The 947,876-nt window shown below is 40.3% G+C and overlaps 6 protein-coding genes and 2 long non-coding RNA genes across 24 annotated transcripts in view; 2 read left to right on the top strand and 6 right to left on the bottom strand.

Moving 5' to 3' along the window:
• LOC132394173 (caspase activity and apoptosis inhibitor 1) overlaps positions 1-3,993 on the bottom strand; it is a 72,208-nt gene extending 68,215 nt beyond the window's left edge. The window contains exon 1 of one of the 2 annotated variants that reach the window (XM_059969990.1): positions 3,830-3,993. In XM_059969990.1, the coding sequence (XP_059825973.1) occupies positions 3,830-3,934 (105 nt within the window). In that variant the 5' untranslated portion in view covers positions 3,935-3,993. The remainder of the gene's footprint in view (positions 1-3,829) is intronic. The other variant, XM_059969991.1, reaches the window with a different exon arrangement.
• Positions 3,994-7,293: 3,300 nt separating this feature from the next.
• On the bottom strand, positions 7,294-62,616 carry plaa (phospholipase A2-activating protein). Of its 2 annotated transcripts, none has more exons than XM_059969985.1 (15): positions 62,483-62,616; positions 62,110-62,338; positions 47,888-48,081; positions 37,948-38,048; positions 37,739-37,859; positions 33,499-33,666; positions 32,647-32,782; positions 31,784-31,953; positions 28,241-28,398; positions 27,292-27,511; positions 25,430-25,498; positions 23,309-23,380; positions 22,732-22,848; positions 21,778-21,945; positions 7,294-8,053 (listed from the first exon to the last, which is right to left on the bottom strand). In XM_059969985.1, the coding sequence occupies exons 2-15, from the start codon at positions 62,289-62,291 to the stop codon at positions 7,485-7,487; spliced, it is 2,445 nt and encodes an 814-aa protein (XP_059825968.1). In that variant the 5' UTR covers positions 62,292-62,338; positions 62,483-62,616; the 3' UTR covers positions 7,294-7,484. The 2 variants fall into 2 exon arrangements, with proteins under 2 accessions (XP_059825968.1, XP_059825967.1); XM_059969984.1 differs by having other exon boundaries at positions 62,425-62,549.
• Positions 62,604-163,358, top strand: spata6l (spermatogenesis associated 6-like). 4 transcript variants are annotated; one of them, XM_059969988.1, is made up of 14 exons: positions 62,604-62,743; positions 63,392-63,456; positions 70,816-70,953; positions 87,613-87,664; positions 89,565-89,606; positions 99,892-100,016; positions 107,229-107,321; positions 113,461-113,709; positions 117,551-117,659; positions 118,504-118,535; positions 121,264-121,409; positions 131,329-131,428; positions 135,875-135,954; positions 156,089-163,358. In XM_059969988.1, the coding sequence occupies exons 2-13, from the start codon at positions 63,409-63,411 to the stop codon at positions 135,908-135,910; spliced, it is 1,170 nt and encodes a 389-aa protein (XP_059825971.1). In that variant the 5' UTR covers positions 62,604-62,743; positions 63,392-63,408; the 3' UTR covers positions 135,911-135,954; positions 156,089-163,358. The 4 variants fall into 4 exon arrangements, with proteins under 4 accessions (XP_059825971.1, XP_059825969.1, XP_059825970.1 ...); XM_059969986.1 differs by having other exon boundaries at positions 131,326-131,428; XM_059969987.1 differs by lacking the exon at positions 156,089-163,358 and adding an exon at positions 143,616-143,794 and having other exon boundaries at positions 131,326-131,428.
• Positions 163,359-188,185: 24,827 nt separating this feature from the next.
• slc1a1 (solute carrier family 1 member 1) lies at positions 188,186-313,433 on the bottom strand. 5 transcript variants are annotated; one of them, XM_059969981.1, is made up of 12 exons: positions 313,319-313,433; positions 249,153-249,293; positions 246,977-247,029; positions 245,266-245,380; positions 243,440-243,482; positions 240,656-240,751; positions 239,791-239,975; positions 238,772-238,879; positions 205,317-205,439; positions 199,067-199,261; positions 198,021-198,155; positions 188,186-189,462 (listed from the first exon to the last, which is right to left on the bottom strand). In XM_059969981.1, the coding sequence occupies exons 4-12, from the start codon at positions 245,364-245,366 to the stop codon at positions 189,216-189,218; spliced, it is 1,233 nt and encodes a 410-aa protein (XP_059825964.1). In that variant the 5' UTR covers positions 245,367-245,380; positions 246,977-247,029; positions 249,153-249,293; positions 313,319-313,433; the 3' UTR covers positions 188,186-189,215. The 5 variants fall into 5 exon arrangements, with proteins under 5 accessions (XP_059825964.1, XP_059825961.1, XP_059825963.1 ...); XM_059969978.1 differs by lacking the exon at positions 313,319-313,433 and adding an exon at positions 312,760-313,134 and having other exon boundaries at positions 246,937-247,029; XM_059969980.1 differs by lacking the exon at positions 313,319-313,433 and adding an exon at positions 312,760-313,133.
• Positions 313,434-350,008: 36,575 nt separating this feature from the next.
• On the bottom strand, positions 350,009-350,671 carry LOC132393694 (ERI1 exoribonuclease 3-like; the record flags this gene model as incomplete). The annotated part of the gene is made up of 1 exon (XM_059969097.1): positions 350,009-350,671. A coding segment is annotated over one exon (663 nt), but the record flags the coding sequence as incomplete, so codon positions are not given.
• A 20,644-nt stretch (positions 350,672-371,315) lies between these two features.
• LOC132394168 (uncharacterized) lies at positions 371,316-385,308 on the bottom strand. Of its 8 annotated transcripts, XR_009512204.1 has the most exons (8): positions 383,036-384,566; positions 382,749-382,892; positions 381,165-381,493; positions 380,669-380,775; positions 377,093-377,172; positions 376,290-376,417; positions 373,002-373,433; positions 371,316-372,663 (listed from the first exon to the last, which is right to left on the bottom strand). It is a non-coding gene; the product is annotated as an uncharacterized LOC132394168 (long non-coding RNA). The 8 variants fall into 8 exon arrangements; XR_009512203.1 differs by lacking the exons at positions 381,165-381,493; positions 383,036-384,566 and adding an exon at positions 385,137-385,308; XR_009512202.1 differs by lacking the exons at positions 381,165-381,493; positions 383,036-384,566 and adding an exon at positions 384,948-385,084.
• On the top strand, positions 381,184-866,315 carry glis3 (GLIS family zinc finger 3). Its single transcript, XM_059969975.1, has 11 exons — positions 381,184-381,323; positions 384,580-385,085; positions 513,436-513,631; positions 529,161-530,196; positions 691,485-691,646; positions 695,019-695,129; positions 756,359-756,500; positions 784,502-784,667; positions 803,736-803,917; positions 838,561-838,743; positions 861,493-866,315. Exons 2-11 carry the CDS (start codon positions 384,692-384,694, stop codon positions 861,627-861,629), a joined length of 2,709 nt encoding a protein of 902 aa, XP_059825958.1. The 5' UTR covers positions 381,184-381,323; positions 384,580-384,691; the 3' UTR covers positions 861,630-866,315.
• LOC132394169 (uncharacterized) lies at positions 796,340-805,470 on the bottom strand. Its single transcript, XR_009512208.1, has 2 exons — positions 805,285-805,470; positions 796,340-797,507 (listed from the first exon to the last, which is right to left on the bottom strand). It is a non-coding gene; the product is annotated as an uncharacterized LOC132394169 (long non-coding RNA).
• Positions 866,316-947,876: the final 81,561 nt, after the last annotated feature.

Here is a 947,876-nt window from a genome sequence, read left to right as displayed (position 1 = left end):
TATGACCCTCTCCATTCCAAGGCCAGACCGTTCTTCAGTGGTGGGCTCGTCACCCAGGCGTGGGTGGACACACAACACACACACACACAGAGCCCCCCACTGGCCTGGTTTCACATACTGTAAGCCTCTGACTGATTCCCCTGAATCAATCCTCCAAGCCCCCACCTTCCTGTAGGTGCAACAACACTCTTTCAGTGTCCAGTGGCATGTCTGCCTGTGTCTCAGCAGACTCGTTTTTTTATCGCCCCTGCTGGAGTACCAGCTATTCTTCAACTGACCATGTGTAATGAACAGGATTTGATAAGCGATCTTGAAGTAAAGGAGCCATTAGGAGGTAGTGACCCATAATATGTTGTTTTTATCTGCAATTTGAGAAGGATAAGGGCAGATCAGAGGTATCAGTGTTGCATTTGAACAAAGGAGACTATGGAGCCATGAGGGAGGAGCTGGCCAAAGTTAAATGGATGGATATCCTAGCAGAAAAGACAGTGGAACAGCAATGACGGGTATCCTTGGGAATAATGCACAAGGTGCAAAATCAGTTCATCCCCTGGTGAAGGAAGGATTCAAAGGGGGGAAAGGGGCCACAGTGCTTGACAAAGGAAGTCAGAGATTGCTTAGCATTAAAAAAAAGTAGTATGACAGAGCTAAGCTGAGTGGGAAGACAGATGATTGGGAAATTTTTAAGGAACAACAGAACTTAACTAAAAAGGCAATATGGGGAGAAAAAATGAGGTACGAACACAAGCTAGCCAGGAATATAAAGGAGGATAGCAAAAGCTTTTTTAGGTATGTGAAGAGAAAGAAGATAGTTAAGAACAATGTTGGGCCCTTGAAGAATGAATTGGGTGAAATTGTTATGGGAAACAGAGAAATGGTAGAAGAATTTAATAAGTACTTTAGATCTGTCTTCACTAGGGAAGACACAAGCAATCTCCCAGATGTATGGATGGGCCGAGGATATAGGGTAACAGAGGAAATGAAACAGATTGATATTAGGAAGGAAATGGTGATGAATAGACTGATGGGACTGAAGGCTAACAAATCCCCAGGTCCAGATGGTCTGCATCCTAGGATACTAAAGGAGGTGGCTCTGGAAATTGCTGATGCATTGGTAATCATTTTCCAATGTTCCTTAGATTCAGGATCAGTTCCTGAGTATTGGAGAATGGCTAATGTTATCCCACTTTTTAAGAAAGGAGGGAGGGAGAAAACAGAGAACTATCGTCCTGTCAGACTAACATCAGTAGTGGGTTAGATGCTAGAGTCCATTATTAAAGATGAAATAGCGGCATATTTAGATAGAAGTGATAGGATTGGGCTGAGCCAGCATGGATTTACCAAGGGCAAATCATGCTTGACTAATCTATTGGAGTTTTTCGAGGATGTAACCAGGAAGTTAGACAAGGGAGATCCAGTGGATGTAGTGTACCTCGATTTTCAGAAAGCATTTGATAAGGTCCCGCATAGGAGATTGGTGGGTAAAATCAGAGCTCATGGCATTGGGGGGAAGATATTGACATGGATAGAAAACTAATTGGCAGATAGAAAGCAAAGAGTAGCGGTGAATAGGTGTTTCTCAGAATGGCAGATGGTGACTAGTGGGGTGCCACAGGGCTCGGTATTGGGACCACAGCTGTTTACGATTTACATAAACAATTTAGATGAAGGCATTGAGAATAACATCAGCAAGTTTGCTGATGATACTAAGCTGGGTGGCAGTGTGACATGTGATGAGGATGTAAGGAGATTTCAGGGTGACTTGGATAGGCTGGGTGAGTGGGCAGATACTTGGCAGATGACGTTTAATGTGAGTAAGTGTGAGGTTATTCACTTTGGGAGTAAGGACAGGAAGGCAGATAATTATCTGAATGGTGTAGAGTTAGGTAAGGGAGAAATACAAAGAGATCCAGGAGTCCTTGTTCATCAGTCACTGAAGGTGAATGAGCAAGTGCAGCAGGCAGTGAAGAAGGCTAATGAAATGTTGGCCTTTATTACAAAGGGAATTGAGTACAAGAGCAAGGAAATCCTTTTGCATTTGTACAGGGCCCTGGTGAGACCACACCTGGAGTTTTGGTCTCCAGGATTAAGGAAGGACATCCAGGCTGTAAAGGAAGTGCAGCGTAGATTCACAAGGTTAATTCCTGGGATGTCCGGACTGTCTTACGCAGAGAGGTTAGAGAGACTGGGCTTGTACACGCTGGAATTAAGGAGATTGAGAGGGGATCTGATTGCAACATAAAAGATTATTAAGGGATTGGACAAGATAGAGGCAGGAAATATGTTCCAGATGCTGGGAGAGTCCAGTACCAGAGGGCATGGTTTAAGAATAAGGGGTAGGTCATTTAGGACAGAGTTAAGGAAAAACTTCTTCTCCCAGAGAGTTGTGTGGGTGTGGAATGCACTGCCTCAGAAGGCAGTGGAGGCCAATTCTCTGGATGTTTTCAAGAAGGAGCTTGATAGGTATCTTACGGGTAGGGGAATCAAGGGATATGGGAACAAGGCAGGAACCAGGTATTGATAGTAGATGATCAGCCATGATCTCAGAATGGCGGTGCAGGCTCAAAGGGCCAAATGGTCTACTTCTGCACCTATTGTCTATTGACCATGTCCATGAAACTGGGCCACTCCCTGCTTAGCAAGCACCTGGCATCACTCTGCTGTGTCAGCTAGGATTCACACAAGCAGGCAAAGTCGCAAAAGTCCTTGGAAGTAAAGTCAACAATCAGCGAAGAAGCCATAATATTAAATCTTTGTGTCTCTCTCATTTTCAGCATGTGCAGCATGGAGCCTCTCCCCCTCTTTATCTCTGTCTCTCTCTCTCGTTAGCAGCATACATCAGGGGGGGTCAACTCTGGAATCCATCTCCCATGGCTTTCTCATCACACATAACACCAGATACAAGTGATGAGCTACAGGGCAAGAAGAGAACATGGCCGATATTGAGTTGCAAGAGTTGGTTTTCTGGACTAAAGATCACAGGGACAGCAAACAGGTGCTTAGGGTAGATGTATGAAACAAAAATCAGCACTAATACTCAGATGTAGCAGACTGTGAGAGGGAACATGGACAAGGAATCAATAGCTAGCTGCAAGGGGTTGGCTCAAGGTTAACCACAGAGGCAGTATGTGTGTGCAAACTGGGGTATGTGAATGGATGCTTGATAAATTAGCAAAAGGGACCCATACTGAGATCCAGGTGTAATCAGAATCCTTTATTAACGCCAAATATGAGGACACATACAGGGAATTTAATGCCAGTTTCCCTGAGCTCTCTCTCTACAGAATTAAAAGCAAACAAAAACAATAGTGCAGATAATCATAAACTATATACAATGAGGTCCAGTGTCTGTACTGGAATTTAAGAAGAAATAGTCCGTTACAGCAGAGTGTTAGTGTGTATCAGGGCACTTGGGAGCATTGGTCAATACCTAGCCTTAGAGAACCTGTACTGGAATACATGAGGCAGAGGATAACTACCAGTTTACACCAGATTGGGGTCTAAATGATCACTACTGATACCAGGATTGGAATATTTTGTGCATACCCCAAGACGCTTGACCCCAGAATCCTTTTACCGCTTCAAGTCTCGGTACCAGGTGTCAAGCCGAAGAGGCTTTAAGACTGGGTTAAAGACGACAGATACGGAATGTAGTAGGTCGGTACCGAATACTCGCTTGCAAGGGTGCAGCAATGAGGTAGAGGAGACAAAGCATAAGGGCCCAGGTACGTGTGAGGGGAAAGGGCATGGGGAGAGAACAGGGGTCGCCCAAGACAATCAACACCTTTATCCCGAATTAGCCACGGATGTCCGTCGGCGCTGCCCTCACCTCGACGGCACTGGAGTCCGAGTTGAGGCGTTTCCTCTCGCTATGACTCTCTTCGCCATGGCTCCGCTTCCGCTTCTTGTCTCTACCCGACCTCTTCCCCGCCATAATCCGACTCTGGCCTGGACCGGCGGCCGGAAGAGGCTAGGTCATTACTTCCTGTGTGATTAGAGTTCGTGGGTCGGCTGCGGGGCAGCCAATAGAAGAGAAGGCAGCGGAGTCGGAGAACGCTCGATGTCCAATGAGCATCAGCGCTAGTTCAGCCCGCCCCACTGATCGCCTCCCTACTACTTACCCTTGGAAGCCGAACAAGTGCTAGCTAGTTTGCCCCGACACCTCCTCCTCTCATTACCATTCAGGGACCCAAACAGCCCTCCCAGGTGAGGTGACACTTCACCCGAGCCTGCTGCGGTCGTGTGCTGTGTCCGAAGCTCCCGGTCTGACCTCCTGAATATGGGGGAGACCACTTCGCCCGCCAGAACAAACGGTATCTCGCAGTGGCCACCCATTTTAATTTCCACTTCCCAGTCAGACATGCCTGTCCATTGCCTCCCGTACTGCCCCAAAGAGGCCACGCTGAAGTTGGAGGAGCAACATCTTATATTCCGTCTATTTTTTCCCTCTCACCTTATCTCCTTATTTGCCCATCGACTCCCCCCGGTGCTCCTCCCCCTTCTATTGCCTTCTGCCCTCTCCTCTCTCGTTCACCAATCGACTTACCAGCTCTTTACTTCACTCCCTCACCCAGTATTACTTCTTTCTCCCCTTCCCCCACCTTCGTACTCTGACTCATCCTTTTTACTATTCCTGACTTTTGTCTCGAACCGAAACGTCAACTGCTTATTCGTTTCCATAGATGTTACTTGGCCTGCTGAGTTCTTGCAACATTTTGTATGAATTGTTTGGATTGAAATTATCTTTGTTTTAAACCAGTTTGGCACTAGCAAATCTGACTCAAAAATTCTACTTTTGATTTCCTGGTCAGGTACTTTATTTGTAGAACAGATGTACAAACTAGGAAATCATGAAAGCAGGATGACCTCTTTCAAATTTGCCTTTTACACAAGTCAAACAGGACTGTTGGCAATGCTGCATGTGCCTCTCAACCAATGTTAAATTATACAAGAAGAATCCAGTTAATACTACTTCCGCTTGCCGTGCGATTTTGCTCTCTTCCGGAACTTATTATTCCATAATTAATATTAAACATTATTTTTATTGCTGTTTTAAATGCTGCTGTAACAAAATAATTTTCCATTCATAATCAATAATTATTATTTTTCTAATTCTTATACTCAAATTAATGACTGGAGATTGCAGTTTCAAAAATGCAGCCCTCTGGTTGAGATGTTGAACTGAGGACCTCACCTGTTACTTGACAAGAGGTGCCAGATGGAAAGCAGTGAAGTTATATTGGCAAGCTAGCCAAGGTACTCCTCTTAATCCTATTCACTAAAATTAACGTTAGTCCACTAAAATATCTCAAATTTAAAGAGCTCCAGAGTGAATCTTCCAGTTTGCAGTCATTTACCTATACCCCTCCTGCAATGCCCCAATCTCAGCATTGCCAATATCCTTTGCTCCTGACAGATTCACAACTTGCTCTCCACTCCACATCAACAAATATAGTACTGTGCGAAAGTTTTTCTACACCCTAGCTATATATGTGCCCAAAACTTTTGCACAGTAATGTAAAAGGAAGTCCTGAATTTATTCTAGTTCTTGTCGCTGAGCATACTATGGATACATGCATGGATCTCTCTTTCTCCATTGCTTTACTATTCTCCCCTTAAGATTGTACACACTCTGTCCGAACAGCAAGCATTATAAAACAATTTTACCACATTAATCACAATTACAACACCCCTCCCCCTGCACTGAATCCTGTTTTGCCTATAGTTAGCAAGCATCAACTAAAACTCTGTTGCACAGAATTAGATCATTTGCAAGTTTGGTTTCACAAGAGGAACATCTGGTCCACTTTGCATTTTGTAATATGAAGCCACTGAAAGAAGTCCAAGATGAGTAGTAACATCAACCTAAAGCTTAACAGAAGTTCGATGATGCAACAAGACAATGATCCAAAGCACAAGAGTATTTGTCTGTGTTGCTAATGACTTGTTGATCTGTTTTAGTTATGATGATGATAATGGAAAAAGTTTTGGCCAGTTTACCTCTTTTCATTCTTACCCCATGACATCTGCTATGCCAATTTAGACAGCAAAAAGCAGATCACACCTTTGATAATGCAGCACTCTGTAAAATTTTCTGTCGAAATGAATTGAACCCACAATTTCTAACTTAGCAGAAAATGCAACAACAACTGAACCATACTTACAGGGCAATTTAGTGGTGCATCTACAAAGTAGCAGATTAAACATGCTGTAATATGCTTAAACATAAGCATATAAATTCCTTGAGGAACATAAACTTAATGATATTCTGTCAATTTCAGCTGGCCAGACTGAGGTTTTGTTCATTTGGTTTTAGAATAACTACAATTACAGCCCAAAGTTAAATACAAAAAATGTACAGAGATTATAAGCATCAATCTTGTTGATCTCATAATAAATACGCTGGAACATCATCCCTGATAAGATCAAGTCACTTGAAGGTGGAGCCACTTGAGAAATTAATTTCTGCTAATGGATCTATCAGCATGCTAAGAATATTCCAACTGTACATTCAGACACTGTCATGTGATGATCGCAATTTAGCAAAAAGCTTTTGGCTACAAGAATGAATTCTACTGTGTCTAGTTAACTAGGTTAATTTTAATAGTCACAAGTTAAGAACTGGGACAGAAGTTCAGTTTTTTTTAAAGCACTAAATTTGTATTTGGGTATAAAATGAGCATTCAGAAACTTCTTTATTTTCCTTGGGAAAATCTACGAAATTTTATTGATAACATCTTAACAAGGTGAGTCTGGATCAGTTCTAATGGAAACAATGAAATGTCATGCTGGATAAGCTCAAGAACTAATTTGGTGGAAGAACCCAATTCTTGAAGAACACATGAAGCAAACATATATTTAAAAAAAATCACATTTTCTATTATTAAACCTGCCTTTCAATGCAGAAAAAAAATAGTAAATATAGCATTAGTTATTCATATCATACAGTTAAAACCAGCTACTCTGTTATCTGAAGAGTTCCATTATCTATAAAATACATCATGGGAGGAACAGAGGGTAAATGTTCAATCCATTTTAGGAGTCTTAATGTCAGTTAATGGGATTTTCATGTCCAACAAACCCATACCAATTGTTTACACCAACGGTACAAATTCCTGCAACATGAAACAAGCTTAGAAATATTAATAGCACTCTCAAAGTACCAATGAATAAAAGGTGTAATTTCAATGAGAAATTAGTAATGATGAAGAGAATTTAGATGTTTACAGGAGCAATTTTACACATAAAAGGTCACTATCCTAGATGAGAAACATCTCAAAGCAAAAGATGATATTCAAATATAAAACACATTTTAATAATTCCTTTATTGTTACTATTGTATGTTGTATTTCTGCAACAACTTTATCACAAGAATGAAATATTTAATTTTCTTTACCTCATATATTATTTGACAGAGTTTAAGGAATAACGCAAACAAAATGAATACCACTTGACTACAACCCTTGAAAATCTATTATTAGACATTATAGCACTTTCAGAACAAATCTACAACAGTCCCCAACTTTAGCTGGATCAGAAACAGAAGAATATTTTCGGATCTGTGAATCAACTCCCAACGATTGAGCTAGTTGCAAGGCATTTGGATCATCACTTATAATTGTCCCAAGAGCCACCAAAAGTCTGAAAATTGCTTCATAATCTTGGAGGACTTCCATGGCTGCACTTATAATGGATAAACAATTTGCTTTACCTTCAATATCATTTCCTGCATGCAGATTTACTGCATAGTTTAATATCAAAGTGGACAGTGCTATGTGAACATTCTTGTTGCTGGCTGATCTCATTTCAATTGCTTGAGAGAGTATAGCCTCCCTCAAGGACATCATGAGCTTTGAGCCATGTGTTTGGTTAGCAAAACAGTTACAAACTGTTCGGAGAATAAGCATTTGATTAGCTGGTTTTCCCTGTAGATTGATCTTGTTTAAGAGGTAGTTGCTGAACTGCTTGCTGTAGAGTTCACTGCAGAAGTGTTCATTTACTGTAGGATGTCTTACAGCCAGACGAAGAATATCCAACACAGGAAACACGATGTCTAAATTGAGGAGAGATTTAAAAACAAGTAAAATTACAATCACTAATTTTTCACTAATAATAAAACAGTTAAAGATCAAAGTTAAGTGTATTTGAATAGTTGCATAAATATTTAAAATATGGTAACAATAATTGTTATAATTGTTATAATTATAACAACAGAGTGGTCGTGATGGGAGATTTTGATTTCTCAAGTATCGATTGGCATCTCACTAGAGCGAGGAGTTTAGATGGGGTGGAGTTTGTTAGGTGTGTTCGGGAAGGTGTCTTGACACATTATGTAGATAAGCCTACAGGAGGAAAGACTGTACTTGATTTGGTATTGGGAAATCAACCTGGTCAGGTGTCAGATCTCTCAATGGGAGAGCATTTTGGAGATAGTGATCATAATTCTACCTCCTTTACAATAGCATTGGCAAAAGATAGGAACAGACAAGTTAAAAAAGCGTTTAATTGGATTAAGGGAAATTATGAGGCTATCAGGCAGGAAATTGGACGCTTAAATTGGAAACATGTTCTCAGGGAAAAGTATGGAAGAAATGTGGCAAATATTCAGGGGATATTTGTGTAGAGCTCTGTATAGGTATGTTCCAATGAGACAGGGAAGTTATGGTAGGGTACAGGAACCGTGGTGTACAAAGGCTGTAATAAATCTAGTCAATAAGAAAAGAAAAGCTTACAAAAGGTTCAGAGAGCTAGGTAATGTTAGAGATATAGAAGATTATAAGGCTAAGAGGAAGGAGCTTCAGAAGGAAATCAGGAGAGCCAGAAGGGGCCACGAGAAGGCTTAGTGGGCAGAATTAAGGAAAACCCCAAGGCATTCTACAAGTATGTGAAGATCAAGAGGATAAGATGTGAAAGAATAGGACCTATCAAATGTGACAGTGGGAAAGTGTGTATGGAACCGGAGGAAATAGAGGTACGTAATGAATTCTTCACTTCAGTATTCACTATGGAAAAGGATCTTAGTGATTGCAGCAATGACTTGCAGCAGACTAAATAGCTCAAGCATGTAGATATTAAGAAAGAGGATGTGCTGGAGCATTTGGAAAGCAAGTTGGATAAGTCGTCAGGACTGGATGAAATGTACCCCAGGCAACTGTGGGAGGCGAGGGAGGAGACTGTTGAGCCTCTGGCAATGATCTTTGCATCATCAATGAGGACGAGAGAGGTTCCTGAGGATTGGTAAGTTACGGATGTTGTTCCTTTATTCAAGAAAGGGAGTAGACATAGCCCAGGAAATTATAGACCAGTGAGTATTACCTCGGTGGTTGGTAAGTTGATGGAGAATATCTTGAGAGGCAAGATTTATGAACATTTGCAGAGGTATAATATGATTAGGAGTAGTCAGCAGGGCTTTGTCAAGGGCAGGTTGTGCCCTATGAGCCTGATTGAATTTTTTGAGGATGTGACTAAACGCATTGATGAAGGAAGAGCAGTAGATGTAGTGTATATGGATTTCAGCAAGGCATTTGATAAGGTAGCCCATGCAAGGCTTATTGAGAAAGTAAGGAGGCATGGAATCCAAAGGGACATTGCTTTGTGGATCCAGAGCTGGATTGCCCACAGAAGGCAAAGAGTGGGTGTAGCCAGGTCATATTCTGCATGGAGATCAGTCACCAGTGAAGTGCCTCAGGGATCTGTTCTGGGACCCTTACTCTTACAGACTTTTATAAATGACCTGAATGAGGAAGCGGAGGGATGGTCTGCTGATGACACAAAGGTTGGAGGTGTAGTGGATAGTGTGGAGGGCAGTCAGAGGTTACAGCAGGACATTGATAGAATGCAAAACTGGGCTAAGAAGTGGCAGATGGAGTTCAACCTAGATAAGTGTGAAGTGGTACATTTTGGTAGGTCAAATATGATGGCAGAATATAGTATTAATGGTAAGACTCTTGGCAGTGTGGAGGATCAAAGGGATCTTGGGGTCCGAGTCCATAGGACGCCCAAAGCAGCTGCGCAGGTCAACTCTGTGGCCAAGAAGACATATGGTGTATTGGCCTTCATTTAGGAGCCGAGAGGTAAAGATGCAGCTATATCGGACCCTGGCCAGACCCCACTTGGACTACTGTGCTCAGTTTTGGTTGCCTCACTACGGGAAGGATGTGGAAGCCATAGAAAGGATGCAGAGGAGATTTACAAGGATGTTGCCTGGATTGGGGAGTATGCCTCATCAGAATAGGTTGAGTGAACTCGGCCTTTTTTCCTTGGAGCGACAGAGAATGACAGGTGACTTGATAGAGGTGTACAAGATAATGAGACATTGATCGTGTGGATAGTCAGAGGCTTTGTCCCAGGGTTGAAATGGTTGCCACAAGAGGACACCGGTGTAAGATGCTGGGAGTAGGTACAGAGGAGATGTCAGGGGTAATTTTTTTTTATTCAGAGAGTGGTGAGAGCGTGGAATGGGCTGCTGCAGGGACACGATAGGGTCTTTTAAGAGGCTTTTAGATAGTTACATGGAGTTTAGTAAAATAGAGGGCTATAGGTTAGCCTAGCAATTTCTAAGGTAGGGATGCATTTGGCACAACTTTGTGGGGTGAAGGGCCTGTATTGTGCTGTAGGTTTTCTATGTTTCTATGTAACACTTCATAAAATTTTGAAAAACTTTTGTTTTTTTAAAAGTTGTCTCTCCTGGTGTATTTACAACAGGTCAAAGACTTTCAGAAGTACATCAATGCTACACCTCTGCAAATTTATGGTTCTGTTAAATCCATTATCATATCAATACACAAAAAGTGGAAGACCACTTATGAAACCTCATTGACCCAAAATGTTAAATTTTTCTCCAGAAATGTTGCATAACCTATTTGTTTTCTTTCAGATTTCCTGAATGTGCAAATTTTTGCTTTTATATATAAAATCTTGACAGAACAATTTTTTTCCTGCATCTAAAAATAACAAGTGTTACACAGCCACCTCAAAGTTTAAAGTAAAATTATTATCAAAGCACATATACGTCACCATATACTACTATGAAATTCATTTTCGTGCAGATATTCACGGTAAATACAAACACACACAACACAATCAATGAAAAACCACACACAACAAAGGACAAACAACCAATGTGAAAAAGACAATAAGCTATGCAAATACAGAGAAAACAAAATAAATAAATAAAACAATAAATGTCAAGAACGTGAGTTGTGGAGCTCATAAAAGTGAATCCACAGATTGTACAACCAGTTCTGTGTTGGGGTGAATGAAGTTGAGTGATGTTAGCCCTCTCATTCAAAAGCCCAATGATTGAGGGGTAATAACTGTTCCTGAGCATGGTGGTATGGGACTTGAGACTCCTGCACCTCATTCCTGATGGCAGCAGCAAGAGCATGGCTTGAATGGTGAAGTTCCTTGATGATGGATGCTGCATTCCAGTGACAGCACTCCTTGTAGATATTCTCAGTGGTGGGGAGGTCCTTAACCATTATGGATTGGACTACCTATTACTTTTTGAAGTTTGTCCAAGTTAGTGATGACATGCTGAATCTATGCAAACTTCTAAGAAAGCAGAGGCACTACTGTGCCTACTTTGTAGTGGCAGTTATGTGCTAGACCCAGGACAGATACTTTGATATGATAACACCAAGGAATTTAAAGGTGCTGAACCTCTCCACCTCAGATTTCCTGACGAGGACTGGCTTATGAAACATCGGTTTCCTCCTCCTGTAGTCAATAATCAGCTCTTTAGTTTTGCTGAAATTGAGTGAGAAGTTGTTGGGGAACCATTCAGCCAGATTTGCAATCTCCCTTCTATACGGTGATTCGTCACCACCTTTGATTCGGTTAACAATAAGTGGTGTCATCAGCAAACTTAAATTTGGCATTGGAGTTGTACTTGACCTCACAGTCATAAATCTGAAGCAAATAGAGAATCAAGATCCATTTGCACAAGGAGTAACTGAGGCCAATGTCTTGGAGCAAGTTGATCAGTTTTGAGGGGTCGATAGTGTTGAATGCAGAACTAAAGTCAACAAAGAGCTTCCTGATGTATGGATCTTCAGTGTCCAGTTGTTCCAGGGTTCAGTGACAAGTCTATGAAATGGCATCTGCTGTTGATCTATAGTGACAATAAGCAAGTTGGAGCAGATCCAAGTCGCTTCTCATGCAAGAGTTGATATGTTTCATCATTCTGAAAGCACGTCGAAGTTCAAAAGTTCAAAGTAAATATTATTATCAAAGTACATATATGTCAGCATATACAACCCTGGGATTCATTTTCCTGTGGACATACTCAGCAAATTTATAGAAAAGCAACTATAACAGGATCAATGAAAGATCAATTAAAGTGCAGAAGACAAACTGTGCAAATACAAATATAAATAAACAGCAATAAATAACGAGAACATGAAATAACAAGATAAGGAATCCTTAAAGTGAGATCATTGGTTGTGGGAACATCTCAATGGAATAACAAGAGAGTACCACGGGCACCATGGATGCAAGTCTTCTGGACAATATTCATTGAGGCAGGTTAGCAAGTTCTTCTTGGGTACTGATATAAATGAAGGCTGCCTGAATTAGGTGGGTACCTCAGATTGCGAGAGGTTAACACACTTGCCAGTTGGTTAGCACATGTGTGCAGTACTCAGCCAGATAGGCTGTCTGGGCCAGATGCTTTCCATAGGTTCACCCTCCTAAAGGATGCTCTCACGTCAGCTTCAGAAACTGAAATCACAGGGTCATTGGGGTCTATGGGAATTCATGATGGGAGCAAAACCCTGTTGCCACTTTTTAGGAGGTGATACGAGTTAAGCCCTGACGCAGCTGTCAAACATTCTTATGTAATTCAAGTTCAGTCCAACATTGCCACTTTGCATGTAATATGCCTTTCCAGAGGTTGAACCTGGACTTCTTTGTATCTTACTCGGACACCAAACTGAGCGCCACTGATCTGGCCCTTAGCTGACTGCAGATCTCTTGGTTCATTCAAACAAACTGACATGAAAAACCTGTCCAAAACATTCAGCCCAGTTCAATCGACTGGAGAATGCAGTTTGTGAAATGAGATTTACATAAATGCAAACTTGTTTAGATAATAATAAAAAGGTCTACTACCTCACTATGACACAACAGTAACTCATTTATTATGAAGAAGCAAGCATTCTCGTGGTCATAGGAAGAATGCGTAAACTCCACACAGAAAGCATAAGCTGTTGTGTTCTTACTATACATGGGGATCATTGGTCCCTTTAATATTGAAAATTTGATGTAACTGACAATTCTTTCGGGGACTAAGTGCCAAGCTCTAATAAAAACACAGACTATACAGAGAACTGTCACTGTCACAATCAGATTCTTTGTATGTGCCTGCAAATAAGTCATAGAACACTACATCACAGAAACAAGCCTTTTTGCTGACATCTATTAACATAAGGAGCAAACTAATGGTGAGCTTGCTCCTTGCTTTTGTACAATTTCTTGTCCAGCCTTGATAACAATATTGATAAAAAAAAGGGAAATAATATGCCAATGGAAGCTAGTTTTGGAAATGTTTGCTGGCAGAAAGATGTGAATAAGGAAACCAGGGAGGGTGGGGAGAAAATGCAATGACAAGGGAAAAACTATAGCAGATATAATTATTGTGTGCAATCCTTTGCCAAGAATGTCCTCTTTATCTACTAAAAATGAAGACATGTAGATTTCCCAGGATTTTCTCTATTCCTTTAGACCTCAATATTGGCACTGATTTCCAATGGAGATAATTAAAATCTCCAAAACCATCTTGTAATTTATTCATACTATATGTTTGTTGATTATGTAGAGTTCATTTTTCCTTTGCCCAAATCTTGACTGCAGCAAGTTTTGAAATCATGCCACTAAAGACAAGTTTGGGTACTTTGGCTGTTTAAGTTCATTCCACAATTTTAGGGTGGAAGAACTTAGGAGCCCAATAAATTAAAGGTTTATAAGCACAGTAAATGTGAAGACATTATTGTGAGTAGAGGCTTAGATACAAATCATGAATGTTGATATCACCACTTTTCTAGGTATAGCAACATATTTAAATGAACTCATTTACTGGTATTATTTTTTTTTTAACCCAGATCTTCAGTCAGAAGATTAGATGTTCTTTTAAGTTAATTGCAAAAGATGGTCACTTCCAGATCTGCCCAGAAAGATCTCACAAAATCAGAATAAGAATTTTCTTAAAGTAGTAGCAAAATTCAAGATATTATACATCTATAAGTTGCCAAAAGAAATAAAATGTGATTGTAGACAAAGAAAATCCATATCTTCTGTGCATTGCCTTTTATTCCTTTATTATTTTTTTTTCACCCATGCTCTTTACTAGTTTAATGCTTATCCAATACTTAGCTAAGTCAGAAGTAATAATAAATTTGGTTACAAATGTCAAAATTATTCTTTCACATGAAAACTGATATTAATCTTTTCCTCTTCATTGTATACAGGCAATTACAACACAAAACCACTAGTGGAAACCCAACTAATTTCACAGAAAGGAATACTGTTAGATACAAGAACTGAACAATTAGGACAATGAAATGGTCATACTTCAACTTCACAAACATACTTAAGAAAAAAACATGCAAGATTTTCATTTAAATCCAGTCCTTGTTAAATAATCCCCATTCTCTATTGATGAAATGCTGTAACATGGAATAAAAGTAGCGAAGGTGGTGACGAATCTTCATACAGGAGGGAGACAGAAAATCTGGCTGAGTGGTGCCACAACAACAACCTCTTACTCGATGTCAGCAAGACCAAGGAGTGATTAATGACTTCATAAGGAGGAAACTAGAAGTCCATGAGCCAGTTCTCATTGGAGGATCAGAGGTGGAGAGGGTCAACAACTTTAAATTCCTTGGTGTTATTATTTCGGAGGACCAATTCTGAGCCCAGCACACAAGTACAATTACAAAGAAAGCATGGCAGCACCTCTACCTTAGCAGTTTGCAAAGATTCGGCATGACAACTTAAACTATGACAAACTTCTACGGATGTATTGGGGAGAGTAGACTGAACGGTTGCATCACGGCCTTGTATGGAAACAACAACGCCCTTGAACAGAAAAGTAGTGGACACAGCCCAGTTCAACATGGGTAAAGCACTCCCCGCCATTCAGCACATCTAAGTGGAGCCTCATCACGGGAACACAGCATCCATCATCAGGCACTCCCACCACCCAAGACATGCTCTCTTCTCACTGCTGCTATCAGGAAGAAGGTACAGGAGCCCCAGAACCAGGTTCAGGAACAGTTATTACCCTTAAACCATCGGGTCCTTGAACCAAAGGGGATAACTTCCACTTGTTCCATTGTTGAAATGTTTCCACAACCTATGGAGTCACTTTCAAGGACTCGGTATCTCATGTCCTTGATATTTATTGCCTATTTATTATTATTTCTTTCCTTCTTGTATTTGTAGTCTGTTGCCTTTTGCACACTAGTTGAGCGCCCAAGTTGGTGCGGTCTTTAATTGATACTATTATATTTATTATTCTGTTATGGATTATTATGTCCACAAGAAAATGAATCTGTACATGGTGACATATGTACCTTGATAATAAGTTTACTTTGAACTTCTAAACTTTGAAACTAACAAAACCAACCCAGCCATCACATTGAAGAAAGTAGAACTTGCTTATCAATCACAGAACAAATTACTACTGGACTTCCGGTAAGATGGCGATTGTTTAGTCACTCCGAACTTTTGCTCCGTTACACTTCCTATCTTTGCACTATGTGTCTCCCTTCTTAAACCTTAGTTAGTTATTTTATTAGTTCTCTTTTACCTGCCTGAGAACACATCTATCTTATAATGGCTACCAAAAGTACTAAAATCAGGAAAAAGGAAACTTCCACGGCTCTGTCGGCTGAGATTATCGCTATTTTGGAACAACAGCGACAAGACACTTTAACGGATTTTAAAACTGAATTTAGAACTTCTTTCAACCAGCTGGATTCTAAATTGGATCAGATTAATGCTAGAGTGGATGAACATGCTGAACATTTATCTCGCATCAACCTAACCTCTGAAGATTTAGAACGCCGTGTTCAACATCTTGGAACTTTCTGCTCCAACCTAGTGGAGAAGAACAGTAAACTTTCTTCCAAAATGGTGGATCTTGAAAATCGGAGCAGACGTCGCAATATACGAATTCTTGGTTTGCAAGAGGCCACCAAAAAGGGCTCTTCTGTTGAATTTTTTTTCATCTTTTCTCTGTGAGATTTTCGGGAAAGAATTTCTTTCGACTCTACCTGAGCTTGAAAGGGCTCACAGGATTTATGTTCATCGTGCAACTTTGGGTTCCCGTCCACGGCCAGTTATTTTATGCTTTCATCGATACCAGGTGAAAAACCGTTTGATTATGGAGGCACGCTGCAGAGGTACTTTTGCTTTTCAAAATACGGTCACTCGTTTTGTGGAGGATTATGCCCCCCAGGTTCTGAAGATGCGTGCTGAGTTTAAAGGTGTAATGAAAGTGCTTTTTGATCGCGGATTCAGACCCTCTCTCCGAAATCCAGCCGATCTTCAAATTACGCTTACTACTGGAGATTATAAGCGGTTTAAATCAGTGAAGGAGGCGGAGGCGTTTGTTGGAAGTCTTCCAGCCATCTCGTCTTCTTCGGAACCGGTCTGACCTTCTAAAATGTTGATAAGTACTTCTCGAAGTAAAGATATTCTTTCTGAACTTTACTTGAATAATTCAGACATTAACTATTGAAACTCTAAGGGCTGTAGTCAATCTCTCCCTGGACTTGGTGCATTTTTTCTAAATAGATGATTTAAGTTTAATGTTTCCCTGCGGACTTTTAGATTTTACTTGTGTAACCTATTTTATTTCTGTATAACTTTATCTATAGAGAACTACAATTGATTTTAACTTGTTTTGGAGGTTTGGAGTTTTTATTGAAGGCCTCCCTGTTGGTTGATTTATAGTTTAAGTTTTGCTTTTTTCTCTGTAAACGGTTGATAAGTACTCTCTTTAAATTTATAATTTCCCCCTTTTACCCCTCCCTTTTTTTTCTTTTAATCTTTTATAATTTTTCGCGGGTAGGTTAGTTTTAGTTTTCTTTTCTGATTTTTTTGTATTAAGTTTTATACTTTTTCTGTTGAAGTTGTTCCTATTTGTAATTCTGTTTCCTAGTGCATAAATTAGTTATTATTTGCTATATTATTTATACGGAACTTTTGTTAACGATACGGAACTGGAAGTCATTTTTGGGTTAATTTTTTTTGTAGAGCTAGCTGCTTTTTTGGATAGCCGTCTAGTTTTGGGTTGCAAGGGTGGGGTGGATTCTCCAGTTCCAACACTACTCACTGCTTCTTTTGTTTTCCTTTGTTATTCAGGACATGTCTCTGTTTTGATTCTACTGATCTATGTTTTGCTCCCAGACTGTTACTGTACTGCTTGATTTTTTATATGCCTGCTACCTTCTATGCACTAACAATTGATAATGGTTAATACACTTAAATTTGTGAGCTGGAATGTAAAGTAATTGAATCATCCTGTTAAAAGAAGGAATGTCTTCTCACATATTAAACAACTCAAAGCTGATATTGCTTTCCTTCAAGAAACTCATATTCATAGTTTTGATAATACTCGGCTTTTGTCAAAGTGGTAGGGTCAGCACTTTCATTCATCCTTTGCCGTCAAAGCTAGGGGGTGGTCTCCATCCTTATTAATTCAAATACTCCTTTTGAACTCCATAATAAGATATATGATACAAATGGCCGTTTTATTATTGTTTCTGGTAAGTAATATAATACTAAAGTTGTACTAGCAAACCTGTATGCTCCCAATTTTGATGATGTTAATTTTTTTGAACAATTTTTCTCCTCACTACCAGATTTAAACTCATACTCTTATACTGGGTGGCGATTTTAATTGTTGGTTAGATCCTAATTTGGATCGATTGTCCTCTGTTACTAGATTACCTACTAAATCTGCCTTAGCTATTCACTCTTTTCTTTCTAATTATGGTATCTCAGATATATGGCGTTTCCTTCATCCTACTGAGAGAGATTATTCTTTTTTTTCCACATGTTCACCATACCTTTACTAGAATTGACTATCTTTTACTTGATAATCAACTTATCCCATTTGTCTATTCTTGTGATTATCAGAGTATACTGATTTCTGACCATGCCCCAATTACTTTGTCTTTAAATTTTCCTGGTCTCCCTCAGAGGAATAAACACTGGTATCTTGACTCACCTTTATTATCAGATGATGATTTTCTAAAATTTATTAAGGATCAGATAAGCTTTTATTTTAACACCAATACGTCATCTGAAATGTCATCCCAGATTGTCTGGGATGCCATGAAAGCATATTTGAGGGGTCAAATAATCTCCTATACAGCAAATCTTTATAAAAAGTCCTGTACAGATCGATTAGACCACATTAATCAGATTAAAGAATTAGATCAACTGTATGCTCAAACTAAGAATCCTGAATTATACAAGAAGCGTGTAGAACTTCAAACTAAATTTAATCTTCTGTCTACTCAACCTGTCGAACGACAACTTCTTGAAAGTAAGAGTCGCTTTTATATTCATGGTGACAAATCTGGTAAATTTCTAGTCAATCAGCTGAGGCGTTCCAAAGCCAAACAACATATTACAAAGATCCGGCAGGAGAATGGAGACTTTACATCAGATCACTTAAAAATCAATGACATATTTAAAAATTTTACTCTCGACTTTATTCCTCTGAACCTCTGAATGAGAATATTTCTGTTGATCATTTTCTAAATAATCTGAATATTCCTTCGCCTTCATCTGATTTTAAAGCCAAACTTAATGCGCCTATATCATCAGAAGAAATATCTTTTGTAATTTCTGCATTGTATTCAGGGAAATCTCCTAGACCTGATGGGTTCCCCGTAGAATTTTATAAATCATTCTCTTCACTTCTTTCTCCTCAGTTATTCTCAGTACTATCTGACTCGTTTAATTACGGTAAATTGCCACCCTCTTTTAATGAGGCATCTATTATTCTTTTATTAAAAAAGGGTAAAGACCCAACAGAGTGTTCCTCGTATAGGCCGATTTCTTTGCTTAATGTTGATGTTAAAATCTTGGCCAAAGTTTTGGCTTACAGATTAGAAACTGTTATTCCCTCTATTATTTCGGATGATCAAACTGGTTCTATTAAAAACCGTCTTCCTTTTTTTAACATTTGGCGTTTATTTAACATTTTATACTCACCTCCAACTGGGATTCCTGAATGTGTTATTTCCCTCGATGCGGAGAAAGCATTAGATCATATAGAGTGGAACTACCTTTTTGCAGTTTTAGAAAAATTTGACTTCGGTCAAAGTTTTATCTCTTGGATCAAATTGCTGTATCTGTGTCCTACTGCCTCTGTTTTGACTAATTTTCAGAAATCCCAGTTATTTAACCTCAAACGTGGCACCCGTCAGGGATGCCCTTTAAGTCCCTTTCTCTTTGATTTGGCTATAGAACCTTTGGCGATAGCATTTCGAAGCTGTCCTGAATTGACCGGGATTTGGAGGGGGGATGTTGAGCATAAAGTTTCTCTTTATGCTGATGACTTATTACTTTTTCTTTCAAATCCGTCTACATCCTTACCTCCAATGTTCTCACTTCTTGATCAGTTTAGGCAGTTTTCTGGCTATAAACTTAATTTACATAAGAGTGAACTTTTCCCAATTAATAAAGAAGCACAAGAATTAACATTTTGTGACCTCCCTTTTAAAGTAGTTCATAATCAATTTACTTATCTTGGGATTAGTCACAAGGAAGTTTAAAGATCTTTTTCGTGAAGATTTTGCCAATCTTTTATATACTACAAAACAGAGTCTGTCACAATGGTCACCTCTATGTCTTTGGTAGGTCGTATTAATGTTGTTAAAATGTATGTTCTCCCTAAATTTTTATATTTATTTCAATCAATCCCAATTTTTATTCCTAAATCTTTTTTTGATTCCTAAGACTATTATTTTGTCATATCTGTGGAAGAATAAGCGTTCTGGAATTAATAAAGTTTATCCCCGAAAATCTAAAAAAGAGGGTGGCAAGGCCTTACCTAACTTTCGTTTATATTATTGGGCAGCCAATATACGTTGTGCTACCTTTTGGTCTTTTTTCCATGGCCAACCCGAGTGCCCTAATTGGGTGGCAATGGAGTTGAGTTCCACTAAAGATTTATTTATTTCTGCACTTCTTGGCTCTGTACTCTCTAGTAGTTTGTCCAGATTAATTGTTAATCCTCTTGTTAGACACACTTTGCGAATATGGGCTCAGTGTAGGAAATTTTATGGTTTCCATGGTTTTTCCTTTTCCGCTCCTATCTTACATAATCACCTTTTTTTACCTATGTATGATTCAACATTCCATGATTGGTATAGGAAGGGCATTAGACATTTTGAAGATCTTTTTATTGATAATCGCTTCGCTTCTTTTCAACAGTTCTCTGCTAAGTTCAATCTGCCCAATGCTCATTTTTTTAGATATCTCCAAATTAGACACTTTATTACTCCTTTAATTCCTAACTTCCCTGAAATGCCTGCGAAAAATGTTATGGACTTATTTCTTTCTATTATTCCACTAGGTAAAGGTTTAATATCATTTATTCGTGATAAATCAGCATTCTTACGGCGTGCCCCTGTGGATAAAATTAGAATGGCTTAGGAGCATGATTTAAATATCTCTTTATCTGATGAGACTTGGGACTCGATTCTCAAATTGGTTAATTCAACCTCCCTTTGTGCTCGCCATTGCCTTTTACAGTTTAAGATTGTTCATAGAGCCCATATGTCTAAATCTAAATTATCTCGATTTTACCCTAATATTAGTCCTCTTTGTGATAAATGCAAAAGAGGCGAGGCCTCTCTTATTCATATGTACTGGTTCTGTCCTAGCTTGGAGAAATTTTGGAAAGATGTCTTCATAACTTTATCTTATATTCTGAATCACCACTTAGAACCTAACCCTTTAATTCATTTGTTTGGTTTTTTGGGTGAAACAGATTTACGTTTGAGTTCGACTAAGTGTCGAATATTATCTTTTGCTTCTCTCCTGGCTAGACGTTTAATCCTCCTTAGATGGAGAGATGTTGCCCCGCCCACACATGCTCAATGGCTTAATGATATCATGTCCTGCTTAGACCTTGAAAAAATTCATTATTCAGTTCTTAATTCGGATATAAAGTTCCATAAGGTCTGGGGACCTTTTATTGAGTACTTTCATAACCTTCCTCTTAACTAAGGTTTTTTTTCGGTCCCTTGCTTTCAGCTCTTTTTTTTAGTAGTAGGCATTATTATCTTCTGTTTTTAAATGTATTTACAGTTTTGAGGGTTTGATTGTCCTGATTTATATTCTCTATATTTTGTTGTGGTTGGTCTGGTTTTTTTTTTGTTGCGGGGCTTGGGGAGGATACTAATTTTACATGTCTTCAATTTGGGTGCTTTCTCAATGATCATTTTTGTATTATATTATTATTGTATGTTTATTTTTGCACTGTATTAATTTTCTTCATTTTGATTTGGGGTTTTTTTTCTATCTGTAGCAATGTAGAAAATGCATAAAAAACTAATAAAAAATTACTACTGATAAATATTAAACTACCTTCTCTGTAAAGCAATAAAATAAAATTATATTTTCTATACAGAGGATGAGTTACATTAAATATCCTCAATTGCAGTAGTGTATTGATTTTTCCTTTCTTTCAGTTGCTCACAAGGGTCAAAATACATTTGACTGTATTAAAAATTTATATCATTATTTGCTTACCTTCTGGCCACTGAGCAGCTTTCCATAAAGTCTCTAATTGTTGTGCTGTAGGAGTCTCTTGTGAAGAAGGACTAGATACAACTGAAAGAAAGTTCTCAAGCATTTGCAGATCATCTTCAGACAGTTTTGGTTCAGCAGAAGTGCTCTCATTCAATTCTTTTAGTTTTCCTGTAATAATTATTGTTTTGGAAATAAGTAACTATTATTTGATAACACAAACATGAGGAAATCTGCAGATGCTGGAAATTCCCATTCTGATATGTCTATCCATGACCTCTTCTACCGTCAAGATGAAGCCACACTTAGATTGGAGGAACAACACCTTGTATTCCGTTTGGGTAGCCTCCAACTTGATGGCATAAACTGTGATTTCTCTAACTTCTGTTAATGCCCCTTCTCACCACATCCCTTATTTATTTATCCCGTCCACCTTTTTTCCTCTTTTTTCTCTCTCTGCCCCTCTCACTCCTTGCCTGTTCTCCATCTCCCTCTGGTGTTCCGCTCCCCCCCTTTCTCCTGAGGCCTCCCACTCAATGATCCTTTCCCTTCTCCAGCTCTGTATCCCTTTTGCCAATCACCTTTCCAGCTCTTAGCTTCACCCCACCCCCTCCTGTCTTCTCCTATCATTTCAGATTTCACCCTCCCCCTCCCACTTTCAAATCTCTTACTATCTTTCCTTTCAGTTAGTCCTGACGAAGGGTCTCAGCCCGAAACATCGACTGCACTTTTTCCTATAGATGCTGCCTGGCCTGCTGTGTTACACCAGCGTTTTGTGTGAGGTGCTATTATTTGATAAAGTAACCTTAAAAGAATCAATCTTTGGCATAGCAATGTGTAGCAACATTAAAGTCACTTTATTACTAATAAAGTACACCAATACTTTTGGGGGGGGGATAATATGAAGAGTGAAATAACAAAAGCTTTGTTTCAATATAAACAGAATAAAGGACTTACCTATTATCTGAATTGTATTAGCCTGATCAAACGTGACAGGATCTTTTTTGGGAAAGTAAGGGTTTCTGATGGGTGTTGTGAGTGCACGACCATCAGCAGAAGCATACGCATTTCCTCCTATGAACAATAATGTTTTATAATGTAAAGGCAGCTTCCACCAGAATATTGCTGTTTCAGTCCTGAGTACAACATTTATTGTGGTCTGAGAATAATCCACAGAAAAGGAAAGTCCAAGCATTCTAGATTACATGTTGAACATTTAATTAATTTTAAAATTTATCTCAAGCTAATAATCGTAAAATTCTAAGGTTAAATCATTTAAAGGCTAAAGGAACCCTATCCAAGTTTACAAAATTCTAAGAGTCACTAGAGAATGTTTTTGCCCTCAATTCAACATTGTATCACTTTGATCCATTCCCTACAGATTGAATTCATCTGCCATAAATGAATTAATGTGGTAATTAAAAGAGTTCTTGGAAATTAAAATTATCAGATGCAACATGTATTAAAAAACTAAGTTAAGTGATAAGTCATGTAAACCTTATTTTTTTCCCTAAATGCATTCTTAAAACCTTACCTGTAAACGGGTCACCTCCCGCAGAAGGAGTAACACTAGATGTTACAGAACCAGGTACATAACGACCAGATCCTGTGATAGAAATAAACAATGAATATTATTTTAATATCGGTACGTATACAAGTTTACACAACTTTAAATGTATTGAAATAGATATCAGCATCCGTCAAGTTTGTTTCATGTTTTCTAAGGAGTACTATGTCAGTACAAGAAGTTTTGCTGTTAATCTCAAATCAAGCATGAAGGAGCTAACTTAAGAGGCGCACAAAGATAGATGAAGTGTAGATTCACAAAAAATAACTGAATGCTATATGGATCAAATCAAATATTGAGAGTGACAATACCCAAGCTTTCTCCATGTGTGGATAGAGTTAAAGGTCCTCATGAAAATGGAAATTAAGTAAGAAACAGCAGCTGAACATTCATTCGTACAACCAATTACATCATGGCTCATCTTTCCCTCCACCTCATTTTACTACTTTAAGCTCCATACTTCTTAAAATATATAGCTAATCTCTTGCCACACAAAACCAAAGAAATAAAGCTAAACATTCTGAAATAAAAACAATCAAGTTTTGGGATATGGGAAAAAGGTATACAATTTTATCAGCATGAATTAATCATCCTGATGGCCTGGTGGAAGGGTGATCATTTCATGATCACAGGAGGGAATGAGAATGTGAAGAGGGCAAGGGGTACGTGTAGAGGGGGTGAGCGAGGGGTAAGTGTAGCAAAATATGTAGACAGGACAAGAGAGAATTACGTCATTGGGGAAGTAAGGAGAGGTAGCTAAAATAAGGTGCCAGGCCAGACGTGGAGACCACAAGGAAAAGGGAACCTGCGACCACAAGACAATGTGCTTGGCAAAGTATTTTGAAAATACCTAATTCAAGTGTTTTGAAGTGCGTCAGAATTAATTCTAGGTATTACACTTTAACCTTTGCTAATTCTGAATATATCGCATGCTTAGCTATGCAATAGCCAATCAATTGATGAATTTGAATTGGTAACCATATTTGCAAATGTAGTACCCTACTTTTGGGTATAAGTATGACCTTTGTAAACTGACAAATTGGGAGTTGGCTACCTTACGCCCGAAGTGCGTGGGGCTGTGAACTCCTCTCTGAATAAAAACCGTTTCAGAGGTAATTTTGTGTCTCTGGTGTTTTTCCTCAACTGAGCAGGTAACAGTTACAGGTTGACAGAAGAAGCTGTCCCAGAGCCCACTGGTCCTGGCTTTTATGCTGCAGTACCGCTTCCTAGATGGTAGCAGCTGGAACCCTTTATGGTTGCGGTAACTTGGGTCCCCAATGATCCCTCAGACCCTTTTTACACACCTGTCTCTGTAAATGTCCTGAATAGTGGGAAGTTCACGTCTACAGATGCCCTGTGCTGTCCGCACAACTCTCTTCAGAGTCCTGTGATTGAGGGAAGTACAGTTCCCATACCAGAAAGTGATGCAGCCAGTCAGGATACTCCCAATTGTGCCACTGTAGAACGTTCTTAAGATTTGGTCACCCATATCAAACTTCTTCAACTGTCTGAGGTGAAAGAGGTGCTGCTGTGCTTTTTCACCACAAAGCTGTTCACCCTCTCAGCCCCAGATCCATTGATGTCAATTAGTGTTAGCCGGTCTCCATTCCTCCTGAAACAGCTCCTTTGAGGGGGAGGTTGTTTTCTTGACACCACTGTATTAGAGTGATGACTTCTTCTCTGTAGGCTGCCTCATCATTATTTGAGATTAGGCCAATCAATGTAGTGTTGTCAACAAATTTAATTAGCAGATTGGAGCTGTGGGTGGTGACACATAGGTATACACAGTGTAAAGGAGGGGGCTAAGCACACAGCCCTGAGGGGCACCTGTGTTGAGGGTCAGAGGGGCAGAAGTGAGGGAGCCCACTCTACCACTTGCTGGCGATGTTGCAGGAAGCTAATATTCGAAACAGAATTACCTATTGAAATCACTGTAATATGATTAACCAAATTCAGGTTAAGGCATCATAAGTATTGGGGGAATTTTGGGGGACATCTGTCAATGCTAAAAATTGTCAAAAAGTTTTAATTAAAACTCAAGTTTACTATTTGATTAATTCAAAGGCACTTCCCAAAGTTAAACAATACCTGTAAAAGGATCCAATTCATTTGTGCCACCTGTTCCCATTCCAGTTCCTGGTATGTAACGTCCTGAACCTGAAAAGTATCAAAATGTTATTGAAATGTCAAGCTTTCACTAATCAATTACAAATCATCGACTATTGATCAAGTGGAAAAAAGGAGAAAGAGAAAAGGAACTGAACTTTCACTATGTCAAAATTAACAACATAACTCATACAAATACTTTATATATAACGATATTTTTAAGATAGAAACATAGAAAACCTACAACACAATACAGGCCCTTCGGCCCACAAAGTTGTGCCAAACATGTCCCTACCTCAGAAATTATTAGGCTTACCTGTAGCCCTCTATTTTACCAAGCTCCATGCACCTATGTAAAAGTCTCTTAAAAGACCCTATCGTATCCGCCTCCACCACTGCTGCCGGCCGCCCATTCCACGCACTCACCACTGAGTAGAAAACGTACCCCGAACATCTTCTCTGTACCTACTCCCCAGCACCTTAAACGTATGTCCTCTTTTGGCAACCATTTCAGCCCTGGGAAAAAGCCCCCGACTATCCACACAATCAATACCTCTCATCATCTTGTACACCTCTATCAGGTCACCTCTCATCCTTCGTCGCTCCGAGGAGAAAAGGCCCAGTTCACTTAACCTATTCTCATAAGGCATGCTCCTCAATCCAGGCAACATCCTTGTAAATCTCCTCTGCACCCTTTCTATGGCTTCCATATCCTCCCTGTATGAGGCAACCAGAACTGAGCACAGTACTCCAAGTGGGGTCTGACCAGGGTCCTATATAGGTTCCCATAGATTGGAAAACAGCAACTGTAACACTACAATGTGAGAAAGGGCAGAGGGAAAAATGCAGGAAACTACAGAACAGACCTCGATGAAGAAAATGCTAAACTAGTGATACCATACATGACCTAATATAGTTATATAATATGCATTGGGACTTTCATTAATTTTGCCTGTCAGTGATACTTCATGAACCCTCTTTCAACCATGACTCCGTAACTGGAAAAATATATTCTCATGATCCAATTGTCACTGATCTCTCTCTCGCTCACACACACACACACACACACACACACACACACACACACACAAACAAAAAGGGTACTACTACATCATTCACCCATTTCCTGGAAAGGCCCTAGTGTAGGAATATCTGTTCCACACCTTCTATTTATAGCACCAAGAAATTTTGGACTGGCACATTCAGCTTGTACGTCCAAGTCCCAAAATCATGAATATCTGATTCCATCATTGCATTCGTAACTGCATTCTCAATGAAGCTTGGACTCATTGAGATCGCCAAGCAGTTTTATGTCGGGAAGCCTCAAAGATCCTGTGTTAGATTGGACCCAGGGCAATTAAAATTAAAACAACTGTTCATAAAGTATCGAGTACATTCCATTAACCTTTTATAGCACGATTTATTGTTTCAAATCTGTAAAATATTTCTGAAAGCATTCTCAAAGACTTCCCAGAAGTTTATTGCACCATTAAAAATATATGGAACTTTACAGCCATTCTGGTATGCTTTTAAACCACAACAGTACAGCAGATTAGGCTGGCTTTGGACAAGTACCCTGGAATAATCACTCACTTGCATTACCCTTGTACGCATGGTTGAGGATATTGTTAGATGTTTCCATTGCCAACTCTGTAATTAAGTCAGACCTTCAGCACTTGCACCAAATGGGTTTGTGGTAGTATAGAATGGAAAATGGTAGTGGATCAAAACATAGGGTACAGGTATGACCTATTACATCTTTCACAATGAAACCAGAGTATTGTGTATTCATTTACTGTATATGAAATACAAATTAATACTTTTAGGACATCAACCTCACTAACCTGTGAAAGGGTCAGAGAATCCGGTGCCTGTTGATCCTAATGTATGACCTTTTGTATTCTCAATAATGAAATTCGCAACCTGATCTAGGAACATTGGGTTCAGGTCATTCTTTTGCAAGAAGTTGTGTGCAACAAGCCATGGATCTTCAGAAATATTGTATGGCAGTTTCATTGAAGGTCCACCCTCATTAATATCAATGGTAAATACATAATCAAATTCCTAATGTGGGGAGAAAAATACAAAACATTCTTATGTTTAATGTCATTTAGGACTCAAGACTAGTTACTTTCAATATAATAATAAATTCATTGATAGTTTTATGTAAAGATAGACCCAAAGAATATCAATTTTGATAGAGAACACTAAAGGCAATGTACTGCACAGTGTATTATTAAAGCTTCTTGTCTAGTAAATAAGAGCGGACACAGTCACCAGATTTGAGTATGTAGGTTTATCACCATTTTACTCAACAATGGGTGACATGATGCTTGTAAGATTAAAGAACACTCTTGGAGATGTACACATGTGTATGTGCATATGGCAAAAACAGTTGTAAACTAGATACACCAAAGAAAAATGTGACTAAATCAGTTGCAGAGAATTGAAAGGCTATACAGTAATTGTCTGTTCAATATTTTGTTTATCCAAAGAGGGTGAATTTAGCCAAGAACGGATACTTGGCTGCTACTGTCACCATAAATATAATATCAGCAGAGAGAGTTCTTGAATGCTCTAGAAGCCAACAAAATAGTGAGTTCAGATAGCTGTATGACAGACATTTTGACTTTAATTACTTTATTATTTTAATATCCTAACACAAATGAAACCATAACATACTTGCAAATATAAGTGAATTTACATTGTTTTCTATATGTACACTGGAGTAGACTATCATTTTAGATACAAGTACAAATGTATCAGATGACATTAATTAATCCTTAAACATACTTTGCCTTCATAAAGAACTTTGCCTGAGGACTTCTGTGTTCCTCCTGATGAACCCACTACATCACCTATCTTTATCCATCGCTCATCAACGACACTCCACTGATAAGCCTGAACAGCATCTCCAACTCTGATTAGTCGTGTTTGACCTTCCTTTGTGCCTGAAAAAGGGTTAAACAAAAATACCAAGTTCAACAACCAAAGAATATGGACAAAAGATGACCTAATGCTCATTTTAAGTTTGGCTTAAAACACAAGGTAGTTTTCCAACTATCTTGTTCTGGATTTGTGCCTTTAGAACCATACTTTAAGAATGAGTAAAATTAGCTGGTCAAATGCAAGAGAGATTATCATCTCCCTCTTAGTTCTTATAGATTATTTTCTTTTAAAGCAAAGTAGTAACCATCCAGTTTGCATAATGAAACTGGCAGGCTTGGAAAAGAAATTAAGAAAATAGCCAGGATTCCTTTATTTGGGACACTATGCCGCTTAACTGGGACAGGAGATTGTTGCCGAACAGTTTATTACCAGCATCGGCCATGTGCACTTGTGTGGCCATTAGACATGAAACTAGTTGTTTTTAAAAGGCATCAGTTGCATTTGATGGTGTTCAAAAAAGCAGTGATTTTTGCCACTGTAGTTGGCGAGAAATAAGCAGTAAGACAATTCAGAATGATTTTGCTCACTGCAGTTTCAAGCATTCAGACTTGGAGATGCCAGAAACAGCTGGCAGTAAAAATGAAATGCCTTCACTAGTTCAACAAGTACACAACTACAAAAAATTTGAAGATACTGACAATTATCTTGAATTTTACAATGAAAATGAAGGTTTGGAGCATATGCAATCGTCAAAAGCATTGTAGGAAGGCAGTCCATTATCTTTACTAGGTGTCTGCACTGATTTTACTCATTTATAGTCAATCAAAAGAAGCCAGCATACTCTAGATAAATTCCTCCATCAACAACTATTAGGAACTCATAGTTACACAGTATTGTAGTAATATTGGTTCTGTTTTTCATTTAAATACATAACTTGTTACTAAGTAAAATAGCAGTTTCTTTTTTATACTTTAAACTATTTTCATGAAACTTCAGCTAACGGGGGAGCTGCTTAATTGGGCCAAAATGTACTGGTCCTCGTGTGTCCCAATTAACTGGAATCCAAGTACTTCCTTATGTTGTATTGCACCTGCCACTTCATTGCCCAGCCTCATAACCTATCTAAGTCCTTCTGTAGACTCCTTGCTTCCTCAATATGAACTGCCATCCACCTACCTCTGTATCATTTGCAAAACTGTCCTCAATTACATCAATTCTGCCATCTAGATCATTAAGATACAATGTGAAAAGTAGCACACCCAACACCAACCCCTGGGGAGAACATCCAGCTAGTCACCAGCAGCCAATCAGAGAAGGCCCCCTTTATTTCCACTCTTCTCTTCCACAGTCAGCCAACCTCTTATCTATGACAAGTACATCCAGCATCACATATCCACATGACAGTATTCTGCAGTCTTAACCAAGATAAACATATCAAGGTGTTTTACAAAAAAAAGGACTAACTTGATTGATTCCTTATATGTGAGTGCTATCTAACAAAGAGGAATTAGATTGAAAGAACTTACTGTTTTTTCAAACTTCAGAAATATTATAAAATTGAATAAAATACTTAAAATTCATTGAGCCATTCGGTTAAGAGTTATTTTACCTTTTCAAAGTTTAAATTATCAGCATAACATTTTAGTAATTTAGGACTTATGTAAAACATTTTCAAAACACTGAATTTTGCATTGCTAGAATAGATTGATTTTGGTCACAAACAGAATGAAATATGAGCACAGATCATATAATGGAATTGAGGCAGACAAGCTGAAAAGTACTAAATTTACAGCAGGTTCAAGACTTTTTTTTTCAGTTCTTATATTATTTATTTATTTTATTTTCAGTTCCACAATAATACTATGCTTTGAACAAAATATACTTTAGTGAATTCATAAAGCTTACAGAGTAAGTGATAATAATTTTGAATGTATGCATAAAGTTTTGTATTTAAAAGGATGATAAAACACAAGTAAAACTTGTTACAGAGTATTAATTCAACTAAAAATCAGACTTCAGTTTTTGTTAGAATTTGCAAGCAGTAAACTGAAGTTAAAAGTTCACAAACTAAGAGCTATATAGTGAGCCAAGCATTAAGACAATGAGGCTGTGTTAGTTGGTCTTCATCAAACCAGGCAACATGGGCTAAATTATTTGCAGCATTGTGACCAGAGTTCATGTTGGCAGACCAAGCTGATGTTTTCACTTGGTATATCAAATACAGTCACAGGTATAGGCAATCAATAGTTTTTTTTTGTGTTCTCAGGATATTTGTGTGCTCAGGGACTGCCCTAACAACATTAATTTGGGTGGCTCTCCATTGTCGGAAGTTTCTACGAATATCTGTGCTAATTATTTCTTTTTTTTACAAACAAAGGCGCTTGAACCATCAGAGGTGTCTCATTAGATACAATGTGCTTCCACTGTATACATGTATCTCAAAGGAACCAATTGTTAACCCAAAGTACTGAAGTAAACAATGCCATTGCAGCTATTGAAATTGTATTGAATTACCTAGGGTTAACATTGATATATTAAAAAAAAATGTGATGTACTTTGAGGTTATGAGCCTCTACAAAGAGCGTCTCCAGAATGATGACTGCCTGTTGTGATGAATAAAAACTTCTACATCACCAGCTTCAGTGCCTCTCCAATGACTTTAATCAGTCACACACATGAATATATCATTATATAATTTATACCATGAACAATAATACTGTGAAATATCAAAACCAAAAAACCAGTTCAAAGAGCTGACAATAATATTCTTTTATCACGATTTTTTTGATGTATCACGTGAATAATGCAGATAACACCACCGGATATGAAGTGTATTTTAGCTTAGTCAGCAACATATGGAATACCATTGGGACTCACTGTTGAATCAAGAGGCGGTGAGGAAGATCAAATGTGTGCTCATCTCATATCCAAATACATCTCATTTTTGCGCTGCAATACTCAGACACAACAATGCTCACAGGGAAGTCTAGAACACTGTATTCAGTACAGCTAGCCTGCAGGTGTCTATGGAATTTTCTTCTGTCTGCCAGTGTATTTCAGTTTCCTATATCCATAGAGTGTTTAGGCTTTGATTATGGTACTTGTATATTTAAGGGTATTTCAATCACAATTTGTATATTTGTACATTAGTAATTAACAAGTATAAATTCTATAAAAAGAAATTGTAAATACTGCACATCAGTGTTAAGAAAATACACAAAAAAATCACAACAGCTGTAAAATATCCATCCTGCAATTTTTACTAGGAAAGATTAAATGCTCATCTTCATCTAAAAGTATTTGAAACAGAAATAAGCCCTTGAATATTACTTTTTCTATTCTGTAAACAAGAATATGTTACTAGATTTAAATGTAGATTTCAGCACACTATAAAACAACCTTCCAATTTTAATCAAGTTTTAAAAAGGAGAAATATATTTCACATACCTGGTTCATTAAGATGTTCTTTCCCTGGGAGATCATTGATATTTATATCCCCTAGATCTCCAGTCTTAGGGTCTATAGTTGCGCTGGACAACTCATTCTCAAAAGTTTGGATCTCTTCTGCAGAGGCCATTCGTTCATCGGCTTCAGTAAATACTCTTATTACACCATCACTACAACAGAAGTTCATCAGCAAACATAGATCAGTCAAAGTATCTTACATCTTAAATCATCTTACACAGCTGTATTCAGGAAAAATAAACCTTATAATATGAAGAGGCATTGACCAAAAAGGCACAGTTTAGGGCAGCTTAAAGGAAGAAGAAATGGGTTTAAAGACAAAATTGGAGAATTGGGTATTAAAACTACAGGCAGGAGCTTTGCTGCCAGTGGGACAAAATACGAATCAAGAGGAGTCCACATATAATAATTATGCATAGTTGTATAAGAGGAATCCGAGTCAGGATGTTGTCTCAATTTGAACAAAAGAACAATAAATCAGAAAAAGGGTATTTTATATTATTGACTCAATTTTTTTTGTAAGCATCTGTCCATCAGCAAAACAATAACTACTTGAGATCCTGAAAAAAAACTGATTTATATTACACTTTGCAAATGGCAGGAATTAATAAGGAGTTTGCATGTCCTCCCTGTGAATGCGTGGGTTTCCTCCAGGTACTCCTCTTTCCTCCTACAGTCCAAAGACATACTAGTTAGTAGGTTAATTAGTCATTATAAATTGTACTAGGATTAGGCTAGAGTTAAATCAGTGGGTTGCTAGGCAGTGAGGCTCATTGGGTGGGAAGGGCCTGTTTGGTGCTATATCTCAAAATAAATAGTAAAATAAAATAATACTGCAAATTTACCTTGAACCTGCAACAATATCACTGTTATCCAGAACACAGCAGGACCAAACAGACTGAGCTGGAAGTCTGATAGTTTGAGTACATTCTCCATCCTTCCAAATTCTTAAGGATCGATCCTCCCCTGTGGTAATAAAATCTGAAAACAAGGAGACCAATGCAATCAGAGAAAAGTACAACTTAAATAGCATACATGAAAAAATTAACAACAAAAAGGTTGTAATTTGATGAAGAGACACACATGTAATTTACAAGACATGAATAAATGCAGTCAGTAAAAGACAAATCCAGACATTTTGAGACAGATTAACTATACAATTTAGTATAAATATTTAACATAATTAATAATAGATTTGAACTAAAATAGGTATTTTTAATCACTTGCTCAATTCTCATACTAAGCTCATATATGACTAACTAGTCTTTGAATGAATTACCAATCACAGAACTTGTCCAAACTCTGCAATACATCTACCAAATCTCATTTGACTCTCAAATATTACCACTTCTACAAAACTCGAGGAATGATAAAGACATGTGGTATTTCATTTTTCCATCTGTAATATAATTATGTACTATTACTTAAAAATGTTTCTATGCCAAAAACCATCTTCCATTTTATGGCACAAGAATGATTTTCATTCATGAGATTCCCTCTCCAAAATAAAACAAGAATATGTCCAAAGCACCAAAAGAGTCTGTAAGACAATCATTTACACTAGTCAGGCTTAACACAACTGTAGGTGTCAGCAATTTAAAATGTTTCATGCTCTTGAAAATTGTTGCAAACTAAACATTAAATTTAAATGCATCAAATATATCATAAATAAAGAGAAGAATGTTAGAAATGCTTACCTTTTCCATTTGGGAAGACTGATAAGCTGTAGATATAATTTGTATGTCCATAATAAATCTGCAAACACTGCCCAGTAATTTGCCATCGTCGAACAGTGGCATCGTTACTGCAAGACAGGAACTCTAGTTCATTCAAAATGGCCAGTCCTCTAACACAGTCGTTATGACCTAAAAAAGGCCAAAGTTAATAATAAAAAAAACAAAATTGAAATACACCTATTAGCAATATAATAATCTTACGAAATATTTCATCTTGCTAATCAGGTGACATGCAAAGTTACAATGAAAAACAAATTACCCATAAAAAATTGGATACAAACATAGGAAACATAGGATGTATTTGGACACCAAATACAGCTTACTTGATAGAACATGCCCTCTCTTACCCCTATCTTTCATCCTAATTTAACCATCAGCAGCATTGCCTTCTATTTTCTTTATCCTTACCCATTTCCCTGTTTAGCAACAATGTCTCAACACAAATTAAGCTTAATATTACTCTAATATTAAGGTAGATGACAGACCTCTTGGTCAAAGAGGTTTTAAGCAAAAGCAAGGAAGACAAGCACAAAGATTTAAGATTAAAATTCCAGAGTATGGCGATCAAAAACTCTTATGTTAGAATAACTGAATTCAGCTATGGAAAACTGCTCCTTATTTGGTTCATCTTTTAGTTGCTTGACTTCTGGCAAGATGGCCTCAGCGACCAATGGCAACATCTTGTAAGCAATTCACATCTACTGAATATTCTTCTTCTATATGAACTTTTATTTCTTCTGAACTGCGATTGATTGCACCTTTGGGCCAAATGAATGAACTGGCTATTCTGTGAACTCCTTGGAGATTTGGCGTGGAGTACAGCTGCGTACACTGAGTGTGTACACCACATTGATTGCTAATGACGGAACACGAACCTGTCGTCGGCTCCATTACTCCGTGGCAATTAAAGCATCAATCAAGATTAAAATCGACAAGGATGAGAATAGAAAACGAACGGGTGTTCAGTACCATCTGAATGCATTTGACAGATCTCTCTCTTGCTTCTGCCACCAGAAGGTACAAGAGTCTTAGGTCCCACGCTGCAAGGTTCAATCAACTCAGCAGTTCGTGGCTGGGGACTCTGCAGTTTGATGCTTAAAGTTTTGTGTGTTATTTGTTTTTTTGTTGTTATTTGTGCAATTTGTTTTTTTTTTAATAATTGTTTGATGGTCTTGTTTTTTTTCTTTAAATGGGTTCTATGGCATTTCTTTGGTTTTTACCTGCCTGCAAGGAGAAATTTCAAGATTGAATACTATATACATATTTTGATAATAAATGTACTTTGAACTTCAAATCTCCTCCAATGGGGTTAGAGGAGATTAAAGTAAATGATATGAACCACATCATAATGGATTTTGAAAAAGAGGAAAGAAACTTTAAATGCAAACTGCTGCTTCTCCTGGATAGGAAGCACAGGGTTTTTGACAGATGTTTTTCACAAAGTGTGGATACTTGTTGGTGATCTCACATTTATGGAGGGCAGAACAAGGAATGCTGACAAGAAATTTATTGTAATACTCAAGTCTATAGGAGTAGATGATCCAAGTATTATCGCAGAAGCACAAGTACATGAACGTAGTGAGCATATAAATGCCTGCACAAAGCTGTTTGGTATTAAATATATAAACAAGGATTCAAACTTTCCAGGACAGAGATAGGGAGGCTATTGGGAAAACAGTCTGTGGAAAAAAAGGTACTTAATTGTAAGAAATGTCTATGTTATATTGAGTATTGGATATCAAAGACATAAACAATATTGATTGAAAATTTTAAAACTGAAGTATTGCTTGAACAGGAACCACTGCATATTAAAGCTATGGGAATCAAGTAAAAAGTATCAAGTACAGGAAAATATTTTGAGGTAACAGATCAGCCATGATGAGACTGATTCATTAGTAGGTATAAGGGGTTAAATAACCAACTCGCTACTGCTATTTTTAATGTAGAATCATAAAGAGTACAACACAAAAAGGCAACCTTCAGCCAACACAGTCACTATGAACCATTCACCACCTATTTATTAATCCCTTGTCTATCCTGTTTTTAAAAAGAAATCTTGCTTTTATATATTTTCTCAACTCACTATGGTAGCATTTTCACACCATATATACAAAAGCTTTATAATTAACTATTTGATTTACTTGATTGCCATGACAATTATTAAATATTTCTGTACATTCCCAAAATTGTAAACACTCTCCATATCAATGTTATTCAATTTTTCTCTTTTCAGGAGAAAAGGAAGACAATATAGTCATCATTTCCAGACATGTTCATATTGAGGACTCCATAGTCCCCACCCCCACTTCCCCAACCCTTACAAAACTATCTGCAAATAACCTAGTATTGCTCTACCTCTTTCCATAATACAATTCCATAATTAAAACTGTCAACAAACTAAAATGAAAGTCCTCAATGCATTTAATACTGTACTGTCCCTTCAAGTTTATTTTGTTTACCTTTAAGCCCATTCTTGATTGTTCTGTCCTATGATACTTATAATGTATAGTACAGTGTATTTTATAATATGAATAATAGTTTGTTCTGCCCAATCAGAATATCCATTGTCCACTAGATACGTGTCTGATTCAGTGAAAGAAATAACAAACAACAGAATTTTACCATCTAAGAAATAATTTTGCTCACTCAGAAATAGAGAATACTGAAAATTGGAACTCACTTTAAGATAAGGTTTTACTAAGTGATGAAATTGCTGAGGGCATTAACAATATCTTTGTGCCTCTCTAACCACAAGTGAAATCCCAGAGGACTGGTGCATAGCTCATGTTGTTCAATTATTCAAGAAAGGAAACAAAGATAATACTGGGAACTATAGACCAGTGAGTCTCACATCAGTGGTGGGGAAGGTACTGTAGAGGATTCTTAGGGATATGATTTACGAGCAAGTGGAAAACCATGGTCCAATTAGGGAATGCCGGCATGGCTTTGAGGGAACATATTGTGTCTTACTAACTTGACTGAGCGTTTTTTTGGAGGAAGTAACAAATGTGATTAATGGAAGTAGTTATGGATGTTGTCTCTATATGCATTAGACAATGTCCCTCATGGGACGTTCACCCAGATTAAGATTAAGACCCACAGTGAATTGGCTACCTGGATTCAGAATTGGCTTGTCCATAGAAGACAGAGTAGTGGTCCATCGATTTACTCTGGCTGGAGGTGTTTTGCAGGATTCAGAACTGGTTCCTTGCCATTTGTGATATATATAAATGACCTGAACGAAGATGTACATGGGTGGGTTAACAAGTTTGCAGATGATATGAAGATTGGTGGTGTTGTGAGTAGCGTAGAAAAGGATATGGTAGGATATGTATCAGTTGTGGATATAGGTGGAGAAATGGCAGATGCAGTTTAAACTGGCTAAATGTGAAGTGCTGCACTTTGAGAGTGTAAAGGTATACAACACTGTTAATTGCAGGATCCTGAGGTTCAGGTTCACATCTCACAGAAAGGGGCCAAATCAGTTGTTAAAGAAGGCATATGCCAAAAGAGATTAGTTTAGTTAAGCATTTGATTACTAATCTCATCGCAGCACTGTGGGCTGAAGGGGCTGTTCCGGTGCTGTACTGTTTTATGGTCTACAAGCTATAATACACCTTTAAATGAATTCACATACACCATTCTGTCAAGTTATGCAAGAGGCTCTAGTACCATCCATCAGATAGAGTCTATCAATAGCCTATGAATCTCAAATCTCTGACGGTGGTGTCTGAAAAGAGGATGCTGTTCAAGTTGCGTGCCATCTTGGACAATGTCTCCCTTCCACTCCATAAAGTACTGGTTAGGCACAGGAGTACATTCAGCCAGAGACTCATTCCACTGAGATGCAACACTGAGTGTCACAGGAAGTCATTCCTGCCTGTGGCCATCAAACTTTACAACTCCTCCCTCGGAGTGCCAGACACCCTGAGCCAATAGGCTGGTCCTGGACTAATTTCCACTTGGCATTACTTACTTATTATTATTTAATTATTTATGGTTTTATATTGCTATATTTCTACACTATTCTTGGTTGGGGCGACTGTAACAAAACCCAATTTCCCTCAGGATCAATAAAGTATGTATGTCTGTCTGAAACGACCCACCTTCCATTTTTAAAGGTAGAAATCTGAATACAGAATTATACAATGCTGTTAGCATGTTGGAGATGTGAAAAAATCCAGATTATACACAGACTTACCCGTAAATGTTCGCTCACATCGACCAGCTTTCCACATCTTGATAGTTTTATCAGCAGATCCTGTCAACATGAAACCTTGTTCAGGCAGTATCTTTACTGCCCATACAGCTGCAGTATGGCCCTAAAACAAAATGTACTTCAAGTAATATTAAAGCATGAGAGTTCAGAATCAAATTCATTATAAATAATAAAAAGAAAATAAAACATACCTGTAAAGTCATCAAACATTTCTCATTCAACCAGACTTTGCAGGTTGTATCCCAAGATCCACTGAGTAAAGTACCAAATTTTCCAGCTGACAGACTGCAGACTGAAGAAACATAAATGTACATAGGTGAGGGATGTGGATCTTTGAACTAAATTTTGAATAAACCATCCACATCCATGAAAAATGTAATTTGTTCTTGCACACACAAAATACAAGTTGTTACTCCAGCACTGCCTGAGAAGCTCTAACAATAATAGTTGTGGCCCATAGTTATAGATTAGCAAATTTCAGATTTAAAAAAAAATACCAAAATACTGGCATTCCTTTCCAAAAAATCATCTTTTTAAATAGGATCACATCTCACCAACACTAACATATTACTTTAAATAATCAGCATTTATAAAGCAAATTAATAAATTTGCAAAATAAACAGTTGTAAATCTGAAATAGAAAAAGTACTCAGCACGCTATACAGCATCTGTAGAGAGAGAAACTTTTTAACTTTGATCACCACTGAGAAAATGTTTGTCACCAACTTACGTGAAACTAGAAACAACCATAAGCTATAAGAACAGAATTAGGTCATTTGACCCATCGAGTTTTCTCCACCATTTCATCATAGCTGATCCATTTTCCCTCTCATCCCTAATCTCCTGCCTTCACCCCATATCCCTTCATACCCTGACTAATCAAGAATCTATCAACTTCTGCCTTAAATGTATACCCAGTGGCTTGCCCTCCACAGCCTGTGGCAATGAATTCCACAGATTCACCACTCCCTGGCCAAAAAAATTCCTTCTCATTTCTGTTCTAAGAGGATGCCCCTCTATTTTGAGGCTGTCTTCTGGCCTAAGACTGCCCCACCAAAGGGTACATCCTCTCCATATCCACTCTATTGAGGCCTTTCAACATTTGATAGGTTTCAATGAGATCACCCCTCATTCTTCTGAATTCCACTGAGCAGAAGCCCAGAATCATCAAATCCTCTTCATATGACAAACTTTTCAATCCCAGAATCATTTTCGTGAATGTCCTTTGAACCCTCTCCAACGTCAGTGTATCCTTTCTTAGATAAGGGACCCGAAAATGCTCACAATACTCGAAGTGAGGCCTCACCGGTGTTTTAAAAAGCCTAAACATTACGTCTTTACTTTTACATTCTGGTCCTCTCAAAATTAATGCTAACATCTCATTTGCTTTCCTCAGTCCTGACTCAACCTGCAAGTTAACAGTTAGGGAATCCTGCACGAGAACTCCCAAGTTGTTCTGTACCTCAAATTTTTGAATTTTCTTTCCAATTAGAAAATAATTAACTCCTTTAATTCCTCTACCAAAGTTCATGACCATACACTTCCTGACACTGTATTCCATCTGCCACTTCTTTACGCATTCTGCTAATCTGTCCAAATCATTGACATAAAACATAAAAAGTAGTCCCTACACAAACCCCCATGGAACACCATTAATCACCAGCAGCCAACCACAAAAAGCATTCCTTTATTCCCACTCTTTGCCTCTCAAGAGCAATTAATGTTCTTTATGTTAGCGAAAATTTGATAGAGGGGTGAGGATTGTGTAATTTAACCAACTACCATGGCTTATGTAAACTATTTCATTGGTGGGGCTTGTTCTGGACAGGCACACGATGATTTCAAGAAAACTTTCTCACATGTAATCAACCACACAATTTTCCATAATGTAACTATCATATCTTATCTTGGCGGTAACATGGCACACAGCATGAAAATAGGTTCTTTGACCCGCCATGTCCACACCAACCATTAAGCATATATTTACAGTACCTTAAAAGTATTCAGACCACACAACTATTTTCATATTTTTTATTGTCTCGTTTTCTAATTTTAAAATACATTGAAGTGGGATTTTTGAGCTAATCTACAAAAGATTGTGCATCATGTCAAATCAAAAAAAATTCCAAAAAATTGTCAACAATTTATTAAAATTTAAAAACTAAAATAGTGAGGCTAAAGAAATATTCATCCCCTATGCTCACTTTCCTCAGCTGCAATATATTACTTTACTAACTCAGCCAACTTGTTGATGTAAAAAATTGAAGGATTACCTGTTTTCAATGAATTCATAATAATAAGTACTCCCACTCTTTAAAAGGTCCAACAGTATGGTAGATTTTCAACAGACCAAACCAAAATGAAGACAAAAGAACGTTCAAGGCAAGTCAGGGAAATGATAGTTGAGAAGCACAAATCTGGGGAATGTAGCATCATGCAATGGGGATGCTTTTCAACAGCAGGGACTGGAAATCTGGTCAGCAGTGATGGGAATATTAATGCTGCTAAAAGGAGCGAACTCCAAGATAGAAACTTGATAGCCTCTGCCAGAAAGCTTGAACTGGGGAGGAAGTTCATCTTTCAGCAGGACATCAACCAAAAGCACAATGCCAGTACAACTATGGAGTGGCTTCAAATGAAGAAAACTGACATCCTTGAGTGGCCCAGAGTCCTGACGTTAACCTGATCGAAAACTCTGGCAAGACCACAAGACTACTTTCCACCGCCACTCCGCTACTACCCTGGCAAAGCATGAGCAGTTTTGCAGGGAATGGACAAATCTTGCTCCATCACATTGGGTAAAGCTAATAGAGACTTAACCAAAAAGATTACCAGCTGTAATAGCTGTGAGAGGTGGTTCAACTAAGTACTGAACAAAGGAGGATTAATACTTTTGACCTGCTCCCATTTCAGTTTTTCATGCTTTTCAATTTTCCCTATTGTTTGGGCTCTACTGTGAGAAAGGAAGCATGTGATTCACAAATAAAAATTCTCAGTTAAATTGATCAAAATCCCTAATTGTAATACTTATTTATGCGAACAAAGGGCTGGGTGCTGAATACTCTTACAAGGCACTGTATACCAATCTTACAATAACCCTATTTTATTCTCTCCACAATTCCATTGATTCTCAACAGATCATATTTCATTACGAGCAATTAACAATGACCAATTAACCTGCCAGATAACACACTTGTGGAATGCACAAGAAAACCAGAGTAGCCGGGAGAAACTCATGTGGTCACAAGGGGAATTAGCAAATTCCACATAAGTCGACTGAATTCAGGTCAATCTACGAGGTAGTGGTTCTATCACTCACAATACTGTGTTGCCCATAATCTATCACTTTAGAACTCACTCAAATGTTATCTTCATAAAAATTTCCAAGGTCACTCCTCTCTTTCTCACCTCTGAAAACTCAGGATTTAGTTTAATAATTGCAACCTAATCTCAGCTAATGCTTAAAATACTATATTAAAACACTGGATGCTTAAAAACTACACATCCATCTGTCCCTTTGCTTTTCAAAAGTCGAAATAAATTTATTAGCTAAGTATATATATGTCACTACATACAACCCTGTGATTCATTTTCTTACAAACATTCACAGATTTTAAAAAAGCACAATAAGTAAAAATCTACCCATGAAGACAGACAAACAACTAATGTGCAAAAAGCGACAAAATGCGCAAATACAAATGGAAAATAAAACAAAATTAAATAAATAGATAGAAAGATCTACTGAGAACATGAGTTGTAGAGTCCATAGCTTGTGGAATCAGTTCTGTTGGGGTGAATGATGTTATCCACTCTAGTTCAGGAACCTAATGGCTGAGGGGTAATAACTGTTCCCAAACCTGGTGGTATTGGACGCAAGGCTCCTGTACCTCTTTTCCAAAGGCAGCAACGAGAGAGAACATGGTGGGGGTCCTTAATGATGGATTTTGCTTTCGTGCAGCAATGTTCCTTGTAGATGTGCTCAATGGTGGGCAGAACTTTTAACTGTGATGGACTGGGCTGCATTAACTGCTTTTTATAGGTGCTTCCGTTTAAGTTCATTGATATTTCCAAATCAAATTCTGATTCAACCAGTCACTATATTCCCTTCTGTGCATCTATAGAAGATTCTTCAAAGGTTTAGATGACATTGCAAACTTCATAGAAAATAGAGACACGCAATGCATTCCTTGTAATGGCACTTATGTGCTGGACCCAAGACAGAACTTCTGAAATGTTCACGCCAAGAAATTTAGTGACCCTCTCCAAATCTGATCCCCCTAATGAGGACTAGCTCATGGATCTCCAGTTTCCTCCTGTAGTCAATAATCAGCTCTTTTGTTTTTTTTCTGACATTGAGTGAGAGGTTGCTGTTGTGGCATTATTCAGCCAGATTGTTAATTGCCTTCTGATTTGTCACTGCCTTTGATTTGATGGTGTCATCAGCAAACTTGCCTGTATCCTAAGACAAATCTGATGTTGAACAAGGCTTTTTTGAAATGAACACTAGGTGTGTAAAATGCACCTTACAATTTGTTAGAACTCCTCCCTCATGGTTATTACTATCCTTATACTTAAGTAAAAATGCTAATCATTTTACGCAACAAATTCTTGTTGGCAGAATCTCAGATGTGATGCAGAGGCTTACCAGAATGAGAAAATTCAGCTGGATGAGTGGTCTTGCAACAACAACCTCACATTCAACATCACAAGACCAAGGAACTAATTGTGGACTTCATGAAGGAGAAATCTGAAGAAAACACACCAGTCCTCATTCAAAGGTCAACAATGAAAAGGGTCAGCAGATTCAAGTTCCCGGGCTCAACACAATGATGTGATCATGAAGAAGGCATGCACCAGCTCTACTTAAATAGGAGCATGAGGAAATTTGGTAATGTCACTTACAAATTTCTATAGATGTGTGGTAGACAGCATTCTGACTGGTTGAATTTCAGCCTGATACTGCAGACTCCAGTGAACAGGATCACAAGAGTGTTCAGAAGATTACAGGCTGAGCCTGTTCGATCACAGGCACAACCCTTCCCCACCATCAAGGACATCTTCACAGAATAGTGCACCAAAAAAGGCAGCATCCATCATTAAGGATCCTCACAATCTGGGGTATGCACTCTTCCATACCACCATCAAATTTCTGAAAATTCCATGAACATTACCCCTTAATTCCATTTGAAAAGAATAAGTCTTGTTGGGAGGAAGCAACAAATGAGACAGACATTGTTCGAAGGCGGGACCCATTTGAAAGGAACAAGTCCTCATTGGGAGTGAATATAATTTGAGCCAATACAAAAAGGGAGGTGTAAGCTGAGTAGCCACCATTAGAGTGGGCAGCTTTGGCTCAACAAGCTTAGGCAAGGATGGGTGGAGGTTCTAAGTTTTTGTCTTCTCTTTCTTTGTCTAGTAGAACATATAATGTGCTGAGAATAGGTCCAGAGTGACGAATTCTTTGTCTGAGATGTGGGAACTCTGGGAGACATACAGTCCCCTTGATAACTAACTACATTTTCATGAGGTGTATCAAGCTGCAGCTCCTTAAAGACCATGCTAAAGAACTGGAGCTGCAACTCCATGACCTTCTGCTCACACAAGAGAATTAGGAGGTGATAGATAGGAGCTACAGGGAGGCAGTCAACCCCACCAGTACAATGTACTCCTTTGGCTGATCTCCTCGATAGTAAGTATACCGCTTTGGATACTGTTGGAGTGGGGCAGAATGACCTATCAGGGAGAAGCCGCAAGTCTCTGGCACTAAGGCTGATACAGTGGATCAGAAGGGCACAGGGGAGAAGAAGTGTGCAGTAATGATAGGGGACCTCATAGTTAGAGGAGCAGACAGGAGACTGTGAGCATGAAAAAGAAACCTGGATGGTATGTTGCCTCCCAGATAACAGAGTCAGGATGTCTCAGACCACAGCAGTCTAAAGGGGTAGGGGGAGCAAACAGAAGTTGTGGAACATATTGGTACCAACAGCATAGGTAGGAAAAGGGAGAAGGTCCAGCAGAGAAAAATTAGAGTTAGGTAGAAAGTTGAAAAACAGGACCTGGGCAGGAATATCTAGACTACTGCTTGTGTAACATGCCAATGAGAGTAAGAATAGGATGAGTTGGCAGATGAATGTGTGGCTGAGGAATTGGTGCAGGGGGTAGAGTTTCAGATTTCTGGGGAAGGTATAACCTGTACAAAAAGGGAGTTACACCTGAACCCAAAAAGGGACAAATACACTTGCAGCCAGCATTTACTCAAGTAGTTAGTAAGGGTTTAAACAAATTTGGCAGGGGGGTGGGAATTGAAATGATAAGGCTGAGGATGGATAGTTGGTATATATGTAGATGCAGTGTGTAGCGGGATGAGAGGAAGGACAACCAGATGACAGGGCAAAATTACAGCCAGTGGGATGAGATGAAGTGTAACATCAGGGCAAAATCAAAAAGGATGGTGCATACAGAACTGAAGGTGCTATATTTGAATGCATGCCAGAATACAGAATAAAGCAGATGATCTTGTTAGATATTGGCAGATACGACACTATGGCATCACTGAGTTGTGGCTGAAAGATTATAGTTGGGAGCTTAACATGCAATGATAAACCTTGTATCAAAAGTACTGGCAGGTAGGTGGAGGGGCAATTGGTAAAAAATGTAATCAATTCCTTAGAAAGAGATGACATAGGATTGGGCGATATAGAATCCTTGTACATAGAGTTAATAAACTTCAAGGGTTAAAAATACCCTGATGGGGGTTATATACAGGCCTCTGAACAGTAGCCAGGATGTAGTATACAAATTACAAAGGGAGAGAGAAAAGACATTGTTATAATAGTCATGGAGGATTTCAATATGCAGCTAAATTAGGATCCAACACCAAACTGTTTTACCTAAGAGAGGGAATCTGTAGAATGCCTACAAGAGCAGGCTTTCAGAGCAGCTTATGGTTGAGTCCATCAAAGGAAAGGCAATTCTGGACTGGGAGTGTGTACTGAACCAAACTTGATTAAGGAGTTTGAAGTAAAGGAGCCCTTAGGAGGCAGTAATCATATGATAGAATTCACTCTGCAGTTTGAGGGGGAGAAAAAGTTAGATGTATCAGAATTACAGTGGATAGAAAGAATTACAGGAGCATGAAAAAGGAGTCGGATAAAGTTGACAAGAAGAGGACACATGCAGGGATGTCGGCAGAACAGCAATGGCTGGAATTTCAGGAGACAATTTGAAAGGCACAGGATAGCTACATACACCCCAAAGATAAAGTAGTATTCCAAAGGGAGGATGAGTGGAAAGGAACTCTGCATGGGGCAGAGTTGAGTGTAATTGCAATTACTAAGGAGAAGGTGCTTAGGAAGCTGAAAGGTCTGAAGTCTTAAGTCACCTGGACCGGATGGACTGGTAGCTAGAGATTGTGGAGGCATTAGTAATGATCTTTGCTAATATTACCATTTCTGCCACAGTAGCATAGCAGTTAGCGCAACACTATTACAGCTTGGGGCGTTCCGGAGGTCGGAGTTCAATTCCGGTGCCATTCTGCAAGGATTCTGTGTATCCTCCTCATGGAATGTGTGGGTTTTCTCTGGGTGCACTGGTTTCCACCCAGTCAAAAGACATACTAGGCAGGCTAACTGGTCATTGTAAATTGTCCTGTGATTAGGTTAGGGTTTATCGGGGTTGCTGAGCAGCGTGGCTCCAAGGGCCAGAAGGGTCTACTCCATGCCACATTGCTAAATAAATAGTTAAGAATTACTAGATTCTGAAATGGTTCCAAAGGACTGAAAAATTACAAACGTCACTGCACTCAAAAGAAGGAGTGAGGCAGAAGAAAGAAAATTATGAGCCAGTTGGCTTGATTTCAATGGTAGGTTAGAAACTGGAGGCAATTATTAAGGATGACATTTCAATGTACTGGAGAGAACATGATAAAATAGGCTAAAGTCAGCATAGTTTCCTCAAGGGCAAATCTTGCCCAACAGATCTACAGGAATTCTTTGAGGAAAAAGCAGGCAGGATAGACAGGAGAGTCAGTGGATGTTGTTTACCTGGATTTTCAGAAGCCTTCTGACAATGTGCTGCACATAAGGCTGCTTAACAAGGGAAGTTCCTGTGGTATTACAGGAAAGACACTAGCTTGGTTAGAAGATTGGCTGACTGGCAGAAGGTAAAGAGTGGGATAAAGGGATCCTTTGCAGGCTGGCCGCCAGTGACTAGTGGTGTTCCACAGGGGTCAGTGTTGGGACCGCTCCTTTTTGCATTATATGTCAATAATTTGGATGAAAGAATTAATGGCTGTGTGGCTAAGTTTGTGGATGATACAAAGATACGTGGAAGGCCAGGTAGTGTTGAGGAAGCAGGCAGTCTAGAGAAGGACTCAAGACAGATTGTGAGAATGGGCAGGGAAGTGGCAAATGGAACATAATATAGAGGAGTATATGGCCATGCACTTTGGTAGAAGGAATAAAGGCAGTGACTATTTTCTAAACTGAGAAAAAATTCAAAAATCAGAGGCACTTAGGAGTCCTTTTGCAGGATTTCTCTGAAGGTTAACGTACAGGTTGACTCAGTAGTAAGGAAGGCAAATGCAATGTTAGCAAGCATTTCAAGAGGACTATAGAATAGAAAAGCAATAAGTAATGCCTAGGCTTTACAAAACACTGATCAAGCTGCACTTGGAATATTGTGAGCAGTTTTGGGTCCCTCATCCAAGAAAAAATGTGCCAGCATTGGAGAAGGTCCACAGAAGGTTTACAAGAGTGATTACAGGAATTAAAGGATTAACAGGAGAGCAGCATTTGGTGGCACTAGACCTATACTGCTGGAGTTCATAAGGATGAATGGGCAATCTCATTAAAACCAATTGGATATTAAAAGGCCTAAAAAGAGTAGACGTAGGGAGGATGTTTCCTATAGTGGGTAGATCTGGGACTGGAGTTCCCTTCTTTTTTCATGCCATAGACCAAAGCCATTAAGCAAGGGGTCTGTGGACTCCAGGTTGGGAAACCCCTGGTCTACAGCCAGAGGGCACAGCCTCAGAATAGACCCAAACCCTAATGCATTTAGAACAAAGAGAAGGTAGAGTTTCTTTAGCCAGAGGGTAGTGTATCTGTGGAATTCATTGCAATTGACGGCTGTGGAGACCAAGTCATTGAGTATATTTAAAGCAGAGGTTGAATAACTTCTTGATTAGTCAGGGTGTCAAACGTTACAGAAAGAAGGCAAGAGAATGGGATTGAAAGGGATAATAAATCAACCATGATAGAATGGCAGAGCAGACTCGATGGGTCGAATGGTCTCCGATGACTCACGATTTTATGGTCTTGAATTTTGCATTATAATTATTTCTTCTTCCATGAAATTTCACATCGTTTTAGTGATAATAAATATGATTCTTAAATATAAGATAACAATTTCAGGATAACTTTTGTATTCTAAAATATTGTGCTTAAAATTCCTGAAACAGTGAAATGCTGGCAAAGAACTATATTGAAAATCATTCTAAATTAGTTCTCCAATCAATAATTGCTCAAATTTAATGCAACCAGTAAATGTTTCAACAGCAGAAATTTGCAACAGATGACCTCCAAATTACTGCCAAAGAGCACTGCTCACTAAGACAATAAAACACGAAGGTAGCTTTTCCACTGAGAACACCACAAGTCTGGATCTGATTTCGTCTGGTCCTGATTTCCAGTAACCCCAAACAGAAATCGTGCATGTGAACTGGAAAGCATATGGCAGAAATCTGAGCAATGTGTCGACTTTTACTACACTACTGGGACAAGATACTAAAGTAACTTGATGGTGATGGGTTAAGAACCTTTCAAGAAAAATTGAATAAAACAGTTGAAAACCAAGTTAATATCACGTTTCCATTAGCCTTCCTAAGTTTCCTCTACTGAATTTCAGCAGCAGCCCACAATGTAACTTCAAACAGTTTAAAATCAGGCTGCATTTAACTGCATAGTTAATACATTCATCTAAAGCATCATCAATTTGAATCATGAAACAGTAACAACATGAAACAATAACAAGTCAACTCAGCAAATAAGCAATTTTAATTGTGCATTCCAAAAGTTCACAATAAGCATTATTTAAAATATTAAACCAAATACTAAAAATAATGATTTTTACCTGTATTTTTATGACCTTTTAAAATGTACAGTGGTGTTGGGCTATCCAATGTGAAAACACAAATGTTATGGTCATTCCCTCCTGTTGCAATGAGTCCTCGAGGATATGTGTCATTGGGTGCAATGATACACACACAGGACACAAAATTTGAATGTCCATTCATACAGTGCATTTCTGTAAATCCCCTGTTGGGACTAAAATAGAGTAATCCAATTACAAACAAGGGAATGCTTCAAACAACAAAACACGTAGGTAGTTTTTCTAAAGTTAAATATTCAAAATGTTAAGATACTAAATTGTCATCATGTTTGCCTGAGCAATCTTTCACAAAGAAAGGTAAATAGTAAAACTTTAAAGTTCAAAGTAAATTTATCACCAAAGTACATACATGTCCAATATATTGTACTACATACAACCCTGAGATCCATTTTAATACTTGCATACTAAAACCAAACATCTCTAATATGATTTGTACTACAAGTTTCAAGTCACAATTACACTTCCTATGACCTAAAGCCAATTCATTTTCTGGTCATTAATGTAGGAAGTATCAATTGAAAACAGGAAGAAAAAACAGATCTCCTAATTCCCAGGAGACAGAGTCTAAAATGCTCATATTTGGCCATCTATGCTCTATCTTTCAGACTGAAATGTTGACAGCCAATTTCCTTTCACAGATGCTGCCTGACTTGTTGAGTCCCAAGAATTTGTCTGTTGCTAAATATAATTCTATATTAAATAGATGCTGGGCTCTATTCCTCTTAAAATAAGGAATCAAGTACTGCTGACAAGAAAATTGTAAGGACCAACATAGTCTACACAAAGTTGTAGCATTAGATAATCATCTCTTTTAAGCCAGAGTCTTGGTTTCCTCTGTAACAGCTAGCTAAAATTAGAAAATTCAAAGTAGCCCAGACAATGAATCAGGAATGTTCTGGTCAACGTGGCTAATTTGATGCCACTAAAATTAAATACATTGGTTTCCGGTTAATTGGGACACAGCAGGACCAGTACATTTGACCCAATTAAGCAGCTGCCTCAGTTATACCTCCATCCCCCACCAGGAAGATCTCAAAGCTCTCCAGTTCTTTTTGGATCTCAGACCTAACAAATTCCCCTCTACTACCTCCGTCTAGCCGAATTAGTTCTTACTCTCAATAATTTCTCCTTTGGCTCCTCCCACTTCCTCCAAACCAAGGGTGTAGCCATGGGCACCCGCATGGGTCCCAGTTATACCTGCCTTTTTGTTGGCTTTGTGGAACAGACCATGTTTCAAGCCTATGCGGGTATCCGTCCCCCTCTTTTCCTTCACTACATCAACAACTGCATTGGCACTGCCTCCTGAACGTATGCTGAGCTTGTTAAGTTCATTAACTTTGCCTTCAACTTTCACCCTGCCCTCAAATTTACCTGGTCTATTTCTGACACCTCCCTCCCCTTTCTCAATCTTTCTGTCTCCATCTCTACTGATATCTACTATAAGCCTACAGACTCACACAGCTACCTGGACTATTCCTCTTCCCACCCTGTCTCCTGCAAAAATGCTATCCCCTTCTCACAATTCCCCTGCCTCCACCGCATCTGCTCTCAGGATGAGGCTTTTCATTCCAGGACGAAGGAGATTTCTTCCTTTTTTTTAAACAAAGGGGCTTCCCTTCTTCCACCATCAACTTAGCTCACAAACGCATCTCTCCCATTTCTCACACATCTGCCCTCACCCCATCCACCGATCACCCCACTCGGGATAGGGTTCCTTTTGTCCTCACCTACCATCCCACCAGCGGATCCAACGTATAATTCTCCGTAACTTCTGCCACCTCCATGGGATCCCACTACCAAGGACATCTTTCCCTCTCCACCCCCCTTTCTGCTTTCCGCAGGGATCGCTCCCTACAAGATTCCCTTGTCCATTCATTCCCCCCCATCCCTTCCCACCGATCTCCCTCCTGGCACTTATCCTTGCAAGCGGAACAAGAGCTACACCTGCCCTTACACTTCCTTCCTCACCACCATTCAGGGCCCCAGACAGTCCTTTCAGGTGAGGTGACACTTCACCTGTGAGTCGGCTGGTGTGGTATACTGCGTCCGGTGCTCCCGGTGTGGTCTTTTATATATTGGTGAGACCCGACGCAGACTGGGAGACCATTTCGCTGAACACCTACGCTCTGTCCACCAGAGAAAGCAGGATCTCCCAGTGACCACACATTTTAATTCCACATCCCATTCCTATTCTGATATGTCTATCCATGGCCTCCTCTACTGTCAAGATGAAGCCACACTCAGGTTGGAGGAATAACACCTTACATACCAGCTGGGTAGCCTCCAACCTGATGGCATGAACATTGACTTCTCTAACTTCCATTAATGCCCCTCCCCTTCTTACCCCATCCCTGATATATTTAGTTTTTTTTCCCCTCTCTGCCCATCACTCTGCCTGTTCTCCATCTCCCTCTGGTGCTCCCCTCCCCCCTTCTTTCTCTGTAGGCCTCCCATCGCATGATCCTTTCCCTTCTCTAGCTCTGTATCCCTTTCGCCAATCACTTGTCTGGCTCTCAGCTTCACCCCACCCCCTCCAGTCTTCTCCTATCATTTCACATTTTCCCCTCCCCCCACTACTTTCAAATCTCTTACTATCTTTCCTTTCAGTTAGTCCTAATGAAGGGCCCAAAACATCGACAGCGCTTCTCCCTATAGATGCTGCCTGGCCTGCTGCGTTCCACCAGCATTTTGTGTGTGTTGCTTTAATTTCCAGCATCTGCAGATTTCCTCCTGTTTGCCTCAGTTAGCTGAAGTTTCATGGAAATGGTTAAATACATATAAAAAGATAAACTACTGTTTAACTAAGAAAGGTATTATGTATTTAAATTACAGAACTAAATAGAATACTACCAATGCTACTACGATACTATAAAGCTATGTATTAGTTCCTAATAGTTAGTGATGGAGTAATCCACCCAGTGTATAATGCTGTGTATCAAGTCTCCAGGGAGGAGAACTTTCAGTTAGTCCTAATGAAGGATCTCGACCCGAAACGTCGACAGCGCTTCTCCCTATAGATGCTGCCTGGCCTGCTGCGTTCCACCAGCATTTTGCATGTGTTGCTTGAATTTCTAGCATCTGCAGATTTCCTTGTGTTTGACACTTAATTCAACTGGTATTCCCACCAAGTCTGTTGGGGCAAAACTTACTTAGATATGAGAGTCCACTAAATCAAGGTAATTATAGATGGATGTACTGCCCAGTCCTTATCAGTTATTCCCTTTGCTAAGCCCTGACTTAATTACAGATGTTCATTCCTGTCCCTATCAGTGAATCCTCCCTTTCTCTAAACAAACGAAGGTACTTAGTTCAACTCTTGTGAAACCATAAGGCAAGATGTGTGTAACCAATAAACAGAATGCAACCCCCAGAACATAACAATCTCAGGAGACATCTGTTGAGTCGTTAATCTAAAACCAGCCTGCAGGTGGATTACTAGTGAAGGACAAGCAAAAGTTCGCACACTACCCAGAACAGAGCACACATAAGTTTGCACCCAACTTTAACCCGTTATTTACAAGAGTCCAAACATCATTTCTTACTTCCCCAATACCCTTAAAACTTCAACACGGCCACACAAGTTTATGTGTCTGACACTAGTTAGAAACTGTTCCAATTAAGCATCAGTGTCCCAAATAAACAGAGGGAATCCTGGCTATTTTCTTGATTAATTTTTATTCTTTAGAGTTGTCCCAAATATGTAGCTGCCCCAATTAACCAGAATGCACGTACATCCAAAAAATGCCTAAAACCCTTTTCAAGCTCTCAATCATTCGGTGTATATTGCTAATACAAAATATTAAATTTGGTTGATGCCATTATCTGGCTAGATAATAATTATGTCATAGATTGGTCTGCATGCTTGCAAACTCATGTTTTATTTAAACAAATTTCTCCATAATTTTCTCATTAAAAAATTGTTTACATAATTTCCCTCAATTTTAAATAAATGTCATCCAATGTAGTTTGTCCTAACTTGATTGTGAATATAAATTAAAACTTTGTTATCCACTGATCTACTATTTACAAATCTGATTCAGAAAAGGCATAAGTGTATATTTCATGATAAATTCTTTGTGATGCTTTAATGTAGCGGTTTTATCAAACTCGTGTTCACTTGACCCTGAACACCTAACAGTCAAATGCCATCCGTTCTATTTACCTAGAGTTCTCCTCTATAATCCTGACCACAGTTTAAGTACCTCCTGTAGCCGACTATAATCAACCGCTTGAGATACTGATGCCATCTCCAAACAAGAAACAGCCTATCATCACGCAATTCAAATCATAGACAGGAAACTCCAACCAGGCTAGTTTGTAGAAAACCCTACCCAATTACCATCAGCATCTCAGCTGCAGCAGCAGATGTCCTACCATTCTAAGCCCAGACCACATTTCAGTAAATCGGATTACTTAGCTGGCATTCTTCTTCCATACAGACAGAAGCTAAAGAGCAAAACTCCAGCGATTAGGACAACAAAGAGGTGGTTGCGGAAGTCAGAGGAGCAGCTAAGGGATTGCTTCAAGTTGGTGGACTGGGTCGTGTTCAAGGACTTATTTGTGAACCTGAATGAATACACCATGGTTGTCATGGGCTTTATTAAAACAGCTGTAGATGAGTACGTACTCCCAAAATCACTCAGAATCTTCCACAATCAGAAGCCTGGATAAACCATGAGATCCACAATCTGCTTGAAGCCAGTTCAGAGACATTCAAGTCTGGTGACCAAGAAAGCTGCAAGAGGCCCAGATACATTCTCCAGAAAACCATCTCATAGGTGAAGTGGCAATTCCAGACTAAACTTCAATCAATGAAGGATGCTCAACAGTTGTGACAGTTGTAGAAGACTATCACCTCTTATAAAGTAAAATCAAGTGATATAGGTGACAGTGGGGCTTCACTTCCAGGTGAGCTCAATACTTTCTAAGCTTGGTTTGACTGTCAATTATGAACTTGCTGGCCCCGATAAACTGAAAAGTTAGGGTCTCAGGACTGAATTCAAGGGTCAATCTGATTCCACTCACCTCTTCTGTGATGTTTACTCCTCTCTCTGAGGCGCTGAGACTGTTTCCGCTGCTATGCACTTCATGTCTGCGGACTTCGCAGCAAATTGCCCCACTGAGATCAAGATTATGGGCTCACTCCAGCTGTTCCAGGTTCCAGGTCTATGCACTCAATGTGGTTCAGAATGTTATTGCTTGCTTGTATTGAGCCATGTGCAAATTGGCACAGGGTTAAGAAGATTAATGAGTTAAATGCGTGATTAAAGGACTGGTATTGGAGAAGTGGGTTTGAATTCATGGGAAACTGGCACCAGTATTGAGGAAGGGGGATATTGTTCCATTGGGATGGGCTCCACCTGAACCATGATGGGACCTGGATCCTGGCGAATTGTGTAATTAGGGTTGTGGATAGGGCTTTAAATAAGGGGTTGGATTCAATAGATTGGAGTAGTATGGATAAAGTAAAAGAGAAAGATGTACATAAAAGCAAAAATTTAAAAAAAGAAAACTAAGGGTGGAGTGCAGAAAAGTCAAGAGCACAAGAGACAAAGATTACTAAATTTTAAAGGCGCAATAAGTGTAAGGGTACTTTACCTGAATACCTCTGGTATTCATAACAAGGTCAATGAACTTGTGGCACAGATCAATATAAAGGGGTATGATTTAGTGGCCACTACAAAAACGTGGTTGCAGGGTGGAGAGGATTGGGAATTAAATAAGCAAGGATATCAGGTAATACAGAAGGATAGGCAGGAAGGTAAGTGACGTGGGGTGCGCTTTTAATTAAGGATGAGATCGGAGCAATAATGAGGGATGACACAAGATCTAAGCAGCAGAATATTGAATCCATCTGGATAGAGTTTAGGAATAGTAAAGGGAAAAAAAATCACTGGTGGGATGGTGGGAGCCTATATAATTTATATAGGCCACTGAATAACAACACAACACAGGCAATAAACCAAGAAATATCTGATGCATGTAAAAATGGAACAGCAGTTACTGTGGGGAACTTGCACATAGATTGGGTGAATCAAGTTGGTCAAGGCAGCCATGAGGAGGACTTCATAAAATGCATACGATAGCTTTTTTAAACAGCAGGTTACTGAACTTATAATGGAACATGGTATCTTGGATCTGGTCTTGTGTAATGAGACAGGTAAAATTAGCAATCATCTTGAAGTGATCACAGTATGATTGAGTTTCTCATACAAATGGAGGGTGCAATATTCAATCTAAAACCGGTGTATTAAACCTAAACAAGGGAGGCTACAACAGGACAAGGGAGAAGTTGGATAGGGTAGATTGGGAACACAGGCTATATGACGGGAACGGTTGAAAAACAGAAGACTTTCAGAGATTTTTCACAGTGCTCAACAAAAGTATATTCCAGTTAAAAGCAAGGACAAAAAGGGTGTGACGAACTAGCCATGCATAACTAAAGGAGGGCATCAAACTAAAAGCTCATGTGTACAAAGTCGCCAAGAGTAGTGGGAAACTGGAAAAATGGGAAAACTTTAAAAAGCAACCAAGAATCACTAAGAACTAGCACAAAATATAAAAACGGATAGCAGAAGTTTTTACAATTATATAAAGCGAAAGAGAGTGGCCAAAGAGAACACAAGTCCTATGGAGGACAAGATGGGGGAATTAATATTGGATAATGAGGAAATGGCCGAGGCTTTGAATGACAATTTGCGTCGACTTTCACAGTGGAGGACACGTCTAACATGCCAAAGAGAGATGACATGGATGCGATGGGAGGCGAGGACCTTGATAAAAAAGCTATCACTAAAGAGGTAGTGCAGAGCAAACTTGTGGGCCTAAAGACAGACAAGTCCCCTGGTCCTGCTGGAATACATTCCAAGGGATTGAAAGAAATGGCAGGGGTTATTGTTGAGACTTTGGTAATAATGTACCAAAATTCGCTGAACTCTGGGCAGGTCCCAGCAGACTGGAAGGCAAATGTCATGCCACTGTTCAAAAAAGGATGTAGGCAAAAGGCACATAACTATAAGCCAGTTGCTTAATATCTGCAGTTGGGAAAATCCTCAAAACTATCATTAAAGAAGAAATAGTGAGGCATCTGGAAATAAATGGATCCATCATGCAGCACAGATTCAGCAAAGGCAGGTCCTGTTTGATAAACTTACCACAGTTCTTTGAGGATACAGCATAACAAGTGCAGTAGTTGGAGGGGAACAGATGGACATTATTTACTTGGATTTCCAGAAAGTGTTCGATTAAGGTGCCACATAAAAGACTTATCAGTAAGGATGCAGAGAGTTGGGGGTGATATAGTAGCATGGTTAGAGGATTGGTTAACCTATAAAAAGCACAGAGATGGGATACATGGGCTTTTCAATGGTTGGCAATCAGTGTTGAGTGGTGTGCCACAGGGGTCAGTGTTGGCCCCACAGATGTTCGGGATACACATTAATGATCTGGAAGAGGGGACCAAGTGTAGTGTATCTAAGTTTGCTGATGACACTAAATTGAGTGGTATAGCAAATTGTGCAGAGATATAGTTAGGTTAAATGAGTGGGCAAGGGCCTGGCAGATGGAGTACAATGTTGGTAAATGCAAAGTCATCCACTTTTGAAGGAAAAATGGAAGATCAGATTATTACTTAAATGATAAAAGATTGCAGCATGCTACTGTACAGAGGGACTTGGGAGTGCTGGTGCATGAATTACAAAAGTTTGCTTCGCAGGTGCAGCAGGCTATTAAGAAGGCAAATGGAATGTTGGCCTTCAATGGTAGAGGATTAAATTTAAGAGCAGGGTGGTTATGCTGCAACTGTATATGATACTAGTGAGGCCACATCTGGACTACTGTGTGCAGTTCTGGTCTCCTTACTTGAGGAAGGATACACTAGCTTTGGAGGTGGTGTAGAGCAGGTTCACCAAAATGGTTCCAGAGATGAGGGGGTTAGACTATGAGGAACAATTAAGTCACCTGGAATTGTACTCGCTGGAATTCAGAAGAATGAGAGGGGATCTTATAGAAATGTATAAAATTATGAAAGGGATAGATAAGATAGAGGCAGGAAAGTTGTTTCTACAGATAGGTGAGAAACAAACTAGGGGACATAGCCTCAAGATTCAGTGGAGTAAATTTTGGACAGAGATGAGGAGGAACTGTTTTTCCCCAAAGAGTGGCGAATCTATGAAATTCTCTGCCCAATGAAGCAGTGGCGGCTATCTCAGTAAATATATTCAAGGCAATGTTAGACAGATTTTTGCACAGTAGGGGATTTAAGGGTTATGGGGAATAGGCAGGTAGGTGGAGATGAGTCCATGGTCAGATCAGCCATGATCTTATTGAATGGCAGAGCAGGCTCGACCGGCCAGGTCTATTCCTACTCCTATTTCTTATGATCTTATGATTTTTTTTTCCCTCTTTCTCTGCACATTAAGTGTCTTTTTTTCAAATTGGGTTATTTTGGGTATCTTGCTTTGTGGCAGCCTATAAGCAGACAAATCTCAAGGTTGTATAATTTATACATTCTTTGAAAATAAATGCACTTTGAATGAACTCCCACAGCCCTAATGATCCTGTGATTTCAGTCTCTGAGGCTAACGTATAAGCAAATTTCAGGAGAGTGAACCAACAAAAAGCATCTGCCCCAGGTGGGGTAACTGGCTACGTACAAAATACAGGTGCTGATCAACTGGCTGGCGTGTTCACTCAGATCTTTAACCTCTTGCTTCTGCAGTCTGGGTTACCCAACTGCTTTACGCATGCTTCAATTACACCAGTGCCTAAGAACGTGGTAACCTACCTCAATGACTATCATCCAGTAGTGATGAAGTAGTTTTTTTACATCCACAGTGATGAAGTGTTTTGAGAGGTTGGTGATGAAACATATCAACTCCTGCCTGAGAAGCAACTTGGATCTGCTCTAATTTGCCTACCAAAGCAACAAGTTCACAGAAGATGCCATCTCATTGCCTCTTCACTCAACCCTGGAAAATTTGCACAGCAAAGATGCATACATCAGGATGTTCCTTATCGACTACAGCTCAGCATCCATCACCATCATCATCTCAAAACTAATCAATAAGCTTCAAGATCTTGGCCTTAATACCTCTTCATGCAATTGAAATCCTCGATTTCCTCACTTACAGACCCCATTCAGTTCTGATGGGTATAATTGCCTCCATTATCTCCACCAGCACAGGTGTACCGCAGGACTGTGTGCTTAGCTCCCTGCTCTACTCGTTTTACACTTATTACTGTGTAAATGATGCTTCAGTGCCATATTTAAGTTTGCTGACAGCACCACCATCGTAGACAGAATCAAAGGTGGCAATGAATCAGAATTTAGGAAGGAACGAAAATCTGACTGAGTGGTACTCAATATCAACAAAACCAAGGAGCTGATTATTGAATTAACAAAAAGGAAACCAGAAGTCCATGAACGTGTCCTCATCAGAGGATCAGAAGGAGAAAGAGGCTCAACAATTTTAAATTCCTTAGTGTTATTATTTCAGAAGACTTGTCCTGGGCCCAGCACACAAGTACAACTGCAAGGTACACTGCTACAGTTGCAAAAAAGTGTATGAACCCTTTGCAATTACCTGTTTATTTGCATTAATTACTCATAAAATGTGGGCTGAAAAGTCCAATTGTTTGTGTGTTACTAGTTTAGGCAGATTGTGTTTGTCTACTATGGTGACTTAGATGAAGATCAGACCACATTTTATGAGTAATTAATGCAGAAAACCATGTAATTGCAAAGGGTCCACAAACGTTTTGTTGCAACTGTATTTTCTTAAGAGTTTGCAAAGATTCAGCCTAACATCTAAAACTGACAAACTTCTAAATGTGTAGTGGAGAGTATCTTAACTGGCTGCATCACAGCCTGGTATGGAAACACCAATGTCCTCAAACAGAAAATCCTGTAAAAAGTAGTGGATATGGCCCAGTCCATCATGGGTAAAGCCCACTCCACAAAACACTGTCCCCAGAAAACAGCTTCCATCATCAGGGACCCTCACCTCCCAGAACATGCCCTCTTTTTGTTGCTGCCATCAGGAAGGTGGTATAGGCTCAGGAACAGTTATTACCCCTCAATCATGAGGCTCTTGAACCAAAAGGGTTAACTTCACTCAACTTTACTTGCTCCATCATTGAAATGTTCCCACAATCCATTGACCCACTTTCAAGGACTCTTTATCCCATGTTCTTAATATTTATTGTTTATTTATTATTATCATCTCTTTCTTTTTGCATTTACACAGTTTGCTGTCTTTTGCACACTTAAGTCAGTGTGGTCTATAATGGACTTGAGAATGCCCACAAGAATATGAATCTCAGGGTTGTATATGGTGACATATGTACTTTGATCATAAATTTACTCTGAACTTCACAGTTTTCCCCACCAGTGGCTTTTCTTTTAGTTCCTTGCAGGTTTCAATAAAATGTGATAGGTTAATAATCTAATGTATTTCTAAGAATTCTTTTTGCAGTCAACTCCCAATGTAACAGAACTCTAAAATAATCCTGAACTCATGATGGACAACTGGAAATGATCATTTTCAACAATTAAAAGTTTTAATTTATGCATTTAAATTGTTATTCTTCAAAGTCCATCGAGATTGTATTACAAAACTTTAAACACGTTATTGTGTTCAGTTCTGTTCATTGTATTATGGAAAGGATATGGAAGCTTTCGAGAGGGTACAGAGGAGATTTACCAGAATGTTGCCTGCATTAAAGAACACGTCTTCTGAGGGAAGGCCGAGTGAGCTCGGAATTTTCTCTTTGGAGCAAAGGAGAATGAGGATGAAGTGCACATAATGGTAGGACTCTTGGATAGTGTGGATTGCCAGCATCGTTTTCCCTAGGGCAGCAACAATGAATACTACAGGGCATCATTTTAAAGTGAATGTTGGGGAGATATCAGAAGTAGTTTGTTTTTTTTAAGATGCACAGAGAATGGTAGGTATCTAGAACACTGCTAAGTGTACTAGTTTTGGCTGATAACTTAGGCACATTTAATAGACACTTGAATTGGAACATGGATGAAAGAAAAATGAAGTGTTATGGGCTGTGTAGGAAGGAATTGATCTTAGATTGATCTTGGAATGGGCTACAAGGTCCTTAGGCCACAGTACAGTACTGTGCTATACTGTTCGATGTACAATGCAACTCAGAGACAGAGGAAATCAGACATGAATAATTGGTTCTTCTAATGCTTTATGGACAGAAATCACTGATATTTGAAAGGCAAGAGAATCCATCAAGATTATAAATAGGTGTAACAAAAAGAAATAACATGAGCTCAAACATCAGGCAAGGGAATAAAATACTCAAATGAAGTATCAACAACCATTTACTGTGCTTGGTCATCTTAATTCCTAGGCAGTATCAAAAGTCAAAATCTTTTTATAGCCAAATTACAGTTGGCCCTCCTTATCCAGGACACCCCCCCCCCCACCCCCGTGGATGCTAAAGTCCCTTATTTTCCCTGTCTCAATGCTGTCTCTGCTGTGAGCAATACCGTATCTCCCGCCTAGGTAGCCTCCTTCCTGCCGGCATGAACATCCAACTCACTGACCTTGGTTGATACCCCTGCCCCCCACCCTTACCCCCATCCCTATCTATTATAGTCTGGTTCTCTTTCTCTCTCTTCCCCCCCCCCCCTATAATCTCTCCCCCAACCCTACCTTTCTTTTTCTTTTATTTCCCATAATTCTCCACCTTCCCCCAGCCCATTTCCTTCCAGCCTATCACTTCCCAGCTCTCTACTTTATCCCTCCTCCCACTTCTTATCCCCCCTCGACCATACCATGTAACTTCACTCCTGATGAAGGGTTTCGGCCCAAAACGTCGTTCTTACCTCCTCCCATAGATGCTGTCTGGCCTGCTGAGTTCTGCCAGCATTTTGTGTTTTTTTTTTATTTCCAGCATCTGCAGATTCACTCGTGCAAGATTTAAGCTGTTGAGTTTTCACTGTATTATTACTAGCAAATCTTTCCTTGGGAGGGAAATCAGAAATGTTCCTGATGCTGTCACTAGAGCTTTTATTAATGGAGAATGAAGAACCTATTCTTGTGTTAAATATTAACATATCATTTGACCTCCATAACAGTTACAGATCCTGCAGATAACTTTTCAGAAATTCATGTACAAGCAGTCCTGATCACCAAAACCATTCAATTTTTGAGAAATACCCCATTTCTATTCTATCACATTTTTCCATATTATGTACTAAGTGTCTAGACTTTACGTAACCACTTGAGACTATCTGCATCCCCTAGGCCTTTCTGTATCTTTCTGCTGTCTCTTTACAGTCTGGAAATACTTCTCCTTTGAATTTGCAATCCATCTCTTTTATAAAGACTTCATTCCAAACGGTTTCTACTACTAACCTGTGAACGCATTCCACGTGAAAATATAAATTTCCTAATTTGATCTTTGATTATTTTAATCTGCAAATTATATTCTGTACATCCAAGTTATAAATACTTATTTGGGAAAGTTGTGATCCCAGGTTAGATGCAATGATGATCATTCCCAAATGAAATCAGAAGTCACCATCTTAAAATAAGAAATTTGTCATTCAAGACAGTAGGGAGAAGAGATTTTTCTCCACCCAGAGGATAGTGAATCTTGATATTCTCTACTCAGGAGGGCTGTGGACACTTAATTAGATTTTGAATATTTAGGTTATTAAAATTTTGTATTGGAAAGAGACTTGAAGCAAAACATCAGCCACAATCTCATTGAAAGACAAAACTGGCCCAGCTGCTGCTTCTTTCTTACATCATATGAAAATGTCCAATGTAAAAATCATAAAAAAATTCCACTTCTGACAACATATCCCCTTTCTCAATCTCTCTCTTTCCATCTCTGGCAACTAATTATCAACTGACATTTTTATAAACCTACCTGTTCCCACGGTTATCTTGATGGTACCTCTTCCCATACTGTCCTCTGCAAAAATACTATCCCTTTTCTCAGTTCCTTCATCTCCACATCTATTCCGAGGATATGGCTTCCTTTCCAGAATATCAGCGATGTCCTCTTTCTTCAAAAAACGGTGTTTCCCTTCCCCCCACCACTGATGCTACCCTCACCCACATCTCCTCCATTTCCTGAACATCCATGCTCACTCCATGTTCCTGCCACCTAGCAGTCATAGTTCCTCCTGTCCTCACCTACTACCTCATGAGCCTCTGCACCCAATACATCATCCTTCACAACTTCCACCATGTCCAAAGAGATCCTACAAACAAATACATCTTTACCTCTCCTCCTCTTCTCTGTTTCCATCAGGGATCGCTCTCTCTATGATCCTTCGTCCATTCACCCCTCCCCACTAACCTCCCTCCCGTCACTTATCCTGCAAATGGCCAAAGTGCTACACCTGCCCATTAACCTCTTCCCTCACCTCCACTCAGGGCCATAAACAGCCCTTCCAGCTATGACAACACTTCACCTGCGAATCTGCTGGGGTCATCTATTGCATCCAATGCTCCTGATGCGGTCTCCTCTACCCTGGTGAGACCCCTAAATTGGAGGGCCGCTTCATTGAGCACCTCCGCTCCATACGCCAAAATAGAACGTCCCAGAATTAATTCCAATTCCCATTCCAAGATGACAACACCTTATATTCCGTCTGGGTAGACTCCAACCGCATGATTTCTCCTTCCGCTAATTTCTCCCTCTCCCTCTTCTATTCCACACTCCGGCCTCTTACCTCTTCCCACTTATCATTTCCCCCGGTGCCCTTCCTCCTTTCCCTTTCTCCTGTGGTCCACTCTCCACTCCTAACAAATTCCTTCCTCTCCAGCCCTTTGCTTTTCCTACCCACCTGGCTTCATCTATCACTTTCTAGCTATCATCCTTCCCTTGCCCCACTTTTTTATTTCAACATCTTCACCCCTCCTTTCCAATCCCGAAGAAGGGTCTCGGCCCGAAACATCGACTTTCATTTCCATAGATGCCGCCTGACAATTTGTGTGTGCTACTTTGAATTTCCAGCATTGCAAACTTTCTTGATTTTTCCGAATAAAGTCACCTTACTTGCTCACTTGAAGACAAAGGTTGCAATTAAACAGCCAACTATGACTGAGATTAAAACCGCTCCCTCCTTTGCTCATCTTGTCAAGTCATTAAAGTCGCGCCTCAGCAATGGCGGAACCTCGGCGATTTGCTGGTTTATTTCTTACCCGTTAGGCAGCCACACCCGCGCGGTGCGGTCTCTTGATACCGACACGAAAGCTCCTACGGGGAACAAGGTGGCCACCAGCCCCCGCACGTCCATTTCGTGCCCGACTAGCGAACAGCTCAATCTATAACCTGACGACGCCATGTCGGCCGCACTGCCTCCTCGGCCCGGCAGTAGCGCCATTGCATTGTGGGGCGAAGGTGGGTGAAGGAAGGCGATCAAAACTTTTCCTTTAAGAAAACGAAATATCTAACTAGAGTGGGAATTATAAGTTACTGCTATACATATACATTTAAAAGTAATAAACAAAACCTACGCTGTCCATTATCAACGTGTAAAGGGCAGGTCAGAGGTACGTCGCCATGGTAACCAACCTCAAAGCGCGGTGATCCTCACTGCCCGGGCCAGAGCAAGATGGTCATTTAATTCTGGTTTGGAAATAAAGTAATCGAGAACTGGAGCCGGCAGTTTGTTGTCTGATCGAACAATTTCGTGCTCAGGGCAAAGCATAGGAAGAGAGGAAGAAGCGGGTGTCTTTGCCCTGCACCGCGACATCTACAGGAGTGGATGACCAAGAGCAGCGATCGGCGTCCCGGTCCCGGCCCCGGCCCCGGCCCCCTGACCGAATGTGAGAGGTAAGAGGTGGAGCCCGGTTCGCAGAAGGATCCGAGTTTCCCAGCACCCTTGTGAATGCTGATTAGGCGATGCTATGTGCCCGTGGTGCTGCTGCAAGTTTTATTGCACCTGTGCGTACATATTTTTGAACATATGGCAATAAACTTGACTTTGACAAATGAATCCAAAACGACCAGGGAATGCTCAAGAGGTCGGTTAACATTTGTGCCGAGAGAGGAAGAGTCGATCCTCTAGCAAACTTGTAGTGAAATGACATGATCATTTATTTTAATTGTGTAGGCTGAGAACTCTTTCTGTTGGAATTTTCCTGATGTTGTGCCCGGGTCCACGGTCTCAGTTGTCAAAGGTTGTCAAGTCTCAGAAATAATTTTAACTGTTAATCTGGTTACTCTCGTTTCTCTATATAAAATTAGATGATAGTAAGGTCACAATAAATAAGAAACATCTGCCGCAGGATCCTTGCGTTATTTTTCACTTGTTGGAGTTGTTTCACTTTCTTGATGTTCAGATTATACCAGGCGTGTCTAAATCACCAAGGAAACGTGACGCTCTCCGAAGCGGCGGTGAATGCATCAAGCAGTTAGTTGTAATTCAGCAAATAGTTACTGCAGTTTGTAGCTCAACTTATTTTTTTGTTATTGATCCAGACTGGTGAATCTGGAAAATGCCTCAAAAAGTTCTCAAGTGCATAATTCAACTTGAAATCCACGCGGTAAGATATCTCTTGTCAACTCTTTAGTCCGAACAAATTTAAAATATTACAGTCGCAACGTAATCGTATACTTAGTCGATGAATTATCTCATATTTAAGTATCAACGTGTACGCAAAAGTCGTCAATGTTGTGATTCCCTTTGTGAGAACGCTATGCCAGCACAGGAGATGACCCGGAATATTGAAAACGTTGATAACCCAGAAATTCCCTTTAACACAATCATACCAGTTTTTCTCCACAAACTTACAAATTGTTTCCCCGTTAGCACAGCCTTTCCTATAGTTTATATTTTAAACTGTAGGTTATGATATAAACTTTCTCATGGGTTTATTTTTGCCACTGGCTCATATTTCACAATGAAGTGCCTTTACGCTTTTGTTTTAAGTTTTTCAGTGCAAGAAACCCAGGGTGTTGTCCGTGATGTGCTAAACGTGGCAACCTCTTTCACTGCAAGCCTGTGAAATTTGCACTTTTTCAGGTTCATGGGGAATACTGAGGTTATACCAAGAACAAGCAATTTAACCTTATTGTTTAAAACGGCCGAACCTGCCGTAAACCAATCACACCTGTAGAAGTAAACTCATTGTGCTTTATATTTATGCTCATACTAAGCAGAATTCACCGATCGGCAGTTCTCCGGTTTAAGATCGAATGCAAAGATGAGTCCTTGGTTACTCACGCACCATGTAAACAGTATAATCATTGGAAGCCAAGATGATCCGAAGCATGGTGTGCTAGTGAATTTAAATAGCTGTAATAACGAACTCCAAATTTCAGCAATAGATACCACTACATATGTAGAAAGTTGGCTCATCAGTCGCTTACTAGTGTCTCGAGTGGATTGGCTACACCCCAGAGAGTACATAATACACCACAGGAGCAATTTTGTTTTCATATCCTTGGCTAAGAACACTTGATTCCTCCTATAAGGGAATTATAATCTTCCAAAACCAAGTCCCACTCTGATCATAACTAGTCTGACTGGGTATATTCCTGATTTATTCAGAGGATAAGAATAACAACTTGTTTATATTATTAAAAATGCAAAACTGGAATTCATAATCATCCAATCACACTTGATAATGCAGTAGCACATACTCTGTTAAACTCATTGGTATTATTCCATAAAGGTATTGTTAACTCTAGGTAACAGTATCTCATTATCAGGTTTATATCTTGTGTCTACTTCACAAAAACTGTGACAGCGGTTTTAAATTGCTAGAACTAGATTGACAACTGCATCAGTGAAAAGTCAGACGTGCTAGAACATGGAATTTCAATTTTATAAATGGAGAACAATGGAGTCAAAGATATCCAGTTGTGTATTTTTAAAATACACACATTTGTTTTATTAGTCGATACTCGATTGTGGTGGACAGTAGAATACGAAAAGTGGCCAACTTTGCTTCTACTGATCATATAAAATGAATTTTCTCTTTCTTGCATTTGGGGACCATAAATGGATGTTTTATTAATATTGTTGTCCTCACAAATGACCAGAGAGATGGTAGGTATAGGAACATAGAAAGTCTACAGCACATTACAGGCCCTTCAGCCCACAATGTTATGCCAACCATTCTCTAGAAGCTCTAGAATCTCCAAATACTCTAGAAGCTGCTTAGAATTTCCCTACTGCATAGTCTATTTTTCTAAGCTCCATGTATCTATCTAAGAGACTCTTAAAAGATCCTGTTGTATCCGTCTCTACCTCCTTCACTGGCAGTGCAGTCCATGTACCCACCACTCTCTGTGTGGAAAAACTTACCCCTGACATCCCCTTGATACCTATTTCCAAGCACCTTAAAACTATGCCCCCTCATGTTAGCCATTTCAGCCCCGGAAAAAAGCCTCTAACTATCTACATGATCAATGCTCCTCATCATCTTACACATGCCTATCAGGTCACCTCTCATCCTCTGTTGTTCCAAGGAGAAAAGGCCAAGTTCACTCAACCTATTCTCATAAGGCATGCTCTCCAATCCAGGCAACATCCTTGTAAATCTCCTCTCTACTCTTTCTGTAAGTATCCACAAACTTGCTGGAATGAGGTGACGAGAATTGAACACTGTACTACAAGCAGGGTCTAACTAAGGTCTAGTATAGCTGTAATATTACCTCATGGCTCTTGAACTCAATGCCACGGTTGATGAATGCCAGCACATCATACGCCTTTTTAACAATACTGTCAACCTATGCAACAGCTTTGGACATGGACCCCAAGATCTCGCTAATCCTCCACACTATCAAAAGTATTACCATTTATATTATCACACACACAAAATGCTGGTAGAACACAGCAGGCCAGGCAGCATCTATAGGGAGAAGCGCTGTCGACGTTTCAGGCCACGACCCTTCATCAGGAGCACCAGAGGGAGATGGAGAACAGGCAAACAACCAAATATGTCAGGAATGGGGTAAGAAGGGCAGGAGGGGCATACAAGGGTAAGTGCCAGGAGGGAGATCGGTGGGAAGGGATGGGGGAGACGAGTGGACAAGGGAGTCGCGTAGGGAGCGACTGGCACTTATCCTTGTAAACGGAACAAGTGATACCCCTGCCCTTACACTTCCTCCCTCACCACCATTCAGGGCCCCAGACAGCCCTTCCAGGTGAGGCGACACTTCACCTGTGAGTCGGCTGGTGTGGTATACTGCATCCGGTGCTCCTGATGTGGCCTTTTATATATTGGCAAGACCCCGACGCAGACTGGGAGACCGTTTCGTGGAACATCTACGCTTGGTCCACCAGAAAAAGCAGGATCTCCCAGTGGCCCCACATTTTAATTCCACGTCCCATTCCCATTCTGATATGTCTATCCATGGCCTCCTCTATTGTCAAAATGAATCCAAACTCAGGTTGGAGGAACAACACCTTATATACCGGCTGGGTAGCCTCCAACCTGATGGCATGAACATTGACTTTTCTAACTTCCGTTAATGCCCCTCCTCCCCTTCTTACCCCATCCCTGACATATTCAGTTGTTTGCCTGTTCTCCATCTCTCTCTGGTGCTCCCCCCACTCCTTTCTTTCTCCTGTGGCCTCCCGTCCCATGATCCTTTCCCTTCTCCAGCTCTGTATCACTTTTGCCAATCACCTTTCCAGCTCCTAGCTTCATCCCACCCCCTCCGGTCTACTCCTATCATTTCACATTTCCCCCTCCCCCCTCTACTTTCAAATCTCTTACTATCTTTCCTTTTGGTTAGTCCTGACGAAGGGTCTTGGCCCGAAACATCGACAGCGCTTCTCCCTATAGATGCTGCCTGGCCTGCTGTGTTCTACCAGCATTTTGTGTGTGTTGTTGTTTGAATTTCCAGCATCTGCAGATTTCCTCGTGTTTACCATTTATATTATATTCTGTCTTTAAATTTGACCTGCCAAAATGAACCACTTCACATTTATCTGGCTGGAACTCCATCTGCCTCTTCTCAGCCCTGCTCTGCATCCTATCAATAGTGCGCTGCAAACTTTGATAACTCTCCAGACTATCCACAACACCCCCAACTTTTGTGTCATCAGCAAACTTACCAACCCACTCTTCTACTTCCTCATCCAGATCATTTATAAAATCACAAAAGTGGGGGTCCCAGAGTAGATCCCTGAAGAACACCAGTGGTCACTGTCCTCCATGCAGAATACGAACCATCCACAACCACCCTTTGCCTTCTGTCAGCAAACCAATTTAGGATCTACAAAGCAAGGTCTCCTTGGATCCCATGCCTCATTACTTTCTGAATGAGCCTCGCATGGGGGACCTTATCAGATGCCTTACTGAAATCCATATACACTACATCCACTGCTCTACATTCATCAATGTGTTTTGTTACATCCTCAAGGAATTCAATCATGCTCGTAAGGCACGACCTCCCCCTAACAAAGCCATGCTGACTATCCCTAACCATATTATGCCTCTCCAAATACTTATAACTCCTGCCTGTCAGGATCTTCTGCAACAACTTGACCACTACTGAAGTAAGACTCTATAGTCTATAATTTCCTGGATTATCTCTCATCCTTTTCTTGAACAAGGGTACAACGTTTGCAACCTTCCAATCCTCTGGTACTTCTCTTGTCCCTACTGATGATGCAAAGATAAAACCAGAGGCTCAGCAATCTCCTCCTTCACTTTCCACAGTAGCCTGGGGTATATCTCGTCTGGTCCTGGAGCCTTATCTGATTTAATACAGCTCCAGCATTTCCTTTGTCTTAATATGTATACACTCAAGCATTTCAGTCCACTGAAAGTCATCCCCACAATTGCAAAGGTCCTTTTCACTGGTGAATACTGAAGCCAAGTATTCATTAAGTACCTCCACTACCTCCTTGGACTCCATGCACATTTTTCCACTATCGCACCTGAATGGTCTTATTCTCACACAGCTCATCCTCTTGCTCTTCACATACTTGTCGTATGCCTTGGGGCTTTCCTTAATCCTGCTCACCAAGGCCTTCTTATGGCCCCTTCTAGCGCTCCTAATTTCATTCTTGAGCTCCTTCCTGGCACCCTTGTAATTTTCTAGAGCTCTAACAGTACCTAGTTTCTTGAATCTTTTTTAAGCTTTTTCATTCTTCTTGACTAGATTTTCTACATCCTTTGAACAGCATGGGTTTTTTACCTTACCATCCTTTCCCTGCCTCAATGGAACATACCTATGCAGAACGCCATGCAAATGTTCCCTGAACGTTTGCCACATTTCTGCCATGCATTTCCCTGAAAACACCTGCTCCCAATTTATCTTCTCATAATAGCATCATATTTCCCCCTACCCAGTTAAATGTTATCCCAGATTTTCTGCGCATATCCCTCTCTAGCCCTATGGTAAAGGAGATAGAGTTGTGGTCACTACCTTCAAAGTTCTGTCCCACCGAGAGATCTAACACCTGACCAGGTTCATTTCCCAATACCAGTTCAAGCACAGCCACTCTTGTAGGCTTATTGTGTCAAGAAACCTTCCTGAACACACCTAATAAACTCTACCCCATCGAAACTCCTTGCTCGAAGGAGATGCCAGTCAATATCAGGAAAGTTAAAATCAGCCATCACAAAAAACCTATTATCGTTGCACCATTCCAGAATCTGCCTCCCTATCTGCTCCTTGATGTCTCTGTACTATTGGGAGAGGGTGTCTATAAAAAAATACCCACTAGAGTTATTGGCCTCTTCCTATTTCTGACTTCCACCCACAATGACTTAGTAGACAAACCCTCCATGATCTCCTTTTCTGCAGCCGTGATACTATCCCTGATCAGCAGTGCCACTCCCCCACCTCCCTCCCTGTCCTTTTTGAAACATTGAAACCCTGGCACACTCAGCAGCTATTCCTGCCCCTGAGATATCCAAATCTCTGTAATGGCCCCAATATCATAGTTCTAGTTTTGATCCATGGATTTAAATGGGTAGCCAGTGTACTGATAATGACTTAAGGGTTAGGGCAGACAGCTATTCACAAAGGGAGGTCTTTGGGAAAAGAGAGATGGGTAAAAAGACTCAGGGCAAAAACAAGAAAAAAGGTTGCCAAGTGAAGACAGCTCGAGCCAGACTTTTGAGCTAAGGATTTATGGCAGGGCAGAGTGGGAAGAGTTGAAATGGAACAGATCAAACATCAAAGCCTTATTCCAAAAAGGTGGACCAAAACAGGGGAGGTTTTGGGGAAAGCAGCACAATTACCTGCCATTTTTCTTGCAGTTCAGGGTAAGGCTTTGGGATAACAACCAGCCCAATTTTATGCATTGGGAGGAAGTAAGGAATAGATAACCCTGGGAATTATAGACCAGTGAGTCTGACTTCAGTGCTGGGCAAATTATTGTAGAATACTCTTTGAGAAAGGATTTACAATAATTTGGAGAAGCATAGTCTGATTAAGTCAAAATGGCTTTGTGAAGGGCCTCACGAACCTGATTGAGTTCTTTGCGGATGTGACAAAGCACTGCTGAACATAGAGCAGAGGATGTGGTGTATATGGATTTTAGTAAGGTGCTTCATAAAGTTCCTCATAGTAGATACATTCAGAAAGTCAGGAGGCATGGAATCCATATAAATTTGGCTGTGTATATTGTTTACCACAGAAGACAGAGGATGATTGTAGATGGGAGTATTCTGCCTGGAGGTTGGTGACCAGTCATGTTCAGCAGAGATCTGTTTTAGGACCCCTGCTCTTTGTGATTTTTATAAATGATTTAGATTCTTACTTAGAAGGGAAGGGTGGGTTAGTAAGTTTGCAGATGACATGAAGATTGGTGTAGTTGTGGATAACTTGCAACAGAATATCAACAGAATGCAGAACTGGGCTGAAAAGTGACAGATGGGGACATCCTGGAAAACTGTGAAATGATTCATTTTGGAAGGTCAAATTTGAGGCAAAATACAGGGTTAATGGCAGGATTCTTGGCAGTGTGGAGGTGCAAAGGGATTTTGGGTCCACATCTACAGATCAGTCAAAGTTGCCATGCAAGTTAATAGGATTGTTAAGACTATTATGTTTCGGTCTTCATTACTCAGGGGATTGAGTTCAGGATCTGCAAAGGAATGTTGTAGCTCTATAAAAACTAGGTTACACCACACTTGAATGTTGCATTCAGATCTAGTTGTGTCATTATAGGAAGGATATAAAAGCTTTAGACAGGGTGCAGTGAAGATTTACCAATAGATTGCCGCTGGACCAGAAGTCATAGGTTAAGGAAGTTTGGGGCAAAGGAGGATGAGAAGTGACGTGATAGAGGTGTACAAGCTGATAAGAGGCACAGATTGAGTGTATAGTCACAGAAGTTTTCCCAGGGCAGAAATATTTAATACAAGGGCACATAATTTTAAGTTGATTGGAGGAAAGTTTAGGGAGATGTCAGAAATGAGGTCTTTACACAGAGAGTGGAGAGTGCATGGAATGCTCTGCCAAGAGTGACAGTAGAGGCAAATATGTTGGAGGTATTTCAGAAACTCTCTGATATGCACATGGATGATATAAAAGTAGAAGGCTATCTGGAAGGGAAGGTTTAGATTGATCTTAGAGTGTGTTAAAATTTCAGCACAATATCGTAAGCTGAAAGGGCCAGTACTCTGTTGTCATCTTCTATGTTTTATTGCATATTTATTTAATAATATTTAAAAATAATGAATCTTGTGAAGTCTGATTATGTAATATCTGACAATATGAGGAATACAAAGGTCTGAAAGGGCTAAATATCCTTAGCAAGCTCCCGAAACTAAAAGTATCATGGCATATGCTAATAAGGTTTTTGCTATTATATGTGGATTACTTTTAAAAATTCTTCTTGTATGAGTCAGCATGAATAATTTTGAATAATAATTTAATGGATATTATGTACTAAATGGGTTATTATTATACTTTTCCCCTGTTTACTTCAGGTAACTTGTCCAGGTGTGATATTACCAAGAAAAGATGATGTATACCTCAGTATTTGTGTCCTTGGTCAGTATTGGAAAACAAGGTGTTTTCTCCCAGTTTTCCCCCTGCTTATTCATGAAAAATTTCAAATTGAAAAGGTGAGTTTATCCAACATTTGATTTCATTGAAGTGCTTTGTTATACCACATGGAAATAGGCCCTCTGGTCCAACTGGCCAATGCTGATCAAGATCTCCCATCCAAGCTCATCCCATTTGCCAGAGTTTGACCCCACAATAGTTTAAACAACTTTAAATTTCAGAGCCCATTTTTAAAGATCAAACATAGGATTCAGGTAAAGACTTGTGTTGTAGGAACTGGGTTTAGTTGGACAAAGATCAGGTGTTGTTAAAATGCCATTGGGGTGTAGGGTCTGAAAATGGGATACAGGGAGGAATTATGAAAGGCTTAAAGGAGGGAATGAAGGTTCGGGGAAAGGAAAAAAGAAGGTAGTGATCGCAATTGGAAAAATGAGGAGAGACAAGAAAGGAGAGGAAAAAGAAACGATAGAACATGCAGAAAAAGTATGAAGAGGCAGAGGAGAAGACAAATAAGGTAAAGAACATAAATACATAAGGATTAGTGGAAAGGGAGCACCTGATGCAAAAGTGTATTAGGATTATATAAGAAAGACACAGTGGTCTAAGGGACAGGAGAAGGTGAGATGATGAGACTAGCAGCAGCAAATAGAACGTGGCATAGCTGATAATACTTTTGCCTAGGAACACGGATTTGATTCTGACCTCTGGAGCTATCTGTGTAGCATCTGTATGAGACCACATGGGTTTCTTCACATATCTTGAAGATCTGCTATTTTATTGGATACTGTAAATTGCCCTTAGAATCACCATGTAGTTGGAGAATTGGGGGAGGGGTTGAGGTTAATGGCTATGCTGGGAAGCAAAAGGAATGAAGGGGAAAGGGAATGATGGGATAGTTCTATTGCAGGGGTTCCCAGCCTGGAGGCCCTGGGACCCTTGATTAATTGTATTCATCTATAGCATAAAAAAGGTTGGGAAACCCGGCTCTAAGCCATCACTGTTCCTTCTGAGTTGCACAGGTGCATGGCCGCACAGTAACTGAAATACTGCCCTGCACATAGCCTTTGTTGTCCTGCAGTTGGAATTTTCTTTTATATAATGTTAATATAATTTAGAAATGATATAATATAATTTTGAAATCTATATTAGTACAATTGTGAAATACCCTGTAATTAATTCTGTGTTCATGAATAAACATGCTAGGGAGAAAGTGAAATAAGCAGGAAAGGGAGTGATGTGATTCTCTTACCTATCATAAACTCAATGGTCTAAGCAATTTATGACGTATTTAGGAAATGCAGGAAAATATAAGTGATAAAGGTACCAAGTTGCTGTGCATTATCTTGGTATATGATACAAACTTACATTGATTGCAATGTTCAGTCTGGGAGGAGATGGATACAGCAGTACAAAAAGCAGTAAGATTTCATCCGCTGTGGTGTATGGTAGGGTCTCAATTCTGGGTTAAACAACCTTGGAAGTACTTCTGTTTGAATTTATTAGAATAAGATGCGCATATTTTGTTGTTTTCCAATGATTTTCTCACTGACCTAATGGATGTTTATTTGGCTGTGTTAGTAATTGAATTTCAGCTTGTCTTCTCATGATTTTTATGCCTTGAGGCTTCTTTGGCATTGGTACGGCACTGTTAAGTTTGATGATTTTGTGAATGAAGTTATAAATATCTTGATTATCACATTTTTCTTGCTGCCAGTGGTTATTTTTATAGCAGCTACTTCTATTTATTAACCTGTCTGGAGAATAATTGTTAAATTTGAGTTTCTAGTTCAGTATGAGTTACTGTCAATTGTTTTCCGTTCTCTTTCATTGGTATTTTATATGTAAATAGACTTTGGAGGACAGGCAGGATTGTCTTAAATTTTTAAGAGATGTTTTTCTAAACCTTTTATAATGGTACATATCTGGAATTGCTTCCAGGTTGTTTTGCTATTTTAACTCCTCCATACGTTGAACTTCTGGAGCCTGGATATTTTGTTAAATGCTTTATACCAAATTGGTTATGTTACATTGAACCATCTCATTGACAAATGTTGCAATATGCTATTAACATCAGGAGCACACATCATAAAGTTGGAACCTAAAAAAAACTGTTTTGATATACTGTATAACGTATTATTACATTGATTTAGTATCAATGTATTGATCAGAAGATAGGTCTACAGCCTTGATGACAGTTCTGTTGAGCCATATAATCATATTTTGGCATGCCATTCTTAGAGATTGAGACAAATGTGTGCTGGGAGAGGGAGAGGATACAAAAATTAGATGTGTGATTAATATGGGTGAAATTGTTGGTAGACTACAACAAAGAAAAGTAGGAAATTGAATACCCTCTAGTATGAGGTAATGCATTTTTTGTATGAATGGGAAAGGACTGCACCGTAAATGTTAGGGTACTGAGAAATAGTGACTTCAGAACACAGGATTACTCCAAGACAGGACAGGTATGAAAGACAATATCTTATATGGGTATTTTCTATTTTCGCTGAGGCATAGAATATAAGGACAGAATTGTTCTGCTAATATAGAAGTAAGCACCTTCTCCCTAACTGCTTTTTTGGAGGCTTCATATCTTTGGAGCGCTCCTGGGCTGCTTTGGGCATTAGTCCAGTTACATACCTAACAAGGCAAGGATGATGCTTATAGGGTGTAGGTACTATTGTGGGTGAAATAGTGTAATAACCTCTCTGAATGCTATTAGGTCTCCTCATCCTCTGACAGGAAGTGGCAACTCCATTACCTGGAGAGTTGTGGAATGATGCTGCTGGGTTTGGTAGCCTCATCAAGGCAATGCATTAGCCACCCTGGGCAGCAGCACATGATTCTCTCCTTTAAAGCAACTTGTACATCAAGCACTTCACAGTGTAGTCTCAGAAGCAGAATCCGATTCAGATTTATATTCACTGATTTAAATGATATGAAATGTGCTTTGCAACAGTGCAGACATAAAGTTATTGTAAATTATGAAGCTAAATAAATAGTGCAAAACTAAAGGAATAATGAAAAGGTATCAAGGGACTCTTCAGAAGGCTAATGGTGGAGGAGAAGAATCTGTTTCTGAATTACTGAATATGGGCCTTCAGGCTCCTCTAACACCTCCCTGATGGTAGTAACAAGAAGGGGGCATGTCCCAGATGGTGAGGGTCCTTAGGGATGATGCCACCTTCTTCAGGCACTGTCTCTTGAAGATATCCTCAATGTGGGGATGAGTTTTGTACCAGGAATGCAGCTAGTTGAGTCTACAATCCTCTGCATCCTCTTGTGATCCTGTGTATTGGAGACTCTATACTAGGCTATGATACAACTAGTCAAAGAGTCCTCTCCATCATACATCTTGTCTTTGGTGACATACAGAATCTCCTAATGAAAGAGAGATGCTGATGTGCCTTCTTCATGGTTGTCTCAGCTTGTTGGGCACAGTATAGATCCTTCAAGATATTGAAGGACCATGGTCCTGAAAAATGTTGTCTCATTTTTACTGTGTACTGTACCAGCAGTTATGGTCGAAATGACAATAAAAAGTGACTTGACTTGATGCCCAGGAACTTGAAACTGCTCACCTTTTCCACCACTGACTCTGCAAAGAAGATTGCTGTATGTTTGTCTAACTTCCCTCTCCTGTAATTTACAATCAATTCCTTGGACTTGCTATCACTGAGTGTGAGGTTGTTGCGATACCACTCAACCAACCGATCTATCTCACTCCTGTAAGCCTTCTTTAGGAGGATCGGAGGATCTAGATCAGCTGAGTAGGTGGCAAATGAATAGCAAATGGAGTATAATTCAGATAAGTACAAGGTGTTGCATTTTGAAAAGTCAAATCTAGATTGGATTTCCACAGTGAATGACAAGGCCTAGGGAAATGTTAATAACACAGAGGGATGGTGGAGTACAAGTACATGGTTCAGAGAAAGTAGGGTCACAGTTAGGCAAGTGGTGAAGAAGGCTTTCGGCAGACGAGTCTTCTAAAGTCATGGGACTGAGTATAAAGATTAGGTGGTCATGATACAGGACTCATAGTGTTCAGATTTGGTCGCTCTGCTACAGGAACTAAACTGGAATGAGTGCAGTAAAAATTTTCCAGGCTGTTCCTCAACTGAGCTATAGGGAGAGGATGGACAGGCTAGGACTTTATCCTTCTAAGCAGAAGAGACAGGGGTGATCTTATAGAGGTGTATGAGTTCATGAAGAGTCAGATGCAGTGGATGCACTCAGCACTTTTTCCCAGAGTTGGGGAATCAAAAGCTTGAGAGTATAGGTTTAAGGGCAACTTTTATACCAAGTGTGATATCTGTGCAGAATGAGAGGCTGAAGGAAGTAATTGAGGCAGGTACAATAACTATTTTTAATAGACAGTTAGACTAGCACATGGATTGGAAAAGTTTTGAAAGTTATGAGCCAAATGGTGGCACATGGGACTAGCTTGGATGGAATATGTTTATATGCTATATACTATATAATGTTGTGACTCCTTTTCCATCTGAGATTCCACTGATAACTGTGGTCAGTGGCGAATTTATACAGTACAGTTTAGTTGTGTTTATCCTGGAAGGATAGATTAAGCATGCTGGCTTCAAGTATGCCTGTGTTGATTGACAGCGAGGAGGAGGTATTACTATTGATTATCATTGACAGTACTCTCCCAATTAAGGAAGTTGAGGATCCAGTTTCAGAGCGAGGTACGGATCCCCAAGATTTGAGTGCCGAGGGATTGATGGTGTTGAATTCCAAGTTGTAATCAATAAATAATAGCCTGACATAAGTTTTACAGTTGTCTAGATGCATCAAAGCAGAGGTGAGTGCCAGTGAGATTGTGTCTGCTGTTGTCCTGTCGTGGCAGTAGATCCAGGTCTTTGCTCAGGCAGTGATTAATTCTAGCCTCAGCCAACTTTTCACAAAACGTCATTATGGTAAACGTGAGTGCTATTAAGTGAAAGACATTGAGGCAGGTCACACTATTCTTCTTGAGCACCAGTATGATTGAAACACCGTTGAAAGCAGGTGGGAACCTCAAACCACAGCAGTAAGAGGTTGAGGATGTCCTTGAACATTCTAGCCAATTAGTTTGCACAGGTTTTCAGTATCCGGATAAGTATGCTGTCAAAGTCAAGTCACATTTTATTGTCATTTCGACCATAACTGCTGGTACAGTACACAGTAAATATGAGACAATGTTTTTCAGGACCATGGTGCTACATGAACAATACAAAAACTACACTGAACTACATAAACCAACACAAAAACTACACTAGACTACAGACATACCCAGGGCTGCATAAATTAACACAGAACAGTGTTAGTAATAAACAGGTATAAATAATAAACAAAACAATAGGCACAGCAGATGTCAGTAGGTTGGTAGTCCGATGGCTTAGGGGAAAATCTGTTACATAAATAATCAGCTGAATGGCGGCATCCGGGATTCCATCCATTTCTGTGCTCCCGCCGAGTATTTCATTGCCACAGATGTAGTCCAATTTAATGTCCATTGGAGAGCAGAATGGACGGGAGAGTCGGCCGGCTGGGGCTTGCTTTTTTCCTGGCACGAATTCCTTCCTGCCCACTTACCTTGCTTCCGCTTCCTTGCACACCGCTTATGATGTCCTCACCTCCAGCCACCAGCATCAGGTGACTTCGAGGACTGCAGGCCCGATTCCCTCAGCAAGCAGACATTGGAGAGCAGAATGGACGGGAGGGCCAGCCGGCTAGGTCTTACTTTTTTCCTGGCACGGACTCCTGCCCGCTCGCCTCGCTTCCGCTTCCTCGCACACCGCTTACGACGTCTCCAACTCCGGCCACAAGCATCAGATGACTCTGAGGACTGCAGGCCCGATTCCCTCAGCAAGCCAAGGTCACACAATCTACTCAGCAGAAGTAACTGGCACGTGCAATCCAAAGCTCCTCCACTTTCACTCCTTCCAGCCTATAGCTCTTTACTTCAGGGACAATGATGCATTTTGCTGTATATTTCATTGCACATGGGACAAATAAACTTAAATCATAAATCATGTGCCAAGCAATCTTTAACTGGTATCCTTGTTCTCTTTTCTTTCTTGTCAAAGTGTCATACATTGATTATGTTGCTAAATGAGGTGTAATTTTCAACTTTAAATTGCTTATTCCTTTGAAGAAAAAAAAAGTTTTGGTGCTCAGCTATTCAATCCTCTCTTTGGTGCTGGCATCTTGTCAAACCAGGGTATAGCCTATTTCTCTTTCCCTCTATCCTTAAACTTATTGTTCAGAAATTATTAGCTTCTTCACTCCTTTCCTATGTAACCATAACTACAAAACTCAATGCAGATGAAGATTATGTTGATAGGGCAGAGTAGAATGACTAGCAAAACACCTTCCTTATCTGTCTATTTCATTCTTTTCCATCTCCCTCTCTAATGATCTTGTAGCTCTTCCCACTCCCCTTGTCCCCTACAGTTCCATGTTATTGCTCATGTATTTTAATAGGTTAGAGAAGAAGTAAAAGTAGATAACAGTGAACTTGAAGTAAATGAGGATGAGCCATGTAAGTGGTTGAGGCATTGTATTTTCTAATGTCTTTGAAACTAAAACATGCAGAAATCTTGTATTTTCTGAGGTGAATATCTGAGGATGAAGAGCAACTGACAAGCACAGCTGACTTTTCAAGCAGCATGATAAAGTTTAACCGCTTTTATTTGTTTATTTATTTATTTATACAACATGCCAACAGACCCTTCTGACCCAACAAGCCCATGCTGCCTAATTACACCCAAGTGACCAACTAATCTACTAACCTGCACGTCTCTGGAATGTGGCAGGAAACTGGTGCTCCCAGAGGAAACCCACACAGTTGTGGGGAACAATGTATAAACTCTTTACAGACAGCTTTGGAATTGAACCTGGATCACTGGTGCTATAAAATGCATTGGCAACATTAATAATATAATTCATTGAAAAAGGCTCCATCTAAGAAGGATCCAGAAACCAATCACTATTTCTTGTTCCACAGCATGACTTCAGACATCAGCAAAACCATCTATGTCTCGAGCCGCAGGAGATGGGTGGAATTTTTAATGACTTTTTTTCCTTGATGTTTACTCGAGAAATCATGGTTGTTCAAGAGAAAAGGGAAACAAATGTAGATATTCTGGAAAACATTCATATTACCAGGGAGGAGGTATTTGCAACCCTTCAGTACATTAGGTTAGATAAAGCCCCAAGGCCTGACAGAGCACTATCGCAGACTTCTAGGAGGTTGGAGAAGAAACTCTGGAGGCCCCTGCAGAGATATTTTCTTCATTGTCGGCCACTGGTGAAACTTTCAAAGACTGGAACGTGGCTTACATTGTTCCATTGTGTAAGACAGGTAGCAAAAACAAGCAAGGGAACTGTAGGCCAGTCAGCCTGACATCTCTGGTGGGGAAGGTACTGGAGCAAGTTCTTAAGGCCAGGATCTACCAGATTTTGAACAGACAAAGTATGATTAGGAGGAGTCAGCATGGCTATGTGTTTTGAAAGTTATGTTTGATGTACCTTTTAAAATTCATTGAAGAGGTAACCTGAAAGTAATAATGAGGGTGGATGGTGACTATATGAACTTTAGCAAAGCTTTCAACAAGGTCCCCATGGCAGCTTAGATGGAAGGTAATGTTCCATGAAATCCAGGAAGAGCTAAGCTAGTTAGCTGGATTCAAAATTAGCTTGGAGGTAAGAAGCAGGGGGTGGTAATTAAATTTTGTTTTGCAGAAAGGTGACACTGGCTAGTAGTGTGCCTCAAGAGCAAGTGTTGAGATCCTTGTTATTCATTAGTTATAAGGCTTGATCAGCTAGTCTGCAGATGACCCAAAATTAGGAGGTAATGAGGAGGGGTGGCTTTATAGAAATGTTTAAAATTATGAGGGCCATAGATAAGGTAGATGGTTATAATCTTTTCACCAGTATAGATTTTGGGTGAGGTGAGCAGGGAAAAATTTAAAAGGGACCTGAGGGGGCCTTTCACAGGGAGTATATGGAATAAGTTACCCAAGGAAGTGGTTGAGGCTGGTACAATAGTAACATTTAAAAAGAGGGAAGAGTGCTGGAGGGATTTGGGCCAAATGCTGGAAGTTAGGATTTAGTAGGTGAAAATGTGATCAGCATAGATTTATTGGGCTGAAAGGTCAGTATCTGTGCTGATTGCTCTTTGACTCAATGACTGGAAAATCTTTAACAAAATCTCAGAAATTCCAGAGATATAATTTGAAAATGAGCATTCTTGTCATCATGACAACAGTTGACGGTGATGTGGCATCAAAAATACCCAATAAAGTTAAAGTCAAGCATGTTGCACTTAAACGAGAAAATGCTGGAGGTAGTCTGTGATGAAGAAACTTCAGTAGTCCTCTAGTTCTCTCCACTCCACCCATGCCTCTGCAACTTGAAACATGCTTATTTTTTTTGCTTTTCCAGTTCTGAAGAAAGGCGGTCAACTTGAAATATTACTATAGTGTTCTCGCACAGGTGTAAAAGAACTCTGAACTAAACACCAAGCATGAACCAGTCAATGAGGTGGTCCCAGTAAGATTAACCGTTTACTGTTCACTCTTCCACATTAACGTATGGTGAAAACTGTTGATAAAACAATACAAAATATATACAGTATTTGTTTCCTTCTTGACATCACATTTACATCATAAATACTTGCAAAAGTAAAACTGCAACACTATATTACATTAAAGTGCAACATACAGTCAGAACCTACCTACGCCATTGACTGGCTTTAAATACACTTCAACACAAACTATCCACAACTCTTTAAATAACCAAAAACATAAACTTTATCAATCATCATTACTTTTAATAGAATCAGCATTAACATTTTTAATTCAACATATCGATTATCTCATGAACTTACGGCGTTGATTCTCTGATGTTTCTAGTGCGTAGAAAGAAAACTTTTCTCGCGCTGATCCTGCACACATATAAGCCCCCTCCTTCCCGTTTCTCCAAACCGGTATTTTCCCACAAGATGCGGCGAAACAGGGGTGACGTCATCGCATGCCACAATATATCACAGACAATGAATTTACTTTAAACAACCTTAACTTTAACTAGAAAATGATAACAAATGAATTACTAAAGCGAAAATATAATAAACTAAACAAAAACGCCTTGAAGGCAACACAATTACTTATGTTTCTCTTTCCACAGATGCTGTCAGACCTGTCATCTATATCTAATATTTCATGTATTCATTTCAGATTTCTAGCAACAGCAGTTTTCTTTTGTTTTTACAGAACTTTGTACCAACTGAAGTTGTATCTTGCACACAGGAAGATTGTTAAGCTAATGGAAGTCAGTCAACTTAATTTTGGGTTATCTCCATAAAAATTCATAATGGCAACACTCTAGACTCAACCAATTATGCGTTCAAACATCTTCCCTGCATCATAAAGTCAGAATTAGAGATATTTTCTGATGTCCATAGAGCTTTACATACTTCTCACAACTTTTCAGACAGTGAAGTAATTTGGCATCACATGCAACAAGATTTTTTCATCTTTTAGATTTTGGGAAGATAAGTGCATTAAAATTTGTACTACTGAAGTGCCAGAAAATGACTTTGTCTCATTACCCAACATTCTATCATTGAATCCATATCATCAACTTTCTGAAGTTCACCATTTAAGAGGTCTGGACATTCGACATAAAAACTGTCTGCAAAGCAAAGGTTGCATAATTTTAAGCAAAAGACTCAATTTCTGACTCTAAACCTTTCTCATAATCAAAGCTATCCTCTGAGTATGTCAAGAGTGGATAGTAATTTTGCTATTGGCTGTTGGTTTGAAGCCCCAAAAGCATTCAGAAGGCTTAAAGGTATCCAGGACATACCTTCCTGCTTGATTGTGAGGCAATCCATTAGTCCTGCAAGTAATCTAAGTGATACCCCTGCCCATACGCCTCCTACCTTATCTCCAGTCGAGGCTCCAAAGTCCTTCCATGAGAGGCAACACTTCACCTGGGAATCTTCTGGGGTTATCTATTGTGTCTGGTGCTCCCAATGCGGCATCCTCAATATTGTTGTGACCCATCATAAATTGGGGGACCACTTCATCGAGCACCTCTGATCTATTCACCAAAAGCAGAACTTCCCAGAGGCCAAACATTTTAATTTCAATTCCACTATGTTAAGCAGGTGAAACTCAGTCATTTCACATCTGTAAATTGCACTGTTTTACATCAACAAATTTAAAGTTTATAGAAGTCCACTTCAAACTTAATGTATGATTCCTATGAGAAACTTAGCTAATGAAGCACAGGGTTACTACAACCAGAAGTATGTGACCACAAGGTTTAATACCACAAGGCCTTTGAATTGTACCTGGACAAGTTTCTGCACACAACCTGCAGAAGTCAACTGTGAGTACATCCAAAATTGTAGATATTACAGAGCAGAGGGGAATATGGTCAGACAGTTCATCATATCCTTGTTTAAGGAGGATAAACAGAAAGATAAAGACAGGAGATCTATTGCCACTCTAGCTGCTTACAAGCTACCTGGAATATTACAGAGGTTCACCTGAGGTTCACCTAATTAGTAAAATCTTGTGATCATCTCCAATACCAGAATTACAGCAAACACACCACCCAGCTATTTATATGAAAGTGTCCTTTATTTGCAAATCACTCATTGTACATCCATTTACTATGTTCTCTAATGAATTGCTGATCACTGTGAAACAAAAAAAAAAAATGGCAGGTTGGTCCATAGGATAAGAACATAAGAAATAAGAGCAGAAGTAAGTCTTCTGGCCCAGCGAGCCTCTTCAGCCATTCAATAAGATCATGGCTGATCTGGCCATGAACTCACCTCCACCTACCTATCTTTCCCCCATAACCCTTAATTCCCCTACTATGCAAAAATCTATCCAACCTTGTCTTAAATAGATTTACTGAGGTAGCCTCCACTGCTTCATTGGGTAGAGAATTCCACAGATTCACCACTCTCTGGGAAAAGCAGTTCCTCCTCATTTCTGTCTTAAATCTACTCCCCCAAATCTTGAGTCTACGTCCCCTAGTTCTAGTCTCACCCACCAGTGGAAACAATGCCTCTTATAACCCTTTCATAATTTTATATGTTTCTATAAGATCTTTCATTCTTCTGAATTCCAGTGAGTACAACTCAATCTCTCCTCATAATCTAGGACACTCATCTCCGGAAACAACCTGGTAACCTCCTCAGCACCACCTCCAAAGCCAATATATATCCTTCCTCAAGTAAGGAGACCAGAACTGCACGCATTACTCAATGTGTGGCCTCACCAGTATTGTACCCTATATAGCTGCAGCATTACCTCCCTTCTCTTAAATTCAATCCCTCTAGCAATGAAGGCCAACGTTCCATTTGCCTTCTTGATAGCCTGCTGCACCTACAAACCAACCTTTTATGAGTCATACACAAACACTCCCAACTCCCTCTGCACAGCAGCATGCTGCAATTTTTTGCCATTTAAATAATAACCTGCCCTTCCATATTTCATTCCAAAGTGGATGACCTCACATTTACCAACATTGTATTCCATCTGCCAGACCCTTGTCCATTCAATTAACTTATCTGTATCTCTCTGTATGCTCTCCATATCTTCTGCACAGTTTACTTTTAGATACACTACACTCGGTCCCCTCTTCCAGATTGTTAATGTACAGTATATCGTGAACAATTGCAAATTCCAGCACTGACCCCTATGGCACACTGCACACCACTGATTGCCAACCAGAGTTACACCCATGTATCCCAACTCTCTGTTCTCTATTAGTTAACCAATCCTCTATTGATGCTAATACATCACCCCCAACTCTATGCATCCTTATCTTATGGATAAGTCTTTTATGTGGCACCTTATTGAATGCCTTCTGGAAATCAAAATAAATAACATCCATATCTTCCCCTCCATCCATTGTGCTCATTATATCCTCAAAGAACTCCAGTAAGTTGGTCAACAAGGACCTACCTTTGTTGAATCCATGCTGTATTTGCCTGATGGATCCATTTATTTCCAGATATCTCACTATTTCTTCTTTAATGATAGCTTCAAGCATTTTCCCAACTACAGATGTAAAACTAATTGGCCTTTAGTTACCTGCCTTTTGCCTACATCCATTTTTGAACAGTGGTGTGACATTCACTGTCTTCAAATTCGCCAGGATCTTCCCTGAGTCCAGGGAATTTTGGTAAATTATCACCAAGCCTCTACTATAATGTCTGCCATTTCTTTCAGTACTCTGGGATGCATTCCACCAGAGCCACAGGGCTTATCTATCTTCAAGCCCACAAGTTTGCGCGACACTTACTTTTTAGTGATAGCTATTGTATTGAGGTCCTCACCTCCAATCACATCCATAACATCTCTCTTTGGCATGTTAGATGTGTCCTCCACCATGAAGACTGACACAACATAGTCATTCAAAGCTTCTGCCATTTCCTCATTACCCTAATTTTAATTCCAAGGGTCTATGTTAGCCACCCAGAAAAGGCTTTATATAATTACAAAAACCTAAGTCTTAAAGGATGTTGTTATGGGTGAAGAAGTAAACAGTATCATATTACTTTGGTCAAACATGTTCATAACTTCAGGCAGTTACAATTTAATGATCTTGTGAATCATACTGCTTCAATGTCATGTATTATTTATGCTGATTTGGAGGCAGTGCTGTTGAGAACTCTCTTCTCAGAACTTTTGGTTATAATATCACCAGGGGAAGACAACTGCACTTACAACAATGTTATACAAATTCAGCCATAAGGAGATCAAGCAAGATATAACAAACATAATGAGCAGAATAGGTGAACTAGTTGATGTGATATATTTGGACTTTCAAAAGCCCTGTAACATACCACACAAGAGACAATTAAGTAAAGTTAAACCACACAGTACAGTATATTATAGCATGGAATTGATGATTATTTGTCAGAAAATAGATTAGGAATAAATTTTTGTATTGAGGCTGTGACTATTGTGGTGCCACGTGGATTGGTGTTTGGGCCCCAACTGTTCATAATCTTTTTCAGCTATTTGGATGAGGACATCATGTGTAATATACCCAAAGCTGTTGTTGCTAGACATCTAAGTGGACTGTAAGAAGCAGGCAGAGGTGTTCTGCAGGAGGTATTCAGGCTAAATGAATAGGCAAGGACATGACATGTACATTGGAATGAGCAAAAATTTGAAGTTTTCTACTTGGATAGAAAAAGTAGAAAAGTAGGATACCATGCGAGTTTAAAACTGATTGATGTTTAGAAGGACATTGTTTTTTTTCATTAATTTTTCAAGATCTAGGTATTATTAGCAAAGAAAGCATTTATTCCCTATTTTAGATTGTTCTTGAGAAGAAACCCTTGTCAATTGCTGAAGCTCTTCGGTTCAAGGTGCTTTTCTAGTCTTATTGGGTAAGGAGGTTCAGTGTGTACGCCAACTGATGATGGAAGACCAGTAATATGTTTGCAAGTCAGAATGGTGTGAAGCCTATGTGCAGGTGCTGGTGTTTCCATGTACCTATTACCCTTGTCCTTTTTTAGTAGAGGTTATGGGATTCAGTGTGCTGTTGGATCAATTTAGGTGAGTGGCTACCGTGGACTTCATGCTGTACATGATGAACAGTGTAACCACAATGCATGTGATGGATGGGTTCAACTTAAGTGGGCTGCTTTGTCTTGAATCACGTTGAGCTTTTTGGAAGTTGTTAGAGCTGCTCTTCCAGACAAATGGAGAATACCCCATCGCTCTCTTGATTTTAACTTTGTAGATAGTGGAATTAGGATCTGAGTCACTCAGTGCAGAATACCCAATCTCTAGCCTGTTCTTATAAGCAGTTATTTATATAGGTGATCCAGTTAAATTTCTAGTCAGTGGTGACTTACAGGAAAGATACTAGCATGGATAGAAGATTAGCTGAATGGAAGGAGACAATGAGTGGAAATAAAAGGGGCCTTTCCTAGTTGGCTGCTGGTGAGAAATGGTATGTGTCAATGTTGGGATCACTTTTTGTCATGTTGTAGGTCAATGATTTGGATGATTGATGTCTTTGTGGCCAAGTTAGCAGATAATACAAAAATAGGTGGAGGGGTTTGTAGTATTCAGGAAGCAGGGAGTCTGCAGAAGAATTTAGACATATTAGGAGTTTGGGCAAAGGGGGGTAAATGGAATATAGTGTACAAAATTGTATGGACATGTGCTTTGGAAGAAGGAGTAGAGGTTTACACTGTTTTTGAAATGGGGAGAAACTTCAAAAATCAGATGTGCAAAGGGACTTAAGAGTTCTCATGCAGGAATCCCTGAAGGTTAGCTTGCGGGTTGAGTTGGTGGTAGTTAAGGCAAATGTAACGTTAGCATTCATTTTGAGAGGACTAGAACATAAAAGCAAGGATGTAACCCTGAGGCTTTATAAGGCATTGGTCAGACTGCACTGGAAGTATTTTAGGCTTCTATTTTAGCTCTGCTGTGTTGACATTGCAGAGGGTCCAGAGGAGGTTGACCAAAATGATCACGGGAATGAAAGGGTTAACATGGGAGAAACGTTTGATGGTTCTGACTCTTTACTCACTGGATTTTGAAAGAATGGGGGGGGGGGAATCTCATTGAAAGGCCTATAATAGAGTGAATGTGGAGAGCATATTTCCTAAGTGTGGGAGCCTAGGACCCGAGGCACAGCCTCAGAATAGGAGGACATCCCTTCTGAACAGAGAGAGGAGGAATTTCTTCCACCAAAGGGTGTTAAATCTGTGGACTCATTGCCACAAAATTTCTGGAGGCTAAGTCATTGGTTATATTTAAAGTGGAGGTTGATATATTTTAGTAAGGGCTTCAAAGGGGAGAAGACAGGAGGTGAGGCTGAGAGGGATAGTAAATCAACTACAATAGAATAGGGGAGCAGATTTGATAGGCTGAATGGTCAAATTCTGCTCCTAAGTCTTTTGGTCTTATGCTGATACTAAGCGATTCACCAAAGATAATGACATTGAATGCAAAACGGAGATGGTCTTTATTTAGCACATTTGTAGTGTAAGCGGTTTTTGCCATTTATTAGTCAATACTTGAAGGTTATCCTTGGAAACAAACTGCAGAAAGCTAGTTTGGATGCTCACAAGCAGTTAGTCTTTATTACAAGAACAACTGAGTACAAGAGTAAGAGATTTATGCTCAAATTATACACAGCTCTGAGGAGAACATGTCTGGGATATTGTGTTCAAAGCCAATCTCACCAACTAAGCAGCAGTGTCCTGTTGGTAAAAAGAGTTCAGCACATTTAGCATATGACGCAATATTAAGGAAAAGGGGCCTACACTCTCTTGATTTTTAGAAGAATGCGGAAAGATCTCATTGAAATGTAAATTCTAAAGCAGCTTAATTGCAGATAGTTGTTTCAGGTTGGAGTGTCTATAACAAGACATAATATTCTCAAAATAATGTGCAGTCATTCATGACAGAGATGAAAAAGGAATTCTTTGTGCAATGGATAGATTACCGGTAGAACTCCACCAGAAGGGAGTGAACGCTGGATTGCTGAATGTGTTCAAGATTGATAGAATTTTAGGCACAATTGGAATTGAAGGATAAGACATTACCACCAGAAGGTGGTACAACCGTGATCTTATTGAATGGTAGAGCTCCCATCCTCCAGATGCTATTTATTATGTTCTTACATCTACTGCCTAAGGAAAGATTCATTTTGTTTTGAATTACCAGGTTAAAAACCAACTGACTTTTCAAGTGGAGCTATTAAATTGTCAGTACTTAGGCTGATGGATAAGCTACAGATCCTATGTTGATGGACATTCAGAAAAAAATGTGGTCCTCTGGGGCGTTAACCTTCTGGATATTCTGTGATATTTGTTGTGTAAGTAAATGCCCTAGAAGGTAGAAGAAAGGGATAAGATCTAATCTTAGCCGGGTCATAATCTTGATAATTGCATTAATTCTTCTCATTGTTCAGACTTTGACAAAGTTGTATCAGTATATGTGTGTGAGAAATACCTATTATTTTTTCAGGAGGGCTGTCGGTATGTTTCATTTCTCTATTTTTAATTAGAAGGACACAAATTTGTCAGATCATCTGACCTCGACAGTACATCATTTTAGCATTTTGTGCTCTCTTCTACAAGTGATTATGTGGATTGATGAGAGAGCAGAAGTGAGGTATTTGCTTGTGTTTGTAATACATTAGATGAGTCTGATGCATGAAATTAAATACAGAATTGTATGTATAACAATGGTTGATGAAAAGGGTAAATTAGTATAATGATTATGTCTCTGGGCTAATATTCAGAGACCAAATGCCTTTAAATGTGAAGGCGAGATGGTCCTTGCATAGCACTTTTGCAGTGTAAACAGTATTTGCCATTTATCAGCTCATGCCTGAATGTTATCCTTGAAATCAAACCACAGAAAGTTAAAATTTCTCGACTGGGCCAGATGTTGTCACTTTCACTAATCTAGGTAAATTCTGACATAATTGCCTACATTGCATCCAAGATCCTTTTTGGATTCATTCTTCAGAACTCTGATTATCTCTGAATATTCTTGACAACCTTCATGGCATGTATAAATTAAATAAAATCTTGTGTGATTTTGGCAATGTTTACCACTGATAGAATAACTGCTTCCTATGTTTTGCTTTTATACTATTTAATAACATATTCATTTATAATCTGTATCCTACAATTTAATTTACCCCATTCCCTTCAACAGGTGTTTGGGAAAGATATTGTTGATCCTGCTGATGTTGCTGCATTCTTAGAACGTATGTACAAAAAAAAATCAATCATTATCTAATAACAAACAAATAACTTTATATCAAAATCATTATTGTTGGTAGTAAGTAATATTTGCAAAAAATAACATTGTATTTGAAATTTATCTCAGTGTTATACAGTAAAAACTGATATATTTAACTCAATAAGCTCTATAAGAAGTTTTACCTTGTTCTCTCTACAAAAATGAAAGCAGTTATTAAGTTAGGTAAGACTAAACCAAGAACTCAGTTTGAATTAATTGTAGCATTCCTGTCTTCAAATCATGGGGTTCATACCTTGGGTGATTCCAGAAACAAAGAATTAGGATCATAATATCTGATCAACCAAAACTTTCTATGGGGAATGTCAGCTTCCTCCTGCATTCTCATTTGAATGATTTCTATGTTTGGCCAGTACTAATTGTACTGTTCATGGGCTGAGTACTCAGCATGATCCAGGCACATAACCAGCTCCAATTGAAACTACTATACATTAAGTAAATGGGAGGTGATGATTCACTAAGTCTGACAATCATGGAGGAAATGAATTTGACCTGGAAAAGAGTAAAGAATGACTGAACTTGGAAGAGAACAGGTTTTATGTCTTTGTATGCTATAGTGATAGTCCTAGTCGAAGAAGTAGAAAAATTAAGCCAGTCCTCATAACACAACCACAAAAGAAATTGAATAGTTATGGATGTTAATTCCTCTGGGTTGATGTAAAGATCAGGCTACATGCAGCAAAAAAAAACCACAATGAGCTTTAATGGGAGGTCGAAGTTAGCAAATGCATCTTCAAAACCCATTTCTAGTCAAATCTGCAAAATATGTTTGACAGTACTTAGCTTAACCTGCGCTGTCACTCGCAATTAGGGAAGAAAAGGGTGGTGTGCAAAGGAGAGATAGTATCTTGAGTGGAACCTATTTAAGTGGGCTTCTAGTCCTATGTTTGATAATGCACACTGGCAGTCCAGTTACAGGTGCATCTCTAAATAATTTCATAAATAATACACTGAAGAAAAGTTGCATGGGTTGCAATGTGCATGTGCATTTTGGTGTAAATCACACCTTCAGTTTCAAATGCTCCAAAGGTACATTTAATGTCAGAGAAATGTACACAATATACATCCTGAAATGCTTTTTCTTCACAGCCATCCACAAAAACAGAGGAGTGCCCCAAAGAATGAACGACAGTTAAATGTTAGAACCACAAAGTACCCCTCCCAGCTCCCCTCCCTCTGACGCATAAGTGGAATCAAGCAACAATCCCTCCTCCCCCCACCAGCAAAAAAAAAAAAGCATCGGCATCCACCACCAAGCTCTCAAGCATGAGCAAAGACACAGACTTGCAATTACCCCAAAGACTTCGCCCAAAGATCTGGGCACACAGCTGCAGATATTCTGACTCCCCCAATGACACACAGGTCTCCTGCCGTGACACCAACTTTCAATCCACCTGTCTCCAGAGCCCCAAGCTCCTACGCCTCCAAAGCCGAGCCAAACTCTTAGGCTAAGCCCTGGGTATGCTGAACAACAACGGCGGGTTATGAAACCCTAAGAGCAGGTCCCGCTCCCGCAAAGAACCGTAGTCAGCGTGTAACTCCAGGTAAGGAGTTCAAGAATGTTTTGTGAGTGAAAATGCCTAACAGTTTCCAATTTAACCCAGAGTTCAGTACAATTCACTACAATAGCATTCTTACCTGGAAGTTACCCCTTTTAATGAGCTTACACTAAACAAATAGAACTTCTACAGAAGAATTCTTAGGTAAAATTACAACATAAATAGGGAAATTGACTTTGTTAGTTTTGCACTATTGAAGGCAAATAGATGCTGCTCATGCATTTTTATATTTAATATACATTTCTACAAATTCTAAAACTTTGCTAATGATGATTTATTTTCTTTCAGGTGATAGTACAAAGTTTGAGTTAATACAGTTCACTCCTTCAGGTATTATTCATTGAAGTACAATAGTGTTCCTAGTTTTTTTTACAAAAGCAGATGTAATTAGTCCACATCGAATTCTTTTTAATAACTGTACACATGACAGCAGCAGGAATAAATATTGTGTTCATTTATGGTATTTGTTATTTATCCTACAATTAATTACTAATGTAACCAGGTGAACTACCTTCTGATATTTTTTAGTATTATTTGCAATACCTTCTTTGCAATATATGATATTGTCCACTTTTGCCACGTGTTCAGAGAAATCACAAAAGTAAGCCATCTGGTTACTCATGCTTTATGTATCAATCCTGAGATTAACGTTTACTAGGTTGTGTATAGGTTGTCTTGAGTTATAGTTTTGGTATTCTTATTGATATTCGTTTACTATTGTCATGTGTACCAAGATAAAGTGAAAAGCTTGTCTTGCATACTGTTATACAGATCACATTATTACACAATGCAATGAGCTGGGATAAGGCAAAAAAAACAGCAAAAAGTAAAACAGCTACCAAAAAATACAGTGCAAGTAAACAATAATGTTCAAGATAATAACAAGATAGTTTGTGAGGGCAGGAGCCCATCTCATCATACAAGAGCTCTGTTCAAGAGTGTGATAACAGTGGGATAGAAGTGAGCCTGCTGGTACATGTTTCCTGGCATTCTGCCTGATGGGAGGGGGTAAGAAAGAATATCTGGGGTGGGTGAGTCTTTGATTATACCAGCTGCTTTACTGAGGCAGCAAGAAGTTTTAGATAGAGTCCTTAAAGGGGAGGCTGGATTCTGTGGTATGCTGAGCTATGTCCACAACTTGCTGCAGTTTCTTGCAGTCATGAGCAAAGCAGTTGCCATACAAAGCCATTATGCATCCAGAGAAATCCTTTCTATAGAGCATCAATAAAATTGGTAATAGTAAATGGGGGCTTGCCAATTTCATTAGCCTCCTGAGGAAGTAGAGGTGTTGGTGAGTTTTCTTAGCTGTGACATCAATATGGCTGGACCAGGACACCAACCCTCTCAAGCTTAACACTGTTGATATAGACAGGGGCATGTGCACCACCTCACTTTCCAAAGTCAATGTCCAGATCTTTTATTTATTGACATTGAGGGTAATGTTGCTGTGATGACACCATTTCACAAAGCTCTCTATCTCTTTCCTGGACTCCAATTCATCATTATTTGAGATGTAGTCCACTACAGTGGTATCTTCTGCAAACGTAGATCAAGTTAGAGCAGAATCGGGCCATGCAGTCATGAGTGTTCAGGCAGTTGAATAGAGGGCTGAGGGTTGAACCTTGTGGAGCACCAGTATTTAGAATAATTGCAGTGGATGTGTTGCTGCCTGTTCTTAGTTTCAGAGGGAGTTATCAATACCCAGGGTTTGGAGTTTGGTAATGAGTTTGCTTGAAATAATAGTATTGAAGGCAGAACTGTAGTCAATATTGATGTAATTGCCTTTATTGTCTTGGTGCTCTTGAGATGAGCGTAAGGCATCTACTGTAGACCTGTTCTGGTATTGACAAATTGCAGTGGATTGGGGTTTTCTAAAAAGCTGAAGTTGATGTATCCCAAGACCAGGCTCTCAAAACGCTTCATGATGTGTTACAGCCATTAGGCGGCAGTCATTAAGGCACATTATCTTATCTTTCTTGGGTACTGGGATGACAATATTCTTCTTAAAGCTGGAATGTACCACAACCTGAAGCAGGGAGAGGTTACAAGTCCCTCTGCCAGCTGATCCACACAGGACCTAAGGGCACAGCCAGAGAAACCATGCAGGCCCCTGCTTCCCACAGGTTCACCCTCTGGAAGACTAATCTTACATCCTGAATGGTGACTATAGATTCAGGTGGACTGGAGGCTGTCAGGGTGGATGGTGATGCATCCTGCTGCTTAACATATGCAAATAGTGTGTTAAGCTCATCAGGAAAGGATGTACAATTGATGGCAATGCGCCTGACTTCATTTTGCAATCTGTTATTGTATGTAAGCCTGACCATAGCTGAATGCTGGAAAAAGACTTAGCCTGAGAGGAATAATAGTAATTCAAATTGATGCTACCATTCATTGTATTCTAATTTAAGTTTTATGCTCATTCATCTTTTTCCAAACTGAAGATCATAACAACATGTGTGTTAGAAATTTGCTTTTAATAATAAGAGCATAATGGGGTTGAGATGTTGAATTATATTTAAGAGGGACCAGGAGATCACTGTCATTCTTAGCTAACAGGTGTTCTGCAAAGCAGTCACCCATTTTGTAATTTGTCTCTACAGCGTGGATAGGATTATAAACATCTTCTTACAGTTTACTTCTTGATTTTAAATGTTCGATATTATATTTTGCTTAAAAATCATGTTTCTTCCACATGACAAATTTGTTCATTTAGTAAGCTATTAAGAATTCTCATCATTCACCGTACAAGTGTAAATAGTAGTAGTGGTGGGGCTTCAATGATGGATCATTCTCATGCTACAAATGTTTGTCTTGATTTCCTGAAATAAATTGGAGGAATTTAAGGTGGAGAGTTATATGGGAGGCAGGGTTTAAGGGTTGGCACAACATTGTGGGCCGAAGGGCCTGTACTGTGCTGTATTGTTCTATGTTCTACATGTTGGCTGCCAATTAGAAACAGAGATTTGTGAGGCAGAGGCGAAGGTAGTTTCCGGTAAGTTTTGTTTTGTTCGTTTAGAGTAGAGAGCATGCTAGGTAGGATATTGGAATGCTCCTCTTGCAGGATGTGGGAAATCAGGGAGACCTCCGGTCTCTCTGACAACAACACCTGCAAGAAGTGCATCCAGCTGCAGCTCCTAACAAACCGTGTTAGGAAACTGGAGCAAGAGCTGGATGATCTCCGGATCATTCAGCAGAATGAGGAGTTTATAGATAGTAGTTTCAGGGAGGTAGTTATGCCAAAGGAGCAGCACACAGGTAATTGGGTTACCGTTAGGCGAGGGAAGGGGAAAAGGCAGGCAGAGCAGGGCTCCCCTGTGGCTATTCCCCTCGACAACAAGTATACTGATTTGGATACTGTTGGGGGATGACTTATCTGGGACAAGCTGCAGCAGCCGGATCTCTGGCACTGCGTCTGGTTCTGCAGTGCAGAAGGGAGGGGTGAAGAAGAGGAGAGCGGTAGTAATAGGGGAGCTTTTGGTACATTGGCCTTTATAAATCAAAGTATTGAGTATAAGAGTTGGAATATTATGGTGAGGTTGTATAAGACATTGGTGAGGCCAAATTTAGAGTATTGTGTGCAGTTTTGGTCACCCAATTACAGGAAGGATATTAATAAGGTTGAAAGAGTGCAGAGAAGGTTTAAAAGGATGTTGCCAGGACTTGAGAAACTGAGTTATAGAGAAAGGTTGAATAGGTTAGGTCTTTATTCCCTGGAGCGTAGAAGAATGAGGGGAGATTTGATAGAGGTATATAAAATCATGATGGGTATAGATAGAGTGAATGCAAGTAGGCTTTTTCCACTGAGGTTAGGGGAGAAAAATACCAGAGATCATGGGTTAAGGGTGAAGGGGGGGAACGTTTAAAGGGAACATTAGTGGGTTTCTTCACACAGAGAGTGGTGGGAGTGTGGAATGAGCTGCCACATGAAGTGGTAAATGCAGGTTCTCTTTTAACATTAAAGAAAAACTTGGACAGGTACATGGATGAGAGGTGTATGGAGGGATATGGTCCAGGTGCAGGTCAGTGGGACTAGGCAGAAAAATGGTTTGGCACAGCCAAGAAGGGCCAAAGGGCCTGTTTGTTCTGTGCTGTAATGTTCCATGGTTCTATGGTTCTATATAGATCTGCAGTCTGAAATGTATACAGTATTTATCAATAACAACTTATAGCATTAAACATTTTACCATGTCCATTTTTTATCATTAACCCTCAATATGCATTGGACAATGAACTAAAGTTTGGAGAATTTTGTTCTTGATTGGAGCTATCCTATATTGTATTGTCCTGCTACTGAACTGTAAAATGAATAGCACTTTGCATCTGAGAGTGCAGCCATGTAATGAAGCATTGCCAACCAAAATTATAAGTGTTTTACACCAGAATACAAAGAATCAACCCCCTGATGTAAATAAAATACTTACTTCCATCAGAATTACAATTGTGAATAGTAGTGAGTAGGGAGTTTGAGTAATGCTGAATAAAGAGACTTGATTGTTTTTATTATCTTAGACGTAAGTTTTATAAACACAACACATTGCTATTGGAGTGTGTACATAACTATTATTCATTAACTCTAGCTCTACCTTCATAATATAATTCCAAGTACACTCATCTCCAAACTGCAGACCTGGGACACCCTTTGAAGCTGGATCATAGGACCATAAGACATAGGAACAGAATTAGGCCATTCTGCCGATCGAGTCTGCTCCGCCATTTCATCACGGCTGGTCCACTTTAGCTCTCAGCCTTAACCTCTTGCCTCCCCCCCACCCCTGTCACCCTTAATACCCTGACCGATCAAGAATCTATCAACTGCTGCCTTAAATATACATAAAGACTTGGCCTCCATAGCTGTCTGTAACAGATTCACCACTCTCTAACTAAAGAAATTCCTCCTTATCTCTATTCTAAAAGGACGCCCCATTATGCTGAGGCTGTGTCCACTGGTCTTAGACTCTCTCACCATAGAAAACATCTTCACAACATCCACTCTATTAAGGCCTTTCACTATTCAATTAGTTTCAAGTAGGTCACCTCTCACTCTGCTGAATTCCAGTAAATTAATGGTCAAAGCCATGAAATGCTCTTCGTATGACAAACCATTCAATCCTGGAATCATTTTCACGAACTTCCTTTGAACGTTCTCCAATGTCAGCATGTCCTTGCTAAGATAAGGTGTCCAAAATTGCTCACATTACTCCAAGTGAGGGCTCACTAGTGCTTTATAAAGTCTCAACGTTATATCTTTGCTTTTATATTCTAGTCTTCTTGAAATGAATGCTAATATTGCAATTGCCTTCCTCACTACAGACTCAATCTTCAAATTAACCTTAAGGGGATCCTGCACAAGGACTCCCATGTCCCTTTGCATCTTAGTTTTTTATATATTTTTTCCTTTTAGAAAATAGTCAACCCTTTTATTTCTTCTACAAAAGTGCATGATCATACACATTCCTACACTGTATTTCATTATTTACTGTATTTACCTGGGTTTCAGCAATTAAGTTACAGAGAAAGATTGAACAAGTTAGGTCTCTATTCATTGGAGCGTAGAAGGTTGAGGGGGGATTTGATCGAGGTATTTAAAATTTTGAGAGGGATAGATAGAGTTGACGTGAACAGGCTGTTTCCATTGAGAGTAGGGGAGATTCAAACTAGAGGACATGATTTGAGAGTTAGGGGGCAGAAGTTTAAGGGAAACACGAGGGGGTATTTCTTTACTCAAAGAGTGATAGCTGTGTGGAATGAGCTTCCTGTAGAAGTAGTAGAGGCCAGTTCAGTTGTGTCATTTAAGGTAAAATTGGATAGGTATATGGACAGGAAAGGAGTGGAGGGTTATGGGCTGAGTGCGGGTAGGTGGGACTAGGTGAGATTAAGGGTTCGGCACGGACTAGGAGGGCCAAGATGGCCTGTTTCCGTGCTGTGATTGTTATATGGTTATATGGTTATATTTGCCACTTCTTCCCATTCTCCTAATCTGCCTCAGTCCCTCTGTAGCAACTCTACTTCCTCAAAACTATCTGTTGCTCCACCTATCTTCGTATCATCTGCAAACTTTGCAAAAAACCTTCAATTCTGTCATCTAAATCATTGACATATAACATAAAAAGAAGAAGCAGTTCCAACACAGACCCCTGTGGAACACCACTAGTGACCAGCAGGCAGCCAGAAAAGGCTCCCTTTATTCCCACACTTTGCCTCCTGCCAATCAGCTACTGCCTTATCCGTGCTAGAATCTTTCCTGTAATACCATGGGCTCACAAGTTGTCAGACAGCCTCATGTGTGGGACCTTGTCAAAGGCCTTTTGAAACCCCAAATACACAACATCAATTCCACTTTGTCTAGACCATAAGACATTGGAGCAGAATTAGGCCATCTGACCCAAAGAGTCTGTTCTGCCATTCAATCATGGCTGATCCTTTGTTTCATCTCCTCCTCATCCCCAGTTCCCAGCCTTCTTGCGTAACCTTTAATGCCATTTCCAGTCAAAAACCTATCAATCCCTACCTTAGATACACTCAATGATCTGGCCTCTGCAGCTGTATGTGGCAACAAATTCCTCAAATTCACCACCCTTTGGCTAAAGAAATTTCTCCGCAAGGGCACCCCTCTATCCTGAGGCTCTTCTCCCTTGTCCTAGATTCTCCCACCATGACAAACATCCTTTCTACATTTACTCTGTCTAGGTCTTTCAAAATTCAAAAGGTTTCAATGAGATCCCCCCTCATTCTTCTGAATTCGAGCGAGTACGGACCCAGAGCCATCAAATGTTCCTCATATGATAACCCTTTCATTCCTGGAATCATCCTTGTGAACCTTCTCTGGACCCTCTTCAATGCCAGCACATCTTTTCTAAGATGAGGAGCCCAAAACTGTTCACAATTCTCAAGGTGAGGCCTCACCAGTGCCTTATAAAGCCTCACCATCGCATTCTTGCTCTTGTATTCTAGACCCCTTGAAATGAATGCTAACACGGCATTTGCCTTCCTCACCACTGATTCAACCTGCAAGTTAACCTTCAGGGTGTTCTGCACAAGGTCTCCCAAGTCCCTCTGCATCCCAGATTCCTGGATTTTCTCTCCGTTTAGAAAATAGTCCACACATTTATTTCTACTACCAAAGCGCATGATCATGCATTTTCCAACACTGTATTTCATTTGCCAATTTCTTGCCCATTCTCCTAATCTGTCTAAGTCCTTCTGCATCCTACCTGTTTCCTCAACACTTCCTGCCCCTCCACCAGCCTTTGTATCATCTGCAAACTTTGCAACAAATGCTCTTTCTTTCCACTAACTTTTGCTTTGCTGTATGCCCTTTCTTTTGCTTTTACAATTGCTTTGACTTCCCTTGTCAGCCACAGTTGTGCTATTTTACCATTTGAGTATTCCTTCATTTTTGGAATACACTTGTCCTGCACCTTCCTCATTTTCCCCAGAAACACACGCCATTACTGCTCTGCTGAGATCTCTGCCAGCAGCTCCTGCCAATTTATTTTGGCCAACTCCTCTCTCAAAGCACTGTAATTTCCCTTACTCCACTGAAGTATCGCTACCTCATACTTTATTTTCTCCCTATCAGATTTCAACCTGCTTGTCATTTCTTCAAAGAATTCCAACAGATTTGTTAGGCAAGATTTTCCCTTGAGGAAATCATCCTGACCATGACCTATTTCATCATGTACCTCCAAGTACCTTGAAACCACATCCTTAACAATTGACTCCAGCACCATTCCAACCACTGAGGTCAAACTAACTGGCCTCCAACCTCCTTTATTCTGCCTCTCTCCCTTCTTGAAGAGTGGAGTGACATTTGCAATTTTCCAGTCTTCTGGACCCATTCCAGAATCTAGTAATTCTTGAAAGATCATTATTAATGCCTCCAAGATCTCTTCAGCCACCTCTTTCAGAATCCTGGGGCATACACCACTTGGTCCAGGTGACTTATCTACCTTCTGACCTTTTAGCTTCCACAGAACATTCCTCCTAGTAATGGCAACTTCACACTATTCTGCCCGCTGACACTCTTGAACATCTGGCATTCTGCTACTGTCTTCCACAGCGTATACTGATGCAAAATAATTATTCAGTTCATCCACCATTTACTTCTCCCCCAATACTATCTCTCCAGCATCATTTTTCAGTGATGACTACTGTTGTCTCTCTTTTATACCTTACATATCTGAAAAAAAACTTTGAGTATCTTCTTTAGTATTTTAACTAACTTACTTTTGTATTCCATCTTTATTTCCCAATTCTCTATCTTACCACTAGCTTTTGCTCTATTATATGCCCTCTCTTGGGGTTTTATGTTGGCTTTGACTTATTTTGTTAGCCATGGTTGTATCACCTTACCTTTAGAATACTTCTTGCTCTTTGGGATGTATGGATCCTGTGCCTTCCAAATTGCTTCCAGAAATTCCAGCCATTGCTGCCTTGTGGCCATCCCTGCCCGTATACTTTTCCAGTCAATTCTGGCCAACTCCTCTCTCAATCCTTTGTAATTCCCTTAACTCCACTGTAATGCTGATACATCTGCCTTCAGCTTCTCCTTCTCCAATTTTGGTGTGAATTTGATCATATTATGATCATTTGCCCCACGGGTTCTTTTACCTTAAGGTTTCTGATCAATTCTAGTTCATTGCACAACACCCAATCCAGAATAGCTGACCCCTTAGTGGACTCAACCACAAATTGCTATAAAAAACCATCTCATTGGCACGCTAGATATTGCCTTCCTTGCGATCCAGCACCAACCTGATTTTTCCACATACTTGAATTTTTGACTTCCTGACCAACAGACTTCAGTCAGTAAGGATAGACCGCAGCAGCTCCTCATGATAATCCTTAAAACTGAAGTCACTTAAGGTTGTGTCCTCAGCCCCCATTCTACTCCCTATGCACTCATAGCCAGATTCTGTTCTAACACCATCTTCAAGTTTGCCATTATTTTGGGCAGTCAGAGGACAGGAAGGAAATAGTAAGCTTAATGGCAAGGTGTCATGACAACAATCTTTCCTTCAATGTTATTAAAACAAAAATGTTGGTCATTGGCTTCAGGAAGGGGGGAAATGCACATGCATTTCATCCACATTGCTGAGATTGAGAGGAGTGGAAGCTTTATTTTCCTAAGTGACTATCACCAAAAGCCTATCCTGGTCCAACCACAGTGACAACATGACCAAGAATGTGCATCAGCGCTTCTTCTTCCTCAGGAGCTAAAGAAATTTGACAGCCCCTTCAACCCTCACCCATTTGTATCAATGCACCATAGAGAGCATCCTATCTGGATGAATCACAGCTTGGGTAACTGCTCTGCCCATGACCGCAAGAAACTGCAGAGAGTATGGACACAGTAGAACATATGGAAACCAACCTCCCCTCTATGGACTTTGCCCATACTTCTTACTGCCTTGATAAAGCAGCCAACATAATCAAAGAACCCATCCAACCTTGGATATTCCCTCTTCTTCCTCCTCCAATTGGGAAGAAGGTACAACAGCCTGAAATCACATACTACAGAATCAAGGACAGCTTCTATCTCACTAGTCCCTCGTGAGATAATGATCTTGCACCTCATTGTCTACCTGCACTGCACTTCTCTGTATCTGAAAGACTTTATTCTGCACTGCCCGAGATGTCTACTGTTTGTTCCACTCCATAGATGCTGCCTGACTATTGCGTTCTTCTAGCATTGTGTATTTGTTATTCTGCATTCTCTTATTGCTTTATCTTGTATGCTTTAACTTCAATGCACTGTTATAATGAACTGATCCAGATGAACAGTATGCAAAACAGGTTGTTTACCTCAGTACATGTGACAATAATAAACCTATTTACTAGTATATGTAAAAGAGTACTGGATTCAATATGCATAATATTCTATTCATTGATGTCAGAAACTGGAATACTATTCTAATTTTTTCACATATTATCACTAGTCTAAAACTAAGATCTGCTGAGGTACAAGTTCCTGAAATTACCTGTATTCGCATTACCTGAAATCAATCTTTGGTTCAAATTGTATTTTAATGCTATTTTTGCTCTTTGTGGCCATGTTCAATTACTGTTCAGCAGACTTCTCAGATCTTTAAAAATTTTTTATCCTTGTGAATATTTTGTTTCATTTTAATGATATCCAGTCTTTGTGGTCAATTATCCACAGTTAGTGTGTCAAATTAGAACATTAATTGTAGGTGACCTCTTATCATAGATTAAATTTGTGTTAGCTGGTTTAAATTGTTTTCAGCCTTGTTAATTTAACATTAAAATTTGTGAGCCAGGAATAATTCCAAAAATATTCCCTAATGTCTAGTCTTGTAATAGAGTTAGCATTAAGCTGTCGTGAGGATAAGAATGAGTTTAATGTACAATCAGTTGGAAAATAAGTATCCATGTTTTAGAATTTTAGGAAGAAAGCAGATAGTACACCCAAACACTATTTGTGGTTTCTGAATATGCAGTTACATCAATCTTTATATGTCAGTGCGGCAGATATATTTTTAAGACAGCACTTGCATAATTAATGATGAATCATTTGAAAGATTACTGGCAAGTGACCACAAAAGGAAATTTGTCAATTGTAACGAATGGTATTTTCATTTCCTGGTTGTAGGAAATGAAAGACTGGCAAACTATGAAGATGATACTAGAAATTTCTTATTTCCTGAGCCCAAGTTAACTCCTTCATACCCTGGAGTGGATAGAGAAGTACTGATGAGACGACGTTCAACAGTTTTCGTAAGACATTTTTTGTTGAATCAGTATTTATAGTTCAGTTTATGATTGTTTCCAATGTAATCTGCATTATAAAGTTAATTAATTTCAATACATAAAAGATTACATTTGAATAGTTCTGGCTTAAACTTTGACTTTTAATCATGATCTATTTAACAACAACTAAAGTGCATACAATTTGGGATACTTCTACTGTCTTTCATCTGGTTCCTTGGAACCAACACTCCTGTACTCAATGTCCTGTTTCCCTGTTCCTCACTACGTAAATGCACAGTAATCTGCCCTCTACTAATCATTGACATAATCTTCATGTGGTTCTTATAATTCCACCATGCTATACATTTCACTGCTTGTTGTATCATAAAGTTCATAGTAAAGAATAAGGCTATTCAACTAACCATACCTGCACTTAATTGGGTACAGGGCTCAGTGTCAGTAAAACTAATGTAATTAGTTGGTAAGGGAGAAATTCATCTTTGGCTGTTGATGTTAAACAATGTGGGAGCACAAGCTGCAGGATCACCTCAGTAAAGCTGAATATGAAGGAGGGAGTATATAATCAATACACTAGCACACATTTAATATCAGCAATTAAAAATTGATTCCAATGATCTGCCCTCCAACAAGAAGTTCTTCTGCACTACAAGAAATAACTGGCATTTTAATAATAAAGTTAATAATAATTGATCCATACAAGATATGATCAACCTAACAGAAGCATTGTAGAATTTATGGATACACTAAAGAAAAAGCTCGGTGCATACACAGCCAGACTAAATTGATACATGAAATGCGTCAGACAAAGAAAATGATCAACTTCAGGAACAATGAGAAAGGTTTATACAGGACATTAAAACTAAATTTGAAGCACCACTATTTCACCATCCACAGCACAGAATTACCAACAAATACAGAGATAATGAACTTTCCGTCTAATATCTGGTCGAACAGGGTGACACACAATCAAGAAGCAAGTTGGGTTAGGGAAAGAAAAGAATGCACTCACGCAACTGAAGACATGCAAACACCGTTAGTTACGATGCTTATGCTGAAAGCAGTTATGAAGAATACCTAGAACTGGAAAAGTATTGGCAGTGATAATATTCATAGTTATTGGTATAAAAATTTACTTGCCTTCATCTGTGTCTATTAATACATATCAACAATTTTGTTAAAAATCCTGCAAGATTGCCCAAATTTTTGACAAAAGTAATACAAATCTCTTACCCAAAGGAGGAATCACCAATGACCCATCAAAATAGCATCTTATCACTTGTTTGCAAACTATATATAAAATTATAACATCACGCATCTCACAACAAATCACCATTCACTTAGATAACCACAATATACTTTCAGAAGAGCAGAAATGATGTTGTAAGGGTATGAAAGGATGAAATGAACAACTGATGATAGATTCTGAAATTCTAAATCAAGTTCAGTAGAAATGCAGTAATCTTTCTTGTTATATTGTCTCCAAAAAGCATTTGATTCTGACCCACACTCAAGGTTAATAGAAGTTCTTCATATATATAAACTATACCAATACCTGTGAAATTTGAGAGGGCACACTCTAATTGCTTTATCTATTAGCAACCAAAAAAGAACGACTGTTATGAAAATAAACCAAGGCCTTTTTCAGGTGACTCGAGCCCACAAAGCTTTAAACTCACTCTTCAAGTTAGTGAATCAGACAAAAAGAGGGTATGAAATCAGAGACAACCAAACAAGTTATACCTTGACACCGCTTCTATACATAGACAATTTGAAATTATCCACTCCTTCATCAGTAAAGCTAAAGCAATTAATTAAAATAGTAGAACTATTTTCTAAAGGTATAAACATGAACTTTGGACTAGTTAACTGCAATACATTAAACATAAAGAAAGGTACAATAGAGTTAGTAGAATATAAAACAGAGCAGCAGCATACAATACAACCCATGGATGATATGAAACATACTTGTAAGTATCTGGGATATCAACAATTGAAGAAAATAGATCATAGTGCAATAAAGGGAAAACTTTCAACAGAATTTACTTCAAGGCTTAAGAAAATCTTACAAAAAGAGCTCAACAGTAAAAAAAAATAGCAAAGACAATAAACTCTTTCACTATACCCATATTAGCATATTCTTTTGGCATAATATCTTGGTCCAAAACAAATCTGGAAAATTTACAAAAAAAAATAAGAATAAGATCAACAAATTCAAGACAATAAATGCAGAAAATGCCAAGAGAAACCAGAAACAATCCAACACATTGCAGAATCCTGTAGCAGTTTAACTCAATCTGATTACTTACACAGGCATAAATGGCAAACATCATTCACCAAAATCTTGTTTTAAAATACAAACTCATAAAATACACCATACCTTATTACAAATACAAGCCTGATCTAGTTTTATAGTGAGAATCCTACAAATTATATTACAACTGATCTATTATTACTGATAGGGTAATCCATAATAACCGTACGGATATAATATTACAGGATAAGCAAACAAGAACAACTTATTTATTGGATATAGTGTTACGAATCCCATAACTGGATAACTTACCAGCAAAGATAGAGAGGTCTGTTGAAGTCTGGTGTCACTATTTTCAAACGTTTTTATTTATAAAGGGACACAAAAGTAGGGTTAATACATACATTCAGATAGTGCACATCGTCAACATTCAATCTAAAGCACGGGTATAATAATAATCATCATTAAGAAGTGAGCTCTGCTGGTGTCTAGGGGTTAATAGATTGTCCGTTGGAAATATAAAAGTCACTCTGAAAGTCTGCAGGCCTCAGCCCTTTGAAAATCGCTGGGTTTTGCGTGGGGCGACCGAGAGAGAGAGATTGGGGGGAGAAGAGAAAGAACTTGCCGAGTCTCGATGAATCTTCCGTGAAATCGGGGGAGCGTTGGTTTCCTCTCCCCGATGTTAGTTAAAGCGGTTTTCTGTGATTCCAGCCACAGATTCCAATCCAGGAATCTAACGCACGTGGCTTCCTTCAGAATGGCTTCCCGCTGCTGCGGGATCACTCTCGTGTCTTCTTGGTGCGTCTGAGGGGCTGTCCCCCTGAGACTCCCCTTTATACCTCCTCACGGGGTCGCAGGTGTCAATCAGGTTGGGATGATGCAATCTCTCTCTCAACCAGCCCACCTTGCCCGAGGGCTTTTCACGTGGTCTCCATGAGACAATAGTTGCTGGCATCTTATTCTGTATCCCTCGTGGGACGTGCAATTTTTCACGTTTCTCTCTCTCTCACTTCCTGGGTCTACTGACCCCACCCCCCCAATGGGTGCTCTTGCGATTCTCACAAAGGAGGGGGCTGGGATCATAACACCTCCCCTCTTAAAAAGACGTTTTACCAGCGGTTAAAACGGAGTGGTCCACAGTCTTACAGGAGTTTTGGATCTAACACAATACACAAGTTTTTCTTTTCACAAAATACTACCGTTATACATTCAAGTCAGTATCTAAGTAGTTAACGATTACAGTGTCCCTTTCTTTCATATCTTAACATTGCAAACCGTACATCAGACTTCAATTCAATAACCACCTATTTATTTTTTTTCCTAAGCAACAAAACTAAGGAGGTGTGACCTTAGCTTAGGTGCATTTACAAAAGTTTACGCGAATACTAATCGTTTCAGTCGTTTAACTTAACCGGCAGGTCTCCAAAGGGCTGCCTTTTGTTATTCACAGGCTTTGGTGCAAACCTGTTCAACCTGCCTGGCTGTCTAACAATGGCATCTCCATTAACCGTCGCCTCTTTTCCGGCGAGCCCCCCCGTGGGGAACTTGAGTAGTTTTGCATGGTGAACTCCCGCCCGCCCCGCTCATCAGGGTTATTTTAGCAACACCATGCCCCAGACTTAGACCATTTCCACCCCAACTCTTTGATTTTACCCAGGTGGCTGGCCCTTTTATCAGTCCCCTTCAGGCTATTGGTGTTTGATTCAAACTCTTCGCTCAAGTAGCCTGTCGAAGGCGGCCTCTTCACACCCCATCCTGGCATAACAATAGAGTGAGCTCTGTGAGCGATTTGCCAGGTTTAAGATTTCTTCCTTCGATTTGGAAACTACAGGCTTTTTGTTTCCTTCGCCAACAATCCTCACCCCCCCCCCATTCTTAAATTCTGCATTAACTTTGAACACTCCTTCGAGTACAGACGCCGGGGAACTCACACTTTCCCCGGTTACCAAGGTTAACCCTTTTCCCACTGAACCGAGTCCATCTGACCCACAAGGATGGCCGCCCCGTTCCACTGGGTCAGATACCTCAGACTTCTTCTGAGCTCCGTTAATAGGTTCAGCCCCTTGGGCATCCCTATCTCGGACACACTCAAACGGGACATTGGCTTCTTCCAGGCTTTCAACACCCGTACCTTTTTCAAATTCTAACCTCCCCCGATCCTCCCAGTTACTCTCTGGGCAGCTCCCACCCGGGGAAGGCGCAACCCTGCGAGCTGAAACAACCTCCTTGGCCTTTGCAGCAGACTCCTTTGAGGCAAGGGTGTCCTTTCCATCTAGGACTGCCCTCCTCTCATTATTGGGAACACCTTTAGAACTCTCAAGTTCTTCAAACAATTCTGCCAAACCAGACAGATCATCCATGTCCAACTCTGGACCTTTTAACAGCTTTATTTGTTTCTCATCTTTATTTCCTACCTTTAGGACCTTTCTCTTCGCTAAAGGCAGATCTATCTCCTCTCCCTTACCCCCCTTCACTTTACTACTCTTCGTCTTACCACCCTCGGAACCCTCGTGGCACAAGGACGGCAAAGACGTCTCGGCCAAATCAAAACTGGCCAGATTTAAACTGCTCTCGTTCACAGCTCTCTCTCTCTCTCTCCGCCACTTCCAGCTCTTTTAACTTAAGTTCACGTTCCAACTTTAATTTCTCCACCTCTAACTGAACTGTCCCACTTGATGGTACTTTGTCAGGGATATCTTCCAATACCTCATCTTCAAACACATTCTTCCCAACGTAATACTGAGTTATGGCCCTTCGTACCTCCCGCTTTTTCATGGACGACCTCACTTCTGCGAGGTTCAACCCTTTCGCCAAATTTAACAAGTCTGATTTGGTGGCCGCCTCTACCGTCCCCACCGTCGGGTTTTCCATAAATTCACCCATGTCCATCTTTGCTGGTTTCCCGTCTGGCTACCCGCGTAACCAGATTCAAGTTTTTTTTTTGACTTACAAGCCCATTCACTGGCCTCCCAATTTGGTGTCAAATCCCGGACGAGAAACCCAATTGTTACGAATCCCGTAACTGGATAACTTACCAGCAAAGATAGAGAGGTCTGTTGAAGTCTGGTGTCACTATTTTCAAAAGTTTTTATTTATAAAGGGACACAAAAGTAGGGCTAATACATACATTCAGATAGTGCACATCGTCAACATTCAATCTAAAGCACGGGTATAATAATAATCATCATTAAGAAGTGAGCTCTGCTGGTGTCTAGGGGTTAATAGATTGTCCGTTGGAAATATAAAAGTCACTCTGAAAGTCTGCAGGCCTCAGCCCTTTGAAAATCGCTGGGTTTTGCGTGGGGCGACCGAGAGAGAGAGATTGGGGGGAGAAGAGAAAGAACTTGCCGAGTCTCGATGAATCTTCCGTGAAATCGGGGGAGCGTTGGTTTTCTCTCCCCGATGTTAGTTAAAGCGGTTTTCTGTGATTCCAGCCACAGATTCCAATCCAGGAATCTAACGCACGTGGCTTCCTTCAGAATGGCTTCCCGCTGCTGCGGGATCACTCTCGTGTCTTCTTGGTGCGTCTGAGGGGCTGTCCCCCCTGAGACTCTCCTTTATACTTCCTCACGGGGTCGCAGGTGTCAATCAGGTTGGGATGATGCAATCTCTCTCTCAATCAGCCCACCTTGCCCGAGGGCTTTTCACGTGGTCTCCATGAGACAATAGTTGCTGACATCTTATTCTGTATCCCTCGTGGGAGGTGCAATTTTTCACGTTTCTCTCTCTCTCACTTCCTGGGTCTACTGATCCCCCCCCCCCCCCTCAACGGGTGCTCTTGCGATTCTCACAAAGGAGGGGGCTGGAATCATAACAATAGTCACTCCAAACACATGTAACATACAGAAATTAATAAGTGAAAAACACAAGAAATATGGCAAATTAAAAGAGGAAATTGAAAGACTATGGTATACAAACAGGGTATATATTGTCCCAATAGTAATATCTACAACAGGTATCAACCCAAAGTCACTACACAACAGCATTAAACAATTAGGCCATTAACCAGTTAGCAAATATTTATGTAAATCTCTGGAAAGCCACAATATTAAACACCTCTAGAATAGTCAGGAAGTTGCTAACAAATGAGAAGTGAGTGTGCTTGGCTATGCTTGTACTTCAGGTTTGCCAGCTTGAGCTGAAAATAAAATAACATAAATGAAGTAAAATAAAAATATAGGACTAAAGGTCATTTGGCATTGACATGGCCGGTAAAGCTGTAGCCAATCAATTTGATGATTCATTTCATTTTGCTTCTTACCTATTAAACCTGTGTTGTAAAAAATGCACTATTGCTATTTTCTGCATCTATTTAAAGGATTGCTCATTGTTATCCAGGAAAATTTGATGCATTTTTGACATTTCTGTTACTTCGGAGACTTTGTTTCCATGCCCATTATCCTTGCAAGCATAGGAGAGACTCAACAACCCTCACTAATTGTCAATACATATTGAAGCAAAACACTCCATTGATATGATATATTTCTTACATTTTGCTTTGCTGCTTTTACATCTTTCATTAACTTCAACATGTTCAGCATATAGCAATGCTAGTGTATTATTAAACAATTAGAGTATACATTTATATGAGAGCCTTACTCAAATGCATCATGTCATCAAGGAAATAAAAGCCGAAAGTGCTGGAAAACATAATAGATAAATCAGCATCTAAGGAGTAAGAAAGGTCATTGACATGAAAAGCTAACCTGTTTCTCTACCCTTCATAGCATTTTCTGTTTATTGTGTTTTGTTTTTAGCATCTGAGGTTTCTTCTGCATTTCATTCCTATGCAGTGATTTCTGCCCATGCCTTTCCAAACAATTTGATCAGGAAATTGTGAGAATTGTTCATTGTACTTATAATATGCACATATTGCAGTTAACTTTTAATATCTAGATATAAATACATATTTCCAAATCAGTTCAGTATATTAGACTAGTAATTCAACATCTGTATTGATATTTCAGTTACTGACACCAAAACTAGAATTTTCTACAACAACAACAATTACAGAGTTTTCTCCAAGATCTGCAAAGAGAATTACCTCCAGTTTATGTCTGGTAAGTGGTTCATGGAAATGCTTCAATTTTGAAAGACTCTCTGTTATGCAAACTGTGCTCCTGATTAAAGCTTCAAATCCATTTATGATGTAATGAAGAGATTAAAGTGAAGATTTAGTTTATTTACTGTGATTACCTGTGATCCTCATGATTTGTACTGTCCAAAGTGCCTTAACTTTATAATGTCCTGAATTGACAACCAAATTATCTGTGCAATTCAGTAAATTCATTGGTCTTGAAACTTCATCAGAAATATGATGATAAGCAGGTAATCCCCACATATTGGAATGATTGTATTACTAGAAAGCCATATGTACTGCAATTTTCTGCAAAGTGGAACCCCATTTGCCATTAAATGCCATTTGATAATTGGAGCTGTGTTTCTCTGGGATGTTTTATCCCATATTAAGTCATTTTATCAGCAAGGACAAGGTGAGCGAAGACCATTACTTAACAGCTGAGGCTGGCATTACTACGTAAGTTTTTTAATATTGTATATCAATGATTTGGATGATGGAATTGATGACTTTGTGGGCAAGTTTGCAGTTAAAACAAAGGTAGATGAAGGGGCAGGTAGTATTGAGGAAGCAGGGATAGACTAGGAGAATGGGTAAAGAAGTGACAAATGGAACTCAGAGTTGGGAGGTGTATGGCCATGCACTTCGGTAGTAAGAATAAAAGCAGAGACTATTTTTAAATGGGTAGAAAATTTGAAAATCCAATGTGCAAAAGGACTTGGGTGTCCTCATGCAGGATTCCCAAAAGGATCATTTGCAGGTTGAGTCGGTGTTGAAGGCAAATGCAATGTTGGCATTCATTTCGGGAAAACTAGAGTATAAAAGCAAAGATGTAATGCTAATAAGGCATTAGTGAAGCCTCACAGAGTATCGTGGATAGTTTTGGTCTCCTTATTGAAGAAAGGATACACTGACATTGAAGAGTGTTCATAGGAGGTGATTCCAGGTATGAGGAGCATTTGATAGTTTGGGCCTTTACTCGCTGGAATTTAGAGAATGAGGGGGATCTCATTGAAACCTATCAAATATTGAAAGGCCGAGAAAGAGTGGATGTAAAGAGGATGTTTCCTAGGGCGGGGGAGTCTAGGACCAAAAGGCACAGCCTTGGAATAGAGGGACATGGTTTGATAAGGAGTAGGTCATTTAGGACAGAATTGAGGAAAAACTTCTTCTCCCAGAGAGTTGTGGGGGTCTGGAATGCACTGCCTCAGAAGGCAGTGGAGGCCAATTCTCTGGATGCTTTCAAGAAGGAGCTAGATAGGTATCTTATGGATAGGGGAATCAAGGGATATGGGAACAAGGCAGGAACCGGATATTGGTAGTAGATGATCAGCCTTGATCTCAGAATAGCGTTGCAGGCTCGAAGGGCCAAATGGTCTACTTCTGCATCTATTGTCTATTGTCTATTGACATCCATTTAGAACGGAGTTGAAGAGGAATTTATTTAGGCAGAAGTTGGTGAATCTGTAGTGTTCATTGCTCCAGGCGGCTCTGGAGGCCAAGTCACTGGGTGTATTTATTGTGGAGGTTGATAGGTTCTTGGTTAGTTAGAGCTTGAAACGTTAGTGGAGAAGGCAGGAGAATAGATTTGAGAGAGAAATGGATCAGCCATAATGAAATAGTGGAGCAGACTCAATGGGTCAAATGGCCTACTTCTGCTCCTATGTCTTATGGTCTTATGGACAAGGCTTATGCAATTGAAACAATGTTTTGTCCATTTTAATTTTTATTCACTAAGTTCTGTTGGGGAAATAAGATATGATATCACTATATTGATTACATAGGCAGTCAGAGCAGAATTCCTCATTTCTCAGACTGTCTCCAGTCTGGAGACATGTGAACAGGCATCACAGAATGCAGCACTGTTATGTTCTTCATCTGTAAAGCAATTTGCTGCAGGTGTTGGAATCTGGTTCTAAAACCATCCGGCTGGAGGAATACAGCAGATGGAGTAGCATCTGTGGAGGGAAATGGTCAATGTTTGGGATCGAGGCTCTTCAACTGAAATAAGTTTAGGAAGTGGGAATACTAGGAAAAGGGATGTCATTTAAGGACCAGGGTTTATGGGAAAAGGGATGTAGAAGGATTTCAGTGTAGTAATGACTTAAAGCACTGGAAGTGAAGTAAAAGCAGAGGAATTACTTCAAAGAGCTGGCCATGGTGACTGCAGCTCCCACAATACAGTGTGTCAAGGAAATGCCTTAGAGGTAAAGAATAGTGAAGTGCTGTACCTTTGAGATGTCCGTACATATGTCCTCAGACTGGAGAGAGCATGGCAAAAGGAACTTGATTGTGACTGCCAATTCAATCAATGTGGTGACATATATCCAGATCTTATAAGTTGATTGGAAGATGACATTAGGAACACAGATACAAATTTCCCTAAAAGTGGCATCACAGGTAGATAGGGTAGTAAAGTGAGCTTTAGGTACATTGGCCTTTATAAATCAAAGTATTGAGTATAAGAGTTGGAATGTACTTTTTAAAGGATTATATGGGTCAGCACAACATGGAGGGCTGAAGGGCCTGTACTGTGCTGTAGTGCTCTATGGTTCTATGGTGCTATTACAGGGGATGTGGCATGCAAATATTGGATAGATCTCCAATTGTAGTTGTCTCAACCAGTCACACCCCCACAAAGCTGGCTCTCCTGTTTGTACCACATACAAGCTCAATGTGGCTTGTTAGATGTTGTATTTCATTGTTTCGAATATCATTCCCACAGGAGTTACCTTCTCTCCAGTGTAAGTTCTTTAGTTGGATACCTGCAGGCTTCAGTTCAGTATCATTGAAGTACCATTCAAACTCATTTTATTGAATGGCTGAAACAGCCAAGCCAATGTCCAATTCCATTTTAATATTTGCTATTTACTTCCAGTGCAAGCCATATTGCTTGTGTGTCATCAATCTTCTCATTTTAAATCTCAAGTTTACCCAGTCCTGTGTTACTCTCATCATTATCAGATTTTTCATTAACAGTGTGCAGATTAGTACTCTTTTTGAAACTGCAACTTTTTATCTTTTTCTTTTCCCTGTGTGGTTTGTTTTTTTTTGTCTGCTCAACGTACTCTTTGTATATATCCCACTTTATTGCATTTTCTGCAAGTTCCCCCTTTAAACCTACATTGGTTTGGTGTATGTGAGCCTCTGCCACAACAGTAACACAATTTGTTTGGCCAGGCAGGTTTCTGTTTAGGCATTGCAATTTTATTCACACTCACTTTCATTCGTGACTGCAACTCAAATGTGTCTCTGTCTGCTGTTTCCATTGATAAAGCTATTTCAATTGCTCTTTTAAATGTAGGGTGTGTTGAAATTAATAAACATTTTTGAATGTTTTCTTGTAAGATTCCACAAACTAAATGATTTCTAAGTGCATTATTAAACTCATTACCAAAATGACAATTTCTGCAATGCAGCCACATCCACTGAAATGGAGTCCCTTTCCTTTTGATTCCACTTATGGAAACGTAAATCATTCTGAAAACATCAATGGTTTCAGTTCTAAATTTCCCTGCACTAGTTTCACAATATCAGTAAAGCTTATTTTGGCTGCATTCAACTTCTCAGCAAACTGTTTGCCTTTAAACCCTTTAAATGAGATGCACTCAGCAAAATTGACACTTGTTTCTCATTGGTTACTCCATTTGATTTAAAATACTGCTCAATTAGCTCAGTATACATGAGCCAGTTATATGTTCTGTAATCAAGTGCATCAATCTTTCCAATGTAACCAGCCATTTTTGCTCTTTTTGTGATTATTATCACCTGATACATACAGTTTATGAAACTATGAATTTGTCTGTATTCTGCGCTTTAAAAAAAATTGACAGTCTATGTTCCCAAAGACCCTGTGCTGTACTGTGTTTTCCTTTCACTTCACCGTTTCTTGCTGAGCTGTTATTTTCCTCAATTGTCTTGCTGCACTTCAACAGGTATGTAGTCATCTTGGATTCATTTATAACTTCCTCGTCTCTACTGTTATATTTTATCACCCAAAAACATTAACAAAAAGAAAGACACCTGACCAGGAATGCGAGTCTAACCTCATTTTTACCTTAAGTGAGGCACACACGTATGATATGGATGAGCCCCCATTGACTGACCTTATCAAATGCTCTACTAAAATCACGTAATCAACATCCACAGCTTTACCTTTCTCAATTGTCCTTGTCATTTTGCAAAAAAACTCAATTAAGTTCATAAGATATGACTTACCCCACACAAAGCTATACTGGCTCTCCCTTATTAGGCTATGGTTTTCTAAATGCTTATAAATCCTATCCCTATGAATTCTCTCCAGTAACTTTCCTACCACTGACATGAAACTCAGCAGTCTAAAGTTTGCAACATTATCTTTTGTTCCATTCTTGAATAATGGAACAACATTAGCTACTTGCCAGCCCTTTGGACTCTTGTCAGTGGCTAGCAAGGACAAGAAAACATTGGTCAAGGCTGCAACAATCTCTTGCCTCTCTCAATAAGCTGGGGTATACCTGTTCAGGTCCTGGGTACTTATCCATCTTATTGCTCTTTAAGACACCTAACTCTACCTCTTCCTTTACTTTGATATGCCCTAGCATATCAATACACTCAGCACTGATTTTTCTATCCTCCACATTCTTCTCCTTGGAAAATATTGATGTAATCTACACATTAAGGAGTTCACCAACATCTTTCACATCCAAGGAATGCCCTCCCCCCCCCCCCCCCCACTTATCCTTGAATGGTCCTACCCTCTCCTAGTAATCCATTTGCTCTTGATAAATATATAGAATGTCTTGGGATTCCCTCTAATCTTTCTTGCAAAGGACTTTTTAATGGCCTCTTCTGGCTTTCCTAATTTGCTTCATGAGTTCTTTTCTGGCTTTTTTTTACAATCCAAAAGGGCCCTGTTTGATTCTAGTTTCATAAGCTTGACATTTTTTTCCTTTTTCTTCTTGACTGAATTCATCACCTCTCTTGATATCCAAGGTTTCTTACCTTGCTGTCCTTGTCCTTCTTTCTGACTGGAACAAACCTGTACTGTACTGGATGCCATTGTACTGCTCACCCACTGAAAAGTCAGTCATTTGGCCAGGCTCATTACACAACACCAGATCCAATACAGCCCCTTCTTTTGTTTGACTATCTACATATTGAATTAAGAAATCCTCCTGGATGCAACTAACAAATTCTGTCCATTCACTTCAAAGATAAAAATGGGACAGATAGTTTGAAATCTGATCTTAGAATGGATGTGCTGGCATTGGAGAGGGTCCAGTGGAGGTTCACAAAAATATCCCGAGAATGAAAGGGATAATGTATGAGAGCTTGTAATTGTTTTGGGTCTGTAATCACTGGAGTTTAAGAATAAGGAGGGATCTCATTGAAAACTATTAAATATTGAAAAGCCTAGAATGGACATGGAGAGGATGTCTCCTATAATGGTGGTGGGGGGGGGGGGGGTGTTCTAGGACCAGATTGCACAGCTTAAGGATAGAATAATATCCGTTTAGAACTGAAATGAGTAGTAATTTCTTTAGAGAGAGGGTGGTGAATCTGTTGAATGCATTGTCACCAATGGCTGCGGAGGTCAAGTCACTGGGTATATTTAAAGCAGCTGTTGATAGGTTCTTGGTTAATAAGGGCATCAAAGGTTACAGGTAGAAGACAGGAGAATGGGGTTGATAGAGATAATAAATCAGCCATGATGGATTGGTGGCCAGTCTCAATGGGCTAAATTGCCTAATTCTACTCCTATGTTTTATGATTTTATTGCCCTATAATTCTAAGTATCTAAAATTAACTAAAAAGTGTATAAATTTGGTTTCCTTTGTAACTTTTGTTTATTTTGCACATAACTTCTGCAATGGCAAATTGTATTCCATGTTTTAAAATTTTGGGCAGAGATTTCAGGATTCCTTAAGGGCAATTTGCATTATCTAAAAGGCTGTAATGCAGGGTCACCCACACCTGTTTTTGCATATGAGAAGTATTTCAATTTATGTGTGTTGAAATTATGGCATTGATGTATCAAAAACTCAGAAGATGTTTGATTCCTCAAATTGCAAAACATATAATAAGGTTCATATTATAAGATTACAATATCCATTTTGTCAAACTTCATTTGTCTAATGCAGTCAGAAAATGGAAGGAAAGAGAATCCAGTTAGAAAACCAAGATGTGCAAAATCATTTAATCTGATAGGAAGATCACGCACTGAAAGGAGGTCTGAAAAGGAAACCATGAAGCCACTAATAATGAGCAGGTCAAGATCCCTTTCTCCTTACTGTAGGAAATGTTTTCTCGAGCTTTGCCAAGATGATATGCAGCATTCATCCTCATTCAATTCAGAGACACATTCCAGACCGAGTTTGACAAACCAAACTGTAAGTATTACTGAAGTGACCTACCAAAATATTGTATGTTAAATGGAATTCAAACAGGAAATGAGTTGCTTTTAGCTGTAATGACAATGTCATCTATCTCGTACTTCTGTAGCTTTCTAAATAGAAGACCAACATTCCTCAAAATTTCAGTAAAGAATAATCTTTTGTGAAACATTGGTCCTCATTTTTAAAGAATTGATTAGTAGTTTGGATTGTGCTCCATCTAGTCCTTTTCAACAACCACACAGATTTTTAGTAGCACTTTGGGCCTGAGCAGAGTGCAGGAGAGTATTGGGCTCCAAGGTTTTAAGAGCACCTGAATTAGTTAATTGTTGTTTAATGAGGATTGTTGCGTTCCTTGTGTTTTCACAAGCAACTCGCTTGTTGTAATGTGGTCCCCTAGTGCTTTCTGTTTAAGCTTGTTAAGTTAATTTTGATAGGCTCTGGGATTCCCTGTTACTTGTAATATTTAAATAGACACCCAATTAGCGCTAATTGCAAAGTCTTGGTTTTGAGAATGTTACTTAGCACAGTGTCACTCGGCTGAGCCATCGATGTTCTTTTGCAATTATTATGAATAAACTCTTGTCTCGTCTCTATGTTAGAGTCTGTTTTTCCTCCACTCTTGGGTTCCAATACTGCCAGGGCACATACAGAGGGACCCTACCCAAGTAATGGACGCAGCAAAGATTGAACAGTGGGATTTTGACACTGGTCAGTTTGGGTGAAAATCCCATCTATTCTCAAGTCCATGTCTGAAGTTTCTTAAGTTTTCATTCCAAGTGTCTCTAGACAACATTCTGGTTTTCTCCAGTCTCCATTCTAAGCTTTTCAAGTTATAAGTACCCAGGGTCCTGGCTTTGGTGTTCCATGACTCAGATCTGCATAAAAATTTAGTACTTCAAGCAAGCTTATCAATACTGTTCATTGGATTCAACAAATCAGCATTAAAGTCAATAGTGCCAATTTTGGAAGAACTTTCACTTTCCTGATGTTGTTCCTTGCAAGTAATGGTATGCCTTTGTCAATATCAAATCAATGTTTGGAAGGACAGTATTGGGAATAATTGAAATATGCTTTCATGCTAGTAACTGCAGTGGAATGGACTAACCTTTCACAATACATAATTCCCATCTGTCTGTTCAGATAAGTGAGATAATGGTAGCAACTTTCCAGTGTACAAATATCCCCTGAAACAGTAATTTGAGTTTGCAGCCTTGAAGAGCCCTGCTACAAAAGCTGATCTCTGGCTGGAGTGTGCAAACACACAAGGAAAGTAACCCTGACAAAAGAAAAATTGTCATGGTGTGTACTGACAGATGACCAAACCCAGATGGGGAGGAACAACAGATTTCCATGTAGAGATAGAAACAAGAGATTCCAACAAAACAAATTTAATTCCAACAAAACATCGATGGCTGGACTGAGTGAAACCATGAGACAGATCATTCTCGAAATACAAGGACCCCACAACAAGCGCTAATCAGGAGTCCACTTTAAATAATCACAGTATGTGGAAAACCCATGCCAATCAAAATAAACTTGACAAGATTAAACAAAAAGCACAAGGGCTTAACGACTCTAGATAAGACACCAATTAACAAATACACGTCATAAAGGGGCTCATGACAAAGCTTCCTTATATTTAGCCAATGTCATGATACATTCTGTAAAAATTGAAATTTCATGTAGCAAATGAAACAGATCTTCAGAGATCCAGCTCGCTCAGTGATAAGAAGAGTCTGTCTATGCTGTCTCAGTCTGTAACATTGAGAGTACAGCCTTTTGTATCCAAATTGGCTCCAGAAAAATAGTGAAGAGTGAAACACTGTAAGCAAGATCCTTTCAGGATCCATCTTTAGGTTTTGAGCTTTATATTTTCAATGGCTCAAGTTTCCAGGTCTCAGAGCTTCTTCTGGCTCTAAAATGCCCAACCTAAGCTACCTGGCCTAAGCTTCCTGACTGAAGCTACCCAGCCTAAGTGTCCAAGGTTCTCAAGGCCATCAAGATTCTCAAGACCATGAAGGTCCTCCATTACATTCTTGCTTTTGTATTCTAGTCCTCTTGAAATAAGTACTAACATCACATTTGCCTTTCTCACCACAGACTCAACCTGCAAATTAACTTTCAGGAATCCTGCACAGGACTCCCAAGTCCCTTTGCACCTCAGCTTTTTGTATTCTCTCTCCATTAGAGAATAGTCTACCCTTTAATTTCTTCTACCTAAGTGCATGACAAATTACTTTCTAACAATGTATTTCATCTGCCATTTCTTTGCCCATTCTCCTAATAAGTCAAAGTCCTTCTGTAGCCTCTCTACTTCCTCAAAACTACCAGACCTCCAAGCTTCGTATAGTCCACAAACTTTGCAACAAAACCATCAATTTCGTTATCTAAGTCATTGACATATAATGTAAAAAGAAGCGGTACCAACACAGACCATAGTGGAACACCACTAGTCACTGGCAGCCAACCAGAAAAGACTCCCTTTATTCGCATTCTTTGCCTCCTGCTTGTCAGCCATTGTTTTATCCATGCTAGTATCTTTCCTGTAATACCATGGGGTCTTAACTTGTTAAGCAATCTCATAAAGATTATATGGGTCATATAATCTTCTCAACCCATATCTTATCTGTAAAAGGCCTTCTAAAAATCCAAGTAGGCAGCATCAACTGATTCTCCTTTGTCTGTCCTGCTTGTTATTTCTTCAAAGAATTCCAACAGATTTGTCAAGCAAGATTTTCTCTTGAGGAAATCATTCTATGTCCTATTTTTCATGTGCCTCCAAGTACCCCAAAACTACATACTTAACAATCAACTCCAACATCTTCCCAACCACTGAAGTCAGACTAACTAGCCTATAATACCTTAGAATTTGGGGAAACTCGAGATGTCTAAAGTACCCTGAGACCTCATCCTTAGTAATCGATTCCAACATCTTCACAACCATTGAAGTCAGACTAACTGGACAATAATTTCCTTTCTTCTGCTTCTCTCCCTTCTTGAAGAGTGGAGTGATATTACCAATTTTCCTGTCTTCTGAAACCATTCCAGAATCTAGTGATGCTTGAAAGATCATTACTAATGCCCCCACAATCTCTTCAGCCATCTCTTTTAGAACCCTGGGGTGTACACCAGCTGGTCCAGATGACGTATCTGCCTTCAGACCTTTCACTTTCTCAAGAACCTTCTCCCAAATAATGGTAACTTAACACACTTCATGACCCATGACACCTGGAACTTCCACCATATTGCTAGTGTCTTCCACAGTGAATACTGATGCAAAATACATTCAATTCATCTGCTATTTCCTTGTCCCCCATTACTACCTCACCAGCGTAGTTTGCCGGCAGTCCAAAATCCACTCTTGCCTCTCTTTTACACTTTATGTATCTGAAGAAATCTTTGGTACCCTCTTTGATATTATTGGCTAGTTTATTTTCATATTCCTTCTTTACTCTCTTTATGACTTTTTTAGTTGCCTTCTATCATTCTGTTTATTTGAAAGCCTACAAATCCTTGAATTTCCCGCTAATTTTTGCTCTATTATATGCCTTCTTTATTAATTAAGTTTTAATGTAAGAGTATTGATAAAATAGAGTTTCCAAAACATGGAGTAAAGAAACATGAAGTAAAGAGACTTAAAGCATTGGAACAAAGAAACAAAATGAGTCAATGACTTTGAGGAGTCCAAGTACTATTTCTAAGGAAAAGTATATATAGATGGTTTTGAGGTAAGATTTGAAGCTTAGCTCATGGCTGGTGATAGGTCAGATGGGAATAGAATTACATAACGTTATAAACAGCATCATAATTGCAAAACACCTTTTGTTTATATTAGTGTGACAGAAGGAAGTCAGAGAAGTATACTCCATCACTATCATGCTCAATGTTTGATAAAAGCACAAGAGCCAGACCAAGAACTGCAAGTTCAGCTTGGTGCAGTTGTGGTAGGATTTTACTTATGTAAAGCTCTTATTTTACCAATGGAATGTTTGCTTATTTTGCCCTATTTATCACCCCTTATGCTGCTGAATTCTTTGTAACTTCAAAGCTATGCATTTCTATGTTCAGTGTAATTGCTTCTAAATTTCTACATAGTATCAAATCTGGTAAGTCAAATTCAAAAGTTCAAAGTTGTAGTTTCATATCCTTTTAAGTGTTTACATTTTTATCCCACTATGTAGTATGAACTATTTTGGATCCTGAGTTAGAACCAGTCTTCCTAAACTTCCTTATCTTGCAAACTTTTTCACCTTCAATGCATTCTTCCTCAGAACCTAAGTTTTTCATGAAGTATTTAATTGCATTCATAAAGCTTAGCATTAATTTTTTTGTTTGGAAAATTAGTGGGGGAATGGAAATGCTCTACAGCTGACATAAAGTCAATGGACTGAACACTTGTAAGCAGGATGTAAGAAATAAAATCAAATCAGTTCAATTCAATACATAATTGACTCCAATTTGCTTGTGGACCAAGTGAATGACCATAATTTGACACTTGTGAAAGTAGTGTGGAATTTTAAGATCGAGATATAGTATTAAAATTCTAACAACATGATAGTATATTGTTAGATAATAATTGATTCATTTAATATTAAAAGGAGTTAGATAGCTAAACTCCAATTTAAAATTGTAGAATGTTTCCAATTATATTACTATCATAAATAGTACTCTTGCTAGTATCCACGTGGAAGTAACTATTATGTATTTCATTGGGAAATTAAAAAATAAAATATTTAATGTATATTGTCTTTTATGTGTTTCTCATTATTATTTAATTCCTTTATCCAGATGTTTGCTCACCAACATATGGTGCAGACAAGGTAGGAAGTTTATGTTATAATTTCTAGTAAGGCTGTACAACTCAATTCATTTTCTATCTATCAGGCATTTCCGCAACATGCTAGAGTGTGGCAAGGCACAATGCCGACATTTGTGTGGCTGAAACATATGACAAATCATATTTTGGAGTGTGTGATTACCTTAGTAGGATAGGATCATATTTCACAATTTTGTAGAAATGGTAACTTCAGCCCGATTATGGATGTACTGAATCAAAATGACATGGACAGTCATAGAATTGCAATGCAATGTGTTTCCCTCTCAGAATGGCCACATGGTTGCACCTATGCTGTCCTTCAACAAATATGCATTCCAGTGCCAGAACTCAGTAAATGTTAATTTTTGTATAGTTTGCACCTAAGTCTCAGGGACCAGGTTGTTGCAGGTCATCACTAATAAATGTCCCCGTGACAGTAATGACAGCCTACAAACTCAAAATGGCCTTGGAACCACAAAGGGAGATCAAGTCAATAAAAGGATACTTCAAATGACCAATTTGGGTTTACAGTGATAATGGAAAACTTTTATGAAAAACCATTAAATTATATATATCTTCTTAACATCATTGTATACAGATCATTTTTCTTGGTTGACATGAATATCATGTCAAGAGGTTCTGCAGATGTTGGAAGTCCAGAGTAACACCTACAAAATGCTGGAGGAACTCAGCAGGTCAGGCAGGATCTATGGAGAGGTATTAACAGTTGATATTTTGGGCCAAGATCATCAGGACATTGTTGGGGCCTTGGCAAATATCATCTTATCCTTATTAGCCACAATCAAAGTTCCAGAGGGTTGGAGAATAGCCGTCATTGTTCTTTCATTTACTCTGGGTAATAGGAAAAATCCAGCAAATGATAAATTGCCAAGCCATACATTGGTAGTAGGAAAATATTGGAGAACGTTCTTAGGGATAAAATTTACTCTCATCTGGAAAAGCATGGGCATATTATGGAAAGGTAGGGATTGTGCAGGGAAGATCATATTATACAACTTGATTGATTGAGTTTTTTTGAGGAAGTGACAAAAATGATTAATGTAGGTGAGACTGAAATGTTGTGCATGTCAGCTTTAATAAAGCACACATGATAAGCAGAACCAAAATATTAAGTACCTGGGATTCATGGTAACTGGGTCGCATTGGAGGAATGTTATTCTGACAAAAGGTTTGAGTTCAGTGGTGTTCCACAGATGACACACTTAAATGATTCGGATGAAAATGTAGGTGGGCTAATTAGTAAGTTTGTAGACAACATAAACATAAGTGTAAGTTGTCAAAGAGTACAATGAATATACAATGGGCAAATAATTGGCGGACAGAATTTCATCTGGACAAGTTTGAGGTGTTGCACTTTGGAAGGTCAAACAAAAAAGGAAATTGTATAATAAATGGCAGGACCCAATAGAGCATTAATGTACAGAGGGATTTTGTGGTGTATGTCTACATCTCCCTGAAAGTGGCACACAAGGAGATAAGATGGGATAGAAGCTATACTTCCCTTAATTGATTGTGGATTTGAGTATAAAAAGTTAGAAATTATATTGTACCATAAAATTTTGGTTAGACCACGTTTGGAGTATTTTGAGCAATCCAATTGCTTCATTATTGGATGGATATGGAGGGTTTATCGAGGGTGCAGAAGATTTTAATGATGATGTTGCCTGGTCTGGAGGGTTTTAGTCATAAAGGAATGTTGGACAAACTTGGATTGTTTTCTCTTTGTTTTCTCAAAGTATCAGAGGCTGAGGGATGACTTGATAGAAATATATAAATTTTGAGAGCCATAGTTAGGGTTGATAGTCAGAATCTTTCTCCAAGGATAGAAATATCAAGTTTCGGTAGCAAAGCTTTGAAGTGAAAGGGGGAAAGTTTTAAAGATGATGTGTAAAGCAAGTTCTTTTTTATTCAGGGAGTGGGAGGTGTCAGTAACAGGTACATGAATAGGTAGGGCATAGGTGGATATAGTCACCTACAGTCCCATGGGGTTAATTTAAATTGGCTTTATGCTCAGCACAGATGAGGGTTGTTCCAGCACTGTACCATTCCGTCTTCTATATGAACCTGAACACTCTTAAAAGTTAGGATATTTTCAAAGTGACTGTTATGGATTCACATGTGTATTGCCAAAGAACACAATATAAGGCAAGTATAATGTCCCCCAAAACATTTCATTTTTTTATCTGAGATCATTACTGTTTCTCTAGAAATACCTATGCATAGGTATTCATTAAATTTTCCACTACAGCATCTTTCTGACATGCATCTTCAATAAATTAGTCTATCAATATATTATATGGGTTACAGGAATACAGGGTACCAAAATATCTACAATATCTTTTCCCTATCCTTTTTGCTAAATTAAGCATTTTCTGTGAATACATCCCTTTCATAAATTTAGGAATACTTATTATAATTTACCTCCTGGCTTGCACTATCGATAATGTCTGGGAGATTAGGAAATAGCCAATGTTAGTGGAGTCAAAATTTGTATTAGAATATACTCGGCCACTTATTCCCAGACCTAGGGATGAAACTCTGAAGACATGAGACAGAATTAGTAAAATAAATCTGTGTTTAAATTTGTCTTTCTATTTTCCACTGAATACTGTAGGGATATATAAAATGGTCAAGATAACATGTGCCTGGCAAAGTTCAATGTAATGTTTCATTTGTAAGTGAAATAATGCTTGTATCTTTCTGAATGCCAGAGTCCAAGTTTCAGAGAGCCAATTAGCTGGGAAGAACTGTCTAATGATACAGACGAGCTTATTAGTTATCCACTGAATTCAACCGTTAGAGACAATCCAAGTGATCAGTCCTTGCCATCTATCTGTACAAAGAGAAAATCATCTAGGTAAGGATTATAATACTAACTGCATGATTATCTTTGTAGCTAAGTGTAGTTTCATGGAGTAAAAACACAAAATACAATTCCTTGCACAAATAAAAACAGAAAATGTTAGCAATACTCAGTAGGTCAGATACACTCTGTGGAAAGAATAACCTCCATGGACCAACATCAGCTACACTCTGATCTAGTTATGCTGAACTAATTAGATTAGTAATCAAATACTCAACTAAACTAAACTTATCAGCCTATACAATGCCCATACCCTTCCATTTTATACACTTCATGTGACTGTCTAATATTTTCTTGAATCCCTCTATCATACTTGCCTTCACCACCACCCCAGGCAACATATTCCAGACATCCACCACTGACTGTGTAAAAACTTGCCCCACACATCTCCTTTCAATTGTCTACTCTATCTCAGCCTCTCATAATCTTATAAACCTCTATCAAATCTCCCATCAGTCTCTGCTGCTCCAGATAAAACAGCCCATCAGCCCATGTTTATTCAGCCTCTCCTTAGAGCACATTCATGTGTAGGTCTAATCCAAACAGTGTCCTTTTTTTTCTGCATCCTCTACAAAGCATTCATATCCTTCCCTTAATGGGGCAACCAGGACTCAATGTATTACTCCAGATGTGGCCTAACTAGAGTTTTATAAAGATGTAACATAACTTCCCAACTTTTGAACTCAATTCCTTGACTATTAAAGGCAAGCATGCCATGTTGCCTTCTTCTGTACCCTCTTTTTACCCTCTTTGTTAACCTGTGAAGCCTTTTTCAGGGATTTATAGATTTTATGAACCCCACAATCACTCTGTGCGTCAACACTGTTAACAGTCTTGCCATTGTATCCTTTACATTTGATCTCCCAATGAGCAGCACTTCAAATTTGGCCAGGTTAAACTACATCTGCCATTTTTATGCCCATATCTACAAATGATTTATATCCTGCAGAATCATTTGGCAATCTTCTATGCTATCCACAACTTCACCAATCTTTGTATTATCTGTAAACATTATCCTACCTGTTGTAGGAGTGTTGGCAAAAATCAACACAAGTGTAATTACTTCTAACATACACTTTATTCCCACAACAAACAAATGGCAACATTGAATATATAATATATAAGAAAAAACCTTGCCCCCAAAAAGTAATAATGTACAATGTAACATGTAACATATGCGGCAAGTTTAACTCTTAACAGTCTGGGTGAATCCTGCCTATTGAAATTAAGGAGTCCCTACACCATATATATTTCCATCCAGTTCATTTATATACTGTATACTTAAGGTTTACTTTATAAAGTACCTCCTGCACCTAATAAAGTGACTGCTGAGGTGTATATTTGCGGTCTTTTTCTTCTGTAGCCCTTTCACTTGAAGGGTCGACATGTTGCGCATTCAAAAATGCTCTTCTGCACACCATAGTTGTAAAGTGTGGTTATTTCAGTTGCTGTCATCTTTCTGTAAGCTTGAACCAATCTGGCCATTCTCCTTTGATCTCTCTTTCAATAACAAGACATTTTCACCCACAGAACTGCCACCCTTTGGATTTTTTTTTTTGTTTTTTGCACCTTTCACTGTAAATTCCAGAGAAGGTTTTATGAGCATTTGGAAAACTTGAACTAATGAGCTCAGATCCTATGTAATACATGTCTCAAACCTTGCACTGGACATCCCAGCATTTAGGTCCAATTCATCCTCATCAAGGATTCTCGTCACAGTACGATTGAGCCTTTTATTAACTGTGGCCAGCCACAGCGAGAAAATCTCCAGATAGAGCCTGGTGATACACGATCTCCAGGTTGCTGTGTGCCAGCTGTTGCAGGGAGGAAGTCAAAGTTGCTCGGGTGAAGCTGTTGGTCACTCTGCGGAGCCAGTCCATCTTCCAACCCCAGAGAGATTCAACTAAGACCCAGGTTGTTGCTACAGCTTCCTTATGGGGGAAAAGTGGCCCTCATTTTCTCGTTTCTTACTGGAAGAGCCCTGGCTTGGGCCTCTGCACATTGGGAACGCAGGTCAGAAATTTACTCAGTTTCAGAGGAATTCAGGGCGGCCATGAAGAAGGTGTTTCATCACCTCATTGGAGCAAGCCAATCCTCGGATCGCCTGGCGAAGATTCGACAGAGGGGACAGTCAGTGGCCAACTATGCAATCGAATTTCAGACCTTGGTCCAGGAGCGTGGTTGGAACAGGGAGGCCTTGCCCACATTATACTGTCACAGACTCCAAGACAAAATGAAGGATGCCCTCACCTTAGGAGAGCCAGCAGAGAACAGGGTTCTCATCAACCAGTCCATCCGTCTTGATAATCATCTGGCAGAGCAAGATTGGAACCACATCAGAAGGTCGAAGAGAGCCAGTCCAAGCTCTACACATTGCAGTTCCATTCCCCAATCTTGGACCATGACCAGCCCATCAGCTGCTCAAGATTCAGTCGAACTATGTATCATGGTGCTGGACTACACTGGTGAGAGGTCCTGGCATTGGAGTCAAGGTTACTGCTTTTACTGTGGGGGAAGCAGTTCACATGCAGGCCATTTATCCCACGCTACTGCTGCATGGAGAACTGCTAAGACTGCCCAGTGTAGGGAGGACTGTGATGGCAGCAGCCACTAAGCCCCAATCCCATGGATTCTGGTTTCGTGCTGAATGTGGAGTCCATCTGGGGTAAGAACTTGAGGCGGGTGAAGGCTTTTGTAGATAATTTCCTGCATTTGGGAACCACCCATCGGTTCGACATAACATCGCGAGAATTGAGCTGGTCCTTTCCCACAACTGTCTTGGATGGCCGACTGCTAGGTTCCAGTCAGATCCAGCACCAGACTGTGGACTTGCAGATGGGGATTGGGGTTTAGTGGAAGACATTCGTTCTTACATCATTGACTCTCCACTCGTACCCTGATCCTCGGATACTCTTGGCTGTCCCAGCATTGCCCATCTGTGTACCGGAGAGTGGGGAGAGTCATTGCTTGGCGTAGTCATTGTAAGGGGCATTGTTTGCGACATGATGTTCCGACACTCAGACTTCCTCATGTCCAACGGCATATAAAGGGCTAAGCTTCAGTGCAAGGGAGCCTGAGACCTTCTGGAGACCAAGTCAAGTCCTCAAGAGCAGACAAGCCAGTTCAGGCCAACGGGCTTGTGCAAGTCCCGACACAGTCTAGTTGGAATCCCACAAAATCTAGAGAGAGTGAATCTGTAGTTCAGGAGAGGTCCAAAGAAATGTCCGAGCAGTCTGAGAAACTTGCATCCAAGCTTAAGGAATCTGGCTGCCAGGTCTCAATGAAAGGAGGGCTGATCCCTGAAGCCTGTTCCTGTGGGCAAGAACCCTCTGTTAATCCTCACTGCTGTTACCTGAGGAGACAGACAGGGGTTCAGACTCTGATTTGGGCACTGTTTCCATGAATGAACTTTGTGAGTGTAGGGAGAGGACTCAAATCAGCCTGTCACCTAAGAAACTTCAGGAGTTGTCCTTGAAGGAAGGTCTGGAGGAAATAGCAACTCCCAGACCAGTCAAAATTCCTTCCATCTACAAGGACTTGGAAAAGGTATTAAGCAAGGAAAAGGCCTCAACTCTTCCACTGCACCGATGCTGTAAGATAGATAGTTAGATAGATAGATAGATACTTTATTCATCCCCAAGGGGAAATTCAACATTTTTCCAGTGTCCCATACACTTATTGTAGCAAAACTAATTACATGCAGTATTTAACTCAGTATAAATATGATATGCATCTAAAATCACCCTCCCAAAAAGCATTAATAAATAGCTTTTAAAAAGTTCTTAAATAGTTTACTAAAGTGCATTGAATGGTAACTTAAGCTCAGTCCTAACCCCGGCACTTAACATGTCTTGCCCCTGGTGGTTGAGTTGTAGAGCCGAATGGCGTTGGGGAGTAATGATCTCTTCATCCTGCCTGAGGAGCATTGCATTGACAATAGTCAATAGTCCTGCTGCCCAGTACTTGAACCCTGCAGAGTGGAATGTATGGGCTCTGGGGCCCAGGAGAAGCACAATGGAGGAGAGTATAAAGGGGAAGTGTATAAAAAAAGCTCTTCTCATGGGCTTCATTTCACCCTCCACCTCATCTGCTGAGGCAGGGTTCTTCTTCATACAAAAGAAAGATGGGAGCCTAAGGCCATGCATTGATTATAGGGGAATAAACTGCATAATGGCCAAAATTGCCAACTCCTTCCACTCATGAATACAGCTTTCAAGATACTCCGAGGAGTGACGGTACTCACAAAACTGGTGCATACTGTATACTGTCAAGATGAAGCCACATTCAGCTGGAGGAACAACACCTTATATACCAGCTGAGTAGCCTCCAACCTGATGACATGAACATTGACTTCTCTAACTTCCGTTAATGCCCCTCCCCTTCTTTCCCCATCACTGATATATTTAGTTTTTGTTTCTCTCTCTGCCCATCACTCTGCCTGTTCTCCATCTCCCTCTGGTGCTCCCCTCCCCCTTTCTTTCTTCGTAGGCCTCCCGTCCCATGATCCTTTCCCTTCTCTAGCTCTGTATCCCTTTTGCCAATCACCTGTCTGGCTCTCAGCTTCACCCCACCCCCTCCGGTCTTCTCCTATCATTTCGCATTTTCCCCTCCCCTTCCAACTTTCAAATCTCTTACTGTCTTTCCTTTCAGTTAGTCCTGATGAAGGATCTCAGCCCGAAACGTCAACAGCGCTCCTCCCTATAGATGCTGCCTGGCCTGCTGCATTCCACCAGCATTTTGTGTGTGTTGTTTGAATTTCCAGCATCTGCAGATTTCTTCGTGTTTGCATATGATCTAGTCTGTATTTGGGAAGGCAATGAGTGGAAGAATGCAATCAATACACTGACAAGGTACTATGAGTACCTGGTTATGCCTTTCAGCTTTGCGAATGCTCAGGCTGTTTTACAAGCCTTTATAAACGACATGCTCCAGGATACTCTCCATAAATATGCATCTGTCTGCCTGGATGGTATCCTAATCTACTGGAAGTTCATGGAGGAGCACATTGCTCATGTCAGGGAATTTTAAAGAGGCTCCTAGACCAAGGACTTCATGTCAAGTTGGAGAAGTTGGAGTTTCACGTGACAACTGTTTCATTTTTGGGTCTCATCATCTCCCATAGCAATCTCAAGATGGACCCTACCAAGACCCAGGCAATCAGAGAGTGGCCATCACCATCCAGTATCAGACAAGTCCAGTGATTCCTGTGATTCTACTGGAAGTTCATCAGGAACTTCATCTCAGTGCCAGCTCCATTGACAGCATTAACTAAGAAATCCATGGGCCCTTTTGTTTGGACGATTAAAGCAGAGGCTGCCTTTGCAGAGTTTAAGCTGTGGTTCACATCAGCTCCCATCTTGGTTTCTCCAAACCCAGACCTTCCCTTCATCGTGGTAGTGGACATCTCTTACATGTGAGTGGGTGCTATCTTGTCCCCTCAGACAGTAAATACTGCACCCATGTGCATTCTTCTCCATGCGGCTATCCCCTCAGAAAGGAAATATGACATCGGGAATTGGGAGCTTCTTGTGGTTACGTTAGCACTACAGGAATGGTGTCACTGGAGAGAGGGCCAAGACCCCTTTTATCGTTTGGACTGACCACAGGAAACTGGCTGGTAATCAGGAGGCCAAGAGGATGAATTCCAGGCAGGCCAGGTGGCCTTTGTTCAGTACCGCTTTGAATTCATCCTGACCTATGGAACTGGGTTGAAGAGCTCAACACCATGTCCTGTCAGTTTGACAAACTGGAACGAAAGAGGCAGCCTACCACAAATTTGTCCCAGGCCAGGGTGGTAGAGCCAATTCGTTGGGGTATTGACGCTCTTGTTCATAAGGCCCAAGCGCAAGGGTAGATTCAACAGTCCTCCGGGTAGGCTGTTTGTCCCAAGTTCGGTCCAGTCCCAGATACTCTCAATGGGGACATTTGTCGAGAATGACCGCTTACCCAGGGATTTCCAGGACCCTCAAATTTATCAAGAGGAGGTATTGGTGGCCCAGGATGACGAAAGAGATTCAGTATTACGCCCAGGCATGCAAGTTATGTGCCTGGAACAAGGAACCCAACCTCAAGGGCTCCTCCACTCACTACCTGTTCCTGAAATACCTTGAACTCTCACAGGATTTTGTCACAGGTCTCTCTCCATCCAAGGGGAAGTTGGTCATCATGACAGTTGTTGATTAGTTTTTGAAAGCCTACAAGTTCATTGCCTTGGAGAAGCCACCATCTACAGCGGAGGTTACTGAGAGGTGGCATTTGCAATATTTAGGAGGGAGAAAGGTTCTCTCTTCATGTCCTCCACCAAGAATGAGATTTATAAAATGAAACTGCAAAATCTGAGGCGCTGACCCTAGTCATTTTAGATCAAATGTTTTGTGAAGGTACTCTTCTTCAAAATGTTGCTGACTGCCTTTTCGAAACATCAAGAACAGTGCAGTCTCTGGCTTCACCTAAACAGACATGAAGATGGTGAATAGCTTATCTGATCCACTGTTACAATACTCTAGTAGCAATATTATAGTCTCATGATCAGTACTTGCAGTTGCATTACTTCTTCATGCCTGCTTTTCAAATCACATTACATTACTAACTCAGAAGCTTTTCTTTTCCATGCACCTGAAAGTGCAATGATGTATAAATTTAATTTTTCATTAGAAAAGTAGTTTCTCTCCCAGTCCAGCACCAGTAATAAGGACCAGCAAGGGTGGGGATGACTTAAGCAGACTGAAATACTTGCGTGTATAGACATTAAGAAAGAGGATGTGCTGGAGCTTTTGAAAGGTATTAAGTTAGATAAGTTACTGGGACCGGGTTAGATACACCCCAGGCTACTGTGGGAAGTGAGGGAAGAGATTGCTGGGCTTTTAGTGATGATCTTTGCATCATCAATAGGGATGGGAGAAGTACCAGGGGATTAGAAGGTTGCAAACGTCATTCCCTTGTTTAAGAAAGGGAGCAGAGATAACCCAGGAAATTATAGACCAGTGAGTCTTACTTCAGTGGTGGGCAGATTGTTGGAGAAGATCCTGGGAGGCAGGATTTATGAACATTTGGAGAGACATAACTTGATTAGGTATAGTCAGTATGGCTTTGTCAAGGGAAGATCATGCCTTACGAACCTGATGCAGTTCATTGAGAACGTAACAAAACACATTGATGAATGTAGGGCAGTGGATGCAGTGCATCACTAAGGCATTTGACAAGGTTCCCCATATGAGGCTATTTCAGAAAATAATGAGGCATGGGATCCAAGGAGACTTTGCTTTATGGACCCATAATTGGCTTGCCCAGAGAAGGCAAAGGGTGGTTGTGGATGGTTTGTGTTCTGCTTGGAGGACGGTGACCAGAGGTGTTTTGCAGGGATATGTCCTGGGACCCCTCCTCTTTGTGACCTGGATGAGGAAGTAGAAGGTGAGTTAGTAAGTTTGCTGATGATACAAAAGTTGGGGGTGTTGTGGATAGTCTGGAAGGTTGTCAGAGGTTACAGCGCAACATTGATAGGATGCAGAACTGGACTGAGGAGTGGCAGATGGAATTCAACCGAGAAAAGTGTAAAGTGGTTCATTTCAGAGGGTCAAATTTGAAGACAGAATATAATATTAATAGTAATACACTTGGCAGTGTGGAGGATCAGAGAGATCTCATAGACCAGTGAGTGTCCATAGGACACTCAAAGCTGCTGTGCAAGTTGACAGTGTTGTCAAGAAGTTATATGGTGTGCTGGCCTTCATCAACCGTGGGATTGAGTTCAAGAGCCATGAGGTAATGTTACAGCTATATAGGACTCTGATCAGACCCCTCTTGGAGTACTGTGTTCAGTTCTAGTCATTTCATTATAGAAAGGATGTGGATACTATAGAGCGAGTGCAGTGGAGATTTACAAGGATGTTGCCTGGATTAGGGAGCATGCCTAATGAGAATAGGATGAGTGAACTTGGCCTTTTCTCCTTGGAATGACAGAGGACGAGAGGTGACCTGATAGAATCAGAATAAGAATCAGAATCAGGTTTATTATCACTGGCATGTGATGTAAAATTTGTTAACTTAGCAGCAGTAGTTCAATGCAATACATAATCTAGCAGAAAGAGAGAAAAAATAATAATAATAAATAAAATAAAATGTAATAACAAATAAACAAGTAAATCAATTACGTATATTGAATAGATGATTAAAAAATGTGCAAAAATAGAAATACTGTAGATTTAAAAAGTAAGGTAGTGTCCAAAGCTTCTAAGTCCATTCAGGAATCGGATGGCAGAGGGGAAGAAGCTGTTCCTGAATCACTGAGTGTGTGCCTTTAGGATTCTGTATCTCCTACCTGAAGGTAACAGTGAGAAAAGGGCATGCCCTGGGTGCTGGAGGCCTTTAATAATGGACGCTGCCTTTCTGAGACACCGCTCCCTAAAGGTGTCCTGGTACTTTGTAGGCTAGTGCTCAAGATGGAGCTGACTAGATTTACAAACTTCTGCAGCTTCTTTCAGTCCTGTGCAGTAGACCCTCCATACCAGACAGTGATGCAACCTGTCAGAATGCTCTCCATGGTACAACTTTAGAAGTTTTTGAGTGTATTTATTGACATGCCAAATCGCTTCAAACTCCTAATAAAGTATACCCGCTATCTTGCCTTCTTCGTGACTACGTCAATGTGTTGGGACCAGGTTAGATCCTCAGAGAACTTGACACCCAGGAACTTGAAGCTGCTCTCTCTCTCCACTCATGTGGATAGCCAGAGGCTTTTTCCCAGGGCTGAAATGGCTAACACAAGGGGGCAAAGTTTTAAGGTGCTTGGAAGTAGGGTCAAGGGGGATGTCAGAGGTAAGTTTTTCATGCAGAGAGTGGTGGGTGTGTGGAATGCATGCCAACGAAGGTGGTAGAGGAAGATACATTAAGGTCTTTTAAGAGACTCTTAGATAGGTAAATTGAACTTAGAAAAATAGAAGGCTATCCAGTAGGGAGGTTCTAGGCAGCTTCTAGAGTATGTTACATGGTCAGCACAATATTGTGGGCCGTGGGACCTGTAATATGCTGTAAATTTTCTGTTTTCTATGTTTCTATATTTTCTATCAATTAACTTTTACTGCTTACTGGATATCATGCAAAAGAATGTCAGACACCTTTGTGTTTCCTAGTTAGAATCACACTAGCGTTTTCAAGCATTACAGTAGTATTAATTTGAATTCGAGATATAGACTAATTTAAATTGTATGAGATAATGTTAAGTGTATACTATTTACACAAAGTACTGTAATCCTCTGATGAATTCCCTAATAGTCCTATCTCAGAACTAAATTAAGAGTATATAAAAGCAAGAAAATAAAGTTTAGAACAAAAATGGGGTAGGAACTACTTGTTTCATTTTTGTTTGAAATACTTTTTGCTTGATGAAATAATGGGAGTGGCAAGATGAAGCACATCAAAATTCACACCATTACTTTCAATTAATTACTTTGAAATTGATAATGGGGTAAAGGGGACTTAAGCTAATTATTCTTAATTTGTTATCACCAGATCCTTCAATATTGTTCAAAAGAGATTTGGTAGGGATCTGGTGTGATATATTTAAACAGACAATACGAGGGATTCCCTGTACTTGTAAAGTATTCTGAGTCCCACAGCAAAAATAGTTACAATCCATTTTTCCTGTATATTAGATATACATGAGGTGCCACTCTATATTTATATATCTGTAGTTTTATTTATGACTCATCTTCCCATTGGGCATGGTTCTCTTCTGCAAACAGTGGTAGGGAAGGGTGAATTTACTGGGAAATTACTACTGAATAAATTCAAACATTGCCAAGAAAAAATGTATGTTGTATTCTTAGATAAGATGCTTTCTTTATCTTTATGACCAGTGATGATATGATTCTCTTGAAAAGTAATTGTTTTGAATTTATCTTTCTTTGTCAAGTAGGTTTTATTTTGATCCAGTTGGCCATCCTGCATGGGACAGAATCCATGAACGAGTACAAAATCTTTTGGCTAGTATTGATGCACAGGAAAAGGCCACAGCTGTAAGTATCATTGGTTGGCTGTGAGAGTTAGGAAACCTAAATTTAATGGTTTATTCACATCTTGAAACAGCATGTTCATTAATGTTAGAGAAACATATATAAAATATACCAAATATAATATAATATAATAAAATATACAAATATCGTCCAGCTGCAGCTCCTATCAGCCTGAGTTAGGGAGTTGGAGCGGGAGCTGGATGAACTACGGATCATTCGGGAGGCAGAGGCAGAGATAGATAGGAGTTATCAGGAGGTAGTCACACCAAAAATCCAAGAAGTAGACAGATGGGTGACGGTCCAGAGAGGCAGGGGGAGCAGGGAGAGAGAGCAGAGCATCCCTGCGGCCATTCCCATTAACAATAAGTATACCGTACTGGATACTGTTGATGGGGATGACCTATCAGGAATGAGTTGTAGTGGTCCTGCCTCTGGCACAGAGGTTGAACCCTCAACTAGAAAGGGGAGGAGGGAAGAGAAGAGAGCGATAGTTTTAGGGGATTCTGTAGTCAGGGGGGCAGATAGGAGATTTTGTGGGGCAGATCGGGAGTCTCGGATGGTATGTTGCCTCCCTGGTGCCAGGGTCCGGGACATCTCAGATCGGGTGCAGACTATTCTTGAGAACGAGGGCATGAACCCAGATGTAGTGGTCCATGTAGGGACCAACGATGTAGGTAAGGTGAGCGAGGGGGTCCTGCTTAGAGAGTTCAGGGAGTTAGGAGGGAAGCTGAAAGGCAGGACCTCCAGGGTGACAATCTCGGGATTGCTACCTGTGCCACGTGCGAGTGAGGCGAAGAATAGAATGATTATGCACATTAATACAAGGCTGACAGCATGGTGCAGGAAGGAAGGGTTCAGGTTTTTGGATAATTGGTCTTTGTTCCAGGGACATTGGGATCTGTTTCGAAGGGACGGTCTACATCTGAACTGGAGGGGTACTAACATTCTTGCAGGAATGTTTGCCAGTGCTGCTCGGGGGGGTTTAAACTAGATGTGCAGGGGGCAGGGATCCAGATTACGAGAGAAGATGATATGATGAAGGATAAGGGACAGATGGGGAATACACGTTTCCCAAATATTAATTGTGTAAAGGAGAAAGGTGAGACAGAACATGTGTTGGAAAAGTTACATGTACAGAGGGTTGGTCAGAAGGGGCATGGGGTTAAATGTGTAGAAGGTTTGGGTGATCTTGAGAAGGTCATCAAAATTCAAGGTGCAATTAGCCCGATGGAAGTTCAAGGAGCTGGGTTAGGTACAATAGACAGTGTTTTAAGCAAAGAGAGGAGGAATGGGCTAAGAATTCTATACTTGAATGCGCGTAGTGTCAGAAATAAGACAGATGAGCTTGAAGCTCAGATGAAAATGGGGAACTACGATATTGTTGGGATAACGGAGACATGGCTGCAAGGGGATCAGACCTGGGAATTGAGTGTACCAGGGTATACGTGCTATCATAGAGACAGAAATATGGGAAGAGGGGGTGGGGTGGCCCTGTTGGTGAGGAATGAGATTCAGTCTTTAGCAAGAGGTGACTTGGGAACAGGGGAAGTAGAGTCTGTGTGGATTGAGCTGAGGAACAGTAAGGGTAAAAAGACCCTAATGGGTGTTGTGTACAGACCCCCAAACAGTAGCGTGGATATTGGGTACAAGTTGATTAGGGAGTTAACATTGGCATGTGCTAAAGGTAATGCAGTCGTTATGGGAGATTTCAACATGCAGGTGAACTGGGAGAATCAGGTAGGTGCTGGACCCCAGGATAGGGAGTTTGTGGAGTGTCGTAAGGGATGTATTTTTGGAACAGCTTGTGCTTGAGCCAACCAGGAACGAGGCTATTTTGGACTTGGTGATGTGTAATGAACAGGAATTGATAAGTGATCTTGAAGTAAAGGAGCCATTAGGAAGTAGTGATCATAACATGATAAGTTTTTATCTACAATTTGAGAGGGATAAGGGCAGATCAGAGGTGTCAGTGTTGCAATTAAATAAAGGAGACTACGGAGCCATGAGGGAAGAGCTGGCCAAAGTTAAATGGGCGGATGCCCTGGCAGGAAAGACAGTAGATCAGCAGTGGCAGTTATTCTTGGGGATAATACAAAAGATGCAAAAGCAGTTCATTCCAATGAGAAGGAAGGATTCAAAGAGGGGGAAGGGGCCACAGCGGTTGACAAAGGAAGTCAGAGATTATATAGCATTAAAGAAAAAGAAGTATGACAGGGCTAAGATGAGTGGGAATACAGATGATTGGGAAAGTTTTAAGGAACAGCAGATCTTAACTAAAAAGCAATACGGAGAGAAAAAATCAGGTATGAGCTCAGTCTAGCCAGGAATATAAAAGGGGATAGCAAAAGCTTTTTAGCTATGTGAAGAGAAAGAAGATAGTTAAGAACAATGTTGGCCCCTTGAAGAATGAATTGGGAGAAATTGTTATGGGAAACAGGGAAATGGTAACAGAATTTAATGCGTACTTTAGATCTGTCTTCACCAGGGAGGACACAAGCAATCTCCCAGATGTATGGATGGGCCAGGGTCATAAGATATCAGAGGAATTGAGACAGATTGACATCAGGAAAGAAACTGTGATGAGTAGACTGGTAGGACTAAAGGCTAATAAATCCCCAGGTCCAGATGGTCTGCATCCGAGGGTTCTAAAAGAGGTGGCTCAGGAAATTGCGGATGCATTGGTAATCATTTTCCAATGTTCCTTAGATTCAGGATCAGTTCCTGAAGATTGGAGAGTGGCTAATGTTATCCCACTTTTCAAGAAGGGAGGGAAGGAGAAAACAGAGAACTATCGCCCTGTTAGCCTAACGTCAGTCGTGGGGAAGATGCTTGAGTCCATTATTAAGGACGAAATAGTGGCACATCTTGATGGCAGTAATAGGATTAGGCCGAGCCAGTATGGATTTACCAAGGGCAAATCATGCTTGACTAATCTGTTGGAGTTTTTTGAGGGTGTAACAGGGATGTTAGACGAGGGTAAGCCAGTGGATGTTGTGTACCTAGATTTTCAGAAGGCATTCGATAAAGTGCCACATAGGAGATTGGTGAGTAAAATCAGAGCTCATGGCATTGGGGGCAGGGTCTCAACATGGATAGAAAACTGGTTGGCAGATAGAAAGCAAAGGGTAGCAGTGAATGGGTGTTTCTCGGACTGGCTGGAGGTGACTAGTGAGGTACCACAGGACTCTGTATTGGGACCACAGCTCTTTACGATTTATGTCAACAATTTAGATGAGGGCATTGAAAACTATATCAGCAAGTTTGCTGACGATACTAAACTGGGTGGCAGTGTGACATGCGAAGAGGACGTTAGGAGAATACAGGGAGACTTGGATAGGCTAGGTGAGTGGGCAGATACTTGGCAGATGTGATTCAATGTGAATAAATGTGAAGTTATCCACTTTGGAAGCAGGAACAAGAGGGCAGAGTATTGTCTGAATGGTGTAGAGTTAGGTAAGGGAGAAATGCAAAGAGACCTAGGAGTCCTAGTTCATCAGTCAATGAAGGTGAATGAGCAAGTGCAACAGGCAGTGAAGAGGGCAAGTGGAATGTTGGCCTTTGTTACAAGGGGAATTGAGTACAAGAGCAAGGATGTCCTTTTGCATTTGTACAGGGCCCTGGTGAGACCACACCTGGAAAATTGTGTACAGTTTTGGTCTCCAGGTTTAAGGAAGGACATTCTGGCAATTGAGGAAGTGCAGCATAGATTCACTAGGTTGATTCCTGGGATGGCAGGGCTGTCTTACGCAGAGAGATTGGAGAGATTGGGCTTGTACACACTGGAATTGAGGAGATTGAAAGGGGATCTGATTGAAACATTTAAGATAATTAAAGGATTTGATAGGATTGAGGCAGGAAATATGTTCCAGATGTTGGGAGAGTCCAGTACCAGAGGGCATGGATTGAGAATAAGAGGTCAGTTATTTAAAACAGAGTTGAGGAAGAGCTTCTTCTCCCAGAGAGTTGTGGAGGTGTGGAATGCACTGCCTCGGAAGACGGTGGAGGCCAGTTCTCTGGATGCTTTCAAGAAGGAGCTAGATAGATATCTGATGGATAGGGGAATCAAGGGATATGGGGACAAGGCAGGGACCGGGTATTGATAGTGAATGATCAGCCATGATCTCAGAATGGCGGTGCAGACTCGAGGGGCCGAATGGTCTACTTCTGCACCTATTGTCTATTGTCTATTGTCTAAATATAGATTTATGATAAATTGTAAAAGAAAATAATTTAAGAATAATCAATTAAGCATTACGTTTATCTAAGCCATGATATTTCTTATTTAATTATTAAATTCGATGAATTTTAAAAGTAGAATTGAGAAGAGATTTTGCCACAGTAGCAATAAAAAGTAAATGATTCTCACCTAATAATTATAAAAAATCTGCAGGAATTGAGATCTTTTTTAGTGCAGGGTCCTAATGATTTTGAAATTGATCTGACCCTTAGAAGAAAGTTAGTTTCACCTGCTCACCATGTACATAACAAGACAAGTGAGAAAAAGAAGCAGCAAATGCTATTAAAGACTGGTAAGTTTCCAATAATATTTTTGATCTAATCTGTGATATAAAATGCAGAGGATAAAACAGTGAGTAAAATGGCAGATGTAATATTCTCACTCACATTTTCCAAGCTTAATGTATTTTTGGCTATAACCATCTTCATATAGTGCTCACTGAGAATTCCTAAACTGTGATAACTTGATGATGGAAGTAAAACAGCTGAAGTATTTATTGCATAGTGCTTAAGCGGGCAAATAAAATGAAATGCAATAGCAGGAATGAGGCAATCAGAAAAACGCAACTATTGGTCAGAGAAAACCAGCAACAGGTTATGCTGAGGGACTATTTGAGAGTCTTAGTTGTGGATAAGACCATTGCCAGAAGGTGGCAATGTTTGTCATAAAATCAAAAGATGTGATAAGAAACCCTACAAACAGATTTAGTGAAATGAAGAAAGCTAATCTTTGTGTTCAAATTCAAGGCAAAGTCTACCACAGGAAAAAATAATTTAGCATAATCGATAAAATTTTGAGTTTGTTAGGAAAAGATTGGATTCCTAATCTTTGCCAGATTGGATTCCTGCCGGAGACATTTCTACATTCTCCCCATGATCACTTGGGTTCCCTCCAGGTGCTCAGGTTTCTTCCCACATTCCAAAGATTTACATTTGGTGTTAGTGAATTATGGGAATGTTATGTTGACACTGACCGCATAGCAACACTTTAAAGCTGCCCCAGCACGATCCTCGGACTGTGTTGGTCATTGACACAAAACAGCTCCTTTTACTGTATATTTAAAAGTTTCAAAGTACATGGGACAAATATAGCTAATAAAGCTAATCATTCAAAAATAGAGACAAAAATATATCAAAGTACTTCACACCTATTCATTCTTGACCTGTTTAAGTTGACTGTTGCCACAATTGTGGTCTCAACTGCAGTGTTAAGAGTAACACACAAATTACTGGGGAAACTCAACATGTCATGTAGCATCTATGGAGTGGAATAAACAGTTCATGTTTCGGGCCAAGACCCTGATTTCCAGTAATAGCAGAATCTCTTGTCTCCAGTGTTAAGATCGTCATTATTGACACAACATTGTTGGTGTTTATTAATACTGAAGATTGCGTAGGGACTGGATAGCAATGCTGATCGAAGCTTTTGACACTTTAAGAGAGTCAAACCACCTATCCTTGGGAATCAATAACATTTCCACGATTAATTTCTTCACTATTAATACCTTGGAGTCCGCCACTCACTTGGAAGCTAACTAGGCCAGTAGCAAAAGAACAAATCAGATGTTCACTATCATTTGGTGTATCATTCACCGTCTATTACCCAAAGCCGTTCCATGGCAGTAACATTGAGTGTGACTGTGGGAGAGCACATTTTATTTGATTAAATGACCACAGCTCCAGCAGTGTGGTTGTGCCTGTAATTTGTAGAATGCCTACAAGATGTCTTTTTAGAGAAGCTTGTGGTTGAGCCCACTAGGGGGAAAGGTAATTCTGAATTGGGTGTTGTGCAATAAACCAGATTAGGGAGCTTAAGCTAAAGGAACCTTTGGGAGTCAGTGACATAATATAATAATTCTCCCTGTAGTTTGAGAGGGAAAAGATAAGGTCAGATGTATCCGTATTACTATGGAGTAAATGGAATTACAGTGGCATGAAAGAAGAGCTTGCCAAAGTTGATTGGAAGAGGTGGGAAGGGGTCACTAGTAGGAATGTCAGCAGAACAGCAATGACTGAGTTTCTGGGAGCAATTCGGAAGGCACAGAATTGATGCATCCTAAAGATAAGTAAGTATTCTGAAGGGAGGATGAGGCAACCATGGCTAACAAGTAAAGTTAAAGGCAGCATGAAAGGAAAAGGGAGGGCATATAATATAGCAGAAATTAGTGGGAAGTTAGAGGATTGGGAATCTTTTATAAACCACCAGAAGGCAACTAAAAAAGCCATAAGGAGAGAAAAATTGAAATATAAAGGTAAGCTGGCCAATTACATCAATAAGGATACCAGAAGTTTTCTCAGATATATCAAGAGTAAAAGAGAGGCGAGAGTTGATATTGGACCGCAAGAAAGTGATGATGAAGAAACAAAGAAATGGCAGATGAACTTTATAAGTTTTTGCATCAGTCTTCACCCTAGAAGACACTAGCAGTATGCTAGAAGTTCGAAAATATTAGACAGAGGTAGGTGTAATTGCTATTACTAAGGAGAAATTGCATGGGAAGCTGAAAGGTCTGAAGGTAGATAAGTCATCTGGACCAGATGGACTAAACAACAGGGATCTGAAGGAGCTAGCAGAAATGATCATTTGTAAAGATCTTTCAAGAAACACTAGGTTCTGGAATGGTTCCTAAGGACTGGAAAATTGAAAATGTAACTCCACTCTTTATAAAAGGAGCAAGGCAAAAGAAAGGAAATTTTAGACCAGTTAGCCTGACTTCAGTGGTTGGCGGGATACAAAAAGTGGGAATAAAGGGGGCCTTTTTCAGGTTGGCTGCCAGTGACTAGCGATATTCCACAAGTGTTGGTATTGGGACTGCTTCTTCTCATGTTATATGTCAATGATTTGTTTGACGGAACTGATGGCTTTGTGGCCAAGTCTGCAGATGTGAAGAAAGGTGGATGGGCAAGCAGAGTTGAGGAAGCATGGAATCTCCAGAAGGACTTAAACAGACTGGGAAAATGGGCAAAGAAGTGGCTGATGGAATATTGTGTATGGATATGTATGATCATGTGCTTTGGTAGAAGGAATAAAAGCATAGATTACTTTCTAAATGGGGAGAAAATTATAAAATCAGAAGTGCAAAGGGACTTGGGAGTCTTTGTGCAGGATTCTGTATGGGTTAACTTACAGGTTGAGTCAGTGGCAAGGAAGGTAAATGCAATGCTGGCATCCATTTGGAGAGGGCTAGAATATGAGCAAGGATGTACTGCTGAGGTTATAAGGCATTGCCAGACCGCACCTGGAGTATTGTGAGCAGTCTCAAGTCCCTTATCTATGAAAAGGTGTGTTGGCCTTGGAGAGGTTCCAGAGGAGATTCACAAGGACTACTCCAAGAATGGAAGGGTTAAGAGCCTCGCTGGAGTTTAGAAGAACAGGGAGGATCTTATTGAAACCTACTGAATATTGAAAGGCCTAGACAGAGTGAATGCAGAAAGGATGTTTCCAATAATGGGGTAGTCTAGTGTAACACGCTATAATGTTTCACTGCTAAGGCTAATGTAAAGGCTTCTATGTAATGTTCCACTGTAATGTTCTATGTAATGGTTTCCCTGTAGCAGCAATGTTTGGGTTATGACTAGAGATAAACTGGACTTTGGAATTAAGTGGCGATCCAATGGGAGAAATGTTGTTCTTTCTTGTGTGTCTGGAAGCCGGGTTTTTCACGGTCTTGTCGAGGAGAGATGAAGAGGGAGGATGCGTGTGGAGAGAGCTGGTAGACCACCAGATGGAGTGGACTGAGATCTGAGGGTCCGAAGGTCAGCGACATTCGGAGGAGATCTATGGTGGAAGAATAACTACTGAGTGAGCTCTGATGGGAACTTGGACTTTGACTTGGGCCCTCTTTTTGTTTATTTTCATTACTAACCCTATATTCAGATTAAGATTCATGGTGTACTGTCTGATATTTTGCGTTGTGGGTTTGTAACTGAGGGTAGATTACACAGTATCCACACAAACATGATTTCCCAGTATGGTGGGGCTGAAGGCTGATTGCCCTAGACGAACATGAGCTGGGTGAGCCTGAGGGTTACAATTGTGGGGGCTATGTCCTGGATTGATTCCATTGGATGCTGTGTTATTGCCCTGTTTAAATCTGTGCTGGTATGGATGCTGCTGGGGTGGAATGCTGGGGTGCTTCTGTGGGATTGCCGGTGATTAATGTGTGCATGTTGAGTCGGATAGATTTGGTACCTCGGATGAATTGTTAATTTGATTTTTGAGTATGCTTAAAGCTGTTGGCAAAGTTGAAATCATAGCGCAGAAGTTTGATAAAATGGTGGGGTCAGATCTTGTTTTAGTTCAGACTAGCGCTGACATAACGGCGGTGAGACTACCAGCATCTGTCAGTGCCCCTGGTGAGGCGGGGCCATGGCCTGTCCATACTATCAGGGAGAAGGAGAAAGGAGCCCAGCAGGCGGGGTCACAAGCTGAGTTGCCCGCAGTTGGGGGGGGGGGGGAACGGAGATTTTATCTCTGAGGAGTGGGGGGAAAGAGTGGTCGGATGTGGAAAGTTTAATTAGTCCCCGTCCTCCAGTGAAAAGTGAGGGGTTGGAGTTGCCATCAGCCCTTACCTCCCTAGCAAACAAGTGGCCCAGTGCACAGGCGGCAGGTCTCTGCCAGAAGCTAAGAATGTCCTCTGGATAACGCCCATCCCCGAGGGGGAAGAGGAGTATGAGACATGGGTGGAGCAGACCTCTCAGTTGTTAGGTGAGTGGCAGTGGTCTGATGACGAAAAATGACAGAGACTGGTTGAAAGTTTGAGGGGGTCAGCGGCTGATGTAGTAAGAGGCTTGACAGTTACCCAACCCTCTGCTCCCCTTGCTGAGTATCTCGACACATTAGAGCATGCTTTTGGTACAACAGGGAGCCCACTGGAGCTCATGGGGTGGGGGGGGGGGTGTTTCAAAACATGCGTTAGGAGAAGGGAAGGGGGGAGAAGCTTTCTGCGTATCTTTTTTGGTTAGAGAGGCAGCTAAATTGTTTGCGGTGCTGGGGGGTCATTCAAGCGGCTGAGAGGGATAAGTTAAGGATGGACCAGATAGCCAAGGGCACCCAGTCCCATGACATGATAGCTTGGGGTCTCTGGCAGTCCCGGAAAACACACTCCCCTCCCTCACTTGTTCAGCTGATCAGAGAGGTGCAGGAGGACTCCGTCAGCAGGGTACAGTCCTCAGTAGTCCCTTGAGGTGAAGTGACCGCGGCCAGCCCAACCCGGGAAATGGTAAAGGAGATGGTGGCAGAGCTGAGAACTGAGATGTCCTGGGTGTTAACAGCAGGTGTGGACTGGTAGAGAGAGGGCCCCCGTAAGGGGACGGACTACATAGAGGGCTGCGGGTGGCCAGGGTTCTGTGAGAAGAGGGGCGGCCGGTAGCATGTGCTATAACTGTGGGGAAGAGGGACACTTCTAGCGGGAATGTGAGCAGCAGGAAGCCCATCGGAGAGTGGGTCCACGGGTGTCTAAGCAGGGAGAGATGTCGGGAAACTGAGAGGAGACCCAGTGAGAGAATGGCCTGGTATCTCTGGGGGAATACGTTTCTGGCAACGTACCAAGGAAATCCCAAAAGCAAAAGACCCTATTCCTGAAGGCTCAGTGGGACCACAGTCCAGTGTGTCGCTACGGATAGAAGGAATATACACTAAAGCCATACTTGACACCGGGTTGCAGGTCATGTTACTGTACCATTCATTTTACAACCGGTATCTAAAGCATTTACCCTTGACACCATTCACTGCACTGAAGATTTGGGATATCAGTGCTGGTGATTATCCATACGACGGTTATTTGTCAGTGAAACTGGAGTTCTCAGAGGCCGATGTGGGAGTGTCTGAGGTTCTTGATACATTGGCACTGGTTTGTCTGGACCCTGTTGAGAAGGATGGCTTTTCAATTCTGGTGGGGACCAACACGCTTCTTGTGGGGAGGCTCATGGGGGCCTGCAAGGAGAAGGTGGGTGAGAGCTTTTTTGGAACATTGTGCACCTGGTGTTTCGAGCTGCTTTTGAGGAAGCGCGTGGCAGCATTGGGCCGGATACTGAATTTAAACGAGGGACTGCGTGGTTCACACATTCAAAGCCAATGGTGGTACAGCCCTGGGAAGTAGCGAGAGTGATGGGGACCCCTGAATTTCCCTGAGTGCCTGAGGGCGAAAACCCTGTTAGTGGGCACATCAGAAGACCATGAGGGGGAGTCAGGATTTCCGACTGGGGTACTGGTGAGGCCCGAATTGTAGAAGCCCTCGGTTGTACAGGTGAGCGAGATGGCAGTGATCATCAGGAACACTACAAAAAGGGAGGTCACCTTCAAGCGGGGGATGCCTCTGGCGCATTTGTTCCCGGTGACAGTAATGTCTAGTGTCCCTGTAAAGCAGGCCGGGGAGAAACTATTGGTTAAGGGGGAAAAGTTGACTGCTGAGTCATTCAACTTTGGGGACTCCCCAGTGCCGCCGGGTTGGAAAAGGAGGCTGGTAGAGAGGATGTTGTAATTGATAGGTGTCTTTTCCATTGGCGATTTTGATGTGGGTTGTTCCAAGAGCACTCGTCACACTATCCAGCTGACCGAGGACACCCCGTTTAGAGAGAGGTCACGACGACTGGCCCGGAATGAAGTCGGAGATTGAAAAATACGGCAAGTCATGCATTCGCTGCATACGGCAGAAGACACTGCCTACGTGGGCAGCTCCTTTGTCCCACTTGCAGAGTGTAGGGCCCCTGGACCTTGTGTGTATGGATTTCCTGTCCATAGAACCCGATGCCCGCATCACGGCAAATGTCTTTATCATCACAGACCACTACACCAGATATGCTCAGGCTTTTCCTACCAAGGTCCAGAGGGTAACTACAGTGGCAAACTACAATGGGAGAACTATTTTGTTTATTATGGCCTCCCCAAGCGGATACATAGTGACCAGGGATGGAACTTCGAGAGCAGACTCATCTATGAGTTACTGGGCATGCTTGGAGTTGAGAAGTTGAGGACCACGCCCTATCATCCACAGGGCGATCCCCATCTTCAGAGGTTTAATCAGACCTTGCTCGACACATACTTCAGATAAGGTTTCGGTGGTAAGTCACCCTCGTCAGTCCCAAAAGAAAGGTCAATGGACAACCTCACCTTGCATCCAAACATACTATCTGTATACCACCTGCTGCCCCGGGACAAGTGTTGCAGGTAGACCCAGAGCCCCATTTGGACCCTACACCTAGTAAGAGGACTCTGCGAAAATGCAGGGCGACTGCAGGGTAAACAGTGGGAGAGGCTGGGCTGGGCCCCGCCCATGAGGAAGATACTGATTCAGAGGATGATGATCTGGATGTGTGGTACATGCTGCCTTTCGCTAACTCCCCATTGACTGAGGAAGAGACTCCTGGCTCTTCTCCCACTGAGTCAGTTGAAGGTGGGGGGGGGGGGGGTGCTAACTAAGGACAGCCTGGGTTACAGCAGGACCCTGAAGGAGAGGAAGCAGGGCCTGGACACGGGACAGGGGGCTCCGAGTTGCAGGGGGGCATGGGTGATAGATCGAGGGAGGATTCGCCAGATAGACCAGAAGTATCCCCAGAAGCGTCTGAGCCTGAAGAGTTAAGTGAGGATGTACAGAGGTCTCAGAGAATTAGGAAACCACTGGATAGGTTGGTCTATGTAGCGCATGGGGAGCAGGGCGTGATCACTACCGTTTTGGGGAGCTATGTCACTGCCTATTGCACCTGGATTGGACTTCGTGTTTTCCAGGACGTGTTGGCAAATTATCTCAACGACATGAGGACATGACTAAATTCGGTGGGGGGAGAGTGTAACATGCTGTAAGGTTTCACTGCTAAGGCTAATGTAATGTTGCACTGTTAAGGTAATGGTTTCTCTGAAGCAGCAATGTTTGGGTTATGACTGGAGATAACGGGACTTTGGAATTCAGTGGCTATCCAATTGGAGAAATGTTCTTCTTTCTTGTGTGTTTGGGAGCTGGGTTCTTCGCGGTCTTTTGTCAAGGAGAGATGAAGACGGAGGATATGTGTGGAGAGAGCTGGTAGACCACCGGACAGAGTGGACTGGGATCTGAGGCTCCGAAGTCGGTGACGTTCGGAGGAGACCAATGGTGGAAGAATGACTACTGAGTGAGCTCCAATGGGGACTTTGACTTTGACTTGGGCCTTTTTTTTGTTTTGTTTATTTTCATTACTAGCCCTGTATTCAGATTAAGATTCATAAAGTATTATTTAATTGCATATGGTGTACTGTCTGATATTTTGTGTTGTGGGTTTGTAACTGGGGGTACATTACACAGCAAACGCGATTACCCAGTTTGGCAGGGCTCTAGATGAACGTGAACTGGACAAGCCTGAGAGTTACACTAGGATCAGAGGGCAAAGCCTCAGAATAAAAGGATGCCCATTTAGAATGGTGATGAGGCAGAATTTCTTTAATCAGATGGTGGCGAATCAGTGGAATCCATTGCTATGGATGGCTGCAGAGACCAAGTCATTGACAAACAAGAGAAAATCTTCAGTTTCTGGAAATCCAAGCAACACACACAAAATACTGGAGGAACTCAGCAGGCCAGGCAACATCAATGGAAAAGAGCACTGTCACATTTTGGGCCGAGACCCTCAACAAGTCCTGCCGAAGGGTATCGACCCGAAATGTTGACTGTACTCTTTTCCGTTGATGCTGTCTGGCCTGCTGAGTTCATCCAGCATTTTATATATGCGACCAAGTTATTCAATATATTTAAAGCAGAGGTTGATAGCTTCTTGATTAGTCTGGGCGTCAAAGGTTACGGAGAGAAGGCAGGAGAATGGGGTTGAGAGGGATTAGTCAACCATGATGGAATGGTAGAATGGACTGAATGAGCCAAATGGCCTAATTCTCATCCTATACCTTATGGTCTTATGGTTTTAAAACCACTGTATCAGGTGTTCACTTCTGGTTGCCTCATTATAGAAAGAATATTGAAGTTTTAAAGAGGGTGTGGAGGATATTTTCTAGGATAAGAGAGTATGTCTTATGTGGAAAGGTTGAGTGAAATAGGGCTTTCCCCTTTGGAGCAAAGGAGAATGAGAGGTGATTTGATAGAGGTGTAACAGATTATAAGAGGCATAGATAGATAGACAGCCAGTGCCTTTTTCCTAGGGTAGTAATGTCTAATACCAGAGAACATCTGTTTTAGGTGAATGGAAGAAAGGGTAAGAGTGAAGTTAGAGGTAGGTTTTGTACACAGAGAGTGATAAGTTTTTGAAATGCACTACCTGGGGTGGTGATGGAGGTTGATACGTTAGGGACATTTCAGAAACTTCAGCACATGGGTAAAAGAAAAATATATGCTGTAAGTCAGCACAATATTATGAACCAAAAGGCCCGGACAGTGCTGTAGTGTGTTGATCTCTGATTTTCCTAAACATGAAGTTACCTATCTGTGCAAACATCATGATACGCAACCTGAAAAAATGTATTTGTTTATCAGTTTTTTACATAAATTCTATGAGAGCATAGAATTTATATTCTATAACTCTTATTTTTTGGTAGTGATTTGTGTATTCCATAAGGGCAAATTCCTATTACCTGAACTACTATAATGCAGGAGCTGCCTGTATTGTTAGCATTTTCTGTTTTCCTTTCAGATTTCCAACATTTGCTGCATTTTTATTTAGAGTAATTAATGCAGGCCATATCAGTCATGCCAAATAAACATTCCAAAATGACCTTTTGATCTCTTATCCACTATTTTATATTACTTATTATTTTAATACTAATAGTTTATATTTTATAAAATATTTATAAAATATATTAAATATTTTTTATATTATCCTGAACTTGGATATTGAACAACTTGCTTGGGCCTCATTACAGTTAGATCCTTGTTCCTCATAACTTTGCAGTTAAGATTCTCATCCATGAGTTTAGCTCATGCAATGCTTTTTCTCTCCCATTTCTCTGTAACTTCCTTAGCACTGCAATGACAATGTTTGAGGATGCTTTCAATGACTTTACCCAAAATTCCCTTTTTAACTTCCTTCTTTCTCAATCGATCTTCCTTTAATATTTCTACCTCTGACTAAAATTTTGCATATTCTTCAATTTATCTTCATTGCTTCAGTGTCCATTCTTTTAATTAAGGCCCTTTAGCTTAGAGGTCACCAACCTTTTGAAGCCCAAGATCCCCTACCTCGGCCTTAGTGAAAGGCAAGGTCGACCTACTAAATCGTTTAGACACACGCATGCACAACAGGCTGAAGAGACCGGAAGTGGAACCCTGCAGCTCCAGAAGCAGTCTCTCTTTGCAGGCGGCTTTCCGTAGTGGGAGTGTTGCTATGTTACCATTGTCTTAATTGGTATTACTTATTTTTATAATGCTCACATTACAACACTTTTAATTCTATGTTTCATTATTTAATTTTATTTCAACATGAAAAATAAATGAGTAAATATTGACTGTTGCACTCAGTGTGATGACTGGGGCTGAATACTTTCTGCTAGTTCCCTGAAATTTGGCTCATAACTACAGACAGCCAGTTTGAGACAGTCTGTGAGATGTCTGTCAGTAAGACAGCTCCTGTACTTAGATTTAATAATTTTCATCTGTTGCAGCACAGCGCCCTCGCAAATCTCCTGACAGATTGAATGGGCAGTTCCCTTTGTTGGACTGAATGTTGAATCTGCACATTTTTCAGGTGTTTTGCATTGCACTGTTACTGAGACACTAATGTAAGTTTCAATGGTACGCAAGCTAATGACACCACTGTTTTTTGTTTCCTAGTTCTTTTACATTTGGGGAATGTTGGAATTTAAAGCGGGAGAAGTGTTGTAATGTGAACATTATAAAGATAGGTTGATGCCGATTAGGATAATGGTATCGTGGTGCTCCCGCTGTGAAGAGCTGTTTGTGGGGAGAGGTTGTTTCCGGGTTGCAGGCTTTGCTTCCGGTCTTTTCTGCCTGGTGTGCACTTTTCATTTTTTTCGACATCTACTGGCAAAGTCTCAAAGATCGACTGGTCTATCGCAATCGACTGGTTGGCGACCACTACTTTAGCTTAATTTTCTTTGTCAAATGTGTAAATTAACGTGCGCTGATTGAGTGTATTTCTATGTTACATTGACTGTTCTATTTATTATAAATTACTATGATTGCACATTGCACATTTAGAGACGTAATGTGAAGATTTTTACTCATATATGTGAAGGATGTAAGAAATAAAGTCAATTCCATTCAAATTCACTAGTTTATATGCATTAGATCAAAGTGTCATGCTACAAGTATAGTCAATGAAAGGCTTTGTTCCTACAAAACTGATACACAGACAGTTCCTTAGATCAAGGATGACTCTATGGGTTCTCAGGTAGTGGAAAGTTCCTTGTTGGGTTCTGCACACTATGAGGAGGTAAGTTGGTGGATGAGCTGTTTGAAGTGTTTCTCCTTTTTCTGCTGATGAAGATGGTCATTTTCATACATCTGTCTTGGGGATTTGATATGCCCAGTGTCTTCCTGAATCCTGCATCTCCAGGATCACTAGGGATTTCTATGAAATATTTTGGTGGCAGAAGTGCTACATCTGCCCATTCACTTCCTCCCTCACGTCCATTCAGAACCTCAAACAGCCTTTTCAGGTGAGGCAACACTACATCTCAACATCTATTGGGGTTGTCTACCATATCTGGTACTCCCAATGCAGCCTCCTGTATATTGGTGAGACCCAAGGTAAATTGGGAGAACACTTTGTCAAACACATCCGCTCCATCAACAAAAAGCAGGATTTCCCAATGGCCAACCATTTGAACCATCATCTGCTTCTCAGCTTTTTGGCTAATATCAAGTGCAGTATCATTGGTGGACTCGTTGTGATCAAGAGGTTGATATGATCTTAACCTAGTGACCTAAGGGTGGATCTTTATGCTGATTGGGAAACCAATCTAACACCTTTTTCCAGCAATCAGCACCCAACTAAAATGTCTGCATCTACTGGTGCATCGACTGGAGGACCTGGGATCAGAACCACTGTCACTGTGACAGTGAGGGATCTCAGTGAGGGAACACCTTCAACAGGAACTGCTTCATTTGGAGGGTTCTGCTTGACTGCTGCAAGTTTGAGGTAAAGGACTTCTATTGTGTGAAGACTTCAGTGGCTTTTTGACATATCCTTCCAAGTACGTGTTGGGATGGCAGAAGTTCCTGAAGGATTTTTGAGAGAAGTGGAACAATGCGCTGCTGTCACTCCTGATGTCACAGCCACTTTTCACCATCCCTCACCCAATACAATCAAGGTGCACATGCTTAACCCTCGTGTGCCTGTTCTGGATGTTCTCACCTTCTTTACCTGTTATGTCGAGGGTGCAGAGGAAACTGTGAGGACATTAAGGATATGTTTGGGATCTGGACATCAAGCACCAGGTGAAGGTCAAGCTGAGGGTAAGTTTGAATGGCTCCATCATCCACCCTCCCCTAGTCTTTGGAGGGAACTGCGGTGTACACTGGTAAACCCAGGGTATGCCATAATGGCAAAGACTAAGGGACCCTCAACACAAGAGCCCATCAGGGCTGTGTACTAAGCTCTCTCCTTTACTCACTGTATACCCATGACTGTGTCACCACTCACAGCTTCAAACTGTGAATTAAATTTTCTGATGACACTACACTGGTTGACCTAATCTCAAATAATGATGAGGCAGCCTACAGAGAAGAAGTAATCACCCTGACACAGTGGTGTCAAGAAAACAATCTCTCCCTCAATGTAGCAAAAACAAAGGAGCTCATTGTGGACTACAGGAGGAATGGAGACAGGGCGGGCCCTGTAGACATCAATGAATCTGGGGTTGAGAGGGTGAACAGCTTTAAATTCCTGGGTATAAACATCACCAAGGATCTCACATGATGTGTACATACTGGCTGTATGGTGAAAAAGGCACAACAGCACCTCTTTCACCTTAGATTGCAGAAGAAGTTTGATATGGGCCCCTAAAATCCTAAAAACTTTCTACAGGGACACAATTGAGAGCATCCTGACTGGCTGCATCACTGCCTGGTATGGGAACTGTACCTCCCTTAATCACAGGACTCTGCAGAGAGTGGTGCGGACAGCCGAGTACATCTGTAGATGTGAACTTCTCACTATTCAGGACATTTACAAAGACAGGTGTGTAAAAAGAGCCCGAAGGATCATTGGGGACCCGAGACACCCCAACCACAAACTGTTCCAACTACTACCATCCGGGAAACAGTACCGCAGCATAAAAGCCAGGACCAACAGGCTCTGGGACAGCTTCTTCCACCAGGCCATCAGACTACTTAACACATGCTTTCACAACTGTATTTCTGTGTTATATTGACTATCCTGCTGTACATACTGTTTATTATAAATTGCACATTGCACATTTAGACAGAGACCGTAACATAAAGATTTTTACTCCTCATGTATATGAAGGATGTAAGTCATAAAGTTAATTAAATTCAATTTAAGTCAGGCCATGTTGCTGCCCAAAGCAGTGCAGTGATCTGCAAGAACTGCAAACAGGAAGGCCACCAGATAAAGGACTGCCAGGAGAGCAAATGCTGCAGCTTCTGTGGAGAGGGAGGTCACCTCCACAAAAGTTGCCCTGAAAGTACCAGCTCCTACACGCAGGCAACAAGAGGGGGAGATAGCACTGGAGATAATGCTCTGGCAAATGCCTACAAGTACACCACCAGCACAGAGGTCACAGCCAGCACTAAACTAGAGACTGTGACTGAGGAGAGGCTCCCACCCCCAACCCCACTCAGCCTAAAAACCACAGGCCCCTACACAAGACAAGGAGGAGTCCATTGAGCAGGGGAGGGCTGAGGGACAACAAGAAGAATGGCAGGTAGTGAAGAGGAAGAAGTCTCAAAACACACATTCCAAGGACAATGGCTGATGAAAATAAAAGAACAGGAAGAAAAGGGAAGGGCAGCGAACAGATGCCAGCAACTTCTTGTCAGAGGATGATGCAAGTGCAGGAAACCGGCGATCGAGCACAGGAAGCACAAAACAGGAGAGAAAAGATGAAAAGGAAAAGGAATAGATGGGGAAGGAGTTGTGCTAACGAACCTCCAGCTCTAGGAGATTGGGAGCTGCGTGGCACCCAGTCAACAACAGCTCCAGGAAGCCAGGACCAGTACAGAAGACTCTAGCCCTCAGCTCTGGGACTCCGGGAGTAGACCCGTGTCCATAGCACCCCCAGCTCAGAGAGGTGGAGGGTGCTGGTCAACCATTGCAGGATGTCAGAGGAGATCTAGTGACCAAACTCTCCCCAGGCACACCACAGAGCATCACCACACCCAGAGGAGGATTATCATCAGAACCTGACTGAGTGACCAACCTCCTTTGATCACACCATCCAGTATCACCACGCCCAGGGGAGGATTATTATCAGTACTTGGGCCAGTGACCAACCTCCTTCGATCACACCATCCAGTATCACCACGCCCAGGGGAGGATTATTATCAGTACTTGGGCCAGTGACCAACCTCCTTCGATCACACCATCCAGTATCACCACGCCCAGGGGAGGATTATTATCAGTACTTGGGCCAGTGACCAACCTCCTTCGATCACACCATCCAGTATCACCACGCCCAGGGGAGGATTATTATCAGTACTTGGGCCAGTGACCAACCTCCTTCGATCACACCATCCAGTATCACCACGCCCAGGGGAGGATTATCATCAGTACTTGGGCCTACAAATAGTACAGCAGTTCACCAAGGCCATGGATATTGTTACGAACCCTGTAACTGGGTGTCTTCCCAGCAAAGATAGAAGTGAACGTTGGAGCCTGGTGATACTATTTTCAACAGTATTTATTAGTAAAAATACACAAAAATAATATCAATGTAGATATACAGATAATATACGTCGTCAATACTAAACCTAAAAGTGCGGGTATAATAATAATCAATAAGAAATAAGCTCTATCGTTGTTTAGGGGATAATGAATTGTCAGATGGAAATATAAAGTTCGGTTCAGTTCATGCAGGCTGCGGTAGTTGTTGGTCGCAGTGTTTTAATTGTGGAGAGAGAGAGAGAGAGAGAACAGTAACAGCTATTGACTTGCCAACTTCCCTTTACGATCTTGATCCGTCAATGCGCTGTTGTTGTTGTGGCCATTCACGTATGACCCCTCTGTCCTTTAGCTAGACCGTTCTTCCGTGGCGGACTCGTCACCCAGGCAAGGGTGGACACACACACAAGCCCCCACCGGTCTCGCTATAAAAACACTGTGAGTTAAAATTTACTGACCCTTCATTCGGTTTCCGGTCTCCCACCCTGTCTTGTGGGGGTTCTGATGCTCACTAGCGTTTCTCCTGGTGCGTCTGAGGGGTGTTCCCCAGACCTCACTTTTATCCCCACTCATGGGGTCTCAGGTGTCAATCAGATTGAGATGATGCAACCCATCAAACCAGCCCACTCTGGTTGCCCCCTGAGGGGTTTCAATGAATAGAACAGTACCAAGTACACAAACCTTCTCCAAAAGACAATAGCAGTAATCAATGGTTCCGTTCTCTTTTGTTAGCTGGAGACATTCCACCTTAGCTGTGCCTCTCTCTCATTAATTTGTCTGAGCTGTTATCAATAACAACTGTCTTGGCAGCTTTCCTGTGTCTCTCTCATCTCCCTTGATAACAGCATCGGTATAGTAGCGATTTGCGATTCTCCAAAGGGGGGGGGGGCATTGGCGATTCTGTACCCTTCTGCCCATCAGAGTTGTTCATCATTTGTAACAGTATGTCGGTTCAGGCTGAGTGACCAGGATAAGAACTGTGCCTCAAGAATTAATCATAGGCTTAAAACTGACATCTTTGAATGCATTCAGTGTAAAGAAAACAGTGCGATGCTTCATTGCATTACGGTACCTGGCCAAGGTCCATGCTGGCATGACTTTCCTACAGGAATACATGCTACCACACCTCTGCAACTACTGAAGGTGCTTGTGGCCATTGGATTCCACTGTAGATCTCACCTGCCCAGCCAGCTGGAGCTGACTTCACATGCCAGGACATCACCTGGTTTAGCGTGCCTGGTAAAACAGTGTTCCATGGTGTGACAATGTCGCATGCAAGCAGCTATTTGAAAGCTGAGTGGTGGGGGCCAAAGGTGAGTGAGCTTTGGCATGGACACGACAAGCCCCTTCACCCGAGGTGCTATCCCTTCTTGTACACTCCATACACCTCCATGGCCTGGTGTGGAAACACCAATGCCCAAGCACAGAAAAGCCCAGTGCACCATAGTCAAAGCAGTGTAGAGAGCCCAGTCCATCACAGGGAAGGCCCTCCCCTCCCCATATTTCAGCACGTCTGCAAGAAGCATTATCCCAAGAAAGCAGCATCCATCACTAAAATCCCCCACCATCCAGGTCATGCTCCCTGATGATGCCGCCATTGGGGAGGAGATACAGGCGCCTTAGGTCCCACACCTGCAGGTTCAGGAATAGTTATTACCTTTCAACAATAAGGCTCCTGAATCAGTGTTTTTTACCTTCACTCACCTCAACTCTGAAATGATTTCCCCAACATATGGACTCACTTTCAAGGGCTCTCAAACTCATGTTCTCAGTATTATTTATTTTATTTTTTGTATTTATTATTATCACAGTTTGTCTTCTTTTGCACATTGGTTGTTTGTCAATCTTTGTCCGTATTTGTTTATTTGATTCTATTGTATTTCTCTGTTCTACTGTAAAGCCTGCAAGAAAATGTCTCAAGGTGGTTTATGCTGACATATGCATATTTTGATAATAGCATAGTGATTAGCACAATGCTTTACAATACCAGCAAGCCAGGTTCAATTCCCGCTGCTGCCTGTAAGGAGTTGTAAGTTCTTACCTTTGCCGTATGGGTTTCCTCCCGGTTCTCTGGTTTCCTCCCACAGTCAAAAGATGTACCGGTTGTTAAGTTAATTGGTCATTGTAAGTTGTCCCTTGATTAGACTAGGGTGGCACGGCTTGAAGGGCTAGAGGACCTACTCTGCACAATATCTCAATAAAAATAAAATTTAAAGAATATTTACTTTGACCTCTGTACTTTGTAGATATGAGTATATTTGTTGCCTCAAAGTCATCTAACTTGATTTTGTCAGAAGCTTTTCTCCCATTGAAGAAAGAATTAAATAACAATGGATGCACCTAGTCCAACCAGTTTGACAAAACCAAAGGCTGATTGGGACAGCACAGCCACTTGGGCTTTTCAGTTCATCTTAAGCAGAGAATTTAAGGATCCCTTTTTGATCTACTAAATCACAAGACAATGTGAAGGAAACAGAGCCTGTGTTTCTGAATCAATGTAGTTACTGTTAAATTCACAGGTTGTTATTCATGATCCAGTGAAGTTGTTGCTGCTGTCAATAATACACTGGCTTAGGGTTACAGTCCTAATGAAGGGTCTCAGCCCAAAACATTGACTGTACTCTTCCATAGATGCTGCCTGGCCTGCTGAGCTCCTCCAGCATCTTGTATGTTGCTTGAATTTCCAGCGTCTTCAGTTTTTCTCATCTTTGTGTTGGTGTTACTTGGTCACCTTTTACACAGGATGGATAGTAACTGATTGAAAAGAAACCATGATGTAAATCCTAATCAAAATATTGTTATACACAACTATTTCGGAAGATTTAAACTAATATCTGTATGCCTGAAAATAGTGATTTTCCTGGATAGCAAATTTCCCGGCATCTTCTTGATGATTCTATAGGAATGCCATAGGTGGATTCAGTGCACATATGAGCATCCACAATTTTGGCATTTGACTGCATTCTAGAAAATGGTGTCAAAATGGAGATCACTGAGCAAACGTCCAGTTGGTACATCTTGACATGAGGTTGAGTTGTCCAGACACAACTCTACAACCCACCACCATGATAAGCTGTGATCATTTCCTCTCATGGATTCATAGATGCTTTCAGTATAGATGAGAAGTTAAAGTGAAGATGGAACATTTTTACCTCAGAAGAGCCAGAAGTACAAGCTAAGCAGCAAGGTGGATATGGTTTTTTGAGGGTCCAGGATTGTTGTTCCATCACAAAAAGAGCACTCCAACGTAAAGTATGTGTGAACATGATCATGTGGGTATACGTTCAGATTAATAGGTGTGATTCCAATTAACACTTCTACAGTGTGTAATCATTTCAGTTTGAATGATCTTTGCTATAATTCCTCAGAGAGGATGCAAACTTGGGTACATAGCTCCACACTACATGGTCTAAAATGGATTGGCACAAGGGAAAATTCAACATAAAATGTGAAAATCAAAAAATACTATAGATGCTGGAAATAAAAACAGAAAATGCTGGAACCACCCAGCAGATGTCCTGCCAAAGGGTTTCAGCCTGATATGTCGACTACTTTTTTCCACAGATGCTACCTGACCTGCTGAGTTCCTCCAGCATTTTGTCTGTGTTGCTCAGATTTCCAGCATCTCCAGATTTTCTCTTGTTTGTAGTTCAGGAGTTGGGCCATAATGGGGCATCTATCTCTCTTTTTATCCTTGCCTTATTGAAAACCATATGCCCAAGTTTTCACTAGGAGTGGATCCTGCCTCAAAACTAAGTATCTTCTAAATAATACATATTTGCATACAATCAGTGGCTACTTATTTAGATACAGGAGTATAGCCAATAAAGTGTCCACAGGGGTGGAACCCTCTATGGCCTTCTGCAGCTGTAGCCCATCCACTTTAAGGTTCAAAGTATTGTGCATTCACAGATGCCCTTCTGCACATCACTGTTGTAATGCATGGTTATTTGAGTTACTGTTGACTGCTTATCAACATGAATCAGTCTGGCCATTCTCTTCCGATCTCTCTCATTAACAAGGTGATTTCACCCACAGAACTGCCGCTCACTGGATTTTTTTTCCATCATTTTCTGTAAACTCTAGAGACTGTTTTGTATGAAAGTACCAGGAGATCAGCAGTTTCTGAGATTTTCAATCCATCTTATTTGGCACCAACAATCATTCCATGGTCAAAGTCACTTAGATCACATTTCTTCCTCATTCTGATGTTTGGTCTCAACAACAACTGAACCCCTTGACCATGACTGCATGCTTCAATGCAATGAATTATTGCTACATGATTGGCTGATTAGATATTTGTATTAACATACAGGTGTACCTAATAAAGTGGCTACTGAGTGGTTGTGAGCCAATGATAACTATTGTTAAATTGTGTGAAGAAATGACTGCTCTCTTACAATTCCTGTATTCATCTACATGGATTCTGTACTTGGAAATGAAAGTGATATGAGGTTATGTTTGTGGAATAGAGGGAAATAAAGGTGCTCGCCTTCATTCTTAGTAGCTGATATATCAGAAGATGTAGGAGTTGTGAAATTTGAAAGGAAGAGTTAGATACACAATGCTAGTGGCTATGTCCTAATAGTCATGGTCATTCTAATAGTAATGAACACTGTCTTCTCCATGAGGGTTAGGAAATACAAGCCAGTCTTTCTCTCTGCAGTTCATTCTTGCCACATCTAGTTGTGCACCATATTGTTCAACAAGGGAGAATTAAGTGTCTCAGTCAATGTTGTCCAAACCTTTTGAATAATATAACTGTCGTAGTTGAAGAGTTTGCTGTCTGTACAAAAATTGAGATGTGGATGTGAGGTGTACAGCAATGTGAAGTGTGTAAGGGTAGATGAAGCATATGAATGCTAGTAGGGGTGCTGATTGATGGAAATCATGAGTAAGTTGAACACTTTGCTGGTAATGACCACTCATAAGACATTATTGAACTCTTGTTCCAATGCATTTATAGCTACATTCCTGGCAATGACTGCCATTTTCTGGGGCAATTATTCTCTTATGACTAAGTTATATTCCAAATTTGCTGAGGTTTAATTCTAACCATCACGATGTGACTATTTCTGAATCTGTCAACATGACCATGTGTTAAAAGCTTTTGCTTTTAACTGAAGCTTTTAGCTTCCCCTTAACCTTTTGAAACAGGATAATGATGTTCCCAAAGTTACTAAATCTTTACAGAGGATTAAAAAAGCCACTTCATACCTAAATACTTTCAAAGCAGAAGGGATGGTCTCAGTTCAGTTTTGACAAACAAATATTGTTTTTGTCCAAAATTAAAATGATACAAATGTTTTTGCTTCAAAAATATTAATGCCTGAAGTTTTTGAACCATGCCTTTGCAGGCTTTGCTTTACTGATGAAAATAATCATGTGTAACTGCTACAATTTTATGTCTAACCTGCATAAGCAATGCAATAAAAGTATAGAAATCAGCTGATATATGTAATTAAATAGCTATTTTTATTTTACATTTATATCATTTTTAACTTTTTTCTGCTTGTATATAATTTTACCTGTTTTTATTTATCAAACATTAGGGGAAAGTAAGCTGATTTTTAATGCATGTGTGTAAATGTGTTTATTAAAATTACAAGTATTCCATGTAAAAACTTACTTTTTGTTTATTTTTAATAGCATGTCATTCACAAATTACTGCAAGGAAGACCTTCCTCGAAACAACTGGTGCAACAAAACTTTGGACAAATAAAACAAGCATAAATCTTTTATCAGCTGTTATGTAACATTCAGATTGAACCGTTATTGATCATTTAAAAGGCCATAGTCGTATTGTAGTATTGATGCACCAGATCTGAGTAACTGCTTTAGCTTTACTTCAAGTGTATTTTCAACCAATTGTTGGTTTGTTTAATTAGTGAAGTTGGATTAAGATGTTACAGTATCCATGTAGAATTTTAAGAATTGTATTTTAAAGCTGCTCCAATAGGGGAGAAAATTCCTGATGGTTTCTTATCCCCAAGAGACCTAATTACTGATTAATGTTAGTTGGCAAAAGACAGTAGGATAAACCAATAGTAGATTGTCAGTTCAGCACTCTTCAAGGGCCATTCAATTCATAATCCTTTCCAACTAAATGATTTGCTGATCTAATGTACCAACTTTAATGCATAGCTTTTTTAGGTTGCTCTCCTTAAAACAAGGGCATGCATTCCAGGCTTATTTATGGACTGTCAGACAAAGAATGGAATGGATAGCTCATTTAATTCGCATCAGTACCGAAAGCCAAGAATATCTCTTTCCCAGTACTTAGTAATTTACAGCATCTGCAGTTAGCTGAAAAGCTGACTGCCCAGTTTTCTCTTATCTCAATCTTATTTTTGTCCACATACTTTAAGCCGGAATATTAAAACTATAATGACGTTTGCAGTACTGATTCGATTACTTTATTTTGCTCTCCTTTTTCAATAACTTTAAGGAAATTGCAGGATTTTATTTTCTGATGACTTATTGACTTGTTTTGTATCTTGAAAATGAAGCATCTTTCAGGGCCTAGTATATTTCAGAACAGGCACATTCAGAGTCTGGTGCAAGATTTAATTTATTCTGGTTGGTATGAAGATATTATGGTTTGAAATGCAAGTGCTATTTCAAGTGGGATGTGGTAATGCCAAATTCAGAACCAGTAGTGTTGCATTGTGGTTCATCCTATTTTCTGATTCTTTACTTTCTGGATTTCTCTTCTTTACTTGTTGGCATAAAGAGGTTCTGCAGATTCTGGAAATTTTGAGCAACACAAACAAAATGCTGGAGGAACTCAACAGGTCAGGCAACATCTATGTAGAAAACTGCCCCTTCCTTTCCAGTCCTGATGAAGGGTCTCAGCCTAAAAAACGAACTGTTTATTTCCCTCCTTAGCTGCTGCCTGACTTGCTGAGTTCCTCCACCATTTCATGTGTTCTCTATTTGTGCAGTGCAGGACTCATGAAACTAAGGTCTTCTCCATAAATTGTGCACTATTCTTGTGAAGTACTCAAATGTTGGGCAAAATTAATTTATATTAATTCTATTCACCTGTTTGGTGTGCATTGGAAGGAGGGATAACTAAAGGGAACCATTATTTGTAAACGGTTATTAAACTAGTAATCAACTACTTAAGCTAATTTGTTACTGTTGTCTCCAACATCTGTTTGAAATATGATCAAGCGAGTACAGGAGATCTCAGTGACTAAATCTTCGCATTTTTTTCTTGCCATCTGTATGAAGTATTTCACTCCCAGGGGATTAGTAGCCTTATGTGTGGTTAACCATCTCAGTTAGAAGGCTCCAATCAACTTGTCAACTGATTTTTATTAGAAGCTTACATACCAAATCAGGACATCAGCAAAAAGGCTTGGACATCAGACACAGATTCATTTTATTTGAATCTGATATACAAGGGATCAAGACGAAATAAATCCCTCTTATCACCAGGTGATTTGAAAGTCGTTTCTTGAGACCAAGTGATCAGTGCAGAAGGAAGGACAATTAGTATAGGAGCAAGGCAGTATCCATGAAAAAGGAAGTAATGGATTTCTGCTTGTCTCTATTTGCCTGGTCTTAGAATGGAATTGCAGATTTAAAAACAGGCTAGGCAGGCCAGAGTGATGCTGAATTTTCTTATTGAAAGAAAATACCTATCGTCTTTGTGTACAAGATAATGGGAGGCATTGATCATGTGGATATTCGGAGTCTTTTCCCCAGGGCTGAAATGATTTAAGATGCTTGGAAGTAGGTACAGAGGAGATGTCAGGGATAAGTTTTTTACGCAGAGAGTGATGAGTGCATGGAATGGACTGCCAGCAGTGGTGGTGGAGGCGGAAATGATAGGGTCTTTTAAGAGGATCCTGGATAGATACATGGAGCTTAGAAAAATAGAGGGCTACGGGTAAGCCTAGGTAGTTCTAAGATAAGGACATGTTCGGCACAGCTCTGTGGGCTGAAGGGCCTGTATTATGCTGTGGGTTTTCTATGTTTCTATCTTAGAATTTAAAAAAAACAGGACTGGGAATGGGCTAGAGCTGATCTCCCAATCTGCTCATATCTGATACATCCTTAACATAATTACCCAAATCTGTGTCTCCCTTGTGGTACATGTGTTTGTCAATCACCACCTTGAATTCACCCAATGAGTCCTCCTCCACAAAGGCAGAGATTTCCAAAGATTCAAGACTATCTGAAAAAAAATTTCATCCTCATTTTTATTTTCACTATTCTTGTGAATAGACACTCAGACACTCAGACACAACAGACACTCAGGGTCGAATCAAAGGTGTATTTATTTATCTTGTACTATGTCTTTATTACAAACATCAAGTACTGCAGGGCCATCCCATTAGTGAGTTGCTCGATAGCAATGGAGCTGGATTTATTGCAGACCATTGGACCATGCAATGTGCGACTAATAATAGAGAAATACAATAATTTTCTAAATGGTGAGGGATTGAAAAATGTTGGTGTTCAGAGAGCGCAGATACAAACAAAATCATTTTAAGTTGCCATGCAAGCAATGTGGTAGGCAACAGCATTCTGGCCTTTAGGAGTATTTGAGTACAAGAGTAAAGACATCTGACTGTAGTTATATAGGGTCTTAATAATGTGTGCTACCCAGCAAGTTCTCCCTGATAAAAGGTAAACTTACAGTATATTAGAGGGAGTAAAATGAAGGTTCAACAATATGATTCCTTGGATGGTAGGGCATGCATGGCAGAATTATCCTATGGGGAGAATTTGAGTGGTTTAGGCATATACCTTCAAGAGTTTGGGAGAATAGGAGATGTGCTTGTTGAAGCATGCATTAGTTTCATGTTTCCCCTCACTCTGATGTCTAAGCCAGATGTCACAGTCTTAAAATGACAGAGATGAGAGAATTATCACAAAGAGGCAAATTAATTTTTCGGGTTTTATTCCCAAGGGTGCTTTAGAGGTTCAGCTACTGAGTAGATCCAAGATAGGACTGAGTAGGATTTTAGCCAAGGAGAGATATGTGACTTCTTCAGGAAAGTGGTACTGTGATCCTAAGTCAGCCAAGAATATTGGAGCAGACACAAATTATTCAAAGATCTATAACTGTTACCATTCCTTACCTTCTTGGTCATATCGTGCATGCAAAACAAATGATCCCAGTAATGGATTAAATCATTGGATAATCTATCATTGCATGATTCCTATGGTGAGCCATTTATTTTACAAATCTTTTCTGTTAGCAGCCTGTCTGACTACTGCTAACCTCTGTCAGCATGATTTTCTGCCCTCCCACATAAAGAATGGTTCACAAGCATTATTTTCATGACTATCTTTCACAGCAGCTTGTTGACTAGAGTTGAAAACCTTCATTATTCCATTCCTTACTAATGGAACCTCTGGTATTAACATTTGGTTGCTATAACCCTTGGTTTTTCAAACCTGAAAACCTTCTACATCTGACATTGAATCCCTATTTTTATACTAACCCACTTCCTGAGTCACATTTTTAAAGTCACATATTTGATTTGTGCCTCATGTGATTTTCCGTTTCATTAAAGTCAATGAAGCATGAAGTCAGTGTGTAAGTCAGACACCTGTCCAAGTGTGCCACATTCTCACCAGGTGGAATAGGTTAAAAAGCTAAAGGATGTGGAAAATTGCCATCATTTTCCCCAAAAGCTAGAATGAATATTGGACTTTATCATTTGGTCTATTCTACAATGCATTTGAAGAACAAGAAGGACATAAAATCTTATTAAATGAACAAACCTTGCATTATGTTGTGAAGTCAGCTGTTTGCCTTACAAGCACACCAGTTTTCATGATACTGCAGAGCTGTTGCTTACTTTGCCAGTTCCAGAAAGTCATGCTGTAACTCTCCTGCCCAGCTATTGATTGTTTTCTGAAGATGGTGTTGCTTTTGATGTGCAGTCAGTGGCCACTTTATTAGGTACAGGAGTACACCTAAGAAAGTAGTCACATAAGTGAAATCCAATGTGTTCTTCCGCAGTTGTAACCCATCCTCTCCAAGGTTCAACGCGTTATGCATTCAGACATGCACTTCTGCACGCCACTGTTGGAAAGTGTGATAATTTGAGTTACTGCCACCTTCCTGCCAGTTTGAAGCAGCTTGGTCATTCTCCTCTGACTGCTCTCATTAACAAGGCCTTTTTTTTTTCACAGAGCTGCTGCTCACTCGATGTTTTGTTTTGATTCTTGCACTATTCTCTGTAAACCGTAGACAGTGTTGTGCATGAAAATCCCAGGATATCAACAGTTTAGAGATACTCAAACCACTATCAACAATCATTCCATGATCAACGTCACTTAGATCACATTTCTTACCCTATTCTGATGTTTGGTCTGAACAACATCTGAACCCCTAGACCATGTTTGCATGTTTTTATGCATTGAGTTGCTGTCAGATGATTGATTGATTAGATAATTGCATTAATAAGCAGGTGTATCTACAAAAAGTGGCCACTGAGTGTGTGTAAATGCCCAATATTATCCAAACAAGGACACTCATATTAAAGAACCAAAAGACACCTGTTCAAAATCTGTAAAAATAAACATTATTGGCTTCATAAATAAACTTTGAAATTTTATTTTACTATATTTTAAGACTAACAGCCCAAGTCTCTCCATTAAATTTAGTGCTTAAGAAACTGAATTGTGCAGTGTGTTTTTGAATGGTGCATGATTCAATTTCAATGAAATATTAATCACGAAGGAAGAGCAAAGACATTGCAACTTCCTGAAAGTCATTTCCACAAAGCTGTGAGTCCTCTGTTCGTCTAATGCATAGGGGAGCCTTAATGTATGTAATGTAATCTAACAAGACATGCACTACATTGGGATACTACCTACAGGATTTCAATTCACATATCCTTTGCCATTGGACCACCTATACAAAGGCAGGCTTATGAGGCTTGCATCAATGTTAAGTTCAGAGGTTCCTGCTTGAGGAGTTCCCTGGTTCTGAGATCCAGATCTCAGATAGGTCTTTAAATATTCAGCCTTTGCAAAGGGCACCCACCCCACCTCGAGCCATCACCATTTTCGTTATCCCACCAGACATCCTATTCTCTAGTCAACAGCATCACCAAACACTGGGCTTTATGCCTGATTTCTTCTCTATCATTGTCCTCAGATCTTCTGTCCTGACTACTGATTCCTCACCTCTTATCCATCTACTGAACCTGACAGAGACCCACCATCAGCAACACAACCAGATCCCAATTGATCAGTACCTGACTCCCTGAACTCCCTTCCCTCTTCTACTCAGATTATAAAAGTAAACTCAGATGTGAAATCCCATTATTTTACAGTACAAATGTTCTGGTTTGTGTAATAATTTGACTTTACCATATTTTCAAAGTGATGCTGATTTGTCAACAAAAATCTCAATAATCAGCGAGTTGTTTAATGAATCAGTTGCTTTGTGAGCCAGTTGCATGCTTATCTCTGAACTGTGAGTTTAAAACTTACTTCATGGAATTAAACAAAAAATTCAAGCTTGACACTTTAGTGCAATCCAATTTGAGATACCATACTTCAGAAGTAGATTCTTGAACCCAGGTGCTATCTGTTCTAAGTACGAAGATAATAATCTCTTAATGCTCTGTAAAAGAGGGAAATGGATGCCCTCCCCAATACCCTAGTCACTATTTATCCTGAAACCTTCACAAATGACTTAGCCACATCACATTACTGTTTGTGGGTACTGACTGTACATTATTTGGACCCTGCACTTTTATGTATGTGCTTAGAATTTGTGGGTTAAACTTCACAGAGTCACTGGCCAATGTAAGTCCACAACTATTAATTTATCTATTGTAGTCTACACCTGAATAAGGCCATCTGGGATGTTATAAGAGAGAAAAAGCCTTTGGAGGGAGAGTCATTAACAAGATCAGAAAGTAGAGAGGTTTGGCGATAAGTCATGAAGATTGATTGTGTGCGAGCAGGAATCAGATAGTCAGGCTTGGGATCATTGTTTGAAGGCAAGAAAGTAATTAAGTATTTCTTATGGTGTTGGAGCACATAAATGGGTCGGTTGAAGATCAGTGCTGGTATGGCGTGGTGGTGGGGTAATACAAGGGCCAGGGATAGGATAAGGAATGGTTTTGGAAGTTCTTGCCATGGGTGGTGGGATTCCTAAGGAAAGTCAGGTAATTAGATCACACAGGAGTCTAGAATTGGGTTATGATTGCTGTGCTGGAAGTTAGCACTTTGAAAGCTTATTTCAGCATGCGTAGCCCTTGTTTAGAATTGAAAATCCCAGATTGCATCTAGATATGAATTGTTTTGAACTAGATATTGCTTCAGGTATCCAGAATCTTAATGTATCAAATTTCATTTCTCCTAGGAGCCTGAAATAAAAATCATGAATTCACAATCCCAATAATAATCCCAAATTTTACACTAATGCCTTATTTTTCCTAAAAATCAGATCAACATGAATTTGTGGCATTACCTAATCCAATTTAGTGAGATACAGCAGCATTTTATTTTAAATATTTACCATGAGGTATTCTGATGCTGTGAATCTACATATACATAATTAAAGAATTCTGTTAAAGAAATTATTTGAGTAGTTATACAATTTTATAATGAATTATGCAGGAATTGCTGATTGAACCACAAATTGGTATTTTCTACTGTTTGCTTCACTTTCTCAAATAATAGTGTTTTGTAATGTTTTCATGGATCCTGTGTATTATAAAAATTATGTAAGAATTAAATAAGCTAAACCTAACCCTTCAGATCTTCAAATGTTGCTGTTTTAAAGTTGCAACAGAATTTTGAAAGTACAAGAGAGTTCAACAGATTTTTAACAAACATGCACTGTGTTGTAGTGCCAACTGGAATAATTAAATTTGTTCCCCTGAAAACAAATGAAATGTAATGCAACAATAAATAAAATTATTTGTTAATTTCATGCAATTTTATTCTTTATTTAATCTGAATTGTTTGGATACTACATTTAAACAAATCTATGTAAAGATACAATTACTTAAAAATAGACATTCACATTTGAAGTTTTTTTAAAAGATTTTTTTTAAGGAGGTTTCAACCTTCTCCATTTTAGTCTTCAAAATAAATTCCTTTATTGATTTAAATGGATTTGGTAATCCAGACTGAGTCTTTTTGAATTAAGCTGAGATATAACAATTGTTTGCTGGAAGTAAATTATGGACTACTAGAAAGAGATTTGTAGACAAATTGAAGATATATATATATTAATAATGATCTTATAATGAAACTTATAATCCACAAATAGACCTGGAAAGAGAAACCAAATAGGAGAGGTGGATTTATTGGCATTGTGTGGAAATGATGCATTATTTAGAGATGGCCCAGTATATGCAATTCAGTCAGATAAATAGGGACTGTGCCATACAATGTTCAACAAGAATGATTAAGGGAATTAGATCATGTTTGAAAAAAATTGTAATATTTGTAGAACAAATGAAATCAGCAAATCTGGAACAATACTAAGAATCGGGGAAAACTATCAAGAGGAGTATTGCAAAATTTAAGAGAATAAATTAGCAAAAAATATAAAAAATAAAAAAATGAAAGTGAAAAATTTGCAAAAAACCGAAAATGCCTAGACAGCATCTGTGGAATGAAAAACAATTAATGTTTCACATCCAGGAGCTTTAATCAGAAAATACACTCAGTGGCCTCTTTATTAGGTACCTCCTTAACCAAATAATGTGGCCACTTATGTATGTTTGTGGTTTTTTGCTGCTGTAGCCCACCCAGTTCAAGGTTTGACATGTTGTGCAGAGATTTTCTATTGCACCCACTGTTGTATTATATGGTTATTTCTGTTACCGTCAGCTTGAACAGCATGGTCATTCGTCTTTGACCTTTATCATTAACGAGGTGCTTTCATTCACAGACCTGCCATTCACTGGATGTACTTGTTTTGTTTTTTCACACTATTCACTGTAAACTCTAGACACTGTTGTGCGTAAAAATCCCAGAACACGAACATTTTCTGAGATACTCAAACCACCACAGTCAAAGTCACATAGATCACATTTCTTCTTCATTCTGACATTTGTCTGAATAACAACTGAATTTCTTGACCATGTCTGTGTGCTTGCATGTATTGAGTTGGAGTTGCATGACTGACTGATTAGATATTTACATTGATGTGCTGTGCCCTTTGTGACCAGTGACTGGTGCTAAGTTGAATTCCAGTAGCCAAGAAGGTGGAGGAGGGAAGAGTAGAAGAATGGAATATCTGTGATGCAATGAGACTAAATGAGTACATTTAGGAGTAGCAGGTTTAGGGTATGCTTCTTTGTCTGTGAAATGAGATGCAGGTAACAAGAGGATGGGACATGCCCAACAGCCCAGACTACACAGACAGCAAAAAGAAAAAACAAAATTAAATTAACGACAAGCTTCTAACTCGAAAATCTGAAAAGAAGATGGAGATGGTTAGTAGGTTAGCCAGCATCTGTAGTGAAAGCAAAAGAGTTAACCTTATAGGTCAAAGAGCTAGAAAAATGAGAAAATGAATTAGTTGAACATTGCAGAAAGGAGTTCAAAGAATGGAGAAGACAAAGGGAAACTGATAGGTGGAGGCCAGGGCTGCCAAGGTGATTTCATTGCTATAAAGACTTTTGGTTGATAAATAAATAAGCACAATTGGAAAGAGGAATCAAAGGCATGTCAAATCTCCAAAAATCTGCTATCTGTCTGGAAATTGCAAATGTTTCACACCTGGCTTACTGGCTGGAGTTTTTCACATTCTCTTTGAACTGGCGCCTAGTTCCCTGTTTCCCTTAACTCACCAGGCTCCATTGTTGAGGCTCCTCGGAAACTCACTGGTTTGTGCTCTTCCAACATTTTTAACCAATCTTATTGGTTTTATTACCTATCCTCACTTTAAACTCAAAGGGCTCTGTTTCCCACACCCCTTGGGAAATTGATTGTTCTGCTCTGTATCATCCTAAAAACACAATAGTGTAGCGGTGTGCTACACACAGCGCTAAAATTACGACACGGAGTCGGTAACTGCAGTCGAAGGAAAAAACTTTATTCGAAATCCTCAGCCTCACTTTTAAGCCTCCCTCAACCTGCCCCCCGTGGCGCAGAGGCTCCAAAGCTCTGTGCTTGCAAACCCCTGTAGGCTATCTAATTGTGAGCCGGTTCGGATGTGCCAGGAAATGGGTCGCCACATAACCCCCCCCCCCCCCCAGAACAGGCGATACACCCCCCAATGTCCACAGTCTGGGCCAGAACCTGCTTGGGAGGTCGGCCTCTGCGCCGAGGTGCCGGAAACTCGGCCGGTTGTGCCAGGTCCACATGGGCCGGTTTAAGGCGGTCCACTGTGAAAACCTCCTCTTTCCCCCCAACGTCCAGCACGAACATGGACCTGTTGTTCCGGAGCACCATAAACGGCCCCTCGTATGGCTGCTGCAGTGGTGGCCGATGCCCGCCCCTTCGTACAAACACAAACTTACAGTTCTGCAGGTCTTTGGGTACGCAGGTCGGGTTCCGCCTGTGCTGTGAAGTGGGTATGGGGGCCAGGTTACCGAGCTTCTCGCGTAGTCTGCCCAGGACTGCTGCGGGATCTTCCTCTCGCCCCCGTGGGGCTGGTAGGAACTCCCCGGGGACGACCAGGGGCGCGTCGTATACCAACTCGGCCGACGAGGCGTGTAGGTCGTCCTTGAGCGCTGTGCGGATGCTGAGTAGGACCCAAGGAAGCTCGTCCGCCCAGTTGGCTCCTCGCAGGCAGGCCATGAGGGCCGACTTCAGGTGACAGTGGAAACGCTCCACTAGCCCGTTCGACTGTGGGTGGTAGGCAGTTGTGTGGTGCAGCTGAGTCCCCAAAAGGCTGGCCATAGCTGACCTCAGGCTGGAGGTGAACTGGGCGCCTCTGTCGGAGGTAATGTGGGTTGGTACACCAAAGCGAGATATCCAGGTGGTGATCAGGGCTCGGGCGCAAGATTCGGAGGTGGTGTCGGTGAGCAGGACCGCCTCTGGCCATCTTGTGAACCGGTCCACGATAGTGAGGAAGTGCCGCGCAGACACCGGCAGGGGGCCCACAATATCCACATGAATGTGGTCGAAACGCCGGTGGGCGGGATGGAACTGCTGCGGTGGGGCTTTGGTGTGCCGCTGCACCTTGGCCGTCTGGCAGTGCATGCACGTTTTGGCCCATTCACTGACCTGTTTGCGGAGTCCGTGCCAAACGAACCTGCTGGAAACCATCCGGACAGTTGTCCGGATGGAGGGATGCGCCAAGTTATGAATGGAGTCGAAAACACGGCGCCGCCAGGCTGTCGGGACGACGGGACGGGGCTGGCCGGTGGCGATGTCACAGAGTAGGGTCCTCTCACCCAGGCCTACGGGGAGGTCCTGGAGCTGCAAACCGGAGACTGCAGTTCTGTAACTCGGAATCTCCTCATCCGCCTGCTGCGCCTCTGCCAGTGCCTCAAAGTCTACCCCTTGGGAAAGGGCATGAATGGTAGAGCGAGAGCGCATCCGCCACGACATTGTCCTTACCCGAGACGTGCCGGACATCCGTCGTGAATTCAGAGATGTAGGACAGGTGGCATTGCTGGCGGGACGACCAGGGGTCAAACGCTTTCGTAAACGCAAAGGTAAGCGGTTTGTGGTCCGTGAACGCGGTGAAGGGCCGACCTTCTAGGAAGTATCTGAAATGCCGGATTGCCAGGTAGAGCGCCAACAGTTCCCGGTCGAAAGCACTGTACTTGAGCTCGGGTGGCCGCAGGTGTTTGCTGAAAAACGCCAGGGGTTGCCAGCGACCTGCGATGAGTTGCTCCAGCACCCCACCGACTGCCGTGTTAGATGCGTCCACTGTGCGTCCATTCTGGGATGTACTAGCATTGCGGTGTTCGCCAAAGCTTCCTTCATTTGAACGAAAGCGGCGGCGGACTCCTCGTCCCAGGTAATGTCCTTGCTCGGACCTGACATCTGGGCGAACAGGGGGCGCATGATCCAGGCAGCTGAAGGGAGGAAGCGGTGGTAGAAATTGACCATACCTACGAATTCCTGAAGGCCTTTGATCGTGGTGGGTCGGGGGAAGTGGCGGACCGCATCTACCTTAGCGGGCAGAGGGGTTGCCCCGTCTTTAGTAATCCTGTGGCCCAGGAAATCAATGGTATCGAGTCCGAACTGGCATTTGGCGGGGTTGATTGTAAGACCGTACTCACTCAGTCGGGCGCAGTGTTGACAGAGGTGGGACAGATGCTCCTGACGGCTGCTGCTGGCTATGAGGATGTCGTCCAAATAGATGAACGTGAAGTCCAGGTCCCGTCCCACCGTGTCAATTAACCGTTGGAACGTCTGTGCGGCATTCTTTAGGCCGAACGGCATGCGGAGGAACTCGAAAAGGCCAAACGGGGTGATGAGAGCCGTTTTGGGGACGTCGTCAGGATGCATCGGGATTTGATGGTACCCTCGGACGAGGTCTACCTTGGAGAAGATCCGTGCGCTGTGCAGGTTTGCTGCAAAGTCCTGAATGTGCGGCACAGGGTAGCGGTCCGGTGTGGTAGCCTCGTTCAGCCTGCGGTAGTCACCGCACGGTCTCCAGCCTCCCGTCGCTTTGGGCACCATGTGCAGGGGGGAGGCCCATGGGCTGTTGAACCGCCGGATGATCCCCAATTCCTCCATCCTCTGGAACTCCTCCTTTGCCAGTTGGAGCTTGTCCGGGGGAAGCTGCTGAGCACGGGCGTGGAGGGGTGGTCCCTGGGTCGGGATGTGGTGCTGTACGCCGTGCCTGGGCATGGCCGCTGTGAACTGCGGTGCCAGAACCAATGGGAAATCCGCCAGGACCCTGGTGAAGTCGTTGTCGGACAGCGTGATGGAGCCGAGGTGAGGGGCTGGCAACTGGGCTGCACCCAGGGAGAACGTCTGAAAGGTCTCGGCGTGTACCAGTCTCTTCCTGGGCAGGTCGACCAGTAGGCTGTGAGCCCGCAAAAAATCCGCACCCAGAAGCGGTTGGGCTACGGCGACCAGTGTAAAGTCCCACGTGAACTGGCTGTAGCCGAACTGTAGCTGCACCTGACGGGTGCCATAGGTCCTTACTGTGCTGCCGTTCACGGCCCTCAGGGGGGGACCCGGTGCCCTGCTGCGGGTGTCGTAACTCGTTGGAGGTAAAACGCTGATCTCGGCACCAGTATCGACCAAAAACCGGCATCCCGACCTTCTATCCCACACATACAGGAGGCTATCCCGATGGCCAGCCGCCGTAGCCATCAGCGGCGGCTGACCCGGGCGTTTCCCGGGAACTTGCAGGGTTGGCGACAACGGCGGGCATCTGATCTGCAGTCGAAGGAAAAAACTTTATTCGAAATCCTCAGCCTCACTTTTAAGCCTCCCTCAACCTGCCCCCCGTGGCGCAGAGGCTCCACAGCTCTGTGCTCGCAAACCCCCGTAGGCTATCTAATTGTGAGCCGGTTCGGATGTGCCAGGAAATGGGTCGCCACAATAGGACATTACTCCAGTGGGATGGTAATATCCGAAGTTCTGTGAAACCTGCCAGTCCAGCACCACCAAAGTCCAAAGGGCCAGATTATGGAAACTTTATTGGACACATAAAGGTCAAACTACTTGTGAAGACTTGAAAATAAAAGGAGAATGCTAGAACTGTGTCTGGCAAGGGAGAAGAACAGAGTTGATATTGCAGATGGTTTACCTTACAGCAGAATTGGCCCATTCTGGTACAGACTGAAAAAAACAAATTGTCTGAAGTTGTTGTGTTCACTATTCCTGGAGGAACAAACAAAATAGAATAATAAAGATAAATTTGTTGGCTGATTCTGTGCATTAAGGCTGTTTGCTATAGTTCATATCGTCAGCAATGAAATTCCCAAGAAAAATGATGCTCATTATTTTTTTCTGCCTGAAGGTCCACTCATGTTTTTGGAACAGTTCTGAGAACCGCTTTTTGTCTCATCTGTAAACCTCTTCTTACAGCTGTCAGCAATATGCATGAGAGTTTCCTGGCTTTATCTTGCTATTTCACTCAGAGTTCCTCGTGCTGCAAAAAAGTTATAAGACTCTAAAGGTGCACCTGTAAGGGGGCCATGACTGGTATTTCTAGACAGCCTGCCTTTGTCTTCTAAGTACCAGAGGACTGGAATTGTCTGAGTTCTGATATGCATTTCCATCCTTAAAGGATGGAAGCACATTGAAACTGCAGCTCCAAAGTAGTTTTTCATCTCCATCAGCATCATCCTGCAATCCATATTTCTCTCTATACTTCCGTGGTGAATCTACAGGGAAGTAGTTTGGAAAAACAGGAGAAGTGGATATAGAGAGAGTATTTTGACTGCTTGGACATTAGATATCATCTGTCCTGGTGTATCAAACTCATACTGTCTCTATCAGATCCCTGGTAAAAATTGTGAAGCTTGCCAAAATGATGATAGAAACAATGTATTGGTGTCTCATTTGAAAACTGCTTTAAATGATTTGTTGCATACCTATGTATGTGATAAGGGCAGCAGCCTTAAAGTCAAAGTATATTTATTATCAAAGTATGTATACATTATGGAACCTTGAGATTTGTCTCTTTACAGACAGCCACACATCAAGAAACTCAAAAGAACCCATAAAAAAAAGGACATCCAGTGTGCGCAGAGAGAGATAAAAAACACACAAGTTATGCAAACAATAAGAAGTAAGCAAGTAGCATTTGGAACTAAAGTGAGTCCTCAGACACAAAGCCTGGAGCAGCCGGAGTAGGCCCACAGCTTCTGCCTCGGTGCAGCAAAGAGCGGAGTAAACATCGTGGAGCTGTGGGCAGAACTGGCCTGACCCTTGCCCTGCCTTTTCAATTCATATGGGTGGCATTTAAATTGTCCAAACATCCTTGCTCTAGGACCTGGACTCTTCGATACAGTCTGGGCCTGCACCCCATCACAATGTTTCAGTCCATACCCGATCTTCGCAAATTAGCCCGGCACTTAGATCAATTAAATCTTGCCCTTCAGTTTAGGTGCATATGCCTCATCTCCATCTCAAAAATTCCTCACACTCACTCTGACTCTATCCTAAATATGCCTTGACCTTGTTCCAACGCTGTCTCGACCCACACGCTTCAACCCTCAACTCAGCCTTGCATCTACAAGCCACTTCATTGTTCACAGTGATCATTTACCATAATATTTTACAGAAAAAGTGTTATCAATAAAGTATTTAGTTGTATTCATTGCTTTGGGAGCCACCGGTAAGAAGTCACCTGCCTACATCAGTGCCATCTTAAAAAGACAGTCTTAATGACAGCCAGACATAGCAGTGCACAGTATGACAGCTAGACACACTAATGCACAGTGTACAGACTAACACTGTAATACACAGTATGACAGCTAGACACAGCAATACACAGTATGACAGCTAGACACACTAATGCACAGTGCACAGACTAACACTGTAATACACAGTATGACAGCTAGACACAGCAATACACAGTATGACAGCTAGACACAATGCAGAGTATGACTGCCATTGAATAGTTGAAGGGCACAGTGGAGAATGGAAGACTCCAAATTTCATTTCAGTAAACATGGATGTCTTAATGAAAAAAGCACATGACAGAAGGGATGTTCAGTGTGCCAAATGATCCAAGGGACTAGCAAAGGTGACCCAAGAAAGGGCCTGGCAGGAAGTGACTCTAGCTGTCTCCTTCAGATGTCGGAGCAACCTATTTCAATAATTGGATCAGGGATTGATGTACTAATAAATTATAAACAGGCCGGTTATTTTGTGAAGGTGGATGAAAGGGAGTATTACTGTGATCTGGTCTCCCTTGACTGACTTGTAGACCTATATTGGTGTAAAGAATCATGGTGTACAGAAGTTCACTTGCTCTGCATTATGGATTATGATTTTAACAGTTTCCTTATAAAGACTATGTCTCTATGATGAAATCTGAAACAGACAATACAAACTATGCTTTGCTCATCTGCAATGTGGAAAGATAGAAATGTTTAGGTTTTGTTGGGACTTCCCTGGCTTGTTTTACTTAGGTCCTGCTTCTCCTGATCCTGGTGTTCTTCAGAATGTTCCTTAGGCTCTGGATCAGCGTGCTTTCCTTCCCCTTGTACTGACTGCCAGCCTCAGATAGTTAAGTTGTGCATTCTCAGTACAAAGTAGTTGTGGAGCACACAACAGTTAGCCATTGATCCTCTTGGGAAAATGCTTCATGGTTTTCCTAGACTGATGCAGAACACTGGAATCTCATTTTAGAAGACAAAAAACATGTTCCATAACTTGGAGTTCTGTGTATTGTTACTCAGTCGATGTGGTTGGTTAGTAAGTAGTATGAGGAACTCAAAAGGTTAGGAGCAGTCCACATGGCCAAGAATTCCTCCCTCCAAGCTGCACTGGCAGCAGAAAATAACCATTAGCTCAGTCTTTCTGAGAATGAAGGCACAATATGAGGTTTCTGGAAACATGGCAAAGACAGTGAAGAAATCCTTCTGATGATCCAAGTTCCCAAAATGTTAAAAAGGTTTTGTGTTCAGGGTTAGTTAGGAATTTATGTGCTTTTGCATGAGAAACCAATAATTCTGGCAAATAGACAGTAGGTGCAGGAGTAGACCATTCGGCCCTTCTAGCCAGCACCACCATTCACTGTGATCATGGCTGATCATACACAATCAGTACCCCGTTCCTGCCCTCTCCCCATATCCCTTGACCCCGTTATCTATAAGAGCTCTATCTAACTCTCTCTTGAATGCATCCAGAGACTTGGCCTCCACTGCCTTCTGGGGCAGAGCATTCCACATATCCACCACTCTCTGGGTGAGAAAGTTTTTCCGCATCTCTGTTCTAAATTGCCTACCCCTCATTCTTAAACTGTGAGCTCTAGTTCTGGACTCACCCATCAGTGGGAACATGCTTCTTGCCTCCAGTGTGTCCAATCCCTTAATAATCTTATATGTTTCAATCAGATCCCCTCTCATCCTTCTAAATTCCAGTGTATACAAGCCCAGTCGCTCCAATCTTTCAACATATGACAGTCCTGCCATTCCGGGAATTAACCTTGTGAACCTATGCTGCACTCCCTCAATAGCAAGAATGTCCTTCCTCAAATTTGGAGACAAAAACTGCACACAATACTCCAGGTGTGGTCTCACCAGGGCCCTATACAGCTGCAGAAGGACCTCTTTACTCCTATACTCAATTCCTCTTGTTATAAAAGCCAGCATGCCATTAGCTTTCTTCACTGCCTGCTGTACCTGCATGCTTGCTTTCATTGACTGATGTACAAGAGCACCTAGACCTCATTGTACTTCCCCTTTTCCTAACTTGACTCCATTTAGATAGTAATCTGCCTTCCTGTTCTCACCACCAAAGTGGATAACCTCACATTTATCCACATTAAACTGCATCTGCCATACATTTGCCCACTCACCCAACCTGTCCAAGTCACCCTGCATTCTCATAACATCCTCCTGACATTTCACACTCCCACCCAGCTTTGTGTCATCAGCAAATTTGCTAATGTTACTTTTAATCCCTCCATCTAAATCATTAATGTATATTGTAAACAGCTGCGGTCTCAGCACCGAAACTTGCGGTACCCCACTGGTCACAGCCTGCCATTCAAAAAGGGACCCGTTAATCACTACTCCTTGTTTCCTGTCAGCCAGCCAATTTTCAATCCATGTCAGTACTCTGCCCCCAATACCATGTGCCCTAATTTTACCCTCTACTCTCCTATGTGGGACTTTATCAAAAGCTTTCTGGAAGTTCAGGTACTCTACATCCACTGGCTCTCCCTTGTCCATTTTCATAGTTACATCCTCAAAAAACTCCAGAAGATTAGTCAAGCATGATTTTCCCTTCATAAATCCATGCTGACTCGGACTGATCCTTCTACTGCTATCCAAATGTGTCGCAATTTCCTCTTTTATAATTGACTCCAGCATCTTTCCCACCACTAACATCGGGCTAACCAGTCTTTAACTCCCTGTCTTCTCTCTCGCTCCTTTCTTGAAAAGTGGGACAACATTAGCCACCCTCCAATCAGCAGGAACTGTTCCTGAATCTATAGAACATTGGAAAATGATTATCAATGCATCCATGATTTCTAGAGCCACCTGGGATGCAGACCATCAGGTCCCGGGGACTTATCAGCCTTCGGACTCAACAGTCTATCCAACACCGTTTCGTGCCTAATATAAATTTCCTTCAGTTCATCCTTTACCCTAGTTCCTTTGGCCACCATTACATCTGGGAGATTGTTTGTGTCTTCCCTAGTGAAGACAGATCCAAAGTACCTGTTCAACTCATCTGCCATTTCCTTGTTCCCCATAATAAGTTCACTGGTTTCTGTCTTCAATGGCCCAATTTTGGTCTTAACTATTTTTTTGCTATTCACATACCTAAAGAAGCTTTTACTATCTTTATATTCTTGGCTAGTTTATCTTAATACCTCATTTTTTCTTGGTGTATTGCCTTTTTTGTTATCTTCTGTTGCTCTTTAAAAGCTTCCCAGTCCTCCGGTTTCCTGCTCATCTTTGCTATTTTATACTTCTCTTTTATTTTTATACTGCCCTTTACTTCCCTCGTCAGCCACGGTCACCCCTTATTCCCCTTAGGATCTTTCTTCCTCTTTGGAATGAACCCATCCTGCACCTTCTGCATTATTCCCAGAAATACCTGCCATTTTTGTTCCACTGTCTTCCCTGCTAGGATATTGTTCCATTGAACTTTGGCCAGCTCCTCCCTCATAACTCCATAGTTCCCATGGTATAGGATGTCACCAGTTGGTTATTGGAATCAAAGCATATGTAATCTTGGATTATGTTGTATGATGACGTTGGTATTGGCAGATAAACAGTGAGGTCAATCTGCAGCTACATGAAAGATACCAGAAAAAGGTCAAACATACTATCAGGAATTATGTACTGGAACATCCAGTCCATACTGGTCCTAGTATTTCACCAAAATCTTACATATCACAAATGTTCTTTCTGTGATTATTTTAACTACAAAGATGAATAACTAGCTAAATAAAATACATTACTGAAATTCAAAGAGAAGTTAATACTCCAATAGTGGTCCAAATAGCGCAAATAATTTTCCTGATCATTGAACTAGATCCATACTTGTTATTATACAGATTGTATCTGGATTGAATTGCTAATACTTTCACGAATTGAAAGTCTGTCTCTTTCGCCTATTCTTAATTAAACCCCTAACTGTGAATTCGTTTACAGATTACAGAATGAGATAAAATGCATATGAGTGGTTTAGTGGCACAGCTATTATAGCTGTTAGTAAATATATTTAAGACAAAGTTGGATAGATTTTTGCATAGTAGGGGAATTAAGGGTTATGGGGAGAAGGCAAGTAGGTGGAGATGAGTCCATGGTCAGATCAGCCATGATCTGATTGATGGCCAGATGGCTTCTTCCTGCTCCTATTTTTTATGTTCTTCTGTTTGGTGAGTCATAGAAGTGAGCTGAATGAACAACGTCTGAGAGTAGTGATGCAGTTGTTGGTTATAGAAATATTTTCATGTGCTGCTGATGTTGAACCACATATAAAGTCATTAAACACCTTGTGACACTGGGTCAACTGACAGTCACCTCAAACGTTTACCAATTATCAATCATCTTAGACTTCAAAGGCTTTCTGTTAACATGAGATGTAGAGACAGAAATTATACTAATCAAACATAAATAAAGAACACTTAACCAAAAGAAACAGAAAAATAAGCCCAATTGCTCTTGAATTTTTATTCAGATTCTATCTTGTCTCCTTTGGCTAATATGAATTTCCTTTTCTCTGCCACACGGTGGTAGTGCAGGTACTCCAGAGTCCCAGGTATGATCCTGACCTCGGCTGCTATTCATTTGGAGTTCACACAATCATGTGCTTCCCAGGACACTCTGGCTTTTTCCAATGCCGTAACGGAATGCCAATAGTTTGGTTGCCTATTGCAAATTGTCCCAGATGTAAGCGGATAGAAGGAGAGTCAAAGGGAGTTGAAGAAAATAGGAGAAATAATAGTTTACAGGGAAATAAGAGGGAAAATGGGAACTTTTTTCTGTCTAGTGTAAATCATGAAATGTTACACCATTTTTAGAACATAGAAAAACATAGGAAATCTACAGCACATTACAGGCCCTTCAGCCCACATTTATGTGCCGACCATGTAACTGACTCTGGAAGCTGCTTGGAATTTCCCGACTGCATAGTCCTCGATTTTTCTAATCTCCATGTACCTATCTAAGAGGCTCTTAAATGACCCTATTGCAACCGCCTCTACCGCCTTCGCTGGCAGTGCATTCCAGGCACCCACACACTCTGTGTGAAAAACTAACCTCTGACCATCCCCCTTGTAGCTGCTTCCAAGCACTATAAAACTTTGCCCCCTTGTGTTAGCCATTTCAGCTCTGGAAAAAAGCCTCTGGCTATCCACATGATCAATGCCTCTCATCATCTTATACACCTCTATCAGGTCGCCTCTCATCCTTTTTCACTCCAAGGAGAAAAAGGCCAAGCTCACTCAACCTATTCTCATAAGGCATGCTCCCCAATCCAGGCAACATCCTTGTAAATCTCCTCTGTACTCTTTATATGGCTTCCACAACCTTCCTGTAATGAGGTGACCAGAACTGAGCACAGTACTCCAAGTGGGATCTGATGAAGGTCTTATATAGCTGTAACATTGCCTCATGGTTCTTGAATTCAATCCCATGGTTGATGAAGGCCAACACATCATATGCCTTCTGAACAACACTGTCAACCCTCATAGTAGCTTTGAGTGTCCTATGGACATAAACCCCAAGATCTCAGTGATCCTCCACACTGCCAAGAGTGTTTTCATTAATATTATGTTCTGTCTTCAAACTGGACCTACCAAAACGAACCACTTCACACTTATCTAGATTGAACTCTATCTGCCACTTCTCAGCCTAATTCTGCATCCTATTGATGTCCCGCTGTAGCCTCTGACAACCCTTCAGATTTTTAATAGTCTTTAGACAGAATTCTTGAGTCTTAAGTGCTTTGGAATATTATAATGAGTTTATCTCAAATTTCATCCTCTATTTTATTCGGATATTCTAGGTGAAAAGCCATTACATTATTCTCTTAACATTTTTAGAAATCTTCGCACCACTGTTAGTTTACCCTCTTGCAGCTTTTTTAAAAAACATACATAAGGTACTGATTTTAAAAACGCAAACACGAGAAAATCTGTAGATGCTGGAAATCCAAGCAACACACACAAAATGCTGGTGCAGGCAGCATCTGTAGGAAGTACAGTTAAAGTTTTGGGCCGAGACCCTTCGTTAGGACTAACTGAAAGGAGATAGTAAGAGATTTGAAAGTGAGAAGGGGAGGGGAGATCCAAAATGATAGAAGACTGGAGGGGGTGGGGTGAAGCTCAGAGCTGGAAAGGTGATTGGCAAAAGGGATACAGAGCTGGAGAAGGGTAGGATCATGGGACGGGAGGCTTCGGGAAAAAGAAAGGGGAAGGGGAGCACCAGAGGGAGATGGAGAGCAGGCAAGGAGTGATTGTGAGAGGGACAGAGAGAGGAAAAAGAGAGAAAAGAGAAAAGGGGGTATAATAAATAAACAAACAATAAATAGATAGATAGATAAGGGATGGGGTAAGAATGGAAGGAGGGGTATTAACATAAGTTAGAAAAATCATTGTTCATGTCATCAGGTTGGAGGCTACCCAGACAGAATATAAGGTGTTGTTCTTCCAACCTGAATGTGGCATAGAATTAGAGGAGGCCATTGATTGATATATCAGAATGGGAATGGGATGTGAAATTAAAATGTGTGGCCACTGGGAGATCCTGCTTTCTCTGGCAGACAGAGTGTAGGTGTTCAGCGAAACAGTCTCCCAGTCTGCGTCGGGTCTCACCAATATATAGAAGACCATACCGGGAGCACCGGATGCAGTATATCACACCAGCCGACTCACAGGTGAAGTGTCGCCTCACTTATAAGGATTGTCTGAGGCCCTGAATGGTTATGAGCAAGGAAGTGTAAGGGCAGGTGTAGCACTTGTTCTGCTTACAAGGATAAGTGCCAGGAGGGAGATCCGTGGGAAGGGAAGGAATGGACAACGGAGTCGTGTAGGGAGCGAACTCTGCAGAAAGCAGAAAGAGGAGGGGAGGGTAAGATGTGCTTGGTGGTGGGATCACGTTGGAGGTGGCAGAAGTTATGGAGAATTATATGTTGGAACGGAGGCTTGTGGGGTGGTAGGTGAGGACAAGGGGAACCCTATCCCTAGTGGGGTGGCAGGAGGATGGGGTGAGAGCAGATGCACATGAAATGGGAGAGATGCATTTGAGAGCAGAGTTGATGGTGGTGGAAGAGAAGCCCATTTCTTTAAAAAAAGGAAGACATCTCCTTCATCCTGGAATGAAAAGCCTCATCCTGAGAGCAGATGCGGCAGAGAAAGTATTGATTTAATAGGTTTGCCACTCTCAATATTCATTATAATGTCATATATATTTGAGATTAATTAACTTATCCTTTGCTATTCTGTTTTGCTAAACATAAAGAAATGTTTTTAGATGCAGTCTCATAAAGGGAAGTATTTCTTCATTCTTCATATTTTTCCATTGGTCAGTTCATTGATTCCCTTATTTGCCTTTGTGGGTATTTGTATCTTCTCAAATCTGAGTATTTCTATGAACTAAGGTCTGCCTGCAGGAGCAGCACAATGGTTTAATCTTTGAATAGAAAGAACTACACTGCATTAACATGGGTTGGATAAATGAACGATAGCAGCAGGTTTGTGTATGCCTGTTGTCATTTTTCAACCTGATATAAAACCGTTGTATTCACAAAGTCTATGACATACTTGCAATTGATGCATTGTATTGTGAACAAATAATTTGCCTGCATATGTTAGTGACAATTGTAAAATCTGGTTTCTTGATTTAACACATTCCACCATTTATTAACTGCCAAAACATTTATTAGTTTGTGAAACCACCTGTATCTCGAGGTGTATGAATTGGCATGAAGTCTACAAAATACAATCCTTAAGCCTGTGATACTGAGATCAGATGAACAATTTGATTGCTCACAAACAATTTATTTTTTATGATGAAAAATAAACAGCTGTCAGTCTCAGAATCATAAATCACGAGTTCAGAGAGGATGAAGATTTGATACTCTTCATGGATGGTAGGAGGAATTCAAGTTGGGCTTAGTTCTGTGACAATTGAATTGTTTATATTTATGATTTAAATTTGGATCTCTATTCTCCGTGCATCCATCCCCACCTCTACCATTACCTTTGCAGTGTGAACCAACTTTGGAGAAGTTCCCAGATTTGATTGTCTTCCCTCAGAAGACTGCTAACACTCAACTAATTTAATGATGGTTGCTCACTGAATATTGTTGCTGGAACAGCTCATCTGTCTTGCCATTCCAACTTGGAGTGGGTGTCAATACTCGGCCTATTCAAAGCATTGCAGTTAATTTTGACATGCATATGAACCCACAAACAAATTAGAAGCAGGAATAAATCATTTTGTCTCTCAAATATATCTAGCACTTAATAAAATCAATGTTGACTTAATGGTAAAGTCAGCTAAGTATTTTCATCCATCAAATGCTGAAGAGGTTTTTGTTGCCTTGCTTAAGTGCTGATAGATTGGTACTCAGAAGTTTGATAGTCGTGACCTTTTTTTTGAAGGTACTTTGATGTCTTTTGACCAACTTTCCAATAAATTTAAATTACCTAAATCTAATTTCTTCAGATATTTACAAATCAGAAATTTTTTACATTAAGTTTTACCATCTTTTCCCAACTCAACTTCAACGGATTTCTCAGATTTGATTTTTACCTTAAATCCTTGTCAGAAGGGATTAGTTGCTTTTATTTACAACATGATTATGAAGATACAACCAGAGATGTCTGATAGAATTAAACAACAATGGGAAAAAGAACTTCGATACAATATACCAACAGATAAATGGGAAAAAATTTTACAAATGGTTAATTCTTCTTCTATATGTGCTAAACATGCTTTAATACAATTTAAAATTGTACATAGAGCTTATATATCTAAAGATAAACTTGCTCGATTTTATTCTCATATTAACCCTCAATGTGATAGATGTCATTCAGAAGTGGCTTCACTGACCCATATGTTTTGGTCATGTCCTACTTTACATAACTATTGGAAGGACATATTCGTTACCATTTCCTCAATTTGGAACATCGATTTACAACCTAACTTTATTACTGCAATCTTTGGTATACCAAATGAGGATGGTAATCAGTTTTCTCCTTCAATCAGACAAATGATTGCTTTTGTAACATTAATGGCCAGAAGGTCTATATTACAAAATTGGAAAGAAGTAAACCCTCCTACCACGTCTCAGTGGCTTTTTCAAACTATTTCTTATCTGAGTTTGGAAAAAATTAGGAGCACTATTTTTGACTCGTCAATTAAATTTGAAGAAACTTGGGGACCGTTCATTCGACATTTTCATATGAATTAATTTGGCCTTTCCCAGACCTTCTCTTTGTTTATTCTTGTTCAGGTATGGAGTTCCGGAGTTCTTTGACACTATCATATACTTATAAACTGTTATTATTGCCCATGTTAGTTTTAGTTTAGTGTTTGTTTCATATATATATTTTCTTTCACACATTTCTAATTTTTTTTTCTTTTTCTTTTGATGATTAGTTTTGTTTTTTTTTCATATATAATTATATAGACTTGATTGATTAATGTACTTTTTTGTTGTTGATGTTTAGTTTAATAGGATATCATTATCCTATTATTAATGTAATCTTAAGTCTATTGTATTCATAACCTATTCATTATTATGTTATGTTTTTTTATATTTATATGAAACTCAATAAAAAGATTGAAAAAGAAGAAAAGAAATTTGATAGTCATAAGGTATTGTGGTCCATCAGACATTGTCTGTATTTTACAGAGAAGTCTATCAATTCTAACTGCAGTCTCTTGTTCACTTTCAAATCAAACATTTTTTCTCTCTGTAGCCTTTTTACAGTCAGCTTTATGAATGTTCCATTCTAGAAGTACAGAATTCCAGCCATCAATCTATGTGAAAGGAATTGGTCTAATCAAGCTGTATTTCTTTACCATGAAAATCCCCAAATATAAAATTCTGCAAGGATGCCATTGAGTAATTCCACAAAGTCCCCAACGTTACTGTGAAAGTCATGGCAGATTATTCCAAAGGAATATCAGTGCCTTGAAATTGGAAAGAGGAGAAGGTTTTAGAGTTCTGAGAATTAAGAATCACTGCAACTATTATTTTTTCCTGACATGTAAGCACCAACTCACTGAAAGATGAAAATCAAAACTACCTTCTCCACAACACTGAAAGTAAACATGAAGGGATTTAGAACAAAAGAATTTGAATCCTGTTGCAGAACAAGGATATAAATGTAATATAAATGTAATATAAATGCAATATAAATGTAATCTCTGAATTTATAATAAGACAATTTCTTTGCTGATAATCTTTCAACATCACTATTGAAGATTCTGTCAAATCCTTCAGGATTGTGTTTCAGTTGTCATCATCAGTGTCATTCACCCCACTTCAAAATATTATTATAGTTATATTACCATCTTTTTCCTGGGTATACAAACATCTATGTTTTCACAGATAGATCATCAGCATTCATTCATATCAGACTCTGGGTAACATGAATCTTATGTGGTTCCAAACTTATACCAGAGATGGTTTAACCCATAGTGCAGCCATCTTTTCTGCCGCGGTATCCAACCAAACTATGAAAGGAAGCCAATTTTTTTTTTGGATCTTTAATAAATGAGGGATACACCTTTCACAATTTTGTGATCTGCTGGGAAAATTTATGAACAGGGCATTTTGATTTCTGTGACACATATTTCCATTATAACCACTCCAAAACTAGGGAAATCTAAACGATTACAAATAAACTCAGTTTTTGGAGGATTTTGGAGAAGCTTTTTCTCCAAAGATTCAGAGATACAGTTAAGGTTTAATGGAATAAAAGGATATATCAATATGAGGAATTATGTCACTAGGATGGAAAAGTAATTATGTGAAGATACATGCTTGCACAGACGGATAAATCGAATGCTCTGTTTCATTGTTGTAAATTCAAAGCAAACACTTAGAACTGTACAGTAAAATCATATCACTCTTTCACTTGGCAAGCATTTCATCACTGAAAATTACTTTAGATTTTGTTGACTTCTTCACTAAAAGGACCCTGCAGTAAAAAATATTTATTACACAGATGAAATAAAGGACCTTAGCAATACTGCAAATAATTAAACTATCAAACCGTTCTGGAGCCCAAAGTTGATTAAACAGAATTATCATGAGAGTGAGATATATTGGTGTTAAAACTGAGTCTGTGGACTTCTGGAAATAATTGGTTTTAAGCAATTTTATTCTTCATTAGTTGCTACACTGGTAGAATGTTGGGCATTGTAAGTAATCTTAGGACAGTCAACGTATTTTTGTACGGAGTCAATAACTGACATATTCCTGAGTGGGAAATAGTTACATTTATTAAAATATCATATAAAATATTATATTTCTGAATATTATATAAAATAGCTGATGGCACTAACTGTCTGAATTCACCAGTCTTCAACACTTCCAGTCTTTGGATCATGAAAGCAGAGCTTACTGATACATATGCTACTGGAAATGGCATTCTAAAATATTTAAAAAGCATTAAATGAAACAATTAAATATAAATTACTAATATTTTATCAAAAATAAAGCTAACTAAAACATATTAATGATGTTAAAATAAATAAATAATTAATACTTTTGTACACCAACCACACAACAAACACCAATATTTGGTCAAATATGTAAATGCACATAAAAGAGCAATTTGTGTCTGTGTGAAATTAAGTTCATATTGACTCAAACAGTCATTATACACATGTAGTTAGAGTTCTTTATTCAACAAAAACAAGGCGTACAAATATCCCCATGATTACATCCAATCCCCTGAACGTTTACATGTGAATTACTCTTTGACCTTTCTTTTTCCCTATCTGCATTCAATGTTGAGAGTGATAAATGACATCAAATCATCTCTACTGATTGCTTCCATCTTATCACTAATTACTTTTAGATGACCTATTTTTATGCTCAGGAGGCATTATTTTACACTGATTTCAAACATCCTTCAGTTGTAAACTTAGTCTGCTCAGGGGTGACCCCTGCAATAAAATCCTACTTATCCCACACTTTGGGCAAGATTTGGAGATGCAGCAAGAATCATTTGGAAAGCTATTCCTATGAAAATCTGTAAGAATTTGAATTACTTGTAAGTGATTGAGATGACCGGTTTGTTCATGTAGATCTTTACAAGCAAAGGTACCTCTAGGTCAATTGAATATTCTGACAAATTCCAGCTAATCTACAAATTCATATTACATTTTATTTTCTCACTTTATTAAAAATCCATAGACTTAACTCTCACAAAAATATCACAAGATCAAAAGAAATCGCCAATTTTGCATGTGTGAAATATATTTTACTGTTTTATTCTGGAAGCCTTTGCAATGATTAAGATTTTTTTCAATATACATAACATGATCAAAGACTTTTTCAAGTTATTTACGTACAAGCAAAGGAGGCATTTTAACTGTTTCCATAGAGAGCTGGGAGCAGTTAAAAAGGGGGAACTCCATTTCCTGCCAACATTTTCTGCTTATTTACAATTTTATTGCTGTGAGTTATTGTGGAAGATAAGCCTATCTCTGGATTTCTTGAGGGAGTTTCATAAATAAGTAATTCAGTATCAAGTCCCTTTGCATTAACAGAACCCTTATAAATTTGTAACCTTCTGAGATAGTAACATAGTGACTGGCTTGAGCCGTAAAGTCAGAAGTAACTTTACCCAAGGTGGGTGGCTTGTACATCACCAACCTCCAAGACTCAGAGTAGCTACCCAGGGCAAGATGCAGTATGCTCACAATGCCCTCCTCCTACAATCAAGTGTTGCTACCAGGCATCTTTTTCTATTGTCAGTGGATACCTCTACACTAATTATATACACAATAGATTCTGCAGATTCTGGAAATCCAGAGGAACACAATGCTTCAAAATGCTGGAGGAACTCAGCAGGCCAGCAGTTTGGGTTTGGTCCTCTACATTTTCTTGATTTTTATCTTTCTACCTACCTTCCAGTGGGAAGGGTTGAGGCATGAAAGAACAAGACTGTCTCTGCTCACCCAGTTCCTACATGCTGTTGAAAATAGATCTGCCAGATGTTATACGTGAAACTATATAATTTACCTCTCTAAATTTCTCTATAACTTTACCCTATAAATTTAGATAGGTAGATGCATGGGAGGGGTATGGTTCATGTGCAAATTGATGGGACTAGGCAGAATAACAGTTCAGCTAGTTCAGCATGGGCAAGGTGGATTGAGGTTTCTGCTCTATATTGTTCTATGACTATCCCAAACTTAAGAACATTGCCACATCAGTCCAGAATTTTGAATAGACAAGTCTAAAAGGCAAAACTAAACTTGCTTAAAAGGAAGCCCAAGAATTTTGAAGCATGGTAAAGCTTTCTTCCAAAAACTATGTGTTAGTTTTTAAAAACTATTTGTTTCCGAAGTTATTTGATAATTGTTTTCTCCCCCCCCCCCAGAATGGAATGAGATAGACAGCATTTGTGGGTGTGAAACTCAACCAGAAATTTAATTGTTGCAATACACCTTTCCACGCTTGTGTTTTTCATGTCAGTAACACAAAAGACTTTGAGCCAAACCACCTTTACCAAAGCCATTGTTGATCATCCGGAGACAACTTGGTCTTCCCAACACAGCACTGGAGTGAGACTCTTGTGTTACATCTCATGAAGCTTTGATCTTTCAGCTATCTATCTCTCTAAGGAGATTGAATAAATCCTTTATCCTCCTGCCTCTCTCCTGATATCCCAATCTCAGCCCCAACAGACTTCTACTCTCTTCACTTGTTTGATCTGTAACCACCAGACTGATCTTGCTTACTATCCCCACCCTGAAACGTCAACCCGGCCACATAACTCACTCAGCGATCTGCTGGCTACCAGCCTTCTCTGCCCCCCTTGCCCCACTGCTCCTGAAGTCTGTAGAGCAGAACAGAAAGCTGAAAGCTGAAGCAGTCTTTAGAGTGCTGGTACTACAGCAACTGAGCGTGCTCTGTAGCTGAACTACATTTTCTAGCCCACAGGTTTGGGATTCTGAAACTGAAATTGATAAATAGACTAAGAACTAAAAATTTCAAATTAATGAAGACGGAGGGAAAAAGAGGTGAGATAAGGTGTAAATATGTAAAAGCCAATTGAGAAAGTGCTTTCAATCACTGACAATGAGACGGTGAAGAGTCTAAAATTCAACTCAGGGTAATCTATCGTACATTTAGATAATGAGCACTCAGTGACTGTAGACTGTGGAACATGTTTACTGTTATGATGTCCAGGGCTCTGTCCAATTCATCATGGGAATGTTCCCCCCCCCCCCCCCCACCACTGGCAATGGCAGGAGGTGCTGCCTCAGGAAGGAGATATGCAAGTTGCATCCCCAATGTCAGGGCCACGCTTTCTTTCCGTTGCTACCATTGGACAGGGGTTACAGAGGCCTGAAGTCACACACCACCAGGTTCAAGAACAGCTACTTTCCTTTAACCATTTGGTTCTTGAAGCAACTGGCATGACCCTAATCACTACAGATCAGCCACATTATGACCACTTTGATCACTTTGCACTAAAATTTACTTTTTTGTTCAAAGTGTGTTATTCCTTGTAAAAAAAATTTAAATCATGTTTTTGTTCTCACCAATGAAGCTTATATGCTGCCATTGGCTGTAATAGACCAAATGACCTGTTATTTTGTTGTAAATTCAATTCAGACATCTTCCTGGCAACTGTGATGCTACTCTAAGCTTTTCATTGCATCTGTGCATACATTCAACTTTTGACTTTCAATTTGCTAGGAGTCTTCAGACAAGACTGACAATGGGACTGTATCATGGAACACAGGGGGTGAAAAATGCTGCTGGAAAATGCAAGTTAATGCTCCATGTTAGTTGTTGCGAGATAATTGCAAATTTCAGGTGCAATTAGAAAAAATCTTGCATTATGTGTGCTTCTCCAAGAAATCATTAAACAGTGAGCAGTCTCATAAGGGCTGGCCAAGAAAGACGGCTGCACAAGTAAGGTCAGCTTTGGCCGTTAACAATCTGCACTCTGCACCAGTGAGAGCCTTCTCTGAATTGCCTCCTGCCCTGAGATGCTACCTGGTCCTCTGAGTGGTGAACTGTGAGGGTCACAGAGCAACGGTTAAAGGATGTTCGGTCACAATTAAATCCAGGTTTTGTTTAGGCCTGAGTCTGTAACTTTCTATCAGTTTCTATATGCAAGTTAATTTTTTGGCCTCAGTCTCTAAAAGAAACAAAAAGCATTCTGTTAAAATTTAGCTGGACAGGTGCTTCAGAATTCTTAAGGATTGATCTCAGTAGCTTGCAGTCAGTATAATACGTGATTAATTTTGCTTTAGTTCTGAGTGACATTCAGTGTTGTTTTCACTTTTCATGTTTAGAGAAAACATTTTGGACAGCAACTAACTATTTTAGATATGCTTAACAATCCAATGAATAATTGTCCATTCTTTCCTTCATTTACCAATTCTCTATTCTTTCCTTTCTTGGATGCTGTAAAGTTACAGGCAAGTCAAAAATAGCATCTATTTTATCCAAAGTTATAGTTTGCTGATAAATCCTTAAGTATTAAAATATCTGATTCATTATTTAACATTGTGCTCAGAGCAATTTTACTTACCTTATAAATCCAATATGACTGAACTAATTACGGGAAAAAATATGAAGCAGAATGTTTCAGTGTGAAACAGTTGATGCTTCTTCGAAGGAGGTGGATGCATTTCAACACCTACTCAATTCAACACCTACTCAAGTGCAAATTGTAGAGGATCCAGGGAATGGGAATGACGCCCTGAAGCACTAATGGTTTCTCTTTCCACAGATGCTGACTGAGTTGCTGAGTGTTCTCAGTATTTTCTGTCTTTATATCACAGACTACCACCCACCACCTAACCCTATTCATTCTCTCCTCCTCTGTCCCTGCGCCAGTTTTCAGTCCTATGGCTGGCAGGTATGCTTCTATAACATAGGATGTGAAAAGAATCCAATTCTTCATGAGCAGTGAGACATTCCTGAGAAAGGAAATAGAACAATGCAAAGGTAGCTGGCAAAATATTGAAAGCAAAAAAGATAAGCGTTTTCCGTTTGAACAAACTACATGCAAGAATAGTCAATAATCTGCAAAATTCTCTGAAAATGCTGAGGGAATTGATAACAGTTTAAATGGAAGTGTTTTCTCCTACTTTGATTGATCTCAGGATTATGATTTGGAAACTTTTTAAGAAGCTGTCTGTGACAATTAAACTACAAGTACAGACTGAAACAACCTTTCATGGGAGAGTAATGATGTTGCAAATGAACAGTCTATCAGCCTCATTTATCTCAGTGCAGAATTCTTGGCTTTGTTGTGACTAAAGGTTTCAGAGGTCTAATGAATTGAGAACAGCAAGACAGTGGGCATTGGGTTTTTGTGAGATAAGAAACTCTGAAATATCTCCAGTGGCATCCAAGGCCTCAACATGAGGCAAAAGAGCAAACCGTTACTATGGTAAGAACCAGAGGCCTAGATTAGAGTTGTGAAATACCTATGTGAGAAGACTAGGCCTTGAAAACAATGTGCAAAAACTTGCAGGGGCAATTAATTCCACATTCCTCTTTGTCTGATTGGCTGAGCTGAGGTTTGAGAAAGCCCAACTTCTGAAAGATTTGTGTAAAGACATATAAAAGAAGAAACATTGAATATTTTGTCAGCAATAATCAAGAAACAATTATGAAAGAAGCAGGAACCTGAATTCAGAACTCAGAGCAGACTATGACCCAGTGGAGTGAGTTTGGCCAGTTCATCATTGTAAGCTATAAGGGTTAATTGAATGCCTGTGTACCTTAAGTGATCTGAATATTAATAAAGATTGAGTTATACCAAATTTTAGTTTGAATATTTAAAGTGTCATCCACGTGACTGGCCGCCAGTAGAGGCAGAAGGACAACAGGTATTTGATAAAATATCTCTAACTTTTGCGGAAAAGCCACCGACTTGAAATGTTAATTCTGTTTCTTTCCCCTACACAGTTTGTTTAAACCAGATGTTGAAGTAGTGCACACTTCATTGCTTCTCCATCCAATTAGAAACAATGAATTTAAGATCAATTTCTTGAAATACTGGAGACAGAAGCCAAGTTAACATTCGTTTACCATATTTGGGTTGAAACTATATTTGGGCAATTTAATCCTAATATGAGATCCAGAATAAATAACGGGCTCAGAGTGATACTGAATTACAATCTTAATAGCAGATGTAGATTGACTAATTTTGGTTAGGCTTCACTAGGAAGTTTATGTTTGGAAGAAAATTTAACTTTGGTTACTGGAGCTAAATAGTTCCAAGCGTAACAGCTGTTGCTAGTATTGGACATACAATTCTAATTAAATCAATGTTAATGAATGTTAGAAAATGAGTGTAACCCACAGCCAATGCTTAGAGTTAGTAATGATTGAGTAAATTTCTTCTTCCCACCTTTTAATCAACTCAAGAAGCAGCATGTTATGGCATTAGAATTTTATCTGCGTTTTATTCTACACATTGATGGTGTTGTGAATTTTGTAAGTTAACAGTAGGATTATTAAGTGTAGCCAATATAAACAGATCACAAAGGCATTTTAATTATATATTTGTATGTCATCTGCCAATATACAGTCAGAATGTCTGCAAGCTCTAATTCAGATTTCATTGGAATCTGAGCATAATTATTGTTCCATATAGGTATTCTTGAAACTCTATGAAGTGAATAACAGAGCTTCTTAATTTACAGTAGAGCAAAATACAGTGGAGATGTAGTTCCTCAGGCCATCTCCCAGTCTGCTATCATAACATCAGCAGTTCTGTTTATGTACACAGTGTTCCCACCAAACTTCCAATACCACACAATTACATCGCAAGAAAATCCTTGCAAAAATTCATCACAAGCTAGTGTCAGATCATATTGCAGAATCAATGCAAACAGAACCATTTTGAATTTACCAGTCATATGCAGTGATTTTCATATTGGCTTGTATTAACATTAAGAATCGCATGCTTATACACCTGTATACCCAAGGCTGATTTCAGACTAATTTCGCTGCACTTGTAGTACCGCTATCAATTTCTTAAGCATTGAATGTTGATCTTGTATTCTTTGAGACATCATTTAAAACATAAAAGCTACCTGGAATAGTTAATGCAACTAACTGGAGTTGAGATAATTATCATAAGCTAATGGACATTGTCATGAATTCTTACCTGAAACGAAAATTATGATTACCACCTAATATTGATTCTTGTAATCTAATATTTGTTTTCATAGAATAATATTTTAACTTCATGAAATAGTTATTACCTATTCTTAGCTCTGTTGCTTTTGACAGTAACTTACTTGCAACAGTTGCCCTTTTGGGATTCCAATCCATGCATTTAAATTGGAGCATTAACATATCTTCATGGCAAGCTGATGGAGAAATAATTTGTGGTTAATTATCAGGGTGTTCAATGGTCAATATATACCATATTTTTAAAAGCTTATCTTAATGTATTTGTTGTTGGTGGGAATAAACTTGTTAATTCATTCAGATCCACAGCTTTGCCAGTGTAATCTTCGTGATGTCACAATCACAAATTGTCATTCTTATTTAGTCAAAACTGTGAAGTTTCTGTGACAGCTACAGAGTCTGATTTATCTATATCAAATGCCCCATTGACATATGCTTCTTTTATCTTCATTTCTTCTTTCTCTGAGGCAGCTGACTCCAAAGCAAATGGATTCACTATGTCAATGCCACTTGAGAGGTCGATCTGTTGCAATTCCTTTCTGGATAGCTTCTCCACAATTCCGGCTCCAAAAGAATCTCCAAGTACATTCACCATTGTTCGAAATCGATCCCTGATGATGCAAATGTTAAAATGTTACAAATTTAAAACAGAGTATTAGTGCAGTACATAGTGAGGTAGACCCGTTTTCTGGCAATTTTGACTTAGCAAGATGTAGGCCAAACAAGTATATGCAAGATTTTTGAAAAAAAAACTTTGCTACCATCAGGGAGGAGGTACAGGAGTTTGAAGGCACACACTCAATGATTCAGGAATAGCTTTTTCCCCTCTCCCATCAGATTTCTGAATGTACATTGAACTCATGAACACTACCTCACTACTTTTTTTCTCTTGGTTTGAACTACTTTTTGAAATTTAACTTTATAGATAACTTACTGTAATTTACAGATTTTATTATGTATTGCCATATAACAACAAATTTCATGACACATGCTAGTGATATTAAACTTCATTCTATATAACTTTCTTGGCTTACATTTTCACCTTTCTCTCAGTTTCCAAAACACTATCTGACGTCCAGTGATTGTTACAGATTTGAGTTCTCTGTACTATATACCATATGTGCTTACTCTTCATCAATTTGAAATTACCAGTTACTTCTGTGAACAGATTTTATCATCCAGCAATTCTGTAGTCACATGTTGATGGGACACAGTCTTATGACAATTTTATTGAAGCCTCAGGGGACCAATATACTGAAAGGAAAGTGAGATTGTAAATACCATCACACAGGCTTTACGCATTCTACACAAGGTGCTGTGTGCAATATAACTGGTAATCCAAGAACTCAAACAAATTTTATAATTAGCCCAATGTTGCACACAAACCACAACTTTGTCATTGCAAACCTCCTAACATGGCTCTCCTCTTTGGGGTAGAATTTCCCTTGAATGACGTAGAATGTGGTGGAGCCAGAAATATGTTTCTAAGTCAGTGAATTCTTTCTGGCTTACATAAAGTTGATTAATATAATTAAGGACAAAATGACTATTTTTATTATGAATACAATTTCATAATGAGATCCAATAATTTTCTCTTTGGTCCATGAAAATAATAAGGGCCATAAACTTTGCTAATATTGCTGTCAGAAGGTAACTTTGAGATGGCCAATTCAAAATAAATAAGCTCTGTACTTGTAATAATAAAATGTTCATGTTTTCAATCCATCTCAAAGATGGTTATAAAAAAAATCCTCATATTAGTTCACATCTGATTATGGTACTAAAAACTCAACTGGTAGAGTTTTGGTTGCATTGATTTAATTGGGAAAGAGGTGAAGGAATTAGCTTAACGAGCTCTCAATCATTAAAATATCTACTGGCTTATCAGAAGACTGGAGACCATTCAGCTCATCAGATCTATGCCAACTCTTGAGCAACCCTGATTTTCTCCTCAGTAAACATGGAGGTAAACAATGATGATTGTTAAACATCTCTCCTGTCTTCTGTGGCTTGAGATATAGGCAACCATGCTGATTTCTGTGGGGACCTACTCTCTCCCAAGCTATTTCTAATGTAGCTAAAGAACTTCCTGAGATTTTTTCTTAACCTTAGCTATCAGATCCATCTAATGTCCTCTTTACCCTCTCAATTTCCATCTAAAGATTATTCTTAATCTTTTTTGCTATCATCAAGGGATTCACTGGTGCCTGACCTCCAAAGCCCAGGAGGTCTTTTTCTTAACCAGAGCTTCAATGTCTCTCATCAGCTGAAATTCCCAAAGTTTGCCAGGTTTACCCCTCACCCGTACAGGAACATGCTGCTACTGGATTCTTAATATCACACTCTCCCACCTGCTCTTCATTTCTTTCCCTTTGAATAGGCTTATCAAATCAACTTTTTCTAGATCCTGCCTAATTCCAATATTAGCTCTGCTCCTGTATAGGACCCAATGTGTGGACCTGCCATGTCCTTTCCCATCATCTCAAAACTAATAGATCTATAGTTACTAGAGCCATGTGCTAAAAGAGAGCTAATGGGGTTTCTGAGTATAAAAAGTACCCTCAAAGTGGCTTTGCAAGTATATTTGAATCTCAGGTAATTTATGGTAACATTTACTTACTTTGATAATAAATTTACTTCGAACTTTGAAAGCTGATTGGACTATATATCAGTGTGTGACCTTGGGAAAGGCACTTCTAAATGAAGAAGGCAGTAGTAGCATATCAGCAGAGGAAGAAGTTACTGAAGGATAACGCCCATCTGATTCAGTTGACTTCTAGTTTAATGGGCTGTGCCATTACAGTTTTCTCATAAATCAAGAATATTTAATGAATGATCAGATAGTACAGAGACCCAAAGTGGAGATCAGAGCACAGTCCCAGGACAGAGAAGAAAATGTCACAATCTGGGTTCACTGCTCACCTCTCAATGACAATCAGCTAAGGAAACATGGTGCTGTATGCTGAAAGGGGAAATCCTGTCAAGTATAATACTTCTGTCATGCTGCAGGGGATCTGGTGGAAGATGGAATCATGACCAAATCGTTGCAGCCAGAAACACAAACCAATGTGGAAAAATATTACCCAAGTCAGACAAGGACTATTCCCTTTTATTTATTGAGTACCCATTGGCACCATTTGGCTCTTAACACTGTATCAAGCATGTGGCATTATTATTTTGACTATAAGCTCCAAATAAGACAGATTCACTTAGAATATTAAAGTAAGTAGATTCCCAACAGTATCCCCCAAGGGTCTTTCCCTTCACTTTAACAAGGAAACATCGCCATAGCCTGTACTACACCACCCCTCCCTGCTACTTGCACACATTCCACATTTCCAAGCCTTCATCATGTTCTGATGAATTGAGAAATATGCATAAATGTGTAATAACCGAGCAGCATCTGTCCAGTAGTAACTCCCAGCACTTATGGGTACTAAGTACACAGTGCTTAAGACTACTAGCTCCTGGTAGACTTAATGATTTTGCTATGGGAAGTGATTGGATTGGTTACTAACTGTCATCTATTTTCTTGTTAGGCAGTCTCTCAGGATTCAGGATGAGTGGCTTCCGGTTCAGTCTGGCAGATTCTGAGGTGGCTAATGAGCCTGAGATTGGCAGTACAGACAGTTCTATAAAAGGAGCAAAAGGATGCTGATGTGGCTTCAGGTGGGAGGTTTGTGAGGTTTGGGAGGTTGGTGGACACTGTATGTAGGGCTTCTGTGTGCTCCTGATGCATTTCCTCAAAGTTCTCAATTCCATTCTCCTTTTTGACTCTCATGGACTAGAGGTTCACCGATGTTGTTGGAAAAGTTGCATTTCTTCAAGGAAGCTATAGGTACATTCTGTAATCTTTTTTTTCTCTGCCCATTTGATCATTTTCTCTCATGCCACACTCAGAATATAGCATCCATTTTGGGAGTCTGGTGTTGGGCGTGCCAGCAACGTGGTCCGCCCAATGAGCCAAGTGGGACTTCACCATCAGGGCAATAACTTGAGAGTTTTCAGTGATGTTGCTTTGTACTTGTTCTTCCAATGAGTATGTAGAATTTATCAAAGAGAGTATTGGTGGTATTTTTCCAGTCCCCTGAATGGTAGAACATCGACATTAGGAAGAATTACACTGCCTATGTGCTTCCATGTCCTTTTGTTCCCTCCTATGCCCCCAAGAAGGTAATGTTTATCAAGCCTTATCTTCATATCAACCAAAATAATGTGTGAAACAGGAGAAGGGTTATACAGAAGGTGTGACAATGAGAAAGAGAAATAGAATGATGAGAATCAGCAATGCAAGGGCATCTTCCTGTTTTGCCCATTCAAAACCATTCAACTCCTCAAGGGTAATTAGTACACATGCCTGCACCCAGTTGCAGTAAGACAGACAATAGCAAGAATGTGGCACAAGGTGGCCACAGAACACAAGTCAGCCATAAGAGTTCAACTGGATGAAAATTCACCATACACACAGTGGAGACTAAGAAGATACTTTTCTCTAGCTTTGGAGTAGTGGAACCCAAACTTCTTGAGTACTTGACTGAAAAACCGAACCTTCTTTTAACATCACAGATTTGTGCAGGGGCTTAACTTGATCTCCAATGGCTTGATGTGATTGACACAGGTGATCCTTAAATCCACAGTCCTTATCTGAGGTAAAGTCAATGAAATATTCTGTGGATGTCAGTGGTCTACTGACAAATAGATCTTAAATAGTGTTATGATAGGTAAGCTCAAGCATTCACAGTCAGGAGAGAAGACAAATGTCTTCTTCCCAGGAATTACTGTAAAATATGAGTGACCAACTTTCCCTGCCACTTCCCCCCCCCCCCCCCCGCCCACACACACACACCATCCCCTCAACTGGCTGTCAGAATATACTTCAGAGAAGTGCCAAAGAAGAGAATAGATAGATTCATATGACCATTCCAGGAATGCACAGTCCACGAAAAAGTAGGCTGGTTTACATTCATTTGGAATTTTCTCAAAAAGTACAATGACCACTGGCTAACACGAGGAAATCTGCAGATGCTGGAAATTCAAACAACACACACAAAATGCTGGTGGATCACAGCAGGTCAGGCAGCATTTATAAGGAGAAGCACTGTCGACGTTTCAGGCTGAGACCCTTCGTCAGGACTAACTGAAAGGAAAGATACTAAGGGATTTGAAATTAGTGGGGGTTGGGGGAAATGCGAAATGGTGGGAGAAGACCGGAAGGGGTGGGATGAAGCTAAGAGCTGGAAAGGAGATTGACAAAAGTGATACAGAGCTGGAGAGGGGAAAGGATCATGGGACGGGAGGCCTTGGGAGAAAGAAAGGGGGAGGAGAGCACCAGAGGGAGATGGAGAACAGGCAGTGATGGGCAGAGAGAGAAAAAAAACAAACAACTAAATATGTCAGGGCTGGGGTAAGAAGGGGAGGAGGGGCATTAATGGAAGTTAGAGAAGTCAATGTTCATGCCATCAGGTTGGAGGCTACCCAGCCGGTATATAAGGTATTGTTCCTCCAACCTGAGTGTGGCTTTATCTTGACAGTAGAGGCAGCCATGGATAGACATATCAGAATGGGAATGGGATGTAGAATTAAAATGTGTGACCATTGGGAGATCCTGCTTTCTCTGGCGAACCGAGCGTAGGTGTTCCACGAAACGTTCTTCCAGTCTGTGTCGGGTCTCACCAATATATAAAAGGCCACACCGGGAGCAGCGGACGCAGTATACCACACCAGCCGACTCACAGGTGAAGTGTCGCCTTACCCGGAAGGACTGTCTGGGGCCCTGAATGGTGGTGAGGGAGGAAGTGTAAGGGCAGGTGTAGCACTTGTTCCGCTTACAAGGATAAGTGCCAGGAGGGAGATCAGTGGGAAGGGATGGGGGGGACAAGTGGACAAGGGAGTCGCATAGGGAGCGATCCCTGCGGAAAGCAGAAAGAGGGGGGAGGGAAAGATGTGCTTGGTAGTGGGATCTCAATGGAGGTGGCGGAAGTTACGGAGAATTATATGTTGGACCTGGAGGCTGGTGGGGTGGTAGGTGAGGACAAGGGGAACCCTATCCCGAGTGGGGTGGGGGGTGGATGGGGTGAGGTCAGATGTGCAGGAAATGGGAGAGATGCTTTTGAGAGCAGAGTTGATGGTGGAAGAATGAACACTGGCTTGCAGCTTTATTATTCATAACAGTAGAAGCCACAATATGAAAGGGAATAGTACTTTGGTATCTCCCTATTAAATCAAGTTGTAGCTGTTGGCACCATTAAGTAAAAGGATATTACGGTGTCATATTGCTAATTGAATGACAGACTCGGGGAACTGGGGAGAAGGAGGCAAGTCTCTGGTGTCAAAAGTAGGCTATTTAATGCAAATGATAACCTCAAAAGACCATAACACCATAAGACATGGGAGTAGAATTAGGCCATTTGGGCCATCAAGTCTGCTTCAACATTGCATCATGGCTGATTTATTATCCCTCTCAACTGCATTCTCCTGTCTTCTCCACATAACCTTAGACACCTTTACTAATCACAAACCTATCTTCCTCCTCTTTAAGGATACTCAATGATTTGGTCTCTAGAGCCATTTGTGGGAATGAATTCTGCAGATTCGCTACCCTCTGGTTAAAGAAATTCCTCCTCATCTTTGTTCTAAAGGGATGTCCTTCTACTCTGATCCTATGCCTTCTGGTCTTAGACTCCTCTACTATAGGAAACAATCTCTCCACATTCACGCTGTCAATATTCAATATGTTTCAATAAGATACTCCCCCATTCTTCTAAACTCCATCAAGGACAGCCCAGAACCATTAAACACACCTCAGATGTAAATTATTTCATTCCTAGGATTAATCTTGTGAACTACCTTTGGACTCTTTCCAATGCCAGCACATCCTTTCTTAGATATGGGGCCCAGAACTTTTCACAATACTCCAAGTGTGTTCTGGCCAATGTTTTATAAAGCCTCAGCATTACATCCTTTTTTGTACATATTCTAGCCCTCTTAAAATGAATGTTAATATTACATTCGCCTTCCTTACCGTTGTCTCAGGCTGCAAGTTAACCTTTAGGAAATCCTGCATGAGGACTCCCAAGTCCCCTTATACCTCTGATTTCTGGACTTTCTCCTTGTTTAGAAAATATTCTCTGCCTTTATTTCTTCTACCAAAGTGCATGACCATATACTTCCCTGCACTGTATTCCATCAGCCACTCTTTGCCCAATCCCCTGATCTGTCAAAATCCTTCTGTAGACTTCCTGCTTCCTCAATCCTGCCTGACCCTCCACACAAACCTGGCCACAAAGCCATCAATTCCATCCTCAAAGTCACTGACATATAACCTGAAAAGAAGCATGTTGTGTATTTAATATTTCAATAATATTTGGGTAATGTTGTAAAATATTGCTTGATTAAGCATTCTTTGTTTAAATTAATCATTACAGGTTATATATAAAAGTATGTGAATGGCATACGTCATTATGCCACCACCTCATATGTGTGTGCTTCATTAAGAATCAGAACAAAGTAGACATGTTATTCCCAGCTTTGCATCGTTCCTTCAATTATTTCTATGTTTTGGAGTTACAAAAACATAATGAAGCGGCCCTACACTGACTCCTGCTGAATATCGCTAGTCACTGGCAGCTAACCAGAAAAGGCTCTCTGTATTCTAACTCTTTGTCTCCTGCCATTCAGCTACTTTTCTATCCATGCTGGTATATTTCAAAAGCCATCTCAGGCATTCCTTCACCTGGCATCCAGCAGCAATTTGATTTTCCCAATCTATCTACATTTTGAAATACCTTATGACTATTGTAATATTGCCCTTTATACATGCCTTTTCTTTCTCCTATTGTAATTTATATCCCACGTCCTGGTTACTGTTCAGAGGCCTGTATAACACTCATCACCATCAGAGTCTTTTTACCCTTGCATTTTCTTAACTCTACCCACAAGAATGCTGCAGCTTCCAATCTATGTCACCTCTTTCTAAAGATTTGATTTCATTTTTCACCAATAAAGCCACCTCAACCCCTTTGCCTACATCCCTGTCCTTGCAATACAATGTGTAGCTTGGATGTTAAGCTCCCAACTATGATCTTCTTTCAGCCACGACTCAGTCAATCTTTAACTGTGCTACAAGGTCGTCTACCTTATTTCATGTACTGAAACACTTCAGTATTGAGGTGTGCTCTAATGTCCCTTAGATTTGAATTAGCAGATACTAGTTGTAGGCCACTGACATTTTCTTCCACTAATTCCAAGTCCTGCTTGGCTACAAACCTCTTCTCCACTGATGGCAAAACCGAGACCATAAGCTTTTGTAAATTGTGCAACTATGAAGGACACAATAGTCTCCAAATATACCCACTGCCTCTCCTGACTTAGAACAATAGGCTTCTTTTATGAACTTGATGGCACTCAATAACCAGTTAAGTTGAGACACTGATCTTACTATAACATACCTCTGGTGCTGTTTGAACAAAAGTTAATCATTTACCAAGGAAATAGTTATTAAGCAGTTGACAACTGGTAATCATTAACCGAAGAAGTAGTTCCTGTTAGAATTGTTCCTGGCAGAGGCAAGCTTTGAAGGGTGAACATATTCTAACAACTTCTATCCTATTTACATTGATAATTTGGGACATGCAAGTTATTCACTGAGGAACAGAAGGTCCTTGCTAATGGCTGAGAGGATGCGGTGTGCAGGATCTGCAGAGCCATGTGGGCATCATTTAATGATCTGGGACCCTGCTGGACCCTTGTAAATATGCCTCACCTTGCTGCTGCCTTTCTGTGACATCACAGGTGATGAATCCCAGCAGAGTGGGCCTGTCGCCAAAAGGATGCACTGGGCACAGGTTCAGACATTTGGGCAAAAACATTTATAATCTGGGATGGTGGAAGCACCATCATTCATTGCCTTGAAAAGGGAATTAGACACTTGACAGAATGATATTTCAGAGAAGATGTTAGGAACAGAAGAGTCAGAATTGCCTGCTAGGAGCAGGTATGGAAACAATAGGCAGTATGGCCGGCTTCCATGCTTTAACAATGCCAGTAACAAAGATGCAAAAAATTACATGCACCTAGCTTGTCCTGTACAAATCCCAGCTCTCCTCCCAGAATTACAAATAAGCCATAAATTTTTCCCCTGAGAGGATATCTTTTTCACACAGGCACTTACAGAAGCCAATCCACGGCAATGATCAGCGTGACATCATTAGCAGGTAATCCGACAGCAGTGAGAACGATCACCATGGTGACCATTCCAGCCTGAGGAACTCCAGCCGCTCCTATACTAGCTGCTGTTGCTGTAATGCTGGAAATGAGCAGGCACATGTGTCAAGGTATAGCGGAAAAGCTTTTCTAAAATCCTATCCAGGTTCAAACCTTCAAAGTAAGTAATTATACAGACTGATGAACTATTGAGCCAAATAGACCAGAAAATTTTCAATTTCACTCAGGTAGAAAAAATATTGTAGAATTCAGATATGTGGCGTACTGGTTGCCAGTATGTCCACTATGATGGGTAAACATTAGAAGAGTTTTGTTTTCATGCAAAGAATGGCCATTATTTTTATCAGTATAGGATTGCACTGAAATATGAGTGACCTCCTTCATAAAATGAAGGGAGCGATGAAGATCAGAAGGAGGAACAAAAATGTCTTTATCTTATATTTCTAGAGTTAAGTTGCCTGGATTAGTGAAATATTTTCATTGTTTAGCCCAATGGATAAATTGTTCTGTTCAGTATATTCGATCTAAAAACAAGCAGCACGTGACACATGGAAACATAGAAAATGGCAGCCTTGCACATAAGAACTGCAATATCATATTTTAACCCGGCTCATAAGCTTGCACTAATTGCTTGGTTCCCACCTGGGATCCTCAGCTCTACTGGGATCTTCGGAAGGGAAGCTCTGATTCCAGCTTATTCCATCAGTAAATTATGGAATCTTGGATAACATGAAGTCCAAGAACCTTTGAAAGTTTATGATCCTGATTGAGCTATTCATCTCATTGCGCCTGTGCTGGTCAAGCGACAGCAACTCAGCTTCGGGCTACTTTTGACTGGTGAACCACTATGTGCTGATCCCAGACTGAATTATCCTATTGCAGTGAGTGTGTGTCCGATCTGGTACAGACTTTGAGCTATCTCCCAGTGTCACCTTCAACAACGTGCAATAGGAATCCTAGCGCTTTGACTGAAGCATGAAATAAAGATCACACCTGATGGTCACAATCTGTCCAGCATCCAGCGGGTAGTCATTCAACTGAGCAATAAATATGGCAGCAACTGCTTCATATAGAGCTGTCCCATCCATGTTGATGGTGGCTCCCACTGGCAACACAAATCTGGTGATTCTTTTGTCCACTTTATTCTTTTCTTCAGCACATCGGAAAGTCACTGGCAAAGTTGCCGAGCTGTGTGTAAGAGCGAATACTATTGAGATATCAAAAATCTCTGCAAAACAATCTCTCGTACATCTTTATATAACTCCACCCATTCAATAAGTATATATTTTATAAGATAAATTGATAAAATAAATGCAGTCTCTGTCAAAACATCTTCCTGCCCCTCTTTCTGGCATGCTTTGTATGTCAAGCAGGAAGTGACGGCATACCAACAAAAGGCATCAGCTACTAATTGGCTCCAACAAAAGACTGACTAGCAGCTTAGAAACTGGCAACCTCACCTTGTTGTTCACTAGCATTGGTGCCATGGTAGCACAGCAGTTAGCGCGTCTCTAATACAGCTCAGGTGTCGGCGGTCAGAGTTCAATTCCAGCATCCTCTGTAAGGAGTCTGTATGCCATCCATATGCAATGTGTGGGTTAAACTACAGATGCTCCAGTTTCCTCGCACAGTCCAAAGACTTACAGGCTAATTGGTCGTTGTAAATTGTTCTGTGATTAGATTTGGGTTAAATTGGGCCTGTCGGGGGGTTGCTAGGGCAGCTTGACTCAAAGGGCCGGAAGGGCCCACTACACACTGTATCGCCAAGATAAAAAAAAACATCACCCACATTCTGAGAGTCATCATTGATTTGAAATTGCGCTGGAGCAATCACATTAATATTGTAGCTACATTTTGGTGGTGGGTTTTCAGGCCGAAAGAGTAATCTGGCACTTGGCTGTCGCCAAGAAGGTTCCATGAGGCTTTGAACGAATTGTGCAGCCTGGAGACCCATGATTCACTCTGTTTCATACTGATAAAGTGCCAAGGAAGATTGAAATCATCACGGCGAGAGTATGTTCTACACTGTTGTGGTGAACTACATATACCTGTCTGAACACGCCCCTCTGCTGACTGCTCCTGTGGCTCCTCTCACAGACCCCTGTATAAAGGTGATTGTGTCTCTGCTCCTCCCAGTCATCCAGCATGGACGTGCTCTGTTTTACTGCTAATAAAAGCCTTTCAGTATTTACTCTACTTCCTGTCTTTTGGAGTTATTGATAGTGCATCAATTGTCTATCAGCCTCTAACGTGCTGCTGCTGAAAGAGGGAGTCTCTCTCTCGTTGCCCCTCTCCCTTGCTACTCCCAAAGGAAAGTTTCTGCATGTGACTCTCTCTCTCTTTCTCTCTCTCTCTCTCCCTCCCTCTCTCTCCCCTCCCCCCTTCCTCTCACTCATTGCTCCAAAATGAAGGTCCCTGCATTCGATTAGTCTCTCCCTCCCTCGCTGCTGACGGAGGATGGTGCTGGAGCTCCTAGCCTCGCACAAGGTTTAGTTGATGCAGTTTGTGGATTGGACTCTGTAGTTCACATACGCTGTGTTTCCGGTTTCTGATCGCCCCTTTTCTCATTGCTAGTTTGGGCGATTTTGATCAAGACGACCTGCAGATACGAACACTGAGCTGAACTGAATATGCCTGGACTTCTCCAATGTTGTGTTTTATATTCTGTGTTTCTCATTCCTTTTTCTGCTGCTGCTTGCGCGGGTTTTTTTTCTGCATGTGGGGGGATGGGGTTTGATGTTTTTCTTTAAACCAGTTCTGCGGTTTTCTTTGGTTTTCTTTGTTTCATGGCTGTCTGTGGGAAGACAAATCTCAGGGTTGTATACTGCACACATACTTTGATAATAAATGTACTTTTAATCTTTGAAGTGATGTTCAGAGCCTGGGAATTTGCCCAAGTTACTCCAAAGACTTACCACTGACGACAAGATACACGTCAACTCTTCACGTACTGAATGACTGTCGATCCAGTGGATTTTAGAAAGCTTTATGTTATCAAGTATAAAGTAACCCAAATAATAGGCAATTTTTCACTGCCTTCAGAAATTGTCCAGTAGCACAGACATTTCACAGACACTTAAGATCGCTGGCTTACAGAGCAACACTTTTATGTAACATTTAAAGTTGTGGGAGAAGCAAGTTCACACTCGTAACTTCACAAGTTCCACATTATTGGATTATTATTATTGCAGTAGGATGGGGGAAACGGGGCATGATTTGTAAACCAGATGGGTTTCCAGTGGTTGCAGAGTAAATCGCCTTCGAAATCCTTTGTATCAGTTTACCAAGGCTTTTGCTAGGAATTACCTAGTACCTTAAGGGCAGGGAATGCTCCTAGAAATCAGAGTTTCCTGGCTCAGACCAAGTCACACACAATTCTGATGTAGAAATACATCGATATTCATTCATTGCCAGCGACTCCATGTCACCAGATGAGACACTGAGTTCTGAGGCTTAGACACAAGACGGAGGAGCGGAATTATGCTGTTCAGGCTATTGCATCTGCTCTGCCATTATATCACAGTTGATTTGTTATCCCTCTCAACCCTATTCTCCTGCCTTTTCCCCTTAACATTTGATGCTCTCACTAACCAAAAACCTAACAACTTCTGTTTTAAATATACCCACTGATTTTGCCTCCAGAGCTGTCTGTGGCAATGAATTCCACAGATTCACCACCATCTGGCTAAAGAAGGTCTCCCCCTCCCATCTCTGTTCTAAAGGGACAGCCTTCTATTCAGAGCTGTGCCCTTTGGTCCTGGACTCCACCATGCTTTCCACATCCACTCTATCTAGGCCTCTCAATATTCAATAGGTTTCAGTAAGATCCCTCTCATTCTTCTAAACTCCATTGAGTTCAGACTCAGTGCCATCAAATGCTCCTTGTATGTTAACTCTTTTATTTCTGGGATTATGCTCACGATCCTCCTCTGGACCAACTAATGCCAGCACGTCCTTTTTCAGTTAAGGGGCCCTACACTGCTCACAATACTCTATGTGCAGTCTGACCAACGCTTCAGCATTGCATCCTTGCCTTTATATTCTAGTCTTGTCAAAATGAATGATAACATTGCCATTGACTCAACCTTTAGGGAATCCAGCAGGAAGGAGCCCAAGCAACACACACAGTATGCTAGAGGAATGCAGCAGACCAGGCAGCAAGTATGGAAAAGAGTACAGTCAATGCTTCAGACTGAGACCCTTTACCATTTCCCATCCCCTTTTCCCTCTCTCACCTTCTCTCCTTGCCTGCCCATCGTCTCCCTCTGGTGCTTCTCCCCCTCCCTTTTATTCTTCTTTCATGGCTTTCTGTTCTCTCCTATCAGACTCCGCCTTTTCCAGCCCTGTATCTCTTTCATCAATCGACTTCCCAGCTCTTTACTTCATCCCTCCCCCTCCAGATTTCACCTATCACCTTGTGTTTGTCTCTTCCCTCCCGCACCTTTTAAATCTACTCAGCTTTTTTTTTTCTCCAGTCCTGCCCAAATCATCAACTGTACTTTTTTCCATAGATGTTGGCTGGGCTGCTGAGTTCCTCTAGCATTTTGTGTGTGTTGCTCGGATTTCCAGCATCTGCAGACTTTCTCTTGTTTGATCTTTCCATTCCAGTATCCTTCCTGTAATACAATGGACTCCTATCTTGTTCAGCAGCCTCATGTGCGGCACCTTGTCAAAGGCCTTCTGTAGATCCAAGTAATCAATCTCCTTGATCAATCTGTCTGTTTATTTCCTCAAAGAAGTCCAATAGATTTGTCAGCTGAGATTTCCCCATAAAAAATTATGCAGACTTTGGCCTGTTTTATCATGTGTTTTCAAGTTCCCTAAAACCTCATTCTTAAGAATGGACTCCAAAATCTTCCTAACCACAAATGTTAAGCTAACTGGCCTATAATTTCTTGCCTTTTGGCTCCCTCCCTTCTTAAAGAGTGAAGTGACATTTGCAATTTTCCAGTCCTCCAGAACATTCCAGAATCTAGTGATTTTTGAAAGATTACTACTAATGCCTCCAGAATCTCTGCTTTCAGAAGCCTGGGGAGCAGTCCATCTGGTCTAGGTGACTTAACCACCTTCAGGTCTTTCACCTTTCTAATTTATTGTGTACTGCAGAGGTTAGTTCAGCCTGGGATCCACACACAAGGATTCTACTGCAAAAATAGCTTGCAGCCCTCCAAAGCCTAAAGCAGGACTCGAATTGCATTGGTGAGAATTCAGAAGTGTATCTTTCAAAAGATAAAGCAAATGAGTGTGCACAAAAAAACACAGGGAGAACTGTCAGACCTATGAATATGTATTTATAGTATTAAGTACAGAGAAGGTTATCATCAAGCCCATGCCCAGACCTTCACACAGAGATTGGAAGTGACACTTCAAAACATGGAAATAGCAGCAACTCCAATTGCAGACCCAATTATTATCCAACATCTGCCTGTAAAATACCCTAAAAAAAAACATTAGGCTCTGTTCTAATGATTTGTAATGTGCCTTAATGGTAACTCGGCAATGATTACCATTGTGGGAACTCTGGGCCCAAAAACATAATTTCATGTGTGTGGATAGCAAACCCATTTGATAAGTATTGTTATGGATGTAATACATTTTTATTTTTTAAATGCTTATGACATTTCAGTTTCTGCACATCTTATTATATGTAGACTAATGTATTTCAAACATCATGTTAAATATCTTGATTTTTGCTTTTTATTTTGTTGTCTGTACAATTCTTCAAAATGATTTGTTAATTTCCCAGTTTGTTATTAATGTTGTTGGCTTTTGGGGACCCTTTGAACTGACATCTGAGGGTATCCAGTTTAGAAAAATGGAAATTTACCTCACAGATAAAACCCTTCCTCAAGATTGGAAAGGAAATGGATAGGCACCAGCAACTTCCTTTCCAGTGCAAATGAAAGGTCTTGTCTTGAAACATCTTGATTCCCTTCCACAGATGCTGCCTGACATGCTGAGTTGCTGAAGCATTTTGTGTGTCTTGCTCAAGATTTCTAGTATCCGATTCAAGAGCCTGATGTCTGAGGGGTAATAAGTGCTCCTGAACCTGGTGATGTGGGTCCAAAGGCTCCTACACCTTCTTCCTGATAGCAGCAGTGAGAAGAGAGTATGGCCTGGACAGTTATGGTCCTTGATAAAGGATGCTGCTTTCCTGCGATGATGCTTTGTGTAGATGTGCTCAATAGTAGGGAGGGCTTCACCTATGATGGACTGGACCATATCCACTACTTTTTATAGGCATTTCCATTCACGGGTGTTGATGTTTTCATACCAGGCTGTGATGCAGCCAGTCAATAATCTCTCCATCACACATGTATAGAAGTGTGTCAAAGTGTCAGCTGTCACACAAATCTTCACCAACGTCTAAGGAAGTAGAGATGTTGCCATGCTTTCTTTTTAGTGGCAATTACATGCTGGACAAAGGACAGATCATCTGAAATTATAGCGTGAAGGAATTTAAAGTTGCTGACAGTCTCCACCTCAAATCCCCCAATGAGGACTGGCTCATGGAGATCCAGTTTTCTCCTCCTGAAGTCAATAATAAGCTCCTTGGTCTTGCTAACATTGAGTGAGAGATTGTTGTTGTGGCACCACTCAGCCAGATTTTCAATCTCCTTCCTATATTCTGATTTGTCACCACCTTTGATTCAGGCAACAACAGTGGTGTCAGCAAATTTAAATATGGTGTTTGAGTTGTGCTTAGCCTCACAGTCATAAGTATAAAGCAAATGGGACTGGGGGCCAAGCACACAGCCTTATGGTACACCCATACTGATGGAGATTGTGGAGGAGATGTTCTGGCCAATCTGAACTGACTGGGGTCGGCAAGTGAGGAAATTGAAGATCTAATTGCACAAGAAAGTATTGTGGCCAAGGTCTTGAAACTTATCGATCAGTTTTGAGGGGATGATAGTATTGAGTGCCGAGCTGTAGTTGATAAAGAGCATCCTGATCTATGGGTCTTTGTTGTCCAGATGTTCCAGGGTTGAGTGAAGTGCCACTGAAATGGCATCTGCTGATGACCTGTTGTACTGGGAGGCAAATTAGAGTGAATCCAAGTCACTTCTCAGGCAGGAGTTAGCATGCTTCCTCAGCAACCTCTCAAAGCACTTCATCACAGTGACTGTAAATGCTACTGGATGATATATATACATCTGAACTTCTTTTCAGACACTATAAATTTCTATTCATGAAGCAATTATACTGCTGAGATGATTGCAATTAAAATATGCCCAGTTACCTGGATGAAATCATCACTGAAGTCAGCAATGCCTCAGCCATCCCGCCAATGAATGTAAAAGGGTTTTTCCGCACCACGATAAAGTAAATCAGAGGCAGAATGATAATACCGTGGATGGCTAATCTATAAAAGAACAATATATATTTAAGGGCATATATTTTTCACAGCCGTATTTTAAAAGAGATTAAACATTCATCAAATCATTATTAGTATTTAGACATATTGTGGATATTGAATTGGTAGCAAACTGACTCATCCTTCCAAAGTGGTTTAGGGGAAAAGAGTATTCACACTTATTTCAAAATAGGAGCAGTACAAGCTATTAAAATATTTCCCATTTGCTGAAGCAGCCAAGAAAGTTTGATTAAAGAGCGAAAGAGAACCCCAGAAAATGTAGGAATTATAATGATCACTTCAGGATATCTGGCTTAAAGATCATCTTGCCTATCACATCGTTTTTAGTCACTACATAATTAACTTTTATCAACATCCCGATTTCTAATGAAGATACATGGTGCACAAGTTGCAGACTTGCAGAATTGATTTTCGACACTCCACGTACAGCAGAGATGTCAGTATGGACACTGCAGATGTGGGCAATAATGGCAGAAAACATGCAATGGGTTTATAGTGTCTGTTTTAGTTGTCTGAAGTTCCTACATCAAAACAGGTATTAACTAGAGGAAGATCTGACCTTCCCTTCTCTCGTGCCATGCTAAGTGTTTGATTTTATTACACACCCACCCTGCTAACAACCAAATAAAGCTACCGTTTTAGGAACAAGAGTCGCCAGCTGATCCCAGAAGGCTACCCTATGGTTTAATAAGATTGTGCCCGGAATGCAAACTCAAATCTGCTCTCCTGTAAGCCTGTGGTAACCTTCCACTCACTTGGTTATCACTTTCTATCTAATTCAAAACTACCGGGATATTCAGCTGCTGACACCTTAGATCTGTTCTGTGGTGAAACCTGCCTTGAGCCTTGTGCATAGTAAGGACATCAATGCAGCAGCTCTTTAACACTTTCAGTCTCCTTGACAGCTGGAGCCCTTTCTATTGATGACGAAGACCTCGGATCCAATTTCTCAATAAACAAGTATATTGTTCATTTGAATGTTACAGTGGATTCTGGTTAATTGGCACACATCAGGACTGTTGGCTAGTTAATATTTAAGTAAGATTTGAGTAATAGATACAGACTTTCCAGCTCTGCTTCCCTCTCTGATGATGTCAATTACTTCTACGCTCGCTTTGACCGAGAGAACAAGAAGGTTACCCTCAAAGCGGATCTCCCACCTGGTGAACTGCCTCTCTCACTTTCCACCTCTGATGTTTGCGCCACCCTGAGCAGGGTGAATGTACGGAAGGCAGCCTGTCCAGATGGAATACCTGGCCGTGTGCTCAGAATCTGTGCAGGGCAGTTAGCCGGGGTCTTCACAGACATTTTCAATCTGTCCCTGGCCCAGGCAGTTGTCCCCACTAGCTTCAAGATCGCCACCATCGTGCCAGTCCCAAAGCATTCCACTGCCACGGGCCTGAATGACTTCCACCCAGTTGCTCTCACCCCTATCATTGCAAAGTGCTTTGAGAGACTGGTTCTATCACATCTGAAATCCTGTCTGCCCACTACCCTGGACCCCCATCAATTTGCCTATCACACCAACAGGTCACAGAGGATGCCATCTCCACGGCACTTCATTCTTCCCTGACCCACCTGGACAGCCCCAACTCTTATGTCAGAATGCTGTTCATTGACTTTAGTTTGGCATACAATACTGTGACCCCCTCCAAGCTGATCGCCAAACTGTGCCAGCTTGGTATCAGCTCATCCCTCTGCAATTGGACCTTGGACCTTCTGACTAACAGACCCCAATTTGTTAAGTTAGATAACCTTTCCTCCTCCACTCTCACCCTGAAGACCGGCGTGCCTCAAGGCTGTATGCTGAGCCCTCTTCTGTACTCCCTTTTCACCTATGACTGAGTTCCTGCACATGGTTCTAACTTCATAATCAAGTTCGCAGATGACACCATGGTGGTTGACCTGATCAGAGGTGATGAAGAGACGGCCTACAGGGATGAGGTCCAGCACCTGGCCATGTGGTGTGCTGACAACAACCTGGCCCTTAACACCCAGAATACCAAGGAGATCTCTGTGGACTTCATACATGCTAGGAGCCACACTCACATCCCCATCTACATCAATGGAGCTGTGTGGAGTGAGTATCAAGCTTCATATTCCTTGGTGTCCACATTTCGGAGGATCTCACCTGGTCCCTGAACTCCTCCATCCTGATCAAAAAGGCGCAACAGTGCCTTTATTTCCTGTGGAGCATCAAGAAAGCTCACCTCTGTCCCAGGATACTGACGGACTTTTACCGCTGTACCATTGAGAGCATACTCACCAACTGCATCTCAGTGTGGTATGGCAATTATCCCGTATCGGACCGCAAAGCACTCCAGCGTGTAGTGGAAACTTCCCAGTGGATTATCGGCACCCATTTGCCCACCATTGAGAACATCTACCATAAACGCTGCCTGGGCAGGGTGAAAAGCATTATCAAGGATGCATCTCACCCGAACCATGGACTTTTTACTCTCCTCCCATCCGGTAGGCGCTACAGGAGCCTCCGCTCCCACACCAGCAGGCACAGGAAGAGCTTCCCCCCTGAGGCTGTGACCCTGCTGAACCTCACATCACAGCATTAAGCAGTATTGCACCCATATTGTACTGTCTCAGTACTTTTATATCTGTGTGCTGTAGCACTTACTTTTTATCCGCAGTTATTTTGTAAATAACTCTATTCTTTGCATTTCAGGTTAGATGCTAACTGCATTTCATTTGGCTTTGTATACAAACTGTTCACGCTAATCCCAGTATAGTGTCAAACAGCCACACAAATTCATGCAACTGACACTAGTTTGAAACTGTTGGGTAACAGTTTCCTGTCCTGATTAAGCAGCATTGTGTTCCAAATAAATGAAGGGAATCCTGGCTACTTCCTCGATTAGTTTTTGTTCTCTAAGAGTTGTCCCAAATCAGAATTCATATCATTGGCATGTGTCATGAAATTTGTTAACTTTGTGGTGGCAGTACCATGCAATACACGATAATATAGAAAAGCTGAATTGCATTAAGTAGATAGATATATACAGTTAAATTAAGTAAGTAGTCAAAATAGAAATAAAAAAGTAATGAAGTAGTGCTCATGGGTTCAATATTCATTCAGAAATTGGATGGCAAAGGGGAAGAACGTGTTCCTGAATCAAGGCTTCTGTACCTCCATCCTAACAGTAACAATGAGAAGAGGGCAGACCTGTGGGATGGGGGTTTTTGAGGCACTGCTCCTTCGGGCTATGGAGGCTAGTGCCCATGATGGAGCTGACTAAGTTTACAAAAACTTCGATCCTGTGCAGTAGCACCCTCCCCAACCCCCATACCAGACAGTGATGCAGCCAGTCAGAATGCTTTCCTTGGTACATCTGCAGAAATTTGCGCCAGTTTTAGTGAAATCCCAAATCTCCTCAAACTCCTAAAGAAATATTGCCACTGTATGAAATATAGCTTAATGAAATATGCAGATACCCCTATTAACCAATGGACGAATTAACCAAACCACTGTATTCGTCAAAACAACCATTCACTTTCTTTCACACTACAATGTCATTGTATTTCCTTAAAATACATTGTCATGTTTCTATTCTGAAGATTACAAGTTTAAACTTTGGCTTACTAACTTTCAAAATTAGCTTACATCAAACAAACAACAATACCATTTATTGACATTGCCTTTCATTTGTAATTAAAAGTGTTAACAGGGGAATTATAAGAAAATAAGCTAGAGAAGTCTGTCATTCAGTCAAAGAAAGAAATAGAACAGATGGCAAAGACTTGGTCAAAGAAATACATTTAAAGAGCACTTTAAGGGAATCATGAGAGGTGAAGAGGTTTTATAGACAGAATTTCAGAGATTGAGGCCAAAGTAACTAAAACCCGAAACGCTGACTGCTCCTTTCAACGGATGCTGCCCGACCTGCTGAGTTCATCCAGCATTTTTGTACATCTTAACTAAAACCCTGATACTCAGTGGTATCTAAGAAAGAAAATTGAAGATGTTGGAGACACTCACTAACTTAGTCAGCATCTGTAGGAGATAAAAATGGCTTTTCCAGTTAATAAACTTTCATCCAAACTGAAATGGAAGGAAAACAAGATTTTTTAAGTTGCAGAGAGGAGATAATGGAGGGAACGGAAGGAATGTTGGTAATAGGTTGAAGATCAAGAACGAACATCAGATAATCTGCAGAGGCTGGAGATCCAAAGCCGCACACACAGAGTGCTGGAGGAACTCAGCAAGACAGGCAGCATCTATGGAAAAGAGTACAGTCAACGTCTGAGGCTGGGACACTTCTTCAGGTCTGAGGGCTATAACATCCATGTTTCATGAATACCGTCAGTGACTCCTGATAGGGGATTATGACTGTGTTAATCAGAGCTCATCCATCTGAAATAGTGTAAACAGAAAGAGTTGAGAAAAGGCAACAGAGGGAAAAAACAGCTGACACTGGAGGCTCCAGAGCACAGCAGTTGCTGAAAATCTGAAATTAAAGGGAATTGTGTAAATATTCTTCAGCTTAGGTAGAATATGTGGAAAGAATGACCAAGATGTTCAATTTAATGCCCTTAAATCAAACTAGATTTCCACAAATAAAATAAAGTGAGGTGTTTTATGTTTAATGAAACATGTGACACATTTTATTGAACTCGAAAACCTACATCACGAAAGCACTTAAAACCTTTTCATGAATAATGTCATCACGTCAGATGAGCCTGTTAATGGGAAACCCCAACTCAATGTGGGTGGTTGTGAATTATGTACGTTTCTCCCAGTTACTTTACCCTACACATGCTCACCCAGAATTCACTAAAACTGGCATTGTGAACCTGTCTGGAGTTCAGACAAGCCACCCGGCAAGGGTCCTATGCTCCATGGGAGGAGGAACGGCAGGTGCCTTTGGCTCATCCAGGTGTGCACTGACATGCCAGTGGCATGACAGCAGGATCCTCCAAGTGTTGGTGAGTCAGTTTAAGGCAATCTACAAAAATACTGTCTATCGTAAAAGATTTTTCTCCCCATTCCAAAATGCAGAATGGGCCATCGTAAGGAGATGTTGGTGTTCGTCATGGTGGACATAAACAAATGAGGTGGAATGTAGATGAACAGGAATCCAAGAGTGCTGTACGCCATGATTATTCCTTCAGCAGTTTGAACGGGGCACGACTGCACAGGTGCGCAGAGGTTGGCCAGTGAGAACAGCGGAAAGAGTTTAAAAGGAAGACAGATTTACAGAGCGGGCGGCAGAGTAGGAAGGTTTTGGCTCAACGGGGCTTCAGCGATAAAGGGTCGAGGCGAGGTTGGTTATAAGGATAGAGAGTATGTGTGTGAGGTCGGTTTTCTGTGCTTGGTGTCAGATGTGGGAAGTCCTAGCGTCTCCCGGCCTCCTGGACGACCACATCTGCACCAGATGTGTCGAGCTGCAGCTCCTTAGAAACTGCGTTATGGAACTGGAGATGCAGCTTGATAACCTTCACCTGGTCAGGGAGAGTGAGGAGGTGATAGAGAGTGGGTAACAGTCAGGAGAGGGAAGGGCAAGAAGCAGGTACTAGAGAGTACCCCAGTGGCTGTCCCCCTTAACAATAAGTATTCCTGCTTGAGTACTGTTGAGGGGGGGGGACAGCCTGCCTGGGGGAAGAAACAGTGGTCATGCCTCTGGCACAGAGTCTGGCCCTGTGGCTCAGAAGGGTAGGGAAAGGAAGAGGATGGCAGCAGTGATAGGGGACTATTTAGTTAGGGGGACAGATAGGCGATTCTGTGGACATAGGAAAGAAACGCAGATGGTAGTTTGCCTCCCAGGTGCCACGGTCCGGTATGTTTCTGAACGCATCCATGGTATCTTGAAGTGGGAAAGAGAACAGCCAGAGGTTGTGGTACATATTGCTACCAACAACATAGGTAGGAAAAGGGAAGAGGTCCTGAGAACAGATTACAGGGAGTTAGGAAAGAAGTTGAGAAGCAGGACCTCAAAGGTAGTATTCTCAAGATTACTGTCTTTGCCACGTGACAGTGAATATAGGAATAGAATGAGGTGGAAGATAAGTGCATGGCTGCAGGATTGGAGCAGGGGGCAGGGATTCAGATTTCTGGATCATTTGTACCACTTCTGGGGCAGATGTGACCTGTACAAAAAGGACGAGTTGCACTTGAATCCAAGGGGGACCAATACCCTGGCGGGAAGGTTTGCTAAGGCTGTTGGGGAGAGTTTAGAACAGTGTTGCTGGGGCATGCGAACCAAACTGAAGTGACGGAGGAAAGGGAGGTTGGCTCACAAATAGAGAAAGTTTGGAGACTGCGAGAGGGAGGATAGGCAGGTGATAGAGAAGAGATGCGCTCAGACCAATGGTTTGAGATGTGTCTATTTTAATGCAAGGAGTGTCATGAATAAAGCAGATGAGCTTAGAGCGTGGATCAGTACTTGGAGCTATGATGTTGTGGCCATTACAGAGAACTGGATGGTGCAGGGGCAGGAATATCTATTTGAAATGCCAGGCTTTAGATGTTTCAGAAAGGACAGGGAGGGAGGCAAAAGAGGCTTGGGCGTGGCACTGTTGATCAGAGATATTGTCATGGCTGCAGAAAAGGAGGATGGCATGGAGGAATTCTCTACGGAGTCTCTGTGGGTGCAAGTTAGGAATAGGAAGTGGTCAATAACTCTACTGGGTGTTTTTTATAGACCACCCCAATAGTAACAGGGACATTGAGGAGCAGATAAGAAGAAAGATTCTGGAAAAGTGTAATAACAACAGGGTTGTTGTGGTGGGAGATCTTAAGTTTCCAAATATTGATTAGCAACTCCCTAGAGTGAGGGGTTTAGATGGGGTGGAGCTTGTTAGGTGTGTTCAGGAAGGTCTCTTGACACAATATGTAGATAAGCTTACAAGAGGAGAAGCTGTACTTGATCTGGTATTGGGAAATGAACCTGGTCAGGTGTCAGGTCTCTTAGTGGGAGAACATTTTGGAGATAGTGATCACAATTCTATCTCCTTTACCCTAGCATTGGAGAGGGATAGGAACAGACAAGTTAGAGAAAAGTTTAATTGGAGTAAGGGAAATTATAAGCCTATCAGGCAGGAACTTGGAAGCATAAATTGGGAACAGATTTTTTCAGGGAAACATACAGAAGAAAATGTTCAGGGGATATTTGCGTGGGGTTCTGAGTAGGTACATTCCAATGAGACATGGTAGGGTACAAGATCCGTGGTGCACAAAGGCTGTTGTAAATCTAGTCAAGAAGAAAACAAGAGCATATGAAAGGTTCAAAAAACTAGGTAATGACATGAGTCTAGAAGATTATAAGGCTAGCAGGAAGGAGCTGAAGAATGTAATTAGGAAAGCCAGAAGGAGAAACAAGAAGGCCTTGGTGGACAGGATTAAGGAAAACCCCAAGGCATTCTACAAGTATGTGAAGAGCAAGAGGATAAGACGCCAGAGAATAGGACCAATCAAGTATGACAATGGAAAAGTGTGTATAGAACAGGAGGAAATAGCGGAGGCACCTAATGAATACTTCCCTTCGGTATTCACTACAGAAAAGGATCTTGGCAATTGTAGGGATGACTTGCAGTGGACTGAAAAGCTTGAGAATGTAGATATTAAGAAAGAGGATGCGCTGGAGCTTTAGGAAAGCATCAAGTTAGATAAGTCACTGGGACCAGATGGGATGTACCCCAGGCTACTGTAGGAAGCGAGGGAGGAGATTGCTGAGCCTCTGGCAATGATCTTTGCATCATCGGTGAGGACAGGAGGGTTGTGGATGTTGTTCCCTTATTCAAGAAAGGGAGTAGGGACAGCCCAGGAAATTATAGACCAGTGAGTCTTACTTCAGTGGTTGGTAAGTTGATGGAGAAGATCCTGAGAGGCAGGATTGATGGACATTTGGAGAGGCATAATATGATTAGGAATAGTCAGCATGGCTTTGTCAAAGGCAGATCATGCCTTACGAGCTGATTGAATTTTTTTGGATTCATGAGCGTTCATGCGCGTATAGCCGAAGATGTAGTGTATATGGATTTTAACAAGGCATTTGATTAGGTACCCCATGCAAGGCTTATTGAGAAAGTAAGGAGGCATGGGATGCAAGGGGACATTGCTTTAAGGATCTAGAACTGGCTTGCCCACAGAAGGCAAAGAGTGGTTGTAAATGGATTATAATCTGCAGTGAGGCTGGTGACCAGTGGTGTGCTTCAGGGATCTGCTCTGGGACCCTTACTCTTCATGATTTTTATAAGTAACCCGGATGAGAAAGTGAAGGGATGAGTTAGTAAATTTGCTGATGATACAAAGGTTAGGTGTGTTGTGGATAGTGTGGAGAGCAGTCAGAGGTTATAGCAGGACATTGTTAGGATGCAAAACTGGGCTGAGAAGTGGCAGATGGAGTTCAATCCAGGTAAGTGTGAGGTAGTTCACATTGGTAGGTCAAATATGATGGCAGAATATAGTATTAATAGTAAGACTCTGGGCAGTGTGGAGGATCAGAGGAATCTTGGGGTCCGAGTCCATAGGACACTCAAAGCTGCTATGCAGGTGGACTCTATGTTTAAGAAGGCCTACGGTGCATTGGCCTTCATCAATAATGGGATTGAGTTTAAGAGCTAAGAGGTAATGTTGCAGCTATATAGGACCCTGGTCACACCCCACTTGGAATACTGTGTTCAATTCTGGTTGCCTCACTATAGGAAGGACGGAAACCATAGAAAGGGTGCAGAGGAGATTTACAAGAATGTTGCCTGGATTGGGGAGCATGCCTTATGAGAATAGGTTGAGTGAACACGGCCTTTTCTCCTTGGAGCAACAGAGGATGAGAGGTGACTTGATAGAGGCGTATAAGATGATGTGAGACACTGATTGTGTGGATAGTCAGAGGCTTTCCCCAGGGCTGAAATGGCTAACACAAGAGGGCATAATTTTAAGGTGCTTGGAATTAGGTACAGAGGAGATGACAAGGGTAAGTTTTTTATGCAGAGAGTGGTGAGTCCGTGGAATGGGCTGCCGGCAGCGGTGGTGGAGGCAGAAATGTTAGGGTCTTTTAAGAGACTTCTGCATGGGGTTCCCGGTGACGTCATCGTCAAGAATGGCAGCTTAAGTCACTAGCTCCTCTGGAAAAACGCGTATTAAACTCCATTAAGCCATCAAGTATAATATTTTTCGAAAAATATTTGAACTGAAAAGAGGGGCAAGAATGGGGAGAAGAAATGGAAATTAAAAAAGTGACACTGCGGAGCCTGCGTCCGAAAGGAGTGCAGCGAGCGGCTCTCTGACCCGACCACGTGCGAGCGAGGCGGCTGCTGGGCCTCATTCAGACAAAGCGGCGAACGTCTTTGAAATCCTGAAAGAAATAATGGAGGTCCAGAAAGATATAAAGCAGCAGCTCCATGATATTAAGGCAAAGTTCGCCAGCATTAATCAAAAAAATAACAGTGGCAGAGACTCGCATTGAGAAGGTGGAAGATCACGTTCAAAACTGGAACGGATACTGAGTAAGACAATAAAAATCATACATCACCAAGGAGGTAAACTGCTTGATCTGGAGGGAAGATCACGGCGGAAAAATATCAGAATCTACGATGTTCCCGAAGGAGCGGAGGGCCCGTCTATGATGGAGTTTGTCGGAAAGTTACTGTGGGACGCACTGGATCTTACCCCGGCTATGAAACTGGAAGCTGAAAGAGCCCACCGTGCAGTAGTCCCAAAACCTACCCAGGATAGAAACCCACGCTCAATTATAATTAAATTCCTTCGGTACAGCACCAAGGCCGAGATTCTACGAAGGGCCTGGGGTAAGAAGAGAGTGTTTTTAAGAGGATAAATTAATATATTTTGACCAAGATTACCTCCCCGCAGTACTCCAGAAATGCAAAGAATACTCCAAAGTAAAGTGAGTATTAAAGCAAAATAAGATTATATTTCAAACTCCGTACCCTGCTAAACTTCAAGTGTTTTATGACAATAGGACGCAGTTGTACCAGACAGTGGAAGAGGCGACTACAGACTTGAAGGCCAGAGGGTTGCCTGTCAGCATGACCAAAACGAAAGAAAGCCTGGCTGAGGAATTGTCTCTCTCGGCTTGGGAAATAGTGCGAGAAACAAGAAGGCAGGAGACGGGAGGAGGCCGAGAGAAACATATCAGGAAGAGACCGGGAGTTTCCCAAAGACAGTCCTCACCCCCTTCAGAAGAGCCATAAGGTTTGGCTAACTTTAAAAATGTTGAGAAGCTAAACAGAAGCAAAAGGACACGGTGATATACCTAACTGGAGAAATGCTTATTATGATGTGGATTTTATATTACTTAGTTGTTATTCTTTATTCGCTCACTTACTCCTTTTTCCCCACCAAAATGAGAATATAAATGTGTGTGTGTGTATGTGTACAATGTGTGTGTATGTATATGTATATATGTATGCATATATATATATTTGTGTGTGTGTGCATATATGTGTGTGTGTATATATAGGAGTACACAGGGAAATCTTTTCTGTGTAATGGATTTGTTCACTGCCTTTTATGAATACTGCAATGGGGGCCCTCAACTCACAAATAGGAGGGGTTATTCTCCACAGCTAGACATTTCCTCTAGCTCAATGCAAGGTCATTTACTAAAGACCTCAGCCTTGGAGTCACACGTTCGTTGCCATTTTTGTTGTTATTTGCGTTTCTTGGTTTTTATTTGTTCAGGGAGTAGATCGATTAAGTTTTATTCTAATTTCAATGATACATTGACAGATAACTACAGAAGGCTAAGGACAAGGTAAAATTCATTTCTTTTAATGTAAATGGGCTATTAAATCCAATCAAGCGTAAGAGAATTTTATCCAAAATGAAAAAAGAACAAGCCAATGTAGTATATTTACAGGAAACTCATTTAAGTGATAATGAGCATAAAAAACTAAAAAGAATGAGCTTCACTAATCTGTTTTTCTCCTCATATAAATCAGGACATAGGAGAGGAGTTGCTATTCTTATCTCAAGTAAGCTAAATTTTGAAAAAAATATTCAAAATGGGAGATAAAAAAGGCAGATATATTCTGGTAAGGGGGAATATAGATGGAAATTCAGTTACTCTATTGAACATATACACACCCCCAGGAAGTGATATTGGTTTCTTTTAGAAAATTACTGATATTATGGTAACAGAAACAGAAGGTATCCTGATATGTGGGGGAGACTTAAATTTACAACTACAACCAAACTTAGACTCTTCCAATAGAAAAACCTATGAAACAAAATCTTTACATAAGAAGGTTAATATTCTTTTTGAGGATGTTGGTTTAATTGATATATGGAGGGACCTTTTCCCTGACAGAAGGGATTACACTCATTATTCTCCTCCACATTCTGTATATACAAGAATAGACTATTTCATAACATTTGGAAAAGACAAAGACAAAATAAACACCTACGGAATTGGGACAATAGATGTAAGTGACCATGCACCTATATATTTATCTGTTGATTTTGACCTACAACCAAAGAATAATATTTGGAAACTAAATTCAAGACTACTCAATGATCCGTATTTTAAGGAACAAATTAAAAAAGAAGTTTGTCTCTACTTAGAATTTAATGATAATGGGGAGGTTTCATCTCCCATTTTATGGGATACCCTGAAGGCGGTCTTAAGAGGGAAAATTATAGCGATATCTTCATATAAGAAAAAAAAGGAATAAAACATTAGTGGAATTACAAAATAGGCTGAAGGAACTAGAGAAAAAAAACACAAATTGAATTTGGCACAGGATACAGTAGGGGAAATTAAAAGAATTAGGAATAAAATAAATAATTTGTCTACGCAAGAGATCAGGAAAAACTTATTGTTTCTGAAACAGAAATATTATGAAAGTGGATCGAAATCTATGGAAATACTGGCATGGAAACTGAAAAAAAGGATAGCAGAAAATACAATTAGGGACCCAAGAACAAAAATGATAAAAAATAAGCGAAGTGAAATTCAGGAAGCTTTTGAAGTGTTTTATAAAACGCTATATTCCAAAGTTCCAGGGGGAAGCATAACCCAAATTGACACCTTCTTGAATTCTCTAGAGTTAACCACTTTAAGCGAAGAACAAAATAGAACGATGACCTCTGACATAACTGAAGTTGAATTAAAAGCTGCAATTAGTAGCCTTAAATTAAGCAAATCACCTGGATCAGATGGGTATACAGCAGAGTGCAACAAAGAATTTAAAAATGAGTTAATTCCTGTTTTACTCCCCACACTGAACTGGGCTCTAAAAAAGGCACAAATGCCAGCCAGTTGGAAGGAAGTGATAATCTCAGCTATACCGAAAGAAGGCAAGGATAAAATGGAATGCGAGTCATTTAGACAAATATCCGTTCTTAATGTAGATTATAGGTTATTTACCTCCATCATGGCCAAACGATTAGAGGAGTTTCTATCCATACTGATACGTAACGATCAAACAGGTTTTATACGACAACGCCAGACTCAAGACAATATACGAAGGACACTTCACATTATGGATCATGTACAAAAAAATAAAACTGAAGCAATAGTGATAAGCGTGGACACTGAAAAAGCATTTTATTTGGTTAATTGGAATTTTCTTTACAGAGTTTTACATAGATTTGGTTTCCAAGACACAATTATTAAAACTATACAGACACTAAATGACAATCCTACTGCTAGGATGAAAATCAATGGATATTTATCAAATAGTCTTACCCTAGAAAGGGGCATGAGACAGGGTTGTGCATGGCCACCACTACTTTTTGTGCTATATCTGGAACCATTAGCTCAATACATCAGACAAAATGAAGATATCAGGGGAATTACTATTAAAGGGACAGAGCATAAATTGGCTTGTTATGCGGATGACATTTTGATCTACCTAGGGCAACCAACATACTCTTCACCTAAATTGATGCAATCTTTTGAACAATATGGTCAATTATCAGGATACAAGATCAACATAGATAAAACCCAATTACTTTCATATTACTATAGCCCACCAAGAGAAATTGAAAGTCGATACCCCTGGGCATGGCACACAGAGTCTTTCAAATATTTGGGCATCATTATGCCAAAAGATTTGGCAAAATTATCAGAATGTAATTAACAGCCTTTATAGAAAAAAATTAAGGAAGATGTGGCAAGATGAAATCTGATTCCTTTTTTCAGTCTCAGTTCAAGGATTGAATCTATTAAAATGAATATACTGCCCAGACTGTTATATCTCTTTCAGACCTTACCAATAGAGATTAATGAAAATCAATTCAATGAATGGAACAAGATGCTATCAAGGTATATTTGGCAGGGTAAATGGCCTAGAGTTCATCACAACACTTTGCAATTAGCAAAGGGAAAGGGGTATGGGGCATACCTTCTCTTAGAGATTATTATTTTGCAGCACAGTTAAGAGCTGTGATATGTTGGTGCAACCCATCATATGACGCTCAATGGAAAAACATTGAGGAGCAGGTACTTCCAATCCCCATACAAGCAATTTTGGCTGATAACAACCTGCAAAGGTACATAAGTACTATTGATAATCCATGGGTGAAATTGACTCTTAAAATATTGAAAACTACTATAAAAGAATATAATCTAGAGGGAGATATTGTAATTCTTAAATGGTGTGCATATGACTCGGATTTTACACCAAATAAATTGGATGCTAGACAGCTAAAGGAATAACAGTTCTTTGCAACATAATGAAAGAAGAAACACCGTTCAGTTTTGAAATGCTTGAAGAGAAACACTTATTAGAAAACAAGATTTTTATCTGTATTTACAGATGCGACAATATGTTAATAAGATGCTTAAAAATGTAACCAAGGCTCATAGGCCTGATTTTATTCTCACAGATCAATGAATCTGTTGTAAAAAAAAATCATTCCCTACTTGTACATAATTCTTTCCTTTTGCTTGTTTTTTCTTTCCACTCTTTTCTATAAGTGTATACCCCAGATAAATACTTCGTGGAGATTTGTGATATATATGATTTTATGATATATATGTACAATGTCTGAAATACATCTTATGGAAATGTTTGTTTGATGAACTTCAATAAAAAAATAAATTACAAAAGAAAAGAGACTCCTGCATGGCTACATGGAGCTTAGAATAATAGGCAAAGCCTAGGTAGTTCTAATGTAGGGACAAGTTCGGCACAGATTTGTGGGCTGAAGGGCCTGTATTGTTCTGTATGTTTTCTATGTTTCTATGATGGGAAGTAGGAATTGAATTTACTGAGGTGGGTGGAACTCTGTTGAGAGGCCAACCAGGCAGTTGTGGCATCAGGAATGAAATCATCTGGCACTTGTAATGGCTACCCATATGCCAACTCAGCCTTGGACGACTGCAGGTCCTCCTTTAGAGCAATCTTGAGTTACAGCAGGACCCATGGGAGATGAAAAGATCAGGGAATCCTTCAGAGTAGCCTTCAAGGAGCGGTGAAACCATTCACATAGGCCATTGATACGGCGTAGTGTGATGTACCCTAACACTGAGGTTCTGGGTCATCGCAGCCCAAAGGTCTGATATGAATTGGGGACCGTGGGCAGAGGAAATATTAGATGGGGTGTCAAACCGAGCAACCCAGGTGCTGATGAACACCCGAGCTCTTCTGAAGCCGTCATCAGTGCTAGAAGGACGGTCTCTGGCCACCTGGTGGTACAGTCCACAATGGTGAGAAGGTGCATTAAGACCCAAGAGAGGGGAAAAGGACCAGCAATGTCCACATTGACATAGTCAAACCCTAGAGACCTCAAAACTTGCCAATGGCACCTGAATGTGATGGTTAATTTTTACACGCTGGCGCTCCACGCAAGCTACAGTCCAATCACTCAGTCCTTTCTAAGGCTTGATTGGCTGCCATGCTGACTTAGTCAACCACTATGTGTACGGCCTCGATGGCTGGCTACGAGAGACAATCAGCCACAGCCTTATTCTCCCCCTGATTTGTTGTATATCAGTTGTGAACTCGGATATTCAGGCCAGGTAGTGTTGCTACCGTGCAGACCAAGGAGCTGAGATTTTGGCCGTCTCATGTATGAGGGGTATGTGGTCAATGAACGCAGTGAAATGGAGATCCTATAGAAGAAAATGAAAATGGCCGACAGCCAGATAGAGAAAGAGAAGCTCAAGATCAAACATGCTGAACTTCCTTTCGGGGTGGGGGCAGATGCTGGCTGAAGAATGTGAGTGACTGCCACATGCCTCTGACCAACTGTTCGTGCTGTTCCTGCGTAGTCTGAAGCACCAACAGTGGTGACTATATGTGCGTTGGGGTGCCAGTAGGGTCGTGTTGGAAAGAGCTTGTTTGAGCACAAGACCTTTAGATATAGGAGCAGAAGTAGGCTATTCGGCCCATCAAGTCTACTACGCCATTCAATCATGGGCTGATCCAATTCTTCTGGTAATCCCCAATCCTCTGCCTTCTCCCCATACCCTTTGATGCCCTGGTTTATCAAGAAACTATTTATCTCTGCCTTAAATACACCCAATGACTTGCTCATCCACAGCTGCTTGTGGCAACAAATTAAACAGATTTACCAACCTCTGACTGAAGTAATTATTCCACATCTCTGTTCTAAATGGACGTCCTTCAATCCTGAAGTTGTGCCCTCTTGTCCTAGACTCCCCTACTATGGGAAATAACTTTGCCATATCTAATCTGTTCAGGCCTTTTAACATTCGGAATGTTTCTATGAGATCCCTCCTTATTCTCCTGAACTCCATGGAATACAGCCCAAGAGCTGCCATATGTTCCTCATACGGTAACCCTTTCATTCCTGGAATAATTCTTGTGAATCTTCTCTGAACCCTCTCCAATGTCAGTATATCCCTTTTAAAATAAGGAGCCCAAAACTGCACACAATACTCCAAGTATGATCTCACAAGTGCCTTATAGAGCCTCAACTTCACATCCCTGCTCTTGTATTTCATACCTCTAGAAATGAATGCTAACATTGCATTCACCTTCTTCACAACTGACACAACCTGGAGGTTAATCTTTAGGGTATCCTGCACAAGGATTCCCAATTCCCTTTGCATCTCTGCAGTTTGAATTCTCCCTCCATCTAAATAATAGTCTGCTCATTTATTTCTTCTGCCGAAGTGCATGACCATACACCTTACAACATTGTATTTCATTTCCCACTTCTTTGCCCACTCCCCTAAACTATCTAAGTCTCTCTGCAGGCTCTATGTATCCACAACATGACCCACTCCTCTACCTATCTTTGTATCATCGGCAAATTTAGCAACAGATTCATTAATCCCATAGTCCAAATCATTGACATACATCATAAAAAACAGCAGTCCCAACACCGAACCCTGTGGAACTCCACTGGTAACCTGCAGCCAGCCAGAATAGGATCTCTTTATTCCCACTCTCTGTTCTCTGCTGATCAGCCAGTGCTGCACCCATGCTAGTAACTCCCTTGTAATTCCATGGGCTCTTATCTTGCTAAGCAGAATCACGTGTGGCACCTTGTCAAAGGCCTTCTGAAAATCCAAGTACACCACATCTACTACATCTCCTTTCTCTACCCTGCTTGTAATTTCCTCAAAAGATTGCAGTAGGTTAGTCAGGCAGGATTTTCCTTTCAGGAAACCATGCTAGCTTTGGCCTATCTTGTCATGTGCCTTCAGGTATTCTATAATCTCTTCCCTAACAATCGATTCCAACAACTTCCCAACCACTGATGTCAGGCTAACAGGTCTATAGTTTCCTTTCTGCTGCCTTCCACCCTTCTTAAATAGCGGAGTAACATTTACAATTTTCCAGTCATCTGGTACAATGCCAGAGTCCATCGATTCTTGAAAGATCATTGTTAATGCCTCCACAATCACTCCAGCTACTTCCTTCAGAACCCAAGGGTGCATTCCATCTGGTCCAAGAGATTTATCCACCCTCAGACCATTAAGCTTCCTCAGCACCTTCTCAGTCATAATTTTCATTGCACACACTTCACTTCTCTGACACTCTTGAAAGTCCAGTATACTGCAGATGTCTTCCACTGTGAAGACTGATGCAAAATATGCATTCAGTTCCTCTGCCATCTCTGCGTCTCACATTACAATATCTCCAGTGTCATTTTCTATTAGTCCTATATCCACCCTCAATTCTCTTTTACCCTTTATATGCTTAATAAAGCTTTTAGTATCTTCTTTGATATCCCTCACCAGCTTCATTTCATTATTCATCTTTTTCTTCCTAATGACCTTCTTAGTTTACTCCTACAAGTTTTTAAAAGCTCCTCAATCCTCTGTCTTCCCAATAGCTTTGACTTCCTTGTATGCTTTCTCTTTTGCTTTTACTTTGTCTCTAACTTGACTTGTCAGCCAGAGTAGTGTCCTTCTTCCATCTGAAAACTTCTTATTATTTTGAATATATCTCTCTTGTACTTTCCTCATTTTTCTGAGAAACTCCAGCCATTGCTGCTCTGCTGTCCTTCCTGTCTTTTTCCAGTCAACCTTGGCCAGTTCCCCTCTCATGCCATTGCAATTTCCTTTATTCCATTGAAATACCGACACATTGAAATATAGTTTCTCCTTCTCAAATTTCAAAGTGAACTCGACCATATTATGATCATTGTTCCCTGCACAATCCTTATCATCTCCAGGTCATTGCACAACACCCAATCCAGCACAGCTGGTCCCCTAGTGCACTGAACAACAAGCTGTTCTAAAATGCCTTCTCTTAGACATTCTACAAACTCTCTCTCATCAAATGCCTTGGTCATGTCCACTGACCAGCCATGTACACGATTAGGGTTATTGCCTTTAAGTGCCCTATACAGGGGGATCATGTTCAGCACCTCATGGAATGAAGTGGTGACAGAAAGTTATCATTCCTAAAACTCCTGCAGTTTTTTTTGGCGATGGGAAACCCATAAAAGCTGCTATCTTTGATGGGAGGGGTTTCACACCTTCAGTGGCAATGTGATGGCTGAAGACGTCAATGGCTGATAATCCAAACTAATGTTACGCAGGGTTAATAATCAATCCATGTTGGCTTAAGCACTTGAAAAGTGTGCAGAGATGAGATATGTGTTCAGATTTGGACACACTGGCGATGACTACGTCATCCAAGTAAACAAAAAGAAAATCTAAGTCTTTTATTGCAGAGTCCATCAGCTGTTGGAAAGTCTGTGCTGTATGTTTCAGTCCAAATGGCATCCGCAGAAACTCAAAAAGACCAAACTCAAGCCTTCATGTTTGCCAGCTTTTCTGGGTCCAATCTATACTTGTGGGCATGGACTAGTGGGCCAGTTGTGGGAATATGGTGCTCACCTCACGTTTTGTGACAGTAGTGGAGAATGTGGGTTTGGTGTGGTCTGGGAATTCACCCAGCAGTCAAGTAAACTCACATGTGGTGTTAAATGCGCTTACAGAGTCATTGCAGACAAATTAACCAGGGAACAGGGTAACGATCCAAATTTCTTGACATCCACAATCCAGCAGTTAAGATTGACTAACAGTCCTTGGGCACACAGGAAATCTGCACTGAGCAGGGGTCTAGCCACTCTAGCCAGGATGAAGTCCCATGTGTAACATTTCCCGCTGAAGCAGAGAATCAATCACAGTGTCCCATAAGTCTGGAACCTGCTGCCCTTGGCGGCTTTCAGCGAGGTTTCATCGCTCTTTGCCTTCTCATCAATAGGTGATGCTGGCAGCACACTCTCTTGAGCACCCGTGTCACACAGGAGGTGTTTTTCTGAAAAGTGTCTGTAAAGAACAGTAGATGACCCTGGCAGCTGGAACCCAAGGTGTTCACAAATCTTTGTTGTTCTGAATTCCTGGCACTGTCGAAGCTGCAAAGCAGTCAGCACTTCCTAGCGTTCGTACCGAAGAAAGCATGGTAAAAAGTACAGAGCTGGCATCGTCTGTTTCGCAGTGGTGGGTGTCCTTATGTTGAGGGTCTTGCAGACCGAGCTTATTGAGGTAGAGGAAGGAGCAATGATGCATCGCTGCCTGGCTGAGTGTAGACTATCAGCCATTTTAGCAAGGGCCCCTTTTGTCCTCACCTACTACCCCACCAGCCTCCATATCAAGTTTGTAATTCTCCATAACTTCTGCCATCTGCAACGGGATTCCACAACCAAGCACATCTTTCTCACCCACCCACTTTCTGCTTACCGCAGGGATCACACCCTACATGACTCCCTTGTCCATTCGTCCCTCCCCACTGTTCCTATCCTGGCACTTATCTTTGCAAGCAGAACAAGTGCCACACCTGCCCCTACACCTCCCTCACTACTATTCTGGGGTCCAAGCAGTCCTTCCAGGTGAGGGAACACTTCACCTGAGAGTCTGTTGGGATCATCTTCTGTATCGGTGAGACCCAACGTATATTGGGATACTGCTTTGCCAAGCACTTATGCTCTGTCTGCCAAAAAAAGTGGGATCTCCCAGAAGCCACCCATTTTAATTCTACTTCCCATTCCCATTCCAACGTGTCAGTCCATGGCGCCCTCTACTGCTGTGATGACGCTACACTCAGATTGGAGGAGCAATACCTTATATTCTATCTCCAACCTGACGGCAAGAACATCAATTTCTCGAACCTCCTGTAATGCTCCCCTCACCTTCACCATTCCCCATCCCCCTTTCCCTTTCTCACCTTATCTCCTTACCTGTCCATCGCTTCCTTCTGGTGCTCCCCCCGCTTCCCTTTCTTCCATTGCCTTCAATCCTCTCCAATCAGATTCCTTTTTCTCTTTTAGCAATCGTCTTCCCAACTCTTTACTTCACTCTCCTCCTCTCCTGGCTTCACCTATCACCTACTACATTGTAGTTCTTCCTCCCCTCCCTCCACGCTCTTACTTTGCTTTCTCATCTTTTTTCTGCAGTCCTGATGAAGGGTCTCAGCGTTTAACGTCAACTGTTTACTCTTTTCCGTAGATGCTGCCTGGCCTGCTGAGTTCCTCCAGCATTTTGTGTGTGTTTCAGCCATTTTAGCAAGCTCCTTATAGTCCTTTATTGGTGCATTAGCAAGGGCTATGCAAACTTGATCAGGCATTTCTGCATGAAGATTTCTTTCAGAATAAAACAGGGATGGTGATTTCCTAGGAGAGACAGCATGTGGTCCATTAGCTCCAAAGGTTTACAATCACTGAGAACAGGAAAGGAAAGCAACTGTTTGGCGTGCTCAGACTCGGGAGAATCCAAACATCTCCAAAAGATGTGTTTTCAGCGATCGGTATTTATCATGTTTAAGCAGATTCACTACTTCCGCGGATGGGGAGTTTCTCAGTGACGCTACCACATAGAAACATTTGGTGTTGGGAGCAGAGATTTCTCACGGGGTGAACTATGCCTCAGTTTGTACAAACCAAGTGGCAGCATTTTGCTCCCAGAACTCCAGTAGTTTCAAAGCGACTGGGTTGGCCAACATTTTCAATAACTCTGGCATCATCTTGGAGCATCAGGGTCACCAATGTAGGTTTCCATGAATAAAACAAAGTGAGATACTTTGTTTAATGAAGCCCATACATACTTTATGGAATTCCAAAACCTGCACAACAAAAGCGCTAAAAACCTTTTACTAAATGACGTAAGCAAAGCAGACCAGCCTCTTAAAGAAAAATCCCAATTCAATGTCAGTGGTTGTGACTTATGTACATTTCTCTCAATTCCATTACCCTATAAAACTAGCCAGGTCCAAAATAGTTAAGAACTTCTGGCTATCTGAAATTGTTGAATACAATATTGAGCCCATAAGATCAAAAGGCACAGGGGCAAATCTAGGCCATCTGGCCCACCAAGACTATTCTGCCGTTGTAGTGGTTTCTCATGCCCCACAACTGACCAGGAGATGCAGACGATTCTTCAAGAAGGGTTAATCTTTAATTTGCAAATCAAAGCTGAGATAGTCACTGATTGCCCACCTATCCTTGAACATAGCATTTTTTATAGCAATCTCCTGGTTTAGTTGCATTAGCATATGCAATCGGTCTATAGTTGTGTACCACATGTACATCCGCCACTATTGTTTCTACCCATTGACTTAATCATGTTCTAATCTACATCTCTTAGCTACCTCTCATTAACCCACCACTGTCTTCTACATTCTTAATTATTTCATTCTCCTACTAAATTGGGTACATTCATAGCAAATAGCAAACTCAGACTACATAATTTACATCTCTTAGCTTCCTCTTATTAACACACCATTGTCTTCTACATTCTTAGGATTTCGTGACTTAATCATGTTCTAATCTACATCTCTGAGCTACCCCTCATTAACACACCATTGTCTTCTACATTCCTAAGATTTCATTCTCTACAAATAGCAAGTTGCAACTTTTATACTCCAATATATACCCCCTTTGAGACTCAGAGGGTCTCATATAGAGAAAGAAAACTAAGAGTCTGCGCACAAAAGCCCCAATAAACTCAAGCACTTATTCCCAAATCTCGGGTTAAACTATAATTTTCTGCGCCAAGACCTCAAAGTATTCTCTCCCTGTTACCCTGGGCCGCTGAGCCAAAAACCTGTCCCTTTGTACCTGAGACAGGGAAAAAGACTCATAAGCCCTTACAATCTACTCCCACACTGTCGTTTTGCTCTTGTTCATCCTGCAGGTGTTGTAGGCTGTAACAATACATTTTCGGTGTTTCTTTCTCCACTAAGCTTGCTTCAGTAATTACCACGAGCATCGGAAATTGCTTGGTTGCAGCACGCACTACAAGAGATTTGAGACAAGGAAGAAAACAGCACAGCACAAGCGCACAGCTCAACAATATAATACTGACAGTCATTGCCATTCTAGTCAGCCATGCGCCCCATCCTCCGAGTCTACTTTCCAACCAAAGAACTGATGTTCAAATCCTGCATTCTGTTTGACTCCCATCCGCAGATTCTTTAATTTATTCATTGCTCTGGTGAAAGACAGTTCTGGGCTAGTATTGTTCGGTATGAAAGTACAGCACTTCTCTCCAAACATCACACAAACTCCTCCTTTTTCTGCCAACAGCCAGTCCAATGGTTTCAGGGTTCCATCAAGGCGCTGAGGATAAAGCCGTTTGACCACTTTCTGGATAAAAGCTGAACCATTGTCTGAGCTAACTTCTGTAGATATTCTAAACCTTGGGATCACTTCATTTGTCAGAAATTTTACCACTGTCTTTGCCCCTTGATCTTTTGAAGGTACCGCCTCCACCCATCTGCTAAATCGATCAATTACTACCAGCGTGTATCTTTTCCCTCTCACTGTCTTTATCATGTCTACGTAATCGATCACTAGATGTTTAAATGGTCCTTCAGGTACAGGAATGTGACCTATTGGGGTTGTAATTCCCGTCCGAACATTATTCTGTGCGCATACCTCGCACTGTGACAAGACAAAGTCCACTGAAGCTTGTAAATAAGGTGACCAAAAACCATCCTTCTTTATTTTCTTTATCACTTTCCCCCTTGTACAATGGTCCATCCCATGCGCTTCTGAAATCAGAATCGTCAGTAGAGGGGTGGGCGCTACCAACAAACCGTCTTCCATGCTCCACAAGCCTTCCGGGTTCTGCTTGGCCCCCCTTCGTCTCCACATTGTCTGTTCTGCCAAAGTTGCCTTACTTTGTATTTCAATCAGGTCCTCTACCTCTGGTTCTGGAGTTAGGCTTACCTGGGGGGCAATGACAGCTGATATACACCCAGACGCTTTTCTGGCTGCCTCGTCCGCAGCTTGATTTCCCTTCGTTATTACATCGTTTCCCTTTTTATGTGCCTGGCATTTTACTATAGCCAATGCTTTAGGTTTCATTATGGCTTTTATTAAGTCTAGAATTTGCTGACAATGTTGTATGGGATCTCCATTACTTTTTTTAAAAACCTCTCTGCTTCCACACTGCCCCGAACAAATGGCATACTCCATGAGCATATGCCGAATCAGTATTGATGTCTACTTTCTCACCTTCCATCATCACACGCAGCTGTCAGGGCTTTGATTTCCGCTAGTTGGGCGGAACACGGTTGGGGACAGGACTCCATCCTAATAATCTTATAACTCAACTGATCCTACTGTACTACTGAGAACCCTGCATGATTACCATCATAGTCCCTATAACAAGAGCCATCTACGAACAGAAACTTTTTATCTGCATCCTCTAGTGCAGGGGTCAGCAACCTTTACCACTGAAAGAGCCACTTGGACCCGTTTCCCACAGAAAAGAAAACACTGGGAGCTGCAAAACCCGTTTGACATTTAAAATAAAATAACACTGCATACAACGTTTTGTTTTGCCTTTATGCTATGTCTAAACAATTAATGTGTTTTTTTCCTCTCTGAACTCACAGAAGCGTTTCCCAAACGATGTTTGCATTGCGATGATTGCAGAATGTAAATACTCCGAATTTATCATGTCGTGACCTTGTTTGAACTCTCTCAAATTGGGGAAGTGAGACAATGTGCCTTTCTGTAAATCTCTGGCAAGCACTGTCAACTTGCGCTCGAATGCCAAAACATCCTCCAACATGTGCAGGGCTGTACTTCCTTACCCCTGAAGAGCTGCGTTCAGCGTGTTCAGGTGCGCTGTCATGTCTACCATGAAGTGTAGCTTTTCCAGCCACTCTGGCTGTTCCAGCTCAGGAAAGGTGAGCCCTTTGCTGCCCAGGAAAGTTTTCACTTCTTCCAGACATGCGACAAAGCGTTTCAGCACTTCCCCTCTGGACAGCCAGCGATAAAAACACGTTGTAGCGGTGTGCTACACGCAGTCAGTAAACTGCAGACAAAGATAGCTTTATTCGAACTAAACAGCCTTGCTTTTAAGCCTCCCTCAACCCGCCCCCATGGGCGCGGATGCTGCAAAAGACACGTACTCACAAACCCCCGTAGGCTATCTCCCTTAGCCTGAACGCTGGCTAATTTTGAGCCGGTTCGGATGTGTCAGGAAATGGGTCGCCACAACGTCTTATTTAGATTGTACAAGATCACCATAATCTTCAAATTTAGAATTACATTTCAAAAACTAACAAACTAACATAAAATACATTTTAATTAAATACTGACCAATTATTTCCCAAAGCAAAAGGGAGCCGCAGCACAGACGTAAAAGAGCCACATGTGGCTCCGGAGTCGCGGGTTGCCGACCCCCGCTCTAGTGGTTCTGACTGTAAATCTGCTCACAATTTGGCAAATGCCATCGTCTTCCCTACACAATCATGGGGTTCTCCTTCATAGCCCAAAGGGACAAAATCGGCTATATTACTGGTAGTGCATCTCTGTATAGTTATGTCAGGAAATGTCACTAGCATCTGATATGCTGCTATCTTGACGGGCATCAGCACAAATTTCCCTCTTTCCAGCAATTCTGCTACTTTGTGGTGTGTGTACAGAGTCACAGGATAACCCAGGGTTACAGATGATGCCTTTTCATATGCATAGTACAGCGCCGCCAATCCCTGATACCAGGGTGGATACCCCTGAGCCACCTCATCTAGTCTCGTACTGTAGTATGCTGTCGGCTGCTTTGCTTTTCCTGTGCCTGTCTCTTGTGTTAGAACTGCTGTGACATAACCCTCCTGTCGTTTGGATACATACAAATGAAAAACCTTCTCATAGTCAGGCAAAGCTAATGCTGGTGCTGACTGCAATTCCTGCTTAATAGTATTGAAAGCGATCTCCGCCTCTCCATTCCACTGTAAGCCGTTCTTCAAATTTGTACGTCCTGCTTCTTTCATTATCTTTCTCAAAGTTGCCACAATCTCAGCATATTCTACTATCCAATCTGAGCTGTACCCTGCCATTCCCAAAAACGTCATCAACTGCCCTACAGTCTGGGGTTTGGGGGCCTTAGTTATTGCCTCAATCTGATCTGGTGCTATCGCCTTCACTCCCTTGGATATTACCCTGCCTAAGTATTCCACTTGCTGCGTGCAAAATTGCAGTTTCTTTTTAGATACTTTATGTCCTCTGTGCGCCAGCTTCTCTAACAGAGTTACAGTGTCCTGCTCACACTGTTCCTTACTGTGGGAGCAAATCAACAGGTCATCCACATACTGTAACAATGTACTTTCCAATGGCATGCCCTCTAGGTCTGCCTTCAACACCTGATTAAAAACGTGTGGTGAATGTTTAAAACCTTGCGGCATTCTGGTATTGGTATACTGAGCACCTCTGTAAGTAAATGCAAACAGATACTGACACTGGTCGGCTAGAGGAATGCTGAAGAAAGCCGAACACAAATCAATCACTGAAAAGTAACTTGCTTCTGGTGGAACATTAGTCAAAAGCGTGTGTGGGTTGAGGACTACCGCTGGCCAGTCCTCTACCACATCATTTACCGCTCGCAAATCATGCACCAATCTCCACTTAGATTTATCTGCTTTTAAGACCGGTAGCAGCGGGGTTTTGCATGGACTGTTTGTTCTTTTAAGCACTCCTATTTCAAGCAACCCCTGCACTGTCGATGCTATTCCCTCTTCTGCTTCTGGTCTTAGAGGGCATTGTGGTCTCCTGGGTGGAATTGCTCCCCTTTTCAGCCTTGTTTCCACTGGACGAGCTGTTTTTATTTTCCCTACGTCCGTGTCATGCTGTGACCACAGAATAGACGGCAACTCATCTAACCTTTTATCTTTCTGCTGGCCTCTTTCCTTTCCCAGCAAGGGCAGGTGTGGTTGGGGAGTTATTTCGACCTCTCTCACTGTCCCTACCATATCTACACTTACCATTATTTTAATGCAATTGTTGTCTTCTGATATCCACACCTCTGGTGTGATTTTCCTCCATACTGTTACAGTTTCAGCACTCTTAACTAAGAGTCCTAAGTCTTTAGACTGATATCCCTTGTTTACCAACAATGTTACGTGGGGCGCAGCCTCCGGTATCCTGTACCATTTTTCTAAAAAGGTGTTCCACTTAACTTGTAAAGCTGCCCCTTGCTTTCCAATTATCACAGCCTCCCCTTCCAGGTGCTGTTGGGTACATGCCTCCAGGTGCCATCTCTCCTCTAACTCCCTGTTCTGAGTCTCGTCAAAAATCACTGTACAATGTAGCTCAGATTTGGGCATTACCGCCCTAGGTAATATAGCCTGCACGCCGTTTTACCATTTTTCCCAGGTTCCCTGAATCTGATCTGCGATGTCTCCTATCCAAAAGACATTAGCCTTCTTGTCTTTTCGCACTATCAATTGAGCCCCTGCTCTTTCCACACTCAGCCCATTTCTGGTGCATTCTAATTTTAATCCCAGTTTCAATAAGGCATCTCTGCCTAACAAATTAATTGGAGTTCCTTTAAATACTAGCACCGGCAAAACAATTCCTTTATTTCCCCTTCTCAACTGCACTGGAGCCGTGTACTGTGTCAACTGTGTTTTCCCCGAGAACCCTACCGTCTTAATAAACTTTCCTGACATGGGAAGGTGAAGGGCATACTGTGGACAAGTGTACGTGGCTCCAGTATCTATCATCATTGGAGTCAGTTGCCCTTCTAACATAACCTGAACAATGGGATCCTCGTCTGCCTCCCTTGTTATCGTTGGGTATTGTCCCTTCCTACTCGAGTTCTCGGGGCACCTCAATACCTCGCATAGGGGTTCACAGGTCCGCTTGGGCCTGTGGGGGCTGGTCCTTAGCTAAACTTTAGTTCCCTTCTTATCGGTTCCTGCTGGTGTGTGACAGGCCATGTTGTAAATGGACTGTCTCTTCTCATGTGACCTGGCTGATTACACCCCCAGCACAATCTCCCTACCTCTCTTTCCCCCTGTTTCCTCACTGGTCCCTCTGCCCATAGCTCCTCTGTCCCCCTCCTTGGGACTTCCAGTCCTGTCTGGTCTGTTTGAACTTAGTCTGTTCCTGATAGGGCATTTGTGGGAATACTCCTCCAAAGACGATTATTGGCATGGGGTTTTCCAGACTTTCTAGGTCCTGGGATCCCCAAGGGATATACTGCGCTTGTCCTGATCCTTTTACTAACAACGGCATCATTCTTCCTCCTTCTTCCCACCTGCCCTGGATCTCTTCCTCACCTGACTCCCCATCTGTCTCAGGGTATGTCTTTACTGCCTCCCACTCAAATGTCTCCGGGGTTCTCTTCTTCCCTCGGTCTCCTTGTGGGGTCCTTCCTTTCTGTCTTAATTCAGTACTTGGTTGGCCCCTGGAGTATTTTTCGCATCTCCTCTGGCAATCCCCTCTCAGTAAGTTATCTGGCTCTCTCTCTCTACTTCCGCAAGTCGCTCCCCTACTGCCTCCTTCTGCTCTTCTAGGCTTCTGCCTCCTACCTCTTCCCCACAAGTTCTCACATCCTCTCTCTCTCCACTTAACTCTTGCTCCAATGAGTCACCTTCTCTTTCTTCCTGTCCGTGTGGCAGGGACTCCTCATGATCCTTACTCGTGCTTGATTCCCTTCTCTCTTGTGTTTCTCCAAGACTCTCATCTCCTATCTTTTTTCCACTTCTTCTTGAATGCCTCATCTCTTCCTGCCCTGATGAGCCACTTTCTTTTCTAGTCTGTTTATTTCTAAGGTATAACCGATACTCCTCATACTCCTTTTCCTCTCTCAAGTATTTCATCCGTTCAATCTCTTCTTTCATTTCTCTTTTTGCCTGTTCCACCTTTATCCTTTCTGCCTGTATCTCCTTCCATATCACCGCTTTTTCCTTCTGGTATTGTATTTTTTCCTCCTCATTATCCCAAACTTGTACTTCTCCCTGCATGTTTACTGTCCCCGTCAGCAGGGGGCATTGATTAGGGGTTCCTTCCTCATTATAGGGAGGGGGCTTTACTGTTTCTTTCACATCCGGGTACGGAGCTGAAGCCAGTTTCTCACCGTACCCTCCTCTCTCTCTAACAGGCTGTTTCTCCAGCACCTTAGTGTCTTCCTCACTTGTAATCAATATTCTACCTGTCCTCCTCAGCCTTTCTCCCTCCGTTCTGAAGAGTTTTAGCACTTCCATTTATCGTCCTCTTTTTTGCCCTGCTTTCTTAGATTTATCTTTGTAATTTTTAATTAGTGCCTCCATTTCTACGCGCAAGCTTACATCAAACGTTCCTTCTCTTGGCCATTTTGTGACCAGGTTTTTGGTTCTGCTTTCCCATTTTACTGAAGTTTTTGTGATCTCATATTTATTTACCGGGATTTTTTTGCTCAGAATCTCTACTGCCGTTCCTTTACCTGTCATGTTGTTCTCTCTTTTTAAGGTATTTCAGTGATTCACAGTTCGTTTACTGGATAATATTATTTACTCTAATTCTATGCCTAATCTATCGTCTATCTACCAGCGCTTTAAACTATATATTGGACTGTCCTTGTATCCTATTCTGTTCTGCCCATACAGACCTCTATTCGGAGCGGTATCCACAGAACTTTGTCTTTGCACCTCGTCTATTCAGACTCTTATCTCTTAAGGTGGTATCCACAGGGACTTTCTCTTTTTCCTTTCCCTGGCCGTTCAGACCTTCGTTTCATATGAAGTGGTATCCACAGGGATTTTCTCTTTTTCCTTTCCCTGGCCGTTCAGACCTTCGTTTCATATGAAGTGGTATCCACAGGGATTTTCTCTTTTTCCCTTCCCTGCCCATTCAGACCTTCGTTTCATATGAAGCGGTATCCACAGGGATTTTCTCTATGCACCTCGTCTATTCAGACCCTTATCTCTTAAGGCGGAATCCACAAGGATTTTCTCTATTTTCCTTTCCCTGGCCGTTCAGACCTTCGTTTCATATGAAGTGGTATCCACAGCGACTTACCAACACTACGTGGAATTTTTCTTCACTTCTTATTAACTTACTTGTACTTACTCTCACTGCAGTGTTCTTGATCAATCCTCTGAGCCTCCTGTTAACCCCCAATTCTGCCAGATTCTCTGGACCGGAGAGACCCTTCGGCAGTGGTTCCACACTTCTGAGACTCCAAGACCTCCCCAAAGCCAACAGAATTCTTAGTCCAAATTGTTGCAAAAAGCGCTTACCTTTGGTTTGGGTGCACCCTTAATTCTGTTAGCCTTGTGGGGGTCCCGGAGGACTGGGAAGCATCCCCAATCTGCCGTTTCCTTTCCGCGGGTCTCTTCCCGGTCCTGTCACGGTCAATTTTGTCGTGGTTTCTCGTGCCCCACAAATGACCAGGAGACGCAAAGATTCTTCAGGAAGGGTTAATCTTTAATTTGCAAATCAAAGCTGAGATAGTCACTGATTGCCCACCTATCCTTGAACATAGCATTTTTTATAGCAATCTCCTGGTTTAGTTGCATTAGCATATGCAATCGGTCTATAGTTGTGTACCACATGTACATCCGCCACTATTGTTTCTACCCATTGACTTAATCATGTTCTAATCTACATCTCTTAGCTACCTCTCATTAACCCACCATTGTCTTCTACATTCTTAATTATTTCATTCTCCTACTAAATTGGGTACATGCATAGCAAATAGCAAACTCAGACTACATAATTTACATCTCTTAGCTTCCTCTTATTAACACACCATTGTCTTCTACATTCTTAGGATTTCGTGACTTAATCATGTTCTAATCTACATCTCTTAGCTACCTCTCATTAACACACCATTGTCTTCTACATTCCTAAGATTTCATTCTCTAGCAAATAGCAAGTTGCAACTTTTATACTCCAATACCATTCAATCTTGGCTGATCCTTTTTTTCTATCTCATCCTCAACTTCAGTTCCCGGCCTTCTCCCCATAACCTTTAATGCAATGTCCAATCAAGAATTTATCAATCTCTGCCTTAAATACATCCAATGACCTGGTCTCCACAGCTGCCTGTGGCAATAGTTTCCTCAAATTCACAACCCTTTGGCTAAAAAAATTTCTCTGTATCTCTGTTTTGAAAGAATGCCCCTCGATCCTGAGGCTGTGCCCTCTTGTCCTAGACTCTCCCACCATGGGAAACATCCTTTCCACATCTACTCTGTCTATGCCTTTCAACATTTTAAAGGTTTCAGTGAGATCCCCACTCATCCTTCCAGCAAGTACAGATCCAGAACCATCAAATGTTCCTCGTATGATAACCCTTTCATTCCTGGAATCATCCTTGTGAACTTACTCTTGATTCTCTCCAATGCCAGTACATCTTTTCAAAGATGAGGAGACCAAAACTGTTCACAATACTCAAGGTGAGGCCTTACCGATGCCTTATAAACCCTCATCATCACATCTTTGCTCTTGTATTCTAGAACTCTTGAAATTAATGCTAACATGGCATTTGCCTTCTTCACTACTGACAATTTAATTATTATTAATTTTAATTAATTAATTAACAATTTAACTACATGCAATTTAACCTGCAGGGTGTTCTGCACAAATAAGTCCCTCTGCATCTCAGATTCCAGGATTTTCTCCCTGTTTAGAAAATACTCCGCACATTTAATCCTACTACCAAAGTGCATGACCATGCATTTTCCAACATCATATTTCACTTGCCACTTCCGTGCCCATTCTCTTAATCTGTCTAAGTCCTTCTGCATCCTACCTCTTTCCCCAAAACACTACCTGCCCCTCCACAATCTTCGTATCATCTGCAAACTTGACAACATAGCCATCCATTCCATCATCTAAATGACCCACCCAGCCAACACACTTTTTGTCCCTCGTCCCTCCAGGAGATGGTTCAGGAGCTTGAAGACTCATATGACCAGATTTGGGAACAGCTTCTTTCCACTGTGATAAGACTGCTGAATGGATCCTGACCCGGATCTGGGCCGTACCTTCCAAATATCTGGACCTGACTTGCACTACCTATTTTCTATTTATATGATTTATAATTTCAAATTTTTATTATATTTACTATTGATTTTTACTGCAGGGAACACGAAGCGCAGAATCAAATATCACTATGATGATTGTACACTGTAGTATCAATTGTTTGGTGACAATAAAGTAATAAAGTAAAGTAAATCATTTATATACAGCATAAAAAGAAGTGGTCCCAACACCAGCTCTTGTGGATCACCACTAGTCACTGGCAGCCAACCAGGAAAGGATCCTTTTATTCCCACTCCCTCACTTCCCCTACCTATCAGCTAATGCTCTCACCATGTTAGTAACTTCCCTGGAATACCATGGGCTCTCAGCTTGCTGAGCAGCCTCATGTGTGGCTCCTTGTTAAAGGCCTTCTGAAAGTCCAAATGTACAACATCCACTGCATCCCCTTTATCTATCCTACTTGTAATGTCCTCAAAGAATTCTAACAGGTTCACCAGGCAGGATTTTTCCTGAAGGAAGCCATCCTGACTTTGTATTATCTTGTCCTGTGTCACCAAGTACTCCATCACCTCATCTTTGACAATTGACTCTAACATCTTCCCAACCACTGAGGTCAGGCTAACTGGTCTATAATTTCCATTCTGCTACCTTCCTCCTTTCTTAAAGAGTGAAGTAACATTTGCAATTTTCCAGTTCTCTGGCACTATGCCAGAGTCCAATGATTTTTGAAAGATCATTTCTAATGCCACCACAATCTCTAATGCTATCTCTTTCAGAACCCTAGGGTGCAGTTCCTCTGAGCTGGGTGACTTATGTACCTTTAGGTTTCTCAGCTTTCTGAGCACCTTCTTGTCTTGTAACAGTAACTGCACCCACTTCTCTTTCTTCACACACTACAATATCAGGCATACTGCTAGTATCTTCCACAGTGATGCAAAATTATCATTTAGTTCATCAGCCATCTCCTTGTCTCCTGTCATTATTTCTCCTGCCTCATTTTCTAGCGGTTCTATATCTACTCTCACTTTTCTTTTATTTTTAAACTTGAAAAAAAACTTTTACTATCCACTTTGATATTATTTGCTAGCTTGCTTTCATATTTCATCTTTTCCCTTCAAATGATTTTTAGTTGCTCTTTTTTAGGCATGATTTTTAGGTTTTTAAAAACTTCCCAATCCTCTATCTTCCCACTAATTTAGTTGTTAGTCCTGTGACCACCAACACATTTAGATCAGGCTTTGCTCTTCAAGTTTATATGTTTTTGGAATCATCTGAAGGTCAAGAAGAGAAAAGGAGAAAGAAAGAAATGCTGCCACCATGAGATACAAGAGATGATGGGTTGGTGGAAGAAACATTACAAGTTCTTTATACAATAAGCACAGGATATTCTGCAGCTGCTGGAAATGCAGAGCAACACACACAAAAGATTGGAGGAGCTCAGCAGGTCAGGCAGCATGGAGAGGAATAAACAGTCATTTCGGGTTGAGACCCTTCTTTCCCAGTCATGATGAAAGATCTCGACCTAAATTGCTGACTGTTTATTCCTCTCCATAAGATGCTACCTGACCTTCCAAGTTCCTTCAGCAAGGTGAAGGTGTTGCAAGTGATATAATTTTAAAAAAAGTAACAAAACTAAGTGAGAACAGTAGCAAAAATCTTAATAATGGAAATGAAACATCAAAGGAATTCTAAGGTGTCTACTTTTGCACTTAGGTTAAGAAGCATGATAAATCATACCTCATCATCGACCAGGTTAAAAAAATATAAAAGCTAACAAAATCCACAGTTAGGGCTATTCCACATTCTGTAATGTATATTTCAACATCAGAGATCTACTCAGCATTATTTCGTTTAAGGATCTCAACAGCATAATCACAACATCAATTCAATTCTTGTGATCTGTCCCTGTATGGTCTACTCAACATGTCCAGAAAAATGTTACCGCATTTCTAGAAGATCCATTAATTCATGGAACTAATTGAGCCTGAAAGCCCAAGAGTATTTTCCCAGCTCACATTAATTACTTAAATCAATTAGAATGAAACATATAACTGAATAGGACCTTGGGACAATTTTATGCATTAGAGCACCTTATAAAGTGAATTTATTATTATAATAGCATAGAAAATTAGCATAGTAAATAATGACAACTAATTATTATTATTAATCTCTTCTTGACTGGAAGTTACTTTTTTGAATTCTCTCAAAAAGGCAAAGAACACAGGAACTAGAGGATAAAATTCCTTATACCATTCTGCCTACAACTGGAACACATTAAGAAATATGTACTATTTTTCAGCCTGTTTCAATTCCTGTCCATATAGAGAGCTTTCTGCCATGTGGGAAGTGCCACAAAGACCTATTCTCAATCCTAATATCATGATTTTGTACAATTGAATACACAAACTGATTATATATCATGTAATTTAAAGTTCTATTCCGTGAATACCATATTTAACATTTAACATTAAGACAGCTTCAGCCTATTTAACATAACAACCTCAGCAACCATCACCCTATACACTTATTTTAGCTTCAGCATAGAAACTGACAGTGCAGCTTTTTACTCAGTATGTTAAAGTTCAAGATTTCATTCCCGCTGTACTACTTAATTCTTTGACCACTCTTAGTCCACACTTTTCTCTGGAATAATTCAATAAATAGAACTCTTAAGTTTCATTCAATAATTTCAAAAAGCATTTTAAAGAATTATGATGCATACCCACTTAGCACTGTAGCCATATAAAGCCCAAGTCTCCGGAAGATTTCCCAATCATCCACTTCCATTACTTTTGCAGCAATCAGGAACAATATGCCAATTGGCATATACCTGAAAAGAATCATTGATAAATGGTTATATTGTAAAAGTAATTTCAGCTTAATTCTGTTATATTAACATATCCGCAAAATATCATTTCAGATATAATTATTTTCATTTGATATGCTCTCAAATAAATAACCTGACTGAAGCATGGAAGTTCCTGCTTGAAGAATTAAGCCAGATAGCAGATGTAAATGACTAGGAATTGCATAAATTCCTCTTAAAGTGGACTAAATACATACACAGTGGGAATCAGCTATGGCAATTGGTTTATTACAGGCACCTGTACTGAGATACAGGGAAAAACTTTTGTTTGCATGCCATCCTGACAGACCATTCCATAGAAAAGCACACTGAGGTAATGGGAAATCAAAATAAAATGCAGAATATAAGTGCTCACTGCCGAAAATGTGCAGTGCAAGTTGGCAAAATGCATGGGCCATGACAAAGTAGTTTCAACAAAGTAGTTTCAAATATCAAGAACTCATCTTTGAAGAGGTCTGTTCAAGAGTTTTATAACAGCAGAAAAAAAAATGTCCTCAAGTCTAAATTCATAGTTTAAGGGGCTTTACTTTTCATTTAAATTCTTTATTTCATTTTTTAAGACAACGATTGACAGGAATTTTCAGCTATTCAAAAGTAGAAAATTGACCAGAAATGTAATCCTGAGGATCTTGGAGGCTTGTTGATCCGGGGAGTCTTTTAACTATTTGCATTTCCAAGAGCGGGCACAGTCACCACAGGAATCAGCATGATCCTGGATCCTGGTTCACCACTTGATCAGCAGAAATGTCTCTCACAAAACTAAGAAAAGGATTTAATTGCTTGATAGAAATAGCTGATTGAGCAATGGTGTTAATTTAGTACAAAAATAATAAGGTGGAATTAGTGCTGAACCTGATTATAATGCAACATCTTACCACATGATGATCTGCACGATTTTCATGGTGGCTTCATTCAATGCATCAAAAAAGTCCAACAGGATTTTGCCTTTTTCTCCCATTTGTCCGATGACAATTCCAAACACCAGGCAGAAGACAATAAGGCCCAGAACATTGATTCCATCAGAGTATATGCCGATCACTTTGTAATCCTTTGTTATATTCTGTGAAGGTTTAATGAAGTTTAAGTTAAAAATCATAGTCAAATTTCTACTTCTTACCAGCATAAGATGTCCATCTAGATGAATGATATACTATTGGTGAAATTCAGCAGACCACTCTGCATCAAAAGGGGAAAAGAATTTTGGATGGAGGTCTTGTATAATTCCTCAGATGCTGCTCAACCTGCTGAGTTCTTACAGCAGTTCGTAGTTTGCTCCCGATCCCCCCCCCCCCGCAGCCTTTTGTGTCTCCACTGATGTTGCATGCATTAACCCACAGATGGACTGCACTTCTCCAGCAGAGCTCATGTAACTTATATACATTACAGAAGATCATATGCACAGACCAGTGGCAAAAGACACCTCCAAATCTGCAGGCAACTTTAAATATAAATATTCCTTTCAAAATCAGGAAAATTATCTCTGCAAACTTAATGCAAAGCTTTGCAGTTTTCTCTTCCACCAGCACCTGTCACCATCCCTATTGAATGTGGCTGTGCTCTCACTGGAGAGGTAATAAGGATCAAATGCATTTGGCACTCTGAATGCCTGTAAGCAGGGCATTTACATTGCTAATTTTTGGTATTCTGTGACTAATGCAGGTAAAGCTCACTCAAAGACAAGTGATTTGCAAATGACGATAGAAATATTCAATAAACATTATGATAGTAATGTTTAGTTACCTCATTCATTTGTGTGGGCATTATAACAGTAACTGTTACCCCACTGGTAACACTGGCGTTGCTTACAGATTCAATTTCTTGTCGTTTGCTTTTATACTGGAAATAAAAAGGGAAAGAGGAATCGCACACAACTTGACAAATCGGAATAGATCATGACTTTATACAGACTAACTAGTAAATCTACATCTCGCATATACCATTGGAGGAAATACAAAGTAATCTGAAAAAAAAGTTACATTTTGTAAGATTCAATAACAGAAATGAAAATTCAAACTTTCAGACTTGCTGGGGTAATGCTGCACAAACAATAGGATATCTACAGATGCTGGAAATCAAGGCAACACACAGAAAATGCTGGAGGAACTCAGCAGGTCAGGCAGCATCTATGGAAAAAAAGTACAGTCAACGTTTCGGGCTGAGACTGTACTCTTTTCCGTAAATGCTACCTGGCCTGCTGAGTTCCTCCAGCATTTTGTATGTGTTGCTGAGGTAATGCTTCTCCTGGTTGTTGCTTCAAGTGATCATGTGAAGTGACTTTAAACAAAATCCAAATCTTTGAGCTGCTTTAAAACTATAATAGTTGCTGGCAAACATTCAGAGGAGCTATAAGCTGGATGGTGCAGTGGAAAGCTTCATTGAGGCTAGTGCACTCAACTGACATTGTTATGGCAGAATGCAAGGTACATAACTCCATATATGGCAGTGTTGTTATCTGTTCTAGGAAGAGTTACATTCCAGTAAATTGCTTTGATGTTTTAAGTGAGAATCACATGTATCAATGAGAATTAAATTGATAGAAAGGAGGAGGAGTTAGTGATTGTGGTTTTGACACATATGAGAAGATACCATTAAAATGACAAGCTTCTGTTTCCAAGGAATGATTTTACAATTACTCTAAGGAAAAGTTCAACTTTGCTTTCATACGTTCATGAAAATGTTTGTTCAACTGATGATTTTAGAGAAGCAAAGCATTGAATGACTACCACCAAGAATGTGGCTTTGCATTTTCCATCATGAGGTCCTTCAATATGCCAGCTATGGCACACATAAACTCCAGATTCCCAGATAACCTCAACCCACTGCAATTTGCCTTCTGTCAAAACACATCTCCAATGGATGCTATGCCCCTGTCTCTAGACTCACCTCAGGAATATCTGCACAACAAAGGCACGTATGTCAGGCTACTGTTTATGTCAGGAGCTAGATAGGTATCTTATGGATAGGGGAATCAAGGGATATGGGGACAAGGCAGGGACCGAGTATTGATAGTAGATGATCAGTCATGATCTCAAAATGGTGGTGCAGGCTCGAAGGGCTGAATGGTCTACTTCTGCTCCTATTGTCTATTGTCTATTAACTACAGCTTTGGCTTCATTACTATAACTTCAAGCAAACTCGTCACTTAACTTTTGACCCTGGGAGTTAATACCTCACTCTGCAACTGGATCCTCAGCTTCCTGATGAGCAGACCACAATCAGTAAGGATAAGCAGTAACACCTCTAAACACTGACACTCCACAAAGTGCATCATCAGCCCCTCCCCTACTCCCTGTACACTCATGACAGATTGGCCAGATTCTGCTCTCACAAGTTTGCAGATGATTTCATCATGATGAGTCACATCTCAAATAACAATGGTTCAGAGTACAGGGAGGAGATAGAGAGCTTAATAGCATTGTGTGATGACAACAACTATTCCCTCAATGTCAGCAAATCAAAAGAGCTGCTCATTGACCTCAGGAAGGGAGGCAGTTCACTTGCTCACGTCTTCATCAACAGCGCTGAGGTTGAGAAGGCTGAGAGCTTCAAGCTCTGAGGAATGAACATCACCAATAGGCTAGCCTGAACACATCGATATGATGGTCAAGAAAGCTCACCAATGCCTCTACTTCCTCAGAAAGCTAAAAAAAATCTGGCAGGTTCCTGTGACCCTTATCAGTTTTCATTGGTGCATCATAGAAAGCATTTTATCTGGTTTGGTATGACAACTGCTCTGCACATGAGAGCAAGACACTTCAGAGAATTGTGTGCATAGCTCAGCACATCACAAAGCTCAGCACTCCTGTCCGCGGACTCTGCCTATACTTCTCACTGCGTCAGTAAAGCAGCCAGCATGATCAAGGATGCCACCCACCTGACATTCTTTCCCTTTCCCTCCCCTATTGAGCATCTGAAAGCATATACCACCAAGCTCAAAGACAGCTTCTACCCCACTATTAGAATACAGTTAAATTACTTCTTAGTACGATAAGATGGACTCTTGACCTCACTGCACTTTCCCTGTAGCCATTATATTTTTTCTCCATTTTTATTATTTTACCTTGTACAACCTCAAGGCACCGTGTAATGAACCTATCTGTATGGACAGTATGCAAGACACGTTTTCACTGTATCTCAGTACGTGATATTAATAAACCAATTCCAACAAACGCAACATGTTACAGATTTATTATCACTTGGTTTTATTTATGTACAAATGATGTGATTTTATTAGGATAGGACAATATTTGTGATGTCTTCATATTGTCTCATCAAACTAAGAAGGGTTATTTAAATTCATGCAAAATCATTTGCATTATCTGCCTGCTCATATTCTTGAAATATTATTTATTTATGACCTTATTTACAAAATTTAGCAATAGTATGTCCTTACTTATTTTTAATGGTGTCTCATTGATGGTAAATTTTAATATATTGCTCAATTTTAAACCGGACACTTAAACATGAGTCTACAATTGATCTTGATGGTGTTCATGTACTGAGAGAAAATACAAAAGCAATTACCTGTTGAAAGCTGGCCTGGACCAAGTTTTCTGGGAATGCATTCCTATGTATAAAAATACACCATAATTATAAGAGTCAAAGGAATCTGGACATCTCTTACAAACAGAGTGCTTACAAACAGAATTTGCAGACATTCTGTTCCCTGCTGCTGCTAAGTTCTTAAATAAACAGAATTCTCAAAATCATGAGGTGATAAATATTGTTCATAAATAAATAAGGAAAATAAATCAAGGGGAAAGAAAGAAATCAGAAAACCAGGAGGTTAACTTGGCTATAGAAGTGGCCTGAATTTAGAGACTAACTCAACTGGAATTCAGTTGGATATCAGAAGAAAACAGTGAGTTACCTTTCTGAAAATGGGGCAGAAACTTTAAAGGAACATTTAAAAGATACTGAAGAGGAAACGTGGAACTCAATAGTGATTGGCAAAAATTACAAGGGGAATGGATAAAAGTGCTTTAAAATAACTAATGTGAGCAATGTCTCAGAATGCAGTGTGAAGGATGCAATGTACAGTAACATCTCACAGGGTAAAAGTATGGCCTAGGACACAATATAAAACACTTCCTTGGGGTTTCCATGCAGCAACTGATATGTTCAGAAGCTATTACAAGTTTGCATTCTTACCAGTTAATATCAATGTCTGCTTTAAATATTTGAAGCAAGGTAAAGCATTCTGAGGCCAAATTAAATGTTTTTTCCTGTGATTGCCTATTGATTGACATAACCAGATAGATACAGATGCAGTCTAATGGAAATAGGCTAAAGAGCACATGTTGGATCCGAAAATCCTACCACTGCATTGATTCAATCATCATATTTCAAAATTCGCTTTTAATATAAAACCAATGGACTTCAGAGGACTCAATAAAATATCTGTATGCAATGTTTTAAATGGATGTTTCAAGTAAATAAAATTTTAAAACACATTTGATTCAGAGCTAAATTGATTAAATAATGTGGTATAATGGGGACTGCATTGCAGTATTCGTTTTAGTAACTCATTTTTCAGTATCTATAAATTATTAGCAAAACCAACCCTCATTTCCATAGTCATAAACCAGTTTCATGAATCAATCCAGTCAACCAGTACAGTTGAAAAGGGATTTCCAAAATTTCGATCCAGTGATGATACATTTCAAGTTAGGATGGCATGTGATTTGGGGAGTGAACCTCCAGCTGGTGGTGTTCCAGACATCTAATTGCTGTTAATGGGGTGCCATTCAAGTGGGCTGCTCTGTCTGGAATAATGATGAATGCAATGTGAAGGGTAAATGTAATGTCTCACAGTGTACAGATATTGCCTGGGAAATACTGTAAGAAACTTCTTTGGGACTTCCATGCAGCTGCACTTACCTAGGCAGGGAAAGAATTCCATTATACTCCCGGCTTTTGCCTTGCAGGTGATGGAAAGAAAGTCGCCTGTTACAGTTTCCCCACCTCTAATCTGCTCCTGTAGCTTCTGAATTAATTTAGCTGATTTAGGCAAAGGTCTGGTCAATGGTCACCCAGGAAGTTGATGGTGGGCGGCTTAGCAAAAGTAATGCTTTGAGCATCAAGATTAGGTGCCAAGGGGCTGTCTTAGAGATGTCTGCAACTTCAAAGAATCAGATGCTATTTGGCACTTATTAGCATATGACTGAATGTTGTCTTACTGCATGCAAGCTGGACTGCTTCACTTGCTGAAGAACAGTAGCAAGTATGAAGTTGATGCAGCTGTTATCCCCTAAAGTACATGTAAACAAGATATATTAACTAAAGGCAATGTACTTGGACGTATTCAGAGACAAATAATTATAAATGGCCTATCTCAGTGAATCACTAACCTAAGAAGATCTAGCAAGGCATCTACAGTGGTGACTTCTGGGGTACTTCCACTTCTGTCAATTTCTTCAGCTTTTTGAGAGACACCAGGTTTGATGGTCATCACCAGTACAATTCCTTGTCCAAAACAAAGTCAATTACTTGCATGGGAAAATGCCATTGACAACACATTGAAACTTAGTTCTACAGAGATTATGAACAAATGAATACTTGATGGAACCATGTTTATTTGCTATTTATGTTCATTCATATAATTAAGTAGTTTAAACAAAAATTCCATAACTTAATACTTGTGATAAAATCCGAAGTTTGCCAGATTTGCAGATTTAACTAGGTAACGAAAACTAGGTAACGGAAATTTAACTAGATTTAACTAGGTAACAAAACTGGGTAACGGAAATTTAACCACATGGTCCATGAATTTTTATGTTCTAGATTGGCAATTTTAGAGTAAAATTAATGGCTAACTGCAGTCAGGTCATGATCATCAGTTCACATTATTGTGTATCATGCAGGGTGCACAGAGCAATTATGTTAATTGTCCACTAAGCATACAAAGCCATGCATGGAAAATTAAGCCCTTGCAGAAGGAAGTAAGCCCATATGTGCGCAATTGAAAGGGATGCACCTGCCCTTCACCTTAGTGAGCATATTAGGGAATATATCCCTTGACTTTGCTCAGAAGTGGTAATGGAATGGCAGAGGTTATTTAAGTAAGACCTTCTTCATTTTTACTGGATGGGCCACCAATGCATTAATCCATTTTCAATGTGCTCACTCTGCCCTATAACTGTTAGTTCAAAACTGGAGAACCATGGTCAACCTGACTCTCCTCATGACAGTTCATTCCATTAACTCCAGCAGTAGTTCCAGTTGAGAATCTCCACTTTAAGAGTTCTAGCCATCTTAGGACATCATTCAATGAATTGAGTCATCAAGTTATACTGCACGAAAACAGGCCCTTTGGCTGAACTCATCCATACTGATCAAGATGCCTACCTAAAGTAAATCTCATTTTTGTCCATGTCCTTCTAAACCTATCTATGTACCTGTCCAAATGTCTATTAAATGTTTTTTTTCTCTCTGCCTCAACTTTCTGTCTGAAAAACCTGCTTATTAGATCTCTTTTCAATTTTTCCTTTTATCTTACCATATGCCCTATAGTTTTAGACTTTTCTACCTTGGGAAAAAGACTGCGACTTTAAACCTTATGCCGTGCATGATTTTATATTAAAAAAATCCTCCATGAGGTCTCCTCTCAGCTTCCATCACTCCAGGGAAAACTGTGCCACTCTATCTAATCTCTTCCTGTATTTAAAGCCCTCCAGTCTAGTTCAGCTTGTGGTTCAAATTACATGGTGTTACAACTACACAAAACTATTGCTTACATAAATAGCTCACACCAAGTTTGTACATAACAATTACTCACCCAATGAGACAGGTCCAATTAGTATCCACATTGTTACTTTTGCATGTGTTTTTGAGATAGGATGAATTTTAAGACTTAATTTTCTGGGGGGAAATGTTACATCTTTTCAGATTCTTTTCAAGTCAAAACCAAAATATTAATGCTCACTGTCCAAAGTAACAGAATACCATATTATTCTTCGCATACTTTTGAAATTGTAAGATATTTTACCAGATGCATAATATTACGGAGCACAGTTTATTACCTAAAATCACAGCAACAATAGTAGTTGAAAAATAATATACCACTGCCCGAACTCCAACTTTCCCTGAGACATCTGAATCCAAAGTCGCGACTCCTGTGGAGAACGATTTAGGAAACTGGTCACCACAATATTTCTATTAAAGCTACAAAGCAGTTAATTTTATTTAGTTACCTGTTGAATTAAGAAATGTACAATCAAATCTGCAATGTATTCCACCATAGTATTTTTCATCCTTTTAAGTTACTTATTCACTAATTCTTCATTCAATTTAACAGCCAGTGCACATATATATGCCTTCTTTTGCGATTTAGGGCAATAGGCTTGGCTGTCTGAAACATAGAAGAACATTGCAACCATGTTGTACACTACAAGGTTTGCCAACTATGGTTGAATGATAAATGTTTTGGAAAATGCCAGAACATCTCCTCTGCTTCTCTTCAATTAATGGCACCCAAGAGGGCTTTCACTTTTGTCTGACATGAAAGCCCATCTCAAAATACAGGGCTTCCTTAAAATTGTCTTGAAGCATCAGCTAAAATTATGTAATCTTTTTCAGAGAGACCTCACAACTTCTGATTGTCTACAGCTTTAAAATAGTTATAAGATCAGCAATAAAATTAACTGAGGTGCATTATGTACCATTATGCCAATTGGATTACTCACCTTGTTAGTTCCTTGCTAGCCCTTACACAAAGTTGTAAGTTAACCAGCCAGTATAGCAGTGAGGACAGGCCAAAGGTCAATAAGGAATTCTCCTGAGGATCTCCCAAATGTTACTCTCTCAATAATGCCTTCAAAAATAAATCAACCATTCAGTCATCACAATGCTGATCATGGGGTCTTGCTCACTGGAAAGAATTTGCATTCCTTTGTAAACCAGGAGAGTCTCAACCCCCTCCACAGATGCTTCCTGTCACATGGAGCTTCTCCAGCGTTCATGTTTGCTCCAGTTTCCACAGTCTCTTGGGTCTCCATTGGAATGTCGTCTCTTTGCATTGTTATTGTATGCAACTTATTTCCATTAAAAAAGTAACCTACTACAAAGTATAATTTCAAGTACAGTTCTCATGGAAGTCAAATTTCACGAAAGAATTGTATGATTATTACTAAGGTATTTCTTAATTCCTTGCACTTCAACAACTTCAGCAGACATTCTGAATAGTAATAACTGTCTGGGATGGTGGTGAATGTTGGTTGCTCAGGCTGAGGCATTTGATGTTATGGTGTTTGCTGAGCCTCTCACAACAACTGCACACGGAGACTGTCACCTCGACTGGTGATAAAATGTCTGCAAAGCTCAGCGAGCAAAATCTCAGCGAGATTTTATACTGCGCAGTATAAAATCTTATAAATACTTATAAAACTTATAAAAATGTAGATTTTACATCAAAAATATGATAGATTTACTGGTGAAAAACTTGCATGGCAAATGATTGCCCTTTGTAAAAGCAGCCATTTATGTCAATATAGAAAACTGTGTGCATACATCTACTGATGCTTCTGGGCGCATCTTCAGTGATGTTCCCGGAATCATCCGGTGTTTCGGGTCTTTCAACCTCATACATCCTTCTCCAGGTGACCCAGCTGGGGCTGATCAAACCCCGGCTTATGTCCAGATGGCTGGCTACACGTGACTCAATGGCTCCCCTCTCTTGAGCCATAACCACCTTGAAGCCCTCTCTGCTGCATCGGTGGTACTGCGGATGGCTCTCCTCTTCCTCTCTCCCTCGATGCCCAAATTGCTGTAGGCTCTGGCTAAGGAACAGGCTGTGAATCCCCTACAACCAACTTCCTCTGGGAGATACCTTGCTCTTCATCCAGCCTGCTGGCAGTTGCTGAACAGTCCTGTGTACTTGGAGAGCTTCCTTTCAAAGGCCTCTTCCGAGAGATCTTCCCATGGGACTGTCAGCTCCAGCAGCACCACCTGCTTCATAGACTCAGACACAAGGACAATGTCTGGTCGCAGGGTGGTGGCTGCGATATGGTCGGGGAACCTCAGCTGCGAACTGTGATGAAGAGGAAATCGGAACAATAGTTTCAGACACAGGTGGGGTGGGGATATGAGCAGTGGTTGTGGGACGGGAAGATGCAAATTCAAGGTAAGAGGATAGAAAATTTCAGAAGGTATTCCAGTAAATGCATTTGTTCCTATAGTGTCAATTTCCCTGACCCACAATGATCTCTTTCAGTAAATTAGGATCATTAAGACTACTTACCTGTAATCATGCTGGAGACAATTAAAGGTAAAATAATCAGCTTTAGCATTCTCATCAGAATCTCTCCAGGAAACCCGAAGTAGAATTTGTCCAAGCTTGATAAAATGGAAAACTCTCGCACCAAAACTCCTGTCACGATACCTGGAATGTTGAACATTAATAAGCCAAGAGCACTATATCAGAAAATTTGCATCAGTACTGTAAATGTTTGAGGCCTTTCACATTTTAGTGTTTTTGAATTTGATTGCTGTAAAGTATGTAATATAAAACCAGTCCTGACGAAGGGTCTCGGCCTGAAACGTTGACATCGCTTCTCCCTATAGATGCTGCCTAGCCTGCTGTGTTCCATCAGCATTTTGTGTGTGTTGTAATATAAAACAAATCCAGTTTATTAATCAAAAGCCAGAGAAGTGCCAATACTATAAATCAAATATCTGATATAGAAAATATTTGAAAGAGGCAGTAGATCAGGCAACTTCTGACTGGGAAGTTTACTGCACAAGCTCAAAACTTGTATTAAACTCAGGGGAAGGAATCTTGTGCTCAAAATCTATTTCCATTAAAGGTCTATCTACATGTCCCAAATGTTTTAGTTTCAATCAGTAAAAGGTTTTAAAGTTTTCCAATTTATGAAGATGATAACCATATAGAAACTCATAAACACAGTTTAGAGGCCAATTCTATTCATGCAGAAATGCTAGGTCTAATTTAAAATAGACAGCATATGAAACCTCCTTGGGATTCAGGCAACCATTACAGAAAGCTCATAGTTAGTGATACAAATTTATTAACCCTAACACTGTGCTTCTTTGGAGAAGTAACCAAAACAAGGTTGAATGTCTCAGATGGCCTTCAGAAAGCTGCAGTTTTTTTGACAAAATCATAAGGAAGGTGTATTGCTAACCCTAGCTTGTTGTATAATTAGACATTGAATTGCAGAGACATACGTTATTATGCAAGTCTCCTCTACATCATGCAGTTATATTTTTAAAAAAGAGTTCATGTTCTTGTGTTATTCCCTCATACATATCATAATCCATAAAATCGAAGATGAATTTCTACCTGTTGGATTGCTCACAGGACTGGCAGTGCCAGTGTTATTTCCACAGACTAAGACAGACCTTAAAGTTGCATTTTAATGGTGCTTGATGATGTTTCCTGTCAAACCAGCATTTAAAACCAAGGCTACACTTGCATATGTCCAAATGACCTCATTCGTATTTGAAATCAACTTGATGCAGGTGGGTTCAGGAGAGAACGCAGCAATTTAATACATGCTGCTAGCTTTAAGGTGATACATTAAAGTAACTGAACAATTAATAAGCAAAGAGCACGGAATGCTTCCAAGCAAATCACTGACACGGAAAACATTAAAACTGCCAAATTATTTCATATGGGACTGAAACCACTGGCTGAATTGTAGGGTTCCTTGCCATTCAGAAAGGATCATACTCTAAAACCAGTACAGAGAAAAACTAACAACCTCCACGTTTTTGACACCTCAAGTGTGGCTTTCGAAGTCCCTCCCCAGGAATAACTGATTAGACAGGAGGTAGCTCAACTCAAATGCTAATTGGATCCCTTGGCTTTGTCCTATAATTAGGCTTAGTTTTAATTTGAGGAATCCAGAAATATCCTTTATTAACTTACCCTGTTCTCCATAAATATTCCATCCACATCTTCTGTGTCATCCAAGTACTGATTCCACTTTGTCAGTATTTATAACTGGTAGGCTACATTGGGAAGATAATTTGGCATCTACAGCTCCTGGGTCAGACCGCAGTCTTGTAAGCTGAAATGGTGGTACTCGTTTGGAACACTTGTGTGATGAATTCTCAAAAATTCCACACCTAGCTCTACTACTTCATAGAAAAATGATAGATGTTCAAAATTCATGAGAAACAAATATATCAAGTAATATTGTTTATCATTTGGCTTATATCATGTTTGCCAATGACATTTAATAATTCTTGCCAATCTCATAGCTAATTCACTTTGTGCTTTATTGTACTCCTAGGTAAAACAGATATATTATCCCTCTCTCACTTGGTGTATTTTTGTGGTTTGTGTATAATTAAAAATCAATGACCGAACATTATCATTTCACCTCCTCAGCTAATGCTTGCATATCCATTGGAATTGTTTCAAGCCTCAAGAGATGAAAATCCATAAAAAAAATACAATGCCAAGAGGTTTGGCCACAGAATAGATTAGACAATGTTTCAATGCAAGAGGTCTGTTAACCAGTCTAAAATCTGTGCTCTAGATCCCACATAACGCATACATTCTTCACAGTCAGTTAAACCCACACATTGAGCATATTTCTGATAACACATTTCAACTTCAATGTCATCAAGCTAGAATTAATGATGCCTTTAACAAAATAAGACATTCAGTGCCCGGCCATTTGTTTGTTGTGGCATTTGATGAACATATTTTGGATAACTATAGAACCATAGAAAACTACAGCACAGTACAGGCCCTTCAGCCCTCCATGTATATAATCCTTTAAAAAAAGTACTAAACCCACACTACCCCATAACCCTCCATTTTTCTTTCATCCATGTGCCTGTCCAAGAGGTTCTTAAATACCCCTAATGTTTTAGCCTCCACCACCATCCTTGGCAAGTCATTCCAGGCACTCACAACCCTCTGTGTAAAAAAACTTACCCCTGATGTCTCCCCTAAACCTCTCTCCCTTAATTTTGTACATATGCCCTCTGGTGTTTGCTATTGGTGCCCTGGGAAACAGGTACTGACTATCCACCCTATCTATGCCTCTCATAATCTTGTAGACCTCTATCAAGTTCCCTCTTATTCTTCTACGCTCCAAAGAGAGAAGTCCCAGCTCTGCTAACCTTGCTTCATATGACTTGTTTTCCAAACCAGGCAACATCCTGGTAAATCTCCTCTGCTTCCATAGCTTCCACATCCTTCCTATAATGAGGTGACCAGAATTGAACACAATACTCTAAGTGCAGTCTCACCAGAGATTTGCAGAGTTGCAACATGACCTCTCTACTCTTGAACTCAATCCCCCTGTTTATGAAGCCTAGCATTCCATAGGCCTTCTTAATTACCCTATCAACCTGTGCAGCGACCTTGAGAGATGTATGGATTTGAACCCCAAGGTCCCTTTGTTCATCCACACTCTTAAGTAACTGACCATTAATCCTGCACTCAGTCTTCTGGTTTGTCCTTCCAAAATGCATCACCTCACACTTGTCCATTTTGAACTCCATCTGCCATTTTTCTGACCAACTCTGCAGCTTGTCTATATCCTCTTGTAACCTTCGACAACCTACAGCTCCAACCACAACTCCTCCAGTCTTCGTGTCATAAAACAGCAATTCAGCTTCAAATATAATCTAACAGTCACATACTGTTCCCATTGACCAGAGGATGTGGGGTGCAACTTATTGGCACAAAAAGTAAAAATGATGAGAGGAGAGACATCTTTAACTTTTTAATATATATATATACTGTTTTTCACTTCTTTGTTCTCACATGAATGATCTTAAAGTATTTAGGACCTGGAATTATTAATTGGCTTTGGGGTGATGAGACAGTTTCAGTAGTAGTGTTTAAAATGGAACAAGATGAGTACAGTATAGGGAAAACAACGTAGAGATATGGACAAAGCAGGTGGTGGGACTGGCTGGCTGGATGGGCCAAATGGCCTCTTGATGTAGACTTACTGTGATTCTATAAAGAAATGTAAATTATTATTTACTTATCTGAAATGTATAACTTTCATTATATAACTTGTTGGTTCTTGACAAGAAAGTATAATGATTTTCAACTAAACTACATGCGGTACATATGCTGCTTGTTGCGTGCTGTGGGTAATGCGTTTTGCGCCTTGGCCCAAGCGTAATGCTGTTTCATTTGACTACATTCATGCTATATTCACTTATGGCTGAATGATAATTAAACTTGAACTTGAACAACTAATGATCTTTTTAGTGTAATTTACAATATGTAAACACATTTAGGAAGTAGATAACTTCACACACCTCAACACTGAACTGATTCCACAACTCTTGGACTCATTTTCGAGGATTCTACAACTCATATTCTCAGTATTATTGTTTGTGTATTATTATATTATTATTTGTATTTGTACTGATTGTCTTTTGCAATCTTAGTTTGTGTGTAGTTTTTCATTGATCTATTGTACTTCTTTGTTCTACTGTGAATGCCTACAAGAAAATGAATCTCACGCTAGTATATGCTGACATATTCGCAAATTGATAATGTATTTTCTGTAAATTTTATTGAGATAGTTGTACCCCCTAACAGGTAGGACCCTAACACCATCACGTCTTTATTCTTTGGTTGAGGCTGCATTCTCAGCTTTATTCTTTTTATTCTAACACTGCACTGACTTCTTAACAATTTCAAAGTCAGCGTTCCTACATCTATAAAACATTCTGTATTTCAATTTCACTAAACTTTGGTCCCGCTCCAATTCATTGTATTGCTAAGTACATCATAAATATCAGTGACATTCTGTGGTGCATGATGTGCAGTCAGTTAGTTCTTATTATTTACTGTTGACCTTATCATATCTGTTGCTAACCAACCTATGATGGGCACTTTATGATTAGGTGCCTATTCACTCATAAATTTATCTTTTTCCTTTTCTTATTTTCTCCAGTTGACTGTGCCAAAATTAAATTTAAAATATCCATCCTTATCTATTGCATGGATTCAATCTGGAACTTTAAAGTTGACTTTTTCTCATTAAAGCAATAGAACTTTAATTTTTATCACACATTCACAACAAGACCACATGAGGTTGCCCTGCATTTCTACATACAGTAAGAGATGCAGCTTTACTACCAGATTAAATAACGGTACTTTGAATTGTGTATCATAATTGTATGCAGTGATGTGTGTGGTCTTGTGGAAATTGGAGGACGGCAATTGCCCTACACAGTTAAGACTGTGGGCCCTGTGTAGTTCCAGTAATAGGTTTGTCAAAAAAAATGTAACTCTCAAAGGAAGATTGTTTCTGGTAAGTTCCAAAAGGTTAATATCCATGTATGTAGGTAAACATATGCAAAGCCCTTCCATTAGATAAATAAGCAGGTTAGTCACTAAAATGTTGAGCCAGAAATAGAGATGAGCTTATTTTATTCATTCTAGTGAAGAGGATTTTGCAGTCGTTAATTGCCCTTGAAAAGTTCCCTTCAAACAGAGCTGTCCCTGAAGTGAAGAGTGAGTGTCTGCCCACAATGCTGTAAAGGAGAGAGTTCTAGGATTTTGACTCAGTGACAGTGAAGGAACAGCAATACATTTCCAATTCAAGATGGTGTGAGGCCTAGAGAGAAACTTCCAGCTGACGGTGTTCCTATGTTTTTGCTTCACTTGTCCGTCAACATGCCTGAATGCCATTTGTCATTACTTTAGCTTTGGGATTAGTATTTAAGGTTTTGTCATTTCAGTTAACAAGGTCAGCTAGACAAGGTTGTCCATTATCACCTGCTTTATTTTTGTTGGTGATAGAACCATTAGCTGAATTAATTGGAACAGACCCAGATATTATGGGTTTCGGAGTTAACCAGGAGGAATATAAGATTAATTTATTTGCTGACAATGTTTTGCTTTATTTAACAAACCCATTGTATTCGGTGTTTAAATTAACTTCTAGATTGGAAGAATATGGGAAAATATCAGGCTACAAAATAAATTGGGGTGAAAGTGAAATTCTATCCCTTACTAAAGGAGATTATAGTCAATGTCAATTAATAACTCAATTTAGATGGCCGATAAATGGTATAAAATATTTAGGTATAAGAGTTGATAATGATATAAAGAATTTATATAAATTAAATTATTTACCATTATTGAAAAAAATTCAAGAAGATCTTGATAAATGGATGATGTTACCAATAACATTAGTAGGCAGAGTAAATGCTGTAAAAATAAATGCATTCCCTAGATTACGATATTTATTCCAAACACTACCAATACAATTACCACAGAAGTTTTTTCAAGAGTTAAATAAATACGTGAGGAAGTTCTTTTGGAAAGGCAAGATGTCAAGAATATTGTTGGAAAAATTGACATGGAAATTTGACCTAGGAGGGTTACAACTTCCAAACTTTAAAAATTATTATAAAGCAAATCAACTTAGATTTATTGCATCTTTTTTTGATGAAGATAATCCTGCATGGATTAAAATAGAACTAGATAAAATAGGAGAAAATATACCAGAAGATTTTATATATAGGTGGGAATCTAAATTGATACAGGAAAAGAAAGAATCTCCTATATTAAAACATTTGATTGATTTATGAAATAAGATAAATGTTGACGATGAGATAAAGAAATCTTTATTAGCAAAGAGACCTTTAATTCAAAATAAACTTATTCCTTTTACAATGGATAACCAACTTTTTTACAACTGGTTTCAAAAAGGGATTAGATATATAGGAGATTGTTTTGAAGGAGGTATATTAATGTCATTTAATCAATTAAAGAATAAATATAAAATATCAAGCAACACTCTTTTTTGTTATTTCCAATTGAAGGCTTATTTAAGAGATAAATTGGGTCAAACAATGCTATTGCCAAAACCTAATGAAATAGAAATTTTAATTCAAAAAGGAAAAATTAAAAAAATTATTTCTTGTATGTATAGTTTGATTCAAAAGCAGGCAATTAAACAAGGAATTCATAAGTCAAGACAAAAATGGGAAACTGATTTGAATATTAAAATTGAAGAAACAAATTGGTCAAGACTATATCTTGACAGTATGACAAATCCAACAAATATCTGGCTAAGACTAGTGCAATATAATTTTTACATCAATTATATATTACACCACAAAAAATAAATAAATTAAACCCAAATTTATATTTTTAATTTATTTATCCGTTGTAATCAAGAAATTGGTACTTTTTTACACTCTACTTGGTCTTGTTTTAAAATTCAACCTTTTTGGACAAATTTAATTACTGGAACAAATTATTGGAATACAACTTCCACATAATCCAACATTATTTTTACTAGGCAATATTGAAGGGATAAAATCGAAATCCAAATTGAATAAATATCAGAAAGAATTAATAAAAATTGCATTGGCAGTAGCCAAAAAGGCTATTGCAGTTACTTGGAAATCGGATCTATACTTAAGTATAGATCATTGGAAGGATGAAATTTTTAGCTGCATTCCACTTGAAAAAATCACTTATAATTTAAGATATAAATATGAAATATTTCTGAAAATTTGGTGCCCTTATTTACAAAAGATAGGATTAAATATATAGGTGCTCCAAAGATAAAATTATTGGTTATCTGGGGAAAGAAAGAAATATACATATTAAAGCTATTATGAACTCCATGGAGCATGTGGGGATCTTAGAATATACAGGCATTCTTTCTCTCTTTCTTTCTTTTTTCTTCTCTTTTTTTTCTATAGGGATATGTTAGGGAGGAGGGGTTAAGGGAAGGGGGGAAGGGTTGATCATTTCTTTTTCTTTCTGTAACCTATTTGAAAATTCAATAAAAAAAATTTATATAAAAAAAATGCTAGAACGCATAGGTTTGGAAGCTGCTCCCTGAAGAATCTTGGTGAATTACTGGAGTCCATCCTGTGGATGGTACAGACTGTGGCCACTGCGTGTCAGTCATGGAGAGAATAAATGGTTACGGATGGGGCATCGATCAAGTGAGCTGCTGTGTTCTGTATATTATCTTGCCTGTTCTTAAAGATGTACTCATTCAGGTTAGGTGAAAGTATTTCTCACACTCCTGACTTACTCTTGTAGATGCCAGACAGGTGTTGGGGAGTTACCTGGGGCAGGGTTAACACTCTTTAACCTACTCTTGTAGCCACGTTTTACATACATAGAAACATAGAACATAGAAAATCTACAGCAAAATACAGGCCCTTCAGCTTATAATGCTGTGTTGAACATGTGCTTACTTTAGAAATTACCTAGGGTTACCCATAGCCCTATATTTTTCTAAGCTTCATGTACATATTGAGGAGTCTCTTAAAAGACCCAATCATTTCCGCCTCCATTACCATCGCCAGCAACCCATTCCATACCACTCTCTACGTAAAAAAAAACTTAACCCTGACATCTCCTCTATACCTACTTCCAAGCACCTTAAAACTGTGCCCTCTTGTACTAGCCATTTCAGCCCTGGGAAAAAGCCTCTGACTATCCATACAGTTAATGCCTCTCATCATCTTATACACCACTATCAGGTCATCTCTCATCTTCCGTCGCTCCAAGGAGAAAAGGCCAAGTTCACTCAACCTATTCTCATAAGACATGCTCCCCAATCTGGGCAACATCCGTGTAAATCTCCTCTGCATCCTTTCTATAGTTTCCACGTCCTTCCTATAGTGAGGCAACCAGAATTGAGCACAGCACTCAAAGTGGGGTCTGACCAAGGTCCTATATAGCTGCAACATTACCTCTCAGCTCTTAAACTCAATTTTCACAGTTGATGAAGGCCAATGCACTGTATGCCTTCTTAACCACAGAGCCAACCTACGCAGCTGCTTTGAGTGTCCTATGGACTCGGACCCCAAGATCCCTCTGATCCTCCACACTGCCAAGAGTCCTAATGTTAATATTATATTCTGCCATCACATTTGATTTACCAAAATGAACCACCTCACACTTACCTGAGTTGAACTCCATCTGCCACTTCTCAGTCCAGTTTTGCATCCTATTAATGTCCCACTGTAACTTCTGACAGCCCTCCACACTATCCACAACACCCCCAACCTTTGTGTCATCAGCTAATTTACTAACCCATCCCTTCACTTCCTCATTCAGGTCATTTATAAAATGACCAATCCCAGAACAAAAACCTGAGGCACACCATTGGTCACTGGCCTCCATGCAGAATATGACCTGTCTACAACCACTCTTTGCCTTCTGTGGGCAAGTCAGTTCTGGATCCAAAAAGCAATGTCACCTTGGATCCCATGCCTCCTTACTTTCTCAATAAGCCTTGCATGTGGTACCCTATCAAATGCCTTGCTGAAATCCATTTACACTACATCTACAGCTCTACCTTTTTCAATGTGTTTAGCTATATCCTCAAAATATTCAAACAGGCTCGTAAGGCACGGCCTGCCCGTGACAAAGCCATGCTGACTATTCCTAATCATATTATACCTCTGCAAATTTTCATAAATCCTGCCCCTCAAGATCCATTCCATCAATTTACCAATCACTGAATTAAGACTCACTGGTCTATAATTTCCTGGGCTATCTAGGCTATCCCTTTCTTGAACAAGGGAACAATATCTGCAACCCTCAAATCCTCTGGAACCTACCCCGTCCCCATTGATAATGCAAAGATCATTGCTAGAGGCTCAGAAATCTCCTCCCTCACCTTTCACAGTAGCCTGGGGTACATATTGTCTGGTCCCAGAGACTTATCGAACTTGATGCTTTCCAAAAGCTCAAGCACATCCTCTTTCTTAATCACTTTCGCCAATCACCTTTCCAGCTCTTAGCTTCATCCCACCCCCTCTGGTCTTCTCCTATCATTTTGCATTTCCCCCTCCCCCCATTACTTTCAAATCTCTTAGTATCTTTTCTTTCAGTTAGTCCTGACGAAGGGTCTTGGCCCAAAACGTCGACAGTTCTGCTTATAGATGCTGCCTGGCCTGCTGTGTTCCACCAGCATTTTGTGTGTGTTGTTTGAATTTCCAGCATCTGCAGATTTCTTTGTGTTTGCTCTTTCTTAATGTCTACATGCTCAAGTTTTTCAATCAGCTGTAAGTAATCCTTCCACTTGCCAAGATCTTTTTTCATAGTGAATATTGAAGGAAAGTATTCATTAATTATTTCAGCTATCTCCTCCGGTTCTATACACACTTTTCCACTGTCACACTTGATTGGTCCTATTCTCACACGTCATATCTTCTTGCTCTTCACATACTTGTAGAATGTCTTGGGGTTTTCTTTAATCCTGCTCACCAAGGCCTTCCCATGGCCCCTTTTGACTCTCCTAATTTCATTCTGAAGCTCCTTCTTATCTTATCTAGATCTCTATCATTACCTACTTTTTCGAACCTTGTGTAAGCTTTTCTTTTCTTCTTGACTAAATTTTCAACAGTGTTCATATACCACGGTACCTTTACCCTACCATCCTTTCCCAGTCTCATTGGAATGTCCTTATGCAGAACACCATGCAAATATCCCCTGAACATTTGCCACATTTCTACCATACATTTCCTTGAGAACATCTGTTCCCAATTTATCCTTCCAAGTTCTTGCCTGATAGCTTCAGTTTTCCTCTTACTCCAATTAAACATTTTACTAACTTGTCTATTCCTATCCCTCTCCAATGTTGTGGTAAAAATAATAGAATTGTGATCACTATCTCCAAAATGTTCTCCCACTGAGAGACCTGACACCTGACCAGGTTCATTTCCCAATACCAGATCAAAAACAGCTTCTCCTCTTGTAGGCTTATCTACATACTGTGTCAGGAAACCTTCCTGAACATTCAACAAACTCCACTCCATTTAAAACCTTTGCTCTAGGAAGATGCCAATCAATATTTGGGAAATTAAAATCTCCCACCATGCAACCCTGTTATTATTACATCTTTCCAGAATCTGTCACCCTTGCTGCTCCTTGATGTCCCTATTACTATTGGGTGGTCTATAAAAAACACCCAGTAGAGTTATTGACCCCTTCCTGTTCCTAACTGCCACCCACAGAGACTCCGTAGACAATCCCGCCATGACTTCCTCCTTTTTTGCAGCCATGACACTACCTCTAATCAACAGTGCCACACTCCCACCTCTTTTGCCTCCCTCCCTGTCCTTTCTGAAACACCTAAAACCTGGAACTCGAAGTAACCATTCTCTGTAATGGCCACAACATTATAGCTCCAAGTACTGATCCATGCTCTAAGTTCATCCACTTTGTTCATGATGCTTCTTGCATTAAAATAGACACATCTCAAACCACTGGTATGAGCGCATCCCGTCTCTATCACCTGCCTTCCTCCCTCTCTCACTATCTCCAAGCTTTCTCTATTTGTGAGCCAACCACCCCTCCTTCTGTCTCTTCAGTTTGGTTCCCAACCCCCAGAAATTCCAGTTGAAACTCTCCCCAATATCCTTAGCAAAGCTCCCCACCAGCATATGGGTCCCCTTCGGATTCAAGTGCAACTCATCATTCTTATACAGGTTACACCTGGCCCAAAAGAAGTCCCAATGATCCAGAAATCTAAATCCCTGCCCCCTGCTCCAATCCCTCAGCCACACATTTATCCTCCATCTCATTCTATTCCTATACTCACTGTTGCATGGCACAGGCAGTAATCCCAAGATTACTACCTTTGAGGTCCTGCTTCTCAACTTCCTTCTTAACTCCCTGTAGCCTGTTTTCAGGACCTCATACCTTTTCCTACCTATGTCATTGGTCTCACCACCTCTGGCTGTTCTCCATCCCACTGCAGGATATCGTAGACACAGTCAGAAACATCCCAGACCCCGGCACCTGGTAGGCAAACTACTATCCGCGTTTCTTTCCTGCATCCAAAAAATTGCCTGCCTGACCCCCTAGCTATAGAGTCCCCTATTACTGCTGCCTTCTTCCTTTCCCTGTCCTTCTGAGCGACAGGGTCAGACTCTGTGCCAGAGGCACGGCCACTCTTGCTTCCCCCAGGTTACCCCAGTTCAGTAATCCCCAGGATGTTGATATTTCAGTGATGGTGATGTCACTGAATGTTGGATATCCCTTGTTAGATATTTTTATTGCTTGGCATGTGTGATGCAAATCCCACTTGTCACAAATCATGATGGCAAGCAACGAGCAAACATGATTCCATTCAATGGAGGATCCCCCGCCCCCCCCCCCCCCCGATTCCCATTGACTTCATTTTAAGCAGGGCTCCTTTATAATGTATTCGATCAAATACTGCATTGATGTCAAGGGCAGTTATGCTCCTCATACCAATGCCCAAGAAGAACATGGTAACCTGCTTATATAACCATTGTCCAGTAGCACTTACACCCACTGTGATGAAGTGCTTTGAGAGTTTGGTCATGAATTACATCAACTCCTACCCAAGGAGCAACTTGGACCTGCTCCAAATTACCTACAGTCACAAGAGGTCAACAGCAGATGCCACTCTTCACTCAGCTGTGGAACATCTGGACAATGAAGAAGCATACATTAGGATGTTATTCATTGGCTACAGCTCAGCATTCAGCACTATCATCACCTCAAAACTAATCAATAAGCTCCAAGACCTAGGGCTCAATACCTCCTTGTGCAAATGGATCCTGGATTTCCTCACTTGAAGACCCCAGTCAGTTTGGATTGGCAGCAACATCTTGCCCACAATCACCATCAGCACAGCTGTACCACCAGGCTATGTGCTTAGCCCCCGCTCTGCTCACTTAAGACTGTGCGATTAAGTGCGGCTCCAATGCCATATTTAAGTTTGCTGATGACACCACTATTGTTGGCAGAATCAAAGGTGGTGACAAGGTGGAGGGAGATTGAAAATATGGTTGAGTGGTGTCACTCAACATCAGCAAAACTAAAGAGCTAATTATTGACTACAGGAGGAAGAAATTGGGGGACCATGAGTTCATTTAATTTCCTAGTCATTATCATATCAGAGGACCAGCACACAAGTTCCATTTCAAGGAAGGCACAGCAGTGTGCTTACTTTCTTAGAGTAAGCACAGATTTGGCATGTCATGTGAAACATTGACAGATGTACAGTGGAGAGTATCCTGACTGCTTGTACAATAGCCTGGTGTGGAAACACCAGTGCCCAAGGACTGAAAAGCCTCCAAGAAGTGATGGACATAGCCCAGTTCATCATTGGAAAAGCCCCCTCCACCATCAAGCATATTTTCAAGGACATACAGCAGCCTCAGGTCCCACACCACCAGGTTCAGAAACGATTACTACCCTTCAATCAACAAGTTCCTGAACCAGTGTGGATATCTTCACTCACCACAGCACTGAACTGATCACTGAACATAACCTATGGACTCACTTTCAAGGACTCTACAGCTTATGTTCTGAGTATTATTTATTTACTCACTTATTCATTATTCATCGTCTTTTTGTGTGTTTGCACAGTTTGTTTTTTTGCACTTCGTGCGTAGTTTTTCACTGATTCAATTATATTTCTTTGTTTTACTACAAATGCATGGAAGAAAATCAATCACAGAGTAGTATTTGGTGACACACAGTATATGTACTTTGCTAATAAATTGCTTTGAACTCACCTTACCTCTGGTATTCGGCATTTTTGTCTATGTTTGGACCAGGCACGTAATGAGATCAGGCGCTGAGTGACTGTGGCTGAACCCATTCTGAACTTAAAAAACAACTGGATTGGTTGATGATCAAGTAAGGACAAATGGACAGAAATTGGCCAGCATGAGGAAATCTGCAGATTCTGGAAATTCAAGCAACACACACAAAATGCTGGTGGAACGCAGCAGGCCAGGCAGCATCTATAGGGAGAAACACTGTCAACATTTCGGGCGGAGACCCTTCGTCAGGATCTGACCCCTCATCAGAAATTGGCCAGGTTGGATTTGTTCTGCTTCTTGCAGACAGGGCATATCTGGTAATATTCCACATCACCAGCCAAATGCCAGTGTTGTAACCATACTGGAATAGATAGGCCAAAGTAACGGCAAGTTCTGGAGCACAGTTCTGTGGTACCATTATCAGACTGTTGTCAGGGCTCATAGCCGTTGTTGTATTTGAGCTTGATATTTCTTGATATCTCGTGGTCTGAATCAAATTGGTTGAAAAATGGCATCTATCAAGCAGGGGACCACAGGAGGAGGCAAGATGAATGATCCACTTGACATTACTGGCCAAAGATTCTTGCAAATGCTTCAGCTTCCTCCTTTTCCCTGGTCTCCCCCATCATTGAAAATGAGAATATATATATATATATATAGACACTGCTCCTATAGTGAGTCGTTTAATTATCCATCACCATTCACAAATGGATGTGACAGGACTACAGAGCTTAGATCTGATCTCAATCTTGAGAAAACCTGCAGATGTGTGTGTTGCTTTAGATCTGATCTGTTGCTGTGGGATTTCTCAGTTCTGTCTGTTGCATGTTGTTTATGTTGTCTGGGATGGAAGTAGTCCTGGCTTGTAGCTTCCATAAGTTGATTTCTCATCCTGAAGTATGCCAGGTGCTGCTACTGGAACCTTTACTGAATCAGGGTTAATTGCATTTCACACCAAAATATTAGGCATCACCATTTCTTATTCTGAGTCCCATTACTTTCCAGTCCTTGGGGTAAAATTGATTTTGACTTGAAAACTGGTGTGTTTTCTCTGCATAGTGTGAGTGTGCGATGGATTGGTAAGAAGCCTGTTTACTTTTCTGGCACTGTATAATTTCTGAAGTTCATTGGAATATTCTGAATTGTGAAAGACAAGTTATTTAACTACCATCCACAAATTAACGTCACCATCTGGGGCCCATATGGGTTCTTAATTATCATAATTTGTATATTATTATGGTGCAAAGATTCACAGTAAACAATAAAAAAATTTTGAGTAGGGTAATCAAAGTACTGGGTCTAAAGCGTATACATGGAGTTAAGACAAAAATCAGCAGGGAGTTAATTGAATATGGAATGCAGGGACAGGATTTGAGGGCCTCCATATATTTTTCAACATTCCTAGATGATTGTTTGAAAATAATGGAGTCATTTAATAAGAACTACTATGATAATCACGCAAAAATGAGTGATCAGAGATTCTACACAGAGAAGAGAGGATTCTGCTTGCCTTTTACAGGGGTTGTAATTCCTTTATAAAATACAGTGTGCTTTTTAACACAATCAATTAATAAACAATATGGCCATCTTGACCAGTTATTGCAACAAGTTATTGCAACATCATTGCACTGTAAAATGTACACCTTTGTAATTTTTTGAAAATATTTTTTTTAAAGATTTTACCCAGGCCAGAAAATTACCACACGAATACTTGCTGCAAGCAGCACTAATGCATTTGAAGAATGTTTGGACATACCTAAAACAGGAGGAGCAGAATTAGACCACTAGGGCCATCAAGTCTGCTTCAGCATTTCATAATGGGTGATCCATGTCCCTTTCAATCCCATTCTCCTGCTTCCTCCTCATAACCTTTCAAGCCCTGTCTAATCATAATGTATAAACCTCCGACTCTCAGTGGCACAGCCCTCTGGTTAAAGAAATTCCTCTTGACCTCTATTATAAATGGACATCTCTCTATTTTGAGGATGCGCTCCCTGGTCCTATACTCCCCTACCAAAGGAAACACCCTCTTCACATCCATGCTGTCTAAGCTTTTCAATATTTGATAGCTTTGAATAAGATTCCACCTCCCCCCCCCCCACATTCTTCTACATTACAGTGAGTACAAGCCCAGAACCTTTAATTGCTGCTCATGTGATAACCTTTTCATTCCCAGAATCATTTTTATAGTCCTCCTCTGAACCCTTTCTGATGTTACCACATCCATTCTTAAATAAGGAGCCCAAAGCTCCTCACAATACTGCAAGTGAGGCCTCACCAGCACCTCAGCCTCAGGATTACATCCTTACTTTTATATTCTAGTCCTTTTGAAATGAATGCTAGCATTGCAATTGGCTTCTCACCACTGATTCAATCTGCAAATTAACTTTCAGGGAATTCTGCACCAGGACTCCTAAGTCCCTTGGCACCCCAGATTTTTGAATTTTCTCTCCATGTAGAAAATAGTCTATGCTTTTATTCCTTCTACCAAAATGTATGATCATACACTTTCCAACAGTGTGTTCTGCCACCTCTTTGCCCATTCTCCTAATCTGTCTAAGTCCTTCTGCAGCCTCTCTGCTACCTCAACATCATCGACCTCTCCATCTGTATTGGTATAATCTGCAAATTTGGCCACAAAGCCATCAATTCCATCATCCAAGTCATTGACATAAAACATAAAAAGGAGCTGATGCAACACAAATCTCTGTGGAACATCAATAGTCACCAGCAGGCAACCAGAAAAGGTTCAGCATTTCAAAAGGTCCCACTCTTTCCCTCCTGCCAAACAGCCTCTATTCTTGCTGGTATCTTTCCTGTAATACCATGGATTGTCATCTTGTTTAACATGCTCAGAATCCGAAAATCCAAATACGCAACATTGACTGATCTTCCTTTGTCTCTGTTCTTGTTATTTCCTCAAAGAATCCCAACAGGCTTTTCAGGCAGGATTTCTCTTAAGGAAACCATGCTGATTTTGGCCTATTTTGTCATGTGCTTCCAAGTACCTCGAAACCTCATCCTTAACAACTGACTCCAACATCTTCCCAACCACAGAGGTGAGGTTAACTGGCCTATAATTTCCTTTTGTTGGCCTTCCTCCCTTCTTGAAGAGTAAAGTAGTATTTGTAGTTTTCCAATTCTCCAGAACCATGCGTAATCTATTGATTCTTGACAGATCATTACTAATGCCTCCAGAATCTCTTCAGCTACCTCTTTCAGAATTCTGGGGTATAGTCTATCAGTTGACTTTGCACCTTTCATTTTTCCAATCACCATCTCCTTAGTAATAACAACTGCCCTCATTTCTTCCGTTTGACACTCTCAAATTTCTGGCATACTATTAGTGTCCTCCACAGTGAAGACTAATGTAAATTACTTATTCAGCTCATCCACCATTTCTTTGCCCCCATTACGACCACTCCAGCGTCATTTTCCTGTGGTTCAATATCTACTATCACCTCTCTTTTATTCTTTGTATATCTGAAAATACTTTTGGTATAATTTTTAATATTATTGGCTACCTTAACTTTATATGTCATCTCTTCTTCACCTATGTTTTATTTTCATTGCCTTCTGTTGGTTTTAAAAAAAAAATTACCCATCCTATAACGTCCCACAAATTCAAGCCAGCACCTGCCATTCAATGTGATCATGGCTGATCATCCACAATCAGTGCCCCGTTCCTGCCCTCTCCCCATATCCCCTGACTCCACTATCTTTAAGAGCTCTATCTAACTCTTTCTTGAAAGCACCCAGAGAATTGGCCTCCACTGCCTTCTGAGGCAGAGCATTCCATAGATCCACAACTCTCTGGGTGAAAAAGTTTTTCCTGAACTCCGTTCTAAATGGCCTACCCCTTATTCTTAAACTGTGGCCTTTAGTTTTGGACTCCCCCAATATCAGGAACATGTTTCCTGTCTCTAGCGTGTCCAATCCCTTATTAATCTTATATGTTTCAGTCAGATCCCCTCTCATTCTTGTAAATTCCAGTGTATACAAGCCCAGTTGCTCCAATCTTTCAACATATGACAGTCCTGCCATCCCAGGAAACAACCTCATGAACCTTTGCTGCACTCCCTCAATAGCAAGAATTTCCTTCCTCAAATTTGGAGACCAAAACTGAACACAATACTCCAGGTGTGGTCTCACCAGGGTCCTGTACAACTGCAGAAGGACCTCTTTGCTCCTATACTCAACTCCCGCTGTTATGAAGGACAACATGCCATTTGCTTTCTTCACTGCCTGCTGTACCTGCATGCTCGCTTTCAGAGACTCATGAACAAGGACACCCAGATCTTGTTGTACTTCCCCTTTTCCTAACTTGACACCATTCAGATAGTAATCTGCCTTCCTGTTCTTGCCACCAAAGTTTATAATCTCACATTTATCCATATTAAATTCCATCTGCCATGCATCTGCCCACTCACCCAACCTTTCCAAGTCTCCCTGCATTCTCCTAACATCCTCCTCATATTTCAAACTGCCACCCAGCTTTGTGTCATCTGCAAATTTGCTTATGTAATGTATGTAATGTAAAATAACTTCCATCAGGGTCTTCTTACCCTTGCGGCTTCTTAATTCTATCCACAAAGATACTACATCTTCTGATCCTATTTCTAAAGATTTGATTTCATTTTTTACCAGCAATGCCACTCCTCAATCTCACAAATTTGGCGGGGCCAGAGACTGTCTTTCCTAGACTTACTCAGTCGACGGAATCAGAGTGTTTCACTTGGAATTGGTGAGCATATGGTCCTGCATTTTAGTAGCTGAACTAAAAAAAAACAGAACTGCACACTGTTTTCCAAGCGTAGCCTAACCAATTCTCTATACAGCTGCAACCTGATGTTCAGTACACCTTATACTCCTATATTCAATACACGTCCCCTTTAAGGCACTTAACATACATGCCCAGCCACTATTAGTTAGCCCAAAATAAATTTCCTTGAACTTGTCCAGATTAACTACCATCTGTCACTGTTCTGCCCAACTTTCCAACTGATGTATGTCCTTCTGTATCCTGAAGCAACCACCATTAATACATTGTCCCTTGTTATTCTGAAAGTTCTCAACTAATTGTTATACTATGTTTTACCAAGCGGATGAAGTTTATGCTAGATTAGTGATCCTGCGTGTGGCTGACCTGACAGCAGGTGTTTGGCTAACAAAGATAGCACTTTGCTGTATTTGTTCTTGTCTCCAGTCTGTGTGTCCCATGAATAGCAGCTGAAAAAGTCAACCAGTCTCATCACCCTTTCACCATCAAACATCTGCAGCAATGTTTCCTCACGCTGACCTATCGGCTGCTGATGGGACGCCCTTAATCAGGTTATAGGTCTACAAAATTTTGGCTATGCTTTGCTAACAAATATATACAATGGATTCCTTTTAATTGGGCCATTGGTTAATTAGGGCAGCCGCTTATTTGGGACAAGTTTTAAAGATCAAAAAGAAATCAAGAAAATAGCCGGGATTGCCTTCATTTATTTGGGACCATATGCTGCTTAATTGAGGCAGGAGATGTTGCAAAATAATTTCCAACTAGTGTCAGTCAAATGCACGTCATGTGGTCCTGGTGTAGACACTACACTGCATGTAGAGTGAACAGTTTTTTTAAAAGCACCAGTTGCATGGGGTTGTATTCAAAATGCAGTGATTTTTGTCACTGATGGCTGGTGTGAAATTATCAGTAAAACAATTCAGAACTGCTTTGCTCACTGCAGTTTCAAGCATTCAGGCTTGGAGATGCCAGAAATGACCAAGAGTGAAAACGATATGATTTCACGACTTCAACAAGTTAGAAATAGGAAGAATTTGAAGGTATGAAGAATCATCATGAATGTTACTTTTGGTGCTCACCAAACATTCAGTTCTCACCTGTGCCTTCAAGTAGATGTTTGAATGCGGCAGTGGCCCCACGCTGGTGCACCGCTTTGATAAGCGGGCTAAACCAGGTTAGGGTAGCTAGTTATGTTCCCTCAGAACTGTGCGTGTGTGTGCGCGCGCACACATTTTTCAACCAGTGCACAAAGAAAATTAATGTGCGCACAAAAGGTTAGTCCATCGTCGTAACAGCCATCATCAGGATGGACTGAGGCAGAGTGGGTCAGCTTTGGCTCAATCAGGCTTAGGCGAGAACAGGCAGAGGCAACATTTGAACGAGGCACAACTGCGCAAGCATGTGAAAATTGGCCCGTGAGGCAGGGGGAGAATTTAAATAGCGAGCAGAGGCTGAGTACGAGCTTCACTCCAGGTGAGGTAAGGCTGAGTAAGCAGCTTTAATTAATCTAATTACCTTAGGAGTAGGTAATGGAGGCAGCAGTTAGGGCAATTGAGTGCTCTGTTTGCAGTATGTGGGAAGTCAGGGCGAGCACTGTTGTCCCTGATGACTACACCTGCAAAAGGTGCATCCAGCTGCAGCTCCTGACAAACTGTGTTAGGGAGCTGGAGCTGGAGCTGGATGAAATTCGGATCATTCAGGAGGCGGAGGCAGAAATAGACAGGAGTTTCAGGGAGATAGTCACCCCTAGGAGTCAGGAGACAGGTAGTTGGGTGACAGTCAGGAGAGGGAAGGGGAATAGACAGGAAGAGCAGAGCACCCCTGTGGCTGTTCCCATCAACAATAAGTATACCATTTTGGATACTATTGGTGGGGACGACCTACCAGGGACAAGTTGCAGTGGTTGCATCTCTGGCACCGAGACTGGACCCTCAGCTCAGAAGGGAAGGAGGGAAAAGAGGAGAGCTGTAGTGATAGGGGATTCGATAGTTAGGAGGTTCTGTAGAAGAGATCAAGAATCCCGAAAGGTCTGTTGCCTCCCTGGTGCCAGGGTCCACGATATCTCAGACCGAGTTCTCAGTATTCTCAAGAGGGAGGGTGAGCAGCTGGATGTCGTGGTCCATGTAGGGACTGATGACATGGGTAGGAAGAGTGAGGAGGTCCTAAAAGGTGAGTTTAGGGAGCTAGGAACTAAGTTAAAGGGCAGGACCTCCAGGATAGCAATCTCAGGATTGCTACCAGTGCCACGTGCAGGTGGGTTTAGAAATAGTAAGATAGTGCAGATCAACACATGGCTGAAGATATGGTGCAGGAGGGAGGGCTTCAGATGTATAGCTAATTGAGCAGTTTTCCAGGGAAGGTGGGACCTGTTCCGGCGGGATGGTTTACATCTGAACTGGAGGGGGACAAATATTCTTGCAGGTAGGTTTACTAGAGAGGCTCCAGTGGATTTAAAGTAGATATGAGGGGGGAGGGGAACCAGAGTGTAGGAACAGATGTATGGGAGAAGGAAGAAAAAGAAGACAGTAAAGTTCTTTGTACTGTTAGAGATAAATGGAGAGGAAGAGGTGGAGAATTTCTTAAATGCATTTATTTTAATGCTAAGAGCATTGTAAGAAAGGTGGATGAGCTTAGAGCATGGATTGTTACCTGGAAATATGATGTTGTAGCTATTAGTGAAACCTGGTTGCAGGAGGGGTGTGATTGGCAACTAAATATTCCTGGATTTTGTTGCTTCAGGTGTGATAGAATCGGAGGGACAAGAGGGAGAGGTGTTGCGTTGCTTGTCAGAGAAAATATTACAGCGGTGCTCTGGCAGGATAGATTAGAGGGCTTGTCTAGGGAGACTACTTGGGTGGAATTGAGGAATGGAAAAGGTGTAGTAACACTTATAGGGGTGTATTATAGACCACCTAATGGAGAGCGAGAACTGGAGGAGCAAATTTGCAAGGAGATAGCAGATATTTGTAGTAAGCACAGGGTTGTGATTGTGGGAGATTTTAATTTTCCACACATAGACTAGGAAGCCCATACTGTAAAAGGGATGGATGGTTTGGAGTGTGTAAAATGTGTGCAGGATAGTATTTTGCAGCAATACATAGAGGTACCAACTAGAGAAGAGGCAGTGTTAGATCTTCTGTTAGGGAATGAAATAGGTCAGGTGACGGAGGTATGCGTTGGGGAGCACTTCGAGTCCAGTGATCACAATGCCATTAGTTGCAATATAATTATACAGAAGGATTGGACTGGACCCAGGGTTGAGATTTTTGATCGGAGAAAGGCTAACTTTGAGGAGATGTGAAAGGATTTAGAAGGAGTGTATTGGGACAATTTGTTTTATGGGAAGAATGTAATAGAGAAATGGAGGTCATTAAAAGGTGAAATTTTGAGGGTACAGAATCCTTATGTTCCTGTTAGGTTGAAAGGAATGGTTAGAAGTTTGAGAGAGCCATGGTTTTCAAGGGATATTGGAAACTTGGTTAGGAAAAAGAGAGATATCTACAATAAATATAGGCAGCATGGAGTAAAGGAGGTGCTCGAGGAATATAAGGAATGTAAGAAGAATCTTAAGAAAGAAATTAGAAAAGCTAAAAGAAGATACGAGGTTGCTTTGGCAAGTAAGGTGAAAATAAATCCAAAGGGTTTCTACAGTAATGTTAATAGCAAAAGGATAAAATTGGTCCCTTAGAGAATCAGAGTGGACAGTTATGTGTGGAGCCGAAAGAGATGGGGGAGATTTTGAACAATTTATTTTCTTCGGTATTCACTAAGGAGAAGGAAATTGAATTGTGTAAGGAAAACGAGTAGGGAAGTTATGGAAACTATGATGATTAAAGAGGAGGAAGTACTGGCACTTTTAAGGAATATAAAAGCGGATAATTCTCCGGGTCCTGACAGGATTTTCCCTAGGACCTTGAGGGAAGTTGGTGTAGAAATAGCAGGGGCTCTGACAGAAATATTTCAAATGTCATTAGAAACGGGGATGGTGCTGGAGGATTGGCGTATTGCTCATGTGGTTCCATTGTTTAAAAAGGGTTCTAAGAGTAAACCTAGCAATTATAGGCCTGTCAGTTTGACGTCAGTGGTGGGTAAATTAATGGAAAGTATTCTTAGAGATGGTATATATAATTATCTGGATAAACAGGGTCTAATTAGGAACAGTCAACATGGATTTGTGCATGGAAGGTCATGATTGACAAATCTTATTGAATTTTTTGAAGAGGTTACGAGGAAAATTGATGAGGGTAAAGCAGTGGATGTTGTCTATATGGACTTCAGTCAGGCCTTTGACAAGGTTCCACACAGAAGGTTAGTTAGGAAGGTTCAATTGTTAGGTATTAATATGGAAGTAGTAAAGCGGATTCAACAATGGCTGGATGGGAGATGCCAGAGAATAGTGATGGATAACGGTTTGTCAGGTTGGAGGCCGGTGACTAGTGGTGTGCCTCAGGGATCTGTACTGGGTCCACTGTTGTTTGTCATATACATTAAAGGATGATGGGGTGGTAAATTGGATTAGTAAGTATGCAGATGATACTAAGGTAGGTGGCGTTGTGGATAATGAAGTAGGTTTTCAAAGTTTGCAGAGAGATTTAGGCCAGTTAGAAGAGTGGGCTGAAAGATGGCAGATGGAGTTTAATGCTGATAAGTATGAGGTGCTACATTTTAGTAGGAATAATCCAAATAGGACATACATGGTAAATGGTAGGGCATTGAAGAATGCAGTAGAACAGAGTGATCTAGGAATAATAGTGCATATTTCCCTGAAGGTGGAATCTCATGTGGATAGGGTGGTGAAGAAAGCTTTTTGTATATTGGCCTTTATAAATCAGAGCATTGAGTATTGGAGTTGGGATGTAATATTAAAATTGTACAAGGCATTGGTAAGGCCAAATTTGGAGTATTGTGTACAGTTCTGGTCACCGAATTATAGGAAAGATGTCAACAAAATAGAGAGAGTACAGAGAAGATTTACTAGAATGTTACCTGGGTTTCAGCACTTAAGTTACAGGGAAAGATTGAACAAGTTAAGTCTTTATTCTTTGGAGCATCGAAGGTTGAGGGGGAACTTGATAGAAGTATTTAAAATTATGAGGAGGATAGATAGAGTTGACGTGGATAGGCTTTTTCCATTGAGAGTAGGGGAGATTCAAACAACAGGACATGAGTTGAGAGTTAGGGGGCAAAAGTTTAAGGGTAACATGAGGGGGAATTTCTTTACTCAGAGAGTGGTAACTGTGTGGAATGAGCTTCCAGTAGAGGTGGTAGAGGCAGGTTCAGTATTGTCATTTAAAGCAAAATTGGATAGATATATGGACAGGAAAGGAATGGAGGGTTATGGGCTGAGTGCAGGTCGGTGGGATTAGGTGAGAGTAAGCATTCAGCACGAACTAGAAGGCCGAAATGGCCTGCTTCCGTGCTGTAATTGTTATATGGTTATATAGTTACTTAATATATTGTAGTAATTAATAATTATTGAAAATAATCTTTTAACTAAATGTTTTTGTTAACTAGTTTTTCAAATACCACAATGCACGTCACCGCATCTTTCCTGTTCCGGTTTGTACAGCTGCATTATGGTGGCAGCCATCTTTGGCGGACAGTTCATATTGTAGAGTTTACAAAGATCTGTTACAAAGCCTGTAGAGAGCTTACTAAGTTTTTATTGAAAAAAAAATTGATTCACTATGTTGAATTCAAGGCGTGAAGTGCAAAAGGGGCTTTTGCCTTCCAGTGATGCATAACTTCATTATTTAGTTTTAATCATTTCTGCTGCAATTGGAATTGAATTTCCCAGATCTCTTCTAGAACTTGAAGGTGGATGCAAAAATAAAACTCAATTGCAATAAAAAGTAAATGAAATTTATTTATGCTTTGTCTGAGAAAGAGATCCAGTGATCCGGTAACAAATAAAGGTGGATGTGGAGGGGTTGGGCTCTTACTTCTGATATACCCTGCTGCAGCATTTCTCTGAGACATGGACAGCACAGCAGCAATGGCACAGCCTGTTGAGATACTGCTTCACAACTCCAGAGGTTGGGTGCAACTTAGAGCTAACACATTCTTTACTTCTTATGGATTCTTTGTTTTCCTCCCACATTCCAAGCACACCCAGGTTGATAGATTAAATGATCACTTCAATTTGCCTCTAGAATACAAGTAGGTGGTAGTACTTGTAGGAGAGTAGATTATAGGGAAAGTTACTTTAGGAAAGATTTCCCTGCGAATTGGTTTTGATTTATAGGGGCCCCTCAATGCTGTAAGATGCTTCCCTCAATGTCCTTAGAAAATATGGAACATCGCCAATTATTTCCTTGTGAACCAATGTGTGAGGGCAATATTCCTATGATTCCCCAGAATGAAAAGCATATATTAATCACCAGGTGCTAGAATATAGGTTTTCAATAAGCTAGCTGGAGGAAAACAAAGGGAAATTACAATCCTTGAATCATGCAAAAGTGAGTCAGACTACTGTGGAGGCAGGATCGTGTGCAATGGATAACGTAGCAGGGATATGGTGTACCTACAACAATTACTAACACATTAAGGATGTATTCAAATACCTATAACAGAAGTCTCTTTGAAGTGCTGCTTCAAAATGAAATAAATTTAAATGATGCCAACAGAGGAGCACAGATTTAATTAAAGGACTATCTTAATGGTAAAAGTCACGTCAATCATTTGCACTCATCTTTATGGATAACCTCATAGTTTTTCTGAAAAAAAAGGCAAACACTGGCATACAAGTATAAACTTAACTTCTAAGAAATCAACTGGGTTAGAGGTTTTCTTGAACAACCAATCTCATTTGGAAGATGACTTTACACACCAGTCATATAAATACTATTTTCATGAAATAAAGCAGGATGCGGTCATGTATGTATAAATTGTGCCAATTAATGAGTTGCAGAGAAAATGTTGACCTATTTTTTCCCCTCTCTTTCTGTGTCTAACTTGCTTACTTTTCATCGTTATTTCTTACTATCCAAATGTATTTCTTTTTGCAGAGAAACATTTAAATCTGCTATATCTGGACATCTTATAGGATTCCTGTTTTACTCAAATTTTGTATTTTGAAATTATCTAAAATAGAAAGTGTGATCTGTGGTGGTACTGTCAATTTTTGGTTAACTTATTTTCATGCTGGTAATATTTCCATTCTAAGTTGGTAATAGCCACATCATCTTGGCAAAAGTCATTAAGGTCATATTTGGAGTAACACAACATGTAACATATGAAAAGGGAGTGAAATTTTGGATTAAACAATCAATAGGCCTCAAAGCAGCCATAAAGATAATTTTGTGTCTAATACTCTTGATTCAGACTACATGCCAATATGATACTGATTACTAATTACATACAATTGCAACTGCAGCTAACGTCAACCAACATCTTCAAAAGGAGAGGTACATTATGACTGAAGCGGGTAACAGATTTCAATTAGAATGCTTATACTCAAAGACTATACGTACTAATTCTCACTGAGGTTATGTAGAACAAGGGCTCCAAAAGATGGGTAAATATGGCCTCTTATGAGACTCCTTCAGCCTCTTGTCCTTTTCCTTTAAGCAGCCATGTTACATGACTTTAGAAAATTCTTTCAAATGTTTCATGAAAAAACACCAACTAACATATCCATTTGTGGGAACAATTGCTAATGCAAAGCGTTTTGATGTCAGACCAAAATTCTTTAGAACTTACTTATTCATATCCTGAGAACTTCAGAAATTTAATAATTAGACTGTAAAAAAGCATTAAGCTCTTGTGCAATCTTTAACAATCTGCAGCAACTCTGAAGCTAGCCGATAATCCCTCAAGAGCTCATCAAGTGCTTTGCTTGCTGCTGAGCATATAATAACTTGTGAAAGGTTAAGGCAGAGTGTATCACGTGAGTGTTAAGCATTATTATAGCTGTCCTGTGTCAAATCAGCAGAATGCACCCACTGATGCCAACCCTTACCCACTCCGCATGCTTCTGCTGAATCTCTTACCAACGTAGTCTCTGCCACAACTACTACACAGTCTGTGGACAACATTCCAGGACCAAAATGGTCTCAGTTTTGACTAAAATAAAGTATGCATCATGAAACAGCTTCTGCACACCACAGTAAAAAAAAGTTTTATAAATGCATTAAATAAATATCCTTCCTAAATGATATTTCCACCATATTTATTGTGCTAACCAAAGGAAATCATTACTTTGAGTTGTTGTGATGGGAGATTTTAATTTCCAAAATATCGATTGGCATCTCACTAGAGCAAGGGGTTTAGATGGGGTCGAGTTTGTTAGGTATATTCAGGAAGGTTTCTTGACACAATGTGGAGATAAGCCTACAAGAGGAGAGGCTGTACTTGATTCGGTATTGGGAAATGAGCCTGGTCAGGTATCAGATCTCTCAGTGGAGATAGTGATAATAATTCTATCTCCTTTACAGTAGCACTAGACAGAGATAGAAACAGACAAGTTAGAAAAGTGTTTAATTGGAGCGAGGGGAATTATGAATCTATCAGGCAGGAATCTGGAGGCGTAAATTGGAAGCAGATGTTCTCAGGGAAACGTACAGAAGAAATGTGGCAAATATTCAGGGCATATTTGTGTGGAGTTCTGTATAGGTACGTTCCAATGAGACAGGGAAGTTATAGTAGGGTACAGGAACCGTTGTGTACAAAGACTTTAATAAATCTAGTCAGGAAGAAAAGCTTGCAAAAGATTCAGAGAGCTAATAATTTTGTAATGTTAGAGATCTAGAAGATTATAAGGTTAATAGGAAGGAGCTTATGAAGGAAATTAGGAGAGCCAGAAGGGACCATGAGAAGTCCTTGGCAGGCAGGACTAAGGAAAATCCCAAGGCATTTTACAAGAATGTGAACAGCAAGAGGATAAGACATGAAAGAATAGAACCTATCAAGTGTGACAGTGGGAAAGTGTGTATGGAACCAGAGGAAATAGCAGAAGTACCTAATGAATACTTTACTCAGTATTCACTATGGAAAAGGATCTCGATGATTGTAGTGATGACTTTCAGCAGACTGAAAAGCTTAAGCATGTAGATATTAAGAAAGAGGATGTGCTGGAGTTTTTGGAAAGCATCAAGTTGGGTAAGTCATCTGGACCGGATGAGATATATCCCAGGCTGCTGTGGGAGGTAAGGGAGGAAATTTCTGAGCCTCTGGCGATGATCTTTGCATCATCCATGGGGACGGGAGAGGTTCTGAGAATTGGAGGGTTGCTTTATTCAAGAAAGGGAGTATAATATAACTGGGAGTAGTCAGCATGGCTTTGTCAATGGCAGGTCATGCCTTGAGAGCCTGATTGAATTTTTTGAGGATGTGACTAAACACATTGATGAAGGAAGAGCAGTAGATGTAGTGTAAATAGATTTTAACAAGGCATTTAATAAGGTACCCCATGCAAGGCTTAATGAGAAAGTAAGGATCCAAGCGGACATTGCTTTATGGATCCAGAACTGGCTTGCCCACAGAAGGCAAAGAGTGGTTGTCGAAGGGACATATTCTGCATGGAAGTCGGTCACCAGTGGGGTGCCTCAGGGATCTGGTCTGGGACCCTTACTCTTCATGATTTCTATAAATGACCTGGATGAGGAAGTGGAGGGATGGGTTAGTAAGTTTGCTGATGACACAAAGGTTGGGGATGTTGTGGATAGTGTTGAGGGCTGTCAGAGGTTACAGCAGGATATTGAAAGGATGCAAAACTGGGCTGAGAAGTAGCAGATGGAGTTCAACCCAAATAAGTGTGAAGTGGTTCATTTTGATGGGTCAAATATGATGGCGGAATATAGTATTAATGGTAAGACTCTTGGCAGTGTGGAGGATCAGAGGGATCTTGGGGTCCGAGTCTATAGACACTCAAAGCAACTGCGCAGGTTGACTCTGAGGTTAAGATGGCGTACAGTGTATCAGCCTTCATCAATCACGGAATTGAATTTAGGAGCCAAGAAGTAATGTTGCAGCTATATAGGACCCTGGTCAGACCCTACGTGCTCAGTTCTGGTTGTCTCACTACAGGAAGGATGTGGAAGCCATAGAAAGGGTGCAAAGGAAATTTACAAGGGTGTTGCCTGGATTAGGGAGCATGCCTTATGAGAATAGGTTGAGTGAACTCAGCCTTTTCTCCTTGGAGCAATGGATGATGAGAGGTGACCTGATAGAGGTGTATAAGATGATGAGAGGCTTTGGTAGTGTGGATAGTCAGAGGCTTTTTCCCAGGGCTGAAATGGTTGTCACAAGAGGACACAGGTTTAAGGTGCTGGGGAGTAGATACAGAGGAGATGTCAGGGGTAGGTTTTTTACTCAGAGAGTGGTGAGTGAATGGAATGGCCTGCCAGCAATGGTGGTAGAGGCGGATACAATAGGGTGTTTTAAGATTAGGTACACGGAGCTTAGTAAAATAGAGGGCTATTAGTAAGCCTAGCAATTTCTAAGGTAGGGACATGTTCGGCACAACTTTGTGGGCCGAAGGGCCTGTATTGGGCTGTAGGTTTTCTATGTTTATGTTCTATGTTCTATTTTTTTATTGTGACCTATGTTCTCTCCTAATTGGTAATAAAAGAACAGCAGTTCTTAAATACTTTTGTCCTGTGTTAGCTGGAAGTTAATTAACAGAATGTTGCACCTGAAGTACACAGATTCGGCCAGATTGACTGAATGAATTGACTCTCTGCACCCAGTTGGCATCCAGTGAGATGGAATATGCTCACTATCCTCAAAGACCATAAAATATATTTTACAGTCTGCAAATGTCTATTAAAACATATAAAACTATTCAAATATATTATCATTAAAGGCAATAAACATTTTAAGAAACAAATACATTTAATTAAAACACACATAATTTTAAAGCATTAACATGAAATGTACACAACCACATTCAAGTAGATAGGATTGTTAGTGTTGAACCAGCCTTTCTTGGCAGAAGTGCCAGGCTAGGTGGGAAGCACATCTGCTGAAATCAATGGTAAATCCATCTACAATATGGGCTGTCATATGAGGCAGCATCTAACCTTCAGGATCTTTTGGACTCCTGCAGTTAACCACACTTGCTTAGAAATCTGAGTCTGCTAGCTGATGGCTGCCTTCATAATTCCTGGTTATCAGTCAGCATAATTCAGCCCAATTACACCAGCATGGACAGTTCATGCATTTGACTCACAACATTTTTACGCCAGTTTCTTTTTACTCCATTCTATCATTATCCATCTCTAACTAGATTGTAATTAACTGAGATTCAACCAATTAAAGTAAATAATTGTTGCAAATCAGCTGCATTTAAAGATGCTTGCCAACCTCTACTTCATAACAAAACGCATTGTATGTGATTTATATAGGTAGATGTGGAAGGAATATATCCTGATTTTGATGCTTTCTGCACACTTTAAGTGGCCAAAAACTGCAACGATATCCCCAGATTCATCCTCATAAATGGAATCACAACTACCATACAGATGTAAAGGAGTTCTAAAGGATCATTGAGTTCAACTAAACAAATCATTAGCCAAAGAGATGTCATTGAGACAGATATATTATTCGGAATCACAGTAGAACAGAACGGTCAGTTGTAGAGAGTGCCCTCTTCTTTGTGGTGGCGTGCTGGTGAGGCAGCATTAAGAAGAGGGACGCCTCACGTCTTAATAAGCTGGTAAGGAAGGCGGGCTCTGTCGTGGGCACAGAACTGGAGAGTATGACATCGGTGGCAGAGCGGAGGGCACTGAGTAGGCTACGGTCAATCATGGAAAACCCTGAACATCCTCTGCACAGCACCATCCAGGGACAGAGAAGCAGCTTCAGCGGCAGGTTGCTGTCAATGCAATGCTCCTCAGACAGGATGAAGAGATCATTACTCCCCAACACCATTCGGCTCTACAATTCAACCACCAGGGGCAAGACATGTTAAAGTGCCGGGGTTAGGACTGAGCTTAAGTTACCACTCAATGCATTTTAGTAAACTATTTAAGAACTTTTTAAAAGCTATTTATTGGTGATTTTAGATGCATATCATATTTATACTGAGTTAAATACTGTAAGTAATTAGTTTTGCTACAATAAGTGTATGGGACACTGGAAAAATGTTGAATTCCCCCTTGGGGATGAATAAAGCATCTATCTATCTATCTATCTACTCTGATATCTGATTATTTAAAAGACTTGACGACTGTTTGGTTCAGCACTTCTGAGATAGCAACATGATAGAGGAGTTGCAATATTAAGTTTTCTCCTATGCACATTCTAACATCTAATGATTTTCATATTATATTTTCAATAAGGATTCAGGCAAGATCACCTTGATAGGTAAATATATGAACAACCTTATTCAGATTGTTACGAAGGATGAACAGTTCTGATGGGCAGAAGGGTGCAAGGTTGCCCATGTCCCCCTCCCCTGGGAGAATTACAAACCGTTACTGTTGCCAGGCTGTTAATGATAGAGAAAGAGATGGAACAAAACATACTGGGACTGGAACATTTGCTTCAGACAAGGGTGAGATAACACCGGGGGAGACCATATTATGACTCCTGTAAGACTCACGGCTCCGGAGAGGGCTGTTTACTTGGTACTATTCTGTTCATTAAAATTCCTCAGTGGACAGCCGGAGTGGGCTGGTTTGATGGGCTAAGCCATTCAAAACTGATTGACACCTGAGACCCTGTGAGTAGGGATAAAAGTGAGGTCTGGGGAGACACCCCTCAGACGCACCAAGAGGCACACTAGTGAGCACTGTTTAAGTGTTGGAACCCACGAGAAAAGTGTGGGGCATCGGAGACCGAACGAAGGATCGGTCAATTTGAACTCACAGTGTTTATAGTGAGGCCGGTGGGGGCTTGCATGTGTGTCCACCCTTGGCTGGGTGATGAGTCCACCATAGAAGAACGATCTAGCTAAAGGACAGAGGGGTCATACCTGAATGGCCACAACAACACATCGACGGATCAGGATCGTAAAGGAATGTTTGCAAGACAAGAGCTGTCACTGTTTGCTCGCGCTCTCTCTCTCTCTCTCTCTCTCTCTCTCCAACAATTGCAACAAAAGAACCAACAACTACCTCAGCCTACATGAACTGAACTGAACTTTATACTTTCCCATGATAATTCATTATCCCCTAGACAACGAAAGAGCTTGTTTATTATTGATTATTATTATACCCACACTTTTAGTTTTAGTATTTAGTATTGGTTTAGTATTGTTAACGTGTATTATCTGTATATTTGCATTGTTGATATTGATTTATATATTTTACTAATAAACACTGTTTTGAAAATAGTATCAGACTCCAATCGATACTTCTATTTTTGCTGGTAAGACACCCAGTTACGGGGTACGTAACAAGATTGTGTAGAATGTCATGTGGTATCTTTTTAGATAACTAATGCAGGCTGACCTGGGTAATGAACAGGTCCTGTTTTGGCAGATAACTATCTATAAATTGACAAGTTTTACAAGTTGAAAAATGCACAAAATCACCCAATGTAGTAATGAACAACATTAAAAGCACATAGAACTACAAAGTATAAAAAGGCTAAAAATGGAGAGAGTGTTGTGTACTTATTGTTTCAGTGATATTTGAGTGATCTTATAAATATTCTGCCTATTAAGCATACTTGATCGTTTAAATAATTCATTACAGGTTATATGTGAAAATACATGAATTGCATATGTCATCACTCTATCACAGGATATATGTATGCTTTGTTGGAAGGAAAGCACAAAGTTAGACTCACATTTCGGACTCCCGTGTCTTCCTTTGAAATAGTTCAATGTTTTGGAGTTGCAAAGCATAACAGTGGCGATGAGATATTTTAGAACAAACCTGAGGCTGACTTGCTGAAGTGGAGTGAGGAACTCCAGTTAAAAAAAAAGTAGCGCAGCACAGGTTATTCAGAAGAGAAGACATGATCGAGCTTTTAAAAAAGGTGGAAAATGAAAGAATTCCTGGGTTCATAAACAGTGATAATAATCATAATTTAAAAAAGAGCAGTAATGGCTGGCTACATTGGAAAGATAGATGCATTCAATTGCTCAACAGGTAAACTGGTTCATGTATACTGAGCTAATTAACAGTATTTTGAAGCAAATTAAATAGCCAATAAGAAATGAGTACCAATTTTGCTGCATACATTGGATCTAAAGGCATACAGTTTGCTTCAAAATTTAACCGCTCCAACCAAACCAGAAAAAATGAGCTTTGCTGATATTGTGAAAGTAATGCAGTAACATTTAGAACTGAAACCACTGTTGATTGCAGAATGCTTTAGGGTTCATAAGTGGAATCACAAAGGTGGGGAGTCCATTTCAGCTTATGTGATTGATTTGAAGAGATTGTCTGAGCATTGTCAGTTCAGTAATGGGCTTAATGATGCACTGAGGGATTGTCTAGTTTAACATTTAATAAAATGAACAGCAGCACAATAATGGTAGATGAATGAATAATTTCTTAATCTACTCTTACTGATCTATTGCAGGTTAGTGAAATCCATCTACAAACTCCGATGGTGTTAAAATGCAAATGGAGGAGTGAATTAATTAATGAAGAATCATATTGCTGCTTCTCTACATGTTTAGTATCAGAGATCCTTGAAATGGGATTTACCTTAAAAAATTGAAAACCTCTGTAATATTTATAGTTATTCTTGTTGCCACGTTAGCATTATGTCAGTATCTTTACAACCATAAACTATTGGTAATTTAATAAATCAAGATTAAGGACATTTAATAGCATTGATAGTAAAGTCAAAGTAAAATTTATTATCAAATTCATTACCTTATTCTATCTGGAGTTTCATTTTCTTGCTGACATTTACAGGAATCCTCCAAGAGGACCACAACCTTGCATGCCTTAATGAGCCGAAGAGCTACGTCAGCTTGAATTAGGGCTTTATGCTTTGGCTCTTGGTAGGGTCATCCATGCCAAACAGGTCAAAGGGTAGAGGCCCAATAAGAGTGGTCCACCGGTCTTCCAGGTTCAGTGGCTCATCTCAGGGCTAGCAACCCTGACTGGTCAAATAAAACTGTTAACAGAAACGGCAATGAAGAATCCTTCTACATCTGAGTGCGATGATATTGCTGAGTCTCCACCCAGGACTTGCATGACAGACAGTGGTGAAAACTGAGAGGAAGCTATTGACATGATGAAGGAAGACCTGTACACCACCAGAGATGGTGGATCTTAATTGCCGCCCTAAATGCCAGCAGCATAACAGGCAGTAATTATTTACAGGAATAATGAAATACAATAGAATTTACAAAAAGCTATACTTAAACAAAGCCTGACAAATAACTACCGTGCAAAAGAAGACAAATTGCGCAAGTAAAAAATGCATAACACTGAGATCATGAGTTGTAGAGCCCTTTAGGTAATTCTGTATGTTGTTAGAATCAGTTCTGAGTAGACGTGAATGAAGTTATCCAAGCCGACACAAGAGCCTGATGTTTATAGGGTAATCATTATTCTTGAACCTGGTGGTGGGGAACCTAGGGTTTCTGTACTTCCTACCCAACTGTAGTCACAAAAAGGGAGCATGGCTGGATGATAGATATTGCTTTCTTGTGGCAGCACTCTAAATGTGCTCAATGATGGGGAGGGCCTGTGACTCACCAACCCAGGACTCTGACTTGAGAATCCTAATCCCAAGAGGTGGAGAAGTGCATCGAGCCACATAACCTCTGTCATGAAAGCAAGAGGTAACATCTTATCCTTAACTTGAGAGAAGTAAGGCTTGGCCTTCCCTCTCACTTTATTCGACAGACCTGCAATCTCATGATTTAGATTGCTGAATCTTCACTGCACTCTCTTTTTGGCAAATATACCCCTTTAGCTAAGGAAATGAAAATACTCAGTATTTCTTGTGTGGTCTCACTAACCTCCTTTACCAAGATAACAATTATCGACTTCTGGTTATGGCGTTGTGCTGAGCGGACGTGTGTTGGAGCCCCAAAGAAAAGTTTTGAAATTACGCAACTAAACAACTTTGAAATACCTGAACAGTTCCAGTTTGATCTGATTGGAACTCGAAGGGAAGCCAAAATGCCATCAAAGGCAACAAAACAGACGCAAAAGTCTCCGAAATTGGGCTCCTCTTGTAGCTATCTGGTGCAGACCACTGACAATACTGGCGAGGAGGAGGCTTTAACAGGTCAAAACCAAATCCTAAATGCCATTCAAGTAATGAAGGATGACTTTGCGTCGAGATTTGAAGGGCTACTGAGCGCAATACAAGCAGATTTGAAAGCTGTTACAGCGCGCGTTTCAGAAGCCGAAGGGAGAATTAACACCAGTCAGGACAATATTGCCTCTTTATGTACCCAGAATACTACTTTGAAAGCATCTTTGGAGGCATTAGTGCTTAAACTGGACGATTTGGAAAACTGTAGCCGCCGTTCAAACCTTCGCTTAGTGGGACTTCCAGAGAGGGCGGAAGGGTCGGATATAGTTTATTTTTTGGAAAAATGGATTCCCGAGGTTCTGGGTGCTGAAAACTTCCCTGGGCCCTTGCTAATTGAGAGAGCACACAGAATAGGCAGGGCAAACGAAACTGAAACAAAGTCGGCCAAGCGACCCAGGGTAGTGATAATGAAGTTTTTAAACTACGCCGATAAAATTCGGGTTATGAAGGCAGCCAGACTGAAAGAATCTGTACTCTTTGATAATGAAAGAATCAGGTTTTTCCCCGACGTCTCTGCCGAATTACTTAAGCGAAGGCGTGTATTCGATTCGGTGAAGAAAGATTTGGCCTCGTTCTCAATCTCGGACTTACGATATGGTCTGATTTATCCTGTTACACTGCTGGTAACTCATAAAAGAAAACGCTACACCTTTGACAATGCACCGGCAGCGGAGAAATTTGTGCAGGAGTTGAAGAACTTGGAGGCTGCGGATAAATAAGACAATACAGCAGGTTTATCTTTAACTTTTTGCTTAAATAGGCACGTTCATAGTGCCTAAGGGACATAGATGAAAGCTAACAAATGTTAGAGGTGTGTTTATCAATGCATTATTTAGGCTAATGAATTTGTATCGGTTCTCACCTTCTACAGTGGCAACGTAACTACGATTAGGTTAAATCTGATAAAGTCTCTTGGTATAATATAGTTGTAAGATTTTCTACTACTGATAATGTGGGGGCTCTGACCTGGTTGCTGGCTATGCTGTTCCTCAACATGATAACATGGGAGGACCAGTTAAGCTCCATAATCAGGCCCTCCCTCCCTCTGGACCGTCAGGAAGCTTTCATTATGGGGTGGGTGGGTTTGGGAAATACACTCGGTTATGTTCACATTTTTCTATTTACTTTTCATGCCTTTTTATCTATTTTTCTTTTTTGTCACGTTGTTATCACAGTTAGCAGTCATTCTAAATCAATTCAGCTCAACATGATTGAAATTACAACTAAAAGTCTCTGTCCTGCGGACTTCAGTTTACCTCTAGGAATGTGAGGATTAAAAAAGCTTGTCAATTTAAAGCAAGTAATGAGTAGGATAAGACAGTTAAAAGCCAAAGTAGTTTTTCTGCAGGAGACCCATTTAACCCCTGAAGGTATAGTTAGAGTAAGGAAGAGATGGCCGGGACATGTTTTTTCAGCGTCTTTTAACTCACACTCGGGGTGGGTAATTACCCTTATACATAAGTCGGTGCCTTTTCACCTTGTTAATGTTACTGAAGATCAATCTGGCAGATACCTTATTATTCAATGTGAAATTTTCTCAACCAGGTTCAATTTGGTCAATGTGTATGGGACAAATGATGACAATCCAGCTTTTTTCAGACATCTGTTTTTATCACTAGCTGCTCCGCCGGGCTACCTTATTATAGGTGGTGATTTTAATTGTGCACTGCAACCTGAACTAGACAGATCCAAGGGGAAAGATACCTCTCGCAATCAAACAAGAAAAGAATTATTGCAATGTGTGAAAGACTTTAGTTGATGTGTGGAGAAGGAAGTACCCAGATAAATTTGTGTTTTCTTGCTATTCTAGCACTTGCCAGAACTTTTCCAGAATTGATTATTACTTAGTTTCAGCTACCTTAAAATCTACAATTTCTAGCTGCTGGTATGACAGCATATTAATTTCGGATCATGCTCCAGTTTCATTTACTTGAAACCAGCCTAACGCATTACATTACTCCCCAAGGTGGTGGCTCAAAATATTTGGCTTAAGGATCCAGAATTTATAAAGTTTATTGGAGAACAGATAGACTACTATTTTGGAATTAATACGGACCAGACATCTGTGGCTATAAGATGGGAAGCCTTCAAAGCTTTTCTAAGAGGTCAGATGATTAGCTTCACCAGCTTTAAGCAGAAATCTTTTAGATTTGAAATAGAACAGCTCGAGAGAAGAATAAAAGAGACTGAATCTGAAAATTTTCAAAATCCCTCTCAGCAGCTATTTGCAGAACTTAACAAACTGAGAGCTAGATATAATGTATTGTCCATTGATAAGGTAACAGAAAGTTTGATGAGATTGAAGTGATCCTATTATGAGCAGGCTGAAAAGGCTAGTAAACTCTTGGCCTGACATATCATACAGATACAAACAGAAAGGACAATAAACTCCCTACAATCAGATGAGGGGGTGACAACTGCTGACCCAAAAGAAATAAATAATATCTTTTTGAGATTTTACCAAAATTTGTATACATTAGAATATTCGGATTGAACTCCACAAATATAAAAGGATTTTCTGGATTTGCTAGAATTTACACCCCTGGATGAAATGTCCTTGACTTTGCTGGAGTATAACTGAGAGGATAAAAAATTGTCTGAAGCCATAACTAATATGAAGGGAGGGAAAAGTCCTGGGCCTGATGGCATTCCGATTGAAATATATAAGATCTTTAAAACTAAACTAATACCACCTCTGCTTGATATGTATCAGGAGTCATTTGATACTGGATCCCTTCCCCCCTCTTTTAATATGGCAGTAATTACACTACCACTAAAACCTGGAAAATCACCGTCCCTATGTGGATCTTATAGACCAATTTCACTTCTGAATAATGATCTCAAATTTCTTTGTAAGGTATTAGCTAGGAGGCTGGAGCCACTCTTGCCAAAGATGGTCCACCCTGACCAAAATGGTTTTGTTAAGGGAAGACAGGGCTTCCACAACATCCGAAGAGTGCTTAATATACTCTACGAAAAGTTTGGAAGCTTTGATAGTGCTATTCTGTCACTGGATGCCAAGAAAGCTTTTGACAGAGTGGAATTATCAATATTTGTTTAAAGTTTTAGAAAGTTTCAGTATAGGGGGGAAATTTTTACGATGGATACAGCTTCTTTATTCTAACCCACAGGCTGAAATTTTAACTAATGGACTTTTTTTGGCACCTTTCAAACTTCAAAGGGGAACAAGACAGGGCTGTCCCCTATCTCCCCTCCTGCTTATCCTGGCCATTGAGCTATGGCAATTCGAAAAGAGGCTACCATAGCAGGAATAACTATAGAAGATATAGAACATCTCATAGCCCTGTACGTGAATGACGTAATTTTGTTTTGTTCTAACTTGAAACAAACATTACCTGCCTTAACTGACCTGATAAGTACTTTTGGTACTTTTGCAGGCTATAAAATAAACAACAATAAATCTGTAATATTAGTCATGGATAAAGATGGGAGACTCAGTCCCTCATTTCCAACTCCATTCATGGTGTCAGTACAGGGTTTTACATATTTGGGTGTTAAAATCACTCCTACTATTGATGAAATTATCCCAACTAATTATAATCCTCTCACAGACTCAGTTATTCAAATTATAAACAGATGGTCGAAATTGCCTATATCTCTGATTGGACGCATAAACATTCTAAAAATATCAATTCTACCGAAGTTCCTGTACCTTTTTCAATCTATCCCACTTTCTGCTCCATCATCTTTCTTTTACTTATTAAAGAAAGTTTTTTCTAACTTTATCTGGAATAATAGACGTTCAAGATTCAGGCTTTCCCTATTATATCTGCCGTATGATAGAGGCAGCCTACAGCTACCAAATCTTATATGGTATTTCTGGGCGGCCCAAATTAGAGCAGGAATGTTCTACTTTGTTAAGGATCACTCCCCTACTTGGGTCTCAATGGAATCCCAGTCAATCAATATCCCTCTAGATCTTTAAATGTATTCAGCAGATAAGAAAAAAACTGATTAAACAAACTAAAAATCCTTTTTTAAAAAATACAATGATGATTTGGCATGATGCTGTTGCATATTTGGGAGAGAGATCACAGTTATCCCAGCTTACCCCCATCTTTGGTAATGATGGCTTTAGGCCCGGCAGAGCAGACCCTGGTTTTAAAACTTGGTCGACCCGAGGCATAGTAAAGGTGTCTGATCTTTATAAGGGCGATACATTTATGTCATTTGAAGAACTCAAGGCCACATATGGAATTCCAACAAAACACTTTTTTAAATACCTTCAGGTGTGAAGCTTTATTATGTCCAGGAAAGGCAACAATTTGAAATTCCCTCCTTTATCTTCCCTTGAAGACATCACTCTGAAGCTAGGGGACAAGTTTCTGTACTATACAATTTATTTGCCAGCAAATGCAAAGAGTCATCGAATAACATACTTCAAGCATGGAGAATTGATTTGAATGAGAATCTATCTCAAAAAGAATGGTCAGAAGCTTGTTCCTTAGCTCAAACCCAGTCAGTGACACTCACTCTAAATTATTACGATATAAATGGATAACCAGACAGTATATTACTCCAGTCAGATTGCATCATTTTAACCCCAACATTCTAGACACTTGCATTAAATGTAACCATCAAAAGGGATCTCTGTCTCATTGTATGTGGGAGTGCCCCCGGATAATCTGTTTCTGGAAGACGGTGCTGGATTTGATTAGTCAGATTATTGGTAAAAAGATACCCCTCAATCCTAAATTATGTATTCTGAATATTTATCCAAATGACTTTGTAACCTCCAAAAATGTAAGGTCTCTGCTTAACATTTGTGTTTTGGAAGCTAAACGCCTATTCCTGGAAGAAACCAACAACCAGTGGCTTCTCACAATGGTTGAAAGGAATGACTTATTCTCTTGCTCTGGAAAAGATAAGCTACTTTACAAAAAACAAACTTTACAAATTTCGAGAACGATGGAACATTTTCTACAAGTTCCTGGAGAATAATGTTCAAGATGGTGAAAGTAATGAGCTGAACTGACTGCTTTTTATTTCACGGTGGGATGGTTGCGTCTTTTTTTTGATATTTTTTTTCTTTTGTTTTACTATTTTTTTTCTTTTCTTCAACTTTGTTATATTTTCAACTTATGAATGATATATATTGTGGTTTTCTTCTTTTTATTCTGTAAAAACAACAAAGAGATGTTTAAAAAAAAGATAACAATTATGATCAATATACTGGCTTTTTCTGATTTACCACAGTGCTCGCTTTGGCACTTCTGATCATTTCTGAAGCATTGTCTGGGATAAACTTCCCATTGGAGGACTGATCTTATTCATGGCATTCAAATGCATCATTATCTTCAGCTTTATTTCAACATTGTATTTTAATTGTTAATAGTTGCAGTGAGTTACTATTAACACAAGGAGCTTCAAAGATTAACGTTACCCTAAGACAAATTGCCATGAAACAATCTACTTCACTTAACACTCGAAGATATATGAATGAATAACATTTCTGTGACATCTTTTTTTTATGATCTCAAGTTGTTCAAGAGCGCTCTACACCCAACGACACACATCTGTAGTAGCAGAGCTAACAGGACTTGATGTCTCAATCCCTATGATAAGTCGGCACTCTCGATGCTGGCAGTGGGCTTGGAGTGGTGACAAGGAGGGTAGATACCTCATTGGGGTCATCAGGTTGGCACCCTCCTTCTTTGACATTTTGCTGATAAGCCCACGGCATCTCCACAGGCTCAACGGTGCTACCTGGTGTCCCAGATACACCCCCTCAGTTCCATACCCTCCTGTCTTCATCTTACAGCCCAGCTGTTGTCTTTTAATCCAAATCAAATTACTGCTTTCTTCTGCTGCATTTGACAAGGACTTGATTGCTTGTTGGAGTGAATAACGCCCCCCCCCACCCCCATCTTCTTCAATAGACTGGTCGTAGATGTAGCCACGAATCCCCTGTGTCCCACTTCTACAGGGAAAATCTTGGTCTTCCAGCTGTTATGGGAAGCTTCAGTTGCCAGATCAGAGTACTTGGTCTTTTTCCTCTCATAAGCTTCTTCAACACCACCTTCCCATGGTACTGTCAATTCCACAACATATGCCAGCTTGGCTGTTGTGGACCACAGGACCATGTCTGGCTGGAGTGTCGTAGCCGCAATGTCTGGGGGAAACACAAGCTTTTTCTCCAAGTCCATGTCCATTTTCCAATCCTGAGCATCCTGCAGAATGCTTGCCTCTTTTGATGTTATATGGTGCTCTGGAGGTTGGCCTGCTGGTACAAATCGTGTGATGTGAACATTTCTTGCCAATGTTTGTGGTGATTTGCCTCTGTTCCAAGATTGATGCCAGCTGTCTGAGGATTTGGTTATGCCACCAAGTACACTACCCCTGGATGAGTCTTGTGGTGATTCCTGTTAAAACGTGCCTTAGTGATCCAGATGTTCAACAAAGAGAGCAAGCAGGGTCTTCCCCTCACCACTGGTTCAGGTTCTGGGGTGTGGGTAGGAGGCCATAAGTGGCTCTGATGACAAAACTTAGCCGAGATCCCTCCATCTCCCAGATGTCAGGCCATCTGAGTTTCCTCTTTTCCAGGCTTTCCCAGTTAGTCCATTGGCCCTGCTTAGCCATTGAGACGGCCCTGGCATGTCACTCAGCCTGCTCCTGTCTCCTCACCTCCTCCACCACGAGCCATCTCTTCTGCACTGATGTTGCCTTGTGCCATCGAGGAGCCTTTGGGACGAGCCCAAGCCCGGCTGTCCTAAGTTGGACTTGGCCAACCACATCCCTGAAGCGAAGAGCAGACCTAGCACTCTGAACGGCTTCAAATAGGGTCTACTTCCTCCCCGTTGCCACACGAGGGGGCTGCTATTTGAATAACAGTATCTTCAGATTCATCGAGGGTCATGACCAACCTTTCTTTGGTGCATTTGAATTCTTCCACAAGACTTGCAATTGGTAATTCTAATTTGCTGTTCCCATACAGTCCAACTGGACTTAAGCATCATGGAAGTCCAAGCCACTGTTTCACGTGTGTTGATCACTCTTTCGAGCTTTTTCACCTTGTTGCTGGGGATTTCATACGCTGTTAAAGGTCACATGAGTCTTGGAAGTATACCGAACTGAAAGCACCACAGCTTGAGTTTTCCTGGCAGCCAGGTCTTATTGATGGGAGCTATGTACGTGATGGTATCCTTTTTGAGTTGTTTAAACTGCTCGGTGTCCTTGAACTTAGCATCATACCATCGACCCAAGCTCTTCACCGGCATTTCTGATACAGTTGGGACAGATGTTCCATCAATATGAAATCTTTGATCCGTGACTTGACCTTTGACAACGGAGATGCTTCTGCACTTGCTGGGCTTGATCTTCATCCTCACCTATGTGATATTTTGATGAAGCATTTCCAGAAGTCTTTTGGTTCAGGGGACAGTTGTCATCAGTATTATTCTTTGGTCCATACCGGCTCATATCAGTGGTAACCATTGACAACTGTAGCCATTTTCCTCCCGCAACCCATTTTGAGGCTCTGATAATGATCTCCATTGCCATAGTGAAGGCCAATGGGGAGAAGGTGCACCCCGCCATGATGCCTACTTCCAGTGGTTGCCAAGCTGTAGTGAAGTGTAATGTTGTGAGACAAACTTTCAGATCCTGGAAGTAGTGTTTTACCAGATTTATTATTGTTGCAGGCACCTGAGAGAAGTCAAAAGCAGTACACAGTAGGGAATGAAGAACTGATCCATCTGTGTTGGCCATGTTGAGGAACAAGACATGCAGATCCTTTCCTTCTTTCTTAGCCATCTGGATTTGATGCCATATGACGCTGGTATGTTGAAGACATCCCATGAAGTCTGCTATGCCAGCCTTTTGGATTGACGTATCAATGGAATGGTTTCATTTCAAATGCGTTGTAAGTCTTTGTGCCAGCATGCTGAAAAGGATCTTACCTTCTATATTCAGAAGGTTTATTTGGTGAAACTGTTTGATGGTGGACAAATTATTTTCTTTGGGGATCAGAGTTCCCCCTGCTCTTGTCCAGGCTTTGGGGATCACTTGCTTTTCCCACGCAACCCTCATGTCTCTCCAGAGAAATTTCAAAACATCCGGGGCGTTCTTGTAGACACAATACTGAACACCATTAGGGCCTGGCGCTGATGCCGATCTTGCCTTCTTCACTGCCTCTTTCACCTCATTCAGCTTGGGAGGGCTGATGTTAAAAGGCAGTCACTCAACAATGAATGGTACAGCCAGTAATTCACAACTTCAAGCCATTCATTCAATAGTTGAATGGGATATTTTACTCTTGTGAGAATGGACAGCGAAGTCTTCTGTTTAATACCTGACCTATTACTCAAATCATGGTGAAACATGAGCCCAGTATCTACTGAAATAAAGCTGGCAGTCAAATGAGCTAAACTAGAATAACATTCCTAAACTGGAATTTAACACATCATTTTAGATTAGTCATCAGTGAATAATTTTCTAGTTGCCATAAAGTTTACTTTATAAATTCTGAAACAAAGCATCTCTTTAACTGCTCTGAAGTTCAAAGTCCTATTTGTCATTGAACTCCTTTGATAGCTTCCATTTCTCATTCACAAGACAGACTTTATTTTCTTTAAAACAAAGAAATTTATTCATCTGAATACTAGAAATAAGGATTTATAAAATGTATGGAATCCGCAGTATTGCTGTGAAATAATGATGTAGATCTAACTTGTATCAGGCACGTCCTGGACCCATCATATAAATTGCAAAAGAAGTATGACAGCACCTCTACTTCCTCTGGAGATGTGGAGATTCAACATGTCATTAAAACCTTTGACAAACTTCTAAGGATGTTGAATAAATGTCGGCCAGACTGTGTAACAGTTTCCTCCCTCAAGCCATTAGACTCCTCAATTCCCAGAGTCTAGTCTGAAACCAACTATATATATATATATATATATATATATATATATATATATATATATATATATATAGTCTAGTCTGAAACCAACTATGCAATTATGCAATTTTTGATCATTTCTTTCTCAATTCCTGCTAAAACATTTATTATTAAACCATTTATAATTATAATAAACCATTTATTATTATATTGTCATTTGCCCTTTACTGTGCCTATTGTCTTGTTTATTAATTATTGTACTGTCTTACACAGTTTTCTGCACTTTATGTAGTCCCATGTAGGTCTGAAGTCTAATGTAGTTTTGTGTTGTTTCACATAGTTTAGTGTAGTTTTGTATTGTTTCATGTAATACAGTGGTCCTGGAGGAACGTTGTTTTGTTTTTACTGTGTACTGTACCAGCAGTTATGGTTGAAATGTCAATAAAAAGCAACTTGACTTGATAAATCTTTCTCAAGCTTCAAGCTGGGTACTAGTATCAATTATCACCAATGCTTCAATAGCAAACTCTGCCATCTTCATCAGGGATGATGCCTGGGCATGTCTAGTCCAGTGGTATTTGGTCTTCATCTAATCAGGTTTCTGCTCTCCTACCTTGCTTACAATTGAATTCCAGTTTGTACTTAGACCAAGACCTTCGTCCTTGATAAAATACTTTTCCTCCAGCTTTATTTCAATGGTTTCCTTTAGCCAGCAGTCTCAAATGCCACTGGTGCAGCACAGTAGATTTATGCCATTGAAGTCAATCCTCTGGCCATTGCGAATGCAATGTTCTGCTACCACTGATTCCTCCAGGTAACCAAAATGAATACACCTCCTGTGCTCCTTGATGCAGGATCCACTGTGTGTCCCATCTGGCTGATATACACTACTCCGCATTCACTAGGACTACTGTAAACGCCAGCCAGCCTGAGTCTCAGGTCATCTTTGACCCTCAGGAGCTGAGATTTGAGCTTCCTTATGGGTTTGTGAATGGTATTAATCCAGTCTATCTTCAGGATCCTAGCGATCCTTCCAGAAATTATGGAAATACGGGGGTGGGGGGGGGGCGCAGGAAGGTCACGATGGTTTCCTTCTCGTTGTTAGGTTCCCTGGTTTTTCCATTGGCCCCTTTAAGGACTCAATTGACTTCCTTCAAAGGGGTGAAGGAAAAACCAGGAATGAGGAGGAACCCACCGCTACCACCTATCTTGCTGTAGAAATGCAACATCCATCATCAGAGATCCACACTCTTTTCTCACTACTGCCATCAGGAAGAAGGTACCAAAGCCTCAGAACTCACACCACCAGGTTCAACAACAGTTACTACCCCTCAACCATCAGGTTCTTGAACCAAAGGAGATAACTACACTCATTCTACTTCTGGAGTTCCCACAATCAATGGTCTCACTTTAAGAACTCTTTATCTTGTTATTTATTTCTATTTATTTATATCTGCATTTGCATAGTTTGTTCTCCATTGATACTGTTTACAGTTACTGTTCTATTGATTTGTTAAGTATGCCCACAGAAAAAATAATCTCAGGGTAGAAATGTTGTGACTCTGTTAATAAATTTTACTTTCAACTTTGAACAAAGATCAGCATACAAAATTGCTTTGTATATATTTGGCTCTTCCTGTGTTTGCATTGAGCTCACAGCACAACAAGAGGAACTTTGACCTAGCAAATCAATGACAGGATGGGAACTTCACCAGCGATGGCAGAATTTAATGTCCATGCTTAATTGCCCCAAACCAAGGAGACAATTTAAGGGTCAACCTCATTGGTTACATGTAAACTAATTGAGGTAAAGGCAGCAGATTTTCTTCCCCTGTAAGACAGTGGTGACCCAGTGAGTTTTTAAAACATAATAATGGTTTTATGTTGACCATTACTGACTTTAATATCTTTTTCAGATTTCAGTTTTACATAATATCAGTTCTCCAGCTGCCTTCATGGGATTTGAATCCACAATCCCAGGCACCTGTTTTAATAAAACCATTGTGTTTCTATGTTACTCTGGTCACAAATTAGTACATAAGTATTTCCAAACTTAATACCAGGCAATCTCAGCAGACAAGTTTTGTAGGTGCAAATTATAAGTTAAATGTTAGAGCTGAATTTTTTTTCTTTGCCTTGTATTTATTAGGGACACATTGAGTCTCCATCATTTGTTTTTTGCTTCCAATAATTCTAAATATTTCCTTCAGGCAGAAGAGACTATAAACTGGGAGTGCCATTACATCAAATTACCTGAATAGTTACCCCATTCGGGATATTGTCTTTTTGTTGCAAGTTCAAGTTTGACATACTTAAAGAAATAAATAGGGGGTATTTTATCATCTGCTCAGCCAAGCAGAGGAAGGCACATTTCTGCATTCTTGTTGCAGGGTGAATGGTATATTTATGAGGAACAGATTAGATGAGAAATCTTGGGGTATTATGTTTCACAAATAGCATGGGCACTCATTAAAAAACAGTTAAAGCAAATTCCATTGGCATTTATGTTGATTTGCTTCCTGGAATAGAACTGTCAAAGATATGAAGCCATTGTGCTCCTAATTCTTTTGAAGGCTTTCTAGTGTGTTTTATAACATCCCTTTAGGTGGATTTTCCATATCTTATTGTGGTGAACTACATATACCTGTCTGGACACGCCTCCCTGCTGACTGCTCCTGTGGCTCCTCCCACAGATCCCTGTATAAAGGCGATGGGAGGCACTGCTCCCCCCTCAGTCTCCAGGATGTTGTGTGGTGGGCTCTTGCTGCTGACTGCTCTCTTCCAGCTAATAAAAGCCTATATCGACTCATGTCTCCGAGAGTTATTGATGGTGCATCAAGAATAAAAGTAACTTCTGAAACATCTTTTCATCTATGGATATTTTACAACTCTTCTTTGTACTTTCCTCCTGAGTTCCAATTGGTATAAATGTGCAGCTCTAGCCTACAAATCCATGCCAACTGTTAACTACTCATTTCCACTAATCTACACTAATCCATTTATTATTCTTCCCACTTTCTCCTCAGCTCTTTCAAGATTCTCCCACTCATCTCGGCCTTAGGTACAATTTACTGCCGCCTGTTTAATTTACCATTGCCCATGTCTTTGGGATGTGAAGAGAAACCAGAGCACTGAGGTGAAATCAACACACTCACAGGAGAACAAACTGACAGCACTAGAGGTCAGGACTGAACCTAGTTCTCTGGCGCTGTGGCTTTATCAGTTGCACCACTGAGCAACTCCCAAGGAGCATGCAAATTATTGGGGACATAACCACCATTCCCCACCACCCACCAAAAACCCCTGCCCAGTGATCATCTAGAATATTATTTTTGATATGCAATTAAATTCGCCTTGAGAATGTTCAGGATGTGAGACCATGCCCCTTTAAAGTGGTCAAATAAAAATTCCTTGCATACTCCTACTGCATTTGAAATTACCTTCACTTCTAACAACTTCTGATGAAGTTATATTTAAATCTTCAATTTTCTTGAGAAGAGAATGACTTCAGCTTTTGACAATGGTTGCTTTCATTTTTTTTGGTGTGCTTTTGGCACAAAAGTCAACACAAAAAAAATTACAGCCTGATTCTTTTATTTCCAAAAAATGCCTGCCTTAAAATAGCTTTCTACAAGAGATTTATTTGCATGTTTTAATATCCCTCTTCTAATCATTTAGGGAAATTTATAAAACAAATTCCTCCATTTTCATGAAGAATATTAGCTGGTTTTCTGCAAAAAATAGGATAATCATATTGTTTTTAATGTTTATAGTCACATTGAGTCATGGGTAAGGGATAAACCAATGGCAGCTCATTAAATTGGTTTTATATGATATATAATGAGTGGAGACATCTCCCCAGGCTTATTTACCTCATTTCAACATAGATTTTCAAAGACAATGCCTCAATATTCACGACAACACTTAGTTAAAAATGTACTGAATGGCATCATTACACCTGCATTATTCCAAGATCAGCTAAATGAAATAGTGATAAAAGGTCTTGGCCCTAAACATTGGGTGCTTATTCATTTCCATAGATGCTGCCTGACCTGCCGAGTCCCTCCAGCATTTTGTGTGTGTTGCTCAGCCAAAGGTCTCATGGCTGGTCTTGACCGAGCACATTTTTAGTGTTTTCGTTAAACACTAAAGTGTTCAGTGGCTGCAAGGTAACACAGTAGTCGCTTTACAGTATCAGCGACCCAGGTTCAATTCCCAACACTGTCTGTAAGGAGTTTGTACGTTCTCCCCATGACCGCATGGGCTTCCTTTGAGTACTCCAGTTTCCTCCCACAGTAAGTTGATTGGTCACTGTAAATTGTCCTATAAATAGGCTATTGTTATATTGGGGGTTGCTGAACAGTGCAGCTCGAAGGCCCAGAATGAACTACTGTGTGCTGTATCTCAATGAATAAATAAATGTACTGCCATTATTTACCAGATACATAACTGCATTTGCCATTTGGTTTTACATTCCATCACGGGAGATGTCGACATGGATGATTTAAAACATTCATTTATTGCATTAATTGATAGAAATGAAGAGAATTAGTTTTACGGCAGATAGACTAAAACCAGACCCGTACAGCAGCATGTTTTCCAATGGAAATTTCTGAATTTTTGTGAGTTAAATTATCTAAGCATAATCCATCTACTCCCACAATCTACTCTCTGTCTTAACATTTTGCCAACATCAAATGTATAAAACAATTCAAGTATATAAGAATTTACCTTAGGATCAGTTACTCAACTGTGCTGTCTACTGCCCAATTTTATTTACCGATCAGAAATGCAATTGGCTGATGCTGGTGACATGAGAGACTGCAGACACTGGAATCCTGAGCAATAAGCGATCTGCTAGATGAACTCGTGCCAGCAACGACCAGTTTTGTTCCTCTTTCTTAATGCGTATGGGAAAAAACAGAGTGCCACTCCATCCGTAGCTAGTTACTAAGAAACAATGCAAAGGAATATAATGGCCGAAGTATGGGTTGCTTGCGCAAAATACCGTATCTTAGTAGCAACAGTAACTGTGTTGTTCATTTAGGATTTTGATGCCAAATAGCTAAGTAATTGGAAATCCAAATTTAACAGGCAAACAGTCTGCTGGAAGAATTCAGCACCGGTGTGAAGAAGGAATTGGGGAAGTTTGGGGTTAAAATATTGTAGCTGTCATGTGTCAAAATCCTGTATTAGTGGTTTTGACTCAAAACAGCAAGTCAATTGCAGCTAAAACTTTATGCGAAACAAAGAGAGGGGTGATAGTTACTACAGTTTTATGCATTCATTTCCAGAATGTCTTTGGTAAATGGGGATGGAATAAATGTTGCAAAAATAACAACGGTGTTCAAGAAAATGGAAGTAAAAAAATACAGATGCTGAAAATCTGAAATAAAAATAAAATGTTGGAAGCAGTCAGAGAGTACTTTGGGAGAACTGAAATGCTGAATTTGATCTCACTGCAGTCAGTTTGCCCCACTGACAATCCCTCGCCACTCCCACTCCCGTACCTTGACACCCACACTCCATCGTCCTCCCTGGCTATGCTGTGCTTTGTAACCAAACAGTTCTCGGTAACATTGTGGCCTTGCTATCAAGGCCATTCTGCAAAGTAAATGTGCAACTGGGCTGCAGATTGCATAAACTTGTAATCCACGCATGGACACCCACGATTACTTGTCATAGCTTATGCTGTTGGAAGGCCTTTTTGTTTCAGATCTCTGATATTTTACATTTAGACATGACATTTAAATGGAATTTGAAAATAAAATGAATAAGTTTTAAAATGATTCAAAGCAATTATTTCTTTAACACACAATGAAGAAATGCAAATTAATTAAAACACTGATATTAATTAACATAGAAAAAATTAAATAAAAACATGCATTCACTCGTCTTCTTAACGACACCCAGATGTAAGGTGCACAATGTGGCTGACTTAGAGCTGAGTAACCAGATACGAAGTGCATCCGGGCCTGGAGCTCAGTGCTATTCAGGAACGACACGGGATTAGATGGTGAAACCAGGGACAGGTCAGATTTCAAAAGGGCGATAGGTGCAATTCTGGCATTTTCACCAGCTAACTGTCAGTACATCCCATCCTGTTTCGCCCTGCACAATGGCTGCCAAACATGTTGAAACACTTATATTCAATTATTTACTTATAATTAATCATTTTTAATGATTTGGCTAATGGCACTAATTTGCCTAACAGCACAGAGACTAATAATACTAATTGTATTTCATTTTTGCTGAGATGAACTATAAGCCACATCCATCTGAACAAACATGAAATTCATGATCATAGATAATCTTGAGTGCTGATTTCAAAAGGGAATTTCATCATAGTATATTAACATCAGAATGTTACTCAGTGATGATACCATTTAACTTTGGTACTAAATTTCTATGCAAAGAAGACTGAGAGCGGAGTCGGACTGGGATTAGTGCAACCTCATAAATCTACTTCTGTCAGGTCTAACAGACTTGACAGGCTATTTGGAAGACATAATGCATTGATGCAGACACCAGTTGTAGATATACAATGATAACCAACACTTAACAGTCAGAAGACACACAGCAAAGGTTATCATCAGACAAAGGGAAAATGTTATCAAATGAAGATGGATAGTTAGCAAGTAAAAAGGAATAGAGTGGATAGCCAGAGCCTCTTCCCCAGAGTACCACTGCTCAATACAAGAAGTAAGGAGTGGGAAGTTCAAGGGGGATATTAGAGGAAGTTTTTTTACTCAGAGTGGTTGGTGCATGGAATGCACTGCCTGAGTCAGAGGTGGAGGCAGATACACTAGTGAAATTTAAAAGACTACTAGACAGGTATATGGAGGAATTTAAGGTGGGGGGTTTATATGGGAGGCAGGGTTTAAGGGTCGGCACAACATTGTGGGCTGAAGAGCTTGTACTGTGCTGTACTACTCTATGTAAAAAGGTGATGACTGGATATTTCGGGAGAATGTTGTTGGTTTTGCAGGAATCCTTCCAATTCAATTTTATAGAATCACATTGTAAGAAAATTTCTGTTGCACGTAACTTATAGCATAATTCAGAAAATTTAGAAAAAAGAGTAGTAATGTTTATGTGTATAAAGATTTTTAAATATTATTTTATATAGAAATTATCATTTGATTATCATTCAATAAATAATGAAAACCTACAATGTTTACCCAGATCTAGTAGGGAATTATTTACTCTGTCAGGTAATATATACTTCAGTTATTAAATATATTATTTGCCCATTTCCTTAGATAGAGGGGATAGAGGAGGGAAATTGTCTCTAGGGAACAAGTTGAAAATATTTTAAAGTCAGTTATGTGTTAGTCTCTCTCTCTCTTTCTCTGCCTCTGTCTTTCTCTTTGCAGAGACACTGAACAATGATAGTGTTTCTTTCTCCAGAAGGCTTAAAGTAGATATTCTAAAAACATAAAGAAGGGCATCTCACACATCTTTGTTTATTCACCCAAAACTCCATTCATCTCTTACAATGATATTTTAAATTTTTTTCAAAGATTTTCTGTCATCTTGTTTGCAAATTTGTTTCATATATCTGAGAGCATTCCATTTCAAGTCACTTCTGAATACCTCCTGGGAGTTAAGTACAGAGTACCTCAGATCAACCTGAAAAAAGGTTGCTTGCTCACCTTCTGAAAATAATATTTTTTTCAGAAATTGATAACCCAATGAATTGACTGGACAGAAAAAAAAATCAAAAAAAAATTAAAAAAAACACCATTTCAAATGCTAGGCCTATTTATGACTTACATTTACTGGCTGGAGCTGGATATTTAAATCCAGTGATATATATTTAAATCAAAACAAATCTATTGTTATACGAGTTTGTAAAGGATTGGGATAATGAGATAATAGAATCCCGCAGGATTTGTCAAACCAATCAACTTCAGCATGTAAGATCAATCAGCTGTGCTGGAAGGTGCTAACATAATCACATAGATATGGTATTAATAAGATCTAGAGTATGACCACATTTTATACAGGACTCAATATTGCAGTATTGCTGATATTAATCCATTTTATCTCCTCCCTTACAAAGAAATAACCATTGTACAAAAACAAAATATTCAGTTTACACATGCAATGCTTACCTAACACTACAGCGAGAATTGTGCTCATGAGCAACCAGTTCTTCCTCAAAGCAGCTTTAAAATCACATCCTTTTTTGGATTTCTTCCCCATGTTTGTTGATGATTAGAATTCAAAGGAACAAATTTAAAAATACACACATGCACACACTCACACTCAAAGACAGAGTGCTGAATTCAGTGTGAAATCCTGCTGTCTTTACTCCTCTGCACTGTATTCCGTCACTGCAGACACAGTTGTAACTAAGCACCACCCCCTTTGAATGCAGGCAGAGGAACCTAACAATGGCTACCTCTGAACATAAAACCACATTTTAAAAGACCCTCTCCATCGTATAATCGTAGATTCTGCAATTCCCATCAAGAGATGATGAAATCAATCCTACGAGTTTCTCTCATAGAATCCCTAGAGTATTTTACACATAAATGGTCAAATAAAAATCCTTTATTTGGGTATAAAATGGGCCTTCAGAAAAGGAGTAAGTTTTTTTTTGCCTAAATGCTTATTTATTTCAAAATACAGGCAATCTATAGGTTCTGGCAGAAGCATTTCCAGACTACTAACATTAGATTTAACAATGAGAAAGAACAACATTAATCACAAGGTCACTTAAGTACATCAGCAGTGTACGTTATGTTTACATGAAAATAAATGAATCTTTCTCCAAGTTAATGTATATTTTTAAATCCACATTTGTTTAAAAACTATATTGTTCTATCCTTCTATCCATGAGAAAATAATCTTCATTATATCCAATAGTCTTGAATTGCATGTGTGGGTAGACATATCAATGTATATCCAATGTGTATGTGTAGAATGTATATCCAATATTTAAAAAAACTTTCATACAAAACTAATGTTAATAAAAAGTTTACTTGCCATTATCTATCAGATACTTTGAACCAGGGATCAACCATTTTTAAAGTGCTCCCTAACAAAGCAATCCAATATTGAGATGCATTTTAACAGCAGTAAAACTAAAAGTGTCTCAAACACTGCATTTGCTCCATTTTGTGTCTTAAGACTTAAGCTTGCTTGCTCTAATTGAGAACACGTAAATAGTTGTAAGACTGGGTGTGAGATCATCGGCCAAAACCTGCTGAAAGAACTAACACTATCAAACTGGCACACACACACATGTGTTACCAATCACCAGGGCCTGCTGACTAATTTAAACTTCTCTATTAATGCCTTCACACTAACAAACTGTTGGCTAGTTATACACGTTTGCCAGATCTCATACAAGTTTATCATTGTCAGTTAATGATATTAATGAAAAGCTGAAAGCAATAGATGCAGCAAAGACTCTGGGTCCGGACAAGACTCCATCTAAAGTACTGAAGATCTATCCTCCAGAACTAGCTGCACCTCCAACCAAGTGCTTCCAATGCAGATACAATTTGTGCATCAACTGGGCAATGGAGAAAATTGCCTAGATGTGTCCTGTTCTAAAAAGCAGGACAAATTAGATTAGATTAGATTCAACTTTATTGTCATTGTGCCAAGTACAGATACAAAGCCAGATGAAATGCAGTTAGCAGCTAACCAGAAATGCAAAGAATAGTGTTATTTACAAAATAACTGCGAATAAGAAGTAAGTGCTACAGCACACAAATATAAAAGTACTGAGACAGTACAAATGGGTGCAATACTGCTTAACGCTGTGATGTGAGGTTCAGCAGGGTCACAGCCTCAGGGAAGAAGCTCTTCCTGTGCCTGCTGGTGTGGGAGCGGAGGCTCCTGTAGCACCTATCAGATGGGAGGAGAGTAAAATGTCCATGGCTAGGGTGAGATGCATCCTTAATAATGCTTTTCACCCTGCCCAGGCAGCATTTATGGTAGATATCCTCAATAGTGGGCAATCGGGTGCCAATAATCCGCTGGGCAGTTTTCACCACCCGCTGGAGTGCTTTGCGGTCTGATATGGGACAATTGCCATACCACACTGAGATACGGTTGTTAAGTGTGCTCTCAGTGGTACAGCGGTAAAAGTCTGTCAGTGTCCTGGGACAGAGGTGAGCTTTCTTGATGCTCCGCAGGAAATAAAGGCACTGTTGCACCTTTTTGATTAGGATGGAGGAATTCAGGGAGTTCAAATGTAATCCAGCTATCACTGCACAATAAACAAAGTAATGGAAGTTGTAATTTGCAGTGTCATAAGGTGACACCTACTCACCAATAATCTATTTACTTTCTCTCCTTGCCCACCCCTACATTCTTATTCTGGTTTCTGCTCTCTTCCTTTCCAGTCCTGATGAAGGGTCTCGACCCAAAACATTGACTGCTCATTCCCCTCCATAGATGCTGCCTTGCTTGCTGTGTTCCTCCAGCGTTTTGTTTGCACTGAGTTATTCACTGGTGCCTAGTTTTGGTTTCACCAGGACCACTTATCTCCAGACCGCATCTCAGCCTTGGTCCGAATTTGAACCCAAGGGAGGACTCCCAGAGCTGAAGAGAAAGTGGCACCAAGGCATTCTTAATACAGGGCCTCAGCCTGCAAGATCATCAGTTCTTCTCCCCTCACAAATTTTGCTTGTCCCCTGAGTTCCTCCAGTGCTTCGTTTTTTGGTCCAGATTCCAATATCTGCAGTCTCTTGTATCAGCGTTTCAACAAATGTATTATCTAGGCATTCTGGTAAAACTGATGTGGTTGAAGTCATAAAGCACTTGTGGTTGGTGAAGTTCCATCATCCCAGACCCCAGACATCGTTGCAGAGGTTCCTTGGTTCAGTACTCTAGGCCAGCCACCTTCTGCTGTTTCATCAATGGCTTTCATTTCTTTCTAAGGTCAGAAGTGTGGATTTGATGATGTTTTGATAGATCTGACGATGATCACACAAAGTTCAACTCCTCAGCAAATAAAGCAGCCCATGCCTGCTTGCAGCAAGATTTGGACGGTATATAGACACGGACTTGGAGGTGGCAGACAAAATTTGTCCCACGTACAGAACATCTCCAACAACAAAGACTAACTACTCACCTGCGATATTCAACAGCATCACCATTACTGGAAACTCACGATCATAAACCTGGGGGGTCACCATTCATCAGAAACTCAAGTGGTCACATAAATGCCTTGGCTATGAGAACTGCTCAGAGACTTAAACAAGCATCCTGTAGCTCATGACTTGCCGCTTAACACCCCAAAACCTTCCCAAATTAAGCAAATGAGGGAATATTCACTGACTGCTAGGATGGATGCTTCAGCCACAAGCCTCAAAAAGGTCAACACCATTCAGAACAAAGTAGTCCGATTGATTGGTATCCTGCCATTCCCTTCACCAGCTACACAGAGTGGCTGCTGTGTTTGTCACAGAGTCACAGAAAGCTACAGCATAGAAACAGTAATCAAGGAAATGTCCTGCAATTATTCATCCAGGCTACTCTAACAAGACTTCACAAAATAATGTTCACTACCGCCAAGTACAAAGACAGCAAGTGCAAGGGAATGCTGTCAATTCCTAGCTCCTCTCTTTATTGCACGCCATCTGGATTTGGAAATTCGTTGCTGGTTCTTAGTCATGGAACTCACCGTGGAACTCACCGTGGGAGTACGTTCACAAGAATGACTGCAATGGTTGAAGAATACTTTCTCGAGGACAATTAGAGCTCATTGTTAAATGCTGATCTTGGCAGCAATACCCAGAACCTGAAAAAAGAATACTTCAAAAAATGTTCATTGCTAATCAAAACGTCTACATTTCAATTTCATTCTTGCATTTTCGTGGGCCCTCCCCCTGTTATGGAAGTTCAACTTATGGATAGCCCATGTGTATGAAAACAAAACATTTAGGAGACTGGTTGGATGAACTGGAATGGGTTTGCAGTCACCTTCTGCCTCAAAGAATAGAACATTTTCATATGCTTTATCTCTCAGACTTCATAGCCTCCCATCCACCCATGAGCTGCAAAAAAGTGGGGGCTGGGTTAAGACAATGAGAGTCACTTGCTCACTGAGTCAGTGAGGCTGACTGGCAGTTGTTCTTCCCTCGCCTGCACTTTCTCCTATCGCAGCTGCTTCTCAATCCTCTCCCAGATAGTTTGTTTTTCTCATTTCTGACTTATGAACAGTTAGATTACAAACAGTTCTCAGGAACAGAACTTGTCATAAACTGCCAGATTCTTGCTATAAATATTTATAAAAAATCAAATGTAATATCTTGCTTTTACTTGTGTGTCTCTTACTTAATACATTCTCCTTTCCATGCATCATTGCTCAATCGATCTCAGCATTCCATTTCCAGTGTGCCATGTAATAACGATAGAAAATCTCCATTATATTTTTTGTTCTTTACGGAACCCGATTGAGAAAATTGACAGATCTTACTGACAGTGAGAGCAGATTGGGAAACATGGCAGAAGATTTACGTTCCCTATGAAAATATATGTCAATATGTATATGTCGATAATAATCTAATTATTATCTTCCACAGATGAATACTGCACAATTGGAAAGCTTACTAAATCAAAACAGTACATTTTTTGGTTCCAGTTCTAATTTGACATGACTGAGATTAAGCACTTGCCACAACGGAATTCCGTGCTTTTCCAGCTTGGGATAGTGAGCTCCTATCTCTTAATCTTCATTGCTGGATGATCATCAAAATATAAATTGGTTTCTATTGTCCTTGTTTCACATTGTATTGATCTACAACTGACTATGAGCTGACCTGGAGCATGAAGAGCAAGTTTTTATGCTCTCTGGTAGACGGATATGTCAGGTTCTTACACCATAGCTGATGGCTTAACTTTGAGCATGGCCAAGGGGCAAATACACTCCTTTGCTTCCCAAAAAAGGAAGCAATACCCACAAGTAATAGATATCCAAATATCTGTTTAATTTTGTCTTATGTAATGTTAACAACAATTTTGCAATTTTTATACCATATAACCAAGACAACACTTGGCATTTAGTATCAAAAATGATTTTCTGACACAGCTGTGTTTGGGTAATTTTTATATCCAACCTCGGACATAAAAAAACTCTTTGTTGTTTGTGAGTTTTTTTTATGGTTATCTTTTACTTCTCACCCCTTTGTTGTTTGCCATCTTAGAATGAACTGGATGTTTAATCAAATAATTCTTTCAGCAAATTGGGAGATGATGAAAATATCTTTCATTAGAGCAGCCATTTGTTAATTCCTACACTGCAAAGTTTAATAAACTCAGAAAGTATGCAGAGCACAATCTGAGACATTTAATACTGCCAGCAAGTGCATCCTAATTTGACTAGCAGTTCGAAGAATGTCTTTGTCTTGTTGTATTAGTGAAAGTACCTGCCCTAAATATAGGCAGAAAATCTTAAAATCGTTAGGATTAAGGAGGTGTTCTGTGTAAAAAAAACGTATGCTGCCAGTAAGAACCTCTCATTTGAAAAGATTTAATACTCTGAAGCAAATATCAGAACAATGACTGTGAAAGTAAAGGCTTCTTAATGGCATGATGTAATGCTAGGGCTGTCTTAATCAATGAGCATGTACCATATTTTACAATATGCTCATAATCACAACAAAAAATATTGTAACATGTTACCTGACAAAAATGAAATTGATGGAAATACTCTTCTTAAAACTTGCCTCTGATGAAAGGCCAGAAGGTAAGATAAGATTAGCTATACATTGAAAGAAACAATGAAATGACTTGTTTGCATCATCTTGTATTTACAATGTGCTGGGGGAGCCCACGCCTCTGACACCAACATAACATGAATCACGAACCACAAATCACAAACCCTAATCATACACTTTTGAAATGTGGGAGGATACCTGAGCACCCGGAGGAAACCCATGTGGTTCCAGGGAGAACATACAAGACAGCAGAGGGAATTAAGTCCCCAATCGGTGACGGCTGGCACTGTAAAGCGATTGCACTGACCGTGCTGCCCAGAAAACCAGAACCAGAAAGATTTTCTCTGCTTCTCTCTACAGTAGTGCTGTCTGAACTTTCTTTGCAACACACACAAAATGCTGGAGGAACTCAGCAGATCAGGCAGCATCTATGGAAAAAAGTACAGTCTATGTTTTGAGCTGAGATCCTTCAGCAGGTTCTGAAGGGTACTGTTGAAGGGTCTCAGCCTGAATCGTCATCTGTACTCTTTTCCATAGATGCTGCCCGTCCTGCTGATTTCTCCAGCATTTTGTGTATGTTGCTTGTATTTCCAGCACCTGCAGACTTACTCTTATTTGTTCTGGTTTCTTTATCAGCTTGCACTTACCTCAGCCAAGCCTAACAGTAAGTTCCCCAGTACTAGCACCATTTTAACTCCATCAGTTCTTACAAGATGGACAGCTTGGCTGCTTCTGGTCTGCAAATGAACATACCATCTTTCCCCATTTCAGAGTAAACCATATTAAGTTATATTGAATGTAAACCTGCCACCACCCCTTGATCATTGTACAGAACAGCCTCTTCATCCCAGTATCAACTATCTTCATTTTGTTTTCCTCTATTAGTAAGGGCACTTCAATTAATTGTATTTACCATTACAATAAACTCGTAGCACTTTCTGTTACAAAAGAGACTATTGTTGAGTTAACATTGGAATTGGAGTAGGTGTCTTATTGTCATGTACTGAGGTACAGTGTAAAGCTTGTCTTGCCTACAGTCACATAGACTAAATCATTACACAGTGCATTGAGGTAGTACAGGGTAAAACAATAACAGAATGCCAAATCAAAGGTTAACAGTTAGTCAGTAAGGTTCAAAATAATACATTCCATTTGCCCCAAAATCCTCATCCTGAGAACGTAGCCAATTACTTTTTAGCTGTTCCGATGACTGGCCAAAACATCACAACAATCCACCTGTTACTAAGGACTTAGGACGGGGGTCGGCAACCCGCGGCTCCGGAGCCACATGTGGCTCTTTTACGTCTGTGCTGCGGCTCCCTGTTGCTTTGGGAAATAATTGGTTGTGGCGACCCTTTTCCTGGCACATCCGAACCGACTCACAATAAGATAGCCTACGGGGGTTTGCGAGCACAGAGCTTTGGTGCCTCTGTGCCATGGGGGGGGGGGCAGGTTGAGGGAGGCTTAAAAGTGAGGCTGAAGATTTCGAATAAAGTTTTTTTCCTTCGACTGCAGTTACCGACTCCGTGTCGTAATTTTAGCGCTGCGTGTAGCACACCGCTACATGGTCAGTATTTAATTAATATGTATTTTATGTTAGTTTGTTAGTTTTTGAAATGTAAATCTAAATTTGTAGATTATGGTGATCTTGTACAATCTAAATAAGACGTTGTGGCGACCCATTTCCTGACACATCCGAACCGGCTCACAATTAGCCAGCGTTCAGGCTAAGGGAGATAGCCTACGGGGGTTTGTGAGTACGTGTCTTTTGCAGCATCCGCGCCCATGGGGGGCGGGTTGAGGGAGGCTTAAAAGCAAGGCTGTTTAGTTCGAATAAAGCTATCTTTGACTGCAGTTTGACTGCGTGTAGCAACCGCTACAACGTGTTTTTATCGCTGGCTGTCCAGAGGGGAGGTGCTGAAACGCTTTGTCGCGCGTCTGGAAGAAGTGAAAACTTTCCTGGGCAGCAAAGGGCTCAACTTTCCTGAGCTGGAACAGCCAGAGTGGCTGGAAAAGCTACACTTCATGGTAGACATGACAGCGCACCTGAACACGCTGAACACAGCTCTTCAACGGGGTAAGGACGTACAGCCCTGCACATGTTGGAGGATGTTTTGCATTCGAGCGCAAGTTGACGTTGCTTGCCAGAGATTTACAGAAAGGCACATTGTCTCACTTCCCCAATTTGAGAGAGTTCAAACAATGTCACGACATGATAAATTCGGAGTATTTACATTCTGCAATCATCGCAATGCAAACATCGTTTGGGAAACGCTTCTGTGAGTTCAGAGAGGAAAAAAACACATTATCCTTCCCGGTCACTCCCCTAAGCATCGATCCATCCCTACTGAATACGACTGCATTGTCAGGTGTGAGTCAACCTGAAGAAGTATGATAAATATTTTAATTGCGTATTATTTTACGTATATTCATATGTTTTCATTGTTCAGTGAAATAGTCCTTTTATTTTTCAGGTTGACAGCTGGCTGACGTTATTTTTGGTTTGCTGCTGGCGGCAAATTTAAGTTTGGCGTTTTTCATAAATACAAGAAGGACTCAAATAGACGTTGAGTATTTTACTTAAAAGTAACCTTCAACCCAACGTCTTTTTTTCGGAGTTCAAAATGTTTTTGTTGCATGCAGAAATGTAATTTCGTTTTCTCTGCAGGAGTTCATCAATTTCATAAATGCAACACATTATAGTTTATTTATACATAGCATAAAGGCAAAACAAAACGTTGTATGCAGTGTTATTTCATTTTAAATGTCAAACGGGTTTTGCGGCTCCCAGTGTTTTCTTTTCTGTGGGAAACGGGTCCAAGTGGCTCTTTCAGTGGTAAAGGTTGCTGACCCCTGACATAGGAGATCAGCATTGTCCATGCAGATGAGGTCCGAGAATTAACAAAATCCAAGCTTCATGCTAAGGGAAGCCAAATTATCTCTCATTTACCTTAGTCTCTATGCTCAACAGTTTTAAAACATAATAAGACCATACGGGAAGGAAGGAGAATTGGGTTAATCAGCCCATCAGGTTTGCTTCACTAATCAACTTGAAACATAAACTGTGGATTTTCCCTAGAGATACTCACAGAAGTTTGGAATATTTGAGTATTTTCACTTTTTTTAATTTCAGAATTCCTGTGTCTGCTTTCCATTGAACAATAAAATCCCAGCATATTCAAGGTTTTGATGTCAGTCTTGCAGATTTTCTTTATTTTCAGATATTATTCATTTCGAGACACAATCACATCTTGGTTTAATAGTTTTTTAGCTATTACACAGAATCACAATAAATTTTCCATTAATCCTGGTGAGCCGGAAAGGGTGCATGGGACAGGAGAGTTGGACCTCCTATGGTGTGAATTGGAGCACAGGAATGAGGTTCCCATGATGTGAGAGGGACGACAGGAACTGGGACCCCATTGAATAGAAAAAGAACTGAGGCCCTGGTTAGTTGAAAGGGAACGTAGGAATCAGAGTCCTGGTGAATTGAATTATAGCACAGAAACTGGGGCCCTCATGAGTTGAACCAGGGTCCCAAGAATTTGAGAGAAGCATAGGCCCAGTGTCCCCCAATGACTTGAAATCTCATGCAGCAGACATTGCCCAGAATGAGCCAGATACTAAACCATTAGCAGGGAATTGGAGTTTCAGTTTACCTCTTTGATCAGTTTGAATAATCTTAGAGGATAACAGTTCTAAACAATGACTCCTTATGCAACTAGAAGTTTAGCAAAGGAGAAGGTCCAGGCAATATGCAGAAATTAGATGAATTTGATGAGATAACAAATTGTGAGGTCTAAAATTATGCCGTGAGAGCAGAAATTAAAGCATCAATGAGAGTTTAAAAAGATTAGACTGACGAAAGCTGAAAGCTCTGCTAATACTGGCAAATGAAAGTGAAGGATTACGCACAGTCACCCTGAGTGCAGGTTCCAAATTAGAATACAATATTGCAAGAGGTTGCAAAGTTCAAGTGGATAACACATGAAGATAAATGCATGAACACAGATAATTTGAAGTCCGCTGAGTAAGAATGAAGAATAAACACTGGGGTGAAGAATAAAAAGAGAGTGGAGACAATTAGCATACAGTGGGACTACAACCAGAGGTCATGGGTTAAGGGTGAAAGGTTTAAAATCAATATGAAGAGAAACCTCTTCCCTTAGAGTATGGTGAGAGTGTGGAACGAGCTGCCAGCACAAGTAACGCATGCAAGCTCAATTCCAACGTTTAAGACCATTAGATATAGGAGCAGAATTTAAAAACATAAGAACATGAGAACATAAGAATAGGAGCAGGAGTAGGCCATCTGACCCCTCGAGCCTGCTCCGCCATTCAATAAGACTGTGGCTGAACTGGCCATGAATTCATCTCCGCCTACCTGCCTTTTCCTCATGACCCTTAATTCCCCTACAATGTAAATATCTATCCAACCTTGTCTTAAATATATTTACTGAGGTAGCCTCCACTGCTTCATTCGGCAGAGAATTCCACAGATTCACCACTCTCTGGGTAAAGCAGTTCCTCCTCATCTTCGTCCTAAATCTACTCCCCCAAATCTTGAGGCGATGCCCCTAGTTCTAGTCTCACCTACCAGTGAAAACAACTTTCCTGACTATCTTATCAATCCTTTTCATAATTTTATATGTTTCTATAAGATCTCCTCTCATTCTTCTGAATTCCAGTGAGGACAATCCCAGGCGTCTCAATCGTTCCTCATAGGCTAACCCTCTCATCTTTGGAATCAACCTGGTGAATCCCCTCCATACTGTCTCCATAGCCAGTATATCCTTCCTCAAGTAAGGAGACCAGAACTTCATGCAGTACTCCAGCTGCGGCCTCACCAGTACCCTGTACAGTTGCAGCATAACCTCCCTGCTCTTAAGTTCAATCCCTCTAGCAATGAAGGCCCGGAGAAGTTTGGCAAGGTACATAGATAGTAGAGGTATGGAGGGCTACGGTCTCAGTGCAGTTCGATGGGAGTAGGCAGTTTAAATAGTTTGGCATGGATTTGATGGGCTGAAGGGCCTGTTTTTGTGCTGTACTTTTCAATGTTTCAATGACTCTATAGTGCAGAATCTCCTATTTGGCAGACATTAGCAAGTGACTGCATTTTTAAAATCTAAAGACTCTGCTTAATAAGTATGATTGATGAAGTTACCCAGTGATGTGCTGTCCAATAAAACAAATTACAGTCACTGATAATGAAAAAAGATGTAGATACCGAAAAAGCAAAATCAGAAAATACAAAAAGTATGTCAGCAGTTTGGGCAGCATCTGTGGAAAAAGTTTTGAATATTTCAGGTGCAAGTCCCTTCATCAGTTGTTTTTAGAATATTCTTGTAGTGTTGCAGTTATAACAACCAGATTGCATATCCACTGCTTTTCAATTTCTGTCAGGTATTTTTTCCAGCAAAATAATTGCCATTTCAATCAGCAGGCAGAATTGAGCTGCGGAGCTTTGAATATTGGTGAATATAGTGAGATTGTTTTGTTTTTATCCATGGCAAAGATCAATTCAGCTGTGATTTTTAAACAAAGAGGAAATGTTGTCGGCAATAATGCAGATTTCCAGTTGGTGAACAGTATGGACAGGATTTGAGGGAAGTAGGGGATCAGCACCATTGAAAATTGACCATTAGTTACACTTCACGATTTAAGGCTTCTTTAATATTCACTAAATCCCAGATGCCTTGAGGAAAGCAGACAGTGTACTCATAAAATGATAGAGAATTTAACACAGAAAATTACTCCAAGTAAGTCTGCCCAAGTTAGTAAATGCTCTCCAAAAATTCTCCTGCTTACTTATTAAGTTTCTTTACTGCTTCATGCACTAACATGCTCCCCTCTTAAATGCTTCTCTGCAATGTCTAGCATGGTTTCAAGTACAAATTGTGAGTGAGAAATACTGCACAAGTACATTTTTTTTACCTTTTTGAAGTACAGCATTGAGTACAAGTTAGAATTCTTTTGTATGTGTCGATCTAATCACATGCACAAATAGGTGAAGGGAAAGGAGGGCATAACATAGCTGGCAAAACAGCTCTGGGGCATAAGTATTACAAACAATATGCATGGTTCTGTTCCTGTGATTCTCTGCCTCTAATGAGTTTATAATGTGCCCATTTATAAGTTTAAGAAGATTGCCTCTGTTAGCTCTCTGGCGTCAAAGTTCAACCTGCCACCTGGATCAACCATGAGGTTGCCAGTTTCAGAAGACACCCAGTCAGGTTAAAGTTGACATTGATCTCTACGGTGTATTTCTCAAGTATCATGCTATTTTGGAGTTTATAGAACATTAGCAAAGTTTTGACGTTTTATAAAGAGAAAAAGGGTACCTTCCACTTTTAAGACGTTTTAGATATAAATTAGTATTTAGGCAGGAAAACTGTGACATTACTGATGTCAGCCAGTAATAACATTGATGACTTGTGAAATTAATACAACTAATAAATTCCCTATTGAAGTTGTGAATAGTTAGACTAGGAGGTTTAATGAAGTAGCTTTAAAGTAAGCAAGTGTGACTATTTACTAAAAGAGACTGCAATCAGCGGAATAGAGAATATACAGGACTCAATTGTCAGGAGGAATCTGTTTCATGTAAGCTTGATGTAGGAAATGCACCTAGGAATTTGTGTACATATTTACCAGTGTAATAAACCATTTTAATATATAATCTCAAACAGTAGATAATTTCCAAACCTGTTACCAGACTTTAAGAAATTGAGCACAGCATTTACTAGTTCTATGGTGGAATCAAAATTAAAAAGCTGTTATTTTGATACACATTAGCCTGATCACTCTGCAATATATACAATTATTTTACCTCAATGGTCATTTCAAACGGGAGAAAGAAGGAGGTCAGATGTGATGGTGGCTTAGTGGTTTGCGCAACACTATCACAGCTCAGGGCATCAGAGTTCAGAGTTCAGTTCCAGCATCCTCCGTAAGCAGTCTCCATAGATCCTTCCATAGAATGTGTGGGTTTTCTCCCAGTGCTCTGGTTTCCTCCCACAGATCCAAGATGTACTGGGTAGGCTAGGTGGTCATTGTAAATTGTCCCGTGTCTGTGTTAGGGTTAAATTGAGGTTGTCATGGTTTGGTGGGCAAGATGTCTCAAAGGACTGAAGAGCCTATTCCATGCTGTACCTCTAAATAAAAGAAATAAATAGTGTGTTGGTTGGACACGGGGTTGTAGTGCTGTGGTAATAGTTTTCAAGCCATGTGGATAAAGTCTAGTCTTTACTCTCTTGGCAGTAATTTAGCAAAGTGAGTCACTAACCTCTTAGGACATTCCATTCACGTTAACTGTAGAAGTGAATTCTCTACAAAGGGTATTGAAAGCATTGTGTCAGATGGAAATTCTGAAAAGAAACACAACTTACTCTGATCCAGGAGTTCCCAACCTGGGGTCGATGGACCCTTTGCTTAATGGTTGGGGTCCATGGCATAAAAAAGGTTGGGAACTCCTGCTCTGGTCCCCTGTAGTCTGGGTGACACACTTTCTGCAAGGTCTAGAGTCCAGGAATATACTCGCTCATTTACTTATGCACTTAATGATTAATTTTTTTACTGAGTCGCATCAGTGAGCATCATGATACATTTTCCTCTTATTTGCAATGCAAATATTTCAGCTTGATCAGTGAACTTTGCAACAGTGTAGCACGGTGCCTAAGAAATTTCTTTTTCTCATAACTGGAATTGGACATTAGAGTTATGTTGAAGTGGTCATAACGCTCTTTCTAATTACTTTAAGCATTTGGACACAGTCAAATCAGTTCTTGATGAGAGACTGATAATCAATCCTATACTGCCCTGGTTGTTTTAGAAAGCTGTGGTAACTCTGATTATATTTATATAGGGGTACAAGTTCATCTGTGTGGAAAAACATTTTTAGTGCTATTGATTTTCAATGCTTTAGTGCTATAATCTCAAAATTTTTGTCCTGAAGAAGTGCCTCAGCCTGAAATATTGACTGTTTATTCGTTTTCTGATGAGTTCCTCCAGCATTTATTCAACTTCCAGCATCTGAAGAATTTCTTGTGGTTATAATCTCCAAACATAGCTGTTACATAAGGGGTGTGTGTGTGTGTGTGTGTGTGTGTGTGTGTGTGTGTGTGTGTGTGTGTGTGTGTGTGTGTGTGTGTGTGTGTGTGTGTGTGTGTGTGTGTGTGTGTGTGTGTGTGTGTGTGTGTGTGTGTGTGTGTGTGTGTGCATGCACACGTATGTATGGCACAATTAATGCCTCTTCTCCATATTATGCACAGGATATTGGAGTTCAAATCAGAGAAATATGGATATGCCTCCTTCACTACATGTCACAACAGTCAATTCCAGGAATACCCCAAATGGTGTCATTGTAAATGAATCATGCAGAGAATGGCGATGTAGCTCTAACAGCTTTTTATTCAGCAGGTCCAACAGGTTTTCTAGAGTATCCATATCTCTCTCTCTCTCTCTCACCATGGTAACCGGCCTTTCCAGCCCAACGAGCCTACGCCACATAAGTGTACCCATTTCACCAATTAACCTACGAACCTACTCTTCTTTACAAATATCTATTGAACTTCAACATTTTGGGTATAGACAGCTAACTTTGTAGATTTCCAGATTTACAGTGGAGTGTATCTTAACTGACAAGACACCTTTAAAGATTCAAGTACCAGCGGACAAGTACCAGAAGGGTTTTGAGCATAAAACTTCAATGATCCATACAGTATGTACTGCTCTTCCAGTTTAAGGGATGCCTCTATGGATATGAAAATCCCCCAGAATACCTTAAATAAAAAAACAAATATGTCTTATACCATGTGATAGGTGACTGCGATGGAATTTTATATTAGTAAAGGCCACTTAGTACCTTCCCTAATCTCATCCTGGGAATTTCAATGAAAACTAATGAACATAAAAGTTCATTTATTGGCTGCCCCTGAATAGTTACAATGGAACAGAATCAGAATGTCCCACATCCAATGACTAGTAATTAATGTATTGATGAATGTTACATCGTTGAAGGAGGTATACTTGTATAGGTATCATCGGAAGAGATTGTCTTGACAGTTTCCAAAGCCTGTCTCTTTATTGGCTTCCAAGCTGCTTGCAATCTTTGAAGATAGTGTTGTCAGATTACAGCTGGGATGTCAAATGTGAAGACTAGTTCTCATTTGTATTAACTTGTTACGACAAACATATAATTCCTGAAGGATGTCCCATCCCCAACAACCATTCCCCCACCAAACTGGCCCACAGACAGAAATTTGCCTGAAGTCTAAAGGGGTTAAAATTAAACAAGGCTGTAAAGTGCCCTTCACTAAAGATCCCTTCCCCATTGGGTTGTTTTACACTTATGCTGGAGCTGGATGGCCACAGGAATCTTCTGTCTCATCTGAGTGTATGTATCTTCAATTTCCTGTTCACCACTTATGCCAACATAATGTTGTAGCGGTGTGCTACACGCAGCGCTAAAATAACGACACCGAGTCGGTAAACTGCAGTCAAAGATAACTTTATTCGAACTACACAGCCTTGCTTTTAAGCCTCCCTCAACCTGCCCCCCGTGGGCGCGGATGCTCCAAAAGACACTTACTCACAAACCCCCGTAGGCTATCTCCCTTAGCCGGAATGCTGGCTAATTGTGAGCCGGTTCGGATGTGCCAGGAAATGGGTCACCACAATGTCACATTTTCTGCTTCTTCTCTCTTGGCTCAGACTGACTGGCCCTCAAGTTTAGAAACTTGGTATCTCTTGCCACAACTTGGATTCCTTCCCATGTCTGTTTTCTCCAATATCTTTCTTTGCAAATCCATCCCACTCGACATAGATAACATCCAAAACTGACCTTCGTTACAAATTACTGTAACAGACAACACAGCATTTAGCACAATGCTATTACAGCTCAGGACAGTGAATCTGTCCTCTGCTACCAGATTCACCATTCACCTCCCCTGTATCTCTTTCACTAATCAACTTCCCAGCTCTTTACTTCACTTCTCCCCTCCCTCCTGGTTTCACCTCTCATCTTGTGGTTCTTCATCCCCTCCCCCCACTTTCTTACACTGACTCCTCATCCTTTTTTTCTGGTCTTGATGAAGGGTCTCAGCCTAAAGCACTTGAGAGTGTGCTGTCTTCCATATTACTGCCTGGCCTGCTGAGTTCTTCCAGCATTTTGTGTATGCTACTCTGGTTAGTAGGTTAATTGGTTACTGTAAATTCTCCTGTGATTAGGCTAGGGTTATATTGATGGCAGTTTGTTGGGCTGGAAGGGGCTAGTTCCATACTGTATCTGTAAATAAATAAAATAAACTGCAACTTTTTAGTATTTCTTTCACAGTTTGCTGACAAACTCTCCCAAGGTCCTCCAAATTCGTGTTCCCATTCCCTGCACCTGTAGGACTGCTTTCATCAGGCGTGGTCAGGATGTGGGGGCTTGTTAGTGGACTGAAACTCCTTTGCTCTGCCTTCTCTGTTTCCTTCTGTACAGGGCCCAGCATGTAAGTGCCATTATGAAAAAAAAACAGCAGTGCCTCTACTTCCTTAGAAGTTTGTGAAGATTCAGTATCCTCTAAAACAAACTTCTATAGCTGTCTGGTGGAGAGTATATTGGGTGGTTGCCTCACAGCCTGGTATGGAAACACCAATGCCTTTGAGCAGAAAATCTTACAAAATGTAGTGGATAAGGCCCAGTCCATCACAGGTAAAACCCTCCCCATGACTGAGTACATCTACATGGAGTGCAGTCACAGGAAAACAGCATCCATCACCAGGGACCCTTACCAATAGCCCAGGCTCTCTTCTTGCTGTTGCCAACAAGGAGGTGGTACAGAAGCCTCAGGACTCACACCACCAGGTTCAGGAACAGTTATTATCCCTCAGACATTGGGCTCTTGAACCAAAGGGGATAACTTCACTTGCCCCATCACTGAACTGTTCCCACAACCTATGGACTAATTTCCTCTCATCTCATGTTCTCATTATCTATTGTTTATTTATTTATAACTTATTATTTTTCTTTTGCATTTGCAGTTTTTGTCTTTTGCACCTTGGTTGGTTGTCTGTCCTGTTGGGTGTGGTCTTTCAAGGCTTCTATTGTGTTCCTTGTATTTACTGTTTATGATGGCAAGAAAACAAATCCCAAGGTTATATATGATGACGTATATGTACTTTGATAATAAGCTTACTTTGAAGTTTGAACTATGGTCAGCACCGAATTGCTTCCATTTGACTCAGTCCTGAACCTACACTGAACTGTTATTTGCATTGTCCCAGGCACATCCTGAATGGCCAGCACGTTACACATTCACATGAGACAGGAGTGACCTGGATCCTGGCTGCTCATTCACATTTTACCAGAAAGTACACTATAACATCAAAAGCAAAGATTTCCAAAAGATTAAAACTTAAAATCAGTGCATTGACAATATGTTAATATATTTTAACCTTCTGGGGAGAAAAACAGTCTTCTTAAGAAAAGCATCATATAAATTTCTCCCAAGTTCTTCCAGACTGTGTTACAGAATAAGAAAGTTCAGAATCATTACACAATGAAAAAAAATTCCAATGAATAATGGATAAGGAAGAGATAGATGAGTGGATTGCGCGCGCGCGCGCACACACACACACACACACACACACACACACACACACACACACGCCTATGGTCTCCTAAATATCTACACACCCCACTGTCTCCCTGACAGTACCTCCCACACAACTGAGCATTCTATATAGCTGTACTATATTAACACAAGTGCCTGCCTTCTGTTGTGATGCCATTACACAATGTCCTTATCTGACATCCCAAAATGCGGGTATCTATGCACAGCACCTGGTGAGTGACCCTGTCGTACCAAACTGTCTGTACCCTGTCTGGTAGCTGGTCCCCTATGCACAAACATACAGACACAGAATTACACTTTACAGCTCTCTGACATGTTCTTTGATAATTTGTGGTTCTGTGGTAACTGGCCTAAACCTATTTAATCATGGGGTGCCTCACTTACTCAACACCTTGGATTGCTGAGGTTACTGGCCATGTAAAGGTTACAAATTCATCTTGGATGAGCCGCCAAATGTTGTGACTACGAATAAGCCACACTGAGACTGATGCTCTAGATGCAAGTGGTCATTATTCAACATGACATACAGGGATTCTGGGAGATCCATCACATCTCGGAGACACTTTGGAGAAACAGCACTGCAGTGAGATTTTATATTTTTTAAACACAAAGATAATAAGATTAAATGCCATTCCAGAGATTATAATACCTACTTCAACTTTTAGGATGTAGACAGGTAACTTTGTAGGTTTTCATTCTCGCAGAGGGAACGCAACTTAACTGATAGAACCCCAGATCCAAATGATTCTGAACACAAAACCCCAAGCATCTATATGTGGTGTTTTATAAGATTCCCTAGATATATCGACACCCAGAATACAGAAAACAAATATGTCTTGTACTACATGTTAAGTAGCTTGGATATGCTTTCAACTGTACAGAAGAATCCTCAATGCAGAAGATGGCCACTTAATTTATTCCGTGATCTCATCCTGGAAGTTTCAATGTGCACTGATGAGCATCATCATTTCTTTATTGTCTTCCTTTGCATGGTTACACTGGTGCAAAATCAGAATGTTCCACATCCAATAACCAGCTTCAATGTCCTTAAAACATCAATAAATGTCACATTGTTTAAGAAAGTATTGTACACTTGTCATTAGAAAATATTGCCTTGTTAGTTTCCAAAGCATATCTCTTCAGTGGTTTCCCATTGTGAACCAGCTTTCAGTGATCGTTACTGCTGAAAAATACAGATAAACAGGTTATTTCTGAGATGGTATTAAATAACTACTACCCCTATTCTATTACCCCTGAAAGGAGTGCAAAGCCCAACAATCCCTCTCATGGATTAAGACACCTCCACTGCTTTACCCCCTTCACAGTATTTTTCAATAATACGACATACGTAGTCATTTCTAGAAATGCTGTGCTTCGCAGAAATGTGACCAATAAGTTCACGCATGAAAAGGTTGGCGTGGCACAAAATTGACCAACTAATCACCATTAACTGTGCAGCCAACGAGAAAATGGAAAGTTGCAAATTCAAAATATGCCTATATTTTTTCATGAGGAATGCAGTTAAACACATCCTCTCTACAGCAACCAAATAAGAATGAGTTAACTGTGCTTTGGTTTCTTTTAGATAAGAATTCATATCCAGGCCTTAAACTGCAGCCCTTTGACAGGAACAAGAAAGATGCTTTGTCCAATGATTAATAAAGATCCGGAAGGAGATTGAATACATTTAATTGAAGTGAAAATGGAAGTTGTAATTTATTGTTAGTGAAGAAGCATTTTGATTCAATTGTAAATTTGGCATAGAAGGTATTTCAAATTACTGCATTTCAGAATCTTCTATTTCAGCTGTCTATAGCAGTTAGTACCTTCCAAGAGAGTGGCATATTAATTTTAACAGCACAGTTGAGGTTATTTTCTGACTTTGAGGTCATGAATAGGACACGAATCTGTTGGGAATCAATACAGGCAATCTGATCCTTGAAAGCTGATTTGTAAATAAAAAATAATGAGTGTTAATTAAGCTGATTACTGACACGAATGATGCTGACGAGTGCCCGTTGATCACGCATACTCTCATTTCCCCACTTGCTGCAGGATGACATGGTGGCTGGCCTCTGTGGCACAGTAATCATCGCCAGCTTCAGAGATTATCCTTCATAATGGCAACCTTCAATTAAAAAAAGAATGTCCAGATATAAGGGAGCTATGAAATTAGAAGATTACCGACCTTTTATTCAAGAACTCATCACATAGATCAGGCCTGGTTCCCCATTTTAAATCAGTTTACCATACAGCATCTAGACTTGGAAGGAATCGCAGCCTAGGGGGTCAACAACTTTCCTTCAACTATCTGATATCAAGGAACCATTGTTGTAGCAGTTATATATTCTGTTTGAAAGGAACAATGAGAAGACAGATCATGGAAATTTAGACATTGTGTCAGAGCTCCAAGCTATAGTAACTGCATTGCTTTTAAAATTAATTTTAAAACGATATTAAAGACCACAAGCGTATTATTAGGAAATTAAGGAAATTGAACAGAAGATCGTGCACAATGAATATGCTTTACTCTTTTAGAAAGTAAGTGGTTATGCAACTTTTGGAGTTGGTGGGCAGGAAGATCATTGATATCTAGCGTACACGTTACTACGTAAAAGGAAAGTTTCAGCCTTCCTGGTCTATGCGAGTTACCAGCAGGACAATACAATGGCTCGAGCCTCCTTATGTTGTTCCATATGGTTCTGAAACTTATTGTCTCTCACATGCCTACCAACTGTCCCATTTGATTCTATTGCCATTAAGCTATGTAGGGTGATTTACAGTAGCTGAATAATCTGCCAGCATGTCTTTGGAAGTGGAAGGTCAACAGAGCCCCCAGAGGAAACCTGTACTGATAACAAGCCCCACACAGTTAGCACTGAGGTCTGCTAAAATTCTGGTTCCCGGAGGCATAAGGCAGGGGTGCCGACTGTTTGCAGTTTAATCTTCTTTCTCTCTTTTGAGTAGGGAGTGGATATGGTGCATTATATTGAAATGTGTAGGTGAGACCGAATTCGCAGCATACATCCAGAGGCCTCTGTATTAGCTACCTGATTAAGTGTCCATTGAACGTTCTTTCATGGTCTCCTACTGTAGCCCATCCAAATCAAGGTTCAACGTGCTGTGCATTCAGAGATGAGTTGAATTGTGTTGTGAGTTGTGCATTCAGAACTTGAGAAACTGAGTTACAGAGAAAGGTTGAATAGGTTAGGACTTTATTCCCTGGAGCGTAGAAGAATGAGGGGAGATTTGATAGAGGTGTATAAAATTATTATAGGTATAGGTACAGTGAATGCAAGCAGGCTTTTTCCACTGAGGCTAGGGGAGAAAAAAAAACAGAGGACATGGGTTAAGGGTGAAGGGGGAAAAGTTTAAAGGGAACATTAGGGGGAGCTTCTTCACACAGAGAGTGGTGGGAGTGTGGAATGAGCAGCCAGGTGAAGTGGTAAATGCGGGCTCACTTTTAACATTTAAGAAAAACTTGGACAGGTACATGGATGAGAGGGGTATGGAGGGATATGGACCAGGTGCAGGTCAGTGGGACTAGGCAGAAAAATGGTTCGGCACAGCCAAGGAGGGCCAAAAGGCCTGTTTCTGTGCTGTAATATTCTATGGTTCTATGGTTCTATGCTTTTCTTCACACCACTTTTGTAACACATAATTATTTGAGTTACTATTGCCTTTCTGCTTGCTTGAACCAATCTGGACATCCCCTCTCTCAATTACCCAGGTGTTTTCACCCACAGAAACTGCCACTCACTGGGATTTTTTTTTATTCACACCATGCTCTGTAAACTCTAGAGACTGTTGCGTGTGAAAATACCAGGAGATCAGCAATTTCTGAGGTAACCAAACCACCCTGTACTGGGGTAACAGTCATTCCACATAGTTACCACTGTTCCCTCGAAGCTGCAGGCGTGTGTGACAGTGTAGTAACTGAAATACTCCTGTGCACACACAGCCTTTGGATAATTTTCTTTTATTAAAGTCCTGTGCATTTTTCAGCTGTGTAAAACTTTCCTGCTGAGAGCAATGGTTGGTCCACGCTCTGAAAAAATTTAGAGGGAATGTTGAAAGTCATTTAGATCACATTTCTTCCCCATTCTGATGTTTGGTCTGAACAACAACTGAACCTCCTGACCATGTCTGCAAGCTTTTATGCATTGATTTGGTGCCATAGCATTAGCCAATTAGGTATTTGCATTAACAGCCAGGTGTACCTAATAAAGTGGCCACTGAGTTATCCCTGAGAACTCTATAATGACTGCATGATGACAAAATGACTCACAGATCAAGCAAATTTCATCAGATTGAATATAACAGAGGGAAATAGAAACATAGAAAACCTACAGCACAATAAACAATACTGTGTCAAACATGTACTTACTTTTATGAATTACTTCAGGTTACCCATAGCCTTCTATTTTTCTTTGTACCTATTCAGGAGACGCTTAAAAGACCCTATTGTATCCGCCTCCACCACTGTTGCCGGCAGCCCATTCTACGCACTCACCACTCTCTGCATAAAAAACTTACTCCTGACATCCCCTCTGTACCTATTTCCAAGCACCTTGAAACCGTGCCCTCTTACGTTAGCCATATCAGCCCTGGGAAAAAGCCTCTGACTATCCACACAATCAATGCCTCTCATCATCTTATACATGTCTATCAGGTCACCTCTCATCCTCCGTGGTTCCAAGGAGAAAAGGCTAAGATCACTCAACCTATTCTCATAGGGCATGCTCGCCAATTCAGGCAACATCCTTGTAAATCTCCTCTGCACCCTTTCTATAGTTTCCACATCCTTACTGTAGTGAGGCGACCAGAACTGAGCACAGAACTCCAAGTGGGGTCTGACCAGGGTTCTATATAGCTTTAACATTACTTCTCAGCTCTTGAATTGAATCCCATGGTTGATGAAGGCCAATACACTGTATACCTTCTTAACCACACATTCAACCTATGCAACAGCTTTGAGTGTCCTATGGACTCAAGACCCCAAGATCCCTCTGATCCTCCAAACTGCCAAGAGTCTTACCATTAATACTATATTCTGCCATCATATTTGACCTACCAAAATGGACCACTTCACACTTACCTGGGTTGAACTCCATCCGCCACTTCTCAACCCAGTTTTGCATCCTATCAATGTAACGCTGTAACCTCGGACAGCCCTCCACACTATCGAAAACACCCCCAATCTTTGTGTCATCAGCAAATTTACTAACCCACCCCTCCACTTCCTCATCCAGGTCATTTATAAAAATCACAAAGAGAAGGGCACCTAGAACAGATCCCTGAGGCACACCATTGGTCACCAAACTCAATGCAGAATATGACCTGTCTATGACCACTCTATGCCTTCTGTGTGCAAGCCAGTTCTGGATTCACAAAGCAATGTCCCCTTGGATCCCATACCTCCTTACTTTCTCAATAAGCCTCATATGGGGTACCTTATCAATTGCCTTGCTGAAATCCATTTACACTACACCTACTGCTCTACCTTCATCAATGTGTTTAGTTACATCCTCAAAAAAATTAATATGTTTGGGATGGCATTTGTTGTACATCTCCAGTTTTCTGAGAAGCATACTGTAGGTAGAGCAATCCCAGAAGAGGCTTCTCAGTAGACTGTGAGCTGAGTGCTGCGTCTTTGATTTGACCTTTCAAGAATCTTGTCCTCAGATATTATTCATGAAACAGTTGGCTTCCTTGTAAAGGAAGACCACGGCAAATTCATGCAAGTGGTGTGAGCGTTATAAGAATAGTAAAGGACATTGCATGGAAGAACACACTAAAATGGATCATATGGACAGTCCAGACAAAGTCTACATAATAATGCACCACTCCATACATCATTATATTTTGTAGAAAAAGGTCTGGAGATGAAGGTTTATGTCAGTTGTTCAACTGGCCACGTAGAAAAATGAAGTTCAAGGAGATTGATTTTATTTCATTCTATGCATGCAGAAGTTTTAAGGAAATTACATCTCAAGTTAGGATGAGAAAAACTGAAAATGAACCACAATTCCCTCTTTTGGGTGCTCGAGGTAAGGATCCAAGGATCTGTTACAGTAGAAATTTAGCAATGTGTTCTTCACAGGGGCCATGAAGGGATCTGAAGACTGCAGGACTGACCAGTGACTTTACAATCAATGCTGAACTGCAACCTGCTGCCAAGATGTGGCAGGCCCAGAAGGTAGGTCTGGCTTTGTCTAAACATTCCATGCCCAAACAATGGGGACAGCAGGGGTTGTTTCAGGCCTAATTACACAGTGAGGTTCCACCACAAGTAACACACTGAGTGCATCACTGACCTGTTGACAGACAACAGTATAGACCAGCTAAGGACTGAGGTTCACCCAGGAGATGGTGAATGGAAGTCACATGTGAGATCCAGGGTATCGCAGAAACGTACAACATGTGTAACTTCCATCAAGGATGGCCTACAGACTCTACCCAACTGGACAAAACCACCTCAATTCAGAAGACAATTCTCTGCTCTTCAGAGAAGAGACTACTAACCTTCATCACTAGAAAGAGCAATTTAGACACCTCATGTGTCTACTCGGTTGGAGGAGACATATCAAGGTATTCTGTAATTTCATTAGTGATCCACCGGATGAAAAACAATGAAGTCTACAGGCTGGACGACACAGCTGTATTGGTCTATCAAGCAAGTGTCTTCTAACCCAAGGCACAATTCCTTCAGTTCACCCATTCATCCTCCACCTCTGGGATGAAGAAGAGACTCCCAATGATCTCAAGAATAACGTTATCTGATAAAGCCTGAGTGGGGAGAGAGCATGAGCATTCGATGAGTATGCTGAGAGGCTTTCATGCAAGTTCAATGCAATGGGTCAACTGCCAGTCGGTTCACCACCACGTGAGACACATTTACTGGGTTAGGTAACATCATTGTTGGAATACATGAACAGTCCACCATGTACTGCGTCTTGCCACCAATGAGGAGACCTGACCAAACTTCCTGGTACATGCACTCATCCGGCACAAATATCAGGTTGACATATTGTTGCCATATCAGAATCAGGTTCATTAGCACTGACGGACGTATGTTGTGAAATTTGTTTTTTTATCGTGGTAGCAGTACAATGCAAGATATAAAATTACTATAAGTTACAAAAATACAAAATGCAAAATAAGAAAATAACAAGGTGGTGTTCATGAGTTCATGCACCATTCAGAAATCTGACGGCAGAGGGGAAGAAGCTGTTCTTAAAACATTGACTCTGGGCCTTCCTGCACCTGTACCTCCTCCCCTATGGTAGCAATGCAAAGAGGACATGCCTCAGATGGTGCAGGTCTTTCATGGAGCACCCACTACTTGAAGATGTCCTTGTTGGCAGGAATGGTGGTGCCCATTATGGAACAGGCCGACTGTACAACCCTCTGCAGTCTCGTATGATTTTGTGTATTGGAGGCTCCGTACCAGGCTGTGATGCGACCAGCTGGAATGCTTACTACCGTACTGTAGAAATTTGCAAGGCTCTTTGCTGACATACCAAATCCCGTCAAACTCCTAATGAAGTAGAGCCATTGGCAACCCTTCTTCATGATTGCATCAACGTGTTGGGCCCAGGGAGATGGTGATGGCCAGGAATTTTTAGCTGCTCCCATTTTCTCCACTGATCCCTCAAATGAGGAGGTGTGTGTTTTCCCGACGTCTTCCTGAAGTTCAGAATCAATCCTTGGTCGGGCAGGCAGATACCAAGTGCAAGGCTGTTGTTGCAACGCCACTGTATCTCATCCCTGTAAGCCTGTCCATCAATGGCAAAACGTACAAGCTGACCACCCAGAATGCTGTAGCTTTTGAGGAATGTAGACTTGCTACCCACCACAGAGAACAGCTATTCTGGATCGTTACATAAACAGCAATGATCTTGATCTCAGTAGGTTGCCAGACATTTGACTAATAGGCTAGAAGGGACAAACAACTGACAAAGAGTGTAGAGGAATGTGAACAATGTTAAGAACATCAGCACATCCCCTCAACCCATTGCCACAGACTGAACAACCTATATTTGTGGATACTTATGGATTTTGCTCACATGGAGATGCATTGTCATTCTCTCTAGGTGTTGTACTTTGCAATCACCAGTCCAGATGAATGAGTTTGTGTGAGATTCATGGTATAACATCTTTCACTCAAAATGATGTAGTAAGAAACACGACAAAAAATAATGGTATAAAGAACACCGTAAGTAAAAACTATGTACTAAGGGAAACATGTCTTTGTGTAAGATCCTGCCACCTGCTGGTCGCACTTCAATGCAAACTGAGTTGAATTATTTGCTTTCAGAAAAATTATTATTTTTTTAAATGAGGAAATGTTGCTTTTCAGCTTTTTTTATAATATTGGGCTAAATTTTATTTATATATTTAACGTATGTGTTATAATGTGAACCAAGTCAGTGGAGAGACACTGAAGCTAGTGGATCTAGAAGTGTTTCATTCAGCAAAGGTGAGCAACAGGCATCAGACACGAGACACTCTTGGAGGAAGAGACCTCCTGACCCGGTATTACATGACATTTCTATATGCTAAAGATCAAAGGACAATTCTATTCTTACAATGTATCTGCAATGCTTCCCTTCAGTTACATACAGTTTTCACACACCTCCTTCTTTGCACCCACACTCCAGACACCCAAGATGAATGTTAATCAGCATTGTCTGGTTTGTAGTCAACTCCAGTCCACAGCTTCAGGAAAACTATTGCTCAGGTCTGCATTTTAAATTCAATCTATAATCCACATTCATGTCTGAAGATTGGGTGCTGGTGAAATTAATATTTGCTAAATATCTGAATGCCAGAATATGCCCTAACATATGTATAACACTTAAGTTAAGAGAGATGAGATAACTTGCAGGCAGACTTTGAATCTCTGTGAAACTTTTCTTGCAGCCCCATTGTTATCAATGCCCTCTAATATTGAGTACACAAATTGAAAGAATATTACACAGATTTGCACGTGCTGTAGTGTTGTTTTACTCAGCATCTGAGTACATCGAACAGAATTATAAGGGAAAAAGGATATGTTTTGTTCCAAATGCAGAGGCTTATTAGAATATAGGACATCTGAACCAGAGATGAGGATAGCAAAGTCTATAACAGCTTACGAAAGGAAGATGAGTAAATACTTGAACAAGAAATAGATTGAGGTGCTAAGTAAAAAGAAATAAAGAAATGGATCTCAGGGAAAAGCTCTTATGGAGAGTTGGTGTAGCAGTAATTGAACAAAGGTAATCTTCAGCACTGCAAATAATCGATTAAGAAATGCGGCTCAATCCTATATCTGTTTCCGGGGGTAAAAGGATTTAAAGATAAGAGTTTAGATATTAGAGCACATTGTTTGATACCCAAGTTATGCTGGACATGGATCAATAAATATATATAGGTGATAATGAAAACGTGGTTGTGTATTGCCTAAATATGTGAATCACCAACATACACCTGTCTCTAGGACCCAATTGGCACATGTACATGACCTGTCTATTTGTACCATATGTCAGCCATTCTGTTCAGTATACTTTAAAGTGACCAATGTAACACTGCTCCTCAGAGTTTACGCACTGCATATAAACAGTTGATAATACTAGGATTGTTTATTGAACTTTACAGGAATGTCACTACAATGCTGTCACATCAGCAACCAGGAATTGTCATTCGAGGACGCCAAGTCATTTCTCTCCCTTGGATAAAAAAACTGCTGGTCGGAAGAGAATTGTGAAAGTGATTTGTGTTGGGATTTTGTATACCTTATTTTTTTATTATTTTCTCCTGATTCCACCTCTACTTATGTTTCTACATCACAAACTGCAGGCAATTTTTATTCAGCTCAATCTCAAAACGTTGATTTGACACCCGCACTGCCAAATTGGATCTTTATGCTCCAGCTGGTGCCCTTCTTAATGTTGTATAGCTGAGCACACATTCAGCAGTCTCTTCAAAGGGATCAGTTAAAGGATGTCATGATTACTGCCTCTCAGTTCCAGAGTCCTGGGTACAATCCTGACTTCTGGTGCTGTCTGTGTGGAGTCTGCACGTTCTTCCTATGACTACATGGGTTTTCCTGGGTGTTCCATTTTCAGCCATCTCGCAAAGTTGGTTACTGTATAGTTATCACTGGTTTACATGTGTAGCAGGATAATCAGGGTGAAATTAGTGGTATAAATTAGAAATGGGAATGAGCTTTCTCTCAGAGCCAACATTGACCTGATGGGTCAAGTGGCCTCCTTCACCAGTCCTGATGAAGGGTCTGATCCCAAAATGGTGACTCTTCATTCCTTTCCATAGATGCTGCCTGACTTGCTGAGTTGCTCCAGCATTTTGCATGTGTTACTCTGGATTTCCAGCATCTACAGAACCTCTTGTGTTTATGGCCTCCTTCAATGTTGTATCAACATGAAATTTGTTGTTTAATGTTGGGGTGAAGGAGAAAATTTAGGGAGAGAGGAAGAAGTTAGCCATTTTCTGGCTGGATTATATATCCAAATGCTTAAACAGTAAATGGAATTCCAGTTCCTCATTCATCACCAGTCTCACACTTTACCTTTAATGTCACAAACAAAAATCTAAAAAGCACACCAAAGATAAATGTTACCGCCTTATTGTCGTACCTGAATTGGCCACCAGAGGGAGGCAGAGATGACAAGGCCAACTCCTTCCTGCTTTCCTGCCTATTAAGCTAATGATTATTTCATTGTTATCATCTGCACCTTGTTTGTAGCCTTGGAGAAGTTCCTTGTCTCTTTATTTCTTTGCTTAGTCTTTGAATCATCTTTTGTAAGTGAAGTTTTGCCTTAGTTGTGGGAAGATCTTGTTTCTAAAACTCTTGGTTAATGTGTTTTTTGATTTTTGCTTGTGAGTTTTTTGGATCCCCTGCCTGTACCTTACCTGCTAAGAAATCCAGTAAAGGTTTGTTGGATTTTTTTTCCCCTCAAATTTTGTATGACTTGTCTCTGCAATTGGGTTCACCACTATTCAGTGTGAGGGTAGTTAAGCCTGAATGAGTTACCTAATCACCTATAAATCAAACCCTGGTGGAGCCAACTGGATGCTTGGTGCATTGTTTAGAGCGGGGGTCGGCAACCTGCGGCTCCCGAGCCATTTGTGGCTCTTTCACCTCTGTGCTGCGGCTCCCTGTGGCTTTGGGAAATAATTGGTCAGTATTTAATTAAAATGTATTTTATGTTAGTTTGTTAGCTTTTGAAATGTAATTCTAAATTTGAAGATTATGGTGATCTTGTACAATCTAAGTGTGGCGACACATTTCCTGCCACATCCGAAACGGCTCACAATTAGCCAGCATTCCGGCGAAGGGAGATAGCCTACGGGGGTTTGTGAGTACGCGTCTTTTGCAGCATCTGCGTCCATGGGGGCTGGGTTGAGGGAGGCTTAAAAGCAAGGCTGTTTAGTTCGAATAAAGCTATCTTTGACTGCAGTTTACTGACACCGCTACAACGTGTTTTTATCGCTGGCTGTCCAGAGGGGAGGTGCTGAAACGCTTTGTCGCGTGTCTGGAAGAAGTGAAAACTTTCCTGGGCAGCAAAGGGCTCACCTTTCCTGAGCTGGAACAGCCAGAGTGGCTGGAAAAGCTACACTTCATGGTAGACATGACAGCGCACCTGAACACGCTGAACACAGCTCTTCAGGGGTAAGGACGTACAGCCCTGCACATGTTGGAGGATGTTTTGGCATTCGAGCGCAAGTTGACAGTGCTTGCCAGAGATTTACAGAAAGGCACTTTGTCTCACTTCCCCAATTTGAGAGAGTTCAAACAAGGTCACGACATGATAATTTCGGAGTATTTACATTCTGCAATCATCGCAATGCAAACATCGTTTGGGAAACGCTTCTGTGAGTTCAGAGAGGAAAAAAACACATTATCCTTCCCGGTCACTCCCTTAAGCATCGATCCTTCCCTACTGAATACGACTGCATTGGCAGGTGTGAGTCAACCTGATCTTGAGATGGAACTGGCCGACAAAGCCGACAAAGACATATGGGTGTCCAAGTTTAGACGCTTGACAGCAGACCTTGAAGATGTTGCCCGTCAGAAGGCCGTTCTTGCTCAGAAACACAAATGGAGTGATATTGAAAACCTTCTAAAACCGGACAAACTTGTGTTCGAAACATGGAATGCTATGCCCGACATTTATGTAAACATTAAAAAGTATGCGCTTTGAGTCCTGTCGATCTTTGGATCCACATATGTAAGTGAGCAGGTGTTCTCCAACATGAACTTTATTAAAAACAAACATCGCGCACGCCTCACAGATGACAGCTTGCGATCCTGTGTAAAGATGAAGGTGACGTCATACAGCCCTGATGTGCAGACGCTGTGCCTTGAGGTCCAGGAGCAGAAATCCCATTAACCAAGTATGGTAAATATTTTAATTGCCTATTATTTTATGTATATTCATATTTTTTCATTGATCAGTGAAATAGTCCTTTTATTTTTCAGGCTGACAGCTGGCTGATGTTATTTTTGGTTTGCTGCTGGCGGAAAATTTAAGTTCGGCGTTTTTCATAAATACAAGAAGGACTCAAATAGACATTGAGTATTTTACTTAAAAGTAACTTTCAACCCAAAGTCTTTTTTTCGGAGTTCAAAATGTTTTTGTTGCATGCAGAAATGTAATTTCGTTTTCTCTGCAGGAGTTCATCAATTTCATAAATGCAACACATTATAGTTTGTTTATACATAGCATAAAGGCAAAAAAAACGTTGTATGCAGTGTTATTTCATTTTAAATGTCAAACGGGTTTTGCAGCTCCCAGTGTTTTCTTTTCTGTGGGAAACGGGTCCAAGTGGCTCTTTCAGTGGTAAAGGTTGCTGACCCCTGGTTTAGAGTGTGACTTCAATATTCACTCACTTAATCTAATATTGATCTTCAGTGTCACTACAAATGGCTCTGACATGGCTGAGGAAATACCAGGTAGACCGGTGGAATGGGCTGGGCCATCAAGGGATTGGGGAGCATTATTTTTAAAAATGATGCCCAATCTAACAGTGGGTTGAGTCATTGTGCCTCTCAAGCTGTCTGAGTACATAACAGCCCTGCTCCTTCAGTCAAATTTATACCCTGTTATGAACACTTGCTCTGGGCATATCCGGAGTTGAGGAAAAGGATATTTTGTTTTCCAATAATGTTGATAGTGACAGTGATTTCAGTGCCCCTGTTGCTAATGCTTCAAAGAATGATGATTTAAATTGTATCAGTAAGATAGGATATCTGTCTCCCAACCTAAAGAAGGGAAATGCTCTTTTATCTATGGAGGTGGTGCTGCAATATTTTTAGGCTTGTGGAAAGCCCTTGTTAGTTGGTAAGGTTATGGACTGTAGGCCGTGTGGCACATGGCAGCAGTGGCCTTTCCGATCTGGTGCTACTTTAATTTAGTATTTTAATTTAGTAATTTTAATTAAATTTAATTTTAAGGCACAATTAGCGTTTAGGGCGATGGATAACTGAATGACTATCTACCATCGCCAGATACTGCTATAATACAGAGATTGCCCAAAAACGAACCTTTATGAAAATCTGCTGGTTAGATTGAGCGACCTCGGCTTGCCGAGAGAAACAGGCCTGCAGTCCTTGGCGTCGCCTGATGCCGGAGGTGGGGCCAGCATAAGTGATGTGCGAGGAAACAGCAGCGAGGCGAGCGGGCAGGAGTCTGTGCCAGGAAAAAGCAAGTCCTAGCTGGCCTGCTCTCAAATGAACATTATATTGACTACATCTGTGGCAATGAAATACTCGGCAGGAGTATGGAAACGGACGGAATCCCGGGTGCTGTCATTCAGCTGATTAGTTATGTAACATTAGACTACAAACCTACTGCCCTCTGCTGTGCCTATTGTCTTGTTTATTATTTATTGTAATACTTGCCCTGTTCTGTGTACTTTATGCAGTCCTGGGTGGGTCTGTCATTTAGTGTAGCTTTTGTGTTGGTTTATGTAGTTCATTGTAGCTTTTGTATTGTTCATGTAGCACCATGGTCCTGAACGACATAGTTTCATTTTTACTGTGTACTGTACCAGCAGTTATGGTTGAAATGACAATAAAAGTGACGACTTGGATCCCGATAGATAGATCAAGAGTGTGAAAACTAATTTTTTAACTCTAATGTTACAAAGAGGTTCTTGGCTGGGAAGTGTTCTTAGGAGAACTCTAGACGTTAAAAACTATGGTAGGTGATTCATGGAAAGAATGGGAGATTCTGAGGTGGGGTGTCGCATTAAAATACAGCAGATAAACCAATGTTTAGATAGCTTCATAAGATATCTCAATACCTCTGGGAAAATTGGCTTTGCAGTAACTGTCCAGCCTAGCTGATCTGTCTCTAACAGCAGAAGCACTAGTGCAGAGACAGGATCACAAAAGAAACTTCAGATTTGTGTTCGAGAGGGTGCCTCTCTGCTGGACTGTCCTCTACTTCTTTGAAAGGTGATATCGGCAATCGATGTAAGTTATATGGGCAGTAAGCTGATTTCTGTGTGATGGAGGTCTAAGGTTCCAGTGCAACACCGGTTTCTGCCTGTTCATTTAATATCAGAGAATGCATGCAACCTGAAATTCTTCCTCCACAAAACAGAAGAAAAACACCAATAATTCATCTGTGGTCTAATTAATGTTTTACACAGACCATAATCTTCTGGCTCTTGCATACTATACCCAACTAATAAATGCAAATGTCCCATATGCCTGCTTAATCTCATTTACTGGAATATGTATACCAAGGTCCCTATGCTGTGCAGTACTGCCTAAATCCAGACCTTACAAATACTCTCAAAAGTCACGCTCTCACATTTTTCTGGATGGAATTCCTTCTGCCTTCTCTCTGTGCTTTGTACCAACTCAGCAGTATCATTTTCCAGCCGAAGATTACCTTCCCTCACTATCAACAACTCTACCAATCTTCCTGTTGTCTGAATAACTGCAAATTAAGCCTCCCACATTCACATCCAAATCATTAACATGCCTATCAAATCGTGAGAGGCTCTGCACCAATCTCTGTGGTACACCACTGCTTACAGACTTCCAAATGCAAAGGAAACTTTGATCAGCCTCTGCTTCTGATAAATGTCTGCTGAGAAGTGGGGTGCGTGAAGCACGGGAATATATTAATTTCCTGTAGTTTCAAACCTGTCAATCCAATTATAATCCTGATTTTTCTTTCTGAGATTGAATAGCGGCTGGGCTCATACAGGAGAACGAGAAGGTGACCGATAGAAGCTACAGGGAGGTTCTCAGCCTTGAGCTGCAGGAGGCTGTCAGGAGGGAGAAAGGGAATAGTCAGCCAGTGCAGATTAACACTGAGGCTGTTCCCCTCAGTGATAAATACACCACTTTGGATGTTGTTTGTGGGGATGGAGTCGGTGACAGCCTACTCACTTCACTGGGTCTCTGGCACTGTGGCTCAGAACCAAATGGGAAGAGAAGAGGAGTGCAGTAAAGATATGAGATTGCATAGTTGGAGAAGGAGACAGGTAACTCTAGATTCTGTGAACATAAAAGAGACACCCAGATGGTATGTTGCCTTCCAGGTTCCAGGGTCAGGGATATCACAGGTCAGGTCCACTGCATTCTAGAGGGGGTGGGTGAATAGCCAGAACTTAGGGTGAACAGCAAAGGGACTTGGGAGTCCTTGGGCAGAACAGCCTGAAGGTTAACTTTCAGATTTAGTTGGTGGTGAGGAAGGCAAAAGCCATGTTAGCATTTATTTCAAGAAGTCTAGGATACAAGAGCAAGGATGTGATACGGAGGCTTATAAGGCACTGGTGATGCCTCACCTTGAGTATTGTGAACAGTTTTGGGCCCCTCATCTTAGAAAAAATGCGCTGGCATTGGAGAGGGTTCAGAGGAGGTTCCAAGAATGAAAGGGTTATCACTATGGGGAATGCTTGATGGCTCTGGGTCTGTACTCGCTGGAATTCAGAAGGATGAGGGGGGATCTCATTAAAACCTTTCGAATGTTGAAAGGCCTAGACAGAGTAAATGTGGAAAGGATGTTTCCCATGGTGAGAGCATCTAGGACAAGAGGGCATAGCCTCAGGGTAGAGGGGTGCCCTTTCAAAACAGATGTGGTGAAATTTCTTTAGCCAAAGGGTGGTGAATTTGTGGAATTTGTTGCCACATGCAGCTGTGGAGGCCAGGTTGTTGGGTGTATTTAAGGCAAAGATTGATAAGTTCTTGATTGGACATGGCGTCAAAGATTATGGGGAGAAGGCCAGGAACTGGGGTTGAGGAGGAGATACATTTTTAAAAAAATCAGCCATGACTGAATAGTGGAGCGGACTCAATGGGACAATGGCCAAATTCTGCTCCTATGTCTTATCGTCTAAGTTGTAATATATATTGGGACCAACAACGTAGGTAAGTAAAGGGATGAGGTCCTGATAAGAGAATATAGGGAATTGGGTAGAAAGCTGAAAAGCAGGACCTCAAGGGTAGTAACATCTGGATTGCTGACTGCGGCACATAGCAGTTAGGATAAGAAAAGGATGATTTGGTAGATGAATGTGTAGCTGAAGAATTGGTGCAGGGGACAGAACTTCAGGTTTCTGGAACATCACAATCTCTTCTGGGGAAGGTATGACCAGTACAACAGGGATGAGTTACACCTGAACACAAGGGGGACTGATATTGTTGCGGGCAGGTTTGCTAGAGCTGTTGAGCAGGGTTTAAACAAATACGGCAGGTGGAATGGAACTGGAGCGATGGGGCAGTTGACATGCAATTAGATGCAGGGTGCAGTGAGACTGGAAGGAAGGACAGGCAGGTGACTGGACAAAATTGTAGACAGCGGGATGAGTTGAAGAGTAAAATCGGGGCAAATTCAAAAAGGGTGATGAATATGGAACGGAAGGTGTTATATTTGAAAGCACACAGTTTATGAAATCAGGTAGATGATCTAGAAGCACAGTTGGAGATTGTGGGCATTGTGGGGTAACATAATTGGTGGAATTGTACATAATTCACAACCACTTGCATGGAGTTGGGGTTTCGCTTTATGATGACATTGCTACATAAGGATTTTTAGTGCGCTTTTGTGGTGTAGGGTTTGGAGTTCAATAAGGCTGCGGGTAAATGACTAAGGATTTCCGGAGAGAAGGCAGTTTTACTACTCAGGGTAAAAGAGGCAAGACAGTGCAGGTGCGTGATGTCAGCCAGTAGAGAAGACCACCATATCCAGCGGACAGCGGAGTGAGAGGCCGCAGAGTGATAGGGCTTTGGCTCAATGGGCATTAAGTGGTAATGGGACGAGGCGAAGTAGGTTTAACTGTTAATTGTGAAAGGAAGTAGTATGTCTGTGAAGCCAGGTTTCTGGGCTTCGTGTCAGATGTGGGAAGTCCTGGAGTCTCCCAGCCTCCTGGACAGCCATATCTGCACCTGGTGTGTTGAGCTGCAACTCCTAAGGGACCACATTAGGGAACTGGAGATGCAGCTCAATGACCTTCGTCTGGTCAGGGAGAGCGAGGAGGTGACAGAGAGGAGTTACAGGCAGGTGTTCACATCGGGGCCACGGGAGACAGACAAACGGGTCACAGTCAGGTACCCCAGAGTACCCCTGTGGCTGTCCTCCTTGACAATAAGTACTGTTGGGGGGGCGGGGGACAGCCTACCTGGGGGAAGCAACAGTGGCCGTGCCTCTGGCACAGAGTCCAGCCCTGTGGCTCAGAAGGATAGTGAAAGGAAGAGGAAGGCAGCGGTGATAGGGGACTCTATAGTTAGGGGGTCAGACAGGTGATTCTGTGGATGCAGGAGAGAAACTCGGATGGTTTGCCTCCATGGTGCCAGGGTCTGAGATTTTTCAGATCGCATCCAAGATATTCTGCAGTGTGAGGGAGAACAGCCAGAGGTCGTGGTACATATTAGTACCAATGACATAGGTAGGAAAAGGGAAGAGATCCTGAAAAAAGATTGTGAGGAGTGAGGAAGGAAGTTGAGAAGCAGGACCATGAAGGTAGTAATCTCAGGATTGCTGCCTGTGCCACGCGACAGTGAGTATAGGAATAGAATGAGGTAGAAAATAAATGGGTGGCTAAGGGATTGGAGCAGAGGGCAGGGATTCAGATTTCTGAATCATTGGGACCTCATTTGGGGCAGGTGTGACCTGTACAAAAAGAATGGATTGCACTTAAATTCCGTGGGGATCAATATCCTGGCGGGGAGGTTTGCTAAGGATACTGGGGAGAGTTTAAACTAGAATTGCTGGGGGGTGGGAACTGAACTGAAGAGACTGAGGAAGAGGCGGTTAGCTCAAAAATAGAGAAAGCTTGTAGACAGTGGAGAGAGAGAGGATCGGCAGGAGATAGAGAAGGGACGCGCTCAGACCGAAGGTTTGAGATTGTCTATTTTAATGCAAGGAGTATTGTCAATAAAGCGGATGAGCTTAGAGCGTGGACCAGTACTTGGAGCTATGATGTGGTGGCCATTACAGGGACGAATGGCTCAGAGACAGGAATGGGTACTTCAAGTGCTGGGTTTTAGATACTTCAGAAAGGACATGGAGGGAGGCAAAAGAGTCGGGGCGTGGCACTGTTGATCAAAGTGTCACAGCTGCAGAAAAGGCGGACGTCATGGAGAGATTGTCTTCAGAGTCTCTGTGGGTGGGGGTCAGGAACAGGAAGAGGTCAATAACTTTACTGGGTGTTTTTTATAGGCTGCCCAATAGTGACAGGGATATCGAGGAGCAGATAAGGAAACAGATCCTGGAAAGATGTAATAGTAACAGAGTTGTCGTGATGGGAGATTTTAATTTCCCAAATATTGATTGGCATCTCCCTAGAGCTAGGGGTTTAGGTGGGCTGGAGTTTGTTAGAAGTGTTCAGGAAGGCTTCTTGACACAATATTTAGATAAGCCTACAAGAGGAGAGGCTGTACTTGATTTGGTATTGGGAAATGAACCTGGTCAGGTGTCAGATCTGTCAGTGGGAGATCATTTTGGAGATAGTGATCATAATTCTATCTCCTTTAGAATAGCATAGGAGAGGGATAGGAACAGACAAGTTAGAAAAGCGTTTAATTGGAGTAAGGAGAAATATAAGGCTATCAGGCAGGAAATGGGAAGCTTAAATTGAAAACAGATGTTCTCAGGGAAAAGTATGGAAGAAATGTGGCAAATGTTCAGAGGATATTTGTGTGGAGCTCTGCAAAGGCCTTCTACAAGTGAAGAGCAAGAGGATAAGATGTGGGAGAACAGGACCTATCAAGTGTGACAGTGGGAAAGTGTGAGTGGAACTGGAGGAAATCGATACTTCGTTACTTCAGTATTCACTATGGAAAAGGATTTTGGTGATTGTTGTGATGACTTGCAGCAGACTGAAAAGCTTGAGTATGTAGATATTAAGAAAGAGGATGTGCTGGAGCTTTTGGAAACAATCAAGTTGGATAAGTCGCCGGGACTGGACGAGATGTACCCCAGGTTAATGTGGGAGGCAAGGGATGAGATTGCTGAGCCTCTGGCAATGATCTTTGCATCAATGAGGAGAGAGGTTCCGGAGGATTGGAGGGTTGCAGATGTTGTTCCTTTATTCAAGAAAGGGAGTAGATAGCCCAGGAAATTATAGACCAGTGAGTCTTACCTCAGTGGCTGGTAGGTTGATGGAGCTGCTGAGAGGTAGGATTTATGAACACTTGGAGAGGCATAATATGATTAGGAATAGTCAGTATGGCTTTGTTGAGGGCAGGTTGTGCATCACGAGCTTGATTGAATTTTTTTGAGGATGTGACTAAACACATTTAAGGAAGAGCAGTAGATGTAGTGTATATGGATTTCAGCAAGGCACTTGATAAGGTACTCCATGCAAGGCTTATTGAGAAAGTAAGGAGGTATGGGATCTAAGGGGACATTGCTTTGTGGATCCAGAACTGGCTTGCCCACAGAAGGCAAAGAGTGGTTGTAGACGGGTCATATTCTGCACGGAGGTTGGTGACCAGTGGGATGCCTCTGGGATCTGTTCTAGGACCCTTACTCTTCATGATTTTTATAAATGACCTGTAAGAGGAAGTGGAGGGATGGGTTAGCAAGTTTGCTGATGACTCAAAGGTTGGAGGTGTTGTGGATAGTATGGAGGGCCGTCAGAGGTTACAGTGGGACATTGATGGGATGCAAAACTGGGCTGAGAAGTGGCAGATGGAGTTCAACCCAGATAAGTGTGAAGTGGTTCATTTTGGTAGGTCAATATGATGGCAGAATATAGTTTTAATGGTAAGACGCTTGGCAGTGTGGAAGGTCTTGGGGTCCAAGTCCATTGGACGCTCAAAGCAGCTTCACAGTTTGACTTTGTGGTTAAGAAGGCATATGATGTATTAGCCTTCATTGATCGTGGAATTGAATTTAGGAGCCGAGAGGTAATGTTGCAGCTATATAGTACCCTGGTCAGACCCCACTTGGAGTACTGCGCTGAGTTCTGTTTGCTTCACTACAGGAAGGATGTGGAAACCATAGAAAGGGAGCAGAGGAGTTTTACAAGGATGTTGCCTGGATTGGAAGCATGCCTTATGAGAATAGGTTGAGTGAACTCGGCCTTTTCTCCTTGGAGTGAAGGAGGATGAGAGGTGACCTGATAGAGGTGTACAAGATGAGAGGTATTGATCGTGTGGATATTCAGAGGCTGTTTCCCAGGGCTGAAATGGTTGCCACAAGAGGACACAGGTTTAAGGTGCTGGAGAGTAGGTACAGAGGAGATGTCAGGGGTAAGTTTTTTATGCAGAGAGTGGTGAGTGCATGGAATGGGCTGCAGACAATGATGGTGGAGGCAGATACGATAGGGTCTTTTAAGAGACATTTGGATAGATACATGAAACTTAGAAAAAGAAGGCTATGTGTAAGCCTAGGAATTTCTAAGGTTGGGACATGTTTGGCACAACTTTGTGGGCTGAAGGGCCTGTATTGTGCTGTAGGTTTTCTATGTTTCAATAAAATATGTTACAGGTCTCATTAAACATAAAACACCTCATTTCGTTTTATTTCTGAAAACCTATAGCATCACTGAGTCGTAGCTAAAATAAGATACTAGTTGGGAGTTTAACATCCGAGGGAACAAGAAACTGCAAGGGGAAACGACCCTGATGTGAGTTATTTACAGGCCTCTGAACAGTAGTCAGGATGTGGGCTATAAATTGCAACAGGAGTCAGAAAAGTCGTGTCAAAAATAGGCAATGTTGTGATGAACATGGAGGATTTCAATATGCAGGTTGACTGGGCAAATAGGTTGGTGACGAATCCCAAGTGGAGGAATTTGTAGAATGCCAATGAGATGTCTTTTTGGATCCCAGGAATGAATGTGTTAACATATAAGGAACTTTTGATGGCTCTGGGCCTGTACCTGCTGAAGTTTTGAAGAATGAGGGGCCGGGGGAAATTTTATTGAAAGTTGAAAAACTTAGACTGGATGTGGGTAGGATGTTTCCCATAGAGAGGGATTCTTGGACCAAAGGGCACGTCCTTCAAATAGAAGGACGTCCCTTTAAAACAGAGATGAGGAATTTCTTTGGCTAGAAGGTGATAAATCTGTGGAGGCCAAGTCATCTGATGTAGTTAAAGCGGAGGTTGATAGGTTCTTGATTAGTCAGGTTGTCAAAGGTTATGGGGAGAAGGCAGGAGAATGGGCTTGAGAGGGATAATAAATCAGTCATGATGCAATGGCAGAGTAGATGCAATGGGTTGAATGGCCAGATTCTACTCCTACATCTGATGGCCTTATTCAGCCACATTATTCCCCACCAGCCGGTGATAATGCACCTGAAATGGGATTAAAGTGTTAGTGACTATAGCTAATAAGTTTGCCAGGGTACTGCCGTGTTTGATTACTTGCCTTATATGGGGGTGAGGTTAGCACCTCTATTTGGTATTTGAGGGTGCAGCAGGTCATACAAGTATAAGGAAGAGACATTGATCATCTGAGAGAGTTTAAAGCTGAATAATTGAGTGTGTTGCTTTGGGCAGTGTTGGGGTTGGTGTTGCAATGGGCCTTTGCAGAAGCAGTCACTGCCTATTTTAACCACTCTCGGCAGAAGCTTGGGCCACTCATGCACAGAAGTGCAGGCTTCCAGTTTAGTCCAATAACATGGGTGGCCCTGGCCACCTGCAGTGCATTGGTGGATTCTTCATGTAGTTTACTTGGGCAGATCAAACCCAGATTTCCCACCCTGATCACATCTATCCCTACCTTGCAAAAGTACAGTGGCTCCAGTGACGTCAATGGGAGAAACTGCACCACAAAGGCATTTAGAAACATTCCATCTCATTCAGGAACAGCTTCTTCCCCTCTGCCATCCGATTCCTAAATGGACTTTGAAGCTTTGGACACTACCTCACTTTCTTTAATATACAGTATTTCTGTTTTTGCACATTTTTAATAATCTATTCAATATGTAATTGATTTACTTGTTTATGTGCTGTTGTTTTATTTTATTTATTATTATTATTTTCTCTCTCTGCTAGATTATATATTGCATTGAACTGCTGCTGCTAAGTTAACAAATTTCATGTCACATGCCGGTGATAATAAACCTGATTCTGATTAAACTAAATTCACCAGACTGAAGGTGCAGTGCTGGGTCTCGCCAGCAAACTAGAGTATCAGTCCCCGAACAAAGATTAGCCCTTAAAGTGAGCTGAAAAATTAATAGTTCCATTTAATATCAGATAATGTCTAGAATATACAACCTGAAATTCTTGTTGTTCACAGACATCCATGGAAACAGAAGACTGCCCCAAAGTATTAGTGGCAGTAAAAATGTTAGAGCCCCTCTTCCCTCCATACTCTCATGCTCCCACCAGATGCGACAATGAAGGAACAGCCCTCACCCTCCCCTAATTTGAAATGTAGAAGGTTGTTTCTCTCCCCCCAGTAAAGGCACAGAGAGGTATAACCCTTTCACACTGAGAGGGGAGACAGACAAAGCAACTGCCTGATCTGCAATGATAAAGTCTGCCTCATTGCTTTTTTACCCCCGAGTTCTCTGATTCTATGCCAGTGACGCCAGCTGAAGCTTTGTGGGAGAAAATGGAATATCAGGAATAGTGGATCAGCTGTCGAGAGCCCTGTACTCAGAGAATTACATACTCTCTCTTTCTCTGTCGGTGGGGGAGAAAGCCTTGGAACCTCAAAGGTGTGCCCCTCTTCTAGGCTGCATCCTGGGGATATCGAGAAATGGCCACTAGATGAGCCGCAGAAGCAGGTCCCACTACCACAAAGAACCAAAGTGTGGGTGTAACTCTAGGTCAGAGTCTTCGACAGACCCCCATCCACGCTGAAAAGAAAGAAAGGTAGAAATTAATCTGTTTCCACTGTGAGCTCAAAGGAGTCGCTGTCGAGTGCCATCGTGGCTCCACCCCTTCTTTGCGCTCAAAGTTCTGGCAGCCAACGAATTTAGGCAGCTGCTCACTCAGAAAAATCCAGTTCATTTTGATTTTCCAGGTTCCTTATTACCATGTGCCAAAAAATGGAGGCAGCTTTTTAATCATCAACTGATGTCAGGCTGACTGGTCTATGGTTTTGAATACTGTTTTGCTGCCTTCACATCTCAGAATCAGGTTTAATATCACTGGCACACAGTGGTGTTGGAAAGTTTGTGAACCCTGTAGAACATTCTTTATATTTCTGCATATATGACTTCAAATGTCGCAAGATCTTTATGTAAGTCCTAAAACTAGATAAAGAGAATCCAATTAATCAAATAACAAAAAACATTATACTTGTTCATTTATTTATTGAGAAAAATGATCCAATAACACATGTATTTGCTGGAAAAATAATTGAACCTCTGGGGCAATACCTTCTACAAAAGCTATTCAGAGTCAGGTGTTCCAATCAATGAGGTGAGATTGGGGGTATGGGCTGCAAAGGTGCCCTGCCCTATATTTAAAAAAAAGGCACACAAAGTCAGGTTACTGACAAGAGTCTGCTCTTTTCTAGAAAGATCTGTTTACGTGCACCACACCTCGAACAATACAACTTTCAGAGGAACTTTAGAAGAATAATTGTAGAGATGCATTTAAGCTGGAAAAGGCTACAAAAGCAATTCTAAAGACCTGAATATTCAACAGTACACAGTAAGAGAAATTGTCTACAAACAGAGAAAACTTAGTATTGTTGCTACTGTCCCTAGGAGTGGGAGATCATACCAAGAGCGTAACGTGCAAACCTGAAGGAAGTGAAAAATAACCCAAAGGTAACAGCAAAAGAACTGCAGAAATCTCTAGAAATTGCTAAACTTTCTGTTCATGTGTCAAGAAAAACACTGAACGTTTTACGTGGAAGGACACCACAGAGGAAACCTCTGCTCTCCAAAATAAATTGCATATCTCAAGTTTGCAAAAGACCACTTGGATGTTTTACAATGCTACTGGTACAATGTTGTGGACAGATGGGACAAAAGTTGAACTTTTTGGCTGAAATGTACACCGCTATGTTTGGAGAAAAAAAGGTTCTGTACACCAACACCAAAGCCTCATCCCAAATGTGAAACATGGCAGAAGGAGCATCATGGTTTGGGGCTACTTTGTTGCCTCAGGGCCTGAACAAATTGCAATCATTCAGAGAACAATGAATTCAAAATTGTATCAAGATATTTCACCGGAGAATGTCACTGCAGCGGTCCGTCACCTGAAGCTTAATAGAAGTTGCATAATGCAACAAGATAATGTTCTGAAACAGAAAAGTAAATCAACAACACACTGGTTTACAATAGACAATAGACAATAGGTGCAGAAGTAGACCATTCGGTCCCTCGAGTCTGCACTGCCATTCTGAGATCATGGCTGATCATTCACTATCAATACCCAGTCCCTGCCTTGTCCCCATATCCCTTGATTCCCCTATCCATCAGATATCTATCCAGCTCCTTCTTGAAAGCATCCAGAGAATTGGCCTCCACCATCTTCCAAGGCAGTGCATTCCACACCTCCACAACTCTCTGGGAGAAGAAGCTCTTCCTCAACTCTGTTTTAAATAACTGACCTCTTATTCTCAATCCATGCCCTCTGGTACTGGACTCTCCCAACATCTGGAACATATTTCCTGCCTCAATCCTATCAAATCCTTTAATTATCTTAAACGTTTCAATCAGATCCCCTCTCAATCTCCTCAATTCCAGCGTGTACAAGCCCAATCTCTCCAATCTCTCTGCATAAGACAGCCCTGCCAACCCAGGAATCAAAGGAAGAAAATTTGTTTTGGAATGGCTGAGTCAAAGTCCTGACCTAAATCCTATAGAAATGTTGTGGAAGGACATGAAGCAGCAGTTCATGCAAGGAAGCCCACCAACATCCCAGAGTTGAAGCAGTTTTGTCAGGAGGAATAGCCTAAAATTCCTAAATGCCGACATGCAGGACTGATCAACAATTAACAGAAACATTTGGTTGAAGTTATTGCTGTACGGGGGGTGGGGGCACTGGTCACACCAGTTACTGAAAGCAAAGGTTCACATATTTTCTCCAACAGATACATGTAATATTGGATTATTTTTTCTCAATAAATAAATGAGCAAGTATAATGGTTTTGTTATTTATATAATTGGGTTTTCTGTCTAGTTTTAGAACATGTGAAGACCTGATCACATTTTAGGTCATATTTATGCAGAAATAGAGAATTCTACAAGGTTCACAAACTTTCTAGCACACTGTATATCATGAAATTGATTGTTTTGTGGAAGTGGTACATTGCAATACATACTAATAAAATCTATAAATTACTATAAGTATATAGAAACATAGAAAACCTACAGCACAATACAGGCCCTTCAGCCCACAAAGTGCTGAACATGTCCCTACCTTAGAAATTACTAGGCTTCCCCATAGCCCTCTATTTTCCTAAGCTTCATGTACCTATCCAAAAGTCTCTGAAAAGACTCTATCGTATCTGCCTCCACCACCATTACCGACAGCACTTTCCTCACACTCACTACACTCCAAGTTTAAAATAAAACTTACCCCTGACATCTCTTCTGTACCTACTCTTACGCACCTTAAACCTGTGTCCTCTTGTACAAGTACAGTCTCTCCTCTTGTAGGCTTATCTACATAGTGTCAAGAAACCTTCCTGAATACACCTAACAAACTCCACCCCATTTAAACCCCTTGCTCTAGGGAGATGCCAATTGATATTTGGGAAATTAAAATCTCCCATCATGGCAACTCTTATTATTACACCTTTCCAGGATCTGTTTCCCTATCTGCTCCTCGATATCCCTGTTACTATTGGGCGGCCTACAAAAAAAACACCCAGTTAAGTTATTGACCCCTTCCCGTTCCTAACCTACACCCACAGAGACTCCGTAGACAGTCCCTCCATGACATCCACCTTTTCTGCATCCATGAAACTATTTCTGACCAATAGTGCCATGCCCCCACCTCTTTTGCCTCCCTCCCTGTCCTTTCTGAAACATCTAAAACCCAGCATTTGAAGTAACCATTCCTGTCCCTGAGCCATCCAAGTCTCTGTAAAGGCCACCACATCGTAGATCTAAGTACTGATCCACACTCTAAGCTCATCCACTTTGTTCACAATGTTTCTAAATATAAGAAAAAGAAATGAGTCATGCAAAACGTGGGGAAAATATTGAGGAAGTGCTCATGGGTTCATTGTCCATTCAGAACTGTGATGATGGAGGGAAATAAGCTGTTCCTGAAACATTGAGAGTGTCTCTTCAGATGTATCACCACCTTTGTAGCGTTCTCACTCGGGTGTAATGGAACGCCGAGATAAACCGTAGTCAATGAAAACAAGGTCGCAGTAAGATTAACCATTTACTGTTCACTCTTCACATTAACGTATGGTGAAAACTGTTGATAAAACAATACAAGATTGATACAGTATTTGTTCCCTTCTTGATATCACATTTACATTGTAAGTACTTGTAGAAGTAAACTACAACTACATTGCATTAAAGTGCAGCATACAGTCAGAATCTACCTACGCCATGGACCGCTTTAAATACACTTCAACACAAACTATCCGCAACTCTTTAACTAACGAAAACATAAACCTTATCGACCATCGTTACTTTTAACAGAGTCAGCGTTAACATTTTAATTCAACATATCGATTATCTATTAACTTACAGCGTTGCTCTCACTGTGATTTCTAATGCATACAAACAACTTCTTGTGCGAGTCTGTTTCTTGCTCTGGTCTCCCTCCCTCGTGCGAGCCCCCACCCTTGTGTTGATCCCAGACTGGTATTTTCCCACAAGACGCGGCGGAACCGGATGTGATGTCATCGCATGCCGATATATTTTACAGGCAATGAATATACTTCAACCAATTCTAATTTTAATTAGAAAATACTAACAAATGAATTACTAAGCGAAAATATTATAAACTAAATAACTGCCATAAAGGCAACACAACCTTGATGGTAGCAATGAGCAGCGGACATGTCCTGCACTATTGGGGCTGATGTGTCTTCCCTTGACTTCCCCTTCCTGAAGTTCACAATCAGTTCTTTGGTCTTACTGACACTGAGTGCAAGATTGACACTGTGACACCACCCAACCAGCACAACATTGGATGAACAAACACGAGGAAATCTGCAGATGCTGGAAATTCAAACAACAACACACAAAATGCTGGTGGAACATAGCAGGTCAGGCAGCATCTATAGGGAGAAGTGCTGGTAGTCCTGACGAAGGGTCTCAGCCCAAAACGTCGACAGCGCTTCTCCCTATAGACGCTGCCTGGCCTGCTGTGTTCTACCAGCATTTTGTGTGTGTTGTTGCAACATTGGATGAATATCGCAAATGCAGTCCCTGCCTCAGCAACCACACTTTAACCATACAGTATGTCACAGTATGTCAGCTTTTTGTTTAGTGAATTTTTCCTGTATATGTTAATTTACAATATTATTGATGCTAAATTCCTGTCTGCCACTGAATCAATCCTCATTTCCATTATTGCTTCCATCTGCCGGAGGTAAATTCCTTGTATGTACAGGTACTTGGCGATTAAAGTCTGATTCTGATTCTGATGTTGCTAATTTTTTTAGAAACAGAAAATGAGAACAGGAGTACACTATTCAGCATTCTACAAGACCATGACTGATTCTCCACCTCAGGGCCTCCTGTACCTAACAAAGTGGCCAAAGGAGCGAAACCCTGTGTAGCTTTCTGCTGCTGTAGCCCATCGACTTAAAGGTCCAATGTGTTATGTGTTCAAAGATGCTGTTCTGCACACCACCTTTGTTTAACATGGTCATTTGAGTCACTGTCACCTTCCCGTCAGCTTGAACCAATCTGGTCATTTTCCTTTGACCTCTTTCATTAACAAGGCATTTTCGCTCACAGGACTGTCAATTAATAGATTTTTTTTTAGTTTTTCACACCATTCACTGTAAATAGAAAGTGTTGTGCATGAAAATCCCAGGAGATTGTTTGTTTCTGAGATACTCAAACCATCCCGTCTGGCACAAACAATCATTCCATGATCAGTCACTTAGATCACATTTCTTCCCCATTGTGATGTTCGGTCTGAACAACTGAACCTCTTGACCATGACTGCATGCTTTTATGCATTGGGTTGCTACCACATGATTAGCTGATTAGGTAGTTCAAAGTCTATTTATTATCAAAATATGGATATGAAAAAGGATCTAGTGCTTTCCTGGCATATATTATGAATAAGCTTTTCTCTGGCTTCCAGCTGGGTACAAATAGCACTTATAACAATGTTTTGATGACAAACTCTGTCATTTTCTTCACAGCCAAGCAAAATGTCACCCAGCTCACAAGCACAAACCCCAGAGTAGCTAGAGCAGGCTCACAGCCTCCATCTCAGTGCAACGAAAAGTGGAGCAAAAGTTGCAGAGTAGCGAGCAGAACCAGTCCGTCCCTTCCCTTTCAATCCATCTGGCCCGGTGTTTAAATCATCCAAAGATTGGGTCATGCCTTGCTCTAAGACCTGGGCCCTGTTGCTTGGATATGCTGTGGGCATGTACCCCGCCACCTCATTACGGCTCGTACCCAACCTTTCCAAATTAGCCCAGTACTTAGATCGAGCTGACCTCGCTCTCGGTTTAGGTGAATGAGCACCGAAATTCCTCCGCTCCGACCTTTGCCCGCTTCACCATCCCAACTCCCTCTCAACCATGTCTCGACCCTGCACTGACCAACTCTCCTCAAAATGCCTTGACTTTGCATCGCACCCACACTCCTCGACCCTCAAGTCAGCCTCACCTCTTCAGTGTCTGCACTAACAAGCTACTTAATAAAGTGCATGCATTTTTACCTCTTACTTTAATATAATTAGTGACTTGCTCTCCAAACAAAGCCTATTTTTAAATAGGTTTCATTGCCCAAATTTCAAATTACAAGGGATTTTTGTTTACTTAAAGTAAATCTGCATTCTTCTATTTTCTATTTATTTATCTTTCCCTTATGGAGATATTTGTGTATATCTGATTAAGAATACTTCTGTTTAAGCTTTTAATTGAATAATTATCTCATTAGACAAAAAGGTTTGCTTAATTAGTTTCTTCTGATTCCAATTTATTGTAAAATCTTCAATTGGTAATTCAAGCACCTTTCCTGATCACTGTTAACCTGTGGAATTGTTCAATGTTATGGAATAGTGCATTTTCCCCTTTGTCTGGCAGTTCTCTTTTACAACTCTGTAACCACAAGCATGGTTCTTCTGCTGAATTAAGTGCACTTTATTAATGTAATAAAGTTGTATAATTTAATTAGCTATTTGCCTGATGTAGGTTTCATTGAGTAGCCATGATTTGTGTTGTAGTACTAGGCTGCCCCCTGGAGGATGAGTTTATTTATGCAGATTAAAATGTATGAGGAAAAGGAAATGGGTAAAACCATAAAGACAAATTCTGCTGATGCTCGAAATCCAGAGCAACACACACATGCCCAGCAGGTCAGGCAGCATCAATGGAAATAAACAATCTATGCTTGTGGCCGAGAAGCTTATTCAAGACTGGAAAGGAAGGGGGAAATGCCAGAATAAAGTTGGGAAGGAGGATAGCTAGAGGGTGGTAGGTGAAGCCAGGTGAGTAGCAAAGGAAAAGGGCTGGAGCCGAAAGAATCTGATAGGACAGGAGAGTGGACTATAGGAGAAAGGAGGAGGGGACATGGGAGATGATAGGCAGGTGAGAAGAGTAAGAGTAGGGAGGTGGAATAAAGCTTTTTTTAACAGAAGGAGAAATTGATATTGATGCCAAAAAGTTGGAGACTACCCAGATGGAATATGAAGTGTTGTTCCTCCACCCTGAGAGTGGTCTCATACTGGCACAAGAGGAGGCTATGGACCAACATGTTGGAATGGGAATGGGATTGGGAATTAAAATGATAGGTCACTGGGAATTTCTGCTTTTGGAGGATGGAGTGAAGGTGCTCAATGAAGCAGTTCCCCAATTTTTGATGGGTCTCACCAATGTAGAGGAGGCTGCATCGGGAATACCAGACACAATAATTTCACTGGTGAGGCATTGCTTCACCTGGAAGGACTGTTAGGAGCCCCAAATAAAGGTGAGGAAATAGGTGAATGGGCAGATGCAGCATTCTGGCCGCTCACAGAGATTAGGGTTGGGAGGGAAATTTGTGCGGAGGATGAATGGAGCAGGGAATCACAAAGGGAGTGATCCCAACAGAAAGTGGAGGGTGGGGAGGTAAAGATATCTTTAGTTGTAGGATCCCTTTGGAGATGCAGGAGTTGTGGAAGATAATGAGTTAGATGCGGAGTCTCATGGGGTGGTAGGTAAGGACAAGAGGAACTGACACTGTTAAGGCAGCATGAAGATGGGATGAGTGCTAATGTTTGAGAAATGGGGAAGGTGGAGTTGTGGGGAGCATCTATGGTAGAGGAAGGGAAAGGGAAACCCTGTCCTTTGAAGAAGGAGTACATCTCTGATGTCTTGGGAATAAGTGTGGTGGAGACAAAGGAACTGAGAAGGAATGTTTTTTCAGAAGACAAGGTGGAAAGAGGTGCAGGGGAGGTGATGATGTGCTTGGCGGTAGGTTCCCTTTGGAGATGGTGGAAGTTGCAGAGAATGATGTGTTGGATTTGGAGGCTGTGGGCTGGTAAATGAGGTCAGGAGGAACTCCATCACTGTTAAAGAGGCCGGAAGATGGGGTGACTGCAGTGTTTGGGAAATAGAGGAGATGCAGGTGAGGGCAGCATTGATGGTGGCAGAAGGGAAACCCTGTTCTTTGAAGAAACATAGAAAATAGGTGCAGATGTAGGTCATTCGGCCCTTCAAGCCTGCACCGCCATTCAGTATGATCATGGCTGATCATCCAACTCAGAACCCTGTACCTGCTTTCTCTCCATACCCCCTGATCCCTTTAGCCACAAGGGCCATATCTAACTTCCTCTTAAATATAGCCAATGAACCAGCCTCAACTGTTTCCTGTGGCAGAGAATTTCACAGATTCACCACTCTCTGTGTGAAGAAGTTTTTTCTCATTTCGGTCTTAAAAGGCTTCCCCTTTATCCTTAAATGGCGACCCCTCGTTCTGGATTTTTTTTTTAACTAAGAATGTTATTCCTTTATTGATAACCAACAATCGAGAGAGAAAAAATATTGCTTCAACTGTTTGCTGACATGTTATTCAATCCTTTTCTTTGCCCCATAAATTCCAAAAAGTTCACTTGAAATCAATTTTCAAACATTCCTGTTATTTTAATGTAATAAATGCACTGTCATTGCAGGTCTCTCAACTTTCACCTCCACAAAAGAATAAGAACTTCTATTTTCCCTCTCTTACTACTTAAAAACAATTTATGTAACAAAGCAAAATAGAAATTCCAAAAAAAATGATAGCAATAAAAGGCATTTTGAAACATTTTACTTTAAAGTGAATTCCTCTTAGATTTCTTAGATGATATATAAAGAAAAATGCAAGTATATAATGGAGAATATGGAGAATTTTCCATTCGTATAGTGAACACAATTATGAATGTTGCCAGAAAGGATAAAAGAAAGGGCAAAGTATGGCCTCTGTCCAGCGTCATTCTCTCTATAGGTGAGTTTCCAACAGGACTGCAGAGACAGGGCTCATCTGCCACTTCCAGGGAGGATCCAGGAAATCTGCAGAAGATGGGGTAAAACCCTTCAGAAGTTTTATTGCCTGGACACCTGTAAACCACAATTCTAAAGAAAAACTGGTTGAGATGTGATTAAAAATAATAATTTTCCTTTTGATATTTTAGGATTATTGATAATTTAGAAAAATAAACTTGTTTGTTAGGTGAAGGATAAGACTAAGCTTTCAAATAAAAATGGTATGTAATGCTATTCAGTGGCACTGTTGTACACCTTATGAGGCAATGAATATCTTAGTGTGATACTAATGAAATGGATCATTCCTGTATAATGAAACTAGTCCTTGCTTCTGACAACAGGTCACATGCTATATATGATTAAATAACTTTTCCCACTATCTTCATGGGATTTCCAAAGCAGCAAGCCAAGTTCTTTTTTTTAGAGGTTAGATCCAGTTTGCTTGAATGTGAACCCCCTTCGTGCTAGTTCCTTCATTTTGTTGGCAATATTCTTGCAGTCATCAATTTCACTATGTGGTTTTCCAATGTGTTGCAAATTCAACCCACTGATCATGAATAGCAGTCCATTCTTTGGATATTTTCCCATAGCAAAGCTATATGCCTTTTTGAGAGTAATCCACTTCTTGAAGTAATCAGGGACTGGCGGACCCAAGTACTGGCGTTGTCTTGGCAGCAGTGTTTTTAAATCCCAATCTCCACACGTTACAAAAATGGAATTAATTTTGGGATCCAGCAATCCATTATCCCTCATCCAGTCATCAACCATCTGAAGGACTTCTGGCAATGTTGGTTTCCCATCTACCATGGACTGCTCAATGCCTGTGAGCTCCGTACAAAAAGATATCAGTTTTGGATGGACAATTGGTTGAACGTACACATGAAAGGTAGATTCAATTTCCAGTGTCCTGCTGTGTAACTTGAGGATTGGAAATTCAATAATTTCCTGTGGGTTTATGAGTTGTTCATCACATGTTGCTTCAAAGTCCAAAACCAGAAAGCTGTGGTAAGTTTGAGGATGGAATGAAAATTTGGATGATGGCTGCTGCTGTTCTGAAGCCATGTTGTTAGCAATCAGCAAAGATTGTGATGGAATATTTGAGAATCACCGATTTGCAACCAGTTCTGCGCTTGTTCTCTTAGAAGATGTTCGCAATCCAGAACCACTATATAAAATGAGAAAAAACTGGCCACTTCTGTTCCAAGAGACAAACTGCACCATTGGGCTCCCTACCTATCCTGCTTGGATAGAAGGAGGATATCACTGATGTCCTGGAAAGGAAAGACTCATCCTGGGAACAGATGCGGCAGAGATGATGGAACTGAGAAAGAAACAGATCGTACTTCTTGCCAGAAATACCCATTGAAAAATGAGACTTAAGTACCCTGTGATTTTTAAAAGTTTAATTTCATGGAGAGGAAAGAAAACAACACTTTCCAAGAGCAGATCTTAAAGGTAGCAACTTAATCCAAGATTCTGGTATTATCTAACTGGTGAGACCCCTCCTGCACATCGATCTCTGTCCATAATTGGTTCATCCTAACACTGAAATACTTTGCTACCTGGTGAAGCAATGCCATTCCTGACTGTCAAAACAGTGATCACTTTTGAATGTTTGTGAATATCTCGGACATTTACAGATGTTCAAAAAATTATTCAAAGGCAACTATTGAATATTTTAAAAATTTAAACATATTCAATATTAAATACATGTTTTAAGTTAATTAATTTAAAGTAACTTAATTTCCCCAACTTGCCTTCCATCTTCAGTCATTCCACACAATTGACAGGAACAGAGTCTACAAGTTAAAGAGTCATACAGCATGGGAAGAGAACATTTAGCTCTCCATGTCCAAGTCAAAGTAATTTATTATTAAAGTGCAGAAATGTTACCATAAATTTCCTTCAGATTCATTTTTGCAGTCATTTACAGAAAAATAATGAAATTTGAAAGGATTTATGAAAATCTCTATATAAACAGACAACTCCACCAATCTACATGTCATCAGCAAACTTTTTAATCATTCCTCCTACATCCATCCACATTCAAACCTTTCATATATATTGTAAGCAGTAAGTGTTCCAGTTCCGAACCTGTGGAATGTCTCTTGTGACAGGCATCCAATCACATAAACAAATCTTAATATCCACCTTCAATCTCCTATTAGGAAGGCAATTTTAGATCCAATTTACCAATTTGCCCGGATCCCATGAGCTCTTACCTCTCACATCATCTGATCACATGGGACCTTGTCAAAGGCCTGACTTAAGTTCATGCAAAGCACATCGATTGTGTTGCCTTCATAAATATACTTCAACTCTTTAGCAAATTCAGTCAAATTATTCAGGCACCATTTGCCCTGCCTTTGGAAAGGCAGGGCAAATGGTGCCTGAATAATTTGCTTGAATTTCTTTCCAACAACTTCACTGTCACTGCTGATAGTGTCACAGGTTTGTCATTATCTGACTTTTCCCTGATACCTTCCTTGAAAAGAGGCACCACATTTGTAACCCTCATCTGGTAACTGTGAAGATTTAAACATTTCAGGTAGAACTCCTGCATTCTCTTTCCTCGTTTCTCATAGCAGCATAGGATAAACCTCATCCTACCCTGGGTATTTATCCACCACTGAGGTTTATTTAGGACCTCATCTATGTCTTCTAGCTCGACAAACAGATTGCTTGCATTGCTCCTTTTGGATCCTAATCTCTCCCAGGTAATTCTTTCCTTCAAAGGTTCTTGTGGAATGTCTTTGGATTTACCTTAATCCAGCCTGCCAGTGATATTCCAGGACTCCATTTTCATGCACCCCCACATTGTCAAAACTGTACCTGATCTAACCTGGCAAGTTTTCTGCCGGGAAAATGCAAGGAGTTAGCACTTTACTGTTGGATTTCATGAAGCATACAGTGTTAGAGTTCATACCGAGGAATTCTCAAGTGGTTCAGGATTTCTGTATTCATACATACTCTACACATCAGTACCAAATTTCCCGACAAATTAGTGGGAGGTGCAGATTTCAAAAGATTAAGTTTAGTGCTGGAAGTTGTCCTGTATTTATGTCTTAAAATTACATTGCAAACGCATGGACAACATTTTATTTGGCTGAATTTCCTTACTTTACAATTTTAACAAATGCTCATCCATTCATTTTAAACAGATCTAGATCTCTAGTAAGACAGTATTGGGAAGAGTTCCAAGAAAATACATTCAATTTATTTCATATTTCATCAAGTCATAGACTATTCTCCAGAATTGTGTGACAAGAAATATCAGTAAAATATTTATAATATAATTAGATTTTAATAAGTTTTTTTAAAAAAAATAAACCATCTGCTTCAGCATAGTGATTTTTCAGATCAATCTATAGTCCAGTGTTCTCTATCTACATCATCAGAGTAAGGGACCAATTAGGGAAGTGCTGTTCTTTGTTAAGTAATTCATGCTTTTGATTGACATTTATGTTCATGTAAAGGGAATTATTAAACCAAATCAGTTTGAGCAAACCAGTTTAAATCAACTTTATTAATATGTGACATTAATGCTATTAGAGATCTCCTTAGAATACTTCACCAAATACCTTTGTAGCTGAGCCAATTTGGATCAAGCAGTGGTCAATTAATTTCAACTGTTAGCTGCAGAGTAATGGTTTGACAAGTTCAAATCCTGAATTTTATTTTTATATTTTCTTGGTTAAACTTTTCCTTCCTACAGCTATTTCTTTTGGAAATATGGTTTCACTGTTGTTAGTTTCCTTTCAGGACATCAAACTAATGGTAACACTTCAGGAGCATGCTTAGGAAAGGAGTGTTGGCATCTCCTTCTGAGATAAAAGGCATCAGAGTGAGCAAGATCTTCTGATTAATACATACTAATCCTCTCCTTAAAACCCTGTAGATCGATGCACAAATCATCAGTTCCTTAATCCTGTAAGACATGGCAACCTTATTTCAAATTCTGAGTCTTCAGTTGTTTTGTAAGGTATTAATAAATTATATTTCACTTTAACTCTTTTTAAATAAAACTAGCGAGGTAAAACAATTATAACACAGCAGAACATATTCTTCACGTATTCTTCTTCACATATTTTGTCAAGAAAATATAAATTAATTAGCAAGGTAATTTTGAAAAATCGGGACTTGTGCATATTGTTGAAATTGTGTTTTCTTGCAAAACCACCACTCCACGTATATCAATTAGTACATCTGTGGCCCTCCATAGGTCGCGGTCAGCCATAGTTATTGCATTGTAGCTGTCTATGTGATACGTGGGTCGCGGTCAGCCATAGTTATTGTATTGTCACTGTCTATGTGATACGTGGGTCGGGATTAACCATAGTTATTGCATTGTCACTGTCTATGTGATACGTGGGTCGCGGTCAGCCATAGTTATTGTATTGTCACTGTCTAAGTGATACGTGGGTCGCGGTCAGCCATAGTTATTGTATTGTCGCTGTCTATGTGATACGTGGGTCGCAGTCAGCCATAGTTATTGCACTGTCACTGTCTATGTGATACGTGGGTCGCGGTCAGCCATAGTTATTGTATTGTCGCTGTCTATGTGATACGTGGGTCGCGGTCAGCCATAGTTATTGTATTGTCACTGTCTATGTGTTACGTGGGTCGCGGTCAGCCATAGTTTTTGTATTGTCGCTGCCTATGTGATACGTGGGTCAGGATTAACCATAGTTATTATATTGTCGCTGTCTATGTGATACATGGGTCGGGATTAACCATAGTTATTGTATTGTCACTGTCTATGTGATATGTGGGTCACGGTCAGCCACAGTTATTGTATTGTCACTGTCTATGTGATACGTGGGTCACGGTCAGCCATAGTTATTGCACTGTCACTGTCTATGTGTTACGTGGGTCGCGGTCAGCCATAGTTATTGTATTGTCACTGTCTAAGTGATACGTGGGTCGCGGTCAGCCATAGTTATTGTATTGTCACTGTCTATGTGTTACGTGGGTCGCGGTCAGCCATAGTTATTGTATTGTCGCTGTCTATGTGATACGTGGGTCGCGGTCAGCCATAGTTATTGTATTGTCGCTGTCTATGTGATACGTGGGTCGCGGTCAGCCATAGTTATTGTATTGTCGCTGTCTATGTGATACGTGGGTCGGGATTAACCATAGTTATTGCATTGTCACTGTCTATGTGATACATGGGTCGCGGTCAGCCATAGTTATTGTATTGTAGCTGTCTATGTGATACGTGGGTTGCGGTCAGCTATAGTTATTGTATTGTCACTGTCTATGTGTTACGTGGGTTGCGGTCAGCCATAGTTATTGTATTGTAGCTGTCTATGTGATACGTGGGTCGCAGTCAGCCATTGTTATTGTATTGTCGCTGCCTATGTGATACGTGGGTCAGGATTAACCATAGTTATTGCATTGTCACTGTCTATGTGATACATGGGTCGCGGTCAGCCATAGTTATTGTATTGTAGCTGTCTATGTGATACGTGGGTTGCGGTCAGCTATAGTTATTGTATTGTCACTGTCTATGTGTTACGTGGGTTGCGGTCAGCCATAGTTTTTGTATTGTCACTGCCTATGTGATACGTGGGTCGCGGTCAGCCATAGTTATTGTATTGTCGCTGTCTATGTGATACGTGGGTCGCGGTCAGCCATAGTTATTGTATTGTCGCTGTCTATGTGATACGTGGGTCGGGATTAACCATAGTTATTGTATTGTTGCTGTCTATGTGATACGTGGGTCGGGATTAACCATATTTATTGCATTGTAGAGTCTACGTGTTACGTGGGTCGCGGTCAGCCATAGTTATTGCATTGTAGCTGTCTACATGATATACAGGTTAGGACAGTACGATACGGAGAGCAAGGTGCTGCCCATGCAGTAGGCTCCCCCTGGAATGGCAGAGACTGATACAGTTTGGCACCGGCATGGTCCCAGGAGTTGCCAATCAGCATTGAACTCAACACGGTTCATAGCTTTAGGGACTCCAGCTCTGAATTGTTCCTTGGGGTTTACTTCCAAAGCCTTCCCCATGAGTGGGTACAGCCGCAAGGCAGCAGAGATTTGAGATCAGAGATTTCCTTCTCCTAGGTGAGCTGCCAAACACAGCTGACGAGCTGCATCTGCCCAAACGACTGGTTTTAAGGCACCAGTAATCAGCCTTTGCTTCTTCTTCTGTCAGTAGAAATGGTTCTGCCAGGCTTAGTAGCTAAGCCACAAATGAAGGCCAGGAGCTGGACTTGGTTGTCAGAGGCTGTTTAAGATACATGCCATTAGGAGCATTTCATAGGTAGTGGGAACTTATCTCCACTACCTGCCCTGGCTATGACAACCTTAAGGAATCATACAATTTAATTTCATTAAATTGGTATACCATAAATTAGCATACCAGCATTTATTTGTTAACCCAAGCAATATTTTGTGACAGTCCTCACTATGGAGGATGCTCTGTATGCCAGAAATTAGGGTGCCATGGAGCAAAAGTGAGTGTTGTTGTTGTTATTACTAAGGAGAAGGTGCTTGGGAAGCCGAAAGGTCTCAAGGTAGATAAATAACCTTGAACAAATGGACCACATCCTAGGGTTCTGAAAGAGGTGGCTGAAGAGAAGTGGAGACATTAGTAATGACCTTTCAGGAATCATTAGATTCTGGAATGGTTCCAGAGGAGTGAAAAATTGCAAATGTTGCTCCACTTTTTCAGAAGAGAGGGAGTCAGAAGAAAAGGAGATTATTGGCCAATTAGCCTGACTACAGTGTTTGGGAAATGTAGGAGTCCAATATGAAAGATGAGGTTTCTGGGTACTTGGAGGCATAATAGCATGGTTTCCTGGAGGGGAAATCTTACCTGACAAATCTGTTGGAAATTTTTGAGGAAGTAACAGGCAGGATAAACAAAGGAGAATCAGAGGATGTTGAGTACTTGGATTTTCAGAAGGCACACACTTGAGGTTGCTTAACAAGATAAGAACCCATGGTATTACAGGTAAGATAGAAGACTGGCTGATCGACAGGATGGAAAGGTGGGAATAAGGGGGGCCTTTTCTGGTTGGCTGCCGGTGACTAGTGGTGTTCCACAGAGGTCAGTGTTGGGACCAAATCTTTTCATGTTATATATGAATGATTTGAATGATGGCTTGTGGCCAAGTCTGCCAACAATACAAAAATAGATGAAGGGGCAAGTAGCATCGAGGAAGTGTGGTGGTTACATAACGACTTAGGCAGATTGGAAAAATGGGAAAAGAAGTGGCAGATTGAATCCAGCCAGGAAGTGTATGGTCATTCATTTTTGTAGAAGGAATAAAGGCATAGACTATGTTCTAAAAGGGGAGAAATTTCAAAAATCAGAGATGCAAAGAGACTTTGGGAGTCCTTGTGCAGGATTCCTAAAGGTTAGCTTGCAGGTTGAATTGGTGGTAAAGAAGGCAATTGCAACGTTAGCATTCATTTAGCGAGGATTTGAATATAAGAGCAAGGATTTAATGCTGAGGCATTATAAGGGATTGGTCAGACCACACTGTGTGCAGTCTTGGGCTCTTTATATTAGAACAGATGTGCTGGCCTTGAAGAGGGTCCAGAGGAAGTTCACAAAAATGATTTCAGGAATGAAGGGGTGAATGTATGGGGAGCATTTGAAGGCTCTGGGCCTGTACTTGCTGGAGTTTAGAAGAATGGGGGTGGTACCTCATTGAAACATATCAAATATTGAAAGGTCTGTATAGAGCAGATGTGAGGAGGATGTTTCCTATAGAGGGTCAGTCTAGGACCAGAGGGCACAGCCTCAGATTGGAGGGGCGTCCATTTAAAACTGAGATGACAAGGAATTTCTTCAGCCAGAGGGGAGTGAATCTGTGGAATTCATTGCCATAGGAGGCTGTGGAGGCCAAGTCATTGAGTATATTTAAACGGAAGTTGATAGGTTCCTGATTAGTCAGGGCTTCAAAGGTTATGGGGAGAAGGCAGCAGAATGGGGTTGAGAGGGATAATAAATCAGCCATGACAGAATGGTGGAACAGACTGGATGGGCTGAGTGGACTAATTTTGTTCCTTTCTTATGGTCTAAAAGAAGTACTTCATGTTTCCAAAAATTCCATTAATAACCTGACCAAAAATTGATTGCTACATATAATTGAAGTGCATAACTTTGCAGCCCTAGTATTAAGAACTTGCTTTCAATTACATTAATTCAAACGCTCAGCAAAGAAACTTAAGGATCTTCCGTCTCAAGTACTTATCCTATCATCTATTAAACTTTAACAGAACTCAGAAGAGCCGACAACATTACAATTAATTGCACAAATCAGTTTTTTTTTAATATCAGTGATGTAGAGCTCATAGAGATTGCAAAAAGTAATCAACATATATGGCACAATTGCAAATCACGACCATGTTATTTCTGTTGGCAATAGGAGTGCCCATTGATTTTGATTGATTTTCCTGCCTGCCAGCTGAAGTCCAGTAAGAATTCTTTACTATCAAGGATCTGAAATAAGGTCATTGGTGAAGAATCTGGCAGACTGATCTCTGCTTGCTTAAAGACAGCAGAAACTGAATAATGGCTCATTAAGTATCACAAATATGTTAGAGTTGCTCTGTCTAAGTTGGACGGGATGAAAGAATAACAAAATGAGAACAGGCATGTTGTACTCTCTGATTAATCAGACAGCAATCGCACTCCATCCATGAGAGAATATTATTTCTTTCAACAGGCTTGGCTTTCTAAATGTCACACACTTCCCAAAGCAACCCCAGAAAGAATTGAACTGACTATTTTAATGCTGGCAGCGATAATATAAAGTGTTGTTGCATGGGTAATATGATTAGGAGGTAAATCACATAGCAAAAATATGCTCAGGAGTTCCCCAAAATATTAAGCTTAAAAATGAATATAGTATGATCCCTGATGATTGTATAGTTGTTTAGCACTATGCCTTCAGGCAATTAAATAAATGTGTTCAGAACATAATTAATGTAATGTTCAACACACACAAAATCTTCAGGCCATATGACATGACCATAATCCTGGCAGAGCTCTGCAGTGTGGCAGCATCGATGGAGGGAAATCTATCACTTGCCAGCTTGTACTCATTACCCACCCCTCACCATCTTATTCTGCTTTCCGCCCCTTTCCTTCTAGTCCTGATGAAGGGTCTCAGCCTGAAACATCAACTGTTTATCATCTCAGTGGATGCTGTCTAACTTGCTGAAGTTTCCCCAGCATTCTGTGTGTGACCGTCGAATCTTATTCATTATCGTTAGAAGTGTACTTAGGCATCCATCTGGGTAATGCTAGAATAGTTGTCCATGCCTTTAAGTAGAGACGGTGATGTCATTACACACACGCGGGATAGTCGGGAGACCATTTATTTTCTGCAGAAGAACCTGGTGGGGCTTTGGGATTAAATTCCTCTCAGAGATACTGGGCATGGTGAGGAAAAGTGAGTATTAATCGATGCTATCCATGTGAATTCGTTTATGATTGTTGGCGAATCGAGGATATCAGTAATTTGACTTGTTCTACATGTGGATGCTTTAGATTTTCACGAGTGAAGGCATCGGCGCTGGATAACGTGACTTGTGCTAAGTTCTTTACCGGCCAAGTAGGTCAAGTCTTCCTGTCATGGAACTACCAGGCAATATCTTGTAAAAGTTGTGTCAAAGTGTACCTTTTGTCTAACTTTATTGTATCATGACTGATAGTGAATGCAACAGTGTAACGTGAATGTTTATTCTCTGTTTGGAAGTAAAGCACATGTGTACTAAAAGGGAGTAGACATCTTAGATGAAACGTATTCGCTTACGTTTTCGCTGCTATGTATAAGGTCCAGGGCTGGTGCGATTCTAACATTGTTTGTATTGTGTTCCTTCAGAATCGCCACTACCGTATTAGCTTTGTGCGGTTTGCTTTATGTATTTTTATACTGCATATGCAATGTGTCGATAAACAAGGTGCGGATTAAAGGTTAAACTGAGATTGTAATGGCAAGAACTGGTTGTAAATTCATTTGTTTTGTTTTAAGACCCTCTTCTGGCACTAAAACAGATAAAGGAATTAAAACCTGAAAAAGTATTTGTTGTCCTGAGTGTGTACTTTTCTCCAGGCTACAAAATGTGTGGTGCTGAAGATTTCCAGCATCATCAGAATCTCTTGTGCGGTGCTACTACAATTTGGTAATCCAAGGTTCAAGGTACATTTATTATCAAAGTATATATGCAGTTTTCAACTCTGAGAGCCGTTTTCCCCACAGACAGCCATGAAACAAAGCAAACCATGGACGCCATTCAAAGGAAACCATCAACAGGCCCACGCACAAAAAAAACTCCACAAATGGCAGCAAGAAAATCAAGCCCCACCCATGCACATATAAAACAAATTGGGTAAACGGCAACAAGAATGTCAAGCCCTCCTCCATGCCCAAAACACAAATTGTGCAAATGGCAACAAGTATATCAACCTCACCACCCCCATGCAAAAAAAAACATGCAAACAGCAACAAGAATGAATGGGCAAAAACACAGAATATAAAAACATAGAACTGAAAGAGTCCAATTGGGCTACAGTCCAACCCATAAGTTACAGACACAGAGCTTCAGGGATATCCTCTGACAGCAATGAGGGAGTGAGAACGACCGCTCGAACATGGGCTTTCCCTTGGTAACAGCAAGCGAGAGACAGGTAGACAATGCTGAACACTCGCTTGGCTTCCACACTCACCTCGATGTTTCAACCTTCCTCACCACTTTAACTGACAAGACCGACGAGAATCGGAGTCAATCATGGGCTCATGCTCTATCTCTGAGCTTCTTGGCCTGGAGGCCGATCACCTCCTGGAATCTTCTAGGGGGCAGCAAAGCACCAGATCACTCAATCAATCTTCAAACTCTAGATCACAGGCTCCAACAGTACCAGAAACACATTTAAAATAAAAAGAAGACAGAAAGGAAGTGAAAGAAATACTTTGGTGGACTATCTGGAAGATGTCTCCTGAGGTAGTGTTGTTTGCTAGCACCACCTTGTAGAATCCACTGTCATTTTCTGCAAATGAAGCATGGGATGGTTTTTCAACATTATGTGACATAACAGAACACTGTTTGCCTGCACAGCCCTCTACAAACTTAAGCAAATCTGCCTTCATCAGCATGTTTGCCTGTATGAGGTCACTCTTCTGACTAACGATTCCTTAAATAATGTGATGGTTTATTCTGTTAATAAAATCAGAATATCATGTTTTCTGTCATAAAGCTGGGAAGTTATATCAAGAATGATATGGCTATAACATTCCTTTGTACGTTTAAGATTTTTAATATGGTAGAAATCTTTTTCGCCAGTCTGTGACTTCAAAAATTACACAGGAGCTGAATGCTATGCCAGGCTAGATCTGTCCTGCTAATTCCTATTTACACCCCCACTAGACCCATGTCTTGTTCCTTTGCTTATTCCATGACTAAGTTATTTCACCTTACACCATGAACCTGAAATCCGAACTATATTTCTCTCAATATTGATACTCCTGTCATGTTGAATACTTCCAGAATTTTCTTTCTGTATCGAAGATGAGAAGGGTGAAAAATTGTGGTCTCCAATAGTGCTTGTGTTGGAACCAGAAATATCCTTAATAGATACAAAAGACTTAAATGATAAAATCTTAAATTCATTGAATAAAAAGGGCAGTTCATGCTTGTCTGTATATTGATGTCCCTTTAAGAAGCGCCATCTGGTGGTTCAAGAAATATAGCATCCTAAAGATTCATTCCAATTTGACTATGCTCATGTTTCCCCCCTTTCCTGAGTGCCTTCACAGTTATGCTAAAAATCTAGAATGGAAACAACCTTTATTGTCGCAGCCTATCACTTGCCATTTTTTTTACCCATGATTCAAACCTAAATCTTTACATTCCTGCAATTAAAGAATAAGTATTCACCATTCATTTATATGGGAAAATATAATATTGTGTTCAGCAACATTCCCGGCCAATGTTTCATTTTCCAAAATTAACTCGGGAAAAATTTGATCAATTTTACAAGAATATTACAAGAATTTTACAAGAATGAAAGGTTGCCTAAAAATCACTAAACAATGTGACTTCAGAACAGAATTTTCTTGCCTGTGAAAGTAATCACAAATAAATTTTGCTGATGAGTGCATATATACAATCTTAGAGAGCATCTATCTTTCATTATATCTGTGATACTCTGATGTTTTGGGATCCTTATGCGGTACTCTACACTCCATGGAAATTTAGAATTTAGATTTAAACTTAGAAATGCAAAAATTGTGCAAAAAGTATCTTCTCCAGTCTTGCTGAAGGGTCTCGGCGCCAAATATCGACTGTTTACTGTTTTCCATAGTTGCTGCCTGGCCTACTGAGTTCCCCAGCATTTTGTGTGTGTTGCATAAAGAATCTTACAGGTTAGTCGACAGCTTGCCCCATGCCTCCATGATATAGAGTATATGGTGCAGGTTCATGGTTACTTGTCAAACAGCTCTAAGTGACTGTCAGATGGGAAGGAAGTACAATCAACTCTTGTAATTCATGTTTGCTTTAAACTGTGCTTTGGAGTGAAGTAATTTTGCTTATAGAGTTCTCAGAAAGTTAATTAATAGAAGGAATCAGATTCCATTTTACTCAACAAAGGGTTTTTTTTTACACATTTTTAATATTCTTCACATAAGATGGTACAACAGATAACTACAAAGATCGAGTTTCCAGACCTAAATGTAACTCTCAGGATCTGAGGGGTGGGTTGGAAAGAAACGAGAGGGAACGTCTGTGTTAGAAAGGTAATGAAATGATACAAAATGACAGAAAGGCACGGACCAAGAAGGAAACAAAAGAAAAGCTTATTCGATTATCTCTCTCTTCTGGGTCCCCAGACACCCTCCAGGTGAAATGGTGCCACTTTTGTTCAAATTCACTGCTCATGCTGCCTAGGGACATTGAAATCAGATAAGGTTTGTAAAGCATTTCCACTTAGGCAGAAAGCACATATTGGAGCCTTCGGTGGCCTTTCCCGATAACTCTCCACTCTATGACCATTGTCACCTCTTGTTTCTCAGGCCTCCAACAATGTTCCAGTGAACCTCAACAAACTTATCCTTCAATTACACTTCCGTCCTTCTTTCAACAATAAGATGAAGCAATTTCATGAACTGGCACAGACTGTCCTCCTGTTCATCTGTTGATTCAGGAAAGAAGCATCTGCTAACGTCAATGCATGGATCAGTATGTTCCGTCCATCCTTGATCGAAAGTGGATAATATTACGTTGCGGCATGAAAATACAAAATTACTGAATGAATTTGGTCCCTGCTCTGCTGCAGGACCCAGCCCTGAGTTTCAGTCTTGCTGAGCTCCTAAGTCAGGGGCACCTTGTACCTGAATTGTATCATTTGGAAAAGAATAGGCAAGCTCTGTTTTTATTTTCAATTAATATTAATGTTTTAATTAATTTATATGTTAAATTTAAAACAAATTTATTATTTTAGATGATTAATTATTTCAACATTTTATTCAACCTTCAAATTAGTTACATCTGTTTTAACTGTTGTGAACTAACTCACTACTCATTGTGTGTTGCAAAATGGCTGTGTCTGCAGGCCTCTGATTGGACTTTCATCTCTACAATTGGACTTGTAGGGTCTCAGAGGGTTTCTGTGACTCCACTGAATGCCACATCAGGCCAGATCTGTTCTGCTAACTCTTATTTACACCTCCACTAGACCCCTGTCTTGTTACTTTACTATCAGTGCAAATCCTGGTTAACCACATCTAAAATTCCTTGAGTAATCTTGGACAGTAAAGCTGAAGAATATTATATACGCCTTGGAGGGATTGTTATGCAAATATACCAGAGTGGCATTAGACTCTAAAGGCTGAAATACGAGGAGAGAAAGCACAAATTCAGAGACACAAGATACTGCAGATGTTGGAATCTGGAGGAGAAAACAAGCGGTTGGAGGAACTCAGTGAGTCAGGCAGCATCTGGGAAACAAAGGGATAGTTCAAACACTGGATCAAGACTGAAAGTGTAACAGAGTACTAGACAGTTTAAAGAGGTGGGAGGTGGGAGAAGGGCTGGGGCAGGAGCTGGCAGATGATCCAGGTAAGGAGAGGTTGATGAGCAGATAACTGCAGGTAAATTTACTGTTTTCGTTTAATTCCACTCATAATAATTTTGTTAACTTTCCCAATTCCTTGCAGTACTTGCATACAAATCTTTTGCAGATTATGCACAAGGACACAAAGATCCCTTTGTATTGCAGAGTTCCGCAATCTCTCACCTTTCAGATATGCTTCTGCTTAGGTTTTTTTTGTGCCAAAATGGACAATTTCACATTTTCCAAACATAATCCACCTGCCAGATCTTTTCCCATTCACTTAATGGATCTATTGAATTGAATTGACTTTAATTCTTACATCCTTCACATATATGAGGAGTAAACATGTGTATCTCCGTCTGAACATGAATGTGCAATTTACAGTAATTTGTAATAAATAGTATGTACAACAGGACAGTTAACAGAGCATAGAAGTACTGTTCTGTCAGTGTGAGTTAATCAGTCTGATGGCCTGATGGAAGAAGCTGTCCTGGAGCCTGTTGGTTCCGGCTTTAATGCTGCGGTACTGCTTCTGGGATGGTGGCAGTTTGTGGTTGGGGTGTCTTGGGTCTTCAATGATCCTTTGGGTCCTTTTTCTGGACCTTTCTCTGTGAATGTCCTGAATGGTGGGAAGTTCACATCTACAGATGCACTGGGCTGTTCACACCACACTCTGCAGAGTCCTGTGATTGACAGTTCCCACACCAGGTGGTGATGCAGTCAGTCAAGATGCTCTCAATTGTGCCTCTGTAGAAAGTCCTTAGAATTTGGCAACTCATGCCAAACTTCTTCAATGCTGTTGTGCCTTTTTCACCACACAGCCAGTATGTAGAGACCACATGAGATCCTCAGTGATGTGGATGCCGAGGAACACCCTCTCAACCCCAGATCCATTGATGTCAATAGGGGTTAGCCTGTTTCCATTCTTCCTGTAATCCACAACCAGCTCCTTTGAGGGAGAGGTTGTTTTCTTGACACCACTGTGTCAGGGTGATGACTTCTTCTCTGTAGGCTGCCTCATTATTAGGCCAATCTAGGTAGTTTTGGCAGCAAATTTAATTAGCAGATGGGAGCTGTGGGTGGCGACTCAGCCATGGGTATACAGAGAGTTAAGGAGGGGGCTTAGGACACAGCCCTGAGGGGCACCTGTGTTGAGGGTCAATAGGGGCAGAGGTGAGGGAGCCCACTCTTACCACTTGTCGGTAACCTGACACGAAGTCCAGGATCCAGCTACACCAGGCAGAGTCAAGGTAGATGTCTCTGAACTTCTAGTCAAGCCTGAAGGGAATTATGGTGTTGAATGTTGAAACTATAGTCCAAGAACATCATTCTCACATAAGCATCCTTCTTCTCCAGATGTGTAAGGACAACGTGTGGAGCTGTGGCTATTGCATCATCTGTTGGTCGGTTGTGTCGGTAGGCAAATTGTAAGGAGTCCAATGTGGGTGGTAGCATGCTGCAGATGTAGTACTCGACCGGTTTCTCAAAGCATTTGCTTGTTATTGAGGTGAGTGTGACAGGACACCAGTCGTTCAAACATGCTACCTTGGTCTTTTTAGATACAGGGACAATGGTGGATGTTTTGAAGCAGGTGGGCACTCTACACTGGGAGAGGGAGAGATTTAAAATGTCACTTCCAGGTCTCCATGTCACTTTATCTCCTTTTCATAACATACATTCTTATTTATCTTTGTATTTATATAAATCATAAAAATTGTGGCCAGTCAACAACCTCTTTGGCATATCACCCATTATAGCTCGCTAACCAATAAAAAATCCTACTTTTTGTTTCCCCTTAGCTAGAAATCTTCTCTGCTGTTAGAGTACATGCACTAGTTCCCTCTTATTTACAATATGTGTCAATCCTTCAAACCACTCCAGCAAAGTGGTCAGATATGTCATGCCTTTCACAAAACTATGTTGGTGTTGCCTTGAATACCTTGAATTTTTCTAAGCGTCTTGCTGTAATGTTTTTTAATGAAATGTCAAATATTTTCCCAATGATCAATGTTAATCTAACTGACCAGTAGGTTCCTTCTTTCTGTACCTCTCTCCCTTTTTGAATTACGGGCTGACATATTTTCCAATCAAATAGAACCTTCCCCGAATCAAGTGAATTTGGGGGAGTTAAAGTCAACTCATGAACTATCAAACTAGCCACATCTTTTCAAACTTCAGGATGGATCCATAAGCAGCAGAAGACTATTTTACACACACACATTCATCAATTTCCTCACTAACACTTCTGGGGCATTTTTTTAATTTATTCATTCACGGGACGTAGGCATTGACGGCTAAGCCAGCATTTATTGCCCATCCCTTGATGCTCTTGAGAGGTTGGTGATGAGCTGCCTTCTTGAATTGCTGCAGTCCCTGGGGAGTAGGTACACCCACAGTGTTGTTCGGAAGGGAATTCTATGATTTTGACCCAGTGAAATAAAGTCAGAACAGTGAGTGACATGGAGGGGGAATTCCAAGTGGTGGCATTCATGGGTATCTGCTGTTCTCATCCTTCTAGATGGTAGTAGTGGTGGGTCTGAAATTGTAATTTCCCTGAGTTCCTCATTCCGGTTCTGGCAATGATCCTGATGTCAACCCTCTTAGCGAAGATACTCCTATGATGTTGTTTGGGCAGGGAAAACCAGTGTGGAGGCAGCGGTGTTTCCATGTGCTTGCTGGCCTTGGCCTTCTTGGTGGTAGAGGTCACAGGTTTGATGAGTGAATGCAGTGCAGTAGGTGGATGCCACACACCGTAGCTTCAATTAGCAACCTTAACAGAGTTGCTAACAACACTATTAAAGCAGCAAAGTAATTCCACTAAATCATGTAAATTATTTCTTCATTAACATTCATTAAATTTCATTACCAGTTGAGTGAGAATAGTGGTAGGTGGTGAGGAAAATAAGCTATCGGCTTGTCTTATTTATATCGCCAATATGGCTGCATTTTCATAAGAATGGAGATATGTTTTCAGTTTAACTTCATTTTAGATGAAATTAATAGTTGGCAATGTCAAAAGAACAAAAAAATGAGAAAAGGGCATGTCAGCTTATACTTTGAAAGTCAGAGTGTTCTAAGGCATGCAGTGAGGCTAGCATTTCCTTTCAAAAGTCACTGGCAATGTTCTGCTTAATTTCTGGAGTTTTCCTAAGCTACCTTTGAATGTCACCCAGATATAAATAATGGTGTTACCATGGCTGCACCGCAGCAGGACAGGCTGTGCAAATGTAGTGAACAAACACGCTCCAACAGCCATCAAACAACCTCGGCACAAAAGCAAAACGGAAGCATTGCCAAGTGGCTGGAAACAGTAGCCCTAATTAAAACTCCTCTCGTCTCCTCCCCTGTCCCTTCTCCAGTGTGTGGTTGCTAATAATTGGTTCTGTGGATTAAACAATCACTGAGTGCTTAAAAGCACTGAAGATCTATTGACAGTTAATAAAACCCTAGTAAATGGAATTGTAGTGGGCAATCCAAAGAAACGTGGAATTAAATTTTAAGCAGACATATAGCTGCCAAAAAAAGCATTTTTTAACAAGGGAGGCATTTAAAGTCTTCAGCACACTTTTCCTTAGTTCTGCATTTGTAATGTAGCTACTGGTTTGATGGATTCCAACCTAATGCATGTTGCCTGGTTGCACAATGAAACTTGAGATTAGAATAGAGTCCCGTGAATGCATATTTACATGAAAACTTGGACACATTCAAAACTTTAGACAGTTAATTAATAGTGTGAATGAAAGCAGTGTTTAATACTGCCACTGAGTGAGACTGCCTCCTGCAGGAAAAAGTGACATCTCATCAAATCTGCCTTAGTTTGGGACCTGTCTCTCATGCTTCTCATGTGCCTTGGTATTGCTGCAAAATGTAAAGCTCTTAAGGTGAAAAAGAAACAAATTCATGCTTAAAACATTAGCTTGTAATTACGCTGTGAATGACTGGTTAAGTTACTTGGCACTGATTTGAACAAGACTAGATATGCATGTGTTGGGCACTCCTTGTAAGTTTAAGCTGTGCTTGTTCAACAGCGAGTCAACAGAAGACTTGCTGCAAGAAGATCTAGGGTCTGAATGCTTCAAAAGTGACAGTGATGCAGGTAAAACAAAAGGTGGGAGAGTGATACTGCTAATCAGGGATAGTATCACAGCTACAGAAAGGGAGTAAGTTATGTAGGGATTGTCTGCCGAGTCAGAAACAAGAGAAAATCTGCAGATACTGGACATTCAGGCAACACACACAAAATGCTGGAGGAACTCAGCAGACTAGGCAGCATCTATGGAAAAAAGTACAGTTGACATTTTGGGCTGGAACCTCGACTGTACTTTTTACCATTAATGCTGCCTGGCCTGCTAAGTTCCTCCAGCATTTTGTGTGTCTACTGAGTCAGTGTAGTTGAAAGTCAGAAACAGGAAGAAGGCAATCACTGTATTTGGAGTTATTCTATAGAGACCCCCACCTCCAACACCACCACCACACAAGCGCACGCAACAGAGACACTGAAGAGCAGATTGGGAGGCAGATTTTGGAAATTTGCAAACAAAACAGGGTTGTTGTCATGGGGGACCTCAACTTCCCTGATGTTGACTGGCATCTCCTTAGTGCAGAAAGTTTGGGTGGGGTGGAGATTGTAGAGGTTCGTGGCAGGACGCTGGACAATAACAATTAATGATGAAATTCACCACCACCTTGAATATACATACTCAGATTACTGTACCTTCAATTAACGAAAGAGTATTTATTTGAAGATCAAGACCTTGTCAAATAATTTATGGTCTATTGGGCTTCAGTAATCTCTTCCTTCCTATATGCTTTTCTAATCTGTACTAACTGCAGGAGGCACCTCGCACCACTGGATAAACACTGACAGCAGTCACAGCAAAAATCCTCAAATTCCTTCAGATTCAGTGGAAGGCCAAGAAAAAGAAAACATTCCTCTCTCATGGCATCATCCCCAATTTTGATGTCCCAGTTACACTTACACGGTAAATGACTGGACCCCCATGATCACTGGTGCCCGGAGATATCTTGGGGTACAAATCCAGAGTTCCCAGAAAGTGGTAACACAAATGGATATAGTGGTAAAGAAGGCTTAGAGTTGGGAAGTCAGCCATACAAAACTTCAGTTTGGCCACATTTGGGATTTTGTGTGCAATTCTGGTCACTACACTACAGGAAGGATGTGGAGACTTTGGAAAGAGTAGAGAAGTTCACTGGGATGTTGCCTGGATTGGAGAGAATTAGCTGTATGGAAGGGTTGGATAAATGTGGATTGTTTTCTCTGGAGTAATGGAGGTTGAGAGGCAATCTGATAAATCTTATACGTAAAATTATGAGAGTCATTGATAAGGTGGATTGAGTCTTTTTCCCAGGGTGGAGGTGTCAAGTACTAGAGCTTTAAGGTGAAAGTTAAAGGAGTTTGTGAGTTTCTTCACACCCAACTTGAAGAAGGAGTTCATGTCCTAAGAACGCACAGAGACCACACATAAATGTGGTAAGGATGGACCATCTCACAGATTACTCTCCAACTGCCTCATACCCAGCCGCTGTCCAGTGTGTGGAAGAGTCTGCAATTCCTTTATTAACTACCCCTGAATCTAAGAAATTGGAGCAGATATAAGTCATCCACTTTGCTAAGGAGAAGTAGAACAAGGTGAAAGCCAAAAATACAAATTATTCTATCCACTTATCATCACAAATCCAGAACTAAACCAGACTTGTTCTGCTTTTGGTTGCTTCAAGGGTTCACTGAGAGGGCAAATTGTATGAGTGGCCACCCTTAGTTCAACTTGCTGATTGAAACCAACCCATGCTTGTTCAAAGATGTTCATGATTGTGGCAACAAATAGTGGAAGTTATTTTGCAACTTGACAGTGAGATAGCAATCCATAGGTGAGAAGGAAAATAATGTTTTCTTGACATACCAAGGGAGATCTTCATCAATAATACGGAAAGGAGGTGAGTGATCATCTCGGCCAATGTGAACATAGCCTCACTCAAGTTATGCAATTTGAGATCTGCTGTATAGAGTAATGCAAGACTCCTCTATATCTTAGATGGCAGAAGCATTGCCTACACTTGGCCATCTTTTCACAATGGATGCCATCATGGTGTTAAACATCAATGGTTATCTTGTGTGAATGGGTTGAGTACAGGAATTACTGTAAGTACCTCACTGCTGATGAGAATTCTCCTAGTTTGAAGTAGAGTGCATCTATGGATTCCCTGATATTATATGTGATGTGTAAATTGTGATATGTTGCAGATATTCTCTGCTCCAACCTAGAAAAAACATGTTTAAAAATTATTGACTACCTTGACCTTAACCGCCAATGGCAAACGTGGCTCAGGTCCTGCTCTGTGGCTGAAGCTGAGGTTTTATCCTTCAGGACTATTCACAGAAACAGTTTCTCCTGTCATTGTGCTCCTCACAGTGGAGCATGTAGGTCACCAGCATTCTGAGGACAAATGCATAGAGCCCCCTGTGAATACTCATCCTTTAGCTTTCCTTCTTCTTCTTCTTCTTCCCTTTTCGAGTGCAGTCCTAAACTATAAACCTTTGTATCGTCCTTTCTATTATACCACAATCCTGGGAGAAAATACTGATAATATTGGGAGGCAGTATTATTTTCCTGAAGGCTTGAAATGCATACTTCCTTCTGCTATGGTACTCTCTTATAGGCTTTCCAAACTGCCGTGAGAGCTAGAACAAAATAGCCATTCCAACCAACACTCCCTAAATCAAACAACACACCTGCAAGTCCTCAACAATCCTTTTATATAGAAAAGTCGTGAAGGGAGGAAGGGATAAGTTCTGTTTTTTCTATGTGCTCTAGCTGCATTGTTGATGTCCAATTTGGCAGTGTCATTATCTTGCTGGTAAGGCACACTGAGTGATGATTCAATGTGCTTCCTTCATATATTTTAGCATGTAAGATGCTAGTTTCCTTCCCAATATGACAATTGGTGCTGTTTGTTCTACAAAAGTATGTGCATGTCTTGCTAACCATATTTGGACCAAATCAATTCCTTTAGTACCCAAACAAAAGATATTGTACAGATGAGTTTTGCTATTATTGGCTCAAATATTTTCATATCCTGTTTTAGCAGAAATGTTAATCTAAACGTTGATTCATGCCACAGTAATCCGTTTCAGCTTTGAAATATTACTGCAACATGAATTCTGTAAAATGCCAAGATGACTATGATGCAAGGTGGAATAGAACTTCACTCACCCTTGGAATGTTTGAGAATTGAAATCCAATTTACACTATTCTTGTTTAGTGTCAGAAAAACTGAAACTGGTTAATACTATTGTTGAACTTATGTATGTAACCTTAAACAGAGAAGCCAAAACAACCGAGTAGGAAATGTAAGGCAAATGTGCTAAGAATTAATCACTAAGATCTCACAATCAAGTTGCTGACACTTTTGACCTCTCTTATAGTTTGTGTGTAATGCATAAATCTATTTTGAAACTGTAAATTAAAATGGGATTCTTTCACAGAATTCAGATAAGATAGTTATTCGGAACCCAGATACTTGAAAAGAAACCAAAGAAATGAATCTCTTGAGCGAGCTCAGTTACAGCATCAAAACAGTAGCTTAGGTTAGTCAAAGTATCGAATTAAATACTTCAAACACTCTAGCCATGTTATACTGAACTGTTTTAATCTATCAAGGGTTTTAACCATTGTTCATCTCTGTCTGTTACAGGGAACGCTTGCTGTGAAGGAAGTGAGCCAATCAGCAATATGTCGTCCTTAGTTTCAGGAAAGACTAAAGTAAATAGAAACTGGGATGAGTGCATGACGTCAAAATGAACAAGGAAGTTTCTGCAGCAGAGCTGTGAATAAACCCACTATGGAACGATTTACAGGAACTTACTTCACGTTATAAATTTACATTAAACTGACAAGCTTTTGTTACACAAATTATTTAAAAGTTAAAAATTACTAGAATTCCCAGACGTCAGTACATTCCTTTCCATCTGATAAGGCCCGTCTGTAACTTATTTTCTGAGATGACTGAGGTACATCATATTTTCAGATGAATGATTTGAACAGACAGAATGCTTTAGACTTCATTTGACCAAACATGTGATATAAATTATTGTAAGTCAGTTTGCATCGGTCTACCTATCTATTAGCATTGTTCTGATGCCCTTGTCAATGTATTGAGCCGTAAGGAGACAATAAAGATTCAATCAAATATTTTACAGTCATCCATATGCTCCCATAAATCACGGCTTAGATCTATAAGTACCAGAGCATCTGCTTGTAAGTTTTTAAATAAGTTTAAGTGGAAAAATATTAAAGATCTACCTTAGGATTTACAGTTTTTATATGTATATTTGTGCCAACAGATATGAAATATGTTGCAGAAAATATCTCACTAATATTGAATAAGGCCAAGTAAATCATATTTCAGGAACTAAAATCAAAACTGCCCGAAATAGTCACCAGGTTGGGCAGTATCTATAGAAAGAAAAATAGAGTCAACATTTCAGGTTATTGACCTTTCATCAGAACTGTACTTCAGGTACTGAAATTCAAAACAGGTACTATAAACTAAAAGGTGATATGCAGTTTTTAAACACACAGTTATTTATTTGTATATTTGTTATTGATTGATGGCATCTATTAGTCTTTTGTGCACCTAGAAAGTCTTGCTTCAGTCTGTGTTGGTATAGCAGTGTCTGTCTGTTCAGGCCCACATGGGAATGACAGTCTCGGCTGCAGCAACTGCACTTGAAGACACTGTCCTCCGGTGTTGTCTTGGTGCTGTTTTGTCGGTGAGTGCGCTTTTCCTCAGCAGCAAGCCACAGCTTCTCTTCTCCTCTTTTCAGACCTCTGCGTAGTTCCAGCCTCCAGTGAGAGCAATCGCTTGCAATGTCCTCCCACCTCTCGACGTTCATGTTCAGTGACTTCATGTCTCTCTTGCAGACATCCTTGAAATGAAGATAGGGCTGCTTGATGCACCATCAATAACTCTAGGAGACTGGAAGTGAACGATAGGCTTTTATTAACAGCAAAAAGGGAGCATGACATGTCAAAGACTGAGGGAGGAGCAGTGCCTCCAATCACCTTTATACAGGGGTCTGTGGGAGGAGCCACAGGCCACAGAAGCAGTCAGCAGAGGGACGTGTCCAGACAGGTATACATAGTTTACCACACCGCCCTTGTGATATTATTGACATTATTTCATTATTTGTTTTTAAAACAGCAATTCACAACAAAAGAGCAGGGTGGTGATTAGGGACAAGCTCTTTTATTTAACATTTGTGCAAAAAAAGGCTTAAAATTAATATGTTATTAATTACTATTTTAATTACTTACCTTATTCCTATGGATTGTGTGGTCCTGAGATCCCAAGAGCGATGCTGTCTGGAGCTACGCTCCTGATAGGGTCACCCATGGCGGTAAGGTCAAGGGTGAGGTCCCTGACAAAGAACAATCCAACCAAGACCTCAACAGTGGAACAGGTGGACAAAGTTACTTCGAACTCAACGGCTGTGAAGGTGGATGAAGGCTGCAACAAATCCATCAGCTCCAATCGTCGTGGTTTCCATGCCATTGGGATCAGTTGGTTGATTTGTGAAGTATCGTGTGCTTCTTGGAGTGCAATATCAAGTACACATTAAACAAATATGCATACAGGCGTCTTCCCTCTGTAGGCCACATCTTCAAGTGATCTACGGAACGAAGACCATCATCCTCAACCTCGACGGATAGCCACGATGAATACAGGTCTCAGCCCCACCATTTGTGCTTTAATACAGTGTTAGTTTGTAAAGTTTAGCGTCAGCAAACCTGATTGGCAAACCTAATAGTTGCAAATATTCCAATTCTTATATTCTTAGCAAACTAACAAATTTAGCTCCATATAGCTGGAGGAAGCTGTTAAGTAACTTGACACTTTAAACTCACATATTTGCTTATGAAATATTTAATAACAATAGATCATTACCATCAAAGAAAATTGATTACAGTTATCCATTGCAGAATGGACTCACAGAAATCCAATGCCGTTATTTTCAACTAATTCAGGAATTGTATAATGAAAGATATTAAAGGAAAATGTAAACAGAGAAATTCTGCAGATGATGGAAATCCAAAACAACAGGCACACATAAAATACTGGAAGAACTCAACAGGTCAGGCAGCATCTATGGAAATGAATAAACAGTCAACTTTTCCTGTTGAGACTCTTTATCAGGACTGAAATGAAAGGGGGAAGATGCCAGAATAAAAGGTTGAGGGGAGGGGGTGGAGGATATAAAAGCTGACAGGTGAAGCCAAGATGATGGGAAAGGTGAAGGGTTGAAGAAGAAGGAATCTAACAGGAGAGAAGACTCGACAGGACCCAGTGAGAGGTAGGTGAAATGGGGTAAAAAGTTTGAGGGGGGAATAGAAGAAGAGTGAAAGGGGGAGTGGAATTAACAGTAAAATACTGCAGACACTGAAAATTTGAAATTAAAATAGAACCTGACAGAAATATTTAACGGATCAGACAGGATCTACAGAGAGCAACAAAAAAGGGAAAATTTCAAGCTGAAATATACATGAAAATTACATTTCAGTGATCCATTGGTTTCAACTTCCATCAAAGTTAGATCTGTTAAGTCAATCAGAAAATAAATACAATTGGGAATGAATCAGCACAGGGCAAGGGTAATAATGGAATGCAGATGACATTCATCTCATTTACACAGAAAATCAAAAATAGGTCAGGTAAGATGCAGTTAAAGTTAGTCAGGTGAAGAGATAAAAAAGATTTGGCTCAATGGTGCACTGTGTACCATTTTGGTTTAATTGCACTCCAGCTGAGGCAGTAAGAATGACAATTGGATAGAAGTTCAGGTTTGTGAGTTAGAGTAGCTTATAAGTCACATTCTTTATGCAGCAGAACTTCAAAGGAAAATTATAATTAAAATATCTGTGAAACATTTAGTAGAAATAAAATGATCAGAAGAAAGATCTATAATTTTATTGTTTTTTTCACAAGAGGATGCCGCACATTTCAACAAAGATTTTAATGAAGAACTGTAGCTGACAGAATTTTTGAATAAAAACAGAGAACAATATAAATAAGTAAAACAACTTTGCATTAAAATTTATATATTCGTATTTTCTGTCAGTCTTGTGTGCAGCACAAGTTCACCTATCACAAATATTTTGTGGTCGACAAAATTTTATAATATTTTTAAGTCAATGATTCCTATTTAATTTAATTATGAAATTTGTTCCCAAATGCATCACCCTCACAACATCAGCAATAGAGAACTTTATAACAATTTTAGATCAAAAAAAATTAATAAAGCATTATAAGACGTGAAGTAACTTGCTGAAGAACCATGTAAGGGAATATTGATTGTGACACAAACTATTAACAAAAATAACAGATTTAAAGAGTTGTTTTAAATGAGGAAATAGAGGGGCAAGGATTGGGAGGCAGGACAGTGAGTGCAGAATGGATTTCCCAAATTGAAAGAGACTAAACACCAGAAGGTACAGTCAACAGTAAAATCATTCAGGGAAGTCAAAGAGCCTTGAATTAATGTACATTGTTTTGCTCGAGTCAAATTTGGAGGCAATTACAGAGATAAGGAGAGGCAGGATTACAAATGCATTTGAAAGTGAGGATGAGAATTTTGGAACTAAGAGATTACTTACCCGAAACTCATTATAGATCATTCAAAAGCAAGGGTGAAGACAGAAAGGATGAAGACATGGGCAGCAGAGTTTTAGTTAACTATGGGTTTTCAATGAACCAAGCAAGGGAGAATGTCCATGAATGCAATAGTAGAGACATGTTTAGAGGTAACAAAGGCTTGAATGAGGATTTCAGCTGCAGAGAGGCTGAGGAAAAGTTTGGTGATGTTACAGAGTAAGAAACAGCCGATCTTATTGATGGCACGGATATATGTATACTCTTAATCCTATCTCTGGGTAACATAAAGCTGTAAGTAATTTATATAGTTACTATATTCATCAATTATAACCATATAACAATTACAGCATGGAAACAGGCCACCTCGGCCTTTCTAGTCCATGCCGAACGCTTACTCTCACCTCGTCTCACTAACCCACACTCAGCCCTTAACCCTCCATTCCTTTCCTGTCCATATACCTATCCAATTTTACTTTAAATGACAATACTGAACCTGCCTCTACCACTTCTACGGGAAGCTCATTCCACACAGCTACCACTCTCTGAGTAAAGAAGTTCCCCCTCATGTTACCCTTAAACTTTTGCCCCCTAACTCTCAACTCACGTCCTTTTGTTTGAATCTCCCCCACTCTCAATGGAAAAAGCTTATCCACATCATAATTTCTATCCCCCTCATAATTTTAATTCTATCAAGTCCCCCCTCAACCTTCTACGCTCCAAAGAATAAAGACCTAACTTGTTCAATCTTTCCCTGTAACTTAGGTGCTGAAACCTAGTTAACATTCTAGTAAATCTTCTCTGTACTCTCCCTATTTTGTTGACATCTTTCCTATAATTCGGTGACCAGAACTGTACACAATACTCCAAATTCATCCTTACCAATGCCTTGTGCAATTTTAACATTACATCCCAACTCCAATACTTAATGCTCTGATTTATAAAGGCCAACTTACCAAAAGCTTTCTTCACCACCCTATCCACATGAGATTCCGCCTTCAGGGAACTATGCACCATTATTACTTCTGAATCACTTGACATGTCTACCTTCTTCAGCTTCACAATTCGAGAAAGTTAAAACTGACTTGGAAAGCAGAGAAATAGAAGGTTAGATCAAGGAGCTTCTCTGCGATAATTGCAGAGGGACACAAAATCAACAGATTATATAGATACCATTATGAACAGAATTTAATTAGAATGTGGTAGGTTTGCATAGAAAACCTTTACCATAAATGAGAATCCTAGAATTTACAATGGAAGTAAAATGATGTAAAGTTAAGAAAATATAAATGTTCTATGTAAACAAAGCCTATTGCTTTGTAAGGTATTTCATCTATTTTTGCCTATGCCCAGTGTATAGAATAATCTAATAGTCATAAATTTCTACCGGTTGCTATTCGATTCACATGATCTTTGATCTAAAACAGATAACTAATACCACACAGTTAACATTATTCTATTAATAAGAATAGACTTCCTCACACAAATTGATACATCTATACAATATAGTGTCATACTATTATTCAAAAAATGTTATGTTAATTTCTCAATTATTTAGGTGCAAAAATGAGCTAATATTAGAATCTTTCAAACAGCTTTGGTTAGCACCCTGCAATAATAATATAATTAATAATTTGTCATATTCTGGTCTAAAGTCCTACAGTGATATATTCATTATACAGTTACAGCTGTCTTGCATTGTGGCTGCGTTATGTCTTATCCATGTAGCTTATGAAAGAAAGAAATCACTTGTACTTACAATGTGCCTTTATTACATGCTTCAAAGTATCCAACATTTCACATTCAATGAATAGTTTTTGACTCATAGGAGTTATTGTCCTAGGTCCAAATAGACAATGCAAACATACATTAGCAATTTGAAAAGTAACTGATAACTTTACCAGGTTACCAATAAGACAATGTGATATCACATATTTCAAAGGCATGCAGATCACTTGATAAACATATCTATTCATTATAAATATAAACAAATGTCTATCCAGATAAATACACAATGCCATATGCCAATTTTTATACATTTGGCTTAATATCATGATTAGGGCATACTGAATATCTTTTTAACCCTAAACATAGATTTATTAGAATGCAAAATGCTTGCATAGCATAAACTTAGGAATTTACAATTGAGGTACTTTTGTATCAAAGTCTATGAAAAAAATTGTACCATTTTATCTAAAAGAAATCTATGGCTTTCTCATATATTTTATCTGTTGTCTATGTGCAGTGTAGAATAATGTAAAAATCATCTATTTCTGTAAGTAGTCCATTGACTTCAAATGTAAGGTTTAAACTAAGTTTTTAGCAGTACATACGTGGATTTATGTCTAAATTATATATATTATTTCCAGTCTTGCCTATTCAATACTGCAGTTTACAAGCATTATTTCATTCTGTTACCATGTTCTTTTTGCTCCATGTCAATGTATAATTGAATATGGGTACTTTGAAGCAACAATTATGGCCACAAAGCAATAGTACACTTCCCACTATTGATATTACAATAGTGTGCCCCTATTCTTAAATTCCATCTTCATTTCTTTTGAACATCTTTACTCTACAGTTCCATAATTGTCTAAATGCTTTCCGAATCCCGTTACCTATGACTAATTTAAATTAGCTCTCGCGCTGCAATGTACCAAAGTACATGTACAGTATGCACACAAACATATACCTTGTTCTTTACTATCCTGTCCTTTGTATTTTAAACCACCACTACCACAAACTGAGTATCATCAATGGTATTAGTTGCATCTTGTTTTTAAAGTGCTGACATGCTGCCTTTCAAGTTTTTCTGAGTATAGACTCTTCTTCCTCACCTGCTCCAACATTTTAGCATTTCCAACTCATCCCAACTGATACTAAATTTTCTCCAGTGAGATTAAGAAGCCAAACTCAGCATTTGCAAATCAAAGACCCAGCGTTAACTCAATTAATACTGCCCCAGAGTCTCTCAGCACAGTTTTTCGTCTGTTGGCTTCCTTGCAGTTTTCAGGCGCTTTACATTTAATTTTTTTGAGGCTTTTGATAGAAGGTGAAGGATTATTGTTGATTTCCACAGCTGTAAGTCAACTGGAAACATGCACTGAGAGGTAGAACTCCTTGGACAAGGACTGGTGACCACAAGTACACAGATGGAGCTGAAGGTTGAGGAAATGTAGCATGAAAATATAGTGATGAAAAGTGCATGAAAGGGGCAGAGCTGAAGCTGAATGCAGAAACTGAGGATCAGTGGTGGAGCAAACGAAATGCAGCCGAAGTCCGAAGCAAGCAGGATTTTGTCTGCTGTACCAAATCCTTGGAATCACTGAGCTGATGGCAATGAGCATTTATTGACCATGTCCATGCAGTTATTCACTTAATATAAAAGATTTTTGTCAATTACTGAATCCACAACATGACATTCATTGGAGTAAGTTAGAAGATACTGTTCACTTCAAACATCTCTTTTATTTTATCATGTCTTGTCCCTTGCTAAATAAGTGTAAACACGAGGAAATCTGCAGATCCTGGAAATTCAAGCAACACACACAAGATGCTGGTGGAGCACAGCAGGCCAGGCAGCATCTGTAGGAAGAAGCACTGTCGACGTTTCGAGATGAGACCCTTCATCAGGACTAAATAAGTGTGTTTTTTTGACTATCCCGTAATAGGTGTCTGATTTATTCTGTATAGTGAAAAATGCTATTTGCCAATGCTGTAACAGGAAAGGATTATTTTTTTGGGTGAAAGCCAGGCAGTATCTATGGAAAAGAGCAAACAGTTAATATTCTTGAACTCCCCCCACCTCTTCACCATTTCCCATTCCCATTATCTCTTTACCTGCCCAACACCTCTCACCTCATGCTCCTCCCCTTCCCTTTCTTCCATGGCCTTCTGTCCGCTTCTATCAGATTCCCCCTCCTCCAGTCCCTTATCACTTTCACCAATTGACTTCCCAGCTCTTTCCTTCCCCGTCCGGGTTTCAAGAATCACCTACCACCCTGAGTTTTTTCCTCCTCTCCCCCCCCCCCCACCTTCTCACTCTGACTTCTCATCTTCTTTGCCCAGTCCTGATGAAGAGTCTCGGTCAGAAACATCGACTGTTTGCTCTTTTCCGTATATGCCGCTTGGCCGGCTGAGGAAATAGTGTAAATAGGGCAAGTATTACATTTCAAAAACAGTAGAGGTTGCAAAGGGAATATGTAGCAAGCAACATATAATGTGCAGCAATAGATGTAAAGAAGAATCCTTAAGCATTCATCTTAACAATGAATCCTTCATCCAAATATTAATCCTTTCCTGTTACAGCACTGGCATTTACAGTAGCAATTTTTACTATACAAGATAAACTTATGAAGAGATAATCAAGGTAAACACATTTATTTAGAAAGGGGCAGGCCATGATAACATAAAAGACATGTTTGAAGTGAACTGTATCTTCTAACTTACACCAATGAATGCCATGTTGTGGACTCAGTAATTGACAGAAAATATTTTAAATCAATTCAATAACTGCATGGACAAGAGAAAATCTGCAGATGCTGTAAATCAGAGCAACACACACAAAATGCTAGAGGAACTCAGCAGGCCAGGCAGCATCTAGGAAAAGAAATACTTTTGGCCCAGAGGGTCTCGCCCGAACGTCCACTGTACTCTTTTCCTCGAAGCTGCCTGGCCTGCTGAGTTCAGCCAGCATTTTGTGCATGTTGCTTAATAACTGCATGGACATGGTCAATAAATACATAAAATTCATTGGTTCAGAATGTTTTCATAGCTGATCATTCATTGTAAGGTGAATTGAATTGCCACCTACTTTAATGAACAATAATAAATACCATTCCAAGCTTTTGCAGAGCGTTATGGCATTCCCATTATCCAGTCATAATCACACTGAAGTTTATCGACGTCATGATTAGTGCTTGTTGCAAGGTAGATGAGAATTCTCTGGCATGGTGATCATTTCTCAGTGGGTTGTGGTAGCCAAGAGAATATGTAATTCCCGGCTACATTGAGAGGGCAGCTTTTGAATTACAAAAAAAATCTTTTAAAAATGTGTAACTAACATTACTTAATTTTCTCTTCCCATTATGCACATTTACGTGGCCAGATTCGTGAAACGTATGCAAGTGTTAGAATATATGAATGGTGCTTTACTTTATCATAAGCATCACTTCGGGTAACTATTTAACCCTTTGCAATCGTCCTTGCCATTTTTAAGTTCCCGAATAACACCGTCATTTACAATCAAATTAGCAATTTATTTAAAGCTATTCTGATTTAAAATCACTTCATCCCGAATGCACTGTCGGTGCGAATTGGTATATTTTAAACGTACTTAGAACTGATCGTTGTTAAGAGGGGTGAAGAAAGCTGTTTCCAATGGATTCGCCAATACCACATCCGTGTGTAGCGCAGATATTAGTATTCATATTGCATTCAAGCCTGTTAATCAAACGCACACAGAGATGAAAGACAACTCAGCGGAAACAAAGCAGAGTATATATCTAAAGCACACAGTCGCGCGAAACTCCGCTGTAGCATGAGTGAGCGCAGACTTGCTAAAATTCTTTCAGCGAATGGCTATTGCAGCTCCCAAGTCCTCGGTTGAATGAGTTTCCACAAATCGGTTACCAATTACCCGCCCCCGTACTCGAGCTGAGTTGAGCACAGATCCATACTCGTCACTGGCATAGATACAGCACCAGTCACAGCATAACACCAAGCATCACATAAAAAAGCGAACATATACCAGAGATCCCAAAGTTAACAAAAAAAGTTGTCGAACCCCTCCCCCTTGGCGAAAAACAAAGAGTAAGGAAATGCTTCTGTACGGTCAGAGTGAGATCTGCTGGGAAAACTCAGTGGCGACATGGGATCCGCTTCATCTTTGAACGGCGAGTAACTTCACTGCGGAATATTCGCCTGGATCCAGACACACTCTCGGTCATGAAGGGCTCTGTGGTGGGTTGTGCGGATCATTTGATTATCCGGTAAGTGACTCTTGATCTGACCGGGATGCAAAAGTAAACTGTGACAGCATTCTCGCCGTGATCTGCGTGCAATAACTGCAGTGTGAAACCAGGCTGTTGGTGTCATAAGTGTCAGACTGATACAATGCAATTCGAGATTATTGCAGTTTTATCTCCGGCGTATCGTGTATCTGAAAATTGTCGAAACAGAGGTGAAGATAGCACTTGAGTGAGCAGACGTTTTTTTTTAATGTGAACAAACATATAAACAAACGTGGAATGTCTTAAACAAGCACATTTATATATCGCAATGTTCCTTCCTTGAACATCGATATGATGCAATCGATATGAAACTAGAAGGAACTCCAATATCTCCTCCTTCCTCAGGGAACCAACACTTTGGAAGTTTTGACTGCAAAGCGTCTTTCAGGGAACACCACATTTATGACAGGTGGGCGTCTGGGGCTGGAAGTGACAGATTTAGGTCCAAATCAAAGTGCTTTTTTTTCGCATGGTTACTATAAAAGACTGCACCGAGCGGGGATTATTCACAAGAAATCGATATTATCAAGTGGTAAAGTTAATTGGTGGCATTGTAAACTTGAGGCGGGGAACAGGCTGAACACCGAAACCGCGGTGTATGTATCAGGTTCACTCCTTCGCTGCTTGCCTAAGAATTCCCGGAGCCCAGCAATAGAACTTGTTCATAATTTAAACCCAGACCCACAAAATAATCGCAGGTCAAGTATTTCTCAAGGCAACGAGAGCGTGTCTTTGATGCTCTGTAAAAAAAAAAGTCTTCAAAATATTAGCTGCCTCCGATTGAAGGCATGGAATTGTTTATATAAAATAATTGTAGTTCACTTAATATTTGTGCATGACGCCGCGCTGGGATTTATTAAAAGTGGGTCATCGGTGTCACCAGTCAATCCCCTTTTTATGTAACGTGTATTATGGTGTACATGCGATGCTTGTACATCCTTCTTGTTCAGTCTCTTAAAATACTGCAGTTTAGTCATTGCACTTAGAGCTGAATCACGCTGCTGTAAATCCTTGGTGAGCAAATGTATTTCCAAGTTTTATTAGTCTGAGCGTGGTTTGGAGGGCAGGGCTGGAAGCCGGGCCCAGTCACCCTCGCGCCCCCGGGCTCGCCCCTCGCTTCCCGCCTTCCTCAGAATACACCCCACTATCCCTGAAGCACGACAGCGCTACAGCAATGTTATTCATCTGCTTCGGGCCACTCTCATTCGTCTCGGGTTTTTTTTAAAAAAAGTTTTGAATGCGAGGTAAACTATCTGACTGGCGAGCAATGCACGGGGCTCTTTGCCGAACGTGTTTTTGTGTTTTGTTTTGAGTGGATCTATCGCCACAACTTGCTTCCGTGTTTTTTTTAAAAACATGTACTGAGGGGGAGGGGGAATGAAATCCCGACCTTGGATATCTTACCCTCGTCCCTGAAAAGTCTAGCTGAACTGCGCCTTGTGCTATGTGTTTCCATCTGTCACGATGGATGATCAAACTGAGATGGGAGCGGGAGGAACGCAGCTCTTACTTGCTCCCGATCCTCCCTCCACCGTAGCAGCTAGGATCCTGTAATGAGAAGAGGGTAGATGAACTTAAATCCCCGACTTTCTCCCGCCCCGCCTCTCGTTTCCTTTTCTCCATGATACGCAGAAAACCGATTGGTTCCAGCCTGCTCTTGGCCTCGCGAAAACATTTGATTGATATTTCACCTGTCAGCCGGGACCAGGGATTCCGGCATTCCCTTTAGTCTTCCAGGGAGGAGTTTTATCGCTAAGTCTTCAGAACATACCGGTTGGATGTATTTGCGGCGCCGTACCACGCTTGGCAGTTTGCAATTCCTTTGGATTTTATTTGAACAACCCCCGACAGAAATGTCACAGCGTGTTGTTGCTCACATGGTTACATAGTAACTTTGGGATTTCTGGCACACGTACTCTTGTTTTCCCGTGACGCGATCCGCTTGCGGATTATCTCTGATGGCTAAACAACGATCCGTTTAAACACAGTCAGATCATGCCCAACATTCTGCCTGTTATAGTCTGGAGTGTAAGATATTTGTAAAATAACGGAGACTTATAAAATAAAGAAATACAAATCTATGAATTTAGAGGACAATTTGAACAATCTACATCGAGCTGGTGATAACTTGTAAAGCCAGTCTACATATTCAGTGCATTACAATGACGAACATCAAATGGGATGTTTTCAAAAATAATTCTAGACCATTTTCATTTTCCCACTTTCCCGCTTCGATTACTATTTCGATCGCTGCCGCCCTTATGCCGACTGCATTACCACTTCTCCGACCCTCGATAAAAGATGAAAAATGAAGATAGAAACGAGTACGCTTGCAATTCGTGGCTCTTGAGAAATATCAGCTAGTGTTTTGAGTACGAATACCCATGCCATTTCTAAGAATTCAGCTTCAACGTTGTTGTACTACCATCTCCGCGACCTAATATTGCTGAAAAGAAAATTTTAAAAAACTACAAAGTTTCCAGTTCAAAGTAAATTTATTATAAAAGTACACATGTGTCACTATATGCTACCCTGGGGTTCATTTTCTTGCGGGCATTCACAGCAAATATAAAGAAAAACAGTGGAATCAATCAAAAATTGTAGATAACAAAGACCGACAAACAACTAATGTGCAAAATACAACTGCGCAAATACAAAAAGAAACGAAAAAGCACCCAAAATAATAATAATAAATAAATAACACATATCAAGAACCCGAATTGATTTCTGTCAGAACTGCTGTTGATCAAAGATCAACCCTCTGAACCTTTATATCTACATATGCTACCCGACCAGTTGGAGATTTTCTGTTTTTATTTCTAAATCTCTGGAATTGCTTTAATGCTCGTGTCTGCTCAGATAACTTATTTTTGCTTTCTGTTAAGCCTCTTAAAAAAAGGCCTTTCGGGATCAGTCACTGTTTGTAAAACCTGGTAAGTTTTGGCTCAACAATGAATAAATCACACTTATTTGTTGAAGTGATTCAATTTCGATTACGACAATTGATGTAGATAGGGTGCATATACTATTACTTAGAAGCAGTTCCTGCATAAAGTGCAGATTAAGTTGTTTAGCACTTTGTTAAGGGTTTTATTAGGGTAAAAGTGCAAGTTCATATGATCAAAGCAGCACCAATAAGTGTTCATCACACAGTGGAATACTTATATATAACCATCCAGTGTTGATCTAATACATTAAACATACTTTAATAAGTGATTATTTGTTCATTTAACAGGATCATTTCCGATACGTGGTTAATTTACTAAACCGTCACTGAAGCTTGTTGGACTGACCAAATCCGTGGATTGTGTAAGTAACATCGGTTTTGCTGACTAACTGATATAAACATGAATGGAAGATCATGTAATATTAACCACCGGGGAACCGGGACTCCTCAAGGACCAGCCTTAATCAATGGACCACAGATCCCCCCAATCAGGATTCAGACAGAAACGCCATGCCCGTCTTCAAACAGCGCTACTCCGAGTCCTGCTGCTGGAATGCTCGCCAACAACATGCACAGGAAGCTGTCAATGAATGGCTGCCAGCATCCTACCGCAACACCTCAAAACACCAGCATGCCCGAAAATGGCATCCACTTACCCGCTTTAAGTCCGAGAAGGCAAGTAGTATCGAAACAGATCTTTCCAGTATCTCAGCCAGCAGGCCATTCAACGGCTCTTTCCTCAAAACCAAAATCCATGGAATTTGGGAGCATTCTTGCAAACAACAGTGTAAAAGGTAAGATTTTAAAAACTGAAATGAATATTGTTTTCTCTTGAGAGTACTTACGTGTGGGTTGCTCTGTAATGATTAATTTGGTTAATACATTTGGAGTGCTCAGGAGCTAATAGAGCTCTTAAAAGTTCTGTATTTTCGTTGCCTAAAAAGAATATTTTACTTTGATTGCTGAAAAAATAGTATATTGGAATAAATGGCTGATTAATTAATAATGCGCTGACCTGTCCTGATCCATTACCTTAAGCATGCCTTTGCATGTTGGTGGTGATGTCAGCACACTGCCAACAAGTTCAACTATGCTTGGTTAAATAGTAAGTGACCCTTTCTTATGTTACTGCCAGCCTTTTTAACCTTTTGCTTGGTAACTGTTGCACAGGACTCCTGCAGCACATGCAGTGAATCAATAACCAGCTTTTTACAACATAGCTTATTATAAAGCATACTGATTTATTATTCTCAAGTATTGAACTGCAAAATATCACCAAATGAGTCACCAGATTATATGACAATCATTAATTATTGAGTAAAAATAATCAGTCTGCAAAGTGTTACTCTCTGTTAAAGCAGTGGTACAGGCAGAAATTAAATACATTTTAGAAAATGAATAGTATGTAAAATAATTTCAAAGAAATAAATTGCCCTTGTTTATGTAGTTGAAGTGAGAAGTGTTACCTGCAGTGAGTGTGTTGGCTTTCTTCATCAGTTGGCACACTATAACTGGGCTCATTGCCACTGTGGCAAATTTTGATTTAAGACCTCGGATTAAAATTTTGTGTGGTGATCATCCATATGTAGTTAATCTTACATTTCACAAATAAAAAGTGAAAATTTACATTGGTTCACATACTGAATGTTAGACTTGTTTGGAATTATCTGAATGATAAAATCAAATATTGGTGCAGAAAGGGGATTTCAGAATCTTTGTTTTTGAAACCTGACCGGGGCACAGTCATTATACAATTCTAAGAGACCATGAAGATTTTTATTATTGTTCAAAAATTATTTTCTGCTTTTGCACTTAAATCATTTTTTGAAGGTGATGATAGCATAGAATAGTTGAAAACAGTTCTTCTCTGGTCTTTTTGAACAGAGCCAGATATCATGTTACTTCCATTCTATAATCCATATTTCCCAAGTATTGTTTTAGTATTAATTGGCTTGGGTTTTTAATTGCTTTGGGTTTGGACTCATTGGAAGTAAATTAATAGTCCAAAGGATCTCTTTTGATGTTTCACAAAGTCGAAATCATCTGGAATACCTTTAGATTATTTTCTTAATCTGAGTAGGAGCTTGTATAGAGGAAAGCATCCATAGTCTAATCATTAATCTCATTGAACCTTTACAGAATTTTAGATTTTGGAACAAAGTAGCATGAATTTTAAATGCTAATAGGAACTTACCTTTACTGCAAATGCATTCATTTGAGCCAGGTAGCTGTCAAAACTGTTATAAAAGAATCTGCACCATTTTGACAGACAAAGTGCTTCATGTGTAAGCACTTCAAGTTTTCCCGAAACAATTACGTTAAAACAGTTTACAAAAAATGAAAATATAAATTCAACAATTAATATTTCCAAAAACAGTGATGATCATAATGGGTATATGCTGAATATTATAAGAGTTTTGATATTGCTATCCAGACTGACTTTTAATTTGTTCCTATTTAAAGGTTTTGCTTTTATTTTGTTGTACTTCAGGCAATCACTTCAGAGATTTGGACCATTGCAACATTTAAGTCTCTAATGCCTATTGCCACTATTTTGTCCTCATATATCATACTTATGCCTGCTATAATTCTATTTGTTGAAATAAAACATGCCTTACAGACTCTGGGCTGGATCACCTTGGATCAGACCCACAATTTGGACTCACTGCCTGCTCACCTGCACTTCTGTTTTTTATGATTTTGAGGAGCAAACAAGTTGATGCCCTGTACCCAAGAAGCAAAGGGGGGTCTTGAGTGGCAATAAGGCCTCTGAAAACCTGAGGCACTGCCTCTTGAATGCTCTGATGGTCTTTGACAGCTCACAGCACACAAAAATACTAATACATAACTAACATGTGTGAGAAGAAAAATAGTTCAAACAGATATCTGCACTTCCTCTACATTCGTCCAAATGAATGGGGTTGTCACAAAATATGCCCTCTCCACAATATCTATTGTTCTACCACTGGGCTCATTGGTGGGTTCTCCAATGCAAGGGAAGATCAAATTTCCCAACATCGGATGTGCAGCTTATTTCAGACTAAGGTGTTTAGCTGTGCTGATCGCCAACAGTTTCAAGATAACCATTACTGTACTTTAACAAATAAACAGTTTTCATAATTTGAAGTAGAAATTCACCAGGAATACAACTGATTAAGGCATTTTTTTAAATTCTAAAATTGCTGAGATTTTAGCTTCTGTCGAATTCATGGCTTTGTGTTGTACACAGAAGTCAAATCTTGTTTTGCTCCAGTGTCGTCCGGAGGTCAGACATTACTTCAAAGCAACTTGTACCAGTTTTCAAAAGTAGCAATGAATAAATGGCAATTTAATTTTCTTTCAAAGAGATTTTCTTTCAAAGATCTATAATTAAAATATCAGTTTAAAGAGCTTCTAAATTCCTGTGAGTAATTCCTGTGAATTATGCTTTCAATTCACAGGAAGTGTATTTAAAAATTACACTCTCATCTAGGATTTCCTGAAAGTACTGCAGCATATTTGACAGAGTGCTGATGTATATAGTGAACCATATAATAGGTGTCAAGGAAAGTAGTCAATGATCATCTTTATTCATTGAATAGTTTTGCTTAAGCTAGCTGATTATTATTTTCCTTCAGCAAAATGAAACAAATTTATTTCTAACTGTAGATATCCAATTTATGAAGAAGTAACATTAAGTTAATAAAATAATGCTATTCTTTGGATTACTGTAGAAAATAGATGTTGTGACGCATTTTATAGCATGTATAGTTGTCAGTATTATACTCTAAATCTTCATACTCAAATTGTCAAACAAGCTTAATTTGAATGATCATGAAGAGGTATGGCACACTTACTGTTTACAAGTCATACTTTATTATGTTGAAAATATGCCAACACATTCCAGTTGCATGAGGCACATTTAGTGACTGATGCATAAAAAGGTCTGCAAGATGGCAGATAGATGCCCTAACATTCTTTGCCTTTTGTGAAATGCAATCCAGCAAAGTTGTGGTTTTGACCAAAGTTCAAAGTAAATTTATTATCAAAGTATTGTGGACATTATACCACCTTGAGCTTCGTCTCCATACAGGCAGCCAAGAACCAAAGAAATCTGAAAGAACCCATTTTAAAAAAAGGCCAAACACCCAATGTGTAGAGAAAATTAAACAAATCATGCAAACAATAAACATAAGCAAATAGTGTTCTGAACTGAAGTCCGCAAAAAGAGTCAGTCCACAGACCTTAGCTCAACACAGAGCCGAGACAGCAAGCTGAACCAGCCTGTTTCCCACCTGACCATTTCAATCCCGCCCAGCACCTAAACCATCATCCAAACATCAGGTTCACTCACTTTGACCAGTAGCGGAAATAATTTTAAGAACTGACTCTGTGAAACAGTGATAGAGGTTTTTGAAGTTAAAAGATTGTCTTTGACTTTCTACCAGTTCCACTATTTGTACCACTTTACCTGGAGTTTAGTGTTAGGCAATCCAAGTGTACAGCTGAATCAAGAATTCAATTAATCTGTCCAAACAAGGCTTCCTAAAATCTATTTCATAAATAGTTCTAGCAGGAGTAATAACATTCAATGTGTAATGTTACATTTTTGTGAGAGTCTTGCTACAGAAATCACATTAGCAATCTGATTACAGAAATCAGATTGGCAATGTGACTTCTTGAGTACTAATTCTGCTTCTGTGTTGATGCATGTCCAAAATCTACTCTCAGTCTAAGCTTTAAGTAGCAGCATAACTGCCTGTTTATGCAGCAATATTAGTCCTAGTAGCCTATTCAAAAAGAATTTCAGTTTGAATAACATAACAAATATTTAAAACTAGAAATGTATTGCATAAACATAGCTTGTTGACAAATGATCTCACTATATTTTTTGATAGTTTTTATATTTATTGTGCTAGTTTGTAGCAGTTAAATTTTAAGAGAATTCTGTATTTTTAAATATAGTCGATAGTTTGCTCTTTTATTATAATTTATCCTATTAAAATTTATCAGTGAAGCATAGCGAAAAGATTTTTAGTTTTTTTTACTTATCTTAATTGCAAAACCACCTCTCCAATCACAGTACAAGTACAGTGCTTATAAAAGGTATTCACCCCCCCCCCCCCCCCGGAAGTTTTCATGTTTTGTTGTTTTACCAGATTGAATCACAGTGGATTTAATTTGGCTTTTTTGACATTGACAACAGAAACAGACTTTTTTGTGTCAAAGTGAATTACTTACAAATATAAAACACAAAATAATTGATTGCATAGAATTCATCCCCCTTCAAGTCAGCATTTAATAGAAGAAGGTTTGGCAGCAATTGCAGCTTTGAGTCTGTGTGGATAGATCTCTATCAGCTTTGCAAATCTGGACACTTCATAGTTTCCCCATTCTTCTTTTCAAAACTGCTCAAACTCTGTCAGACTGCATGGAGATCATGAGTGAACAGCCTTTTAAGTCCAGCCACAAACTCTCAGGTGAATTGAGGTCTGGACTCTGACTTGGCCATTCCAGGATGTTAATTTTGTTGTTTTTAAGCCATTCCTGTGTAGCTTTGGCTTTATGCTTTGGAGAAGATTTGTTGGAAAACAAATCTTCTCCCGAGTCACAGTTCTCTTGTAGAATGCATCAAGTTTTCCTCCAGGATTTCCCTGTATTTTGCTGCATTTATTTTACCCGCTTCCTTCACAAGTCTTCCAGGGCCTGCTGCAGTGAAGAATCCCCACAACAGGATGCAGCTACCACACCATGCTTCATGGTAGGGATGGTATATTTTTGTGATGTGTAATGTTTGGCTTATGTCAAACATCACTTTTGGTCTGATGGCCAAAAAGCTCAACTTTGTTTTCATCAGACCACAGAAACTTCTTCCAGCTGATTTCAGTCTCCTACATGCCTTCTGGCAAACTCTAGCTGAGATTTCATGTGTTCTTTTTTCTGACAGTGGCTTTCTCTTTACCACCCTCTCATAAAACTGCGACTGGTGAAGCACCCAGGCAACAGATGTTGTATGTGCAGTCTCTCCCATCTCAGCCACTGAAACTTGTAACTCCTCCAGAGTTGTCATAGGTCTCTTGGTGGCCTCCCTCAGTTCTTGCACAGTCACTCAGTTTTTGGGGACGGCCTGCTCTAGGCAGATTTACAGCTGTGCCATATTCTTTCTATTTCGTGATGACCAGCCCAACTGTACTCCAAGGGCTATCCAGTGACCTAGAAATTTTCTCGTATCCATCTCCTGACTTGTGTTTTCAATAACCTTTTCATGGAGGTGCTTGAAGTGTTCTTTTATCTTTGTGGTGTAGTTTTTGCCAGGATACTGACTCACTCGCAGATGAACCTTCCAGATACAGGAGTATTTTTACTACAATCAGTTGAAGCACCTTGACTGCACACAGATCTCTATTTAACTAATTATGTGATCTCAATTAGCTGCATCAGTGATGATTTGGTCTGCCATATTAAAGGGGCAGGAGGATGAATACTTATGAAAACAATTATTTTTGTGTTTTATATTTGTAATTAATTAGATCACCTTGTAGAGATCTGTTTTCAGTTTGATATGAAAGAGATTTTTTCTATTAATCAGTGTCAAAATAAGCCAAATTAAATCCATTGTGTTCAATGTTGTAAAACAATAAAACATGAAAACTTATAAGGGGGTGAATACTTTTTATAGGCATTGTATTTTGTCTGATACAAATAATCAGACATAAAGTACAGTAATTCAGTAAACTTCGTAAAGTTTGAGTTTGAACATGTCATATTAAGGACTATTGACAACAGAGCCAAGTAATTGATTCAGTAGTATCCTCTGGGAAAAGGAAACAGCAATGCCAATGTAAATATGCTTTATGATTTTGGTGTCAAACTGTACCTTATTGTACAGATGAAGGGTCTCGGCCCGTAACGTTGACTGCTCGTTTCCATGGATGCTGCCCGACCTGCTGAGTTCCGCCAGCTTGTTTGTACGTGTTGATTTGACCCCAGCATCTGCAGTGTACTTTGTATTTACCTTATTGTAAACATGGTCTCACAGGCCTTGCCACACAATTGTTTCTGGAACTAAACTATCACAATTCTTAGGACAGATTTTCAATGAAAGGCCACAATTATTGCTAAACAATATCCTGAAAATTCAATATATACAATCTAGTTAACCATCCTCAACATAATAAACATCGCATCTTAGATTCTATCAAATCATCTCAGCTAAGCTGGATTTTTTATGGTAGGCCTTCAGAATATATGTGTCTGACGCTCCTGATGTGCTTTCTTATACATTGGTGAGGCCTGTCATAAACTGAGGGACCCCCTTGTTGAGCACCTCTGCACCATGCCCAAACATTTTAATTCCAGTTCCCATTGCCATTCTAATATGCCAGTCCATGGCCTCCTCTTGTGCCAAGATGAGGTCGCCCTCAGGGTACAGGAGCAGCACCTTATATACTGTCTGGGTACCCTGCTATTTGATGGCATGAACATCGATTTCTTCTTCTGGTACACAAATTGCCCCCCCCCCCCACTTTCCTCTGTCCCCTGCTCTGACATTCTACTTCTTCTCATTTGCCAATTACTGCCTCCTTTCCTTTCTCCTATGATCCACTCTCCTATCTTATCAAATTCTTTATTCTCCCACTCTCGAGCTTTCCCGCCCACATGGCTTCACCTATCACCTTCTAGCTAACCTCTTTCTCCACCCCTCAACTTTTTATTCTGATATCTTCCCCCCTTCCTCCCTTCCTTCTCAGTCCTGAAGAAGTGTCTTGGCCTGAAATGTCGACTGTTTATTCTTTTCCATGGATGCTGCCTGACCTGTTGAGATTCTCCGGCATTTTATGAGTGTTGCTTTGGATTTCCAGCATCTGTAGACTTTTTCATATGTTCGATTTCTAACCTTACATATGGATTTCACTTGTATTGGTATTGGTTTGTTGGTCTGGGTTTATTATTTTCACCTGGACCAAAGTACAGTGGAAAGCTTTTGTCTGTATGTCATTCAGACAGAATGCAGAATAAATTGTTATAGTTACAGAGTAAGTACAGTGCAGGTAGCTGGTCTTAGTGACCTTGTGATTAGGAGCAGCTTCCATACTCATGTTGATGGCATGCATCTCCACCTTCCATTGTTTGACTCATGTCCATGAACATGAAATTAGATTGATTATCTGTAATACATAATGGATTAGACATTTATTTTTCACCAAACAGGAAGTGATCCATATTTTCAGGCTGTCATTAGTTTCATCTCCCTTTACAAATAAGCTTCGAAAAGAAGCAAAGCTCAGCTCATTCTTCCCATCGCAAACTAAGCCGTGCAAATCCTACAATCTCCATCTTCTGCTCGTCTGGCCTGCAAGCAGGAGCTAAAAGAAATTTTAATTCCTTTCCAGCCTCCCTCATCCTCATTTTGCACCATTCCAAACTCCTGCATCTTTTCCATCTCTTCTAGTGCTTGGAGGATGACCTTTTACACAGTGTTTCTTCTCTTGATCCTCAGTTACAAACAACTCTTCATTCTCCCATCCCTGTTCATTTGTAATTCCTTTCTTGAATCCTTCGACTTTAGCATTTTATTCTCCATATTGTAAAATCTCATTATCTCAGTATTTATTTTTAATAAACTTTTTGATCAGTGCATTTAACTATCCCACAGCTGTTCATGTCATTATTTTATTCTTCTATTAAAAACCCAGGCATATTTTTCAGTCGATCAGCCTGTTTCATATGTCTTTATTGATTGGTACAAGATAGGAGGAATGTTGTAATTTGATTTGGGCTTCACCTTAAGCTATATTCATAACAGACTTTCTAATTCTCCATTTATTCTCAATCCTCCCCCTAGGCTATAGGAAAGTCAAATTTTTAAAAAGTTATTCAAACCCTACTTTCATTTAAAGGAGGCCTTTTCTTACATTAATATATTCTACTTTGTCCATCACCACATTCCTTACAATCAGCTTTCTAATAGTAGAAAGTGACACTTCATGCAAAAATTGGAGGGCAGATGATCTCTAAAGATAATATAGAATAATGGAATAATTGAAATGTTCTTTTGCACAACTTATTCATGCCAACCACGTGCTCCTCCATAGTAGTCCCAAACTTGCCTGTGTTTAGTCCCGATCTCTCTAAATCTTTTATTTCCATTTTCTTCTCTAACTGCCTTTTAAATGTTGCTACAGTATCTATCTCAATCACTTCATCTGGCAGCTCTTTCCATCTATGTTCTGTCCTCCATGTAAAGAAATTGGCCCTCAGGTCCCTTTTTAACTTTTCCTCTCTCTCCATAAACCTATGCCATCTAGATTTTGGTTCCCTTTCCCTAGGAAAAAGACTCTATCCATTCAGCTTATCTCGGCCACTTATTTCTTTTATAAACCTCGAAGAGATCCCTTGTCAGTCTCCTACAATTCAAGGAATAAATTTCTAGCCTGCCAGCCTCTCCCAGTAACTCAGACCCTTAACACTTGGCAACAGTCTCAAAAACCTTTCTTCCAGTTTAATGATGTATTTCTTCTAACAGGGTAACCAAAACTCTACACAAGGCTCCAGTACAGCCTCAGCAATATCTTGTATAGCTCCAACATAACACTCCAGCTCCTGTGACAAATGCCAATACCAACATCTGCCCTAGGTCTCTTCTGTTGCCAGTTGAGGCTAAATGCGAATTAGAACAACAGCATCTCATTTTTCTATGTAGTCTGCAACTTGGCAACATGAACATTAAATTCTCTAACTTCTGGTAACTGCTCCCCCTCTGCTACTTTCTCTTTCCTCTTAATTTTTCTTGCCCCCATATCTCTTAGACCTCTCCCATCTGCCCATCACCCACAGCCTCTTCCCACTGGTTCCCCCACCCCACCTCCCTCCCTTTGTTCCACATTTTATCTTTTCCTCTGATTATTTTCACCATTTCATTATCTTTTTACTTCTAATAATCACCCCCCCCCCCGGCTTCTGACATCATTCCCAATCTCCCCCTCCTTCATCTACCTGTCACCCATCTCACCTGGATTCTTCGATCACCTTGACTTTTTATCTCTTCCCTCTAAATTTCAGTCTGCCGAAGGGTCTCGACCTGAAACATCAAAAACACACACAAAATGCTGGAAGAACTCAGCAGGCCAGGCAGCATCTGTGGAAAAAACTACAGTCAAAGTTTTGGGCTGAGACCCTTCGGCAGATCTGGAGAAAATGGCTGAGAGTGGATTTAAAGGATGTGGGGGGAGGGAGGAGAGAGAGAAACACAAGGTGATAGGTGATCACAAAGAGGGTGCAGTGAGAGAGGTTTCACTGAACTCCTGTCAAAGGGAAAATTTAAACTTCTTCAGAGTAAGCATCCCTGGAAGACCTTTGCAGTGTAGTAATCTAACCACAAACGAGAGACAATTTGCAGATACTGGAAATCCAAGCAACACATACAAAGTGCTGGAGGAACTCAGCAGGCTAGGCAGCATCTATGGAAAAAAGTTCTGTCGGCATTTCGGGCAAAGACCCTTCAGCAGGACTGGAGAGAAAAAGCTGAGCAGTGCATTTAAAAGGAGATCAACAATCTATTTCTCTCCATAGGTGCTGCCTGATTTGCTTATGTGTTGCTTCAGATTTAGCATCTGCAGCCCCCGGTGTCACCCATACTCAGTGCGAAGATGCCAAACACTTTCTCAACAATTGTGGGTATCACTTTCAGAGAATGATGTATATATACTCCAAGTACCTCTGTTCTACAGCACTTCCCAGGGCCCTAATTTTCACTGTGAAAGCCTACATTGATTTGCCTTCGTGTCCGGACACACCCCTCTGCTGACTGCTCCTGTGGCTCCTCCCACAGACCCCTGTATAAAGGTGATTGGGGTACTGCTCCTCCCTCAGTCATCCAACATGGTCGTGCTCCGTTTTTGCTGTTAATAAAAGCCTATCATTACTTACTCTACTTCCAGCCTCCTAGAGTTATTGATAGAGCATCACTTCGCAAAATGTAACATCTCACTATTATCTGTATTAAGTTTTCTGCAAACTTACTAACCAAGCCTTGTATATTCTCATCCAAATCATTAATATTGTAGGTTTTCACAAATAAAATGACTTAAGGCATTGTATGTTCAAGAAGAAAAACTATAACTAATTTATTGAACTCAAAGCACTGTAAGAGTCTTTTACGTAATTATATCATCGCGTCAGACCAGCCTCTTAAAGTGAAACCCCAACTAAGTGTTGGTGGTTGTGAATTATGTAAGTTTCCACTGATTACACTACCCTACACAGCCCCCCTCACCCCCACAGATTTCACTAACACTGGCATTGTGAACCTGTCCAAAGCTCTGACGAACTGCCTGGCTCTGGTCATGTTCTCCACGTGAGGAGGAACAACAAGTGCCTTAGGCTCGTCCACTTGTGTGTTGATGCGTGGATGGTCAAGTTGTGACAGCAGAGGCATAGTTGCATAATCCTCCAACTCTTGGTGAGCTGGTTTAAAGTGATCTACCAAAACACATTCAGATTTACCCCCCCTTATCTATGATAAAAGTCCTTTTTCTCTATTCCAAAACATGGAACAGGCCATTGTAAGGGGGCCTAAAGGGTATGTTGTTGTTCATCATGGCAGATGAAAACAAACAAGGCAGAATGTAGGTCAACAGGAACCCAAGAGTTCTGTACGCTATAATGAGCAGTAGGAGTAGGTGCAAAGGAATTGAATTAACTGAGGAAGATGGAATACTGCTGAGAGGCCAAGCAGGCAGTCGTGGTATCAGGAATAAAATCACCTGGCACTTGTAACGGCTGCCTGTATACCCACTTAGCTGCAGGTCCCCTATTGGAGCTGTTTTGAGCCTCAGCACGCAGGACAATTCTGCCAACACTCATCAGTCAGGGAAGCCCTGAGAGTAGCCTTAAGGATTAGAGAAACCGCTCGCATAGGCCATTGGACTGTGGGTGATAAACCGCTTAATGTGATCTAGTCTAACACTGAAGTTCTGGGCCATTACAGCCCAAAGGTCTGATATGAATTGGGGACCGCGGGCAGGGGAAATATTAGACAGGGTGTCAAACTGAGCAGTCCAGGTGCTGATGAACACCTGGGCCTCTTCTCCAGCCGTCACCAATGCTAGAGGAAAGATCTCTGGCCACCTGGTGGTACAGTCCACCATGGTAAGGAGGTGAGTGGAACTGTGAGCCAGACAAGATTCACATTGACATAGTCAAATCATCTCTTAGGGACCTCAAAAGGTGCCAATTGTGCCTGAACATGATGCTTAATTTTTGCCTGCTGGCACCACATACAAGCTGCAGTCCAGTCGAAGGCCAGTAGTGCAACCAGTTTTTTGTGAGGTCTTCCAAGAGGTCGTGTATGCAGTCAAAAACAGTCCACCTCCAGTTTGCTGGCACTTTGGGGTGAGGGCAAGCGGTCGAGACATCATTCAGGAGAAAAACACCAGCATCTCCGAACTTAATGTCAGGCAACCGCAGGCCCGTGACCGTTGTTTGGAAAGCTTGCACTTCTGGGTCAGTAGCTTGGTTGGCTGACATGCTGGCATTGTCAACCCCTACGTACACATCCTCAGTGGCTGCCCATGGGAGGCAATCAGCTACAGCATTATTTTCCCCTTTGATATGTTGTACGTCAGTTGTGCACTCTGATATGTAGGCCAGGTGGTGTTGCTGCCATGCAGACCAAGGGTCTGTTAATTTGGCGATCATGTGTACGAGGAGTTTGTGGTAAATGAACGCTGTAAACTGGTGATCTTATAGAAGAAATTGAAAATTTCGGACAGCTAGACAGAGACTGAGAAGCTTACGGTACAAACGTGTTGTACTTACTTTGGGAGGTGGGGAACGAAGCTGGTAGCTGAAGGCGGCGAGCAGCTGTTTGTGCACAGCACCCACAGCGTAGTCTGAAACACCTATAGTCAAGTCAAGTCAAGTCACCTTTATTGTCATTTCGACCATAACTGCTGGTACAGTGCATAGTAAAAATGAGACAACGTTTTTCAGGACCATGGTTTACATGACACAGTACAAAAACTAGACTGAACTGCATAAAAAAAACAACACAGAGAAAGCTACACTAGACTACAGACCTACACAGGACTGCATAAAGTGCACAAAACAGTGCAGGCATTACAATAAATAATAAACAGGACAATAGGGCAAGGTGTCAGTCCAGGCTTCGGGTATTGAGGAGTCTGAAAGCTTGGGGGAAGAAACTGTTACATAGTCTGGCCGTGAATGCCCAAATGCTTCGGAGCCTTTTCCCAGACGGCAGGAGGGAGAAGAGATTGTATCAGGGGTGCATGGAGTCCTTCATAATGCTGTTGCCTTTGCGGATGCAGCATGTAGTGTAAATGTCCGTGAAGGCGGGAAGAGACCCCGATGATCTTCTCAGCTGACGTCACTATTTGCTACAGGGTCTTGTGACCCGAGATGGTGCAATTTCCGAACCAGGCAGTGATGCAGCTGCTCAGGATGCTCTCAATACAACCCCTGCAGAATGTGATGAGGATGGAGGGTGGGAGATCAACTTTCCTCAGCCTTCGCAGAAAGTAGAGACACTGCTGGGCTTTCTTTGCTATGGAGCTGGTGTTGAGAGACCAGGTGAGATTCTCCTCAAGTGAATACCAAGAAATTTGGTGCTCTTTACGATCTCTACTGAGGAGCCATCGATGTTCAGCGGGGAGTGGTCGCTCTATGCCCTCCTGAAGTCAACAACCATCTCTTTTGTTTTGTTCACGTTAAGAGACAGGTTGTTGGCTCTGCACCAGTCCATTAGCTGCTGCACCTCCTATCTGTAAGGTGTGTGTGTGTGTGTGTGTGTGTGTGCGTGCGTGCGTGCGTGCGTGCGTGCGTGCGTGCGTGCGTGCGTGTGTGTGTGTGTATATTTATAGGTGCACTGGGAAGCGGTCTGCCAGTAGGGTCACATTGCAAAGAGCTCGTTTGGTATCATCGAATGCCCTGCTCATGTCTGCTGGCCAATCAAATACTTGATTGGGGGCACAGTATTAACTTTCCCCTTTCAGGGGAAGCATAAGAGCAGCAGCTCACGGAATGAAGCATGGACTTGCCACTCTCACAGCTGTGGAGTTATTGAGCGACACTACCACACAGAAATATTGGGTACTGTCAGCAGAGATTCCTCATGGTGTGACCTAGGCCTTGGCTCTTACAAACCAAGCAGCGGCATCTTGCTCTTGAAACGCTGGCAGTTTCAAGGCGACTGTGTTGGCCATCATGTTCAATAACTCTGGAACTGTCCCAGAGCATTGGAGTCACCAACGTAGCTTTTTCCAAATAAAACAACACCAGACATTTTATGTTTAATAAAAAACCATAACAATTCATTTATTGAACTCCAAAAAAAGCTGAACACAAAGTGTAGTAAAAGTAATTTGTGTGATCATGTCAGACCCGCCCTTTAAGGTGAGCCCCAACTCAATCTCATTGGTTGTGAATTATAAGAGCAAACTTGAGGAAATCTGCAGATGCTGGAAATTCAAACAACACACACAAAATGCTGGTGGAACACTTCAGGCCAGGCAGCATCTATAAGGAGAAGCACTGTCCTGACGAAGGGTCTCGGCCCGAAACGTCGATAGTGCTTCTCCTTATAGATACTGCCTGGCCTGCTGTGTTCCACCAGCATTTTGTGTGTGTTGGTTGTGAATTATGTATGTTTTGACCAATTACATTACCCTATAGTATAAATGAATAAAAAAGATGGGCCCAGGACTTATTCCCGTGGAACACCATTAATCACAGGTCTCCAATTCAGGAAACAACCTTCTACAATCACTCTGTGATTCCTACTATCAAACCAATTATCTATAAAAGTACAAATAAGGGAAACTCTGCAGATGCTGGAAATCCAAGCAATACATACAACATGCTGGAGGTACTCAGCAGGGCAGGCAGCGTTTGTGGAAACAAGTACAGTCGATGTTTTGGGCCAAGTACCTTCGGCAGGACTGGTGATAAAAGAAGGGTAGATTTAAAAGGTGGGTGGGGGAGGGGAGAGAGGAACACAAAGTGATAGGTGAGACTTGGAGAGGGGTAGGAGTGAAGTAAAGAGGTAAGAAGTTGTTTGGTGAAAAGGATACAGGGCTGAAGATGGGGGAGTCTGATAGGAGAGGACAGAAAGCCATGGAAGAAAGAAAAGGGGGAGGTGATGGGCAGTAAAGGAGAAAAGGTGAGAGAGGGAAATGGGAATGGGGAATGGTGAAGGCTGAAGGGGAGAGGGGGGCATTACTGCAAGATCGAGAAATCAATGCTCATGCCATCAGGTTGGAGGCTACTCAGACAGAATACAAAGCTTTGTTCCTTTAACCTAAGTGTGGTCTCATCACAACAGTAGAGGAGGACATGGATTGATATTTCAGAATGGGAATGTGAAGTGGAATTAAAATGAGTGGTCGCAGGGAGATCCTGCCTCTTCTGGTGGATGAAGCGTAAGTGCTTCTTATCTCCTTGCCCATTGCCTCCCTCTGGTGCTCCTCCCCCTTTCTCCCTTGGCCTTCTGTTCTCTCCTATCATACTCCCCCTTCTCCAGTCCTGTATCTCTATCTCCAATCATTTGGATATCATTAATTCTTTAAGTTATTTGGATATCTTTAATTCTTATTATTTACTAAGAGATAATGTTAAAAAAAATGTAACTGCTCCATGAATCAACTATCAAAATAGATACTCATAATGAAAAATACATTGCGAAAGGGAATATATTTTAATTCATTTGCCATTACAGGACTGAAAGGCAAATCTTAGCAGCTGCATGCTGTTTTCCCTTGCTCACTATTTTCAACTTTTTCCTGCACTACTTTGTGTATTAGTGATTAGAATCACAGCTAGTATTGCACTAGTCAGTTTACATAATCACAAATATTTAACTTGCAGTCAAGGTTAAGATTATTTATTCTGTGAGTTTTAATGGAACTCTTAGTGGTATTTCCCACAATGTAAAAGAACAGCAATGATCAACACCAATTAACATTGTGATGACTAATCTCCATGATATGTCAATACAACTATGGCTTCTGAAATATTACATTGAATACAGTAAGAACTTAAATTGGCTATAATATAACTCTGAGGGTCTTTGATTCAATAAGTTTCGTGAAAGTTAATGGCATATGTAACTAAACATTTGCCTTAAGTGTTGAGGTCAGAGAAATTATTCTTCTGAGGGGCTTTAATATTTTTTACTGATTGTTTCAGTTACTCTTGGGCTATCATTTCAGTGATTGAAGGAGCTTTTATCAGTTCCTTGTCTTATTTCAGATATTTTCCTCTCTCTAATCTCCTCCATGTTCCACATTGATTTTCCTATTATCTCTTCTTCTCTTCACCTGACTTGGCAAGTGAATCTGAGACTTTTTTTCCACAACTTCAAAACAAATCTGCAGATGTTGGAATCTGAAGGGAGGTGACTATCAGATGAAGGCAAACAAAGAGAAACAGAAATAAGCAGTGACCGGAGTGAGTTGTGTGTTGGTGAGTGAGGTGGTAGAGTGGAGCATGAAAGTTGGAGGCAGCAGTTGCCCCTATTTATTATTCACCTACTATGAACTCCCAAGTCCACTCCTCTCTTCTCTCTTACTTGGCATAGCCTGCCCATCATATTTCATCCCTTCTCAGTCCACCAATCACCTCAGACTCCTGTCTCACCACCCCTTTCTTCCTTTTACCTTCTTTCTCCCCTCGCAGTCGTGAGCAGGGTTTTGACACAAATTATCACCATCTTATTTTCCCCCACTGAGTTTCTGCGAAAGATTTTTTATATAACTTCAAAACATATTTTATGGACTATATGTTTAATTCTCATGAGGATGTTTCATATTTGATATCTTATCATATTCAAGTTACTTTCACATCTGACTTCAATATATCCATTTGTTGCATTGTGTTTTTCCACATTTAGTTGAATAAGTTAATGTAGTACAGATGATATGTATTTATTTTGAAATATCCTATTGTATCTGTTCATCATGACATTGAGAATATTTTGGATCATTGGAGTTTCTTCTTCCTGCTGCTAATTACTAATACCTTTCTCAACTAAATACTTAAATGATTAAGAGAATAAACTGTACTAAAGTACTTTATAATCTTACCTATATTTAAAGGACTTTATCTTTGCTTTAACCAGACAGTCTGGCTGCGGTTGTTGAATTTGTCTTGTTCTCATGTTGGATCAATAATATTTTATTAAGTATAAAATACAGATCAACTAATAAATTCCATCAATATTACATTGTACACACTTCTAAATCAAATTTGTAAAGCACAGCATATATGATTCACCATCAATAACTCTAGGAGATGGGAGGCAAACGATAGGCTTTTATTAGCTGCAAGAGACCACAATTAGCAGCAAGAGACCACCACACAACATCGTGGAGAGCTGTGCCTCCAAGCGCCTTTATACAGGGGTCTGTGGGAGGAACCACAGGAGCAGTCAGCAGAGGGGCATGTCCAGACAGGTATATGTAGTTCACCACAATATATCAATACATATTACTGAGTTATCAAACTTTATTTTAAAGAATTGTAATTTTCTGTTATAAAACTCTTTACATTGTATTATTCACCAATGATATCATGTTACTGTAAATGCATTGATGTTCCAAATGTTTGTAGAGTCTCTGTTTCTGTACCAGGTGGGATGCAATTAAAATGGGTGGCCACTTAATCCCACTTCCCATTCCCATTCTGACATGTCAGTTCATGGCCTCCTCTACTGCCACGATGAAGCCACACTCAGGTTAGAGGAGCAACACCTTGTATTCCATCTGGGTAGCCACCAACCTGATGGCATGAACATCGATACATCAATTTCTTTAAGTTCTGGTAATGCTCCCCCAACTTTCACCATCCCCCATTCCCATTTCCCTCTCTCACCTTATTTCCTGACCTGCCCATCACCTCCCTCTGGTTCTCCTCCTCTTTCCCTTTCTTCCATGGCCTTCTGTCCTCTCCTATCAGATTCCCCCTTCTCCAGCCCTTTACCTCTTTCACCAATTGACTTCCCAGCTCTTTACTTCACCCCTCCCACCTCCCAGTTTCACCGATCACCTGCTACATTGTATTTCTTCCTCCCCTCCCCTCACCCTCTTATTCTAACTTCTCATCTTTTTTCTCCAGTCCTGATGAAGGGTCTCCACCCAAAATGTCGACTGTTTACTCTTTTCCATAGATGCTGCCTGGGCTGCTGAGTTTCTCCAGTATTTTGTGTGGGATGCTATAGCTGCTCTGTGGAAATCCTGGATCATTTCATGTGTATTGTCCTTTAAGCTATAGATTGAACTTCTGGATATACTTCATTCAGCAGTTATTTTCATAAATGCAAGAAGGCAAAGATAAAGATGATCTTCATTTCTTCTACAGATCATCTGGGAAGAGCAAAGGTTGCACTTTTATTTAGTGTTTTCATATCCTTATGGACTGATAAATAATACATTTCTTTTGAAATTTAATTGCCAACACACACGTAACTTCCACAGCGGCATTAAATAAATGACCAATATTTAATTTCCTATGGTCCACCACAGACAGAATACGGTGCAGGTTGGGTTCAAGCAAAGCTTGTGCAATTGTTATGACTTTGTTTCATTCTGTCCTGTTTTAATACCATACCTCAACTTCAATATGCTTCCAGTTCAAGATGAATAGCTATCTGTCATGATTGTTATCTCTGCTGCAAAATCAAGATTATAGCTTTACAGTACCTTGTGCTTATATATGAATACTTGTAAAATTAGCTCTAAGTCATCATTATCTTCTTCACTGAAGTGTATGGAAGGTTGAAAATGTCTGGAAGACAACAAGGCCCTACAAACTATTTTTAATACTCTCAGGCTATAGTAAGAGCCTGGAGTAATGACTCACTTTCAATATCTTGGGAATAACTCTTGAACAACAATGAAATTTAATAACACCTCTAGTGCAGGCTTTTGGCCAACTGAGGATAAGGATGTTTGAAGACCATGGCAACTTCCAAGTCTATTGAGCAGCAGATCCCTGTCCTTCTGTGCTTTTCTGTGTGATGGACAACCAACAATATTTTCTAAGAATTATCATCAGCACTGCTTCATAAAATCCCCTAAATCTACTGATAAGAGGCAGAAACTAAAATCAGTGTCTTTCCAAGACCAAAATCCCCAGCACTGCTGCTTTGATCATGCTCAACTGGCTTGAATATGTGAACTAAACTGTTCCCATTCCTGAAATTAGACACAAAGACAAGCACTGTCTATGGGAACAAGCTTACCAGAGGACAGTGACAACGGTTGAAGAGCATTTTAAAACTTTGGAAAAAAATTAACAGACTCAATGTTTTGGACCATGACCACTAAGGAATTGGGCACCTCAGGTCTACATGCAGGGGACACATAACAGAGGTATCACATGATATTCCCAAGTTGACACTCTGCCTGTCCTATTAAGCACTATCTATCCAAAATATTATAACCAGTAAGCAAGACAAGCTTTTCACTGTTTGTTGGTACATGTGACAACAGCAAGCCAATACGAATACCCATCAGCACATCCCTGTAACCAAATGACTTAGATGGGATAGTTATGACAAACACATCCTATAAATGTAAAGTTCTCTTGCTATCAATGAGTCACAAGTATTGTTTTTCCTCCAGCTAGAATAACTTTGGTGGGGTTCATACCATTCATAATCAATGAAGGCTTTCTTGAGATTTTTGCCCACACAACTGAGAATGTGTCAACTTTGTTCTGCATCCTTTTCACTGGAGTTCTAAGTTCAACCTCAGGGGTCTCATGATAATAGAAAGTGTACGTACATATGCATATCTTGTTGTGATTAACTCAGAGATGTTGTGCCTTTAATTATGTTACAGCCGTCATCTTACTCAAAATACTCCAGGACACTTATGGCAAGATGCCTGGATAATAGTTAGCTTTGCTTATGATAGTTACAACATTACATCTCAGCATCAATTCCAAAAGGTATACATCATCTGACAAAATTCTGAGTGTGTGTTTTATAATGGATTTTTTTTCGGCATACTATGTTATTGCTGTTTTTCTAAGATGCATTGTATTTTGTCATTCTGTGTGTCAATCCTAGCAATTTTTTCAATTGACAACACACACAAAATGCTGGTGGAATGCAGCAGGCCAGGCAGCATCTATAGGGAGAAGCACTGTCGAAGTTTTGGGTCGAGACCCTTCGTCAGGACTAACTGAAAAGGAAGGTAGTAAGAGATTTGAAAGTAGGAGGGGGAGGGGAAAATGCGAAATGATAGGAGAAGACTGGAGGTGAAGCTGAGAGCCAGAAAGGTGATTGGCAAAAGGGATACAGAGCTAGAGAAGGGAAAGGATCATGGGATGGGAGGCCTAGGCAGAAAGAAAGGGGGAGGGGAGCACCAGAGGGAGATGGAGAACAGGCAGAGTGATGAGCAGAGAGAGAAAGAAAAAAAAGGGAGGGGAAAAAAAACTAAATATATCAGGGATGGTGTTAGAAGGGGAGGAAGGGTATTAACGGAAGTTAGAAAAGTCAATGTTCATGCCATCAGATTGGAGGCTACCCAGCTGGTATATAAGGTGTTGTTCCTTCAAGATGAGTGTGGCTTCATCTTGACAGTAGAGGAGCCCACGGATAGACATATCAGAATCAGAATGGGACATGAAATTAAAATGTGTGGCCACTGGGAGATCCTGCTTTCTCTGGCGGACAGAGCGTATGTGTTTCAGCGAAACGGTCTCTCAGTCTGCGTTGGGTCTCACCAATATATTTTTTCAATTTTTTTCAATTGCATAGTTTTGTTCTCTGCACCCAACATTGCTTTACTTCAGTATTATACTCCAGCAACATTTACTCTACTTGTGTTATTTCTCAGACATATTATTTTATCAAACAAATAAATGGAATCTGTGAAATTAGATGTGGTTAACTTTGTTGTTTTAGGCAGATATTACTGAGGATATGAAACTACTAGAATGAACATTTGCATCAAATCACTCTCACTGCATAGTAACCATTTAAAATAGCAGCAAACACCTCCATTAACTTGCCAATAACAATTTCTGTACTATTTTTGCACAAACACCAAGCTATTTCTGATCCTCTACTACATGTTCTACTTCAGTATTTTGTCTCTGATTACTCTCCTTCGGTTATTCTGCTTTAATGCATCCTCACCATTTTATATTTTTTTCTGCATTTGCTTTCTGCTCTTAACATTTCAATAACATCATCTTATCTTATTTTCTCCAGCATCTCCATTTAGAAAATGCTCATTTTCTTTGCCCATGTGTTGAGAATCAGAATCAGTTTTAATATCACTGGCAGTGAAATTTGTTGTCTTAGTGGCAGCACTGCAGTGCAATACATATTAACAGACAAAAAATACAAATTACAGTAAGTATGTATGCATTAAATAGTTAAGCAGTGTAAAAATAAAGAAGTAGTGAGATAGTGTTCATTGGTTCAATCTCCATTCAGAAATGTCTATTACCTTAATCTTGTTCCTTGTTCTGTTTCTCCTTAGAAGAAAATTGCTTTTCAGATCAGATGAAAGGTCAGCTAAATTATTATTCTCCACAGATATTGCTGACCAGCTGAGTATATGCTGCAGTTTATTTTTAGTTGCTACTTGGTGAGCCTGGCTCTTGTCTTTCATCTGATGATACCATGGGATGTAGATTTAGATGCATTCATACTGATTATGGTTGATGACATTGATACTGTTCACTGCTGTTTCTGTGAAGAATATTTTACTTAAAATTATTGATCTAGATTTTTTTAAATAACTTGGAAAAACACCAGAGATCTTATCGGAATAAATCATATTTAAGTATATTTCCTTCTACACTTTTCCTGCTGCATATAGATACATAAGAACATAAGAAATAGCAGCAGGAGTAGGCTATCTAGCCCATCGAGTTTGCTCTGCCATTCAATGAGATCATGGCTGATCTGGCCATAGACTCATCTCCACCTATCCTGCCTTTTCCCCATAACCATTAATTCCCCAACTATGCAAAAATCTGTCCAACCTTATCTCAAATATATTTACTGAGGTAGCCTGCACTGTTTCATTGAGCAGAGAATTTCATAGATTCACCACTCTTTTGAAAAGCAGTTCCTCCTCATTTCTGTGATAAATCTACTCCCCTGAATCTTGAGGTTATGTCCCCTAGTTCTAGTCTCACCTACCAGTGGAAGCAACTTGCCTGCCTCTATCTTATCAATTCCTTTTAATAATTTTATATGTTTCTATAAAATCTCTTCTCATTCTTCTGAATTCCAGCGAGCACAGTCCCGGGCGACTCAATCTCTCCGCATAGTCTAACCTCTTCCTCTGGAATCAACCTGGTTAACACGTCATTACACAGAGTGGCTGTCCATGGATTTTAAGACAATTATGGTCCAATTCAGGCAGCATTTTGGAGAAAGTAGATTTAGCCTTGCCTGTATTATTTGGAAAAATGAAAATGCTTGCCTTCTGGTAGGGAGCATCAGTTCCTCTTTGTTCATAGCAGTGAAATTAGTGAATACTATTCAATTACTGGCTCATTATCAAACTGTAGGATACTCCTATTATAATGCATGCAAACTATTTAACATTATGAGCAAAGTACAGAGAAGGAGTTTCTTAATGCATATATTTTAATAACCTGCCCTACTTCTGAGAATTGTATATGACTCAATGAATAGGAAAACTGATTTGGCTGGCTTATTTTTTTCTAAAGAAGTGGGATCTACCAATTGATTAAAATACAAGCTAAATGCACCTAAATATATATCTATGGATTTTTAGGCCTTTGCCTTTTTTTGAATGCTGCTTAATTAATTAGGCCCAGACACTGTGAACCATTGGCTAATTAAATATGATAGATTTACTCAACCTTGGCCTCTCTGAACTATAAATATGCATTGCTGGCACTTGTCCCAAGAAATAATTATAACATGGTCCAAAGCTTTAAAGTGGTTTAGTCACAAAAATACCAAGTATTGTTGGATCTAAATCTCTTTAGTCTTTACTAATCTTTTCTTCCTGCACCTGTGCTGAACAAATCATACAGCTAAAATCCCCATTTAAAAGGCATTTTGATGAATCAAGACCATTACAAGTTAAACCAATACAAATTCCTCCTGAGGAGTAAGACAAAAAGCATTTTAATCAATGTGCTTTCCATATTTTTTATTAAAATTTGAGGGAAAATAATGAGCAATGCAAGTTGTCACAAAATAAAGCTTATTAGGATATAAACTTGAGAAGATGAAAAATGGTATTAATAATAACAAGAGAATATTGTGGAACTTTGGAAGAATGAACCAAGTATGAATGATTTGTTTATCTGTAGTGCACAACTTTCCAGATGATTGTGTGAAATACATTATATTTTGGTTACTTTTCATGAATCAGAAAACTGGAGATCTGATCAGATTTTTGGTTCAGATCATTGTGATTATATCAATATGTAAGTAATCAAAGTTAAAAATAAGTGAAGCATACTTCAATGCAATACCTAATGCTCCTCTCAGCTGGTGGTTCTCCATTAAACGGTGTGTAAAATCTTTTGAAGAACAGAGAAATGTTAACTTGCAAAAAGGCACAGCCAGAGGAAAGGTGATCTCTGTGTCTCACCCTGCCTTCTTCCCTACTAGTTACAGAATCTATACAATGATAATACTGCAGTTAGAAAAAAGAAAATGTAAAACACATATCATAAGTTGTGTATAGTACATGTTAAATAAGTGTCACTGAAGATCAATTCCTTGTCACATTGCTTGTCCTTAAGAGCCAACCACATTCTTCTGGTTGTAGAATCACAGATGTCTTTTCTTTAATGCGGTTTTACAATAATCTAGCAGTTTCATGGATACCAGTAAGGAGAGTAATTTCAGATTTTTAAGTTGATTTTATTTCTTTCCTTTCCAGCTGTGGAATTTGAGCATGTTTTGAAAGCACTAATCAATAAACTATAGATTTTCAGTTTAAATGTGTAACTGCTCTGTTGTATTCAGGGGTGAAAGTGATTTCTTACCAATTCTTACCAATGCTGTATTGTTATAAATGAGATGTTGGACACATTTTTGCCAGTTTGCCATATTGGCCTGTAGTAGTTTCATTTCTCTTAATAGTACTCCTAATAGGATTCCAAAATTAAAGATTCTTCCTTTTTTGGTTTTTCTATAGAAATGAAGATGTACAGTTCCAAGTATGCCAGCTGTCCTCTTGTACTTCACATATAAGGCCATTTTCTATGTATGCACCTAAATTGACAGAGTATTCAATGAAGAAGACTTGTGCCTTAACAACATACTGATCTATGAGACACCTCACACAAAGCAGTAGGGAGGATACGTCGAGAAGTAGTGAGTTTTAGAAGTACTTGCATTACCTACTCTGAGAGAAGAAGATGTAGTATAGTTTTAGTAGGATTCCTTACTTTAGCAGTGGCCAACGAACAATCTTTGTTTTTTTTTAAAAAAACAATTCATTAGATTTCCCAAATTTATGATTAAATTTCGTTGTTGAGCTCTAGCTGGGGAATTTACTGCACCTTCTTATCATATTAACAGCTTACTTGCTTTTTCAGTTCATACGATCTAATCTTTGACAAGATGACAGGATATAGCATTCCTTTTCATTTTTGAATGCCACATTAAATTTGTGCTTTGAATAGACATATTATCCATTATTTCTTAGAAGTGAGAGCAGTAAGACGTTGCCAAACTGCATACAGAAATTTGAATACAATTTCCTATTTACCGATAGTGCAATAATATAGCATTTATTGTATTTTGAGTCAGAATAAAAAAATAGTATAATGAAAACATTGAATCTAGGCTGTGGATCTCCTGTTTCCCTTTATATTTCTTTAAGGCCAAGTAAAGAGTTTGTTAAGAGCTAGGAAGACAAATATGGTAGACAAATTGCTGTTCATGCACCTTTTTGTTCTTTAAAATAGTTTTAAACAGACCTTGTATAATAACAGGAACATGCACAATTCATAGACACTGCTGGAAGCAATGTATTGCCAACAAATCCTTTAACAAGCTCCTTTTCTCGCCTCTTAATATCCTTATTTCTCTCCTTTCACTTTTTAAGCATGAATTTCTTACTGCCTTAAGAAGTCCTGCACTGTGATGCCTTCCTAGATAATAATGCCATGTTCACAGCTAGTTCCAAACCGTACTGGTAAATTAATTACTACATTTACTAGTGTAATGGCCTTGATCTTTATGTTTATGCACTCAGTGGAAACAAAACTAGTGAACAGTTAAATATGCAAAAAAAACAATTTGTCAGTTTTGTTTTGATATCTCCTTAAGTGCTTTAGCACTGAAGGCCATTCATTAAAAAAGGTTAATGATTAATAAATCAGTAATCTACATTCCATAAATTCCATGTGATCCCAAAGGGAAAGAAATTAACGTCCATTATTGACTACCCTATGCACCTGTATCATGAAATTGTGCCAGCTGAAACATCAAATGACAGCTATCCCTTCTGTCCTTGTCCAAACCTTTATGTTTGGGGATGACTGTTTACATGACAATGCTTTGCAGAAGTGATTTCCTCCTTTGAAATGCTTTGTAACAGAGAATCACTAGCTGTGGAGAAGGGCAATAGAAAGGGGAAATGAGTTAGGTTAGATCCAGGACACTGCTCATTTGCAGAATACAATGCAATTTGATTTGTCTGGGCATTTTGTCTATGCCAAGTAAAGAACTCCAGGTCATTGTCAGAAAAGCTGTTCAGTGAAAACAAAAGTGAAGAAATTAGTGAACAAATTTTGATGGAGGTAGCACTGCTTTGCTTGCTGCTGCAGTTCTTCCAAGATCAGAAAGTTAGCAGTTGTAGCCTTGGTTTTCCTCCTTTCAGTTGTTATGTACTACTTGTCTCATAGATTTAAAAAAAGAGCTAAAAACTGCAAATGCAGGGGTGGATACAGGTGTAGAGGACATTTACCATTGGCTAGTGTGAAGTGTGAAGAACGCAAGTTCAGACAGTTTATGAATGGGAAGGGAATGTTTTGATTTCTTGTTTTTGTGCATGTGTGTATGTGTGCATACAAGCTCAGTTGTGCAGGAGAGGATGGAATATGGTTATGTGAGTGCTGAAAGTGTTGTTCCATGTTTGAAAACACTGTAGTTCAAACAGTTCACATATTAAAATTCTCCAATACTTAACATAAATTTTGATAAATTATATAGCAACCCATGCATCTCATGGTTTCTCATAGTGATTTGTATTAATTGTTACTACAAAGATCAATGTTTTTTTTCACATACATAACGTCTTCCAATAAAGCAAGATCCCACAACATGATAAGAATAAGAATAATTTTTATTTTGAATGATGCTAACAGAGAGAGAGAGAGAGAGAGAGAGAGAGAGAGAGAGAGAGAGAGAGGTAGAGAGGGAGAGAGGGAGAGAGAGAGAGAGAGAGATAGACAGCCCTCCAACTTATCTTCAAATGGCAGCAGGATATTATTATGCACAACTAACACAAAATGCTGGAGGAACTCAGCAGATCATGCAGCATCTATGGAAATGAATAAACAGTGGATTTTCAGGCCGAGATCAGGACTAGAAAGGAAGGAGGAAGACACCATAATAAAAAGGTGGTGGAAGGGGATGGAGGACCAGCTAGAAGATGATAGATGAAGCCAGTGGGTGGGAAAGGTAAAAGGCTGGAAAAGAAGGAATCTATAGGTGAGGAGAGTGGACCATGGGGGTAAGGGAAGAAGGAGGAGCACTGGGGGAGGTGATAAGCAGCTGAGGAAAAGAAGTAAGAGGCCAGAGTGGGGAATAGAAGAAGACAGAAAAGGGAGGAGAAATTGATGTTCATGGTGTCAAGCTGGAGGCTACCTAGATGGAATATGAGGAGTTGCTCCTCCACCCTGAGAGTGGCCTGCTTGTGCCAAAAGAGGATGCCATGGACTAACATGTTGGAACAGGAACTGTGATAGGAATTAAAATGGTTGACCACTGGGAAACTCCAGTTTGGTGGATGGAGTGGAGGTGTTTGACAAAGTGGCTTATGTCAGGTCTCACCAAAGTAGAGGAGGCCACACTGGGAGCACCGGATATAATAGGCGTTCCCAACAGATGTGCAGGTTAAGTGTTGCCTTACCTGGAAGGACTGTTGCCTTAAATGGAGGTGAAGGAGGGTGCAAATGGGCAGGTGGAGCAATTCTACCACTTGCAGGGATATGTGCCGGGAAGGAACAGATGGACAAGGGAACCATGGAGGGAGCAATCCTGCGGAAAACAAGAGAGTAAAGATGTGCTTAGTGGTTGGATCCTATTGAAAATCTTGGAAATGTTGGAATGTATTGGATGCTCATGGGGTGATAGGCAAGGACAAGACAGCAGGAAGATGTGGTGAGCACAGTTGTCTGAGAATTGGAGGATATGCAGGTGAGGGCAACATCAATGGAGGAGGAGGGGAAACCCCATTCTTTGAAGAAGGGGGACATTTCTAATGTCCTGGAAAGGAAAGCCTCATCCTGGGAGCAGATGTGGCAGAGTCAAAGGAACTGAGAAAAGGGAACAGCATTTTTACAGGAGACAGGGTGAGAAGAGTTAAGATGGCTGTGGGAATCAGTAGATTTATAAAAGATGTTGGTAGACAGTTTGTCTCTAAAGGCGGAGACAGAGAGTGAGAACGGGGAGGAAGATGTCAGAAATGGACCAAGTGAATGTAAGGGCAGGGTGGAAGTTGGAGGTAAAGTTAATGAAATTGACAAGCTCAGCATGTGTGTGTGAAGCAGCACCAATGCAGTCATCAATGCTGTGCAGGAAGAGCTTGGGAGCATTACCATAGAAGGCTTGAAACATAGACTTTCCTGTGCAGCTAATGAAAAGGCAGGTAAAGCTGGGACCCAAGACTCCCCTATGGGTTTGGAGAAAGTAGGAGGAGTTGAAGTAGAATTTATTGAGGGTGAGGACCAGTTCTGCCAGTTGGAGGAGTGTTGTGCTGCTGATTGAGTCTTATGTTGAGAATGAGATGGAAGCTTTACGGCCTTCTTGATGGACAATAGAAGTGTTTGGGATCTGGTCATTCATGATTAAAATGAGGTGGTCATGGCCAGGGAATTTAAAGTTGCTGAGGAGATCAAGAGTGAGTGAAGTGTTGTGGATGTAGGTGGAAAGGGACTGAGTCAAGGGGATAAAGTGGAGTCGAGGTATATAGATATGAGTTCAGTGGGCTAGGAGCAGGCAATGGGCCCATCCACACAGTCAGGTTTGGGGATCCTGGGTAGGAGATAGAAACAAGTAGTGCAAGGTAAGGGAACAAAGAGTTTGGTGGCAGTGGATGGGAGAATTCCAGATTTGATAAGGTTGGCCTCAGCAAGGTAGAGGGCAGCCCGTCACACTGCAGCAACACCCCTTTGTCTGTGGGTTTCATGGTGAAGTTGGGATTGGTGCAGAGAGAGTGGAGGGCAGTGCATCCAGAGGGGCTAGGTTCGAAGAGGAGACCGGGGTACCAAAGTCGAGTAAGTTGGTGACTCATTGGCAATTAGTGATGAAAAGACCCGGGGCAGGCAGGTAGAGAACCAGAGAGGTGTGTCCAAGAAGAGGAGGAGGCTTGGAGATGAGAGAAGGGGGTCATCGGTGTGAGGTGGGGAATTCTTGCCAAAGAAGTGGGCTCAGAGCTGGATGTGATGGAAGAAGAACTTGGCATCATGGTGGATGTGGAACTCACTGAGCTGCAGGCAAAGCCCTTGCTGAGGACAATATGCTTTGCCACATAAAAGGGAAGGTTGGAATGAATGGTGAAGACACGACAGGGATTACGGCTAGGATTACAGGGGGCAGGAGAGTAGTGGGGGGGGGGAGGTTTGGGGTATTCAATGAAGGTAGGGTGGGAGCAAGATGGAGGCTCTGAGGAGGCAAGAAGTGATGGAGGGAACCTGAGAGACCAGGAGTTGGAGAGTGGTGGTGGGCAAATGGGAGCTTGGGAGCCTAGTGGCAGTGAGAAAGATCTTGGACTGGTGGTGATGGTGGCCGAGGTCCAGGCTGGAGCTGGAGCTACAGGTTGTGTAATTCATGGACTGATCACATCTGGGGTCATTGGAACCAGAGTAGGCGGGGGTGGGATTCGCAGTCTGGAGTGGCCCTGGGTCATAGGAGCTGAAATTGACGATAGTATCCACGGTCTTGAGGCATCCAGGGCAAGTGGAGCTAGAGTTTTTAGCATCTGCAGAATCTCTCATGTTTATTATACCCAGCTGACTTGTTTAAAGATAGTTCGTCTGTCAGTTTAATATTTCATTTGAAAAATATATTGTCAACATTGTTATAGTCACTGAGCAATTAATCCAAGTATTAGCCTGGGCCTGGACTGTGCATAAGTATTAGATTAAAGCAAAAATTCCTATCTCTTTGTCCAAATTGGCAATTTTTTTGCATATTGTTAATTTGATAACATAAGTAATATTGTATGCACCTGCTACCTATACACAGTTTAGCAGGAGTTACTGACTGGTAAAGTCTAATGCTTCCCTCTTTCATAAGACATTAAGACTAATTAGGTATCCTGATTTACAAAGTAAATAAGACAAGAAAGTCCAGTGGCAAATTTGATCATGGTAATGATGTTCCAGTGGGGATACTTTTTTGATAGGAAGGAGACAATTCTCATTCCCTAATTGTCAGAAGCTGTTCATGTTTAACTAGGTAGTAAATTAACTCAATGTCATCAGCTCCATTTGCATATCCATTGTATCCTTATTGACAAACCTCAACCAAACCACTCTTTATATGTGCTGCCAGTGTTGAAGAAATTAATGTACTTTGCATTCCAGTTTGATGATTCATGGAACAGGATGTGGGAATGAAAGCTTATAATTAAGCAATCCAATTTGTTGACTGTAAAAGTAGCATTCAAGAAAGACTAAAGTAAAAGGATTATGCTGTGGAAAATTGATGTGAATAAACTAACTTAGCAGCTTCCTCTAACAAAGAACCTTGAGAAGCTAATGATTAGTATTACTAGGAACTACCTGAAAGTAATGTGTCAGGTCAACAGGCAGCATTTTTTCAAGATTATGATGATATAGTTCCCATGAACTTGAATGATACTTCCAGTAAATGGCAACTTGTAAAACTTCTGCAAACTGCCTAAAAGGCATGCATACTGGCTTTTGAAATGTGTGTCATTTTGAGCCAAGAAAGAGGTAGGCAGATTGGTTTATCATTTTCTTACAATTAAACGGAGCTGGTAAGTGTAAGCAGCATGTGGCTCACACACTCAAGGTAAATGAGAGCATGATTTCAATTGTAGGATCTGAGACTTCTCTAATTTAGGAATGCCGCCTTTTTGTATTTCCTTTCCCTGAATAAAGTTAGTTTAAGCATGCCCTGATATATTAAATTACATTTATTTAATCTGAACTAAAATAATAAAAGCTAGTTAAAGACCAAAAAATTCTGCATTGACTCTTCTGGGAAATCCATAGTTCTATCTGTATTGTTGAGATTTAGAACTAATATTGGAATAGCTATTTTAATAATCTTGTGGTCAGTTGGACTTTATGCTCAATGCTAATGTTTTCTAATTATCTAGACATATTTTTGAAACAAAAGGGACAAAAGAAACAACATTTTAGGTTACCGATGTCAGCAATTGGCAGCCACTGGGCAACTGGCTGAATATTGCAATGCTCAAAAAAACAAGTAGGGAATAATCAGTATTCAAGTGACATTAGGCAAAGGCGTGAATATTTGGTGTTGATGCTGGGGAATATTTTCTGGCAATCAGAAATATGTAGGTTAAAACTGAATGGTTTTGGAGTAGCTTTTGTGCAATGATCAAACTAACATTTGAATTCAGTAAGTGGTTGTATTGAAGTAATATATTTGCTTGAACCACAGGTTCAATCAGTATTTAGAGGTTCATTCCAATTAGTTATTACAACAGAAATAATTTATTTTATCATCAGTCTGTTTGAAACAGTTTGGGACTCTATGTGTACCTGAAGGTTTTTATCAGGATGTCGAACTTTGTAATTCTCCTCTTTGACCACCAAGTGGTGTTCTACAATTTATTTCCCAAGCTTCAGCTGAATATTTTTTCATTTATTTTTATTCCAATAATGTTTTGATGCCCAAACTATGGACTTCAGCAAAGTACATTCAACGTATATGATTAAATAGGTTAATTTTGAGGGAATAAGGCAGGATCTTGCAGAGATTGATTGGGAGAGTCTGAAGGGAGTATACCAAATGTTAAGTGGGTTTTTAAGAGTGAGATATCAAAAGTCCAGAGGCAGCAAATTCCTGCTAGGGTGCAGAGTAAACCTGGCAAGTTTAGGTAGGGAACGTTGGTTAACACAAGATGTTCAGGTTGAGAGAAAGGCTGTGATACAATATATATTACAGTGCTGTCTTTCATTTCATAAAAACAATGGTGAAGGAAACTGACCTAATGTCATTTTCTTACTCTTATAACATTGAGGTAAATTAATTTTAAATAAATAAATCTGATCTTTTACATTTATTATTGTGCAGGAAAGTATGGGGAATTTAAAATTAAAAAGAAAATATTAAAAATATGGAAATAGAACACAATTGTTACAAATATAAAATTGTTCTGAAAGTGCAGTAAGTCGGGGGGAGAGATAACTTAATTTGTGTGTCTAACACTCAGGTGGATGCTAACACTTCTGGTATCTTGAAGATTCATACTGTGTGATATCAAACACTTACATAAGTTTAAATTAGTTTTTCTCGTGATAATCTTTAACACATCATTTATTATCATCTTGCTGCTCCCACTTCCACATCCCAGAGACTCTTTTCTATTTTTCCAGTGTTTTCCAAATATGGTGTTACAGTTCCCAAACTGTAAATACATCCCACAGTTATTATTAAACCACAGGCAATAACTTCCATCCATGCTATTGATTCATCTATTTTATTGAAATGCTTTACTCAATTGTATATTGTACCTTAAGTTTTAGTTTTCATTTTTCCACTAGTAACAGAAGCTCTCTGCTCTTTCCTAAACCACTTTGATTGCTTTTGACCCAGGCTATTGTTCTGGTCCACAGCCTTAACTTTGTTGTTTGGAATGTGTATTTTTCTGAATCTTCCTTTTCTCAGACAGTTAATTTATTTAAAGCCCTGGTTATTCAATGCTATAGGATACTCCTGCAGTGTTTAAATTTCAGTCATTCACAACACAGCAGCTATATCTTTTTTTTCCTAAAGAAAGCAAAAGTGTTGCCTCATGTAAAACATTTGGGGCCCGGTTTTCAGTCACTCATTTAAAATTACAATTCATTTATCCCCAAACTGATTCATAGATAGCCTGGGCAAAAATCCAGTAAAGTTCTGTTTGTATTTTGTTTTTCATACCCTGTCAGGAGAAAGCATTCCTTGTCATTTGATGTTATTGGTTTCTATATGAACTAAGACAACCGGATCCTCCCCCTCAGCTCCAAGTTGTTCTTCATGCACAAGACGTCAGTTTTAACTCTGCCTCAAGGTTTTGATTGATTTGGTCCTCCACTTGTCCTCATCTGTGCATTCAGCAAAAGCCTTTCTTTTGTTGGAAATGGGCAAACCTAAGGTGTGCTTCAACGTGTCTGATATCTGTCAGTTGCTTGACAAGCAGTTACACCGCATTCTCTCTGTCGACTATTCCTGTATCATTATAAGTTTTTTTTTATTGAACATGGTAACAGCCCCACCCAGCCCAAAGAGACATCACTGCCCAATTACACCTATGTGACCAATTGGTCTCCTAACTCATATGTCTTTGGAATGGGGGAGGAAATTGGGGCATCTGGAGGAAATCCACATTGTCACAGGGAGCACATTTTAAAAAACTCCTTAGAGACAGTGGCGGAATTAAACCCATTTTCTTGGTGCTGTAACCACTGCACTTACCTTATGACTTCATGATTTCTGATCTGTACAACTCATAGACTCAGCAAGACAATCTGCCTTTTTTGTGAATGAAATTAATGATAGCTATTTCTTAAATATTACCCTTTTCTTAAGTTGCTACATCCATTTCCTAATTGCACAGAACTTGGCTGGGAAATTTCCCCCATGAGAAAACTGTTCTGAACACTGCAGCAGAAGCCCCATTTTCACTAACATTCTCTCCTCTGTCTATATTTGAAGTTTTAAAATTTCCTACAAGCACATTTGTTTTAGTTGCATTATTAACATAGGTTTTCTAACTTGTCTACAAGCATCAACATTAATTTCTTTTCCACTGTTCTGTGGCCTGAACACACTCCCTCTACCGTGACCAATCCTTGATATTCTTCAGAGGATTTAAAAGAAATCTGTTTGGATGATTACAATATTCTGTAATATAAGATTGTGTTTAAAGGCTTTTCTACATAGTTCAAAATGTCATCTCCTTTGAGAACAATTAATACAGTGCAAAACAGGTTAGCCTGGTTTGAACAAAAGATATCATGTGAGTAGTCCATTCTTCTGAGGGAAAATATTGTTTGCAGATAATAATTTTAGGATTTGGAAGAGCAAAAATTTTAACATTACAACTGCAGAAGCTGTGAAATTGGTTATCATGGTTTGTTTTTCTTATTAAGAGTTTTTACTTAGTACTAGAGCGTCTGCAGTCTCCATGTTTCTGTAAACAGGTGAGTCAATAATCAGCTGCAATTGGGAAACAATAGCACAAATTTGTGTTTAACTTAGGATAATTATTATGCATGAATTTATGATATATTTATTACAATTATTATTTGACATGCAGAATTATGCAGGCAACGCATTCACGTAAATTCAAACTGTACATTGAAATCAAACTACCTAAAAATAAACATTTTAGGGATTTCGCCTAGTTTGAGTTTGTATTAAGTTTGCTTTCCTCATAGAAATCCTCCATAAATCAGCTGTTATCAGCCACAATCTCCCCACCGTCCACCTGACACTTGCTAATTTTTTCAGACTGGTGTTCCATTTTCAGTCTTCTTTTGCTCTCCATTTAATTTGTGATTCCCTCTAAATCTACACCTACATTTTCTGCAATTTGTCTCAAATGGTATTGTGTATTTAATATTTGAGTAATCTTGTGTGCATATATATATATATAGTGTTCTTGTTTGTTGAAATAATTCATCCATTTATATGTATGAATTTGTGAATTGCATACATCATCATGCTACCATGTGATACATACATGCCTCACTTAACGTAAAATATGAAGTTTGACCCGCATTCCCAGACTCCTGTGACTTTATTTGAATTAGTTTAATGTTTTGAATTTACAAAATATAAAGGTGGTGAAAAGGTATTTTTAAAATGAACCCAAGACGGCTACTGACCTGTAGAAGTGCAGTGAGACATTCAAAATACAAAAAGAATCAGCAAGAAGTGGTAAGTTTAAAAAAAAAACAGCCCAGTACGTGCAGAGACAGTCAAATTTAAAAAAAAACAGTAAATGGAAGAATTCACAGATTCATAAAGAGTGAGTACCAGGTGATAATAACCATTAAAAAAAGAGCAGAAATGGCTGACTACATTGGAAAGATTTGACACGTTTGACTATACATCGGGTAACTGGCTCATGTAGGCTGAGCTCTTTCAACAGTATTTTGAATAAATGAAATAGTCAATGAGAAATTGGTACCAATTTTGTTGAGCGCATTTGGTTTAAAGATATTCAGCTTGCGTTGAAGTTTAGCTGCTCCAACCAAACCATCTGAAATGAGCTTTGCTGTTATTGTGAAGGTAATGCAGGAGCATTTAGAACCAAAACTATTGCTGATTGCAGAACACTTTAGGTTTCATAAGTGGAATCTAAAAGAAGGGACGTCCATTTCAGTGTTTGTGTCTGAATGAAGAGATTGTCTGAGAATTGTCAGTTTGGTAATGGGCTTAATGATGTACCAAGAGATTGTTTAGTTTGTGTAATCTTACAAGAAATCATTCAAAAATGGGTTCTAACTGAAGCACAGTTCACACTTTAAAGAACAATTGAAATTGCTGTTTCAATGGAAACTGCAGACAGAGATGCAATTGAGTTACAGTTAGGAATAAAAATGAGTGTGAACAAAATTGAAACATCTAAACAGAAATGAACCTGGCCAAACAAATTGTGTTAACATTGAGGCAGGAGCTCACATAAACCGGACAAATGTGGGTTTAAAGGTGAAGCTTGCAGAAAATGCAACAAAGTAGGACAAATACAAAGAACATTTTGGGCAGACAAAAATAAATAGACTGCACTGCGGAAGAGAAAAAGATAAAAAGTCAGGTTGCAGTTTCAAAATGAGCACTAATCTACAAGCTATTGATGAAAATTCTGATAATGATGAGAGTGAAGCAGGTTTAGGTAGCCTTGAGATTTACAAAGTGAAAGCTAACAAAAGGCAAGCAACATGGGCCTACACCACAAGTGAATGGCAAATTAATTAAAGTGAAATTGGACTCTGGTTCAGCTGTTTCAGTCATTCCACAAAATGAGTTTGAATGGCATTTCAAAGATAGTGAACTGAAGCCTGCAGATATCCAACTAAGAACTTATTCTGGAGAGAAAAAATAAACTCTTGTAGGAATGACATTTGTAACAGTGAAATCCAACAATCAATAAGCCACATTGGGCTTGTATGTTGTAAAAACAGGAGGACCAGCATTGTAGAGTCATGATTGGCTGAGACAACTACAACTTGATTGGAGATCCATTCACAATTTTCATGCCACATCCCCTGCAATGAAGCCAACTGAAAGCAAATTAAGAAAGGTATTGGTGCCGCAACTGTCTCCATGCTCTGCACCATGAACCATGGCAAGCAGGAGTTAGTGCCAGTGTAGTGCCAATGTGCCTCTGGTTGGAAATCTTATTGGACCAAGGAAGGACCATGCTGCTCAGAGGGAGCATGAAAGTGATGAAAATAGTGTCCAACTATAACAGTATACAAAGGGAACATATCTGAGAAAGCTTCTGAAATGCTGATCAGGCAGTTACCTGCGAAAAGTGACTTGGTTTTAAATTGGAAAAGTGTTCAACGAACTTCAGGAAAGTTACAATCGTTCCGCTTTTGTGGGTATAAAGAACAGAAGCTACTATGCATGCATTAAGGTTGCTGCATGAACTGTTTTTGTATCTCCATTGACTCCTTCCTTTTTGGTCTTCCATTCATTCAGCTGGGCTTTGGTCTTTGCATCTACTTTTACAAGCAGCTTTTTGTCTCCCACTGAAGGTTTTTGCATGAACTTCAGTGAGAGACAAAAAGCTTCTTGCAAGTTTGGATGCAGAAACCAAAGTCCAGCTGGATGAGTGAAAGACCAAAAAGAAAGGAGTCAAAGGAGATATAAAAATAGAGGATTCGTCAGGTGATGTGGTGGATGAGGAAATCAAGAGGAGAGATCAGATTGCAAAGGGAGCAATAGAATGTTTAATAAGAGAATATTCCAGTAAATTAAGTGCACCTACCCAAGATCAAGATGCATAAACAAGAAGAAAAAGAAAAGAGAAGAAAGGTGTCCCAAAGCTGTCAGAACCAATTCCTGCAGTCTCAGAGTCAATTCCTGCAATTACCATGGAGGGGGCCCTAGAACCTATGATTGTATCACAGCCACAAGTCTCATCTGCTAAGTAAAATGGTACCCCTTGTCAGGAAAGACATTATCACACAAGAATAAGAAACACTCCACCGTCGATTAAATCTTTGGGCCTGAATGGAACAATTAAAAAAATTATTGTGCTGTGGATGTCTGTAAATAGTAGTTGCATTATATAATATATGGTTGTGATGCATCCTCCGTTGAGTTGGAGTTTATATCAGTGCAGGGAGGACTGTTTGTATTTTAATATTTGAGTAATCTTGCAGATATATTGTTTTGAATAAGCACTTTATTTAAATAATTCATTATGACTATAAGCCTGGATTGGAGGGCGTACCTTATGAGAATAGGTTGAGTGAACTTGGCCTTTTCTCCTTGGAGCAACGGAGGATGAGAAGGGACCTGATAGAGGTGTATAAGATGATGAGGAGCATTGATTGTGTGGATAGCCAGAGGCTTTTCCCCAGGGCTGAAATGGCTAACATGAGGGGCATAGTTTAAAGGTGCTCCAAGTGGGTGCCAGGGTTTCACACAGAGAGTGATGGGTGCGTGGAGTGCACTGCAGGCAGTGGTGGTGGAAGTGGATACAATAGGATCTTTTAAGAGCGTCTTAGATAGGTACATGGAGCTTAGTAAAATAGAGGGCTATGCACTAGGAAAACTCTGGGCAATGTTGACATGACATTATGGGCCAATGCACCTGTAATATGCTGTAGATTTCTAAGTTCTATGAGCAGCTCTACTAATTTTTGCTTCTGCTGGATCCAGATTACTTCGAGAGTTATGAGCTAATAGAATGAATACAAGAATATGAGCTTGTTTGTTTTTGTTCGGACTGAGGGTGAATGGTGGCAAAACAAGGACAATTGGATACTGTGTGCTGGTTTTCCTCCTGCTTGAGACCTTTGGCCTGACTGTGTCACTTAAACTGAGCTGGCATCAATGCTGCCTCAGAATCAGGTGATGGTAGTTTCAATCCCACTACAAGTGTCGTTATGCAATAATCTGTGCCGATTCTCCAGTTCAGCATTGATAAAGAACTGCATTTTTAGAGATAATAACTAGAAAGTGGATGTAAAAGGTCCCATGGGACTATTTCAATGAAGTAAAGAGCTATCAGTGGCTTCCTGGCTAAAATAATATCTGATCACTTTTACATTGCTGTTTGTGGAGTTTTTCTATGCTCAAATGAATCTTTACACCATACCTTAACATCATAAGACCTAGTAGCAGAATTAGGCTTTTCAGCCCATCGAGTCTGCTTTGCCATTCCATCATGGCTGATTTATTTTTCCTTGACCCCATTCTCTTGCCTACCCCCCAAAACCTTTGACACTCTTACTATTCAAGAACCTATTGACTTCCTCTTTAAATATATCGAATGCTGGCTTCCACAACTGATTGTGATAATGAATTCCATTGATTCATCAGTTGCTGGCTAAAGAAATTCCCCCTCATCTCTGTGCTAAAGCGTCATTCTTCTATTCTGAGGCTGTTCTTTTTGGTCCTAGACTTGTCCACTGTTGAGAACATCCACTACAGTTCCATTCCATCTAGGCATTTCAATATTTGGTAAGTTTCAATGAGATCCTGCCTCATTCTTCTAAACTCCAGCAGGTACAGGCCCAGGCCCATTAAATGCTCCTCATACATTAACCTTTTCATCTCTGGGATTATTCTTGTGAACATCTTCTGTACTTTCTGAAATGTCAGCACATCCATCCTTAGATAAAGGGGCCCAAAACTGCTCACAATACTCCAAATGTTGTCTGACCAATGCTTTATAAAGCTTCAATGTTACATCCTTGCTTTTATGTTCTTGTCCTCTTGTAATGAATGTGAACATTGCATTTGCTTTCCTTACTGCTGATGAACCTTGAAGTTAACCTTTAGTGATTCCTTCAATAAGACTTCCAAGCCGCTTCACATCTCTGATTTCTGAATTTCCTACCCATTTAGAAAATAGTTTACAGCTTTATTCCTTCTAACAAAGTTCATGATCATACACTTTCTTTGCTGTGTTCCATCTGCCAGTCCTTTGCTCATGCTTCTACTATGTCTAAATCCTTCTGCAGATCACTGCTTCTTAAACACTACCTGCCCCTTCGCCTATCATTGTATCATCTGCAAACTTGGCCACAGAGCCATCAACCTCTTCGTACAGATCATTAACATACTATATAATGTGAAAAGTAGTGGACCCAAAACTGATCCCTCTGGAATGTCGTTAATCACTGGCAGCCAATCAAAAAGCACCTCCCTTTATTCTCACTCTGTTTTCTGCCAATCAGCCAACCTACTGCTTATGGAAGTATCTTCCCTGTAGTACCATAGGCTCTTATGTTTCCTACGTTGTAATCGTGTCTCTGCTGCAGAAGTGCACCATTTTTTGGGATATTCTGAAAGGAGCATAAATAGGCTATATAAGTACAGTTTTTTCTTGCTTTTGGCACAGAAATAGCCCCAAATTCAGAGAGTTGTAGAGAGACAGTTGATGTACAACAAGCTGTATGTAGATAGCCCTACTAGACAGGGAGCGACCTCCTGCTGGGAAATGAACTGGGCCAGTGGCTGAAGTGTCAGTGTATGTTGGCTCCTGAGCACTTCATTGACCATAATACGATTCATTTAAAATTAGTTATGAGAAAGATAGAACTGATCCACAAGCCATAAATTAGGGCGAAGCTAATTTAGATGGTATTAAACGGGAATTGTGAAGACTGCAAGGAGCCCATTAGCAGGTAAGAGGGCATCAGACAAATGGGAGGCTTTTGAAGTAAGCTGGGGAGAGTTCAGGACCAGCATGTTCTTGTTAGAGGGTAGTAGATTCAGGGAATCCCAGCTGATGAGCCATATTGATGCTTTGATCAGGAAAAAGAAGGTGGCATTTATCAAGTATCGGGAGCTGGGTTCAAAGGGGGTGCTTAAGGAATGTAGAACTGCATTTAGGAAGGAAATCCAGAGTGCAAAAAGGGGACATGAGATATCTTTGATAGACAAGGTGAAGGAGAATCCTAAGGGATTCTATAAGTATGTTAAGAGCAAAACAGGGCTAAGTGATGGCATTCGAGTTTAATTTTACACTAATTTTACACATTAGTTTTTGCATATTTAATATTTGAGTAATATTCTAAATATACACTTTGATTAAGCATTCCTTGTTTACATAATTCCTTGCGGGCTAGATGTAAAAGTATGTGAATGGCATATGTCATTACACCACAATGTCATAAGTGTGCACCTCACTTAAGTAAGGAATGAAGCAGACATGTTATTCCTGGACCCGTGTTGTTTTTTTTTTGGATTAGTTTTATGTTTTGACATTGCAAAACATAACAAAATCAAGACAACTACACCTACCTGTTGAAGCATAGTGAGATGCTTGAGATTTTTTAAAAAAAGCACAGCACGCTTTCTTCGCAAGAACAGAAACTCGGTTGAGTAAGAAGCAGGCAGAATATAAGCAAAATTCATGGGGTCATAAACAATGAGTATTGGGCCATAATAATACATTAAAAAAAGCAGAAAGGGCTGTCTACATTGGAAAGATAGATGAGTTCAATTGCACAAAAGATAACTGGGCAATGAATTCTGAGCAAATTAAGCAATAGTTTAAACAAATGGAATAGCTGATCAGAAATGAGTGTCTATTTTTCTCAGTGTAATAGGTAGAAGAGCCTACAGTTTACTTAGTAGTTCAACTATTCCAACTGAGCTGGCTGAAATGAACTTTGCCGATATTGTAAAAGTAATGCAGGAATATTTAGAACCAAAGCCACTGTTGATTACAGAATGTTTTAAGTTTCATGAGTGGAATCAAAAGAAAGGTGAGTCCATTAAGGAGACCTGAGTCAATTGTTAAAGAAGAAAGGTGTCCAGAGCTGTCAGAACCACTTCCTGCAGTCCCAGAGTCAACTCTTGCAACCACCATGGAGGAGGCCCCTGAACCTGAAATTGTTTCACAGCCACAAATCTCACCTTCCAAGCAGACTGATCCTTCTTGCTAGGATAGGTATTATCCCTCAAAAGTAAGAAAGCTTCCACAAGTGTTCAAATCTTTAGGCCTGAATAGAACAAATTATAATTTGCTGTGCTGTGGATGTCTATATACTGTAGTATTCTTTGTGTGTATGTGAATGGCATACATCATTATGCCACCATGTCATAAGTGCACAGCTCACTAAAGTAAAGAATGAAGTCGACTTATTGTTCCCGGCATTGGACTCACAGACCAGTCCGTGCTGCCTTTCTTGAATAAAAGTACCACCTTTGCTGTCCTTCTGTCACCCAATGTCTCACCTGTAGCCTGTGAAGATTTAAGTATAGGTTAAGACCCCACCAATCTCATTATTTGCCTCACAGGGCATCTTGGAATATATCTCATGTCATCCATCTTAATGTTCATTGAAACATTAATTCCTTGTTTTTATTGATTACATATACTAGAATTTCATTGCATCCCCCCAACCACACTTCAAATTCATCAACCATAATGTCCTCCTTTGTGAATGTTAGTGAGACGTAATTATTTAAGACCTCACTTATGTCCACAGGCTTCACACAGATTGCCATTTTAGTCCATAATCAGACTGACTCTGCAATCTGTATGGAGTTTGTATTTTTTTCCCCTGTGATCAGATGTGCTTACTTCAGGTGCTTTGGTCTGTTCTTAGAACCAAAGATGTGCAAACATGATATTACCATGGTATTATTCTAAATGGGTAGTTGACATTCAGTGCAGTCTCTGTGGACTGAAAGGTCTGCTTTGTGTTGTGTATCTCTAGAATTTTACCCAGCTATTCCCTCTCCCAATATCAGCTATGCTGCTGGTGGGCCTACTTGATTTGATAAGCATTCTGAAATCTAAACGGTAGTTTAGTAACATGTGGTGCCCTGGAATTTACAATGAGCCACCATTCCTCACCACACGCCTAGAAAACTTTAAATTTGCTTCGTCCTGATATATAACAGGTTAAACACCAGGAGGAAGCCAGCTTCAAGATCAGTAATGAGACCTTGTGTCAAGAGAGGACTTCTCCCAACTTAAATCCTACTATGTGTTAGAATAAATCTGGCTCATAATCTCTATAATTCTGTTGAGGTAATGACAAAATAATTTCCAATATTCAGAAACATTTGGGTAGATCATCTGCCTTTTTTTTATACTACGTTTGGCTCCCAGTGGCTTGGCAGTTATGAAGTTAAACATCAGAGCTTTCTCAGTACAAGCAGCTGGCTGGAATCACAGAATGGTTTTGACAGCTGGTGAGGACCAGATGTCAAAATGGTTATTAAATCTTTGGATGTCTTTGATATTCACAGATATTAAAAACTGCTTAGGACCTATAAAATAAAAGCCAAAATAACCACAAAGATCATTCAGGATTCAAGTTTATTTATCACATGTACATTGAAGCATACAGCATATTATTTGTTTTAATAAGCAACACACTGAAGGATGTGCTGGGGGCAGCTGCAAGTGTAGCCACACATACTGGCACCAACATAGCATGCCCACTGTGCTCAGCAGTACTCCGCAGAACAGAGTAAAATAGAATAATCAACAAAAAAATTACAGCAAAACAAGCAACACACATAAAATCTGCTGAAGGGTTTCAGCCCAAAACGTCGACTATACTGTTTTCCATAGATGCTACCTGGCCTGCTGAGTTCCTCCAGCATTTTGTGTGTATTGCTTGGATTTCCAGCATCTGCAGATTTTCTCTTGCTTGCAACAGCAAAACTAACACCATTCCTCACTCCCGCTCTCACATACACACAGTCCTCTAACCCAAGGCCTCCAGATTTCAGTGGACTCACACTCAGTCTTGCAGACATGGGTCTTTGGCTTCCCCAGCAGACGCATAGAGGTCTGCAGTCTCAGGGCTCTGGCCAATGGGCCTTAACTTCCTGACTTTGAATTCAACCTTCAGGCCTCAATCCTCAGCATCAACCCCAGGACCAGGCAATCAGCAAACACTAGGCCTCAAACTCTTGACTCGCCAACGAGTCATTGGACCTCCTTACAGTCCCTAAACCCTGATCTGAACCCTAACTACCCCTTGCTATGAATCTAATAAAAATTTAAAAATCATTAAAAGATGCACTCGCATGGATGTTCACATGCAGATTTGTGCACATACACATTTACACACACAGTTAAATGCAATTAAATAAAATAGCAAGATCTATCATTTTCCTTTCAGCTTATTTCTCCATTTATCTTAATTGTGCTTCTATCATTATCCTAGTTTTAACCTAGCGTAGGTTCACTTGGAAGGCTGAAGCAGAGGTATGCCCTATTTGTTCACAAGCTAATACTGATTATATTTTAAAATATATTTTTAAATTTATGAAAGTAAAACATGTAAATGCAATTAAGCAATTAGCTAGAAACAATTACAAAACAAAACCAATTTAAATATATAAATTAACCAAAACTTAGTTTGGCCCCTCACCACGGTTCCTTTTCATTCAATTAGATGAAGCTATTCCTGTACAAGCTTTGGGACTTCTGTATCTGCTGATAAACTCATGAGAGTCCTGAATGGACATGTGCACAAAAATGCAGTTGCATCTTGCAACGTCAGGGCATTGTGCTTTTCATATCTTTCATGTTACTTGGGTTCCTAAACTTATATCATGTGTCTTCACAATCAGAAGAGATTCTGCAGATGCTGGAAATCCAGAGTAACACACACAAAATGATGGAGGAACAGCACATCAGTCAGCATCTACGGAGAGAAATATCTGGCCGCATTGAAGGGTCCCGACCTGAAACATCAACTCCTTATTCCTCTCCATAGATGATGCCTGATCTGTTGCGTTCCCCTGGCATTTTGTGTGTCCTTTCCCTTTACTTTTGTGGTGAACTACATATACCTGTCTGGACACGCCCCCTGTTGACTGCTCCTGTGGCTCCTCCTACGGACTGACCCTGGTATAAAGGCGATTGGGGCCTGAGCCCTGCCGTCAGTCTCCAGGATGTAGTATGGTGGTCAATTGCTGCTTGTTCTTTCTTCCAGTCAATAAAAGCCTATATCTCACCTCACATCTCCGAGAGTTATTGATGGTGCGTCAATTTTATTGACCTGAAGTTTTAAAATGTGGTAAGTATTTTACGTCCGGAAAAATTAGACTTGGACCCCCAAACTCCAGAAGCAGCTCTTGCCTTTGAACTCTGGCTTGCATGCTTCCAATCATACTTGGAACAGATCCCAGTGACTGAGCCTGCCACAATGTACAAAATCCTACTATCAAGAGTAAGTCCAAAAGTATATTCCCTTATCGGAGACCTGCCGACCTACCAAAGGGTACTGGACTCCCTCAAAAAACAGTACCTGCGGCCGGTGAACACTGTCTACGCAAGACATTGCTTAGCGACACGGCGAGACGAGGTGAGCGCTGAGTTTCTCCGAGCCAGACACTCGTGCAAACTTGCGACTGCAAAGGTCTGACGGCAGAGCAGCATTCAGAGCTCCTGGTACGAGACGCCTTCGTTACGGGGATCAGGTCAGTGTACGTGCGCCAGTGGCTGCTGGAAAATGCCGATCTTACCTTACGCTCGGTGATCGAGACGGCCGACACACTGGAGGCTGCTCTACACAACGCTGACGCTGTCCAGCCGCGCGATCCCCTGCTGGTCCTGTGGACACCTCAGACCCCGCCACCCGCGAGCGAATTCACCAATTCCGCTGCCAGTCGCGAGTCCATGAACTCCCCGAAACCAACCACAGCTGCTGCCATTCGCAAGTCCGCGCAGTGTTACTTCTGCAGACTCGAAAAGCACCCCTGAAAACGCTGTCCGGCCCGAGAAGCGACCTGCTCCAGCTGCGGGAAGAAGGGCCATTTTGCCACGGTCTGTAAGTCTAAACCACGAGCGGGGTTGGGCAGCACTGCGTGTGAGGCATGGGGGCCGCCATCTTGCCTGCCCACCTCGTACGAGGCATGGGGGTCGCCATCTTGCCTGCCCGGATGGGGGCGGCCATCTTTGTCGGCGCCACTTCGCCCCACCCCCGACCCACCAGTGCTTACTGGGCACCAAGACGGCGGTTCAACTCTGGCCTCCGTAACCCTCGACTAAAGCGCCCTACACCAGCTTTCAAGGTCAGTGATGGACATCCTGGTGGAGGGGCGCAGGACTAGCTGCCTGTTTGACACGGGCAGCACTGAGAGTTTTATAAACCCGGACACGGTGCAATGCTGTGGACTCGTGACACGGCCGGTAAGCCAGAGGGTCACCATGGCTTCTGGGTCGCATTCCACAGGCATCCGGGTGGGTTGTGTAGCGACATTGGTGGTGCAGGGCACAGAATATCGGAACTTTGCACTACTGGTCATGCCTCAACTGTGCGCGCCTGTGCTATTGGGGCTGGACTTCCAGAGCCACCTTGAAAGTGTGACTATGTCATATGAAGGGCCCCTCCCACCACTCACTGTCAGGAATCCTCAGTTTTGTGGGACTTCGTCATATACCCCGCTACTGACCACACACACACACCGTCCCATACATCCCACCCAGCACCATACCGACAGCTGCGCTACTGACATCACTTGCAGCCTCTCCGCCCTCAAGATCCCTCCCTCACCACTGTTCACCAACCTGACCCCTGACTGTAAACCTGTGGCAACTAAAAGCGAGAGGTACAGCGCGGGGGACAGGGCCTTCATTCAGTCAGAGGTGCAGCGGCTGCTCAGGGAGGGGATCATTGAGCCAAGCACAAGTCCTTGGAGGGCCCAGGTGGTCGTTGTTCGGACCGGGCAGAAAAATGGGATGGTCGTGGACTATAGTCAAACCATCAATAGGTTCACGCAGCTTGACGCGTACCCCCTACCCCGCATCGCGGATATGGTCAACCAGATAGCTCAGTACAAGGTGTACTCGACCATAGACCTGAAATCCGCTTACCATCAGCTCCCCATCCGCCCAGAGGACTGCCCCTACACCGCCTTTGAGGTGGGCGGCAGACTCTACCACCTCCTGCGCATCCCCTTCAGTGTCACAAATGGTGTCTCTGTCTTCCAGAGGGAAGTGGACCGGATGGTGGACCAGTACCAACTGCAGGCCACATTTCCCTATCTGGATAACATCACCATCTGTGGTCATGACTGGTCGGATCACAACGCCAACCTCCAACGATTTTTCCAAGTGGCCAAAGCCCTGAACCTTACTTATAACAGGGACAAGTGTGTGTTCGGAACCACCCGACTTGCTATCCTTAGGTATGTTGTGGAGAACGGGGTCATTGGCCCTGATCCCGACCGTATGTGCCCCCTGTTAGAACTCCCTCTTCCCACCACTCTCAAAGCGCTCAGACGGTGCCTGGGCTTCTTTTCCTATTACACCCAATGGGTCCCCTATTATGCAGACAAGGCCCACCCCCTGGTCAAGTATACCACATTTCCCCTCTCTGCCGAGGCCTGCGCGGCCTTCAGCTGCATTAAAGGGGACATTGCCAAAGCAACGATGCATGCGGTGGACCAGACCATTCCCTTCCAAGTAGAGAGTGACGCCTCCAACTTTGCACTGGCTGCTACCCTCAATCAGGCAGGCAGGCCAGTAGCATTCTTTTCTCGTACCCTTCAGGGCTCTGAAATTTGGCACTCCACGGTGGAGAAAGAAGCCCAGGCCATAGTGGAAGCTATTAGGCACTGGAGGCACTATCTCGCCGGCAAAAGGTTCACCTTGCTGACCGACCAACGCTCAGTTGCGTTCATGTTCAGCAACCAACAGCGGGGCAAAATCAAAAATGATAAAATTTTGCGGTGGAGAATAGAACTCTCCACCTACAACTATGACATCCTCTACCGGCCTGGAAGGCTCAATGAGCCCCCTGATGCCCTATCCCGGGGAGCGTGTGCCAGCGCGCAGCTCGACCAGCTATACACCCTCCATGCACATCTTTGCCACCCTGGGGTCACCCGATTTTACCATTTTGTGAAAGCCCGGAACCTGCCGTACTCCCTGGAGGACATCAGGACGATGACCAGGGACCTCCAAGTCTGCGCTGAGTGCAAACCGCACTTCTACCATCCTGAAAAGGCGCAACTTATCAAGGCCACCCGCCCCTTTGAGCGACTGAGTGTTGACTTTAAGGGCCCCCTTCCCTCCACCGACCGCAATGTCTACTTTCTCAACATTATCAACGAGTACTCACGGTTCCCCTTTGCCATCCCCTGCCCCGACACCACTGCCACGTCCGTCATAAAAGTCCTGCGCCAGCTCTTCACTCTGTTCTGATATCCCTGCTATATCCACATTGATAGAGGGTCCTCCTTTATGAGTGACGAGCTGCACCAGTACCTGCTGGCTAGGGGCATTGCTACTAGTCGGACCACGAGCTATAATCCCCAGGGAAATGGACAGGTGGAGAGGGAGAATGCCGCAGTTGGGAAGGCCACACTTTTAGCCCTTAAGTCAAAAGGGTTGCCGGTCTCTCGATGGTAGGAGGTCCTCCCTCCCTGAGGCACTCCACTCTATCTGCTCCCTGTTATGTAAGTCCACCAATGCCACCCCTCATGAGTGCCTATTCTCTTTTCCCAGGAAGTCTGTCACTGGGACCACCCTACCAGCTTGGCTGACATCCCCAGAGCCAGTGCTGCTTTGGAAACATGTGAGGAGCAATAAATATTCCCCGCTGGTCGAGAGGGTTCACCTTCTACATGTGAACCCCCAGTATGCCTACGTGGTCTTAACTGATGGGCGGGAGGACATGGTCTCCGTCAGCGACCTGGCACCCGCAGGAGCACCAGACCCCTACCCCGAACACTCCATGGTAACTATGAACCCTGTACCCGAGGTGACACAGCACACACCGATCCCTACACAGACTTCTCATGACATTCCTATACCGGGCGTCTCACACAAGCATGAGGGATCACTGACGCCTAGTTGGCTGACACCTCCAGTTAGGCCGGAACCAGCACAACCACCGTCTCCGGTGCAATCACCACCGGCACCTGTGCAATCACAGTCGGTGCTACGTAGATCGCAGCAACAGATTCGACCACCTGATAGACTTAACCTGTAAATATACTTGTAAGAAACTTTGCCCCATGGGGACTCTCTTTTAAAACAAAGTTGGGGTGAATGTGGTGAACTACATATACCTGTCTGGACATGCCCTCCCCCCCCGCTCACTGCTCCTGTGGCTCCTCCCACTGACCGTGGCTCCTCCACAGACCCCGGTATAAAGGCGATTGGGGCCTGAGCCCTGGCCTCAGTCTCCAGGATGTAGTATGGTCCAGGATGTAGTATGGTGGTCAATTGCTGATTGTTCTTTCTTCCAGTCAATAAAAGCTTATATCTCGCCTCACGTATCAGAGCGTTATTGATGGTGCATCAACTTTGACTTCTTGATTTAAACTAAAGCATGTAAGAAGGTAAATGAGGATACATGTAAGCATTGATCATTTCTGAATTCTGATTGCTGCACTTTGATCTGTAGTTGTCCAAGGTGAAGTAGTTTCCCCTAACAATGACCTGTGTTACATTGACCGACCATAGTGACTATGTATTTCATAGTATGGCCATTGCAGCAAATGAACCCTGTCATCTGTTACTCATTGAATCTGTATATGGTACAGAAGACAGTGAACCCAATCCTTGCATGGCTAAAACTCAGCTGTAAAAATGTATATGTGCAGGTCTCAGCCAGAGGATTTAGGTTTACAGCAATACTGAATGGAAACTTAGCAATGCCCTTATGTTACAATATAATAGTGTACACTGAATTGCAGGATGTGGTTTGTGTAACCTCAGACTTTTGGAAAGCACTTTACTGAATGAATAAACTGATAAAAGTAAGCATAACTGAATAGAAATGAGATTTAATGAGTTTTAATATTTGTAACTCTTTCACTGCTATTATGGCTCCAGTTTAAAAAGATTCGCAAAGGTTAAATATTTAGCAACTAAGGACTGAATGAGGTTAATACAATCTCTGGTTTATATTATAGATGAGTTTCTGGGAACTTTTCTATTTGGATGCTGACCAATTCAAATGACTTGATTTTAGCTTGGGCACCAGCCCACCTTCTGTCAAAAACAGCTGGGTTGACAGCTGTCATTTATTATTGTATATTCAATTGTCCTATGAGTTATCATAAAGCATACATTTGATGCAGTTTGCTGTTTTTGTTAAAGGTCATAGAGCACAGAAATACATCAACTAGTCCATGCCAGCCAAGCTCCTTACCCAAGCTTGGCCCATGTCATTATAAATCTTTTCAATCTATGTACCTATCTGACTATTTTTTAGAAATTGTTATTGTACCTTCCTCAACCTAGTGGTTCATTTTAGATACATACCAACAACAAAAACAAACAAAAAATGCCCCTCAAGTTCCTATTAAGTCTCTCCCCTTTCATCTTAGCCTATGCTCTTGATTCTTGATTCCCCTATCCGGGGATAAAAGCTGAGTACACTCACCATATCTATGTCCCTCAATTTTATACTCCTCTGTAAGATCTCCTGTCAGCTCCAAGTGAAGGTAAGATCCTTGCCCGCCCAATGTCTCTCTGTAGCTTATTCCCTTGCATCCTGGCAACATCCTCGTAAATCCTTTCTGTTCTTTTTCTAGTTTAATAATATCTTTGCTCTAGCAGAGTTCCCCGAACTGAATATAATACTTCAAGTGTAGCCTCAGCAGTGTCTTGTAGGAGTTGCAACATAAGCTCCTCGCTTTTATACTCTCAAACAAGAGAAAATCTGCAGATGCTGGAAATCAAAGAAACACAAAAAATGCTGGAGGAGCTCAGCAGGCTAGGCAGCATCTATGGAAAAGAATGCAGTCAGCTTTTCAGGCGGAGACCCTTCCTGCCACAGTCCTGCTGAAGGGTCTCGGCCCAAAATATTGACTATTTTTCCATAGATGTTGCCTGGCCTGCTGAGTTCCTCCAGCATTTTGTGTGTGTGCAGCTTTTTTCTAGTGCTTTGACCGATGAAAATCAGTGTGTTAAAAGCCCTCTTCGCCACTCTGCCTACCTGTGACTCTATCTTCAGGGAACCATGGACCTGAACTCCCAAGTTCATTCTCTTCCACAACACTCCCTATGACCCTATCATTTGCTGTGAACCTTGATTTGACTTCCCAAAATGCAAAAGGTTTTGAGTAAGCAGTGATGGGCCACATGTGATAGAGTGATGAATGTTGTTGAAGCTGGGATGGGTCTTGGAAAAAGAAATAAATAGCTTCATCAATATCTCTTTCCAAGGGATAGTCTTTAGTTTTTTTTCTACCAATATAGCTTTGCTTCAGGTCTCTAATCTGTGGTCCAGTTTTGGATCAAAGTGGGTTAATGTTTTTTGGCTGTCATTCCATAAGTAAAATCAATTGCACTTCTGCTGCACTTACATCAGATACCCCTGAAGCACTGAGATTGCAGAAAGAGCCCACAAAGGAGCCTATTCTCTGTTTTACTACCTTTTAGCCAGTAACTTTCAGGCTAGGACGAGACTCCATTCAAACATATAATTCATGATTCTCTGTTGACTATTGCTGAACCCAGCTTCTAGCTTTTTCATTAAACTTCCTTTAAGTTAGGCAAATGAGACAAAGGTTCTCATTTCCCTTTAATTTAGTTCATGATATGTTTTAACAGTAAAGTCACTCCAACCAAAAGGTTGCAATACCATTACCAAACTACTACCGGGTTTGGAACTCTGAAATAAAACAAAATGGGGAAATTTGCTAAAGTTCATTCAGCTTCTGGAGAAAGAGGAACATAAGCAACTTTTCACATGTGTAACCATTCAACAGCGCAAGGAGAGGTTTGAGATGAACAAGCATAAAGACACCAAGAAGCAGATCTAAAAGAGAGACTGTGATACAATATAACATAGAAAATGATAAAGGGAATGATGGTGCAAAGCAAAAATCTGTCATAATGAAGCAATTAATGAAACAAAGATGGGTCTTCAGGAGACACATGCAATATTAGCAGAATCATTATTTGAATTTTTTGAACTTATTGTCATGTACAGAAGACTGCCATGTGCTTTATAGAAAGGTGAAATACCATTCTTTGAGATTATGTTAGGTTTCACTGGAAGAGAGTAGCAGATGAAGGCAACTGGAGCCTTATTTTCATTCTTGTGGATTAGATGGAGCTGCTGGCCATCCTGCCTTTGGTTTGCCCAGAAGATTCTGTATCATGACTTGTGAATACAGCCAAACTGCTAATTCCTCTGAACAGTTTTGTTGCAGCATAAAATCTTTTGAATGAAGAACAGAAACAGTTACAGAAGATTTATGAATACACCGAAGTGTTATGATGTCAATATTCTGAGATGCTGTCAAAGAGTTAACTTAATTCTTAACACATTCCCAAAAAAAGTATACAAAAAAATACAATACACGTCTACATTTTCACTTCTTTGCCAATCACTGACTGACTCCACATCCTTGTTGCTTACCCAAAACTTTGTGAATTGTTATAAATAAGAAGTGGATACAATTCATCATGTAGAGTCCTGAGAGATTTTTCTTTATTTGTGAAAAAAATCCAGTTCGTATGCTGGCAGATCTTGTTTGATATTTAACACTTGCCTCAGAAATTATGATTCATAGAGCAATACAGTGCAGATAAATACCTTTCATCCCAACAAGCTCATGTTGACAATAGTGCCCAATTTCCAACATTTGGCCCATATCCTTCTAGCCCTACCCTACATATATCAATCCAAGTGCTTTTTAAATGTTATTATTGTACTTGCCTCAACCATAATCCTCGGGTTATTTGTTCCATATACTCACCATCCTCTACATGAAAAAGTTGACCCTCATGTCCCTTTTGAGATTGTTTCCCTCTCAACCTTGGACTCTCCTCCACTGGGGAAAAGACTGTTACCATCCATCTTATCTATACCCTTCGTGATGTTATAAATGCCTCTAAGTTACCCCTCATTCTCCTATGGTCCAAGGAATTAAAACCTAGCCTGTATAACTCTCCCTGTAACTCAGGCTTTTTTACTCCTGGCAACATCCTCATTGATCTTTGCTACACTCTTTCCAGTTTAATCACATCTTTTCTATAACAGTATGTGGTATACACAATTCTCCAAGTAAAGCCACTCTAACAATTTATACAACTTCAACATAATATCCCAGCTCCTATACTCATTGTTCTGACTAATGAAGGCAACATGCTAATTGTCTTTTTCATGAGCCTGTCTACCTGTGACACTGCTTTCAATGAGCTCTACGCTTCAATGAACTCCTCTTTTCTACTACACTCCCTGGTGTCTTACCATTCAATGTATAAGTCCTATGCTGGTTTAACTTTCCAAGTTATCCATATTGAATTCCATTCACACTCCTTGGTCCACCTGCCCAACTGATCATGACTCCCCTGTAATCCGTGATAATCTTCTTCAATATCAACACACCTTCTAATTCTGTGTAACCGCAAATTTATTGTTCAAGCCTTGTGCATTCACACCCCATCATTTGCATAAATAACAGCAATGTTCACAGCACCGACCACTTTGGCACATCATTAGTTATGAGTCTCCATTCTGAGAAACAATCTGTAATCACCAAGCATCCAGCATTTTATGTGTGTTTAACCACCAACCTCTGTTTCTTACCACCAAACCAATTTTGAATCCACCTAACTAGTTCTCTCTGGATCCCCTTCCAGATCAGCCGATCATGTAGTACCTGTTGAAGGCATTGCCGAAGTCCAAATAGACAACATCCACTGCCCTAGCCTCACCCAATGTTTTAGTTACCTCTTCAAAACTCTCTAAAGTTTGATCAAGCATGACTTTCCTTGTACAAATCTATGCTGAATCTTCCTAATCAGTCCTTGTCCAAAAGCTGTTAGATCCTGATCCTCAGAATTTCCCCCAGTAACTTCCCTACCTCTGATGCCAGACTGACTGCACTGTAGTTCACTGGCAGGGTCTGTCCCAGCCATTCTTCTTAAACAGCAGAACAACATTAGCCACCTTCCAGTCTTCAGAAATGATGAAGCAAATATTTCTGCAAAGGGTCTATAATTTCTTCTCTAGCCTTCCACAAAGTCTGAGGGTATACTTGGTAAAGTCTCTGATTTATCCACCTTAATGCACTGTTAGGCTGCAAATACCTCCTCAAAACATCTCCACTTGTTGCCCTTATCTCTTGAACAACCACAATTTTCTCCTCAGCAAATATCAAAGAGATGTACTCATTAAAAATCACACCCATCTCCTATGATTCAAGACATTGGCATCCCCACTGATCTCCAAGGGGATTTACTCTCTCCCTAGCCACCCTTTTACTCTTAATATAGCTATAGAACCTCTTGGTATTTTTCTTAATGATTTCATACTTCCTCTTTGCGCTCCTGATTTCTCTATTTAGTGTATTCTTAATTATTTTATGGTTATTAAGTGATTTACTCATCCCTGACCTCCTAAATCTGAAGTATCCTTCCTTCCTTTTTCTTGATAAGAGCTTCAATATCTCTTGTCAGCCAAGGTTCCCTAAAATTGCCAGGTTTACTCTTCACCCTAACAAGACCATGCTGCTCCTGGACTTGTGCTATCTCACCTTTAATAGCCTCCCACTTGCCATTTGTTCCTTTCCCTCAAACAGACTCATCCAAACGGCCACTGCTAGATCCTGCCTAATTCCCCCAGAATCAGCTCTGCTCCAGTTTAATATCCTAACCTGTGGACTTATCCTATCCTTTGCTATTACTATCTTAAAACTAATAAATTATGGTCAATAGAACCAATATGTTTCCCGACTGCCTCTTTGGTTACCTGCCCTGCATCATTCCCTAAGATGAGGATTCTCTATGTATTGACTCGGAAAGTTTTACTAGGTTCATTTCACAATTTCCACCCCATCCATGTCCTTAACACTCTGGGTAGTCCAGTCAATATACAGCAAATTAAAGTCTCCCACTAACTTACAACAATGAGCAATTCCTCTATATACCTGCTCCTCAAGTTTCCTTGACTATTGAAGGATCTAAAATACAGCCACACCAAAGTGACCCTTCCCTTCTTCTTTCTTAGTTCTACCCATACAGCCTTACTGAATGATCCTCATTCCTGAGTCCTGCCATGCCCTCTCTTATCAAAAAAGCAAAACCCCATCCTTGCTTACTTGTACCACTGTCACATCTGCTGTGTGTGATAAATGTCTGACAACTGATTTATGGAAATATTCTTTTAAGTTCCTTGCTAACCTTTCCATCCATATTTTCATCAAAGTCATTTATGTATATCATAAAGCACAGAGAAAAGCCTAGTCAATTCTTGGTGTCTTTGGATCCATACCTGTGTGAGAGCATGGAGCATTGAAAAGAGCAAGTCTTGTTGCATGTTAGGACTAGCACATGGATTAAAGGAAAATGGAGGGCTGTGTGGGAGGGAAGTGTTACATTGATCTTGCAGTAGGTTAGAAAGTCAGCACAATATCGTGGGAGGAAGTGTCTGTACTGTGCTATACCATGCTCTAAGAGAAAGGGGAATTGATTTTGGATAATGTGGAAATGGCTGAAACCTTGAATACTTATTTGTGTTGGTTTCCATGGTGGAGGTTATGTCGAACATGCTAAAGAGAGATGTTACGAATGCGATGGGAGGTGATAAGCTGGGTACAATTTGCTGTCGTTAAGGAGGTAGTGATGAGAAAACTAGTGAGTCCCCTGACCCTGATGGGATGGATCTTTGGGTGCAGAAAGAAATTATATAAGTTCTAGTAGATGCATTTATGATTATTTACTATAATTCTCTGGACTCTGGGTAGGTTCTAGGAGACTGAAAGAGAGCAAGTCTCATGGCATTGTTTAAAAAAAGGATGTAATCAAAAATCAGGTTAGTTCACGATAGGCTAGTTAATTTAACATCTTGTATTTATCATAAGGAAGAAATAATGAGATATCTAGATAGGACTGGTTTCATCAAGCAGACACAGCATGGTTTCATGTAGGGCAGGTCCTGTTTAACAAACTTACTGAAGTTCTTTGATGATATAATGAATGCAGTGGATAGAAGGGAACAGATTGATTTTGTATACCTTGATAGAGTGCCCCTAAAAAACTTACCCTTAAGCTAAGGGTGCATGGAGTTGGGGGTAATGTATAATCATGAATAGAGGATTGGTTAATAGAGGAGAGGCACAGATTTGGAATAAATGAGTGTTTCTCTGGTTCGGAATCCATGGCGAGTGAAGTGACCCAGAGCTTTGTGCTGGGCCCACAACTGTTCACAATATACATTAATAATTTGAAAGAGAAGACCGAGTGCACCATATCTAAAGTTTGCTAATGACACTAAGTTGAGCAGAGAAGTAAATTGTGCAGAGGATACAGAGAGTCTGCAAAGAGATATAGATAGCTTAAGTAAGTGAGTGAACATCTGGCAGGTGGAGTACAATGTGGGTAAATGTGAGGTTATCCTCACGGAAGAGAAAATAGAAGATCGGAGTATTATTTAAATTATGAATGAATGCAGCTTGCTGATTTGCAGAAGGACCTCAGAATGCTTGTTCATAAATCATAAAGGTCAGTTTGTACTTGCAACAGGTTATGAAGAAGGTAAATGTTGATGTTCATTGGTAGAGAGATTGAATTTAAGAGGAGGGAGGTTATGCTGCAACTCTACAGGGTAATAGTGAGGCCACACCTGGAGTATTGAATGCAGTTCTGGTCACCTTGTTTGAAGAAAAATATACTGAGTTGGAGGCAAAGCAGTGGAGGTTTACCAGGTTGATTGTGGAGAGCAAGGGATTAGTGTATGAGGAGAGATTGAGTCAATTGGGACCACTGAGTACTAATGGAATTCAGAAGTATGGGAGGACATCTTATAAAAACATATAAAAGAATGAAAGGGATAGATAAGATAGAGGTAGGAATGTTATTTCTACTGGTAAGTAAGCCTAGACTAGAGGACAGAACCTCAAAATTTGGGGGAATAGATTTTGGATAGAGAAGTGAAGAGACTGCTTTTCCTAGCAAGTAGTGAATCTGTGAAATTCTCTTTTCAGGTAAGCAGTAGAGACTACCTCATTAAATATATTTAAGGCACATTTAGATAGATTTTTGCAATAGCAGAAGAATTAAGGGTTATGAGGAAGAAGCAGATAGATGGAGCCTAGTCCATGGCCAGATCAGCCATGATTTTAATAGATGGTGGAGCAGGTTCAACAGGATGTCCTACTCCTGCTTGTATATCTTACAACCCCAGTCAGATGTGTCATTGATCACTACTCACTATCCTCTATGTTAAAGCCAATTCTCAATCCAAATAGCCAAGTCATCATGGATTCCATGCGCCTTAGTCTTCTATATGTGCCATCCATGAGATACTTTGTCAGACACCTTACTAACATCAGCATAGAGACCATCAACATAGAACCATAGAACATTACAGCATAAAAACATGCCTTTTGGCCCTTTTTGGCTGTGCCGAATCATTTTTCTGCCTAGTCCAGGGGTCGGCAACGTTTACCACTAAAAGAGCCAATATGGACCCATTTCCCACAGAAAAGAAAACACTGGGAGCCACAAAATGAAATAACACTGCATACAACGGGTTTTTTTTGCCTTTATGCTATGTATAAACAAACTATAATGTGTTGCATTTTTGAAATTGATGAACTCCTGCAGAGAAAACGAAATTACATTTCTGCATGCAACAAAAACATTTTGAACTCCGAAAAAAAGACGTTGGGTTGAAGGTTACTACATAGGTAGCCTACCTTGGATCGAAGAATTAAAAGAAAGCGCGCACTGGCGGGTGTCAGGCATTGGCAGTGGTGATGTATATTAATAGCGATAAAAAACACGTTGTAGCGGTGTAGCGCTACACGCAGCGCTAAAATAAAGACTGCAGTCAAAGGTAACTTTATTCGAACTAAACAGCCTTGCTTTTAAGCCTCCCTCAACCCAGCCCCCATGGACGCAGATGCTGCAAAAGACGCGTACTCACAAACCCCCGTAGGCTATCTCCCTTAGCCAGAATGCTGGCTAATTGTGAGGAAATGTGTCGCCACACTTAGATCGTACAAGATCACCATAATCTTCAAATTTAGAATTACATTTCAAAAGCTAACAAACTAACATAAAATACATTTTAATTAAATACTGACCAATTATTTCCCAAAGCCACAGGGAGCCGCAGCACAGAGGTGAAAGAGCCACAAATGGCTCGGGAGCCGCAGGTTGCCGACCCCCGGCCTAGTCCCACTGACCTGCACCTGGACTGGTAGAAGAACATCTTTCCATTTAAAAAAGCCTGTTTGCATGCCAGTCCATCCATTCTTAGGTAACTCATAATATTCCAAGTGAGGTTTGACCACTGCTTTATAAAGCCTCAACATTACATCCTTGCTTTTATATTCTAGTCTTCATGAAATGAATGCTAACATTGTGTTTGCCTTCCTCACCACTGACTCAACCTGCAAGTTAACCTTCAATCCTGCACAAAGACTCCCAAGTCCCATCGCAGCTCCAATTTCTACATTTGCTCCCTGTTTAGAAGACAGTCTACTCTCTATTCCTTCTCCCAAAGTACATGACCATACACTTCCCACACACGATGTTCCATCTACTACTTCTTCACCCATTCTCCCAATCTGTCCAAATCCTTCTGCAGACCCCCTGCTTCCTCAACACTACCTGTCCCTGTCCCCCCCCCCCCACATCTTGTCGACAAACCTGGCCACAAAGCCATTGTTTTAATCATCCAAGTCATTGGCGTACAATGTGAAAAGAAGAGTTCCCAATACCGAACCCTGTGGGACACTGGTCACTGGCAACCAGCCAGGAAAGCAAGCTTTCTTCCCACTCTTTACCGTGCCAGTCAGCCAAGCTCCTATACCCACTAGTTTCTTTGCATGGACTCATTTTCACCTTCATTGGTCAACTTCATCACCTCTTTGAAAAACTCAATCAAGTCAGTAAAACATGACTTACCCCACTCAAAGCAATTCTGACAGTCAGACTGAATTAAGCCATGGCTTTCCAAATGCTAATTTACTAATATACCCACAGAAACATAATCTGCAGAATTTTAATATATTTGAAGGACCTGTTTTATGAGGGAAGATGAAGCAGCTTGGGCCTATACATCATGTATTTGAAAAGAATAAAACGGTGATATGGTTGAAACACAATTTCTGAGGGTATATTTCCTTTGCTAAAGGAAATGCAAGTAATGGAGCTGTTTTGCTCTTTTCTTCCTCACTATTTCTATTTTCATAAGTTCATTCTCAATAATCATTGTGCTTGAATCATCAGCGTATGTGGGAACTCCTCAAAGTGTCGTTGATTTAGATTCAGACACCCAGCCCAATCAACTCTAGAAAGACATTCTCAGTTGTATCTGGGGACTTTACACAAATGGGAGATTGGCTTTGGTGTGTGTGTGTGTGCATCGTGAGTGTGTTAATTAACATGTCTACCTCCATCAAGAGTAACATTAGGGTGACCACAAAAGTAAGGATGTTGTTTCAAAGAATCTTATATTATATTTTAAATTAGCTATTTAAAATTGTAATTAACACCAGCAAAGGATCGGTACTCATAACAGTTCCACCAAAGCACAAGTTCTACCCACCTAGCATTCCACTGTTGGATGATACAAGATCTGTACTCAAAAGTACCTCTTTCCCAAAACATCCCCACCCTCCCCAACATTAGTCATTGCTTTCCTCTTTACGTGTTAAACAGCATTGTGTTTGAAAATTGTCCCTCTTACCTCACTTTGAGGACCAAAAAGTTCAGCTTGCTTTTATCTATCTATCTATCTATCTATCTATCTATCTATTTAGTTATCTATTATTTATTTATATACTTATCTATTTATTTGTTTGTTTATTTATTTATTCATCACTCATGCATGAAACATTTCTGCCAAAAGTGATTTTGTTTTCTTTTAGATTTTATGCGAGCAAAATATTGCTTTGTGCATGATTACACTAAACTACAAGTTTTTTTCAAAAGCGTTACTTCTTCAGAATTTCTTTTGTTTATGATAGAGCACTTGAATCTGAACACAAGTGTAATTTCAGACTACTTATATCACGTACGAATTTGGAGAAACAAGAAAATAACTTCTATTCAATTTCATGCATTTAATTGCATAACAATACTGATGCTTTGCAGCAGTTCAACTAAGCTAAAAGTGTTTTGTTGATGATTTCATTTATACTCAGTGTCCAAGGCATTATGCTGTAGTGTATCAGCCAACAAAGATGAATTCCAGTTGCCTTGATACCGTTTCTCCATGACCGCAATGTCCTGGTGAAACCTTTCAGATAGCTGGTCGCTGACAGTGCCAAGATCTGCAGGGAAGAATTCTAAATGGGAATGCAGAAAATGTATCTTTAGTGACATGTTGCACTTCATGGTTTTGTATGCTCGAAGCATGCTGTCAACCAGCTGTACATAGCTTGGTGTTCTGTGGTTGCCAGGAATATTTTCAGCAACATCCTTGAATGCCTTCCTTATGATTTTCTCCAGTCCTACTAGAAGTCCTTCAAATTGCCTGTCATTGATGACCTGTTTGATTTGTGGACCAACAAAAAAATGCCTTCCTTAATTTTGGCATCAGTTATTATGGTTTGAATTATGAATTTATGAATTGAAGTAACAAACACAGGCGATTTTAAAAAAAATGGTGCGTGATAGGCTATGGTCCCTCAAAGCTTTGCGCGGGTGCGTGCATGCACACATTTTTCAAACAGCGCACAAAGGAAATTAATCTGCGCACAAAAGGTTAGTTACCTAAAATAATGTAGCAATTAATAATTATACTTATTGTAATGCCAAAGACAGAAGAGAGAAAAATGACTGAGTGACTTAAATATGTATGTTATTTTGTTGTTACTCTGTGTAGTTTTATGTCAAATATTTTGTAAACCTACATAAATTGTGCTATGTGTGCATTCCGAGCGCGCATACTTCTGTCACAGGAAAAAAAATTGCACAACATGAGATTTTTGCGCACACTATCTACCTAAACTTAGAGGGAACATTGGTGATAGGGAAATTTCATGGTGATTCTAATGATTAGCAGTCCGTAAATCCATAAAGTACACCCAGAAATATTCAGCAAACAAAATCTTTGTTGTCCAGTGTAATTTATTGGCAGTGATTTATTCATCTAGGGGTTGGAAGTGAGAAGTTCATCTGTTTTTCCAAGCCATAGTTTCACTGCCATTGAAACTATTACACAAATAAAAATGTGGAAATGAAAATGCCATTTCCTGCAATGAATAGGTGGACTGAATCATTGCTAATAACTGAAGCTATTTGATCCTCTTGGATTACTCAGGACCCCCACTGAGTCATTATTTAGGATTGCATCTCATAAAACAGGGAACTTCTTCGAAGAAAATACAAATTCTTTTCCAAGTTTTGGAATTTGGATTATTTTGTGGTAAAAGACAAGCATAACACAACTTGTTCTTCTTTTCAACTCAAAATAGGGTATTGCTGCGCAGAAAATAGTATAACTTGCCTTAGATACTTTGCCTTCTCTGAATGAATGTCAAGTATGTCAGGCTTAATTGTGATGCTGTTTTAAGGCTACATTTGTATGTTTCTTCATAACCATTGAAGGTGGTCAGTGAGAATTTGATAGATTATCATGAGTTGCCCATGAGTTGTCACGGTGATTGTTGATGAGCTTTGTGCATGAGCTGTTGGTCTTAATTTGTGGTTAGACTACTGTTGAATTAAACATTGAACATCTTTCCCATAATTCAATTTAAGGTGAACAGCAATCAAATTTCGAACTGTAACACAGGCCCCCTCATTATTTGACAGGCTTATTTTCCTTTTTTCCCCCAACATTTTTATTAGTTTCTACATAGAAGAATACAGAGTACAAGGAAGTGTATATAAGAGGTCAGAAAAGATTAAAAAAACCACCAGTTTCATTATATCTGTTCATAATAACAATTATATTACCTTGTATTCGTATAAGTTAATCAATAGTTATATTAAACCACACTAATTTATTACAAAAGAAAAAAAACGAACCTCTACCAAGACCAAAGCTGTTCATTAAGGAGTAAAGAAGGTAAATACCTTCTTATATAATAAAAAATAATAATAGACAACATCTGAGTTTAAATAATCAATTGAAGGTTTTGAAGATAATTCAGAAAAGGTCCCCACAATGTTTGAAAGTCTTGATGTGATTCAGAAATTGAACAAAGACTCTTCTCTAAATCTAAACATAACATAACATTGCATAATCATTGAGCATAAAGAGGAGGAAGAACATCTTTCCATTTAAACAAAAGTGTCCTCCTAGCTATAAGAGAGCTAAAGGCCAAAATATGTATATAAGATGCCTTCAACTTAATATCTTGTCCTGCAACAATACTAAAAAGGGCCATCAGAGGGTTAGGCTTAAAATTGACTTTAAAAAGTGAGGAAAAAGTTTGAAAAGCTTCCTTTCAATATTTTTCAGGATTCGGGCAGGTCCAAAACATATGAATTAATGAAGTTTCTCCACTATTACATCTGTTACAGTAGGGAGATATATCTGAATAAAAATGAGATAGCTTATCCTTAGTCATATGAGCTCTATGTTCCACCTTAAATTGTAAGAGGGAATGACGAGCACATAGCAATGAAGTATTAACCAGTTTAAAAATTACATTCCAAGTTCCCTCAGATATCGATGTCTGTAAATCGTGTTCCCAGAGATTCTTAATTTTGTCTGAAGGAACATTCCCTGTCTCCAGTACCATACCATAAATCTTTGATATTGAACCATTATGAAAAGATATCAAACTAAAAGTTCCAGGAAATATCAAGCTGATCATACTACTTCCCATCTAAGAAAATATGACCACCATCTCCAAAAGAGCCTGAAGGATTTGGGCAAAGACATAATATACCAACATAGCTTCTGTGGATAAAGAAAACTAATTTTGCAATCTTTGGAATTCCATCATTCTGTTTGAAATTTACTCTCTACCTGGTATAATAAGCTGGATAGTGAATTGTTTAGGTAAATTTTCCTGATGGAATTAATGCTCTTTACTGAGGTGGCAAGCCCACAGCTGTCATTTATACACAAATTGATAATCAATTAAGATTTTCATCTGTATACAAAGGGACTGCAGGAAACTGGATTTACACACAAAATGCTGGAGGAACTGAGCGGATCAGGCAGCATCTGTGGATGAAAATAAACAGTCAATGTTTAGGGCCTATACCTTTCAACAGGACATTGGTGAAGGGTCTCAGCTCAAATGTTTACAGATGAGACCCTTCAACAAAACACTGATGAATTCAATTTTGGCCCAAAATGTTAACTCCACAGATTTTCCTCCACAGATACTGCCTAACCTACTGAATTTCTCCAGCATTTTGTATTTGTTCTTACTATTTCTCTTTTGAATAATGTTCATTATTTTGTTTTCAAATTAATATAAAACATTTTTAGCTATTACTCAAAATACTACTTCTGATTTGTGAGATTACACTTATTGGGAAGGACTTTCCTCAAGGGAAGGTAAAGCTAATGGGACACCTGCAGAGGCCTTTCAATTATGAAAAGATTCAGTGGTGAGGGTAGAGATGGAGAAGATATTTTCACACTTTACATAATTCAAAACCTGGGGATATCAACACAAAACTGTCAAAACTAAACTGAACAACGGACTCAGGAGAACATTAGCTAGAATATGGATATTGCAATTACATGAAGTTGCTGATAGTGTTAATATTTTAAAAAGGGAGCTAAATAGTATTACTTTTGATTGTTAATTATTAAATGAAATGCCATGGAACACTGGGTAAGATTAAGAATTCTAGTCCTAAGAATAACTAAAAACAACACAAGAATAGGACCTGTGTCTCATCTTGTCTGTGCTAACCATGATGCTAGTCTAATGCCATCTGCCTCCACATGATCCATATCCCACTTCTTTACCTGTTTATGTGTCTGTCGAAATGCCTTTTAAACATTGCTGTTGAATCTGCTTCTGCTACCTACCTTAACAAGGTGTTCCAGGCATCTACCATTCTGTTTAAAACACTTATCGCCTTTTAAAATATCTACTTCTCACCTTAACCCATTGGCCGCTAATAGCTGGGACTAAGTGTTTTTAGCAAAATTATTCTCTTTATTGAAACTATCAATATTGCACAGATTTTATAAGGAACAGGTTCATAATTCTCTTACATAATTTTGATTTCAATATTCAAAAAATCTAATTATGTGCGTTCACATTTCCAACCAGGAGCCATGTTTGCATGTTTCAGTGTAGCAAAATAACCAGCCCATATCTCCTCAAATTGACTGTAGGATGTAGGAGGAAGTTAAATCACCACATGAGGGAGAACGTAATTGAAGGAAGTGTTGATGGGATGAGGTCATTGGTACACAACATTTTGCAGAGCGGCCAAATTTACAATCTGAACCACTTTTGAAGGACTCAACAAACATGCAAACATGCTTTATCAGTAGTTAATAGCCAGGTAGTAATTCTGTCTATTCTAACTAATCTTCACTGCATTCGTTTAATGCCTCTTTTGTCACCATTCCCCTGCAGCTCCACTTGCATTCCTTCACCTTTATACTTGCTGCCCATCTTCCCGTTCATTGTTCCAATTGATGGTTTCACTGCTTCACCATCTACCCGTGGTTGCACCATGCATCACTTTTCCAATGCTCTAATCCCTTGTAGATCTGCTCATTATCCTCAACCAGTTAATACATTATCCGCCCTTCCATTACTTCTCTTGTTTTTTCTACACTGCATGCTTGGCTTCCCTGTCACCTTCCAGCTTGCATCCTTCCTTTCCTCCCACCTTTTTATTGTGGCATCTTCCCCCTTCCTTCCCAGCCCTGAAGAAGGGTCTCAGCCCAACATATCAATCACCTTTTCATGTCTGTAGATGGTGCCTGACCTGCAAAGTTCCTCAGCATTTTGTGTGTATTACTAGGATAAAGAAATTAATATGGTGTATATGAATTTTAGGAAAACTTTCAAAGAAGTCCTGCACTGAAGATCGGTCAACAAATTCAGGTTTCATTAAATTGGAGATTATTGGACAGAAAGCAAAGAATGGGAATAAATGGGTTGTCCTGGGGTTAACATATGGTGACTAGTGGGGTATCTGAAAAAATCAGTTCTTGAACTCAAGGTATTTACTGTCTATATCAAAAACTTGATTTTCAAATTTGGTTTGAAGCAAAACTAAGTGTGACTGTGAGTGATACGAAGAATGTAAGGAGGCTTAACAGGGATATTTGTGTTGTGCAAGAACCTAGCAGACCAAATATAAAGTGGAAAATGTGCGATTTTCTACCTTAATGCACCAACCTGAAAGCAGTATTTTTTAATGCTAAGAAATAATTTTGATATTTCAAGGGAACTAGAGTGCTTGTAGACGAGTAATTGAAAACCAGCGTGCAGTTACAACAGGTGATTAGGAGGGAAAAATATATAGGACTTGAATGCAGGAATAAGTATGTTTTGGAGTCACAGGCTACAGATGCTGGATTCTAACACATGATCCTACCACTAATCAAACACTCCTGTCAATTGCTTTTTGCAGAAGCCACTCTCTCCATTACTCCCTGGTTCACTCATTTCTCCGCATTTCCACATAGGTTTGGATATATAGTGAAAATGCAGCAAAGATTAATTAGGTTGGCTTCAGGAATGGTGTGATTATCTATGTACACAAACCAGACTCTGGTATTTAGACATCTCACGAAAACCTATAAATTCACTGAGGGTACAGAGAGGATGCTTCTCCTGGCTGAGGAGTCTAGAATCAGGAATCAGTGTCTCAAAGAAGAAGATAGGCTGTTTAGGACTAAGATGAGGAGAAATATCTTCATTCAAAGGATAGTGATTCTTTTGAAATTCTCCACTCTAGACTGGTGTAGAGGCTTACTCCTTGAATTCATTTCAAGTTGAACATATCTCAGAGGCTAAGAGACTCAAATGATATGGGGATGGTGCCTGAAAATGGCACTGAGGTAGAAGTTCAACCAAGGTCTTGATGAATGGCAGTGCAGACTTGAAAAGCCAGATGACCTCCTCCCAATCCTATTTCTTGTGTTAGAAGGACCAGCACTGGAACAGTCATGGGAACCTGGGCAGACAGTGGAATGAATAGGTTTTAACTGGAGATTTTAGCCTTGGTCTTTGCAGTGCTTCTTCTGATGATATCATTGGCAACATCTGTTGGGACATTGGGTTGTTCTCTGGTTTCTTCAAGCCTCCTCACCAGCTGACCAGACTAACTACCATGAGGATGGGTCAGAGATGAGGCTGGACTTGCATCTCACAGGTCAGCGGTTGTACAGAATAGAGTTAGATGAGATTCAGAGGGAGTTCAGCCAGAATACTAGCCCTGACAGTGAGGAGTTTGAAGAACAGTTTGTCAGTTCTAATTATTTCTATGTCAGTGATACAGCTTAAAAATTAGAATCAAATAATGCATCAGCAGAATCCTAAGAAGAAGAAATTTTTTGCTTTACAGTGATGTTAAACATGCTCAGAATAAATACTAAATTCAAATTCACTTTGTTACTGAAAACAAAAAAAATCTTCATGCTTTTTTTTTCTGTACCCTCAGGAAATACTTCTCAAAGCACTCTCTGCCAAACATCAGTTTTTTGTATCTTTGGTTGCCAGTGGAACCCACAATACATTCAGCAACCAATTACTTATTATTCATAAAGGTCTGAATCTTTCAAAAGGTCTTTTAGTCAGAGCTCAGCTTAGACTTCACAGGGGTGGAAAAGGGCAGAATTATCAGGCATTCTGCCAGGCACACCTCTTGAGTCCACCCACTTTCCACCCACCAGAATATCCTGACCTTTTCTCCATGAATTGGAATTCTAGCAGAACCAGGTTTTACTCCACCTCTGGCAACAGCCCAATTCTTAAGCTAAACCAAAAAAAATCTAGTAATTATTTGTGCTGTATAATATGGCACAAAAACTGTTTAGCTGTGACAAAAGTGGCAGTATAGATTTTAGAAATGTTTTTTCAGAGCTCTGTATGTATAATTCTTCATTGAGATGATAACCATGAAAGTAGTTATTATCCAAGACAATTATTTATCTTTTTTATTCTTTATTCAACATATGTACTGCCTTAAGTACAAAACATTTGGAGTATTATCATAGGGAAGTACTTCTGCCACCTGCCATCTAGATTAAGCCTGAATTGCACATTAGCTCTGTTTATCTAACTTTGTTACTATGTCTATAAGCCTTAGAGTTCAGGTGAGTTTGTCTACTTCGACAGCCTTAAACCCTTCAATGATCATCATTCAAAAATAACATGGTAATTCAGAAGCAGGATTTGTATAAAAGGACATATAACTTCCTTACTTTTTAACATCTGCCGTTTCTTCATTGCTTATTATGGATGCTGCATTTCTTGAATGAGAATCCATCCTCTTTTATCTGTTCTTGCTAAAATAAATGTGAAGACATTTAGTACGAGGGATTTTTCACCATCATTTGTTGATTGTGGTTTCTTTACAATACAAACAGTTTGGTCCTTTAGGACAATCAGAAAAATCACACGTGTAAATCAGTTTTCCTTGGGGGAACTTTAAAGTAGCTTGACGGGTTGGATCGTCCACCCTGCTTCTTACCATCTTTTAAAATCTCTGCACTCATTCCTCAGCAGATGCTTTCTATTACGCATTGCTGCTTTTTCTGAGTTCCTGACAACTGTTAGCAGTAGGTTTGCCTGGTACAATGAAGGTATCGACAATTCATGCTGAAGAACAAGTGATCAAACTTCATGTATACTGGACCTAATTTTCTTTGTTTCAGATGAATAACATGAATGATTTCAGAGATATTCTCAGCTGAGCTTTTCTGTGGACACAGGAGTGATTAAGTGATTGACTCTCCATCTTTTAAAAAGATACAGTAAAGGTTTTTGTGTCTGTCATCTGTAAGTAAGAGTAATTCAGAAAGTTGGGAGGCATAGGATCCAGGGAAACTTGGCTGCGTGGATTCAGAATTGGCTTGCCTTTCTGAATCAGCCCATCATGGAGAATCTTATCATATGTCCCACTAAAATATACACCACACCCACTGCTTTATCTTCATCAAATTGTTTTATCACTTCCTCAAAGAATTTAATCAAGCTCATGAGGCACATCATGGCCCTCACAAAGCCATACTAACTATCCCTAATCAGACTACTTTGTTTCTCCAAATAACAAAAAAATTTGTTTCTAAGAATCCCCTCCAATAGTCTGCTCACCACTGACGTAAGACTTACTGGTCAAAATTCCCAGGATTATCCCTTGAACTAAAGAGTAGCATTCGCACCCTCCAGTCTTCTGGTACTAACAACATGACAGTACCCCCGTAGCACCCTCATCTACCTTGTGCATGGTAGCTCAAGAACAAAAAGAGATGGCATGACTACCATACGCTAGATTTAAACTCTACCAGTGCCATGACATCATCAGCTGAACAGCAGCTAGTGGGGGTGGGATGAGCTGCAATGCTCCTTGCCTACCACGGGTTAGAGATTTATGACGAGCAGGTCAGTTAAGACACTTACTGCACCACCTACTCACTAGGGCCTGCTCCAGTGAGTACTTCTAGCTCTCCTAAATCCATTCTAATGCTCCTTCCTGGCTACCTTGTTATTCTGAAGAGCCCTCTCTATTCTTTACAAAATAATGTGGGCATAAAATGAAAGTTTACTAATATTGTCTCAATTTCCTTAGTCTTGGGTTCTTCGAGATTTGGTTTTTGGATGGTTGATTTCAGGATTTCCTGATTGTATCTGTGGAGGGTACAGTGTGTACCTTTTTAATGGAACTCAGGGAAGGAATTATTTTTGTGATAATTACCAACAGTATCTCGAGCATCAGTCAGTATCAAATTAAGTACACTCCTCTTCTAGTAAAATGCATGACCAATTTTGCTATTGATGTTATGTTTTAATATAAACCTTGTAGTTGCTTTGTTAAACTTGTTTAAAATGTCTTTGCCAAATCATTCACTTTAAACTATGAATTTGATGCGTTCTATACAAAGCAAGTTTAATGAATTTTAGTCTTTTATATTTAATGAATTATATATTATTAAATGTATTATTATTGGTATTTTTATAATAAATGTATTTTAGTCTTTTGTACTTTGATTCATATATATTGCATTTTATCAAAATCCATGGCATACAAAATAATTCACAATTAAACAAAGCACCTATATTAAATGTTGATAGCAAGTTGAATACTAGACACCCTCAACATTACTGCCATTTGAGATAGGAAAGTTCCTCCTTACAGAATTCACAAGTCATTATCCAAAATTTTGAGATACAGAATAAATTTTCTCTCATGGGATTTAATTTTTTTTTAACTCGTGTTTCTTAATGCATATGCAGGTGACGTAACTTTACTATATGATAAAAACTGCTATAGTCCATTTTCTTGGACACAAAAGCTTCGTAATGCAAGGGTCAACTGTTAAGTGCATGCACCAATTTCATATTCTTTTTATATTTCCTACAGACATAGGCAGAAGTCATTTGCCCAGTTTATACCAGCTCTCAAAGCAGTCCCATTAATTCCACCTCACCCACAGATTTTTCTATAATTTATTCTCACTCACGCATCTATCAAAACATTTCCCTGTCCCTGATACCCTGGCTATCCACATATACCAGTGATAATTTGCTGTTGCCATCTAATCTACCAAATAATATGTTGTTGGGGTATGGAAAGAAACCAATGCATTCAGAGGAAACCCACTGTTTACATGCATTATCCATAAGACATAGGAGCAGAATTAGGCCATTTGGCCCATTGAGTACTCCACCATTCCATCATGGCTGATTTATTATCTCTCTCAACCCCATTTGCTTGCCTTCTCCCAGTAACCTTTGATGCCCTGACAATCAAGAAACCTAGCAACCTTTTCTTTAAGTATACTCAGCGACTTGGGCTCCACAGCTGTGGCAATGAATTTCACAGATTCACTACCCCCTGGCTAAAGAAATTCCTCTTCATTTCCATTCTAAATAGCAGTCCCTCTATTATGAGGCTGTGCCCTCTGATCCTAGACCCCCAGTGCAGGAAACATTCTCTCCAAATCCACTCTATTAAGCCTTTCAATATTTATTTGGATTCAGTGAGATCCCTCCTATTCTAAACTCCAGCGAGTACAGATCCAGAGCCATGAAATGCTCCTCATACATTAAAACCCTTTCATTCTGGGAATCATTCTCATGAACCTCTTCTGGACTCTGTCCAAAGCCAACACATCCGTTTTTAGTTAATGAGTCCAGAACTGCTCAAAATACTTTGTGCGGTCTGACCAATGCTTTATAAGGCCTCAGTATTACACCCTTGGTCTTGTATTCTCGTCCTCTCGAAATGAATGCTAACATTGCATTTGCCTTCCTTACCACAACTCAACCTGCAAGTTAAACTTCAGGGAACCCTGCTCAAGGACTCCTAAGTCCTGTTGCACCTCTGATTTTTGAATGCTCTCCCCATTTAGAAAATAATCTATGCCTTTTTACCTTCTGCTAAAGTGTATGGCCATACACTTCCCTATACTATATTCTATCTGCCACTTTTTTGTGCCTTCTCACTATCTGTCTAAGTCCCTCTGCAGACTCGCTGCTTCCTCCACACTACCTGCCCCTCCACCTATCTTTGCTTCATTTGCAAACGGCCACAAAGCCATCAAATCCATCTTACAAATCATTGACATTTAAAGTGTAAAGAAGCAGTCCCAATTCTGACCCCTGTGGAACACCACCAGTCACCAGCAACCAACCAGAAAAGGCCCACTTTATTCCCACTCTTTGCCTCTTGCCAGTCACCCAGTCTTCTATTCATGCTGGCATCTTTCCTGTAATACCACAGGTGCTTATTTTGACTTTGGCCTATTTTATCATGTGCCTCGCCCATCCTCACAGTTGTCTCATCCTCCCTTTAGCATACTTCTTCATCTTTGGGCTGTGTCTACCCTGCACCTTCTGAATTGCAGCTAGAAACTCCAGCCATTCTATCCACACAAACTATACCAGATTGAATCCAAGACACTAGAGCTATGAGGCAGCAGTGTTTATTGCTGTGCCACAGTGTTGCCCTTCATTAAATTTTTCTGTTTCATGAAAAATAGGTCTAGGACTATGAAGTGTATGTGTGTTTTTAGGAGATACTTCAAAGCAAGCTACAGATCTAAGGCCTGGAAATTCAGTTGTGCCATTGTTAGTTTTTAAGACAAACCTGATAGTTAAGCTTTCAATATAACACAAGGATTTGCATACTTTATTCACATCGATATTGTACCACTTGCCAGGAACGAGCTGATGCAGGATTTGATGCCCCATTTCAATGATTACTAGGAGGCAAAGAGGAAATTCTTTGTAACACGGGGTTCCGAAAGTTCTAATTTTAATTATTTTCTCCATTTCTAAAAAATATCAAAAATTATTAGGTGGATGCTCCGTACTGAGAATTCAGTGCCTCGAAAGCTTTCACTGAGGTGCATTTTATGGCAAGGCTCCTGTCATTCACTGAATGTTCTTTTGTCTTTTGGATCTTGTCACTGCACCCTGGTTGACAGAGGCTGATGAGGTGGGCCCTTGCCACCCAGCCTCAATAAATGCAGCCATAAGCAGACAGCCAGTGGTAATTCCTGCAACTAGTCTTGCTCAGCTGGTCAGGAAAATTTGCTTACTTACTCGAACCAATCAAAAACTAATCAGCAAATAGTATACACTCCATGATTAAAAATATGTTAATATTAAAAAAATTGCCTAGATTTATTTATCTTTAAACTAGTTTTATAATAACCATTTATACCTCAGTAGTGTACCTTATTGTAATATTGTAATTTGCATTTTAAGTATTGATTGAAAGAATGAGTTCATGGACACATTTAGTGGGATGTGGACCAATTGCTGGAAATGGGATTAGTTCAAGAAAGCACCTTGGCTGGGATAGATAACTGGCCCCAAGGACCTGCTTCCATACTGTATGGCTGTATAATTCTGTGCTCTTTCATAGATATTCATTTGTCTGATTCATCAGGTTGTACTATTTTTGCTTTGAAAAAAGGTTTAAAATTGTTTATACTCATTTACAAAATCAGACCACCCTTTCTTGTGCAAGTTTTGGTCCAGAGGTCTTCATACCTTGTCTTCATTCTATTCCTTTTATTTCAGTGCCTTCCCACCTACATCCACAAAACTTCTCATGCTCTTGATCTCCTCAATAACTTCCAGTTCCTGGGGTCTGACCACCTCTTTTTTGCAATGGATGGCCAATCCCTATCCACTTCTATCCCCTATCAAGAAGGGCCTAAAGCTCTCCATTTCTTTCTTAATAAAAGAACCAACCAGTCCCCTCCACCACCACCCTCCTTCATCTGTCAGAATTGGTCTTCACTCTCTACAATTTTTCCTTCAGCTCCTCCCATTTTCTCAAGACTCAAGGGGTAGCCACAGGCATCCGAATTGGCCCCAGTTATGCCTGTCTCTTCAGTGGCTATGTAGAACAGCCCATGTTTCAAGCCTTCCCTGGTAATGCTGCCCAACTCTTCCTCTGTTACATTGAGAACTGCTTTGATCCTGCTTCGTGCATTCTCGCTGAACACATGAATTTAATCAACTTTGCCTCTAACTTCCACCCTATCTTTAAGTTCACTTGGTCCATTTCTGACACTGCCGTCCCCTTTCTCCATCTCTCTGTCTTCATCTCTGGAGACAAACTGTTGACCAACGTCTTTTATAAACCAATTGATTCCCACAGAGATCTTGACTACACCTCTTTCCACCTTGTCTCCTGTAAAAATGCTACTGCTTCTTCTCAGTTCCTTTGTCTCCACCACATTTATTCCCAGGACATCAGAGATGTTCTCCTTCTTCAAAGGATGGGGTTTCCCTTCCTCTACCATAGATGCTCCCCGCACCTCCATCTTATCTATTTCCAAAGTATTAGTGCTCACCCCTTCATGCTGCCTTAACAGTGACAGTTCCTGTTGTACTTACCTACCATCCCATGAGCCTCCACATCTAACTCATTATCCTCCACAACTCCTGCCATCTCCAAAGGGATCCTACCACTAAAGATATCTTTACCTCCCCACCCTCCACTTTCTGTTGGGATAACTTCCTCCGTGATTCCCCAGTCCATTCATCCTCTGCACTAATTTCCCTCCCAACCCTAATCTCTGTGAGCAGCCAGAATGCTGCATCTGCCCATTCACCTATTTCCTCACCTCTATTTAGGGCCCCTAATGGTCCTTCCAGGTGAAGCAATGCCTCACCTGCTAATCTATTGAGTCCAGTATTCCCGATGCAGCCTCCTCTACATTGGTGAGACCCATCGTAAATTGGGGGACCGCTTTGTTGAGCACCTCCATTCCATCCACCAAAAGCGAAACTTCTTGGTGTCGTAACATTATACAGTAATTCCCATTCCCATTCTCGTTCTGTCATGTTGGTCCATGGCCTTCTCTGTGTCAAGGTGAGGCCTCCTTCAGGGTGGAGGAGCAACACTTTATATTCCATCTTGGTAGCCACCAACCTGAGGCATGATAAAAGATCTCTACTTCCAGTAAAAAAATTCCCTCCCCCTCCCCTCTTCTTTTATTCCCCACTCTGGCCTCTTACCTCTTCTTTCCTGCCTATCACCTCCCCCACGTCCCCTCCTCCTTCCCTTTTTCCTGTGGTCCACTCTCCTCTCATATCAGATTCCTTCTTCTCCAGCCCTTTATCTTTCCTACACACCTGGCTTCACCTATCCTCCTTCACCTTCCCAACTTTTTATTCTGGCTTCTTCCCCCTTCCTCTTCTATCCTGAAGAAGGGTCTTGGTGCATAACATCAACTATGTATTCATTTCCATAGATGCTGCTTGATTTGCTGAGTTTCTCCAGCATTTTGTGTGTGTTGCTTTGGATTTCCAGCATCTGTGACTTTCTTGAGTTTATGATTTGTTGTCAATTCATGGTTTTCAAGAAATTGCTTTTAAAATGAATGATATTTATCAGTAACGGAGATATGAAGATACTTTTAATTACAGTAGTTATTTTTTTTGTGCCGCTTTATATCTCTAGAACATAAAGGAGATCCAAACACTGTAGAATCTCATTACTACAGGCAATAAATTTCACCAGAAGAGTTTCAACAATATATGTTTTTCTATTTATATTTTTCATACTCTTATTTTTTCATTTAAATTTTCATAATCATTTTCCTCCCTTTATTTAACTTCTGGTATCTAAATTTACAATAATTCATCTCAGTTCTATATCCCTGCTTATCTGTTATGCAAGGATTGATGGTCTCATTAGTCACCGAAGTCCCAGATTTCCAGTTATTTATGAATGCATTGACCAATTAGTAGCACAAGCACTTACTTGAAGGAAGATTTTAGCAAGTTATACTCCACCCCAACAATTCCTAAGTCATTCTATTTATCTTATCAAAGAAAAATGTTTTTGCCATTCATAGAGTCCATGAAGTTTATTAGTACAAAAAATTACACACTCATTATTGATTTTCAATTTTACAATAAACTTGTAACAAAATAAACAGTTAAGTAAAAATCTGTATGTTTGTTATAGTAGATGTTTCCATTTTATTCAGGCATGAGAATAATGCAAAGCCAAGTACAACAAGGAGAATTATTAGATTAAGCATGAAATGTTGAAGCCAGTAAAACAAAGTTCTTTCGAAGGAAAACAAAGCTAAAATATCACAAGTGTTAGATGACCAGCACTGATTGTTCACTGTGTTTTGTGTACAATTGCATATTGTTTGTGGCATAATAAATGATAGTTGTACAGTTTTAATGTACTAATTCCTTTAAATGCCACTGCAGTGACATTGATGAGATTTATAAACTTAAGGAAAGCCCCTAAGATTGAGATCATAGCAACTAGACATATCTCATCCTACAATATAGTTCATGAACATTATATGTATTATGCAATGGATATCAGATGAATGTGGAGACAGTAATGCTGTGGAAATATCCCTAGCTTTAATACATCCATTATGATAATATTTTTCTGCAGATGATTGTTATAAAATAAGATATCTATTAATACTAGAAGATTATTAATTCTGCTTTAAAAATCAAATCTATTCTATGGATCTCAGTTTAATTGTGTTTCTACCATCATGCACTTTTTTCATAGTAAATTCCCCTCGTGTGCAATCTGTTCATGCTAGATACTGTTGAATCCCCCTTCTGTACTAAATTGGTCAGGAAATGTCTTTGAGTTGGTGCAGCCTGTCTAGAAGTAGAGTAAGTAGGGTTTCTCTGACAAAATTTCCATTTCCTCCTAAAAGAATATTGGATTAATTGAAATTTCATACTGTAAATCAGATATATTTATCAGGATACAATGAAGATAGTGTTGGACTACAAAAGCAGCCGTGACCCTGTTGAAAACCCCAACAAAGGGGTAAATAATCTACAAGAAGCCAAGCAGTGATGATTTCACCTCTCAAAACCTTTCAATACCTACAAGGCATGAGTCCAGAGGGTTTAACTCCATTTCCCTTGCCATGGTAAATGCTATTTTAACAAAACTTGGAAGCTTAACACTATTGAATTCAAAGCAGCTTGCCTGAACACTATACATCCCCATTCTCTGTCAGCAGATAGCAATGTGACTGCTGTGTGTGCCATCTATAAAATTCACAGCTGCAATATGCAAAAGAGTAATTTACCAATAGAAGCCAAATCCACAATCTTTATTGCTTGGAAAGACAAGACACTAATTGTAAGGCAAAACACCCACTTAAATTTGCCACCAAGATGTGCACCATCCTGACCAGTCTTTCTCAAATACTTCAGTTTATTTCCCTTGTTTTTCTATCTAAACCCTGGAACACCTTCTCTAACGTATAAGACAGTAGAAGAACCTTCATCATAAGCAAGGCAGAGGGCAAGCAGAATGGCATCCTACCACTTTCACGTGCAATTAGCAGTGAGCTTAAGTATACCCTGGCAGTATTGCTAGCATCACTTGCATGAATAAACATAAAAAGTATTCTTTCCTCATTCTATCATAGTTTTCAATATATGTTCCTTCAATTAATCACGTAAACATTTCTACGGCATCAATGGTGAACCAATCAAGCCAAATTTATATAAGTATTCTAGCCAGAATATAAACAGAAATATGTACATAGTTTTATGCCTATCTTCCATATTTACCAAAGTTTCCAAGAGGCTACAACAAATCTGATAAGAGGTTCTTTCTTTGAGATGTAGCAAGCTACAATTTCCTCTGAAGCATGCCTGTCAAGATAATTTTGCTTTACTTTTCCATCTTGCTATGGTAGTAGATTGTTGTAGATAGCTGATGAGCAAGATAAGGACACTAGGAGTGTGGCTGGTTTATATATATAAGACTTTGGCATGGTAGTGTATCTGATAAAAGTCTTGTTCCCATTGTAGGATATCTAAGCCAAGAAGGCATAACTTTAAGGTGATGAGTAGGAGGTTTCAAGAGGCTTTTTGAAAGGAAATTCTTTTACATACAGTGATTGCAATCGGGAATGTGCTATCTGAGGAAGTGTTGGAAGCAGGTACTCTAATAATGGTTGAGAAGCATTCGAAACCGGACAAGCACCTCAATTTCCAAGCCATAGAATGCTATAGACCTAATGTGATATATGAACTTAGTACAGTTGGGTACAACGGTTGATGTAGATGTGATGGGCTGAAGTGCCTTTTTTGTGCTGTGCAACTCTAACATAAACTTTGTGTTTGCAGTGGGTCAAGTAAGTATCATAATCTTCATGCATAATTCCTACTTGGTTTTGACACAGCCACTGAATTATTAGGTTTGTAAATTTATTGGACAGATGTTTGCTATTACTTGACTGTAGGCATTTCACTGTGAACTCACTTTTTGTTGAAATCGACATTATTGAAAGGAACTTCAGTGAAAAAACCTAGACAGAGATTTAATTTCTTGCAAAATGCCGTATTTTATATTTGATGGAATTTATAATGAGGAATTCTGACTTTCAAATGAAAATTAATTCATCATGGGAAGGTTGTAGACACCTGAAGACAATCATTAACCAGGACAACTAAGAAACAGCCAGCAATTATACTGTAAATGTAAATCACATAAAGAAAATACGATTTAGAAATAAAGTGCTGTAGAGATTTCTCTATTTAGGACTCCGGTCTTTTGTATCTAGAGTATCTGCATTGAAAGACAAAACTGCCTTTCTGCCCCATCTATCCTTAGAGATGACAGAGCTTACCTTAGTTGAGATATTCACCCTATCTGTGCCTCCTGATTTTACATACCTCTACAATCTCCTGCACGCTAATAAAAAGAAGTTCAAGCGTGTCTGAACTTTCCCTGTAACTCAAGCTCTTGAGTCCTGGTAATATTCTTGGTAAATCTTCTTTACACTCTTTTCTGCTTAATGACACCTTTGCTGAAATGGGGTGTCCAAAACTGTACACAAGATTCCAAAGTATGGTCTCACCAATGTCTTGAAGAACTGCAATGTATTGTCACAAATACTGTACTCAATGCTCTGATTAATGAAGATGCGTGTTCTTCATCATTCTGTCCACATATGATGCCAATTTTCAAGGAACTATGTACTTTTTCTCCTAAATCCCATTGTTCTACAACACTCCTCAGGGCTCGACCATTCACTATGATGGTCCTGTTTTGACTTCCCAAGTGTAACATCTTGCACTTATCTGGAGTGACTGCCATTTGCCATTCCTCAGCCAATTTACATAGCTGATCACGTCCCCTGGTAATTTTGTTAACCCTCTTCTCTGTCTATGAAACCAGCAATTATAATGTCCATTTGCAAACACAGATTGCCGAATGTGTGGGGGAGAGGGGATAATGTGGTGCAGTACGGGAATTTGCTTTGAGAAGGTGGTAATGAGGAACAAGGTGTCAGAAGGAGAGTCAATTAAGAGATAAATAGTTCAGCTTTATTGTCACATGTACATTGAAACATACAGAAAAAAATACATTGTTTGTGTCAAATCAATCAGTGAAGATTTTTTTGGCACCAACATATCATGCCCACAATTCACTAACCTAACTCTATTCGTACATATTTGGAATGTGGGAGGAAACCAGAGCATCTGGAGGAAACCCATGTGGTCATGGGGAGAAGGTATAAACTCCTTAAAGGCAATGTAAAGAATCGAGCCTCAATCAGAATCAGGTTTAATATCACTGGCATATGACATGAAGTTTGTTGTTTTGCAGCAGCAGTACATTGAAGTACATAATAATAAAAACTATAAATTACAATAAAAGTACATATTAAAATTATATAAGAATAAATAGCGCAACAAGGTAGGGAATATAAATATTGGGGAAGTGATCATGAGTGCATTGTCCATTCAGAAATCTGACGGCAGAAGTGAAGAAACTGTTCCTGAAACATTGAGTATGTGTCTTCAAGCTCCTGTACCACCTCCTTTATGGTAGCAATGAGAAGAGGGCACGTCTTGAGTGACAGCGGTTCGTGATGATGGATGCCACCTTTTCGGAGCATCAACTTTAGAAGGTGTCTTGGATGCTGGGGTGGCTCGCACCCATAATGATGCTGGCTGAGTTTACAACTTTCTGCAGCTGTGCAGTGGCTCCTTCATACCAGATGAGTGTCTTTGGTGACATACCAATTCTCCTCAAACTCTCAATGAAATATAGCTGCTGTTGTGTCTTCTTTGTAATTTTACCAATATGTTGGGCCTAGGACACCCAGGAACTTGAAACTGTTCACCATTTTCATTTCCGACCCTTCAATGAGGAATAATGTGAGTTCCCTTGACTTCCTCTTCCTGAAGTCCACAATCAATACTTTGGTCTTACTGTCTTTGAGTGCAAGGTTGTTGCTGTGACACCACTCAACCAGCTGATCTATCTTGCTTCTGTATACCTCCTCATCACCATCTGAAATACTGCCAACAATAGTTGTGTCACAGGCAAATTTATGGAAGGATTTGAGTTGTGCCTAGCCACACAATTTTAGATGTAGGGAGAGTGGAGCAATGGGTTAAGCACAGATCTCAGAGGTGTGTCACTGCTGGCTGTCAGCGAGGAATAGATGTTACTTTGATCTGCATAGTTTGTTGAATCCCAGTGAGGAAGTCAAGGATCCAATTGCAAAGAGAAATGCAGAGGTTCTTGTTGATTAAAACTGAGGGCATGATTGTGTTGAACACTGAGCTGTAATCAATAAAGAGAAACCTGAAGTATTACTATTGTCCAGGTGAACCAAGGCTGAGTAGAGAGCCACTGAGATTGAATCCACTGCAGACCTGTTGTGGCAATATGTAAATTGCAATGGGTCCAGGTACTTGCTTAGGCAGGAATTGATTCTAGCCATGACCAATCTCTCAAGCACTTCATCATAGCAGATGAAAATGTCACAGGATGACAAGTTGTTGATACAGCTCACCCTGCATTCTTGGGCATTGGTAGGATTGTTGTCCTTTTGAAGCATGTAGGAACCTCCAACGACAACAGTGAAACTGCAGATGTCTTTGAGCACTCCTGCCAATTGATTAGCACATGTTTTCAGAGCCCTACCAGGTACACTATCAGGGCCTGACACCATACGTGGGTTCACCCTCTTGAAAGATGTTCTAATGTCAGCCTCCAAGTCAGAGATCACAAGATCACTGTTCCAAAGATTCACATAGATGTTTTTTTATTCTCCCTTTCAAAGCATTCATAAAAGGCATTAAATTCACTGCCATTCATAAGTTTAGGTTTTGCTTTGTAGGAAGTGATGGCCTGCAAACCCTGCCAGAGTTGACAAAAAATTCGATTCCATCTCTAACCTCAATCTGAATTGTTTCTTCACACTTAAAATAGCCTTCCATAGGTCATAACTGGATTTCTTGTATAGTTTGGATCACCAGTCTTGAATACTACAAAGTTAGCCCTCAGGAAACTAAAAATCTCCTGCTTCATACATGAAAGGCATACACCACCATGCCACCAAGTCATGTGAGCCTGTTGCTAAAGTAAAAACAAAACTAAGACACGCATTCCTGGCTCCATGTATCCTTTCAATTAGTTTGTTTTGAGATTACAAAACATAACAGTGATGATTAGTAAATTTTAAATGAACCCAAGATGACTACCTACTTGTTGAAGTGCAGCGAGACTTTCGTTAAAAAAAAATGACTAAGTTAAAAAAACACAGTGCAGCAACTACTTCTTTGTGAAGGGACAGTGACGTTCAAGGGGAAAAAAAGGGAGGAGACAGACAAATTAATGGGTTTATAAATAGTAGAACTGGCTGGTTACATCAGAAAGATAGACATGTTCAATTGTACAAGAGTTAATTGGCTGCTGTATACCAAATGAATTATGCAGTATTTTGAAGCAAATGAAATAGACAATGAGAAGCGAGTGTGTGTTGAAGGCACACAATTTGATTAGAAGTTTGACTGCTCTAACCAAACCAACTGAACTGAACTGAGCTAATATTGTCATAGTAATACAGGAACATTTGGAACCAAAGCTACTTTTGATTGCAGAACACTTTAGGTTGCATAAGTGGAATCAAAAGGAAGGGGAGTCAAGTTCAGTGTGCATGGCTGAACTGAACAAATTGTCTGGGTATTCTCAATTCAATAATGAGTTTAATGATACACTGAGAAATTATTTAGTTTGTGGAATCTTACAAGGATGTATTCAAAAATGACTCCTAACTGAAGCACAACTCACATTTAAAAGAACAGTTGAAATTGCTGTATCAATAGAAACAGCAGCTAGAGACACAAATGAGCTGCAGTCAGGAATGAAAGTATGAGTGAAGTGAACAAAATTGGAACATCTACACAGAAACCTGTCTGGCCAAACAAATTTTGTTACCATTATGGAGGCACTCACATGCACCAGACCAATGCAGCTTTAAAGGCAAAATTTACAGAAAATACAATGAAATAGCAAGACATGCAAAGAGCATGTTGGGCAGACAAAAATAAGTGACCTTCTATGCACAGGGAAGGGAAAAAGATTAAAAAGTCAAGTTGCAGTTTCAAAAAGAGCATTAATCTGCATGCTGTTGTTGAAAATTTTGATATTGACAAGAGTTACACATGACTGAGTAGCCTTGAGATTGACAATGTGAAAACTAACAATAGAGCAGTGATATGCTTACACCAGAAGTAAATGGCAAATCAAATTAATTAATTAATTAATTAATTAATTGGACACTGGCTCGGCTGTTTCAGTCATTCCACAAAATGAGTTGGAATGACATTTCAAAGATACTGAACTGAAAACTGCAGATATCCAAGTAAGAACTTACATTGGAGAAAAGATAACTCCTGTGGAAATGATATTCATAACAGTGGAATACAACAACCAACAAGCCACATTGGGCTTGCATGTGGTAAAAACCAGGAGGGTTAGCATTGTGGAGTTGTGATTGGCAAACAGAACTACTACTTCTTTGGAGATCCATTCATCATTTCCATGCCACATCCCCTGCAATATAGTCAACTGAAAGCACATTAAGAAAGTTACTGGATGATGCTACAGCACTGTTCAAGGGTGACATTGATATACTCAAACATATCAAGGGTAAAATAGTGTTAAATGAAAATGTCACTTTCAAGTTTTGCAAAGATCGTTAGTTTTCTATACGAGCGGTGATTGATAAGTTTGTGGCCTAAGGTAGAAGGAGTCAATTTCAGAAAACCTAGCACATTTATTTTTCAACATAGTCCCTTCCTACATATACACACTTAGTCCAGTGGTCATGGAGCATATGGATCTTGGACCTCCAGAAAGTGTCCCCAGCAGGGATGATTGATAAGTTCGTGGTCTAAGGTAGAAGGAGATGAGTTATACAGCTCTCGTTACATGCACATCACATGCACATGCAGTTCAACTCTTTGAGTGATTATGCAGTAAGTTTGAAGTTAATAACTCATCGGGGTGATTGATAAGTTTGTGGCCTAAGGTAGAAGAAGATGAATTATTAACTTAAAACTTTCTGTTAGTGTTTGTATGGGAGAGAGTTTAACCTCATTACTGATCATCAAAAACTAGTGCCCATTTGCAATCCACAGAGGTGTGCTCCACCAACAGAAGCCACATGAATGCAGAGACGGGCTCTGTTGCTTGGAGATCACAATTACAAGACTGAATTCAAGAGGACAACGAATCATGGAAATGTTGATGGATTGTCCCATTGACCCTATTACGGCAGAGATGATCCAAAGTGAAGGATCCCACACTCTCTCAGGTCTAGATAGCCACCCAAAATGGCTGGAATGTCCAGCTGAAATCCTGGCTCCCCCATTTTGAACAGTACTGGGATGAAGTTACCCTGGACACAGGTTGCCTTATGTGGGGAATGGGAGTTGTTGCACCATTCAAGCTGAAGGCTGAAGTGTTGTAGCAACCACATGCTAGATTCTAAGCCTGGTCAAAATGAAACCATTAGCTTCAAGTATTTTTTTCTCATAGCCTGGGATAGATCAACAGATTGAGCAGCTTGCCGTGCACTGTTCGGGATGCCAACTTTCACAAGGTGACATCAACAGCTCCTCTTCATCCTTGGGAATTGCTCTTGCAGGGGATTCATGTGAATTTGACCAACCATTCATGGCCACAGATTTCTTCGTAGTAGTGGTTGCAGCTACAAAGTGACGAGAAGTGCTTCCAATAGCCTCCACTGCAGCCTCGTACACTGTTTGTGTGTTCAAAAGCTTCTTCTCGAGGACAAGTGTTCTAGAACACTTAGTCAGTGACTATGGACCATAGTTTGTTACAGAACAGTTTCAGTCATTCCTGAAAAGCAATGGAATAAGACATATTACAGTTGAACCATACCACCTAGCTAGAAATGGCCTGGTGGAAAGGTTTATCCAGAGCCTAAAGAACGCACTGCGAGCAATGTCAGTAGAACATACCACACTAACACTGAATCAGAAGCTCATCAATTTCCTCCTTGCATTTTGCAATGCAGCACATCCACAACAAACAACTCATGCGCTATGCTGTTTCTGAGTTGTTCCTTGCATTCCTGCTCCTTATACCCAATGTCAGAAGGAGAATGCAGGACCAACAGCTGAGACAAGTTGAGGGCTCCTCAAACAAGAAGGTTTGGTGTTTCACTCCTGTACAAGAAATACTGGTGAGAGACTGCAGAGGAAAGATTAAGAACAGAAGTGGACCCTCTGCTACACAGTGGAGACTACAGCTGATATCATCTGGAGCCAACGCATCAGTTGAGGAGATCAGAGTCAATTGTCAGAGGGGAAAGGTGGCCAGAGCTGTCAAAGCCATTTCCTGCCGTCCCAGAGTCAAATCCAACAACTGCTACGGAAGAGGTCCCAGAAGAGGTCTGAGATTGTTTCACAGCCATAGGTCTCACCTGTCAAGCAGAGTGGCCTCCCTTGTCAGGAAAGATTTTATTGTACAAGACTAAGAAAGCCTATACATTGCTTAAATCTTTAGCAACACGCACAACACACTGGAGGAACTCAGCAGGTCGGGCAGCATCTGTGAAAACAAACAGTCCATTTCAGAATGATAAGTATTATTTTGATTTCTGTACTATTACTATTTACTGCTATAGAGATTTGTGTTTACTTTCGTATTGCATTTGTGCTCATTATAATGAAGTGTTTTCTTGTGGCTTTGAACAAGTATGTTGTTTCCTTTTGTTTGTGAATACATGTATAAATATCCTGACCTGAACCAGGAAAGTACACATAACAAATTTTGAAATGTTTCGTTTACACCCATTTATGTTATCAAGCTCCTGTTCACATATTGAAAAGACACACTATTGACCTTGCTGACTATCAGAAGAATGGCTTAAAACAGAAGACATCTGACACCCACTCTGTCCTTGTGAATTTTAATTACATGCCTATCCTTTACATTATCTGTATTTATTGATTTTTGATAATTTAGTTATAAAGGAATATAAACCCGAATTACTAACCAGATCGCTTTTGTTTTACTGTCTCTTGACCCTGAAGCACAGTTAAATCTTTATGACATATGACAAGATTAAATGGTGTCTGCACATATCCGATGCAGTTGGTTAAGTTTCAACAGGTTATGTTGTAACTTGCATGTATCTGTTTTGGAGCCAGACCATTTTTTTTGTTGGGGATCCAAGAGCAAAGTTGGCAAACTGATAATCTTGTGATTGGTCTGACACGTAGACAAGGAAAAGCTAGGTACTGTTTACTTTACCACAAAATATTAACATCTGTGACAAAAATTGTCCTCCATTTGAACTGACTTGGAACAGTTCACTTTTCAGTTTTATTTTCAGTTCTTGAAATTTCAAATCCAAGAACAATGAAGTTGGTAAAATGCAATTCTTCATTACTTAGTATATCTTTAAATAGAAAACACAATCAGCTATGCTGTCCTTATTTTAAACGATGCCTGCTTGTTCAAGGGCTTAATTTTGATCTCAAACAACATCAAAAATAGATTCTTTAACGAAAGAATAGTTGTGGTTAAGATGTCAGCCCCTTTAAATGAGTTTTGGCACAACTTAAGCAAAGGGCAGGAACTGGAGTAGTCTTTACAGGGCTGACTCGTTTGTATTAAACATAATCCTGTCTCTTATTCTCAGTGGCTTTGTACTGCTCTTTGGAAGGTATATAGAATCTCTTTAAATTGAAGGAATTGAGTTTTTGTTAGTGCTACAAAAGCGCTGGAAAATTCCAATTAATTAGCACGCCTTGTGCTAATGAAAGAATAAAACTGAAAAGAGAAATGCCTTCTGAGATGACAGTATGCAAGTGGAACAATGCAAGTTTTAAATATTTGTGGCTGTTTGTATAATTTTCCCAGGGTTTGCCTCCTATCACTGAGCTCAAGAAGAAGTAATGGTCAAATATATGGTTTTGTTTAGGAAATGATGAAATAACACTCCATTCTTTTGCATTGATTAGTAAAACATTGCAAATTAATGTTGGTATTACTTGAAAAGTGAAAATGAAGTAAACACAGACAAGTAGCTAATTTACAGTATCTATTTTCTTTGTGCCAGATCTACATCAATAAACATTCCATTCTATTTTGGAATTTGATTTGGCAGGCCAGCAACCAAGGCACAAAGACTGTTTACCATGCCTCACTTCTGAATTAATTAACTCGCCTCTGCATCTTTGCTTTAGCACTAAAGGCACCAACCAAGGAGCTATAAGCACCTGATTGCACCTGATCCTGGGCAGGATTATTTTGTGCAGGCTTGGACAGCTCTATAAATGAAGACATTAAAAGCAATAGAGATGTCTGAGAACTAATTCACTAATCTGTTACTAAACACGTTCCCATGGATTAGTTATGAAGAAATACCTGAAATGAATCACAACCAGAATCAGGATTAATATCATCAGCAGTACATTGCAATACATAATAATAGCAAAAAATCATGAATTACAGTAAATATATATGTTAATTAAGTAGTACAAAAATAGAAATTAAAAAGTAGTGAGGGAGTGTTCATGGGTTCAATGTCCATTCAGAAATCGGATGGGCAAAGGAGAAGAAGCTGTTCTGAATTGTTGAGTGGATGTCTTCAGGCTTCCTTACCTCCTTCCTGATGGTAGCAATGAGAACAAGGCATGACCTGGGAGCTGGGGGTCCCTAATCCCTTTTTGAGACATCGTCCTGGATACTAGAGAAGCTCGTGCCCATGGTGATGCTGACTAAGTTTACAACTCTCTACAGCTTATTTCAATCCTGTGCAGTAGCTCTCCACCCTCCCTCACCCCCTGCTCCCATACCAGATGGTGATGCAGCCAATAGAATGCTCTCCTTGGTACCCCTGTAGAAATTTGCAGGTGCCTTTGAGGAGATTTGATATGTCACCAAACTAATAATGAAACAGCTACTGTTGAGCCTTCTTTGTGACTACATCAATATGCTGGGCCCAGGATAGATCCTCTGAATGTTGACACCTAGCTTCTTCCCCTCTGCCATCCGATTTCTGAATGGACAATAATAAAAAGCACATACTTACGATAGCATAAAATGACTAAAGAGAAGTTTGGAAAAATAGGATGATTAGAAGAAGAAATTCTCTGTTGAAGATAAATCCTACGGGAACTTTACTGGACTGGAAATAGTCCTTAAGGAAGTTGTGATCAATTTTAATTGAGTATTTCAATGGTGTCAGTAGAACAATTGCCTTACAAAACATTGGAATTTTCTTCCTATCAGTTTCCCATTCTAAGTTGGATGGAACAAGCTCCCATTGTACATTCAGCAGCCCTCCCAACTCTAATGGAAATTAGGAAGACATTCTGTTCCATTCCAATCAGTTTTAACCTGTGATATCAGAAATGTTTTGAATCAAATCAGAGCTTGAAACCTCATTGTATTTTTAATGTTCTTAGAGGAAGTTGCAATTATTTTAGATTCTGCTTGAGACTGACTTCCAGTGGCAGATTTGAACCTTCTTATATCCCTCAGGTTACACACCTGCAATTGATAAAAATCCATTTCCTATGTAGAAATAGAATAATTCATAATGGAGATAATCAATTAAGTTTTAATTTGAGAATGCTTGCCAGCAATAATTGATTTGTTTATAATTTGCATAAATGCTATCTGAGTCAGTTATCAAGAACCACTGCTGGCAAAAGAGGGAAAAAAAACATCTGAACTGAAAACATTTTCTGAAACTTTTAAATGAACCATGAAAATATTAGTTAACTGAGTATGAAATAGCTGTTAGCACATCAGCAGTTTGTATAGAATCAGCTCTTGTCAGTCATGCTCTCTGCCAAAATTCAGCTTTGTACAATTCCTGCTTATGCAGTCTTTCACTGAAAATGTACATTAGCCCAAAACAGAGATTCTACTCCAAACTCTGTCATAGGAAGAGATTACTAAGCAGATAGAGGAAGAGCTTCAGAATAGACTTGGAGCCTCCTTGAAGATATGCAACATCACTTCTGAACTCTGCAAACATGTACACTCTTCATGAGTGTACCATGTACCAGAAGCATACAGGGGCTTTTATGTGCAAAGGAAGTAATTGACCATCTCACCAACTACCCATCTATCCAAATTAATGGGTACCACTTACTCAATCTGTAGCAGAGTCTGTGGGTTCTGAAGTGGCTGGAAAGAAATCATTCTCGGACTACTTCAGAAGAAAATATATTGAATGTATGGGAGAATTATTTTGTGCCATAGCATATTCTTTCTTCTCTAGTAAATTATATTCCATGATTGTAATTATATGATTATGCCCTTTATCAAATTTTATTTATCTTTTTAATTAATATTTATAATTTTAAGGAAAACAGAAGTTCACCACAGTTTGGATTTGTTAAAAGGAATGCTTGATGCTTGGAATAGGCAGAAGAGGCCTACTACTGCATGATATGATTCTACCTCTTGCTTCAGCAGTTTGAGGTACCCACCTGCTTCAAGCTGACTTCATCACACCAATCAATGCCCAAGGAGAACATGGTAACTAGCCTCAATGGCTATCATCCAGTAGCACTTACATTTACTGTGCTGAAGTGCTTTGAGAGGATGGTCATGAAGCATATCAACTCCTGCATGATGAATGACCTGGATCTACTCAATTTTGTCTACCATCACATAAGGTCAACAACAGATGCTATTGCATTGGCTTTTCACTCAGGTCTGGAACACCCAGAAATTGAAGATGCATACATCAGGATGCACTTCCTTGACCTCAATACAGCATTCAACACTATCATTCCCTCAAGACTCATCACTAAGTTTCAAGACCTGGGCCTTGATACCTCCCTGTGTAACTGGATCCTCAGTTTCCCCACTTGCAGACACCAGTTAGTACAAAGTGGCAAAAAAATTCTCCTCCACAATCATTCTAACTACAGGTGCACCAGGAGACTGTGTGCTTAGCCCCCTGCTCTGCTTACTTTATACCTATAGCTGTATAGCTAACTGCGAATGTAATACCATAATTAAGTTTGTTGACGATACCATTATTGCTGGCCAAATCAAAGATGGTGACGAATAAGCATACAGGAAGGAGATTGAAACTTTGGTTAAATAATAACACAAAACAATTTTTTACTCAACACCAACTCAACAAAAAAGCTGATTATTGAGTACAGGAGGAGGAAGCCCAAGGTCCATGAGCCAAACCTCATTAGAGGATTGAAGGTGGGGAGGATCAGTAACTTAAACTTCCGCAGCATTGTCATATCAGCAGATTGGACTTGAGACCGGCATGTAAGTGTCATCACAAAGGCAGTATGACAGCGTCCCTATTCTGCATAGATCCTATAGACATTTGTCAAAACTTTTAGATGGCATGACTTGTGTCTCAGTCTGGCATGAGAGTCCCTATGCTCAGCAATGAAAAAACATCGACAGAAAATGGTGGGATATAGCTCAGTCCATCACAGGCCAAGCTTCCCCACCACTGATTATATTTACATGGAGGACTGCCACATGAAAGCAGCATCCATTATCAAGGAACCCCACCATCCAAGCCAAGTTCTTTTCTCTCTACTACCATCAGGCAAGTAGTACAGGAGCCTTAGGTACCACTCCACCAGGTATAGGAACAGTTATTATCCTGCAGCCATCAGGCTCCTGAACCAGCTTGGATAACTTCACCCACCACAGCTCTGAACTGATTTTACAACCTATTGACTCACTTTCAAGGACTCTACAACTCTTTCTCAGCTTTATTTATCTTTTTATTTGTACAATTTGTAATCTTTTGCACATAGGTCATTTGTCAGTCTTTGTTAATAGTTTTTCACAAATCCTCTTGTATTAATTTTTTCCTGTAAATGCCTGCAAAAGAATGAATGCCAAGGTAGTATATAGTAACATATTCGTGCTTTGATAATAAATTTACTCTATGACTTTAACTATGATTCTAATCAAATAATTAATGTACTCCTACTACTGAGGAAGTTCCAAACAGTAATCAGTTGCCTAAAAGAGAATAAAACAAACAATTGTAAAACATCAACAAAAATTACAAGCACAAGGGCTTCTGCAGATGTTGGAAATCTAGAGTAACAACTCAAAATGTACAAAGAACGTAGCAGGCCAGGCAGCAGATATTGAAATAAATAAACAGTTGACATTTCAGGCCAAGACCCTTCTTCTGGAACTCCAGAACTAACCAAAAATTAGTTCCTCTGTTTAGATACTAGTTGAATTTTTAACAGATTCTTCTTTTAAAAAAACAAAACAAAACAAAAAAAAACAATTTGATTAGTTAGTGTGTGGTGTTGATTTACACTTATTATTTCATTTTCTCTTTACACCTGTTAGTTCTCATTTGGTAGCTTTTACCATTAGTCTGTGAATCTTTGCAGGCAGTTTAAGGAGACAATCATGTGCATCTGTGATGAATACCAGGCAAAGGAATTTTTAGCATTAGCCTTAATTCATATGCCACATTATAAGTTCTGACACAGAGATCTGCAATTTCAAGTGCCACTCCAAAGATTTCAACACCCACTCTAAAGAGGTACTTGAGAGACAGCTGCACTAATAAGAGATGCTCTGGCTGGCAGCAAGGTACATTGTCACATATTCCAGGAGTCTTCAAGCTGCACCACTTCAGTGAGGCTGGCCAGCAGTCGAGTGCACAGCTGTTACTAGGCCATTAGGACAGAGCGTGGTTAGAGTTTTACTCTCAGCTTATTGTAGCTCAGTTGCCCTTTGCAGCCTGATATGCCTGATGCAAGGACCGGGCAGCAAAGAAGGAAAGACCATTAGAGCTGCATGGAAAGAAAATAATTAGTGAGACTTCAGGGCATAAGCTGTGATCAATGCAATCTGATCCATTAAAATTGACAGTCAACTGTTTCATCAGACTGATGGATAAGATTTACAGAGGAGATGTACAAGGACATTGCCTGGATTGGGGAGCATGCCTTATGAGAATAGGTTGAGTGAACTCAGCCTTTTCTCCTTGGAGTGATGGAAGATGAGAGGTGACCTGATAGAGGTGTGTAAGATAATGAGAGGCATTGATCGTGTGGATAGTCAGAGGCTTTACCCCAGAGCTGAAATGGCTAGCATGAGAGGGCATAGTTTTAAGATGCTTGGAAGTAGGTACAGAGGAAATGTCAGGGGTAAGATTTTACACAGAGAGTGGTGAGTGCGTGGAATGAGCTGCCAGTGGCGGCGGTGGAGACGGAAATAATAGGGTCTTTTAAAAGACTCCTGGATGGCTACATGGAACTTAGAAAAATAGAGGGCTATGGGTAAGGCCTAGGTAGTTCTAAGTAGGGACATGTTCAGCGCAGCTTTGTGGGCCACAAGGCCTGTATTGTATTGTATGTTTTCTATGTTTCTAAGACCTATACCATGATTCCAAACAGAGAGGATGGGTTTTGGTGTTCGTCCTATCAGCACCCATGTAATTAATTTGAAATCAGAGGCTTGTTTGTAGGAGTAGGCAATCAATCAGAAGAACAAAATGTGGTTTTGAAATACTGAGCATTTAATGAATGTTCCATTACATTGTGATTCCAAAAGCCTCCTCCTCAATTTGACTGAGTGGAAAAAAGAAGACAGATTGAAATCTCATTTGAGAATTATAATCCGCTGCAGTAATGTGCATAACGTCATATTCCTGCATTCATGAGGCTGCATGCTGCTATCTTTAATTTTCTTGGTTATGCTGGAGAAGGTTATGCAACTTCAGGAAAGGTAAGTCTGTTTAGGGTAATTTCCTTTGTGAAATTGCAACCATTGGTAGATTTCAGGATTTCCATATGAATTATTTGTTTTTTTGGTAGTCAGAACAGTCAGTGGAGTAAGTAAAGGGGAGGCACCTCAATTAAGCTTCAACAGGTTCTTACTCCACCTCTTCTGCCCTCCCCTTCATTGCCCAATAACCATCCTTGGCAGGTGACACTTGTCCAGCCCTTTATGAACCTCCTATTCCAAACCATAATCTTTGTCCAACAATTCTTCTCTGGTGCTGTTCCAATCTCTACCATTTTGGGATTTAATGAAACCCTAGTTCTCCCCCCCACCCAAACCCCTACCCTTATTCTCCTCGCCTCCCTTGGCATGCTTGTCTAAGGAACTCAACTCTGTACATAACCAAATTTTAAAGCACAAATGTTAGATTCTGCCAGTATAAGAGCTGTTTAGTGTCATTTTATGATTTGTGCCTCATGCTCTACTAAACTTTCCAGTGAAGAGCACTCAAAGTATGATATTATTCACCTTTTTGCTCTATCTGATAATACATAAATAAATATCATTCAACTTCTAGAAAATTAAAAAGTCAGAAAATCCTGATCCAGTTCTCAAATACCTTCTCCTTAATGTTCACTTGAAACTCACACTTGGAGAGAGAACGTTAATCAAAAGTAAAGGAAAATGGCCAGTAAATTGCTCATGAAAAGTTGTTGAAGAAATTGAGAAATAAAACTCCTGCATAGCCAGCCAATAATTTTTTTTGGAAATGTTAAGCAATTAATTATTCAAGATACTTTGTGAAACATGTTTCTATTCATTGTATTTTATTAGGGACATTGAGTTATCCTGCACTCCTGTAATTCATAATCACCATCTGCTTCTCTCTTCTCATCCACGGTAGTTATTGAAGTGTTTAAAATTTGATTTGTGTAAGTTGAGTGATTTCATTCAAAGACTGATTTTCTTCTCTTAACAAAATAATATTCTTATACCTGTAACACAAAGGCCATTGACTAAAATAATTACTGATAATAGGTTTAAACTAATCAATTGAGAGTATCAGTAGGATTGTCATCAGTAGGATTCTTCACTTTCCTCAGTTGAACATTTGTTCTATGTAAGAGTTTTTTAGTTGGTACAACAGGAAAAAATTTAATGGTTGGCAATTCCATTGCTGGAAAGCACTCAGTGTTTCGAGGCACTTGATTTAATTAGTGAGTTTCTTTATGTACCTTATTTGGCACCTTGTTCAGCACAGACATTGTGGGGTGAAGGTCCTATTCCTGTGCTGTACTCTTCTGATGATTTGTCAAATGCTAATACTAACATTATGTTGAGAAATATATCTTGTGTTATAACTTGCCAGAATGAAAAGCATTCCATCATATTGTGCATTGTCTTTAATCGAGCTGCTAACTAACATCATATGTTAGTAATGCAGTGTTTGTGGTGGGAAAAATGAGTCATATTGTGGAAATGCACCGCTCTCACTCGCTATGTAAAAAGTCAAACATACAGTTGTGCATGGCCCTGTGTTAAATTGATTCTAAATCCTGACAGAGTAAGAAGCAATTATAGCTCATTAATAATTGCCATTGTTATGAACAATTGCTTTAATTTACCATAGGACTTTTTAGTCTATATACTTTTAATATTGTACAACTGCAACTGATAATGTTTTCACTTTTCAATTAGAATGGCACAAATAATTAAATAAAACAAGAAGTAGAGTGAATCCAAGGCACATCAAGAGGAAAAGGATCACTAATATTTAGTTAGGACCACTCAAGGACATTGGAGGATATTAATGAGGTCCTAGATGAGTACTTTGCATCAGTATTTATGAAGGAAGATGTGGTGGACTGGGAGGTCAGTGTGGGACGTACTAATATGCTAGGGCATTTTGAGACCCAGGAGGTAGTGATGAAGAACATTAAGGTGGATTAGTCCTCAGGGCCTGATGGGGTATACACAGGCTATTGAGAGAGGCAAGAGATGAGATTTCTGGGGCCTTGACCAATATTGTTTTGTCCTCTCTGGCCACAAGTGAAGTCCCAGAGGGCTAGCGATAGCTAATATTAACCCATTATTCTAGTAGGAAAATGTGAAGTGTTACACTTAGGGAGATCTCATGCAAAGGGACAGTTCGCTGTTCACAGTAAGACCATTAACAGTGTTAATGTTCAGAGGGATATTGGTGACCAAGTCAATAGCTTCCTGAAAGTGGTTACACTGCAGGTTTTCGCTAGTAAAATGATGTGAGGTGTTTTAAGTTTAAGAAAAACTGTAACAGCTCAGGTAACGTACTCCAAAACCTGAACAGGAAGCATGGTAACCAAACTTCACGTAATTACATCATCACATCAGACCAGCCTCTTGAAGTGAACCCCAACTCAATGTCGGTTGATTTGAATTATGCACATTTCCATTTATTATATTACCCTACGTGCTCTCCCCCACCCCAGAATTCACTAAAACTGGCATTGTGAGACTGGCCGGAGCATTGGTATCCTATGTTCCATGGCTGGAGGAACAGCAGAGGCCTCTGGCTCATCCAGAAGTGTGTTGACCTGCTCATGGTTATGTCTTGATGGCTGGTGCATGGTAGCAAACTCCTGCAAATCTTGGTCGGCCAGTTTAAGGTGATCTACCAAAATACATACAAGTTTATCCCACTTACCTATGATAAAAGTCTTTTTTCTCCATTCCAAACTGAGGAACGGGCCATAGTTTGGGGACCTAAGAGGATATTGGTGTGCATCATGGTGGACGAAAACAATCAAAGTTGAATATAGGTCAACAGGAAACCAAGAGTGCTACACACCATGATGGGAGGTATGAATAGGTGCAAAGGAATTGAATTTACTGAGGCGGGCGGAACACTGTTGAGAGGCCGACCAGGCAATTGTGGTGTCAGGAATAGAACCACCTGGCACTCGTAATGTATCTGTATACCAACTCAGTTGCAGGTGACTGCTGGTCCCCTTTGGAGCTGTTCTGAGCCCCAGCAGGACCCACGGGAGACGATCACACCAACACTTAGCAGTCAGGGAAGTCCTCAGAGCAGCCTTTAAGGAGCAGTGAAACCACTCATAAAGGCCACCGGACTGCTGGTGATGAGCCATGCTGTGATGTAGCCTAATGCCGAGGTTCTGGGCCATCGTAACCCAGAGGTCTGCATAAATTGGGGACCGGGGTCAGAGGAGATATCAAATGGGGTGCCAAACCGAGCAACCCAGGTGCTCATGGACCCATGAACCATGTCTGCGGATGTCATGAATGCGAGAGTGATGACTTTTGGCCATCTGATGGCACAGTCCACCGTGGTAAGGAGAAGCATGATACTGTGGGAGGGGGGAAGAGTACCACCAAAGTCCACATTGACATGGTCAAACCATCACTCAGGGACCTCAATAGGTGCCAGTGGCGCCTAACATCATGGTTAGCTTGCTGGCACTCCACACAGGCTGCAGTCCAGTCACGCACGTCCTTTTTGAGGCCGTGCCCTACAAACTGTTTCTGTGAGGCTTTCCGGCATGGATGCAAGAGGCTATGTATGGAGTCGAAAGCAGTCCTTCTGCAGTTTGCAGGCACTATGGGCTGAGCAATGATTTGAGACACCACACAGTAGAGAAACCCTAGCTGCCATGAACTTAATGTCAGCCAACTGCAGGCCCATGACAGCTGTTCAGTAAGCCTGGACCTCTGGGTCAGTAGCTGGCCATGAGGGGCAATCAGTCATGGCATTATTTTTCCCCTTGATATTTTGTATGCCAGTTGTGAACGGAAATGTAGGCCAGGTGGCGTCACTGCCACGAAGAGTCTGATATTTTGGCCATCACGTGCATGAGGGGTTTGTGTCAATGAATGCTGTGAAATAGCAAACCTCTAAAAGAAAATGAAAATGGCTGACAGCCGGATAAAGACAGAGAAGCTTACAGTCAAATGTACTGTACTTCCTTTGGTGGGGGGGGGGGGTGGTGGTGGCAGAGATGGCAGCTGGAAAAGATAAGCAGCTGCCACATGCCTCCATTAACTGTTCATGCACAGCAGCTACAGCATAGTCTGACGTGTCAGTAATAATGGCTATAGGTTCGTTGGGGAGTGGCTCTACCAGTATAGTTGCATTGGAAAGAGCTCGTTTACTATCATCAAATGCCCTGGTCATGTCTGCTGGCCAGTCAAGTACGTAATTAGTGGTATTGCCATTAAGTGCACTGTACAGGGGGAGCATAACTTCAGCAGCTCGCAGAATGAAACCCTTATAGAAATCCTCCAAACCTAAACACTCCTCTAGATTTTTAGTAGTGCAGGGCAGTGGGAAATCCATAATAGCGGCTGCTTTTGATAGGAGAAGTTTTTGCACCTTCTGCACGGATGTGATGGCTGAGAAAGTCAATGGTTGATAACCCAAACTGGCATTTAGCAGGGTCAATAGTCAACCTGTGTTGGCTTAAATGCTCAAAATGTGCGTGGAGATGAGAAAAGTGTTTGGATTTGGAAGTACTGGTGACAAGAATGTCATCGAAGCAAACATAAAGTAAGTCATTTAATGCAGAGTCCATCGGCCATTGGAAAGTCAGTGCTGCATTTTTCTGCCCAAGCGGCATGCACAGAAACTCAAAATGGCCAAATGTGCTTATCACAGCTACTTTGGGAATGTCCTCCAAGCACACAGGAATCTGATGGTAGCCCCTAACTAGGTCAAGTTTGGGGAAAAAATGAACTATCTGGCTAAACGTGCAGAAAGGTCTTGGATGTGTGGGGCTAGGTAACGATTGGGGGGTAGTGGCCTCATTAAGACAGCAGTAATCACTACATGGGTGTCAACTAACATTGGACTTAGGGACCATATGGTTGGTGGCTTCGTTAAGACATCAGTAATCACCACATGGGTGTCAACCAACATTGGACTTAGGGACCATATAGTGGGCAAAGCCCAGGGGCTACTTAATTGGCGTACAATGCCAAGCTGTTACATGTTGGCAAACTGAGCCTTCGCGAGGTTGCCAGCTTTTCTGGGTCTTGTCTACGTGTGGCAGGCCAGATGTAGAAATGAGGTGCTCCACCCCATGTTTTGTGACTGTTGTGGAGAATGTGGGCTGGGTGAATTTGGAAATTCACCCAGCAGTCAAGCAAACTCATATGCAGAGGTGCATGTGCTTAACAGAGTCTTTGTGGGGAAATTACTGGGGGAGCAGTGTAATGACTTAAAGTCCTTGACATCCACAACCCAGCAGTTTCTAAGATCGACCAAGAGTCCTTGTGCACATAGGAAACCTCCACCAAGCAGAGGTCTAGCCACTTGAGCCAAGGTGAAGTCCCATGTGTAACACTGCCAACTGAAGCAGAGCGACACCTATCATGCCCTGTTAAGTCTGGATCCTGCTGCCATTGTTGGCCTCCTGCGAGGTTTCATCGCTCTTTACCTTTCATCAATCGGTGATGCTGGCAGCACACCCATTTGTACACCCATGTCACAGAGGAAGCATCTCCCTGAAAGGTTGTCTGTAATTGACCTTAGCAACTGGAACCTACGGTGTTCACAAACCTCTGATGTCCTGATACATCAGCACTGTCTAAGCTGCAAGGTGGTCAGCACTTCCTAGCGTTCATACTAAACCGAGTGTGGTAAAAACGCAGACCTGCCGTTGTCTCTTTGGAGGCCTTGCAGGAAAAGGCGGAGGAATTATGCATCTCTGCCTAGATGCGTGTAGAATTAGCTATCTTAGCAAGCTGCCTATAGTCCTTCATAGGTGCATTAGCGAGGGCAATGAGAACTTGATCAGGCATTTGCTGCACGAAAAGTTCTTTAAAAATATAAAGAAAAGAATGTGATTTCCCAGGAGAAACAGCATGTGGCCCATTAGCTCTGAAGGATTACTATCACTGAGACCGGGTAAAGAGAGCAACTGCTTGGTGTGCTTAGAATCTGATAGTCCAAAAGTCTGTAAAAGTTACGGTTTCAGCAATTGGTATTTCTCATGTTCAGGCGGGTGTTCAAGCAGACTTATGACTCTCACAGCTGTGGAGTTACTGAGCAACGCTACCACATAGAAATATTTGTTGCTGTCAGCGGAGATTTCTTGCTGCACAAATTGGACCTTGGCTTGTACAAAACATGCAATGGCATTTTGCTCCCAGAACTCCGGCAGTTTCAAAGTGACTGTGTTGGCTGACATGTTCAATAACTCCAGAATCGTTCTAAAGGTCACCAGCATTGGTTTTCAAAAACTAAATGACATGAGGCGTTTTATGTTTAAGAAAAACTGCAACAACTTATTTATTTTACTCCAAAACCTGAACACGAAGTGCAGTAATTGAACTTCACATAATTACATCATAATGTCAGACCAGTCTCTTAAAGAGAACCTCAACTCAATGTTGGTGGTTAGAAATGATGTACATTTCCACTGATTACGTTATCCTACAACATGGGATAATAGGGTGATAAAGATGGCAATGGCTTGCTTGCCTTTATTAGTCAAGGAATTGAGTTCAACAGTCAGGAAATTATGTCACAGCTTTATAAAACTCTAGCTAGATTCAAGATTCAAGATTCAAAAACTTTGTTGTCATTCTAACCATACATCAGCTCTGCAGGGCAGAATGAGACAGCGTTTCCCAGGAGCAGTGCAATCATAACATAACAAACACAACACTAAATTATATAAACATAACAATAAATAGTAAAACACAACAGCCACATGTCAGTTAAAAACAAGTTATAAGTGTCCAGTGCAAGTTAAAAGTATCCAAAGCAGAGACAGGTAGAGCATCTATTTAGCAGTTTGACTACCCATGGGAGGAAGCTGTTTAGTAGCCTTGTGGTTTTAGTTTTGATGCTCCTGTAAAGTTTACCTAATGGCAGAAGAACAAACAGTTCATGGACAGGGTGTGAAGGGTCTTTAATGATGTACCGTGTCTTCTGGAGGCATCGACTCTGAAAGAGGTCTTGGACAGAAGGTAAGGAGACCCTAGTAACCTTCTTTGCTCCCCTAACCACCCTAGGATGCATCTTGAGTATTGCATTCAATTCTGGTGTACCATTATAGGAAGAATGGCTAGGATTTGGAGAGAATGCGGAAGAGGTTTACTAATATGTTGCCTGGATTAAAGAACATATTTTATGAGGAGAGGCTTGACAAGTTTGTTTTTTTCTCTGGAGGGGCAGAGGCTGAGTGGAGGTAAAGGTTTATAAGTTTATGAGAGGAATAAAGAGAGTACCCAGCCAGTACTTTTTCCCAGGGTTGAAATCTTTCATTTCATTGTTCAGTTCTGCTGGCCTCTGTAAGAAAGAAAGAGAGGGGGGGGGGGTGGGGAAGGAGAGAGAGAGAGAGAGAGAGAGAGAGAGAGAGAGAGAGAGAGAGAGAGAGAGAGAGAGAGAGAGATCTGGTTTCCTCCTGCAAGTCCAAAGACATACCAATTAGTAAGTTAATCGCTTATTGTTAATTGTCCTGTCATTAGGCAAGGGTTAAGTGCTGTAGATGTGTTGCTGGCCAGCACAGCTTGTTGGGGCTGAATGGCCGGTTCCACTTGATATCTCTAAATAAATAAATATAATTGATAAGTTCAAAGGATGTATTTCGGACAATTTTTTAATACAGTGGTAGTGGGTGCTTAGAATGCACCACCGGGGGTTGTGCTGGAGGCCAATATGATAGATGCTCTTAGATAGCCATCTGAATGTGAATGGAAGTGGAAAGATATAGATATTATGTAGGCCACAAAACACCAAATTTCATGACATAGGTCAGAAATAATAAACTTGATATCTGATACTTATTCAGAAGAGATGAGTTTTAGTTTGGCATTTGATTACTAATCAAATGGGTTCAGCACAACACCATGGGCAAAAATACCTTTTTATGTGCTGTACTCTTCTATGTTAGACCACAAGACCATAAGACATAGGAGCAGAATTAGGCTATTCAGCCCATCGATCCGCCTCCATCATGGTTGGTTTATAATCCCTCTCAACCCCATTCTCCTGTCTTCTCCCCATAAAGTTTGACACCCTTACTCATCAAGAACCTTCGTTTTAAATATACCCAATTATTTGGCCATCACAGCCTGTGGCTATGAATCCCACAGATTCACCAACATCTGGCTAATGAAATTCCTCCTCATCTCTGTTGTAAAGGACATCACTGTATTCTGAGGCTGCGTCCCCTGATCCTAGCCTTCCTCACTTTAGGGAAACATCCTTTGCAGATCCACTCTATCTAGGCCTTTCAATGTTTGATAGATTCAGTGGGATACCCCCACATTGTTCTTAACTCCAGAGCCAACAAAAGCTCTTGTGCATTAACCATTTCATTCCTGGGAGCATTCTTGTGAACCTCCCCTGAGCCCACCATTGCCAGCACATTATTTCTTAGATAAGGGGCCCAGAATTCCTCACAATACTCCAAGTACAGTCTGATAAAGGCCTTATAAAGCCTCAGCATTACATTCTTATTTTTATGTTCTATGTTAACTAGGGAAAATAAATATAAAACTGATCAGAAATTCAGTAAATTCTCCTAAAGGGATTAAAAATGTGGAATTCCCAACCATAACTGGCAATTGAGGCAAATGTCATAGATGTTTTAAAAGTAATTGCATGAGACAGAAATAAAAGGATATTTTAATAGATTTAGATCAGTGGTTCCCAGTGGGTGATTTCTCCTCACCTAGGGGTGATGGGAGCTTCTTAGGGGGCAATAAAGATAAAGGGGATGGTTATGGGCTCTCAGTAGCTGAAGGAAGGGTAACTGAGGGATTACAGGTTTAAGTTAAGAACTAAATTAATTATTTTGAGCATTTGATTCTCAGTGCCTCTTAATTGATTACAATGATCACGTAATCACCTCATCTCTTGCTGTTAGACTGCTTAAAGTGCATTAAGTTGTTGAAGAGCAATGTGACACTTCTATGTTTGGTATATCATGAGAAATATGATCTGAAGAAATTGTGTTATTTCTAGGCCCGACCCACACATTATTGCCATTCACTTCTGTAGTACAGCTAGTTAGTATGATTTCCATACTCTAATCAGAGAGTGATGCAATTCCTGATTGGCATTCAATGGGATAAAGTTTAGAATATACCCTTTCGGCCTTGACCGCATTTTCTAGCCCACGACCCGACTGAGATGTCGCTGCCCCACCTCTGTACCTTCAGGCAAAGAATTGGGCTTAGCCTGAGCTATGATGATGTTGTAACTTATCCCTTTATTGATTACAGCGCTTGAGTTTGGACTAAACAACTAAATATGTCAGGGATGGAATTCCCTTTCTGATATGTCTATCCATGGCCTCCTCTACTGTCAAGATGAAGCCACACTCAGGTTGGAGGAATAACACCTTACATACCGGCTGGGTAGCCTCCAACCAGGTGGCATGAACATTGACTTCTCTAACTTCCATTAATGCCCCTCCTCCCCTTCTTACCCCATCTCTGACATATTTAGTTATTTGTTTTTTTTTCCCTCTCTCTGCCCATCACTCTGCTTTTCTCCATCTCCCTCTGGTGCTCCCGTCCCCCTTTCTTTCTCCCAAGGCCTCCCATCCCATGATCCTTTCCCTTCTCCAGCTCTGTATCCTTTTCGCCAATCACCTTTCCAGCTCTTAGCTTCATCCCACCCCCTCCTGTCTTCTCCTAACATTTCGCATTTCCCCCTCCTACTTTCAAATCTCTTATTATCTTTCCTTTCAGTTAGTCCTGACGAAGGGTCTCGGCCCGAAATGTTGACAGTGCTTCTCCCTATAGATGCTGCCTGGCCTGCTGTGTTCCACCAGCATTTTGTGTGTGTTGCTTGAATTTCCAGCATCTATAGATTTCTTCGTGTTTGAAGAGGGAGTCAATAGTTCAGTCAATAGCTGAGCAATTTATCAAATAGAAGGACATCTGTTCACCAACATTCTTGCTTGCACAACAGATAGAGCACCATCAATGACAAGAGGACACTGTGGGGTTAATACTTTCTTGAAAAAATCTGTACTTATTTACTTATTTACTGTCTCATTCACAAACAACATTTTGTCAAAAAATACCTAAGTGATCAGCTGCACAGATCATTAAATACTGTGATCACAGTGGTAAATAAAATTAAGTCCCTTGCTCTTAATTCTTAACTATTTTGAGAGCTTTATATTGAAAATGATGAACAGTTTAAATGCTTGATGTTGCATACAGAAGTTAGGTGGTGATCGAAAGGAAACATCCTGAGTTGCTTTTATGTGCTTTTTGAAACAGTGCAAAATTCTTTGAAAGCTTGATCAACTGAAGAGTATTTGGCTTGACATTGCTTGTTTGTCAGAATTACTGTCAAAGTTTAATGAAATCAGTATTCAATTGCAAGGAAATTATGTGAAACTTGTCAAAGTCAAATCAGTCATCACCACATTTCCATCCAGGTTAACCCTGTTTAAGTGCAACATTGGCCATTGCAATCTTTTCCAGTTTCTGAGCCTCTCTGAGTTGGAAGAGAAAGAAAGAATACCAGATGTTACTGTGATACAGAGTATACTATGCCCACCTGGATGAGCTGCATAAAGTCATGTCAGAGAGGTTTCAGGATCTTCTCTTAGTCCAAATTCCAGTTTTGGTAATAAATCCATTCCTGAACACTTGTAATGAGGAATTAACAGGATGGATGGAGGAAGAACTGATCTCACTGCAAAAGGACTTTGGGCTGAAGCCAAGGTCCAAAGAATCATGTCAAGACTTTTGGTTGTAGAAAGAAATCTTTGAACACTCTCCTGCACTGTGGAAAAAGGTAAAGATGTTGTTTACTGCCTTTCCATCACCGTATTTAGTAGAGCGCAGTTTTGGTGCTGTCGTTCAACTTCATTCAAAGAAATCAAACAGACTGCAAATTACTGAATGTGAGGATCTGAGACTCCTTCTGAGTGATATTCAGCCTGATGTTGAGAAGCTGATATCACTGCACCAACCTCATCTATCTCATTGAAAGATGAAAAAGCTATGAAGTAATGAACAGTTGGACAGCTAATGTTGCTGAAAATTGCTTTTTCTATAATTAAATAAAGAATTAATTTTATTTGTTGCTTTAAATAGATTTGAGTAACTTTTGCAATTATTTGTCACTGTCTGAATTTGCAGTTCCTAATTTCTTTCACTGTGCATCATAAATCAAAATTCTTTATAGTTTTTATGTAATGGTCGAAAGGGATGAGGAGCACTGGGGATATAGTCTGGAAGACAAACTGGTGATAACCCAAAATAAGTGTGGGAACCACTAATTTAAAGAGGATGAACGGAACAGTCTTGAGCAGGACATAAAAATATTACTCAACAGTTGAGAAGTTGCAAATGCAATTTACCAATACTTTTTGCTATTATCCAACTAGATTAAGTTGCCTTTTTCTCCTCCTGTTTTAGCTTCCTGATTTTAGCCAATACTTCTAAGACAATTCTTTCCCTTCTATTTGTGCAAATTTCCCAAGAATACAAACAAAAATATATCTTTGGCCTCATTCTCTTATCTACAGTACCTGCCAAATTTTGGCAATACCATTCACAGATATGAGATCTGCTATCACTTGAAGAATGCATGCAGTTCCAAACCTCTCCACTGTCTCTATATTGTTTGGTAGTTTGTAGGTTTTCTATTCTAGAATGAGCCTGATTTTCTCCTATTCTTCTCCACTACACTCCCCTTTTATCCATGTTGGTTATTCTTTCTCCTTTTTTTAGTGTTTGTTGAGTTAATAGTATCACCCAAGAGAAGCTTACACTTTCATTTATCATATTCATACTGTCTCTGACCACATATTCTTCCTTTACATGTCTCCTATTAAAACATTCAGGGACATCTTTGTTACCCCAGGGTAGATATTCCCTTGGTGGCTTCCCAGCACATCCAAAATTCTGCTTCCTTTAACCTATCCTTTACTTATCATTTCTGATCATCTTAGCCCAAGTTTGCTCCTAATCCTTCAGTGCTTTCAGTTTGATACTCTCATCTTTAAACTCTGCATAGCCTCAGCCACTTCAGTATCTGTACATAATTGCCCAAGTATATGACCTGTCCACAAAAGAAAACAGGGCAAATTCAATCTGAGTAATTACCCATCAAATCATTCTGCACTCAGTCACCAGCAAAGTGATAGATGATGTTATTAAGCAGAAGTTATTATTCAACTGCCACCTCACCAATGCACATTTTGGGTTTGGCTAAGACCACGCAGGTCCAGGCTCCATCAGCAAAATTCCAAACATGAGTCCCAACCTATAACTCAGATCCTCAAGTCCCAGCAACATCCATGTAAAATTTATTTGCATTCTTTCAATCTTATTAATATCTTTCCTGTAGGTGGGAGACTAGAACTGCACACAATACTCCAAATCAAGCCTCACCAACATCTTCTACAACTTCAACATTCAAATTCCTGTACTCACTACTCTGATTTATGCAGGCCAATGAGCCAAAAGCTCTTTTTACAACCATACCTACCTGTGAGGTCAGTTTCAAGGAATTATGAATCTGTATTCCTGTATCATTTTGTTCTACTGCATTCCTCAGTGCCTTACCAATCAGTGTATGCCCTGGTTTGCCCTCCCAAAGTGCACTGTTTCTGTGTAGTAGTGTTGTATGATTATTCCCAGGTGCTTTATTCTACGGCACTGCTCAAAATCCTAGTATTCCCCATGTAAGTCTTATTTTGGTTTATCCTTCCAAAGAGCAACATCTCCCATTTGTCTGCATTAAATTCCATCTGCTATTTTCAGCCCATTTTTTCCAGTTGGTCCAAATTCCACTGAATTTGAAAGCCTTCCTTGCTATCCATTATTCCCTTGGTGTCATCTGGACATTTGCTGATCTAATTTACCACATTATCATCCAGATAGTTGATATTGATTACAAATAACAACCATCCTAGCACCGATTTTTGCCCATACCATTCATCACAGGTCTCCAGTCAAAAAGGCAACTCTTGCTTCTCCCATGAAGCCAACGTCAAATTCATGTTACTATCTCCTCTTGAATGCCAAGCGACTGAATCTACATAACCAATCTTCCATGGGGGACTTTATCAAAGGTCTTGCTAAAATCCAAGTAGACAACTTGCCTTTTATTCTGCCAAGAGGATATCCTTCATTAGTGTGGAGAGTGCTGTTTCAGCAACGCTCAAGAAAATCAGTGGAGTCTAGAGTTATATAGAGCATCTAATATGGACTGTCCTCTCCTTAGATTTTCATTCCCTCTGCCTTTATCTTAGGCATTTCCTCAATGCCACATGAGCTGATCGTGGATTACAAGGGGAATGGGGACAGGCTCACACTGATCAACATCAATGGGACTGCAACCGAGAGGGTGAATAGTTTCAAGTTCTTTGGTATACACATCACTGAAGATCTTACTTGGACTGTACACACTAGCTGTGTGGCAAAAAAAAGCACAACAGCATCTCTTCCACTTCAGACAAATGAAGAAGTTCGGCATGAGCCCCAGCTCCTGAAGACCTTCTACAGGGACATCACAGAGAGCATCCTGACTGGTTGTGTTACCATCTGGTACAGGATCTGCACCAACCTTGATTGCTGGGCCCCTCAGAGAGTGGTACGGTCAGCCCAGCGCATCTCTGGATGTGAATTTTCCCTCCACTGAGGACATTTACAGCAGCACATATACAAAGAAAGCCCAGAAGATCATCAGTGACACCAGATAACCCAAACCATAAACTGTTTCAGCTGTTTCCATCTGGCAAATGGTACCACAGCATTAAAGCCAGGGCTAACAAACTATGGGACATCTTCTTTATACAAGCCATTAGACTTATAAATGCACATGTCTGTACATTGTGACAGAGTCATAATGCAAAGATTTTTTACTCCCTCACATTGTGGAGTGTATGTAACAAATTCAAATAAATAAATTCAAATATTCAAGTATAGTCCTACTCTGGTATTCTGGGTTCTGAGATGCACAATTGAGAACATGACAAATGCATACTTTACCACTTAAGGGGCAGAAGGCAGCTGATGAAGAAGACAGCGCAATGGTTTGTGAGTGGTATGTTTCTTCTGGGGCTTGTACAAGACATGTACTCTGAACAGTATCAGTTTGTCTCTGTTTTGGATGCACATTTGGGCTTAATTGAAACTTTCAAAGTTCAATGTTCAATGTAAATTTCTTATCAAAGTACATACATGTCACCTTATACTGTTATGAACCCTGTAACTGGGTCACTTACCAGCAAAGATGGAGACATCCGTTGAAGTCTGATGATACTATTTTTAACAGTATTGATTAGTAAAAATACACAAAAATAATATCAATGCAAATATACAGATAATATACGTCGTCAATACTAAATCTAAAAGTGCAGGTATAACAATAATCAATAAGAAATAAGCTCTATCGTTATCGAGGGGATAATGTATTGTCCAATGGAAATATAAAGTTCACTCAGTTCATGCAGGCTGTAGCCATTGGGGTCCGCTGTGTTGCAATGGTTGGAGAGAGAGAGAGATTTGGAGAAAAACTTGCCGACTTTCCTTTTATGATTTCGATCCGTCAGGAGTCTCGTCGTTGTGGCCTTTCACTTGTGGCCTCTCCTTTAGCTAAACCATTCTTCTGTGATGAGTCTGCCACCCTGGCAAGGGAGGACGCACACAAGCTCTCACCAGCCTTCGCTATAAAACGCTATCACAGGATTTCTAGCGTTTCTCCTGGTGCGTCTAAAGGGGTTGTTCCTCAGACCCCTCTTTTATCCTTACTCACGGGGTCTCAGATGTCAATCAGGTTGGGATGATGCAATCCCTCAACCAGCCCACTCTGGTTGTCCCCTGAGGGGTTTCAATGAATAGTACAGTACTCAATACACAATTCCGTCTCCAAGAGACAATGGCCGTTATCAGTGGTTATGTTTCGCTGAGGTCAGGACACATTCCAAACCTTGTGTATTCTGGACGTCTCCCTCTCTCATTTCCTGGGTCCCAGACCCAAATTAATAGCGATCTTGTGATTCTCAAAAAGGAGGGGGCGACTTTGTACCCTTCGGCCCCTCAGAGTTGCTTCACATTCATAACAATACTACCCTGAGCTTCATTTTGTTGCAGGCATCCACAATGAATATAAAGAAACACCATCAAATCAATGATAAACCCCATAAAACAAAGACAAACAAACAACCAATGTGCAAAAGACAACAGTGCAAATACAAGACAGAAAAAATAAATAAGCAATATTGAGAACATGTGTTGTAGAGTATTTGAAAGTCAGTCCATATGTTGTTGAATCGGTTCATTTTTTCAATGCGTGAAGTCAAGAGAAGTTATCTGCACTGACTCAAGAGCTCGATGATTGAAGGGTAATAACTGTTCCTGAAACTGGTGGTGTGAGTCCTAAGGCTGCTGAGAGAAGGGAACATAGCCAGGATGGTGGGGGTCCTTGATGGTGGATGCTGTTTTTCTGCAACACCACTCCTTATAGACATGCTCAATGGTGAAGAGGGCTTTACACATGATGGACTGGGCTGTATCCACTACTTTTTTGTAGGCTTTTCTGTTCGAGGACATTGGTGTTTCCATACAAGGCCGTGATGCAATCTGTCGGTCTACTATCCATCGCACATCTATAGAAGTTTGTCAAAGTTTTAGATGATATGCCAAATCTTCACAAACTTCTAAGAAAGTAGAGGCACTGTGGTGCCTACTTTGTAATGGCAATTATGTGCTGGACCCAGAGCAGATCCTCTGAAATGATAATGCTGAGGAATTTGAAGTTGCTGATCCTCTTCACATCTGATCCCCCTGATGAGGACTGGCTCAATGACATCTGGTTTCCTTCTGCTGCACCAACAATTAGCTCTTTGGTTTTTGTGGCATTAAGTGAGAGATTGTTGATGTGGCACCACTCAGCCAGATTTTGTTTGATTCAGCCAATAACAATGGCATCATCAGCATTGGAACTGTACTTAGATGATGGAGGTTATGAAGGAGATGTTGTTGCCAATCTGAACTAACTGGGGTTTGTAAGTGAGGAAATTGAGGATTATTTGCACAAGAAGGTCTTGAGGCTGAGGTCTTTCAGCTTATTGATTAGTTTTAAAGATTTGTGCATGTGTCAGAGGATCACCAGTAAAATTTAATTACAAGAAACTAAACATAATCCCCATGATTTAAGGGTATACTAAAATAACCAACATATGAATGTTTATATATTTATGTTTCAAAAACTGTATGAATGTTTTTTAAAAAAATTTATAGATTAGCTCTCATGTCAAACAGAAATTGGCAACCTGCTCAGAGGAAGAACTTTGTCTTCATAGAACAGTGTAGACATGCTTATTATTCTGTATTCTACTGCAACATAGGCATTCTAGCCCATGAAAGTTGAAGATGAACAACTGCCTGGGCATGTTAGGAGTAAATTTGTGCACTTTGTTTTGTAATGTGTTCCATATTGTTTTATCTTTAACCTTCAGTTCACATTTTAAGACCCTGTAATATGTGAAACAAATCAGTTACAAACTTGGATTTGCTTAAACAACAGTGTGGCGAAAGAATGCAATATGATTGAGGGCCTTCATTTGATGACAGAAGCTTTTATAATTAACCTTCCCTAATATAATCGAGTTCATTTGACCTGGTTAATAATTAGCAAGCAAATGTTCGCCTGTTCCTTGAATTACAAAGTACTTCATATTTCAGAAGACTCTTCACTCGGTTTCCATTCAATCACTTTTATTGCCAAAAGGTATCAAACCTTCTATCATTAAAGAACTTGTTACATAATTTGCTGAGTGTAAAAAGGACTGTTTTCAATGCATCCTATAAGTTTTAAACCAGAGATTTGAGTAATGTTTTCCTTGGTTATGTTCAGGAGCAGCTTATGTTAAGATTGAGTTAGAAAAGTGTGTTTAATCACTTGGCTTTGTATATAAGATGTCATACTTATCAAGATGCAAAGATAGCTTCCAGGAAAGCTCTGTAACAAAGACAAATGTACAATACTATAAGTATGTTTAGAATTGAACTGCCTTCTCCAATTTAGTGCTCAAGGCTATTTTTTTAATTGGCACTATAATGAAATCAGCAAACTGATTTAGTGGTTTCAATTCCATCTGTTATGCCAACTTACAGCTGGAACAGCACTTGTGTAGCAGGCTTCATTTGCTGATTTGAAAAATTGCATTGCCCATTGGTTGGAATTCTAAAATAGAACTGTGCTGGAGACTATGTTCGTATAACCAATGTTGTGTACATTTTGTACATTGTGTACAAACCTGTACCTCTTTCAAGTGCATTGATACATTGATATCTTCAGTACTGCCCATTAAGTAATGTTATAAGTGTCGCACATCTGCTGAGATGAAGAACTAACTTGTGGCAAAGTCTGTCATTCCACATCCATCTGTGAACACATAAAGCCAAAGCAGATGTGAAGTGAGTGAAGTAGACTTTAAGGAACTAACTAAGAAGAAAATGAGATGTCACTTAGGGCTACTCCAGCACTCAAAATCACACTGATTTGTTGATGGTTGGTCAGACAGCATCTGTTGAGGGAAATAGACAGTCAACATTTTGACTCAAGATCCAAGGGACTCAAACCAAAGCATCAACTATCCATTTACCTGCACAGATGCTGCCTGACCCGTTGATTTTTTCCAGCCTCATCACAGTACTGTGCTGAAAGCTGAGATCATTGCCAATCCAGCTCTGCATGCTACGACCCCAGTGGAGAATGCTGTTCTTGTGAACCAGCACACCCCTAACTGATGCCCTAGATTGGATGTGCTAAAAAAGTATTCCTTCTGCTGAATGTTTTAGTGTACCCACATCACTGCAGCCAACGGCTGGACACTGCAATAAGAAATCAAACTATTACCTGGAACTCTTTGTAGTCACACTTAACAGACATATGGTGCCTCAACTATTGCATGGGGAATAATCAATCTCTGGCTTTTCTGCAGTTACAGTGGCAGTACTGTGTGGGTGTATGGACCAGGCGAAAGAGCTTGAATTAACCAGACTTAGAGAAAGAGCAACTTATGAATGATTGCATGATAATCTCATTGAATGCTTCTAGAAATGAAAAAGGAAATTGAATGATATAAAAATTAATTTCCACGAAACAATATTCGTAGATTATATTATCTACAAGAAGAATGGTGGCCCCTTAAAACCTTGATAATGATGATATTACAAACAAAATTTAGGAAATGACAAGGCATATTGAATGATTACTTTGCACGAGTATTTACAATGACAGAAAAGGATAAAGTGCTGGAAAATCTAATGGTAGACCAGTTGGATAATTGGTGGGTTTGTGCAGTTTGTAAGTATGAAGTGTCCTGCAGGTGAGCTGTGAACGCTGTTGATCTGCTGCTCTGTTTCTGAATTACCATTGTGCCCTGCCTACTCTGTAATTACCTGAGCTGAGGGGGAAGGTACACCTTTTATCTTTCCCTTTGGCTTCATGGCAACCATAACTGTCAGTTTGTATTTAAAAGATAAACTGGAAAACATGATTTAACTTTAGGCTGGTTATTTGTGCTTTTAAATGAAAGTATTACTTTTAAGTTCTAAGTTAATATATCTATTGCTTTTCAATAATTAGTTTTCAAACATTTTAATGGATTCTGAGGTACACAGAAATATGGAAAAAGTGAGAAGTCCTTAATACTATGAGTTGCCTGAGCCTTAACCACTTCATGGAATGGGCATTGTGGTGAGACCTGAAATTTGTTGGGAAGTACAAAGCTGCAAAAGGTCAGTGTGGCCACTGGGCTAGCAGGAGTTGGCTGCAAAGTCTTGGAGAGAGTCAGGCAATCCTATCCATAAATTCAGAAACAGGGAATTGTTTAACTCAAACAAAATAAGTGAAGAGCAAAAGAATAAGAACCTGGGGAGTTAGTATCAGACAACCGACCTCTGTTCACATCATACTTACTTAAAAACTTCATGAGATGCAGTGATATCAAGATTCATTAATTCTCCTATGTGATCTAGCCCTCAGTGATACAGTGAAAATTTCTGTTTCTCTTCTGAAGGATATGATGACTGACTTCTGGTATAAATTGTAAAATGCCATTTTCTACCACAGGAATTATTCCCGCAAAGTAGCGGATTTTAAACCTACATGAGACTTGAAGGTCACAGTCAATTTTGTTGTTAAAGGCTTATGTACACGTATGCAATGAGAAACTTGCTACAGCCACTCAAACTCATCATCATCTACAAAACTTGCTACAGCCACTCAAACTCATCATCATCTACAAAACTCATCATCATCTACAGTCACAAGAAAAAACATAACTCATACTCAGTTTTACAAAAGAAATACAATTAGACCAAAGCTCTACAAAGTCCATTTTGAGTTTAATGATTTAGGATTGTTCAGTTCGTTCAAGAACCAAATGAATGAAGGGAAATAGCTGTTCATGAACTGGTGGCGTGGCATTTCAGGTTTCTGGATCTCCCACTCAATTGTAGCTACAGGGAGTAACTTGGAGGGGAAATCGGAGAGGTACTGTTGAAACAGAAACACGAGCATGCTAACAGCTGGCTGGTGGATCATTAGCCAGCTACAGAGTGCATTACAGACTACTGTTCCTATGTACTGGAAATTGGGGGTCAGGTGATTACACTTTGACGATCTTGCTGTAGCCCTTGCCTCAACAGCAGAAGTTCTCTGCTGAGTTGCTCAGCTGGTTATAATTTGTTCGTTTTGAAACCATTCAAAGCGTAAACCCTTTCATTTGTTATTTTCAATAAATTGACTGTGACTGTTTAAAATAAGTTTGTCATTTAAAAATTAGGTTTTTGTTTCTGCTTTTCACCCACCCCCAACTAGTTACAATGCCCCTTTTCACCACCGGTACCCACTTTGCTGCTTGTGGCCCACTACACTCTGCAGAAGGACCATGTCAGCATCTTTAGAGGTGCAAGGTGACATAAAAATAGTTTGGCTGCGTAGGTAGGGAATACAGTCAGCAGTTTCTTCCAGAGTGGAAATGTCAAATACTGAAGGGCAAGGGTTTCAGGTGAGCAAGGGAAGGTTAAAAAGAGATGTGACGCAAGTTTCTTTCTGCATACGATGGATTAAGTTCCTGGAATGTGCTGCCAGGGGTTGTGGTGTAAGCAAATAAGACAGTGGCACTTAAACAAACACATCAAAAGGGAAGAAATAAAGTGACTCAGACCATGATCAGGCAGATGAAGTTGACTAGGTTGGCATTTTGGATGCCACAGACATGGTGTGCTGAGGGTTCTGGTCTTTGTGCTGTGATGCCCTATGTTCTCGATGTACTGCTGAGTATCAGACAGAGATGCTAGGACTCTTTCTTATCAGATGTGGGCCTTTATCTGGTGAGCATGAATGTATCTTGCTGCATATTGACATAATGGCTTCATTATCTAAGGAGTTGCAAGTGAATGTGAGTATGAAGTTCAATGTACATTTATTATCCAAGTATGTACACATTATGCAACCTTCAGATTCGTCTTCTTGCAGGCAGCCATAAAACAAGAAGCCCAAAAGAGCCCACAAAAAAAGCAACAAACACCCAATGTGCAGAGACAGAAAAAAAGTGCGAACAATAAAAGTTATGCAAATAGCGCTTAGAATGAAAGTGAATCCTCAGACATGAAGCGGAAGAGCTAAAGCAGGCCCACAACCTCAGCCTCAGTGCAGCGGAGAGCAGAGCAAACATCACGGAGCAGCAGGCAGAACCAACACCCTACCTTTTCAATCAATCCGGCCTGGAATTTAAATCCAACAGAACATGAAGGAAGGAATTTTCTGAAAAATGAACTGGCCAAATTGAGTGATCTTCAGCTCCAAAATAAGTCAATAGTGAGAGAAAATGACTGAACATTTCTGCCTTCCCTCAGTACAGGAGTGTTATTGACTCCAAAAGAAAGGAGAGATGTTGGCAGCTCTCTGGACTTTAGCTACTGATACAACAGTTAAATTCTAATTAAACTTTAAATGAACATAATATTTTCAGAGCAATTATTGATATTGGTTAATGATAAGTACTCATATATCTACATGAGTGAAATCTGTAGTTCCTGAAAGTCATCTGACCCAGCATTTAACATCGGGTATTTATTAATGAACTATTTAGCACTCTCATCAGCCAGGATTCCCATTTCCATTCTTAATCTAATGACAAACCATGTGAAGATGTCTATGCCTCAGCCATCTTGTATTGCGCTAAGGTGCTGAAAATGGCAAACACCATAACTATTATGTTTTTGCTGCCTATGACTTCAAATCATGAAATCTTAGGGCCCCTTGATGTTAGTCAAAGTCAAGAATAGCTGCTGTCACTGGGTTTTGGGAATTAGTTCATCACGTGCACGTTTAGAGTAACATTGAAGTATACTCTGAAGCAAATTGGTCTTAGTAGAGTTCGATTTGAGCACCATTGGACAACCCATTGTTGACTAAGTGGAGCTTGATAGCATTGTCTATTCATGATTGAAAGTTACTGGGACATCATTAACAGATTATGTTCATTCTGTCTTTGGAAGAAATGTATTAAGGTAATTACTTACAGATTGGATAGACCAATGTTTCCACACAGGTTTAGCTTTTCAAGAGATGCAACTAATTCTGGAAAACTCGAATTGGCATATGTATAAGGTGATGAGAGGCATTGATCGTGTGGTTAGTCAGAGGCTTTTTCCAAGGGCTAAAATGGTTAACATTAGAGGGCACGGTTTTAAGGTGCTTGGAAGTAGGTTAGGAGGAGATGTCGGGGTAAGTTTTTTATGCAGAGAGTGGTGAGTGCATGGAATGGGCTGCCGGCAACGGTGGTGGAAGCGGATACAGTAGGGTCTTTGAAGAGGGTCTGGATAAGTACATGGAGCTTAGAAATATGGAGATCTAAGGGCAGACCAAGGTAATTTCTAAAGTAAGTAGATGTTTGGCACAGCAGTGTGGGCCAAAGGGCCTGTATTGTGCTGTAGGTTTTCTATGTTTCTCTTCTATATTGACAGGTTATGGTATATTCAGTGCATTTGGTCATGTGGAAAGAATCAAATTTGCTGCAGATTTGATTTTGAAATGGTGGGGACTTCCGGAGAAGTCTAAGATCAATCATTCACACGGCACTAATAATTGGAGATGGCTACAGGAGCTTTACACGTGTACTCGGTTCCCCCATCACTGGTCATTCATGGAGCTTTGAGCTTCTCTTAGCTATTAATAGTTTGCAACTTTTTTCAGCTGAATATGACAGTTACATAAAGTATTGATATTTCTAGTATTCCGTTTCACTACTTGGTTTGCATTTAGTCCTGTTGTAGATCATTTTCAAGTACAACCTGGTGATGTACTTGTGAACTCCTGTACCATCATACTTGGTAATGGTTGAGTAAAGGGTATGTCCTGTCATTAGCATACAGATTGTGGTGGTATAAAATATATTTGCTCCTGTGCTTCAACAAGCCCTACTTTCACCAAATAATTTTGTTTATGAATCCATCTCATTGATCATAGTCATAAGGCAACACAGCATAATGAAGGGGCCAAAATTTAGAAGATGGAATTGTTTCTTGAGAAAGAAAGTAGAGCTGAAATACCTCCCAATGCTGTATGAGCAGGCAGATTAATGAGGACTAAGTTGATTTGTTGTTTATTTTTTCACCATTTGTTGTCTCTGGGAATATGTTCCTCATGACTGGCAGCTATTTCAGTGCTGGTGATACTGAGGTACAATTGGTGATAAACATTAAAATCCATCACCCAGAGTATACTCTGAATCTCTGTTCCATATGGTGTTCAAGAAGGAGAGGTGCTGATTCATGATGAGGAAGGGCAATACTATAAGCAATATGATTTCCCTTCCATTTGGTCTCAGGCCAAGAAATTCCAGAGTCCAAAGGTAATATTGTAGGCTCCTAGGATCACTCCTTCCTAACCCTATCACTGCTTTTTCTTTCCTTGAAGTATTTATCCTGTTCATTTTGGGAGGCAGGTATTTATTTTGGTTCCAGTAAGCTGTCTAGCGGAGTATTTGAAATTCTAACAACTCTTCAACCCCTGTTTTCTTACACCTCATGTTAAATTTATGTGTTTGGTTATTGACTCATTAGCAACCGGAAAAACCATTTTTGATTTACTCTTCTGACCTTTAAAAATATGAAACTTCTACTAACCTTGTCCTTTATTTAGTGTTTCTCTGGTCTTAGAATACCCCAATTTGTTGTCTAAACTTTGCTTTATGAAGATGCTTAAATCCTGTTATGCAGTTCTTCATCTTCAAAGACTTTTTTCATATAGTTTTCAAGTATTCTTATTCTTACAAACATATTAATTTTGTATCTGCTCATTCAAGCAGCCTCTTTTGTTTCATTTCATTACTACCTTCCTTGTTATTTAGCTAATATAGCAAACTTTAAAATTGTTTTCTTTACGTCAATCTTTTATATTAATCTGTATAAAAGAAGAGCAGTGTTCTTTATGTTGAACCCTGGGAAATGTTTCTGCATATTTACCTTCATTAGTCCCTTGAGTATTGGCAAATGTAATGGAGGAAATAGAAGAAGAATGGAGAATCTAACATTTCTGGCTCATAAAACAGATTCCTAGAGACTTGGACAAATAGATCAACAAATCTTTATTTAAATATCTTGGTTGAATTTAGAACATTTTGATTACATTACACAACAAAGGCCATGGAAGAAATTTGAAATATCTTATAGGGAGCTTTGAAAGCTTCAAGAAACAAGGCAGTACTATCTCTCTCCCAGAAAACCATTATTCTTTTGAATTTCTTCGCTAGTGGCCCACTCCATGATGCTATAGGCAACAAAGGTTAGGCTTTCTTGCATTAAACAAGTAATAAATGCTTTACTTGCGACTTCACCCCCATTCAAAATGTTTGGCATATGAGTAAGATAATTAAGTATGTACATCATTAGTTTTCAGTGGTTTAGTATGTATGCATGAATTTAGGAACTACAGATTTCACTCATATGAGTACCTACTGTTAACCTACATCACAACTTTCTCTGAAAATTCACTTAAAGTCTAAATAGCATTTACCTTTGGTATCAGTAGCTAAAGTTCAGAAAGCTGCCACAATTCATTCATGAGAATTCTAACATCTCTCCTTTCTTTTGGAATCAATGGCACTCCTGTACTCAGGGAAGGCAGAAATGGTAAGTCATTTTCTATCACTACTGGCTTATTTTGGAGCTGAGGATAATTTTTTTTGGCCAGTTTATTTTTCTTATAACTTATGCCTTTCAGTTCTGCTGGATAATAGAAGAAATAAAATGCTAGAACCAAGGGGTTTGCTGTCGTATCCCTACTATGCAGCTGCAAGGCTTTATCAGAATAGATATAAATATAAATTGATGCTTCTTGACTATCAAGCAACACCATTATCCCACACAATACTTATTTCGTGCCCAAACTAATCAGGAGAACAATTAGGCACGTATTAGCAAACACGAGGAAATCTGCAGATGCTGGAAATTCAAGCAACACACACAAAATGCTGGTGAAATACAGCAGGCCAGGCAGCATCTATAAGGAGAAGCACTGTCGACGTTTCAGGCCGAGACCCTTCGTCAGGACATATTAGGTACATCACACATAGTTGCTTTTCTGTCTTCTTCTGTGTCGTACCACTCTCCTCCTCCTCATGTATTATCTTGACTGTCTGTGGTACGTTTGTGGGGTATCTCAACTATTAGAAGGATATTTGATATAAACTGAGAATCAGCAGTTGAGTCAGAAACAGAATCAGGTTTAATATCACCAGCATATGTCATGAAATTTGTTGTTTTGTGGCAGCAGAACATTGTAATATATAATAAAAATAACAACTTACAATAAGGTACATATATACACACACACACACACACACACACACACACACACACACACACACACACATATGAGTATTAAATGAGTAATGCAAAAAGAGAGGAAAAAATCTGAGGTAGTGTTCATGGGTTCATTGTTCGTTCAGAAATCTGATGGTGGACGGGCAGAAGCTGTTTCTGAAACATTGAGTGTGTGTGTCTTCAGGCTCCTGTACCTCTTCCTTGATGATAGCAATGTCCTGGGTGATGGGGATCCTTAATGATGGATATTGCCTTTTTGAGGCATCACCTTTTGAAGGTGTCCTAGACATATGATGACTGAGTTTACAACTTTCTGCAGCTATTTCTGATTCTGTGCAGTGGCCTCTCCATATCAGACAGTGATGCAACCAGTTGCAATACTCTCCATAGTACACCTGTCAAACTTTGTGAGTGCCTTTGGTGATATACAAATTGTTCTCAAGAATGTGTCTTCTTTGTAATTTCATCAATATGTTGAGCCCAGGAGAGATACACAGAGACACTAACACCTAGGAACTTGAAGCTGCTCACCCTTTCCACTTCTGATCCCTTGACTTCTCCTTCCTGAAATCCCAATCAATTCTTTGTTCTTACTGATGTTGAGGCAGGGTTGTTGCTGCAACAGCACTCAACTAGCTGATCTACCTCGCTCCTGTATGCCTCTTCGTCAAACATCTGAAATTCTGCCAAAAATAGTCATGTCATTGGCAAATCTATAGATGGCATTTGAGCTATGTCTAGCCATACAATTGTAGGTGTAGAGAGAGTAGTACATTGGGCTAAGCACACATACTTGAGGTGCGCCAGGATTGTCAGTGAGGAGGTGATGTTATTTCTGATCTGCACAGACTGTGGTCTCCAGGAAGTCAAGGATTCAGTTGCAGAGGGAGGTACAGAGGCCTAGGTTTTGGAGTTTCTTGACTAGAACTGAATGTATGATTGTGTTGTACATTGAGCTGTAGTCTACAAACAGCAGCTTGAAGTAGGTATTGCTATTGTCCAGGTGATTCAAAGCTAAATGGAGAGCCAGTGAGAATGTATTTACTGTAGATCTATTGAGATGATAGGCAAATTGCAACTAAACACTGTTGTCTTCCTACTTTTGGTTAGATCCTCACGCTTTCTTGATTCCTGGTTCTGCTTCAAGAGCTGTCAAGCTTTAAATGATGTGACAGTAAGGTCGAAAACCCATCCAGCCCTCCTCCCACCTTCATTCTCTTCTTAACATCTCAGCTTTTTGATTAATTGTCAGTGTGATTTAATGTATTCTATCAAAAGATGTTAAAATAATGTAACCATGCAAGTTATTTCAGGTTTGCATTTGGAATAATATTCTGCCCCACCAAATTTTCTCACTATAGTACATGAAATTTTGAGGTTCCAAGGTTCATTTTATTATCAAACAATGTAAGCAGAATACAACTCGGAGATTTGTCTTCTCTAGATAGCCATAAAATATGGAAAACCGTAGAAATAGTTGAAAGAAAGACATCAAATTGCCACCCCCCCACCAACCCTCTAGAAAAGAAAAAGAAACTGAAAATTGCAAACCCCAATCTCTTCTTTGGACAAACCCCCAGCCCACCAATCAGCAACAAGAAAGAATGGGCGAGAACATGGAAAAAGAACCATAGAACTGAAAGAAGCCAATATGAACTACAGTCCGATCCATAAATCTCAGTATTTCGATAACACCTCCAAGAGCATCGAGACGCAGCGGCCCCTCCAAGGGAAGCAACTCGAACCAGTGCCCTCTACAAGGGAAGTGACATGAACCCGCAGCCTCTCCGAGGGCAGCAATTCAAACCAGTAGCCCCTCCAAGGGCAGTGACTCAATCCAGTGGCCTGTCGGAGGAAAGTGACTCAAACCAGTGGCCACTCCTGCTTACCAGTTGAAAACAAAAATTAAGTAAAGTAGGCCTGGAGATGAAGTATTAATATAAAATACACATCCCATTGCCTCCCTCTGGTGCGCCCTCCCCCCCTTTTCTTTCTTCCATGGCCTTCTGTCCTGCCCTATCTGACTCCCTCTTCTCCAGCCCTTTATCTCTTTCACCAATCAACTTTCCAGGTGATGAAATATTGACTGTACTCTTTTCCATAGATGCTGCCTGGCCTGCTGAGTGTCTCCAGCATTTTGTGAGAGTTGCTTGGATTTCCAGCTTCTGCAGATTTTCTCTTTTTCATGAAGACTCTTAATCTGTGAAGACTGTCTTTGTTTGGAATAACTTGCAAGCCGGTATATCAGACACAAAAAAGTGTCTAAGAAATAACATCAAGGATTTATTAATGGACTCTCATTGATAGAATCTCTCTTAATCATGGAATTAAAGTGATTTGCTGGAATAATAGTTTTAGGTCTTTAATCAGCAAGTTCAAAAAATCAACAGTTTAAAAATCATTTTCCATAGTTAATATTGCTTTACACAGAATGACTAGCAGGATTTTTATAGATAGTAGTCGTAATCACACATAATAAACCTTTGGTTCCATTAATGTTGCCCCAGATTCCAGGAATCAGAAAAAAAAATCTTTAAACTGGAATCATGCTCCAAAGTTGATCATTGGGACGTTATTTTCTAACCTTTCTGGAAACAATAATCTACTGAAAATGCCAAGCTGTTATGACATCACCATGCTGTTAACTGGCTGAAATAAGAACCTAGAGACATTAAATCAACAGCTGGACTTTAAAACTTAGAGAAGAAAATTTCATTGGCAAATTCCATTAAATTTATGAAAGGACATTTTAAAATTAATTGCCACCACACTTTAGTTTAGAAATAAAATGGGAGATATATCCATTTAAATTATTTTTGCTTTCTTTATTGGTAAACAATACAATAGTTTAACATATAAAAGGCTTCACTTATCAATTAGACCATAATAAGCATAGATTGTGGGATACGACATACTAATCACATGGTAACAAATGTTATAATGGACAGAACATATGGATCCTATAAAAACATAACATCTTGCATTTTCAATCTTCTTTCCACTTTCTTTACTTTAAACCTCCATATTATTTCTTTTTTTTGGAATTTTATCTTTTTTTCTGGTTTTGTACATTAATAAAATGATTTTAAACCATCTGGGAAATGAATTAAACAATTTCTTCTAAAGGTTCCAAAAAGGAATTAGAGGCACATATTTGTACAGCCACTTTGTACCAAAGAGTTGAATAATCTCTATTCCCTGTTGTCATTTTATACCAAGTTTTTATCTTCAAGGTTATGTCATTCAAAAATAATGGAGTCAACAAATGATTTTTCTCCATTGCATTTTTCAAATGAAAAATGTTAACATTTCATTCATCATTAATCTTAACCAGTTTGTGACATTTTTAAAAGTACATTGATTAATCTTGTGACTGATGATGGCCAAAGTTTAGTTTGCGAGAGCCCAGGCTTCTACACAACATATTTAAGTTTGTTCACAACAGAGCTCGTGGGATGCCAGCCTCTTATCTTTTCAAAGGAGGAAATATCTTAAAAACAGCCCAATACAGATACAAAAACTATTGGCTCTTTCTTTGCTTCTGCACTTTATTTCCATTCCTGATGAAGTGTCTTTACCCAAAATGCAGCAGTCCATTTTTCTCTGTAGTTGCTGCCTGACCTTCTGTGTTCCTCAGATAAGCCAGAGAAGCAAGTAACAAGCCTGAAACACTTGCTCTGAGCCACTTACGTGATTAAAATGCCTTATTTTCATTTACACAGTAATTGTTAAATTTGATAAATTAAAGACACCTGAAATTATCAGTACAGTGAGGCCAATTTTGCAGCTGCACAATAGGCAGAAGAAAGAGCAGAAATATAAATGCTCTTTTTCCAACTGAGCTGCACCCTCTTTGGGTTATGCATGCTGGATTGGCTCTATCCATTTCTTATTTCACCATCATGAGGCCCATAATTTCGCACATTGAACCATGTGACACACTTTGCAAAACAGACAGACAGACATACTTTAGTGATCTCGAGGGAAATTGGGTTTCGTTACAGTTGCACCAACCAAGAATAGTGTAGAAATATAGCAAAATAAAATGAGAAATAATTAAATAATAATAAGTAAATTATTCCAATTGGAAATAAGTCCAGGCCCAGCCTATTGGTTCAGGGTGTCTGACGTTCAAGTACATTATGGAGTGGATGGGATGGGAGACATTGTCCAAGATGGCATGCAACTTGGACAGCATCCTCTTTTCAGACACCACCGTCAGAGAGTCCAGTTCCACCCCCACAACATCACTGGCTTTATGAATGAGCTTCTGCATTATGTGATAATTGGCTGAGAATAAGATATTATATGGGCAAAATACCTGTTTGATCGTGGGTGCAGGAAGCACTACCTTATTTATACCCTTGCATTGGAGCCAGCTACACTGACACATGCCACATACAAAGTTTTGTGGACCTTTACTTGTCGGTTTGAATTCCCAAGCCACCATGATCCTTAATTATGTCGCATCAAGGAAAATAGCTAGAACCAACCTTGCACATAAAATATCTGAAAGAACTTTGATAATTGGCAAATTGCCAATGGAAAGCCACGAGTGGTATCTCTGACTTCATACTGATGCAGGAAACAAACATTCAGGCAATTGTGTGAAGAAATACTAACATCATTCTGCAAGATCCAGCCCATTATTTTCATTCTTAGAAGCATTTTTAATTATTCTGAAACTTAATTTATTATTTTTGTATTAAATTATAAAAATTATTACTGGATGACATAGGCATCTAGATTTGTCTGTGATTATATCATTATGTAGGATTTGCACCTTTTCCCCATTTCAGTGTAGATTTCGTCCAGGGGCTTCCATTTTCTCCCACGTACCAAAGACATGTTAGTTAATTAGCTTCAGTCAATTTCCTCTAGTGGAAGGGCTACCATGAGAACTTGGAGGAGTTGTGGAACATGTAAGAAAGAATTGGTTACAAGGAAATTAATGGGAGAAAGGAATTGATGGGAATATTCTGAGAGCTAGCATAGACTTCTATTGATGTGTTGAATGGCCTCTTAAGTTACAAAGTAAGACATGGAAATATAAAATACAATTAAACTAAAGCCAGAGTGACTGAATGTCTTAAAATTATGAGTTGATTAAAGATAACCAGGACAAAATTGTAAAGAGTAGATCATGCCTGAGAAATCTGATTGAATTTTTTAAAGTTATCAAGCTGTGGACAAAAGGCTGTCTATTAATTCTTTTGTTTGGATTGCCAGGAGGCATTTGATAAAGTCAATATCAAGAGACCATTGGCTCAAACTGAAGCTCAGGGAACTGGAGGAAATTTATCACACTGGCTAGGAAATTGGCAAAGCGTCAGGAAATAGAGAGTAAGGACAATAGGCAAGTAATCATATTGGCAGGATGTCATGAGCGAAGTCCCACAGGATATGTTGGGCAACAACAATTCACTTACTAAGATGATGAAATAGAAATTATTCAAGATTTCCAGGACCAAACACTTCAATTGTAGAGAGTTGCATCAAATTGGAACACTTCCACAAACAGCAGTTGGTGTTGGGACAATGGTTAAGTTTATATCAAGATTGATAGTTCTTTTTGTTATATAATAACTGATGAGAAAAAAGTAGGTATAAACAAACAGGTCAGGATAAGCAAGTGTTGAATTGATTGACAGAGCAAGTTTAGAGGGCAGATTGGCCTGCTATATTCCTAAAGTTTTCTTTTATGAAAATAAATGTGTTTTCCTCTGGTCACTGCTCTGAAACATTAATTTTATCTCTCTTTGGGTAATGTTTGACCTGCTAGTATTTATAACATTTTTTTCTTTTATTTCATATTTCCAGTATTTGCATTAATTAGCTTTTGAGTCACTGGTTGTTCATGTTCTGTACTCTGATACAAGAATAATTTTTTTGGGAAGTGTTATTCCTTTGTGCAAATGTTATTGCTTTGTTCAAATAGGGAAACCCTGGCAGTTGTAGGCCAGTGAATCTTATCTCAATGGTGGGCGAACTATTGAAGAGGATTCCTAGAGACAAGATTTAGAACATTTGTGGAAGAATAGTCTAATTAGGGAGAGCTAACATGGCTTTGTGAGGGCAGATAATGCCTCAGGAGCCTGATTTAATTCTCTGTGGAAGTGACAAAACAAACCGGTGAAGGCTGAGCAGTGGATGTAGTGTACGTGGATTTTAGTGAGGTATTTGACAGGGATTCCCATGGTCAGAAAATCAGGAGGCATGGTGTCCAGGAAACTTGACTGCATTTATTCAGATTTGGCTGGCCCACAGAAGGCAAAGAGTGGTAGTAGATGGACCATATTCTGTCTGGAGATCAGTACCAGTGAGGTTCTGGAGGGCTCTGTTCTGGGATCTTGCTCTTTGTGATTTTTATAAATGACATGGATGAAGAAGTGGAAGGGTGTGTTACTAAGTTTGCAGATGGCATGAAGGTCAGAGGTGTTGTGGATAGTGTAAAAAATTGTCATACATCATAACGAGACTTTGAAACGTGCAAGTTGGCACTGGTGAAACATGGGGACATATTGTAGGCAGCTTACAAAACCTCTAAATATACTTCTTCTGAACGCTTGCTGTAATCTGAAGCCTGTAATTTCCCTTTAAGTAATGTACTTTTGAACCATCTTATCAAACTAGTAATTTCACAATCTTTCGATGGACTTGGCGGACTTAAGCTCTAGCATGCTGGTGTGGAACCTTTAAGTGGATGAAGGTACATTGCCATGGTCAAAAGAGAAGGAGGAGGGGAGGATTGTAATCTAGACTGAAAACACTGGGGCATGGAACTTTCTCTACCTAGTATCTTGCTAGCAAATACACAATCATTGGAGAACAAGATTGAGAACTTCAGGGCAAGATTGTTGCATCAGACGGAATGAGGAATTGCTACATATGTGTTTCACAGAGACTTAGCTGACCTCAGTCTTACTGGATGTGTCAGTAAGACCTAAGGGCTGTTCAATACACAGGATGAAGCAGGACTGCTGATTCAGAGAAGGCAAACGGTAGGGATCGGTGCTTCATGATAAACTCTTTGTGGTACGCAAATGAAGAAGTCTTGTCATGGTCTTGTTCCCTTGACTTGGAACATCTAATCACTAAGTATCAACCGTTCTACTTACCAACCGTTCTCTGCCATGATCGTGACCCCAGTTTCCATATGGCCAAAGCCAATGTTAAGCAGGCAAGATGCTATCACCTCCTACAAAGTGAAACAAAGCAACATAGGTGACAACAAGGTTTCACTTCCAGATGAACTCAATGCCTTTTATGCTCATTTAATCATCAAAACATGGAGCATCTTCATGATCTCCTGCAGCCCCCAGTGACCCTGTGATTTCAGTCTCTGAGGTTGACATGAGAGCATCCTTAAGGAAGGTGAACCCACAGAAAGCATCTGGCCCAGGTGCGGCACTTTGCCCAATACTAAAAACCTGTGCTGATCTAGCTGGAGTGTTCACTGAGATGTTTAACCTCACTATTTGGCAGTCAGGTACCCATCTGCTTCAAGTAGGCTTCAATTATAGCAGTGCCTAAAAAGAACATGGTTACCTGCCTGAATGACTGCCATCCTGTAGCACTTACATCCACTGTGATGAAGTGCTTTGAGAGGTTGGTGATGAAGCATTTCAAATCCTGCCTGAGAAGCACCTTGGATCTGCTCCAGTTCACCTCCTGGTACAACAGATCAACAGTAGATGCTATTTCATTGGTTCTACACTCAACCCTGGAACATCTGAACAGCGAAGATGCGTACATCAGGATGCTCTTCATTGATCACAGCTCGGCATTCAATAACAAGTAATCAATAAGTTTCAATACCTAGGCCTCAATACTTCCTTCAGCAAGTGGATCCTTGATTTACTCACTTGCAGAACCCAGTCAGTTTGGATTGGCAACGGCACCTCCTCCACAGTCTCCATCAGTACAAATGCACCACAAGGTTGTGTGCTTCACCCCCTGCTCTACTCATTTTATTCCTATGACTGTGAGGACAAGCACAGCTCCAATGACATATTTAAGTTTGCTGACAGCACTAGTCATTGGCCAAATCAAAGGTGGTGATGAATCAGTTCAGTGAAATTGAAAATCTGGCTGATTGGTATCACAACAGCTGCCTCTCACTCAATGTCAGCAAGATCAAGGAGCAGATTATTGACTTCAGGAGAAGGAATCCAGAGGTTCATGAGCCAGTCTTCATCAGGGGATCAGAGGTGAGGAGGGTCAGCAACTTTAAATTCCTTGGTGTTATTATTTCAGATGACCATAAGGACCTTCACAAAGAAAGCATGACAGAACCTCTACATCTCAGAAGTTTGTGATGATTCGGAATGTCATCTAAAACTTTGACAAATTTCTATAGATTTGCAGTGGAGAGTATATTGATTGGTTGGGTCATGGCCTGGTATGGAAACACCCATGCCCTTGAATGGAAAAGCCTACAAAAAAAAAATAGTGGATACAGTCCAGTCCATCACTGGTAAAGTCCTCCCCACCACTGAGCACATCTACACGGAGCACTGTCATAGGACAACAGCGCCCATCATCAAGGACCCACACCACCCAGGTCATGCTCTCTTCCTACTACTGCCTTCAGGAAGGAGGTACAGGAGCCTCAGGAGCTACACCACCAGGTTCAGGAGCAATTATTACACCTCAACAATTGGGCTCTTGAACCAGGGAGGATAACTTCATTCAACTCCACTTGCCCCATCATTGAAATGTTCCCACTGTCAATGACTACACAACTCATTTTCTTGATATTTATTGCTCATATATTTATTGCTATCACATTTTTTTATCATTTTGTATTTGCAGTTTGTTGGCTTTGCACATTGGTTGTTGTCCGTCCTACTAAGGTGCAGTTTTTCATTATGCTGTTGTGTTTCAGATATTTACTGTGAATGCCCAAAAGAAAACAGATCTCAGGATTGTATATGTGACATACATTTACATTGATATTAAATTTACTTTGAACTTTGAAGTTTGTAGACCTAAGTTGAGAAGTGGCAGGTAGAGTTCAATCTGGAGAAGTGTGAAATGATTCACTTTGCAAGGTTAAACTTGAAGGCAGAGTACAAGGTTTAATAAAAAACCTCTCAGATGTCTTGCCCATGTGGAAGAACAGGGGGATCTTGGGATTCATGTCAATAGTTCCCTCAAAGTTGTAGCATTTGGTAAAAGGGTGGTTAAGATGGTGTATGGTGTGTTGGCCTTTGTTAGTTGGGGAATTGAGTTCAGAAGCCACAAGGTAAAGTTGCAGCTCTATAAAACTCCGTTTAGACCACATTTAGAATATTGTGTTCAATTCTGATCACCTCATCATAGGAAAATGTGGAAACTTTAGAGGATGCAGAGCAGATTTAGCAGAATGTTGCCTGGATTAGAAAGTATTTCTATGAGGATAGGTTGAGCGAAGTAAGGTTTTAGTCTTTGGAACAAAGAAGGATGAGAGGTGACTTGGTAGAGATGGACAAGATAATTAGAGGCATAACTTTAAAGTGTTGGGCGGAAAGTATAGAGAGGACGTCAGAGACAAGTTTTTTTATACCAAGAGGGATAGGTGTGTGGAATTCATTTCTGAGGTGGTGGTAGAAGATGATACATTAGGGACATTTAAGGTACACTTAGATGGGCACATGAATGAAAGAAAAATGGAGTGCTAACTTGGAGTAGGTTGAAGAGTCAGCACAACATTGTGGGCTGAAGGGCTTGTACTATGCTGTACTGTTCTATGCTCTATGTAATGTATTCTGCTTGACTTATGCTTCCTGATGAAAGTGACTTTCTGCTTTCTTCAAAACATGTACCACTGAGAACATAACAGATTTAGTGCTATGGACCAAAAAAAAAACAAGAGTTCTAGACAACTGATCTAGTGAAAGGAGTTTAACTTATAAAATTGCAGCTGAGAAATATAAGTTCTGGTAATTAAATAAATATAAATCTGATAATCCTCCAGGAGGACCACAACCTTGTCGTTGGGTTTGGACTTGATTGCCTCAATGACCCAGAGAGCTAAGTTGGCTGGAGTCAGGCCTGGATGTTTTGGCTCTTGGTTATCTATGCCAAACAGGTCAAAGGATAGAGGCCAAACTAAAAGTGGTCCACCAGTCCTCCAGGTTTGTGGGTTCTGCTCAGGACTAACAACCCTGACTGGTAAAAAAAAATTGCTACGGATACAGCAATGAAGAATTCTTCTGCATCTGAGTGTAAGGGTATCCTTGAGTCTCCTCCTGGGACTTGCATGACTGACAGGAGTAAAAACCAAGAGGAAGCTAATGACATGATGAAGGAAGCCCTGAACACCTCCAGAGATGGAGGACCTCCATTGCTGCCCTAAACGCCAGCGGCATAATGGGCAAGGAGGAGAAATCTGGAAATAAAAAGCTGGTCACGGTAAAGTTGGAACACAACCACAGCATTTCAATAAGTACACATGTTGTTCATTTCATATGCCTTCTTGCGCAGTTTGGCCTGTATTCAGCTCCAGACACTGCAATGCAGTTGTTTCTTAACTGGTTCCTCCATTCAGAGGCTATTAATAAAAAGAACAATAAACATCAGCATTGCCAGCAATGTTCACATCTATTGAATAAATCACAAGAAAAGAATAAGTATATAAAATGAGGGAATATCCACCTTAGATGAAAACAATATATGAATGAGTGTGGTGTCAAAGCATTTTGATATATCTGAATTCAATGGGCATTAATGGGGAACTACTGCAATAGTTGGAGTCAGCCCTCTATCCTACAGATGAAGATGGTTGTGAAGTCGGAATTCGATCATTCCAGCCTCAGAGTTGAGATTTTCAAGAACAGTGACCACCCCTCCATTATAAGAATGGTCACAGTCCTCTTGGTCACTGGGATATACCTTAATTATCGGTAAGGGTCAATTACATTCATCAATCCTCAGTATTTGAAGCAGACCATGTCTGCATGTGATAGTCAGTCTTAGGCTTATAATTAACAATTAACATTCATGCCATAATAGTGCCCAACAATGACCTTCTCCAAGAAGAGAGAATCTAACATCTAATCTTGACATTCAATAGTATTACCATCACTCAGACCCTAGTCTTCAATATCTTGGGAGGTCACCATTGGCTGGGAACTAAATTGAACCAGCCATATAAATACTAAAAGAGCTGCTTAAATGATAATTGTCATACAATGAGTACCTCACCTCCTTATATACCAAGGCAAAAATAATCATTAAAGATATTTAATTATTATATTGGTATCTTTAGGAAATATTTTATTCAAGACTGCATTTATGTAAACTCAGTAGATTAAGATCTAGGACCCCAATAATTACAGTGGATTTTTGTTAACTGGGTCAGCCACTTATTTGGGAACAACTCTTCAAGTACAAAAATTAATCGAGAAAATAGCTGAGGTACCCTTTGTTTATTTGGGACACACTGCTGCAGAATTGAGAGAGGAGACTGTTGCCAAACAGATTCCAACTACTATGAGTTGTTTGTGTCTGTGTGGCTGTTAGACACTACACTTTGTTTAGAGCGAACAGTTTTTAAGTAGTGCCAATTGCATGCGTTTGTGTTCAAAAGCAGTGATTATTGTCACTGATAGTTGGTGAGAAATAAGCAGTAGGACAATACAAAACTGCTTTGCTCACTACAGTTTCAAGCATTCAAGCCTGGAGATGACAGAAACAGCTGAAAATGAAAATGAAATGACTTCACTACTCCAACAAGTTAGGCATTACAAAGAATTTGAAGGCAGCAAAAGTTACAATGAAAATGAGGATGCAATTGTCAAAAGCATTCTATGAAGGCAGTCCATTCTCTACACTAGGTGTCTGCACTGATTTTGTTCACTTACAGTCAATCAAAAGAACACAACAGTGTATACTGGATGAATTCCTCCGTCAATAATTAAAAGGAACTAATACACAGTTTTATGGTACTGTAGTAGTATTGGTAGTGCTCTAATTGGTTTTGTATTTCATTTAATAACAAAATGTGTTACTCAGTTAAACAGAAGTTTGTCTTTTTTATACCCTTTAACTATTTCCATGAAACTTCAGCCAATTGGGGCAAAATGTACTGGCCCGATGTGTCCCAATTAATTGTGCCTATAATTCAATCTAGTTTACTATCATACTCTAGAAACAAAGTCAGCTTTGCCAGTATATAGGTTAATCTTATTATAGTTGACAAGCAATTATAACTAGTAAAAGCAAGTTGTGTTATTATTAATACTTTGTGAGATCTGTTACCATAGATTCTATTTATTTGAGATTACTGAATGGGACAGTGGAGGAGTGAGATAAGAAGTATTCATGAACTTGAGTTGAGAGTTAAGGGGCAATGGTTTAGGGGTAACATGAAGGGGAACTTCTTTATTCAGAGAGTGGTAGCTGTGTGGAATGAGCGTCCAGTAGAAGTGGTAGAGGCAGATTCAATTTTGACATTTAAAAAAAAATTGGATAGGTATATGGACATAAAGGAATGGAGGGTTATGGGCTGAGTGCAGGTAGGTGAGAGTAAGTGTTCAGTACAGACTAGAAAGGTTGAGATGGCCTGTTTCCATGCTGTAATTGTTATATGGCTATATGAAGTTCAGTATATCATTTTGTAAAGAAAGCTGGATGAACTGTTTAGTGTTTTCCTGACAGGTAATTTGGGCCCCATATCTAGGAAAGGATGTGCTTCCGTTGGAGAGGGTCCAAATCATGGCTTATGAGAATGATCTAGGGAATGAAAGATTAACACATAGGGAGCATTTGATGGCTTTGGGCCTGTGCTTGCTGGAGTTTAGATAAGTGAGATGGGATCACATTGAAATCTACTGAATATTGAATGGTCTAGATAGAGTGGACATAGAAAAGATGTCTCCAATAGTGGGAGAGTCTAGGACTAGAGGGCACCTCTTCAGAACAGAAGGATGTCCCTTTAGAACAGAGATGTAGAGGAATTTCTTTAGCCAGAGGATGGTAAATCTGTGGAACTCATTTCACAGATGGCTGTGGAGAACATGTCTTTTTGCATATTTAAAGTAGAGTTTGATATGTTCTTCATTAGGAAGGGCATCAGATGTTACGGGAGAGGGCAGGAGAATGGGGTTGAGAGGAAAAATAAATCAGCCATGATGGAATTGCAGAGCATACTCAATGGAACAAATGGTTTAATTTGGTTGCTATGTCTTATGGATCTATCGTAATTTGGTATGTTTTTATATTTTACACAGCCTTGTGGGAATATTTTTGCTTTAGCAATTCTCTGCTGAATTATATTTTACAAATGCCTATAGTTGCATTTTAATGCATATCACTGAATATTATTTATGATTACAGCATGGCAGAGAGAAATTGAATCATGTTATATGCAAATTCTTCTTTCATCAGGTTTCAATAAAATTCATGTAACATGAAAAAATATCATTTATTTGGTGTATTTTTTTCTCAGATTATGTCAGATTTAAGGCTGGTCTTCTTTTTGTGTCTCAGTTTCCTGGCTCCAACCAATTTGACTTGAAAGACTCATTGGACATCATTTGTAAAGATCATTGAGATTAGGAAGCAAACAGAAGGGAGGAAAGTCTCAGGTGACTCAGTGACATAATAGCAAAATCAATAACTAGGAATCACTTGGGAGTGCATTAAGTTCAGGATGGTTGTTGGAAAGATTAAATGTGTGATTGTGGAGAAGTGTCATAATAAGGAATGAAGCAAGTAAAGTGAAGCTTTCAAATGGAAGGAGGAAATCCAGCAGTTTTCATTTTTCTTTAGCTGACATGGTGCTTGAGACTAGAAACGTGACAGGACAAGATTCCATTTGAACTTGTGGTTAATTATAAGGTGCATTGTCTCATTGGAATGTAAAAATAACAAACTCGCTTGTCCCCACCTCTCTCAACCACTGGAAGTGAGTAGGTTATGGGCTTATTACATTTTACAGGCCACTTGACCCGAAGACCTTTTTGGGAACTTTTGGAGAATGGGTCGAAGTTCCACTCAAAATCTCATTGAAAGAATCCAACTTTACATTGGACTGATAGGAGTGTTCCATCTGCTCTCTCCTTCTTGTGTCTACCATTGCAATTGTGCTCTTACAATTCATTCTTCCAACAGGCAGTCCTTACCCGTGTTCAATGTACAAAGCAGCATTTCTAGCCAAAACAGTCTCCCATTCTAAACAAATTTGTGCTTTTTCGCAATCTAGTAATGGAAATAACATGCTAATCAATAGTTTAACTTTAACTGAGTTTTATGCCAATGGATCTTACCATGCATTCCTCTCCTTTAAAAACCAATCAAACTGCCAACATGTTTAGTTTGAGCTAAATCCAGAAATTCAATTTTTCTTTTATGAGATTTATAATGATTATTTGAAAACATGAAATGAGATGGAAGAATTGGAAGATGCTCAGCTGACATATTCAGATTGTAGCAAAGTTAATGATCTCTGAATTGTTTCCTTAATTCTTTAAATTTTACATTTATTAATAAACCTGCTCCAAGTGGTCACATTTCACCATCATGATGGGGAAAAAGAAAAAGTTGCCAAAATAAAATTTGGAATGAAGAAAATTCCTGAGAAACTCAGTCAGTTATGTGTCAAACCATTTCTAGTTCTCCACATAAGTGATGTCAGGTTTGGTATTTCCACTTGTATGCTGAAGTCCTGAAGTAGTTGAGGTTTTGGTAGTCTTCACAAATTCCTGTAGGGGAATGCAACTCTGCTTCAATTCTGTATTGCCATTTCTGGGGGAATCTGCCTGCTGATCTTGCACTTGAAATAATGTGCATAGTTTTGATGCCATTTTCAAGGGAAGCAGTACAGTAAGGGTTGCCTTGCAGTATGAATAATAGGCTCTTCAATATTATTCAAAGTTCCTGACCCAACCAGCTTCAAAGCTTTTTCAGTTTTATTATCCAGTTGTGCTGAACCACACATGTGATTGTGCTGCGTTGCTCCTTGCACCAAGTTCCATTCAATATTTTTGTGCAATTTCTATTCTATGCAGGATCGCAGTTAAACATGGTCTGTGTGACAAAATTCACACTCTTGTTTTTGCGATATGGTGAAGCAAGTTTAGAAACCTTAAATCAGTTGACTAACCTTTGGTGAAATTAGTATTTTGATATAATTTGAAATTTTAGTTGTAATTGCTACATAATTCTAACATTTATTTTGTCTATACTTCAGGGAATCCTGGGTTCGGACCACAATGCAAAGCAATTGGGAAAGGCACCAGCAACAATCTAGTGGTTACAAGCAGCCCCCTGACAGTCCAGCGAACAGGGCTTCTACAAAGCCAAGCAGTCGCCCCTGGTAACCACCTTAATCAGGCAATATGTCATCAGATGAACCCAAACCTGAACGTTCCTGCTACAGATACAAGGTCTTGTAATCTTCTTGGAATTTTAAATTAATTGAATTAATCAACCATTTTATTCCAGTTGAAATCCTGAATCTGATCATGTAAGATATCAAGTTTTAAAAATGTTTAACTTGCAATGCATATGCTGAGAAAGGTATCGATTCATCTAACTGAATTAAATAAGAAATGCTGCATTTTACGTATGTACTCGTGTAGTAAATCAGTCCATTTTTGCCTGCATGTATGATTTGTTGGAGACAAATTTAACAAGTTGCACATATTTTATTAAGGTTTTTTCCGAGTGCTGTGAATGTCAATAGCCCTTCCTAAATTTATAAATTGATCCTATAATATAGTCATCTTTCATCAGTTCACTCTTCCATAACTGTTCACCCTTGAAAATGTTTGGTGTTGGAATATATTTGATTTTGAAAAGGTGCATGATCTTAGTATTGCATCTAAGTTCCATTGTCAGATATCTGTGCCTACTTAATCTTCAATACATTATTTGATTATGGAATCTGGAGCAAACCAGATGTTGGATTCAGCAAAGCTCAAGTTCCTACAGATGCAGGTTTCTATTCAGTTCAGGAACTTTGTGACCATTCATTCTAATCACATGATTCAAATTTTCAGGGCATTTTTGGAATACCTGAAGAATCTTTTGGTACGTTGCTTAATCTGCAGAAGGGCCAGGTTACAACATAACTCAGCCCTTCACCTGAATTCAACTGGAACAGACTAGAGTGTCCGATGCTTCATTATAAACCATATGCATGTTGAAAATTACCTTAATCAGTTATGGACTGTGAAATTTCACCCTGTGGGCTCTGCAATTATTAGAGCAGCTGAAGCTACAGATGAAGAGCAAAAGGAGAAGGAAAAAATATTGGAAGTAAAGAGTAACCAGGATGATTACTGAGAGTCAATTCCTTTCCATTTTGTTTCCAGTTCCCCAGTAGCTAAGGAGGTTCAGTCTATTTAGAGCACACCAGCTAGTCAATACAACCTGGTACGCTCCTGACAGTGAAGTGTCTCAAGTTTAAGTCTGAAAAAGAGCAAATCCAAGAATGCACCTCCACAAATGCAATTTAAGTCAGATAAATTTCCTAGACACCTCTTAATTGACTCATATTTATTATAAAACCATGTGAACTAATTATCATTATTTTTCCCCACCTATTGGAGTTACTTTATAGGCATTCATCTCAATTTGGTGTAATTTTGTTGATACACATAAAATATACCCAGCTGTCTACTCTGGTTTCTAATCCACTATAAATTACTTATGCAAAATTATATTGTTTAAAAGTGATAGTATGAGATTGGTATTGCTACTCGATCACATTTCTTAACATAGGGTCCGCTTGACTAATAAGATGCACTATAGTGTTAACTGCAGCCATATGTTAGAAAGGTTTTAAAGTCATTGAAGAGCATTGTATGCCAGTTTGATTTAAAAGGCTCACAATGTAGTTATTATAATGCTCTTAGCCTGGATTGAGAGTACTTCTATCATAACCAAACTCAAACTTCAAAGAAAATTTATTATTTAAGTTTGTATATGTCACTTTGAGATTTATTTTCTTATGGGCATTTAAAGGAAAATAAAGATGTACAATAGAATTATGAAAAACTATACATAAAGAGGGACCAAAAATAGCCTAAGTGCAAAAGAAGATATTTGTACAAAAATAAATAAACAACACTGAGAACATGAGTTATAGAGGCTGTAGGTTGCAGAATCCAAGTTCAGGTCAGTGAAGTTTTTCACGCTGGTTCAGGAGCCTGATGATTGAAGGGCAATACCTGTACCTGAACTTGGTGGTGTGGCTGCTGAGGCCCCTTTACCTCCTGCCTGATAGTAGAAGCAATAGGAGAGCATGACCTGGATAGTGGGAGTCCTTGATGATGGATGCTATTTTCTTGTGGCAGCGATCAATATGTTAAACGGGGATATGCTAAACAATATGCTAAATGCTCAATATGGGGAGGACTTTGCCTGTGATGAACGGGGCTGTATCCATCACCTTTTTAGACTTTTTCATTCTTGAGCATTGGTGCTTCCATTCCAAGCTATGATGCAACCAGTCAAGATTGATTGACTGTCAACTGTACATCTACAGAGATTTTTGAAAGTTTTAGATGACACGTCAGATCTATGCAAACTGCTAAGAAAGTAGACGTGCTGTAGTAACACATGATAACTGCTGGGGGAGCTCAGCAGGTCATACAGCGTCTGTTGAAAGGGATAAACAATTGATGTTTTGGGTGAGACAGAGTCCCGATGAAGAGTTTCAGGCTGAAAGTTCAACTGTTTCTTCCTTTCCAAAGGTGCTGCCTGATCTGCTGAGTTCCACTGGCATCCTGAATGTGTTAATCTAGATTTCCAGCATCTGCAGAATGTCTTGTGTTTGAGAGGCACTGTAGTGCCTTCTTTGTGATGGAAGGAATTTAAAACTATTGACCATCTCTACCTCCTCTAATGAAGATTGGCTCACGGACATCCAGCTTCTGCCTCCTGAAGCATAATGTACAAAAGTATGCGTTCCAAATAGAGCTTGATACAAAATGGTCATGAAACTTCATTTTATATATATTTTGCACTTAATTGGCTCCTGGTTAAACTATAAATTTCTGGCAGTTGTTTTAGGCAGTATCATATTTAAGTGCTTTAATATTCTGCATTTTGTCCATAGCTTTTCTTCTGAGTGTTGTTCACTTCGACAAGTGACAAAGATAAAGTTACCAAAAAACTAAGTCACTATTCTCAAAAGTGCGCAAGGATTATGTGTACTGCACTGCCAATTTATTCCAATAAAGTAGTTAAAGAATATCCTGATATTTTCTATGCTGCAAAAATTTTGCTTTGCAATTTAAATGATGAAAAATAGCTGCACTATTTTCTCAGCAAACTTAAATATTTGAATTATAGTAAATTACATTTAAAATAATGGACTGCAAAACAACATTGGGGAACAGAGTTCAATATCCTGATCCATTTTTCCTGTGTTGGGCCTTTTGGTTAATGAAATCTATCAAAATCAAAGATAAATTAATTGGGTACTATGTGCCATTGCTGAACTAGCTGATCTCACATTATACAACTATGTAATATGAGCAAATTAGATAAATAAATCATGAGCCTATTAGAAATATGTGTTCAGAAGGTACAAAATCAGGTGATCATCTCTGTGTGTCACCAAGTTTCTTGGTAAAAGAGTCAATGCTCAATTACCTTAGCTTTCCTACCCTCATGTTCAACCTAGAGTCAGCAATTCATTTCATTCCAAGGAGATCCAGACCTGAAACTGTAATTCAGACTATTTAACAATAATGTCAATAATATTATCTGACAATCAATTCTGATGGCATTTTTATTTTGGACAATATCAATTTGTATTTTAAAATCAAAATAAAACAAAATTGTATTAAAAAGTTCTCGTTGTTCTTTTAAGCTGAGACTCTCCTGTAGTTTATACAAGTTCACAGGTTGGTCATGAAGTTACCCTGAGGACACACTTCAAAGTTTAATTGTTTTTTTTCACCCTCACTCCTTCCCTTCCTTTGTTGTGATTATCCATTAACAGAAGCAAATAATTATTTCATGAGTAAAATTTAAAGAGAAAATTTATTTTCCTTGAAGTTACTTAGAATAAAACAAAAGGTATTGTTTTAGCTGCCTTTATAACACCTGCAATTCCTATTATTAATTGTTCACTGACTTAATTCATGCAGGAATTTCAGTAATTTCTAAGACAAGGAGATTTAGTTGTACTCAAACATGCTCAAGAACAAATTGTGGACATACCACCTTGTGTCGTTTGTGAATGTTATTCTTTCCCTGGATCAGGAATGTACTTGGAATGCCTGTGGTTTAACTGCACACATACCATGTATAAACTTCTACACTTCATCCTAATTTCAAAGTTTGAAGATACAAAGCAGAACTTTTTTTTCTGTGTTATGCTTTAAAAGTATTGACTGCGAAATTCAGACATGCTTGAAAATATGTGTTAAGGTGGTCCCTTCTGGGGGTATCCCAACATTATAATTTCATGACAAGTGCTTGAGCACCTAGAGGATCCAGTATTGAAAATCTCCTCATCATCAGAATCAGAATCAGACTATAATCGCCAAGTACCTGTGCACATACAAGGAATTTACTTCCAGCAGATGTTGTCTCTCTGCTCATAAGAATAATAATGATAAATATAAATGAAAATATAGATTATACATACAAGTAGTGCAATCCAAGTAATACTTAGCCGACAGTTAACCGTTAACAGTTAATTGTACATTAATCAAAACTTAGTTCAGGAGCTCCATGCATGTGCTGGAATTAAGCTGCCTTATTCCACACCCTAATTAATGCCATTTTGGCAACTCCTTGAAGGGGAGGTGATCGTTAATATCAACTATGCACAAGTCATTGCACAACTTGGAGAACACCCAGTGAAAAGAAAAAAGCATGTGTAAGCACCTGTTTTACTAATAACTGGCTAAAGATGTAGAGAGAACCTTGTTCTCTTAGAAGCTGCCAAGGTCAAGGTAGAGGAGATGATCAGAGAGACAAATGCCTGAAGTTTCAATGTCACAGAGTGTTAAAGGCCTTGCATGTTTGATAAAGGCAAGCAAAATAATTATCAATTCCATCAGTTGAGTACTGTGCCAAAGTGCTTACAAAGCAACCATTGGTCTGGTACTCACTCATACATCTCAGATCTCTTAAAAACTTACAGCTATTAAGCCCTGGTGTATTCATACACATAGATTGCAATACATTCACTAGCACAACCTGTCCCTTGCAAGAGAAAGTCCCACAGAATTGCATATTATAGTGACAGACAGGAGAATACCTTATTACACCCATAGGCTCTGCTAATTGGATGGGTATGCTTATGGTGAGAATGCAGTTTGCTGACACTATGATAGTCTTCAGTTTATGAAAAGAATAATTAAGAATGCTCGTGCTGATATTTAATCTATATTTTCACTTTTTATTGCCCTACCTCTTTATACAATTTCTTCTGCCATATAATAGAGGTTTGAATGTGCTTCTCTCATCATTGTGATAAGTGATGTAGTCTTCTCATTTTAGATAAATAATGCTTGTCCTAGATCCAGCAATTGAGCCATCAGAGATAAAAATAGAAGCTTGCAGCACATCTGTGCATCGGCAGTCCCATCTGCCAACTTTAAGAACCATAGAGAAGTGTTTAGAGAGGGATGCATATACGGAGGTATATCACTCAGGAATTCAGGTCCTTTGGGAAGGACAGGGAGCTAACATACCAGCTTTTCAGAGGGATATTCATGGACCAATTCTCCTCCAAAGAAGCAATTTGAAGAATATAATGAGGTAGTCTAGGGGTGAAGGTTGTTGAGCAAATATATATTTGCCTTCTCCATGTTGAAGCTTTTCCCATAATAGCAATCAGGTGCCACTAGCAACGCTGATAATCAACCAAAGATAATGAATAATAAGAAAGTCTAATCATCATGGTGATATAGTTCCCATGGTGCCATCCTTCTGCTACTTATCATTTCAAATAAATTATTAACAATAGAAAAAGGTAATCAAAATATGTAACTCAACAATTCAATAATTGAAATTTTGGATGATTATATTTAATATGGTATATGATGATAGATAATATGCTGGATGTATGTGTAAAATCCTCAATAATATTTGTTCTCAATAATGTTCTTGGGCAACAATTAAAATCTATTTTAAAGTATCTGCAGTTTAAATGTTTAGGAATTGATTCTATGAATCATAGCCCTTGGCAAGATTTGGTTGCAGGAGGGACAGGACAGGCAGCTCAATGTTCTAGGGTTCTGCTGTTTTAGATACAACAGAGAGGGATGGACTAAAGGAGGAGGGCTGGCGTTACAATTTAGGGAAAATGCCATGGCACTTCTCAATCAGGACAGACTAGAGAACTCATCTTGTGAGGTTTTATGGGTGGAACTGTCGAATAAAAAATGCATGACCATGTTAAAGAAGCTATATTATACACCACCCAACAGTCCCCAAGATTTTGAGGAACAAATTTGCAGCAAGATCACAGACTGTTGCAGCAAACATAAGATTGCTATAGTAAGTGATTTTAATTTTCTACATATTGACTGGGACTCCCAGACAGTAAGAAGATTGAATGGAAAAGAGTTTGTCAAATGTTTTGAAAGTTTTCTTAACCAGTACATAGAAGTCACAATGAGAAAGTGTGCAATACTTGATCTCCTATTAGGGAATGAGATAGGGCAGGTGAAAGGAGTTTGTGTAGGGGAACACTTTGCATCTAGTGATCATAATGCCATTACTTACGAAGTAGATATGGAAAAAGATAGGACTGATCAGCAGGTTGAGGTTCTAAATCAAAGAAAGACCGAGTTTGGTGGTATCCGAAAGGATCTGGCAGGTGTGGATTGGGAGAGGCTGTTTTCTGGCAAAGGTGTACTTGGTAAGTGGGAGGCCTTCAAAAGTGAACTTTTGAGAGTACAAAGCTTGTATGTGCCTATCAGAATTAAAGGTAAAGATAATAGATTTAAGGAACCTTGGTTTTCAAGAGAGATTGAAGCCCTGGTTAAGAAAAAGAAGAGTTGTATATCAGTTACTTATGGAGTATAAGAAAAGGAAGAGTACGTGTAAGAAGGAAATCAGGAAGGCTTAAAAAAGGCATAAAGTTGCCCTAGCTGATCAGATGAAGGAGAATCCTAAGGATTCTGCATGTTAAGAACAAAGGGATTGCAAGGTAGAAAATTGGTTCTCTGGAAGATCAGAATGGATCTATGTGTGGAACCAAAAGAGGTGATGGAGATCTTAACTGTATTTGTTCAGGAGAGGGACACAGATGCAATGCAGCAGCGAGGTCATGGACCCTATACAGATTACAGAGGAGGAGGTGTTTGCTGTTTTGAGGAAAAATTAGGCTGGATAATTCCCCAGGGCCTGACAAGATGTTCACTTGGATCCTGTGGGAAGAAAATGCATGAATCGCAGGGGCCCTAGCAGAGATATTTAAATTGTCCTTAGTGACAGGTGAGGTACTGGAGGACTGGAGAGTACCAATGCTGTTCCACTGCTTAACAAAGGGTCTGAAAAAAACAACAGGATGTTATAGGCTGGTGAGCCTGACATCACTAGTGGGAAAGTTATTAGTTGATATTCTAAGGGACTGGATTTATGAGTATTTGGATAGACCAGACTGATTTGGGATAGTCAGCATGGTCTTGTGCATGGTAGATCATGTCTAACCAATCTTATGGAGTTTTTCGAGGAAGTTACCAAGAAAGTTGATGAAGGCAAAGCAGTGGATGTTGTTTACATGGACTTCAGCAAGGCACTTGCCAAGGTCCTGCGTGGGAGGTTGGTCAAAAAAGGTTCAGTCACTTGGCATTCAAGATGAGGTAATAAAGTGGATTCGATGTTGGCTCTGTGGGAGAAGCCGGAGAGTAGTAGTAGGTTGTTGTCTCTCTGACTGGAGGCCTGTGCCTAGTGCAGTGCCACAGGGATCTGTGCTGGGTCCATTGTTGTTTGTCTGCTATATCTATGATCTGGATTATAATGTGGTTAACTGCATCAGCAAATTTGCAGATGACAGCAAGACTGGGGATGTAATAAACAGTGAGGAAGACATCAGAGCTTGCAGCATGATCTAGACTAGCTGGAAAAGAGGGCTGAAAAATGGCAGATGGAATTTAATGCAGAGAAGTATGAGGTGTTGCACTTCAGTAGGACCAACGAGGGTAGATCTTACACGGTGAATCATATAGCATTGGGAAGTGCAGTAGAACAAAAGAATCTGTGAGTACAGGTCCATTATTCATTGACAGTGGTGGTGTAGGTAGATAAGATTTTACAGGAAGTTTTTGTCACATTGGCCTTCATAAAGCAAAATGTTGAGTACAGTAAACACGCACAAGATGCGAGAGGAACTCACCAGGTCAGGCATTATCTATGGAAAAGAGTAAAAAGTGTTAACAGTCAACATTTTAGCCAAGGCCATTCAGCAGCCTGCTGAAGGGACTTGGCCTGAAACATCGACTGTTTATTCTTTTCCATAGATGCTGCCTTTCCTGCTGAGTTCCTCCAGCATTTTGTGTGGATTGCGTGGATTTCCGGCATCTGCTGATTTTCTCTTGTTTGGCATTGATTACGGGAGACGTAATGTTATGATGAAGCTGTATAAGATGTTGATGAGGTCTAATTTAGAGTATTTTGTGCAGTTTTGGTCAACTATCTACAGGAAAGATGTAAGTAAGATTGAAAGAGTACAACGAACATTTACAAAGATGTTGCCAGGACTGGAGGACCTGAGTTATAAGGAAAGATTGAATAGGTTAGGACTTTATTCCTTAGAATGTAGAAAATTGAGAGAAGATTTGACAGAGGTATACAAAATAATGAGGGGTATAACTAGGGTAAATGCAAGTAGGCTTTTTCCACTGAAGTTGGGTGGAACTATAACTAGAGGTCATGCATTAAGGGTGAAAGGTGAAAAGTTTAAGGGGAACATGAGGGGAAACTTCTACACTTAGAGGGTTGTGAGAGTGTGGAACAAGCTGCCAGCACAGGAGCTCAATTTCAATGTTTAGGAGAAGTTTGGACAGGCACATGGATGGTAGGTATATGGAGGGCTATGGTCCTGGTGCAGTTCAATGGGACTAGGTAGTTTAAATAGTTTGGCATGAACCAGATTGGCTGAAAGGCCTGTTTCTGTAGTGTACTTTTCTGTGACTTTATTACTCTGATCAATGCATCTTTGACTGCGACCAGTGGGGTACCGCAAGTTTCGGTGCTGGGACCACAGCTGTTTACAATATACATTAATGATTTAGATGAAGGGATTAAAAGTAACATTAGCAAATTTTCTGATGACACAAAGCTGGGTGGCAGTGTGAAGTGTCAGGAGGATGTTACGAGAATGCAGGGTGACTTGGACAGGTTGGGTGAGTGGGCAAATGTATGGCAGATGCAATTTAATGTGGTTAAATGTGAGGTTATCCACTTCGGTGACAAGAACAGGAAGGCAGATTACTATCTAAATGGAGTCAAGTTAGGAAAAGGGGAAGTACAACGAGATCTAGGTGTTCTTGTACATCAGTCAACGAAAGCAAGCATGCAGGTACAGCAGGCAGTGAAGAAAGCTAATGGCATGCTGGCTTTTATAACAAGAGGAATTGAGTATAGGAGTAAAGAGGTCCTTCTGCAGCTGTGCAGCACCCTGGTGAGACCCCACCTAGAGTATTGTGTGCAGTTTTGGTCTCCAAATTTGAGGAAGGATATTCTTGCTATTGAGGGAATGCAGCGTAGGTTCACAAGGTTAATTCCCGGAACGGCAGGACTGTCATATGTTGAAAGATTGGAGTGACTGGGCTTGTATACACTGGAATTTAGAAGGATGAGAGGTGATCTGATTGAAACATATAAGATTATTAAGGGATTGGACACATTGGAGGCAGGAAGCATATTCCCGCTGATGGGTGAGTCCAGAACTAGAGGCCACAGTTTAAGAATAAGGGGTAGGCCATTTAGAACAGAGGTGTGGAAAAACTTTTTCATCCAGAGAGTGGTGGATATGTGGAATGCTCTGCCCCAGAAGGCAGTGGAGGCCAAGTCTCTGGATGCATTCAAGAGAGAGTTAGATAGAGCTCTTATAGATAACGGGGTCAAGGGATATGGGGAGAGGGCAGGAACGGGGTACTGATTGTGTATGATCAGCCACGATCACAATGAATGGCGGTGCTGGCTAGAAGGACCGAATGGCCTACTCCTGCACCTACTGTCTATTGTCTATTTCTATAAGGGTTTCATTCTGCGAGCTGCTGAAGTTATGCTCCCCCTGTACAGTGCACTTAATGGCAATACCACTAATTACGTACTTGACTGGCCAGCAGACATGATCAGGTCATTTGATGATAGTAAACGAGCTCTTTCCAATGCAACTATACTGGCAGAGCCACTCCCCAACGAACCTATAGCCATTATTACTGACACGTCAGACTATGCTGTAGCTGCTGTGCATGAACAGTTAATGGAGGCATGTGGCAGCTGCTTATCTTTTCCAGCTGCCATCTCTGCCACCACCACCCCCCCCCCCCCCCCCCACCAAAGGAAGTACAGTACATTTGACTGTAAGCTTCTCTGTCTTTATCCGGCTGTCAGCCATTTTCATTTTCTTTTAGAGGTTTGCTATTTCACAGCATTCATTGACACAAACCCCTCATGCACGTGATGGCCAAAATATCAGACTCTTCGTGGCAATGACGCCACCTGGCCTACATTTCCATTCACAACTGGCATACAAAATATCAAGGGGAAAAATAATGCCATGGCTGATTGCCCCTCATGGCCAGCTACTGACCCAGAGGTCCAGGCTTACTGAACAGCTGTCATGGGCCTGCAGTTGGCTGACATTAAGTTCATGGGAGCTAGGGTTTCTCTACTGTGTGGTGTCTCAAATCATTGCTCAGCCCATAGTGCCTGCAAACTACAGAAGGACTGCTTTCGACTCCATACATGGCCTCTTGCATCCATGCCGGAAAGCCTCACAGAAACTGGTTGTGCTACAGTTTGTAGGGCACGGCCTCAAAAAGGACGTGCGTGACTGGACTGCAGCCTGTGTGGAGTGCCAGCAAGCTAACCATGATGTTAGGCGCCACTGGCACCTATTGAGGTCCCTGAGTGATGGTTTGACCATGTCAATGTGGACTTTGGTGGTACTCTTCCCCCCTCCCACAGTATCATGCTTCTCCTTACCACGGTGGACTGTGCCATCAGATGGCCAAAAGTCATCACTCTCGCATTCATGACATCCACAGACATGGTTCAGGGGTCCATGAGCACCTGGGTTGCTCAGTTTGGCACCCCATTTGATATCTCCTCTGACCCCGGTCCCCAATTTATACAGACCTCTGGGTTACGATGGCCCAGAACCTCGGCATTAGGCTACATCACAGCATGGCTCATCACCAGCAGTCCGGTGGCCTTTATGAGTGGTTTCACTGCTCCTTAAAGGCTGCTCTGAGGACTTCCCTGACTGATAAGTGTTGGTGTGATCGTCTCCCGTGGGTCCTGCTGGGGCTCAGAACAGCTGTTGAAACTGTTCACTGAAAAATATTGAATTTTGTCCACAGTCGCTTTTAAAATAAGCTGGGCCAATCCAGGCAATAGTGTAAGTGATGGACTTAATCTTTTTTCTTCTGTTTTTCTATGTCCCTCTATGTCATTGTCACGTTGCCTTGCTTACGTTGGTTACTAGTGTGATATATTATTTTGAGACAGCATAGAACTTTTATTATCAGTTAAATATAAGTACTCATCCAGAAACAATTCCATACCAACAATCTTTATTATTTTGAAAGCCTGCTTAGATTTATTACATTTAAAAGAAAATGATCATTCAAAACTTTGGTTCTGAAATATAATCTGTTCAGCTTCAAAAATCAAATCTGCTCTAATAACAAATTACCCGGAATAAAAACTCATTTAAAAATGCATAAAATTACTTACAAATGTCCAGGCTAAATTTCATAGGAAAAATTCAATTTCAAGTGATTTATACATAGAACTGTTTGGACAAATACTCATTTTGATCTTATTCTGTTCATTAGAGTAAGTTAGCTCTCTAAGAAAACTCTACCATGATAGTTCAGTTACTTGCAACCAAAAGGTTTCCAAGACTAGTCACAGGTATGTTCTAGGTGATTAAACAGAGCCACCAAGAACATTCTGGAGACTGCTGAAAAGGCCTTGCAGTGGCTGTGGATCCAGAGGGGGGAATCTGTGGATTAGTACGCCATTTGGACTCAAGTCAGGGTTGATCACCCCTGGCTGGGTAGCCTGGGCAAGGGTGTCTGATGATTAAAGACCCAAAACATCTTACAGCCCCAGGTTCATCACTGAAGACATGTCCAAGTAGCACCAGAAGGTGTGTTATACAAAAACACAGTCAAATATGGATATTTCAGTTAGCCTCACTATGACTTTTTAAGGTAATGGGAAAACATCTTCAATTTCTTCTCCTCATTGGAAGCCAGCAATTCCTGTATGTTAGTCTATCTTTGATAATGAGCAGTCCCTGATGGCTACAATGACAGACAGCAATTCAACAGGCTACCAGGACACACCTTCAGTTAACTGCATAAAAAAATAATAATAAGCTACCAAAGAAATTCATTGCACCCTTAAAAATGTAACCCTAAAGTAAATTGTACCTTCATTGAAGAAAGGTAGACAGGAGAGAGATAAAAATATATTTAAAGATACAGCAAGGAACAGGTCCTTCTGGCCCAACAAGCTGCAGTGCTCAGCAACCCACCTATTTAATCCTTGCCTAATCACAAGATAATCCTGTTGCATTTTGCTTAAACAGGCAGAACACAACAGGTTTTGAACATAATTTTTGTTTGTCAATGCTACAAAATGCTGCCATCTTCAGTATTGCTAAGATGGCTGCGGTCTTGATGTCTCACATTTGTAGTATTACTTTTGCTACTACTTGGCTGCTGTGCATGTATCTATGAACAATGCAATATTAGCGCTATTTTGTCATCACTTCTGCACTTGCTCATTTCTTGTTCTGATATTAGATAATGGCAGACAGAAAGCAGAAACACAAAATTACTGTCTTCTTAGGTAAATTAGCAACTTTGCACTTTTCAGTAGTAGAAATGAAGTAGTGTTGGTTGTTCAAAGGCAAAGATACAAATAAAATAAGAAGTTGAATTGGTGGCACTTTAGCCAAGCTCCCAAAATGGTTTATAAGCAGGGTTTAATTTTTAATGTACTTCCTGCACTTTTTCTGATAAATGAAACAAGTAATGTAAGCCCAATAATATCTTACAATTAGAAACTGAGCAAACTTCTAGAGCTGTTCTGCAATTATTTGGAAATTAATATGCATATACTACATAATCACTTCATGAATTGATTATCCTTTCTAAATATCCTTTGTAATAAACACCATGGGATTATCAATTTAAATTACCTTCCACTGATACTTGAAGATTATGCATTTCAGCAGCTAAAATTGTGTATTTTATTGGGCAAGCCCAATAAAATAGTATTTTTCTTGGTGTTCTAAGAGATTTTTATATTTTTATATTTAAGCACATCACCTCTACTGGGGAATAATCTGTTGATAACAACTCACTAGAGTTCTCTGTCCTTGACTAGTCTTTCAGGTTGTCCCTATGTGTAGCCCATCTTCAGAGATCATCCCTCTCCCAGGTTTTTGGAGCTTCTGTTGACACTCTGTAGCTCCTGGTTTTTAGGGGAGGAGGTTGCTATCCCCATGCCTAACCCTCCTCCTTTAGCAGTCAGACTTGGGACCGTCCATTCTGAAATTTTTGTTATAGTTTTGGATTTAATAAAGTCACAATATGTTCAAAAGGAGTTGAATGTGAATTGACACTGCATTTTAAATGTTGATAAGATGCCAGAGAATTGGTTATCTGATTTACACTCATCTTGGCTGAGATTTTGAAACATTTGTTTTGTATCTAAACTGTCTATTGGGGAAGAATAACGAACTATCTGCACAGACACAGGCACAGGTGATAATCATAAACGTAAGAGATTCCACAGATGTTGGAAATCCAGGGTATTCCTCCAGCATTTTGTGTGTGTGTTACCCAGGTGATAATCAATGGAAAGGCAAGGTACAGTTTTGCGGTCTACGGCTTCTGTATAATGCACAAATATACAAAATAACATAATTATATCCATCAGAAGTACACAAGTTTGAATATTTTAAAATTCTGAAACTACTTGCAAGCTCTGGATATTATACATGCTATTAAAATCAAAGAGACTTACATTTTCTACCCCAACCAGGGTGGCACGGTTCAATTTCTGCAGCTGCCTGTGAGGAGTTTGTACATTCTCCCCGTGACCACATGAGTTTCCTCCGGGTGCTCTGGTTTCTTCCCACAGTCCAAAGATGTACCAGTTGGTAGGTCAATTGGTCATTGTAAATTGTCCCATGATTAGGCTGTGATTAAAATCGTGGGATTGCTGGGCGGCATGGTTCAAAGGGCTGTTCAGTGCTGTATCTCAATAAGTAAATAAACATTCCAACTAGTTATTATAAAACTATTTAAATCATAAACTGAACTTTTATTTATCTACAAGTTTATCCCTGTCTAAGTCTCTTTAATAGGGTTGTACTTCAGTACTCTATCTCTGAAATTCAACCACACACTGGCACAACTGATTGCAGATAAATTTCTAACATGAGTGTCCAGTTTTACTGCTTAGACCTGTTTCTATAATAATTTAAATGATTTTTTAGAACATGTCTTTGGAAGCTGATCTCAACATTTACCGAAACATGAGGGCGATTGATCACTTGGAAGAGCAAAGTGTCTAAATTATTGAATCAATGTTCTCTTAATTTGGTCTCAAGCATTGTTTAATGCAACCTTAGGAATTGGATAAATTAGAAGTATAGTTAGGGACAGAAACTATGAATAGGATAAAGACATTAATGACAAATAGCTGTTTTGCACATCTTTTATTCTTACAGAGACAGACAGACAAGAAGCAATAATATGTCTATGTATGCTAATTCAATCCCCCTCTGCAACTGATTTGCCTCAATATTGTCATCTCATGTTGCTTCTCTGTCAATTCTTAAATTTAGTTAAGAGTGAAACAGTTGGCTCCCCAGTTCTCACAGCTGTCAAATGACTGCTGCTCAGTCCCTCCCAGCATACCACCTTGTTGTTGTTAGGTGCTTTTCCTGCAATTAGTAGCACTTTTTATTGAATTAACCAATGTAGGGAAACGTCTAACTCTATATGCTAAAGTATGCATTGCTACAGTAACATTTGAAGCACTGGAGTAAAACTGAAAAGTGCCATATCAGCATGATCAGATGCTTATAGAGTATGTGTTGGGAAAACTAATTCACAGAGCATCTATCCAATAAACTCTTTCTGCTCTTTCCAATGCAGAAAATTTTACGCAAATAAGTTTTGTATAACCTAAGCCTTTAAAATATCCTCCTTTTATAAAAAAAACTTTTTGTTGTACATTTTTGCAAATGGCTCCTATGTGTAAGACTATCTGAGGACTTGTGCCCTACCAGGTCTCACCAGCAGGGACTTAATATTTTTCACTATATTAAACAAAAAATCAAATTTTTGAGTTATTTTGCACATTTCTAATAATATAACATTTTAGATGGTGAGATACTGTCTGTTTTCAGAATGGATAAACCTTGCTGTTTTATCATCTGTCCCAGTCCCAGTACAAATCTGGAGCGTGACACACAATACAATGGTTGAACACCTTTTGTTCACTTCAAAGAAACTGAACTGGCTTTACTTTAAGAAACTTGAGCTTTCAGGCTACAGCAATTATACACCTTTCCACCAAAAAGGAAATTGTATAATTAGGTTAGATTAGGCAACTTCAGAGCATCAATTCGCATTGAAGCAGAATATTACAAGTGACAACTGATATTTTGTCACCTGTGGAAAAGAATTGTGACAAATTGGGTTTTATTTTCATTGTCCATTTCTTTTTTTTTATTTTTAGATCGATTACGTCAGGTGGATCAGTAGACTCAAATGCAATAAGTCTTATAGAAAGCCAGTCAACCTTGAATGTGAAGCAAGAGTGGCCACATGGTTACCCAATCCTTCCATCACTCCCATCAAACCAAGGTTCCCAGAACGGCAGTGAACTAGGGGATGTGCTGAGTATACCACCTGGAACTGCCATGTCAAGTAACAGCACCTCAAACTCTTTACCTTCTTATTTGTTTGGGAATGAAAATAGCTCGCGCAATTCTGCCCGATCTAATTCTGCTCGATCAAGAAAAAGAGGACTTTCCACCTCGCCCTTTTCGGATGGAGTTGGAATCGATCTCATCATTCGTACATCTCCAACATCGTTAGTAGCATATATCAATGGGTCCAGAGGCTCCCCAGCTAATGTTTCTCCTCAGCCTGAGGTATGTGGGCATTTTCTGGGGGTGAGAGGTAGTTGCATCCCTCAAGCCTATAATGCAACTGGTAAAGAACGAAATCTCTTTACTTTTGCTGACCTAGAGGCCAGCAATGGTGTGTACCAAAGAATGCAGCAGCTGGAGCACTCTCCATTGCACCCCATGGTGATGAACAACATGGTTGTTCAGCAGGGTATTTCGGTGATTGGTAATCAGCAGTATGATGCATTCAAAAATGAGCAACTGGATGAATTCTCCTCTGGGATGGAGATACCTGCACTGCCCCAGGGTCCACCACCACCATATCATGCTCACCGGCACGTTATGACTCACTTGCATTCACATGGGCAACCATCTCTACAAGGGACCCAGCTGGATGAGGACGGTGAGCCATCAAGAATTAACGGGAAGCACTGCTGCCGATGGATAGACTGCAATGCAATATATGATGAGCAGGAGGAGCTTGTACGACACATTGAAAAGGCACATATAGATCAGCGTAAAGGAGAAGACTTTACTTGCTTCTGGGCTGGCTGCCCACGTAGATACAAGCCATTTAATGCTCGCTATAAGCTGTTAATCCACATGAGGGTGCATTCAGGAGAAAAGCCAAACAAGTGTACGGTAGGTGGGAATACAGAATTTTGCATACTTCTTATTTGTCTGCAAGTCAACTGTTTACTTGCCATGAAATATTTGTAATAACAGGCTATTTACTGTATCTCACATTTGACATCTTGAGTGTTGGTTTCCATTTTGATACTGAACAGTGTCTTCCAAATTACAATATCATGCATTGTTTCATTTGCAAACTACAGAATTTCACAGTTCTAGAAAATTACTAGATATCTCGAAGATAGTATAACAATAGACACCACTCTTTTTATTTCACCAATGTTTAATCTGCCTCTTTCCCAACAGATTTCTTTTGTGTAGTATGTGACGATTTTGATACCAAACCTGAATGTTCAGCTCTATTATCTCTGCTAATGGTACATGAAATCATACGGTAGCCTAGCTACTAAACACAGCAAACACTTCTTGTAAATTAAACATATAAGGGGCACAATATTATTGAACTTTTGAAGGCCAAGAAGGACAATAACATGACATGAATATTGCATGGTACTGTGGAGTAATTGGATCTGAATTTTAATTCCCTCACATTATTGAATCCCATATTTTAGCCTTATCTTGATAAAGAGGCAGTAATCTGAAACCAGGCATTTGCACACAGGAATGGAAGGTGGTAGATGAAAAGCTAGAATAATGATCTACAGAATAATCTTATGTCATTGAAAATAACAGAACTACAAAGGACTTGTTCAAATGAGCTTTTCTTAGCTACATATCATAAGAGGGGAGTCTATGAAATGTACTGTTTTCACATTGAGTCTGATCTACAAAATTAATCCTGGCAAGGGAAAACACTGATAAAGAGAATATTAAAGATTACTTATCAGCTTCCTGGAATCCTCCCAGGCAAGTGTTCGTTTCCACAATACCTCTGAACCAATATATGCATGATATGATAATGTTTTAACAGTTGATGCATTGCATTGTTTATGCTACAGTTTTATTATAAAGAAGTGAATCAAAAGATTTTGTTTTATGCTTCATCTGTAAGTGGATAAGAGCGATTTGAATTCACTGAAAATGAAAAAAAAACTTTGATGAATCAGTTCAATTATTGAAAGGAAGAATTCAAGCAAGAGGATGGAGCTCTAGAAGTAAGCAACAGTACAGAAGAGCTGAAAGCCATTGTGTAATTGTGAGCAACACACACACAATGCTAGAGGAACTCAGCAGGCCAGGCAGCACCTATGGAAAAGAGTAAACAGTCAACATTTCAGGCTGAGTCCTTTCATCAGTACTGGAGAAGAAAGGTGAACAGTCAGAGTAAGAAGGTGGGGAGAGGGGAGGAAGAAATGCAAGGTCTTAGGTGAAACCAGCAATGGGTGAAGGGTGAAGTAAAGAGCTGGGAAGTCAATCGGTGAAAGAGATAGGGGGAATGGGGAATCCAATAAGAGAGCACAAAAGGCCAGGGAAGAAAGAGAAGAGGGAGGAGCACCAGAGGGAGATGATAGGCAGATAAGGAAGTAAGGTGAGAGAGGGAAATGGGAATGTGGAATGGTGAGGGAGAAGGGGGGCGTTAACAGAAGTTTGAGAATTGGATGTGCATACCATTGGGTTGGAAGAGTCCATGGACTGACATGTTGGAATGGGAATGGGAAGTGGAATTAAAATGGGTGGCCACTGGGGGAACCTGCTTTTTCTGGCGATGGAGCACAGATGCTCAGCAAAGCTGTCTCTCAATCTACATTGAGTCTTACTTTCTATTCCCATTCCAACATGTCTGTCTATGGCCTTCTCTACTGCCACGATGAGGCCACACTCAGGTTGGAGGAGCAAAACCTTATAATCGTTCTGTGTAGCCTCTAACCTGATGGCATGAACATAACTTTCTCCAACCGCCAATAATGGCCTCCGCCCTCTCCCTCACCATTCCCCATTCCCATTTCCTTCTCTCACCTTATCTGCTTACCTGTCCATCACCTACCTCTGGTGCTCCTCCCCCTTCCATTTCTTCCTTAGACTTCTGTCCTCTCCTATCAGATTCCCCCTTCTCCAGCGCTTTATCGCTTTCACTAATTGACTTCCCAACTCTTTACCTATCACCTATTATCTTGTATTTCTTCCTCTCCTCCCCCTACCTTCTCACTCCAACTTCTCATCTTTCTTCTCCAGCTCTGATGAAGGGTCTCGGCCCGAAACGTGGACAGTTTACTCTTTTCCATAGTTGTTGCCTGGCCTGCTGAGTTCCTCAAGCATTTTGTGTGTGTTGCTTGGATCTCCAGCATCTGCAAATTTCCTCTTGCTTGTGTAATTGTGAGAACATTATTAAAGTAAGGTTTGGGGTGGAGGAATCCTTCACCAGTGTACATAATATAGAAAACATCAGATCTCAGAAGTAATAATTGAGAAATTGCTACATATTTCTTGCAATTGCTAGGTTTTTCATGTTTTGGAATATTCAGTGGATGGATAATGAGAAAACATAAATGAGGTGCTCAAACCTCAGAGTTTGCAAGAGGTTTTCATGCTTGGTCATCGATATTTTAACAACACTGTAATTTTTATTCCATTTCTTGCAGATCAAGTTAGTAACTAAAGAGGTAAAGTATTGGCTGCAACTACTAATTTATAATGGGCTCAATGAACACAAAAGAGATTTGTGAGAGTTTCAGTAGGATTAATATATCTTTCCAGTTTTTACAGTGCTTTCTCCATAAAATGTGATCAACAGATTATGAAGATTACACTTGAACATGTATATTGCAACTTCAAATTATATCACCAGTAGATTGCCACATCCAGTTTTAAATGCCTTTTATATTGATTTTACAGTCTTTCAGAAGATGTAGTGGATCACTTTATTATGTATTGCTTGAGGAATGCTGAGTATGTAGTCAGTTTACCACCCATGTAATTTTTATTTCCCTTTGATTAGCAAAGGATGAAAAATGCAGATGCCACAAATATTTTCTGAATTATCAATTGTTACCTAACCAAAATATTTATTTGAAATTATTCCAGCACAGCAATGAAGAAGTTGCTTTGAAAACTTATATTGCCAGAAGTGGGATCTGTGCATGTGTTCTGAATATATTGGTCAGGAAAGCAGCTTGTATCCTCTGACATTAGACATTTGAGGCTCAGTGCAGTGTAATCATCTGTTTTTGTTACCCTGATCAAATCACACAGACAGGCCACATATAGTATTACCTCAAAACCACCCTGCTTCTTTAGTGGAACATTTTTCAACATGACTGAAGATGAAAGGAATTATGAATACTATCAGGGAGAAACAATTGATCACCCAAAACTTGTTTAATGATTCTCAGTTATAGTTTCACCCAAACAAACAAGTTTAAGAATTCATCATTGGTCTGATTCATTGTCAAATTTAAGAACACAATATCAAGAGAGAGCTGAAAGTAACTACCATTGACAACTTTCAGCTGAGTCTGCTAGCAAATATTTTTGTAAAGAAACGTTCCATTGCCTGGTATCATATTTGGTTAATAATGGTTCTATGAGAGTAAGCATTATTAACCCTACCGAATAGTTGCAGAAATTCTCATGAGCATTTGAAAGACACAATACGTTGGGCAGCATTTTGAAATGAGAAGAAAAGCTAACATTTCAGGTCAATAATATTTCATCAAGATGAGTTCTTCCATCAGCCTGAAAATGTTAACTCTTTTACTATTTTCATAGTTACTGTCCGACCTGCTGAGTGTTTCTCACATTTTTTGATTTGTTTCATAAATGACACTCTCTCATTTTTTCATGAAGTTTTCAAATCATTCAGAATCAGAATCAGGTTTATTATCACTGAAATACATCATGAAATTTAAAGTATTGCAAAAAGAAAGGAAAAAAATGTGAGGTCGAGTTCATGGGTTCACTGTCTATTAAGAAATTTAATGGCAGAGGGGAAGAGTCTGGGTCTAAAACATTGAGTGGGTATTTTCAGGCTCTTGCACCTCCTTTCTATCAATGAGAAGAGGCATATGCTGGCTGGTGGGAGTCCTTAATGATGGCTGCTGCCCTTTTTGACTCATCACATTTTGAAAATATCTTCGCTGGTAGGATGCTAGTGCCTATGATGGAGCTTACAATCCCTTGCAGCTTTTACCAGTCCTGTGTAATAGTTCCTCCATACCAGACAGTGATACAACCAGCTAGAAGTCTCTCCATGGTCCATTGTAGAGATTTGTTCAAACTCCTAATGAAGTACAGGTTTCCCCTGCTATCTGAAGGTAGGGCGTTCCTATGAAACTGTTTGTTAGCCGAAATGTTGTAACGCGAAGAAGCAATTACCATTAATTTATATGGGAAAAATTTTTGAGCATTCTCAGACCCAAAAAATAACGTACTAAATCAAACCAATTAGCACATAAAACCTAAAATAACTTGAACATATAATAAAAGCAGGAATGATATGATAAAGACACAGCTATATAAAGTAGAAATATTGTATGTACAGTGTAGTTTCACTTATCAAAATCGGGAAGGCGGCAACCCAAAATCGATTTGGAGAAAAAATATTGCCACATACGTGCATGCACACGTACACGCATAGGCATGTACATGCCTACGTACGTACACGCATGCGCACATAACTGCCTGCTCAAGGTTTCACGGTCATGGTAGTCTTTCTTGGGGTAAACACACGTACAAAGTGGGCATCTTTTTTTCATAAAAGCGCAAATCCTCTTTGGTTAGGAAAAACACGTACTAATGTAGGTCTTTCGTAACAGTGAGCTGTCGTAAAGTGAACGTTGGAAAAACGGGAGCCAACTGTATAGCTGTTGATGTTTCCTCTTTATAATTGCTTTAATATGCTGAGTCTAGGACAGATCTTTTGAAATGTCGACATCCAGGAAATTGAAACTGCTCATCCTTTCCATTGCTGACTCATTAATGAGGACTGGTGCATATTCTTTCAACTTCCTCTTCCTGAAGTCCATAATCAATTCTTTGGTCTTACTACATTGAGTGGTTCTGTTGCAGCACCACTCAACCAGCTAATCTATCTCAATCCTTTATGCCTCCTCATCACCGTTTCAGATTCGGATTACAGCAATTGTGTCGTCAACAGTTTTATAGATGGCATTGGCATTGGCCTAGCCACACAGACAGGGGCCTAGAAAGAGTAGATCAGCAGGCCAAGCATGCATCTTTGAGGTGCGCCAGTGTTGACTGTCATTGAGGAGGAGATGTTATTTCCAATCGATACTGACTGTGATCTCCCAATGAGGAACTCAAGGAGTCAATTGCTGTGGAAGTAATGGTTCCATTTGTAGCTTATCAGAGAGCAAAATTCTTCAGATAGTTATACATAAGACTTGAACTGTGCAAGTGTTTGCATTTTAAAAAAGGTGCCAGGAAACAGCTATTTTTAAGCGGCAGTTAAAACAGTTCCCTTCATATTAATTTTATTGTTATAAAGAATCTCACTCTCAACTTCCTGGATTCTGTTTTTGGATTGGTAGACTAGTAGCTGTGCATTCAGCATGTCATACCTTGTGCCACATCTGAACTGGCTTACAACCTACAAAATGGACTATGATAGTCTACGCTCCCCTGCATCAAAGCTCATGAATCTTAACATCTTCTAGAATACAAAGGTTTTCTAGAACCCATCTCAGTTTCTATCCAAAACATTCAATCTCTCCAGCACTGGTATGGCACAGCTGCAGTGAGTCCTCTAAAATCCTTGCAATTCCTCAAGAACTTTAATTAACAGCTCCCAACTCAATAGGCTTGTCCAACCTTATTGTGCATCACAACTCCATCACATTGCTGGCACACAATATCTAGGTTTGGCTAAATATTAATTCATTAATACTGAGCCATAAATCCTAATCTCCTTGTCAAACTATGCTGTGTTTTACTTTTACCTTACTGACTGTAATAATTTCAGGAAAATTTCAGGATTACTCTCTGACTAGATAAGCTTATGCTTAAACAACGTATGTGAAGATTCATAAACTGTTTCACCTAACAACCAAAAACACTATTGTTACTTTGGGACCATATTTGAAGTATCTCAAAAAGCTTTGTTTTGTGGGCAAAGGCTGTACATCCTCAAGTTTGGTTCCTTTTACATCATAACTGTCACATGAATAGATTCTTTAATCTTATTTCTCTTAGTTGGAACTAGAACCTAGATTTCTGATGTCCAAAGATAACATTATATTCTCTTTGCCACCCAATCACCCTTTGGTTTGTTGTAACTGGCATAAAAATGAAATAACACTAAAATTCTTTGAAATGGCTTGTCATATTTTAGTTCTTTTGGTATCCCTAATATATCAGGATCTGGTAACATATCATAGCCAGAAGTAACATTTGTTCATGATTTGAATCAGAACTGAATTCCTCTAAGTAAATTTTACCAGTCATAAGAAGCACATTTGGTAAATCTGAATGTAATTTAATGTTTATCCATATGGATAGAATTATATCCCTGCTTTTTTTAATATTGTGTTACTCTCTTCATTGAAATATGAGGCTTTTGTAAGTAGCGATCCACTATGCTAACCAATAAAATGCAGTTCCAGAAAATGGTATTTCACAGTCTGAATTCAATTTACATTGCCAATAAGATATCACAAGGTGTATCAGGACAACATGAAGTCTCTTGTCAGAATGAAACGTTTTCAGCTTGCTCTTCCAGGAAAAAAACCCCTAAAAATCCTAAAAACCTCATAATGTACTGTATTTGAATCAAATGCTAAGACAAAATGAGGTTTCCTTTGATTAAATTGATGGCATGCAGTGCTATTATTTTAAATGCACATGATGAATTGTAACATCTCTACTACTGGAAACTGAAAACAAAAAACATGCTGTTTTATAACATCTGGGGAAGTTTAGCCATGTCTGTGAAGAAATATTTCTGAGCTATTGGCATTTATCCCATGAGGCATCTGATATATCAAACTCTTAACAAGTATGATAGAGGTATGATTTTCAGAAATTTTTGAATGACATTTGCTGGAAGGATGGGGAAGTGAAAAGGGGAAACAGAGGAGAGAAATCCTCTCCAGATGTCCTACTGGCAGCAGTCATTAAGAATACCTGCCAGAAACTATTTTACTTCTGAAGCACAATTTAAGAACTGTCGTTCAGTAATTTTAATTTAGTTTCCCATGAGTTAGCATGTGATCTGGCGTACCTGAGCAACTGGCCTCCTTTTATACTATTCTTCTGCTCAAAATCAGAAACAGATTTTACATATTTTAGAAAAAGGAGTTTCCTTATGTTGGAAAATCATTAATTGTATCAGAATCAATAAATAGATTTCAAAGCAACATTGGTTGGCAGGGGTGGGGGGAACTCATCGTGGCTGCTAGTATATAAAGATGTTCTGTCACATCAGCAACCTATTCTACACAACGGTGACCATTCTTTTATTCGTTCCAGTGAGGTTGGATCTCTAATGGTGTGTTAATCAGGCAGCCAAAGCAATGCTGTGTTTTTTAAATAACTGCTTGAGATGACTCTCTATCCCCAATTGTTCCTCAACTCTCACAAATTTGCTGTAGAGAGCATCGGTTAGAGCGAGACTTTGTTTCGGGAGGCACACGTATTTATCAATGTACTTCCTGAGGAAGCAGAGGTGTTGGTGTGCTTTCTAGGCCATGATAGCCACGTGATCAGTCCAGGACAGACTATTGGTGCTGTTCATTCCAAGGAACATTACACTCAAATTCAGCATCATTGGTGTAAACAGGTACTTGTGTAACGCTCCCCTCTACTTCCTGTAGTAATCCTAATAAAGTACTACATTCATACAGCTCCTTTGAATTATCAACATATCAGATAAAAGTCTGATTCAAGACCAACAATCAAATCTGATAAATAAAAAAAAAACAATCTGTTTGAAGAACTCAGCAGGTCGAACAGCATCTGTGGGAGGATGAGTTCTTCCAGCAGACAGTTTATTGCTCCAGGTTCCAACATCTACAGTCTTTTGTATCTTCAAGAAAATCTGATAAAACAGTATAGAAAGTTAGACAAATCATGAGCAGACTGGTAAATGATTTAAAGATAAATCAAATTTTACACTGATAACTCAAAAGAGAGAACTTAGTGATGTGTTCTTCAGTTCACAGGAATATTTTGTTATTCTCATGACAATGTAAACCACCAGTCATTTAATTTTCTATCTTAAATAAGTCTTTGATTATGCATAAATCTAATTACCAACACACTTTTTTCATGTTACTAGATGCATTTGCCCTACTTTTATAGGTACATATGATCAATAACATAAAAACAAGTTTTAGTTAAAATATTCAAGTTAGTATTGGAGTTTAAGCTAGAGTAAGAATGCTTTAAAGTAATTTATGCACAAAAGAGCTGAACTTTAATATGGCAGATAACTTGGATTTGGTTTTAGGGCGGGGAGAATTTAAAATCCATAAAGTTGTCAATATGTTAAGAAGTGGCACTGACCTGCTAAACTCCGCATTTGACTCCAAAACATTATGCAAACTGCCTGCAACCCCTTGGGAGAAGCTGTTTTTGATTTTCATATGCTGATTGCCCAGTTATAGCAATTGTGATACATAGCTTTTACTTTATCCAGCAGTTTAACCTTTAGCCAAAGGTTCCCTGAGCTTCCTGAAACTCACTAAGGAAACTAAAGTGATGGGGCTGAAGTCTCCTCAGCCAAAGATGTCAACACTCCATAGTCATAGAACGTAGAACATAGAACAGTACAGCACAGTGACAGACCCATCGGCCCACAAGGTTGTGCTGAAACAAATAACTTCGTAGTCAAATGGCCAAATAAACTTATTCGCTTCTATCTACACAATATCCACACCCTTCCTTTTATCACATGCATGTGCCTATCTGAATGTCTCTCAAAAGTTTTTAATGTTTCTGCCTCTATCACCACCCCAGACAGTGCATTCCAAACACCCACCACTCTCTGTATAAAAACTTGCCCCGCACATCTCTTTTGAAATTAACCCCTCTCAATTTAACTCTGGTATTAGACATTTAAACCTTGGGATAAAAGATACTGTCTGTTTCCTCTATCTATGCCTCTCATAATCTTATAAACCTTCATCAGATCTCCTCAGCCTCAGCCACTCCAGAAAAAGCAAACCAAGGTTGTTATAGCACTTGCCTGCTAATCGAGGCAGCTTCCTGGTAAATGTCTTCTGCACCCTCTCTAAATCTTCAACATCCTTCCTGTAATCGGGTGACCAGAACTGTATATAATACTCCAGATGCAGCCTAACTAAAGTTCTATAAAGCTGCAACATAACTCAGTGCCTCAACTAATAAAGACAAACATGCCATTTGCCATCTTTCAGGGAGCCATTTTCAGGCATCTGTCAACCTGGACCTCAAGATCCCTTTGCTTATCAATACTATTAAGGGTCTTGCACTGTTTCTTTGTACTGTATCTTTAAATTTGATGACCCAAGGTGCAGTACTTCATACTTGGCTGGGTTAAATTCCATTTGCCATTTATAGGCCCATATCTGCAACTGATCTATATCCCGCTGTATTCTTTACCTGCCATCCATGCTATCCATAACACTACCAATCTTTGTACCATCTGCAAACTTACTAACCCACCCCTCTACATTTTCATCTAGGTCATTTATATCAGGGGTTCTCAACCTGGGTCCATGGACCCCTTGCTTAATGATATTGGTCCATACATAAAAAAGGTTGGAAATCCTTGATTTATATATAACACGAACAGCAGAGTTCCCAGTGCACCAACTTGTATATATTCATATATACTATCTATATTCATAGTTGCCATCTCACCTGCAAGAGGAAAGAGTTTATTCACAGTACTTTTGCTGGAAGGATATTTTGTATAAGTTAAGGTTCTTTTTGTACTGTACTAGTTTGACCTTCATATGAAAATCATTGCCTTGTATTGACCCTCAGATGAGGAAAATAACTCCCAGAAAAAGCCAAACCTTCTGTCATAGCCCATTGGTATAGAGCTGCTACTGCACATGGTAAAGGTGGTCAGCAGAAAAATTTGTCAACTTGAGGATATTATAGATGCAGAGGGTTTATGAGAAAAGGCTAAGATTCCTGTATCTTAAGATGCTTAAGCTGTCATCAAAGAAAACATTAATTTGTTGTCTCCCAAAAGACTTGGTTATGAAACAAAAACAGAAAAATTGGATGGTATCAACAACTATAGAAAGAGAAACCAGTCAACGCAAGGGCACAGGAGCCCATCTTTAAGTTAACATAAATTATACATAATTTACATGACAAAATAACCATAACGGTATTAGTGCAAGTTGGGAGAGAGAAAGAAGAAATATTATCTGAGGTAGTGAGTGCTAGAGTTTTTCAGTATGGTTCAAGAACCTGATGGCTTTATTACTTGACTTTATTACTTACATCCTCCATATACAAGAGGAGTAAAAATCTTTATGTTACATCCCTGTCTAAACATTCAATGTGCAATTATAGTAATTTATCATAAATATTATGTACAACAGGATAGTCAATGTAACATAGAAATAGAGTTGCATCAGCATGAATTAGGCAGTCTGATGGCCTGGTGGAAGAAGCTGTCCCGGAGCCTGTTGGTCCTGGCTTTTATGCTGTGTTATCGTTCCTCAGATGGTAGCAGCTGGAGCAGTTTGTGGTTGGTGTGACTCGGGTCTCCAATGATACATTGGGCCCATTTTACACACCTGTCTTCATAAATGTCCTGAATAGTGGGAGGATCACATCTACAGATGTGCTGGACTGTCTGCACAACTCTCTGCAGAGTCCTGTGATTGAGGGATGTACAGTTCCCATACCAGACAGTGATGCAGCCAGACAGGATACTCTCAGCTGTGCACCTGTAGAAAGTTCTTAGAATTAGGAGCAATTGCTGAACCTTAGGGTGTAGATCTTCATGCTCCTGTGTCTCCAGTAACATCAAGAAGAGGGCATGTCCTGGATGGTAGGGATCCTTACTGATTAATGTTATTAAAACATTTAAATGGGGTATTCAGACATTATAAGACATTCTGAAATGTTTAAAAACAATTAAAATATTCACATAATCAAACTGCAAAATGCATGTTATAAGAATTAGAAAAAAATTCCATAAAATCTTTAAAGCTCACAAATCTTTAGAATTCTAAGAATCTATAAAAATTAGAAACTTCTAGTACTTGCCCAAGTCCTTCACAACTCGTTCTACTTCATTGAAGTCAATGAAAAAGATGACCAAATATCAGGACTAACAGGATGTAAAGAATCAGCATGATACATTTTCCACCTTCAATGCTGAGAAATTGCCTCAAATTTACACTTCTTTGCTGGCTATATGGAGTCAGAATGCATTCAGAGATTTTTTTTCTACAGGGGACAAGTGCAACAATTATGACAGTGGCTTTGATTTAATTATCTCACCAAGATCTCTAATTCCCACTTTCTATTGATCATGAATGCCAAAAACAACTCTAAAAAATAACAAAACTTAATTGATCCAATACAGTAAGCCACTAAATTCATTTTGGCTTCACTGGACGCGTTCTTGCTGTACGTTCTCACTCAGGGGCATTCAGTGATGGAGCACAGATGGGAAATCTCTGATGAAGAGCTGACACCTAGTTCAAGACTTCTGTGTTCAGGCAAGTGGGAGAGAAGTCCGGTACTTGCCAACACTTCTGTGGAGAAATGCCTGTAATTACGGAAAGCACTGTTAGATCATTGTGAACTGCTTTCTCACAGCTTTCTACAGCATCTCAAGGAAAAGGCCTGAAGTTTGTCAATTTGAAAACCATCTTGGTGTGTTATCAACTCAAAGTTCTTCAAGCCACTTATTTGGAATCTCCAATAAAATTCTTCTGGCTGCTTTGAAAGCTGTTACATCTCCAGACTTGAAAGCATCATCACTAGCTTTTAGTAGGAAGCATGCAGTGTATTTAATATTCCAGTAATATTGTAAATATATTGTTCAATTAAGCATTCTTTGTGCATTTACATAATTAATTACAGGTTATATGTAAGAAGTACACAGTGGCATTTATCATTACGTCACCACGTTAGAGGTGAGGGCCTTACTAAAAACAAAGGAAAAGAAAAACTGAGGAGGCAAGTATACCGGCTCCTGGGTTCTTCTTTCAATTAATTTCTGGATTTACAAAACATAACTGTGGCAACGAGGAAGTTTTAAAATGAACTCGAGACATGTTTTTCTTCGGACACAGATGTTCAAGCTTTAAAAAAGTCCAAAAACAGACTAAACTAACGAGCAAAGGGTATGGCCTGGGTTCATAAACAGGTTCATAATAAAATAATCGATAGAAAAAAAAGCAGAAAGATAGACAAGTTTGATTGCACACTGATAATTGGATAAGGTATAGTAAACAAATTGAGTAGTATTTTGAAGCAAATGAAATAGTCGATGAAAAAGGAGTGGCAGTGTTGCAGAGTGCAATGAATGGAAAAGCATGCAGTTATTTAGCAGTTTAACTGTTCCATCTAAACCAGCCAAAATAAATGAACATCATGCAGAAACATTTAGAACTGAAACCATCATTGACTGCAGAACACTTTAGGAAGGGGAGTACGTGGCTGAATTGAAGAAATTGTCAGTTCAGTGATGGGTTTAATAATGCACTGTGAGATCATTTTGTTTGTGGAATCTTACAAGAAAGCATTCAAGAATGGCTGGCTCCAAACCAAAGCACAACGCACATTTAAAAGGGCCGTTGAGATTGCTGTATCCATGGAAACAACAGCTAGAGACGAACTTGAGTTTCAGTCAGGAATGAAAGTGAGCATGAACAAAATTGCAACATCTAAACAGAAATTTCCCCGCCCAATCAACTGTGTTACCAATGTGGCAGGGGCGCACATACACCAGACCAAAGCACGTTCAAAGGCAAAACTTGCAGAAAATGCAACAAAGTAGGACACATACATAAAGCATGTTGGACTGACAAAAAAAATAGACTGCACAGGAAAGAGAAAAAGATAAAAAGTGAAGCTGCAGTTTCAAAAAGAGCACTAATCTCCATGCTGTTGATGAAAAATCTGATAATGATGAGAAATGCAGAACTGAGTAGCCTTAAGAGTTCCAATGTGAAAAATAAATTGTAGACAAGCAATATGGCTTACACCTGAAGTGAATGGCAAATTATTTAAACTGGAATTGGACACAGGTTGAGCTGTTTCAGTCATTCCACAAAATGAGTTTGAATGCCATTTCAAACATATTGAACTGAAACCTGTAGATATACAGCTAAGAACTTATACCGGAGAAAAGATAACTCCTGTGGGAATGACATTCATAACAGTCAAACCAACAAAGCCACATTGGGTTTGCATGTGGTAAAACCAGGAGGGCCAGCATTGTGGATCAGTGATGGCCAGGACAACTACAACTTGATTGCAGATCCATCCACCATTTGAATGCCACATGCCCTGCAATAGAGTCAACTGAAAACAAATTAAGAAAGTTACTGGATGTTGCCACAGCAGTGTTCAAGGATGGTACCGGAAAAAAAACATATCAAGGGTAAAATAGTGTAAAACGAAAATGCCACACCCAAGTTTTAAAAGCCTATCCTGTTCCCTATGCCATCCATGATAAAGTAGCCAGTGAGCTACATTGCATGGAGGCTGAAGGAGTTTTTCCAAGGTTGAGTGGAGCCCATGGGCAACACCAGTGGCCAAGAAGAATGGTCTGTCAGGATCTGTGATGATTTTCAGGTCACCATTAACTCAGTACTGAAAGTAGATAATACCCTATGCCCAGGATAGAGGATATATTTGCAAATCTTTCTGGAGGGAAACACTTCAGCAAAGAGGACTTAGCTTAGGTCTGCCTACAAATGGAGATGGAAGAGAAGTCCAAAGTATTTCTCACCATCAAGGGTTTTAATAGGCTTACTTTTTGGTATCAACTGCACCTGCACTCTGGCAGAAAGCTATGAACCAGGTGATGCAAGGCTGCCCAGGTACCCAATTATCTGGATGAAATTGCTATTACCATTGAAGATTACAAGGAACATCTCTAAAATCTCGACAGTGTTATGGACTCAAAGCAGCACACAATAAGTGTGAGATCTTTAAACCAAGCATCACTTATTGTGGTCACACCATTGGCACACAAGATTTACACAATTGTGCTGAGAAAATTCAAACGGTGGTAGACGTCCTAAGCCAAAGGATGTGTCATAGTTATGGTCAATTTTACGACTGTCGATTACTATAAAAGGTTCCTGCTAAACCTGGCTACTGTGCTCCAACCTTTGAACTCATCACTATAGATAGGGAAGAAATGGCAATGGGCAAAGCAGTAAGAGGAGGCTTTGCAAAAGATAAATGAAATGGTGTCAGAGACTCTACTCACACAATATGATCCACATCATCCAGTGAAACTTACCTGCGACATCTCACCTTATGGTATAGGTGCAGTCATGTCACATGTTATGAATAATGGAAGTGCCTTTGCATCATGGCCCTTGCCACTACAGAAAGAAATTATGCACAGATTGACGGAAAGGCCTTAAGTCTGGAGTCTGGGAAAACTACCACAGAGGAGGCCCCAGATCCTGAGATGCTTTCATAGCCACAAGTTTCTCCTGCCAGGTAGAGTAACCCCCCACCCCACCATCCCCGATTTAGAAAGACATTATCCCACAAGAGTCGTAAATCTTCCATAGCAATTAAATCTTTAGGCCTGAGTGCAACAATATGAAACTAAATTTACTAGTCTGTGTTTGTCTATATAGTAGTTGAATTATATAGTATACTGTGTGTATGTGTGTGTGTGTGTGTGTGTGTGTGTGTGTGTGTGTGTCTGTCTGTGTATATATATATATATATATACTGTATGTGTACATGTAGATATATATATATATATATATATATAGATAGATAAACTATATTTAAAAGATAACTAGAGAGCAATACATTATACTGCATATTTGAGTTGAGATGCATTCTATACTAAATTGGAAATTATAGTTAAGCAAGAAGGAGTGTAATGTATTTATTATTTCAGCAATATTTTAAATATATATTTTTGATTAAGCATTCTTTGTTTACTTAATTCATTAGGGGTTATATGTAAGAGGTATGTGAATGGCATTTGTCATTATTAAAAGGAAGGAAAAGAAAAACAAAGGAGACAGGCATCCTGGCACCTATATTTTTCTTTCAATTAGTTTTTGGGGTTACAAAACATAACAGAACACACTTCTGCGTACAGCCAGGGCTTCTGCTTGGTCCGATAGATAACCATTCTTGAGGTACCGACATTATCTACCCACCTACCTATGTAGCTGGTGACAGATGAGACATACTCCTTGAGACCTGTGTCTTTTCCATTTGTTGTGGTCTCCTTGAACACCTGCCAGATAGTCCACTCAAAACAGTCCTAAAGCATAGGGATTGCCTCATTGGGCCCTGCAGTGATGGTCCTCTTGGCTGGTTTCTGCATTTTCTGCAGCGGTTGCTATGCTGGGATTAACATTATGGAGATGCAGTCAGAGAGGCCAAGATGAGGGCTTGGGATGGCTCTGTAAGTAATGTGTCTGTTTGTATAAACATCATTCTGTCTGTTTGTTCACGAATAGTCATGGTGACATGTTGGTGGAATTTGGGTAAGTACCCTGCAGGTTAAAGTGATTGAAGTCTCCTGTAATTATGAAGAGACCATCTGGGTGCTTGTTTCGTAGAGAGCTGATGCTACTGTAAAGTTCCTCCCAGTGCATCCTTGTTGTCTGCACTTTGGGGGAAGTAGGCAGTGATGATGAACGCAACAGTAAACTCCCTAAGATGCAAATAATATTAATAATATTACTAATAAGGGAATAATATTAATAATATTTTTGTAAGATCAGCATTAAAAATTATATATTCCATAACATGAGATAATCTAAAAGTCATTGAAGATACTTGCTTCACTTTGAGTCTTTGATGAAACTCTAGGTTTACAGAAAGAAAAGCCTATACTTATGTCGTGCATTTCACAATATCAGGAAAGATTCAAATTTTGAAATGTGATCACTTTTTAATATTGAGCATAGGCTATGTACAGAAAGTTCTAACAAACTGCTGTGAATAAGCCGTAGATTTATTTGCAAATCATTTACATATTTACTTAAATATATCCTAATCACAATTGTCATAATGATGTCAATTATCATCCATCTGTATATTATGTTCTCAGTTCCACCGCTGCCAAGGGGCATAAGTCAGCAAAATTATCCATAAAGTGAATTGAACATAATTATAATGAATTTACAGATATAAGCAAGAACTAAAAGGCAGTAATTGTTATTATTATTATATATATATGATATGCTGCAAATATTTTATATCTCAATTATGCAGTATCATTAATGAAAATTGCATCAAAAATCTCAGGAGAGCTGGCATCAAAGGAGTTAAATGACAAAAATAATTTAACTGCTAAACATCATTGGATGTAGGTTATTGTTAAATAGCCTACCACAAACTTTTTTGTATCAAATTACGTTCTTTATGATGTATTTCAATTCCAGAATTGCATCAAAAGCATGTTCTCTAGGTTACTGATCTAGGTCACAGTTGCCATTAATATTTTAAGCACTTGGGTTTTAATTGCTTTGCAGGACACAGTGGAATTCCATCTAATGAGACTGTAAAGTTCTCTTACTCCCCTGATATTTAGCATAATTGTGAAAGAAATACTTAATTTTTGCCTGTTGTTTCAAATATGTACCATCAGTATGTTTTTGATGTGCAGGACATTCCTTGAATTCCCTTTTTTTGAATAAGTGATTAAAAGAATGCATGGTGTAATTTCTTCAAACTCAGCAGATATATCACTTCCAAAAAGCAACTCAAAATCTTCTGTATTTGGACCTATTATGAGTACACACATGGAAATTATTACAGCAAGATGATAATTTAATTATTTAATGTATTTTAAATTGAGGACAACTGTAAAAATCATACCATTATTTTGGTTGAGAGCAGTTAAGTCAGCAATGGAAGCGGATGAAACTTCAAACTACCTGATATGTATTGTATGTCGTCATAACTTATTGATTAAACACATTAGTACAATTTTAAACTAACTTTCTATCTTTATTAACAAGGACAGCTGTGAGCATGAGCAGTGAGTGAAGGCACTTAATTGGTCAACTGCCATTAAGAGAAAGGTTGTAATTAAGCTTTAGACATATATGCCTAAAATTGCATGTTAGTAGCGCAAGTACTTTCAGTCCTATAACCATAAAAACACATTGGTACTTTTTATCAAAACATCCCATGAAGAAAATAGAAAGAGTAGTCATTAATTCTTGCCCTTAGTGGAAACAGCCCCTCAGAATTTATCCCATATTTTCTTTCACAACAAATGTAAATATACAACTCTTTCAAATTTCTTTTGCGAAACCAGATAGCTGCATCCATCTGCCTTGCTAATTAGATAAAATTTAATTAGATTGTCAAACACAAATTTTCCCTTCTTTAGAATGAACATACTAATTTCAAAGGAAAATTATTTCACTAAATTTTTCAGATACATTAAGTTACATTGAGAAAGTCCATCAAAGACCTTTATGTAACACACTATAAGATATGTAAATAAATATTAATTAAATAGAAACTAAGTAAAAATTATCTGTTGCCCTTGTTGCTTTAAATTGTGTATGCTGCTCATCTGTATCACGGTGCAATTTCAGTTCACTATACAAGACTTTTGTTTATTGTGGCCTTAAGCAAATTAGAAAATGGACTGAATTTCCAACCTGATTTTGCATTGAATGGCAAAGAAAGAATTTCAATCTATTAACCTAGATATGGTATGAAGCCTATTTCCATATTTAATGAGATATTGCACAACTCCACTACTTGAGTTTTCTTTTAACTATGTTTACTATGTTCTATGTTCAGTTTACTATGGCAAGTATTAATAGTCAAATTGTCTTACAATATGATTAATCGTTTAGGACTATGTCATAATTATTTCTCAAAGCACTCAAACATGAACGGGTTCTAGAACCATTGAGCAGTGTCCCACAGGCGCAGGGTTTTCACTGGACAAGTCCATGCTGACTATGGTACCCACACAACTTGTCCTAATGTGCTGTGTTTTCCACTAATCCCCTCCACTCCATGTACTCTCTGAGTGCTTGTTAAATGATACCATTAAATCAGCCTCAACCATTTCCATAATATTAAGGATTAGGATATTTCTGAAGAAAGTATAATGCAATCAAATTTCTTTTTCTATTATTTTCACAGAGATAAAAGGTAGTTAACATGTTTATTTGTGTTAAAATATCAAACAAAGGAGTGTAGCGGTGTGCTACAATGCAGTGCTAAAATAACGACACGGGGTCGGTAAACTGCAGTTAAAGAAGATTTTATTCGAACTTCACAGCCTTGCTTTAAAGCCTCCCTGATCCCGCCCTCCCCGGGCGCAGATGCTGTAGGGGCACGTACTCACAATCCCGCGCAGGCTTTTCCCTTTGTTGGTGAAGCAGAACTGGCGTCCTTTTGGGACTGGCCTTTGTGCCGGCGCGCTGGCTATTTGTGAGCCGGTTCGAGTGCGCTAGGAAGTGGGTCGCCACATTACCCCCCCCCAGAACCGGCGATACACCCCCAATGTCCACAGTCTGGGCCGGACCCCATTTGGGAGGTCGGCCTCTGCGCCGCGGTGCCGGAAACTCGACCGGTTGCGCCAAGTCCACATGGGCCGGTTTGAGTCGGTCCACCGTGAAAACCTCCTCTCTCCCCCCAACGTCCAGCACGAACGTGGACCCGTTGTTTCCGATCACCGTAAACGGCCCCTCGTAGGGTCGCTGTATCGGTGCCCCGCTGTACAAAAACGAACTTACAGTTCTGCAGGTCTTTGGGTATGCATGTCGGGTTCTGCCCACACTGCGAAGTGGGTATGGGGACCAGGTTACCGAGCCTCTCGCGTAGTCTGCCCAGGACTGCTGCAGGTTCTTCCTCTTGCCCCCTTGAGGCTGGTATGAACTCCCCGGGGACGACCAGGGGTACGCCGTACACCAACTCGGCCGATGAGGCATGCAAATCGTCCTCGGGCGCCGTGCGGATGCCGAGTAGGACCCAGGGAAGCTCGTCCACCCAGTTAGCTCCTCACCGACTTTAGGTGACGGTGGAAACGCTCCACCAGGCTGTTCGACTGTGGGTGGTAGGCAGTGGTGTGGTGCAGCTGTGTCCCCAGAAGGCTGGCCATAGCTGACCACAGGCTGGAGGTGAACTGGGCACCTCTGTTGGAGGTAATGTGGGCTGGTACACCAAAGCAGGACACCCAGGTGGCGATCAGTGCCCAGGCGCAAGATTCAGAGGTGGTGTCGGTGAGCAGGATCGCCTCTGGCCATCTTGTGAACCGGTCCACGATAGTCAGGAGGTGCCACACTCCTCGTGACACTGGCAGGGGGCCCACGATATCCACATGAATGTGGTCGAAACATCGGTGGGTGGGGTGGAACTGCTGCGGCAGAGCTTTGGTGTGCCGCTGCACCTTGGCCGTCTGGCAGTGCTTGCACGTTCTGGCCCATTCACTGACCTGCTTGCGGAGTCCGTGCCAAACGAACCTGCTGGAGACCATCCGGACGGTTGTCCTGATGGAGGAGTGCGCTAAGTTATGAATGAAGTCGAAAACACGGCGCCGCCAAGGTGCCAGGACGATGGGACGGGGCTGGCTGGTGGCGACGTCACAGAGTAGGGTCCTCTCACCTGGGCCTATGGGGAGGTCCTGGAGCTGCAAACCGGAGACTGCGGTTCTGTAACTCGGAATCTCCTCATCCGCCTGCTGCGCCTCTGCCAGTGCCTCAAAGTCTACCCCTTGGGAAAGGGCATGAATGTTAGGGCAAGAGAGCGCATCCGCCACGACATTGTCCTTACCCGAGACATGCCGGACATCCGACATGTATTCAGAGATGTAGGACAGATGGCGCTACTGGCGGGACGACCAGGGATCGGACACCTTCGTGAACGTAAAGGTAAGCGGCTTGTGGTCCGTGAACGCGGTGAAGGGCCTACCTTCTAAGAAGTACCTGAAATGCCGGATTGCCAGGTATAGCGCCAACAGTTCCCGGTCGAAAGCACTGTATTTGAGCTCGGGTGGCCGCAGGTGTTTGCTGAAAAACGCCAGGGGTTGCCAGTACCCCACCAATTGCCGTGTTTGAGGCATCCACTGTGAGGGTGGTAGGGACGTCCATTCTGGGGTGCACTAGTATCGCGGCTTTTGCCAAGGCTTCTTTCGTTTTAATGAAAGCGGCAGCGGACTCCTCGTCCCAGGTAATGTCCTTGCCTGGACCCGACATCAGGGCAAACAGGGGGACATGATTCGGGCAGCTGAAGGGAGGAAGCGGTGGTAGAAATTGACCATACCTACGAATTCCTGAAGGCGTTTGATCGTGGTGGGTTGGGGGAAACGGCGTACTGCGTCTACCTTAGCGAGCAGAGGGGTCGTCCTGTCTTTAGTAATCCTGTGGCCCAGCAAGTCGATGGTGTCGAGCCCGAACTGGCATTTGGCCGGGTTGATTGTTAGACCATACTCACTCAGTCGGGCTTAGAGTTGACGGAGGTGGGACAGATGCTCCTGACAACTGCTGCTGGCTATGAGGATGTCGTCCAAATAGATTAATGCGAAGTCCAGGTCGCGTCTCACCGCGTCCATTAACCGTTGAAACGTCTGTGCAGCATTCTTCAGGCCGAACGGCATGCGGAGGAACTCAAAAAGGCCGAACGGGGTGATGAGAGCCATTTTGGGGATGTCGTCCGGATGCGTCCGGATCCGTGCACCATGCAGGTTTGCTGCGAAGTCCTGAATGTGCGGCACAGAGTAGCAGTCCGGTGTGGTAGCCTCGTTCAGCCTGCGGTGGTCGTCGCATGGTCTCCAGCCCCCTGTCGCTTTGGGCACCATGTGCAGGGGGGAGGCCTATGGGCTGTCGGACTGCTGGATGATCCCCAATTCCTCCATCCTCTTGAACTCCTCCTTCACCAGTTGGAGCTTGTTCGGGGGAAGCCGCCGAGCACGGGCGTGGAGGGGTGGTCCCTGGGTCGGGATGTGGTGCTGTACGCCGTGTCGGGGCATGGCTGCCTTGAACTGCATCGCCAGAACCGATGGGAAATCCGCCAGGACTCTGGTGAAGTCGTTGTCGGACAGCGTGATGGAGCCGAGGTGAGGGGCTGGCAACTGGGCTTCTCCCAGGGAGAACGTCTGAAAGGTCTCAGCGTGGACCAGTCTCTGCCTCGGCAGGTCGACCAGCAGGCTGTGACCCCGCAAAAAATCCGCACCCAGAAGCGGCTGGGCTACGGCGGCCAGTGTGAAGTCCCACGTGAACTGGCTGGAGCCGAACTGTAGCTGCACCGTATGGGTGCCGTAGGTCCTTACCGTGCTGCCGTTCACGGCCCTCAGGGGTGACCTGGTGCCCTGTTGCGGGTGGCGTAACTCGTTGGAGGTAAGATGCTGATCTCGGCACCGGTGTCGACCAAAAAACAGCGTCCCAACCTCTTGTCCCACACAAACAGGAGGCTATCCCGATGGCCAGCCGCCATAGCCATTAGCGGCGGCTGGCCCTGGCGTTTCCGAGAACTTGCAGGGCGGGCTACAGCGGCGGGCTTCTGTGCCCCACTGCTGGTGGTAGAAGCACCATTGTTCGTTGGTCTCCTCACCCCTGCCTCTGGGGTTAGCGGGCTCTGTGGCCGGGCCTGGTCTGGTTTGCTGCCAGGAGCGTGGCCTGGTGATGTGTGCGACGGACGTCCCACTCACCTTCTTGGCGTTCCACAGCACGTCCGCCTGGGCTGCCACCTTCCGGGGGTCGCTGAAATCCCCGTTGACAGCAGCAGGCATATGTCCTCGGGCAGCTGCTCCAGGAACGCCTGCTCAAACTTGAGGCAGGGTTTGTGTCCACCGGCCAGAGACAACATGTCATTCATTAAAGCTGATGGAGGTCTGTCTCCCAAGCCATCCAGGTGCAGTAGACGGGCAGCTCGCTCGCGCCGTGTGAGTCCAAAAGTCCTTAGGAGCAGGGCTTTGAATTCCGTATACTTGCCATCCGCTGGGGGAGACTGTACGAACTCCACGACCTGGGCCGCTGTGTCCTGGTCGAGGTAGCTCACCACGTAGTAGTAACGTGTGTCCTCTGAGGTTATCTGCCGAACGTGGAATTGGGCTTTTGCAGCGTCCAGAAGCTTGGCAGTTTCAATGAAACCGCATGAACAGATGCGGCGTCGGTCATCTCCAGTCCAAAAATCGTTTGGACTGTCGGGGTCACCAATTGTAGCAGTCTGCTACAAGCAGCGCTAAAATAACGACAGGGAGTCGGTAAACTGCAGTTAAAGAAAGATTTTATTCAAACTTCACAGCCTCGCTTTAAAGCCTCCCTGATCCTGCCCTCCCCGGGCGCCGATGCTATAGGGGCACGTACTCACAATCCCTCGCAGGCTTTTCCCTTTGTTGGTGAAGCAGACCTGGCGCCCTTTTGGGACTGGCCTTTGTGCCGGCGCGCTGGCTATTTGTGAACCGGTTCGAGTGCGCTAGGAAGTGGGTCACCACGGGAGCTTAATTTCATCATTTTAGAATGTGTCCATGTGTTCACAACAGCTATGTATTATGACTTCCTATCTTAGCTCTTGATTTTAATCTAGTACATTATATAGAATAGTTAAAATCATCAAAACGTAGAACAGTAAAGTACAGTATAGGCCCTTCACGCCACAATGTTGTGCCAACCTTTTAACCTACTCCAAAATCAATCTAACCATTTCCACCGACATAGCTCCCCATTTTTCTTTCATCCATGTGCCAGCATAAGAGTCTTAAATGCCCCTAATGTATCTGTCTCTATTGAATTCCACGTACTTACCACTCTCTATGTAAAACATCTACCTCAGAATTCCTCCCTATATTTTACTCCAATTGCCTTACAATTATACCTTCTCATATTAGCTATTGCTATCCTGGGAGAAAGTCACTGCCTGTTCACTCAGTTTATGCCTCTTATCATCTTACTCGCATTGCTTAGGATATTTTCAGCAGGGTGGCAGGTCTACCAAAACCTAGAGTAGAAACAAACATAAAGCTGGAGCAGAAATTCTAAATGTTTAAAATCTATGATTGTATTGTTGCCATGAGTTATGTCTGTCAGATCAAATTCCTGGTATTTCATTCTATTTCAAAAATGCATTTTAAAATCTACAACTCTACCAGTATGCTTTTATCATTATAATAGAGTATCACTGATTCCAATCAGGTCTGTTCTACGTGATAGACAGAGAACAATGGTACTGTTGTTTTTTTCAATTACTAATTTGCTTGGAATTGCAGTCATTTTGGTTGCTGGGAATGAAAGTCTCCTCTGTTATGACCTAACTGACTCAGTAGCACTTGTCTAAACATGTTCCAGGTATTTGTTTAATGGTAATTTGGCAAACAGACATCACATGCTTTTTTTAATAATTGGTACTACTCTGTTTGTTCAGCAAAGCATGAACATCATGCATAATTTATTGAACTAGAAGTGCCTTTATGTGCATCCTGTACCATCATGTTGTGAAATCCTGTTATCTGTTGGAAGTTGACTACTTTTTTTCGAAGTAAGTTTCTTTCTAAGTTTCATCTTCAGCTTTATTTTAAGACATTTAAATTATGTACTTATACTACCAGGCATAATCTGTTCTTTTGTATGTAATGTGAGTGTATATGAAGTTATTATTTAAAAGATGGAGAAAATATTTATCTTAATTATCAAAGCTAGTAATGTTCAGTAGGAATTTTGAGTCTTGAGAAGGCTGTTTAGCGGGCTGATTTGTTTTTACATTAATGGCCCTCTAACCGAGCATTGCTGAATCAGGCATTCAAGGAGATAGAATAGTCATAGAGAGAGGCAACATGAAGAAGGACAGCACATGTTGTTTGTGATGGGCAATGGATCAACAAGTGACAAACCTGAAGGGATCCTTAACTTTGTAATTACTTTAACGATCCAAGATCAAATTTTACTTGATCTCGCTAAATGGATCCACTTGGTGTGAAGTGTTCCAATTTTGATCTACTGATCTGTAGGAACTCCTCCTGGTGGCAATGCAATTCGCCAGATTATTTGGAAATAATAGCCACAACGGGTACTGGACTCAGCAAGACAGCCATTATCAGGTCAAAGTAGGAGATAGGCATAGTTTTTACAAACTGCCACTGAAATACTAGCTGGAAAGTGTTGCGTAGTTAATATTTCAGAAATATTTGTGTAATAATGTACATATATTGTTTGATTAAGCTTTCTTTGTTTGTTTAAATAATGCATTGCGTAAAAACATGTGACCTCCCATGTCATACCCACATGTCTCACCTCAAGTAAAAACAAACAATAACACTTTATTCCTAGCTCCATGTTTTTACTTTCAATTAGTTTAATGTTTTGGAGTTACAAAACGTAACAGTGGTGATGAGGAAGTTTTAAATGAACATGAGAATACAACCTACCTACTGAAGCACAGCGAGATGTTCAAGTTTTTAAAACTGTGCAGCAAGAAATGATTGAGTGAGAAAACAGCACAGCATGTGATTCTTCTGAAGCAACAGAAACAGTTGTGTTTAAAAAATGGATAAGTTCATCGTAATAAACAATGATTCCTGGGTGGTATTAATAATTTTTGAAAGTTGAAATGGTAGGCTACATCAGAAAATAGACATGTTTATTTGCTCATGAGATAACTGGGTTTTGCATAATGAGTGAATTGAACAGTATTTTAAAGCAAATGAAATAGCCAATGTGAAATGAGTACCAGTTTTGCTGAGTACATTGGGTTTAAAGGCATGCAATTTGTTTAGAAGTTTAACTGGTCCAATCAAACCAGCTGAGATGAGTATTGCTGATACCATGAACATAGTGCAGGAATATTTAGGACTAAAACCATTGTGGATTGCAGAACACTTTAGGTTTCACAAGCAGAATCAAAAGGAAGGAAGTCAATTTCAGCATATGTGGCTGAATTGAAGAAATTGTCTGAGCTCTGTCAATTCAGTGATAGGCTTAATGATGTACTGGAAGTTTGTTTAGTTTGTGGAATCTTACAAGAGTGCATTCAAAAATGGTGCATAACTGAAGCACAACTTAGTTTAAATGAGCTGTTGAAATACTTGTATTAATGGAAATTGCAGACAGAGATACAATTGAGTTGTAGTCAGGAATGAAAGTGAGTGTGAACATAGTTTCAGTATCTAAGCAGAAACCTGTGAGGCCAAACAAGTTGTGTTACCGTGTGACAGTCTCACATATAACAGACCAGTGCAGATTTAAAGTGAAACTTGCAGAAAATGCAACAAATACAACAAAGAACATGTCAGGCAGTCAAAAATAAATGGACTGCACAGGGAAGAGAGAAAGATAAAAAGTCAAGTTGCAGTTTCAAAAAGAGCACTAATCTGCATGCTATTGATGAAAGATCAGACAATGATGAGAATGAATATTGACTGGGCAGCCTTGAGATTTATAATGTGAAAACTGACGGGAGACAAGTAATCTCGCTTACACCAGAAGTGATCATCAAATTAAATAAAATGGAACTGGCTCACCTGTTTCAGTCATTCCACAAAATGAGTTTAAGTGGCATTTCAAAGATACTGATTTCTCACTGCTGTCATCAGGTATCAGATAGAAGATACAAGTGTCTCAGGACTCACACCACCAGGTTCAAGAACAGTTATAACCCCTCAACTGTCAGGATCTTGAACAAAAGGGATACTTACACTCATTTTGCAATTTAAATTGTAACAATTTCATCGAGCATCTTGCTTGCTGACTTTGCAGGTGTTACTAAGTTGTGCAAAGGACTGTACATTCTTGGGCCAATTAAGCTAAGAAATGCAGTGACTTTTTTTTTGCCCCTCCACATTATTCATGTTACAGGATAGTTCAACCTTCTCGATATATGACTCCCAGCCTTCATAAGCTCTATCAAATTCATCAACTTTCCCTACTAAAACCATTGCCATGTTATTTTTACTTTAAGTTCAGCTTGTCTTTCACTATTTCACTGTTTTGTCCCTTAACTATCAGTGCAGTTGGTAATATTTTCTGACATTCAGCTTTGTACTCATTGCCAATTTGTTGTGTCTGTGCACAAATACTTATAAATTAAATAAAAGCACGCACGCGGGAGATGGCTTTAACTGGTGTATTCACATTACAACGAGAGAGAGCACAATGTGTGTGCATCGACAACAGCGCATGTGCAGACAACAGATCAATATGTAGTGCTAGGTAGGGGAGCCTTTGCTCTAAAAATAGATCCATACATTACAAAAAGCTCAGCTTTTCAAAATCATGCATGTTCTCTTGCCTTTGCACAATATTTATCCTGAATCTCATCCTGATTCCCTTAATATCTTAAGATGTATTGATCACTATCTTGAATATACTCAGGAATTAAGATTCCACACCCCTTGAGTAGAGAGCTCTAAATATTCACCACCCTTTGTCTTAAGATCTCTTTTCATGTCAGACATGAATGGCCAACTTCTTATTTTGAGTCTGTGGCCTGGAATTCTAAATGCCAGAGCTAGGGAAAACATCAAGTCCGAATCATAGACACAATCTGCATCTTCCCCTGTCAAGGAAGGAGTTTGTATGCTACATGTATTTGTTGCATGTATGTCACTTGATTCGTTCTTGAGCTTCTTGTGTAAAATATTAATTTTGGCTGTGGCCTTGGATATATTTCAACATGAGCAGCATCATTTTCAGTAAACATTTACTCAACTTGTTTAGCCAGCATCTACTGGAGTGACAGTTTAAGTTAGTGACCCAGGAAATACATGTTGCTATGATACAGCATTCTACAATTCTTCATAGGATTATTCATGCATTAACAAATACTTTTCCCTTTCCTTTAATGAAACATTAGCTTTCCTTTATTTCTTTTCTTTGCCCTCTAAAGTTACAGTGCTATTCATTCTGGAAGATGTCAGGAAGACTATTGACCTTCTCTGTAAATAATTAAGAACAAGTGTACTATAACATATTTTAACACTGACATTGTTAGTTTCTACAGATAGACCGGGAAAATACTGTAATTGTGAGACATTACAACTAAAGTTAAATATCCAGACATAAATGCTTATGGTTTCATGATCACTTGGAATGTAGGAATGTATTAAAGTATCTAAAAATCCTCTTAAATAGTCAACCATAAAATATTTGATAATCTGAGGAACAGCTTGGAAATTAATTTCTTATAAGTACTAAGTCAAGGCTAAACAACAGTCTCCAGGAAAATAACAATTTGATTACATGTTTGCATTTTTCAGTTCATTTCACAGTCTGTGAGTGTCATCTAGAGTGCATGCATTGCATTTGTAGAAATCCTGTATAAATGGTGAGAGGAGCACATCACCTCACAAACAATGACTCACCTGTCATGTACCTTCTGTGGAAGAGTCTCTGATTCCCACGTTGGCCTTTTTTTAGCCAACCCAGAAACCACAAACCAAAGTGAAGAGGTATTACGCTCAATCCTGAGTGACAGCCGAAGAAGTATTAGCCATTCTTAATTTCTCCTGAGAAGCTGGTGAAATGCCTTAGCAAAATGTTCTCCAACTTGCTCTTGTTGGCACACTATTTCATCTGGGTGGCCTAAGAAGGTACCTAGTCAGTGGTGGCCCCAGCATGTTGATGGTGGAAAACTCAGTGATGATAATGGATTAAGTAACAAGGAGAGCTAGTGATACTTTCTCTTGTTGGAAATGGTCATTATATCTGGCATTTTGAAACAGGAATGTTACTTGCCATTTATCAGCCCCAATTTTAATGGGATTACCCTAACCTTTTAAAATTTATTCTGAGTCAAAATCAAGTTATTACTTCAAATTGTGTCTTCAAGATTTAAGCAACAGAAAAAAAGAGATCTTGCTGCAGGTTATGAACTTGAAAAAGGTTAATAACAAATCAGTGAAAAATGAAAACTGGCACTAATCTGTCTTCATATGCAACCAACTAGACAAAGAAGCAAATCAAAAACTTTTGGCCTTTGACTGTTGCTTTAAACAGAGCAGGCTACCATGTCCATTCAAATCAGTCATGAAGTCCCATCTCTTGGGATGAAAATAGATGTAAAACATTGTTGACATTAGAAGTAAAAAGGAAATATTGCAGAAAGAGAATAAGGTAATAAAACTTGAAACATTTTTGAGCATCAGTCCAAACAGAATCAACTTCTTACCCTCTACCATCCGATTTCTGAATGGACATTGAACCCATGTCCATTTTTTTGCACTATTTATTTAACTATTTAATATTTTCTGATACATTACTCAATATAGGGTGGTGTATGACTGGAAGCAGTAATAAAAATTGATAAATCCTATAACTTCGCAGTTCTTGTGCTGTGTAGAGGTAACAAAGGGAAGAAAGTTTTATGCAGGTAACTCTGATGAATTTCTGGAATGCACCCTGTAAAAAATACCGTGCATGCTGTAACTGGAAGGCATCAATAGCATCTGTGACACCTGCTTAATCAAGAAAATATTATAATGTTCAGCCAGTATTCCATTCCAAATTTTGAGTCAAACTGTGATCCATTCCTGGAATGGATCTCCCTCAGTCATTGTCTGATACCTGACTTCCTTGTGCCTCTTCCTGTGTTAGCAGTGCCACATGATTGCTTCTAGTGACCATTCCACAATTGGTAGATGGCAGAAGACCTTTAACAAAGTCCCGCGCATGTGACTGCTTAACAAGATAAGTGTCCATGGTATTACAGGAAAGATACTAGCATCAATATAAGATTGGCTGACTGGCAAGAGGCAAAGAGTGACAATAAAAGGGGCCTTTTCTGATTGGCTGCCAGTGACTGGTGGTGTTCTGCAGGGGTTGATATTGGAACTGCTTCTTCTCACGTTTTATGTGAATGATTTCAATGATGTAATTGGTGGTTTCTGGCCAAGTTTGCAGATGATGCAATGATACATGTAGGTAGTGTTGTGGAAGAGGGGTTCGGCAGATTGAGAGAATGGGCAAAGAGAGGCATATGGTCATACAGTTCCGTAGAAGGAATAAATGTATGGACTGTTTTCTAAATGGGGAGAAAGTTCAAAAATCAGAGGTGTAAAGAGAATTTGGGCAGGATTCCCCAAAAGTTAACTTGCGGTTTGAGTCATTGGTAAGGAAGGCAAATACAATGTTAGTTGGTCACTACCTCCTCCCGTAGATGCTGTCTGGCCTGCTGAGTTCTGCCAGCATTTTGTGTTTTTAAATGCAATATTAGTAATCATTTCAGGAGCACTAGAATATAAGAGCAAGAATGTAATGCTGAGACTTTATAAGGCACTGGTTAGACCACACTTGCAGTATTATGAGCTATTTTGGGCCCTTATCTAAGAAAAGATGTGCTGGCATTGGAGAGAGTCCAGAGGAAGTTCATGAAAATAATTCCAGGAATGCAAGTTTAATGTGTGAGGAGCATTTAATGACTCTGGGCCTGTACTCGCTGAAATTTTAGACGAATGAGGGGGTTCTCATTGAAACCTCTCAAATATTGATAGGCCCTGAGAGAGTGGATGTTTATTCTAGTTGGTAGAATAGAATGTGGTTAAATTCTAGTATAGAACCAGAGGGTACAGCCTCAGAATACAGGGATGTCCATTTAGAACAGAGGTGAGGAGGAATTTCTTTAGCCGGAGGATGCTGAATCTATGGAACTCATTGACACAAACGGCTGTTGAGGCCAAGTCATTGAGAATATTTAAAGTGGTGGATGACAGTTTCCTGATTAGTCGGGATGTCAAAGGTTATGCGGAGATGGCAGGAGAATGGAACTGAGAGGGCTAATAAATCAGCCATGATGGAATGTCAGAGCAGATTCAATGGGCAGAAAGGCCTAATTCTGCTCCCACAGTAAGTCTTATGGTCTTCTTTCCAAACCTGGGAGTTGGAAATGTATTACCATGCATTAATTGGTGCTAGCCCATTAGTGTGCACAAAAAGGCCACTGGTGTAGTGCATTGGGCCTGCAGCCTGTGCAGTGCTGAACAAAGCTCTCTTAACAAGCACATCTCCTGCTGATCCATAAAAACCTCAAGGGAAGATCAGCTACAATATCAAAATAATGTAGGTTGCTAAGACTTACAAAAGTTTATTAATGGTCATTGTAACTTTAGCTCAAGATTTAACAATTACATCATAGCTTTAGTAAAATATTTCCAGATCAAAAATCATATCAAAATCTATTCACTGAGTAGTAGAATCAGAAAGGAAACTGTTACTTTAAGATGGATAGGGTCAAATACAAGAGATTTAACCTGCAGAAAAGCAGAAGCTGGCTACGGGGGGGGGGGGGGGGGGGGAGAAAAGACTTAAAGATGTTACCTTGGCAAAAAGAAATAACTTTACATATTACTTCATGATATTGGAATGCTTTGCAAATTTCTGTGCTGTGTTTTTCAGTCATTGTGTAGTAGACATAACCTTATATAAATGAGTTTTGTGGTTAAATTCCAGCCACAAAAATGGGGTAAAATTAGTTTTTCAGTGTATACAGGTGCAGATTCAGCTGTGGTAGCTGTTTTGGCTGGCTGCATTTTCATAACTTAAATTATCCACAAGAAAAATTAACATGAGTGGAAATAATTTCCAGGAATGCAACTGAATAAAAGTATGGGTAGGGAAAAGCACATTGCCAGTTACTCCTCAGGCAGTTGTGAATAGTTACTTAGATAATAACTCTGGTCTATTTGGTACAATAATTCTCGCAGTTACTAGCAAATAAAATATTCTGTGTCACATTATTTTGTTATAAAGCAACAAATACAGCTCATAAAACTGTATTTTCTTTCATCACTATGGAGTATTGTTTCCTCCTTCCTGTAGTACATTTTGAGTAGGACAACAAGTACTGTAATTGGCATGTTCTCTGTGGACAGATGTTACAACTTTCTATGGAGGTTATTGCTGCCTTTCATTAAAAATGTGAAACTTTCCGAACTAATGATGATTCGTACATCGGCTCAAGGGTGCCTCATGCAACAGTCAATTTAAACTTAATGGGACTAGTAGACAGATCTCTTCATCAGATTGATCTTATTTTGCAAACAATGTTAATATCTCAACTTTTCAAATAATCTGGGAAATTACAGTAAAACTTGGTTTAAAGAACATGCTCAGAATTATGGAGATATAAATTCCCTTCCAATATTTTTTAAATTAGATCCTGAGTCATGTATAGTTATCCACTTGATACCAGCATGAAAGGATACTGAAGAGGCTTCAAACTTGTTGTGTGTGAAGTTTGGGACCATCATCAGAGTGTGGAAATGATAGCCGGTCCTATTTGAACAATCGCTACTTAAGATGGCTGATATACATTTTCTGTGAATGCAAACTTTACTCAGCATCTGAGTGCTATGGTGGAAGCTCAGGTTGGTGGATACTGGAGTACTAGCAAAATTGATGGTATTAGAGGGCATCTGTAACCTGACTATCAAAACAGATTACATAAAACTAAGTGGCAAGGTCTGAAGTGAATCTTGCCCTTGGTCACAAGTTTCAGATCTCTGAAACTTTTCTATCTAGCTGCAGTTGATTCAGGGAGGACAGTTCATCAAAATTAATGTAAGAAAACTCGCATGACAGAAAAAATTAATGCCATTGAAAGTTGATCAGTCTGAAAGACTGGACAATTTCTATTCCAGACCTTTAAGGGAAATAGATGAGAATATTGTAATCAAAGTTTGTTCAGTTCAGGAAACATTTTAAAATTATGATATCAAATCTGTCAATCTCTTATTTAAGAAAAGTGAAAAAAGAAGTCAAACAATTATAGCTTGATTAGACCAACATCTATTATCAGGAAATTCTTTGTGTCTATAATTAAGAATAAAATAATAGAACCCCTTCAGCTGATCTGAAGGAGCTATGATGGATTTGTAAAGTGTGGTTTATCTAAAGGTAAAACTCATGGAATTGAAGGTAAGTCAATTGTTTGGTTAGAAAAGTTGGCTGGAGAGTAGAGTTAATGAGCAGCTTCTCGAAATGGCAGGAAGGATCTCCAGTAAGGAACTCACCTGGGATCTCAATTCAACAGCATTCCCTATAGGTCATGTTAATTAGCAATTTAAGTGGTGGAATAGACTGCCACATATCTAAGATTTTGAAGACATACTATATAGATAGGCATGATGTCAGCAGTGAAGGGAGAGCACTGAACACTATAAAGTGGAATTAGATGGAACTATTATGAGAATGCTTTTAACTGTTGCAAATGGTTTCTCATGATGGTAAATCTTAGATCATCCACTTTGTAGCTACAAAAAATATAACCGGAATATTTTCTAAATGATGAAATATTGGCACCATGGATATCCAAAAAGATGCTAGTGACCACATGCATAGATCAATAAAATGCATAGGTGTGCCTCCAAAGACATAAGATCAGACAGAGGAAAAGCAAAAGAGAGGGCATATAAAATTTCAAAATTAGTGGGAAGGTAGATGATTAGGAAGCTTTTAAAAACCAACAAAAGGAAAATAAAAAGCAATAAGGAGAGAAAAGATAAAATATCAGGTAAGCTAGTCAATAATATAAGAGAAACTATCAAAAATTTCTTAAGATATATAAAGAGTACAAGAGATGTGAGATTGGGTATAATGCTGCTGAAAAATGATGCTGGAGAGGTAGTAATGTGGGATAAAGAAATGCTGGTTGAACTCAATATGTATTTTGCATCAGTATTCACTGTGGAAGACACTGGCAGTATGCCATAAATTTGAGAGTGTTAGGGGCCAGACGTGAATCTAGTTACTATTACTAAGGAGAAAGTACTTGGGAAACTGAAAGGTCTGAAAGTAGATAAGTCACCTGGGCCAGATGGACTGCTTCCCAGCGTTTTGAAAGAGGTAGTTGAAGAGATGGTGGAAGCATTAATAATGATCTTTCAAAAATCATTAGATTCTAAAAGGGTTCCAGAGGAATGGAAAATTGCAAATGTCTCTCCACTCTTTAAGAAGCCAAAAGAAAGGAAATTATAGGCCAATTAGCCTGAATTCAGTAGTTGGCATGCATTATTAAGGATGAGGTTTTGGGGTACTTGGAGGCACAAGAAAAATTAGGCTATTATTAGCAAGATTTCCTTAAGGGGCAATCTTGGCTGAAAAAAATCTGTTGGAATTCTTTGAGGAGATAACAGGTTGGATAGACATAGAAGAGCCAATGATACTGTTTTCTTGGATTTTTGGAAGGCCTTTGACAGGTGCTGCACATGAGATTGCTAAAAAAGATAAGAGCCCATGGTATTACTGGAAAGGTATTAGCATGGATAGAAGATATGCTGACTGGCAGGAGGCAAAGAGTGGGAACAAAGTGGGCCTTTTCTGGTTTCCTAGTTGGCTGCTGGTGACTGTTCATGTATTGCAGATTCAGTTCTCAGACTGCTTCTTTTCATGTTATGTGTTAATATTTTTATGGCTTTGTGGTCAAGTTTGCAGATGGTATGAAGAAAGCTGGGGGAGCAAGTATTGTTGAGGAAGCAGGAAGTATGAAGAAAGATTAAGACAGATTAAAAGAAGTGGCAGGTAGAATATAGTGCTGGGAAGTGTATGGTCATGTATTTTAATAGAAGCAAGAAGAGTGTATGCTATTTTCTAAATGGGGAGAAAATTCAAAAGTCAGAGATGCAATGCAGGGTATCCTAAAAGGTAACTTACAGATTGAGTCGGTGGTAAGAAAGGAAAATACAATATCAGCATTCATTTTGAGAGGACTAGAATGTGAAGGTAAGGGTGTAATGTTGAGATTTTATATCGGTCAGACCGCTCTTGGAGTATTGTGAACACTTTTGTCACGTTATCTAAAAACGGATGTGCTGGCATTGAAGAGGGTCCAGAAGAGGTACGTGAGAATGATCCCAGGAATGAAAGGATTACCATATAAGGAGCATTTCATGGCTCTGGGCTTTACTCACTGGAGTTTAGAAGAACAAGTGGAGATCTCATTGAAGCATATCGAATATTGAAAGGACTAGATACAGTGAATGTGGAAAGGATGTTTCCTGTTGTGGGGGCATCTTGTACTAAAAGGCACAGCCTCAGAAAAGAAGGATGTCCCTTTAGAGCAGAGGTGAGGAGGAATTTACTTTAGCCAGAGAGTGTTGAATCTGTGAAATTCATTTCAACAGATGGTTGTGGAGGCCAAGTCATCGGATGTATTTACAGCAGAGGTTGATAGATTCTTGATTAGTAATGGCATCAAAGGCTACAGGGAGAAGGCAAGAGGATGGGTGTGAGAGGGATAATAAATAAATAAATGAATGAATGAATGGTGGAGCAGTCTCAATGGGCCAAATGGCCTAATTATGCCCCTATGTCTTATGTTCTTATGGCCTGCAGGAGTTCCTATGGGTATATAATCATGAAACAATTCAGAATAAAATCAATAATTCAGCAAGATTTTATAAAAGGGTAGTTATATTTGTCAAATTTGCTAGAATTCCTTCAAGCTGTAACAGACACGGTAAATAAGGAAAAGAAGTAGTTTTGATACCCACTGGGCATTTGATAAGGTGTTACATATAAGTAACTGCATAGGATAAGAGCACATGAAGTTGTGAATAATATATTAGTAGGATAGGGAGTGGCCATCAGCAAAATAAAAGGACAGGTTAAACTGGAAGGTTTAGGATTGACACTTGGTATTTACTGAAAGGCCGGTGATCATTACCGAGGCCTCAGCAATTCATAATGTGCATTGATGTCCTGGCGTCCTGTTGTCAAATTTGCAGTGAGGCTAGAAGTTGAGTTATGTGTGAACAAGACAGAAAGAGCATGCAAAGGGATACAGACAGTGGGCAAAATGTTTGTGGACAGAGTATAATATGGGAGGGTATAAGGTTATCCATTTTAAAGGAAGAATGAAAAGCAAATGATTATTTAAGCTGAATAGGTACACAATATTGCAGAAAAAAGGAAGTAATTCAGAAGGCTAACTGAATCTTGCCATTTATTACAAGGGATATGGAATATAAAATTAAGGAAGTTTTGATGCAACTTCACAGTGCAGTGGAGAAGCATATTTTGGTCTCTACATTTAAGGAGATGCTTGGTTTGGAGCCACACAGAAGAGGCAACCAGGATAAAATGGTTAACATACAAGGAAAGATTGTGTAGGTTGGGCCCCTATTTATTAGAGTACAGAGAATCACAGATGATATTATTGCCATATATAACATTCTATTGGGAGTTGGCAGGGAGGATGCTGAGTGGATGTTTCTCGTAGAGGGGTATATCTAGAATCAGGGTATAGTTGCAGAATAGGTTATTGTCCAAATCAGATGAAAATGAGGAAGAACTTTTTGGCCCTGATAGCTGTAAATACTTTGTATTCCCTATCCCAGAAAAAAATAAAGAAGTGGGGTCATTGAATATATTTAATAGAGATGTATAGACATTTAATCTACAAGGGAGTCAGGCAGAATGAGGAACAAATGGGAAGAGGATGTTAAACAAGGTCTGGATCTGCTTTAAACTTCTGGAATGAGAGAGCAGTCTTGAAGAGCCAGCTGCCCTCCTTCTGTTCTTGATTATCAAATTAATATGAACATCAAAGGAACTATGTTTAACCCAAGTCCATGAGTAAAAAATCCATCCCTCTTCAGTTCCAATTTTTCCTCTGTCAGGTCAGTGCCTGGTTAATCATAAATTACAAATAAAAAATCAAATCAAATCAACATTTAAGGTATATTGAAAGACAGTATCCTACAAAGAACCATCAACAGAGGCTCATTTGGTAGTACTCTTGCCCCTAAATCAGAAAATCTGAGACAGTGCTACGCTGAGTTCAGCATTGACTGGAAAGCCTTGGAATGCTGCTGGTGCAAAGCTGTATCAGTCTCTGCCATTCTTCGCTTTCCATATTGTACTGCCCTGGCTTGCATAGTGGTTTGTGTATCGCATAAGCAGCTGTGACGCAATATCCATGGTCAACCCTCACCATTGGAGGGGTCTCAGTAGTAACACGAAACTCAGAATGTCCATATCCTGTCTTGTATCAACCCTTGCAATGTGCCAGTGTCTGAAGTGCGACTGAAAGCCCCGGATACAAGATGGGAGTTTAGCCAATCAGATACGTTGCTCAGCCGTCACTATCTGAAATTTATCTGAATACCAAAAGGCACAACAACAGAGATATGCTGAAAAAACAGGGCATATTAAAGCCGGAAGATGGACGTTCAATCATCAGGTTGTGGATGACAGTGATATGAAATGTAAGATGGAAGATTTAAAATTAGCATGTCCCCATATTCAATGGACTTCATGTCACTCTTGATCAAGGTCTGTGAACAGGAACTCTTTTAATGGCTGTCCATCTCATCTCCAGTGCATTTCTTGTTGCATTCATATTTGTTCTTCATTCTGTTGGTATTGATATTGATCCTGTCTTGTCAATTGTTGTGAATGACAGGGATTGGAATTGGTGATGTGATGCATTATGCCTGAATGATATGCTAGATATGATTGAACGTCTTAAATTTATGAGATATCGTGCTAATAATATGCACATTATAGGTGAGTAAGTTATATTAATACATTTCTAAAAGTTGCCAATTTCCTTCAGTTGCACTATTAAACTTTTAAAATTCTGAAGATCACAAGGCGATTATAAGTTATGCTAGTTATCGTCAGTGACTTCTCTTGCTGAAAATTTTGTGGGAATTGACCTGCTGGCAAAATATATTAGAGTGGGATTTCTGGCTGTGTGGACATAAGACCTCTGGATTTGGGGTTCTACAATTTTACATATCTACAAGACTTCTACATTGACATCCATCCCAATCCAACCTCTTTTAGACAAGTATACATAAATGTATATATTCAAATGCAAAAATTTTCAGATCCAGAAGAAATAATTAGATGCAGGTAGTACAATAACCTCTATTTTCCATATCCTTAGTAAGATTTGAGACCTTTCAGCAGATTTAAAAAGACGTGCTATTGAATTTCCCCCATCTTTTTTTAGTAGCAGAAGGTTCATAATAGTGAATTGAATTGACTCTATTTCTTACATCCTTCACATACACGAGGACTAAAGATCTTTACGTTATGTCTCTGAATGTGCAATGTGCAAATTATAGTAATTTGTAATAAATAGTAAGATATATACAACAGAACAGTCAATATAGTTTAGAAATACAATTGCGTCAGCGTGAATTAATCAGTCTGATGGCCTGGTGGAAGAAGCTTTCCTGGAGCCTGTTGGTCCTGGCTTTTATGCTGCGGTACCGTTTCCTGGATGGTAGCAGCTGGAACAGTTTGTAGTTGGGGTGACTCAGGTCCCCAATGAACCTTTGGGCCCTTTTTACACACCTGTCCTTGTAAATGTCCTAAATGGTGGGAAGTTCATATCTACGGATGTGCCAGGCTTTCCACATAACTCTCTGCAGAGTCCTGTGATTGAGGGAGGTACAGTTCCCATAACAGGCAGTGATGCAGCCAGTCAGGATGCTCTCAATTGAGCCCCTGTAGAAAGTCCTTAGGATTTGGGGACTCATGCTGAACTTGGATAATCACAAAACCCTAAGTATTCTTTTTGAAGATCTGCTTAAGGAAGTCCTCGGTCCCATCCTCCATTCCCCATGCCCGATCATACTGATGGAAAATGGAATTTTTCAACCTTCACTCCAAACATATTTTCAAGACTCCGTCATAGCCCTGACTTTAATTCTGAGTCTCTTGTGTTCAAACAGAGAGCCCTAAAAGTGCACATTGGCAGAATGTTGATTTCCCAATGGACGATTTTGTGGCCAAGTGAACCATACACCTAAGATGCAAAGTCTCATTTTCAACAAATAATTATTTAGGTTAGATCCCTTGTTTAAATTCATGACTATGGATAATTGAACACCCATGGCTTCACTTCACCTATTTTGATTGTATTAACTCAGCTGTATCAAAAGCCTCCTATGGAGGCAAAGAATGGGCAATTCTTTAATGTTGGATAGCAATGGAAGAATATTTAAATAATCCTGAGCCTGAGAAGCTAAAAAGTCCAGAAGATAATATTATGCACCATTTTAAACAACTTTCAACTTACACTACCTTCACAGTCACACAGTAGTTACAGGGAGAATGTACAAACCCCTTTCAGGACAGAGGTAGGAACTGAACCCAGGTTGCAGGCGCAGTAATAACCTCATGCTAACTGTTATGCTACCATGTCTCCCCTGTTCCTGTATTTTTCATGGATCAAATTCAACCTTTAATTCTCAACAAGGTCCTGGTGCAGTTCATTTCACATAGGTGAGGTTTGCCACTAACTTTTTCTGGGCCGCTTCTTCACAAGACGGGTGACCCCAGCCACTACCAATACTTTTCAGAGATTGGCTGCCTAGTGTCAGTGATTGCATAACCAGAACTTGTGATATGCATCAACTGCTCATTTGACTATCCACCACCTTTTTTCTGTCGTTAAAAAAATCAAAACAACAGTGACCCATTGTCACATATCAAGATTTTAAAACCTGTTCCATCTGTAAGATTTTACTATTCTGATAGAAAGTTACATTCCTGAAATGACTGAAACTTATACGGACCTGTTAACAAGCACAATATCCCAAGCAAGGCATGTTAAAGAAATAGTATCAAATCATTTGCTATATAAGAATATATGAGGACAGAGGACTAAACCCTTGATCATAAAAGCAGATTCAGTGAAGCATCCTTATGGAGGATAACAAAGGAAGATAATTAAGTAAATGTTGTGCATTTAATATTTCAGTAATAATTGAGTAATAGTGTAAATATATTGGTTGATTAAGCACACTTTGATGTTTACACAGAACCATAGAACATTACAGCACAGAAACAGGCCCTTCGGCCCTTCTTGGTTGTGCCAAACCATTTTTCTGCCTAGTCCCACTGACCTGCACCCGGACCATATCCATCCATAACCCTCTTATCTATGTACCTGTCCAAGTTCTTATTAAGTGTTAAAACTGAGCCCATGTTTACCATTTCATCTGGCAGCTCATTCCACACTCTCACCACTCTCTGTGTGAAGAAGCCCCCCCCCCTAATGTTCCCTTTAAACTTTTCCCCCTTCACCCTTAACCCATGACCTCGGATTTTCTCTCCTCTAGCCTCAATGGAAAAAGCCTGCTTGCATTCACTCAATGTATATCCATCTTAATTTTATATACCTCTGTAAAATCTCTTCTCATTCTTCTACAGTCCAGGGAATAAAGTCCCAACCTATTCAACCTTTCTCTATAACTCAGTTTCTCAAGTTCCGGCAACATCCTTGTAAACTTCCTCTGCACTCTTTCAACCTTATCAACATCCTTCCTGTAACTAGGTGACCAAAATTGCTCACAATACTCCAGGTTCAGCCTCACCAATGTTTTATACAACCTCACCATAACATTCCAACTCTTACACTCAATACTTTGATTTATAAAGGCCAATGTACCAAAAGCTCTCTTTATGACCCTATCTACCTGTGATGCCACTTTTAGGGAATTTTGTATCTATATTCTCAGATCCCTCTGTTCTACTGCAGTCCTCAGTGTCCTACCATTTATCTTGTATGTTCTACCTTGGTTTGTTCTTCTGAAGTGCAATACCTCACACTTGTCTGCATTAACCTCCATCTGCCATTTTTCAGCACATTTTAAGCTGGTTGAAATCCCTCTGCAAGCTTTGAAAACCTTCTTCTCTGTCCACTACACCTCCAATCTTTGTATCATTAGCAAATTTGCTGATCCAATTATCATCCAGATCATTGATATAGATGACAAATAACAATGGGCCCAGCACTGATCCCTGTGGCACACCACTAGTCACAGGCCTCCACTCAGAGAAGCAATCCTCCACTACCACTCTCTGGCTTCTCCCATTGAGCCAATGTCTAATCCAATTTACTACCTCACCATGTATACCTAGCGACTGAATCTTCCTAACTAACCTCTCATGTGGGATCTTGTTGAAAGCCTTACTGAAGTTCATGCAGACAACATCCACTGCCTTCCCTTCACCTACTTTCCTGGTAATCTGCTCAAAAAACTCTAATAGATTGGTTAAACATGACATGAAAGCCATGCTGACTCTCCCTAATAAGTCCATGTCTATCCAAATACTTGTAGATTCTATCTCTTAGTACTCCTTCCAATAATTTACCTACCACTGATGTCAAACTTACCGGCCTATAATTTCCCGGATTACTTTTAGAGCCTTTTTTAAACAATGGAACAACATGAGCTATCCACCAATCCTCCGGCACCTCACCTGTAGATACCGGCATTTTAAATATATCTGCCAGGGCCCCTGCAATTTCAACACTAAACCCCTTCAAGGTCCAAGGGAATACCCTGTCAGGTCCTGGGATTTATCTGTTCTGACTTGCCTCAAGACAGCAAGTACCTCCTCCTCTTCAATCTGTATAGGTTCCATGACATCACTATTTGTTTGCCTTATTTCTGTAGACTCCATGCCAGTTTCCTTAGTAAATACAGATGCAAAAAACCCATTTAAGATCTCCCCCATTTCTTTTGTTTCCATACATAGCCGGCCACACTGATCTTCAAGAGGACCAATTTTATCCTTACTATCCTTTTGCTCTTAATATACCTGTAGAAGCTCTTTGGATTATCCTTCACCTTGACTGCCAAAGCAACCTCATGTCTTTTAGCCCTCCTGATTTCTTTCTTAAGTATTTTTTGCACTTTTTATACTTCTCAAGTACCTTATTTGCTCCCTGTTGCCTGTACATGTTACATACCTCTCTCTTCTTTATCAGAGTTCCAATATCCCTAGAGAACTAAGGTTCCTTATTCTTATTCACTTTGCCTTTAATCCTGACAGGAACAAACAAACTCTGCAGTCTCAAAATTTCTCCTTTGAAGGCCTCCCACTTACAAATTACATCCTTGCCAGAGAACAACCTGTCCCAATCCATGCTTTTTATAATCTTTTCATTTCTTCAAATCTGTCCTTCTTCCAGTTTAGAGCCTCAACCCAAGGATCAGATCTATCTTTATCCAAGATCAAGTTGAAAGTAATGGTGTTGTGATGACTGCAACCAAAGTATTCCCCTACACACTTCCATCACCTGTCCTAACTCATTTCATAATAGGAGATCTAATATTGCATCCTCTCTAGTTGGTACCTCTATATATTGATTTAGAAAACTTTTCTGGACACATTTTACATACTCTAACCCGTCTAGATCTTTAACAGTATGGGAGTCTCAATCACTATGTGGAAAATTAAAATCCCCTACTATCACAACTTTATGTTTCCTGCAGTTGTCTGCTATCTCTCTTCAGATTTGCTCCTCCAATTCTCGCTGACTATTGGGTGGTCTATAATACAACCCCATTAATGTAGGCATACCTTTCCTGTTTTTCAGCTCCACCCATATGGCATTGGTAGACAAACCCTCTGATCTGTCCTGCTTGAGCACTGCTGTAACATTTTCCCTGACTAGCAATGCCACCCCCCACCCCACCCTTCATCTCTCTGCCTCTATCACGTCTGAAACATCTAAACCCTGGAACATTAAGCTGCCAGTCCTGCCCCTCCTGTAGCCAAGTTTCATAATGCATTGCAGGTTATATGTAAAAGTACATTAATGGCATATGTCATCATGGCAACACTAAAGAATGAAATTATGACACATATCTCCAGGCTCCCTTCTTTTAATTCCAATTAGTTTTATGTTTTGGAGTTACAAAACATAACAATGGTGATGAGGAATATTTAAATGAACCTGAGATGACTACATCTCTGTTGAAGCGCAGAGACACATTTGAACTCTTTAGGAGTACAGCGAGACATGTGAGTTTTTTTTTAAACAAAAAACAGCACTGCATGTGCTTCTTCAGGAAGGGACAGAAACTGTCAAGTAAAATAACAAGCAGAAAATGGACAAATTCACAGGTTCAAAAAAAGTGAGTGCCAGGTAAAAATGACCATAAATTTTAAAAAATGTAGAAATGGCCAGCTGCATCAGTAAGATTGCACAAAAGGCTACTGCATATGGAACAAATTTAGCAGTATTTTGAAGCAAATGAAACAGCCACTAAGAAGCGAGTGTCAGTGTTCCTAAATATATTGTCTGGAAGTTTACTTAGAAGTTTGACTGCTCCAAGCAACCCAGCCAAAATCAGTTTTGCTGATATTGTGAAAGCAATACTGGAACATTTAGAACCAAAACAATTGTTGATTGCATAATTCACATTTAAAACAGCAGTTGAAATTGCTGCATCAATGGAAGCAGCAGAGAGACACAATTGAACTGCAGTCAGGAATGAAAGTGAGAGTGAACAAAATTGCAATTGCTAAACAGAAACCTGCTTGGCCAAACAAATTTGTTAGCTTTGTGGCAGAGCTCACATACACCAAATCTAAGCAGGTTTAAAGGTGAAACTTGCAGTAAGTGCAGCAAAGTAGGACACTTACAAAGAGCTTCTTGGTCAGGAAAAATATGGTCTGCACAGGGAAGCAAGAAAGATAAAAAGTCAAGTTGCAGTTTCAAAAAGAGAACTAATCTGCATGCTTGATGAAAAATTTGAAGTGATGAAAGTGACACTGGACTGTGTAGCCTGAAGACATACATTGTGAAAACTGACAAGGGACAAGCAATAAGGGTTACTCTAGAAATGAAAGGCAAATTAATTAAAATGGAATTGGAGACTGGCTCGGCTGTTTCAGTCATTTGACAAAATTAGTTTGAACGGCATGTCAAAACTACTGAACAGAAGTCTGCACATATTCAACTGAGAACTGGTACCAGAGAAAAGATAACTCCTGTGGGAATGACATTTGTAACAGTAAAATACAACAACCAACAAGCCACATTGGGTTTGTCTGTGGCAAAAACATGAGGGTCAACATTGTAGGGACATGATGGCTGAGACAACTTCAATTTGATTGGCGATCTATCAACATTTGTATGCCACATCCACTCCAATAGAGTCAACTGAAAGTAAATTAAGAATGGTACTGAATGATGCAACAGCAGTGTTCAAGGATGACATTGGAAAACTCAAACATATGAAGGGTAAATTAGTGTTAAATGAAAATGTCACACCCAAGTGTTGCAAGGCCTATCTAGTTCCTTTTAGCATTCACCGATAAAATAACCAGTGAGCTAGATTGCATGGAGGCTGAAGGAAATCATTCTAAGATTGAATGCAGCTCATGGCCAATGCCAGAGGTGCCAGTAGCCATGAGAACGGGTGTAACAGGTTCTGTGGTGATTTTAAGTTCACCATCAACCCATACTGAATGTAGATCAAGACCCTCTGCTCAGGATAGAGGATATCTTTTCAAATCTTTCTGGAGGAAAACACTTCAGCAAAGTGGACTTAGCTGAGGCCTACCTATAGATAGAGATGGAAGAAGAGTCCAAAGTGTTTCTCTCCATAAACATTCACAATGGACTTTATTATTTTATCAGGCTTATTTTTGGAGTAGCATCTGCACCTGCATTCTGACAGAAAGCTATGGAGCAGGTGCTGCAAAGCTGTCAAGGCACTCATTGTTACTGGCAAGGATGACAAGAAACATCTACAAAATCTCAAGACTGTTTAAAAAAGAGTAGAAGTTTATGGGGTTAGAGCATGTCGCAACAAGTGTGAATTCTTTAAACCAAACATCACTTTCTGAGGTCTCAGCATCAATGCGCAAGTATTACAGATGTGTGCTGAGAAAATTGAAGCAGTGGTGGATACCTCAAGACCAAAGGACTTGCCACAGCTGTGGTCCTTTTTAGGATCTGTCAATTACTATAACAGAATCCTGCCATACCTAGCTATTGCATTTGAACCCTTAAACATCACTACAGATTGGGAAGAAATAGAAATGGACAAATTAGTGTCAACTGGCATTCAAAAAGGTAAACAACATCAGAAACTATACCTACACTTTACGATCCACATCATCCAGTGAAGCTTGCCTGTGACACTTTGCCTTATGGCACAGATGCAGTCAAGTCATATGTTCTGACTGATGGAATGGACAACCACGACCTTTGCATCACATTCTCTTACCACTGTAGAGAAAAACGAAACACAGATTGACAGAGAGCCCTTGAGTCTGGTTTGCGGTGTAAAATGATTCAACCAGTACTTGCTTGGAAGAGAATAATCTCTTATTACTGATCATCAACCACTAGTGTCCATTTTCAATCCATAAGAAGGGTGTCCAGAGCTATCAGAACCACTTCCTACAGACCCAAAATCAGCTCCTACAATGACCACAGAGGAGGCTCCAAAACCCAAGATTGCTTCACAACCACATGTCTGAACTGCCAAGCAGAGTGACCCCCTTGGTTAAGAAAGACATTATCCCACAAGATGTGCATATGTGTAAATAGAAAAGGAATATTGAGGTAGTGTTATTGGACTATTCAGAAACCTGATGGTGGAGGGGTAGAAGCTGTTTCTGGTATTTTGAGTGTGTGTCTTCAGGTTCACCTTGCAGGACCCGGACTTACCTTTCAGCAGATTCACAACGAGATGAGGAGAGTGCAACTTTAACAGTGAGTCAAAGGAAACAGAAAGCAGCATTCATCATGTTTATCTCTTGATAAACATCAAGGCAGATCCCAGTAAAGAGTGTACAGGTGAGGGGATGTCACGAGACAGATCCCTTTGAAGAGTGTACACAATGTGAGAAACTGGAAGTATGGGGTTATCCTTGTCATTGTCTGCAGCTGTCATGGGAGAATTTAACTTGCATATAGATTGTGCGAATCAACTGGTCGAAGCAGTCTTGAGGAGGTCTTCATAGAATGCATCCTTAATAACCTTCTAGGCATGCCACCAATCAATCACCGATAGGGGTGTAATTCCTGTCACAATCTGTAAGGGGTTTGTATGTTCCTCCCGTTACTGTGTGTGTTTCCTTTGGGTGCTCTGGTTTCTTCCCACATTCCACAGACTTACAGTTAGGGTTAGTGAGTTGTAGGCATGCTATGGTGGTACCAGAATCATGACGACTCTTGTGAGCTGTCTGCTGCACAGTCCTCAGGGTATATTGGTAGTTGACATAAAATAATACATTTCACTGTTGTTTTTGAGGACACATCTAAGGTGCCAAAGAAGGGAATTATAGATGTGATGGGAACTGAGAACCTTGATGCAATTGCTACCACTAAAGAGCTAGATCTGAGCAAATTAGCGGGCCTAGAGATAGACATATCCTGTGGTTGTGAAGGAATGCATTCTAGGGTACTGAAGGTAATAACTGAAATTATTGTCACTAACAAGAGAAAATCTGCAGATGCTTGAAATCCAAGCAATATACTCAAAATGCTGGGGAGATCACAGCAAGGAAGGCAGCATCTATGGAAAAGAGTAAACAAAAAATGCTCAGGTCGAGACCCTTCATAAAGGGTCTCAGCCCAAACTGTCAACTGCTTACTCTTTTCAATAGATGCTGCCTGGCTTGTTGTGTTGCCCCAGCATTTTGTGTGTGTGACTGAAATTGTGAGTTATTTCTGATAATTTACCAAAATTCACTGGACTTTGGGCAGATCTGGACTGATAGCAGTAAACAGAGGGGAACAGATGGATCTCGTACTATTAGATTTCCAAAAGGCACTCAATAAGGTGCCGCATAAAAGACCTTGATAACAGAAGATTGGTTGCAGATTTTGAAGTTGGTTAACTCTTCTTCGATTTGTGCCATTCACACTTTAATTCAATTTAAAATTGTACATTGTTACAATTTGACAAAGGAGAGACTGTCTAAAATGTTTCCTAATGTTGATAGTCAGTGTGACATGTAAAACTGAGACAGCCACATTGACACATATGTTTTGGTCGTGTTCTGTATTGAAACATTTTTGGAAGTCTATTTTCTCTACAATTTCTAAAGGTTTAAAAATTAATCTAAAACCTAATAAATTGACAGTTTTATTTGGTATAATCCCTCAGCATATTCATGGTATTTCTCCATCAGACCAACATGTAATTGCATTTGTTACATTATGGGCCAGAAGGACTATTTTGTTGAACTGGAAAGATGCTTCTGCTCCTACTTTGATACAATGGTTTTCTCAGGTGATGCTATGACTTAGTTTGGAGAAAATCAGAAATCGAACTTTTGATCCTCGATTTGATTTTGAGAAAAGGTGGGGTTCATTCACCCGCTACTATCATCTGATTGGAGTTAATTTATGATTTCCTTCTGATTTTTCTTTAAATGGATTTGAGTTGGCAGATTGACGTTTCTTTTTATGGAAGCTTATATGATGTATAGCTCCGAGGTTGAGCTCCCAATGGGTTTTTTTGGGGGTTTTTTCCAGTTAGTAGGGATTTTTTAGTTAGTTAGTAGGGGTTCTTTTTTTTTTCCTTATTTTTCTTTCAAAAAAATACTCTAAACACTTTATTTTTTCTTCTTATTATTGATATATTGCTTAGCTTTGTTGATCAGTTATTTGCTAACTTAATTCTTTATTGTACATGATGACATTGACTTAACGTATCTTTTTTGTTGATCTTCAATAATAATAAATAAAAATGATTTTAAAATGAAAAATAAAAGACTTTCTAAAGGATAAGGATTCTTGGATTTGGGAGTAATATGGAGTGAAGGTTGGTTAACAAATGGAAGTCAATCAATTGGGATAAATGGGTGTTTCTTTGGTTGGTAATCAGTGGTGAACAGACTGCCATTGGAGCTGGTGCTGAGTCTGCAACTACTCATGATATACATTAATGATTTGAAGGGAGGGAGTTTCACATATCTAAATTTGCTGATGATACTAAATTGAGTGGAAAAACAAATTGTGCAGGGGATGTTGATAGGTTATAGATATAGATAGATATCTATCTATAGATTATAGATATAGATAGGTTATGTAAATGGCCAAAGGTTTGGTAGATGACAGCAATATTAGAAAGTATAAGATAATTCACTTCGGAATAGAAAATAGAAGTTCAGATCATTACTTAAATAGTGTAAGATTACAGGACACTGCGGTGCAGAGGAACCTGGGAATGCTTGTGCATAAATCACAAAATTTTGGTTTAAAGGTGCAACAGATTATTAAGAAGGCAAATAGAATGTTGGCCTTCTTTGCTTGAGGGATTGAATTTTAAGAGTGGAGAGGTTATTCTGCAACTGTACAGGGTATTGGTGAGGCCATAATTGGACCGCTGTGTGTATTTCTGCTCTCCTTACTTGAGAAAAGATGTACTGACTCTGGAGATAGTGCAGAATAGGTTCATCAGGTTGATTCCAGAGAGGAGCAAGATTAACATATTAGGAGAGATTAAGTTGCCTGTGTCTATACCCACTAGAATTCAGGAGAGTGAAAGGGATAATATAAAATGTTGAAAGGGATAGATACAATAGAAGCAAGAAAGTCATTTCCACTGGTAGGTGAAACTAAAACCAGGGGACATAGGATATAGCAATACCAATCGTAAACTCAGACCATGACAAAAATTATTTAGGGTAGTTCTAATAAAACAAAAAGAATTCTTCCTTAGAGTTCACTCCACCTCCAAGTTGTTCTGTCATTTGCAGATTTAGAAATGGAATGCTATATAGTCAAGTCCAATTCAATAATATATATTAAGGAAAGGAATGGTTCTGTTCCTGATTTTTGTTACAGCTTTGAACAAATAGTTACTTATAGTTACTGAGTTCATTTCAGAAACATCTTCAATGTCTCTATTCTCAACCATCACTTTCCTTCCTGCTGGTACTTGAAAAGTTATGGACCAGACAGTTTCCTCTTTCAGAAACCTATTATTGTTTTCCAGCTGGACCAGGTGAGTTATCTATTTCATGTTCAATTCATATGTTTTAGTACCTACATGTTTTTGTCCATCCAGAACCTCAACCAAAACTTCCTTTGTCGAGGCTCAAGTACTATCTTCCTTGATAAAGAATGATCTAAAATATTCATTCAATACCTCAGGCATGCTATGCGTGTCTACAAATAAAAGTCCCCTTTGCTCTTTGACCCGCACCTCCTTTCCAATTACAATTCAAAGTTCAGAGCAAATTTTATTATCAGAGTACATACATGTCACCACATACAACCTTTAAATTTTTTTTCTGTGGGTGTACTTAGCAAGTCGATAGAACAGTAACTGTAAATAGGATCTGTAAACTGTAAGCCTCAGAAACTGTAAACAAACTGTACAAATGAAGATAATAAATAGCAATAATAATGAGCATGAAATAACAAGATAAGAGAGTCCTCAAATTAGTGTTGTTATCCCATTTCATTCAAGAGCCTGCTGGTTGAGGGGTAGTAACTGTTCTTGAACCTGGAGGTGTGAATCCTGAGGCACCTGTACCTTCTACCTGATGGCAGCAGCGAGAAAAGAGCATGGCCTGGGTGGTGAGAATCCTTGAAGATGGATGCTGCTTTTCTATGACAATGTTTCATGTAGATGTGCTCAATGGTTGGAAGGGTTTTACCCATGATGTACTGGGCTGAACCCACTACCTTTTGTAGGATTTTCCACTCAAAGGCATTGGTGTTCTCATACCAGGCTGTAATGCAACCAGCCAATACACTTCAAACACTCATCTGTAGAAGTTGGCATTTCCATTTCTCTCTGCCCAGAGAGTATCTTTGGATTCCTTTTCACATTTGTTCCCTTTAACAAGCTCGTTCCTTGACCCTTCTGTTTTTTGTTTTCAATTTCTCATTTCGAATTGTTATGTTCAGCCTACTTGTTAACAATGTGACATTTGTCATAAACTATTTTCTGCTTCTGTAAACCTTTCTATCTTTTAGTTATCCAATGTTCTCCAGCATTAATCAGTTGATTAATGTAATTGGGTGGCACAGACTCAAGGGCTGAAAGGGCCTGTTACCGTGCTGTATCTCTAAATAAATACTTACTTCCCTATGCTCTTTTTCCTCTCAGTATACCTATGCTGTATCTGAAACCTCCATCTTAAGAAGTTCCAATACTTCAATTACAGCTTTGCTTGCCATATTTTGATTCCAATTTGCCAAAGCCAGATATATTCCCATTCCATTGAATTTGGTCCTTTTCCAATTGACTATTTATTGCTTGGAGCAGTTTATATAATTTTTCACAGTTGTTCTAAATCTTACTCCAAATCATATGATGTGATTAAGCTTCCTTGATGTTTCCCTAGGTCACATAGCCTGGCTCATTTCTTGGAATTAAGTCCAGCAATTAGAGTTAAATATTGATCAGAGCAAGGGTAACTGATCATGGAAACAAAGTTAAACTGAGACCCAATGTCCTGGACTGAGGAAAGAAACATTCACAAGGTTTTCATTTTCAAATTCCCTAACTGAAGTGTTGATCCATTTTAATTCTCCAAGCACATTATGCTGTACAGCTAGTACTTGTCTCAGTGATTTGATGCACAACTCATTGTTCAGGCTCAAACATTGCCAAAATGTAGAAAATCACCTGGCATTGAAAAATAGTTTGTAACATCAATGATTTTAAAAGGTTGGTCAAGGAAACTTGTGGGGAAAGAATGGAGAAGAAAAAGGATGAAATACTAAAATGCTACTGTATGTAGGTCTACAAACAAAACATACTTTAAATAAATTTTCAGGAGCTCTTCTCCAATAATTTAAGTTATATCTAGTCTTTAGAATATTAGATGCTTGTGCAGGTGAAATGAAAAGCAAGAGAAGGAAACATGCACTAATCTTGAGATGTATCCCTTGAACTTTATGTCATTAAATCTGTTGCTGAATTATCTTATCAAGAAGTTTTGTAAGTGTTGAATTAATGTAATTAATTAGCAATGTTGTATGTATTATTAGATTTTAAAAGCTAGGCCACATGCAGAATTCATACAAGGCCTTCACTGATGAGTCAAATGCATGCTGGGAGATACAAATAGACGACTACTAAGAGTAAGTCACTTACTCTGAATACACCTTCATAGGAGTTGTGCACACTATACACCAGCAAAGTTGTTCACCTTCCAGTGAATGGTGTAAGAGTGCACAGGGCTTGCTTCATTTACAGACCCCCAAACACTTCAGGGCTTGCTCAGTCATGACTTGAAGGGTAAGTATGGGTTATCTACTCACCTGTGAAAGGTGCCCTGAATCCAGGAACAAGTGACCATTAATGAGAGTACAATTGGGCCAGCGCTGCAGGTATGTTTATTTCCATACCTAAAATGTAGCAGATGGACTGCAGAACTCTGCACTTACCTGTGCGCTGGTTGACAGGGAGGTTAACTGGCCACTGGGAATTGCCCCTAGGTTGTAGCTGAGTGGTAAAATGTGGGGTGAGTGGATAAGTATGTGAGAATAACAGATGGATTCACATTAGATTAGCTTTCATGGATTTAGTATGAATGAATGGTTTAGTGTCTGTGCCAACTAAGTGGGCCAAATGAATTTTAGATAGTGTTAAAAAGTCGTATCCCCATCCACCTACAATTATACACATATGGTAGGGTGGTTGATGTAACCATTCATGATGTAGTTACAGGAAAATCCAACTCTGCTTTCTCAACAGATTTGGGTAAAGTAAGATCAGCCTCAGTTAACAATTGGTTCATGAACTTCATGATAATGCTATCCACAATTAAACACAAATTTGGAGTTTCTGGACAAATTTAAAGAGTACATTCAATATTTTGAAGTTTCCAATGATTTACTTGATTTGGGGGAGATTTCACAGAAACTAATTTACTTGTAATCTTTATTTAATGTTCCTTACATAAATATGCAAGTTGAAACAAGTCATGTCTGTGCCAATTTATATGGTCTATTGCAAGAGCTCTTTGAGCCAAAAGTTCTTTTTCTTATTTCATTATTATTTATGAGCAGCATTTTCTGCCAAGTGTTCTGAATTAAATGTTGCCATGTTGCTTATAAAGTAATTTGCTAATATTGAATGTTATTATAAGCAAGTAGATACCATTGGTTTCCTTGCAAGTATTGCACTCTAGGAAACATGACATCAGTGCTCCTAAAGTGTAGGCCATTGATTTCCTCTGCAACAAATGCAAAATGTGCAAACAACCAAATAATGAACAGTGAAAAAAAACCCACAAGAATCTATATCATCTCTGGGGACAGCTACAAAACTAAATTCAAAAAGAAAACAGGCAGCTTAGAAAAAGACTGAGAAACTTCTTTCTGACCACCTGAGTGATCATAACTATTCCATGAGATCATTGTAACTGAAATAATTCAAATCTACTATTCACATGGGTAAACCTCTGCCCCAGATGGATACAGGAACAGTGGATTTATGTTCCACCACACAAGAAGGCAGCCTGTTCCAGAAGTTTACTATTCTCTGAGGGTAAACAAAATACACGCTGATACCCCTTAACATAGATCTGCTCTCATACTGCTTAAAATTGTGACCCATGGTTTTTTCTAATTGATTTAAAAGGTACAAATTGACAAGGATCACAGTCTGATCAAATTTTTTAAAAATTTACAAGAATTATGTGACATAATTAAAACATTTATTAATTATTCTTGTTTGGTCAAAAATTGATATAAAAAGTAGTAGAGGAATGATGGATTATTAAAATAGCATCAGTCCACAAACATTGCTGTCTATGATTCATATTGCAGTCTGTGAAGTAGAAGTGGCTATTTGGTGATGGACTGATATTCCTCCACTATATTATACTTCAGAAGACATAGAGATGCCTTTTTGACTTTATTTTTACTCACCCGTCCTCCTTCTACCATCTTGAAAATATTGGTTCATGGTGTTCTGTGGTTTCTTTACATGAAACAACAATCATCCAGTACTTTACTTTTGGTGTTATTGTGTGTAAAGGGAGAGAGGGAAAGGTTTCCTTTTATCAGTCATTTCATCATCTGAGCCTCACAGGAAAGACCAGCCTTTATTGTTCATTCCTAATTGCCCTTGAAAATGTAGTGAAGAAGATATTCTTGTGCCCTTCTCGTAAAGGTACTGCCACAATGATGGAGTTCCTGGCGTTAGACCCAGTGATGATGAATGACCAGAATTAACTAAGTTAGTGAGTTATGCCATTTGGAGGTGATGTACTACATAAAAGTAAGATAGAGATTGCAGGTTTAGAAATTGCTGTTGTATTCAGAAGTTTGCAGCAAGAATGTTTACTTCAGTGATAAACCAATAATTGACCAAAGGTTGGCTAACATTACCATTCCAAGGTGCCCTCAAAAGTTGGAGAGGAAAGGACAAGCATTTTGTCTGGTCTGTGCTTTGTGTCAGCAAAGAAACAAGTTGTTGGATAAATAAGATTACAATGTGTCTACCTGTGTCCTCAATGCATGTTGGCAAGTGTGAATATTAAAGGAAATATTAATTAGCAAAATTTAGACTCCTGATGAACTTTAAAAAATGATTTTCTATCAAAGTTTCCTTACTGTGCTAAATGTTTGGGCATCAAACATCTCTATACTGAACAAACAGTACATGAGGCGGTACAATCAGAAAAAAAGATTGTATTAATTGGTTACGGGTGTTATTGTGAGTTATGCGAGTGCTGAGGGAGGAAGGAGCAGCTGCAGTTAAAGTTTAAAGACCTGCAAGGGACACTCCGTAAGAATTCAGAGACAGAATGAACTAGTAGACTGGCAGGGTGAATTCGGTCCATGTTTAGAGTTGAATTGATAGGTTGTAAGGCAACTGCAAACAAGGTTACCCACCTCCACGAAAAGAGGCCAACAACTGCATTCAAGGTTAAAGGGTACAGCAATGTATGCTCTGTGGCCACTTTATTACATACCTCCTGTACTACTGAGTTTACGTTCATGGTCTTCTGCTGCTGTAGCCCATCCACTTTAAAGTTTGGCATGTTGTGCATTCGGAGATGTTCTTCTGCACACCACTGTTGAAATGTGTGGTTATTTGAGTTACTATCATCTTCCTGTCAGTTTGAACCAATCTGACTATTTTCTTCTGAACTCTCTCATTGACAAGGCATTTTTGCCGCAGAACTGCCACTCACTGCATGTGTTTCTTTTTTTGTTTTCCACCCATTCTCTGTAAACTGTAGAGAGTTTTCTGTATGAAAATCCCAGGGATCAGCAGTTCCTGAGATGCTCAAACCACCCTCTCTGGCACCAGCAATAGTTCCATGGTTAATGTTACTCAGATCACATTTCTTCCCCATTCTGATATTTGGTCTGAACCTCTTGATTAGATATTTAGGTTAACAAACAAGTGTACTAATAAAGTGGTCACTGAGTGTATACATCTTATTAGAATACAATTGTAACATTTTACATCAGACCTTCAGTAATTTCATGAAATGTCATTTGTGGTGCTTGTACTTATTTTATTTCAATGTGACATTTAGTGTAGTTTTACTAACATATTCAAAAGAGTTCTAAATGATACTGCACCATGAACTTCATTTGATCTTCTCACAGATGTGTTCAGAGTGAACTCTGAAAAAAATAAACATAGGAAAAACTACCTAGATTATTAGAGTGGTTTAGACAAATATTTGCAATGCCTTTTGTAGACAGTGCGTGTTGCAGACATGGCGCTCCGGTGGTATAGGGAATGAATTAGGGTCACGGACAGTGTGCCACTGAAGTGAAAATCTGTTCGAGATAATGTCAGGAGTTGTTGGTATCATATTCATCCAGACAAATGGAGGATATTCCATTACACTTCTGATTAGTGCTTTGCTTGTGGTGGGAAAGCATTGGGCTGCGAGAAACTGAATCACTGTCAGGGATCCTGTATCTGGCATGTCGTTGCAGCTACAGAATTAATGTGAAGTTAAATTTTTGGTTAGTGATGATCACTTTAATATTGGCATTGGTGAATTCAGTGATGATAAAGCCTTTGAAGGTCAAGAGCAGTGGGTTAGGTCCTCTTTTCTTAGAAATTGTCATTGTCTGGTGCCTTGTGGCATGGATGTTAGTTTCCACTAAACAGCACATACCCTAATGTTCTCTCCATCTTATATGATATATTTAGTAAAACATTGTTGGCATGCTGAAGATCTCACCATTGTGGTTTATTGTCCAAACCTAATTCAAATTCAGTGGGAAATTTACAACTACAATATGGCTAGTTGAGGAAACATGTTGCTTAAAAATGCACCCACCCATGCCTTAAACACAAGTCAAGAAAGAGAATACAAAAAAGCCAAAAATTTTAACCAAATTAGATGCCTAGAATAAAGTGATGGCTAGAACAAGCAGAGTAAATATAATTTGTAAAAAAAAACTATTAATCAATTTATGATCACTTTAGAATAGTAGTACAAGGGAAATATAGGGTACAATTACCCTGATGTAGAATACAAAGAACATGTGCTTAAATGTCTATTCACATAGTGTGATGTGTACAGCTTTAATGTAAATATAATATTCCATCACTAAATGGAAGAATGTAAAAAGATGAGTATAAAATAAAAGGATGAAAGATTTTTTTCTTACTAAGATAATTCTAAGTATCTTGAGGATTGAGAAGACATTTGAGAAACAAGTATTAAGAAGCATTATTGTCAGGCTTGCAAAAGCAGGCATCTCCCAGTATTCATTCAGCTAACAGGAGTCACCTGCTACTCATTTCCAGACATCAACTGTGGTCTATGTAAACCCAGATCTCAGCTGCAGTCCTTGTTTGCTCATCAAACCAGACAGGCTCAACCAGTTGCTGCAAGCCTTCAGCTACCTTGGTGCATGTGGTGTTTAGTATCTGTTCTCTCTGGTTTTGTGGCTTGTTATTTTGCAGTCTATTATTAAATTAATCATTCATCACTGAATTGACTCTGCTGCTCTGCATTTGGGACAAATCTCCTCTATATTTTAGTACAATCATAAGCCATGTAAAGACTACAAGCAAACAGAACAGAAACATTCAATGCAAGTTAGCAAAAGTTTAGTGAATAAGAGTTAGTGTGGGGAAGAGTGAAAGGTAAATGAGTTTTAATCCTCATAAAGGCAGCTCTTTTTTGATGAAGTTGTGCTCATAGCTGTCCTTATTGTGTCCATACATTTGATTGGCAGCCTTCCTCCCTTCTGTTGTCCTTCCACCTTGCCGAGCATGATATTCTTTTCCAGGGAGCTGTTTCTTCATATGATGTGCCCAAAGTATAATAGCTGGGGTCTTGTCATTAGAGCCTCTAGAGGGAGACTTGGTTTGATCTCAATGAGCACTGATTCATTTATTCTGAGAGAGTTCCATGAGATGCATAGTATTTTTCTCCAGCACCACAGTTCAAAGGCATCGATACACTTCCTATTCTTCTTTACTGTCCAACTTTTGCATCTATATAATGTCTTTGAGAGCACCATCACCTCACAAGTCAAATCTTTGTGTATAGAGATAGATCCCTGTTCCCAAAGATCTTCTTGAAATCCCTCATGGCTGCTCTGCCAAGGGTGATTCTTCATTGGAATTCTTGATTGTTTACTGCTTTGGTGTTAATCATTGATCCACATAAGTTGAAACTGTCAACCACTTCAGTTTCCTCTCTATCGAGATTGAAATTTGTTCAGCTGGCAGTAGTCATAATTTTAGATCTTCAAGTTAAGGTGCAGACCCATCTTGAGGCCATGTTCCTTGATGATAGTTAGCAGTTGCTTCAGGTCATCATCATTTTCAGCCAGTATTGTTGTGTTATCAGCATAACAAAGGTTATTGATGTTTCTGCCACCAATTCTCACCCCTCGATTCTCCTTGTACACTCCTGCTTCTCTGAAGATTTGCTTGGCGTACAAATTAAACTGACAGGGAGAAAGAATACAGCCTTGTCGTACCACTTTATGGAAGCTGAACCATTCTGTTACTCCTTATTCCGTTCAAACTGTTGCGTCTTGAATGATGTGAAGATTGTGCATAAGAATGATCAACTGTTCCAGTACAGCCACATGTCTCAATGTGATCCATAGTTTGTCATGATCAACTCAATCAAAGCCCTGGCTACAGTCAATAAAGCGTACATAGATGTCCTTCTGGGATTCTTTTGTCTTCTCAAGAATCAATTTCACGACTGCAATAATGTCTCTTATTCCCCTTCCTTTCCTGAAACTTGTTTGCACTTCAGGAAGCTTCCACTGTAAATAAGGTTGACATCTATTCTGAATGATCTTTAGTAAAGATAAATGACCTTGCCAAGAGCCAAAACCCAATACCCTGACTCCAGCCAACATAGCTCTCCAGGTCATTGAGGCGCACAAGTCTCCAAACCACAAGGCTGTGGTCCTCTTGGAGGAGCTGCACTCTTGATGCCAATATATCTCTAAAAGGTTTTAAATATTTGTTTAATTCTGTTGCTCAGGACTATTTCATGTACCCTATTTGTCCTTCTACTTTCTTAAGATCTTTTCTCTTTAAATCTCAATGATAGCAATTCCTAATTATAAGAATTCCCTTTATTAACAAGGTTTTCTGATCTTAGTACACACTGTCCCCAGCTTACAAACAGGTTCTGGTTTTACAGACATCCATAAGTCAAGTTTGTTTGATAGTTTGTTTGCATAAATTCATTTGATATGTTAACCATACGTCCATTGTATTGTAATGTACGGCATAAACAGCACATAAGATTGATGAGAGAAAAAATTATTAAAACTGCCGAGAGATAAAACGAGTTCTGTTTGTCATACTTTTGGATTTACTATTACGGGTGCTTGCTCATTCCTGGAGGTGTCCATAAGTCAGGTATTTATAACCTGGGCGGCCAATATCTTTGTTTCTTGTTGCATTTCTGAACTTTTGCTATTTCAGTTTTAAACACTTTCCTCTTATTGGGTGTTCAGTATGATACAATAATTTCTCAAAATTAGTGGCAGGAATTTGAGCAAAATCAAGAAGCACAAATCCTAGTGGAATTATCCCTTGTAAGACTGTAAAATTTGGGCTATTAGAAACGTTCAGCACTGATTGAAAATTACATGTTAAAGTGAAACAAAGGTGAATAAGTAGATGCTGCCTGGTCTGCTGAGTTCCTCCACCATCTTGTGTGGATTTCCAGCATCTGCAGATTTTCTTATGTTTGTGAGTAAATGGAGTTGATACAGATCAGATGATGTAACAGATCGGTAAAATAGGCTGCAAGGACTCACTGGCCAACTGTTTTAAAGACAAATATAAGGATAATTTTTGTTTCTTTTCTCTTTTTAATAAATAATGTTTTGCTGGATGCTCACTTCATTGTTGAGAGTATCTCCTGCGCTGCATGGAGAAAACCTCTACAACTAATTGGCATATCCTTTCCATATGGAAATTAGCTTGGGCAAGGACATTTAGTAGACAGGTTCTAGGTTTGTCTACGTACCTCTACATAAGGTGCTCAGATATTTAACCTCTAAACAGAACACTTATAATAATTAAGGGAACAATTAGAAGCTTTTATGCGTTTCGGATGCAATGCAAGTTACCTTTTCTGTGACAGGCTTCTTTCAAAAACCATGAACCCAGTTATGATTCACCAGTTGAAGTTAAATGAAGAGGCACTAGCTTAAATTTGCTGAATTTATAGTACAAGTGGAAATATAGGTTCTGGAAATTAAACCAGATGTTCCAGCTACTATTTAGCCTTTCTTCAGCTGCTGAGTTAACTTTGTTTCTAACACACCTAATAAAACGAAGGCTTACCTCATTAGGTTATATTTATTTTTCATATTAAATTTATGCAACAGTACCTGCAGTGCATTGTTACTCATTCTCAAGCAGCGGCAAATTAAGGCATCTTGAATAAATCTAGTACACCTGTGTTATATAGATCCTGGCAGTTTTTTTTATAATTGGTAACAGGTTGATTTGTGGTTTTAAAACAATATTTCTCCCTTTCCCTAGGGGCAAGGCCATTAATAGAGGTGGTGCTAAACGCTGATGCATAATTTCTTTGTGATGCAATATATATATATTTTAGAGAATATATATTTCTTTGTGATGCAACGTACTTCATATTTCAAGCTAAAAGCAACAAAAGCAACATGAAATGAGAGATGAAATTGTTTTATTCAAATAATGTCCATAGCATCCATTTCTTGAGTCTTGTAAATGTTAAGATCCTGCATGAGGGATGAAGTGTACTGGAACATATATTCTGTGAATCTGCAGATACTTACTTGAATCAAACATATTTCTTAATCCTAAATTGAAATAATTATCAATAACAAGTGGTTTTAAGATAATAATTTCATTTAAAGATGATGACAGTGTCAGAATCCCTAGAACAAACTCTTAAGTGGTTTTAACCTTCACTTGCCTTATGGTAAAATGTGTTTGGATTGATACCACTTACACCTTTTCCAGCTTTTTTTTCCGTATGTCTGTGAAATCTATTCTGATTTTACTGGTGTCCTGACTTAACACCATTTGGTTTGTTCAATGATGCTGATGAGCTGGTATCTGTACCAAAGAAAGTAACTACCAAAGAAATCTTGCTGAACCATTAAACAATAAAATTAAAGACAAAGCACAGTCAAGATAGTGAAGTCAAATTTCAAACTGTTTTGTTAGGCTAATCTGAACTGCATACAAATTTTCTTTCCCTATTTATAAAAAATAGTAAATTGTTAGATATTCATTTAGCTGTAGAAGGTAAATTGTTTAGAGTGCAAGTGTCTTTAATTTTCACTGATATGACAAGAGTTTTCATTCCATTGCATATTGGAATGAGCTTGGCCATGGGATTTCCAATTACTTGGGTAAATATTCATATTGCTTTACATTTTTAATGACCAAACTGATTCCTGTTTTTCCTGTAGATTGCTAAAGCATTATTAGATTGGGCAAAAAGGTAGTTGATGTCTGGTTGCAATTTTCATAGGTTTTCTTAAATTGAAGAGCAACGACAAGGTTTATATTTGTGAATTGTCTGATAGTTTACCACAATCCCTAATTGCAGCTTACTGACTTGAGACAATAATTAATAAAATACACACATACATCTGCAATTTAGCTGATACCATGTTTCCACATTGACATTTAGTCCATTTTTAAATAAACACATTGATCTGTTTTAAAAGGTAAAGTAATGAAGTCCATTTCATAAAAAGCCTAAAGGTTACATTTGTAGAGGCACCATGACTTTATGGCAGAGCCTTTCTAACCAGAGCCTTAGACAGAGATTGTTCCATCTTATGATTCCTCTGCAAACCTGTACATCATTGAAGAAAATCTGGTTTGTTCCAAAAAATGATTTCAATTCTCTCAACCACATTACTTTGATTCATTCCATATGGATAGGTGATATTAAGCACATTGGTCAAACTTCCTCTTTTTTGACAGAGGTTATGCATCCTTGAAGATAAATAATAAACTGGAATTAGTGACAATTATCAGTGGCATCAACAAATATAACATGAGTGAAAAAAAGATGAAGCAATGCTGAATTTCCATAGCAATAATAAACTGAATCTCTGTTGTTTTTCTGTCTCTAGCAAGCTTGAAATTATTGCATATAACTGCCAAAACCATTGATCATACCAGAAATGTAAAATATCACAGACAGTTGGTCTTTCAACTGGCATGATAGCTTTTCAACTACTTGTCAGTCAGGGGTGACAGTGAGGCTGTGTCAGATGTAATTCAGTCTCAATGCCACCCCTGACTGACAAGAAGTGGAATAAAAAATGAGTTTCGTACAAGGGCAGAGACACAGGTGGAGTTCATGAGAAACTTCTTTCTCTTGGCCACTAACTTGGTGTTTTTGATAAGCCATTGCCATTCTTGGTTTAGAATCAGCTTAACCCTTTCTTATCTGTGACATAGATCATGTTGACTGTACTGAAAAATCCATTCATGGTTATCAGTGAGTTGTGGTACTTCTTGTCCTTTTCCCAAACACCATCTATTTTGGGTCGCAGGATTTCTGTTGAATTTTGGCCTTCAGTCCTGCAGAGCTGTTAATGTTCCCATAATGTGTGATGGAGTTTCCATTGTTTAAAGTTAACTGATTATTGGATTTCTTGGTCATTTTCATCAAAGTAGTTCTTTTTTCTACCAATAAAAACAGACACTAATTACCATGGATGATTATATCTATAAGAAAACAACAAGATTGCAAGAGCAGTGATATGCTTCTGAAGTTTAAAAACTTAGCAGAGTATAACTTTGACCTCACAACTTCATCTTATATGTCTGTGAAGAACAGTGTATATTGGATCTTTTTCAAGAATGAAAGCAGATATGATTCCAATATTTATAGAGTGCTCTTCCTGCTGTCACTGGCTTCAACAGGATCCACCTTCCTCATCCAAGACCTTCCAATGACTGAAAAGCAGCTTCCCTAATTCCACCCATCTGGATGCACAGTAGACATGATCCTCACCATGTGAAGACTGCAAAATGAATTTGGGGAATAGCACCAATCATTATGAATGGCCAAGTTTGACCCCAAAAAAAGCCTTGGTCTCCTGTCGATCAAGAGGGATTGCAGGGCATCCTTCTCCTACTTTGTGACCAATAGAAATTCTAAAAGGATGTGCACTGTAACTAGACTGAATGCTGGGAATCATTCTGGAACTGAATTTAATGGGAAAGGAATAAGGACCATTTCTAGAAGTTGAACTTGAATACTTGGTTGAGGAGGAGGAATGAAGAAAGATTGTCTTTATCCATCGGAGACAAAAGGACTTTCTCTATGAGAAAGGAATGATTATATAAGCAGGAACTTGCTAATGCTTCTTTGAAAAGTTCCCCTCAACCCTGAAGTATCCAGCACCTACAAAGTCAAGGTAGATGTCAAAGTCAAAGTCAAGGACCATGCCACCTCTCAAATACCTTCCATATGTCACATGTCATCCTGACTTAGGTTGGCTGGTGGCACAGTGGTATCAGCGTTGGACTCCGGAACAGAGATTCTCGGGTTCGAATTGGTTGGGCCGTTCCCAAGTACACTTTCCATCCATGCTGGGCTGAGTGTTGAGCTTGCAACTCAACCTCGTGAAATAAAGGAAAAAATACTGCGAAACATCTGTAGGAGGAGTGGCGCACCACAGTCTTTCGCTCCACACCTTGTAAGACATGAAAATGCCCAATGCTGGCCTCTTAGGCCTGAGTCGACATCATCATCATCAACATCCTGACTTAGACTTAGATACATATCCTAGTTCCCTCATTGGTGCTGTGCCAAAATTTTTAATTCTCTTTTGGCAGCATTGTATTTACACTTCAATTTAAGGAATGAGCTGAGTTTAGCCACCTCCATTATGGAGGGGGAGACCTAGAGATCTCCAATATATTAGCCAGAAGGCTCAGAATTACTAGATCTTATTGTTAGTTCTTTGCTGAAGTGCAGGTAAGAGACAATACTGTTAAACACCCGTCTTCTTTATCCTATCACTAATACCTATTATATTTCTCCAGCAGACCTGCACACTTCATGTACTCCCTGTAAGTTCCAAGAGGTGCACCTAGATCTGGAATTAACTGGGTTGTGTAGCAGCCTAGAATTCAGCAACGTGTTTTAACATCTGCCATTCTACGCCATGTCTGAAAACTGATAAAACTATCAAAGGCAGCAGTAGAACATAGAAATTGCTAGGAGAAATAATATGTGGTTAGTAATTCCTTCAAAAAATACTTGGGGAACAGAGGTGTTCTTCATGCTGTTTAGCACTGTGAGGAGCTGCATGAAACGGAGAGAAGGTGTTAGCCAAGGTCTGGACTCCAAACTGTGAGTGTTAAATTTAATCAACTCTCTGAGTAATACCATGATCTGTTTGGTAACCTTACCTTCAGCAGACTCATTACCAAGTTACCATCTAGTGCAGGGGTGGCCAAACTTTTACATTCCATGTGCCAATTTTTTCACACATGAGTTCAGATGCGCCCTACAACTCTTGTACCCCCATTTAATTCTTGTAAAGCTAGTTTAATATAGACATATTTAGCATTTTTACATGATATAAAAACAAGGTAAATGTTACTTACCTTAATGAGACTTTTAACAAATATATTTTGTCGTCTTTTAATTTCTTCCTTTTTCTTAATCACATATTCTTCCCGTAACTCAGACCCAAGCACTAGCTTCAGTTTTCCTTCTATTTCAGTCTGGAGTTGTGTTTTATAGTGTCTATTAAGATCATGTCTTCTATTATGTGAGAAAGTGTTTTCACAAACAATGCACAACTGTTTTCCTGATGGACCTGCTATAAATAAGAACTCATTTTCCCACTGTTCTTTGAACTCACACTTACTATCACTCTTCTTTTGCACTGTGATGGATAACTGAACGTAAAAACAAGGCTTAATTTTCGAAAAAGTACAAAACTCCAAATGTTCATAAAGGACGAACAAAGCACAACTCCGTAGCGCACGAATGTCAATTGTAAACTGACTGGCAAAAACCTGCGACGCACTGCTGGTGCAGACGCCTGGCACCTCAGGATCAAACAAGTATCAAACGTGTATTGAACAGTTATGGAACGACTGCAAAACAAAAGTCCTTCTTTCCTAGTTTGACTCATTGAACATTCTTTTCAATTGAAAACAGATGAATGTGAAAGAAGATAACATACGCCAAAAGACGTGCACAAAATAATAAAATCGCTAAAAATAATTGCTAAGTTTTAGATTTATTCTCAGTGAAACCCATTTCCAGCTCTAAGCTACTTGAATTACTTTTATAGATTTTTTTTCTACAAATCAATTTTTGGTTAATACTTTTTGCATGAGTAGGCTTACTTTTTTATCGCTGGGGTGCAATGCACCACAAGTTGGCCATCCCTGATCTAGTGCATTAGTGTGCTAGTCACTACTGTGGAACTGTAAGCTGCCCCCTAGCCTGCCTGCTGTGTTCCACCAGCATTTTGTGGGGTTTTATCGAATTCTACTTTGTTTTCTCCCTCCTTCAGATTCCAGTGTTACTTTCAATGCATGCAGAATTTCATGCAAAGTTTTGTATGATAAATGTAGACTTCTGTTTCATGAACTGTAATAGTATTGTCCTTTGAGAAAACACCTGTAGCAGAATCATTATTTTCCTTTAATGCCAACACTGTGTATATACTGTATACACATCAGATGAGGATCAACTAAATCAAAATTTTTGTAGGTGAAATAATTGAGCAACCGAGTGCAATTTTTTTCATATTCCATTGTTTCCTATTTTGGAAAAAACATTAAAAGTAAGGATGTTAACAATTTGATTTGAATATTGCAAACAACAATCTAGATGCAGATATTCAGGTTTCTTTCCGCTATTGTCAACAGTAATTTTATGGTTTCATCATTTCAATTACCTTATTTACACCATGGCTGTGAGAAAAATTATTTTAGTTACAGGAGTGGAACATTAGTTTTTTTTTGACACGTAGATAGAGTATTTTAGAATTTAATAACTTATTAAAATTTCATCTTGTTTTTGGAATATCATAGTGTTGCTCTAATTACACATGCACAAATCATGGTACACCTGCTAAAAAGATTTACGTATCAGTTATATCATGGATCTTCTCCAAGGTCATGTAAGTTTGTTTAGCAGTAATTGCTGTGGTACAAAGATTGATTTTAATAAATTCCAAAGTGAGAGAAGTGTTGATAAGATTTTCCCACCTCCATTCAATGATCCATATTGATCTTAGTAGCTAGCAATCAAAAGGCACATGTGAAAAACACACAAACCTGTGGGAAACCATATAGAACTGTCTATAACTCTTTTCTCATCAAGACCATTAATGGAAATAACTCAGAATTTGTCTTGGACAAATATTTTTGGAGGATAAAGTGTGGCCTTCCTGTCATTTTGATCAAATAGTCAATTCTTTTACGCAGCTAATTGGCGAATTGGAATGTTTGTTTAATGCACTGTACTACAAGTGTTAATAGAATTTTTAGCAGAGTCATTTGCATCAACACAAAATGAAGAAACTAAAGGCTTTTGTTAAAGACAGAAAAGAAGTTAAGTTCATTGGGTGATGATTCCTTAAAGACGGAAAACAACATAGTTACTGATATTCAGTATTGTCAATTGGATTAGATTCACCTAAAGAAATAAATATATTTAAAAATAACTAACTGAATGAATTAGGAAAATATTACAGTTCAAAGGTCAAAGTAAATTTATTACCAGAGTACTTGTATATTACCATATGCTAACTTGAGATTCATTTTCTTGCAGGCATTTACAGGATAAAAGAAATAAAATAGAATTTTATGAAAATCTATATATAGACAAAGACTGACAAACAGCAAATGTGCAAAAGAAGAAAAACTGTGCAAATAAATAAAATACTGGGACATTAATTGTAAAGAAACCTTGGAAGTGAGACCAGAGGTTGCAGAATCAGTTCAGAGTATTGGTGACTGAAGTCATCCACTCTGGTTCAGGAGCTTGATGGTTGTAGGATATCATAAACATGGTGCTGTTGAACCTACGGCTCTATACCTCTTGCCTGATGATAGTAGCAAGAGGAGAACATGGTCTGGATAGTGGGGGGTCTTTGGGGGCGGAAGGGAGAGAATCTTCTCCCAAGCTGCTGTTCTCTTGCAGACAGGTTTTCCTTCAGGATTTTTCTGTATTTTGCGGCATTCATTTCACCCTCTATCTTCACAAGTGTTCCAGGGCCTACTGCAGTGAAGCATCACCTTGATGCAGCCACCACCGTGCTTCACGGCAGGGATGGTGTGTTTTTGATTATGGGTGGTTTTCGGCTTACACCAATCATAGCGTTTAGTCTGATGGCCAAAAAGCTCAATTTTGGTTTCATCAGGCTATAGAACCTTCTTCCAGCTGATTTCAGAGTCTCCCACATGTCTTCTGGCAAACTCTGGCCAGGATTTCACGTGAGTGTTTTTCAACAATGGCTTTCTCTTTCCCACTCCCCCATAAAGCTGTGACTGGCGAAGCATTTGTTGTATGTGTAGTCTCTCCTATCTCAGCCACTGAAGCTTGTAATTCCTCCAGAGTTGTTATAGGTCTCTTGGTGGCCTCCCTCACTAGTCCCCTACTTGCACAGTCACTTAGTTTTTGAGGACATCTATGCAAATTTACAGCTGTGCCATATTCTTTCCATTTCTTGGTGATTGACTTAACTGTATTCCAAGGGATATTCAGTGACTTCGAAATTTTCTTGTATTCTTATTTGTGCTTTTCAATAAACTTTTCATGGAGTTGCTTGGAGTGATCGTTTGTCTTCATGGTGTAGTTTTTGCCAGGATACTGACTCACCTACAGTTGGACCTTCCAGATACAGGTGTATTTTTACTACAATCAACTTAAACACCTTGGTTGCACGCAGGTCTCATAAACAGATTACAATTTAGCTAATTATATGACTTCTAAAACCAATTGGCTGCACTCTTCCTGCTGAAGGATCTCGGCCCGAAACATCAACTGTACACTTATCCATAGATGCTGTCTGACCTGCTGAGTTCCTCCAGCATTTTGTGCTTGTTGCTTGGATTTCCAGCACCTGCAGATTTTCTCTTGTCTGTGGCTTCACCAGTGATGTTTTGATGTGTCATACTAAAGGGGAGTAATTATTTTGTGTTTTATGTTTGTAATTAATTTAGATCACTTTGTCAGAGTTCTGTTTTCACTTTGACATGAAATAATCTTTTTTAGTTGATCAGTGTGAAAAAAGCCAAATTAAGTACACACAAAATACTGGAGGAACTCCGCAGGCCAGGCAACACCTATGGGAAAAGAGCATAGAAGACGTTTCAGGTCTCCATCCGAAACGTTAACTATACTCTATTCCATAGATGTTCCATTGCTTGCTGAGTTCCTCCAGCATTTTGTGTGTGTTTCTTCGATTTCCAGCATCTGCAGATTCTCTCTTGTTTGTGATGAAAACTTCCAAGGGGAGGCTGAATACTTTTTATAAGCACTTTATATATGCTCACCTATCTCTTTTCGTGCCTCTGCTACTCCCAAATTTTCAAATTTTTAAAAAATCTATAAATTTTTGTATTTTATCTGTAATGGATGACAGCATTCTTAGCTGCAATAAAATCTGCTTAACCAGAGATCTGATTTACTTTTTATATTAACAAAGAAATTTGTCTTCTTTGTACTTTGATATATAACTTTCTGTTGTATTTTGTAATTCTTAAGCAGTCAGTGATCCAGTAACTTGCGTAATTTCTCTTCAATGAAATAAATAAATGATGAAAGAAAGTATATATTTCCAAGGTAAAGTGGCTGCTCTTAAGTACTCTGACATGCTGGGGTTTTGTTGACCCCAAAGAGCTGAAGGTATTCATCACCTGCATTTAAAAGCAATGAGCCACAACTACTTGTTTTGCATTAAATGTGACTGCTGAATACCAACTTCCTTTTATATTATCAACATAGCATTGTTCCAGAAATGACTCACTCCTGCCCGTTGAAACATTTGAATCTAGTTAAAGAAATTGTTTACCAAATGCACCAAGTTTTAACTAAAACGGAAATGGACTAAGCAGAACTTAAGTAGAATCTAACACTAGCTCCTACTTAAGTTTAGTCCTGGATTCTAGCCATAAGCTGTAAGCTTGAGATTTACTGTCATATGCCATCATATTTAAATCGTTCACCTCAGCTCAGATGAGCTGAAAGGCCTGTTTCTGTGCCGTACTTCTGACTCTGTGTTTAGAAGGGTAAATATATTTGATTGCCCATCTTTAAACTCCTTGTGGATTCAGTGATGCAAATCTATGTCATGTGTGCCCAAGTTGGCACACGCAAAAACTTCGGCACTTGGCATGCAGTGCCATCTCTCAATTACTTAAGCCCCATTCATAATAAAAAGGATACATAATGATTATCTTTACTGCCAAATGAAGCAGCAAATAGCTTTTTACAACTCGAGAGCAGTGAAATGTTTTCTCTGGAAATGTCTCACACAGGCTTGGCACTAGTTAGACATTTACGGAAACACCATGACATTGGATGATACATTTTAAAATCCTCACAGACCTGGTGTATTTGAATAGTAAGTGGTTACAGTAAAATGCTGTTTTGTCAGAAACATTATAAAAACAGTTGTAGACAAGTATGTCAACACAAAATTATTTAGGATCTCCCCCAACTAGAAGATGTGGATGAACCATGAGATCCACAGTCTGCTGAGGGCCAAATTAAAGTCGTACGATCAAGAAAGTTACAAGAGATCCAGGTATGATCTCTGAAAGCCATCTCACAGGCAAAATGGCAATTCCAGACCAAACGTAAGTCAATGAAGGATGCACAACAACTGTGGCAGGACTTGAATTCTTTCACTTCTTACAAAGTGAAATCAAGCAACATAAGTGACAACAGGGCTTCACTCCCAGATGAGCTCAATGCCTCCTGTACTTGCTTTGGACTCGCAAAACATGGAGGAACCATCACAAACTCTCACAGTCCCCAGTGATCTTGTGATTTCAGTTCCTGAGGCTGAGGTGAGTGCGTAATTCAGGAGGGTCAACCCATGGAAAGTATCCGGCCCAGATGGGGTACCTGACCAATTACTGAAGACCTGTGCTGATCAGCTGAAGATCACTGAGATCTTTAACCTCTCACTTCGGCAGTCTGAGTTACCCACCTATTCAAAGCAGACTTCAATAATACCAATGCCTAAGAAGAACCTGGTGACTGCGTCAATGACTATCGTCCAGTAGCACAGTGATGAAGTGCTTTGAGAGGTCGGTGATTAAACATATCAACTCCTGCCTGAGAAGTGGCTTGGATCTGCTCCAGTTTGCCTAACATCATAACAGGTCCACAGCAGATGCCATTTCATTGGTTATTCACTCAACCCTGGAACATTTAGACAGCAAAGATGCTCTTTGCTCTAAAAAATCTGGATGCTCTTAATCGACTACAGCTCAGCATTCAATACTATCATCCCCTCAAAAATAATCGATAAGCTCATGTGGTACAGAACCTTAGGACTCGCACCATCAGGTTCAGGAACAGTCATTACCCCTCATCCATCAAGCTCTTGAACGAAAGGGGATACCTTCACTCAACTTCACTTGCCCCATCTTTGAAATGTCCCCACAACCTATAGACTCACTTTAAAGGACTGTTTATCTCATGTTCTCGATATTTATTGCTTAGTTATTTAATATCATTATTTCTTTCATTTTGTATTGCACACTTCATTGTCTTTTGCACACTGGTTGAATGCCCAAGTTGATGCAGTCTTTCATTGATTCTTTGTGGTTATTATTCTATAGAATTATTAACTATGCCTGTAAGAAAATTAATCCCAGGGTTGAAAATGGTGACACATTCTTAGTTTGATAATAAATTTACTTTGACCTTTGAAACGATGCTATTTTTCAATTGTCCTTTTTAAAAGATTAATACTAATTATTTTGACTAGGTTTTCTAAAATGCTCCATTGATTAAAATCTGCCTCTGTTGTATTTTTTTCAATAGTTTAACAATAAATACACTTAAATAAGCAACAGAACTTCTGCTTCTTCCCTTAAAAGGTCTATACTTATAGCATGTGAGAATGTTTTTTTTAAATAATCACCTATTTGGACACATCCTCTAAATAGGCTCACCACCCCCGAACTAGAGGAATATTTCTAGATGCTTCCACCAGCTCAAACTTGGCAGATTACTTGTGATACTACTGATTACAATAGAGTTTGGAAGGCACCAATTTAGAATACAAAGAAGATGGTGGATTACACTTTTAAATCACTTTGCATTATTTTTAATGTTCAGTGTGTATTTAATTACTTTAATATCTAGAAAGTAATTTTATTTTCAGGTGTTTATTTATAGTTGACTTCAATTCAGTTATTTACTTCAATTTTAATAACTTGTAAAGTCTCTGAATGTCAGAATCATTTAAGACCTGAGTTTAAATTAGTGGTATCTTTGACAGAAGGCAAAGATTTGCCTTCTGTTGGTAAATACCATGGATGTTGTTCAGACAGGCTTCCTGCACTCCCAGTCAGAATTATAGTCACCATTTAGACCTTACCACAGGACTCAAGGATGCAGAAAGCCAAATTAATTAGCTGTCCACATCTGGCCCAGGTAAATATTACTAAGTGTTCAATTGCAAATCCAAACAGTTCAGTGTGATTTCTCACTTTAATGTTATTTATTTTAAAATACACTGGTAATCAATGTTTAACATTTTATGTTATTTACCAGTCATGCTTTTTTAGAGTCATTATTTTAATCCCATTTTAAAAATTTACCGAGATGGTACATGATGATGCAGTATGCCAAAATCCAAAGGTCTGTTGTAGAATTGTCAGAGATGTCTGCATCTGTACTTTTCCCATACAACAAGTTCCCATTTTCAGTCATAATATTCACAAGTGTGAAACACACAAGGTAAATTATTCAGTGGATTATTCATGATCCAGGGAACAGGACACCATACTGCAAAGGTTCGGAGCCTTCTTCCCAACAACAGAGGGGAAATAAACACAAATTGATTAATGATATTGTGAGTCAAGGACAGCTTTTTCAAATATGAATCATCAGTTTTTCAGTGTACTTGATCATGAATGTGACATCTTGTGTGGGAGTTCAAGAACCTGAGGAACCTGGAAATAAGCTATTAAAATAACTTAGAACTTAGCCTTTATTATAACTGGGCATGACTTCAGCCAGCACATAATGTACCAGATATCAACCTATAAAAACCTCCTTTGCACAAAATCCACTTAATTACAATGTTAAAATAGTAAGCTCGCTATAACTCAACATAAGGACTGAACCATTGCCTCTGATTTTTGAAAAGTTTCTTCTGTAATAAATCCCTAAACTAAGTATATTTACTAGTTAAAATCATGTTATTGCCATGGAACTGTTAACATATGTGTATATAATATATAATTAATTCCATACACCACATCAATTAATGAACCTGGTTTATTAAAACCATACTTGAATTTCATATTTTCCATTATATTTAAATAACCTATATTCCCCACCTGCTGTCTTCCAGTAAAATGTATGCATCTGAGACAACATCTTGCTAAAATATGTTCAGACCTTTTAATGAATACTAAAGAAAGCTAATCATAAAAACTGACCAAATACAAAATTAATTCCAGTTTTACTTCTATGTTTACTGTTTAGCACATTAAGATAAAAAGCAGCATGCAGTTGGTGATATTTCTGGTTATTACATCAATTTTACTCAATGAAGGAAAAGGCATATCAAATGTTCTGCCCTACATCTTACTGTGTTGTTTCAGTAACGTTTAGGCAGAATGTGGAGCATGTGAATATTTTAAGTCTTTTAAAAAGTGAGCACTGTAATTACAGATTCAGCACTTTCCAAAGTTGGATTATGTCAGGAAATACAGAATTTGATCTAACTGCAGTAACTATCATCTGGCAGTGCTGTGGCAATGAATTAAAGGCTGCACAAAGGTGTACCTTAAGTGATTAGTGGAGGGAAATCTTGCAGGACTTGGACAGCAGTTCAAAAGGGAATCACTGGCATTCAGCTGCTCTGCCATCCCTGTGACCTTGGATACAGGAACGTGCCTCTTTCTGCATCTGTGTATGGCAGATGCAGTTATTAAAAGAGAACGCACAAAAATCATTCCTCTGAGTACCAATTGCCGATTCAGTAAAAGTTACAGTTTCAGTTATTTTTTACCCAAAGGCAAATAGTGATGTGGCCATTCAATTATTCGGCTCAGCAAGGAGTGTAAAATGTCTGAACTGAGAAAGAAATGGGTAATCTTTTCAACACATTATCCAAATTATTCTGTGTCTGATCACGGAGAAAATTGAGCAAAACGAAGTTTTTGGCTGAGGATTGCTGAAGGCAGCAGTTTAATGCTGCTAATGTTAGTTTAGTTGCTTCCTGATTAGAAAATTGCTGGAAATTAATAGAACTGTTTGAAGTTTTACTGAGTAAATATACACATCCATTGATTTTTTTTGCCCCATGTAGACGAATTGAGGCATATTCGCTCATTTTACAATTTTCTACTTTTTACTTATCCATGCGGAGGAAAGATACAACTACAAGGCTTTCCAAAATTACCTGAACCTTCAGAGATCATTCACGATTGACAAACATACTGACTTCACACTATATTTTTATAGATCCCCATAACAACTTGCCAGTCCTGATCTAAGGTGATGATGTCTTGCCTGGCGGCATATTTTGCACAGCATAATGCTTTCAGTGGTGAACACCGGAGGGCACAATCAGCCTCACCCACAGGTCAGATGAAGAAAGCTTTGACAGACAGTGAAACTATGGTTGTAGGGTTTGTTAGTTGCCAACGCCTATGCATACTTATGCATATCCTTGAAATAATATAAAATAATCAAATCGCCTGCAAACACAAAGCAATGTCAATTCCTTCCAAGAAAAATGTAAATTATACCTGCCCGTTCCCTCCCTGTGCCAGAGGATTGCTGAAAGTCCATATTCTTTCACTGACTGTTGGCATACACCAGGGAAATGCTGATTGAGTTCAGAATTTCAAATATAATGCTATTGTGCTTATGTAGCTGTTCCAGCATTCCTGACACATAGTTGGGGGTATGGGTTAGACACCAGCATCTCCACAAGAAATTATCACTATTTTGAACCCTAATAATGGGACTAATTTAAAATTTTTGCTATGTTCAAAGTTGGGAGATAAAACATTTTAAAATACAACATATTGCATTTATAAAGGAAAATTTTACTCCATTCGGTTCTAATCTACAGTAATGATCTTGATTTTTCAACAAAACTGGTAAGGTATAACAGATTAAGGAAGGACAAAGATAATGCTGTGAAGCTAGTTACAAGTGATGCTATTTCCTGTCTTGATTCTCACTGATAAACTTTAATATCCAGTTAAGTAGGGTAATTATATCAAGTTATGATAGAAATAATTATAAATAATTAGAACCGGATTTATTATCATTGATGTAAGTTGTGAAATTTATTGTTTTGTGGCAGCAGTACAGTGCAAGATAAAATCTGTAATAAGTTCCAAAAATAAATGAATAATACAAAAGAGGAATAAGCATCCTGCTGAAGGGTTTCAGCACAAAACATCAACTGTACTTTTTTCCATTGATACTGCCTGGCCTTCTGAGTTCCTCCAACATTTTATGCGTGTTCCTCGGATTTCCAGCATCTGCAGAATTTCTCTTGCTTGTCACAAAGTAGTGTTCATGGGTTCATGGACTGTTCAGGAATCTGATGGCAGAGGAGATGAAGCTGTTCCTAACACATTTAGCGTGGATTTTAAGGTCCTGTACCTCCTTCCCAATGGCAACAATAAGTAAAGAGCATGTCCCAGATGGTTCGCAACCCGTAATGATGGATGCTGCCTTCTTAAGGCACTGTCTCTTGAAGGTGTCCTCAATGGTGAAAAGTGTTGAGGCCCGTGATAGAGCTGGCTGAGGCTACAGCCCTCTGCAGCTTCTTTCAGTCCTGAATATTGGAGCCTCCATTCTATGTAGTGATGCAACCAGTCAGAAAACTCTCTATACCGTACATCTGCAGGTTTCTAGGTAAGAGTGAGCAACCAAAGTGGCTGTAAGTATAGAATATTAAGGTATTAATTATGATGATAATAATGCATCAGTTTTAATGATAATACTTGGCCATTTGGAGACAAGCCTCTACAATTTTACTTTCTCACAGAACTTATTTCCAAGAATTCAGTATTAGCCTTCAGGCTTTACAATACTCTGAAATTATTTTCCAATATCAACAGGAATTAGGGCAATCATGAAGAAAGAATTCTACACATCAAAATAGAAATGTGAATTCAATACTGAAATGATGAATTAATTAAATTAGTAAATGAACCACATTCTAACATTAATAATCAGAAGTTATGGACGTGAAATCTGCAGTCTGGAGTAGGAACAATTAGGAACAACCAGAATGTCTTCAGAAAAGAAAAATCAAACCCAATAGAAAATGATGGCTTCTTTGAGAAGCGTTGGGTAATGTGATTGCTATTTACTGAGGTACAAATATGCAATTTAAAGAAGTTGCATTTCTGGAGCAAGAGCAAATATTAAGTACTAAATACCAAAGCTTTATAGAGCAGAGGATTTTCCATCCCATTTTAATGAATAGCATTCCCTTGTGGGGCCCAAATATCTAGTGTCAAATTGAGTAATAGGGCCATAAATTTCTAAAAATATACAGTCTGATTTATGCACATACAAAATGCTGATGTACCAGCAGTATCTTTGGAAAAAAATAAATAGTCGACATTTTGGGCTGAGTCCCTTTATCAGGACTCTTCATCTGTGTAATTTATAAGAATTTTCCAAAAGCTTTTGGCAAATATCATGTGAGGAGTATTGAACTTAAGTAGATATCCAAGGCTGAACCCAGAAATGAATTAAAATTACTTAAAAATAAGCACCCATGAGCAGCAGAAGGAGTTAGAATGAAAGTTTACAGGGATTGCTGCTTGGTTACATCAAGCAACATTTTCCAGACATGTTCTGAGCGGCTCTGAGTGGATTTGGAGTGGTCGGAAATGCATATCATTGCTGTCCAGTTTTGGTCTGGCAAAAATAAAGCATTTTAAAGTTAAAAGCTTTGAAATTCTCTCACATTTTGTAATTTTGCAAATTGTTAACAGCCATTTCATTCCCTGAGGCAGGATCCCCATTTCAAGGTAGAAATCCAGCCAGGAGTTCACCAAAGTATGATAATGATACTGGAGTAAGAATATTCATCATGGACAGACAGTCTCAAAATCTACCTTCTAATCTTTAACTGAATTTCCTAAAAAAATAAGTTTTGCAGTTATGTTTACTAATCTATATTCATTATCTGGATATCAAAACCAAATGTAAACGTCATATATGCTGACAAGGAAAAAGGAAAACATGATGCAACAAAGAAGTTACACAAGGGTTTAGAGTAATTATGCAATTCTTTAGATTTTTATGAACTGAAACTGTAATAGCTAAGTTCAAACTTTACCAATAGTTAAGAAGATTCATTATTGATAATGACACTTGATGCATGGCTATTCCATTACTTACTTTTTCCTTTGAATTTAAATTAGCATTTTAAAGAAACTGAAACTATAGCAAAGTTTAATTTTGAAAGTCATGCTGTTGTTGTAAAATAGGACAATGATTTGAGTCTGCACTAGCAGCAGTTGCCAGCATTTGCCCATTTTTTTTGGCAACACCGTTCAAGTGATATGAAAAAATTAAACTTCAAGGAAAGTCGTGGACTTACTGGAAGTTACACAAGTTCACTGTTTTTTCAGAACCTCTCATATGTCTGATGGTAACATTTCTGGGCAGTACTTGTGAGATTTTTGACAACCTATGTTTGTTCTGGGCCCTCCACAAGCCTCTCATGAAAAAAAAAGATGTTTGCTACACTAGTGAAGCAGCCTTCAACGTGAAAGGGAATCTGCTTTCACAGTTCGCAACACTTGGAGGCTGGCACTCAGATTCCAGCCGATGTAAATCCCATTTAACTTCATCAGTTACACACCTCCCATTTACCCCAGTTCAGCTGAATATTTGGCGGTATCCCTGATAACACTTCATCCTAGCTCCTAACCTTCACCAACATGCTCATAGGGTCATAGAGTCATCCAGCATGGAAACAGGTCATTCTACCCACCAAGGCCATGCCAAACAGCGGACATCCATCTTCCTGCTCACCCACAGTCATCTATGTTCAGGCAATTTAAAGCTCAACTTAAGTGCTGTTGGTGACTCTGATTCCCCCATTGTTTCCATCTGTGTTTTACAGGTACTCACCACCCTATCACAGAGACAAAGGCATCATGGAACCAATCTTTTTGCTCCCAACAGATTTCTGAATACTTTCCATCTTATTTTAATCTACAAACACTCATTTTATTTGCCAATGATGGGGTCAGTAATAGCATCGATAATAAAGGGCTACAGATGCTTCTCTCTATCCCAAGATAGATTTGCCAACTTGATGCCCACTAACTCATTTGATTCTCCCCACAAGTCCAAAGTTGTTGATTCTTACCTTCACTCCCTTTTCCCCCAACTCCTTTCATTGTTACTCTGTTTTGATCCTTTCTCTCTGTACTTAATCAAAGCCTACACTTCCCATCATAGCCAGACAACTTGCCTTTCCAGTCTCAGGGCAAATCATATGCAAGATGAAATCCTGTATCCCCGTCTGGCGACTCTTCTCATCCAGCCAGATGGCTACTGTCCCAATCCCAGATGAACAACCATCCTTCCATTCCCTGATCTCCACTTGCACTGCTATCACTCAGTGCCAGCACCACCAAGGTATCCTCTGTTTGTAAGAGCTAATCAGTAGGAAACACCTTGAGCTTCCCAGTGGACAGCCTTAGAACAACATGGTCTTCAGCTTGCTCTGCACTGACGTTTCATTGCATCTACGGTGCCTTGAAAAAGTATTCAGTCCCCAACACTATTTTTACACTTTCTAAATTTAAAATATGTTGAACTGGGATTTTTTGAGCTAGTCAACAAAACATTGTGCATCATGTCAAATTAAAAGAAAAATTCCAAAACATGTCAAGCAATTAACTAAAAGTTAAAAACCTAAATTGTGAGACTGAAGAAGTATTTATCCCCTTTGTAATTAGTGTGCTAACTTTCTTCAGGTGCAATATATTGTATTAACCTACCAATCTACCCAATTTGCTATTGTAGAAAATTGGAGGATCACCTATTTTCAAAAAACTCATATGATTAAATAGCCCCTCTTCCTGTAAGGTCCAATGGTATGGTAGATTTTCAACAGACTACCCAAAATGACTAAGGAACATTCAAGACAAGTCAGGGAGAAAAGTACTAATCTGGGGAAGGGGCAAGACCATCTCAAAGATACTGAATGTACCCTGGAGCTCAGTACAGTCCATCATGAGAAAGGCGAAAGAACAGCCAGGCTGTCCCTGTAATGGAGTTGCCTCAGAAGAATGGCACTTGTAAGAGAGGCTACTGCAACACCAACCATCATTCTGAGTAAGCTGCAGAAGTCAGTGACTGCAACTGGAGGTGAAGTTCATGGCTCCACAATCTCTAAGGCCTTGCACAAAAAGGGTATTTATGGAAGAGTGGTAAGGAAGAAGCCCTGGCTATTAAAAAAAAACATATCCTTGCCCATAAAAACTTTGAAAGGTGTCACTCTGAAGTAACTATAAAGATGTGGAAGAAGGTCTTGTGGTTGGATGAGATTAAAGTTTTGGGCTGAAAGCTAAGTGGTACATATGTTGTAAATCTACTACTGCACATCAGCCAGGTTACACCATCCCTACTGTAAAGTATGGTGTAGATAGCATCACGCTACGGGATGCTTTTCATCAGCAAGCTCTGGAAATCTGGTCAGGATTGATGGGAAGATGAATGCTGCTAAATACAGAGCGATCCTGGATAAAAACTGCTGGCCTCTGCCAGAGAGGAAGTTTGTCTTTCAGCAGGACAATGACCCAAAGAACATTGCCAAAGCAGCCAGGAAGAGGCTTCAAATGAAGAAAATTGAGTGGCCCAGAGAGAGTCCTAACACTAACCTGATCGAACATCTCTGGCAAGGCTTCAAGATTGTTTTCCACTGCCACTCCTCAAATAAAATGGCATGGCTTCAGCAATTTTGCCATGAGGAATGGGCAAATTTTGCTCCATCATGTTATGCAAAGCTAATAGAGACTTATCCAATAAGACTACTGGCTGTAATAGCTGCTAGAGGTGGTTCAACTAAGTGCTTGTTTTAAAATTCAACCATTTTGGATAAATTTAAGACTTTTATTGGAACAAATTACTGGAGTACAACTTCCACATAGTCCACTATTATTTTTATTAGGAGACATTGAAGGGACAATACCGAAACTTAAATTGAACAAGTACCAGAAAAAATTTATAAAAATTGCATTGGCAGTAGCCAAAAAAGTTATTGCAGTTAGTTGGAAATCTGATTTATATTTTACTATGGATCGTTGGAATAATGAAATACATAGTTGTATTCAATTTTTTAAAAATACATATAATTTAAGAAATTAATATGATATATTTTTGAAAATTTGGCTCCCATACTTACAAAAGATAGGATTAAATACATAAGTCCTTTGAAGATAAAATTATAGTAATTGGGGAAAGTAAAAAATAAATATCAAAATCATTTTGAACTCCATGGAGCATGTGGGGATCCTCTGATATCCAGGCAATCTTTTTCTTCTTTCTTTTTTTTCTCTTTAGATAAGGGTTAAGGGGAGGGGGGAGGGTTAATATTATCTTTTTTACTATTACATTTATTCTTTGTAATTTCTAAAATTTCATAAATAAATATTTAAAAAAAACAAGTGCTGAGCAAAGGGAGATGAATAGTTTTAAACTGTTGACATTTCAGTTATTGAATTTTTAGTTTTACAATCTTCCCTGTTGTTTGGGCTTTGTTGTGAAAAAAGAGCATATGATTCACAAATAAAAATGCTCAGTTAAATTAATCTACATTCCTGGTTCTAATACTCATTCAAAGGGTTGGGGGCTGAATACTTTTTCAAGACTCTGTACATGTCATGATAAACCATGAAATCTTATTAAGATAAAATCTTCACCTGGGAGTATGATTTGGCCTTTTGGCCCTTTAGGTTTGGTACTCCATTCAACATGGTAATGACTAAAATACCTCTTCAATATCCTCTCAGTATCCAATTTTTACACACTCTGCCTGCCATTTGACCCCCTTAGTTGTAAATAATCAAAGCTTAAGGTTTCCTCTTTTAAGGCTATCTGGGACTTATGACTGAATGAGAGTATATTATGAAAATTATGAATGAATGGTCCCTGCAACCTGAGTTTGATCTTGATCTTGGGTGCTGTTAGAATGGAGTCTGGATGTTCACCCTGTGACTGTGTGTGTTTCCTCCAGCTGCTCCAGTTTCCTTTCTCATCCCAAAGACGTGCCAGCTGATAGGTTTATTGGCCACTCTAAACTGTCCCTGGTGTGTCAGTGAATGGTAGAATCTGGCAGTATTTGAAGAGAATGTGCAAGGAATAGGATGTGGGATTAATGTAGGATCAACGTAAAATGGTCATTGCAGACTTGATGGGCCAAAAGGCCTCTTCCTATGCTGCATTTCTCTGTGAGTCTTAAAAATATACTTGAAATAATCCATACTGCTTTGTATCAAATCACTGGGTATAAAATCCCATCTGATTGAAGTACTTGAACTAGACTTTGTGAACAGCATTGACAAAGTGTGCAAACTAGTTAGTGACTAGTCCAAGGTCTGGCAGCACAGCAAGCTATGTGATTGTTGATAGAGCTGGAACAGCCAGTGAGACAAATCCATTTTCAGGTTGTAAATTGAGAAGAACAGTGACTACTCCTTAGTCAAACAAACAATGGTTTTCGTTCAATGCATCAGCTTATTTGAGATCAAAGAGGATTTTGCACCAGAAAGCTATTTTAGAACTCTACAAGACGGACTGGAAAGTTATTACATCCAGTTCATTGTAGTTAAGATATTCACAGATGAGATAGATGGCATGACAAGGTAGTGTTGCAATTAATGCTTGAGTGGATAGCACATGTCACCATGTGATATATGGGGCTATCTTTGTATACCGATTGATCTACTCACAAAGGCTTCACTGACTCAAGTAGTGATTGCTGTCTAAAGACAAAAGAAAACTACATAAAGCTTGACTGTCAAACTTGTGCCACTTCCTCGTGCCCTGCGGAGCTACAGGATGGTTGTTCTGGTGAGTGAGCATCACACAGCAATCAGGTGGCTTGCAGTAAAGCTTTGACAAGAATCTATATTGTCTGAGGACAGAAATGTGTTTTTGATCAACACTGAATTACCACTTCATCATTTCTTCTATAATAGCCTCTAGGGTTTACTGGGCGATTTGTCCCATGTAAGTGACAGGCTCAATGAAATTTAACATTTCTTTCCAATGAACTGTAATATTTTCATACTGCTTGAATAATTACACTATGCCAAAAAACTTCAGCTATGAAGTAGCACTGTGCAATAACTGGATGTAACTATGTTTATAATATTATATTCCATTACAGTGGGTTATGAAATATCCACCAAACCAGTACAATTCTGGAGGATTTCTATCTATTTTACTCAAAAGCATAAGATTTTTGTCCAAGGGGGAAAAGACTTGCAAAAGCTCACATGTGTGTGAAATCCATTTTCATATGATGCTGTATTAAAGACCAAGTTTTCCACGAGATTCTAGCAAGATTAAAAATATTTTGGCAAACTTGTGTGGTGGTGAACTTATGGAACTAATTACTACAGGCAGCTGTGGAGGCCAGTTTGTTGGGTGTATTTAAGGCAGAGTTTGATAGGTTCTTGACTTGGACATGACATCAAAGGTTACGGGAAGAAGGCCGGGGAGTGGGGCTGAGGAGAGGAAAAAAAGAATCAGCCATGACTGAATGGTGGAGCAGACTTGATGGGCCAAATGGCCTAATTCTCCTCCTGTGTCTTATGGTCTAATATTTATTTTATAAAGTGGTTAAATTTTCCCAAGATGTCTTAGAAGGTGTCATATAAAAAAATTACACCAAGATGCAAAGATCAAGTAATTAAAACACTCAGTCAGAACAAGTGAAAAGGTAGAGATATTCTCAAAGTGAAATGCAGCTCTTAGGATTGAGGTAGGTGATGATATACACATGGAATGGTGAGCCCTAGGAAATACAAAAGGGACATTGGTACAGGATGCCAAAAAGCAACAGTGCGGGTAGGTAAGGTGATTAAGATTTATTTGGTATACCGTACTAGTCTTAATCGGCCAGGGCATGCAGTTTAAGAGCAAAGAAACTACTGTATATAAAGCATTCCTTAAGCCACAGCTGGAGTACTGTGTGCAGTCCTGGTCACCTCTCTGTGGGAAGGGTATGATTGCACTTGAGTGAGTACAGCTACTGCACAGCTCCTTCCCTTACATACATGTAAAGTTAGCAAAATAGGTCTATAATTGGAAGGATCTGATTGATCAACACTGGGTTTCTATACAGGGATAGCAACCACTAATTTCCAGGAAGCAGGAAGTCACCCTTCAATCCATGTTATATCAAAAGAATATCAAAGCCAACATAAGTTTCAATTCTGATAACCATGTAAAGATATCATCTCTCCCAGGTGATGTCTGACCAGCACCAGCAACAGCCCTTTTAAGTTCAGACAATGTAAATTCAATATCCAAGCAGGAACTGGAACATTCTTTTTCCCCAGCAATCTGAGAATTGGTTGCCAAAACTATTTCTTCATAAGACCTCTCTTCTTTACTTAAATTGGCCAAACTACGTACACTGACATATGTTTTTGCTAATAATCTGCTTCTTCATCGTCAGTAACTGCAAACTTCTCCCCAACATACAAAACCAATAATGCATCAAGTTTTCCAAGTCCCCCCATTTTCTGTATCAGACCCCAAACTTCCCCTCCTGGATCTCTTTCCCAATCCTATCACAGTATGTTATCCAATACATTTTCTTTGCCCATCCTATGACATTTCTAACTACAGCTTGAAGTCTTTTATATTCTAATAAAGATGAATACAAGTAACACTGAAACAAGAAAATCTGCAGATGCTGGAAATCCAAAGCAACACACTGAAAATGCTGGAGGAACTCAGTAGCAGAGGTAGCATCTATGGAAAAGAATTAACATTCAACGTTTCAGGCTGAGACCCTTCATCAGGACTGGGAAAAAAGATGAGAAGTTAGATCAAGAAGGTGGATGGGAGGAGGGGAGGAAGGCATACGGGTGGTAGGTGATAGGTGAAACCGGGAGAGGGTGAGGTAAAGTGCTGAGGAGCTGATAGGTGAAAGAGGTCAAGGGCTGGAGAATGGGGAATCTGATAGGAGAAGGGGGAAGACCATGGAAGGAAGGGAAGTGGAAGGAGAACAAGAGGGAGGTGATGGGCAGGTAAGGAGATGAGGTGAGAGAGGGAACTAGAAATGGGAATGGTGAAGGGTTGGGCAGGCAGTTACTGGAAGTTCAATGAATTGTTGTTCAAATTTAGGAGTAACACTGCCTAACTTGCCTAAAAGCTTTATTCCACTCCTTCACATTCATCTATCCACCAGGGAACAGCTTTCCTGTTATTACTTCCCAGTGATCTGGGAATTAATACTCAGCCAGTGAGCACAGAGCACAAGGTATTAATACTCAACACAATATCCTCCAAAACTGAATGATCAGGAAATCTTGGCTGAAAGGCAATTTCAAAATCATGCCTCGAATTAATTCAGGTTCTCAATTTAGGAAAAAGTTTCCCTACTTTGTTCTAAAGACTTAATGAAAATCTGAATTTCCACAGAGGCAAATAATCAATTAATGTGAAGTTCTTCAGAGTTAAATTCAGTGTCAGTAAGTAGAGTTTTATTCCACTCATTGAACACAGAGTAAGCCATTGTGTGTTCTTTAATTCTCTGTTTTCTTTTGTTACATATTTGTCCTGTTGTGCTGTCCTTGTCTTAACTAACTTGCCAATGATATCCAGGTCCAGAAAAAGAATTTATAAGTTTTTTAAAAAATGTTTTTTTAAACACAAGAGATTCTTCAGATACTGGAGATCTTGAGCAACACACACAAAATGCTGGAGGTATTCAGCAGGTCATGTAGCGCTATGGAGAAGAATAAACAATTTGGGCAGAGACCCTTCATCAGGACTGGAAAGGAACAGGAGAGAGGCCAGAATGAGAGGCAGGGGAAGAGGAAGGAGTACAAGTTAGCACAATGCTTTACAGTACAGGTGATGCAGATTCAATTCCTGCTGCTGCCTGTAAGGAGTTTACATGTTCTCCCTTTGACCACGTGGGTTTCCTCTGGGTGCTCTGGTTTACTCCCACAGTTCAAAGGCAAACCAGGTGGTAGGTTAATTGGTCATTGCAAATTGTCCCATGATTAGACTAGGATTAAATTGGGGTATTGCTGGGCGGCACGGTTTGAAAGGCCAGAAGGGCCTATATCTCAATAAATTAAAAAAGTATAAACAAGCACGCAGGTGATAGGTGAAACCAGGTGAGGGGGAAGACAGATGGGGAGGGTGGGATGAAGTAAGAAGCTGAGAAGTGATAGGTAGAAGAGGTAAAAAGCTGAAGAGGGAGGAATCTGATAGGAGAGGACAGTGGACCATGTGAGAAAGGGATGGAGGGACACCAGATGAGGTGATGGGAAGGGGAGGAGAGGAGTAGAGGTGAGAGTGGAGCCAGAATGGAGGATGAGAAAAGAAAGAAGGGGAGGGAAGAAATTACTGGAAGTTAAAGAAATGAATGTTCATGCCATCAGACTGGAGGCTACCCAGATGGAATATGAGCTCTTGTTTCTCCAAACTGAGTGTGGCCTTATCGTGACCATAGAGGAGGCCATAGACCAACATGTCAGAGTGGGAAGTAGAATTAAAATGGGTAGCCACCAGGAAAATGTGGCAGATGGAATGAAGGTGCTTGATGAAGTGATCCCCCAATCTACGTCAGGTCTCATCGATAAAGAAGAAGCCACACCGGGAGCACTAGCACTCGCAGGTGAAGTGTTGTCTCACCTAGAAGGACTGTTTGAGGCCCTGAACATTGCTGAAGGAGTAGGTGTAGGAGCAGGTGTAGCATTTGTCCTGCTTGCAGGGATAAGTGCCAGTAGGGAGATCTGTGGGAAGGGATGAGTGGACAAGGGAATAACATAGATAGCGATCCCTGCAAAAAGCAGAGAGTTGGGGAGAGAGGAAAAAATGTTAGTGGTGGAAGTCACGGAAAATGATGTGCTGGATGCAGAGCCATATCAAGTGGTAAGTGAGGGCAAGGGAAATTCTATCCCTGTTATGGCAGCAGGAAGATGGGGGTGAGGGCTGATCTCCGGGAAATGAAAAGCTTTGGCCTGAAACGTTAACAGTTTGATACTCTCCATAAATGCTGACTGACCTGCTAGCTTCCTCCAGCATTTTGTGTGTGTTGCTTGGATTTTTAAATTCAGTTATGGCGTGTGGACCTAATGGAAAAAAATCATTTATAATTGCTCCTGTGGGGCTGAACAGTCAATTAAACAAGCTGGACAAGTTTATAAGTAGTATTTTGTAGCTTTATTGCCACCATGTTAACTTTTTGAACCGATTTTTCTTGATTACTAAAATGTAAATTCATATTTGCCATAGTAGGATTTGAAATTGTATTTAACAATCAATCATATGGGCTCTGGACACTAGTCTAGTACTTTAACCACAGTGCAACCCGACACTTAGTGAACAGCAATGCTGCTGTTTTCCAAGATTAAGATATCTTATAAAAACCTTGTGTTAATAGCTTAAAAGCCCAAAGTTTAATGTCTCTGATTGTTAGCCAAGAAAACACAATCCCATTGTTGTTTGCACAAATACTGTTTCAAATATTAAAAAAGACAGAACATGCATGGAGTATAAATCTCCTGTAGAGTTCAACGATAAATATATGAAAAAAGTCAGGTCTTGAAAGACAACAGGTAAATTGAGATCTCATGCAGATGTAAAATGTGAAATGGTCAAAAGCAGATAGGTTCAAGCTGGGAGAGGCAGACAAAAAGTCAAGTGAAAGCAAAAATAAAATGTCCAGAATTGTGGAGTAATTAGGATTTGGAATAACGTAAGGCATAATTAAGATGGCACTGCGACGCAGCTTGCCACTCCGGAACTGATTATCTGTTATTTGTGAAGTGGGGTGCCGTGCACAATCATAATCGATTGAAAACGGACGTTGAAGCACGGAGAAACATCGGGAAATTCCAGTAAGACTTTCTTCATTGCTGCTGCTGCTGTGAGGTCCGGGACTCTGCTGGGAAGAACAGGCCCCCAGTCCTCAGGGTCGCGTTGCCAGTGGCCGTTGGCAAGGCCATCTTAATACACTTGTCAGAGGATGGTGCTTGGAGAAGCTGTGCCGGAGGGGATGGTCGTTGGCTCGGAGGTTCGATGGACTCGGTCCTTTTGACGGACTCAGGTCGCTTTCAGTGTGTGCTGCGTCTGCAAGGCTGAGTTGGGCAGTGCCTTGGAAGGCCCATAGTGGGGGTACTCCCTTCTGCTGTCGGCGTGGGATGGCGAGTCTGTCGGGACCCTGGGGACTTGTGGAAACTGTGGTGATTTCTTTTGAACTTACAGTCCTTTAACATCTTGGACTATTTTTACTGTGCCCATGGTCTGTTTTTTTAATCAATTAATGCTATTGTTTGCACTGTTGTAACTATATGGTTTTGTGCAGGTCTTGTATCTTTATTTTTGGTCTTGTTTTTGGTCTTGTTTTGGAGCTCCTTTCCGGGGAATGCGCTAGACGGTAGCACGATATTAATATGCAGCAGCCTCTCCGGACTCTGGATTGGGGATTGCCAAACGTTATATGGATTTTCTGGTGTAGTCTGTTTTGTCATATGCTTTTGTGATATCATTCTGGGGGAACGTTGTCTCATTTTTTAACTGCATTGCATTTGTGGTTTCTAAATGACAATAAACTGAACCTGAATCTGAAATGCATCGGCAGCATTGAAAATGTTTTATCGAATGAATTAGGATACTAATAGATTATGTGTACTACAAATAAACAGTAATCTAACTTCACAAGACACACCACAGTTCTACAGTTTTATACACAAAATGTTTTCCTCTCCTGTTTCCACATACCTTCTTCTCTTAGCTCCCCAGGATATTAATTTACAACCTGGGTAGAGTTTACTTGGAAAATTAAGCGCTTGCTATTGAGCTTGGAACAGTATCGTAGAATCAAAACCAGCCAAATACCTCCTTACTTGATGTATGCAAACATGGATTTTAGCAGTACAATTGGAAAGCAATTAAGCAACTTCACTAATTTATTCTTAATTATCCTTGGGGCAGAGATCAACCAAGATCAATTTGTGGTACCTCTTAACTGAAATATCAGAAATCTTTTGGCTATTTTTTATTCTGATCATGACAATTTCACATGAAATAATATAGTTGAAACAGAAGTGCAACCTTGTGGCTTTGAAGTTGAAAGCATAGAAGGAAAATTTCTCTACCTGCTGGTTTAGTCATCATTTGAAATAAATGATAGAGAAAGCTACTTCAGACAAAGGCATTATGCTTTAATTTTCTCCTATCACATGGTGCAATTTCAGGATCTCAGATGATTTTGACAATGAGAATCTTTCAAAGATGTCCAGTTTGATTCTGGGTTTGAAATTAAAGAAGTAATTTTCTAAATTTATATTTTCAATGTGAAGATTACCCATCAAGAGCACATTTGTGAAATTATTGTTCACAGTTGGAATTAGCTAGAGAATGATTAATGCAGCATTGTCAGTGATATATTAATTATGTCATTAAAATTAAGCCTAAAAGTAGTCCATGCTCGCTTCTTGGACCAGTTTAAAATATTTTTCCTGTCAAACTTTCAAGTTTTGGCTGGGATATTTCAGTTTGCCCCTGAGAAACACTTGCTGATGTATAGGCCTTAATGCCTTTTGCAGTAGCATTAGTGTGAACACACCATTTAGTCATGGTTTAACAGAAGAAGACAGCAATTAAAGCAATCTTTCTTAGAAGCAATAGCAAAGTTAATTGAGCATAATAACCACCCTACTGTTGTCAAGATAAGTGATAAAGAGACATTGAATGCTTAACCATTACGCAGCCTCATGCACTTCAATAGATTTACACAATGAAGTGGATGCCAAAGAATTTCAAGCGTCCAATACATCTTTCTGATTGTTCCTCCTGTTTATTTAAAAATTCAGTAAGCAAAAATCACTGGTAACTGCATACAGGTGTTTACCGTTTGCATGAAAGTCTTGTGTGAGATTTTTTTTGGAAACTATGCAAAAATAATACAGTTAAAATTATTTTCTTCATTGTCAGCCTTTGTGAAATAATTGAGTGATAGTGGTTCTTAATTAAATGTAAATTCCATTTCAACATTTGTCTGTGATCTCCAACTTTCCCTTCAGTTTTCAGATGGAAGTACACCTAATAGATCTAATCTTAGAAAGTAACGCTATGAGAAAGATTGCCTCATTTGTGGAGCCAGTTCATAACCATTTTGATCTTCAAAGTGATAATTTTATAATCAACCGATTAGGTACAGGAAGTTGTTGAATCTTTGCAAAGATACTGGGGTTTGCATTATCAATAAGATAGCAACATTCTGGAAGAGTTTCACTTTGCAGACAAGACAGAAACCTAGCTATAAGGATAAGTAAATAATTTATTTCTTTGATGAAATCATGGCAATGAATTGAAACCAAAAATGAATGGATTTGAATTGAACTGACTTTATTTCTTACATCCTTCACATACATGAGGAGTAAAAATCTTTACATCTCCATCTAAATGTGCAATGTGCATTCATAGTAATTTATAATAATTTATAATAAATAGAACAGTCAATGTAATATAGAGTACATTCAAATCAGCGTGAGTTCATCAGTCTGATGGCCTGGTGGAAGAAGCTGTCCTGGAGCCTGGTGGTCCTGGCTTTTATGCTGCAGTACCCTTTCCCGGATGGTAGCAGCTGGAATAGATTGTGGTTTGAGTGGCTTAGGTCCCCAATGATCCTACGGGTCCTTTTTACACACCTGTCCTGAATCATGAGAAGTTCACAACTACAGATGAGCTGGGCTGTCTGCACCACTCTCTGCAGAGTCCTGCCATTAAGGGAAGTACAGTTTCCATACCAGGCAGTGATGCAGCCAGTCAGGATGCTCTCAGTTGTGACCCTGCAGAAAGGTCTTAGGATTTGGGGGCCCATACCAAACTTCCTCAACTGTCTGAGGTGTAAGAGGCTCTGTTGTGCCTTTTTCACCACACAGCTGGTGCGTACAGACCACATGAGGTCCTCAGTGATGTGGGTGCCGAGGAGCTGTTTACCTTCTCAGCCCCAGATCCACTGATGTCAATATGAGTTAGCCCATCTCCATTCCTCCTGTAATCCACAACCAGCTCCGTTATTTATGCAACACTGAGGGAGAGTCTGTTTTCTTGACACCACTGTGTCAAAGAGAGGACTCCTTCCCTGTAGGCCACCTTATTAAATTGTTTGAGATAAGGCCAATCAATGTAGTGTCATTGGCAAATTTAAATAGCATATTGGAGCTGTGGGTGGCAATACAGTCCTGGGTATACAGGGAACAAAGGAGAGAACGCAGTACGCAGCCCTGAGGGTCTCCTGTATTGAGAGTCGAAGGGGTGGATGGGAGGGAGTCCACTCTTACCATCTGCTGGCAATCTGACAGGAAGTCCAGGATCCAGCTGCACAAGGCAGGGTGAAGGATGAAGTCTCTGAGCTCTTGTTGAGCCTGGAGGGGATTATGGTGTTGAATGCTGAACTGTCGTCCAAGGTAGACAAGATGTCAAAGGTGGATCAAGTGTAAAGAAAGAGGGAGTACTTTGAGGATAGAGTGAAGGAGGTTAACATACTTTGAAACAGTGGCAAAGAAATTTTCCTCATTTTCAAGGGTGGTGACTTAACTTTTACTGGCATTCAGTGAAAAAGGATTCTGTCCCAGCCTGAAACTAATATCTGATGTACAGTGGGAGAGGATGAAAGTCCTGATGGCAAGTAGAAAGGTGAAATTGGGTCTACATTGTACAAATTAAATGCATTCTGCTGATCACTTTGATCTCAAGATGATGTAATTTTAATGAGCACAGGGTTTAGGTGTAAACCCAATGTGCGCCCAGTGGTAGATAGGAGAGATTTTTGAAGCTTTGAAGTAATATTGCAACAATGACAAGATCTGGAGACATTGGAATTAGTGTTCAGCAGCTGCATAAGATAATATTTTAGAGAATACAGAATGGTTGAAAAGACCTGGTATTTTTAAAAGGGAGAAAGTAACAATTGATGCCAATTCACAAAACAATTCAAACAAAATTCATGGGTGATTGCCCACATGGAGGTTGCATTTAATGGAAGTAAGATATCTAATTTCAGTTCAAGGCTTATTTCTAATGAAGATTTTGATGTCTCATTTGATCCCAATTAGTACAATAGAATAAATATCCAATTGAAATCAATGAAGCCAAATTTTGGACGTAGGTTGCAACCTGTAGCAATCATATGACAAAAGTGTTGAGAATGAATGTGATTGAAATCTAAAACTTGTTAATTAAAACTCACATTGCATCCAAATATGTTACTTTGTTTGTCAAATTGAGTGATGCATTTTCACACACTTATTCAATTTTTTTAAACTTCATATTGCAAATAAAATATGAGAAGTATGTTGGCACCACATACATACAGAACAAAATAAAACTTTTATTTCTGGACAAGTGTATTTTCCTTTGTTTCAAGCTGTATCTCTGTAACCCAAGGAAATCACTTATTGAATATGGCAGGTTTGTGAAGATTGAAAAGAAGGTAATGCCATAAGAAAATACTGGAAATCACAAAGGGCCAAGTATGCAGTAATATTGATTACACCGCCAATAATATTAGTACATTATCTTATTATACATCACTATCAATTGTGTAACTTTTCACATCAGAATGAGGTCAGTACAAACAATACCAATACACTGTGCCAGTCTACACTGGGGAAGTCAGAGGTGGAGAGGGTAAACAGCTTTAAATTCATGGGCGTGAACATATCAGATGTGTACCCAGCACACAAATGCAATCACATGATCTTTACTTTCTAAGGAGGTTTGGGTGGTTTGGCTTGTCACTGAAAACTCTGAAACAAATTTCTACAGGTATACTGTTAAAGTGTCCCAACTGGCTGCATCATACTGTTACAGAAATTCAAATGGACAGGAATGTAAGAAGCTGCAGAGAGGGGTGGACTCTATCCAGTATATTGTGCACAGCTCCCTCCCCACTAATAGTAGTATCTATACAAGGGGTAATTGATAAGTTGGTGGCCTAAGGTAGAAGGAGCCAATTTTAGAAAACCTACCATGTTTATTTTTCAATATAGTCCCCTCCTACCTTTACACACTTAGACAAGCAGTCGTGGAGCATACAGATCCCTTCTTTGTAGAAGTTGGCAACGTGGACCTCCAGAAGTAGTCCACGTCAGGGGTGATTGATTAGTTTGTGGTCTAAGGTAGAAGGAGATGAGTTATACAGCTCTCATTACATGCACGTGCAGTTCAACTCTGAGTGATTATGCAGAAAGTTTGACATTATTACCTCATCTCCTGGACTAAGTGTATAAATATAGGAGGGGACTATGTTGAAAAATAAATGGAAACGGTAAACACCACCTGGTTCAAGAACGGCTATTTTCTTTCAACCATTTGGCTCTTATTTACTCACTGTACACAGTTGAACAGTTAGTAGAGCTACGACATGTTGCAGTAAGAGTCCATCTTAACTGTTCATCAAAAGCCGTTCCCCTGTGCTAGCCAGGGATTGACTTGTGTAAGGAGCATTGCAGCCCCTTCCACTAGCAAATGACATCACAGCATTGGTAGAGTTTAAATCTAGCACTTAAAGAAGGAAACCGTGCGCTTTCTTTTTGCTCTTTGGGTCACCTATGATCTGTGGTGCAATGGAAGTGGTAAACAGTGGAGGTGTGCTGCAGTAACGAAGGCCTGGGTGCACACTTTGATAAGTATTTGCCTCTGTGTATATGTTTAGTGTCCATTTTGCTCTACCACTTTGGGAACTCCGTTTACATAAGTTTGCAACCAAGTGTAACTTGAAGTGTATACAGAATGTATAGTGCCTGTCCTGCTCTGTGATTACTGTCTGCTGTTCCTGGAAGCCTGATTTCACACAACGGAGCATCACAGCTTCAGTGATCCAGGTTCGATCCTTAACTTGCATGGATTTTCACAGACTCCCTTATACCACATGGTTTCCTCGGGATGCTCCAGTTTCCTTGCAGATCTCAGAGGTTAAGATTGGTAGGATAATTGGCACTGCGTAGCCCTCCTCGTATGTAGGTAAATGGTAGAATTTGGGGACAGTTGATGGGAATTAAATTTGATCAGTGTAAATAGGTGCTTGGTAGTTGACATAGACTCAAAGGGCTGAACAGTTTCTTTCCATGCTGTGTGACTCGCTGACTCAACCAACATCTCAAAATGGTGATCTTATTGCTTGCTAGATTTGGAAGCAATCATATACAAATTGGCTGCTGTTTTGTTTTCCTTTACAACAGTAGACTTCAAAGTATTGATAAAGGTGTTTGGAAAGATTCTACATGAAATGAGATTCTTTCATTGTTTTGTTTTCTTCAGCCAGCCAAGTTGCCATCCATGAAGTTTTATGTTCAAGATTCAAGATTCAAAAACTTTATTGTCATTCTAACCGTACATCAGCTCTGCAGGGCAGAATGAGGCAGCGTTTCCCAGGAGCAGTGCAATCATAACATAACAAATGCAACACTAAATAATAAACATAACAATAAATAGTAAAACACAACAGCCACATGTCAGTTAAAAACAAGTCAAAATCTATATTTCAATTTGCTCTATGACTATAGTGAAAGCAAAATATATATATTTGAAAGTATAGGTTCTATCTGAATTGCTCTAGATGCAAAGACAAAGAAAATGTTAATCAATAACACATCTTGTTCCTATACACTGCTAAAATCTTTTGTGCACTAGTGACTGGCTTGAGAACAGCCTACACTTAAGAAGTGAATCTTTTTTATCAAGGTTTGTTGCTCTGTCAGGGAAAAGATCAAGTTACACCTTTAATCTTTGAAACATAAATTTCATCACCTGAAGACTATATATCTGAAAGGTAATGATTTTGGAGCATTCACTGTCAGAATCAGTTTAAGCTATTTATTAGTTCCCGTTTGATAAGTATTATTTAACAGTTTAATCAGATGTCAAAAGTCCAGTAATAGAGATAATTACAGGTTCCGAATGTGTCAAGAAAAAGAATTTTAACTGCTTAGGACAGATAAGAGATCCATTTTGACACAGGTGTGGGAAGGCCAGTCAGTTTAATTTCATTTTTCCAAAGTTTAATTGCATTCTTCAAAGTGAAACCATCTATCAAATGTGTCCAACTAAGCTAACAAAGAATCTGGACTCTAGAAAACAGTTATTGGTAAATGGAAAAGAAACAAGTATTGAACTTTTCAAAACTAGAATGAGAATTAGGTTTATTATCACTGTCTTATTTGACAAGAAATTTGTTTTTTATTAACCGTTTTTTAAATTTTTTTGTTTTTTAACCTTTTTAACTACATTGCTGGGTGACAGGAACACTCTACTTTTAGCTCCCAACATCAATTCCAAGTAACTAGGTAGTTAAAATATATATTTCATCTATGCAGAACAAAGATTGTCCAATCATTATTCTTGTAAATACAAATAAAAGATTTACACTATATTCAGTCGTCGTAACAAAAAATTGTTTAACACTTTTTATTAAAACACTTCAGTAATCATTGCTGAAATAAGAATGACAGTGTTACACAATATTCATAACACCATTCCCCAGAGAAATCCTGATCAATAAATATTATGAATAATATTTATTATTATATTATGTATTATTAGCTGCATAAAAATAGATAGGGAGCAAGTGTAGATCCACATCTATTTGCATAGAAAACAGAGACAGGATGTGGGAGATTCATAAGCTTATGGGGTACCATGATATCAATAGAACTCCAATACATTTGGAAGGCAGAAAATCATTCTGCCAATTTGATTGTTTTTTTGTTACCTCAGCTGACTCTGACCTAAAATCCCTTGACATATTGGACAGCGTGAATAAACATTTTGAAACCTATTAAATATTGACTGATTTTCCTTATTTAAATCAATAGCCAAATCCTGCTGTGCTTTAGGAAACAAACGAAAATGGATTCTTTTTTTCATGTTATTCATTTAATCACTCATGTTACGCAGCAGTGAATCATATGCAAAGTTAATGTAATACTTTTATTCAGTATCACTGCACAAAATATGTACAAACGTACAAACATATTTTGAAACAGTCAAATTTTTCTCTTTAATTTTCTGTCTAGTAATCATGTTGGATGAATTGTTTTCTTTAGACTGGGGATAAATCAATGTTCTCACCACATTTTCATGCAGGTTTTGTACTTCAAATATTTTGATGCCATGTTTCTAAAGGTAACATATACATATCAAATTGTCTGCGTAAGGAATGGCGTCTTTCTTTCCCAAACCAAAATAAGTAAGGCTTTAAGTAAATAGGTAATGTTTTATATCATATTATTTCAATAAACATGGATGTTAACTCTACTTTTACAAAATAGCAAAATAAAATTACTCATTTTCTAACATGCATTTTTAAGAGGAATGGAAATATGAGAGGAGGAAAGTAAATTATATTTCTGTAGGAAACCTGCCACAATTTTGGGTAATATCCCTGTAATAATGTTATTCATGACACTTTAGTACCTTTGCTACTTTGTTATTTTGCTTTATCAGAGTATAGTTTGTAGCTGGAAACTTATAATACTGGGTGAGCCCAAGAAAGCAGAGTATTTTTCTATCTAGCTGTCACCCAACAATGGGAATCTGAAAACTATTATCAAAAACAAGTGCATTTTTTCTCTAAGCTATATTTGATGCTGCAGCTTACTGTGTTATCTGAAGCCTTTGATTATATCATTGCTCTGTAATCATTTCCACAGCCTTAGAATTCACTACATTTAACATTCCTACATCACGATTACATTTTAGTTAGACCTTACTTCAACAGAGTTAAAGATCCTGTTGCAAACTTAGTCTTTTTGGCTGTTAATGATGCAGAATCTTCCAGTATTACAATTTGAGAAATTTTGCTGAGACTGATGTTCTTTGCCATGAAAGAACATGAAGGTTCCTTTGTTTTGTGGCAGCTTGTAAGGAGACAAATCTCAAGGCTGTACAATGTATACATACTTTGATAATAAAAGTACTTTGAATTGTTCTTTGCCGTGAAGAACTGCGGATTCTGAAAATCAGAAATAAAAACAAAAACTACTGGAGAGCACCAGTGCTGTCTGACCTATTGTGTGCTTCCAACATTTTGTTCATAGATTACTTATTCATTCATGTAATTCCTGAGGGAAGTTATCTCCATAGTAGGTACAAAAGTTTGAAGCATTTAACATCATACTGGAGGACAGCTTCAATCTCACTGTTTCAGACTTTCACTGGACTTCTCAAATAATAAAGACAAATTCTCGATCTCACAATCTGTATCCTTGTGGCCCTTGCACTTTATTTGATTACCTGAAATGAACTTTCTCCACAGCTCCTACACTATATTCTGGATACTGCTTTCTTCTTTATTGGCTTGATGTACTTATTTATGGCTTTATCTGCCAGACGGCACACAAACAAATGTTTTTCACTGTATCTCAGTACACGTGGCAATAAAAAAACAATACCAATAATAACTTGAAACAATAGGCAATCAGGAATTCAAATCTAATGATGTAGTAATGTCTTAAAAAAATGAAGTATAGGGTAGATGTTACGATTTTCATTTTTATTATAAGTGATTGAAAATGACCAGAGTAACTTTTACCTTATATTAGTAGTGTCTTTAAACTGTTACACAATTTCTTCACAGATTGCTGTGTTAAATTTGATTAAAACAAGTTTGGCATATAGGCTAGATGTGGCAGAACTGTTATCTTTTGTTTCTGTATGGCAAGATTTAGCTGGGCTGGATGCCAAGAGTAATCTCACTGGCCTACTGCAACCATCAGTTAGGTTTTGAAATCCAGATGGCAACTTGGCCTTGGCTGGTACAGTGCAGAAGTCTTACCCACAGAACACCTCTGAAACTTTGTAACAGAAGCCTAAGATATTGAAAAGACTCTAGAAGATCATATCCCAGGAAATTATAATGAAAATTATGCTTATGACTCTGATTTTGGAAATTCACCTGTATAGGTGGTGCTAAGGTCATGTAGCAGTTAGCGCGATGCTATTACAACTCAGGGCGCCAGAGTGCAGAGTTCAGTTGTGGCGACGGCTGTCATTTGTATGCCTCCCCATGAATGTGTTATTTTGTCCAAGTGGTCCAGTTTCCTCTCAAGTTCCAAAGACATCCCAGTTCGTACGTCCACAGTCTAAATTGTCCTGTGATTAAGCTGGGCAGTGTGGCTTGTTGGAAAGGCCTATTCCATCTTGTACCTCTAAACAAGTAAATACTATAGTTGCAGTTCCCAGTTGTTCTGTGTTCTTTTCAGAAGGTGTGCAGAGAAAGCACTTAATGGCCTCCTTTCATGTACTTTGTCTTTAAATTAAATAAATTTGAAGTTTTGCAAGCTCCTTGCAATAAAAAATAATCATTAAATAAATTCTACCAGCAAAAATGAATATATAGTTTTCTTATGGGTTAACAGCTAAAATGATAAATTCTTACCAACACGGACCTATGCTGTTTGTCTTCCCACAGATGTGGCCTGGCTTGCTGAGTGTGTCCAGTATTTTCTGTTTATTTTAGATTTCCAAAATTTGCAATATTTTTGATTTTCACAAACATACTAGCGCTACATTAATTTCATCAAGATTGAAATATTTCTAATAAGGAATCAACTGGATACTTAAATATGCAATAAAATAAATGTCACAATTTTCAAGTTTATGCACAAACAGAAACTTTTCTTCTGAGCCAAATGATAATCTCATGGTTAATGTATGCATTAGTAAGACATAAGAAGTTGATTTGCTTCATTAGTTTCTGAATGTCTGTCCTAATAACACTCCAGCTTTAGTTCCTCAGAAACAACTTGTGCGCCTCACAAATATGCACCAGTTGGTTACACTTCTGGCATCTGTTTGGTAGTGTAGAAAAAAGTGTCCAAAAGTACAAAATACAAAATAAATCAAAATTGACTAATATGTTCAGCAAAATGTTCTCAATTTTAATCATAGTGTGGGTGGTTTTGTGAACAGTGTTATCAGTAACCTACTTACTGACACTCTGCTTGTGTATTGCCGTGATCTCCCTTGAAGGACCCTCAATGAAAATATGTTAAAGAAACCATATAGCTCCAGAGGCAAGGTGAAAGCAGAATTAAACTGAATATGGTGACAATGAGCATTTGTAGAATTTAAGTCAGGGGGTATCAAGGGGGCAACTTTTTATTGGCTTGAAATTGAACTAGCACAAAGTTAGATAGAATCAATTACCTCAGCCACAGGAAATAAGTGCATAGTTCTTAATCTTAATTTCCAAGATACAATTAATTTCACCTACTTCATGATGATTATCCTTGTTCAGTGTTTCTCGGCTCCTCACATAACGAACCATTTCTTACCCACAAAGCAAAATTAAGATAGCAATCAGGGTAAGGACAAAACTTGGCAGGTTAACAGTTACACCACACAAGAATGAGGATAGACCACATCTGAGTGGCTAGGTGAGTAAAAATCTCTATTCATCGTTAGAATCATTAAGTTTACTGTTAGCTGATTAATGTAATTGTTGTTAGAGCTGGTTAAGGTTATTTGTCCTGTGGTGAGTATGTATAAAACCGTTCCATCGTCCACAAGGCACATCAGGAGTGATGGATAACTCTCCACTAGTCTGGATGTATTCAGGTACAATAATAGTAGTACTGCTGTGTCGTAGCTCAATAGACTCATGTCGGGCGCAGCCTGCATATAGTCTGCACATAGCCTTTGTGATTACTTACTGTAGATTTCCCCAGTTCCATTAAAGGCACATGGATTGGTAAGCGGGGTACAGTGGATGAGATGGATTGGGAAACTGATGGGATCCGAGCGAATATGTTCTTGATAGTTACCATTGATACTGTTTGCCAAAGAGCCTGTCTCCATGCTAATATGACTATAACTCTGTGACTCTAGAAATTTAATAGGACCAGGACAAAGTATTATATATCTATTATCCTGGGTTTGCTGTTAGATCATTGACAGCACTTTGACATCCATGATGTCTATCACTTTTAGTTTCACCCTCAAATTGTCCACCATAATGAAAATAATCATTTTTCCTTAATTTCTGCTGGGTCTAAACACAACAGAACTGTGGAAATACTATAACCATTAGGTTTTCAGTTGGGAGTAAATATAGATAAGTATTAAATGTTCACTTTGTACAGTAATGTAAGTGTATTGTGAGATAATTTTTAAAAAATGAGTTTTAGCATCTTGCGTGGATAATCCTGGCAAAGTTGGTCACCATACATGAAAAACATCCTATAGCAACAAGGAAGGTCCCTTTTCTTAATGGTTTGAAACTTCTTATCAATCCAAACTGTTTACAGACATCAAAAAGATTATGACACACTGTGTAGGAGAACTAAACAGCAATATAAATGATCAGCCATATCATGGAACTGTAAATGCCTTCAACATCGAACATAATATGTACTACAGTGTTTGTCTATGGTTCCGTTTGCAAGTCAGTCCATCACTGAAGCTGATTAAAGTTGCTAGATACAGAAAGTGAATAACACTTTAAGATAATTCCAGGCAACATTAGCAGAATTCAATCCAGCAGTTACTTAATCCTCAAGGTATGCCAGTTGAGTGATATAGTGGTCTGAAATTTTCAGATAGCACCACTTCTCTCTGAGTTAGAAAGACAGTCTCTTAGGAATCCCCCAGTGGGAGCTTGTTCTGAGAAAGCAGCCCAGTTTTCTGTGGAAGACACCTCGGAATGGGCCAGAATGGCATGTGTGGTGGTTAGGGCGGGTGGGTGGTGGCAGGAGAATGGGTACTGCAGGTGAAGCCCTGCCTACAATCCTGTTTGAACCTATGGAAAGAACATTGGTCGAAAGTTAAGGTATATCATCCGTCACTGATGACTGTCAAAACTCTTGAACATTTCTGATTAAGCCTAACATTCAAAAACAATCTATAACTATTAAATATAATTGCCATTTCAAAAATAAAAGAAAACAAAACATTTTCTCCACTCTTGAATCTATTTTGTGTTGCTTGAAACTGGTGATTTCAATTCATTGAGGCATTTAAATTTAACATTACTGTGAAACAAATTGTCATTAAAAGCTGCTTACTTCCATCAAGGAAGCTGTATTGGACCTTGAAAGGAAGATTTAGTTTTCCATTTAAACAGAAGAATTATTTAAATAAATTTACTACTGTTTTGGAAAATATCATAAACTCTAGTAGTCTGTTAGTGCAAGGTGACCCAGTAGGCAATAATATCTGTACATAATGCAACATTTAGCTGACTGAGTGAAGTTGGCATGACAAAGGTCGTTATAACTGACTGGCACAAATGAACATGACTTCACAAACAGAGTATGAGCCAAGAACTTTCCTAAGTGTTTTGTACTTTGCATTCAGTAATCGCATTTAAAACTTTTTTTAAACAGATGCTAATAAATCCGCTGCATTTGATTATTTGTGCAGCTGCTTCTAAATTGGTGATATAAAGTTGCCACACGCTGTTTAATGCAGAGCAAATCATGGAAGGAAGAACATGGCAAACTAATGCTCTCATTCATTCACCATGGTAGTAGGTAATTACTATTGTTTCAGTATGAAAGCCAGTGCAAGAATTTGTAATATAAAATAAATGTGCAATACCAAAAGTGTTCTGGCATTCAATACCAGTGTACTGATTTCACAGTAACCAATCTGTAAAGGATTTGGCAGCAGGAGACTTCTTGTTTTCCAGATGGAAAAAGTTTAGCTTTTGCATATTTACTCCAAGAATCTGCTGTTGTTTAAATGATAATGCCTGAATAGATATAACAACTGAGTAAACTTTAACTTTTAAAAATCATGGGACTCCAGTGCCAAAATTTCAGAGCATTAACTCTAGTATGGACTAACTATGGTTTTCATCTACGGGAAAAAATGTTTGAGTTATTCCTGTTGTAAGTAAAAGAGTAAAAACTAAACTGATCGTTTAGTTGTCTTTAATGTTTGAACTATTAAAGCATTTGGGTAACCTTTCAGAATATAAATGAAGAAAAGACACACAGATACAAATATTTTTACTTTTGCGGTGCATGTACTTGCACGATAGCAGAATTATAATAATTAGTAATATTAGTGACTTTTATCAATTCAGCAAAGGTAGACTCAGCAATGTCACAAGAAACCATGGGTTTAGAATTAACTTTTTCTTCCCAATATTTTAAATTGTTCACGTCCCCAATTTTCTTGAAATAAATCTATCAACTTGCACTAAATAAATCACTGTCAAGTGATTCATTTGCAGCTGTCGAGAACCTATTCCAAAGATTGTACTCCCTCTCACTGAAATGCTTACTTGTATATTGTTTAGGGATGGCACAAGAGAACTGAAAAAATGGCCATAGAGCCTATTATGACTGATCGTATGGAGATCCTGCCAAAGTTAACGGGAGAATCTTATTATCATTCTTTGGATCTTTTTCTTGCCCAGCAGCCATTTGTGTCAAGAGGCTGGCCCATAGCCCATACCAATAGCAAGAGGCCACAGCTGAGAACCATAAGGAATGGTTCCCAGCAATTTGGAGTAGGTGGAGTGAGTAGTGTGGAAGAGAGCATTTCATGGGTGGAGTTTGACAATCAGGAAGTGGGAGAGAGGGGTGAATGATCTGCAGAGGGATAGGATAGAGGTTTCTTTGGGGCTTAGAGGGAAATGTTACAGTTCCACTGGATGATAATGAATGCTGCTAAAGAGGAAGTTGAAGTTAAATGTGTGTGGGTGGCAGTCCCTGATTCCCCTTCTCCAACCTGAATAATCCGTGCTGCAGCAAATTTAAGTCAAACTGACATTTGACATGGTGAGAGCCTAGGTTATTATAGGCATCCGTTAGTCTCGTGAGACTATAATAAATACACACTATTTATTATAAATTACTATATTGCACGTTTAGACAGAGGCATAATGTAAATATTTTTACTCATGCGTAAGGAGGATGTAAGAAATAAAGTAATTCAATTCAAATAAATAAATCAAGTAATTCAAATAAAGTAATGCCATGGCTCTCATGTGCTCCAGGTCTAGGTCTTTCTGGACAGATCTGCGCCCAGCAGATCTTCCAACTATGAAGATTATTGATGTAATAACACATTTCACTTTATGTTTGGATAAATAAATAGGCATCCGTTAGTGTCATGGATTTGTGCCTTGGAGGTTTCCAGGGCACAGGCCTGGGCAGGGTTGTATGGGAGACCAGCAGTTGCCCAAGCTGCAAGCCTTCCCCTCTCCACACCACCGATGTTGTCCGAAGAAAGGGCAAGCAGCATGGTGTCATCACAGAGCAATGTGTCATTAAGTGCCTTACTCAAGGACACAACATCCTGTCTCAGCTGAGGCTCAAACCAGTGACCTTCAGATCACTAGACCGATGCCTTATCCACTAGGCCATGTGCCAACAGTCTAGGTAATAGGTAATACATACTAGGTAATTAAGGTAAATCAATAGAAGACAACAAGAAGTTGACAAAGTTTGAAAGGATTTGTGCAAGTGTGTCGTGAAGACATAGCAGGACAAACAACATTAAAAGGTTAAGAGCAGTAAGAGGATTTGGGTGGTGAACAAAGGTATTTGCATTTTTAACAGATTTTCGAGATTAGCAAATAAATTGAGACCTCCTTATCAATAAGTTGTCTAAACCTGGACATTTTTGTGTGCAATGAAATGACCACTTTGTAACTCACCATAAAGCGTTCCAGTCAAAGCTGACAAGGCAGATTCAGTAACTCCTGAGGTTTTATCACGTTTCCATTTTACCTTTTGGGAAAATAATGTGTTTGAAAATACTGTCTCAGTAGAATGCAATTGACAGAGGCCTGATGTGACTGGGGTCTGTGGGCTGTGGATGGGTGGGAGGCATTGGAGATGATACATATATGAACATCAGAATCTGAATTAGTCGGAGTCTATGGGGATGTAAACTGGCTAATAAATACCTTCTTATGGACAATGGGGAAGAGGAAGGGGTAGAGGTCAGGAACTCAGATAGAGGAAGTTTAATGTGATGAATTAGGTTTGTGGAATTTAGGTTAGGTTCGAGTCTATCAAAGGGATTGGTCAGTGTGATCAGTAAAGTTGGGGATAAGGTTGGGAAGGTGATGGGATGGAGTAGTGTTCTATCCCAGAACAACACTGTAAATGTCCCAAAATTTACCAACATCAGTAAACCCATGGGCCAACCACATCTACTTTTCCACAGAACACCCTAAAAGAAACATAGCAAGAAGAAGAAATGTTATTTTACAGTAAATGACAGGGCTTTTAAGAGCATTGATCTACAAACAGAGCGTAAGCCCATAGAATCATTAAAGTGGCAACACAAATGGGTAGGGTGGTAAAGAAGGTATAAAGCATGCTTGTCTTCATTAATATGGGTATTAAAAACAAAATTAAAGAAGTCAATTTTCAACTGCATAAAAAATGGTTAGACTATATCAGAGCATTATGTGCACCTTTACAAAAAATATATATTTATTTCTTTATTTCAATACAGCATAGAGTAGGCCCTTCTGGTTTTTGTGAGCCACACTGTCCAGCAACCCCTGATTTTACTGTAGCCTAATCACAGGACAATTTACAGTGACCAATTAACCTATCTCTTTTGTCTGTGGGAGGAAACCAGATCACCCAGAGGATACCTATGCAGTCATAGGAAGAACGTAGAAACTCCTTCCAGAAGTGGTGGGAATTGAACCCAGTCTCTGGTACTGTAAATTGTTGTGCTAACTACTAAGCTACCCAGATATTCTGGCTTTGGAAAGGGTGTAGAAGAGGTTCACCATGATGTCACATGGATTATAGAGTATTGGCTATAAGGAGAGGCTAGACAAACTTGGATTGTTTTCTCTGAAGCATCAGGTACTGAGAGTCAATCTGAAAGAAGTATGTAAAATTATGAGAGGCATAGATATGGTAGGATCTTTTTCCAGAGTGGAAATATCAAATTCTTGATGTGAGGGAGGAAGTTTAAAAGAGATTACAGGGCAAGTTTATTTTTACACAGAGAGTGTTAGGTACACACTGCCAGGGATGGTGGTAGAAGCAGATACAATAACAACTCTTAAAGGGCATTAAAACAGGTGGGTGCACAGGAACATGATGGAGGGACCATATGCAGGCAGTTGGAATCGGTTTCATTGGTCAGCACAGATATTGTGGGATGAGACACTGTACTGCTCTGTGTTTTGTATTTGATTCATATTTTGTGCCAGGAAATGCCCGGTGGAATTTGCAACATGATGCAGGAAGACCTGAAATGCACCCACAGCTACACTGATGAGACTTCTCACTCTCTTCCATCATGGGCCACCTAGGTGCTCATTTTGTTGACTACTTCTCAGCATGTTTTAAGTTTATCAATTTCAGAGTTTAAAATAGCAATCGACCAACATGAGTTGGCTTTGTAGAACAGAGTCCTGAACTACTATTCTCGATATTAAGAAGCCATTTTATCCTGTTTTAACTCTCCCCTCTTCCATCTGCCTATCATCCCTCCTCACTTGGATCATTGCTAGCTCTTGGTACACCCCCTCCTTCATCTTTTTATATGGATAACTACCCCCTACAAAGGAACCCAACCCAAAATGCCAACTGTCCATTTCCCTTTACAGAAGCTGCCTGGCCTGCTGAATTTCTCTGGTTTTTAGAAATTAAAATAAGCCTTGGAGAGTCTCATACATGAGAGTCTGGAGTCTCATTTATTTCCAGAGCACTGAATCTGTTGCTATGATCTGCTACAGATCTGCTTGCTTACTTTCATTTCTACAGGAGGGAACAAACCCAGGGTGAAGATTCCATTAATAGCTCTTGCTTAGAAATTGGTTTCTCTCAAGTAACACACTTTGTGTTGACTAAATATTCCTACATGATATTTAAGTTTTGAAATATTTCAGCTGAAATATATTGTTCTCATTAGCACAACATGACATACGTGAGCAAGACGCTTCCAAGTCAGTGCCCAGTGTACCAGTGGAGACGTTAAATCATCCATCCTGTTACAGTCTTCTCTGTTGCTATTATTCTAATCAACCCACAAAATCAGAGATAATAAGGAAGCCCACTAAACAACTTCCTTATGCATGAGCACTCCTGAGAAGCTTTACGGCAAACCTTTGACTGCATTTAAAAAGGAAGAGAGCAAATATGGTGTCAAGGAGCAAGCATGTGATCATTCAGAGAGTCCTTCACTGCTGCCATTACATACAAGCAGCATACAATGACAGGCATACTTACTTTGAAAAGGGAAAGTGTGTAGAGATGGATTCTTCCCCCACTATTCACTACCTTGAGCCCAACACTATTAACAACATTCTTGGTTAAGACAGAAGACTGTATATTGTTGACTGATTTGTGATGCTTTTTTGAGAATAAAGATTGAGTTCCTATCCGTGACCTTTCCCCAATTAACAATGAAAATGATACTTGCAGAACTTTCAGCTCCTTGGCAGAGTTGGAATTGCTTCTCTCCTATTGATAGCTGAACAAAGTCAAAAGAAAATTTATTATCAAAGTACGTATATGTCACCATATACAACCTTGAGATACATTTCCTGCAGGCACTTACAAGAAAATAAAGAAATACAATAGAATTTATGAAAATCTATATATATGCAAAGACTGACAAGCAACCAATTGCAAAAGAAGACAACTTGTGTAAATAAGTAAGTAATACCGAGAGCACAAGTTGAGCCTTTGAAAGTGAGTCTGTAAGTTGTGGAAACAATTTGGAGTTGTGAGTAAAATTATTCATGCTGGTTCACGAGACTGATGATTTTGGGGTAATAATGTTCCTGAATCTGGTGGTGTGGGACCGGAGGCTGCTGTGGTAATAGTGAGAATAGAGTATGGCCTGGATGGTGGGGTTTCTGATGATGGCTGCTGCTTTCTTGTGGCAACACTCCTTGTAATTACACTCAACAGTGGAGATGGCTTTTTCTTGTGATGGACTGGGCTATATTCACTACTTTCTGTGGACTTTTCCCTTCCTGGGCATTGGTGGTACCAAACCGTGATGCAACCAGTCAGGGTGCTTGTTTCTGTGGAGCTATAGAAGTTTGTCAGAGTTTTAGGTAACATGTTGAATCTATGCAAACTTGTAAGAAAGTAAAGGCACTGCCATGTCTTCTTTGTTGTGACACTTACATGCTGGTTATGGAACTGATCCTCTAAAATGATAATGCCAAGGACTTTAAAGCTACTGACCCTCTCCATCTCCGATCACCTAATGACGACAGGCTCATGGACCTCCAGCTTCTTCCTTCTGTAGTCAATAATCAACTCTTTGGTTTTGCTGACGTTGAGTGAGAGGTTGCTGTTGTGACACCTTTCAACCAAATTTTCAATGTCCCTCCTATATGCCGATTCATCACCAGCTTTGATTCAAACTAGGACTCCAAAACTGCATCACAGAACCTGTGTGCCCTTCTTGTTGCTGTTCATCATTGTAGACTATAAACTGCATTGTCTCTGTGGCTGCAGCCAGATGCTCTTCACTTCCAGCTGGTATAGCAAACTTTAAGTGTCATCAATCATGCCAAAACTCCTGTCATTGTAAACAGGCATCCTGCCAATAAGCAACATGGGTAATTCTAACTATATGCCTGAATTGCGATAATGAGCTGGGAGCACCAATTTCACCTGACCCCTCTAACAACATACAGCATGACCTTTTCAATATCATGTTACCTACAATAGATGCATCTAGATTCACATCATTAATTTTAACCAATTTTTGTTTAATTCCTAAACAACAATATGATGTATACTGAATTTTGCATAGATAAACATTTAATATGCCTATATTTTTCATCTTTTCCACTCATTTTTTTATACTTGATCCAGAGTTTCTGAAAAAGTCACTAAGTGCTAACCACCGCTAACCATCTTTGGAGCTGCCTTTTATTTGGATTTTTTTTTCACTACTCAGATGCCCTGTTACTGAAAATATATTCAGATTTACTCTTTAAATCTGGAGATCCCGCATTCATCTCCAAATTTCCTCAAAACATCAGCCAAATTGACATAGAGTGTATAATTAGATATGGATTAGCTGGACTAGAGAAAGAAAGGTGCATCTAAATCAAATCCATTTGATTTTCTGCAGGCAGAGCCCAGTACAGAATTAACCAATGCAGTTCTTTTTCATAATTGAAGCTAGGATTTTAAGACCATAAGACATAGGAGCAGAATTAGGCCATTTGGCCCATCGAGTCTGCTTTGCCATTTAATCACGGCTTATCCTTTTTCCCTGTCCTCAGCCCCACTTCCCAGCCTTCTACCCATAAACTTTGACGCCGTGTCCAATCAAGAACCTATCAAGCTCTGCCTTAAATACCGCCAGTGACCTGGCCTCCACAGCTGCCTGTGGTAATAAATTCCACAAATTCACCACTCTCTGGCTAAGGCAATTTCTTTGCATCTCTGTTTTAAATGGATCCCCCTCTATCCTGAGGCTGTGCCCTCTTGTCCTTGATATCCCCCACCATGGGAAACATCCTTTCCACATCTACTCTGTCTAGGCCTTTCAACATTCGAAAGGTTTCAATGAGATCCCCCCTCATACTTCTAACTTCCAGCAAGTACAGACCCAGAGCTATCAAACGTACTTTGTATGAAAACCCTTTCATTCCCAGAATCATCGTGAACTCCTCTAAACCCTCTCCAATATCAGCACATCTCTCCTTAGATGAGGAGTCCAAAATTGTTCACACTACTCAATGTGAGGCATCATCAGTGCATTATAAAGCCACAGCATCACATCCCTGCTCTTGTATTCTAGATCTCTTGAAATGAATGCCAGCATTGCATTTGCCTTCCTCACCACTGACTACTTGCAAGTTAACCTTTAGGATGCTCTACAGAAGAACTCTCAAATCCCTTTGCATCTCAGATTTTTGGATTTTCTCCCCATTTAGAAATCAGTCTGCATATTTACTTCTACTACCAAAGTACATGACCATGCAATTTCCAATATTGTATTTCATTTGTCACTGTCTTGCCATTCTAATCTGTCTAAAACCTTCTGCAGCCTACCTGCCCCTCCACCAATCTTCATATCATCTGCAAACTTATCAACAAAGCCATCTATTCCATCATCTGAATTATTGATATACAGCATAAAAAGAAGCACCTCCAACACTGATCCCACTAGTCACTGGCAGCCAACCAGAAAAGGACCCTTTTATTCCCCACAGTTCAGATTTTGAATGAATGCTACACCACTCCACCTGCAGCAAGACAGGCTGAGTACCCTTTATCCAAAATGCTTGGGGCTAGAAGTGTTCTTGGCTTTGGAATATATAATGAGATAGCTCGGGATCAGCATCATTTCTGACTCTGAATTTATGTGGTACCTATGTGAATTAATATGCTAACTCTCAAATATATTAGTATATTTGAGAGTTAATCCAATATAATAGCATCTTTCTCAGAATACTACAGCTGAGGCTGGTTGTCCTTCATATCCAACAATGACAGGAGACCTGGGCAGGAGAGATTTTAAAGTAGAAAAGCCGTTGCACTGGCATAGTTCCATTCTCTTGACCTCAGAAATCCAGGTCCAGTGACACAAGTAGTTGTCACAACTGAGAACTTCCTTGGTTGCCGTGGCTGAGTATGACTTTGCCTGTGTCTTGTCACATCTTTCGCTCTCCACAAAGCATTGCAAAATTGCCTTGCTGGTTAGTGGATCGCACTGTTGATCTTAACCACCCGGTCCACCAGAGCTGACTTCACATGCAAGGACAGGTACATCCCTATCTCACCAGACTATACAGCCCGTCAGCTACCCCCATCTGGTTTAGCTGGCCTGTTGAAGCAGTGTAAAAGGATGTACTACAGCAGATAGGCAGTAGATCATAACAAAGAAAAATGTTATGGCAGCACAAAATGAAAATTACTGCCTCACATATGGAAGGTTTTGACACCTGCCAACAAATTCACATATGATGAATTTGTGATGTATATCATGATGTGATAGTGAAGAATATCATGTATTTCTTCACATGAAGTGGGGAGTGAGATCCAGCTATATGTCATTGGGTAATTACTACCAGCCTGATCAGCTGCAACATTGTCAGAGCTTTGAAAATCTCAGTTACCTAAACAAGTTGCCAAGAAGAGTCAAATAACTGAAAACAAATCCACTCCTTTCCCAATTTTCCGGTAACTTACTAAAAATCTATGTGCACAACTCAACTGTAACTTCAGCAGAATATTTGACCTGAGACATGGCAACTAGGTCTAATCTGCTCTATCATCATGACACATCAGAAAATGGTCAAGAATAGACTCATCTTCAGATTGTAGGACCTTCTAAGAACCTGGAAACTTTCACTTCCCCTTATCATAGTCGTGTTCACCAAACCTCTGCGGAATCCTCAGTCGGTCACAGTTGACCATGGACATTGCATTCTGGCTGTCTAGATACAGAAGCCTGGGCAGTACAATATGGAGATCAAGCTGTAGCAAGCTTCCCCTCTTCATGCATCTGATGAAGCCAAAGGAACAGCAGAGACCGGTACAGTTTGGTCCCAGCAGCAACATAGGAGTTGCCAGTCAGCATTGAACTCAACGTAGTACTACTTTAGGGACTCCAGCTCCGGATTTTTCCCTCGTGATTTACTTCTGAAGCCTTCCTCATGAGCGGGTATAGCCCCAAGGCAGCAGAGGTGTAAGATAAGAATTTTCCTTCTCCTAGTTGAGCTGCCAACCATGGCTGACAAGCCTCATGCCTGAAGCAACTAGTTTTAAAATGCCAGAAACCCACCTTTGCCCCTTCTCCTGTCAGTAGAAAAGGTTCCACCGTGCTTTGTAGCTAAGCCACATGTGAAGGCCAGGAGCTGGATGTGGTTGTCAGAGGCTTTTTAAGGCGTATGCCATTAGGCACATTTAATAGGTATTCAGAGTTTGTCCCCATTACCGCCCCTGGCTAAAACAACCATAAAGAATCACCAAACTTCTCGAATTGGGATTTTTATAAGATCCCAACATTGCAAGAGGGAATCAACCATCAAATAATTAATTAAATCTCAATGAAAGCCGAATGTGATCAATAAACTGTTAGATCAGCATAATCCAGAAGGTTCACTAATGTCCTTCAGAAAAATCTGCCATCATTTGAACAACAGTGACTACTCGGAAGCAACAAGTGGTATATGATTCTGGACAGTGAATATGTAGGCCGTTCGTAATCACAAATGAATTAAGGGTGCTGCTCATAGATGTTGAAATTGCTAGTGATGTCCAGTCTTTATTTACAGCAACTCTACTAGATACCAATTAATTTACTTCTAAATCCACAGACACACATGCAGAATTCAGCCTTGGAATCAAATGAAAATGAATCTCAGAATCCTCAGAAAGTAGATCACCTTTGTAATAAGTGAGATGTAAACACTGATCTATTTCGTATTAAGACATCTTTTCAGAGTGAAATTGTTAGGGCTACCAAGTACAAGTCAGGTCTTGATATTGCTTACTTAAATTGTTCCTGTTGACTTCCTCTGAAGTAGTTTCAAATTCAAAGATTCAAAGTATATTTATTATCAAAGGATGTTCACAATCTTGAAATTTATCTTCACCACGGCCAGCTACAAAACAAAGAAACCCATGGAACCCATTCAAAGAAAACAGCAAACCTTGCTCCCTCCCCACATGTGCAAAAAAATAAATCACACAACCGGCAAAAAGTGAGTGAAGAAACACAGAAAATAAAACACCAAAACAGAAGACTCCAGGCTATTCAGTTTAGCCCAGAGTTCAGTATCTGCAGGCCACCCCAATTCAAAGTCGTCCAAAACAGAAACAAAAAAAGGAGTGACCAGAAATCAGAAAAACATCATAATGTGAGCTGCAGAGTTCAATCCACAATTGTGACAATGACAATAAAATCTTGCACAATCCTCTGACCAAATCGCAGAAAGAAACAAGAGATCGTTTGAATGTAGGGACCTTCCTTCAGGAGCAGCAAGTGCAAGACAGAGAGAGAGACACACACACTTCATTCAAAGCCTCCAGGAGCACCAGATCACTCAATCGGCCTGAAAACACACCACCAAAATGTAGATCACAGGCTCCAATAGTAGCAGAAACACATATGAAAGAAAAGGACGATGTACAAGAAGTGAAAGTAATAGTCTCATGAACAGACTGGAGGATGTTGCCCTTGGTTGCATTGTTCGCTGGTGCCATCTTCCTCCGGAATATTTCTCGAAATTGTTAATTGTCATGGTACATAGTGAATGCTTGCAGCAGTGCATAACTATTTATTTCATTGTGATGAGTTTTTGGATCTAAGAAAGATATTTTAAATTGAGAGGTGAAATCCTTTTACAAAAATTGTAAACATGCTTAATTTAGCTATTCAATATTCAATTGAATGTGAAAATTCAATACTATTTTTCTTTTATTAAGAGATAGAAACATAAGAAAGATTTTATTGTTGTCCCCATTCACTGGTAGCTTAACTCCTCTTTGCTGCCACCTACCTTCCTGCTGCATCTCTTCCTAGAAATGTTTCTCTGTTATTCTTTCCCTTCTCTTTCTGTAAGATGGAATGCTCTTTGGCTGAAAAACATTGCTTCCACTGAGGCAAGAACAAATAAATCCATTCACTAAAGAGTTAGATAGTTCAAGTGTTAATCACGACAGGGATTTGAACATAAGCCCTCAAGTTGGGAGTCCAGTGCTCCATTGCTACAACTACTGACTCAGTGACCTCGTTTCCCATGACCTTAATGATTTGAAGCAAAAACTGTTGAATTTTCTATACACCAACAAGTGTTAAATACTGCAGGTGCTGGTCATCGCACAGCTGTTAAATCATATGTATTGGATAAGAAGAACAACATCTGCTTCACCTACTTTCATCTGCTTCCTCAGTATGGGTGGTCTTGTTATGTTACATTCACCTTTCCTTTACTAAAGATGTACTGCTGTGCTTTACATCATTTCATTCTTGATGGTTGATTTTGCTTCAATATGTATTGTTTTATAATTTTGTTTACCGATTGTATCTACTTGACTGCCTTATTCTTTTATCTTGGGCTCTGTTAGATTTTCCAAGTTCTTCTTGTACCCAAAATAGTTTTCAGGGTTACTCCCTGTTAGCTAGGAGCACTGATGTGCAAATTTTCTCCCTTTTCTTCTACACACAAGTTATTGTGCTTTATCACTATGAGGAACCTTCTCCAGCAGCATGGTTACCTGTAAAACCTTCTATCATAGCTAATATAGATATTAGTCATTCAACCTTGGTCTCAGACATGTAACTCTAAATGAATGTACCAAAATCTTGGTCTTCAACAGCAAATTATATTTATGTATTATTCTTGGAACATGGAACAGTACAGCACAGGAGCCAGTCAAATCAGCTAAAAAGTAAATCAAAAATCCCCCAAAACTAACCCCTCCTACCTACACAATGCTCATATCCCTCCATCTTCTTCATATTCATGTGCCCATCTAAACAGCTCTTAAAAGTCTCTAATATATCTGCCTCTACCACCATACCAGGCAATGCATTGCAGGCATCCACCACTCTCTGAGTAAAAGCTTACCTCTCCCCTTCAATTCATGTTCTCTCGTATTAGACATTTCTATCCTGGGAAAAAGATACTCCCTATCTAATTTATCTATGCCTCTCATACTCTGATGAACCTCTATCAGATCTCCCCTTACCCTCTGCCGCTCCAAAGGAAACAATCTAAGTTTGTCCAATCTCTCATGATAGCACAAGCCCTCTGAACTGGGCAGCATCTTGGTAAACCTCTTCTGCACCCTCTTCAAAACTTCCTATAGTGGGGCATCCAGAACTGTATGCAATACTCCAGATCTGGTCTAACCAGTGTTTTATAAAGTTGCAACATAACCTCTTGACTTTTAAACTCGATGCCCCAAATAATAAAAGCAAACATTCCACAAGCCTTCTTAACCACCTTATTGACCTGTGCAGCAACTTTTATGGAGCTATGAACTTGGACCCCAAGATCTCTCTACTGAGCAACACTATTACAGATCTTGCCCTTAACAATGTACTGTCTCCTTGCATTTGCCCTACCAAGGTGCAACACCTTATATTTATCTGTTAAACTCCATCTGCCATTTATCTGCCCATATCTGCATCTGATTTATATTACACTGTATTCTTTGCTAGTCTTCTATATTATCCAGAACTTCACCAATCATCTGCAAACTTACTAACCCAACCATCTACACTCTCATCCAAGTCATTCATATACATCATGAACAGCAGAGTTTGCAGCACAGATCTCTGCAGAATATCGCTAATTACAATCCTCCAGTTTGAATAAATCCATCCAACCATTACCCTCTGTCATCTATGCACAAGCCAGCTCTGAATCCAAACTGCCAATTCACCGTGGACCTCGTGAATCCTAATCTTCTGAATTAGCATCCCATGAGGGCCTTTGTCAAACACCTTATTAAAATCCACGTAGACAACATCTATTGCTCTACCTTGTCAAAAAACTCAATCAGGTTGGTAAGACATGGCCTGCCCCACACAAAGCCATGCTGGCTCTCCCTAATTGGCTTAATATGAGCACGGGCTTCCAAATGCTCATACAGTATATCCTTTCATTAAGAATTTTCTCCAGCAATTTACAACGGACGTGAATCTCACTGGTCTTTAGTTCCCAGGATTTCCCCTTATTCCCTTCTTAAATAGATGCACAGCTTTAGCCACTTGCCAGTCCTCCAGGACCTTCCCTGTGCCTAAAGAGGACACAAAGATACTGGTCAGGGGCCCAGCAATCTCATCTCTTGTCTCCCTCAATAAACTGGGGTAAATCTTATTATCCACTTTAATACTGATTAGGAGGCCCAACACTTCCTCCTCCTTGGCCTCTAAATGCCCTAACATATTTATATGCTCAGCATTGATCTCCCGGTCCTCCATATCCTTTTCCTTGGTAAATACTAAATCAAAGTACTCATTAAATACATCACTCACATTTTCCGCATCCAAGCAAATGCTCCCCTCTTTATCCTTTAGTGGTCCTACCCATCCCATGGTTCTCCACTTGCTCTTGATGTTTATATAGAATGCCTTGGGATTCACCTTAATCCTACTTGCCAATGACTTTTCAATGCCCCTCCTGGCTTTCCTAATTCCATACTTTTGTTCTTTTCTGGTTTCTTTATACTCCTCATCTGCTTCATTTGATCCTAACTTCCAAAGCTTTACACACTTTTCCTTTTTCTTCTTGACTAAATTCAGCACCTCTTTGGGTATCCAAGATTCCCTTAACTTTCCATCCCTGTCCTTCCTTCTGACAGGAACATACCTTTCCTGTACTCTGTGCAATTGATCTTTAAGCTCCCTCCAGTGTCTGATATGGACTTGCCAGAAAAAAAGGTGTTCCAAATTAACTCTTTTTAGTTCCTGTCTAATGCCCTTGTAATTTGTCCTACTCCAATTTAAAACCATCCCACAAGGAATCCTTATCTATAGCTTTCCTGAAAGATAAAGGGTTGTTGTCACTGTTCCCTAATTACTCACCCACTGAAAGGTCAGTCACTTGGCCAGGTTCATTACCCAACACCAGGACCAGTACAGCCCCTCTTCTCATTGGACCGTCCACATAGTGATTTACTAAACCCTCCTAGATACTTAGAAACATAGAAAACCTACAACACAGTACAGGTCCTTCGACCCACAAAGTTGTGCCAAACGTGTCCCCACCTCAGAAATTACTAGGCTTACCTATAGTCCTCTATTTTACTAAGCTCCATGTACCTATCTAAAAGCCTCTTAAAAGACCCTATCATATCTGCTTCCACCACCATTGCTGGCAGCCCATTCCACGCACTCACCACTCTCTGAGTAAAAAACTTACCCCTGACATCTCATCTGTACCTACTCTCCAGCACCTTAAACCTGTGTCCTCTTGTGGCAACCATATCGGCCCTAGGAAAAGGTTAGCAAATACACTTAGCAAATTCTGCTCCATTTAAACCCTTTGCACTAAGAAGGTCCCAGTTTATATCAGGATTGTTGAAATCCCCCATGACAATGATCTTATTATTTTTACACATTTCCTTAGTCTCTTTACATATCTGTTCCTCGATTTCATGGTGGCTATTAGGGGGTCTGTAGTACAATCCCAACAGTGTGATTGCTCGCTTCCTATTCCTGAGTTCTACTAAAATGGACTCAGTGTCTGAATCCTCTATTATGTCTCTCGCGAGTGTAGCTGTGATATTGTCTTTGATTGGTGGTGCAACTACTCCCCCGCTCCCAACACTTTTAACTCCTTCTATATCTTTCCTAAATCTTCGAAAACCTGCTACATGAATCAGCCATTCCTGCCCCTCTCTTAACCAAGTTTTCTGTAATGGCCACAACATCGTGGTCCCACGTACTGATCCATACTTTGAGTTCATCGCCTTTAGTTTTGCCTCCTGAAAAACTAGTTTAAACCCTCCTGAGTAGCATTAGCAAGACTCCTGGCCAGGACACTGGTTCCCCTCCAGTTCAGGTGTAACCTGTCCCTCTGGTACAGATCACCCCCTTCCCCAGAAGAAGTTCCAGTCATATAAGAGCTTGAAACCAGTGACATCTTTCCCCACCCCAAGTCTACCCTAGTAATTGATGAGATCATAGACAGGCTTGATTACCAAAAACAATAAAGATGCTGACAAGTGGAATTCTGAAAGCTAGCAAGTTTAAGAACCTTTGTATGCCCCTCAAGACAGAGCCATTATTCACCATCTAGAACACGAGGTTTGGTGGTCGATAGGGAATATTTAAATTTTGAAGTCTACAAGAGGTTGAAAAGTGTGCATCCTTCTTGCCGGTTTGCCCTCCATAAGGATTCTTCATTGTGATTGGCTGTTTAGTCAACATCATGCCATCACTTGCTGAATGACAGAAATCAACAATAGCGAACATAAATATATTAGTTTAAGTCATAGTATAGCTGCAGTACCCAGATGTTGCACCTCAACTCCTTTGTTGTTTCTGATTGGTCTTCTGCAACCTGTTGAGTATAAAAGCATACACATGGGTTCCATAGACTGTATCTGTGAAGTGCTGCTTGGAGAGCTGACTTGATTGCCAAGTACCATGGAGAATGTGGCTAGCCAGTCATCTGCAATAGTGTAATGCCTTGGACATTCACATTCAGAATCAATTATTTATCACACATGCGTCAAAGCATGCAATGAAATGTGCCGTATGCTTTAACAACCAACACAAACTAAGAACTTGCTGGAGGCAGCCCACAAGTATTACCATACATTCTGAGGCAACATAGCATGCTCACAACGCTCTACATCTTGCTTTAATGCTCAGTGTAAATCTAATGCCCTCTTCTTATTATTACCATTGGGGGGGAGGGGGTTGGTACAGGAACCAGAGTACACACACTCGAAGTATATATATAATGTGTGTGTGTGCCACCATATAGAACCCTGAGATTCATTGTCCTGTAGGTATACTCAGCAAATCTATAGAAAAGTAACTATAACTGGATCAATGAAAGATCAACCAGAGTGCAGAAAACAACAAATGGTGAAAATGCATATATAAATAAATAACAATAAATAATGAACACATGAGATAATGAGATAAAGAGTTCTTAAAGTGAGTTCATTGGTTGTGGAAACACTTGAGTGACGAGGCAAGTGAATGTATGTAGTTGTCCCCTTTTATTCAAGAGCCTGATGGTTGAGGGGTAGTAACTGATCTTGAAGCTGGTGCTGTGACTCCAGACGGTCTCGTACCTTCTTCCTGATAGCAACAGTGAGAAAAGAGCATGGCCTGGGTGGTGGGGATCCTGTATGCTGATTCATCAGCACCTTTGATTTGGCCCACAACGGTGGTATCATCAGCAAACTTTTTTGTGATATTGGAGCTGTGTTTAGCTACACAGTCAACATTTTAGGAACAGTTTCTTCCCCTCCGCCATCAATGATCTGAATGGGTATTGAACACCACCTGACTATTCCTCTTCTGCACTATTGATTTATTTGCAATTTGTGGTAATTTTTGTTTTGCACTGTCAGTGACAATAAATTGATTCTGATTCTTTTGTCAGAACAGTTATCTGGGTGCCCATTGTTCTGTAGAAAAAGATCCTTTCTTGACAACAAGGCACTTACAAACAGGCCATTCTGCTGCTTGAGCCTTTACTCCATTCAAGCAGATTGTGGCTGATCTGTATTCCATATAGCTGCCAATACTCCATGTATTAAATGATCTTTTAAGCTAAGCATTTTAAGCACTGTAGCATAACGGTTGGCAAAATCACTTTACAATACCAGCAATCATAATCAGGCTTTGATCCCTGCAGTTGTCTATAAGGAGTTTATACCTTCTCTCCGTGACTGTGTGGGTTTCTTTCAGGTGCTCCAATCTTCTCACCAATCCCAAAGGCATACAGTAAGGGTTAGTGAGTTGTTGGCATGCCTTGCTGGCGATAGAGACATGGTAACATTTGAAGGCTACCCCCAGCAAAATCCTCAGATGGTGTTGGTCATTGATGCAAAGATAACACATTTCACTGTATGCTTTGATGTTTCAATATACATGTGACAAATAAAGCTGATACCAGTTCCAAGATGAATTTTCTATGTGGTGCTAAATAACCTGGAAATTAATACATTTCACTCCTAAAAATAAATGATTTCCAGTTGCATAACACTGAAAACAAACTGTTTCTTGCCATTAACATTTATTGTCTATTAACAGATAGTAATCCTTTGTTGACCTGTAAATTTAAGGATCATAAACTTTTTAAAGATAGTACAAGTTGGCATAATGCCACAAGATATCCTTTATGAAAAGATGAAATAATACATATCAAATTTATAAAATCATCGGTTATGTTTAATTTGTCTTCTGCATAACTGAAACAATGATAGTTATCTTGATGATTGTTGAAAGGATCATATAAATGAACTTCTGGATCAGACCAATAAGAGATAATTATAGTATTAATTTCACAGATGGAATTCAGGTTTCTGAAATCAAAATGATAATGTATGCCATTTAAATTAATCAGTAAAATATACAGTTTTCAATCAAAACTTATCCTTAATTCACTTTTTCTGTACCCAGTGCAGATAAATTTGGTAAATATCCAGAAACTATTATTGGTTCAGCACAGCTCACCTAAGGTTGGCTCCTCCAGCATATTGTATTTCTGCCAGATAATTAAAGGATACTGCATTGATTTTGAATATACTTTTATCTCGTTATGAAGGAGACTACATAACTCAAGTTTCCAAGTTTTCCTGAGACACTCTACTACATACAGACATTTCCCGTTGAGAAATTGAAGAAACTCCAAAAGAGCATTAGGGAAGATGAGTTAAATGAAAATATAATATTACATAATATCAAGTAGTGATTTAAAAACCTCAAACATGTAAGTGGAGAAGAAACTTAGGAATGTTTATATTTATCTGTATGCACCGACTATTCAGCACAGCAGTACAGAACACAAGTTTTATAGTAATTAATTAACGTTGTCTTTACATTTCATGTTTTACGGAACTTTTCTCTACTCTGTTAAATATTTGCATTGTTATTATAGTGTATATGTAAGATTTGTCTACATTCAGAATCAGATTCAGGTTTAATATCATCGGCATTTGTTAGGAAAGTTGTTAACCTTGCAGCAGCAGTACAATGCAATACATAATAACAGAGAAAAATGACTGTGAATTACAAAAAAGAAATTAATAAGTAGTTTGTGTATGTTGTTTAAATTTCCGGCATCTGCAGATTTCCTCGTGTTTAATAAGTAGTGAGGTAGTGTTCATGGGTTCAACATCCATTCAGAACTTGGATGGCAGAGGGACAGAGGCTATTCCTGAATCACTGAGTGTGTGCCTTCAGGCTCCTGTACCTCCTTCCTGATGGTAACAATGAGAAGAGGTCATGTCCTCTGGTGATGGGGGTCCTTAATGGTGGACACTGCCTTTTTGAGGCACTGCTCCTTGAATTTTTCCTGGATACTATGGAGGCCAGTGCCCATGATGGAGCTGACTACGTCCACAACTCCCTGCAGCTTATTTCAATCCGGAGCAGTAGCCCCCCCCCCCCCACCCCACCCATATCAGACAGTGATATAGCCAGTCAGAGTGCTCTCCACACTACAGCTGTAGACATTTTTTTGAGCAAATTAAGAATTTTTGTAGAATGACCACAAAATATGTAATTGTTTTACATTGCCAATTGTAGACTAAATCTCTGACACAGGGTGTCAAGTAAACAACTTCTCCCTCAATGTCGCAAAAACAAAGGAGCTGGTTGTGGATTACAGGAAGAATAGAGACAGGCTAACCCCAATTGAAATAAATGGATCTGGGGTTGAGAGGGTGAACCTAGCTGTGTGGTGAAAAAGCACAACAGCGCCTCTTTCACTTCAGACAGTTGAGGAAGTTTGTTATGGGCCCCCATATCCTAAGGACTTTCTACAGGGGCACAATTGAGAGCATCCTGACTGTCTGCATCACTGCCTGGTATGGGAACGGTACCTCCCTTAATCACAGGACTCTTCAAAGAGTGGTGCGGACAGCACAGCGCATCTGTAGTTGTGAACTTCCCATGATTCAGGACATTTACAAAGACAGGTGTGTAAAAAGGACCCGAGGATCATTGGGGACCCGAGTCATCCCAACCACAATCTATTCCAGCTGCTACCATCCGGGGAAGTGTGGGTGTGTGTGTGTGTGTGTGTGTGTGTGTGTGTGTGTGTGTCTGTGTGTGTGTGTGTGAGTGTGTGTGTGTGTGTGTGTGTGTGTGTGAGTGTGTGTGTGTGTGTGTGTGTGTGTGTGTGTGTGTGTGTGTGTGTGAGTGTGTGTGTGAGTATGTGTGTGTGTGTGTGTGTGTGTGTGTGTGAGTGTGTGTGTGAGTATGTGTGTGTGTGAGTGTGTGTGTGTGAGTGTGTGTGTGTCTGTGTGTGTGTGTGTGAGTGTGTGTGTGTGTGTGTGTGTGTGTGTGTGTGTGTGTGTGTGAGTGTGTGTGTGAGTATGTGTGTGTGTGAGTGTGTGTGTGTGAGTGTGTGTGTGTGTGTGTGTGTGTGTGTGAGTGTGTGTGAGTGTGTGTGTGTGTGAGTGTGTGTGTGTGTGTGTGTGTGTGAGTGTGTGTGTGAGTGTGTGTGTGTGTGTGTGAGTGTGTGTGTGTGAGTGTGTGTGTGTGTGTGTGTGTGTGAGTGTGTGTGTGTGCGCGTGTGTGTGTGTGTGTGTGTGTGTGTGTGTGTGTGTGAGTGTGTGTGTGTGTGTGTGTGTGTGCGAGCCCTTAACTCCTGGTGGATTCCTAGGAAGTGGTATGGCAGCGTAAAAGCCAGGACCAACAAGCTTCAGGACAGCTTCTTCCACCAGGCCATCAGACCAATGAACTCACGCTGACTTGAGTGTACTCTATATTACCTGTTCTATTTATTATAAATTATTATAAACTACTATGATTGTACATTGCACATTTAGATGGAGACATAACATAAAGATTTTTACTCCTTAATTCAATTCAAATCATTAATCGCTCATGAAAAATGATATTAATGCCGTATGCTGTAGCAACCCCTTACCTTTATATATCTTCAAATAATCTGAAAAATTAGATTTCCCTGAGCATAGTAAAAGAAAGGGAACAAGATTGAATGAAAGAAAAATATCTTCAGCATTAATCATTGCTGGACCTCAATAACGTCAGCTAACTGGAAACAAAGGAAAACAACTTAAAATTCAGATCTCCTCAAGCTTTGGCTGTGAAAACAGTGAGAACCAGCTGAATTCCGCTTAGCTTGGATCTGCCAATTTTTGAGCGGCAATAAGCAAAACAAGGAGGGAAAAGCAAGCTGATGCTACAGATTATGGAATCAATTACATCATTACAAAAGCGGAGGAGGAGTAAGAGTGGTGAAACTTTGTCATTTCCTTTTTTTCCCATCCTAAAAAGCTTTTGATCAGACAAAAAAAAACTTCTATCAGTATTTCATTACAGTAAGAAACTGTAAGTGTATGTAAATTAGACAGATAGTGAAGAATAAGTATGATTGAGTCAGTCAGGAACCCGTGATTGTTTCCAGCAGTCTAATTCCATTCCTATGGTTCTTTTATCTGTTGACATTTGTGATTATTTTAGGAATAAAATATATGTATATATTTATCATCACATCAGTTCTGTGTACTGGAAATTACTTTCACTTCAGCAGTTTTAAAATTCCCTGGATTGACCTATGAACATAATGTGCCGCAGTTAATCAGTCACTTAGATTTTTTTTGTTAGGTCCAGTAATGTTTTGCAGAGCAGGTGGATACTTGTGCTGCTGTCAAATGCACAGTGGGCGCACAGTTGTGGTGACAAATTAGTTTTGACAAACTTAATGACCCCAGACGAAAAGTCTCCAGTGTTGATAGAAACAGCAGAATAATTGGTCAACTCGGCCATGCTAGGAATATGTTAAAATTCCAGATCCTGGCTAGCAGGCCAATTACACATGGAACACTGGATCATTGCCATCACCATTAAATGCCACCAATTCATTAAATATACTAATTAATTTCATTTTATATTAATTTCCCTCTTACTTTCCTCTCTGGCACTCCTCAGAAGTGTGTAAGATTCAAATCGTGTTAGAGGTCCTGCATTTTCTACCCAGGTGATCTTGAACAAAGAACTTCCTGAGAACAGCCACGGCTGATCTGATTTTCTCTGCCTCACACACTGCATGCACCAATTTTCCAGGAAGAGTTACAAGTAACAGTGTGGAACAGGACATCTGAATCTTTGTTCACATCTGAATCATTGTCACATGGTGCGAGCAGAATCATCTGTAGCTTAATGTGAAAAAGACTGAGGAGGGCTGAGGCACCAGTGACCCCTGTTTCCATCCAAGGGGTCAGTGTGAACATGGTGGAGGATTACAAATACCTGGGGATACGAAGAGACAATAAACTGGACGTCAAAGAATACTGAGGCTGTCTACAAGAAGGGTCAGAGCCGTCTCTATTTCCTGAGGAGGCTGAGGTCCTTTAACATCTGCCGGACGATGCTGAGGATGTTCTACGAGGCTGTGGTGGCCAGTGCTATCATGTTTGCTGTTGTGTGCTGGGGCAGCAGGCTGAGGGTAGCAGACACCAACAGAATCAACTAACTCATTCATAAGGCCAGTGATGTTGTGGGGGTGGAACTGGACTCTCTGACAGTGATGTCTGAAAAGAGGATGCTGTCCAAGTTGCATGCCATCTTGGACAATGTCTCCCATCCACTCCATAATGTACTGGTTAGGCACAGGAGTACATTCAGCCAGAGACTCATTCCACCGAGGTGTAACATTGAGCGTCATAGGAAGTCATTCCTACCTGTGGCCATCAAACTTTACAACTTCTCCCTAGGAGTGTCAGACACCCTAAGCCAATAGGCTGGTCCTGGACTTATTTCCACTTGGCATGATTAACTTATTATTATTTAATTATTTATAGTTTTATGTTGCTATATTTCTTCATTATTCTTGGTTGGTGTGGCTGTAACGAAACCCAATTTCCCTCGGGATCAATAAGGTATGTCTGTCTGTCTGTCTGTCTGTTCCTCTGAAAGCCTGAAATCAAAATCCAACTCCAGATCTCCAGTACCATCCAAACCAATATCCATTGACCCCTTTACGTAGACTGATTTCATTTCCTTTTCCAAAAGACACAATAACAAGAGATCTAATAGAAATTACTGTGTAATACTAATAATTTTTGATTACACGTTAATAGGAAATTATCTTTTTGATTTATTACATTGCAATAACATTAACAAAGTGGCACAATAAATTATGAACTGGTTCTTACAGAAATGGACTGATGCATTTAGAGAAAATCTATAAGTCATACATGTTTTATAACAAGACAAAGGATAAGAACGATCAATCAGTACTGATCAAAGTCAATAAATAATAGATGGCCACTGCCTCACCTTTGACCTTTCACAAGCTTAATACCTTACAATAATTACACTTAATTATATATGACACTAATAAAGTGACGTAAGATGATTGAAACCTCTCTCTTCACATGTGAACTTCTCAGAAGTCTGCTGCCTTTGGGAAATTTACAAGTCCGGTTTTGTAGAATTGGTGAAGTGATGCAATCTTAGAAAAGAATCATTTCACGTTATATTTGAGCCATTGCAATCACATAGTTCTCTAAAAGTTCTGCCCATTATGTACCATTCCTCTGCTTTTCTCCATATCATTCTGTTTTTTGCTTTTCTAACTATTTAAACTTTTCTGAAACTTATCTACCACCTTCTACCATTGATTCTGTTATGGCTCTCAATATCCTAACTACTTAAAAATGTCTTCTGGTGTCTTCACCTTTGACTCGACTAGGTTCCAAATGATGAATCATAAAACACCAGAGATTCTGCAGATGCTGGAAATCCAGAGTAACCACAGAAAATTCTCGTGAAACTCAGCAGGTCATGCAGCATTTATGGAAAGGAATAAACAGTCCATCCACATTTTTGGTCCAAGACACTTTTTCAGGACTGGAAAGAAAAGGGCAAGAAGCAGGAATAAGAAGGTGGGAGGGCTGTGGGGAAGGAGTACAAGCTAGAAGGTGATAGGTGAAGCATTGAGAGGAGGAAGGTCAGTGGGTGCGGGAGGGGCTAAAGTGAGAAGCTGGGGGCAATAAGCAGAATAGGTAAAGGGCTGAAGAAGCAATCTTACAGGAGAGGAGATTGGACCGTAGGAGAAAGGGAAGGAAGAGGGACACCAAAGGGAGGTGATAGGCAGGCAAGGAGAAGAGAAGAGGTGAGAGTGGAGCCAGAATGAAAAGTGGAAGGAAAGAGAAGGGGAAGCGGGGAGAAATTAGCAAAAGGTAGAAGTCAATGTTTATGTCATCAGGCTGGAGGTCACCCAGATGGAATGTGGGGTGTTGCTTCTCCAACCTGAGAGTGCCCTCATCTTGGCAGTAGAGAAGCCCATGGAACAGGAGTGGGAATGGGAAAATGGCTTGCCACCAGGAGATCCTGCTTGTTGTGGATGGAGCGAAGGTGCTTCATAAAGCAGTCTGACGTAGAGGAGGCCACACAGAGATGGCCCCAAAAGACACGCAGGTGAAGCGTTGCCTCATCTGGAAGAACTGTTTGGGGCCACGAATGGTGGTGAGGGAGGGGGTGAATGAACAGGTATAGCCTAGATAAGTGCGAGGAGGGAGGTCAGTGTGGAGGAACTAATGGGCAAGAGGATCTCGGAGGGAGTGATCTGTACAGAAAGCAGAGAGAGAGAGGGAGATGGTAGGATCCTGTTGGAGATGGCAGAAGTCATGGAGAAGGATGGACTGGTTCTGGAGGCTCATAGGGTGGTAGGTAACTGGTGAATTGTTTCAAAGGTACATTTAATATCAGAGAAATGTATACAATATACATCCTGAAAAGCAAGAATGTCAATGCGGATGCTTTGTCACATCGGGAGCCTGGGGAACTGGAGACGGACAAGGAGTGGGAGAGCATTCCTGCCCCTGGAGTGAAAACCGTGTGTCAGTTTGCTATCACCGTGAAGGCCGAACGAAGGGGGAGGCCAGATTGAGCAGTGGACCGCTTGGGGGCTTCTGATGATGCCCTGCCTCAAGTTCACTGTGACCTGACTGCACTACGGACTGAACAGTTGCCGGAACTAAGTCTGGGGGAAGTGGCAGCTGCTCAGCGAAATGACCCAGGCCTTGGCACTGTGTGGAGGGCAGTGGAGAAGGGGGATGTGGCATGGGCAGAGAAGGCGAAACACACTTACGTGCCTCTGTTATTGAAGGAGTGGCCTCAGTTAAAGTTGAAGAACCAAGTCTTGTACCAGGTCACGGCCTCTGGACCAACCCCAGTGTTGGCAGCTGGTCATGCCTGAGGAGTATCGGAAGACTGTGCTCCAGGCCCTCCATGATGATTCTGGGCACTTGGGGGTGGAAAAGAACTATGGATTACTCAAGGACCGGTTTTACTGGCCCCAGATGAGGGGGGAGGTTGAAGAATATTGTAAGAAGTGCAGTCGTTGCATCAGGAGGAAGACCCTGCCTGTGACGGCGGCTCCTTTGTCACACTTGCAGAGTGCGGGACCCCTGGACCTGGTGTGTCTGGATTTCCTGTCGGTTGAGCCAGACACCAGTAACACTGTGAATGTCTTGGTCATCACAGATCACTACACTCAATATGCTCAGGCGTTTCCCACTAAGGATCAGACAGCGACTACAATGGCGAAGGTGTTATTGGAGAAGTACTTTGTTCATTATGGCCTCCCCAGGCGAATCCATAGTAATCAGGGGCGGGACTTTGAGAGCCGGCTTATCCATGAATTACTGACTATGCTTGGGGCTGAGAAATCCAGGACCACCCCCTATCACCCTCAGGGTGATCTTCAGCCCGAGAGGTTTAACCGGACCCTGTCGGTTATGCTCGGGACACTGGAGATTGTCATATTGAACAATTGGTTCACTATTACAATTGTACTCACAATGACACTACAGGGTACTCACCTTATTATCTGATGTTCGGGCAGGAAGCAAGGTTGCCCATTGACTTGTGTTTTGGGACTGAAGCAGGTGAATTACCCACGAAGCCATATCTGAAGTATGTGTCCAATATGAGGGGAGAGTTGAAAAGGGCGTACGAGTTGGCTGAGGTGGCGGCCACCAAGCAGAATCAGTGAAATAAGAGGAGGTATGATCAGAAAGTGAAGTTCGCTCAATTATTGCTGGGCAACTGGGTCCTTTTACGGAATTTAGGACTACCCAGTAAGCACAAGTTGGCAGATCGATGGGCGGCCACCCCCATGTAGTAGAGAGCCAGATGCTGAATCTACCTGTTTACCGGGTGAAACCCAAAGATGGGAATGGGCCTGTCAAGGTACTCCATCGGAACCACCTGTTGCCCCTGGGTCAAGCAGTACAGGTGGATAAAGAGCCAGAGTGGGAGGTTACGCCTACTACGAGGACTCTGCGAGGGCGCGGGGCGAGGGAAGAGCCCCCTGTGGAAGAGACGGGACCAGTCCACCCCAGAAAGGGATAGCGATTTGGAAGACGACGATTCAGACATGTGACCCGTTTCCATTCATTAATTCTCCAGTACTGGAAGAGGAGGCTCCTGGCCCTTCCCCTACTGAGTTAGGTGAGAGGAGAGAGTGTGATGATGGGCAGACTGAGATGCAGCCGGCATTGGGGGCAGAGAGAGTGGAACCCAAACGTGAGTCAGAGGGTTCTCAGGAGAAGAGGGATCCCAGTGAGGGAGAGGGTGAGGGTCCGACGGGTCAATCTGGGGTGTCCTCTGTGGTGTCTGAGGTGGAAGGGTCAGCGGAGGGGGTACGGAGGTCACAGAGAAGTAGGCACCCCCCCAGAGCGGTTGACATATGCGGTGCCAGGAGAACCGAGTGTGATCTCTACTGCCCTGGACAGTTATGTCACTGCTTTCTGCACCTGGGTTGGGTTTTGTGTTTTGCAAGAAGCATTGGGGAACTCTGTTAATGTCATGAGGGCATGACTTTTGTTGATGGGTGGAGTGTGTACTGCGTATGTTAATCAAAATGGTTTCTTTGTTTGTTAAAAGTAAAACTGCTTCTTTATTATGCTAACTGGTGAGGGAGTGCTTTTCTCGCAGAGCATTCTTGAAGCTTGTTTGGGTTAAAGCTGCTGATAACGGGGATTGTATTCATTTGTTAACCAACTGGGTTGGATGTGATTTTTTCTTGTTGGTCTGGGAGCTGGGACTTCACGGTCTTTTTGGGAAGTTGGGAAGAAGACGGCAAGGAAGGTGGATGGGTGCGGAACTAATAGTCGATCACCGAGGATGGTCCCAGGTGCGCGGGTCTTGGAGGTCGGAGAAGAGCGAAGAGTGGTCGGAGGGTTCAATGATTGAGCTCCAATGATGTGCACTAATTGACTGAACTCTGTTAAGTTTTGGCACCTTTTCTTTATTTTCTTTCCCTTCATATATATTGTATCGTTATTAATCACTTAGTTCTAGTAAGATTTATAAAGTGTATTCTGTAAACGTACATGGTGTGCGCTTGATATTGTGTGTGGGAGTTTGTATTAGCGTGTATTTAACAGCATCCAAGTTTACGGGAGGCGCGGTTTGGCGGGTGGACAAATTTTCCCCTAGACATGCACCAGCCGGTCACGTAAGCGTTACACCTAATTAAATTTTCATGATAAATTGGGGAAACTAAAATGGAAATTATGGATCTTCAATAGTTTGCTTTTGTGCTAATCTATGAATGAAATCAGCCTTTGAGTCAAACGGCCTTTCTTAATCTCTGCGTTCTATGTATGTTGTTATGAAATCAGAGACTTTCCCTGTGCTCTTCTTTGGGGTTTTCTTTATCTGGGTGCAGATCAATGAAACATATCTTTTTATACAATTCACTGCTTTTACAAAATCTCAATAAATGACCTACCTTTGTCACCATAATTATTTGTAAAGGCTCGATCTAATGCAGCACTGAAAATTTAGTTATAAAGAGTTTGCATTGAAAATGGGTTCAAATTACTATAAGTTCAGATATGCAGCACTTGCATCCAAAATTATGATTAAATAAGATCTCTAAGCCTATGCCACAAATTGCTAGAAAAGCAGTAGATTCCAATGACCTTTCCTCGTCCTTATTCCTTCGTCCATCTTTGGGAATAAATCTTCAAAACTATACTTTTGAAATGAGTACATTTTCAAGACAATTCTCGCCTTTATTCTTTCCAATATTTTGCTTCAAAGGAATGTTGGACACCAGACTAAATTTGCTTATGTCAATTTAAAAATTGGCTGTGCACTTTTCCTATATAATAGGTATCTGCTAGTTCTGATGTAGGTAACTCCTTTAATTAGATGCATTGTTACTGGTGAATTAATGTTCTGTGTAGGTTATGAATTGGCTGTGAATTTCAGGAAATAATGATTATGTTGTGGTTGAATTTTAAACACTCTGATGTATATTGATGTGGCTTTTTATTATAAAAACTACAAGTCAGATTTATGCAAATGAACTGATTTCCCTAATTAATTGTATTTGCAAAACAAAAAAAGACAAAATACTACACTGAAAACTTTTTACAATTATTAAGAAAATAACTGAAAAATTGAGAACAGTGGATATACTTTACTATCAAAGGACTTTTTCTTAGCGCAATGCACAGTTTAAATATGTCATAGCAAAATAAAGGTTTTCAGACTGTTTTCAAACAGCTCCTAAAAATTAAAGAACACATCTGTTGACTTCAGTTGCAAATGCTTTAACGAACAATGGCATTTATCTGTAAACTGTCCTGTTGTTTCAGCACTTTAAAATATTGAATTACACATAACCAGTTTCGTATGGTGTTTCTGAAGCTTTTGAAGTATGATATGCCCACCTTTTATCACATTAGCTATTGAATCATTCTGGTCAATATGAAAAGCTACACGTATGTCAAAGCATTGCAGTGATGCTACCTGACAGCAGAGGTCATTTGGCAGAGAGACAGATGTCTAACTTGACCCATTTTCTAATTCATTTTTGCTTGCATTACAACCCACTTCATATTTCATTAAAGATTAGGAAATATAAAATGTAATTTACAGTATAGCAACCAATGTAATATCCTTGGCATTAATTTAAAAGTTAGCTTACTCAATGGGAATTGCTCACAAACAAGAATGCTGACCATCGTTTCTACTATGGTTATTTTAGATTGAAAAGAGAATCATAATTGAAAATCTTCTGTATATGGTTCCTGTCTCTGGGATGAATTAAGTTACATACTGGAAGTGACACAGTCACTGAAAGATCATATTATTGATTGTTCCTATCAGAACTAGCTGAGATGCCTCATACTAAGTTCAAGTTCAAGTTTATTGCCATTCAATTGTGTACATGTATACCGCCAGATGAAATAATGTTCCTCTGGACCAAGGTGCACCACACAGTATATATAACTCACACATAACACATAAAGTAATATTACCACCAATAAATTGGCAAATAATAAGGTTCATTTATTACACGTGTTAAAAAATAAATAGTATAATGTTACTGCTCTTCATATGTTATGAGACTTCGGTAGTGGCAGGGAATTCAGAAGTCTCACCACCTGGAGGAAGAAACTGTTTCCCATCCTAACAGTCCTTTGTCTTAAATTTGTGGTACCTCTTGTTTGAATGTAGGGGGTCAAAGAGATTGTTGATGGATAGGGTGGATCATTGACAATGCTAATGGCCCTGCAAATACAATTCTTCTGATAAATATCCTGGATACACTGGAGCTCAGTTCCTCAAACAACACAAACATTCAATATTGAATGTAAAATATGGACCATATTCAGTTAATGTTCCAAAACTCATGGTTTTCTACTTTTATTGCTTTCTTTTAATGGGTTTTTTAAATTTTGTTTCATTGATTCAGCTTTCCTCTGCCCTCCCTCCAATGAGCTGAAAGTTCTGTTCTGCTTTTCATCCAAAATATTGGATAATTAAACCGTCCCTAGGCCAATGATATTTCGAGGCTTGGTAGTAATAATGGAGTCCACCTTGGGTTTAGCAACAATAATTGGCGGGATCTGTGCTATTCTTCAATTATATTAATGACTTGGTCAATGGACCTTTGCTGTTCAGAAACGATATCAACCATTTGTTGAGGGAATCTATCCAAGAGAATCTATCTCTGACCAATTTCACCCTTGGTCCAGCAATAACTTGTTATTGGTTTCCCGTCCTTTATTGGCTTCACCCCTTCTCATCCCTGTATTCTCCTCCAAGATATCTGCATTCCACTGATTCTGGCCTCTTGCTCCTCCTAGATCTTCAGTTCAATATTGCTGTTAACATCCTACATCTTTAGCTTCAGGAATCCCTTCCTGTGCCTTCTATCTCTACACCTCTCTTTTTTAAATAAAACTAATTTAATTCTGTATGCATTATAACAATATCTCCTTATGTGTATACAATATCATCTAATCAAACTGTCTAAGGTACTAATCAATATAGTGTCTTAAAATAATCCTCAAATTAACAAAATTTTTCATGAATTGATTAAAACCAGTCAAGTCATCATTTCTTCAATCTCTTTGATTTATTTGATTGAGACCAGTGGTCCATTTTTTGGATTTTGTCTCATTTATATTAACAACAATGACTTTACTTTGGATAGCTTTGTTTGTTGAACATGTATCGCAGATACTGACTGGAGTTAATACATGTCCAAAATAATTATGTAGAATAGTTATTATTTTATTTCCATCTTCATTTAGACATCGTAGCCTTGAACAAATTATTAATAGTTTATAGTTTTCTTATTCTAAGAATATTTAGTATGTTGGTTCAAGGTTGGCCTGGCTGGGGAGGAGGGAGTGGTGGGGATAAACTCCCACTACCTATTTAATAATCCTAGTGGTGTGCATCTCAAGTAACCTCTGACGACCAAGTCTAGCTCCTAGCCTTCATATGTGGCTTAGCTACTGAACCTGGCAGAAGGAGTAAAGACTGGTTACTGGCATCTTAAGTTGCTTCCAGCAGATGGGCTCATCAGCCGTATTTGGCAGCTTACCTAGGAGAAGGAAATCTCTGATCTCAAACCTTCGCTACCTTGCAATGAAACCCGCTCATGGGAAAGGCTGTAGGAGTAAACCCTGAGGAAATATCCGGAGCTGGATTTCCTAAGGTAGTTCTACATTGAGCTTAACTCTGACCGGCAACTCCTGCGACATTGCTGGTGCCAAACTATATCAGTCTTTGTCATCAGCTGCATGGAAAGGGGAGCCTGCTGCATGAGCAACAACTTATTCTCCATATTATACTGCCCTGGCTTATGTATCGACTCCAACATCTGTGATCGACCCCCAACCAACAGAGGCCATTGACTTAGCTGATTGTTCACCTACTGTTTTCAATGTTTCTCTTTGTTTTGATGATTCCCTTCTGAAGTTTTTTTTTGGGGTTTTCCTTGTATTAAAATATTTAGGCCTTTCTCCTTATTCACTGCAGGACTAATGCAACTCACTTTTCCACATCCTCTTATTCACCCATCAAGGTCATGATTGTTTAATTTAAGTGTACTTGTACAGGGAGTCCATATGATTGCTGTAGTACCAGTAGAGCAGTATTGTATGTCTTTGTGTTTTAACTGGTGAAATATGAAAACCCTCCAACAACTTAGTCACTATAGATGTCCCACAGTTTATCAATGGAGTCCGTTAAAGTTATGCAATTGAGTCTTATTCCTATATCTTTCTAACTCACACCTTCCATGCAAGGTATACATTCCACTTTTATGAATCTTCTGGAACAATTATAAATGCCAGATTATGATTAACATGTGGTCAATGTTCCCTTGAGACAAAAGAAGCATTTTTTTTCTTTTCACGCGCTACACAGTTTCCATATGAAAACTATAATATGATTCACCAGGAAATCTAGTTGAGGGTTCAGACTAATTCTTTTTTAGCTGGAGAGCTGGGATGATTAGAGTGGTGAAACTTACCCTAGTGGAGTAGAGGAAGCAATTAAGTACTGATGAACTTCAGTTAATGCAAGATAGTTTCAAAGGAAAATAGAATAGAATAATATTTTGATGGTGGTGAATGAAATAATCTGTGAAAAGTTTCAAGTAGGTTATTAGCTCTGATATTATTTACTTGGATCAAGGATAATCCTACAGAATATTAAAGTTTATCGCTTATTATACTTATTTGGCCGATGAGATGATTATATATTGTTTTATTTACTGTCTGGTACACCACTGGTGTTTTGGGCAGCAATGATGGTCCTCCATCTCTGTCTGTCAACACCATCACACCAGATCTAGCAGGATTCTTCATTGCATTTTCTGTAACAGTTTTTTTTTGACAGTCAGGGCTCAATTCCTGAACCTGGAAGACCAGCAAAACCCTTTCATCTGGCCTTTATCCTTTGACCTGTTTGACTTGGGTGACCCTGCCAGGAGCCAAAGTACAAGGCCCTGACTCTAGCTAACATAGCTCTCCGGGACACTGGGGCACACAAGTCTCCAAACACTAGGACAAGGTTGTGGTCCTCTTGGAGGATTATATTCTGAGTGGAAATCCCAACAAAATTAATGAGGAGCACTAGCAAAACACTTAAGTTTTGAGTGAGTTGCAAGGTAGTGAGAGGGAGGGGTAAGGGGGAGGAGCAGAGAATGCGGAGTGGAGGACCAGGCCTCAGAAGGTGTCTGTATGCACTGTTTACAGATGGATTTTCCATGCACCTCCCCCACTCTCTTGACACCCGAGCCAACGTGGTCAGTGGGACAAATATTGACAAATATTTTCTTGCATCATTTCTTAAATTTATTTTACATAAACTTAAAATAACTGATCTTCAATTGATTAAACTAACCTCATGTCCTCTTGACTTCTCTCAAGATGAAAGTTGCTCCAGGATAATCAGGAAATAGTAATCTAGCACAGAATCTAATGGTTATGAATCTAAATTGCTTAGATTGACTGAGTTAAATTTTGAGCTATTGAAATTTAATAAAACAACATTCTTATTCTCTTTCCATCACTGGGAACAAGTGATGTTCCTTATTTTTACCAGGTGGTCTCCAGCATAGTTCCGTTATAATATTTTGTTTGCTTTGCTTCCCATTATTTAATTTTATACATTTTATAACACTAACATTTCTTGAACCACCATTGATTCCCTGACTTTCAGTATTACACCATTTTGGGACTGAGCCAGATTTCTCCTAATAATAAGCCCTTAATGGATAAGCAATCTCTCAATTTTGAGTTTTCTTTCTCTATTTCTGCAATTATTTTGATTTTTCCTTCTCTTTATCCCCACTTTCTGTATATTCTCGATCCAAACAAGATATGTACTATAAGTATGACAACATAGTTCTGAAAGAGAATGACAGATAAGATATTTGATTCATTGTTATGAATGTAAGGTTCAAACACTGTTTTATATTTTGATTATTCTAACATAGTAATCCAGATGAATTACATATGAATGAAAATTAAAAGGAATCTGATGTAATTGAATTACAATGGCTTGGGTAACTCCATGAATTCATATTACATGACAAAGGCTGGATATTGATTTTGGTGTAATATTATAAAAGGATGAACGAAGAGTCAGCAGTCCTTTACTTTGTTGTTTCTTTTGAAACTAAGGAATGGTGTAATTGGGATGTCAACTTGCATGACCCATTTTGTATTGTCATAGTGTAAAATTCTACACTGAGAATGCTGAATTTTGACATTGCCTTGATTACATGCAAAATATGTTTCACCATGATGAGTATTATCATCTTTGAGGTGACACATCTGCAAATCTGACTTGCAACAAGCATTTAAATTCAGTACTATTGTTCCATCTTTGTGTAGTTAAATACTGTATCTGGACCCAAAGAGCTCTTGTGCATCATGTATATCATGATAAGCTGAAGATAAAAGAAATAGTATTTTATAAGCATATTTTTTTTAACTTTGCAATCCAAACAGGCAGCCTTGTCGCCAAATCAGGATATTAAAACTTCAAGAGTGCACTCACCTTGATTTTCTGAACATTTAGGATAATGGCTGGAAAATCGTGGACAACACATGCCTGAATTTCTAATACATGCTCTCAGTAGGCAGGGCTCCCCATCAGGAACAGTCATAAAACAACCTCTTATACATGTACAAATTACATTATTAAAGGTGAAACATTCCTGAAGAAATGTCAAAGCAACTTTAAAAGGTCAAGGCCATTTAAAAAATATCAATGTTTTTTACCTAGTTGTAATAAATAATCTTAGTAATCCTGATAAATCAGATACATAATTTAGTCTGCTATTATAAGTCCTTAAGTGCATAAGCTTTTCTATTAATAATTTTAAGGCTAATCTGATTATAAATTGAGCAGGTCATCTACCATAGCAAAAAAAAAGTAAGAAAAAAGCATTTTAAACCTGCAGTTAGAAGACCACCGAGTTTGGCGATACATTTCTAAAATTAACTAAATGGAAACATTATTGTTCTAATTTTCTGGTAGATTCTAAGTAATTTTTGTTTTTAGTAATCACAAGTGTTGAAAGAGCTCCAGAAATATATGAACAAAAGTATTGCCTAACCAGCTGCTATTGGTGTGTGAAAGTAGTTGGGGGAAGTTGGAGACATTTCCCCAAATGTTTTCATTCTTCCCTTTGGGGATACACCTGGTTTCCCAACAATTGAAATACAATTCAGTGATCACTAGAACATCAAATACAACTGTGAACCAGCATCCAACCATTCTGACAGGCTACATTAACTAGAGACTGTTTATGTAAGGCAGCCTTGTGACTTTTACAAAAGGTTCAGGGATTTGCAAAATTTAATATTTTGTGACGGATTCACACTCTGTGAATTCCCTTTTCTACATGCTGTAACTACCCTGATATAGTTTATCAAATTTGAGGCATGATATTGTGCTGAATTTGTATTTTAATTTAATTTTCTCTTTGAATAATTTAATCACATATATCTTAGATGATATATATACTTAGTTTTCATTTAATTGAATTGAACTGCATTCATTTCATCTATAGTTAGAAGTTACCATCAAAGACAGATGTAGAATCTTGTAGACTGCACAAAAATAACAAGATGCAGGTGCAAACCGAGTTGTGTTTGGCAAAAGCTTCTGCGATGAGCTTGAATGGAATTGATTGATACAGGAGCAAACTGAAATATTAGCCTATGTTATTCAGGAAGAATTTTGGTCTAACCTACATACAGTTTATGTCAAAAATGGATTATGTGAAACATTTTCCAAAACCTGTCATTCAAATTTCTAAATACTTCAGTAAGCATAAGGATTTTTGATAGCTCTTTCAGTTTACTTACAACAAGTCACACCTTGTCAAAAATTCTTAACCATCACTCTCAATCAAACCAGCAGAAAATTATTAATAAATGGATGATTTACACACATTGTGGAGTAGCTGTAAAAATAACTGATTTTAAAAAATGTCAGAGGTTTTGTGTGTAAATAAATTTTCTTAAAATAATTTAAACAGACTAGATAGCATTCAAATGCCATCAAATTTATATCACAAGAATGTTCATATCTTTTACATATATTGAAGTGCATTTAAATGGAATAGCTTGTTCATTTGGCACTCCTGTTTACTTTCATTGATTTACATCTGATGTGTGGATTATCTGCTGGGAGTCCAACCTAATCAGATTTGTTCTATTCGCAAACTACACAAAAAAAGTCTAATTTGGAGTTCTGAGGATCATGATTGTTTTTGTACTTTGTAGACACAATACCAAAAAAATATAACTTTATCAGGAGCTAAAAAAAAATGACATAATCCTCCACTTCAACTTAATGGTAAGAGTGGTTGACTTCAAGGTGAGTGGAACAAGATATGACCTAGTCATCGTAAGGTTCAGGTTTTATTTCCTAAACCTCATTTGTACAGCCATAATCAGTTTTTTTTCTTGCCCAAAGACATAAGGATGCCACAGAAAGACAAGGGTAGAGGTACTTTTCGTTACAAGGGGAAGAAGTTCCCCTTGGGCCTTGCAATCGTGGGTGGGGAGAGACCCAGTGCAGGAAATAGCTGATCTTTCTTTGTGAAGTGCAAGGAGCTTCAAGTTAAAATACTAGTAAAATTATTTAATCATGTGCCTTTTCTGGCCCTTAGCTAGTCACATTTTCCACTCATGACTCTGGTCCAAAACAAGGGTGGCTTAGGTGGCATTATCAAAGCCCAATCTATATGATGAAACAAAGGCGCAGAAAAAAATAAAAGAGATCATTATAGAAAATAATATCATTTTCTGGTAATATTAGGAAGAATGTATTGTTTGTTCCTATGCTCCATCCTTGCTCCACAAACCATAGTAAAGATTAAAAACTATCCAAGTTTGCTTACATAGGTGACGCAGAAGTTACTTCCTTACACTCCAGAATTCTCTACAATAACAATATTTTATGTTTGGCAAAAATAGACCTTGATCATTTACTCAGCTTTGTAATTTATTTTCCATTTAAAGTTCTATTAATATGTTGATATGCATTTAGAGTTCCAACAAGGCTTGGGCTAAGAATTCAAGCAGTGGCATCAATATTTTTAAATGGCACCATAGTCATTTCTGGCGCTCAACCCATCAGCCAGAAGACAGCTTATAACAGAATCTTCATCTTATCTACAAAAAAATCATCTAATTGTTGATTTCTATACATCTTGATAATTGACGCTTTAAGGATTTCTGCCTCAAACTGTGATGTAGCCTGGAAGGAGGCAATCTTATTCTTTCTAGCTCCTAGGAAATGACAGTGTAAAAAAATTCAATTACCATGTTGTCAGCACCCTCCAGTGATTCCTACTGGGGCCCCAAATTAAATTGCTAAAGATATGCATCAAGCTTGCACGATGCAAGCTTCAGTCAGTTTGATGACAATTTCATTCTATGTCCTGAATCTCACGTTAAGATACTAGTGCACAAATGCAAAGTGTATGATTTAGGTGAGTTCCCTGAACATATGTAATTTGACAATTTGTTGCCTATGATACCAAAAGCAGGAGAGATCTAGCTTTAAAGGTGATGAATCGCTATATTCACAAATGAATCTGACTTTTCCCCTTAACTCATGCCTGCCAATTTTTCATTCCTCGCCTGTGAGCTTCAATTGTTCAAGTTAACTGGTCAAATATAGGAAAAGTGACATTTAACAACATTCTCACTATGTTTCCTTGTATAACCTCGTCTAAAATAAATATGTGGAAGAACACAAAAATGAACAACCTTAAACTTCTACCAGAAAGAACTGAATTGGAACAAAGAAGTCCACTTCAGTACAAAGGGATCATAATGCCACTAAACCACAATGAGTAGGGACTTGCCAGTTAATTGAAGAACCCTCTTCATTCTCTTTATTCCCTTACCACCTACTGTTGACATGGTCTGCCAACTATTTCTTCATGATTCAGTCAGGAAATGCACTGCCAAATTCTATGTGGTGCCAGATATTATGCTTTGTAACTCCAAAACACAAAACTAATCAAAAGAAAAACACAGAGCCAGGGATAACTCATGTATGTTTTATTTTACTTTTATTAAGGGGCATACACATGATGTTGTGACATGATGACGTATGCAATTCATGTATTTTTATGTACAATCCCAAATGAATTATTTCATTTAAAGGCTGCTTAATCAAACAATATATTTACAATGGTTACTCAAATATTACTGAAATATTAAATACACAACACTACTCCGTGCTTAGCTATAAACTCCAAATCAACATAGACACAATCACAGACTATACTACTGTATATAATACATGTAGGCCTCTGTTAGTCTCGATAGATTTGTGCCTTGGAAAGTTTCCAGGGCGCAAGCCTGGGCAAGGTTTTTTTTATGGAAGACCGGCAGTTGCCCAAGCTGCAAATCTCCCCTCTCCACACCACCAATGCTGTCCAAGGGAAGGGCATTAGGACCCATACAGCTTGGCACCGGTGTCATCGCAGAGCAATGTGTGGTTAAGTGCCTTGCTGAAGGACACACATGCAGCCTCAGCCAAGGCTTGAACTAGTGACCTTCAGATATAATACATATCTGAACACATATAATACTATATATAACACTAATAGCACCAACACATATAATACAACTACTATATAGACATCCACAACATAGTAATTTTAGACCTAAAGATTTAATTGCCAAGGAGGACTTCTCTCTCATGTTGGATAATGTCTTTCCTGACAAGGCGTTTCACTCTGCTTGGCAGGTGAAACTTGTGGCTGTGAATCTCATGTTGTGGGGCCTCCTCCATGATGTTTGCAGGCATTGACTCTGGGACTGCAGGAAGTGTTTCTGGATACCTTCCTTCTCCGTTCTTCTTTCTTCTTCAAGATGCACTTAGCAGCTTCTGGAATTGTTGGCATTTTGAACTATGCATGGTAAGCTGCTCAACCTGCTAATCTATCCAAGGTCACTAGACAAAGCTTCAAACTAACACTTTCATTACACAAACACACACAGATATTAATGAACCCCATGAACATGAATACTTTGGCCTGAAGGGATGGGTCAATGCTGTTTGGAAGGGACGATCAATGCCCTCTTTTACTCTCAACTGATCAAAGGAAAATCTGGTTCAGAAGTCCAAGTCTGGATTAGAAGTGCCAGCAGATTATGACACCCTGTGTGATAGTGCAGATGATCCCAGAAAAGCTGGTGGGAAAGCCCAGAAAGAATTCTCTTCTTTTTTGTGAAGTGGTGGAGAGTGGCACTATGGAATTGCTTCATTCTCAGTTTTTCCTAACTATTAGAAACTGTAGAGGACCACAGTTTTATGAAATGAGGGAAGATGGGGTGTAGCAATCAACATAAATGTGTTCATGTTTAACCTGGTCCTGTGAGATTTCAAAGTTGTTCATCTGATCATCGCTCTCTATTGATTGTAGAGCACTCTACCTTAGCAACAGTGAATGTGCTCTGCCAAGAAGCACATAGGAAAGGCAGCAATAGAATCTGGCACATTGGCTTTAAGACACAAGAAGGATAATATCAGGCTGTCGACTCATCTATTGGGCAGTCTCCCATTCTTAGCTCTTCAGTTAAAAAGACCCTACAAGGTAGACTGGATTTCTGTGTACCCTGATTGAATCATGATCTTGCGTCTTATCTGTTGCCATGTGGCCCATTTAACTTGATTTTTAATGGATTTTTTTTTGGAAGTACAGTATAATGCAATCGAGTGGCTTGCTAGACCATTTTAGAGAGAACTTTAGAGTAAACGATCCTGGTGTAGATCTGAAGCAAAATCTATTCCAGATTGTGGCAGCACAGTAGTGCGGTGACTAGTTTAACGCTATTCCAGGGCCAGTGATCCAGATTCAATTTTGCTATTGTCTATAAGGAGTTTTACATTCTCCCCTATGACCACATAGGTTTCCTCCTGGTGCTCTGGTTTCTTCCCACATTCCAAAGACATACAAGTTACTAGGTTAATTGGACATATGTGTGTAATTTATATGACATGGGCTCAATAGGCCAGAAGTGCCTGTAACTGTGTTGTATCTCAAAAATATAATAACAATTCAGTTAAAACAGCAAATGTTACTGAAATCTGCATTATAATTATAGATATTTACATAATGGACTTTAAATTCCACAGTTGATCATATTTTATCTCATTATTACAAACTTTTTCCAACTATTTCCATTAATTTAATCCAGCGACATAACCTGGAAGATACTATACTATATATACTATATATATAACTATCTTGCACTCTCCTAAATATTTTCAATTATGTTCTATATGTTGATGCAAACTGGTAACTTTTCACATTGTTACTTGCTCACAATGATGCAGATGGGACTAATCTTCTTTGATGTAATTGACTATTTCTACTTTTAAAGGCAGTAGATCAATCTCCTATGACTGCTTGGCACACAATAGGTGAGTTGTATGTAGTTGATTGAAATTCATGATCAATGACTCCTACAAGATGTACAGCACAGAAGCAGGTCTTGTGGTCTACCACATCCATGCTAAACTTCTTTGCACAGCAACAGTAGTCCCACTTGCCTATATGAGGACCATATTCTTCTATGACTTGTCTACTTAGGTGCCTGTATAAATGCCTCTTAAACAGTAACTGTATCTAATCCACCACATTTTCTGACAGTGAGTTCTAGTCCAATTACTCTGTGTAAAAATTCTGCCCTCACATCTCCTTTAGTGATAAGAATGCATGACCTGGGGTCCGTAGTGATGGACACAACCTTCTTGAGGCCACTCTCCTTGAAGATGTCTTGGATACTACAGTGCCCATGTTGGAGCTGACTAATTTTATCAGACCCTGCAGCTTACTTCAATCCTGTACAATAGCACCCCCGCTCCCCCATACCAGACAGTGATGTAGCCCCTCAGAATGCTTTCCACAGTACATCTTTAGAAATTGGAGTGTTTTAGGTGATATTCCAAATCTCCTCATACTCATAATGAAATGTAATCGTTGTCTTACCTTCTTTATGGCTGTTTCAATATGCTGGGACCAGGTTAGGTCCTCAGAAAAATTAACATCCAGGAACTTGTAACTGCTCACACTCTCCACTTCTGCCCCCTCTATAAGGATTGGTGCGTGTTCTCTCGTCTTACTCTTTCCAAAGGTAAGGATGGGTAAGGCAGGGGAACACACACCATGGTAAAAAGATTCTATCTATGTCTCTTATACACCTCTGTCGGGTCACTGAATAGTTTCCTTTGCTGCAGGGAAAACAAACCTGGTCTATGCAATCTCTCCCCAGAGTTAAAGTCGTTTAAAATGAGTAACACTCAAAAAACACTGGAAGGAACTCAGCAGGTCAGGTAACACAGGGGGCATTTTATTGAATACCAACATATGGGATGCTGTCTGAATTACATGTACAGATTCATCGAGCCTTATCAATACTGTAAAACAAGTAAACCCAGTGGGTATTTAACATCTAACGAAGTTGTCCCTCAATAAATGCTGCCTGAACTGCTGAGTTCCTAAAGTACTTTGTGTATTGCTCAAGGTTTCCAGCATTTGCAGTCTTGTGTATTTCCATGATGCAGTGTCCATTTCATTATCCAAATCTAAGTACGATTTTCTCTGAATACAGAAGACATGCCATTTTGAGAATTATCTACTGTATGACATGAATTTATTAACAAATTGTGTTATTTCATTTTTCTGCAAAATGAAGAATAGAAATCTCTTACCAGTTCCTTAGTTTATTTACACTGGTTTTATCTTTGTAATCAGACACAAGCATAGGTAATAATCTGAAAGGACTTGTAAACATGCTTGGATCAGTTTTCCCATCCTGGCTACTCTTGCTATTAATGAAACACATGGGGTATTTCATTGAATACAAACATATGGAATGTTGTTTGAATTACATATACAGGTTTCATTAAACCTTATCTATACTATAAAGTATGTAAGCTCAGTGGGTTCTTAACCTCTAATAATGTCAATTGCAAGTGTACAACAAAATGACTAAATAAACATAATATTTTCTCCAGCTAGCATTTCTTGACATGTGCAAATGACATGTCTTGGTGTTACAGAAAATTACGACATGGACAGTTTTGTATCAACACAACCCCCAGTAACGTGTGGCGCCCTATCACCATTATGACACATGCTAATGTAGGTAATTTCTAAGATCAAAAGAAACCTTCCCTACATGACCCCAGTGAGGTATAGTTTTAAATTAAGCTAACTGACAGAAAACTTAAGATTGAGTTTAAAAGCCAGTTTGACAACCCATTTTTACTCTTGAAGTCAACAGTGACCAAGATCAGGCATTGCTTAAGTTCACCACAAAATATAAAAAATTAAAAATGCCCTCCAAAGGAAAATGCCTCAATGAATACAAAAGCTACAGCACAAGTTGATGTAGATTGATAGATTCACTATGAATCCAAGCAACAGTAGTTGAAATACATTGCTGGAGAATTCACTGCTGTGCGCTCCTCAAATGACGCAGATTTTCCTTTCCGAGTTCAGTAAAGTTCAAGTTTATTGTCGTTCAACTGTATAAACGTATGCCACCAAACGAGATATTGTCCCTCTAGACCAAGGTGAACAACGCAAAACATATAATTTATACACAACTCAAAGTAATGTTACCACAGATAAATTAACAAATAATAAGGTGCATTTACGACACAAGTTTAAAAAGTAAACAGCTTAACACTACTGGCACTTCGTACATGATGACATCTGGGTGATGGCAGGGAGTTCAGTAGTCATGTGACCTAGGTAAAGAGGCTATTTCCCATTCTAACAGTCCTTGCCCTAATGCTACGGTACCTCCTGCCTGATGGTAGGAGATAATTAAAAGGGTGAGAGCTATCATTGACAATGCTAAGGCCCTGCATACACTTCTGGTAAATATCTCGGATGGGAGGAAGTGGGATCCCAATGATCCTCTCAGCAGTCCTCGTAATCCTGTGTAGGAACATGAGGTCAGATGCCTTGCAATCCCTATACCAGCTAGTTAGGACACTCTCAATGTTGCTCCAGTAAAAATTGCTTAGAATGAGGCAGAGGTTGGGGGTGGGGGGGGGGGGGTAGACTCGCTTACCTCAATCCCCTCAGGAAGTGGAGATGCTGCTGTGCTTTATTAGTCAATAAAGCACAGTGTTGAGGGACCAGGTAAGATCATTTATTTATTTTGTGCACTCCCAGAAACTTGGTGCTCCGAGCTCTCTCCATGGAGAAGACAGTGAGGATAGTCAGCTAGCACTTTCCTAAAGTCCACGATCATCTCTTTGGTTCTGTCCAATTTGTTGCACTCGCACCATTCTACAAGCCAGTCTAAGTCCTCTCTGTAACCCATCTCGCTGTCATTGTTGTTGAGGCCAACCACTGTTGTGTCATCAGCAAACTTGATGATTTGGTTTGCATTGGATCGAGCAGTGCTGTTACATGTCAGCAATGTAAATATCGGCGGGACAAGCACATAGGCTTGTTGGGGGAGGGTGTGGCGGTGTTCAGCATGATGGAACTAGGGATATTGCTGCTAACAGTGTAGTCTTTATGAAATGGAAATGGATATATCTGCCCTAATAGGTTATGATTATGCATCCAAAAGTTTTACGTTCAGGGAGGCATAGACAGTCGAGAAGTGTTTTCACACAGCTGAAACTTGTGTTGCATGATGCAGAGGAATATAATCAAAATATCTGTTGTTCAGAAATAGAGTACTTTTTGTACCAAGGGAAAAGTCAAATATTTTTAGTTTTAACATTTGTGGATGAGAAAAAAAAATTAAGGCCAAAGAGAGTAAATAGAAGATATAGATGTGTATTTTGTTCATGAAAACCCAATCAAAATGCTAATTTTTTGGCACTCCAATAAGACAGACTGAAATGTTGAGGGTACATAACTTATCCAGAAATTAAATGAAGCAATTTATGATACATTTTGATGTACATTTATTTTGGCATCCAATATTTACCTTGCTAAAAAACTCAGAATGTCTCTATTTTAAACTGGAAGCACAATTTGTGCAATGTAAATAGGTATAATCCTTTTATTTGAGTCTCATTAATAAAGAGTCAGGAAAACAGGAAATGAATGCAGTCAGGAAATTACATTTTATGGGGTTCTGTATGGTTTGAATTTGTATTCAATTGCATAAGTACGGGTAGCACATACCAGCTTTCAGATAAAATGAGACCTTCAGCATGTAATTTAATTTTTTTTCACCATAACACAAATTAAATCTTAATGAAACATTACAGTACTAATAGAGCTATTCTGTTGGGATCTGTCTTGTTGATTAACAGGACTTATAATTTAAGTGAACAGCACAATGTGCAGATCTTCATTGGTTCTGTATAACTACTACCAGTCCAACAAACTGTACAGATAGATCCCAATTTCAATAAAAGAAAAAAGACCAATATGTTCACAATGACCTTTTCTGCACATGAAAAACAAACACTGCTAGACGTTACAGATTAAGCAGTCCTCTGGATGGAGAAATATTTAGATTTAAAGTAGAGCAGTTATACTAAAGGGCAATGGTGAAACCACATTAGGAATTAGATATTTGTGAAGTGTGAACAAAAAGCTTCATCGATCAATATGTAGATGAGCCTATTAGAGAGGATACAATACTGGACCTCCTCCTGCAGAATGAGAACAGACAAGTAGCAGAAGTCTCTGTCAGCAAGCACGTTGGGTCCTGTGACCTTAGATTTAAAATAGTCACGGAGAAGCAGAGGGTCAATTCACAGAGTTTGTTCCTAAACTGGGGAAAAGCAAATTTTGGAGCCATTAGGCAGGATCATACAACGATTGATTGGACGAGATTGTTGGCAAGGGAAGGAGTGCCTGCCAAGTGGGAGGTCAAAGTGCGATGACAGGAGTTTATGGCAAATATGTTCCTGTTAGGATGCAGGGCAAGATCGGCAGGTTTTGGGAACTCTGAGTGACAAAAGATATTAATGTTCTGGTTAAGAAAAAGAGGGAAGCATATACTGTGCATAAGCAATTGGGAACAAGAGAATCTCTTGACAACTACAAGTGTAGGAATGCACTTTAGAGAGATTAAGGGAAGAAAACAAGGATATGAGAAGGCAGACTGAAGCAAAATCCTAAGAGATACTTCAGGTATATTAAGAGTAAAAGGGTGGCTAGGGAGAGAACAGGTCTCCTTAAAGATCAGCATGGCTATCTATGTGAGGAACCAAAGGAAATGGATGAGATTTTTAAAGAACTTTTCTCTTCAGCTTATACTATAGAGAAAATGCATAGAAGCTAAGGAAATGGGGGAAATGAATGTAGTTGTCTTTGACCATCTACATTTGCAGGGAGGAACATATAGAATTTAAACCCTAGGGCCTGACCAAGTGCATCCTTGCACCTTGTGGGAAAGCTAGAGAAGAAATTCCAGATCCCTTTGCAGAGATTTTTGCTTCATCTCTGGCCAGAGGTGAGGTTCAGAGGACTAGAGAGTGGCTGATGTGGTACCATTGTTTGAAAAGGGTCGAGAAAAAAAAGCTAGGAAAACTGCAGGCCAGTGAGTCTGATATCAGTGGTGAGTAAATTCAATATTCAAAGTAAAATTATTATCAAAGAACATATATGTCAGCGTACACAGCCCTGAGACTCATTTCCTTAGGCATACTCAATAAATCCATAATAGAATAATAACCATAACACAATCAATGAAACATCACTTGGGCATTCTTCCAATATGCAGCAGACAACAAACTGTGTAAATACAAAAATAAAGAAATAGTAATAATAAATAAATATGCAATAAATATCAAGAACATGAAATAAAGAGTCCTTGAAAGTGAGTTCCATAGGTTGTGGGAACATTTCAATTACAGGGCAAGTGAAGTTGATTGAAGTTACCCACTGGTTCAAAAGCCAGATGGTTGAAGAGTAGTAACTATTCCTAAACCTGGTGGTGTGAGTCCTAAGGCTCCTGTACCTTGTTCCTGATGGCAGTGAGAGGAGAGCATGTCATGGATGGTGGAGTCCCCTATTATAGATCCTACTTTCCTGCGACGGCATTTCATGTAGATTATTCAATGGTTAGGAGGGCTTTCCCTGTGATGGACTGGATTGTATCCATCACTTTTTGTAGGATTTTCTGTTCAGGGGCATTAGTGTTTCCCTCCCAAGCCGTGATGCACTCATTTAATATACTCTCCACTACATATCTATAGATAGAAGTTTGACAAAGTTTTAGATGTCATGCTGAACCTCTGCAAGCTTCTAAGGAAATAAAGGCATTGCCATGCTTTCTTAATAATTGCACTTTAGTGCTGGGTCAGAAATAACAACACTATCAACATTTGGAGAGACAGAGTCTGATTAGCGACAGTCAGCACAGCTTTGAGTATGCAAAGTTGTGTTTGACAAATCACTTGAATTGCTTCAAGGAGGTAACCAGGAACATAGATGAGGGTAGGGCAGTGGATATCATCTGCATGGATTTTAGCAAAGCCTTTGAAAGTGTCCTTTATAGAAGGCTGTTGAGGAAGGTTAGATCACATGGGCTCCAGGAGGATAAAGAGGGTTGGATTCATAATTGGTTCAATGGGAGGAGGCAGAAGGTTATGGTTAAGGGTTGTTTCTCAATCTAGAGACTTGTGTCTAGTTGTGTGCCACAGAGGTCAGTTCTGGGATCTTTGATGTTTGTACTTCAATTTATATAAACAATTTGGATGTGAATATATAAGGCATAGTTAGCAATTTTGTGCATGATGCTAAAATAGATGGTCTTGTAGATAGGGTAAGTGGTTATGAAAAATTACAGGTGGACCTGATTAGAAAAGTATATGAGCTGAGGATGGACAAATAGCTTTCCTTGAAGATAAATGTGAGATATTACATTTTGGGAGATCAAATCAAGTAAGAGATTGTACAATGAATGGGAGGGCCCTGGAGAATGTAATGGAACAGAACGAACTAAGACTGCAAATAGTTCGCTGAAAGTGGAGTCACATGTAGATAGGGTGGTGACTGCCCTGACTAGTGAAAGTCTTTAACATGTTGACCTTCATCAGTCAAAGCACTGAGTATAGGAAAGTATAAAAGTTGCATCAAACTTTAGTGAGATCGCATTTAGAATATTGTGTTTAGTTTACCCTGCTGTTGGAAAGGTGTTAATAAACTACTAAGATTGCACTTTACACCACACGCTGTCGGAGCTGTGCTGCCAGGATAATCAAGGACATGACCCACACAGTCAACACACTTTTTGTCCCTCTTCCCTCCAGGAGAAGGTTCAGGAGATGGAAGATTCATACGGCCAAATTTGGGAACAGCTTCTTTCCAACTGTGATAAGACTGCTGAACAGATCCTGACCCAGAACTGGACCGTACTTTCCAAGTATCCAGACCTGACTTGCACTACCTTACTTTCCCTTTTCTATTTTCTAATTGTGATTCATAATTTAATTTTTTATTATATTTACTTCGATTTGTACTTAAGCGAGCGTGAAGTGCAGAATCAAATATTGCTGTGATGATTGTACGTTCTAGTATCAATTGTTTGGTGACAATAAAGTAAAGTAAAGTAAAGATTGCAGAGGGAAATTACTATGATGTTGCCTGGACTTGGAGGGCCTGAATTACATGGAGCGGTTACATAGATTAATACTTTATTCCCTGGAACATTGGAAAATTAGGGCTGACCTGATAGAGGTATACAAGGTCATAAGGGACATAGACAGGTTGAAAGCACATGGTCTGTTTCCTAAGGAGGGGTTGCGAGAATCAAAAGAACAAAGTTTTAAGATCAGAGGTGAGAGATTTAAAAGGTACATCAGTAACAGCTTCTTCACACTGATGGTGATCACATTTGCAAAGAGCTACCAGAAATAGTAGTGGAGGTGGGCACATCAGTGACATTTAAGAGTCATCCAGAAATGTACTCTGGAGTGGTTCAGAGGGCTATGGGCCAAATGTGGATAGATGGGATTAGCTTGCTGGGCAACACAGTCAGCATGGCCAAATTAAGCCAAAGGCCTTTTTTCCCTGCTGTATGACTCTCGCTATTTAAGGAGGTATGTTAATGTCCAGGAAGCATTTACCAGACCAGTACGGCAGAGGGTCCATAAAGAGTGGTCAGAAAGGCTAGCTTCCACAGATTCTATTCACTGGAGTTCAGAAAAATGAGAGGAGATATTAAAGCATACATGATCTTGTACTTTGACATGGTTTGCGTGTGGAGAGCACATTCCCTGGAGCTGGGCCTCACTATTTAAAAATAAAAGGTTACCCATTTAAGACAGATGAAACATAGACTTTCCTTTCAGTATATCATGAATCTTTGGAACTCCTGTAGTCAAAGAGCAATGGAAGTGAATTTTTCTGTCAAAGGCAAAAGAAGTTAGATAAGGTAAACAAGGGACGAATGATGACTACAAGTAGTTGAGGATGTAGAGATGAGGTTAAAATTAGATGACTTGTCATCTGCCTAACAGTGGAGCAAGCTTGAAGGGAAAAGGATTTTAAATCATTTGTTTTTAGGTTTTAATACACCATCAATAACTCTCGGAGACGGGAGGCAAACGGTAGGCTTTTATTAGCAGCAAAATAGAGCACGACATCTCGGAGACTGAGGGAGAGCACTGCCTCCAATCGCCTTTATATAGGGGTCTGTGGGAGGAGCCACAGGAGCAGTCAGCAGAGGGGCGTGTCCAGACAGGTATACATAGTTTACCACAGGTTTCATATAAATGGCCTGCCATCAGAGCTAGCAATTGTTTAAGAGACACCGTGTTGTATGATATAGGCAGTCATAGTCTTCATGACCATGATTGGTCTTGGCAAATTTGACAAAGTAGTTTGTCATTGCCTTCTTCTGGGCAGTGTCTTTAGAACATGGGTGACCACATCCATTATCAACACTCTTCAGAGATTGTCTGCCAGACATCAATGGTCACCAGAACATCTGATATGTACCAGCTGCTCATACGACAATCCACCACCTGCTCCCATGGCCTTATGTAACCCTGATCTTGGGGATGGGGGGGCGCGGTTCAGCTAAGCAGGTACTACACCTTGCCCACAGGTGACGTGCAGGCTAGAGGAAGGAAGGAGTACCTTACACCTCCTTTGATAGAGGCATATCTCCACCCCACCACTCTTTAGGAGATATAAGAGACTGTGGATTCTGGAATCTGGAGCAAAAAACAAACTAGTCAAGGAACTTAGTGAATCAGGCAGCGTCTGTGGAGAGAAATGGATAGTCAACATTTCAGATCAAGTCCCTTCATCTGGACTGAAATGTCCATGTTATGAGCAAGCACAGAGGCAGGGAAGGGAAGGAAAGAGCAGAAGGGAAGATGATTGACATGTTGGATGGCAGAAGTTAGATAATGATCTAAGAGCTGCTTTGATATTAGCACAAATTTTTTAAAAAAAGAAACCGAAACTAAGTTGGGCCAAGAGGAAATATAAAATGAAAAATCAGAATTGTGACCAAAATCTGGCTTCCGGTTAAAATAGGACGGTAACTATCTGAAGCTTTTGAGCAGAATATTGTCTATCCGAAGCTTTTGAGCAGAATGTTGTAGGACTCAGAAAGCTGTGAAGTACCCATTGGAAGATGAGGTGCTATTTGTCAGCCTTACTTTGAGCCTTCATTGGAATAACATTGATTAAAGATGGAGAGCGTGAAATGGTAGCAAGAAAGAGTGGGCATGACAAGTGACCATACCTCAGGGTTATGCTTGAGAGCAAAGCAGAAATGTTTGGCAAAAGCGGTCACACTGATTGCATTTTTCCCTTTTTCAGAGGAAACTGAATCATGGGGATCAGAAATATTTTACCAATGAGAAAGTAATACAATTCAATTCCTGCGTCTCCTGGAAGAATGTTTGGAGTCCTTGACATGGGGAAATAAGGCAGTAAAAGGGTGATGTTTTGCTTCTGACTCAAATGAGGAGTAGAGCAGGAGCTGTGGAGGACATTCCCCTTCATTACAGAATAGAGGGGGAAGGGTGGTGTCAGCACGTCGGAGGAGGATAACAAACTGGCTCTCAAAGTGCAGGTACTATTTTGATATTGAGAGACACGAGAGCAGAAGTCTGGAAAATGGTATAGGTTTAGCAGGTTGATTAACCACTGGAGATCCGCTGAGAAATAAGACAACATGTAGGAAGTACTGGGATAGAAGATGGTATAGGCAGAATAGATCAGACACAAGTGCAGAAACTAGAAGACCAAATAGGATTTTTCACTAAGTGAGGGTTAGGATGAAGTGTAATCAAAGTACCTGAGACAGTCAGTTGAAAATGGAGGTGCTGAACTCAAAGAAGGGATGAGATTAATTAGCACTTGGATTATGTGGTCACTGGAAATTGGAAGGAATAGTCCTGTAGCTTTCAGTTTTGAGCAAAAACAAGAACAGTGTGATAAGGGTAGTCAGGTAAAACGAGTGAGGAGGAAGCCAGAATAAGATTGCTGTACAAAGTTCACAGGCAGGTGTACTGTAGATAAGACCTTGGTAATATTTTCTTTGAGAAAGTGATTGACAGTCTGTGAACTAGTTCAGCTACTGTTTGAGAGTAGAGGTGGTGGATGGGTGGTGGCTAGATGAAGTAGATTGAGCAATCCTAGAGATGGGTGGATGTGTTAAGGGATTTAGATGGCCATGGTGAATAATAAGTGTTTAGCACCAAGAGGCTAACTGTCAAAGTGATGGTAGGCTTCTCAGGAGTTCCCAAGTTGGATGGGAACTGACTGACACAGAAGAAAAGAAAGATAAATTTCTGCCCTATCCTTCTCTTTTAAATGTTTTTTCCTGAACAGAGGGTTAAAGAGGAGTTTAAAAATCTACTAATTACCTTGCTATGTAACATGTAAACATTGTGTTATGAGGCAATGAAGATTTTGAATAGGCGAGGTAGCCATTCATTATTTATATCAGAACATACAGTACCTGAAAATACATATTGGGAATTAACATACAGAAAAATATCTTAAAGGAATGAAATTGCTTTCATTATTTCAGTTAAGGCACAGGCTTATTTAGTTAAAATTGACTAATGCTTTCATTGAACTAGCAGGCAAAGGGAAGTCAGATGAACATATTCAAATGCTATCTGCAAACCCTTCACTTTACAACTTCAATGATTATATTAAGAGTCATTGACATTTATGGCACAGAAAGAAGCTATCCGCAACTCTGTAAAATGTCTTAATGGACCAAAACGATATTGAGCCCTCTTTCCAGTTTTTGATGCATGGCTCTGTGAGTTATGGCTCTTCCAGTGCTTGTCTAAGTACTTTCCAAATGTGGTTGTATTTTTTTTAGCTTTCACTAATCTTTCAGGCATGGAATTCCTGACACCCATCTCTCAATAAGTGAGGTACTCTAAGTTTTCTTATTTCTCATCTAATCCTTTTGTCAATTAACTTGAATTTGCACCCCTCAATTACTGATTACTCTGGTTGTGGAATAGATCACTTAGGGTCATCCTTTCCCATCTTTAATAATTGTATACTTCAATTCCATATCCTCTTCATCACATTCATTTCAAACTTTTAATATTTTACATTTAATTCCAAATATACACCAGGAAAAGCAAAAGTACTGAACCTTGCAAAGCCCTATTGCATCCAGGAGTCCATTCACTAAATTCCTATCCTCTATTTCTGTCTGCTTTCTGCTACTGAGCTCATCCGAAAGCCTACTTGCCAATATCCCTTTAATAATGGGGCGGCACAGTAGCATAGTGGTTAGCACAGCACTTTACAGTACAGGTGGCCCAGTTTCAATTCCCTCTGCTGCTTGTAAGAAGTTTATACATTCTCCCTGCAACTATGTGGGTTTCCTCCCAAAGTCCATGGACATACCAGTTGGTAGGTTAAAAGGTCATTGTAAGTTGTCCCATGATTCAGCTAGGTTTAAATTGGGCGAATTGCTGGGCAGCACGTCTCAATTCCACACTGTAGCTTAATAAATAAAAACAGTAAATAAATAAATATCAAGGCTATCACCCTTTTGATCTATCTCCTGATGGGACTTCATTGATTTTTTAAAAGTTTTGTATACTATACAAAATGAATTCATCTGAATTTCATGTACCTTCAAAAAATAGTTACTTTAGTTGAGCATGCCATTCCCTTAACATTGCCACACTGAAGATCCCCGATTAACTACACCTCAAAATGCAGATTTGTACAGTTTCTCTGATTTAACTTTCTGTCTGTATACCCACTACTGATGAAAATAGAAAATGCTGGAAATATTCAGCAAGTCTGACAGCATCAGTGCAGGGAAAACAAAATAAACGTTTCAGGACCAATGTCTTTCTACCAATGCTATCAGACCTGTTGAATGTTTACTTCACTTTGCTTTCATTTCAAACTTACAGCCTCTCAAGATTTTTTAAAATATTTTCATTTACCCAGTACTGATGTCAGGCTAATTGACTTGTAGTGACATAATCCATCCATTTCTGACCTCTTTTAAAACCTGTATGTTAATAAGCACTCTGAACAAAAAGTACTGCAAAATATATCAATTAAATTTGATCCAAAAATATATTTACTTACAGTTAACCGCTATTTTTTAAATTCAATATAGCCAGCATAGATTTGAAGGTAAATACTGTTCCCTCTTCTACAAAGTGGGTTCTTTCTTTAAATGCATTGAAATGAAAACATTTATCCATCACTCAATCCCTACTTTACAAAAAAACAAAACAGCTATGAAAGTGAAACATTACTTTTGCATTGGTAATTGCTCACAGACATAACACACTTGGGCCTGAATCTGATTTTGTTAATGCTATTTTCATATTTTACTGAGGACATTATTTTTGGATTCTGTGTTTATTTTTGGCTTCAAATGGTCTTGACGCAGTTTGAGAAAAGAACACTTATTTTTCTTTCAATGAAGATGCTAAGTTCCTGGGTGTTATTATTTTGGAGGACCTGTCCTGGGTCCACCGCATAAGTGCAATTATGAAAAAAGCACGACAACGCCTCAAGTTCTTCAGCAGCTTGCAGAAATTTGGCATGAAATCTAAAACTGACAAACTTCTATGGATGTGTAGTGAAGAGCACCACAGCCTAGCATGGAAACACTAATGCCCTTGAATGGAAAATCCTACAAAAAGTAGTGGATATGGCCCAGTCCATCACAGGTAAAGCCTTCCACACCGTGAACATATCTACATGAAACGCTTTCGCAGGAAACCTGCATCCATCACCTGGGACCCCTCCACTGAGAAGACATGCTGTCTTCTCACTGCTGCCATCAGGAAGAATGTACAAGAGCCTCAGGACTCACACTACCGGGTTCAGGAACAGTCACTACCCCTCAACCATCAGGCTCTTGAACCAAAGAAGATAACTTCACTCAACTTCATTCCCCCTGTCATGGACTCAGTCTGCTACTGAATCCTTGACTTTTTAGCAACAGAACACAGTCAGTAAGGAGAGACACAATAATTCTAACTAATGGACTTACTTTCAAGTACTCTTCATCTCATGTTCTCGATATTTATTGCTTATTTATTTATTATTATTATTATTTATTTGTACAGTTTGTTGTCCTCTGCACTCTGGTTGGACACCTTATTCAGGTGGTCTTTCATTGATTCTGTTATGGTTATTATTCTATTAATTTATTCTGCCCACAAGAAAATGAATCTCAGTGTCGTATATGCTAACAAATATGTACTTCAATAATAAAATTTACTTTGAATTTTAAATATCTTGGAGCACCATTGGCAACTTTTAACAGTAGACCCATTAACTAAGTTGTTTGTTAGTGGCCTAACAAACAACTTAACCTGCCCTTGAAGAAATTAGTATTGCTTCCAGCCTAGCCTTACTCGCTTCTCTCATTCTTAGCTGATAATGACCTCAAACATTTTATACGTACATAGATAGAAAGATAAATATATTTAGTAATGTAAAGAAAAATAAAGAATTATAAAAAGAATAATAAAGTTAGCAAATTTCACGACATGTGCCAGTGATAATAAATCTGATTCTGATTGCAATCTAACTAGCAGTCAGCTAGGTTGGTGGAATTAATAACTGAAACAGAGGTCTGCTGTGAAACTACAACTGATTCCTCTAGCTTTACAAGCATTGATCTGAATAGGATTGCAAAACAGGTCATGATTCCAAGTCTGTTCATCTATGTGGTGAAGTTCTCAGAGACCTTTATACAATTTCATGTATAAAATTGCCTGTCAAGTTACAAACAGCATTTCTCATTGACCTATGACTAATAATAGAGTTGAAAGAGATTTTGAATGATAGAATTGCTTAACTTTGTACTTTCTGCTTTTAATTGAAGTCAAATGGTATAGAATAGGTCTGGTTGACACACAATCCTTCATGGTTTCAGTTTCCCTGACATCAGAGACATTACTGAAATGTGATCCAAAGAATATCAATGTTGTTACCCTTATGAATGTGAACGCATGCAAGAGAAGGCTGGTAAAGTAGCATATTAATAGGGTGAAATGACATCACATGTGATTGTTGATTGGACACATGGTACGAATCCCACTCTGCATCAGTCACCTAAGTATCCATCGTTTTAACTTAATGGAAAAGTTTGAGATAATTTTCAATATTTATTGAAGAAGTTCACGTGGATTATATAACACATCAGAGCTATTCATGAAAAAAAACACAAATCTTTGCAGTTTAATATTTCATCTTAACCAAAAAGTGCAGCAGTACTCTAAATAGTATGGATTTAACCTCTACTTTAGAAACTTAAATAGATAAATCTATCCTGACCATCCAGTGTAGAACTAAGGTATTGCTCTACTATTGGAAGTGCTGTTGTCTAGATAAAATGTTAAGCAGAGGCCCCATCTGCCATCTTAAGAAGTACATAAAACTCCCCTGGACCCAGTTGAAAAGAAACAGAAGTACTCTGAGGAACATTCATCATTCTAACCAGATTCACTAAAATCTAATTATCAGGGTCTTTGTTTTATTGCTATAAGAAACCTTACTGTGAACATTTGCCTGTTTTGTGTCCCCATTACAGTAGTGGCTAGACTTCAAAAGTATTTCATTGACTGTGAAATGTTTTGGGGCAGACTAAGGTTAGGAATGGTGCCTCATAAACAGTTTGTATGTCCTCCCTATGGAATACATGGGTTTTCCCCAGGTGCCCTGGTTTCCTCCCACAGTCCAAAGACATACCGTTTAGAAAGTTTTTGCTCTTTGTAAATTATCCCATGATTAGGCTAGGGTTAAAACGGGTTTGCTGGGCAGTGTGGCTCGAAGTGTCAGGAGGGACAATTCCATGCTGTATCTCTAGATAAATAAATAAATGCATTTTATCTTTTCAGATTTGCCATTCCCTGTTCCCAAGCCATCAGTATCATAAAAACACTCTTTATAAAGGTGTTTATTCAAGATTTATACTCCATTTATACTTTGCATATTAATCACATTTAACCAAGATTAAATCATGCCTTTTAAGAAACATAAATGAGAAAAATGTTATTCTTCTCTTCCTGTCTCCTTATTTCCCTGCCACTATCTCATTCATTACACAAGCCATTTGCTAGCAGGATTTCCTTAAAATCAATTCTAGACTATTCACTTCTACCCCATGCTGTGGAGAAAGAATTGTCCTCTTGCTGTGCCCTATGAATTCAGGTTGATGATCAAAAACTTAGCACTTGAAATGTTTGGCAAATGACTCCATGCATTACTGTTTTGTGAAACATTTTTTCTTGGCTATTGGACAACTAAGCAGCATTTTAGATATCAAGGGGGAAAAATAGATTTTCACTTGGTGAAAGCAGCAAAATGTGTTTCCAAAGACTGAAACTTGCTACAGATTATGCTTCAGGTTGACGTTCCAGTGAGCTGCAGAGGCAGATACCACAAAATCATTGGAATCATTGATTCTGTTCTCTGGTTGGAAAGTGTTGACCATCGTTGCTTCCATATCTTTGGCTGAGAAAACTCAAGGTCATACTTTGAGGTTTCCTGATGGTACAAAACTAGGTAGGATTGTGAGCAGGCAGGAAGATGTTGAAAGATTTCAAAGAGATGGAGGTAACCTGGCTGATTGAATACATTGGTGGGGAATTGTCAGACCATCCATATTGTGTATTTAATATTTCAGTAATATTTGAGTATTATTGTAAATATATTGTTTGTTTAAGCATTCTTGTTTGTTTAACTAATTCATTACAGGTTATATGTAAAAATACATGACTTGCATATGACATCATGTTACCATGTCATAAGTGCATGCCTCACTTGAGTAAAAATGAAACAAGTGTACACAGGTTATCCCAGCTCCCTTGTTTTCCTTCCAATTACCTTTATCTTTTGGAGTTACAAAACATAACTGTTGTTATGAACAAGGCATTAGAGTTTTAAAAATTTTAGCGAGAAATAACCAAGAAAAAAAAAGCAGTACAGCGAGAAATGGTCGAATTTTTAAAAACCACAGCACATTTTTTTTTTCTTTGCAAGAGGAGAAAGATATTAGACCTAAAACAAAAGGCAAAAAGCAGACAGATTCACAGGTACATAACAGTGATTACTGGGTGATAATAATCATAAATAAGAAAAGCAGAAATGGCTGGCTCTATCAGAAAGATAGACACTCTCAAATGCACAAGAGAAAACTGGAATATGTGTACTGAGTAAACTGAACTGTACTTTGAAACAAATGCAATAGCTAATGAGAAGTGAGTGCCTGTTATGCAGAGTGCATTGGATAAAAGCATACAGTTTACATAGAAGTTTGACTGCTCCAACCAAATCAGCTGAAGTGAGTCTTGCTGACATAATGAAAATAATACGGATAATAGAACCAAAACCATTGTTGATTGCAGAACCTTTAGAATTCATAAACTAAGTCAATAGGAAGGGGGAGTCTATTTCAGTGTGTGTACCTGATTTGAAGAAGTTGAATGAGCATTGTCAGTTTGGTAACAAGGTTAGTAATGCACTGAGAGATCATTTAGTTTATGGAATCATACAAAAAATCATTCAGAAATGGCTCCTAACTGAAGCAGAACTTACATTTAAAAGAGCAGTTAAAACCACTGTATCAATGGAAACCACAGCCAGAGATGCAATTAAGTTGCAACCAAGAATGAAAGTGAATGTGAACAAACTTGCAATGGTAAAACAGAAACCAGCCTGGCTAAACAAATTGTATTACTCTTGTGACAGGGGCTCACATACACCAGACCAATGCAACCTTAAAGGCAAAACTTACATAAAATGCAATAAAGCAGGACACATGCAAAGAGCATGACTAAAATAAATAGACTGCACAGGGGAAGGAGAAAAGATAGAAAGTCAAGTTGCAGTTTGAAAAAGAGCACTGATCTGCATGCTGTTGATGAAAAGGCTGATATTGATGAGAGTGATGTGGGACTGTGTAACCTTGAGATTTACAAAGTAAAAGTTAACAAAAGACAAGCAATATGGTTTACACCTGAAGTGAACGGCAAATTATTTAAACTGGAATTGGATACTGGCTCAGCTGTTTCAGTCATTCCACAAAATGAGTTTGAATGGCATTTCACTAAACTGAACTGAAGCCTGTGGATATTCGACTGATAATTTATACTGGAGAAAAGATCATTCCTGTGGTAATAACATTCGTAACAGTGAAATCCAACAACCCATAAGACACATTGGGCTTGTAGGTGGTAAAAACAGGAGGGCCAGCATTGTGAGGATGTGATTGGCTGAGACAACTACAACTTGATTGGAGATCCATCCACCATTTGCATGCCACATCCCCTGCAATAGAGTCAGCTGAAAGTACAAATTCTTTAAACCGAGCATCACTTACTGTGGTCACATCATCAATGCACATGGATTATACAAGTGTGCTGAGAAAATTCAAGCAGTGGTGGATGCCTCAAGGCCAAAGGAAGTATATCCAGTGTGGTCTACAGCCTCGCGCTCTGTTGAAATGTTGAGAAACCTCTTCCCAAGGACAGCTGTTCCAGAACACTTCATCAGTGACAATGGACCACAGTTCACTGAGGTCATTTTCAGTCATTCCTGAAAGAGAATGGAAGAAGACATATCTACACCATCCGACCCAGATACAAGTGGCTTGGTGGAAAGTTTTGCCACAGTCTAAAGAATGCACTGTGAGCAATGTCAGCAGAATGCACTACACTGCATTGAATCAGAAGCTTGCCACTGACCTCCTTTCATATCGCAATGCAGCACACTCCAGAACCGACAACCCAGTGGCTGTGCTGTACATGGATTGCCGCTTGTGCTCACACTTGGATCTCCTCAAACCCAATCTCAGAAGAATTATGCAGCACAAACATATGGGAGAAATGGAAAGCTCCTCAAACAAGAAGATTTGATGTTTCACCAAGCAGTCCTGGTGGGGTACTACAGAGGTGATTAAAAGTGGATACTCAAAAATATTAAGGACAGAACTGGACCGCTCTCCTACATAGTGGAGATTGGGTCCGATATCATCTGGAGACAACACAACACATGTGACAACAATCCACATTAGTGTACAAACAAAAATTGTGAGTATTTCCAAAAAGTGACAGATTTGAAAATAATGCTCAAAAAGTCACCTGGATGTTCTTAAGCACAATCTCTGAAAACTAATAATATATGCAGGTGCAGCAATTATTCAAGATAGTGGATGGTATGTTGGACATAGTTTAAGAGGACTGATATATAGAAATACAGGTGACACCTGTGTTATAACATTATGGAAATTTACAAATCATGACCAAGAACTTAAAAAATAAATAAAGTTTGGCCTTATGGAATTTGTAATAAAAGGAAATGAACAGAAAATTTATTTTTCTTTCCAATTTTCAGATAACACTGACTCACATTATGGAATGTCTTGATATAGGTTGTTTTCTAGGAACACAAACCCCAGCACCAACTGCCTCTCAATCTCACCGCACAGAGGTCACCTGTAAAGATACCTTATTAGAATTATAGCAATACGCACAAATGTTGGAGGAACTCAGCAGGTCAGGGAGCATCAATGGAAATTAATAAACCGTCAACTTTTTGGCTGAGACCCTTCTTCAGGGAGTATTGGGGATCTGAATTGAGCACATTTATATGAGCGCTTTCACAGAAAAACAGCATCCATCATCAGGGACCTCCAACACCCAGGTTATGCCCTCTTCTTGCTGCCACTGTCAGGAAGAATGTGCAAGGGCCTCAGGACCCACACTACCACGTTCAGGAACAGTTATTACCTCTCAGCCATCAGGTTCTTGAACCAGAGGGAATAACTTCACTTGCACCGTCACTGAACCATTCCTACAAATTTTGGACTCTCTTTAATGGACTCTTCATCTCATGTTCTTGACATTTATTGCTTATTTATTATTATTTCTTGTTTTTTTTCTTTCTTTTTATATTTGCACAGTTTGTTGTCTTTTGCACATTTGTTGTTTATCTGCCCTGTTGGGTACAGTCTTTCACCTGTTACGTCCGTAGCCCCCTCCTTTGTGAGAATCGCAAGATCACTGTTGGGTTGGGTCAAGGGGCCCAGGAAATGAGAGAAGAGACATGCAGGCTGGCTCATTTCCCCGGTGATGTAAAGCTACGGGACATGGCAATTGTCTCTTGGAGACCAATTTGTGGATTGAGCTACTATGCTACGTGAACGCCCGCAGGCAAAGTGGGCTGCTTGAGGGAGAGAGTGCACACCCCCAACCTGATTGACATCTACGACCCTGCGAGTCAGGATAAAAGAGGGTCTGTAGGAACAGTCCCACAAACGCACCAGAAGAAACGTTAAGTGACCACGTAACAGCAGGAAGTCATCTGAAGGAGGCCACGTGCGTTCAGTTCCATTGCTGGAATTGGTGGCTGGAACCACGGAAAACAGCTTTTAGCTAACAACGGGGGACCCACTCCCCTGACTCAATGGATTGACATCATAAAAGACCTGGGCAAGTTTAAACCGCATCGCTCTTAAACCCAACAACGCTGCAGCTTGAACGAACTGATAGTGACTGTTATCTTTCCATCGGACAATACATTATCCCCTAGACAATGATAGAGCTATTTCTTATTGGTTATTATTATACCTGCGCTTTAGATTTAGTATTGACGACGTATATTATCTGTATGTTTGCATTAATCTTATTTTTGTGCCCTTTATCAATAAATACTTTAAAAAATAGTACCATCAGACTTCAACGGACCTCTCTAGCTTTGCTGGTAAGTGATCCAGTTATGGGATTTCGTAACACACCGATTCTGTTATGGTTCATATACTTACTGATTTACTGAGCATGCCTGCAAGGAAATGATTCCCAGGGTTGTATATGGTGACCTATATGCACTTTGATAATACACTTATTTTGGGCTTTGAACTTTAATGCCATATACTTGAAGTAAAATTAGAAAGTGCTAGAAATGTCCAGCAGAATGGGAAGCAACTGTGGGGAGAAAATTAGCTCTTCAGGTCAAAAACTAGAAAACATAGAAGTTTAAACAACAGAGAAAATGCTTTGTGGAGACAATAAAACAATTGTCCACAATTGGATGGAGACTAAGGGAAAATCATTTACACAAGTTGGTTCAAGCTCAAGTTTAGTTATCATTCAGCCATACATAAAAACCCATGAATGCAGCCAAACAAAACAGCATTCCTCTGGGGCCAAGGTGCAAAACACAATACCAACAGTCATCTACAACACAGGGCACAGATAACACATATAAGATAGCTAGTAAACACACAGTCACACAAGTCTCTGAGTGATATGACCTGTAAATTGATGATGCATGGGTGTTATCAGCAAGAACAGCAGTTCTCAGCAGTGGGCAGACAAACATGCACATGTCACTTCACCCTTCGGACACTGGAGAACAGCACCAACGGGAGGAGCCATGCCCCAACCCAGCATGGACACCATGCTACACCGCTTTCGGCGTCTCCTCTCCTGGATTGTAGCTTGAGGCCTAGCCCTCACTAGAACGGAGATCGCGCAGCTTCCCCGCCGTTTGTCTCACCAATAAAAAAGGGAAATAAGCTTGCAGCGTTTTACATTACCAACGTCCGTCAGGACCTTGCGGTCATCCGAGCCAATCACTTGCAGTTAGACTGCCCACCACCTTCACGCACTGACTCTGATGCCTTCCTGTTGCAAGCGGTAACATGGTGGGCACCAAATCTGGCTCCTCCAGCTACACCACCAATGAGCAGCTCACTGATGGGGGAGTACCTGAAGTTGTTAATGCCCAGCGTTTCCCTGCAATCCTAAAAAAGATGTTTAAAAAAGGCAAAAACATCTTCGGTTGGCCCCTGAGACGCCGCTGTGTCCAAACGTGCCACCATCTTACCAGTTGGCGTCAGCTGAGAAAGGATGCTGAAGGTTTAATAATATAACAATTTTTAATTGAGGATTTAAATAGGCCCTTGATAACCATATTCAGTGAGATACTCTAAATCTGGTCAGTAACATTGAACACAAGAAATGCTAACCCAGTTAGCATTTTTCACACCACTGTTTACATCCAAAAAACAAATACACAAGTTAGGATTGGGAATAACCTGTTCTGTCAGTTAGTAAAGCTGCAGCCTCACAGTATGGGAGACCTGGCTTCGGTCCTGAGTTTAAACATCTTGCCGTGACTGTATGGGTTTCCTCCCACATTGCAGGTTGGTCACTGTACATTGCCCCTAGTGTCTATATGAGTGATAGAATCATGTGAGAATTGATGAGAAAATGGGGAGAATAAAGAAAAAGTAGATTAATGGAAGGTTAGTGTAATGGACGGTTGCTGGTCGACCCACAGCCACTCTGTCAAGTGCCAGGATTTTATGCATATAAGCCATTTCTCATTCTCATTCTTCAAGTAAAGGGCATATGATTCAATTTCCCAGGGCCTGTTTTTTGGGGGGTTTTATGTGTGTCATTTCCAGAATAATTCCTGATGCCGGCAAGCCTATTTATTGCTCGAGTCACATTGGAGGCCATACCAGTAAGGGTGTAACACCCATTGGGAGTGTGCAGAATAGAGAGTATCAAACAAGCTTTGCAGCTGATTATTGCAATAACAACAGAGAGCGCAGACACAAATGACTGTAGGCGCTGGAATCTGGAGCAAAAAGACAATGAGCTGTTAAGTAACTGAGTGGGCCAGGCAACATCTGTGGAGGGAAATAGACAGCCAATATTTCAGGTCCATGCCCTTCAATGCTCCAAGTGAAGGGTCTTGACCCAAAATGTCAACTATCCATTTCTTTCCATGGATGCTCCCTAACTTACTAAGTTCTTTCGTTGGATATATATTTTCTTTTTGCAATCAATAATAGCATCTTTAGTTGGAAACTTCTTCCCTTTTTGTTATGTTATCTTAGTTTTCGCCATATTTCTGGTAAACTCATTTCAGTTCAGCAGAAGTAACTGCGGAAATTAGCAAACCTTTGACTTCAGACTTTTCTGTTAATCACTATATGAACTCTACATGTTAACTAATTATCATTTAAGTTGAAAAAGTAATAATAGGTAATACTTTGACTGAAACTTCAGAACATCTCATTCTCCTTTAACAGGTTGTATTTAATAGAAACTATTTCTTCTGTAAGGTACAAACCAGGAGGCATAAATTTAAAGTAGCATAGAATCATTAGAAGAGAAATGAAGGGAAAAAAACCTTGTGCAGAGGATGGTGGGATGGTGGAATGCTTCAGGTTGGATTAGACAGGTCAGCACCTTTTCCAATCAGTGCACAGAGGTGATGGAGTGAATGGTCTTCTTCTAAGTTGTAAATCTTTTGATTCTACAAGTCAGAGCTTGTGCACAGACCAGTTGCTTCCAGGCATGGCTCAGTACCAATGGAGACCTGATCTTCGACTCTGATAGACTGGTAAAGTGCAAGAGGAAGCTATTGAGTGCCTTACTGTGCTAAATGATAGGAAGAATGAAGGGAGAGTATACAGAACTGAACTAGCTGTTAAAACAGGTAGGAAGAGGAAAAGGATCTCTGTTAAAAGTGATATCCAGCACACTGTTCCTATGAGAAAAAATTCCTAATCTTACTTTAGATAGGAAGAGTACACTAGATATTTGTACTTCAGTTGAAGGGAGCATCTCATTTCACTGAATGTTGCAGTCCTGAATTTAAGAATCTTAATAAAAACTGCAGATACAGGAAGTTTAAAATAAAAGAAATACAGAAAATGTTGGATGCATTCAATATTTTATCCAGAGGAAAGGAACAGTAAAAAGTTTCAACAACAACACACACAAAATGCTGGTGGAACACAGCAGGCTAGGCAGCATCTATAGGGAGAAGCGATGTCGATGTTTCAGGCCGAGACCCTTCGTCAGGACTAACCGAAAGTAAAAAGTTTCAGACTGAAATTGCTTCATCAGTACAGGGATGGATTGAATGGAAGCTCAGCAAGCTGCAGGGATGGTAGGAGAGGACGTGACGACGAGGGTAACAGGATAATCTGGTAATTGAATGACCAGGAGCAGGAGCAGTTTGAGAGCAAGAACAAAGACAAAAAAACAGACAAATGAATGTAGGAGTTGCCAAATGCAGAGCAACAAGTCACAACTGGCAGGTCAGGTGGGCATATCATCCACTTTCAGACAGAAAACGTAAGTAAAACAAAACTGAGAAAAACTAAAACAAGTGGTTGATTCAGAGAGACATGTCAGGTTACTTGAATTCAATACTAAGCCCAGAAGGATGCATCATGTCCAGATGAAAAATGATATGCTGTTCCTCAAGCTTGCATCTGGCCTCATAGTGCAGGAAGGCCAAAGTGGGAGAGGAATGGAAAATTGAAGTGTCAGGCAACAGGACGTTCATGATCACCTCTGGAGACTGAACAGAAGGGCTCCACAAAGCATTCAGTCAGTGTCCAATAAGGTGGAGACCATAGTGAAAATATATGAGATTGAAAGGAGTACAAGTGAATCAATATTTCACTTGGAAAGACCACTTGAGTCCCTAAGGTTGGAAAAGAAGATGTTAAACAATAAATACAGGAAGAATTGATGGGAACATAAGGTGGATCTGGGAGTCATGGTCCCTCAGAGTGTGAAAAACAAAACAATGAAGAGACTTAAATGAAAAGATAAGAACGTTAAATTAAAAGTGATGCGAACTTGAGCAGTACTTCAGGAGAAGTTCAGTCAGGCTTAATTTAATCTGCATGGAAAGGCTGAGCAGAATTTACCCTAATGGTTGAACAGAATAAAATTGAAAATTAGATTTCTGAGATTTACGAATAATGGAATTTTGCAAATCAGTGAGGTAAGCAATATTATCATTGGGTCTAAAGGACATGGATAAGGGTTACAGCAGCAGAGACGAGCATAGATGGGTGATATTGCAGAGAAGGAATTAACTTACCTTTTACTAGAGCATCTGAAATTGATCCTCCACTTGGGATTTTATGGATTACATGATCCCAAAACGTCAAATGTTTCAGATAATTATAAATTTAATTAAAGATTTAAACAAAAGTATTTAAAATGCCTAATTAAAAACATATGAAAACGCTAACACATAATTTAAACATTCCCATAAGACTAGGTAGTTTCCTGAACACTTTTTTTCCAAAAGGGTCAGCAGCACTATGAAATATATGGAGGTCACCATTTTTTCTCATGTAAGACTGAGGAATCATGGGCAAATCTATCAGTGGGGATGAAGATAAGATTAATCAATGTCTGACTTCCAACTCATGTGGGATTTCTAGATCTGGTCAAAAATATGCAGAGGTTATAAACATTACTGTGTAATAATTAGTTTAATTCACCCTAACAATCGTGCTCTATTAATAGCTCTCTTTTCCCTCAATATTTAATCAGACATTTGGCTTGTTTTGCACTGAAAATAGTTGTTCAAGTGCAGTATTTTCAGTGTTGATTATGGATTTGATAGAATAGAGCAATCAGCAGTATACCATTTCAGCTAAAACTATTCTCTCTCCATTCAGTTATTCCCTTTCTCTTACAAATAAATTGATTAGCATTGCTTTAACAACTAACACATCGTTACAAAGGAAAGCTATTTATGACCAGAATTAACATTCTGCTGTAAAATGTGATGAGAACAATTGTGCAAATTAAGCAAGACATGAAGGTTGAGATCTTTTTGTTCGAAGCAAATGGGGGTTGCATATATGCACCCCGACTGTGTAACATGAATTTCTTTAATTTCCCGGTTTGCTTAGTGAATTTCAACAAAAATGCATGTCTAACTAACATAAAGGTTTTCTTCACAACGTATGTGTATTAGTACCTATGAATGAAATCCAGCATTTCTTACTGAATGCCATGGGAAGCAATATAGGTAACAAGGCTTATTTGGATTCTTATCTATCAATTGATTGCATTTATTCAAAATAAGCAGGTTTAAAAACTCAAAAGTATACTCTGAAAGTTTATCATGAAGCTGTTATTTTTACAAGACATCTCATTCAAAACCAAATAATTAAAACAAACATGCATATGGTGGGAATTGTGACAGGGTTTAAGGAAGCCTTACATGAATTAGAATTGAATAGAAACAATGAGATAAACATACTCTTGATTGTTAGTAGTAAGTATGTGACACTATCAGCCACTAGATGACCTTGATTCCTTTACAAATTAAGTCATTGTGGTCAAATCTTAAGAGATGTGTATAAATGATAAACATGAATAGATAGGAAATCAACAATAGATTATTTACAATTTGGAAGAAACTTGTAAGTTAATTTTATTGGAAATGAAGATTTGAATTCCTACATTTCCTGACAGAAATTTGCATCCTAATGTTATTTTTCTAACAATAATTTTTCAAATCTTTTCCCATAGTTTGAAGGCTGTAATAAGGCATTTTCGAGACTGGAAAATCTCAAGATTCACCTACGAAGTCATACAGGGGAAAAGCCTTACCTTTGTCAGCATCCAGGCTGCCTAAAAGCTTTTAGCAACTCGAGTGACCGTGCCAAACACCAGAGAACACATCTAGACACAGTAAGCATATCTAGGTTAAGAAACTAATATCCTACATCATTAAGAAATAAATTATTTGTTAATTTATTCTCACTAGTAGTAACCTAGATCAAAAATAATTATATCATCCTAAACCTAATTTTCTTATTTCTTCTTCAATTGTTACAATTCTGTTATAAGTGAAGTGATACTAACACTGAATAACTTTTGCATTTATTATAATTATTATTTATTAAGCACAAAAGTGCATGCAAAATGATTATCGTGATCTTTAATAATTTTTAAATATTATTTGGGAAGTTATTTTAAACCTATGTGATATTAAGTACTGAAGCTTTTTGCCTCATATGCTGTCACAAGCACATTAAATAATTGGTACTAATCTGTTATTAGTACTAATCCAATTTTAATCAATAACTAATATAATATTTTGACCTTTAAAAAGTTAACAAGAGCTGAATGCAGTAAAAAAAATTCTGACTTATCACATTTAGTTCTTGCTGAAAAAAAATACAATCCTGTCAAAACCATTTGGTCATCACAGCTCTGTACTTATTATGATCATATGAGATTCTTTGACTCAGTTTTTTGAAACAAAGGTGTAATTGCACAAATTGAAATAATGCATGGAAATAGATTTTTAAAAAATACAGGACCCCAGAGTTTATAAATATAGCCTTAGAGTCCAGAAATGACAATGTTATGATAAAATTTTGTTAAAACAATGGTTTCAGCCAAAAATGGGATATTGTGATCTGTTCTGGGCACACCCACTTAGAAAGATGTGAAGCCTTTTAAGAAAGTGCAGAGGAATTACTGCCATAACTCCAGGGACTTTAGTTTCATAGCTCATGTAGCTCTCCCTGGAACAGGCAAGGTTGCAAAACAATTTGATGGAAACATTTAAAAATCATAATGTATGTAGAAAGAAGAGGGAAAGAGAGAATTGTTCCCTTTTTTTGGAGGACGTGTGATCTAAGGGACATTAGAAAAAGAACCAAATGACATGAAGAAGATATATTTTATTCTGTGAGTGATATGGGGCTGAGATAGCAGGCTTAATAGTCATCTTCAAAATGAGACAATCTGAAAGGAGAGAAACTGCAGGTATTCTTCCTACATGGGCTCCTTTGTAACTGTTCTCTGACTATGTTGTCATAAAACTATAGATATGATACTTTTTGAAGATCTAGGAAAATGAGTCCAAGTTGTTTCTCATTAAGGAATTGATGCACTTTGTGTGATTAAACCTTTTAATATTTGGTTACATGCAGTAATACCAAACACAAATTTTTATCTCTTCATTAATGAAAACTTTTTCAGTTAAGTTAACCAAGAGATAAAATTAAGACTAATTTTATTGTTTCTAAGTTTTAATTATTATTACCGAATAATACGTAAGACATAGAAACATAAAAAATCATTTTTGGCCTCTCACCTTACTCTCTCAGGTCTAAGTTTACAATCTACACGACCCTTCTTCACCTCCCAGCTCCCTTGTGTAAAGTATGAGAGATTTTGAACTATCTGCTTTGGAGGGGGATGTGTGTGAGAAACTTGTAGAAGTTCCAAAGAATAAGAAAGGTGCATGACTGTGCAGTTGCTGCTGGTGTCAGTAGAATTAACTGTATAGGTACACCTTAAATCAACACAGCTCAAATAGTTCATGTCAGAGCTCCCCCTTCATTTGATCAAGTTGCTAAATCATTCTTAAGCATCCTATTCCATTTTGCTTCAGCTTTCTGTCCAATCCAATCTTGAAAATGAATATGATTTCTACATCAACTTCTAGTTCTGAATTGAATTCTGCAGCCTCACAGAAATTTCACTCTTTTGCAAATATCTTCCATTTAACTTTGCATCCGTGGTCCTTGGTAACAGAACTATCGTGTATCAGAAAGAAAAGTACATATCATGTCCAAAATAAACAGCTCTTTCAAAATCAGTACTGTTCAAACAGGAAAAACATAATTTTTCTGGTCTTACTTTTAGAATTATGCTGCCCTAATTATCCAAAACTTATGGTAGTTCAGCACAATATTATGAACAGATGGAGAACCATCACTCTTGTGGGAAAGATGTCAAGACCTTGGAGGGGCTGAAGAGGAAATTTACTAGAACAATTCCAAAGATAATGGATCTGTTATGTGAAAACATTAGAAAAGCTGGAACAGCTCACAAAGTATTGATGCTTAAAAGAATATTTAATAGAGGTCTTCAAAAATACACAGAATTTTAAAATTGTAAATAAGGAGATACTGTTTCTGTTTGCAGGTGGGTCAGTAGACAGACAAGATGGATCTGTAATATTCACAAAACAACCATGAAGGGACATAGCAATATATTCTGATTTACAAAGCACTATTTAAAATAGAGCAAGCACAAAAATTAGAATGGATTGTGATTTTGAAGCTCACAGGCATTTAAATAGGGTAGGCATAGGGCAAAGCAGACCTGGTATAGGAAAATGTTCAGCATGGACATTTTAGGCTATGAGACCTATATCTCATAGGCCATATCTCTCTGTGACTCTTTGATATATTTCAGTTCTGTAGGGAAGAAAGTTGAACTAATTAAAAAGTCCTTATACCGAAGTGGTGCTTTAGATTTTCTATGTAGGATTACTCTCTCTCCTAAATAAACATTTGTAATTGGACACTTTCAATGTATCCTCCTTATGTACCATTTCCCCAGAGTTATTCCTCCTTAAATTGTTGCTTACCAGATGATAACTTAGTTGTAAAGAAGAGTTAAACAAAATTTTTTGGAAGAATATCAACATTCTAAACTCTCTGTGCATCAGAACTAATTTCTTACCTCTGCCTTTGTTTTCTCTCTTTCCTAGCAGACTTAATTTGTTTTTAATCATACTGCTCAGATACTGTACATGGACCTTTCTGCTGTTTCTTGAACTGAGACCCTAAATGCTTTCTGTTGCTAATCGTTTCTGACTATGCTGCAGAGTCTCATGGGCTAAAATAATTGTAAGTATATAATTACAATAATTACAGAAGTCGGCTGCAAGTTTTCATTGAAAAATTAAAGTCATAAAGATGGTAAAGTTACAGAAGAACGGAACTTAGTGAATTCTTAATAACATATTTATTTCAGTAGTCATATCATTCTGATTAATGGTTAGCATGCAGCCATATGAGGTACATTGTTAAAATATTCATAATTGGAAAATGGGTGTCTGTCGGCAACCTTTGACCTTTACTTAAGATCTTGTGTGTCTGACTCTGATGCACGTCCTGTCCAGGTGAAGTTGATTAGTCTGAAATTAGACCAGCGTACAGTACAGCGGAATGCTCCTTGCCAATGTTCATTTTGAATCCCCGCTTCCAACGAACATTTGCTGTACTAATACTAGTGCTGTTTTCTCTTTTGTTTTAGAAACCATATGCATGTCAGATCCCTGGCTGTACTAAACGGTATACTGATCCAAGCTCGCTCAGAAAACACGTGAAGGCCCACTCCACAAAAGAACAGCAGGCTAGAAAGAAGGTGAGTTAATTTAGTTTGAAAAAGAGAATAATAATGGAATGGTAAAATAAAAAAAAGCTTGCTGATTCTCTTGTTGTAGTTCTCATCTTGGATACTATATGCATACCCCTACACTGAACGTTATGTAATAAGAAATTCCACATTGAGTCCAGTCAGCTTATTTTATTATTTAAATTAGTTTACAAACTTATTGAAAAATTGCCGGTCACAGAAGGAATTCCATGGTATGAATAGAATTAATTCTGGATTTCCAAATCAGTGTTACTGAATCCTTAAAAAAAGTAAAGGACGAAAGATGAATTGTCTTCGGAAATCTTTCAAACCTGCTTAACTGTGATTATTTGAGTAAAATAGCAATTTTTTAAATTGCTATAGTATCACAAAGAATTTTAAATTCTAAACTCTATCATAAATATTTTGTATTGAAAGGATGCTAAATTCTAGAAAGAACGGCGTATACTGCACTTGTTGGTCGGTAATTTCATTTCATCTCCGTTATGAGAAGATGTTCCTTACAATCCAGGCTGTCCATGCCACTCATAATTTTGTACAACTCCATCAGTTCCTCCCTCAGCCTCCTCTTTTCCAGGACAAACAAGCCCAATGTATCCAGTCTTTTCTCGTAATTGAACCATTACTTAATTGAAATTAAGCCATTGTTCTGTGCAATTTGCAGGCTGATCAATATCGTTCTCTAGCCCAGCACTATCCTCCTCACTGTCAAACACACTAACGTTTATTTATTTAAATCATATATTGTAAATAAAAATTGTTTGCCGTTAGTCTTGTTGTAAAATCTCTTCGCTATACAGACGTCAGAATCTCAGTCAGAAGTTCCTAAGCATATAAAATATACCAATACAAGTTTCTGAAATAACAAAATTTTATTTGATTATTAATTAAATCTTAAAGAAAGATAACAGATTAAGACATTTGACAACCTACAAGTTTATGAGGTGTCTTCATGGTGTGAATGTGGAGAGGATGTTTCTTATGGAAGAAAGAGGAACTAGTTATGACTATCTGAAAATAAGAGCTTTCCCATTAAGGCATAGATGAGGTAATGTTTTCTGTGCTTTCTCATTAAAATGTCAGTGGAAGCAAAATATTTTTTAAGACAAATTCATGATAAACAAGAAAGTGAGAGGTTGCTATATGGAACCAAATGATCTTCTCCTAATTCACATCTTTGTAAGTGATGGTGTTGTGGTGACACTGAGAGGCAGAGTCATTGCCACCATTTAGATGTTAATGATAGCAGTGATCCTGGTGAATCTGAACTATATATAGTTTACAGCGTGATAGCATGGATTTCCCTGTGACCTCCTAGATGGTTCATAACAAGCCTTAAACAAGATGTTGATCCACTTTGAAGGTTTTTCAGGTTTTTGAATCAGTAGGATATATGTGCATTCTCTGGCCTCAATTTCCTTTATATGCTACTCATTGTTGCGTGGGAAATGTTATCCCAACTAGAACTAAAAAATGTATTTAAACATCTTGATATTAATCCTCTTCCAAATTTTCCTGAATGTTGGGTTTGTTATTGCTGCTCAACTGCACAATGAGATGTCTCATTAAACATAACAGGTTGTAAACCTTGAAAATAACCCCAATGCATAACAACAAAGTGGAGGTAGGGACTACTGTGGTTAGCTGCATATTCAGATTCGGGGGCTGTGGCTCCATAAAGTGTGTGGATGCATTCAGGAAGCTTTGGTGTATAGTCTTAGCCAAGGACCAGCATGGTAAAGTGTGTACAGAGAGCCAGAGATGGAGAACCCTGCTCAGTGTGCAGGTGGAACCAGAGACTTGGAGTAAGGCCTGGTTTACAGTCAAGCTGGCTGCATAAGTTCTCAAAATGTAGACAGGTGTATCGTTAAGAAGGGATGGGCTTCTGTGCCTGGGTCCACATGTGTACATGAGAAATATTTGAGTGATAGGCAGCATCTACGCATACATCCATTAATGCAGAATGTTTCTTGTCATTCTGGTCTCTTCTACTGTTGCATAAAGACTGTCAGGGCTGTGTAGTAACTGGTATGCAACCACTACCTCATGTTATAAACTACCTCTCAAAGTGCATTTCCTGTATACTTTGAAGATCAGGACTTGGAATGTTAGGATCCTCAGTCAATTACAAGAGTTCTGGTCTGCATTTATAAAACCCTTATACTTTGACATCAACATCACTGCTCAGAATGGGACGCAATGTGCAAGAGATGGTCAATTTAAAGATCAGTGTGGGTACACATTCTTCTGGAGGGACAGACTGAAAAATGAATGCACGCTTCATGAAGTGAGCTTCAACATCAAGAATGTCCTACTTCAGGAAGTCAGCAATTCATCAGCAGAATTAATGATTGCATTATGATTTTCAGCTCACTCTTAACACGCAGCAACATCTTGTTGGAAGGTTCAGAAGAAGCCAAGGAGGACTTCAGTTCTAACTTAGAAATAATCCTGATTCACAATCCAATAAGGGATGAACTGATTCTCTGATGAGCTTGATATCAGGGTAGGGAGCAAAACAGCCCTCTGGCAAGGTCAGACCGGCAAAGATGGAGGGCAGAAGATTAACTCCTCCTGATAAAATGCTTGCAGAATGGCCTCATCATAATGAACACAGAGTCAAACACAAGATGATATTGCATCTCTAAGCATTTGTATCAGTTAAGCACATACCACCAGGCTCAAGAACAGTTTCTACCCCACTGTTATAAGACTATTTCATAATTCCCTAGGTCAACAAGTTGGATTCGTGACCTCACAGTCTCCTTCTTTATGATCTTGCACCTGAGAGCAAGATGTTTACCTTCACTTTCTCTGTAGCTGTTACACTTTATTCTGCATGGTTATTGTTTCATCTTGTTCTACTTCAAAGCACTGTTATCGGTCTGATCTGTATGAATAGTTTGCAAGACAAACATTTTACTTCATCTCAGTACATGAGACAATAATAAACCAATTCCAATTTCAATTGTATAATCTGAGGCAACACAGATCAGGCAGCATCTATGGAGATGAATAAACAGTCAACATTTCAGGTCGAAACACTATTTCAAGACTGGAAAGGAAGGGATAAGATGCAAGAATAAAAAGGTGGGGGAGGGAAAGGAGGCTATATGGAAGGTGATAGGTTAAATCCAGGGGGGTAGGAAAGATAAAGAGCTGGAGAGGAAGGAATCTGATTGGAGAGGAGAGTGGATCAGAGGAGAAAGGGAAGGAGGAGGGACCCAGGGGGAACAGACCACAGAGATGTCATCTCCAACGCCAGCAGGCCCAGACATCTCCAGACCGCAATCCCTGCTAATAATTTCAACAGTTCTAACGATCCTGAGCAGATTCAGAACCCAGACTCCACTGCCGTCAATGAGGTTTCCAATGACCTTGGACACCTCCAAGGTGCAAATTGCGAAACCTCAAACTCTGACTCCAGCCTTGACCTCCAGGCACTGCCGCTAGAAATCCCATCTCCTCTTCCACTACCACCACTCTGCAATCCTGTCTCTCTCAGGTCCCACCACCAGCTCTTGGGTCCTCAGAGACTCCATGTTCCTCTCACCCCACCTTTCCTGAACACCCCAAACCCTCCCTTCCCCCCTAATCCCAGCTATCATCCATGCTGGGTTTTCATCATCCCCTCTGACCTTCCCCTCTTTGAGGTAGAATGTTCTGTCCTCAGTAAGGGTCTCACCTTTTTTCCTTGCGCACAGACATCAGTGAATTTCGCACCCGCCATGACACTGAGCCTATTTATTTGGCAAAGACTCTCCACTCAGCACCAACAACCCCTTCTCCCATCTTCAACCCTCCTCCTCTCATCTCCTGGACACCTCGCCCTGGTCTTCTGCCTGCTCTCAACCTTTTCATTGTCAACTGCCGACAGGACATCAACCATCTAGACTTCAACACTCCTCCCTCCTATTCCAACCTCTCTCCTTCTGAACACTCTGCTCTCCACTCTCTCTCCATACTAATCCTAACCTCACCATTAAACCTGCAGATAAGGGAGGTGCTGTAGTAGTCTGATGTACTGACCTCTACCTTGTTGAGGCCCAGTGACAACTCTTAGACACCTCCACTTACTTACCCCTCAAACAGAAACACCAGGCCATTGTCTCCCACACCATCACCAACCTAATTAATACTGGGGATTTCCCATCCACTGCCACTAACCTCATAGTTTCCTCATGCTGCATTTCTACCTCCTACCCAAGAGCCATAAACCTGTCTGTCCAGGTAGACCCATTGCTTCTGCTTGTTCCTGCCCCACTGAAGTTATATCAGCATACCTTGACTCAGTTTTATCTCCCCTGATTCAGTCTCTTCCTACCTGCATCCATGACACTTTGCATGCTCTTGACCTTTTCAAAAATTTCAAGTTCTCCTAGCCCGATCATCCTATTTTCACTATGGATGTCCAGTTTCTATACACCTCCACCCCCCACCAGGAAGGCCTCAAAGCTCTCCATTCTTTCTGGACACCAGACCCAACCAGTTCCCCTCCACCACCACTCTCCTCCATCCTCACTCTCAGTAATTTCTCCTTTGGCATCACCCAGATCCTTTAAACAAAAGGTGTAACCATGGACACCTTTCAGTGTAGTCTATATTTCAAGCCTACACTGGTATCACTCTCCAACTTTTCCTACACTACATCAACGACTACATTGGCACTGCTCCCTGCATCCATGTGGAGCTCGTCAACTTCATCAAATTTGCCTCCAAATTCCACCCTGCCCTCAAATTTAACTGGTCCATTTCTGACACATCCCTCCCCTTCCTCAATCTCTCTATCTCTATCTATGGAGGCAGCTTATCTACTGAAGACTATTATAAACCCACTGGCTCTCACAGCAACTTGGACTTCCCAACCTGTTACTTGTAAAAATCCCATAGCCTTCTCCCAATTCTTCCGCCTCTGTTGCATCTGCTCTTAGGATGAAGTTTTTCCATTTGAGAACTAAGGAGATGTCCTCTTTCTGCAGACAAACTGACTTACTTTCCTCTACCATCAAGACTGCCCTCAACTGCATCTCTTGCTTTTCACGCAAGTCTGTCCTCACCCCATCCTCCCGCCACCTCAACAGCGAGAGAGTTCCTCTTGCCTTCACCTACCAGCCCTCCGCGTCCAGCACATAGTTCTCCGGTACTTGCGCCATCTCCAGTGGGATCCCACCACTAAGCACATCTTTTCCTCCCTCTGCTTTCTGCATTCTGTAGGGATTGCTCCCTATGCAACTCCCTTGTCCTTTTGTCCCTCCCCACTGATCGCCCTCCTGGCACCTACCCTTGCAAGCAGAACAAGTGCTATATTTGCCCCTATGCCTCTTCCCTCACTACCATTCAGGACCTCAAACAGTCTTTCTAGGAGAGGTGACGCTTCACCTATGAGTCTGCTGGGGTCATCTATTGTATTTGGTGCTCCCGGCGTGGCCTCCTGTATACTGGGGAGATCCAGTGCAGATTGGGAGACTGCTTCGCTGAGCTCCATCCACCAGAGAAAGCAGGATCTCCCAGTGGCCACCCACTTTAATTCCACTTCCCATTCCCATAATGATGTGTCAATCCATGGCCTCCTCTACTGTCATGATGAGGCCACACTCAGGTTGGAGGAGCAACACCTTATTTTCAGTCTGGGCAGCCTCCAACCAGATGGCGTGAACATTAATTTCTTGATCTTCTGGTAATACCCCCCCCAATCTCTTCTTCACCATTCCCCATTCCCATGTCCCTCTCTTAACTTCTCCTTATCTGCCTATCACCTCCCTCTGGTGCTCCTCCCCCCCTTTACTTTCTTTCATGCCCTTCTGCGCTCTCCTATCAGATTCCCCATTCTCCAGCCCTTTATCTCTTTATAAAATCAACTTCCCAGCTCTTTACTTCATCCCTCCCCTTTCCGGTTTCACCTATCACCTTGTGGTTCATCCTCCCCTACCCCCACTTCCCTATTCTGACTCATCTTTTTTCACAGTCCTAATGAAGGGTCTCAGTCCGAAATGTAGGACTAGTGGAGGTGTCATCTGCAATGGACTTGATCAGGTGGAGTTGAAATGTGCCATGACCAGTCTTTCAAAGCACTTCACAACAGTGGATATTAGAGCCACTGTCAGGTAGTCATTAAGGTACAGTATTTTTCATTGGTATTGGGATGACTCACCTTATTCTCACATACTGTGAAACAACCTCACATCTGATTCTGCATCTCAGAGCTCACAGACATACCAGATATTCAATCACAGAAGGTGTACCATACAAATAGATTGTACAACCCTTACTAGAGTGGTTCCATCTTTAGAATCTGAAGAATACAAGATTGCACTAGGAGGGTTACAGGCACAGAAACATTGCCCTGTGGAGGAGAGTAAGTTAACAATCATTAGAGAAGTCTGTGACCAAAGATTCAAAGTACATTTATTATTAAAGTATACAGTATACAACATAGAACCCTAAGATTAATCTTCCCACAGACAACCATGAAACAAAGAAACCCCCCCCATGTTTAAAAAACATTAAGACACCCCCCATGCACAAAAAAAACAAATTGCACAGATTGTAACAAAAAAACAGGCGAAAAACACAAAATATGAAACACAAAATGGAAAAAGTTCTGGCGTAATCTCAGTTCAGCTCAGCATTCGTTATCTGCAGGCCGCCCCAATTCAAATTCACCCCGAAATAGCAACAAAAAGAGGAGTGACCAGAAACACATCACAACATGAACTACAGAGTCCAATCCACAGGCTACATCGATTATACCTTGCCGAGACCCAGAACCATCCGCCGACAGCATCAAGGGAGAGTGAGATCATTCGAATGCAGGGGCCTTCCTCCAGCAGCAGCAAGTGAGGGACAGGTAGACAGTGCTGAACGCCAGCTCGCTTTCACACTTGCCTCAATGATTTCAATACTCCTTGATGTCGCGAGATCGACAAGAAATGAGTCCATCATGTGCTTGCGCCCTGTTTCCTGGCTTCTTGGCCTCAAGGCCACACACTTTGCTCAATGTCTCATGGAAATCCAACAGGCTCCAACAGTAACAGAACCACATTTGAAAAAAAAAGATAACATAAAAGAAGTGAGTTTTGTGAACCATCCTGTGAGTATGGACAGTAATTTTTAGTTATGCCTCTCAGTCCTAGAAATCACAATATAGTTTGACTTTGTCTATCACTTCAGGTCCCTTCAGTACCTTTATGCTATTGAACAAAACTCTACTTAACCTTTTAAACTCCATGACATACTACTCCAAATTATATAAAAGAAAACTAGAGAATGCTAGATACTCAACAGGTCAGACCACATCTGTTAGAAGAGAAACACAAATGATGCTTCAGGTAGACCTTCACAAGAACTGGGATGCAGACAGAAACAAATATTTTAAGCTGCAGGGAAGGTGGAAGAAGAAGTCACCATTTTTGTCTATTTTCAGTGCCTGGCCATGCCTGTTCATGGTCTATGTACATGGACTTGGAATTTTCTTAGACTTCAACTTCTTTTGGCATTTTATCATTTGGACATTATTCTGTTCATAACCAAAGATGCACAGTAGATATCTCACATTTGCCTGCACTGATTGCAGTTGTGCACACTTTTGCCTACATTGATCGCAATTATGCACATTTTTGCTCATTCACTTAATCAACTGGGCACGTAGTTCTCCATCCTCTCATCTGAGTTTGTTAAAAAATCAGTGAATAGCTGTCAGCACACCACAGATCCTTGCAGGGGGGTATTGGTCACATCTTGCCAACTTAAGTGCCTTTCTGGCATCTATACATGCTAGCTCCTATTACTTCACCAGTTTCTAAACTGGATGAACAATTTTCCTTTTCCATAGTTTATCAAATATATTCTGAAATTCCATTTTAGTAACACCCTTACTTATCACCTCTTTGAAGATTGTTTCATTAGACAAGACTTGCCTTTCTTACTAGCTTCCTCTGATTGACTGGTCAACTGTTCACTCACTCTGGCTCTAGTTTAGGCTGTCTAGTTAGAATTCTCAGTTTCTGACCTTTACGCAGAGTAGCATGTGTCACTTTCCAGTCTAAAGGAATGATTCCTCAATTAAGCCTTGGCATAAAGCAGTAACCAGCAAGAAAAAGTTCTGTAATCAGGAGAACCAGGGGCACAGTAAGGGGAGAGAAAAGAACACTCAGTTAAACTAAAGTTATTTCAATGTACGAGGTTTAGCAGGTAAGGCAGAAGAACTCAGTGTGTGTATCAGCTCTGGGGTTTGGGATGTTATAGTTATAACAGAGAAAGGTCAAGGGTGTGACATGACGGAATTGGAAAGGAGAGGAGTGTGGACCATGGGAGAAAGCGAGGAAGGAAGGGCACTGGGAGAGGTGGCAGGCAGGTGAGGAGAGGGCATAAAAGACCAGAGTGGGGAATAGAATAAGAGGGAAGGAGAAGGGAAAAGAAAAAAATACCAGAAGGAGAAATCAATATTCATGCCATCAGGTTAGGGGCTACCCAGATGAAATAGGAGGTGTTACTCCTCCATTCTGAGAGTGGCCTCATTATGGCTAAAGGGGAGGCCATGGATAGACATGTTGGAATGTGAATGGGGATTGGAATTTAAAGAGTTAGCTATCAAGAAATACTGCATTTGGCAGATGGAGATGAGGTGTTCGACAAAACGGTCCCCTAATTTACATCGGGTTTCACCACTGTAGAGGAGGCCACATCGGAAGCACCGGATACAACAGACGACCCCAACAGATTTGAAGGTGAGGTTTTGCCTCACCTGGAAGGACTGTTTGGGGCCGTGAATGGAAGTGAGTGACGAGGTGAATGGGCAGATGCCGCATTTCTGACACTTGCAGGGATAGGTGACAGAAGGGAGATTAGTGGGGAGGGAGAATTGAATAAAGGAATCATGAAGAAGATCTGTCAGCTCAATTTTCAGAGTGTTAAGGGCCTGGTTGGGGTGCAATTTGAGAAATGTATCCAGGAACGTTTCCTTTATTAGTATATAAAGGACCCCTGCTCAGGAGAGTGAAATATTGGACCTCTCCTTTGGCAACGAGGCAGGGCCAGTAACTGAATTGGCAGTCAGAGAGCACTTTGGCTCTTGTGATTATAATTCTATTAGTTTTAACATAATGGTAGGAATGGATAGGACATGTCCACAGGTTAGGAGCAAACTGGAGCAGGGCCAGTTTTGAGGGAATTTGGCAGGATTTAGATGGGGTAGATTGAGAAGGCCTATTTGAAGGGAAAGGAATGCAAAGCAACTGGGAAGCTTGTAAAAGTTGAGATAACAAGAATCCAGGAGTAGCAGGTTTTCTTTAGGGTGAAGAGTAAACCTGCCAAGTTTAAGGAACCTTGGCTGACAAGAGATACTGAGGTTTTCTCTCATGAAGAAGGAAGCATACATTGTGTTTAGGATATTAGGAAGGAATGAATCCCATGAAGACTATAAAAAGATTAAGAATACACTTAAGAGAGAAAAAGGAGGGCAAAGAGACTGTATCGGATGGATCTGGCAGGCAAGGTTAAGAAAATTCCCAAAAGTTTCTCTCATTATATTAAGAGTCAAATGGTGGCTACAGAGAGAATAGATTGCCTATGTTCTCAGCACAAGAGATGGGTAAGACTTTTAATGGATATTTTTCCTGTGTTTACTGGAGTGAATTCTGAGGGACAGAATCTTTAAGCTTTTGGATAAACAAGTCTGATTGGGAGGAGTCATTAAGGCTGTATGTATGGTAAATCATTCTTGTCAAAACTTCCAGAGTTCTTTGAGAGATAACTAAAAACGATGACTGTAGGGCAGTGAATGTTGTCTGCTCAGACTTTAGTAAGGCCTTCATGAAGGTCCCAAATGGTAGGCTGGTCTGGTCAGCTAAATTCCATGGATTCAAGGGAAATTAGTTGGGTGGATTCAGAATTGCCTTGGAGGTAGGAAGCAGAGAGTGGTGATTGTAATTTTTTTTTCTCAGAATGGGGACTGGTGACGAGTGGTTTGCCCCAGGGATTGGTGTTGAGACCTTTGGTATTCATTACTTATATAAATTTTGTGGATTTATGTAAGTCTTGATCAGTAAATTTGCAAGGCTTGATACAAGGCTTGATCAGTAAATTTGCAGATGACACAAAATTAGGGAAGGGATGGGAAGAGCACAGTTAATAGAGCAGTCCTGTGGCCATCCCCCTCCATAATCGTTATCTCGTTTTGGATGCTGTTGAGGAGGAGGTGACCTGACAGAGAACAACCATGGCAATCGGGTGTCTGGCACTCAGCCTGGTTCTGTGGTGCAGAAGGGAGAGAAGAAGTTGAAGAATGTGGTATTCATAGGGGATTCCATAGTGAAGGGAACAGACAGGTGGTGCTGGCAGCCTGACAGAGATACCCACTTAGTGTGTTGACTCCCAGGTGCCAGGGTATGGGTTGTCTCGGATCGGGTGCACAGTATTCTGAAGGGAGGGCGTGAACAGCCAGAAGACTTGGTACACATGTGTACCAATGACATAGTTAGAAAAGGGGAGGATGTCCTGAAGAGAGAATTCAGGGAGTTGGGTAGGAAACTGAAAAGCAGGACCCAGTAATCTTGGGATTGCTGCCTGTGCCACGCACTAACAGGCGCAAGAATAGCGTGATCAGCTATATTAATGCGTGGCTGCGAGACTTGTGTAGGGGGCCGAGCTTTAGATTCCTGGATCATTGGGGCAGGGACGACCTATACAAAAAGGACAGGTTAAACCTGAACCAAAGGGATCCAATATTCTAGCAGACAGGTTTAATAGAGCTGTTAAGGAGGGTGTAAACTAATTTGGCAGTGGGGTGAGAACTGGAGGGATAGGGCTGAGGAAGAGGAAAACAAAATAAATCAAAGATGGCGTGCAACAGAGATGATAGAAAGAACAGGCAGGAGATAGCGCATAATCACAGCCAGTGGGATGAGTTACAGGGCAATAGAGGCGTGGTGCAGTTAAAACAGAAAGCAACAAGTACTGGACTGAAAGTGTTATATTTGAATGCACACAGCATAAGAAATAAAATGGACGATCTTGAAATTCAGCTACAGATTGGCAAGTATGACGTTGTGGCCATCTCTGAAACTTGGATAAAGGATGGCTGCCATTGGGAGCTGATCGTCCAAGGATATATGGTGTATTGGAAAGATAGGTTAGTAGGCAGAGGGGGTGGTGTGGCTCTGTGTATGAGAAATAGTATTAAGTCATAAGAAAGGGATGACATAGGATCAGAAGGTGTAGAGACTCTATGGGTTGAGTTAAGAAATGGCAAGGGTAAAAGGACCCTAATGGCAGCTGTATACAGGCCTCCAAACAGCAGCCAGGATGTAGATTACAAATTACTGCAGGAGATAGAAAAGACATGTCAGAAGGGCAATGTCATGGTAATCGTTGGGGATTTTAACATGAAAATGGATTGGAAAAACCAGGCCAGTACTGGACCTCGAGAGAGAATTTGTAGAGTGTCTAAGGGATGTCTTTTTAGAATAGAAAGCCCATTAGGGTATCAGCTGTGCAGGATTGGGTGTTGTGCAATGATCTGGAGCTGATAAAAGAATTTAAGGATCATTTCCTACGCGACTCCCTTATCCACTCGTCCCCCCCATCCCTTCCCACCGATCTCCCTCCTGGCACTTATCCTTGTAAGCAGAACAAGTGCTACACCTGCCCTTACACTTCCTCCCTCACCACCATTCAGGGCCCCAGACAGTCCTTCCAGGTGAAGCGACACTTCACCTGTGAGTCGGCTGGTGTGATATACTGCATCCGGTGCTCCCAGTGCAGCCTTCTATATATTGGTGAGACCCGACGCAGAGCGGGAGACTGTTTCGCTGAACACCTACACTCTGTCTGCCAAAGAAAGCAGGATCTCCCAGTGGCCACACGTTTTAATTCCACATCCCATTCCCATTCTGATATGCCTATCCATGGCCTCCTCTACTGTCAAGATGAAGCCACACTCAGGTTGGAGGAACACCACCTTATATTCTGTCTGGGTACCCTCCAACCTGATGACATGAACATTGATTTCTCTAACTTTTGTTAATGCCCCTCCCCCCCTTCTTACCCCATCCCTTATTTATTTACTTGTTTGTTTGTTTGTTTATCTGTCTATTTATTTATCTATCTATCTTTCGCCCCCCCCCACACTTTTTTCTTTTTTCTCCTCTCTTTTTTCTCTCTGTGTCCCTCTCACAATCACTCCTTGCCTGCTCTCTATCTCCCTCTGGTGCTCCCCTCCCCCTTTCGTTCTCCCTAGGTCTCCCGTCCCATGATCCTTTCCCTTCTCTAGCTCTGTATCCCTTTTGGCAATCAACTTTCGAGCACTTGGCTTCATCCCACCCCCTCCTGTCTTCTCCTATCATTTCAGATCTCCCCCTCCCCCTCCCACTTTCAAATCTCTTACTATCTTTCCTTTCAGTTAGTCCTGATGAAAGGTCTCAGCCCGAAACGTCGACTGTACTTCTTCCTATAGATGCTGCCTGGCATGCTGCATTCCAGCAACATTTTGTGTGTGTCGCTTAAGGTTAAGGAACCTTTACGGAACAGTGATCACAATATGTTCAAATTCACTTTGACATTTGAGAAGGAGAAACTAATAAAGGAAATTACAATGGCTTGAGAGAGGAACTGGCCAAGATGGACTGGAAAGGGACACTAGCAGGAAGGACAGCAGAGCAGCAATGGCTGGAGTTTCTGTGAAAAATGAGGGAAGTGCAAGATAGATATATTCCATATAAGAAATTTTCAAAAGAAAGAAGGACACTACCATGACTGACAAGTGAAGTCAGAGCCAAAGTAGAAGCAAGAGAGGGCATACAATGAAGCCAAAGATAGTGGGACGGTAGAGGATTGGGAAGCTTTTAAAAACTTGCAGAAGGAAACAAAGAAGGTCATTTGGAAGGAAAACATGAATTATGAAAGGAAGCTGGTGACTAATATCAAAGAGAATACTGAAAGCTTTAAGTGTATAAAGGGTAAAAGAGTGTTGAGGGTAGATATAAGACCAATAGAAAATGATGCAGGGGATATTGTAATGGGAGATGCAGAGATGGCAGAGGAACTAAATGTGTATTTTGCAGCAGTGTTCACAGTGGAAGACATCTGCAGTATACCGGACATTCAAGAGTGTCAGGGAGGTGAAGTATGTGTAGAGAAAATTACGACTGAGAAGGTGCTGAGGAAGTCTGAGGGTGGATAAATCTCTTAGACCTCATGGCATGCACCCTTGGGTTCTGAAGGAAGTAGCTAGACAGATTACAGAGGCATTAACAATGATCTTTCAAGAATCAATAGATTCTGGCATTGTACTGGATGACTGAAAAATTGCAAATGTTACTCCACTACTTAAGAAGGGTAGGAGGCAGCAGAAAGAAAAACTATAGACCTGTTAGCCTGACATCAGTGGTTGGGAAGTTGTAAGAATCGATTATTGGGGATGAGATTATGGAATACCTGGAGGCACACATCAAGAAAGGCCAAAGCCAGCATGGTTTCTTGAAAGGGAAATCCTGCCTGACTAACCTACAGCAATTTTTTGAGAAAATTACAAGCAGGATAGACAAAGGAGATGCAGTAGATGTGGTGTACTTGGATTTTCAGAAGGCCTTTAATAAGGTGTTGCACATGAGGCTGCTTAGCAAGATAAGAGCCCATAGAATTACAGGGGGGTTACTAGCATGGGTGGAGCATTAGCTGATCAGCAGAAAGCAGAGAGTGGGAATAAAGGGATACTATTCTGGCTGGCTGCCAATTACCAGTGGCGTTCCACAGGGGTCAGTGTTGGGACCGCTTCTTTTTACGATGTATGTCTATGACTTGGACTATGGGATTAATGGATTTGTGGCTAAATTTGCCAATGATACAAAGATAGGTGGAGGAGTGGGTAGTGTTATGGATACATAGAGCCTGCAGAGAGACTTAGATAGTTTAGGGGAATGGACAAAGAAGTGGCAAATGAAATACAATGTTGGAAAGTGTATGATCGTGCACTTTGGTGGAAGAAATAAATGGGCAAACTATTATTTAGATGGGGAGGGAATTCAAAATACAGAGTTGCAAAGGGACTTGGTGTCCTTGTACAGGATACCTGAAAGGTTAACCTCCAGGTTGAGTCGGTTGTGAAGAAGGTGAATGCAATGTTGGTATTAGTTTCTGGATGTATAGAATATCAGAGCAAGGACGTGATTCTGAGGCTGTATAAGGCACTCGTGAGACCACACTTGGAGTACTCTGTGCAGTTTTGGGCTCCTTAATTTAGAAGGGATATACTGACATTGGAGAGGGTTCAGAGAAGATTCACGGGAATGATTCCAGGAATGAAAGGGTTACCATATTAGGAATGTCTGACAGCTCTTGGACTGTATTCCCTGGAGGTAAGATGAATGAGGGGGGATCTCATAAAAATATTCAGAATGTTAAAAGGCTTGAACAGATTAGATATGACAAAGTTATTTCCCATGGGAATGGGAGTCTACGACATGAGGGCACGACTTCAGGATTGAAGGACATCCATTTAGAATAGAGATGCGGAGAAATTACTTTAGTCAGAGGGTGGTAAATCTGTGGAATTTGTTGTCACGAGCGGCTATGGAGGCCAAGTCATTGGGTGTATTTAAGGCAGAGTTAGATAGGTTCTTGATTAGCCAGGGTATCAAAGGGTATGGAGCAAAGGCAGGGGAGTGGGAATGACTGGAAGAATTGGATCAGCCCATGATTGAATGGTGGAGCAGACTTGATTGGCCAGATGGCCTACTTCTGCTCCTATATCTTATGATCTTACAGTCTTAAAATTACAAAGTGTTGGTAGTGAAAAATGTTATTGTAGATTACTAGGGGATCTTGATCAGTTAAAGAAGTGGACCATGTGGATTTGGATTTCAATACAGATAAGTGTAAGGTAATGCATTTTGGAAAATCAAACCAGCTTAGGATGTGTTGTATGAATGTTAGGTCACTGGGGAAAGTAATAGAACTGAGGAAACTGAGAACAAATGTGTAGTTCATTGAAGGTAGCATCACAGGTAGACAGGGTGGAGAAAGAGACATTCAGCGCATGGGCCTTCATCGGTCAAGGCATTGAGTATCGGGAATTGTGACATTATGTTGCAGTTGTAGAAATCATGGTTGAAGCCACACACCTACAGTACTGTGTTCACCCTTTTATCAAGAAAAGTTTATTGGTATTTAACTTTCTACGTGTATACTGTCAAACGAGACAGTGTTTCTCTGGACCAGTATGTAAAGCACATTAGTACACATAACACACATAAAACACACAATAACATATGAAAGTAAGGATAAAATCTACAGATGAATTATGCATAAATAAACAAAGTGCATAAATTAAATAGTGTAAAGTACAGAACAGATTAACCAGTGACACTTTGAATACAATGTGCCAGGGAGTTCAGAAGCCTAACGGCCTGAGGGAAGAAATTGTTTCTCATCCTGACCACTCTTGTTTTTATGCATCAGAGCCTCCTGCCTGATGGTAGAAAGTCAAAGAGGATACTGGATGGATGGGTGGGATCCTTAATAATACTATGGGCCCTGTGTACACAGCTCTCCTGACAAATGTCCTTGATGGATGGTAGGAAGACCACTATGATCCTCTCAGCCACTCTTACAGTCCTTTGCAGCGACTTGCATTTCAATGCTCAGTTGCTCACATACCAGATGGAGATTCAATTTGTCCAGATGCTTTTAATGGTGCTCCTATAAAATTCAGTTAAGTTGGGGGAGCCATGCTTGCCCCTCGATCTCCTTAGGAAGTGGAGGCCCTGCTGTGCTTCCTTGTTCAGGGAGGTGATACCAAGGGACCAGGTGAGGTCAATCATGATGTGAACTCCCAGGAACTTGGTGCACTTAACTCTCTACAGAGGAGCCATGTATTCACAGAGGGAGTTGGTTCATTGCATCTTCCTGAAGTCCACAATGATTTCCTTGTTCTTCTCAATGTTCAGACTTAGGTTGTTGTTCTTACACCAATCCACCAGCCTCTCCACTTCCTCTCTGTACACCACCTCATCATCATTGTTGATAAGGCCAACCACTGTTGTGCCTTCCATAAAACTGATGACATGGTTTGAGCTGAATCCTGTGACACAGCCGTGCATCAACAGTGTGAACTTGTCAGGTTGAGCACACAGCCCTTGGGAGTGCCAGTGCTCAGCATAATGGGACTAAAGATGTTGCTGCCCCCATGAACTGGCTGTGGCCTACTGTTAAGAAGTCCAGGATCCAGTTGCAAAGAAAGATGCGGTTAAACGGGAAGGAGTGCAGAGAAGTTTTAAGTGCATGTTTCTTGGACTAGAGGGGCTAAGTTATGGGGAGTGGCTACGCAGGCTTAGAACGTGGGGGAATGAGGGAACCCCTCATAAAAATAGTTAAAAATTAAGATAAGCACAGATAAAATGTATGGGAACAGACTTTTCCCTCGGGTAGGGAAATTCAGAATCAGGGGCCCTAGGTTAGAGTGAGGGGAAATATTTAAAAGAAACATATGCAGCAAAATTTTCATGCAGACGATGGTGATCTTATGGAACGAGCTGCCAGAGAAATTGATTGAGAAATGTATAAAACTAGCATTTAAGAGGCACTTGGATAGTTAAATTGAAGAGCTTGGTTAAGTGTGATATGGGCTGACTACCAGAAATTGGGACTTCATAGGCATTGGTAAAAAGGCGTTTATCTGTGTGTTTTTGCTTTGTGACTGTATGAATGAAATTCAGAAGTTGGGACATTTCAACATTTTCAACTATTTCTTTTCAAATTCCTAAAGGGGAAATCATGTGGTCCTGGGAAACTATCACTTCTCAAAGTTCAAAGCTGAGCTGTGTTCAGTTTATTATCATGTGTACAAGTACATGTGTGCAAAGGTGAATGAAAAGCAAACTTGCCACAGCATCATAAACATGTAGCATCAAATAAGCAGAATTCTGAAGATATGCGTGAATTAAACATAAATTATTGTAAAGGGGATATCTTCTTTTTCATTGTTACTGTGTATGTTACTCAGAATGGCTTCCTTGTTTTGATAAAAGTAGGAATTTTTTGTTGCGAAAGAGTGCTGGAAGCTTGTTTGGGTTAAAATTTACTGATAAGGAGAATTGTATTCCTTTGTTAACCAATTGGGATTAATGTTGTTCTTTCTTCTGAGTCTGTAAGCTATTGTTGGCGGGCTTTTGGGAGATCGGCACGAGGGGGTGAGAGAGAGAGGACATGAGACTGTAAACTGGGTAAGGAACGGACCTCAAGGGGGGGTCTGAGGCCAGGAGGTACCCCGAGGAGAGGAGACGAAGATAGATGTGTTTGGTTGACCACTTCGGATGGTCCTGAGCTGCGAGTTGAGGAGTTCAGAGGGGGTCGAATGGTGGCCAGAAGACTTCAATAATTGAGCTCCAACAGTTGTGCACGAAGTGGTTTGGACTTTGATAAGTTTGGTGCCTTTTGCTTTTTCTTTTTCTTTCATACATATTGTATTGTCTAGTACTCTTTTAGTTTTAGTAAACTCTTTAAAGTGTATTCTGTAACAGTATCTGGTGTGAGTTTGATATTGTGTGCATATGTGCAGCATAACCTTGATTCCCACAGCCCCTGCATGTACGGGAGGTGGGGTTGGTGAGTGGCTGGATCTTCTTTTCCCCTAGACATATACCAGCCTGTTGGGTAAGTGTTACATTTGTGGGGGCTCATCCGGGATCTGAACCTGGGACCTCTCGCACCTCTCTAATCAGTTGCCCGAACGATGGAGGGGGGCCTTTCCTATAAGCCTGCTGGATAGTCCATGCCACCTTGTCCTCCTCCAGAGAGCCACTGAATATCTGACTCATCCTCACGCTAGCCACGTCTGGCGCCTTCACTAACCCCGGCACTGCAACCCCGTAAGCATCCCCTCCATCTGAAATATGTACTCGGAGAGCTTTTCCCCTCTCCGTTGTTCCAGGCATTGAAACTCTACTAAAAGCAGCCAAGGTTCCCCTGATCGGATCACCTTGGGCCTCGCCTGCGTACACCACACCGTCCCTCGTTTACACTCCGGGTCCAGCCCTTGGAAGGCAACCCCTTCTTCGAACACTGCTCAAAACACTGGATGCACCGAGAGGGTCTCCAGAAAGTGTTCCCCACTTTCTCCTTACAAGCTCCCAGGAGCCATTGCACAACAGGAGAGTTAGTCCCCACCAGGAGGGCAGCACCACCGGTTTCCATCGGGTCAGGACACACCAACACCAACGTCTCAATAGCTTCAGACACTCCCACATCGCCCTCCGAGAACTCAAATCTCACCGATAGGTACCCATCGTATGGGTAATCACCCTCGCTCACACCCCAAATCTGCAGGGCGTCAAATGGGGTTATGGGCAAATGCTTTAGATATTGGTTGTAGAACGACCAGTACAATAAGGTCACCTGCGATCCCGTATCAAGAATGGCTTTCACGTAAACTCCCTCTATCCATAGACCCACACTGGCCAAGACCCGGGTCATCATGCTGAGCAGCACATATGGCTTTTGGGGATTGGCAAAAGCCAACACTGGGGCCTGGGTCAGCACCCTTTTCAGAGATCAGAACGCCTCTTCACATCAATCATCCCATCTCGAGCCAAAAGGTTCCGCCGGGTTCCAGTATCCTCCAGCATCTTGCCTCCTGTCCCCCTTCCTTTTCTTTCCCATCGGGGGATAGCCCCACAACAGCTGTGTCAACGGGTGACACATTTTGGCATATCCTTTCACGAATCGGCGGTAATACCCACAGAACCCCAAAAATGAGCGCAGAGCGCTCACTTTCTGGGGTCTCGGCCAGGTTGTCATGGCCTCTATCTTGGTTGTATCCGTAGCCACTCCCTCTTGCGAAATGATATGGCCAATGTAGCTAACCGACGACTTGCAGAACTGGCATTTGTCCAGGGAAAGCTTCAGCCCTTCTTCATTAAGCCGGCTTAACACCTTCAACAGCCGTTCTTCATGTTCCTCCAAAGTCAATCCAAACACTATCAAATCATCCAGGTACACCAGCACCTCCAACAGATTCATATCCCCCACAGTTCTCTCCATGAGCCTCTGGAAGGTGGCTGGGGCCCCCAGTATGCCTTGGGGCATTCATTCGAACTGAAAGAACCCCAGCGGGCAGATAAAGGCTGTCTTCTCTTTGTTGCCCTCACTCATCGGGATCTGGTAATACCCACTTCTTAAGTCTAGCACACTGAACCACTTCGCACCGCTCAGACAGGCCAACGCGTCCTCGATCCTGGGGACAGTATATTGATCAGGGACAGTTCGCCGATTCAACGTCCTATAGTCAACACACATGTGCACCCTCCCATTCTTCTTCCATGCCACCACTATTGGGGACGCATAGGGACTTCGGGACTCAGCTATGATTCGGCTTCCTTCAACATGCACAAGTGCTGTCACACATCCTCAACAACTACTGGGGCCAGCCGCCAGAAATCGTGTCTCCCCTTCAAGATCATCCGGGGCGTCTACTAACAGGGCTTCGCCCATCGGCACTCCTGGGAATGTGGGGGTCCCCATCACGAGTGCTACCTCCCCTGGTCGGATCACCTTGGGCCTTGCCTGCATACACTACACCGTCCTTTCCCCTCTGACCTCCCTTTACTAGTGACGGGCACCTCTCTGGGGTCCACCTCTAGCTCTAGCTCCTCCTCCGGTGTCTTCTCACCCTCATCCTCGGAGAGGGTGTGGAGCCCCCACGGCCCCGCCTCCCCCGGAACACTGACCGTCGCCGGCAGTTCCAACGTCCTGACGTCAGCACTCGTACGAACCAACACCCAGCTAGACTCCACCTCTTCCTTCTCTAACTGAGGCACGGATGGGTGTTTCGCCTTATCAGCCAACTCGTATGCCCTCTGCAACTCCCTCTTCATGTCGGACACATACTTTAGATAGGGCTTCCCGGGCAATTCACCCACTTCAACCCCAAAACACAAGTCAATGGCAACCTCGCTTCCCGCCCGAACATCAGATAATAGGGCGAGTACCCTGTAGCATCATTGCGAGTATAATTGTAACAGTGAACCAATTGTCCAATATGATGACTCCACTTACTTTTCTGCCCATTGCCCACAAATGTAACCCTTACCCAACAGGCTGGTATATGTCCAGGGGAAAACGAGATCCAGCCACTCACCAACCCACCTCCCGTACACACAGGTGCTGTGGGAATCAAGGTTTTGCCGCGCGCACACACCATATCAAACTCACACCAGATACCATTACGGAATACACTTTAAAGAGTTTACTAAAACTAAAAGATTACTAGACAATACAATATATATGAATACAATATATAGTTTTACATTTGTGGAGTGCTCGTCCCGGATTGGATTGTCAGGGGCTGTGGAATCGCGCAGGCAGCAGAGCGGAGGTGGACAGGGATAAGTTTGTTAACTGGTGCGAGTTGGAAGATGTACCGGTGTAGTATGCCTGTGTAGTGAGCGGAGTGGATTTTCGAGTTTCGGGAGAAGTGTTAGTACGGGGGTTAAGTTTGGTAAAAGGTATTGGGCAGGTAGAATTGGTAGCTAGACGGTGTGGTAAAGATCTGAAGATGGAATCTGTTTTTTCTCGGGGCGAGTTTGATGTGGGCTGCTCCAACAGCACTCGCCACACCATCCGGGTGACAGAGGACACCCCATTCTGATAGTGATCCCGGATGAGCAACCACAAATGTAACACTTACCCAACAGGCTGGTATATGTCTAGGGGAAAAGGAGATCCAGCCACTCACCAACCCCACCTCCCATACATGCAGGTGCTGTGGGAATCAAGGTTTTGCCACGCATATACATACAATATCAAACTCACACCAGATACCGTTACGGAATACACTTTAAAGAGTTTACTAAAAATAAAAGAGTACTAGACAATACAGTATCTAGATTTTTTACAAGATAGAACACAATTAGAACAAAAAAAAGTAAATTTTAGTGCTGAGTGACCACGGTAGCCATGGTGTTGATAACTGTAATGATTAGGTTTTTCCAGTTGATTTAAGAGCAACGTGGTTTTAGGGCATTAGCTGTCCTTAAAACCTGGTGGTGCGGGACATTAGGCTTCTGGTACCTCCTGCTTAATTGTTGCTGCAAAAAAGATGTCATGCCTGGATGGTGGAGATCCTCGATGATAAACTTTGCCTTCTTGAGGCAGTGCCCCTAGTGGTAGGGAGTGACATGCCCATGATAGATTCCACAGAATCCACAATTCTCTGCTGCTACTTGTATTCAGATTGCATTCAGATTGCTATACCAGACCATGATGCAAGCAGTCAGGATACTTTCAACAATACATCTGTAGAAGTTTGTTAGAGTATTCAGTGATAAGCAACACTTCTAAGCAAACAACCTAAGAAGATAAAGATGCTGGCTCACTTTAATTATGGTTGCATTGATGTGCTGGGCCCAGGACAGGACATCTAATATGTTAGCACCCAGGAATTTAAATTTTTGGACCCTTCATGTAGAAACATAGAAAACCTACAGCACAATACAAGCCCTTCGGCTCACAATGGTGTGCCAAACTTTAGAAATTACCAAGGGTTACCCATAGCCCTCTATTTTTCTAAGCTCCATGTACCTATCTTAAAAGATCCTATTGTATCCACCTCCACCACCGTCGCCAGCAGCCCATTCTATGCACTCACCATTCTCTGCATTAAAAACTTCCCCTCTGTACTTACTTCCAAGCATCTTAAAACTGTGCCCTCTCATGTTAGCCATTTCAGCCCTGGGAAAAAGCCTCTGACTATCCAACTGATCAATGTCTCTCATCATCTTATACACCTCTATCAGGTCACCTCTCATCCTCTGTCACTCCAAGGGGAAAAGGCCAAGTTCACTCAACCTGCTCTCACAAGGTATGCTCCCCAATCCAGGCAACATCCATGTAAACCTCTGCACCCTTTCTATAGTTTCCACATCTTTACTGTAGTGAGGTGACCAGAACTGAGCACAGTACTCCAAGTGGGGTCTGACCAGGGTCCTATATAGCTGTAACATTACCTCTCAGCTCTTGAACTCAATCTCACAGTTGATGAAGGCCAATGCATCGTATGCCTTCTTAACTGCAGAGTCAACCTACACAGCAACTTTGTATATCCTATTGACTTGGACCCCAAGATCCCTCTGATCCTCCACACTGCCAAGAGTCTTACCATTAATACTATATTCTACCATCATATTTGACCTACCAAAATGAAACACCTCACATTTATCTGAGTTGAACTCCATCTGCCACTTCTCAGCCCAGTTTTGCATCCTATTGATGACCTGCTGTAACCTCTGACAGCCCTCCACACTATCCACAACACCCCCAACCGTTGTGTCATCAGCAAGTTTAGTAACTCATCCCTCCAATTCCTCATCCAGGTCATTTATAAAAATCACTAAGATCAGGGGCTCCAGAAAAGACCCCTGAGACACACCCCTTGGATCCCATACCTCCTTAGTTTCTCAATAAGCCTTGCATGAGGTGCCTTATCAAATGCCCTGCTGAAATCCATAAACACCACATCTACCGCTTTGCCTTCATCAATGTGTTTAGTCACATCCTCAAAAAATTCAATCAGGCTCATAAGGCACGATCTGCCTTTGACAAAACCATGCTGACTATTCCTAATCATATTATGCCTCTCCAGATATTCATAAATCCTGCCTCTCAGGATCTTCTCCATCAATTTACCAACCACTGAAGTAAGACTCACTGGTCTATAATTTCCTGGGCTATCTCTACTCCCTTTCTTGCATAAGGGAACAACATCCACAACCCTCCAATCCTCCAGAACCTCTCCCGTCCCCATCAATAATGCAAAGATCATTGTCAGAGGCTTCCAATCTCCTTCCTCGCCTCTCTCAGTAGCCTGGGGTACATCACATCTGGTCCCAGTGACTTATCCAAACTGATACTTTCCAAAAGTTCCAGCGCATCCTCTTTCTTAACATCTATAAGCTCAAGCTTTTCAGTCTGCTGTAAGTCATCACTACATTCGCCAAGGTTCTTTTCCATAGGGAGCACTGAAGCAAAGTACTCATTAAGTACCTCCGCTATCTCTTCCGGTTCCATACACATTTTTTCACTGTTACACTTGATTGGTCCTATTCTCTCACGATTTATCCTCTTGCTGTTCACATACTTGAGGAATGCCTTGGGGTTTTCCTTAATCCTGCCTGCCAAGGCCTTCTCATGGCCCCTTCTGGCTCTCCTAATTTCATTCTTAAGCTCCTTCCTGCTAGTCTTATAATTTTCTAGATCTCTATCATTACCTTTTACATTCTTCTGCCCTGCCTTCTCTGATTAAATATTCATCTGCAAGGTTCATTCCTTAGTACTAGATACAGTATGGCCTCTCCTCCAGTCAGCCTGTCTACGTATCATCTCAGGAATCTTTCCTGGACACACCTAACAAATTATGTCCCATCTAAATCTGTTGTATTAAGAAGGTGCCAATCAATATTAGGGAATTTGAAGTCACCCATGACAACAATCCTGTTATTTTTGCTCCTCTCCAAAATTTGCTCCTGATCTATTCTCTAGTGTCTCAGTTCCTATTGGGGGGTGGGGGGAGGTCTATAGAATACCCTCAATAGAGTAATTGCTCCCTTCCTGCTTCTGACTTCCACCTGCACTGACTCAGTTGACAATCCCTCCACACCATTCTACCTTTCCACAGCTGTGATACTGTCCCTGATTAGCAATGCCACTGTCTCTGTAATGGCCACATTGTAATTTCATGTACTGATCCAAGTTCACATTTATTATCATTCAACTGTACATATGTATACCACCAAACGAAACAACCACCCTCCAGACCAAGGTGCACAACACATAACATATTACTCACACACAATATAGAAAGTAGTATTACCACAAAAAATAACAAATAATAAGGTGCTTTTACAACACAGCTTTAAAAGTAAACAGCATAACTACTGGAGCTTCATATGGATGAGATGAGGGTGGTGGCAGGGATTTCTGTAGTCTCACGGTCTGAGAGATGACGCTGTTTCCCATCCTAACAGTCCTTATCCTAATGCTATGGTACCTCCTGCCTGATAGTAGGATGTCAAAGAGTTTGTTGGACAGATTGGAGGGATCAATGACAATGCTAACGGCCCTGCGTACACAGTAAATATCTCTAATGGGTTCAAAGTTCAAAGTAAATTTAATATCAAAGTACATATATGTCACCATATACAACCCTGAGATTCATTTTCTTGTGGGCATACTCAACAAATCTATAGAATAATAACTTAAGAGAATCAATGAAAGACAGCCCAGCTATGGTGTTAAACCAGAGTGCAGAAAACAACAAACTGTATAGAAGCAAATATAAATAAATAATAATAAATAACGAGAACATGTGATGAAGAATCCTTGAAAGTGAATCCCTTGGTTGTGGGAACATTTCAATGATGGGGCAAGTGAAGTGGTGATATTGCCCCCTTTTGTTCAAAAGCTTGATGGTTGAGGGGTAGTAACTCTTTTTGAACCTGGTAACATGAGTCCTGAGGCTCTTCTTGTACCTTCTTCTAGATGACAGCAGCAAGAAGAGAGCATGTCCTGGGTGATGGTATTAGCATATCTCCATCGTCTAAATTCAATACCCTTATTCTTAATATTTCTTGTATTAAAGTAAACACATTTCAACCCATTGAACTGACTGCATTTATACCCTATCCTCTGCCTATCCTTCCTTATAGTCTCTCTACCTTTGTACCAGCTGCTCCAACAACTTACCCTTCACTTGGGTTCCCATACCCCTGCTAACTTAGTTTAAACACTCCCAGCAGGTAGCAATCCAGAGATAACTACCCTTGAAGTCCTTGGTTTTAGATTCCTTCATAGCTCTCTTTATTCACTCTTCATTACCTCATCCCTTTCCTACCTATTTGTTGGTACCAATGTGTACCATGAATTGGTTGCTGCCCCTCCTCCTTAAGTATGCTGTGGACTCTATCTGGCATGTCTCTGACCCTGGCACCTGGGAGACTATATACCATCGAGAAGTAGCATTCTTATTCACAGAATTTCCTGCCTGTTCCCCTAACCATTGAATCCCCAAAATGATTACTGTCCTCTCTGCGATCTTTCTTCAGACTCAGTGCCTGAGACTTGGTTGCTATGGCTTTTCCCTGGTAGGTTGTCCCCTCTATCTAAAGTGGCATTCTTGTTATTGAGAGGAATTGGGTACCCTGCACTGACTGCCTATTCCTTCTGGTGACAATCACCCAGCTACTAGCCTCTACAACCTAGGTGTGACTACCTCCTATGACACTTTCAGTCAACCCCCTCAGCCTCTCAAGGAAAATAATGAAAACAAAAGAATTAACAAATGAATCCACTCTGGTTTTACGTAGTTGATTCTTTGATTAGGTCATTTAGTGCATTTATTGTTATTGGTGAAATTGAAACTTTATTGTCTTCATGGAGCAATGTACCAGAAAATTGATTCAATCCCCTAATCAGTGTTGACTCTAATAGTAGGAGTCTCCAAAAAACAAGTTGATCAAGAATAACATGACAAAATTGTGGTGGTAGTGAGTTTCCTTGTGTTGCAATCTTATCCCATTACACAGAGATAGAGGTGCAACCTCAACATCCTTTATTGAAGGTTATAACTTATCCACACAATCTGGTTTATCAACCACTTGCTGCAAACCCCCTTGCATATCAGAATCAGAATTAGGTTCAATATTGCTGACATATGTCTTAAAAGTTTTTGTTATGTGGCAGCAGTACATTGCAATACATAACAGTAAAAGACTGTAAATTACTGTAAGTATAAATATTTTTAAAACTTTTTTAAAAATTAAATAAATTGCTCAAAAAGAATAAAAACATAGAGAGGTAGTGTTCATGGGTCCATGGTCCATTTAGAAATCTGATGGCAGAGGGGAGGAAACTATTCCTGAATTATTGAGTGTATGCCTTCAGGCTTCTGTATCTCCTCAATGAGAAGAGGGCATGTCCTGGGTGATGGGGTCCTTAATAATGGATGCTGCTCTTTGAAGCATTACCTTTTGAAGGTGACCTTGATGCTGTGAAGGCTAGTGCCCTTGATGGAGCTGGCAAATTCACTGCAGTGACCCCTCCACACCAGATGGAGATGCAAACAAGTCTGAGTGCTCTTCATGGTGCATCTGTAGAAACTTGAGTTTCTTTGGGGAAGTACCAAATCTCCTCAGACTCCTGATAAAATATAGCTACTGTTGTGTCTTCTTCAAAACTGCATTGAAATGCTGGACCCAGCACAGATCCTCAGAGGTGTTGACACCCAGGAACTCTATAAGCAGCTCTAAAATGCTTCTTTCACTAAAAGATGCAAACTTAGACTGACCAAAACATGGAATTAGACAAAAGGTTCAAATGCATAGGCATACAAAGTTATAAACTTAACTTAAATTTGTGAAGCTTTGTGGCAAGCTCTTTGTCATAGCAATGTTGTGCCAATTTGTGACCCATTTCATCTGGTGAACGGCTGCATTGTATCAATTTAAATTCTACATTTTATCAGACAACATGGAATTCACTGTGGCCATGGGAGATGCTCACCACAGTCACTAGCATGGTTTTGTAACATGGGCTGAAAATGCAGATAGGATTGTAGATAGCTGCAGAATGCTTCCTGCCCTATCTGTGGGATAGTCTGTGATTCCCATGTTATCACCTTCAGCTACCTCAGAATCAACAAAACTGAAGTAAAGACGGGTCATCCGCAATCTGAGAGACAGCCTAAGAAGATCATGTTAGTAGAGTTAAACAATGTATGCTAACTATTGCCTGCATCTGAGAGCAGCTGAATTATGACAGAACTTAATCAACAAAATTCTTCAACATTTTGTATAAAGCTCTATCTTATCTAACCCTTTCATAATTTTATATGTTTCTGTAAGATTTCCTCTCATTCTTCTGAATTCCAGTGAGTATAATCCCAGGTGACTCAATCTCTCCTCATATGCTAAATCTCTCATCACCAGAATCAACTTACTGAACCTTGTTTATATCACATTCAAATCCAGTATATCTTTCCTCAAGAAATGAGACAAGAAGGTATTCCAGGTGCAGCCTCACTAGTAGAGTTGCAGCATTACTCCCTCCTCTTAAATTCAATCCCTCTGGCAATGAAGACCATCATTCCATTTACCTTCTTGATAACCTGTTGCACCTACAATCCAGCCTTTTGTGATTCATGTACAAGGACTTCCAAGTGTCTCTGTACAATGGCATGCTGCAATCTTTCACTATTTACAGCATATAATAACCTAATCTTCTATTTTTCTTCCAAACTGGATGATCTCAGATTTACCTACAATATACTCCATCTGCCAGATCCTTGCCCACTTCCTTAACCTATCTATATCTCTCCACAGACTTCCCACATCTTCTGCATAACTATTCAAGTTAGTGTCATCAGTAAAGTTAGATCCGCTACACTTAGTCCCATCTTCCAAAGTGTAGAGGTAGGCCCAGTAATGACTCCTGGGGTTCCCCACTCATCACTGACTGCCATCCAAAGAAGCATCCATTTATCCCAACTCTCTTCCTTCTATAGGTTAATCAATCCTCTTATTCCATGCTAATACATTACACCCAATTCCATGCATTTTTACCTTATAGCTAAGCCTTTCATAGTTTCAGCCCAAAACATTGACTGTACTTTTTCTCATAGATGCTGCCTGGCCTGCTGAGTTCCTCCTGCATTTTGTGTGTGTTGCTCATATTTCCAGCATCTGCAGATTTTCTCTTGTCTGTGAAGTCTTTTATGCACACAGCTTTATCAAGGTCTGTTTTATTTGCTACTTTTGTCAACAATTTGGATGATGGAATTGGTGGCTTTGTTGTAAAGTTTGCAGACAATAAAAATATAGCTGGAGGAGCTGGAGTAATTTTGAGGAAATAGGGAAGCTTCAGAGAACTTAGACAGATTTGGAGAATGGGCAAAGAAATGGTAGATGGAATACAGTGTCAGGAAGTGTATGGTCATGCACTTTGGTAAAAGAAATGAACGGGTTGTCTATTTTCTAACTGGAGAGAAAATACAAAAATCTGAGGCACAAAGGGATTTGGGAGTCCTTGTGTAAGGCTCTCTAAAGGTTAATTTGCAGGTTGAGTCTATGGTGAGGAAGGCAAATGTGATGTTAGCATTCATTTCAAGAACACAAGAATATAAAAGCAAAGGTGTAATGTCAAGACTTTATAAAGCACTGGTAAGACCTTAAGAGTATTGTGAGCAGTTTTGGGCCCCTTATCTTAGAAAGGATGTGCTGACATTGGAGACGGTTCAAAGGAGAATGAAAATGATTCCAGGATTGATAGCTAGTCGTATGAAGAGTGTTTGATGGCTCTGGGCTTGTATTCACTGGAATTCAGAAGAATGAGGGGTGACTAATTGAAACCTATTGGATGGTGAAAAGCTTTGATAGCAGAGATGTGGAGAGGATGCTTTCTATGGTGTGGGAGCCTAAGACTAGAGGACACAACTTCAAAATAGAGGAGGTCCTTTTAGAATGGAGCTAAGGAGGAAATTCTTTAGCCAGAGAGTGGTGAATCTGAAATTCATCGCCACCGGCAGCTGTGGAGTATTATGTACATTTAAGACAAAGACTGATAGATTCTTGATTGGTCAGGGCATGAAAGGATATGGGAGGGGGAAGGCAGGAGACTGGGGCTGAGGAAAAAAATGGATTAGCCATATGAGATGGCAGAGCAAACTCAATGGGCCCAATGACCTAACTCTACTCTTATGGTCTTATGATCTACTTTTCCCATCTGCTTACTCTCGCAATATTTCATTTCTTTAAGGAAAAGGTAAATGCTGTGCCAGTAAAGGCAAGATTCCTGCAGCAATAAAAGACAAAACAAACTGCTCCAGGAATTCAGCATCTGCGGAATCAGAAGGATGATCAAAGTTTTAGGTCAAGATCCTTCTTTAAGACTGAGAAGTTAGCAGAATGATCACTTGTTCATTGTGTGCCATGTCCTACGATGTAGGCGATCATGGTCTTTCCATGACCAAGATTGTTCTTGGCAATTATTTCTTTAGAAGTAGTTTGCCATTGCCATCTTCTGGACAGTGTCTTTATCTACATGCCATTATCAATACGCTTCAGAGATGGTGTGCCTAGCATCGGTGGTCCCATAACCAGGACTTGTGATATGCTCCAGCTGCTCATATGACCTTCATCACCTGTTCCCATGGCTTCATGTAACCCATGATCAGGGAGCTAAGCAGGTGCTACACATTGCCCAAGGGTGACCTGCAGGCTAGCACAGGGAAGGAGCACCTCACACCTCCTTTGGTAGAGACAAATCTCCACCCCACCACCCAAGAAGAGTGACAGCCAGTATAGTGAGTAAGAGTTGTAATGGAGCTGGCAGACTTTAGTTGGAAGGAGATGAGGAGCAGCTAGAACTTAGAACAGCACAGCACAGAAACATACCCTTCGGTCCACAAGGTCTCAGCCAAACATGATCCTAAGTTAAACTTTGTAAATCCTTTCTGCTTGAACAAGAGTGAGGATGATGGGGAGATGGAGGTGGACAGGGGAGGGAAAGAAGCATATTTGAGTGACAGTGGTTGGTGGGTCATAGTTAGAACTAGATAAGAAGAGAAAAGAAAGGGCAAATAGAGCCAGCGGGAGGAGAAGGAGATTTGTTATGTCACCAAAGACTGTAGCAAATTTCTTCAAATATATGGAGATCATTCTGACTGGTCACCTCACCACCTAGGACAGCAGCTCCAATGCAGAACATCAATAAAAGCCGCAGGGTGTTGTAGACTCAGCCAGTTCCATCTTGGGCACTCGCCTCCTCACCATCAGGAGCACCCTCAAAAGATGGTGCCTTAAGAAGGTGGCATCCATTACTAAAGGCCCTCGCCATCCAGAACTTGCCCTCTTCTCATTTCTACAATCAGGCAGGCAAAACAGGAGACTGCGAATGTTCACTCAACATTTTAGGAATAGCTTCTTCCCCTCCGCCTTTCTGAATGTACTGTAGTCTAATGCTGCAGCAAAATAACAAAGCTCATGAGTTATGCCAGTGATAGTAACTTGATTCTGATAACTGGAGACACAAAAGGCTACAGATAGAATCCAATACATAGGGAAGGTGATAAGTGGTGATAAGGAACAATGATAGGAAGATGGACTCAGTTGAGAATGGGGCTAGGGACACCAGCAGGGTTATAGGGAGGTGGGAAGGAGACAAAACCTGATCACTCAGGGGCAGGGAGAATGAGGGGTTGAACAAAGGAGGGGGACAGAAGAAGACTGAATCAGAAGGAGTGAGAAAGCAACATGGAGTATAGGTTAACTGAAAGTGGAAAATTCAATGGTTTTACCATTGGGCGATAGACTATCTAGGCAGGATATAAGGTGTTGCTCTTCTAGTTTGTATTTGACCTCATTCTGGCAATGGAGAAAGCCAATGACAGATAATACAGAGTGGTAATGGGAACGGGAGATGAAATGGCATGCAAATCAGAGTTCAAGATAGCTACTGTGGGCAGAGTGCAGGTGTCCTACAATTGGTCGAACTATCTGCACTTAGTTTCGCTGACATACAGGATGCCACACTACGAGCATAGAATACAGTAGACAAGGTTGGGAAGAGGTGCCTGACCTTTGTCTGACCTGGAAGTGCTGTCTAGGTCCCTGGATGGCAGTGATGTAGGGCAGGAAATGATAAACCTCCGACATTTGCTGGGAAAAGTGCCAGGAGTCAGGGAGTGGCAGGTGGCAAGGGGTGGACTGAACCATGGAGTGAGGGGCAGAGTGATCCCTGCATAAAGCAGAAAGGGATGGTGAGGGGAAGGAGAGGTGTAAGTGGTGATAGGATCCCATTGCGTCTGTCTGAAAGGAAGAATGGTGTACTGGATGTGGAGACTGCAGGGTGAAATGATTCAGGTGAAATCCAAGGACAGAAGTCTGGGAAATAGAGGAAATACTATCAAACATAGGAGAGGGGAAGCCACTTCCTCACAAACCAATCTTCCTTGCATCCGACATATACATATGTATCTCCATTTCATAATTTCTCAATATAGAGGGAAATTTGGACATGCCAGCTGCATAACAATCTAGCCTCCAAATGATACTCTCCTCCAGATTCTTCTGGTAGTTAAATGTCTTGCTACATCTATATATGGACATTTACTTATGTGGGTCCTTATACATATTGGTTCACAAGGCTACTGCAATACAAAAAATTTCGAACAATTGTACTGGCTCCTGAAAGTTGGAACTTTCCATACCAATAGTTTTCAATGCATACCTGAACTTCACTGGAGTTGGGTACATCTATACAGGGAGGGCATGCAAACAATTTCATATTCAAGCAGAGAGTCATTATTTTAGGATACTCTCAAAATGCAGACAATTGTACAAATTGCCTTTCATTCTGGCAGTAACACGTTCTATATTTGAAACTAAATCACTTCTGAACAGTTTGGTAACAGGCTCATCTTCTGAAGTGTAGACAGATTTGACCACTTTAAGCCTTCTGAACTGGACTATCAGTATGCAAAGCTTCCAAGACATCTTTGTTTTAGGTGAAAATTCCAGTTACACTTTGGCATGTACAAGCATTCACCACCAATAATAATAAAACAACTGAAGAAGCAATAAATTGTCTTAAAACTGAATTATGACTTTAATTAAAAATGAATTCCAGCATGAGGTCAAAAAGCTTATACAAAAATGTGGAATTCATAAAATGAAAATAACCATAAAAAAATCCAAGGAGATAAAGAAACAATGAAGCAGTAGTGTAGCAGTCGGATTCCAGTTTCCTGTAATGGATAAAAGACTTGCCTGTCACACTCTGTTAGTCATGGATTCACTTTTAGTGTGTTTACAAATCCTCTTTTCAACAGAAGAGGGCTTAAAAATTACACTGACCATTATTTACCCTTGTGGTTTGCATTCCGTGCTGGGCCTTCACAGAATTATTACACATAGTAGGGCAGTGAGCCAACAAAATTAGATTGTCACTTTTGCATTGTTGAGTCAAGTCAGCATTTATGTTACAAAAGCACTTTTCAAATTACTTTCAAAAATGTGATTTTGCAAAACAGGTTTCACTCAAAGTAAATATGAAGTAAACATGTTGTTTTACTGTTGGATAAGGCTTTAAATTAACATAGTTTAGGAAGTAAATAGAGATGTGTACATTCCTACCAATACATGTACAATACAAAGCATCCACAACAGCTATTTACTTTAATGAGCCACTTTCTTTGATAGTCTGCCAACAGCAAATTAGTTACTGAAAATATAAAATGACTATTAAAGTTCTTCAGCAATTAAAGAATCATTAAATACATTGGAAAGAAATCTATTTGACTCAAATCTGCATCTATATGAATCTGAATATGTGTAAATGTTAATTAAATAAACAACGAACCACAACAGCAATCAATGTCAATTTTTCACCAGCAAGTTCTATATCACCACTATATAGCAAAAAAATCTACCACCCCTTTCTTTGTGAAGGATCATTGAAGTGAATTAGAAATAAATATTCCTCTATGCCAGCAGGTTACAGTTTTCCAAAGCATTTTGAACCAGAATGAAATACTTCTGCACAGAAGTACTCTATAGCCATAAGTGACAGAATAGCATAAATTCATGACATTTGTTTATTCCTGAATTCTGATATAATCAGTGTTGATGCATTCATTTCTATATGTGAACCAATGTCGATAGTTGTGTGTGAGACAAGCATTTTATACTCTAGAGGGAATAGCATTTCACTATCTTTATATGAAACATTTCTTTAGTGTTTACTGAAAACTTGAAAATAAATGCTTTAGGCATGTAAAAAAATCTTGATAGACAATAAATTGAATTGGAATTATATTTTTAAATGAACATTAATTGTTTAAAGTTCATTATCACATTAACCTGCTCATCAGCAAATTGTCAAAGTCAAGTTTATTGTCATGTATACAAGTATGCATAGGTGCAATGAGAAACTTAACTTGCCATATAACATCATATAAGCAGCATCCACAAGAAAAGCGTTAATTATTTAAAACCTTTCAGAAGCAAACAATCAAAATTTTGAAAGGGTCCATTTCAGGGCAAAGTTGTCATAGTTGTTAGTTTAACAATTTGCCAATCATATTAGAAAATGGAAATAAATCTGGGAATCTAGGATTTGTGAATAAAATGCAATAGAACGTTAGAAATGGTGGACTACCAGTGACCATAGCTGCATAAAAGTCTTCACTCCATTATCTTTAGGTATTTTTTTGGGTAATAAATTTGAAATGTAGAGTAAAAATTGTTTTTATGATGGCCAGATCTTATTCCACACCATGTGATACTGCTGATACTGAAAATTAAAAATAGCCCCATTCTGAACTTATTTTTTTCCTGTATGCTATTTTAACATAATAATTAACATTTGATCGTATGTTGTTTAAACAGAGGTGTTAACCCAGTTATTGAAATTACACTAGCAACTGCATTAAAAATGAATGGAGTTCACCTTACCAAATTAGCTGGAATAGTACATAAAATAATGAATCCAGTGATATATTTTTCCACAAAAAGAGTACATTCAAATTTTCTTTGTACATCTGGTAAATAATCATGGGTTATGTTTTAAAATGGGCAATAATTTCTATGTTGTTAAGTTTTCACCTTCATTATTTATAACATCACAATAGTTCTTTCCATAATTTCCAGTTAAGAAAGGAAATGCCAATATTTTTGGAAATATAAATAACTGGCTGCCTGCGTATCATCTGAATACAGTCCATAAGTTGCTTATTCTATAATTATTCAAGTTAAATTACTTCCAGTAGAATTTTATTTTCTTCTTTTTTTTGTTTAAATATAGTTTAAAACGTGTTTGCCCACAATACAGGCCTTTGTTATAGAATTTTAAAATTTCTCTGTTCTTTTCTCCTAGAGAACATAGTTAACTGCTTAATCCTGTAGTGAATGAGCACTAAAATAAAAATGTGTAACAAGAAAATGATCCTATTATATTTTATTGCCTTCTGTACTTTTTTGTTCGTCACTTCAAACAATGGCTATTAATTGTTAGTGTTAAATTTTAAAAAACATGATGCATGCTATGAAGAAGCAAGATGAATTTGTTGTACAGCATCCACATCTGCAAAAGATATTTAAACATTCCTAAAGGTAATTTAAAATATTTTGTAAATGTCTAAAGAGGTGTATGAAAAGGCTGGGGGTCACTGAACAGAGCCCACAGTATCTAGGATACATTGTGTACAAAAATGCAATGAAGAGTAAGTGTTTTAATCCTTAAACCTTAATCCACCCCACTTCCTGTCAGGAATGAAAAATAAATCTGGCACCCTGGTGTGCAGCAATTTTTACTGAAAAGGATGTTGGCAAAAGAGGATTAGTAATAGGCAAAAGTGTTCAAGGAATTTAATCACACAATTTGTTGTAAAACTTTTCAGACCATGAGTGACCAATTTATTTTAGTGAGGCCAAGAGAAAACAACAAAGGAATTGAAAGGGATTCAGCTGACAATTAAGTAAACGCGATAGTGAACAGTCTTAAAGTTTATGCATTACACAATATCAGAGGCATGAAAGGTAGCAACTAAAGGTTACATTTACATAATTTGTAATCTTAATGTAGTGGATTATACCATGTACAAATTTACTTTTACAGTTCTATAGTTAACCTTAGTGTAAAGTCAATTGTAATTGAAGATCATTAACATCAACTTTTTTTTTAAGTGTTCATACAGATGGAGTCATCAGTTGGTTTTACTTTGAGCAATGTTCAGCCACTGCACAAGTTATGTTTCTGATCATACTGAATGCCATATGTGGTCACAACAAAACAAAAAAGTTCAGAACTATAGTTGTGCAAAGTAGTCACCCAATCTAACTCTGAACTTTCTCTCAATGGCCTACTATAATGTTCTGATTAAGACCAAAATAAAATGGAAGACAGAAACTCAGCTTCTGACTTGGCACGTTGCAACCTTCTGAACTCAACAGTGAATTCAACCATTGCAAATATTCAGTGTCTCTGATTTTATATTCAACATTTCAACCAAAAAAACTTCCCTCTCTGCTGGTACTGATATTTCAGATTTCACACAGAGTGTTTATTGTTCACCTGCCTTTACCTACACTTTCAAACCATCAGCTTCAACACTTGTGTGTTTCACCTTCCTCTGACCTCCACTCCAACATGGGTTTTCACCACTTTTTAGTTAATCTGAATACAGTTTTCAACCCAAGTTCTCAATAATTCCCTTTCCTTCCATTAATGCTCCTCCAGCAGATTGTTTGTTCCAACATTTGTGGTCTCTTTAATGTCCTTTTCACTCACTTTTGTTCTTTCTTACCCTCCATGCTTTCCCTGAAACTTAAAACATGGTTCCTTTCCAATCTGATGAAAGGTCATCAAATTGAAATGTTAACTTGGTTGTAACTTGATTCATCCAGAAATTCCTGTTTCTATTAAAATCTTTAAGCATCTGTAAAATGGTTCTCTTTGTTATTTGAGTAGACTTCTAATATATATAATTTTACAACCAATGTGACACTAAAAAGAACCAAACAATATAGTTACAAAATATTGGCTTATATCTTAACAGTATATTTGGAGCAGTTCAAGACAAAAGCACATAGTAATAGTGCTGTTCTAAATCACTGAAGTTGATGTGGAAAACAATTTTCATTAATGCTCAATTGTCCATTATATTGATGATCATGTCTTAATTGAATTATAATGTGATGTTTAGGACAGAATCCAGGTCTTTCTGAAACATGATTGCAAGAGAGGCTTGTTATTAAGAATAGACACAACAGATTCTTCAGATGCTGGAAATCTTAAGCAACACACACAAAATGTTGGAGGAACTAAGAACCTTGATAAAGGGACCCAAGCTCAAAACATCTACTGTTAATTCCCCTCCGTAAATGCTGCCTAATTCCCTGAGTTCCTCCAGCACTTTGTGCATGTTGTCATTAGATTTGGTAGGCACATATATAATAAAGGACCCCCTTCTGTTTGTAATGAAGCTGAACTTCCACCCGATCTATTATTTATCATAAATTTGGCAACATGTGAAAAAAAATCATGACACTGGAGAGGTAGTAAGGGGAACAAAGAATGGAGGATGAACATAGTAGGTATTCTGTATCAGTATTCACTGTGGAAGACACCAGTAGTTTGCAAGAAATTTGAGACTCAGTTGGCAAAAGGGTGTGCCGTTGCTATTACTAAAGAGTAAGTGCTGGGGGGGCTGAAAGACCTGAAGGTGGATAAGTCACCTGGACCAGATGGACTACACCCCAGGGATCCAAAAGAGGTAGTTGAAGAAATTGTGGAGGCATTAGTCATAATCTTTCAAGAATCATAGATTCTAGAATAGTTCTAGAGGACTGGAAAATTGCAAATGTCACTCCACTCTTTATAAAGGGAGGGAGGGAGAAGAAAGAAAATTATAAGCTAGTTAGCTTGACTTCAGTAGTTGGGAATATGCTGGAGTCCATTCTTAAGGATGAGGTTTCAAGGTACTTGGAGGTGTATGATAAAGTAGTTCCGTTAAGAGAAAATCTTACCAGACAAATCTGTTGGAATTCTTTGTGGAAGCAACAGGTAGTATAGACAGAGGAGAGTCAGTGAATGTTGTTTACTTGGATTTTCAAAAGGCCTTTGACAAGGTGCTGCTCAAGAGGCTACTTACCAAGATAAGAGCCCATGGTAATACAGGGAAGATACTAGCATGGATGGAAGATTAGCTGACTGACAGAAGGCAAAGAGTCAGAATATAGGGGACCTATTCTAGTTGGCTGCTAGGGACCAGAGGTATTCTGCAGGGGTCAGTATTGTGACTGCTTCTTTCCACATTATGTATGAATGTTTTGATGATGCTATTTATTGCATTGTGCCCAAGTTTACAGATGGTATAAAAGTAGGTGGAGGGGCAGGTAGTCTACAGAAGGACTTTGACAGATTGGAAGAATGGGCAAAGAAGTGGCATATGGAATATAGTTTAGGGAAATGTATGGTCTTTTTTCTTTTTCAATCGTTTTATTGATTTTCATATATAAAAAAAACATATTGTGAAACTGAATAGGTTATGGGTACATTAGACTTAGTTAAATTAGTAATAGAATAACAATATCTTATTAAAATATCAGCAAAAAAAAATAGTACATTAATCAATGTAACCTATATTAATTATACATGAAAAAAAACAAGAATAATCATCAAAAGAAGAAAAAAAATTTAAAAAGTGCAAGAAAAAAAATATATATTGAAAAAAAAAACCTAAACTAAACTAACATGGGCAATAATAACAGTTTATATATATATGTATGATAGTGTCAAAAACTCCAGAACTCCATACCAGAACAAGAATAAAAAGAGAAAAGGTCTGGAAGAGATCAAATTAATTCATATGAAAATGTCGAATGAACGGTCCCCAAGTTTCTTCAAATTTAATTGATGAATCGAAAATAGTACTTCTAATTTTTTTCTAGGGAAATGTATGGTTATGCACTTTTTTCTAAACATGGGAGAAAATTCAAAACTCAGACGTGCAAAGAGTCCTTATGCAGAATTCTCTAAAAGTTAATTTGCTGCTTGAGTCAATGGTAAGGAACACAAATACAATGTTATCATTCATTTTGAGAGGACTAGAATATAATTTCAATGTAAGAAGTACTGTAGGAAAGGCAGATGAGCTCAGGGCATGGATCAACACTCAGAATTATGACATTGTAGCCACTAGTGAGACTTGGTTGCAGGAGAGACAGGACTGGCAGCTCAGAATTCTGGGGTTCCGTTGTCTTAAACATGACAGAGTGGGAGGGGTTAAAGGAGGAGGGTGGCATTACTAATCAGGGCAAGTATCAGGACAGACTGGAGAACTGGAGTAAGGGTTATGGGTGGAAATGAGAAATAAGAAAGGTATGACCACATTAATGGGGCTATATTGCAAACCACCCAACAGTCCTAGGGATTTAGAAGAAAAAAAATTGTAAAGAGATCACAAACTGTTGCAAGACACGTAAGGATGTTATATTAAGCAAGTTTGTCAAATGTGTTCAAGAAAATTTCTTTCATCAGTATGTAGAAGTCCTAATGACAGAGCATGCAATGCTGGATCTGATTTTAGGGAATGAGACAGGGCAGGTGACAGAAGTTTGTGTGGGGGAACACTTTACATCCAGTAGCCATTAGTTTGAAAGAAAATAGGCAAAAAGATAGGTCTGGTCCATGGGTTAGGATTCTAAATTGGAGAAAGGCCCGTTTTGATGGTATCAGAAATGATCTGGCAAGTGTGCATTGGGACAGGCTGTTTTCTGGCAAAGGTATACTTGGAAAGTGGGAGGACTTCAAAAACAAAATTTTGAAAGTACAAAGCTTGTATGTGCCTTTAAGAATAAAAGGTAAAGATAACAAGTGTGGGGAACCTTGGTTTTCAAGAGATATTAGGGCCCTGGTTAAGAGAAAAAAGGGGGTGCATAGCAAGTATAGGGAGATAGGAACAAATAAGGTGCTTATGGATTACAAGAAATACAAGAGAACACAAGAAAGAAATCAGGAAGGCTAAAAGAAGGCAGGCAGTTGCTCTAGGAGACAAGCTGAAGGGGAATCCTAAGGGATTCTATAGATATATGTTAAGAAGAAAAGGATTGCTAAGGCCAAAACAAATCGGCGAGATCTTAAATGCATTCTTTGCATCTGTATTTACTCAGAAGATGAATACAGAGTCTATAGAATTGAGGAAAAGCAGCATCAACTTCATGGACCCTGTACAGATTACAGAGGAGGAGGTGCTTGCTACCTTGAGGCAATTCAGTGTAGATAAATCCCCAGGACCTGGCAAGTTGTTCCCTCGGACCCTAAGGAAGGCAAGTGCTGAAACTGCCAGAGCCCTAGCTGAGATATTTAAAGCATCCTTAGCAACAGGAGAGGTACCGGAGGATCAGAGGATAGCCAATGCTGTTATGCTGTTTAAAAAAGACCTTAAACATAAACCAGGAAATTATAGGTTGGTGAGTCTCACATCTCACATCAGTTGCGGGAAGTTATTGGAAGGTATTCTTAGGGTCTGGATATATAAACATTTGGACAGATGTGGACTGATTAAGGATTGTCAACGTGGCTTTGTGGGTGGTAGGTCATGTCTAACCAATCTTTTAGAGTTTTTTGAGGAAGTTACCAAGAAAGTAGATGATGGAAAGGCAATGGATCTTGTCTACATAGACTTTAGTAAGGCATTTGACAAGGTCCCACATGGGAGGCTGATCAAGTAGGTTCAGTCGTTCGACATTCAGGATGAGGTAGTAAACTGGATTAGACATTGTCTTTGTGGGAGATGACAAAGAGTGGTAGTAGAGGGTTGCCTCTCCGACTGGTGGCATGTGACTAGTGGTGCATCACAGGGGTTGGTGCTGGGTCCTTTGTTGTTTGTCATCTATATATCTATATCCAATAAGGGTGATTAACTGGATCAGCAAATTTGCAGATGGTAACAAGATTGGGAGTGTAGTGGACAGTGAAGAAGGCGATCTTGACTTGCAAAGGGATCTGCATCAGCTGGAAAAATGGCCCAAAAAATGCAGGCAAATGTGAGGTTTTGCACTGTAAGAACAAGCAGGGTAGGTCTTACAAAGTGAACAGTAGGGCAACGAGGAGTGTGGTAGAACAAAAGGATCTGGTAATACAGGTACATAATACATTGAAAGTGGTGTCACAGGGTCAAAAAGAAAGTTTTTGGCATGTTGGCCTTCATAAATCAATGTACTGAGTACAGGAGATTGAATGTTATGTTGAAGTTGTGTAAGATGTTGGAGAGGCCTAATTTGGAGTATTGTGTGCAGTCTTGGTCACCTACCTATAGGAATGATGTAAATAAGGTTGAAAGAGCGCAGAGAACATTTACCAGGATGTTGCTGGGTCTGAGTTTTAAGGAAGGATTGAATAAGTTAGGTCTGTATTCTTTAGAACATAGAAGATTGAGAGGAGATTTGATAGAGGTATACAAAATTATGAGGGGTATAGAGAGGGCTTTTTCCACTGAGGTTGGGTAGGACTAGAACCAGAGGTTTTTGGATAAGGGTGAAATGTAAGAAGTTTAAGGGGAACACGAGGGGCAAAACCTTCACTCAGAGGGTCGTGAGAGTATGGAATAAGCTGCCAGGACAAATGGTGCATGAAACCTCGATTTAAACGTTTAAGAGAAGTTTGGATAGGTACATAGATAGTAGGGATATGGAGAACTATGGGCCTGGTGCGGGTCGCTGGGAGTAGGCAGTTTAAAAATGGTTTGGACATGAACTAAATGGACCGAAGGGCCTCTTTCTGTGCTGTACTTCTCTATGACCTTTGACTCGATAAGAGCAAGAATGTGACACTGAGGCTTTTTAAGACATTGGTCAGACTGCACATAGGGTTTTGTGAGCAGTTTTGGGTCCCTTATCTAAGAAATATATGCTGGCATTAGAGAGCATACAAAGGATGTTCACGAGAATTATTGTGGAATGAGTTAATATAAGAGCAACATTTGATGGCTCTGGGTCTGAACTCTCTGGAGTTTAGAAGAATCAGGAAGATATTATTGAAACCTATCAAATATTGAAAGATCTAAATAGAGTGGATGTGGAGAGAATGTTTCCTATACTGGGTGAGCTAGAACCAGCGGTTAGAGGCTTGGAGTAGAGGACATCCATTTAGAACAGAGTTAAGAAAGAATTTCTTTAGCCAGAGGGTGTTGAGTCTGTGGAATTCATTGTCACAGATGGCTGTGGAGGCCAATCCTTTGAGTATATATAAAGCTAAGTATGATCAGTTCCTGATTAATAAGGATGTCAAAGGTTACGGGGAGAAGTCAAGAGAAAGGAGTTGAGTAGGACAATAAATCAGCCATGATGGAATGGTGGAGCGGACTCAATGGGCCGAGTGGCCTACTTCTGTTCCTATGTCTTTTGGTCTATGTTCTAATTCAGCAATCGATACCCTATGTTGCTACTTTATTGAATTATTACATAATGTAAAATTTGTATGTATCTAAACTTAACCGCTTTACTTTTACAATTAAAATATTTTCATGAGACATAGGAGCAGAATTAGGCCATCTGGCCCATTGAGTCTGTTCTGCCATTCTATCATGGTTGATCATTTTTTCCTATCTCCTCCTCAACCCCAGTTCCCGGCCTTCTCCATGTAACCTTTGATGTCATGTCCAATCAAGAACCTATCAATTTCTACCTTAAATACACCCAACAACTTGGCCTCCACAGCTGCATGTGGCAACAAATTACTCAAATTCACCACCCTTTGGCTAAAAAAAATTCTCTGCATCTCTGTTTTGAAAGGGTGCCTCTCTATCCTGAGGCTGTGCCCTCTTGTCCTAGACTCTCCCACCATGGGAAACATCCTTTCCACATCTACTGTGTTGAGCCCTTTCGAAAGTTTTCAATGAGATCCCCCCCTCATCCTTCTGAACTCCAGTGAGTACAGGCCCAGAGCCACCAAAGGTTCCTCTTATGATAACCCTTTCATTCCTGGAATCATCCTTGTAAACCTCCTTTGGACCCCCTCCAATACCAGCACATCTTTTCTAAGGGGCCCAAACGGTTCACAGTACTCATGGTGAGGCCTCACCCTTGCTCTTGTATTCTAGACCTCATGAAATGAATGCTAGCATGGTTTTTCCCTTCCTCACCACCAACTCTATTTGCAAGTTAATCTTCAGGGTATTCTTCACAAGGACTCCCAAGTCCCTCTGCATCTCATATTCCTGGATTTTCTCCCCATTCAGAAAATAGTCCACACATTTATTTCTACTACCAAAGTGCATGACTATGCATTTTCCAACATTATATTTCATTTGCCACTTTCTTGCCCACTCTCTTATTCTGTCTAAGTCCTTCTGCATCCTACCTGTTTCCTCAACACTACCTGCCCCATCACCAATCTTTGTATCATCTACAGACTTGGCGACAAAGCCATCTATTCCATTATTTAAATCATTTATGTGTAGCATGAAAAAAAGTGGTTCCAACACCGACCCCTGCGAAACACTGGCAGCCAACCAGAAAAGAATCCTTTTATTCCTACTTGCTGCCTCATTAAAATCAGCTAATGCTCTAACCATGTTAGTAACTTTCCTATAATACCACAGGCTCTTAACTTGGTAAGCAGCCTCATGTGTGGCATGTTGTCAAAGGCCTTCAGAATGTGCAAATATACAAAATCCATGGCATCCCCTTTATCTATCCTACTTGTAATCTCCTCAAAGAATTTCAACAGGTTTGTCAGGCAATATTTTCCCTGAATAAAACCATGCTGACTTTGTACTATCTTGTCCTATGTCACCAAGTACTCCATCATCTCATCCTTAACAATTGACTCCAACATCTTCCCAACCACTGAGGTTAGGCTAACTGGTCTATAATTTCCTTTCTGCTGCCTTTCTCTTTTCATGTTAAACAAAAATATTCCTTCCCAACAATTATACTTCAATTTCCACTTCCTGTATTATATCATTTGCTGGTCTGAAGAAAAATATATTTTCCTGTAAATTTATCAGTGTCATTAATTGATAAAATCATGTTTACTCAGCTATGACTTGACATATAAATTCATCAGTAAAATAATATATACTTTTTCATATAAAGTAAACTACTTTTGTATCTGGACTGCAGTTTAAACAACTTAAAGCTTGGCTCTGAGCATTGCCAAGTGGTAAAATATTACTAGCACATTTCATCTCCAAAACCCTGAAACTACATAGTACAAAATATTCCACAAGTTTTAACTGCATTATTAATCATTTAAAATAAAGTAACATACCATAATTTTCAGGTCTTTACAACAAAAACACAATGAATATCTCCAGTACTTAAGTTGCAAAATGTAATAATATAACAAGACCGAGAGTTGGCTTTAGAATCATCAGGAAATTGTTTTCACTAAATAAGAATCTAATCTGCTTTTCATGTTAGATTCAAATTCAAATTAACCACTTAAATTTAAACATTACTTTGTTAGTTAAAAAGGAAGAAAACCTAAAACGTTTCTAAAAAAAATAAAGCAAAATAATTTTAAGAAACTACCTCTCCTTACACGTTGTCTCATAATCTAAAGCTTTATTGAAATTAATAGAGTTTTGGGTCCTGCACCACATCTAACCTGAAGCAAAGTCCAAGTGGCTATTTCTGGGTAAAAATGCCTGGGCATCCCAGAAAGACAACTCTGCTGGTATCATACCACGTGTGGTCCAGTGGTGGAGTGCACTGACAGTATCTGCTTATAAGCAGATTATTGACCAATATCTACAGACAATGACGCTGGTTCTGTTCCTGCTGACACTAATTAATAAGATCTATCATACGAAGTTTCTGAATTATATTTCAGTGCATTCCAATTCAAATCACTGATAGGGTAAATTTATAAATAAAGGTCAGAGGAGAAGGTAAGGGCTTCTGGAAATGTGAAACTGTTCACATTTAATTTATACTAAAAGATGAACTGGCCTTTTTGCAGTCATTTCTCTCACACCAACATGTTGATCACTTTGCTTAACACCATTAATCTTCCTGAGGAAAATGAGCCATGAAAGAGTCAACACTGCACAGTCTTCCATTCAGAATTAATTGTTGGTCATTTTGTCAAACTTCTGCTGACAGTATTGTGATAGTAAAAAAAAATCAATTAGTGTCTTCCAAGGCAGTACTCCTACAACATGAAGGCAAATTGATATCACGGTATTAATATCTGGTATTTGGCACTCCTCGTAATTTTCATAATAATGGAAGTTTTTTTGAAAAACCTGTGATAAATCATTTTGTTTTGCAGAGCAATGAAGCAGTATGTTCTAATATATCTTTGATATAAGAGGCATGTTCTCAGTCACAAATAATAAAGATCTTTACTCTGAAACTGGAGAAAGTTATAAAATGACAGATCTCTTCAATACAACAGCCGAGGAAGTTTTAAATGGAGAAATAGAAGCTGGGCTTATCAGCAAGTCTTTAAATGCCATATTGTTTTAAAAACATCTTCATCTTGGACAATAAAAACAGGAGCAGAGTCAACATTTCAGGACAACTTTGCTTTAAGTTGCTGAGTGGCTAAAGGATGGAGAGAACGAGAGGGGATATTTCTGACAGGGCACAGACCAAAATTGACGAGAGAGCATTTACCTTAAATTGAGCATCTAGGGCTAAAAATGGAGAGAGAAAGAGAAAAAAAAAGTAGAGGTTACCTAAACCTAACTAATTCAGTATTAACTCTCAAGGGCTAACATTAAAGCTGGGAAAGAGAGAAAGTAAGTTTTTTGAAGTTGATTCCCTGAAACATCAGTTCTGCTTCCCTCCCTATTAACGTTGTATACCCTGATGAGTGGTTTCAGCATTTTGTAATTTTGGTTTGGATTTGCAGCAGCTAAAGCAGTTTCCTCGTTTATGGCTATTTTAGGTATTGTTATCAAAGAGAGGATTTTTAAAATCTTTGAACATTTATAACAGAAGGAGACAGTCAGAGCATCTTGTCCATTCCAGTCAAAAAGAGATCATAGCGTTATGTAGCACAGAAGAAGGCTTTTCAACCCAACTGATTTATGCTGACAAGAGCTGTAATCCCATTTTTCAGCTCATAGACCACTGCCTGACTCTACAGTATGCTTCTTCACCTTCTTGAGGAGATGACCAATGTTCCTCTGTGTGTGTGTGTGTGTGTGTGTGTGTGTGTGTGTACGCACTCATCTTCTGCTATTAGCGCACAAAGGACTTTAAACTGCACACAAAAGGTTGTCACCCTCTACCTCACTGGTGTATTAAGTATATTTCACGATTGTATACAATCACATTTCATTTTCCGGTTTCTGATGTGAATGGTGTTGACAGAGTGGTGCTTTGTCTGCAGATTTTAGAACTGGCCTATTTATACTGTTTTTACTGAAGAAATTATTGATTCACTATGTCAAACTCCAAAGAACCAAAGGGTGTGAAGAGCAAAAGAACTGCGAGTTCGTTTAAAGCAGAATGGCTTAATTAAACAGTAGGAAATGCTACTCTGAAAGCTAATGAGGTCAGGAACATGCAGCTACGAGAAATATTTATGTTCAATACAGAAACTGGTGCTACCTGCGTGAATTGTCACAATGCATAAGTTGCTGGACAATTTGCAAGTGGGAAGAAGTGGAGTGATATTTGGAAACTTGACTTTTTAAAACACCACTTAGCAAGCAAATCACATATGGACACTGTGCAAAAGCTACAGTGAGAAAATACTTCATGACCCGCTACAGGCCTGATATGTATGTTTTGTGAAAGTGCAGATGAATGCAAGTGAAAACGATCAAACCCAGGGGAGATCGAAGTTCTCATTGATAGTATTTTGCAAGCTGTTAAAATGAATTCCTCTATATATAAAATTGTTATCGTCATTAGGCAAAAAGTTGCACAGCACAAGATTTTTGCACACATTGATCATTACAAGTTAGAGGGAACATTGGTGGTAATAGAAATAATTGATGGGGGGGGGCAGTAGAAATTGTGAATATGGCATTTAACATTTAGTGCTGAGACCTCTGTGGGATCTCTGTTGTTTGTGAAATAAATGATTTGGACAAAAAAGTAGGTGTGCCGATTAGTAAGCTTACAGAAGACAAAAAAATTGATAGAGTTGTGCACAGTAAGGAAGTTGTCGAAGGACACAGCAGGATATACAGTAAATCAGTTGGGAAGTTGGGTGGGGAATGCTCGATGGAATTTAAACTGGGCATGTGTAAAATGCTTCATTTTGACAGATCAAATAGGAAGGGAGAATATACAGAAAATGGCAGGATAAGTGCAATGTTACAGAGGGAACTCAACGTGCAAATCCATAGCAACATAGTGGATAGGATGTGTGGTGAACTATATATACCTGTCTGGACACGCCCCCTGCTGACTGCTGCTGTGGCTCCTCCCACAGACCCCTGTATAAAGGCGATTGAGGTCTGAGCCCGGCCTCTCTGTCTCCAGGATGTAGTATGGTGGTCAACCACTGCTTGTTCCTTCTTCCAGTCAATAAAAGCCAATATCTTGCCTTTACGTCTCAGAGAGAGTTATTGATGGTGCATCAATTTTATTGACTGGAAGTTTTAAAACATGGAAACCGTTTTACGTCTGGAAAGATTGGATTTGGACCCCCAAGACCCTGAAGCAGCTCTTGCCTTTGAACTCTGGTTTGCATGCTTCCACTCATACTTGGAGGAGGTTCGTGCAACTGAACCCGCTGTTATGCACTGAATTCTCCTCTCGAGGGTCACCCCAAAAGTTTATTCACTTATCAGAGGCCTGCCGACCTACGAAGGGGCACTGGACGCCCTCAAAAGACAGTACCTGCGGCCGGTGAACACCGTCTACGCAGGACATCGCTTAGCTACGCGACGACAGCGGCCTGGAGAATCGAGCGCCCAGTTTCTCCGAGCCCTACAGACACTCATCAGGACTTGTGACTGCAAAACGCACACGGCGGAACAGCATACGGAGCTGCTAGTACGAGTCACCTTTGTTACAGGAATTAGGTCTGTATATGTGCGCCAACGGCTGCTAGAAAATGCCAATCTTACCTTACGCTCGGCGATGGAGATGGCCAACACGCTGGAGGCTGCTCTGCACAACGCTGACGCTATCCAGCTGCGCGATCCCCCACCGGTTCCGTGGACACCTCAGACCCTGCCGCCGCCGATTCCCGCGAATGAATTCGCCAACACCGCTGCCAGTCGCGATTCCACGAACACCCCGAACCCGACCACGGCTGCGGCCAGTCAAAAGCCCACGCAGTGTTACTTATGCGGACTCGAAAAGCACCCCCGAAAATGCTGCCCGGCCTGAGAAGCGACCTGCTCCAGCTGCGGGAAGAAGGGCCATTTCGCCAAGGTCTGTAAGTCTAAACCACAAGCGGGGTCGGGCAGCACTGCGTGTGAGGCATGGGGCCGCCATCTTGCCAGCCCGCCTCGCGCAAAGCATGGGGGCCGCCATCTTGCATGCCCGGATGTGGGCGGCCATCTTTGTCGGCGTCAATATGCCCCGCCCCCGACCCACCGGTGTTTACCGTGCACCAAAATGGCAGTTCAACTCTGACCTCAGTAACCCTCGACCAAAACGCCCCACACCAGCTTGCAAAGTCAATGATGGACATCCTGGTGGAGGGGCACAGAATTAGCTGCCCGTTTGACACAGGCAGCACTGAGAGTTTTATTGACCCGGACACAGTGCAACGCTGTGGACTCATGACACGGCCGGTAAATCACAGGATCACCTTGGCTTCTGGGTCACATTCCACAGACATCTGGGTGGGTTATGTAGCGACATTGGTGGTGCAGGGCACAGAATATCGGAACTTTGAGCTACTGGTCATGCCTAATCTGTGCGCCCCTGTGCTATTGGGGCTGGACTTCCAGGGCCATCTTGAAAGTGTGACTATGGTATATGACGGGCCCCTCCCACCACTCACTGTCAGGAATCCTCAGTTTGGTGGGACTTCGTCAAATACCCTGCTACTGACCACACACACACACCGACCCACACATCCCACCCTGCACCATGCCGACAGCTGCTCTACCAACACCACTTGCAGCCTCTCCACCCTCTAGATCCCTCCCCCACCGCTGTTCGCCAACCTGACCCCCGACTGTAAACCTGCAGCAACTAAAAGCAGGAGGTACAGCGTGGGGGACAGGGCCTTCATTCAGTCGGAGGAGCAGCGGCTGCTCAGGGAGGGGATCATTGAGCCAAGCACAAGCCCTTGGTGGTCCCAGGTGGTTGTTGTTCAGACTGGGCAGAAAAATAGGATGGTCGTGGACCATCAATAGGTTCACGCAGCTTGACGCGTACCCCCGACCCTGCATTGTGGATATGGTCAACCAGATAGCTCAGTACAAGGTGTACTCAACAATAGATCTGAAATCCGCTTATCACCAGCTCCCCATCCGCCCAGAGGACCGCCCCTACACCGCCTTTGAGGCAGGCGGCAGGCCTATCACTTCCTGCGCGTCCCATTTGGTGTCACAAATGGTGTCTCGGTCTTCCAGAGGGAAGTGGACCGGATGGTGGACCAGTACCAACTGAAGGCCACATTTCCCTATCTGGATAACATCACCATCTGTGGTCGCGACTGGCCGGATCACAACGCCAACCTCCAATGATTTTTCCAAGTGGCCGAAGCCCTGAACCTTACTTATAATAGGGACAAATGTGTGTTCAGAACCACCTGACTCGCTATCCTTGGGTATGTCGTGGAAAACGGGGTCATTGGCCCTGATCCTGACCATATGCGCCCCCTGTTAGAACTCCCTCTTCCCACCACTCTCAAAGCCCTCAGACGGTGCCTGGGCTTCTGTTCCTATTACGCCCAAAGGGTCCCCCGTTACGCAGACAAGGCCCGCCCCCTGGTCAAGTCTACCACATTTCCCCTCTCTGCTGAGGCCTGCACGGCCTTTAGCTGCGTTAAAGGGGACATTGCCAAAGCAACGATGCATGCGGTGGACGAGACCATTCCCTTCCAAGTAGAGAGTGACGCCTCCGATTTTGCACTTGCGCCTACCCTCAATCAGGCAGGCAGGCCAGTAGCATTCTTGTCTCGTACCCTACAAGGCCCTGAAATTCGGCACTCCACGGTGGAGAAAGAAGCCCAAGCCATAGTGGAAGTTATTAGGCACTGGAGGCACTATCTCGCCGGCAAAAGGTTCACCTTGCTGACCGACCAGCGCTCGGTTGCGTTCATGTTCAGCAACCAACAGCGGGGCAAAATCAAAAATGATAAAGTTTTGTGGTGGAGAATAAACCTCTCCACCTATAACTATAATATCCTGTACCAGCCTGGAAGGCCCCGATGCCCTATCCCGGGGAACGTGTGCTAGCGCACAGCTCAACCAGCTATATGCCCTCCATGCACATCTTTGCCATCCAGGGGTCACCCAATTTTACCATTTCATGAAAGCCCGGAACCTGCCGTACTCCCTGGAGGACATCAGGACGATGACCAGGGACTGCCAAGTCTGCGCTGAGTGCAAACTGCACTTCTACCGTCCTGACACGGCGCAACTTGTCAAGGCCACCCACCCTTTTGAGCAACTGAGTGTTGACTTTAAGGGCCCCCTTCCCTCCACCAACCACAATGTATATTTTTTCAATATTATTGACGAGTACTCACGGTTCCCCTTTGCCATCCCCTGCCCCGACACCACTACCACGTCCATCGTAAAAGCCCTGCGCCAGCTCTTCACTCTGTTCAAATATCCCTGCTATATCCACAGTGATAGAGGGTCCTCCTTTATGAGTGATGAGCTGCGCCAGTACCTGCTAGCTAGGGGCATTGCTACTAGTCAGACCACGAGTTATAATCCCCGGGAAATGGACAGGTGGAGAGGGAAAATGCCACAGTGTGGAAGGCCACACTTTTAGCCCTTGTCAAAAGGGCTGCTGGTCTCTCGATGGCAGGAAGTCCTCCCCGAGGCAATCCACTCCATCCGCTCCCTGTTATGTACGTCCACCAATGCCAGCCCTCACGAGTGCCTATTCTCTTTTCCCAGGAAGTCTGTCACTGGGACCACCCTACCAGTTTGGCTGACGTCCCCAGGGCCAGTGCTGCTCCGGAAACATGTGAGGAGTAATAAATACACCCCACTGGTCGAGAGGGTTCACCTTCTACATGTGAACCCCCAGTATGCCTGCGTGGTCTTACCTGATGGGCGGGAGGACACGGTCTCCGTCCGTGACCTGGCGCCCACAGGAGCAGCAGACCACTACCCCGAACACTCCACGGTAACTATGATCCCTGTACCCGAGGTGACACCAATCACACCAAGCCCTACACAGACTCCTCACGACACTCATATACCGAGCGTCTCGTACGCGTATATTCCAGGCACCTCGCACACGCGTGAGGGATCACTGACGCCTAGTGGGCTGACACCTCCAGTTAGGCCGGAACCAGCACAACCTCCGTCTCCGGTGCAATCACCACCGGCACTAGTGCAATCACCACCACCAGCACCTGTGCAATCACAGCCGGAGCTATGTAGATCGCAGCGACAGATTCGACCACCTGATAGACTTTACTTGTAAATGTACTTGTAAGAAACTTCGCCACATGGAGACTCTCTTTTAAAACAAAGGTGGGGTGAATGTGGTGAACTACATATACCTGTCTGGACACGCCCCTGCTGACTGCTCCTGTGGCTCCTCCCACAGACCCCTGTATAAAGGCGATCAAGGCCTGAGCCCGGCCTCTCAGTCTCCAGGATGTAGTATGGTGGTCACTCACTGCTGTTCCTTCTTCCAGTCAATAAAAGCCGATATCTTGCCTTTACGTCTCAGAGAGAGTTATTGATGGTGCATCAGGCTGGTAACAAAGGAATATGCCATACTTACCTTCATCATTTGCTGCATTGAGTTTAAAAGTTGGGAAGCCATGTTGTCATATAAAACTTCGGTTTGGTCACATCTGGAGTATTGTATGCAGTTCTGGTTGCCACATTACAGAAAGGATATGGAGGCTTTGAAGAGGGTGCAAGAGAAGTTTACGAGGACATGAAGTCATAGGCCCTTCAGCCGAATGAACCATATGAACCAGTGTCCACCTAGCTGTCCTAATTTCCGTTTTCAACCCATATCCCTTCCCCTGCACATGCATCTTAAATTATACTATTCTATCCGCCTCAGCCACTTCCTCAGGCTGTTCACTCCAAATACTTATCACCCACTGCATGAAAAAATTGCCCCTCAGGTTCCTTATAAACCTTTCCCTCTCATCCTAAATCTATACCCTCTAGTTTTAGAATCCCTTTGGTGAAAAGCCTAACCATCCACCTTACCTCTGCCTCTCATAATTTTACTTATCTAAAGTCGCCCTTGTTTTCCAAATTTTCAAGGGATTAACACCTAGCCTGGCCAACCTCTCCGTTTAACTCAGGTCCTTTAGTCCTGGCAACAACTTGGTAAATCTTTTCTGAACTTTTTCAAGTTTAACCACATCTTTCCTATAACAGAGTGACCAAAACTATACACGGTACTGCAACTGTGGCCTCACCAATGAATTATACAGCAGCAGCATACTGCCCCAACTCCATTTTCACTACCTTGTCTACCAGTGACCTGCTTTCAACAAACAATGCACTCGTACTCCTGGGTCCATCTGTTCCGTGACATTCCCTTGAGCCCTACCATAGTATAAATGTACTCTAGTTTGACTTTCCAAAATGCATCAACTCACACTCATCTGTATTGAAATTCATTTACCATTTCTCACTCCACTTTCTGATTGATTGAGAAACCCATATCATCTACGATAACTTTCTTCACTATCAACAGCACCTCCTAATTTTATGACATCTGCAAACTTGCTCATCAAGCCTTGTGCATTCACATCCAAATCAATCATAACAAGGCTCCTAATACCCACCTCTGCAGAATATCACTAGTCTCCATTCTAAAAAATATCCTTCAGCCACTACCATCTGCTTCTGACCTCTGAGCTAAATTTGACCCCTCCTAACTTGCTCTCCCTGGATTCCATGGGATCTAACCTTCCATATCTGCTGCCATACAGGACCTTGTGGAAGGGCTTGTTGAAGTTCAAATAGGCAACATCTATTACCGTACCTTCATCTACCCTTTTAGTTACTTCTTCAGAGAACTCCACAAGATTCATCAAATTCAACTTCCCAAGCACAACACCATTCTGACTCCTCCTAATCAGTCCTTCTCTATCCAAATGCTGGAAGATCTGCCCCTACAGAAATCATCCCACCAGTGACTGACCAGCCTGTAGTTCCTTGGTTTGTCCTTGTTACCCCTCTTAAATAATAGGACAACATTAGCCAACTTCTAGTCATCAAGAAATTGACCAGTGCCTATCAATAATGAAAATATATTTGCAAGCGCCTCTGCAATTTCTTTTATTACACCCCCACAAAGTCTGAGAATGCACTCCTTCAGGTGCTGGGGATTTATCCATGTTAATGCTTGTCAGGCAGCAAACACCACTTCCCCAGTAATATGAATCACATCCATCTCCTGCAGCTCAGAGACGTAGGTGGCCCTGCAGATCTCTATGAGGACTCACTTTCTCCCCAATCACCCTTTAACTCTTAATATATCTATAGAACTTCCCAGGATTCTCCTTAACCTTACCAGCCAGATCTATCTCATACCCTCTCTGTCCTGATTTCCCTTTTAAGAGTATTCTTAATCTTTTTATAGTTATCAAATGATTCAGTCAAATACAAATCCCTAAAACAAATATATAGTTCCTTCTTCTCCTTGATCGAAGCCTCAATATCCCTCTTCAGCGAAGGTTCTCTGAACTTGCTAGGTTTACCCTTCAGCTTCTGGAACATGCTCTCCCTGGATTCTTGATATCTCACTCTTAAAAGCCTACCAGTTGCTATTCATTCCATTTTGTTCAAACAGGTTACCTCAGTTAGCTTCTGCTAGGTCCTGCCTAATTTCCCCAAAATTATCCCTGCTCCACTTTAGGACCTAACTTGTTGACCTGTCCTATCCTTCTCTGTCATTATCTTAAAGCTAATAGAACGATGTGTGCCGGAGATAAAGTGCTCCCTAGATTCCCTGGACTTCGCCTGGATTGGAGAGTATTCGCTGTAAGGAGAGCTTGGAGAAACATGGATTGTTTTCTCCGGAATACCGAGCAAATGACCTCACAGTATATGAAATTTTGAGAGGCGTGGACAGGGCAGATAGTCAAGATCTTTTACCCTGAATGGAAATGTCGGATACTAAAGTGCATAGGTTTAAGGTGAGAGTAAGGAAATCCCAAGGAGATTTGCAAGGAAAGATTTTTAACACAGAGGATGGTAGGGTGCCTAAAACATACCAGCAAGGGAGGTGGTAGAAGCAGATATAATAGCAACAGCTAGGAGCCACTTAGGTACCTGAATAAGCTGAGAATGAAAGTATATATGCCATGAGCAGGCAGATGGGATCAGTTTTAAATGGCATCATGGTCAGTGCATACATTTCTGGCTGCAGGGCCCATTCCTGGGCTTTTTTTTTGTGTTTCATGTCCTTTGTAAATATTTGATTCATCTGAACCCATGGTTCAGCACTTTTTCATTGCTTTGTTCTTGTTCTGGACATCTATTTATCAAGGAAATGAGAGTTGCTGAAAGACCGCCCAAGCCAAATTAAACTGAATTCATGCTTTTCTGTAAAACAGAATAAAAACTCATGCAGCAATAGTACGATAATCATCTTAATTAAGCAGCAGGAAAAATGAAATGAAGTTAACTTGAATGAATACTTTACCTGATTGGATAGAATAAATGCACCATTACAATACTTAACACAATTAATTTTGCTCCTGAGGTGTATTACTTGTATGAATATAACCCAATGAGACAGTTTGATGGATTTCTACTATGTTCCATATCTTGTTTCCTCATGGAGTACTGAAGGAGCCTTTTGCATTTTAAACATGGAAATAATAAGACTTTGGCAGAAACTCATAAAAAGGCAGGCAATCTGGATTTCAATCCATCATACTTTTTATGGCATTTCACATTTTTACAATGTTTGCAAATGTTTAAGCAGTTTTAAAGCCTTTGTCGCAAGCCATCATGAAATTACAAAGTGATTCATTGGGCTATCGATGGCAACCTTGTTAAATTGAGGAATTTTTCAAAAATCTTTGTGTGGATTATTCTGCATACTGTTATAAAACCAAATGCTTTTTAAGTTAATATTATACTGTTGTCATCAATACTCCTGTAACATTTTAGACATGCTTACAGAGAGTCGTGATACTGTTCCTGGCCTTCTCTCTAATAAGAAGCAACTCAGGCACAATTCCTTCTGGCAGGTATAAAAATGCCAATGACATTTCTAATGCTAGAAACCCAAATAAATGGGTTTCTCATGAGCTAAGTACTTCCAAAGTAAAACTGGAATAACCTAAAATTTTATAAGGTTTATTTTGAACCATTTCTACAGCCAGGAAACAACACAATGTGCCACCAACTCCAAACACTCTTACCTGATGCTCAGTGACAAATCAATACAATTTCAGTACAATATTCCAATGGGAGAAACAGGCTGACCAACATAAACCCAACAGGACACAATAAGCAGCAACATAAGACAGGAGCAGGAGTGGGTCAGTCAGTTGTACAAACTTCTTTTGATATTCAGTAAGATCTTGACCTCAATGCCACTTTTTCATTCCTTGCCATACCATTTTATTCCACTTTTATTTTAAATGTCTATTAATGTGTTCAGTTTTTACAAAGCATAAGTTACAATTGATTGCCAGATGTAGTGTTTATGTTCACTTGATACACTTTGAGAGGTTATCCTCCAAAGCTGCCCAAAAATGCAAACTAATCACCTATCAACATACAAGTATGCTAAATGGCATACAATTCCTGCACAGGTGCCATCAAGAATAAGTAAATTCATCACAAAAGTTTGACTTAAGGCATTCTGTCTAAAGTCGTGGTAGCATAGGACAGTAGTGTAGCAGTTAGCGAAACATTTTCCAGCACCAGTGATCACTAGTGGGGTTTAATTCACACCACTGTGAGTATAGAGTTTGTACGAACTCCCTGTGACCTCATTGGTTTCCTTTGGGTGCTCCAGTTACCTGCCACATGCCAAAGACCTATGGATTAATTTGTGGACATGCTATGCTGGCGACACTTGGAGGCTGCCCCCAGCTCAATTCTCAGACTTTGTTGGTCATTAGCACAAACACTGTATGTTTCAATGTGCACGTAACAATTACTTTAAAGTCTTTTATCTTTCAAGACATCGTGATGGTCATGGTTCTTTCACTTCCATCCAATTACCATTGCTAAGGCCACCATACATAGCACTTTTCTTCACTGGACAACAAATATTTTCAAAAGTGATGCTTCCTCAGAATTTTATTTTTGTTTATGATAGATTGCTTGGAGATGAACACAAATATAATTTCAGACTACTTGTATCACGTAGGAGTTTGGAGAAACAACAAATTAACTTTTATTGAATATAATGTGTTTAATTGTATAATGGTACTCTTGTTTTGCAATAGTTCAACTTAGTTAAAACTATTTTGTTAATGATTTTCATTTGTACTCAGTGTCTGAGGCTTCTCGCTTAAGTGAGAAGCAATAATTCACCAGCATTGATGGATTCCAGTTGCCCTGGTATCTTTTCTCCATGACTGCAATATCCTGGTGAAGACTTTCACCATGCTCGTCACTAACAGCACCAAGATTTGCAGGGAAGAAGTCTAAATGGGAATGCAGAAAATGAACCCTTAGTGACATGTTGCATTTCATGGTTTTATATGCTTGAAGTGTGCTTTCAACCAGCTGCATGTAGTTTGGTTCTCTGTAGATGCTGAGAAAAATTTCAACAACTTCCTGAATGCCTTCCATGTGATTTTCTCCGGTTCCACTAGAAATTCTTCAAATTGCCTGTCATTGATGACCTGTTTGATTTGTGGACCAACAAAAATGTTTTCCTTAATCTTGGCATTAGTTATTCTGGGAAGCATCTATCTCAAATATCAAAATCCTTCATAGAAATTTTTGTGCCTAGGGATAGCAAAATCCATCCTTACAGTCCTGAACCCAACAACTATTACTAAAACCTGTCCTGCCATGCAGCAGCCATGCCATCTATGCATGCCAAGCATGCCTGGACAAGATAGGAAACTTTCCAGGAAACTTTGTAGGCAACATTTTAATTGACTTGAATTATGAATTGAAATAATAAACAGGTTTATTTAAAAAATGGTGTATGAAAAAGCTTTTTCTTCATTGTTTTGAACTATATTATTGTATGTTTATCTTGCGCTGTATTAATTATTATTTTGCTGTTGGGCTTTTGTTGTAATAATTGTGAACTGCATAAAAAATCAATTAAAAATGGTGTGTGATAGGGAAATGTTATGGTGATTTTCATGATCGGTAGCCCAAAATTCATAAGATTCACCTAAAGGTATTCAGGAAGCAAAATCTTTGTTGTCCAGTGTTATCATAAGAACAAGGTTCTTAAGAATAGCTGCAGTTAGTGACAATGGAGGTAAAGCTGAATACTTCTGTTACATAGCGATTATCTTGGAGATGAATTTAACAGTGGAATGTTCCAAAGTGCCTACTGCCCTCATCCTTCAGGCAGTCAAATTTGTGATTATAAAACATGCCGCTGACAAGTTGCATTTGACATACTCTATGGATATGTGCAGACTACTTAAGTTTTGAATCGAGTCCCAACTGCGCAGCTGATTGGTGCTGAATGTTGCCAAACATTTTGAGCAATACACAATCACTGAAGTGGGAAGCCTGTGAAAAGTTATTTGCTCTTCAGTCATTTACATGCTCCTGTTAAGAAACGTAAAGGAGGCCTGATCCAAATGCAGAGCAACAGAGACAATTTAGTGGGGAGTGATAACTTTAATTATAAACTACAAAATAACAAGCCACAAGAGTACACAAAACGAGAGAGAACAGATATTTCACACAATAAGGCTCTAGGTAACTGAAGGCTAGGAGCAACTGGTTGAGGCTGGCCGGTTCTTTGGGTGGCCAAGGACTGTGGATGAGAACTGAGTTTAAATAGGCTGCAGGTGATGAGTTGGAAACTAGCGGCAAGTAACTCCTGTTAGCGGGGTGGAGACTGGGAGGTGGCTGTCAGTGCAGCCCTCAAAGGACCACCCATCCTAGCAACCAAGGGCCCAGTATGGTTCAGATGGATCCTGTGGAACTGTCAATGAGTGACAGATCCAAGAGGAAACTGCAAGGCACCCAAGATTTCTCATCTGGGCTGTACACCTCCCAGTCAACCAGATACTGCACACCCCACCCACGATGACGCGAATCAATCAACCTCCTTCCAGCATCCTTGCCTCGAGAGGTGCAGTGTCCGATGGGTTGAGTGGTCCATGGACAACGGGTTTGAGGCAGATCATGTGGAAGGTACAGTGGGTGTGATCCTGAGGCACGGAGGCAGTTGGAGATGGTAAGTGGTAGGATTGGTGAGGCGGATAATCCTGAAGGGACCAATGAACCGGGGCAAGAGCCTGCAAGAGTCAATGCGCTGGGCCAGCTCACATGGGGACAGCCAGACATGGTCCCAAGGCTGAAGTCGTCTGGCTGGCCACAAACAGCATTTACCCTGGCAGCAGTCAGGATGGTCCTCCATGCCCTGTTTCAAGCATTCCAGCAGTGGTGAACCTGGGCCCTCACAGAAAGGACCTCCACCATTGGCTCCTCCACAGGGAACAACAGGGGGTTGGCAGCCATGAAGCGTTTCAAAGAGTGACTGACCAGTGCCAGAAGTGGTGTGTAGACTGCGTAACACTTCAGCCCAGAGCAGATACTTCTTCCATTTGGAACGGTTTAGAGGCAACAAAGCTTTGCAGAAACTTATCCACCTGCTGATTGGCTGTTTCTGTTTGACCATTGATCTACAGACAAAAGCCAGAGGACAAATTCACCAAGGTGCAAAGGAGGGAGCAGAAGGCTCGCCAGAAGTGGGGGAGAAATTATAGGCCCCAGTCTGTCACAATGCCTGGAGGGAAACTGTGGAAGTGAACTACATGTTGGAGAACCAAGTCCATCATCTCAGTGGCTGACGGAACTTTTGAGAGAGCAATGAGATTGGCCATATTGGAGAACTGATCCACTTCTATCATGATCACTGTGGCCCCATCGGAAGGTGGAAAACCCATGATGAAATCCAGGGCAATGTGGGACCATGATCTCTGGGGACTGGTAGAGGCTGCAGAAGCCAAGAGGGCCGCTGATTGGAAGAATTAGACTGGGCACATTGACAGCAGGCAGTGACGAACTTGCATCATGGCGGGCATCCAGAACTGGTGGTGCAGATAGTACAGGGTCCGTCATACCCCTGGACAATCCGAGAAGGGTGAAGAGCGGGCCTACTGGAGTGCCTCAGAGCGCACTGCTGTCTGCAAGTACATGCCGTTATCAGGCGTGTCAGTCGGAGCAGGCTCATGCAGCAGGGCCTGATGGATCTGGTTCTCAAGATCCCAGGCAATTGGGGTGAGAATCTGTGAGGATGGAATAATGGACTTAGGGACAACCTCTATTTCAGCTGGGTTGAACTGTCATGACAGGACATCTGCCCTAGTGTCTCGGGTTGGTTGGTAGGAGATGCTGAAGTTGAATTGCTTGAAGAAGACGGCTCTGCGAGCCTGATATGGGTTGAGTTGGCGGGTCTGCTGAAGTTCTGGTGGTCAATCCAATCAAGAAGGGCTTGGTGTTCCCCAATTTACACATTCCTCCAAGGCCCATTTAATAGTGAGTAGTTCCCTATCTCCTACACCGTAACGATGCAGTGCCAAGTTAAGCTTGCACAAAAGGGCAGCACAAGGACATGCCTTCCCATCCTGTCCTTGCTCAGAGAGGATGGGTCCGGCATCCAACATTAGATGTGTCAACCTTCACCATAAAAGGTCTGGAGGGCTCAGATAGTGGAGAATGGAAGTGGTAGTGAAGTGTCTCTTGAGCTCCTTGAAAGCATAGTCTGCGGCAGCAGGCCAGATTATCCACGAGGTAGGCGACTTGGTGAGGGAGGTTGAGATGAGTGGCAATTTGGCTGTAGTTGCTGCCAAGATAGCGGTAGAAGCTGGAGAAGCCCAAGATGTGCTGTAGCTGTTTCAGGGAAATACTGAGTTATGGGACTGGCATTTTCCTAACCTGCAGGACAGCTGGTTTTCAAGGAGACCCTAAAGGATTGAATGGACATGATAGACATGGTCTTGGGGGTCCTGGGAGAAGATGATGATGTTGTTGAAGCAGATGAACATACTGTAGAGCATACCTTGGAGGATTTCATTGATGAAGGTTGTAAAATGGCTGAACTGTTGGAAAGTCTGAAGGGCATCACTCAGCATTCATAGTGGCCTGTGGGTGTTATTAATGCTGCCTTCCACTCATCCCCTGGTGCTTACGGATCATGTTGAATGTGCTCCATAGATCCAGTCTGGGCCTCACAGGATGTTTTGAACGTGCCATCTATCAAGGAGGAGAGGGCAGCAGTTCTTAATGGTGATCTTATTGACTCCACAGGAGTCGAAGCAGGGGAAAAGATCCCCATCTTTCTTTTTGACACAAAAAAAAATCCTGCACTGGCTGGGGACTGGGATGATCGAATAAAGCCTTGATGGAGCACTTCAGCAATGTGGCCATTCATGGTTTGCATCGCAGGAGAGGAGAGGGAGGACAGACAACCTCGGGGAGGGGTAGTGCCCAGAAAGAGGTCGATCACACAGTCATGTGGTCTGTGAGGCATCAGGGTGCTGCTGCTTTCCCTTTCACTGAAGGTGATGGCCAAGCGGTGGTATTCCTGTGGGGGTGGAGGAGGACAGAGACTGAGTCGAGCTTTAGTGTTGGAACGAGGGGCCGGTATGGAACTTATCAGATAGGTGGCCCCTCATCGCTACTTGGTGGTGCCGTTTTCCCGGACACAGTGGGAATTTGATGCGTTGGTGATTAGAGGCTCAGCTGTAAACCCACGAGCTGTTTCTCCATTGATGCTCATGCTCCTGGGAGTGTTAAGGGAGCTCTTCCTAACCGCACGAGTTCTGGAGGCATTGAAGACAAGGGTCCTGAAACCAGAAATGATTCTGGGAACGGATCTAGGGTTCTGGATGACGACCTGGAAGGTCGTTCCATAAGACGCTTGTCATTTTGAACGGCTAAAGTAATGAGACTGTCAAGGTCAGTGGGCATCTCCTGGCTAGACAGCTCATCTTTCACATGCACTGAGAGACCGTGAGGGTAATGAGTGAGCAACATTCCAGTGGCGCTCTGCTGCAAGGATCTTGAAATACACAGTGTCATCCAGCACCGAGGGTGAGCCTTGATGCAGGTGTAACACTTAACCAACAGGCTGGTATATGTCTAGGGGAAAAGGAGATCCAGCCACACACCAATCCCACCTCCCGTACACGCAGGTGCTGTGAGAATTAAGTTTATGCCTCGCGCCCGCACACAGTATCAAATTCACACCAGATACCGTTATGAAATACACTTTAAAGAATTTTCTAAAACTAAAAGAGTACTAGGCAATACAATATATATGAAAGAAAAGAAAAAGCAAAAGGTGCCAACTTATCAAAGTTCAGTCAGTTTAGTGCACATCGTTGGAGCTCAACCATCGAACCATTCAACCCCTCGTCACTTGCCTCCGACCTCCACGTCTTCGCACCCGTGACCACCCCCCGGTGGTCAACCAAGCAGTGCAGTGCACGTCCACCTTCCTTGGCATCTTCCTCCCGACTCTCTCGAAAACCCACAAACCTCCCCCCCCCCCCAAGTTCCCAGCCTCACAAGACAAAATAACATTCCCCTTTGGTTAACAAATGAATACAATACCCATTTCAGCAAGTCTAAAGCTAAACAACTGCGAGAGAAACACTTATCAGACAAAGAAGCATTCCTACTCTTAACAAACCAAAGAAGCCATTTTGAGTAACATACACAAGACATTGTACACAGGTAACGTACCCAATCTTCTGCCCCCCACCTTCCACTTCCCGGATGGCCGAAAACCCAGTGCGTCTCAACTGTGAATTTTCATATTTATTGCAAATGGTGCATTTATTGTCTCACAGTTAATACCAGATGGATGACTTCTAATAGTGCTAACCCCACACATTCATCGACTATACATTTTCAGGGGCTGTACAGTTTCTAGCTCAGTGATCACAAGGCACATTGCACATCATATACAGTACAGAAAGTCGACTTGCACAGTGGCAAAGTAGTCTATTTTAATGAAAGGCCTTTAAATGAATTGATAGAAAGATTTATTACTGAATGGAAGAAATGCACCTGTTATATCTGATTTGGTTATTGCACTAAGGGTAAATTGCATTTCTGTCTGCATGCTTCATACACTTCATTTTGAAGTGTGAGTCTGTCATAAGGGAGGTCAAAATTACAGGCTAAATTAAACTGAATAATTTTCTCCTTTACCATTCTGAAGTGTTCATTTTTAAATATGTAACTGTGTTGCATAGCTTCTTTAGTTCCTATGTAGAGCATAATAAATCATTCCTGAATAGTTAACAATAAGGGATTTGTTATAGCCTATTTCATTTAATAATCCATTTCAAGAGTAAATGCTTCACTGCACTCCCTAATAATGTATTTTTAATCTGTAACAGATTTGGCATCTGTTGTGAAAGCTTTTAGTTGTCCTTTTCTCCGATTCGTTTTGTATTTGTTACAGTTACGATCCAGTAACGAGCCGGATCGGGACATGCTGAATGACTGCCTCACTATTCAACCACTGCAGCCTGCTACGTCACCGCAAGATACTGTGGACAGCGCTCTGGGTCGATCACCAGGGCCCCCTCATGACATGTATTCAGGTAAGCTTCTAAGAGCTTAAGTTTGCATGAAATATGTTTCCATTTTAATATTGCTACATTGTTCTCCTGTGAGCTCAGAAGATTAAATCCATCAAAATATTAGATGGAGGATATAGCTATTAGATTTTTCAGCTGCATAATTCATTATTTCAGCAGCAGCTGTGTTACAAGTCTTTACTACCATAATTGGACACACAAGCAATATATTGACAAAGATAGCTATCAGTTGTGTCACATTGCACACACTGTCCATGCCGAATCATTTAAACCACTTAGTCCCACCGACCTGCATCCACACCATAGCCATCCATATCCCTGCCATCCATGTACCTTCCAAACTTCTCTTAAATGTGAAAATCAAGTTCACATGCACGACTTGTACTGGCATCTCATTCCACACTCTCATGATGCTGAGTGAAGAAATTTCCCCTCACGTTCCCCTTAAATTTTTCACCTTTCATCCTTAGCCCATGACCACTTATTGTAGTCCCACCCAACCTCTGTACCTGTACCAAATCTCCCCTCAATCTTCTACGTTCCAAGGAATAAAGTCCTAATCTATTCAATCTTTCCTTATAACTCAGGATCTCCAGTTCTGCCAACATCCTTGTAAATTTGCTCTTCACTCTTTCAACCTTACTTGCATCTTTCCTGCGGGTAGGTGACCAAAGCTGCATATAATATTCCAAATTAGGCCTCACCAACATCATATACAGCTTCAGCATAACTTTCATTTATAAAGGCAATGTACCAAAAGCTTTCTTTATGACCCCATTTACCTGTGATGTATCTTTCCATGAATAATGGACCTATACTGTATTCCCAGATCCCTTTGTTCTACCTCACTCCTCAGCGTCCTATTGTTTTCATCATGTAAGACCTACCCTGTTTGGTCCTATCAAGGTGCAACAACTCACCCTTGTCTGTATTAAATTCACTTTTTTTGTGATGGTTCAACATTTCTTTAAAAATTTAGTTTGCAACATTTGTTTAAAATAACTGAGGTTTTGTTAGTTGACACCACTGTTTCATAGTTTGAGCTTAACCTGACTCCAAGCATGTACACCAACTTTAGATATGGAAAAATTGATACAGAAATATTTCAAGTAAGTGTGTGTGTGTGTAAAAGTTTGTTGAGGGGAATTCAAGTGGCGGCTGGAGTCAGATTCATTTATTGATCACATGTCCATCAAACCACTCAGTGAAATGCAGCACACACCTTGGTGCCAACATAGCACGCTCAAAGCATTCAGCAGAACAAAACAAAGCAACAGCAATAACAACAGCAACAGAGCAGAACAACAATAACAATACAAGCCCTTTTCCACCCACCCACTCACACACACAGACAGGCCTCCGAGCCCAGGACAAGCCGCATGCGGGCCTCAAACCTCCAGCCCTTGGCCTGGACTTGCAGACTTCGGGCTTCCAACTTCCAGGTTTACCAGCTTCACTTTTAACCTTCGGGCTTCAGTATCAGCCTCAAGCTCACCGATCACGGGACTTTGAATTCTGGGCCTTGAACTCCAGACTCACATAGACTTCTGACCCTGGACCTCTAACCCCCATGACCTCAGCTGAAAGGTGGCAGTCAGTCCATTTTATTAGCAAAATGAAATCACAAGCAGACAACTAAAGTAATCAATACCCTGAGGCAGGAAGGAAGTACCTTCTTTCTCAGGTCTTCCAGACACTGCCGAAAAAGAAGACAACACCTTGGGTCTTACCTCTTGAAATTTGTGAATTCCTTGAGTGCAGACAACAGCCAGACTGGCAAGGATAAAACACCTACTCAAAGTAGCAACATCCTCTGTGGTCTGGATGTAGATATCCATGCAACAGTAACATGACTCTTGAGCTTCAAGGGGTTGATACTGGTGAACTAGTTTGGTTCCACAAGTGTTGTAGGGTAGAATGTGCTTTCACTATACTTGGAAATGATAGAATATTGCATAATGAGGCACCTGTAACTTGATCAGAATCCCCTTTGATTAAAATTTGTTTGAATCCGAATCAGGTTTATTATCAGCGACGTGTCGTGAAATTTGTTGATTTAGCAGCAGCAGTTCAATGCAATACATAATATAGAAGAAATAAATAAGTAAATAAATAAATTGCAGTATATGTATATTGAATAGATGAAAAATCATGCAAAACCAGAAATAATACATATTTTAAAAGTGAGGTAGTGTTCATAGGTTCTTAGGTCCAGTTAAGAATTGGATGGCGGAGGGGAAGAAGCTGATCCTGAATCACTGAGTGTGTGCCTTCAGGCTTATATACCTCCTACCTGATGGTAACAGTGAGAAAAGGGCATGCCCTGGGTGCTGGAGGTCCTTAATAATGGATGCTGCCTTTCTGAGACACCACTCCCTAAAGATGTCCTGGTTACTTTGTAGGCTAGTACCCAAATGGAGCCAACTGAATTTACAAACCTCTACAGCTTCTTTCAGTCCGGCGCAGTAGCTTCTCCCCCACCCCCCATACCAGTCAGTGATGCAGCCTGTCAGAATGCTCTCCATGGTACATCTATAGAAGTCTTTGAATGTATTTGTTGTCATACCAAATCTCTTCAATCTCCTAATGAAGTATTGTTGCTGTCTTGCCTTCTTTATAACTGCATCGATATGTTGGATACAGGTTAGGTCCTCAGAGATCCTGACACCCAGGAACTTGAACCTTCTCACTTTCTGCAGGGTTATATCAAAATAAATGCACATCAGCAATTGCTTAATGTTGAAACCAGAAGAACATTTAATAGATCCCATTATTTATGAAATGTCTCAGTTTTGGAGAACCTTTAGAAAAGGTTTCTGTTGTTAGTTCCTCCACAGTATTAATAACAATAGTTAAACAATTATCAGGCAAACGTATAAACTAGGAGCTTGGTAAGGTCACCTGAACACTCATACCTGCTCCACGTTCGATAAAATGGTGACCAATTAGATTGCAACTTAGTATTTTTCTATGATCCAACCTAGCGAAAAACACGTTTAAGCTTTAACAGGAAATCACACAAAAAGCACAAATTCAGAATAGTAATTTTAATTGAATGGGTCTGGCAAGTGAGATGCAGATGCCTGCAAAATCACAAATACCTACAAATTCATGATTGGCATACCAGTAGTGAAAAATATAATGAACTTTACAGACACAAGAGACCATAATGTCCAAGCATACACATTGTATCGAAAGGACAGGCAGTAAGGCAGAAAGGGTGGTGTTGCTCTGTTGGTAAAAAAAAATGAAATCAAATCATTAGAAGGAGATGACATAGGGTCAGAAGGTATTAAATCATTGTGAAGAGATTAAAGGGGGAAAAGACCCTAATAGGAGTTATATACAGACCCCAAAGCAGTAATAAGGGTGTGGTCTACAAATTACTTTGGGAGATAAAGATGCATGCCAAAAAGGCAATGTTACAATAGAAACCATTCTGAGTTAGTGACATGAGAACAAAAGATCAAATGGTTCGTCCATCTCTGTGTGTCTTGCTGTGCTTATGGATTGAACATCTATTTATTGAGGCACCTTTCACTCAATTCTTGGGAATTCATTTGGACCAAGGGACAGACCTAGGGTGATTTCATGTGTCAGACTTCAAAGTTCCCCCGACAACAGTGGCAAACAAATCACCTGATGAAAGCAACAATCAAGTGAAGACTAAGAATTGTGAGCCCTGAAATCTCTGTGGAAATCTTGGTGACTTGCTATGTGGTATTTTGTGTGGTATATGTGTGCTTTATATTTTAGGATAATAAATTAGGCTTAAGTTACTTTACTGTGCTTGTACGCTTATTTGCACATCTCTTAGACACTCAAATTGGTTTGGGTCTTTTGGGTCTTATCAACCCAGCCCATTACAGTTTGGCACTGTGAGCTCACCAAGAGTTAAAGTGTCATTTGAAGCTGTTTACAACTTCATACAATATTTTACAAAATTTAATACACCACAACACAGTATAAGGTTACCATATCGATTTCTGCAAAGCCGTTAAATTATCAATCCATCTTAATACTTGATGGCTGTTAACCCACAGAACAAAGTTTGAAATGTAAGACAGAGCTTTATGTTTTTCTGTGGTTAAATGTTCCACTTGTTTTGGAGAACAGAACCCATTCCATTGAAGACTCCCTGTTGGGGTAATTTTAACTTTCCCCACTGCCTCTCTTCCTCTTCCCAGGGAATTGGGGAAGGGAGTACTGGGCAGTTAAATGGGAAGGTGTAAACGCCAACAGCAAATCACCATTATATGGCATCTGACAAATGCACTTCTGAGAGCCAGGACTGTGAAGTAATCCCTGTCCCTGTTATTTGTTCTGTTATTTCAATACAAGTGAGTTTGACATTGATTGTCTAGGTATTCCAGGGTTTATGAAACTTGTCATTTGGAGCAAGGCAAGGACAGCCAAATTCAGCCAGCAAATAGGTTCCCAACTCTGCTTTTGAGATGAAAGGAGCATAAGTCATTTGAACGTTGTTACTTGTGCACATCTCCCTAAGAACATGGCAGCAGCCCATCAGGAAATGTGGAGGAAGCTTGACCCAAACACAGGGCAGTGGAGACGATTCAGAGGTGGATAATAATAAACTGCAAGATAACCAGCCACAAGGGGCCAAAAAACAAGTGAGAGCAAATACTAACACCACAGGAAACAAGCTAACTGAAGACTCGGACAACTGCTTGGGGCTGGCTGGTTCAAATGAGTGAACAAGGATTGTGGATGAGAGTTGGGTTTAAATAGGCTGCAGCTGATACGTTGGAAACACGTGTCAGGTGAAATCTGATAGTGGCTTGAGAATGGGAGGTGCATGGCTGTACAGGCCTCACAGGACCACACCTGCTACTGCTGGCAGCCGACGGCCCTGGGCAATCCAGATGGGTCATGTCTATGGATCCAAACCTCTCCTCCAGGCCATACCCTTTTCAGTCAACCAGGTACTGCACACTGCGTCCACAACAATGAGAACCCTTCAGTGTGGTACTTCTGTGGTGAACAGTGTACACTGGATCACATCCCACCATCCTAGGTTGCAGAGGTGCAGGCTCAGGTGGTTGAGTGGTCCATGGACCACGGCCTTGAGGCAGGGCATGTGGAAGGTGGGTAGATTGATGCAGTGGGTAATTTCTAAGGAACCAGTAATCCAAAGCAAGAACTTGCGGCAGGCAGTGCACAGGGGGAGATCTCAGGTGGACAGCCAAGCACAGTCCCCAGGCTGAAGCAGTCGGCTGGGCACCGCCAACAGTTGGCCTGGTGGCAGTAAGCATGGTTCGTGGCTTGAATGGCTCTCAGTGCCCTCCTCCGATCCTTACAGCAGCAGTGAACAAGGGCCCTGGTGGATGGATATCCTCCTCTGTGGGGAAAAACAGGGTTCATAGCTATGAAGTACTTCAAAAGGTGACATACCCATAGCAAAGGCGGTGTGTAGATTGTGGGACAGCTCAGCGCAGAGCAAATGCTTCTTCCATAAGGAAGGGTTAGAGGCAGTGAAACAGAGCAGAAACTTCACATGCTGATAGGCTCTCTCTGTCTGCCCATTGGTCTGTGGATGTTAGCCAAAGCACAACTCACTATTGTGCAGAGGAGAGAGCAAAAGGCTTGCCAGAAGTGGGAAACGAATTGTGGGCCCCAGTCCAACACAATGTCCTGGGTGAAGGTGTGGAGGTGAACTACTTGGTGGAGAACCAGAATCTGCCATCTTAGCGGTTGACAGAAGTTTGGGGAGAGCAATGAAGTAGACCACTTTGAAGTACCAGTCCACCACTGTCATGATCATCATGGCTCCATCAGAATTGGGAAAACGCTTGCTGAAGTCCATGGCCATGTGAGACCGGCAGAGGCTGCAGGAGCCCAGAGGGCCAATGGTTGGAGGAATTGGACTGGGCACATTGAGGGCAGGTGGCATGGAACTGTTGTACATCTGCGATTATGGTGGGCCAACAGAAACAGCATCACAGAAAATACAGGGTCTGACATGCATGGTCCATAGAGGGATAGGGTGTGGGCCTCAGAGCATATGACCGTCAGTAATAACATGTGTGGCACATGAGGTGTGTTGGCCAAAGCAAGCTCATGCTGTGGGGCCTGATGGATCCAGTTCTCAAGGTTCCAGGTGATCGGGGCAAGGAATTGGGAGGATAGAATAATGGGCTGAGGGTTGATCTCAGTTTCAGCTGGGTCAAAATGCCATGACAGGCCGTCCACATTTTGTGTTCTTGAAGCCGAATCGGTAGAATATGATGGAGTTGAACCACTTGAAGAAGAGAGTCCTGTGAGCCTAACGTGGATTGAGCTATAGGGTCTGTTGTATGGATATAAGGTTTTGGTGGTCAATCCAGATCAGGAAGGGCACAGTGTTTCCCATCAGCCCTTGACTCCATTCCTCATTTGATGATGAAGGTCCATATGATGGTGAGTAACTCCCTGTCTTCTACACTATAATGGTGCTGTGTAGAACTGAGGTTGCACAAGAAGAAGGAACAAGAGTGTGTCTTCCTGTTCAGTCCTCCCTGGGAGAGGATGGCCTGCGTGTCCATGTCAGATATGTCCACCTCTACCACCAGTGGTCTGGAAGGGCTCGCATTGCGGTGATTGGGAGTAGTGACAAAGTATCTCTTGAGCTCCTCGGAAGCATGACTCACATCAGCAGACCAAGTTATCCACACTGTAAGTGATTGTTGAGGGAGATGAAGGAGCAGCAATTTGGCTATAAATTCTGATGAGTTGGCAGTAGATATTGGAGAAGCCCACAAAGTGATGCAGCAGTTTGAGGAGTGTGGTTGGGTCATTCAATGATAGTACACTTTCTCTAGGTCCATGGTTTTGCCTTGGGGAGAAAGGACATTACCCAGGAAGGAAATCAGTGGGGTGTTGGAATGGCATTTCTCTAACTTGCAGTACAATTGGTTTTCGTGGAGATACTGAAAGACTAATCGGATACGACAGATGTGACTTTAGAAAGATGAGGATGCCGTCACAGTAGATGAACACAAACCTGTGTAGCATGTCTCAGAGGATCTCATTGATAAAGGCCTGGAAAACAGTTGACTGTTAGAAAGTCTGAAAGTATTCATAGGAGCCAGTAGGTATTATGAACGCCATCTTCCACTAATCCCCCTGGTGGATCCACATGCTCCGTAGATCCACTTTGGTGAAGATCTGGGCCTCACACAGTGCTTCAAATGTGCTATCCGTTAAGAATGTAGGTTAGTTATTGCTAATGGTGATTTTGTTGAGTCCATGGTAGTCAATGCGGGTTAAAGAGCCCCATCTTCCTTCTTGACAAAGAAGAACCCTAAACCAGCTAGGACTAGAATGATGGGTTGAAGCTGTGCTGTAGTGCTTCAACGAGGTAGTCAATCATGCGTCTCAGGAGGGCAGAGGGAGAGCAGATTACCTCAAGGAGGGGTGGTGCTCGGGAGAAGGTCAATTGTGCAGTCATGTGATCTGTGAGGCAGCAGGGTGCAGGCTTATTTTACTGAAGGTGATGGCTAAGTCATGGTACTCCTGTGGAAATTTGGTAAGGTCAAGGGTTTCCTCCCTCTCCATGGATTTATTGAGTGAGGTCAACTGAGGTTGCAGGCAGGTGGGCCCAGATTCTTAAACACGTGATTAAACCCATCGCAGTGATGCAAATATTGCTCCTCTTACCATCAGTATTTGGCCTCGGGATGACTACAACTAAGCTGAGCATGAAGGGATGGCACACATGACCTTTTGCCCTATCATTGCTTTCATTAACATGGAAAACCACAGCTCCAAGGGCAGAGGCTGACTGGCAAAGGGTTGCTATATTAAGATGGAGAGCTGGTTGAGAGTGGTGAGCAGATAGTCAATGGTTTTCTCTCGCTTCTGGACTGTGTACATATGTCAACAGATGACTCCCTGCTGGCTTATTTGCTGGCTCACTCATCTTGTCAGGAAATGTAAAGGAGGTTTGACCCAAATGCAGAGCAGCAAAGATGATTTAGTGGTGAACAATAACTTTAATAATAAACTGCTAAATAACAAGCCACGAGGGTTACAAAACAAGAGAGAGCAGATACTAACACCACAGGCAACAAGGTAACTGAAGTCTCAGGGCAACTGGTTGAGGCTGGCTAGATTGAATGAGTGAATAGGAATTGTGGGTGAGAGCTGGGTTCAAATAGGCTGCAGGTGATGAGAAGGAAATAAGTGGCAGGTGACTCCTGATAGCTGGGTGGACACTGGGAGGTAGCAACCTGTGCAGACCTAACAGTATTCTCTTTTTGAGGGTCCTGCAGCTGCCTCACATTGCATACTCACTGCCACCTCCATAAATGGCAAATCCTCCTAGTTTGCCCCTTTCTTGTTTGCCTGACCAACCCACAACCAAAAAAGACTCAAACTTCTTGCTGAGTAACCTGGAGAAAAATGAAAATAAAGACTCACCATCAAATTGGAGCAGTTTACCCAGCATTCTAGGTAGGCCATTCCATCCTCTAAGCAAACCAGTAAGTCAGACTTCAACCAGCTATCCCATTATTGTTAGAGACCTAATGGCAAAACCAAGAATACTGCATAAAATGAGCTCAAAGACCTGTACGTTAAAGGTTTGATTTATCTGATGAAACCATGCTATTCAGTATTCATAAAAAAGGAGTACGTGTAAATTGATCATGTAAAATAGAGCACAGAGAGGCAACTTATTCATTTTCTGCAATAGCTTTTCAGTTGAAGCCAATTTTAGAAAAGTTTCAAATAGTGCAGAATGGTGGTATTCATCAGCTTTCGTAGACTCCAGCCAATAAACATTCTAACTTCTTAGTTATTAGTTCAGTGCAAGATTAATGTTAGAAATCTGATGTATATGATTTTGGGTGTGACAGAAAATATTTAAATCTAATTCATAACTTTAGATAAAATGTAAACATATGCCACAAAAGGAACTCAACATTTTTCCAAATCAAGTCAAACCATTCCCTAAAAATCAAAGCACAGTGATTGGGTATTTCATTATGTTGTGCTTGGGCTCCATAAAGAGAAAAAATCAGGTTCAAGATTTCTGCTCTGTTAGCTTCTTTGTAAACTGGACAGTGATGGCACTTATAGAATACCTTATACTTCAACTGATTTTTGAAGCTGAATGTATTAAGAAGGTATTTAATAAGTGGTTGAAGACAAAATCCACAAAAGGCTTGAGGAAAATGGAAGGAATCCAGAATAAAGAAATAGGTACAATTTGGTGTTTGGAACCACACAGTTACTACTGCTCGCTTTTAAAACAGAGACATTCCACAATTGTTATCAATATCATGAAATTAAGTTTTAAATCCATAAATTTGACACAGGCAGACCAGCCCTTTGGATAAATATATTTAGTTAATTCTAATAGGGTTAATTCTAATATGAGACCTAACTGTATCATCAACCATTACAAATACAGCAAGTTGCAATAAAAAACATATTGCCTTCAATGGTTCTGGAATTTCCTGCAGGACATGACAAGCAACATGAAATATATGCAGCTAAGAATGGTTGAGGGCATCCAAGTACTCAGTCAATAACATTCTATTCAGATCCTCCCTAACAATTCTGGTTAAGGACACGTGTCTAAACCTGACAATTTGAAATAACATGGATATTGGAGAAAGCTGTACAGTTTAAAACAGTAATGAAAAGGATGCTTTCTTTGTGTATCCAGTATCTCCCACCTCTGTTTCATTGATGTGTGCATCTGTGTACTGTTGAGGTAGAGTCCACTTACTTAAATCTTTAATTTCCTCTTCCCCACTTCCACTCTGTGTAGCTTAATTTCAATGTGGTTGTCTTCACCTAGTTCTTTATTTAATGTCGTTTTGGAGCTGGCAGTACTTCGGAATTCACACCAAAGCCTCAAAAAATTTGACAATCCATTACAATAGGTGTCTTTATTTGTAGCGAATATATGTCTGCAACAATTTCTACCTTGCATTATTTCATAGTGAGCACTCAAGTAATTACTAATTCAAAGATGTTAGACTTTACTTAATTAAATGGACCTTTCCTACCTCTTCAATTCAACTTTGCAAAAAAGGCTTCAGCAATTATATCTGAGTGTGGCAAAAACTGCCTCTCCTTCTACTCCTTTCCTGAAACAACAAAAAAATTAAGCTTCCTGCAGACTCTGAGCAGTTCCAAGGTTTAAAATGGGATAACAGGTTGCTAATATAAACCACAAGAGTAGCTATCTCTTTGTGTTATTTATTGAATTACCCATCACTTCAATAGGGAAAATTCATCTTTAATTGAAATGTATTGCAAAGTGGTCAAGTGCTTTTCATTACTACTGACTTCCCTTATCCAAAGAAGATACAAGTATACAATAGTTCTGTTACTTCTATATTAAGAACAGGTTTGCACATTGAATGTCCATGTTAATGAAGGCAATGGTCATGTATGTAATTCTCTTCATGATCAGCTTAGTTGTAGTCAGGCCGAGGCTGAACACTGATAGCAAGAGGAACAATATTTGTTTAATCATGATAGCAATGGGTTTAATCACGAGGGTAAGAATCTGGGCTAGAGAATTGACTGTTTCTCACAATGGTCATTCTACTACCTCTGTAAAATCTACCACACGATGTTGTAGTGAGGTGTTCTGTGCAGATTATGCATTTGTCTGCTTTGATTCGAGACATTGTTACCAATCTGCTTTTTCTTAGTGAGGTTCTAAGGTGAAAGACAAAGAATGTCACAGAACAGCGCCAAGTTTCAAAGAACCAGGAGCTAATTTACAAAGATATTGTGAGGTCCTGAAAAAAAAATTGAAGAACCTTTTCAAAAACAAAATCAATATTGATTTTAACTTACTGAAATTTTAGGGATGATATTTTCAGAACTTCAAAATAACAGAATAGTTCAATCACACAAGGCAATAACAAAAAATAAGTGTAAGTGTAATGGAGAAATGGCAATTGCTTTACTAGATAATTAATTTTCTTCTAAATACTACAAATGTAGAAGTCAGAGCAGCCTGTCTTTAGCGGTGCTAATTTCATGAGCAGCCTTTGTAAATCCTAGACCCTTATCATTCTATCTTTAAACTACAACTGAAACAGACCACAAGCAAACCAAAAGAGAAAATATGCACTCAGTGACTACTTTATTAGGTACACCTGTATACTTGCTTGTTAATTCAGATATCTAATCAACCAGTCATGTGGCAGCAACTCAATACATAAAAGCATGCAGATATGGTGAAAAGGTTCAATTGTTCAGACCAAATATTGGAATGGGGAAAAGTGATCTTTATTGTGGAATGGTTCTTTTTGCTAGATTTTGAGTATCTCAGAAACTGTTGCCCCACTGGGATTTTCACAGACAACAGTCACTAGAGATTACATAGAATGGTGCAAAAAACAAAATAAAAATCTAGTGTGCAGCAGTCCTGTGGATGCAAAAAGGCCTTGTTAATGTGAATGGCCAGACTGGTTCAAGCTGACAAGAAGACAATAGTAACTCAAATAACCATGTGTTACAGCAGTGGCGTGCAGAAGATAATTTTTCAATGCACAACACATCAAACCTTGAATATAGGCTACAGTAGCAGAAAACCATGAGAATATAGAAATACACTGACTGGCCTCTATTGGGTACCCCATATACATAATAATGTGGCCACTGAGTGTAAATTCTTTTCCAAAACATGAAGTGCACTTTAACACGCACAAAATGCTAGAGAAACAGGCCAAGCAGTATCTATGGAAAAAAGTACAGTCGACATTTTAGGCTGAGACCCTTTGGCAGTCCTCCAGCATTTTGCGTCTGTTGCTTGGATTTCCAGATTCTGCAGATTTACTCTTGTTAATGCACATTAACCCACTTTCTTAACCAAAAAGAACACAGCAATCTTATTCTTTACACTCTCCTGACAGTTTCCTAAAATAATTTCTCATGCATTATTTTTATGTTCCTTTAAGTATCTTCACAAGTTAAGAGCAACACACACAAAATGCTTGAGGAAGTCAGCAGGTCAGGCGGCATCTATGGAAATGAGTAAACAGTCCATTTCAGGCCGAGACCCTTCTTCAGGACTGGAAGGAAAGGGGGAAAATGCCAGAATAAAAAGGTGACAGGAGGGGAAGGAGGACTAGCTAGAATGTAATAGGTGAAGCCAGGAGTTTCAGAAAAGTAAAGGGCTGAAGAAGAGGGAATCAGACAGAAGAGGAAGGTGGACCATGGGAGTAAGGGAAGGAAGAGGGGCACCAGGTAGAGGTGATTGGCGGGTGAGGAGAAGAAGTAAGAAGCTAGTGTGGGAAATAGAAGAAGAAGGAAAGGGGAGAGAACAAAAAAATTACAGGAAGAAGAAATCAATGTTCATGCCATCAGGTTGGAGTCCACCTAGATGGAATATGAGGTGCTGCTCCTTCACCCTCAGAGTGGCTTCATCATGACAAAAGAGGAGGCTATGGACTGGCATGTCGGAACAGAAACTAAAATGGTTGGCCACCAGGAAAACTTCCACTTTTGGCGGATGGAGTGAAGGTGCAGTCCCCCAGTTTATGTTGGGTCTCACCAATGTAGAGGGGGCCACATTCTAGCTAGTCCTCCTTCTCCTCCTGTCACCTTTTTATTCTGTCATTTTCCCTCTTTCCTTCCAGTCCGGAAGAAGGGTCTCGGCCCGAAACATGGACTGTTTACTCATTTCTGTAGATGCCACCTGACCTGCTGACTTCCTCAAGCATTTTGTGTATGTTGCTCTTAACTTGTGAAGATACTTAAAGGAAAATAAAAATAATGCATGAAAAATTATTTTAGGAAACTGTCAGGATAGTGTAAAGAATAAGATTGCTGTGTTCTTTTTGGTTAAGAAAGTGGGAGCACCAGACACAATAGATGACCTCATCTGATTCACCTGGAAGGATTGTTTGGGTTCCTGATTGGAGGTAAAGGAGGAGGTGAATGGGCAGGTGTAGCATTTCTGTCACCTGCAGGGATATGTGTCAGGAGGGAGAGTAGTGGGGAGGAAAGAATTGACAAGGGAATTATGGAGAGAGTGATCCCTACAGAAAGCGGGGAGTGGGGTGTAGGTAAACATGGGTTTAGTGGTAGGATCCCATTGAAGATGCAGAGAATGATGTGCTGGATGCAGAGGCCCATGGGTTAGTAGATGAGGACAAGAGGAACTCCAACCCAGATAAGGCAGCAGGATGATGGGGTGAGCACGGATGTCCAGAAAACGGAGGAGATGCAGGTGAGGGCAGTGCGAATTATGGAGGAAGGAAACCCCCGATTTTTGAAGAAAGAGCTAATCTCTGATGTCTTGGAAAGGAAAGCATTATTTTGGAAACAGATGTGGTGAAGACGAAGGAACTGAGAAAAGGGATTAGCATTTTTATAGGAGACAGGGTGGGAAGAGGTAGATTCAAGATAATTTTGCTTCTTATTTGTTTTAGTTAATGTAATAAGCTTTAATATAACTAACTGCAGTTTTAAATATACTAAATGAAAAATTACATAATATGTAATAAATTGCTTGAGTATAGCTTTTTTTCTAGAGCAATCATAGACCTAGATATACTTGCACAATGATTGTTTTACCATGTGACAAATAAAGAAGATCAGTGCATATGGAGTAATGGGTGTGATAAAACAGATCTTTTGCACTAACAGCACACAGAAAATGCTGGAGGAAATCAACAGGTCAGGCAGCATCAATGGAAAGGAAAAAACAATCGATGTTTCAGGTCTCCAACTGAAAAGGTCAAAGAGGGAATGGGGAAGGGGCACGATTACCAGAAGTTGGATGAATTAAGATTTGTGTCATCAGGTTGGATGTTACCCAGATGGAATGTGAAGTGCTGCTCCTCCAACTGAATCTGGCCTCATCAGGCCATGAGGAGGACTTGGACCAACATGTCAGAATGGACATTCCTCCTCTGACCACCCCCCCCCCCCCCATTTCTTCTTCATATTTGCCAGTCACATTCCGCATTCTTCCCTTTCTCCCATGGTCCACTGTCCTCTTCTATTAGATTCCTTCATCTCCAGCTCTTTACCTTTTCCACCTATCACCTCCCAGTTTCTCACTTCATGCTCCCTCTCCCATTCACCTGCCTTCACCTACCACTTTCCATCTTGTACTCCTCCACCTAGCCCCATATTCTTATTCTGGTTTCTTCTCCCTTCCTTTCCAGTCCCAATAAATGGCCTCAGCTTGAAATGTCAGCTGTTATTCACTTCCATAGCTGCTGCCTGACCTGCTGAGTTCCTCCTCCAGTATTTTGCCTGTGTTGATTTTGATTTCCAACATCTGCAGAATATCTTCTGTTTACATTTTGCATTAAGTATTCTTCAATTTTAGATAGATTAAGTAAATCAAATTTTAAAATGACTTCAGTTAAATGTATGCCTAAAGGTATCCCATGGTAATAATAATCACTCAACTTAACTGGGCAGACTTGACGTCTATTCGGTGATTAACATCTATCCCAAATGTTTTCATTCTCTGCCCATGCTTTTCTTTAATAGGTAATTAAATAAAATAGGTCTTCTGCTGAAGTAGATTAACTGGAATGATATATGTGGATTGACAGACTCTTGTGGTGGCAACCTTTCTAAGTACTGTGGTGTTAGCAAAATCCATTTTAATTATGTATTGCTGTAATTTTTAGTTCAAGATCAAATCTATTTTCTAGGACTGAAAAGTCCCAAGCTTCACAAATAAAATGGCATTGTGAAGGTTTTCAAGTGATAATATAAAATGGGTATTAATGAATCAGTCAGCTGCCTGTTTTACATCACTGCTGATTTCTATTTCCATTGAACTTACCACCACTACTTTGTTACCAAATTTATCAAATATCATTTCAGTTTCTTTTTCCAATTTATCTGTTAACCTCATGTTCTTGAATTGAGTAAAACAAAAGTAAAATATTGCAGGTGCCTGACATCTGAAATAAAAACAGAAAATGCTTAAAATGCTCAGGCAATCAAGCAACCTTTATGGGGGAAGAAGCAGAATTGATCTTTTAACAAAGCTAGGATATGTTAAAGATGAAACACATTCCTATGTTGCAAGGAAAAGTGTGGAAACAGGAGGATGGAACAAAAAGGAAGGTCTGTGATCAAGTAATAGGCAGGAGAGGTGATCAGCCCAATCAGATGTGAGTGTAAAAAGAGGCAGTGGACTTGTAAAGGTGTAAATGTGAAAAGAAGAACCATTAGTTAAAATTATTAAAGTCAATCTAAAAACTGTAAGTGTTTTTTTTCCAAAGATTAGGTATTTTTCCTGAAGCCTACAGCAAGTTTCATTAAAATTTTATCAAAGACAAGGAGACAGCAGGTGGATTGAGAATTAAATACCTGAAAAATCACAGATGCTGCAAATCTAAAGTAAAAGAAGAAATTGTGGGAATACTCAGTAAGGCAAGGCAGCATCAGTGAGAGAAGAACAATGTTTTTATGTCAGGTCAATGAAAGATCATTAACCTAAAATACTAACTCAGTTTATCTCAAACCAACTTCTGTCTGAAAGTTTTTATGCCTCAACCTATTGTAGGTTTTCAGGTCATTTATCTAATAAAAAGTTCAAGATTGAAGATATAGATTTTTGCCTTCAGGCTTTTAAAAACTGATGCTTAGATACCCAATATCACATGCTCTTTCACAAGCGAAGAATGGGTATATAACCAATCAATAAAGTCGGCAGGATACTTGTGTTCATTATATGCTTCTGGACATTAACAGCTGTATTAATAAAATTAGATTTTGTGCTGTCTTTTTCCTTTACACTTGAAATGTTGGAATTTCATACCTATAAGAGTATACTTCCATAGAATTGTTTGTTCTGCATGTTTTAAGTGCTGAATCAGCTATGTTTTATATTGATGATGAAATTCATCTTACTCTTCCTTTTTGCCATCTGAAGAAAATAATGTTCAAAGCCCTGACATAACACTGATGTTCTGGTAGACAGCAATGACCTCTGCTTTAGACACAAGAAATACTCAAGCGGTTGTCTTCAAGCTGCCTCTGCAAAGTCCTTCAAATGTATTCACAGTATAAGGAAACAAATAACATCATTCCATCATTGGGCCCCAATGAGTGAGCCACATTGCTGACATACCCAACTCCAGACTTATGAAACAGTCATACTACTCTGAGTTCCTTTATGCTAAGACATTACCAGGACAGAGGAAGTGACTATATTCAAAGCTTCGTTGAAAAAAAAAATCCTCACCAATTCATGGAAATCCCTTGCTTGTAATCAGGCAAGATCTAGAAACATCTAGACTGCCTCTGAGAACTTCCAGTCCATTCTTTAGGAGCTCAAAGATGTTCCCTGCAGTAATGACTATCCACTAACCTGTTCTATGGAGACACTTTTGTTTCACCTGCGGCAGAGTCCCTTGATCCTACATTGGCCTATCAGTCAACACACAACTGGAGGGAAGCAAATCCCAAGCAGCAGCTTAAAAAGAAAAGTTTTTGTGATAAGTAGGCTTGAGGTCCAGTTGTCCAAGACTTGGACCCATCCATTCTAGAACAAGAACTGTTGCCACTATGTTTTAATTCCAGGTTGTTAGAAGATGAAACATTGTTATATGAATGAAAAACAAAGACTGAGGAGCATAAATCCATTCAAGTCTGCTCTACCTTTTGATTATGGCATATTTATTTTTCCTCTCATTCCCTTTCTCTTGCCTTCTCCCCATTGCCTTTGACACTCTCATTAGACAGGAACACATCAATCTCTTATTTAAATGCATGTACTAACTTGGCTTCCACTGCCATCTATTGCAATAAATTCCACAGATTCATCACCCTATGACTAAAGAAATTCCCCCTCATCTCTGCTGTAAAGGGATCTCCTATTTTTCTGAGGCTATGCCCTTTGGTCCCAGACTTTCCTAACACTGGAAACATCCTTTCCACATCCATCTAGCTGGGACTTTCAATGTTTAGATGGTGTTCAGTGAAAACCATCCTCATCCTTCTAAACTCCAGCATGTCCATGGACAGAGCCAGAGCCATTAAACCCTCCTCATACATTAACTCTTTCATGCCCAGGATCATTCTTGTTAGCCTTTGGATCCTCTCCAATGGCAAAAGATCCTGCTTTATGTATGGGGCACAAATGTGCTCGCAATACTACATAACAACAAGGGATTCTTCAGGTGCTAGAATTCTTGAGCAACATACACAAAATCTGGAGGAACTCGGCAGATTAGGCAGCATCTATGGAAAGGAACAAATATTTGACTTTTCAGGCTGAGTCCATTCACTAAGACCGGAAAGGAAGGAAGCAGAAAGCAAAATAAAAAAGGTGGGGGGAGGGGAATGAGTACAAGTTGGCAGATACCTTGTCCAAGTCCTTCTGTAAACTCCATGCTTCCTTAACACTACCCACCGCTCAACCTATCGTTGTATCATCAGCAAACTTGGCCATAAAGCCAGCACTTGTGTCATCCAGCTCATTAACATAACATGAAAAGTAGAAGACCCAACTGTGAAACACGACTAGCCACTCTCAGCCAACCAGAAAAGCCCCCTTAATCCTCTGCAGTTAGCTCTCCATAGTAGTACCTTCCCTGTAATACTATGAGGCCTTAACTTGTTTAGTAGCTTCTTGAACAGTATCCTCTGAAAACCCAAATAAGCAACATCCACTGACTCTCCTTTGTCTATTCTGGCTATTGTGTTTTTTCAAATGATTCCAAGAAATTTGTCATCCAAGATCACAGCTTAAGGAAACCATGCTAACTTCAGCCTATTTTATCATGTGCTTCCAAGTATTCCAAAGCCTCACGCTAAAATCTTACCAATCATTGAAGTCAGGCTAACTGGCCTATAATTTGTTGCCTTCCTCCCCCCCCCCCCACCTTTCTTAAAGTGTGAAGTGACCTTGCAATTTTCCAGTCCTCTGGACCCATTCCTGACTCTAGTGATTCTTGATAGATCATTTCTAATGACCCCACAATCTCTTCAGCCACCTCTTTCAAAATCCTGCAATGTAATCTGTCCAGTCCAGATGACTTATCTTCCTTCAGACCTCTCAGCTTCCCAAGCACCTTCTCCTTGGTTATGACAACTACACTCACTTCTTCGCCTTGACTCTCTTGAATTTCCAGCATGTTGCTGATGTCTTTCACAGTGAAGACTGACACAAAATACTTATTCGGTTTTTCTGACATTTCTTTTTTCCAGCAATCTGATGTCCACTCTTGACTCTTTTACTCTTTCTATATGTGAGGAAACTTTTGTTATTTTTTAATATATAAACTAGCTTATTTTCATCTTTCATCTTTTCTCTCATTATTTTTACAGTTGCTTTCTGTTGGTTTTCAAAGCTTCTCAGCCCTGTAGCTTTCCTCTAGTTTTTGCAATATTGCATGCCCTCTCTTTGGAGTGTATGCAGTTTTTGGCTTCCCTTGTCCACCACAGTTGGATCTTCCTTCCCTCAGAACGCTTCTTCTACTTTGGAATGAAATCATCTTCTGAATGACTCCCAGAAACTCCAGCCATTGCTGCTCTACTGCCATCCTGCTGGGTCCCCTTCCAATCAGCTTTGGCCAGCACCTCAATCATGCCTCTGTAGTTACCTTTACTCAATTGTAATACTGATACAATTAACCTCTTCCTCACAAACTGCTGAGTGAAATCTATCACATCTATTTAAAAGCCCTGTTTCTTGGGATTATTTTTCTTGATGAACAATGGGTTTACCTTGAGGCAACTTGGTAATTGTAGGGTTAAATATAAAGGTTATTAAAAAAATTAAAAATAGCTGGGAGTGAGTCAGTGAGAGTATTTCAAAAATGTTAATAAACTGCTTTTGTTTTGATTTTGTGGTTTGTAATTTCACTTAGAATTCCATGATTGAATTAAGTGAATTACTTTCTTGAACTTCACTGACAGACATCCCAGAAATAGATACCCACACATCTAAGTAAGCACCTGATCCTAGAGTCTTACAGAGCTGGAAAATCTCGGTTGTAGGGCAGTGTTTCATTGTGAGGTCCTGTGGTACACTGGGATACACAAGAACCCATAGGCAAATATTAAATATCCATTTGTCAATAATATTGAAATAAAAAAAACACGGAGACAAGAGATTTAGTCATTATGTGTCTCTGTCTCAAAGATTCATGTCTTAGACTAAATCCTTTTTAGCCATAACAAAAAAATTCAATTACAATGCTATACATAGCCAAATTCCTAGTTTTGAGAATTTAGCTCGTGTTATTAAAGTATATTAATTTTCCTTTTTAAAGAAATCAGCAGGATATTGATGTTCATTCTTACAATGACTGCCATATGAAAATCCAGCTGGGTTGAGGAAGTGGATTCATCATTTTAATCCCTTCATCATCAAGGCATTAATATTGAATGGAATAATGTTATTTCAGACAATAGCTGAACTCTTTTCAAGTGCTTTGATAGTTCTCGCATATTATTGACCAGCAAGCTGACTATACCGGTCCCATTGGCTGCATTGGAGTGACAGGACAAAGTTGATTTGCCTCTGATACCAAACTCCTAGCAAAATTTGATGGCAAACATCATATATGTCTCTGGTACTCCACTGCTGAAAAACATTTGTTGATTGATTGATTGATTGATTGATTGATCTTTTGCTTCCTGGCAAATTTAAAACATATAAGTTTATAAAGACATTCTAGTAATGCATGTGACAGACAATAAAGGCTTTTAAACCACTAAAGTTCTATTAAGATTGCAAGACACAAGTGGTTAATGTTAGACAATGCACCTAAAACCAAATAGACTTGACAAAGTAAAATTGCTTTCTCAGTATTTCTGCTTATTGTAAATAAAACAAAGGAAAAGAAAAATGAACATCGCATGTATAGATATGGAGTTTGAAATATGTTCAGTTGTTCTATTTAAAAGCAGCTTAACTTGGAATTGTGCAATTTTATGCACATTTCTGGGTTTTTGGAGCAATTCCACCCTTTTTTTTGGGAAGATTTTTGTTCTCCTTACAACATAAAAGTTACCTAACTGATGTCAAAACTCACAAAATGTACCTGCTGTAAGATTTTCAACCTCATTTGTTTTTAATTATTCACAGCACAACCACATTTTATCTGCTCTGTTTCCTTGAAACTATGTTGTGTAATTAGTCAACATTCAAATTAGGTTCTTTGTTCTCTCTGAGAACTGTTTACTGCCTATGAATTTGAAAATAATCTCACAAGTATGATTTGACAGTCAACTCAAGGTGACTCCAGGCTGTTGCTGATCTCTGCTACAGAATGACATCTTCCAAATACCATACATAATGAGAAAAAACCTCAATGCCATGTCCTTCTGAGAAGCTGGAGCTGGCACTGGAATTTGTCTGCACTGCAGGCTTTCCCAAAGTCCAGGCATTCAGAGTCTGTATTAATGTCCTTACTCAGACCTTCCCAGCAAACCCCCTGCCAGGATTGCCTGCTTTCAGCTGTAGAGTGTCAGTGGCTCCTATATATAAAGGACATGCCTCTTATTGGTACAGCACTGTATCTGTTCTTCCGTCTTCTCTGTTAGAAATTCTTAATGAAATTCCATATACGTATTTTGGTTCTACCCACATAGAGAAATATATCTAAGATACTCAGTTACCAAAACAACTCTCCTTAAGTCATCATGAGATCCATGTTGTGCTGACACCTTTAACCTACGGCAGCATTGACTCACTGTCTCAAAGCTATCCTCATTGAATCCGCTTCATCCTTTACTCTAACAAACTAAATTTTCTTTCCTTTCAAGTAGCAAGGATTGCAGGTTACAACAGCTGTGGATTTCAGTGCCTCTCAGCCGCTTTTCTGCAACTTTCGTTAGATCTCATCTCCACTTTCCTTTTCAGCATTTGTAGTGTTTTCACTGTCCCGTCTGTTTTTGCACTCGGACCTAAGGAGATTAGTCCTCTATAGATGCACATTGCGTCCATACCACAGTGAACTTTAAACTTCAGTTGTGCTGAACCAAAGAATTGATTGTGGAATTCAGAAAGGATAAGACAAGAGAACACACACCCATCCTCATCAAGGGATCAGATGTGGAAACAGCGAGCAACTTCAAGTTCCTGGGTGTCAATATCTCTGAGGATCTAACCTGGACCCAACATATTGATGCAGTTATAATACAATTACATGCAGTTGCATGACAGCAGCTATACTTCATTAGGGGTTTGAGAAGATTTGATATATCTCCAAAAACACTCAAAAATTTCAAAAGATGTACCATGGAGAGCATTCTAACTTGCTGCATCACCATCAGTATAAGGTGGGGGGGGGGGGGGGAAATTGAGCTACTACGCAGGATCAAAATTAGATGTAGAGAGTGGTAAACTCAGCTCTGTCATGAAAACTGGCCTCCATAGTATCCAGGACATCTTCAAGATGCATTGCCTCAAAAAGGCGGCATCCATCACTAGGGATCCCCATTACCTGGATCATGCTTTGTTCTCATTGCTACCATCAGGAAGGAGGTACAGAAGCATGAAGGCACACACTAAATGATTCAGGAACAGCTTCTTCCCCTCTGCCATCTGATTTCTGAATGGACATTGAACAATACCGCGCTACTTCTTATTTCTATTTTTGCACTACTTATTTAAATTTAACACATATATACTTACTGTAATTTGCAATATTTTTCTCTATTATTATGTATTGCATTGCATTGCTGCCACAAAGTCAACTAATTTCACAACATATGCCAGTGATATTAAACCCGATTCTGATTCGGAACCATCTGCCGTATTTTTACACCTTAACAATATGGTGATGTGGTCTTTGTATCATTAAATAATCTTGACAGTGCAATTCACAGCTTTGCAATGCCTGTATAAATGCATATTTGGCCTCAACCCCTACAACACTCACTTAATCTTTAATATATGTATTTTATTCAAGAAAGTTCAGTCACTCAGAAGGTTTTGTTTCTCAAAGAATTCTTTCCAGCAGTGGTAATCTTCCCTTTATTTTGCATTACTTGTCTACAGCTTTTTACACATCCTGGATACCTCAATTGATCAAAAACTTAGCTGGCCCTCACATATAAATCAAGGGCAAGTCAATTTGTAAGCACCAGAGCTTTACACCCATCACTTTAGTTCTCCAATGACAGGACAAAAAAAGAGGAAGTAGATATGAATATTCCAATAAAGCAGAATTAAAATGTAAATATTTTGTTAGAAATTGTATGGTTTTGTTTAGAATCAAACAGAGGATGGGTTGAGTGAGCTAGGAGCTGATTTCTCTTTGAAGTGATGGAGGATGAGAGGCTACTTGATGTACAAGATGCTAAAAGGTATACAAGTTGATAAGAGTCATAGATCAAGTGCAGGACCAGAGACATTTCCCAGGGTGGAAATGACTAAAATTAAGGGGCATAATTTTAAGGTGGTTGGAGGGAAGTACAGAGGGAACATAAGAGTTAAGTTTTTTACACAGTGAATGGTGGCTGCGTGGAACACACTGCCAGGGGTGGTGGTAGAGGCAGCTCTATTAGGGACATTTAAGAAGCTCTTAAATAGGCATACAGATGATTGAAAAATGGAGGGCTATGTAGGAGAGAAGGGATAGATAGACCTTAGAGTGAAAGATTGGCACAACATCTTGGGGCAAAGGGCTTATAATGAGCTGTAGTGTTCCATCTACAGGCACACATTGCAATAATAAAGCTTTTGAATTCATTCATTTTCAAGAAATGTTTTGATTTCTGAGACCTGAAAATATCAGTGGCAATAGATAATTTTGGTGATTAAGGAAAAAGAAAAACATTAGGCAATACTGGAAATTTAAAATATAATCAGATCATTGAAATTTGCAGCAGATCAGCAGATCAAACAAGAGAAACAGATTTAAGATGCTGGGATCTAGAGGAATAAACAAACTGCTGTAATAATTCAATGAGTTGGGCAGCATTCATTAAAGCAAAATGGATTTGTCAATGGGAGTCAAGTGCCTGCATCAACAGTTTATTTTTGGCAGCAAGTTGGACAGCATTGAGAGGGAGGAAAGACAGGTTAAAATTCTCAGTAATTTTATTGAACTATCCATTATTTACAGATTTATATATGTTTCAAGCCAACTGAGGTTGGCAAAGACAATTAATAAAATCATGAAAATATAAAGAGTAAAACATATGACATAAACAGAACAGATGAGATAATCATCACAGAAGGTCATAAACTGTTGATTTCCTCCTTTTTTTGGAGAAGTTCATTTCTGGCCATGTAAAACTGACAGGGCTACATTAATATCAATAAGATAAGATCAAGTTATGTTGACAGAACTTATCCTGTTGTTTGCTTGTTGAGCAAACGTAGGTAAGGGAAATGAATCATCCCAGTCCATACCCTGATGACTCCATACATAATCAATGTAAAGAGTTCAATCACCTTGTGGGGCAAAAACATTCCTTTCAGTGAAATTTCTTGTTATTATTGTCCATGGACCTATTGCATTCCTGTTAATCAGGCTCCTCGTATGGACAGCAAACAGACCTCACTGTGCAATTGATACTTGGTGAGAAAATTGTTCATTTACTTGCTCAATCCAGAAGATAAAGCTCACCAACTTTGTTTTCCTATTTTTGTTTATTTGTTCTGTAGGCATCAGAAAATATACAGAATTCATTGTTTAAAAGAAAAGTGAGGCAAAGTGGAAGTATGATTAGTAAAGGTGTTGATCAGTTTCTTTTGTTTTGTAAATTACGATAATTAATACATCAGATTGTGCATAAACACACTCTTTTTACATTGATATTTGTTCTGTTTTTTCCCCTTTGACTGCAACACCAGAACAGGAATTGATAGGACCAGGAACAAATGGGACTGGTGAAAACAACCTCTTCAGTTTCCATTTGTCTTGCCTCATCTGAACAAAAATAGTGAATTAAATTTATGTGGCACCTTTAATATCATAACATTTCTCAAGGTTCTTAAGAAATTGATCTCCAGAATCAAGAATGTTTCCAACAGGTTTTCTTGCCCACTCCATCAGCAAGTTCACGATAACAATATTGCCTGTCAGAGATTTTAACTCCTCAAAATATAAAGGAGAGTTTAAGGTTTTATTGAGTACCTTGAATGCTTGCAAAGTCTTGCCCTGTTGAGAGGGTTATTACTGAACAAAAGGTCCATTTGGCTCATCCAAAATTGATGAATTCCAATTTTTAGGTATACTGTAAGTTTAATATTTCACACTGTCAAATCATTATGGCATAATTGTTTTAAAGTTGAAAAGCCACATTTAGTTATTGTTTATGAAACCCCATTTCACCAAGCATCTCTAGAGATGCATCTCATTAGCCCCTCGCTAATAGCCACCGGATTCAGTGGTGAGAAATCCACTCTACGTCTAGGATTGATATGACTTGGGTCCCACCAAAACTGGGAAGGTGGGATGCCTTGCCCGCCCGAACCCCGATCTATGTGAATACTGTGTAACTACTGCCCTCATGCAATTGCCCATCAGCAAGAAATAACATATCATACATTGCATATAATTTATAATAAAATATATTTGTGAATGCTAACCTAACCAAACCGTTATTAAAGAAGAAAGAAAGAAAACAACAAAAGGCCCATCATAATTAAAGCAGTCAAATGTGCACAAGTTAGAACTCAGATCTCCCAAAAGCTGATGTGTCTGATGTATTCACGGCACCAACTCTCATTCTCTGATCACAGGGAGGATTTCCTCTCTAGGACGCCATCAAATCACACATTCCTGTTGGATCAAATCCTATGCTGATTCTCTCAAGCTCCATCTCCCACTGAAAAGACCTCAACCCACCTCAGTGTCCGTCACAAAACCTTTCCACTCAGCGTTCTCTGGAACCTTCTCCCAATTCCACCATCCTGATTGGACGACAGGACATTCCTAAGCAAGAACTTCACAACCCCTTATCTTTAATGGTAACCCAAACACTACCAGCAGAACTCGCTGTTTCTACAAAAAGCCATTAAATGAAATACCCTACAACATCAGCAGTAAAATCTTTACCAGGGTGTAACATTTACATCACAAAACAAGTTTTAGAGAGGGATTAACCAAATCTATTCATCCAAAAACTATAAAGATTATTTAAGATTCCCAAAAATATTGCCTGACAATGGCAATATTCAATATTATATTCCTTCAATACTTGTGAGAATGCACTTAGTGACCAGTTTATTAGGTACACTTGTATATCTGCTCATTAATGCAAATGTTTAATCACCCAATCATGCAGCAGTAACTCGATGCATAAAAGCATGGTCAAGAGGTTCAGTTGTACAGACCAAACTACAGAATGGGGAAGGAATGTGTTCAAAGTGACTTTGACCGTGGAATGATTGTTTGTGCTAAGACGGGGAGGTTTGAGTATCTTAAATCTGCTGATCTCCTGGGATTTTCACACACAGCAGTCTCTAGAGGTTACAGAGAATGGCACAAAAAAACAAAAAAATACATCTATTGAGAGGCAGTTCTATAGGCGAAAACACCTTATTAATGAGAGAGGTCAGAGTTCAAGAAGGTGACAGTACCTCAAATTACCATGCATTGGAACTGTAGTGTGTAGAAGAGCATCTCTGAATGCATAACATGTCAAACCTTGAAGCAGGTGGGCTACAGTAGCAGAAGACCACAAACATATAGAAATACATTTTGTAGGCACATTATTAAGTGCCACCTATAAACTTTTCATCTCTAAACTGTTTCCAATGTGTTAGTTCAGCAATGCAATGCAATTATATATTCACCAATTCCCAGCCAAAAACTGAGGAAATGTAAACAAGATTGTGTTGGTAAAAGTCAGAAAAATGCTCTACTGACATTGCTTGGTAATTGGCCTTAATGCAAAGCTGTTTTCCTTTCATATCAGCCTATTAATATGTACTAATGTATATAGTTTCTGCAAGCAATCCTATATTAAACTCGTGTAAAGGAGTACAGAATCTACAACCAGATCCTATAACCTTCAATTCTAATTAATACCACAAGCAGCAGCTTCAGATTAATCTCAAAATCTCTGAGACACACAAGGAATGATCATTACTGATAACATGCTTCTACCATGCCCAATCAATTGTTCCACCTGTCAATCATTTTTAGTGTCTGAAGACACAACTTAAAAGCAATGCAACAGCAATAAAAAAGAGACTTTTACTAATCTAAAAGATCCAGACAATGAGCATACCCCCCAGCAGCATGTAATGTAAATGTATTGCACCAAGCATGTCGTTATTGTGCTGCATACCATAGGCATTTACAAGTGTATTTAGTTACTTATAAATAACTTTACCTTTTACTGTCAGAAGTGAATCTGATATATGATAACAGCACAAAGAACGTTTCCTGTGCAAATTACTATTATTAAAAGTACGTTGTTTTTTTTTTCCGAGTTGCTGCAAAGTCTCTTGAAGGTGGACTTTCCATAGCAATATGGCCACCGGTGAATATTTAGGCTGGTACTTCAAGTACCAGTAAAATTCTTTTTTGCTAATTAAAACTGAATATTAAATTTGGGTGCGATGATTAAATTATCAGATTAGCAACCTAGCGGTCTTGATTAACAATTCAGAGAACGTGGGTTCGTATCTCAAGTGTAGTTATTTCATACAGTGACATTAACTGGAAAATACATATTCATTGTCATTCCTACAATCAGACCTCAACAGAATAAGTTAACGGATCTGTATGAGTTAATCATTCACAGCAGTCCCACACATCTGAGAGTGTATCACCAGTTTGACTCTTTGCCATGGTCCACAGGTTAGTCTGGAACGTGGAGTCAATCAACAGGTATGGTAGGTGAGACAAGCTTGGAACCAGACAGAGGAATGCTGCTGCTTCCACTTTGAAACAACTTTCCTTCAACCCAATGAAACCGACTTTTAGAAGCAACCTGCAATAAGCTGCTCTATCATGTGACCAAGCAGAAATCTCTACACCAGCATTCTGTAATTCAAGTAAAATGCAGAAGACTTGAAATGAAATATAACAAAATCTTATATTGGTATCATAATGTCATGTGTTTATAGTCTAATACAAATCTGTTTAGTAATCTACACTAGAGTGCATATATATTTAAATAATTGAAATCTTCATTTCTTTCCACCACAATCTTGGTTAATATTCAATTCAAGTCGAGTTAATCAGCTGTCTACACACAGTGTGATCCATCAGTACATCAGTACACACAGTACATCCATCAGCACATCAGTACACATTGGTATCCAAATACAATGTGTTCTGTGAACATATTGTTTATTTGAGCTAATAGATGTTAGCAACCACATAGATTGGTACCATGTCCCATATGTATTACAGAAAAAAACTAATAATGTAATTCACTCAAATATTGTATTCTTCATACAATTATGTATATTTACAATATACAACTAAACTCTTTTTCAAATAGGTGCTACATTCATGAATCTTATAGTTAATTCCTTGTGAAAAAGAGCAAGTCTATTTTGAACCCTGATCATGCAGATATTTCACAGAAACACAAAATTTCATAAAATACAGATTAGTGAACTTAGAACTTTCTTACTTTCTTAGGATAATTGGATATTTACAGATATTACTCATTCTGCTGAGTTCATCTAGGAGTTTGCTCTTTGAATTACCTTTCATCTGATTAGTAGAAACCAAGGACATAAATGGTTTGTTAAAATATTTTACATTTTATTTACTGACAGTTTTACTTTCAAATCTGGCATTTTTCTGAAGAAACCATTGTTATATCTTATTGTGAACACTGGATTACTGGATTTGCTCATTTGTCATACCAAGACAACTTGTATCATTCCCCTTTGAGGAGAAGCATTATTTTGTCTAACGGTAACCCCTTTGACATTAAAACCTTAGTGGTGATGTTCACCATTCTGCAGTGATTCAAGAACAGCTCAAGCGTACAGGGAGGGGTCAGAGAGTGAAGGGATGTATTCAAATACAGATGTTAGCAGTGATGCTCACATGCCCTTACAAGACCGAAAAAAATCTTTCTGCATTAAGCAATGTTGTACAATGCTGAATGTCTCTTGTCTTCAGGAATGTTTCCCAGTGCCCATTCTAGCCGATGTGGAACAGCTACAGCCATCATTCCTTCTTCTCATCCTCCCAGCCATCCATCCCCTGTACACAATATGCAAGGAAGCCCTCACAATCCTCAGACACAGCTACCCTCCCTCCCAGTGGTAGAAGAGAGCAATGAGAGGTAAGAGACAACCTTTTTATTGATTGATTGGTTGACAAGATTAAATATACATTGGTGTTATTTCTATTTCATCAGTGTACAGTTTATATTTCACATCAGTACTCTATTATTATATCAGCTTTTATATACGGTTTTTTTATTTCATTAAGTGAAAGAGTAAGGCTTGATAACTCACCAGTCTAAGTGCTGTTACATTGTTTAAGGTGAGTATGTGGATGCCCAAGTGTACTAGAAATGAGGCCTGTCAAAAGATGGATGAGCTCCCAGCAAGCCATGGCCATCCATCTCTGGATAAGAGACTGTCATGAAGCCTTTCTTCCTGAAAAATTGTATCAACAATAAATGCATTCTTCATTCGAGCATGGTGAGGAATAGTTTTGCTTTGGCAGCTATTGTGCACACCAGACATAGTGGTCCCAGGACTAACTTGAATTAGTTTGGTTTGATAGAGTTCAAAAACTGGCAAGATCAGACGGGAGAGGATGAAATGGCTATTCAGACGATCATCCACATATTAGGAATTGAATATTCTAGGATACCAAGATTGTTAGTTTATCATCTCATTGATATTTGTCCTTCAACAAACCCAAATAATAAACAAAGATACAAGGCTGATATAATATCAGAGTAACAATTTCCTTCATGACTATTCTTCCAACAGAAATGAAAGGAAGTCAAGAATAAACATTAAAAGCAAGTATATTTTCAGTAGAAATAGGATAACTTACTTGGCATTCTTGTTCCAACCAAATTAAGCTCACACTTTTCCACCAGAACTAAATGGTACAGGAAAAAAAATGCTGCTGCATTACACAGTCATGTGTCTACTACTGACTCATTGCTGTTAACATAGGTTCTTACCAAACAATCAGACATGGAATTCAATTTTATCAAATATCAATTTTTAAACATTGTATAAAATAATCTAATTATTTAGACTTAGAGAACAGTATAGTTTCTTTGAGTAGCAATCGTTTCCTATGCTCCATATCCCATTGATTTTATGTATTTAAGGAAAGCTGTAAATTTTGATTGATTTGCCTGAGGAGTGACTTCATAGTTTTGGAGGCATACAGTGGAATTTTATTAAATTACCTTCTTTAAGATTTAGAAGCTTAGTACTATGATGGAGCTTTACAAGATGAATGCTAAAAGTTCATTTCCTTGGCTGTACAAACTGCAACTAGAGAGCATGGTCTCAGGATAAGGAGGTCATACATTTATGACTGAGATCACAATGAATTAGCTCTTTCAAGAAACTGTGGATCTTTGGGATTCTCTTGACATGAACTCTGTGTAGTTCATTTGCTATATTTTCAAAGCTACATATAAAGACTGGGGTTAGCAGTTAATACAAAGACAGTGATATCTAAGAATTGGGGGAGTGGATAGGAAAGGAAAGATGAGGAAGATAGATATGGTCTTATTAAAAAGCTAAGGAGGCTCAAAGGACCATCTGTGGCATAAAATATAATTGTACTGTAATCTGTAGATAATACCAACTGTCATCACTCAGTGCCTGTAGAGGGTATGAGCTTTTGAGTGATTAATGGGATACCAGACAAGTAAGCTGCTTGCTGCTGGAAGAAATTGGGCTTTCCAAGGAGCTTCACTTACCCTGACAAAAAGGGAATGGCTGAACGGCTCTGAGGTATCAGGAGATCATTCCAGGAGACACAGCCTCTGACTTCTTCTGGTATTTATTCAGCTAATCCTGGAGAGTTTCTTGTCAATGATGGACCTCGGGAGGTTGCTTGTGTAGATCTTTGTGATGACTATGCCATTGGTTGCCAAGGGTAGAGGATTAGAATCACTCTTGTGGAGATGATTTTGCATTGTAAGTCATACTTACCAAATATCATTCCCTCCCTGTATATCACCTTGGTCTTGCTACTTGCAGACAGAAATTGATTCACTTGCTTAAGGAGTTGTGAATGGCATTGAATCATCAAAAGACATCTCCACATCTGACTTTATGATGTAAAGAAGGTGAGTGATGAAGCAGCTGAAGATGGCTGAGCCAAGGACACTGCCCTGAAGGACTCCTGATGATTGAGGGGAGATTTGATAGAGGTATACAAAATTATAAAGATGAGGAATGCAGTAGTCATAGGGGATTCCATTGTGAGGGAAACAAACAGAAGGTCCTATCAGCCTGATAGAGATACCCACATGGTGTGTTGTCTCCCAGGTGCCAGAGTATGTGATGTCTTGAATCTGGTGCAGGGTATTCTGAAGGGAGGGGATGTACAGCCAGAAGTCTTGGTACATGTTCTACCAATGACATAGGTAGAAAAAGGGAGGAGGTCAAGAGAGAATTTGGGGAGTTGGGTTGAAGGCTGAAAAGCAGGACCTCCAGGGTAGTATTCCCGGGACTGCTGCGTGTGCCATGTGCCGACGAGTACAAGAATAGCATGATCAGGCATATTAATGCATGGCTGAGAGACTGGTGTAGGGCTTCAGATTCCTGGATCATTGGGGCCTCTTCAAGGGGAGACCTGTACAAAAAGGATGGGTTACACCTGAACACAAAGGGGTCCAGTATCCTAACAGGCAGGTTTAATAGAGCTGTTAAGGAGGGTATAAACTAATTTGGTAGGGGGATGGGAACTGGAGTGATAGGGCTGAGGAAGGGGAAAACAGAAATAAATCAAAGATAGTGTGCAACAGAGATGATAGAAAGGACAGGCAGGTGATGGGGCATAATCACAGTCAGTGGGATGAGTTACAGGGCAATAGAGGCATGGTGCAGTTAAAACAGAAAGCAACAAATATTGGACTGGAAGTGTTCTATTTGAATGCACACAACATAAGAAATAAAATGGAAAACCTTGAAATTCAGCTACAGATTTGCAAGTTTGACATTGTGGCCATCTCTGAAACTTGGATAAAGGATGGCTGCCATTGGGAGCTGAATGCCCAAGGATATAGAGTGTATCGGAAAGATAGGTTAGTATGCCAAGGGGATGGTGTGCCCCTGTGTGCAAGAAATAATATTAAATCATTAGAAAGGGATGACATAGGATCAGAAGGTGTAGAGTGTCTATGAGTTGAATTAAGAAATGGCAATGGTAAAAGCACCGTAATGGCAGTTGTATACAGGTCCCCAAAAAGCAGCCAGGATGTTGATCACAAATTACAGCAGGAGCTAGAAAAGGTGTGTCAGAAGGGCAATGTCATGATAATCATTGGGGATTTTAACATGAAAATGGATTGGGAAAACCAGGCCAGTACTGGACCTCACGAGAGAGAATTTGTAGAATGTTAAAGAGATGGCATTATAGAACAACTTGTTGTTGAGCCCACTAGGGGATCGGCTGTGCTGGATTGGGTGTTGTGTAATGATCTGGAGATGATAAGAGAGCTTGAACTTAAGGAACCCTTGGGGAACAGTGATCACAATATGATCGAGTTCACTTTGAAAGCTGAGAAGGAGAAACTAAATTCCAATGCATCGGTATTTCAGTGGAATAAAGGAAATTACAATGGCATGAGAGGGGAACTGGCCAAAGTTAACTGGAAAGGGACACCAGCAGGAAGGACAGCAGAGCAGCAATGGCTGGAGTTTCTGGGAAAAATGAGGGAAGTGCAAGACTGATATATTCCAGATAAGAAGAAATTTTTGAATGGAAGAAGGACACTACCATGGCTGACAAGTGAAGTCACAGCCAAAGTAAAAGCAAAAGAGAGGGCATACAATGAAGCCAAAGGTAGTGGCAAGATAGAGGATTCGGAAGCTTTTAAAAACTCGCAAAAGGAAACTGAGAAAGGCATTAGAAATGAAAAGATGAATTATGAAAGGAAGCTGGTGACTAATATCAAAGAAGATACTAAAAGCTTTTTTAGGTATATAAAGGATAAAAGAGAGTTGAGGGTAGATATAGGACCAATAGAAAATGATGCTGGAGATATTGTAATGAAAGACACAGAGATGGCAGAGGAACTGAATGGATATTTTGCTTCAGTCCTCACAGTGGAAGACATCTGCAGTATACCGGACATTCAAGAGTGTCAGGGAGGTGAAGTATGTGCAGTGAAAATTACGACTGAGAAGGTGCTGAGGAAGCTTAATGTCTGAGGGTGGATAAATCTCCTGGACCTGTTGGAATGCATCCTCAGGTTCTGAAGGAAGCAGCTGGAGAAATTGCAGAGGCATTAACATTGATCTTTCAAGAGTCAACAGCTTCTGGCATTGTACCAGATGACTGGAAAATTGCAAATGTTAAGAAGGGTGGGAGGCAGCATAAAGGAAACTACAGACCTGTTAGCCTGACATCAGTGGTTGGGAAGATGTTGGAATTGATTGTTAGGGATGAGATTACAGAGTACCTGGAGGCACCAGAAAGGAAAATCCTGCCTGACTAACCTACTGCAATTTTCTGAGGAAATCACAAGCAGGGTAAACAAAGGAGATACAGTAGATGTGCTGTACTTGGATTTTCAGAAGGCCTTTGACAAAGTGTCACACATGAGGCTGCTTAGCAAGATAAGAGCCCATGGAATTAAGGGAAGTTGCTATCATGGGCGGAGCATTGACTGGTCAACAAAAAGCAGAGAGTGGGAATAAATGGATCCTATTCTGGCTGGCTGCCGGTTACCGGTGGAATTCCTCGGGGATCAGTGTTGGGACTGTTGCTTTTTACGATATACGTCAATGATTTGGACTACGATATTAATGGATTTGTGGCTAAGTTTGCCAATGTTTCAATGATAGGTGGAGGAGCAGGTAGTGTTGAGGAAACAGAAAGTCTGCAGAGATTAGATAGTTTAGGGGAATGAGCAAAGAAGTGGCAAATGAAATACAATGTTGGAAAGTGTACGGTCATGCATTTTGGTGGAAGAAATAAAGGGGCAGACTATTATTTAGATGGGAAGAGAATTCAAAATGCAGAGAAGCAAAGGGAATTGGGAGTCCTTATGCAGGATCCCCTAAAGGTTAACCAACACAACGGTGGTGAAGGTGGTTAATGCAATGTTGGCATTCATTTCTAGAGGTATAAAATATAAGAGCAGGGATGTGATGTTGAGGCTCTTGTGAGACCACACGTAGAGTATTTTGTGCAGTTTTGGGCTCCTTATTTTGGAAGGGATGTGCTGACATTGGAGAGGATTCAGAGAAGATTCATAAGAATGATTCCAGGATTGAAAGGGTTACTGCATGAGGAATATCTAGCAGCTTTTGAGCTGTATTCCTCGGAGTTCAGGAAAATGAGAGGAGATCTCATAGAAACATTTGTTACATATCCCGTAACTGGATAACTCACCAGCAAAGATAGAGAGGTCCGTTGGAGTCTGATGGCACTATTTTCGAACGGTTTTATTCATAAAGGGGGGCACAAAAGTAAGGTTAATACAAACATTCAGAACATATACATCGGCAAAACTCAATCTAAAGCGCGGGTATAGCAATAATCATCGTTAAGAAATAATCTCGACTGTTGTCTAGGGGATAATATATTGTCCACTGGGAATATAAAAGTCACTCAGAAGTCTGCAGGCTTCAGTCTTTTTGGGGAATCGCTGGGTTTCACGTGTTTCGGAGAGAGTGAGGAGAAACGACAAAACTTGCCCAGGTCTTTGATGAAGCAACACCGTTGAATCAGGGGAGCGTTGTTTCCCTGTTATTAGTTCGAAGTCCTCGGTATTATCAGCCACCTGCTCCCCAGGCAGAGAAGTTACGGAGCGCACGTTGCTTTTGACTGGCTTCCAGCTATCACGGGAGCGTTGAGCGATCGAGTCCTTCTGGTGCGTCTCTCTCTGGGGTACTGCCTTCTGCAGTCCCCTTTTATCTTGACTTGCAGAGTTGTAGATGTCCATCAAAGTAGGGTGATGCAATCCCCACCCCCACATTGCCCGAGGGTGTCCATATCCGTGGTAGCTGTCACGTAGCAGGGTCTTGTCCTCAGCACAGGTGTCTCTAAGAGCCCTGGCCAAAACCGTTACATTGTCTCTCATTTGCCTGGGTCCGAGACCCGAATTAATAGTGCTCTTGCGATTCTCCGGCAGGAGGGGGCTGCTCCTACCCCTTCGTCCCCTCAGAGTTGTGGTACGTTCATAACGCATTTCAAATGTTATGAGGCCTAAACAGATTAGATATGGCAAAGTTATTTCCCATGGTAGGGGAATCTAGGACAAGAGGGCACAACATCAGGATTGAAGGACATCCATTTGGAACAGATCCGGAGAAATTATTTTAGTCAGAGGGTGGTAGATCTGTGCAATTTGATGCCACGAGCAGCTGTGTAGGCCACGACATTGGGTGTATTTAAGTCAGAGATAGATAGTTTCTTGATTAGCCAGGGCATCAAAGGGTATGGGGAGAAGGCAGGGGAATGGCGATGACTGGAAGAACTGGATCAGCCCATGATTTAATAGTGGTGCAGACTTGATGGGCCAAGTGGCCTACTTCTTCGCCTGTATCTTATGGTCTTATGGTATAGGCAGGGTAAAGGAAAGCAGGCTTTTTCCACTGAAATTGGGTAAAACTACAGCTAGAAGTCATGTGTTAAGGGTGAAAGGTGAAATGTTTAAGGGGAACATGAAGGGAAACATTTTCATTTAGAAGATGGTGAGAGTGTAGAACAAACTGCCAGTGCCAGTGGGAGTTTGATTTCAACATTTTAGAGCAGGGGTGTCAAACTCATTTTAGGTCACGGGCCGGATTGGGCAAAATGCAGCTTCATGCGGGCCGGATCAGTCAGGCGCGTGCGAACGCAGCTTTCATTGCCTCCGTTTTTTCAGCCTGTTCTCATGTGTCTCAGTCTCTGCTATAACTACAAAGTGTTTCACTTCACAAATTCCGTTTCTTATGAAGAAGACTGCTGAGCAAGCATTATTTTTATGATTGGTATTAACTTACAATCATAGGCTTCATATCGCCGGGCCATTAATAATTAAAATAATAGATCTATCTAAAATGATCTCACGGGATATAATTGTACGCCGGGCCGGATATGGCCCGCGGGCCTTGATTTTGACACCTATGTTTTAGAGAAATTTGGATAGGTACATGGATGGGAGAGGTATAGAGGGCTATGGTCCAGGTCCAGGTGCAGGTCGATGAACTAGGCAGAAAAATGGTTCAGCATGGACTAGACTGGCTGAAGGGCCTGTTTCTGTGCTGTAGTTTTCTATGACTTTTATGATTCTGCTGAAACCTATGAATAGCAGAGCAGCCTCAATCGGCCAAATAGTCTAATCCTGCTCCTATGTCTTATGGTCATTACGTTGGGGAGATACCTCAATACAACTGAATGCAGAGGCTAGAAGGAAATTATGTGAGGATGATTTAGAATTTTGACCATCAATTATATCCCATTTTAGGGATATCTAATACAAAATTATCTCCACATAATTTTCTCCAACCTTAAATATGTTTTCTAATTCAAGAGATTTTTGAGCAATGGAGAAATATAGTTGAGGTAGTTATTCATTACCTTCCTCAGTTTTATATTTGGGGTAAGATCCCTTTATCCCTGTTTATCCTCTGTTAAATTTAAGAGTTGTACAAGGTAAGACTCAAGCCCATCATAAGCAGTTATCCCTGCTGAACGTCAATCCATTTATTAGAGCTAGGTTTGCTACTTGCCAGGAGCCGTCTGAGAGGAATATAACAGGACCGAACCAGGACTAGGCCGAATGGCTGAATGAACATGCCTGAATGCAAAAGGAATGGTGTCAAACCCTGAACATTTTTCCAGATAGAAGTAATCTGCTGGATGATATTCCTGAGTAGAAAACCATTTTCTATTCTGTGCTTAATGCAAGCAGCAAGTGCAGAGTTTGAGGACTGTTAGGGTCATAAAGTTACAACCTTCCTTTTCCATGCATTAGCCTTGAAGGCTGAAACAGTGCCAACCTTCTTGACTCATTGCAGTACAATGATGGAGGAATAGATGAATATTCAGCATGGTTGATAATGTGCTCCGTATTGGGTGTGATTTAGCTTTCTTAATTGTTATGGAGCTGTCTTCCAGGCAAATAAAGAGAATTGCATTACCTTTATATTTTATTGATGGTGATTCAGCTTTGGGTTGTTTGCTGTCATTGAAAATGTTTTCAAATTTTTGTTTCCTGTATTCTGTAAGATTTGCTTTCCAAAAAATGGATGATTGTTTATAAGGCATACCAAGATTTTATCTTGTCAAAATAGACCTAGAAGGGAGTCCTATAATATGGTTGTCAATGATTTACTAAACACCCTTTGGTATTTACTTATAGAATCACTGCCTTACAGTGACAGAGTTCAACTTTGACTTTGGGCTCTGACTGTGAGGAGCTTGTGTGGTCTCCCTGAGAATGCATGGCTTTCCTCTGGGTGTGCAGGTTTTCACCCACATCTCAAAGATGTGTCAACTGGTAATTTATTTGGTTACTATAAAATTGCCGCTAGTGTGAAAATAAGTGATAGAATTTTGGGAAATTTGATGACAACATGGGGAGAATAAAAAAATGGATTAATGTATAATTAATGTAAGGCGGGTGGTTGATGGCCAGTGCAGATTTGAGCTACAAAACCTGTTTCTATGCTGTTTCACTCTTATGTCTATGTCTCTTGGAAGTGGGATCTTTCCCGACTCCCATCACCCTCACCACAGGAAAAGATGCTTATTGGTTCAAGCTAATACCTGATTTAGTATCTAATTATTAATGAATTGATATAAAAATTATCCCAGCTATTTATCAGCAATGTTGTGAGAATGTTATATGCACTATTATCTGGACTATTAAATAAAATAAAGTAAAACAGGTACTGATAATCCAATAGGACATTTTCACCATTACTGGATTGGATGTAATAAAACCACAGCTGGCAAACAATCAAACTATATTTACCTACACAAACCCAAGATTTAAGTTAACATAGATGGTCTGGAGGGTCTGATTCCTATCCATTAATCATGTTGTCATTTCTGGTGGCAGTATCAATCAAAATCAGAGGGACACGAGGCAATTTTCTGTCAATGCTTGGTCCATCATGACTTGCTTTCTTTCTCAAAGTTCACCGAAATATGAAACCACTTCAAAGCCTCAGTAATGTTTTCTAATTTCTTTCTGTCATCACTATTACAGCAAATGTTCTTTTTAATATAGTATATCAGAGAGCAATTCATTTACCATACTCTTAGTTTTGTTCAGATCTGTTGAGTCATAAGCACATTGCATTGCTCAACCCTGTATGACCTAAAGATCAAGGAAATGACACATTTCCCAATGTCATTTTTGTGGCCGCCTTTTGTTTTGAAAGCTGTAAGATACGTGGTCAAAATGTTCCAATAGTCCTAATGCATGAACCATTTATCATTGTGTGTAATCCTGCAAATTTTAACAGTGCACACAGGAAAGGTATTCATGTATGACATGGGAAAACTTTTTTTTGGGAAGGTCAGTTCATATCACTATTGATGTGAGATCCAAGTCAAAAAACAATCTACTTGTTCATTGGAGTTGTTACAATTAAAATAGAAGTATTTATACCTTACTAATCCAATACCAGCCAAAATGAGCTTCTAAATGGGGGGAAAAAATCAAATGAATAAGAAGTTATCAGAAAAGTTACACAAGCAGCATTAAATACAATACCGGCTATAGCAAAAACCAGGAAATTAACAAGAAAAAATAATTATATCTTAGGCCAGAAATTAAATCTTGCAAGAAAACCATTGCTAAATGCCTGTTGAAAAGTCTATTTATGTCCAATTCTATGCAAATAATTGTGTCATGAAACATTCTCATTCATACTTAGTGGTATAACATGGTTTCGTAACAGGCCCTGTTACAAAACCATGTTATACCACTAAGTATGAATGAGAATTCCAATACCAGCTGAAAGGCATTGGGGTTGAATGAACCTTTGAATTGTGAGGTGTTTACTACCTTGGACCACTGAAAAAAGGTAACTATTGTTTGAAAATCTGGTTAAAAGATTGGAATGACACAGGAGCAGATACCCTACTTCTCATATGCACGTCTGGATTGTCAAAATGTAAGTAGCAAATTTCCCTTCAGTACCAGCAAGTGACACAGAAGGTCAATATTTAAATCAATGTTCTTAGAAACCTGTATGTGCAGAACATCATCACACATATGGTCATATTCAGTGGAGATTCTAATTAATTTAATCTTCCAAAAAATCACACACTTAGCACTACCACGATTCCAATAAATCCTTTTACACATTGCTTAACAGCATTCTAAATATGGTTTTAAAATAAACATCACCAGCTCAAAAAGAAAGAACACTATTATCTTCTTTGTCTTCTACCATTATCTTCTCTGCATAGCCAGTCAGTCTGATGCATTGCATCTCAGTCCCTTGCGTAACAGCCAAACTTGCAGTAGACCAATGGAGGATGCCATGTCAAACCTGATTTTTAATTTGAGTATTGCAAAACTCAGGAAAACCCTGAGTGCTACTATGTGAGACTTCATTTGAACTTTTTGTTTTCCATTTGATTTTCACTAACCTAGCCACAATGTTGTTTTAATTTTGTAAAAAGAAAATCATCTTAACCCCATGAAGCCTACATTGATGTTATCAATTACTCTGGAAAACACTCAATCAATGTAACTGTCAGTGACTGAACTTCCTGAGGCTCTCTGCTGAAGGGGAATACATGAATCTCTCTCCATTTGTGTGAATGCATTTGTGAACTCTCAAATGAAGTACTGTACTCCCAACAAGAACATGTAACAGGTATTAATTGTTGCTGCCTAGATTGACTCCAAAGCCAATAAGGTCACAATGGCAGATATTAATATCAACAGGTAACAGTGGTCGATTTCTGACCAGACCTTCATCAGCAGAATGTGCAAATCTCTGCCACCACAACTTTTTTGAGTGTCGTAACCTTTTCATAATATTCTTTGGAGTATGGCTCTTTGAAGAGGGACAAGATATGTCACCTGGACAGAATCCTTTCTCCATGTCTCTTTTAGACATCTTTGAAAAAGATGCTTTACCTTTGGCCTTTGAATCCTCTGTTGCTGTCCCTGGACTTGCTAGAGGCTCACTGAGTCCACAATTGAATGATCTCAACTATGTACAAAGGTCGCTCACTACAAAGAGCAGAGCTCCCACTCCCAAACAAACTGGGAGTAATTGATGAGTTCTGCAAAGAGCACAGGTGCAGGGCTGGTCCCCATTGTTTAAACTGATTTCCTGTGTGGTAATTCTGTTTACAAGAATCAATTTCACGGGGTAGGTCTCAATTGTGCATTGCATAAGTATTACAATCTCTTCTGTGCACTCTAGGTGTTTCATGTCTGTAAGAGTGATGGGGTCAAAATGGTATGATTGATAACTTCAATATATGCAAAATGAATTATGAGACACCTATTGTTTTTCACTATTGATTTTATGCCACAATTCAATCCACAACACTTTTGTGTTATGTAATTGAATTAAGCAGTTCTACTAATATGGATTAGATTTTGCAGTCAAAACCAAATAGTACTCCTTCTCTGCTGATTTTAATAAAAATATATAAACTTATCTCCGTTAATTCTTACTACAGAACTTAGAAACTACACAGAGGATTTTCCATGTTTCTGAAACTTTTAACAACTTGTCAAAACTAGAAGAAACAAACCACTTAATAATAACTCAAATATGTGAAAAATCTCAAACACTTTACAATAACTTAAAACACTTTTAAATACTTCAGAGGAAGTCCAAGAGAATTAAGTAATTTATTTTTAAATCTTGAAAAGTGATAGTGAATTGATAACCTATCTATAAGTGTACAGAATTTTTAAATAAATAAACTTATACTTGAGACTGTCACAGCCATTCCCTTCCTTTTAACTCAAGGGCAAATGCCCTGGGCTGCACCTAGGACCTAGTTCTCCCATGAACACAAAGGGTGAATGGACAATATCAAGTGTTGATTTTGGGAGTTCAACCTGCTACCCAGCAGCAATTTGTTACTAAATTCTGGCGATTTCTGCATTCACAATTTCACTGTCATTCATTAGCTTGTAAACCTCAAGCCAGAGTATTGTTGATACAGAAGTGGTATCAGTCTCATCAATATCACACACATCAATGATCATTTGTCAGGCAGTTATGGTACATTCAAATTATCTCTGAATTTGGTTTATTTGAAAGCAAAAGCTGGTTGTGGTGAAGCTTTTTTGTCAGGGCTAAGGATATCCATATGCCAGTACTGAACAAGTTCTGCTGCAGAGAAGTCTATAAGGCTGACAGGACTGTTATCAGAGAACAACATTCCTATTTTCAAGCAGTTCTTCAAATACTTTGACAAATCATCCACACTTGAATGCAGAGTCTTTCCTGCTAAGAACATTATCATTTGCTGTAAGTATGAAGAACTCTGTAAGGAGTCCAGTCTCTTCAGGAACTGGAAGCCAGATCAGACAGCACAGAAACATTAAACATTTTGTCTTGCTATATAGCAACCATAAATTCGTCGTCGTGGCAATCCCTCAAGGTCCAGGATGATGGTCTTTGTTCTGAAGAAGTGGCCCATAGAGTGAAGACGCCCGTGCATGTACTTGTTTAATGTGTACTTGATGTTGCACTCCAAGAAGCATGCGATACTTCACAAATCAACCAGCTGATCCCAATGGCATGGAAACCACAACGATTGGAGCTGATGGATTTGTTGCAGCCTTCACCCACTTTCACAGCCATTGAGTTCGAAGTAACTTTGTCCGCCTGTTCCACCGTTGAGATCTTGGTTGTATTGTGCTTTGTCAGGGACCTCACCCTTGACCTTACCGCCATGGGTGACCCTACGAGGAGCATAGATCCAGACGGCATTCTTCTCCGTGGATTGTCACCTCATTGTGGGGAGAAGCCTGTGTAGTCCTGTGAACCTTAAATGAAGGTACTTTGATTAATTCAGCTTGATCTAAAGGAAATTCAGCTCAAAATTATTCTGTTAAAGACAACAAACAACAAGAAAATAATTTAATCACCTTCACTTCCTTAACTAAGATCTGGGTACATGCTTAGCTCCCTTTTTCCACATAATCAGCAAAAACTACTTACAGGCAAAATTAAAATACAATGCAACCATTTTTTTTTCACCCAAGCTGTGCCTCATATCAATAATGTTGCTTTATTCCATGACATTCTCCCTTGGTGCTTAGGCGTAGTGTGTAACTGGTAGCTCATAACTAATAAATGATTCTAGCTGCACAGGTTTTTGAGTAACATTGAAGATCACATGAGAGTCAGGAAGTTCTCCTTGTGCTAATTCCTGTGTCTGCTCTCCAGCTGTTTCAGTTATTTCCTGGTGCACCTGTTGTTACCTGTTTCAGAGGTTCTAAATTGCATTGACCTGAAAGACAGTAGCTTCTTTGCTATTGCATGCTCCATCTGTGAGGGAATAGTTTGTTGTTGTAGTAAAATATGTGAATTTCAGCTTCTAGGTTCTTTCATCTTGACCTAGCAACATATTGAAAGCAGTTAACAGAGTCCCTTGTAATTGTAACTCTTGACCTTTAACATTTCTGCAGTTCATTAGAGTTAATTCCAAGGTGTTTAAGACAATAATACTTCAGGCTATAGTGGAAGTGCCACATGCTATCCAGAACACTTTTATCCATAACAAATGGCATACCTTTTAGTGAGTATAGGTGAAAAGTTAACAAGGTTAAAGAGGTATTTACACACTTGGCTCAGTTACTTCATAGGTATCTATCTTACAAGATCGCCTGATTTTGACATCTTCTTCATTGTTTCAAACCAGATTCTCACAGGATTAGTAGACTACATCTATCCTGTTCATTATTCTTCCTAGGTTTATTGACATGTGTTTCTAAGAGGAATGATCATGTGCATAAAAATGGTCAGCTATCTTTTCCTTTAAACACTCTTTCAAAGTGAGGGAGTGAGTCATTCTCAATTCGTCCAATCTAGTGTACTGGGCTAGGTGTTCATGATTTAATCTCATCTGCCTTGAAGAAGCTATCCACAGATTGGGTAACTGCTTTATGGAGGACCTCAGTCAAGGCATGCTAGCACCTCTACTTTTTAAGAAGTTGCGTGAATTCAGCATGTCACCAAAAGCTTTGACAAACTTTATGGGTGCAGTGGAGAGTATCCTAACTGGTTGCTTCACAGTTTGGTATGGAAACACCAATACCCAGGAATGGAAAAGACTACAGAAAGTACTTGATACAGTCAAAACACTCCCCACCATTAAGAACATTTATATGGTATACTGGCACCAGAAAGCCTCATCCATCATCAAACACCCCCGCCATCAAGGCCATGCTATCTTCTCACTACTTCTATCAGGTAAGAGGGACAGAAGCCTTTGGTCTACACCACCAGGTTCAGGAATAGTTATTAACCTACAACCATCAGGCACTTGAGCTGACATGGATATCTACACTAATCACATCTCTGAACTGATTCGACAACTGACCGACTCATTTTCAAGGACTCTTTACAACTCATATTCTCAGTATTAATTTATTTTTATTTTTCAGTTTTTCCATTGCAAAAGAATGCTTTAGTTAGTTGTCTTTTTACCATGAATTATTTATTGAGCATGTACTGACATTGGTGACAATAGCAATAATACCCTGGTTGGTAGTATAAGAAACATCTTCTGGACAGCTTTCAATCTACATTTCAGATTCTGCCTTAATAAGAATTTACTGGTAAACTACAAATCTGCAAATCTACTTTTGATCATTAGTCATTTGTCAGTCTTTGTCCTTTTATGTAGAGTCTTTTCATTAATTTTATTGCATTTATTTTTCCTATAAATGCCTGCAAAAAAGAATCTCAGGGTAGCAAAAGATGACGTATATGTACTTTGATAATAAATTTACTTTGAGCATATACTATGAAGCTGAGAGGTCAGTTACAAAGTTAATCCACCCCTTTCATCGGCACAGCTGAGCTCCACTTCTGGACTTGGCCCCGAGTCCAGTGCCAGTATCTAATGTTTTCCAAATCATGTGTTGAGCTGTACAGTCAGAAATCAGGATTGTACTATCCTGCAAAATGTTGTTAGCTGGCAGTTCTCTCCAGAAGCACCAGCTGAAGGGAGCGTGACCAATGTCAATGTATCTGCTTCCAATGCGGCTGGAATTCTTTCAATGCAGTTTCCAATTCATCTGGCAGTTCTAAAGCTGTGCAAGATTGAAGGTCAAAGGTTAACTCTAACAATTCAACATTCACCAAGATTCTCAGTTGATTGAACCCACACGATTTGCAGACATTAAAAGTCAATTTTCCAGCAGTTGAAAGATGTGGAAACAAACTATAACCAAAGAAAAGCAAAAACAAATTGCATTTGCTGTATATGGTGGCATCTTTACATTGAAAAATTCAGTTGTAAGTGCATATTGATAGTTGGTGTTAACACCCGCAGATTTGCAGTTTACCAGTAGAAAATTCTGATTAAGGCAAAAACTGAAATGTAGGTTGAAAGCTGTCCAGAAGACATTTCTTATACTACCAACCAGGGTATTATTAATGACTATTGTCACCAATGTCAGTACATGCTCAATGAATAATTCATGAAAAGAAGACTTCCAACTAAAGCATTCTTTTGCAATGGAAATCACTTAACTATTTCACAGATACAAAAACGGATGTATAATGCTTCAGTTTGTCTACTGAACTTTTTGAGTCTTATCCCTTGAGGAAAACATCCTGCCCATGATTTGCTTGGCCATCAGCTATTAGCAATGTAGAAGGACAGCTCACCTTACAAACCACCTGACCCAGACATTAGAATCAAAGAAAAGTAGGAGCAGCAGTCGACCATTCAGCCCTCAGGACCTGCTTCATCACTCACTATGATCATATCTTATCCTTTATCTCAAATTGCACTTCTGCTCCCTCCCCATATACCTTGTTGCCTTTTGCACCTAAAAGATTACCTCCTTCTTAAATACATTCAATAATTTGGCCTCCAGTACCTTTTTGATAGAGAACTCCACAAGTTTAGAATCAGAATCAGGTTTAATATCAATGGCATATGTCATGAAATTTGTTAACCTTGCAGCAGCAGTTCAACGCAATGCACAACAATAGAAAAACCTATGAATTACATTTATATATTAAATAGTCAACTTAAATAGCAAGTGAAAAAAATGAAATAAAAAAAGTAGTGAGGTAGTATTCATGGGTTCAATGCCCATTCAGAAATTGGATGACAGAGGGGGAAAAGATGCTCCTGATTCACTGAGTGTGTGCCTCCTTCCTGATGGTAGCAATGAGAAGAGGGCATGACTTTGGTAATGAGGCATTGCTCCTTGAAAATGTGCTGGATACTACAGAGGCTAGTGCCCATGATGGAGCTAACAACTCTCTGCGGCTTATTTCAATCCTGTGCAATAGCCCCTCCCCCCATACCAGATGGTGATGCAGCCAGTTAGAACACACTCCACTGCAGATCTGTAGAAATTTGTGAGTGTTTTAGGTGACATACCAAATCTCCTCAAACTCCTAATAAAATCTATCCGCTGTCATGTCTTCTTTGTAGCTATATCGATATGTTGGGTCCAGGTTAGATTGGAGCAGGAACTTGAAATTGCTCACTCTTTCCACTTCTGATCCCTCCATGATGACTGGTGTGTGTTCCATCATCTTACCCTTTCTGAAGTCCACAATCAGTTCTTTGGTCTTACTGATGTTGAGGGCCAGGTTGTTGCTGCAACATCACTAAACCAGATGATATAGCTTACTCCTGTGCACCCTCTCATCACCATCTGAAATCCTGCCAACAGTGGTTGTATCATCCACAAATTGATAGATGATATTTGAGCTGTGCCTAGCCACGCAGTCATGAGCGTAGACAGAGTAGAGCAGTGGGCTAAGATGTCAGTGAGGTGGAAATATTATTTCCAATCTGCACAGATTATGGTCTTCCGGTTAGGAAATTGAGGATCCAGCTGCAGAGGGAGGTACAGAGGCCCAGGTTCTGGAGCTTATCAATAGGTAGGAATGATTGTGTTAAACACTGGGTTGTAGTCAATAAACAGCATCCTGACATCGATATTAGTATTGTCCAGGTGATCCAAGGCTGCATGAAAAGCCAATGAGATCACATCTGCCATTGACCCATTGTGGCGATAAGCAAATTGATGTGGGTCCAGGAGAGGAAGTAATTCTAGCCAGAACCAAACTCTCAAAATACCTCATCACCATACCCTCTGAGTGAAGAAATTTCTCCTTATCTTACTTCTAACTATCTAACTCCCTATCCTGGAATTGTAATACCTGGTTCAAAAACCTCAGCCAGTAAAGTACCATCCCTGCATCTAGTTTTTCAAGTATACTCAGAAGTTTACATGCTTCAGTGAGAACTCCTTTTGTTCTTTTGAATGCTCATGAATACAAACCTATTAAATCCAACCTGCCCTCCTACAACAGCTCTGTCATCCTAAGAATCAGTCCAGTGAACTTTCACTGAACTCACTCTCACCAAGGCCCCATATATTTGTAGTAACACATCCTTTCTCCTGTGCTCCTGTAGTAAGACATCCTTTGAACAGTGCAATCACTCAGTCTTTGTTTGGATGAGAAAGCATATTTGAGCAGCAACTACAATGTGCTAAACCATAATTTTGCAATAAAGGCCAATATATCATTTGTCCCCTGAATCACTTGCTGTACCTGTTTACTTTCTGTAACTGGTGTATGAGGACAAAGAGATTGCCAACATGTGATTTTGTTTTGCACACACACTAACCTCTTACATGGGACTTCATTCAAAACTTTCGGAAAATCCAAATACATAGCATCCTCAGGTTCTCCCTTTTTATTTCTACCAGTTATGTTCTCAAAAACAATCAATAGGCTTTTCGAACACAATTTCGAACACATAAATTTGTTCTGTCTTTGTGGAATCATATTAATATTTTCTAAATGACATACCTTTTAAAAGTAACACATACAAAACACTAAAGGAACTCAGCAGGTCAGGCAGCATCTATGGATATGAATGAACATTGGACATTTCGGGACAGGACTATGAATGGAAGGGGGTAGGTGGCAGAATAAAAAAGTGGGGGAGGGGGAAAGCAGGATAGCCAGAAGGTGATAGGTGAAGCCAGGGAGGTGAGAACGATAAGGGACTGGAGAGAAAGGAATCTGATAGGAGAAGAGAGTGGACCATAGGTGAAAGGAAGGAGGAGGGGATCCAGGGAATGGTGATAGGCAGATAAGAGGAGATAAGTGGCCAGATCAAGGAATAGAAGAAGAGGGGAGATGGAGGGAAAGATGTTTTACCAGAAGGAGAAATTGATAATCATGCCATCAGGTTGGAGGCTACACAGACAGAATATTAAGTGTTGCTCCTCCATGGCCTCATCTTGGTATAAGAGGAAGCCATGGACCATCATGCCAGAACAAGAACAGGAATGGGAAATGGAATTAAAATGTTGGGTCACCAGGAAGTTCCGCTGTTAGGAGATGGAGCAGAGGTGCTCCTAATGCAGCCTCCTCTACATTGGTGAGACCCATTGTAAATTGGAGGACTGCTCTGTCAAGCACCTCTGACAAATACCAAGTCCAGCTCCTGGCCTTTATGTGTGGCTTAGCTACTAAGCCCAGATGAACCAATCTCTACTGACAGGAGAAGGGGAAAAGGTGGGTTTTTGGTACCTAAAGACCAGTTGCTTCCAGCAGGTGGGGCCCAACAGATGTGTTTGACAGCTCATCCAGGAGAGGGAAAACTCTGATCTCAAACCTCTGTTGCCTTGCAACTATACCCACTCATGGGGAAAGCTTCAGGAGTAAATCCCAAGGGAAAAATCCAGATCTGGAGCCCCTGAGGCAGCCTTACACTGAGTTAAACACTGGCTGGCAACTCCTGTGACACTGCTGGTGCCAAATTGTATTGGTCTCTGCTGTTCCTTTAGGTTCATCAGATGCATGGTAAGGAGGAGCTTGCTGCATGGACAACAGTTTGCTCTCCATACTATACTGCCCAAGCTTGTATATCGAGACAGCTGGGCTCAACGTCCATGGTCACCCATGACCAATGGAGCCCTCAAAGTACAATATATAAAGGCAACTTCGTAAAATTAAAGTGCCATTTTATCTCATGAGCATCTTTATTGATTTTTCCACAGGTTTGCAGCCTCAGCTCCTTCTCCTCACCGCATTAGTCCCAGGAGAGTTGCTGCACCTCCTCCGTTGATGCACAGGAGAACGCCACAGCCATCCCAAGTACAACAATTTTCAGGACCCCACCTCAAACCTTATCCACCAGTCACAGCGTCTTCAGCACAACCTAGCAACATCCATGTCCAAGGTAAGAAATAAGGTCAAAGCCACTTAAGAAATCTTACTGTGAATGAAGATTACTGCAGTTACATGATGAAAACTGATTTAAATGTTCAATTTTTGCACCCAGAAATTTTCTGAGATGGAACTTATCAGATTCTGTGGAATCACAGAATCACAGAGTATTTTTAGCAGCAAGTACAATGTTGTCAAGCACAAGCAGTACAATTAATTCAGTGACTCAACTGGAACTAATATTTGGGATTTTGGATATTTTGGATATAGCTGGGAGCTAAGAGGTCAAAGAGCACATCTTCTCTGCAGGGAAATTCCCTCCCAAAAGAAAGAGAGAGAATATTCAGGGTGACTGATAATTGGGTTAGCACTTTACACAAGGAAGCTTTCCTTCAGAATACTGAAAAAGTAAGGGAGGAAGAGGTGCATTTAGAGTTGGAAGAAATGGCTGATAATTATCTATTTAATGCAGAGACTCATAAGACTGAAGATGAGAGCAAGAGAAATGCCGACATATAGAAAAAGATTTAGAAGGAAGGATAAGGGAGTTAGACTAGAAGTGGAGAACCTTCTCTCTCTCATTCTAAGGCCTGCTCAGCTCCCCAGTTAATCCAGCCTCGAATCTTTGCTTCCAGTATTCTTTTGTAGAAACTTACATTCCTTTTCATTTTGCCTTCTTATCCCTCACCAATTGAAATAGTTTACACTCCTTTTAATTGTCCAATTGATTTGAATTTGGTTATTAATGGAAGGAACCCTGGCTACTGCAGGATGTAATTCTTCTTCAGCCCAGCACAGGTTTACACTGATCAAAGTTAATTTTCCTTATAGTAGGTTTATCACAGAAGTGAGTGACATTGAAAAGAAAGGGATTTTAGACATCAAACATTTATATGTATACGGTAATCTGATTTTATACAAAACATTTTAAAACTACCTTTGGCTAAATTCACACTTGCAACTATCTAATCTCTTGACAAAGTGTTAAAATGGATAGTTTATTCTCTAAAATTTTTCATCAAGTGAGCGATCTCCAACAATTTAATCTCTCCAACTGTTCGTTGATTCATTGAGTTTCTCTTTTTCTCAGATTGTTCAGTAGTTCCATTTATTATCAGAGAAATGTATGCAATATACATCCTGAACTTGTTCCTTGCAGCCATCCACAAAAACAGAAGAGTGCCCCTAAGAATGAGTGCTAGAACCCCAAAGACCCCCTATTTCTCCCTCCCACACATAAGCAGCAGCAAAACAATGACCCTCCCCACCTCACCCACTTCCGCAAAAAAAAACATCAGCACCCTTCACCCACCAAGCATGCAATAGCAAAGCCCCGAATAAAGACCATGATATGCGATACAACAAAAACTAATCATTCACCCAACAATTCCACATCCCAGTAAAGGGTAAAGAGAGCTGTTCCTTTTCACAGTGAAAGGAGAAACATTACAAAAACAGCTCGCTGATTTGTGATGATAACGTCATTGCGTTACATTTTCCGAGTTCTTGAACTCGAGAATCGGCAACGAGCACTCCAGGTCTGGGTCTTCAACTGAACCCCATCCACCTTAAAAAGAGAAAAGAGAGATATTAAAGGTAGAAATTACGCTATTTTTGCAGATGCGCTCGAAGGAGTTTCTGTAATGCTGCTGTTGGTAGCTTATTTTACTACAATTTTCTTCAGATGAAGTATCCTCTTTCAGTATACTTGCTGAAATTTCTCCATTGTCATGCATCATCATTAACATTCCAAACACCACTTTCTGAATGAAAGCTTAGCTCCTTCATTCACCTTTTAAACTGTTCCCCTTTACCTTCATCTATGACCAATAGACTACACAGAATGCACTCTACTTTATCTACACCCTTCATAATTTTGAACACTTCCAACAGATGCCTCTCAGTCTCCTCCACTCCATCCAAATCTCAGCCAGCCTGCACTCTCCCTCCATAATTAAAATGTTCCACTCCAGACATCTTCTCATTGCAATCTCATCCTTCTATGGTGTGGAGAGAGCACTGCCTGATGAAGGTGGGGAGGCAAAGACTTTCACAACATATAAGAAGTAACTAGATGATCACTTGAACCACCAAGATGTAGAAATTTATGCGCCAAGTGCTGGTATGGCAGTCATGGGGATTTTGGGGAATGCTAGTGTATCGGTAATTGCCATGGTTATAGTGGACAGAAGGTCTATTCTCTATGCTGAATAACTAACATTATGTTTGAGTATGACCTTGTCAAATTACGAATGTCTGGATTCATTCCACCTCTCCTTCAACCCTACTCAATTAATGGTGTGCCACTTGATGTTTTGTCACTTTAGGTTTTGAAATAGAAAGAATGGAATTGGCTTGTATCTGTTTAATTAAAAACTGATTTCAATTGTGTTCAGTATGTTATGTTTCTACACACTAATAGTCAATGAGCAAAACATCAAACCTGCAGAAACTTCTATGAAAGCCCAAACTATGGATGTGAAAAATTGCTGTTGCCAATATTAAAGGATTACTGTTTTTTCTATTTATATTATGCCTCTCTATCTCCTATTGGTCTATAGACTTACCTGCATTCATTTGCATGACGTATCTAACAATAAATCTAATATGTTCTTGAATTTGCAAAGGTAACGTGCACTGTAAGGATGTTAAAGTGGTCTCAGTGGATATGTGATGAATTTCAGGAGAGAGTGGACAGGTGCTGTCGAAGAGTTATTTCAATACCAAGGTCAAAATGCCTGGTGAGATCAATTTCATCAGAGGCATTCAAAATTCCAATTCAGATCACAATCTTTAGGCTAATGCATAGCAAGAAGCCTTGATATTTTCTCTTGCCCAAAAGAGATATCTGATATAGAAGCAATGCCAAAGCCCTGAATCCACCTAAACCTTTCATCAAACAGCTCTGCCGATGCAAGTCTTGGCATCACAGAAAGAATTTTTCTCTGATTTGTTCTTCTTTCCAGTGATAATGTTTGCCAAGACTGACACAAGAAGTTCAGAAAAAGCAGGGGAGAAGAGGGAGCGGGTATGAAAACATGTCTATTTAAATGAGAGAAAATAATGGAAATTGGGTTAAATTAAGAAGGGAAGAGAATCATTTAATTGGCAGAGCTGAAAGGATGAGAGGACATTACCAGTCTTTCTAGCCAAACAAGTGACACAATTTTCAGCACATACTGTCTAAGTTATTTACTGGTTCCAGGTCCTGGGAAACCTACCTGGCAATAAACCCATAATTATAATATTTTGATGAAATTGATGGTATGTCCCACATCTGAACAATGGGGCACAGATGCCAATGTAACTTTAAAACAGCAGCCGTCATGTATATGGCCAACTGGATTCATTCTTCATGACTTTTTAATCTTAAAGCCAAATGTTGATTGAAGTGTTAATACCATAGAAACAATTTATGAAGGAAGTTATAGTTAATCTCCACAATTCAGACCAGCTGGAGAATTGCATTCAATTCTGGGCACCACACCTTAGAAAAGGGATCAAGGCAATTGAAATGTAAGGAAGGTTTTCTAAAATGGGTACATGGAAGTAGGATTACTGTAATTTTGAGAGGACAGATGAACTATGTACTTACTAAAGCAAAGATAATTGAGAGGAGTTTTAATAGTTTTAAAATTATGAGTTTTAAAATTTTGATATAAAAAAACTGATACCACCAGCAAGTGAGATTTAACCAGAAGAGACAGATTTGAGATTTTTACTGGCTTTGGGAAATTTCTCAGAAACATTATGAGTTATTTAAATTTTAAAGGGAGTGAAAGACAAATAAATAGAAACTCAAAAGACTGTAGTTGTAAAATAAACAGCTGCAAGACTAGAAAATGCACACGAGTGCAATTAATTGATGCTTCTTTCAGACAGCTGCACGGGTACGATGGGCCAAATGGTCTCTATTTAAAAGATATGTTCCATAATGCTATAAACAGACGACCAAAGTTAAAGCCTAGAGATTTATAGATAACAGTACCTGATGTCTATAATGTTAAATCATTCACTTTTGTTACAATCAATAGTTGAATCGAAGGCACCTGCCTACCACTTGACCACTGCAAATATAAAAACTACAAAATTATTATTATAGCGTCAATAAATTTCTACACAACGAAAGACCTACTCCTTTCCGTGATTTATTCGTTTAAGGTTAAACTTCACCAACCAAGCATGGGTAAAAATTCTAAGCATCTTTAGTTGTCTCATTTCATTGCATTAAAAAGGACAATAGTGCTGCCTCATCACTTTTAGTTTATTTCATAATATCAGTGGCTGTGGGAAGCCAGTTCTAACAGTCACCATCTCCTGCAGTTCACTACCTTGCTGTTCGAGCCTGTTTAGTATGATTTAAAGAGCTGTAGCCATGGTCACTGAACTTTTAGCTCAGTCTGCTGCAAAACAATAGTGACATTTACCTATCTCAATGTGCAGTCTTAAACTTGTCAATTCATTTTAAATTGGCTGTACCAGGCAAGAGCAGCTTCATGGCCAACAAAGAGCAGTAAACAGTTTCCCTGCTGAAGACTGAATGTCTTGGAAGCCTGCATGAATCTCCAAGTGTTAGTGCTTAAACAGCAAGCAGTCGTGAAATTGATCCAAGATGGACCCCGTAAGCTACTAAGTTTTGCAACTGGTTTCTTCAAACAAAAAAGGAAGGTTTTTCTAAAGCTATTATTTAAGGATTTGTAGGCCTCTTCTCATTTCTTTATACAGAATTACTCTGAAAATTACAATAATAGTTTCATGCTTTAAATCTACCAGAATTAGTCACAGTTCTTCAATCCTAGCTATGACTTAGTGTTGTTTTCTTCTATTTAGCTGAGATTTGTTTGCAGCTACCATTGTAGGATTTTGTGAATAAAACATGCGAGAACTGTTTTATGTGTTTAACAAAAGCCACGATCCTTGACTTCCATTACCAACAAACCAAAAGAGGTCACCTTACACTAATGTCATTACGTCAGACACGGTCTTTTAAAGTGAACACAACAACTCAATGACAGTGTTTGTAAATTATGTTTCTATTACGAACAATATGTGTCACCTGTCACCTATTACATTACCTTACACAATCAACAGTTTTCTATTTTGTACGAGTTGAATATTTAACTGCTTGATAATTTAAGTGCTAACTGATATGCTACGAAAACATCTGCATAATTTGGGGTGTTGAATTAAATATTGGTTCTATTATCAGGTTTTTACTTTTGAAACATATTTCCAGCAAATATTTAATAATTTCACCATATCCACCAATTCTCCACTTCCAAAACACTTTACTTTACAGCTTCAAATGTTGAAGCAGCCACTCAAATGATATTGAGCAGGTTGAAAATATACTTCCACTAATGGACTCTGCTGGAGGGACCCCACAGTCCCAGCATCTGTGTAATGATTTGAGGTGATTCCTTTTCCTGGAGCAAACTGTGAAGGATCTGTCTTTACCAATTCTATATAAGCACAAACAATTAGATACCTGGGGGTTTATTCTCACAGAACGTGAGATAAAGTTATTACTTTATAGAGGCATACAAGATTATGAGGGGTGCATATAGAATACATGGTCAGAATCTTTCTTACAGGGCTGAGGAGTCTAAAGCCAGAAGCACAGATTTAAGGTGAGAAAGGAGGAACTTTAAAAAAAATCTGAAGGTTAAATATTTCCACAAAGAGAGTGGTGAACATTTGGAACAAACTGCCCAAGAAGGTGGTGGAGGCACAGACTATTACAAAGTTTAAGAGATTTTTGGACAGGTCCTTGGATAGGAATGGAGTAATCTTACTCTTCAAAGCTACAAATGTCTGAGCTGGAAGCATGTGAATGCACCATTTCCACCTTGATCAGTGTCAAGAATCATGGAACAATCAGTGTTAGAAAATCTTGGGGCCTGCCTTCTTCTATGCTGTGCCATGTTTAATACTTCCTATGTTGAATGTCCATGAAGTTGACCAGAAAACAACTGCTCCAGCTACAAAATAACTGTTAATTTATGCTGGCTGGCTTCAAAAAGTGCAGACTTACATTACAAGGAGCACTGCCCTCTTCTAGTGTATCTTCTCAGGGTTTGTTACTGACATCATTAGACTGAGCAAGCAACACAATTTTAACATGCTGCCTTCATTGTAATTAGAACATGGAACAAAAAACAGAGATTAGTATAGCAGAAACAGGCTGATTGTGCTGAACTAATTGAATTAACAATTAAATATGCAATTAAATTAATCCTTTCTACCTACACAATATCCATATCTTTCCATTTCCTGCACGTTTATGTTCCTATCCAACTGCCTTTTGAGTACCTCTGTTGTATTTGTCTCCACCACCCCAGCCAGCACAGTATAGGCACCCACCACACTCAGTGTAAAATACTTGTCCCCCTCACATCTCTTTTGAACTTACCTACTCTCACCTTAAACCTTTGCCTCTAGTACTTCAGCTCCTGGGGAAAGATACTTCCTGTCTGCTCTATCTATGCCTCTCATAATCTTACAAATCTGTGTCAGATCCCTCCTCAGCCTCCAGTGCTCCAAAGAAAACAACTCAAGTTTGTCCAACCTCTCCTTATAGCACAAAGAGTCTTAGAGTCATAAATAACTACAGCACAGAAACAGGCCTTTCAGCCCATCTAGTCCATGACCAACCATTTAAACTGCTTAGTCCCATTGACCTGCACCCAGACCAGAGTCCCCCATTCTGCTACCATCCACATACCTATGCCAACTTCTCTTAAACGTTGAAATTGAAATCTTATCCACCACTTGCTCTTGCAGTTCCTTCCACATTCTCACCACCCTTGGAGTGAAGAAATATCCCCTCATGTTAACAAGGCCATAAGATATAGGAACAGAAGAAGCCATTCGGCCCATCAAGTCCACTCTGCCATTCAATCATGGGCTGAACCAATTCTTCCAGTCATCCCCATTCCCCTGTCTTCTCCCCATACCCTTTGATGCCCTGGCTAATCAAGAACCTATCTGTCTCTGCCTTAAATACGCCCAATGACCTGGCCTCCACAGCCACTCGTGACAACAAATTCCACAAATTCACCACTCTCTGACTAAAGTAATTTCTCCATATGTTCTAAATGGACATCCTTCAATCCTGAAGTTGTACTCTCTTGTCCGAGACTCCCCTACCATGGGAAATAACTTTGCCATATCTAATCTGTTCAGACTTTTTAACATTCAGAATGAATTCCCCCTCATTCTCCTGAACTCCAGGGAATACAGCCCAGGAGCTGCCAGATTTTCTTCATATGGTAACCCTTTCATTCCTCCCCAATGTCAGTATATCCTTTCTAAAATAAGGAGCACAAAGCTGCACAAAATACTCAAAGTGTGGTCTCACGAGTGCCATAGAGCCTCAACATCACATCCCTGCTCGTATATTTTATAGCTGTAGAAATGAGTGTCAATGTTGCATTCGTCTTCTTCACAACCGACTCAACCTGGAGGTTAACCTTTGGGGTTCTCCTTAAACATTTCACCTTTCACCCTTAACACACAACCTCTAGTTCTAGTCTCACCCGACCTCAGTGGAAAAAGCCAGCTTGCATTTAGCCTATCTGTACCCCTCATAAATTTGTATACCCCTACAGTATCACATCTCCCGTCACTCCTCCACATTCAGTGAAATAAAGTTCTAACCTAAATATTTTTCCCTTGTAACCCAGGTTCACCTGTCCTGGCAGCATAGTTGTAAATTTTCTCTCTACTCTTTCAACCTTATTTATATCTTTCTTATAGGTAAGTGAACAAAACTGCACACAGTACTCCAAATTAGGCTTCACCAATATATTATACAACTTCAACATACATCCCAACTCCTGTACTTAATACTTCGATCTATGAAGGCCTACGTGTCAATAGCTTTCTTTATGACCTTATCTACCTGTGACACCACATTCAAAGGATTATGGGCCTAAATTCCCAGATCCATTTGTTCTGCCACACTCCCCTGGTTGGTCCTCCCGAAGTGCAACATCTCACTCTTGTCTGCATTAAATTCCATCTGTCACTTTTCAGCCAATATTTCCAGCTGGTCCAGATCCCGCTGCAAACTTTGATAGTCTTCCTCGCTGTCCATACACCCCCAATCTTGGTGCCATCCACAAATTTGCTGATCCAGTTCACCACATTATCATCCAGATTGTTGACTTAGATGACAAACTACAATGGACCCAGCACTAGTCACAGGCCTCCATTCAGAGAGGCAACCATCTGCTGCAACTATCTGGCTTCTTACTTCCTCATCTTGAATGCCAAACAACTGAACCTTCCTGCCCAACCTCTCTTGCGAGACCTTGTCAAATACCTTGCTGAAGTCTTTGTAGACAGCATCCATTGCTTTGCTTTCATCAACATACTCTGTATCATCAACATTCTCAAAAACTCTGTAAGATTGGTTAGACACTGTCTATTATGCACAAAGCATGCTGACTAACCATAATCAATCTCTATCTATTCAAATACATATATCAAGTCTCTTAGAATACATTCCAATAACTTTCCCACTACTGATGTCAGGCTAACCACCCTATGATTTCCAGGTTTGTTCTTAGAGCCTTTCTTAAACAGTGGAACAATATTAGCTATTCTTCAAACCTCCAGCACCTCACCTGTCACTAAGGATGATTTAAATATCTCTGCTAGGGCCCCTGAAATTTCTGCACTTGCCTCCCACAAGGCTCAAGGGAACACCTTGTCAAAGAGTGGATGTCATGCCAAAACTCTGAAACTCCAAAGGAAGTAAAGGCACTCCAAAGGCACTGCTTAGCTTTCTTCATAATTGCACTTTCATGCTGGGCCCAGGACAGATCCTCCAAAATAATAATACCTCGGAATTTAAAGTAGCTCATGGACTTCTGGCTTCTTCTCCTGAAGACTATAATCAGTTCCTTGGTCTTGCTGACATTGAGTGAGAGGTTGTTGTTATGACACAACTCAGCCAGGTTTTCAGTCTACCTCCCATATGCTGATTCATCACCTCATTTGATTTGGCTTACGACAGTGGTGTCAATAGTAAACTTGAATGTGGCATTGGAGATGTGCTTAGTCACACAGTCATAAGTGTAAAGCGAGTAGAGCAGGGGGCTAAACACACAGTCTTGTGGTGTACCTCTACTGATGGAGATCGTGGAGAAGATGGTGTTGCCAATCCAAACTGACTGGGGTATGCAAGTGAGGAAATCCAGGATCCAACTGCAAAAGGAGTTACCGAGGCCAAGGTCTTGGAGCTTACTGATTAGTTTTGACGGGATGACGGTATTGAATGTGGAGTTGTAGTTGATAAGGAACATCCTGATGTATGCATCTTTGCTATCCAGATGTTCCAATGTTGAATTAAAAGCCAGTGAGGTGGCATCTGCTGTGGACCTGTTGCTCCATAGGCAAATTGGAAGGGATCTAAGTTGCTTGACAAGCAGGAGTTCATATGTTTCTTCACCAAACTCTCAAAACACTTCATCATTACTGGGTGATAGTCACTGACGCAGGTCACCATGCTTGGGCACCAATATAATTGAAACCTGCTTGAAGCAGGTTGGTACCACATGGCACAGTCCACTGATTCAAGGCAATATCATAGACACCCCTCTGCCCCTGCAACCACCTCTTTGCTGTTCTAATCCAGAGCTTTGCTCTTTGGCCTCTGCCTGTATGCAGATAGGAGAAGGACAGCCAAGTGATCCAATTTCCCAAAATGCATTCTGGGCATGGAATGGTAGTCATTTCTTATCTTAGTATAACAGTGGTCTAGTTTGGTGGGACCTCTGGTGCTACAGATTAGATGCTGATGGTAATTGGGCAGGGTTTTCTTCCAACAACCTTGATTGAAGTGTCTGACTATGATTTGAATTGTGTCAGAATGAACTGTTTCTTGTTTGGAAATGGCATCATGCAGTATCACGAGCGTTTGATTATAGTTGGCCACTGGTGGTATGTAAACTGCGGTCAGGATCACAGATGAAAACTCCCTAGGTAAATAGAATGGACAGTATTTAACCATTAGGTGCTCCAAGTCGGGAGAACACAAGCTCAACAAATCAGCCACATCGGAGTACCACCAAGAGTTGGTCATCAATCACGTACCTCCATCTTTTGTCTTTTCCAAATCAGCAGCTCGGTCCATTCTGCAAATCAAATCTGATCACAATATCTTGCTTGCCCAAAGTAAACCATGTTTCGATCAACCATATGAATAGAGTAGGCTCCCTTTTCTCTCCGATACAGCAATCTTGCCCTCAGGTCCTCAATTTTGCTCCCCAGCGACTGAACATTTGTAACAAGATGCCTCATCCCTCTACATTTGCAGTCCCTCCTCTTACTGCCAAGCTTCATCCTCTTGCCCCGATCTGTGATTGGCCGCTGTCCAAATGCCGAAACTCCCGCAAAGCACTGCTTTTTAATGCACGTGGCCTCTAATCCTGATAGTATCCTGGATAATCTATTCTGTTGCAATGCTTTACTGGAGATTTTTAAATCATAAATTGATGCATGGACAAATTTTGCCCAACAATTTTAAAGAAAAGGGCCAATCAAACTTACCTTTTGACAGGAAATATGAGTCCAAAACTTTACAGCTTACAAGGAATGCTGATATTTAAATACCCATTTTATCTCAGTTTGCCTGAAATGAATGGTATAAATAGAAAGTAAAAATGGCAGCAAATACCAAATATTGTAATTGACTAATTTGATATTACTGGCATCATAATTTCCTAATACGTAACAGTATTAATGCAAACCCATATAAACAGCAAGAGGTCTCATTAATATTTAAGCACTAGGCTCTAGTGACTACATTTGAACCTGATTGCCAGCTTTATTGCTGATCACAGCAATCTAAAACTGTTAATGAAAGGCTTGCAGCAATCAGGACCATGCCTAGAATCCCAATGACTGTGAGATTTTATGTTTTGCAGATTTCCATGTGGTTTACAAGGAGCATGAGTCCTTTGCTGGGCCCCCATACCCCTGACCTCTTCTGTGGAGGCTTCCTACCTTTTTTCCCACTTATGATTACCTCCAGACCTTACCTGACCAATAAACTTATACATTAAGATATTAAGATGGCACCGGTATCTGGCGACTCTGCGTGTGCTCTCCTGAGCAAACTGCCCTCTACGCTATCCTATACCCGAGAAACCCTTCTAAACCTCCAATTTGCTACATCCAGCAAGATCAACAACACCCTGGAGAAGCTACTGACCCAGCTGGAGATCAGCGACGAGCCAGAATTGCTTCAACTCCGGACCGCCACTGAACCCAATCAGCGAGGCCTGGTCCAAGGTCCACCACATTCCCGGAGACCCACGGTCTGCTACCTTGTCGGAGCGCCTGGAGACGCGGCCCATTCCAACCAGCACCTCTCCGAAGCAGACGACCACACAGAAGTGATGTCGGAGACCTCAATGTACCCCAGACGCTCCCCTGGAGCAACCACCGTAGAGCTTCATCGGTGGCCATCCACAGCTGCCGGAAGTGAGACCTCCACCGCCGACCTTGGAAATCGAGCCCGGGGCTCGGCTGGAGCAGAGGCCTCCACAACTGTGACAGTTCACGGACTTGTTTCAGCCGGCAGCCCGGGCCCCCAACAGTTGGAAGTGGCAGCGGAGCCTCCCCCATCACTCGGCCCAACCTGGAGCACCCGACTACACAACCCGCCGATCGATCCCCGCGGGACGCATCCACCAACCTCAAAGAGCTGCCACCAACGCACTGCATCGATGGGAACCTGGAAAGATGCACAAATTACCGAGGAAGCGTGGGAAAAGAGTTGGGCTGCTGGTCAGATTGAAGCGGAGGGGCTTTGGGGTGCCTCTGCCCACCATCCTACTAGCTAATGTGCAAGCCATAGAGAACAAGGTGGATGATCTTAAAGGGAGGCTCACCTACTACAGGGAGATGCAGAACTGCTGTGTATTCTGTTTCACAGAGACCTGGCTCTCCTCTGCCACCCCCGACTGTGCCATCCGACCAGAGGGATTTTCGATCCATCAGATGGACCGCACGGCGCCTTTGGGCAAGATGAGGGGAGGTGGAGTCTGCCTACTGATCAACACTGCGTGGTGCTCGGACACAGTGGCACTGACAAGCTCCTGCAGTCCGGACCTGGAACATCTGTCCGCGAAGTGTCGTCCTTATTATCTGCCACAGGAATTCACCTTGGTCATACTGACAACGGCCTACATTCCCCCCCCCCCCCAGGCAGACGTGGAGTGTGCTGTGAATACACTGTATGCCTGAACTTGAGACCAGGTATCCGGAGGCTTTGCTCATTACAGCCGGGGACTGTAACCAGGCCAACCTCAGAAAAGTGCTGCCAAAGTTATACCAACATGTCTCCTGCTCCACTAGAGGCCCGAATATACCTGACCACTGCTACACAGCAGTCAAGGATGCCTACTGTTCTGTCCAATGACCTCACTTCGGAAAATCGGACCATCAGGCCATACCCCTCCTCCTGGCTTATGAACAAGCTAAACCAGAAGGTCACGGTGTCAAAAGTCGTGTCGAATTGGACAGAGGAAATGGATGAGGTCCTCCGTGACTGCTTTGAATCGGTGGACTGGTTAGTATTCAAGGACTCGGCAGCTAACCTCGATGTGTATGCTTCAGCTGTCACAGACTTTATCTGGAAATGTACAGAGGACTGTGTGTCTGGCAAGACGATCTGGGTATTCCCTAACTAGAAACCTTGGATAAATTATGAGGTCCAGTCCCTTGTAAAGGCTAGAGCTGCAGTTTTTAGGTTCGGGGATGCCAGTCGCTACACGGAATCCAGGCGTGAACTCCGGAAAGCCATTAAGGGTGCCAAGAGGCAATATCAAGCCATGTTGGAAGCCCAGGCTAACCAGAGGGATGCCAGTAGACTATGGCAGGCTCTAAATGGGATCACTGGGCGCAAAGAAAAGGCTGGGAATATCAATAACTGTAGCGCTTCCCTTCCTGATGAACTTAACGCATTCTATGCAAGATTCAAACAGAAGATCCGCCCCCTCTGGATGAACCCGACCTGGTGGCATCGAGATTCATCGTCAGCAAGGAAGACGTTAGAAGAGCCTTCCTGAAGATAAATCCAAGGAAGGCGACGGTCCCAGATGTCGTCCCGGGATGGGTTCTCTGGGCCTGTGCAAGCGAGCTAGCTGGAGTGTTTGCTGACATCTTCAACTGCTCCCTGCTTCAGTCTAAGATCCCCTCGTGTTTTAAGAAGGCAACTGTAATCTCAGTGCCAAAGAATAGCAAGGCATGCCTGAATGACTACCGACCTGTGGCTCTGACATGAATTGCTATGAAGTGCTTCGAGCGATTGGTTATGGCATACATCAACCATAACCTGCTGGTCAACCTTGACGCTTTGCAATTCGCCTACCAGAGCAACAGGTCAACAGCAGATGCCATCTCTCTGGCACTACATTCCTCCTTAGAACAACTGGAGAACAAAGATGCATATGTAAGGCTCCTTTTCATTGACTACAGCTCTGCCTTTAATACCATCATTCCAAATAAACTGATTCCTCAGCTCCGGAACCTGGGTCTTAGCACTCAGATCTGCAGCTGGATCTTCAACTTCCTCACAGACAGGACCCAGGCTGTAAAGAAAGGGGACAAACTCTCCTCTACAATCACTCTGAGCACCGGTGCCCCACAAGGCTGTGTACTCAGCCCCCTGCTGTATTCACTGTACACCCATGATTGTGTAGCCAAGTTTCCATCGAACTCAATATATAAGTTTGCTGATGACACCACAATTGTAGGCCGTATCTTGGGTAATGATGAGTCTGAGTACAGAGAGGAAATTAAGAACCTGGTGGCATGGTGCGAAGACAATAACCTATCCATCAACGTCAGCAAGACGAAGGAATTGGTTGTTGACTTCAGAAGGAGTAGCAGACCGCACAACCCCATCTATATCGGTGGTGCGCAGGTGGAACAGGTCAAAAGCCTTAAGTTCCTTGGGGTGAATATCACAAGTAACCTGAATTGGTCTAACCAAGCAGATTCCACTGCCAAGAAGGCCCACCAGTGCCTTTACTTCCTGAGAAAGCTGAAGAAATTTGGCCTGTCCCTCTAAAACTCTCACTAATTTTTATAGGTTCACCATAGAAAGCAGTCTTCTAGGATGCATCACAACCTGGTATGGAAGTTGTCCTGTCCAAGACCGGAAGAAGCTGCAGAAGATTACACAGCCCAGCACGTCACACAAACCAATCTTCCATCCTTGGACTCACTTCACACCACATGCTGTCGGAGCAGTGCTACCAAGATAATCAAGGACACGACCCACCCAGCCAACACACTTTTTGTCCCTCTTCCCTCTGGGAGAAGGTTCAGGAGCTTGAAGACTCATACGGCCAGATTTGGAACAGCTTCTTTCCAACTGTGATAAGACTGCTGAACAGATCCTGACCCGGATCTGGGCCGTACCTTCCAAATATTCGGACCTGACTTGCACTACCTTACTTTCCCTTTTCTATTTTCTAATTATGATTTATAATTTAAATTTTTATTATATTTAATTTGATTTGTACTTCAGGGAGTGCGAAGCGCAGAATCAAATATCGTTGTGATGATTGTACGCCCTAGTATTAATTGTTTGGTGACAATGAAGTAAAGTAAAAGTAAGGGCCATATCCTGATGGTCACCACACAATATCACATCAATGAGACCAAATGGCTCAGCTGTACAGGCCTTCCACAAGTAGTATTCTGTCCAGATCTGCCTCTGCTGCAACAATTCTGTCTTGAAGCAAATTCAAGACAGTAACCTGGTATCACACTCAAAATGACCTTTTAGAACAGAGGTAAGGAGGATTTTTTTTAAGCCAGAGAGTAATGAATCTGTGGAATACTCTGCCACATTCTGCTGTGGAGGCCAAGCCTGTGGGTATATTTAAGGCGGATCTCAGCAGGTCTAGCAACACCTATGAAAATGAATAAATCATCAATGTTTTGGGTTGAGACCCTTCATCAGGACCTGCTGAGTTCTGTCAGAATTTTGTGTGTGTTGCTCTGGATTCCCAGCATCTGTAGGAACCCTGCAGCATCTTGTGTTTTTAACCTGGAATAGCAGGCATATGGGAATACTACCAGATGTAAGCCCCATCCAAATCACAAAGCAAACTAACTTGGGAATATGTCATTATCGCCACATTAAAATCCTTGATATCTCTCATTAACAGCACTTGGCAGCTGCTCTCACCATAAGGATTAGTGCCTTTGATGAACATGGCATTATAGGAGTTTCTTAAGGGAAGCAGGATGCACAATTAATGTTCTCTGTCCTAGTGATGCCCATATCCCATAAGACCTTAAGACAGAGGAGCAGAATTAGACCATTCAGCCCATTGAGTCTACTCTGCCATTCCAACAAGGCTGATCCCAGATTCCTCTCAACCCTATAACCTGCCTTCTTGCCATATTCTTTGATGCCCTGACTGATCAGCAAGCTATCAGCTTCTGCCCTAAATATACCCAGTGGCTTGGCCTGTACTGCAGTCAGTGGCAGAGATTCACAGATTCACTACTCTGGCTAAAAAAAAATTCCTCCTTACCTCTGTTCTAAAAGGTCATCACAAGAATGATGATAAAAAAAAGTAACTTCATTTTTAGGGTTCATTGATTTGGCAGATGAGTTAAAATGATTGACCTCACTCTATACTATTTCCAAACCAGAAAATTAAACACAGACTCATTTGGTTTCTTGGGAACAATGACCTAAATAACTTTTTTTTCATCTTCTAAGTGTTCCTTTAAATAATGAGCTCATTCAGACATATTAGTATTTTCAAAATACTTGAAGTGTGCTGTGGTTCCCCTGAGGATAGAGCTTCCTATTGGTTTTCAATGTGCATGACTGGGCACCAGAGTTTTTCATGTCTATACCAGATTTTAGTCTCTTACGTTAGTTCATTAAACCATGATCCTTAAAATCATAAGCAATTAATATATATATACACACACATAATGGGAATCATATATAGACCTCCAAATAGTAGTCAAGATGTGGGATTGAGATTGCAAAAGGAGCTGGAAAAGGTATGTAGTAAAGGTAATGTCACAATTGTAATGGGGGACTTCAATATGCAAGACGATTGGGAAAAGCATCAGATCACAAGAGAGGGGATTTGTTGAATGTCTATGAGACCACTCAGGGAAAAGTTATCTTAGGTTGGGTGTTGTGTAACAACCCAGATCTTATTAGGGGGTTTAATGTAGGAGACCATGATCATAATATGATTGAATTCATACTGCAATTTGAGAGGATGTAGCATACATCACATAAATCAGTACTGCAGTGGAATAAAGGGAATTACAGAGGCATGAGAAAGGAGCTTGCCCAAGTGAACTGGAGGAGGATATTGGTAGATATGACGGCAGAGCAGAAATGGCTGAAGTTTCTGGGAATGTTCACGAAGTGCAAGATAGATATGTCCCACAGAAGTTGTTCTCAAATGGCAGGGGGTAGGCAAGTGTGGCTGACACTGGATGTTAAGCATACATAAATGCCAAGGTAGCAAAAATGAGTGGGAAGTTGGATGATTGGGAAGCTTTTAAAACCCAACAAAGAACAACTAAAAAAGCTGTAGGAAGGGAAAAAGATGAAAAATGAGGACAAACTAGCCAATAACATAAAGCAGGATACTAAACATTTTTCATTCATATAAAGAGTAAAAGGGAGTTGAGAGTTTATATTGAACCAACAGAAAATGATGCTGGTGAGGTAGAAATGGGAAACAAAGAAATGGCAGATGAACTTAATGGGTACTTTGCATTTGTCTTGACTGTGGAAGACACAAGCAGTGTGCCAGAGGTCCATGAGTGTCAGGGAGCAGAAGTGAGCGCTATTACTATTACAAAGGAAAAAGTATAAGGCAAACTCAAAGTCCTTAAAGTGGATAAGTCACCTGGACTAGATAGACTACATCGCAGGGTCCTGAAAGAGGTTGCTGAAGAGATAACAGATGCACTGGTCATGATCTTTCAAGAACCTCTTGATTCTGGCATGGTCCCGGAGGACTGGAAAATTGCAAATGTCACTCCACTCTCTAAGAAAGGAGGAAAGAAAAAGAAAGGAAAAATAGGCCAATTAGCCTAACCTCATCAGATGAGAAAGTGTTGGAGTCTACTATTAAGGATGAGGTTTCAGGATACTTGAAGACTAACAATAAAATAAGTCAAAGTCAGCATGGTTTCTATAAAAGGAAATCTTGTCTGACAAATGTTAGAGTTCTTCAAGGAAGTAACAAGTAGGGTGGACAAAGGAGAGGTGGTGGATGTATTTTATCTAATGCATTGATAAGGTGCCACCCCCTTCTTAACAAGATAAAATCCTATGGCATTATAGGAAAGGTACTGACATGGATAGCTGAATGGCTGACAGGCAGGAGGCAGCTAGGGGGAATAAACTGGATCTTTTCTGGTTGGCTGCCACTGACTAGTGGTGTTCCTCAGGGGTCAGTATTGGGACCATTGCTTTTTACATTGTTTGTCAATGATTTGGATAATGGAAATGATGGCTTTGTGGTAAAGTTTGTGGATGTACAAAGATAGGTGGAGGGGTAGATAGTGCTAAGGAAGCAATGCAATTACAGCAGGACTTAGACAAATTGAAAGAATGGGCAAAAAAGTGGCAGATGGAATACAATGTTGGGACATGTATGATAATGCATTTTGGTAAAAGGAACAATAATCCGGACTATTGTCTAAATGCGGAGAAGGTTCAAACATCAGAGCTGCAGAGGGACTTGGGAGTCCTTGTGCAAGACTCCCAGAAGGTTAATTTACAGGTTGAGTCTATACTAAAGAAGGCAAATGCAATGTTGGCATTTATTTCAAGGGGAATAGAATATTAAAAAAGGATATTATGCTGAGGCTTTATAAGACACTTGTCATCAGTTTTGTCAACAGTTTTGGGACCCCATATCTCAGAATGAATGTGTCATCATTGGAGATAGTCCAGAGGAGGTTCACAAGGGTGATTCTGGGAATGAGGAGGTTGACATATGAGGAGAGCTTGTCAGCTCTGGGATTGTACTCACTGGAATTTAGAAGAATACTGAGGGATTTCATTGAAACCTACCTGATATTGAAAGGACTAGATATAGAGAGGATGGTTCCTATGGTGGGGGTACCCAGAACTAGAGAGCACAGCTTCAAAATTAAGGGGCGACCTTTTAGAACACAGGTAAGGAGGATTTTCTTTTTTAACCCAGATTGCAGTTGAGGCCACAAGTTTCCTGATCGGTCAGAACATCAAAGGATATGGCGAGAAGACAGGTATATGAAGTTGAATAGGATCTGGGATCAGTCATGATGGAATGGTGGAACAGACTCGATGGGCTGAATAGCCTAATTCTGCTCCTATGTCTTATGATATGGTCTAATGTGATCCCTAACTTGACAATGCCCATCTTAAACACAAGAAAATCTGCAAATGCTGGAAAAGTAAGCAACACACATGAATTGCTGGAGAAACTCATCAGGCCAGACAGCATCTATGGAAAAAAGTAAACAGTCGACCTTTCAGGCGAGACCCTTCATCAGGACTGGAAAAGAAGATGGTATGTCACAGTAAGAAGGTGGGGGAGGGAAGGAAGAAGTACAATGTGGTAGGTGATCGGTGAACCAGAAAAGGTGGAGGGGGTGAAGTAAAGAGCTGGGAAGCTGATTGGTGAAAGAGATAAAGGGCTGGAGGAGGGGGAATATGATTGGAGAGGACAGAAAGCCATGGAAGAAAGGGAAGGAGGAGGAGCAATAGAGGGAAGTGATGGGCAGGTAAGGAGATAAGGTGAGGGGGGAACAGGAATGGGGAATGGTAAAGGAGAGAGAAGGGCAATTACTGGAAGTTCAGGAAATCACCCTATCTTAGACTCTCTTCTTCAAAATATTGCTCAGTGAACAGTGAAACAAGTTTCTGGAAGTACTCCCACTCACACTTAAATATCAACATCTTTGAAAGCCTTATACTGTTTAACAAGGATTGTTTGCTGACTCCATATACCTTTCTCCTGTGTAGATCTGTCCCTTACAACAAAGCTACCTGCTGATTTGTCATTTCCCATAACACAGGCATCAGCATCTTATTATTTCTCTGCAATAGTGGTCGCCAACCTGTTGATCTTTGAGACTTTCCCAGTAGATCCCGAAAAAAATGAAAAATAAATACACAAATACTGTTGAGAGATTGTTTCCGGGTTGTGGGGTTTTCGTTCCGTTCTTTCTGCCCAGTGTGCATGCATGTAGCTCCCCCACACTACACAGTATAATTCAGTGGTCCCCAACCACCAGGCCACGAGGAAACGATATGAGTCAGCCACACCTTTCCTCATTCCCTGTCACGCCACCTTTGAACCTTGCTGTGATCTACTGAAACAAACTTTTGTCGGCCGATAGATCCTACAAGGGGGGTGGGCGCGCATCCTGTCACACTCATCACTTGCTTGCTCGGTCGCTCTCTCCAGACTGCAACCACCGCAGCCCCAGCACGGGGACCTCTGGCCCTGACCTCATCCTCTCACCCCACCCACGACCAGCTGCACCTGGCCAAGGCAGCTGGTGGCAGGTGGGAGGCTGGAGTTCGGGCCCGGAGGGGAGGCTGTCTAATGAGGCGACGAAGCCCTCAAAACTGCTTTGGTACCCTGTGTCCAAGCGCCTCGCACTTAAAGACAAACCCGCTGAGATTTTTCAGCGGAAAAAAACGTGAGCCAGCGGGACAGAAGCTAAGTGCTGAGAGCCGTGAAAACTAAATTGCGGAACAGACTGGACATAAGGAAACTGCTTCGAGTATCGCTGTATTCCATTTGTGCTTAACACCCACCACCCCCCCCCCCCACCCCCCCAGTCAGCCGGTCCGCAAGAATATTGTCATTATTAAACCCGACCACGGTGCGAAAAAGGATGGGTATCCCCGGTATTTGTACATTATTTCTACTTCCGGGTTGTGGGGTTTTACTTCCGGTCTCTTCTGCCCTGGTGCACATGCATGTGACTAATCGATCTGGGGTTGATCTCACCTTTCACTAAGTCCAAGGTAGGGAATCTTGGGCTTAAAAAGGTTGGTGACCACTAATCTACAATGACAGTCCACTTCGGTGCCAAGCACTTTAGCAATTTACACATGGTCCTAGATTTTTCATTTTCACACTGGATCTCTCATGAGTACATTTGATCCAGATTCTAAAACATAAGCTATACCACAATCAGCATTGATTGCTGTCCAATAATTAAATATTTATAGTAGTATTTGCAACTAAAATGCAGGCATTGGTGAATTGAATGTTTTTATTTTTTTATTATATCGTACACTTGTTGCATTTGGACAAAATAATTTCATGGAATATTTTCTCCATTCCTACCCTTCTCCTCTTTTCTTCTTTTTCATTTCTCTATCATGGAGGATAATGCACATTAATTCTTCAACTTTTCTTATTATAGTTTGGAGAATATTCTCTTGCATATGGCATTTTTTTCTCCTGTATGTTCTGCTAATATTAAAACATTACAGATGTTTGGGGTTGTGCCTGTTCCAACACATTAGTTAGTTTCTGCAAAATAATCTTGCCATGAAAAACATTTCAAAAGTCTCTTTCGGAATACTGTTGTAAATTAAAGTTGCATTTCCTGAATATTTTAATTAAAACAAATGGCCGCTGTGATGGTTCAATTATTAAATGTATTCCCAGATTAAAACAGAACCTCGGAGATTAGGACATCATTGGAATAGTGAGGAGCAAGAGATGGGGTGGGAAAAGCTCCATCTATTTTTCTTTCTAGCATGTTAAATACAGTTTGCAATGGCAGTGAGTTGGTGACTCCTTATAGCATTCAAACTCTATGAGAGATTCTCCATGAGTGGAAAGTTCTACAAATCTTAGGCCAAAGGTTACTAGCACCTCCTAACATGCTACATTTACCATATGAGTCAAATTACGAAGTCCCTAGGCTCAACTCCCCTGCAGCACTGGTTGCCTGATCTCATCCATGATGGTAACAATAAGCACAAAATATGGATTGTTCCAATAATTTGAGTGGAAAAATTAGCCAGCATTCCTAGTCCTGATAACATTCTATTATACAATGGGAGAGTCTAAGACCAGAGGACACAGCCTCAGAATAAAGAGGCATCCTTTTAGAGAGGGAACAAAGATGAATTTCTTTAGCCAGAGAGTGGTAAATCTATGGAATTCTTTGTCACAGATATAGTTAAGACAGAGTTTGATAGACCCTTGTTTGGTCAGGTTATTACAAATGCAGCAGCAATGAATATGAAACTGAGACAAGATTTAAAACAAGTCCTGAGATTTATTAACCTGTGCTCAAAACTTAGAAAAGTAAACAAACGAGTAATTTAACTGGAAGTTAACAGTTAGTCGGCACAAAAATTCAAACCTGGAAACTGTTCTTAATGAGTTCTCATCCAAACTTAAAGTGATAAATTCAAAAGTCCATGTGATTTATACAGTCAGTCAGGAGAGACTTCCCCAAAACAAATGATTCCTTCGAAGTATCAACGATCTGCTGATTCCACAGTTGGGAGATGTCTTGTTTGCAGAAATCACGAGGAAATAAAAGGAACTGACCTTTTGACTGGAGGGCGGTCACTGCACAAACCTTCCCAACCTTGCAGGGGTTTAACTCAAATATGCATGCCACAATTCCTAAATGAAGTCACAAATGTCTATCATTCCCCAAGACACTGAACGACATTAACCTTATCCAATCCTTTGAACGCGGATAACTCCGGTAATGCCTTCACTCTCCGATACTGGACTGTAAGGGAAAAATAAACATGCAACAAACAAAACCGGTAGACCCTCAGACCTCCGACCAGCAACAACAACGTTGCACAAAAATAAAAATGAGAACTGCGTTACACATCGCAGCTTGGTTTAAATACCCTTTGGAGCATGACATCACATGACATAACATCATCCCACTCACAAGACCATTACATCATCCCACTGTCCCATGTTCAAACTGTGGGTATGTAACAAGGGTACAAAAGGATAAGGGGAGAAGGCAGAAGATTGGGGCTGAGAGGAAAATTGGATCAGCCATGATGAAACGATGAAGCAGACTCGATGGGCTGACCCTGCTCACATATCGTATGGTTTTGTGGTATGTTCAGCGACATTAGGTGAGAAGTGATTAGGATCAGCTGTGATACTTCCCTATGTGTAAGTTCCAAGTTTCAAATTTAAATCAACTTTCCAGATTAAGTATCATTCAGGCAAAGATAGCCAAATGAAACAGCATTCCTCTGGGGCCAAGGTACAAAACACATCACCCATCACTACACAACATACTGCACATAGCACAAAGCACAAATAGCACATACAGTAAATGATTTTTGAAAAAAGCATTCAGTCACAAAGAGAAAAAATAATATAGTCCAAGTCTCTGAGTTGTCCTCATCTAGCTTGTCCTTCCACTCAGCAAACACCGGAGGGCAGCACCAAGCAAACACCAGAGGACAGCACTGAGTGACCGGACAAAAACACCAATGGGAGGGGCCAGCCTCCAACCCAGTTCAAAATCCAGCAGCAAACAGCCAGCTCCAGCATCTCCCTCACTGGCAACTGCCAAAAGGCAACTCCAAGCCACATTGGCCATATCCACACAACAACCAAGGCAACGCAGCTTGCAGTATTCTACATTACCAATGTGATCACAATAAAAACATCCAAGACAATCACTCGCACCTTTTTTTTTGTAGCATGCATTGTCTCTGCTCAATGGTATGTAGCAAATCCAGGCGATAACATAACAACAGTGCACAAGTCCAGCTCTAGTACTATCAAACAATTTGCTGATGGGAGAATCCTGCAGAACTTGATGCTCTTAGTATCCAGCAGTGTTTTTTGATCATAAGAGACATACAGGGCAAACAAATAGATCTTTGATTGGACCTGGAGTGGTCAGTGCATCTGAGCATGCTGCCACTTACATAAAGAGTACTCCTGTAGTTACTAGTCAGAGCTCACTAGCTTTACTTATGCATAAAGAATGCTTGAAATGTTAATGATTGATTGTAAGCTGATACTGAATCCTGTCAAAAGTCATATAAACAGAAGAACAAGATTGAGCGGAATGCTATGAATCTTCCATAATTTGATTAAAGCTGTTCTTATTTGAAATCCTTGCCAAGTCGGAATAGTAGTCTTCACTTAGAAATTGAAATAAGAAAGAAAAATTGAGGGACCTCTTTGTCGAAGAGCTCAGCTCCATCCACCACAGGCAGAACTTCCTTGAGGTTGAACATTTTCATTCCGATTCCTATTCCCACAGGAGCAAAACATTGTATCCCATCTGGGTAGCCTCCAACATGATAGTATGAATATCGATTTCTCCTTCCAGTACAAAAAACTCTCCCCTCCCCTTTGCTCTATTCCACACTCTTGACCTTTTACCTCTTCTCACCTGTCTGTCACTTTCCCCTGGACTCCAATAGACAATAGACAGTGGGTGCAGGAGTAGGCCATTCGGCCCTTCTAGCCAGCTCCGCCACTCACTGTGATCATGGCTGATCATACACAATCAATACCCCATTCCTGCCCTCTCCCCATATCCCTTGACCCCGCTATCTATAAGAGCTCTATCCAACTCTCTCTTGAATGCATCCAGAGACCTGGCCTCCACTGCCTTCTGGGGCAGAGCATTCCACATATCCACTACTCTCTGGGTGAAAAAGTTGTTCCACATCTCTGTTCTAAATGGCCTACCCCTTATTCTTAAACTGTGGCCTCTAGTTCTGGACTCACCCATCAGCGGGAACATGCTTCCTGCCTCCAGCATGTCCAATCCCTTAATAATCTTTTATGTTTCAATCAGATCCCCTCTCATCCTTCTAAATTCCAGTGTATACAAGCCTAGTCGCTCCAATCTTTTAATGTATGACAGTCCCACCATTCCAGGAATTAACCTTGTGAACCTGCGCTGCACTCCCTCAATAGCAAGAATGTCCTTCCTCAAATTTGGAGACCAAAACTGCACACAATGCTCCAGGTGGGGTCTCACCAGGGCCCTGTACAGCTGCAGGAGGACTTCTTTACCCCTATACTCAATTCCTCTTGTTATAAAGGCCAGGATGCCATTAGCTTTCTTCACTGCCTGCTGTACCTGCATTCCCTCCTCCCCTTTCTCCCCTAGTCAACTCTTCTCTCCTGCCAGATTCCTTCTTCTCCAGCCCTTGAATTTTCCCAACCACCTGGCTTCACTTCACACCTTACAGTTATCCTCTTTCCCCTCTGGCATCTTTCCCCTTCCTTCTCAGTCATGAAGAAGGTTCTTGACCCAAGACAGCGACTGTTCATTCATTTCCACAGATGCTGTCTTATCTGCTGAGTTTGTCCAACATTGTTATGTATGGTTCTTCGGATTGCCTGCATCTGCAGACTTACTCATGTTTATGCTGTGATTTTGGTTTACAATAGATATTTTCTGCCCTCTTTTGCCATTCAACACACATCTCATGCCCACTTTAATTTCCAGTTTTTCTTCAAATTACTGTGTATAGCTACAGGGTTCAATTCTGTGTTTTTGCCAATAAATTATATTAACAATAAATAAGCATAACCAGTTTTAAATCTAAGCTCTTTTGCCATCCATTCAATCCGTCTTGTTTGTTTTCTTCAACTTGGGGGCTGAAAAAATTGGAATCTTTCCCTGACAAATCATGTTCAGTTTTATCTCTAACTCCATCTCCACCTCAATCTTTCCTAATTTCCCAGAAGAGAGAATATTTTGGTGTGTGTGCAAGTTTGTTTTATTGAGTTATTTCTAGCTTTAAATATATATTGAAGACAGCTTACCCATTAACAATTCACCACTTCTCCCTAAAACCCCCTATGCCCCACTGCAGCTGTAAATTCCACTGACCAACAGGTTAAACTACCAACGTGTCAAAATCATTCAGTAATCACTCAATAAATTTTTAATTACTAAATATTTTCCTGCTAGCAATTATTACTGTAAAATATGATTGATGCTGATGAAAAATTCAATTTAAAAGGGAATAACTTAATGGACTTAATATTTTTATAATAATGTGTAAACTGTACATATCCGACAAAACGCAGGAATGAGTAGAAAAACTAAGTGTTCTTATTTAAATCAATGAGGCACTTAAGACAGATCCAGATAGCTTTAAGTAAATGATCAGTTCTCATGAAGTTGACAGAATGTTCATTAGCAATTAAACAAAGAACTCATCCCTGCTTCTGTTCAGAAATAACTAAATTCATCTCTGCAGACCACTAATATACACATTCCACTGAAGAACAACATTTAAAGGGAGTGATGCTGAGATACATTTCAGGGTGTACTGGAGTACATCATCATTTATGTAATCTGGGGTCATCAGGTGTTTCAAGCCTTTCAACACCAGATACCCTCAACAGTTTATGATAATCAGGATTGTCAGTTATTGCATCTTAAGATATCTGTCACATTCAAGACCACTTATACATTAAATTCATAGCAAAGGGCTAAAGCCATTTTATATTCTTTTATAAAGAACCGTGAATATGTGACAGATATTTGAGCTGTTGGGTGCAAAAACCACAGAAGACAGCTCTTTGGCAGGAGTTCCATACACATTTAACTGAGTCATTAATACTAAATTTTCTGGCCCACTGATTGTCTTTCTGTCAGATATTTGCTTAAGTTATGCACATTTATTGCTGAAACAGTGGAAATTATTTATTTGGCACATAAAACTGAAATTGATGTGTTACAGTAAAAAGGTGCAAAATGGCAATGAAGGAGAACCCACACACAGAACAGCATGTTTCAGTAAATTTGAACTGTTTGTACTGTCAAAGCATTACATGAGGTTCAATTATGCTTGGCTTGGCACAGTTGCAGCTTTGATAGCAATGGATGGCCATTGAAAACCTGGGCCATCTTTGTATACAAAATTTTACAAAGTGTTTGGAGAAAAGAAATGACCATGTATAAGCGAGTTTTTTTAAATAAATTAAAAAACTTGGTGTCTTGAGGCTTTGTGCAAGACGCAGCTTTCAGCTGTAGCTGATTTGTCTGGGGAAATCAAGCATTTTTTTTTCTGTGCTCCATTTACATCAAACCCAGTTTTGTGATCTGGGATTTTGCTGTCCTAAAGTTAATAATGAATTGCTTTTGACCATATCTCTCACTGAACTTGATTTCTCCTCTTGCATAGTGTTTCTCCAAGCATTATTCTTTGTGCCAGATTTGCTAAGAGCTCTCTGTATGGAACTATTGTTCCCCATTGGATTAATGCCATACAGCTTCCATGGAACAGTGCATTGCAAAAGGGACAATGCAAAGTAATAACTTTAGATGACCTATCTGCTTGTAATCTACATAGACTCTACACTTGGACCCAGTCTTGAATTTTTTAAAAATCCGAAGTACCTATATTTATCTAACAGTTCTAGTGTCACAGAGTATCTCATTTGCTCTTAGTTCCTTCTTGTGACTTTGAACAAAGCACCCAGTTGTCTGAATAATTTAACAAGGTCAATGGTCTGGTACTCTAGGAGAATTGTCTTGGTTCACTACACATCCTACATCAAGAACTTCCGGGCCACGGTTCTACATGCCAGACAAGAGATGAATCCAATATACTGTCTTGCAGTTCAGCTTTGCTGAAACAAGCAAATTTGCCTTCAGTGCTGTAGTTGGACAACTTCAGCATGTTACCTGTAGTCCCATCTGCACCCAACTACAACATCTCATTTAGATGAGACAAGAAATCTTACCTTCCTCATGTAAAATATTGTTTTCAAGTTGCCAAAATAAATATTAATCACTGTATTCTTGAATACTTATAAGAGATCTCATGGGATGTTGAAAATTATCCCTCAACCAACCACACTAATCCTCACTGAATGACTGTTTCAGTCAATTATCATTAACAAATATTGGTGTAAGTAAATTATCTATTTTATTTCTGTACATTATGATACTGAATATATTTAAGTACTTCTTTGTTTTCTGCATTATGCCTGATGATGTTCTGAGGACTTGAAAATCACCATTAAACAAATTCTTTCCTTCACAACAGAGCTGTTTGCTCCAGTCAGATGACTAGCTAATCTATGTGTAGTCAGACCAATTACTTGCTCACTGTGTTAACTCAAAAAAAATTGACTGGCACATCATGTGTCATGTTTGTGATGTGATATTTTCATCATATATACAGCAGAAGAAGAACATGTAAAATCATGCTTAACCTAGTTCAATGACTTGCATTTGATAAATCTAGAGTTTAAGATAGCAATACAATTTTTTAAACTCTATGATGAAAAAAATTATGTACATCAAACAAAACCTGACCAGAGATCAACATTGCCAAGTCCTTCAAAATAGTAGAAGATAAACAGAGAAAATATTCTCTTGAAACACACTTTTGCTTCTGAAATTGTCAATAGTAGCTGCCACTCTGTTCATTTGACTACAGTCTCTATTTGCTTTTCACTTACTGCAATTGTCACAGCATCTGCCAGTTTTATTCTCCTCCAAACAGCAATTGGGAAAGAATATACATAAAAGAAATATTTTGTGATTTATAAGACCATAAGACAGAGAAGCAGAAATAGGCCATTCAGTCTGTTGAGTATGATCCAGTATTCTATCATGGCTGATTTATCATCCACTGTACCCTATTCCCCTGCCTTCTCCCATAACTTTTGACACCCTTGCTAACAAAGAACCTATCAGCCTCTGTTTTGAATATACCTGATGTCTTGGCCTCCATAGTTATCTGTGGTAATGAATTCCACAGATTCACTACCCTGAGCTAAATAAATTCCTCCTCATCTCTCTTCTGAAGGGATGTGCCATCTGGTCCTAGATAACTCTCTCCTAACTCCTTTACCACAACCCCTACTACAGGAAACATCATCTCCATGTTAACTCTTCTCGGCCCTTCAATATTTGATAGGCTTCAATGAGACCTCACCCCGCAACATTCTTCTAATCTTTAGTGAGTACAGACTCAGAGCTATCAAATCCTACTCATATATTAACCCTTTTATTTCCAGGATCATTCTCGTGAACCTCCTCTGGACCCTCTCCAATGTCAATGCATCCTTTCACAGATAAGGGCCCAAAACTGCTCACAATACTCCAAATACCATCTGATCAATGCCTTATAAAGCCTTAGCATTGAGTCCTTGCTTTTATATTCTATTTCTCTCAAAGTAAGTGCTAACATTGCATTTGCCTTCCTTACCACAAACTCAACCTGCGTTAACTTTAGGGGACTTTCATAAAGTCTCTCAAATACCCATGTACCTTTGACTTCCGAATTTCTTTCCCTATTTAGAAAGTCTACACCTTTGTACCTTCTACCAAAGTACATGACCATGCACTTCCCTACTGAACTATTTTCCAAATCTATCCAAATCTTTTTGCAGGCTCCCTGCTTTCTCAACAATATTATCCTTCCCCCCATCTTTGTATCATTAGCAAACTTGGCCACAAAACCATCAATTCCATCATCCAGATTATTAGCATATAGCATCAAAAGAAGCAGTCCCAACCAACTCCTGCGGAATGCCTCTAGTCACCAGAAGCCAACCATAAAAGGACCCCTTTATTCCCACTCATGGCATCTTGCCGGTCAGCTAATCTTCTATCTATGATAGCATCTTTCTTGTAATACTATGGGCACTTATCTTGTTTATCAGTCTCATATGTGGCACCATGTCAAATCAAAAGCCTTCTGAAAATCCAAGTAAACATTCACTGACTCTCCTCTGTCTATCCTGTCTGTGATTTCCTTGAAGAAATCCAACAGAATTGTCAGGCAAAATTTTCTCTTAAGAAACTATGCTGACTTCAGCTTATTTTATCATGTTCCTCCAAGTACCCTGAAACCTCATCCTTAATGTCTTCCCATCCACCAAAATCAGTGGATGCTGACTGACCTGCTGAGTTCCCCTAGCATTTGGTGTGTTGCTCAAAATTTCCAGCATCTACAGAATCCCTTGCATTGGTAAAAAGTCTGCAGTTCTACATTTTAATTTGATATTAATCAGGTATTTTCACAGACTATCAGACTAATTCTACACAGACTAATTCTACATTCAGCTTCCTTTTAGCTGATTTGCATAACATTATCCATTTAAAAAATACATACATCCATATTTTAGGGAATCCTGTTCCCACCATTCAGTTTCACCTGTTAGGGATATAATTGGTTTGTTGATCCTCATATCTCTGTCTTGGAAGGCTGTGGTTTATACTTAATAGAAACTTTATTGAATTGTACCATTAAAGCCTAAAAGCCAAATGACCAAATAACTTTGACAAGAATGAAGTATCACATATTTATTATAAACTCAAATAATTCTGGAGGAATGTAATTAGATGTCTCTATGATCATGCATAATGGACTGGAATGCCCAATCTAATGACTGACTGTAACTGGTCCAAAAAGTTAGAACCCATCATATCTAAGGCTTGCTGCCAAATTGGATTGAAATTTGGCCCAGTAATAAAGGAAGCAGAGAGTGGTGATGGAAGGCTGCTTTTCTGATTGGAAGGTTGTGACCAGTGTTAATGCTAGAATTAATGCTGGGATCTTGACATCTGTGGTAAATAATTTGAGTGTTAATATAGGAGATATGATAAGTAAGTTTGCAGATGACATAATTTGTGTTGTTGAAGATAGCGATAAAGATGTTCTCACACTACTGCATGATACTGTTGTCTGAAAAGCCGAGCAGGAAATTATTTCTGACAATTTCAATCTGATACATTTTGGAAAGTCAAATACAGTGCCTATAAAAAGTATTCACCCCATTAGAAGATTTCATGTTTTTTTTTGTTTTACAAAATTGGATCACAGTGGATTTAATTTGACTTTCTTTGACACTGATCAACAGAAAAAGATTCTTTCATGTCAAAGTGAAGACAGATCTCCACATAGTGATCTAAATTAATTACAACTATAAAAATTAAAAAATTGATTGTGTAAGCATTCACCCCCTTTAATAAGACATCACTGGTCCAGCCAAGTGGTTTTAGAAGTAAAATAATTAGTTAAATGGAGATCTGTTTTTGGAGACCTTTGTGCAGTCAAGGTGTTTCAATTGATTGCAGTAAATACACCTGTATCTGGAAGATACAACTGCCAGTGAGTCAGTACCCTGGCAAAAACTACACCATAAAGACAAAAGAACACTCCAAGCAACTCTGCGAAAAGGTTATTGAAAAGCACAAGTCAGGAAACAGATGCAAGATAATTTTCAAGTCATTGAATATCCCTTGGAGTAAACTTCCATCAAGAAATGGAAAGAATATGGCAGAGCTGTAAATCTGCCTTGAGCAGGCCATCCTCAAAAACTGAGTGACCATGCAAGAAGGGGACAAGTGAGGGAGGCCACCAAGAGACCTATGACAACTCTGGAGGAGTTACAAGCTTCACTGACTGAGATGGGAGAGACTGTGCATACAACAGCTATTGCTCGGGGGGGGGGGGGGGGTGCTTCTCCAGTCACAGCTTTATGGGAGAATGGCAAAAAGCAAGGCATTGGTGAAAAAAACCCTCAGAAAATCTCAGCTAGAATTTGCCAGAAGGCATGTAGGAGACTCTGAAGTCAGCTGGAATAAGGTTCTATGGTCTGTGAAACTAAAATTGAGATTTTTGGCCATCAGACTAAATACAATGTTTGGCATAAGCCAAACACCGCATATTATCAAAAATACACCATCCTTACCATGAAGCATAGTGATGGTGTGAATACTTTTTATAGGTACTGTATGTGTAAGATGTACAGTGTGAATAGTAGGGCCTTTGAGAATGTCCATACATCCCTGAAAGTGGTAGCACAGATAGGGTGATGAAGAATGTAAATTGGTTTATTATTGTTGCATAACGAGATATAGAGAAAAACATGTCTAGTGTTCTGTATAGTCTGTTATTGTTGTACCTTGTACTACTTCAATACACAGTTGTCATTTCATTACAATGTTGTATGGAGGTATAATAAGGCATACCAACAAAAGAATGAAGAATAAAGTATTTCAGTTGCAAAATAAAGTGCAGTGCATGTAGACAGTAAAGTGCAAGTCTATAGCACTATAGATTGTGAGGAGAGGTCCATTTTTTCATACAAGATAACAGTCTTATAATAGCAGGTGCCCTTAAGACTCTTGATACATGCTTTTAGCCTTTTGCATCTTCTGCCTAATGGAAGGGGTTGAAGAGAGAATGTCGGCTAGTTGCCACGATGTCATGAGTTGTTTTCACAACTCTCTACGTTTTCTTGTGATCATGGGCAGGACAGTTGCCGTACCAAGCCGATGTATGCATCCAGTTAGAATGGTTTCTATGGAGAGGGGCAAAGGGGACATGCCAAATTTTTTCAGCCTCTTGAGAAATTAGAAGCAATGGTGAGCTTTCCTGGCCATAGCGTCCATGTGGTTGGAACAGGATGGGCTATTGGTGATGTTCACTCTGAATAACCTGAAGTTCTCAGCCCTCTCAACCTCACCACTATTAATATAAACAGTAGCATAAGCCCCTCCCCCTTTCTGAAGTCAATAATCAGCTCTTTTGTTTTGTTAACATCGAGGAAAAGATTGCTGTCATGATATCATCTCACTAGACACTATCTTCTTCCTGTAGTTCGACTCATTGTTATTTGAGATTCGGCCCACTACAGTAGTATCATCTGTAAACTGCTAGATCAGGGGTTCCCAACCTTTTGTATGCCAGGGACCTCTACCATTAACCGAGGGGTCCAGGAAGGGAACCCCTGTAGTTGGAGAAGACTTTGGCCATGCAGTCATGAATGTAGTTCAGTGAGTAGAGTAGAGGACTGAGGATGCAAATTTCTGGGATACTAGTGTTGAGAAGAATCACAGTGGAGGTGTTACTGCCAGTCCTTAATGATTGCAGTCTATTGATCAGAAGATCAAAGATCTAGATGTTAAGGGAGGTGTTGAGGCATAAAAACATAAGGGCGACTAGTCTTCACTGGGTGTGCCATAGAATATGAGTCCAGGGATGTCGTAACAGCTTCCTAAATTAATTGGTTAGGCCACACCAGGAGTCTTGTGTGGAGTTCTGGCCTGCTCACTAAAAGGAGGACATGATTCCACTGGAGAGGATTTAGAGGAGATTCACCAGAACGTTGGCTGGATTGGAGCAATTTCAGTTATGGGAGAGATTGGATGGATGGTCTTTATTTTTCTCTGGAACTTAAAAGATTGAGGGGTGACTTGATAAAGGGATACAAAATTATGAAAAAGGTAGATAGGGTAGAATCTTTTCCCCTTGGTGAGGTTATCTAAAACAAGAGGGGTTGAATATTAGGTGATAGGCAAGATGTTTAGATTTGTTGGAATCTGGAACATACTGTCTGAGAAGATGTGAAGGCAAGTACTCTCACAATATCTCAGAGCATCAATTAAGCTCATGAGCTACCAAGCAATAGGAGTCTGTGGATCAAATAGGATTGGTATAGATGTAGTCCAAAGGTCAACATACCGTAGATATGTTTGACCAAATGGCCATTTTCAATGCTGTACAATTTTTAAAGCTAGTAGTTAACATTTTTTGCAGGTTAGAAAACAGGGCTTCCAGTCACTCAGCACTCATTGGATCAACTACGTTCCAGCTTTTGAGAATTTCCCTGTCCTTGCATTAGGTAATGGTGGGCAAACTCTGCAGAGCAATCTATTCCCATTGAATGTTTTTGGAGCTCAAGAGTACAGAGAAAGTTCTGGCTGAGTGAATCACTGACAGGAACAGGACTGTGGTTTAATCTGACACTCATTATGGTGGGGATTCGGGAAAATGTTTTCATATTTTAATAGCACAAAGATTTACTGCCAACTATGTATATTAGAAAATTGCAAGTGCTCTGCGCATGAATTTCCATCTATTAATTTTAATAAACAATGCCAGTGAACAAGGCTTCCTGATGCTGGCACACAGTTGGGAAATATCTTATAATCAGATAAGTAAATCAAATATAAATATCAGAATTTACAGCCGTTTTCAAAAAAATTGGTCCGACATGCAGTCCAAAAGTGGCCAACTCTCTTAGTTGGTCAGACTGCAAGGCTAATGGAGCAAGCTGATACAAGCAATAGGAGATTCTGTACGTTTGTCCATCTGGCATTTTCATTTGCCCAGATGCTGCCTGACCTGTTGAGTTTCCATTTCTGCAATGTGTATTTCATAGCCTAAGCTATCATTGTCATTTGACCTACAGCATGTAAAAATATGAGTGCTGAAACTATAAAGTATCAGAAATAAGAACTAATGCTATCAATGTAATTTTTACCGAAAGAGGAGAGATTAAAATACACTTTTTAAAATTTGTTGATTTGACACTACTGTTTAAATAATGAAAATATTGTACAGTATATAAACAAGAGAAAATCTGCAGATGCTGGAAATCTGAGCAACACACAAAATGTTGGAGGAACTCAGCAGGCCAGGCAGCATCTAGAAAAGAGTACAGTCGTCATTTTGGGCCAAATCCCTTCAACAGAACTGATAATATTGCATATTCTCCTTATCACATTGAACTTAATCTGGAACTAGACAATATTAATCTTGTCTTTAATCTATTACTTCCACATGATGAAGATTTTTGTTATTTGGCTACAATTGGTTGCAACAAATAATACTTCAAGATTCTGTACATTGTGAATAGGAAGTTGTAGAGGGTGCAAAGATGTGGAATGAGAGCAAGGCAATGTGAAAGATGTATTCAATAACCAATCTGATGGGCTGTGCCAGCTGGCTTGGATTTGATAGTTTGCTCTTGTAATAGGACTCAGCTGTAACCTTTTACAAAGCAGTCTGCTTCCAGCAAGTGTAACATTTAATTCATTGTAATTTTGTGCTGAACATTGAGAACAGCTGATTTTAGTCATTTTAAAGATATGTTGTCTCTGAAGTTGATCAGCACTTTTCCGTTCAAATGTTTATACAGAGAATGTACTATTTTCAATAGTCATTGTGAAATTGCCCATGATAAAATAAATTTTGTTTTACTCCAGTGTTAAATGTTGATTCATTTCCTCCTTTATTGGTGCCTAGCACAGTAAAATATGCCAGTTTTATATATTGAAAACTAATTCACAGGTTTCACCATCTTGTCCAACCAACAGGCATTCCAAATAATCATCTTCCCCATATTTACCAAATAATGGCTGAGATGTTCTCAGACTAGAGGTAACGTTCATCTTGGCATGGTGTTTAGAAGCATTTTACAAACTCCCAGAATTTGGTAAATTAATTTTATAAATGTAGCAAAATACAAAATATTATGGTTGTGCAGCAGTTAGAATGCTGTCTCAAAGCTCCAGGGGCCCATGTTTGATCCTGACCTTCAGTATACACATTCTCAATGTGACTGTGTGAGTATCAGTGGAGATGCGCTGGTCAGTTAATTGGTTGTTGGAAATTACCCCTAGCATAAATAAGTGGCAAAATATTCAAAAGGGAGTTGATTAGCAGATGAGAAGCATTAATATGAGGAAATAAGAAGAAGGGAATGGGACTAATGTGCTTGCTCAGCTGGAGCCAGCATGGATTCAGGAGGCCATATAAGCTCCTTCTGTGTGGTATAAGGAAACTAAATTCTCAAAGTGATGCCAGTTTTTATAATTCCTTTCTTCTGTTCTTTATAGGTTATTATGGCCAGTTGCAAACTTTCTACCCACCCCAATACAGTGAGGCTTCTAGAAATATGCGGCAAGCCAGTCCTCACCACATGGCATCACCACTTGAAGATTGTTTGTTTCCCACAACTATGGGACAAGCTGGATTTGATGCCTTCCACAGAGCATTGTCTGCTCACCCCAGCTTTCCAGGTGAGTTTATTTCCATTTAATTCTAGAATACCTCACATACTTGCAACTCTCTAGCATGCTGAAGAGCAACTGCACATAACAGAAATTTACAAGTTATGATAACTATACTTTCTACAATGCCGGGGACATGTTGATCAAATTATTCTACAGGACATGTAGGTGTGTTACGCAGAAGCAGGTTCATGGATTTGGTAAGTAGAGAGAAGACACTGATGCTAGTAAGCACATTAACCATGCAACACATACAAAATGCTGGAGGAACATGGCAGGCCAGTCTGCATCAATGGAAAAGAGTACGGTCGATGTTTCAGCCCAAAACCTTTGGGCAGGACACTTTGGCCTGCTGAGTTTCCTCAGCATTTTTTGTGTTTTGCTCCGATTTCCAGCAACTGCAGATTTTCTCTTGTTAACGTGATTGAAGCATGTTAACTTTTTTTTTTACAAACAAACAGTGAAAGAATCAAGCAAACATCTAAGTCAAACAAACAACCCCTTCCCCAAGTTACAAAACAAAGACACTAAACATTCAGAATCAGAATCAGGTTTAGTATCATCAGCATATATTATGTTAATATAACGGCAGTGCTACAATGCAATACATAATAATATTGAAAGAAAATAAGTAAGTCAATGAAAGTAAGTATATATATGTATATTACATAGTTAAATTTAAAATTGTGCAAAAGTAGACACAATGTTAAAAAAGTGAGGTAGCATTCATGGGTTCATTGTCCATTTAGAAATTGAATGGCAAAAGGGAAGAAGCTGTTCCTGAATTGCTGAGTGTGTCCCTTTGGGCTTCTGTGCCTCTTTCCAGGTGGTAACAAAGAGGAGAACACATGGCCTTGGTGATGGGAGTTCTTAATGAAGGATGCTGCCCTATTTGGGAATCCAAGTGCCCTGGTGGAGCTGGCAGAGTTTACAACTTTCTGCTGATCCTTTACAATGGCCCCAGCATACCAGACAGGGATGCAACCAGTTACAATGCTTTTTGGTAAGGGAGGATGTAATCTCAGTGCTTCAAAATGGCACCCTTGGTAAATCATCCAGTGAGTATATATGGGTAGAACTTGGGAGGGTCACTCCAGTGGGGCTGTATTACAGACACTGCCCCCACCCATAGTCTATAAGAACCTGAGGGTAGATGTGTAGAGAAATTAGTCAAAGCTGTAAGAATAACAATGTTGTATTAGTGGAAGATTTTAATTTCACTGGTATTAAATGGGCCACCCAGAGTGTTAAGGTCTTGGATGGGTGGAATTTATGAAATGTGTCCAGAAATTTTTCTGGAGTCAATATATAGGGGGACTGGGAGGGTGCACTACTGGGGGTCTGGACAAGAAAAAGAAGGAAGCTTACATTGGGTTTAGGAGGTCAGGGACCAGTGAATCCCTTGATGACGATAAAAAGATTAAGATACACTTAAGATGGAAATCAGGAAAGCAAAGAGAAAGTGGGATGAACCTTGCAGGTAAGATTAAGGGACATCCCAAGAGGTTCTAAGTGGATATTAAAAGTAAAAAGGGTGGCTAGGGAGAGAGCAGGTCCTCTTAGAGAACAGTGGGACTTCCTACATCTTGTGTCACAGGACATGAGTGGGATAAATACTTCTCTTTCACGTGTTCAACAAGTATTGCACTGCACAGCATGCTTGCTCAAGAGATAAGGAAACAAGTGGCGATGTTTAGGAGAATATTCGTAAAGCATCCCCTCCTTGTTGACAATCACCACAGGCATACTTCAATGAAGCATGCTTAGCCCTCTGCTCTACTCTCCCTGCACTCATGACCGAGTGACTCAAACACCATCTATAAATTTGCCAATGACACAACTGTTGTTGGCAGAATTTCAGATGGTGGCGAAAAGACGTACAAGAGTGAGATAGGTTGAATGGCGTCACAACAACCTTGCAGTCAACATCAATAAGACCAAGGAATTAATTGTGGACTTCAGGAAGAAGTTGGGAGGACACACACCAGTGTTCATCGAGGGTCAGCAATAGAAAGGATGAGCAGCTTCAAGTTCCTGGGTGCAAACATCTCTGATGATCTATCTTGGGCCTAGTATATTGATGTAATTACAAAGAGGGCATGCCAGTAGCTATAATCTATCAAAAGCTTAAGGAGATTTGGTATGCCACCAAAGACTCCACCATATATCTGTCAGCATTCTACAGATGTATCATGGACAGCATTCTGACTGTTTGCATTGCTGACTGGTATGCAGATGCCAATGCACAAGATCTAAAAAAACAACAGAAGATCAGCCTCTTCATGGGCACTAGCCACACCACCATTGAGGAAAATTTTAAAAGGTAATGCCTCAAAAAGGTACTTTCCATCATTAATAACCGTCACCATCCAGGATATTAAACAGGGGGAAATGTGCAGATGCTGGAAATTCAAACAACACACACAAAATGCTGGTGGAACACGTGCTGCCTGGCCTGCTGTGTTCCACCAGCATTTTGTGTGTGTTGTTTGACCATCCAGGATATGTCTTCTTCTCATCAGGGAGGAGGTACAGAAGCCTAAAGAGACGCACTCAACATTTTAGAAACAGCTTCTTCCCCTCTGCCATCAGATTTTTGAACGGTCCATGAATCCATTAAGGTGACATCATTATTTTGCTCTCTTTATGCACTACTTACTTTTTGTAAGTTCCTTACTTTAACTTAGTGTGATTTCTTTGTATTGCACCGTACTGTTGCCGCAAAACAACTATTTTCACAACATATGTGGCCATCACTGAATCGTTGCTGAAGAATGGTTGTAGTTGGGAGCTGAATGTCCAAGGTTACATGTTGTATCGGAGGGCACGGAAGGTAAGCGGAGGGGGTGGTGTGGCTCTGCTGGTAAAGAATGGCATCAAATCAGTAGAAAGATGTGACATAGGACCGGAAGATGTTGAATCCTTGTGGGCTGAGTTAAGAAACTACAAGGGTAAAAGGACATTGATGGCAGTAATATACAGGCCTCCTAACACCATTTGGGAGGTGGACCACAAATTAAAACAGGAAATAGAAAAGGCAAGTCAAAAGGGCAATGTTATGGTAGTCATGGGAGATTTTAACATGCAGGTCGAATGTGAAAATCAGTCTGGTAATGGATCTCAAGAGAGTGAGCTTGTTGAATGCCTAATAGATGGCTTTTTAGAGCAGTTTGTTGTTGAGCCTACTAGGGGATCAGCTATACGGGATTGGGTGTTATGTAATGAACCAGAGGTAATTAGAGAGCTTAAGGTAAAAGAACCCGTATGAACCAGTGATCATAATATGATTGAGTTCAACTTGAAATTTGATGGAGAGAAAGCAAAGTCTAATGTAGCAGTGTTTCAGTGGAGAAAGGGAAATTACAGTGGTATAAGAGAGGAGTTGGATAACGAAGTGGAGGGATGGGTTAGTAAGTTTGCTGATGACACAAAGGTTGGAAGTGTTGTGGATAGTGTAGAGGGCTGTCAGAGGTTACAGCGGGACATTGATAGGTTGCGAAACTGAGCTGAGAAGTGGCAGATGAAGTTTAACCCAGATAAGTGTGAGATGGTTCATTATGGTAGGTCAAATATGATGACAGAATATAGTATTAATGGTAAGGCTCTTGGCAGTGTGGAGGATCAGAGGGACCCTGGGGTCCGAGTCCATAGGACACTCAAAGCTGCTGCACAGGTTGACTCTGTGGTTAAGAAGGCATACAGTGCACTGGCCTTCATCAATCGTGGGATTGAGATTAGGAGCCGAGAGGTAATGTTGCAGCTATAAAGGACCCTGGTCAGACCCTTTTTGGAGTGCTGTGCTCAGTTCTGGTCACCTCACTATAAGAAGGATGTAGAAACCATAGAAAGGGTGCAGAGAAGATTTACAAGGATGTTGCCTGGATTGAGGAGCATGCCTTATGAGAATAGGTTGAGCGAACTCGGCCTTTCTTCCTTGGAGTGATGGAGGATGAGAGGTGACTTTGTTAGAGGTGTATAAGATGATGAGAGGCATTGATCATGTGAATAGTCAGAGGATTTTTCCCAGGGCTGAAATAGCTAGCACGAGAGGACACAGTTTTAGGTGGAAGCAGGTACAGAAATATCAGGGATAAGTTTTTTATGCAGAGAGTGGTGAGTGCATGGAATGGGCTGCCAGCAATGGTGGTGGAGGCAAATACAATAGGGTCTTTTAAGAGACTCCTGGACAGGTATATGGAGCTCAGAAAAATAGGGGGCTGTGGGTAACCCCTGGTAATTTCTCAGGTAAGGACATGCTTGGCATAGCTTTGTGGGCCAAAGGGCCTGTATTGTGCTGTAGGTTTTTCTAGGTCTAAAGTAAATTGGAAAAAGCTGCTGGCAGGGATGTCAGCAGAGCAGCAATGACATTGGTTTCTTGGAAAAAATAGGAAGGTGCAGGTCATGTGTATTCCAAACAGGAGGAAATACTCAAATGGTAAAATTCTACAACCATGGCTGACAAGGATGTCAAAGCTATTGTAAAAGCAAAAGCAAGGCTGTACAACAAAGCATAAAGTAGTGGGAAGATAGAGGATTGGGAAGCTTTTAGAGCAACTGAATAAATCATTGGCAGGATAAAGGTGAAATATGAAAGCAAGCTAGCAAATAATATCAAAGTAGATAGTAAAAGTTTTTTCAAGTATGTTAAAAATAAAGGAGAAATGAGAGGGGACATAGGACCATTAGAAAATGAGGCAGGAGAAATAATAACAGGGGACAAGGAGATGTCTGATGAACTAAATGAGTATCTTGCATCAGTTTTCACTGTGGAAGACACTAGCAGTATGCCTAATATTGTAGTGTGTGAAGGATGTGAAATGGGTGCAGTTACTAATACAAGGGAGAAGGTGCTCATGAAGCTAAAAGACCTAAAGACACACAAGTCACCCAAACCAGATGAACTGCACCCTAGGATTCTGAAAGAGGTAGCATTAGAGATTGTGGTGGCGTTAGAAATGATCTTTCAAAAAAATCACTGTACTGTGGCACGGTGCCAGAGGATTGGAAAATTGCAAATGTCACTCTTCAAGAAATGAGGAAGGCAGCAGAAAGGAAATTATGGACCAATTAGCCTGACCTCAGTGGTTGGGAAGATGTTGGAGTCAATTGTAAAGGATGAGGTGATGGAGTACTTGGTGACACAGGACAAGATAGTACAAAGTCAGCATGGTTTCTTTCAGGGAAAATCTTACCTGACAAACCTGTTGGAATTCTTTGAGGAGATTACAAGTAGGATAGGTAAAGGGGATGCAGTGGATGTTGTATATTTGAACTTTCAGAAGATCCAAAAATCTGAGATGCAAAGGGACTTGGGAGTCCTTGTGCAGAACACCCCGAAGGTTAACTTGCAGGTTGAGTCGGTGGTGAGGAAGCCAAATGCCATGTTAACATTCATCTCAAGAGGTCTAAAATACAAGAGCAAAGATGTGATGCTGACGCTTTAGAAGGCACTGGTAAGGTCTCATGTTGAGTATTGTGAACAGTTTTGAGCCCCTCATTTTAGAAAAGATATGCTGGTATTGGAGAGGGTCCAGAGGAGGTTCGCAAAGATAATTCCAGGAATGAAAGAATTATCATACAATGAACGTTTGATTGCTCTGGGTCTGTACTCACTAGAATACAGAAGGATGAGGAGGGATCTCATTGGAACCTTTTGAATGTTGAAAGGTTTAGACAGAATAGATGTGGAAAGGATGTTTCCCATGGTGGGAGAGTCTAGGACAAGAGGGAACAGCCTCAGGATAGAGGGGTGCCCTTTCTAAACAGATGGGGAGAAATTTCTTTAGCCAAAGGGTGGTGAACTTGTGGAATTTGTTGCAACATGCCACTATGGAGGCCAGGTCATTGGGTGTATTTAAGGTTAGGCCATCCTATTGTTTAAAAAGGGTAGCAAGTAAAAGCCAGTGAACTACAGGACAGTTAGCCTGACATCAATGGTGAGGAAATTACTAGAGGGAATTCTGAGGGACAAGATCAACCAGAATTTGAATGGACATGGTCTGATCAGGAGGATTCAGCATTGCATTGTGCATGGGAAGTCATGTCTGACAAATCTTTTAGAGTTGTTTGAAGAGATAACAAAAATAGTAAGGGAGTGTATGACAGAGGATTTTGTCTATTTGGACTTCAGCAAGGCCAAATAGCAGTTTAGTCTGGAAAGTTAAGTCCCATGGAGTACAAGGAGAGCTTGTTAGGTGGATTCCAAATTGGCTCAAGAAAGAGGAGGAAACAGAGGGTGGTGGTTAAAGGCTGTTTCTCAAAATGGAGACCAGTGACTACTGGTAATGCTGCAGGGATTGGTATGGGAACACTTGTTACTTATATAAATGACTTGGATGTGAATGCACCAGGCTTGATCAGCAAGCATGCAAATAACATGAAATTGGGAGGTGTTGCTGATACTGAAGAAGTTTGGAGTTCAATTCCAATGTCATCTCTAAGGTGTTTGTACGTCCTCCCTGTGAACATGTAGGTTTCCTCCGGGTGCTCCAGTTTCTTTCCATATTCCGAAGATGTACTTGTTAGAAGGTTAATTGTTTATTGTAAATCATCCTGTGGTTTGGGTCAAGGTTAAAAAGGTGGGTTTCTGGACAACATTGCTCGTTGGACCAGAAGGGCCTGTTCTGTCCCGTATCTCTAAATAAATAGATATAAGAAGTTTATTGTAGACTACAAGGAGATCTTGATCAGCTATGGAATTGAGCTGTGGAATAGCGAATGTATTTCAATATAGTTAAGTGTGAGTTGATGCATTTTGGAAAGCCAAACCAGAGTAGGATTTATACTATGAATGGCATTAAGCACTAAGGTGTATATTGTAACAGAGGAAAGTACAGGTGCATAGTTCATTGAAAGCAGCATCATATGTAGACAGGGTGGTGGAAAAGGAGCATAGCACACTGGCTGCCATCAGCATTGGAGTTGGCACATTAAGACGGGTGTGGCGCGTGGCCAAGTGGTTAAGGCGTTGGACTAGCAATCTGAAGGTCGTGAGTTTGAGCCCCAGCTGAGACAGCGTGTTGTGTCGTTGAGCAAGGCACTTAACCACATGTTGCTCCAGTCCACCCAGCTGAAAATGGGTACCGGTATATTGCTGTTAACCTCGCGATAAACTGGCATCCTATCTGAGGGGGTGGGGGGGGGGAAGGAAGTCTTGTACTCTCAGTCGCTTCGTGCCACGAAAACTGGCATAAGCACTGGCCTGATGAGCCTATAAGGCTCGGGACAGAACTTAACCTTAACATTAAGATGCTGTTCATTTGGAGTACTGTGTACAGTTCTGGTACACAGACATAGTTAAGCTGGAAAGAGTGCAGAAAAAAAATAAGGATTTTGGTAAGGTTAGAGGCCCTGATTTATAGAGAAAAGTTGGCCAGGCTAAGACCTTAATCCTTGAAATGTAGAAGAATGAGGGATGATCTTACAGAAGTGTTTAAAGTTATGAGAGGTATAGATAGTGTAACAGTATTTTCCTAGAATAGGGGAGTCCAACACAAGGGTGCAGAGATTTATGGTGAGAGGGGAAAGATTTAAAAGGGACCCAAAGGCAACTTTTTCATTGAGGGGGTACTAAGTAGATGGAATGAGCTGCCAGAGGAATTGGGCGAGCTAGGTTCAATAGCATCATTTAAGCAGCACTTGGATAGGTACATGGGGGGGGGGGGGGATGGATTTAGGCAAACCACAGGAAATTCGGTCTATCTAAGTGGACAGCCTGGTCAACGTTAGCCAAAGAGGCAGCATCTGTACAGTATTGCTGTATAATTCTCTAACAGCAAGAAAAAGTCCTGCACCTAAAGATATTTTCAATTACTTGTAAAACTCAGTTGGAAGAGAGTAGTTTGGGGCAGCTGGGCTACACTGCAATACTTGAGGTTTTTTTTTGTGCTGTATTGAAGATAGGACTTTTTTCATTAACTGAAACAGTTCATGCAGAAGGACAACGGCCAAAAGGATTTTGCTTGGAGGCTTCTAGAAACAATGTTACTAACTCCTTCTGCCCAAGGAACAATGTATCCAGAGGTTGGTATTCAAAGACAGCGATAACAGGGTTCTGCCAACTTCTACAGGAAGAGCTCCAGTTACACAGCTGTGTCTGTTTTTCCCTCCCTGCAGAAATGAAGGCCACTATCACCCTGAACTTGTTTATCTCTAGGTCATTTGAAGAGACAGCTGATACATATCACACCTCACAGTTTGGAGACTGCCACTGCATGAGAGTTCCTCTGCTCAAGGACTGAAGAATTTATTTCCTCTTCCTTGAACAGAGCACATTGGGAAACACTGGTATTTGAATTTGCCCAGACTGTGGACTTCCCAAATGCTGTGGAAGTGATAGAACATAGGCTTGTGATGCTATTGACTATCAAAAAGGCAGTCATTCCCTCAATATACAAATGAAACAGTAACACTAGCAAATTGGTATAATGGTCAACTCCATACATCCAGGAAGCTCACATACTCAGTCATCTGGAAGCAATCACTTGCTCAACACATTCCAACTCTAGTGTCAGACAAATGGCTCGCTTAACTCTGCAGGTACTGGAGAATCAAACTACACTCACAAAGACAACCATGTGGAGAGTGCATCAGGATCCTTAAGATGAGATTCCTCTGGCTGAACCTGTTAGCAGGCATTCTGCATGAAACTCCAGAGACCGTCTTGGTCCACTTGTCTGTCACAGTCTTGCTGCTGGGGAACTACACACAGCCTCTGCCTGTGACGCAGTGGCAGCAGCAAGAGGAGGAAGAAGTGGAAGAAGAGACAGTAAAGTGGAAGGAACTTCACTTCATGTAGCATCAGGTTGCACCCTATGAGGTGCAGGTAGGAATTCTACTCCACTTGATGAAGGCTCAATAAGAATACAAAAAGCCCTCCTACCATTGGACATAGTATGATAAGTGGCAAGCTATTAGCACATTACTGCTTAGAGAGTCTCTCAATCTAGCACAATTTTGTATTGAAATGGAACTCCATATCAGCAATATCCTGGAGTCACTATTGCCCGGAAACTAACCAGGACTAGCCATTTAGGTTCAATAACTGCATGAACAGATCAGTCATCACATAAGTGCTGCAACAGAGTTTCTATTATCCACAAAGTTCAAGTCAAGCTTGTGAAAGAAAATTCTATCCAACTCCAAACTTATTCCAGACAAATCAACCAATTACTTGCCCCTCCTGCGAAGCACCCTAAGCTTTTTCTGAAGTCCAAGAATCAGACAACCCCTGCACAGTGTAACCATGTGCCAGTGTAAAAGCAATTAGTTCAAACTTCCTGCCAATCACAAGAAGATGTCTTGGACTGTACCTCTATTAAAGGTGAGGTAGCTATTGTTGGTTATTATAACAGGCAAGGCGCCCTCCAAGTCACATGGAATCTTCACACGAAAATATATTTTCCCTTTCATACATGCTTGCTCATTGACAACATTAGCGTTCTTGGAGTTCATGAGTACTGGGGTGTATCAAGCTGCAGAGGCCAAGCTATTGACTATATTTAAAACAGAGATTGATCGGTTCTCAGTTAATAATGATGTCAAAGGTTACAGGAAGAAGGCAGGAGGATGGGGTTGAGAGAGAATAATAAATCAGCCATAATCAAATGGCTTAATTTTGCTCATATGTCTCATGGTCTAGAAAAGCAGCTCTTTACACTTCCCAGCTTACCACTTTACAGTTCAACACTTTACAGTTTACAGTGGTGATAATAATAAACAAAGATTAATAAAAGCCTATCAGCTGTAAGTGAGAATGAATAAAGAACTTTGATCATCATGTTAGCACTCTTTCCTTCTCTCTGATATTTACCACCTCAATGACACCCTTCACTACAAATCATTAAAATCATAACACAACAATCAACATGCCAAACATATATACATAGCCAATCAAGACCTAAACCATATAAATATTGGCTAATCCCACATCTCCTTATTTTCTACCCTACCAATTTAACACCATCTCAGAAGCTGTAACTGACAATGTAAATGGGCAGTTACTTGCACTCAAGGAAGTCACAGATGAAATATACACACGTATTTGTATTCTTGTATTGCATTTATTTTAGTTATCTCATGCTGCGTCTGAAGCCCTTTAAAACATAGAAAATCATGACAAAATAAATTATCTGGGACAGATTATTAAATTAATTAAATCACATTTGTTTGTATGGAAAAGTAGTGACTTCACAGATATGTAAAATGATAGAATATTGGAAAAAGTTAATAAATAAATTTCCTCTTCACTACTATTGAAAGATATTACTAATGATCAATACTTTGAAGAATATAGATGCATGCCTGATGGAATGTTCCTGCCAGGAATTTCTCATCTGGTGAATTTTTGATGACTGCAGTGGTGGAAGCGGTTACAATATGGCCTTTTAAGAGCCTCTTAGGTAGGTAAATGGAGCTTAGAAAAATAGAGGGTTATACACTAGGGAAATCCTAGGCAGTTTCTAGAGTAGGTTACATTGGGGGCCAAAGGGCCTGTAATGTGCTGCATAATTTCTATGTTCTATATTCTATGTTTGACGAAGATTACAGGTATTTTAAAAAAATATTTAGAGATTGAGCACAATAGTGGGCTCTTCCAGCCCAAAGAGCCTACACTGCCCCCATTACACCCATGTGACCATCTTTAGAATGTGAGAGGAGACCTGTGCTCCTGTATCAGAGAGAACATACAAACCTCTTGCAAACAATGGTGGGATTGAACCCGGGTTGCTGTCACTGTAATAGTGTTAAGCTGACTGCTATGACAACTGTGCAGCCCCATGTAGAAGTAACCATATTGTTTCTAGAACATCCTCTATGCCATTCTCTATTAATGAAACTGCTAGCAACTAGTTACTGTGTAACATGACAGAGATACCAGAACATGTTCTCCATTTTTGAAAGGTAAATGGATTTCAATCCCTCTGCCAATGAAGTCCAACATTTGATATGCTTTCATGATAAACTGTTGCACCTGCAAACCAACCATTCACACTCCCAAACCCCTCTGCACATCAGCAAGCAGCAATTTGTTCCTATTTAAATAATAATCTGATCTTCTATTTGTCCATCCAGAGTGCATAATCTCACATACACCAGTGTTGTACTCCATCTGCCAGACCTTTGCCCATCTATATCTCTCTATCTCAGCACTCTCAGAATAATAGCAGATGTACAGATAGTTTTCAAGCTGTAACAAAATTTCTAACAACCATACACATTAAAATAGCTTAACATCAATTGCCTTTGCATTACTTGACACATCTGCCAAATTCATTCACTCTCTTACACTCCTTCAGCCATATTCTATAAACTTTCTTGGATCTTTCCCTGTTCTTCACTTTGGAATTATTTCTGGAAGTACACCATGGATTCTGTAATGCTACTTTGTGGAAAGATAGTAAGTGCCTTCTAACGAGCTGCTGTCTAGCATTATTTCAGAATGTCTCAAAGGATCACTAAAGTCCCTTTGACATATATTCAGTGCTGAAAAAGTAAGTGTATGTGCCAATGCCACACAGGTAACAATGAAATAAATGGCCCAGTAATTTATTTTTGTAAATTAATTCGAGGATTTCCTCTGCACCTCTATTGTCCAAGAAATAAATGTCCACTTTGCCAGTGATGCCAAAATTCTTTTAAATGAATTAAAATATAAGAATATATGAACTTTTATATTAAGCGGAGAGGGTAATTGAGATCTTAGACTTGGTGCATGGATCATACTTCCAATATTGCAGAAATTCCCCTTCCTCAGGACTATACTGGAGAGTCAGCCTCAATTTGCTTCTGAGGCAGGATTTACTGTAAATCTAAAACCTTCTGATTCTAGGACTCTATTACTGAGTTTCTAGCAAGGCTATAGACAAGTGTCTGGCATAGGTACAATGTGTTTCAGTTGTCATGTTTATGATTCATGTCTGGAATTTAAATGCAACCTTCCTGACATTTAATAATCCACATATTCCTGGGTGAATCATGGACATTGGCACTGTGTGATTCAATATGTTGTAGCTCCACAAATTAATCTCTTAAGAAGAATTATGTTCCTTACATAGTATCTTCATACTTTTTGAGGGGCAAAGATAGCCATTGAGTTCCTTTACCCATTGCAATCATTCTCTATAAATTATTCTTCTCATTTAACATTGGCCCTTATAAATATAATTGAGAGTGTAATGAAACAAGTAATTGACTCTATGCCAAAGGATACATTAGAGCAAATTACAGGGAGGCTAATCATACTGGAGCGTTTGAAGAGGCTGTTTAGGGAAGAGAGATATGGAGAGACAGAAGCAACAATGAAATAGATGATTAGGTAATTTCTTTTTGTAGGTTAATTTGGGCAATAAATTTTGGCAAGTGAATTGGCTCTGCTCTTCTTGAAGAAGCTCCTTAGGGAAAAGGATTATGAAGTCACAGAAGTAACAATGAAATAAATTCATGCTGAAAACAATGTGCAGAAGTTTGTTTAGTGTCATTCCCATAAGCATTGATTGTTGCCTTTATGGCTTTGAGTTACACTGTTGCACTGGGCCACAGAAATCAAACAAGCCACTAAGGTTGCTGGTGCCCTACCCTCTGGAGAATGAATCAGCTGCTTTCTCTCACCACATCAACAATACAACACTACAACACACAGCACTTTGACAATGTCCTCACTGGTGCTCTTCAGCCCAGACTGCCACCACTCACGATGAGATAGTGTAATAACCTGAAGTCAGGCCATCGAAGCCCAAAACTACTCATGACTTTCCTTAACCGCCCAATGTAACTTCCTTTCAAGCTCTGTATATCTAAAATATGGATTAACACCAATAATACACCTGAAACAGCAAAACATTCTAGCTTAACACCTATATTTAGGATTATTGAATATCACAAGATCCAACTCCATGCTTTTCTGAATGATAGGACAACATGTCAGATATCTGATTTTAATAACAATAGAAATGTTATCGTCCACATTCAAAAAGGTGAAAGTAACAAAAGTAGTTGAAACCAATAATAAATGAAATCACTAGAAGCCCCTACTACGTACACAACTCCTCTCTTTCTATGTATTTCTGTGGTGCTAAATGTCATCTACCTGCCTGTCTATGAACCTTCAGTTTGTTTTATTCTTGAAGAACTTTACTTTTCTAAATCTCAGCTAATTGCCAAAAAGTATTGTTAATTCATAAAGCCCACTTATATTTAGAAAACGGACTCCTATGTGAATCAATTGCAAGGTCTGCGTGTATATGATGGGCACCTCTGAAGTTTGCTGCCAAAAGACCTTAGCAACTTTTGCAGTGTGGGCAGCAAAGTAGCTCGAGGGCGTGCAGGTGGCTTTTTAAAGTTGTTATTTTTTTCTCTGTGCCAAATCGCAGATGGAAAATAATCAGGCCAAAACAAAAGAGAACTTTTGTTCTATGCTTGTCACAGATGCCATAATCCCTTCTATTTACTCAGCAAAGCAGTGGAAAACCTGAGTTGTTCTGATCGACCCCAAGCATGTAACATCTGGATCTGGGGATCACACAATTCTAAAAACAGATTTTTGATTTCGCTATCAGCTGGGAAGAAATCTAACTTAAATGGACTCAGACAGAGAGGAAAAAGTGAGAGAAAGGGTGAGGAAGAGGAAGATGGGGGGAGAGAGATAGAGTGAGAGAGAGAGGAGAGAGATGGAGGAGGGGAGAGAGAAAAAAGGAGAGAGCAAGGAAGAGGGAGAATGGGAGAGAATGAGAGGGGAGAAAGGAAAAAGAGGGAGAAGGGAGGGGGAGAGAGAAATAGAGAGGAGAAAAGGGAGGAGAAATACAACATAAACTACAGTTGAACAAAATCTATGCAATTACGTTAAATTAGAATGGACTAGGTTTAATTCAGCATCTCTATATTATTTCAGTTTTCTATTTTTAAATTCTGCCATAAATGTTTGTACTCATTAGTGTATGTGCAGCAAACTGTGATCATCTGGATCCAGTGCTGCAGCTGAATATCAATTGCTCAAGATAACACAGCTTTCTAGTCTAATCCCTGTTTGTTCTGATTGTGGTTCTTGTAAAAAAAATGTGTATATGTTTGTTTTATGTTTTTCTTGTAAATGCTGCTTATATGATACTATTTGCTTGTGATGCTGCTGAAAATAAACTTTTAATTGTATGTGTGTATACATGTACTTGTGCATATGACAATAAGCAATAAACTCAACTTTTTTGGATGACCAGCCATCTGAGTCTCAATGGTAGAGCTTCGGTGTCTATGGGCTGAAAATTTCCAAAATGATGAAGCATTTTGTGGCCTTTCCTTATGCTAATGAAAGCTGAAATCCTTTCCTTCAGAAGTTGTACTCTGGTAATATCATCAACAGCACTCCATGCTGAAGTGGATGCTCTCTAGGTTTTCAGTAAATACCTTTGCCAAAATAGACTTAGATCCTTGACATTTCATGCAAACATGTGGGCAAGGCAGACATTGCTCTGAGCCTGTTCAACATCTTTCCAAGGACTTTTCATCCTATCTCTCATCTGAGTCTTGTAGAGCAAAGGTGTCCCACCTCACCCTCTAGGATACTGTTAAGCTAAAGACCATGTGCATTTGGCTGAGCTGCTGGCCACTGCAGTCTGGAGACCAGTTCATACAAAACTTACTCCTAAACTGCCCTCCACAGTATTTACAGCAACTGAATCTGGGCAGGTGGATGAAAGTGAAATGTTTCCTTGATAGCCACAGTTCACCAGGGCCAATCTAAATAGGACATCCTCCATATCCAAAATGAGAAAGGTACAAAGATATGATCGTGGTGAAAGGAGGGTCATAGCTATGGAAAGACAGAAGATATGCCGTGAGAGGGATGATTTGATTTAAATGTACCAATAATTTCCATAAGACCATAAAACATAGCAGCAGAATTAGGCCATTCAGCCCACCAAGTCTGATCTGCCATTCCATCATGGCTGATCCCATATCCCACTGTACTCCATGCACCTGCCCTCTTGCCATATCCCTTGATGCCCTGACCAATCAGGAAACGATCAACTTCTGCCTTAAATATACACACGGGCCTGGCCTCCTCCGCAGTCTGTGGCAGAGTATTCTACAGATTTACTACTCCCTGGCTAAAAATATTCCTCCTTCCCTTTGTTCTAAAGGGTCATCCCTCAATTTTGAGGTTGTGCCCTCTAATTCTGGATACCCCCAGTAAAGGAAAAATCCTCTCCACATGCACCTTATCTAGTCCTTTCAGCATTCAGTAGGTTTAAATGAGATCTCCCCACATTCTTTTAAATTGCAGTGAGAACAGGCCTAGACACTCCTCATATGTTAAACCCTTCATTCCCAGAATCATCCTCATGAACCCCCTCTGGACCCTCTCCAAAGACATCACATCCTTTCTGAGATATGGGGCCCAAAACTGTTGAGAATACTTTAAGTATGGTCTGACTAGTGTCTTATAAAGGTTCAGCATTAAATCCTTGCTTTTATATTCTATTTCCCTTGAAATAAATGCCAACATTGCATTTGCCTCCTTACCACAAACTCAACTTGTAGATTGACCTACTGGAGTCCTGAACAAGGACTCCTAAGTCCCTCTGCACCTCTGATGTTTGAATCTTCTCACCATTTAGTTAATAGTCTGCTCTATTGTTCCTTTTACCAAAATGCATTATCATACATTTCCCAGCACTGTGTTCCATCTACCAGTTTGAGTCTGCCTAGCACTATTTCCTTTGTAATAGCAATGGCACTCTGTCCTGCTCCCTGTCACTTACAGACCACTGACACACTGCTAGTGTCTTCCACAGTGAAGACAAATAAAGTACCCATTGAGTTCATCTGCCATTTCTTTGCCCACCATGATTAACTCACCAGCATAATTTTCCAGTGATCCAATATCAACTCTCACCTCCCTCTTACTCTTTATTTAACTGAAAATTAATCTTGCTTAGAATCTTGCTTTACATTATTGGATAGTCTGCCCTCATATTTCATCTTTTCCCTTCTTATAGCTTTTTTAAGTTGCCTTTTGTTGGATTTTAAAAGCTTCCCAATCATCCAACTACCCACTCACTTTTGCTACTTTATATGCCCTTTGCTTGGCTTTTATACAGTCCTTAACATCCTTTGTCAGCCACAGTTGCCTATCGCTGCCATTTGAAAACTTCTTCCTCTGCGGGACACATCTATCCTGCTGCTTGTGAACTATTCCCAGAAACTTCAGCCACCTCTGCTCTGCCGTCCTCCTGGTCAGTATCCTCTAGTCCGCCTGGGTGAGCCCCTCTCTCATGCCTCTGTAATTCCCTTTATTCTGTTGCGATACTGATTTCCAATATACCACTGGTGATTGATAAAAAAGGCTGTAAATGTGTACCACCAGGCTCAAGGGCAGGTTCTATCGCTCTGTTATAAGATTATTGAATGGGCCTTCTGAACAGTAAGGTGTATATTTGGCCTCATAATATACCTTATCATGACTTTGCAGCTTATGATAAATACAAGAGATTCTGCAGATGCTGGAAATCCAAAGCAACACCAACAATATGCTGGGGAAACTCAGCAGGTCAGACAGTGTCTACAGAAAGGAATAAACAGTTGACATTTTGAGCTGAGTGTCCTGATGAATGGTCATGGCCTGATATGTTGACTGTTTATTAATACTGCCTGACCTGTTGAGTCCCTCCAGCATTTTTTATGTGTTGCAATTTATTGTCTGCCTGCACTGCACTTTCTCTAAAACTTAAACACTTTATTCTTATTGTTATCAATATTCCCATATACAGTTACTACCTCAATGAATTGTTGTGTTGAAGGGACATAAATGCACAGTGTGCAAAACAAAGTTTTCAAAATACCTCAGTAGAAATTATAAGAATAATACAATTTAACAATTTCCCAATGGTTCTGTAGAAGCTAAGTCCGTGGTTACCAGCAGATTCTCCTCCAATTAACTGAGAATTAAGGCATGAAAGGAGGTCAGTTCAACTTGTTGTTGCAGTGGCTGTACACCAGAAACACTTTCTTGCAAGAAAAAATTAGGAATGTTTGGTTTCTGTGTTGTAGAAGTGCCACCATGGTTGAATAGCAGCAGGTCTGCATAAGGTGTAAGGGATATTGTGCAAGTGATTAAGTATCGTTGCCAACTCCACCAGATAGGAGGTACAACGATCTACACTTGACTTCACCTCACTAGTCAAGTTGCCAAACCTCCTGTGGTTCCAGGGCCAGGTTATGTAGCCCATCAGTCTGGACACATCTTTATATCAATGCTTCAATATAGTTCTGGGGCATCCAAGAACCTTAGAATTGTTCCTTTCATTTGCAAAATTTTAACAGTTTCCACAATCGTCTTCCACCTCTGATTGTATCCATACAATTTATTTGCTACCCAAGTTCTCTAACTAATGGTGACACAAATTAGGCCATTCAACCCATCAGACTAATGGCACCTCGCAAGAGCAAACACTTAGTCTAATTTGCTCTCTCCCTGTAGCCCTGCAATTTATCCTTTCTATTGAGTAACTTCATTAAATCTGCCTTATCTTTCATTGATTGAATGTGAACAGTCACAATGTATCAAATCTCTCCACATAAGCTAAGTCCCACAATCCTTTACAATTCTCATCTTCTCTACGAACACTAGTTCCAAGGACTCTTAGATATCTATTTGTCCAGATGAGATGGCTAGATGGTATAATGTATTTTTTGTTAAACTTAAGAGTTGTAGCCAAAGTTAGGGAGTGGGCAATAAAAAGCAATTGGTTAGGTCACTGCAGCATGGTCAGCTGACCACAGAAGTGCCTCTGTGAAGCTTAGCCAAGAAGCTTGCCTGCTTTTTAAGATGACACAAAGCCCACGTGAAAGGTTGTTTCTCGAGACCATTATGGAGGTGAAGGACTCCTGGCAGGTAGAGAGGAAGGGGGGAATCCGGCAGGGAGAGAGGTCAACCTGGCAGGGGGAAAGCTTCGGTTTTTGGGTGTGTGTGGGAGGGGTGTGGATGTTAGGGTTACGGGTAAGGTTGGGAGATGGAAGTGAAGGCCTCCTAGAGGGGAGAGAAAGTGGAATCTGGTGGAGGGATTATAAACTTGTAAACTCAGTCAGCTCTGGCATGGGCACTTGTCTCCATAGTATTCAGGACATCGTTCTTGGAGTGATGCCTCAAAAAGGGAACGTCCATCATTAAGGACCCATCGTCACCCAGGACTTGCCCTGTTCTCATTGCTACCATCAGGAAGGAGGTACAGGAGCCTGAAGGCACACACTCAATGATTCAGGAACAGCCTCTTCCCCTCTGCCATTTGATTTCTGATTGCACATTGAACCCAGGAACACCACCTCACTACTTTTTTTATTTGTATTTCTCCACTATTTATATAATATAACTATCTAATATATACTTACTATAACTCACAATGTTCCCACTATTATTATGAGATTGTATTGTACTGCTGCTACAAATGCAATTTTCACCACAAATGCTGGTGATTTTAAACCTGATTCTGATCTTATATTTGTCTTGGAGTACATCAATGGACACTGATCAGATCACTCTCAAGTACACCAAATAGGTATTAGAATCATATTGTCTTTGGAAAGAAAACTGTGCATGTTATTTCACAAATGGATAAATGGAAAGTAAACACCAAGAAAGAAGCTAGATTTATTTCTGAAGCAAGCTGTTGAGATAACCGTGAATTTGGGGAAAGCATAGGGTCGGTGGTCCGTGAATTTTAGAGGAACATTTCTTCATTAATATTAAATATTAATATTAAATTCACTAATATTAAAATTAGAATGGGAGTTGGAGGCCCCGTGATCTGATGGACGTTTGTAATTTTACTTCAGTTTTTTAATATATTTAATATTACAGTTAAATTCTTTTAATCTGGTACAGTTAGTTACAATGACACAAAGTGGTAAGTAAGCAGCTTTTAAGTCTGTCTGGTAATTGGTGAACCAACTAAAAGTACCTAATTGAAGTCAGGTAACATAAAGATATTGATAGCTGAGAAATCAGTGAGCCCAGCTAAAAGCACAGTGGGTATTAAGTGCAACATCTTGGGTGGGCAGTCATTGCTTTGAATGATGAACTGGATCTCTAGATATAATCTTTATTCAGTACAGACATATGCACAGGAATGGGCACACACTCTGTGAGTATTAATGAACATGTGCAACTATGATGACCTGATGCACAAAATGGCAAAATAGCAAGTGTGAAATCTTCCTTAATCTTTGTAATATTAGTGCCCAGAGATTTGATTCAATGTACAGTAGTCAGTTAAGGCAGCTCATTGTCTGTACATGTGGCTAGTGCAAAGTAGTCTATTTCATGGTCGTGTCAATTTCCAAACTCTGCCTTTCAAGAGGACTCTCAATGTGAGTTGGTAATTTTTCTCTTCACTGATGCTGTTATACAGTTGCCCTTACTTGCTTGTTGGTTGCATTTGGTTTTGTATTAAAAGCAGCTACACTATTTCTACTGATTGTGACTGCTTATTCCCTCATGTAGCGTCCATTAAGTGTAAACTTGTATGAGAATAGGACTTTAGTGAAGTAAGTGTGATTGTGATCGAATTAAGTAAATTAATTAGATGCATAAGATGAGTACAAGTCAGGTGATATGTTAGAGCTGGTTTTTGTGGGGATTGATGTAAAGGGTGAATGATTAGAAACTTTGTAAAGCACGTCTGCAGCTCAGGGAAATGTGGCTCAATATTAATGAGGAATTCAAGATCCATGTGTTATGGTGCATTGAGAATGAGGGGAGGTTCACAGATGCTTTCAGTGTGGGTGAATGATGAAGCAAATTTCTCACTTTCTCACAGGAAGAAGTCCCATCTTTTAGATGAAGTCAATAGGATTAGTCAGCAAAGAGTGCCAGAAGGGTGTGGCTGAATGAGGCAGGCATATGGGACCAGAATTTTGAAGGAGTGTCATCCCCCTTGCACCTGCCCAATAGACATGAGGTTTCTGTAGTCTCTGTGAATGACAGTAGAAACTGCTGAGCAGATAAGCAGACAAAAGGTAGCTCCATGTGAAGAGGGGATGGTAGAGTTAAGAGGATAAATAATCTTCTCTGCAGTAACAGGTGTAAGTACCTACCTGGTGCCTGCATTAAGCAATCTTTTTAGAACAGGAAAGGATTGTGCAGTGGGAGAGGAAAGATCCTGTTGTTGTGGAGTCAATGACACAGACAAGGGGAAAAGATCCATGCTGGAATGTGAGCAGTGAAGGTCCAAATTTTTAAATAAAATGAACTATAAAGAGCAATTGCAACCATAGCAACACAACTACTTGCATTGGGGTAAATAAGATCAGATAATTGAATGTATGGCTCAACATTATTAGGACTGGGTTTCATTCATGGGTCATCGGCACCAGTATTGGTGGGGGAGGGGTAGAAGCTACTCCACTAGGTTGGGCTTCACCTCTGGTGAATCAAGATAGGACCAGTTTCTGAGTGAAGCACATAATCAAGGCTATAGGAATTAAACAAAATAGTAGTGATATTTTAACAGTTATAAAGCAAGAACAGAGCAAGTGTGCAGAATAGCAAAGTGGGTAATGTTAACAGGAGTCTGTCAGGACGGTAAGTATGTCTCTAACTAGAGTCATGGCAAGAAGACAAAACAAAAATCTTTGATTAAGTGTGGTACTCATAACAAGACAAGTGAATTAGTAGCATAACTAAAATTAAATTGGTACAATGAATTTCCTCCTTGGTTATAAAGAAATGTGGAGTTAGTATGTGGAAAAGAATAGAATCTTTTAGCTATTAAAGAGACCATTGATTGCAGAGTGACCTGCACTGGGAATTAAATATACCAGATTACTTTTGGAAGAGAAAGGCAAAATGAAACAGTCAGTGAAGTATCTGTCTAATTAAAAAATGTGATAAAGGTTATTAGGTTGAGAAACCAAGAGGTAGAATCAGTTTGCATGGAGTTAAGAGACACCAAGGTGCTTAAAAAATGGTGGGAATCATCAGTATACCCCAAAGAGTTGGAGTAATTCAGAGCACTAAGAAAAGTCTGGGAATTAGAGGGGCATATAACCAAGTCAATGTAATTATAGTATACCTTAACTTACATTTAATGCGGGCAGGCCAGAACAGCAGTAATGTGATAAAGGGTGTATTCATATAATAAATATGGATAAATGTCTAGATCAGTATATTGAGGAAACAATGAGAAAACAGGTTATTTTTGATGTGTTGTGTAATGTCTAAGGATTAATTGATCTGACAGCCAAGGTACTTTTAGGCACTAGTGATAATTTTATATAAAACCTTTAAGTAATTTGGGTCAATCCTGAAGTTGGGATGTTAAATCTGATTCAAGTAAAATTGTCTCTTGTATTGGAAAGCCACCAAAAATCATCGCTTGCGATAATAAACAATGGTTATCGATGAGAGGATTAATACATGGATTGGATGTGATAAGGCAAAAAAAAAATAGCAACAGGAGAAGTGATTTAGTTGTGCCTATCAGGAAACGTTGACAGAATTAAATTTAAAAAATGGCTTTTGAATTGCAAGAAATGTATGTAAACTTGTGGATTTGGAAAATTTCAGAAGTAAGCAAAGGAGGACCAAACACTCCGACAAGAAAAGGGAAATATTCATATTTCTAGCATCTGCAGTTTTTTTTTATTTTCATGAGTATAAGATGCCTTGATTATATCAGAGTAGCACACACAAAATGCTGGAGGAACTCAGCAGATCAGGCATCATCTATGAAAAGGAATAAAGAGTCAACGTTTTGGGCAGCATCCTAATGAAAGGCCTCTGCCCAAAACATCAACTCTTTATTCAGCAGTCTGATTTTAAAATGCAGTCAACAGTTATAATGAAGGAAATGCACAGAACAAACACAGATATAGATGTATGTGTATATCATTTCATGTTTTACTATAGCTTAAAATGATCTTTGGTGTCCACCTGAGAAGGCAGATGTATCATCAATCTCATTTAGCCTTTCATTTTAAGTTATTTCTAATGTTGAAGCACTATCCTGCCACAGTAGTGAAATTTCATCTTAAATCTTCATGCATTAATCTTTAAGTTGACCTATTACAATGGGAATCTGGACAAAATCAGAAACTGCACTTGACATAACTATATTGACAAAATCACAGTCTAAGCAGTTAAGTGACAATAAACTGATGTAAATGTGAGGTGATCAACTTGAGCAATTTTGGAAAACATGAATAGAGTCTCAGAGCAATGGGATATGGGGACGAAAGTGAGCAAAACAATAAAAACAGCATTGTAAAGCCATTACAAATCAATCAAAGCCATGGGATTTATTTCTTGAGGTATAGGATTCAAAAATGGTTCTGTTTAACTTGTACATGACCTTAGTAAGGCTACAATTAGAGTATTGTTCAGAATTCTGGTCCCCTTAAGCAAATGAAAGGACTGGAGAAAGTGCAAAAAAGATTAATGAGCCTAGTGCTGGAACTGAAAACTTACAGCTGTCGGGAAGAATCAAACAAGTGGTTGTTTTTGTCCTTTTTTTTTGGTGCTCTATCCTTGTGGTGTTAATTTGTACAGTTTTGAAAGGAACAGGAGTGGTATTTTAGACACAATGACATTTTGGACTTCTTTGGTCCTATAATGTAACTATTATACTTGCAGCTGAGATTCTTGGGCCTGCACAACTCTTAAATATGAGGTTATTCGTTTATATTAGTTTAATATATTAGTTTATTATATTAAATATTAGTTTATTCGTTATTCTGTGCGCCAGATTAACATTTTCTTTAACTTTGCAGCTTATGATTTTCAAACAACGTCCCCTGGGATTTTCAGTGACTCAGTACGGAACTGTCCTGAAGACAACGGTTTCCTCCAAATTAATGCAATTGATCGCTGCCCTAGTCAGCTGTCTTCCATTTACACTGAGAGCTGAAAACAAGAACAAAACGAACTACAAAGAGACAATCCTTCACATTTTATTCTTTCATTTTAAACAAATTCTTAAACTGTTTGGTACTCAAGACATTATTCTGGTGAATTCAGACTCTACACCTCTACCTCTCTCAAAGAAAGTGTGCTATTCACATAAACCTGCAGCTGAGAGGAGAAAAGTGGAAGTACTTCACAAAAGTGAAATAGCAAAGGAAGCAACACCTGTTAATCCATCTATTACAAATTGCTTCTGAAAAAGAAAAGGGAATTCACAATTTATATGAAGGGTTGTATGTTGTTTATTTTGATGTGATCTTGCTTTTGTAACTAATCTGTTATGTTTTTTTTCCTTAAACACAAATACAGCAAAGAAAATGCGTTTTCACTATTTTCACAATTGAATAGAAATTGTGCTTCCACACTAAGGAAACTGCAATTAGCACAGTGTAGCTGCCACTCATTCCTTTTTACAATGGGTGCTGGTACTAGGGTGAAAGCTCCAACTAAAGATAATACAAACATAATCTTCACTTTTTTAAACAAAATATTGGAGCATACTACTGAAACAAGTATCATTGTTTGTGAAGAGAAGCTTCCAGAACAGATCAGTTTTGTTAAGGTTATTTTTGTTTTACGCTATCTCCTATTTACATACTGTATTACTAAGTTCACTATTTTTATACATATTTTCTAAAACATCTATTTTTTATTTCTTCACTATTCAAATCATAAGTGTATAAATTTATATTTTCCAGGCTAGACTATTTTTCCAAGTGTCTTGCACAAAATTTAAAAGGTCAGAGTTTTTTTTCTTTACAAAATTTGGCACTAAATGATCAAGAAAAGATTAAACAACTTGTTCCCTAAATTCAAAGCTCTGTCGCAAAATGTTTTTACAAGTTTGTTTCATTTAAAAACTGAAGAAAATAAGAGAAATTCATAATTCTCACAATGTGAATTGTGAGCATTCTACTATATGGACACAGAAATAAGTAAAACTTAATATCCTTATTGATCCATTATTGATGTATTAATCAACACTGTCCCTACCTGAGGCTGCATCTTACTGGAAAATAAATATTTGAACAATGCATATTATTATTAATACATAATTCGGCTAGATGGTTGAGCAGATCAGGAAACACCCTGTAACTGGTCAATCTCCAGTACATTGCTGGTCAATTGATACCTTCTAACCTTCCTTTTATTCTCAACTTCTTTGCCTAGAACAGTTTGGCAAACCACCCTTCTCATTCGTGTGCAAAGGAATTGTTGGATTTTTTTTATATATTAAGAGGGGCTTTTGTTCTTTTTTAACTTTTTCATTCCCAACCAAATATATTCTTTTTCTTTGGATTTCTTTCTGCATTTTATTCCTCATCCTTCATTTTCTTTCTTGGCCTCTGATAGATAAGTGATCTCATTAGTTACAAATGTCAGCTTTCCCAGATACCCTCTCCACCAGTTATCAGCTTTCAATTCCAAACAGTTAAAATGGAAACCTTTTCAATTAGATAAAGAAAATGGTTCAGCTCAACTGCTACATGATGTTCTATTCCAGCAAGGTGTAGCCCACAGTCTATAACAGAGTGGAAAAATTTGCAATTGTTTATTTTCAAATTCAGTTTCATTGCTTATCATTGAAACAAAAATAAAAAGGTATAAGAAATAATCAGGCATCTTACCTGTTCTTCTAGAAATGGAGAAGAATTGAACAGGAATAAGATAACTCCAAGTAATACCTAAACAATATTCTTTGCTGCACCCTTTAAACATATCCTGCACTCAAACTGGCACTATCGACTCTGCATCAGAACATCACCATGTCTTGAAAAGCAGAGCAATAATGAGTTCCTAGTATGATTAGTTACTCATATAAATGATAATACTATTCTCCTCTTCCTTCAGGTAGCAGTATTCTTCTCAAACTCTGTAACACGTAGCAAAGTCTCTGTTGAACCTAATCATTATATTTGTTCAAGACGTCTAGAGAAAAAAATCAGTTTGTAGTTAAATGAAATTCAAAGAATGTATTCTTTAGAATACACAATCACTTTTATAATTGGGCAAAATTTTGTGATGTCACATCAGGGGACGATTTACTTCATACGGTTGCTGGCTTACTGAGCATGAACTGGGGCCTGAAGGCTCACTTAGAAGAAACAGAGTGCATATATATTGCCCTTTATAACATATGTTATTCTATGCTGATCTCATAAAATATTCATCTCTTCCAAACAAAGAAAAAATAACCTATGAGATAAATGTCTAATTTTCAGAAAATTGATAAATTGGATAATGTGTGCAATCTTAAATAGTTTACATAGTATACATTTTTATGTGCAAAGTGTAATTGGGGAAGAATGAAAAGATTTTTAATTTCACAAGTGCCATTGTTTTATAATTTGTGCATGATGTGCCGTATTTTACATTTTAAAATATTAGGACGTTTACACACAGGATGTAGATTCGTAAAGAAGAAGCCCTTTTATACGATGAATCATAGTAACTTCACTGGATAGAATTTAGTGTTTGATGATCTGAATTGCTTTAGAAACTCAATAAACAACTTGAACACCAAAGTTGGCTGAAGCCAACACCCAGAAATAACATAGTGAAAAACTTTTGGTATCTGGTGATGCTGCTGCTTCAGTGTGCAACATATCAACTTAAAAATGTGTCTTTTATTAATGTAGTCTTAGTTTAAGTAATGGAGGACACATTTTGTGGAAGAAAGAAGCCAATGGTATCATGGTCACTAGACAAGATGATAGCTCAAACATAAGAATAAAATTTTCTTAATATTTCTTCTTGCACACAACATGCTGTCCATTATGCAGAATAAACAATTCTATAACTTTGAAAATTATTCTTCATGTAGTATTTCCTTAGCTTTGCTTTAAGACTTGCTATGTTTTCCTTGTCCTGGTCCAGATGAATTTCATAACACTTCTGCCAGAGCACAACATCCTTGCCAGTATTCGAGTATTCCTATATATCACTGACCATGCTAATTTATCATCTTTCAACTGAATCAGGCACTGTACAAACCAGGATCCCTCACTGGTGTCACAGAACATTATTCCCCTAAAAATCAGCATATATGCATTGGCTAAAGTCATTGTTTTTTTTTAAATCAAGTTTATTACCTACTCTTTCATTATTTGATTGTCATAGAAAGCTACAGCATAAAGCAGTCCACTACCTCCATACCCCATCATTCAAGTACCTATCCAAAATGTTGAAATAGAGTTTGCATGTTCTGGCAGCTCGTTCCACATTCTCATGAACCCGAGTGAAGAAGCTTTCCCTCATGTTCCCCTTAAACTTTTCAACTTTCACCCTTAACCAATGACCTCTGGTTGTAGTCCCACCCAACCTCCGTGGTCAAAGCCTGCTTGCATTTTCGCTATCTATACCCCTCATAAGACCGCAAATAACAGAATTCCACACGACACGTTTCTGTAATGTGCAGCCTTTTGAAATGCAGCCAGGTGTCATTTAATCACGTTAATGTACTTTATCGTCTTTTCCACTGTGTTTAGCCTTCCTTATGTCCTTCCGTAAGGATGTTTGCTTTAAAACCGAGTTCATAAAGTTAAGTTTCTTACACCTACTGTGACAGGAGAATTATAGAGTATCAAAATTGAGATATGTTAGAAATCCAAAATTATAGTAAGTCTAATCTTGCCTCAATAATGCAACTTATCCTCCTCAGAAGAAATTTATGTCCCTTTTATATGCTGCTGTCTTGATTCAGATCAGTTCAGATGCTGTTTTCAATTTTTTTTTAGTCTTCATTCCTATTGTTCTATGAAGTTCATGATACAAAGCTGTTTCCTCTGGACGGCATTAGATTGTGCTCAAAAGCATAACAATGCTATTTTCCCCAATGAGACTATTAATCATATAACAAAACACAATTCTCCATGTTAAAACATGCTTAAATAAAACAATCTGTACATAAATTGGAGCATTCTACATAATATGGTTCTGGGAGCACTTTTAAATAGAAAATGATGTGGAAATGTATAATTTTTTTTGCATGGTTTTATAGAACTTGTATATATTTCATATACCTTCGCTTGTAGATTTTTAATTGCAAATTTAATTGTATATTTGGTTGATTTTCTTGTCCAATACTACATTTACAATATGTTGTAAATTATGTTGCTACAGCTTGAATCTTAAGATGGTTAATCGCTACATCTTCATTAACATATAATGTAGTCTTGTGGTTTGTTATAACTTTGATAAATTATTTTTTTCATGTTCATATTATTCTTTTTCTTTAAGTTGTTCACTATTTTGGGCACAAAATAAATCTCAGAATGATTTCCCTGAAAATGATACAAGATCGAAACTGGATCTCTGTCGGCACTTAAACAACAGTAATGCACCAATGAAGGATATACAGAAAAATAAAGTAGTCTTTTCACTTGTTTTACTATTAATACCGAGGGCTCATACAATTTTCTTTTTATAATCAGAAACAGAATTATCCTTTAAGGTCTTTGCTAATGAGGCTTTTATTTTAATTCCTGGCACAAGTTCTAGGACTGGAATTGATTTGAAATGTAGATTATATTGCTGTGAAAATAACTGTCATAAAACTGTGGCACCTGGAATGGACTGTTTGCAAATTTTGTCCTATGGGAATTGCTCCAAATAAAACTTTTGAAATAGATGAATAACTCATTAGGCTTTTCTTATTTAATACTGCTTTCTTCATTTGAATCATGATTTAATATGTATTATGTGAACATTGTAATCCTAAATACCCAGGTGACAATTTGCTGATAGATGATGTTTGCCTTATACTGGTATTGTATCTGCATGATATTTTAATGCCAAAATATTTATTGAAGATTTGATCAGAGGCAATTGAGAATTAAATTATCTCCAATATGTACTTAAATGAAACAATGCCTAAAAAGCTGCTGCCTGCAAGGAGTTTGTATGAAGAAAAGAGAACTTTTCCTGGGGCTCCTGCTGGCTTCTCTGGGATTACGGCACTGAACGCAGTGAGGCGCCCATCTCCGCCACTCCAGATTCGGTGTGGCCCAGATTCTCAATTCTCTTTCGATCAGCCTATCATCCACCCCTTCAGAACGGCGTTCGCTCATCTCCTCGGACCGACTGACCTAGGCTCAACTGTGGGTCACTTGGAACCCTTCTCCGCCGCGGCCTTCAGAGATTTCGGTTGAATATTTGCTACTGCCACCAAGATCTGCACCTGCGACAGTTCCTCCCAGGCCCACGCCTTGGGCTTCCATGCTCACCGCCGAACCCCTGCTACTCATCGCGGTATAGCCCCCGTGGGCCTACTCTCATCACGGCTGGGTACGGGCCCACACCCAGCGACATCCACTTTCAGGGCTAGTGACCACATCAGTTTCCTCTGGGTGCTCTGGTCTCTTCCTACAGTCCAAAGACAAACCAGTTGATAGGTTAATTGATCATCGTAAACTGTTTAGGCTAGAGTTAAATAGAGGGTTTGCTGGGCGGCACAGCTCAAAGGGCCAATTCCACACGGTATCTCAACAAATAAATAAATATTCAACATTTGCAAGGAATATTTATCTACCTTCTAGTTAGTCATGCAAGCTTTTATCTTTAAAAACTGAAATTGTATTGAGATCCTGAGGGCTTTAGAAAAGTTTAAGTCAATGTTCCCTGTTATTTGAACAAACAGATCCTTGTATTTTCACTTGGGATTCATCTGTCAGTGAGGTAATAACATAAAGCAAGTTTTTCCAAGTGTTCAGGGCCACCAAAATTTAGAACAGAACAAAGCGACAAGCAAATAATAAGGGAAGTGGTCTGGTTTGCTCGGGCTTCAAGAGCCAGATAAAATAAGTTCGGAGGTTACATGCGAACTTTCATTGTACGTTTGACACCCTGGCAGGAGATGAAGTGAAGTACATTTTTTTTAAAAATCAGGATTAAGTAAAACTGCACATTTGCTTCGGAACAATTTCATCATTAATAATTCATCAATAATTTCATTATTTTACTACCATTATTTTAAACTGCTTTCAATCAAAACTCAAATGGCCTTTTGAATTCTGTGGCGATGTTAGTTTGCACTGTTTAATTCAGAAACATCTGTGCCATTTTAATTTTTTTTTAAATGTATTACAGGAGAGTGAGAAAGAGCTTTAATAAATTTGGACAAAAATGTTTTTGACAAAATCCTGAATGGTAGGCTGGTCCAAAAGGTTTGGCACATATAAGTCCAAAATTGACTTTGTAATAAGAGGCAGCGGTCGAGAATTGCTTTTCAGACTGTGAGTCTGGGACCAGTGAAGTAGCACAAGGATTGGTGCTGGGACCTCATATTTTTGCACTTATAAAAATGACTTGGATGAGAATGTACGAGGTCAGATCAGCAATTCTGTGAGAGGATGCTGAGGTTTAGAAATCTATTAGAACATTTGGCTGAGCAGTAGCGGGTGGAATTCAATTCAGACAAATGCTATTTGATGCATTTTGAGATGCCAAATACTAACAGGACATGTCCAGTAAATGTCTAGCGACCTAAGGAACATCGATGTACAAAGGGGACTTGGGAACCAAGATTGTAGCTTCCTGAAAATGAAAATAATGATAAATAGGGCAGTGAAGAATAAATTCGGCATGCTTGCCTTCATAAGCCGGCACATAGCCAATAAGATTTGGAATGACATATTGCAGCTGCACAAAACATTGATCGGGCCACACTTGGAGTATTGTGTTCAGTTCTGATCACTGCACTACAGGGTGGATATGTACCATTAGAATACCTTGATATTAAGTTCACTTTGAACTTTGAAAGAGGTCAGAGTATATCAATCAGAATGTTGAAAAGAATGGAAAGCTTCACCTATAGGGATAGAATGAATTAGCTGGGACTGTTTGCATTGGCACATCAGAGACTGAAGCATGACCTTAAAGGGGCTTATAAAGTTACAGATAGGGCAAATAGCCACTATCTTTTTCCTTGATGGGGAAGTTTAAAATGAGAAATTCATAGGTGTAAGGTGGTAGGAGAAAAAATTAAGAGGACCAGAGTGGCAAGATTTCACTCAGCAGGTAGTAGTTATATGAAATGGGTGATAGAGGCAGGTACAGTTACAAACTTTATAAGACATTTGATTAGGTACTGTATATGCATAGGAAAGAGGCATTGCAGTTGACATGGATGAGTTGGACCAAAGGGATCACTCTTCTATGCTATCTTTTATGACTCTATGAATGTATTTCACTAGACAACAAATTTTGTTGAAATTGGTGCTTCCTCGGAAATTTCTTTGTTTTTCATAGACCACTTGATGCTGAATTCAAATATAATTTCAGTCTACTTGTATCACATAGAAATTTGGAGAAACAAGAAATTAACTTTTATTGAATATAATGCCAAGAAAAAAATCAACAACATCCTTGAATGCCTTCTATGTGATTTTCTCCGGTCCCACTTGAAGTTCTTCAAATTGCCTGACATTGATGACCTGTTTGATTTCTGGACCAACAAAAATACATTACTTAATCTTGGCATCAGTTACTCTGACTTGAATTATCAATTGAAATAACAAACATAAGCAACTTCATAAATTGGTGCATGATAGGGAAATTTCATGGTGATTTTCACAATCAGCAGCCCAAAATCCATAAGATACACCTAAAAGTTTTCACAAATTTTCTGCATGTACCTTAGCCATGAATAATTTAATTTTATTAATTCATTGAGGATATTTCACACTAACCTAGCTTTTATTGTCTCCACCTAAATGCATCTGTACTGAACAGTTCGTCTCAACTATTCAGACAAGGTTTAACCAATTTGAAGAAGCTGGAATCACATAAATACCAAGGACAGCAGGTTTTTGGACCAAACTTTTTTTAAAAAACTCCAAGTGATCATGGCTGTCATTATTGATATTAGTTTTGTTTTACTCTCAATTTTATTCAGTTGTTTGAATTTAAATTCCCCAACTAATATGGATGGGATTTTAACTTACAGTAATAAAGGTTTCTTTTTAAACAAAATGCAAGATTCTATTTTGCTGGTGAATCCATGGCATTTATTCAATTTTCAAGAACTGAATTTCACTTCCAAATACTTGTAAAGTGCTAAGAATGGCCTAATATCAGGAAAGAAATGTTAAATGAAACATATGCCAAACATAAAATGGAAAACTAGAGCAGATGTTTTCAAATAAAAAACATCCATATCTATTCCAAGCTAAGCATGGAACATGGAGCTCAGAGAAATAGAGGGCTAAGGGTAACCCTAGGTAATTTCTGAGGTAAGGACAGGTTCCAAAGGGCCTGTATTGTGCTGTAGGTTTGTTTTATGTTTCTATGTTTCTAAGCAATGAAATAGAAAAGGTGATACAGTTGATATTCTGCAAAAATGAAGTACAAACTTTTAATACCTATCCCCTTGGAGACGACAATATCAGAGTGTAAGTTAGATGACTCGGCTCTCAATGCTTAAAGACCCTGGATCTTGTCATATTTTAATGGCCTTTGAAGTGTAGATTTAATGTATTGTAGCGGTGTGCTACACGCAGCACTAAAATAACGACACGGGGTCGGTAAACTGCAGTTAAAGAAGATTTTATTTGAACTTCACAGCCTTGCTTTAAAGCCTCCCTGATCCCGCCCTCCCCGGGCGCGGATGCTGTAGGGGGCACGTACTCACAATCCCTCGCAGGCTTTTCCCTTTGTTGGTGAAGCAGACCTGGCACCCTTTTGGGACTGGCCTTTGTGCCGGCGCGCTGGCTATTTGTGAGCCGGTTCGAGTGCACTAGGAAGTGGGTCGCCAAATAACCCCCCCCTCCAGAACCGGTGATACACCCCTCAATGTCCACAGTCTGGGCCGGACCCTGTTTGGGAGGTCGGCCTCTGCGCCGTGGTGCCGGAAACTCAACTGGTTGCGCCAGGTCCACATGGGCCGGTTTGAGTCGGTCCACTGTGAAAATCTCCTCCCTCCCCCCAACGTCCAGCACGAACGTGGACCCGTTGTTCCTGAGCACCATAAATGGCCCCTCGTAGGGCCGTTGCAGCGTTGGGCGATGCCTGCCCCTTCGTACAAACACAAACTTACAGTTCTGCAGGTCTTGGAGTACGCAGGTCAGGTTCTGCCCATGCTGCGAAGTGGGTATGGGGGCCAGGTCACCGAGCCTCTCGCGTAATCTGCCCAGGACTGCTGCGGGTTCTTCCTCTTGCCCCCTTGGGGCTGGTATGAACTCCCCAGAGACGACCAGGGGTACGCTGTACACCAACTCGGCCGACGAGGCGTGCAGATCGTCTTTGGGCACTGTGCGGATGCCGAGTAGGACCCAGGGAAGCTCGTCCACCCAGTTAGCTCCTCTCAGGCGGGCCATGAGAGCCGACTTTAGGTGACGGTGGAAACGCTCCACTAGCCCGTTCGACTGTGGGTGGTAGGCAGTGGTGTGGTGCAGCTGTGTCCCCAAAAGGCTGGCCATAGCTGACCACAGGCTGGAGGTGAACTGAGCACCTCTGTCGGAGGTAATGTGGGCCAGTACACCAAAGCGGGACACCCAGGTGGTGATCAGTGCCCGGGCACAAGATTCAGAGGTGGTGTCGGTGAGCGAAATCGCCTCTGGCCATCTTGTGAACCGGTCCACGATAGTGAGGAGGTGCCGCGCTCTGCGCGACACTGGCAGGGGGCCCACGATATCCACATGAATGTGGTCGAAACGCCGGTGGGCGGGATGGAACTGCTGCGGTGGGGCTTTGGTGTGCCGCTGCACCTTGGCCGTTTGGCAGTGCATGCACGTACTGGCCCATTGACTGACCTGCTTGCGGAGTCTGTGCCAAACGAACCTGCTGGAGACCATCCGGATGGTTGTCCTGATGGAGGGATGTGCTAAGTTATGAATGGAGTTGAAAATGCGTCGCCGCCAAGGTGCTGGGACGACGGGACGGGGCTGGCCGGTGGTGACGTCACAGAGTAGGGTCCTCTCACCTGGGCCTACGGGGAGGTCCTGGAGCTGCAAACCGGAGACTGCGGTTCTGTAACTAGGGATCTCCTCGACTGCCTGCTGCGCCTCTGCCAGTGCCTCAAAGTCTACCCCTTGGGAAAGGGCATGAATGTTAGGGCGAGAGAGCGCGTCCGCCACGACATTGTCCTTACCCGAGACGTGCCGGACATCCGTCGTGTATTCAGAGACATAGGACAGATGGCGCTGCTGGCGGGACAACCAGGGATCGGACACCTTCGTGAACGTAAAGGTAAGTGGCTTGTGGTCCATGAACGCGGTGAAGGGCCTACCTTCTAAGAAGTACCTGAAATGCCAGATTGCCAGGTATAGCGCCAACAGTTCCCGGTCGAAAGCACTGTATTTGAGCTTGGGTGGCCGCAGGTGTTTGCTGAAAAACGCCAGGGGTTGCCAGCGACCCGCGATGAGTTGCTCCAGTATCCCACCGCCTGCCATGTTAGATGCATCCACTGTGAGGGCGGTAGGGACGTCCATTCTGGGGTGCATTAGCATCGTGGCATTTGCCAAGGCTTCTTTCGTTTTAATGAAAGCGGCGTCGGACTCCTCGTCCCAGGTAATGTCCTTGCCCGGACCCAACATCAGGGCGAACAGGGAGCACATGATTGGGGCAGCTGAAGGGAGGAAGCGGTGGTAGAAATTGACCATACCTACGAATTCCTGAAGGCCTTTGATCGTGGTGGGTCGGGGAAAGTGGCGGACCGCGCCTACCTTAGCGGGCAGAGGAAGTCGATGGTGTCGAGCCCGAACTGGCATTTGGCCGGGTTGATTGTTAGACCCTACTCACTCAGTCGGGCGTAGAGTTGACGGAGGTGGGACAGATGCTCCTGACGACTGCTGCTGGCTATGAGGATGTCATCCAAATAGATGAAAGCGAAGTCCAGGTCGCGTCCCACAGCGTCCATTAACCGCTGGAACGTCTGTGCAGCATTCTTAAGGCCGAATGGCATGCAGAGGAACTTGAAAAGGCCGAACGGGGTGATGAGAGCCGTTTCGGGGACGTCATCCGGATGCATCGGGATTTGATGGTATCCCCGGACGAGGTCTACCTTGGAGAAGATCCGTGCACCGTGCAGGTTTGCTGCAAAGTCCTGAATGTGTGGCACAGGGTAGTTGTCCGGTGTGGTAGACTCTTTCAGCCTGTGGTAGTCGCCGCATGGTCTCCAGCCCCCTGTCGCTTTGGGCACCATGTGCAGGGGGGAGGCCCATGGGCTGTCGGACCGCCGGATGATCCCCAATTCCTCCATCCTCTTGAACCCCTCCTTCGCCAGTCGGAGCTTGTCCGGGGGAAGCCTTCGAGCATGGGCGTGGAGGGGTGGTCCCTGGGTCAGGATGTGGTGCTGTACGCCGTGTTGGGGCATGGCTGCTGTGAACTGCGGTGCCAGAACCGATGGGAAATCCGCCAGGACTCTGGTGAAGTCATTGTCGGACAGCGTGATAGAGTCGAGGTGTGGGGCTGGCAACTGGGCTTCTCCCAGGGAGAATGTCTGAAAGGTCTCGGCGTGGACCAGTCTCTGCCTCGGCAGGTCGACCAGCAGGCTGTGACCCCGCAAAAAATCCGCACCCAGAAGCGGTTGGGCTACGGCGGCCAATGTGAAGTCCCATGTGAACCAGCTGGAGCCAAACTGTAGCTGCACCGTACGGGTGCCGTAGGTTCTTCCCATGCTGCTGTTCATGGCCCTTGGGGGGGACCCAGTGCCCTGTTGCGGGTGTCATAACTCGTCGGAGGTAAGACGCTGATCTCGGCACTGGTGTCGACCAAAAAACAGCGTCCCAACCTCTTGTCCCACACAAACAGGAGGCTATCCCGATGGCCAGCTGCCGTAGCCATCAGCGGCGGCTGGCCCTGGCGTTTCCCGGGAACTTGCAGGGTGGGCTACAGCGGCGGGCTTCTGCGCCCCACCACTGGAGGTAGAAGCACCATTGTTCGTTGGTCTCCTCACCCCTGCCTCTGGGGTTAGCAGGCTCTGTGGCCAGGCCTGGTCTGGTTTGCTGCTGGGAGCGAGGCCGGGTGATCTGTGCGACGGACGCTCCACTCTCCTTCTTGGCGTTCCACAGCAAGTCCGCCCCGGCTGTCACCTTCCGGGGTCACTGAAATCCACGTCGGACAGCAGCAGGCGTATGTCCTCAGGCAGCTGCTCCAGGAATGCCTGCTCAAACATGAGGCAGGGTTTGTGTCCACTGGCCAGAGACAACATCTCATTCAATAAAGCTGATGGACGTCTGTCTCCCAAGCCATCCAGGTGCAGTAAACGGGCAGCCCGCTCACGCCGTGAGAGTCCGGAAGTCCTTATGAGCAGGGCTTTGAATTCCGTGTACTTGCCGTCCACTGGGGGCGACTGTACGAACTCCTCAACCTGGGCAGCTGTGTCCTGGTCGAGGGAGCTCACCACGTAGTAGTAACGTGTGTCCTCTGAGGTTATCTGCCGAATGTGGAATTGGGCTTCTGCTTGCTGGAACCATAGGTGAGGTCGCAGCATCCAGAAGCTTGGCAGTTTCAATGAAACCGCATGAACAGATGCGACGTCGGTCATCTCCAGTCCAAATATCATTTGGACCGTCAGGGTCAACAATTGTAGCGGTGTGCTACACGCAGCGCTAAAATAACGACACGGAGTCGGTAAACTGCAGTTAAAGAAGATTTTATTTGAACTTCACAGCCTTGCTTTAAAGCCTCCCTGATCCCGCCCTCCCCGGGCGCAGATGCTGTAGGGGCATGTACTCACAATCCTTCGCAGGCTTTTCCCTTTGTTGGTGAAACAGACCTGGCGCCCTTTTGGGACTGGCCTTTGTGCCGGCGCGCTGGCTATTTGTGAGCCGGTTCGAGTGCGCTAGGAAGTGGGTCGACACAGAATCATCAAAGCACCAAACTCAGGTACCAAGAAGTACAATAACAGGCATCTGTCGAAAGAAATAATGGTAATGATTCATGTTGGAGACCCTCCATCTGACAATGATCCTCTGACCTGAAACACAAACTGCTTAGCTTCCCATGGATACTATTCGACCTGCTGTGTGTTTCCAACATTTTCTGTTTTTTTTAATTGGCAGTGTTCTCTTTAGGACCTTAAGTGAGGATGCAGGGGCTCCCCAGGTTATGAATGAACTGATTTATGGAAATCCAACATACAAATTTCCCCAAAGATTTTAAAGCATTTTGCAAGCTAGTAATAATAATAATTTTTCATACTATTCATTGATAAGTTGATACTGTTCTGTATATTCCATGGGTTTAATTATGGGTCACAGTAAGGTGATTATTCAATAAAATAAAACAATTATAGCAAGTTCATGTTGAACAATATGATGTGAGAAGCAACACAGGAGATGATACTGTGTGTTTCAGATGTACGGAGACAGGAACAGAAACCCTTCATAAGCTGGGACGGTCTGTACACATATGAGAGACTTGTAGATGTGTTCTCTTTGGTTTTTCATATTATTTTTCAAATTTGAATCAAAAGTATGATTTCCTTACCCCCAAATTTTAATTCAGGTTAAACAAATAAATAAATAAATGATGGGAATTAAAGTTCGTTTTCAAGCTTCATTTAATTGTGTATATTTGGTCCCATGGTAATACACTGCAATTTCTCAAAAAAGCTTGATAGAGCTGTTTTCATCAGAATTATGTGATGGAAAAAATATCCAATATAACTGTGATGGAGGACATTCCAAATATGACCATTTCTAAGGTGAATTGGATGACCTTACATGTTAAGATAATCTACAGGGAAATCAAAAGTGATTCAATCAAGTCTCAACTCAAAAGTATAGGTACAATGAAAAGCTTGCTTGCAGCAGCATCACAGGCATGTAGGTACAAACAACACACATAAAAATTATACCTACCTGATGCTGAATCAGAAACAGGTTTACTATCTCGAACATATGTCTTGAAATGTGTTAACTTTGCAGCAGCAGTACAATGCAATACATGATAAACCGAGCCAAAAAAACTGACTATAGTAGTTCAGTAATATGTCTATTAAATGGTTAAATTAAGATAAGTAGTGCAAAAACAAAAATCTTTAAAAATGCATCGAGGTAATGTTCATAGGTTCAATATCCATTCAGAAGTCAGATGGCAGAGGGGAAGAAGCTGTTCCTGAATTGCTGAGTGAGTGCCTTCGGGCTTCTGTACCCCCTTCCTGATGGATCAGGTGTTCACACTGGGCAGATTCCTACAGATTCTAGTGCCCACTGTCTTTTGGAACTGAGTAGCCTATCTGGTATGTTTTGCACAGCTGCAGCAAACCGAATTTTGAAACAGTGCATACGTTGAAGGCTGTGGGCGCATAGCTGTTCAACTGACGGAGACAGACTAAATGAGTGGCAGCGAGAATATTGCAGATCACAGCTTAACACCTCTCACAAGCAATGGTTACCACATTGCTCCGTGTTCCCCGGTTTGACTTCCAAGGGTCAGAGCTTGAAACTTCCTATCAGCTACAGCAAATGGCTGCCCTAATGGCTGATGACTTCCTTCCACACCATACCTCACTCCTGATGTAAATTACATTTATCCAAATCTCAGTGTTCCAGCACATTAACTCTGGCCTTACAGTGTACTTCTGTTGGTTCCTCAGTTGCCATGTGAAATATGCCTTTTTGGCTGAAGCCTTGCTGTGATTGGCAAACTGGTGGTGGCTAAATTAATTCATGGTTTAAACAACATGGGACACACATCTTCCTAAATATGGAAATGTTTACCCAATCCAACTTGCTTGTTGTGGATTAAGATCTTGGCCATTTGCAGGGAGGCCAAAAAGTTGCAAGAAACTTCGTTGAACTGTTTCAGCATTTCAGTAGGTTCCTTCTTCACCTAATTATTCCGCATCATTATGTTTTTCTAAAAGTATAAGATGAAACTCTGCCTTCATCATTTGTTCCACCTCCCCCACCTTTTCATGCTGGGTAAACCATCTGGTCTATTTGACAATAATGTACAAATCTAAGGATTACGATGGAGAGGGCAGTACCCCACTGTTCATCCAGTCTGTCTCACTCAATTGCAACCCCCTGTGCAGGTATTTACATGCATATCAACAAGTACAAATATGGGAAAAAGTGAAAATCAGAACAAATTGGGCTAACTGAGGAAATAAAATGTTGAAAAACTCTCTTCATATGGCTATCTTAGTTGATCAAAACTTCTTCAAGAGCTCACTCTGACCTTGGTTATGGTTAATAGTACCTTTGCTTTGTACTGGATGGTTGGCACATCAGCTAAAAATTAATTCATTTTTCACTAATCAGTCATCACACTTCTTATATACCAGGACAATGTTAGCACATTTCCAATCCTTAGGGATTTCACCAGTCTTCACCGACTTTTAAAAAAAACACATGCTAGGGGTTTGTATATATAATCAGAGACCTCTTTAAGTTATCCTTGCCCCTCCTCCCCTTCTTACCCCATCCCTGATATATTTAGATTTTTCCCCATCCTCTTTCTCTCTCTCTCTCTCTGCCCATCACTCTGCCTGTTCTCCATCTCCCTCTGGTGCTCCCCTCCCCCTTTCTTTCTCCCTTGGCCTCCCGTCCCATGATCCTTCCCCTTCTCCAGCTCTGTATCACTTTCGCCAATCACCTTTCCAGCTCTTAGCTTCATCCCACCCCCTCCGGTCTTCTCCTATCATTTCACATTTTCCCCTCCCCCTCCTACTTTCAAACCTCTTACTATCTTTCCTTTCAGTTAGTCCTGATGAAGGGTCTCAGCCCAAAACGTCAACAGTGCTTCTTCCTATAGATGCTGCCTGGCCTGCTGTGTTCCACCAGCATTTTGTGTGTGTTGCTTGAACTTCCAGCATCTGCAGATTTCCTCGTGTTGGGTATATGTTGTTTGGCCCTGGAGTTTTATTAACTTTTAGCTTTTCAGTTGAAGCGGGACCTCACTTTCCAAGTCACTTAAACCAGGGGTCACCAGCTAATTTTTGCACCGTGGACCAGTTTAATATTGACAATATTCTTGTGAACCAGCCGACAGGGGGAGGAGGGTGTTAATCACGACTGGAATATAGGTGATAAGTCAACTATAAGTCACTTATAGGTGGCTAGTACATTCAATTTCATTTCTAAAAGATTTATCTAACAAATTTAATATTAAACACACAGCACATATTCTCCTTGCATGAATATAGTGATAAGTCAATTAAAACTCACTTATAGCATCATAACATTTTAAGTAACATTTGGATAGTAAACACACAGCACATATTTTCCTCATATGAACATATAAAATCATTGCAACACACCAGTGAGAGGACAAGGTAAGGGCCGGAGGTCCCTCCGCCGGGGCCGCAGCGGTCACAGTCCAGAGAGCGAGGAGGTGTGAGACAGGACGCGTGCCCATCCCCCCCCCCTGTCCCCCTGTAGGATATATTGGCCGATTGAAGTTTGTCTCGAGGGATGACTTTCAGTAGATCGCAGCAAGGTAGCTGCCCTGCTACTTACAAAATCCCGAGCCCGAATTAGGTCGTCTGCGAATATTTTAGTACCAGGTTCCCCACAAACGTTCGATGTGTTAAACAGGTTTAGAGGCGGCGTCCATCTGTGCATGCTCCAGGCCAGTAGCAACGGCACTTCTCGCCGGCTGCATGAGGCACGAGGGTGTCACTGCGTTTAGGCGACTGATGACCTCGCGTGCGTTCAAGTTCAACAGTGGGCATGACAGGGAATGAGGAAAGGTGCAGCTGACTCATAACGTTTCATATTGCCAAATCATATCGTTTCCTCACAGCCCGGTAGTTGGAGACCACTGACTTAAACAACCTTATTTTTCTCTACACTTGCATATTGCTAACATCTTCAAAGGTGAATACTTCAGCAAAATATGAGTTAAGAATATCTGCTATGTCCTTCTCTGCATAATTTATCACCTCACTATCATTTCTAATATACTTAACTTCCTGCTTGACTTCCTTTTTCTAAAGTATTGGAAAATATCTCGGGGTCAATCTTAGCATTGTCAGCAATATCCTTCTTAACGTGCCTTTTGGCAATCTGAATTTCCCTCTTGACTATAGCTCTCATATTTTCAAATGCCCTACAGTTAACATTATTAATATGTTTCTCTCTTCCTTACATAGCTGTCTTCAATAATTTTTATGTAAACCTTCATTCATCCATGTAGTTGTTCTATTGTTTTTATTACTTCTCCCAACCTTGGGGTATTACTGCCCTGTATGTATTACCTCTTTAAATCGACCCCATTGTTCCCCAACTGACTCAACGTCAAGTGGTTCCATCCACTTTACCTTCTGAAGTGTTTGTCACATCTGCACAAACATTGCCTTTCTGAAATTCAATTTAATGGCTTTGGTTTTTACTGATATACCCTCCCAAAAAACTTCAAAACTAAGAGTGTTATGATTACTTGTTCCTAAAGGCTCAACAACTTCCATACTCAAAATTCTATCCTGATTGTTACGGAATATCAAATATTCCCCTCTTGTTGGTACACTTACATTTACATACTGGGTCAAAAAAAATCATTTAATAACTCAATTAATTCACTTTCCTGTAATCCTTTAGTCACTGGGTCCTCCCACTCATTACTTGAAAAATTAGAATCTTCCATAACTATAACATCACCCTCAGAACTTGCTTTTCTAATATTCTGATAGAGTTGTTTATTAAAATCACTCTCAGCATTACAGGGTCTATAACATACACCCAATTATCCTTTATCCTTCAGCTTTCAAGTCTCACCCAGATATCTTCACTAAGTCTTGATTCATCATCATGTTTAAATTTTCTGTCATATATATGGCTACTCCTCCACCTTTACAATCTTGCCTATCATTCCTAAGTACATCCTTTAAAACTATATTCATCACCAATGTTTGAGGTCAGCCAGGTTTTCAATTATTGCTATTAGATCATACTTATACAACTTGTATATAATTCCAGCTCATTTACTTTATTCTCAATACTTGCATTTATACAGGCCATCCTTAGTCTATTATTGATGTTTTTCATCCTATTACAATCCATTTTTATACTTTTGAAGCTTATAATCGGTTTATATCCTAATATGTTATTCTCCACTAAGGGTTTTTAAATAGTTGAGCCTAGCCTGTTCTAAGTTCCCTGCCTCCCCGCTCCCCCATCCATCCTTTAGTTTAAACAGCCCTCAAATACCTGAAGCATAGGCCTACCCAGTACATCAGTGCTTGTCCGGTCCAAATGCAACCTGTCCTGGCAGTAAGGTTCCACCTGCCCCAGAGGGCACCCCAATTTCCCATGATCCTATGCTCCTCTACCTACACCATGATTTCATCTATGTGTTAAATGTTCTAATCTCCTCCATCTTACCTGGACTAGCACGGGGCACAGGCAGAACCACTTTGTCAGTTCTGTCCGTAAGCTTCCCACCTAATTACTTAAATTTGTCCTGCAGAACTGACAGCCTGCCCTTACCTATGTCATGTGATCCAGTGTGGGCAATGACTACTGGATCCACCCCAGCTTTGGCCAGGAGCTTATCTACTTGTCCAGGGAGATCTTCTACTTGTGGTCTGGGTAGGCAACACACCGTACAAGACTCCTTGTCAGTACACACCTGATTCTCAACACCACCCGTCCCCTGCTATCACTATTTCCTTGTTATGATTTAGGATTAGAGACGGTCCTGTGGGGTTCGCCGTCCTGCCTACCACCTCAGAGGTTTCATGGTCATCGTCAAGTATCACTGGATGTTCAAAATACTACGGAGGTTAGTGCCCATAGTGGAAGCAACTAAGTTTACAACTCTCTGCAGATTATTTCAATCCTGTGCAGTAGCTCTCCCATACCAGATGGTCTTGCAGCCATTTGGAATGCTCTCTACGGTACATCTGTAGAAATTTGCAAGTGTCTTTGGTGACATACACAATCTCCTCAAACTCTTAATGAAGTATAGCCACTGTTGTGCTTTCTTTCAAGCTGCATATGGAGTCATAGGAATGTCATAGAAAAGTACAGCACAGAAATAGGCCCTTTGGCCCATCTAGTCTATACAAAAACCATTTAAACAGCCTACTTCCACCGACCACCTAGATGTTGAGCCCAGGATAGGTCTTCAGAGATGTTGACACACAGAAACTTGACATTTCTCACTCTTTCCACTTCTGATCCCTCTGTGAGGACTGGTGTGTTTCCCTCGTCTTACCTTCCTGAAGTTCACAATCAGTTCTTTAGTCTTAGTGATGTTGAGTGCAAGGTTACTGCTGCAACATCACTCAACTAGCTGATCTATCTCACTCCTGTATGCTCTTTCGTCACCATCTGAAATTCTGCCAATGTTAGTTACGTCTTCAGCAAATTTATAGATGGTATTTGAGCTGTACCTAGCCACACAGTCATGGGTATAGAAAGACTCGAGCAACAGGCTAAGCGCACATCCCTGAGGTACGCCTGTGTTATCATCAGAGAGGTGGTGATGTTATTACTGATCCACACAGATTGTGGTCTTCTGGTTATGAAATCAAGGATCCAGTTGCAGATGGAGGTACAGAGGTCCAGATTTTGGAGGTTTTCTATCAGAACTGTAGGAATTATTGTGTTAAATGCTGAGCTGTAGTTAATAAACAGCATCCTAACATAGGTATTAGTGTTGTCCAGGTGATCCAAGGCCGAGTGAAGAGCCAGCTGGGTTGTATCCACTGTAAACTTATTGTGCCAATAGGGAGATTGCAGCAGGTCCAGATTCTTGCTGAGACAGGAAATAATTCTAGCCATAACCGACCTCTCAAAGTACTTCATCACCGTAGATAAGAGTACTACCAGATGATAGTCATTAAGGCAGCTCACCCTGCTCTTCTTGGGCACTGATATGATTATTGTCAGAGGCTAGAGAATGGTAGAGGGAACCTGAGACTTAGGATCAGCCTTGACTTTACTGGATGATGGAAAGGAGCTAAAGGCTCATTTGGTTGACTCCTGCCTCCATTTCCTACATCCTTAGTGACAATAGTTTTATGTCCAGAGCACCAAAATGGGAGCAGGCTGCTCTATAACTGCCCTTTAATTAAATATGTGCCAACAGGAATTAACAAAAGCTATCTTAAACGTAACCTTGAAATTCTGCCACTGTTTAATTTTTCAGTTAAGTACTGCAACTTTGATCCAGCAATGTAAATAATTAATAATTCACAAAATGGATGACCAGCATGTTGAAGTATGACAAAGAGTCTGAATTTTTAAAGCACATGATCTTACTCATAAAGTGGCTAAAAAATACCGACAGCATGCATGAATACATTTAAAATTAACATGATAATTTTTCTTGACAGATTAGTCTAGACCTAATAACACAAGAAGCCTGGAAATAAAGGAATTGCTTGGATTAACAAAATGTGTTTTTCTCTATTAATAACAAGGAGAAAAGTTGACTTGTTGCAGATTAAAGAAAATACCCATACTGCTAAAGGTCTGGCTAAATATTTTCAATTTGCTGCTAATGAGTGAATTTAGAAATTCTGGCAACTGTCCGGTAGTTACCTCACTCGCCATGAATTTAACAAAGGCAGCATTATTGAGTAGCAACCAATTATTGGAGAGGGGAGAGGGGAGAGGAGGTATGACGAAGGACACCTGACAAGTGAAATGTTAATAATTGATTTTGCACGTCTTTGATAAGCAGAGATAATTGCTGTACACTGTAAGGCTCCTAAAATCCCCTTTCACTTCTCATGGTTTTCATCATTGGTCACTTTTCTCATAGACTTATAGTTTACACTTTTAAACATCTTTTAATCAACAAATTATGACAATAAATAGTGCAAATAAAAAGTAATGATGTAGTGTTCATGGACTGTTCAGTATGGTAGAGAAGACAAAGTTGGTCTGAAATCACTGAGTGTGGGTTTTCAGGCTCCTGTACCTCCATCCTGACGATAATAATAAGAAGAGGACATGTCCAGGATGGTGAGGGTCATTACTGATGACTGCCACCTACCGCTGGGAGTAGGAAAGGAATTGTCCACATTTGCTCTGAGACTTGAAGCAAGGTCTTTTGACCCAAAATGTTGACATGACATCTGCCTGTCCCAGGCAAATTGTCTTGATTTCTTATTGATTGACAACAGGAAACAAAAGATTAGCTGGGTTTTTTAAAATTACCAATAGATTCAAACAATTCAAACTATTACATCTGGGATCTAAAGTATACAGAAAGAATTTTAATTTTTAATTTGGTTTGATTGTGAAGCTAATTTGTATAGGTAAAAGAATATTTTCATAGAAATTTGGAGAAAAATCAATTGAATGATCCTGACCGTCAATATTATCAGACTGAAGATGACGAGGAGCATTTCTGGGACATTTTGCTCCACTCCGAAATATCTACTGGGCTTTTCAGAGACTGACTAACCCTTGTGGTCCAAGAAGTCACTCATCAAACTGCAAAATTCCTGTGCAACGTTCCTTTTGTAGCACTATGGAAAAGTTCCACTAATTAGTCCCAAGAATGATCTTCGTTCGGTATACCCAAGGTCTTCACACCAATGCTTGATTGGATCTAAACAGTTGTTGGGACCACACTGCTATGAGTGCACTAGAATTTTCAGGCAGTTATGTTTATTTGGAGAACTCCCTGAAACTATTTGTAGCTATTTTGTAAAAACATGTATAATCAATGTAGATTTATTCTATATAAATGTATTCAATACCATTTATTCAATTTTAGGATAAAATGAGCCATGCAATATATTAATACAGTTCTTCACTGGATATATTTCAATGGATGTTAATTAATTTTGTTATCTGATTCTGTACAGAATTAATCACATATCAGAACAATAAAAGTGTATCAGATTTCAATAATCAGTCACACCTGTGGTTGAATGGTTGAATTTAATGTCAGATAACGTATATAGCATACAGCATACAGCTTGAAATCTTTACTTTTCACAGACATCCACAAAACAGAAAGGAAGCAAACCCAAAGAATGAACGACAGAAAAATGTTAGATCCCCAAATCCCTCTCCCCCTCCCACACACAAGCAGCAGTAAAGCAGGGATCCAGAATGTGAGCGAGGATAGCGAGAGGAAGAATAAAGGACAGGTGGGGACTACATGGTTCCGGAATATTAAGTGACAAGACTATTCTGGATTTAGGTGTTATGTAATGAACAGGATTTGATAAGCGATCTTGCAGTAAAGGAACCACTAGGAGGTAGTGATCATAGTAAGATGGTGCGTCACTCTCTGATATAACCTGTCTCACACAAATGAATTGCCATTCACTTCCAATAGAATACCATCATTATTGTTTATTATTGCATTCTCAACAAAGAAAACCATTTATTATGATTGGATTGGTTGTGCTGGTCCACTGCCCACTTTATTTCTGCTGTTTGCTGAGCTAGACTGCTTGTTTGCACCATCATTGCAACAGCTGAAATGTTGGTCCCCAAAAAGGAAACTTACTAACATATCATAACTCTGGCTTCACTTGGAAAATAATATGCCTGGGGAGTGTGGCTATGAAAATGAAGCAGTGATTTTGCTCCTGACCTCTGTCACTATATACAGTGGACCTCTCCCAAATGCGTATGGGAGCAAATCTCAGAACCTGACAATTGAAAAAGGCACCAGCGGTCAATAACTGATGTTCTGATACGCACTTGCAAAATGCTACGTCGATGAGCAAGCTCAGACTGTCTGTTGGTTTTGAGCTTCAAGTCACCATTAACGGAGCATGCTGGGGAACCACCCGTGGCAGCAGAAAAAGGGGGTAATTTTTCAATCTCAAGTATATTTATCAAGTGAGCTGTAGATAAACAAGCAGGAAGCATGGGAGGAAGCTGAAAGGGTATAATTCTGGTCCACCATTTGCTCTGCATATGGTCAATGAGTTTATTGAAGTTTTGTTTTACCTGGTTTGGAACCCTGATTTTCATATTTAAAGGGCACAAAAATAGAATGAGGACGTTGCCCAGCAGTAGGCCCTTGTTAAAACTGAGACTAGCTACAACGTTCTTTTAGCTGAATGGTAAGAAGAAGACCCCAGGTTGGGTTTGTATCAGCCTCACTAATGCAAGGTAAAAGTGCTTAAAATATACACGTAGAATCAGCAGAAGGCTGACGTAAAGAGAAAAAGCAGCTCAATCTGCAACCAGAATAAAGGAATCACAGTATGGAAAAGTAGAGGTAAAGGCTATCAACTCATTGAATCTCATCGGCTCTCTGTAGGGACAATTGAATTTGTCCAGTTCCTCCAGTCTTTAACCCATATTCTTGTCCCATTCCATGTAATTATTACAATTAAATCCACCTCCATGTACCCCAGGCCCACATTGTGGGTGCAGATGGGGAGGGGGAGGGGGAGGGAGGAAGAAATGTCGTCAGCCGGTACTGCCTCTTTCAAGGAACTATGTAAGTATACTCCCAACTCACTCACTTCTTCCAATGCTTGTACAATTGTGTCCTCTACTTACTATTTTCTCTATTTTCACTACCGAAATGTTGCATTTCATATTTCTCAGCATTAAGTTGCACCCGTTATCTATCCACCCATTCTATCAGACTGTCTGCATCTTCCCAAAGTCTGTTACATTGTGGGCTGAAGTTCAAAAACACCCTTTCACTCAAACCAGTATTTTTTTTCTGTTACTTAGCCATTTTTCTGTCAATGTTATTCCACTGACTTCATTCCTGAAGGCATGCCTATTGTGTGACACGTTACCAAATGCCTTTTGTAAGCGCATACATACCAGTCTGACCACATTTTCCTCATCAACTTTCTGTCATCAAAAATTCGATCAAGCTAATTAAACATTACTTGCTTCTAAGAAGTCCATGCTGACTTTTCCTAAGCGATTTAGATATAGTCAAGTTGGTTCTATTCCTAATTAATGTTTCTAGAACTCTCCCCACAAATGATCTACAATTTCTGCATTTATCCCTGAACTCCTTATATTGAGCATGGGTTTAAAATCTGCAATTTTCCGATCCTAGGCATCATTTATAAATCTTGTTTGGAACATTAAACTCCGTTCCTCTCATTTTCCTTCTCAGCTTCCTTTAGTAATCTATGATATATGCCATCTGGGCCTAGTAATTTATTGACTTTAAGATGGGCTTCCGGTATTATGTATTATGCTGTTTCTAATCTCAATCGCACCTTTCATTACTTCAATATCAGCAGAACAATCTTCCACAATGATGCTCATAAGATTAAGTTTGCTGTACAATTTGTTAAATTGTTTAGACTCTAACCGTTCCATCTCAATTTATGGCAGGCAATAACGTTAGAAGAGGAGGGGGTTGTTGCCTTCCCAGCAAACAGGCCGAAAAGTGAAGCCATATCCATCTGTTCATGAGGGTTGGAAAAATAAGCTTTGTTGACTTTTCGACGAATTCCATAAGATCAAATTTTATTCTGTACCTCAAATTTTGTGTGGTGATTTGTGTATTCTGTAAAGGCAAATTCCTATACCCAAATGGCTGTAACGCACCAGTCACCTGCAATATATATTTGTCAGTTTAAGTTTTTTTTTCAGTTCTGATTTGAATAACATTCTTGAATGTTAAAAACATTCCAGGGACTATTGCCATGTTAAAATCTTTTTTGAATGATAGTAATTTGGAGGTACAATAACTTGGATCTTGTACTTTTCATACACTCAATTTATCAATCATAAATTTTTAAAATCATCAATTACTGTTGTTATGTGGCCAGCAACAATGAATATAAAATTGAGTCAGGTTTTATAAACAAGCATAAACACTTATTAAACTCTGATCAACAAAAGTGAAAAGTAAACAAATGAGTAACTTAACTAGAAGTTAACTGCTATACAGTAATTTAACAAACAGCCAAGCTCTAGAATAGTTCTTAAAGTGGTAAATTCGAACAGTCTTAAAGTCGGAGCATATGAAAATATTGAATAAAAGGTCGCCAAGTTTCCTCAAGTTTAGAGGATGTATCAAATGTCCAACTTCTTATTTTCTCTAAACTTAAACAGGACATAATGGAGGCAAGCCAATAAATAACAGTAGGTGGATTAGAATTCTTCCATTTAAGCGAATTGGCTCTCCTAGCCAATAAAGCTGTAAAACCTATCATCCGTTGAGCGGAAACAGGAATATCTCCTGCTTCCGAAGGAATGATCCCAAAAATTGTTGTAAGTAAATTCGGTTGTAGATCCAAATTCAGAACCTTTGACAAAGTTTTGAAGACTTCTTTCCAAAAATTCACTAACGTGATACAAGACAAGAACATATGTGTTAAAGTAGCCACCTTAATATTACATCTATCGCAAATAGCATTAATGTTAGAAAAAATACGGGCCATTTTGTCCTTTGACGTATGCGCCCAATGTACTACTTTGAACTGTATCAAAGGAGTGATGGGCACAAATAGAAGAAATATTTACCAAATGAAAAATTTTATTCCATTGATTATCTGCAAGTGACTTTCAAAACTCCAGTTCCCAAGCAGCTTTAATTTTATCATTAGATAACATATGCAAGTTCAATAACCATTTATAAATATATCTAAAGAAGTGTGCATTATACAAGTTGTATTTATCTGCTAACTGAGTGAAAGACATTAGACAATTGCCCAAGAACAAATCTAAAAAAGTTACTATTCTAAGAGGCTCTTAAAAGACCCTTTTGCATCCGCCTCCACGGCCTCAAACTGGTAGTGCATTTTTCACTCTCTGTGTAAAAAATTTACCCCTGACGTCCCCTTGGTACCTATTTCCAAGTACCTTAAAACTATGTCCCCTCATTTTAGCTATTTCAGCCCTGGGAAAAAGCCTCTAGCTATCCACATGATCAATGTCCCTCATTATCTTAAACACCTCTATCAGGTCACCCCTCATCCTCCGTTGCTCCAAGGAGAAAAGGTCAAGTTCACTCAACCTATTCCCATAAGGTACACCCTCCAATCCAGGCAACATCCTTGTAAATCTCCTCTGCACTCTCTCTATAGTATCCACATCCTTCCTGTAGTGAGGTGACCAGAACTGAACACAGTACTCCAAGTGGTGTCTGGCCAAGGTCTTACATAGCTGTAACAATAACTCATAGCTCTTAAACTCAAACCCACGGCTGATGAATGCCTACACACCATACGCATTCTTAACAACACTGCCAAACTGCACAGCAGCTTTGAGTGTCCTATGGACACAATGCCAAGATCTCTTAGCTCCTCCACACTGCCAAAAGCCTTACCAGTAATATTATATTCTGTTTTCAAATTTGATCTATCAAAGTTAACCACTTCACACTTATCCGGTTGAACTCCTTCTGCCACTTCTCAGCCCTGTTTTGCATCCTATCACTGCCCCGCTGTAACCTCTGACAACCCTCCACACTACCCACAACACCCCCAACTATCAGCAACCTTACTAACCCACTCATCTACTTCTTCATTCAGGTCATTTATAAAAATCACAAAGAGAAGGGTTTCCAGAACAGATCCCTGTGGAACACCACTGGTCACCGACCTCCATGCAGAATATGACCCATCTACAACCACTCTCTACATACTGTGGACAAGCCAGTTCTGGATCCACAAAGCAAGGTCTCCTTAGACCCCATGCCTCCTTACTTTCTGAATGAGCCTCGCATGCAGAACCTTATATTTTGGTTTCTCAAATATCCATGAACATCTACATCTCTGTTTCAATTATTGTGACTGATTGAAACTCCAGGGTGGAGGTTCACTGCTCTCTGAAGAAATGCCTTCTCATTTCAGTTCTAAATGGGCCAATTATTTTGAGCCTAGTCCACAGATCTAGATTCCTTAGCCTGAGGAATCACTTTCCCTCTCCCCTGCCTTCTAAGAGCTCTGCATCCTGAAAAGGTGCCCCCTCTTATTCTTCTAAACACTAATGAACAGCAGCCTGCCTTATTCAACCACTCCTCAAATAACAGACCCATCATTCCAGGATACATTGAATCTTTTCTGTACTCCGTCTATAACAAGGGCCAGTATACCATTTACTTGCCTAATAGCCTGTGTTCAGTAACATGTGTCCAACGACCCCATGATCCCTGTAAACATCAAGATATTGCATCTTTCATCATTTTCAAAACTACTCTGTATTTGTGGTTGACTACCACTTTTTTCTACATTGTATTTCCATCTATCATATTGTTACCTATACATTTACCTCGTCTCTATCAGCTTTGAAACCTCTTTCCATCCTTGACATTGATCACAGTCCATTCCATTTCATCAACACACTTAGGAATATTATATTCGGTCCACGCAGTCAAACCAATGACATAGGTTGTGAAACTGCCTGTATGCTGCCTTGCCAAAAGCTTCTGAAAAACCAACATCCACAGTTTTCTCCTCATCTGTTTTACTAGATGCACCTTTCTTTATTGAATGTCAATAGATTAATCAAATATGATATCCCTTTCATAACTCTGTCAATTCATCAATCAGCACTTTCGGAAGGAACACTCTAACTGTTCAATTTATATTTTCCATAAACTTCTGTGGTTTAGAGGAACAGTATAACCTTGGTCTTGGAAGGATCTGAGGTGGAGAGGGTCACAATCTCAGAGGACCTGTCCTGGACCCATCATATAAATATAATTGTGAAGAAAGCACAACGGTGCCTCTACTTCCTCAGGAGTCTATGGAGGTTCCGCACATCATCGAAAACCTTGGCAAACCTCTATAGGTGTGAGGTGGGAAGTGTGCTGACTGGCTGCATTATGGCCTGGTCTGGGAACACCAATGCTTCTGAGCAGGAAATCCTACAAAAGGTAGTGGATTCAGCCCAGTACATCACAGGTAAAACCCTTCCAACCACTGAGCACATCTACATGAAACCATACTGTAGACAAGCAGCGTCCATCATCAAAGATCCTCACCACCCAGACCATGTTCTTTTCTCGCTGCTGTCATGAGGTAGAAGGTACAACAGCCTCAGGTCCTGCCCCACCAGGCTCAAGAACAGTTACTACTTCTCAACAATCAGGCTTATGAACAATAGGGGGTAGCTACACTCATTTAAGGAATCTGTTATATTGATGGATGTTATCTCGCTATTTCATGCTCGTTATTTATTGCTATTTATTTATATCTGCATTTCACAGTTTGTTTACAGTTCCTGATGTTTACAGTTTACAGATCTTGTTTACAAATACAGTTCTAGAGATTTGCTAAGTATGCCGGCAGAAAGAGAAACCCAGGGGTGTATGTGGTGATAAGTGTGCACTCTGATAATATACTTTGAATTCATGAAACACCCTGGTTTCCTTGGTTGCGTACGTCTAGGGAAGGCAACCTCTGGCCCCACCAAACTCGTGAGATGAACCGTGCTCGAACTCACCCCAAACCCCGGTTTGTGTCAATGCTGTATAATTTGCTACCCTGCTGCAAATTAATAGCACAAAATAACAGACAGTACACTGCATACGATTAAAGGAATTATATTTATGAATCTTAACTGAAGGGTTAGTAAGGAATAACTGAAAGAAAAGGGCCCATTCTAATTAAACAGTCATATGTGCACAAGTTGGAGTTCATCCTGAACTTCTCTGTCAGTCACACACTGAACCTACAGTCAACATGAAAGCACCCACCACCTTCCGAACATCACTACCAATCCATCTCGAACTAACGGGTCTTCCGCCGGATCATATGCTACGACCGGTTCTCCCCAGCGTCTTCCTTCTTCATCTCCTCTCGAACAACAGCTCCAAGCCCAACCTTATTGTCCCTCACCAGAGAAACTTCCTCCTAATCCAGCCATCCTAATTGGATGGTATGCATTTCTCCTCTCTCTTATCTTCAACAGTAACCCAAACACAAGCTGAAAAGAAGCAGATCTCACAGAATAGCACAACATGAAACACACACAGCATGACAGTAAAATACATGAACCAGGGCACGACACACACATAGAGACAATTCATTCAGTCAAAACAAACTAGGCCTCTGCATGTGGGAGAGTCCTTTATTTCCTTGCTCGACACTTCCTCGTTGTATGATTCCAGTGGAATCGCTGTATATTGATTGTGGTCTGCTTCCTTGTGATGATTTCGTTACGGTCCAAAAGTGTCAATTGAACATAATCACTTTAGATTTCATTTGGGTTTTGCACTCTTCAAAATTAACTCAACCACTTAACCACTAAGCAAGAATTTTATAGTTTTGTTATTTTGTTAAGCTGTGATTCAAAACCAGGCTAAACCATTATATTCTCCATGAACTTTGCGAAGTTTATGCTGTAACTGATGATTAGCATTGACTTGTGGAGTACAGTTTTTGTTGTGTGGGGTTTAGCTATTGATGTTTAATGTGATAAAAAGGATTTCTGTGAATAATGATCAACTGTTTTCATGTATCACAGGTTCAGGTAGCCAATACCTTTCACCCCCCTACTCTTTTGGAAAGGCCTGTATGGTCTCTCCTAACACTGATGGGTTAGTAAACACAGTTGTTAAATTCTCAAAGCAGTATTAATGTATATAAAAGATACACTTCTAGCATTGTTTATGCACATCTACTTACCACAGTAGTGTAGCGGTTAGCATGCCACAATTATAGCTCGGGACATTCCTGAATTTGGCGTTCAGTTCCGGGGCTATTTGTAAGGAGTAAGTTCTCCCGTGAATTGCGTGGTTTCTTCTGGGCACCTCGGTTTCCTCCCACAGCCCGAAGACCACCATTTGGTAGGTTATTTGCTTGGCGTGAGTTGTCCTGTGATTAGGCTTATGTTAAAGAGGTGGGGTCTCAGGTGATGAGGCTCGTTGGGCCGAAAGGGCCTGTTTTGCGTTGTATCTCTAAATAAAATACAATAAAAAAATAAGCTTGGGGATTCTGTAGAAACTGCATGATTACTGGTTAAGGGACTTGAAAAGTCAGGACTAATCACAAAATTTCAGATAATTTTGTAAACTGTGCTTTAATTTGTTGCTTAAATATGATAAATGTTGTATGATCAAATGAAACAGGCACTTCCTAACAGGGGGATGCAAACTTGAACTAAACAGTAGGCATTCACTGACAGAGGCCAGGAAGGAAGAGTATTAACCATCCCCGTTTAATCTTCATAATATTCTTCTGTTTAATTCTAAATCTATTTGTTAAGCGGTATTCATCTTTGGGCATTGACCAGATATACAGATCCCATGATAACTGGTGTCCTTGGATTATAATTGGCTTATTAATTCATAAAAGATTGCTTTGCATTGAGTCATACAAGGTACCACTTTCATATTTTGCAGTCAATCCATTCCAGCAAGAAAAAGTTGGATTTTCAACTTAACATAAAGCTCTTTAAATAAATAAACTGACAGTTATGTATTTTTTTCTTCAACTGACAATATGTTTAACAGTCATTTATGTGAGGAAGGTAGCAGTATCGACCAATCATTTCATTTGATCTGATGTTATTTTAACAGAATCCCATATTATTTTAAACTCCTTTGTTCAAATTAAATCTATTTACTAAATACTTTTATTTAAAAGTTGAAACTTCACATGCTTATCACCTGTTTTACACTGCTTGCAAATTTTCTCTTAAGGAATAGCGCAGGATTTAGCTTACAGTTGCTGTGTCATTCCATAATATCATGGCTGATCTATAGAGCAGCATGCTTTCTTGCACTTACACAATATTCCTTCATTCACTCAGAATCTAAAATATCAAATGAGTTCCCTCAGAAATGTAGTTGTTAAACATGTTTGCACATCCCTCTTGAACAGTGAATTCTAGAGATTCATAGTCCTTTAGATGAAGAAATTTCTTCCGATAGCCTATGCTGTACAGTTAACCACTACTGAATAGATTCCCCTACTGCTACTCTGTGAAGGCCCGTAAGAATTTGCATATTCTGATGATCACTTCTTATTCTTCTAAACACAAGATTATAATGCCATCCCGCTTAATTCCTCTTCATTCAACAAGCATGTAATTCCAGGAATCAATCTGCTGAATTTTTTAATGCATTCCCTCGATTGCAATTAGATGCTTCTCTACAAGTACGGAGACCAGATCTGTGCACACTGTCTTAGATGTGGTATTGCCGGGCCCCATATAACAGAAACAGACTCAAATCTTCCTGCAACAGAAGGCAAAAAACTGCTAGAAAACATCACACACTTTTCCACAATTCTATTCCATCTGTCATTTTTTCTCATTTTCTTAACTTGTCCATATCCGCAAAGTTAATTTGTCATCTCCCCCCCCCTTACACTGCCACCCATCCTACTATCATCAATAAACTTAAATACATTAGCAGTTTATCTTCTCAAGCCACTTACTGCCCTTTACACCGCTGGCATTTAGGGCAGCAATGAAGATCCTCCATCTCTGGCAGTGGTCAGGGCTTCCTTCATCGTGACAGTACCTTCGTCTCAGTTTTCACTATTGTCAGTCATTCAAGTCCTAGATGGAGACTCAGGAATATCATCACACTCAGATGTAGAAGGATTCTTCATTGCCATTCCTGTAAGTTTTGTCTTATCAGTCTGGGCCGTTAGCCCTGAGCTGAACTCCTGAACCTGGAGGACTGAAGACCATCCTTAGTCTGGTCTCTACCTTTTGACGTGTTTGGCATGGGTGACCCTACGAAGGGCCATAAGGCCCTGACTCCATCCAACATAGCACTCTGGGTCATGGCTTCCAGACCACGACAAGGTTGTGGTCCTCCTGGAGGCTTCTCAACTCAATCACTGATATATTCAATAGCTAGGAGACCAGCATGCATACCAGAGGCAGCCTCCATTGTTTACTGTCCATTAACTAATCTTCTGTCGTCTTGAGCATGCTTCACCCTAATACCCCGCAGTCTAATCTTGTTTAAGAAATTATTGTTCATGACCTCGTCAACTGATTTATCTAAAGTGTTCCCAAGTGGCACCTTGGGATTTTCTGACATCACTAAACTCCAGACCTCTATCAGAACCTTCATACAAATTTAGACCAAAAGATGTGATTTGAGTGGATATTCTTGACATCAAGTCAGTACCGACCAAGTTTAACATCACAGCTCTCTTGTAAACTTGTCAATGTGGATGAAAGGAGAAGCATTTCAAGGGTTGCAGTCCCACTTTACACATAAAAATAGGTGTTAAATATTAGTATATAAAATTGTGAAAAGCATGTTCATCACCCCAACCCCAGGACATCATTGTAGGGGTTCCACAAAGTTGTGTTCAAGACACAACCATCTTTAGTTGCTTCACAATGCCTTCCTTCTGTGATAAGATCAGAAGTGGAGATACTTGCTCTTGATTCATCAATATCATTTGCAACTGCTAAGCAAATGAAGTAGCTTATTAAGCAAAACATAGACAACATTCAGGCAAGGGTGATGTGCCAAGTAACAGCAGTGCCAGAAAATTACCAGCTCCAACAAGAGAGAGTCTAACCATACCCTTGAATTTCAATGGCACTCTCAACATTCTGGGATCACCACAGACCTGAAACGTTGCTACATCAACTAGTTTAGGTGCTTTACACCTGTGACTGTATGGCTAAGCACAGCTCCAATGTCATGTTTAAGTTTGCTGATGACGCCACTATTGTGGGCCAAATCAAAGGTGGTGATGAATCAGCTTACAGGAGAGAGACTGAAAATCTGGCTGAGTGGTGTCATAACAGCCACCTCTCACTTAATGTCAGCAAGAACAAGGAGCTGATTATAGACTTCAGGAGAGGGAGACCAGAGGTCCATGAAATCCTCATCAGAGGATCAGAGGTGGAGAAGGTCAGTAACTTTAAATTTCTCAGTGTTATTATTTCAGAGGATCTGTCCTGGGCCCGCCACATAAGTGCAATCGCAAAGAAAACATGGCAGTGGCTCTACTTCTTTGGGAATCTACGGAGATTCGGCATGACAAATAAAACTTTGACAGACTTCTATAGATGTGTAGTGCAGTGTGTATTGTTTGGCTGCATCATGGCCTGGTGTGAAAACACCAATGCTCTTGAATGAAAAATCCTACAAAAGTTAGTGGATATAGCCCTGTACATCGCATGTAAAGCCCTCTCAACCACTGAGCACATCTACATGAAACTCTGTCATAGGAAAGCAGCATCCATCATCAGGCCATGCTCTCTGCTCGCTGCTGCCATCAAATGGAAGGTACGAGAGCCTCAAGACTCACACCACCAGGTTCAAGAATAGTTACAATTCCACAACCATCAGGCTCTTGAATAAAAGAGGATAACTACACTCATTTGCCCCATCATTGAGATGTTCCCGAAACCAATGATCTCACTTTAAGGACTCTTTATTTTAATATCTCATTATTCATTATTATTTAACTATATTTGCATTTGCACAAACTGTTGTCTTCTGCATTCTGGTTGATATTTCATTGATCCTGTTATAATTACTATTCTATAGATTTGCTGAGTATGCTCGCAGGAAAATGAATCTCAGGATTATAGATGGTGGCATATATTGTATGTACTTCGATACTAAAGTTTACTTAGAATTTTGAACTTCAATACCTGGTTACAAGAATGGGCCAGAGATAGTTATTTTACTGTGAGTTACTTTCTTCCTGATACCCAAAGCCTTTCCACTATCTATAAGGCCCAAGCTAAGAACATTGGAGAATGTGCTCTGTTTGTTTCTGTGAGAGTGTCTCCAATAAATTTCAATAAGCATGACATTATTTAGGACAAAGCCTAAATATCCATTCCATCCACCAGAGGATACAATGTGTACTATCTAAAAAGGAAACATCAGCACCTCACAAACCTGATACCTGTGCCACCACCTGCGGATTCCCCACCCAATTATGCATCATGTTGACTTGGAAGAATATCACTGTTCCTTCATTGCTGGGTTGAGATCCTAGTATTCTCTCCCAACAGTTCTTTCAGCAGAAGGAATGGAACAATTCAAGATGGCTCATAATCAGCTTTTCATGAGCAATAAATTCTGGCCTTGTTCATCACATCTTGAAGCAAAAAATGAAGAATGGAAACTACAAAGAAATTTACTTCTTATGGCATTAAAACAGATTTGTATTACATGATATCCCTTTCATAAATTCACATGAATTCTGCAAATCCTATTAATATTTTCTGAGTGCCGCTACCACTTCCTTATTAATAAATTATCACTGCATTTTCCATGCTACTGATGTAACTGATGTCAGGCTAACTCTCCTTTAGTTAGAGCAATTTTTAGGTTTAGCACATTTAGTAGGTAACTTCGGGCACCATTCTTCAGATCTGAATATGGATTGTGGATTTGATTTAAAATGCAGCTCTGAACAATAGGTTCCTACGAGCCTTGAATCACAGACCAAACAAAGCAGGAAACAGACACTTAGATGAATGCCTGCATATGCCTGAGTCCTATCAACATCCCATTGCATGCATGCGACAGAGATTAATATGTTTTGCATGTGACAGTGGGAAGATCCAGGCATTTTAAACTTTTGCACGTATAGTTCAAGAGGACATTGTCAATATGGATTTATTTGAATTGTCCTGAATTTTCTTTGATCTTTAGTATATAAAACGTGTGTAGTGCTGAGCACAGGCCAACCTGTTCCTCCCCCAAAGGGTCTGAATATGATGCCTGTTGTATCTTATTTTGTCAAATAAAGAGGCTGCTTTAGAGTTACCAGTACTTTTCTCCGTTGACTTCATTCACGCAACAACAGCTTCCTTGTTTTTTTTCTCGTCCTCCTTTCTTACATTAGTGGTGGAATGAGGAGGGTTAAATTTTGCAATCATCCAAACTGTGAGAATCTATAGAATTTTGAGACTTGACCTTCAATGCAGCAGTAACCTCCTCAAAAGTCAGGTTAGCATACCAACAACCTAGTGCATCTTTATTGTCATGATGCCTTGCAAATTCAGGTTTAATCTGAAAGTATTATAATAATAACTACACGGATACACTTTCCCAGAAAATGCCAGAAAGAGCAGCTTCCCTGCAAGCGGGGCACAGGTCAGTAGATGGTAACAAACGTTACCCAACTGCAGCGATGACTAAAACTAGAGTTTATAGTTTTTAGGGGAGGGACAGAATGCTTCAGGAGGATTTGAGAAAAGAACAATGTTTCACCAACACTTTAGATAGAATCTCAAATGCATTTTGTGAGGCACTCTACATGGAAGAAGTATTTGATGAGCATTTATACCACTAAGGGCATGGAGGCCATGAACCGAGTGTTGGAAAATAGGATTAGTATAAATTGGTGCTTAATGATCAGCGCAGACATGGTTTCTGCGTGGGAAAACTGAACAACTATACATATGTGAAAGACATTGAAATAAATCCCGTCAGAGAGAATCTCTGTATTTCACTGTTTCACAATGAACAAACAAAGCAATTTTAACTCTACAGATTAATCACTGCCTCATATGCTGAAGATTGTAATCAGCTAATGGGGTAGCTTAGTGAACAATTGCAACTGAAGCCAGGAGATACATTGCCTGGTTAATTCCAGCTGTCAAACTAGCTGTCACAGCAAACGTTATAGAGTAATGCCAATCTCCTGAAAGGAGCAGTGTTTCCTGACTACTTTTTAATGTTAATGAGCAGTCAAAGTCAAAAAGAAATAGAACTTCAGTGACACCTATTGACGGATATGGAGTACTGCTCAAAATCCAATGCTTAACAGTATGTAGTATGTCTCTAGTATGTAGTAGTATCTATTGTGTTTGACATCTTGTGTTTGAGACTTAATATTTGATTTAAAATGCTATGATATAAAAGTATTTCATGGTAACTACCATGACTGATATTATTACACGAGAGACGATGTGGTAAAGTCAGAAATTGTAACAGATGCTGACATGATATTGGACGCAACTTTATATATTTTGCCGAAAATTTTCAAACATCTTTTGGAAATAATCCACAAAGATCAATAAGCTTGAGAAGAAATGATAACAAGCAATTTCATCAAATCTGAGGAGGAAACGTCACTGAAAAAAATTCTAGAAGTGGATTTGACTGTTGTCGGAGAAAAAATAGAATACAAGGTGCCCCATGTTACAGCAGTACAGGTAACAGAAATTAATCCTTACTTGATTCACAAATCACTGCCAAAAAAAAAGAGATACAAATTAAAAAATTATTCCTATAGAATTTGTGAGAAAAATTAACTAAATAAATGCAAAATGTTAAAGAAACTTTGTCAGTTTTTATCAATGGCCGACATTGCAGAAAATCTCAAAATGGAAAACTTTCTAGGAATTCATTTGTATTTAGTAACCCATGTGTACTGGATTTAGTAAACAAACTTACAAAATTCAGGCACATTTCAGGGAAATTCATTGGTGTTCCCATTGATTTTAAAGAATATATCTTGGGAAAATGTGGGTAGCACCCAGAATTTAGATAGCATTGGTCTATTTCAATTAACATCATTGTGTGGATACTACCATTGGCAAAAAAAGTGCTGCTGAGGAAAAAAAAGCAAGCAAAATTGGAACATGGATGATAGAAAAATGGCATATGGATGATAGGAAATGGAGAGCTCTGTTGGATGGTGTGATCAATATTCACTGTTGCTGTTTCTTTTTGCTAAGCTTGCTTTCTAAACACAGTTACGTTTTATAAGATCAAAAAAATGAGATAAGTAAACTTCCAGCTAAAAGTGTGTTTAGTTTCTGGTCATAAATGGAAATCAGTCATCAGTTCTCAAAAGGTAAATGGAAAGCAATAATCAGTGTGAAGTTAAAGCACTTTCTATAGACCAGCTTTTCAAACAAGCTCTGTATTTAGAAGATGCTCTGTCTGTGAAAAGCAGATGCTAGCTCATTGCATCTGCTTTATTGCTGCTGGAGAAGCTGTGTAAAACAATGGGCTGTTTAACTCGGGCTGTTTCAAACTAATAAGCTGACTCATAAATTACTAAGTTCAAGGAAGTTTGCTGACCAGATGGATAGTGTCATTTATCATATTGATAACTGACGTGTTTATAGTTGGGAATTTTGTTGCCTCAAGGAAGTTAATTTTACAGCATTAATAGTGAACTGTGAGCATTAAGCTGAGGTCTATGTCTCCAAAAAATGTTTTTAAACCATTTGTGATAGAAGGATATCTAAGAAAACATCATATACATGGGAAGTCACCCAAGTGGTAGGAAAAGAGTATAAATGTAGAGAGCAGTTCAGGCTTATTAGAAATGGGGCAAGGAACATCAAGAGGAAACAAAAAAAAATGGAATTCATTCCTCCAGCTTCGCTTTCTGTGACAGACTATTCATTTGTCTACAACTTATGGGTATGTACCACCAATGATGTTGCCCTCACCTCCATCTCCTCCACTTCCCAAGCATCCACACTCACTCCATCTTCCTGCCACCTTAACAGTGATAGAGTTCCTCTTATCATTAGCTACCACCCCATGAGTGTCCATTTCTCCATTTCCAACACATCATTCTCTGCAACTTCCATTGCCTCAAAAGCGATCTTTACAACAGGCATATCTTTATCTCCCCTGCTTTCCATTGGGACCATTCCCTCCATGATTTGTTTGGCCATTCTTCTCCACTAATCTCCCTCCCAACACATACCCCTGCAAACAACCAAGGTGCTACATCTTCCCATTCACCTCCATTCAGAACACCAAAGCAGTCCTTCCAGGTGAGGCAACACTTCACCCGTAAATCTGCTGGAATCATCTATTGTGTCCAGAGCTCCAACTGCTGTCTCCTCTACGTTGGTGAATACCACAATGAAGCAACCCTTAGGGTGGAGGAGCAACACATTAAATTCCATCTGGCTAGCTTCCAAGTTGATGACATGAATATCAATTTCTCCTTCTGGTAAAAAGACTTTCCCTGCCCACTCCCCTCTTCTTCTGTTCCTTTCTCTGACCTTTTACCTCTTCTCACCTGTTTATCACTCCACCTGGGTTCCCTCCTCCTTCTCGTTTTCCTGTGGTCCACTCTCCTCTTTTCCAAGATTCCTTTCTCGCCACCCCTTTACCTTTCCTACCCACCTGGCTTTCCCTATCATGCTTCTAACTATCCTCCTTCCCCTCCCCGTACCATTTTATTCTGTCGTCTTCCCTCTTCCTTTCCTTGAAGAAGGGTCTTAGGCTGAAACATTGACTGAAGGCAATGCCTGACCTGCTGAGTTCCTCCAGCATTTTCTGTGTGTTGCTTTGGATTTCCAATATCTGCAGAATTTTTTGTATTTGTGTTTTTTTTTAGTTTATAGGAATTGTACCTGTGCATTTTAGAATTGGTTTATGTTTAATAGATGCTTTGTGTTTTAGAAATGATTTGTAATTTGGAAATGTATGAGATAGAGATCCTCTGTGAATCTTAAATTTGGTTTAAGAATGTAGTGTATCACTGAAAGAAAGTGTGTAATGCCCAGGTTAAGTTTTTTACTGCTGTGCTGTAAGGTATTTAATTTTAGTTATTTTCTGTAAAAGCAGTATGTCCTGCTGGTAGAATGTTTTGGTTTTGGCTAAAGATAAGGGGCTATGTTGTTCAACTTGGGAATCTTGTGTCAGCCAACCAGAATGGGAGAAGGTTCTAGAGAGAGCTGGGCAGATAGGGATTTATTGCGGGCACTGGTGGGGTTATTGGTCTTTTGGTGGAAATGCGATAAGGAGCACATTAGGAGGGATGCCCATGGGATTTGATCTGATGGGAAGATGCGATTGCAAGGAATCGCGAGATGAAGGAGTCCAAGAAGGAAAGCTATACCACTGATTAGTGATGAGAATTCAGCGCTGATGTAACAGTTCTATGCAGCTTTTGGAAGAGACGAGCTCCAAGAGTCATTGCACAATTTAAATTGGTTTAACTGTAATGGGTGCTTTTATTTGTGTCTCTTTTCTTTCTCTTAATAACCTTTTGGCAAACCTGAAATTAGTAAATATATTTTCTTTATAAATTTATGCAGTATATAATCTGTTTTTTCTTGCCGACCAACCATTGGTTATGGGCAGTATTTACACACCATTCTCTAAATCAAGGTTTCTTAAATCAGAACATCATGACATTCCTGTTTGGCTGAACCCCAAATCATTCCAACCCTAGACACACATGTTTTTGAAAGGTGGTTTTCTCACTGCTGGGTCACGTGACTGTAAGCAGAGTTAGCTAACAAGCCGAGTTTGTATAAAAGCCTGGTGAGTAGGTCACATGTATTTTAAACTACTTTGTTAGCTGGTAGTATCATCTCCTTGGTAGGGAGAGGGGACCTACCACTTGAATAGTGGGTATTGGTAACTAAACTCACTGTGGAGAGTAAACAAAAATAAACTAGTTTTTGGAGATGGGGTAGTTACAATATAATCTCCCTTTAGTGAGAGCACCCATGGCTATTTATACCTGAGAGGGCTTAATGTCTTTGTGTTTAGAACTTTGCGGTTAGCAAACCCAATATCATCACAAGGGATGGGTTAGATTGACGTTAGAGGAGATTCAAAGGTCAGCACAACATCATGGATTGATGGACCTGTTCTGTACTGTAATGTTCTATGTTCTTAAATTCCACTTATGATCATTTTCTTTAAGTTCACTGTCATTCACATTAATTTAAGGCAAAGTCCTGCAATGCTCCCAAGATTTAATGGGCTGCATAAATAGAGATTTAGGCAGCCAGCACTCCTGGCCTTAAATAAAAGGTCTGAATTATGTGGGGAAAGTGAATAATGTTCCTGTAATATCTACTTATAAAACAGGTTTTTTAGCATTAAATATCTGGAAATGTTTATATGCTGTAGGTGAATTGAAGTGTCTGAAGAAAGGGATGCTATTCATTGACATGGAAAAGTCACACAAAAGAATTGAAACTCATGTTTCATGAAGTAACCAGATGTATAGATTGCTATCAAATAGATATAGAAGCCAATCGGCCAGTGCACTTCTAGGGAATCATAAAGAAAGTCATATTAGATTATTGTCAGCAATTGTCAATAAGTCTTCATTTTGTATGTCTTTTTCAACCTGGTTGTTAAAATTATAACCTAATAATTCTTAATGGATGCACAATCCCTTGAAGATTATACTTCCCTGGAAGTATAATCCATTTATAGTTAACCAGAGAAGTTAAGAGTGAGGTTACAAACATTTTGCACAAAAGGAAAACATCTGCAACATTTAATATCTGATCATGTGCATCATCAACACTTAGCTACCCACTCTCCATATCCTAGTTTCCAAAAATTATTTCTTAGAACATAAAAAAGCTGCCATGGTATGTTTGGAGAGGGCGAGTGAGGGGAGGTTTGTTTAGGGGTAAGATATAAAAGCAAAATGGAGGAAAATGTAATCCATTATGTATTCTGTATTGTGTTATTCCTTCAATAAAAATATATTTTAAAAAAAGACTCTATTGTATCCGCCTCCACCATCATCGCCGGCAGCCCATTCCATGCACTCACTACTCTCCATGTAAAAAACTCACCCCTGCCATCTCCTCCGTACATACTCCCCAGCACATTAAACTTGTGCCCTCTCGTGCTAGCCATTTCAGCCCTGGGAAAAAGCCTCTGACTATCCACATGATCAATGCCTCTCATCATCTTATACACCTCTACCAGGTCACCTCTCATCCTCCATCTCTCCAAGGAGAAAAGGCCGAGTTCACTCAACCTACTCTCATCAGGCATGCTCCCCAATCCAGGCAACATCCTTGTAAATGTCCTCTGTACTCTTTCTATGGTTTCCACATCCTTCCTATAGTGAGGTGACCAGAACTGAGCACAGTGGGATTGACCAGGGTCCTATACGGCTGCAACATTAACTCAAAGCAGCTTTGAGTGTCTCATGGACTCAGACCCCAAGATCCCTCTGATCCTCCACACTGCCAGGAATCTTACCATTAATACTATATTCTGTCATCATATTTCACCTACCAAAATGAACCACCTCACACTTAACCGGGTTGAACTCCATCTTCCACTTCTCAGCCCAGTTTTGCCCTATCAATGTCCCACTGTAGCCTCTGACAGCCCTCCACACTATTCACAACACCCCAATCTTTGTGTCATCAGCAAATTTACTAACCCACTCCTCCACTTCCTCTTCCAGATCATTTATAAAAATCACAAAGAGTAGGGGTCCCAGAACAGATCCCTGAGGCACTCCATTGGTCACTGACCTCCATGCAGAATATGACCTGTCTGCAACTACTTTTTGCCTTCTGTGGGCAAGCCAGTTCTGAATCCACAAAACAATGTCCCCTTGGATCCCATGCCTCCTTACTTTCTCAATAAGCCTTGCATGAGGTACCTTATCAAATATCTTGCTGAAATCCATATACACTACATCTACTGCTCTACCTTCATCAAAGTGTTTAGTCACATCCTCCAAAAATTCAATCAGGGTCGTAAGGCATGACCTCACTTTTCACAAAGACTTGCTGACTACTCCTAATCATACTATGTTTCTCCAAATGTTCATAAATTCTGCCTTTCAGGATCTTCTCCGTCAATTTACCAATCACTGAAGAAAGACTCACTGGTCGATAATTTCCTGGGCTATCTCTACTCCCTTTCTTGAATAATGGAACAACCTCCACAACCCTCCAATCCTCCGGAACCTCTCCAGTCCCCACTGATGATGCAAAGATCATTGCCAGTGGCTCAGCAATCTCCTCCCTCACTTCCCACAGTAGCCTAGGGTACATTTTGTCCAGTCTCAGTGACTTATTCAACTTGATGCTTTCCAAAAGCTCTAACAGATCCTTTTTCTTAATATCTACATGTTCAAGATTTCAGTCCGCTGCAAGTCAACCCTACAATCGCCAAGATCCTTTTCCATAGTGAATACTGAAGCAAATTTAAGAGACTACTAGACAGATATATGGAGGAATTTAAGGTGGGGGGATATATGGGAGGCAGGGTTTAAGTGTTGGCACAGTTAAAGTACACATTATGTACCTCTGCCGTCTCTCCAGTTCCATACATACTTTTCCACTGTCACACTTGATTGGTCTCACATCTTTTCCTCTTGCTCGTCACGTATTTTTAGAATGCCTTGAGGTTTTCCTTAATCCTGTCTGCCAAAGCCTTCACGAGGCCCCTTCTGTCTCTTCTAATTTCTTTCTTAAGTTCCTTCCTGCTAGTTTTATAATCTTCTAGATCTCTATCATTACCTAGTTTATTTGAACCTTTTGTAAGCTCTTCTTTTCTTCTTGACCAGATTTACAACAGCCTATGTACACCACGGTTCCTGTACCCTGTCGTGGGCACTGAACTAGAGAGTATGACATCGGTGGCAGAGCGGAGGGCGCTGAGTAGGCTACGGTCAATCATGGAAAACCCTGAACATCCTCTGCACAGCACCATCCAGAGACAGAGAAGCAGCTTCAGCGGCAGGTTGCTGTCAATGCAATGCTCCTCAGACAGGATGAAGAGATCATTACTCCCCAATGCCATTCGGCTCTACAATTCAACCACCAGGGGCAAGACATGTTAAAGTGACGGGGTTAGGACTGAGCTTAAGTTACCACTCAATGCATTTTAGTAAACTATTTAAGAACTTTTTTAAAAGCTATTTATTAATGCTTTTTGGGAGGGTGATTTTAGATGCATATCATATTTATACTGAGTTAAATACTGTATGTAATTAGTTTTGCTACAATAAGTGTATGGGACACTGGAAAAATGTTGAATTTCCCCTTTGGGGATGAATAAAGTATCTATCTATCTATCTATCTATCATCCTTTCTGTCTCATTGGAATGTACCTATGCAGAACTCCACACAAACATCCCCTGAACATTTGCCACATTTTTTCCATACATTTCACTGAGAACATCTGTTCCCAATTTATGTATCTGAGTTCTTGCCTGATAGCCTCATATTTCCCCTTACTCCAATTAAACACTTTTCTAACTTGTCTGTTCCTATTGCTCTCCAATGTTCTGGTAAAGGAGATAGAATTATGATCAGTATCTCCAAAATGCTCTCCCACTGAGAGATCTGACACCTGACCAAGTTCATTTCCCAATACCAGATCAAGTACATCCTCTCCTCTTGTAGGCTTATCTACATACTGTGTCAGGAAACCTTCTTGATCATCATCTAACAAACTCCACCCCATCTAATCCTTTCGCTCTAGGGACATGCCAATCGATATTTGGGAAATTAAAATCTCTCACCACATCAATCCTGTTATTATTACACCTTTCCAGAATCTATCTTCCTATCTGCTCCTCGATGTCCCTGTTACTACTGGGTGGTCTATAAAAAAAACACCGAGTAGTTATTGAGCCCTTCCTATTCCTAACTTCCACCCACAGAGACTCCATAGACAATACTTCCATGTCTTTCTCCTTTTCTGCAGCCATGACACTATCTCTGATCAACAGTGCCACGCCCCCAACTTTTTTGCCTCACTCCTTGTCCTTTCTGAAACATCAAAATCCTGACATTCAAAGTAACCATTCCTGCCCCTGAGCCATCCAAGTCTCTGTAATGGCCATAACATCATAGCTCCAAGTACTGATCCACGCTCTAAGCTCATCCACTTAGTTCATAATACTCCTTGCATTAAAATAGACACATCTCAAACCATCGGTATGAGCATGTTCCTTCTCTATCAGCTGCCTATCCTCCCTCTCACACTGTCTCCAAGTTTTCTCTATTTGTGAGCCAACTGCCTCTTCAGTTTGGTTTCCACCCTCTAGCAATCCTAGTTTAAACTCCCCCCTGTAGCCTTAGCAAACCTCCCCGCTAGGTTATTGGTCCCCCTGGGATTCAAGTGCAACCCATCCTTTTTGTACAGGGCACTCCTGCCCCAAAAGAGGTCCCAATAATCCAGAAATCTAAATCCCTGTCCCCTGCTCCAATCCCTCACCACGCATTTATCCTCCACCTCACTCTATTCCAATACTCACTGTCACGTGTCACAGGCAGTAATCCCCAGATGACTATCTCCAGTTCCCTGATCCATTCCCTAGGAAGCTGCAGTTCGACACACCTGGTGCAGATGTGGCTGTCCAGGAGGCCGGGAGTCTCCAGAACTTCCCACATCTGACACCAAGCACAGAACACCGGCCTCACACACATTCTTTCTGTCTGTATTCTACACAGGCAGCCTACCTTGCCTCGCCCTGTTATCGCTGAAGCCCCATTGAAGCCCCATTGTTATCGCTGTCGCCTGCTCTATAAGGTGTCTCCTTTTAAACTCTTCTCGCTGTTCTCACTGGCTGACGTCTACACACTTGCACAGTCATGCCCCAATCAAACTGCTGAAAAAATAGAGGTAAAGGATTCCAAACATTTTACCATACTCCACTAAAAGAAAATTTTCACCAGATATTTTCTAAGTGGCTGGCCCATTATGCTGAAACCTGACCCATATTTCTGGATTCCCAAAGACGAAGCAGTAACTTGTCAGCAATTGCACTATCAGTGTCCCTCTGTAAGGTCACTTCTCTGTCGAATAAAGTCTGGTGAGAATAGCTCTATCTTAATATTGTTTCATAGGAAAAACAACCTTTTTGCCAGTGACAGGCTTGGCTAACAAATAGGCCCTAGCCCCAGCCTAAGCTAAAGCCTAGAACGGCAAGGTTTTGTGTGAATTAGCAAAACAGTGATGTCATAAATCAAACATTCAAATTAAAGCAAATAAAAATGAGAAGCGGATAGAGCATTGACAGGGAAATATAAAATGTAAGCTCTGCCTACTTCATCACAGGCACACTCTCCCCATCAAAGGCAATACCTCAATAAGGATGCATCCTTCTTCACCATCTGGGATATGCCATTGTCTCATTACTACCATCAGGAGGAGTTACAGGAGCCTGAGGACCCACAGTCAATGTTTTAAGAACAGCTTTTTCTCTTTTGTCATCAGATTTCTGAATGGTCCACGATACTATCTCATTATTTCTCTCTTGCACTACTGAATGATTAAGTGATTGGTTAGTTTTTGTAACTTAGTAATTTTCTATGCTTCATACTGTACTGTTGGCTGTTGTTATGGCACCACTCAGCCAGGATTTCAGTCTCCCTCTTATATGCCGATTCAGCACCACCTTTGGTTTGGCCTACGACAGTAGTGTCAGTAAAATTGGATATGGCTTGATGGTCCCTCATTGTTGATTTAATGTATATGTTTGCCATATAATATTAAGATTCACATGAGACTCTTTACAAATGTTTACAAACGTATTTTATTATACATTCCTGACTGTGTTGCCACCTTGTGGTGGAGGAACAGCAGAGAATATAATGGATGAATATGGAGCTTTGCCTGTGAGTATGGCTTTGTCAAGCTATTATTTGGTTACTCTATTAGATACACCATGTAGGTTAAATTATTCAGCTGTTTTTGAAGGGGACAATGAGAATGACTGAACTGGGAGTTAGTGATTTTGCCTTGTTCACAGACGCTGTGTTTCAATGCTGATTTTATAATTCTTTCTAATTGTGTTTCAATGTAGCAATTCTTAGTTTTACTTAATGGTATGATATTCCATTTCAGAGAGCAATTCAGAGTCAATTACATCATTTCAACTGTACTGGTTAAGGCTGCAGATTCCCTTCCATGAAAACCAGATGACCATGATAATATGCCAATTCTAATTGTCACTGTTATTAAGGCAAGCTTTTGAAGAACAGAACCTGCACCCCTTCTGGAGCAATAGGGTGTATGTTAAGTCCGTCTATTGGCTCCATTATAACTTCCCTCAGCAACCTTGAATACATCTGATCCAGACTGAGTGGCATTTAATGTAAGTATTGGGTATTTAATATATCAGTAATATTCAAATAATTTTGCAAATGTATCATTAGATTAAGCATTGTTCATTTAAATAATTCATTAAGTAATTCATTATATAATGGTAGTTGGCATCCATCTATCTCGAAGAACAATGGGTGATGATGATCATCATCAGAAGCCTGAACAGAAAGTATGGAGATCCTGAGAACCAGTTGTTAAGATCCCCCTCTCAACCTCACTAGTGTAGTTAAAATGAAAGCTTATAAAGCAATACGCTTGGCACTAGCTTGGCTCCAGGAGCTACCGGAAGGATGTTCAATGATGTCCAGTTGTCTTAGGGGCTCCACTCTAATTTGCTGTCTGGGTTTACTCCCATAGCCTTCATTTCTCTTGAGGTTGCCCACAAGACAGTGGGGCTATCTACCCATAGCTGGGGATCTGGTTCATGAGCACCAGGGCATGTCCACACATTGATGCACCTGCATGCTACATGTGCAAGGGCCAGACCTTCTTCCCATCCTCTGTACTTCAGCCTGAGTCTGAAAGGAGTTCAGTTTCTGTGTGTCGCCAGCGAGGAGGCACTACATGAAGCTTGCTGTTCAAGAGGCTGCGTACTGGCAGGGAGAGACTTACACATCCAGCTCTCCTTTTCACAGGACGGCTAGTCAGCAGTGGAAGCTGAAAGTGAAAGCGACAAGCACTACCCACTACATTATCACACTAGACGCATCACAACAACCATTTTGACATCACGAATTGTATGTAAAAGTACAGAAATGGCATACATCATCACATCACCACACCATACGTGTGCATCTCACTAAAACTGGATGCATTATCTCCAAACTCCCCTCTCTTTCTTTCAATCAATTTTTATTCTTTGGAGTTACAAAATATAACAATGGCAACAAGGGAGTTTTAAACAAAGTGGAGATGACTACCTGTTGAAGTACAGCAAGAAATTCAAGTTTAAAAAAACGCAGAGACGTTCAAAGTTTTCAAAAAGCACAGTGACAAATGGTCAAATAATTTTAAAAAAAGCACTGCAGCAAGAGCTTCTTCAGAAAACAAGATGTTTGAGTTAAAAAGAATGGAAAAAGTGGGCAAATTCACAGGTTCATAAACAGTGAATACTGGGTGATAATAACTACAAATTTTTAAAAAGCAGAAATGGCTGGGTACATCAGAAAGATAGATATAATTGATATCAAAAAAGTTAACTGGAATATGTATATTGAGTGAACTGAACAGTATCTTAAAGGAAATTAAACAACCAATGAGAAAGAAGTACCAGTTTTGTTGAGTGCATTTGATGAAAAAGCATACAGTTTGGTTAGAAGGTTGACTGTTCCAACATAAGCTTTGTAATGCAGGAACATTTAGAACCAAAACCACTGTTGGTTACAGAATGATTTAGGTTTCAGAAGTGGAATCAAAAGGAAGGGGAGTCTATTTCAGCATGCGTAGCTGAATTGAAGAGATTGTCTGAGCATTGAAAGAAGCATTCAAAAACGGCTCCTAAACTGAAGTGCAACTTGCATTTCAAAGAGCAGTGGAAATAACTGTATCAAAGGAAACAGCAGCCAGCGATGCAATGGAATTGCAGACAAGAATGAAAGAGAGTATGAACAAAATTGCAACATCTAAAGAGAAATCAGCAGGTTGTGTTACCGTTGCAGCAGGGGCTTACAAACACCAGATCAATGCAGGTTGTACAATGAACCTTACAGAAAATACAACAAAGTAGGACACATATGAAGGACATGTCAGACACACAAAAATAAATGGACTACACAAAGAAGAGAAAAAGATAAAAAGTCAAGTTGGAGTTTCAGAAAGAGCACTGATCGGCATGCTGTTAATAAACATCAATAATGACACAGGACTGAGTAGCCTTGAGATTCACAATGTGAAACTAATAAAAGACAGGCAATATGTCTTATACCAGAAGCAAATGGCAAATTCATTAAAATGGAGTTGGACACTAGCTCGACTGTTTCAGTCATTCCACAAAATGAATATGAAAGTCATTTCAAGGTCAATGAAGATATCCAACTAAGAACTTAAGCTGGAGAAAAGATAACTCCTGTGGGAATTACATTTGTAACAACAACCAACAAGCCACATTGTATTTGCTAGAAACCAGAGGGCCAGCTTTGTAGGGATGTGATAGGCTGAGACAACTACAACATGACTGAAGATCTATCCACCAGTTGAATGCCACATCCCCTGCAGTAGAGTCAACTGAAAGCAAATTAAGAAAGGTACTGGAAGATGCCACAACAGTGTTCAAGAATGGCATTGGAAAACTCAAACATATCAAGGGGAAAGTAATGTTAAATGAAAAGCCACACCCGAGTTTTACAAGCCTGTCCAGTTCCTTATATCATCCATGAGAAATTAGCCAGTGAGCTAGATCACAGGGAGGCTGAAATAATTCTTTCCAAGCTTAAGTGGAGCACATTGGCAATATCTGTGATCCCAGTAGCCAAGATGATTAGGTCTGTCAGGATCTGTGGTGATTTTAAGATCACAATCAACCCAGTACAGGAAGTGCAGTAATGCTCTCTGCCCAGAATAGATGCTATCCTGGCATAAAATACTTCAGCAAAGTGGACTTAGCTGAGGCCTACCTACAGATGGAGATGGAGAAAGCATCCTGAGTATTTCTCAACATAAGTACTCACAAAGGAATTTATTGCTATAAAAGGCTTATTTTTGGAGTAGCATCTGCACCTGCACTCTGGCAGAAGGCTGTGGAGCAGGTGCTGCATGGCTGTTACATGGTGGCAAAGGAACATTGCCAAAATCTCAAGACAGTATTAAAAGGATTATAAGATTATGAGCTCAGAGCATGCCACATCAAGTATGAAATCTGTAAAACATGCATCACTTCCATAAAATTCAAAGTTCAAAGTATATTTATTATCAAAGTATTTATGCAGTTTCCTACCCTGAGATTCATCTTCTCCATGGACAGCCCCAAAACAAACCATGGAACCCATTCAAAGAAAAATATCAACCCCCCCCCACCCCCCACCCCACGCGCAAAAACAAAATGACGCACAAGTATTACACAAGTCTGTTGAGAAAATTTAAGCAGTGATGGATGCCCCAAGGTGAAAGGACATGTCACAGTTGTGATCCTCTTTAGGATTTATCACTTACTATAGCAGGTTCCTCCTGCCAAACCTGACTACAGTGCTCCACTATTAGAACTCCTTACTACAGATCAAGAAGAAATGGCAATGGACAAAGCAGTGTGAAGTGCCTTTCCAAAAGATAAAGGAAATGGTGAAGACTGACACTGCATGATCCACATCATCCTGTGAAGCTTATATGTGAAGCCTTGCCTTCCAGTGTAGGTGCAGTCATGCCACACTGTGAATAATGGAAGTGAACACCCCATAGCCTTTGCATTATGTTACAGTACCACTGCAGAGAAAAATTACACACAGATTGACAGGAAGGCCTTAAGTGTATTTAGGAATGTAAAGTGCATCAACCAGTATGTAACCCAGGTTACTCAAGCCCAAAGGTGTAATGTTAGAAAGCTCCACCTGTGGAGAGATGAAAACAAGGTTTTACCAAATAAAAAGAAAAAGAACTTTGGGGAGAAAAGTATGTGAGAACAAGGCGTGGTTGACGCCAGGAGACATGGTACCAGATAACCAGTAATGCACTCATTAGGATATAAAGCACCAAAAGAATCTGTCCTGCCGAAGGGTTTCTGCCCAAACAGTCTACTGTACTTTTTTGCATAGATGCTACCTGGCCTGCTGAATTCCTCCAGCATTTTGTGTGGGTTGGTCAGATTTCCAGTATCTGCAGATTTCCTCTTGTTTGTGAAAAGAATCTTCTTGCCCAAATTTACTTGTTCAATTAAGATCTACAGTGAAGGAAAAAGGAAGTCATAGAGGAAAAGGGTGTCAAAACCCCAAATGCTGTTTTAGTCAATGGCATAACAGGAACACAACAAGATGAGGAAATACTAGACTTTCTAAAGGAATATGGTTTAGTTGCCCAAGTTATTTGTCTAACTGACCCCAGTGAAGAATCTCCCAGGTCCCTCATAGAACCATTTTGGCTCTGCAATGCAAGATCTCCAGCCCTTGCCACCATACACTCAACAGGCAAGCAGTGACCAAAATGTTTCCTACTGTAGCCTGTGCTTACACTCAGACAGTTGGAAAAAACACCACTCAAGCTTATGTTGGTGAGCTGAGAACCTTAGCGAGGGGCAGTGGGAAAGATTCTAATGAAATCTTGAGAGAGATGTTAACCCAGATCTATGATCCCTTTACTATCGAGATTAGGGAAGCAGTCACTGTTGAAGCTGCTGAAGATGTATGCAACAAGACCTCAACTTTCAATTCAGAGCAGACTCCTCTGATGCTAACCAGCTGGAAACAGCTGTAGCCGCTATACAGAGTAACTCAATCCCTGTAATACAAACTAATGGAGTTGCAGTAAACCCATCCCTCTCTCGCAATGATCTAAACCGTCCAGATATTCATAGAGCCGTAGCGGAGCACATTGTGCACAGTAATGACTTGATGGTTCTAGACAATCCACCAGTAAGGCTCCAAACTTTATCTGGTAGAACCCCTTGTCCAACTAATGAGGCAGATTATGAAACTTGACATGCTAGTGTTGAACTGCTTTTGCAAACCCAAGTATGTATGATCTTCAGAAAATACAGAAAATATGTGAAAGTATTCTTCCACCAGCTTCTGACATCATCAAGTCAATAAGCCCTGGAGCAGATATAAGACAGATATGGTTCATCACACTCTCAGTATGTACTAAATGTGAAATCTCATCTTGAGGACAGCTTCAAGATAGCTACAGGGAACTCACAGAAACAAGACAGCTTCAAGTTGAAAGAAGGAGACCAAGTGCTAGTAAGGACTGTGTGCCTAGAAGGTAAAAACAAACTTCCTGAAAAATGGGAAGAAATAGTCCATGTAGTGGTGAGCCAAGCTGTTGATCTACCTATCTACCAGGTATGTCCTGAGAACCAGTCTGGGCCCATATGAAGATTATATAGGGATCTATTCATCCCTTGTAGATTTCTTCCTTCTGAAAACAATGAATAACTTGCTCCAGTCCCTGTTTGCAAGTACACAACTTGCAAGAGTACTAAGAATGAACAGTCGGTTAAAGAGGAAGAAAATTCAATTGATTCTCAAGAGGATGAGGATGAAGTTTATTACCTCAGACCAAGACTTGACATTGTAGGTGAACATTCGAAGAGTCGAGAAACTTGTGAACAGTTACACAGAAGAACTGTGGGCTCCAACCCAAGCCCAAACCAGCCATTTACAACCAGTCTGGTTGCAGACTCAGCATTGGAATCCCAAAGAAATGCAAGTTACTTACCTGATGTAGAGGAATCACCTGTAGAAAATAACTTACCAGTCAGTCCTGAAGAAAACACTGTGGATGAAGAAACAAATGAGGAAATGCATAATCAGTGTATCCTACCTGATGGAAATTTTGTCAATCCCAAATGAGTCTGAGATTCAACAAGAAAAAGAGACACGTGATGAAGTGTTGACTAGAAAAGATACGACAAGTATAAATTGTCATGAAGAAGAGCCTGAACTCAGAAAGTCTTCTAGACACAGAGAAAAACGTGGAACTCTAACATATCTTGGGCTAGGAAATCCTTTAATGACAATAGTTCAGCTCCTTTTCCAAGGTCTGGGTTCAGCTATTGTCAAGTCTCTTCCAGATTTCACGTATGTTGAACACCGTAAATCCATTACAGTGCAACCTGTAGCCGTATGCAAAGGGGGAGGGTGTAACCCAGGTTAATTAAAGCCAAAGACGTAATGTCAGAAAACTCCACCTGTCGGGGGATGGAAACGAGGTTTACCAAATTTTTTAAAAAGAGAACTTGGGGGAGAAAAAGCTATGCGAGAACAAGGCATGGCTGACGCAGATGCAGTCAAGCAAGAGAAACACAGCAAAATATTAGAAACGAAAGTATCTCTACCCTACTTACTCGAAAGCTTCAGGGAGGAGAGATCATAGTGATAAAAGATCTATTGAAGCCTACGGTTATAACAAGCAGCAGTTATAATGAGACAATATCGCAGGAACGAGTGTCCAATATCTCTACAGTATAATCGGGAATTAGTTCTCTTAGATCATACCAAGGGATTTGGTCAGGGCTTTTTTGTATAAGTTTGTGAATTGGCTTTCCATGGATGATCAACTATTTCAACCAATGAAACAAGAAACAAGATGGTGAGCCACCCAAGATCAAAGAACCAATTCAGGAACAAAATGTTTAATGATGTAGAGGACTTAATATGGTTGAATGTACACGTTTATTTTCATTCAAAGGATCTGAATTTGACTTTCTGCAAGAACTGATTGTTTTTGCTAAGAATTTGATAAATTACTGAATGAGATTTACTTGATTTAAAAGTTGTGATGTTGGAGAATTGTCTTGAAAGGAGTTAAGCTCTCTCTATATAATCTTGAATGTGCAGATATACTGACTGGAACTGAAACTGATGTTAACGATAATAATTAAGAATAGGAATTCAATTAGTTTCCTAACTGACTAGGGAAAATTTAAAAGGAAAGACACTTAAATAGGGATTAACACAAGATCTAATTAGTTAAAGAAATTGGAGTAACAAAGGTCATTCAAATGAATCTCATTGATTTTAATTTGGTTTTTGTTTGAAATCTGAGATTTAGAACCTAAACAGAATGTTGAAATTTTGAATTGTTCTTACTCATGTAAATATTTTGCATATCTTACATTTTTTATAAACAAAACTTACCTCCAGAAGTATGTGTTTTCTATTCACTGCCTCTTCCGATCCTAGAGCTTCTGTTGGCCTGCTAGCATCTATGTAATTAGATTTTCTCATAAAGAGTGCAGCGACTGATCACACGAGATAAGACCAGCACTACACAGATGTTACAAGCACTTCTACGGGAGAGAGCTTACCCTTATTACTGATCATCAAACACTAGTCACCATCTTCAGTACACAGAAGGGTGTTCCACTAACAGCCGTTCAAAGTTCAAAGTACATTTATTATCGAAGTATGTATACTTTATACAACCTTGAGATTTGTCTTCTTACAGGCAGTTACAAAACAAGGAAACTAAATTGAATCCATTAAAACAAAAGACCATCAAACACCCTGTGTGTAGAGAAAAAAATCAAATTGTGCAAACTATGACAGTAAGCAAATAGCATTCAGAACTGAAGTTCTCGAAATTGAGTCCACAGCCAATTCAAAAGCCCATTAGTTGCAGGGCACAGCATCAGTTTGATACAGAGACAAGTAAACCCCTCGGAACAATAAGTTGGACCGGCCCGTTCCTAGCCTTTGGCCCGTACTTAAATCATCCAAAGCTTAGGTCTTCCCTTGCTCTCAGACCCAAGTGCTGCCACTTCAATACCTCAACTCTACCTCACCTCTGCTCTCCTTGCTTCGGTTCTGTTGCATCAAATTGCCTCTAAATCCAATGCAGCAATGGCTAGACATCACTCTTCACCCCGCTTCGACTTGTGCACACTTCACCGCAACCACCCTGCTCCTTCAAGGCTCCAGTTCACACCCCAAAATGGCAGGTCAATGTAAGAGGGCGCTGGTGTACGTCAGCAACTCTCTGCAGACTGCAGGACTTTGTCCTCTTAAATTATTTCCTTTTGAACTACTTTCAGTGCAATCTGCTGCATGTAAATTTCCTCTTAACAACGGACAACGAAATTACATCAATAATCTCACGTTTGATGGTTAAATGAGGAGCAGATAAGTGCGGCGCCTTCAAGGATTATCAGCAAGGCTAATGCCAAAAATGCAGCAGGAGAGGTCTCCTCTGCCTGCCATCTTGTTAGCAAATGTACAGTCACTTGAAAATAAGATTGATGATCTCAGGGCAAACCTGCTGAATCAGAGGCAGATCAGACAGATCTCAATTGTTTGATGCATTGAGACTTGGTTAACAGCAAACACACTGGACGCAGCTATCCAACTAGAAGGTTTTACAATTTTCAGAATGGATCAAACTTCGAATTCCAGTAAGGAAAGAGGAGGCGGAGTGTGCTCTCACTCAATTCTCACTGGTGCACAGATGTTGAGATTATGTCTACTTCTTGTTCCCTGATTTAGAGCAACTAACGATTAAATGTAGACCATTCTATTTGCCTCGGGAGTTTTCATCTGTGATCCTGACCACAGTTTACATCCCACCAGCAGCTGATTATAAGCAAGCACTCGTGAAACTGCACAATGCTCTCTGTAAACATGAAGCAGTTCATCCCAAAACATTTCAAGTTATAGTCAGTGACTTTAACCAAGCCTTTTTGAAGAAAACCCTGCGTGTAACTTGTTCCACCAGAGATCCCAACACACTAGAGCACTGCTACACTAAGAGAAAGAATGTCTATCTTTCCTTTCCGAGACCGCATTTTTGCAAGTCAGATTTTTTGGCTGTACTCCTCCTACCCGGATACAGAGCCTAAAGAGCAGGCTCCAGAGATCAAGGCAATGAAGAGCTGGTTGTGGGAGGCTGTGGAATGGTTACAGGATTGCCTAGAGTCAATGGACTGGGCCTTGCTCAAGAACTCATATGAGGACCTGAATGACCACAACAGGGTTGGTACAGACTTTATTAAAACAACTGTGGATAAGTGTGACCCCATGAAATTGTTCAGGGTTTTACCCAATCAGAAACCCTGGATGAACAATGAAATGCAGAACCTGCTGAGAACCAGATCAGAGGAATTCAAGTCTGGAGATCAAAAATGCTGCAAGAGGTACACAGCTACGATCTCCGGAAAGCCATCTCTCGGGCGACGTGGAGATTCCAGACTAGACTGGAATCAACAAGGGATGCTTGACAGCTATGGCAGGGTTTGAATGCGATGACCTCCTACAAAGCTAAATCTCGCAACACTGGGGCAGCAGAGCTTCGCTTCCAGATGAACTCATTGCTTTCCATGCTCATTTTGATCACGAGAACAGGGAAGAACCATCGCGCAGACCCATGTCTCCCGAGGATCCTTTGGTCTCAGTATCTGAAGATGACATACAGGCTGCTGTCAAGAGAGTGAATCCAAGGAAAGCATCTGTTCCGAATGGAGTACCTGGCTGAGTACTGAAGACTTGTGCTGGCCAACTGGCTGGTGTGTTCACGGATATCTTCAACCTCTCACTCTGGCAGTGTGTGGTACCCACCTGCTTCAAGCAGGCTTTAACCATACCAGTGCCCAAGAAGAACGTGGTAACTTACCTCAATGTCTACCCCCAGTGGCATTTACATCCACTGTGTTTTGAGAGGCTGGTGTTGAAGGTATCAGCTCCTGTCTGAATGGTGACTTAGATCCACTCCAATTCACCTACCCAGGCATCTGCTGTAGACTTGGTGCTATCTTGTTGGCTCCACACAACCCTGGAACATCTGGACAGCAAAGATGCCATCAGGATGTCCTGTATCAGTTACAACTCGGCATTTAACACCGTCGTCCACTCAGAACTAATTAGTAAACTGCAGACCTGGGCCTCACTACCCCCTTGTGCAACTGGATCCTGGATTTCCTCACTTGTAGACCCTAGTCAGTTCAGATTGGCAAAACATCTCCTCCATAGGGATGTGCACTTAGCCCCTGCTCTTCTCACTTTACACCCATAATTGTGTGGCTAAGTGCAGCTCCAACACCATATACTATATAGAAGTTTACTGATGACACCACTGTTGTGGGCTGTATCAAAGGAGGTGATGAATCAGTCTACAAGGGGAGATTGAGAACTTGGCTAAGTGGTGTAATAATAACGACCACTCACTCAATGTCAGTAAGACCAAGAAACTGTTTGTAGACTTCAGGAGAGGGAAACCAGAGGTTCATGAGCCAGTATTCATTGGAGGATCAGAGGTGGAGAGGATCCGTAACTTTAAATTCCTGGGGGTCACTATCTCAGAGGACCTGTCCTGGACTCATCACATAAATATCATTGCGAAGAAAGCACAACAGCACCTCTACTTCCTCAGGAATCTGCGGAGGTTCAACGTATCATCGAAAACCTTGACAAACCTCTCTAGATGTGTGTTGGAAAGTGTGCAGCCTGGTAGGGGAACACCAAAGTTACAGGCTATTGTCTGCAGTGATTGTTCACCAGCAAAAGTGTGATCAAGAAAGAATTTAGTTGTTTTCTTTGCAATTGTACAATGTACTGTGTATGTTAATCAAAATGGTTTCTTTGTTCTGTTAAGAGTAGGAATGCTTTTTTGTATAAGTGCTTTTTCTCACAGTTGTTTAGCTTTGGACTTGCTGATATCGGGATTGTATTCATTTATTGACCAATGGGGAATGTTATTTTGTCTTGTGAGGTTGGGAGCTTGGGGATCTTTGCGGTCTTTTCAGGGGAGTCGGGAAGAAGACGCCGAGGAAGGTGGACATGCGCCGCACTGCTCGGTCGACCACCCGGTTGGTCCCAGGTGCAAGGATGAGGAGGTCAGAGGAAAGTGACGAGGGGTTGAATGGTTCGATGGTTGAGCTCCAATGATGTGCACTAAACTGACTGAACTTTGATAAGTTGGCGCCTTTTACTTTATTTTCTTTTCTTCACATATATTGTATTACATAGTACTCTTTTAGTTTTAGTAAAATCTTTAAAGTGTATTCCATAACGGTATCTGGTGTGAGTTTGATATGGTGTGTGCGCGCGGCATAAACTTGATTCTCACAGCACCTGCATGTACGGGAGGTGGGTTGGTGAGTGGCTGAATCTCCTTTTCCCCTAGACATATACCAGCCTGTTGGGTAAGTGTTACACAATATTTGCCATTAGCAAGTAGTCACTGTGCTTCACCAGCCCCATCTTAAACCAGAAGCAGCACGAATGCAGCAATGGGCTATGTCTGTTGGATGACACAAATTCAAGACTGAATTCAAAAGGACAGCTGATGGAACATCTTGGAGAAAGGAGAAGAAAGGCGTCCAGATCTGTCAGAACTATTTCCTGCAGTCCCAGGGTCAACATCTACAACCACCATGGAGGAGGGCCCAGAACCTGAGGTTGTTTCACAGCCACAAATCTCACCTACCAAGCGGAGTCATTCCCTGCTAGTCAGCAGAGATGCTATCCCACAAGAGTAAAAAATCCTTCACAATGATTAAATCTTTAGGCCTGAATGGGGACAATTTAAAACTTACTATGCTATGGATATCAACATAGTACGGTAGTTGCTATATATATACACACACACACAAACAGTATGACAGTGATTGTCAGGAACACCTCAGAGAGAGAGGTCACCCTCACACTTTGGATGCCGTTGGCACATATTTTCCTGGTGACCGTAATGTCTAGTTTTCTGGTGAGAAAACCAAGAGAGAGACAACCTCCTGCAGCGGGAAAGTTAACAGCAAAGTCATTCAACTTTGGTGACCCCAGGTACTCAAGAGACAGAAAATGCAACTAATGGAGAAGATGCTGAAGTTTGAAGATGTCTTTTCTACTGACAAGTTTGATGTGGGTTGCTCCAAGTGTACCTGCCACTCTATCTGAGTGAAAGAGGACACCCCTTTCAGAGAAAGGTCTCGACGATTAGCACCAGCAGAGGTGGAAAATGTTCGGCAGCATCTGCCGAAGTTGAAGGAAGCTGGAGTTATCACTGAGTCAAGGAGTCCCTTTGCATCACCCATAGTGGTGGTGAGGAAGAACAATAGGAGGGTACAAGTATGTGTTCACTATTGGACACTGAGCCAGCGTACAGTCCCCGACCAACCAACGTGAACACAACATAGCCAGCATAACTGCAGCCGCTCCAAACCTCAACTATGTCCGTGGGTTACTTCTTCAGCAGTTAAAGACAGATGAGCAAATATATATACAGACAGGGTAATGCATGATAATCTGATGCATGGGTCCTGTCAGGATTTGTAACCTCAACAGGGCAGGTATTCAGCACTGGCACCTAACCGTGAGCCTGCCAGCAGAGACAGCAGTAATTAAAGTAAAACCTCACCAGAAAGGGGAGAGTATGGAGCAGAAAGGAAATGAGTGGGCAGACTTCATTGCAAAGAGGGCAGCAGTGGAGCAAGAGGCAACTGAAATTGCAAGTGTGCAGGAAGAAACGACTGAATTAGTGAAGTAGAATTATATGAAGAGAGGGAGGCAGAAGAGATGGAGAAAGGGAGCAAAGGAGGGGCCAGGTAGGAGCTAGACCCATGGGGAGGAAAGTGTTGCTGTGGCCCCACCATGTATTAGGCCATGTATTAGTATTGAAGTTATATCATGGGGTGATGCATCAGGGAACAGGGAAAGTAGAGCATGATCATGACCCTCTGGCAGAAGTGGTGGTGGCCAGGAATGGGCAGGGATACTGAGAAATTTTGCCACCATTGTATCATTTGTGCCCAGCATAACCCTGGTAAGGGTATAAAGCTACAGCTGACAAGCCATCCATGGCTGAGAGGACCCTGGGAAAATATCCAAATAGAATTCACAGGGTTCCTGCCAAAATGCAGGATGGAAAGCTACTGTCTAGTAATAATGCACCACTCCACCAGTGGGTAGAGTCATTCCCAACAAGGGACTGCACTGCCAGCACGGCTGCATGGATTATTTTTCAGGAAATCCTCCCAAGGTGGTGAACTCCAGCCTGGGCGGACTCGGATTTCACAGGGAAAGTGATGAAGGAAATGCGGGCTGTTAGGGATTTGACAACAGAACCATGAATCCTACCACCCTCAGAATTCAGGAACGTGGAAAGTTTGAACCAAGCAATCAAGAAGTCCTTAGCCAAAGCCATAATTGAGACATGGGTTAATGTATTACCGGGAACCATAATGAGATCACGAGCAACTCCAAACCACATGCAGGGTCTCAGCCCCTGTGAATTACTGATAGGGCAAGCAATGTGACTCCCTTTTGGGTAATTATAGGTTGTAAGGAGCCTGGGGCTTTCAGGGATAGAATGCCACGTTATGTGAAAGACCTTTGTAACCAACTTAAAGTGCTGATGGACCGAGCAAAAACAACAGCAGCACATTGCTGGTCAGAGAGAGCCAGAGGGAAAGGAGATAGTCCTTCTACAGCCTGGCAACCACATCATGATGAGGGGCTGCCTGAAGGGGCAGGATTTGCTTCCAGGTGGATAGGGCCACAGATGGTGCTTTTAACAAGTGACCTTTGTGTCTGTGTGCAGACTCAGCGAGGTAGCCAGTGGAAATACAGGCAGAGTGAGGGATCAAGGCGACCCAGTAACCGTGTAATTACAGAGAACCTAAGAGAGGAACACCAGCCGGCCACACCAGACCTGACCATATTTGATGGAAATGTACCCACAGCAAACAGGGGGGCAGAAGACAGCGAGACCATGGCAGAAACTCGTGACTAGCATGCCGAAGTGTGATGCTAATGGTACTCTATAGTGAAGAGTGGTTGCTGAAGATAGATGATTAGTTGAGTAGCATAGAATAGGAAAGATAATGTGGAAAATAGATGGGGGGGGGAAGATTTAAGTTAAAGCAGAAACAGTAGGTCACACAACTTTGATGGCATTGCAGACTAAGAAAAATTGCACAGCGCATCTGAAGGCAGTCACCCCTAACCAGACTCCTGAATGGGGAGAGAATACAGATGAGCTGGGCCCTTTCAGCAGTTGGACCAGCTATCGACCGGACAGTTTGGAAGGGAGACCTCTCCACTTGGGAGAGGTCCTTGCAGTCATCCAAATGGAAACCACCCCAACCCCTTCCTGAACATCGATGAGAGGGCCTGTGAGCCTCACCTTGCTGGTGCCCTTGGAAAGAGAGAATTTTAGCTACCAGAGAATGAAGGGGAAAAGAGAAAGAATGTGATTAGGCTGCAATCAGCCAGCTGGGAAAGAATCAACAGGCATATAAACGAAGCTGCAGTTTTAAAGGCAACACGAGTGAATCTGCAGATACTGGAAATACATAAAAACACAAAATGCTGGCAGAACTCAGCAGGCCAGACAGCATCTATGGGAGGAGGTAGTGACAACATTTCTTTTGGCCCGAAACGTCGTCACTACCTCTTCCCATAGATGCTGTCTGGCCTGCTGAATTCTGCCAACATTTTGTGTTTTTATCTGCAGTTTTAAAGACTGTTGTACAAATTTCTGGAACAAACTCTCTGCTTAGTGTTCTGCAGGTAGCTATTAGGGATGATAGGGTAGATGTAGATGCACATAAAGTAATTGCGGAAATTCTGAGGTAAGCATTTTTGCTGCCCTATTTGAGTAGGTCCTCCTTAAGGTTGGCATTTCTTGGTACAAATTGATTTTTGTCCAGGAATGCCAAGAGGAGGAACTGTTAGAATGATTTTGGGGGTTAGTGCATGTTTCAATTAACTTAACTGACTTCGGCCATTAGCTTTCAGATTCAAATATGCATTGAAGATTAAAATGCAGACCTGACAGATCAAGAAACAGGCAGTGAACTGACTGTCTGTGTGTGCATGAATCCAATCAATATACCATTGCATGGACATGACAGTAATTAATACTTACCTTGGGTGTGATGGTGGGAAGATATAGACATTTTAAACTGTTACATGTGTAGTTCAAAAGGACATGATAAATGTTTGTTTGAATTGTCCTGAATTTTCTTTGATCTTTAGCATATAAAACGTGTGTAGTGCTGAGCACAGGCCGACCTTTTCCTCTCCGAAAGATCTCAATGTGATGCCTGTTGTATCTTGTTTTGTCAAGTAAAGAGGCTGCTTCATGCTCACCAGTACTTTTCTCCAGTAACTTCATTCACACAACAACAATAAAAACCATAACAGAGTTGATGGAAGACTGCACCTACTTAGGCATACAACCAGTGTACAAAAGGCAACAAATTATGCAAATAGAAAAAGAAATAAATAAATTATAATAATAATAATAAATAAATAAGCAATAAATATCAAGAGCCTGAGACAAAGAGTCCTTGAAAGTGAGTCCATAGGTTGGGGGAACATTTCAAAGATGGAGAATGTGAAGTTCACTGAAGTAATCCACTTTGGTTTAAGAGCCTGATGGTTGAGGGTTAGTAACTGTTCCAGAACCTGGTGGTGTGAACCTGAGGCTGTTTCTTGATCTTCTTCCTAATGGCAGCAGCGAGAAGAGAGCATGTCCTGGGTGGTGGAGGTCCCTGATGATGGATGCTGCCTTCCTGTGACATTTCATGTAGATGTGCTTAATGGTAGGGAGGGCTTTACCAGTGGGGAGGGCTTTACTAGGACATATCCACTACTTTTTGTAGCATTTTCTGTTCAAGGGCATTGGTGTTTCCCTACCAGGTTGTGATGCTGCTCTCCACTACACATCAATAGTTTGCCAAGGTTTTCAATGTCATGCCAAAACTTTGCAAACTCCTAAGGAAATATAGGCATTGCTGTGCTTTCTTCGTAACTGTGCTTATGTGATAGGCGCAGGGCAGGTCCTCTGAAATAATAACACTGTGGAATTTAATGTTATTGACTCTCTCCACCTCTGATCCTCTGATGTTGACTGGCTCTTGGATCTCTGGTTTACTTCTCCTGAAGTCAATAGTCCGCTCCTTGGTCTTGCTGACATTGAGTAATGGGTTGTTGTTATGGCACATTCAGCCAGGTTTTCAGTTTCTCTTTAATGTGTTGATCCATTGCTATCTTTGATTCCGCCGGTGACGGCGGTGCTGTCAGCAAACTTGAACCTGGCAATTTAAGAATACTGAACTGAAGCGTGCAGGTATCCAACTAAAAATTTATACTGGAGGAAAGAAAACTCCTGTGGGAATGACATTGTAACAGTGAAATACAACAAGCAACATGCCACATTGGGCTTGTATGTGCTAAAAAAAGTGTGAAATGAAAATGCCACACTTAAGTTTTACAAAGCCCATCTGGTTCCATATACTATCCTCAACAGATCACAGACAGGCTGAAGGAATTGTTTTCTAGGCTGCGTGGAGCCCACACCAGTCATCCCAGTAGCCAAGAAGAATGGATCTGTCAGGATCTGCGCTGATTTTAAGGACGCCATCAATCCAATACGAAAAGTAGGTCACTACCCTCTGCCCAGGATGTAGGATATCTTTCCAAACCTTTCTGGAGCTAAGTACTTCAGCAAAGTGGATTTAGCTGAGGCCTACCTACAGATGGAGGTGGAAGAAGAATCCAACACTCACAAAGACCTTTATCGCTGTAATAGCCTCTGCACCTGCACTCTGGCTGTGCACTCAAGGCTGCCCTGGCACTCGGTGTTACGTGGATGCCATCGTTGTTACTAGTGTGGATGAAAAGAAACATCTCTGAAATCCCAAGACAGTGATAAAAAGATTAGAAGATTATGGGCTCAGATTATGGAAGCATGTGTAAATTCGTTAAACCAAGCATCACTTACCGCTGTCACAACAATGACACACAAGATTTATACAACGGTACCCAGAAAATTCAAGCAGTGGTGGATGCTTCATCCAGAAGTGCATCGACGATGTTGTCCCCCAGAAGTTGGTCAGGGTCTTCCTGAACCAGAAACCCTGGATCAATAATTCCACGCGAGCATCACTTATCAGGTGACATAGAGCTTATATTGCCGGTGATCAGCTAGAGCTCAAGAAAAGCAGCTACGATCTGCATAAAGCTATCAAGGCTGCGAAACAACAATACAGGGACAAGATTGAGTCAAGATTCACAACAAATAGCACACATGACTTGTAGCGAGGGTTCCATACCATCGCAGACTTCAAAGCCAAATGTTGTGATGCTGTCAACATTGAGGCCTCTCTCCCAGATGAGCTCAATCGCTTTTATGCTCAGTTCAATGTCGCTAACTCTGTGCCTCTGAGGAAAGGCAGAACTGCAACCTGCGACCTCGTCATCTCTGAGGCTGAGATACACAGATGTTTCCAACGAGTGGATAATCGCAAGGCTGCGGGACTGCACAGCATCCCAGGGTGAGTACTCAGGATGTGCACAGCACAAATGGCAGGTGTGTTTACAGATATTTTTAATCTCTCCCTCTTCCAGTGTAGAGTGCCCTCCTGCTTCAAATTATCCACCATTGTCCCTGGACTAAGGTAATATGCCTGAACAACTGGCGTCCTGTCACACTCACCTCAATAATAAGCAAAGGCTTTGAGAGGCTGGTCAAGGATTACATCTGCAGCATGCTGTCACCCAAACTGAACTCTTTACAAGTCGCCTACCGGCACAACTGATCAACTGACAATGCAATAGCCACTGCTCTACATACCGTCCTTACACATGTGGAGAAGAAGGATGCTTCTGTGATAATGCTGTTCTTGGACTACAGTTCAGCATTCAACACCATAGTTTCATCCAGGCTCAACAGGAAGCCCAGAGACCTTGGTCTTGACCCTGCCTTGTGAAGCTGGATCCTGGACTTCCTGCCATATTGCCAGCAGGTGATAAGAGTGGGCTCCCTCACCTCCACCCCTCTGACCCTCAGCACAGGAGCCCCTCAGGGCTGTGTACTAAGCCCTCTCCTTTACTCCCTCAATACCCATGACTGTGTCACCACCCACAGCTCTAATCTGCTAATTAAATTTGCCAACAACACTACACTGATTGGCCTTATCTCAAATAATAACAAGGTGGCCTACAGGGAAGAAGTCATCTCTTTGACACAGTGGTGTCAAGAAAACAACCTCTTCCTCAATGTCACAAAAACAAAGGAGTTGGTTGTGGATTACAGGAGGAATAGAGTTGGAATAACCCCTATTGGCCAATGGATCTGGGGTTGAGAGGGTAAGCAGCTTCAAGTTCCTCGGCATCCACATCGCCCAGAACCTCATGTGGTCTGTACACACCAGCTGTGTGGTGAAAAAGCACAACAGCACCTCTTTCATCTCAGATAGTTGAGGAAGTTTGTTATGGGCCCCTAAATCCTAAGAACTTTCTACAGGGGCACAATTGAGAGCATCCTGACTGGCTGCATCACTGCCTGGTACGGGAACTCCCTTAATCATAGGACTCTGCAGAGAGTGGTGCGGACAGCCCAGTGCATCTATGGATGTGAACTTCCCATGATTCAGGACATTTACAAGGACAGGTGTGTAAAAAGGGCCCGTAGGATCATTGGGGACCTGAGTCACCCCAGCCACAATCTATTTCGGCTGTTACCATCCAGGAAACGTTACCACAGCATAAAAGCCGGGACCAACAGGCTCCAGGACAGCTTCTTCCACCAGGCCATCAGACTGATGAACTCACACTGATTTGAGTGTACTCTGTATTACATTGACTGTTCCACTTATTATAAATCACTATGAGTGCACATTGCCCATTTAGGTGGAGATGTAACACAAAGATTTTTACTCCTCATGTATGTGAAGGATGTAAGAAATAAAGTCAATTCATGCCCCAAGGCCAAAGGATGTGTCACAGTTGTGGTCCTTTTAAGGATTTGTCCATCAGTAGAATAGGTTTCTGCCAGACCTGGCTACTGTGCTCCAGCCCTTGAAAGCTTTACCACAGATGGGAAAGAAATGGAAATGGGCAAAGCAGTCTGAGGTGGCTTTCCAAAAACCAAAGGAAATGGTGATGCTAGGCACTGTACTCATGCATTTTGATCCACTTCATCCTGCGTAGCTTACCTGTAAACCTTCGCATTATGGTATATGCCCAGACATGCCACATGTTATGAGTGATGGAGGTGAACACGCTGTTGCCTTTGCATCATGTTCCCTTACTGCTGCAGATAAAAAATATATGCACAGATTGACAGAGAGGCCTTGAGTCCTGTATGGGGAAAAAAAAATTTCAACCAGTACCTCTATGGGAGACAGTTTACGTTCATTACTGATCATCAATCACTAGTGTCCATTTTCAATCCACAGAACGATGTACCACTAACAGCAGCAGCAGTAAAACAGAGACGGGCTCTGTTTATCACAGTACACGATTACAAGATCGAATCCAAGTGTATGATTAACCATGCAAAGGCTGATGGGCTGTCCAATTTAACCTTGGAAAAGGAAATGTCTGAAAAATTTACAAAAGAAGACACTCCTCTTGACGTATTCTCCCCAATGCAAATCGAAAGTCTCCTTATTATGACAGAGATGATCCAAAGGAAAGCCAGAAAACTCCTCACACTGTCTCAGTTCCACATAGCATTTCAAAATGGCTGGAATATGCAGCAGAAACTCCAGTTCCCCCATTTTTACCAGTGCCGACAGAGGTTGCCTTGTGGGAATTGAGAGTTGTTGTACTATCCAAGCTGAGAACTAAAGTATTAGAGGAGCTAGATGTCGATCATCTCGTCATAGTCAAAATAAAAGTGTTGGCTTGAAGTTTTGTCTGGTGGCCTGGGATAAATAAACAGATTGAGCATCTCAACATGCACTGCTCAGGATCCCAACACATCCAGAAGATGCCAAGAGCAGTGCCTCCCCATCCCAGGGAATCGTCTGTATTGCCCTGACAGAGGATTCATGTGGATTTTGTCAGATCATTCATAGGCACAACTTTCTTAGTAGTAGTGGATGCAGCTACAAAGTGGCCAGAAGTGTTCCCAATAGCCCCCACTACAGCCTCACACACTGACGGTGTGTTAAGTAGCCTCTCAAGGACAGGTGTTCCAGAACACTTAGTCAGTGACAATGGACCACAGTTTACTATGGATCAGTTTCAGTCATTCCTGAAAATGAATGGAATAAGATATATTATATTTGAACTGTACCACCTAGCTACAAATGGCTTGGCAGAAAGGTTTGTCCAAAGCTTAAGAAACACGCTGCAAGTAATGCCAGTAAAACACACTACACTAACACTGAATCAGAAGCTCACCAATTTCCTCCTTGCATATCGCAATACAGCATACTCCACAAGCAACAACTCACCACCTATGTTGCTCTTGGGTCATCACTCACGCTCACGCTTGGATCTCCTCAAACCAAATGTCAGAAGGCATATGCAGGACAAACAACTGAGACAATTTGAAGCTCCTCAAACAAGCAGGTTCAATGTCTCACTCTTGGTGAGAGAATACAGAGGTGATCGAAAGTGGGACGTGGAAAGATTAAGGACAGAACTGAACCACTCTCTTACACAATGAAGGTTGTATCTGATGTCATCTGGAGACAATGCATAGATCAATTGTTAAAGGAGAAAGATGTCCAGAGATCTCAGAACCACTTCCTGCAGTCCCAGAATTGACGCCTACAAACACGAAGGAGGAGGCCCCAGAATATCTGAGATTGCTTCACAACATATGATGTATATATGAGTGGAAAGCATTATGTTACATATTTGAGTTGAGATGCATTCTATATCGACTTGGAGTTTATAGCTAAGCAGGGAGGATTGAAATATATTAAATATTTCAGTAATATATATTGTTTGATTAGACATTCTTTTTTCGTTACGTAATTCATTATGAGTTACATGTAAGAAGGATGTGAATGGCATACATCATTACACCGCCACGTCATATGCACGTTCCTCACTAAAGAAAAAAACAAAGCACAGGCATCCCGGCCTTCATGTTTTTCTTTCGATTAGTTTCCAGAGTTATAAAACATAACTAGTGCAGCGTTGGTTACAACATACAAAGATGTCCATGATCATCATCCTGTTAAGAGCATAGAAGCATATAAAGGAAAACGGGGCAGCTTCAGGAAGGCAGTGAATACATTGCCCACAGTATTTATTTGTCATTTTCCCCATTATTCTTATGGTTTTTCTTAATAAGAATCCAATATTGTGCTGATGATAATTAAGTTTTCATTTTTTTTTGGAATAGTCTTTCTCTTACAAGCTTACTCTATGGAGCTCATAACAACTCCCTGAATGCTTTCCAAGAAAGAGTTGAGAATGATAATTTATCTCTTAAATTATTTATGGATGATTGTGTATCTCTTAAGCTGGCAAACACAAAGTGATGTTAATTTATAATTTTCTCCTTTTTGAAAATGAATAAGGTTTGAGTAACACTCTCTTCTTGCATGGCTCTCACTATCTGCATCCCTTCCATTTCCTGGCCTTGTGTACCTGTTCCATTTCCTCTGCTCAGCCATGTCTACATTCCCCATTTTCTCTACTCAGCACACTTCATTTATTCCCATTTCTCTACTTGGTCCCAGTTCCTTGGCTAGCCTTGATCACCTGCTACTTTACTTTCCTTGGCTGACCATCTTTTCCACTTCCTCTGGTTACTTACAAACATGAATTCATTGCAGAAGTAGACCATTCAGTCCTTGAAACCTTGCTTGACATTTAGTAAATTCATGGCTGATTTGATAGAAACCTCAACGCCAGATTCTTAGAAACATTGAAAACCTACAGCAAAATACAGGCCCTTCAGCTCACAAAAGTTGTGCTGAACACTTCCCTACCTTAGCAATTACCAGGCTTACCTATAGCCCTCTATTTTACTAAGCTCCATGTACCTATCTAAAAGTCTCTTAAAAGACCCTATCGTATCTGCCTCCACCACCGTTGCCGGCAGCTCATTCCACGCACTCACCACAAGAGTGAAAAAACTTACCCCTGACATCTCCTCTCTACCTACTCCCCAGCCCCTTAAACCTGTGTCCTCTTGTGTCAACCATTTCAGCCCTGGGAAAAAGCCTCTGACTATCCACATGATCAATGCCTCTCATCATCTTATACACCTCTATCAGGTCACCTCTCATCCTCCGTCTCTCCAAGGAGGAAAGGCTGAGTTCACTCAACCTATTCTCATAAGACATGCTCCCCAATCGAGGCAACACCCTTGTAAGTCTCCTCTGCACCCTTTCTATGGCTTCCACATCATTCCTGTTGTGAGGTGACCAGAACTGAGCACAGTACTCCAAGTGGGGTCAGACAGGGTCCTATATAGCTGCAACATTAGCTCTTGGCTCCTAAATTCAACTCCATGATTGATGAAGGCCAATACACCGTATGCCTTCTTAAACACAGAGTCAACCTGCGCAGCTTTACCTACCAACTGTAACTTTTCATCCCCTTTGATAGATTAAGTACTGATCTATCTACATCTGCCTTGAAAGTATTCAAAGTCTCTATTTCCATTACCCTTTGAGGAAGGAGTTCCAAAGACATAAGCATCTGGGATTTTTTTCCTCTTCTGTCTTGAATGGAAAGCCCTTTATTTTTAAATAGAGACTCTTATTCTAGATTCATGGTAAGACCTCAGAGGATCTGATATACTTCCTTGAGAACATCTCACTCATCAACCAGCCCAACTAGTCCAATTTGTCTTCATGAGACAACCCACACATTCTAGGTACGTCTAGTAAATTTCTCTGAACCATTACCAAAGCATTAAATTCTTTGCTTAAATAAGGAGACTAATATCATTATCCCAATGCAGTCTCAGCAATGTTCTACAAAACTATACTATGACTCACCTTAATCTTGTATTCAATTCTCCTTGCAATAAACAATACAATTTGCTAGCTTTCCAATTTACATTGTACACAAGCCTTCAGTGAACCATGGATGTGAACACCCAGATCCCTCTGTATTTCAGAGATCTTCAATCTTTTGAATCAATTAAATATGATTCTGTCATGGTCCGGTCCGTGAAGTCCATGTTCCGGCTCACAGCCTGGTCCATGGACTCCAGACTCCAGGTCTTCTGGGTGTCCCTTGTCTCAGGGGTTGTCCTGTTGGTATCCTGTCCTTGCCTCTGAGGTAAGTCAGGCTGTTGTTGCTGTTACCCTACAGTGGGATCTGTCCCTCCTGGTCCTTGCCTCTGTTGGGTAAGTCAGGCTGTCCTTGCTGTTACCCTAAGGCTGGACTATTCCCTTCCTTCCCTCTGAAGCCCTGTCCTGCAGCCTGTGCCTAAAGCCCTGCCTTGCCTTGCCCTGTTTGCATCTGCCTCTCTGCGTCCATGCCTTTGCTAGGTAGGTCTGGCTGTTTTCTGTTACCTAGTGTTGGGAACTGTCTTGTTGTGTTCAGTGTAATGAGTTCTGGCCTTATGTCCTGTATCCAAGGAAGGGTCCTGGCTCTGTGTTTGGTGTTCCTGTCTCTCCATAGGCTCTGTTCTGTGTTCCTATTCTCCCTTGACTGAATCTCTGTGTCCTTGTCTTGTTGATGTGCCTCACCCAGCCCAGGAGTACTTTGCTCAGCCTGGTGCTGGGGTTCCCTTGTCCTGTGCATGAGTCTCATGTCCAGTCCTGTGCCTCACCTTGTCTTATAGCTATGTGTTGTCCTTGCCTAGTTCTGGAGTCTGAGCCTGAGTCAAGACCCAGGTTCTGGGTCCTTGTCCAGTCTCTGGCCTGGAGTCCAAGCCCAGGCTCCTAGTTCCCAGTTCCATGTCCTGGTTCTGCTATCCTTGTCTAGTCCTAGCAAGGAGAAGCAGATAGAAGTTGTAGCATACATTGTTACCAACAACATTGCTAGGTAAGGAATGAGGTCCTGAAGAGTCAATAAAGTGTCAGGGACGAATCTAGAAACCAGAACCTCCAGGATAGTTATTTCTAGATTGCTGCCTGAGCCATACATGAGTGAGGAGAAGAGTAGGAAGTTATGGCAGATATATGTGGCTGAAGAGTTGGTGCAGACAGGGTGTGTCAGAGATTTAGATTCCTGGATCATCGGGATTTCTTCTGCAGAAGGTATGACTTGTACAAGGGAATTGGCTTACACCTGAACGTGAGGGACCAATGTCCTTGTGGGTAGGTTTGCTGGAGCAGCGGAGATTTAAATAAGGCTGGAGTATTAAATTGGATGATAAAGTTGGTGTAAAGGTAGATGTAATGTGCAGAGACCAAAGAATGATGGCAGTAGATAGGGCATAAATGCAGTCTGTTAGAGGGGTTTACATGCATTTTCTTTAATGCATGAAATACTAAAAATAAAACTATAAGACAAAGAATATAAGACTAAGAATTAGACCATTTGGCCAATCGAGTCTGCTCCACTATTTCATCATGACTGATCCATTTCATTCTCAGCCCCAATCTCCTGCCTTCTCCCCATATCACTTCCTTCCCTGACTGATCAAGAATCCATCAACCTCTGCCTATAACATACCCAATGACCTGGCTTCCATCTTTGGCAATGAATTTCACTGATTTACCACCCACTGGCTAAGAAATTCTTCCTCATCACCATTGTAAATGGATGTCCTTTTCTGAGACTGTCCTCTGGTCTTGGACTCCACCCCCGCCCGTAGGAAACAACCTCTCCACATCCACTCATTCAAGGCCTTTCAATATTCAATAAGTTTTAATGAGATCCTCCCTCATTCTTCAGAATTCCAGTGATCACAGGTTCAGAGCCATGAAACACTCCTCATTTGATAAGTCTTTCAATCCCAGAATCATTTTTGTGAACCTCCTTTGGACCCTCCCCAATATCAGCGCAACCTTTCTTAGATAAGGGGCCCAAAGCTGCTCACAATGCTCCAAGTGAGGCCTCACCACTGCTTTATAAAGCCTCAACATTACATCCTTGCTTTTATATCCTACTCCTCTCAAAATCAATGCTAACATTGCATTTGCTTTCCTCACCACTATCTCAACCTGCAAATTAACCTTTAGAGAATCTTGCATGAAGTCTCCTGAGCCTCTTTACACCAAGATTTTTGAATTTTCTCCCTATTTAGAAAATAGTCTGCACTTTTTTCTACCAATGTATGTAACCATACACTTCCCAACACTGTATTCCATCTGCCACTTGATTGCCCATTCTCCGGATCTTTCCAAGACCTTCTGTAGACTCCCTGCTCTCTCAAAACCATCTGTCTCTCCACCTTTCTGTGTCATCCACAAACTTGACCATAAAGCCATCAACTTTGTTCAAACCAGAGTGATGAGCTTAAGAGCATAGATCAGTACATGGAATTACAATGATGTGGCTGTCACAGAGACATGTCTGTTGTGAGGGCTTGATTTTTCAAAAGTGATTGGGAGGGAGCTAAAAGAGGCAAAGATATTACTAATCAGAGATGGTATCACAGCTGCAGAAAGAAAAGCTAAAGATCAAGTTCAAAGTAAATTTATTATCAAAGCACCACATACTACCCTGAGGTTCATTTTCTTGTGGACAATCACAGTAAATACAAGGAAACACATAGACTCAATGAAATAAAATTACGCACAACAAAAATACATAGAACAACATAGAACATAAAAATCTACAGCTCATCACAGGCCTTTTGGCCCAAAATGCTGTGCGACCACATAACCTACGCTAGAAACTGCCTAGAATCTCCCTACTGCATAGCCCTCTACTTTCCTAAGCTCCATGTACCTATCTCTTGAAAGACCCCATTGTATCTGCCTCCACCACCGTCACTGATAGTGCATTCCATGTACCCACCTCTGTCTGTGTGAAAAACTTACTTTTGACATCCCCTTGATACCTATTTCCAAGCACCTTAAAGCTGTGCCCCCTCATGTTAGCCATTTCAGCCCTGGGGAGAAAGCCTCTGGCTATCCACACAATCAATGCCTCTTATACACCTATATCACGTCACCACTTATCCTCTGTCACTCTGAGGAGAAAAGGCAAGTTCACTCAACCTACTCTCCATTCCAGGCAATATCCTTGTAAGTCTCCCTTGCACACTATCTATAGTATCCACATCCTTCTACTTCCTCATCCAGGTCATTTATAAAAATCACTAAGTGGAGGGGTCCCAGAACAGATCCCTGTGGAACACCAAAGGTCGCTGACCTCCATGCAGGACACATTCCATCTTCAACCACCCTTTGCCTTCTGTGGGCAAGCTAATTCTGGATCCACAAAGCAAGGTCTTCCTGGATCCCATGCTTCCTTACTTTCTGAATGAGCCTTGCATAGGGAACCTAAACAAATGCCTTACTGAACTCCATATACACGACATCCTCTGCTCTACCTTCATCGTGTTTTGTTACATCCTCAAAGAATTCAATCAGGCTTGTAAAGCATAACCCATCCTTGACAAAGCCATGCTGACTATCCCTAATCAGATTATATCTCCCCAGATGCTCATAAGCCCTGCCTCACAGGATCTTCTCCAACAACTTGCCCCATTACTGAATATGAGTGACTGGTCTATAATTTCCTGGGTTATCTCTACTCCCTTTCTTGAACAAAGGAACAACATTTGCAACCCTCCAATCCTCTGTACTTCTCCCATCACCAATGATCATCACCAGAGGCTCACAATCTCCTCCCTCGCTTCCCATAGTAGCCTGGGGTATATCTCACCTGGACCCAATAACTTATCCAACTTAATGTTTTTCAAAATTCCAGCACATCCTCTTATTTTATGTTTATAAGCTCAGTCGCTTCAGCCTGCTGTAAGTCATTCCCACAATTGCCAACGTCCTTTACCTGGTGAATACTGAAGCAAAGTATTCATTAAGTATTTCCGTTACCACCTCAGACTCCATGCACACGTTTCCACTATTGCACCTGATTGGTCCTATTCTCACATGGCTCATCCTCCTGCTCTTCACATACTTGTAGAATGCCTTGGGGCTTTCCTTAATCCTGCCCACCAAGGCCTTCTCATGGCCCTTCTAGCACTCATTCTTAAGCTCCTACCTAGCAACCTTGAAATTTTCTAGAGCTCTAACAGTACCTAGTTTTTATTTACCCTTTTGTAAGCTTTTCTCTTCTTAACTAGATTTTCTATCATCCCTACCATCCTTTCCCTGCCTCGATGAAACATACCTATGCAGAACGCCATGCAGATGTTTACTGAACATTTGCCATATTTCTGCCATACATTTCCATGAGAACATCTGCTCCCTAGGTTCATTTCCCAATACCAGATCAAGTATAGCCTCTCCTCCAGTTGGCTTCTCTACCTACATATTGTGTCAGGAAACCTTCCTGAACACACATAACAAACACCACCCAATCCAAACCCCTTGCTCTAAGGAGATGCCAGTCAATATTAGGAAAGTTAAAATCACCCTTTACAACAACCATATTATTATTTCACCATTCCAGAATCTGCCTCCCAATCTGCTCATCGATGTCTCTTATTTTGGGGGGGTCACCCAGTAGAGTTATTATCCCCTTCCTGTTTCTGACTTCTACCCACACTGACTCTGTAGACAATCCCTCCATGACTTCCTCCTTTTCTGCAGCTGTGATACTAGCCCTAATTAGCAATGTCACACCTCCACATCTTTTGCCTCCCTCCCTGTCCTTTTAAAAACATCTTAAACCTGGCACACTCAGCAGCCGTTCCTGTCCCTGGGACACCCAAGTCTCTGTAATAGCCACAACGTCGTAGTTCCACATATGGATCTACACTCTAAGTTCATCCACCTTGTTTATGATACTCCTTGCATTAAAATAGACACATCTCAAACCCTTGGACAAACAACGTGCAAAAGACAACTGTGCAAATACAAAAAGAGGAGAAAGTAATACTAATAAATAAATAAGCAATAGGTATCAAGAACATGAGTTGTGGAATCCTTTAAAGTGACTCCATAGGTTGTGGAATCAGTTCAGTGTTGGAGTGAGTAAAGTTATCCCCCCTCATTCAAAAGCCTGGTGGCTGAGGGGAAATAACTGTTCCTGTCCCTTCTAGTGAGGTACTGGAGACACTTGTACCTCTCTTCTGATGGCTGCAGTGAGAAGAGGTCATGGACTAGAGGTGGGTGTCCTTGATGATGGATGCTACTTTCTTGCGATAACATTTCGTGTAGATGTGCTCAGTGGTGGGGCAGGCTTTACCCGCAATGGACTGGACAGCAACCATTACTTTTTGTTGGCTTTTCTGTTCAAGGGCATTGGTGTTTCCATATAAGGCCATGATGCAACTTATTAATATACTCTCAATTGTGCTTCTATAGAAGTATGTCAAAGTTTAGAGTTCATGCTGAATCTTCGCAAACTTTTAAGAAAGTAGAGGCACCACTGTGCCTTTGTATTGGCAGTTACATGCTGGATCCAGGACAGATCCTATGAAATATTAACACCAAGGAATTTAAAGTTACTGGCAATCTCTATCTCAGATCTTCTGAAGAGGATTGGCTTTCAGACCTCTGATTTCCTCCTCCTGTAGTTGATATAAAAACGCAAACACGAGAAAATCTGCAGATGGTGGAAATTCAAGCAACACACACAAAATGCTGGTGGAATGCAGCAGGCCAGGCAACACCTATAGGAAGTACAGTCGACGTTTCGGGCGGAGACCGATGTCAGGACTAACTGAAAGAAGAGATAGTAAGAGATTTGAAAGTGGGAGAGGGAGGGAGAGATCTGAAATGATAGGAGAAGACAGGAGGGGGAGGGATGAGGTTAAGAGCTGGAAATTTGATTGGCAGAAGCGATACAAAGCTGGAGAAGGGGAGGATCATGGAACGGGAGGCCCAGGGAGAAAGAAAGGGGGAGGGGAGCACCAGAGGGAGATGGAGAGCAGGCGAGGAGTGATTGTGAGCGGGACAGAGAGAAAAAAAGGGGGGAGTAATAAATAAGGGCTGGGCTAAGAAGTGGAGGAGGGGCATTAACGGAAGTTAGAGAAATCAGTGTTCATGCCATCAGGTTGGATGCTACCTAGACGGAATATAAGGTGTTGTTCCTCCAACCTGGGTGTGGCTTCATCTTGACAGTAGAGGAGGCCATGGATTGACATATCAGAATGGGAATGGGACATGGGATTAAAATGTGTGGCCAATGGGAGATCCTGCGCAGGATCTTCCAGTGACCACACATTTTAATTTCATGTCCCAGATCAGTGAACACTCCAGCCATTTGATTAGTACAGGGTTTCAGTCCTCAACCAGGTACCTCGGCTGAACCAGATGGTTTGCATGGGTTTACCCACTTGAAGGATAGTCTCCTATCAGCCTCAGAGACTGAAATCACAGACTGTTGGGGCTGTGGGAGTTTGTGAAGGTGCTTCTATGTTTTGATGGTCAAAGCGTGTATAAAAGGTATTGATCTGACCTGTGTGTGAAACCCTGTTATCACAATCGCTTGTTTTTACTTTGGTAGGAGGTGATAGTATTCAAGTCCTGTCACAGCTGTTAAGCATCCTTCCGTGATTCAAGATTGGTCAGAAATTGCCACTTTACATATGAGATGGCTTCCTGGCAGTTGTACCTGAACCTCTTCTATTTTATTGCGTTTAAAGAAATGGAGTTTTAAACTCCCAATACTAACTATCTTGCTGGCAAACGTGCAGTCCCCAGTGAATGAAATCAATTATCTCAGAGTTAGGGTGCTGAATCAGAGGGACATTAGGACCATGTGTGTCCTTTCTTTCACAGAATCCTGGTTAACCCCTTCCATATTGGATGCAGTGATTCAGATCGATGGGTTTACTATACACCATCAGGATAGATCTATAGTGTTTCTCAAAAGCAGAGGTGGAGGAGTATGCCTCATGATCAACTCTTGGTGCACAAACATACTAATGCTGTCCCAATTCTGCTCACCAGACCTGGAATATCTAACAGTTAAGTACATCCTTTTTACCTACTGTGGGAGATCTCTGGGATCATTTTGGTTGCATTTCACTTCAGGCCGATGTCAATCAGGCTTTAGATGATCTGAGCAATGGGATCAACATGCATGAAACAGCCTTCACGCCTTCACCCTCATTTTGGGGGATTTCAACCAGGCCGGTCTCAAAAAAAAATCATTAGGCAATTACCATCAACAGATTACTTGCAACACTAGAGGAAACAACACACTGGACCATTGCTACACCACCATCAAGAATGCCTACCTTGCTATTCCACGCCCTCACTTCAGGAAATCTGATCACCTGGCTGTACTTCTACTCCCTGCATGCAGGCAGAAACTGAAGACTGCAGCACCAGTAGTGAGGACCAAGAAGTTTTGGACAAGGGAAGCATATGGGCACTTACAGGACTGCTTTGAATTGGTGGACTGGACTGTATTCAGGGATTTATCTTTGAACCTGGATGAGTATGCTGTAGTTGTTACTAACTTCATTAAAATCTGTGTGGATGAGTGTGTGCCTACAAAGACTTACTGTACATTCCCAAACCAAAAGCAGCGGATGAACCAGGGAGTACGTCGTTTGCTGAAGGCAAGATCTGTGGCATTCAACTCTAGCGACCCAGGCCTGTACCAGAAAACCAGGAATGATTTGCTATTTCTAGGGCGAAGAAACAATTTCGAATGAGGTTGGAGGCGGCATTGGATGTTTGACAACTCTGGCAGGGTTTACAAGACTTTACTTCCTACAAAGTGAAACACAGTAGCATGAATGGCAGTGATTCTTCACTACCAGATAACTCAATGCCTTCTATGCCTCCTTTGAAAGGGAGAATATAACTACAGCTGTGAAGATCGCTGCTGTGCCTGATGACCCTGTGATCTCTGTCTCAAAGGCCAACATTAGGCTGTCTTTAAAGAGTGTGAACCCTTGCAAGGTGGAAGGTACCAAGGGAGTACCTGGTGAGGCTCTGAAAACCTGTGCCAACCAACTAATAGGAGTATTCAAGGGCTTTTTCACTTGCTTCAAAAAGGCAACAATTATACCAGTGCTTAAGAAGAATAATGTGAGCTGCCTTAATGACTATCACCTGGCAGCTCTCACATCTACAGTGATGAAATGCTTTGGTCATTTCTAGACTGAACTCCTGCCTTAGTAAGGGCCTGAACCCATTGCAATTTGTCTATCGCCATGGTAGATCAACTGCAGATGCAATCTCAATGGCTCTTCACACGGCTTTCGATCACCTGGTCAACACAAACACCTATGTCAGGATGCTGTTCATCGACAACACACACAAAATGCTGGTAGAACGCAGCAGGCCAGGCAGCATCTATAGGGAGAAGCGCTGTTGACATTTCAGGCTGAGACCCTTCGTCAGGACTAACCGAAAGGAAAGATAGTAAGAGATTTGAAAGTAGTGAGGGGGAAGGGGAAATACGAAATGATAGAAGACTGGAGGGGTGGGATGAAGCTAAGAGCTGGAAAGGTGATTGGTGAAAGTGATACAGAGTTGGAGAAGGAAAAAGATCATGGGACGGGAGGCCTCACTACTTTCAAATCTCTTACTATCTTTCCTTTCGGTTAGTCCTGATGAAGGGTTTCAGCCCGAAACGTCGACAGTGCTTCTCCCTATAGATGCTGCCTGGCCTGCTGTGTTCCACCAGCATTTTGTGTGTGTTGTTATTTGAATTTCCAGCATCTGCAGATTTCCTCGTGTTTGCTGTTCATCGACTATAGCTCAGCATTTAATACCATCATTCCCACAATCCTGATTGAGAAGTTGTAAAACCTGGGCCTCTGTATCTCCCTCCGCAATTGGATCTTTGACTTCCTAACTGGAAGACAACGAGCTGTGTGGATTGGTGATAATATCACCTCGCTGATGATCAACACTGGCACACCTCAGGGGTGTGTGCTTAGCCCACTGCTCTACTCTCTATATACACATGACTGTGTGGATAGGCATAGCTCAAATACCATCTATAAATCTGCTGATGATACAACCATTGTTGGTAGATTCTTAGATAGTGATGAGAGGGCGTACAGGAGTAAGATATGCCAACTAGTGGAGTGGTGTCACAGCAACAACCTGGCACTCAACATTAGTAAGATGAAAGAGCTAATTGTGGACTTCAGTAAGGGCAAGACGAAGGAACACATACCAATCCTCAAAGAGGGATCTGAAGCAGAGAGAGTGAGCAGTTTCAAGTTCCTGGGTGTCAAGATCTCTGAGGACCAAACCCGGTCCCAACATATCGATGCAGTTATAAAGAAGGCAAGACAGCGACTATACTTCATTAGGAGTTTGAAGAGATTTGGTATGTCAACAAATACATTCAGAAACTTCTATCATGTACCATGGAGAGCATTCTGACTAGCTGCATCACTGTCTGGCTTGTGGTGGGGGAGGGTGCGAGCTACAGCACAGGACTGAAAGAAGCTGCAGAGGGTTGTAAATTCAGTCGGCTCCATCTTGGGTACTAGCCTTCAAAGTACCCAGGACATCTTCAAAGAGCAGTGCCTCAGAAAGGCACTGTCCATTATTGACCTCCAGCACCCAGGGCATGCCCTTTTCTCACTGTTACCATTGAGTAGGAGGTACAGAAGCCTGAAGGCACACACTCAATGATTCAAGGACAGCTTCTTCCCCTCTGCCATCTGATTCCTAAACAGACATTGAATCCTTGGACACTACCTCACTTTTAATATAGATTTTATCTGTGTTTGCACAATTTTTATCTATTCAATATATATATACTATAATTGATTTATTATTTTTCTATATTAAAGGAGATGATAGTGGATTTCAGGAGACATCCCCCCGTTATGTCCCCCCTCACAGTCCTCGGCAGCCCTGTGTCCACCGTGGAGAACTTCAGGTTCCTGGGAACCACTATCTCTCAGGATCTGAAGTGGGAGCAGAACATCAGCTCCATCCTGAAGAAGGCCCAGCAGCGGATGTACTTCCTGCAGCTCTTGAGGAAATATGGTCTGCCTCAGGAATTGCTGCTGCAGTTCTACACTGCAGTCATTGAGTCTGTCCTGTGCACCTCCATCACTGTGTGGTTTGGAGCCGTCACCAAGCAGGATAGAACCAGACTACAGCGCACAGTGAGGACTGCCGAGCGCATCATTGGAGCCTCCCTGCCCTCTATTGTGGACCTGTACTCTTCCAGGTTGAAGAAGAGGGTGGGGAACATCATAAAGGATTCCTCCCATCCTGCGCATGGACTGTTTGAACTGCTTCCGTCTGGTAAGCGCTTCAGATCCCTCCAGACTACGAATAATAGGCACTGGAGAAGGTTTTTCCCTACTGCGGTCACTTTGCTGAATAGTTAACTGCCGGTTAACTGTCGGCTAACTATTACTTGGATTGCACTACTTGTATGTATAATCTATATTTTCATTTATATTTATCATTATTATTGTTATGAGCAGAGAGACAATATCTGCCGGAAGTAAATTCCTTGTATGTGCACAGGTACTTGGCGATTAAAGTCTGATTCTGATGTATTGCATTGAACTATTGCTGCTAAGTTAACACATTTCACAGCACCTGCCAGTGATAATAAACCTAATTCTGATTATTTAGTCACCAGACCTGAAAGTCACTGTCCTGGCCCTGAGCAGATTGTGTGTGTTTCTTCGTTCATCTGGGGATTCTGGTTCAGGAAGACTCCAAAGGACACACAGGGATTGTCTATTAAGTCAGTGTGGATGGAAGTTCGAAACAAAGGCAGAGGAGATATGACATTAGGTAGGAACTTGGAAGCATGAATTAGGAACAGGTGTTCTCATTTGTTTAGGCACCATTTGTATGGGGTTCTGGATAGATTTGTTCCACTGAGATAGGGAAACAGTGGTTAGGGAAGGAACCATAGATCATAAGAGAAGTGGTACATTTATGTTAAGAGGAAGGAGGAAGCATATTTTAGGTTTAGGAAGCAAAAATCAGGTGGGGCCCTTCAGAGTTATAGGATAGCTAGCAACAGGCTTAGGAAGGGGGTAAGAAGACTCGGGGATAAAGGGAAAACATGCCTGGAGGCAGATGAGTATGGGAGGCCCTTAATGAATATTTCGCTTCAGTGTTCATTAGCAAGAGCCACTTTTCCAAATGTGATGTCAGCATAGAAGAGCCTAATATACTGGAGCATGCTGAGGTTAAGAAAGAGGCAGTGTTTTGGCTTTTGAAAGCTATTAGGATAGATAAATCCACAGAGCTAGACGGGATATACTGTAGGATACAATGTGAAGCAAAAGAAGAGATTGCTTGGTTGTTGATGATGATATTTGTATCCTCTCTGGCCACAGGAGTAGTACCAGAGAATCAGAATAACAAATGTCCATTTGTTCAGGAAAGTTAATAGGAATAATGCTGGGAATTATAGTCTAGTGAGTCCAATGTCAGTGGTGTAAAAACTGTTGGAGTTGCTAGGGACATGACTTATGAGCTTTTGGGGATGCATAGTCTTATTAGGAATAGTTAGCATGGCTTTGTGAGGGAAAATTTTGAGCCTGAGCCTTTTAAAGAGGTGACAAAACAAATTGATGAAGGTAGAACAATGGATATGGTGTATACGGATTCTAGCAAGGCAGCTGACAAGGTTCCCCATAGTAGGCACATCCATAAAGTTACAATGAAACTTGGCAAACTGGTTTTAGAATTGGCTTGCCTATGGAAGGCAGAAGGTGGTAGTGGATGGAACACATTCTGTCTGTGTTAGTGGTATTCTGCAGAGATCTGTTCTAGGACCCCCCCCCCCCTTTATTTCTATGAATGACTTGGATGAGGAAGTAGGATGGGTTAGTAAGCTTGCAGATGACATAGAGGTTGGTGGTTGATAGTGTAGGAGTTTGTCATTGGTTTCAATGGGATAGATACAGAATGCAGAGCTGGGCAGAGAAATAATGATTGCAATTCATGCAGGAAAAATATGTGATACACTTTGGAAGATCAAAACTGAAGGCAGAATACAAGGTTAATGGCAGGAAACTTAGCCGTGTGGTGGAAGATGGGGATTTGTGGTCCAAGTCTATAAATTCCTCAAAGTTATGGTGCAAATTGATGAGGTAGTTGAGAAGGTGAATTGGAGTAATGGCTTTCATTAGTCAAGATACTTATAGATATAAATCTCTGGCTAGACCACACAGACTATTGTGTTCATTTCTGGTTACATTATTATAGGAAGCATTTAAAAGGTTTAGAGAGGGTGCAGAGATTTGCCAGGATGTTAGAGGGCGTTTCCAATAGTGGGGGAGTCTAGGATCAGAGGACACAGTCTCAGAATACAAGGACATCCATTTAGAACAGAGAAGAGGAGGAATTTCTTTACCAAGAGGGTAATGAATCTGTGGAAATCATTGCTATAGATGGTTGTGGAGGACAAGTCTTCAGGTAATTTTAAAGTGTATGTGGACAGGTTCTTAATTAGTAAGATGCCAAAAGTTATGAGGAGAAAGCAGGAGAATGAAGTTGAAGGGATTAATAAATCAGCCATGATTAAATGATGGAGCATACTTGATGTGACAAATAGCCTAATTCTGCTCATATGGTCTTGTGTTAGGATGCTGTTTGGGTTAGAGAATATATCTTAACAGGAAAGGCTGAGCAAGTTAGGGCTTTACATTTTGAAGTGAAGGTAGATGAGAGATGACTTGATAGAGGTTATAAGATTATGAGAGGCAGTGACAGAGTAGACAGCTAGCAGCTTTTTCTGCAGGGCAGCAATAGCAAATACCGGAGGACATCCTTTTAAAGTGAGTGTAGTAAAGTTCAGGGGAGATGTCCGAGGCAGTTCTTTTTTTTTTACAATGTGTTATGTACCTAGATCACACTATTGGGGTGAAGGTAGAGGCTGATACAAGAAAAATGGAGAGGTATGGGCTGCACATAAGGGAGGGTTAGATTGATTATCTGGTAGATTGATATAGGTCAGCACAACACTGTGCACTAAAAAACCGTACTATTCTATGTTTTTTTTTTCTCTTCCATTGCTCCCAAAATGGAAATTTTGCCATACTTTACTCCTTTTGCTAGGCAGTTACCCATTCAAGCAATCTACAGCCGTGTAGTTCATGGCCGATTCCAATTTATCTACCTATCTTTGCATCACCAAAAAAGTTAGCAAAGTTACTGCAGATACTTCAGTATCTTCATCAAATTCATAATCAATTGGATTCCAGTTAATTGGGCTATCCGTTAATCGGGGAAGCTGCTTATTTGGGGCAACTCTTAAAGACCAAAAGCTAATCAAGTAAATAATCGGAATTCCCTTCATTTAATTGGGACATTAAGCCACTTAATTGGGGCAGAAGATTGTTGCTGAACAGTTTCTAATGTCGGTTGCAAATACTTGCTTGACCATTAGACACACTATGCATCGTGCAAAAGTGTCAATTGTGTTTGTGTTCAAAAAGCACTTATTTTTGTCACTGATAGTCAACAAGAAATAAGTAGTAAGACAATTAACAAGATGCCTACACAAACTTGGTTCATTTAGTCAAAAGAATGCTACATGGATGAACATTGATAAGTATTAGAAACTAGTGCACAGTTTTGTAGTACTGTAGTAGTATTGACACTGTTCTAATTTGTTCTATATTTCATTTAAATACATATTTTTTTATCCAGTTTGTCTTTTTTATATACCTTTTAAAATTATTTCCATGAAGATTGGGCTAATTGGGTTAGTTGGCGAAAATATATGTGTCTTAATGTGTCCCAATTAACTGGAATCCACCGCATATACTATAAAAGTTGAGCTGAAGCATACCACTCATTACATTTTGTCATTTCAAAGTACAAATAAAATAAATTTGTTATCAAAGTATGTGTGTTACCATATCCTACCGTAAGATAGATGCACCGTAGAAAACATTCTTCTAGGGTGCATCACAACCTGGTATGGAAGTTGTCCTGTCCAGGACCAGAAGAAGGTGTCCAAGATCATGAACGTAGCCCAGCACGTCACACAAACCACTTTACACTGCATGCTGTCGGAGCAGTGCTGCCAGGATAATCAAGGACACGACCCACCCAGTCAACACACTTTTTGTCCCTCTTCCCTCCGGGAGAAAGTTCAGGAGCATGAAGATTCGTATGGCCAGATTTGGGAACAGCTTCTTTCCAACTGTGATAAGACTGCTGAACAGATCCTGACCTGGATCCGGGCCATACCTTCCAAATATCCGGACATGACTTGCACTACCTTACTTTCCCTTTTCTATTTTCTAATTATGATTTTATAATTTAGATTTTTATTATATTTACTTCGATTTGTACCCCAGGGAGTGCAAAGTGCAGAATCAAATATTGCTGTGATGATTGTGTGCTCTAGCACCAATTGTTTGGTGACAATAAAGTTAAGTAAGTAAGATTCATTTTTTTTTCCAAGGTATTTACAGGGAAAAGGAAATAACATAACTTTTTACAAAAAAAAACTATACATAAACAAAGCAACACACACAAAATGCTGGAGGAACTCAGCAGGCCAGGCGGTATCTATGGAAAAAAGTAGTCGATGTTTTGGCCTGGCCTGCTGAGCTGCTCCAGCATTTTGTGTGTGTTGCTCAGATTTCTAGCATCTGCAGAATCTCTTCTTTTTACATTAACAAAGACTAACAGACAACAAATATTTAAAATGAGATAAACTGTACAAATAGAAATAATATTGAGAGCATGAGCCCTTGAAGGTGAGTCTATAGGTCATAAAATTAATCCAGAGTAATGGTTATTGAAGTCATGTACACAGGTTCAGTAGCCCAATGGCTATAGGTTAATATCTGTTCCTGAACGTGGTATCTTGGGACCCAAGACTTCTGTACCTTCTGCCCGATGTAGTAGTGAAAAGATGGTGTGGCCTGGATGGTAGGGGTTTAATTTGGCAGGGAGATTGGAACCAGAGTAATAGGGAAGAGGATGGGAAAGGTAGAATGCAAGTAGATGCAGCATGTAGAAAGACTGAGGAAGAACAGGCAGTTCATAGAGCAACACTGTAGTCACTGGGATAGCTTGGAGTGTCTTTAAACTAAATTGCAGAGGAGTGTGTTCAGAAGATTGAAAAAGTGAGGATAAAGTAAAAGGGAAGAGCTTGGGAGAGGTTACAAAAGTCTCAAGAATAAATAAAAAGACAAAGTTTAGAAAGGGAAAGGAATTTAATTTCATGGAGACAACTTTGAAGAGGGTGAATACAGGATTGAAGGTCTTTTACTTGAATGCACATAGTTAAACAGAATAAGGCAGATGATCTTGTAACACAGTTAGAAATTGGAAGGTATGACACTATGGGCACCTTTAAGTTGTAGCTGAAAGATGAGCACCGTTGGGAGCCAAGGTTACATGTTGTATTGAAAGGCAGAGGGGTCGGGTGGCTGTATTGGTAAAAAGTGAAATCAAATTCTTAAAAAGAGGTGACACAGGGTTGGAAAATGTAGAATCCTTGTGGGTAAAGTTAAGAAACTGCAGGGGTAAAAAGACCCTGATGCAAATTATATACAGGCCTCCAGAGTAGTCAGGATGTGGGGTACAAATTACAATGGGAGGTAGAAAATGCAAGACAAAAGTGTAATGATACAATGATGGGGGATTTCAATGTGCTAGTACAGGGGTGGGCAAACTTTTTGACTTGTGGGCCACAAAGGGTTCTAAAATTTGATAGGGGGGCCGGACCAGGAGCAGATGGACGGAGTATTTTGGTAATACACCTCATAAGAGAAAATAAAATATCATGGGATATGTAGAAAACGTGCTTTAATTTCAATTGAAAATGAACAAATGCATTACAACAAAATATCTGTCTTTGAAGTCCCATGGTATTTAGCTATTTATTGAAATGACTTTTAAAACACTGAAAATTAAATGAATAAAATAGCTTTTTTTAATAGTAACAGCTATTATTTTAAAGCACTGAAAATTCTGTTATCCTTCAAGATATTATCATCATCACTCTCCTCCTGACTGTCTTTATTTCAAAAACGGTAGGAGATGCAAGTCTACTTGTCCTGCTCCTTCTTATTCAATTGTCCCCTGTGCCAAAACTCAACAACGACCAGCACAAAGACAGAACAACGACAGCGCGCCAGTATGCGGAGCATGTTATTTGATCTGGAGCGCATTTTTTATTTTGAGAATGTACGTGCACCTGCGCACTACTCATGTCCATCACTTAACAGAAATGACATGTAACATGTAAGGCTTATTGAAAAAAATATTTTCAAATGCATTTTTTACATAACACAACGAAGAAACTTATTTTTAATTTCAGTGGGAACAGTGTTGTTGGTCTCCCTTTTTAGCCAGCACATCAAAGTTTGGATTTAGTTTTGTTGTGGCGATTCTCAGGATGGATCTGAGGTGTTAACTTGGATCTGTGGCTGGCTTTGTTGATGTTCATGACGCTGAACGCCTGTTCACACAAATAGGTCGAGCCGAACAAAGAGTAAAGCACAAATGTGGAGTAATACGCTGCACCTCAACAAAGGTCAATGTATATAGAGTGCGTCATCTATTGGGAAAACGCCAGAATTGCGGAGAGAAAACGTTAACAAGGTTTATTAATATAATTTCATCAAGTTTTGCGGGCCATAGTTTGCCCATGCCTGTTAGTAGATTGGGAAAATCTGGTTGGTAGTACAAATTCCTTCTGGAATCTAGTATGCCTACAAGATGGCTTTTTAGAGCAGCTTGTGGTCAAACTCACCAGGGAAAAGGCTATTTTGGATTAGGTGTTGTGTAATGAACCAGATTTGATTAGGGACCTTAAGGTAAAGGAACCCTAAGTCAGCAGTGATCATAGAATTCACCCAGCAGCTTGAGAGGGAGAAAACTAAAATCAGATGTATCAGTATTACAGTGGAGTAAAGGGAACTACAGTGGCATCAGAGAGGAGTGGTCAAAGTTGATTGGAACAGGCAGGGCTGATAGCAGAACAGCAATGGCTGGAGCTTTTGGGAACAATTTAGAAGGTGCAGGATAGAGTCACCCCAAAGAAGTATTCCAAAGTGTGGATAAGGCAGCCATGCCTAGCAAAGGAAGCCAAAACCAGCATAAAAGCAAAAGTGGGCATATATACAACAAAAATTAGCGGGAAGCTTTTAAAAGTTAACAGAAGACAACTAGAAAAGCAATAAGGAGAGAAAAGATGAAAATATCAAGGAAAGCTAGTCAACAATCTGTATATAAAAAAAAGGATACCAGAAGTTTCTTTCAAATACATAAAGAGTAAATGAGAGACGAGAGTCGGTATCAGACTGTTGGAAATTGACACTGGAGACATAGTGAGAGGGCACAAAGAAATGGTGAATTAAGTGAGTGGCTAAGATGGTGTTTGGAAAGCTTAAAGATTTGAAGGTAGATAAGTTACCTGAACATGGACTACACCCAAGAATTCTGAAAGAGCTAGCAAACAAAACTGTGTAGGCACTATTAGTGATGTTTCATGAATCACTAGATTCTGGAATGATCTGGTGGACTGGAAAATGTCACTCCATTGTTTAAGGGAGGGAGGCAGTGAAAAAGAAATTATAAGCTAGTTAGCCTGACTTCAGATGTTGGAGTCTATTATTAAAGATGAGGTTTCGAGATACTTGGAGACACATGACAAAATAGGCTAAAGTTAGCACAGTTTTCTTAAGGGGAAATCTTGCCTGACAAATCCTTTGGAATTCATTAAGGAAATAACAGGCAGGATAAACAATGGGGACTCAATGGTTGGTTATCTGGATTTTCAGAAGACCTTTAATATGGTGCCGTACACGAGGCTGCTAAACAAGATAAAAGCTCAAGGTATTACTGGAAAGATACTAAAAGATAGAAGATTGGCTGACTGGCAGGAGGCGAAGAGTTGGAATAAAGGGGTCCTTTTATGGGTGACTAGTGTTGTTCGACATGGGTTGGTGCTGGGACTGGTTCTTTTTATGTTAAATGTCGATGATTTGGTTCACACAATTGATGGCGTTGTGTCCATGTTTGTGAATGACACAAAGATAGGTGGAAGGGCAGGTAGTGTTGAGGAAACAGGGAGTCTGCAGGATGACTTACACAGATTAAGAAAAAGGGCAAAGAAGTGGCAGATGGAATACCATGTATAGAATTCTATGGCCATGCACTTCGATAGGAATTGTTCGGCAGTATTCTGGAGTTATATGAGCATAGTGGATATTAATTCAAACAATAACCAGTCTTCAGTTCTTAATGCAAATTGTAATTTGCAAGCAAAAAGTTGAAGTTAAATGCACAGGCGAAGATATGGTTTGAAAAATGGTGACCATGAGACATTTACATGTG

The sequence above is a fragment of the Hypanus sabinus genome, chromosome 5 (assembly GCF_030144855.1).
Source record: "Hypanus sabinus isolate sHypSab1 chromosome 5, sHypSab1.hap1, whole genome shotgun sequence".
Classification (NCBI taxonomy): Eukaryota; Metazoa; Chordata; class Chondrichthyes; order Myliobatiformes; family Dasyatidae; genus Hypanus; species Hypanus sabinus.
Note: the sequence above shows the minus strand (reverse complement) of the source record. Positions and strands in the feature narration are given on the sequence as shown.

Bases quoted from the DNA above. Each gene is read 5' to 3' on its own strand.
- slc1a1 (XM_059969977.1), bottom strand. From the start codon at position 300,456: ATGGGGAAGAAATCCAAAAAAGGATGTGATTTTAAAGCTGCTTTGAGG. The intron at 249,294-300,365 runs GTAAGCATTGCA...TCAACATTCCAG, and splicing joins AATTCTCGCTGTAGTGTTAG to GTATCGTGACAGGAGTTTTG. The intron at 198,156-199,066 runs GTGTGATCTTTA...GCTCATTTCCAG, and splicing joins GGACAGATTGTGACCATCAG to CATTACAGCAACAGCAGCTA.
- spata6l (XM_059969986.1), top strand. From the start codon at position 63,409: ATGCCTCAAAAAGTTCTCAAGTGCATAATTCAACTTGAAATCCACGCG. The intron at 89,607-99,891 runs GTATTATTCATT...TCCTGGTTGTAG, and splicing joins AATACAGTTCACTCCTTCAG to GAAATGAAAGACTGGCAAAC. The intron at 121,410-131,325 runs GTAAGGATTATA...TTCTTTGTCAAG, and splicing joins ACAAAGAGAAAATCATCTAG to TAGGTTTTATTTTGATCCAG.
- glis3 (XM_059969975.1), top strand. From the start codon at position 384,692: ATGAATGGAAGATCATGTAATATTAACCACCGGGGAACCGGGACTCCT. The intron at 756,501-784,501 runs GTAAGCTTCTAA...TCTTGTCTTCAG, and splicing joins CCCTCATGACATGTATTCAG to GAATGTTTCCCAGTGCCCAT. The intron at 784,668-803,735 runs GTAAGAGACAAC...ATTTTTCCACAG, and splicing joins GTAGAAGAGAGCAATGAGAG to GTTTGCAGCCTCAGCTCCTT.
- plaa (XM_059969985.1), bottom strand. From the start codon at position 62,291: ATGGCGCTACTGCCGGGCCGAGGAGGCAGTGCGGCCGACATGGCGTCG. The intron at 27,512-28,240 runs GTATGTTTAAGG...TCCCCACATTAG, and splicing joins AAGTTCTTTATGAAGGCAAA to GAATTTGATTATGTATTTAC. The intron at 21,946-22,731 runs GTAAGTCCTTTA...TAATTATTACAG, and splicing joins TAATACAATTCAGATAATAG to GAAAACTAAAAGAATTGAAT.